The following is a 962,235-nucleotide window of genomic DNA, read 5'->3' as shown; positions in this document are numbered from 1 at the left end:
GAACTGTTGTGATTTAACTGAAACAGACTAATAATAATTAGACACAAAATGAAGTAACGCCGAAGTATTCGATGAAGAAATGATGACCCCGTACACGAGTACGGCCTACCTACTATGCACAAGAATGCAAATCTAACCAGCTCTCGAGAGCCAAACTAACCCCGTACACGAGTACGGCCTACCTAACATGCACAAGAGTGCGAATCTAACGTGCTCACGAGAGCCAAAATAACCCCGTACACAAGTACGGCCTACCCGACACGAAACTAAGAGTAGATGAAGTCAGAACTTCCATCTACTGAGGTGGCGCTTCGGGGCGCCCCGGGTTCGCCAATACCCGTACTCACCCACAGCAGTGAGTCCCTGAGGGACCTCCGTTCGGAGGAATACCAATTTAAAACCAGATATATAAATTTTAGAATAAGAACTTTTGAAAGTTCAGAAATAAATTTCAATTGGAAACATGAACAATTCCAATAGGAAATAAATCAAACGAAATTGGGACGCAACGACATAAAGGATAGGGTCGCCCCGGGTTCGCAACTACTCGTACTGACCCACGGCCCCACCCGTGAGTGAGTCGCCGTGGGACCTCCGTTCGGAGGAATACCAATTTTAAATCAGATAAATAAATTTTAGAAGATGAACTCTTGAAAGTTCAGAAATAATTTTTAATTTGAAAGTTGAACAATTTTAATCAAGAATAAATATAGCGAAATTAGAACGCAACAACCTACAAGCTTGGGTCGCCCCGGGTTCGCTAATACCCGTACTCACTCACGGCCGCATCCGTGAGTGAGCCCATGAGGGAGCTCCGTTCGGAGGAATACCAATTTTATGTTAAAAATATAATATTTCAGAGTACGAATTTTATGTAAAAAATATAATATAATTTCAAAATACCAAATTTATTTCAAAAATATAATATAATATAATAAAATTTCAAAATACCAATTTTATGTCAAAAATATAATATAATATAACAAAATTTCAAAATACCAATTTTATGTCAAAAGTATAATATAATATAATATAATTTCAAAATACCAATTTTATGTGAAAAATATAATATAATATAATAAAATTTGAATATACCAATTTTATGTCAAAAATATAATATAATGTAATTTCAAGAAAAGAAACTTGTGAAAAATTCCGAAGCAAATTCGAATTAAAAATACAGAAATAATAACACTGTCCAACAAAATTAAATTTTTTCGAGTTTTGCAATACCTGTTGGGTGATTCTTATACACTTTGTCACCCTAAAACCGAATCTGAAAGTAGAATTGCTTCATCGCGCAACGTTTTCGAAAAATTTTGGTTTTTGTAAAAATGCCCGATTTTGATACGAAACGACGTGTTACGCAGAAACTAAATACGCGAGAAAGTTCAAATTTGAGTCAAGAGATAGAGGGGACTCTCCTCTACATATTCATATAGTCAATTATATTTTTATGTACTTCCTAATAGTTGTAAATGGTTGTTAAAGTTTGAAAATGTGCCGACGCAGGTACTTTGTACGCTCTATTTTTGTATTTATGTGAAAAATCCTTTATCTAGCAGGAATTTACTATACAGGAATGCATTCTACAGACATTTCTGGTAATGAAACCATTCACGAAAAGTATTTGGTTCCCTTAATGTACGAGAAGGATCAGAAAATGTTAATTGACAGCGTGTGCGCGACGCGTTCGCGCCAGACGGCCATTGCAGCCTTTTCGCGACTCGCCAGGGCCGTCGCTATGCGTAGTCGACGTTGGTACCACTCAAGTATGTCTTTGCTTACTATGCTTAATTAAATACATTTTTTTTGTCTTTTTGGGTGCCAATCATTACAAAAGATTATAAAAATACGAGTTATATTCACATTTCATTGTGGAAATGCTTAATAAAGAAAATTGACCGCAGCAATTTTATTTTCAGTAATTGTTGTCTTATCTTTATAATTGTAATACCAATGGACATTCAAGATTCTTCCGATTAAAATAAGTCCAAACACTATGTAAATGGGACTATTTTTATCGATTTTATTGATCGAAGTACATAATTAAGACATAGATCGCTCTATATTAAATCGATAAAATCTCGCGGAAGTGTATAAATCAGCCGGACTGTTTTTGTTATATTCATGACGAAATTATTTTAAAATCAAAACAAGGAATACAATTCCAGCATTAATCTTTCATCAAGATATTTCAACAGTGGAAAAACGTTACAAAGGAAAAGACTTATGTGCGGATGCTTGCTGATTACTGCTGGACACTTATTATTGAAAATCGGGATACCAGGAACAAACGTCAAGCAAGGCGGAAACATTTTTAATTTGTTTACATCAGAAATAGGTAAGTTTTTGTATTCAATTTTCTTTATTAAGCATTTCCACAATGAAATGTGAATATAACTCGTATTTTTATAATCTTTTGTAATGATTGGCACCCAAAAAGACAAAAAAAATGTATTTAATTAAGCATAGTAAGCAAAGACATACTTGAGTGGTACCAACGTCGACTACGCATAGCGACGGCCCTGGCGAGTCGCGAAAAGGCTGCAATGGCCGTCTGGCGCGAACGCGTCGCGCACACGCTGTCAATTAACATTTTCTGACCCTTCTCGTACATTAAGGGAACCAAATACTTTTCGTGAATGGTTTCTTTACCAGAAATGTCTGTAGAATGCATTCCTGTATAGTAAATTCCTGCTAGATAAAGGATTTTTCACATAAATACAAAAATAGAGCGTACAAAGTACCCGCGTCGGCACATTTTCAAACTTTAACAACCATTTACAACTATTAGGAAGTACATAAAAATATAATTGACTATATGAATATGTAGAGGAGAGTCCCCTCTATCTCTTGACTCAAATTTGAACTTTCTCGCGTATTTAGTTTTTGCGTAACACGTCGTTTCGTATCAAAATCGGGCATTTTTACAAAAACCAAAATTTTTCGAAAACGTTGCGTGATGGAGCAATTCTACTTTCAGATTCGGTTTTAGGATGACAAAGTGTATAAGAATCACCCAACAGGTATTGCAAAATTTTTTTGGTGTTGGACAGTGTAATTGACGGCTTTCGTTGAATAAACACATATACCAAAATAGAAAATGTATATTTGTATTGTCACTTACCAGCTGTTGAAAGTTGACCAAGGTGAGCGGAGACGGCTTCCAGGAACCGCTGTCCGACCGCGAACCAGCTTAAGGTGGACCAGGGTTGACCAGTGATGTCCACTGCAGCTCTGGAGGATCCCTGGTCCACTCGAAGGTAGGTGAGGGTAGGCCAGGGTGGGCCAGGGTGGGCCAGGGCAGCTCTGGAGAACCTCTGGTCAACTCCAAGGTCCTTCGTCCTTCTGGTCCCGGAGCCCTCCCGTTCCGTCCTGAGTGCGCACCACGACTGACTGTCTGAGCGAGGACGCCGTGGTGGGGTGCGCGGTGCGCGGTGCGCAACTCCCCCACCCCAAACTAACTTCGCCAGACTTCGATCGCCGCGATAGTAGTTATTGATAAATTTGTTATTTCTGGCTGCTTAATGTTTATAACAATTTCTTTTGGTAATGGTATCAACAAGCAATCCCTTGACCATCTTGCCATCTAATTTTTTAGTAAAAATACCTAATAGATCTCGAGATACAGAGTAACTTTTGAACCATGAATATTCGCACGTATTAATTTATCGAACACAATTCACTGATAAATTTATTATTTCTGGCTATTTAATGTTTATAACAATTTCTTTTGGTAATGGTATCAACAAGCAATCCCTTGGCCATCTTGCCATCTAACTTTTTACTAAAAATACCTAATAGAACTCGAAATACAGAGTAACTTTTGAACCATGAATATTCGCACGTATTAATTTATCGAACACATTTCACTGATAAATTTATTATTTCTGGCTGTTTAATGTTTATAACAATTTCTTTTGGTAATGGTATCAACAAGCAATCCCTTGACCATCTTGCCATGTAATTTTTTAGTAAAAATACCTAATAGAACTCGAGATACAGAGTAACTTTTGAACCATGAATATTCGCACGTATTAATTTATCGAACACAATTCACTGATAAATTTATTATTTCTGGCTGTTTAATGTTTATAACAATTTCTTTTGGTAATTGTATCAACAAGCAATCCCTTGACCATCTTGCCATCTAATTTTTTACTAAAAATACCTAATAGAACTCGAAATACAGAGTAACTTTTGAACCATGAATATTCGCACGTATTAATTTATCGAACACAATTCACTGATAAATTTTTTATTTCTGGCTGTTTAATGTTTACAACAATTCGTCTCACCAATGATGTCGACAAGCACTCCCTTGACCATCTTGCTAACTAATTATTTAGTGAAAATAAATTATAGAAACCGAGATATAGAATAACTTTTAAGCCATGAATATTCGCACGCATTAATTTATCCCACGCAATTCACTGTAAAATTTATTATTTCCGGCTGTTTATTGTTTGTAACAATTCCTTTCGCCAATGATGTCGATAAACACTCCCTTCACCATCTTGACATCCAATTATTTAGTAAAAATAAATTAAAGAAACTGAGATATAAAATAACTTTTAAGCCATGAATATTCGCACGCATTAATTTATCGTACGCAATTCACTGATAAATTTATTATTTCTGGCTGTTTAATGTTTACAACAATTCGTCTCACCAATGATGTCGACAAGCACTCCCTTGACCATCTTGCTGACTAATTATTTAGTGAAAATGAATTATAGAAACCGAGATATAGAATAACTTTTAAGCCGTGAATATTCGCACGCAGTAATTTATCCCACGCAATTCACTGTAAAATTTATTATTTTCGGCTGTTTATTGTTTGTAACAATTCCTTTCGCCAATGATGTCGATAAGCACTCCCTTGACCATCTTGCCATGTAATTATTTAGTAAAAATAAATTAAAGAAACCGAGATATAAAATAACTTTTAAGCCATGAATATTCGCACGCATTAATTTATCGTACAGTTAACTCCGGTAACGCAAAAACCATTTCGGGCCACCACAGTTCTTATGTGGATTACCAAACAAAAAGTTTATGGCATCCATATAAGAACAGCCTCGGTGCGACCGTGTCTCGGTGTTGACAATAGCTCAGCTGGTCGAGCTCGAGGCCGGCCTCGGGTGAACGAACGCAGACGTAAACCTTTTGTTTACGTCTGTTGTCATACTTGTCGCGAGTCCATCGTTTCCCAAATTCCGAAATATCAAATCCGCTGCCCGTCGTCCTTGGCTCGCTTGATTTACCGCCTTATCATCTCGCCGTTTGTATAAACCTTAGCTCCTGTTATAATATAAATGTTTATAACAATTCCTTTCGCCAATGATGTCGACGAGCACTCTCTTGACCATCTTGCCATCTAATTATTTAGTAAAAATAAATGATAGAACTCAAGATAGAGAATAACTTTTAAATCATGAATATTCGTACGCATTATTTTATATCGTGCACAATTCACTGATAAATTTATTGTTTCTGGCTGTTTAATGTTTATAACAATTCCTTTCGCCAATGATGTCGACAAGTACAGCCTTGACCATCTTGTCACCTAATATTTTAGTAAAGATAGATGATAGAACTCAAGGTACAGAATAACTTTTGAACCATGGATAAATATACACTGATAGATTTATTGTCTCTGCTTGTTTAACGATTGTAAGAATTCCTCTTACTAATGATGCTGTCGAATATCCTCTTGGCTATCTTACCACCTAATCTTTTTAATAAAAATGGCTAATAGTACTCGAGATACAGAGTAACTTTTAAAGCATGTCTTGAGCATGTCTTAAAGCATGTCAAAGTAACTTTTATGCATGATTATTCGAAGTATACAAGATACTCGATTCTCATTAAGATTTCTAATTAAGATTACTCGGTATTTCATATCGTGCGACACGAAACGGTATAATGTGACTGGCGTACTCCTACATCTCGTCTGTGATATTGGTTCCACAATATTAGTTCCGACCGATACGGTAGGATGTGACACAAAAATGATAAGGGGGCTCCAAAGCCCCGCGGACGTGAGACAAAAAAATACATTGGGTGATTGGTCTACTCCTGTACCTCGTCTGTGGTCAGGATAAAGGGCGTAAGCAATCTGGTTGTTGTTAAGAATGTCGGTATTTCAGATCGTGGTACACGAAACCCCATATGGTGATTGGTCTACTCCTATACCTCATTTGTGGTGAGCACTCTCATTTTCTCTCTCAAGTACATATAGGATCAAGTACGGGTTATACTTTATTATGTGCCTTATACAAGCCAACTTATGGGTCAAATTAGCCCTAAAACATTAATAAATACAATACAAAAAATACCTGAGCTTCTAGATTTCGCCATGAGCACCGCTACAATCGCCAACTTCGTCAGATCTGCCGGTATCATTTGGCTAACAGTTTGACCGTTTCTCCGCTACGCGTAATGGCGCTATTTTTTCAGATTTTAAGACGAAGATGATCCTGCCGATTTTTGTGTTGTAACTTATGCAGAAAGCGGCACGAATTGTTTGCTACTGCAGTAAATTCACATTTTATTTATTTTTGCGATTGTTGCAGGTCTTTATTTTACTATACGCATCCTAAGAGGTTTAATAAACAATCCTCGACACTCATAATATTCTTTTATTTTGTCTTAACTGCGTTATCAATTCTCTTTGACGTGTGCGCAAACGCTCCCCGTGTCGCAAAACATACCTTCCAAAAACAATTAATCACTAATTAACTGATCACAAATTCTATTCCAAAACGTTATAGAAAAATGCTCAGGTGTTCATTCTAGGTTTCTGAATCGCAAATGTGCACCATTTGTCCTTGGAAATTGCTAAAAATATTAAATCTCGAGGGTCTATTTATCCGACGTTCCAACTTTTATAACGAAGCTTCTGAAATCCATACATTTGCGAATTGATTCTCCTTTATTCTGTTCACTTACATATTTATTCCAATAAAACAACCTGTTATACAAGAATCTTGACAATACAACAGTGTCGTTTCAGTTTGCTTTCGCTCTACTTCTATTCAGATGTTTTACGAGACCGTACGAGCGCGTTCCATTTGAAATAAATAATCAGCCAAGGCAGACAGATCTGTAATTAAATCGCGAGGTTGGATAAACCGTTAAAAACCGAGAGCCGTCGCAATATCCACCTTCTACGACGGCAATAAGTTCCCAGATCGAAGCAGATTGCGGCAACGTTGATTCCAGCACGATGGGAAAGTACAATTGCACAAGTCGCATGCAGCCGCGGTTAAATCCGCGGGGTTGACAGGCATTATATCGGGCGGCGCGATCCAAGAGCAAACACCCCGTGGCAAGTCCCGATCGGCCTCCGATAAACGCGCATAAACGTCGCCACGGCTCTCGGGAACCATGTCCGCGGTCTTTTATCGCCTGGCGAGGACTCGCAACAAACTTTTGGCTCCTACCGGCCAATTATTCCGCAACTTTATAAATATTCTTCAGCGTCGGGACGTTCAAGGTCGTACTAGTTAGGGACGGTCGCATGAAGATCGCATCTTAATGATAGCGTGCTGCTACGCCACACCGGGGCGAAAGACCCCGTTGCCTATCGATTTCCAAGGACAACTGAAAAGGGTTTGTCCACGAAATCGTGGTTTCGATGTGTCTTACACGTAACGAACGATTTCTTTCGGAGTCAGTAGGCCAGCCCAGAAGAAAAATAGCCCACCCCCGTGTCGGTTAATCCCATTCTCTGGCCCGTGTCCTCGCGGAATGGCGGCGATAGATATAATCAAGCGTGGAAAAGTTTCGCGATTCAATCTTTCGCGCGGTTCGATCGAAACCGAAGTTCCCAGTCAGGGAACGGGAGCCCCCCGGTTCTGTTTTCCTCGGTGTCAGCCCCCGCACGGCCCTGCTGAATTCATTGCCCCAATTGGCTTCAATCATTCCGCACACTATACCACCACCCTTCACCTATGTCCGGCCTGCATATTACTTAATGCCTTCGCTCGTTATCTCTTCGTTTCATTCGATTTTTGCGGTCACGCCAACCGCCACCCTTTTCAATCACAAGTCGCCCTCCGCGTTTCTTCAATCTCATACCGTTATTGCGCCGAATATATCGCGGCTCCGAGAATAACTATTGTCCGACATTGAAAGCACCGGAAATTGGAGGGACACCGATCTCTCGAAGCGACACACCACCCCGGGAACATTGGCAACCGGCAAGGGCCATTGACAACGTGTTCGAAATCGAATCAAGAAATTGCAAACCGATCGTTGTTCGATCCCAGAAAAAATTACCGAGAGATAACCAACCCCCGAAAATTGCATCGATCGTGGAGGGTGCAAACGCTCTAGAAAGGAGGAGTGCAAGCACAAAGGGTGTTACAATTGTTCTTTACGGAGGACGCAGATGCACTAGGTTTATATTAATAATATTAACGCTAACTAATGATATTGATACTGTTAATGACATTACTAGTTTAGCACCTTTGAGGAGAGTAGTGAAGGATTCAAACGAGAAGACAGCAAATTACCTCCGGGGGCGAACTACCCCCAAAAAATCTATATGATTTTGACAGTGCGCCTACTTAAGGGTTAAAACCTCTCAAGATGGATACTTTTAGTTTAGCACCGAGGAGAGTAATTAAGGATTGAAACGAAAAGACAGCAAACTACCTTTGGTGGCGAACTACCCCCCAAAAAATCCACATGATTTTGACAGTGCGCCTACTTAAGGGTTAATAAAACCTCTGAAGATTGATACTTTTAGTTTAGCACCGAGGAGAGTAGATAAGGATTGAAACGAAAAGACAGCAAACTACCTTTTGGGAGCTAACTACCCCCAAAAAATCTGTATGATTTCGCCAGTGCGCCTACTGAAAGATTAATAGGATCTTTTAAGATTGATACTCTTACAAATAATTCAATAACAAGGAGAAGGATCAAAAATTGAGACCAGAAGATAGCGATAAACTATCTAGTTAGAAGTTAGCTCCGAGGGGTGACGACACCCCGGAAGTCTCACCGATCCTGAGCATCTTCGAAAAAAAAAATGAAGAGTTCGCAACGGGGGAGCAAAACGGGCGTCGATTTTCGCGCAATGCTAGCGTCTGGACGATGGCAACCGGGGTAGGTCTACGCCGAAGGGAGCGAAGAAAAGGCGAGGGCGAAAGAGCGCAGGCCTCGAGCTCCGCACCGCGTCGTGTTCGAAGCTGAGGAAGGAGAAACCTGGCCGAGGGTGGTCGGCTGGAGTCACGCAACGGCGAACCGAGGCCTGGGAGGCCAAAGTCGGGGAACCGCCGATTGTTTCCGAAGCAAATCAGTCAGTCTGCAGAATGAAGTGTCCGGCGTGGCTCGTTCTCGCTCTGTTCCCGCAGTTGTTCGCCGGGATACCGGTGACGCGATCCCAGAGGACCCACGAGAAACAGAAACAGTCGCAGCCGCGGCACGGGCATCTCGAGGTCAAGCTCCCGGATCAAGGAACGGTCGTCGGCAAGGAGGTGCGACAATTTTCCTTTCACCATCTCCGAGCACACACATGCACGCATCATCGTTGTCGTCATTGATATCGCTTCTCCTCGTACACACACCCTCCCCCGTGGATATGGTTGCTATGCGATTCAACGAAACACCGTTTCGCGACTATGCGGTTACCCTGCGATTTCCCGCCGCGAACTCGACCCCTTTCGTTTCTACCTTTGGCCGTGGGACTCGGTTCTCGAACACGCTTCCCTCTCGGTGACCACAGACCTCTACGCAAATCGAACGGACAATTGCCGAGAGAGTGCGAAACGGTGCCATAGGGAGTTTCTCTCGAAGATAGTCGACGTGTTCTGAAGAAAATTAAATTGATTTTTCACCCGTCGTTGCTGATCGTTACAAAACGCGGTAGGATATCCTGGACTGTGCTACTTCTCTGTGATGATATCTGTTTCCATTGGATTCCCACGATTTTACTAGGGGGTATACAAACTAAGATGTATTATGTACTTCATGAGAATGGCAATTTATTTAGATGCTTCACGGGTGCATTAAGAAATTTATTCGATCGTTGCAATCAGTTCTTATAATTTCGACAAGTTTAACCCTTTGCACTCGAAGCTATTTTAACTCCAGAACGAAACATTTCGTTTCGAAACGTTTCGTTACGTTTTCGTTTACTATAAAAAATTTTCTATAAATAAAAATTTCCCCCAAATAATTTTTACTATAAAAATTCAATATAATATAAAATTTCCCTTCAAATAAATTCTTACCACTAATTCAATGTAATTTTTATTCAAATAATTTCTACTATAAAATTTTCTTTCAAATAAATCTTTTTCACAAACTCAATATAAAATTTCCTTTTAAATAAATTTTAATATAAAAAATCTTCTATAAATAAAAATTTCCCCAAATAATTTTCATTATAAGAATTCAATATAATATAAAATTTCCTTTCAAATAAATTTAACAAAACAACATGTTTCTGTACAACATTTCTTCCGACCTAGAATATTTCCCTTCTATATATTTCTTTTCGTGTTATACATACGAAAATGGTGAAATTTACTCGTGCAATACTGAAATCTTTAGTAATTTATTAAATACAAACAAATTTAATCCTGTAAAAAATACTTTGAATATACAGCAATTTTTAGTTGGCGCCTTACAGTCGCAATTCGGGTGCTAAGGGTTAAAATATCAAATCTGCGACCGGTCATCCGAGGGAATGATTTTGACGATTTGTTGAACAACGTTTGAACTTCGAGAAAGATTGGGAGCACCTGTTTTATTTTTACCGCGAGTTCCTAGTCGGTTAATGTTACCCTTACGTGAAAGTGTAAGCCGTCACAGTTTTGCTGCGTAAGACACAGCTGTATATGCGGCCGAGACGCATATATCACTGTCCCGACACGAAAATCCGGCGGCGAGGGAGCCGTTCGAATAATTACGCGGACAAAACAGAAGAGCATGCGAACGAATCGTCTCGAATCAACTCGGCGCACGTGCTTCTATTATCAGTTGAACGTTCGCCGCGTTTCACCCATTATGAATTCTAATATTATAGAATGTTTCTCTGTCTCCCTCCTCCAGCGTTGGGACAAAAGAACCATTTTTCCCGAACCGTGCCACTTCGGTCTCATTTCAAAGTATAATCGCTCGACTCCCTCGCCCTCTCGCATTTCCGCGAAACGATGCTGTTATGTGGAATTTAATGCACCGATTACTTCCACACCCACACACATACGCGCACAGTTTCGCTCATGACATTCGTTCATTAATATCAAGAAATTACCATTTACCTCATTGCCGAGTTTTTCACAAGCGACGGCCCGCCCCCGACACGACACATTTGAAAACAATGTTCCGTCATAGTTATGTCTCTCGGAAGGCGTTCGAGTCCCCGCAAATCGGGGCGAATTCTATATTCTGCGTTCTGCAAACTCGATGTTACCAGTTTTCGAAAGGAAGCACTGATTTTCGAACTTGCATCTAAAAATGTCCGGGACCATTTTGCTGTGCTACAGGACTCAACCTGTTAAGCAATTTTCCTCCACGTTTCTATACGTTCATTCAGCGAACCGGTTCCGTAGAAATCGAAAATCGACGCTCGGCGATTAACACGTTGAGCCTGGCGCCGATGTTGCGGTCCTTTCCGTTCAGCCGGCAGCGAGCGAGCACTCTGAGACGGCTGGAATGAACAGAGATAAATAAATAAGTAAATTACTACATTTATTTTTTAACTTTGATACTGTCGGTCCCCAGGGACCGACGCCGGGCTCAACGTGTTAACCAATGGCAGTGAACTCCGAGAAGGTTCAAACGGAGTTCTGTCCGAGTAATGTATCTTTGATCGCCACGTGAAGCGGGCGGATCAACGATCGTTACCCGGCGCTTACAATGTTTCAAAGCCTGTGATTGCAGGTTGTTCGAAGCCGATTACCCGCTAGCATACGCTCGGCCAAATTATCGGGCCCGATCTCGCGCCGGAATTTCGCTCTCATTCACCCTGAAAGTTCAGCGAGCACGCCGATTGCGAATACGAGATTTTCCGACTTTTGCGAGCACAGGTGCCACAGAAAAGGCCGCCGGCGATAATACAGTACCTGGGGATACCGTACGCGCAACCACCAACCGGTAAATTGCGCTTCTCCGCGCCGGTGACGGACCCGCTGCCATCTTGGAGCGGTGTCAGAAATGCGACGCAATTCGCGCCCTCGTGCCAGCAAGAGACCAACAGGCTGAAACTGCACGAGAAACTGTACCAGAGGCTGCTGCCGCCCGATCAACCTGATCCAGGGGTCAGCGAGGATTGCCTGTATCTGAACATCTTCATGCATGATGGTAAGCGCAACGAAAACCTCCAGATACAATAATCGTGATTTGATCTCATTCGCTATCCGCTCGTGTCGGCCGCTTTATTCTGGAATAGGTATGGGCAATGAACACGCTCCATTGCCCCTAGCGGCAACGCTTTAGAGCTGAAGTTAGAGTAAATGTTACGGTAAGTGATGGAAGGTCCTGTTAGCTTTCAGTACACGTTGCTCCGAGTGGGCGTGGCTTCGTTGTTCTTGATATCGAATGACTGAGGCAGCCCCCTATAAGCAAATCTGTGCCTGTACCTCGCAATAGGCCATTCTCTCTTGTGATTTCGACGTTGACGTGATAGAACTTTCTCTGTCTTCCTACGTGTAAAGGGGGCGTAGCTATTGTTGAGCAGGCGTGGCCTGTAGCGAGTGGGCGTGGGATTATAGCTCTTCTTAACTTGTACCCTACAAACCTAGCTCCGAAGGCGCGCGTGACCCTCCACTGCGAATTTTGCTTCCTTCGTTGAAATATTCCAGTCTCCAATCAGAATCCGCTACATACGTAATGGGCGTGGCTTCGTTGTTCTCATGTTATAGACAGCCGGAATAGCGTCTCCAAAAATCTAGCTTTTAAGACCATAGTAGTGCTCTACTCTGATTATTCCTTTCCATAAAAATGTTCTTCGATCCCCGAAGAATGTCCCTTATTATGGGCGTGGCTTCTTTGTTCTTGATATTGTATGACTGAGGCAGTCCCCTATATAGCAATAGGTCATTCTCTCTTGTGACTTTGACGTTGGCGTCATAGAAGCTACTGCTCTTTCTCTGTCTCTCTACGTGTAAAGGGGGCGTAGCTATTGTTGAGTAGGCGTGGCCTGTAGTGAGTGGGCGTGGAATTGTAGCTCTTCTTAGCTCAAACTTCTACCCTACAAATCTAGCTCCGGAGACGTGTATGACCCTTCACTGTGAATTTTGTTCTCTTCGTTGAAATATTCCAGTCCCCAATCAAAATCCGCTATATATGTAATGGGCGTGGCTTCGTTATTCCCAAGTTATAGACAGTCGGAATAGTGTCTCTGTATTACATCTTCTGAAACTCTAACTTTTAACACCATAGTAGTGCTCTACTCTGATTTTTACTTTCCCCTTAATATACCCTGAATATTGTGGGCGTGGCTTGGCTGCTCTCGACAAGAGTAAATGCATCGTCGCGAACTGCTGTAGCTCCTAGCTAAGCTCGCGGCCAAGTGTTCTCATCTGGGAAGAGTTCAGCAACGATGGATCGGTTTCCCCGAGCAAATAGTTGCGCTCATTAAGCAGTTAGCGTACTGGCGTGATTAGCAAGCCAGGCAACGCGACGATCGCGTTCGCCGGCGACGGAACGCGCCCGTCTGACACAAAGACCGGCTTCCCTCGTGTTTTTCGCCTGCGTTGATAGCACGCCCGATGAAAATCCTCGATAATCGTCACGACAACGTTTCTTCCGAGTAACACTTAAAGCCGCGGCGACACGCGATCTCGTCCGCTAATGATGATCAAGCCCAAGTCCCGCTTCCTTTCTTCCGTTTCTTCGATATATCACGGGTCAGCGCGCGGTGTGACGCGATCCTTATCGCGACGAGGAAAAGGCCGCGATTAGAACGTCGTCGTCGTCGTCGTTCGTAGAACGTTCGTTTCATTTCGTTCGCGCGGACGAAACGATAACGCGATCAAACAATTCCCTGTGACCGTGAATAATGAAGTAACGTGCACGATTCTCACATGAATCGATCCCTCGCTGAAAAACTAATCGAAATTGTCTGAACAGTTTTCCTCCTGCGACGACTCCTCCGCGAAGAAATCGCCTTCGACGTCTGAAGGGCGCGCGGTTGCAAACGCCATTTTGTCCGGCGCGCTATAGTCACTTCGTAGACGCTTTTCTCGAGGACGAAGGGTCGTAGAAGGAAACTGCAAAGGAGAATTTCGCTTGTATTTGTAACGGGGAATCGACTCGAGCGCGCAATTTCATTTCTAATGCGCACCTTCTACGAAAAACGTGGACGAGAAGATTGATTGTGCGTGTTCCTGCGACCATAGGTCATGGGAAATCGATCCCCAGACGCTCCACTCGCTAGGAGTGGTCCTTAATTATGCTCGCCGGTCACTCTACGATTAACGATAATTCCATATCCGCAGTAATTTCCTGCTCCAATTCCTCGATTGACAATAAACGCCGGCTATGCGTGCCGGGTGTACGTAAATCTCTTAGTTTAAGGATGTCGGTGAAGGACTGGGCTAATGGCGGCATTACGGGCATCATTTCGAACTAATTTTGGATGTCTCATGCTGTTGTCGTGAGTCATAAAAGTCCGCTCGAAGGTCTGCGGCTCGCCGGTTCCACGTTGACGACGCGAATCGATATCGGAACCTATCGAAGCTCGTCCACTTCTTTCGGATCGTTGTATCGCGATCCACCGTTCTCGATCGTTTCTTCCTTCTTCTTTTTTTTTTCTTTTTGTTTTCTGCGCATCGACGGAACCACCTGCAGAGTTTCTTCGTGTTAACGAAAGAAAAGTCGACTGTGATCGACGTCGCACGATACTCCCGGGGATAAAAGTTTCACGTTATAATTTCAGGTGCTATAGGACGATCTTCGATGACCTTCGCCGGCTAGTTTTATCACGTGGCAATTTTTTGCCTAAGGCTCGGATATGGGTCGAAACCGGTGCTCACTCGAAATAGCAACCGCCGGCAATTATATCGAGACGATGGTATCGTCCAATGACGTACGATTAAAACGATTTTCTGACAGATATTTAGGAACAGCACAATGTTCACGGGGTTTCCCTGTGATTAACTCGCCCCTTTAGCCACGACGGGGTATAGCCGGCTTCCGGCGACCTTGACTGAAACGAGGATCTCCGCTCTTTCGTCGTGCCCGTGTTAAACAGTCGCTAGTCTAATCTATTTTATCTTTATTGTAACTATACCGATTAGACCGAGTACAGAATGCTTTTAACTTTTATATGTGTCCTGTTTACGCTCTGTTCGCCATGCTCTCTCACACACATACACACGTAAAACCCATACTATCACAGTGCCGTCTCTATCAAAGTTCCCCTTTCCTCGATTTCTACGAAAAAGGAAATGCACGAGAGTCAGGAATTAGTTTAACACCGGCAGCATGAGATTGGTTTTTTTATCACGATTATACCGCAGGTTCTGTGGAGAACGTTTATTATGAGAATATCGCTTTATTTAGACCCCGCAGCGGAACAATCAAATTTCCATTTAATTTCAATTAACACCGGCGATGACTTAATAGTATTTTAACCCTCGTAACGACCCTCGGAAAATGTTTGCACGAAGGATCCCGGAATAGTGCTTCACCTAATTTTCTTTCGCACGTTAAATCGACAATTTCTGCTTTGTTTGATAGTTCAGAGTGCAAAGAAACACAGTTTGGGTCACAAACAGAAAAATCGTGCAGCGTCGTATAGAGAATTCCTCCATACTCGAAAAATTGTCGACATTTAAACTTGACAATTTACAACTGATAATTTAGTGGATCCTTTTTGGATCCAGTGTAACGTGTTAAGCAACGTATTAATCGACATGAAACGAATCGTTCGGCACAGAGAATTGCAGAACTGTACTGCATTCGTGATATTCGAGATTCTTGTGTTCGAACGGGGATTGCGAGACGGTGTTCGAGAGAAACGGGAGTCCCGTGTTTGTGTCACGTGCGAAGGGTCGGAAAACAGGAAAAGGGACATGCGAATCGGGAAATCGTGCCCGATCCCGGCGGCCGACACCCGGTCGATATAGAAACAGCCAAGGAGTAAGAGTAGCAGTAACTGGCGCACGTCGTGGCACGCGATCTTTTAGGGTCGCTCGAGATGTTAAGATACTGGTGAGGTCGGTCACGAAACCACCCCCTCTTCCAACCCCGTGGCACTCGCTTTCTTTCGCCTTAGAGTCCCGAATCTACTCCCCCAGGATTTTTCCATCAGCCCAGAACATCATCGTCCTCTGATTCTTCTTCACAGGAATTATTCTGATTCCTAATGGTGGAACTAGTCATTTTGATTCAGACTATTAGAGGTTCCCGCCGATTTCCCGACGATTATCTCGCGTGATCGATGTGTATCTGAGAAAATAGATCAACACGGACCCGAGCAACCCCTGTGGCTGTCTTTCAACCCCTCGCGATAAGATCCTTTCCGCAGATACAGTGATTAGGACTCCTTAGTCGCTCATAGTTTCCTAAAATAATAGAGACTATTAGGTAACAGAAAAACAGAATTTTATTTAGGGTTAAAAGGAATTTGTAACTTACATGTTTAGTAGTTGTGCTCCATAATTTTCGTCTGACTCGATGTTCTAGAGCAAGGGGTTAATTACAGGGTCTAGTGGAGTAAACTATTTGGAAGATTTGAATTTGTGAGGTAGGGTCTCTCAGATTGCACAGGACGCGACCATAAGGAATTATTCAACAAATTCATTTCTTTGGATTTCTAGTGTTAAAGAAACGGCAGCTTAGCTCTAGTAGTTCCAAGAAAAATATAAAATCAGCTTTGTTTCTCTAAAAATATCAAGACATTACTATCTAGAGAAGAAACTTGCTAATCCAGGGTTAATGGAGATGGTGAATCTACAGTTTCCCATGGGAAGAAGAGAGTTGATATGGACGCCTACATTTGTTTTAGTGGTTAGACATCGACAACAGAAAAATAGAACTGCGTTTCTCTCTGAAGGAAATCCAGAAGGTACATATTCAGCAGATTTAGTTCAAAGTGTTCGCCACGAGTCTGACTGGATGTCATAAGTCAAGGGTTGAAGGACTAATTGATCCTCGAATACCATGTTCCGACGCCTCTCGTGGAACTCTCCGGTTGATGTTCGATACTAAAATCGCATAAATCTCGGGGCTCAGTTCGGAAGAATGTGTGATTCCGACCCAGATCTCTCGGTGGAAGCTTGTTACACGGTCACCAAGAACGAAAGGTAATAGCCCGAAACTATTTGTCAGCTGGAGGACCGTGGTTCCAGGAGAGATCGCCGATAAACCGCTAATAAATTGTCGCGGCGTGGGTGGATCCCGAGGAAGCTATTTCTGGAGGTCTCAGACACCATCGCCGACCGATAACGAAAACCAGCCACGAGCCTTCCTGTGTTACCGGGGAAGGCCTCTATCTCGCTGGCATCTAAAGCGTCCCACCGTGCAATGGCCTGAATCTCTCCTCGACCTTGGCACGCTTCAAAAACTGAGCAGCCCCGGTGACGCTGAACAATCCCCCGAAATTAATTATTCAAACGCCCCCGCAGCCACACACCCCCGTGAAACCTACTACGACTCCTGGGCGAAATTGTTTCATCCCCCGCGAGAGTCCTTTTAATCCGCTTGCTGCCCTCACTGGATTGATCACTGATCTACCGCGGTGATCTCATTATGGGATTCCTGCTTCTCTAATTGGTTCCATAGTTGAACCTTTGCTGATAGCGACTGTCCTAAAGTGTTCTCGATGATTGCTCCACTAGGTCTGTTTATATCAGTCTGCGGATTTTATGCATTTATGTACTATTTTGTATGTACAAATTTCAAAATCTATTACTATTACTATTTTGCTATTTTCATCTTATAGAAATGATTAAAGAAAGAATGACTACTTTATTTGGCTCCTATTTTCCACAATTTTTAGTTTGCATAAAGATCCACAGTCTAATAATTGTATTCCCGATTTTTTCGTATTTGGTTTCAGAGTTGAATTTCTCCTGATGATGACTTCTTTAATACTTATGGGCGTCCGAGATGTTCTTGTCTGCAAGATATGTATGTAAATTATTGAACATGTTTAATTGAATTCTTTCCTGTCGACGAGTTGATAGTTAGATAATATCCTTTTCACATTCTTACTTCTTTTACGTTCTATTTCATCGTTGCCACGGCAACTGGTGTTGTGGATCTTTCAAGAGGTTCTTGAAGCTTCAAACAACCCTCTGACTGGTGAATGGTGATCGAACTGCTGGTGGGACGGGCTGAAATAATTGGATTAATTATTTCTTGTTACTCGACGATTAGACAATAATCTATTGATATTCTTACTTCTTTCACGGACTTCGAGGAACCTTTTGCTCGATGATCAGACTGCGGACTTCATGCGTCTATAACAAAAATGTGTGATTGAAATTTGGAAACAGTAAAAAGATTTTTAAACACTGTAAGAATATCTAATATTTCGTTGCAATTATTAAGCATAACGATCCGCATCATTTATTGTGCATAAAGATCCGCACTCTGCTCGAGATTGATCTTCTTTCGAACATAAAGGACAATTTAATAATTGTTTCTTGCCGAAGGCCCAACAACCAGATATAATCATTCGCTGGTTTTTAATTCTTCCGTGTATGGTTTCGACCATTGAATGTTCGTTTTCGGATCGGAGGCGTTCTCGAGGCTTCGAAGCGGCTTGTCTCATAGCGAGCAAGGGATAACGCTATGCAAATAGTGTCGCGATCGATTCGCCGGTGCAACCGGAACCGGGGATGCAGGCTCATTTAGTGCGAACGCGAGTCCATGAATTCCTCGGGTTCCAGTGTCCGGTCGCCTCTTCGGTGGCAGGTTTCTTTTCCATCGGACTGCGTGATCGATAGCCAGACTATTCTCATCTTACCGCCTTTCGGAAATCGAGTACACTGATTTCCCTATATATGTCGCCGAGGCCTGGATGATAAACGTCGCGGAATTATCCCCCCTACCGCGGGGTATGCCCCGTGAAGGGCCCCGAAGCTCGAGAGGCCTCGGACGCCGAAGAGTGTAAACATAACACGGCTCGGGTATGTCTCCTGGACGATACATGACGCTGGCAAGACCCGTGTTGTTGACATATTATATATCGAGAAAGAGATCACTATAACAAACAATCGAGCGGGCCCAGAAAGACTTTTAAGCCTTGAACGTCCCGATAAATAAAATCGTTAGTCGTACAATTCGAGAAAAACTTTGTCCTAACCATCACAATTCTCCTACAGGATTTGAAGGGGAGGTTGATCGGCCGGTGATGGTGTGGTTCCATGGGGGTGACTTCAACACCGGCACCCCTGCCATCTGGGACGCGAGCTTTTTCGTCCACAAACAAAAGGTAACTTGCATTTTCTTTCTGTTCAACAAAATAGCTTTCGGCTTTTGTCAGTCGAAAACAAAAACCGTGTACTTGTGGAATTATTTTCCAAACGTTTCGAGACATTCTGACGCTAGTATTGCAGCGATGGCCGCATTCATAGCTCGAGCTTACTGAGTTTTCAGAGAAGACAATTTAACCGCAAAATAATCTTTTCAATTGTAATTTTACCGAGCAAATTGCTACGAGTTCCCCGAACTTCGAGCGAACGGTCGACTTGTTAAATAACTTCTGATTTTCTGTTACTTTTATCGAGAATACCGGACATTGGCGTGTCAGTTGAGAGAAACGTTGGGAAAACGATTCCAGAAGCGTGGGAATCTCGGTCCCAAAGGATGCTGACTCACGATTCAGGCTCGTCCCGCGTCGGAAAAATCGCGGACAGCGTCCCGACCTTAGCACACATTCTCGGAAAGAGTCGCCGATTCGGAATCGATGAAGCGAACGCGAGAAGTCGACAGAAAATCGAACGGGATTAGGGTGTTTCTTTGCGTGCCGGCTGGGGCCAAGGTAAATTCAACCTTTGGAATCGCATTACGGATCCATCCATGATGCATGCTTTATGCACGGGGGAGGGGGAGGCCAAATGTTAATGCATTTCTTCGTTTCACGGAAACAGATTCTTGACACGAGCATCGTTAAAAAATCGCATACATAAAGAGGTAACGTCGTCGTCGTCGTCGTCGTTCCGTTTCCTCGCGATTCCTGAAGAGTAAATCACGCTCGGATGAAATAATTGCCTGTGTTTTTGTAAATGCTTTATTCTCGGTTGGAAACACTCCATTACTATAAATACGCTATCCGGAACAAGTAATTCGTAGCATGTTGGAAAATCTATTTGGTAGAACACATGGAATGACACCACGGGGTTCTCGAGTAAATACTAAATTCGACGCTGCCGACCGTTCTCGTTCGTTCGTGGTCGTCAGTGTGCGGCGCGCGATTTTGTAATTCCTAAATTTCTTTTCTTTTCTTTTCCTTTCGATATTCGTTTAGGTTTCGTTCGGTTCTCGTTCGAGCTACTCGGACCATTCCCTAGACTAGTTGTCGAACGAGCTCTTCGGAACTCCTCGACGTTAACAATAACACTATCCAACACCCGTCTCGCAATCCGACAATGCGTAGGGGAGCTCCTGCGGAGCTCGATCCGCTGAACACGAATCTGCAAAATGTTTTCCTCTGGCAGCCTAACTTCGTAAAATATTCAATTTGAATGATTAAAATGTAGATATATAGATAAAATTCTTAACACTTTTCATTGAACTTTTCATTGAAAAGTAGCTAACATTTTATGGTGATTGACTAACTAATCCACAATTTCGAATCAGTTCTAGCGTCTCTTCCGATGGATCGAATGTATCTGTTTTCCTTGTGACACAAGATTAACCCAAAAAGATTATTAAATTACTAAACATCTGTAAATGTTCAATAAATTGCTAAGCGTTCAGGCACGGTGCGAGTGAATTATACTCAAATAGGACAAACAGAAAAGGGGTCGTATGTGACGAAAATATTCTGAGCAATAGCTTGATTCGTTCCAAAATTATATACAGTTGTAGAGGCTCCAGTATGCAATTGCAAAGCTGAAGAAGTTGCAAAACAATGTCCAGATGCTCGTTGAGCGGGTCAGAGGTCGCAGGAGTCCCGTGCGCGTTACCGGATCGCTTGGAAAATATGAAAAAACGATTGGACAGCGTGGTAAAAGAGAACCCGCCGCTCCCGATTCGAGGGACGTCTATCTTAAACGCTACGATTAACATCTACGCGACCGTGTGTTCTTCCAGGTGATAGTGGTCACGGTGGCCTATCGTCTGAACATCCTGGGCTACTTCACGACGACGGACGCGGAGGCGCCCGGGAACTACGGCATGTTGGACCAGGTCGCGGCGCTGGACTGGGTGCAGAAGAGGATCCACAAGTTCGGTGGGTCCGCGTCGAACGTGGTGATCTACGGGCACAGTTCCGGGGCGATCAGCGTGGGCCTGCACCTGATCAGTCCGATGAGCAAGGGCAAGTTCTCGAAGGCGATCGCGATGAGCGGGGACGCGGTGAGCTCTGTGGGTTCTCCTCGCGCGGAGCTGCCGGTGGTCGACATCATCGCGGAGAAGTTCGGCTGTTATCGGCGTCCGACCTCGGCGTTGATGGAGTGTCTTCGTCGCGTGGACGTGAAGATCCTGGTGCGGGAGTCCTCGAGCATCGAGACGTGGGGCCCGATCGTGGACGCGGAGACGAACAACGCGACGGATCCGTTTCTGCCGATGCATCCCCGAGACGTTCTGGACAACAACGACCAGCTGAACAGCGTGCCCTTCGTAACGGGTTACACGAACAACGAGCAGGCGCTCGCGTACATGGAGTCGCTGGGCAAGGGCAACCCCGACGGCAAGCTGTCCTCGAGCCGGTTCGAGATGCTGATCACCGACGAGTTCCTATCGGTGGTCTCGAACCTCGAGGACAACTCGACCTGCGAGACCAGGCCCGAGATGGTCGCCGACGCGGTCCTATTCTTTTACAAGCCTCATCCGCCCAGCAAGGACCAGGATGTCCTCCGGGACAGGTACCTGGACCTGCAAACCGAGAAGAACTTCGCAGCTGGCCTGACACTCCTTGCCGGTCGGATCGCCAACGAGAAGTCCGCGTTCGTCTACAGGTTCGATTACAGGCCCGAGACCAAGTACGCGACCAGCGACGTGCCGAAATGGGCCGGTGTGCCGCACATGTTCGAGCTGCCGTTCGTTTGGGCCCTGCCAAGCGTACGCGGCACCACCATCCAATGGAACTACGCTGACCAACATATGGCCGAAATGATGACCTCGATGCTCGCCAACTTCGCCAGGACCGGGAACCCCTCCATCAACACCGTCAAGTGGGAGCCGTACACCGAGGAGAAGCCTGGGATACTGATCATCGACAAGAACATCGACATGAGCAACGGCAGCAACGTCGACTACAAGGCCTTCGCGTTCTGGAACGAGTACTACCCCAGGCTCCTCGAGGAGGCCATGAACAACTGCTGCAATGTCACCAGCGCCGCCGCCGAGCCGGGGGCTGCTACCCCGAAGATCGCTATCGGTGGTATAGCGATCGTAGCGTTGAGCCATCTCGTTTGGTAGACGATGCTCGAGCAGGTTCATTTGTACAGGCTCGAGCGAGCCTTCTTGTTGGTCGACCGTTCGGGGTAGCTTGGTACTCGCGAGATTGTAAATAAAGCGTTGTAAACTGTTTCCTTAGAGTGTGATAAATAGACTGCGGATTTCGTGCGAATTGTTGAGAGATCCTAAGAATTGAACGGCGTTGGTATGTTATTTTCGAGTAATTGAAATTGTTGGTAGAAGAAGAGATTCTAACTTATGCGTCTTACAACTGACTCGGAGAATTTTTATTTTGCGCAAAGATCCGCACGTCTAGTAATAAACATATCGACTCCAGTTTTCTTTTAACACTTCCAGTGTTCTCCCGAAAGTGGGGATTATTTGTTCAGATTTGTAAATTAATTTTCACGTTAATGCTTCGGGTGTTGCAAATGTAATTTAAACTTTCAGCATCGTAATCGTAACTTTTCTATTTGTATCTCGTTGAATAAATTAGTTTGATTGTATGTGATTATTTAGGCTGCTGAATGGGCATTGGAAGTGTTAAACTATGTGCAGCGAGGGGCTGAGCTGTTAGCGTGCACTAAATTCTCTGGGAACAACTGTTATGGGGTCCAGTGTTTCTTTTGAAATGGGAGGGCATGACTTTTTGTTATCGCGTTAGCTCTAGTGGAACATTTGCTTAAATTATGTTTGTTTATTGTGCATAGTTACAGAGTTGTGAGCGAATTGCTTCGAAAGGGGAACTCTAGAGTTTAGAAAAAAAATGAAGTCGATATCTTCATTATATGTATTTTAAGAAAACAGATTGTAACACTTTATTTTGCACACCCTGTATATGTATACGAGTGGCACCATTGTGTGCTGCTGACATCTATTGTACACTACTCTCGGTTAGCTATTAGGTCATCCCCTAAGTTGTGCCGCCATTCAACAATATCGTTAAATGTAAAATAATAATACTTACATCTACCTTTAACCAGTGGTGTATTGACTATCATTTTCAATTGCGCCCTGTCGTCTATTGATCAATTTTTTGACTCCATTTTCGAAAAATTGTTGAGGTTCCCAATTAAAAGACTTCTGCCTCGATTGGACCTCCTCAACACTAGATTTACGCAGCACTAAATGTGATTACTTTACAATACTTTATGAACAAATCAAGAATGTAACTATCTAAACTTTTAGCAATTTTTTTTTATAGTATATACTCAAAGAAATAAATGTATTGAATAATTCTTTGTGGATGCATCTTTACCATCACAATAATCGAAAATTAAAGATATTAGAACAATAATTAGTTGTTGGTTGACCCAATCACGTTGACGCTCATTCTTCGAGCCTTATCGAACAGGAAACATTTTTTCAAACATTTCAGATACTTCTTAATAGGTATAAACAAAATACGACCGTTTATGTACATGGAGTGCTATAGGCAACGACACGACTTATGGAATGACCTAATACTTTACAAGTTTAATCCTGCTTAGATAGTTCTGGTTCCGTTCTCTATGGAACTTAGGAAGATCTCGGTGACTCCTCGCGCGTGGAAGAAGCCTGCCGATGCATAAACATTGTTAACAACGGAGATCGGGGGTAGGAGCCGCCGCAAATACAACCGAAACGCTCGATACCGCGAATAGATACAATTGGGATCGCCTGAGTGGTTTAAATACAGGATGGAACCCTTAAAGGTTGATTTATAGCGATCCCTCCGTAGCGTCGCGCTTCTGGTCGCGCTAATTTCACCGAAACGTCGGTCGATCGAAGAGGAAATAACTTCGTTATGGTCAAAACAGTTTGAGTACGCTCTAGACTTTCTGGTGGCGGATTTAGAATACATTTTCCATAACGTCGCGCTCGAAGTCCATCGGGAATGCACTGAATTGTCGGTCAATCGATGAAGAAATGACTGCGTTATGAAGGAAACGATTTAAATACAGTCTAGAACGATCGTAAACCGATTTATAGAATTTCTTCCGTAGCGTCGCGCTTCGTTACGGAGGAACCGTGAATTCCAGCCGATTCAAACCATTCATTCCGTCGTTGGGGTACAGTGACAAGGGAATGGGGGACGTATGGTGTAGAAGCAAGGAGGACAACCACCAGCCTGGGCTTTTCGTTCTTATTTTTTCCATAAATTGTTAATTTTTTTTTTTTTTGTTAACATTCACTGAGAGATTTTTTATTATTTGCTTTAATACGGAGAGATATAGAAAAAACATATATTGTTCGAGAAACAAACGGTTGATATAACTTATGAATATTTTGATGCTTTGATAATAATTAATAATAATAATAATAATAGTAATAATAATCATCGTGTGTGTGTGTGTGTACCGTCTATGTATAATTATTATATTATATATATAAGAGAGAGGTGCGCGGCGGGCGATGCATGGGGGCTGGTGGCCTGCGCACGCGCACGTCCAAACATTTTCTTTTTGCTTTTTCCATCCTTTTCTCCTAAATATATTTATATATTTATATATATATATATATATATTTATATATACTATCATTAATTAATCAGATTCTTCTTCTTCTTTTCTCCTCTTCCTCGTTCTCTCGTCCTCTGCCGCCACATCTCCTCTTCTTCTCCATCGACTCCATCTCATCTCCATCATTTTCCATCCTCGTCATCCCCATCTTCATTATCATCATCATCATCATCATCATCTCCATCACCTCCATCATCATCATCATCATCATCATCATCATTATCATCATTATCATAATCATTTACTTGTTTGTTTCTTGTTTAATGCAAAACGCCTACAATGATAACCGACGCCACGGGGTCTCGTTAACACTAAAAACTCTTTGTGCGCCTGTGTTTGCGCGTGCACACGAGCCACCCCGGGACCAACGTATATACAACATTATTCGTTTTTCCTCGCTGTTCCTCCGCCCTCCTCCCAGTACTCTCTCTCTCTCTCTCCCTCTCCCTCTTCCTCTCCCTCTTTCCCTGTCTTTCTGTTTCTCGCAGGTCCTCGCGTCATTGTCACCTTCTGTTCCGGGTGTTCTACGACTATGTGTACTCCCCGTGTCCGTGCCACGCTGTGTCTGCCTCTATTTACTTATGATTCCGTTCAGCCCCCCTCCTTGTCGCTAGTGTTTGCTCGGTAGTCGCCTGGAACCCCTCTGTTGTCCTTCTCCACGTATATCCGGCTCTCTGACTCGTTTCCTTTCTTTTCCTTCCCTTCCTTTCCGCTTTCCTTTCTTCTTCCTTGTCCACGCAGGAGAGTATGGGCGCTTCTGCTACGTCCCCTACTTTACAGGAGTAGGCACAGCGATTTCTTTTTCTGCTTCATCTTCTTCTCTGGCGACTTTTTGTTGATTTGCCGAACCAGGTCGTAGAAGATCTGCAAACAACCGTTTAAACAGTGGTCATTAACGATGTTTCCGGTTTTTAAGCTGAGGGGACTGGTTTGGAGAACTGGGTTAGTAGATTCTTAGGGGAGAAGAGGCTTTTGGTTATTGACAGGAGGGGTGGGGAACACAAGGGTTTCATCCCCCTGGATCACAATCTTGGCTGTTGGGGGAGGTACGACGATTCTTTTTGTTCTATCGGAGAGACTAATCTCTTGCCATTGATCTGTTGGCAGTTTTAATACAAGATGATGTCTTTAGAGGTAGAAATCGGGAAATTACCTAATGGATTGTAAATAGACTGTGGAACTTTGAGCACTTATAAATTCAATAACATTTAGTTTAGAAGTTCCAGAATCTCTGAAATGCTGCCCAAAAAAGGGAATCTCCCCAAAAGTTCGCCTGCACAGTCTAATTACAACCAACGTCGAAGCTAGTCGCCACCGCTGATTCCTGATCAACACCCCGTTCCAAAGAATGGCCTTCGAGAGTCTCCGGGAAGAGTCGAGAGGTTTCGAGCGTGGCTACATGATAAATTAATTTTATTTTCGAATAATGATCCCGGCTTTTGCGGGGATGGTTTCTATTCTCTCGGCGCGGCAGACAGCGGCGTCTATCGATTCCAGCGACCGCGATTGTCTCCCGAACGACCGTTAAAGTGGACCTCTAATTGCGGCCGATGAAACTTTCAATTTTTCTCTCTTTGTGTCTCTCTATTTGGTGCACCTGCAGAACAGCAACCTACCCACCTAATGATTTTTTGGATACGTTGTATATCTCAGTATTTCGAGAAAAAGGAAAAATAGTTGCGCCGAAATCATGGCGCCGTTATACCGACCTAATGAATTGCCACGGGACCTTTAAGCTCGCCCGATCTCCGTGTCTAAACAGAAGGTAAGCGGCCACCAATACTGACGCGTGCGCTGCCATAGTCGCGCAAGTATAGACAGAGTTCGTTGTAGCGGCAGCGATATTATTTCGCGAATATCTCGGGAACAAAACGTTGTTCCACAACGTATCCAAAAATCATTGAAATGGTAGGGTAAGCAGCTGTTCTACAATGTCACCCCGTGCTCCAATTAGATAGCTGGATCGCGTTTTCGTAGAACGGCCACGAGACAAGTAATTAAATGCAGAGAATACTGACGGGATATCCTCGAAGGGAAGAGAGAAGAGAGGGGGCTCATTCAGAAGCATTTGCCTGTATTCTCCGAGCGAAGAACGCGTCCTTTCACTAGGAGACGTCCTTGCAGAGAGGTAAATATTTTCGACCGGCAACAGGGCAGCCTCAAAACGGCAATTCGAGCAAACAATTTCCTGTAGAATCTACGCGGATACCGGAATCTACACCGGCAAGCTTCGAGCCGCAAACCGGAAACTGTGCTGCTCGTATCGAAAAAAAACCTCTCTTTTCATTTCTACATCCCATTCTCCATAATGCCATCGGCAAAGCGGCACACCGATGTAATATTAACCTCACAAATGGGTCATCGGTGGATCGTGGATTTTATGCGAATTTCAATTTACGTCAATCATTGTCCCAAAAGTTCCATCGACATGTACGTGTTCGATGTTAACACTAAACCTACCATCGCCGGTCAAAATGACCGGTTCTAGATTTTTTGAATGATTTTTTAAATGATTAAATGAATGTATTTAGTAGAGCCTGTATTATAATGTGAAAATAAATTCAATCTCGTAATTTTTATAAGACGACATGTATTAGATACTTTTAAGGCTCGATAGGAGTAGTGTTAAACAACACGAGCATGTGCAAACAATTCCGTCTCTGATTTCTGGAAGACGTGCCTCTCAAAGTGCTGACAAACTATGTTGAATTTGCACTATGCGCATCGAAACCGAAACTTTTCGGACAACGTGATAGTTTACGAAAAATTCACCGCGGATCTTCATGCAAAATAAAAATTTCCCCACTGCGATCCTCGTCCACTTTCAGTAAATCTTTGTCTCGACTATTTATCGAATCGTGTTGAGTGTTGATTGGTATCAACCGAGAAGGTTCGGGCTCTTCACCGAGCGATCAATTGCTCGCGAAGAAGATGACGAAGCTAATGACTCCGACGTTTCCAAGTAGCATGTAAGTAGTCATCCACGAGCTGCGTGCCGAGCGCGTTGCACGCTAGAAGCTGAGAGAATCCTGCGCACGGCCCGGAGTGTGCAACTCCCACACTTAGGCGATTGCATTCCCACATTCAATTAGAATATCTCGGCCTTCGTAACGGTCTTGAACTCCCACACGTCACGCTAATTGTCAACCAACAATGGCCTCCTGAACAGACTACTGTTATTTGGTAACAGCACGCCACCGCGGTTTTTACAAGCTCGGTATCAGCGAATGCCTCGCGGGATAAATTATCTGGGACTTTTCTAGGTTTCGTGTTCTACATGTTCTTCTTTCGGAATGCAGCCCCCTTTGCAACGCGATCTTCGTGCGAAAATTGAAGTACACTGGCACTTCCATTTTCCGCGAGTCTCTGAATCGTTTTAACACTTTGGAGACTCTTTTTGAACGTTCTATTATCCAAACAGAGCTTCCTGCAGCTACAAAGGAGATTCAAATGATTTTTTAATTGAACGTTGCTAAGCTGTAGGGTAAGGGACCCAATTACTGCGGGGGTACCAATTACCGTGCCTATATTAATTATACTTATTTTTAGCGCATAATGAAATCAGTGAATATGTTAGATATCTCTTCTTTAATATTCATTATGCTTTAAAAATAATTAATACAGGCGCAGTAATTGGTACCTCCCCAGTAATTGGATTCCTTACCCTATCTATCTCTATGAACTCTTAACACTAAACGTAACAAGAACTAATTTGTGCCAGATTTATTATAACATGTGGTTGATATTTGTAATTTCAGTAATTGTAAAATAAAAAATCTGAAACCGGTCGCTTAACCGGTGACAGTAGATTTAGCGTTAAGTGACACAAATTGACATACAGCTTCTAAAATAAATTTGGCAAAACCATTTGAATATTTCGCATCGAATGGATGCAATCAAATTAAAGAGGACTGTATCCTGAAGAAAATGTATCTGTATCCGAAGAAAACAACGCGCAGATCTTCGGATGGTGGATTGAAGGGAACAGGATCGTGATTTCAATCTTCTGTTTCGGGGCAAGGGTCTGGTCAGACAAAGGGGCAAAGCGACCTCTACTCACATCGATAACATTAATTTTCGCTTTGGCGGAGGTCTCCATAAACGCACAGTTAAATTGTCGGGCAAGGTTGACGCCCTGCTCTTTGCCCACTACCCTCTCCTCTTCTAAGTCGCACTTGTTGCCCACTAACACCATCGGCACGTCATCTGTGTCCTTCACTCGCAGGATCTGTTCCCTGAGGTCCTGCAGGTCGTTGAACGTTGACTGCGCCGTTATCGAGTACACTAAGATGAAGCCCTGCCCGTTCTTCATATAAAGGTCCCTCATGGCTGTGAATTGTTCCTGGACAGACGAACCACCCCCCGTTAACATCCTCGTCACACAAACATTCAAGATCGAGCCAATTCGATCAACACGATCGAAAAGATTCAAGACCCCAGAGACTTCAAAAGAGTCGGAAAATTGCGAAACATCGTACGCGAATAAAATCATCTATAACACATAGAAATTCAAGAGTTCACGGTGGAGGTAAAATAATAAAACGAACTATAGTTACACGTACAGTTACAGATGAGTTGTCATTTGGGCAGAAAATCCCCTTGAATTAATTTACAATATTTTGAGCGGCGATGGGGTTGAAGTTTTGTTCAATAAAAAAATTAACAAAAAATATCTTGGCATCGCGAACGAGTTGTTTTAAATGCGACAGAAAGTTTCGCAATTTTCCGAATCGCCCCAAATTATTTTTAAATGTTTCCTTTAGCGTTAGGACGAATAAATGAGCAAAAATTATAATTGAGAATCATCGGGCGTGTATTTGTGTCGCTGGTTAGAGAATGGTGGTTATGAAGAAGAAAAGAAAAATGAGCGTGCGTAAAACTCACCGTTCCGGCTGTGTCTAGGATTTCTAACATACATTGTTGACCGTCGACCTCGACCTGTTTCCGGTAACTGTCCTCGATCGTCGGGTCGTACTTCTCGACGAAGATTCCTTGAACGAACTGGACAGTGAGTGCGGACTTGCCTACACCTCCACTGCCCAACACCACTATTTTATATTCACGCATTTCCTTGCCCTAATTCCCTGTGCGCCTGTGGTCACAGCCGAAGAAGGGTCACCGAATCCGCCACGTTTTGCTCCCCTTTGCTCGCAGTTGAACGGACCTGAAAACCGGACCACCAACTTCTTACACTCGTAATTCTTCCACGGACGATTTATCGCCATTTCCGTGATTTTCGCGCGACCATAAACCAAAATATCCGACGATCTACGACCGCGAACACGTACACCCCCGTCTCCTCCGAGCTCTGATACATTAAATTATATGTACACTGTTTAATAGACCCATTAACTACCGCAACCGAAGTAATTTATTTAATAAAATAGAACATAGAGATTCATCGTAGTTTATCTCCACTCCCTTGCATTTTATCCTGGAGAAGAATTAATCTTCAAACGACATACAAGTAATTGCACGATCGATGTACGCGTTAAGCGACAGATAGCGTGCTAAATGAACGTTTAAAAAATCATTAGGCGAAAAGAGAAAGTTGGGAACCCCTGCCCTAGACTGTTTTTCGTTCCCTTATCTATTTGCCAGGAAATTAGTCAATCTAATTCTATCGTAATATCCGTGGCAGTATAAATTAGTCCACATTCACGCGCATTATGCGGTAGACTGCTTCGAATCAACTTTATAATAGCCCAATGTACCAAATTATTAGGTGTATTAATCAGTAAGGTAAATTAAATCGCAGTCCTTTCTTCGCGAATTTGTTTGCAAGATCTATTGTCGAAAATAGTCTCCACCACTTTGTATACATTTACTCTGTCCTATAAACATTTAATAAATTTTCTGGGCAAAAGATTTGAATTTAAGACGAACTGGCAACCGATTAATTTCGAAGATCACGAATTAATTGGTACACCGAATGAACGGAAAAATCGAGTACAGAGTTCTGTAAAATTCCAACTTCGCAGTTTCACACTTCGCTACGAGTTTTCTTGCTTCTTTTCGCTGTCACAGAAAAATGACGCGGCTTGCGTCATCGAGCGTCGATCATAGTTCGCTGGAAGGCGTAATATTACGTCAGCGGCTATAAACTATCGAAAAAAAGGCCGTGTTAACAAGGAATTTCCGGCCGCGATTCCATTCGATTCTCGAAATCGAACGATTCAATCCCGTTCGAGAGGATTTCGAATGGGCTCCTTTGGCTCGGCGTCCGAAATTGAAATCACGAGATTTCATTCATAACGATCGGGAAAAACGGGCACCGAGAGCCCCTCTCTCTCTCCCCCTCTCTCCCCCACTCTCTCTCTTCACAGAACAGTTTTTTCCCCGCGCCTTCATTGTCCTCGGCTGGAAAACTTTTTCCGCTGAACCTTTGTTTGTAAATGAAGGATGGCTATGCCCGAGGGTTCACCCAGTTTTCACCCCCCCCCCCTTCCACCTCCTTTTTATTTTCCGGGAGAACCGTGAAACAATAAAACACGTCACGCGTTTCCGGTTCCATTTCCGAAATGAATGATAACAATTTTCGCCGGGTCGCCTACTCCCGTTGAATTATTCCAACGCGATCAAAACACGGCTCCAAAAATCCTGTGGGGGGGTCTTGAAACAGGAGAAACTTCTATTTTGAATAACTATTTGGAAGATCCGAAATGTTCAGGCAGTATCTGCTCTGATTACGATGTTTACCACGGTTCCATAATTTTTTCGATTTTATATATCGGTGCCGAACCGGTTCTAAGATCGAGTCCATTTTCCCGTAATTGATATTACCAATTAATACGCCTCGCAGTGTGTCGTCCAATGGAAAAATACGTCAGAAAAAGTGTAAGATCTGTAAATTTCCAGTAGTAAGTTTCTAGGTAGTTTCTAAAACTACCTTCAATTTTAACTGAACGAATCAATTTATTATTAAAGTCGAGGCTGAAACTTTAATTTTAAATTCCGCGCATTTTTTCAAACATGAGTCGCTCGCAAGCTATTTGATTTTATAATTTGATTTTCATTGGGTGTGTTTAGTATAAGACCTTCCAACTGAAAAACATTTCTTTCGAATAATCGCAATTTGTCCTAATTCTTTATCTCTTTTTAAATATTCATTATGCTGTAGAAAATAAGTATAAATGGTATAGGCGCAGTAATTAGTGCCCCCACAGTAATTGGGTCCTTTAGAACAGTTTTGGAACCAGTACAGTCTCGGAAACACAGACTGAAAATATTGTTTTGTCGTAGCAGTTATTTCGAATAAATGTTCTTCATAAATGCCTTAATTAGAATCTTTGTAGAAAAGTTTCGAAACCATTATCTTCGCAAATGTTTCGTGCCCAGGGCAAGAGGCACGTTGCAGTTTGAAATTCGCGTTCCCGGAGAGGCTGCCAGCGATTTTATGGGATTCTATGGTTTCAGAGAGCCGTACGGGATTCGTGGAAACGCGATCGCGAGATAGGAAAATCCGCTTTTCAAGTTTCTTCGCTCGTTCCCTGTTTAACTAGCGCACTGCGCCTGCCTCGTGCACGCAATGCGCCATTTGTCTTAAAAACTAGACAAACTTGCCGGATTGCGGCACCGAGATCTAATAGAATGATAATCGCCTTCGACACACCGGGTGTCTCGAAAGTCCACATCATAATCTTCCCTTAAAATCGATCGGTATCTCACACAAAAAATTCCTTTAACGTTCGACCGAAATTCTTTCGAAATTTCGTCGAATAACTTTGCAACCTCCTGGAACCGAACTTGAAAAACAATCTCAATGCGCGCTCCCTAAAATAAGCTTCGTTAATTAATTAGCTATCCAGAGAGAATTAACCCTTAGCACTCGAATGATGACTGTAAGGCACCACTAAAAATTACTCTATCATTATTCAAAATATTTTTTAACATTATTCAATTTGTTTGTATTTAATACATTACTAAACATTCCGGTACTGTACGAGTAAATTCCACCACTTTCGTATGTACAACATGAAAAGAAAATATATAGAAGGGCAATATTCTAGTTGGGAAGAAATCTTTCGTTGAAATAGCTTCGAGTGCAAAGGGTTAAAAACTGTCTCTTTGCTCGAATAAAAACTTTCAAAGTGTCTCCACCGTATTATCTTTTTCCTCCGAAGCATTTCTGATTAAACAATTATCTTGTCAAGCGAATCAAAAGGAAACCGAATCCTTTGAACTTTTCCGATTCGTGGTAGTAGATAAGAATTTGAATTAATGTTTCTCTTGGCGGCAGCAGGTGCAAGACACTCCGAAAATCATTGCAAAGAAATAAATGTGAAAGCGACGGAATTTTGCGAACGGGAGAGAAAGAGGGGAAGAGAGAATTTGCCACGAGTGCACCGAGTACGGGAAAACAAGGCGCGGCCGACGATTGGCCGGCGGTACCATCATGGCGACGAGTCGCGTCCAATCCGCGGCCACGGATTTCTTTTCACCAATTCGTCATTGATTTTAGGTTTATGAATGGAACCGCTTACGCTGCCGCATCCTTTTCAAGATACTACTACGGCCATCGGGCCACGACTTAAAGAGAATCTCTCACCCTGCGCTGCACGAGTTTCGATTTCTGCCACCTGACCGATCAATTGGCAACAAACGAACAATTGTATTCCTAAAAGGTGTCCGTTTATTCGCAGCACAGTTCAGACCCAATCCAATAATTTTCAGTAACTTTTAATGTACAGGAAAATTCATTTTTAACAGCAGGGGAAAAATCACGAGGCAATCTGAAGGTCCCGAAGAATTAAAATCTTTTTAGTCGTCTACGCAGGAAAAATCACGAGATAATCTGATAATGCCGAAGAACAGTAATCTTTGAAGTTGCTCTTTAACGCTGGAATTAATCACCTTTAGCCATCTTGAATCTCGCAGGAAAAATCACAAAGTAATCTAAAGTTTCCAAAGGCTACATTGTAAAAATTGCACACGGAAGATCACAGAGAAAAAGGTTTCAAAGAGTCGTTTAAATTATTGTTTGATCTCGAGAAAATCCGGAGAAAATTCCTATGAAACAGGATAGGATTCAGGGATTAAGGATTCGAGCACGGCCGCTCAAAGGTTCGATAATTAGGAACGGTACACGCAATCGTCGTGTAGCTCGAATCGGAACAGTAGAATGAATTTAACATTAATCGAAAATGATCGGACAATGGAGATAATCTCATAAATTGATGGCATTACTTATTCATGAAAGAGAATCGGGTAGACCAGAGAGAGGGGGGAGAGACAGAAAGAGAGAAGAGACAGAGGAGATCGTGTCTTTGTTGACCCGGCAGCTCGAATTTCGTTTTCCATTCCGTGAGCTTAATTCATTCGAATCGTCCTGTGTTCAAGGGCCCCGGCCCGCTTGTTACCCTATTCTATTTCAGTTGTCCCAGTTACTTAATCAATTCATCTAGGAAATATATTGCTCCGTAAATAGTTGAAGTTTGTTCGATTCTTCCTCGCAGTTTCCCTTATTAACTGGTGGTCCTTATTACTATTCCACTAAAATATTTCAACACTCTGATTCAGTTTATATTCAATTAGTACCGTTTTAGGAACACTGTAAATAAATATTTTTCTTCGGGATGAACATTTAACACTTTGCACTCGAAGCTATTTTAACTCCAAAACAAAACATTTCTTCATACATACGAAAATGGTGGAACTTATTCGAACAATACCGAAATGTTTAGTAATTTATTAAATGCAAACAAATTTAATAATGTAAGAAATATTTTGAATAATGACACAACAAATTTTTAGTGGTGCCTTGCAGTCACCATTCGAGTGCTAAGGGTTGAAAATTATAAAAATTATTCTCTCTCGAGATGCTCGATCTATTCGCTCCTCCAAATTAGGCTATTCTCGCCCATCTGGGAAGAACAATGTACGAAGTTCGGAGCGTCTTAAATTGCTATGGAAGCTGCAGCGGAGAATTTCGATGACCTCGCGCGAAAACGAAAGGGATCGAGAGACGGTGGCTTGATAACGAGTCAAGTGACACGGAACGGGGGGTGTGTTTTCGGTCGGGCCACCCTTCTACTCGCGACCACGCGCAGCCAATCGAGGGGTTAAGCGTTTCCAAGCTCTCTCCCTTGGCTGGTAGGGTTGGAGCCTCGAGTGTCGGAGTAGCTACCATCTGCGAAGGAAGACGGTCTACAAGAGTTCAACGATTCCATTTGCACCCGCGCCGGGAGGGTGGCAAGAATCGCGGGGGTGGCTCGATTATATTGAAGAACGGCGCGAGGACTTGCGATCCCGCACTCGGAGGACGCGGGAAGCCTCTTCCAACCCTCTCGATCCTGATCTTCGTACCTCAATCGATTTTTTCCACCCCCAAAACTTCTAGGTATTAACCACTAACCCGTGTAGTTCAATTTTACGGGTGACTGCTGAAAACTTTTAAATACTATTTCTTTTCGTCGTCTTTGGCCCAATTTTAATATAAACAGCAATTCATTTTACTCCACGGCGAATACACTCGTGTCGTCCACAGCTAACTGGTTAAGATTATTATTAATTGCACTTTAAATCAACGCATTCACCTTAATTTATGTGGGATTTTAACCGTTTGCGGAATGTTTTGAAACATTAAACATATTCGTCGCAGCAGATGTTTGGGAATCTGGAGGTTGAATGGGATTGCATCCGCGCTATCTAACCAAAACGACGCATCCCGTAAACCGGGAGCCGTTTCCCTTTGATCTACGAGCGAACGGTGGATCGTGTTTGCCTGCGTTCTTCGTTCGCCCGCTCCATCGCGTTTAATTAAACGCATCAGTGTCAAGACGCCCACTCGAGACAATCGCAGCCACCGAATGCGCTGGCATGCATCCGCGAAGACTCCCCGCCCCCGGACTTCATCGATCGGTTTCCAGCGAACACGGCGCGCCTGAAATTTCGGAAAATCAGTTTCCCATTGTGCATTCGATTGTTGATCCGTTCAAATTTTTACTCGTCAATTCAATTTTACACAACGCCGCGAATTTACTACCCGAAAATTAGAACTTGGACGAAACGTTTCTAATACAAATTTCGAAATCGACGATTGACTCAGGGGGGTGTCCCCTAGAAATTAGAAACTTTGAAAAACTTGCTCGGTTTCATTGGGAAAAATCATCTCCTCCGGCCTGTACCTTTTCACTATAGTTTCTCGGGCCCCCAACGCGAGGTATCCCCAAGACTGGAACCTAAATACTTGTCCACGCCCCCTTTGCCCCTCGGATCTCGAACTCGGGCGACACGGGTCGTTCGATCGCTCCATTTTTCTCCGTTTACGCTCCAGTCTGCATCTCGGGACGTGTACCGATGATGCGAGGAAAAAGGAAGCGAAACCATGAACGCTTTATATTTATAGCTCGGCTTATTCGATCGTGAAACGCGCGGGGGTCGGTGGGGGGGATCCTCTCGACGAGGGGGGTTGGACAAAAGGAGGAAGGCGAGGGTTAACCGTCGTCTGTCGAATTTCTCGACGTTTTAATTCCCGCGCGGGCGGAGCTACGAAATTCGGCCGGGGAAACGGGCGGCTAGGATGTGGCATCGTGTAGTTGTCGTGTGCCCCCTTCTCCACCCTCCCCCTCCCGCCTCCGCCGCATAACTGGGTCACCGGTCGAACACGTTCATCCCCTCTGCGGACGTATGCGGATACCGATATATTTCCCCCCTCTCGCCCAGCCCCCGCACACCCCCGCTCCCATGTACGGTCAGGGAAAAGTTTTTTGGACGTCGTCCAAGGGGGTTTCGATCGCCGGCCGTCGAAACTCGTCGACTTGTTGCTGATGCGCGAGTCGCGATCCATTTTGACAACCCCTTCGAACCACCCCCGAGATCGATTCTCTTTCTCTTGACGCCGGAGGCTGCTAACTACCCCATCCAACCCCCAAATGCGGTAGGAAATATCTTTTATTGAGATGGCGAGGTTGTTCTGGGTCGCGGCGGACCCCTCCCACGGGCAGTAATCGAGCGACCAATCACAGACCCAAGAGGCGTGTCCAGCATCGTCGAGTCTTTCTGTGTTCGGAATATTAGCTTCGAGATACACTTCCCAAACAATTGAGTGTTGGCACAGCTGACCCAGAGAATATAAATGTGAGTTTAACGACGCCTGTCAGACAGGAAACTTTTTTCAACCCCTGTGTGTCAGGGAAAATAGTTTGCAGGGAACAGTTTGAGCGTTAAGGGGTTGAAAACAGATTGTCGGGTGGAAGACGAACGAGCACGGCCGACTTGGAGCCCGTTCGTTTCTGCTTGTTTGCCGGGTGTGTGGACGCTGCTCGACAAGAAGAGGAGGATCATCAGCGCGCCGTCTACTTCCGGGGAAAAAGTTCCGCGATCTTGTTCGCGGAAGCACGTCAGGTGGCAATGTCTCAATTTGTCGCCGGGCCGTGTGACCGTTCTCTCTCGCGTTATTCCGATAATAAAATAATGGCGCGGTTTCCGTGAAAATAATTGGTCAACGGTGTTTCGAAACTATTTACGATACTCCGAACGCGGCAATTTTAAGTTCCGCCGAGCAATTAACGTCGCTCCGAAACTAATTACGGGGTTTCAATAAAAACCGCCTGTGTTTTAATTGAACAGGCCCGTGAAAGAAACGCAGAAAATTATCATTCCCGAATTTTTGGACAGTCTCTTTTGCCGCGTCCCGCATCAAATAATTTGCTTCTCCTCGCTCTCTCTCTCTCTCTCTCTCTCTCTCTCTCTCTCTCTCTCTCTCTCTCTCTCTCGCTCGCTCCCTTGTGTCTTTTCTCTCTGGAATCGATTGAGAGGGGAGGGGCGCCGATGTTTTTTCGACCGGGTTTCGGGGGCGAATCTAACGGGGAGAAACAATAGTTCGCCGAGCAATTAGCGCGCGGCCTTTCCTTTGCATTATTCTCGAAACCAATTAACGGTTCATTGATTCGGGAACCGCGCATTATGAGCTTTTAAAGCCCGGCCAAGGTCCGATACTCTCGATATACGGGAAAATTGCGCGGCTATGAAACCGGCTATTATCGATGGAAGGCGAAATACTTGACTGGAAAACCCGGCTCGCACGGAAAATTCGCGGAAAATCTCGTTGCACCCGCTAGAAAGATATCCCTCGAAAGAACCGGATCGTTCAGGTCTTAAAAAAAAATCGCGAGCCCCTGGACATCGGAACACACCTGAAAATATTGGCTGATGTATACTACCGACTGATACAAAAATCAAATGCAATTCACAAATTTATCTCTTGCTCGCCTGATTTATAAATTAATTTGATTGCGACGCTAGGGAAAACTTTCTGACGATAACACCCGGTAAATGTCAATAGAATTTGGTTTGCTCGATAGTTTCTAGCGACAATTGATTTCTAAATGTAGTAAAGTGTTAAAACACAACAAGAAATCGGGCACGAACTTTTGCACCGACCTAATGCAAATATTTTCGCAATAGTTACGAGAGTGTCCAGTTGGCCGACCATCATTTACCTCTACCGCGTCCGTTCGGCTAATTGCAGCATCGATATTCCCTGAATTAAACATTATCAAAGCTGACATTCGATTAACAACAAAGCCTCATAACACGATTACAATCCTGCATATATAATAATTTGGTGCTCCAGAATTAATTAATGTACATTTGCGGCCACAAACATAATTGAAAGCATTAGCCTCGCTAAATTCGTTAAAAAAGGAACTCGCATGAAGCTGCTTCTTTTGCGATTTACAATAACAAAGATGCGCGAACAGGATGGACAAGGTATATTTCCACGGGCACGTGATAGCGTTGATTTTCAAAGTACCGCAAAAATTTCTTTGTAAAGCAGAGATTTCCAAGCGATAATGCCAAGTTCCTACACGAGTTTCGAAACAGGAAAATTCGCTGTTGAGGGACCGTGGCTGCGCTTTTCCTGCGCCCGTGGCACCCTGTTAAGTGGCCGGAGGAGGGGTGGAGGAGGGGGGGGGGTGGTCCTCGAGGAAATAAAGCTGTTCTGTCGCGGCTCTTTTCTCCGTGACCGTCGAAACGGGGCCGACTTTTCCCGCAGCGATAAAACGCGAAGAAGGGAAAAGTAACGCGAGGATACACGGCCGCCGAGTGCACCGGGGAAGGGGTTGAAAGGGGTTCAAGGGGGTGGCAATTCAGGGACGCTGCGATTCGACCTTGCCGGCCGATGAGTTACGGAAAGTCCTATTCAAAGTCCGACGACGCCCATCAGTCGATTCTCCTTAACACTAAACCTACCACGGCCGGTCAAATTGAGCTTTTCAAACTTCTGCGTGCAATTTCGAACATACAACATTGCCACCTCGCTATTTATCTTTACGACTTTTCTTAAAGTATGTGTTGGAATTTATCTCATAAATATAGAACAAAATTAATCTGTTATTTCTTTGGAAGGAAGGATCGTTTGAATCGGCTTTTGACCTGTATATGCATACATTGTATCTACAGTCAATATACATTGTATGTTGTCGACCCTCAGTCCGTCATATTGAACTGTTGCTACTCTGTTTTCGATCTCTTGTGTTTCATTCGCGACGTTTCTTTCGAAGTGTAAAGACGTGTCTGACAACGTGCTTTTAGAGAAGCTATTAAAATATAAATTCTATTTCGTATTCAATAATAGAGTGTGGTTTTATTATACACCCATATATCAAGAGTATGTATACAATGTATTTTTCAGTATTTATTTCTCGTTTTATTTTCTTTTTCCAAGATATATATGTATCTTGTCCTACCTACCGTGGCAGGTCAATTTGACCGCACGAGATAATATGGTGTTTACTCTGCTACACCTAAACAATCAGTATGAAAGAAAGGCTATTCTCAATCGTGGCATGGCCAACTCAAAATAAATGAGCCGCCTTATTGAATGAATAGCTATCAAGTTACACACGTGCTTGGCTGATAATACTGTTTCATGACAAATGCATCCAAACCGCAAAGGTGGACGACACAGTACAAATTTTGTAAATCGAGGATAGAGCATAACAGTATTTTTTGTATAATTGAAATTGTATGAAAATAAATTTGTATCGTCATTTTATGGAAGTTGTTCATCTACTAATTCGTTCAGCAACAAATTGACTATTATCTACGTTTAATTATATTAACCCTTAGCACTCGAATGATGACTGTGAGGCACCGCTAAAAATTGCTGTATCATTATTCAAAATATTTTTTACATTATTAAATTCGTTTGCATTTAATAAATTACTAAACATTTCAGTATTGCACCATTTTCGTATGTATAACATGAAAAATATATACATAGAAGGGAAATATTCTAGATCGGAAGAAATGTTTCGTTTTGGAGTTAAAATAGTTTCGAGCGCAAAGGGTTAACAAATAACTTGTTTTAAGGACCAGTCATTTTGACCACGCACGGTAGGAACAGGTACATAAGATGTGTCGGTAGGTTTGGTGTTAAAAATCTTTTTAGCTTCCAAAACTATTTTTTACGCTGTTGATTATTTTCCACTGTTTCACGGAACATGAAACATTTTATGTCCAAAGTTCCGTAGGACAACGCAGAAAAATCGTAGATCAATCTCCAAGGTCTTGTTGCAAAGGGGAAGCTTCAATCTTCAAATCCGTGGTACATTCATTCCCGACAAAAATTTTCCAATGATTCTACCCGCGTTTCAAGGTGCACCATTTTCGAACTCTCACCCTCTACATCATACAAAAACATCACATCAACATCTGCATCATGAAAAAATGAGCAATGCATCGCTAAAGTAGAGGTTCCCAACATTAAAACGAGTGCAATCGAAGAGCTCAGGGCAACAAACGGTTGCCTCAATTTCGACGTGACTGTAAAAGAACCAATTTTTTCGATAGTTATTGTTATAGTTAGATAGATACTGTTGTTGCCCCGAAGTACTACTAAAAAATCAAAGTGGGCAGTCGTGTCCAAATCGAGCTGACCGTTTGTTGGCCTGAGCTCTTAAATTGTAACCACAATTAATAATTAAATTGTAACCGTTTAAAGTTTTTCGAAAGGGGGAATTCAGCGTGTCGCACAGCACTTCCGGCGGTGAAAGACGATCGCGAAGGTTCTGGTCGAGGCCGAGGATCCACGGATCGTCCCCGCGGCCGTCACAAGTGTCCCGCACAATGACACAGACGCAGAAATCATTTGGAGATGAAAAATGGAGGGCGGCGGAGAGAGGGAAACAAGGGGGGAGGGAGAAAGAGCACTCTTCGCCTCGGTGTTGCCTAGTAGCAGAGCGCCTCGCGCGTCGAGTCCCTGTGACACAGTTTCGCACAATAGAGTAGTCTGCCGCTTTTACCGAGGCTCCCGTGGCATTCTTTTTCATTCTTAAAGGCCGGCCTCGCGTTCATTTTTAATTGTCGACGCTCTCGGAACCGGCCGCGCGACACACACCACCGATATCGCGGATTAATTCGACGGAGAATCCAATTTCTTTGACGGTCAGGGACGTCGATCATGCCACCCCTGTGCTTGGAAACCGCCGGCGAAAGGGTTGCAACACTCGGACAGGGTGCAATTTACACGTACCCTCTCTCAGACCTTCAATTAGTCCGCTAAATTCAGTCTTTTTACGAAGTCATGGTACAAGCGGGTGGTGATTCCACAGGCAAAAACAGGTTAGAAAGAAGGAATAACATTTTTTGTTTAACCTCCCGTTTTCGGTAGAAATGAGCTTTCTTCGAAAACTGTTATTTCGTACCACGGGAAGAACGTGGACGGGAAATTCTAGCGATTTTGACCAATTTCCCGCGGACAGTTAACGGGAACAGGAGAGGGTCGAGTGAATTCGATTACACTCCATTGATAAATGCACTCCTCCCGGAAAGACGAATTTTCCTTCCGCTTTTCATCCGCGTCGCAATGGCCGCGCCATTTCGGCCGGGGAAGAAATCATTTAATCCCGAAAGTAATTTCTATCGCAACGCGATTTTATTCGCTCAACTGATCCAGCATTTTCATTTTTCCGCGCGGAGAAATTGCAGTTGCTAAACGCTTGCGGAAGTTCTTTTTCGCGCTGAGATATCTTTCATTTACCTTTTCCCTGGCGGTTGGCCAAAAACAAACACTTGAACGATGCAATCCTCGAATATCGTCAAATTTAACAACAAACTCTTGCAATACCTTTTCCATTCGATGTATAAGAATAAATTTATTATACCTGTCTGAATCTGTATGGAAAACTGAGTCGAAAATGTGCGATGACATTTTTTTTGTAAACGACCAAGTTTTCGAGAAAATCGATTTTGAAAACGTTCCCGTGACAAATTTGCAATCCGACGCAGAAAATGTTTCAGGTAAATCTGTCCGCAAGTGAAAAGGTTTACGAGAAAGATTGATTGTTTATGACAAAAATATATTTATTATACCTGTCTGAATCTGTATGGAAAACTGAGTCGAAAATGTGCGATGACATTTTTTTGTAAACGACCAAGTTTTCGAGAAAATCGATTTTGAAAATATTGCCGTGACAAATTTGCAATCCGACGCAGAAAACGTTTGAGTGAAATTTGTTCCGAAGTGAAAAGGTTTCTGAGAAAATGTTATCAGACGTTTTTGATTCAGTTTTTTTTTTATGCAGAATCACACCGCATTCGAGTCCCTTCGGGCGAACGCTTCGTTTTCCGGTAAGGGCTCGACAAAGCGCGAGACACGTGCGCTAAAAGTTTACCTGTCCCGTGAAAGGATGCGTCGACGTCGCGAAAAGCCGATAGTTCTGTCATTAATTCTGCTTCGTTAGAAGTTCGAGCACGCTCCCCGCGTTCGCGCGTGCGAGAGGGACTCGAATTAATTCTGTTTTCGAGGAGAAGTGCGCTGCAGTGCAGCCAATTGCATCCTCGAGTGTCTCGCGGCCCTGTTCCTTCCGTCTTGCGCTGAGGCGCATCCTTCGCCCGTAATTAACATAAATGATCAGACGGTATCTGGAAAACTTGTTCCACCCTCGCAACAAGCTATAAACCATGATCTGGGACCAGTCAATCTTCCACGCAGAAGCAAACAAAAACCGTACAGCACAATCTTGATGCTTTTGCAAGAAGTAGAAATGGCCAGCCACGCTCAGACACTGCATCCCACTTCGAACACGATTTTCTCGAATAGTTATCCTCGCAAGGACAACTTTATTTGACACTTTTGGTTCATTTTTTGTGGAGAATAACACCTAGTTGAAAAATTTATTGCAATAATTGTAAATAGAGAGAGAGAGAAAGAGAGAATGTGTGTGTATTAAAATTTTCTGTTCGAGGCGTCAAAATCGACGACCCACGGGCCGACCCAATATCTTTCGCGTGAAATTCGCCGGCAAATGATTTTGAATTGCAAAAAGAAGGAAACTATGTCAAGGCAGCCATGGAATTAGGGTCGCCTCGCGTGGAACGTCCTCTACACAGGAGTCACGGTGTGAAACGTGTCCATCGGACAGAATTCGACACCGGCGATGATCGCGTAAATGGATTTTTCCGTCGAACGGTTTCCCTTTTATCGGTCCGCTTCGCTTCGGAGGATTTCCACGGGTCTCTATCTCTCTCTCTCTCTCTCTCCCTCGCCTCGTCAACAACGTTATAAAACGCGAAAATCCAACGGTGACGAGAGGCGAGAGGGGGTCGGAAACCTTCGAAGTAACCGGGAACCTGAAAGAGATGCACGCGACGGCATAACTTTTGCCGTGAAAAGCAAACGGCACGGGAAAATGTTTGCCGAACAAGCTCGATTGCACTCTGATCTCGCCCTCTCTCCACGTCTCCCAATCTTTTTCTCTTGCATTTTTATTGGCTCGTTCCGCGCGAAACATTTTCACAAAGGAACCCGAGACGTTTAACTACTCGTTCCTCTTTTTCTTGTTTTTTCTTTCTTTCTTTATAAGTAATTTATTCCCGAGGAAATTCCTTCTCTAAGAAACAGAAAATAATCTAATCTAACCTTTTCCTCTTGCATTTTTATTCGCTCGTTTCGAGGAAACATTTTCACAAAGAAACCCGAGACGTTTCGCTGGTCGCCTCTCCTTCTTACGAATTGATTTATTCCTCCTTTGAGAATCGAAAAATAAAACCAATAATCGTAACGGTTCCTAGTTCGCACAGTTGTTTACGCATACAACACATCGTTGTCTTAGGTTCGCGAATTTGAACTCGGAATCAATCAATCTAAAGTGAATCATCGAGGGGGGTTCTGCTTTTGCAAAATAATGCTCAACCACGCGTTACAATAAACGACAGAGAAAATATAGTGTGTCCAGGGCGAAAACTTCTAACTCATCCCCTTATCGCTCTAACTTATCCCTGTCAGGTTGCCACCTCTTTTTATCTTTAATCATAGTCGCACGCGTGGAAAACAATTTATAAACGACACGCTGTTATATTGTCTCCATTTTTCGAGAATGAAAGGGACGGATTTTATGAAAGTGGTATTTTCCAGGCGCATCCTCCTTGGAGCAGACTAATCGAATCTGAGGGTGAACATTGAACAAATAAATTCAAAGGAAAAATTCACAACCCTCCAATCGTCTTATTTGTATCCTGATAAAACATAGTACAGAAAAGAAATTGAATAAAAAATTGATACATAGCAGCATCCTTGATTCTTTAATAATTTTAGCAAGTCGAAATTAATATACATACTCTACGATTCCGTGATCATTCAACTGTTTTTTGCCACCGATTTTTGCGAGGAGCGCGAAATTTCAAAGTCTAGTTATCACCATCGACAGAAAGGGTTGTTCTCCTTTTTGCTAGGGGTGCTCTAACGAAATTCGGTGCGGGGGTGGCGAATCCGCCCTCAGGAAATCCAGGAAAACGTTATCGGCGAACCGCCGCAGAAGTGTTCGCGAGTCGAGTGCCAACCCCGTTCAAGCTCGCACCCTCTCTCTGTTAATTATCGCCTATCCGCACCCCCCGGAAGGAGAGGAACGAGAAAAACGAACGGCACAAAGCCGTCAAGAGATCCGACGTTCAAACTTTTCAGACGAGTCGCGGCTGAACGATCTCCCGAGGCCTCTCTCTCTCTCTCTCTCTCTCTCTCTCTCTCTCTCTCTCTCTCTCTCTCTCTCTCTCTCTCTCTCGTCAACGGGACACACCTGTGTCCCCGAAACGGTTAATAACCAGACGGAGAAATATTGGTCGAGGGTTATTGAAAAACACACAACCGACGCAAAATAAGGAGCACTTTGAAGTCGAGCGACCACGCGCGGTGCATGTACGTGTATGGATTAATTGGAACGTTCGATTTGATGTCGACAATTCAACGTTTGTTCGTAACTTTATTCTCTGTAAATCGAGCCGGACGCCGCGCTAAAGAGATCTCGTTGCACAGGATGGAAATTGGGAAGTTTGCCGGTGATCCTGTTAGCCTTAAACTTTCCCTGCTTGCATCCTAATCTCTGTAATTGAGTCTCTCGTTCGCTAAATCGACGAACTCCGGCAAATAAGTAGAAAATTCGATAGAATGTTATACAGTCGTTTTTGAAAGCTCTTCTCTGTCATTGTGTAACAGAGAAAAATGGCAATTTTTCGTTTAAACGGAAAAGTTAAGCAATTACTTTACCAGCGGAATGTGACACAGCTCGATCAAAGATCTTGATGCAAAAATCGCGGAAGTCCAGATTTTAAAAAGTTGTTTAATTCTTGCTTGAAACAATCAGGAATACGTAGTTGCCGAATTTTTGCATCGAGGCCCATCAGAGAATTTTGTATTCAGGTGTCCCGTTCCGTGAAGGGAGTGAGCCCTTCGGATTTCCTGGCCCGGTCGCACGAAAATAGCCGGAGAATAGATGGTCAGATAGATTACGGCCGAGATCCTGGGCGGAAGATACTGCCGAACAGACCGGAAGTAACTTTTCTAGTGTATCTCGGGCTTTCTTCCCGTGTCCGAGAATGCGCCGTGTTCACCTCGGCCCGCCAAACATCTCCTGGATCGCCCTAAATCAACGCGTAATCATCCCGTGGACGACGCGAGGCGATTCCACGTGGAAACGTGAGTCGAAAACGTAGAATGAACTATTTTCGTACGTGGCTCCGTTTTCGAGATAATCGATGTCTTCCGAGCAAGTAGAAACGGCCAGCCGTGCTCAGACACAGAGAACTATAAACCAGATTATTTCGGGAACGGTGCCTCGTATTGAACAACTTTTAGAGACACTTTCGGTGCACTTTTTAACACGTAATCGTCCCGGGTGTGTTAATTCGCGATTAGAGCGAACGAAAACGCGTCCACCATCTGAGCGTGTAGATCGAAATTGCAATAATTGTGCAATCAGCGAAAAGTTTGAGCAAGAGCGGAGAATGTTTGGCGAGGATCAGCGACGGGCAAATGTTTGGGCTTCTTACCCTCGGATTCGATCAAATTTTCATTCAGCGTCCGTGATCCGTCGACAAAGATGGACGCGACAGACGCGAAGGTCCGATAGTAAAATATAATTCGAAAGCGGGTCTATTTAATTAAGAAAATTGGCAGACCAGGCCGTGCGTCAGTTTGATTTTATTTCAGATTGTAGGGCCAGTAAATCTCTGAACCCTTTACCAATTTTTTCTCCAATTCTTAGCGAATAGTTCTCTCATATAAGGGCCCGGGATAATCACGTGACTTTTTAATTAATAATTTCCATTCACAGCCTTCAGACACAGACTTAAGATCCGTCTTGTCTTAAGTCTGTGACTAAACTTGTCACATTTTTCGCTCTGTATTATCGATATTATGAATTCTGACGTCAGAAACGTGCTTCAAGTTTTCCGCTTTATTTCGCAGAGAATCGAGACAAAATATAGATTGAACCTTCCTCCTTCGAATGAGCCCTTTTCCAGCGACAAAATATTCTTATATAAGTGCGAAAACTTGAGGCACGTGAAACCATTTTTTGACGGTAATGTAGTCACTCTACCTTATCGGGAATCTACGAAGACCGGGCCCTTAATTGTATCACAGTATCGATATTATTAACTACACTGTATTTACATTGATTATGATAAAATTTTCGCTATCTCAATTTCATTTTTACGCCTTCGTGCGCGTCCATAATTGAAGATTTTTTTGTTGGTTTCGAGACTGTCCGGTGCCTCGTCCAGGTCACGAATGTTGTTATTAACAAAGCGAATCGAAAGGATCCGGTGAAGCGAACACGGTGGAAGGGATCCTCGCAGAAATTGTATCACGCGCTGATAAGCGTCCCGGATAGCAAGTTCACAGGATATGAAGTAATGCCTGATAACGAGAACGAGCGACACAAATCGGGCGTAACGCGCGGCGAGCGAGCCAGATTCGTTACCAGCTAGTTTTATTGGCCGAACTTGCCGCTTATTCCGTCCAATCACGCGAGCGACGCTCAAAACGGAGCCACATTCCTTCTGTGGATCGGACAATTAACACATTGACCGAGATACCGACCGCATAATTATTCTTAAAAGCTATCCGCCAACGAACAAACCGGCTGCGCACTATTTTATGCATTCCTGAATCTCTACTTTTCTTTCGTTCATTCCATTTTATCGAATTCTAACCGTCGAAAGTGTAACAATTTAAATAGTCACGCTACGCTTTCAATTTTCTAAATTCATCAGCTGAGAAACAGCAAATACGAATTTACTTGAGATTATGATATTTTGGACTTTCAAGCTTCGACGTGTGTTATCGATCGGTATGCACGGGGATATTTTTTTCTCGAAATGTGGAACCTCAAAAAATTCAATTTTGGCCAGGAGAAACGGGTTTCCAACCTACTGCGCGGAGGTAAATTAAACCGGCTGCCTGCCAGCAATCCGCGAAACGTCAAAGGAACGCGACACGGGGTCGTCGACGGTGCGTTCCTCTCTCGCCCCCTGTCGTTCCCGAATCAACTGGGTCAATCCGTGTCCCCGAAGCACGAGGAACACAACCGGATACCGGAAACTGCCGTCTCCAGTCGGAAACCGCGGCGCTGTTTAAGACTTTCCGTGCCGGAGAAACCGGAATCAACGGTGGTAATCGATGTTCGACCGTTTCGTTAACGGAAAGCGCGAGCTCTTTGAGAAAGGAGGCTGCCGAAGCCTATGGAAGACGTCAGGGTCTCGAAGGATGAGCTGCGAGAACATTCGGAACTCCTGAAGGGTTGCAACAGTCTGTGAGAAGCGGCCGAAGTCCTTGAAGATCGCCGGAAGTCGTCAAGAATCGTTGAAGTTTGTGCGAGGGGAGCTTGAGATCCTTTAGGGGTGCTGGGGTTTATCAAAAATCGTTGGGTATCCTTTCAGCTAATTTAGGATTGCGAAAATTCGCTATAGAAATCATTGGGCATTCTCTAAGGACTCTCAAGGCACCTTTAGGGCTGCTAGGGTTCATCCAAAATCGTTGGGCACCCTTTAAGGACTCTCAAGGCTCTTCCAGGGTTACTAGAATTCGCTAAAAATCATTGGCATCCTCTAAGGACTCTCAAGGCTACTTTAGGGTTACCAGAGTTTATCGAAAACCATTAGGCATACTTTAAGGACTATCTAAGCTCCTTTTGGATTGCTAGGATCGACTAAAAATCATTGGCCATTCTCTAAGGACTCTCAAGGCCCCTTTAGGGTTGTTAGAGTTCATCCAAAATCGTTGGTCACCCTTTAAAGACTGTCTGCTCTTTTAGGGTTGCTAGAATCCGCTAAAAAATCATTGGGCATCCTCTAAGGACTCTCGAGGCCCCTTTAGGGTTACTCGAGTTCATCCAAAATCATTGGGCACCCTTTAAGGACTGTCTAAACTTAGGGTTGCTAATGTGCGTTAAGAACTCCCAAAGCTCCTTCAGAGTTGCTCGATCCTTTTGTGGATCTCTAGAAGCCTCTACAGATTTCTGTAAAGTCTCCCAACTTGAATAACAAGGTCCGATTAAAAGTATCGAAGAGCGCTACGTCCAGGATCAACTCGGGACCAATCCAAACTATTTCAGGACCACGAAAGTCCTTTCAGTAGTCAACAGAGCTAATCAGAACTTACTGGAGATCATCGAAGACTACTGCAGGTCCTTGAAGGATCATCAGGCACTTAGAAAAATCAGTGTACATCCCCCCCCCCCCCGAGACTCTTCCAGGATTATCCAAGCTACTTGAGGACCTAGCCGAGGCCTTCGAACCTCATCCAAGAGCCTGAGGGCCTACCGAAGATCTTGAAGGGCTATTCAAGAGGCCCGGAAGTCAACAGCGCAGAATTGCCCGGGCAAGTAGTCGAAGATGTTGAAGAAAACGATAGACAAAAACGCAGTGAAACGATGAGAGTTGATATTGCAGATTCAAAAGGACCCCGACTCGGCATTCCGTGGTGGTTCATCTGCTCTCGATCCTCTTCTCTTCGAGGTCCTGCTACTTTCGATGCGCGCAGGGCGTCGGCTAAACACAATCTGACAAAGTCTCCGCTCCGGCGAGAACGCAGAGCGAGAACGACGGAGGAGCTCGCTATTATTATTGACTTTTTCATCTCGGCGGTAATTAAGAACGCTGTCAGTGGTCCATTAAAGCATTACGAGCCGTCTCGCCTCTGTTTAAGAAGCAAGTTTCAGGGCATCGCAGCCTCTCAACCTCCGGAACGCTGCTAACAATGTCGACAGCCTCCGGTCTCACGGCTGCTACGTCGATTATCGCGAGGGAAAAGTCGCTGCACAATCAATGCAACGTAGCAGTCCCGAGAGCCCATGGGCCGCCTTTCCATTCTTACATTAACACTAAACCTACCGACACTTATTCTATACCTGTTCGTGCGTGGTCAAAATGACCGGTCCCTAAAAAAAGTTATTGTTAATACGTAGATAATAATTTGTTGCTGAATGAATTAGTGGATGAACCACTTCCACAAAATGACGATACAAATTTCTTTCCATATAATTTCAATTATACAAACAATGCTGCGATGCTCTCTCCTCGTTTTACAAAATTGCACCGTGTCGTCCACCTTTGCGGTTTGGATGCATTTGCCATGAAACAGTATTATCAACTATTTTGAGTTGGCTATGCCACTGAGTTGAATAGCCTTTCTTTCATACTGATTGTTTAGGTTTAGACAAGATACATATATTTCTTGGAGAAAGAAAAATAAAACGAGAAATAAATACTGAAAAATACATTGTACACATACTTTAAGAAAAGTCGTAAAGATAAATAGCGACGTGATAATGTTGTAGGCACGAAATTGTACGCAGAAGTTTGGAAAGGTCAATGTGACCGGCCGTGGTAAGTTTAGTGTTGAGTTCGGTAATAAGTTGTACAAAGTACAACGAAACAGCGGCGTTATTCAAGATTTACGCACCCGTTATTTGGATCTTTACGATCTCTCTGGTGTTTTCTTTTTAATTCAGAGATTCGTAGGTATTTATTTTTGTTCGAGGCACGGGAGAATTCAATGAGCGAGGCCGATAGTGCTCCGCGTTTGGATTTGAAAATTATAAATACACCGGATCGATCGGCCGTTGCAAAAGGCGTTCTTTTACACTTATTTCGGTCGGCGGATCAGTGTCAACGAATGCTGATTCGACCTGATTCCGCCCGTTCATCCAGCTCCGGATATTTTCAGAATTCGCGATTTGGTCGCTTCCGATCCTCCCGGTCTATAGTATTCTTTCGAACTGTGGATGTTCGACAAGCTTATTTATTGCTTCGGCTATTTGCAAATATTCTTCTGCCTCTCTGCTTCGCCTCGGAAAAATTCAACGAACCGATCGCAGCGTGATCTCATTAATCTCACACTGAAACGCGTAGAAAGCGATAAAACTGCAAACTAATTTTAATCTGTAATTTCAAAAAAAAAAAAAAGGTCATGTTACTCTTCGGTTCGAATACTTCCCCGATTCAAAGAAGCTTCTAGGAACGTTGAAGAGCAGAAGACGCGTGTCATTCGAGGTGGATGAGCCCGCCGCGCCGGGTGGTATGCGGTTGGTAACAACGAGGTCTCGCCGTAAAAAAAAAATAGATTAGGCGTGGGTGGATTTTTCAAATCCGCCGGTGACTGCATTAAATCTGCCTACGTACCCAGCCGCGCTCAATCTTATTTTAAGTCGGAGGCGTCGTCGCCGAGTTTTCTAGCCGGGATTTGCATCCGAGAGGATATTCCAGAGATCCTCCGAAGGTTATGTTTAACATTCCACCTCCTTTGCCGGGAGAACAGGCTCTGAATATTCATCCGATAACCATTCGACGGCAATCGATTCTATCGTTCGAGTACAAAGACATCGAATGTAATTACTAATCTCCCTTTTTCTCCTCCGTCGGCTCTCTCTCCGAGAATCTTGAACTTAATTGCGGCATAACTGGATCGATTTTACCCAACAGCGACTGCTATTTATCTATTTACGTGGGAGACGGTACGAAAGAACGTGTCATATTTTACGGTATTTTTTCCTGCGATATTAAGAGTTTATTAGGTTTGTTCGTTTATATTTTTCCGAGCTACACTCGCGACTTTAAAGAGCGACTGCGACTGCTATTGGAAGGTTTTGGAGGGAAGAAAGGGCTTTCCAGAGCAATTAGAAGGGCGAGTTCGTCGTTCAGGAGTTTCAAGAAGCCCTCTTTAATAATCCTCGTCGGATACATCGATTCTCCACAGACCGGTGTACCCGTTTAACTGGGTTAAGTGTGTACAAACAGTTTTCCGCAGGCAGGATCCGCGGCAGACGTTAATGGCGGGCTAATGTGTTCTCGCAAGAGGGTCCGAGGGTAATCTCCGACCAATAAGGGGCGAAAACCGTCCGCCCACGACCCCGTAAGCTTTGTGTACCCTTTTTTCGCGGTAGCTGTTTCGCCGGGCACTTGAAATTTCTGCGCGTTGCGTCCCGCGAACGAGGAGGCGAAAAAATACGTTTCTTGAATAAAGGGCCCTTCAGACTTCTGACCTCCGGCTCGGAAGAGGAGGCCCCCGACTATCTCTCTATACTCTATGCGAACGCGACAACATTTTGCCCCTTTGAAAAAATACGCTATAATTCTCGAGAGGCCTCTCCGAACGAGTCCCGCGCACACAATTCTAAAGCACATTCTCAGGTGTCTCGAGAACTCGAGTGTCTTAACAGAATTTCTTCAGTGGACCCTCCACAGCCGCGACGAGTCAATGGTCGACGAGCATAACTGGATCACCTGGGCCCTTTGACAATATTCCCCGTCGAACCAGATCGCAAAAACTTCAGTTCTCGTTAGCCAGTGTCCAAGTGGTCCAAACATAAGATAATCGCTGGACTTTATGCATTTAGAAATATTCTTACATTATTCAGGACATGTTGAAATTATTTTAAAAAGTATATTCCTGGAACCTCTGTTCTCTGCTACGGATTTAGAAAACCTTGATTCGCAGAACAGTCCAATGTATTTTATAATATTTCCTTGTGTTCAAACGGCTGCTCGGGATCAGCTCGCGAACGACTTAAATGGTTTCTTGCGAAGCTTCTCCCAATGGTAATTTGATCGTGCTGACGTTCATTGACAAACCACTTGTGTCCTCGGTGAAGTCTCATCCTGAAGTTGTTAATGTGATCCATACAAGATTTCAATGTACTTTGCACCTTCCATAGTCAACAACGTCGTTCCAGCTATCGAGAATGACGATTAAGTAGAATATCCCGCGATGCAGAATGAGTGTCAGACATGTCTACTTCCACTTGATCTTAACTAGGTAAGAGCAACCACCGTACAATACAAAATACGGCGAATATTAACCCTTACCGGGTCCAATGCCGCGTATATGGCAGCAAAAATCAAAAAAGAATAAAATATAAATATATACAAAATAAAATATAAATGTTTTCCTTTCTATACTTCATATAAAAATGTTGAGTCCACAGTTTCTCTTCGTATGAAAAATAGCTTGGACCTGGTAGGAAGTAAACTTGAAATATTAGGGGTACCCATTTTTTAGGGGTACCAAATTTCGTTTAATTTGATTCGATTTGTACCGATTCCGAGTATAACGTTAACTGTGATTTCAAGCATTGTCAGATAAATTATTTCGGACCGGTCGTTCAGTTCAATAAATTGAAGAATCGCACGAAGTCTCGGCAAATTTTCTGTAAAACTGTAATACTGATTTCGCTGTCTGAAAAATTCGCACGGTACGGATCGCGTCGTAGTTCCAAAGTAACCAGAAGACCGTGTCAGGTCTCCGTGGCACGTCGTTCCCCGTATTATGACGCGACGAATTAGGAGTAAGCTGATTCTCCGGGGCGTTTAATCATCGCTGAACCAGCTAACCGTGAATTCCTTGCTCTCTCTCTCTCTCTCTCTTTCTTTCTCGTTCCCCCGTCGAGTCTCACTCGAACGGAGAAAAGAGAACGCGAGAGCCTCTGGCCGGTCGACGAGGTTCGAAAGTTTTTATTTCGTCGATGGATTTCTAGCAACAGCAAACGCGGCGGCGGTCGCGTTTCTCGGATCCGAAAACGTGGCGAATTAGCCGGCCGTGATCCGGCCGGATAAAACCGTTTACGAGCGAGATAATATCGACTTCTCGCGCAATTATATGCAGTCTATTAGTCACTAGTGAAAGGAACTAGAACGCGGGAGAGAAACTGCGTTAACAGGGACGCGCTCGCGCGCAGATGTGTTTACAATCCTCGGTCCGCGAAACTCCCGAGCCCGTCTCGCGAACAATATTCCCTCTGCGGTTCTTATAATTTCATTACCCCGTTCGCCGACGGATTTTCCCCAACCTGTTTTTTCTTTCTTTCTTCTCCCGAAGAACATTTCTATCCCGACCACCGCACCGCCCGGAAAACGGCTTTTCCATTAGGCTCGCCATTACTTTTCCAGATGTAGCTGCGAGGGAACTCGTTACGCGGAGCTGCAGGAAAATTATACCGACTGATTACTCGTGCAGAAATGATTGATAGAGGAAAATTTCAAGTCGATACCCGAAACCCAGAATGGTTGTTAGCTTAGCTTCACAGGCTCCAATGAATTTGACTCGACTGTTTGTTTAAACGTTTATTGAAACGAATGGTAAAAACGAGAACTATACCTCGAACAAGAGTGCACTGGAAATGTAGAATACCATTTTTCCAGGTTTCCAGAAAATTAGCGTCGAACGTTCAACAGCGTCCGAGTATGGCTGGCCGTTTCCACTTATTGTTAGCGCTGGCTTTTCGAACTCGGTTTTCTCGAAAAACCTTGACTCGACGTTTCCGGTGCAGCTTTCCGCGGAGAATCGTCCCGTGTGATTTTTATACCGCTCGGTGCAGTCGATTGTTTAATAATTCACTTTTAATGTTACCGAGTTCGCATGTTTCATTGTGGAATTCTTTCCCAGAAGATTGAAAGAGCGTTTTTTCCAAGGTGAACTGTGAGATTTGCGAAAGGGAAGCGTTAATCGGAGATTGACGTTCATTATGCGACGGAATAAGAAGGCATTCAAGCATTCATTGATCGGGCCTGATTGCACAGGAAGTGAATCGCCAACGTAAGGCCGGCCGCGTGCATCTGGGGCGCGCACATTACGCGTCCTCCTCATAAACGATCATTTCAGGCTGCTTATTAGCAGCTGACCTCCTTATGCAATTCCGATTCATTTAAATGTTCCACGGAGAACGTGTCGCCACCGCGATACTAATTAATGAAACGCTTCTTGGCCAACTCGATCGCCAGCGTCTGTTTGCCCTTTTCGATCGGAAACGAGAAAATATCGAGCATTATCGTCCTTTTATCGTTATACTAACTTGCGCGTACTGTGTCTCAACCCTCATCAATTCCTCTTGATAACTTTATATAGCCTCCTGTGGTTCTCCTCGTTTTATTAGTTGCGAAACACTCGGATAAATTGACTTCGAACTTGTTTCACCCGCGCTTTCTAATTTTCTAAAAATTTGTACGAAGTTAATTTACTTCTCTGGCATATTGATTCCGTTGTTTTATAACAAGGCATAAATTGGAAAGTTTCGAAAAAATTCCTTACTTTTCCCAATCCCAAAGAAGAAATTTTATAATTATCTATTGTTCCAATGACATTTTTTACAATTGTGCCACTGTGGTGCCAATGGGCAAATTAAATTTAAAAAAGCGAGGGATCGAGCGAGAAGAATCGTTCCTCGACGCGTCGAAAAGTTAGGTTTGCGGAATCACGGTATCGACGGGGAAGTATCAATTCGGGGGCTTCCGTCGAGCGTGCCGGTGCGTGGAAACAGGCCCTAATTAGCGGCCGCCATTGTCACGGACGGAAGGCGCGCCCATCGGAGATTTTTCGAGCGAGGATCCCGCGCCGAGACACCGCATTCGGCGGATATAATTAACGTCTAATTAACATCGCGACGTAATTGTCGCGCCCTAAGCGGGTCCAAAGTAATCTTAATTAGAACACGGAGTCCGGGCCAGTCCGTTCATTCACCGGCCCTGTGGTATACAGTATTAATTAACGAATATCCTAGCCGATTAGAGCCGCAATCAATAATTTTCAATTTCTAGACCAAGAGAGAATTAATTAATCGTTTCGGACGATGCATCAATTGGAACAAATAGGAGCTAAATAGAAATTTCATTCTGTTTCCAATGACCCTAGTAAAATAAAAATTACTCATCGGTACTCTTGGATTGATTTAATTTTTTTGCCATTTGACATCTATTCATTTTTGTCAGAGATGCCTAAAATTCGCAATCCACTTGTGCCCTTCTTGACGCAAGATGGCGACGCATCGAGCCCCTAATAATTTCTAATTCAGCCAATAAACGGTGATGGATCTACTGTCTGACAAGCTCGATTTACCCCGCCCACTTGATTTATCGACAAAATTTTCTTCCCCGCCGGTCCACTTTGTTTCTTTTCTTCCCGTAAACACAGAGGAGAAACGGTAATTTTTTTATTGCACGGGGAACGAGAGTTTCGCGTATTTTGCGATACAGTTCGAAGAAGTGCGGGAGAATCTTTGCTCTCCGGGTTTTATGTGCTCTCTGGAAAAAATGTTATAGTCTCTTTTCCTCCTCTTCCTCCCCCGCGTTTCATTTCGTAACAAATGAGGCGGAACGTAACAAGCGCCTCGTACGAGGTCCAATATTTTGTTACATAAAACGGCACTTCCACCGAGCCGCGCCATAATAACAAGAGTTTTTCCAACGGCGCAATGAAAACGCTTCTGCCCCTCCCCCGACGACGCTTCTCCCGGGGTGGAAAAACTGACCGAAATCTTATTGGGTCGATCCAGAAATAATTGCAATTATTTTCTCATCGTCCCGGAGCGCGGGACCAGTGACCATTAGGCCATTCCTCGGGCAAAAATGAACGAAAAGCGTAAAGCATAATTTCTATTCGAGATTTACTTTTCCGGGAAATCGATTTTCTTGAAAACTTTCTCGTCAGTTTTTTACGTGAAATAGCTCAATATCTGTTTGTACACTATTCGTGGGTGCGTACTTTTTAAGGTGTGAAGTAAAGTGTTAATGCCCAAAACAATTTATTTAATAATACAAGGATAGAAGAAGGCAAAGTTTAGCATAAACAGACTGCAGAGAGGGGCGTGACACAAAAACTGATTTCTTCTCCTAATGATTTTAATAGGTTGCAAGCAATATGCCAGTCACACTAAATTCATCTGATTTTTCCTTTATTTTGTTTGACCTACTCATAAAATCCACAGTCACAACAGTGATTTATGTAACCCAGTCACACCTCGTAGATCCGTAACAACATTAGGTCTACGTAACAGATTGTAGTCAAAATTGTCGAGTTCGTTGTCGATCGTGCAGGTGTGTTAGTGAAAGTGTTAATGACCGTTACCATTTTCCGAAGGAACTCGTTCCGCGAATAGTTGCAGAAGCACCGACAAAGGATGGGATTAATTAAATCCGATCTGCGACATGATCGCATCCCGATAGTTCACTCGATGCTAAATCGATAGGGCCTACCGGCGACCGCATCAAGCTTTGCATTATCAAAATTGCTGCCGCTATAGCTCGCTCGATATTGTGATCGCGTGGTTCCCATCGTGCATATTACGCCGGCCGTCTAGAGGCACCTTAATGAATACGGTGAACCGAGGAATTTCGAAATCCGGCACGACCTTTAATCCCGAACCTCCTTAAACTTCCACGAGCCGATAAACTTGAAAACTTCTGAATGGCCTTCGATTTCCTCCTCGCGGAAAGTCTCCGAAAATTATTTCTACCCCCGTGCACCCTTACAGCCGACGCCCCGATCCTCGAGAACCTCGAAACTTTAACCGGGGGCCAATTTTCCGAAAGATTTGACGCCATGGGAACGGTCGCGGCGGCTGAACGCGAGATATAAAAATTCGCGTAAAGAAAAACTGAAAGAATTCACCGTGCCGCAAACCTTCGCAACGCGGACAGATCGAAGAATTAGTCGCGTAGGAAAGTTTCTCGAAGCAGGAAGAGTTCCGCGAAACTCTCGAGCGACGAGCGCAGTTTACTATTTGAACAACTTTCGTTCGCGGTGCGACGTTTGATAGGCGAACGAGGCTGGCCCGATAACCGCGGGAAAACTGCATCGGCAGTCTCGATAAGATACGTCGATTTGCACAGCATTCGCTCGTTTGTACAGGATTACGCTCGTCGACGCGGACAAATAAAAGAATAAAAGAAGTATTGTAGAAGAAGAAAAAAACAACCGCGATTTCGAACGGCACCGAGCGAGCCAGCGAAATCCTTGTTCTCGGAGCGCGACCGGCGAGAAAGGAGAGTCGAAACTAATCGCGAGAGGTTTATCTCCCCCACCGATGACCGCAAACCAAAGTGAACGTTGTAAAAATACTTATCCGCGTTCTCTCCTCGAGAAACGCGCACGCGTTATCGACGCGTTTCCTGGCCAGAAGCCGTCGAAGGTCATGAATCATCGCGAAACTCTAATGAGTTTAATCCGTTTAAGACCAAGAGCCAAGAGCCCAGGCAAAACGTGAACAACGGGGCGAAAAAAAAGAGACACGAAACAAAGAGACACGCGGGAGGCCTCGCGCGTAAAGGGACCAAGGGAACGACACACCGGTGCGCCCGCCATAAGGTTCACGAACCTCGTGACTCATTTCGCGTCACGCAATGACACCGAGAGCCGTGCAAGCCCCGCAATTTTCTTCGCTTGCCGTGGTAACGCGTCCGCGCGCACAGTCCGGCATGCTGGGGACAAAAGTCGAACTTATTATTATTCAATTGTTATCAGTCTTCAAACAAACTATGTAACCGCGAACATTAATTTCCCGGGAAAAATTCATAGACTGGCGAAAATCGAGTACACATCAAAACCTAATTTCTAGAAAATCAGCTTCACCCTCTGTGGACCGAATTTTGTTCCGTTGGTATCTATCCGCAGACAACTTGCATTTACTTTGATATTTCAAGTTGATGGCGCTGCGAACCGTCATCAATTTAATTAAGACGTATACGTAACGTAGAAAAAACTAAAATTATTAGGTAAAATGTCGATATATTAGCATGTGACCTGAAAGTTACACGGGCCCTTAGAGGGTTAATTAACTCAATATGCATTGTTGCTTGTTGACTTGTACAATTTTAGTTTCTAAAATTACTTTCTCTCTTTAGGAAGTAATTCCCAGCAAACTTATCCCGAGTTGTTTGTTTGGTCCTTCAACAAAAATGGAAAGATCGTACCCGAAATCGGTAACATTTATTTAAACGTCATCGTGTATGGTCAGAAGTGAGTAATATTTTCAGTAACCCTACATACATTTTCCGATTTTCGTCCCGAAGCCCCATAATTTAAACGGCGCGCCGTGCGTCGCGGCGTTTGCTTCCAAGAACCGACGACGATATCGGTTCCCCCCCTTTTCTGTCCGTGTATTCCTCTGTTTTCATGTTTTTCAATCCGACTTCCCGAGTTCCCGAGGCGAGAAGCGACACGATAACCCCGGAACCGGATGATTTCGCGTCCCGATGCACCGCCACCTCGTTCCCGAGTCTCGTCCGGTCATCGATAACAACCAGATTCGTTAAAACACCCGTGGAACTGTGCTGCCAGCGTGGAAATGATTCCTGACCGGCCGGGAACCAGCCGGCAGCATCGTCATCGTGTTAGGTGTGCCAAATATGTTCGGTGGCTTTGGATTCAATCGGTCATAACTTCGGTTTAAATTACACCTTCTTCCCGCTCTCGGTGGCGTCTTAAAGAGCCGACCTTCGGCTTTAAAAAGACCCTCTTACGTGCAATCGATATCGCTTCGCCTTCAAAAGTTATCGGTAAAATTCGACGGCTCGGTCGTTGGGTCCGCCGTGAACCGAGCGAAGAAAGCAAACGACAGAGAATTGATACAGGCGAGCAACGAAATGGCACTACAACATGATGGTGAATATTTGCAAACGTGATCTTGTGTAGTTTCGTTGTGGATAACTGAAACTAGGTTCAACGAATTTCTTTGCTAATATTTCGCCTATGGCCGATCGAACTTGGACAAAGTACATAAAAAGTGGCACTAGAGAAAATTGTCCACTCTCCGTGGCTCGAGCCGTGCCTGATCGATACGGCTGCACGGTGTAAAACATGGAACTTCTGGGAACTGATTCGACGATTCTCCAGTTTTAAGAGAGCCATCTTCTTCGACTGTGAATTAAGGAAAGTAGAGGGGAGTTTGCTCGATGCTCTTAATCAACGGCGCTTGAGGATGACAGAAGATTTTGGTGCCAATTTCGACTTGGTGATCGAGAGACGCAGCTACGAGGAAGGAAGAGAGTACGGTCGTGACATAAGTGAATGAAAGAACGTAGCAGTCGCCAAAACAGTCGGTGCACTTGCCAACGACACGGTTCCAAGAACGAGTCCAATGACTCGCCTATCGCGCCGGTTCAGGGAACGCTGTGAGAAACACTTCACATTGTTTTTTTTTTTATCTGTTGAGACAGTAAGATGACCCCGCAATGTTGAAATAGTCTTAAAAGCTCGTTAAAAGTACGAATCGTCGGGAAACCCTGCCTCTCGGGAGCTAAATGGGAGGAGCATAGCGGAGAGGGCGTTAACCGGAGGAAGGGAAGGGGAAGGTAACGCTCTGGGGTCCTGATGAGCTCACGCTTCCTTCTACCTCGTGATCATTACTTTCGGACAGCAATTAGTCCCTTAATCTCAGAACAAACACAAGTCTGTCGACAAGAGCACAGTAAGATGACCCCACAATTTTGAAATAGTCTTAGAAACTCGTTAAAGGTACGAATCGTCGGGAAACCCTGCCCCTCGGGAGCTAAATGGGAGGGGCTTAGCGGAGAGGGCGTTAACCGGAGGAAGGGAAGGGGAAGGTAACGCTCTGGGACCCTGACGGTGCTCCCTTCTACTTCGTGATCATTTCTTTCAGACAGCAATTAGTCCCTTAATCTCGGAACAAACGCAAATCTGTCTACAAGGGCACAAGTCCATGAAAATGCGTGCCTCCAAGCGGCAAAGTGGGAGGAGTCTGGCACAGGGGGGGAGCAGTTGATGAAAGGGAGGGGGCACGCTACGCCCAGTGACCTTGAGAGGCTAATTCCCGCGGTTGCCGCCTAATTAGCAGGTTGTTCCGTCCGAGATCTAGGCGCAACGCGGTATCAGATTTCTCTGGCGAGACAGATCGATACCCGTCCCGGTGTATCATCGCCGCGCGGACCGTAACGAGGAAATCGCGTATAGATTTTAACCGGCGCGCTGTGTTCTGTACGCCGGTGTCGGGTTCGCAGTCGCGGGAGCCCGGTATCGTTTTCGAAGCTGATTCACGGCTGGTTAAAGGCGTCGTCGCGGACTATAATTTCAATGGGGGAGAGGGAGAGGGAGGGGGCGCCCGCCACCATACGTCTCGTTCGATAACCTGATTCGAGGGTAGCGGAAACAGGTGAAAACGATCCGCGTCGCCCCGCGAAGATATTACAAGCGACGCGCGACCGGGGACGAGAGAAGTCTGTCATTATCGCCGCCATTTATCAAAACCAGAAGACGAATTAACGGCAGATGGAAATTAGAGGCGGCGTGGTAACGATCGTTTAAACCCCGAAGAATCGCGCCGAAGAACCGCCGTGCTCTCAGGGTTGAAACAAAGGAAGACGAATTGTTTAACGATCCTCCCCGACGAGGGATCTCGCATTAGAAGAACTCGAGGGTGGAGTGTGCGAAGGGCTGGTCTTAAGGGAGTATTCTGGTTTTTCGTCTTTGAAAAATCGATTTTTTACATTTTCTTCGGGTACAGGTGTTGCAGAACACATGTGCAAAAGGACACAATACGCAACTTCATTTTTTTGTTCGCGATCAGGAATGTATTTCTATAAAAAAAAGTATACAACTCACGTAATTTTGATTGTTTTTACTTGAAAAAAATCACAGGGGTGCTTCATATACCGATAAATACCTATGCGCGAAAAATCTCGATACAAAAGGTTCGACAAAGTTTTGCTGAAAAAAATTCTTAAAAATTCGCCGTGCGGTTTTCGAGGAGGGGGCGAACCGGTGGATTTTCGGGCTCGGATCGGGCCAACGGCGTAATCGAGCCACAGTCGACCGGGGCTAGTCAGAAACTATCGATTACAGAGCATAACGCGTGCGTCTATGTCAACCCTTTTAGCGGCGACGTATCACTCTTTGAAATATACGGCGGAACAGTTGCGCGGCCGTTTCCGTGACCGTTTAAACGGCCGTAATTTACCGTCCTTCGGCCGGATCCGTACAAAGAAAGGCCTGATTCTGATACGGAAGGAATGCAATTTCGGATTTCAATGGATCTTCTTTCGACCGCCTTTGTTCCGCCCACCGGTGCTTCGTTCTGCATTCTTTCTTTTTAATCGAGCACGAGGAATCGCCGAGGCAAACTCGACCGAGCAGTTGAAATTCGCGCGCGCTCCAGCGATTAACAAGTCCTCGGAAATAGGATAGAATGGTAGGCGGGTCCGGAACGATTGAATCATGGGAACGACAATGTCAGCCGATTAAAATACGCAAAAATAATAGCTGAGCAATGCGGACATGACGCGACGCGACGCGACGCGGTGCGGCGCGACGAGGCGAGGCACGCCGGCGTTGCGTCATTTCTCGTAAAACAATCGTCACAAATGATTGCATTAGTTCGTGAGTCATTCCCGTTTCGCTGAGCGAAGGTAACAGTAATTTCGCACGAAACTGTCGGCGCCGAAGCGCTAATGAACGCCGTCTTCGCTCGGGCAAACAGTTCCAAAAATCTGCACCGAACTTTGCCGCAAAATTATCATTAACCATCCATAACCGTTCGCTATTTTCGTCCGACTCGATGTTGTGGAGTTTAGAGTAATGGGTGAATTCTTTACAGGATCTACTACAGTAAATTATTTGAGAGATTTAGTAAAATATAAGACTGACTGCTATGTCTCTCTAAAAATACCAAAACATTGCCATCCAGAGGAAAAAACTTGTTAACCCTTCGGGACGATGGGTTAATCAGTACATACAATTTCGATTTTCCATAAAATTCCGTGGTAAACAATTTTGGAATATTCCCGCGGCGTACAGATGTTGGATCCGAGGGGATAATTAGAATCAATTATTACTCGACGACTCCGACGTTTCGACGATCGATTTCTGATTGAAAGAAACGAATTCTGGAACTGCGGAAGAACTCGTAGGCCAGTCATCGTAGCCAGATAACGAGTTCGAAATCTGGATTTCGAAAAACTTTCATGCGATAACGCAGAGCCGTAAACCGTTCAACGTGGTCCCGTTTGAATCGCGCGGCGCGGCGCCAATGACGATGGCCAAGCAAAAATCCGACATTTCCACGCTGTATGTATTTTTGGTGGTGACACCGGGGAAAAAGAATTCCACGAACGATCGGCCCGTAAACGCGCAACCGTCGCAAGCTATCGATACAGAATATCGCGCGCAAACACGTACATACGAAATGCAAACAAGCAAATAAGGAACTCGTCGCGAGAGGAATCGGCTGAGATAAACGAGCACTGAAAGCGACTCAATTCACTCAATGTTTCGCAATTTTATAGTAGCGTGCGATTCTTTGCAGAGAGCTTGCAATCTTGGGGTACCCGAAAAGTTAAAAATTAATTTGGAAGATCCTGAAACATACCTGTATGATTAAAAAATTTTGGAATCACCAAAACTTGGTTCCACCCGACCGCAGCAAACATTCCCGATTAACTTGCAATGTTGGGGTAAAAGTTAAAATGCAAAACTAGATTGGAGGGTCACGAAAAGGCGCCATACTCGTATGATTATAAATTGTTGGAATCCCCAAAACTTGATTTCACCCAACTGCAGCAAACTTTCAGGATCCCAGTCCGATTCTACCGGACTAGAATTTTGGATACTTGACATTTTGAGTACCCCCACAGCCCTGGCAATTTCGATAATCGTGAAACGGAAAATGAGAAACCGATAATTTTCGCAGCTTTGAATCGCAAACGATCATTCAACGCGTTCCCAACGCCTAAATGTCCCGTTTGACCCGTTCACGAGGCAAAGCCATTACTGACTTTCGAGTTTTTCGGTATTTCGCTGCCAAAGGGGTTGATGGATAACGTGTTCGGACGGCGGAAAAAATTGAAAGAACTTTTGAAACGGAATGTAGGTTCGCTGTATCAATTTTCTCTACTCTTCATTTTGTGGGGTTAATCGATTCGACAAACGAGCGGCCCATATATGGGTCACGGGAATTATAAATAAAAAGTTGCAAAACCAAGCGGAAAGCCGTTTCATCCCGGCGGGTTTTCTTTTTCGAGATAAACGTGCAATTTCTTTCGCGATCTCCTGTAATTAGAATTTCTTCTGAATCGACATGAAACCGGGATCCGGAGAGAGTTCACGGGTCACGCGACTCGACGCAGCAGTTTTCGGCAGAGCTATTCAACGGCGACAATAATTAACCACGCTTCCATCACCGACACCGATCGGTGTCAACGATAAATTCGCGCGGCGGCTTGCCAACGGAAGGCCGGTGCCGTTCACGAAAAAAACGGAAATGCGTATGGTACCCTCGATGGACGTTCCATCACCCAATTAGGATATTTCCTCTGGTTGCGACCACTATCGCTGGATTTGCTAATTTGGAGACCTCGCGAGCAGAGCTGGTATGCGAATGATATCCTAGTTTCCGCATTTTTTTACTGTACTGTTTATTCATTTGCGACGAAAATGTCGAAGATGGATTGCCAGATAATCCTTTCAAAATGGAGGATTAGTTAATTCTGTGATAAATTGTACTGAAATTTTATTCTCATTTCAAGAAGAAATTGTCTTGAGAAATATAATGCGATAGCTTCTAATAAGATTACTGTGTAAAAGAAAATTATACGGCTTCGTTTAGATACAACACGGTCGTAGAAGAGCCTATTAAAAACCTGCCTCGGCGGAGTCTGGGTCTACCTGGACCCAGAGTATCAATTATTCAATCTCTGTTGAGTGAATGAAATGAATAGTACACTAACATGCAGAAGGATCCGTAAAAAGTAAATAGACTTTTAAAAAATTAACAAAACTAGAAACGGTACCGAGGAATAGATTTCTATATAACTCGTGTTTTTCGCAATCGTTTTTCGCAAGAAAATTTTTATTTTCCATGCAGACACGCAGTCCGATTATTAGTTCCGCTAGCCAAAGGAAGCTCTATTGAATATTTTACGAGCCACACCGTTCAGACCTTTTCTACGAATTTCGTGGCGTTATTACTCGACGCGACGACTATTAGCGAAGCTGTAGACTATAATTAGGACCCCAGAACGTTTTTCATGCGAGCAACACGTTGCCCCGTGTGTTATGATGGAACCGCAGTGAACTCGGGAGTAGCGGGCGTTTTCCGTGCAACAGAACGTTTGTTACGGGCTTGGAACGGGGTCCGAAAATAAATGTTTGACACAGTCACACGAAGGATCTGATTGAAAGTATGATTAACCCGAACGATTATTAGGAAGAACTGAAATCCCTGATTATCGACGTTATCTCTGAACCGAGAAACAACGGTTGCGGGACGGATAGGGGAACAGAAATGGGAACCGCAACAGAAATAATTGTAAGCAACAGTTATTCGGGGTAAAGGTTGTTCAAGAACCGAAATCGATGTTATAGCAGTTTTCAAGCCCTGCTGGGTAGATTAGGACGCCGGTCGATCCCCCGCAAGAATATTTCCGGACGCTCTGGAGAGAGAGAGAGAGAGAGAGAGAGAGAGAGAGAGAGAGAGAGAGAGAGAGAGAGAGAAGTCCCCGTGGTGGGGCTCTAAACGCGAGAGAAACAAATATTCGAGGCACAAGCGTTGCACGTTTGCCGGGTTTCTTTCTTCTCGAGTCACTTCCTGCGTCGCGGTGACTCACGTGAATCACACCGGCCAGTCAGGAAGACGAAAAGGGGAAAGTGTTCGAAACAAAATCGTTCTCCTTACGAATCCAACTTAAAAAAATCCTGCAATCCAAAACTAGTTCTGCAACGTTCCAAAACAACGTCCCCCTACAACGAAAGTGAGCCTTACCCACGGGGAGCAAACGTTTCTGACAACCGCACAAGTGGCAACGATTGGATCCATTCAGGCCTTCATTTATGAATTTTTGCTGAACGTATTTCCAGGTAGGGTAATTGTTCCAATAGACAGCCCGTTGAACCCACTACTCAGCCATATTAGGCACCGTTATTGTTAACATTCTCCTTTATAAACGTTCCATGTGGACACTACACATTTGCAACAAGGAATAGGTTGATCAGTATGCTGATTCAAATATAAAGGGTTTGTTAGTAACACTTATTTGAAACCAATTTATTAAGGCTGGCTAGTGGGCAGGGACCCAGATAAGGGACAGTTTTATTAGTAGACTGCGGATTGTTATTCAAAATAAAAATCTTCCAAGTCAATTGTGAGGGGCGGAATAATTTTGACTGAAAATAATGTATCGACATTCTTAACTTCTTCTAATGCATTCGCAGTTTTACCGGTCATCCATTTTTGCCATAAATAAAATTAGCGGGCTATTAATTAGAAACGGTAGAATCTAGCCAGAATTAAAACGACCCGAAATGTTTTCTGTACTGAACAATTTAAATCGTTGAAAATCACTTGGAAACAGGAGAAGATAATAGACCATTGTAATTGAGGTTTTACTATTAGGGGCCTAGTTTGTGCCAAGGCAAACAATCGCCATGAGATTGTCATTTATGTATAGCCGGCTTTGTGAGCTGATTAAGGTCTGAAGTCTTCAATCATAATAAAGCAATTATCGGTGCTAGCCCTCGTAGGTATAATAGACCAGACAACGGAGATTGGGTGCCTGAAAAATGCTGCTATATTTCTAGATCAGTTACAATGTAATAAAGTTCAGCCTGTTTCCTGAGTGCTCGTGTTGCTCACGCAACATAGTATGTACGTACCATATAAACCGCCTGTATCCGAAGACAGTGTTATGATAAGCAACGTGAATTTAATGCCCTTACTGAATAATAAATACAGGAAAGTGTCATTGAGATTTCATTCACCTTACACTGTACATTATATTCTCCAGCTTTAAGAACAATATTTCCAAAACGAAAATTAACGTTTGCAGAGACTAGTTAGCACGCCAATGCAAATACGCATAAATCAGTGTATTCGCACTGCATGCAATTAAAAAGAACAAGCTGAGATTTCTTAGAAAAGGCACAGACCGTCCAGCTAATCAGGAACGATAAGCCAACAGTATTTATCTGTAGAGAGTTGCGTACAAGATAAAAAAATTGTATAACGATTACAATCGAACCGATAGATTATAAATCGAAATTAACCGTGGAAAGTTTAATTAAACCGATCCACAAACACGATTAACCAAAGTGGACAGGCTCAGCGATTAAACTGTTCATTTAATTGTTAAACAGATTTACGATCAACAATTAAAACACCCTTCACCGCCAAACAAATATTTAACCGCTATATTTAACACATATTCTAGGGTAGGAAACCCAATTATTGTGCCTATATTAATTAAACGTATTTTTAAAGCATAATGAATATTTAAAAAAAGAGATATACATTTTCATTAAAATCTGGTAATACATATGTTATATGTCTCTCTTTTGATATTCATTATGGTTTAAAAATAAGTATAATTAATATAGGCACTGTAATTGACACCCCCACAGTAATCGGGTCCCTTAACCTATTACAATCAAACGAACGAATTAAAAATCATAAATGCTCGGCTCTGTCGAACACATTAACCGTCGTGTTCTATTTTGACAACAACCTCCGTGCGTCGCGTTATCAGCAAACGCTGACACGACTACGCTTTTCGAACGAGCATAAATAAACAACGTGCAAAAACAAAATGAAATATTCGCCAACGAATAAAATCGTGCGTATGTGCCAGCAGGTTTTCGCGCGAACAAGCACCGACTTTATCTAAGCCGTCCGATAAGTCGATCTGTCGAGATAATCGAACCTAACCTGTACGGGTGACCAGGTCTCGAAAGCGAGGCGAGCATTTGACACGAGAAACCGGCGTGCGAACGCGGGACGGTGAACACAGAGGCGATCGTTCTGTCGTTCAAGATCGAAAATGTCCAAACAAACGTGATCTCAACGGGGGCACAGCTGTGAGGCATTGTTCGATAGAGAAGAGAGTGTGGACTCGGGCACCGCCTGAGAAAAACGCGCGGGCGGCCACCGTGCATGATTTCCGGCGGCGTTTGCCTGGCGTGCCACGCCACAAAGAGAGCTCACTCGCACACGCGGGGAGTTGGATGGAGTGTATCTTTTTTTAGCAGCCGCGTATCCCTATAGAGACACGAGAATCTCGTACAACGACGACGGGATGGGATCTGTGTGTCTCCCCTTACCTCGAGCGTCTTCGAAATGTTCCCCGAATCCGTTCGGCGTCCTCGGTGTGTCTATCGGTATCCTCTTCCCTAACGGCGCTCCGTGTCGCACTATTTCCGTCTCTCCCTTTCTTCCTCGCGCACTCCTTCGTTCACTATCCGTGAACGAACGTGTCCCCCGGTCTCTCTTTCTATCTCTCTCTATCTCTTTCTGTCTCGCGACTCTCTGTCCCTGCCTGTCCTTCTCTATTCCTCTCTCTGTCTCTCTTTCGTCGTCCTTGTCCACGGGCCACCGTATCCCCAATCTACCCAGAGATTCGACGGCCGATTACTCGTTTCCTACTTCTCTGTTCTCGGTTCGTCGTCCCGTCGTCGGCTTGACGGACACATCGGGAGCAGCCCAGGGGAGGAGGTCCGCGGAAAGAGGTTTTTCGCGTCTACGGGAACCGGGGGGAACCGAGAGAATCCACCACGAACGTGTCACTGGCCGAGAGAGAAATTCCGCACTAGACGAGAGTCTCGCGCGGCGCGCCGCGGGTGCACCGAAGCTCTCTCTCCTCGGGGCACGGTCCGCCTCCTTAGCGAGACCTCGGAGAGACCCAACAGACCTTTTATTACTCACTGGCCGAACGAAATCCAGCCGATATCACTCCACAAAACCGGAACACGGAACCTCGGCAACCCCGGGAAACGGTTCTCGAATACGCTGGGACGATCCACGGGTACGTTATCCCTCGATATTCGCAGCACTCTCGCGAAAAACCAGCACCACACCAGCCCACGATTCTACCGTTATCTAGGGCGATGCCTCTCTGCTGCTCGCCGCTTTGCCCTCTACCCGTGACTACGCGACTCACAGGCGAGCAGATGGCGCGCACGTTTCGGCCGCGCCGCGTGGCTCCCTACCGCGCAGGCTCGTCGCGCGCCAAATTCGAATTGACCGTCGATCCCGCAACAATTTTACACTCGTTATTTCTCTGGTTGTAAGGAAGAACGCCGCTCGTATACTTTCACTTTCGAGATATTCCCGTTTAAAGTTGTGATCACTAATTCCTTGTACTAGTAATGTTTCCTTGCTGTCTTTTGAGCCTATCGAATTTGTTTTCTGGTAAATACAAAGCTCAATTAATGCATAAACTTTGAATTTTTTGAAATTTTAACATACGGCGTTTTTCCTTGTAGCCACAGATTTTATCAATGGAATTCGATCTCGCGATTGAAAAGAATCGACCATTAAGCCTTTGTACTCAAAACTATTTCACCTCCGGACATTTTAATTAATAATTTTCGTTACATACGGCCTTTTTCATTTTGCCCATACGAAATAATGTACATTTACTCGTTTCACATTCGAGCGTTTAGCAACTTATTAAACCTAAAGACATTTAGCAATGTGGAAATTTTTGAGGAGACAGTCGAGTGCAAACGGTTAAATATCGTGATTGATTTAATTGTTCGCTAACTGCTAGCTGTAAACGTCGGTCGATCTTTTATAGCGTTTAAAATGTGTTTACAAAAAAAGTTTACAAATAAAATCGACCTTACTACAATTTCGTGTGCAGTGTCCCAGTTATTTCGACAAACTTTATGGTTTGCTATGGTTTACATTCTATGAATAGAAATAATCTGTAATTGAAAAATATTATAGCTGTCAATCGTTCACAAACGTTTAAATTAATTCTTACGGCAAAATTATTTGAATAACGACCCATAACATTCCTCCTTCACTCTACGCGTCGATATTATACTACAATGTCACGTATTTATTTAAACAACCTTTATTTGCCAACAAGTAATTTGTATAAGTGCGCCAAATGAACTGAAATGGCGCTGCGAGCTACCCATAGATAATCATGATATGAGAAAGCACCATACGCTATTCCATTTTAGGAAGTGGTTTTACTATCTATGGTATCGTTATGGTGCAAGGCAATACAGCAAATGTCACAGTTAATTCTCGAGGTGGAATTTTCGGTCGCAATTACCATGATATAAATGGGACTTTCACTCGACCGTACCGTGTCGACCATGCACCAATTAAGTTCGACGGTGTACCATAATTATGTATATAATCGGCTAGAAGATATGTGCTCTCGATGCAGGGAACGCATCTTCTTCGGTCCAGTGACCGAAGAATTTTTGGCGAACGAGGAAACGTGCTGTTAGTCACCGATTGATTTAGTTTAGCAAAACTATGTGAGAACCGAGTGTCTTATATCATCGATCTCTCCTGTTCATGTGAATAATATTTACCGATTAACGTTACGCGGCATGTGGCGGTAGCTCTAAAAAAAAAAAGAAAAAAAACGGGCACTGCAGTGCGTTCTTTGCACTGATATCATAAAAATTTGATAGGAAATGATAGTGGGGATATTGATCAAGGAATTATACGCGATAATCGAAATGGAAATTTGGAAAAGCATTAAATTCAAACATATACTTGCTTGTACTTTGATTATATTTAGCATTTCCTGTTTGTTAAGCATTGTTACGATAAGCATAGGTAAGATTCAGTGTTATTTGCGCATGTTTGAATATAAAAATTATGTAGAGAATGTGTTAAAGGATGTATGTAATTTCAGACGAATGCAAATGTGAAATACCTGTACAACAGCGCCACTACAATAATAATAAACAGGTGAACAACGGTGATAGGAGTCATGGGAAATCATGGCACCGTTTGGCTATTCTGGTGCCATTCAGAGATCGTTTCGAGGAACTGCTAATATTTGCTCCACACATGAAAGAGTTTTTAGATAAACAAAATATAGATTATCACATATTTATACTCAATCAGGTAGTCTTTCTTTTTGTATTGCTGGGAATATGTCAAAGACAACTGTTCAATTTAAATAACAATGCTTTATATTCTTCCAGGTTGACAGGTTTAGATTTAATAGGGCCTCCCTCATAAATGCAGGCTTTCTCGAAGTTAACAAGGACTTCGACTATGTAGCTATGCATGATGTAGATTTACTGCCTGTAAACGACGAATTGTTATACTCTTTCCCCATCAAGGGGCCTTACCATATAGCTTCACCAGAATTACATCCTAGATACCATTATCCGACGTTTGTTGGAGGCATATTACTTATTAAAAGGTCTCTATAGCACTTCACGTATTAAGTCAACGCAAAAGTTAGTGCCCGATTCTTTGCTGTATTTTAATACGAAATCGGGCACAAACTTTTGCACTGACCTAATAGAATAAGTAGTAATGATAAAACTCTTTTGCAGAGAACATTTTATACAAGTAAATGGAATGTCTAATAAATACTGGGGATGGGGTCTCGAGGATGACGAGTTCTATGTTAGATTAAAAGAAGCTGGTTTAACGGTTACGAGACCGAAGAATGTATCTACTGGAACACACAATACGTTCAAGTAAGATAAATCATCTACATGACTCGTGTATCGTTAATGTATATGATCACGTCATTACACTACGAAAATAACAATTGTTACAGTCATATACACGATAGGAATCACAGGAAACGAGACATGACCAAGTGCTATAATCAACGGGAAGTTACTCGGAAGCGGGATCGCCAGACCGGCTTAAACAATGTCTCGTATAAGTTATTAAAAACAATTAAAATGACTATCGGGGACACTCCATTAACCGTCCTTAATATCTCTCTAATGTGTAATAAGCTAAGTACACCATGGTGCGAGTGTGATAAGGTAATGGGTTCGAAAGACGCGAAATCGAAGGAAAAGAAAAAGGTCAATAATAACAAGTCTGCCACTGGATTGTAACTTGTACCGACGGAATATGTATGAAAAAATATATATGTATATAATTCAATGTATTTACTTCATAGTTCTTATTATCTATCGCTCTACGTACGCTACAAATCCAGAAGAAATTTGTAGCAGACCTGTTCGAGACAATTAGCCGATTATACAGAGAGTCCTACTCAATGGAGCACCAATATAATTTGGTTTACAAACACTTTGTTTCACATCAGAAACATGCGAGACATAGGTGGGACACCCTGTACATTAATACACTCGTGTACAATAACTCGATACCATAATTTACTGTCTGGTGATTTTCATTTTTTTATATTACACATTTAATAATGTTTATACATATATTTACATTTTCAGCGACAGCATGAGATGGTATTGTACAATAAATATAATTAGTGCACAATGGGTATTGTACAATGATAAAAGGAGACCTATCTAAATATTCATGATTTTTCTATTTCCTAGTTCTAAAATGGTAAAAAAGACGGCTATTCTTAAACTACAGTACCATGGCTACATAACTGCATTCAACTGCAGAATGAAATGTTCTCTCAGTTCGTTTGTACTAAAATCGTCACCGTCATTATTCTCCTCGAAAATGTCTTGCACCGTTCCTGTTACAGTTTCTGCCCCATCTAATTCACTTGTTTTCGCAGTCGAGTCAGGAACTTGTGCATCCTTCCCATCTGCTTCAGATTCATTGTTTGGTATATTCTCCGCCTTGATGCTCAGCTTTGGAGCAGAGCTTTTTACTTTTTCCCCATCGCTTTTATGTTGATCCATGGCGTCTTCGTTGAGAACTCCTTTTCGTAGAGCTGGCAATGGCGGTAGAGGAAACCCGTAAGAAAGCAGCTTGTCGTAGCCGCTCCTTCCACAATTCTTTCTAATATCCGCTGCCATAACTAAAGCCTTCTCCGTGAATTCTTGTCTGGAACTGTCGATCAACATTTCATTAAACTTGGTCATCTTCTCGTCTAAAAGTTTTCTTCTTCTCATTATAGTCTGCATGTTCAACATTTTCCTCCTGTACGTATTCGTGTTCTTCTCTGCCCTCTCCAGGTACTTGGAAGCCTTCTCCAGCTTCCAATTAAGCTCCTTTATTCGATTATCTTTCTGCCTGATCTGCCCCTCGAGCTTCCTCTTCTGCTGCGACTCCAGCGTGACGGTTTTCATCAGTTTCTTGTTCACTTCCTCGAAATAATTCACCCTGTTCGACAAATCCTCTATCAACCTCTGTTTCGACTCCAAAACCTTCTTCGTGAGACTCGGAGATTGCGCATTGCTCGATCTTGTAAGGATTCTAGGACTCGAATCGGCCTCTTTATTCTGAACGTCCTGACCGAGATTCTTATTCCTCATATCGTTCTCGATCTCTTTGTAAATGATCAGTTGGTCGATCAACTTTCCGATCACATTTTCCTGAATCTGAATTCTCTCCAAAAGTTCTCCGCAATCGGAGGCAACACATTTATCGTTCTTCTCCTGAGGAGCCTGAACGGTAGGTGTGGAATTCTGTGATGGGAACTTAATCGGAGTTTTGTTTTCTTCCTCGGAACAGGTGTGCCTGAAACTCGAGGACTGACCTTTTTTAGGAGTCTGTGCAAAATCGAAAGATAAGGATTCTCTCACTTCGTAAGGTGAATGCTCTGCGATTGACTCGTTTTTACTTACAGCTATATAGTCCTCCTTTCTTATAGGGCTACTTAAATCGCTGAACGCTACGTCTGTAAGATTTTTCTGCGACATCACTGTTATTACAGACGTAACGAACGCGTTGTTCTCCTCATTTTTGTACAGAGGACAAGTTTGTGTTTCTAATGTGTTAGACGACAATTCTTCGATAATTTCGCTTACATCGTCAGGATCGCCAGTTACTTTTATAACAAATCTGGTAGTTTCTATATCCATATCGTTTGTCTTACTCATACTCTTAGTTCCTCTTGAGAACACGGACGATTCGTTTCTTGTGTCTGTGTCCGACAAATCGCTATTGCTTGACGAGTTAATGTCCCCATCGGACGTGCTTCTAATTGATTTTTTTATTGACTTCATTATCTCTTCCCTGGTTCTCCTCTTCCGTTTCATGGCAGCTCTTATATTTGGTATAACGTGTACTTCATCTTTAGTGAAGTTTTCTTCGATGTCTTCGTTGAACACTTTCTTCTCGTCTTTAATTGCAACTTCTTTGTTACATTCTGCAGCGTTCTCGTTCAATTTACTCTCTTTCGGTATCGTTTGAGATACTTTCTCGTCCTCGCTTTCTATACCAAAAATTATTTCGACGTTTTCTTCTTTCTCCGTGAGCGTGTGCTCAGCTTTGCTTTTGGATGGAAAACTGGGGCTCTTATTAACGGATACATCGGCCTTATGCTCATCGTTATTGAGGTCACAGCATAGGTGTATTATTTCCACGTCTTCGTCTTCTTTCTGGCTCTTATTCTTTTGCATGTTCTTATAGTTCTCATCTTCAGTGGACCCGCCGCCGTCGCAAATCTGTTTTAACTTCTCCTCGATCTCATCGTAACTATCCCCGAATGTGTTATGATCCATAACTTCGAGCTTTACCTCTTTCTTCACTATGGTGCTAGGTGATGTAGACAACAAGTCATTATCATTTCCTTCTGTCTTAATATTATTCTCCTTTACAGCATCCATGATGTCCGTAAGATTATCCTCAGTAATCATGATTGTGCTTTTCTTATTATTTTCGGTACTGATATTTTTCTTTTTCTCTTCCCTATCTCCTACAGGTTTGGAAATATACTTTAACTTACTTTCAATAGACTGTACAGACGATTCACCAGCATCTTGTGAATCGGAGTCCTTCTCTTCAAAATGTCCCGTGGATGAATGTTCAGTATCAGCTTCCATGCATTCCACGCTACATTCGCTTTGAGACAAGGTCTCCTCTTTAAAATTAATGATCTTGGTCTTCTTTTTCGGTGATTTCCTGGTGGACGTTACTGTGAATATAGAAGGGACAGCGTTCTTCCTCAATCTAATCCTTCCAGTCTGTGTGATGGACCATTCCTGGGGCTCGAAATGTACGTGACAGAGAAATGAGTTATTCGAAGGTTCCCAATCGGCTCTGGCCACCCGTTCTTGCCAAATTTTCCTCAGTTTCGGATCACGTGGAAAACATTTCATAATATACCCCTTCTCGCTACGATTATTGCAGCCAACCGCTGCACACCCTGGCATATTTATACATCCAGAAGCTATATTGGAATCTGCAAATGAATTCCAGATAATATCACTGTTCTCAGGAATCTAACCCTACTTAAAAGCAAACCCATTCCTGAACGATGCAAAAGAAAAAAACGAATGCAATGGAAAATCAACTTGAAGGAAAAAAAACACTCCATTTCAAATAATAATTTATTCCACCATGACGAACGTACCTGTACCAGCGTAACGATAACTAAATATGTACAGTAGAAAAATGAACAAAATAATCCGTGTGCATGTATGTCGCAAAAAAAAAAAACAAAAAGAAACAATGCAAGCTTAATGCAATACAGAAGCGTATTTAGCAGTATTTTTTTTTCGTGTAAATCGAACCTTTGTTGCTGCACCCATACGGCTGTTCGTGAGTTAAAAAAAGATTGGAACCGATTAGCGGACTGTATGCAAAACATTGTAAAAACTGTGCTTGTGCAACCTGTGCGATATGTTGCACGCGCGCGTTCTACCAGCCAATTATTTGAACCGCTCCTCGAATACTTTGCTCGATTGTCGAACAAAAGGAAACAATATCTTTCGCACACCGTTGGCCTCGTCCAATCGACAGCGTGCGACGTGAAAGAAGCCGAAACTCGCTCACCTCTCAGCCATCGGCTTTGCTTGGAGTCCGTTCTCGCAAATTGGAACTCCGAAATTTCCGTGTACGTTACTCATCGACGATGGTTCATATATTTCCCTAACAAACTTCTCGCAACCGTCGAATCTCATAAATATTCCAGAACTCCGAAACACACGACCAAGTACAATTTACCCCGTCACTGACAATAGACACGCGTTTCGAGATCAATTTCGAGTTCTCTGCGTAATCGACTTATCTATTTCGGTATAATATGGCCGCCCTCCAGGGATGAGCATAGGTTAACTTTTCCATTTTTTTTTATCACTCCTCGTTAAGTGTTTCTTGTTAACATTATCGTTCCCACTTGTTATTCGAGTCGTGCTAATGCTATTGCCTTGAATGCTGTTCACAAACGAACCTTGCGTACTGTTCTTAATAATGCAAGTCCTCTATACTTTCTACAGGGTGTCCCGTTTAATCCAAACATGTACAGGATGTACTATTTGACTTGACCGCGAAGAAAATGTTTGACGCATTTATTAGCATTAATATGTTGGTTTTGTTATTTTTTACAATTACAATATATATGCTAAGATATTTTAAACACTCTCTACATTACAGAAAATATTTATTCTATGTGTAGATAGCCTAGAAAATATGAAACTAAGAGTCGACTGAATGCCCCAATTTTATTATTAGATCTTTTAAGAATGGATTGAATGATTTTAATCGATGTTTTGTAATGTTTAATCTATTCTTTATGAGTTTTAACGGGCTAACATTTAAATTACTCGCGTTGTAGATAACGGCGAGTACGCAATAAACGACCATGTTTAAGTCTCGTTCTCTCCAGCGATTAAAAATGGTCCTGTGAGCACAGTAGATTGCGAGAGCAGCATATGTAGCTCACATCTTGACGTTTGAATCACAAATAAATATGGTACCGAGCAGCATGTAGCTTCGCACATACTCGATATGTCTGTCATAAATTCGGCCTACATTATGAGAATATCGCTCGTTCAAAATTTCCTTTGTAAAAAGTGAAGAACGAATCGATTGCAATATATTTTAACAGAAATGACATCGTTAAGCAACGTACTGAAAGCCATAGAGGCTCTAAAAACAACTCAAGAATCGAACGTTCTTCTGTCAGATTCGAGCGCAAGGTACACCAAATTTTTCTTCACTAATTTCTCCTGTAACAACAATTGAAACCATCGATAATTCTCCTATTTCTTATTAAAGGAAAGACAAGATAGCATGTTGCGTGACCATAGCAGAAGGGATGTGTTCACCAAGTGTCAAATCGGCAGCCAAATTTCCTACGGTTCTTAGTCTTTCAATAGAAACATTACTGTTGCTATGCAATGATGATGAATCCAATGTCAGAATGATAGCGGATGAAACTTTGAACAAGATCATACGGGTATGACTCATATTCGTAGTTTATGTTGCTCAACAACAGCCAGTAGAAATTTTAACACTTTTGTTGTCCGCTAGGCAATGACTGACAGCAATATCGTGAAAGTTCAAATAGAACTTTACAATGAAATTAAAAAGAATGGACCAGCTAGGACTTTAAGAGCTGCCCTCTGGAGATTCGGGCTTCTCAGTCACATGATACGCCCTACGAGAGGGAAAGCATACGTGTCTAATTTAATACCCTGTATAGTAGGTATTGCTCACCGATCCGAGGAAGCTGTAATCGAAACGTTGTCTCAGTCGTTAGTTTTAATTACGAAAGCTTTGGGGCCATTTATGACAGACAATGATGTTAAGGTAACGCAAAAAAGTAAATGTCCCTTCTCCATAACTCCAAACTGATCCGCATTTACATTTTACAGACTCTACTGAAGGCATTCTTCGAAAACGTGTCTTCGGTGCAAGCAGTATTTCGCAGGGCAGCTGCAAACATGATTCTAGCAACATGCTTGAATTGCAGGAAGCCGCAATACTTTCTGAATTACGTATTAAAGCATCTTTTAGGTATTGTGGTGCCTACGAGCGAGGATGTGGGCGGTGTAGCTACAATTATCGGCATATTTGGTTGCGTGAGAATCATTTTACCGCACGTGTGCAACCTTGCAGAGCTTCAAGATGACGAGATCACGCAATTAGATAGCTTGTTACAGATCTACGAACTGTGTTTGCACTACACAAAATGGCATTCCGATCATAACGTTATAAACGCCGCTTTAGAAACATTGGCGCAACTTTTGAAGTCGCCACCAAGAGCTCTAGTATCTTTATTACTATCGAATCAAGGTATAACGAGTAGTAGAATAGCGCTGAACCAAAACGACGCGATGTTGTCCCTGAGTCAAATGAGTATCTCGAGCACTAACACAACTTGCGGGCAAAATTTGGAGTCCACTTTGAATTTGCTCGACTCGGAAATGCCGGAGATACATCCAAAGATAGAAAAGTGGATACTGGACTCTGAGGCTGCACCTACGTCGGTGCAGAATGCACAAACTCAGAAGGACTGTGCTACCGATATTATAGAAATGAAAGGGAAAGAGCTAGACAGCTATAGCAGCCTGAAAATAGGTGTTATAAACCGTAAGAGACTTTCAGTAATTCAATGTACCCATTTCTGCAGTATTCTTTACGATATACATTTCAGATGAGGCTGTAGAGGAGGGTAGCGATGTTGGGAGCGAAATAGGAAAGCCAGAGAAAGTTTTTTCAGTCGCGCAGAGCGAAACGAAAGAGCACGATTGCTCGGAGGACGTTGCGTCGTCTATTTCTTCGCCCAAGAAGCTCTCCTTGGATTTTTCGTTGCGGGAGACGGATATCGGGACGTTCACCGATCCCGATGTGCCTCTGAAATTCTGCTGTCGCTATCTGGCGTCCTCTTTCCTGTTAACCGGTACCGCTGGTCACGTGATGCCGGACAAGTACTTTCGTGTGAGCGTGAAATCGCTCGCCCTAAACTGCCTTGCGTATATTCTGAAACTATGTCCGAATCTGTTGTTGATGCCTGTCGCCAAAGAACCGACTCATTCCGAGAACGAACAAACGATAACGGACATCTTATTATTTGCTAATCATCCTGATCCTCAGATTAGGGGCAATATCTCGATGATCATCGGCACCTTCTTGAAGGCCGTGTTCACGCAGCACGGCGGGTCTTTCAAACGTTTCGAGACGGAGATTGCTAAAACGAAAATGCACGGGAGCGTGTCCTTAGAGAATTTAGTCAAGTTGCTTCTGGAGGTAAAACACTTGAGACCTTTTTGGTCATGATTATTTTATGAGGTCTGATTAATGATTTTTAAAATAGGGATTAGAAGATGATTCAGCGACGACGTGTCGGCAAACGTTGATCGCGCTCAGTCGGTGTCTGCCGGAGTTGTTAGAGTCCGTCGACAATCATTACGGGGTTACCGTCTTGACTGCGTTACCTCAGCTAGTAAAGAATCCATATTTTTTGGTGAAAGTGAAATTAGTAGAACTATTGAGCGAGATATCGTACGTTACCGTAGAGCACATAACTGGCGGATCGATGTTCCAAGAACATTTCATGAACGTCATCGTGACGCTGTTAGGCGATCAGGACCAGAGGATCAGACACGCCGCATCCGACGCTATCGTGAAGTAAGATTTTCCTTCTAACAGAGATTCCTGTTTGTCCGAACTGGCCCGGCATACGAAATCATTTGATTCCTTGCTGAAATTCATTTTTCCAGGAGTATTCCACTGCTATACTTTCAACAACCTCAGGAGGATGTAATCACGAGGAAAGCTGTACAGTACACGGAACAATTTCTGAGCGCTGTGAGCGCAAGCAGCTTAGAGCTGTCGTCCTGCCAAGAGAAACAGAAGTTGTTCGTGAAGACGACGATCCAGCCGTTCGCGTCTTTAAACTTTCGCAATGGGGCACAGTATCATCCGAACGTAGAGTACTCTCTGTCCATTGTAGTGAACATGTTGGCAGAGATCCTCGGTGTACAGTCATCCAAGTACTTAGTGTATGGTTGTTGCGAGGCTCTGTTCCACTTAAGCGACGTGTACACCGTCACAGTCTATATTAGAGGATGGGATTGCATTCTGCCGAAGACGTTACTGAAGAAGTCTCACAAGAAGAACGGCAGCCGGTTGGACATCAGCGAATCGAGTTTCACGAGCGACATGATGCCGTCTTCTGTCAGCAATGGTCTCCTGTCTTTAGCCCTTCCATTGCTCTCGTCCTCACTCATTAGTCTAGACTTGTCCACCCACAGACACTTGATTCTACTCGCTGGCAATCTGGCCTCAGGGCTAGCATTTTGTAATTTCAAACCACACGATCCTTCTAAAATCTCGGGTACTATCAAAGATAAGCAGATAGAGCTCCTACTGACGCATGTGACCAGGGTGTTGAACATCTACGTTCACATTATCGACGACGTGCAGCTTGCTCAGCCGAGCGCCAAGACGACGCTCACAACGTTGACGTCCGCGCAAACCTTGTCTCCGAAGAAGAAGATTATGGGCGAGCAGAAGTCGAAGGAAAAAGGGGAACGGTTCGGTGGCTTGAGATTCGGGAAAGAACAGATGGGCGCCTTTGCCTCTGCGCCCCATTACATGAAGATGTACAACATCCTGAAGGCTGCGCACTCCAACTACCTGGTCACTTTGGAATCCGATGCCAGCGAGATGTACTTGTCGCTGTTGAACGCGGTGCTGGATGTTCTTTCTCAGATCCTAGAAATAGTCTCGTACAACGAGGGTGCTCAGATCACGGAAGAGATACTGTATTATTTACAAACTACCGTAGTTCTTTCGCCAACTGCCACTGTCCAGTGTGTGCAGCAGCTGCTCAAGTGCCTCTGCAGCACGAACGTCTACGCACAGTGGAACGAATCCGAGGGCCAGAGGAACATAGACAGAATCGCTATACTCAGGGACGATATCAAAGGGTTCTACAATCATTGCTTCCAGAATCCCGCCAGGCAAATGGCGGACACCATTAAATCGATGGGAAACAACTGCAGGGGTGAACATGAACTAGATACAGGGTGGGTAGGACTGTTGCGCAGAGAGGGAGATAGAAAGTTCTCCTCGATCTTCAAGAACCTGTCCCGCTCGACGGACCAGAAGACCTCCATAGCCTCGTTCATTCGCCTATTCGAACCCATGGTGATAAAGTCTTTGAAACAATACACGGTGACGAGCAGCGTGCCACTGCAGTGTCAAGTCTTGATGTTGCTCAGCCAGCTAGTACAGCTAAGAGTGAACTATTGTCTGCTGGACTCCGAGAGGATATTCATAGGGTTCGTGTTGAAGCAGTTCGAGTACATCGAGGAGGGTCACGTGCAGCATACGGAGAACATTCTGCCGAAGATCTTCAACTTCTTGGTGCACCTGTCCTACGAGAAGAACCACTCGAAGACAATCATAGGAGTCCCAAAGATCATTCAATTGTGCGACGGATTGATGGCGAGCGGGCAACCAGCTCTCACTCATTGCATACCAGCTTTAGCGCCAGTCGTGGAGGACGTATTTCTGATCAGGAACGCGAGCTCGAACCCGGTCGAGCAGAGAGAACTGGAGACGACAAGGGAAGTATTGATCTCGATGCTTTTACGTCTTGCGGAGTACTATCAGATCATCGAGCTGTTGGCGTTGTGCCTGACAGAGTCTAGGTTCAGCGGCGACGGGAACGGCGAGGAGAAGTGGAGAAGATGGTCCAGGCTGACGATGGACACAGTATTGCCTATGCTGACCGCTGGCAGAGTCCGGATAGAATCGGAGAGGGCACACGTGGCTCTGGTGAAGCTGTTCGCTGCGATTTCGCCCACGGTCTTCAGGCCAGTCGATCCTCTACTAAAAGTCTTGCTGGTTGCGCCGGAAGAGACCCTAGACGCTTCCACGGTGAAGTTGAAGCGATGGCTGGGAATGATCAACGTGGTTCTACTATCTCTGATTTCGTGCGCGAAAGAGGAATCGATGCTGGCACGATTATCCGATTTGAACACGAACATGACGGACCTGATGCAGTCATTTCTTTTGCCAGAGACCTGTCGGACGGTCGACCCTCTGCATGTTTTAGGGATTCAGTCCTCTGACGTTCCTCCCGAGAGGGTGCTCGCCAGGTTCATCTTCAAGGTGATCAGCTGGGTCGGCTCGAAGGTGTACAGTTTCCTAGGCCTGATCGATCACAAGGCCAACGACTCGTTCGTCCCGTTCGCCGAGTCTTTGGACAGCGATCGTTACTTGCTCCAGCAGTTCGCGTTCTTCCTGCAGCTATGCATCCACATGTTCGAGTCCGGCAGCCACTGCAAAGTAGCCAACGCCACCATGCAGATGATCCAAGGTCGCAGTATACCCGACGAAGAGAAGTTGCCGATAGCAGATCTGAATCATCTGATGCTTAGCATCGGGAACAGGTGTCCGATGCTGACGTGCCAGTGGGCATACTTAATGACCCTTCTAGGCTACAACGAGATGTCCTTCTGGTCGAAGGTGTTAGGCACGCACCAGCAGCCTCTCGTCGAAGAGAGGAAGATCGAGCGACCTAGCAACATCAATATCCACATCATCAGGAAAGGCGGCAACATCCTCTTCTGCGACTACGTGTGCGAGAACCTGAGCGACGCGGAACCGTTGACGTGGCTGCTGGTCAATCATACTGAAGACACAGTGAACAATGCTATCGAGAGTCCTGTCAGAGACCTGCTGACTGCAGCTGTCCACAGGAACCCGGCCGCAAGTGGATTGCTGGTACAGGCCATCGCTACCAAGTGCACAAACCTGTCGCAGCCCAGCTTTGTCAAGCGTCTTCTGCAGTGCATGGAGGGTGCCCATCACTCGCAGAGTGGAGCGGTGTTGATGACCTTGATCCCGAGGTTCCTGTCAACTAAGTTTCTCGCCCTGTCCCGAATGGCGGCGAAGATAGCCAGCAGAAGAGTGGAGATCTTATTGACCACCGGAGCCGCGGACGTAACGAACCAGCTGGCGAAGGACGATTTCATCAAGATCATGGACACGCTGCAGGTGACTAAGCTGGCTAAGAAGCACGGGCCTTTGATCAGTTTGCTGAACAAGCTAGGCGTACAATTCTACGATTTGTCTCCGTTAGAGCTGGACCAATGCAGACCGTTCAATCCGTCTACGGTGAAGAGCATCCAACTGGACCGCGGCTGGTTCCTGTCGCAGGTGAAGCTGCGTTGCTGCAATTCCTACGCCGGCTACAGTCCTTCTGAAGCAGCCCAGTTGTTGAAAGACTTGGACTTCGACGACTGTCTGGACATTCTCTCCTGCAAGGAGTTCAACATCTCGATCCTGAAGCCGTGTATAGTACTCGGCGCCCGCACGACTATCGAGAGGTGCCAGAGGGTGGAACTAGACGCAGTGCAAAACGAGAAAGAGCTGCAGTTCGAGGCAAGTCCGTTGTACAAAGCGGCGAAGCAGTGTCTGTTGGAACACGTGCGCAGTGTGACCGAGCTGATGCCGAAGCCGCACCACATCTACAATCCCCGACAACCGAGTGGACACTCGAAGGGCCTCAAGTACGCGGCTCGGTTGGACGAATTGTTATCCGAGTCGGTGTACTGGGACGTGCTGTTCATGCTGATCCCGGCCGTGAAGATGTTCGTGAAGACCCTGCCGCAGTTGGCCAGGTACAACTTGTCGAAGATGGAGCCGAAGTCGGAGGAGGACCTGGCCAAGTTCTCGGTGTTGTGTCTGGAGCTGACGCACTGGATGATTCACGGGGACCAGAAGAAGCTGAGGAAGCTGAGGCCGAGGGACATGGAGCTCGCTCTGAGCTGCGCCTCTGAGGTCTTGAAACAGCCTGGGCCGAGCAAGATCGTCGGAGACAGTGCGAGGTACACGTGGGTTTGTACCGCCGCGGCTTCCCTGACGAGAGTCGTCGAGCACCTGCTAACGACGATCGACTCTTTGCCGGTTATAGATGCTCGTGCTTTACAGCCGGCCCTCGAGGACGAGGACACCAAAGAGTTCGCGCAAGCGTGCATCAAAATGGCGGCGCTGGTCGCCTGGCTGGAACAGTACCGGAAGGAGGGAGTCTCGAAGAGCATTCCGCGATACCTATTCGACACGGTCGAGGACTTGATAGTGAGCGTGAGCAGGCAGCCGCTGGTTAACTCGTACATCTTGACGCCGCCGTTAGTCTGGAGGCAGCATTGGGACGTGGTCGGCGGAGGACCGACCAAATGCTACTTCCCGCTGATGTCCTCCGAGTCGAATCTGCTGCTGGAGGTGGAGATTCTCGAGCAGTTTATTTACAGGATCAATCTGCTGGGTTGGATCTCCCGGCTGCAGTTCGAGGAGATCTGGATGGCTCTTCTGGGCGTGTTGAACCTCTCGCAGAACGAGGCTGTCGTCTCCGACGAGATTCCCACGCTGATACAAGCGAGCAGTCTTGCTGTGCAAGCGATCACCAGGCTGCTGTTGCAGACACTGTACCTCCCGTACCCTGGCAACCCTGGGGCTAGCACTCTGATACATCATCCAAGGGACCCTCAACTCGCTGTTACCAAAGTCAGCTCCCAGAAACTGTTCGCGATCCAGGACATGCTCGCCTGGAGGTACGAGTGCACGAACGACTCGGAGAACACTGGAGGATTGAGGATGGATCACGTGTTCCATCGTGGGAACGTGGAGAGGACATCTAACTCGAACAACTACTCGTATAGTCAGCTATCCGTGCCCTATCTGTGGGCCCTGTGCAATTTGTACGAGGATAAATTGAACGTCTCCGTTCTGAACTTGAAGAACAGGAGGAACGACGCGCTGATGTCTTCGTCGTTGGACCTGGACTCTTGTCTGCGCTTCCTGGTGGAGCTCTACACGTCCTGGACCTCTCCCCAGTTCAATACACCTGTGCAGCTGCTGACGGAAACTGTTAAGTCTATCCTAGCGATTTCTGAGCTGTTCGTGGAGAGGGGCCAGTACCAGTGGATGCTAGACACCTTGCTGGAGATCGCGAAAGTCCACCCCACGGAGAACGTGATCCTGCATCAGTATCTGATCGTGTCCGTCTGTAAGGCTGCCGCTGTCTTAACACCGTTGGTGCGTTCTTCGAGATTGTTTCTCATGTCTTTGAAGGGGTATAGCCGGATAAGTAAAATGTTCCGCCAAACCAAATTAATTTTTCATCATTCCATTTGATAGGGCCCCTAAAGAAAACCCTCTGTGGCTAGTTTGAAGTCGGTACCTCTAGAGTAGTTATAGGGTGAACACATTTTAACGAATTATGCTCTATTTCTTTTATTCTGCCTAGCAAAAAATTCATGAGAATTATTAATTCATGAAACTTAAAATTGCTGATTTCCTATCGAATGGTGTGAAAAAAGATCAATTTGGTTTGGAGGCACATTTTATCCAGCTGTACCCTTTCTACGACTGTCTTCTATATTCCAGGACTTCGAGACGCTGGACAAAGTGAAGCGTCTAGTAGACATTAATCTGAAGTCTGGCTTCCTGCCAGCAAGGGTAGCCGCTCTTCATGGATCTCTGTACCTGTTACAAAGCGCTGTGCTGACAAATTGCGAGGAAACGATGAACATCATACATCCTCCAGCGATAGAGTACATCCAGAAACATCTGGACGCGCAGGATTCGAACAGGTAAATGGTAGCATGATCAGACCATTGGCTTTTTAATGAAGGGCTTCAAATGCTGACTTGGATTTTCGCTTTAGCGTATTGAGTCAAAGCGAGGAGCATCAGGGTGTGATGTGGGCTCTGGTGTTCTTTCTGTTGGAGCATGCGGAGGATACACCACCGGATGCAGAAGCCCCAGCCGTTTTAGAACTGGTTCTAACCCTGTTGACCTCCCAGAACATCTCCTCCAGCTTACACCAGACTCTCCTGCAGGTGTGCTGACCTCAATTCAAGCTGTTGCTATTAACCCTTTGAGGACGAGTGTCGTCATATTGGCGCCGTCAGGGCCATATATAAAGTTGCAAACGAATAATTTAATTGTTGCAGTAACAAGAGATCAGTATACATTCTTTTCCCAGAAATGAAAACTTTGATACACAATTTTGCTTTCTGAGTAAAATATTTCCAATATTTTAAACAGGTCCGTAAAGGGTTAATCCACAATTAGCCAAAAATTTTTATATTTTTGGGTGTGTTTATTACCAGAGAAAATTGTTGCGTTAAAGACAGTGCTAGTTGTGACTAACGAAAGGTTTGAATCAACAGGGCTTGGAGCGTCTGGTGATCACCAAGAGCGTGATAGGCAAAGTAGCTGAACAAATTGTCAAGGTAGCTATAGATCGGTTGAGGCAGCCCAGCCCCATGCTCTCGTTACCAGCTTTGCAGCTGCTGCTGACCTGCATGTACACGGAAGCGGCTGATAGGCTGAATCAACCGGAAGTTGAGGAGCCGTTGCCGGACCTGGAGCCGGAAGCTTTGGTGCGCTCTATAGAACGCACCTCTGCGATTTTCGACAAAATCAGGAAGGGACACACCATGGAGGTGGAGCTGCTCTGCGCGGTTCTGTCCGCCGTTCTAGGGGACTTCTTCCCGCCGTCCGAAATCCTCACTAAAGTTATAGGGGAATTCCTGTCCCCGCAGCAGCCTCACCCTAGATTACTGTCTGCTGTTGTATTCAAAGTTTGTATCTTACTGAACAGTTTTGTGTTTGTTACGCTTAACATGCTAACTACTCTATCATTCGTATTTGATTTGAAAAATTACGAAAACATTCGTGAAGATTCTATTGATTCTACTGCAAAATCGATTTTTAAAAAATTCCAGAAACATACAGTTGCTGATATTATATTGAAATTATCAGATGACCGCGTTTACATTATTGATGTAACTATGAAGAGGTGTGCTAAGGAATTATGGTACTGCCGCAGGTCTGTGAGAGAGCCTGCACCTGTGCCCAGATGGAGCTACTCCAGGACTGGGTGGTATTCAGTCTGCCAAACTTTATCCAGAGCCTGCCAGTGACAATGTCGACCTGGTGTCTGTCCTGTTTCTTCATTAGCTCGTCCACGAATCGTTGGCTTAGAGCCATGTATCCTTTCGCAATCGGAAGTGTCGCCTAATTTATTAATTTCTCTCTTCCTTAACGCGCTATTCAGATTCCCGTACGTCCAATCGAGAATAGGAAAATACGAGTACGAGGATAAGAAGATACTCTGCATTGCTGCTTCGGATTTCTATCACAAGGTACATGATCATTCGGTGTAACATGTAACCATCATTTTTATTGATCATTTCTCTTATTCTCTAGCTGACCAAGGATACACAGAGAAAAGCGTTCGTGGAAACGTTCGAGGCAGCAGCGAAGGAGCCGGGGGCTCCGTTCGGCGACATTTTAGCGTCGTTTTAGCTAGTCCTGTTAATTGTCTCGGTGCGCGTGCGAGCTCGAAATCAAAATATATCGGAAGAATATTTGTGAGAGACTGTGGACTGCTGCATGGTCTCCTTGTAAATTGATGTACAATCATGGTGCGGTCGCGACGTGTCGCATGTGTACAATTGTATGTATGTGATGATATTTATTTTACATCGTGTTCTCTCTGTCCTGGAAGAGGCGAATTGTTTTCAAATAAACGATATTTTTTAAGCAACCCCTGCGAAACCTAAACTTTGAGGAGAATTTTCTTCTTTCTCTGTTTCGCTCGCCTCGCGTAAAAGTATGCGTGCACCGTCGCATAGTAGACTATTTCCACGAAGGACAACACGCTGGCACCCAGAAGCAGCCCTGCAGCTCCCCCAACGCTGCCTGAGGCGTAAACACTTTTCATTTGATAATTCGTTAGTGTCTGAAACAAAAACTTACTTAGAAAGTCGCTGAAGCCGTACAGTATGGATCGGACCAAAAATATAGTTGGAAAGTCTATGACCACGGTGATGGACGATTGAGTGGTGGGAACGTTCCTGAAACAGTCGAAGAGTCTTGTTTATCGCTATTAATACTTTAGCTACCGGAAGGCCTTTTAATAACTGAGTTTATCCGAACTACAATAACGTCGTTGGATCAAGATTTTTAAAAGCCGTCAAATATTTCTCTTTGAAAGACACGTTTCGTGATAAGATACAGAAAGTCTAATACAGTTCGCTTGGTTTGGTGTCCGTGAGTAAGTAGGTGATCCTATTGCACTGCGGGATGCAGTTGCAATATTCCGGCACGCTGGACCACAGGAAAAGCTTGTCCACGATGTCCCCGATGCAACGCAGTTGTTTCCCGTTGCAAATCTCAATTCCATCTGGAAGCAAATCGACCTTCCAATATCAACATAGAACTTTTATCAACGATGTATATACCTATGGGTCTGGCAAAGTGCGGTCGGCACTTGCAGTGGTGTTGGATTTTCCGCATCCTGCACTCGATTATGCACATGTGGTACGTGTAGATCGGCCAGGTTTTCAGGCCACCGTCTCTGGAGAACTTGCAGCGTCTTTGATGCACCTGCAGCCCCTGCACGTTCGACTTCGTCTTGATGACGAACATCGACACGATCGGACGTTGTAACAATTTCGGCTTCATCGATTTTACGGGCTGGTTGAACGACATGGTCTCGCTGGGATCTATCAAGGCGAACTAACGAGGAAAGTTTGAAAAATAGATTTTCTAGAGTATCTACAATCGTAAATTACAGCTAGCCTGCGGATCTTTATGCAAAATAAAAATGGCCCGCATCGATTGCAAGTAATAGCAATTACTTACTCGTTCCCTTACTCGTTACGATGGACGAAAAATAATATATGGGCATTTTTAAATTTGAAATTCTTCCTACAATGTAAAATTTTACCGTAAGTGCACAAAATCCGCAGTCTAGTTATAGCAAAGATGGAAACGTCACTAGCGCGTCGTTCTTCGTGGTATACGTTTCCGACGACCGATCGTCGTTGTAGTCGAAGACCGGCACGTGCTCTGGTTCTGGAACGACGGTCCAATTGTTGCTCATCCAGTACCTAGTAATTACGACAAATGAAAAGTAAATGGATAAAACAGCGAGACTTGAGAAATATTTGTATCGTGCTCACTCGTAGGTGGAGTAGACTGCGACCGAGTTCCTGTTCGCCGAACATAAGCCTCTCTCAGTGATGATTACAGTCCCGTAAGGGTCGGGCTGTTTCAAGGCCAACTGGGGAATGTCCCTCCGTATCTCGTGGAGGATCTTCAGCCACTTTTCCGGCGGCACCAGATCGAAATCCGGCGTCTCGCGCATGTTCTGGTAGTTTACGTTCGCCAGGAAGGTGAAGAACTTCTCCGCCTCCGGTGTGTACTCGATACTGTTGCTGCGAAGATACTAACATGTTTTTTTTTTCTCATTGCTATTAATCATTAGACCGCGGATATTTACGCGAAATGAAAATAGTCCACATCTGTCCCGAGAAGCAGGAGCCATTCTTCAATTCTTTGAATGCATTAAATCCGCAGTCTACTGATTGCTCCGTTAACTTGATGGAGATTAAGGTCTTTACTTCTTGAACGCTTCTGCAAACTTGCTCTTCTCTATGTTCGGCACAGGACAGATGAACACGGCCGGCTTCATCACCTCGAAGTGGTCGTGGTCGATGTCTATACCGATCACGGTGGCATCGTATTGGAAGCGATGCCAAAATGTGATCGACAGAAACGCCAGCAGCATCAGCGCGATGCCCACAAACACCATAGCCAGATATCTGAACACATCTTGTACACATCAGGAAGAAGTTCGTGCGGTCTCCTACTTGGTCTATTTCCTACTATAACACTCAATCTTTCCAAAAAATTCAATCTTTTCTATAATACTATAACACTTCGAGTGCCAACCCAACAACCTCACAAAGTTCCCTAAAGTAGGAGTGATTCATTGAATAAAAAAGAAATTGAAATGTTATGATGTATGAGAATACTGTTACAAACTTCTTGCGTTTTTCAGATACCAACCAAATTTGTTAACTCGATACAATAACAGAGAAACTCGTTTAAAAACGTGTACTAGAATAATTTCGTCTTTCGTTTCAGGCAGACATGGCACTCAAACTGTTAAGAATGGATACAGCATAGTTGAACCAATAATTCGCACGAACCTAATCAAAGTCTCGACTATCTTACAGAATGCTATTCGATAACGTTTTCAAAGCGATTTACTTCTCAAGAGGGTGTCGGTGCGGTGCGACGATGTGATTGAAACCGAGCATAGTCGACCCGCTGCAGAACTCGACGAAGTATTTCTGGACTTCAGACTTCGGATTGATCGTTGGCATGCCGACCTCGGTTGGATCATCCGGAGGCACCGCTTCTAGATCCTTCAGGGTGGCTTCCTTCCGAGCTCGGAAGTCTGGCAGTATTTCATTGCCGTAGAAGTAGTCGATTTTCGTTGGTGGCGGCTTCGCCTTGCTCACCGACACTTTCGGCATGGTTCCAACTCTGTTCTGACCGCTTTTCCGCTTCCGTTTTCACTGGGGACGGGGCTCGCAACGTTCTGCGCCGATTTCGAGCATCACGCGACAATTAATTATGAATAATAGCGAGACGATAGATCAGTCCGACAGATAATTCTAGCTCAGATCGATGCGATATTGCGTTTGTACCAGGAGTCGGTATAGCTTTCTTTCTTAAAACAATTCTGTTGGACTTCGTGTTTGGTAAAATGTCTGTTTCTCTGGAAGATTTATTAATCGTCATAATTAGACGGATTTTCATGCAAAGTAAAAATTGTCTGCATCAATTTCAAGCCAGAGGAGCTACATAGACATATTCATTTCTTTTCATAACGATCTTAACGAGTATGAAATAATTCAACAGTTCATTCCATTCTTCAGTTTTAAACTAAAAGTTCTGAATTTCCATCGTCCACAAACCTGTCATCATTATTGCGATGGCACGACAATATGTTTATTTCCATGGCCCGCTGCGGAATCGCGAGCGAAATAAAAGATGCGGATCGATTCCCGGCGGAGCCACGGTTCGCATTGTACGAGCGCATTTTGAACGTCCGCTCGGCTTCTCCTGTAGTTTCGCTGCATCGAACAGGCAGGCGAACCGTTGTCACCGAATTTAGCATGAGCGAAGGTGAATCCGGCTTGAGGGGGTTCCGGGTCGAGCCGCGTCGCGAATTGTATCGACGATTCTGACGAGATGGAGATGGTAAGATCGCAACAGAACTGTCACTCGAGAGTACATCTCTCTCGCTGCGTTTTAGGAACAGGCGTTTTGCTTGAACTGCGAACATCCGTTACACGAGATCGGGCTCCTGCAGCCGGAAGTCAGGCCAAGAAGAAGGCCGAAGGGTCAGCTGCAGCGTTGTCCCTCCTGTCACTATTCTCTCGAAGTGCCGAAACATTCCTCGGGAAAGACAAAGTAATTTTTCGTCGGTTTGTATCCTTCGCTGAAGCATCTCGATAGTGACAGCGGCAATTACGTTGCGGTTTGATATGCTCTTCCGTTCGGTAGCTAACAGTTTTCTATTCCATTTTGATTCTAAAAGTAAAATGATCTGGTCTCAGGTGTTACAAGAACATGGAAACGATTCTGGACAGGTACGCGGATTACCTGACGTGCCCGACGAGCCAGCGGATGAACCTACCGCAGAGCCACGAGGAATCGTTGATTCGAGTCACGTGTGGTCACGGAACGTCGAATCCGTATCATCATTCGAGGAGAAGACAGAGCAGCGGTCACCGTCCTCAGCGGAGGAGCGAAGAGGAGCAGATTTTTCTACCCGGCAACGTGGACGGTTGCTGCATGCACCCGCAGCACGCAGAGGACGGGTGCTTTCACGACAACTGGCAGGAATACAAAGTAAAAAGATCGCGGCGAGCGATATCTATTTAGATGCAAGATGCAAGATGCATTTTCCGGTTGACAGTCGTTGGTAGAGGAGTTGAGGAAGAGGAGGGAGTCGCGAAGTTCGAGGCAGCGCAGAAAGGACGACGTGGAGGACGATACCATCAGGTGTAGGCGGAAGCCAGGCCTCGAAGACCTTAGTCGCTGTAAACTGGGGCTGGATGCATTTCGGTACGACAGCACAAACAACGCAGAGGCTGCGGGAGACGACTTGGAAGACAGGCGCGCGCAGCAGAAATTCTACAACGGCGTAAGCTCCCCGGAAGTTAGGGTGGAACGTTCCTGAAGATAGAAATAAAATTTAGGGACTACAGTTTACATAAGTAGAATGAGTATTTCGCTTAATAGAATATATCTCTTCGAAGTTTCATTGCCACCTTTATTTTGAACTTTAAGCCTGTTCTTTGTTGTTTGCTCTTCTAGACAAGGGTCGAAAGGGAGGCCGACGTTCATGATTACACGAAGGAGAAGTTCCCGCGCAGCCGAACCGCACCGAACGCGGAGCGTAAGCCACGAAAACGGTCCACCGTTAGGAAGCATACCATCTGCAGACCCGAGGACGAGTCGACAAACAGGGACGAGAGCACCTTCGAGGACGAAGAACAGGATCAGGACGCCAGGAAGAATATCTACGCTGGCGGTGACCTTAATCTCCGCGCTACGAAGAGCGTGATCGTCGGATTGATCGACAAGGCTCTCAGTCACACGTTAGGATCGTCCACGGATCAGCCAAAGGTTCGCCGTAATCGTCCAAGTCTTTATTGTCCGTTTGTTCTCCATTCAATCGTAGCAGCAAGACATACTCTACAATTTCATTTAGAAGAATATTAGTTTGGATCAGCGACGAGCATGCACTGCCCTGTGGGGCACTGCTCTGGCTCCGATTGAAGTCGGGAACCACGCCCACTTAATATAAACCACGCCCTCGCGGGGGAGAGTACGCAAATGGAAAACAGACGGCTCCACTTTTGCATTTTTGCTTTCACAGAACGTCGACTCGACTCGGGGTCTAGCGAAAGAGGAGCCCAGCATAGAAATCGTGCGGGCTCTTCAGGGTGACTGCTGCGAGTCGTTGAAGGACCTGCTGAGCCACCGCGGGCTGAAGCAGGACTACATAAAGGACTTGAAGTCGCTCCGGTGGGAGCACATGAACCACATCCGGCACATGTTCAGCAAGCTGTGTAACCTCCAGAAATTCCTGGACTCGTGTTCACCCCGGCTGTCCGCGCCACAAACGCACACGGCCGCAGTCGAGCAACGCGTTGAAGAACGACAGCAACAACCCCACGAAGAGAAATAACACGGACATCAACGATCTCATGCTTAAGACTCAAGTGCCACTCCACTTTGGAATCGTGTTTTTGGATGACTCGTTTGTTTGGTATGCTGTATTTTCTAGCGGTTTATCAGCGGCACTGTGCACGCGGAAATAAATGACGCAGTCCAGTTGAAATAAATATATTTATTAAGTATAAAGAAATAAATACTTTCAGAGTGTCGGCGCGCTCGGAATCCTTAAGACGCGAACACACTGGCAAGTAACTAGCTACATTTTCTTACAGGAGAAAAACTCGCAGTAGCGCGTGTACACTTTTTTGCGAATATTACAAATACATGTATCGTTTCGCTCTCGCAAGCGAGTTCAACTTGCTGGCCGCTATCTCGGAGGCGTTTACACGTGTCGCGAGCATCACTCTTGCAAGTACAAGTTATAACTCGTATCTATAGATACCTGCTACTGTATTCGCGGCTTTAAAGCCCTTAACAACTATCAACAGTCTCTACCGAACGATTGCTAGTCAACTACTTGACCTGTCCGAAAAAGAGACGTTCTCTATGGACCTTGTAGTCCACCTGTCTCTCGTTTCGAAGACACTTCTCTCGTCCCGGTCGATCCTATAATTCCTCCAAAGTATAAAACACCGATAGTCGACTGTTGCAGCCGCGTTATCAGTTCCATCGAGCACAGCTCTGTAAAATACAACTGTCCGCGAGTCCGTTGACCCTTCAAAACCTGGTGTTGTCGGGCATCTTCACGAAGTAGGCGACATTGTCGTCGGCCACTCTGTAGTTGTGGATCCACCTGGACCCTTTCCTGAGGCTGCCATCGATTCCGTCCCTCCAGACTCCAGCTGGCAGGTAGATCTCTCTCTGCCTGCTTCCAGAATAGAGGATAGGGGCTGCGATGAGCTCCTCTCCAACGGAAAACTCGTCGGCAACCGCGTGGCACGCAGGATCAGCTGGGTCCAACATCCACAGGGGCCTGATGATAGGCAGGCCGGTGTCTAGGGTCTCTTTAGCGTACTTCTTCAGCAACGGTGTCACGGTTTTCTGCCGGAGAGTCGTCAGCCTCTTGGCTATCTCCAGGACAGACTCGTCGGAGTACTTGCTGGGCAGATGCGTGAAACGAATCACCGGCAGGAAGGTCGACAGTTGCAGCCACCTGATGTACAGCTCCTTATCCGGGAAACGGACCTCGAAGTCGTTGTCCGGATTGTTGTCGGACATCGGCAGAGCCACGTCTCCACCCACGGCTCCCGGCATGATGAACGGGTAACCTATCATTCCGTAGGTCAACACTGTCGGGATTACAGTCTTGATGGCTTTCCACGATGAAGAAAATGGCGGCAGAGAAACGAACACCGGAGCTCGAGGCCTCGAAATCGCGCCTGAGACACTGATCACTGGTACATTGCCTAAGATCGCTTTTGTGAACAGGGTTTTGTAGTGGTCCGGGTTTGTTAGCGGTTGCTCGCATTTGTAGTAGTGGGGCATGTCCTGAGCGGTACCCAGGTCTAAGTAGAATGAGTCTACGTGGTACTTCTCGATCAGACTCTCCAGCTTGGTCTGGAGCCAGGGCATCGTCTTGTTGTTCGTGATGTCGAGCACACCTACGCTGTTGCCTTGCTTGTACCTGGAAATTAAATTCTCTAATGTAATATCTACTTAATACGTCAGGCACCACGTTCCCCAGAAACGGGAGGTGGAATTATTTTTGTCTAGATTGATAAACCAATTTTCGTGTAAGTGCATCGAGTGTGGTAAATGTAGTTAGGACCAACTAAATGCAGGCAAGTTGGAAGAGTATTCTCAGCAGCATGTAGTATAACATCTTGATTATAATTTCATTCGATGCATTACTTTCAATTCATGGAATTTTCGAGGCTGCCTTGCACTCAAAATGTTAAAGAAAAGTTAGGAACAGACATTCTACATGAATTCTACTTGTACCTAGTCAACGCTGGTATCCTCGGGTCGCTGCCCCTCTCCGAGATCAAAAGTCTATTGTTAACAGCGTCTCTGAAGTTCATAGACTCCGTCGATATAAACGGTTGTATAGTAAAGACAATCCTGAATCCTCTACGATGAATGATATTGATCGTCTCCTCCATAGTAGGGAACCGTTCCTCGTCGAGGACAAAGTCACCGGTGCTGGGCTGCCATTCTTCGCTTAGCAGCACGTGTCCCTGTTTGAGGAAGCCGAGGGCGATTACGTCCTCCGTGTAATTATAAATGGCGGCCTCGTTCGTAGGCACAATCTGCCAGACAGGTTCGGAGAGGAGCGAGTGAACCGCGTGCAGCTCGTCCGGCTTCAACCCGTCCCATAGAGACTTCTCCGCCATGTAGGAGTGCAGGTTCTTCATGTTGTCTGTTGCGCAGATTGTGTAGTTTAACTGTGGCAGCGGCGTTAGGTGATTGATGTAGGCGAATGCATCGTGCTGCGCCTGCAATAACGAGTCGCAAGTTGCAATTGCAGAGTGCTAATCTATCTCTAGGGATTACTAGTTGGGACTTGAGAAAGGCTCGAGCTTTTCAAAGGTTCAAATTTTCTCAAGGCTCAAGCTCCCCGAATTTCCAAGTGTTCAGCTTCTCAGACGACTCGGAAAGCCAACATTACCTGCATACAGAATTCCTTGCTCCTATTCGCGTTGATCGAGACGTACAATGGCGTCTCCGGATCGACAATGATCGTCGCGCCCTTCGAGTTCAGGAAATATCTCTTCAACACGTTGCCGAACGGATGTTTCGCAATGTCACCGGTGATGAAGGGGCTCATTTCGAGGTGTAATTCTTCCAGAGGACGTGGCATATTCTGCACCTGACCTGCCCCGTACCAATGGCCCCTTTTTGATGACCAGTCGAAGCAGTCCGTCGGCTTGTAGAACGCGTTCAAGCTCTGCCAGGTAACATGGTAACAGTGCATGTCCTCGTGCTGCGTGTGCGCCAAGTAGAGTCGCGTCTGTTGCAGCCATTCTAGGCAGACTGAGTCGGGTTTCTGATGGTGTGGCAGACATGGGAACACTCCTGTGTCTGGAGGGATGCCTTCCCCTAATCTTGCTGCGATCACTTCCGTCCCTGTGCTGCTGTACACGTGCATCATCCTCTCGTTTTTGTTGAATCTGGTCAGAGAGCATTTTTAACATTAGGTTTATGGAGCACCGAAGACAACTATTCTAAATCACTATTTTCACTCATACCATCTTTTAAATAACATATACCCAAAGAAATAAAGTGGAATAAATCCTCACGGTTGTCATAATTCCGCATCGTTGCGAAAAATTTTAAATATTAAAACGCGTCCTGTGCACCCGTAATCTAGATTTTAATCTAGCTATTCTGACACTAGAACTGCAATGAATTTGAAATGCCTATATTTTATAAAAGTGAGAAGATTGCAGCGAAAACAGTTTCTCGTAACGGCATTGAACAATTACAAAATCGAAAATGCGGAACCAGTCATTTTAACTCAGCATGTAATTAACTAGTGGGAAATATGAGAGGCTCTACCTGAACTTGTCGAAGTAGGCTCGTTGCAGCACATGCTGAGTATAATAAATGTGTGCGAACCCGACGAGGAAGACGACGCAGAGGAACAATATGCCAACGAACGCTCGAAGCCTGCAAAATAAAACAATCAGATTAGATTAGAAACAATTGTAAAATATTATTACACTTTAATGATCAGATTCAACTGACCGGTAGTCCGCGTTCTGTCGCTTCTTGCTGCTGCGCAAAGCTTGAGGCAGAGACATCTGCAGCTTCTCCTTCAGCAAGCTGCTGATGCTGTTGACGCTGGTTATCGTCGAATTTGCGCTCTGTCCACCTGGCAGCTCCAACTGATCGGTCCCCAGCTTCTGGTTCATCATCGCTGGCATAGTCCTGATCTTCCTCCGAGGAGGAGCTTGCAGAGGAACTCTGGAAAAGAGATTATTATTGAAAAATCAAGAAAACAGAGACGTCCTTGAGAGAAGTACCTTTGCAGCGACATAGCACTGCCGACGTCGTATCTCGGGATCATTTTGCTGGATGACTACCGGGATCAACTGTGTCACATTCAATCTGGTGTTTGTTCAAATGGAGATCGCATCGTTAAGTTAATCGTTTGAGTGCCATAATCGCGTGCTTCTTCGGTGCTTCATATCAATCTTCGAAGCTGAACCGACTCCACTTTCTGATTTTGTCAACGCGTATCTTTCTTATTGCCAGATATGAAAATACTGTTGTATTATTTTCAACCTATTTGAACATATTAAGAAAGAAAACAAATCTCTATATCACTCCAGTTTGTTGCGATTGATGTATGAATGTTTACGCGAAAGAAAAATTGTTTGTTGAAAATAACGCAAAGGTGTTTCGCAATTCTTCAAATGACTTTACTGTTTCGCATCTGATCTACCCATTTTTATCATAAACGCATCAAGATCCGCTTCTCTACTTAATACTGTTTACAGAAGTACTAGACTGAAATTAGCACTGTCATAAGCTCTGCTGCTTACGTAGAGCGTTAATTAGTCAGTCAAAGAAGCGCTATCGCACCGTGTGGCATTTCTCGATTTTTCCGCAAAATGGCACTCAAACGGTTAACTCGAATTCGAGGCGCAGGCGTTAAAGAACTCGACGTGCGAAGCATGTACCGAGGAGCCAAGATCTCGAAACAGAAACGTTTCCTTAATGACACGCGGCGGGCGTCGTAAATCAAACGAAACGACCCGTTGCAACCCGTTGCAGGCGCCGGTCGAGAAACGAAACGTACGAGATAGTTGAATGCACTTCTCTTGAAGAAAAACACGAGTCGCTCTTAATGACCAACCGGGACAGACTACTGCGACGATTGTGAGAGCTGGACGCGAGTCGGTGTTACCAGCGATAACCCTAAGGCCGATAGAAGCAAGGTCGAACCAGAAGAAAGCTACCAGAAGAGCGTCGCTCGTTGCAGAGACGATTACTGGCTCGGGACGATTAGGCGAAGGACTCCACGAGGACGCCACGAGGAATTATAATAATTAGAAATCCACGAGAAGCGGCTAAAAATTTAGACAGATACATTCTTGTCATTTTTTCGAAATAATGAAAAATAGTAATTTTTAGTGCTCCGTAAGCCCAGCGTTAAGCTCGTTGTCCATAAACTATTCCAGTGACTTTTGCCGAAAGCAGGCGCATCAGACAGCGCCGAATCATCTGCATGATCTTATATCACGGGGAATGACTGCTACTCACTTGGCCAGCTCCTCGTCATTAGCTTCCTCCTCGGTTTCCGATCCAAGAGGACTTCCATTCGGCGTTGAACCGCTGTTGCTGAACGTCACGCTGCTGCTGTCCTCGCTCTCGGACCTTGTGAACTTCGACGTGGTTCCCTGCAACAATTTAATAATTACAAACGTTCAGCTACACCCTGCGTACACGCCTGTAAGGGCAATGAAGTTTATTGCAATTTTCAGCCACCGTTTGTGTCATAAACACCGCTGCAGCGGCCATTAAAATCGCATTACTGCTGAACGATGCAGATCGTTTGATATCTAGGTGCTTTAACCCCGTTCTACTATAACTCTTGGTACAAAATATATGTTACCAATTTCTTCGACATCGGAATAAAATTCTCTTTAGGAAATAACAAACGATATAGAAACTCGAATCATCGTGACTACAAAATAAATAGCAGCACAAGTCGCATTAAATTACTCTGATACAGTGTTTTAATAGATGTACACAATGTGATGCAATAACAGCGATGCAATTTGTAATGGCACTATTGTAAACGTACAGAGAGAAAGTGAGGAGTACGATACAGTATTCACATTATCTCTTTTCAACTTGAAGGCTCTCTGCAAGACTTTTGCTATTTATTTTTCTAACAAAGTTGCTTAAATGCACACTGCACACAGATCTTCATGCTGCAGCCTCCTGCCGGCTGCAATCGTGCAAGACTTGCTTGAAAGAAGTTCGGCTCACTGTAGCTCCGCCCACGTGTCGTCGATTCAACTTGAATTGCGCCAATCGCCTCGAACGATGATTCAGAGCTGGTTCCGCGGAACATAATGTAAATATCACGAGATCGCAGAGATATCTTCCTTTTAGCGTGCCGTGTCAAATCAGCTCAGATCAATTATGCGAACAATGCTTCTAAACTTATCCTAGAAGGGATCAGTCGGTTCTGAAAGCTAAATCACCGAGTTTTCGGATTTTTCAAATTTATCCCAGAAGGGATCAGTTGATCCCACAAGCTAAATCACTCGGCTGGGGGGATTTCCAAATTTATCTCTGAAGGAGTCACTGGATTCCAGAAAATAAATTAGTCAGCTGAGGTATTCCTAAACTTCACTCAAAAGGAGTTGATTCTACAAGCTAAATCGCCAAGTTGCCAGGTTGCACGTCCTGTTCGAAGGTCGAATCCTCAAAATGAAGGTGAAAGGACCACCACAGCAATAAACCGGAAACGAACCTCCTCGATCACGTCCAGTTTAGGCTTCCCAGCGCCGGACAACGCTTCCTCCAGCGAGTAGATCGAGCTGTACCTGTGATCCGCAGCATCCTTCTCGTTCATCAAGATCAACGGTCTCGTTTCTTCGGTTTCTACACGACTAAACACCCGGCGCAGCTTGCCCAAAATCTTATCGAGCAATGACATTCGGGGAGACCGAGCAAGAGAGAGCCGCGTCATCGACGAAGACAGAACCTGGCTTCGATCTTTTGGCAACGAATTCCTTCGCCACGCACTCGGCAAACACCTGATAATTGCGACGATGGCCTTAATCCCGGCAGCGACGCACTGGCAACGGTATTACTGTTTCGGGACGGTGTTGTTGTTGATTGCCCTCGGAGAAATAATTCACCTGCTGCTGGGGCGTTTCTGTTGTACATAGGGGACGTTGACCTAGTGTAACGTGACGAATCTTTTCGATCAAAGTGTTTCCTTTGAGACCAATACTTTTTTTCATACGGCTGCTGAAAATATCAATTCACGTCATTGCGCTTATTGATTTTACAAGTATATTTCTAACTGAAAGACACCTCGTTAATTCTAGAATTGATTTTTCCTAGTAGTCGTTCCCTTCCTAACATCATATTCGAAGAGAGGGTGCGTGGAGTTAAAAGTTGTGGCTATCCACCTAGGGCTTTGCGTTCTTACGTTGTTTAAACAATTCAATAGGCCCACCTTTTGTCTGTCAATCCGTAGATTCTCCATTTCGTCGAGGCTGCTGGGCATCGACAAGCTCGTTCTACGAATACGCGCCGCGTCTAGCCTTCCAGTTGCTACAGGACGAAGATATCTTTCAGCGGACCCGTTCCCGATGACTTTCGGTTGCCGTTTCGTCGCTATACTCGCTTCGGACACGTTAAGTTCGATCGACTTGTGATCTGCAACATTTTTATTCGATTCTTAGACCAAGAAATCTTTCAGTTGACAAGAGAAATTTCCCTCGCTTCAAATTATTATGAAACTAACTATAAAAATGGGAATTTGCCTACAGATCCGCGGTCTAGCCATCGCACACACTCTGCTCACACAGTATTATCGATACTGCTTTGTTTCAAACTGTCTATAACCTCGGAAGAATAGCATTTCAAGCACATAATGAGGAAAAATTGAAGAGACAAGTTTTTTTAATTTCTCAATATGTGCGATTGTCCTGGAAAAGATGGCGACGGTGATCGAGCCGGCCCGGAAACGGTCACGCTCTTCACGGCATGCGCGAAATCCTGTCGTTCTACGAAAGATGTAGTCAACAAATTCAGCTGCGACACACTTTCAGATCAGGACAACCTAGGACCAGATGATCCTTCGCTGTCTAATTTCGGATTGACCATCTGCCGGGACATCAACGTGTCTCCGACGAGCTCAGTCTCTTCCAGCGACTCCAGAACGGTATTTGTACAAAATCGTGCTCGTTTAACACGTCGAGTGCCTACCCATCAGTCTCAAAAATTCTATAAAATCAAGCTAATTTATTGAACGCAATAAAAATCGGAAGGTTGAAGAATAACTCGAAGAAAATACTCTGTCATCCTTCTAGCATTTTGCAGATCGTAACCGAATTTGCTGATACGCTAATGTAAAAATTCGTTTACATAGTGTGGACGATAATTCCGTCTTTCATTTTTGTTAGACGTGGCACTGAAAGTGTTGAGCGTTCACCAGACCAACAAACATTATTCATTCTGTGCGCATAAATCACATTTTGAACACAGCAACATTCTCTTTTCTTCTTCTTCTAACAATCTAGTACAAGTTCGTCACTCCTCGGGAATGCGAGTGTGTTCTCGGAGAAGATGAAGAGGAGCCCTGGCAGCCTCCGGTGGCGTTCTTCGAGCCCTGTGTCTGCGTAGAGGATGTCGAAGAAGAACCGGACATAGAGTGCACTCTTGCGATCATCAAACCGGAAGCAGTTCTATACAGGAACAAGATCGAGCGACGCATCTTCGAAGAAGGCTTCGAGGTGTACCAGACACGTTGGCTGCAGCTCACGCCGGAACAGGTGTCCGAATTCTACTCGGACAAGTACGGCCAACTAAATTTCGCGCATCTTGTCGCTTACATGGCGTCTGGCCCCATAGTCGTTCATGTTTTGGCGAAACGCCGCGCTGTTGAAGAGTGGAGGTTGCTTATGGGGCCCACCAAGGTATTTCAGAACGTCTTCCTGAACTTGTTAAATAATTCCTCATCGATGCATCTTTACAATCTCAATAATTGTGAATTAAGAATATTGGAAGGCTTTCCGCGAACCTAGTGTTAATTACACGATGACTTAATCATTGGAAGACATTGTTTCCAGGTCACCGAAGCTCGTTTGTACTATCCTGACAGTATCAGAGCCAGGTATGGCAGGAGAGGCGAGGATTTCAAGAACGCTGTTCATGGCAGCACCTCCAGGCAGGAAGCAGAAAGAGAGATACACTTCTTCTTTCCTGAATGTGAGCGTTCCAAGACTGTTTAGAGCTGGTTAGTCCTCGGACAGCGGACGCCTATGACGATTTACATAGCAATTTTCTTTTACATATTTTCCAATCCACTTCTTTTGAGATCAACGTCGATCTTCTTCTCGGCCTTAATAAAAATAACTAATCATTTCAACTGACTGCTAAAAAACTAGAATTTGGATGGACGTTTTTAACTCTGGGTCAAAATGGGACTAACTCCCGCTGTCCGAGGATTAAATCATCTAGATCCTACACGTTTCGTGTTCATATTGGAACTGTCCTCTTCTAGTCATAGTGGAGCCTCTCTTGAAGAACGAAATGGCTGTCGATCACTTGGAGGAGGTCATCAATACAGTCCTGACGGAAGGATTATCCTTGGTAAAGCACTGCTCACAAGATCATCAATATTAACACGTTGACTGCCACGCTGGTCACCGATGACCGGTCGCTGTTAATTTGCTGAAACACGATTGCCATCAAATTAGTGGCACTCAGCATCAACTGATTCGTTCCGAGATTAACTAAATTCTATAGCAAGGGGCAAACTTCATTATCAATTGATTAATAATAATTAGACTGCGGATCTTCATGCAAAATTTCTAAGCATCAATTACAGGCTAAAGAAGCTAAGTAGAAATTTATTTTCCTCATTAATAATTTTAACCTGTCGAAAATAGAATATCGACATTCTCGAATTCTTTCAATCCTTTGATATTCTCTTTTAAATTACACCCACACAATTACGCCATGAACGCATAAAACCCGCAGTCTAGTAATAACGATTAATAACACTAATCGTTTATACGAACGAAATAGACAAAACTTGCGTGAAACGAGCAAAATTCACGTGGCACTCAACCTGTTAAACGTCCGTGATCTGATCATGAAATCATGACAATAAATCTTCCGCAGTGTTGCAAGCTGAAGCCAGCCGAGCCGATCCTTTGGCTGGCCAACTGGCTGATCCTGAACAACTCTAACAAGCCTAAACTGCCAAAAGACCTCGCCATGGTTCCAACATGAACCATCGTCTACCTCACTCAAAATTCACCTAAAAATTCTACGTTATTAAATCCGCTGTATCTCACCGACTGTATCAGTTTCTCTTTGAGATTCGCATCGACGACATGACGCGCGCCTGCTGGATCTCCTCAGCGAGCCAGATAGCACCGGACTGTATCTAGAAACGTGCCGCTAATTAGTGTCAAGACTTCATTAATCATTCTCCTCGTCGACGCGTACCTCGAAGTCACAAGATTCTGCACAACGTTGACTAGCTCCTTATCTTCGAAGGACCTGGTGGAGTCCTTGATGTCCTTTCCAGGCTCCTGATTAGCCTCGTTCTCGCAGTCACTGATGATCACTGTAGGCAGAGGATTCGTTTTCCCGTTTCTGTCGCAGTTTATCTCCAACGGCGAGCCCCATGTTGAACTCCTACGCGTCCGGGGATCGAGAACAAGAGATTAGAGCCTGGATAAATTGATCACACACTCGACGGTGATACTGTTCAAATTTTTCTAGAGGGTTTTCAGGTACCTGGGACGCTCCTCCGTCTCGAAACGCACTCTCGCGACTGACCCGGCCCTGTACTCGTGATCGAAATCATCGCGCGTGATTTCCTGCGCTGGACCGATTAACTCATTGCCGCCCGGAATAGTCTGATCATCACGGAGGCCACTCCGCCGCGAGCTTCTCGCTGGAGACTTCTTCCTCCCCGATCTCTGGGACGATTCCGCTGAGCTGCACTCTGTTTCGACCGGAGACCTGTGGGGAAAGTCCCGAAACTCCTGCTTCAACATGTTAATTAAGTTTAGAAAGATAGGAGGATCAGTGGGCCTGAGAAAGTTCCAGGCTGCGAGAACCTGGATCAGGAAGCACCAAAGTTTCAAGTACCTCGAAAATTACTCCACAGTTTGAGAACGATCTCTGCTAGAGAAAGGTTCAACTACGACTGTCCTTTCAAGTATTAGGTCAGTGAGAAAGTTCGTGCTCGATTTCGTGTTAAACAACTTTTACACTGACCTAACACTATTTGAAAGTCCTGGGAAGGCTTCGATAGGCTTCAATGTTTCTTTCGACTTAAAAGTTATCAGGTCTCTTCTAGATGTAAGAGCGTCGTTAAATCGTTTGCTACTAGACTTTTAACAATTTAGTGTGCTGGGAAGGCTCCTCATCGTATACTTCATCGCATGCTGCTCTAAAATTGATCTCTACGGGAAAAAAGTGCACCAACAGTGTCTCTTGAAACTGTTCTTCAAAATGATCTTGTTAGATCTCTTCTGGTACGAAGCTTCGAGCACCTGGCCCCAGGTATCTCCCATGAAAGGATCCGCGTCGAGAGATCTTCAAGGTTTACCTGTTCGGCGAGTAACCGCCCTTGGAATTCGCGTCCGCGGAGTTGCTGTAAGCTGGCTTGTACCACGGCGAGGGTGTCCTGACAGTTCTGCCAGGCGATGTCGACTCCTGCAGGGTGTTCCCGTTCGGTTGAGGCTGCGCGATCGACAGAGAAACGCCTCGTCGCTCCGCCAAGCCGACCGGATCGACACTGGCCACTCGGACGTCCCAGGGATTGCTGATCGAGAGCAACACTTTCTGCGCAAAGGGAACAAGGATGGAGCGATCGACAGCGTGGACAGCCGGGGAACAGAGGGGAGTAACGTAACCACCGTCGCGGCAGTTGGCCAGTTAAGCTTGATTAAAGTTACAAGCGGTACACGGCCCGGCCGAGCGGAATGAGAATTACCGTCTTGGACGTTGTCGTGAAACTGTGGACGCTCGGTGATGTCTCAGAATTTCTGAATCGCGGGGATTTGGGAGCTGTAGCAAGCTCCAATAGGAACTATCGAATTTTCTTTAGACTGTATTGCCGTATGGTCGCGCATTTTTATGACTACCACTTGTACGTCATTAATTATATAGCGCTATTCGTTATCTGCACAGCGATGCAAATGTAGCTCTGAAGCGCTGCATCATTTACATGTTTTATTTAACTTGAACTGATCGCGCTTGGTGAACTCTCGCATTCCTCAGATCAGCTATCAACAACTCGCACAGATGTTAGATTTCGCGAGTAGCACAACTGCTAGAGCAACCTTTTCATATACTCTCGAGAGGGATGTAGTAATTACTGAATTATATTTATTCGTATAAATCGGGCCCAAACTTTTGCACTGACGTAACAGATTTACAGTATCCCCTTAGAGAGGGCAGTCGAGTGGAAAAAGTTAGTAATAACAATCAACGCTTGGGACACCCTGTAGAACATTAAAAGCTAGAAGAACCTTCGAAACCCTTCAGTTTTCATGGCCACATCTCGTCTTCCTATTGCCCTACGAAGGGGGACCCTTGAGGATGCTGCAATTTAGGGCCCCATCGTCAATTACAGAATCCTACAGTCTTCCTATTACTGACACTGACATTGAGCGTTCTTTATAGACCGGTAAACAATATTTATCGTGCGGTATTTTTACAGGAATTCCAGCAGTCTATTTGCAAAGCATCACGACAGTGACGGCTATCGGCCGATCGGTGATCACCCGTTATCGGGCTCGTTAAGGTGTAATCGGATTATAGTATTTACAATCGATTAATCACGAGAACCAGAATCAAGCCGACAGTTCGACGTGCGCAGGACCGCGCGAATTACATAATGAAAGCTGATAATGCTGCGCGTGTGTCGCGATGTTCGTCGCATTTTTCTCTACGGTTCGCGTTTCAGCCTCGAGGACGGGATTGTCCGCTGAACAAGTGATGCATAGTTACCGCTAACATTGTAGCGAGCTAACAAAGTTGCATTTTGCAGCCGTGGATCTTTGCCAGGTCGTGCGATTTCACTCGGAGACGTTAGCTAGACTTTCCCCGAACCATTTGCACACTAAAAGAACTGGATGATTTCAGGAAGCGTCGACCAAGCAAAATCGACCTGAGTTTTTAGAGCTAGATCATTTTATCTTGCGAGGAAAATTTCTGCGATCCTGTATTGCCCTTAAATGACTATAGCAAGATTATCGTTTTAATAACTTGCAGCAGTTGGTAATTCTGCAAGCTGAGTCTGTACCTTGAAAAAACCAAACCAAGATGTCTACTTCGCTATATTTAAGGACCCTTGTCCACTTCTCGCCTCTTTCAGTGAAGGGTTCTTGAAGAGAAACATTAATTTAGAACAGTTTCACAATTAATTTTCTTTAGTAATCGCTACTAATACTATGAGGGGAAGTCTCGTGTCCCCAGAACGCAATACAGCGAACCCGATGGCAGCCCCAGCGAGTAGGCAACACTCCGAGCAAAACAATGGCGTAGCCAGTTCATTTCCCAGCCACGCTCACCGAAGACTTCTTCGTGGTTCTAGCAAATTAGCCGACAGGATCAGAATTCGTCGCACCTACCGCATGTTTGCCGTGAGTACACGCTGTTCTGGAGCGGCCATTATCGGCGTTCTCGTATCTTGTTTACGCACGGCGGGCAACGAACAGAGTTCTCAAACAAGCGGCACAATAAAGCGATTAAAGAGAACCGCGCCGGCTCAAATCTGCCGATTAGCAAACGATACGTTTTCTCTAGGCTCGGTTTGCTTTGTCAACGCTCGATAACGGGCCGATCGGTCCCGCGGCTGAAGATCTTCCTCGATATAGCGAATGCGGTTATGCCGAACGATAACAAATTCTGCACGAGTCAGCAGGACGCGTCTCGTTGTCTAAATCGCGAGGCGTTGCGCGCCCCCGCAGATCGATGGATCGCGGGAGCAAGAGTGGATCGACGAGCTTAGAGTGGTCGGAGATAGCGACGCTATTATCGGATCAGGTTTACTAACAATGTTCCTCGGCTGGTGATCATTGTCCTCGTGAGCTACACTCGTTTTCCTTATCCCGCGTTTGTTCGTTGTATCTTTGTTTACTAAACTAATTGCTATTCCTCCTCTTCGACCTGTCTGCGTCCCCTGATCCTCTTGCTTCCCTATTTTTAACCCCTCGCGTTACAATTTTCTGTACGATCGGTACATCTTCGTTGTTCATAACTTCCTAGAAACAGAACATTTATACAGTCGCTATATACGATGGTTGAATATCGACAACAGAGATATACGATTTTAGTTCCTTTCCATTCTTTGTGAGCATAACTCTTTGTTCCACGCGAACATAACTCTCCGATTCCGACAGACTCGACGCTCCGCGCGGTAGTAAATCCTCGCTGCGATCGGTCCGCGATCGTAGATCTCCTCTGGGGTTCTTCGGTCGTCGTAGAAGCTTTCCTATAATTGAATCTATAAGAACACTGCATCAAATCTGCAGTAATAATAACCGACGTAACCAGCCGCGGTCAAATTATGTAAGACTCGTCGGCGTTTGTGAAACTGCTGGTTCAACAATTTCCGATTGATAAACGATCCGAGAACGGCCGATTGTCTTCGAACGAAGCGGGCCAGCTTCCCACGAGCCTCGAGTGGGAAATTAATCGGCCCGTATCGTCGCGATAACGAAGAAAATTCGCTCTAATCACCATCGTTATCCGATTTCACGCGCGAGCAGTGAACACCGACACGAGCCTCCACTCTAATTAACGAAGCTGCACGCAATTTCTATCTCTGCGAGTCTTCTGATCGATCAACTTCTCCTCGGTCCATCAACTATAAGAGGAGCTACCGAAATCATGGTTGGTTCGAACGTCCTCGATTCAATCGTCGCAGAGACGCTAATCGAGCAGCCCCGGTACGCGTTCGCCAGCGCAACAATGGCGTCCGCGCGGCGAGCGTTCAAATCCCGGCGAATTCCTCGTCGAAAAACGAATAGGAGAATGATTTGGATGACCTGCCGCGATCAGATCAGCATTCGGGTTTCCCCGTAAAATTAGGTTAACAACTTTGAGAAAACCAGCCGCCGTAGAACCGACTCGCCCGCGGCGGCGGCGCTAGAGCGCTAATCTCCTCGCTCGCGGGATCTACAGTCCAATTATAAGCGTTTCGCTATATTTCTGCCACAAAGTTGATTATTATTTACGTAATCCACCGATGACTACCACAGCCAGAGGCGCGTCGGCTAGCATTTGCATCTTCTTTGGCAGATCATTAAACAGAAATCACCGGCGCGAGGTGACAATGTCTCTCGCGTCTTTCAGTGACGATCCTCCAAAGAGGATCGCATGACAAAGGACAAGTTCTCGAGCAAACAATATCTCGCGAGAAATATGAGTTCGAGTCTAATTTGAGCTGCAAACACAGTCGAGGATGGCAATAGTTCGCGCGAAACTGAGCGTGACGGAGGAATCTTTTTATTCAATGGGTTCTTTGTCTTCGCGATTGAAACTTATGCAATTGGAGGGTCTCGGAGGATGAAGAGGACTGTCTGGAATGGTGGTCCCTTGCAGCAACAAGCTTTTTATACAATGTTTACACAGTGATGAACGTAGGAGACGTTTCATAATGAAAAGAACACTGCTTTTTACTTGAGTCTCGCGTAAGTAGTAAGCTATCTGCGTAAGTTGCTAGACTGTGACGTCAGATTATATAGAATGATCGTGCTAGAAGATTTTAGCAAAGACATGGTTTCCAATTCATACAAATGTTTAAAAAATCATCTAATCCTACATAACGAAATGCGTGGAAATAATAACGCGGACACATGAATATATCTAAACTATTTAACAACGAAAATAGTTTACCTTCTAAAGAAACAGAATAAGTGAAATGTAACAGTTATGTTTAGTATCGAATTTACTAATTGAAGCATCTACCGTTTGACACCAGAAGATTTATACCGATCGACATTTTTACAAAAGTTTAGTAATCTAGTGGTATGGAGTAGTACCATTTTATTGTCTCTACTATAAAAATCGCTAGACTGAACACTTCCTTCTGTCATCTTGTTTTTACAAACTGCTGTGTACAACAAGGGACTTTAATTCTCGCAAAACGAAGCTTGCTATTAGAGGATGTCAGAATTCGTCGGAAAACTGGAATCGATTGTAATGCACACTGACATCACAAAATTAATGTCCATCTTTCTATTAGGTCAGTGCAAAGGTTAGTATTAAAATATAAAGAATCGGGCACGAACTTTTAAAATACAATAGCTAATGAAAAATTGGTTGGTTTAAACCGGCTAAACTTTAGCAAGCCTCCCAAGCGAACAGGTCTCGGTCACTCCAGCAACGACCAGGTGTAAATCAGCGTTGTCACAAGGTGTCACGCGCGAAGAAGCTGTCGTCAAAGAAACCGGCAGTGTCCGACAAAAAAAGTCCTAATTGAGTTAACGAGACGGCAGAACATGTTTCGAGTTGTCCCGATCAACGGGGAAACAAAATCGTCTACCCACCTTCTGGCCGTCGGTCCTCTTCCGCTTCCTCTTCAACTTGTCCATGGTTCCTCGAGGTTTTCGGGGAGGATCACCACCCGACGGGGAAACTCCGATACGTTCGACGGACCGATACGATTAGGCGAGTAGAGCCTCCACCTTCTGAGACAGGTGGTTTTCGACTGATCCTCCGTTCCTTGTATCGGCGGCCACTTAGCGATATCTTGCCGAGAGCCGCCGTTCAATGTATCGGTAGCGTGTTCGCGCCGATCCGCGGCAACACGCACACACGCTCCCGTTCTCGCAGGAACCCGAGAGAAGAGATACGTCCCTCTTTTCATCTCTCTTCCGCCCACGGTCGACACCGATACCGATAACGTCCCGCGAGTGACCAAATCGCGAGCGCGCGCCACAGTGGTTCGACATGGGATTCTAGCCGAGCAACATCATTTTTATTTCTACTTGTTCGCGACCGCCTTCCACTTGCTCCTCTACGCGAGAAAGCAAGAAGAATGGAACTGGCACAAAAACATGGTCAATTCGTACTCTGCGATTCGGAACACTTGCGCAATGTTTTTTGACAATTCTCTGCAGATTTCTTCGATTTACCTAACGCTAAACCTACCACGGCCAAACGACTAGCTTTTTTATTTCACAATTATCGATGTTGTAACTAGATCTTTATGCAGAGTGAAAATTTTACTAAAGCAGCAAAATAGAAAATGCATTCTTAAGTCAGCTCACACCGACAGATATATTGAACCCTTAGCACTCGAATGGCGACGGTAAGACGCCATTAAAAATTGCTGTATCATTATTCAAAATATTTTTTACATTACTAAATCTGCTTGTATTTAATAAATTACCAAACATTTCAGTATTGTACGAGTAAATTGCACCATTTTCGTACGTATAATATGAAAAAAGAAATATATACAGAAGGGAGATATTCTAGGTCGGAAGAAACGTTTCGTTTGGCAATTAAAATAGCTTCGAGTGCAAAGGGTTAACTTCTCTTAATCTACTGCGCTAAATTTCACCTAATCGTTTGCGTCATAAATGCATAAAAATGTTGCCTGTATCTTCTATACTCCTCTGTTCGTAGGTATGGTTGCACTTAATTTTTGGTCGGCTATAATTGCATTTTGAACCACCGTGCGCCGCTGCACGGGTTCGAATGTTGGCCAGGCGTGTTACGGGATGGTGGTGGTCCTCGGGAGAAGGTTCACGGGACTTGAGGAGGCGGTTTGCGGTCCCTGGGTCACCCGAGACCACGGAGAAGGACGCCGGTTTGGGAGGGAACTCACCTGAAAGAATCAAGAGCTAGAAATTCTACGTCCGATTCGAATCGACCACCGGAGCATGTTATACAATGCGCGAAAAACACACGCGAGACAATTTATTACATAAGCGACATTGTGTACCGAGCACCGATACGAAATCAGTACAATTATGGACACGAGAGAGCCATTTGCGGTTCCGTGAGCATTGCCGGTTCGCCGATTCTACGGCGATCGGTAGTCGGACCAGTGTCGATAGTTGAGAATAGTCGACGATCTCTTTTCAATTGTGCTGTTTCGAGAGACGAATTCATCCTGTAAAGTTCGGCGCCCTAATTCTAGAACAGACAGACAGAAAGAAAAATATTTGCACTTGCACGGAACCGTGAATAATAAGTAGACTGCGGATTTTATGCGTTTATGGCAAAAATGAGTAGTAAAATGAAAAACAGATAATTTGTAGTCTTTGCGCTGGTAACAGAGTAATTACGATTTGAAACGAAAGTTTGAAAGAGTTTAATCACTTGTGACCGACTGAAATGATTAAAAAAGGGAACAAAGAAATTCCCAACCAAAGTGGCTTCGATCCTTTGCAACAGATGCACATAATTTTACTTTGCATAAAGATCTTCTAGTGCAATATTGAACGCGTTGTTTGCCGAGTCAACAACCATAAAAATACCACAATCTCGCAGTACAAATTTGGTGCATTCAATGTATCAATTTTGAAGTTTAGGCAAATGATTGCACAACCGGTGACTAATAGTCACGCGGTGTAGAACGTGATAATGTAAAGATTGAAATATTTATGAAGTTTGCTTAATAATAAACATAGAAGTCTCTTTCATGCTGACCGCTCGCGATATTCGCAGTAAAACCGGTTTATGAATTATAAATACAATATACTGTAATCGTTCTATGTAATCTCGGCAATAGTGGTGGCTCGTCGCAGAAATCTTGTCACGAGTTGTATGGACAGCCTGTAATGAGAGCGTCGTCACGTGCATATTTATCGCGGTTGTTGTTATTATTCCTAATTTAGCCAGCACCATCATTGCCGAGACTGTGTAGAGTCAACCTATATACGTTTATAATAATCGAGTGCGTTCAGCTCCGCGAGACTTTTTATGTTTATTTTTAAGAAGAAAAATATTAATACTTCTGTGAAAATATCTATATACTGTCAGATAAATATTGTATGTATTGTTCAGGATATTTTATAGATGCAAATATTTTTGTTTCTGCCTGAAATAATTTCGGGATTGAATTTTATATTTCACAGGGTGGTTTTTAACCCCTGATTAAAATTACTTTAACGTTACAAAATGAAATATTGTAATCATCATGCCGAGGATGCTTTATAGACTGAACTATTTTGGTTTCTGTCCTAAATAATTTCGGAATTTATGAAATGGTTTCACACCCTTTAAAAACTTGAGGTACTGCGAAAACAAGTTAAAAGATTTCCATATCAGCGATTATCTCGCAGCACATTAGTTAAAATTACTGTAGAGATAATTTTAATAGCTCGGTGCGTCAACGCGGCGGACTTGAAGAGACGTCCGGCGGTCCTAAAAAATATTTTTTCGAATAGAAGACACCTCGGAGGCGTTGGTCAACGACGAAGTAAACAAGAAATGAAATAATGGAGACAGTATCGTAACCAAACTTTAATGATTGCGTGTTCCCTGTTTCTGTTCTCAGTTAGCGATCTAGTTTCGAAGGAAGCGTGTGGCGAGGCTGAAACGAAGAGAGTAACTTGCGTGAAAGGAGTCGCTTCTCTGCATCTCTTTTATTTCTCCCCGGTTGTGAGTAAGATGATTCGCAAGAAAAAAAAAAAAAAGAAAAACAAATTCGAACAATACCGTGTCGCTAATCCGGAACACCAGTCTCGCAGCGATCGCCATGCGGAACTGACATCGGATGATGAACTGGAGCATTCGTTATTACCGGCTACGATTATACATAATAATTTGTAATTAACGTCTAAGGAGTTTAACTGTAATGATATGGTCTTTCTGTAACAATAATTAAATTATACTACCTAACTTTCGTCGTCCGACTCCCTGACAGGACTTGCTTTTTGTAGCCTGGTTTAATTAATGAAGTAATTAATAATTAATCGTACCACCCGCCTCTCTCGGCTACACCCAAGTGGAATTGCGATCGAGTCGAATGCTGCGGAAACAACGTCCTCCCCGAGCTTGTACAACGGTGTTCCGCTTTTCGCTACGTTCTTTACAAAAATACTATTGGACGACAATAAATAATCAACGATCGGCTGATTTTAAGTCGCGGGAAACGCGATCGCAATAAATATACACGTTACAAATAAATACACGCGGAACAATGAACGCCGATAAAATTTCTCGTGAAACTCTCCCCCTACCCACCCTCTCTCTCTCTCACTCACTCACTCACACTACCGCTCGCTTTCTCGCCTCGTTTTCAAAACATCAATGAAGAGGCGATTAACATGGACGTATTTTCTTCGTTCGCCTGAGCGATTCACGCTAATTCACCCAACCCGGCAAAATACTCTGAACGCTAAACGACGCCCACCCTACCGTGCGACTACACCCCCTTACCCCAAAGAATCTTATTGCTGATTCGCGAATTCTACACGCCGAGGAACACAAGCTCCCGGCCCGTTAATTATGTAATTACTTCATCGATTAATAGAATAATACATCACAAAAAGAAAAACTCATGAAAATCTAACGGCTGCGTTTCTCTGACGACCCTCGAAACGAGCCGCGAATCGATCAACAATAGCTAGAACGCCGACAACAACAGTCTACGCGCCGCTCCGCACAGTTCCCAGGACAGAACAATTACACTGACCACCATCGATTTTCCGGTTCGATAACCCGGTAGACAATTGTTATATTAATAATTGCCGTCTCGCATCACCGGTTTTGCGGAAATTTAATTTTGGACGAAAGAGTAGCATTTTCAAACTTTCGGAATTTTTCCTGCTTCGACCGTCACAGGTGTGAGAACGACTCGCACGTGGAACGGTTCCGCAGACTCTCCTGAATACACTGCTATATTTGTTTGTAACCCTATGAACATTCGAACGTGTTTAAATTATGTTTAGAGAGACTCGGGAGAAAAATTCTTGAGGATGAAAATGATCGACTTTCTCTTCGCAAATGAAATTGTGCGGTATCGAAACGCAAATGGAGGTTCACGTTTCGTTGAACAGTGTTATTCAGAGGACAAGAAGAATCGAGGGTCGTTTCGCCGCGCGTTCCCCGTTCGATCGATCGACAACGGCAGGACCAACGAATCAACGCGTCCAGTAACATAACCGACTCGTACCTCCTCCTGGCTCGCCAGGAACCGGCATCCGCGCGAACAACAGTTTTCTTCCTCCCTTTCTCTCCGCTCGTTTCTACAGCCTACCGCTACTCAACATCGTTACAATCCTCCCCGAGCATCGCTTCATTCATCCAGAATAAAGTTTAAAAACATTAACGATTAGTTATACATCTATCTCTAGAATTATTATCTGCTGAGGCTCCTCTCGTTGCCGGCCGGCACGCGAACCGTCCGGAGCGGGCAACGAAAACGTGCAGGATGCTCGCATAATCATCAGCCAGCGTTTGTCCCTCATACTTTCATCGGGTGCAACAAAACCTGTCGCGTCTAATCCTTGTACCACGAAAACAGTCGCGCGCGAAATCCTCCTCAATGATCATAGTTTACTAAACAAAATTCTGAACTGTTTGTCCTTGATATGCGAAGGACTATTAACCCTAGAACAGCTAACGGGGCTCCTTGGACCCACTGAATGGAATATGTTGGGAAAACATTATTTCTTTCTCTTTAAACAATTTTATAAATTCATTTCTTGCCGCGTACGTCTTCAAGGTTCAGTATACACGCTTGCAGGACGTTTCAAGGTCGATGCAAGGTCAGACAAATGATGAGCGTGCGTAGACAAAACGAATACATATTTGCTTGTTATACGAGGCCGGTGAAAATGTTCGTACCCCGATTTCGTATGAAAAAGCAACAAGGAATCGAGCACGAATTATTGCACTGACCTAATATATTTTTGGTAATGTCTTTCTTGAAACATAATCGGTAAATTAATAGCAATCTCGAAGGCACAAGCGGCAATGATATTTATGAAATTGTTCGATGTGTCTTTGTTCGTCAGTCTTTTTAGGGCTGAGCGACTGTCGATACAGAAAACATTCAAAAATACTGCAAGAAAGTTAGATACACCGTTCCACAGTCTACAAGAAGCGGTACCATTGTATCGTCTATCAATTTTCGAGGGGAACTCTAGCCAATGACTATGCCATCAGCCTGCGCAGTGTGTCGAACAATGGCGGAAGAGGTCTCGCTCCGGAGGACTCGCCGCGCGACCCGTGAACCGCGACGAGCAGGCCAAGATCCTTTAAACGTTCATCAAGTTCAGCACTCGCACTGACCAAAGACATTAAAATTACTCGTATATTTATATGTATATATATGTAGGATTTTAGGAAAAAGACGGCACCAGGCGCAACCTCGAGATTGATAGGTGATCAGCTCCTGGCATCATCCACGGAACCATTTTCCTAATCTCCTGGAACGATTCCTGCGCGGATTCCCGCTGGTGCCTGGTTCCCTCTTATTCTTAAAATTCTACACATATACCGGGTTAGTCGCTTAAAGCTGTACCACCTGAATATACTCGTAACCTGTTCGTTGCGTAACCAAAAGTTTCAAAGAGAAGATTCATTTATATCGAATAAGATGTGCAATGTGATCATTAGTTTGTTGATGCCTTGACATTTTATCGAGATAGAAAAAGTAACTGAATTTTTAATGTGTGATATTGAAATATGTGATTTGAAAGACTATCGGATGCTTAATAAAAAAAGATACATAGGGTGAAAAAGTGATGTCTCGGTAATCATTACTTTTTCACCACCCATACTTTTTTACCCAGCATTCAATATTCTTTCAAATTGCACATTTAAATATTGCAGTAAATAACTAACAACTAACTAATTAACTTGTCTCGATGCGACAAGTAGGTTACGAGTAAATTCAGGCGGTACAGTTAATCGACTCACCCGGTATATAATATATTTATATATCTTCATTTCGTTTCTTATTATCAGCATCTTCTCAACAGTGTCACTGAGTATTATCATTTATTACTTCTCTCTTCGTTATGGCGTTCCCACCGGTGTGTCTCCTCGACTGGCATCGACTCTTCGCCGTCGGTTCTTCTTCATATACTGAATTAGATTCGACTTCTTCCCGACTCCTTGAGTGCTCGCGCGAAACCGGACCGCTCGCGATTCTTCCCTATTGACGTTTTTCATTTTTCCTGCGGCGTGCAATAGTAAAAATATATGTATAGCTCCCGAGGAAAAAGAGGATCCCATGATCGCCTCCGAGTGCCCCATGAACCGTCGCGGCGATCGCCTGGACGAGCAAAAAACGAACGAGGAACGAAGCTTCGCCTTGATAGAAAGGACCTGCGCTGGATCGGTGCATTGAACGGAAAAAACGAGAACGACTTAAACTAATAACGTCGCGCAATAATACTTGTCGCCTGAGCTCCTTTCGCTCGCGCGAGACCTTCGCGCACACCTATGTTAGGCTAGTAAAGAGGAACGTCCGGGTGGCTCTCCCGGTCTTCCGTTTTCGCACAAGAAAACAGAGACCTCCGAACCCCCATATGCGATAGCAACGAGCGATAGGCCAAAGGTTCGAATCTATAGGCTGATCTTCAGCTCGATACTGTAACCCTCTTACCCTGGATACTAATGTAATTCTCTTATGTCTTTTCCTCCTTCTTGAATCTATAGTGCTGGTACCATATCAGGGATATCGCCTATATGGTAGATAGCTAATTCTAAACGATGACATTGTTGCTCGTGGTTTTGTCGATTTTTGTCGCGGTTCGCCCGCGTGTTTCCTTGGAGAAGAACATTGCTACCTTCACGGTACAAAATGAATTTGTGTGTGTTTTACGTATCTACTTGTTAGCTGTTTGATTTTAGAATACGCGCGCGCGCGCGCGTGTGTGTGTATGTGTGTACGTGTGTGACGATGCACCCGTTCGCGGACGAGTCCCGCGAAAGAGAAAGACAAGTCCGCGACGATCTGACGAAACGAGAAAGTCTGATATGATTTTGGTGTCTTACTCGTCGCTCTTTTAAAAAACGTAATCCTAATCGAAGTGATCCGGCTACGAGGACAGACACGAGAGCGAAACCTTCGATGAAACGGCACACGGCATATTATCCGTCGTCGCGTATTATGCACCAAACTTTTCGTATCCTTAACGGCGGACGTTGCGTCATTCGCCCGGGTCGTCCCACTGCGCCTCCTCGGATATTCGGTCGAAGCAGTCGGACAGGAACGTGTACTGCGAAAAGGAGAAAAATGTTTTTACACAGGTGTACGATCGCTACAAGCATTCGTTTTACTAACACCCTTCACGGTAAAAATCTTTTATTTAACGCAACCTACATGTTTCATGAAATATCGAAGCAATTTCACAGAAAAAAGACACGGAGTCACTGAACATTATGTTATGGATGGAGCACGGTTTAATGAATTATGCTCCATTACTTCCGTTTCGTTTAACAAAAAATTCCGAAAAAATTCGAGGACATCCTACTCAATAGCACACGCGACTATGAATTTTCTTCGAATTTTTGGCCGCAAAATCGATTTTTTAAAATTTCTAACCGCGTCCCTGCCAGTGTCTTGCTTATGAGTATTTGAATGCTGCCTCCTCTGAACTAATTAAAATTTAACCATGCATCCTATATCTCTCAGGATACAGGATACCTACGTAGGGTGTGAAGACCTTGAGCCAGCGAGGCGGACGGTTGTCCTGGCGCGTATACTGGAAGCAGAACGCCATACCCTCCTCGTCGATCTCCCATCGGGTGATGGCGTTCCATTGGAACTCGACCACCTGAGACTCCAGGGTGCCATCCTCCTTCGCCGCGTGGAGCTTGAACGATGCTGCACCCACAGCTGCGACCACGTGGCCATCCTTCCTGGAGTCGCACGCGCAGTGAGGGAACACGATGTCGCCGTAGCCGCTCAGCTCCTTCGCCAACTTGAGGTACTGCGAGCGAGTGAACCCGATTTATAGATCAGCTTTAGAGACCTCGAGTATTTATTATGCAGCGATCATAAGAAGTAGCCCATGTACCTCGTGCTTCCTCGACGCGTCCTGCAGCGCCTTCAGCTGGTACAGCCGCTCGCCGGCGGTGATGTGGCCCCTGTTCACTTCGTCGATGGTCTGCCAGAAGATCCAAGTGAGCGCGTGCTCGCCGAGAGGTCTATTCACGTTGAACAGCCACCTCCTTATCGCGAGACACGTCGCGCTGGCCGTCGAGTAGTTCTGAATGTACAAAGTGTGGGGGTGTTCGTGGGGTTGTAGCTTCCTCTCTGAAACCACAGTAATCTCAATCATCGTGGACTTCTTCATGGACCTGTTCAACGGGTGCGAATGGTACCTACCGAAATTATACTCGACGATCTCGAAGAGATAAAAGTATCTCGCCGTCTCCGCGTCCAAGCCGACTCTACTGCAGACAGCGTCGTATACATCCTTCACGGAGGCAGCTTTCGCAACGGTCACCGTGACCACCTCGCGATCCGGCAACAATACCTTCAGATCCACCGCTGGCCCCTGGTCACCGTCCTCTTCTAATCTGTCGGTCAGGAAGTCCTGCATGGCGTCACTCTCGGCGATCACTCGTACCGCGCACACCTTCTCCAGGTACTGCTCCAGCCCTCGCCTCCTCGCGTCCAGCTGCTGCTCGCTCAATCTGTTAATAGAGCAATACTTCCATGTACAAGGTGTCCTGGAAGTGTCTACGCACGTTGTGGTCCAGGAGAGTGGCAACAGCGAGGAGAAACTCATGTGTTTATTAACCCACTTGCGTCATTAGCATGTAAGATTAGCGTACAGAAACACGAGGAAAGGTACACACAATACATATGAAATGAGACGTTCTCTTTGGCTTTTCAATGTTTTATTAATTGAATGTCATAAAAACGAAATTGGTGATGAGGGAATTATTTTCCCTCCGTTCTGATGGTGCAAATGAGTTAATTATGTCTCTCTGGTGTTGCCATTTTATGACAGAATTATACGATTCAAATAAAGCAAGCATGAGTACAGATTGCACCATGGGGCACTACTCTGGCAACATGAAATATGGGCGCGACAAAACTGCGCCCATTCAGGGTACTTTTTACAAAAAGGGGAAGCAAAATAAATCTTCTACCTTCAGATAGTCTTGTATCTCTGGAGAGAGTCCATTGTACTGTATAATTTTAACCCTTGGCACTCTGAGGCGTCACAAAAATTGCTATACCATTAATCAAAATATTGTTAACATTAGATTTATTTGTATTTAATACATTACTAAACGTTCAAGTATTGTATGAGGTATCATATCAGTTTTTAAATATTTTAGATCAAACGAGACGTGTGGTATCGGAGTTAGAATAGCTCCAAGTGCAAAGGGTTAACATCATGAAGCCCTGAGGGCAGGCTAGAGCGCTCCAAAGAGAAAACAATTATGTAGCCCTGTAACAGGTCTGTACTATGATTTGAAAGTGCTTACTGGAACGGCCATTTTCCAGGCAGTTTAGGGAAGTTGAATCCGATGAACTCCTTCTTCAGGGCGACGTGTAACGCAGCGAATTCTCTGTACCGTCGCGAGCAGAGGTGTCGTCCGGCCATATGGACGTTGAAAACCACATAACGCTCGTGCCTCCTCTCGCGGACATGGTAATCGGGCACGCTGATGGGCAGGGACCGTTTCTCACTATAGTCCACCGATGCGTAACTAAAAGAAGAAGAGATTTCAGCATTTGATGGACTGCCACCGCACACTCCTTAATCGAGGCTCTCAGATTTGCAGCTAGCTTCATCAGGGATCAGAAGACGCACCGATACTTCTGCAGACACTGTTGAAGCTAGCGAGCCTGGTAAAACAATTGCAAAAAGCTTGCACCCACCAAGAGTAACAACTAGATTGCGGATTTTATGCATTCACAAAAACGATATGATGCAATTTACTTATCCTTACAGACGAAGTCTGCATAACGAGTCGTTTACCTTCACGACTAACTTATGTTACTGTTCTAGGTTTTCAAAACTCAAACGCAGTAGATGTAATTTTCGATATACATTTATTGAATTATTATAAGTGCCATTTTGTTCTATAACCTTTCCCCATCTTTCACGCAACTTGCGTTTTTCGGGGAAAAACTTTTAAATATGATTTTTTATGTCGACCAAACAGTTGAAGTTTTTGTCATTATGGGAATTTTGTATTGACCTAAACAGATGAAAATCTGAGGTTGTAATGTCTGGTTAATAGGGTGAATGGGTTAGGAATAGATATAATGCACTCTGTTTCCTTCCATATTTAAGAGCGTATAAAACTAACAAAAATTAATGTATCCTAATCAAACTTTTCTCTAAAAATACCTGAAATACCACCTTTTAGACTATGTACACATACCATTTGAATGTACACATGCCAAAAAACGGCACGCACTTTCCGTACAACCCGATACAATCGTTGGGAGGTCAAATGTTTAAAGAATTAATCGGAAAAAAGTAAATATCGAAAAGATCGGTTGCAGACGTGGGGTTAAGAACGTCAATATGTTGTGTTCAGCTCGTTGAGATTGTTGAAGAAGAAAAGTAAGATCTACATGGCTAGCGTTAGCGTTTCTTGCGATTGATGTCAACAATTTTTGTTTTGCATAAAGATACGCAGTCTAGTAATAACTGTAGAAGAAGAAGAGGAGGAATCTGTGATAGCAAAAGAGGCAGAGGATCGAGGGATTCGTACCTCAGATCTTCGAAAGGTTCGAGCCGCTCCGCCTCCTGCGGCGTCACGGAGATGACGGTCAACGTCAGAACGTCGCCCCCGGACTTGATCAAGTCGACCACCTGCTTGTGGGTGGCTCCCTCGACGTTCACGTTGTTCCTGCAAACAGACACCAGAGATTTTCGTTAATCCAAATAGCAATCAACAGCCCCGCTCCAGTTTCTATCACCCGTGAATTTACCGGGTAGCGATCGCACGCAATTGCGAATAATCCGCTCCGCGTCGTCCATTGTCCGACCACTCGCACCGTACCGCGGTCACGTAACAAGACAACATCTGTCACGGTGTCGTCCTATCGGAACACTGACATGCCCGCCGATTTTCCCCTGGTGACCTTACCAAGATGGCCTGCGACGCAAGCAAGGTTCCGCGACGACTTTCGCGAAAACAAGGTGATCAGCCTCGCGCCACGATCCGGGATTCCTGGGCGTGAAAGGACGGCGGCCGTTAGCCACAACGGCCCGCTACTAAATACAACGACCGTGCCCCACGACTTTATGCACTCGCCTATCTAGTTTTCTCCCTGGCCCGTCTCCCCCTTCTAAACAGTCTCGGTTATCTCTAATTCTGTCGGCGAACCGCGTCCGACCAGCAGATAAGTCGTCTCTAAGTATACGCTCGCATCCCTGGACCCTCGAGATCTTTTCACGGAACGATCGACGCTGATCCTCGGCATCGCCACCGCGGGACGGTTCCACGAGAAAGGCTGGCACGATTATGCGAGACGATACTTTTTCGTGAGAGATTTCGTTACCGAGGAAATCGAGTTTGAAAGTTAGACAATCGGGCCACTCGCCGAGCCACGTGGCTGATCGCGGCTGGCCACTTCTACTTATTCTAGACGCCGCGCCGCGCGCACGGTTCACGCGAGCTAGATCCTTTTTTATTTTCCTGCTTTGCTGTCCTTGGTTTTTACCTGCTTTTGTGCAAGCGAGCGAAAAATTGAATGCATGAAAGTCGAATAGGTTCGCAGAGTTTGTACGGTTTACGATCACTTTGTAGTTCTGCTTCGAAGTAACTGGGAAAGACGGTAGAAACGACGCTAGAGGAATTCAATTTCTCTTTAGGTATGGTGTAGGAGTAGTTTAGATGTATTAACCCTTTTAATCATTTCTTACGACCTAAAATATTTCCCTTGCATGTATTTTTTTTTCATGTTATTACATACGAAAATGGTGCAATTTACTGGTACAACACTGAAATGTTCAGTAATCTATTAAATACAAACAAATTTAATAATGTAAAATATATTTTGAAATATGATACAGCAATTTTTAGTGGCGCCTTACAGTCGCCGTTCGAGTGCTAAGAGTTAACACTAAACCTACCGAGCTTTAGAAGTAACTAATGCATGTTGTCTTATAAAAGGGCTAAATATATTTATTTCATCATTTCCCACGAAAGCATTTTTACAATTTCAGTAAAATTTCAATTTTGACCGGCGGTGGTACGTTTAGTGTTAATTCGGTCAAAATATTTCCAGAATATTTTCATTTACGAGATGTTTCACATTCCTCCGTTCATCTTGCAGCGTGAAAATTACATATTACAGCATTTTTTAACGCCTCGCATTATTTCCGCCTAATTTATGTTTTCGCTGTACCGTCGATCGATTTATTCGTAAACCTAGAATAAATTTCTCTATCATCATCGATGAGCTAGAAGTGCATTTCAAGCCAACGTACGCCAGTGCACGGGTTCGAACGTTCGTCAGACTTGTCTGACCAAGACCTACCGCATCTCCTTAATCCCCTTACTCTCTGAATCGTCAAAACCGATTTTCTCGAAATCGAGAGCATTATACAAAAAAATTGTTTTCCACATTTTAGATTCAGCTTTTCAAGCAGAATCATCCCTGCCAAGCTCGTAATTTCAAACAGTCTCTATAATGTTTATTTAAGAGACTTGTCACACGATTTGAATCGGAGACTGACTCGCGAGTTTCCTTGCACGCTGCGACTTCAAAGTCGATTTTCTCGAAATCCAAGCACCATATCAAAAAATTGTATTGTGTATTTAAAGTTCAACTTTTCAAGCAGAATCAACCCCCTCGAGCTCGTACTTTGGAACAGCCTCTACAATGTTTATTTAAGAGACTTGTCACACGATTTGAATCGGAGACTTTGACTCGCGAGTTTCCTTGCACGCTGCGACTTCAAAGTCGATTTTCTCGAAATCCAAGCATCATATCAAAAAATTGTATTCTGTATTTGAAGTTCAACTTTTCAAGCAGAATCAACCCCCTCGAGCTCGTACTTTGGAACAGCCTCTACAATGTTTATTTAAGAAACTTTTCACACGATTGAACCGGAGACTTTGATTCGCAACAAGTTTTCCGGAGGAGCTCGCCGCGTATTTTTACCGTGGAATCCTATTTTTATAGCGAACCCTTTACCCAGGCACGTCCGCCGTTACCCTGAATGACTATCGGTGCAACAGTGCATCGCTCCCCCTGCTCTCCCTGCACTTCAACTTCGCAGACCGTGCCGAAGTCGAACCGAAGAAAATGCTGGGCGACTGGTATTGATCGAGCGCGGGAATAGAATTATCGAGTCCAAAGGGCCCGCCCCCTGTAAACGCAATTTCGCCTTCTTTTTTGATAGATCCGATAGATCCCCGGTCGTTAAAGAGACCGACGGTTTAAAGGAGGCCGCGATGAAATCGTTGTCGTTCGAATCTTTTTATTGCGCGCCCGGCGCCGCCGTTCGACCATAACCGAGATAGTCGAACTGTGTTGCGATAACCGCACGGACTATTCGTTGCCTCGTATCGGGCGTTATCGATCAAACGATCGAGAAATGTGTCATGATCATCGGCTGATCCTTTGCGCGGTGGCATCTTGATCTTGTTGACATAAGACTTTTCGATTGCTATTGGTGTCGCGGATTAGCGACACTGATTTTTCGAGTAGGAACTTTTTCATTGAATTATTGTTCGATGATTGAATGTTGTTAATAGGACAATTGAAGTAGCAAGTCTTGCTTAAATTTTGCGTTTACAGGACAGTTCGACGCGTTGCAGTGTCTTTCTTCTATAATTATATACATTTATTGATTGTCGCTGAACTGTTAACCTATTTATTCGCAAATCTACTTGATTGACAATAACCGTGAATATTAGATTGCAAATTATTCTACAGTAGAAAATAGACACGTTCGCGAATACTGCGTCTTTTGATCTTTGCTCGGTTTTACGGGAAATTATTGATCAAATAGAGCCCCGTAATTATTGCAAGACAATGCAAAACGCAGTCCGACGTTCGATAGCGCTGAAACGAACGAACATCCTGAGCGTCGGCTCTATCGCCTCGTTTCCTGAACCGGCAAGACCCGCGAGGCTCTAATCAGCAAAGTCGCGGGCGTAATTGAAGAGAAAGCTGAGCGTGCAGATCGCAGTAAATTCGCTGAACCGGTTAACACCTTCGCGAAGAACCTGATCGATCGTCCGCCACGGAGAACGGTCTCCGACCATCGTTCCTCTGTTCGCATCATCTTTTTTCCGTTCTGGAGAAAAGAAAAAAGAAAGAACAGACGCGATCATCCCCGACGATCATGGCCCCCGAGTGACGCCATCTTGCCGTGGCTTGTTCTCACGGAAGCGAAAGCTCCTGGCACTCGATACGGGGATATAGGATTCGAGTCCGTTCCGTCAGGTTACGTTACTATTTGCAATATGCTCGGCCGCGGACCATAGGAAAGAGGTCACTTACGTTTATCGAGTGTATCTGCATTGATCGATACCGGCATCCTCTCCAGCCGATCGAGGGGGAGGCCCGATCGATATGCAACGGCCCCCATGAATCCCACAGCATCCTCCGACATTCCCATTTCTTTCATGTTAATGCTCCCGCGTGGATGGAATAAGGAGCAACAAGAATCGGGAGGGATATTTGTTTATCGAAAGCACGCATACACGTGCAATTCACGGGAAACGATCCACGACATCGAACACGACTGTCCTCGTTCGAGATAATAAAGTATGAGCCGAATCTTTTTAATCATTTAAGCTGTAACACCTCGTCTGACTCGTGACCAAGATATCGAGCAGAGTCTACTAACCGTGGACGTTGATCTTATCCTTTAAGTCCGAATAAAATTCAATTTCATTGTGGTCGATATGTAATCGACATGATAGACCGTTCGCACCCAAGTGAGGATTACAAATAAAAATTGTCTACGTCAATTGCAGGAGACTGGAGCCTTTAATTCTCACTTTAATCGTTTTAACAAGCTGAGAATACTATTATAAATTAGCAGTTTAAAATAATTTTAACCTTCCTATTTCAGTCGCCCATTTTTGCCATAAACGCAAAAAAGCCGCAGTCCAGTGATCGCTCTCGGCTCTCGAGCATCCGCGAGCGCTCCCATTCGTCTCGCAGTTGTTTCTGCGAGCGATACGCGCAACATTGCTCCGCAGACGGTACACAAGAGAGTCCATTCTCGCTCTGGTCAGCGTCTGACGAGAGTGGGGAGAAGCACGGTTACGAGAAAAATACTAAACGGCCTCTCTTGTCGCGGAGAAAGTGATAACTACGCGCGGAGTTCCGCGTACGAATAAATGCGCCGCGAGATCCGCGGCAGTGTTTAGGGTCGTTTGCGTCAGCCAGCAATTATGCAACGAATCTGACTTGACTTCCGCATGGAAGCGTCGCAGAGAAGCGTTCGTCCGCTGGAACAGAGCTGGAGATTCACCGAAAATCCTCGCTGATTGTCAATCGTCGCGCGACGAACGAGGTTTTCATTCCCCTCCGGTTATGTTTGCTCGTGCAATTGCACGGCCGATCCAGTGAGATCAGGCAGGCCACGATCTGCGGAACTAATTACAGTTCGCAGCGGTGAGTCTGCAAGTTTCCGTCGAACCGCCCGATAACGTGCGCGACTCTCGAAGGATATTGCTGGCATCCAGGCAGCGGACACTGTCTTGCGGTGATTGATCCACGGATCAAAAGTTCGATCTTTCATCCGCTCGATTTGTCGTCTACTCGATCTATCATCGAATTCTATGTTTTCTTTATTGTCGCGTGGACGTGAGCTCGATTTCTAGAGGCAGTGGTTGTCAACTTGTTCCTAATCACGAGACCCATGCAGCTCATTATTATTTTTCTCTTTGTCTCTGTGGAATGTTGAACATTGTTTAACCCCCTCATATAAGGTATCTTTTCAAATGGGTTTCAAGGTCCACTTGAGAACCCTCTGTAGTAATTGCAAGAAGCAAAGGAATTTGTTTCTTTTTTCAAAAATGTTATTAAACTGCCGAATGTATAGCAGAATTCTTATATGCATGTATTGCTTTCACTGTTTCGTGTTTCCTCTAATCATTTTTATTGAACACGCAATTCCAGTAGTAAGATATTACTTTAGATGCGTCATCTGCTCGTTATCGGCGCAAGCCATAGATTTATTAATCCATTTGCATCATTATTGTATGCTCGCGCGTTGCGTTCCTGTACACAGCAATTAATGTGTCCCGCTGCCGTTATTATCAGTGGTATGTACATACGTAACGACACGTGTAACAAATACGCACCAATTACTGGAACACGAGGTCTGCTTTCACCTCCTGAAAACACTCGAACGTAATCAAACGAAGATTTTTCCTTCTTCCTCGTGATGCGAACTAATTTCAGTTCGTCTTGGATCGCGGATTGGCATGAAGGACTTAGCGTCGCGGAACACCTGTTTCGGAGGATCCTTGAGCCGGAATCGTTTGAGCAAGCCGGCGGGCGCTAATTTAATATGATGCCCTTGGTGGCTGGTAGGAAAATCCATCGAGCTCACCTGCACACGTGTTAACCACTTGTCAGAAGCCGGACAACCGACAAACCTTTTAGAAACGACAGTTCACGGCGAAAGTAGCTCCCGGTGAGACCGGAATCGCGTACCTAAAGGTCGTCTTTGTTTCCGTCTTACATAATTCCCGGCCGGTTAATTGCATTATGTAATTCCATGATCTCTGCTGCCCGGGCTGGTTTTAGGGTTCATTATGTGCCCGATGTCACGCGTACAACGTTCCCCCGCGGTTAGCTCCTCAGAGCCCCGTTAAGAGCCAATGGTAGTCACGTGACTTTTGCAGAGCCAGCAGATCGGTAACTGCTGTATAATTTCCGTTCACAGCCTCCAGCCGCTGACTTAAGATCCGTCTTGGACTTGATCCGACGGATCTTAAGTCTCTGACTAAACTTGTCACGTTTTTTCCTCTGTATTATCGATGTTATGAATTCTGACGCCAGAAACGTGCTTCAAGTTTTTCACTTTGTTTCGCAGAGAATCAAGACAAAATATAGCTCAATTTGTAGCTGGAGATATTTTCCAGCGCGCGCTACTCTCAATTTTATCCAGCAAACTCATCCAATGGCATAGAAATGCTTGGATTCCACGACATGCGCATCGTCAATTTTTGGCCTTCTTCTCACGCTTATATTACCAAATATCTGTACAATCTTCCTCTTTCGAATGAGCCCTTTCCCAGCGATAAATATTCTCATATAAGGACGAAAAGTTGAGGCACGTAAAACCATTCTTCGACTATTTTTGTCGGTAACCTGGTCACTCTACCTTACCGCGAATCTACGGAGTCTTAGATCGTAATTAAGAAAGAAAATTAAGCTCTACTTTTCTCTAGTTTGTTGCAATCGCGGTGGGAACGTTAGGCATAAAGATCTAATAATTACAAATTGCATTCTTTTCTTTCAAGGCGTATGCACGCGAACCGTGCAGTCTATAATGTTACCGAACGTCGTAATGTAGGGTATTGACGCAACTGTTTCAACAAACTGTTCGAGATTCTCTGGCATTTTTATGTCTCGTTGATTTTGCAAAAATTGCTCTCGGCAAACAATTAAAACAAAGAGAGGGATAGAAGGAAAAAAGGAGGGACACGTGCGGCCATATTTCATCCGGGAGCTAACGGTATTGTAAGCCCGTTCAGGTTGCTAATGTTAATCGCGTTGTCGGAGGCGAAGAGGAAACGATCGGGACACGAGAAGCCTCCTCGATCGTTCCCGTGAAAATCCAGCGGCCTAAAGGAAACAGGATCGATCGATCGATCGACGGGATCCACGCGTGCATCGCGTTGGTTTCCCGCGGAATCTGTCCACCATCGCAGTCGCCTACACGCGGACTAATAAAACGGAAACAACAGAAGAGGAAAAAGAAGAAGACGTCAGGATGAATTACTACGGTTCGCTGTCTCGTCAGAGAACGCGATGGGTCGATCGCAACCGCCGCGGGCTAATCGAACGTTAATTGCCTCCGCGTCTGTCGAGATTTTTTAACGAGCCGCGTTCCCGACGACAAGTAAACGGCCGCTGATAAAAAGACGTTCACAACGCGAACAACAGCCGAATCGCCAGACACGATTGACTTTCGTTTTCCTGCATCGATTGGCTTCCAGCGCCGGTACAGTGCGCCTAAAAATTTTTTCAAATGCCTGACATTTTACGCCTGAACCTGTTCTTCAATGGCGACTACCAAATACAACCTCGCCTATATTCGATGGTAATTATTCGACTGCGGATCTTCCTGAAAATTCTCATTTCCATGAATTATTTTACAAAGTATTCTGAAAAGTAGATTCCTCATGGTAAACGTAAAATAATAATCGCTTTTCATCAAATAATTCTGTTTTCTTGCATTTTACACGTTACACATTGTAGTGATTATCATCTCCAAAGAAGGGGTAACGCTTCTAAATCGAATATCATAATTTTTCATCAAATAATTCTGTTTTCTTGCATTTTACACGTTACACATTGTAGTGATTATCATTTCCAAAGAAGGGGTAACGCTTCTAAATTGAATATCATAATTTGTGGGAATAATGGGACGAAGTTCTTTGGCACTCATTGCTTCGCAAGTTTGAAGAACTCTGTCGAGGGAGATAAAAATTTTGCGAGCCGTTATTAACCTTTTTGTCCGGGCTATTGATTCCGGATTATTTTTATCCTGTCCGCTAACTACGATTTATTTAGTAGACAAATTCGGGGTTCAGCGTACCGGCTGCTGCAACGTTTCTTTTTGACGACTTCCCCCGTCCGCGATCCCCAGCGCAATTTAAATCGCACGCGAACGGGACCGTAATTTATTTTCATGCTGTAATCAAGTCGTAACGACAGCTGTTACCGCCGGGATCGTTTTCGGATCCATCTCGTTCGTTTCGAGGCAGACTGATGCCAGTGTCCGCGCTGCACACTTGCTGGTTTATTTGCGCGTGACACTAACGACCGCACACGGTTCCGCGATGTCGACGCTATACCGTAGAAAAGTTCCGAAAAATCGTATCCCCTTAGGACTGCACCGTGCTGACAATTAATATATTAGGGGTGCCCGTAAGTAAACAATTATTTGCAAAGAATTTGTTTTGCCTTTAGTTCTGTACCGATCGTTGAAGAGAAAACGAGGCATTCTTTTACAGTTTTCGGTAAACCCAGCCTGTGTTCAAAATATTCTAAAAAGTATAATTTTTTTTACAACCCTGTAACAAAATGGCAGCGTTCGTACCTTCCCCCCCTATAAGAGCGGGACTGAAAATTTGCAGGAAAGATGGCAAACTGTCCATGATAATGATGGAGATTCTATAATGAATTAAGAAATAAAAACTTGAATTTACTACAAAGTTTGTTTTAGATTTCAAAATAATTGATCACTTATGGGACACCCTAATATATTCCTGTTGGTCTAAAAGACGCTACAGTTTTACTTACTGCAAAGTTTGTTTTAGATTTCAAATAATTGATTACTTATGGGTCCTCCGATACAACTATTCTTCAGAAAGCAGCACAAATCGAAATGAATAGCTATGCGAAAGGTTTAAAGTGCAACGTAAGTTCCGGTGTTTGCACATCATATGTTATCTAGAAACATTCTCGTCTTTTCAGAAAATTTATATTCCGACGAAAATTAGTCTCACGCTCTTTTGCCAGGCCTCCGGAGAATTAATCGGGCGTATTCAGTTATGGAAATGGTAAATGCTCGATGGAAAGCCGCGCCCCGCATTTAAAGCAAATCCGGAGCTCCTCGAGAAAAAATTGGTTCGTCAATACGGCCAATAGGGCGGTGCGAAAGGCGATGGCACTGTCGGTCCGAAACGCTGTCCGCCGGGGCCTTATTTAATTCAGATTCGTTAATGAACGGCTCGCCGCGGCGCTGAGAACGATTCCAAGGAGCGATCAAGTGGCAGGAAACATTGTGCCAATTTATGGTTCGATTAAAACTGGCGCCGTGAGAAAGAAAAACGAAAGAAAGCACGCGGTGCCAGCCGCGAACAATGTACAGTCCGCTCGACACCGGCTTAACACGCGATTCCAGCTGACAAAATTATGTTAATATCTTGCTTATTTGTGGTCGTTCTTCCCTTGTTCTTATGCAGAAGCGAGCGAGAAGAATTTCGTGTACGGAGGTCAGTTAATATTCCACGATTGGCCTCTCACAGTGATTTTTAATTTTTGGGGTAATCCTAACGATTGAATGTATCGCACGCTAATTAGATCTCTCTAATTAAATATGATCGTGAATGCTTAACTTTTTAATTTTTGCTCGGGTGGGATTACATTTCGAAAAGGCGCTCTGGACGCGTAGATGAACGATAACGTTAATTGAAATGGCTTATGATCCTTCCCGGGCGGGCTCGGTCCTGCTCGGTCCTGCTCGTATTCATCGGGACCGATTAACTTTCACGGGCACGATAGCGCCCCAGCTTGGTTTCGTGATATATTATGCGCTCGATCGCCACGCGATCAGCATAAGCACCAATCTCGGAGGAGCACGCTTCGGGATCGTTCGATATTTTCGAATTCGACTTTATAGGCTAACGGCGCCCTATGCTAATTCGACGGGCAAACTCGAATTTCAATTATGCCACCGCCGCGAACAATTTCCGGATAGCCCGAGACGAGCTAACTCGTTGCGTTCGCGTCTTTAATGACACTCTACACCAGGCCACGGGGATATACCTAACTGTTATATAATATCTAGATGGATTGCATCAAACTGATTCGACGCGCATTATTATTATTTATCTTTAATCTAGTGGTCAACGGGTTACGCACATTAACTGGGACTTTTGTCAGCCACCAACTTAATTGCAAGCAGACGATGATTTATCACAAAAAGTTTATAGATCAAATGCAAAACAGTAAGACCATTTAAAGAATTTAAAAATACCAATGCATTATTTTCAACTGTTTAAAATTATTCAAAAAAGAGCATAAAAATTCACCAAAATTTTCTACGGTGTTCAACGATGTTCTACAGTCTCAACGTAAATGAATCCGTGATCACCCGAAAACATGAAAAATAAAGCATTAAAGAATTTTCGAAAAGTAATTAAAAATCTAATCCAGACCGAAAGGTTGGAAAGGTTCAGGAAACTCTAAGGAAGATGTTCAAACCGCTCGAAACACAATAATGTTGGCGATCGGGTCGACGAGATTGTTTCTAGATGCAATTTGCATGCATCGATCCCTAGAATTTCTATCTGCATGAAGATCCGCAGTCCGGTTATGAAACGATTAAGTTATCTTGTTTTGTAAGAGCTAGAGCGTCTGAAACGCGTTGTTTTCCTAGCGGGAACGCTTTAACAGGAATTTCAAGGGAGGGATGAAAAATCGTGGGATCGCGTCGCACGCGACGATACCGTGGTACGTATCGCGTCGACGATAACGCAGGAGCCAGGTGGAAAGCCTGTGCGGTGGCCGTCGCGTGCAAATCGCGGATCGAAAACGAACGTCGCGATGACGTTCATTTTGAAAGCCGATGCTGCGTCGGGTTACAACCACGATAGAAACCGTACTGGCAATAAACGGTTTTCGAATTCGTTCCACGTCCGATACGGGCGTCGCGCGAACGTTAAACCTTCCGTTACAAACATCACAGTCGAACCTGCCTGGTGCCCAAACTAATCCATTCAAAAAAATCAAAGAACGCGAGTTTGGAGCTACCAGATGGTCCGATATCGAAAAGAGTACGCCCCTTCCCCCCACCACCACGAAAAAGTTGAAACAAATCTACGAGAAGTGAATTTACGCAACTAGATTGCATTTTAAAAGCCTATTACAAGGGTAACTTCGACCAAGTGGTCCGATCCAAAAGGAAGAGTGCATCCTTGATTTTTACGGCATCAGAACAGTTGAAAAAAATCAATTTTTACATTTCAATTGTTTCCTCAATGTGTTCCGTGAAAGAAAAAGAGAGAAAACTTTGTTAGAAGGGTAAGTTCAATGATCTTTGCATCTAGTAAGTTTGTCATCCCGCCATTTTGTTTACTGGGCAACTGCTCCGCCATTTTCTTGGTCGAAGAAGAGTAAATTTGAATTTCTATCGTTTTCGGACCGGGAGACGTGGTTACGGTCTCGCCAACAGCCCGGTATAAGATAATAACATTTTGTTTTCTTTCGAGGCGACGTTATCACAACAATTTTCTTTTCCTTTCCGGCAATTTGCGTCCGCCATGTTGGTACCACGATATTCGATCATAAATCATGCGCGACTAAGATTTAGCCGTCCGAGAACGGCAATGTCGCGGCGCAACGTGTTTCGGGGTTGAACGGTTCCGAATGAATGTCGCGACTCGCGCGTACAAGCCGAGATTTCCCTCCGGATAATTCTATTACTCTCCGCTACATAATTCCCTCGAAATCTGACCGGGATTCCCGCGGACAGATAGCCGCCAATCAAATAGGTTTCGCGGCCGGCATTGTTGTCGGTCCACGAGCAATTTCGATTCGAAAAATCGGATCTTACAGGGTAAGGGACCCAATTACACTTATTTATTAATTACACTTATTTGTAGAACATAATAAATATTAAAAACGATATTAAGTTCTTTTCATTAAAATCGTTTAACATATATGATATATATGTATCTGTTTTTTAATATTCATTATGCTTTAAAAATAAGTTTAATTAATACAGGTACGGTAATTGGTACCCCCACAGTAATCGAGTCCCTTACCCTACAAGCTCGTTGTTACTTATGATCTCTGGAAACGCGATCGAACAGAACGCACGAAATGATTTTTCGAATGATCGTACCAACCGGAATGCATCCATGTGTAATTTCTTTGTTCTCGGTTTACCATTTTCGCGAATGTGTTCCGACGAGTTTGATTAACCCCTTCCCGGAGAGTTATTCACCTCTTTCGTGTAAAAACGTAAAAGTCAGTGTACAGGAGATGTGCAAATTGTCTATTTCCAGTAGGAAACTGTTAGAGATAAAGAACTCTAAAGAAGTATTATAGTTAATACTTCGAGCCGAAAAACAGGAACAATGGAATCGAGCCGATTAAGTTTTTGTTTATCGGCGAGGTTCGAGGTTCCAGAAAAGTTGCACGATTTCCCACAAGTTTGGACGTTCGTCAAAGGAGAGGATTTATGTATGACGGACGAGGGTAGAATGAGGATTACAGGCTGGTGACAGGTACGGGTACAACAATGGTACTCGGATACCTCGAGGCCTGGACAGGTGGAACGCGAACCGTGCCAAGAACCCGTCGTTTCTTCCACGGGTAAACAGCCCACCGAACCGTCTAACCAGTCGAATCGATTACAGCGAGCATTACGCTATCGCGTTGCCACCGATATAATACTCCGGTTCCTCCGGAAAGTGTTGTGCAGCGTCTACGCTGTCTTAAAGATGACAGCTGTACAACAACAGCGTTCCGCGAGACAAGACCGGCCTCGCCGATTATTTCGTTGCATGAGAGACGTACGAAAAAAAAAAAATGCGCGACAGACAAACGGAAAGGGAGATACTCTTTGTCAAAAAGGACCCTGGATCGAAACGACGAGCCGAGTAATCCGTCGATGTACGGGACTCCTGGAGACTGGTAGATTACGAGGAATCGGTTAGTTCCGACGGAGTTCGCTGCTCTGTACGCGAACGTTAGACGGTACCCGTTTGACAGGTACAGGCACGCACGTAGCTCGCGGAGAGACAAGAAGCGCTCCAAACCGAAACAAAAGACGGGTCGCTCGGTGAGAATAATATTCTACTTACACTTCAAGGATCCGATCGCCTTTTCTCACGCCGGCCTTCTCGGCTGCACCCCGAGGCAGCACGGCGCTTACGTGCTGAAGCGGCGCGTACAGTTCCCCGTTGATGCTCCTCAGTTGTCCACCCTCGCTGACCTGACCGCGTACGTTGAACCCGAAGCCAGTCTCGGTTTTGTAAATGGTGACGCACCTCGGCCCCTGCCCGATCGGGTTCCCTTGGCTCACCGGGTGCTGGGGCACGCGTCCGTTGTTGATCATTGTCACGCCAACGCTCCTCGTTACGTCCTCGTTCGCGGCTGGCAACCGCTGCTGCTCCTCCGACTCGCAGTCCGCCATCTTACTCTCTGACCGCCCATTGATGTTCCTCTCGTACGCGGATCCGCCGCGAGACTGCGCCCGCGTCGACGCCACTCGCTTCTCCCTGCCCTCTCCGCTCTAGCACCAATCCCCACCACGCCTCTTTCGAGATCCGCCACGAACCGCGCGAACACAGATCGGAAACCGTGTCGACTCTTCCGGATTTTCCTATTTCGCTCATTGTTTCCATTTATATTTGATTCACTGCTCTAGTGATGGGCACCATCGACTAAATCGATAGTAGCCAACTACTATTTTCAGTCGACTGATTTTTTAAACTATCGACCGAATTTAGTAGTGGTTGGGTTACTATTTTCAGCCGACTGTTTTACACGTCGCCATCTTGAAATTTCAAATGTCAGTGTCACACGATGGAACGAAAAGGTTAGAAATACATGATTATGACAGGACGTGCAAATATGCAAGTAATGAAATATGTAATAGATATTTCAATACTTTAATTCATATTAGATGTTAAAATCATATTGCTATTTATGCGAAATACTTTAATTCATATTAGATGTGAAAATCTTGTTGCTGTTTATGCGATATAAACTACATATGTATGTGATGTACGTAGGCATAGACTATAGCCCGCAATCTAGACGTAACCACTAAAACGAAATTTCAGTCGACTAAAAATTATCGACTAAATATTCGATAGTATGTAGTAACTAAATAGTAATTAGTCGATAGTTGAATTTAGTCGATAATGCCCATCACTACACTGCTCTTTTACATTTAGGACATGAACCACTACCAGAGATGGGATATTGGACGGGTTTTCTCACGCATGCGCGACGATTTTAACGTCAGCAAAGTAATATGATTGGCTAAACTGGGGCAGCTTGGTCACCTCGCAGAATTTCGTAAAATTTGTTATGACTTGAATTTGAAAAGTGAATGTATAACATGTGTACTTGTACAGAAATTTGAGTATAAATTGTAATGTTTAGACGAGGTATAGACAGATTCCTCTCTGCTTATACCTCGTCTGTGGTGTGGGTGGTGTGGCACCTGATCCAAGCTAGAATTTAGTGTGGGGGCAGCACTATACCGGTGGCACAAAAATCTCGTGTGTGAGCAGTCTCGTATCCTTTCTGATATGGTCTAAGATGCTTACCGGTAACCGGTACAACAGTTCGCGTTAATAACGATTTGACATCGAGTGTGTTGAATTCAATTAAGGTTATTTCTGCTTGAAGCCATTTATCCATTTAAAATCTTATTTTCACTTTTTATCGGAGCGGTTATAAAACAAATATGACGTACGTACTCTACGTAATCAAGATTCTTCAGAAATAACAAAGAACCAACGTTCATACAATAATAACAGATCAATTTTTGAACAATTGTGTACACATTTTACCAAACATATGTTTGAGTATTCTAAGTAATTTCCTGTGGTTGTTTTTCAACATTTCAGCAATGGTAATGCTATTTTGTTTCAGGTCCAAAGTCACTTTTAAAATAACTCTTACTTCTGATCCAAAACTACCATTTAAAGTGTAAGTTCCCTGTACTAGAATCGTTCATTATCAATTAAGTGGACTGATGGATGTATGCTTTGTATCATGTCAGAGTTAGATATTCTGGAGGTATTGAAAATGTTTGATACATTCCTTGCTCTCCTGGAGAATCCTACTCTAAGAGAAGATTTAAAAGATGACAATGTTACCAAAGCTTTTCACTGTGCTCTATTTATCGAGTCCACAATCGCTAAAGCATCGAACATTGGCAAGGAAAATGTTCTTGAAAGTCATCTGCATAATTATTGGATAGAAGAGAATAGACTGAATTCATATAAATGCTTGGACTTTAAGAATGCTTGTGATAAATTGTTAGAAGTTTGTTTGAAAGATGTCAGTGTTTCAACAAATGCTGTAGACGAATTCCTAAGGTTGTACACTCGATACTGTGGTTCGGACAGACTGAATGATTTTCTTAGAAAAACTATAATTAATGGAATTTGTACTAACACGGTCATAGATTCGTTACAAAAGCTAGGAGTATCAGCCTGCGATATGAAAAACGAAGCTTTGATCTTATCTTGGGAAGTAATGCTTAGCAATGGTAAACTACATGAAATTTCAGAGTGTATGCGCAAAATGTACGATGATGGTTTTCACTTAGAATTAATTCGTTTTGCTGTCAATTTGTACAATAGTAAAATTAAGCAATTGATAGTTAAACAACTGTCCAACAAACTCGTGGAAAACGATGCAAAAGTTTGTGTAGCTTTCGCGAATGTAGATAAAAAATCTCTTTGTACGCTAATGGAAAGTAATTCAGAGCTTTATGCAAACTTTCTCGACGCTATATTTTATTTTGCACGTCGTATGACGCTTGTCCACGATCGTTGGACCTCGAATTCTGATTTTGAATACAAGCATCTTCTCAAAGTAGTAAAAATGTTGCTAAACGGCCCTAATGGAATCTCAGAAACGATATATAACAGAGTGCAATTAGTTAAAACATATCGCAATGGTACAATATGGAGTAGGATCGAAAAAAATATTGGATGGTAATAGCATAATCCTTATGCATGCTTAATTGATAATGACTCAGTCACGTGAATTCTATAAATAAATGTAATAATGGTATCATGTACCTGCAATTACAGACTCAGCGTGCCAAATAATACTCCTTTCACTGCTGTATTGAAATTTGCTGCCGAAGAATTTAAAGTATCGCCGTCCACGTCCGCTATAATTACAGATGATGGAATAGGCATCAATCCGCAGCAAACAGCAGGTGAGCATACAAGTCACCGTAAACTAAAGAACCTAAAAGATGTTTAGTAAACATGATTGAACTAATTGATTTGATTTTAGGAAATGTTTTTCTTAAACATGGATCCGAACTTAGATTAATTCCACGAGATCGTGTTGGATATAGCAGATGATTTTCAGAAGTGTCTATGAAATAAAATTACATTTCTCTCTTAAACTGTTCAACGGTATATAAATTATTTTTTTAAGACATTATAGCTTTTATTAATTAACACACCACGCAACGATTTTTTCGTATTCGACGAATCATTTTGTTGGGTAACAACATATTACTGATATTCGATTAAAAAGTTTTATAAATGATATATGGTTACTAGACTCTACATAGCTACATGAAAGTTTCTACTAATTTGTAAATAAAAAAAGACAATAAGGAATGAAATAATACATGTATACTACATGTAAAAGTACAGGGTTTTTCGTAAATGGTGGGCAAAACTTTAAGAATAGATTCCTAATGCTTAGAGAAGACAAAAAAGTTATGTTAACATAGGTCCGGAAATTATTAGTTTCTGAGTTATTAAAGTTTTTGTGCAACAATTCTCGTCACATCGTCTTAGAGGAAATGTAGAATATGTCCACCTCTTGTCTCAATACAAGCCTCAGCTCGTCGTCTCATTGAGCACACGCTCCTAAATACAGTATAAATTGTAAACAAGAATAATGCACCTCGATAACGTAAACATAGACTGGCGATCACTTCAAAAACATTGTTGACACCTTTAAACGGGCCTTTAACACCATGTGACGAGAATTGTGGCACAAAAACTTTAATAACCCAGAAACTAATCATTTCCGGACCTACATTGATATAACTTTTTTTTCTTCTCTAAGCACTAGGAATCGATTCCTAAAGTTTTGCCCACCATTTACGAAACACCCCGTATATATCTTTGATAAAAAGGTTTTATAGATGAAATACATGTAAGAGGTATAAAGTTGATACAAAGCTATGTTATTACATGATAAACTTACTTTGCGATCAGTCATAGCGAAAGATTGAATAGCAAGAAATTTGTTATTGCAATTCATATTAGTTTCCCTGGGACTTTGAAATTGTGTGCTACAAGAGATCGCATACAATTATCGGGAGTGACTATAAACCTACTGTTGCGGTAAAAAGGAAAACTTACAATGTAAAGTGTTATAATATAATCTTATTGAGAAGTATTATAAGTTCAAGACAATCTTTTCTTATCCTTCTTCATTTCATTTTTGTCATTGCTATTTTGGTCATCGTCAAGAATCAAATGCTATATATGCGACTTATAATAACGTTTCAAAATATTATTTTGTCTGAGCGACATATGTATTTATCTTTCAATGAAGCAGTTATGTACGAAGCTTCTGAAAGCTCAATTATAAAAACAAAAGAGTAAGGTAACGAAAATATGCAACAATGATGTTTTTAGTTCTATAATGACCGACGGATAATTAGTTACACATTCAAATTCGAATGATGATGGACGACGCGAATTACAGCTATTTCTTCTCTTTTTTGTAGCGAAGTGTTACTTTGTTCCTCTTTCTACTTCCGATGCATACAAAACACTAAAAAACTGTGTGATCAGTATACAGAAAAATATGCACAACTTTTCTGAATGCAGTGCTTGGAGGTATTCTACTAAACATGCAGGGAACTTTACGTATGCGTATGCATTTTATGTTCACTTATTGTTAGTATGTACGCATCTTTTCAATACTTTCTTCGCTTGCGACTTACTGTGATTTACTGTGCCCACAAATATGACAAAATGTGAAATGGGAATGTAACATTGGACTATCGAACAAAATGCACGATCAATTGTATCTAGTGATGAGACTCAGAGTAATTACTTAATTTTATGGATGCACTTTTATAGCACCAAATTATTACGTTTATAGCTAGATAGTAAAATTTTCAGATACCATTTCGCTTCGTTGTACAATGAAATGTAATTACCAATTACTTTGTCCAATAGTATTAACAATTCGCGAATGTCACGAGAACTGAACAGATATCGAGATTAGTATAATTTATATGTATAGATTTAACATTCGTATGTCTCAAATATAAGTTTTTGTACAAACAAATTAATACATGAATAGCTACAAAGGTTACAAAGCGTCTTGATCTCATCACCGATTATGTTCCTTCATCGTAGAAAATACACGTGACTTTACTTTCATTGACAACTACGTATCTTAGAACTTGTTAAAGGAGCATAGCACCATTCGGTCAGTTTTTTTTTTCGTATAAAGGTACTGCACTACGATGACGAAATATATAAAAGTATAAAGTGTGCGTGATTCAAACTTCAAACACGTTCGAAATTTGCTTATCAAAGGGGAGGGAACGTCCATCCGTAACGGATAAACGGATCTCGATCATACATATAAATAGGAACACGAGAGTATTCTTAACAGTTACAAAAAACTATAATCACAGATAATTCGACTATGTTCACCGCATTAATGAATAATCTATCTAAACGAGTACGAGTAGAATATATTTATACAAAATTTTGTATAATGAATTGCTTACCACGGAAATGGGAAATTAGTCTCATATAGATAGCGAAATACTAAAGTTTTATGGTACATCGGATAGAAAAAATATGTATCTTTCAATCAGAAACGTTCCATTTAAGCCATTGTCGTTCCCTGCCCTTCGGTAAACATGGAATACGCATTTCAAATGTTGCAATCGCAGACGTACAATAAATTAAGAATCCATGTCGCGCTATTTTTTCTTTCTTTCTTTCTTTTTTTACAAATATCTCGCGACAATTCGAAGAGTATAAAAGTTGGTTTTATTCGCTACATTCCGAGTCTGGAAAACGCTGAATCAGTCATCACCTTGTATACTGCGCCGTGTAACTTGCATCTCGACTTACAGTTTAATACAGTGTACGTTTCTATTTATTACTTGTTTTTTTTTTTATTTTATCTTGTATGTATGGCATGTGCGTGTGGTTATTATGAATTATCATAGAAACTCCTTTCTTTTCCTTATTTATGGAAAAAGTGTTGCTCGCTAATATCACACGTATGAAGATTACATTATGATAATGTATAATTCTAGAGTTACCTGTGAGGATGCTCTGTCATTAAAAAAAAAGATACGTGGCACTAACAAATGTGTATATACGTATACACATATATATGTGTATATATATATTAGTATATGTACATATACATACACGTATGAGCATATACGTATATATGTACATATATATATACGTATATATATATACTTCAGGATATATTTATATATCGTATTACACTATTTCATCGAAATTGATTTTTATAAATCATACAACACTGTCTTTTAACGGTAGAATCGAGCAATGTTTGTCCGAACACTTTGCTTAAATAACGATCGACAATAATTATTTTATACCTTTTCTATGTTACATTTTTTCCTGCTTGCACAGAAATCTGTTCGAGCAAGAGGAAAAAGAACACGAAGGAATTCTATGTTATTAATGCGATCGTTGTAACAAATAATCGGTGGAGTATACGATCAAACAATGCCCATTTCTAGTTAATAATATATACTACAGTTTCCTTTTCATTCAGGGATCATAAATGCACGTACACTTTTTTACGTTTTTCGCAATAAATAATACATTCTAAAGCATTCCTTACGAATGAAAGGAGAAATAATTTAATACATTCGTTCCCATTCAATCATTTTGATCCTGAACTACAGATTTTTTCATGATTATTCGAACATTTTAAAAACATGACACCCCTTAAATATGTGATAAAAACTATTGTCGAATTATGATAGGTTTTCGAGGGTATTCGATACTCTATGTATATTCTCTGTATAGCTCTTATAATTGTCTTATATAATTATTTGTTAATACCAAATTAGAGCGAATCGCAATAACGGCAGAGCTGACAGAACATGTCCGTGATAAAAAGATAACTAAACTGGCTATAATTTTTTTTTTCTTTTACAGAGCTTTTACAAAACAAATATATTATTACGAAATCGAAAATTTTCCGATGTTCGGTCGTTTTTCCTCAAATTAATTTGATACAATGATTCGTGTAATTGTATCTAAGATAAACAAGTCAGCCCAATTCAAGAAACCGTACACATACCGTTTACTCTTTCGAAACGGGGAAAGTTCTTGGAAATGTATATTCCAATTATAAGTATCTCTTACCACGTACACATTAATATCAAAGTATTTTCGCTTATGCCGTGGCTTTTAACTTAGAAATAAATTACGGCTTATCCAGCTACGTATAGATTTATTTTTATCTTACTGATTTCATTTAAATGACCTACAACTGCGCCATCTTCACTCGTCCTACAATTAAAATTCATTTATAAACCATGTGAAAAAGAATAAAAAATGCATAATTGTTCCGATTCAAAATAAACGACATTCTACTGCAACTAGATGCGTTTATCATTGTAGAGACATGTTACTTACCCATTCGTGTTCTTCCACACCTTCCATGTGATCTTGCTCCAACGAGCACTGTATTACATCTCCCACAAAGTTGCTCATAGTTTTTTGGATCTACCACACACGCGGACACATTAAACAGATAGAACCTAAGATAGAGATTGTACATGAAGCGTTAATTACCTCTTCTTGTTTGGCTTTCACATCAGGATTCCATCCAAGTCTGGCGAAAGGCTGCGCCGACACAGAGAAAGGGGTCGTCGAATGTTTCGCAGCAACTGGTGCAGTCACCACCCCTTGGCCTTGATTCTCAGTTACTGCGTAAATATACATATCAGAAATCGATGAGAACTTGGCTCAAGTACACGTTTCTATATTTACACCGATAAACTCACGGTTGTCCATGCCCGGTGGTTTTAGACTTATTCTGTACGCTTGTTTGTTAGCGCCGTTGAACCACTCGGTAGCAGTCATCGTGGGTTTCCATGTTACTTTTGTTGGTGGGAACAGATCGTCTTGGAAAAGTTCACTCTAAAAAGATAAATTATCGTTTCCTGTTCATAGTTTCCATTAACTATGTCTAATATTGAACGTACCTTTATGCGGGGTACAGTGAAACTTAAAGGTTCTATCGTGTTGTTTGTTAGTCTTAAAGCGGATGCGAACTCTACACTGGCAACATCGCACTTATTCTTGGGTAGAAAAGACAATCCTTGATGCAAGCTACTGCATCGATGATGACTCAGCGGACAACAATAGGGAGGTTCTTCTGTCACCTCGTAAGCGTATATCGTAGAGTCACCCTGAAATCATATTTCTTATCGGGTTTAAAAATTGTCTCGAGCCACTGCTAAGGCACACATGAGACACACGATTGAATGAACTTACGCGTCCTGTTAAGAAAAGGGTCGAGCTGTCTTCGTCGTAGTATGGCATTAAAATAGCAGGCGACACGTCCAGTCCGACCGTGGTTAACGGATTATTGAGATTATCTGTTTTGAACACGTATATTTGCCTCTCGGATACTCTGGAATAAACCGTACACGATCAGAAATGGTTCAGAGATGGCCGACCGATGTTCTCGTAGGTTTACATACTTGTCGAAACCCATCACAACCAGAAACTGTCCCTTCAACGCCCAAACAACTCGTGCACCTCTCGTACCAACCGGACCCTTTCCAGACTTCACTGGCGAATCGCCGGATCTTGGCTTATAAATTCGCAGTTTCCCGTCTTTGCACGCACTGGCTAGATACTGACCGCAAGGCGACCATGCTAAACTGAAAATTTGATCGGTATGGCCGGACAATGTTGTTTTTGCAACTGCTGTTTCACTCGAGGAAAGCGAAGACAAGTCCCAAATTTTCACGGTCATATCATAGGACGCCGATGCTAGAACGTCTAACGCCAATGGATGAAATTTAATTAAATAGATTTTGTCGGTATGAGCTTTGATCATGTGCTTTGGCTCGTTTGTTGGCTCCGATAGTCCGGACTCTGGAATCTCCCACAGTCGAATCATTCCATCATCGCAGGCTGCAGAGCAATTTTTTTTTGTTTGTTAATTTAATTATTTAAACGAAGAATACAATAGAATTCTGTGTCGACAGTCGTACCAACTGCTAGTTGTTGATTATCGAACGGATTCCATTGGAAATCCATAACTGTGGTGCCATGTACCAATGCTGGCATCACGCCATCGGGTAGCCTACCGGTTTTCTTCAGTTCCAAAACTGCTATCTTTCCACCTGGACCACTTAACGGCACAGCCACACGGTCGGGGTTAGCTGTAATCGATTAAACACCGTTCGAATCGAAATCTACTCAACAAACATTAGACGGAGATCTTAACAAATACTGTGATAAGTAGACTGCGGATCTTTATGCAAAACAAAAATGGTCTACATCGATTGCAAGAAATTGAGACCAAGTAGAAATTTCTTTCCTTCTTGAATAACTAGAAAAAATTGATATGAATAACATCGACATCCTTAAAGTCTCTTAATTATTGCAGTACTCTTTGAAATTGCACCTACCCTTTTTTGCCATAAATGCATAACATCCGCAATCTAACAATAAGTACACTGTAAATATTACCGTGAAAACCGTCGCATTCTCCGGATATTTGTCTACTAATGTTCCTTATGTTTTCTATGTGCGTAGACTTGTGGCCAGGCGTACCTTTCAAATGCCTAAACTTTGATACTCTACCTGTATTCGTGCAAAAATGTATTATGAGAAATAATAACAGAGTAACAGAGCAATGGGTTAGTTGAGTTTGTGCATTGTGCCGTACCAAATACGGTGGATGTTCTTTTAGCGGTCGGCGTCGCGTTGTCTATTTTCTCGAGCCTGGGGTCCATGCTCTGCTGGCGCAACATAGGAATGACTTTCTTGACTTCGTCTTCTTTAATCACTTCGGTCTTCGTCTTGAAAGAATCTCTGCGCCTCAACATCGTGGGCGAACCCATTGCCTTCTCTGCCAAGTTGCCGTCGGTCACAGAGACGGAACGACTTTCGTAGAGTCGGCGTCTCTCGGCGATGGAGTTTCTGTTAGCATTGCCACGTTCAAAATTGCCTAGGTCTTCGTTTTCGGGCGACTCGTCTTTAACTTTGATTTCAAAAACTTTGCGTCTCTCCGCGGTGCTCTGTGTTTTAGCCTTGTATCCTGAATCGCTGGAGTTCGCGTCCTCCTCCAAAGAACTGGTGTCGCTCTTCCCGTTCTCCGTTTCCTTGATACGTTCGTTGTTGTAGGACGGAGACTTCTCCGGCTCCACGTTATTCTCTATCTGGCTATTTATGTCGTTCTGGTAGCCGTTGGTGTCGCTGTTAGGCGCAATGGGCACCGAGAAGATCTTGTCGAAGGAGAACTCCTGGCTACCTGACTTTGCCTGAAACGGCTTTGGTCCGAGTCGAGGCTAAAAACACGAGAAAAATATTAAAGATTACTTATGACGAAGAAACTTTGATTGCTAATATGATTTATAATGATTCTAATGAGGTATACGAAATGAAAAATTTGCTGCATACGATATCATTGCACATACAGAAGTAGAACATTATTTCCTTAAGACTATTAAGTTCTTTTTTATAGCCTGTTTATAACCTTGTATCCCCCAATCGCATTAGGATTCACAGATGTAACTACTGATCCCGGATTCGGGGAAGAACGTGGCCGTGCGACTGGCTTCGGTTCATCCTCGGAAATGCTATTAGTTCTAGATGTTCTCGGTAAAGGCTTCGGCGGAATAGTTTGCCCTCCGTTTTGAACCTTGCTTTTATCCTCTTCGATTTCCATTTTCTTAGGTTCTTCCGGTTTCTCCAGTTTCTCGAGTTTCTCCAGTTTCTCGAGTTTTTCCAGTTTCTCCAGTTTCTCCAACTTCTCCAGCTTCTCCAGTTTCTCCGGTTCGCTTTCGGACGACGTTTCCTTCTCGTTCATTCCTTGACCTTTTATGTAACCCTTGGGAACAGCGATAGACATGGGCTTTGGTTGCTTCGCCGGTTGTTCCACTTTTATTTCTTCCTCGTTTTCTTTCAGAGTGGTTAAGTTTCCCTTGTGTACCTAAAGGTACGGTAAATATTCCTTAATCACGCAAATCGTTTCAATCAACTATCAAAGTCCGTATTTCTATTCACTTCTAGATTCTAATATTCTACACGTTTCAAATTTACAGTGAGACACTAATGACGCATAATCTCTGCAAACTTTCCACGCATACATACACGTAATAATACTTGTACTTGGACGAATCTCTTAAGGAGATGGTAAAGATAGAAGTACATAACAACTATTTGAAGTCCTATTTCACTCTTACATACGATTTATAAAAATTGGAGACTTTGTATATATACAAAATGTATACATACAAAACAATGACGTCAAAGTACTTTTGCTTAAAACACATAGAGACAGCTAGAGTTCACGCTTTCATACTTAAGATTACTTACACTGATAGAATAAGCTACAGAACATCAATTGCCATATAAATTACACGTGCCAGGAATAACACTTTGAACGGTGCTAATGCATAAACTATAAAATATATATTGGGTATCTGAAACGTGAAAAGATATACACAGAACATGAAAACAAAAAACAAAATGAAACGATGCAAAACAAAACAGTACGCTATTAGGTAGAACTAAACTTTTTCTTAAATAAAGAATAAATGTTCTGTATAATACATTCGTAACACAAAATTATGTTCTACTTCTATATTACTTTGCAACATACCTTTAAGATAGCAGCGTCTTAGAAAAGGTGAAACAACTTTTGATATCCAAGTAATTTTCATTGTGTAAGTTTTACATTTTCTAACGCTTTGCTACCTTTATAATTTTTACTGCTAGCAAAAACGGATTGTAAATAAACAGTCAATAGATGAAATAACGATATCTTAAACATCACACAACACATGAAAGAAAGGTTTCTAAAAATTTCAAAGTTGGTAAACAAATGCAAAAAAATAGAGAAATATAAGAATGATAATGATATGAAATGATATGATAATGATGGTAAGCGTGCAATTTGAAATAACAAAATTGATATATTCGTTTATAAGTCTACTATGAAGTACGGAAATTTCAAAAGTTGGAAAGTCTTTACTTACGGTGATGGATTCTTCCCCCTTATTTCTTTTGGCAGGATCTAATGATATTTTTGGAACAGGCATATTATGACCCTGTATCCAAGCTGCTGCATTGTTTTGAGCAACACACCCTGTTGTGTCAGGATATATGTCTGCATGGAAGTCTCTGTATGTCTGCAGAAATGTTTAAATTATGATAGAATCGCTGCATAACACAACAGCATAATAGCATAGCAGTATAACAGAATGGAACGGAACGGACAAATATGCTTACTTTTCTTGGAACCTGGTACATGATAGGAATAACCATATTGGAAGTGAGTTGCAATAATCTATTAACTTCCGCTTGCATAACGTTTAGCGCTCGCTTCGGCACTAAGCATACACCTTTAGTTTGTTCTCCACTATGGCGAATGCCCTCAACCAAGAATGGGTCTTTATCCATAACTTCCACGTACATAATAGTGGTTTCTCCTTTTCCAGCAAGGAAAAGCATGTTTGTGTCAGGATCGAAAAGAGGCATTAAAATTCTGTAAATCAAAAATCTTCTATGTTATCTGAATCCATTGCAAATCGAAGTAACACATTGTTCGAGTCTTACCCGGTACTGCAGTCCAATTCTATCGTTTTCACAGGTTCGCTCAAATGTCTCAAGTCTCTTATGTAAACCTGCCTAAGCCTCGCCGCGTCGAATCCTGTGGTCAATATCCTGTCGCTATTGTTTAGCCAAACGATTCGAGAATCTTTGATACTTTGATGACTGGAGCATGAATTAACAATACAAGCAGCAGCTCGGGGATCTATGATCCTCACTTGTTTATCTTTACACGATGTTGCCAAAAGTACACCATCTTGTTTCCAACTTAGAGATTGAATCACTTCTGTATGTTCATTGTTGGCTGTATAAAAACAAAAACAAACATATTAAATACATTACGAGTATTATTGTACGGTCATAACGTTTATAGAGAAATTTCTATTACAGAATAGTTCTTGCTGCGAAATCACATCCCACAGGGACAGATTTGTGTACGATACTGTTGTAAGAAGGTGTTCGGCTGAGGGGTGCCAACACACAGCTTCTACTCTTCTTTGTCGGTGGGAGAATGTACATTCAGGATTGCATAGAGATTCTTCCAATCCAGTTTCTGGAATATGCCATAGTTTCACCTACGAACCAAGATTATTGAAGTTTATACAAAAATGAAGTAGAGTAAACAATGTTTGTGCGATAACAACTTACAAGACAGTCTTGAGAACCAGTAGCTAGTAAACCATCGTGAAACGGAGAAAAGTCCATGTCCGTTACTGTGTCAGCGTGAGCATGAAGTAAAGGCATAGTTTTGCTTTTTCTACCACAGTCTTCCAATGGTAATACAGCCAAACTAGATCCTATGTAAAATATGCATTTAAAACAAATCGATATATAAAGGAGAGTATAAAAGAGTTATATAATTAAGAACCGTACCGTTATGATCTACATTAAATGCCATGAAAGCAGCAGATGCTGCGATATTGTTGCCATAGGTCTGGTAAGATCCGACCGATATATCCCGTATACAAGCTTCCGGTTTAGGTACAATCGGTGCTGCATTTTTATATTTAGATGCTTTGAAACGCCAAGCCATTTTGACGTTCTTACGGATATAAATTTATAGTTGGTGTCCACTTAAATCATGTAATCTAAGAACAATAGAATCAAATTTAAATGTACAATTTACTTATCGCGTTAATTCAATAAAATTTAGTAATTGAACAATGTAAATGAATGTTTGTATGTTCTAAATGGAAATTATGACTTTCTTCCGAAAAAATAATAGGAGTAGATAATGTTTTACGAGGTTGTTCGAAAGAGAACGCTAAGAAAGGGTATCGGCACTGATGTAAAGCTGTGCATGACTAATAATTTGGGGGTGAGAACCACCCCACCCTTAATCGTCGTATACCTTCGTGAGTAATAACATTGACAATCGAACAGTATTTTACGAGCGAAAAATCGGGCAGAAGAGATCGCGTTACTCACTTGCCGCTGGCCGGCGTGTCTTCGCACGCTTTTCACTAAATATTATCCAGCAATGAAATCGAACGGGTACAATCAGCGAGTATAAACACACGATGGCAGGTAGGCGTCTCTGTCTCTGATCTCAACGTCTGACAGGCGGAAACAGGAAAACCCCCCTCCCTGACACTTCTTCTATCTCTGTCGATCATAAGCGCAACATTTATCTGTCTACGTACAGAGCTATGTATAGTGCCATTTTAAAGGAATTACACGTAATTTCGATAAATGTTATCACGAATTTTTATTTTCATCGTAAACTTTAAACATTCTTAAATTAATGAAAATTTACTCGTTGAAATTTCGCAAACAAATTCTCTTCTTGTCAGTTAAGATCGATTAAGATGGAAAGTGCATATATAAATGTATATGATATTTATGTATACATTATAGGAATTTTTCTATACAAAAAAAAATAGAGGCGATCGAAGATATTTTTATTAAGGAGTATATTGTTAGGAATAGCACAGAGGAGTATAGTTACATTGTATTATCAAGTCACCCTGTATATGTGCGGCTGCGATCCGAAATCAGCTGCGAGTACCGAGAATGTTTCGTTGTCTCCAGTTCAATTACAGGTAGTTAGAGGAAGTTGACAATGATTTTAACGTCCACACATTGTCTTACCATTACGAACAATTTTTCCATAAATTCTCTGTATGAAATGTTTCGAATGATTATCAGAGAACGAGTTAACGTTTATTAAGTTGTTCCCCTGAATTTCCGCATCGAGAGTCAGTGAATCAGAAAATATGGATTCGCATTCGTTTGCGCAGGTGCGAAAGAACGATCTCTATTTGAATATTCGAATGTAAAAATGCGTATTTACCTTTAAAGACGTTCTTACAGATAATCGTAAAGTTTTCCAGGGAAATATAGTTTCGAAATTGCTACGAAACAACTACTGCGTTTTCATTCCCTCAGCAAAGCTAGTTGCAATAGTGGAATTACTTTTAAAGAAGATAAATCTGCTAAAACAGCCTGTAAAAAAATCTTCTCAATTATTATCTATTACGACGACATTCTAATGCAGCCAATTAATTTTGAAATGTCCTACCTCTACGCTTTGCAAAGTATTGACTTGCATCAAATTTTCCTTTCTAAAGCTCAAAATGGTCACCGCGAGTAAGGGGATGATTTCTAAAGAATCGTAGCCGAGAATTAAGTCCCATAAATAGAGTAACTGTTCTGGGGGAAGATGGCCACTGAAACCTCGCATAATCCATTTGAAAACAACTTTGATTCTACGGAAATGAGGTCTATGTAAATTTTGATCGTCGAATTCGCGAATCTATACGAAATAATTGAACTTACGGTTGTATATGGCAGTTTCGAAAATAAATCCAAAGGAGGGGGTCATAACACTGGAGTAATCTTTCGAAAAGGAGACATAATGCAACTATGCCTTGTTCATGATTGGACACGGTATGTAAGCGGAACCAATATCGCAAATAAAACGCTCTGAAGGTAAAATACATTGCACAGGGATCGTCGTACAGATAACAAAATGGAGTAGCTGCCGAATCGATGATCAATGAATTATTTTAATTGAATTGTTTCGAGTATTTGTTAGTTTGTTAGTTTGTCAGTTTACCGCGATATGACATATTCACTCACACCGTACATCGTGAATCCATGAAACGGAATTACACCACTCGGTGGGAATACTAAAGTGTTTTCCAAAGTGGCTGGTTTTCCTTGCAAAACCGCATGTATCACCTGTCCGCCCGCGCTTCTGTCGGTGGTTACAGGTGCTAATACCTCCGAATCGCGTGAAAAACATAACATCGTTTTGTACAAAACATCCTCGAATACAAAGTACTGATCGTCATTTCTGGCTGTTAACTGTACATCCTAAAATAAGAAAACGAAAAATATTAAAAGTCTATAGTCATTACATGTTAACGGATTACAACGATTTTGTAGCCCCACCTTTATTATTAAGTTATCTATAACTATATCGTACTGTAGCACCATGTTTTTTAATTCTTCGTAATATTCCGTATCCTAGAAAGAATGTTTGAAACAGTCTAAGCCTATTGCCCGAAATATTATTTTTAAATATTTTATCAAATATTATTTTTACATTCTCTTTCACTATAGATCCCAAGACAAGAGACCAAAGTCGTCCGCGAAGCGATCGAGGTGCGCCACGCTTCAAGAATTCTTGCGCGATCGGAGCGTGATTCGATCGCAGCACTTTTTCACCAAGATGAATCCTTTCCTCTTCTAGATTCGCATAATTCTCGGAACTCTGCATATCTGGATTGACTCCGAGCATCGGCATTCCCTTGGCGAGCTCCACGTACACGCGCCTCTATCACATTCGAACATTATTTATTTTCTAACAACTATCGACCCTCGAGTGTTTTGTTGTTAACATCTTCTACTTAACAAACGCAGGACCAACCAATTGTGCGAGAGTCTTTACGCGGATCTGTATATGACTGAACTCCCAATTTAATTCGTCCCTGAAACAACGTTTGCGCGATTTCAAGCAGATTCATTCTACTCATAAAAAAAAATAATAATAATAAACATGTACGGCTGTTTTTTGAAAGCAGGATTTCGTATGGCAAATAAAACATCCAGAAAATCTTTTGGAGCGTACAGCGGTCTGAATTGCGACAAATCTAAAAAAGAGAATTAACAATGCAACGATGTTCACACGGTAACTCGTATAACGAAATTGTTCATTTACCGATGTCGTAAGTACTTAATTCGTTCCATTTTTCAGCAAGTTCTTCGCGGTCTTCTCTCGGTCGTATACGAGCCAATGCAACATTTAATTCGTTGCACGTAGAATTCAGTGATTTCTGTATGCGGCGTTCCCATTGAACCTGAGCTTTTTTTAAATAACTCAAGTCGACTTCTTCCGCGGGTGGTAGCGACGACGAAGACAACGAGGTCTGAAAATATTTGCTTCATCGTTATTTGATTAATGAAGACGCAAACTCGATCCAGTCTTGACTCTATTTATAATAAATGCAAGCGCGAACTAACGAGTGTATTTTAAATTTTGGCGCGACAGACTTTACCGACAGAGCTTAGACTCTGACCTAACGACCCAATATCAGTATCGACGTAATATCAGAAAGGTATTCTCTCTGGTAATATGTATACCCGATGCAAACAAAAAACGCAGTGGGGCTTTAAATATTTTTTTTTTAAATTCGAATTACAAACTTGCGATCTTGCCCAATGGAAAACCGTATTACGAATTTCTGTTTCCAGACCGTTACGCTTTAAAGCTTCCATCAATGTGTTTTTGAAGTCTCCCCTCTTGACCGCCGTCGAAGCTACAAGTTTCTGAAAAAATTAGTTTAGTTTATTAGTTTACATTTGAAAGTTTTATATGATTCTAATATTGCACATGACCCGCAAATTTAGCGATCGTTCACCTGAATTTCGGTGTAAAGGTTTTTATAATTAGCCATGCTTTGTATTTCTTCTGTTAGCCTTTCAGCAGATTTCTTTTGGGTCGCATCTTTCGAGTTCTCTGTATTCTCTGACATCGCGCAATCAATTTCGAAAGACTTTTCTACAAACACAAAAAGCTTCTGCTCCGAAACCTGGCAAACAAACGCCATTTGTAAATAAATTTGTTTCCGGAGCAGTGGCGGCAATCGGAGAGCGATCTTGAAACGTATATTATTGTCATATATGTATAGATATATAGTTACCTACGAAACTTTTCAAATTATTTCTGCGCGGCATACTTTATTGCAAACCACATTACCCATTTCATGCTCTTTTCGCTGGTTTCACCAAAAGTTTGAATTGATCCGGAAAGAAACTAGAAATTGAAAAAGCAACTTTTCGTGCGAACACCTCTCTTGCCACATTATGTTCAAAATTGTTCATCATTCCCCAAAGAAGGTTTTCCGCACAGGCAGGGAACCGGTTTCTTCCATCTTCTCGTTTCGATCTTTACGATTGGTGGTTTTCGGTCACAGAATAGGGACATTTTCTTGGCCGCACCGGACTTTTTTCGATGTGATTCGAATGAGCCCGTGCCGTGCCAAAAATGCAGGTTGACGCGCTTGCAGGAAAATGGCGGCGCGATAACCTGTGTTTTGAAACGTTTTGTTGAACCTAATCGCGGTAAGTGTACACGTTGACAATGGACATTTCCAGTATGCTGGAAGTACAAGTGGACGAGGTCAAGGAAGTGGACAGCAAGGAGAATGGTGAAATCAGAAGTCCTTTTTAGACAATTTCTCGATTTTCTCTGTACCTCGTACCTAACCTTATTTCATTTTCCAGTTACACCGAAAGATCTGCTTCCAACCGCGAAAAATACATCGTCACCAGTCTCGCAGGAAGAGTTGGATTATTATAAACTTATGTTTGGAAGTGGTAAGCATTCAATGTGTCGCGATACCTTTCTAGCCGATGTATTTCTAATATTAAAAGGAATATCCATCGTGATGGAATCTGGCATGTTCGCTAAACTTCATTTTTTCTCGCGTGAATTTTTTCCTAGAAAATAATCCGAAGAAACATACAACCGCATTCCGAGATTCACATACATAAGTACAAAAATGTTTATGTAGTCAGACGTACAGCTCCATCGTTTCTACTAGATCTGTACACAAGGTTCACTCGACTTTCGTTGTTCTTACGTATCTAATGAAATAAGAAAAAAAAAAAGAACACCTATAATTCTGTATCGATTAAGAAAAGCAGTTGTAGCTTAATAATGTCTGTCTTTGTTCCAGTGTCGAAAAGTAAAATATGTACAACAAAGTCTATTTATCCTGGAGACCTCGATTTCCAATCGATTGATTCTATCTCTCTGTCTTCAATGTGTGCACCAGGTTTTGTATTCTCATAATATGGTATATTGTGTCTTTCAGACCTTTCGATAGTGAGGTTTCGCAGATTACATTGCACAGCCTGCGACATTCACATTGGATCGGCACCAGGCGATTCCGGTAACATGTTCGAACATCCTGTACTGCACACATTGTTGTGTTCCAAATGCCGTGATTTCTATGGGGATGGCACTTTCGAGCAAGGTATCCAAATTCTCCAAGTATTCACACAATACCATGAAATAGTATGTTACATCCTCTATTATTTTCTTTTACAGGCGACGATGCTACAGACATGTTTTGTAGGTGGTGCGCGAACGGCGGCAATTTGTACTGCTGTTCGTTCTGCAGTAACACTTTCTGTTACAAATGCATCAAGCGAAACATCGATTCTGTAGTGAGGAGAAAGATAGAAGCGGACGAGCAGTGGAAATGCTTTGTCTGCGATCCCACGGACCTGTATCCTGCTAGGGCAACTTGTTGGGCTTTGTTGGACTACGTTCAAAAGATGAATCGGTAACTAATGGAGGAAATCTTTGAATCGTTGTACATGTATTGTAATAGGAACCGCGTTCGCAAAGATCTCTTTCATTTGTAGATTCCTTCAAAATGAGCGTAAGCTGAGCCAACAAGAAATGGACGAGAAAATGAATTTAGACGAAACGAATTGTTGTCCACGGCGAAGAAAACGGAAGCGTCGGAGAACCGGCTCGAACTCGGAAGAGGACGATGAAACGTACGTGCCGAAGCAAGTCGGTGTAACCACTGTCCCAAGAGGAGGCAAGAGGAGAGGACGTCGTAGGAAATTTCTAAATGGTAACAATACGTCGATGTCCGGTCAGTCGTACAGCGGAACAGAAGAGAGTTCGATAGATCAAAACGAGATACTGCCGTCCTTGCTTTCTTGCGAACAAACTATGGTGGAAGGTGAAAACGAAACGGTTGAGGTGGACGGCACGATCGTCCCGCAGCCACCGCAGAACATATTGCCTAGAATAGAGGCCAACGTTGTTTCGCAGCCAATGTACAACGCCATCGTGAACGTAGTCGCTTCGAACTTCTTACAGCCTACCTCAACTTTGGTACCTATACGTCACGTGCACAATCAGTTGGGTCAAATGAATTTGTATCAGACGATGCAGTGCACACAGACGCCCATGGTCACGATACCGAACCAGAGCGCCGACATGTTGAATCGATTAAGTTTTCCTTTGGTTCAATCGCCACAAGCCCCACCCAAGCCGAGCTCGAACGTTATAGAAATCGAAAGCGATTCCGAAGACGTAGCTGTTGTCGGTCCGTCGCGAAACTCGCGTTCCTTCAGAGATCATATCGACAACAACAAAGCGGTACCTGTTGCTCTGGTAAGCTCTAAAAGCTCTAACTACGTCATCAAGAAGTCGGAGGTTTATACTTCAGAGAAGCGTGCCCCGAAAACCCTTAACCAGAGATTAGTCCCCCACGGGCAGGAGATCGATAGCATCCTAACGATCCTGAAGACCAAACTCCAGAATTTATTCGAGACGTCCAAGCAAGAAGAAATGAAACGACACGACCTAAACGAAGCCCGTGGTGCTATCAAACAGTTCCACCGCGAGATCCGCGACACGGTATCTCAATTAGCCTGCATCAACGATAGAATGGTACGCGAGTACAATCGGTGGAAAAGATACCAGTTGAAGTCCGGCGCCCTTCAATCTCCCGAGAACTCTAAACCCGTTGACAAGGAGAATCCCGAGGAGGTACCCCTCGACATGATTTGCGTCAACGAGTCGGGCACCGAGGGCGAGAGCACTGATTCCGAGAACAATATCATCCAACCGTCAGAGTTCGTTGGCACCACGAACGTGGTCGGCGGGATAAAATCCTTCAAGAAAAAAGGCAGCACGTCGCGTGCCGTAGGTAATGATTATCCCTCTTTAGTAGATAGAGCTGTACAGATATTTGACGTTGAACTGGACGACTACGACAAGAGCATAAGGCATTCCTCCCTGAAGAAGGACGACCAACGGCCGGAAAAAACGCGTGAACAGTTCGAGAATTACGAGGAACAGTTTATTTATTATTTACAGAACCGGATCGATCCGGAAACTGCTCCGACCGAGGAGTCCAAGGATCTCCCCGATCCAAACGAGACGCCATTGAAGGATTTGATAGAGGCTAATTCACCATTCATTTCAGAGATGTTAGAGACCATGGACAAGTCTGTCAATTCCAATGACGCTAACAATGAAAACTCGTTGGAAAAACAAAAACACTGCGGTTCAGAGGCAGCTGTTCGTCAGGAAACGAATTCTGCCCCGAGTCACCAACAGGAACACGAATTTGTCGAAATAGTTAACAGTATGGATAATGATTTAGGAAGTAAAAAGGATGCGAAGAACGATTCTGCGCCCGTTACGGATGCGCACAAAGAAACGAAACCGCTTGGAAAACGTTTCTCTAGAACTGATGAAACTTTCGTAGCAAACGTGCCCGTAAAAGATACGAGCATGACTAACTGCACCGCTGAGAAAACTGCGAACAACAGAGAAGATGATTGTACTATTATTGACGATTAAAAACTAGTTTATAACAATTTTTTATCGGTTTCATTGAAACTCTGATCTTTTTTTAAATATTTTTTCGAGCGGTTTATGAAATAGTTTCATTTATCTTTTGTAACTGACTGAAGAAATTCTTGCTGCACTGTACATTACAAGAATTGAAAAGACAGGCATATTAGTCCGCATGTAATTTTTACAACGTTAGAATGTCGACTTTTTAAATTTATGTAATTTCTTATTGTATTTTCATCGACCATTCATCGTCCAAGCTTTTTTTCCGAGATTATACATACGTTTCTTTCAGGACGGAAATTTGTTTATTAATTCCTTGAGTAACTCCAACGAGAAGTATAAAACATTCGTGTAAGGATGGGACAGTATACGTGTCAACGAAACTATTCTTTTTTCTTTTTTAAATAAGCATATTGTCATTATTTTTTGTACATACAACGCATCGTCTAATGTAGAATAATGTAAAAAGTTTATAGAGTTTAGTTAGTAGAATCTCCTGATAATTTTAAATTTCATCTCTCTGTGTACGATTTAAGCATTGTTTCACTACGAACCTTGTTTTTTAATGCTCGTAAAGTTCTCTCTGTAAGACTGCACAGTTTGGAAATGAATTTTCCTGAGGAACATGATACGTCATCGAACGTATGCCGAATTCGATGGATTTCCAAAATTTATAAATAAATATGTTGAATACGTATTATACCAATAGCCATTAGATAACGTCTGTATAAATGGTTGTGAATGAATGACTGCAACCGTAAAACGGAAGTGAATTACGGCCCTAAAAACTACGTTGTTTTTCTATGATCTATGTTAGATAACTTATAGCCTAGCAATTATATTTTGGGCTATAGCGAGCGAACATTTCCATGATAGTCGCAAGTTTGTCTCTTAATTTCAGGTGAATCAAACTCTACTCGAATAAATTTATTATATAAACTGACGAACGCCTTAATCTCTCATTGTAGTCTAATCTCTGTCGAATGGTTGCTATAATTTGTCAACGTAATACGTAGACATTTATTCTTTACAATAAACTTGTAAGACGACTGCGGAACTTGATGCACATATTACGTATAACGTCTGTTCTATACTACGATCGATCGATTTATGAAAATACAAATTTGCATAAATTTCCGCAGTCTACTCAGAACCGCAAAATCGTTCAGATTTATTTATTTATTTATTTCACATTTGCTTTGTTCCTTGTTTTGTGTATACATACAACAATCTCATAATTTAATGTGTATATATATATACATATATATACCTTATTTGTCGGGCGAAGTTTCATCCTACGCACAGATGAATATTTCTTAGTACATATACATATATATTATATATAATATTATAGATACAGTACAACGAGTCCGTAGAAATTTTTCTTTAAAAACAGTTTGAACACGCAACATTCTCACGTGATCGCAGTCTAGTGTACGAAAGAATACAAACTCAAATTACGAAGCATTCAATGTGTGTTACGTTTAAAGTCGCTACGACGATTATTTACTATTTCCTTACTGTCATCCGAAACGTAGGAAGGTACAAGGTACTCGAAAATTATGAACCGTTCGTTTCATCTTTCTCCAGCACGTCGGAGAGATTGACTTTTTCATTACAAAGAAAGAACTAAATTACTTATAAATTATCTGCGACACCCAATAGATACGAATGTTTCTTTACATTCCAATAACTTCAAGAATAAAGCAATTCTTGCATTGGTCGTTGCACTTAGAACTGTGTTCTCTCTAAGGTAGTTAACAAGTAAAAAAAAAAAGAAAAATGAAACAAAAATATATATGCGAGCATGGCTCGAAATTTGAGTACTTACAGCTCCATTTACATATATAATCTCATATTGGTACACGCGTAAAGCTCGTATGAACGCTTTAGAGTAGATTTGAGCAAATAAATCCTTAGTCGCTGCTTTTGCGAAAGAAATTAATCGGACAGTGTCAAAGGGTGGCGCGAGTCGTGAACAGTAGAAAAACGTCGAAGTCTGCGTCACTGGATGGTGGAAAAATGTTCTTTCGCAACGCGTCACGTAATAATAATGATTTCTTTTTTGTCGTTTAGAATTAGAACAAACAGTCTAGTCACTAGCACCGTAACATGACATTTAGAGTGTCGTTAACGCCCTTCTTTTTAAATCTCTTTCTTTCTCTCCAATCTTAATCCTCAATACCGGAATTGACCTTTTCTGCCCATACCGTTGTGGTAGACCCTGAGCGGTGTGTAATTCCCATTTCCGTTCATTGCTGTGCATAGAAGAAACAGGGAGAAAGGATGAAAACATAACTGATAGGAAAAGATAACAAAAAAAGAAATATAAAAATTAATTGCAAAACAAAATAAACAATAGCAATAATCAGTGAAAGACCTAAGTTGACAACACCGAGAGAGAGTGAGAGAGAGAGAGAATTCAGAATGATTTTTCTCGGATTTCATAAAGAAAGGAAAAAGATAAAAAAAAAAGATGTAAAACACACATGTAAAGTGATGCACAATCAATTCATACAAATATTGGTCAGCCGATTGCGATGAAGCACAATTTTGGAAGCGTCAATTATGTACAGATATTGTGACATTTCTGCAGGTTTATATATCTAATGGATCCCGATATTTCAACTTCGATCATTTGCTGTTCGCGGCATGCATACAGAAGTGTTCCAACAATTCATAATGTACAATGAAAACGTTACTGTTTCAAACGGAACTTGGTAAAAGGATATTATTTACACGAATGTAACAACTGAAATATAACTAGTGTTAGTCGTGTCTCAGTGCATATTAATTCGAACTGCTCTTTTCAATTCTCAAAATAGCAACTGCAATTATAAATATGGCTCAAACCGATCGAATGATTTCAGGATACTCACTCAACTCGTACTCCTTAATAGCGGCTTGCGTAGGAAATGCGATTCGAGTTAGTGGCTTTGTTAACGAGCATTTTTTCCTAAATCGTGTTAATGTCATAATTATGCTCACCTTGCACAACTGTAGGGGGTTGTCGGGGACTCTGTATAGTATGCGCGTGGCAGCGCGGCTTCAACAGGCCATGGTATACGACAAAATACAAGGCGGCGACTGCTGCAGCCGCGACTGCCATGTAATGATAAACGAATCTCAACGAGTCCACGATGTCAGAGTCATCCACGTTTATGTAAGCACCAATCGCGGCTCCGAAACACCGACCTGCGGGGCAGACGGGGACAGGATCATTTGAAAAGCTTTCAGACTCTGTTTCTTACCATTAGAGCGAGAGTTCTGTTATAAAAATTTTCAAATTTGACACACGTACCGATGCAGAAATGAGCGATCACAGGTAGCGCCTGAGCAGTCACGGTTAAATGTCGCGGGACAAGATGTCTAAGATAGAGGATGGCAGTAACCCACATGATTCCAAGGGTGAACACTTCGAGAGCCTCCGAAATCAAGGACCACCAAGGTCCTGAGACGAGGCTCAATCCGGTAAACCTAAAAATAAGTTTCACAAATTTCAAAAGCTATTGCGGTTATAGGCCGGCGTGGCGCGTTCACAGTGCATCGGGGTGTAATATTATAACTTACCTACCTAATAATGTACACTGTAAAGGCAGTGATGAGAAGATTACTATGACCGCAATAGTCGACCAGATGCTCAGATTTCCAAAGGAACAAGAACGCAGGCACTGCTCCTACGGTCATAGCCACGCCAATGGGAAACTCGCTGCCCCCTAATTTTTGTAAATGCCTGAAACAATTGATTCAAGGTCTGGGTTAGAGAAGAAACTTTGAATTCGGGGTGGGAGGGATTCGACGATCGAGAAAAACTCTCTTACAATGGCAGATAACTGTCCATGGCGCTCCAGAAGGTGCCCATGACGACGAGGATGATCACCAGAGCAGCGGTCTCGCTACCGTATCTTTTGATGGCGCTCATGGGAAGCGCCAGCATACCGCTTCTGGTGTGCCACCACCATTCCGGTGGACTCAATGGCATACCGTTGGCACAAACGGCAACGACGGCTGTCAGAATCATCATAATCGCGTGCAGAGCGATTGGCAGGTAATAGAAGGAATTCAGGTTTTCCATCAGACTGCAGAGGTAGCCGGTCAGGGGGCCAAAAATGGCAAATCCCAAAGAACCGAAAGCTAATTGACGACCCACGTCACCGCGTCCGCAGGACGTTTCTCTGGTCGCTATCACCACCGCGGCGTCAATCAAGCCCACGGCTGTCGTTGGAAAAATGTCGGCGACCGATCGAATGGTCAAGTACGTCCAGAAGACTAGATACGACCAATCTTCCGTCCGCTGGCACTGGCTCTCTACGAAGACACTGTCTGCGAACGATGTCAAATTCGATTATCCTTGTACGCGGGAAATAACAACGCCGAAACATTCAGAAATAGGAGACTACCTGGAAGAGTGTACGCGTCGACCAAGTCGCATTCGATGGAACAGGTCTGACGGACCTCAGCCATTCTAGTTTTCAGTTCAGGCGGTATGCGACAAGCAAAGTACTCGGACAGAGGATAAGCGCACCATTCTTTGTCGCTATCGTTGTTTAAAGCTTGGCCTAAAGTAGCGTTCACAGACAGAGTACCGGTGTATTCGGTGTACACGTGACACACCACGTTGTCGCTCTCATTGAAGCACAGATGCGGAGGCTCGCTACCGGCCATTGCAAATCTCCGGGACTTCCTGCTGTACTCTTCTTGCTCCTGGAAGATGCTTATGCTTATGCACGCTTTGTCTCCCCGTCTACCCCGAGATGGAGAAGAGAGGTAAACTAAACTACGATCGGTGAAACTGCAGAATAGCTACCTATCATCCGATTTCGATGACTTTTGGACATATGCTTTAACGTTCTGCTGATACTCACCTGCGGATACATCTCGTTTTCCAGAGGAATGACCGTGGTGTCGCCGCTCCCGTCCACAGGAATACTCGGCTCGGTGGTTTCGATAGTGGAACGGTCGTCGTCGGCGCGCCATCGCTTCGACCCGGTCGGGTAGCAAGCGTAAGAGCAGTCCTCGAGAAGCAACTGTCCGACTTTGGTCTCGTCGGACCATCTGTGACAGGAGACGCGGTCCTTGCAGCGTTCCTGTAACACCACCGCGCCCGATTGGTCGCAGTTGAACTTCAGCCCGGGTCTCCTTCCTCTGGGCAACTCGACGTGGTCCACGGTCGGGATGATCAGAAGGAACGTGTAGAAAATCGCGGACAGGATACAAGCGATCGCGATCATCACCCTGAGATAACGTCCCGTCGAGGTCTTGTTGCTTCTACCCTGATGACTCGCCAGCTTGTCAGCGATGGGGCTGGCGATCAGAGGCCCCACGAAAGCTACTGTCGGCGAGATCATCGAGATCATGCGTATCTGTTCGATGCTCAACCCCATTTCTATCATGTGCAGCGGTAGAAACGGGAAGAGACAGCCCATTCCTGAAATTATTTCAACATCGATCTCACCTTTGCTCGCTTGTTTTCGAACGGTACTATTACTATTGCGATTATGATTAACGATTGCGATTGCGCTAATGAACGTTTTTAATACGGTGCAATTCTACGGCCATTGCTGCAGTCGTAAGCGTTTATCTTAATTTCTGTACCTCCAAAAAAGAGGAATAACAGGAGCTTCAGCGATAGAAGATTAGTGTTGACGAGCTTTTTCTTCGGCAAGTCTTTCGTGGTCTCCATCCTCTCGGTGGACGCCGATATCGTCATATTGAATATATTGGGATGAAATTTTCTTTAGGCTGGGCCACGAAGAGTCGAGGAATTCCCACGAGGACGACCCACGGTCGTCTATTACTCCGACGATCCTCCTCCTATCGCCATCTTTTCAGCCCGCTTTTACCTATATCTAAAGAAACGAACGAATGAAGAGTATCATCTTTATGTGGCCCGTTTTACTAACGGGATTGTAAAATTACACGGATCAGATCATGGTGGATCCAACGCCCTACTAATTACACAGAGAAATGATAATGCGAGTCATAATTCCACTCACTCCATCGGCTGCGGAGGCGACCCAAGACGAATGATCGGCCCAACCACGCTCGGCTTTAACGCTGGACTTTCAACGACGGCACCGGATGCTGGAAACATTCGGGGAACGATTATACATTAATAAAGAAACGAGTAAGGGAAGAAGGTGCGATAACATCGCGCGGTGATTCGTCAACGCTCATTTCTAAGACACGGATTTCATTTCTTCCTTCATGCACGACCTTTCGTGCGCCAATTGTGAAATGATTTCGCAATGCTTATCAAGCGTGTAGAATGCGTACGTATTAAATGCCGACAAGAATCGGGAGTACCAAGAATCTCTCACGACCTCAAGAATTCGTGCCAAGGCAAACGCTCGCGTTACGCCGGAAAGATTCGCCGGTGCCGGTATGTATCGTTAAACCCCGTTCCATCATCTGGCAACTCCAGGGTCCAGAGACGTCTCCGATGCAGATGCGCATCAATTTGTCACGGTTGCACGCGGTCACAGCAACCGGCGCGGCGTGCATATATCGTCGTTCAGTTGTTCACACGTACGTGTGCCGTACACGCGTTGACAACCCCTTGCGGTCCAATATGTTCCCTCTCTTTTACTTTAGAACTTGCTACAACATTATATATTAGGGGTATCCATAAATAATCAATTATTTGCAAAGAATTTGTTTTGCCTTTAGTACTGTACCGGTCGTTGAAGTGGAAACACGTATTCTTTTACACTTTTCGGTAAAGCAGCCTGTGTTCAAAATATTCTAAAAAGTATACTTTTTTTTACAACCCTGTAACAAAATGGCGGCGTTCGTACCTTCCGAGGATCATATTCGTCATTGCCTACTTTTTCATTTTCATGCGGGATTTAATGCAATGATAACAACAAAGAAAATTTGCAATGTTTATGGAGATGTATTGAAGGTCAACGAGTGTCAACGTTGGTTGAGAAGGTTTGCTGCTGGTGATTATGATCTCTCTGACAGACCTCGAAGTGGTCGACCAGTTGAATTTGATAATGACACCCTAAAATCTCTAATGGAAGCTGATCCAAAATTAAGTGTATAGAAGAATTATCGAGAAACCTTGAGTCCACATGATCAACTATACAAAGGCACCTACACGAAATGGGAAAGGCATATAGGCAAGGAATATGGGTACCGCGTCAATTATCTGAGACCAACAAGAATATTCGTCGATCAATTTGCACTTCATTGCTATCCAGATTTCGTTGAGATCCATTTCTTAGCAGAATCGTTACCGGAGATGAAAAATGGATTTTTTATGATAACATAAAGCGTTCCAAGCAATGGGTTTCTGCAAATCAAACCGCAATATCAACCCCTAAACCTAGCTTATCACTTAGAAAGGTGTTACTGTGCATTTGGTGGGGACTGTTGTGGCATAATTCACTTTGAGTTACTATTGAAAAAGTAGTGAGTTACTAGTGAGTTACTATTGAACTATTGAAAAAGAGGGCATCTTTAGTCCAGAGAAAAGGTGTAATACTGCCAATTGACAATGCCCGGCCCCATACAGCAAAACTCACTCAGGAAAAAATCAAAGAATTGCAATGGGAAGTTTTACCACACCCCCCGTATAGAAATAAAAACCTGAATTTACTACAGAGTTTGTTTTAGATTTCAAAATAATGAATTACTTATGGGTCCGCCTAATATATTCCTATTGGTCTAAAAGTCGCTACAGTTTTACTTACGCGCTAATGGAAAGTGATTAAAATAAGGAACTATTGGTGCGAAAGCGAATGTCGAGTCTGACTCGGCATAGGACCGCAAAGGATTAATAGACCCGAGTTACAACCCATCCCGGATCGATATACCTTAGCGCCAATATCGCGCTCGATGGTCTTGGCCGGTTCGATTCGAAGACATCTAATTGTAAGATTGCTTGTTCGTGTCGTGCGATAAGTATTCCGTTGCGATTAACATTACACGAGTACGATCGTCAAGATTTCCTGGCCGTCTGGTAGTTCCAGCGTCAAGCGTCACGTACCGGAAGCAAATTAGCGAAATTAGTCGCCCGAAGTATTTACGGGGTGTCCCGTGGAAGAGAGGAGATAGCGAGATCCCAAGTTTATTCTACGCGACAAAGGTTTCCCGAAGCTCGAATCTCGAAGCTCTTCGCCGCGGAAAAATCCGTTCCGCTAAGGGTCTGCTTCAAACAACGCGGATCCCTTTAATTCTGCAAGGAAGATTGGAGAAACGTGTATCCACGGGCGCAAAGGCCTCGAGTGTTTCATACACACTTAACGCGCCCTTAACCCTTCTTCGGGTTCAAGCGTCAAGCGTTCGTTCCGCTTCGGGGGATGGGGGTACAACGCCGAACGGCCAGACAAACGTAGACGCGACGAATCTTACCCCGACTTTACAACTTATTCCCGAGTTCATCCGTATATGCGAGCCGTATATGTGACCCATATATGCGCTCGGAGGCTTCGTCACCTTCGTCCAATTTCTTCATTCCTTTCTCTTTCATTATTCTATCGGCAGTGTTCGGAACTTTGTCAAATTTTCTTTAAAACGATAATCTGAAAAGCGTAAAGCGTCGAGCGATTAACAAAACTTGTTGCATCATCTTTTTCTTATAAGTAAAACCTTGGTAATCTTTGGGGTTTATGATAACGATACCTAACAAAACGTGAAAGCCACCAGGAATGACATTTTTTCCTGGATCCCACGATACCAGGGACGACTTATCGAAGGACAGCGTTTCATACTCGAATACTCGTCGTTCCTCCTCGGATTTCCCTGAATTGATTATGCGAGGGTGTAATTGTCACCGAGCAGAGAACGAGTGGATGACGGCATCGCGTTCGGTCACCTAGCGTATTCGGTCGACCCGCTCTCCTCCTACGCTCATAATTAAACGTCCGCCTGTTTCGCTCAATCGGCTGGTTCCACCCTCGCGGACGTTCCAACCGGTTCAGTAACCGTCTTCGGGACCAGCTTGATGCCTTCGAGAAGGAAACGCGAATTACCGGCGGCGGTCGTGTAGCTAACGATTCGGTTCCCATTGCTCCTCGTCCCTCGCTCCTTCGAGGAGCGCTTTGTCAGACAGACGGATTCCCTCTTCCGGGAAATCTCTTCGAATCGTTCGGCCGCTCCAAGAAGTTTTCTCCATATTTCCGTGGCTGCTTACTTATTGTCAGCCTATCTGAATCGAGTATTAGTTTATGGAAAGACCTAGTTCGAGCTTATTTTGTGACATGCAAAACTTCCGTACGAATCCCATCTATTTCCTAGAAACAGACCACCGGGACAGCAGAGCCCGTTGGAACGCTTCAATTATTCCGGGACGGTGTCCCGATCGAAATGAATTACTTCTGAATTATCGGACAGGTAATCGCGGACGACTCGAGTGAAATATTGCCGTCGCTCCGTTTTATCGGGCGGAATTCAGTAGTTGTACGCGCGCGCGACAGCTCGATTATTACGGCAAGCGAGGCGAAAGCCTATTTGCCACCCTCTGCCACCCTTTTGCAGGCAGCCACGCTGTTTTCTTTACGGTTCGCCCGCGGTTCTACTTTTCGACTAGAACGTACCAACATTTCGAAATTCATTACCATCGATAAAACTGTTCGATAGGCTTTTCGATGACTGCTTACAAATTCCTATGTGTTGTGAAGTGGATCGCGATCATTTCAGTAAATATAAACGACGACGCGCGTTCGTAGGTTCGAACGATCGATCCTGCTCGAAGTAAAACAAAAGCGCAAGTTATTTCTTAATTCCAATGCGTTCGCGTAATTTTGATTACTCATCGTCCGCCATTTGATACTCATCAGAATTCTTTTGTTTGGCGCCGGTAGGACTCTTCTCCTTCGTTTGCCATTATCGAAGGGCACAATTCTTTATAAAAACACAAAACTTGCTAACATGATCGTATTGTAGCCTGTAACTTATTGTTACTTGAACAGGGCACGAGCGATACTGCCGCTTGTGCGTTAGCTTTGCACGCGACATCAACGTGGTGTCACCGGTATTTGGCCGATTATTTTCACGGGGCACGAACGTGGTGTCACCGGACGGCATAGTGTTAAAATTGGGCGAATTCGAATTTGAACCGTGGGCAAGGGTTTCAAAGCGGTCGAAAACATTTTGCCGGCGACCGATTCTAAGAGACGAGAGACGCGCCGGCCGCTTTCCAATTATCTTGGAATCGGCCTTCGAGTACGGAATGAACGCGGCACGGCTAAGTGCGCGATGTGCGTGCACTGGAATGGCAACCCTAACTGGGTTAACGACAGGTCACGGAAGCCTCGAACGTTTTCGCTGGCCGCGACGAGAACAGGCCACCGTGTTTCCCGTTTTCGCTCGCACCGTGAAAATCGCGCGCGCTCTATCCAGATCTTCCGATAAAAACAAGCCCCTAACGAGCTCCGTGTTCCACGTTCCGTGCATCGATGCGATGCGATGCGATCACGATCACGATCGCAACAGAATCCGGGAAAATTGAACCCCCCGGTTAGGATATGGGCGATCGGTTGAAAGATCCCGAAGCTATATCCGATGTAGCAGTGGATTAAAAAGTGAGAAGGAAGCGTTGAGCGAGCCTCTTACCGCCCGCTGGCCACCGGATATGCGTGTCAGTGTCACGTGTGCAAATTGTTTTCTATCATGATTCGCGGCGGCATCTCTTCTCTATCGAGAACTCTATAAATAGTTACGTGCGAACGTCGCCTTTTAAACCAGCAGGATTCATTAAATGGTTAGCCGGTCCGCGTTACGGCTAACGGAAGTCGAGATCGTGATCACGATGCGCCACGCCGCACCGGTAACAAACACAGGAGCGAACCGACAACTCCGAGTAGTCCCAGTGATTCGAGAGGCTTCCGTTCGGGTCTTTTTCATTTTCTCAGACTAACTTTTATCTGCAACAAATTTGTCAATTCAGAAATACGTTTTAAAGGGTAGACTAAGAGAGTCAATCGAAGGTGAGGAAATGGGAACCAAAAGACCGTCCATTTTTAAATGCGTAACTTTTTTTCTATCAGACTACGGTATCTGGGTGTCCTCCGTGGAACTAGTCACTTACGTCATCGAGAACAAGAACAGGTTGCCGATTACGTCAACGTTCGCGAGCACCTTGAAATCTATCCGCGCGCGCGACCGTTTGGTGCGGGTGCAATTAAACGCGACCGTTCCTCCGGGACCTCGTTACGAGCGCAGGGAACCAGAGAATTCCAGAGAAGCTTGCTGGATAGAGCGCGAGGCGAACGTCAATCTTTGCTTCCATTGCGAAACCAAGATCCATCCGGAGTCCAGAGGAGTACATAATCTCAATACTTTGCGTTTAGCAAGCTGATGTAATCCGCAACGTCGACGCTACAGATCCTCGCGTAACGGATAATCATTTGCGAATGAAATCCGCTCGCGATCCCAAGAGGTCAAACTTTTCAGCTGGCGAACAGACTACGGATTTCACGTAACAAGACATTCCTTTATTACTTTTGTTGATAATTTCGATAAGTGGAAAAAGGAATATCGTTTTCGTAGTAGATGCTTAAAATCCCCAGTTCACCGACTAGCAATGAAAACTTGGGAACCAGGGGTTGATAAAGGGCTCGAACGACACCTGCACGCGACAGAGACCAAACCCTCCAGTGTGAGAAACGCGCGTGTCCTTCCGCCCACGCATCGCCCTAACACGACAACTACAACCTCGAGAATTGGGTTAATGAAATCGTGGAAGAGGAAGGCTCGCTGTTACGCTTCGCCTCCACGCACGCTGTCGACCCTAGACACTTTTATAGCCTGAAATTTGTTACCGGCTGCTACATCCTCGCCGAAAATTCAACCCGTTGTTGCGCAACCGTCACTCTGATATTCCATTGTCGAAAAGAACACTGTCCGGCACAGTTGTTTCTCGTTAACAAGTCGGAGGAACGCTAACGCTAAGTGTTCCATAAATTCCCAAGACAAGGTGGGAGGAACTGCAGCGGAAATTCTAATGATTTCATGTTTCCAGTCGCCCCGTCGAGTCGAGCCGAGCCGAGTCGAGTCGAGTCGAGAGGAAGAGAAAACTCGACATCGTCGGTATATGGCATAAACTCTTTCCCCTTAGCGCGTCGCAGAAACGGAGAGAGAGAGAGAGAGAGAGAGAGAGAGAAAAAAAAGCTTCTCGTGGTAATCGGGAAGAAGTTGAAGCACGAGAGACATTTTAATTGTAATCGACAAGTTTAGAGGACCCAGCGTCGCGACGTCGAGTCTGGAACGCTGGATCCATTCGAATGGAATCACGACCACCCGATAGTAAACTCGATCCCTCGTCCACGGCTGCCCAAACATAGTCGCGAACCGTGCAACTGCCTCAAACAGCAGTCGCGACAGTAACTCCCTGAAGCCGAACGTTCCCGACGACCGACATTTGTCGCTTGAAACGCGATTATTTGAACACGGGAAGCTTAAACAATTGCCGGCTTGAAATCGGTCACGCGAGCAACCAGAAATTTCCCAGAGCAAAGTAGCCCCCTTCGATTCTTATACAAATCACTATCGTTTCTGTTCGGGGGGTGGAAATGGCATATGGCTTGCAACCCCAGCTCTCCGGGTCAGGGGCTATTTTCACCCTCTAAATGCGAACGATGCGACGCGACGCTACCGGCCGATAGAGAAATACGCGTTACGGTAACACGCATACTTGTTCGTGTAATTGTTGCCGCAGTTGAACGAGTCCAGTCGAGTTGATAGTCGACGTTTTAGCAGAAGGATGCGAAAAAATTCTAAGAATAAACATTCGAGTTACTTGGACGGGGCCACTTGTTAGCTTATTCTTGAAAAAAAAGCCGTTAAAAATCTAGCCGGTTCGATTCGCAGACCGCCTTGCTCGAATCTATACAGAGCGATGACGTTAGGCTTCGTTGGGTCGATTTTTCTTTTGAATTCGCGCGAGTCGATGCGTCGACGTGACGATGTGACGTGACGACACGAGACACACAGTGGTGCTAAATAACCCGTGAAGCGGCAAAAAATCCGTAAAAACGAAACTATCCGAAATTTGTGGAAATACTGATACAGGCACGACGCTTATTAGGCAAAAATATTTTAAAGAACTTGTCAAACGTTAAATTGCATGAGCTAATAGGAAATCTCTGATGTCCGCTCATTTTTTTTTTATGGGAGCATATCAAAACTCTGTTAAGAGATTTTAGCCTGGCACTGATTGTTTTGGCAAGGTTTAACATTGAACTAACTTTGTATAAAAATTCCCGACATCCTTCGGCACTCCTTGGCCGCAATTTAAGTTTAAGTATCAACTTCCAGAATTATGGCGTATTTGATGTTTTAGGTGGACTTTTTAGGAATATTTTTAAATAGTAGAGGCGGCCAAGGGGTCTCAAAGGGTTTCGTGATTTTTTACACAAAGCTAGATCAATATTACACCTTGCCAAAACGATTACTGCCAGACCGGAGTCTTTTAAAGGATTCTTAGTATCTCTCCATAAATAAAAATGCAACGCAAAAAGGCTTCCCGTTAGTTCATATTGCTTAAACAACTTTTTTGAAAAATTATTTTTGCCAGATAATCGTTTAAGCTATGTGTAATAACGCATACAACTTGTAGACCCTATTCAATTATAAGCGGAATAATTACATAACTATCGCACTGAAAACCGATGAATTCCTAGGAGAGAAGAAAAGGTTATTTACCATGTGTATATCTCCGTAAAAGAATTCTTTTTTTTTAAATCGGACTTTGGCACATTATGCACTCGCTATTAACCCATTTGCATCATAAGGAAATGTGAAAAGAAGACCTTTGTCACCAAACTTTTTTTCAAATTATATTTAAGTACAAAAATGACTACAAGTAAAGGAACTTCATATTTCAGCATTATAAGAAGAAAATCAGAATTACTATTTTTATCTCCAACAACACCCTCCATTTCTATTTTTTAGCTAACGAATAATGATAGTGACTAACAAAGTTGAGTTGCCTCCGGTGATAGTGACCAGAAAAATTGAGCGTATATATACGCTAATGGTGCAAATGGTTTAAGCAGTACAACAATAATTTTTTTGTTATAAAAATCGAAAATCTATGAAATGGTTTTTTCGCCGCCTCGGCAGCACCGTGCGACGCGTCGCGACGCGACAGGAAATCGTGGACGAGACAGATTTCGCGATCGATTCAAATTACTCATTCAAGCGGTCGCACGGCTCAACGCCTAATTCAACCCTATCTCTGCGAACCCGCGTACGGAGGGGGTTTCGTCACGGTTTTTTCTGCCCCTCGGCACGCTGCACCGCTGCACCCCTTTCCCCAATGCAAGAAGCTGCGAGAGCAAGCTCTCGAGAGCACATTATGCAACTACGGCGTGGTAGGTGGTTTCGCTGCCTCCACCACCCTACATACGATGATTACACGTTTGATGTCCCTGGTTTTCGACGCAGCTGTCGCGTGCCGGTTTTCCCGATCGATCATCTATTAATCGTTCCTACGCTAAACTAAACACTTCCTGCCTCCATGTCGAATCAACTTTTTGCTCTTCTCCCAAAGTTGCTTCGTTTTTAATGCAAAACTCGCGGAAAGACAAACTACAGCGACCGCCTCCAGACGAGAACCACTCCGCGAATCGTGTACAGTGTACAGTTATACTTGAAAACGGTACATCCGCAGTTGGCCGAACTTCGGGAGTCCATTGCGAAACCACTCGTTCCTTTCTTCCGAAGAGAGAAGTATATGTACATTATGATGTATATACGCTATACGCGTCCAGGCACGACGTCCAGATTGATTTTCCGGAGTTTCTCGATATACCCGACTCGCTGAAACACTTTGGAAGTCTTTATTATGATCTTATACAAAGAAGAAACCGAGAGAGAAAACCTGAAATCGTCGAAGTTTGCCATCGCCGGATTCTGGTGTAATTCTCTCTCTGGGCAACATCCGGATTAGGTTCACGAGAATCTAATGAAGTACCTGCAAGAGGTTGCGAGAAGAGGACTGCGGAGCCAAGACAAGATTTAGAAAACTTCAAACCATGGTCCAAAATTCTAGAGGAACGAGATGCGACGGCGAGCGTGGTTGACGATGTCCGCGCGGTATCAATAACGCTAGGATCGGCGTGTACGTTGTTTATTTTCAGCGCGGGCAAAAGGAACAGGACGCTCGATGTGTATTCACCGCGTGGCGAATAACGGAACCTCGCGGGCGAGCAAGCGAGCGAGCGAGCAGACAACCGAGAAAACAGGACACGTGTCTCTGGGCTGCGTGCACGCGTTGCACGCGTCGCTCAAGAACGGCCGCGAGCGAGCGAAGCAAGAGGAAGCCGTCCTCGAAGACATCGTCGAAGACATCGTCGTCCACCCGGACTTCCCATCAAATTTTTCAATCGGAGATTACGGTGTCCTTCCTCGCGTCTCATGGCAAAAGCGATTAAAGCGAGTCCAAACACAATTTACACGGTCCTATAATGAAGGTTCTACTAAATCATTGATTAGACAAGTAAACGCGATCCCAACCGTATCAAGTTGGGTATCGTTTCAATTGGAAAAGCGTCGCGAACATGTTGGTAAAAGTTTCATAAAGGAAATGATTAAAAAGAAAACGCTTCTCGCATCGAGTCATTATCGTCCCACCGTTATACATACGGATCTAATCCCGAGCGATGGTTTCTCATGCTGCTCGACGATCGTGCCCTCTAAATTTTTCAGAAATATGACGCACGTGTTTTTCACATATATCAAGACATTACTTGTACCACAATGAATTTTGCCCGCGCCATGTTTCCCGGCAGGGTTAACGGTAGTCGATACGGTCTTGAGCCGGTCTATCTGGGAAATTGCATCGGAACGATTCGATATCTGCTTTTAAAGGAAATCGGATCCCGGCCGAGAACCCTCTGCCAGCCAATTAATCGCTCGCCGCCAACGAAATTACCGATATTACCGATATTCTCGCCGATGTCTGCGACGAAGAACTTCGACGCCCGGGGAGTCTTTTTCCCGATCTTCTGCTTTCGATTTTTGGGACTATCTAATCTGCTTTCTCTCTCTCTCTCTCTCTCGCACCTCGGTTTACCTGCTTTCAGTTTGAATGCTATTAATACGGCAAGTAGACCGTCCTACACTTTTCTTTCGTGTTATTCGCGATCATGTGCGACGTTGTCGATACTTACTGCAATCTATTCGTTCCAGCACTCTCGAGACGAACCTCTCGTAAATCAAATTTTAAGAATCGGTATCGATTGACGCCGCGGCGCTTGTTTTGGTGTACTTCCGTTGACCTCTGTCTGCTATATGTACTCGTGTTAGCGTACCGCCCGGACCACCGACAATATCCGTTTTACGGTGTTCTAATCCTCGCTTCGACTTTAAAATGACCTAGTTGTTCGTCCCCTCCGTTCGTTTTAAGAAAACTTAAAAATTAATTACATTTTATAAGTAGTAATAAGCGTGCCGCGCGATTTGTATTTTCACTCTGTCTAGAAAGTAGAATAGTGGATTTTATGCAGTTATGGCAAAAACGCGTAGGCGCAAATTAAAACGGTAAAAAGGTTAAAGTGATTTACAGATCACTAGCCGATCTATTATTTTCAGCTCGTTGAAGTTATCAAAGTAAGAACGAAATGTTTATCTGGCTCCACTTTATTGTAATTTCCGCAGACAATGTTTAGTTTGCGTGAAGATCCGCAGTCTACCGATAATGTACCTTCCTTCGGCAAGCGTTTCGTTTTGTACTCTGCCTGGAACGCACGAGAATTCCAACGGCTTCTGTTTCGACAACATACATTTCAATTTGTTACTACGTAATAAATGTAGGTTGAATCAGGTAATGTACCTCGTTCCATTAAATGGAAAGAGAAAGGTGTAGGAGGACGACTCGGAGTAACATTAAAGCGTTCACCTCCACGAGCCGCGATCTTTTTAAAAGACCAAAGAGCACTTCGAAATTAACGAATTCCCTGGAATAGTCTAGAACCCGGAGCAGGCTCGCACAAACAAAGCCTCGCAGCTGCCCGAGTTTCGAAAGAGCTTAATAAGTCGCCAGGCAAATGCCTAAAAGTTATTAAAGGTTTCCCTGGTACCTTTACCTCGGTCCGATCCCCTATCCCTTTCAAAAACCGCACGTGGAGACAATTCACAATCGATTGAAGTCTCGTTTACATGATACATACGAGAATTATTAATTTTCCAAACCCACGTCGTCCCGTTGAAAACGAAACTGCATACCGACCAGTAAGTCGACGATAAAAGAATTTACCAAAATGTTCAACTGGTCGAGCTGAATTCAATTGATAAGTCTCGTAGGTATGCGGCTACCGAGCAATGTTTACATTGTGCACCGAGACACCCGAAGCAGAGAACAATCTCGTCGGTACAATCCTCGTTGATTTTGTTTTCCATCGTTCCTAGTTAGCTACAGGCAGAGTTGGGCAAATTTTATTTTGAATAATAAATAACAAATTACAAATTAAATTAATATTTCATCTGAAAATAATAATCAAATTTTTATTTAAGTAAAAAATTATTTAAATAATTCCACAGATACTTTATTTATTTTTTGTTATTTGCAAATAAAATGTAATTTGGATTTTAGAGAAAGACAAATAATAAATAATTTGCGGTAGCAGTGCACATAGAGTAAGGGAACTGTGTTCGTTTACATCAATAAACGTTCGCGTCTACAAAAACACAAGAGGAGCCGAATGGAGAGATAAATAAATAAATTTGTATTATTTAAGCAACCGAATAAATAAATAAAGTTGTATTTTTAAACAATTATTTAATAAATAATCTCCTTCACTATTCAGTCGATTGTTTAAATAAATAGTGAAATAAACAAAATTTTTATTATTTAAAAATGGGTTTAATAGGTAATAATAATTAATAGGTAACAATTGAGAATGAAGAGATAAATAAATAAATTGTTATTATTTAAGCAACCGAATAAATAAAGTTGTATTTTTAAACGATTGTTTAAATAAATAATCTCCTTCACTATTTAAACGACTGTTTAAATAAATAGTGAAATAAACAACATTTTTATTATTTAAAAATGGGTTTAATAGGTAATAATAATTAATAGTTAACAATTGAGAATGAAGAGATAAATAAGAAATAAATGTATTATTCAAACAATTTATTTAGATCTATATAAATGACAAATAATTATTTTTCTCTGTTGTCTAAGCTTCCAAATAAAAAATAAATTTTTATTCAAATAATCGTTTAATTGAAAATTTGCTTAAATGATGCCCAACTCCGGCTACAGGAGGCGAGCTGTACAGGATGGTCCTTCACGTGTCTCTAAAACGGCCTTTATGCTTGGAACCGCATGGTACCTAGATTCCGATCGATGCAAAATCACAAAGGTTAAACGAGATTACGGATCAAAAGAACATACCCGGTTGTTAGTAGATCTGGTTTCCGCGCTACATACATATACAATACATATATATGTGTGCACACAACTTTGTCTCCATCGATAACTGTTGCGTAGTCTGTTAAAGAAACTGCAGTTATTCGAAACTACATACATACATAGGATATACGCATTCGCTGAAACCTAGTTTCGTGAGAACGTCGGGGCTTCAGAAATTACGGTTAATCCTGATCAGGCACTAAGACCCATCGACAAGTACAATTGATTCATAATCTCTTGCGAGTTACGAGAATCGCAAGATGTTCATAATTCGAGATATCGCTCGACGGATATGTCGACCGTGGAATCATCTTTATAAACAGATTCTACCCGGTGTTCATATGAATGCGGTCTCCCTTGAAAATAGGGATTAGACTGATGTACGAACGCGGCAAAAGAATGACACCGTCTGGTTGAAAAAATATGCTCGTTCGCAACGAGCCAGGGCGAAAAAATTCGCGTCATTGTTTTCAAGGATGTTTCGATACCCACATTGTCGCGCGCGCGCGACGTTGTTTCGTTTTCATTCCTTAGCTTGCAATTTTCCTGGCGTTTCGCCGATACGATCGGTGAAATAATTCTCGTTCGCGTGTCCGATTGCAATAAAATTTTTTGGAACAACTGTGTTACGCTGTTCGTAAGGAGGTGTTACATCATTGAAATTACGATCGATGGTGAACAATCGACACTTGCCCTCTCTCGCGCAAACGATACAAGATGCGCGGCCGAGAGAAATAGACGATTGTAAACACCGCGGGTCACGTCTCGCGTCTCGACTAAATTAACGCGAACCGTTTTATAACCTGATCGAAGTGGTTCCGTGAGAGTTCCTGATATACATACATGTACATGTACTTGGACGGAACGTCGGCTGGCTAAATTGGAAGAATTCAATTAAATTCGATTCGATTCCATTACAGTCGATGCAATGTGCAACGATTGTTAGAGACAAAAGACGGGATTAATCGAGAAACGATTGATATTAGAACCGTCCGGATTCGCGCGTGCAAACGCGAACCAGCCACAGGATAAATTACGGACGTCATCGGTGCTTCTGTCAATTGAATCCGGACTCGGTCGCCGAGATTAATAAAAAGAACGGCGTGGAAAATGCACGAGTCTTCGACTGCGACCCGTTCGCGGTACAGATAGCACGCCACCGAAGGATGTTGTCCGTTAAAAACAATTGAGTATGATTTCAAGCTAGAAACGAGGTCACGTAGATCTCGAGTGTCGCGAGAGAATCGACGACAGGTCGCATGCACCGAGATACACTTCGATCCTTTCGCGTGTCAAAAGGATTGCCACCCGGGCCAACGGTGATCACGGTGTTGACGGTGTTGACAGTGTTGACGTTATCGAGAAGAAGATAGGTGCACTACTCACCCCTAGGAAGAAACCAGGTTCGTTGCACTTTTTCCTCGGTTGTTGTTCGGTAACAGGTACGAGAGGAACGGGATCAGAAAGTGGCGCGAAATCATCACCCACAAAACGACGGTTCCAGCACGAAGTCTGGCGAGCGACTGTTGCTTACGTCCCGGTTCGGTTCGTTCACTCGTCCCCTGCCTGCCTGCCGCCTGCCTGCCTGCCTGCACGCCGGCTCGCGCTTCTCCGCGCGTAAACGTCAATGCGAGCTGCTCTCTACCATCTATCCACCTTCGCAACTCGTATAACACCTTTCTCACCCCTTTCCGTACCTTCCCATGCAAATATAGCTGAGAAACGAAACACTCTAACGTTGACATCCGGTCCCTTACCGATCCCCTATAAACCGCCAAACAATACCTGCTATCTTACATCAGTTCGAAGAAACTGGTTAGTTTGTAAAAAGAGAACAATTAAACGTTATTTCCTATTAATCTCGTGGCTGTACTTCCGAAAACCCCCATGCTCCGAATTCATTGAAATTTTGTGGATAGGTCTTTTTTTTGACAAAAATGATGATTGCGAGAAGAATTTTCGGCGTCTCGAAAAAAAATGTACCATTCTAGTGTCACTCCCTATGTTACCGACACAATTATAACCGCGGTTTATTAAATATGTATATTACGTAACGCATAAGCTTGTAAGCTTCGGTCATTCTCATTTCTGTCACCTGACCCCAAGCGTTGTGATTACTTGTTTTAACAAATTGTAAACGATATTTTTTTTTCGAGACACCGAAAATCCTTCTCGCAATGATCACTTTTGTCGAACAAATCCTATTTACCGAATTTCAGCCAATTCGGAACACGAGGGTCTTCGCAAGTTCATCCAAAAAACCGATTCAATGTTATTTTGTATTAATTTTGTTTTCAATAAATACAATTCAAACTAACATACTGATTTTTAAAATATTCTAAAATTCTTTTTCATAAATTCTTCGTGTTATTTTTCACATACGGAAATCACTCTGCCGTAAAAATATACATAATTTTATTTATGCTGATATATTTGTATATAAGTAAAAAAACAGCATTACCCGGGTTTTCACGGTTATTCCGTTTTTATCCGAAATTAATTAATTATTTAAACAAAATTCGACGCGTTCAATGTCGTTGAAAAATGCATAAATGAGAAGATAGTTGGAAATGCAACGAGATCCATTAGCAGATAAAGATTGGCGAGGCTGCCCATTGTCGTCGTGCACGAGTGCGACAGGTTGCTTTTGTCACCGGTACATTGTGAAAAATAAGGAATTGCTTGAGAGGCTATAAGATACTTTTACATGTTTTATGACCAAAGTTTCGTGCAGGACGCAAATACTGATAGAAAAGTTTAGTCTTTTATTTATCGAATACTATACTGCCAATCTTATCGATCGCGAACACCATTTTCCACAAGAAAGTTTCAATTTCGTCTTTTTCGTATTCTATGAAAGAAGTTCATGGTGTTCCTTCATAAACTTACTTTTAGCGGCAATGTGATAATAGAACATATGTGTCCTCGTTTGTTCTACGTAGTGTTCTCCTTTAGTCGTTCAATCGATAACGATTGTTTTGTCTGAAATAATCTGTACGATCGACACGCGGTAACCCTATCAACTGTTCATTAACGGAGGCGAAATTGCAAGGATATGTTCTCGTTCGCGCCTAATTTTGCACGATGCACTGCATTTCCTGTGTTTCACGTTCTCCTTCCACTTCCGCTTCGCTAACCCCATTCGATGGAACGATGGAAGCGCTATGAAAGCACGATACGATGCTGGTCAAACGTTCTCGACCAATGGCGTTTCCGCGCAAGGCAGCCTAAGATCGACACGCTACCGATAGTCGTAATAATATTTCGGGTAGTTCGTGCCCCGTATTTACGCCATTATGGACTCGTTAGCGAATTACGCTAGTGACGGAGACAATAGCAACAATTCAGACGATTCGAAGGTGAGTATACACCTGTAAATAGTGTCCTGAGACAACCGATAGCATCTTTGCCTCGGCATCCATGACGCTTCAAGAATATTTTAGTATACACACACTCTCGACTCTCGACATGGCTTCTAGGATAGGTGTTACATTTGTTGGGAAACATTTCGATAACTTTTCATCGAATCAATGTTTTTAATTCGTTTCCCGCTATTATAAAATATTAATTGATTGATTCGTGATCGTGTAACCACCACTTGGTTATTACGCCTGTGTCTTATTTATAATATGTAACCAATTTAATTGCAGCGATGCAATAAATCGCTGAGATATAATATTCATAGTTAGCAAACTGCATGGGTGCGATATGTTCGTATACAATTATACAGAGTATACATTAATTTAGTAGTAAGCTGTTGCTAGTGGTAAGAACAAATCAATAATTTTTCAGACGTTTATAGCTGATAAATTATTAATCGTTTCACAATGAATGTTGTTTTTCAAAGATGCCGTACGAAACGCACAACGATGCTAGCAAGAGAGCCAGCGATGCTAATTACGACCCGGTACAAATGGACATGAGTGAGGTACAGTGAAATCGAATGTTTGCAAACGCTTCTCCATAGTATTAAGTACAAAACATTACAACAACTACTAGGACCTCGATGACTTTACGGGGCTGTATAAACATCTAGGGTTGTATACCTGTTACATAAAAGATCTAGTACTTGGTTTTTGGAGGTCATGTCAAAATCATCGGAGTAAAACATAGTTCTACCGCAGTATTTCCATTACAATATTTTTACATTAAATATACGCGAAAAATTACACGAAGGGTTTTTCTATTAAAATGGCTTCGTTAATTACTTTATATACCGTGTATACGTTTCTGTCGGTCACCTTTCGCATTTGCATAATAAATTTTAAGTCAAATATTGTCTTGTTTGTATTGCAATGTATTAATATTCATACGACACTTTGTCTTTCAAATTTTTAAATACTTGAAACACGACTTTAAAGCCTATACGTACAATTGGCTGACTGAAACAATGCGGATAAACATTGAAATATTAAGAATTTAAATAATAAGTAAACGGGACTAGTGCCATTTCGTGAGAAAATATTAACACGTAGCTCTGTTGGTAATACATGATACAATATCTACGCACCTCGGCAAGGTCTATGCTGTGTGAGGGTCTTTCAAGACTACCCCAAGTCCTATTCAGCAGAGAGAGGTGAGTAGAGGAAGCCGGAAGAAGGTAACACTAACAAAAAATCAACCATCAAAAAAACCACATGTACAAACACATTTGGGTAATAACTAACTGCTAAAGCAGACAAACACGAAGGGTCCTCGTATCCCTATTTATCTTTTATAATGAAGTTGTAGAAGATAAATGATTTGTATATCGAATAGAACTTTTGTATCAAGTACAACCAAGGCTATAAGAGAACAACTTATTATTGTAAAAATTCTTAGTGTTAAGCGCATTAAACATTAGGATTTATTCGTTCGAATATGGTCGCAAAGTTCAATATTTTTGTAGACCGCAATTTTGTGACGGATGTTATGAAGGAGTTGTATGCGTATTGTATATTGCGACTAAGAGATATGCAAAGTTACGGTGCTCTGAACATTGAATTTTGCTAAAATTGAGGGTACTGAAAGACATAATTTATAATACAGAGTTCTTGCAATATAAATCAAGATCTATGTTTTATTTACTATGATATGTGAAAAGTGTATAGTAATGTGGATCGTTTTTATCTCTATAGGAAAGTAACAACAACAATTCATCCAGAGAATCCAGTAGCGAACGCGCGAACAGTCCAGTGACGCAGTCAAAGACAGATTCATCCCGAACATTACCTTCTCCCTCAGACCAGAGGTGAGCTGGTTTGTTTATAAGCATATTCTCCTAAGAAAAAAAAAATGAAATGATTCGCTTTCTTCGATGCTGTTTCTATGCGTATATATTTCTAAGAGAAACTTGCAACATATTTACCACATAAATACATACAGAATAATAATACGAATCTGTGTGGTATACCCTGCAGAACGTAATCGTTTTACAGGCGATCTGATCATGAAAATCATTCAGCAAGTTCGAAAGATGAGCACAAACGAGGAGATCGGTCCGACCGTAATCGACATATGAACGATAAAGGACGCCGATCATCCTACGACGATAGACGACAACGAGAAAGTAGTCACAGGGATAGTAGGGACGTGAAGAGGAATCGAGATGAGGAGAGGAAGTCTCGTGACGATGACAAGAAGAAGGAGAAGAGCTCAGTGGGCTCTAATAGGGACGAGAAGACTGACGACAGAGAACGAGAAAAGAACGACAAAGATCATCATTACCGTGATGATAGAAGGGACCGTAATCGGGACAGAAATGACAGAGATAGGCGCAGAGACAGAGACAGGGATAGAGATCGCAGGCATTCTAGGGACGACAGGTCGAAGGACAGACACCGGGATGACAGATCCAGTTACCACAAAGAGAAGGATCGTACACGATCAAGGTCAAGATCCAGGGACCGTGCACCACCACCTTTTCGTACGATGAGCTACAGAGAGGAAAAGAGCAGGAACAAATTGGCTCAATTAGAGAAATTAGGAATCGAATTGAAAGCACCCGAAGGAGGAGATACTCCCACGTCTGGTGTTCAGAACGAACAGAACTATTACAATCCTTTGGCAACGGCAACGCAAGGGAAATATGCTGAACAGATACAGAAGAGGAAGCTTTTGTGGGCAAACAAGGTAACATTTTTTCTAATCCTCAGTCGTGGAGAGTCATATTGTAATTTGCTAAATGTTACTTAAATTATTTATAATTGATAATTGTCTATAATTTCCTTTACACGCTCTTTCAACAAATAGGTCTTATGTTTTTCTGCGATTTATATTCACAGTCGAAGCAAGACGAAGGTAAAACGTCGACGGCAGCTTCAACCGCAAACACATGGGTGGGTACAACGTTCACCCATGATCAGGATGGAAAAGTGACCGCAAAATTCAAGAGATTAATGGGCATTAAGGACGATCTACCGACCGCTACGGCGGCAGGCGCCAAGCCAGACATTTTGAAGAAACAAGAGGAAATGTTTAACAACATGGAGCAACAGTACGAAGTAGCGCGCGCTACCACTCACACGCAACGTGGTGTTGGATTAGGCTACGCCACTGGCGGCTATCAATTTCCACGATAAGTACAATGAAAAAGTTTCGCATATGTGGTCACTATTAACAATGCCGATCGCAGGCGTAAGCTATAAATTTTATCGTTAGTCTTGCAATTCTCTCGAGACGATTGCAACGACCAGAGTATTGATTTGAGAAAACGTGTTATAAATAGTGACTATATAGAGCTGATTGCTAGACTTATGAAATAAGGGTCCGAAAGATCTTGTTAGAGTTATATGTAATTATATTGTATACATTGAAAATAAATTTGTTAAGACTCTGAAGAGAATTCGGTGCTCACGACTATGATTATCCTCCCGACTATGATTATGTATATGCTGTCTGTACAAATACACACAAAATACATTGACAGAAATGACTTTTCTTTTTCTCTTTTTCGAAATAGATATCGAGAAAATCTTGTAATATATGTGGCGTCTCAGCGACGCGTCATATTCCCCGCGTGCCAACCCTGCACTTCGGGCGCCTCGAAGGTTGGTTGCACATGAGGATGCACCCTAATGGCGACCATCTTGCTTTCCCCTTCTCTTTTCTTGTTTGGTATTGTCGCGGGAAATAAAAGATAAGCAACAAATTTAATTTTCATTTTTATTATTTTTATTTTTCATCATTCATTCTTTCTGTACATTCCTCGCGAGCATCACGTACGTTCTTTATATATTAAAGTTTATGAATAAACTTATTAAAACGAATTTCCACGCGTTTATTCATTTTACTATCGAGTCAGCTCTATACACGAACACGTTTATCGTGTAAAAGTATGATTTTTTATCAAGCGTACAATTTAAACAATTCGAGGGAAGAAAAAGGCGGGCTCAACGGTCTTATGGGAAACACCTGCATCTCCGAGGTCGCCTCGGTGTACTCGTAGTCATAGTAACAACACTTTTGATTGGTCGAGAAATGCCCGACTTATTACGACATCGTCCGAACGCAGAGTTTGAAACGTGTTTACCAATATGGCGTACCGACATTTGAATTTGATAGTTACGCGGAGGTTCGTTATAAAGCTCGTACAACGCCTTTGATATTCAACCAGTTACGGAATATATTTGAGCTTCCCAGGTTAGAATAGGACATCAATCAGCCTTGGATTCTACGATCGTATCTTTGCCATGGAGAACTTCGTGAAGATCGAGAAAATTGGTGAAGGTGATTTGACGATGCTTTCGCTGCAGGTCATGGTTTCCCAATTAATCTTTCTTCTATTACCAAGTTTTATAAACTGGTCATGGTCATAGTTACTGATCGCTATTCTGTCAAAATACAATAGATTATTGTTAACACATTGAACGCCGATTAATTTTCGGATGACGTTGACCACGTTGCTTGTTGATGTTGTACGTTTTGTTATATATTTGTCTGCATTTATTACGTACCCATATGTATTCTAACAAAAAGCAAAAATACGTCAAAACCATAAGAAAGATGCGATAGTAGCGTTAACGCGGGGTCGGCGTACAATGTGTTAATTCGCTATGAACTATTGGGGTCACAAACATTTTTATAGGACCATGTCGGCTAACTCAGATTGTCGAAAGATAAGTATTTAAACGTAGATGCTGTTAGACTTCTCTTGGTTTATAAGACAATGATTCACAAGTATATGTGTATTCCTCATGAAATGGTTTTATTTGTTGTAAAGCAATATGAGAAATGGTACAGCGAAGGATTTTTATAGGAACTTATGGAGTAGTTTACAAGGGAAAACACAAGAAAACAGGAGCAATTGTTGCTATGAAGAAGATTCGTTTGGAAAGCGATGACGAAGGGATACCATCAACTGCGATTCGAGAAATTTCGTTGCTTAAGGAATTACCGCATTCTAATATTGTGAGATTAATGGATGTGCTAATGGAAGAGACAAGGTTGTATCTTATTTTCGAATATCTCACTATGGATTTGAAAAAGTACATGGAGAGTTTAGGTAGTGGAAAACTGTTGGAGCCTAAAATGGTTAAATCTTATTTATATCAGGTGAGAGAGCATAACAGTATACATATCTGGAGCCTTGATCAAGAGCGTATCGAGTCTACTTTTTTTAAAGAATGATACTTTATGTGTTTATATCAAATTTTTCACTCTTTCTGATATTAAAAATCATTCTATTTCAAACCATTGACTTCTTAGTCAAATGGCATAAAAATTATATTGAGTTTAATTCATTTTTCATTTTCCTGGGGCCCAGATGTGAAATGAAATGTAGATATCGGAATGTATGTCAAAATGCTTATTCTGATCATATTTTATTTTAGATTACACGTGCCATATTGTTTTGTCATAAACGTAGAATATTACACCGTGATCTGAAGCCTCAGAATTTGTTGATCGACAAAGCTGGAGTCATTAAAGTAGCAGATTTTGGTCTTGGGAGAGCATTTGGCATACCAGTTAGAGTGTACACGCACGAGGTGGTCACTTTATGGTACAGGGCACCGGAAATACTTCTTGGTTCTAGCAGATATTCGTGTGCTATCGATATGTGGAGCATAGGCTGCATATTTGCTGAAATGGCGACAAAGAAGCCGCTGTTCCAAGGAGATAGCGAAATCGATCAGCTGTTCAGAATATTTCGGTATAATATATTTATAATCTATTCTTGCAATATATTCTAATGATTAATAATAATGATTAAATAATAATTATGTTGTAGTATACTGATGACACCTACGGAAGCAATATGGCCTGGTGTGACTCAATTATCGGATTATAAGGCTACATTTCCAAATTGGATAACTAATAATCTAAAATCGCAAGTGAAAGAATTAGATAACGATGGGCTTGATCTCTTGCAAGCTATGCTTATTTATGATCCAGTGCATAGAATATCTGCACGAGCTGCTCTGAAACATCCTTATTTCGATGATTTAGATTTAACCAAATTGCCACCGGCAGAAAGTTAAAAAAAACTGTGCACAAATGTTGAGTGCATATTGCTCAGATTATGTAACATTTTAATCATGTGTGGCTATGTAGGGAATATGTCTCAGGGTATCTCGACAAGCTAATTTATTCCGGCATAAGGACGTCTCTAAGTTTCCGTTTAACGATTACGCTCATCAAATGCCAGGGAAATTAATGAAAAAAACAATTATTTTGTATTGCATTGCGATTTTGTTTCGACGATGTTAAACATTTTCATAGAAAACAACAACCGTCATGATAGGGAATTGAGCAACAAGTGTACTATAACAGTTTGATGCCACAGAGAACAATCTATTTTCGTACAAAATGTTTGATATAACGATACGACAATATTGTGTATTTATTAACACTCACTATAACACATCTTATTTACACTTATCATTCGTCGATTTAAGTTAACATTCTATTTAGTACGTTGAATGCCGTTATATTATATAATAAACGGCTGAATTACATTTCGCCTATTCGTAGTATGTAATACATTTTGTTTTTACACGACACACATGGTATGGTTAGTAATTTAATCAAAGATATTTGTTATTGCAATGTGTATATATCGCTAAAAATTTCACACCCTCTTTGAAAAATTTCTTCTGTATTTTTGTAGTCTAATAAACAACAAAAGTTTGAATACAATGACAAACCATCGGTAAATTAGCTTTGTAGTTCTCTCCAGTTTGATTGCGAAATCAGAGATCGAATTTCTGTCACAAGCAACGACTGTAGAGAGCTAATTGCTAGACTTATGAAATTTGTTAAGACTCTAAAGAAAACAACGTGTTCTTAGCGAAACGAGATATATTGATGGAGATGACCTTTTTTCCCCGTTTCTTTTTTTAAATAAATGTATGTATAATAATTTTTGTAATATCTTTTTTAATTTATTCTTTCACGATTCCTATACAGAAATGATTTAAAACAGAAATCGATATTTCTAGCAGGATTTCGTTTTTAATTAAGTTACATTAATACCGAAAGGAAAATGAAACCTTTCACGGTATTACCGCGGTTCTTAGAATAAGCAACTTGATTCGTTTATAGAGGAAGATGACTCATGTCGAGCAGCGCTGTAGAAAAATGAACTGGTACCCGCCTCTTAGTTTTCTTCCTGAATTGGTGGGGAAAACGCGTTCGAACGAATCTTGATATTTCATCAAGTTTTTCACGAGTTTTTATTTTATTTTTCTACGAGTTAAACATCATCAGGTAATTGCATAATATACGACATGGTAACGCATGTTAATATTACTTGAGCTTTTAATAATAGAAATGTAGAAGACCAAATTCGTACCATTTTTGTACAGATCAGTTAATTAATTCTTATAACAAGGAAGTTCCTCGTCAAATGCCGTGACGGTCATATCCCTTAGTAGCTGATTGTCTGACTTCCTATTGTCACTAAAGCCACAAGAAAATAATTTATACAAAAGGTAAACCGGAGAAATGAGTCAATTATTTCAGATTCCTTAAGAATAACGTGTTCGCTCGGCACTGTACCAGTCCATTGAAAGCGTGCGTGTCTCGCAATTGGATCAGAGTGGGGAACGTTTCATAAAATCCTCCTTCAGTCCGGTGTTTACAGTACCAGTTCAGAGTTTGACAACACCAGATGACCGTAAGTACATTTTCTCCAGCTTTTTAATAAAACTTCCCTTTAACAGAACAGACCAGAACAGAACAATATGCCTCAATTAATTCATTCGACTAAATTTTCACAAAGGTTTTAAATGATCGAACAAGTCTAATAAATATGTCTGATTGAACAAGCATAAATCACATTTATGTAAAACATTTCATTACTAGAGGCATAGGAGATTTACAGTCAGTTTTTATCAAATTTACCCGAATAGATATATTCATTGTTCGGGGTACGAAAAAATGATCTCAGAAAAATCCCGTTAAAAGTGATGACATTGAACCCCAGAATCCGATACCCGTTAGTCAGTTACATAAAGACGCAATACCACATATTTATGTGAGTCCGCAGCTTCCGTTATGTTAATTGCTGTCACAACTAGTATATTGCATGGCACATTGTCCTCATACCGATCATAGTAAATCTGTACAAGTTGCGCGTGTCTTGAAAAAGGAAGAGCCTTCGCAGCGAAAGAACCGAGGTCACTAGAGTTTATCTTCTTTTTTGTAAAGGGTAATAAGACGCGCGTCTCGCTGCTATAACTAGATTTCGGATTATGACACAAATAGGTGGATATAATTTAAAACAGTAAAATCAATTAAGACGATTTAAGAACGCCCACGTGTTATTTTCAATTCATTAAAATTATCAAATATAAAGAGAAATTTCTATATGGTTTTTATGCTTGTAATCGACGAAGAAAATTTTTATTTTGCATTAAAATGCGCACATTCTAGTGTAATCGTAGCGTTTCATAAATATAGAACGTGATTTAGTTCGTTTACGGATCAGTTCCGGGAACGAGGCTGGGATTTCCAACAGATAAAGCTTTTTTTTTAAAAATCCCATTTTTCTTTATCGCGTTGGACGCGAAGGAGGTCATTCGAATCGCTTGAAAGTAATCGCTTTGCGACGACGAATGCCATCTAATTTTTTAAACAAATTCTTTAACGTTGTAATCGTGCGGATGGAATAGAATAGAAAGAAATCTTCCTTTTCAACTCGTCGATATACTCATAAATTTCTATTAATAGAGACGCTTATCGTACGAACGGACGAAACTCTAATGCGTTTCATTTTCAGATGAAGACGTTATCTTGTTTCTTATTGGCGGTGGGATGCTTGGCTGTTGTCGGAGCCCACAATTACCAGTTGGGTGATTGTCCGCTCGTCCAGCCATTGCAGGGATTTCAAATGAGTAGAGTGAGTCGAATAACATTGAACATTGCAGTTCGAACCGGGAAACCAAAGAGAAATGTCACGCGAATGCAGTATATTTGTAATTTTTAGTTCCTGGGCGTGTGGTACGTGATTCAGAAGACAGACACGGCCAGCAAGTGCATCACTTACAACTACACACGCGGAGAAGAGCCGGGCGAGTACACGATCTCGCAACATTCGAACCACCCGATACTTGGTGAGACCAAAGAAAAGATCTACAGGAGTTGAAAATGCAACCTTGTCCCCGAGAAAGCGTCAAGAATGACCGGCGACAGTTATCGCGAAACGAACAAGATTTTCGTTGATAGGACGCGGTCGTGGGTCGATTGTATATATACATACATATATCACTGGAAGCCTTTCAGTTAATAAAGGAGCACGTTGGGTGCCACCGGTGTTCATAAAAGCATGTCAATAGGATAACTACCTGGCAAGTGGGATGAATTATCCGTAATAAAATGTTACGATGTCTCTGTGCGCAGGTCTTACGCCATTGAAGCACCAGTATCATTACACCGGCGAATTATCAGTTCCGGACCCAGCCGTTGCAGCTCGGATGCAAGTTCGTTTTCCACTGAGTAAGCGTTTCTAATTGAACTTTTATCGCCGATACAAATTGCAGAACCGCTTCTTGGAATCTCTTTTCTCCCTTGAGAAAAACATGACTTTCAGTAACTGTAGGTTACGCTGCGATCTAAACAAGATGAAAATTAACCCTTTGTGTATACATATACCGGGTCGCCCGTTTAAATCGATCCCCTCGAATATCTTTGAAATTATTTCTGATACCGGAAAACTTTTCAAACAAAAATTGAATGGTATCGAGGGAGACAGAATTTGATGTGAACAGTTATTTCGTAGATGAAAGCGTAGCGGACATATGAAGGTCAACTTTATTTTAAATTTTCATTACAGGCTCAAATAAAAAAGTTTTGGAAAGTGACTTTTTCATTTGCTCTGATAATTCCTAGCAATTGAAATTTTTTCAAAATCTTTTTTGCGCTAATTCGGTAAACCAGTTCTTCTAATTGCTTAAAAACAGTCAGGTCGTTTGGTCCAATTTAACAAAAGTTATACTGTTTTAAAGGACGTTTGAGTACTTTCGTGAGCCAGTGTAAACATTGTATTACTAGACGCATTTCGTAATACAAAAAGGTATAAATAATATTCGGTAAAAAAAATATATGTTGCCGTTTAAAAGAATAAAGTTGACCTTCGTATGTCCTTTACGCCTCCACGTTCGAAAAAATCGATTTAAACGGGACACTCTGTATTAACACAATCATCGTATTACATAAAATTCCCAAGTTCGTCTCTGGCCAATATGCATAGTGGCCATTAAGGTTCTAAAGGTTATGAAAATGAATTTTCTCGTAGGCGTGGCCGGAAGCGCATCTCACGTGGTGTTCGCCACCGACTACGAAAATTATGCGGGCATTTTCACGTGCCAGAAGTTAGCGTTCGCAAATCGACAGAGCGCGAGCCTGCTCTCGAGACATAAAGAGCTGGACAAGAGCTACGTGGACAAGCTGCGGCACCAGTTGATGAACTTCGGGGTAGATCCGTTCGAGCTGAGCATCATCTCGCAATCCGACTGCCCTAAAGGTAACAACACTCTGGACATCAACGTGGACCCTAACACCTTCACGGCGGAGAATTTGGGCAGCGTGGTTCGCAAAGCCGGCGAGAAACTGGGTGACGGTGTGCAGTGGGTGGCCAGCACGGGAAGCAAGGTGTACCATAAGTTGGCCGGAAGCGAGGAGAAGAGCACAAGCAAACCGGAGGAAAATACCAGAGCAGCCATTACCCGTACTTACGAGACCAACGAAGTCGAATGGATACCTTAAACGTTTAGGCTCTGCGGGATATCTTTTAGTTTTACTCCGATCTTGACGGGTTTCACCGCGTTCCTATCTTTTGACCACAGCTTATGAGCATCGAAATCGCGGCGACATCGACAACGAATGTAACGAGCGTAGCAACTTCGGTTACGATCTGCAAGATGCTAGAAAGGTTGCAGAGCATTCGTCGTTTTGAAATAAAATCTTTTATAACATACTAGAGTGCGTTATATTTTTTTACTCCTGTGGAACAACGATCCCCGATCGTCAATCACATTTTCCCAGCTGAAAAGTTTTCCGAAGAATTTCTTTTCCCATCTAACTTTCGTCAAAACGTTACCGACAAATGGCTGGGACATAGCACGCTGCAAAGTATGTAGAAAGAAATATGGACGCGACGTTCACGATAGAAGTCGTTCGGCACGCGTTGCGTATCGCCTGAATTGATCTAATCTATTTACAACCGGGAGTTGTACGTTCTACGGTTCTAAACATGCGGCAGATCACGTGATTCAGAATCTCCCCAATGCAACGCATCTGGATCGTCGACTCATATATCTATGCCCCTGAATATTAGTATCCTGACGATACGTTTCAACGATCAGTCCGATAGCGACCGTTGCGACGAGACAAATCCAGCCTTCCGACGACATCCATACCCTGTGACGTTCCCCGAACCCCTGTTAGGACATCCGTGCTCGCTTCCAGTAGGAATCGAAGGTGAGTCGAATAGCAAATTACATATCAAGGTACACGACGCGGTGCTCCGTTGTTCTTTATCGTTTATGGAAACGTTAGTATGGACTAACGATACCACGTCTCAGCTATTCATCCGCGAAACATGAAAACGTTGTTGAATTCCGAGCATGTGTATCTTTACGGATACATCGGTCGCAACATATTTCCCTGGAACGGTCGTACACGGGAAGAATCGGCGAGCGAATGTCTCCGAAAACGAACGAGCGCAGCCTCCGGAATATTGAATAGCACAAACTTGTTCCGCGATGAGGAGAATACTGTATAGACGAAAGCTCTCGCACGGTATGGTCCGTCTACCTTTCTTCTTTGTTTTTTCAAAAGAATTTGATTAAGACTGCTTCGAGCTGTTCTGAACACTAACTCGTCCAATTTTTCAGACCATTTCCCGATAACTCCGATCGACACCGATCCTTCCAATAGCTTGTCCCGTGCATCGAAAGCATCGTCGCCGGCCTGATAGACGTTCGCAGGACAACATAGGGAAGAAGGTGGTTGCCTACTCGCGAATGGTTGTTGCGCACTGCAGCAGCCCGAGTCGCGTTGCGGTTGTCGGGGGTTGGGTGCGCAGAAGTCGCGAGGGTGCTGGTGGCGAGGGTGTTGCCGAGGGTGCCACCAGCTGGCGAATCCATCCACTTCACGTTCTCCTTCTTCTCTCAGTGAGCTTCGCGTGATTCTATCGGCACGGGTGTCTTTCGCGCGGCGAACCCCCTGGCAGCTCGGTGTCCGTTCCCCGGACCGGTTCCGAATCGATCTAGGATCGCGGCTCGCGCGTCTTCTACTCGCCCGATAGTCCTCGAGAGCGTAGACGAGCGCAGCGTTCTTTGGTGCACCGTCGACGCGCGAATCCGCCGGCGAGTCCCGAACGAGTCTGACTCAGGGTAATTTGATCGATTTTTAAGCGACGTGTGGCAGCATCGGCGTTTTCTAACGAGCAACTTTACGTGAAAACGGGCAATCTCCGCCCGTCTCGCCGTTCATTCGATAATCGGCAGTCATCCCGTGATATCGCTTTCTGCCCGATTGATTCGCTGCACCCGGTGCTTGGTTATTCTTTGCTGAAAAGTCGTGTTTCGTGCAGCAGCGTGCGGTTTGCTCGATCCTCGTTGAAACCTCCAACAAGGCACAAGTACAAGTTCGACCAGTTCGCTCTGCTTGCCACATCGGTCGAAAAACCATAACAAAACATTGCGAGGACGTTAGCCAAGTGACTGCCGAGCGAGCGCGTTAATTAATCGCCTTATCTCTCGCACGGTTGATCGGTTCTGTAAGACGTTCGTTGGTCACCGTTCCAGAATATTTGTAAAGCGTGAACACAGTATTAGGGTGACCCATAAGTAATCAATTATTTTGAAATCTTAAACAAACTTTGTAATAAATTCAGGTTCTCATTTCTTAATTTATTGTATAATCTCCGTCATTATCAAGGACAGTTTGCCATCTTTCCTGCAAATTTTGAATCACCCTCTTATAGAAATCCAGGGTTCGTGAAGCAAAATATGAGTCAAGGTGCCTCCTTACATCTCCTATAGAAGTGAATGTTTTATTTCTTAAATAATGCTCCAGAGATCTGAAAAGATGATAGTCAGAGGAAGTTATATCCGGTGAGTACGAGGGTGCGGTAAAACTTCCCATTGCAATTCTTTGATTTTTTTCCTGAGTGAGTTTCGCTGTATGGGGCCGGGCATTGTCAATTTGCGGTATTACACCTTTTCTGTGGGCTAAAGATGCCCTCTTTCTCAATAGTTCTGAATACAGCCGTTGTAATTGCTGGAAACACAACTCAGCAGTAACTGTTTCTCCAGATTTTAACAACTCAAAGTGAATTATGCCACCAAATGCACAGTAACACCTTTCTAAGTGATAAGCTAGGTTTAGGGGTTGATATTGCGGTTTGATTTGCAGAGACCGATTGCTTGGAACGCTTTATGTTATCATAAAGAATCCATTTTTCATCTCCGGTAACGATTCTGCTAAGAAATAGATCTCAACGAAATCTGGATAGCAATGAAGTGCAAATTGATCGACGAATATTCTTGTTCGTCTCAGATAATTGATGCGGTACTCATATTCCTTGCCTGTATGCCTTTTCCATTTCGTGTAGGTGCCTTTGTATAGTTGACCATGTGGACCCAAGGCTTCTCGATAATTCTCGTATACTTAATTTTGGATCAGCTTCCACTAGAGATTTTAGGATGTCATTATCAAATTCCACTGGTCGTCCACTTCGAGGCCTGTCAGGGAGATCATAATCACCAGCAGCAAACCTTCTGGACCAACGTTGACACTTGTTGACCTTCAATACATCTCCGTAAACATCCGCAAATTTTCTTTGTTGTTACCGTTGCATTAAATCCCGCATGAAAATGAAAAAGTATGCAATGCCGAATATGATCCTCGGAAGGTACGGACGCCGCCATTTTATTACAGGGTTGGAAAAAAATTATACATTTTAGAATATGCCTCTTCAACGATCGGTACAGAACTAAAGGCAAAACAAACTCTTTGCAAATAATTGATTACTTATCGGTACCCCTAATATTAACGCTAAACCGGTCAAATGACCAGTTTCAGGTATTTTTATTTTAACATTACCGAAATTATAAAAACCGTGAGAATGAGATTCTCCATGAGAATCGGTTCGGTAGATTTCTTTATTCGAGTACACTAAATAAATTAAGTCTTGTTATTTTTATAAGACAAGATATTAGCCAATTTTTATGCTCCAGGGTAGGTTTAGTGTTGAACGATGAGAGTAACCGACGTGAGCAGGGAGAGACCAGAGCGATAATGGTTCGCGATGACCGGCCCTCGCGGCGAAGGAGGTGGGTCAGAGTCACTGTGTTGATTCGCCACGGTTAGTTAGAGCTGTCCGGTCAATGTGGTTCACAGGTTCAAGAGACAAGTTCGTCAACGAGGCCCCGTGACCCAGATTCTCGATATCTGTGCAATATCTCTCAATTTCGCGGAGTGTTTCGCGCGGCGCTTTCACGATCAAACCCTCCCGTCGAACTGGGACACTCGGCCATTAATCGGGTTAATTCGATTAAATTTTCATCGATCCGAGGCGACCACAGTGTTCGTATCTCTCGTTCTTTCGTCGTGAGCTTCCCTCGGGACTTTTTCCAAAGATTCGAGGCTCTCATGGCGTTATACAATTCGTTGGGTTAGTTCGCTTTTAGTAGATATTCTGTGGAATTTCGTTTCCACTTACGCCGTCACCTGTTGCTCATGGCGCGGAACGTGGTCATTGGGGTCGACAACCCAAACAATGATCTTTATCTCTCATTGTCATCCGTGTTCTCCGATAACGAGCCCGAGGACTTTCGATGTCTCTTATTTTTCTCCAGATGGTCGACTACTTCTTCGCCGAGTAAATACAGCGGGCCCCGTCCTTGCCGAGTCGGTGAGAGAACGGTTCCTTTCGATCGTCCTTTCTGCATCTCGCGGCTCGCGTTGCGCAACTGCTCGAAAACTCGGCGACACAGGGGTCTCCTTGTAAACTAGCTTCGATCGTGATCGGTGTCGATCGTTCCCGAAGGTCGCGCGAAAATCTCACTGAAACTCTCGAGACTCGAGATTCACGGTCCACAAGGTCGCGGAGACTTTTGTCTCCCTGAGATCTGCTCGAGCTTGATCGAGAGTTATTCGCGACTCCTCCGGCTCGGAGGAAGGACAACCGGTGCGGAGCCTCCGGCCTTTGTTTCTTATCTCCTAGCGACCTTGAACGGATCTTTGAGAACGCTTCTCGGGAAAAGTTGAGCGAGCATCAGTCGGATCGCGCGTCTCCGAGTCATTGGTTCGGGGATCCGGAGCATCTCCGTCGATCGTTCGTAAGTCCTCTTCGTTCTACTATTCTCAAAACGTTTGTGATCAATTTGCGATTCGGTTCTACGGAGAGGCTCTTTATCTTCCCGATAAAACTGTCGATAGTTTGCAGAGCTTTTCTTCACATCCGTTGGTTTCCAGGGAGTTTGGCGATGTCCAGGATAGAACGGTCTTCTAGTCTGCGTTTATTTCGCTAAACCAGCTGTAAGTGCTTTCATATTTTTCTCTACCGGAGGAACAGACAGATAATTACGATAAAAACGATCGTTCGTGCGACGTCGGACTTGCCCGTACACAGACCAACAATATGGAATTGTAGGAAATACGAAGCGTTAATGAGTGTGTTTTTCAAATGTTGAGAAGGCCGCGCGAGGAACAGCTCGGTGTCCGTGGAATGAAGGACTGTGATGAAAAATTATGCTAATAACGGAATCGTACGGTCGAGACATTGATATCGCTTACATAAATTCATCTTAAAACATGCTTACCGGCACGCGCAGCGAGGACGACCGCACGCGATCGATATCTACCGTTCGATCGCCTTGAGACGAGACCCCATCCTTCGAAATTTGACGGATCGTCCGTCAGATCGCGTAAATCAGTTCCGAAAAGATCTAAAATCTGCAGAAATTCGAATACGAATGGCGACGTGTCGCTGAAAAAGTTTTACATCGAGAATTTCCAACCGACAAAAAAAAAAGAAAATCGTGCAAACTCCTATAGTATATCAGACTGTTTCCGAATTTGGAGCGGGCTAATCTATATAATAACAATAACTATCCACTCGTTCGAAATAGAGGGTTGAAACTCTTAACCCTCATCCTCATTTCACGAACTTAATCTGAAAGATCGATGAAACAACCAGGTAAACAGTTATTTTTTTTTTTTAGTCAAATTAATGAGTTAACATTTACATCTTAGGTTTTGCATAACCTTCGCATAAAATAAAGCAATGTGCGGCACTATGTGCAACTTATTTCGGGAAAACTGTGTCAAGTTGACACGAGGAACGTATGAGGGTTAATCCCGGACCAGCGAAACGTTTTTCCCCGATAAGCTGTCGAACGGCAGGCTTAATTCGGTTCAAGGGCAGTTTGGAGCCACTTATCCGGCCGTAGCATTTCGTTGAAAGCGTGATTCATGTTTCGACTTATCGAGCACAGGTACGACGAATCGTTCGACGAGCTTTAATCGATCCTACCCCCCAGCCAGCTCGTTAATAAAGCGACCGGAATTCCTGCGGGGCAATCTGTCTACGGACTGGCATGGCATTAACGATCGATTAAGAAAGAAAATGTCGTGCTGTCCTGTCACGTAACGCAATCAGTTCTCATTAGGCCTCCCGTAGTCCTGGAAGGGAAGGTCCCCTTGGATCTTCGTGGGGTCGCGGCAACGTTTAACACTAAAACTGCCGAGTAACAAATGCATCTGGTGTATTCAAACCTCGGATCAATTTGATTCTAACATGTGCTTCAATAAAGATGTTCATACAAGAAATTTCTGATGGAAACATAGGGACCAGTCATTTCGACTGGTTTTAGTGTTAAACTTGCACGGGCCTATTTTTACAATTCTATTTACAACGTCGGATCAACTGCAAGATATCCGGTACGAAATGGGGTATCGACAGAATACATACATACATGCATATGTACAGAGGTATCTGAATTGACTTTTCTACATAGGCAGACTCGGTGAAACGCATCGTGTCGGCTTGTTTAAGCCGCGTGAAGCACATATCATCGACGTCGATGCATATTTGTGGAGTCCACGCGATGGGACTCAAACATTGTGTAATATCTGCGAATCGTTGACCCAGTGTCCTCGTTGAGAATATCGACTCGATGGTCCTTCCGATCTCGAGACATCGGCAGACTCTTCTTCGAAGAAAAAATCCCGTGGTCTTTCCATTACAAATGAACCGAGCGGATGTAATCGGTTATCGTCATGGGAACGAACGCGATTAGTAACGTATTAGTGCCTTCTGAACTCTAAAGTAAAGTCAAGACTCTCCGAGGATGCTTGAGCTCGCCAATAATGAAAGTTCGATTCTTAGACGACTAATGAGCTCGTGTAACACGCGTCAGAAAGTCAAAATCCACGCGAACCGCACAGTGAAATTTTGAAATCTGTTTTCGACGAATTCTACGAACAATTCTACGAATAGTTCCACAACTAATGGCGCGATTGGAATTTTCAGATGCTGGCGATAACCTTGATGCTCCTGGCAGCGCTCTGGAGCCACGTAGCCGGGAGCAGCGTTCTGGTGGCGGACATGGCGATGTCCAAGATGGTAGAGCTGAAAACGGACGCGCCGTTCTGCGCCCTGTACACCGACCGCGGCGTCATACAGAAGATGGTGCTCAACACCGACCCCAAGAAAGTTCGACAAATGTCCGACAACCTGGTCGCCGACCTTGAAGAAACTTGCAAAGCCTCCTGGGACAAGGGAAAGGTAGAACTGGGGCCTTGCTCGCAGCCAGATCGTCGAGACGGACACCTCCGTGGAATCGATTAACATTTCAGAAACACGAATGTATATCCCTCCCTCTGCCTTCGTCGTAATGTTTTCGTGCGTTTCACGACGCGCGCACGCTCTCTTACTCTTACATCGCCGGCTGCTCTTGAACTCTAAACCGAGAACAAGACGGTCGATCTCCCTGGTGCTGATCGCCGATCTTTATGATCGTTTTACGTCGCGCAACCTCTCGTAACGAGTTGATCTGGCTGTGACGCAACCGCTGTCCTTCCGATTGGAGTCGAACAACCGTGTTACCCTGCAATTGAGACTCTCAAACCCACCGCATCGAGTTCCTTTCTTGCAAATTACTTGATCCGTAACTCGCTTGCTTCACCGCACTGCGTTCTTCAGATTCTCTTCGCGTGCTCGTTCGGAACATTGAATTGGACCGCCCAATCGAGTGATCGGGTGCTCGATTAATCGAAAGTAATTTTAAAAAAGGCATGCGGTCTTAACTCTTCGAGCGCCCTGTTAAAACTTGCAACATGTTCAGTGGCCATACGTTTCGGGTTTACTCGTCTATCAAGCCGGTAACGGTTTTGACACTAAACCTACCGACACTTCTTGTATACCTGTTCCTACCGTGCGTGGTCAAAATGACCCTTCCTTAAAAAAAGTTATTGTTAATACATTAAACGTGGATGATAGTCAATTTGTTGCTGAATGAATTAGTAGATGAACAACTTCCATAAAATGACGATACAAATTTATTTTTATATGATTGCAATTACGTAAAAAATACTGCGATGCTCTCTCCTCGATTTACAAAATTCTACTGTGTCGTACACCTTTGCGGTTTGGATGCATTTGTCATGGAACTCGTCTATTTTGAGTTGGCCATGCCACATTGAGAATAGTCTTTCTTTTATACTGATTGTTTAGGTTTAGAAGAGTAAATACCATATTATCTCGTGCGGTGAAATTGATCGGCCGCGGTAGGTAGGACAAGATACATGTGTTTCTTGGAGAGAAAAAAGGATAAAACGAGAAATAAATACTGAAAAATACATTGTATACATACTTTAAGGACAGTCGTCGAGATAAATAGCGATGTGATCATGTTGTATCTACGAAATTGTAAACAGAAGTTTGGAAAGGTCAATTTGACCGGCCGTGGTGGGTTTAGTGTTAACCGTTGGTTCTTCGAACAATTTAATTTTCTTTTTTTTCTGACAGGACGAGAATGAATTTACGCATTACTCCCACGACCTCCTACACCTTACTCTCTTCCTCACATTCCTCACTTCCTCCTCTTCCTAGTATTCGGGTGACCCCTAACCCGGATTGCTTTGTCCTGCATGGGAATTTTCGATTCTGCGACCGATATCCCAAATGAAGCACGGCGCTCGGCGTGTTCGAAAAGAAGGATCCCGATGCCGGGGCTCGATCGGATACTATAAGATGAATACTTAGGATTAGTTAAACGAGCAAAAACTATGAAAAAATAAGTAGGCTAACAAGATAGATTAATCGAAAGAAATTGTTGACAGAACCAACCCGCAGGCGGTGGACTGATCTATCCAGGAACAAAATGGTGCGGTCCGGGTACCTTGGCCAGTTCGTACGACGAGCTGGGTCACCACGCGGCTGAGGACGCCTGTTGCAGAGAACATGATCAGTGTCCAGCGACGCTCGGACCGAACGAGTGCATCCACGGGATTTGCAACAATTCGCCGTTCACCAGGTCGCACTGCGACTGCGACGCCAAGTTCCGCAGGTGTCTGCAGAACTTGAACTCCGAGGTAGCCAACACTCTAGGCGCTCTCTTCTTCAACGTAATACAGGTCACCTGCTTCAAGGAGAGACGTCCATGCTCGCAATGGCAGAGGTAAGCTCGCTCACCAAGAAACAGGCCCGCGTTTCTTCCGTTCGACCCGGATGCACCTTTCAGGCAATTACAATTCATTAACGTACAATGAACAAATTCGAAACCGGCATTCGGCCGTTTCGAAAGATTGCTCTACCGACAATAGTTAACGATTATTGATACGGGAATCCCTTCAGCTGCCCGTTCGAGTGGGAACACTCGGCAAAGTTCGAGTTGCCGGTGCCGCGAGACCATTATGCCAAAAAGGTTCTGTTCCTGAAGACGTTCCTGCAGGTGCTGCGCGAAGCCCTGAAACAGAAGCAGCGTCATCTTCTCGGCGGAGCTACGTGAAACTGTAATCTCGTTAAAGTCGAATTTCCACAGGGGTTTTGGTGTCGGTTTGACGGTGGTGATGGTGGTGGTGGTTTCGTTGGGGTCCATACAGCTTTTCGTAACATAGCTGAAAGAATTCCATTCGAGTTCGATCGATGTAAACGCATTCCTATCTGTTTCAGGAACGGATACGCCGAGTCAGTGTCGAATCAATTATGCTCCCAGTACAATTTCCGACCCAGCGACAAGTACATTCCGCTAATGCCTCTAAACATCAACTAGCTACTGCGAAAACGCAAGAAGACCGGACCGGACAGCCTTTGAACAGCTGTGTCAGTTAACAGAGTCTGAGTGAGCGGAACAATTGTGCACGCGCGCGCTTCAACTATTCGGTCTTTTTACCTGCACGCTATCTGTATTTCATTTCCGAATCGGAACTTCCATCAGAGAACGTCCGGTCGCGTGTTCTCCTCCCGTACGGGTATGCTAATTCTGTTTGTGCCAGGTTCGACCAAAAGTCGACAAAACTGGCCTCGAATTCGCGAACGGGTTCGAGGGCGACCGTAGGAATTAGTTGGCGACACGGGGTACACACCTGGAATCGGGAAACATTTATGCAAATTTAACAACGGTCCCGTCCGTTCATTTCACGCGCCAGTCGGTATGTCGGCCTTGCGCTTGCAACCGCTTGCAAACGGTTGCAAACGCTTGCAAACGCGTTCGTAAAAGTCGACCGCGTGCAGGCTCTGTCCGTTCGGTCACTCTTCTTGCGTCTTTCCGTCGACGGTTTTCCAGACAAACCGTGTCGAAGGAACTCGATCAGCAATTTGTCGATGATTTTCCAACAGTTCAAAAGCGAACAGAAGCGATTCAAAAAGTCTTTAGCTTTATCGAAAACCGAACGAAGTTAATCGAATCGTTGTAGCAAATCGCACCGGACGTGCGTCGTCGGTAACACGATTTTACAATTATTACTGCTCAATTGTACTCTTTAATTGTGCGCAACTTTAACGCTAGAGCTATCGGTTGAAATGGAATAGTATCCGTTTATTCGATGAGAATTGCAACAAATATCAGCAAATGTACCCTCGCGAATTTTATATACATATATAAATCGAAACGAGTCCCTTCGGGACTGCTCGGTACTTCTAGCGTTGAAGATAATTGCGGTAAGCCCTCCGACGTTGTTAACGAGGGCTTTATCTCAACTATATTATTGCAACAAGGTTCGCGTTTCTTGCATATCACTCGTCGCCTTTGCTCTTCCGCGAAATGTGCATGCGATTGCATAATCGACTGGAAGCATTTGCAACGATCCCCCTTAGATTAAGAGTCTTTGTTAGATTGATGTGCCAGCGATACAAACACTTTCTTAACTTCTTCTTTTCGCGAAGATTCCATCGGTGAAATCTAGTCCTGTAATCTACAAGTTTAGGGAGCAACGAATGAAAGCCAAAGTTTTATAAAAGTTTTACCACGTGATTTTGCCGAATGTTAAAACGATGTTAAACTTTCGAGAAATGCGTCTTCCGTTGGACTTCGTTTATTACAATTACGCAATACATAAAGATTACGATATAATTACAATCGAAAAGGTTTCAAAGGAACATCGAAATCGCTCGTGCATCAATCTAATAAATTGATAAAGTACCAATGAATGTCTCAAGGTTTACGATTTTCTATCTTTGATAGCAACGAAGGTGTTTTCATCCGATCATACTGGATTGAAAGCGTTTCAATACCGTAACGCAATGTATATTAGCTGGTAGCGAACATCGTAGGACCTAGGTGCTCTCGAATGCTGTTCAAGATAATTGGGTACGCCCAATTTTTTTTTTCTTTATTTAAAACAGTTCGTAGAAGGAGAAAGAGGGAAAGAGAATGAAAACGACGTTTGCCAATTACAGTACGCAAGAGTAATCGATAGCGGCGAACTCTGCACAATCTCTACTGTGATTCGAATAATTCAGACGTAGACTTGCTACAGTTTTACTCGTAGAGTGTTAAGTAACCGTCCGGTATTTACGGCTCTCCAGTCGAAATAACCGATGCGACCAGAAAAGATATCCGGAAAGCGAGGTTGCGACACCTACACACCGTGTTGTTCCGATTCGCTGATACCTCCAAAAGGTCGGCCGGGAAAGCGTGCAATCGATTTACCGAGTCACAGTTTAATTTTCCGAAATACCTCAGTGACGACATTTTTGTTTCCTGAACGACCTTCGGTCGATCTTCGACGATGCGGTACCGATCTCGATGATCCAGAGAAAAATCTCTGTCCAGCTTTGAATAATAGTCATCGTTCGGGCTGTGAATCTTTCTACATTCGCGGCACGCGTGAGTATTGTCGCCAGATGAGGGGAGGGAGCACGAATTGAGGGGAAAAAGTTACCCTCTCTCTTTGCCAACACCGAAGTATGCACGGCACGTGACCGGAAGCGTGAGGAATAACGCGGTAGAAGGGGAAATTAGAATGGGGGAACAAGTCTTGATCTGGCGACTATGCTCGTGAGATCGCAATTGTAGAAGGTTGTATTTAAAATGAAACCTTTGGCTCCGAAAAATCAGGTTTCCACCAGATTCTGTTTTTCATGCGATAGAGATTCACAGTCTAATAATCGTTAATTATTCTATATCGAAGCCAAGACGTGCAGTGAAAATATATTTTTGAATATTTATTGTATTGTACAGCTAACCAGGATTACCGAGATCATTACCGCGCGTTCAACGAATTCAAGACGAAAGCATATTTATAAGTACAGGATTGTTTAATCACAGTTATGTACAATACTAGAATACATTAGTTTATTACAACGTACCACTATTATAACATTACGTTTGCACGTAATACTACTGCTTGTACCATATTATTTATACGTACTTTTTATTACAATGCGATACTCTTCCTAATGATAATTATAACACGACAGTTACTGTATAAACGGTACGAATTAAGCGACAAACGTGAAACTATACATACGTAAATTTACGTTATCGCTCTTACAATTAGTGTAATACGTAGACGCTTCGATAGCGCAACTATGATATTTCTGTTTAAAGAGGAACGAAGTTGAGATATTATAAAAACGAATATTGAAGTTATACTGTTTCAAAGCAATGATCAGATATTGTGAGAATAAACGACTACCTCCCAGCAGAAGATAGATTTTTTTCAATTAGAAGGTAGTCTTGTTGCAGACTTTCGAAACGGTTCGCAAACGGTACTCGTACCGCAGCGAAATATTGCATTATAGTACAAGTACAAGTACACGGAGTCCCGTGTGCCGTTTGAAATTTCGCGGCAGTCTGCACGCGCGCGCGCCATCTGTTGAGGACAGTGCGCAACTCTGTGCGCTCTATACTCGGTGGTTGAGGCGCGGAGTGGCGGAGTGGGAGCGTGTCAGTCCTATCTAGATGCTGTGATGGATGAAGTTTCGTCAAACGGTACGTCTTTCCCGAAGAAAGTTCCGAGTTGCATTTGGATGGAAGTGAATGGATTCACAGTGTAGAAAGTGGAATCGTTTCTAACGTCGTGTCGTAACGAGACGGATCGATCGTGAATTTCGCGTGATACGGTGGACGCTTCGGGGATCGCGTGGGCGTCCTGGCTTCCGAGTCTCCTGGCCCACGCTCCTCGCACCTCGCAACTCGCAACACTTTATTTACGCGACGCGAATCGTTCTCCTCGGTCGCTACGTTCCCCGGTAACATGATCGTTAGCGTGCCACGTTATCGGAGGCTCATGATGATCCAGTTGACACGTTTCATTAATTGACAATTAAGGAAACTCCCGTCCGAGAACCGTATAGTTTATCGTCAGCTGGTTGACATGTATGTAACCAGCTTTCCCCTGATGCTTATCTAACGTCAACCGTGAATCACACGTTTCCTTCGCACCGCGTCGCGTTCGGTTTTCCGCAACATCGGTTCACGGATTTGTTTTCGCAGCTGTTGCCAGCTCGATGTGTTCGAAATTCAACGCCGGATTTACCCTTCACGACATCGTCGGACTCTCGCAAAAAAGTACACGCGTCTACGTGTACGTAAATATACAAAACAGAATCAAGAAAAAAACTATGTAGACGCGTTTGTGCTAGCCAACCGAACGCGATATTTCAGAGATAATAAAAAAACAAAGAGATAAAGTTTCTTTGCCGTCGGCTGTGTACTCATTCCAAGTGCTTATTGTCAAAATTTGAATTGTAATTTTCTGATTGATCCATGTTAGACCGAGCAAGCGGGGAAAGCGGAGGGACGATAACTTGTGCCGGTTGTCTCAATGCCATCGACGAAGATGAGTTCATCCAAGCTCTAAATCAGATATGGCACATCGATTGTTTTCGGTATGCTATTCTTACAAAAGGTCTTACTGCTTGTCCTCTAAGTATTAATTGCTAAAACGCCACTAAAATATACTCCCACATTTTTAGAATTAAGAATATTAGAAAAGAAGCGGAATATTCTCTCTTGTTTAAGTCTCCTTTACGAAATGACCACTGCCTGCCATAGGTAACACGATCATTTCCTTATTTCAAGAGTCACCGGATCTATAGATTCTTAGGAACTTGAATAAATTAGATCTCTTAGGAACCAATGGTGTATCAAAAAGATGTTTTATCTTTGCAGGTGTTCGGCCTGCGACGTCGGCCTCTCGTCTTGGTACTTTGAAAAGGATGGTTTGCTTTTTTGCAAAGATGATTACTGGGCCGCTTACGGGGAAGCCTGCCAAGGTTGCGGCCAAATCATCACAGGTCCCGTTATGTTGGCAGGAGATCACAAATTTCATCCAGAATGTTTTGCCTGTAACTCATGCGGCGCGTTTATCGGAGATGGGGAAAGTTACGCATTGGTCGAAAGGTCCAAACTGTATTGCGGATGTTGTTACAAGAGACAAATGCAGCCAATCAATAGGACATCCAACTGTCCATTCGCTAGAAAACCGCACAGTATCAGACTAGTAGAAATACCTCCCAATTGTTCAGATCCGGAGAAACAGAGAGGAATCAAACTGACATTAGACACAACTCCTAGTCCTAGAAATTGTGGAGCTTTGCTTCGTATATCAGAGTACGTATACAAACTATGTACAATTTACTTGTACATTCTTGTATTATATTTTTTCTTATTACATTCGGTATTGTTCGTCGAAAAATGTTAAACACAATATGCCTCTTTGCCTTGTTCGTTTTGAACATTGTAAGCGTAAATTTTAACTGTCGAAAAAAACATGTGTTACAGTTAAAAAGTATTTTAAATTGAACACGCGAAAATGTCTAATTCGATAAAAACCAAAAAAAAGAAGGCGACAGATTTGTATATAATGAGAGTAGGAAATTTTCAGTTAAAAAAAAGAAACAATATTTTGTACAATATAAAATTATAGTTAATAAAGCTTCTCTAAAATATTTAACATTGCATGAATAATTCTGTGGTATTTAAGAACCGCTATAGATCACAGCTTCTAATAACTTTGAACTAAAACACAGGTTAATGAGAAATGTTCGTGGAAAGATCAGTAAGCTGCTGGCCTCTATGATGGAGGTTCTATTTAGGCTATGCTGCCACTTCTCTAATCATAGGTACAGCATAACAAATAAATAATATGCACTAGATATTGTGTCTTTTATTAATTAGGTGTGTGTACTTGGTAGTTGCTACATAACTGCACGCGAAATACATATCTTGTGCAATAAGGTATCTTGTTCAAGATATCAGTCGTTCGTTTATTAATATACACACATTAGATAGTTTTGTAAGCATGTAACAGTTCAGAAGAAATTCTACTTCATATACATATATCATTTTGCGCTGTGTGGTTGTACTATACCTAACCGTTTAGAAGCCATTACATTTTATGTATTGTATACTTTACACGTCACATCGTTCTGTGTATTAGTTGACAAAGGATGCATAGTAGTTATTCGATATTCAAGGATAGTTTTATCAACGAATATCAATCCTGTTTCTCATTATAATACGATCGTACATGTTCCGGTACCTATTAAATGCACGCAAAATATTGCATGTATTGTCGCAACAACTGTTTACAAATATCGGTAATGTCACGCAAAACGTGTTACAGACTGAACGTATCCAGTGATCTCATTTCCTTGCACATCGGGGATCGAATACTCGAAGTGAATGGTACACCAGTCAAAGATCAACCCATAGAAAGCATAGAAAACCTTATACAATATTCGGACACCGTTCTACAGGTAATTTTCTGCTTTGTAAATCTATCCTTTTAACAAATGTCACCCGAACCCGATTGAACTCGGATATAAACGCCCTCATTTGTTTTTAGTTGACCATCGAGCATGATCCGGATGCAGTGTCGCGAAGACCAGCCTATTCTTCACCGTCCGCGGCAATGTTGACGTCGGTCGGAAGTCCAAAAACCAGTGCAGAAAGTAAGGAACGGTTATTCAAACGACGGGACGAAGGCTACATTAGCGGTACACGAAGCAGACAATTAAGGAGGACGCGAGATCCTATGCACAAAGAGCGCAGCAGCTCTATGTCGAGACTGCTCGATGGGTATGGGATTTAGCAGAAATTCCTTCCGCGATAGCAGTATCCAACAGAGATACTGAGCGTGTAACGTATTCTAGATCTTCAACGAATCCCACGTGCGACTTGAGCAGGACCAGGTCTTTTCGAGTGGAGCCAAAGAACCAAAGGATATTTCGTGCGAGCGATCTAGTGAAGGGAGAACTTTTAGGCACAGGATTCTTCGGGCAAGTGTTCAAGGTGACGCACAGGGACACCAACGAGGTCATGGTATTAAAGGAGTTGTACAGAGTGGATGAAGAAGCTCAGAAAAATTTCTTGAAAGAGGTAGCTGTCACTTTCGAAATGGTATCTCAATCTAAACGGATACGCCGATATATGTAATTCGTCTTTTCATTAGGTAGCCGTACTGCGTTCCTTGCATCACAACAACGTTCTTCGATTCATCGGGGTTCTCTACAAAGACAAGAAGCTCCATTTGGTCACAGAGTATATAGCGGGTGGAACTCTGAGAGCTCTGCTCCACGACGCGAATGAAATTTTACCGTGGGAACAGCGTACATCGTTCGCGAAAGACATCGCCGCTGGCATGGCGTATCTACATTCCATGAACATCATTCACCGAGACCTGAACTCGCACAACTGTCTGGTCCGCGAAGACAAAACTGTGGTCGTCGCTGATTTCGGTCTCGCTAGGATAATACAGAACGGTAATTCACCGGAGAATCGTAAATACAGCAAACATTCCGACGGGGAGACAAAAACGTCCAAAAAGGAGCGGAAGAAAAGGTACACGGTGGTGGGAAATCCGTATTGGATGGCTCCCGAGATGATGAAAGGCAACAAGTACGACGAGAAGGTCGACATATTCAGCTTTGGCATCGTTGTGTGCGAGATCATAGGCCGGGTTCAAGCTGACCCCGACTACTTGCCAAGATCCTCGGACTTCGGTCTGAACCAGAACGTTTTCAAAGAGAAATTTTGCTCGAATTGCCCGGAAATGTTCTACAGGATAGCGTTTCTCTGTTGCGACTTGAACCCTGACAAAAGGCCGCCGTTTGAGTCGATGCAGATCTGGTTGAAAGGATTGGCGATGCATCTGGCGGTCGGTGCTGAATTGCCAGCGGATCTGGAGTTCGATATCAGGAACTACACCGGATCTAGTACGAGTACCAGCGAGTCGACTACTCCGGACACCCTTGCGCCGCAACTGAAGCCCATCAAAGAGGGCCAGATCCATCAAGAGAAGAAACGGTGCAGCGGATGTGACGACAGCACTCTCGAACGCGAAGAATCTGTACAAAGCGGCAACACGCTACAAGTGCCTGACCTTAACGCGCTCACCTCGAAAGGGAGGTACACGAGACAAAACAGCAAAACGAACGAATCGCCGGGACACGCGGGGCGATACTCGCGTCAAAATTCCAGGTCGAAAGATGCCGTTGAGAAACTCGACTCGGTCGTGTCTCCCGAAAACAGCGGATTCGCCGGTTGTTTCGCTAGACAGAAATCGAATGAATCGTCGCCTCGCCTCTTCAACGAGAAAGACGACAAAGCCCGTTGCGTCGTGAATCAAGCCGATCAGACCGACTGTAATCTGAAACGAATAGCCACGATCGAGAAGATCAGGTACGTGGGCAGAGCCAGTCCGTGCTCCTTGTCGGACACTCTGAACTCCGAGTACATTCTCGATAACAAATGCTCGTACAGGGTGAACAATAATATCAACTCGAAGTCGGAAATCGCAAGAACCAAGCTGGAGAGCAAGTTCAAGATGCCGGACGCGAGTTCCGTCAGCGCCTACCTGAGGCAAATCGGGAAATCCGTGAGCGCCACGGAGACGGAGGTCAAATCGGACAGCCAAAGCGACAACAACGAGTCGAAGAAAGCCAGCAACGAGAGCACGAAATCAGTAGGTTCGTACTTGAGGAGGACAAAGATCTCACCCACGAAAGAGTCACCAAAGAACGCGTTTTCGCCGCAGAACAATAATCAATCCGAAGCTGGTACTTCGTTGCAATCAAAAGTAACTGTAAGCTCGGCGGAAATAAACGAGAACGAACCTGCGAACGAGAGAGTGGTAGCCAGACAGGACAGCAACGTCTCCGACATCGGCAGCATTCTGTCCAGGCACGGAAGCCTCACGGTACTGGACCGTTCGGCCAAGTACAAGGACAAGGTCTACGAAGAGTATTCTCCTTTCAACACTTTGCAGAAGGAGGACCACCTCCGGAAGAACAGCAATCTACGTTACACCGACAGCCTCTATTCGAACACAAGCCTCTCGAAGAACGACGATCTCCTTATTTACAATGCGCAAAACGAGACTAACGCCGAGACTAACAAAAAAGACTGCGTCACGTCCATCCAAGACTCCTCCGAGCTAGAGTCCAACCCGAAGAAGTCGGTGTACGACGGCGGCAAGCTGCCCAGCTCATTGGCAGAGTACAGCGGGTGTTACAAGAATGTTGATCTGTGCAAGAAAGACAGCTTCGGCTCCGACAGCGCGGTCGGCACCATGAGGAGTGACTTTTTCGCGGACTTGGACTTCGTTCAGTTAAGGGATGGCAGACACACGCCGGATTTGTGCCATACTCCCGACAGGTGTTGCACGCCTAACAGAGCGACGTCGCCGATCGAAAGCACAGCGTTGTGAGCCCTCGACGGACAACCGGAGAAGTAACACGTCTTTTAGGAGGAAACAAACAAATCTCACCCCACTAATTCGATCTCTGTGAGCTAGCGGTTTAACTTTTCTTAGATCTGGTAGGATAACTCGTTTAGGTTTTAACTTTTAACACGTTTCGTAACGACACTTTGATGCCATACAGGCGCCGTTCGACACCGTCACGCATATTTCTTGTTCGGAAGTGTGAACAGCTGAACAAGGTATTATTATCAACGATTCGACACGTTCAGCGGCCAGATGACTCCGGCAGAGTCTCGCTGCTTGATCCCATCGGATCCTATGATCTTCAAAGTATTTTGGATACTATGCGTCTCGGTGGTGCATTCCTGCGCAAATCTTGCCTGGCGGTTTATTCTTTTTTTTTTTTTTTTCTATGAACGTGAGTTTAATGTAATTTATAAGACTAACGAAAGCATTCCATCCAGAATTCTATTTGACGCGTTCGAGATCGGTAGAACAAACGCGTGCTCGGGGAAATGGTGTCCTAGAAACGCCGCGCACCGATCGTGTCAATTCTAATCGGTGAACCCTCCACCGTTTCTCCCCCATTTTTTCGGAGTACGGGATTTCTTATTACACTACTTCGGCGTTGTAAACATTCTGTAGAGTCAGTTTGTAGAATAGAACATGTAAAAAATCATATCTTTTATTAAATACGAGGATGTATATCGTGCTGTAAAATATTCACGTTTGCGATGATGCGTGCGGCGTGTACAAAACATTGACATATGTATAAAAAGTCGAGACACGTCAATTATATCTTTGTTATTCGTTTCGAAGATCAAACTAGGCCAATTTAATATTGATTCTTTCGTTTCGACGTTTTCTAGTTACTGGTTGTTCTTCTTCTTTTATTTATTTCATCAGATGTGATCGGATACTCGCGCGCTTCTTACCGTAGCAAAGATATAAGTGATGTTCAACTAAATAGTATGATGTGTATAATACGAAGAATGTACATATAGTTTTGTATATATATATATACTCCAAGATTCGTCACGTTCAAAACACTGTTTACAAAACATAGATTTAATAGTAACAAAAAAAAGAAGCTTTATATTGATAATGTAGAGACGGAAAGTTCTTTTGATACTATTAAACGAAAAACATTGTACTTCTATTCTAATCATAAGCGAAAGGTTCCCTAATTTTATCGAGATAGAAAGCAAAACCAAGATGGAGCATTTAAGCTATAGTTTACGGTTGAATTTATAATTCTTCTGCAGAGAGAAAAAGATATACAGTATAAGAGGAGTTTGTTTTTATACAAAGTATTTATAACAAAAACAAAAAAAGATTCCAGCACATTGTGATGCATGCGTTCAAGAATTTATTGTTTACTTTTGTTACCTTTGTTTCTTTGCTGATTCGAGTTCTTTCTACATTATCCTTGAATCAACGCGATCGGAAAATATTGGACCTTATTAGTTTTTTCATTTTTCTATTCACTGAACAAACCGATCGATTACGCGATTACTACAAGAAGTATTTCGATTCATTACACCAAATAAAAGTTTGTTATCTGTGATAAAAAGTGTTTTGAAGCTGTCTATTTGTAATAGGATGGATGGATTGTCTGAGGTAAATTTAATAAGGCCGTTGGTTGAGAAAAAAGAACCCCGATTAATTGCGACGTCATGCAGACGAGAAGAGAGCCAATTTTTTCAACATTATTTCAACGGACAATACGTGCAATAAACGATTTTGCAAATAACCCTTGTACTACAACAAACAAATAATTATGGCTTTGCGACAACTATATGCAAAAAATATCTAATACTTAAAACGTGAAATATTACTCATGTAAAGTATCGAAATATTTGAAATAATTCGTCGATAGAAAGATGAAAAGGAACAGCGTTGGAGGTGTTCGAATTTGAAATATCTCAAATTGCGTGATCCTTCGATCAATCTGTCGATACGTCGATCACACGAGGAGTTTAAAAAGATGTGCCACAATCCAAAATTTCAAAGACACGAAAAATAAGATTCGTACAATTTTGAATTCTCTGCGCATCTACACGGAACACTGGAATTTTTCATCCAAACTGTCTCGAATCGGACGAGAGAATCTATACTTTCTTAGTTTCGAAAATTCCCGGTACACGAAAAGTATGCGTATTTAATAAATGAATAAAAACAAAAAAAAACAAAAAGATCTACGTACCGGAAAACTAATAATCGAGCAATGTATTAATAATCACAAGTATATTACGTAAAGCGGCAGAGACGAACTCGTCGTAAAACGTTTTCAACGAACAGTATTAGACTCGTTATCGTTGCTTAATTATGACTGGACTGCGGATTTTTTCACATTTACAGGGTGCACCATTGTTGAACACGTGAAACGAGGTTAAATGCAGAAATATTCGCAGTCGACTCATAACGAACGTAGTACACAAGTAGGTGGTTATAGAAAAGCGACGGGCACAAGAGAATAACAGCGTGTACACTTCTGTAAAAAGAGAATGAAACCCCCTGGAACGAAACGTTAGACACTAATTATTTTTATAGTCTCTGTAAGTCTGAACTGTTTGTAAATTATTTTTCTTTACTCGCAGAGAAGAAAAACAGAAACGCGGAGGTCAAAGCATGAGCCGCATATGCATTATGCAGGTAGATACACGTATTTTTTGATCTTGTGTGGTAACTATGTTGGAAAACGACACGAATCTTAAGAAATTCTGCAGAATTTGGAGATTTTCGAGACAAGTCTGTTATCTGAAACGTAAAAGGAAAAGTCATTGAATTCTCAACGGAAAGCAATAAGTAGAAAATCTTTACTTCATGTGTAATACAGAGATTGAATAACGTGTCCTAAATCAATCAAGATTATATTGTTGTTGCACGATTCTCCCCAACAATTGCTCAAAATTCTCGTTCTCAGAGTAAGATCGTTTTTCCTATTAGTCCAACGGCACATGTACTAGCAGGTTACCGACGACCTTTTCAAATTAATTTTCCGTGTCGGAACTAATGCAACTAGGGAACAATATGTTTCTGTTAAACATTATAGCAAGACGGAGGAAGCAGAGAAGAAATGAATGGTTAACATTTTACTCCTTATGCGACATTCAAATATTACGTTTAGGAAAAATACCTACAAAAAAAAAAAATACAAAATCTAGGCAATTTATAATAAAGTATACAATTTAACGGAATCGCATTATTTATTCATTTTATTGCCCAACAAATCTTGCGTTCAGAAAATTCTGTAACATCACCCGATGAAGTATAAGCGCGAAGACCATCGTATCGGAAACTATACATATTGACATCTACTTTTCTACGAGAAGAGACAGATCGATTGCATTCATATTTGTAGCCTGTCTGTAGTATTGAACAAATAAATAACTGTAAATAACTTTTTGAGGTATAACTACCGACGCGTTGTGTATTGATTATTACTGTAGTCAAATCGCTGATATTATAATTGCCGACCAAAAAATGAATCCGGATCTCCTTCCCTTTCTTCTCAGAAATTAGCAAGAATTAATCAAGCGTCTGTCTGCGATGTGTCAATTGTCATTGAGTGGAGTACGGCTGGTCTGTCTTCCCGTTTCTAGATCCGTACCCAAGATCCCGTACACAAAATTGTTCTTCCTTGAATATTGATGGTACTATGGTATTGAGTTGTAAAAGAGTGTTAAACAGAGCTGCAATGCAGCCCATAAAAAATTAGTAGAACGGTGAAATAAAGAGTAAACTAGAATGTTTTCGAGTAAAATTATTTAAAAATAGTTCTAATGTGTTTTTAAAGTCATCTAGAAAAAATATTTATTCATGAAAGAAAATTTTTTTTAATTAATAATAGCAGTAGCTAAATATATGAACAAATTTAAGATAGTGTTGATGACAATAGCTCATTATTAGATTAATATTCAGGTTGGTCGATTTTAAACTTCGATATGAGATCTGTATTTGTTCGAATTTTTCCGGGTTTTCCATTTTTTACAACTAGAGTTTGCAACTACAGAATTGGAAAAAAATAAAATACGTATCATTACAATTAATATTATTCTTAATTTATATTAATTAGAGATTTTGTACACAAGATTTACATGTTAGTTAGATATTTCATATAAAACAATTAAGCTGTACGTTCTAATCCTGGTTAAAAAAATAATGTGCGTTCGGTTTTATGCTAAAAGACGACACGATTCTCTTCCAGGAAAGACGACACGGTTCTGTTCCAGGAAAGATGACACGGTTCTGTGTCATGCTAAAAGACGACACGGTTCTGTTCTAGGAAAGACGACACGGTTCTGTGCCATGCTAAGGCTGAGCAGATGTCAGCACTATATCGGGAACGCCGAAAACCCGGGCGTGAGCACTCTCCTATCCTCTCTGGTCTGTGCTCTCATTTCCTCTCTGCCGAAACCCCGGGCGTGAGCAGTGAGCACTCTCATTTCTCATATAACCGCCACACGTTGGCAGAAGTGGCGCAATGTGTTGTACCAGACATGTGATTGTAACATGGATGGGTTGTAACCAGTTGTAACCACGTTCATCGGCGTCAAACAGATATATTTGAAATTCATTGTGGAATACTTGTCTCGTCGTCGGAACAGATTGTTCCGGTACTTTCCCGCCAATATCACTGCCCCACTACCTTTTCCTCATAATATATGTAAATACGTTACTGTTTGGGGCACGCATGCGCGAGAAAAACCGTCTAATATTTCATTACAGAGCTCAGCACTGTTCTTGAGGCATCCGAGGCGCCAGGACGGCACGCGGGAGAAATGGCGCTTCGTTGTGACGCCACAAAGAAATTGGAAGCTTTTAGTAAAGAAAGAGATATATTGGAGAGGGAATTGGTTACAACAAGATCAGAAGTGTCCGGAATAAAAAGAACACTAGGTAAATTATTAATTATAATGTATACTTTAATCCTAATACTTTTAGAAGAAAATTTTAACAGATAATTTCGACTAGCAACCGTATGTTGTTTAATTTAAACGGTGCTGCACAAATTAATACATACATATATAGATCATGGAATTCTTTTAATTGGCCTATGATATTAAATTTCACTTGACATACATGATATAGTTAATTAGTAGTACCTTATCGTTAGAATGTGTATTTTATACATTTATGACTGAAATAGATGGTGGAATTTCAAATGGTCCAATGATTAAGGAAACGTAAGAATACCTATTTCTTGTTGTGTAAGACATTCTGATGTTTGTAAATATTGTAGTGACTATAGTTTGTAAGATCATTTTATATTACGTAAACACACCGAGATATAATGATTGTACCGTGATAACAGAGTTAGAACGGCAGGAGAGAAAAGATTTAGAGACAAGGGCCCTTAGCCTGATAAAAGATGCAAAACGCAAATGGGAAAATGCGGAGAAAGACAAGGTTGCACAGCTCAATAAACACATAGAAGGCCAAACTATGAGGATTACCGAATTATGTACAAGCAACAATGAGATGAGTTCGAGATTACAGAGGACAGAGTGTGAGTTGGAAACTGCAAATGCAGAGTTGCATAAGCTTAGGGTATTTCAGGTCTGTATCTTCTATAAACAACTGGTAACAAAACATTGATTCCAGTAATATTAATAGATCATTAATTTGATGTTTTTTATCAGATGCAATATAAAGAATCTCTAGCGAAAACTAGGGAACTTAGCAGGCAAAGCGTACAAGGTGTTGAAACTAAACTTGAGGAGATAGCGACTCGATCACACAATCAGCTGGCTGAGTTAAGAGCAAAGTTAGATATAGAAACAGCGAAGAATACAGATCTAGAGACTAAACTGAGAAACGAACAGGATTCCAATCATTGTCGCCAGTCGAGATTGAACGTTGCTTTGGAGCTGGCACAAAATGAGTTGAAAGACTGTCAGGAACAGTTGCGCAGCATACAAGCCACGATACCTGTCCGGGACGCTGAGATAGATACTTTGAAGAAACAATTGCAAGAGAGAGCGAAACAATTGGACAACGCTATGACATCCGAACAAATGGTGACCACACTGAAACAGCAACTGGAGAGGTCGAAACTTGAGAACGAACAGCTGAAGCAGCAATTACAAGTGCATAATTAATATTAATTTTAATCACGAACGATAATATAAGCTTTAACATTTGTACTGATGCGAATATTGTCTTAAAGGTAATGAAGTCCGACTTAAGCGAGACTATGATGAATTTAGAGCAAAGCGAAGCTCTCGCAATGAATCTGGAACAGGCTGCACAGGACAAGATCGCGTTACAGAAAAGGTTGCAGGATTCGTTGCAGAAAGAAGGTGACATTCCTGAAACGAACGTTATGGTAATTTGTCTGCAAGTAAACCGTAATAAACATTTTCAATCGCTTTCAGACGAACACCTTCAGAAAGTTGGTAACTTGGAAGAATTGCTGAGGCGATTGGAACAGAGCGTGACCAAGTTGGAAACAGAAAATGCCACCCTGAAGAAGGAATCAGAGCAAACCAGCACCGGCATCAGCGTTGGTCCCAAAATAGATATCGGAAGAATCACCGCCACCCATACACAAGAAAAGGTGGACAAATTAGAGCAGGAAGTCCAGACGATGAGGGACGCCTTGAACGCGGAACAAAAGACGGCGAAACAAGTGCAAATCAGTTTATGGAAGAAGGAGAAAGAATTGTCGGATGCCAATTTGGATAAAAGAATCGCTTTGAGAGAAAGTAAAAGGGCGAACGACAAAATCAAAGTCTTACAAGAGGAGAAACAAAAGATATCGGAGAAATTGGATCACAAGATAAAGGAGGAGGAAGAGAGATCCAAGAAGCTTCTCAAGGAATTGGATAGCGCGAAAGCATCGTTGAACGATATAACGAAAGAATCTTCGCGAAATAAAATGCAAGCTGATTCCGCTCAAAGAGTAAATATCTTACAAGATTCCGTATTTGTGAATGCTATTAAATTAATATCACGCGTGACTTGATTTCATTAATTTTATTCATATTGTTTATATTCTTCTGTTTCGGTATATAGGCCTTAACTCAGGCTAACCATCAAATAGAAGAGCTTCAATCCTCTAGCGCTTCGCTGCGCCGAGAATTAGACGCGGCGCGCAAGCAGTGCCGGACCAGTCAAGACAGAGTGGAGAATCTGAACTCGGAGAACAGACGTCTGTCGCTGAAGATAGCCAAGCACGCCGAAGAGATAAGCGAATTCGAAACGAAAATAGAGAAGCTGGAGCAAGAGATCAAAGGCTACGAGTTAAACACGCAGCTTCTCAAGGAGACGTGTACCGTATTGGAGGAGCAGCTGATGGATTACGATAGATTGACGAGCGATCACGAGACACGGGAGAATATACTGATCCAAGACAAGATGAAGCTGCAGAGAGACCTAGAGACAACGGAGTCGAAGCTCCGCGAGGCGCTCGCCGGTCAGAACGAAGAGAGATCGTTAAGATTGTCCGCCGAGCGAAACTTGGAGAGGCTGGAGTCCGAAACCGGCGACATAGAGAGCGAGAGGAACGGCTTGATCGCCCAGAGAGATCAGTATAAAAGGCTTGCTCAAGAATTGAACGGCCAAGTAGAACAATTGACGACCAAATGCGACGATTTGGAGTGCGATCTGTCAGAAATGAAACGTACTTTGGAAATAGCAAAGGCCGAGTCGAGAGTAGTCAAGGAAGAGAGCAGCCAGCACTTGACGCGGTTCCACGAGCTAAAAGAGGCAAACTTCGCGTTGATGAACGATCTGCAAAGCAGCGTGGACCAAGGTCAAGAACTGAGGATGAGGATCTCGGAGTTGGAGAGCATCTTGGAGGAGATGAGACAATTCTATCAGGAGAGAGAGGTCAAAGCGGAGAGCACTAGACAGCAGCAGACCAAATTGATAGACTACCTTCAGTTCAAGCTGGAAGAATGCGGCAAAAAGAAGAAAACGGTGTGCGATAAGATTCTTGGTACCAAACAGAAAGAGAATATACCGCCGAGTGGAAGTGGAATGCCTGTTGGCTACCGAGAGTTGGAGAACCAGTTGGCCAAAGAGCGAGCAAAGGTGAAAACGTTGACCGATCAACTGTTAGCGTTGAAAGCCATGCAAGCTTCTATCTCTGCTCCGACCTCACCGACAGTATCGGAGATGAAGACCAACACGTTGTCCAAACGTTTGTCGCCTCAAAGGATGGGCCACAATATTCCCCATAGATTCGACGTTGGTTTGCCGATGCGAGCAGGTAAATGCTCCGCGTGTCTAGACTCGATTCAGTTCGGCAAACGAGCTGCCATTTGCAGTGAATGTCAGGTGATGACACATCTGAAATGCGCTGTCACCGTTCCTGCTACCTGTGGTTTACCTGGAGGCTTCGCCAAACAGTTCGGCCAAAATTGGAGGAACAGTGACGAGAGCTTGTCCTCCATTTCTGGAAGCGTTCAAACTTTGGCCATCGACCAACCAGATAAACCTGACACAGTACGCTATGATACATATCATATATAACTTGAACGATTTGAAAACACGTAAATCTGTAACGAGATGTCGATGTAGATAACGTTTCTTATCATTTTTAAGGATCCGTGCGACGTTCAAACTAAGAAGGACAGTCGCGTCTCCATGGAAGGATGGGTGAAGGTTCCAGAGCGCTCGAAGACCTGTTGGGAAAGGAAGTACCTCAGGTTGGAGGGAACTTGCTTGTGCACCTACGAACACCAGCCTTCTGTTGGAATGGCTCCCATAAATCGTCTGGACTTAACCGAGAACGACGGGTACACCGTTTCCGACAATGTACAGCAGCCGGACGTGATGGGAACGGCGAAATCAGACTTGTCGTTTATATTTAGGATAGAATCGAACGCGTCAACCACCTGTTGGCCTACTTCGCGGTTAGATATAATGGCTTTGAGCCAAACTGATAAGAAAAATTGGTCGAAAGCACTGAAATCCGTTACTAGTCAAAGTTATTCGAGCAACGTTCACAAAGGCGAAAGATATTCAACTGTGCTAAGACTGGAAAAGAATCAAGTAAGCGGTCTGTTTAGCTTCGAATTGGTACCTGTGTATTGTAGATTCGCTAACTGTGAATCCTTTTTAGTTGGACTTGAATTGTGCAGTCCATTTAAACGAAGAGAATGTATTATTATTAGGCGCCGAAGAGGGACTGTTCTCTTATCGCGGCTCCAAGTCGCGTACACTAACGGCGATTAAAGGGGTGAAGAGGGTCCACCAGTTAACCTTGCACCCTCGCTTGGACATAGCTTTAATGATAGCTGGTGAAAACAGGCAATTAGTGTCTTGTAGTCTAAGGCAACTGAAGAGCAACGCGATGGCCGCCGAGTGCTCTAGGCCAGCGATCACCACCAAACCGGTTCTAAACGGTGCCGACAGTTGCCATCTATATCAATTGCAGGGGGATATGCTCTGTGCTGCAACCGCATCCCACGTAATGTAAGTTGCAATTGCTTAACACGATTCACGTTTTAAGGCGTAATAGCGAACATTAACGTCGATATTCACTGCCGAAATCTGTAGATTACTTAAATGGTACACCGAAGAAGATGTCGGAGAATTTGTTGGTGTCCGCGAGCTGGAGACTCACGAGCCATGCAGTTGTGCCATATTTACCCAAAACGTTCTCATTGTGGGATGCAATAAATTTTTCCAAATAGACCTTAAGAATTACTGTGTCGATGGTACGGAATATATGCAACTAATATGACAAACTGTTACTTTATAATATTTATGATACCTAAAATCGTTGCAGAATTCCCCGAGGAAGACGACAGTTCGGTGAAAGCTGCGTTGTCCGGCGTAGCCAAGCTGGGTATCTTCCCGGTCTGTGTTCTAAACGTCTCTCTTGTACCTGGAAAAGTGGAGTTGCTGCTCTGCTACAACGAGTTCGGAATGTTCGTGAACGAAAGCGGCCAAAGAACTCGAGCCGTTGATCCCTCGTGGAACCATTTGCCTTTTGCTTTCGGTAAACTCCATCGACATTGTTTTTTCGATGACTTCGCGTACCTTACAGCTAATCTTCTACTTTTCTTGCAGCCTTTCGAAAACCGTACCTGTTTATTATTCACTTCTCATCGGTGGAGATCGTGAAACTCACACTCGACTCGTATACCACACCTACGAACAATCCGGAGCGAACGTTGATCGAATTATCCAGTCCTCGTTATTTGGGGGTGGCTGGAACAAAAGGAATTTACCTAGCAACAGTGAACTCTTTCTTAGAACTACTTAGGGTGGATGGTTCTTCGAATCTACCGGAATTGAATGGCAGTCTCACTAGTCTAGACACGTTGTACGTGATTTCATTATACTGTATACTTCTACTAAATCCAAAACTTTTTGCTCTGTCTTACGCGAGTTTTTTGTTTACAGAGGTCAAGACGATGAAAGCAGTTCGGAATTTAGTTTCACGTCGAGCTTAATGGAAGCTTTGGACGGCCCGGGGAAAAAAGTACATTTCGCCGGCGTTCCCAAATATTGAGATATTTTTTGACCGCCAAACATAAGCGTTCATTCATGTTTTTGTACGTTTCTAGGAGTCGCAAAAAGAACCGAGAGAAAGACTGCAAATATTTGATGACCATACAGGACAACAGTGAATCACAAAGAACATTCGAGAGGCGAAATTTATATAATGTATTTAATTTAATTTAATTCATACGTATTTGCTAATGATGTCGCCAACGCATAATCGACGTGCGAATATTTAAGTATTTCTCACAGTCGTTTTGAGAGCTTCTCGGGTACTTACTTTGCCGTATAATTATTTTTAATATTATTTCCATTTTGTCGATCACGAGAACGTAACCGCGTAGTCAAATCTCATTGTCGGACACATTTTCTGCGACGAAGAATTTGTACGGTACCACGTAGTATTAGCCTACCAAATTTGATATACTTATACGCTTCGTAAAAGTAATTACTTTTCTTTACTTGCTGCGAGATTTTTGTTTTACCGGACTAAGTACTTCCAATTTAGACGGGGTACCCAGTAAATAATTTGTTATGAATTTGCCACCAAAGTTTATATACAAATTCCGATCTATCTTTTTCAACATTAGGCTCGGTATTTGAGTGCAAGATTTGTAGTCAAAATTCCATGCCAAATCAAGACCAAATCGAAGCCAAACCTTGGCTTCGTTGTAGAGGGCAGGTCGGTCGCACTAAGAGCGAACCTAACCTTGTAAGAGTACACCTTGCTTGTAGGAAGGAAAACGGAATTAAATTATTAAAAATATATGGAACCTAAAATTACATAATTTAGAAGATTAAATAAAATTTTATTTTTCCTCCTACAGAAAGGTTTATTCCGATTTTTCCCGATATCTACTCGTAGAGCAAGAACTTAGTACGACCGACTTGCCCTCTATAACGAAGCCGAGGTTTGGCCCCAATTTGGTATAGAATTTTGCACACTTTGTACTCAAATTCCGATCCATCTATTTTGGTAACAAATTCATATCAAATAAGGACCAAATCCTACTCCAAGCAGGGTTTGGTAACAAATGCAAAGCAAAATATGACTTTGCAAAAGCAAAGTGTGATACAAATATTGCACAAAATTTGCTCGAAACAGCATTTGGCCAACTGCGTAGATTCGATATTCGATACTTGATACCGGTGGCTCAATCTAGACTTAAGATTATATTAATTATATCGACAATATTATAGAGATACAATTACAACGATAATAATATATTTTTGACTGTGTGTCAACAAAATTTTGTAATTTTGTAGTTCAATGTGGAGTACTTATTTATCCACTGAATAAAGATTTTTATGAAACTCATCTCTGACTACGTATTTAAAACAAATAATTTCTAGTCAGCTTTCGAATGGTTCAATAGTCATTGAAAAACCTTTAAGGGCAATTTTGACTATCTTAATCGGCTAGGCCCTTTTTATGCGACGAACAAGTAGAATACGCCACATAAGAAGCAGCGCCGTGAAGGTCTCGGGAGCAAAATTTACGTTTGGGAAATTGAATTGAAATATTTTCGTAGTATAAGGCACGAGATAGATCCTAGTTAGGGGGAATTCTAGATTTCATGGCCATATGTAGATTACATTGAAATCTGTACCCAAGGTATTGTAATCAGGGGCGCTAAGGGGGCGTTTATTTATGCAAAGTAAAGGTCAATGCATATCTCACAGGCCAGTCCGACTGGCTCAACATTACAACCCTGGTTTTGGCCCTAGCGTTTAGGAGCCGACAAACGTGCCAGGCTTTGATTCTCTGGCCTGTCGAGCCTTTTCTGTGTTGACAGTTCCCTGCTGTGCATGGCCCAAAAAAAAAATGTTTTTAGGAGCTCCTACTCGAAAAACATAACAATAGATACTATTTTTAATTCCATGATATTCGACGTAAGCTGTCGATTATAGCAGTGGGCTAACGATTGTAGGGGGTAGAAAGACGCCATTTCGTATGGGTTCGAAGTGGTGACATTGTATTGATACGAATGCGCAGCCGATTGGTTCAGAGTGGAAGAGGCAGGCCTCGTTTCACACGCATTTTCGGCTGTATTCGAAATATTGGCTACAGCGGTCACACATACTATGTCAAAACATTGGACCTACACGCGCGGCCGAGGTGGGGATAGGTTTGTTAGTATAGTAATAAATTGTTATTTTGTTTATTATAACGATTAAATTCCTTAACAACGTATTCTCCACCTATTACCACTGGGATCTCCGAAATGTTTTAGTTAACAGCTTTTTAAATAAATAATGACGAATTGTTTCACCGCACAGATTATCAGATGATATTCTTTTTTTTTTTTGTTAGCGTAGTAATAAATTGTTATTTTGTTTGTTATAACGTTTAATTCCTCGTCTGAAAAGTTCTGGTTGATAGCTTTTTAAATAAATACAGCATGTTCATTCTGCCTTCGTGCCCGACAGGCTCTGGCATTGACCTGCGAACCGCTGGGATTCGCGAACCCCTGACGGTTCGTGGCGTGGCGGCACGAAGGCAGAATGAACATGCTACATTTATTTAACACTAGGTTTACGGGAGACCGTCAAAATGACGAGTTCTAATATTTTTAATTTACGATTATTGAGATTGTGAAGATCCATCTGCGTGGAATTACTCAACAAACTTATTTCCTTAGGTATATATTATTTACAAAATGGCTGAAAATTTGGATAGACACATTCTTATTTTTATAAAGTAATGTGAAATACTCACTTTTAATGCTCCGCAAACCTAGTGTTAAAAACCTACCAACCAAAACTTTTCAGAGTTCGTCGTGGTAATAGATGAGGAATACGTTAAAAAGCTGTTAACTAGAACATTTCAGAATTCTTGGTGGTAATAGGTGGAGAATACGTTGTTAAGGAATTTAATCGTTATACGTCGAATATCATGGAATTAATCATTCGGAAATTTCTTGGTAAAAATAGTATCTATTGTTACGTTTTCTGGTGGCCTGTGAGATATGCATTGACCTTAAGGCGACTTCCGGCAACCCTTGACTTTCGTATAGTCAGCACGTCGGAGAATATTCATTGGATCAGACGACAACATTCGACGAATTTAATATTATTCTATCGTCAAGTTCAGTGCTCGATGGGTGGAGCAGCCGATCTTTTCTCGTTAGGGTATTTTGAATTTCGGGAGCGGAAGTTTCCATAAGCAAGCAATATGAATTGATCCGTATACAGTACATATCGGCTCCATCGTTCTGCTTAAAATCTATATATGTTCGATAGCTCGTACAATAAACAATATATATTTCTTCCTTGACATATGTAGGACAAACTTGAAAATATTTCATACATATCTAGTATTCCGCCTGGTATTTCTAACTGTATATTTCGATGACTTCCCCTCTTATCAGATGCTATAGGGTCAGTTTGCAGTAATATTTCGGATTTTGTTCAAATTTGAATATGTATCTTGTAGTCTTTAGTGACCTACGAACGACTGTCGAAGGGTTTTTCGATATCTATATAAGGGTTTCTCGATTTTACAGACTTGTAAACAAACGTGTCACCCATTTTTCATTAAATTATAAGACTAGAACTAACAAATCGATGAAAAGATAAGAGTATCTACTAAAAATGTTGTCATTTAAAAACTATGTTCTTTTCACCATTTATTTTGCAATTGTTTTAAACAAACGCAATGTTTTCATAGCAGGGACATTTTCAAAAATTTGAAAAAAATGAAGATATAGCAGCAAGTGTCATCTTTACGGATCTGTTTTTAAAAAAGTGGACACTTTAAAATTGTCGAAATTAAAGTTATTTAAAGTGAACTTTGCACCGCGATATACAGCTTCCCGGCCACTGCTTGTAAAATTGCAAACTTCGAAAGCCTCTTATTTTTAAACAATTCTAAACCGGTAAAATAATGACACAATGGCATAATGACTAAAAGTCACACGGGGGCAGGCCTGGCCACCATTGGGTTCAACCGATGGAATTTTCAAAGGTCATTATGCAGATCACCCTCAGGAATATTCAAAGAAGAACCGCTAGGCCCCGAATAGTGGGGATGATCATGGTTATAAAAAGCCCTTGTACATTTTGTTCGAACTTGAGTCTAGCGAGTGGTCCCCCAGTGTTGGTCTCATTGTCCGTCACCGAATCGGAAACAGTTCTGTTCTGTTCCCGGTGCAGATTCAAATTGCATAGTTTGAATATCGATTAACACAGTTAATCTTCCGCTGCGAATACCGAGTTGAATTGATCTCGCGGCTCGGTGGTTCCTTGATCGTGGATCACCCGGACAAAGAGCTTTCTGCGGGACATCGGTGATCAATTCGAGCATCGATCGAGAAAGAGACCCGATTGGGAAAGAAAGATGTCGGTAGCAAACGCGCGCGAGATGCAGTCGTCGAGTTACGTTGCACCGGAACCTGGCGAAGAAGTGGTCATCACCGGTATCGCCGGTCGTTTCCCGGAGAGCCGCAACGTGCAGCAACTGAAGGAGAATCTGATGAACAAGGTCGACATGATCACGGACAACTATACTCGATGGCGACTAGGTGAAGCTCTGAAATTTTACAGAAAATCATTGGAGTAACCGTATGTTTCTTTGGAATAGATCACGCTGAAATACCACGGGACGGTGGCAAGGTGGAAGATTTGTCCAAGTTCGACGCTATCTTCTTTGGCGTTCACTACAAACAAGCTCATACCCTGGACCCAATGTGCAGGATGCTGCTGGAACACGCGTTCGAGGCGATCCTTGACGCGGGGGTGAACCCCAGACAGCTGCGAGGGACCAACACAGGGGTCGTTATCGGATCCTGTATCAGCGAGTCGGAGAAGACTTGGTTCTACGAGAAACTGCAGGTAGATGTCGCTTGATCTGTTCAGTTCTAGAACAGAGATACATATTTTCAATTTGGAATTTTTTTCGTTCAATTCTTGGATGTGTCTTTATCTTTTAGGCAAGCGGGTTCGGCATCACCGGATGTAGCAGAGCTATGCTGGCGAACAGGATCTCCTACTTCTTCGGACTGCACGGGCCTTCCTACGCGATAGATACGGCTTGCAGCTCGAGTTTGGTCGCGTTGGATCAGGCTTACAGGCTGATACAGACCGGGGTCTGCGACCAGGTGATCGTGGGTGGCTCTAACCTCTGTCTGCACCCCTACGTGTCTCTCCAGTTCGCGCGTCTCGGTACTGTACATACAGGGTGATGTCGATGCGAAATAGTAACGTTTCGACAGACTCCAACTTTAAACCCCAATTTAGTGGACAAAGCTGTCGAAGCGTTACCGTACTTGTACCGTCAAGAGCTAAAACGATGAAATCACGTTCGGTATACAGGTGTCCTGTCAACGGACTGCCGTTGTAAATCGTTTGACAGCAGAGCGAACGGTTACGTGCGCAGTGAGGCAGTCAGCGTCATCTTCCTGCAGAAGGCGAAGGTTGCCAAACGAATTTACGCAACGGTGGTCTACGGAAAGTCGAACTGCGACGGGTACAAGGAACAGGGGATTACGTTCCCTGCTAGCGCTATACAGAAGATGCTGTTGGAGGACTTCTACCGGGAGTGCAAGCTCTCCCCGACAGTCATATCCTATCTGGAAGCCCATGGGACTGGAACCAGCGTCGGCGACCCCGAGGAGATCCACGCTATCGAGCAAGTCTTCGTGAAAAACAGAAGCACTCCTTTGAGGATCGGTTCTATCAAGTCAAACTTGGGACACGCCGAACCTGCCAGTGGACTCTGCTCAGTGGCCAAGGTACATATATAATTTCTAACAACAACTGTAATTGTAATCACAATCGATAAATGCTTGATCGAATACCGAACGAAAATTTTTCTAGATCCTGATTGCTATGGAGTCCGGCTTGATTCCACCGAACCTGAACTTCAAGAGTCCCATTCCTGGTATCAAGAGCTTCGAGGATGGAATGCTACAGGTGATCACGGAACCAACCCCATGGGACGGTGGTTACGTGGGCATAAACTCGTTCGGTTTCGGCGGCGCGAATGCGCACATTCTCTTGAAATCTCACAGCAAGGAGAAGGTGAACAACGGTGCACCTGCAGACGACTTACCTAGGCTCGTGGCATTGTCCGGTCGTCACGAAGAAGCTTTGGATACTTTCCTGAATTATGTTAGTTGGATAAGCAAAAGTATTAACGATGCACAAGAGAGAGGGAGAGAGAGAGAGAGAAGATAAGAGATATAACTGATTTTGTAGGTGGAGAGTATTCCAATCGACGTGGAATTCGTTCGACTGTTGCACGAGATTCATGCCGAGGACATAACCGGTAACCCATGTAGGGGCTACACCATTCTTGGGTCGAAAGTATCCGAGAAGCCGCCTAGGGAGATTCAGGAATACTCTGGCATGAAGAGACCTGTCTGGTTCGTTTTCTCTGGAATGGGATCTCAGTGGCCTGGCATGGGTACTTATCGTCATGCATTGTTTGAAAGAGCAGTGTCTATATGATCTGTAAATTGTACGATTTTTCCACTGACTTGATATGTCATCTTTGGAACCAGGTGAATCGCTGATGAGATTCCCCACCTTTGCCAAAGCCATCCAGAAGTGCGACGCGGCTCTGAAACCCTTCGGCGTGGACATCGTCGACATTATCACGAACAAGGACAAGAAAACCTTCGACAACATTCTGAATTCGTTCGTGGGAATCGCCGCGGTGCAGGTAGAACTCTCGCGCGGTTAAATTCTCGCAAAACACCGATCAGGAATCCAGCACGTGAAAATAAATAATATGACGATTGTAGATTGGTCTGGTGGATCTTCTGGCGTCCGCTGGCATCGTGCCCGACAACATAATCGGCCATTCCGTCGGAGAACTAGGCTGCGCTTACGCCGATGGCTGCTTTACTGCCGAGCAAATGATCCTCTCGGCTTATTCGAGAGGTCTCGCGTCTATCGAGACCAAAATGATTCGAGGATCCATGGCAGCGGTCGGCTTGGGCTACGAGGATATCAAGGATCTCTGTCCACCGGATATAGAGGTGGCTTGCCATAATGGCCCGGAGAGTTCTACAATCAGCGGCCCGGCAGAGTCTATGAAGAAGTTTGTGGCCGAACTACAGGTCTTTCAGGAAATTAGAAATTAGAAATTGAAAGCTTTTTCAATGTTCAGCTAACGAAACAAAATCTTTCAGGCCAGCAAAATCTTCGCCAAGGAGGTACCGTGCAGTAATATCGCCTACCACAGCCGCTACATTGCGGAGGCTGGTCCGAAATTGCTGGCGTATCTGAAGAAAGTAATTCCGGATCCAAAACCGCGTAGTCCTAAGTGGTTGAGCACTTCTGTGAGCCAGAGCCAGTGGTCTGCACCGGAGGCACAGTTCTCCTCGGCAGAGTATCACACCAACAACCTCTTGAATTCTGTCTTGTTCGCCGAAACCGCCACGATGATCCCTACAAACGCTATAGCCATCGAGATCGCTCCTCATGGTCTCCTCCAGGCAATCTTGAAGAGATCGCTAGATCCGGACGTAACGAACGTACCTCTAACGTTGCGAGGCCACAAAGACAATGCCGAATACTTCCTGCAGGCTCTCGGGAAACTGTACAATGCAGGCATACAGTTACAGCTGGCCAACATCTATCCGCCTGTACAGTTCCCTGTTAGCCGCAGCACGCCGATGATCTCACCTCACATCAGGTTCACACCGTTACACTATTATTTCAGTCCCACGACTAAGGACACTTTTTTTCGATGATAGGAAAAACTGTGGTTAAACTTCACCTTCTGGGACCAAAAATTTTGCAGTTTTTTTATGCAATCCTGTAGATTTTGTCGAGCAAAATCCAAAAGTGAAAGTTTTAAAGCACGGAAATCACTTGTCCAAAAGTTATACGCGAGTGAAGTTGAGCGATTTCAAGCTTTTTTGACTGGTAAGGGCGCCGCCATGTTGGTATGTACTCAGCGTCGCGCGTCGTCCTACGAGCGGAGCCGCTAGACGGCATCACAAGCACACGGTGATGTTGATAACGTAGAGATAAAAGGAGAAAAATTTTGAGTCCCAGAAAGTGAAGTTCAGTGAAAAATGTTATAATTTGTGTTGCACCTTGATTGCGTTTCATTTATTTGGAAAGAATATTGAAACAATTTACTGAGAGGGATGATCTGTCAGATGGGATCACTCGAACGAGTGGTTCGTGCCGGTCTACACGCAACGTCAGAAGATCACCACGTCGGAGAGAATTCTCGACATCTATTTGGAGGACGAGAACTACGAGTACATGGTCCACCATGTAATCGATGGAAGGAACCTGGTCCCAGCCACGGGATACCTGATCTTGGTATGGGAGACAGTCTCTATGCTGCAGGGAAAGCTGTTCGACGAAGTATCCGTAGTCTTTGAAGACATTAAATTCGAGCGCGCGACTACCCTATCCAAGGACGGCAAAGTTCAACTGACGGTCGTAGTCCAAAGAGGTAAACGTTCAAGATATTTCTTGAAACGAGAAGTGATGTCACATTGTTCGTTTTCTAAGAGCTAAACATCAGTATGTATCTCCAGGGTCCGGGAAGTTCGAGATATCCGAGGGATCCACGACCGTCGTATCCGGAATGATTCGCAGAACAAACAATCCCACGCAGGAGATGATCCCTACCAAGCTCCTACCAGAAATGAATGACGAGGAAGCCTTGACCGAGAACGATATCTACACGGAGCTAAAGTTGCGTGGCTACGACTACACAGGCGTGTTCAGAGGACTGAAGAGCGCCTCTATCAGAGGGACGAAGGGCCACATCCAGTGGAGGAAGAATTGGGCCGCTTTCCTGGACAACATGTTACAGATCAAACTGCTAGGTCTAGACACCAGAGCTCTATACGTGCCTACGGCTATAAGAAAGATGACCGTGGACGTCAAAACCCATACTGATAAGGTGCGGAACTTCGGCGAGGAGAGTATCGGTACGTTGTCTCGAATAATATTTAGGTGGTCTCGTTTGGCCGAAACGCTCTATGTACACATATATCTTAGAGCGCTCTATGTACACATATATCTTAACAGAAGAGAACAAATCTGTATCCTTGATATTCACCGAGAACCAAATTGCAGATATGCCGGTCTACGTATACTCCGACTACGACACCATAGTCTCCGCGGGCGTGGAGATCCGTGGGCTAAAGGCGAATCCTATTCAGCGGCGCAGGATCATGGCGGACCCTATTCTCGAAGAGTACAAATTCGTGGCGCACCGAGACAAGGCGGAAACCAGCCTCGAAGAGATGGTTGTACTATCTTCACAAGTGGCTTTGGAGAGCAGCTTACTGACCACTCCAAAGATCCTGGAATTGATCGATCCCGATGACAACTTGCCCATCGAGGAAGTGCTCACGCCTACCGTCCTCAAGGTGTTAGGCAATCAGCCGATGATTCGACCAAAGATGGTGCTGGCCGCGAACTCGGAGAGGTACGAAAAGCTTCCAGATATCGAGAAGATTACCGTGCTAGAGCCGAACAAGTTGCCAGAGGACGGATCCATCTTTATGGCCATCACTTACGACATCTCAACGAGGAAGAGGCAACACTACCTCGATCAGCTGATGCAGGCTATCGTCGACGACGGGTTTATTCTGACAAAGGAGCACGTAGTGAACAGCGACACTTATTTGTACCTTCGAGGATACGAACTGGCCGTTGTGCTGGAGAAAAGCTACAAAGGCCAGACCCTTTTGCTTTTGAAGAGGCTGGAGAAACTACCCAGGATCACGGAAGTAGTTTATGTGAACAACAATGAATTCAGCTGGCTGAACAAGGTGAAAGAAATGCTGAAGGCCCAGGAAGGGAAGAAGAAGAACGAAAGGGACACGCGATTAGTCCTGGTCGCTGAAGGAGACCTGGAGAACGGGGCTCTGGGCATGGTCAAGTGTCTCAGAAGAGAACCCTGCGGCGAAATAGCGAAAACAGTGATCATACAGGATGAGAATGCTCCCAAATTCTCGTTGGATGATCCATTCTATTCCGACCAACTTGACATTGACATCGGCATTAACATTCTACGACCAGGAAGGGTTTGGGGTACTTATAGGCATCTGCCTCTGCCACCTTTGAAACCTGTTCCTTTGTCCCATGGCTTTGTGAACATACCGGTAAGCAAAAATGGTGAAAGGAAGCTAAACATTGAGACATTCGTCAAAAAGAAATTAAAATTGTAAAGTATTAAATAATAACCGACAGATGATACGTTAATAATGTTCGTTTAACAGGTCAGAGGAGATCTGAGTTCCCTTCAGTGGACCGAGGGCAACCTCAAACCGGATCCCAACAACGCGAACCTCATCAAGGTAGTCTACTCTTCCCTGAACTTCAGGGACGTAATGTTGGCCACCGGTAAACTGACGCCTGAAACCATCTCGCAGACCAGAAAGCTGAACGAGTGTCTAATCGGATTCGAGTTCAGTGGAATAGACACCAGTGGACGTAGAGTGATGGGCTTCTCTCACAGCAGGCACGAGATCATTTCGAAATAAACGAAAAACTTTTTTGAATTGTTTACTCTTCGCCTAACTAGTTGTCTCTTCAGTTCTATAGCGAACCTGGTCGCTCCGCTGCCTGTGACCGTGTGGACCGTACCAGACGAATGGTCCTTGGAGGATGCAGCGACCATCCCCAGTGCATACTTCACTGCATTTTATGCGTTCTACATCTTTGGTAAACTAAGGAAGGGTGAGAAGGTCCTGATCCACGCTGGTAGCGGTGCTTTCGGTCAAGCTGCAATTAATATTGCCCTCTCCGAGAGTTGCGAGATCTTCACCACCGTCGGAACACCGGAAAAGAGGAAGTTCATCAGGGAAACGTTTCCCAGTATCCCTGACGATCACATCGGTAACTCGAGAGACACTAGTTTCGAGCAAATGGTGATGAGACAGACTGGTGGCGTAGGCGTGGACATCGTGTTGAACTCGTTGGCAGAGGACAAGCTCCAAGCATCGGTTCGGTGCTTAAAATACCGAGGCCGATTCCTGGAGATCGGTAAGTTTGACATGGCAGCGAACAACCAGCTGGGACTGGAGATCTTCTTGAAGGAAGTCAGCTTCCACGGAATTATTATGGACACTATGATCAGCGGGATTTATCCGGATGTTCAGGAAGAAATGCACAAATTCATCGATTCGCGAATGAAGAACAAATGTATCAAGCCTTTGGCTAGGAAATGCTTCGAGAAGCACGAAGTGGAGGTTGCGTTAAGGTTCATGGCTGCTGGCAAGCATATAGGAAAGGTATTTGTCCATTGTGAATACTCCGTTATTTATCAAATTCTAAAGTTCATTTGTATACCACCCTTAGCAGAAGCGGAGAGATGATTTTGACCTGTGCACTCTTGCAATTGTCCTCAGATTCTGATCAAAGTGGGCAACGAGAAGGATCCGTTGAATACACCAGTGCTAGGCTATCCGCGTTTCTATGCTGCTCCGGACAAGAGTTATGTGATTGTTGGTGGTTTGGGTGGCCTTGGGCTGGAGATGGCCGACTGGCTGGTAATCCGGGGTGTCAGGAACCTGGTGATCGTCTCTCGCAACGGTATCAAGACTGGATACCAGCGGATGAGGACGAACGTCTGGAAATCGTACGGCGTGAAGGTCCTCATCATTTCCGGCGTAGACGCGTCGAAGCGTGAGGATTGCGAGTTCATCTTGAAGTCCGCAGAGAAACAAGCGCCTGTGGACGGCGTATTCAACCTGGCGGCGCTGTTGAACGACTGTCTCTGCGTTAACCAGACGGAGGAGAGTTTCGAGGAAAGCATGAAGCCCAAGGCAGGCATCACCAAGCAGCTAGACCTGCTCACGAGGACAATCTGCCCGGAGCTTCGTCTCTTTATCGTGTTCTCATCCCTCTCCTGTGGAAGAGGAAGTCCTGGTCAGACTAATTATGGTATGGGCAACGCGGTGTTGGAGAGAATCTGCGAGAGGAGGGTCGAAGAAGGTCTGCCAGGCATGGCGATCGAGTGGGGAGCCGTGGGAGAAGTTGGTCTGGCTGCCAAACTTCTTCAAGATAAGAAACAGCTCGTGGTCGGCGGAACCTTGCAACAAAGGATATCCTCGTGCCTGGAAGAACTGGACAAATTCCTCTGTCAAACCCGTCCCATCGTGGCTAGCATGGTGGTAGCGGAGAAACGACCTAGCGCCAGCGAAGCTAGTACTGTCCTCGAAGCAGTGATGGCTATTATGAGTATGCAACCATTCGCTAATTAACACGTTTAAAAAGCAAATACTATATGTAGTTTCGCGTTACTGTTATCTTACAGTTTGTTGCATTTAATCGATCGATTTTCTCAATGCAGGCATCAAGGATCTTAAGAACGTCAGCCAGAGCGCTTCTCTGGCGGATCTCGGAATGGACTCCATGATGGCCGTGGAGATAAAGCAGACGCTAGAACGCGATTACGAAGTATTCCTGACCGCCCAGGACATTCGAGCCTTGAACATAGCCAAACTGGTAGAAATGTCCACGAAGGACACCAAGAAACAGACCAAGCAGCTTGCGAAGACAATCACGAAGACAGAGAATTTGGTGGGAATGCAGCTGCTGATGAGGACAATGAACGTAACTATTCTGAACACCAATTACTGCGTTGAACTTGCGGTGAAATGCAAGGAGAAACAAAACGAAGTGTTCCTTATTCCTGGTATCGAAGGAAGCGCTACGATCTTTGCACCATTGGCGTCTGAATTGAGATCTTCAGCCTGCTGCTTGCAGATGGGAATATACGATACAGGGCTGACCATAGAAGAAATGGCGGACCGTCTTTTACCAGTACGTACACGCCTTTTTATTTTTTTTTTTGACGAGGTGGTAATCCAGGTTACGGATTTCCCGCCGCTCCCAGATTGGAAGGCGGGGATATATGGGGCACCCCCGGGCCATCGGACGCCCCGAAGGGTGCGTACCTGGCGGACCGGGGACCTCCAAGTATATCCATTAAATCCACCCTGGTAACCAGGCCTAGGTTAATGGAAGGGGGGCCAGGAACTCGTAGCTGAACGCCACTGGCCCCCCTCCCCTGGTACGTACACGCCTAGAACCTTTCCAACTTCCCAAATCTGGTTACACGTGCGAATTTTATTTGCAACTCTGGTTTGTTCCCTCGATTACAATATAGTGTCTCCTTTCAGTATGTCTTAGAAAGATGTAAAAACCGAAAAGACTTCACCGTAGTAGGTTATTCGTACGGGTCGATGATAGCCATCGAGCTGGTAAGGAGATTAGAGGCTCAAGGCTACGTCGGTCAGCTAATACTTTTGGACGGGTCCCCCAATTATTTGAAGAGTATAAAGTCGCAGCAGCTCTTCGCCACGACAGAGGATGCCTTCCAGAATAATCTCCTGGTCGGCATATTGGCCGTTACCAATTCGTCAAAAACCACCGAGGTAAATGCGGCAGGTTCAAATCTTAATCGCTAATTAGTTGCTAAAATTCCTGAAATTTCGAACCAGAAAACTGATTACCAAAACCCTGTCTTTTATGTTCCGTATCAATTTGGCAAATAATTAATGTGTTCTCGCAGTTTAAAATGGCGTTGAGCAAGTGCACCACTTGGGAAGAGAAACTGGATGCGCTGCTCGAGTATACGCCGGAGGATGTTCATAAAGTGTACACGCCCGAGGCGCAGAAGGCTATCGCCACGTTTATATACAAACGCTTACAGGTATTAGACGAATACGATTGCGATGCTATGACTCCGCTGAGAACACCCATCACGTTATTGAAACCGACGTTGTTGGCCATACAAATGCCCGACGAGGCTTATGGTTTGCGCAAGGTAACATAACCGCGATGCATCAATCGATTAAGTGTCCTGTAACTCGTAACGGTGTGAAATACTCACTGTGAAATACTTTTTCAGTTGACTTATGGAAGAGTAACCGTGGGCGAGGTAGAGGGCAACCACATTACTATGCTTGAAAACAAGAGGAGCGCGGCAGTGATCAACGGCGAACCAGTAGAGGACGAGCACATGTTCAAAGAGAGCCTGCTGACTAACGATATGGAAGTACAGGTCAAAAACATATCCACAGTGAGAGCGTCGTGAAACGATTAGAGTATTCCATATTTCTCAGCTAGGTAGGAACTAGTCGTTTGCCTGTAATCTTTGGACCAGTCATGAATAAATGAAGAATACATTGTTAATGAAACGTCTTGTCATATCTTTTATGCAAAATCATCATATTGGACATCATCGCTCAAACATTCCTGCCAAACAATCGTCAAACACACTCGAACCATCCAGCGAATTCAATTGTACTTCCTCGATCGGACATTTGCGTAATTTACATTACACCACGTGTATACCTTATACCATATCTATACTATAGCGGATAAACGTACCGATCCTACAAATAACTCACTTGCTCCTCCTATTCATTCTAACGTTACGTCGTAGAACAAAATTATTCGATTAACGTACGTGAAACGTGACAACTAATTAGTAAAAGAATGTTACACCCGAACACTATTAATTATGCTTAACATTAAACGCGATAATATGTAAATAATAGAATTCTACCTTTATCTTTTCTCCACTCGTGCAACCAAATCGTATTCGATATAGAAAGGAACCAGTCAGCTTTGCTTATTTCTTCTTCTACTTTTTTAATACTTGTATCCTTATTACGATAATTGCAGATTTTGCGAAACATAGTAAGTACGCCTCTGAACGCGCCAACTGAAGTAAAAAAAAATCTTCACTGAATGACAAAGAATATCTTTGCTCAATTAGAAAAGGTTTCATACCTCAACTACATTTATAACATTGCGCGAACTTATGACGTTGAATAAAAAGTACGAAGAGCAATATATTTTTTCATGTTTTTTCGATATCTACATAGATGTTAGAACGCAATACCATACTCCTTACTTCTCTAATACGAAACGAAAAAAGTAAGGTACATGCTAAGAAGATTATCGTCATAATTCCATCGGTTCGAACGATGGTAAATTACTCGATTGCAATGTCTCGTTCAAGTTCGGAATGGCTTCGTTATTATTGTTGTTGCTATTACTGTTGTTGTTACTATCGGACGCGCTGGGAACCGGGGGTGATGTAACCCTTGATGGCAGGAGACGTAGATGTTTACTCGGTGGCTCCCAAAGTACTAGTGCCATGGAGGGCCTCTCTCTGAAATCGAAAACCTGTAAAGCTTTATCATCTTTAGCAAGAGTCCCGATCAAAGTAAATTTATGCTCTGGATACGGTGGCTTAAATATCTGTGAAAATAAACGTTCCAACATACAGTTTAGATAACAGCGAAGGTGGAATAACAGGGTCTGGTTGCAGCCTCTTAATCTCCTCCGAAAGAACCAATTTGGGTTGCCCAGATTTCGTTGGATCCGCATTTAAATTCGTTGCTCCTACTTCCAAGTCCATATTCAGCTCGTTTGGAGGAACCACTTGTGCTTCTGTTACCGATGTGGATGTTGCGGGCGATTGCGACTGGTAATTGGGACTAATGTGCAAATCTTTAAAATGTGCTGCCATTTTTTCCTCTGTTATAAACTGCTTCGTTTGTCTCCTGCAATATTATAACGATTTGTTACAATCTGTATTCAAGCATTGAATATCTAGAAGACAAAGGTATGGTCGCTCACGTGTCCGCTATATCCGAAAGTGCTAATTTTCTCTTCTGATGGAGGATTGGTTCGAAGGTAGACCCACCGGTAAATCTGACTAGCTTCGGTTGTTGCAAGGATTGCATGCTCCATGGCATAGACATAGGAGGCACTTGTGGCATATACATCCAAGGTCCAGGCTGCTGGGACATGCCCTGTTGGCCCATCATGTGTTGGAATATCGAAGGGGGTGTGTGAAGATTTGCTCCTCCCATTGTGTTCTGAATCGAAGAAAAAAAAGTTTAACTTTTTTGATACTGCATTATCTCGCGACAAGGAATAAAGCAACCGGTAATAGCAAAAATAACGTAGCTGTAACAGGTTCAGTTAAAGTTGTGGAACAATAAAAAATTCTAATGGGTGACTATAATCACCGGTAGGGTATAGTATCCACACGACAATGCGTGGCTATGGCTGACAACAAACAAATTACTTACTGTCATCTGGACCAATGGAGAGTTTAAGGAGACAGCCTCCGTATGTCTGCGTCGTCGTAAACAATGCTTCTTGACGAATGCCACAACGTACTCGAGCGTTGCGCAGCCGGTGGCGATTTTCGGTACAAGTTTTGTGAAAAAATCACACTATACAAATCTGTTTTGTAGCTGCTTATTTGCAGACGCTAACCTCTACTCAGGCCGTTGATCGTCTGCGAGTGATTTCTCGATCACGAATGTTCTCGTAGTTCTCGTTCTCGAATGTCCTCGAATTTACCTCACAGAATATGCAACCATAACATCAAAACAGCAATCTTTAGCTGGGCGAATGAGAAAACTAGAATTTTCAGTTATCAGTTAACATGTTAATTATTCTTTTAATTGCTCTCAATGCGAAACGATTCGTTGCTCGTCGATTCACGAGAATGTTTGCGTATTGCAATTTCTACGACGCCAAGGATACCGACGTTTTTTAGTGTGAAATGGACAACCACTGGACCGATTAACACGTAAATGCGTCTTAACGGTACTGAAAGAAGCTCACAATGCTACGCACGTCAATATATTTCTGTCTGCAACATGCGCCACAGCATTTCTATGCACCAAAATATTGCATCGAGGCACACGGTTGTTTATTTTCGTCCACCGATTTGACACCGTAAGCTCGTGAACGTCTCTACGGAAGATTTTAAGAAGTTAACTCGATGACAAACGAACCTTGTTTATCCCTCCGTATGCCCACAAAATGTGCACGAGTATTGTCGAAGAACTAACCATACAACACTATCAACATTTAACCGCTGACGGTCCAACCGACTTATACGTAGAATCTCAAAGAACTTTAAACGACAGAGTGTTAGAGTTTCTGATTGAGGAACCTTTGCGCACGCGTCACTGCTGATCGCTACCAGATTACCTTGGATTACCTGAAGCCAGTGGTGAAATATGGAACGCGTTTTTTCGCGCATGCGCATCCAGAATGACCATTTGCAATAACGTATCTGTATGTAGAGTTGCTTATGAATACGTTTAGTAGCATGTATATGACATGATATTTTTCACAATACAAACAACAATTTTTGAAAAATCGTGCAAAGTGATATCAAGGTATCCACCCCATTTTATCCAAATATTTACTTACTGATGCTAACAAGACCGGTCTCATGCCATATCCCATCACTGGTGCCTAGACGATGCAACCCGACAGACAAAAGCGCGGTTGCTGAGCGGGTTGCATCGTCTCAGACGCAGTGAAATTATTCATAGCTTTACGTTGGTTAATTATTTTCTTTTAAGCAATAATCTAAAACAAAGATGGTAATTTACATTACTTAAACTAACTTGTTAGTTTACGATTGAAATAGTGGTCGCTATTGAACAATTAACTAACAATCCTCTTGTGTCAATTTTTTCAGTGGACTAAAACCAGTTTACTTGCGAAAGGTTGTCGGAAGAGAAAGAATTCTTTTCCCTTCGCTAAATTGTTCTTTATTCGAGCTTCAGCTTCCTAGTTTCCTACGACGCCTCAGTCATCACTCTCGAAACGCATTATGCCTTACTCAGAATCTTAAGAGTCAATTGTACACACAAGTGTGAATATACTATCGCCGGTTCGCTGAACACCAATCCTCGCAACAATTCCTGCGAAATTGTCCGCGCAATTACGCATGTAAATTAACTGTTGAGGGATAACATTTATCCGATAAATCATTGATGACACACATTAGCGCGACCGCTTGAAACTTGTGCTGCGTAGACATTCTATGCAATACAAACAAAACAGAATAAATATGCATGAAAATTCGTACATTGGAAAATTTTCAATCTTCCTGGCGAGAAACTTGTTTTTAACAAGACAACAGGTACCCAATAGATCGTTAACTATGTCGCACCTTACTGCTGGACATTCGAGCTATCAACGTGAATTATGGTGACACGGTTTCTGACTATGAAGATGGAAGGTTTTCCACAACTCCTCGCTTTTCCACCGTTGCCGCAATTCAAAATGGTTTCTCCAATGACGATCTGATCTTTTATCTGCATGCAAACATACTCGCGGATATTTCTGTTCGCTAGTTTTACTAACGAAATAATAATACTAATCGATATAAACAAATCTTCTATAAATAGAAAAGATAATACAAGAGGGATAAGTATGCTAATCAAGACATCGTATAAAGTAAGCGTACCTCGACAATGACATAGTCACTCTGGGATTTACGAGAACAGTTTAAAAAATAACACACACATACAAATGCACCGTTCAGCGATAACAAAAACTAGTCGATGTGCTTCCCCCCTCGGGCCATTGGTATTAACGACATTGTTATAACTGGTATGTAGGTGTCTGCGCCGGATACGTTCACCGTGCCCCGTCTTATCTTCTGTTTCAAAGTCATGAGCACAAGCGTCATTGGCCGCGGTAGCATTTCGCGGTAGACGCGCCAGAGAAGAGAGACGGGGATCCACGGAGCGATGGCAGGCATGCACGTACGCTAGGACTACACAGTCGGTTATTATGTAGCCGATATGCCTCGGAGGCAATTAATACTATTGTTATGATTCAGTCGGGTACGTCATGTGTATTCCTCGGCGATGCGACGCCAGCCTTCGGTCAGTGTTCCGTCGTGGAGGCCGCTAGCAACTCGCTACGATTCGGGACACTTCTGAACGCTTTCGCAACTGTTAGACCCAAGACCTCAGACAACGTCCCGAAGGACGTGGCGCTCCTCGCCACGGTTCAATTCAATTCAGTGCGGTACCTGTTGGAATATCAACGTGAGCGCAACAACCAATTGGTGATCAATTATATCCAATTAAATTATTTTTTAATTAAACACCTACGGTGTCACTTGCCTCGGTCCGAAGGTGTTTCAATGCTTCTGAACGACATCCTGAAAAACGACTCGTTCCTTGGCCACGGTTCACATTAATTCCGCGATGTACCTGTTGCAAACGAAAGAGTGATATTTTAGTTACTCTTTTTTCTTTTTTTTTTCAAAGAAAACCTGCCACGTTACAATGATGAAGCAGAACGAATATAGTGGCAAGGATTTAAGCGTATGGTAATCGCGCCAGTGTGATTGTGTGAACGTGCAGCGGCAGTGACTCAATCCGTTGGGAAGGAAACAATGATAACATTGAACATTCGCGAAAACGGTGCCACGATCCTTTGACTCCCAGTGCCGCAGAAAGAAGCATCGATGACATAGCCGCAGAATCTGGTAGAGCGTTCGTCAGTGTTCGTCCGGGGAGCATACAAGTTTAAATGAGCAGGAGTTTGGAGATTGAAAGCGGCAATATGTCGAACGATAATGGCATCGAAAAGGATCTGGCAAAGCGAAATAGTGTTCCCAATCACGATGAAAGGCGTGGAAGAAGCAATACCATCCTCTCGCAAAAGAGCAATGAGGAGATAACAGGGAAAGCGGACAAGTGTACTCAGATTGATTTTATCCAATTGTCCCATGGCGCTCACAGGACTAGACCAACTTCTGTAGCCTATCTACCGAAGCATGCTCAAACCAATGATGCCAGCTATTCCCATTACAACTCGAAGAGTACCTTGTACGCCTCTCAAAGCGAGTTGGTCCTGTCGCCAAGGAGCAGAAACAGTCGCTACGTGGCCATGGACATGAGATCGATGGGCAGCCTTCCATTTTCGAGTCCCCATTCGAACAGCCACATCTCGAACAATGTGCCATACACATGTTGCTGTACGTGTGCAGGACCCCAGGTACCGCCAACACCGACCGCCCTCTCTACGGAGGATCACGATGGTCCTGAAGGTCTCTCGTGGAGGAGACTCCACATGAGTCGCGCTAAATTGAAAGCAACTGCAACAACATCGGAATTGTTAAGCGGATTTGCAATGGTAAGCACCTGCTTCCTACTGAATGTACCCAGGGAATCAACTCCAATACGAATCAGCGTGTTCCTAAGCATCCTGACAATGTTATCCGTTCTGACGAAACGCTCGATGCTGTCACCGACATCGTGCCAACACGCTGTTTAGCTGTACCGTTGATCAACGTTCAATTAACCCTGCAGTGGCGCACTTGCCTCTAGAATACTCTTCCGCATACTAGCGGTTTCAGTTAGCGTATCGCAAGATACAGTAAACCCTCTTATAACGGGGAGCAAAAATTTGTATTTCTATCAAATTTCATTTAATTTGGTCCGATTTGTACAATCTAGGGAATCGAATATTAATCTCGAACTATATATTTCCAAGTATTTTAGGAAATTTTTGCATAATCTTCCAAGAGGGAACAGTACGGCTTCGCAAGGTTCATACGTCCATTACTTTGTAATAGTCTGTGATGTAACTATAAAATACCAATGGTTAATCGAGCGTCAAGTACCCGCTGAAATATTCATGATCGTGTATTACTACATATTCGAAACGGTCGCAGAGTCGCGAATTCCTCGTTGAGTAAAATTTTCCAAGAAATCTATGTTTGTATAATCAGAAAATCCGCCGGGGATTACACAACGTTTCCTGAAAATCATTAGACAGACGCGAACGACAATTCTGTGTAATCTTCAGTCTGATCTATGATTATGTAAGACAAATATCACTTTCTTTAACAATATATCTTGCGCGCGCGCGCGGACGCTATAGTAATTCACTCTATTCATTGTACGGTGTACCATCTCGGACTCGTATTGTACACGCACGCTTGCTAAAGCAGAACAACATTAAGTCGCGTATTTTTATCTGAACGTATACTCTGTCGTTTGAACCATGCAATTTGTCTAATCGATTACGCGTGTACCTGATGTACGGATACGTTTCATTGTATCGGTACTCTATTTTTTCTGACTTTCAGGTGGCTATGGTAGAACTCCAAATAAACGATCCGAACGCGGTGCCGGAGTGGCTGTTCGTGATGTTCGCTGTTTGCACAACCGTCCTGGTATCAGTGCACATCTTTGCTCTAATGATAAGCACATATTTGTTACCGAATATTGAGGCCATCAGTAAGCTTCAGGTATCGCGTTTGGTAACAGAATCGCCGCACGAGAGAATGCGCGGTTTCATCGAGTTGGCGTGGGCCTTCTCCACAGTTCTGGGCCTGTTTCTGTTTTTGGTCGAGGTAGCTATACTCTGTTGGGTGAAGTTCTGGGACTACTCTTTCACAGCCGCGACTGCCAGTACTATCATAGTGATCCCGGTCCTAATAGTCTTCATAGCTTTCGCTGTACACTTTTATCATTCCCTGGTGGTGTACAAATGCGAATCCTCGGTGACTGATATGAACGAGCTGGAGAGCATTAAACGGAATTTAGATAACGTGGCAATCGGACAGAGCAGCGTCTGATTCGCAGATTTCCTAATAGGTGTGATCTGTTAAAGAGTTGCCATCTTTCACGTTGCGAAAGGATGTCAACTGGATACACCGTCACCGTTTCCTAAAAACACGCAGCAGACTGTAACACCATCCGTTTCTCTCTGGTTATCGTAATCGCTGAAATTTAAATATTGTACTTAAAACACACACACATACATACATACATACATACATACATACATACATACATATATATATATATATGTAAAAGAAATAATAGAAAAAGAACACATTAAGTTTATTCAATAACTTTACTTTTTTTTTAACACGACCGCACGAAAATGATCGTGTTTTATTATATATAAAAATGTACATAGCTGTACACATGCAAGTCAAGAATTGCAACAGTACAAGCAAAGTGCTCTTAGTGTTATTAGCTATATTATATTTAGCATTTTAATTATGTTCTATTTACGACTTAATTCCCGATTTTTCTTTAAATGTGTTTCCCCCGATTGCTTCGCTTTTTATCGTACGAATCGTCGTATCGCTAAATATATATATATATTTATTTATATATAGATTTTCGTCGCTTAGTTTGTGGGAAAACTGAAGGACAGTCGAGTGCTCGATTTCATTTTATGTACATGCTTTCGTTCCAGAACTTGTTATCCTAGTCAAATAAATTATTCTTTTTTCTCAGACTTGAAGACTCTCTTGTTAATCAAAGTGTGGCTCATTACTTAATCTAGAAGAGAGAAAGAAAGAGAAAATATATATAGTAATTTGATCCACCTTTCATTTTCACCATAAACTAAGTCGTAATCTTACAATCGGTATTTTCTACAATGTATTATGATTAAAATTCTGTTTGTACAAAAAGAAAAAAAAAGAAGAAAAAAAGTAATACGAATCAAAAGAAGAATTGTAATTAAAGCAAGAGCATAATACAAATGTTTCTCCTAAATGAAAAGTAGTGTCTTGCAAGACCCTCCTGTAACAACGAAACCACTTGTAAAAAAGAAACGGTACCTTATATTGCACAACACCTCTAATCATTCCAACGAAAACGTTCGACTTAATTTAAATGTACAAAAATTGATTTGTCGTACTTTTTTTTATACAATTAATTGAACGGTTGATTACAGGATTGGCGCATATCTGATAATACAAAATTAATGTATAGGGTTCTTCAATAGTATGTACAATGGAAGGAGAAAATGAAAGTTAACACGTACATCACAGTAGAATGAACCCTGCATTGTAACGTACGTTGGTTTGTTCGAAAATAAAAGATCTTACAGCGAACGATTAAACTGAATCTTAAGCTTTTCGACATATCTATGATAACGCATTTCGTTTCACCCACGTCGAGGATGATCAAGTCTTTTTTGTTCTTTTTTTTTTTTTATTTCTTCGTAACGGAAGTAGTTAAAATATACTTTATCACTTGTGTCCTTATATTATAAAGTGAAATAGGTATTCTGTTCTTTTTCGTTCTTTTCTTGACTCATAAAAAATGTCCTCTATAGAGCGCGTAATGAATAAGAGCAAACTGCTTGTGCTATGGACAGGTAAGCGAATAAAGGGAAGAGTCGCAGTTTTATACAAAAACTAATTAAACCGTATCAAAAAGAGTATTTCGTTCGTTATGAAGTATGAATAGTTCATTATAAATAGTTTGAACTGTGTTAACGTAAGTAAAAAAATATCTGTGTATAAATAAACCTTTGAAATGGTTCTAAATAATTAGTTTTTGTATAACACCATCTAGCATCAACTGCTGAATACAAAATAAACAATGAGATACTTAAGACGAACGAATTACAAAATATTCTCGTTAATAAAACAGATGCGATACAATCTGTTCTTTCTGTGTTACGAGTGAAATTTCACTTTCTAAGTCAATATACAAGTGTACAAGTAAGTTTACTTTAAATTGATACTGTGTTCACCCAATCATTTACCATTTCTAATATCTCTATACCGTTCTAAGATGCGAAACAAATAATAATAATAATAATAATAATAATAATAATACATGCTAACGTTCTAACAAATGTTCTTATTTATAAAATATGTTCAGAGGCTAATATAGCATTTTTCTTTTTGTAACTTTCAAACTGGTAATTCGATAAATTACAGCGGCCAAAAAATAACTAACCAATCTCTGACTTTAATTCCAATGTAATCTATTGCAAATTATAGGATACGAATGTTACGAATGCAATCAGTATTTACTTGTGTCACGTTGCATAATATTATATATGTATATCATACATTATATTATATTATATTATATTATATATCAATCTACGCTACCGTAAAGTGATACGAGAAAGTTACAAACGAAAGGAATTGATTGTTTTTCTTTCAGAGACCTTGCAATAAATTGGCTTTTCATATAATATTATTTTCAGTCTTGTTTTTAAATAAACATACAAAGTCTTCCTGAACTGCCTATCCATAGCAAGAGCTTAGTTAAAAAACTCTATTTTGCGATAACAAACTCTTTTTCTTATCACGAGATAGTTCTTGTAAATTAAGAAGGTAAATACGTATGCAATTCAATGTTCATTATCTTCTCATTTATGATAGGAGTTCCTACAGCTTCTTGCACTTTCATCCTTTCTGAGACTGTATTATCAGTTATCTCGGTCACGCCATGCTACGTGTCAGCATGACATTTGGCAAGTAAGACGCCTTGCTGTTTAATCCTAATAACAAACTGTAAATTTTAATCCTTAAATTTATAAAAACGAAAAATTTATATACAAGTTCGCACTGAACGATGCTTTGTTCGACACTAGCTCCAAGTAAAAGAAAGTCACAACCTACACACATACATTCACTAGATTTTCATGGAAATCTCCGAATAATTATCGAATTACTCTATTCGTAACTACATGTGACATACAATTATTCTGATATCCATTGAATAATAAATTAAAAAGAAACTTTCTGCACGGAGTATCACACACATTTATAATGAAGTTAGAGTAAAATCATCAATATATAGAACGTATTATTAGTTCAATGAAGAAAAAGAAGAGGGGAAAAAATGTTCCTTTTTTTCTTGTGTGAATGTAAAAAATATTACAATACGATGCTCTCATTGTGCTGAAATAAAAATTATATTTTCTCTTTGAAATGAATTTCGCGACTCTCACGTTTTAGTATACTTACTAAATTGCGGAACAAAAATCAAGTCATCTAACAATACGTACTCATATAGCAGTGTGGATATTCTTAATACGTTTTTCGAGAATTGTTTCGCCTTTCAATTCGGAACACAAAAGACTCCACTGCTAATATGTATTGCGTTTACGACCAGCGAAGACAAAAGAACGTATAAAATATGCCAAACCTTCGATTGCACCGTGAATTACTGGTATTGTTCTCTGACTATGCAACTGCAATTCTCATTGCATTGTTAAAAGATGTGTACTGCACATAGAAATGAAGTACTTACATTAAATGACATTGATAAAAATAAGGACGTGATGATAAATGACAACAGGATTGATACAAATAGTTTCCTTTCCATAATGTGTAATGTACACAAACCCATGACTCTTGTCAAACTTCCATGTGTTTAGAAGGTTGTTGAGATATGAACGGTTCACTCCACATTCGACGTAGATCACCCTGAAACGCATTGTTGCATATTTACATAGTTTCCCCGTGAGTGTAAACATGATCAGAGTACGGAGATAAAGACTATTGAGAGTACCTTCAGGTATGCCATCGTGAGCAGTGGCAACAAGGTAAAGGGCACAAGGTATAGTAAGGCAGGCTGCGCAGCTTTAAACACCTCGGAGCTTACGGTAGCAGTAAGTAATCCCAGAAAATAACCGATCAGGGAACAATGAAAGTAACTAATACGGTTTATGTGACGCGGGGGCGGAACTCCAGTTTCACAACCGCCTGGCAATAGTTGCGTTTTTTTGTATGCATCGTACCGCAAAACGAAACAAAGCAATAGACCCGGCATCACAACGTCGCCAAGACCTAGCATAGAAAAATGTCCTGCTTGATGCATCGACGGAAAGACTAGCTTTCCAGGTAGAGGAAGTTTTGGTGCTTCTCTCGCTACACCACCTAAGTGCAACCTTCTAGCCACAAGATTCACTGGGTTATCTGCCGATCTAGTTGCTACCTATTAAAAAAACGGCACTAATAGTCAGTACTAACGATTAAACGATTCTTATACTCGTATCACGGGGAAATTCTAGTCTAGAAGTTTCAAAATACATTCGAAACTATAATAGAACTCTATAATACAACGTTCAAGACTAGAACAGCCCCTGTTCTGAATTCTGGATCTTCTCTTGAAACTCACCTTAACCATTACGTTTGTGCTGAATATATAGGATGAAAAGAAAACCCAGAAGACATCGTAAATCAGCAGGCCCGTTAGCAGTATGGTAGATACCTTTAGACTAGGTAGTCGAAAGAACGCAATGAACGCTACGCAAAGTCCCATACCCATTGCGTCCATGAGTAGCCAATGTCCCGTCAAGACCCAGATGCATACTATACTCACACTCAAAGAGAATGAAAGTAGTTCTGCACCTGTAAACCTTCCGCAGACACCGAACGATATTTTATTACCGTCTGAACACGGTCTAATAATGTATTGACACATAGGCAGTAAAAGAAACGCCAATGCAACTGTAGCTACAACTGTGAACAAAGTATATAGTCAATGCTGGTTCTCCCAGTGTTTCTCTCCATTGATCTTTCTCTCATCGATGAAACTTACTAGCTGTACAGATGGTTACGAGCATCTGCATGCTATCGAAAAAGAAAAACATGATGAGCAGGGAGATGGAAGCACCAAGAGGTAGAAAAAGAGCATGCATCGTGTTTAAGGTTTGAACTCTTCCATTAGCACCATCTGCATTGGCTGTGCTACAATTGCTGAGTATTCCAGTCAATAAATTACTACGTTCCTTTTCTTTTTCTCTTTCTCTAGCTTCCTGTTCCATGTTGAGAGATCGGAAACTACCATAGACTATCAATAAAATCGATATTAGGAAAGTAGATATCCTAGATGAGTCCATTATGTTGTAAGCCCTAAAAATCATCAGTAGATTTCAATATGTTCAAGGTACAAAGAATCGTATAGATTTTTCAATAAATTACCAACTAACCACTGATAGTCAACTTGATACGTGGCCATGTTTAAAAATGCCTGGTCAAAGCACTAAATGCTGTGCTAGGACACCTTCAGACATTTAAATGTCTTAGTCGAAAGTGCTTCCTGATCGCACTAACCTACATCAGAGATCATCTGTAATCGCTGCAAAAATGATAGAGCGATATTAGTAAGTGTTGACTCTCAGAACAGAAGACAATAAATCAACTGTACCTGTAACGTTGTACATTCAACATTGTCAGCAATAAAATTAGGCCTCGCAGAACTTCAGTCACCCCCTTGACAAAACACAATGTAACAATTACATGGCTAACACAGAACAATGGTAGGATAAAAGAAAAGACTAAATATTAGAGAAATTACATGAACAAAAAAAAGAAGTCCAAAACCAGGATATGGCGAAAAAGAGCAGCACTATTTTGGATGCAAGGATCTATCAATTTGTCTCAAAGCATTCGCTGATTAACCCATTAACGCCCAGTGTCTAATTTCGTTGACACTTTCGTTCGAGTTTTCCCCAAGGTGCTTGTAAATAATGCGATAGAAGCAGCAAAGCATACGGGAAGCAGTTTACTGCGAATAATTCGAGCGTTAATGGATTAACGTGGCAGTGGTCGCATCGTAGTTGAACACGCTCGAAAATGTTCGGAACGGTGTCCGCGCTGACGGTTGCAGAATTACCGAGAGATTACAAGCGGAAGACACTTTCGTGCGGCCACTTTCAAACTTTCGCTGGAATCGTTCGCGACCGAACACGGAACGCGATCGCAGGCGCAGCAACAGCGTTCAACTATGTTCGCCTACGACATATTACTGTTAACGGTACGACCGCCGGTGTAACCCCGTTCTAGTGTATTAGAACTGTCGCAGGTGAACCGACGGGTCTTCGACGGAATCGGGGATCATTTGTATAATATAGACGTTCACCATTTTGGTAAACAGACGGGTCACGTGACCACCGCTGGCCCCAAGAGGTTGCTACTCCCTTACCCCAGATTGTCCTGATATTTTGGTGATCCACGATCCACGCAGTCTCACCTGGGTGGTCAGAAGCCTGGGTCCTTCGCGACGTCTCTCATCACTTCGTGCGCTCAAACACACCGCTCACGTGAATCGGGATATCAATCCGCGGAATATGCACAGCGATGCACACGCAAAAGAGATGTATATTACCGCGCGCGATCGGTCAAATACCACGGTCAACTTTATACACAGGTCAACTGCTGGTTGACAGGCGCAGACCTGCGTCAAGCTTCTCTACTGGGTGTTCGAAACGCATTAGCCTTAACAAATTAACGCGTGCGTTTCGTACAGCTAGCGTTACGATATATCCATCTTTCATTTGTCCTCTCGTACCAGAACGATTTTTATTAGATTGCTGCGATATACGTCATTTCGCCTGCAAAAATTCATGACCGTCTTCCATTGGCTCCGTTCTTCGGTGTGAGACATGTACGGTCTATGTATGTAGGTCCAATGCACGAGGCATTTGAAACAACTTAGCCACAATTCGTTACGTAACATTTGCACATTTTCGGTTTATTTATATACTTTCATGTGCGAATAAAAACATCGTTATTTGTTCAGCATTTGCTTAATTTATTTAAGAAATCAATAATAATAATGAATCAATATCAATAAAATGTACATATGTATATGAAATCCTGACTCTTTGTTTCAAGTGTTCGAAAGTTTGACAAGTAGATGGACTTTTGTAACTGGCTGTGCATATTATTTGAACAATATCTTATTTGTAAACGAATAAAGTAAAATGTGAACAGGCTAAATAAAATTGTGATATAGTTGTGTCAGCTGCCTTATTTTCCATGCGGCACTTAAAAAAAAAGTATATTGTGTGAAACGTTCGCTATTTTCCGTAATAAATATAAAAATATTACTCACATTAGTAGACGAATCGTCCCGCTAGTGTAAGCGGACTTCCCAGTTATCATAAATATAATATTATAATAGATTGTCAGGCTAGGCAATATTGCCAATAATACTGTCTTTTCCATTTACAATATAATTTCTGCACATTTTCCTCTACCGATGACACTTTTTTTTCAATTTCGATATAAAAAAAAGGTTAAATTTCTCCGACGCATCATCCACTAGAATTCTACTTTATCGACTGCGCAAACATCATACCGATGTTACCGACCCAGATTTAAGGATCATTAGTTATCAATTACGCCACGCTACGCCTGCGCGCGCGCAGGTGAGACATTCATAAATGTGTGAAATCGAAGAATTCGTTCTTCATTCTTCCACGGTCCGTTGATCGGAATATATCTTGTTTACGTATACATGCATTAAAAGATTAGATTAGCCCGCTTAGTAAAAAACCTCTGGGACACCTGGTATTAATGAAAAAAGTTGAGCGCAACATTATTAGAAGTATAAGATCGGAAACGAAACTCGTGCGTCGACGTAATATCGGTATCATTCTTCTTATAGGCATAATTGAACGACAGAACAAGATCGGTAACGTTGTTGTCCACTCCGGTATTATCGATAAAGAATTATTCATGGAGCTCCACCTTTCTCACCGTGCTACGTTCGCCAAATCTTATTGAAACGACGGATATGCACTAAGTCATGTTAATGAAACGGCTAACACGCGTAGCCAATCTTAAGAATCATGTTTCCGGGCTTCGAATACGTATATTACGAGCACGCGAGCTGACTACACAACTATTAATACATCGAAAATTCGTAACATATCCTTTGTACAGCAGAATAAAGAGACACTCGACGCCGTTCGTACCGTTGTGCGATCTGCTCAGATAAATTAAGAGCTTGGTTCGGTTCGAAGATAATGGTCAGTATCAAGCATCTAATCGAAGAGTGTGTCGAGTGCTTTTCCTTCATGACATCTCTCTCGAGCGGCGGAACAATTCGTCTGAGCAGATCGTGCGCATACCTCGCCAAATGACAGAACGAACGTATTTTCGATGGCGTGTCCGTTTCAAAAAGTACGTAATTATTTTTCTAATTCTCCTGCGACGCAATTAGCGTGTCCGTATTGTAATTAATCGGTAATATTGAATCTGTCGCGCGTTTCGCGTTTGTCATTCTCTATTTGAGTCGTACACGTGTATACATATAACTAGCCTTTCCTATCGGATCAATGGGGAAAAAATGTCAAGAATGACAGCAACCTCGTGCCGTTTCGTTCGTTTCTATAGCAAATTAGAATTTGTTTATCGACTTGAACTTTCGATCGTTGCGATTATCGGAAAATTCAACGTATGCCATCTTCGTGGTAAGATTCGTTAGAATTCGAATCCTTAATTTTTGGCATTACGATTCTACGTCATCGCAGCTATCGATTATTGTTCTTTTCATCTTTATATATTCGCCATCGATCGTCACGCGAAAAGAGTGGAAACGATACAGACGAACAAAAACGTCGAGAAATCGGCAAAATCATAGATTACCTATAATCAAATTTCCGTGAATAAGTGTACACAAGAATATGAATATTATACAAGATGATCTGAGAGGTGACAAATAATATATAAACAAAAAATAATTTCACGATATTTCCATTTTAATCTTTCATCAAACAGTAAAATCGAAAATGTTTTTATCTCTTTGCAGTATTTACAATAGTAATGCAGTATAAAGTCTTTATGACTTATTTTATACAAGTGAAAAGCGATTCAAAGGAAATATAATTGGATAATCATTTAATTAAAAGAAATCATCTCATCATAAGAGAGTAGACGAACTTGTCATTTCTTTTAAAACGATAAGAGAGAATAAATTGATTGAATTAATCATTTTCGACGAACGTGTTTGCGATTTCTGTAATTATATAGATAGACAAGCAAAACATATTGATGATATTTGTTCGACCTATTACGCTCGTTGGAGAACTGGTTCTCCCCCCTGGAACGCTAGCGCATCGTTGAAAAAGTTAAATTGTATGTTTTCGATCAATTTTTTTCATGGAGAATCGCTATCGCATACTTCATGACACCCAGTATAGGTGACTCGGTAATAAAGGTTAGGGCGCCGTCACCGAGTAACGTGGCGGGTTATCACGCTGTGCGAAAGAAGGATCCATATTGTTTCGTATTATCGTGTTCTGGAGCACAGGCTGCCGTGTTTGTTGGTATCGCCGTTGGTTTTATTACAGTCCGACAAACAGTGTACATAAGTAGAATTTCGATCTAAGAGCGAGCAAGTTCGTGGGCCAGTGGAATATCAAAATGGTGGCCGTGCGATACGGGTGATGTGTGCGCAGATATTCGAGTGTATTGTAATTTCAGGCGAAACGCGTGTGATCACGCAACGTATTGTAAAATGGGAGACCAGAAGGCTCAGCACGGCACGCAGGACATGAGAGGCTGGCTCTTTAAATGGACTAATTATTTGAAAGGTTACCAGCGAAGATGGTTCGTCCTGACAAATGGCCTACTGTCGTATTACAGGTAGTTTCCTCTACGTGTCAGTATGTCTTATTTTAATTACCCCATCGTTGGCCGCGTGCAAGCTCGCGGTCAAACACCGATACGACTGGTTCTCATTACATTTTACCGCCTCCATTGTGCTGGTTTTTTGACATGACCAACAATAACAACCATTATCAGGAACTTAATTGTTTGATCACGATATAAAACTGTTCCCCTTTTTTCAATTGCTCGGTTACAATTACCGCGGACTAAACACATGAATTTCTTTGTTGAATGACACCCCTAAGTGGAGCTTTCTATTGAATTATAACTACAGAAATAGTGTTGGATATACATGTGTATATAACCTGTATTGTCCATCTGTTAAGTGGATATGTGCATAGCAACCTCCAGCCTTAAATATAGTTAAGAGAAGGAAAATAGATCTGTTTTATAGAGTTCTTACATGACTATTCAAGTGAGTCTAACATTATATTTTATAATATAGTTTTACAAGGAACAGTTTTATATCGTATAACAGAAATAATGATCAAATTATGATTATTGCACTGTGGATTTTTTGGTATGGTATAAGTTTTTTAAAAATCTGTCAGTGTCACTACTTTATTTGCTATTTAATGGGTCCTTAGGAATCTATGCTCACAAAAACAGTCATAGTCTAATGATTGTAAATAGATTAGAGCCTCAAATGATTTATGATAACCAAGTGTAGGATAAACAAGGTACCACATTCAATGTTTAATGGTACAAAGTTGCATGCGCACAAGTAGCTGATGCAGGGTCGGCTACAGATACTATTATCGATATGGTTTATCCAAGTATTCTTAGCCAAATCGAATCGTTAGATTTGCGAATCTTCATGCTTTATTTAGAAACACATATATCGAATGTGATTGAATGTTTTGTTTTATTAAGATATATGGTATAAATGCACAAAATTCGCATTAGAGTGTCTTATTTTAATTTTGAACAATGTGGTATGTACATATATATGCGTACAACGGAACGTGAATCGCGATAATTCGAAATCGCTCCTATCTTGAAATTTCGAGTTAAATCGCCTGGGTAAACATGAATTATTCATCATGGACCGCGTATTTGTTGTACGTAGAACTTACTTTTATTTACATTTATTGCATATTTGCTTTTTATTGGTTTTCGAACACTGTGCGGAATCGTGTTTTGATTACATCGAGCCAGGCTATGGAAGTTTATGCAAATTCAAAATAAACAAAACCGCTCGAGTAGTTTCAAGATATTAAAAGCAAAATTCGGTGATGACGTAGGATTTTTTCAATCATATTAGAACGCGTCAAGTTCCGCAGTCTATTTAAACATTCGCTTCGTTCCTTTTTCTGCCACGAAACAGCCGTAAATATGTATTTCGTTATCTCGCAACCAACGTCGAAATCATGACGGTCGCAGTTACCGACCGTAGGTAAAAACAATACATACACCCTCCCGACGAACATCACGTTGCGCACGTCCGAGGAAATTCCACAGTTTCGTTTTCATTATATTTAGAACGTCCGCGCTCCCTTACACAATATGCAATCGTCGCCGATCTTTTTTTCTGATTTTCCGCTTGGCACAGTTTGATGATTTGAGTTTGCAATGCTTTTTCGATATTGCAATCGGAACAGAACACAGACCAAGGAATGTACACGAGAGAGATCGAACGCCTTGCGAGTTTTTGATTTTCACACACCTGAAACCGTGAACGTCGAACGCTTCCAGCACAAAATGGTCTATAGTCAACACACATAATACATGGTGGTGTTTGCACCGTTTCTGTTTATTAAAGATTAAAAGATAGGTGAACGTATACAGGGTGTACCGGCGATGGCGGCGCAGGTGGGAAAACAAGATTGTACAAAAAAAAAAAAAAGAAGAAGAAAAAGAACAGGGGAAAAACGTGACATAACATTTGTACGAAGTCGGTTTTATGCACGAATTTTATCGTACGCTTTCTCTCCACACTTTTTGAACAAGGAATCGTTTCTTTTTCCTGTTGCAACACGGTTGCTGCGTCATCCTGTAGAGCACGTTAGAACAACAACCGAATAAGATTAAAAAATTTATATTGTCATTGTGATTTCGTAACAAATCGGTTGGCTTATGAACCCAAGTGGATTCAAAGCCGTATGTCTTTTTAATGAAACAAAAAAGATTGAGAATACATAATATGTACATTCGATCATGATATTAGGAGATCTCGTCTAGGAATAAATACGTAAGAGTGAACGAACTAGAGTGCGAGAGTGAGTGAAAGAGAGAGCGAGAGAGAAAATTTTTGATACTTTGAAAGAAATATCGTTTTGCTGCAGTGTTACAATATGTGAACGGGGACTATTTGTTTTATGGACTGTTTAGGGCTGAACCAACAGGGGGGCCAAAGATATCAACACGACGCAAGCGGAAGGCTGGCAGAGCCTCCGAGTAAGTAAAATTAAATCGAAGAAAAGCCGAAATATTCTGACTCTTCTTTGAATCGAACTCGTTAATCAAGCAGACAAAGACGATGTTAGAGTTGCCTACTGGTTTACATTCACATATACATATACATATTAGCGCCACGTTAATAATACGATGTACCGATAGTCTTCCTAATTATTTGTTACTTACCACCCTCCCCTGCCCTGACACCTTCAACATTTTATTATTTCAAAAGAACCTCAACCACTGTCCATCAAATTTTTTCGTCCTTGCAATCATGACTGTCAACACTACCGCAAAGGCTATAATATGTTCGATCCATTTATATTTTGCAATTGAGAACTTTTAAGCGATAAAGGAGAAGAAGGGAGAACTTGAGATATATATTCGATTTTTGTGTTTCTGTGTCCACGAGTACACCAACGTGCAAATCAGTTCTACTTGATAGACGCTGCTTCGTTTTTGTCGTCGCCTCCTGCCACGGGAGTATCCTGAAGGTCTTCTGAACGTAGAACTTTTACTGACCCGTTGGATCCGTTCCAAAGATATAATTACGATACGCATAAATGTCCGTCGATGTACGTTGATTTATTAACGCTACCGAGAATGAAACGACGCGTCTGTCTGAATCTATTAACCAATCACGAACTAACTCGCCTTTCTTTACACGGACAGTAAAGTTCCCGCATTAGACCTTCGTCGATACGCACGACACAATTGTCGCACGATAATTCAATTCGTTAACAATTTATGTCGTGGTAATCTGTTTCAATGAACCTTCGTCCCCGTCTGATCGGGTTCTTGCGCTGCGCGCGAGCACACACACACACACTCACACATGTGCGCGCGCGCGCGCGCGCTGATAGTTATGTTGATCGATTAACAATTAAGTAAATGAGATCACGCTTTGCGTCTGTTATTATGTTTCGCATTCGTAATTCTATGTCTCGGACAAAAAAAAAGAACGCTGAAACTACCGTAAACCAAAATCAACCAACTTTGTACTATCACGTAGAAGTTGCAAAAATGCATTAAATCGTTTCTCATAACAGCATTTTTATCGGTAGTTCCAGTGTTGAGGAGTTTTGTAAAAAAACCGTATGATTTTGTTGAGCTTCAGATCGTACACACATACACACATACTACTCAGTACTACTCGCGATTTGCTATGAATTTGCCACCAAAATTTGTCTGTGAATTCAGTACCCGTTTGTTTCCGCATTAGGCTCGGTATTTGAGTGCAAAGTTTGCAGGCGGAATTTCATGCCAAGACGAGGGCAAATCGAGGCTAAACCTTGCCCTCGTGAAAAGGGCAGGTCGGTCGCACTAAGAGCGGACCTAATCTTGCTCTAAGAGTAAATATCGAAAAAAATCTTCATTGTCTTCAGTGTTTAAATAAAATGCCGGTTTCCCTTCTACAGCAAGGTTTACTCCGATTTGGCCCGATATTTACTCTTAGAACAAAATTAGTTTCGCTCTTAGTTCGACCGACCTGCCCTCTATAACGAAGCCAAGGTTTGGCGTTGATTTGGTCTTGGTTTGGCATGGAATTTTGTCTGCAAACTTTGCACTCACTCGTGGATCGGAATTTGTAGACAAATTTTTATGGCAAATTCATAGTAAATTGGTTACTGGGAGGTTTGGCTGACTGGATACATACATATATGTCTTTTTCATGTTAACGAAATCCGATGAGGGCCGCATTTACTATAACTACGAAATTATTGTAATTTTTACTATATGCAATATGCAATGATAATTTCTGAACGCGTTATATTGGCATGATCGTCCGAATCGCTCAACCTTGAATCGGCAAACCACCCTCTACCGACTCTTTAAATTATATCGGGAAAATCTCACCCCATCGCCCTCTCAACCCCTTTATCTGTGATTTCTTTTCATCAGGTTATATTTTGGTTGTTTCTGGTCATTTCGCATAAAGGAACGGTGGCGCGTCGAACAGTAATGGTAATGGGACTACGTGCTGCTTAAAAAAAGTATAATCGATTCCGCTAATATTGGCATTTTCGTTTCCTGCGCTCTAATATGTCTACATACATTGTACATTATATTGTCACTGTGTAACGTAAACCGTCGCAACATACGTCGTCGTTGCTCGGTGTTCCAGGTATTGAGAAATTATGGGTGCAAACTGTGGGTATCTACGATTTATTTGTTATCGTACCTGTAATTCACGTACACCATTCGCAATTCTTACGGTGAAAGTATTCTTCGTTCGATGATTCTATCGAATTTTTGGCAATTGGGATGGCTGTCATACAATATTGTCCGTTCAATTTAACGTTCGGTCGAAATATACTCGTCCGATGCAAATTGGAATACTTCCACCAAATATGAATATTTTAGCGCATAAGACTCGGGACCGTCTAAAATAGCGTGTTACTATTTAAAAAACTGTTTGACGCCAAGATGCGTCATTCGTCGAGAAGGCGTTAAGTTGAACGGTCAATGGAGCGTGTTTCCTTGTCGCAAGTGGGCGTGACGCATAGTTTTCCAACGCTAGGAGCCGTCGAAACTCTCAGATTTTCGTTATTTTCAAATGCAACAAAAGTAATGCACAAACAGACCACCCTTGGCAGTTTTGTGAACTGTGCTGCGAGCCAGGAACGGTTGGAAAATTATGGCGTGACGGAGCGAGTGATTGTACTAATTGCTCAGTTTCATAGTAACACACGTGTGCGTGCGTGTATTCTTACGGCGAATCGGAAGAGTTTCCTTTGGCTTGGATAAACCTTCGGTTTGCTAACGCAGGGCAATCTAGCAAGCAAGCATTTACCTATCGCAAACTCACGTCTGTCTTTCTCTGTGTTATACGATTTCTCATCGGCCGAAGGATCTGTCCACGGAACTGTTCGCGTTTTCTTTTCTCTGTTTAGAAGTCCGGCCGAGATGTCGCACACATGCCGCGGCACGATATCCTTGCACGGGGCCTTAATACACACCGTAGACGCTTGCACGTTCGTTGTGAGCAATGGCGGCACGCAAACCTTCCATATCAAGGCGGCGACAGAGGTGGAACGTCAACAGTGGGTCACGGCCCTCGAGCTGGCGAAGGCCAAGGCCATCCAGGCGATGGAATCCGGTCTGTATGAGAAAATCATTCGTTCTTACACCCCTATTCATTGGTGATTCTAATCACCCGCGTTGTTTTTTGTAACGTCGCTAATCACAAGATCTCAGTATTAGGGAAATGGCATCTGCACGCGGTTCGGACCAATTTAGTTGGAACAGGGATCGAAAAGAGAGGATTATTGAACAGGAGACTCGACAGGACTGTACAGGTTCGGTGACCTTCAAAGAGGAATCCTTCAAAGGAGCCATGTGTAGATTGGTAACATTCTGGTCCAGCCATAGCAGAATATCTTAATAGAGGAATCATTTGTAGTTAGAGAACAATCTAATTTGGTACGGCTGATTTTGCCGTGGTCCAGGAATGGTACAATTGATTCTTCCTCTCTTTTTGTATATACAATATATCCCATTGGATTCAAAGTCTCCGCAGGAATCAGTTCTGTTCAATAATGAACCTATTAACACACTGCGAACTCTATAGCATAGTATTGAAGGCAATTACCTCTGGCAAGACATATGCCAAGTAGGGACGACGGATTTTTTTCACGCAGTGATTCGTGATTGATGACTTAAGCGCAGGCAACACGAGGCATAGCGTGTAAATTATTCTCAATTGGAAATTAGTACTCATTGGTATGACTTACCTTTGATAATTACGAGCACTCCAGAGGATGGTAATTTTTCAAAACTCTATGCCAAACAGATGCTTCGTCCTCCTTCTTTGCAACATTACGTTCACATAAAAGAGCGCATAAGAGAAACTGCGATAGCTTTAGCAAAAAACATAATAAAGTTACGTCAGCAACCTTCAGGGAACGGAGATCGCTATATCCGTTCACGCTTCTCTAATTACTCCAGCAGAGATCTCAACTTATTAGAGGCGATTTGTCTTCGCCACAATGAAGTCAAATTCGACGTGACGCTCTATTGTTCCAAAAGGCTTTAATAACTGACAACGCGAAAGGAAATCGCCGAGATAATTAAAGCACAAAAAGGAATGCAGGCTGTCTTGAATACCATTACGGTTACGTTTATCTCTTCCTGCCGACGCTGTAATATATGTCAACCAATATTTTTCTTTATGTCGCTCGAATTCTGCTCGCTTAATTTGTTTACGATACTTAGCGGATTAACGGTACGAGCTCTGTTAATTTTAATTTGTTTAGGTGACTCATAATAAATTTCGCTGTGTGAAGTGTTAGGGCAAAGTCGTTCGGAACGGACTGATCTCGCGTTATCTACATACATATATCTCGACCCATAAGTCATGACTCAAAACAGATATAGTTGCTGTTGAAACATAATGCGTCATAATTAGGATGCGTCTTATTGTTCAAGTTGCAGCACATTAAATTCTTTAGCATTGGTCCCAACTGCTCCTAAGGAGCACAAGGTCTTTTCTTCAATCCCAAGAGATTTATTATTTTAAACGGCGTGTAACAAACCGATATACTCTACAAGGCACGGTCGTACGTGAGATTTTAAAACAGTCACATTATGTAGATTATGATTTGTTCCAGAAGAAGAGGAGGAAGAATTTCAGGACAACGACAGTCAAAAAGCAGAGGAAGCGTCTGTGATAAAGGACGTGTCCCAACGATTGGAGGACTTGCAGTCCTGTTACGATTTAATCAACAAGAGAGGCACCATGCTTCAAAGGTCCCTGAACGACCTTGAAGCGGTCGAACCTCCGTCACCGGAATTGGCAGCGAAAATAAAGACAGTCAGCGAACGAGCCGCACTGTTTCGCATCGCAGCCGGTGCTATGGTTAATGTAAGTTGAAAGACCCCCGTTTAATACCGATGTACAGACAAATGCGTCTGTAGTTTGCCTCTAAATTTTTGATGTGTGAATATGATCATGGTGCGCGGCCTGGCAAGTCTACTAATTTGCTATGATATGTATAGCAATCGTAACAAATACTGTTTACACTATTGTTCGAATTACCGTCTGGTGACGTAGCAGGTCAATTCGATCGTGTGTCTGGGTTTTCTATGAACAGAGAGAGAATTAATTGGCATGCTCCATTCACAAGTAAATACCATGCGCATGACTCGACATAATCGGTTGTGTATTATCACAGGTCTAACAGATAATATATTCCACAGTGTTTTACTAATCGCTCACGGATTAACATCGACGGTGTAACAGTCGCGTAGAAAATAGGATAAATTGTGATTTCAGAAAAGCAATGACTATTTGCAACTAGCGCAGCAACAGGAGCCCAAGTGGAAGAAACTGCTACAGCACGAGCGTGATCAGAAGGTGCGGATAGAGAAAATGGTGGAACAGCTGGCCAGGCAGCATTCCCACCTGGAAGAAGCTGCACAGCATGCGATACCCTCGGCGGCTCCAGCAGGGGGGCACAGATCTTCGCGTAATTAAATTTCTATTCTTTTATCATCGAGCACGGTCAGTAATGCTGTTAACTGTAACTGCAGTCTGTTTTCCGAAAGGAGACACCTGGTATACACGCACAGTTATAATAGACGATCACCCTATTCCTATAGTCCGCTATGCGCCTGAACTAGGGTGAACGGCTATTATGGCCGTTGATGAGCCTCGAGTCTCTTTCTCTCTCTTCTTTCGAAAAACAGACTATAGTACACGGATGTAAAGTAATAAGCTGATACCAGTGCTAACGTCAGGAAAAAATCATACTCGATTGCTTGCCCATTATCCACGCTGTGCTGAGCTTTCACCCTAAGTGCAACGTTCACGGTACCATGCCGATTATGCCACTTAGTTCTGTATTTAGTGACCGAGAAAATGTATGCATAGCACATTGTCACGTATGTATGTCTGCTGTCAGTTGATTTTCAAGTTTCTTGGGTAACGAGGTGCTGTATTCAATACTCTATAGTGCACAGCTATTAACTAACCGTGCACAAGAGATCTCGTACGCTTTGTCACGGTTAGTGCTCCTGATTATCTGTTTATCGAGAAATAGAGAGTGAGAGAGAGAGAGAGAGAGAGAGAGCAAGAAAGAGAAGGAGAGAGGGAGAGAGAGAGAGAGAGAGAGAATGCTTAAACATGTGTTTATAAATTTTTACAGCTCACCAGAATAAAACTAGGCTTAACAAACAGCGGTGACATTAATTTTATTTTTGTTGTGCTAAAATCAATTATACTTAAAGGGGTATGCAACCTTGGAAGCCTCCAAAAGATAGTGGAGTTTGACTGATTTTTTTCCCCTTATGAAAATATTAAGCGACGTTTTAATTCTAATTTCATATATATTTTTTATTACTAAAAATAAACAAACAAGGTTGTGTACACCCTTAAGGATGCAATTGTGAAATTGTCATTTCATCGTTACTAATTGTTACAATTCTAACCAAATTTGTATCGGTTAAATGTAATTGGAAATCCACGTGTGTACGTGTACATTCGAACGCTAATCGACAGCAGCTTATTTCCAGCAGCTGCGTTTCAAATTTTCGCGCCTTTCTACAGTATCGTGCCTCTCTAAAGATGGCAGCCGCAGCGCTTCGTTTGACTTGAAACCGTGTTGCGGCGGGACTGGTAGATTTGTGATCTATGCATGTAAAGTCTGTCCGGTATAGCATTTTATGGTGACGTATACAGACCCCTTCCGAACGTACGTATATGTATGTTCACTTCACACACCTATAGAAGCAGCATACATATATATACGTACACGGCTGTGCTTTCGGTTCTCCCAAGCTTGGCGCTTAATCAGGCTCAGATGGCCTTGCAAATCACTGTTTCGTTCGCGTTTTTCCCAACACGTTTCTCTTCCGTAACTTCGCGGTATTAAATTCATGTGATAAATTCTCGGATTGGTTATACACACATGTATGTATATATGTATCGACGTTCTCTCCGATCGTGTCCGAGTGAGAGGAATTAGTGGAGATGTAAACCGATAGTTATCGGGATCGAACGTGCAGGGACGGAATTTCTGGTCATCGTCTCGCAAACGGTCCGCAACTTCCAACAAGTTTTAAGCAAAGATAGAGATCTGAATACATGAGAGCCGCCAAACCGATCTCGGGACCACGGCGCCTAACCTGATGCGCGGTACATTACTGTTGCCTGTTCAAAAAGAGAGAAAAAATACGAAAGGAAACATACGCGTGTGTATACATATATGTATAATGCATTTTCGATAATTCGCTGTTCGTTGCTCGAACTGGTACTGCAGGTGTGGACCGAGATTTGGGGGGTAGTAGACGGTACAATGAAATGGTAGCAGTTGTCATCGCCGAGATTCAATCGGTTCGAGGGAGCCGAGAGGAGGGAAGCCGTTGCTTTATAAATGATAAAAACAGGGGGGAGGGGCTAGGACGGGGCGGTCGAACGATCGGTCTATTCGTCGAGTAACCAGTCGAAATATTTTCGAGCATATGCTACACGACTTCAGAAAATACCTAGTCTTGTTTTCGACGTATTTCCATATTGGCGCGAAACTTATCTGTTCATTGCGTAACGGTATCGATAGCCTCGCGGCATTTCGAATGTTTATGTATTTGCGTTTTATCGTTAATCTGAACGGACAAACCGACTCCCAACACTTGAAGGTTTTCTTTATTTTGAATTCGGAAGTTTTTACAAGGTTGCGATTGAATAACGGTTCCATTGATCGGCTTTAATTTTATTAACCTTGCACGTATACGTCTGTTGATGTGCGTGTGCGTGTGTATGATCGCCTGCGTGTGTACTGTTTAATCGCTTAAACAGCGGACTGATGGGAACGATGCTTTGGTGACTGTTATAGACACAACGGTCACAACTTCTCCATCCGAAGACGAGGAGGATAATGTAGAGTTTTATGATGCTCAAGAGTCGGATACGTTTACATTAAGTATTCCAGGAGTTGCGACCAGCAATTCCAGAGATCGAACTGATTCCCAGGGAAGCGATGATGGCTCTAGTTCAGAAGGAGATCAAACACCATTGCCTTTGTCAGAAAATAATGGTGCAAACTCCTTTCTTATTGTGACCGATTCTACGATAGTACAAACTCCCACGGCTGCCGATAATACAGACAATCTGGACAATGTAAGTGGACAACAGGTCGATAGTCGATTGTAGGACAAAGTAAGCACGAAGAAGTTGAGTCATCGGTGAATGGAAGATCAGTTTTTTCTAGAGATTCCATTCTTGGGTGATTCATTCTATACAGTATGGTTTCGTTAAACAGAGAATGCTCATGTTTATTTTTTGTTTTTGCATCAGACAAATTGGCAAACCAACAATGGCAGCATTAGCAGCACCAGGGTAACCGGTTCCGAAAGGAAACGGAGAATTACAGTACCTGAAAAGCCAAATTATCCATTAAACTTATGGAGTATCATGAAAAATTGCATTGGCAAAGATTTATCAAAAATTCCTATGCCTGTCAACTTTTCTGAGCCGCTTAGCATGCTTCAGCGGCTTACGGAAGACTATGAATATGCAGATATTCTGGACAGGTATATTTACTGTTGCATTCTGTAATATTTCTTTTTCACAGTGAAAACAAGAATTATATTTATTCTGATTTGAAATAGGGCAGCAGAATGTACAGATAGCTACGAGCAAATGGCTTATGTGGCTGCATTTACTATATCCAGTTATTCCACAACCGCCACCAGAACTGGCAAACCTTTTAACCCTTTGTTAGGCGAAACGTACGAGTGCGATCGAATCGACGATTTAGGATGGAGAGCAATTTCAGAGCAAGTATCTCATCACCCTCCTATGTTAGCGCAACATTGCGAAGGCCGAAAATGGCGTTGTTGGCAAGAATTTACCATGGCGTCAAAATTCCGTGGAAAATATCTTCAAGTGAGTGTCAAGTTCTGGTAGTAGAAGCTCTCTTGTTTCGTAAAACTTCTTCTTGGTACAATAATTCGAATATCGATGCAGGTAATACCATTGGGAACAGCTCACCTCGAGATGGAAGGGGGAATGCAGCACTACACGTGGCGGAAAGTCACGACCACTGTACACAATATTATAGTAGGAAAATTATGGGTTGATCAGAGCGGCGATACAGATATAATCAATCACAAAGAAGGTATAACGTGCCATTTGAAATACACACCGTATTCGTACTTCTCGCGAGATAGTCAGCGTAAGGTGAAGGGGGTAGTTATGAATTCAAGTAACGAAGTCAAGTGGGTAGTACAAGGCACGTGGGACTCGAAAATAGAAATCGCACCTGTGATTAGTACGTCTGGCACACCGGATAATCCAGTGTACAAAACAGGGCCTTACATACTCGCTTGGAAACGGCGTATGCCAACGTAAGCACTCGATGAAATACTAATATCTGGTGTCGTTGTGCGTTTGATCGTCGATTTAATCACGATATCGCGATGTGAATTCATTTTACAGGGAAGACAGTGAAAAGTACTACAATTTCACGGAATTAGCGTGCCAGCTGAACGAGCTCGAGGAGGGTGTAGCTCCTACAGATTCCCGATTTAGGCCTGATCAGAGATTGATGGAAAACGGCCAATGGGACGAGGCGAATGCAGAGAAGCTTCGATTAGAGGAGAAACAGAGGACCGTCCGACGCTCTCGGGAACACGATGCTGAGAAAGCAGCTGCTCAAGGTATATTTCATTCAGTATTTATTGCTGTAAGATGTACACAGGGTGTCTAGAAATTTCTATCATTTGAAATAAAATATTCGTATATTTGCCAGTTATTTCGAACGATAGAGATTTGTGAATATCCTCTACGCGTGCTACCAAACTCGATTAAGAAACGAATACTATTAAAAGGTTTTCATTTATATCAGGTTTACCGTACGAAACGTATGTACCGCTGTGGTTTAAAAAAGAGCAGGATCCTTACACAGACAGTCTATGCTACGTATACGGTGGCGAGTATTGGGAATGTAAAAGTAAAGGTGACTGGTCACGGTGTCCAAATATATTTTAGCTTATAATATAATTCTATCGATTAATGATGATGTGACCGCTAATATACAGTACGGAAAAATGTTTGGATTTGTTTGAAGTGCGAGATAGTCGATATTAGAGATCACTTTCCGCGGAGAATATTTGCTTTTATGAAATGCTGACGCGATAAATGGGGTTGTTAGAGATCATGGTGTAGTCGTTAATTCTTCCAAATGAACTGGACAAAATGTCGGCATTCTGACACGTTAAAACGAGTGTTTTGTAGAATATCATTGCTCCGCCTGCTCCACTCCGTTGTTCTACTACGCGTCCTTCTGTCTATATTAACACCGCATCCCCCTTTCATTACACCTACTTTTTGTAAACAACCAGAACATTGACGCATTCAATCCGTACGGCCCAATTAATAATGCTTTTGTATACAACTTTTGTATAGATACCAAGAAAATTTTCTGTATTCGTCAATAGGCTGGACACGTATATATGTATAACCGTACATTCGCAAAATAATCCCGATACTATTAATAAGCGATAATAAGTTACAAGACATTTTGTTACTTCGGTTTGAAACTGAGATAGCAATAAGGTCGATGATGATGATTTTTTATGACGAAAGCATCAGTGTGGTGAGTGAAGCCACAATTACAACTGGGAGTTCGATTTAAACACGAGAATCCACTTGAATGTTAACACCACAGAATTCGCGCGATTCGTTCGAAACGAGGCTAGATATATAAAAGATTTGTTCTTTATTAGAAACTGGAAGGAACTGACTGTAAGTTCTAACGAGATCGATCGTAAATACCAAACTTCGGAAAACAAGTGAACTTTCTGACGGGGTGGTCCTTACGTATCCATCGCGGAGAGTACTTACGTAGACTATAAAAATGTATTTTCGATGCTTGATGCGATGCCAAGTGTTAATTTAAGCAAATTGAAAAGCATAGAGAAGAAAATGTTTCATAGTATCGCTGAGTATACACACATATAAACCCGAGGAAGCAAGAGAAGCAACCGTGTCGAGTGTGTCTGAAACGCCTTATTGAATTATTTATGTAAAAGTAGATACGGTAGGCGACGCCTTTTTTACATATTGGTCATTTACACGTGCGGCCAGACTGTTCACTCGACTGCCACGTCTTAACCTTTTGCGAGGAAATTAAAAAGAAAAATAATGGTTGGATAAGAGGCGGCATTCGTTATACTGATGGCGACAATCTGTAACCGCTCTTCGAAGAAATGTTCCTGCGGATACAAAGTGTTTGTAGCAACGAGGTGCGCGATCGATGACTCAAGCGTACGACTACGACGAGTACGAAGAAAACAGACATATAGAATACGGTGAATGGATACGCTTCCAAATTTCTGCGATGTTTTCCGTGCAGACGTAGACACTAAATGTTCCACGAAGATAGGCTGGTTGCCTATGCTAGCCTAATTAACTAATACACTCCGTCGAGCTAATGTTACGAAATATATTCGGTATTGATGCAACAAGAGTGCAAAGGAAATTCGAAGTCATACCCGGAGAGCCAATAAGTTGTAATAAGTTGTCCCCTCCGAAGGATTTTTGTGGCATAACTGGACGTAAAAAAAGCAGGAATTCCTTTCTTTTTTTTCCTTTTTTTTTTGGAATGCTATAGTATATAGACACGCACACATCCATACACAGGTACAGTGCGTGCGTGCGTACGTACGTATGCATGTATGTATGTATGTATGCATGGATTTATGTATGTATGTATGCCCGTATATGTATATATGATAATTAATAAAACCCATTGTATATCCCTCTTACAAGCACATCGTACAACGGTTCCGTTCATAGTATTTGTATATTGACAGTTACATTATTCCGGTCCGTAGAAGACTATACCGAACGGAACACCTAGCTTGCAACCAATGTTTATGATGATTGTTACGATTAAGTATTTTGGCTGTATTATAATTTTAATAGTTGATAATAATCGGATATATCTGTATACATATAAATACGAATTAACTATAAAAAAATAAATAATTTAAAAGAGGATACGTTAAGACGGATAGAAACAGACGTTTGGATTATACATATAGTGCTTGTACATTAGCTATTCGTGTGAAACGATAAAATACAAATGCTTCGCTACAAAAAAGGGAGAGCGAGAGAGAGAACGAGAAAGAGAGAAAGAAACAAAAATATCTTTGTAGCATTCACATATTTGCCTTTCGGCATCATCTCCTATATAACACCCGTTGATCGCACAAATGGTGCAATTATTTATACGATAAATAACTATAGCCTTTTGTTCCATCGAACGAATTGTATTGATTTATTGTAACAAATTAAAAACGAACGATCGTGAACGGGTAACGTTTATCGTCGAAACATTTTATTACTATACCCACCGATCGATCCATTTTTTGTTGCCTCGCGCATTGCTTTAATTCAGCCTGTATATTAGCCGCGCTGAATGATTTTTCATTATATGCTAATACCCGACGGACGAATCCAAGAAGCACCGATTGATTTCCATCCATAAAATTCCATCATTACCGTTTACAATTTCCCTACTGAAGTTTTTCCTTTAGTTTTTCGTTGGAATTCTTTGTTCCAGTTAGCCATTGTGCGTCATCGATTTTATGACGTGCGACTGAAATATATTCAAGTATTCGTTATTTATCGCAATCGCCGAGAAACTACGTTGTTTTCATGACACAGCTTCAGGTACTTTTAACACGGCATTTCGAGCATATTGTTACAGATATATTTGCTTTCTTCGCAATTAATTACATTTCGTTATACAACTTAAATGTTAATCCTTGCGCAGAGGTACATCCTTATCCTTTATCGGGTAACTTTCGGTTCGTTTCTACGAAATTCAAATGTAGAAATACTTAATAAATATTCTGCGAAACGTGTACGGAAAATCCGGTCTGCATTGTTGCACTACACAGTATTACAAGAAGTGCAACAATATGCTCGAAACGGAGAACCGATATATATGTGTATATATATATATATATATGGTTCTCAAATTGGAAAGCAATTTAACGATCAATTCTATCGTTGTAGATAGTCGTCGTGATCGAAACACGCCGACGATGCCGTCTGGTACAAATATTGATAAAATAAAACGACAGTTCCCATGAAAGTTTCATGAGATTTTTAAGGTTACTTCAAGTCGGTCGGGTTGTTATTATCATAAAGGAGACGCGTGGCGTCTAGTCCGATACCGGCAATCTTCGGAAACCTGTTCATAAAAAAAAACTCGAAATTGCATAAACATCTACAGTCGAATTATTAGCTACTTCAATTTCAAACGAAACTTGGCGAGGTTTTGATGGACCGGATATATATATTCGGGGCGAATTTAACCGACATGCGCGATGCGCACGGTGGCTTTGGCTTTGGTAGCCGTAGCCGTAGCCGTAGCCGTCGAACGAATGACGTCACGAATGGCGTAGTAATACACGAGACAGGGAGCGCATGGCGAGTGGAGTGTCCGCAGAGGCTGCGCGAACTGGGAACTGCTTTCGATTGTTGGCGGGCGCCGCCATCTTGGTCAGTGAGCTTGCGAGTGGCTGTACGACGAGGTGTACGTATTTCGGTGAAACGAGGATTTCGTGCGATTTCCCTGGAACCTTTCGTCCAGCCCGTGAAATCTAGAAGCATCCAAGATGTCGGAACGGGAGGACAACGTTTACAAAGCGAAACTTGCGGAGCAGGCGGAGCGTTACGACGGTGAGTAGATATTTTCCGGGAAAGGACCCGGCCTGTGCCGAAATGAAATCGACGAAATCGGACAGACAGACAGAGGAGAGCACGGCCACAAAGAGAAAGGAGGCAGAACGCGATCCTCGTGGGTCGCGACCCTATCGCGTTCTGAATTTATTCCGAATAGAATTGGGAACTGCCTCGGTGATCCGACACTCGCAGTCTTAACCGTGATATCGTGTGTCCGATCGGATCTGTCAAATGTCGTTGGAAACGTCAAATACGACTAATCGACACGGCGATGCGATATCGAGTCGCCGGCTCGAGACCGACCGGTCTTCCTTTATTTTAAAAGAGTGGCCTCGTCCTTCGGTTCTGTCACCGGCCCGCCGCATCCTGTCATGATATTTCGAATTACTGGCTGCGAGTTGCGAGTACGATACGGCCAGGCCCCGGTTAGCCTAAACGTTTCGCGGTGCTTGCCCGTTCCAGACCTGTACATTGTTGCATCGAAAGCTGGCCAACGCCGTTGCTAGGCGTCTCGAGTACTTTAGGAGGTCTCACGGCAGATAACTGGACAAAGTCGGTCCTTCACCGACGCATGTGATGCATAGAGACACGGCTCGATTCTTACCATTCGCTGCCGGGTTATACTCCTCTTTCGACACGTAGTAACGCGTGCTATGCTCGTGGCATTTGGCCTTGAATCCGCAGAGAAATCACTCGGCCGATCGAGCAACCGATCTATCGGCTACGCTTTTTCCGGTGGATCGGCTCGCGTTTGCCTAGGCTACGTATCCGGTATCGTTAATCACCTGCCATTTTCCCCTATTGCTATTACATGCTTTACGTCTCGTTCTACGTGCGTTCGCGGACTGTGAAACATTTTTATTTTGCTCCTGGCGAAAGCGGCTTCTCGCAGTGGGGATTCAGAGCAGCGGGAAGATCAACCGTCAAAATCTTCGAATTTCTCGCATTTCTCTCGACAAAGATTTTCTACTTCTCCGTACAACCGGTGCCCGTACCCGTAGCCCCGTATCGTTACAACCAAGAAACATTTAACATTTCCTGCGATCAAATAGAATTTCAATTCGTTCGACGTCGTTGCCGTGCATAAATCAGCCTGACGATTCGCGGACACGGTTTATTTATTCTCCGCCGATTGGCCGGTAGAGATCGACGGACAAATGATCTTGTCTCACGTGACATTCGATAAACTTTTCCCTGTTCTAAATGGTCTCGAACGAACCGAGATCAACGACGACGATCGTTCGTCCAGTTTTCAGAATTCAGTGGTCGCGTGGGCACATTAATCGAGACAGACACGCGTATTCACCGTCACAGTACGATACTAACGGTTTCGGTAATTGCGCGCGCGCGCGACCGCGCCTGATTCCTCCAAACCTGAAACAACGTGTTTTTTTATTCGCACAAGCATTTTAAATCGAGCGTTTATCATCGTGACGTGACATTTTCGTCTGGGACTCGCTCGACACGAGTTTCTTTCGATTTCAAAGATGCACTCGGATCTGAATAGACCCGTGCATTGTCGGGCGAGGGTTAAAGCGTGGAAATGCGTGCACACGCACGATCTTTTCGACCCGAGAGTCAGCGAGCCCGAAGAATGACAGGGATGGAAGGGAGAGGAGACGATAAACGGCCGGAATCAGAGAGAGGGGGGAGGGGTGGGTAGAGGAGGAAGGACGATGGCAAATTTGAGGGTTGCGAATGAGAGACGGAGCGCGCGCGAGAGAGAGAGAGAGAGAGAGAGAGAGAGAGAGAGAGAGAGATCACGAGGGTGGGTGAGAACGGTATCGGGGTGAGAGACGGCGAGAAGGTGGAGAGGGAAGGAAGAGGGGGCCATAGTAGAAGGAAAGTATTGATCTGTGCTCGCTATATCCTACGTTTCTGTAGACCTCCATCATTGTATACCGCGTTCACGGTAATTTTTACCCGGAATCACCATGAACTTGAGAACCATTATTCACCCGGATAGACAACGTAGAAAAATTACTCGATAACGGTCGTGTTCGATCTTTGTCGTTCGGTCGATGGTTCACAATCGGCAGTGTTCGATTCATTATTTACACCCGGAAATCCTATGTTTGCTCGATGGGTAGTACACGACAAAATGTTACCCGAAACTGTGTCTAGGTATTTATTTAACCTGGTTTCGGCTCGGGTTCAATCTGACCATAGATGCCGCCATGGCGCCACCGTTGACTTTTACGGGACGACAATGAATAGGGGATGTACAGATATCGATTCTAATCGAGAGGGAGAGAGATACGGGCAGAATAAAGGAACGATCGTGTCGACGGTTTCCGGATGATACCGATTGATCGTTTCGAGATCGATCTTTTTTTTAAACCAAGAATCATTCGAGAGCACAACTCTCACGGGAAAATGAGAGCCGGGGCCTCGGAATTCCGGATGCTGAGGCCGATACACAGTCTCTTCAATCTGTCTCATTGTTTCACGCCTCTTTAATATCTTCTTTCATCCTGTTATCGATCCTGTATCGTGGACAATAAAGATTTCGCTCTTACCCACAAACGCGACAGGGCGATTTTTTAATTTTTTTTTTTCAATTGCACATAATTCTTTCATTCGATCAACAAGATTCGTTGATTATTTGCTCGAATTGTTGGTAATATTTGATCCTGCCGTGAAAACGGGGCGCGCAATTTAATAAATAGTCTTCAGAACTGTTTTCAGGTAATTACAATTAAGGAAGCTCACAGAATTTCGAGCGGCGGTGTATGTCTCGATCGATATCATTATTCTCGAATGCCTCGCACCTATAGATAATAAATACATAATAGTTAGCAACTTCCTCGGAAAGTTCAAGGGGCAGCGGGTTAATATATGTATGTTCGCACGCTCATCTTTCTCGCGCCGAGGCTCAGCACCATCCCCAGATGAAACTAATAATATATCCACGCGGGGTAGCTACATATTAATAATCGATAAGTCATTTCCAGCTCATTGCTTTGCCATGATTTTACATAATATTCTTCGACAAGTTTAACGCCAAAATAAGAGCCCTGTCGTTAAACACCAATTAACGATATTATGTTTCCCAATTGCTCTACTGACAACCCCCAAAACGGATCCTCTATCTCAAGGGACGGCCCGTATAAATTTATTCAATTTTTTTTTTAACATTAAGTTGATCGAAGTACACTGGCGCTCAAAAGTATGCGAATTACGTGCAATTAATTCAAAAGTTCAAAATGATTTACGCTTGTTCGATGACTGTCTTATTCGATTGACAATTAGATGAGTGTCCGCGTATACTTTTGAGGATCAGCGAACGTTGTCGTTCTGTTCGATTGTTTCGTGTACATTTATGTCGTGTGATTATCACTTTAATGGCACCGTTGTCGACGGATGTGTCCGTCGATATAATTTACAGAGATGGTCGAGGCGATGAAGAAGGTCGCATCGCTGGACCTAGAGCTGACCGTCGAGGAAAGGAACCTTCTTTCTGTTGCCTACAAAAACGTAATCGGGGCGAGAAGAGCCTCCTGGAGAATAATCTCGAACATCGAACAAAAGGAAGAGAACAAGGGCGTTGAGGGGAAACTGGAGATGATCCGTCAGTACCGGTCCCAAGTAGAGGAAGAGCTGAAAGACATCTGCGCCGATATCCTCGGTGTCCTGGATAAACATCTGATTCCTTATGCGTCCACCGGCGAATCGAAAGTCTTTTATTACAAAATGTAAGCAGCAGCTAGTCGCACCTTAAATGTAGAATTCTCGCCAAAACGCGATCAGTCGCGCTTACGTTCACCGTAGAGCACCTAAACACGTTCAGGCTTTTAACGCTTTACCTACCTGAAGTCCAATAATTCGTCTTCTTAACGACTGTATACTACATTTAAAGGAAGCCAAATATTTTATTCCGCTCTTTCATTTCTTTGAGGACAACAATTCCAAAAGAAAGAGTCTCAATCCTATCAAGAAGGATGTAGATGTTTGATTTTGAAAAATCTATCGAATCATCGCCGATAGGTAAAGCGTTGACACATACAGTCGGAGATCCTGTCCGTGTTTTATCAGTTGAGATAATATTCCACTTTGAAAGGGTACTAGACTCCGGTAGGAAATATTTTCGATGCTCTAAGCTTGCTTTAAATATCAAGCTTCTGCCTCGGTGGCGTGCTAGCGTTGATTAAAAGGCATCCAATGCGGAAGAGCGTTTCGTTTCGGTCACTGGTTTTTGAGGTATTGGTTTTTAAAACTTGCCGGCGTCTGGTTCGATAATTGCCGGGAGATTAAAAGATGATTTACAAATAACCGCTAATAAAACTATCACTCCAAAAGTCCGAGATCTACTCTTCTACTTTATTTTAACGAGGCACAACTGTGGCAATATAAATCCCACGAACGCCAACTTTTATTGGATTGTAGGTAAATCAGATGCTTTCTACATGTCAGCAACTCACGCAATCGAATATTCTGATGAATATTAATGCCAGTTTGCCTGAAAGAGAGTGCAGGGAGGAGAGGGAGAGACTGTACAAAGTGTATATCGCAACCAGACTGCTGATGTTTATGTAAATTCACATTCTTAAGAACCAATTTGTGAAAGCAGGAATTAAATACTTATTACCTCGATAAACATTATTGCTGGGTAACAGGGGACTATTAAACATACGTTGTTGCATTATTGCAACTGCTGCTGTTTCGGCGCTGAAGCTACCATATAATAATAATTGGTATACATATATATCCCCAAGGAAGGCATGTTTATAATTTCAAGAATTATCAAATCGGAAGTCGAAAATTGATCTTGCGACCGGTGGTGGTAGCTTCAGTGTTAATCGACGCATCGTTGGGAGCTTAAATGATCTTTTATATATTTTTTGACTGCTTCTGTACTACCTCCCCAATATACAACGAACGCGGCAGTCCGATTTAGCAAATCTTTGTGACGGAAGAGAAGAAAAGATGGGAGGAAGAAACAGATGCAGCAACGAATGTATAATTGAATGTAATTGCAGGAAGGGCGACTACCACCGTTACCTGGCCGAGTTCGCCATCGGTAACGACAGGAAGGAGGCAGCGGAGAACTCGCTGGTGGCTTACAAAGCGGCCAGCGACACCGCGATGACAGACCTGCCGCCGACTCATCCCATCCGTTTAGGATTGGCGCTGAACTTCTCCGTGTTCTATTACGAGATTCTGAACTGCCCAGACAGAGCGTGTCGCCTGGCGAAAGCAGCCTTTGACGACGCGATCGCGGAACTAGACACTTTATCCGAGGATAGTTACAAGGATTCCACCCTCATCATGCAGCTCCTCAGGGACAATTTGACTCTGTGGACGTCGGATATGCAAGGAGATGGTTAGTATGCTCTCCCGGGGCACAAGCACGTTTTTCTAGCGCCCTTTGAAACATCTCTGTCAGGCCGTTGGAGAGCGGCATCGCGACGATCAATAACATGTATTGCACCTGGCCTGATAAAATCTTCCTTGTTCTGTATCAGATCTTATCGCTTCATTCCACGGCTAGGTAGCCGGCTTACTAAGATCTTATTGCGAATGAAATCGTTTTGAAAACACCGTTTTTAACTCTACAACGGCAGGTTGGGGGCGACTCCTCGACTCGTTCGTTGCACGGTTAAAACTATACTCTGAACAAAGAATCCTTTATAATTTAGAGTTAGAGGCCGAACGCGAAAACCAGGCTGCGGCCATACCCACCAATGCTTGAACACAGGCGTACACCCCTTTCGAGTCATCTGGTGAGCAACCCCATCCTTCTTTCCTACTTCCTTGTAATCTCAATCCGTTCGTGTCAACGCATTAACTATCGCTCCATCAACCGTAAAAATTTGTATTTCCTTGTATTTCATAGGATCTAAAATTCATTCTGAAATGTACAGTCATGTAGTGAGGCAAGAAGTAATATGTCGCGGTCACCATGGCGCCATTCTACGATTTGATAGTAATCGACATAAAAAATTTCCCGTAAAATTGACCTTGGCTTTGATTGCGACCCATCGTTCCTTTCACAAAGTTGGTCAGCATGACCAGTAGAACACGATTCAACAAAAAAAAAACAAGATTTCGTTTTATCTTGATTTCCAAGGTTAAGGTCGATTTCGCGGAGAATTTTTTCATGTCAATTTACACCAAATCGTAGGTGTAGAATGACGACATATAATTTCTTGACACCCTGTACACGAGTAATTGCGTAGCTTGTGCATGAGTCACGCGATAGCGAACGCGTTCAAGTATCAAATTCTACGACTTGTTCAAATCAGAATTACCAACCTCGATCCGTCAAAAGATGGATTCGGGTTCCTTCCGACCAAATTGTTTGCATAAATTACTTCATTGTTCGATGAAATCGCACGCCAATTATTTTGACCGTTTAGTAGATTTCTACTCGGGCACAGCTAGATAGCTTGTGCAGTGGAAATTTAACTATGTGACAATATCAAAACGATGTTCATTAACGAGTTTACGTATTTTTGTACAGGGGAGGGTGAACAGAAGGAGCAGCTGCAAGACGTGGAAGATCAGGACGTCTCGTAACTCTAACTGTAGTGAGTGTTACATTGCGTATATAAAACTGAGACACAGAAGAAAAACAAAAAAACTCTTAATAACTCGTAAGCAAAAGAAAACAACTCGGCAGGTGGCAGTTCGGGGTGGGAAGGGGAGATCTTTAGCGTTTGCGTGGCCCTAAAACACGCACCTACGTACGGTTAATTCCAAACAAACAAACAGCCAACCAACCAACCAACCAACCAACCAAACAAATCATTCGATAAAACACGCATTGAATTTTACGAAGCACGCAGAAAGTAATCCAGCAAAGGACACGCACCCTGCGCTAAAAAATAGAAAGAGAGACTGCTGCAAAACAAAATGCATTTAGAGAGGGGCACTTTTCTTTGCCTTGTTCGTGGTACCGTGAGAAGAACCAAAAAACCAAACAACAACGCTGTCTTTACACTTGTGCATGCCTGGCCAAACAAACGAAACAACAAGCAGAAACAAAAAACCGAGAGAGAAAAAAATGTCAAAAATCGAATAAACGTGGACGATGTCGAGAACGTGTTTCGAGTGGGGTGTACACCCGCGTAGGTCACCCCCATATAGTAAAAAAAAAATGGAATGTAGCACGCCCTCTCAGTCCGTCGGGACGACGACCATCCCCCCTCCCCCCTCGCTTTCATCGGTTCCAGTGAGTGAGAACGAATTAACAAGTGTGTCCTACAACGTTTTACGAATAGTGAAAAAGCATATATGCTCTGATGCTCGACGTCGATCGAAGTGCATTATTGCGTTCGTTTGTTTTCACCGGCTCCCTCACCCCCCACCCCCTCGTCGATTACAAATCAATCTCCCTCCCCTCGACTCGTCCCCACTCCTCGTCCAATTTTCCCCCGCTTTTTTACTGCGCGCACGATCGCTCTCGCATATCGTACGAAGTTAAACACGATGTTAATTGTATGCGCAAATCGGCGAGAAAACGGCAACAGTCTTCGACAGCGTCGAACGTTTTCTTTCCACTCACCTTCGAGCCTTCCTCCACGATAAGGGAGTAAGGCGATTACACTTTTTTTCTTCCTTTTTCTTCTTTCTCTTTACGATTTCCATAGTTTTTTTCCTTTTTTTTTTAAATCGACGACAAGCATGGAACTTTAAGATATGTATCGTGAAAGAAGTGAAGAGCTAGGTAGATGAGCTTTTTTTAAGACGAGAAAGAAATGAAACGACAAAAAGGTATAATACGAATTCCGTTGTATCACCGTTATACACACGAACAGAACAAACAAAGCAAACAAAAAAATCGAGGAAACCAGTAGCCGTCTAGCTAGTCTGTAATATTATGGTTGTACTTTTTCATACACCCCATTGTGTAAAACTATAAACGATCGCTGTGGTATTACGAATTACAGAATAAACGATTGTATCCCGACTTTGTTCGTCCGCGCTCACTTCACAACGCCGACCGACTCACTATCCTCGATTACTCCATTACGTTTCTCTTGCTTTTGGCTCGCGTCTACCCGTAGCGTTCGTGTTATCATCCTTTTCTCCTTTCTCTTTCAGTTTTTCTTCGTTGTACCCGTGCGCGACACCCATCTGTCGATTTCCGTTCCGAGAACATTCCAACGATAGTGGACGAGATTCGTTCGTTAGTCTGTTAACACGAAACTTTTGACGAGTGTGGCGACGAAGTAAGCTTTAGCGATGCGACGTCGACGATTCGCTCGTGTTGAGTACACAGCCGCCGGTTACGAGGAATTGATACCGAGTTCGACAATCGGCACAGAACTGGTTTATCGCTGCTAGATTGCGGATTTTATGCATCTATACAGAAAATACGATACGATACAATTTTCGTCTGCGAGTTTCGCTATTGACAATTAATATTTGCATCAAGATCCCCGGTCTAATAATCCTAGTAATAAAAGAACTAGCCGTTGGTGCGTTAAAAATTGATCGTTCGTTTAATAAATAAACTTTTGACCGGCGCTGTGTACTCGGAACGAGAGGAGTACGACGATCTTGGTGATCCGTGTGTGTGTGTGTGGAAGCGTGCAGCAAAAAAGCGAGGCATGTTACATGAACAAAAATAACAAAAGGCGAAGGGAACCGCGGCGCGCAGATAATCGAGCTCTGCCTAGAAAATCGGTGTGCATTATCGTGCCCCCTGTATTTAGGTATTAATAACGATAAAAATTGATAATCATGTTATAAAGTACGTTACAAAGAATAACTCAAAGTAATATCAACGGCACCGTAAGTAAGTATATGCGAGTAATTTTAAGAGCGTAAAATTAGGGTATCGCGGCGAAACCGATCAACGCGAATCGTTTTCGAACGCCATTCGAAGAAGAAACGAGATACTAAAACAACAACAAAAAGAAAGGAACAATTTTTTCGAAGCGCGTGATCGTCGAGGAACGTGGAAGATAAACGCAGAAACGAAGATAAAGAAAATAAGAAACAAAAGAACAGCACTGCGCGATCGAGAATAATAAGAAAATCTGAGAACAGCGGTGGAACCGTAGAGAGAATTGGAGATCCATCGGCATAAGGAAATTATATCATAGTAAATGCGGCAAGTGTTGGAGAGAGAGATTTAGGTAAAATAAAAATTTGTCAGTGGCAACGAACGGTGTAGTGGATTCCAAACGACGATAAACTGTCAGATACCTCATCCAATTACTTGCTTACACGATGGATTAAAAACAAGATGAAGTAGCCCAACCGCGATAACAATTATTATCGTCCACGATATAGCATGACTCGTAAGCGAACGAGAAAAAAAGAAAAGCAAATGAAAACTAGTAGAGTGTTCCCGGCTAACAGTAACAATCGTAGGTAGGCAGTTTGTCACCTTGGTTGTCCGTAGGACCTACTAAAGGCGAATAGACGATCGGTGTATCGATTCAGACCGCTTTTAAACCCATTATCCAGAATCGTTGTACGTGTTTAGCCAATTTTTACAAAGACACATCTACTTACTCCATCTTTTACTAGATGTACTCAACTTGCTCTTATCTTTCTCTCTTTCTTTCTTCTTTCTCTCTTCATCTCCATCTCTATCCCCCCCCCCCTCTCTGTATTATACATATATATTAGTTATTATCTGTAATTATCTTCGAATCATTCCATCTTGTCGCTAACCCAGTTCAAGAGCGAATAATTAGACTTGGATATCAAAATTTATCGTCATTTGGGAGGAGGCTAAATTTGTCTTCGTTTTGATCCTTTACAAACATTTATTTTTTCGATTCGTATGCGTTCTCACACACCTCTGTACGTATTACAATCGATACGATTTTACCGGATACGACCTTTTTCTGTAAAACCACACACGTGAAAGCTACAAATAAAGTAATTACAACTCTCTATACGTTAATCTATTAAAATTTTTATTGTTTACGTTTTCAATAGACGATGCATATAAAACACATACAAATATTATTAAAAATATATATATACAATATGTAAAAACAAAACCAAAATAACATTAATCAAAATGTGAAAAATGGTTGCCCGTGATCGAGGCGTTTTCTTTGTATTACTGTGCTGCGCGTAGAGTGAGTCATCCAACGTTATAACTTGCAAGGTGTTATCTCTCGTGCCTCGCAAATGCCTTGGCCGGTGCAATTAACATCCACGTGTTTCAGGATTCGATACAATTGTATCCGTTGTCCGTTCCATGATCGGAGACAAGCTCAAGGTCTACGCTGTGCGTATTTTGATTGTGCGTTTGCTTCTGGGAGATTGGCCGACCCTTCTGCGTCTGACATGCGCGTAACATGTCTACTGTGACTATGATAGTCTTGGTCCTGGTACAGTATTCTTTCTATTCTCCTGAAACACAAACATCCTCCTTTAATTATTCATCAACATATAGTTTCAGGTGGAAACCACAGAAGAACCTACGATACACTCTATCGTCATAGGAGACGCAGAAACACGGAGAGAAAATGCAAGATTCATTGACTGGTTGCGGATGCTGTAAAAGAAGAACTCGGTATAATTCAATTTCGATAATATCCGATACGATTTCACACGAACACCATCGAATTCTGAGCAGAAAAAATCTTTCGAACGTCCGCAGTTTAGTCATTGACTCAAAGATAACTCATTATCTGCCAGGATGAGCGAAGTAACATAATCGAATAAATCGTTTGGGATCATTATTTATAAGAATTGTAGCAGGCTATATCGCTGATTACCAGTTGGTGATTCCTGTAAATTTTTACGCTCTAAATACCGTCAGGAACGACGGTACAAACCCCACTTCAATATTTGCTTTCGGTTCATGAAAACTGTTAAGAACCTCCTATTACTTGCCGAAAGGCAAAGTAGTTGTTGAACAATATACAGGGTGGCCCAAAAATGTTCTACTTCCTTGAATGGGGTCATTCCCGAGGTCTTTTGCAGTAACTTTTTCCGTTGCGATAATGTTCTCCACGGCTTTGTAAAGGAGTTATTAACGAAAAACACGGACCAATCAGAGTCTCAGAGGCTCAGTCAATGCCCACGCTACGCTCAGCGGGACCTTTCGCCGAGCCGGAATTCGTCCTCTGTACCCGCCCTCTGATTGGATCATGTTTTGCGTTAATTACCTTTTAACAAAGCAGCAGAGAACTTCTTCACAAAGGAAAAAGTTACTTCATGTGACTTCAAGAATCACTCCATTCAAGGTAGTACAATATTTTTGGGACACCCTGTATGTACTACGAGGGTGGTTTCGCCCCCTAAACTCGAGTCTGCGTAACGTACGAACCCTCTTTATGTCACGTTAGCCTGCGCTGGTGGCAAAGTTTACCTTGAGATTTTTAAATAACTCCCTCGAGTGTCCGGTTGACTGGCAACGAAGGCTGAGAAACAATTAACTCGCGACTGAAAATTGTGTCGCTCTAATAAGCGTATGGATCATACAGCGTTCCTCTCGAGGATTCGCCACTTAAGCACGTCAAATTGGCATTGTCGAGATGTTGGCATTAAACAATCAGTCAGACAACAAAATGTAAACGTCGATTGTTCGCGTGGGTCCTAAGGTTCGAGCGGTTTCGTTAGAATTTTTAGGCCACCGCGTATATAATGCTCCAATTAGCGGGGGCGAGTGGGACCGAACCTCGCGATTTACCCTAAATTCTTCAGTGTGTTTTTGTTTTACGATCACCGTATCCTCCATCGTTCAACTCCTGCATCATTATCTCGTTTTCAGTCAACTTCCTACTGATCTCTTTAGTGAAGGCAGCGAACGCAGCGACCACAGTGAACACAGCATCTCTATCCGCACGCGTCGGCAATTAAACTATAACTACAAAAACTAAAATGGAAACACTTAAAGAAATAAATAAATTCCAAGGCTGCACGCAATAAAACGTAAGCCCTATTTTGAGAGTTTGTAGGCAAAAACACTAACTATATATCCCAATTAACTCCCAACTGTTGGATATACTGTTGGCCAACCATAAATGCTACTAGTGTTCTAACAGTTTCCAAGCCCTGTCATCCCCCACAATGTAAGATGTCAACTTGTAAAAACAACGACAAAGGTAATATAGCAAAAATAATGTTTATTCTTTCTATATTCGAAGATTGTTTTATTTCAAATTTTCTACATCAAATTTCATGATTCAACATCGTTTTCTTCTTTTAATTGAGGCCTATGAGTATTGTTCGTATCGTGATAAAACCGTTTGCCTTTCGGGACGGTCGTTTACTAATTCGCGACGAAAGTGAATATTCGATCTGTTTTATACAGTGTACGAGACAGGTTCATCTATTGATTGGCATGTTGAAAAGATTCACCTTTCGACACAATGATTCGCGTACAACGCGAGAACTGTTCCAACGAATACTGATAATCGTCGATTCCTTCCTGTTTACGACCAACCACGCCTCTATCTAGTTCCCTGATCATCGGCATTCATTTCTTGTTCACGAAATCCTCTCCTTTCTGAATGTTCTTCTTGAGTTCGGGAATAGCCTCGTCCAACAGCTTCTTCTCGTAGCTGCTGAGAGTGCCGAGGCCAAGATTCTTTTCAACTCCGCCTTTCTGAAAGCGAACACGAATCGAGTTTACATACATATATTTCCTGTACAAAATTCGGGCTTCGGTTCTTCAATTAATTCTCTACTTACGCCCAAAAGTATAGGCGTCGAGAAGTATTTCGACTCTGTGACATCAGACCTAACGTAAGCACACTCGACGATACCCTGTTCTCCGTTGAGCGCTTTCACCAGCGACAAACCGAATCGAGCACCAGCGTATGCCATCGACAACGTGGCAGAGCCTGTACCCGCCTTTGCCTTGACAACCTCGGTACCCGCTTCCTGAATTCTGAGAGTGAGAGCTTTCAGTTGGTCCTCGGGGAACGAGACCGACGGCTTGCACTGCGAGATAAGCGGAATAATGGTGATACCACTGTGCCCTCCGATAACCGGCACGTTAGTCTTCTGTGGATCAAGACCCTGAAAAACATCGCGGATTAGATACCAAAATCTTAATCGTTGAACTTTATCGTATAGATATACGCATGCGTCAAACTAACTTTCGCCTCAGCAATAAATGCATTTGACCTAACGATGTCCAACGTGGTTACGCCGAATACCCTTTTAGGGTCGAAGACGCCAGCCTTTTGCAACACTTCGCAGGCAATAGGGACTGTGCTGTTAACTGGATTCGAAATAATCGCGATTAGAGCCTTCGGGGCCACCTCAGCCACGGCCTGAGCAAGATCTCGTACTATAGACGCGTTCGTATTGAAAAGATCGTCTCTGGTCATTCCTGGTTTACGCGGTACACCAGCAGGTATGATGACTACCTATACGAATACAGTTACGAATAAGGATCTTATATAATTATATACATAGGTACATGTATACATATATATATATACATAATGATCTTGAAGCTGCAAAGAATTCGATAGCTACAGTAGACGATGCTACTATCTGTAACATTGTAGCTTGGCAATTGGGAAACATACTTGAGCTCCTTTGACCGATTCCTTCAGCTCATTAGGTCCAGTGTATCCCTTTACTTTGGCCTTTGTATCTATATGCGAAAGATCGGCAGCGACACCTGGTGTGTTCACGATGTCGAATAAAGATAATTCGGTAACCAGAGGAGACTGTTTCAAGAGCAGCGATAACGGCTGACCGATTCCACCGCTGGCGCCCATGACTGCGACCTTGGCATCGCGCTGAAATGTAAAATAGGAATTAGTGCGGTTCGAATGCGTTTTTGTACCATTAGGACATCCTGATGGTTTACTTTTTCGAGTACATACTCCGTGCTTAGTCGGATGCGGACACCAGTAACTTCAAGAACCGTGTCGGATAGCATCCAATCGCATTACCGTCAATGCTATTTGTATAATATCGATTTAATTGGGTTCGGAAGATACTAAACTCGCGGTAACGTCTTGATTCAAATGATACCGTGTTCGGTGTCATTTTAATCAGAAAAATGTCACAAAATAAATAAAATAAAAAATAAAATATTTCATTAAAAAACACAAAGCTTTATCATTGGATTAGTATTGTCGATCCGATATATATCTAATCCCGAAAAGTAGTGTTACACTTCTCAAGAGGGGGGTATACACTGTTGTAGGGGGGATACATTTTTCACGCGTATCGTGCACATATTTTTTACACACATATCGAGACGTTACAGTAATTTCATTTTTTACAAATCATTCTTGCCGTGAGACTTAAAAGTGGTTGCATAACTATGAAGTATTTATATAGCCGCAAAGATAAGCAACCAGCTGCAAAAAGTGAAGGTCCCAAGTCTCTCGAATGATTTATTCCTCGTGTAAAAATGTAGCATGCAAATTGCTCGTGGATAATGACAACTATTTCGCTGACCGGGGCAGTGTTTATAAATCTGTAAATCTCTGCGGGACTTACTCTGACGCTGGTCGAGAGCCCCTTCGCTCCCTGTTGGGCGACGGACAACGTGGGTTTCAGGATTCGTGGCAACATGTTCAGGCAGTGGCACTCCGGGTAGTAATGTGACGGATTTCAAGTTCGAGATGACGACGTTCGATAACCTTTCAAAGACACCCTGATGACCTCAATGATATTCCACACGTTCGCTCCGTTTCCCTTCAGCCAATCGGCTAGCAACTCGCTGCAAAATACGTGTGCAACCATGCGCGTTTTCGCATGATTTACTTGCGCACGTCCCCGACCGATCACATTATATCGGGCGGGAACTTTCAAAGAAAGTCAAATTAAAAAATATGATCGTGTTTTTTCGAGTTTTTTCCTCTGTCGCGCTCGAAGACGGATTATCACTTTAACATACTTCACTTATCGGATAGTGTTCATTGAAAATTGCGAATGTACATAATCACTGTCAATATTATATTTGCATGTATAATAACAACACAATATTACGTGTGTATTCATGAAATAAGATAAAAAGCTTGACGACGCATTATAAATTACAAATGCTTTTGTTTCTGTACTTAATACCAATAGTCCTGGAATATAATTTATTTACGATTCTGTTGGCGATTCTGGTTGAATGAATCCAACATCCAACGCGTATTATTGGTGTACGGCGTACGGCGTTGTTTGTATGTAACATGGTCGTGTGTTCGTTCATTTAAATATTTCGGAAGGGGTTTGATATGAATCATTGAAATATGTTGTTAGAGAAAAGTGTTTATAATCGCTGGACACAATAGTTAAGTTAATCTGGTTAATCCAAAATGACAAGCGGTAAGTTCAGACTATTTAACCTGAAATCAACGACGGTTTGCATCGCACAAAAACGTTGAAATATCGTATTTGCTTCAGAAATAGAAACAAGCTTATTAACAATTGTATTGGACGTGAATCCAGTGCAGAGAATAGTGAAACAAGAGACAAAAGTGTTGACGCAATGCTTGGACTCTACTATCGTTTTCGCCAATGCACACTTGATGCAGTCGTCTAATAATCAACTGGCCATAATAGCGTGTCACAGTCATGGGGCAAGGTTTTTATATCCGTGCGAGAAACCTTCGGAAATTCGACAAATCGACGGACAGTATGAGAAGTTTACCATGGTAGAGCGTACTATAAGGCAACAATTGCAACATGTAATCAATGAGATTTCCATGGACAAGCCGTTGAATAGTGAAAGCCTATTATCAGGGGCATTGACCATGGCGCTCTGTTACGTAGCAAGATTGGAGAGAGAAAAGATTGCTGGTCAAAAATTGTATTCCAGAATACTTGTGATCACAGCTAGCAACGACTCGGCCACTCAATACATGAACTATATGAATATATTTTTCACAGCTCAAAAGATGGTTTGTCACTGAACTGCTCGTTAGCATATATGGTATACAATTGAATATGTAGCTAATGATTTTCCATTCAAACATGCAGGGAATAATATTGGATGTTTGCAGTCTAGATCAGGAATTAACTTTACTTCAACAAGGTTGCGATATAACCAGTGGAAATTATTTAAAAGTTCCCCATTTAGGCGGATTATTACAATATTTGCTGGTAAAGGAAACATTGTTTATTTCTGCTATGTATACATATCATTACTATTTTATTATTTAAGAAGAAAATATTTGTTTTGTCTGCTTAGTGGATATTCCTGCCAGATCCGAATATTAGGTCAAAGCTAGTACTGCCTCCACCGGTGAAAGTGGACTACAGAGCAGCATGCTTCTGCCATCAAGAATTAATAGACATTGGCTATGTGTGCTCTATATGTTTATCAAGTAAACAAAATTCAACAATATCGTATAAATGTTTCTAATGTGAATAATTATAGTACATTGATTCCTTGTTTTGTTTACAGTATTCTGCAAGTTTAGTCCAATATGCACAACTTGTCAGTAAGTGTTTGAATAGAGCTAACATCAGAATTATTTATATTACCAATACGGAAATGTAATTTGTATGTTTTACCATTCTCTTGCAGCACAGTATTCAAAATGCCAGGACCTATACCTATGAAAATGAAAAAAAAAAAGAAGAATGTAGATATAGTTCATTGATGATGTATTTAAATTGTAATTTTTTAGCCATAGAAATTTTTTATCTAAATAATACATATTTTCTCACCATACATCGCGTACAAATCAAAGCTATTCGTTAATATCTTGGCTACGAAGTTATAGCCCTTTATAGTAGTAGATTTTGTCCACATTTTCTTCGACTTTCTCTTGGAACTCTTTGTACTCGGGTTCGTACATCCTCAGCCATTCTGGATTCATTGAGCTTAACGATTCAAAAATGTTACTCTCGAACGCTTAATATCCAAAAATTCGATTAGTATCGGTGTAACGAGGAACTTACTTGTAACGAGGAAAAATTGCGAGACACGAAGGAATCGCGAACAAGCATCTGTTGATGGGAAAATATTTTAATGAAGAACAAGTGAATGCAATTGGAAGTTCGACACAAACGAGAGTTACCCGATTGCACAGAAGACGGCCTCGAGCGGATATATTATCCACTGTCTGCGCTGGTAAAAACAGTATGGCTTAATTGTGTGCGTGATTATTGGAATGAAGAGCAAGCATGGCACGCACGTTGCTATTCTCGTGATCAAACACTCGGAAATGGCTTTCACTGCTGCTACTCGGGATTTCATAAAGGGCTCTTGTGTACCTTCTGTGAACAGTGGAGTACCCTTTGAAATTTCTCTCTGACGCATCAGCGGTAGATTTGTTACGTGACCAGCTGCAACTGCGAAAAAGGGTACGCATCTCTAAAAGGCAAATAAAGTTTAAGAGTCGTGAAGAAAGGTGCCATGCGGTGAAGCTATAACAAGAAACCAACTTCAATGGTCGGTCTCCTTCGGTGCAACAGCTTTTTGCAACCAACAGCTACGATAGAACTGGCTACAACTGCACAGAAGAACGCTATTCTGGTTGAGCTTTTCTCTTCAGAATTTTGGTCACCCAACGCATTTCGATTGGTATAATTTAGAATGGCGTTATGCATCTGGTTAACCGTTTGACACATCACAATGGCAGTTGTACTTCTAATGCATGCATACCATGAAGGATAAACTTATTCGATTTAAATGATGAAAATGGTGCTCTGAATAGTTTACTTGTAAAATGTTAACATCGCTGTCGTGAGCAAAACGTTCACAGGTAACTGGAAGCACATTCTGCCAAGTTTATTCATCAAATGACCATCATCCGGGTGAAATGAACTGTCTCTGAGCTTTTTCGCGTATATAACATCCTTCTTTGTAGTACCAGGAGGAACTTTGCCATTTCTATGCAATACGCGCAATTCAGTTTAAAGTTTAGCGCACTATTCACAGATTGTAGTTTAGTTACTTATAATCTTCGCAGAACTGTTTCGCCTCCAGTAATCTTTTCGTGGGCTCGAAAATAATGCGAGAATCGGAAATGAAGGCATAGTGTTTCCATCTACCGATGTAGGTAGACTGGTCCCACAACGGTTGATCAATTTCAATCTTGTCGGGATCCATTATCAAACAGATAGGACAAAAAATCCGTGTTCATAACTGTAGTTATTAAATGCATATGCATATTGCCGATTTTAACACATGAGTTTTATCAAGTTTGTTCACATTGTGAAGTTAACTGTTGTTTACTGTGATCACATATTGTTTATAACTCAATGGTGTGACACAAGTGACAGCAAGTATCTATTTTAGCAAATCCCAGATCTGAACTAGTTCTATCAATTATGGTAATTGTTTTCCTTAAATAAGGTACATTTTTCATCTCTTTGTACTTCTTAAATAATGTTTACTACAGGCAAAAGCAACAACTTGTAAAGAAGCCATCCAACGGTGGGAGGAAAAAACTGGTTTAACAGCCAGCGAACAGAAGGACATCAACTTGTCCTTTCAGTGGCCTCCTATTGAAAAAATGGACAACAACTTAGCGGCACTAACATCTGTAGAGTTAGTATTTCTTTATTTAATATAGAGTTCCTTGATAAAGTTGCAAAAATGTTCTGTACTTTAGGAAATTATCTCTCTCCACGAACATGATAGAGAAGATCAGCGGTATCAATTCCTTGAAGAACTTGAGAATTTTATCTATCGGACGTAACTACATTAAAACATTTTCCGGTCTAGAAGCCGTGGGAGAACATTTAGAAGAATTATGGATATCTTACAATCAAATCGAGAAAATTAAGGGTGTGAGTGTTCTGAAAGCCCTCAAAGTCCTTTACATGTCCAACAATTTGGTAAAGGACTGGGCTGAGTTCGGTCGGTTGCAAGAAATTCCGCACCTCGAGGATTTATTGTTTATCAACAATCCTATCTGCGAAAACATGGACGTAGAATTTTGGCGTTCTCAAGTGATCAAAAGACTGCCCAAATTAAAGAAACTGGACGCTATACCGATCGTTTAAATATTTTGAAGTTATAACGTTCGATCAGGTCTTGATTCGATCATGATTCTAGATGGTTAATAAAAAGTCGAGTTTTGTTAAAAATCTCGCAATAAGATTGCACAACGTGTATTTACACAACACAGTATACATTTATGATACATTTCTTTTCTCCAATTATGATACATTATTCCACAGCGAGTGATCAGTAGTTCTCAACTTTCATGTCGTTCAGACCGAGTTCTTCGTTCTGTTCAAAACTTCTTTCGTACTTGGTAATTTTCAAACCAGAGTCGAGTCCATCGTCCGACAGACTCTGTATGTAGCTGTTGCCAGCAGCATCATCTAATATCAACGTTATCTCTCTTTTTCCTTCTAACACTTGGTCCAACTGCGACAGGAACATTTCCATTTTCTTGACGGTTTCCGGATCGCTGGTATCGCCGGTGAATGCTGTTGACGTGGACAACTGATCCTTGACCGCCATTAAAATACCTTCGACGGTGGTGAATCGCCCTCCTAAAGCGGCAGGACCGATTTCCAGCTCCAGTTCTGGTATTTCCATGTAACAGGTCTCTGATTTTAATAGATCGCGACTAAAATCTTCTTTTCCCGCAACGGTCACTTCTATTTTTACCCCTCGGGGCTCGATACCTCCACCGCTTTTAACTTCGTTTGTTCTGTGGCCGCAAGATTCGCAGACTGTTGCCATAATCACTACTTCCTTAAAATGTGGAATATCTAAATAATAGTCGATTAAGGATAATTAAATAATAGTAAATGAAAAAATTAATATCGGAAAAAAAAGGATACTTGTCATTTTCATGTTAGTTTCGCACGGGCAATTACATTCTGGACAATTTGTTCCAAACGAAAGAACTTCGCCCTCGATTTCTTCCAACGTATACTCTCCTTCCTTTATAGGTTTCAGTAAAACATTGTCCGAATTTTCATGGTACATGCCTAAAACGTGATCTTGCTCTGTTGTTCTCCTAAATCTCACAACAGCACACTGTTCATCCTTCAAGGGTGCGTTTGGATTCTCTATGTGAAACTCTCCTGATATGTCCTCGAAAACAATAGTGAAAGGTTCGTCCAGTGATCTCAACTTTCTCAATTTGTCCAGGAACTGATCGATTTTAACAGCCGAGTCTGGATATTCTTTTCTTCTGACTGGTTGGTCTTGTTCCAATCCAGCAATGGTTTTCTGTAATATACCCTCGATCGTTGTAATTTCTCCTTTCTGCGATCTGGATGGAATTTCAAAATCTAGCGATGGAATCTTCACGCTGGTGTAATCGGACTTGATGACCTGGCGATTCAAGTCTCTAGGTGTTGCGACTTGCAACGTTATTCTGATCCCTTTGTCTTGAATCTTTCCACTGTTTTGTATCTCGTTGTTCTGATAGCCACAATGCTCGCAATCGAATGACATCACCACAATGTCTTTGTAGTGTGGAATTTTTGTCAACAATAATCTAGTGACACCCTGTGTGAAGAACATTTTGGTTATACGATGGAAAAGAGTACAGTAATGAATGAAAGTAAATTACATTTTGTCCGCAACTTAAGCAGAGACTCTCAATCTCAGTAATTTCTGGTTCCGGATCGTCTGCCGTCAAATTACGAAACAACGGTTTCGTTTTCACCCCGATCACTTTTTGATTTTCCGCCATTTTTAGGTTATATATATTTCGTGTACCTGATCCGTGATACAAATCTATTTTCAAAAAACCAAGTTAAAACATCGGTTTTCGTTTATACACGCGTTTTATACTTTCATTTTGTACACAATTTCTACCTGCGCAACGAGAGTTTGGAAGCTAAAATCACCATCACCCGTTTTGTTCGAAAACATAATAATCAAAATATTGCAGTTTCACACGTGCCAGAAACTTCGACGAGCTCTATGGTGTTCAGTGTATCGTATGTGATCGTATTATCGTGTATCTTTATCGTACATGTATTCAGATATCGTGTAGTTCCTAGCACAGAACAAGAAACCTCTAGTAATTAAATGACCGCGCATCGATGCGAAAAAGTAACTAGTCCTCACAGTAAACAGTCCTCTAGTGGAAAAATATCGATGCTCCGATCGTCAACGACGCATTCATAGATCTAAGCGGCAACTAGTGATGGGCACCATCGACTAAATCGATAGTAGCCAACTACTATTTTCAGTCGACTGATTTTTTAAACTATCGACTGAATTTACATAGTAGTGGTTGGGTTACTATTTTCAGTCGACTGTTTTACACGTCGCCATCTTGAAATTTCAAATGTCAGTGTCACACGATGAAACGAAAAGGTTAGAAATACATGATTATGACAGGACGTGTAAATATGCAAGTAATGAAATATGTAATAGATATTTCAATACTTTAATTCATATTAGATGTTAAAATGTTATTGCTATTTATGCGATATAAACTATATATGTGATGTAGGCATAGACTATAGCCCGCAATCTAGACGTAACCACTAAAACGAAATTTCAGTCGACTAAAAACTATCGACTAAATATTCGATAATATGTAGTAACTAAATAGTAATTAGTCGATAATGCCCACCACTAGTTCCTTTTCCATTGGTTGCAATTGAGGATGCACCCTAATCGCGACCTCCGCGGTAGTTCCTTTTCCATTGGTTGCAATTGAGGATGCACCCTAATCGCGGCCTTCTTGCTTTCCCCTTCTCTTTTCTTGTCTGATGTTGCCGAGGGAATTTAAAACATAAGCAATTAATTTAACTTTTCATTTTTATTATTTTTTGTTTTTCATCATTCATTCTTTCTGTACATACCTCGCGCGTATCACGTACATTTTTCTCTTCGCGTTAAAGTTGATCAATAAACCAATTAAAACGTAATTTTACTAGTTTATTAATTCAACTATCGATACCGCTCAATTAACGAACACGCGGACTCTAAATATCGTACAACGATATTATATATCGTCGAATAAATTAAATTACGCAACTGCGTTTTCGCTCGTGCGATTCTTTTGTTAGTTGCGTCGCTGCAGCGTACAGCTTGAGAATACTTGGCAAAGATTTTGCGCGAACATAGCCGATCTGAGCTGGCGCTCAACTGTCAGCCTATACTTACGCTACAGTCTGTGTTATCGCAGAACATAGCTCAGCTGTGCCATGAAATCGTTGGGTTCGATATCGTAATGTTGACAAGTATTGAGTAACAACTAATGTTCGCAGTGACACAGAATCCACAACGATTACCTATACAGATCTACAACCGATACCGATTATAACGAATGATACTTTAGCGGGTGAACTCAAGTACCCATTCGAGAAGCCTCGGTGCGTCTTCTGGGAAGCTAGTGGAAAATCGTCGGCTGTAATGTTGAATGGCCGAGTGGCGCGAATCGCCGGTCGAAAGGTTCAATCGCCGAGCATAGCCAATGGCCGCCACGAATGAGTGTCTCGTGTCGGCTTCTCGGTGGCCGCTGTGATCGATGCGTTGCTACGTATTTTCGAAGTGTGTTAACCCGCTCGTCGTTCTGGTCGATCGCGCGTACCCGTTATTCGGGACCGAGGGAGCAATATGTCGAGCCGGCAGTCCAAGAAAGAGAAGGTTCGTGTGCATCGTTGCAACCGTTGCATGTCCGCCGATCTTGTCCGGCTCTGAATTTCGGTTTGATCTTGCGTGCCTCTCCTTACGCGGTCGGTGCACACGTATACAACGGTTCCTTTGCAACGAGTAACGAGTAACGAGGAGATATCGCGGGCACGCGCGCGGTTCGTAGACAGAAAGAGAGAGAGGGAGAAATATACGTATATATCTGTAAATAGAACGAGAGTGACTGAGCGAGTACTAGAAAGATAGAGAGAAAGAGAGCGCGCGAGGGAGAGGGAGAAAGAGAGAGAGAGAGGGAGTGAGAGACGATGACAGGGGCATAGTAGGAGAGAAAGGGAGAAGAAGGGAGAGTAAAGAGAGTTCGGGGAAACAACCCCGGTAGCTGAGACACCGAAGGGTGTAGCGTGATTTCTGTTTCGCAAGCACGTTTTCACGGACGAACGTTCCGAAGGGCCGGACACTATGGTACATCGAATCCACTAATTATCGTTTCCGTTCGTGACATCGCGCGAGCCGAGAGTTTCGTCTTCGCGAGCGGTGGCCCGCGTCGTGGAAATTGTGAACCGTCGTGGTTGCCGTCGTGGCATCGCGAGCTCGTGCAAGTGGTGAATACTCTCCTCGTTTTGTTCTAGGATGCGTCGAAGATCGGCAAGGACAAGGGAAAGAACGGCAAGGATGGCGAGACAGGTGATGAGGTGAGGTTATATCGTCTATTCTACGTTCCCCCCCATTCCGTGTAAATCACCGACGTGACTCGACTTCGCTCGAGCATCGAGAATCCTGAAGACACTCCTGTTATCGTTGATTCACGACCACGATAATCCCGCTTCGTTCCTGCTACATACATTTATTTACGTGGCCCGACGCAACGTCTCGTTCGCAAACACGATCGAGCGTCTCGCGTCGATCGTTTGCCATCTCCAAAACGGTTCTTGAACTCCTCTCCGGAAAAACGATCCTTCTAGGTGTCCATCTTCGGCTCACCTGAAACGTTTACGTTTGTCGGAGGCGTGCAACCACGCGTGCAACCTGGATCCACGCACACATCTACATACAGACATTCCGCGATATGAGTTTTATCGTTTTGCAACGCGACTGTCCGTTGACAATCGTTGTAGGACATTTCGACTTCTCTGAAACGGTTTTGCAGTTTCCTTTGAAAGAAAAAATGTTGCTGGCACAGGCACAGGTGGCGCTTGAACGTGCCCTGAACTTTAGTTGATAAATAGAAAACGATGTGTGGACCGAACAGAGTACGAGTCGAAATAATTATTTTTTCATTTTCCGCTCGCTGTTTTCGGATCAATTTTCTTCACGGTACAACAACGCGATTACATTGTTAACACGGTTTACACGGTTATCTTGATTAGAAAAAATATGGTTAACATGTGATCAAAGTTCCATGCCTGGTATGAATGGAATCAGCGTATCTATGTATAGGGTGTTACTTAAAACGGGGTAATTCTTTATACATATATTTCTTGCGATTGCAAAGTACATTCCTTTGATTTGCCAAGGTCATACAGGTTATTAAATATTTGTTGATTTTCATTTGATTGCATGATCGTTACGATCGTAGATAATAATATCGAGATATAGATTCGTTAATTCGAACAATTGAAACGCAGTGTCTAAATCGATCGCAATCTTTAGAACATACCTATTTGTTTGGTATTTTTTTTCCGGTGAGATATACATATTGTCACATTGTCATTGCTTGGTATTTGTCCTGTTGTGCGCACATGTGATACGAGCCTATAATTACAACACTCGAAACGAATCGAATGTTTTATACCGTTAACGGCTAACAGGATAGATAAGAAATGAACCAGGAACCAATGGATTAGTGACAAAATCGTTTTATTTATAAACTGAATTTATAAATAAATTAAATATACGAACGGCCCGTATAGCCTGTGGGAATCTTCAAAGCGCATCGAATTTGATTATCGATCGTTGATAACGTCGACTAATCGGTGAACCATTTACCACGGTCGATAATAATATTCATAATCACCGCGAAAATTAATTTTTCGTTGTAACGAATTGTTTACGAGCGATCTAGAAGTCGGCAAACTATTTACTTTCAGCATAGAATTATTACGATTGCATAAATTCGCATATATTTATATTGTATACATTTATTGTATGTGTATATATATCGTACAATTTATACATGTAGTATCACCTATGAGTTATAAATTCCAGTTGAATTGTAAGCTACAGTTTTTTGTAAGTAGCTGAGTAGTAAGAGACTCGAACAAAGTAGCAACTAAACAATGTGCATGTATTTACAAGAATATTCAAGCAATCACAAAAATACCTTACGGAAATATGTGCGGAGGGGTAGAAAAGTTTAAGGAAATGTTTAGCATTAAGTCGTCCATAGTAGAAAAGAAATTCATCATTTTAATATCTATCATTATTATACGATACGCTTCCTCGACCAACTATGCTCTCGAATACATTGACAGCTAGGTTCCTCGAGAAGAAGTTTTGTGATTGGTGTTGAAGTCATTCTTGCGCATCCGTACGAATGTTCTCATTCGATGAAATGCAGGTGTTCTTTAGTAAGCAAGATTGATGTAGCTCTAGCAGACTAATCTATAAAAACGTTACTTTAGCCTGTACGTTTGTCAAACATACTGTCAAGTAACTATCATCTTTTTTGGCTGCTAGAAGATGCTCTGAATGGACATCACTTCAGATCAAGGGTCAAGATCAACACAGTGCGTAAACGGTTTCAAGATCACCTACAAAACTTCTCTCAAGGAATCCAGGCATTAACGCGACGTCGGAAGAATTGTATCCAATGTAATAAAGATTACTCATAGATCGGCATACATACATATATACATATAAACATACATACAAGCACACATGCATACATACATACAAGCACACCCACACATACATACATACATACATATGTACAGACATATGAAAGTCATTTATTTCAATAATTAATCGAAGTTTGGAGCAACTGCAAAACAATGCATTGATATCGGCTTGAAATTGTACGACCGGTGTTCTTTTATAGGATTGTCGATTGTCTAACATAAGGGTGGATAAAGTTGGGTCTACAATGTTCATGCATGTATCGTGTCAGGGACTTTGCTGAGCAAATTTACATTTCTATCGGAGCTCTTCGAATTTGAACAATTCGTTCCGCTACGTTATTAGTGAAGCTTTCAATGCGTTATTCCAGGCTATCAAGGTAGCAGGAGGACCACCTGCGACAACTGCACCACCACCGCCGACGTTGATCAACAAAATCAAATACCAGCCGGGCGGCCCTGTGATAAAGAAGGACAAGCGACAGAGTAGCTCAAGATTCAATATTTCAAAAAATCGAGAACTTCAAAAGTTACCGCTTCTGTCTGGTAAGTTACCAGGATCAATTGACGTGTTACTATATGTAGAATTCGAAATTGGAAGCACTCTAAGTAATTCGAAACGGTGTCTCCATTTTCAAAAATTGAGCGCCAAACACAATGTTCAAACAATAATGTTCAATCTATGGATCATTTTCATCGAAAAACGAAACGAAGATTCTAAGAAATTCCGAGTAAATCGTTGTAGGTTTTTGAATCTTTCCTCGGCAATTATTACCGCAGAATGATTGATTAAGGTAATAGTCGACCAAAATGGGAGTAGTAATCCTCGTCGTCGCTCTGTCCTTGCTAAGAATAAACCGCAATATACTTAATGAGTCTAACGAGGGTAGGTGCGTGTCGTTGTCTACCGCTGCTTCACGCAACTTAGAGAGTGCAGCACATTCTGCGTCCATATCGTTAAACAATCTCATCGCATTATTTTATTCGGTTACATTACTCGACGTAATAATTAAAAAGAAAATCGAACAAAAAAAAACTGTGAGAATGTTCGTGCGAATGAAAAGAAACTAAGAACGCTTTGAATTCGCAGTCTAGTAATAAATCTATCGAACGCATTGCGACGAATATCGATGTTTTGGCGAGAGGAATGGATTGGATTGCAGAAATTGTGTACAAAAAGCAGCATCTAACCGTCGGTGTTCCGGTTGCGAATTAAAAAGCTTGTCCGTGTAATTTTAATTTTAAGCGGCACCACGATCTAGTGATAAACGTTCCATAAATCTGTACGTTTATTTCTGTTAAAGTTTGCAACACTGGCTTTTAAATATATGAAAAGGGAAACTCCCTTGGCGAGGAGTTTCCGCGCGGTCACAAAGAACTTGGTCGGATGAAAATTGCGCCGTGATCGATCGCAGGATTATTTCGTCGGTTATCATCGGGAATCGAATCGACGAATGAACGCCGCCTTTTGAATTTTGCTCGCGGAAGAATTGCGAAGTAACCTACGTCAACGCGTGTATCGATTGTAAGGTGCGGTGGTGTTCGGGCATGCGCTCCCGCTCCTGCCTGGCGATTCCTAGTTTTCTAACGTAAACAGTCGTTCGTTGTTCGAACGGCCTCCGACATCGGCGGCATTTTGCCAATTTGAATTGCTCGCGGTACCACGATCCTCCGGGGCTTGTCAGGATGACGGTTCTGTCGATCGTGCCGGCATAAATCGTCGCGCGAGGCCTACCAACGCGACCGAAACCAAGATATAGCCAGTTCTCGCTCGAAAAAACTGTCGGCGATATCGAAGCAACAGATTGCTATGTAAAGAAGGAAGGCCGGTGCGTATACTCGAGTGCAATAATGCCTTCCGGGTCTAGACCCGCAACTTACCACTTCCAGAACGGTCTGCCTGCTCCCCTAACTTGTCTGTTCCGTATCTGCGTATGCATACTGCCACTAATAGTGAGAAAGGTCAGTGGAGATCAACCAAGCAGTCTTTTTTTTTTTTTCGTCGAAATCGAAAATAGTAATTGACGCTAAAACACATTATTTGATTTGATTATTGTAATCGAGCCAAATATATTTTATTTCAACTTGAATTGTATCGACTAAAGCATAATTTTTCCGATAACAAGAACAAATGTGATTTGTTGTTTGACTGCAATGCTCATGTTACAGATTACAACGTGTTGACTACATCTGCAGGTCTCGTACGTAAACAAACGTGAAGATACGCTAACGATAGTATAAGTAAGCGCACCAGCGCGTCGACATAGCTAAATCAGATTATTTGGTGTAGGAGTCGAGGCTTGATCTGTAACAGCTAGGGGACATCTATAATCGCTTTATTAATACATATCGGTTGTTCTCCACTATTTTCCCCCAGTGATATAGCAGTCCCGGGGAGTGGTAAGTCTAGCCGTTTTCCTGGAAAACATTATTACGCTTCCCGCTGGAATAGATTAGGCGAGGCGGCCGAGAATTTTCGAGGGTTTCGATAGCCTATCGCAGAGCAGAATGGTTCACGTGGACGGATATCCCTTCGCACCCGGCAGCTTGCCGAAAAGCCCGAGCTTTCATCAAGGACTCGCCTTAGCCACGGTCCTCTCGCGGGAACCGAATAAATCTTACTTGCCCAACTTTACTTCGCATTATCAGCCGCTACGACCTCTACTAATCGGTAACGAATCTTCGGAAGACTGCCTTCCTCGTTCAACCTAGCAATCTTTAAGTAATCATAATTGTTACAGGTACGCATACATGGTGTCTGTGGAGAACTCGTGTATGTCTGTGTGAGTGGGAGAGAGAGAGTGTGTGTGAGAGAGAGAGAGAGAGAAAATATGAAAGAGAGACACCAGAGTATTAACTATTAATAGGATTAGGGTGTTAAAGAACTGTAAAAGGAACCGGAAAAGAGAAAGAGAAACGAAGCGGCGCGGCGGCTCGTAAAAGAATCAAACTAAATCTATAGGTTTTATGCGATGGTTTCAATTTGCTAAGGAGTTTTCTTTACACGGTCCAATGAGTATTTTCTTGCCAACTTGTATATACATGTCATGTATACTGTATGAATTGTGTACGAGTTGACATTGATCTTTCGTTCGTTCTGTCTGTCCATATGAATACCGTTTTCTTCTTTTCCTCGTTTTAGAAACGCAACAAGGGAACGAACGGGAGGAACTTTTTATACAGAAACTGCGACAATGTTGCGTTCTCTTTGATTTCGAGTCTGACCCTTTATCGGACTTAAAATGGAAGGAAGTGAAACGTACCGCCTTGTACGAGATGGTCGATTACGTTGCCAAGAACAGAAACGTGATCACAGAGGCCATATACCCCGAAGCGGTGAACATGGTAAGACGAGGGTACTCGATCATCCTCGACCGATAAGAAGGAATTATTTGTAATCGGTATAGTTTCTAGTTTGCAGTGAACCTCTTCCGTACGCTTCCTCCGTCATCGAATCCGAACGGCGCCGAGTTCGACCCGGAGGAGGATGAACCGAATCTGGAGGCAGCTTGGCCGCACTTGCAGTTGGTTTACGAGTTTTTCCTTCGACTGCTCGAGTCACAAGATTTCCAGCCTTCGATCGCGAGACGATACATAGATCAGAAATTTGTCCTGCAACTTTTGGAGTTGTTCGATTCGGAGGATCCGCGTGAAAGGGATCTCCTGAAGACCACGCTTCATAGGATCTACGGAAAGTTTTTAGGACTTAGGGCGTACATCAGGAAACAAATAAACAATGTTTTTTATCGATTTATATATGAAACCGAGCATCATAACGGGATCGCCGAACTCCTAGAGATCTTGGGAAGGTAACTCTTCGCCCTTACCATTTACCTTTCGTCGAGGACACCTTTCAAACTCATCTTGTTTTTTTTTTCAGTATAATCAACGGTTTCGCTTTACCACTGAAGGAGGAACATAAAATTTTTTTATTAAAGGTGCTTTTACCTTTGCACAAAGCCAAATCACTGTCCGTCTATCATCCGCAATTAGCGTACTGCGTTGTTCAATTCCTGGAGAAGGATCCATCGTTGACCGAGCCTGTTATTAGAAGTTTACTCAAGTTCTGGCCGAAGACACATTCCCCGAAAGAAGTGATGTTCTTGAACGAACTCGAGGAAATTTTGGACGTGATCGAGCCTGCCGAATTCCAAAAAGTCATGGACCCGCTGTTCAGACAGTTGGCGAGATGCGTTTCGTCTTCCCACTTTCAGGTATAAATGCATATGTGGTACGAGATTCGTTCTTTGTTCCTATCGTTTTAACGCGTCGTCTTCCTCCAGGTGGCAGAAAGGGCTCTTTACTACTGGAACAACGAATACATAATGTCTTTGATATCAGACAATTACACGGTGATATTGTCGATTATGTATCCGGCATTCTATAAGAATTCCCGGAATCACTGGAACAAAAGCATTCATGGTTTAATCTACAACGCGTTGAAACTCTTTATGGAGATGAATCACAAAGTATTCGACGATTGTATCCAACAGTATTATCAGGTACGTAGTTCCCTGTTGAACGAACAACTGGCAGAAACCGATGTTGTAATCCGATTGCGTACTGTTTGTCAGGATCGTCAAAAGGAAAGGAAGCTTATGAAAGAAAGAGACGAAGCGTGGATGCGCGTCGAAGCTCTGGCGATGAGACATCCGAATTATAACGCGGCTGTCAAAGGTTTGACGAACACCGCTGCGAACCTCTCGATATCACAGCAACAATTAGATAGTCCTCCGCCCGACGAAGATGGCGATACCGATCAGACACCGCTCACATTGGAGAAGATAGAGGCAAAAGCGAACGAGGTACAATTTGATTTGTCTCGTGAAAACTCTCGCGATTCAGTTGACGATGTGTATTGTAATGCGAATTTTAATGTTTCCTTTCGATCGGTTACAGGCAAAGAAGATGACGAATATCAATAAAACCAAGCAACTTCTGCGAAGGAAAAGCGACTTACCCCAAGATACGCACACAATGCGGGCATTGTCCGATCACAAACGCGCAGATGAGTACCTCGTCACGCCACCGGATCCCAATAATTGCTAGTCTCTACCGCAATCTCTTCCCATGTACCCCCTCTTCTGTTGCAGTGATATTGGGAGTTAGCTTTTTTCGAAGAGAAAACGAAACGTGGTGACGATCCCGCTTCCGATTCCCATTCCGATTCCGATTCCGATTCTGATTCCGATTACGATTCCGATTACGATTCCGATCTCGATCTCGATCTCGGACTCGATCGTATAGAGGTGAGACACTGTTGTAATATTCCCCCTTGTATCGAAACTGTCAAGATGTATGCTAATTGTCTCTTTACCATTACGGTAACAAGAAAAAAAGCTTTCTCTCATTGCACCCAGCACTTTCGGAAGATGTAACAATGTGTCTGTAGCAATCTACAAGATGAAAACGATAAAAAAGTTGATAACTTCCTATATACTCTTCGAAACGATCTACATAAGGAATCGCGCGAGAACTGCAACAAAAAACGTTACGTGTAGGTACTCACTATAAAAGAAAAATCATGACACACACACATACACACGCACACACAAATAATCACATACACGCGCATATATACACGAGAAAATACAATCTAGCGAATAAGGGTCCTAAGTATGTATGCGTATACAGAGTATTTTATAAACTGTAGATTTCTTACGTATGAGGAAGTCTATCGCTGACAATAAGAAGGCAGTCCTCGCGAGTGTCGTCTCTAAGATCGAAACGAAAACGATCGATCGACTGACCGCCAATCATATTCATTAAGAAATCGTGTTCGAATGTTGTCTTGCGCTTGGCAGGAGATTTTCTTCATATCGTAGGAATTTATGGTTTATCGAACACTCTATATACATACTCTAAATAAACAAATTTTATACGAACGCGAAAGAGGTCAGAACAGAATGGCCGCGTGCTTGATGTTGTAATAACGATTAAAGAAGAGAAAAGCAAAGAAAAATGGATTTTAGTATGCAAGTTTTGAGGCGCTACACTTCTGACGCGAGGTTTCCACTGATAACGCAAATAAAACGAAAGAAATGAAAAATGGCAGACATAAAGTAACAAGTGATACATAGTTGCTTCAACGCTAACAGCTCGTAATTTAGCAGCGGAATGAGCCAAATATAAATAGAAAATACGCAGAGAGAGAAAAAAAAACAATGAAAAAAGACAGAAACAAGTGACATCGTTTTTTAGAGTTAGATGAACGTGATAGCACTATTTTAGAATATCGATTGTTATGAATCTGAGTATTCCTGAACGTACTACTTTTATATCTGTCGTGCCTAGATGCCTGTGGAACGCATTCGCAAGAATCGCCTCTGCCAGAGGCCTATAATTAAGGATCGTTAATAAAGAAAATGAAAGAGAGAAAGAGAGAGAGAGAGAGAGAGAGAGAGAGAGAGAGAGAGAAAGCAACGAGATAAAAACGTGACGTTACCGAAACGGTACAATTGACGCTACGATTATTTCCCAAGAATGCTTGCATAAACCGTTGCGTCGTTTCCTCGTCAGTCTCGCGGTTAATCGGAGAAAATGAAGAAAGAAGTTATAATTACTGTTTCATCGCTGACATAAAATAAAAAGAGAAAAAAAAAAGAAAGAGAAGAAGAAAATAAGAAACTCAAAGATTAAAGAAGCGTACGAAGTTGCAAGAAAAAGGCGAATCTAAGTGAAAAAGAACTATCTTTAATCTTTTGCGCTGCTGGCAGGCTGTTATGTTAAACATTGTGTAAGGGATGAACTTGTTGAGCATAGATGAACGATTAGCACGTACTATTAAAATAACGAAAATTGAAACCAAATGAGATAAATATAAAAAAAAAACTATTTACTATGTAATCGTCCCTGAGGAAGGAGAATCGCTGTTTTTGTTACGAAAAAAACCATCAACGATACCGAGTATTCTTGTCAATAACCAAGTTTGTTACGAGGCTCGGTGTAATCTCGATGAAATTCCCCTTGAATCGTATCACTGTATCTTAAGGAGCATTTGGTAATAAAAGTATTTTTAGTAAAAAAAAAAAACATTTACATACGAACAGGTTATAATTTCAAACGAACCGCTAAATATTCCTTTTGCCGTGGCGAAAATTTGATGGAATTACGTATTGCAGAATCATCGGGATTACATTGGCTTCTCCAATCGTTGAAATTAATTGGAAGAAAGTAGATAGGTAGAGACGCATTCTTTGAGCAATTGTCTCTTTATTGCGTTTATGCTTTCGCGCGTATTATGTGATATTTTTTTGAAATTCCTCAAATTCGTACATATATACAGTAATATCAAAAGGGACACGTCATTAAACTGGCGCGCTCGAAACATCTGAAGACTGTTACTCGTTCAACGATGAATGAGTACGTATTATTTGCTTTTCGAATTTTCATTTGTACGTAGTATCAGGGCTGTATTATACAAAATGTAAAATGACAATTTACTTTCGTCCGTAAACATCGTTACCTCAAGTAAGTTTGATCGATTGTTCTACACTTTTTATGATGACAACGGAACAGCCAATAATTAAGTACTTTGTAGATTAAAAGAAGAATGGAGTAAGAAAACAGCCGAATACGCTTTACGCAAGGAGGAGCAAAGATATTGATAGGAAAACAAATTATTAGGCAGCTTGAATCTTATAGAAAATCTCGGTTCTTCCTTACGTAAAGTTTACGAGATCATTGTAGATCACAAAAGAGGAAATGTCCGCGTGTACAGCGATTTGCTTCAAACCTAGAAATACTAATTATAACAGAACACAGAGCTGTGTATCAATGTTCGATTGCAAAAATTTTTTTAATGATCGTCTGTCCGATCGATTCGATTCCATGCATGCATATATTCCTTTACAATTTGTTGGAAGCATAATTTTATAATAAATAAATAACTATATCAAACGGCGAAAACTTTAACCCGTCTTTTATTCAATACAATACATTTTTATACTATGCAAATATCTCGTGAGACACATGTTCTTCGTACAATTTGAATTTGGCGCCATTCGATGCACTGCCAACGCTCAAACTTGTAGACCTTCAGACGCAAAAACAGAAAGACGTAATTATTTCGGGAACCAGAACCTCAAAACTAGCGTCTTTGGTCTCAAAATGTTCGTAATGATCCAGCGCACCGCTGGATTCTATATCTCAGATTGGCTAATTATGGTTTTTTCAAAAATATCCTTACGACGGGCACTGGAGCGCACTCGCAGTCTAGCGGTAAACCCCGTACTAAATCGTCTAAATATCCACAATGCACGGTCCGGAAAAGCATGAAATACGGTAAAATTAATCCAAATAAAAATATCCCAGAAGCACAGAATTGTTCTGGAGAATCTCCTGCATCGATACAATGTAAACAATCCAGTTGGAATTGTATAATAAATAACTAATTGCTGTTTGAAGTTGGATGAACTATTTTGTTAATTGTTTATTCATTATGCGATCCTAGCCAGATTTTTTGGATGATATCGGTGCAGAAGATTCTCCTGGACAATTCGGTGCCCTTGGAATATTTTTATTTCCGCTAATTTTTACGTATTTCGTGTTTTTCCGGGCCATAAATTCTGGATATTTAGACGATTTAGTATGAGGGTTTACCGCAAGATGGCGAGTGTGCTCCAGTGTCCGTCGCAAGGATATTTTTGCAAAAACCATAATTAGCAGTATTTATAGTAATCTGAGACACAGAATCGATGTACAGGACCATTACGAACATTTTGAGACCAAAAACAGTAGTTCTGAGGTTCTGGTTCCCGAAATAATTACGTTTTTCTACTTTCGCGTCTTCAGATTTGATCATTAGATCGAATGGCGCTAAATTCAAATTTTACAAGAGACACGATTCCAGCCGATGTTTGCATTCTACTTGTCACTTCATTCATTCGTAAATTTTCTATTCAATCAACTTACCTTATTCTTGTACGTATTTGACGGTTAATTAATTAACTATATTCTAGTACCTCAACCGTTCGATTCTACTATCTTCGGTTTGTAAAATTTTGTAAGGGACAGGACTAGGAGTGGGAAGGGTAACGTGTCGAGAAAGGAAGGAAAGCGAGGTGTCTACGCCTCTATAATTTCTATAATTGTTTTTTTTTTGTCCTGCTGTTTCCGTCAAGATTCGATGCAAGCAATATTTCATAATAACGGAACGTTGATATCAACAGGAAACGGTGAGGAAAACTAAATCAGCAGAACATGAGCACTCCGTAGGTAGCTTAAGTGCCTGACATTAAGCTAATTAATGGATGTAGCTGGGCTCATAATTGGTGTACCCTGCCTCTCCAGGTTCCCGGTGGAATATGTAGCCTGTGAATCGATATTTCTAACATCGTCTGAGGGAATTCAATCACTCTGTGCGTCGCGCGCACAATCGCGGTGTTACGTAACGGAACGCACGGGATGCGAAACAAGTTGGGTTCCACTCTGCTGTATCATATAAATGCAGATCTCGGCATCTCGGGGGTTGGGAAATCTGTATGTTTGTTTTATAAAATCGTGGGATTGCCTTGCCTCTGGGCGAATGGCTTTTCTTCGAAAGTTTCCGCCATTCTAGCCCCGCAGCCACTTCTTTCATATTCAAATCGATTTCTGCGATCGCGTCGCAACGATAATTGATTGCTGGTTGCATCGCGCGTATCAACCTACACAGGTTTAGGCTGCTTCAAACAGACACCTACAACAATTCGGTCATCCCGTATAATCGTATATTTACTTATTTACAATACTTTCTCGGAACGATATTTACACGAACGGTATCTACAATGTTACAAATATTGCGGGTCCTCGTCTTTGTTCATGGTGTTTCTAATCCAGTCGATGTAATGCTGCACCTTAGTGTAGACGTCCGGATATCCAGGTCTGGCGCATCCTGAGCCGAACGATGTGACCCCCGCCAATTGCCATACACCGTCTGCACGACGACATTGTAAGGGTCCTCCTGAATCGCCCTGCGAACAGCCAACGGACCGTGTTGCGAGAGAACTTTACAAAATGTCACGAAAACGAATCCAATTGAATACGAATCTTCCAGCTATCGTGTATAGCTGGAGCTAGAGCGATTTGTCTCGTCGATGAAGGCCGGTAGCCTCGTTATAGCGTCCTGGAGACGCGAAACTTCTAATCTAGTTGAGTGGATTTCGACCGAGTTCTATCTCGCGCGATAATACAAATTGTACAGCTCCTGCGAGCACCGATTAAAACAGTCTGCGCCGACAGATCTTCCGGCGAGGATTACGACTGCTATCTTGATCGGTGTTGATAGATCTTAATCGCGAAATAGCTTTTTGATCGGAAATATCCGATAATCGTGTTTTCCGTTGTTTCAAAGGATACTCACTACGCAGCTTCCGGAGGAGCCATCCGTGTGCCCGGCGCAAAGATGACCGCTTCGGATGGGCACCGATTTACCGTAGGCTTTCGTGCACTTCTCGAGATCGAGCAACGGCACGGACGCCTCTAACAAGGCTGTTGAAAGCGATTGGGACGGGCCGTAACGGCCCCAACCGGAGGCGACGCAATGGCCATTCGACAGCTTCTCCTCCGGTTCGGGCAGACAGATGGTTCTGACCACCTTCGACAGGGGAGCCGGTCGAGCGAGCTTCATCAGAGCTGAAAGCACACCTTTTTTTCCACCTCGTTCTGCTTCTTCGTTTATTAACGCTAAGCCTATCAAGCATTCAAAGTGAACGGTGCTTACCGTTTTCTAAAAACAACAATTTCCCCTTGGAGGTATCTTTGGAATTTCAGTAATTGTCAAATAATAAACCGGTCATTTGACCATGGTAGGTTTAATAGCGTTAATCAACAATTCTATATGTTAAGGCGAACCACAGAATCTCGAAAAACCTCCGTTGTCCAAGAGCCAACACTTTGTACTACACTGGGCTTAACTTCGCCTTGCAAACCCAGAAAGTTTCAACTTTTTTCTATATAATCCTGTAGGTTTGTACGAAAAAATGCCAAAAATCCAAGTTTTAATGTTAGGAATTTACTAGTTCAAAAGTGATACGTGTGTAAATTTGAGCGATTTTAAGCGTTTCTGATAAGTAAGGGCACGGCCATATTGGTATGTACTCAGACATCGTCCAATGAGCGGAGCTGTGAGGTTCGTGTGGGGGGTGGAGAGGGCCGGCACTTGCAAATCTACGTTACCGACATCACCGCGTGCTTGTGGTGCCACCTAGCGGCTCTGCTCATTGGACGACGCGCGACGCCGAGTACATACCAACATGGCGGCGGCCTTGCCTGTCAAAAACGCTTAAAATTGCTCAACTTTAAACACGCATAACTTTTGAATTAGTGAATTCCTAACGTTAATACTTGGACGTTTGGCATTTTCTCGTCAAAATCTACAGGATTAGGTAAAGAAAAAAGTTAAAAATTTCTGGGTTGCCAAGGTGAAGTTTAAGCCTCGACTGTCCCGTACAGGTTCATTGGGACGTTTCATCGAGTTCGTTACCCTCGCGAGTGCAAAACTCGAGCTTTCACTTACCGATATCGTGAACATAATTGTTGAACCTCTCGTGGAGGACAACTCGTTCGACGGGTAGCCTGGCCGAACCACGACCGCCGGAATCCAGTTCCCATTCTCCGACGACCGCCGTCCACAGGGCACCGATGGGTAAGTTGAAAAGGTCGCTGTAAAACCAGAGACAACCGGTCGAGAAAAATGATCCGCGTTTGCGTGCGGCAGCGAAACTCACTTATGTATACAATGAGCCGCGGTGACCACCCAGGCGGGATCGATCAGAACACCGCCGCACCAGTGCCCTATGAATCCCAATTTCGGATGCAACAGCTGAAGGGACACCTGCCAAGGCCAGGAGCCTCTTTTGCTCGGCTTCCCGTTGAAGATCCTGCCGGTGCTCGCCGAGGCGCTCTTCTTCCCGATCGACGTCGAATTCCTTTGGCCGCCACCCTCCCCGAAGATCGCTCGGGGCTGCCTATGTGACGCTGTCGGACATCCGCATTCTGTTATTTAAAAAACTCAAGGTTCTCACCCGATCGCCGCTGTCTCTCTAAAAAATTCTCTCCTAAGCTTCGCCGCGCGGATCACGCTCTTCTAAAATAGAAACCCGATCCACGCAGAGAAAAATAATGAGAATGCGATCGATAACGTTCCCGTGGAAATATCTAATCGCCGTTACTTCGAGGAGAGTTTCTCTATTACCGAGAAGCAGAGAAAAGATCGGCAGAGTCGCGCGTGGAAAGTGAGAGATCAACGGGAAACGCAATCCCAAGCAATGATCTATCTCTCGTGAATAGAGAAACCATCGGCGGCGATCGGTAGCATGTACGAGCAGATACACCGTCTTCCTGTCGACACTCACTGTTTGACCCTCGGATGACGGTGCATTACAACTTGAACGCTTCGCTCATCTTTCGACAACGAGCTCGAATAGTCGTTTCCGGGAAAGATTAATTATCCCCGGTTAAGACAGGCGATAGAATCGATTGCTCACCGGAATAATTGTCCGTGATCCTCGGCGTCGCGCAGTCGATCTCCACGAGGACGAAAAGGAGTATCGCTAGTCGACCGCGAAGATTCATTTCCGGCGAGCAGAGTGCACCGCGTGTACCTCTTGGTTCGTCAGCTCACCGCTTCATGATTGAAAATTCCGAGAGAGGAGAGCGAGAAGCGAGCACCAGGCGAATTTCTGCTCACTGTTGTTCACACTGTTGTTCACACTGTTTTTACAGGGACAATCGACACGATCCTCCGCGGGTTGCGTCTCAGCGGACAATCATGGTAAAGGCCCGGGGAAACCACGTCGAAGAAGACGACGGCGAAGAGCGATCCTCGCGCTGGATCGCCGAATCGCTAAACCGCGGAACGAGCAGATCCTTCGAAGGAGCCTGGAAGAAAGTGATCGGTCGCGATCGTCATCGAAGAAGGGGGATTACACACGCTCAGGATAGCTTAGGCTCGCGAATGGGAACTTGGAGCAGAGCTCCGGACGGACCAATATCGCTCTCACTAACGAAAGTTACCGCGGCTCTCGAGCCTTCGGGCTTCGATACCGCTGCTGCCTGCTTGCCTTCTCCTTATTCGTCGCGATTATCTGGTACCAGTACATCGATTAGTAACGTTTACACTTTCAACTAATTGCCGATGCGATTTCGAGTCGCTAGGTTTCTTGCAGCGGGCTCCGTTTCGCCAAGCACCGACCTTTTTGCTTAACTTTCCGAAAGCGCGACCAGTTGCGATATCGTTGCATCCGATTATGCAAAACTATGCGAAAAGATCGCGATCGGATAATATGATCCAGCCGTCGCGTCGCCCACTGGACGATTTCCTCGAAAAATGAGACAAAAATCAGTATCGCCCAAGAACTCAATTTATTGGGAGTATCGCTTATCGGTGGAAATTACAGAGAAAATACTAGAAGTTGTTGTTTATAACTTTTTTATGTGGGCCTAGATCTGTGTCAATGATACATATTCTGGAAATTTCATCAAAATCGGTCAACGGTGCAGTATGGTACACACGTTTAAAGGCGGTGAAAATTGCCGTTTTTCACGATGTTCAGCCTATGACTGTAATAAATGTAAGGATTCTTACATCTTTCAATGCGTGTAGTTTTTTTGGTCGCGCGTCGAGAGTACGTTTTTCTTAAAAAAAAAAGATCCACGGTCTAGGGTAAGGGACCCAATTACTGCGGGGGTACCAATTACTGTGCCTATATTAATCATACTTATGTTTAAAGCATAATGAACATTAAAAAAGAGACATATAACATATATATTTACTCTTTTTAATATTCATTATGCTTTAACATTAAGCAAAATTAGTATAGTCACGGTAATTGAATCCCTTACCCTACCAATCGAATTCGTTCCCCAATTGTTTACAGGAATTATTTAATATTTGAACGGTACTTCTCTGGTACAGTATCTGATCAATCGGCTAAATTTCTTTATTGGCTCCACTCCCCCCTCCCTGTTAGGATGTTTTTGCCCCAGAGTTTTTTTTCCCCAGAGGAATTCCGCGAGGTATCGTTGTAGAAAAGCAAAACGATTACTTTCGACGCAAGGGTATATACCGTGCCAGCGGACTTTCACGGTCAAGTTGTACACCGGAAAGGAAAAAAAAGACCGGGTTTCGGGCAATTACGAGAGCGAGACTACGTGAAATTGTCGGACGACGGCCGCGCGAGCAATAATAACCGGACTGGAAATTCGGAGCGGAATTCGACGACAAGGAATTCGAGGAAAATCGCGCACACACGCGCGCGGCACGCTTTCCCTCGCGTTGGAAAAACGACAAAAGATCCACATCGAGACTTCTATGTGTACGAGTTACGAGCGGGTTCTGACCGTGCGTAAGAAATCTTCGACCAACCAGGTTAATTCCGGAATCTTTTATTTGGGAGAGTCCGGGACTGAAACAGGAATACACAAAAATTAGAAAATTTTGATCGACGAAAGGAACATATTAGGGGGGCCCATAAGTAATCAATTATTTTGAAATCTAAAACAAACTTTGTAGGAAATTCAAGTTTTTATTGATCTGCATCATTGTCAAGGACAGTTTGCCATCTTTCCTGCACATTTTCAATCCCCCTCTTATAGAAATCCAGAGTTCGTGAAGCAAAATATGACTCAAGGTGCCTCCTTACATCTTCTACAAAAGTGAATGTTTTATTTCTTAAATAATGCTCCAGAGATCTGAAAAAGATGATAGTCCGAGGGAGCAATATCCGGTGAGTACGGGGGGTTGCGGCAAAACTTCCCATTGCAATTCTTTGATTTTTTCCTGAGTGAGTTTCGCTGTATGGGGCCGGGCATTGTCAATTTGCAGTATTACACCTTTTCTGTGGACTAAAGATGCCCTCTTTTTCAATAGTTCTGAATACAGCCGTTGTAATTGCTGACAATACAACTCAGCGGTAACTGTTTCTACAGGTTTCAACAACTCGTGAATTATCCCACCAAATGCACAATAACACCTTTCTAAGTGATAAGCTAGGTTTAGGGGTTGATATTGCGGTTTGATTTGCAGAGACCGATTGCTTGGAACGCTTTATGTTATCATAAAGAATCCATGTTTCATCTCCGGTAACGATTCTGCTAAGAAATGGATCTCTACGAAATCTGGATAGCAATGAAGTGCAAATTGATCGACGAATATTCTTGTTGGTCTCAGATAATTGATGCGGTATCCATATTCCTTGCCTATATGCCTTTCCCATTTCGCGTAGATGCCTTGGTATAGTTGACCATGTAGACCCAAGGTTTCTCGATGATTCTTGTATACTTAATTTTGGATCAGCTTCCATTAGAGATTTTAGGGTGTCATCAAATCTACTGGTCGTCCACTTCGAGGCCTGTGAAAGAGATCATAATCACCAGCAGCAAACCTTATGAACCAACGTTGACACTTGTTGACCTTCAATACATCTCCATAAACATCGCAAATTTTCTTTGTTGTTACCGTTGCATCAAATCCCGCATGAAAATGATGCATGTTGCAATGATACAATGACAAATATGATCCTCGGAAGGTACGGACGCCGCCATTTTATTACAAGGTTGTAGAAAAAATTATACTTTTTAGAATATTTTGAACACAGGCTGCTTTACCGAAAACTGTAAAAGATTACGTGTTCCCTCTTTAATGATGGGTACAGAACTAAAGGCAAAACAAATTCTTTGCAAATAATTGATTACTTATGGGTACCCCTAATATTTTTCGCCTCCGAGAGCTCCCCCATAAAAATTCGGATCGCAGCGCCAAACGTTGAAACGGATTTCTCACAGGTATGTCTTTTAAAAATATAGTGTTCTCGTTTCTTCGACCCATTTCAACCGCGGCAATTCGATAGAAAACTTGCTTTTCAGCGCGGTGAAACCAACGCGATCGAATTTTGTCTGGAACGAACGAGAGAAGGAAATTCGTGGTCCGGTGCCACATTCGCGCGTGCCTCCGTGGAATTAAATGATTCGTGTCGGGTTTTACACGTGTTATAGACGCGTCGTTACACTTCGCTTGCCGATGGAGAGAATTCTAATAAGAAACGGTGAAACGACGATCTACGAGGATTCTTCGTCGACGCTCGACCGCTTTTAGCGCTTCGATGCGCCGCGCCGCACAGTGGCGAAGTCACAGCGAACAAACTTGTTCATCAGGGACAAAGATCGCGGAACTTTGCTCGACGAGCTCTGAAATTGTGTCCGGGGCGTCCGACTTTGTCGGAGTTGGTTTGTTCGCATAAAAGTTTAAATGATCCCGGCACTTTAGAGAATATCGCGTGAAATTCGGTCCGGCGATGAGTAGAAAGGCACGCGCGAATACTCGGAATCACCGCGTGGCTTGCCGGTCGCGCTCGCGTTTATTAGCAGCCGCTAATTACATTAGGCGGGCAATAGGACGCGGCGCAACGCTATCGTGCAGCTGTTGTCGTCGGCGCACGTGTCGGGTGTTTAGTAGGCGTTTGCGATTAAATCGTATATTACGGAGGTAAATACAATATGTAATGAAAAATTTCGCCGACGCGCACGTTCCTGCCGCGCGCGGATCGTTCTTTTCCACGGTAATTATTTTTGTGCGCGCCATTAGCTGATTAGGCACGGCAATCTCGAGGGAAACCGGGAGGGTGCGCCATTCGTCATTAACCCGTTCCACCGCGGAGCTAATCTTGTCGAAATCCCAGAAATTCCGTTCCTCGGCACGAGGACGGTTGGAAATTCGCGAACGCCGGAGCATCGTTTAAAGTGACGCGTAGACCAAGGACCTCTGGCGGTTTCTACATAATACGGCATGCATTATGCGTGTGCACGCGGTCCTTATGTCAGGTAATGGAGGGCTGTTCGATTACAGAGGCGGAGGCCGCACGCACGCATACATTTCCATCGTAATCAGCCGACCGCTTCTCCGTCTCTTCGCTTATCACCGACCGGCTCTATCTTTTCTCCGTTTTCCGCAGACGCGCCCGTAATCGTCGCAGCCTACAAAGGGAACAGTTCGTTTTCTTCTCGCCGAAATAAATATTCAATGCACAATACCTCGAATCAATGGGACCGAAGCCGCAGGTATCTTCGAGACCGAGCGGCAAATTTCAAAAACGTTTCGAAACGATTCAACGCAGTTCTCGAATCAATAGTTCCTGAACCGCGAGCGGCTTGAAAAACATTGTCGCCAAGATGATCTCTAGTTACGAGTCAAGCAGATATTTTTCAGGGAATTAGTGTAAACGTTCGTGCTTACTCCCCCGCACCCCGAAGCGTTCGACTCGTGCGGCATTCTGATGAAATTTTTCCGGACGATCTACAGAGAATAGGTTGAAACGGGACACCCTGTAGATTCTAGTCGGCCGATGTTGACATGCGCGAGCCGTGTCGAAGATATGCCCGTGAAACGAGCGTGCCGCGCGCGTCTACCGTGGCCTGGTGGCTGTGCAAGCTTAGGGAGAGTGCGCGTTCCTGATCAGTAGCACACTTTCATCGCGGCGAGGAAAGTGAGCGAACGAAAACGTTGCGGGCCAGCGAGAGGAGGCAAAGCGAGGAGACTCGTCTCGTCTCGATCTCGGTATAGGCTCGGTGGTCGTCGAGCATTGGAACGCGACTAGAGTCACGTTGCCGTTGCCGTCGCTGTCGCTGTCGCTGTCGCCCGTCGCCCGTCGCCCGTCGCCCGTCGCGTCAAGAAACAGAAACAGATTCGGACAACGACACGGAGAAGGAGAAAGCGAGGGAGGAGCGCCGCTAGAGAAGGAGAAACGTTCGCGGACGTTCTCGGCGGCGTCGGCACGGCCAGAGACGCGTTCCGATCGGCGAGAAAACCGAGAACGTCTCTGCCCAACGCGGCCCCGAGCAAAATCCTCGGGACAGGCCGCATAGCTCGAGAAAGTCGACGTTCATCGAAGAACGACCCCCGATCGCGACACTGACCCTGACCGAGCGAAGAAACAGCCGGACAACCAACCGGAAAACCAGCGGAGTGAACATTCGCTGGCCGCCTGGACCAGCCACAGGGCCGAACCGATGATTCCGGGGGTCGATCCTCTCCGGGAAGGGTGACTCATCGCACAGTGCACGGTGCACGGCGTCGCGACGCTGCGGACGCGAGAGCAAGGGGCGAGGGCGATCGAAGCAGCAGCCGCACGTGAACTCGTCCGACGTAAGGAGCTCTCCTCGTTCGATTTCAAACTCCACGCTAACTCCGAGGCCGGGTTTCTCTTCGATTTCGTGCTCTTGTTTTCCAAACTATCCTCTCCTCCCGTTCAAGATGGCTGACGCTGTTGCTCGCTTAGCTCGACGCGATCCGAACAGTCTGTTGCCACGCGCCGCGTACACATATTATAAATATCCAGCCTCCGACGCGTGTTTCCGTCGGTCCTCGGGATGGTATAGTATAGAGTACGCTGTACAGGCGTTCGCGTGGACGCACAACGTGCATCGCTTCGCGTCGCTTCGGATTCCTCGTTCCGTTTCCTTCTCTGCGATTATCTGTTCCGTTTTGCCCTTGAACAGGCAACGCTATTAATGGATTCGACATTAGTTTTCCCCGAATTTCGGAAGAGAGGGGAGGAATCAATTTTACTTACTCGAATGTCCGGTGGTCCGATCAGGTGTCGAGAAGAATTTCCGAAATATAGCCCCTCGGAGTAGGCCGGTAGAGACGATAAGATAAAGTTAAAAATTTAAGGAGCTTTCACCGTTAACGCTTTCACCGGAAAGCCTTAACAGTGAGAACGAGAGTACGGATTTTATGCAATTATTGCAAACATTTTCGTACGTGTATTTTAAAACTGTAGAAAGATTTAAGAACACCGATGCATTATCTTCGACTTGTTGACATGATTCAAGTAAGATTGTCTACCTGCTGGCTCCTGTCCATTTTCTTTGCGTAGAGATCCACAGTCCTGTAAGAACTGCTTATAAGATCAGGTTGTTCGTTCCACAGTTGGCGAATAGAGCAGCGATGAGCAGAAACGGCGAGAATGGACTCTCTTTGGCGACGCCGCCGGCGATCCACGTGGGCCCGATCGTGAACCCGGGCACGAACGAGACGATCTCGATCGTGATCCCACTGTCGGCCCAGCTGGCGACCGTCAGCAGCCAGAAAATCGAGAAGCCATGCAAGGACTGCACGAGGGAAGATCGCGCGAAACCCCCGGCCCGTCCGAGGAACGACAAGACCAAGGGTTGCCCTTATCCGGGCTGTACGAGATACGGCCGCGCGTTTTCCAGAGCCCACGACCTCAAGCGTCACATACTCCGCCACGAGATGAGAAAGGAGAAGCTGTCCAATCACGAGAATCCGGCGAGCAAACCGCGGATCGGCGAGTCGGAGAGTATAGCTTACAGACAGGCAGCAGCGTGGCCCGACGACTCCGGTCATCGGGAGAACAAATCTTACAGCTGCCCGCAATGCAAGAAGAAGTACACGAACGAGATCAAGCTGAAGGCTCACATGAGCTCCCACGAAAAGGTATACACCGCTGCGCCGCACAGTGGTGCCGAATGGCCAAAAAGCGGCGAAAAATCTGTAAAAACGAAACTATCCAACGAATTTGTTTGAAAATTTGTGGAGAGATTGCCACGGGTACAACGGTTATTTGGCAAAAAAATTTTTGTAAAAAGTTGTTAACATTAAGTAATACGGGCTAATCGAAAACCTCTGTTTTCTGCCCATTTTTTATTTATGGAAGCATACAACAAATCCTTTGATAGATTTTGGTCTGGAACTAACCGTTTTGGCAAGGTGTAATATTGATCTAACTTCGTGCAAAACATCATGAGACCCTTTCGCCACAATTTAAGTTTAAATATCAACTTTCAGAATTTCCAAGAGTGGATCGTACGGAAGTTACGATTATTTGATGTTACAGGTGAAATTCAAAGGATTTTTTTTATTCCTCCATAAATAAAAAATGACCGTAACGCAAGGGAGCTTCAGGTTAGTCCATATTACTTAATGTTAAACAACTTTTTGTGGAAAAATTTCTTTTGCCAGTTAATAGTTGAAGCCATTTGCAATAACCCATATGATTTGTAGACCCCCAAGTATTCAATTATAGGCGGAGTAATTACATAACTATCGCACTGAAAACTGATGAATTCCCAGGAGCGAGGAAATGGTTATTTACCATGCGTATATCTCCGTAAAAAATTTTCTTTTCAAAAATCTGACTTTGGCACATCATGCACGCACTATTAGGCTATACAAAAATAATTTTTTTTTATAAAAATCGAAAATTTATGAAATGGATTTTTTGCCGCCTTGGCACCACTGTGCGCCGCCCGGCGCCTATGCGCTCTACCCTTTGCGTAGGCAACCGGACCGCGCGAGTAAGCAAGGAGAATGCACGGTGAACTGTCCGGTTGCCTACGTACGGGGCAGATGTTCGAGACACGGCACTTTCTGTAAAAGCCATACGGGAACGACGTATTTACGAATACGTCAAATATAAATTTATACAAATTACTATGCTCGAGATAGTATACGTCTTCCTATACACGTATGCCTTTGTGTCGATTTTCCACGGAAATCAATCCTAATCTCGAATTTGCTCTGTTCGCCAGTCGACGGACAAGAACGTATGCGCCCTGTGCGGGGTGTGCTCGAAGGACGAGGTGGAGCTTCAGGAGCACATGAAGCGGCACACGGCACACCTGTTGGACGTGCAATCGGTGCTGGCCAAGGCGGAGTCGGAGAAGGAGCAGGCCGAGAAGGAGGACGACTTTCTGTTGGAGGAGATGTTGCTCCTGCACAAGAATCCTCGGCGTCCTCTCCAATCGGACAAACCGAACGGATCGAAGATCCGCTGCGACTACTGCTCGAAGACCTTCAAAACCAAGTGGACGCTGAGCTCGCACGTTGCGGCGCACGAAGGTCGGTTCCAGTTCGACTGCAGCCAATGCGGGAAGAAATTCGTCCGGAAGAGCCACTACGAGGGGCACGTGCGGTCGCACGAGGCCGCGAGGCCGTACGTCTGCGAGCAGTGCGGGAAAACGTTCAAGGAGCTGAAGCACAGGCGGGAGCACACCAAGAGGAAGCACCCGTCCAATCAGAACGCGATACAGAGTCTGTTGGACAGCATCAGCCCCTGCGCCTCCGAGGAGCTGCCCGTCGATCAGACCAAGTTCACGCTCCTGATGCCGGTCAACTTCTCCGTTTAAGTTTAAAGATCACAAGCGATTGTATTTTCCCTCTTACCCCGAAGCTGTGGGACGAGACACCGATTTTTATGATAATTGAACCAGGCGCTCGAATGGACCAAACAAACAAGTTTCTTACGTCTATTACTGTTACCGTTCTCGGGTTAATCACCCGAGGTTGCTGCGAGCCGAAGCCAGCTTTCAGACAAAGCGAAAGCGGACACTTGAATGTCTCGCTGGGTCTCCAGGTCGCGTTACGTTACAGGGAAAACACCGTATACCCAGAGTCTAAGATAACAAGGTACTACGCGGAGATGGCAATCTACTAGGCTGGCATTCCTTCCGATAGTTTTTTTCCTAGCTCCGTGTAGTATGATTACTGTATCGGTGATGACTAGACTCAACACAGAGGTTATTATCGGTAATAACAACAACGCATTCGGCTCCGTCACACGATTACTTTCTACTCCCATGCTCTCGGGGCTTGTATATTCGTTTCGTCTGTAACTCTGCACCCGAACGAGCAGCACACTCACTCACGCATACACAGACAGACAGACAGACCAAAGACAATCTTGATTCCAATCGCCCTCCGACCTGTAAATATAATTCCAATAAATCAATCGAAACATACCTGTTATTTTCAATGGTAACTGAAAAGGATGTTTGTATTACATCGACTTACATGTAAATGTGCACGTAGAACGCATGGAATGGAATTCCGAAACGAGAGATCGAATAGTGTGATTCGACCGTGCAACCACACGTTGCTTACTTTGTTTCGCTGTCTCTCTGTCGGTCATTTATAGTTTTATTAAATTCCTTTTTTTAGCGAGAGCAACGTTTTACCGAGCATGAATAAAAGGGGAAAAGCGTTTTAGCGAGAGACGCGGCCGTTACATCTCGAAGACGAGGTTCTTCGAGACGTGAATGAGCCTCTTTTTGACTGTTTCACCTTCTTAAATGAACGCGCGCAAGCGGCAGAAGCTGTCGGCGACAAAACACGAAGGGCCCGAGGAGTCGCAGGAAGATTCAGGATGTTCGGAAGAAGCTCTGCAGCCGAGGTACCGAGGATATGCGTTGGACACGCTTCCGCCGGAAGTCTTGGAGATGATACTTCGACTGCTTCCGTTCCACGAGGTGGCCACTTCGGTGCGCTTGGTTTCCAGGTGGTTTCCTTATCCAGGCTGCAATCGCCTCTGCAACAGGCATAGGCAGAAATCTTGCAAAGTTTCACCGGTGTCAGAAAAGTATCTAGCTTGCTGTCTCTCTCTCTCTTTTTATAAGTAGGCGTGGTTACGTTACTCTCAGCTTGGATGATGCCAGGACGGTGCCCCCGTCGGTTACGTTGTGCCCATGCCTGTTCCATGATACAGCAAATATTATCTAGTCTTTAACTTCGGACAAAGGAGACAAAAGTTTTCCCTTTGCCATTTTTTCAGACATTGTTTGACAGTGGCGGCGGCAGTGTTGAACGCCGCGTTTCTCGCTACCGGCGCGAGGATAGAGGTCCTGACGAGTCGCGTAAAGCAAACGTTATGGCGGACCAAAATGAACGTAGAGGTGCTGGCCTGCATGAAAGCCTTGAACATTTTGGAGTTGATCAAAGCGCAATATAAGCTGCTCAGAGCCGTGACCTGGAGGTACACGCATCCGCCTATGGGACATCAGAGGTTCCCCAGGCTTTGCTTCTATGCGGGCAGCTTGCTGGACTACCTGAACGATCTGCTGACCCAAATATTCAAGTGTCACGCGAGTATCGAGTGGTCCCGCGACGCGTACAGCTGTGTCGCGGACCTTGTCGACGTCTGCAAACGGTTCATGAACTTCTTCGAAAAAGTCTCAGAGCGCAGGGTGAACAGGTGAATCCTTTCGGTATTAGCGGGTACCGGTTGGCGCCTCTGATTCTATCTTGACAGAAAACCGAGCTGGCATAGGCGGGCGATGGTCTTGCACGAAACGAAAGATCATCTTGCGTAACAGAGAATAATAAATCGTTAGATCCGTGCTAGTCTCCGGCTGCAAAATCGTGGACGTTCTGGATTGTCTCGTGGAGGGCAGGCAAGCGTTGTCTTCGAAGGTGACAAAAAAACGGTCCGGCAACTGCGTAATCAGTATGAAGCTCAGGTACGTGATGAAACGCGCCTGGTTCACGTGCCTGTCTGTTGCGAAGAACTCGGAGGAGAATTCGTGGAGGGACGAGCAGCGTTTCATGTACCTGAGACTGCGCCGTTTAGTGGGCAGCGTGAACGATCACCTGCTCGATAGCTGGCATTACAAGAGCGAGTTGAATGTACAGGTGATACACTAGCGGTTATTTTCAACCGACCGAAACACCGTTTTTCCGTTCCCATCGTTTCGCTCTCTACTCTAGATACCTCTGCCGTTCCCGTTGAAACCACCGCCCGCGTCCACGTACTCGGGCTACGGAGAATACGGCGGTAACTTCTTTTACTACGGCAACATGAACAGATACGCGTACGAAAGCAAGTTCGCGGGCAACGCGAGTTCGTCAAACGCCGCCCTCGACACTGAACAGCAGGTGGCAAGGCCCTCGACACCGTCTTTCGACCTGGTGATCGATATCGAGCTCAAGTGCAGCCCCGAGCTGGCTCCGCTCGCCGCCCGAGCGAACCTCGGATCGGACGAGCTGGAAGCCTACGAAACGAGAAGATACAAATACCAGCAGCTCTTCCTGACGATGACAGTGACGTGTCCCGCGTCGGCAGCCAATAGATTGCCAGGCACCTTTGTCTGGGAATTGCGCAGCCCGCGGTATGGTCGCAATAATCCCTAACGGAAACTATACAGACTCCTGTACCTCTTCCTATATTTATTTTTATCCTATTAGTTATACACCTATACAGATACAAAAACACAGATTTAATAACGGTCGTTCGTAGAAAAGTGGATACATGTATGTACGCGTGTATAAGGTGTCCCGCGCGATCAGAACGTTCTGGAAAATAAGAATCTCTAAGAATATCTATTTAAGATGTCTATGGTGGGCGGAACATCCTGTACACGTTTATAGAGTAATCAGAATAAAGAGTGCCGATTATAGAATTTTATTTACGCTATGCCCTTAAAGTATGAAAATTAATTCGAAGCAGACATTTTCATAGGCGATTCCACAGTGTCCTCTATCGTGTGGTTCAGCCAAGTCGTGTCGTTCAGTTTTTGAGCACGTTTCTCTAATATACCGTAGGCAAAATGGTTCAGGAGAATTCCTTTGGGTAGAGCTATCCCCTGGAATCTGTAGACGCTGTCGTTCTGCGGTAATTTATGCACAGCGGTGATCGTGGAGCGGCCTATCAAATTGGTATTTCCTACCATCGGTCCCTTGCTGATATCTATATGTTCCCCCACTCTATACAACACCACTTTCTCCTCGTTCGCTTTCGCTATGTCTGGGATCTGCTGCGTTTTGATAGGATTGTCCTGAAATATCTTTTGCGCCACCTCTTCGGTGGTTTCTAGCCTTTCAATGGGGAGCTCTTGACTGGTCAGTTTTACGAACTGTGCCGACATGGCCCGCAATTCTTCGACGGTAGGCTTCCAATCAGGCAGCTCGAGGTGTACATCGTACACGAAGCTTCCTGCCTTTATATTCGGCACTGGGAAACTATGCAAGTGGAGCTTAATGTCCTCCTTGAATGAAGTATCCACAACAGCGCCCAAAAGGAACGAACACGTTCGCCAGAATGCCACATTAACAACATTCATCTTCGGACTCTGTAGATTCAACAATTCCAGCTTGCAATCCGAGACTAAAGGTCTGTGCATGTCCCACACCGATCCATCTACCAAGGCAAGAGCTGATATTTTTACAACACCCTCAGAGATATGCTTGGCACAGTCTGCCGGTGTCGATAGGTTCTTGTTCATTACAAAAGTGATCTCTTCCACTGCATTTTGATATTTAACATCTATTTTTTCAATTCTTCCTACGGATGACTTTTGCCTTTTCTTTTCTTCGTCGAACAATTGGTTTTTCCTTTGCTTTGTTTCAGCTTTCGACAGCATACTCTCGTATCGCGATTGTATGCTCGTCTTTTGGAGTCTCAAAGCACCAAAACAAAGAATTCTACTCCTAAAATGAATTTTTGATCAATGTTACACCACATTACCAGTTCTTTCATGAAATACGCACCTCTGAAACATTTTGGATCAGGATATAATGTGATTGGTTTACAAGACGAATAACTGTTGCATCTATGCACAGATGCGCTCTTAATTATTAAATTCCTTTTTGAGCGTTTATTTTGAAATCCAAAAAACACCTGAAACATTACATCGAATCATTACGCGAACGTGAAAAATACCAGCGGAACTTGACGTAGTCGTAAAATGTATTTATTTATCAGAGTACCGTTTTAAGAAACGTTGTGAATTATCCGTATACGCAGGTTATCTTACCGTCATAACCCCTCTTCACTGTGTCTTACCTAAATTTATCCACCTTGATGGAACATAAAGTTCATGACATTTTATCCTAGTCTTCCAAGTTAGTACTTTACTTCATCCAATGCAACTTTTGATACGGTGATCTATCATTTTTCATTTAACAATATAGCTAAATTTCACGAAACTTATTACGAGAACCACACACAAACTAACATAAACTAATGCGATCTGTTTACTGCGAGAAATTCTCAAGTAATATTCACGTTACCGTATTAGGACACGTACGCATGAAAAATTTAAGAAATCCCTAGTAGTGATCACTATTTATCTATCGACTATTTAGTCGATAGCAGAGAGGATATGAGAGTGCTCAGGCCCGGGATTTTAGTGTTCCCGGTATAGTGCCGTCCCTTAGTCTAATTTTTAGCTTGGACCAGAACCCGTATCATCTTTTTAGCCAGAACCAGAACCTGCATCATCTTACCTGCATCATTAGCAGCGGATTCTATAATAAATGATTCTAGTACAAAAGATGATGCAAGTTCTGGTCCCGGCTAAAAAGATGGTGCAGGTTCTGGTCCAGGCTAAAAAGATGATGCAGATTCTGATCCAGGCTAAAAATTAGACTAGGGGGCAGCACTATACCGGGGACACTAAAATCCCGGGCCTGAGCACTCTCATATCCTCTCTGCTATCGACTAAATAGTCGATAGTATGTCGCAACTAAATAGTAAATAGTCGATAGTTGAATTTAATCGATAGCGCCCATCACTAGGATTTAAATTCCTAAGAAAAGAATTTTAGAAAGAATTTTCTTTCTGAAAATTGAATTTATTACAACGTTATATGTATTTATTATTTCAAGATTATTCTTATAATGCTAAACTTGGGTAAAATAGGATTTTTTCGCATCAAGATTAATTTCTCATGAAGATGTTGCGTCAAGTGCATTTTTCTTCTGAAGTATGGCAGTCCTACAAATCATATGTATAGGCACAGAGTAGGCTGTGGTACAAGTTGTCAACATACTACGCATCTGAGTCACGTGTATCTATGTATATACATACTACATAAATACCTCGATCTGTAAAAAACATAACCTGACATAACCAGACTCCGGATTATGTTAACCTATGCTGAATTAATAAAGAACCCTCCTTATTGTTAGTGTTAAAAGGTGACATTCAACTAACCGTTCCGTTAGTGATGTAATTATACCGATGTCACTAACATGTTAATGTTTTGTCCGATTTGCGGCAATGTGCTACGGGTAGAAGAAGCTTTGGCTGGATTGCGTTTCGCGTGTAACACGTGTCCTTATATTTTTAACATAGCAAGGAGAGTGAGTACTCGTACGTATCCAAAGCTGAAGGAAGTAGACGACGTTTTAGGTGGAAGTGCGGCTTGGGAAAACGTGGACTCGACAGAGGAAAGGTGTCCGAAGTGTGCCAACTCGCGGGCGTATTTTATGCAGATACAAACACGGTCCGCGGATGAGCCCATGACTACATTTTACAAATGTTGCAATCCCCAATGTGGTCACAACTGGCGCGATTAAAGGTATGACGATTTTAGCTACAAAATTATACAAGTTCAAACGTAAATCAAATATTTCTAATACGCATAGTGAATAAAATATTTTTATCTGTTATAAAGATACAGTTTCATCCTGCGTATATTGAAAAAAGGCTGATCTCAGCCATGGAGCAATTAGGTCCAATGACAACCATAGCAGAAGGTGTCGTGGAGGAGTTGAAATACTTGGATTCTAAGCATTGGATATGCAAAGGAAAAAGAAGTATATCCATAGCTGCTGAGCTACTTCAGCAAGGCAAAGTCGTGGCACTCGCCACAGATACAGTATACGGTCTAGCTTGTACTGCTTTGCAAACCGACGCTATCAAAAGGCTGTATAAAGTTAAGGGCAGAGATGAGAATAAGCCGCTATGTATCTCTGTCAGCAGCATTAAGTATATAAAATACTGGGGTGTTATAGATCATCTCGATCCAAATTTATTGATATCGTTATTGCCTGGCCCATACACGATCGTTGTAAAACGGCAACCAGATTTGAATCCCGATCTGAATCCAGGGGTTGACACCATAGGCATAAGAGTACCACAGAATAAATTTCTGAACTGCGTTTCGCATATAGTCGGACCATTGGCGCTCACGAGTGCAAACGTTAGCGGCGAACCAAGCTGTTTGCATCCAAAAGAATTTAGAAAGTTATGGCCTCAGTTAGATGGAATATTTTATGACATACGCGCATTCAGTATGGTCGGAGAACATTTAAGAAAAGGGTCCACGATAGTTGATTTGTCGGTTCCGAATCATTATAAAATTGTACGCAGGGGTGTAGGAGCTAATAGTATGATTCATTTGTTGAAAAAATACGGTTACCAAAAGATCGTCGACGATTGATTACCATGCATTACGATGCTATGTACAATATTTTTACCTATCAATAAATCTGCTACTTAATGCGATTTATAATTTATTTATTTTTCGTTTATCGATAGCATTTCAGTATGTATGAATTTAGAGTCTATACTCCATGCCATAGAGTCTATACTATACCGATATCTATTAGTATTCCTTGTTCGGTGCAAACAAAGAAAAGATGAAGTTAAAGTATCTTTTATTCTCTTAAGTATCAGTGTACAGCGAATTCTCGGACGAGAATCTCGATTTATTACAAATAGATCCACAACGTGGCATTGTAGTAACAAATATTAAGCAATAATTTCTATCTTGAGGTATCTTTCTCTAATTAAATTTGTTAATAGTTCATTGGTGAGTACATCATTGCGTGTGCAAAAGTTCAACAACGTTGTATTGTCTTCTTGACGAGATATATATATATATATATATATATCACACAATATTCTTGTAAAATATTATTCGTTTAAATGTTAAATAAATGTGACGAATGCTATGATGTAGACTTTAAACATGATCGAGATACACAGAGCGTAGTAAATAAATAATTCACTTAATTCGAGAGTCTAGCATTCGGTAATAAACTAACAAATCACGAATCAGTCGAAACGATAACATCCGAATTTTCTGCATGTTATCATTATGCAGTCTGTATGCACCTGAATATGCGCATCGTTTATTTATTTTCCTAATACAACGAATGCATCTATATGTATTCGAAGTTCTTAACAAAATTCCTGCGATAACGATCGTGAAGCGTTGAACAAAAAATGATCAATAAAATGCATTTCAACAAAATGACTAAAAAGAACACTACTATAACAGAGCACAGTCAACGCGTGATGAACGCTGTATGTACATATATTGTTTACAACTTTGTTTGATTCAAGTTGTAAATTAGGCTCGCTTTGCCGGCAACGATACTTCTTAGCTACCGGCAAAGGTACATTTATAAAAAGACAGCAAACTATGCATTTTCAATTTAATCAATCGATTCACTAATGCTCTAGGATCTAAATAAACAGAGTTTCAAGAAGAAACCAAACCGTTTTCTTTTCACCAGAAACAATGAGCGTAGTATAAAAATTTTCTATAAGAAAAAGAGAAGCATTGCAGAAGAGAAAAAGTAATTCAAAAGTCACACGAAAATAAATTTGAACCTTGTATCCGACGTTTCGTGGAATACAAGAGAGTATCCGTTAGATATGTATGTATGTATATGTAGTGTGCATACGCGAATGCATCCATTTACACATACATACGTGTGTGTGTGTCCATACATGTATCATTTGCTACAATCGTAATTCGCGTAGTCCCTCGCACACGTGCACACACATATTCTGTGTCTTTATCACAATACTGCGTTGTCATTGCTGTGAATTAATTTATTAACTCACGAAAAGATCAGTATTTATAGTTTTCGATAAATAATTATTAAAATAGCGACGGTGTAATAAATAATCGGTACAGCTATTTGCACACACGCACACGCATAGAGATGTATGACAACGTGAAAAAGATGTCACAAGGGATATTCGTTAACTGGCCTCGGCCTCTCTCTCTCTCTCTCTCTCTCTCTCTCTCTCTCTCTCTCTCTCTCTCTCTCTCTCTCTTTCTCCCTCCCTTTCTCTTTCTCCCTCCCTTTCTCTCGTTAAATATCCATTAAAGTCCAATTAAACATTTTCGTTCGCGTAACTCACTCTCCATTCGTTACCCTAAAAACTTTAAATAGAACTTTATCTTTCTTTCGGGTCGCGCAAGTACATACCGCAAACCGTGTCTGTTTTTGCTTACTCGTTTATAATGTTAAATTCTACGTATTTCTTCTGATTTACAATATATAAGTCAGTCTAGTCTTCCTTTGGAGAAAACATCCCCACCGGGCCTTTCTTACCTTCGCTCCTAAATATTCCTATCAAACTGCTCCTCAATCTCGCGTAAATCTCGTTGCGAACCGTCGCCGTGAACTTGGTCGCGAGACAAGTGATCGCCGCCGTGGCGAATATTAAATTATAAAACAATACTAGTTTGAAATTACCGAGCCACTCGATTCGCCCGAAATCGCCAAGCAAGTCGAAGTTTGTCATACCTAGAAATGCAGATGATGCAGATAGTTAGATCCCTACCAGATTGACATGGAAGACGTTTAGAATAAATCGGTGGACGACGTACCTAATATCCGTGATAACAGTGGCAACGCGGAACTTAGCACAAGAAGTAGGGCACAGTTCGCGATAAGGTGGGTGAGAGGCGTGGAATGAAATCGTGGTTGGACTCTTCGAACTCCTGGAAGCGTGTACAGGCCTATCGCGCTCGTCGATGCCAAGTACAATATCACTGCCACCTCTACGGTCGCTCCAATGGGGCCAAGCTTCGACAATGAACTAATACCTAGAGTAAATTGCTGAAAGAAGAATCGAATCCATCTTTATTGACTGCGGCTCTCCAAAGCGAACACACGCGTCCCTTTAAATGTTTCAGAGGGATCGATACGAACCCTGGTACTCAAAGGCAGCGCCTTTATACCGATTAGTAGTTCTAACGTGTTTTGAACAGCTAACAGGGCTGTGGCAGTGGAAAGTATGAGTAAGGCTAGCATAGCCAAAGGGTAAAGCAAAGTGCGCCGAACCCACCAGGTTCGCCTTTGCTGATCTAACACTTTTCGTCGTTTTTGAATGTCTTCTAATCGCTGGGACAATCCGCGTTGCAGAGCACCATTCCTTAAACACATTAGGCTCGGGTTCACGTTAAGAAGTTCATCGTCCTCGAGAACCGAACCACACGCTGGTATGGACATCGGTACCGGTGAAACGTACGATTTGCCCGTTGCTTTCGCATGCTCCAACCTGCGGACCCAACAAACGTATAAGACGGTGTCATTTCAGGCAACAATGATTTCGATCTAACAACGATCTTAAAAATATTAGATCGGTGACCAACCGTCTCCTAATACACTCCTCTTCTAATCTGTACGCAAAGAACTCTTCGTCCAAGTTCTTTAGGAACTGCGGCTTCACGAGAAACGAGCCAACTACTCCGAATAGTCTTACAAACCCGACTGGCGTGCACACTGTAACAACGTACGTTTTCGTTGAGAACCGTTTACCACAATGCTTACTCTCGTTCTCTTGCGATACAAGTTTTTGTACTCACGCAATAACATGACAACGCCGACAAAAGAAACACAGGAATAAAGGAAAGGCAAATAGTATGTCCACAAGTCTGTAACAGAGAATGCGATTACATGTTTGCGGTTGAATAGAGGTAGATTTAATTTTAATCCGCTTACTGAGCAATGTGTGAAGACTGGACTTCTGATGATCTATAAGTGCTGATAAAACATACGTCATTCCTAACACCAGCGTTCCCAGCAGACAAAGAACGGTGACTGTTTCATACACTCTAGCCATTACACCCTGAAATCGAAAACAATTTTCTTAATACATATCGAATATAAAAACCGTGTAGACAAAATCCAGAAGAAATGTTCCTTACCTTCCTGTAGCCTACAAATCCCTCCGATTCTGTGAATAAATAGGCAAACGGTAGAAACACGAACAGGGACAAATTTGAGAAGAGGAACACGTGATTCCATAGACCTGTTTGTTCACGGAAAATTGTAGACAATTAGAAAACCAAATAAATAAGGCTCTGTTTGGAAAAGCTGTGAGGAGTTATCGTACCTTGGATGAGAGAACTGTTCAGCCATTTGACGTAATAGCTGTTCGGATATAAAATGAGAACTTCGTTGCTGGCGATGGAGACCGGAAGTAGTAAGGTCGCCCCAACGGAAACCGCCAGAGCGACGGTGCACAACCACAGACTGATTCTGTAAACTGTTGCTTCATCTTCGTCCACAGAAAAGTAATCCTCGCGATCTCTTCGGCGAAACTTTGCAATCAAAGCGTAACTGGAGACGTAAAGGACCAGGAACAGAAGGAGAAATATCTGAAAAAAAAAAGAAAATACTATAGTTTCTTTGACGATCAAAATTCAAATTGGCTGATTTGTTAAGACGTTCAATCTAGTCGCAAATAGCGTCGTAGGACGCGTTTGTAAATCATACGAATGTAAGTCTTAAATGTAAGACGCGTTTGTAAATCATACGAACGCTTAATAATAGTGTATCTGTTTGTGTGTGTGTGTGTTCTTTCAGTGCGCTCATCGAGCGTGCAATCTGTGTCGTTTTTCGATTTGCTCGAGCAAACGCAAACTCGAATGATCCGCCATGCATGCCGTTGAATGAAAATCATTTGTACGAGGATCGTACGATCACGCAACTTAATTTCCATCGAATCGGTTACTATTTTACCAACATACAGGAGCATACGTTCGATTGCATCATGCGTTTTCAAGTAAATAAATAAATACATCGTACGTTCGACCAAAGAATAGACATTTATTTCTTTTCTGTACAGACTCGTAAGTCGACCACAAGATTTCCTTATCGGACCGTAAATTACAATGTAAAGTCAGTTGCTTGAAAAGTGGTAACGCTGCAGGTGCACGATGGATTATAACATATACGTAGTTTCTTCGACAGTGATATATTGTTATGATAGTCAGAGACAGGCTGAACTTTCCGATCGATCAAGAATCGCTCGAACACCGTAGCGAACAAAACTTTCAACGTTAATGCGCTATAACATGGAGTCAGCCTCGTGATGAGTATTTCGAACAGACTCCAGTAAATAGGATAAGGGGCCGAATTACTATATTAATTATACTTATTTTTAAAGCACAATGAATATTCAATTTTTTCCACTAAAATAAATTAATATATATTACATATCTCTTTGTTAATAATCATTACGCTTTGGAAATGAGTATAATTAATATATGCAATTGCGTCCCTCACCCTATATTAATTTCCTTCAAGCTGGAATAAAATATTGTTGTATGTGCAGCACGTGAAGAATACACAGTTTTACGATAAACATAAGTTCTCTTTTTCTTCTAGGAAATGATGAACGATGCAAACGTTCTACTAGCTGAAATGATAAAAATAAATCGTAGCGGAAGGGGAGAATGTTTCTGATTTCGTTGTTGTACGGCGAGCATAAAATATGTCGAGGCTGAACGAGCGACCCCATAGTACCGAACGGGACACCATTACACTAATTGCGAAGGAGACCTCGGTTACAACGGGCTTCCGTGTACGATCGTCGGTTATCACGCTGGTTCGCATTAATTTTCCATCTCCCCCGCTTCCCTCGAGCATGTCACGTGAACCGTACGAGAGATATTCTTTTTCGAGCGACACTCGAAAATCCCAGTCTATTTCGAAGGTTGAAATCCGGCGAACGATGAAATCTTGTTGTACATCATTATCAATATCGATAAGTTATCGACCAGTTTCAAAGCAAAATTACGGTTAATCTAGGAATCAATCGATCAGTGTATCGGTGTACCTAACACGATATTTCGTTGCTCGAAGCGTATCTAAGATTTTCGAATAGGCACGTTGTCGTTATCGTGTTCTCGATACGATGATTATTTGCTAATGGACTACTCTACTCGTTGCCACGTCGTTGGAAACCGGGATACCAAGAACCGCTAACGGCAAAGTGCGTTGTCCTCGGAAACGTAAAGCGTGTCTGGCATACGAATCGTGCGCGGTCCATCTATAATCCGTGCTAATCTCTGTCTTTCGCCTGTCCATTTGGACGATCTATCTTGAGCGAAGCCAGTGGACGGAATACACTGAAATAATTCGAACGGTCATCGGATATTTGGTTTTAAATAGTCTTTTGTTGTGCGCTAGCGCCTCGGTTGGCAGGGCTTATTCGAGAGCTGAGAACGAGATTAGTTCAGAGGCGGTTCGAGAGCACTCGGTGCAACTTGAGTGCCCGAAAACTTCGGAACCGATTCTCTGTGCATCATTTCAGAGTTGGGCATCATTTCAGTACATTTTCATTTAACCAGTTAACTGTGGAATTTAATTTTAAAAATCCCTCACGGCGCGGAATTGAAATCAAGCAATGACGAATATACACGTCGAACGCAGGCCAAATGCGGCTATTATAAAAACCAAAGCACTTGTAAAGCTAAATGAGAAAGAATTACATTTTTATTTTATTAAGAAATTAACAATTCATTAACGTTAACCGCACCGCATTAGAGTTTCGGATTAACGTGTATACACGTCGAACGCGCTTAACTGGTTAAATGATTATTTAAATAAAAAATTATTTGTTACTTGGGAGTTTAAATAAAAGTAAAAAAGAATTATTTATTGTTTATATAGATCTGAATAAATTATTTAATAAATTTATTTCTTATTTATACGATTTCAATTGTTAGTTATTAATTATCATTTAATTGCTTATTAGTTGTTATTTATTCGCCAGGAAATAAAGATCGCAACTAAACAAGGGAAGCAACTGAAAAATCAACAGTGCGACCCTAAAATAGTTTAAATAACACGATGAAATCTCAGTTTTTCCTAACAAATATATTATCGATATCTCTACCACCATATTGATTTCGATGATTTTTTACTATGCTATACAAGTCAACATTTTGAACAAAGAATTATAAAAATTTGTTTAAGTAATAAAAATTGATTAATTTAGTTCTTCATTCAGCTCTTCATGTGTTTTTGTTGATGCGAACGTTTGTTGATGTAAACAAACCCAATCCCCCTACTCTATGAATTCGGAATTCATGCTCCGTTACGCCAAATTATTTATTGTTTTTCCCTAAAATCTAAATAAGAAATAACATTTTATTCGCAAATAACAAAAAGTAAACGATCTTTTAATTAAATAAAAATTTGATTACTACTTGCAAATGAAATATTAATTTAATTTGTAATTTGTTATTTATTATTTAAAACATAATCTGCCCAAGTCTGTGTATCTATCTATCTATCGTTCGATAACAGTTCAGACTCATTAGCGGCATTACATACCGTTAACCGTTTCTCTACTTTCGACACCGATTGTACCAAAAATTACGGTACAAGCTGTATGAAAATCGAGCTACATAATAGACGAGTTACCAAACCGAGGACAGATGCGTTTGGAACAATGAAAACGTTCCTCGAGATCGAATGAATAGAATTACGCAATATAGAGGAGCCGGGTCCTGACGTTAACGAATTAGTCAACGATACAGTTTGAATAAAATCTGGCAATGCAATTTCCCTATTTGCTATACGCCCCGTTCTGCTCACGTGTTATTAAATTTAGTTCGATTCATATCGCACAGGATTTGACCCTTTGCACTCGGCGCTATTTTCATTCTAAAACTAGATTTCTCTTCCGTATTACAATATTTTCATTTTATTCATACGAAACTGATCCGATTACCATAATATTCAAATGTTTAGTAATCTATTCAATACAAATTTTGTACTGTAACAAATATTTCGTAATATTTTTTGTAATTTCTTTGAAATAATGCCACAATAATTTCTAGTGGTGCTTGAGAATCACCACTCGAGTGCAAAGGGTTAATATGCGCGTTATTTCTCGCGAGAATCGCGAAGGGTCTACGGAGAGAACGATCGATCAAATAACGCGCTTCGATCGTAACGAAACACAGCTTAAACGTCGAACGAAGAGACGATAGGTTTGCCGACACGTTTCACAATAGACCGCGCACGTGTCTTTGACCGAGCAAGTGTATTTTTAGCATTTCTAGATCAAGAGCAATGCAGCCAGCTAACTTGTCAGGCCTAAATGGTATTCTTCGCGGCGGTCGAAGCGATCGAAGCGACCCGACCGTTTGAAGACTGCCTCTTATCGCGGTCGGTTTACTAAACACGCGTGTCGCATACAAATGCGCGTACAATATCGGTACGGATGCACCGCGGATTTATCTTCCCCCAAGGCGAAAAATAAACAGAGAGAGAGAGAGAGAGGGCGGCGTCGTATCGAACGCCGCGCGAATTAATATCTGGAATGTGTTCGCGGCGGCCGGTGGTGATGCAGCTCCCGCTGCGCTGAAAACCACTTTTTACAGGAGGACACCGACGGTGGAAGGAAAAACCGGTCGAGGATCAGAAATAACGCGTGGTCAACGACTCTTCGCGTGAAAGTATCGGGAAAGCACATGCCTCTACCCGGGAACGCCGGTTCTTTGTTCAGGGCTGTGTTCGCGAGCGTCGGACGTCGACGATCATCCAGTTAAAATCGATTAAACAAAACCACACCGAAGTCAAGGCTAAATACCGCGGCTGGAACTATGCGTCTATAGCGGTTCGGTTCGGTTCGACGTAACACGCGGCTCTTTTCGTATATTTATTATTGCGTCACGTGGAAACGTGCGCGCGATGTAATATTGTTAGGGGGTTTAAAGTTAAGTCGATCGGTTAAACAGATTCGCGTGTACAGCGTTACCAACAGGTAAATGGTGTAAACTACGCGGCGCGGGCTTCCCAGGGCGGCCCACGCTTGTCGAACCGCATTATCGTGACGTTTCTCGTCTGGCAGCTTAAACCTTTTCCGTAAAAATTACGGCGTAAACACCAATGTCGGGTGCAAACACTCGCATTCTATTATTGCACCCAGCGAGTATAGAGGGATAACGGGTCGCCGCATACTCCTATAGTAATTCCAATGGATTGCCGGTGTCCCGAAAAAAAATATAATTGCGGGATAAAAAGATGCTTAGCGAGTGCAACAGGAATTTCATTGGAGACATCAGCGGATGACAATGAGCGCGATTCTGCCCACATTTCAATATGTATTGCACATCCACGTATCTACGTGCGGATTATTGCATATCACGACGCGAAAGGAAATATTGTCTCCTTATCTTCGCGGTTAATACAATGCATCGCGTGAAATCAATCCATAAAAACCGACAGTAAATAATAACGTCTTGTCGTATGAAAAATGCCGGCGTAAATCAGCAACTGTCAAGGTTCCTCGATGGCACGAATGCAAGAACTAGAAAAAACTGATATTACATTTTTCGATCATTTTCATATGTTTATTGTTTGTATAGTTACCAAAGAGTGTGTACTCGTAACTAAACAGAGAAATTATTCAAAGAGATTTATTGTTGCTTGCGATTGAAGTTACTTCGACGGTTTACAGGTTAGGAATATCGAATGTATTTTCTGTAGGATTTCGACGATGGCTAAAGTAGAATTTGTCTGGCGAAAAACAAAACGCTTGGAGCAGAAACGTTAAAACTAATCGCAGAGAACGTGGCGATCGCAGGGACGTCGCAAGACGTTTCGAGATCCCTCGGTATCGGTCGGTGGTCGATAAACAAGGGGGAGAATGATCGTAGGGCGAAATCATACTCACGATGTTCTCTCGCACGGTATTGTGAAACAATTGTTCCCTCAGGTCTGCTTCATCTTCCATTTTCACCTATTCGTTAGTAAATTTTTTTCGGCCAAATGTACCGACGTTGGCGACATCTTATACGAATAACCCTCCCTGGAGACACACCATACCCAGATCTTTGCGAATGACACTCGCATTCACTTCATCGAGGGAGCTCTTGCTTTCTGCGATCGATCGCAAGAAGCTACACCTTCTGTTTCTCTGTGAAACGAAAATCACATTCCTGTTTTCCCTCGATACCCGTATTACGTTCGTGTAACAGGCCAGACAAACGTACAGGCGTTGTTACGGTTGGCAGACTACTAAACCAATGCTACAAAGCGATACATGCTACTAAAAACGGTGCGTCGTTTTCTGCTTTAGTCATAGAGTGCCGTACTAGAATGGAAACTCGTTCGTACAATTTTATGAACCGAAACATATTTAATATATTTAATATCGAATGCATAGCCGAGTATGTTCTCATACATTTCAAATAAATTTTACGTCTTTTCTTTTTGTGCAGGTATTAAGATGTTGTAATTACGATTTATAAACTTTTGCGCGCATGCACACTGAAGATTGGTTCTTCAAAACTGACGGAGTTTCGCCTCTATAAGAATGTTTCATAGTTCAGCAACGCTACGCCATCTACTCTGCCGATAACTTCAGGCGCTATTCGAATTGAAATGTATGTATGGCGCGCCGAAATTATTTGTTAATAACTTGTGCCTTGATTTTAGTAATTATTGTGTTTCTTTACAATGTGTTCTTTTTTACGTTTCACTAATTACTCACGGCTGTTGGATTCCTTGAAACTGACACACGTAAGTAAAACGTCATATAATGTAAATAGCTTATTTATTCCGCTTTGTCGATAGGATGGAGCTGACAAAATGCACTATGCTGCCATATAAATATAAGTATGTAAATCTCTATTATTAATAGTTCCTGAGTAACGAACAATTGCAAATCCTTTTACTCAGATCTAATAAATTCGCACTGGTTTTCCTTACAAACAATTGCACTGTTTGTTTATTCTTTATATTCGATGTGTAATATAACAACACTATCAGCTATATCCTTGCTCATGAAAATGACTTGCGTCGGATAGATATATCTCTAATAAATATTATTCTTTATTACAAAAATCTTGTTGGATGTTCCTCTATCTTGGAACTCTTATATTTATCTAGTGTTTCATGAATCAAGTAAAAATCTTGATAACAAAATAATTACAATATCCTAATGTTATATATATGTATAAGGTTCGGCTGGTAATTTTTATTTCATTATGCACTTTTACCATTTAATTTCTATCATATACATATTTGGACCATAAATTAAACTATCGTAGCATAGAGATCAAACTTTTAAGACAACACTCTGCAATATTCAATGAGTAACACGATTTTATTGATAAAAGTATGATGTTACTTGTATTAATAGTAATTTATTTTCTCTTTTGTTCTACCCTCTCCTTCGTGAACAGTTGTTTATCAATATAAAATTTACTATTAACAGTACTAAATCGATTTTCTCGTTATAAGCGAAACTAATTAAACCTGATTTCGCTTCTCTTCCATAAGATTCACTTATATATGGCATGGAACACATTCTCTGCCGGTTATGGCTATGAATTCCGTTTAGGCGAATTTAACCGAATATCACAGATTCTTAATCTCGCTAAAGAAGTTATACTTCCCAGCTGATTATAGACCGACGATCAACAGAATAATATTTCTTGTATAATAAATAATAATTCTTTCAAAATCCCTGACATTTAAAATGAAAAGAATTTTACGTAGTTTAGGGCTCGAACGCATATATTGACGACACACCCAAGTAATTTTCTCAAGAAAAATGTAATCAAAGAATTCCAAATCTTTAGGCAAAATTAAAAACCTGTGTAGATTAATTGTCTAAACAATCCTCATAGTGCACTGCATATTTTCTGTTAACGATAATATTCGTATCAAATAGCCAGTTTTCTTGTTAGCCTCGTTTTCGAAAGAAATTCTGCTTGAGACTTGGATTTAATAGGATTCTCAATCAGCGATCTGATCAAAAGTAAACGATAATTGGCAAAGGACAGATTTATTTTGCTATGCCGCTACTTCGCCGAAATTCATGTGTCCAGTTTCTTTTGCGTGTTGCTGAGCGGCTATTTGTCCGTTTAATTTAACTTTGCAATCGTTGCACATTAAGGTGAACTTTTGAACATCTGTGAATTGACGACTAGATTTCGCTTCTCTTGCTAGTTCCGCAGCCTCTAATAGTATCCTTGTATCTTCCGTGGGAAAAATCGTTTGTATACTACCACCCTGTAATCGAATGCAATCCATAGACAAATTTTGCTGCATTACATTACAACATACTGTCTTTTAAAATAACACTTACATCAAGAGGTTCCAAATACAAAGGATCATAATGGATTCCATCAAATATTAAAAACACTCTTTGAGCGTAGTGTTGATCCTCTCCGAACCGGTTGATGATAGCATTAATACTATCGATTACTGCTATTTCCAGGCCATAGAATTTCGACAGTATTGATAGCTCTATAGCTCCTCCCCAAGAGTCAGATTTCAAAATCCATTTGCAATATTCGTGATTTGGTCTTCCCAGGAAGGCTTCACAATATTCCTCTGGGTCTGCTGCCACAGCGTTCGCTATGATCTCCCTCATAAAGCTAGCGCAACTAGGATCGACTTTACCTGAAAGTGTACTATAAGATTAAAAGGTGTATAAAGCACTTTTATACCAAAGCAATGGATTAGAGAGTAGAGTAATCAGGCAAAAAACAAACGTGATTTACAAGTGACATTTTAGTCGCGTTTACATAACGATATGTACCATTGAGAACATAGCCAACGCTGGTAAACAAGCAAGAGTTATCGGCAGGCACGTCTTTCTTCATTAAAACACCGGGCGTATCGACGAAATTCTCGTCGTTGACGATGTGGGACCGACCGATCTCGCCAGTGCTACGTTCCCCGTTGAATTGAACCGGTTTCTCCTCGACGATCAAGGTATCTCCCGAAACAATGCCGCTGTTCGCGATCGTCACCGTCTCGTCGTTCAAATTAATCGGCTTCGGCGGAAACCCGCTGAGAACGTGGAGCGCACCGATTGGTATGCCCGTGATCTCGGCTAGCTTCGATTTCAATTCGGATACTTTGTCCTCGGGCACCAATCCAATCACAACCTTCTGACCTGATTTCGTTTTAACCCTCAACACGAATCCAGCCATCGTTTTCGTCTCCGCGGATACCCGAGTCTCGGACCAGAACCGCAAATTTTCCCCTCTATTCTGCTTGCCTCTCTCGCCTTTGATCAGCTGTTGAAACAGCAACACGAGCGAATTTTCCTTGATTTCCGGACGATTATCATATCACGAACAGAGAGAACAAAAGATCATATGTAACTCATCACGTACTCGCGTATTCGGGTACTGTTGATACCGACTATCTTTCCCTGTTCATCATCGTATTTAATATGGAACTGAACACAGCACCGATCTGCGCTATCGACGGACTTTGTGTCGCGTTGCGGTTAGGATCACTTAGGATGTCCGCGTCCTAGTGACATTTTACGTTCCAGTGTTGCCAATACCATGAAAGACGACCATAGCTGAAATCAGAGAGGATACTCTCTGGTGAAATTCAATGATGAGCACGGTGGTGAGATTTCGGCCAGGTTTTCTCGCGCATGCGTGCCCAACACAGTAACGTACCTGTGATTATGAGGAATAGGTAGTGGGGCAGTGATATTGGCGGGAAAGTACCGGAACAATCTGTTCCGACGACGAGACGAGTGTACTATGAGTTTTTGCTAAGTTGTTGTTAACATTTTATTATACAATGGCAGCTAATATTGGAGAAGGAACTACAAAGAGGCGTAGAGTCCGCTTTTTCCAAAATCAAATCATAACGATTTAGAAGAATTTTGCAGGGTGATCAAGGTACCCTGTTGTATCCAGAATTGTAAATTACCTATAAATGTAATAAATTAAAAAGAATGTGGATAAGTTGAATCGATAATTAATTAAAGTAATTTATATCTATGCTCTGTAGATAAAGTAGGTATCTAGTAGGTTGCTAAAGTAAGAAATTCATAAAAGTAGTTCTAAAGCTATTTTCACGGTGTTCAAACTTGATCAAGCATACGCACTGGAAACCACCGACGTTTTGCTTCGGTAAGAATTCTCTGTGATTTCGATAACATATTGGGCAAATATTAAATGGATTTACTTTATTATAGCCGTGAGTAGGGCCAGTTTATCAACCTATTTCTTCGATAAATAAACATCTGGGGATGCTACTAGGATATAAGGTGATCATTATTGTGAATCACTATTCGAAGTCGCATTGCGTTCATTTCGAACGTAAAAGATATACATTGTCTTTGAATGTCAATTACATCGATCGTAGTCACAAATAACTTCCGCTCGTTTTCTCGATTTGATTTTCCTCTCGTGACAATTCAACAAGTTTCGGTAGACGAGCTTCAAAGAAATCTTTTGTGTCGTCAAAGAAAACTTCAAAGAAAACTTCACGAAATACTTCACCGCAGTATTTTTTTCGAGGTATCTGTATGCTGTAAATGCATAGAACACACAGTCTACATGTACGAACGTTTCACAAACATACACAGTCTAATTATCGTTAGTATTCGCTAGTCTATTCTCACCGCCTACAGCGGAAGTTATTTACAACGCTCCGGAGCAACATGTTTTTTTTTTCGTACGATACAAAAGGAAAAAATGGGAACGAAATAAATCGTGGGTAATCGAGTCCGCGAATAAATTATATTACGTGCCTGCGCGCAATTTTGCAGAAGCAACCGGAAGCGGTGAACAGACTCTGAACGGAAGATTCCTTATCTCTATTAAACTGTTAACCGGGTGAACGCTTTCAATCGATATTTCTTATTTACATGTGTTCGGTTAACAGGTGTCGAAAAACTTCTTTCCTAATTGAAGCTGGTTTCACGTTCCAGGCGAATTGGAAGAGGCTGAATGGTTTCCAGTTCTTCGATAAATATATACATATGTGTGTAACTCTTTAGTCAATTATCGTCAGGAGATGACCAAGATTTTCAATTACTCGAGCGTCTCTTTGCCAGTTTTCGGCAATAGCAACGACATGAACCCGCATACTGAAAAATAACGGAGATTAATCGGTAAGCATTTGCATTTTGAATAGTTAGATAACTGCAATTTCTTTCCGCCATCTGGGCCGCTGCTCAGCGATTGGTCGTTACTTGGCCAATCGGAGCGACGGATGACGCGCCCCTGTAAATGCAACCCGTGTCTCTCGCGGGAATTGCAGTATCACAGAGCCGTTCATGAATTTTTCAATTATCGCCAATTATTTCTAGGTATTATAGAATATTTCAAGTACTTACTGAATAAAAATGCCGCGAATAAAATTATAGGAACCACGCAGGCCAAGTCGATCAGGTAGCCGAATACCAAGTTGCCCACCAAGGCGCCTAATCGACCCATTGTTAAAGACAACGCCGCGGCCATTACTCTGAAAATTCAATTGTTTCACTTTTTAGCTCTCCTCCAATTTACTAAACAAATATTTCTGATAAAATAAATGATCGATTTTTCGTTTAAACCGGTTTATGCTAGAGACATCTGTAAAGTTTTGTCTTAAAAATTTGAATTTTTTAGGAACCAAGGATGTTGTAGAACCAAGCATTTGACTCAGTTAAGAGCGTTACAAAACAACGCTATTTGTGGAACAGCGTAATCGCATGGTTTGCACACATTTTTTAAATGGTATGTAGATCATTCTGTCGTACGAAGAGAGGGGTGGGGTGGGCGGGGGAGGGGGGGGGGTGAGAAAGATTCGGAGCTGAATAACATCCTAAGAGGCGAAGTTATGTAAATACACAATTTTAATCTGTTCACTTGTCCCCTGCCCCCCAATAAATAAATCACAAGATAATGCCTCTGCTTACCTGAGATTCGTCGGGAACATATCGACGATTATGCAATACACCAACGAGATACCGAGAGACGTCAGGGCCTCGAATACGCAGGACAATACCAAGTTTTGCGTTGAGTCCACCACGAAGTAGAAGCCCACCGTGACTGCCCCCGAAACCAGCAAGGACATAACTGAAAAGAAATATTGCCATAATCATTATTTGATCGTTGCAACGTTCGACGGGTCGTTGAAGCAAACATTTCCGTTTCTCTTGGACGTAGGAATTTTGACGGCGACATTTCGCTCGACTACTTACTGAGGAAAAATTTGGCACCGAGCTTGTGCACGAAAAGGGGAAGGATAATTGATCCTGGAATGCAGGCGAGTCCGATGTATACTGTGTGCAGGTAGACCGAGGGCGTGATCACGGTGTCGCATCCAAAAGGATCAACGTTGGTCGCGTTGTCCGATAAAGCCGACACTATGCACACCGAGGTGGTCTCGCCAGGATTTTGGTGTTCGAATTGCTCGAATCTGAAGTCAAAGTGAAGTTTTTCGAATTTCTCGATTCTGGGATTGATGTATGTATAGTTCGAACGGAGCGACGGTTACCTGGTGAACAACTCGGGAAACCAGACCATGAGAGTGTAATAGCTGCTGGTCAAGCCGAACTGAATGCCGCAAGCAAGCAGCGTGTTGCGGAGGTAAGGAGACTTGCACAGAGCAGTCGTGAGGTCTCTGACTTCCTTCAGCAGGACCTTCAGGTCCTTCCTCTTGTGCAATTTCAGCGACCTCGTGCTCTTATCTTTGTTTTTCTCTTGTAGACACTTCACCTGTGCAGAATACGCAATATTATGTAATTTGATTGCATACAGTGATCTGTACGCTGCGGATCTTTACGTAATATAAAAATTAAAAAGTTGGTGAGCAGAGGCGTTAGGGTATTACCGGATAACTGTCGGGACTCTCGCCGGTGTTCTGCGAGTATATCCATTTGAAGACCTCGAGGGCAGCCTCCGTTTCCCCACACTCGAGGAGGAACTTTGGGCTCTCCGGGAACGCAAACAACCAGAGGCCCAGCATCAGCGAAGGTAACGCGCACAGCGCTACGAAGAGATTCCACGACTTAAAGTAGAACGCGTCCGAGACGTACATGAAGTCCATTGGTATGATCAGCCACGCGATCACTGCGTCCAAAAACAAACATCGAATTTCAACAGTATAAACGGTTTTAGTGTTTTCCATTTGATCAATTCATTTTTGCTATAAATGCATCAAATTCGCAGTCTAGTCGACATAAGGATAACGCATAGTAAAAGTAATTTATTTAATGAAACGAACACCAAAGAATCATATCATATATGATATCTGGTATCTCTTATTCATATCTGTTCTCTAGAAAAACGATTCTCTTATGTGGTTCGAACACTGGGACAGACTGTGTAAAACGCGCTCGTCACAGGCCGCGTTCCGGTGACTTCAATGGTCGCGCAAGCGACGAGCATGATCGGGGATCACGATGCTCGGCAACACCGTAGAAAAGATTGATACTCACGTGGTAATACTATAACTCCGACGGTCCAAAACATTTCCATCCAACAAAGACATCTTTCGCGATACTTTGTCGGCTGGAACTCCCCTAAATACGGAAAACAAATTCCCATAGCTCCCGTAACGCTGTGTGTATAAAATAAAAATAGAAACAGAAATAAAATAAAAAGAAAAAGAAAATGAAAATGAAGAAGAAAAAGAAGTCGGAGGGACGGTGGGAGAAGCGTACTTACGCGAACCCGTTGAGGAAACGGAACGCCAGGAACACCCAAAAGTATTGGACGAACGAGGAGATGATGCCGACGATACCGTCCATCAGCAACGTAGCGATTAGCACGATTTTCCGGCCCTTTGTGTCAGCCAGGCATCCCCATATGTACGATCCAATCACCATTCCTACGGAAATTGAAAAGTGAAATCCGAGGAAACATCGCTGTGTTCAAATACTGCCGTTCCTTTCCCGTTTTAACAGACTGGTTTAGACGTTGCCGTGAAATGGCGATGAACAATAATTCTAAAACGTAACTATTACTAACAGTAGAAAGAATATAGAGAGAACAGCATCCGAGTCACTGATTCTAGTAGATTGGCGTGGAATTGGTCAGACAATCGCCACAAAAATAGGTGCTCATCAACAGATTATATGCAAAATATAGATTTTTATGGAGCAATTTATTAATTCTAGAGACTAGTGATAAATAATAAATGTTCAAGTAGAAAGAGGTGTAGCGAACACGATCGCATAACGGTTACGTCAACGTGTTTAGTAAGAGTTGATCTCTAAAGGATATACCGCGTACAATACCGAGATTAGCCTAAATTCATAAAGTGTGATCCAGTTCTTTTTGCCAAACTATCTTCCAGCACCCGCTCCAGAGGCATACAATACGCTATAAATCTTTAAGTAGAAAGAGCCAGCGTTGGTCAGGCACACTTACAGCTTGTGCTTTCTTTATTGAACGTCTTCTAGTGTTTTTATTTATGCGAACTCAACGTTGCTTTTTCGGATCTGTTTTTGGTCTTGCTTTTTTTCGGTCTGATCGATGACGTGTTTAGATTTTAGCCATACAGGAAAATTCTATCGACCGCGAGATTGAATTTTGATTAATTTTGTTGATGATTGTTGCAGCTTACCTAACATGGGGGACGCCGTCAACCACCCTTTGGACGTGGAGTCCATTTCCAGGTCGCACTGAGCAGCTGGCAACACGAACGATAGTATAGTCACCCCGATCGCAGTGTCCATGTAGATCAAGCCGCATACCGCTAGCAGCATATAATGGAACTTGCCGAATCCTAAAAAAAATTGAACAATTGCTGTGCATCCATTCGACCGGGTACGAATTTCTTGTTTACCATTGCTGCAGCGACTCGAGTCGACGAGGAGAATTTTTCGAAAGCGTTCAGCACACATCCCGTGATTCGGGAAACGATAGTTTCAGTAGGTTACACCGATAAGAGGAATGCTTTAACTAGAACGGCGCTCTTGAACTTGCTACCACTTTGTCCGTAGGTGTTGCCCTACGCGCCTTATCTTTTATCAAAGCACAATTCGAGCTGTATTTGCCACGAAATTCCTTACTTTCAAACACACTGCGGTAGACTCTCTCTCTCTTACCGGCCCATACGGGCCCATATGTGGATCCAAAAAGTACTTAAACGTTACATTTCCGATTCCCCAAAAATTGTGGATATTTCAATTGTGATCACTTTGGAAAAACAAATAGTACAACCATAAGCCTGGACTCATTTTAAAGCTTGAAGCCTCTACTTTCGCAGAGCAGTGTTCATTTTCCTCTAAGATACTTTTACGTGAAACTCAAACGTCTCCAAAAACTCCCAACAATTTTTCTCGTAAGTGAAACTGCCATAGATTTGAAAAACGAAGCCTGCTCTTTGCAACGACTCCTTGATGTACGATTGTTTTTCACTGTTTTATGGATAAAAAATAAGGAACAGGTTCGACAAAATGACTAAAAAGGATCGCACGTAAAGCGAGGCCGGTCAAGAGGCAGTCTACAGAAAATGTTGCTAAAGTTTTGCGGATTATTTAAGGATCGTATAAACTTTGTATAAACGAGCAAAGATAATCGCGAACTCTCTCTCATTGTGCAACGTTCCGCCGATAAGTTCTAGTCGTTGATCGATTCGGACCACTCGAGTATGTTGTATTATATGCAAATAATTAACGATTATGGTCTCGAGTGTCGGGAAACAGGAAATTGTCGGGGCCACTTTCGTTTGTTTTCGTCAGATTCGACACGGTCGCTCGAGATAAAGCTTTCAACAGCTCTCGAATTGCTCTTGATAACACGATAAACTTCTCCCGGCTATCTCGAGTTTCGTTAATGCGCAATTAAGAAGCATAAGCTTCCGTGACTCACCTGTTACGGTGATTGCATGCTCGAAATCGGCACCTCCGTCTGCCAAGAAGTCGAGACCTGTCGAACAAGAAAAAAAAACGAACATTATTCAATCAATCGTTCGTTCAATATCTCCAATATCTCGTTCGTTCATTTTCGTTTTTATCGACGTCGCTTGTTCGTTCCCTTCGCTCAAAAATTTGATAAATCCGCCAAATATTTCCGACAGACGATGAATTTTGATTAAAGTGTATTAGCATCGTCTGCTTATTTATCGGCGATCTCGATACCGGGTGGGTATCGATGAAAACAATCGGAGTTCGCTATCGGGTTAATCGCGGGGCTGGAAATAGCCGAAGGACGATGTTGGAATCTAAGCAAATAACGATGTCTAATTGCAAACTAACTGTAAGACGATTCTGGATCAACAGGCCCGCGCGTCGGGCCCGTATCGAGTATTCCACTTTTATCGTTCGTTGTTTATCTCCCGGCACAAACATCTTCCGTGTAAACGTCTAGTGTCCTTTAAAGATAATTCTCTCAACGTCATGCTTCGTTGCACGATTTTAGTGAACAAATCGAGCGAGGCGCCATGTCACCCTGAGCCATCGAGAAATACGGTTCGGTTATGCTCGGTACCTCTTTTTATTTACTAATCAAACACAGAATTATATTTAATCGATTGTGTAATTCCTGACGAAGCAAGCGGCTTCTTCTTAATCACAGCTATGTGCATTTACAATGAGTTCCAACCGATTTTACAGAGCTCAGAACAGTACAACAGTGTTTTTAAATCCTTTAAATGTGTTCACTAATTTGCATTCGATCTAATCAGTTTTCCTATAAACGCATACAATGAGTAGATGCAATTGAAAACAGCGAAAGTATTATAATTACTAATAAAGTCACTTTTTGGAGTAGTGTCTCCGGTTTTGTTCAAATTTGAATATGCTGTAGTCTTTAGCGACCTATGAAGACCTTTTACACAGACGTGTAAAAAAAGTGTCACCCTTTTTTCAAGAAATTATAAGACTAGAACTAACAAACCGATGAAAATGAGTTTTTAGGAGCTTACAGTGAAAACATAAAAATATCTACTAAAAATGTTGTCATTGGAAGAAATGTCCTTTTCACCATTTATTTTGCAATTGTTTTAAACAAATGCAATGCTTTCTCGGAGCAGGTACCTTTTGAAAAATTTGAAAAAATGAGGATATAGCCCCAAGCGTCTCCTTTGCGGACCTGTTTTTAAAAAGCGCACACTTTAAAATTGACGAAATTAAAATTATTTGAAGTGAACGTTGTACCGCGGCCGGATGGCATACAACATATTCAGTTTTTTACAAAATCCGAAACACTACTCAGAAAAGTGTCCGATTTCGCGTGGAATGACCCATAAGAGAAATAAACTTGTATCTTGTAATGGATGCACAACCATTTTATTTCGCATAAAGATCCGCAAGTCTAATTATGACACAACGAAACGAGAGAATTGTTTGTTGGACTCGAAACGAAATGAACAGTCGTGGCAGGAAGTCTGTTCTTACTTTTGATATACTGAGAAAGAAATATGTTTTTTCAGAGGCTGGCCATGCTTCCCGGGTTATGGTGGTTCGGTGGATACTCACCCATGGTGTACGGTGGTTACGTCGCGTGGATGGTCAGTCTCTCGAAATTTGCCGGTGATGCTCGGGTCAGGTGACGTCGATGAGAACCCGGCTACCTGGTGGAGGACCCCGGTCGGTGAAGCGCTGCACTGTCTGTTTCTTGTGCGCGTTCCACGGTTTTCTGCTTGTTTCGAACCACTGCACCCCACGCTCATTGGTGAACACTCGGTGGTATTTGATCGCCGTCTTTATCGCCTAAGCGCGAATTCGACGATTTTTCCCACCGAGGATCTTTCTCTCTCGACGAAATTCAAACGGGCTTCTTCTCTTCTCTTCTCGAATGCCTTCACCGTTGATCTGTCTCTCTTTATTTTGCTGCTCTCCTCGGGACTTCTCGATGCAGATCAGCTAGATCCTAGCTCGCGATTCCTCTCAACGGATGATCTGTTAACGATCGACGGCGGCCGTGCAACTGATCAGAAATTGATCGTGCTTTAACGTATCTACTGTTTTTCGGTAGCTCGTTGGGTACCGGCATCAGATAGATAAGATATAATCCCCTTCCCTTCGCGCTCTTCCCTGACACGATCCTACCACACGCTCCTTCCGACTGTTTGTTAACCTACCGCGGATCTTCCCTACCTGGCGTCATCGTGTTTTCTTTTTAATCGTTCGACGGATTCAGCGTTTCGAGGAACGTCGCGGGTATTGCCGAGTCGCCGAAGCTTTTGTGGACTTTTCCTACCGCAAACACCGAGAGAGCCTGCTGAATCAGAGCTGGGTTTGCGGATGAGACTGCAGAATAGTGGATAATTCACCCTGAGGGTCACCCTACAGCAGAGCTGTCCAGCGTCTGCCCGTACGGGCGGCGATCTTTTTGCCCTGGGCGTACACAGAACGGTGGGCACGAAGCCACGCGCATTGTCAAGGTCGTGTGGCTAGCTACGGGGCCAGCTATGGCTGAGCTATGACCTACCCCCACTCCGCTAAGGCACTTGCCCGTAGCTTCGCCCGTAACTGTGCCCTCGGGCATCGGCGGGCGCCCTTGACCGCTGATAGGCATGTTGAGCAGCTCTGCCGTACAGGTACCCATTCTAGAGGTCGAAACCAGCCTGTGTGATTACATAGCGGTATAATCATTGAAACGCTTTTGTTTTTTAGTAGTAGTCGAAACCCGTGAAACGCAACTTATCGAGATCGGTTTGAATTCGTAGAGACGTATCGATCTTGATCCCATCCCTCAGTGTTGAGTCGTGCATTTGAACGACACCGGGTACCCGCCTAGTCTCAACCAGTCTCCGGATCCTATCGAAGGCAAAGCCCTTCGAGGACGGATCCTTCCGCGACACCATCCGAATCGAAAACACGCCAACGGTGACGAGCACGCTCGAAATCCCCTGTTTCTCCTTTTGTTAGTAGGTCGACAAACACGGGAGATAAGTAGTTTGATATCTCTGAAAACGACGACGACGCGCGACGGCCGTGCAGTCGGGACACGGGCAAACAGTTTTCGCGTATTTTATTCAAAACGTAATTCCGAGGGCAATAAAAAATCCCGTGACAGCAGTTTCAACGGTGTTATCGCGCGGGGTGGAGGAGGACTCGCTCCGAGAACACACACATTGTTGCATTCGCGATTCCGAAACTTTTGAAATTGTTGCGCGCCGGAGAGGGACGATTCGTCGATAATCGCGTTAGAATCACACTCGAAACACTCGAGTCTTATCCCGAGTGCTTGTTTCCCGGAATCTTCCCTTGTTTCGCCAAGGCGCAGCGGCTGCTGTTTATCTTGAGAAAGTTGTAGCTTTCTTTCTCCGCTTGGTGCACCTTGGAGTACCCTTTAAAACGGAATAACTCTCGAGAAAATATTTCTTATAACTTCACGAATCGCAAAAGAAAGAAATCGTTTCGATGGGCTCGGTACTGTTGAGGGTTTCGGAGGAGCAAAAAAGGGCTACTATTCTTACGAGTCGTCGGTTCGACGTCTCTGTCGAGAACAGAGAAGACACCTGTTTTTCTCGAGTCACCGGATCGCGAAGATGATCGTGCACCTAAGATCGTTTCCGAGATCCACGTTTGTCCGTGTTTGCACCGACTAAGCCGAGTCAGGTGAACAACATTAATCGTGGAAACGCGTCTAGGAAAAAGACGTCGCGGATTTCGAATGAAATATCGGCGGTTCGCGTCACCGTCGTGATCCCCTGATTATTTACGAGCGTCGAAATCGTCATTGTCGTGTCGTCATCGCAGCCTCGTGCTACCTACTTAGTTTGCTCGTCAACTTCCAGTTGATGTGTTTGTCCTGGTAGTATATCATCGACGCACGACACGCGGCGTATATGCGATCCGTGAACGTTAAAGCACACTCGAACACGCCACAATTAAACACGGAGAGCAAAAAATCCTGCTCGCGATTCTTCTAAACAATATAATACACAGCGACAACGTAAGCTGCGAACACGATCTCGTATCTCTCACGGTTTGGGTTACGTTACCGTATCTAGTCTAGTTATGCGAACTCTGCAATATCTTTTAAGTCGTTTTAACACCTTATCTTCATCGTGAAAATGTTCGATTGAATGCAATGTATCTTCTTTGGGAAATATTCGAATAATTTAGCAAAGGAAACTCTACATGATTTTAAATAACAACGTAGAGCAAGGGACTCAATTACTGTGAGGATAACAATTACTGTGCCTATATTAATTATTAGACTGCGGATTTTATGCGATTACTTCAAAGAAACGAACAGCAAAATTAAAATAGTGAAAATATTCCAGCAATCTAAAAAACTGTTTCATTATTTTGGACTTAAGACAAAACCTACCGACGCTTCTTGTATACCGGTTCTTGTTAATACATTAAACGTAGACAATAGTCAATTTGTTGCTGAATGAATTAGTACATGAACAACTTCCAAAGCTCTCTCCTCGATTTACAAAATTGTACTGTGTCGTACACAGTAGAAATAAGTACGGAGAAATAAATACTGAAAAATGCATTGTATACATACTTTATGAAAAGTCGTAAAGATAAATAGCGATGTGATAATGTTGTATGTACGAAATTGTATGCAGAAGTTTGACAAGGTCAATTTGACCGGCCGTGGTAGGTTTAGTGTTAATAAAATAATTAAGGAGAGCAACAAATGTGTACGTAGCTCCTGCATATTGTAATGAACGCAGACAATTTTTATTTTGCATATAAATCCGTAATTATATTTATTTTTAAAGCATAATGAATATTAAAAAAGAGATATTAAATATTTTTCATTAAAATCAGGTAATATACGAGACAATATACGAGTATATAACATATATATGTTATATATACATCTCTTTTGTAATATTCATTATGCTTTAAAAATACGTATAGTTAACATAGGCACAGTGATTGGTACGCCCACAGTAATTGGGTCCCTTACCCTAGATAATATGAATTTGACCAGTTTTTGTGCTTTTCAGATACCACGGCTGATATCGAAAAACGAGAGGATCGAATGTCAAGGGAATCGATGATGCAGCCCCTCCATCGCTTCCGGTCGGGTCTTTCGTGTTTCACCGAAAGCTGGCGATCATCCTCGCGAAAATATAAATATCGATCGGCGATATTATCGTCCACGATACTATCTCTCCGCAAGACTTATTTATGGTCGTATTATCGACGAATCTATTTCGTCAGACGAAAAAAGCCCGACCGCGTGTTTTCGACGAGCACGTGCTCCTTTCGAACGCTATAACGTTTCCACCACGTTGGATCCCCAAAGACGCGGACGGAGATACTACCTTTCATTATTGAAAAAGTTCGTGAGCTCACTCGGGGAACGGATTTTTTCGTTCCATTTTGCTATTTAACAGAGCTGAAAAAGTTTTGCGATCTCGAGGACAAAAAATTCCACAGACTATGGGAATTGTTTGTTCAAGCAGTCGGTGGGTTTAGACTGGTTTCGGCTGGTTTTCGAAGAGGATTTTCTCGATTTTCGACGCTCAGAAATCGACGTCGAACGTTTTATCGAGACGAATCATCGCGTTTTCGGATGTTCCTATGGCAGTCGCCAAGGTCGACGATAATCCAGCCTAGAAGAGACTAGAATACCGATCCGGTTCAAGAGCACAAACATGTTTATCGCTCTTCGATCACCGACGACAGTTTCAACCTTTAAATTTCATTGTTTTTCAAGACAGACGTTGTTTGACGGTGCAGACGTTACCTCTGCTCCTCTATTAACTTAACCCAGATTTAACCTAGACCTCGATCATCCGGGGCAGACCTTGACGAGACCTGCAGGGGACTCGGCTCGAACCATTTTCTTCTTCTCTTATGTGAGTCAATTCATTTTCATAGACGAAACAAGACCGGAGCTGTTGCGGTGTACCTCGAGCGTTTTCCCAGAACAATAGAATAGAAAAACTATCAGAGATGTGCCGGTTCCACGTACCAGGAATATCCACCATTTGTTTCAAGCAACGGTATTAATTCGACTCGAAATCATTAAAGGATTTGTTTGAAAGTTGTTTGTACGTTTGTGCTGCACGCCGAGCAAATACGTCACGGGATTTAGGATTTACAGCCGCGCATAATCGGCCTGTTTGCGTAGCAAAAACTGGAAGCAACCGAGCACGGCTTTGCCCAAGCCGAAACCATAAATTTTGATCGATCGAACCGCTGCGGCGACTTTATCCGAGCCTCGGCTTCGGAATGGCGAAAGAGACCAAAAATAGTTGATTTCGATCTGTTTGCTACTTCCAGAGCTAACAATCGTTATCCCACGATCGTTTCAGCGTCCCTAATCCTTGGGTCTGATTAGCAAACGATCACGGCTAGTCTCGAGATCGAAAATCCGATTCGGAAACCAGCCAACGAGCTTCGGGCTTACGTAATCAGGACGACGACGCCGACGACGCACTTTATCGGAGCTCGAACGCGTCTAGGCGACGCTCCTACGGAAAAGATCAGAGCCTGTTTATGTCTTACAGCAGCTCAAACGGGTCTATAAAATTGACAAACAACACCGGTGGATTTCAAACATCGTCGAAATCGCTACAAAATACCAAAACAGACAGCTGGTTCGACATTCGATAATATCTCCAACAAATGTTACCGTCTTTTGCCTTCTTTTAAAAAATTAAATCTTAGGATTTAAACATTCTTATAGACGTTCAGCAAATAGAGAAGCGACACCAAGAGGCAATGACTCCACCAATTGAAAGCCTCAGTTATCGGATTTCTGTTAATGATAGCTCTACATTTAACACTAGATTTACGGAGCACTAAAAGTGGCCAGTTTGGATTATTTTATAAAAATACCAAGAATATATTCAGTCAGATTTTTAGCAGACTTTTACAATAATATACGTTCCAAGGAATGAATGTGTTAAATAAATTTCCTATAAATGCATTTTTACAGTCACAATAATTGTAAATTAAAGAACATAAAACCCGTCATTCTGACGGGTCCCGTAAATCTAGTGTTAAAAGAGTGTCAATTACTTTTTGCGAATACAGATCTCTAAAGAAACTGTTTATATAATTTGAGGTTGCTGGTTGGTATACGAGTGAAATTATTGTTGGCCAATTCATGATGAAATTCTTAATTGTTGATCTGTGAATTTCAGAGCTATTGGGTAATCGTGTCGGTAAATAAAGTGTTAATTTTTTTGCGGCTCCGAACCGTCGGCGTCGTTCGCCGTTCACTTTGTTGGCACGTGCGAGGTTCACCCGGTGGATTCGCGCCAAAAATCCGATCGCCGTCGTAATATTTCCGTCATCGGTGTGCACCGTGTCTGCTCTATCACCGATTTTGATCTTTCGGCCGACGGAAGTTCTGCCCGTTGTACTCCGGTAGTGGCTCATTTATGTTCTCATCAAACTTTTCTGTACGTAGCCTGCGGATCTTTATGCAAATTCGTATTTTGTCAAAATCGACACGGGGGAGAAAATTCCTAATGCCAGATGGAAGCTCTTTTGATCACAATTAAACGAGATCCTGTTGATTCTTACTGATACACTAAATTAAATTACGTTCAAAAGTTATGTCCATCGATTGCAAGACACCGGTGCTAAATAAAAATGTCCATCTTTCTGTAATCACTCGAAGAAGTTACACATTACATATCAATATCTGATGCAAATTTCTCCCACTCATTTTCCTGGGTAATGCATAAAATCCGTAGTCTACTAATAATAACTGCATATGTAGAAAACACAGCGCATTGGAAATTTAGCGAAACGTGCTTTGATACGATTGGAGAGAACTCCCGTTCTCATTAGCGATTCAAATGAAAATCTGAAGATGAACAAAAATTTGTTAAATCGTCTGGATAGTTGCACGCGATCGATACGGCACTCGTTTGTATTTTTCAAACTTGCTGGTGCCGCGAACGCGTAAAGAACCGAGGCGGCTGGCCTAGTGGCTCGTTCCACCTGACAGCTGCGTTGACAAACACGCTGTCGAGCTATAGACTATAAGAAAGTACAGCGGCCAATCGATTCGGAGAAGATCAGAGGTGTTTTTCATACGGTCGTAAAGTTCTGAAAAGCCTAAATTACGGTCGAGTTGGTATCGCGAGCGTGTAATAGCCCTTCGACGTTCCTCGGCGACCCCGAAACCGTGTGTCCGATCCGCAAAGAGGCTGGCCGCGAAATGGCTGCACTCCAAATTCGCTCTATTTCGGCCTGGTTTCAATGTCAACGGCGTTTCTGGTCAGGTGGGGCGCGGCGCGGCACGGTGGCCAGGTGGATAGAACGACGGAGGGACAGGCGAATATAAAAAGAAAGCCGACCGATTGCAAACGAATAGAATCGGAAAAGAAATCGCGAACCGATCTGATCGCCTAGACGAATCGTTGCGGTATGGATGCGGCCGTGTTTTGCGTGATCGTGTCATGGTGCATGTTCATTCTCTTACCGGATATCGGTTTCGCTATCGCGGGGACGTTGTTCGGTGTCGACAGCTGTTGGTCGAGTGCTCGTGGATCGACGGATCGATCAGTTTCGCCTCGATCCTCGATCATTCATAAATCCTCCGCTGAGATCCGACTCTACAGGACTGTTGATAGGTGTTGATATTTGGACGCCCCCGCACGTGTCGTTGTTGCGCGTCTCTGTCTCCGTTGATCACTATTGCGCCCTCTCTGCCACTGTTTCTCTCTCTCTCTCTCTCTCTCTCTCTCTCTCTCTCTCTCTGTTTTGGTCCTCTCTGGGCAAAACAGTACAACGCGATAGCGTGTCGAACCGATCCCGGAAACGCCGAGACTACGGGGGGCAATGATAAGAGGCGATGACTCGGGTTCCGGTTGCGACACCGAACCCTCGCTGACGCGGCGGACACCTTAATTAGATTCCCAAGCCACGGCTAAGGACCGTTTAATTGCGTCTCGCCAGGCCGGCTATTACCGATGACAAGAACCGGGCAAGATAGCGAGCAAGAAGCGGGCAAGAAGCAAGAAACAAGCGGGCCGAAACACGCGCGCTCTTTCTTCTTCTTTCCTCGCGCAAGTTGTGTACAAAATGCAAACGCACGACCGATGCCGTCGCTTCCTGTCTAATTCGGTCTACGGTCTTGTCGCGCTTACGCGGTGTACTGCATCACCGTCTCGATTCATGTCTGGGACCCGCTTCGACAAACATTGCATGTAGCGTGCGCCTGGCCGCCTTTCTAGGGGTGGGGTTGCTCTTTGCTCTACGCCGATCCGATATCTGATCATTACCATCGGGGTAGCCGCGCGAAACGCCTCACGCTGGGCCAGAACATTTTTTGGTTACACATTCTTAACACTAAACCTACCGACACTTCTTCTGTACCTGTTCCCACCGTGCGTGGTCAAACTGACCGGCCCTTAAGAAAAGTTGTTGTTAATACATTAAACGTAGATAATAGTCAATTTGTTGCTGAATGAATTAGTAGACGAACAACTTCCATAAAATGACGATACAGATTTATTTCCATATAATTTCATTTATACAACAAATACTGCGAAGCTCTCTCCTCGATTTACAAAATTGTACTGTGTCGTACACCTTTGCTGTTTGAACGCATTTGCCATGAAACAGTATTATCAATCAGGCACGTGCGTAACTTTATAGCGTCCTATTCAATAAGGCGGCTCGTTTATTTTGAGTTGAACATGCCACGTTGAGAATAGCCTTTCTTTTATACTGATTGTTTACGTTTAGCAGAGTAAATACTATATTATCTCGTGCGGTCAAATTGACTGGCCGCGGTAGGTAGGACAAGATACATATATTTCTTTGAAAAAAAAAAAATAAAACGGGAAATAAATATTGAAAAATACATTGTATATATACTTTATGAAAAGTCGTAAAGATAAATAGCGATATGATCATGTTGTATGTACGAAATTGTACGCAGAAGTTTGAAAAGGTCAATTTGACAGGCCGTGGTAGGTTTAGTGTTAATCCTCTGCGGTTAATCTGGATCAGCACTCTCGAATTTCCATCTTCCTTGATAAATATTTATTTTCTCACTAACACTTCAAACGTTTGGCGTTCCAACGATTCAAATAGAGACTTCAATACCGATTTCAGAGTTTTCTTTGACACGTAGAACAGTAAAAAAATTTGTCGTAAATATAAGTGACCCAGGTTGCCCACGGAAGGTGCAAAAAACGTGCTCGCCCACGGAGGGTTAATTGCCCGGATTATGTTACCCGACATTGGTTCGCAAAGCTTCGAAAATGAAGAAAAATGCTTGTTATCAACAAAATGCTTCGGAAATAGAAATTGGCTCTGAGTCTTGGAAGAATAATCTTCTTCGGCTCACCTGTCTACCTTGGTCCAAAGTTCTGCGAACTCGAGATCAAAGGGGTTGCGACGTTGCGTTCGCTGGTTTTTATCCGAACCAGAGAATGCACATCGGAGATTACAGTTCGCGCGGGCAACTCGTTCAAATATGTATGCAAAGATCGATGTCGTTTCCAGATGATATCTGAGCTGCAACGATCAATGCAATCAGCGATAACTTGCATTGTATTTTGTATTTCCCTCGCGTATCGTCTCGGGGATCTCGCGTTCAATTCTAGACCCGCAATTAAAAGCGCTTAAGGAAAACCCCCTGGAATCCCGAATGATTCGTCATTGCACCATAAAACGCAAAGCACGTCCGCATTAGCTTCGAGACAACAATCTACTAATTATGTTGTAAAATAATACGTTATCGATGGATTATTCCGAGCTCCGGTAGCTGTAAACGTCGTTGCTCGTTCAAGGTCCATCGTTTCCGATTCGTAGATCGTTTTGGATCCCTTTTATCGAGCGTTTAATTATAGTAACGCGGTGGAGATTCGTTTGTTGTTCCGAGCGCATCGTTAAAACGTTTGCGGTTATACGCAACGAATCTATAAAACGATACGACACGACACGAAGTTGCAATGATTGTGTCGGTGATTATGAACGCGTGCTCCGAGTTAAAATTCCAAACGAATTAATCATTTCTCTTATCAGGTATTGCATCGATCGATTTTACTATAACTATATTCTAGAATGGAACTGTAATATCACAAACGGAACATGTACAGAACGAAATGTTTACAAACAGTAAGCAAGAGCTCAAATCAATACTTTCTTTCAACAACATCGGAACGCGTACAATGGCGTAGCGTACGATACTCTTTGTAATATTACAGTTCTATTCTACAATATGTATTTCTCGAATCTTCTCTCGACCCACATGATAAAAAAAGTAACACACGTTATGTTATGATACTTACCGAATTTGTCATCTTTATGCATTTGTAGCTGATGAATTTAGTACGATTTTGTTTATTTTGGATCCACAAAGGCTGTTACCAATGAAAACAGTTTCTTAAAATTGGTTTAGAAAGATCGAATATCGTCATGGTGAATTATCGTTTTATCAAATCAAGTAGAATTTAGCGGCGGCACGATTAACAAAATTCGAATTAACACTAGGTTTAAGGAGCTCTAAAAATGACTATTTTACATTTCCTTGTAAAAATAACATGAATATATCTATTAATATCTGCAGCCATTTTTTGAATAATATATACCTAGAGGAATCAATTTGTTAAATAATTCCTCATGGATCCATGTTTGCAATCTCAATATTCCTGAATTAAAAATATTAGAATCCGTCATTTTGACGGGTCCCGTAAATCTAGTGTTAATATTGAAACAGAAGCGGAAGTTGCAACGATCATATTTTTGGTACAACGATGGAGGAGGTCGAGGGGAACTTCGTGGAGTGATTATCGGTCAGGCTAGCATACGAATACTTTTTTTATTGCACGTCAATGGCCGGCATGATAAACAGTAGACAATACAAAAAGTCTCGTACATAGAAAAATAAAGTATTGTGTATAATAAGGCACGGACGACTCGCGATCGAGTCGCTCGACGATTGTATCGAATCTAGCTCGTTGTTCCGTGTTGTACCGACGTTGTATCGCGTTCCCGCGATGGAGGTTCTCGTTCGATTGAGCAGATCAGAGGGCGATTGTTATTCTCGCGCGATTAAGTACAGGCACGCGGAATGCGTCGGCAGAGAGAAAGGCGCTCCGTCTCCTGCGACGTTCTCGATATCGACGGAAATCCAGCCGTTAATTTCCGACATCCTTTTCCAATTCGAGCAACACAGATTCCAATAAAGCCCAACAAAGATTCTCAGCTATCCCCCTCTGCCATTCTCACCGAGAACCGTCGATCAAATATTTTTCTAAGCGGTATATAGTTTTCTGCTCGTTTCCTTCGAAATTCTCCGCTGAACAAATTAGTCTAACAAAACCGAACCGCGTCTCGTTGTGTATTTTGCGAACGATCGTTCTCTGTGCGTTAGGCAGGCCTGAGCAAGCGATCGGACACGCGGCATCGTAATCTCAACATACAATTATCTATCTGCGATTATTCCATAATTTTTGGAAGTCCATAGCTGAGGATTCTTTGAACGGATCCTTCAACTGTAACTGAGGGACTTTAATCATTAACCAACAACTCTCAGTAACGTAATGTAGTAATTTCGTTTGGGATTATTGTGTAAAAGACGATTTTTATGCTTCCACTAGATACAGCACAATTGTTGGAAAAGCCTATGAACACGTTCGCTACCACCGTCACACATATGTGACGTTCATGATCTTGCAATTTACTTAAAGAAAGTCAAACGAATTTGAAATTATAGTAAAGAGAATAATATTCGGAGACTCCACGAGTTTCCTCTGTTAAATTGTTGTAATATTTCGCGAAGAATGGGCGTCGGATTTGATAAAACATTTTATCAACGAACGTGTTAACAGGCTTCCGGTAGATGAAGCGTCAAGAGACGGTATTTATCGACGAGGAATCGCCGACCAATTACTGGACTGCGGACCTTTATGCATTTATGGCACACGCAAATTTATGAAATGCAAGACAGTATTTAGATCGTTAAAATATACCAACATTTTTCATTTAGTCGTTCTACAATTAATCTTCCAATCAGCGAAAGAGATGTCGTTTCTCTGAATTCGATTGTCAGGAAATAATCTATGAAAATGGGAAATTGCGTAAAGATCCGCAGTCTATTAATTACGTGCCCGCTCCTCGAATAACGAGACGCGCGACGTCGATCCTTTTAAATCTTTTTAAATACGCCGAGAGCTCGCGCCGCCGCTTCAAACGATCGATGGATCGGACATTAAGTAACTCGATTTTAAGTACCGTTTAAGTAACTCGCGTTGCGTTCGATCAGAGTCGATTAGAATTGATCCCTGCCAGTTCAATTTGATTCGGTTTTTCTAAGAAAAGTTCCGATTCCTCCGACCGTTTCAAACGGCACGCGCGGGCTGTTTACTATAGATACAGGAGCGTGCACGTGCTGCGCCCGCACGGATTCTCCTCACGTGATCAGCTCCTCCTCCCCGACGCTCGACGACCAATAGCGCGCCTGGGGGCGGGGCCACGACTCTCGCCGCACGATTTCAACCCGTTTTCTACATGAAATGCATTCACATCGCCTCGATACACGATGTTAGATTGTCTGTAATACGCTACTACGGATGCGGAACGCTTCGATTTTTGAATCGCAAGCTTCCCTCGTCGGCGAAAATGGCTGCGATTCGTTTAGGATTTCTCGCTGTCCGGGTTTTTCGGCGGTTTCTTCCTGCCCGGCGTGAACAGAGCGAGTATTCCGCTCACTGAAACGAAAAATTAACTCGTCATTCATCCGCTCTCGTTCATGTGGATAATTAATCAGCGGAGAGCGCATAGATTGTATCACACATTTAGTTCGTTCGATTTTTGCTTTGATTTTGAGTCGACTGGTGTCGACTCGTTGAGTTGACCAGTGTTAATTATCGAATTCTGTGCACACTTGCAGAGCGATACGTACGGAAGAGCTGAGCAGCCACTATCAGGATCACCAGCATACAGTAATCGTCAATCAAGTAGCCAATCATCAACGTCCCGCTTATGGCACCTATTCGACTAATGAAGGCCGAGAGACCAGCCGCTATTGCTCTGAAAACGAAAGGATTAAAATTAATCATAAACAGCTGATTCTTATTTGGCTTTTTGAACGCGAAAGAAATGGTACAGCAATTTTCGTTTCAGGCGAAGGCCCCGAAGAACTTTGAAAATCTACGATAACGGGAGCTTGCATCACGATCCGCGGCGTACTAATTAAGTGGCAGCGGATTTTAATGAACAAATGGCTCTCCGAATTCCTCGGCGTACATTTCCTTCCCGTTTCGATCGGCATTGGATAACATTGTTGTTGGCAGGCGACGCTGAATTGCAATCCACTCGAGAACGTTCAAGATCGATCGGCCCGACGCTATCACGGCGAACCTATAATCGCCGCGATCCGATCTCGATTTCAGATAGAACCGAGGGAAAATAATTATTCCCAACGGGTATTTATAACGTTCGATAAGATTCGCTCGATAAGTCAACGTATTTGCCGTATAGGAACGGTGTAAAAAAAAACACACACAGCCGAGATGCCGAAGCGAGTGTCATTCGGTTATGTTTTCCCGCGCGTGCGAGCCGGTGCGCGTTCGATAAGCGAGTGGCCGCTTAGGATTATCGTAACAATGAATCACGCCGATGCGAATCTGCGAAAAGACATCTGCGCCGTGCAGCTCTTAGAACCAGCTTGCGGATCTTTATGCAAACCGTTTCGCCAAAGAGAATTGAAACTAGGGAAACATTGGTTTCCTCGATTAAAAGATTCCTGTCAGACGCACCTCAAATGCGTCGGATAGAGGTCCACCAGGACACAGTAGACGACGCTCAGGCAGACCGAAGTGATCGACTCGTAGGCGCACGAGAGTATTAGATTTTGAGTGGACGTCTGCACCAGGAAGAGGCAGGCTGTCACGACAGCGGGCACGAACGCTGTTATCACTGAAATACAGAAACAGTGTACGGTACAGTTCCTTGAAGAGTTCACGGTTCAAACCATTGTACCGGGACTCACCAAGAAAGAATTTGTATCCCACATAGTTGACGAGCATGGGCAGTATCAAGCCCGTGGGGATGCACGAGGCTCCAAGGATGAACGTGTGGACGAACACGCTGGTTTGTACTCGGGATTCGCAGCCAAACGGATCGTCGGTCAAATCCTGATTCCAAAAAAATAAATTCGAAAATGGGTTTTTTCCCGCAGGAGTACGCTAACTGTTTGTCGCTCACCGCTTCCGTGATGTTCCTGTCCCTCTTCAGGGTGCAGACGCTGGCAGTCTGATTAGGGTAGGCTTCTTGGAAGTCCGCGTACCTGTGGAACAACTCCGGAAGCCATAGGGTCAACGTGTAGTACGCCGACGTGACGAAACAGGCGATCGAGCACACCACTATCGTTCGGCAGAGGAACGGCGGCTTCACGATCTGCACCGTCTTCATCAGGATGTCCTTCATCATCAGCTTGAACGATTTTTCCTCGGTCTCCTGCTTCAGCTCCTTCATGTGCATTATCCGGTGCACCAAGTCGTTCAAGTTGTTGTTGCCGCTGTTGCGGAGCTTTGTCTGCAATCGATTCGTCTAAATTGGAGCAGCTAATCTGATTGTGAGACGGTTGGCGTTAATTTTATTTACGGTTCTCTAAGATTATTTTTACCGACCGGAAATAAGAATTTGTTTTTAAATGAATAGGTGTCCAGAGAAAGGGCGTATGTTGCATTTTAGGAAATTTACAGGAAGACAATGGGAGAACCGGCTGTTGTAGTCAATGAAATTTGTACTTTTTAAAGTGGAAGAAGGACGTATAGCTACATACTTGTCGATTATTTCATAGCTACCAGTGAGCAATGAATTGTTCTACAGTCTTCTTGTAAATCACACGAAGTGTAACATACATCCTTTTAATAGCTAGTCACTTGAATACCGTTTCGTGTGACGGAAAAAAGATCTTGTGTCAACCGTCGCTTCGACAAACAGCCGGTCGAGTGTCTCAACGACGGGGTTCTCCGATTTTATCGGAGAGATTGCAAACTATCGATCGACCGTTGCGACGCGGTATGTTTGCCGAAGACGTTGGCGGTCAACGATCAATATTTGACGAGTAAACTGTGCTCTCACTATGTATTCTTTAGGAGGCTGTCCGCTGTTCTCCGAGTACATCCTCATCAACACGTCCAGCATCTGCACGTTCTGCCCGGTCTCGGCCAAATATTTCGGAGTCTCGGGGAAGAACAACAGCCAAGCGCCGGTGAACAGTGCCGGCAGCGAGCAAATGAACACGAACAGGTTCCACGAATGAAAGGTCACGCCGGCGATCTCAATGTTTACCTCCAACGGAATAATTATCCAACCGACACCTTCGTTGCCCGATCAAACAAAAAAAAAGAAGTTATCGATCTTTGACAGCAATTTAAATGGGAGGGGGGGGGGGGGTAAAAATTATCTCGCGATAGGCCGCATCTTCCAGATCAGTGGTTCTTAACCTTCTCGGTGATCGGCACCCCCTTGAATCTAAAAATAAGTTCTCGTACCCCCTTCGAAAATGTGTTTCTATTTCTTTATTCCGAAAATTTTATCGCAAGATAATTTATTTATTGAAAAACAAATATTCCATTGAAAATTTAGAAACTTTTAGAAACACCCCAAGATAAGAACTACCGTTCTAGATCAACACAATGGAAAGTTCAACTCGATCCGACTCGAATAGTTTAAGATCAAAATTCTTAAGCGCAGTTTTCGTTTTGAAGAAAATGTACAAAAGTGTTTGCGGTGGAGAAATGGTTCTCGGAACCTGTCCGAACCATAAGTAGTCGGCCGAACGAGGTGTTTACCTGCCAAGATAATCATTCCCATCACCCACGCCATCTCCATCCACGAGAGCATCTTGTCCCTGTACTTGGTCGGCTGGAATTCGCCAAGGTACAGAAAAACCACGGCCGACTGTCCGTTCATCCTGCAAACATTCCTCTAACTATTATCGATTGTTTCGCGCGAGAATCCCTCGAGCGCTCTAAACGATGCTATACTAACGCTGCGCCGCTCAAAAATTTCAGTAACAGGAAGAACCAATAGATAGGTACCACCGACGCCAACAGCTCCGAAACCCCATGCAGCAGCAGAGCTACCAGCAAGGACATCCTCCGTCCTTTTATGGCCGCGTAACAGCCCCAGATGTAAGATCCGCACAACATACCTGCGAATTCACCCGGACAAGCGCGATTGCCAATTAGATGGAATATTCTAATTAGACACTGAGGATGCATCACGATATTATCTGTACACTGATAAGCACTGACATACAGGCTACTCAAAAACAGTCAAAGATCATCCACTGTAAAGGAAGACTCAACATTTTTAGTTTCATTGTTAGAGGTATTCATCCGCGGTGGAGAATTATCTCAGCACGGAGGATTATTATTTCTTCGACACCTTGTAGCCCAGTGTGAATATTAACGACATCGTGTCGTGAGTGAAATTCGTTTAAACGCACGTAAGAAAATAAGGATTTCGGGCCTAAAGGTTTAAAATTTTACCAAGAAGCATATAATAATAACTGAGGATTATAAATTGTTGGAATTCAACGATGCCATAGCACTTTCATGCACAAACATAAGGGATGGCACGAGGGGTCAGGTATAAGGGACGGTGGGACCCAGTCGGGGGCGTAAAGTCGAGTCTGTCGTCAGTCCGACTAAAGAAGTTAGCCCGTGCGGATCGCAGTAAAGTTTAGTACCAAAGTCGCCGTGTCATATACAGCACATTTACTGTTCGATCATTATACCGTGAAACACGCGGATACACTGCGGCGTTATTAGAATAACATTGCCATTTGTAATAAAGCATATATACATATATAAAGGGTGTGTTGTTTATTTCTAAAGACGCATACAGTATAAGGATCGTATCCAAGTCGTTAGTGTTACTGGATAAAGATCATTTTCTAACATAAATATATTTATATACTCTAAGATTTGTACATATATATTTACCTAAAACATTTTCAAACATTTTGAACGTGCGTTTAAACGAATTTCGCTCACTGTAAACAAACGTTCGACCAACAATGAATATTTATCGGTTCGCTCGCGAGATATGCAAAACAGCAAGCGAGGAGCATCGTACGAGCAATCATTTTCGATTCGCCAATTCGTCGTCGAACAAGACATAATCGCATTCGAACGACACTATTAGAAAAAGGAATGGAATACCGAACCGATTTTCGTAGAGCAAAGAAAAATCGATAGGGACAAGGATTAAGTTTTTTTAAGCGTGTTCGTGTTTCCGAAGGGTACTAACGGGTGTTCTGTGTTCACAGGAGGCGCCGACAAGTCGAAGTTCACGAGGTGACGGCGCCTGAAAGTGGTCGCACGTCCCTGAGACACGAGCCGATTCATGCAATTTATGTCGCGTGCCGTTTAAAGGCCTCCGACTCGCGCCAATGAAAATTTTCCTCTCCGATTTGTCGGCCGAGCGCCACAACAACGTTTGCTCGACAACGCGTGGCCACGTGCGTCACCCATGCAGACTGTACGAAAATGCTTGCCAATTTCAAATGAAAAACAAACTGTTCCGCCGAAATTTTGCAGGCTTGTGGCCAAAATCGATGGATACGTATTGTTTCAACTGCGACATCATTCCACTGTTAACGCTAAAACGACTCCTAGAATCACCTCCACAAACCCGCAGAATCGATAAACATTTCTGTTCATATTTTACAAGGTACGCAAGCGTTTCGAGGTAAATGGTGTATGCTTGTTGCAACTATAGCTTTAATGACATTTTTGTCCAACCGCAGCAGGAATCTCGAAGACATAAACGGTGGTGGATCGTTTTATCCAATTTTTTGGAACAAGAGAAACAATATTTTTTCCAAATTTTCCATCCGGTGGGTATTTTCGATGGGAAGTCTCCTCAGTCTTTTGCGTGAAAAGTAAAATAATTATTGATTCGGAGGAGTCTAGTTTTCAGTGTTACCGTTTTTGGAACGAGGTGTACAGTTGGCGCGGCGCTAGAACTCGGAGAAACGAAGGGGCGTGTACGCGTGCTACCGAATCGCGCCGAATGCCACGCGAGAAAGTATAATTCCGGCGATAAGGGGAGCCATGGTTTCGCTGATTGCACGCCAGCTCGCTGTTACGTGTTCGTGAAACGGCCGAACAAAAATCGACCAGCAAAAATGGCCCCTGGATCCCGCGATTAGAAAGCTTCGCGAGACCGTTTCGCTTCGTTAATACGACCGATCGCGTGTGAAAGCTTTAGTTACTTCCGATGCTTTTAAACAATTTCGAATATCATTCGATGACGCCCGTCCGATACGATGCAACATTGCATCGCGAGGGTTAGCACAGGCATGAATGTTGTATGAACATTGTGGATCTGTATTAAAATCACGACACGGTCGCAGCTATTATTAAGCGTCCCGTTTTCGGGAGCATTCGCGCCGGAAAAGCAACGCGGCCTCCAGCGACTCGATCCGCTGGTGTCCGCAACCTTTGTTCGCGGTTATAAATATCGAATTGGCAGACGGTCGTGTTCCGAGTTGGGAGCCGAGCAAAACAACCGCGTCGAAGCGACGGACGTCGCGCGTCGCCAAGAAAATCGGGAAAGCCATCAACGCCTCTTTAATGCCTTTTCTCGACCCCGAGGCGAGTCATGGGAATCGCCTATTTCTTTCCAGAGGACGTTCCAAAAGGGGTTTGCGGTACCTATGATCGTATTCATAGCCGTGAATTCTTCTTGCGGCCGTGGCCTGGCTCCGTCAGAGTCGGGAGCAACGAGGCCACGCCCATTCGGACAAGGCCACGCCTACTACGGAGAGAAAGAGGAAGAATAGGATAAATGGACCTTGGAAAATTGGGACATAGAAGTGCCTTCCACTTTTTGTACCGCCCCTGTGCCAATCTCAAAGCTCGCCGATGATAATTATCGATACCTGCGATTAATTTATTATATGTTTTCAATAGTATAGTTACCTAACATGGGAGCGGAGCTCAATCGTCCCTTGTCAACCGTGGTCATCTGGAAGTCGCATGCTGCCGACGGTAATATAAATCCAATGCTAGTAATACTGAACGCCACATTCATGAAGATCAGACTGCAGACGGCCATAACCTTAAGGTTAAACTTGCCAAACCCTGAGGATCGAGAAAGAAAACCTGTAAATAGGTTGCACCCGTGGGAACCCCACGGTACGAACGAGAAAATCTCCTACTGAATTCGCAAGTTTTTTCCCGTAATTGATCATGCTGCTGCGAAACGAGTTTCGTAGAACGAAAACGGAGTGCGTGGGCTCACGCATCCAGCGACAGTGATAAATTACGGATCGCGTTATCAACCGACAGTCTGATAACTCGACTTATCGATGCCGCTTTCGCCGAGCTCGTCGCAACTACAATATATATGTAGGTATGTACGTGTGGTGGATTTACGACGGCTAGACTGCGGATTTGAGATGTATGTATGAGGACTTTATATGCCACGCGTGCGCGCTCTCAATACAAAAAAGGAGAAAAGAACGTAAGAAGCTCTAAACATCGTTACAAGCAATTTCAATGAACTTCTAACTGAAAGTCAAAGGTCGATTGACGAATAAGATAGTGTTTCAAATCTTTCAGATAATTAATCAGATCTTACGAAGAATTTTTCCGCGAAGAAAACGATGTTTCTATTTCCAATTCGGAGTACAAAGATAACGAAAGACGCACCTGTTTGGTCGACGGCATCTTGCGCGACATTTTCCGCCGTCTGCTTGGTACCTGCGAACACACAACAAAATCATTGATCGTTTTTTTTTTGTGCGATTTTCGATCGCGTACAGTAGAACCGCACCCTTAGGAAAAGAACCGACGTGCGTTCTAACGAGCGAGAAAGAGTATGCAGAGCTGGAGGGAAAGAGAAACACGTACAGGCAGCCGTGAAAGTTCGACGGGCAGCTGTCCGGCTTTTATTCCAGGAGTGAAAAACGGAGCGACGTCCCACGTGGCGCCAGTAAACGGCAAAACACGTCGGGACAAAGGCTCGTCGCGGCGAGAAGCGAGAAATGAGAAATGAGAAACGAGAACCGCTGCCGACAAAGTCGAGACGTGTCCGCGTCTCTGCAGCCTCTCTCATTCCAATAAATCGCTTTGTTTGCCCCCCGGGCCACTTGGGGAACCTCCGCGATCGTTTCTTTGTTTCGAGCACCTCGGCAAACGCAGCGTTCTCCTTTCCTAGCGAAATTGTTTCTCCCACGGGAAACGCTTTCCTTGCGGAATTAACGCTTGGACTGTCACCGTCGCGTCGCGTCGCATCGCGTCGGTCACACGTTCATCACGCGTTCTTATTTTCGAGACGAGCATCGGGCATTTCTATCAGGAAAACTATCGAGCCTTTTGCATTGGGATTTTGCATGCATATTTATTGGTATCTGAGGTACACGCGTGATTTTTCCAAGTAAAAATATTCAAAATTACATGAGTTATGTATTTTCTGTTACAGAGTATGTTCTGGAAAAGATAGGTCGACGATCCCCACGTCAAATTACGCACACACGCGAACGTGCGCATTCTAAAACAGTTGTGTTTGAAGAAAATGCAATAGAAAAAATATCGATGTTTCGGAGATGAAAAGCCAGCGTATTAAATGTGAAATGTTGTTATGGGTACTGGGTGTACAAATTTATTCTCGTAAGTGTTCAGCGGTCAACGCGTTAATCCATTCGCGTCGTAAGGAGGAATGAAAAATAATGTCCTGGCCGCGGCAACGATGCGAAAGGGTTAACGGAGATTCAATTTCGTAACGGCAGAATTGAATAGCTATTAAACTACTGTTGCAAGCCTGTAACCCGTTCACGATACTTTTCGAAAGCACTGTACGCGAACGTTGCGTCGGGAGTCCCTCAAGGTCCCTATTCGACTATATCTGATGATAACGAACCAGCGTTCGTAAATTTGCATTGTACGCTGATGATTCAAAGATTTATTACTCTAGAGACAGCCCAAGGTGTACTATAAAATTTCTGAACGTATCGTCTCTCTATTAAGCGATAGAATTGCCCGCCATAAATCATGTTTAAACTTTCGAACAAATTATTTGCTCCGGTTGTCCTAGCGTGAGACAACTGTGACAAACGGACTTTGAGGGGAAAAATATGTTAGAAAATGTTGTTAGAAAGGAATTCAGATAGATTAATTTCTAATTCATTCGGCGAAGAATTTTTCTTCCATCGAACATGCCTGGAGCGCGATCTGACAGGTCAGCGTTAGAAAGAACGTTCTTGGACACGCGACAATCGATTCTCGAGCCTCGCGCTCGTTGGCCCAGTCGTTTCTCAATCAATGTTCGCGTGCAATTAAATTTTCCGCTCGAGTAAGTTGTGCGTAACAGGAAAGTCACTTTGCAAACAGCACGTTCTCAGGAAGAGCGTAACGCGTTTCTCATGCATATTGTTTCTTTGTTTCATGTGACGAGAATGTAACGAGGAAACAGACAATCGAAGGAAACATCTCGTTGGAAGAGGTAAAAAACTTCCTGGAACTCTATCAAGGATGCTGAAGAACGTGTCGCTAGATAAACCCCATGCGAGGTCTTTGAAATACCGAATTTCAGTATCGCCTCTGTACTTTGTCAAGTTCACCGTGTCTGTACAAAAAAAAAAAGGCACGGCCCATTCCAAAAGGGATACGGACGACCGTTCAGCGAGACCGTCGAGCCTATGGAAAAACACCGCGGCTCGAGGCGCACGGCGCTCGATCACCTCCGCAGCCACCTTCTCGGATCCTCGCGATTCAACCAACGACTATCTCGGAAAAAATCATACGAAAACGGAAACACAGGCGAAGACCCAGCGGCGCTGGAACAGCTCATCGTCGTCCAAGATCGTTCCCAAAACTTTCTCTAAAAATGCCACTAAAGCGAAATAGCAAAGGAACAAAGAGAAACGACCTGATCTGAGAAAACACACACTGGCGAGAAGACTCTGCCGTCTCTGCGGATCACTTCGAATCACCGGTCTGGATCGCCCTCGATCAGCTGCTCGTCGATGATACCCGGACACTTATTTTTATAACGTTGACACTGTAAGTTCTCGAGGAATAGCGAAGCGACACGGTTCAAGAAGGGTTTCAAAGAGAAACGGCGGAATTGGAGGCGAGTGGATGTTGCACAGGGTGACTGAGAAAAAAGAGAGAGAGAGAGAAAAAAGGAAAGAGCGAATCGAAGAAAACGTTGGACGATGGGTTTACCTTGCAACGAGGAGACGGCGTCCCCAGCGACTAGCGGGTCGGACGCGGCTGGCTCGTGTTCCAATCGAGCGATATCGCCCGACATCGTACGCGCGCGAAACTAACGCATCGCTGCGCGCCGACTCCGCCGACTCGCGACGTCGATTCTCGATTCCCATTCCCGCTCGGTTGTAACCGCCAGCCGCCGCTAACGGCCTTGCAACAGCCGCACCAGATGCACCAGATGCACCAACTGCACGCACCGATCCCCGAGGAATCGACCAAAATCCACGCCTCCCCTCTGATCTAATCGGCTACGATTGTAGCAACCGTTTCTCGCTCTGTCCTGCTCTTCCCTCCCCTATCGGGGACCTCTGCCAACTTTTTTCTCGAGAAAACAACTCGTCGTATTCAAGAAAACAATGTTGGATTCCGGCTTGAAACGATCGGACACAATTTTAATACATTACTTGTCCTTTCTTCGCGATCACTTCCTCGTTTCGCAACTGTCGAGGACTTGCAACGACGGCGCGTTAACTGACTAACATAGGTCCGAGACCTCGGAGAAAAATGTTGAACGGTTCATGCTTAAAAACGCGTTATGCTCGAATACCGAACACCTGGATCGTAGAGTGCGTACCGTAACACTAGGTTTACGGAGCACTAAAAATGACTATTTTACATTTCCTGATAAAAATAACATGAATACATCTATCAAAATCTGTAGCCATTTTTTCAATAATATATACCCAGAGAAATCGATTTCTTAAATAATTCCTTATGGATCCATGTTTGCAATCTCAATATTCGTGAGTTAAAAATATTAGAATCCGTCATTTTGACGGGTCCCGTAAAGCTAGTGTTAATATATACATTTGGTACGGACTGTGAAAAAATAGGGCTCTGAAAATAATTGATTATTCGAGACAACCCTCGACGGTTGGTTCTTTCAATAATAATTCAACGATTGCGTGTATTAGTGTAACATGAAAGGAACATTTAGGACGGTCCCGTTCAGCAAGTCTTGCGGCGGGCAAGGTCGTCCACCGATGCCCGCGGGCGTAGCTGAGGGCAATGTAGCGTCAGCTGGAAAAATATTGTCATAGGCTGAACCATCGAGAGGAGGCGTGGTTTTGTGGCCCGCACGGGCGATAGCCGAACGGGATTGATTTAGGGCAATCTAATGTAACGAACAGTCTGGGCCCTTTGTTTGTCGGTCGCATCAGAACAGTCGGTGTCTTGCCATGAAAAAAATTTCTAATTTCCTTTTCGTTAAGGATAATAGACATGTTCTATCGTAACTATCGGTATGCGAATCCCAAGTCGTTTACGAGGTAGAATCTGGATAATTTATTCCTACAATTTCGTCGCGGACAGCGCATTCATCCCGCTGTCTTCTGCTTCGTTATCGCATTCCGGCGGCTCTTGTCCTTTATCGTAACGTAACGTTTCCTTACGCTTACGAAAAGTACCGGTTCGCTGTTGCCAGGAATTCGCGCGCGTCTCTCTGCACTCCCTGCGAGCAATACCCGTTTTAAATGTCATCTTCGGGCATAAAGTGGCGAACAGTGACGCCATTCGCCATTCTCGCTCTTCCTTTTCATTCACCTCGGCACACATTCCCTTCCACCTCTTCGGATTTTCACGCGTCGTCCCCGCGAATCTCGGCTTTCTTGCATACGAATCTCAATATTCGAGGATTACCCGACCGACAAGTATGAACATAATAGTTCGAAGCTTTTCCATGTAAGAGAGAAATTGAAAAATTTTATTAAAAAGCGTTCCGTTACGTTTTCAGAGACATCGGAGACAACCGGGTGAGGATTCCGAGGAAAGATTCCGATCGGAAGTTGTTATCGCGAGTGGCTCACACACGCTCGAGGCATTTCGTTGGCGCAATTTCAATACAGCCGGCAGCGACAGATAAACTAATCGGCGCGGTGGACGGCTGGAAAAGTTACGCCGATGCCCGATTAACAGCCACTCGAAGTTCAATGTTTATTTACTTGGATTTTTCAAGCGAGTCAGCCGCCCCGAGGCCCGCGGCCCGTGGCGTGGCCCGCGGCGCGTGTGCGCCGACTATTTTCAACCGTCCGATCGCGTCTTTTGTCCCCTTTCTCTTTATTTCCGATCAGCGTTCCGCTCGCGTCGGTCAGATAGCCCGCGCGGCTCGCGGAGAGATTCTTTGTCGGACGTGCTCTATCAAAATACGCGCGTTTCCGACTGTTTTGCTCTCTCCGTGTAGCGTCGTGAAACGCCGGGACGCCACGGACCCGTAGGTGTTATCCTACGTATCGTTTCGCGAAACGATCTGGGACAGCCGCGGCAGTAGCGACCGTGGGACAGGTTCTTTCTGATTGCACGTTGCATCTCGGCCGAGGGAGGCGCGAGTGAAGGGAACCGAGAGAAACGCAGGAAAAACCTGTCCGATAGCTATAGTCAAATGCCGCCGCGCCGGAAGACAATTATAGAGCCGCCGAGCGAAAGAATTCGCAGAATTTAGGCAAGCGGAGGCTTCGAACTTGATCGCGACTTTCTCGCGAACAACCGTGATCCAAGGAGTCGCGTTCGCCCGAGTACCCTTCGGAATTGCTACGACGGAAAGCGCAACGTCTTTTCTAAGAACTTTTCTTTGCTTTGATCAGTTTCAGGCGGACGCGAGGCCACAGATTCGGAGAAGACTCCCGAGCGGGAATTAGGAAAGGGAATCGTTGTCCCCGGTCAGTTTTCAACGGGACAGGCGCTCTCGCCGGAGCTGTTTTCGTTTTAATGAGGCGACGATAGACGATCGTCGAATCAGCTTTTGGGAACGGGCGCGATAAAAAGCCGCTTGTTGACACCGCGGCCACGCGTATCGTTGCGATAAATCGGCGATGATAAATTAACTGGACGCAGCCACTGGCTCGGCTCGGCCCGGCTCTCGATTCTGCTCGATTTTACTCGCCGCGGTCGGGCCTTATCGATTCCCTGCTAGCGGTAATTAACTTGATAACTGTACGGGGATTACCGGACGCGCGCGTGCGGTAACCGTCGGAACTGCGTTGCAGAACCCTGTTCTCGGGTTTTTCGCACCGATTGCAATGTCCAAGAAGGTTTTCGGTGACTCCTAGCGTGGCCGAGAACTTTGTCGAGTTCTGTTCAAATTCACCGACTCTGAGATGTTTCTTTTTCAGTACAGAAAACTCGACGAGATCGTCAAAAACCGGGTCATTCAACCAGGCGAGTGCAAACTGTGAAAATAGGATTGCAATTGGACAGCGGAAACCTCCTCTACGTAGATCTAAAGGGTTCCCGCACGAGGTATCCAGTGAACAATTTGCTCTCGATTTGCTTTGAATTTGCCACCATTTGTCTACAAATTCCGACCCATATACTTCCCCATTAGGCGCGGAATTTGAGTGGAAAGTTTGCAGCCAAAATTCCATGCCAAATGGAAAGCAAATTGAGACCAAACCTTGGCCTCCTTGTAGAGGGCAGGTCGGTCGCATTAAGAATAAATATCGGGAAAATCGGAGGAAATCTTGCTGTAAGAGGGAAAACACACTATAATTTAATTAAAAAATAAATAAAACTTAAAACTATTTAATTTCGAATTCCGTTTGCCCTCCTACAGAAAGATTTCCTCCGATTTTTCCTGATATTTACTCTTAGTGCGACCGACCTGCCCTCTACAAGGTGACCAAGGGTTGGTCTCGATTTGCTCTCCATTTGGCATGGAATTTTGCATGCAAACTTTGCAGTGAAATACCGAGCCATCGGTGTCCGCATTAAGCTTGGTATTTGTCGACAAATTTTGGTGGCTAATTATTTGCAAATAGGGGCCAAATCCTGCTTCAAGAATGCTTTTGACACCAAAATCACCGGCTTTTGCTCGCAAAGTACGATTACAAACATTCATCGAGATTTGCTCGAAGCAAGTTTGACTGACTGGGAAATATATTTCCAGATATGCTATACCAGAGTTGCTCAACATGCCTATTAGCGGGCAAGGGCGCCAGCCGATGCGATGCCCGTGGGCACAGCTGCGGGCAAGTGATTCAGCGGTGTGGGGTAGCCCGTGGCACAGGCGTAGCTGGCCACGTAGCTGTGACAACGAGTGTGACAAATACATGAAGCATTGCCCGCAGATGAATGTATGCCCAGGACAAGTTAAACCTCGCCGATCTTGTTAATCGATTCAAACGATGGTCCGATGAAGTTCGTTACGCGGCTCGTTTACTCGTGCAAGTAATAAAGGAATTAAGAGGCTCGTGTGCGACGATTGTCACAGCTGTTGACATTCGTCGAACTAGCGATTGTACTATGTTTTCGAGAGCGCTGCCGCCTAGCTGTTAGCATCCCGCCGTTCGTTTGCTAACTGATAAACATATCGGTTCGAGTCTGTTCATTCTAGTTCGTTTGCGACACGTTATTGGCAGACGAACGCCCGCCACGGTGTTACATCGCGCGATAACCGGCTTGTTCGACTAGAAAGATGCGCCCACGAACGATAGCAGTTTACGTAATGTTATTAGATGCCTTTCATGTTCGGCTATTTGGTGACTCACGGCCAGCGAGCATCGAACAATCATTCTTGCATCGTCCCCGCGGCTTTCTGCCCCCTCGAAATGAATACTGGTGCGTCCAAACGGAATACAAACATTCTTACGGAGACTGCGGTGCACAGTATTCTCTATAAAATTTCCTACCCCCGAAATTTGAAGGATTCATCCCTGCGAAATAACAAAGAAATACACTGAATACGCGTTTTATGTCAGCAGCCCGCGTCTTGTCATCGTCGGGACACTATTCTTTGATGCAGTGTCGAACGTAGAAAAGGACAGCGATAGTCCACCGTCATTTACAGTTCGCCGCGGTCAGTAAACGCGTCGTAATTTGTGTGTCCTATGAGTTATCTGTCAAAGGACAGCGAACCTCGAGAACTTCTTTATTTTTCACTATTTCTTTGTGGGACTTTCACCAACATATACGAGGCACTTTTCTGATTAAAATGCAACCAAATATGATATGATTCCGATGATATTTACTTGTGTAATGAACGATTAAACTTTTGGACGCAAATGGTATAGTCGAAGCGTTCGGGAAAGATGAAAGACTGACGTGAGCTCAGGCCTTTGAATCAAAAGTTAAACTTTTCTATTATGAATTATATTTTAGGAGACTTTCACCAATATATTTGTTGAATTTTTCACGATACAATTCGGATCACATTTACACTAATTTGCTGTTAATATAATTGTAATGGGAAGAAACTTGCAGCGTTCATTCACAAGTAAGTATCATCGGAATTATATCATATAGTGGTGATAATTCACTAAAGTAGTGGGGATAATTCCGCGACGGCTAACTCAGAAGTTCGGCGACGTATATCCCGGATTCACTGTATGCAGAAAATATGCTTGCAAAAGACTAGACTGCAGCGTGTAATTTATCCAATATTCAACTGCCCAATTTGGAGAGCTGTTATCACCCCTTTCGGAATAAATCCTAGCCAGCGAATGAAACGTGCGATATCTAAAATATACCAGACCGAGGATTTCACTTAACAGCAACTGAACAAAGCCACTAAAGAGATAAACAAATTCCCATTTGGTTTCTATTCGTATGCGTTGCTAAGAATGCGAACGATTTTAATTTTGCATAAATATTCGCAGCCTAGTAATAAAGACACTCTAGTCCCGTTAATCAACCGTATTCTTTCGCACAATTGTTCACAAGGTTCCGCTGTGTTTCAGGTATTACGGAACTCACCGGCCTCGATCTGGGTGTCCATTCGCTCCTGTCGATCGCGATGACACGTGGGGTGATCTATCGTCCGCGATGAACCTCTTCGGAGTGGCCTCTCCTCTCGATCGGTACCAATCAAACGAGCATCGCGAGATTTTTCATGACCCGGTACAATGGAATATGACAACGAACCCGAAGAAGAGGGGGTGGAAGAGCACGGCTCGCGGTCTAATCACGGCCCGTTTACAATTTACTGGGACAAAATACTCCTAGGAAGAGCCGAGGACGACTGAGCCTCGAAATTGGCCGCGGACCATCGCATCGCAACGCTCGTGTCGTTGTCCGACCCCGAAGAAACGTCGAGAGACCGCTCGTGCTCGGGACTCGGGACTCGGGGGCGCGTTGCCAGCGCTCCTCTTTTGTATTTGTGTTGTAGTTCATACGTTACGCGTGTGCTGTAAATACAGCTGCGAAAATCGCCGGTCCTCGGCACACTTGTTCGTCAGCCACGCGCTCCCGACGTCGCGACGTCGTGCGTCACACAGAAACGTAAATCGCCCGACAAAATTCATCCCCCACTTCTTCGGTTCACCGACAAACCGAATACTCGTATCTAATTTTCGGGTAATACATCTGGCCCGGGATTGAAATGTTTCGTTGGAAAAGCGAGGGTTAACGCAGCAACCCTTTGTCGACAAGTAGACATGCAAAACTTTATGCGCGTCGCATGTTTCGTCATTCTCCGGCCGACTCGAGCGGACCGTTGCGTCGCGTCAGTCCCGCTTCTTTCCCTTTTCTGTCAATCAAACGGTTGTTGTCGTTACGCGATGCAGTTCCGGCAATTCCGCCAATTATTGGCCGGGTCAAGTGGCGAGTTACGGTTCCGCGAAGACATCATACTTCCTTAATTTAATTAGCGCTCGGTGTCCACGAAAACCGCTCTCAACGACGTCATACGTCCCTCCACCGATAATCTTCGTATCGCCGTGGCCACGTAAGCGAAATTACAATTCGTTTAGCGCAGAAACAATCCGTTTCTCCGTTGTACACTTTCTCTGATTCCGTACGCGAACGCGAAACACGCCCGATCGAATTTCTATTCTGTTTTGTCTTTTGTATCAATTTACTTGCGCATGTCGTCAGTTGAAATTGTAGCGCATGTTATGGGTTGCGGAGAGTGTACAACTTTGACAATATTTCGTTCGTACAATCGCAGGAGGGTGCCTTGCCTGCATTGCATTTGATAAAATATTTTAAGAATGAGGGCTGCTGCCAAAACAAACGCCGATAGCGAAAGTGTTGAAGCAGCTTGTTACGTCGAACGATCCTGTATCTATGTAAGGTGAAATATTTGACTGAGAACTTTCGGTTGATCAGGCTAACGAATAGATCGATCGTTTCGCGAACCGCTGGAAATCGATCATCGGGTTCCTTGCGTTTTCACGATCGTGTCTCCGTATTAATTCGGATGGCGGATGTTCCACCGAATTACTTTCCTTATTCTGGCCGCAGGGAGAAGAGAAAAGCAGAGGCCATCGAAGTTCATCGGACGATTTCTGTCCTGTTCCGGCGCGGAATTTCCCCGCTAACCTTGTTCCCGTCTAACAATCGGAACTCGATTCGCGTCTGAAACGATTTTACAAGCGAGTTTCGTCGCCGCGACGAAAGAAATTATGTTTCCCCGAGTAAACGACCGGTCGTTCTGCAGTCGCGTCGAATATAAAATAGGTACAGGACCCCGTTCGAGGGACGCTTCTCAACGTCCCCGCGAATCCAAGAGCCGCGAGTATCGGATCGTTATTTCGATTTCAGTTGAACTCGACTTTGAACCTGCGGGCTTTAATTACCCGTACATATCTTCCACGATGGCCTTGGACTTCGTTGAACGCTAAGAAGCTCGCATGATCGTTGATCGATCAACAGAACTAATTGATCCGCTGCTCGTTCGCCGAGCGATTGTGTTCTTGAGGCATCGTGGTCGTGCGGCAAGCGTACGTTTTTCTCAAAAAAAACATCCACGCTTTAGGGTAAGGGTCCCAATCACCAATTAAGAAAGAAATATTACATTTTTTTCATTACAATCAGTTAAATGTTATACATCTTTTTTTTTCAATATACGTTATGCTTTAAAAATAATTAATATAGGCAAAGTAATTGGGTCCCTTACCCTATATTTTAAACGTAAGCTAGCCAAAAATTTCTTAGCGCTTTCGATCGCATTTTTTTGTTATGGAACCACGTGCCCACGTGTTAGCCGCAATAGCACGATGCCTTCGGACGTCACGTTTGTATTTACAGATGATCAAATATCGCTGTTTGCGAACGACCACCCTGTTCGCGCAAACATCGCCGATAAGGTTCGACTTTCCCGTAGATGTTTTCCTAGAAACGATTTCGTCGTCGGCTTTTTTCTTTGTTGCGGGTCTCACGGTCGCGCGCGACCAACGATCGATGCGCGTTCAATGTATTTAGATCTTATTTGAGGAAATACCGTCGGAACACGGTGCTGCTCCCGGCAATGACGAGGAAGGAATTCTTCAGCCCGGGAGGACCGTGCGTCCAATCCGATTATTCGATTAAACAGCATCGGTTCGGTTCGGTTCGGTTCGTTTCCGCGGGGACCGACGAGCTTGCTTGCACTCCAATTTATTAAATAATACACTCTAATGAAATCTCCTGGTGGGCAGGATCGGAAATATTGCGTCCAATCTGAGGCGATTTACCGGGGTCAAGAAATCTCCCGAGCGAACGATGATTAGGTGTAAAAGCATAATACAATTGCTTCCAGTCCGAGACGATTCTTCAAGGCAAAGTATTCTTGGAAATCTTCTGGTAACGATAATGCCCGATGAGTCATTTAACTGTGCCACCTACTGATTACCTAAGCACAAAACAGCTGTGATACAATACAGTTTTAAACGAAAATTATTAATATTACACATTACGAAACACAAATTCAAGGTCGCCTTCGCGGAAAAGTGAAATGTAAAAAGACTAATTATTACATTGTACGGATCGGTTATACGTCAAACAACTTTTGTTATCGGTAAATTTCGACGACACGGTTAAGCGCGTTATCCCTGTACAGGATAACACAGTGTTCGTTGCTGTCGCGCTGTTTATTGCATGCAGCGTTTTCCAAGACACAGGGGTTTATCGTGCAGCAACGGAGAAATTAGAATACCGACAGACTCTGCCCCGTAGACTTGTTTTTTATTGGACGTTGGAAGGAATTTCCCTAATGGGAGGGACTGCAGAGAACGATCGGCTGGATCAACGGTGATCCCTATTGCGGCGATTTTTCGCGCTCGATCCGCACACGTGTCCGTTCGTTTCAATTTCCGCGACGGAAAGACGATACATGGTAACGGTGGCGCGATGAGTCGGAATACGGGAAACGCGTTACGCTTTATTCAGGGTTTCAATCTCCATTTGATCGGTCCAAAGTGACGCCATTCGTCCGATGTATCGCGAGGTAATTCGCCGTTTCCTCGATATATTTATTCTCCGAAACGATGTTTCAGAGAACGAACGCGCGTCGTTAAGAACAGTCTGTAAGAACATTAGAAAATTTTCCTCAAGGCCGAACCCACCGTAGAATCGAAGATTGAAACTTCTCCTTTACAAAAAGCCCCTAAAATTTAGTGTACGATTTTTTTGCCTACTTATTCGGCTACGAATGAAAGGTGTATGTACTGTCAACTTCGCAATAGTATAAGTTACAAACTTGTTCTACGTTCTTGGTTCATGAAACTATTGGATGCGTTGGTGAAATAAATTTTTCATCCTTTTTTACAGACGTTTCAACTTAGAGATGTCAAAGATAAGCGAAACGAACGATTGAGTGCGAAAGTAGAGACTCCAAGCTTTAAAATAAGACCTGGTTTATCGTTGTACCATTATTTTTCACGTAAGTTCACGTATTTTTAGGATCCACTATTTGTTACGAAATATTTACGAAATATTTGCTCTGACATTTATAGATGGACACCCTGTATGCAAATGGGACCTAGAGGAGAAGATTTCAAAGGACCAAAAGGATAAAATTGGCGAGGATCAGCAAAAATCCGCAAAGCGACTACTACGAAGATGTCCTCGCAAGATATATGAAATTCCTGAGGACCTTGCGGAAGAACATTGATTTGAGGACCCCTTTGATTTTTCATCCCGGTTTTACGGGAACAATCGGCCGCGTTCGCGTAGGATTTCGAAGGCGTAGCCTCGCCTTGCGTTCAATTATCACGGACTCGTTAATATCGAGCCGGATAATGAAAACGACGAGGACAAGGCAGGCAGACGGCTGCGGTCTGCGCGGATCCGCGCGGAACCTCCTCCCCCGGGCGCGCGTTAAATCGAATTGAAAATCCGCTTCGAAAGGAACACGGGCGAATCGGCAAAGTGCAATTTCCCGGCCGGAAATTACATCGGCGCGGTGCGACGCGAGTTGACGATGGAAAAAGAGGTTCTTCGAGGACGCTCCGTTTGCGGAGAGACGCCGTCGGTGGACGCGAACACGCGTAAACACGCTCGCGTCCTGAAACGGCAGAACAAACAGCGGCGACTTCGCGCGGACGCGGAAAAGAAGCTCGTTCGCTTCATTGTTGTTGACAATCCGCCTCTGAGACAATGGAACCCCGTGAAGCACGGCAAACCGTTTACGGAACGTTTCGGTTCGCGCACCTGCGATCGCCGATCTCGCGGATACACGGCGAAATCAATTGGCGAACCGATTTCCGCTATCCGAGCAAGACCGAAATATTCGTCGTTTTTACGAAAGCTTGGTAGTCCAGGGTTGATTAGCGAGCTGTCCTATTTAGTTAGACCCCAGCCTTGGGGCCAGCCTTTGCACAGCCAACGCAACGGCGGAGCTCCGCTAATGATTTCGCATGCAGCATCTATTAAAGACACGTGCAAATGCCGTCTTTATTCTTATCAATGCGATCGGTCGTTGTGTAATCAGGCTTACGCTCCATCTGAGGAGGACAATGGAATAATACGAGCGAGAATGGTCCACGAAACCAACGATTTCTCGTTCGCCGTCGTCGATTATTCGAAAAAGCAGCGGTCGCGTAAAACGTTTGATCTGTGAAGCGACCCTACGAACTACGAACTTTTGCGAAGCGACGAAACTTTCAGAGATTAGGGTACGATTAACGTACGATCGTATAGTTAAGAGTCGCGCCGTGCGCGGAACCTCAACGACAGAAAATTTGCGAGCGGCACGGCGTTTCACTGCCTAAACGAGTTCACCCGATCGTCCTCGACGACGAGATAACGCGCTTGCGAAAGCGATCATTTTTCAAGCTCTCTCTATTCGCTTATTAGCTACACCGTCGCTGCATGTCGCGAGCGTATCGAGCCATCGTATTATATTAACTGCCTCCGTCGAGGGAAGTCCTACAAACTAGGTCTTGTTGCGTATGTGGCCTTGGCCCGAGCTTCTCCCTTGTCAGAGCTTACGACAGCAATACGCGTCGACAACTTCATCGCGCATTGATCGTACTACTCTTTTTCACGGCTACTAGCATTCATTCGGACACTCCCTCCCCCCAATCAGGACACAAAGCGCTCCGTCTATGTAGGCCTAAATTTGTCTTAAATCTTTAGCAGAGAAGCATACGAGAACGAGGATGCTCGGTCTGTCGTCCAAAAGGATTACCGCTTTCAATTTTGCGAATGTAGTTTAATACAGCTCGCTCGGTGTGAACGATCTTAGTTCGAACTCTTCCGCCAGCAAAGCGTTAACAAATAATATTAGGGGTACCCATAAGTAATCAATTATTTGCAAAGAATTTCCCATACAGCGAAACTCACTCAGGAAAAAATCAAAGAATTGCAATGGGAAGTTTTACCGCACCCCCCGTGCTCACCGGATATTGTTCCCTCATGCACTTCTGTAGAAGATGTAAGAAGGCACCTTGAGTCATATTTTGCTTCACGAACCCTGGATTTCTATAAGAGGGGGATTGAAAATTTGCAACAAAGATGGCAAACTGTCCTTGATAATGATGCAGATCATATAATAAATTTAGATTTTACTACAAAGTTTGTTTTAGATTTCAAAATAATTGATTACTTATGAGGCCCCCCTAATATGTCGTCCAAGGAGCTAACAAACAAGAGGACAATGTAATTGCGAAACTGGAAGCTCGATCGAGTCGCGGTTCGAGCGGTCCAAGCCCGGGTCATCTGATGCGTTCGGTCGCTGGAGCATCCTCTGTCCAGTTCGATCGCTCCGGGAATTGTCCCAGGAAGCTCCCGTTCAAACCGAGAGTGCGACGTTCTGCGAGCGTGCTCGTCAAGACGTAAAGTCCGAGTAGGATCGGATGACGGTCGGGCAACAGATTCCATCGAGCTTTTCCGACCGACAGAGAAGCGACTTTAATCAACTCTAACGAGCATCCTGGCTGTCCCCGCCGGGGTAAGTAGGTTTCCCTCGGTACACGAAAAGCTCATTTTACATCCTCCGGGAACGAGGGGGCGAGCGAGGAGAAGCCGACCGAGCCCCTGCTGGCCCTCGGTGAAAGTCGACGTCGCTCGAGCTTTCGTCTTGGCGGCGAGCTTGCGGGACCGTCAGTCGGGTCTCGTGTCTCGTCGGCGAAGCACACACCGGCCACGCAACCACCCGTTTACCATATACACCCCCTCGCGATCTCTCGATCCCTCGGATTCTCGACCGGGATGAGCTTGCGAACGATCTCGATCATGTCCTTCGATTAAACTCTCTTTCGCTCTCTGTCCCGTGTGTGAAACGAAAGCACTACAAAGAGAACCGCGACAACAGAACAGTTCGGGATGAGGCGGCAGACAGGGGCCAAGCCGATCGAGCGATGAGATCCAGGGATCCCTGATCGACGTTCGAGACGAATCATCGTGAACCTCGCCAGCCATGGTGGACAAACTGCACGAGTACGAGGGGTTCGCCGGAAGGGTACACGATGTCCGGGACAAGATCAAGGAGAAGTGGGAGGTCTGGAAAGAGTGGAAGAACAGCGTGCCCCTCGATCAGGGCGTCGAGGGGGTCCTCAACCATCTGCGGGGCCCGCCGAAGCTCGAGAGGACCTTGGACGACTACGCTCACGTCTACAGGTACCTGGACTTCCGCACCGGAAATTCTCAATTTTCAGGTTCACCACCGTCGATGGCGGCTCGCGTGCACAGCGCTATAAAATAATAAATCTGCAGGCAATAACGTTTGCTTCGTAACACTTGCATGCTGAAACCGGACACTCCGCCCGGCAACAATCTAATAGAAACGGTGATCGAAAGAAGGCTCTGTTCTCCAGGAAAAAGTCGCGAGGAGAGTTGGTTCGCGTGTCCGCGGCCGTGATGGGCATCGAGTTCTCGTACGCGGCGGAAACCGCGTTCGTTTCACCGACCCTGTTGAAGATCGGCGTGGACCATCAGCACATGACATTGGTGTGGGCGCTGAGCCCTCTGATCGGCTTCTTCGTCACCCCGATACTGGGTAGCTTGAGCGACCGATGCAGATCGAAATACGGCCGACGGAGGCCGTTCATCTTCCTCCTCGCGATCGGAGTGCTAATAGGTAACAACGCTTCTTCCTGGACGGCCGAGTGTGAACTTGAAATCGAACGCGTCGCAACCGTTTGTTCGTCTTTCCTCTTTCCTCAGGATTGATTCTGGTTCCCAATGGCGAGGGTATGGGATACGCCTTCGGCGACATCCCTGCGGTCCACTCGAACTATACCGTGCCCCTCGGGCACCGGACCACGGCGAAACAGGGGAAGGAGGACGCACCGAAGCCACCCTCGCACTCGTGGGGGATCTTCTTCACGATTCTGGGCACGGTGCTCCTGGACTTCGACGCCGACGCTTGCCAGAGCCCTGCCAGAGCTTATCTGCTCGACGTCACTACACCTGGCAAGTAAATAATAACATTTGTCAGAAGTTTTCGCAATAAGAACCGTCGCAGAACGGTGGACGCGACGGTCCGCGGGATCGAAATCAAAGGGAAAATTGAGAATCGCTTGTCGCAGAGGACCACGCGAAAGGCCTGAGCACGTTCACCATAATGGCGGGCCTGGGCGGGTTCATGGGCTACGGATTGGGCGGCATCAACTGGGACGCCACGGCGATCGGCGTGATGCTCGGCGGTCATCTGCACGCGACCTTCACGCTGATCACCATCATCTTCATCGTATGCGTGTTCTGCACCATCACCAGCTTCAAGGAGATCCCTCTGGAGCTGCTGGAGAGGGAAGAGTACCTGCAGCTTCGGGACCAAGTGGTTCGTTGCTCGAAGAACGTTTCCACGGTTTATTTTACCATTGCAGTGATTAGAACTTTTTTGTTATTCAAGAAGGAGGATCATTGTGTTTATTGTATACCTGTGTATTCTTCGATGGCTACGTATATTGGTCAATTTAACGCTTTGAAACGCCCAACCAGCAATCTCAAATCAAAGTAATTTAGCGAAATCAGAATTAGAGATTGGAGATGTACGTTGTAAAGCAAGATGTTCGTTGCTTAGCACTTTTGTTGTAAAAGTACTGTTTCCATATTCTTGCATTTTGTAAATCCTGACCACTTGCTACAAATATTAATAGCGAAGCAAACTTTTCCGTCTCCCACTTCTGGGAGACGTGGCACTCAAAGTGTTGAAAGAATTGAATAACATTCGTATTGAAAATGTAGTCTAGAATAGTATGCCCTTCAGGTGACCGGCGAAGAAAGACAGGACGAGCAGAAGGAGCACGACAAGATCACGACGGACGAGTCTGTGTCGTACGGGACATTGGACGCCGAGCAGGACACCGCGAAGAAAGATGTAAGCGAGAAACGATCCTTGATAGATCATCTAGTAGTCATACAGCCGTGCCATCGAGTAATCGACGAATCAACGACAAACAGGAATTCATGCTGAAGCCGCTGCCGGTGCAGGAGCCAGAGAAAAGGGCAGGACAGGTACCTATGGTGCCGGACGCGATACCGAACGAGGTCACTTATGGTGCACCAGACACGGAGGATCCCGCGGCGAACCCCAAGGCCACGCTGAGACAGTATTTGATGTCCATTGTCTACATGCCGCACAGTCTTCGCATGGTGTGCTTGACGAACTTGTTCTGCTGGATGGCGCACGTCTGCTATTCCCTGTACTTCACGGATTTCGTCGGGGAAGCTGTCTATGGCGGCAATCCACAAGTAAATAGCCTATTTGTTCCCCCAAAAAAATATTTATAAACGCTCGCGAGATAGGAATTATGTGGATGGCAAAAATTTTAGTCTTTTACTCAGTTTTCTTTTATTTATACATGCCGGGTATGTCAACCACGACGTTGAGCAAACGAACAACTGCGCAAAACGATGGGAGATTGTAACCATTATTATTTATATATGTCAACTACACTTTGACAAAAATATTAAGTGAAATTCTGTTTTGTAGGCGCCGGACGGCAGCAAGGAGCGAGAGCTTTACGAAAGCGGAGTGAGATTCGGCTGCTGGGGGATGTCCATGTACTCCTTGTCCTGCTCCTGTTACTCGTTGATCATCGAGAGGCTGATAGAACGCTACAAGTAACATTTTCTCTTCGACGAACGATCTGCGGATGTTTGCGCAAATAACCATCTCTGCGGAGATACTCGACGAATATTCGAAACTAAAGTCTAATCTACGAACAGTTCCCGGATGCGGGCGGCAATTCTGTGAAACTGCGATTTACTGTTCTTTGTAATTTGTCTATAAGCAGTATGTTATAAGCACGAAAATCCGCAGTCCGTCAACCTCGACGAAACAATAATCTGAGTATGTTCTCTGGGGAACAGGGCTAGAAGGGTCTATGTTTGCGGGCTGCTGTTCTACAGCACAGGGATGATGATGATGGCGCTGACCAAGCACCCCGTGGGAGTGATCGTGTTCTCCTGGACAGCCGGAGTGATGTACTCCACTCTATTCACCATGCCGTACTTGTTGGTTGCGCATTACCACGCTTCGTCGACGGTGAGTAACGAGAATCCTCTCCCTCGCCGTTCCAACGGTATAGCTCCAGAACTATTTTAATATCTCTGGGCATCGCGTCGTTTGTCATTGTTCCCGGAGGAACAATAAGACTAAGAAGTTCTCTCGGAGGATTCAGCAAAATATAGTAAGATGAGACGGAGACGCGTAATATCAAACTGCTTCGAGACGATCCACTCCAGAAAATTAACCGACGCCAGTATAATTAAGTGGTGTCTATTACAGACACACCGGTGTCCTTTAAACTTCAACTTCTGCGTTCCCATCGCTAATTGCTGTGAAACCGTATCCCCGACACTGGACCCACCGAACCGGCCCGAGAATCGTTTCGTTCTTCTACAATTATTAATTGGTTCTAACAGCTTGAGGATAATGCGACGCGGTATTTCAATGAGAATTTATACTGAAAAGCGAACACGATTAACACTATGAAGACGCGTTTGCGAGAAGCCTAGGAACAAACTGTTTCATTCTCTCTCGACAAATGCAATCTTACATAGATAATGAACGTACTCGGTCAAAAAATATATTGCCAACGGTGCGAATAAGTAGCGATCCAAGAAAAGTCTGCGAAGGCAGCGTGCGAAGCACGACAAGTATTTCCAACAGAGTATAATGCTATTAGGATCTCGGGAATATGATGCAACGACGCATCCCGTTTTCTCGGTGCACGTTCCACGATGTCCGAGACTGTATATGCAGGCGTATACGCGACGCTAATCGAATTTGCTCGACTTTGCAGTTCGAGGTGACAGCCGACGGAGAAGCCGTGCAAAGCGAGGGAGTGCGCGGCCTCGGCACCGACGTTGCCATCGTCTCGTCGATGGTATTCCTGGCGCAGTTCCTGCTCTCTTGCTGTCTCGGCACGATCGTCAGCAAATCGGGAACAACCACCGCTGTGGTCTGCGTGGCGAGCACCCTGGCGGCCTGCGGAGCCGTCTCCGCCACTCAGATCATGTACCTGGATCTCTGAAAACGATCTCGCGAAAACAGCCTCTTCGCGAGCAACCTGCGAGCAAGGAACCACTCGGACGTCGCTCTACAACTAATTATACGGCACTCTGCTTAACATGCGCGGCGTGCGGTGGGCCATTTCTGTAAAACACAGTGACTCGCTTAATCGATCGAATGCCCTTCCAAACAGAATGTACGATTCGAAGTTTCTCAGAAGGATTAGTTTACTGGATAACGCCGCAAACAAATTTTTTCGAAAATTCCATTTGGCAATAGACTGCGGTCCTTATACAGATTATGTACCATCTTCGCACTGCAGATCTGCAGTCTAGGAACGAACAGACTGCGGATCTGATGCATTCATGACAAAAGTGAATAGCTGAGATACAGGAAACGTTAGAAGAATTTAAGAATATCGATACGCTATATTCGACTCGTTGAAATTATTAGAAGAAAATTTTAATGCCGTTTCTGCTTCTTACTATTCGTTTCGTAGATTCATGCCGGTCGTACAGCTATGTATGTACAGAGTGTCCTAAGAGCAAAGTAAGCGTTGCGTGTTGTGTAAAGTCACCAAGAAGTAAGGTGGAAACGAAGTACAGTGAGTTCTCGATATATGTCAACAACACGGGTCTTGCTAGCGTCACGTATCGTCCAGGAGACATACCCTAGCTACGCTATGTTTACACTCCTCGATGTCCTTGGCCTCTCGAGCTATGTGGCCCCTCGGTACCCGCGGTAGTGGGGATAATTCCGCGACGTTTATCATCCAGGCCTTGACGACATATATAGAGAAATCACTGTACAGTCTTTGGGACAGCCTGTACACTCGCAGAGGATGACCGACCGTTCGTCGACGAGCGCTCTTTCGCTGGACAACAGTGCCACGTTAACGATGCACAAATAAATGGCTCCACTGACTCGCGACACGGCCCCAAAGTCTCTCTCTCTCTCTCTCTCTCTCTCTAACTTGAAACTGCATTCTCCAGGACATTTGTAAATAAACCTGTATCTTTTAAAATCGTAATAAAGCGCGCAAAAGATGCGTGGCTCTCAGAGTTGAAACTACAACTGTTGAGAAATACAAGAGTGTAAAAAAGACGAAGGTACTTTTCGGTGGATAGGTTCAAACGGTGTCCAGATTGTTCAGATCGCTAACACGTCCAGAGCGGCTTGGATGTCCTTTATCATTAGCCTGCTGACGTCCACAAGATATGTCGCGACGTATTCGTCGTCGACTAGGCCCTGTATCGAATTTCGAAACGCTTCGACAACATTAGATGTCACGGGGATCGAGACGGCTCATTAGGTGGAACGAACCTGCACGATCTCGTACCGCCTGTCTCTGCAGAAGACGGGATAAGAGAAGAACATCCCGGCCGGGATGCCGTAAGAATGATCGGACATCACCCCCATGCAGGTCCACTCATTTTCCGGGGTGCCGTTCCATAGAATTTTGCAGTGGTCGGCCAGCGCGTACGCCATGGACGTTACGTAGCTAGGTCTGCGTAGAATGCTTTGCATGATCTGTCGGAGAACGACCGGTTCAAAGCGAATCGTTTTCGGCGCTCAACTCTTTCGGAAACGACGAAGAAGGTGTTTACCGGCGAAAGCTCGCTTCTCAGCCAGATCTTCAACTCGTCCGTGACGGGCTGACCGTTCGTCAGGTACATGTACCTGCAATCTGTGAAGCAGAACTTGTTGTTTGTGCCCCACACTATGATGTTCTTGATGTGCGTTGGGTGACAATTCGCCCGAACTGCGATCTGAAACGGGTATATCGTCGTAAAAGGATATAGCCGGATAAGAAGGTCAAAAGTGCCCCTAAACCAAAGAGAAATTACGGAAAAACCTGATTTTCTTTGTCACCCCATTACTATCCCCCATGTTGACATATAAGGTTGAAAATTGGCAGAAAGTACTCTGTTAGCCAAATGCTGCTTCGAGAAAATTTTGCGCAATGTTTCTATCACACTTTGCGAGCAAAAGGCTTGTCCATTTAGTACCAAACCCTGCTTAGAGCAGAATTTGGTCCTTATTTTGTATGAATTTGGCACCAAAACGTGTCGACAAATTCTTAGCCAAATACAGAAACAGATGGATCAGAATTTGAGTGCAAAGTTTGCAGGCAAAATTCCATGCCAAATTAAGGCCAAACTTGTTCTACATGTCCTTGCTCTACAAGTACATATCGGGAAAAATCGGAGTAAACCTTGATTTAGGAGGAAAAATAGAATTTTATTCAAACCTCTAAATTATATAATTTTAAGTTTCATATATTTTCAATAATTTAATTCCGTTTTCCCTCGTACAAGCAAGGTTTACTCTTAGAACAAGGTTAGGTTCGCTCTTAGTGCGACCGATCTGCCCTCTATAACGAAACCAAGGTTTGACTTCGATTTGGTCTTGATTTGGCATGAAATTTCGGCTGCAAACTTTGCACTCAAATACCGAGCCTAATGCGGAAACAGATGGGTCGGAATTTGTAGAGAAATTTTAGTAGCAAATTCATAGCAAATTGTCGAATGGCCTATTGCAAATTTAATTTGGTTTTGGAAGACTTTCGACCTCCTTATCCGGCAATACCCTTTAATTCGACTGTATCGTACGTGTGCGGCAGCTATCCGCCAATTAAACAACGACAGCGAGGTTATGTTTTCCCTGGGGGTGGTTGTCGCGAGGCGGGAAATTATGGTGGCGGCGGTGTTCCCGAGCGCTATGATCCTTACATTCTTCTTTGCGTAGTTCTCGATGAACTCGCCCTGTAGCAACGATTGTCAGAAAATTGCAAACTGTATCAAGGGCGACGGATCATCGAAAACGCCTGGCATGGCGATGAAATGTTACGTAGGACTTGAAGACTCGAACGAATTCCTTGAAGAACGGGTCGTTATACTCTTTCTCTTGAAACTCGTACTCTCTCGCTGGACCGATGCAGAAGACTACATCCGCGTCCTTGAACGCGACCGATGCGTCGTAACCATATACAACGTCTGCAGAACGATGTGATCGATGTTGACGATTTTTTTTTTAGAAAGTGAGAGGGGCGCCGTTAATTTTACCGTGCAGGAGATTAGGGCTGCAGAGAGTGAGCTCGATAGCGACGCTCTCCAGAAACACCGCTCTGGATTGGAACTCGTATACGCTCAGAGAGATCAACTGGTCGGGTCCGAATATCTCGTCGAAGAAAATTCTATAGATGAGAGCGAGCGCGATATCGGTGCATCCATCGGTGACGACGACTCGCAAGACATCGTTCTTGTTTTGCGACGCATGGGTCACGATGACCTCGTCGCTCTCGTCGCCCCTAGAATACATTGACGTACTGCTCAAGAAAATATTCTACACCTATGTATGTTGGTACGTTCGCGATCGTCCTTCTCGAAAGAATGAAAACAGTCCTTGAAGTTTAATTCGAAAAACACGTTTACGCTATCTTCACTGCTTGAACACGTTCGCTACCAACGTTTATATCAGCCTTCATATAGAACCAACATTGCATTGCGCATTACAATTTTAAATAACGACCTGCACGAAATCAATAAAAATCGTAGTAGTCACATGTGCGTGACGTTGGTAGCGAACATGTTGAAGACACGCTTCGCCGTTCCTTCGAACGCTACAGAGAAAAAATGCAGCACAGTACCCTAAGGAATTTTTATTAGGTGCGTAAATTGTTGATACATTTCTCTAGAATGTCCTTCCGAATGCGCGGATAGTCGGGATTCTGTTTTAGGATCTCGTTGCAAGCGTCGATAGCCTCCGCGTACGCTTTTGCCTTCATCGAACAGTAGGCCAATTTGTAAGCTACCGAGGGCTTAGACTTGCCGCCGTACTTCCAAGCTTGACAGTACTGCAGCGCGGCTTCCCTATAATTCTGCTCCTTCTCGGCGATATGACCCGACAGCTCGTGGGCTCTGACGCAGGTGGCATTGTGCTGCAGGACCCTCTTCAGCAGCTCGTTCGCCAGGTCGTACTTGTTCGATTGCACGTAAATGTCGGCGAGCAACAGCCAACAGCGTTCGAGATACTCGGCGTCCTCGAAGGTCCATATGTTCTTGCTGACTCGTTTGAGGTGGTTCCGTGCCCTGGGCGTTTGCTTCAGAAGAATGTGAGCCATCGCCATCCCAAGGGCTGGTCCCACGTGGTCCCTCAATGCCTCTTGGCTGGCCAACGCGGTACAGTCCTGCAGAGCCTTCTCTATGTTCGACTTTTGCTTCGTAGTCAGCAGGAAGAAGTTGCTCAGCAGCCTGTGAGTCAGCATTTCGTGGGGACTACCTTTGGGATTCAACTCCTGAATCAGAGAGACGATTATCTATAGCAACTCGTTCCAACATATATAATTCGATCAGTTTTACCTGCAGCAACCGGTAGGCCGTTTTCAAAGCCATCGTTCTCGCGTCTTGGTACTCGGAATCCTCGTCGTTGAACACTTCGTTGGACAGAGATGAATCGTCGTCCGGATCTAAACAAATCTCGATCATGTTATATATCGCCTGTTGACCCCACTCGGGGTCGCGTCTCGCGAAATTAAACTGACGAAGCGCGGAGTTTAATCTGCCCATACGCCAATCCAGTAAGCCGGCGCAATAGTAGTATCCAGCTGCCAAGTTAGACCCGCTCGACTCTAACTCTGCACGGTGGAGCCACTCCTCCAGATCGTCCATGTTCCCTGAATCGGATGAGTTGGACGAGTCATAGTTTAATCAATTGTACTACCTATCGATCAACTACCTGTTCTGCGAGAGACCTCGATGAGCCTCGCCAGGGCAGTCCAATACATCGGTTGTTTCATCAACAATTGCTTGAAATGGTACGCCGCGGTGTCAAAGTCTACCTTGCGGAACGCAAGATCGGCCATCATTATCGAAGCAGCTTCGTTGTTTGGATCGGCGTTCAGCAAAGCTGTACAACTCTGAGCGCATCTGTCCAAGCTATTGGTCTGCCGATTAAAGATCTTCGGTGACTATCGATCGATCTACCAGGCGGCTAGACTCAAGAGAGAGTTTCGCGATCGTGTTCACCTGCATGTATATCTTTGCCAAGGATAGAAGAGCTTGCACGTCCGCGGGTTTGTAATTCAAGGCCTCCTTGTAGTACAGTATAGCTTGATCGTAGTCCCTCAGGGACGACGAATAGTCGGCCATGGTCAGACAAATATTCGCCAAGATCTGCTTCTCGTCCTCCAACGTGGAGCTTCCTAGACGCTGTATGTATCTGTGCTGGTTCTCCTTGGCCTCTTTCAACGCGGACAGAGCACCCTGGATATTGTCCGCTTTCTCTCTGGTTTTTGCCAGCAGTAGCAACAGCTGACCACGCACTTCCAAGCTCGTTAAATCGGAATCCCGTCGTCCATCTAAGAATATATTTTGAAAATCATTTGCAAAAGTACCATCGTAGAATATCGAATACATAAACGACGAAACCTGCCTTGCAGTTCCTGTACCAATGTAGCTTCCGCTTTGTCGTACTGTTTCATCGTGACAAACAACTTGGCCAGGTCCAGTTTCAATCCCTTGAAGTTTTCTTGTTTGATCACGTCCCAGTAATAATTGATAGCCTTCGTGTACTGATGTGTTTTCACCAAAGCCTTCCCTAGCTTACTAGCGGTATGCAATTTATTTATGGGATTCTGCTTCAAGGCTTGCTCGTACGCCTCTATGGCTCTTTCCGGTTCCTGTATAGAGATGTACGCGTCGCCTAACATGCTGTACGTCTTTGGACCTGGACAGTGCTCCACCAATTCCCTGTAAGCAAACGAATACCGTTGATATCGTGTACTCCTTGACGTAGAGAAAAAGTAGTATGATAAAAAGAAACCTGAAACACATGGCAAAGGCGAGGCGGTCCTTCTTGTGCTTCAAGTTGATCTCAGCTAAACGAGTATGCGCTTGCAGATAGTAAGGCTGATCCGGAGTGACTTTCGACAAGCATTCGATGGCCTCGTCTAACTCCCCCATCTCTAAAAGCAGCTCCGCGTTTCCTATCAGTATTCTACCTTCCTCGATAGTGTTCCCGAGTCTCGAATTCGCTTCCTGTATCACGGCGACAGCTTCGTCGAATCGTCTCATTTTCCCATAAGCAAAGATCAGTTCAAGATACAGCGCTGCGACATCCGAGGCCGAGATACGCACAGTCTCAACATTGGTCTCGTGGGGCTGCAGTCCTGCATAGGACATGGCGGTTTGGAAGCTTTTTATAGCACCCTCGATGTCCTTATTTTCTTTCTGGACAATCCCCGCGATCAAATGGTAAATGGGATTGTCCCGGATTTTGAAATTGTAGCTGAGACCGACTTCGAGACTCTGCGAAGCCAGCTGATAGTTCCTCTGGCAGGCCAAAATCTGAGCCATTAACAAATGCGCTTCAGCGTTCGACGGGTCTACGTTGTTCAGAATGTTCTTCAGTATTAGGCTAGCGCTCTCCAACTCGCCGCTCTGTATCTTAGCTTTGCTGAGCAACAATTGCGCTGCTGTTAATCCAGGATAGGCGTTCGTCAGCTGCTCCAACAGATACAAACACGGCTCTTTGTCGTTCAACACCTTCTCCTCTAGATTCGTTACGTTGTTCGTTACAGAGTAGACCAAACGTTGCTTGCAGATGTCCAGGCACAAGTCAGGATTCAACTTTTTTATATAATCGTATCCGTAAGGTATGTACTTGCAGTTGTTCAAAATAATAGTAGCCGCGTTATCCAAGTCGGTGAGAGCCTGACTCGGAGCCGCGGATTTCACTTTGGCGGACATGAAGAGCAGCTCCGCGTTCGACGAGTTCGATTGCATCTCCATCAGGAAGTCGATTTGCTGTTGCGCCAAGTCCAGCCCTTCGATGGAGTTGTCTAAGAGCTGACACTGCGCCAGGCCTATCAGAGCCGAGAAGGACGACTCGTTTATCTTAACAGCGCTTTTGTAATAATGCTCTGCCTCCTTCGAGTTTCCCTGCGACACGAACAAATTTCCCAGCTCGACCATGAGGTCCGCGTTCTTAGGATTCTGCTGCAACGCTCGGTCCACCGTTCTCGCAAGCTCGGACAGGATCTCGCGATCCTTGCACGCCAATCGCGAGAACAGTTGGACGTTGCTAATCAATACGGTAACGTTCCGCGTCTCTGTCAGGATCAAATGCCTGAAGTACGTCTGAAGATCCTTCAATCCGTCTTCGTGATTCCCATTTCTGCAAAACGTGATGAACGCTCGTGCTTTCAGGGAGTCCAGATTGTTCGAGTCGATGGACGATATCCTGTTCGCCGTCTCCAGAACCTGGTCCCAATCCTTTGTGGCCAATTGATTGTGCAATTTCTCTACTAAAGGCAGGTGCAGCTTAGGGTAACGTACTATCAGTGAATTCAATGTTAATATTGCTCCTGCACTGTCGCCATGCTGCTGCTTGTACTTTGCAGAGCCGAGGAGAGCGTACACGTTTTTTGGGTGTTCTTCTAAAATCATTTCGAAAGTGTTAGGCCTGTCCGCTGCGGTCTTGTTCACCGTGAACAGATCTACCCAGCCTTTAACGAGAACAACATTTGTATTGGACGAATCTAGCTTGTAAGCTTTCTCTATGTAATCTTTAGCTTTCTCGGCTTTCTGGGATAAAAGCAGCACCAATGCTGCCAGTGACAATGCATTCGGCGATGATTTTCTTCTCTCGTCTCTGATCCTGGTTTCAATTTGCATCAGCGTAGTCCTTTCAAGGTTGTCGCTGCTCGCGTATGCAATGTTCTGGAGAACCAACGCTGCTAAAGTTGCATCCGCATTGCTCAATACAGGTGAACATTCTTTAATCGCCTCGTGAGTTCTCCCGGTTAATGCATACGCGAGACTCAACAGAATTCGAAGACGGTCGCTCGTTGGATATGCTTCGCACGCTTCTTTACAATACGTTAACATACCGGTGTAATAAAATTGACGACAGTACCACTCGATAATGGTCGTATATTCTATTTCCTCCATTGTACAAATGGTATAAAACGCTGAATATCGACCAGTAAATTTCTAGCTAGAATGCAGATCGTGTAAATACATTTAAAACATGTGCTTGATTTAGCAACTACTTAAAATGCGAGCAGCCATTGTAACAAAAATGCTATGTAGAATATATCAAAAAATCTTCAGGATCCGGTAGCTTGTAAATAACGTCGTGATCCAAAGGTTCAGAATCAGGTCCTTCTAGTATATTTGTCGGCCCAATAATCAATTCTTCTAGATCAGGATTCTTAATTGCAAGATAGTACTTTTGCATGTAGTCACAGGTCAAGAACATATAATAGTAATTTACTATCGCGTATGTAAATGCTGTCTAAAAGTATAATTTATGTATTACTATTTGTATTAGAAAATATTCTTGCACGGTACATTTATCATAGTAGTTCTGATTTAAACTGATAAAACTGATAAAAATTGATTACTTCTGCGAGTAGTCGAGCTAAACCTTGTCCTGTATATCTATAAGGCACATTAATCGCTTGCATATCCAAGACCTTTCCTTCCTCTTTATACTGGAGCACAGCTTTTGCTAATAAAATGAGAAAACCATTTTATAAATTCAGGATGATATTAAATTACACCTGCTCGAATATTTATATGTAACTTACAATTGTCATCCAGTTTTACATAGAAAAGGCCTCGTTTTTCATTATGATGTACAGTGTAATTTGAAATGAATCGTACATACTGTTTTCTTTGAAAACGATTTAATGTAAATAATATCCTAGTCGCATAACTCATACCATCCGTATCATATGAAATAGAGTTGATGTAAACCACACTCTGCAGAATCTAATCAACCACATACGTACAAATCCCATAAAAATAATTTCTTCATTTCATCGAATAAACATTTCAATGGCATTAGAGGTTATGTTTGTGTTTACAAACTGTTGCTCGGCAACCATGACGTATGTAGAATGTCATTTCGATTTCTACGTCATCGATATGAATCCAGCCAAAACGTAAAACATAATTATAATGACATTATCGTAAACGTTTTTGATCCCAAATTGTTCGTAGTGATCCTGCGAATCGATCCTACACCTCAGATTTCCATAATTTAGTCTGGTTACGGTTTTTTTCGGAAATACACTTCTCACGGTCGTTCAAAACGCTATAGCCATCTAGCGGTGAAACGCTCGAATCAATTTAAAAAATTAATTTTCAAATTGTATTATTTCGAGAGCAAAATAATAATTCTCTGCATTCGCTGCTTGTACTAATATTAACTTTGTATTACCGTATTTATTAATTTCATGGATAATGATAAAAGCAAGGTACATTCCAAATGCAGGATTATTATCGTTATTCATAGCATTCATTGATTATGCATTAAACCCATGAACATTAGAACATATTGGTACAACAATACAATGTCGACATAAATTTGGACCGTTGCAAATACAACTTCGTCGGGTTGTATCTCTAGTCTTCGTCCACCCATAATTGTTTGTACATCGAAGTATAAATACTAAAATATACAAAGTAAAAAGTACTGTTTCGTCGCTGTTAAAAGAAAATATTGTGTATCATTCATAGGAAATATTTGTTTCATATTAACCATTGATAACATGATCATTCCTATAATAGAAATCAGAATGTGCATTATTCTAATGTACGTAAAGATAAGCACTATTATCATCACAACAATGCCAAGCATAGAAGCGAGTCCAACAATCATCATCAGTCCAGTTCTCATAGTCAAATCAAACTGTAATGCGATCAGAGATTATGTAAAACGATCGAGTTCCCTTCCAGTCCTTACGATGTTGAAAGTACCTTCGAAAACGTTGCCAAAAGACCAATTCCAAACGTAATTGCCGATGTCATACCTAGTGCCATTAAGATGATTTCAACGTCGTACGAGACAGACGCGAACGCAGCTAAATATGAAAGGGCTATTGTCTGCAAATGATAACATTTAACTTTTGCTTCTTTCTTTACACGTGTTACGAGCTTATCCTATCAATCAGTCATTCCTTTTAATATTATTATTTGCCTCACCAATTTGCATAGCAATATATAATTTAAAGGTGGTGTGCGTCTAGCATGTGTGGAACAAGACACAGCGCAGTAAGAAATAGTGAAGCACAGACTGAAACAGATAACAAATCGATCGACCGATTAGAAAAATTCATTGTAAAGAAATATTGGCACCACCTACAATGCTATAATCCATATCCACCAATGTAGAATCATAAACTTTCTTGCAGCATCCCTGAAGTACAAGTAGAAAAGATTGTTAGGTCATTGAAAACAATACTGGAATGTTAATGCATAATTTATGATACTGACACAAAGAGAAAAACTGATATAACAGCCGCTGTAAATATTAACTGAAGCGTTAATATTAAGAAGACTTTCCTAACGAAGCTTCTCCTCACTTCTTCATGTTTAAAGTCACCCATATAAACGGTTCCATCCCCATCTGGTCCCATTGCTCTCCTTTGTTGTTGCTCGCGCCAAGCTCTATACAATTCCTGGTTTTCTCTTTCTCTCTGTGCTACCATCTCATCGGTAACGGTAACGGTATACGGTCCCTAATAACAAATTGATGTTAGTGTTAAAGACTAATGTCTGCTACCTTCTTGTTGTACTACTTACCGTCTGAATTTTCTGCCCCCTGTACAATGGCGGTAATTGTGGAGGGCCCGGTACGAGTTGTTGATCTGCTCGATTCCCTTGCATTGAATAATTCTTGATTACCGACACTACCGAATATTTATATCAATGTTGCACTGCATCTGAAGCACTGAATAAACGCATAAGTCAAATTTACTCAACTGGCGAACAAGAAATGATAACTTCTTTTCTTGAATTGCAAATTTCCATCTCTACCAGTTCTGACTGAACACAGACTTTGGAAACATTTGCAAATGAACAAGTGAACGAACATAATCATTATCAATACATCGAATAGAATGTGTATGGTATTGTAGTATGGAAATAGTTTTGTGTAGTGTCGAAGTAATGCAAGGAAACAATAAAATTAATAGAAAGCGAAAGGCGTTTTAATTATTATCGTATAGTACATATTTCATTTATACAAACAATACGTAATAATACATCTATGTGTGTACATATATATGTGTGTATATATAAAGATATATATACACACACACACATGTATATATATGTATATCTTGTTTGAATGGCGAGGTATTCTAACTTTGATAAGCTGTGGAAGAAGGTGGAACGGGTCACTTTAGAGTTTAATCTTTAACAATTAGTCGTACGGACTATTCTCGAGGACGTGTATGTAGTATACAATGTGGAAAACATGGAGTGACATAAATCACTGGTACGCAACTGGTTGAAATACCAAGTAACAAGTAATAAACCGTATGAAATACTATATAGCACTGTACATAAAAGTAGTTCAATGAATTTTGTACACATTATGTATAACGCTAACACAGTTGAACAGGTACTTACAAAAGTGTGATCGAATTTAGCGTGTGCGTTCAACATTGCATTCTTATGCATGTATCGTATAACATATATACATCGCTGCTGAATTCTATATAATATGTATGCATCTGTTATGTGTGTATATTCAACAATAAAGAATAGAGTACAACAACGGTTTCATGCTGTATAACACAAATGCGAATTTAAAATCAGCACAATGTTCAATAAAAAAAATATATGTCACAATTGACAATAAAAATATAGAAATTCTCAATCAACATCAGCTTGTAATAAGAATAAAGGTACTACATACTGACTCTTCTCTAACTTCGGTCGACCCCGATTAAACATCAGTCTTGTAAACAAAATGTTTGTAGAAAAATCTTTTATAACGTATAGACCCACGAAGCTTGCTAAGCTTACTATATGTTTAGAATGCCAGGAATTATCGGTTTAATTAATTGTATTTAAATATTCGATTATGCGTCGTGCGTGTTTTCTATTTTTATCCTTTTCGGTGTCAACGTTACAGACCGCAATGATTAATTTGCTCTTGTATCTTATTATATAAAATCTGTAAACAATACAAGATTGTTAATGTTTAACGTATATTTCCTCATATAACGTAAGCTGAATGACTGACCTGTCGTGTAGAGTGATCCTGTATTAAAAGTATCTTTGATTGATCTGCGCTACCAAATATTTTCCCAAGCGTTTTCCTTTTACTGCCGTCTTTAATAGTGATCTGGAGACCCCTGTCGACTAACCTTGGTAAATCACCAACTTCTTGCCACGTGTAAGTCCAATCCACCTATAAAATTACCTTGTACTCGATCGTGTTTACGTTTACAAGCTTTACGCATTACTTAAGTCTACTAACCCTCCATCCACCGAACAAATCACAGTGTTCCAAGTATGCTATTCTCTTATCGGTGAGCAATATCACGTCTTTCGAGATATACACATGATAGAAATAAATATCGGTGGTCGCGTATTTCCCTTTCTCTAATTCCTGCAAGAACGAATAATCTATGATACCCCTCATAATTACACGATTGCTCTAGAAAAACATAGTACTATGCATACACTTAGAATCTTATGTCCTTCGGCTTGTTCCCTTATGTATGGTCTGACTAAATTATCCGGCTGGAAAAATCTAGGTGATCTCACTCTCTTTACTTCCTCGTTCAACTCCGTTGCTCTAAAGTGTAATTCGATCGATTTAATTTATGCTCTTTAATAATTGATAAAATGTATGATCTTTCCAGTACCGTTTCACTGCACCCAGCGATCCGCTAGCGAAATCTATAACGCCAGCAGTTGGTCTGGTAACGAGACCTACGACACCCTTTCCAAATCCTTTGAAAAATCCTTCCACGCCTTCCTCTTTAGCACCAGATATAGGCTTCATTACGACTCCGGTTACGCCATCAAACACTCCCTACAGTTTTGATCATTTTTTTTCAATCATTTTTTCTGTGTACTCAAGAAATATTTCAATAATTTCCCGTTTTCATTTTTCACACGTACCATTACCAAACCTTTCCCGCTCCGGGCGAGACCTTCTTGCAAATTAGTGGGTTGTTTGTTAAGTTGTTCCTGTCGTTTCTTTTGATAGTCCTTGTCGAACGTTAGAGCAGCTAGGCCCTTGCCTAATATACAGAAATAATTTCGTTGTGAAATGCACAATCACGAACGATAAATGCAGTATTAAAAAATAATCGAACTGAAAGATGTACCCATGGCTCCGGTAATTTTCGACACAGCTCCTGCCATTCCACCAACAGTGTGGCCCAGCATACTTCTCACACCAAGAAGCAGTCCTTCCGCAAATTCTCCAGGTCCTTGTATAGCACCTTGGAAAGGTTCATAAAATAGATCCTCGATTCCTTTCATGGTGCCAACTACAAGTCCGTACGGATTGCCGATCACGTCGAGTCCCAAAACGAGAACGTAGGCTTGTTTAATCGCTTGGCCCGCATAATGCATCTTTGCTTCGGAAATTAGTTGTTTAGTTGTCATGAAAGTGTAATCTCTTTCGAAGTATGCTAATCTGTAAGAATAAAAAGAATTAGCCTCAGATATCAGATATTAGAATCAGATAGATTTTTATTTACTTGAAGACGATATCGTTGATGTCGGTTAACGTGACACCAATTCCTTGTAACAACACGTTCAATACTTGAGGCACTGCGGATGGTCCATTGCTGCTTCCAGACATCGAGAAACTTATGTGTATCTGAGGAACGTGAAAAGATTTTAATTAAAGTCTCCTGTTGCATGACTGTTTCCTTAAAATCTTCCTGAAACAAACCTTCAGTGGAGAGAAATGAAGTAAATCGAAGAAGTTCTTTTGCTCTGCCGTTGTGATTAGGCTGACGTGATACATCAACGGTTCGTCGACCAGTTTCATGTCCACTTTAAACAACTCGATCTGAAACGCGTACACATACACATTAATAGAAATATGTGCTTTGATCGTCGATGTAGTTTCATTCGATATACAAAATAATACAATTGTAACTCACTTCTTCCGCGTCGTTCACTTCGTTCGCCTCGAACAGTCCCATTATAGCATTGATAAATATGATGTCTACTTTCACATGGAATTCCTGTATGAGAACCTTGAAGTACCGGAACTGTTGAACACTGCTGTGCTCTAATAACCGTTTGACCATACTGAGTTCAGCGAACGGTTTCGCGACTGTTGGATGCACGCATCAAATGATTAATAACTGGGCAGAAAGTATGTGCAATTCGAAGAAAGAGAAAACGGCTTACCAGTACTTTGAGTGATACTTTTAGGAATTGGAACTGGAGCTAAAATCACGGGGAAAACGCAATCCGAGAGCTGATTGTCGATTTGGAGTCTGTTGATCTTCGCATGCAATTGCACTTGATGCATCGATGTTCGGTACTGCAACCATAATCCGGTTTGGAAGGTTCGTCGCAGAAATCTGCGGTGAGGCTTCACCATTTCCATGTTCATGTAATCGATCTGAAATCATGCTTCGTTGTACCTGATCCTGTTGAATTCAGCCATTGCAATTGAATCTAAAATTTGGATTACCTCCAGTTTCGGCTCGAGTATTGCTTTCTGCGAAGGATCTCTTCCTATTTGCAATTCTCGAATGTATTTTTGATAACCTTCTTCTACTGCGTTCACCTCGTTCGCGCTGAGACTTCGCCAGCGGTGAGCAGCGGATTTACTTGTTTCCCAAATGATTCCAGAACTGCAATAATTTCGTGATTAAATCGTTACGTATTAACAGCACATGAATTTTGTGCGACGACTATTCACCTAGCTATACACATGTACAACAGCTCCGATCTCGTTACGTTGTTCACAAGCGACAGTCCAACCCCGTGAATACTTATCGTCACTTCTTGCTCTAACGTTTCAAAGTCACCAGCCAATTGACAGTCTTCTGCGATTTTCATGTTCGACGTGAATAAAAGTATTCGTTGAGCGCCGTCCAAGAATGATACGTAAAATATTTCTTCTTGCAGATCTGGCAGTTGGAAAGCACCTAAAGTATCCTAAAAGATAGGTTTTCGAGCAATAGTAATAGCACATACGCTAATTAGAATTGAATCGTTTACCTTCCTCAAATCGTCTTCGATTTCCTTTTTGTTATTGTCCTCCCATACTATCTTCTTCGGGCCTGCAGGTTTCTCCCAAGTGTAGAACATTTTATTGTACGATTGCAAAGATCTGGAAAATAATTGTTCTCTTAGCAGAACGAACAGCTACTTTCACGAATAACTTAACTTAACTTATTTCTTAACTCGGATACATACCTGACATTCAACGAGCCTTTTTCCCAGAAGTGAATAGTATGAGATGTATGGTTAACGATCAACGCTGGAGCATTTCCGTAAGTGTAAACGGATAAAGATATGTAAACTCCTCCTTCGCTTACTTGTATATCCACGTTGATACCTCCGTACTGTTAAAAGAAACCTTTCGCTTGATGTGCCAACGAAATGGATATTAAAAAGTTACCGTTTAAGAGCAAACCTTGTTCTCCAACTTTAGCAAAGTTGTATGGCTTTCGGTGTAAATGAATGGCGCAGTTGTTTCAGGTTCACCTACAATCTTGGCCCTGAGAGTCTTTTGTTCCTGTTCCGAACGTGGCCAGAGAGGTGTACATTCACCGGGAGGAACCTATACCATGTAATACAATACTATAGTAGATAATATATGATAATTTTAATTAGAAAACAGCTTTTGATTTGTTTAACAATTACCTTGAACATGGGATCGGCTGGTCGATCACCTTCTTGGCATTCGATAAGGAAATTCGAATTATTTATGATTACATAGTACGGCGTGAACGTAATCTGCTTTGTCAAAGAATTATAGGTCAGCTGGTTGTGGACTCCAATCTGTGAAACATATAGTTGTTTCATTGGTGTTTCGATACTTCGAAATAAAATTTGGTTTATTGTTTAATGAAATACAAGCCTGGTATGTCAACCCATTGTATTTGCAAGCAACCATTCCCTCGCTTCCCGCAGTATCGATTGGAAACTTATCGGACCATTCTCCGTCTTCCACTCTGATCATTGCCTTTTTCTTACCGAAGAAAACTTTCGAGCGGAACGAGAATAGTATGGGTCCTTTAAAATTCTCAGGGTGATACAACACATTTAAATAGTCATCTCCGCTCTGGAAATATTTATACAATGAAATGCCTGTGGTAAGTGTTGCTGGACACACATTTTAGCAAATTACTTGAGACGTGCAAACAGAACGCAATTGGTTTTATTCTTTTTAGTGTGTATAACATTGTTCATTTGAAGAAACAGTGTTATACACATTATTACATATTGTTACACAAATAATTGCAATGTACATAAAAATTTGCCAACACCAGTCAACATTTTATAATCCTGAAAACTCATGTACCTAATCGTTCCTGATCTTCTAATTACTTTTCTTTCGTTTATGAATATATATACAATATATATGTATTTAAAAAATTTCGTACACAAACTAACTGCGGTAATCGTGTGGAAGCATTTGGACTCTGAACATGCTTGTTAATTATGTCTCTATGTAAAGAATGTGAGTAAATGCAATTATTCAGAGAGCTTGAAGTGATAATGCGACTTGCAAGATGAATGGATCACAAATGGAACTACAGTGTTGTGTTCTTTTGTCAATTTTCAAATGCCGTATGTACATGTGCTGTTAGTCTTACATTGTATGTAATAGTTGTTAGTCCTAGTAGTAAGTTTAGTTAAAAAGAAAGCACCGATTAGGACAGAACAAGGACTACTATACATTAACAAGGGACTATACACAGTCAACCCACTCCTATAAATTACGTAAAACGTTTGGTCGCATAGCATGTAAGATGGAATCAACGTCACCGATAGAAAATGAAAATAATGTGTGTATCATCACCGAACGTGCTTTCTTCTTCCTGTACTCTGCACGTTGTCGATGGGGTTTCCTGACACAAAGCAAATTCTGAAAGATACCTTTCTATGTATTTCCATGACACTGGTTAAAATCGAATCGATATCGTTTCGATTAAATAAAAACGTTTCTCGAATTTTTGATTCTACTGTTCACGAGCTAGTTATATTCTATGTGGCGTAAATGAAATTGAAGTGATTCGAATTGTTTAGAAACCCATAATAAAGACTCGCATGCTGCAGAATTGTGGTCAGCAAAAACATAAAGTTTTCTCGCTTTCAAAGGAATTATTATACTTATGTACAAAATTATACATATATCTACATGGATGTTTCATGTTAAAATAAACAACAGAAAAATATTGCCACCACTGTATGATAATGTTCACTTCGTAGATATTTAGCTCAAAAGCATGAAAAGATACTGTAACATGAAATCGCTACCTTGGCTGGACTTGAGTGTTCTTTGCCACCCTTACTTGATTTCTGTAAAATAATGTATTGTATAAGATACGACCAGATAGAAACAGTTTTGCAACATTATACTACTTTCAGCATGCACGAAACGGCACAACGATCACAGGTCGCATCAATTTTCAAATTCAAGCATGGGGAGTTGAATGACATGCTTAATACACACGCTACAACTGCTAAGATTGTCGTCGTCGTCGTAATCGTCATGGTCATGTTTCACATAATACTATTGTAAAGTAAGATATTCGGCAGCAATGTTGCGCAATTATTAAATCAAATTCTTATTTAAAAATTCAAGGGAACTTGTAATAAAGTGTAAGCAAAAATATGTACGAAACTTGCAGAAAAATTGGTTGTTCAAAAGAAACACGTACAAATATAATAAGCAAAATATACATAAGCCAGCAATTGGAAATTATGGCCAATTACGTCGTTGTAAAAGGTATATTATTTAAGTACGTGTTTCACTGATACTCACCCGGTATGACAACATTAAACCTGTTTTATTCAACATCCAAAATGGACAGTACAATGCCATAACGATAGATCCGTGCTTGTAGGATGTATGCATTCCCAAGTCCATTATAACTTTTTGAGCGCTATCGAATGATTCGAACGACCATACTGAGAATTCTGGTGGATTTGCGAGTATTTCGCCTCTGCATGACCAGTCTTTCTCTAAATAATTTGGTAGCTGCAAAATAAACATTTAGCCATTGATCGATGTTTTGAAATGTAAATCTATAAACTTACCTTGATGATTATATGAGATTTTCCGGGATCGATTGTAGGAATTTGATAAGATGTGCCAGCTTCCAATAGTTTGTCATGGAAAGTCCCAGGAATGGATACGATAATGTCAATGGGTAGGAAATTCTTCAAGTACACGGATGGATACAAATGCACATTGTAAATGGTACTAGCCATTGTATGTCGGCTTGTATTCTCAAAATAAACCTGTTCTATTTCTCCTACAACCTGCAAGAGGAATCGGTAAACTATTAGAACAGTTCTTGCTGCACACGAATCGCATCGTTTACATTGTATACTGATAATACTATGTTACTCTATCATTCTTTATACAACTATCTACATCAGTAACAGTACTTTCAATGTTGCAGCATAAGTATACATTCTAAGTGACATGAATAAAACGCAAAGTACATGCAGTTAACATATTACAGTAAACATGAACGATACCGAATGTATCATCAACATCTTCAACGTCTATATTGGCTTGTTGGTGCTCTGTATTCGTAAGATCGTAATGTGAAGCCAAACAAAAGATAAGTAAACAAAAGATTTTCTTGTTAAGAAAAGAAATCTGATCGCTTAGTATTATTCAAATGGAAAATTCAATTCTGAATTGAGAAGAAGAGTAAAACAGAATCGAAGAACAGCCTGGAAAACTTGCACAACAAATTTCGACGAATTACGTCAGAATTAAGAGTAATTGTTGTTCATTCTTTCCGTTTATTCTCCTTTCCGTATTTGTTTCTTCGTTACATTTATGATAGAATATACAACTAACAACTGCAGTATGTGTTATTGTATTGTTTGCTGTAAATACACATTCACGTTTAAGTTATGTAGTATTAAACTATCTAACAGTGATAAAAAAAGACATCTGTTCAATACCCAAACAAATACCTAAATCACAAACCTTCCTCAAAGCTAATTAGGAAAATGGTAGTACCTGAATAGGTGCTTCCACATGTTTTGGGTGTTCAGAGGATAAACTTTTCAAGCAAAAATGCTTGACATAATCAATGAAACGACAGAATATCGATCGCCAGTTAATAGCATCAAATAATAAGCCAATAGTGTTGTTATTATAGAAAATACTACCAACCACAATCATCACGCAAAACATCTAAAAGTAAAAACTGCTGCTTATGTAACATAGAAGTATGTGAACAGTGTTTGAACGAAACCGTCTGTATGTACAGAATGTTGAAATTAAATGTCTATTTATATAAACAGTGCTTAATCAGATGCACCGAGTGCACTTTTAATTTAATAACAATATTGTCAAAGTAATCGGAACGTAATAAAAAACTCGGCTAAAACTGTCAGAGTTTAGAAAAGTTTGTATAATTACCTTGATGTAAAACGGTTCTACTACTTCCTGTTTCGTGCGGCTTTCGCATTTCAAAAGTTTTCTCATAGACACTGTCTTTTGCAAATCTTTCCAAACGAATGGCTCTATCGAAACCATGTATCTAAGAATGATTCGAACCAAACACAAATGTAAGTACGAATAATAAATGATTGGTAAAATAAGAAATATTCAATTGTATTACTTCTCAACGCTGAAAAATAGCCAGTAAGTGTTTGTCGGAGTGTACACTGCGTCTAACGGAAGGTTCAATTTGTTGTCCGGAGCAACAGTGCCCACACATTCAACTTCATTTCCACGTTTAGTCATGTAATACACCGATATCGGTTCGCTGAAATGATTGTGCACCTAAAACGTATTTAATATTATTTCAAGAAGTTTATTAAATTGGTGAAATTCCTAGTTACCGCTAGAAGCGAGAGAAGCGCTTTACCTGAAGAATGCTTCGAAGAGTGACAATAGTGCTTCCTTCGTCCACTACAACATCAGATACGATTCCCCATTCTTCGGAACTCTCCTTCCGATACCTCAAAGAAAAGAACCTCTTGTCGGCTCTTAGAACGGGTATAGCCAACGTGCAATTGATTTCTTTGAACTTGAAGAAATATTGTACACAAATTAAGGATTGTCACGCTTAATTTCACAAGAAACAATAACAGTATTAAAATAAAATTTATCCCACCGAAACAACGAATTTATCGTCTTCTTTTTCTTTAATCGAATCAGTCTTCAACTGATCTAGCAACGGTGTTTGAATTTTCGTAGTTTTCGAGGCGAGCTCCACCGACGCTCCAGATTCAAGGATTACTTCCATGTACGAGTCCGTTTTTTCTCCTGTTATCTTCGACCTATCATTGAATACCTAAAACAGTGCGTGGTATTGTACTAAGCATCGACATGTACAGCATGACTTAGATATATCGATAAGAGGTACCTTAAAGTGACTACTTTCCAAATCTAAAACCATGGCCAAACCGGTTTCGTTTTTAAGCACGTAAGGTGCCACGCTTTTAGCAGCTCCTTTTTCACCGGCAGTAATCGCAGACGAAAATGCATTCCCAAGCTGCTTGAGCACGTCGAGACAAGTCTTGGTCACAGTTATCTCAAGATTTTCCTGTTTTAGAAACATACCGTTAGAACGCACAGGTGCAATCGTTTGAGCGCGACTTACCGAAGACTCTATATCAATGGACATTTTCGCTGTCTGGTGCCATTCTTCCGTTTCATTCTCAGAAGTCGGGCTAGCCACGCTTGCTCCTCTAGAGTCTATCGCGACTTCGTTAAATTGAACCTAGCAGACAACGATAGAAAATCTGTCAGAATTACTTAATGTAAATAATGTAATTGATATAAGGTTATGCATTACCTTCGTCTTCAGTTCCCATGGTATAGAAACACGTTTGCCATTCTTGGTTCCTTCTACAGGCTCGATCAAGGGTTCCCATAACGCGAGGCGACTGTTATAATATGCCATAATCAACGACATCGTAGCCTCCATATTCATCTGAAAGCGTTCGCATTTTTCAAATGAACGCAATAAAAATGTTATTACCAAGAATTATGTTTCTTACCGATTTCGAGCTCCAATCATTGATATTGCTTTGAAATCCAATATGAAGCAGCAGCATAGGTAGGGTTTTGTTGCCAACACCTGCCTCTAATGTGAATAAAATCGTAGGCGCAGAAATGATTGCCAATTCTGGTTTATAATCTGCAACAACTTCGTCGCCAGAATATACGAAATCTTCTAGAGCCTCCATCGCAACTTCTAAATGAACAGAGAAGGATATACGAATATGTATCACTGCCTATATTAATATGATTAACTGCAATATCGTATTATGAAACTGTGTATGCTTTTATTTTACCAGTTTTTAAGAACCAAAAATCACTCTCTTCGTATGGTGTTATAATCCACAATCCTTGATAATTTGGTTCGGCATCATGATCTTCTTCTTCATCCTTTACTTCCGTTTTCGTAACAGTGTGAACCACTTTATTCAATATCTCTATCACACCTGTAAATCAAAAATTAAAAGATTGTGATATATGTTTCAGAAATTCAACTTCTTTCGTTATGCGATTAACATACCTGGTGATACCGATACATGAATATCGGTGCAACAAACATCTATATGAAGACCTTTTCCTTCTGGTGTAGAGCCAGCTACACTAATACTGCATGGTCGTAGAACCTTCAGACAATAATCAACTACAGTTTTTCTGCCGGGCAATTATAGCATTTTAATAAGAAAGTTTGCTCAAATTTGTACCTGATATATCCAGTCGTTTCTTTTCGCTGGATTGTATATACCAGCCAGAATCGACAAATCTTTTATAGAACCTGTTATCACTTGGTGTTCGCCCATCAGTCGTACTTTCAAGATCAGCTCGGTCTTAACAAATAATAATAATAAGAATAATAATAATAATAATATATAATGTATACAACGTGTAAAATATTCAGATAAACATTTATTACATTCAATATGATGCAATTTGAATTGATGTCATCCATGTCTTCGAGTAGTATAATATCTGGCTTTTCAACGTGCAGATTAATAGTGAACATTTTCTTATTTGGCGGGGCAGGAGCCTGTCTTTTCCTCTGCACCGCTTCATTATAACTTTTCGATACTCCTTGGGACGTTGTTTTACTCGAGGATGCTTCTTCGATGGTAAAGAAATCCTTCACCTTCATTAAGTAATCAAGGGAAACGATTATACTGAAGGAGAAAACTCGAACATCGACTGAAAGCAAACAAGTTTTCTCGTAATTAATTCGCTTTAAATCGAATTGAAAGATTTCTAATAAAACTTACCAAAAGTATCGTTCAGACTTTGTCTAAAAGTCATGTCTAACATACTGCGAGTCGATTTTGACTCTGTTTCCTCTTCGTTTATGGTCGGTACAGCTGTCGTTCTTTCCATGATTCTGGTCAGAGAACCTTGCCTACTTTGCCGTGTGTCGTCCAAAGTACAGTTCATCAGGAGAATAGAAGTTGCTATTAGACCATCGGCAAATATTCTACCTTTCAATGCGAAATGAGTTAAACAAAACGTCGCTAATCCATTCTCTGGCAGGTGTAGCAGGGAACTTTCAGACCGCAGCTGCAATTTATTTTGATATTTAAAGCTAAAATCATTTTAGGCTGAGACCGAGCAACACTTATTGTTGTACATGGGCACTGAATTACCATTTTCGAACCGCCGGTGAATAAACTAATTACAAGACTGTCCATGACAAATTCGAATTTGATGGACGTGTGCGCTTGTGTATGTTCCTGGAAGTCTGTACTTTCAACACCTGTGGCAATCCTTTCAACTTTACCTATTCAAAGAAAAATTCGGTTAGTTCATTATACGGCCAACTGTCGATCCAACAAAGTATCTTTTGATCTTACCAGTTTGATGATATTGAACTTCTACTTCGAGCTTCTTGTCACCTTGCGTACCACTTTGAATAGGCTTTGTTTCCTCAACCTTCTCACCTAAATTCTCTTCTAATACCTTGAGCATGGTCACGTAATCCTCCTTACTAATTCGCAGATTAATTTTCTTTAGTCTGCCAGACATGTCGATATCCGGAATAGAGGTAAACCAAGAGATTGATAAATTACGTTTAATAAGTAACGTGAAACTAACTGGCTCTAATAGTAATATTTCACTCTCGACTGTAAACTGGTCCATGTTCAGCTTCACCCTATGAAAATACAGCATAGTATACACGTTCTATCGACTACAATCATGCATAAATTCAGTTTCGTAATTAACTACCTAGATAATTTTAAGTTTTGCAATTCGACCTTCATTTCAGCGACAATCGGACAATCTCCTGCCTCGTTTGTGACTTCCAGTTTTTTAAATACGTTGCACACCGTCAGATTACCCATGTCCAGCGTTAAACAATGATTGCTCTTCGAATGCATCGGTACGTAAATAACAGGAGCCTAAGTGAAATACATTTGTAAACATACAACACATCAAATACGAGGACGTTCTATTCGTTACTCATTGGCAAACCTTAATTTTCACCGCGAGTCCGATACGCGTTGCATTTTCTTGCACATCTTTAATGTTTGTTTTCGCAGCTTCCGCAGCTGCAGCCGATGCATCCTTTATGGCTTGCTGAGCTGTTTGGAAGTTATTTAAGAAACTCTGAAACAATAAATCAATTTACTAACTAATTTCTAATTTAATTTCGAATTTTCCACTTACCATTAGGCTGGTAACAAACATATTTAAGAAGACGATACGATAGCAGCCCATCACAACAGTGATAGACATATTATTTTTGTCGATCTCTGACGGATCGATATTATACATTATAACCTGAACTTGTAAGGACTCGGCGTTTTCTGTCACTGATACAATCTGTAGATACGAATTATTAGTGGTTAATCAGAACGCAGCTTTTAAATGAAAAAAGAACGCGTTAATTAAGGAAAACGCCTTACGTCTCTGTAAGTTGACGCAGCATTAAGATCTATAATACTGATGGAAGATAAATTAACGTTTGCTTGGGAATAAGAAGCTTTCATTATAAATCCTACTGTAATACCGTCGACGTCGAACGCAGCAATTTCTTTACTTTCGCTAACCATCTTCATACGAATGGTTCCAACTTTAGTTTGAATCTTCAAATCTATATGTTCGATCATTGTCCTCTTTCGACCTAGGTGTGTTTAATACAAATATGTTAATACAGTGAATTATAAATTGATTACAATAGAATAGATATAAACGAACACTTACGCGATGACGTTGACCGAAGCTTTTGCTTCTGAATTTGTTCCCTGAAGAAGGTGGATGTTTCCTCTTGTATGGAAGCCAAATGACTTACTTTTGGACGCAACGGACGCTCCGTATCCATCACAGTTTTTGTTATCGCATTCATTTGATCCTGCAACAAACATATTCGTAATTTCGAGAAAGGTATAAGCTATTTACTTCAACGATTACCTGCATGTGTGTTGCAAACCGCAAAAGGCTGATTAACCCTTCTTGGTGAAGTAAAACGTCCAAAGTTGTGAATTCTAACTTGAGTAATTTGATAACGGACCCGTGTCTCGTTGTAAAATCTGGAGATCGTTTATTCACCTACGGTAATATTATTATTAACACTTCACCGGGACTAGATATAATAGAAACAATATATAACTTACGTTTATATATTGCATTGTTATTAGGTATTCGTTTTTGCCGGATGTCATAGGTGTGTTCACCATAAATATTTCTGTTTCTTTATAATGCTGTTTCACTTGAACACCACCCAATCTTAACATTATCTCTTGGTCATATGTTCGCTGCAACAGTTCTGCTTCCACTTGCAGTATCTCGAATTTCATAAACGGCATCACCACGTTATCCTTTTGGGAGGAAACCAGCAACGCAAATTCTGCAATTAATCGCGGAGTAATTAGACCATTCTGTAGTAATCTAGTACACCCGTGCTTCTGTACCTTTCATGACAAATTTCATTTCTAGATCGGTAGTTTGTTTCACGGGCGTGGCTTCTTTTTTCTTCTTTTCGGAAATCGTTGTCAGATCTTTCAACAGGGACAACTGCGAAACAGATTTACCCTGTGGAAAACATTTGCCGATTAGTTCCGTTAGCCTTCGATTAACACAAGCATAATACAGAACGTACAAGTGTGGACTTTTGAAATTCCATGGGTTCTTCCTCTTTTGGCAATGGTATACTCTGAGCGATAGACATGACTTGTAACAAGCGATTTTCTATGGAATGGAAAGATGTTTTTTAAAATCAGGACTGATCAGTATGAAAATGTAAATCGGACGTACCAGTAATATTCATTACAAGCGACGGCAATTGACCAATTAGCCTCAACTTCGGGAGCAGGGGATCGTCGGTAACCAAACATTTGTGAAACTGTATTTCAAGCGTAGTCGGATGCAGTAATGTCATGGAATCGTGAACTGTTGATAAAATTGTGCGCCACTCTTCCCCCGGAAGAGAAACTAGTACCTATAAGCAAAACACGTACACGTGATTCTTCCATTTCTCGTTGAATGTTTAACAAAATACAGGAATACGTACTTGAACGTTAACTATTTTCAAAACAAATTTGTCATAGGTGTGCTCTCTGAGATGCAACAAAACGTCCTCTTCACTTTTACCCATGCTGATCAACTGTTTAACAGATACATTCGTCTTATCCTCCTTTGGCTTCTCTAACGAGTGAATTTTTAAACTACCGAGATTGACTACTAACAATGCCTTTGTGCTGTTGTAGAATCCACCGTGCGGAATGATCAATTGTGATGCCTGCATGTCGACCTGTTTAACAGTACCGAGTATTCTTTTAGTACTGAGCACAACGAAATTGTCTTTGAACAGTTTTACAATTGCTACGGTGTATAGTCTATAGCATATCGTTTCACCTGTATATCTAGCACCGAATGCTTTTGAATGGCGTGTTCTAGGCCGAGAGCAGACATCTCCTTAAAACCTTCAAGCTGTTCTGCAGCAGCCGCTTGAAGCCTGCACAAATAAACCGATCAATTTCACAAATCAGATACATTTCGCGCAACGACAATACAACAGATAGTAGTTAGCCTTACTGATTTAAAGTTGAAGAATTTTGTAATTTGAATAAATTAACTAATTCTATCACAGTTTGTGCATCGTAAATAATGTCCACCGATGTCGATCTCACTATAACACGATCGCCACATAATTTATCCAGAGGATTCTTCTCATACGATACATATATTAAAACATTTTCTGCGCTATGTTCATGTGAATTGAACAGCGAAGGAACGTGATCGTTCTGTTTCGTTCCCAGGAGTTTCATTTCATTGATCGACGCCGTGACTCTGTAACGAGACAAACGGATCTGGATTTTGTAATTGAATTGTATCGCAGTCGGAAATAATTATTAAACATTATGTATACAATATAGCATTCGCGGCTGGCCTCGAATTAAAGACAGCTTCAACAACGTGAAGTTGAAGATCCAATATGCACGGATACTCTTTGTCCGTGTCCAGAAATATTATCTGAAGTTCATGGAGAAGGAATCGGGTGTCGACCATCACGTATGTTTCAGGATAATGAGCTGGCGCACTGTTTTCTTGGTAATCGATCGCTCTGTATAATTTCTCTTTTTCCTGTGGCGTCATCGCCTGTTCGAACTTCCGCACTGAAACAAACATTTTCTTGTTTGTGAAGCAAACCGACAAAGTTACTTAATCGCAATGCAAACATTCGATCAATTACTTATCGCTGCCGCTGAATTCAAATCTTCGGCTTCCTCTGTTTGCGCAGAGGACCAGAGGAATCCAAACCACCCGCGCTTCGCTTTCAGACTCTTCTCTTTTTCTGCCAATCTTTCTACCTGTAAAATACAAACTAAATATAAATTACAAGCTACACGAGCGTGTGTCTTATTAATGGTAACACGTACTTCCATTTCAATTTGTTGCCTGATGATCACCAAATTGAAAATGTCCAATTTCTTCTCGCACTCTGTGAGACGATTTTCTATCTCCTGTGCAACTTTTTTGGCTGTTAGTTTTGTCTGATATACATCGGCGTACTCGCGACATAGATCCCTATGCTGTTTCATATGATTCCAGTCCCAATTCCTACGATTTCTGCGTACCGTTTCTTCCAGAACGCAGGTATAGGCGAAATGCCACCTGAAAATACAAGATTCCATTGCATTTATAATTGAATTGTGGCTGGAAATAACAACAATTTATAATAATCACCATTCTTTATAGTGCCCTCGGTACGATGTCAAATTAGGCCTATACTTCCTATATGGTGCTGCTTTCTGTGCATGATCTAAACCTTCACCTAACTGAACAAGAGTATGATATTGCCTCTTCGTCAGTCCTATCCTCAATTTCTGCATTTCCAAGTCCAACCACACTTTGGGAATAGTATAATTACTGCCATCCGTTTCTGGTTTTGGGTTTAATTTCAATTTCGCGTTCACGTTTATTGGACCCAGTACTAAACAAATCGAAAATTGTTGTATAGTTTCAAGGAATAGCTCTACAGTATTCTATGATTTATCTGCTTACAATATTGGTAACCAGATGGATTATAATCTGTGGTCGCGATACCGCTGCAGAAAAGATCCGAATAGTTTGATTGCGGTTTGTTGCTAAACTGTTCTGCAGTTGTATTGAGGTACACGGCTAAGCCATCCAGTGTGCATAACTAATAACAGAACACTGCTATTATGTATAATACCGTAATGTATTTGCACGTGCCACTCACCTTATAAATCTGAGGAATGGCATACATGTCTTTCATGTTACCATCCGTTTTCCAAGTGTCTGTACAACTTTCCAAAATGAATTTATCAAGCGTGAAGCCGATTGAAAATGGATGATCTTGGAAAGAGACATGATCTTCATATCGTACATGTATCCTTTTAATTTCAACGTGTATATTCTTTATCATACGGGCGATGAGTTTTTCGATCATCGAATCATCTAATTTTTCTTGTGCTATAACAGAAAAAAGAAAATGTGCAATTGTTAAGTACAAGCATACAAGTATCCCTACATATGCTGCGCTATCGTGGACACTTACATTTTGTATCCGCTAACTGCTTTGTTTTCTCAACTCTTGCAAGCTCTGCCCTCTTAGCTTCGAGCTGAGCTTTGCTTTCTTTCTCCGCATCATACACGACCTGACTTGTTGGTACTATTAGTAGAAATAATTCTTCGACTATCGCGTCGATTTGACCATTCCACATGTCTTTGAATGGTATTTTAAGTATAAGTTTGCCTATAGAAAGGAAATAATATATTAGTTGGTTTTCCTTCACACTTGGAACTATATGGTATTCGAAAGGAAAAATGAACAAATAAATAAATCATACAAACCCAGTTTTCCATATCCTAATCTTATGGGCAAATCCAACACATCAAATGCAGACTCTTTTATCAATAAATTATTTAACACAACATCCCCTAGAAAGAAAATGTTACAGAGTTTATTAGGTGAGAAAATTTAGTTCCTGAGATTGATTGTTATCGGATCAATCTTAATTGATTGCCACATTGTGCATACTAACATGTGTACATGTACAAAGCATTTTAGTCAACATATAAATTTGATTGTATGGGAATAGAAAGCAGACAGTTTCATCTTTTGAATTCGTTTTTTAAATCGGACACGTTCCGCCCTCTAAATACAAACAATTGCAGCCCCCGCGGAATGCGCCATACGTGATAAACAGTTCGGTAATATAAATAGAAGGTGATGTCACATCGACGTACTAATAATAAGATACATCTCTGAAGGTTTACGAAATTTGTACCACGTTGAGCAAACAGCCATTGCTTTCGGATCTTTTCAATTTTCCCGGGCATCGACGAACTTGCAACCTGTATGCCTGTATGTACTTTTTCACCGAATACCGATCTGTTTACATGTTTCGAATGCTTTGGACAATGCAAAAATGTTGTACAAATGATCTTACCTCCCCATAGACTGAGTTTCAACTGCGAATAATCCAAATTTTGTATATACTCCCCCAACACCTTGTTCAAAAGTTCGGTCACAATCGATTCGAAAACCATTGTTGATTTTTACACCGACAACACGCACTTAATACCTGTTAATACCGTAGCATCTACGAACGCGGTAGAAACGAATAACGAATGTTTAACAACATTTGCGTTCTTGAAATCGACGGGTTGCCGAACGATTGGCGCATAAACGTGAAGTCGATCGATAAGAAAAATTACCGCATAACCTGACACGAATTCTGTATTTACGCATATGTTTTGCGAGACTACGACCACGTACAAAACATAATATTTAATTATTACGATTTATGGGCTCCGTATACTGTTAATTATTGTCATTGTTCTGCCACTATCAATTCAAATTTTTGCTAACACACTACCGCGCGCCACTCTTCATCTGATCGCCGAACTTTTACAACTATCATTAATTACGTCAGACAAAGAACCGACAATGATTGTATCGATTGCGATTTAAATGACATCATATAGAAGTGTGATACTGTCAGACTTCCTCTGGTGTGCATACTAGATTTCAACAACTCTTTTCACCTTCGCGAACACACACTGTATATTTGTTGGTACAGTTCCCACCCCACATGGGCGTACACCGCACACACTGTACACAACTGATATAATACGCGAAACACATGCACAGTGCACATATTTTCTTAGGTAATCGTAACCTTGTATGTGGGAAACGTTTGCGAAGTAGAATAAATAAAAACAAATAACGAGACTGCAGTCACTTTAGAAAAATAAAACATCGAAGTCTTAGCATAATAATTCTCATTTATTACAATAATATGTTGTACTCTGCTTATTTAGGGAAGAATCCATTTATTGCCAAAACCAAGTTAAATTTGTTACATTAAATATTGTTCCATTGTAATTTCTAACTGAATATGAATTTAATCTTCTGACATATACTTTTCTCATTCTTAAGTCTTGTAGCTTTCTGTAGTTATCCACCAACATCTTTTCGTCTTTGTTGTGAAGTGATCTAAACCAATTTAGCTGAAAGTACCATATTGTATTGGCTGTATTACCGAAACACTGACAATTTCTATTATTTATGAATCATTGGAAAGGTACCTGTTTAAGGGATATCGGTACAGGAGTTGAAAAGATCATCCATGTCACCACTTCGTTGCACGGTGGCGTTGTTAACGATCCCTTATAAACATAAAATACATCTGTGTTGCGAGGCAGTAGGGAAGCTAATGTTATAGGGATGCTTAATCTTGTTTCGTTATTCATCCACTGCACTTCTTTTAAATCGTTCAAAATGGGATGCAACAACTTATTGTTTTCTTCCTGCAACTGATCACGAGTTTTATCGTGTTTTCAATATTAATATTTTGGTACTATTGGTTCTCTACTTACTTGAAAAAATATACCTAAAACAACAAGTCCATTTTCGTGATTTAATGCGTCAGATAAATTCGAGTACGCTTTGTTTCTATGAACTATATGCATCTCCATCGGGTATCTGAAGGAGAAACACAAAATAACTGCATAAATTAGTATTGAAAACAGTAGGACCCTATGGTATTAAATTTGTATCCAGTAACGAATAAACTTCATTTTTCTGTACAAATACCTTTGCGGGTTACTACATGTATTTGTTTCTACTGTACCTGACACCATCCAATGTGTGCTCGGATCCTCTGCTGTTCTTTGCTCCCCAATGAAAATGTAAATGATCTACTTGGTATTCTTCATTGTCAGGAAGTGTGGCGCCAAATATATAGGGCAAACGTTTGCTCCTTGCATCATTATGTAAACTCATCGCAACTGAAAGAAACAGTCAAAAATTAAAAATTTGTCGTTGCACGGAACATACTAAGAAATTAAGGATTGAATTCGTTTACCTGAATGGCCATTGTTCTTTAAATGCAGCGTGCCTGGGAGATAATCATGATAACCGATCATTTCCAGGGCAGGTAAAGGAAGAGGGATTGATTTTAACGATGATATTGATACTGGAGATTGCAGCTTTCCACCGCAGGATTTGAATTTTTGAGTCCATTTATGCTGATCTATAATATATCCACAGTTATAAAGTATACTTCTAATCCTTTTGTTCGTTGTTACATACCACTTTTCCTGTACCCAAAATGTCCCCTAATAAGTGGTACTATAAAGTTAGTGAAAATATTAATATTCTACACTGTCTATTTGTTGTATAACAAGTACTTCTAACATATTATTAAACTCACTGGTCATCAATAAACTAATAAGTTTAATGATATTCATTTTCTATCGAAAAGTATTTTAATCAAATAACAAAATTTGGCTTGACATACAGTTCGTGTACAGACCCCCGAGAAACATACGCCAGACTAATTCACACACATATTACATCTTCTTTTATGGTCACCAACGCCCGCAGCTTCTTGAGTGTTTCTTTTCAATTAGAACTCTAGTAACATGAAATTGAAGTGTTCGCATTATGCATAACGTTTATCATACAGATGTTACCTATTACGCTTACATAATTCAGCACACTCCAATTAATTTCATACATCACACATTTATTTTCTAACAGTCTTATCTATTTTCTGTTGATATGATATTACGATGAAAACAGTATTCGCATGTTCAACAGACTCGATAACGATTTGTCTACATATATATATGCAAATTGCATTATTGTTATTTCAAAAATATGGAACTATTTTGATTACCAGAGTATAATAACAGTGATTAATGCAAGAAAAAGTTTCATTGCTTTCAACTTTAAAATTGTGCTTAAAATTGGGTTTCGCGTCCCCTATATTTTATTATAAATAGAAACATTGTACAATTTTACAACATACATGTACATAAGGCCACGAACATACACGTGATAGAAATTAAAAAATATATATCACAGACTGAGAACAATACACAACTATGGTTCATTGTATGATTCTTTTAATAAAAACTATGCTATTCGTACGTTATACATATTAGGTTTCCAGAAGTGCTCCGAAAAACAACAAAATTACAACATTGGTTGTGATATTTGAGCTTTTAATTAGTGTGATATAAAAAGTTCTTTTTCAGATAAAATAGTTTAGACTTAGTATTATACTTTAGCATTAATAGCACCAATTGAAGTTTCATTTACATCAGTGCTCGAAGTATACATGTGTATATTAAAAAGTAAAATGAAGAATCAAACGAGATAACTGACAATTGACGAGATAATCGATTGTATTTGATTGATAGTGGCTTGGTGTGTTTCATTCGACTAGAATCATACGCGTTAAAGATCGTTTCACGTGTCGGTGGTGTCGCGTGTTTTGCAACTGGTAATTTGTAGAGGGATCGAGAACAATTCTTCCCATGGTGGTCGTATAGAATTAATAACAGTCTCGGCAGCACTTACGGACACAAAATCTAGAATCCACGATTCCTCCTGTCCCTCTATCTCATCCAAAAAGTTGAAAGTTAACGATAAATTGTTATGTTCCTGAAACAAAAGACAGCAATTAAAATTACGTGATTGACCTGCGATCGCAAGATCACAATCAACGAGTGATTATTTACTTACTAATCCGATTAAATTGCTGAGAGGCTGCTCTTTTATTACACGTGGCACTTCTTTGTTGCCTGGCAAGAGCCAGTGCATGTTGCATATCACTAAAGCGGTCGTAGTTAAGATTAAAGAGGACAGTTTTTGTTGCACTTCGGCATTTTGGCACTTCAGCAAGCCAGAACAGAATAACGCTAACAATCTCACGGCATCGCCATCTTGATGATTTTTGCAGTCCTTTAGTAATTGATGCATCAATGCGGTGCAATGTTCTGGCACTGCAAATTCAACCTCGCAACTAGGTGGCAAAGACATATCTACAAATAAACAGTTTATTGAAGGCACAGGTTGCAACGAAATTGCTGGTAAATCATTGAGCAAATATCAGCTTTCCTCTTACCAGTGATATAAAATAGAAAATTCGATGTTCTTTGAAAATCTTGCAGAATACATAAAAATTGAATGGTTGTGGGTTGTAGCTGATCATTTAGTCTGTTAGGCTGTTCCAATTCAATCAATACACCCTGCTTGAACGGCAATGGTGCAATGGACCTTAGCCTATCCATTGTCCAACTGACTTCCTTGTGCAGCCAACGTTGTGGATCTTCTCTGTACCATGTTAATAATTATATAAACAGGGATTATACAACTATTATAAAACAAACATTTTACCCTTCCAATCCGTCGATTTGAAGGACGTAAACTTTCAATGTGGATAGAACAAAACAACCAGGAAACGGATCTTTCATATTTCGCATTAGAATGTCTGCCTAAAAGTTTAGTAAATAAATTAAGAAAATAGTCCATCAATAGTTGGTTTCAATAGTCTATTTCCAATAATACAGGAGTAGGTTTCGTTTGCATTACCCTAAGCAGAAGAATAAGTTCTTCGTTCTCGTGCTCGAATATATTCAAAATAATATGTAACTTTATTCTGTGGTCTACACTACTAAAATCTGTATAAGAATACTGAATATTATTGCCCAAGAAATGCGACGTTTCTTCTGCTTTTATCATCAACGACTTGTTACTATCGATTTTTATACTTTGAAGCAGACCTGAAAATAGATGGAACGTTCGATGATATTAGAGTCTCATACTGGATTAAAGTACCGAAAGCACGTATCGTAAATTGCACTTGCCGCCTAGTAGGGACGTTAAATTAGTTACAGACGCGAATTTGGTCTCTTTGTCGTTGCCAGTGTTAAGGGATTTCTCGTCCGTGTTAGCTTGTCTAGTTATTTTATTTTCATACGCTGTACAAATACTGTCTGTCAGAGAACCTACAACAACAATAGGTTCAGATACCAATTACTTTCGAATTCATTCTGCTGGGGTTACAATAGCAAAAACAGTATCGAACCTGAAGAACTACTCTCGGTTAAACCAGTCATAATTGATGCTGCATCGGGTATAGTTAAGAGAGACGGAGCAACGGCAGTGCGTCTTTCTTCTGAAGAACGCTTTCTGTACGGTGTCAGGTGAGTTCTGTGATAACCGCAAGAAAGGCAAATAGGTAATATTAATTTAGAATTTCAACTATAACAGCAGATAATATTCATTGAAAGTATAGAAAATATTGCCAACCTGGAGGCGTCATCCAAAACTTCGATACTACTCTGACTTGGATTGCTGAGTATCTCAATATCGCTTTCATACTTTTTATTCAGTGCATTTGCAGATGGTGTAGATTCTCTGGATTCTTCTAAACTCGTAGCAGAACCTATTAATAACAGTGCAAACTGTTTACAGGTGTTTGCAAGGGTTTACATATATGAAAGTCTAATATACATTTAACTTAATGTTCGTTGGTTTAATATGTGCACCGTGATACGAAATTACACTTTTCGTTTCTTACGCTACTGTAGTGATACTGAGTAGGAAAATTAGATATATTCCAATTCATTGTATTCCAAGATCGTATTGACAAAATAACAAAAGTATGGGCAGCGCACACTAATGATAAGAATCAATATCAACTAACTGCAAATAGTTAAGCAGCCTAGTCGATAGCTTATGTCTGTTTCAAGATGTAAACGTAAGGAAAGCCTGATAGAAAAGAAAGTGCAGTAATAAAATTATTGTGGCTAAAGCTTACAGCAGACTTGAGCTTGAGTGTGAGATTCGGAGTGCACCAGAGGAGTGGTGACGGATATAGCTCCACCCTCCGTTCCACCTGCACCGGCATTAGTATGTTAAAGTCCCAGTCGGTAGTAAAATGTAGTATGTCAGCAATATAATTAGTGCATTCACAATCAATCAATTAAACATACATATTATTCTGATTAAAATTCGAAAGACACTAATATCATGGAGAACTCAGTATCATATATATAAATGTATATGTATATGGTTAATCTTTACAGAAACTTCATGATTATACACGTCGCAATTATTTTCTATTCAACTCGTCAAGTTTCAAGAAAAAACACGTTAAAGAAACTGGGTTACTTTCCACTAAAAAGAAACACTAACACTAACATTACGCGCTTGCAGCGAGTACGAATCTTTTAACAAACATCTTGCCTATTCTTAGATTATTATTTGCAATTGTGAAACGCATGCAACAGTCAGAACGATACTTACCGATGCTAGAGTAGGAATCAGAATGTTGTAACTTAGTCTTTGCAGCGTTTTCCGAATTTTGATCTTTAGACAAAGACTCGGACGAATCTTCGGAAACATCATTTTCTGTATCCACTGTCGACAGGTCGTCCGTTTCTATGACCAAAGTACTTTCACAAGTGGGACACTTTAATTGTTTTGCATCTGAAAAGAAGCAAACATTTTAGAACAATCAGATTCTGCGTACTGGTTTGCTTGCAAACTCACCTATACTTAATGTAGTAACATATTCTGTGTCTTGAGAAAAATGGGTCGAACATTTCATGCACTTGAAAACTTTCAATAATATCGGCCGCTTTTTTAATCTTTCATCAAGTGTTGTCACTATTTTCTGGAAAACAGATATATGTATATATAAAATATTATCGTATACACTTTACTCATTGTATTAATCCTTAAACGGACTTGGGAAGAAGCAACTTTTTCAAGATATTGAACAAGATACATTTCTTCAATTGATTACCTTTGCATCCTCTGGTTCCACAATATATCTCTTGTTCCGACGAGTTTCCCTAGTCGTATCAAATACTATATCTACCGTAACTGGTTCGCTTCTACCCAATGCACACGATAACACTGAACTTATAGACCAACTGTTCAACAGTTTTCCCGTAATCGAATCTCTCTCTTTGATGTCGCTGCAATAATTATAATACGATTAACATTGAAGTAAAAAAAGAAAAGAGTTCATTAAGTTATTACCGATACACTTACTTTGCCGTTATTATCAAAAATAAATTCTCTAATTCATGATCGTTTTTGTTCTTCTGAACTAAATACAAATCTCCCGTTTCTAAACACAAATGACAATTAAGATATAATCTTGATTTATATACTATTTGTAACCTACCTTCTTCTAAGTTGTAAGGAGACTCAGGTTCTGCAAAAGTAACCATTGTTTCACTCGAGGTTGTTTCAGAAACGGTTTCCTCAAACTTGTTCGATGTCTCATGAGTTTCATCTATGCTATTGCATTCATTATACTCCATCGCGGAATGCATGGAACCTTCTATCGCACCGGTTTCTGAGTTATCGATTAAATGAATTGTTGAAAGTGTTTCAGACTGTTGAGCATTCGACAATATTACTGTTTCTTCGAAGATTTTGGTTGTAGATTCCGGCGTTAGCAACATATATGGAGAGGGTTCCAAACCCATATCTTGAACGAATGTACCACCATAACTTCTTAACCAATTCTTTTCACCAAACTTTTCTCGTAAGTCCAGAATTTGCTTTTTTGTCTCCAGATGGAGTTTCGACGTCTCTTTCAACATATGTTCGTCTTCCGAAATAACAGCTTCTTTCACAATCCCTGTCTTAATGACAGGCTTTTCTGTGATAATTTCCATAGACTTTCCCATTGCACCCTCGCTCACCATAGACGAGTTTATAGACGTAGATAAGGTACTGGAGTTCATCGAATTTGGCATTGAACCTAGGAGCTCAAAGCTCGCAGATTGTTCAAATTTCATTCTACGCTGTCGGTTGTAGGCAATGATTTGCTTTTCTGTTCTGGACAGTGGCAAATGGTCTAAAACGAACTAAATCGTACAATTTTATTCACGTTTATACTACGTTCGATGAGGGTCGAGTATTTCTGTATAATACAACTCTACAATATAACGTTACGTTTATTCTCAACATCTTACCTTATTGATGCTTATTAAGCACGAATGTAAATACTGCATACATAATAACCGATGCTTTGGGTGGAACGATAAAGGGTTTCCCTCTAACGATATCGATAACAACGTGGATATTTTTTCCAAGGCCTGCAACGTCGAGTGATCCATCAAACAATTAAAGGATACATCTAATTCTTTTAAATACCCTAAATTTTGCAAACCTATTACAAGAAGAATAATACATTGATTTTAGCTACCATGTAATATGTTTTTAAAGTATAAAGATCTAAAAGATTCAACAATACCATTTAAATTTTCTATGTAATTGTTCTTCAAAACTAATACTTGTAAAGACTGAGATACAGCCTTATTGAAGGCAGGTATTGTCTCCAGTTTGTTGTACCCAAGATTAACATACTTCAAGTTAGGTAAACAAGCCAATTCGTCCGCGGATGCTATTAAATTATGACTTAAGTCTAGCGTCTGCAACCAAAGCGCTAGTTCCATAGACGCGTCCAATTCTTTTAGAGCATTATAAGGCAACGCTAAATGAATTAACGAGCTCCAGACGAATCCAAAACTAGCATCTCCGCCACAACTAGCTGTATATGTATAAATAAAATTACGATGTGCATTACTTTGGAGATATTTTTAATAAATTTCCATTATGAAATAATACCTAATAATTGTCTCACTGTAGAAACACCTTCTCTTCCAGTACAGATAATACTTTCCAGTTGTCCTCTGACACCTTGCAACCCTTTCACGCACTTAATATTAATCTTCTTCAGCTCCAAATGCTTTAAATGCCTGAATTTTGATATATCGACAGGAATCATGGGATTCTTTGGCCAGTAAGTCACTTTCAGTCCTATTGTTTTTTGCACAAAATCGTGTAAAAATTTCAGATCCTCGAACAGAGCAATCATAGAACTGCTGCACACTTGGAAAGAAGACTCCAAGTCTTCGAGTTGATTCATGATCAAACTAAAACCTTCGTTTAAATCAAAGAGCAACGAGCTCGACAAGGAGAGCTTGCTGGATGCGCTTAACACTTGGTCTCCATTTTGATGCAACAATCTCCTAAGTTTCACTATCTCTAGCACATCCATCTTTTACAATATCTACTAAGCGATTCCAATGATTCTTCAAAATATAATCGAACGTAATCTCATATTATTCTGAAAGAAAACAGGAACTAGTTATTAAGAGAGCGACTTATAAACAAAAGAAAAAGAACTTGTGAGACCGATACGTGTTACCTAAACTATTCATATTATCATGGAAAAACACATATCTGTGTCACAAGTAAAGTAAGCAGTGCAACTCTATAGATGCTACTGTGAATAGACAAGACGAAAAATACATATTTCCGAGAAAATCAATGCCTATTATTCCCTTTAAAAGTCATCCATGGTTATGCAATCCAATAACCTGAATTTGTTAATCCTTCTCTCCTCCTTGGAGAACTCCTAAAACATATCTGTCATCGCCAAATCAATCAATCGTTTCATCTGAAACCATTTCGATTTGTGATTTCGAATATACGCAATACAATCATCAAGAGCCAACGCGATTAGTTATTAGAAATAATACGAAAACATTCGTTTCGAACGCAGTAAGACAGTCATCACAAATGATATTTCGATTTTTTTTTTTGTTATTAAAAACAAGTAATGAATAAGTCGTACCTTGCTGTAGGATGTTCAATGAATCTCGATTTCGAAATCTCTATAAGGGCTGAACAATAGTATAAATGACATATTGTCTCTATAATTTACATCATCAAGTTAGAACGTAAATATTGTTGCTCCGTTTGACATTCTCTCAATCACGCTAGATGGAGACACTGTTTGGATCGAGTGGAACACGAAGATCTCTGTTCTATCAACATTTTTTACTGGTATAGTCAGAGCAGAATTCACCAAACAGCCTATAGAATAAATTAGATGACTAGATAGTCAAGGGAATCTTTGATAACATCGCCGACAAAAGAAATGTCCTCTCTGACAGAAGTCTGTAGTTCCGAAGCCATGTTCGCGATGTAAAACTTGTTTACGCATGCGCTATCTACATATGTAAACCGCCATGTGTAAATTGTAGAATAATTTGTAAATATATTTTCCACCGAGTAAATCATTCTATACGATTTAGTAAGGAGCTCGATGGTTATCTGCGTACGTTGACATTGAGGGATCGTGATAAAGAAAGTTGAGTGTTGCCCGCCAGAAGATTACTGTACGGTTTAAATATGAAGCGAGAAGTTATAATTTATAGCATATTTCTTGCGTTTTACGTGACTGCTGCTAACGATGCTAAGCCAGGAAAAAAGAAATCATGGAAAGAAAAAGATATACGCGATATGACTGACGAAGATTTAGAGCATTTATTAGACCAGTGGGAGGTTTGTTTTTCTTCGATAATTAGACATGTAGCCCTAAACAATTTCATTTAATATATCATACTTGCATCTTAGGAAAACGAAGAACCTTTAGAACCGGATGAATTACCAGAGCATCTTAGACCAAGCCCAAAGATCGATATATCGCAGGTACAGCAAGAAAGGAAAATCTCATTTTTTGTTGACTTCTCACTTCTATTATACCAATAGTCTTGTTTTATTATTATTACGCTATGCAGCTCGATATGAAAAATCCTGACAATGTTCTCAAAATGACCAAAAGGGGCAAAGGTGTAATGATGTTTGTTGATGTCAACGAGGATGTTTCAGCGGAAGAAGCTGATGTAATAATGAAGATCTGGCAAACCAGTTTGCAAAATAATCATATTATCGCCGAAAGGTAGACTGGGTTTCTATAGTTTTTGGACATGTTGATTTAGCTACATCAGTTTCATGTTAAATTATTCTATTTACAGATATTCTATAGATCTTAAAAGGTCAGTGTTTCTGTTTCGTGAAGGATCTCAGGCAGTAGATGCAAAGAATTATTTATTGCAGCAACCGGAACTGTCTCATGTTACATTAGAAGGACAAATCTATTACAGAGATCAAAACAAGCAGGTAACCATGTAATACGGGTTATGTATACAGAACAGAACGGTGTACAGAATTTAATTAAAATTAATAAAATTGATGCATCTTTGCAGAGTGCAGGGGCAAAGAAAATAAATAAAAACAAGACCAAGAATGAAGAATTATAATTTTTTGATATTTATTTCTCAGGAATCTTAAATATTATGTTTCTATATTTTTATAAATGTATATACTTACATATAAGCCAATTCTGTATAAAATAACTTTAGATAATGTATCTCCATTTTTGAGAATAGATTTACAATTAAAATTATTTTCATCTATATTTTGTGTAAATTCTACTTAATACATCATAAATATATTCAACGCTCATGGCAATCTGATACCACTTTTACTTCAGTTATCCTTCAATATTCAAATGCATTTTAAATACCAACAATGAAAGAAACAATCAACAATGCTACCTCCATTAAAACGATTCAACAGTGTTTCATTATAAAACAGAAATTTCTATATGATATATTTAAGAAGTGTGCGCCAACAAATCTGTTCTATCGATATGAAAACCAAAACTTAACTATCCATTTATTTAGAAAAATTCAATGGTAGGAAGATTTAAGTGGGTGGATTATTCATAGCATTCACTTCTCTTTGTAGTTCTTTCACCACAGTTGCAAGTGCGTACGGATTCACTCCGTTTTCACATAATCTAATACATATGCCTAACGTAGTCGGGTCCAGGTTCGTGTTTAATAACTTCGAGATTTGGTAGAGCGTTTGGAATGTTTTTCGAGCAGCGTTTATTTGATGATGTACAGGTTCCGGCATGTTAGCTCGATTCCGTTCCTTTCTAAAAATTAAAGCAACAAATACATAGAATCATTTTAGCCGTTATGTTCCAACATGAAACATCAAAAGAGGTTAAGTTTGTGTACGATTAATTTACAAAATACATACTCTCCTGTGTGAGACATATTTGCGTGTTACTAAAGAACGGCTTCTGGAGAAGAATATTTCTCACGGGTTTCAGAACGGTCTTCTATTCGTCATTCTTGTTAAGAATTGGCGCGATTTTTAGGCTCAAAGCCATTGTTTCCATAACAACCAACAAGGTCAAGGACGCATTTTACCGAAACCCTTCCATTCCGACAGCTACATATATGATACGTACTTGCGGGGCAACTAGTTAATACTTTTCGATTTTTAGAATGCCACCCTAATCATTTTCAAAAAGCAGCACATATAACGTAAAGTGGATGCCTTCAGCTTTAATTTAAGTAATCAAAAGTAAATGAACTTTAACGGAAACGTGCTGAAATATTAATTTTTTTTTCAACCGCAAATGTGAAAAGAGCTTGCCACTTTCGTCATAAGAGAGAATGTAAAAACCGGCACGAATTATCATAGTGTCATTCGACGTAGTGACAAAATGTTGAAGCTGTTAGCCAAAATTACCGGCCGATAGTAATTTTCGGAAACCAGTGGCAGCTCCATATAGCGGAAGATATTGGAACTAAAATTGGCTAATGGTTTCAGCGCTTTGCCACTACGTTGAATGGCGCTTTTTTTACATTCGAAGGAGCAGATTCGTGCCGGCTTTTGCATTGTATCTTATGACGAGAGTGGCAAGCTCTTTTTGATTCGCTCTTGAATAAAAATTAATATTTCAGAGCTTTCCCGTTGAAATTCATTAACTTTCGATTACTTAAATTAAATCTGAAGGAATCAACTTTACGATAGGTGTATTGCTATTTGAACATATCCAGAAATGTGTACTTAAAATTTAAGGGTAACAACTGATGGCTCCGCATAGAATGGATAATATCAAAGAGGATATATAATATTTATAATGTGAAAATTTAAAAAGGAAAGTGAACAGGAGAATGAAAGTCATCACAAATGTATTGCGATCACGCTAATTCATTTATTTAATATATTTTCACTATGTGCCAGACGCGATAAGGTCCCCTTCCCTATGGCCGTTGCACCACAGAACGGAGCATCATGAAATAGGACATAGCCGTGTTTGTCAGCTAGAGAGAAGGAACCAGTGATCAGATATTGGCCAGGTTTTCTTGCGCATGCGCGCCCAAAATAGTAACGTATCTATATTATGAGGAAAAGGTGGGGCAGTGATATTGGCCGAAAAGCACCAAAACAATCTAATAAATACATATATTTCATATGTATACTCCTAAAAAAATTAAAGGATCACCTCTACGAACCCGAAAAATTGGGTCAATTTCAACTGATCATAACTCCGGCAAAAATAGTTGTATCGATATCGTTAGAAAATCATTTGTTTTGCAAGATAAACATTCAAATTAAATTACATTACATTAAATTACAATTAAGAAAACATCAGTTTTGCAATATAAATTAGAAAGTACCACGAAAAAGCATTCCATCGAGGCCACAAAGTAGATCGTAGATACGAAGCTGCAGCGTTTCATACATCTCAGCCTAACGAACAATAATGTCTTTTGCATTGGAAGTGGTGATTCGTACCATTGCGTTGAGTATCTAAAATTATTTTTAGCACGGATATCAGAACATTTTTAAGCACTTGTTAGACATTTAAATTTACAATTCCATTCGGAATTCAAACGATTCAAGGCCATTCTTCGCACCTATTTTTTACAAACACAAACGCAATAGCTATGGCAACAAGTCGACCGAAGAACGTTTCATCGTACTCACGTGCTCATAAATAGCTCGTTGCCTTTGTCTATTATTTTCTGCCCCATGTAATTAATGCAGCACAGGTAAAATACACTACAGCAGACCACTATGAAAGGGTTGAGCATCTTTTGCGTTATTTTCTTCAACGGTAGGTATACGGCCACCTAATGATCATCGATAATTCACGATGATCGCGATCGTCTAGTTCTACTGGGAGAATGAGAATATGTACCACTCACCATGTACAGATTTGTGGTCAGTGCAGCCACACCGACAAAAACCATATAGAAATAATGCTTCGAGAACGATTTGTTCATATATTTGATGAGCCTTCAACATTTAAAAGTTCGTTAAATTGACTGTCAACCGGTGCCCTCGGGCACGGAAAAGTGTCCGTACACCGGCGCGCGTTGTGTCAAATGAAAATGTTATGCTCTTTATAGTTCTCTCTAGCAAGCATACGCAACAAGATTGTCCACCGTCGAAACTCGAACAGACGGCAAACCGTGCTCATGCTTGCTCGAGAGCAGTCCCGTTCAGCTATCGCCCGTGCGGGCAGAGAATTTAGTTCCCCGGACCATAGTCGTCAGATGGGGAAAGGAGGGGGTGGGGGAAGCACGAATCGAGGGGAAAAAGTTACCCTTTCTCTGCCAGTACCAGGTTAGTCACGTGACCGGGCCGTGGCGGAAGCGTGGGGGAATAGCGCGGCAGAAGGGGAAATTAGAGTGGGGGAACAAGTCTTGATCTGGCGACCATGCCTCGGGCATAAGCGACTTGGCGGGCTACGAACCACGCCTCCTTTCGATGGTTCAGCCTATGACAATATTTCTCCTGCTTACGTCACATTACCCTCAGCTACGCCCGCGGGCATTGGCGGGTGTCAGTGTCGGCGGATCAAGACTCGTGCCCCCACTCTAATTTCCCCTTCTATCGCGATATTTCTCACGCTTCCATCGTGGTCCGGTCACGTGACGCGTTTCGTTTCTGTCGTGCATACTCCGGTACTGATAGACTACTATCATACTAATAAAGAGGGTAACTTTTTCCCCCCATGGGACGGCACTGGCGAACGCCCTAGTCCGCCGCAAGGCTTGCTGAACGGGACTGCTCGACAGAATTATTTGGAAAGTAATCGTGATACCGACTCGAGCAGCCTTTGATGCAGTTTCAATGCTGCTGTCAATTGTTTCCGAACTGACGGCGAGTATTTGTTGCCATTCCGCGCGTTCAGAACGCTACTTGCTACGGTTTTGGCCAACCGATCCCTGAAAAATATGCAACCGAATCAATGCTCGTCGACTATTATTCTTTATTTATACAGGGTGTTCGACTACAGGCGGGGAAAATTTAAGGGGCGGTTCTCCATGATAATATAAAACGAAAATGAACAATAAAAAAATTTCGATTTCGGCATCGTTTTTCAGTTATTAACAATTCAAAATCCGCCTAAACTGCGGCAACCCTACCAACAGAGGTGTACGATGCGTACGTCATAGAGGCGCGAGGAATCCTTGCACTTGCGAGGATTTCATTCAATATTTATGGACACAATGGATATATGGAAACTAATTAAAATTACACATGTGAGTCTGATTATAAATTGAAAAGGCATCGATCCCTTCTACTCGATAATTCCGCAGGGCGGATAATAAAAATGCCCTTCTGGATTTTAACGATTAGGCAGGTTCAATGTCGTATAACGATTAATTTGTAAATCCTTAAAACATTTTCACCGCGCAGGAGCTACAAATGAGAACCAAGGTAAGCATGTATGTATGTTTTGTCGCGCGCCTCTATGACATATACAACGGACACCTCTGTTGGTTGGGTTGCCGCATTTTAGGCGGATATTTTAATTGTTAATAACGAAAAGACGAAGCAGAAATCGCAATTTTTTATGCTTCATTTTCATCTTATAGGGGACCACTCCTTAAATTTTCTTCCACCTGTAGTCGAACACCCTGTATGTGTACGTATAGATGCGAATACTACCTGACGATTCGAAACACACCGCACAGGTGAAACATGCATATGACGGTCGCAGATTCGACGGCCACCAGCGTGCTAGTGCCTACGATCACTTGAACGTCGATGTACAGAAGGATCCAGAGCGCGTACCGATCGTGATCGTATTCATCATGGAGCGGTATTTGCAAGGGTCGCGTCTTGTTCGTCCACGCCATCCAAACGAACGGATACGCGACAAATAATGCCACCAGTGTAGAAAAGATTCCTGTTATTTATCAAAATTTTCATCTTTTCGTTTATTCGCTTCAACGTCGCTATTGTTAACTTCCTGCCCTCGTTACGTCTATTTCGTTCTAAGCGCTTACCAATCATGAACAGATTCAGGACTTTTCCTCGATTCGCGTACTTCATTACGATTTCCAGCTCTCCCTCGTTGGTGAACGACTTCCAGTCGTCCTCGATGTAGTCAAACACGTGTCTCACCTACGGGATAGAGATTATTGTTGCGAAACGAAAACGAACTACCACTGGAAAGTTACCTTTTCCATGTTGAAATAATAGCCGTGAAACTTCGACACATACGCAACCGGCAATACGAGGATACTGAGGACCATGAGAGACTCGGTCGTGTGGTCGCAACGCGCAAGCGGTAGTAACTGGAATTTTTCGGAATTTGTTAAAACTGCGACAGTATCTCGACGGCACAGCTACGAGTGTACACTGAATTGCAGCGAACAGTGTGATCGTGATTTGAAACGATTAACCCCTTGCGGTCCTATGCACAGCGTGCTCAAACAGCGATTTTATCGTAGCAGAACGAATTGCATGTTTCGACCGGATGTCGATGGTTGCGAGCCGCAAAGGGTTAAAGGTTCGGTAAATTCCAGGAAAATCAGACAAGACCTGACAGATTACGCCAGATATCAGGATAAAGTACACGCAGAGAGACCGGAGGCGATGGCGTTTGTAAGTGTACGGCCACAGGCCCAGGGAAATGCACACGAGGCGAGGGAACTTGCAGAACTGGCTCTCGGTGAAATTCATTTCGATTCCACAGATTGAAAAAACAGAACGACGCGAAGAAGGGAGGCGCCGCTTCGCGTTTCCGGTGTCCCGCGGCGTTTTCTCTCCACCGTGTTATTTTCCCTTGACATTTTTTGATTACCGGCCCCCCCGTCCAGGTGTTCGGGTAACACCGCATAAAGTTGAGTCACCCTTTTTCAAATCGGAAAACAATTTGCGGCGAACGGCTTGGCGGAGAGCTTTTCTTTTTTTTTTTCTCGTGGGAACGCGAACCTGCGGAATCAATTTAATACTGGAGAAATTCGCGCGGAACTGTTTGAGAATTTTGTTGAAAAAGAGTGCGGAAACAGCGCAGGCGTGCTCGCGAGGCGATAGACCGTCGATCGATCTCGTTTATCGACGATTCTTGCCATTGTTTCTACGGCTTTCGAGACGAACGGACGTCTTCGGTCGCGCCGCCGCGTCGGCCAAGGACGAAGGAGAAATAGGAAACGGGGAAGAGTAATTTGTTTCCATACGTCGACGGGATCTCAGGTAAGACCGCATATCCGAATTCATACCTGGCAAGCTGACAAAACAAACTTGAATTTATGGCAGAGAGTTTACGCGCGTAGTCTTCTCGCTTGCCGTTTACCACACGAATGTAAATACCTACCGAAGTATTGCGACATTTTTCAACACTGTACAGCGTCTCTGTTCGACGAATAGTATTACAGACTAGTACAGTCACGTTTAGCTATCGCCCGTGCGGGCAGAGAATTTGGTTCCCCGGGCATAAGAGATTTGGCGGGCAACAAACCACGCCTCCTTTCGATGGTTCCGCCCACAGGTGCCAAACGAGAGGCCCACGGGCCGCACGAGGCCAGTGCGGCCACTTATCCGGTGCGAAGCATAGTGGGCCATTCTAGCAATGTAGCTATACTAAATTAATAACTTTTTACTGGTTAACCCTTTCGCTTCGAGCGCCGGATATATCCGGCATCTATATGAGTGTATATAAGTAATTAATATAATATTGTATAAATCTTTTCATTTTAAAAATATAAAGAATACGTGCTATATTGGAGCAATAATTGTTTTATTAAGCATAGTAATTATTTAAGACTTAGAAGAACGTAAAAAACCACGCGCATTGTGCACATTTCTGGCGCATGCTTCCGTTCGGTGACGGCACTTCGGCGGACTGGACTGCCGAAGCGAAAGGGTTAAAGTTGTTTATTTGCAAACAATTTTTTAATATTCTTCTAATATCCGTACTGACCTTTGTATGGATGAAAAAATTATCAATTGTCAGTTTCGTCAGATGAATCGCGTGAATCACTGGAATCTGATGGTGAATTTATTATTACAAAACGAACAGTATTATAAGAAAACCGATCATGATGTGTTCCAGAGAAACATTGCTCGGACACGTTATTTATAAACTTGTTTTTCTAAAAAACGCGCAAATATGCGCAGTTAATACCTTGTCCTACAACAACGAGTGAGACTCGTGGTAAGAAATTTGTTCAAAAAACAATAACCACGAGCCGGACCCGTGGTACCTCGTTCGGACCAAACGTAAACAACATCAGTCAGGCCCGCGATATTGTACATACCGCGTATACTGCGGGTATAGTAAACAGGTGAATGGCTCGACGCGTGACCGACCTTCTTGTTTATTGTGGCCCGAGCAATCGGGAGTTAGCGGGTAGGACAAGGGGTCAAGTGTTTACAACGTAATCTTATTTAGTCATTACTTGACATGCGACAAGAATTTCATTGAAGAGAGTTGAAGAAAACTTTTAGTCTTCTTAAACTTGAAAACCCGTTATTGCGTCGTATTACGTTAATACTTAAAAAAAACTTCTTTGAAAAAATTTAGTGGTAACTCTTATAGTTTCCAAAAGACATTTGAAAAACGAAGATTGAAAAATATTCATTAACACAAAAGTTATTCACTTTCAAAGAATGAACCAGAAAACCACAATACGAAATTAAACCCCATTTTACAAATAACCGTAAGAGAAATTCGCAAAAAAATTAACGGTATCAGTGGTGGAACCTGTAAATTGTATTATGCCATACAAATTTTTATCAACAGGAACAATTTATATTTTTAAAAAGTTAAGCTGTACAGTGCGACGCACAGTGGGCAATTTGGACAAAATCGGATTCAAAATCAAGGAACTTTCGATAGGAATGAGGTAGAGCGATGAAATTTTTTTTAAATGAAAGCTGCAACTTTGTAGAGTGTGGGAAAAATAGGGAGATTATTACCATCCAGTCATTTCAACGAAAAAATGATTTCATTAGTTTTTGTCACAAAAATCTATTTTTTGCAAAATCCCGAGGTCGTAGACAAATTTTGAGATCAGATTTGAAATTAGCGTGAAAAAATCTATGGGAAATGATGTATAGCATGTTAAAAAAAAATTTTTTCCGCGCGTGGTATTCGAAAAACTAAAATTTTCTTGAATTTGGTCGCTCACCGCGGTGGTGTGGGTAGTTTCAGTGACTCCAAATCGTAAGGTTGGCACTGACTCGTAACGAGAATTCACTGTACTTCGATTTTTCCTTCGTTAGGAGGCCCACGATCGCTGCACCGGCAGGTTACTCACCACTACTACGTATTCATGTACATGTTCATGCCGAAGGAAAAGACGGAGTGGACATGGTGGAAAGCAGCCATATCCGTTCCGCGAGCCATCGTTGAGCAGGCCTGCCCGCGGGCATCGGCGGGCGCCCTTGCTCGTCGCCAGGCTTGCCGAACGGAACTGGACTAGAAAAAAGTATTCGAATTTCGATCGTTAAGGTCGAGAGAATTTTCGATCATTTCCCTTTCCGTTTTATCGTCGACTTGTTTCGAGAAGCTGGGAAATAAAGCGGCGCTATTATACGTTGCACTTTCGGCGCGGCGCTTTTGTGCAAATCTCGTCGAGTGGATGCACAGGTTGTTTGGTACTCGTTGTTTTGTTCTCGCTCCTCTCGGTGCGTTGAGAGCGTCAAGCGGCAGAGGATGATGAAATCACACGGACGGATAACAGTAACGATATATTTCTCTTTTATTCGCCTGAATTTACAATTCAGCTGCCGCGAGATACAAGTTGTCGACGCGAGTCGAGGCGAGCATCTGGCCTAAAGATACAATTTCCGCTGGGCGAATACGCGTTCTCGTCGGTACCGATCCATCGATCCAACGATCCAACGAGCAGGGATCACGACAATATGGATGTGGTGATGGCGATGACGATTGGGACTGCGATTGCGATTGCGATTGCGATTCGAATGCTGGTGCAAGCCGGTCGGAGGAAAAATCTAGTGCCTCTGCTTTGCTATCTTGTATGTTGATCGATTTCGTTCGAAAACAAAATCAATCGGCGATAAAACAAAGGCTGTTGCCCGCTTAACAATTTACCTACCGGAAGCCTGTTAGTAGGATTTCCGAAAGAAACAAAGTATTAAAAGAAAGCTTATAATCCCAAACGAAATTAATAGATTATTGGGGATGACTTGTTAGTTTACAATTAAAATTGCTGTCACTCTTGAAGGATCGAGTAAATGGACCACAGACTTCCAAAAATTATGAAATAATCGCCGATAGGTAATGTGTTAACAGCACCGCGCATGAACGACGCCGGACCAACGTCAACGCGTTTATCATACGTCAGGGGCACGGTAGGGGCCCCTCAAACGCCTGTTTCTCCCACTAAGCTCTCTTCACTGGTGTCTCGCGTCTTTGTTGTCCCACGGTAACGACGCTTACTGGAAGGGGACAATGGGTGCTAAGGTGGGGATGGTCTTGTCTTCAAGACAAAAATGCCCATCCCTGTTGCATGTAGTTGAAATTTCGATGCGTCCGTCTCCCCGTAACTTGTTCTCCCTTTTCATAGCAACGAATACGTTGATGTTGTCCATGCGAGGTGCTGTTTAGCAACAGCCTTTTAACAAGAGAGGGAACAAAATGGAGGAACGAACCCGTGGTTCTCGTCGCCCGGGCTATTTCCTATCGATCGATCGTTATCGGACCGTGAACGGGATAGTTTACCCGCAGTTCGGAGATCGCACGGCGAATTACGCTCGACGAAAGGCGGATCTCTCGATCGCATGGAGAAAGGTGCAGTCGCGAGGACGAGTCTTACGAAGATTGTACGGTGAGCTATATTTGGTCGACGAATCGCGTGCGGGAAAACAATTCGGAATTTGAAACGGTTGGTTTGTTCGCTTGTGTTCTAGCGCAAGCACGATTACGATTAGGTGAACGCGAACGTGGCTGGCAATGAGTTTCGCGTGCAGAACGTTCCGTTTCGGCGGCTCGAGATATTATACAATTTTGGCAGTACGGGACTCGATTAACTGTGTACACTCTTCTGTGCAGAGCATTAGACGCGTTGGATCGGCGAGGCATTCGACCGGAAATCGACCTGGAAGCAGCGATTTCTTTTTAAATAAATGACTGATGGGGATGTTTGGAGAACATTCCAAAGGAGGCAAATTTGAAATAAAAATTTTATCCACCCCCCCCCTCCCCACGACCCACAGGAGGCCGGCAAAGTTCGAGGACAAAAGTGAGAACGTGAAATTGTCTTTTTTTCACATGATTTTTCCAATATGCAAGTGCAATTTAAAAGAAAACTATTAGAAATGGCTGAGTTGGGTTTAGACGATACGAAAGCTTACATCTAGGATTTAAAACGATGTTAAAACAAGTAATTGTTATTACATTTTGAAAATTATAGTTTTTTCAAGAGAGCAAGAGTTTTTCGCCTAAATTTGAACTTTAAGTGTGCATATGTTAGCCGGAACCTAATAGAACCTTGCTTCGTGTCCAAACTTGAACTTTGCCGGTCGAATACCTCGACGACAGACCGTATCCGCACTTGTGCACGGTCTGCACAGTACGGCACGCAGAGACGATTGCTCCCTAATCGCTAAGGTTTCGTCATAAAAAAGTGCCTCTAAGCTTAACAATTCGTATCGCACCTGGTGGCTACTGTCGTACTATGGCTACCCGACAGACACACATTCCGCGAACGCTACTCGACTATCGTAACAAAGTTTTTGATTCGTTCTTCCTCTCGCGCGCACTCCCTCCGACGATCGTTGAAGCGTTTCGAATGTAACTGTACAGTCAAACCTGTTTTTGTGCGGTAGATAGGAACCGCATAAAAGAAACCGCACAAAAAAAAATATTCGGAAGCTTCATAAATAGTTAATAATTTTTTATAATATATTAAAGAAAATTTGTTTTTATGCGGTGGAGAGAGATCGCATAAAAGAAAATCTAACTTAGAAAATCTGTCAAAGATTTACGAAATAGCGAGAAAGTGCTTCCCAAACAAGATAAATAATTAAATTACACATGGAAACATTTTTAAAAAATTGAATTTCTCATTCTAAACATGGAGAAATTTTCGAAATGCACATAATTCAATACTACTCGTCGTAGTATCCAAAACGCGCATCTTCTTGTGATGTACCGGTTCAAAATCGCGTTCGTCACATGAAGATATTATAGTTGATTTATTTGTTGTTAACGTGAAGTCAGTGATAAGTTTTTGCGACGACGGTCGTTTGATCAGCTGCTTGTAAATGTCACGATAGCCAGATATACACGATCGAAGCTCGTTTTGGAATTTCAAACTCCTTTCGGAATTGTTATCTATTTTAAGAAAATGCTTTTCCAATTTTTTTACGAAGCTGGATTCCTACAGGGGATCCCCATTACAAGGGTGTCATAATGTCAACACCGTTGGCATTCATATGCCGCATAAAAGAAAATCGCACAAAATAAAATTCGCAGAGAAAAGGACCGCACAAAAGCAGGTTTGACTGTACTCTGATACGCACCTGTGCGCTGTACGCTGTGTGCTGTATGCTGTATGCTGTATGCTGTATGTCGTGTGCTGTTGCGTTCACCGGTCTGTTCGCCGGGATCTCAGCGAGATCGAGAGCTTTCCGGGTCCGATCTACGCGCTCGATTGATCGCGACGCAACAAACGGAATCGACTCGGATTCGGACTCGGATTCGGATCCGACAGCGAAACGAATTCGATGTGGAAGTTACGTTTTACAGGTCTGGCTCTAGAGTCCGATTTAATTACGATCTACGGGAACCTCTAACGTTCGCTCAATTGACTAGGTTCCTTTTCTCGTTTCTCTCGTTACAAGCTACGTGCGCGCTCGCTTCTAGGTATACCGACAAAAGAAGTATACTCGTTACGCTAAGCTCGGCCCGGAAACTGATCGGTGGGGGGGGGGGGGGGGGGGAGAACCCCGTTTAGACTTCCGGAACGAGCACGAATTTTTACTAGCCTACACGCGGCCGGTTGGCACGCGTATTTGATTTCTAGACACGCTGGATGGGTAGGGGCACGCTGGTACTTGAAGGTCCAAGGCTGAAACTTATCGCTAGAGACCTCGAGAGTTGGATGTTCCGATCTCGAACGACCAACAAGCACGCACGATATACGATATGTATTCTAAATTACCGATTACTGTATCAGCGCGATCTTTTCATGCGGATGCGGATGCGGATCTTGACGCGTCTACGAGAAACAATCGAACGTACAAAATACAATACAACCTATCTACAACCCGAATGAAATGAACGCCTCGTCTCGGTTTCTCCTCCAACAGTTTTGCGAGCTCTCTCGATCGATCAAACGCCCAGACCGATTCGGATTCTCGGATTCCCGCGAGCGAACGTTTTCAAAGCGCGAATCTTACGCGAACATCCTGACGGCCCGCTGTGATTACCCGAGGAACAAAGCTGCGTCGAACGGCTCGCCTACGAAAATATCAATTTTCCATCTCCATTTCTACCTTTCTCTTTTCTCTTTCTCTTCTTTGTTCTACTAACAGCGGCCACTGTTTCTCACGTCCTCTATTTTTCTTCTTTTTGAACAGGGACCGTCTCGCGCGTTTCGTTTCTCCGTGCCCTCCGCAAGCCAGAAATAACGTGAAACAATGGAACAACAAATTCATCGAAGCCTCTCCGACTCGACTCTGCCAACGTCCTCGCCTTCGTCGCTTCTTTGTTAACCCTTTCGTTACGGCAGTCCGCTCCGCCGGAGAACCACCACTGAACGTGACACCGCGCCAAAAAGTGTGATACAGTGAATTCTCATTACGAGTCACTGCCAACCTTACAATTTGGAGTCACTGGAACTACCCACACCACCGTGGTAAGGGACCTAAGAGCCGTCTCTCGAGCTACGTGCTACATTGTATCGGACAAAGACATTTTCTCAGTCTTCTTGTCACTATCGCTTAGTAGTCATAGGCTTTCATGACTTGTAGACGGATATGACTCTTAGGTTTCCAGCGTGGCCTGCGTATTTCAAATGCGACGCTCGGCGACAACCTCAGATTTCGTCTAAGAGTCAGTCACCAGAACGGCGCAACTGACTCGTAACGAGAATTCACTGTACACAGGTCATCGGGTGGATGCCGACTATAGTCGGCACCCGTACACACAGGTTGTCGCATGGGTACCGACTATAGTCGCAACGAAAGGGTTAATGAACGATCCTTACGACACTGTGCTCTGTTTTTCGGGGCAGAATCAGACCATCGGTCCCCACCCACAATGCGATAACACGTTCCGACTAGAACGGTGCAGTAGCCATATTGTGAACACTCGCATTTAAAACTAATGTAATTTATATTTTATCGAACCGTGAGCGAACACCGATAGTCTGTATCGAGCCTGAAGGGCCCGGGATAGTAACGTGACCTTTTAATTAATAATCTCCATTCACAGCCTTCAGACACAGACTTAAGATACGTCTTGGTCTTGATCCGACGGGTCTTAAGTCTCTGACTAAACTTGTCACATTTTTTCTCCGTATTATCGATATTATGAATTCTGACGCCAGAAACGTGCTTCAAGTTTTTCGCTTTATTTCGCAGAGAATCGAGAAAAAAAAATATAGCTCAATTTGTAGCTGGAGATATTTTCTAGCGCGCGCTGCTCTCGATTTCATCCAGAAAACTCATCCAATGGGATAAAAATTCTTGGATTCCACGGCATGCACATCGTCAATTTTTGACCTACTTCTAACGCTTATATTACCAAATATTTGCATAATCTCCGCAGCTCCTGACCAGCGCACACTAGATTGAACCTTCCTCTTTCGAACGAGCCCTTTACCAGCGACAAAATATTCTTATATAAGGACGAAAACTTGAGGCACGTGAAACCATTTTTTGACGGTAGTGTAGTCACTCTACCTTATCGCGAATCCTGCGAAAACCGGGCCCTTAAATGCGGAGAAGATGAACAATCCTGACAGAGTCGAGTCCGTCGAACGCTTCTCCGTGTTTCTTTCGCTGTGTCGCTCGGGTAGAAAAAGTTTGTAATATAACATTCGTTGTTTCGCCTTCTAGGGTCCTCTTGTTTCTTTTTTTTCCATAGAAAACATATAAAAATTGTGTAACGCTCGATCGAACACGCAACGCGGAACACGAGCTCTCCGGAAGGTCGACGCCTATGGTTTCCCGTTCGGAGGACGGTTTTCCGGTTTCGTCGCGAGTTGCAATTCGGTTCGCCAGGAAATATACAATTCTTGAAAACTGAAACTGTTTCCTCCTCCGGTTTGTTCTTGTTTTCAATTGACTAACGGCGACCGATCTCGGCCACCAGCTCTCGGCTCGTAGGACGCGACTCGAGACTGTCGGATAAGTAAAATGAAAAATCGGAGATTCTTTGGATTTACGCTATCCCGCAGCCTAGTCGTCGCTTGCTACTCGCGTTCCCATTCGCTTTAGGAGCAACGATCAACCCCCCGATTCAGGTCGAACCTTTTCTTTGCCGAATGACCTCTGGTTCGAGAAACGAACGAGAACGCTGTGGAGAATCATCTAACAAGGCTAACGTTTTCCGGTTGACGGATTCGATCGTATCGCGATTCGCGGCCAGCGATGGGAACGATACTCGTCCGACCGACATGACATCTCGACGTGAATATCGAGTGAGAAATTAGTCCAATCAATTTGAATCTCGAATTTCGTTCTCGTTATTGCGGACACCCTGTATAATACGCTTGTCGTTTAACAATAGATTTTCCTGTAGAATCGTTATTAGAATAATTAAAGCACTTCGTTCGGGAAATAGATTTTCGCCGTATTGCTTAGGATTACCTACTTACAATTAGAAGTGAACTCGCCCCGCCTGACTCGATCGTTCGGGGAATCGTGTTGTAATCGTGTTACATCGTAATATAGTAAAATGTAATTGACAGAGATCTGTCCGATTATCTGTCCCATCGTCGGCTAGAGACGCGTGTCGAGAGACCGAGCACACAGAGAAAAACCGGTAGGAATCTGTCCGATAACTATAACCGTGTGTCGCCCTGTGCCATTGAAAATACGAAATAGAAGCTGGTCAAAAAATACCAATGTGTGTCCGGTACGTGTTACTATGACCGTGTTACACACCGCGGAGATTCGTCGTTTCGCGATCACGTTTTGTACGATTATTCCCTAATGATTCGGCTGGATCGCGCGCTAAAGTGAGATCCGAAACATACTTGCTATGGCTACGGGTTGCCATAGGGACACGTGCCTGGCGACCGACTACCAAACGACACCGCCGGTTAACAAACGACAGTGCTACGTTAACAGTCGACACGATACCTCGCTATCCTAAAAAAAAACGACCGCTGTGATTCGGTATTTGCTTGCCTCGAGAAATCGCGGTGAATCTCCGACGATACGCACGAGGTGAGACTCCCCAACGAGCATCGTTTTACGTCGCCTCTTTCGACGAATCCCTCCGCTCGTTGTCGCTCGTTTTCACACGATTATGCATCGGTCGCACGACGGTTGTCTACTCGTGTCACAGGTGGGTCAGCGAAAATCATCCGGTCATCCTAAGGTCTACCTAACGCTAGGGATTCGATAACACCCGAATAATCTCTAAGGAAACTATAATAAAATCGAACGAAAACTATATCCCGGCGCGGTCACGCGTCGAGCGCGCTCGTGTTTACGTTAATTATTGCGATTTGGTGTTCTGATTGCCGGGTGAGCGATAACGGGATCTCCTATTCGACGAGACTAGTCTTTACTCCTAGTTCTAGGTGTACATCGACGGCGCACCGTCAACGCGTCGACGGCCGGCCTCTGTGCGTGTGTGTGTCTGTGTCTTTCGATCTCATCTGGTGGCCGTCGAAGCGTCGACGCCCAGGAGTTTCGTTTGTTTAACGATCGACGTTTAGAAAAGTTGATTCTCGGTACGCTTACGCCTACGGATATTCCCTAGAAAGTCGGGGCCCCCTGGTGCAAGGCCTTTCGTCGATAACGGAACACACTGTTCTCGTCTACCAGCGGTCGACGAAAACGACGACCGACGACGACTTCCCGTGATCAACATGCGGAACGATTGTCGTTGAGAGAAAAGCGAATCGTTTCGGCTACGGTAGGTTCTCGCTCGTTGCACTGCCGGTTAAATGTCCGTTCTTTGCATTTTGTTCGTACAGGAATGGACCTTAACGAAAATGACCATTTTTGCGCCACGATTTTTTCTTTATGTTGTTATATGTACACATTAATCGCGGCTTCGATTCAACGGTTGGGGAAGTTATGTGTGGCAAATCTTATGCGATTAACGCTAGGTTTACGGAGCACTAAAAATGACTATTTTACATTACTTTATAGAAATAACATGAATGTATCTGTCAAAGTTTGTAACCATTTTTTTAATAATATGTACCCAAAGAAATCAATTTGTTAAATAATTGCTCATGGATGCATTTTTACAATCTCAATATTCCCAATTTAAAAGTATTAGAATCATCCGTCATTTTGTCGGGTCCCGTAAATCTAGTGTTAATTGAACATCTCGGACATTGCCTGAAATAACGGACCCGTTCTTGTGCAACGAGCGAGTACCTGCTGTGACTCGTGCAGCGGCGACGAGAGACGGTTCTACGCCCCTGTAACTCGATCACCCTGTATACAACGGTGTTGGGGGAGAGGTTCCGCGCCCCTGTGAGTCGATTACCCCGTATACAACGGTGTTGGTGCGATTCTGCGCCCCTGGAGGTTGATTATCCCGTATCCAGCGGCGCCGGGTCGGTTCTATGCGCTGCCTGTTGGTGTTGGTGGATTACCCCGTATACCGATTTTTACTTCTTACGTCGCAACGGCGAAACCTCTACCGATGAAAATGAAAATAGCACCGAATTCGACGTACAACAGCAGCGACTTTGTGAAATCTCCGAAGGATTCTAACTTACCGACGCGACGCGAGCACGCCAGTGCATACGCGCCCCGGTATGCCGGGATGCTATCAACAGGCGGGGCGTGTAATCGACTCGGTTCCGCCAATCGGAATCTACCGTGCTGGGCTTAACGCGTTGGATCCGAGGGTGAAAGATTCATCGTTACAAAGAGAATAGACCCGCTACCTTCGGACGCACTCGGTCGATTAGAGTTTCCCGCGGATTACTTTGTTTCGTGGCTTTGTTTCGACCAAATGAAATATTCTCCCCACAGGGCTTTGGCGTGCAATTCGCGCGTTGAGACGGACGTTTTCCCCTGTCGAGTCCTCGAGTACACGGTAGATTTTATTTCGGCGACTTTGTGGAACACGATGGAACATTCGACGTCCCTCATGGACGTTCTTTAATTTCCTTGTTTCTCGATCCACCCGGTAACGATCGTCACCGTTGCTCTCGTAGTTTCGCTTCGGCGGTGGATCGCATTCTTCGGCGATCGACGGTTCGTTATTGCAGAGTATACTTTGGCTCCGAGGCAGTTCCGGATCGGTTGGCTCGCGCCACGAGGCGAAGCGGTTCCTCCTTCCGTTGATTCTCGCCGAGTTCTCGAACCCGAATAACATTTGTTAGCCCGCTCGACGGGCCAGCGCGCGACAATCCCCTCGTCGTCCATGGAAACTGTGGGAGCTTCGTCGTAAATCCTGGTCGTACCCTGGAAACGAGTACAGTTGTTGGTCGAATCGAAAACGAAATTCTCCGTAGAAGAATAAGAGAAACGCGGGTCGCAAGGCTAACAAAGTAACCTCAACAAAAGAGCGGAGGCTCCGGCTGATTCCACCAATGAGCCGCGAGAAGCATGTACAGTTCCTGATCCTGAACGGTGTATCCCGGTGGCGGCTGCGAAGGCAAAGGCGGTGGGATCGGTGGCAGCAGAGAGTAGGACGGCGGCGGTGGCGAAGGCGACTGGGACTGCGAGAAGGTTGTCGTGGTGGAGAGCGGCGTTGCCGGTGTTGCCGGTGTGGTCGGCGTTGTCGTGCTCACTGCCAAAGGAGGCTCTTCCTTCGCCGGAGATCAGAGCGCGCAATCGAACATCGCCAATGACCGAGTGATCACGTCATCCTGAAACACAAACATCCTCGGGGATCAAGCGGTCGTTCCGCGCGCGAGCAACATTCCGTTAAAAACGTTTCAGATTCGGCACCCCTTGTTATTTTACCCTCGCACAACAGCCTGCCATCTAAACTCGGCGCACACTTGTTAGCTAGCCCCTAGACGCCCTAGACCCGACACACTTGCGAGCCAACCCCTAGACGCCCTAGACCCGGCACACTTGCTACCCTTATCCGTTATACAGTGAATTCTCGTTGTATGACAGTGCCAACCTTACCATTCAAAGTCAGTGGAAAAACTCACACCACCGCGGTGAGTGGCCGAAGCTCGAGAGCCGTCGCGACCACAACATTCTTGGCTATATCGGTGTGAGACCAGAAGACCACTACTAATCCAATTACAAAACTTCTTTATTTTTCGTTATTTTTTTATGAAACTTTCAGCAACACATTCGTGGCATTTTTCTGATTAAAATGAAACCAAATATGATATAATTCCGATGATAATTACGTTTGTTATGAACGATGGAAGTCTTCCCATGACAATTACATTCACGGAAAATTAGTGTAAATGTGATCCGAGTTGTATCGCGTTTGGTATCATTTTAATCAGAATAATGCCACAAATATATTGGTGAAAGTCTCATAAAAAAATAATTAATAGTTCCAATTTTAGTATATGTACTGCCGAAGCAAGTACAAAATAATTAATAGTAAAGAAGTTAAATTTTTCATTTATAGGCCTGCGCTCTTTCTTTCCCATACGCTGTCCTTCTCTGCGTTCGAAACTTTCATCGCTCGTTACACAAGTAAATATCATCGGAACTATATCATATTTGGTTCCATTTTAATCAGAGAAATGCCACTAATATGTTGGGAAAAGTTTCGTAAAAAAATAACGAAAAATAAAGAAGTTTTGTAACTGGATTAGTAGTGGTCTACTGGTCTCACACCGATATGGCCGACAATGTATGGCACACTCCTCGGCGACGACGGCTCTCGAGCTTCGCTGTCCGTCCATTGTATCGGAGACGGACATTTTCGCAGTCTTCTTGTCACTAGCGCTTAGTGGTCATAGGTTTCTTATGACTTGTAGACGGATATGACTCTTAGGTTTCCAACGTGTCCTGTATATTTCAAATGCGACGCTCGGCGAGGACCTCCGATTTCGTATTCGTGGCAGTAAAACGAACGGCGGGACTGACATACAACGAGAATTCACTGTACCTTAGATCAGGTATCTGGGGTTGCTCGGAGCGAACGATAGACGTAGAGAAGAGAATAGAAGATAGAGAATAAAGAATAAAGATAGAGATAGAAGGATAGAAAGAGATAGAAAGATAGAAAAGGTTTCTCTTCGCGAGCATATCTTCCTCTAGAACGAATTTCGACATCAACAATAAATTTCGGTACAATTTCGGTTGTTGACGCTATCACCCTTCTGGGAAGAACGCAGAGCCATTTTAATTCATTGTGGAATTTCCAAGATTGGAAGATTTCACGAGATAACTGATCGTACAATTCGACGTACTCATCTTTAACCCTTTACGTTACCGACTATAGTCGGCACCCATGCGACAACCTGTGTGTACTGGTGCCGACTACAGTCGGCATCCACGTGACCGTCTGTGTACAGTGAATTCTCGTTACGAGTCAGTTGCATCGTTCTTGTGACTGACTCTTAGACGAGGTTGGCACTGACTCGTAATGAGAATTCACTGTATCGAGTGCCGACTATGTGCACACTTTTTGGCGCGGTGTCACGTTCAGTGGTGGTTCTCCGGCGGAGCGGACTGCCGTAACGAAAGGGTTAATCTTACGAACCAATTAATACCAAACCACAAATATTCGGACAGTTAACCGAGCCTGTATCGTACGTACTCATCGATCATTCGAACAGCGTACGGCTTGACGTGTCCGGATAAACGAGGTGATATTGTGTATAAATAATCAAATAAATATAATGGCTAGATACTGTTGGGAAAAAGACGAGAGTCCGTAAAGCAGACGATATTTCAAGTTTGCTCGGTCCTCCCGTAAGACAGTACGTAAAACAGTATTCCGCAGGGTGGAACACCGGGTATTATAGGCTCTGTTTGACAAACGACCGGCAATAAGGTCGGATCGGAATGGGACCTCCATTTTAAATGGAGGAGCCCGAATCTCGGGGGCCACGAAGTAAGACGTCGCGTCGCGCGCGGGGCCGCCGTACCTTCAAGCAGCTCTCGATAAATTCCTCGATCGTTATTACGCCGTCCTGGTTCAGGTCTAGCTTCTTGAATACCCTGTCCAGCTGTTCCCTAGCTTTCCTTTCCTCCTCGGCGTGGTGCCGCCTGCCCATCAGCTCGTGCACCGCCGTCACCACTTCCCCCAGCTCGCCCCTCGTGATGCAACCGTCCCCGTTTATGTCGTACAGCTTGAACGTCCATCGCAGCTTCTCGTAGATGCTGCCTCGTAGCAACGTCGACAGAGTTACGAGCAGATCCTGCAGCGACGAGAGAACCAGCTTTCTTAGTCTTCTCGATTTTCCGCCAATCACGTTATTCTAAATACAGAATTCGCGCGAGGTCTAGTCACGATGCACTTTCGATCGTTTCGAATTTCTACAAAGGGATTTTTAGAATTTCCCCTTGCCCCTTCCATCGACAGTGCTCGGTCCCTCCTATGTGGCGATATCTTCTCCCGCGAACGCTCGGTCCGCTCTCGGCGAGCTTATAGATTAGGGTAGTCCTTAGCTAAAGGGGTGAACAGTTTTTTGTCTTCAGATTTTTATGGTCTTATCGTCGAAAAAATCGAAAGTCGAAAAGGATAAGGACCACCCTACTATGCAATAGATTTCGCTACAAGCACGTCGTCGAACCGTCGTGATAGATCGGTTTGGAGTGAATTACCCTGAAGCTGATGGCACCGTTGCAGTTTACATCGAACGCCTTGAACACGTAATGGGCGTAGAGGCTGGAGTCTGGAATTCGTACGGGGTCGCCGTTAACTAATTAACGCAAAAACGCTGGTCTTTATTTAATTGGAACTCACTGCCATGAGGGAAGAACTTCGCGTAGATGTCCTTGAACGAATCTTCGTGCACGACACCCTCTGGACACTCCTGAAACCGACAAGTCGACGAACATCAACGAGCTATCTTCGTGTACTCGCAATCTCGCAAACTCGACAAATCATTGTGTAAATAACCTTGCAAATTGTCGCACATACGAAACTAATGAAACTAATGAAACGCGTCAACTCGATTTCTGATGGCACTAGTGTTCCCGATTTCTCAACATTTTTCATTTCTCGAGAAATGAGAAAAAAAAGACTATATTTCTCGATAATTCTCGAGAATTCTCGAGAATTTTTAATTAAATAAAAAAATATTGGGAAACTTTTACCAAATTTTTACAAAGTGAAACATTACGCTTTTGTTTTGAAATGACTTCTTAAGAAGCATAATGCGTCTAATGTAGAATCAGACAATCTACTTCTTTTCTCTTTGTAACAAAATCTGTAGCCGTAGAAAAATTTCTTTCATTTTGTGCGGATGTTGGCTTTATCGTATACAGAACATCCAAAAGCTGCTGAAGATTGGGTGTCCTTTTTCCAGCGGACTCAAAAATTTGGAATTCCGTTGTTAGAGTCCGGAATTTATTTTCTTCTGCGGCTAAACTCTTGAAGGCTGTCTGCAATTTCGAATTCTAACTGTTTTTTCCAGTGATGGTTCCTCATTCTGAGAATCTGAAAGTTTTTCACTATTTTCATAAGAATCATTGTTATATTTTCCAAAAAGTCTGCTTAGAATTTGTTTTGCCATTTTATACATATCTGCCTTGGATGTTAAATAAAGAAATGTATCATCTGAATCTTTTTGCAGAGACTCTGGATTATGCAGATATTTGATAAGGGATACAACAATCTTGTCTCTTCTTTTAGATATTTCTTCTTCAATAACAACAAGAAACTCATTACTCAATTCAGTATTCAGTTTTTCTAAAGTTCGAAATAAGAATGTAAGAGAATTCAAGAATTTATATGTTATAAAATAAATGAGATTCGTAAGAATTTTCCTAGATTTAAATTTCTCGAGAAATGAGAAATGATCAATTATAAAATTTCTCGAGAAATTCTCGAGAAGGAACACTAGATGGCACGGATCGTATCGATATCGGTAGGCAGACTCTCTGAAGGTAGAAATCGTTCCCGTCGATGGCGTAATTCAGGGGGACGACGAATGTACGCTTGGCGAATGGAGAATTGATATTTGGAAAAATGAAGATCCCGCACAGCGTGCCGAAAAACGCGTTCGAGGTGTACAGGTATGTAACGGTAACGTTCTCGAAGTAATTCGAGAAGCAATTTCTATAGGGATGGTCGATCGGACGAATAAACTGGTCTTCTCTTCTGTTTCGAGATGCTCCCACGATACGACGCGACTATCGAGCGAGGTGGATCGGACACTTTGCTCGGAGGATCCTCTCTGGGACGAGAACAGGATCCCAAGCCTGAGGAGGCTCGCTCTTCTCGCCATAGCTGTCGCATGGGAGGATAATCCGATCCTGGACGAGCTACCAACTTGCGAGGACAGGAACGAGCTGATCGAGCTCCTGCCCGTTGACCTACCTCTCGAACTCGCTATTACGAAGATCGAGGACGAGCACTACTGGGAACGATGCTCGAGGAACAAGTAATCGACAATCTAAACTACAGAGAGGCCGACGAAACCTGCCGACAAAGGGAAACTTTTCGTAACGATTCTCGAAACTGATTGTTTCGCGGATCCGAATTTGAACGTTTCCATTCGCTCTCCTGGCGGTTACGAAGCAGTTCCAGTCGGCGGGTTCGATGGATCGAATCGATACGGGGTAGAAGAGATTTTCGAAGAGGCGTCAGGTGGCAGGATTCGTTGCAGGTGGGAAACCAACGAGCTGGCCTTGCACGGAAATTCTTGGCGACAGCGGTACTGCGAGGGTGTGTTCTGCGAGTATCTCGAGAGCCTCGAGCCAAGTTTCTTCGAAACGCAGAGGGACGAGTGCGAGAGAATGATCAGCCTCGTGAGAAGTTACGTGCACGCGATAAGGATTCGTTCCCTCCGACCGACCAGGCGAGCAATCTGCGGGAAAACTTTTCTGCGACAGTCGAATCTCCGTGTTTTATCTATTCTAACGTGTCCGAGAACGAATCGAATTATTACGGGTACCCATAAGTAATCAATTATTTGCAAAGAATTTCTTTTGCCTTTAGTTCTGTACCGATCGTCGAAGAGGAAATATGTATTCTTTTACAGTTTCAGTATAATTTTTTTTGCAACCCTGTAATAAAATGGCGGCGTCCGTACCTTCCGAGGATCATACTTTTTCGTTTTCATGCGGAATTTAATGCAACGGTAACAACAAAGAACAAGCTTAAGTTTTTGTAATTAATATACATTTCAAATTGAAATTTGTTTTTGTAATTAGTATACATTTCATTTGTCATTACTAATGACACTTATTATTATTGTTTATTTCTAATCAGATTTCGGATAGTACAACTAGTTTCAAGAAAAATTGCCTGTTTATTTTTGCAGCTCACTGAAATTTTTACTGCAAAAGAGGGCAACTTCAGTCCACAGAAAAGGTGTAATACTGCAAATTGACAATGCCCGGCCCCATGCAGCGAAACTCACTCGGGAAAAAATCAAAGAATTGCAATGGGAAGTTTTATCGCACCTCCCGTATTTAAGAAATAAAACATTCGCTTCTGTAGAAGATGTAAAGGAGGCACCTTGGGTCATATTTTGCTTCACGAACCCTGGGTGTCTATAAGAGGGGGATTGAAAATTTGCAGGAAAGATGGCAAACTGTCCTTGACAACGACGGAGATTATATAATAAATTAAGAAATAAAAACTTGAATTTGCTACAAAGTTTGTTCTAGATTTCAAAATAATTGATTACCTATGGGTCCCCCTAATATTTTCGTTCTTGCGGCTCTCGTAGTACAAGAACGCTTTCTCCGCGTGATAGTCTTTTCTAGGTGGTAGAGCTAAAAATCTGCTGACGATGTGTCGTAGGAAAGAAAAGTCTCTGGACGAAGGGGATCCCTGCCACGCGGAGGAAGACATCGTCCACCACGTCCCGATGGCCGTGATCTTGCCCCTGCTGCCCGAGCTCGTCGAGATCCGCATCAACTTCGGCGTAATTTACATGAACGACGGGTTCGAGTGGCGCGACTTCCAGTGAGTAGGTTACCCCGACGCGGCTCGACGCGACGACACGTAAAATATGCATTCGGCGCAACAACAATACGACCCCCGCTGAATCCGTCGTTTCTCGAGGAAGTCCTTAAATTTGAATGGAGCCGCTCGCAGGTGGATCTCTTGTTTTCCAACGGGCGAGACGCTGGGCTAGGCGCACGAATCAACGGGAATAATAATCGCGTGCCGTGCGCTCGACAAGCCTCGTGTACGTTCCTGGGACGAGCAAAGATCCCGACGCTATTGAATATTATTGCAGCGCTTTCCTGGTCGGTTTCCAACAACCTACGCCATCCTTGACTAGCGAGGAAGGTCGGCCAGATATTTTCGACGCAAAACCGCCGCGCCGCTCCGCGCCGATCCGGCCCGACCCGGCGGTTTAGCCCTCGCGCGACGATCGCAGGGTCGTTTCTACTTGACTGAGAATGCTACTATTATCGAATATGCGCGCAATTACCTTCGACCCTAAACCTGCCACGGTCAAGTGACCGGCTTCTTATTTTACGGTTATCAGTAATTTCGGAATTATAGAGATGCTTTTGCGGAAAATCGTAGATACATCGATAAAAAAGGCGCAGAATCGGGCTAAATTGAATCTTGTCCTTTTTAGAAAGCAAGACGCACCATTCGCTTTTAACCCTTTGCACTCGGATGTCCCCTATAAAGGGACATTATGAGTCCAGAATCGATGACTCCGAGTGCAAAGGGTTAATACTTATCAGGTCTAGTGATAAAACCTTCGAGCAACGTCTCGGCCCTGCTCTGTCGCTCGAGGCGAAGAAACAGCGCAATTACCTTCGACCCTAAACCTGCCACGGTCAAGTGACCGGCTTCTTATTTTACAGTTATCAGTAATTTCGGAATTATACAGATGCTTTTGCGGAAAATTGTAGATACATTGTAGATCTTGTCATTTTTGGAAAGCAATACGCACCATTCGCTTTAATACATATCAGGTCTAGTGTTAAAAACTTCGAGCAACGTCTCGGCCATGCTTTGTCGTTCGAGGCGAAGAAACAGCGAATCGCTTCGAGTCCAACGATCCGTTCGGCGTATACTGACGTTACGATTCGCATGAAACACAGGTTCTCCGTGGAGGATTGCCAGGGACTGGGCCAAGGAGCGCTGTCTTGCTCGAAGCTGAACAAGTTCACCGTTTCGAGGAGCAATTTGGATCAGCCGCGGGTCGCTGCGCTGCTCCAAGGATTGGTGGAGCACCAGAATGTCGGTGATCGATCAGTGTGACAACAATTAGACCGCGAACCGTGCGGGCTCGTAACGCGCGACGGGACAGCCTGGCAGGACCCGACCAATCGGAAAAATCGATCAAATTCAACACTAAATTCAATGCTAGCCTAGCTAGCTCTCGCGGATATCAATCCATGAAACTGATTCTCGATTCCCGTTTAACCCCTTGCAGTGTAACATCGAGTCTTTATTAATTTCCTTTGCACCGGAATCAAATTGAATTCTGTTGCTGTTGGAACGTAGTCATTGGAGAATACAGTGAATCCCCGATATAAGTCCCTACAAGCCTCGCATTTAACGGTCCCTAGAACTACCCACACCACCGCGGGGTGTACCCCGTGAGGAGGAGGAGGAGGAGTTAATCAGAACAGTGCCACGAATATGTTGGTCTAAGTCTCATAAAAAAATAATGAGAAATAAAGAAGTTTTGTAATTGGATTACTAGTGGTCCTCGAGCTTCGCTGTCCGTTTCTACGTGCAACATTGTATCACATAAAGATATGTTCTCAGCTTTCTTGTCCCTATCCGTCTATATGTCCCGGGTTTTGGCCATGGAAACGCGAGGATCGTTTACATTTCCAGCGTGCACTGTGTAATTCAAATGCAACGTGTTCGGCGAGAACCACAGATTTCGTCTAAATGTCCCTCGTCAGAATCGCGCAAGGGACTTATATCGGGAATTCACTGTACATAGGCATACAATAGATATCAATTTCTGCAACCGTAAAATAGATGGTTGTGCTAACGAGATTCCTTCGGAAACAGATAACGGAGATCGACTTTTCCCACTGTAAACTGGGGGACAAGGGCGTGTTCGCCGTCGGAGAGTTTCTGTCGACGCACAACGCGAAGGTGATGCGTCTGGCGAACAACGACATAGGGCCGAAAGGGGTGTCGGGTCTGGTGCACGGAATGCTCAAGAGAAAGCAGCAGCCGGTGCTCGAGCATTTGGACCTGAGACTGAACCCTCTGCTCGACGAGGGTGCTACGCATCTGTGCGCCTGTGAGTGCATCCTCATCTTCTCCATCCGCGTGCTCGTTGCAACATTCACTTTTTCTCGCGACTCGTGCAGCGCGCAGCGGCAAGTTTCGCCGAGATCCTGGCCAAAACTGAACAAAATATGTCTTCTTTAATCCAAAGATGTATGCGTTGCATTTCATTTAGGAATGATTAGATCATTATTTTTCACTAACACCAGTTTTTATTGTACGATTCGATGTATACGGTGAATTCTCATTACGAGTCAGTGCCAACCTTACAATTTGGAGTCAGTGGAACAACCCACACCAGCGCGGTGAGGGGCCGAAGCTCCAGAGCCGTCTCTCACATTTTCTCAGTCTTCTTGTCACTATCGGTTAGTAGTCATAGGCTTCTACGACTTGTAGACGGAAATGACTCTTAGGTTTCCAGCGTGCCCTGTGTATTTCAAATGCGACGCTCGGCGACAACCTCTGATTTCGTCTAAGAGTCAGTCACCAGAACGGCGCAACTGACTCGTAACGAGAATTTGCTGTAATATACAATGTTTAGACTAATATTGAAAGTTTGACTTTAGTATTGGACTTATAGACTATCGGAGTCATAATTAGACAGATTAGAAGCAAATAGATAAAAAATTTAAGAATATCAACGTACTGGTTACAATTACTGAGGGAAGAATGAAAGGGCCTAGACGAGTAAGATAGTCAAAAGTGCCCGTAGAGGTTTTTCAATGATCAATGAACCATTCGAAAGCTGACCAAGAAAAACCCCTCTTCTTTCTCTTAAATCACATTTCTTAGGTCAAACAATTACTTGTTTCAATATAATAATGTTAAAAATTACTTAATATATACCTGCGGTAAAACCAACAGGTGTAACTTTCCTCCTAATGGCAGAAATGTCGAAAAATTCGATTTTTATTGTTTTTAACAATGATGTCCCACAACAAAAAATCTAAAAAAAATTGACAACACTGCCTGTCATAGTACTTTATCAGGGAACTAAACAGTAGAATAGCATGTTTTCATATTTTTGAGAAATCTGCATTTTCCGATTTGTTTGGGGTTTTTTTACTTTTTACGACCACAGTTTGCAACAAAAAAATCTGAAAAAATTCTCAATAATGCGCCTTAGGATCTAAAATATGCCACATTTTTTCAGAATTTTAGGAAGCATCAAAGTGCGGAAAATGCGCGGAAAAGCGTGAAATCTAATTTACCCTGTAACTACCCTCACGGGCAACCTAGGAGGTTGAAATTTTACTCACAGAGGTTTTTCTTGGTCAGCTTTCGAATGGTTCAATAATCATTGAAAAACCTCTAAAGGCGCGCTGCTTTGTCCATCTTAATCGGCTAGGCCCTTTCTCCTTGGCTCCTGCTTCTCGAAAACGATCCGAACAATTTTTATTTTCCATAAAGATCCGCGTAAAAATATTAGTTTCGTCCAAGATTTCGGTTGCGCTTGCCACCGTGCGGCGATCGTAAAGTTGGCCGCCGCGATAAACTTGAACCGTTTTAGCCTGGTTCGGGGGCAAAGCAAGAACGCGGATATCGGGGTCTACTTCGCGCAAGATATTTAGGATCGTGCCAACGAACGCGATTCCCGTTCTGCGGGTGCAACGAGCCGAACGATCGATCGATGACTCGATCAGGCATTCGGACCGACGCGCGACGCGAAATTCCCCGTTCGATTCGGTTTTCTAAAACCGGAGACGAGTTCAATTCCGCGTCTAATAATAAACGATCCGATCGGGAGATATTAAAAAATCGTGAAAAAGGCTTCTCTCCCGAATCGATCATCGAGATGAGACCGTCGAAATTAGAACTCGGATAGAATGCCGTCCTCCCCGTCTTTCACTGAATTTCACCTGACTCGAACGAGGCGAACAGCGCACGCGATCATTTATATTCGCCTGATCGGACACGCGAATTCTGAATGGAAGAGGCACACCGCGAGATCCTAAATCCGTTTCAGACCTGCTGCGAACCGACAGCCTAGAAATACTGAACGCGAGCGGCTGCGGGATAGAAGCCGCTGGAGGCGCGGCTTTCGCCGAAGTATTGACCTCCGGATGCAACTTGAAAACGCTCAGCCTAGACCTGTCGAACAACGATTTCGGCCAGCCAGGTGAGAGAGAGAGAGAGAGAGAGAGAGAGAGAGAGAGACTCGGCTCCCGCAGACCCGCTAATTACGCCAATCGATTACACCGTGCAACACCCGAATGATTATCGATGCCCAATGCCTATAGAGCTTGATGCCTCGAATGCGAATCCGAAAACCAATTTCCTCCATCGGCCACGGTTTTCCAGAACATTCGCTTCGAATAGATCGATCGAGAGATTCGAAGACAGAGGAACATTGTCGATACTCGATTGCTCGTTCATTGGAAATGTTACAGAGACGTCCCGCGCGTTCAACGACTCCAACGTGCTTAAAGCTTTGCTTCCCGAAACGCGCAGAAACGGATTGAACAATCGATCCGATTCGTAGCGCGCGCGCGAGCTGAGAATCAAATTTTTCTTTTGCAATCGAACGCCAGTCATGAGAATGAATGTCATCCGAAATGAGAATGTTCGAGCTTCCCGAACGCACAGAGTCGCGAATGGCCATTCTAGGTGGAAAAAAATCATAGATCCTTTCACGCTTCTTCAAACCGATTGAAATTTTGTGTTGGGTCGTGAAATGAGATTGAACGTATGTAGAACCTTTAAAAATAATATTTATATTGAAAAATATTGTATAAATTATAGAAACAAATATAAAAATAAATAAAAAATATAATATTAAATAGGTGTAACAATAATATCTAAATATAACAATATAAAAATAATTCTTCGCTAATGTCGCTGTCGCTATCAACTAAGTTATTTATGGGATTAGACGGAAGTTCTTGTTAAAAGTAGATCTAATACACTTTTCGGTAGCGAATTTATATTTTTTTGCGGTATCACCCTATAGTAATTTAAGATGGGATCAGAAGTAATTAACAGCATTAAGTCGTAGTTTGTAGATACACGCGAATTCTTCCTTGTGTGGCCAATCCTAAACCTTCTTGTGTCCTTGTTGCGAGCTTCTTGAGCCTCTTCAGACATCGTGCCAATTGGCAATAGACATGATTTACTTATTTCTACACTATGAAAGGCAGGTTAGCAGATATTTGCAGCTGATTTTTTGTCAGAATCCGTTCTACATAGTTTGAACTTAATGCAATAAAAATGTCAAGATGGGTTCTTTCGAGACTTTCTAGTTCTGCTCTATTAAAGTCAGCCAACCGGCATAGAAAAGTGGTACTTACAAAAATCTCTAAAAACGATTGTAAAGGACTTTATTAACGAACTTTGTGAACATTAGTGTAAATATTTACTTATGTTAATATAGAATATCGTGCATGGAAGCTTAAAGATTCATACTTATTGCTCTGTCATAATTTTCTTTAGAACAAACATAAACGTACGATTTCGCCGTATTACGGTTCGGAGTTGTCACGTGTTGATTTCGATACTTCTACAGCTATTAAATGAATTATTATAGGTATAATTATGTAAACATTCCGAAAGAAGAATATATGAATGTTATATGTATTTCCTGACATGACTTTGTTCCACCTAAAATGGCCGGTCGCGACAGTGTGGAACGGGAGCGCGATAGTTGAATAACGATCGGTGGAATCTCGGACGATCGGGCAGAAAAATGAAAGGAGCCTGCAATCGTCGAGTCGGGCTGCTCTTTCTCTTCGATTTTCCTCTTGCGACGACGAGACAACAAGATTCGCGCGTAGGCCGAACGGTGTAGGGTGGCTGCACGGCTGTACGGTTCTATGGAAAATGATAAACGGCCGATTTCAGTGGGCGAGATATTCGAGGATGCATTGAAGAACATTCCGTTCATTGTTCGGTTCGACGCTCGGATGTGCAATTTCTCCGCGCAATCGGAATACTCTATTTACGAGAGCGTGCTCTGGTAAGGAGAAGCAATTGCGTGGCATATCTCGCGATAGGACGAGACGATCCTGACGATCGAAATGATCGAGAACACCGGCCATTTTCAGGAACAGGAAGGTGATCAAGGCGAAGGCGAGGAGAAACATGTTCGACCGATCGATCGACGCGCACGTCGTTCACGAGAATTTGGTTTACTGAATTTCAACGAAACAAACGGAATCAACTTTGCTCAACTTTACTCGTAAATAGACTTGCGGATCTTTATGCAAAATAAAAAATATTTGCATTGATTGCAAGACACGGGAGCGAAATGAAAATTTCTTTCGTCTTTTCATTATTTTATTAAGCTAACACCAATACGCTGGTGCCCTTAAATCTTTTCAGCATGTCCACTGCTTTAAATCGTGCTTACCCATTTTTGTCATACATGCATCAAATCCGCAGTCTACTCATAAATGGTAAATTCGAGATCTCGTTGTTTTTAACACAAGCTATTCTGCGAGTAACGTTGTCATGAAACTGCGGATCATTCTGCAAAATAAATGAAGCATCAATCTTTGAGGAAGCTAAGTGCAAATTTATTTTTCTCATTAATAATTCGAACATGTTGAAAATAGTATATCGACATTCTCGAATTCTTTCAATCTTTTTAGATTCAAAACCGATTCAACCCTTTGCACTCGAAGCTATTTTAACTTCAAAACCAAAAATTTCTTCTTTTTTTCATGTTATACATACAAAATGGTGCAATTCGCTCGTGCAATACTGAAATGTTTAGCAATTTATTAAATACAAGCAAATTTAATAATGTAAAAAATATTTTGAATAATGGTACAGCAATTTTTAGTGGCGCCTTACAGTCGCCGTTCGAGTGCCAAGGGCTAAAAGTCGAATGTCGTAGAATGTCGCAAGACTTGAAACGTTCCGATCGTCGATTTCACGGTCAATGGGTCAGTTGTCCATAGTTAACCAGGGGCTCGGCAAAAGTGGGATTTTTCACGAGAAAAACGAGAGGGAAGAGGAGAGGGGGAGCAAGGAATGACCGAAACGAGTCGAGCGGAATGAAAATGACCATCGTAACGGCGAAGGGCCAATGAAAAACTCGGCACAAAAGATCAGCCGGAACTAGGGTGCAGTCGACCCAAGAAACTTATGCGAAAACGGTGGGCACGGTGAATTGCGCCGGAAGTAGGCCACAGGTAAGACTTTCTCCATTATTAACAGGCATCGGACGTCGAGGAAACAGAAGAAGCATCAAAGATTCTTTTCTCGAGAAAAACGTAGGCTGGAATAGTCGATAATGTTGACTTGGGTGGGGGGGGGAGAGCTGGTATATGATTGTGGACAGGTAGATGTATACACGCGGCGAAATGACCTTATCCTAGCGAGGAAAAACAAGATTCCAGGCGCGTATTATACAGGGTGTTCGGCTACAGATGTGAGAAAATTTAAGGGCTGGTTCTCCAAGACAATATAATATGAAAATGAAGAATTAAAAATTTGCGATTTCGACTTCATTTTTTAGTTATTATCAATTACAAATCGGCCTAAAATGCGTCAACCCGACCAACAATGTACGTTGCTTACGTCGTAAAGACGCGCGACAGTCACATCTCAAAGGGCTCCTCGCTCGCACCAAATGTTTAGGCTTTGACGTCACACACGTTTCGTCTCTGTCGTGCATTCTCCGGTGCTGGCAGAGAGAGAGAGAGAAAGTAACTTTTTCCCCTCATCGCTGGTCCAGGGCAAATAATAAGCCGTAAAAAGTAAAATAAGCCTCGCAAGGAATTGATCCGAAGAACTCAAGCTCCTGGTTGATAACAATGTTTCATGGCAAATGCATCCAAACCGCAAAGGTGGACGACACAGTACAATTTTGTAAATCGAGGAGAGATCGTCGCAGTATTTTTTGTATAACTGCAATTATATAAAAATAAATTTGTATTATATAATAAATTTTTTAAGGACCGGTCATTTCGACCACGCACGGTAGGAACAGTTATACAAGAAGTGTCGGTAGGTTTAGTGTTAATTGTCAATAGCTAACATAAAAATAAGTTTTTTTAGCTTTTTACTCTTCATTCTCGTCTTATATTTGTAATGGGGAACCACCCCTTCAATTTTCTCCCACCTGTAAGCGAGCACCCTGTACAGCAGCAGCCGCGCAATTAATAAGCGCACGGGGCCAACTTCTCGACAAACGGCATCCCATGCATCGTGCTCCAATTTCGTCCGAAGTCGGAACCATGGCTTCCCAACGTTTTCTGGCTCGCTGCCCCCTTTGCGAAGTTATCGTCGTTCCACGCGATCTCCGAAAATCAGCTTGAAACCGTGAACGGAGAAAATGTCGAGGAACCGTAGCCTGAGCCCGTTGCTTTCGTAATTTCTTTGTTCCGTGCGATCTCTTCGTTACCGGTAACTTTTCGAACATTTTGTGTTCATGGAAACGGATTTCGAGGCAGAGAGGTCTATAATTCGGATTCGGAAGGAAAATCGTCTGTTTCCCGGTAAATAAATTTCGCGTCCCGTATTCCGCGTCCGTCGGGCATCCATCGAACGCCATTTGTCCCTGTTCCCGTTAACGAACGGTAATTTGGAACATCGACCGCGGACAAATCGTTCGGCACGCGTTCGAACCGACCTCGTGTTCGTCACCTCCGACCTCGTGACAACCTACTCGTGACTACTCGAAAATCTCAGTTCCCTCTCGCATCTTCGTTCCTTAAATGTTATCGCGAGCTTGTGCGATCGTATCTCGCTCGGCGACGCGACGATTCGACAAAGAATCCATTTTCTAAAAGACAAAGAATTCTCGCATTTCGGTGACGCTTCGATATTTCCATTAGAAATCAGTTTCCCTTAATCGAGGAGATTCTCGAGGGGTCGGGGAGCACGTGGCGCGTTTCTCGTAACCTTTAAAAGCCCTTGGTCCGTGGCTAAGGAATTCTTCATGAATTCTTCGACAGCAACGACCACTTCAATTGCGAACCAACATGCAACTTCCGCAGTAACGTCGTCTAAGAATTTCGTCTCAGATTGTAATGTAAAAGAAAATCTCTGAGGACCTGAGATCTCTGAAATCTCTGAGATCTCGATCGGTAAAGTGTTAAAACGCTCAGAATTGCCGGCGGGAGAGTCGCAACGTTTCGACGAGAGGCCGGTTTAATTAACGGCGAACAGCGATCACCCTGGAAACTGGAAACACGGTGCCGAGGTCCCGATAGTTATCGGTTGAAAGATAGCCGGAGCAAACGAGACAATGAAACGATGGCCTGTCAGCCGGTCGACGACGAGCAGTCGATGCGCGACCGTGGACCTCCTCGGTTTCGATTGTCGCAACAATCGGCGATCAACAATCGAAACCGATAGAACGTGGGAGTTGGATGTATACGTTGTTGCCGATATCGTCGTCGAGCTGCAACCCGTGCAACCCGTGTAACGGGATAATCCCTTGCGAGCTACCACTGCACTCTCGTTGCATTCTACACCCTCACCGTTTCTCATAGGAATTAATTAATTAGCCCTTCGAGTTCTGATTTTAGACCGCTGCTCAGCATTTTTACTAGGGTTGGTCAAATATAAACCGGAATTGCTTTTTTCTTAATTGATCGAAACATCATCAAAATATGAATCTTGACATTTATTTTTCTACTCGACCTCCTGACTTGGAAACACATTTTTCCCAACGGATAGGTAGTTTTGTATTTTCATTCGTCGACCACCCTCGAGAAGGCGGTTTTCATTTTCAACACTGTCTGGTCCTTCTAAAAATTGTTTATGCCTCGCGTACAGCTGAGCCTTTTTAAGGGCGCTCTCACCGAACTGTGCCTTAAGCCCTCTCCAAATTTCGGACGGTTTAACGCCTTCTTTCGTGAGAAATTTGACGATAACCCGTTGCGCAACAGACACGCGGCAGGCAGGCCGCTTGCTCTAACATCGTGCTACTGACTGAAGCCGGGGTACTAGCGGCACCTACGAGGAGAATCCCACACAGACATACGAACCAACCAACACCTCTGCAAAGCCGCGTTCCTCTCCGTTCATCTCACGGCTCGTAAAAAAATAATTCCGGTTTATATTTGATCAAACCACGTGCTGCAGCACGGTGTTTCAGAGCGTTACCGTGTACCGAGAACGTTTCGCTGTGTCTCCCGAGATACTGCCAACGCTCGGAAATATCGCATACCGTTTACGAAAGAAATTGTTTTCCCACATAAGAAATAAATCAATTTCCCCACATAAGGAACAACCCTGATCTCGAGCTCGAACTGCCAGGGCTGTTATCGCCCGTTCGACGACGCGACAAAATGAAACACGCGTCCAATATTTTTCCGAACACTGCCCGAATCGGTTCTCGCGTAAGTCGACCGTGTTTCCCTTGTGATTCGTGAAATAGCTGTCCTTCGGGCATTCCGTTCCATGTACAGAAGAGTGTACGGCGGCATTCCGACGCCGACGGTGTCCTCCTCGGCTCTTTTATCTCGGCCTTTACATCTCGCGCGAGAGCTTCTATTGTCTCCATTCATCGTTCCCCTTGTCTTCCAGTCTCTGGACACACGCTTCTTTTCTGAAATCGGGGCGTAGGTGCGCCAAGGTTGCGCCCGGTTGCTCGTAAGCGTCCTATTGAACCCGTCCGCCACCCGCCATCCGCGATTTATACCCTCTACCCTCTACCCTCTGTATTCGAAGGTAGCGACGCGAGAACCGCGCCGTACAGAGCGGCCGCAATACCTTCCATACGTTCCAGCCGTGTTGCAACGTACGCGTTACAAGTTTCAAGTTGTAATTTCCTGAACGCGTCGCTGCGTTACGTTAATACCCCGTACTCGTCCGAGTCTATAAGTTCCGACGAATGCGGTATAAATCGCAAAACGCAGCGTTGTGACTAAACGATCACACGTGTCCAGAGCGGAGTATTCTCGTTGGCTCGCGTTTCGATCGAGGGACGAGAAACGAGGGACGAAGGACCTTGTCGTTTAAGAAGATCCCCGGCCCCGTATTACGGCAACCAACCACGCCAGTTGGCACCATCGCGGTGGGGATCGCATCGATCGAGATAAATAAATTCGGAAACTCGGTTGTCCCTCTCGCCCACACCTCCGCGCCACGACGCCCTAAACCCTCCGATTCGAATGAACCTTCGAACTTTCACGCGCCATGTGTCACGGAGTCACGTGTCGCACGCGTCACGTGGCACGCGCCACGTGCGTGTCACTGATAGCCGGGAACTGCGGGGGATGGCTCGATCATTACGCGATAACACATTCCGCCTGCACGTCGCATCTCATTGTCACCGATAAGAGAAAAGGTCAAACGATTTAGCCGCGGGATACGAAGCGCCCGTGCGATTCTACCCTCGCACGACCGGCCGCTGGCTTCCCCCCGCGCTTCAAAATTAATTTATACGCGCAGCGAAAGACCTTCGCTTAATCGCAAAGCTTGCCAAACAACGAAAACAGCTTGTGCGCGAGACACGAAATCGAATGTCGCGGATAGGGGAAGCACGATAGTGATACTCATGAATCGCGCGGTCAGGAGACGGGAAAAAAACATAAGTAATCAGTTATTTGTTGTCAGTAATTTGTTTTGCCTTTAGCTCTGTGCCGAACGTTGAAGAGGAAACACGTATTCTTTTGCAGTTTTCGGTGGAGCAGCCTGTGTTCAAAATATTCTACAAAGTATAATCTTTTTTTGCAACCCTGTAACAAAATGGCGACGTCCGTCCTCACGATTTGTCGTCAGGACGGCCGAGTTGTAAGCTAAGATTTAATCCGCCACTGTATATATTGTTCATGTAAATACTCATATGTTCAAGTTATTGATAAAACGAACGTCGAAAAACGAAAAACGAACGAGACGATAAAAGGACGAGCAGTCTCGTCAGGTCCGATACCGGAGAAAGACGTGTTGTTAATAAATGATCTTATGCTTCCCGTCTGTTTAAATTGCTTACAAAAGTATAATATTTTTTTTTGCAACCCTTTAATAAAATGGCGACGTCCGTCCTTCCGAGGATCATATTCGTCATTGCATACTTTTTCATTTTCATGCGGCATTCAATGCAACGGTAACAACAAAGAAAATGTGCGATGTTTATGGAGATGTATTGAAGGTCAACAAGTGTCAACGTTGGTTCAGAAGGTTTGCTGCTGGTGATTATGATCTCTCTGACGGGCCTCGAAGTGGACGACCAGTTGAATTTGATAATCACTAAAATCTCTAGTGGAAGCTGATCCAAAATTAAGTATACAAGAATTATCGAGAAGCCTTGGGTCCACATGGTCAACTATAGAAAGGCACCTACACGAAATGGCAAAGGCATATAGGCAAGGAATATGGGTACCGCATCAATTATCTGAGACCAACGAGAATATTCGTCGATCAATTTGCACTTCATTGCTATCCAGATTTCGTAGAGATCCATTTCTTAGCAGAATCGTTACCGGAGATGAAAAATGGATTCTTTATGATAACATAACGCGTTCCAGGCAATGGCTTTCTACAAATCACACCCCAATATCAACCCTTAAACCTAGCTTATCACTTAGAAAGGTGTTACTCTGGATTTGGTGGGACTGTCGTGGCATAGTTCACTTTGAGTTGTTGAAACCTGGAGAAACAGTTACTGCTGAGTTGTATTGTCAGCAATTACAACGGCTGTATTCAGAACTATTGAAGAAAAGGGCATCTTTAGTCCACAGAAAAGGTGTAATACTGACAATGCCCGGCCCCATACAGTGAAACTCACTCAGTAAAAAATTAAAGAATTGCAATGGGAAGTTTTACCGCACCCCCGTACTCACTGGATATTGCTCCCTTTGACTATCACCTTTTCAGATCTCTGGAGCATTATTTAAAAAATAAAACATTCACTTCTGTAGACGATGTAAGGAGGCACCTTGAGTCACATTTTGCTTGACGAACCCTGGATTTCTATAAGAGGGGGATTGAAAATTTGCAGGAAGGATGACAAACTGTCCTTGCTAATGATGGAGATTGTATAATAAATTAAGACATAAAAACTTGAATTTAGTACAAAGTTTTGTTTTAGATTTAAAAATAATTGATTACTTAGGGGTTTTTTAAAACGATGGGACCAGTCGGATCGAGCGGAGAGGAGGCTAGCGGCTCCTAGAAACGACGGATTCTTCACTCGAGAGCCACTCTCCGCTCATAGTTCTCGTTAGCTCTCTACAGGCCCCGGTCTCTCCGCGCGAAATGGACGGAAACCGAGCGAGTCGGAATTTCCTTCTTTTTGTCTCCTCCTCCTCCGACAACGAGTCGGACACGCGATCAACGCGGCCTCGAAAGAATTTTTCGAACGTTGCCAACTTCCCAGGGTGAAATAGTTGACGGATATCGGCGCATCGCGTGGCGGTTCGCTAACGAAGCGTAACCTGTAGCATGTAATCTGTTCCGGATCGATACGGCAACCCACCGGAGAATTTAATTGATCGGTCGAACGAACAAACAATTTTTCGTTTTATTTGTTTCTCATTTTCCAACGCAGTAGTCCCGGGCGAATCGTTGGGAAGCGTCGCGGGTTTTGCCGCGACCATATCACGCGGGAGTTATTCGCGAAAATAATGGCCGCGATTACCGTCGGAAGAGGGAACTTGTCCTTGTTCTCGGCATGTACTGTGGGGGGTACAGTGGTTCGCAAAACTTTCCAGCCGGAGAGACACCGTATTCGCTCCGCTTATCGAGGTTGCGTCAAGCAATTTTCCAGAAAAATATTTCCCATCAGATCGCGACATCGGAGACGGACAAGTTTCCCGAGATTTCAACTCTCGCCCCTCCCTCGTATCGATTCAACGCAGCGAAATGTCCTTGTCACCGTGAATTCATTTTTCTAGCGCTATAGCGCAAGAACGACCTGCGATAGGGTTCAACCTGACCCAGGCCTTGTCTCGGTTCTGCATTTTGTGGGATGTGGCAATTCACGGAGTCGATGATTTCTAATTTCTAATTGAACAGTCTATCTTGGTTCTCGGCGAGGAATAATTTTGGACGCCGCTGTAGTTTCGTTTCCTTGCGGACAGAAGCTCGCGGAAGCTCGCGAAACGACGCGTGTAATCGCGAGTGCCAGTCCCACCTCGCTCGTGAAATATTTACGCGGCTTTTCGAAGGAGGCGGTTGTCGGTTCGAGCCGAGATTCTCCTCAAGGTTGCGTACACACTGACGTAGACCGACGGACACGACTAGACCGTTTCGAACTCGAACGTAAATGTCGGAGGTTTACACTGCGCCTGGTCGATACAATTCCCTTCCGTTCGATGGTGCAATTCGGTTTCGCAGCGAAAACTCCCCAACGACCGAGCAGTCATTTCCGGATGATCGTTGAAAATCCGATCCCCGCTCGCCAATCTTCTGGCGATTATCCGACAACGCGAATTCGTTCTTTGACAACGGGGGCGCACGGTTACGCCTACTCGGAGACTTCGAAACGGTTCCCGATAGGTCCAGAAGTTTTATTTTTCCTCGCACCTGGTAAGTAGCCAGGCGGAACTAGGAACTCGAAGAAGAAAAGGCAGAGAGCGAGGCTAGGCGATGCGTGGTACCGCTCTGCGAATAGACCGGGCGGTCCCGGATTAACTCTATGCTCGAGCGTGTTTCTCAGGTGCTTTAATTCTGCTGTTCCGTCGCTCGTCGTTTGTCGCCTGTCGCCTGTCGTCTGACGTCTGTCGCCCGTTTCGTCGCTCGCATGCCAAGTCCTGGTAATTGTGTCAAGAGCGTGCGTTCACGCGGACAAGAGTGTACGAGCGAGATCCCAAGGAAACTCGGCTGCCGAGGATCGAACTTGAAACTCGAAAGCGAACGGTTCATCGCCGGCCGATACGAGTTTGCCTCGTCTATCCCTCCTGTCTCTACCAACTCTACATATTTTATCCTCTAGAGCGCCAAAACAACGCACGAAACTTTCACAATATTACAGTAGGTTCTTGCCCGTTGCACTACCGATCAAATTCCTTGCGTTTTGTGGGGAATGTAATGTATTTCTTTACGTTGTTATACAGCGTGTCCCACGAGCTCTGCCCACTTGAACATCTTGGTTATTTCAAACAATACGAGAAAACGTTACTTACAGAAGCTGTAGGAAAGCAACGGTAAGTGTTGGGACAATTACACTTTAGTACTTTTATACTCGGAATACGCCAATCATTGGACAAAAAAATTGGACATTTCATTTAAAAAGAAAACAAAGGTGACCTCTATATCTTCTCTGCGCCTCCACTTGCAAGAATTTAAACCATATGATGTAGTTTCTTAAAGCCTACAACTTCTGCAAGTAACGTTTACTCGTATTGTTTGAAATAACCAAGATATTCAAGTGGACATAGCTCGTGGGACACACTGTATGTGCACATAGGTCGCGGCTCTGATCGAATAGTGGGCCAGTTATAACTATAGATGGAGGATCTGACGCGATTGACTGGACACCGTGATCATTGCAAAAACCTCGGATCTTGCCTGTAATTGCGGTCCCATACTCGTGCAACGAAAGAGTACCTACTGTATAGAGTTCTCCTAGGAATATGGAGTACCACTACGGGGGGAACCATATCCCGCTATATGGTCGCGATTCGATCGAGATCGACGAACGATGGCTGACCTGTTTGAAACCCCGGTACATCACCCGGATTTCCTGCCTGGAGAACTTGGTCTGCCGAAGGAGTTCTTCGAGGGCGACCGGTCTAGTGGCCTGCTGCCTGGTCCTCGAGCTCTCGAAGTCGAACAGCGCCTCTTCCGGGCCCGGCGAGTCCGGCGGTGTAGCCATTCCTTCGGAAACTCTCGCTACCTATCGCAACCGCAACGAGTCCCGCTCGTTCTAGCCGACGAATCCGAAGCCGAAGCCGAAGCCGGTTTCTTCCTCGTCCGAACACTTTCACGGTCACACCACGGCTGGTTCGAGCCACCCCGCTACATTCATCCTCGTTACGCCCATCCGTGTCCTCCTCCACGCTGACAGATTCCTGCTACCTTTGCCGTTGCCCTTTCCGTCGCCGTTAATTCTGCAAACAAGATCGATTCGTCCGTTAATCTTACTCTCGTCCGTTCGCGCTTCTTCGTATCGTATATTACGCGGTATCAACATGTACATTTATGCATCGAAATCGTTCAACTCAATGGAATGTATTCGCTCGGCACTCGAAAGTCTTGGGCTCGGAGCTGTTCGAGTTGAAGACCTCGAGCGAAAGGTTTAAATCTCGAAGGTTCGGAGCTCGACGGCGTAGCGAGAGAACCACCCTGTATAAAATTTTTGTTGCCCTTTCCATTGCCGTTAATTCTGCAAACAAGATCGATTCGTCCGTTAATCTTACTCTCGTCCGTTCGCGCTTCTTCGTATCGTATATTACGCGGTATCAACATGTACATTTATGCATCGAAATCGTTCAACTCAATGGAATGTATTCGCTCGGCACTCGAAAGTCTTGGGCTCGGAGCTGTTCGAGTTGAAGACCTCGAGCGAAAGGTTTAAATCTCAAAGGTTCGGAGCTCGACGGCGTAGCGAGAGAACCACCCTGTATAAAATTTGCTTAATCGATAACGCATCTGGTATTCTAATGGATTAGCGGTGGATCGATTCGGTACACCATGGTTGGATCAGATAAAAATATTGATTGAAATTCTGCGGGCTGCGAGAGGACACTCGCCGTGGAACGTGTCCCTGATCGTCGCCGTCTACTCCACCGCCTATAAGAGTATAAAGCGATCTTAGGGTTCCGTAGGGTTCTATGTTTATGAGTCGGGGGGAGTGTACTTATCGGTCGATGGCTGTTTTCTTATCGGCCCGATAAATATTGAACGTGCGCGGGGGCCAAAGTACCGCCGCGGGTTGAAAACGCTAAAAGCGGCGAACCTTCGAACCAACTATTTCGCAACTAGTCGTTGAACCGCACCAAGGAAAACGGAGGAACGAACAACAAAATGCGGCACGATATTCGTGCGTTTCCTCGCGACTTCGATTTCCAGAATTTCCAGAATTTTCTGTCTTTCCAGAATCGCGTGCTTTCGTCGCCCACGTTTTCCACTTGCCGCAAGCTTGTTTGTGTTCGTGTTCGTAATGCGGTAATGCGTAACAGGTCACTCGTCGAGGTCGATCTTCTCGAAAACGAAGCCTTCCCGCGAACAAAAACAAATTTCACTCTATATTTTCCACTCCCTTTCGCGCGTGGAATCTCACGTCCGGTTTTCGAACGTGCCTCGATTACATATCGAGGCGGCCTTGTATCTACTGTACACCGTAGTACAGTAGACTCCCTCTTATCCGGTCTTGCTTCGACACAGATGACAGTCAGAGAGTTATTTATCAATTTGGATAAAGCCGCGAAGTTTAAATTGATAATTCATCTCACTCTCTGGACACAGTAGTATATGTACAGAGTTTGGCAAAAAACAACTTTTATTTCAGAGCCGGTCGTTTCACCGGTTACGATATGAATGGATGTACAAAAATCTCGGTACGTTTATTGTTGAATATGGGTAAAGAAATCTTTCTTGTTCGTGAACTCCGACCTTCGTGAACTCGTTAGTACCGGGAAGGGTATACGCCCTCCTAGGCGGCGAAAAGGGCCAACGTTACAACGAATATAGTATTTAAATACTTCTTGGATCCACTGTATATATGATTCTGATTAACCGGCTAATCGTTTATCCGGTCCGAAGTCCAGTCCCATATGGTCCGGATATGAGAGAGTTTACTGTATACATATACACCGGTAGTACTATACACACACACACAATGCGTCGGGTGTACACCGTGCGTCGTATAGGCGGCGGGAAACAAACAGGCATAACTGCCCGCTTCGATCGTAAAGGGTATTTCCGGCGAGAATTCTGCATATCCGATCGGGCCCCGAGTCTAAACATCGTGTAGCCGGTGATAAGCGAACGACCGCGAAGCAAACTATTTCGAAAATGACGGATTTAAAGCCGCGCGCGTCTGCGCGTGTCTTGCACACGCGTGCACACGTGTGCTTGCATAAATGTGTGTATCTGTACCCTGGACATACACAAGCACGCATACAGGGTGTTTGCTTTATACTTTAGGAATGGATTCCTAATGCTTACAGAAGACAAAAAAGCTATATCAAAATAGGTCCGAAAATTATTAGTTTCGGAGTTTTTCCGATTATTCCGAAAGTATTCCTAAACTATTAGTAAGAGAACAGTAAGCTATTCCTAAAGTTTTGCCCACCGTTTACGAAACACCCTGTATATCTGTATTGTGCACGTACGACGGCGGGCAGAAGCGAGTGACGAATCAAATATTTGCCCAAGAGTGTAGTATTTCAACGTGTATCCACCGCCAACGAAAACCCCACGGCCAAACTGTCACCGCCACCGCCACGCTGTGCCGTTGACAATCGACTTTCGACTTTCGACTTTCGTCGAGTCAACTCTTCGCGGACCACGTGTTGTCGCGGACTCTGCGCGGTCTGACCAATCACCGTCTCATTCTACTTACGAATCTTCAACTCGCGCTTCGGCCGGACGCTTTCGATATCCAAACGCCGCGCACTCGATCATTTCCATAAAATAGGTGGAATTCATTAAAAAATGTTCATTAACACTTTGACTGCCAAACTAGAAACCTCGAATATTCCATAAAATCAAAGTAAGTTATTTAATGAAATAAAAATTGAAAAAAATTAAATGTAGAGTAGTCCTCCAACTTTCTTGAATTTGACAGATCCTAATGAAATTAGGCACAATGAATATATTAACGTAAAAATTCATTTTAAAACCTGGACAAGTAATTCAGTGACTGACAGTGACATGGCAGTCAACGTGTTAATCAGATTAACCCTTAAGGGTCCAATGCCGCCATACGAGCGGCATGGCACTTTTACTTACTGGGTCCAATGCCGCGTATATGGCGGCAAAAATAAAACAAATATAAATATATATGAAATAAAATATAAATATTTTCCTTTCTGTACTTGATGTAAAAATGTTGTGTCCACAATTTCTCTTCGTATGAAAAATAGCTCGGACCTGGTGGGAAGTAAACTTGAAATATAATACTTCTGCACCGTTAAGGGTTAACACGTGAAGCAGAGACTATTCGTCCCGAAAAACACGTTTCGCCAAGATACGCTTAAAAACGGTGTTTCGCTGGAAATGGTATTCGCTTCGAAGATTCGCTGGGAGACGTTACGGGTGCAAACGTTTCAGCACAACGGCTCGAGACGCGTCGCGTCGTCTAAACAGGGAGGCTCTATTATCTCAACGAGGAGACTTCTCTTGCAGAATGTTACACTGACATTTTTAATGAGCTTGCCTCGTGCCTCTCGAGACGAGACAATGGCTAACGGTTCGCAAGCAGTTAACAATTAAAGTTGCACGCGGCCATAGCTTTCGTGTCTCGGCCCGGTCTGCATCCGTGCCGAGCGTTTATCTGATAACTTTTAACCCCCTCTTCCTCTCCCTTTCCCTTTCCCTTCTGCCGAGCTATTTATGTACCTCGAGACACGTCGAAGCCGAGTCATCGGTTAATTAACCGATTAACGTCCGCTGTACCCCGAACGAGTACACGCGACGGGTACGTGTATTCTAACTTTCACAGCCGCATGTTAGCAACAATTCCAAAACATTCGATTCCCCCATGGAACTCGCCCGGGTGTACAATTATTTTCGAATGGCAACGGCACAAAATTCACCGAAAGAAACGCTTCTCTTTACTCGAATGCAGAACGGTTTCGGGCTACAGGATACGAGCACTCGAAAGAAAATCGGTGTACTGAGAATTTTGACTCGAATCGCGAGAGACCTCGGTGCGCGATCACAGGGTTGTTTCTGCGCTCGTGGCGCGTGCAAATTCGCGAGAACCCGAGAGAACGGTTAAACATTCATCGAAATTGATAGCGTCTCTCCCTTCGTTCGGATTCGCGATAAGTGGAAGTTCGCGCGCGAATCTCCGCGGTCTGTTTGTACAGGGGCTAACAAAACGATAAATTCGAGAAACGCGACGAATCCGATCCAGATTCTTTTCTGGGGAAAGGAAACATTATTTCCAAGGCGGCGGATCCGCGCTCGCGCGACAATCGTCGCGAGGAAAATTACATAAGGACACCCCCGCTGAATATTCAGGTCACACGGTTAACGCCTATCGAGATAAATACAATGTCGCGCGAGGCGCTGCCGTGTAAACCGAGAGAGAACAGCGGAGAAGAGAGATGAGAAGAGAAGAGAAGAGGAGAGGAGAGAGGAGAAGGGAGGAGACGAGAGGAGAGAGAAAAAATAAATAAATAAACTCGGACACGTTCGTCAAGCATCGCCGGCTTCTTTCAGAGACTATAATGGCTCCCTCCGGGTATTTTCGAAACTGTCGATCACGGCTGCAACAAACGAAGCTGCCAGGAAAAGAATCGCGGCTTCCTGCTTGCGGTGCGAGCCGCATCTTTCTATAAAAGCCGCGCAGTCCTCGAAATGAACCTATAAACGCGAGCTACGTCTCTCTCTCTCTCTCTCTCTCTCTCTCTCTCTTTCTCTATTCCTCTCTTTCACCAGTTCACGACACAATATCGCACGGTAAACGTCGTCTCTCTCCACACAATATTTTATTGCATCGCAAATATTTCTGGTCAACCGAAGAGAGCCTCAATTACAATTACAGTAATTGAAAAGAGTAATTACAATTACTTAACACGATTACAGTAATTTTAATTGAGTCTAGGAATTACTTCAGTGTAATTGTTCTTTCGAACCACTAATTTTTATGTTTTGGACCATTAAACCGTTTTCTCATTGAAATTATGGTTCACTTTTGCTCATGTAATCGAAGATGTAATTAAATACTCGTGTAATCAATTACTGCCCAACTCTGTTATCGAGATAAGAAAGACGCTTTCAAATGTGCTCGTCGTTCGAACTGTTATGTACAACTGCTGGGAAAACGTGTTCCATATTTTATTCGGTGAAAAGTTGCTCGACGTTGTTTCGGTATGGAAATAGTTTAACCCATTTGCATCATTAGGGTATATATACGCTCAATTTTCCTGGTCACTATCGCCGGAGCGTATATATGCGCTCAATTTATTTTTTCTTATAATGCTGAAGTATAAAGTTCTTTTACTTGTAGTCATTTTTGTACTTAAATATAATACAAAAAAAAAAGTTTGGTGATAAAGGCCTTCTTTTCATATTTCCTTACGATGCAAACGGGTTAATATGGAAAATACTTGCATTGGGGGTGAATGCGAATGCAATTGGGAGTGTCGACGTGCACGCGTAGAAAGTCGAGGGTCACCGTAAGAATAATTCGTTCGACGATCGCGTTTTCGACGAATATTTTCCGCGGGCAGTTGTTTGTGGGAAAAATCGTGGGAAATCATTCCGAGAAAGTTGCGAGCACGTCGGACAACGACCACGAAATCGTAATCGTAATCGTAATCGTAATCGTGATCGCGTCCCGTGGCGGTCGGCAACGAGCTGGCATAACTCGAGCATCCTATACGCCGCAGGCTATACGCCGTGTGTATTGTGACGTGTACAGTGTACGGCGTACACGTACGGATGTCGCGGGTAATAGCTGCAGAACGCCGGTGTCTGCCTATGAAAAATAAAAATTCACATTGCTTATCGATCCCACGGTGCCCCTACTGTTCCACTGTACAGGCCGACGCGCGATAACAACGCGCACGCACAGGTGCACACGCATACACCTGCACGCTTGTAACAAGTTATGCACCACGGTGAACGCCAGCATTATAGAGCGTGACACTTTCAATCGAGTCGCTTCTTATAACGGCCCGAATCGAACCGTGTAACCCGTTTGCACTCGAAGCTACTTCGACTCGACAATTCGGACGTTTCGTCCGAAATCTGGAATAATTTTGTTCGATTATCGAAATCGAGTGTAGTTACTCGTACGAACCTTCAGCAATTTATTAACCCTTTGCACTCGAAGCTATTTTAACTCCAAGACGAAACATTTCTTCCGACCTAGAATATTTCCCTTCTACATATTTTTCATGTTATACATACGGAAATGGTGCAATTTACTTTTACAATACTGAAATTCTTAGTAATTTGTTAAATACTAACAAATTGAATAATGTAAAAAATATTTTGAATAATGATACAGCAATTTTTAGTGGCGCCTTACAATCGCCATTCGAGTGCTAAGGGTTAAACATTCAGAGACTTAGCAGCGTAGGAATTCACTTGAATTGTAGTAATGTTTGGTAGCGCCTCGGAGGGGAAAGTCATGGTCCTAATGACTCGGAACGTTCATTTGTTTCGGCCTCCCTTGGGAAAAGATGTCGAGAAGCTAAAACGTATTTCCAGCACCAAAAAGCTCTACCTTTAAGGACCCGGTCTTCCTAGATTCGCGATAAGGTAGAGTGACTACATTACCGTCAAAAAATGATTTTACGTGCCGCAAGTTTTCGTCCTGATATAAGAATATTTCGTCGCTGGTAGAGGGCTCATTCGAAAGAGGAAGGTTCAATCTAGTGCGCGCTGGTCAGGAGCTGCCGAGATTATGCAGATATTTGGTAATATAAGCGTTCGAAGTAGGCCAAAAATTGACGATGCGCATGCCGTGGAATCCAAGCATTTTTATGCCATTGGATGAGCTTTCTGGATGAAATCGAGAGCAGCGCGCACTAGAAAATATCTCCAGCTACAAATTGAGCTATATTTTGTCTCGATTCTCTGCGAAATAAAGCGAAAAACTTGAAGCACGTTTCTGGCGTCGGAATTCATAATATCGATAATACAGAGCAAAAAATGTGACAAGTTTAGTCTGAAGGCTGTGAATGGTAATTATTAATTAAAAAGTCACGTGACTGTCCCGGGCCCTTAACTACGATATAGAATTGATCGTTTCGATGGCAACGAAAACTATAATAGTTTGTTTCAGTGCTCGGCAGTTCCAGCGGGTAAATCGGCTTCTCGCCGAACGGCAGCCTCGTTACGAGTCCTTCTGGGGCTCGTACCGAAATCCGAGTAACGCAAATCGCTAATTGCGGTTCTCATTACCTACTTTCCTGTGACTCGGCTCGGAAGCGAGGGCGCTCCCAACATAGCCGCTGTAAAAACGGATTAATTAAAGAAACCTATCCGGACCGCCCACGTCCCCTCCGAAAATTAAGGAACCAACATCCTGAGAAAACACTGCCGGCCGCAATTCATGCTTTGATTACGCTATTCAACGCGGTTATCGCACAATCGATATAGGCGTGTACGTGGCGTGTCGCCTCGCGTCCCATGTAGGCCTTTAGAATTATTACTAGACATATGTAGATTTCCATGCAAAGGAAGAACAAAAAAAATTGTCTGAAACGAGAAACGCCGGTTAAACGGAGATGCGTTTCTTCTCTTAATAATTGTATCGATAAGTCAACAATCGGTCAACGGTGTTGGTTAACTCCTCGGACGCTTTCACCGTTTTGTTTTCCGCGGCTTCTCATCAACGCACGGTGTATTATTTCGTCGATCTAGCTGGAAAAAATTCCATTTCGACAATAATCCAAATGTGAAAAAGACATTATGAAAATCCTAATTGTCCATATTTTACAAGCATACGCGCTTTTTTAGTAATTAACCATTAATTATTTATTTACACGTCCCTAAAGTCTGACTAACCCCTCGTTTTCACATTATGAACTCTACATTCTCTTGTTACCTTAATTTTATAATTACCACTATGTATTCTTCATTACATATTGTTGGAACTGAGGTCAAGACGAACCCATTAGCCTATTTTACTACGGCTTGAAGTCTTAACATAATGCTGAAATAATTTTTTCCGCCTAGATCGGCGAAATATCACACCGTGCAACGCGCGAACTTCGCCTAATCGTCGCGACTCCGAAAGGTAATAGAATTTTCAAGTAGTACAGCTTACTAGAGAAGGGGAAATCCATAAAGATTGAAATAGAAATGAGGAGAAGCTCGACAACGTTTTTGGAAAATCTCCTCGAAACATCGGTCAAAAAGCAGTTCACTCGAATATTTTCCAGATCGAAGAAACCTGGTGTTTGTTCCCGCAAATATTCCGTCCGGATTCGGCCAATTCGCATCGTCTGCGCCTCGCAAGCTCCGATCGGAATCCACGTAAATACATAAACAAACGAATAGCGCTTAGTGCATAAAGAAAGGGGAAAGTCCGCTTAACGATTACCCTCCGTTCCAATCTCCTAATTAATGTTGAAACGTTGCCCGACAAATATTTCCAGAGCGAATTATTTTTTCAATTAGCAGCATAAACAAATAACCGGATCGAAACAACGAGAGAGATAGAGCAGGCAAACAAAGAAACAAACGAACAAACAATTGTTTAATTGCGTTCGACGATTCCATCCTATTCCCGGCCGAGATGCGCGTTCATTGTCAGTAGTAAATTTTGAGATCGCATTAGTGCCATCGAAAATAGACCGTGAAGTAAACCGAATACCATGCGTGCAGGAATTACGCGCACCTCGTTAAATCCTCCATCAAATCCGCGCGATTCACTTCGACGATAAAATTCGGTTACATCCCTCTCGACAAAACACGAGTTCCGCCGTACGAGAAACTAAGAATTATCCGGTGACAAACATTGAAGAATCGATCGAGAATCGTCATTTAGTCACGATTATTGTACTGCAAACGGAATCCCGAAAAATCCACGACCGAACTTGGCGAACGAACGAAATGCTCCGGGAACAATGAAAAATTCAGTATTTACGCCGAGTTTCGGCGAGTTTACACCGGGCAGAGCCGATAACAATTTTCGAGCTAACAAAATACCACTGAGAAAGGACCGCCGAGATGATTGTTTCCCCCGGACGGCAACAAATAAAGGGTTTTCGTTGTTGGTCGATTTTTCGGAACAGAAAGAGAAAGGGGAAAAAACGCGGCGACTGCTGCCGCAAAAAAAAAAAAAACAACGAGCACAGCTGATACAATTGCGAAAACAATCGAATCGTTCCGTGTTTTCTGAACACACGGAAAGTACAGTCTCTCTTACATTAGTCGTTCAACTCTCACGGCGATTCGCTTCCGGAAACAAGCCCACGAGTCTCGCATCGAGACGATCGATCTATGGATCGTTGTACTCGTCTTACAGCCGCCATTGTACGACAAAAATATCTTAAATCGATCGTTTCACTGGGAACGAGTACTGTTCCCGCTAATGACACTAAACAAAAAGGTTATTTTAACACTAAACCTACCAGGCATCAAAAGTAAATGTTTCCTTGTAAAAATGGCAACACTAAATTTATTGAGACTGTCCGTAATTTTCAATATAATGGATGCTTGGTCGGGGAAATTTATTCCATTATTTTGCATAAATGAATGTTTATAGTTTCAATAATTGGTAAATATAATTCCGGTTATTTGACCGTGGTAGGTTTAGTGTTAAGCTCGGACAATAGCTCGTTATCATGCTCGATTATTCTATTAGCGATTGAATATATTGATTAGTTGAACGTAGCTGCAGAACCGATACTTTTTTCAACGATCTAACTCTTTATCACCGATGACCGACGACCCCAGTGCCACTCGACGCTATCTACAGCGAACAACCACGTTAGACCAAGTTTTTGTTTACTTCCGGTCAGCTTGATCGTTGAAGAGAATTCGTCGTTCGACAAAAGATACCCACGTTTTCGTGGCTAGTACAGTTCGGATAAACATCGAAAGGGTTAATTACGCTTGTATCGCGCGTCGCTACTACTCGGTACAATTCGGTACAATTCGGTACAATTCGGTACGATTCGCTACTGTTGCCCACAGGTCGTGTCATTTCTGGCGCCTGCTCGAAAATAGCTTCGGCGCATTATACAAAAATGTGTCGTGAGAAATTTAACAAATCCAATCCTGTCCACTACCCATCAGCGTACGTATCCCTTACCCTAATAATAATAGATGTTATTAACACGTTGAACGCTATGTCGGTCCTTGAGCAATGGCGGTATCGAATTTACAAAACAATATACAATATATAACTCATACAACATTAAAGAGTGTGTACGCCGCCTTCATAGATTTGATCGACACAGATTGATCAGAAGTATTTAAACTTGGAGAAAAAGTGAACTGGAAGGCTGAGCCAAAATTGCACCTTGTTCAACGTGTTATTGCTGTTAAGTGAGAGGAGAAAATGAGCGTGCTGCCGATTCTCAAACACTCTACGAAAATTCGATCCAGATAAAATCGGAAGCTACAGAGAAGTTCGAATCGTTGTAGATACGTAAAGAAAGTCGAGCAATAACAACAAACTTGTCACAGAGCGACTACCCCGTCGACTGTTGAATCCTACAGAGATATTAAAGGGCCACGCGGTGGTCAGCAGCGTGTTTGCAAAAAGGGGAATTGCAAAAGAGGGCTTACGTTGGTTCGAAGTGGTGATGGGCTGACGGTCCGCTCGGCGAAAATTCAATAACACTGTGGGAGCGAAGGACGAAGAGCGGCGGTCGAAACGCGGAGCGGAGCAGAGAACAGACAAGGGAGAAGAGAGATATGTGGGGGATCGAGTTCAGAGGTGAAACGAACTCGGGTAGTTTCGGCTCGCGAGGCGGCTGTTGGCTGCTGACTGGTGACTGTTGGCTGCTGGCTGCTCGAACGCAGGGTGGATGACCGCGTTCCGATGGTTTCGTCGATGGGACGCGGTTGCTCGATGGTTCCTCGACGGTCGGTCGACGGTCGACGGCTGAACAAGCACGGTAGCGTACACTGTTGATACAGTGTACACACGTTTGCTACGAGGTTACAGTCGACGGGACAGTCACAGCAACGCAACGATATCCTTGCCCAACACTTATCCCAGCGGCGATCGGTCGAGACGTGCGTCCGTGTTCGTGGAACAAGCCGGCCGCGGCGGCGGGACCGTGGACACGACCGACGATACGCGCCGCTCGTTTCTCATCGGCCGGCCGACGTATCGCGACGAGAGTGTCGCGCGGATAACCGAAAAACTGATTAAAGAAACTAGAAAACGAGAAACGAGAACCGAGAAACCGAGAAACCGAGAAACCGAGAAACAAGAAAACGGACCACGCGTGTACGCGGTCGCCGCTAGACTGGATATGCCCGGGTTGAGAGCGGACCACGCATCCTCTGCCCCAACCAATCGCCGCCTGCTATCCTTCCGACGAAAACCGCCCTTAACCGAACGCCGGCAACCCCCTCCACGCCGACCGCTTCAAAAACGCCGCGCATCATCACCTGTAAACATTCAGAAGCGTTAACGTCGTCGCCACGGTACGCTTACCTCCACTGTTTTTCTTTCGTTAACACTTCACGCTAAAGTGGATCGATCAAGTGCTCGTCGTATTTATCGTATTTATCTCGTATTTATCCTAATCATACATTACCTGTATCGATTAATAAAGATTATCTCATCACGTTACCGATACCCCGAAAAGAAGTAATTCACGCATAACGATACCGCTAAGCGTAAAAATGAATATTATACATGTATGTATATATTAATTGAGTTCTTGCATTTTTCAAGTTAGCTAATGGTAAATCCAAAGTTTGGATGTAATTAAGATTGTAAACACTTTTACTCGAGATCTCCGAAAGTGCATCATTGTCGTTTTTCTACATTGTAATTTAATGTTTTACCTAGAACTCCTACTACTTTGTTCCGATATGAATGAAATTTTATCGTTACTCGTTGTGCTCCTATGGAAGATGTAGGTAGGTTAAAACGGATCGCAGTACAAATACGATTTTTCAATGAACGGGATATTTAAGTAGAACTTACTTTCGACTTCGTCCGTCGAAAAGCAAAATGTAACTCGATATAATTCTCGTTGTAACCGAATTGTTCGATAACCTTCCTGTGAATGTAACGATATCGATTAATTAACGAGACTCGCGTTGAAAGTATCCATCCTTCCAGAAACCGTTTACCAGCTATGGCGCCGGACTTTGCCTGCAAATATCGAAAGATATTAATTTTAAATGTCGTGCGAGTCGAATGATCGGTATGTAAATAGGATATATAAATACATTGGCGCCGTAGACGTAACAGTCTATACAACGGTAATTTACGCAAACGACAAGTATTATTGCAGACGTTGTGCCTCTTTTCGTTGCACGTTATTTATTCAATATTCGATTACTACGGTTTTGCCACCGTGTTTTGTAAAGAAAGTAAACAAAGAGTTACCTGAAAGCTCTGGAAACTACTTAGTAAAGGCATCGTTCAACATTTCGATGTTCGGTCATATCGTAAAAACGCCCGCGTCTCCGTTCGTGTGTGTCGTGTATGTTCGGTACGTAACGTTCCAACATAAAGATTGTGGCGGGTAATTTGAATTGCTCCGAGAAAAAAGAAACGTACCGTCGTCGACCTGCTATTTGGACTCATCAATGAAGCTTTGGGAGCTGTGTTATATATATTTCGATTCAGACTGTCTCAATTTGAAAAAAAAATAATTAACCCGATTTTGCATGTCCTTTCCAAACATACAGTTTTTGCTTCGGACTAGCTGTCCATTCAATGAACACGGTTTTACACAAGTTCATTACACAAGTAAATATCGAATATGTTAGTGGAATGCTCATAAAAAAATTAATGAAAAATAAAGAAGTTTGGTATTGGATTGGTAGTGGTCTCACACCGATACACCCGAACCGTAATTGTTTACACTCCTCGGCGACCGCGCCTGTTCAAGCTTCGCTGTCCTTTTCTAGATTCGGCACTGCATCAAAGAATAGTGGCTTTCTAACTTGAAGAATGCCAGCCTTACGGGAGAATTACAGGAGAAAGCTGCAGGAGCAGGTGCCCGGGTGGGCATTCTTGCCCGTGCGGGCAGCAGAGCCCGTGCGGGCATCCTTGCCCGAATAAGGATAAAAGAAGGCTGTTTATATTGTTGCAGAAGGTCTAATTTTTTATATATACTCTTGATCTTTCTCGGACTTTCAGGTACGCTCATATTTGACAATTTACAACCATTGTTTATAACTAATGTCCTTCAACGGCGCTGATTCCTGAAGGAAAAAAAACCATCGATCCACTAAAATTTTACAGCAGAGACACCTACACAAGGAACTATAAACTCTTTAAACTATTATAACCTAACCACGTACTTATGCCTCAGTTGATGTTAATTATTGTTCATACCATCTGTCTCGATTATACCATTTTTTATTCAAGAAATACAAATTGTTTTTAATATGTTCGCATCGATCTTAGTGTCGATGTAGAAGCTGCGAATCGTCATTGTCTTGCAGCGTCAAAATTTGCGAAAACTTGCGAATTCAGAAGGTTATGGCAGAAATGGATCTTTCGTTACTGAGAAGTAAATTTCGTGGGTCTATGCTGGGTGCCCTAGTCGGTGATTGTTTAGGTAATCCCTACGAGAGTGAGAAACGATTGACAAATGGCATGAAATTAGTTTTACAACGATCTCTCGATAAATTGGAGGGACCACCATTCAAAGGTGAATTTCGTACTTGTACGCTAGTTGCCTCATGTTTTTATTGACAGTGTAGATACAGAGTATCTTTTTAATTGCGTAGCTCCTGTCATGCAGTTTACAGATGATTCCGCCATGACTTATTCTGTGGCCAAATCTTTAGTGGAGAAAAAGGGACTAAACACGATCGACTTGGCGAAAAGATTTGTCAAGAGTTACTATCAAGAATCTAATCGAGGCTATGGTTCTGGTGTTGTAACAGTACGATACGATGATACTATTCGAATACAATATCCACATTCGAATATACAAAACTTACATTTTTGTTACTTACATGTACTTTTAATGCTACAAGGTATTTCACAAATTACGTGGTAACAAGTTTACGGATATTGTGAAGCCTGCAAAAGACCAATTTAATGGTGAAGGTTCATATGGAAATGGTGGAGCTATGAGAGTTGCACCTATCGCCTTATTTTGTTACAAGGATTACAATAACTTAGTAGACACTGTTAGAAAAGCTACTCAAATAACTCATACTCATACAGAAGCGATAAATGGTGCTATTTTACAAGTACCTATATTACTTTTTGTTATATTATCTTCATCATTTTATTCGATATTATTTGTCTTATTATCGCTTTATTACAGGCAGCAGCAGTTCACCAAAGTCTGCTGTTAGATCCTAGAGAACAACTGAATATTAAAAATTTTGTCAGCAACTTAATCGATATTGTGGATGAATTAGAGGCAGACGAGGACGAGTATGTTCTGAAAACATATTAAAACTCGTTCCGCCGTTCTAAAAACAGTTTCCATTATAGTCGATGAATTTTTGTTTCTTATAGCTTGGGTCTATCGGAGCCAGAACCTTACACAACACAATTAAATGTATTAAAAGGTTTAATTTTGGAAGAGGGTGAAGGGCCGCATGACGAAAAAGTAGTTTTAAAGCTAGGAACTAATATTTCAGCTCTATATTCAGTGCCAACTGCTATATTTTGTTTCTTAAAAGCACAGAAACCAATTGGCGGCATACAGACAGAAAATCCTTTTAGACGAGCAGTACAATATGCTGTAAATATACTGCTCATTACATTTTAATATATGAAATATAGTAATTCATATTAAAATTGGTTATTATGTTTAGATTAGTTTGGGTGGTGATACGGATACTATTGGTAGTATGACTGGTGCAATTGCTGGGGCATTTTATGGAGAAGAAAAAATCAATTCGAACCTTCTACAACATTGCGAAGATGCCGAGGAATTTAGGAAGTTAGCTGATCAGTTATTCGACGTGGCAACGGCAGAATAGAAATAGTCTTTCTTTTGTACAACAACACAGTCATAATATTCACAATATATTGTATATTAGTATAATTCTATGGCATCAAAATAATTCTAATAAAAACTATTACTTTCTGCTCAGAATGGAACAATTGCATTTACATGTTGTTAAATAAAAATACAAACGTGTCGTGTCAGTTATTCGTATTACCATTAATTCGTATATTTATCAAATAAACCTGTATATACTTCAGTGTCTTTTAATCTGACAAAAAAGTGACATTTCTATCAGCTGATACGATTCAACATGGCCGCTTGGAAAACACGTTTTCTATCTACAAACAGAAAGACGCCTCTGAACAATTAATGTTTCCTATTAAATAGAAAAAAATTAAGGTAGAAAATAGCAAATTTTTTCGAAGAACCTTATATTAAAATGGCTTGTAGCGAAAAAGTGTTAGAAGGGTTTATATGTCCAATATGTATGACAGAATTTAAAGCACCAACACAGTTAACTAAACATTTCGAAGATTTTCATAATGACGACCCAGAAATCTTGAAATCGCTTAAAGGTAAGTGTTTTTACCGTCGACTATAACCTACAGATATCTTGAGTACGCAAAACTATAAAAGAAAAAATGAAATTCATATTTTTATTTTTAAACATGAACATTTGAGATTGATCGATAAATTTGTTTTTAGATCTTTTTGGCAAAGCTAAAAAGAAGATTTTAAAACAAGATGAAATGCCAGAGTCGTTTGCAACCACTGTACCACATAGTAGACAACATAGTCCAGAACTGAATTGGGGACCCCAAGAAATAGGTATAAATGAACATTAAAGTATTACAGTCCCGTTTCTTATATTTATACCATAAATCAATTTTATACAATGTACAATTATATACGACTTTAGGTGAAATCAAATCGCATACAGTGTATTTTAAAGAAATAAGAAATGCAAGACTGGAACGATACTCTACAGAAACAAATAAGCTTCTCATAAGACTAGATAAATTATTAAATAATTTACCAGCTGATCCTGTTGACAGAAAAGGTATATTTTTAACGCGAATGATATCTGCATTAATCGCATTGTTTCCTAAAACAATAAACTAATATAATTCTGTTAATGTAGTTCACGAACGCACAATCGTGCCATGGATAGACGAGAAAGATGTGAAGTTGTGTCCCAATTGCGCAAAGAGTTTTCATATTGCTAGAAGAAAACATCACTGTAGACTTTGCGGTGCTGTCATGTGCCACAATTGTACAGTGTTTCTACCTTTGCACGATGCGAGTAAGTCGTGTAGTTACTATCAGTAACTGGCATATAATTACAATTGAGTTTTAAGATTAAATAATTCCAATAATTATTCAATTCAAGGAAAAATGACAAGTCCTGTGTCTGTACAAGATGATTCCGCCGTGTCTCCTACATCCGAAAGACCAATCTCAGAACGTTTAGTACGTACAGGTATCGGTCTTACAAAGTTGGCTAGATCACCTTCCAGTGGTAGTTTGAACAGCGTTCTGTCGTTAGTTAATGATTCGGCAGCTGGCGAACAACATTTCAGAATTTGCATGCACTGTGCAAATTTACTCGATGCAAGAGAAAAACAAAAAGCGAAACACTTTGATAAACCAATTCTGTGTCAATTTTATGAAAAGATGAAGGCTTACATGGAAGAAGCATCTCAAAATATAAAAATGTATACTAAAATGTGGGAATCTCTTAGGTATTTATATTATATTATAATGTATCAAGACAAATTCAACAACCTACAATATCATGACCTTTGTATGACCTTTGTATGAGTACAAAGTACTCAAGAAACTGGTTTTTCAGTGAAGGAGAATCTACGTATAATCTAGAAGATGCACAGGCTCTGAGAGTTAAGATCGCAAGATTAGGTGAAAATATAGACTTAATCAGCAAACGGATCTCTGTACTAGGCACAAAATGCGTGGAAAATCCTCCACAAGAACAAGAACTCAGATTGCATCAAATGGTTCGAGTGTCTGCAATGATATTTTTGAAAGAGGTATTATTGACTGTACAAGCTTTGCCGAGTGAAGAGAGATACGCAGAATTGCAGCAAGAACGTCAGAAACAATTGGAAGCGAGAATAGCTCATGAAAGACAACTGGAAGAAGATCAGCGAGAAAAGTCGAGAGAGCTACGTAAAAGAGAAATGTGGAATAATGAAATTCGACCATCCCCGAAAGAAAATCAGGTATTATTTATATATGAAAAAAGAACGATATGAGAACTAAAATGTTTGTAGTCGTTTCATGAAATGATATTGTTTATGCAGCCAGTAGTGGTGTTGAACCAAGCACAAGGTTGGGGACCTTCTAATGTTGCACCTAAGATGCCTTCGTCTATGGATCCTATAATTGAACAAATGAGTAATCTCCGAGCTTACATTAAACAAGCTAGGGATGATTGCAGGTACGATGAAGTCGCCACGTTAGAAAACAATCTCAGAGAACTTCAAAGTCTCTACTTTACTATGAATCAGAGTAATAATAGCGACGGATAGACGCACTCTTGCAGCTGCATTTATAGGTAACACTATACCCTTTATCAAATTTAATAAGATTTAATAAATGTTTCTAATATATCCAATGTTTCATGCATCTATTTCATGCGTTGCTGTGCAATGCAATGTACACGTTGTGGGTTTCTTTATATCGGTAAATATAATTCTATCAGAACATTCAGATATTTCATAATATGCGTATTTACTATATTATATATACATATTGATGCTGAAGAAAGTATATCATTTTTAACACGAAATTTATATGGAGATTAAATATATATAAAATATATAATAATAAAAAAATAATAATTATATAATATATATATATATATATATATAAATGTATTAGTGCTTATGAAATATTTATAGTTGCATTTTACTAGTTTACAAAAAATTGCTTTCAGCCAATACTTGAACTTGCTTCAAGAAATGTATAAAAAGTAAGGCAAATTTTTTTCATCAGTAATGTAAATGACGAACTATCAACTATATGATTCGTTATATGCTAAAACTGTGATAGGTAATTCTTGCGAATTCAACACATTTTGTACTATATTCTCCTCATTAAAATTAATATTGTGCGGATTAATTGTACAACCAAATTCAACAATGCACTGAGGCAATTCTGCAGTTACTAGTTCGTTTCGATTGAAATTAAGATTGGGAAGATTCGAGGAACTGTTTGTAGGATTAACTTGTAAACTATCGCTGGATGCGATTATACTATCGTTCAAGACAATTGGAAGTTCATCCGACTGCACTTCCTTAATGCCATTTAATGTCGTCTCTTTTATATTAAGTCCAAATTCCATTAGAGGTAGAGGTAATTCACAAGATGGTAATTCTTTATCCCTGAAATCACGTCTCTGTGAGTTACTGTCGTTTACGTTCAGCGTATTTACTCCTTTTTGTTGTTGATTTCCAACGCTGTCCAAACACTTGTCATTATGTTCCTCTTTCGTAGAAATCAGTTTAGTCGACTGCATGTTTCTTTGCAATGAATTATTGTTCGCTGCATTGTCGATCGCGTTAGGATTAGCCATGTTATTATCATTATTGTCAGAAGGTAAGTTAAATATTAGAGATTCTCTAGAGCAGGTATTCTGTGGCTCCACGTTTTCTTCTAACAATTTCTTTATTTCTTCATCTGATATATCTATAGGAGCTGCTGGTCCATATTCCGGCCTTTTAGGAAGTTCCTCTGCTAACAACAATTTATACATTGCAATAAAGATAATTTACACTATATTGTTTCACGATACCTTTCAATATGTTGCCTGCTACGTAATCAGCAGCTCTAAATAATTCTGCTTTCACTAAGAGGTTTAATAGAATGCGCAATGTTGGCCTCTTCTTGCCCATTGTTCCCCATTCCGATAGAAATATTTCCGCTGCGTTTCTTCTTTGTTGTTGTGCAGCTTGTTCGATCATGCTACAAACATTTATATAGTAAAAAGACAATGTTTAATACCCTTCTATAGTGTTGCAGTTAGCAAATTACCTAAAATGTTCTGAATGAAATTTAGGAAAATCACAATTTTCTGTTTTTGGTATAATAGCCATTAACTTTTTCCATGAATCGGATATGTTAAGTATTTGTCCGAGTGTACATAATTCTGCAGGTCTTAATTTCCTTAATTCTGTATCCAAAAAAACTGTGCTTTGTGACATTATGATATTTTTTTATAACCACATTATTCAATGGTCTTATACTGATACAATAATTTCTTATGGCAATAATTCGTACTTCTAAAATATAAATAATGTGATAATATTCATTAGCCAATTTTAACGGCATGTAAAGAGAAATAAATATAAAATGTGTACATTACAAAAATTACGTCATGTCAGGAAAAGCGTTTCTAACCTGCTTTTTTGTAATGAATTTGTCTTTTATAATTCTCAATATGTACTAGATAAATATTGTTCACAGTTATTCCCAAGTATTCAATGTTATGTTTCATATGATCACATTTTATTTATGATTTTGTTAAGAGATTACAATAAATTAAAAGCATCTGAATGATTCAGATTTTCTTGAGTCATACACGCCACTGTCATCTTTTACATCAGGCCTGGGCACAGTGTCGCCAGATCAGGACTTGTTCCCCCACTCTAATTTCCACTTCTACAGGCGCTATTCCCCAAGTTTCCAATGCGTTTCATGTATACTCCGGTACTGCCAGAGAGAGGATAACTTTTTCCCCTCAATTCGTGCTCCTTCCCCTCATCTGGCGATACTGCCCATACTGCCTGGGCAACTTGTGACCAGTGTTGGGATATGGGCCGCGTTTTCTCGCGTATGCGTATCCAAAACAGTAACGTATCTATATTATGAGGAAAAGGTAGTGAGGCAGTGATATTGGCGGGAGAGTACCGGAACAACTCTTTCGAGACGAGACGAGTGTCCTACGAGTTTTTGGTAAGTTATTGTTAATATTTTATTATACAATGGCAGCTAAAAGAGGAGGAAAGAGCTACAAAGAGGCGTAAAGTTGGCTATTTTCAAAATCAAATCATAACAATTTTTAAAAATTTTACAGGTTGATCAAGATACCCTATTTTATCCAGAATTTTAGAGTCGTGAAGCAACAGCGGAGAAGAAGTTGTCCGGACCTGTTTTACATAATGAAACGTTTTTTACGTAGTTATAATTTTACAATTTCATCAAGTTTTTATTAGATACGAACTACAATTATGGCGAGGGATTAGAAATAAAAAATGTTAATAACATAGTTTGTTTCATTTACATATATTGTGAAAAATGTATATAAAAATTACAGTAAAAATAATATATTTACCATATAAAAACGTATATTTCGATGTCATTTAGTAAAATATAGTAACAAAAACGGCAAACATATAAAATATCACAGGCTTGGTGAAAGTGCAGTATATTAAACTAGTCTAAAATAAAACAAATTTTCGTTTTAATACCAATTCGGTTAATCAAGAGGATTATGGTCGAAGCAATCAAGAGAATAATACAAACCATCATCTCACAACCTGTCGGATACATCTTTTGCGTTTTCTTTGCTATTAGCAATTCGAGAGCCAAATTGAAAAGCTCTTTTAGGAAAAGTAGCCGTATTTTGGAAACCCAGTTTGTATGCTAGTAGACGCAATAATAATTTGTCTCCTAACCCTGAGGGCATTTTATCCGTTGGATAACACCTACGAGAATTTACAGATTTGGTTCGATTAGTATAATTAACTCCATTATTTAACTTTTTAAATCTGAACTTACCTTTCCCATGGTTTTAGTTGTTGAACGTAGTCGACTACATTCTCATCTAAATATGGTAGCCTAGATTGTTTTCCGTGATCCGATACAATACGATCGTCGCGACCCAAATTTCTTTCAGAAATTCTAGCCAACTCTATACTTAATTCCTCTGCTAATGCATTCCAACCTTTGTGTTTCAATATTGTTCTGTGTCTCATATATCCACCAAACAATTCATCCGCGCCCATGCCTAACAGAAGCACCCTACACGGTGATTCGTAATTGCGATTGCTCGTAGAAAGTATACCTGTTGCACGACTCGCAAACCATACAGCACAGCCTAAACTTTCGTCCAATATTGTACAAAGCGGATACAGTAAATGACAAATTCTTGACGAACGATACTTTTGTAACTCTGATTGCGTGATATTCACCTGAAACAATTATATGTAATCGTGTAATTTTTCATAAGGCTTACAAAGTCTTAAAAAGCATATAAAAATGTGTGAATACTGTACTTCTACGAAATTCCACTTCCTATTCGGACAAATGTTTAAAAGCTCTAGAAACGTTTGTTTGCCAGTTTTCCTATCAGGAACATCATACTGGTCTTGTACAATTTGTTTCTCGTTATATACACTAGAGTTTGTAGACGTTTTAACCGATTTTTCGAATGCAACATTAATCAGATCTATACACTCGTTTTGTGGTACATATGTATTAGCGATTAGTGCTAAAATAGCAGAGTCTAAGCCTCCAGAGAAAAGTATACCGATTTTCGCGTGATCGCACGTAACAGTTTCTCCGTTTAAGACTAATTTGATACAATTTTTACAAAGTTTTGGCTGCTTTTGTATTCGAACTTCCACAGCTTTATGAAGAATCTGCGACAAACGAGTTACTCTTTCGTGTATATCTTTGTTTTGGAGCAAATATTCTAAAGTTTGATAAGATTGTTCGAAATGGAAACTATCCTCGAAGCACTCCAAATCTTTGATGCTAGGATGTAAGTGTATATTGGTTGTTGTATCGGAGTCAATTATAGTCTCCTTTATATCAATGTCTACATTTAAATGTGTTTCTAATGCTTCAATAACATCCGTGAATCTTAAGTCTGGCTCTCTCCATGGGTAACATGCCAGATTTACCCTTGAGTTCGATAAGTTCATCATAAATAGACCGATGGCAGGAACTTCCACGATGCCTTTAATCTGCTTATTAGCAACAGACATTAAAGTTAAACTATTTTCATCGGTATTCGATTTCAAAAGCAAGCTATGCCGTCCTATTATATCTCTACCAAAGTATAAGCAGTTATTCGATTTTTGAAAATATATGAAACTATATGGTCCCTGTATTTCTTGAAATACAGACATTACATTCGAAGAAGACTGCAGAGAATTCAATATTGCATCTGTGTCGCATATATTGTCTTGTGCCTTAAATTAAAAATACAATTATTCATACTAGTCGCAAATACGCATTAACAATTAGATAGTTTGTTGCGACAATGATATAAAACATTTACCAATGTTCCAGAGAATACATCTCCATTCCATAGAAGAATATTACCAAAGGAATCTACAACAGGTTGTACATTTAAATTATAGCCTTGCATCCATAATACAGAGGCAGCAAAATGACCGCACCAATCTTCGTTTAAACGCTCGATCCTTTCGGCAAAATTATCAGGGCCACGAGCAACTATTAAATCCTTGCACCTGTCCCACTAGCAAAATACAATAACTTTAGCAATTAGTTTATGGAAGTTTAATTTAACGCTTCAATCACCGGAAACCCGTTAATATAATTTTCAACAACAATGCTACTAATAAAAAAGCTTAGTAAATTTTCATTCATCTTACAAATAATGGTCCCAGGAGAGGTTATTAGATTACGTTTCACGAGATACATTATATCTTTAGACACAATTGAGGATTTCTTAATAAATCGCAGGTAAGTAAAATAATATTACCTCGTTAGGAACTTGTGGATTATTTTTGTAGTTTTGTGAAACATGACAAAATATACCGCACATTGTAAACCGGTATAAACATGACCTTAATTTACAAATATTTTTAAACAGAGAATAATAAATCCTCGTAATATCTATTTGCTAAAACACAACAGACACATATTTTAGTCATTGGTTACGATCAATCATTTCGGTGTTTATACTGTAAATGAACTTAATCTTTTCATTGAAACATATTCATATTTCGTTCTCCTCCGCCATGCAACTTGTAATGAGCAACCACGAGCAACCGTGTGTGTAGAGCAGTGTAGAGTCATGAAGAGTGTAGAGTGTAGAGCAGTATAGAGTATAGATGTAAATAATGCACATGTATACTAGAGAGGAAATCTGTGCATACATATTGAAGAGTGAAAAAGAATTATGCGCCAATCATCTTCTTTTTTCTTCACCATTATATTGCCCCCTGCAATAGTGTCACTTTGTCCTCTGAAGTTTTCTGATAGGACTGCAAATACGAAAGATATTTATGTGGGACACCCTGTATATATCAGTGGAGTTTTTCTACTGACTTCACTGACTTCGAACTGCAAGGTTGGCACTGTCATACAATGAGAATTGACTGCATATTTAACGTTTGGACATTGTACCCATTGTATCTAAGTACTTATGTATCTCTGTAAAACATTTGTCATTTTGCCATTCGACTTTCGAACAACCAGACTAAAACAAACACATCAATTTGACAAAACTATTGTTACCTCTGACAGTTTACCGATCTCTTTACAATATGATCAATACAGGGTACGTAATCTATGTAGATTTTAAAAAATGTCAATTTTATACATTTGAATATACCGGAAAATCAAATAAGTTGCAAAATATGTTATGGAAGTTTTTGCTGTATCGTTATCTGTTTACGAGTCTTTATTTTAAAAAAATAGTTTCTGCATGAGTTACAAAAAACACAAATTAAATAAAAATTGACTTTTCTCCTTAATAATTCTAATAAATTAAAAATAATGCAACAGTAGTTTCAAATGCTAATTTTTTTTTCTTTTATATTTCAGCTACTTATTCTTATCATACATTTTTTAAATCTGCAATTTAACAATTGTAATACTTTGAAAATAATATTGTTGTATTCTTTAATTTTTGTAATGGTTTTATTAGTTTAAATTTCATCTATTTTTATAAAGTATAGTTTATTACAGGAAACTTGCTGGTCGCACAATTTTTATTACCGGAGCGTCTAGAGGTATTGGGAAGAGTATTGCTTTGAAAGCTGCAAAAGATGGAGCAAATGTTGTTATTGCTGCCAAGACTGCTGAACCTCACCCTAAATTGCCAGGCACAATATACACAGCTGCCGCAGAAAGTAATTATTTTAGTTGTTACAATAGGATGATCAATTTGAAATATTACATTATTCTACCGAGACACATTCTTATAGAAAAATGACATTGTGTTTTAGTTGAAGAAGCAGGTGGAAAAGCATTGCCGTGTATTGTAGATGTAAGAGATGAAGCACAAGTACTTTCTGCAGTACAGAATGCATTTAATAAATTCGGTGGCATTGATGTAGTTATTAATAATGCAAGTGCAATTTCTTTAACAGGCACATTATCCACAGATATGAAAAAGTATGATCTTATGAACAACATTAATGCCAGAGGAACATTTCTTGTGTAATTATAAAACATTTATCAAAAATATCATCAAGCGGAAAACGTACTTAAGATATCTGTGTAATATTTTTGTTCATAGATCCAAAGTTTGTATACCGTATTTGATGAAGAGCAAAAATCCACATATTGTAAATATATCTCCACCACTGAGTATGAAGCCAATATGGTTTAAAAATCATGTTGCGTATACTATAGCTAAGTATGGTATGTCGATGTGTGTTCTTGGTATGGCAGAAGAGTTTGCAGAACAAGGTATCGCTGTGAATGCAGTGTGGCCAAAAACTGGTACATGTTTTGCTCCCTTTGTTACTTATTCTTTTAATAGTTTTATAATTTAATAAATGAAAACTTCCTATTTTTACGTTAGCTATTCATACTGCTGCAATTGAAATGTTAAGTGGTCCTGATTCAAATGCTTATAGTCGCAAACCTGAAATAATGGGAGATGCTGTTTATGCATTAATTTGTAAAGACAGTAGATCTATCACGGGACAGTATCTGACCGACGAAGAGATATTAAAAAATGAAGGGATCACTGATTTCACTAGTTATGCGTGTAATCCAGGTATATTTATTAGTCGTGGATACTCGCAAATATCGTTTTTATTTCTATTCAATTACAAATTTCTATAAAATTATCGTTTTGTTTCTTCCAGCAAACAAAGATAATTTAATGTTAGATTTCTTTTTGGAAGATAATTTGGCAGGATTGAGCCTGCAAGATCAAATGGAGAAAAATCGCACCGATAGTGCGCAGAGCAGCAATAATCCAAATTTAAAGATTGAAAAGATATTTACTGCTATTAAAGCTAATTTAAATAACGATCTTGTGACCAGAACGGCAGCCATATATCAGTTTAATCTTAAAGGTAAACAATCGCTTCTAATAATCAATACCTTGAAACAAGATTTTATGCTTTATTACAATGTTTCATGTAAATATTGCAGGTGATGAGGCAGGAACATGGCACTTGGATCTTAAAACTGGTAATGGTTCAACAGGAAAAGGGGAACCAAAACAACCGCCAGATGCTACATTAACTATGGACTCGCAGAATTTTTTTGCAATGTTCTCTGGTATGTAATTTTACTGAAATTCCACATTAACAGTTTACCTACCTGTCGGCGATGACTTAATAATCTTCTAAAACATTTAGGGAAATTAAGTCCAGCATCAGCATTTATGATGGGCAAATTAAAAATCCAAGGCAACCTTCAAAAAGCAATGAAACTGGAAAAATTAATGCAAAATCTGAAGTCTAAACTTTAAAAATGAAGAACGTAATACCCATTTTTCTTTTGTAATAATTGAACGTTACATGCGGAATGTTTATACGACTATTAGGATTAAGCATGATAAATATTTTTATATGTTGTAATATATTTTGTAACTGTTAAAAAAGCTAATCCATGTTCATAACTATCGATTTGTATAAATTTCGTTGTTAATATATTTTTTATACAGTTATGTACATTGCTATATATTTAAATAACACTTTTCCTATGGAATATATGAAGATGCGAAACATATTTTGCCACTAAAGCTTTTGCTTTTTCATATGTACCAAAAAAGATAAAACCTCCTAAAGTAATCCACATCACTCGAGGACCAACACCAGCATAAAGTCTGTAAAATTGTTAATGTGCTTATTTTTGTGTACACTATAGAGATAGTGTACTAATGATACATCTTACCCGTTTAGACCTCTCTCTTTATAGATATCTTGCAAGATATACAACATTTTTAGATGCGAAGACTTTGTACTTTCATGGGCAAGCATTATTCTTGTTTTTATGACATCTAGTGGTGTAGTAACGGTAGCAGAAATACCACCTAACCATTTTGATACACTCAATTAGAGAAATATATATATTAGCAAAAATCTCATTAATACATAATTAGACAAACATTAAACCTGCAACAGCTCCACATACAGCACTCTCGACTGGAAGAATATCTCTACCCATATTTGAACTGTATATTTTTTTAAAAGATTCCCATAATGGAAATTGTATTAAGCTGAAAGGCATATCTCTGAACACTGTACTCCAGTATCCACGGTACAATAATCGGAGACTTAAACAATCGTTATTTAATACTAAAGCCTGTTTCCTCTGTTTTACAACTTCTATAGGCACCCGTATTACACATGCTACCTTCATTTAAAACATACAGATTTTAATAATGGTTTGTAATTTAGTTGCGATAGTTCTAGCATTAATAATACATATTTCCAAGAAATATTACCATCTCTGACAAAGATGCTGCAACCATATGAACCAAGGTATGATATTCTTCAAGAACTTTACATTGTGCTACGCTCTTAATAGTCTCGTAAGTTACAAAAAACAAAGATGCTAAAATATCATAGAGAGTATAATCAAATTTAGAAAATTCCTTGTATATTGATTGTGAGAATATATTGTGTAATAATTTATAGCTACCAGTTGGTGCTGAACCAATCACTACAGGTAGGATTCCTTTATAAAGACCAGAAAATCCTCCTGCTCTTTTGAATCCTTGTTTGGCTTGTAATCGTGTTTTCAATGTGTCTAATGGATATAACGCCACATCAACTGACGTACCAGCTAATCCTCCAGCCTATTAACAAACGTAACGATCAATAAAAATGATAGTTTTGGAATAGAAAATATTATTTCAGTTTCTCGAGATTTTTGCACTGAAACTATAGTATCCAACTTCCACAAGTAGATTTAACTATTCAGACAAAGCACGCCCCACTTACTATTAACGATGTAACGAAAATTAATTTCGTATTTAATGTGTTTGACTGCTCCTCGTGTGTTGTCATTTGATATGAATGTTTCATAAATCAGTCGAATTACTTGAAGCACTGTTTGAAGTATAAAAATGGCATGTATGTACATAATGTACGTACACGTGTATCTTTCTAACCAAAGATTACACGGTAAGTAAACATGACATACAACATAATTCGCTATTGAATATCAACACAATTTTATTATACAAAATGAAAATTACAATACTTTATTAGTGATATTAGTCAGTATTATTAATAATAAATTAATATTATTTTATCACAGTGTTCATTGATAATATTGATATCTTTGGAGTATTGCTCCAACTACTAAATATTTATTTAATAGTTAATTACTAAACTTATTAAACTGTTTCTTAAATTAACTGGAACTGCTACCTTTAAGAAGATTAAAAGAATCGAAATTACGACTTTTCTTAGAACATGACTGTAAATTATCGATTTTCACATAATTTCCGATTTCATCTTTCTCAATTTTTGATCGACGTTTGTTTACCGCTTTCACTCAATGTACTAGTTACATTCGTAACACTATCATTAAAATTAGAACTTATTTTGTTAAAAAAAAAAAGACCAAATATACAATGATTATAATAATTGTCTATTTCACCTAAATTGATAATAATTAGAGTGGGGTGAATAGATAACAATTCCTATCTTTCTAATTAACGATCAAATTAAAAAAATTTCATATAAAATTTGCATATAAAATTATTCAGACTGTAAATAAATTTGATTTATCGTCTAAATGTATACATAGAGTTAGTATCTGAAGTGTCACGAGAATTGTGTGATTTAGCAGATTGGGAATTTGGTATACGAAAACCATCAAACATTTTACATGTCGATGATAAATTAGTTCCACTGATTGAACCATATGTACTTGCTGTGTGCCTGTAAATTCATAATATAAATGTAACATCAATTATCTAGACACTCTTTATGATCTTATTAATTATTGATAAACTTCAAACCTAGGTTTACATTTTCTATTTGTAGAGATTATTGGCGTGGACGTGTCACTCTCGCTGTTCATTGTTCTATTATGTATTTCCATATACTTCAGTTTCTTACGTAGTTCTATAATTTCCATCTTTGTCTTGTTGTACTTATCCTTAAAATATTTTGTATGTTGACTAAGAGTGTAGTAATGGGCTTTCAATGATTCGTATTTCTTATCCTTAAATTCAACCATTTAATTAGTCATACTAATGCGTAATATATCCATGAAAATTACAGAAACTAACCAATTCCAGGAAACGTCGCGTTACAATTTTCATTTGATTATCTTGGAAACCAAAAATTATGCTCAGCGATTCCAATCCTTCTTTAATCGGTGTAAAAAAGTTTTGCACTCTGGATAGGGAAGGTTGCTGTAATTCTACAGAAAAGCTGTCCACATTTTGACACTGAGGACACAGTTTCTCTGCTGCATCGTGAAAAATTATAATTTGTAGATATGCGGTACGAATGTTTATGTATTAATACAGGGTGTTCCATTCAACTGGAGCACTTATTTTCTCAAATGATACTACATATTTTTATTATTGTCACATAATAATCAAAGTCAGGATAAAGCTAATGACCTTCAATATCATGACCTAAATAGGTCATACAAATGACTTTGAATATTAAAAAGATAATATTAGAACCACATGTGCAAATATTAGTTAGGATACTACAAGATTAAACAATCGTCATAGTATAAATTTTCTATAAAGTAATTAAATTTATTTTCGGGAGTCAAGATCACACGGAGGTCATGATATAGGTCGCTAGAATCGTCTTGACCTTGGCTATTACTATATTAATTATAAATAATATTTTTAATGTTGGGTAAGATCTTCAATAAATTATAGTATTTTTATTCTCATTTCTCTTACCCGGTTGAATACACTCCTGACAGTATATGTGACCGCATTGTGTTAAACAAAACGGTTGTTTTCCTCTGTTAGCCGTAGCGTAACACTTGTTACAAATGTAACTGTCCATAATAATTGAAAATTAAAAATATTTCTGTAACTACAAAATCTTCGAAAATTCTTGTCTTTTACGAAAATAGCGAAACAGCAGTAGAGAACAGTTGGGCTTAAATCAAATTTAAAATAGCACACAGTGCGTCAATTGAGCTCTTTCTTTGATAGATAAATATTCAATCGCGTCTTCGAGGCTCTTTAAGTATCAGAGTATTAGAATTGAAAGAAAAGATTATATCTAGACAAATTACAGATTTATACTAAACAGAGTTTATTATTACCGGCATTCGAATATGGACAAACAATTGATTCGTGTCATTTTGCGACGATTTGATAAAATCGTTATGGACTTCCTGCGCTTCGAAAGTGCAACTACCGGTAATATCGAAGCACAGACAAGTGATTATTTATCAAACGGAAATGAAAATCATTTAGCCGTCCTAATTCTAAACCTTCGGAAATACTTAGGAGTACATAGGAGACAAAAGGTTTAATATTCTCTCAATAATATTATTAACAGATCGTTATGCAAATTACTATGGGTAATTTGATAAAAATCAGGAAAAGAGAAATATTTCATGATCTGAGAATATCCTTATGTAAGAAGGAGGATGAGGTGGGATTTTTATCTCTTGAACGGCGATACGGCTGGTGAATACATAGGATTCGTTTTACGTATGTATTAGTTATTTAAGGTTTATACACGAAAGTTCCAAATAATTAGGATTCATTTTAATCTATCGATGAAGTTTCGATAATATTAATTATTTTTCGTTAAAAAATCAGAACATTAATGCTAAATAAGACGGGTATGAGATTTACAATACAATGGTACAAGGAGGTAATAAAAGGATTTCAGAAGGAAATGTAGAAGTAAGTAAATCTGAGAATAAATGTTATATTTATATATGTACAAATCATTTTTAAAGAATCTTACAGAAAGTACGTATTACAAACTCAAAGAAAACAAATTTTGGGAAGTTCAATCTCAGAATTTTAATTTTGGTCTAACATATATATTTCCGTTAATAGTCATTATATTCTTTAAAGAATTTGTACATTTTACCAAAACATTTAAAAATTCATGTTAATCTGTCAGTTCTAATTAAGAAACTAGCAAAATGAATGTAACATAGAAGATTCTAAATTTTCAATACACCAATAATGCCACAGGCTACACGAGGTCCAGATTTTCCAGTAGTCTGAGATTCTTCATCGTGTCCTAGTCCTAAATTATCCTCGTAGGCATGAACTACTATAGAACGACCAAGAATGCTGTGTGGGCCAGTCAGAGAAATTATACTGTCTGTGATATCTATGGTTGCTACTCCTTCATCGTTTGCCTCAATGTTTCCTAAGTCACCAACATGCCTTTCATCGTCATCTGGCGCACCATGATCCATCTGTAACATTATTTGGCTTACCTATTGATGTACGAAAAACTTGTCAGGACAAAATTATATCAGAGAATATTTAACTATTCTCCATAGTTTTTTTTTTTGACAGCATTACCCTAGTGGGATTGAAATGTGCTCCAGCTGACGTGCAGCCTTGTCTCAAATCTCCCTTCTCATGTACATGAAAGCCATGGAGTCCTTTAGTGAGGCCATATATTTTACCCTCGATTTTCACTGGGTCACCTGCTCTTCTTTGGATGACTGTAAGATCTCCGGTTACATTTGCCTGTTCAATATTGTGGGGCTGCAGGTGTACTATGCCACACAACATTTCTGTCTACCATGTAAGCATATAAATTTGAGTATTTAATATTAAAACTACAAGATCAATCAAAATGATACGAGTTGGATCTTTTGTTTAACAATCATTTAAATCATAAAAAGGTAGATACATGTACATGAATCTCCAAAGGTAGATCTACACAAGTGTTTTAACTTTTACAAGAAAGTCACGAATTATTCATATTAACTGATCGGTATATCTACCGTATTTCTAAAGTATTTTCACTAGTGGAACAACGCAATAGCAAACAGTAGCAGGATAAGAAAACCTCTGCTGGATAAGAAATCCAAGACGATACCAAAATGGCCGATCCGTAGCTGTTTGCAATTAAACAAAAACCTCCTGTATCACGCGAAAGAATTAAGCGACTATATAGGAAGTTCTACGTACGATTATCTTTTTCAATTCGCGATTACTCGTCGCTTAAATTACAATGTTTCTGAAATGCTTACCTTTTTCGCCGCAATAGCGGTTATTGCAAGAAGCAGTATCAATAATCGATTCATTCTGAAATCTCTGGAAAAATAAGCAACAAATATTTTGTGATTTATGTAGATATGAAACAGATTTTGCACATTTGGAATTTTACTACGCCTTAGGCGGAAAGAGTAAAAAAAAAACAAGATCGAGTTGTTACATCACACACGGAGGACTCGCATCTTAAAAGAGAAACTTATAAAGTGAAAGGAGCACTTACCGCGTGGACAGACGTCGCAGTACCACGTTCATTAACTAACTGGTTAGCCGGTGGCTAGAGCTTTGTTTATATGGAAACCTGCTTCAGTGTGATTCAACCCCACCTGTTTCTGTTCAAGAACGTGTACTACCGTATGTGCGTGTATCCAAAGCGATCATGTTCCATGAGTTCATACCATGAGTTATCTTATTGCTCTTTTAATTTTCTCAACCTTTGAACTACTTACATGCAAGTCGTGAGTCTTTCAAGGCCATTTTGTAAAATATTGATATTTCTTTGCAGTATCAGCTAATTTATAAAAACTAAATGAATTCGCTTTATAAAGGCAATTCACTAATTCTAAGATAAATGATTGTCTTTACGAAAACAATGATTGAGAAACATGTAGTTTTTGTGAGAGAATAGGGAAAAAATGACATCATTTTACTTAATATACTGTTTTGTTTACTCGATGGAAGCCAACGTTTTGCACACGAGCTTAGTTATCATAACACATTTGTAAACAATATTGCGTAAACGTAAAAAAAAACCGTTGCTTTCCACCATGAATGTCGTAACATTTCTATAAACGTCAATATTTCTGCATTTGAAATAGCAATATGGTCTGACACTTGACACTGAAGATTGACTAACCCAGTGGAACTTTGACGATTTCGTTTAGTGTATACGAAGTACAAATAGGTTGCTCTTGAGTATTACACACTGGAAATAAGTCTCTGCGGTCAGAGCACAAAGACAGTGCACGTGTCTGACAATGAGAGTGGACATAGTCACAACTGCAACGGTTTCCTTTCGTTCGCAAATGTCTTTTCAGAGGCAATCGTGGGGACAATGGCTTTGTAATATCTCGATTTGTCACCTAATTCGGTAATGCGCGCAATTGCTCGCGGAAAAAGATTGGAGGGAATCGAACAGTATCTCTGCGTGGACTTTCCAATTAAGCATTGTGTCCCAGGTTTTAGTCTAGGGTGGCTCGCCTCGACTTCCCTTCATGCAATGTTTTCCGCCAGTCGAACGTATGAACCAACGGATTTTGTTGTAGGAACGCCAACATTTCCGCCTGCGTCTTCATAAAATGATTCACGATCTCCTCGTCCCGATCGACGTAAGTGGCACCCTTCGAATTAATCAGAGTATTAGTTAGAGAAGCAAGGTAGCCGTAGCGCGTCGCGGGAAAAATCTTCAATGATGAAGGAGAGAATATGCGTCTTGAATGATTCGCGTTCTGTCGATAATGGTGTGATATCAATCTCGGAAACGGTAGTCCTGTTTCTCACGGATCTAATACAAATATAATACTCGCTGATTCACCTCTAACACTTCTCCTTGCAATATCTTGTCCGCCAATGCTGTTTCTATGTAGGTTTTCCTTGGAGCAAACTGTGTTACCGGACCCACCGATACGCGTTTGCTTTCTGGCTGCCGCTCCGGAAAAAACATGCTTCTGGTATGCTCGAAAATCTCTTCTCGCTTGCCCAGTGTCTCCTGCAGCCTATCCTTTTTCCTCTGCATTTCTTCGCGCATCTTCAGTATTGGTTCGCGTTGCCTTTCCAGCTCGTCTTTTCTCAATCCTTTCTTTTCCAGAAGCACTTGCTGCATACGCTTCAGTTGCATCGTTTTCCATCGTTCGCGCGCTTCCTCGATCATTTCCCATGGTTTCTACATAATGATCATTACAAGTAGACTGCGGATTTTTATTGAAGATGAGAATGGTCTGCATCGATTGCAAGAAACATTAAGAATGCAGAAACTCGACTGATCGAATTCGATCGTGACGGCCATGGTAGAAGTAGAACTTTATTCGTTAGGATTGTCTACCGAAGCCTTCACTGTTTCCACCGCAGTCATGTCCGTTTCCGTTAATCCACTCCTGGCCTTGCTTTCCTGTTCCAATTGTTCTTTCTCTGTGATCTGCCTTATCAGCCTCTGCTTCTCCTCGATGATCTCGCGGTGCGTCTCTCGCCATCGGTTCTGCCAATTCTTACAGTTCTCTACCTGGTGTTAAACAGGGGGTAAGTGAACAGTTCGTATCGCAAACTATGTTTGTATATCACGCTTTTGTACGACACGCCCCTAAAATCGGTACCCTGATCATTTGTCGTTTTATAAAGTTGCTCATCCATTCTTCATTGCTTCCTTCGTACTTGAGATACGTGGTCGGAGGCTGGAATACCCTCAAGGTTCCGTTGAAATCGCAGAATCCTACGCACAGCGGGTCCAATTCCAACAGGTGTATATATATCCCTGTGATTATGCGACCCGACAGACTCTGCGAGATGCATGGCTCTCCGCTTTTAATGACAAAATCCCAAATCTCGACGTTGCCGTCTATTCGAGCTAGTATTAGAACCGTGGGGCGTGAACGGCCCCAACTAGCAGCCGTGTATCTGTATAAAAGAACCAGGAGACCAGAAGGTATGGAAGGATTAGGGAAAACTTTTTTTGAGGTTTGTAATTCAGGTTCCCTCCTTAAGAGGCTAACGAAAGTAATGAGTAGACTGCGGATTTTTATGCAAAATAAAACTTGTCTGTACAAATTGTACAAAACAGGAGACAAGTAGAAATCTCATTTTTTCTTTGATGATTTCTCTCAGCCCAAACTAATACATTGATATTTTTAAATTCTTTTAAACTGTGCCCACTGTATGAAATTGCACTTATTCGTTTCCGTGACAAATACATAAAATCCGCAGTCTAGTAACGAGTAATGGTGTACATATAAAGCACAATTGGTGGTGTTAAAGAGAAGCTGGCAGGAAACTGAAAGAAATCTCGGAATAGTCAACTTAGAAAGTGACGCGAATGTTCTTAAATATAATAATGTATAACAGAAGTCCTACGCGCTCCTCTGTGGAATCACCACACTTTGCTATGATAACAAGCTCTAGCTGACTTAGTTACCCGACGGTCGATTTTTTCCACATCAATGGTATATCTAAGGTATCTTTCCAAATGACAAATATTTTCCCGCCTATCGTGGCTATCACGTCATTGAATATTCTCGATCTGATCGAGAAAGTTATAGGACCATCGTGGACCTTTCTGCACCAAGACCATTCGCATATTTCGGTATTAATGGTCCGGCCGGTAGAGAAGTCGTATCCTTTCCACTTGACACAACCGAAATCACCTTATGCAGTATTCAAAGCACGTTCTTACTCTTTGATCTCGTTAGCTAGACCCATCGGATCGATTGAAGACCTTAACTCTAACGAATTACCTTCAACGGTACCAACGAATATACTCGGCGACATTTCATAGTCCGGCTTCTTGACTATATTTTTAAAGTATCTTCTGACCGTAGCGTCCTTCGTAAGCGGAATATTATCGGCCCGCTTCTTCTCGAATGGCGGCACGAGAATATTGAGAGTAGTGATCACAACTCTACGACTGATGTCGGGATGATGGACGATCAACAGATAATGCGGTCGCATGATGCGATCGAGATATTTATATGGTGATAGGGGATGCAGCGTTTCCGGTCGTTTGAATACTCCTTTCTTCTTGGCGATTCGCTGCTTTTCTTTTTGCAATTTCTGCCGCCTTACAAAATACAAACGATACCGAGTTATAATTGTATCCGAAACTATTCCGAACGAAATGGATCCTATGCTACCAACTTTAAATCCCAGAAGGCGATTGTACCGTCCGTGCTCGAAGTAACAAATTGAAGACTCAGGTTATCTATGCTCGTGTCCTCCGGCAACGACGATATGATCCCCTTTTCGTCGATTTCGTCGTAAGGCGAGAGCCACGTTATATTAGTTATCGCACCTTTTTGACTTTCTTTCAGCGAGGATACCGCGGTGGGTTTGATGTTGTAGGTAGTGGATACTTGCCGCAACCACGTAGTCAAGTTCTTTATGGCGAGCTTATACTTGACCTGGGCCGGAGTATTTACCGCCACCGTTTCAATTTGTTCGATCTTCCCGGGGATATGCCAGAGTACAACCTATACAAAGGAACGCAGATAAACGATACTAACACTCGGAAGGCGGATGGTTTTCATGATAGATGGCAATTTTTGATTCCACTCAGACAGCTATCCATCAATTATATTAAACATATACATGGTCTGTTCGGAATGTAATGCGACCAATTTTTTTCTTGCTCTCCTATTGACCGCAGGGTATATGCGCCTGGGGCAATTAATGCTGGGGGTTCTCAGCTGTAAACATGCAAAAACTCATACGCCTTGGAACTTTCGTTTGGTCAGGATCATAAAAAAAAAACTGAGACATGTTTGTAGCGCATGGTATAAGCTTAAAATGCAGCGCTCTGTTGAGCAACGATACGCCATCAAATTTTGTCTGCGACTTGGTAAATCTGGGACTGAGACATTTTCCATGTTACAGCAGGCCTTTGGGGATGAGTGCCTCTCAAAATCCCAAAAACAAAACACAAAAGGTTTAACGAGGGTCAGGAGGACGTGGAAGAAAGGGTTGATCTACCACGAGTTTGTGCCAACGGAGAAAACAGTCAACGGTGCTTTTTACTTGAAAGTGTTCAAAAGACTAAACCAAAGGGTCAACAGCGTCAGAAAAGAGACTGCCGCCAACTGGGTGCTTCACCACGACAACGCGTCCAGCCACGCCTGTTTTCGGGTCCGCGAATATCTGGCCAAAAATAATATCACAACGCTTCTTGAACTCCTGTACAGTCCTGACTTGTCTCCCGCCGACTTCTTGTTGATTCCCAAAATCAAAAATGTGCTAAGAGGATGCCATTTTGAATGGAATGTATAAAGATAGCTAGGCAATACCTTTAAAATAGTGGTTTACAATGTCATCGCAGTGTTAAAATACATTAGAGTAGATAACTACTTAACTGGCCGTTTGCGCAACCCCCTACGATCAGGTTCGCGTCCAATGGGTTCGTGGCGACGGCAGTCACCTCCTTAGTGCATTCGAGAATCAGCTTCGGCGTTAGACTGTCGTTGAACGACCATACCAGAACATAATTGTCGTCGTCGGCTTTCAGTACCTGCGTTAGAAAATATGAAAATTGAGAAGAAAGGACAATACATATGTATAATAGTATGCGGTGTGCGGGGATACGCTCACATCTTCGTGCGGCATAGGGCCTGTTAGTCGGTGGCTCTTCGAGTGCCTCGTATAGGCAGCAAAGAAGATCCCGGTCCACAGTGGATGCCACGAGATATCGTTGATCACCTTCTCCACCACACGGGTGGCGTCGTGGAAACTCAAGTGTTCCTTGTAGCTTCCCGGTGCGGACCATTGCGTGTCCCTCGGATCACGCACCAGATTCACATAATCGTTCGAGTAGATGTCCCATGTAGCGTTCAATAGAATCTATAGATTACTAGTCTTAGTTCTATTCTTTTCACATATAAAGTAGATACAAAATGCAAAAGAATAAGAAAAGCATAACAATCGGTGTTGTTACGGACTTCGTCGCACACTTCGTCCGTGAAACGGTTCAGGAAGTTTCTCAGTTGTTCCAGTTGTTCTTCGGTGAAGGTAGATATGTCCGGCGATTCGTATTCGTATCCGTATTGGTTCCAGCGATTCGCGGGCGTTGAGATCACCGTCTGAGCCTCCGCGTCTCGATTCTCCGGTGTTACTTGCGTCGCATTGCATATCAATCTCCGTGAAATATTCTGAAAGACCTCGCGATAGGGGAGCATCTCGAGGTACCCGTCCCTCTGGTCGTCCGTTCCTCTGTCCACCAGGTCTAGTTCCGCGTTGAGCACGTCCGCGGTAGATACAAACTAAAAAAAAATAAATAAATAACACAGTTACATTCTTGTTCTCTCAAGTTTTCCTCAGTTTTTTCTTTCGTCCTTCACCTCGATCTCTAGGAGCGGCCTTGTGTTGGTAACAATGTTTGTCTCAATCTCCTCGCTGCTCCCAAACTCCTCCCATTTGCCAAGTGGTTTGTAAACCGTATTCCTGACACGGTTCTCGTGCTCCTCCCTCTGTCTTTTGATGTATTCTATCACCGCCTGTTGTCCTTCGGCAGTCAAACAAATGTAGAACTGGCCCTCTTGAGTCAGCGACGGCATGTAGCCAATAAGCATTTTCTGCTCCGGAAACGCTTCTATCTCGTCTTTCACCGGCAAAAAGTCGCTACTCTCGTCGTGAAGATCTATATTATCCTCTATTATCTCTTTCCTGACGAATACCCACGGATACTCGGTACTAACGTTCTCTCCTATCACACAACCAATTACCTTCTGCGTCAAGGGTGACAGATTTATCCTAGCTATGCCTGTCAAACCCTGAAAACGATTCAATCTCCAATGAAAAAAGGGAATTTCTACGTTGAGGAAGTTGTAACGCGTATATGTCCTGGTCACCGGAATACACTTTCATTAACACGTTAGCTACCGAAATTGTACTGGTAGGCTTCCTGATAACTGTGCTATCTTTAAAGAACTTCAGTCGTCTTTTTTTTTTACCAGTTATTCATCCCCCAAAAAATGAGTTTACCCCTTACGTAGGCAACCGGACATTCTGGTTATTTCTACATATTCTCTACAATTTTTATGTGCTCTTGTGAAAATATGACAAAATTGCTCGGATTCCTATTCTTTAGACCCTGTTATGTCGATTCAAAAGTTCAATTTTATAAAACAAGTTAAGCAATTAATCATTGGAGTTTCGAAGCTTCAATGATCGTGTTTGATATTTATGCATATTTGTTGCCTGTAATAAGGGTTCAAGATTATTATGTAACTACCGATGGTAGGTAAAGTGTTAATTCACAATTAGTACGTATCAAAAGATAGCTCGAATTGTTGTCTACCATTGACACCGAGTATCGAACTTCTTTTCGCGGTTCAGGTTCAACATCCATCAAGCTAAGTTTAAGGATGTCCATAGTTGAGGGACCGGAAGAGGGGTACGAGTCAAGCTCGTAAATGGTTTTACGTCTTTTTTTCGGTTCATCCTCGACATCAAGCTGCACCGTTTCTTTTTCCGAATCGATCGTTTCTTTAGACGGAGCTGGAAAAAGGCAAAATTATCGTCGTTTCTATCCGGTTAATGTTAAATTATGCTGAAATATAATCAACATTTTTCCGCTTCGTCGACATCCCATTCTCTTTCGAGTTTCGTGGTGTAATCGTCATCTTCATCTTGGTCGAACAAGCCGTAGACTGAAGCTAAACTCTCAAAATGATCTACATTGTCATCGTGTTTGCTCTGTATTTCCGTCTTGACTTTCTCTTGTCCTTTCTCATCATGGTCCCTTCGTTCCTCTTCCCCTTCCCCTAGCTCTTCCTCCTCTTCATCCTTGTTGTAACTTAATTCGTTGTCCATCATGTATTTATTAACCTAAAACTTCTTAACAGCCTATAGATTGAGCAGCAATAAATTGTTGATATAAATTGCTGAAACAGATACGCCTGTATCTACGAATATACATGCAGATCGAGTCAAATGAATATATAAACGTATTTCTTCTATCATTTATTTGATCCGATTACTTCAAACGAATGTCTAGCTGCTCGGTTCTGTTCCCTGCTAGAAGCTGTTCGGTTCTGTTCCATGCTAAAAGCTGCTCGGTTCTGTGCCATGCTAAAAACGGCGATGCCACGAAAGTGGGAACGCCGAAACCCCGGGCGCGAGCACTCTCCTATCCTCTCTGGTAAACATTATTACAGATTTATTGTTAGTGACATTATTTCACGTTCGAATGTAACAACGTAAAGGAATCTTATTCAGGTATTGCAATAGCGTAAAATTTATATTACGTAAAATTTATCTTGAATTTCGAAAATCAACAACGTATAGTGTACTATTGCACATTTAAACATTAAAATGTTAAAATAATGTGTTTTTATTAACGGTAAAAAAGTTACATACAAACTTCTAATGTTTGCATTCTTATTTTCCTCTAAAGCTTGAAAAGTCAGACTCTGGCCAGAAATATTACTTCTGGTCATTGTAAATGCATGAAACGAACAAATAATTTTGATTGAATACATTCCGCAAGATACAGGTAGTAAGAATGTGCATGCGCCTTTCGGACACCGTGCGAACGATGTGTGCACTAGTGTGTACATAGGTACAGTGTGTATGCGTGACAGTAACACACTGGTGAGAATCAGTGAGAATTTAGTAACAGTTTTGACGACGCGTCCCGCTCAACAGTACGTTCCTCGCGAGTTGCTCTCTGAAAGGGCAATGACTATAAGGTGTTTCGTGCTCGTGTTCGCGATTGCAAGTAATTCATTCGCATCTGCATGTAAGTACCGTCAAAAGTATGTTTCGTCTACAACATTGAAAACCGTCTTTTTACCCGAGGTTGCTAACAATTTCCCAAGATGATTCAATATAGCCAAGCCCACTTTACAACATGGCGTAGTCGAGTTAACATCTAACAAACCAACCGAGAATCGAATAAATTCAAACTCGTATTGCTGCTAATGACGCGAGTATTAACGTGGAATTGAAAACATTATTCCGAACGTTAATACATAGCGTTTGTATGCGTACGGTGTATTGCACCAATTCTGCAACTATCAAACCGCTGTAGCGTTTTTATAGTTGTTATGTAAAATTGAATCTCTTTGATTGTACCATAGAGTGTTGATCATTTTAATTAGACTAGAATAATAATTATTCTATAATAGTAGGAGTAAGCAGTAAGTATAAATTCTTCTGTGGTAAATTTGTGACCCAATTATTGCCATCCAAGGGGTAATCGATATGTATTTCATGTGCAATCTATGAACATCAAAAACTAGATTCTATTTACATGTATGATACTAACAGCGTTGTTAACTCTAACATTTACTTTAATTAGACGATGAATGCAACGAACCGCTTTTGGACAGAGCTCATTTGAGAGCTACATCAGAGTTGCCTGGAAGAGGTCCATACAACGCAAGACTAAATGGTAATTTCGTTTTTCATTTCTTAATATGTTTTGAATTGCACATTTTTCTACAGATTTGTCTAATAAGATTTCTTATGTTACTTATTTTCACAAGAGTATAGAAACATTTCACTATTGGTAGTTTGTTGCTTGCCATCTATACATATTGTTATACTTTGAGAAAACAATGATATATATAAAAACCATTCAATATTTATATGATATAAAGAACACACTGTGCTAAGTAAAAAAGCCTTAGTAAACATAGGTCGAAAGGTCAATCATTTCTGAGATATATACATTATAAACATACAAGCACAATACCTTGTAACTGTGTAATACTAATAAGATCCTAAATCAGAAATGGTTGACCTTTCGACCCATGTTTACTAAGGCTTTTTTACTCAGCACAGTGTGTTCTATATATTATATAAATATTGTATGGTTTTTTTAACACCCTGTATATGCCTATACAGGGCCCTATATATACACATATATCTGTTTGTTAAGAGTGCTTCCCTTTATCTGTATTTGAAATTGAATTTAATAACAAGAACAGGTAGTGTATTAAATATTATTTTATATGTATCTGTATTTCTAGAACAAGAAAGAAATAATGTTTAGAGAAGCAGAGTGTGTTAAATAGGCGTTGATCTTATAAACACCCACATGCCTGTCTCAATTAAAAGAACTTCAGATCTGAATTAGCTGAATTAAACTGACTGACTCATTGCACAGTTATTCTGTACATCTGATTAAATTTTTACGCTATGTGTATATTTCTGTTTTGTTTCAAACAATTAATTTGTTTTGTTTCAAATAAGAAATTTCTTTTTTAATAATTTTCCTAAAATTACCAGTAACATTATCTTGTCTATTTGCTTCAGGTGGATGCTAAAGAGTAGCCTGGTTTTTTAGAGACAAGAACTTGTTAAAAAAAGCAGTGCTTTAAGAACAGGAAGATACATATAAGAATTTCACATATATTCTACTAGCAGAGTAATAGATTAAGTTATCGAATAAAATTAATTATATAAAAATGTTTCAAAGTATTCGATGGGCATTTAAATGGTTGGAATGGAATCCAAGCGAAAAGGAATTCACGCATGCAATTTCTTGCGTACAGTTAGAGGAAAAAGAAAGATTAGGAAGATATGTATTTCGTAAAGATGTTAGGGCTTCCCTTGCAGGTAGATTGTTGATGAGAAAATTTGTTAACGAGTATGGAAATGTGCCTTACAATGAAATAGTATTTGCAAGGGACGAACACAACAAGCCCATCTTAAAAGGAGGTTCTTCGGATTTAAATTTTAGTGTGTCTCATCAAGGTGAATACACGATATTGGTGGGGGAAACGAGAAATGTGAAATTGGGTGCAGACATAATGAAGCTGGAATATACCGGTGGTAAACAATTGTCTGAATTCTTTCAGATAATGAATAGAAATTTCACATCCTCCGAATGGAGTGAAATAAAACATTCGTCCATGAATGAATTGGAACAAATCGGGATGTTTTGTAGACACTGGGCTTTAAAAGAAAGTTACGTGAAGGCTATAGGAATAGGTATCACCATAGATCTTCAAACGATAGACTTTAAAACAAACTCGAAGCTTAAACATAATTTTATTACAACTGATACAATTTTGAGTATAAATGGTATAAAACAGGAATGGTTGTTCGAAGAAACACTGTTAGATTCCCAGCACTGTGTTGCTGTAGCACTGCAGGAAAATGGAAAAGCACCTCAACCGCGACATACTCTCTTTGACATGATAAGTAGCGACAAACTTTTTGCAAATACTATTCCATTGTTTCCTGAAGATGTAGAATATATGGAAAAATATTTTAAGAAACAGGAACGCCCATAACGTTTTAAGATCTAATATACTAATTGTTTTATACATTGTTATACTTTTTCATGGGACAACAGTCTCCCTTTATTTATGACAAAGATGTACAGATATAACTATATAAATTTAGTCAGTGGGTACAATAAATTAATAAGAAACAGTTGTACAAATTTTATTTCACCTTTTTATATAATGTTATTTTCTACATTAAACATGGGTCCTCTTGCATATTTCAAGTGAACTCTTTAAAGAGTCATTTATGAAATATAAAATATAAATTTTCATTTTACTTATTGCATTATTGCTTTATTTGCATTTGAAACATACATGTATTTACGATACACTTACCTGTGACAGTGGTTGTACTTTCTCATTCTTGCTTGGGAAAAGGATTACTTAAAAAAATAACATGTAATCTTACAGCTTGTCTTTTCTTACTTCTTCTTTAAGAATTGTTGCTTTGATCTGTTACAATAAAATTCGGAGAGTAAATCCAAAAGGACTTATTAATTTGATTGCTCATTGAATGTGACTATGTTTAATGTAAGTATTACAAGCTCTATGTAGAAACTTGATTTTTGCAACGAAAGATAAATTTCTTATAGATCATTGTGTTTCTATAAGCTTATATCATGTTGTCTACATGACAAATACTGTAATACTTAATCCTCTGATAGATGTATCTTGTTAAGTACGGCTGCTTCCTTAAGTTCATTTTGAGTTGCATGCATGCGTATATGTTGTGGCGTAGGCGGAAACGCATGGACAGCTAGCAGTTCAGACTTTGGTCAGTACCTTATTATCGACCTGGGTCAAATAATGAACATCACAGCTGTGGCGACCCAGGGACGAGCAGTGCAAAAAGAGTATGTTATGGAGTATGGTATCAGTTATGGTACGAATGGCCTGGACTACGTTGATTACAAAGAAGAAGATGGTAACATTAAGGTAAACTGATCTTCTACATCTTTCCAATCACTGTCTGTGCTTAATGTAGCCATAATCCATCAGGGGATTTTAATTAGGAAGGTACATGTTACTTAATATCGTTGCTTTGGTACTAATAAATTTATACTAGTTTCACTAAGCTATTGTAGCTGTAGTCATATCGGTTCGATGCTTGCTACTCAATCGAGCACCATAGTCCGAGTGAATTATCTAATGAATTACTATTTCTAAAACCATACACTGTTCCCAGCATTTTTAGGTAGGTATCAATCGCATGTTCTGCACAAAACTACACATTCGGAATGTTTATTTTATTCATAGGAATGGCTGTATGGCAATTCATATTCACATGTCGTGCATATTACAATCGCATAGTTCTCGCAAATTCTTCTATTGCCATAAATACTTGTTTTTCAGTAAATAAGCGATTTGATTAGGAAAATAAGTAACTACCGTTGTATATGCACCACAAGTGTTTGAAACACATTCACTGAAACATGAAAGAGAGTCACTAAAATCATCTAATTACTTACAACATTACTTTCTCCTTCTACTTATCTGCTTTGCTTGTACTCTTTTCTTTTACACATGGACATGGGGCTGGGCTTTGCAGGAGGTTCTACGTGGTCACCAGAGCTTAGCAGTTATGATCAACATCTTACTGTGGAACTGGGGGACAGATATGAGATACGCAGCATTGCCACACGAGGTCGTGCTCATACTAACGAGTATGTGACAGAGTACATTGTCCAATACTCTGACGATGGGCAAGCCTGGGCCAGTTATGAGAGCCAGGATGGTGTAGATGAGGTATTAATAGAGATACTGACTATAAGAAAACGTAGAACTTCTCTAAATTAAAACTTCTTCAGATATAATACGGGTACTATAATATCTTGGGTGTGTAACACGTTTTATACAATGTACAGACTGTACAAAATGGGACTATAATTTTTATTTGACCTTCTAGTATTCCCATCCTTTTAAACAATGGGAAAACATGGTTTTCAGATTTATATGGTGGAAGTCGTTTCTTTAATCGGTGGAGGTATGGAAGGAATTACATTGGTGCCTTCAACTTTTCATATAATTTCTTACCGAGTCATTGTACAAAATATTCATGTCATGATCGATCTGTTTTAAACGACAAAAACACAAGAGGAGTACTTTGTGTACCTGTTTGTACCATGTAAAGCGCGAATTTACTTTTTTCACTTTGAACGATATCTTTAACGAGACATTTTATACTTCTGCATCTATGCTTTGCACTTGTAATTAACAATGGTGTACTAACAAGCCCACAAGAAAAGCATGCTGAGATATCTGTTCTATATTTTTCCATTCACTTTCATTTACTCTTACTGAAAAAGATTTCAAGTACTGTCGATGTTGTACGTACATCAAATTCGTTTTACTAACACAAATTCAGGCCTTTCCTGCTCAATACTTTGAGACAATTTTACACACAGATGATATACAAATAAAATTATACAATACCCACGTTTGTGTAAGTGTAGAACTTCTGTTTGATTCCATTTTTTTTTTGCAATAGATGTTCAAAGGAAATGTGGATGGGGACACCATAAAACTTAATAAATTCGAGGTACCGATTATAGCGCAGTGGATTCGAATAAATCCAACCCGATGGAGGGACAGAATATCATTGAGACTAGAACTGTACGGTTGCAGTTATGGTAAGAGTCAATGTGTCTTCATGGTACAGAATAGAAGATTCTAATGCTGTTTTTTATTTTGCTTTTGTCTACTTATAGTATCCGATGTTCTCTCCTTCAATGGTTCGTCCTTGCTGCGATACGATTTACTAAGAGAACCAATAGAAACTGATAGACATTTTATACGATTCCGATTCAAAACAAACAATGCCGATGGAGTATTAATGTACTCCCGTGGTACACAAGGAGATTACATAGCTCTGCAACTAAAGGACAATAGGATGATATTAAATATTGATCTTGGATCTGGCATTATGACGAGTTTATCTGTTGGGAGTTTGTTGGACGACAATATGTGGCATGACGTTTTGATATCACGCAATAGAAAGAATATATCGTTCTCTGTAGATAGAGTATTAATTAAAGGAAGAGTTAAAGGAGAATTTTACAGACTGGATTTAAATAGAGCAGTAAGTAGTATGATGAACGATATATTTAACGATTTCTTTTGCTTACTGGAATTCATCGTGATTGATGTTGAAAAATAATTTTCTAGCTTTACATTGGCGGCGTTCCTAACAAACAAGATGGTCTATTGGTTAATCAAAATTTCACAGGGTGTATAGAGAATTTTTACCTGAATGCCACTAGTATCATTCATGACTTAACAGAGACTGAAATCACTGGAGACAACTTGAGATACTACAGAGTGAATACACTCTTTAGCTGCCCAGAACCACCCATAATTCCTGTTACATTTTTATCTCAGGGATCATACGCAAGACTCAAAGGTTACGAGGGAATATCTTCCATGAATGTCTCCCTCACGTTTCGAACGTACGAAGACAAAGGGATCATTTTATATCATCAGTTTACATCTCCAGGTTTTGTGAAGGTTTGCAAATCGACCACTTTTTTCACATTGTTTTACACGCGTGTTCTCACATTCTAAAACCTTTCTATTCGTTTTTACTTGTTGCAGTTGTACTTGGAAGACGGAAAATTAAAGGTCGACATACAAACGAAAGAAAGTCCGCAAGTAGTTTTAGACAATTTCAACGAGAAGTTCAATGATGGCAAATGGCATCAAGTTATTTTGACGATATCCAAGAATAGTCTGATTTTAAATGTCGACGGGACACCGATGAGAACTAAACGCATGTTAGAGATGACAACGGGGCCAGTGTATTTAATAGGCGGCGTCACTGGAATAGAAAGCAACCGTGGATTTGTTGGATGCATGCGAATGATAAGCATCGATGGCAATTATAAATTGCCGACTGACTGGAAGGAAGAAGAATACTGTTGCAAGAACGAAGTCGTCTTCGATGCTTGCCAAATGATGGACCGTTGCAATCCAAACCCATGCAAGCATTCTGGCGTTTGTCGTCAAAATTCTGATGAATTCTTCTGTGATTGTGCCAATACGGGTTACACGGGAGCAGTGTGCCATACCTGTAAGGCAATCAACTGCATCATATTGCATCCACTTGTTAATCCCCTTAACTAGACTTTAAAAATGTTATCACTGTTTATACTAATTAAGTTCCCTGCTTTCTTTCGTAGCATTAAACCCGCTCTCCTGCGAGGCTTACAAGAATATCAATTCAGTAAATCAACGAGCAGATATTAAAATAGATGTGGACGGCAGCGGTCCACTGAATCCATTCCGTGTGGTTTGTGAATTCTACACGGATGGCCGTGTGAGAACCGTCCTAAGGCACAATAATGAACGCATCACGCCTGTAGATGGATTCCAAGAACCAGGCAGTTTTATGCAAGATATCATCTACGACGCTGACATGGACCAGATTGAAGCGCTCCTGAATCGATCCACAAGTTGTAGTCAAAGAATCAGTTACGAGTGTGTACGTTCGAAGTTGTTCAATTCGCCAGGTACTTACTTCAAGCAATGTAAAGATCGATCACTTTTAGAGATCGATAAAATTCTATTAAAAATGATTTGGTGATCATTTCAGTGCCGCAAGGAGACTATTTTAGGCCAAATTCGTGGTGGGTCAGCAGAAACAACCAGAAGATGGACTACTGGGGTGGAGCTCTACCAGGATCACGCAAGTGCGAGTGCGGTATCCTTGGGAATTGCGCAGACCCTACGAAATGGTGCAATTGCGATTCTGATCTGGACGGTCCTCTCGAAGACAGCGGTGACATTACCGAGAAAGAGTATCTTCCTGTTAAGCAATTACGATTCGGCGACACTGGTACCCCAGTCGATGATAAAGAAGGACGTTACATGCTTGGACCTCTCGTCTGCGAGGGAGATGGTAGGTTCAACAAATTCTTGTCAACTTTGCGCATGTGAACAAGGAAACTTAATTTATTTGAAATTCTTTGGAAGGTTCTGAATTACCTTGGTTCACCACCAAGGTAAGATCAGGTAAGACATAGAGTTTGATAATGTAGCCACGGATACTGATGTGTAAATAATGCACATCACGTTTCGGTACATTGTATTTATTAGTTGTTGTATTATAATAGTAATTAGATTCAATCCCACAAATATGTAGCTACTTGAGTTCCTTGTACACTTGTTCCTTACAATTAACACTATGTTTACGGAGCATTAAAACTGACTATTTTAAAATATTTCATAAACATAACAATAAGTGTCTATCCAGATCTTTAACCATTCTTTTTTTTTAGAATATATACTCCATGTAAACCAGTGTTAAATATACGTATTCATAATACGATATTATCCCGATTGCAATTGATGTAATCGGATTGTCTTGTTTTCTTGTAGATTTGTTCAAGAACGTAGTAACATTCCGTGTCGTTGACGCCACTATCAATCTCCCAACCTTTGATATTGGTCACAGCGGTGACATATTTTTCGAGTTTAAAACAACGATTGACAATGCAGTTATAATTCATAGCAAAGGGCCTACGGATTACATTAAAATTTCTATAAACAGCGGGAATCAGATTCAATTCCAATACTTGGCAGGCGGTGGCCCGCTCACTGTCAGCGTTCAGACTTCTTATAGATTAGCCGACAATCGGTGGCACTCCGTGTCTGTCGAAAGAAACCGTAAAGAAGCTAGAATAGTAGTGGACGGAGCATTAAAAAATGAAGTGCGAGAACCCCCGGGACCGGTACGAGCGGTTCATCTGACATCGGATCTTGTGGTCGGCGCTACAACGGATTACAGGGACGGCTATGTAGGATGTATTAGGGCGCTTCTATTAAACGGACAGCTACAGGATCTCAGAAGTTATGCTCGGCAAGGGCTATACGGTATCTCCGAAGGTTGCATGGGTAAATGCGAAAGTAGTCCGTGTCTTAACAACGGAACATGCCATGAAAGATACGACGGATATTCGTGCGACTGTCGCTGGACCGCGTTCAAGGGCCCCATTTGCGCAGACGGTATGTATTCTTTGTTTATCTTTATCTTGATCGCGGCATAGTCGTTACGTACTAATCCTGTGCTTACTCTACAAATGCAATTGCAGAGATCGGCGTGAACATGCGTGCCAGTTCGATAATAAAGTACGACTTCATGGGCAGTTGGCGTTCGACGATATCCGAAAAGATTCGAGTCGGCTTCACAACGACGAATCCCAGAGGTTTCCTGCTTGGCCTATTTTCAAACATTTCCGGAGAGTATATGACAATCATGGTCTCGAACAGCGGACACTTGCGCGTGGTGTTCGACTTTGGCTTCGAACGGCAAGAAGTGATATTCCCTAACAAACATTTCGGTTTGGGACAGTATCATGACGTTCGAATAGGCAGGAAAAACTCGGGATCCACTCTTGTTCTGCAAGTCGACAATTACGAGCCGAAAGAATTCCATTTCAACATCAAAACGTCCGCGGATGCTCAATTTAATAATATTCAGTACATGTACATCGGCAGGAACGAGTCGATGACAGAGGGATTCGCAGGATGCATATCCAGAGTCGAGTTCGATGATATATATCCTCTGAAGTTACTATTTCAAGAAGATGGGCCGGCGAACGTCCGAGCATTTGGCACTCCTCTCACAGAGGACTTTTGCGGTGTTGAACCGATCACGCACCCTCCAGACGTCATTGAAACGCGTCCGCCTCCGGAGGTGGACGAGGAAAAAGTTCGAGCCGCGTACAACGAAACTGACACGGCCATTCTGGGGAGCGTGTTGGCTATCATCATTATAGCTTTAGTAATCATGGCGGTACTTATAGGAAGATACATGTCACGACACAAAGGCGAATATTTGACACAAGAGGACAAAGGTGCTGAAATAGCATTAGATCCGGACTCGGCTGTCGTTCACTCGACCACAGGCCATCAAGTTCAAAAGAAAAAGGAATGGTTCATCTAAATGTAAACCTAAATATAAAATTGTACTGCTACAGCGTATCGATTATAGAATTCATTGATAAATAAAGATATGTTTACGAGATAAGTGCACTTTGAAGTGTCATACGAAGAATTTCATAGAATAATACGGAACTGCAATTTCTACTGTTTTGACTTAACAATAAATAATAAGGGAAAGAGGAAACGCTCTGCGAAAGAAGTTTACAGAGGCAGAGAAACTTAACTGATTCGTAGAATATAAGAAGTTGCATTCAAATCGTCTTATAAATAAAAAACAACCAGACTGGTACAAAACGGATAAAAGTTTGTCTTGAAAGATGAAACATTGAATATTTCGAAGGATAATGTATATCTGCTTAATATTGAATTGAATATTATCTTGAAAAATATATGAATCGAATTGTTACATAAAAATGTGACAGGATAATATCACATTTTGGAAAAATATTTTATCTTTTACGGATAGAAGTTGCCATTGTTGTATTATCTTGGAAACAAAGTTTGTATTTCAATGCTTAGATCAAGGTAGTACATTACTAGTAAGTTACGAAACATTTAAGGGATAGTACGATAAAATTGTAATTGCAAACCGTTGTTACTTTAGATTGAGAGGTGCGTAAGTATTTATTGTACTTTTGTAATTTAGACTGACCATCACGGCAGAATAGCAACGTATGCTAGATATACATATATTTTCTGTATATCCTTATAGGAAGGCAGATTAGTTATTTCTTTTTCTTTTGTACTCTACTGTATCAAATACCTTCGTTATTATTATTATCACTATTATTATTATTATTATTATTAGTTGCCAAATTATATTAGCAACTAATCCATCTGATAACATGTTTTCGTGAAGTTCAAACGTCTATTTGCCATGTTAACATCTCCAGCGCCTTTCTTAAGAGAGATACAAATTTGTATATATAAAAATGTCAACGAAATCATCAATAGTTTCTTATTCATGTAAAATACTTAAGTTTTCCTTTTGCGAAAAATGTTCTCAGTATTATTTGTAATGCTTACCGTCCAAAGTGCATTTTAATTATTTTTTTGTATTTATTTGTTTACTTTGTTTTATTATATGTTACAGATATTTTATTTTCATTTACCTGTAATGATCTGAAATCTACACTGTAACTTAACTGTAATCTAACATGACTAATCGTATACTGTACGTGTGTAACAGTGAAAGTGTATATATATACATATATATATATCATTTTTATACGAAGAAAAAGTTTTATTGTAACATGCCAGTGTATTCTTTATATACTCTACTCGGCAGAACGCATGTGCTGCTCAATAAAGGAAAATCAATAATACGATTATGTCATAATAATAACTTAAATTACCAATAGTGTGTCGGAAGACAGGTTAATTTTACATTTCACTGTAAGTCGGAGGGATGACGAGAATGACTGAAAAGCATGATTTATAAAAACCGAGAGAGACAACATTTATTTTCACGAAAAATGTAAAAAGTTTTGTTACTGAAACTTCAAAGAATATGGACAATACATTTGAAAACATTGTAATGGAACATACGTTGATTACAAGATAAACATGTTGGTAATTAGAATCCAACGAATAAACTTCGATTACAAATAACATAGTTACGCGTAAAAGATAATGCGTAATAATTCAAACATTATACAGCAGAAATAAAGTGATTATTTTTTATCTATAATTACTTGTGCATGCATTGGAACAATTTAATTAATTTCATTCAAATGTATTTATTAATTTCAGAAGTCAATGTTTTAATGAATGCAGCTCTAATGATTGTTACATCTTATGTGTATATAAATTTCAACAGTTACAAGTCTAATACGAGTCCAAAAGATTCAAGTATTTCAATCTAAATAGTATAAAATTGTATTATGACGATTCTCATTAGTGCCTGATCTGTTTCACTCGTATCTTATATGTAGAATACGTACATAACAAAAATGAATACCACACTATTATAAGTTTAATACGATACACAGATACATATAAATGTATTCCCTACATTTCTTTTTTTTTAACACAAATTTTAGTTAATTTGCCGTATGTATATAGAAATAGTATTTTGTCATTAAAAATATTTTTCCCCGGCAAGTTAAATTGAAAGATTTAATCATTAGTACCGGACGTAGTACTGCCACTCCTACTAGGATCGATTATTAAAGGTTGCTCTGTCAACGGTTCCGCCATATATTCGTTATCTAGTGAAAGTGAAATGCCATTTAAAGTACAGCAATTAGAATACAATTAACCCTCCGTCTGCAACTTTATTTTACTGGGTCGTTTATGTTCACGACTAACATTTTTACTGTTCTAGTTTTTAAAAAAAATCTAAAACAATTCTGGAATACTGGAATATGCAGACCATTTGCAATTTGCAGACGGAGGGTTACGAACGAATTACGTGAAATTATTAATTACCCGATTCAGTATCGCTAATTTGATTCGGTGAACGTCTGCAACCTCTGGCCAGGTAATACTTTAATTTACCGATACTTGCTAAAATTAATCCTAAGAATGGAGGTGAAGGCCTCAAAGGCCTAGACAAGTATTCTGGATGAAATTGTGTGGCAACATAATAATTATGCCCTTCTAATTCCGCTATTTCCATACGTAGATTTTCGTCGTCATGACCTAATAATAAAAAGGGTTTCGTTAGTTTAAAGAATGACCGTTCAAATAATTCTACAAAGACTTCGAAATTAATGTTACTTTATTCACCTACGAAATGGAGTCCATCTCCTTGTAAGACGTCGATATACTTTGGATTAATTTCATACCTATGCCTATGCCTTTCCTCTATGCAGTCCTTATTTCCATACAATTGTTCTAGATAGAAAATAATTAGTATATACGCATACGCAGCACAAATATGACTTACATTTACGAAGCATTGCCTTATATACTAACTTATGACGGAATTACGGTCAGTAAAGCGGGTACGCCTTTTTCCAACTCTCATAGTTCCTCCCATCTGACCCGTATTGTGTTCTGGCATATCGATAACAAGGGGATAGTCTGTATTCGGGTCAATTTCCGTACTATTTGCCGTCTCCATGCCCAAAACGTTTCGAGCAAATTCGATAACAGCTACTTGTAGCCCCAGGCAAATACCAAGATACGGTTTGTCCTTTGTTCTGCACCATTTACATGCTTCCATTTTACCTAGCATTCCTCTTTTACCAAAACCTCCTGGCACGATCACGCCACTGAAAATAATAGAGAAATCATCTCGGAAAAACCGTGAAGCAGAACTGTTTTTGAAAATGGAAATTTGTGACAATGTGAGGACTTACTCGCTTTTGCAAAGCTGTTGCCAGGCTTCATGATACGATACAGGGTCGGACAACTTTTTGCTATGTTCTAAATTATCTGCTTCTATGTACTAATACATAACAACGATATATATAGTAACGTAGAGTTATTATGTTTATGAAATAATGAATAGTAGTGTAAATAATATTTTACCGTTAAATTCAGTTTGTAGTCAACTTCGATACAAGCGTGCTGCAATGCTTTTTTGACGGATGTATAGGAATCTTCTAACTTGGTATACTTTCCCACCAATGCAATGTTTACCTCCTTTCGTAAGTGATCTATTCGATCTGCCAACTCCCTCCATTTCCGCATGAAACATCGCGGTCGTGGCACACCAATATTTAATTGTAGTCTGTCATTCAAAAATTCGATCACACCTTGACTTTCCATCAACAATGGTACACGATATATAGATGATAAATCATGTATAGTTATCACCTAGGGAAAATAATGATTACATTAGCATTTTTAATTGACTTTCAAATTCAAAGAAAAACAGGTGGAAAAAGGCAGATCTTTTTTACTTGATCTGGAGCAACATGGCAGAAATTCGAAATTTTCTCTTTGACCGTGTCACCTATAGGCTTCTCGGATCTACAAACTATAAGATCAGGAGATAAGCCCAATCCACGTAATTCTCTCACACTGGATTGCGTTGGCTTTGTTTTTGGTTCTCCTGTAGACCGAGGCTAAAACAAAATACTTTCGTAACTATATATTTCTTTTAATTAGTATGTATAGAATGAAATAAACTATGGTTACTGTATAAATATGTTTGTCTCTCACTGCACATGATTTTATGATCTAAGAATAAACTAGCTTAGCAGTTGGCTCAAGTTCAAAGTCAAGATCTATGACAATGAATAAGCATTATTTAAAGAAATATAGCTTCGTACTTGTGGCACCAAAGACACATGAGCACAACAGAAATTCTCCTTTTTCACTCTAAACTGAAACTGTCTGAAAGCTTCGACGAAGGGCATTCCTTCAATATCTCCTATTGTACCCCCTAGCTCGATAATACAAACCTGCAACGATCATGATATTAATCTATATTAGAAAGTATTCGTATACATAGTGTAAAGTTTTACAATTAGCAACATTTAGATATAATATTACTTCTGGTTGAGCACCATCTTCTGTTACTGCTTGTTTCGCCACTTTTTCAACCCATTCTTGGATAGCATTCGTTATATGAGGTATCACTAAATACAAAATTAAATAAATGAATGTATGTTCTACAACAAAATGTTACAACTAAATCTATTGTCTATACCTTGTACAGTTTTCCCCAAATATTCACCCTGCCTTTCCTTTAAAATTACATCCTGATAAATTTTCCCGGTAGTTATATTGTTGTCTCTATGCAACGTTATGTCTAAGAAACGTTCGTAATTTCCCAAGTCCAGATCTACTTCTCCTCCATCCTCCAGAACATATACTTCGCCTGGAAAAAATTTTTTTACAAACAAATTCAACGAATACAAGATCGAAACATTGAAAATCGATAAATTAACTAATTAATTAGTTATTTATTTGTTGATCGTAATCGTTGATGCTAAATGCCATATAACATAAAAGTTAAATAATTGCAATGTTATCGTTATTTAAATCTTGCTGGAGTGAGGGCTGAGGGATGGGGAGAGGGCACGTGATCGCAAAAACTGCGCGGGAGGAATCAACATATAAAATGGCTTCTGACCGCATGGCTATAGAAAATATGTTGACACAGCGTTAAACATATCCGGAACGTTCGGTTCCATCGGGATAAAAGAGACAAAGATTAAAATTCAATGTCATACCATGTTCATACGGGGAAAATGTACCGGCGTCTATATTTATGTAAGGATCGATCTTGATAGACGTCACGCGAATACCGCAATGTTTAAGTATCGTCCCAAATGAGCTGGCAATAACACCTTTGCCGACACCGCTAATTACACCTCCCGTCACTAAGATGTATTTCATATTTTAATTTGCGACTTGCAAAATAATTACACACAGAGTTGCCAGTTGCCAGATGCAGGGGGAAAAATGGCCTCTCACGGATAACGTGATGTAGTATTAGACAGTATTAGGGAGTAGTAGAGGGGAGAAATGACGGTATATTTGTTTGTGGGGGAGATGTCGGAGAAGAAGACAACCTGTACACTAAAAGTGACCGAGACTTAGCGCCACTCTGCTTGCAAGTTTCTCGTGCGAACTAAAATATTTTTGTATAAAATATTTTTGACCATCTCGAAAGTAGTCAGAAAATATTATATATATAAATGTATGAATTTTATTGATAAGATTTTTAAGTCCACAATTAGAAAATTCGTTCTTAAAAATCACTGTGGCATGCAATTCAAATTACACATGTTAATCGAATTTTAAACGATGGTTTTCCTAGTTGAAAAATTACGAGAGCTATGTTATTCGTTTAATTTTATCGGTCGTGCGCTGTCTGCTGTTTCGAACGTCGGACGACTAATTACTTGTTGTTCTAAAGAAGGCAGCCGTGGCAGAGGACAGCCTAGTTTGATTCGCTGATATTGTCGCTTCGACCAATAGCGAAATGATGTGTAGGTAATAACCAATCATACTGCATTCCTTCCGGCTGCCTTCTTAGGGTCCACAATTTCAATGAAGGAAATGACACGTCGGTGCGACATCTAGCGATTTTTACCTAGTTAATGCCAGAGTTGATTTCCGCTAAAGACGAACAAGAACCACCCTTTTGTGGTTTATCCAGCAACCGTAAACATGGCTGAGGTACGTGTGAAAGATGTGTTCAAATCATCGAATAAAATCCATGCGATCTATCATGAAAACTACAAGCGATTGTATCAGTACGATTTATATGTTCCTCCTCCGATTATAGAAAGCAATATTATTATTTACGATGAAGTTTCGTTTGCGTTTATATACATAACCTCTTTCTCATTCTATCATGTATGAATTTCAGCAAGAAGAAACTCAGAAGAAGAAGAGGACTTTCCGAAAGTTCACCTTTCGGGGAGTTGACCTCGATCAACTTCTGGACATGCCAAAGTGAGTACTGTGTTTCACAGAAATTCGAATTTACGTATATTGCGGATTGGATGTTAGCTATGAAACATTTTTATTGTTCATACTGTAAACAAACATATCTATTTACAGTGAACAACTCATGGTTTTGATGCATGCTCGTGCCCGAAGACGATTTTCCCATGGTCTGAAGCGCAAATCTATGGCCCTTGTGAAGAAGCTGCGTAAGGCAAAGAAGGAGACACCGCCAAATGAAAAACCAGAAATTGTCAAAACCCATTTACGTAACATGATAATTGTACCAGAAATGGTTGGCTCTATCGTTGGTGTTTATAACGGGAAAACCTTCAACCAGGTGGAAATCAAACCAGAAATGATTGGCCATTACTTAGGAGAGTTCTCTGTTACCTACAAACCTGTAAAACATGGTAGACCCGGTATCGGTGCTACTCATTCCTCACGATTTATTCCACTTAAATAATTTGTATTCTTACAAATATAATATTTAAAAGTTACTGCAGTTTTCTTTTCTGTAGCACCCTTTGCACGCTCTGTGAACAAGTTTAGGATACATCAACAGTTGTAATAGATGTCTATGGTATCTGTTGTGTTTTAAACCTCCTTTTGAAGAGCCGCTTAAATTCTTTGCAATGATGATTATTTATTCGATGACATTTTTGACGTTGTGTTAATAATATTCATGTTACATGAATTAGAATATGTATTGACCCATATACATATATATAGATCTTTAATTTAAATGGCCCGCCAAATACAACGTTGTCCTCAATCTATTGAAATCACGATTCGAATAGTTTTTACGTTGCAATTGTATTATTGTACGATAATAATCTTTCGTACAATATTGAAACAGGAGCCGGTTATTTTTATATCATAATTCACAGTTGGCTCACGTGTTCATTTACCGGTTGCGTTTGATGCGCGGTACTCTGTTTCAAAAAATGGCAAAACAACTGAGCGACCAAATTTTAGATTACTTGGCCGAACATGGGGAAGTTAATTCTTTGGTTCTCGCGGATGTTTTTAAAGAAAATCATCAGAAAATAATCGGAGCGATCAAAAGTCTGGACGCAGTTGGTGATGTAAGTGTGACAGATTGTGTCTTCGAAAATTATTCAAACTGTAATCATTTATAAACAACTAAATCTTTATGGAATATTGTTATTTCGCGTGTAAATAGATTCTTTAAGGATTTGTATATTACTAATGTACAAAGGCGAATATAAATTCGTATCATAACCCTAAAAACTCACTGTCAATATGCAGTTGCTGTTGGCAAGTTGATTTTGTTACTTCAGAATTATTTTTCAGTTAATTACAACGCAACAAATACTCGAGAAAAAGTGGGAATTAACATCGGAGGGTCAGCACGTTGTAAGCTATGGAAGTCATGAAGCAGCAGTGTATAATGCCATTACCAACGATGGAATACCCCAGGCTGAAATCATGCAGAAAGTGCCGTTTGCGAAAATTGGATTTTCAAAAGCATTGCAGGCTGGTTGGATACAAATTGACAAGAGCACTGAAACACCTATTATAAAAAAGAAAATAGAATCCATTAAGGATGTAACGCAGAATCATCTAAAAGATCTAGCGGAGCTGACTGATCGTCTTAGAAACGATTATAAGAAAAGGAAACTCATTCAAGAAGTGTATGTATATTATTGATTTTTTTTTTAATTAATATCAAGCAGTAAGTTTATATATAAATCATTTTATTCCCGACAGCATCATAAAATCGGTTATATTGGGAAAAGGTCCAAATTTTACAACAAAAGTTGAAAAATTAGAAACAGAATTGACAGCAGACTTGATAATGAATGGCGCTTGGAAAACTAAGAAGTTCAAGCCATACAATTTCTCAGCAATGGGTTCTGCTCTGGATGTAGGCCATTTGCATCCCCTGTTAAAAGTCAGGAGCGAATTTAGGAAAATCTTCCTTGAAATGGGGTATAAGATACAAGAAAATAAATCAAAGTCCTTCTATCTATTCTCATTAATAACATTTTACTTTCTATTATTTTAGGTTCACAGAAATGCCAACAAACAATTTTGTGGAGAGTTCTTTCTGGAACTTTGATGCTCTGTTTCAACCTCAGCAACATCCTGCTAGAGACTCTCATGATACCTTTTTCATATCTGGTATTTCTATCTATAATGTATTTGCCCCTTCAAATCTAATCATCCTTTTACCCGACATTTTGAAGTGACTTGAAAATTCTTCATTTCAGAACCATGTCGCACTACAAATTTTCCAAAGGATTATCTAGAAAGAGTGAGGAAAGTGCACAGCGAAGGAGGATACGGGTCTCTTGGCTATCGTTACGACTGGAAAATAGAGGAAGCGCAAAAGAATCTTCTTCGTACTCACACAACTGCTGTCAGTGCTAGGATGCTCTACAAGTTAATGGAAACGGTAATTGAAACTGTAGCCCACATAATACGAACATTAGAACATTAACAAGTGGGTATACAAATTTAATGAATTTCAGGGCGAGTTTAAACCGGTGAAATATTTTAGTATTGATAGAGTATTTCGTAATGAAACATTGGATGCTACGCATCTTGCAGAATTTCACCAGATCGAAGGTGTAGTCGCTGATTATAATCTTACGCTGGGCGACTTGATAGGGGTATTGTACGAATTTTTCAAGAAACTCGGAATTACGCAACTCGAGTTCAAACCTGCGTATAATCCGTATACCGAGCCGAGCATGGAAATCTTCTGTTACCATAATGGCTTGCAGAAATGGATCGAAATTGGTAACAGTGGAATGTTCAGACCAGAAATGCTGTTACCAATGGGTTTACCTAGCAACGTTAATGTAATTGCTTGGGGATTATCTTTGGAAAGGTAAAAATTTGTTAACAATTATTTTTTATGTTCCCCAACGAAAAAAAAAAAACATACAGACATGTCTGGTACTTTTTACAGGCCAACTATGATTAAATATGGAATAAACAATATACGAGACTTAGTTGGGTCAAAAGTGGATATGGAAATGGTTTATAACAATCCTATTTGTCGTTTAAACAAGTAAATATCTTTCTAAACATTATTAAGGTATTTATATCAAGGTATCTTTTTAAGTTAAGATGCTTATTTAAGTTAAATGTTTATAGCGTTCGTTCAGAAATAGTTTGTACAAGTTACGAAGGAGAATAGAATATCCATTTTGAATAATTTCAATAAAATTTTGTTTACAGGGTCAGTAATGTTCCTTCGCAAAAGAAGAGCTCCGAAGATAAAAAAGAAAAATCCACTTTGCAATCACAATCGCAAATGCATGAAAGCGAGCCTTGTGCGTTCGAGTGTACAGGAAAATTCGAAAAACAAAAGCTTGTGGTCTTTTGCGATCCGAAACACCCAATGAAGTTCCTGGAACCATTGCTACGTATCGTGAAACCCCATATTAAAATATTTATAAAAACATACGTGCACTCCACTGTTCAAGATTATACAAAGAATCTGTTTACTTTTTGCTCGGAATACCAGGATACAGATAAAACCGAGAGCGTCGACATGCATTTAACAATAATTTGGAAGAAAATCGGAGTCGATCCAATAATGCAGTTACCGGGGATGCAACGAATAATGGGCGAAGTGAACGTAGCGAGATACTTGAATCGCGTGATCGAAAGTTACAACCCACAATTGTTGCGTTACGAAAGCAACGGTGTGTTGTATGCGAATCGAGTAGACTGTTATCTAGACAAGGTGCATAGCATTTTGCATTCGAACGCGTATCAGGGTATTCATAGGAAATCACGCTACGTAATGGGCGAGCACATGTCTATTGTGGATATCTTTTTGGATACCCTTGAGAAGTCGAAATAACCTGAACGGAAATAATTTTTCTAAAATTTTACCAGCTAGCTTTTCAATCTTATACGTAAGATGTACGATACTGTTGATTTTAATTTAACTTAAACAAGAAAAGAAAATATAAAAAGTGATCTAGGATTCAGATTACTTATGGTTCAAATATTTTGTGTTCATTCTTTTGTTGTACAGATTTTGATGCGCTATTTGGAAGAGCGAACCATTATTATAACGAGAAGATACAGACTTCTATCAACGATTGTGTTTGATATAGGAGATCACACTGAAAATATAAAAAGAAGCGTTCTGGCATCGATCGATGCTGGTTCTTCAATTTTAATTTACGACTTTTCTTATCCTCTCTACACTCGCGCAAGTCGGTATGGTTGTGGAGATAGCTGTTCGAGCAGCCTATATGTACTCAAGAGCCACCAGTGTTGCCTGTACCTGCATAGTGTTTGGAGTGTATGCGTACGTGTGCACCCGTTATGTGTCCACGTACGACGGGTTGTGTGCTTCGAAGCGTTCAACATTCGAGAAATACCCTATCGGCAGACTGCGAATATGTATTTCAATTCCGGAAGATGAAACCTTTTTCAATTTATTATTGACACAACACTTCGTTGATACTAAAGAACAACTGGATACTTCTTCTTAACATATAGTTATAGTTTACCGGCAATTGCTTGATACTTAACAATTAAGAATGTACAGATCACTGCCAAGTATTTCTGCCTGCGTGCGTCCGGTTGCGTGCCTCTAGGCGCCCAGCATTCTAGCGATTCTCTACCTCTACCGAAAGGCTGCGGCTTAAATTCGAGAAGGTGAACCCTTTCTCAATTGCTCCTTTACACAATACTTCGTCAACGCCAAGAAAAACTGGATACTCTTCTTCTTCACACACCGGCGATTACTCGGTACATTTTCAAAACCAAGTATTTATTTCTTTCGGGATTACTCCGGCAGGTAAAGTGCTAAGAAACATGCAACGCAAAATTATTCACACAATTCTTTAATGCCTCCAGCTCGGGAATTTACACGGACATAAATATTTTTCTAAACGCTGCGATACAAAAAGATAATAAATACTAGATAAATTAATTTTTTTTTGTCTTTCATTATTGTGCACTCGTGATCTCTCATTTTCGCAGGAAACCGGCGTTGTGTAGGACGTTGTAGATTTTGTCTCGTGGAATTTTATCCGACTCGCGATCGATCACCTGTAACATGGACGAAAGTGCTGAATTACATTGTCGGAACGAGCAGAATGTTCGCCACAGTCTTGGTCGAAGCTTACCTGCATCTCTTTGTTGAGGAACCAGGATTCTTGAGCGAGTCGTGCCGCGATTCTCGGATTCTTGTAGAAATCGTTTCGCAGTTCATTCGGTAGCGTGTCCTCTATCGCCGAGGTCAACAGATTGGTAGGGTGCGGGTACACCCCAGAAGGGAAATAATACTGAGGAGCGGCCGCGCAGATTCCCGCGAGAACGACGAGCGCTATGATCGCGTTCATCCTGCGAAATCCGACCTCGAGACCACTCTAGAAGGACACAATGCGTCACATTCAACTTCGCTGTTGTACGCGAACTAGGATTATTTCTCGATGTTGCCAGGGTAGAGATATTCGGTGGGATTTCACGGAGAGAAAAACACGGCTCGAGTAACCGCAGAGAGCCGTCATGTCACGGTTTGATATTTCACCGGGATCTCGGCCAACGATCATATTCGATCATATTATCTCGAGCATATTCTCTCTGCGATTCGTGTTCTTTATTCCAAAACGAATTCTAAACTATCTTCTAACTATCTGTTCCGCTTTACAGAGCATTCTTCCCTGAACGGAGACGAGAAAGGGAGAGAACACACCGGAGATTCGAACGCATGGCGTAGAAAGATCTGTGATGAGAATGCGAAGTTCCGTGCGCCCAGCTTTCGATGCCACGAGGTCTGATAGGCATTGATAGCGGAGGAAGACGTCAATAGTTCAACAGGGTGTCAGAAATTTGAATAGCTCCTTCTCGGTGCTCTGTATTCTAAATCAGGAAACTGCAGCTATTTTCGCAGCTACGATGCATTCTGTGTAGAGTCGTCAACGCGTGCAGACGTTTTTTAACAGCAGCTTCTTCCTCGATCTCTCATGGCTGATTAATTTGCGGTAACGTCTCTATCGTTTGCATAATGTTATACACTGCGAGCTTGGTGAACCGACATTGTAACCGTAGCCGATGTCTCCGAAACAGCTTTAGAAGCCGCGTGGTATATGCCATACGGAGCTTGTGTAACTAGACTTTCCTTCGTTTGTTTTGTTCGCGGTCCGAAAAGAACTGAAGCGAAACATAATCTCTCGTTCGCTCTCTATTTCTTTCTGTTTCTAACGGCTTCGTCGTTCACGAGAGCAATCGACGCGTGAACCGTTTTATCTCGATGATAGAATAAGTACCAAATTCGAGGAACGAAGAGAATCTAGTATTAATGATAAGCATGGTTTCGGGATAGTCTTTGGCTGAACACTCCGCTCGTGAGGCGTGAAACCATAAATCTGAAATGATCGTTTCGACCCCGTAGGTAGCTCTGGCGTAGGGGACAAGAGGAAACAGGTTGGCCGCGCGCACCGATTTGAATAGAAAAGAGAAGAAAAAGGTTGAATCGAAAGCAAAAGCTGACTTTCTCTCACATACATAAGTGCGATGCGACGATTGATCCCTTTGGGGTGTTCGAACGTTGATAAATCGGATCCTGTCGCTCGTTGCCGTGGATCATCCGAATGGGACGACGGTGATTCGCGGAACCGGGAAAATTCGGTTGGATCCTGGATCGATGGGATCACGTGAAACTCGTTCTCTTCACTGTGCACCCGGCACTCGGCTCGACGGGCACTCGATAAACCAAACCACCCGACTCGAAAGGATCTAGTTATTGCTCTTGCGCGTGTCTAACTGAATTCAAGATCCGTTACAGTGTTACTTATATAGCTGGCGACTGTGCACGATACTCTGAGCTGCCTCTGAGGTTACATTCGACGTTTCTTGGCCATTACCTAGCTTGTGGTCCTTCTGTCGGCCTTAGAGCTCGGGATCGAGGCCACTCTTAAACCCACCTTCATTGAACCGTTTCAAGGGTGAGGATTCCTGCGTCGACGACCATTCATGCGTTTTTTCTGTTTCTTTTCCTTCTCTGTTCGCAAAAAGTGTTCTGCTTGCTCGCCACAGGATCTGGTCGAAAATATTATATTATTAGTTTTATGATCTATTTTTTTTATCTACTTACTTTTGTCGTAAATATGTAAAATTCTCAGTCGAATCGTAACAATGGTAACAGCAAAATATTTTTCGCTTGCTATACGAGGTGCGGCCGAAAGTATTGTATGCCACAGTCGAGTGGGAAATAATTTTTAAAAACGACGTGCAAAAACGAACGAAAATTTTCTGTTCAAGGCTTTCTCTGATAAATGCTGATGCAGAGTGCTACCCGACGAATTTTAAACCCACCCGAATTTCTCAAAGACGATGCTTCGGACGAGCAGACGTATTATTCGATTGCACAGTTTTCATTGGTTTTTGCCACGAGAAATCGCTTCGCGTCTGTAATCGATGCAACTGCGACTCAACCCGAACGTTACGGTTATACGAGAGTAGATTTAGCTCCGCGAGTACAGCGTTTGGGGTCATGCATCATTTGATAGTTCGAACTAGAATTACCGAGGGAAACGATTAGCACCGACTATTTCTTACGCAACGAACGCCGTTGACAGATTAATATGTTAAGCCGTCGCGTCGGGCCGCAAAACGCTGAAGTTTCGAGTTCGGAGCGTTAAAGACCGATAAAGGGTACAGTGACCGGGACACGTTTCACTTTTCACGTTCAGAGAGAATAACTCTTCGCCGAGTTACGAGCCGAGAATCGGTTAAAAGCCGCGTAACGTAAAATTTGGTAGGTGTAAACCGAGTACGTGTTCCTCTGGAAACGTGTCTCGCGTTGCAAGCGGAATTTCGTGCACCCGCTCTCTGTGTCTTTGTGCGACCAAACCGTTTCTCCAAAACCGAGCCTTCGCTCTCACACTCGTTGCAAAGTTCAAACGAGCAAGGAATCTCTGGAATTTCTCTTTACACCAGCGTTGACGGTGCTTCACGCGCGTGGGTCTTTTGTGAAATGTTTCGAAATACCCTGGTACGATCGTCGAAGTCTCCTGGAATCGAATGGATTGTTCGATCGGTATTTATATCAGGGGACCCATAAGTAATCAATTATTTTGAAATCTAAAACAAATTTTGTAGTAAATTCAAGTTTTTATATTATCTCCATCATTATCAAGGACAGTTTGCCATCTTTCCTGCAAATTTTCAATCCCCCTTATAGAAATCCAAGGTTCGTGAAGCAAAATATGACTGAAGGTGTTAATGCTCCAGAGATCTGAAAAGATGATAGTCAGAGGGAGCAATATCCGGCGATTACGGGGGGTGCGGTCAAACTTCCCGTTGCAATTCTTTGATTTTTTCCTTCTGAACCAACGTTGACACTTGTTAACTTTCAATACATCTCCATAAACATCGCAAATTTACTTTGTTGTTACCGTTGGATTAAATCCCGCATGAAAATGAAAAAGTATGCAATGACGAATATGATCCTCGGAAGGCACGGACGTCGCCATTTTATTACAGGGTTGCAAAAAGAATTATACTTTGTAGAATATTTTGAGCACAGGCTGCTTCACCGAAAACTGTAAACGAATACGTGTTTCCTCTTGAACGATCGGTACAGAGGTAAAGGCAAAACAAATTCTTTGCAAATAATTGATTACTTACGGGCACCCCTAATATTTAAGAGCACGGCGGGCGCAGTGCGGTTTCTATTTCGTCGAACGAAATATATACTACTATATGTACATTGTACGCACGGTAGGTTCGAGACCGCCCACGCGAGTTCTCTCGCGCCGATAATTTCTTTCGTTCGGCTGTTTTCCGGTTTGCGCGTCATACGTGATACGTGTAGTCATGTTTCTCGCGAGCGAGCGAGAGTTGTACGCTGTACTTGCGTTTACCGTGTGTATAACAACAGAGGGGATATGAGAGCGCTCACGCCCGGAATTTTTCTGCCTCCACATTTGTCAGTATAGACAGAGACAGACGCTGAGAGTGTGCACGATCCATCTCTGTCTGTACTGATAATAGTGGAGGCAGAAAAATCCTGGGCGTGAGCACTCTCGTATCCTTTCTGATAACAATATCTGAGCCGAGTTTTATGGAAAAGCGAAGCCCGGCTTCGAGTACTCGAACTAGAGCTAGTACCTTTACCCGGGTATGTGAGATACCCGACTACCAGAGTACCCATGAGATACCCGGGTACCTCACGAGACAGGCGAGTCCCCTGGTACCCGAGTATCTCATGAGGTCTCGCATCTGGTTACAAGAGCTATTATTTCCTGAGCCGTCGCTCCATATGCTTTATTCGGGTGTTCGGTTAATTCATATTTTTGTATCAAATAATAAATATGAGATGATTAATTATTTAAAAATGGGATATCTTTATTTTTGTAGAAAAATACTAAACACCAATTGCTTTGTAAACATTAAGAAAATCTACTGTCAACTATTTCATGTAATAACAATAAAGCTATCTGATATACTCGGGTATCTCATAAGTAGACTGGAGATTTTATGCATTTGTGGCAAAAACGAGTTGGTGCAATCTCAAACAATAAAGAAATTAAAAGAATCTAAGAACGTTGATATATTATTTTGAATTTACTGAGATCGTTAAAGAAAATAAGTAATCGTAATATGTCTTCTGCTTTTTGCAATTGATCCAAACAACTTTTATTTTGCACAAAGATCCGCAGTCTATTCATGAGATACCCGGGTACCCGGGTAATTTTTGTTTACCCGGATATCTCATAAGTAACAGCTCTAACTCGAACAAGTTTAATCAGATTTTGATCTCCCTCGAGAATAAACGTGATAGAACCCCTGATAGGGGTTACCTAAAGATCTCTCCACACAGTCTCGTACCTGGATTATAGAAAATTGCGTTCGTATTTTTGTGTATTCAATGAATGTGTAACAATTCACGCGACTAGGACGCCGCGATAGACGTAAGTTCACAATTCGAATTTACTCGGTTAGGCGACGCGAAAATATTTGGTCGCTTTGTTCAGAGACGCTCGACGGAGAGAAGGGAGCGGATATACGCGAGTATACTACCCGACAATTCTACCCGGTATTCGGGTCAATGTTACGTCCTTATAGGCGATATATCCAGAGGCAGCGGTTACCCTTGTCGGAATTAACTCGCCCGTATCAGGAAGTCGTTACTCTCTCGGCGTCGCGTCGCGAGTAAGTCGTGCGCACATAATTCAATGGAAGAGGCATCGGTAAAAGTAAAAAACGAACGCTGAGGCGCGTCGGTGAGACAAGAAAGAATTTCCCTTTCATTAGAAATTCAGCGGCTATAATTACTCAAGGCCAAACAAGATTAGAGACAGAGGAAAGGTATAAGATTTAAAATATGAGTGCAGAATACTTGACCCAGACCTAACCCCTTTTTAAACACCCACTATGATAGTCCCTTTCATTAGGAATTCAGTGACTATCTTTACTCAAGGTCATTCAGGGTCACACGCAGAAGAGTTACGTAAGTTATTACGTAAGCATTCACAGATTTTTTCTGTTTATGACCTTGAATGACCTTGAACGACTATATCGTTGAAATTGTCTCGAGAAGGGCCACAATCGTAGCATCTCCACCTGAAAAAAAGTTATGTACACCGCGAAGTGGGCCCCCGGAAACCAAATAACTATTGTCTGAAACGATTTTTCCTATTTCGAAAAATGTAGAAGTTATTCAGGTGGCTTGTCTTAGGTGCCTCACCCTGTATACACCCGATTGAACCCTCCTCTTTCGAATGAGCCCTTTCCCAGCGAAAAATATTCTCATATAAGGACGAAAACTTGAGGCACGTAAAACTATTTTTCGCCTATTTTTGTCGGTAACGTGGTCACTCTACCTTATCGCGAATCTACAAAGACCGGGACATTTGACGTATCTTTAAAAACAACAAAGATATTTGAGATGCAAACGTTAGGTGACTCACTCTGTATAACAATGGCGGTGTTTGGCCGTGCACTTGAGCCGGTGAGGATCGCACTGATTTTTATTGGCGGACACGTCCCTCCGCGTAACCGGTTACGCGAATATTTAATCGACTCTTTCACTGCATATGTTTCCGTATAACGATCGCAATAAAGATCTTGTTACGCAGGCGTTCGCTTTTCATTGTCTGGCAAAACTCTTGTCGAATATCCTTCGAGAGAGGTCATTTGCGCTGGTGATCAGTGTGCTTTCTCGATACGTTTACATTGTTCTGTTTCAGATTAATGTTTATTTGTTTCATTTCTATCCGGCTCGACTCGTCTCAACCGTGTATTTATGTTTTCAGGCGTTTCCGTCTGTTCGAGGACGTCGAGACAAGGTCACCCGTCATATTCTGGGAAGCTCTCCATTATCCTCCAAATTCCATCTACGAACGTTTACTTTCGTTTTTGCGTAAGAGTTACAGCTGTTCAAGAACTAAAAGAAAATTCTGTTTCAGTTGCGAGTTGCGATGGACGCGCGCCAGCCTGGTCCCCGTCAACATTGAAACCGTTGCGAATTTGCGTGTGCTCGTAATTTAAAGCAATTGTCCTGCGGCGGCAATTCTCGGTGATGCAATTTCGTGCAATCGCATTACAATATACATACACATTGCGGACAGGCCCCTAAATTAGTGGCTGTCCGCAACGACTGTCGTTCTTATACTCGTATAAACGACGCCACTTCGCCACAAGCGATATACGTACGAGGGGCCCCTGAAATTACAGGTCTGGTTCGAGAAATCAATCAACAGGTTCATTTCGTTTCTATCACTTTATGTATAAACACCTTGTACAAAACGTGGACGGAAGTCTCTGTACGCTGGCAAACAAGCTTTACGATCGTTTAATTACAGGTAAAATTATACAGTTACGTTGCATCAACGACGTTCCGATTCGAATATAAAATCGTAAATGTCGACCGTCGTGTTACAGGTTAATTTGTATTGTGAAAGCTGCTCTCCACGAGATGACATACGAACGAACAGCACACGTTCTCGAACTTAACAGGAAGAAGAGACGTCCGATCGGCACGGTGTGACTCTCAAATTATTTACGAAACATCTGGATAAAAGGTTCTCCATCTTGAACTACTCTGTTCTTGCAGGAAAACGCGTCACCTCTCTACGGAGCCCTGCGAGCATGATGATCACGATGACCAACGCTAGAACCACCAGCTACTTCTTATCGGTTCTTATCACTCTTCACCGTAGTGAAAGTACGGTGTAGCGGTCAGAAAAATTACACCATTTCGTTCGAAATGTAGAATCCGATCCGCAATTTATTGGACACGGAAAGCTGGTAAGGTTAATGCGAGGCTCGAATCGAAAACACCGATACTCTGCAGCGCGGTGCAATTTCTATGGCCACCATGACTACTGTGCTAACGTAGCACCTCTGTAGCTCTAAAGGTAAAATTCGATATTTTGTAGTCGCTTTCGGATCGAGTTGCAGCGTACAGAGAGTTCCAGGGGATCGCGAAGATCGGTTGGTTGGTTAATGGTAGTATTGATAAGCCGGCGAGATGGTTTTCTGATAGACGGGAACGGCTGCGTGGGCCACGGCTGGAGCCAGAGTTTTTCCGATCACCGGGACGGAGCTGTGGACTTGAACATGGTCGAGGCGCGCGGTTTTGATGAGAGTCGGCTGCTGGACGGAGACCCTTTCGATCTTGGTCGCTGGTTCGACTACGTTCACTTCTTGGAGGGTTTCGATGGGCCTGGTGACGACCACGCGTCTCGTCGACACTCGCTCGTCGGCTGGGTCCGCGTTGTCCGGAGCTGGGGTCGCGGAAAGCACGCGGCCCCTCACGCGGCCGATCTCTTCCAGTGCGGATTTCGCGAGTCCCGATCGACTCCCGAAGCCAACCTGAACAGGTTATAACTTCCGTTAGTGAAATGCACAGTTTTCCTGAGATTCAAAGATTCGAACGACTATTTGCACTGTTTGTACTCTACCTCAGCCACGTTGCCGCGCGCGGTCAGCAACTCGAGCAGCCTGTTCTGATTGTTCTTGTCCTCCTCAGGGCTGGAGTTGGGGCTGATGATCACGTTGGGCGAGGGATCATGGGCCACGAAAGGCTCGTTAGAGGCACCGTTCGAGCTGGTTCTCACCTGTGCGTTCTGCGCGCCAGTCTAACAACCAAAAGACACTTACTTACAGCTCTCCACTATGGTTAATATAATCTATTCGCGGGTATCGCTAGACTCGAACCTGCTGCTGTTGTTGTGGCTGTTGTTGTACCTGTTGCTGGTCCTGCTGCAGGTTACGGAAATCAGGATTATCGACGACAACGCCCTCCTCGTTGGAGCCGGAGGCAGGGGCGGAAGCGGAAGGAAGTGCGGGGGCAGCAAAGGACGGAGCGAAGGATGCAGCGAAGGGTGGAGCGATCGTCGAGGGAGCAAAGTTGTAGATACCCTGGATCTGTTGCGGATAGTACGATTGGATTAGAGCTGGGCCCTTCTGGACCTTGGAGGTCGGTTGGTCCAGCTCGACCACCGCTGACCCGGCTGGCCGCACCACCACGCGTTCCTCGATGTCATAGAATTGTTTCTGGATCGCTGGGCGACGAACCTATCGATAAATCGACTTTCTTAGTAGTCTAGAAAGTTCCTCCTTTCCCCGTAGAACTTTCTTTGTAGAGTCTTCGTGAATAGTAAAGCAAAGAATTTGAAATGGGTGACGCGGCAGACCACTTTGGTAACACCAGGATCTAGTAAGCTATTCGTAATAGTCACTCACCTCGAATTTGCGGGTCTGAACGGCCGGTTTCACCACGTCCAATTGCTTTTCCAGAAACGCCGGTTGAGCCTCGATTTTGGTCACCGGGACATGGGACACCGTAGGCACGTGTTTTACAAACGGCACCGCTGCGAGCGCTGGTACCTGGGCGGCAGCGTACCCAACGTGATGAGCTTCGATGTTCGCAGGATACGCGTATGTAAGACCTTGAGGGTCCACGTTGTTGATGTAAGTGACACCTGCCGGGCTGAGGTACGGCATCCTAATGGACACCGTGCTACCATAGCCGCCTTGTAGCAGCGCTGCCGCTATCGTCACGAATACGATCCCTGTCTGCATCCTGGTACGACGATCGAACCAAAAAATAGTCAAATTAGACATCAGACGATGCGCGGTAATAACCGTGCTTAGTGCACGAGTCCCCAATGGTAAATAGATAATAATAACAGTTTTCAATGGTCGACTGAAGTAGAACACTTTACGGACTTGCTTGGGTTTTCGGTTGAGCTATACGTATTCGACGAACAGCTTATTTGAATAGTTTTCGAAAATATAAAACCATCTTTAACAAAGGTCTTCGCTATTGGATAGGACAATGCGTGCGAGCCAAAGAACGCAGTAGGATTAAACCGTCGCGGTCGTCTATACTTATGCCTATGTGTATGCCTATGGTAGCGAACTTAGGTTTCTAGGTTTCGGGCAGGTCCGAGTTAGATCTGGACAAAATGTTCGAACGCTGTGACGTTGAATCTTCGATTACCTTGCTCGTCGAGAACCCGTATCAACGAAGGGGTGCAAGCCTCTGTCCCGGCAGTGGCAGCGAACGTTGCTTATATGGTGATGCGGTACCAATGGCGACCCCTCCTCACAAAACAGTCTCGTTCCGGTACCCCTCCCATCATTGACAAAGACCCAAAACTGGGTCGATCTACGCTTCATCCTGCCAGCTGTTCAATCTTCGAAAAACCTGCTCCCTACTTCATCCTGGTAGCTGACAGGCTATGATCTCCATCGGCATCGACCAATCGACGAATCTATCTTTCGCAACGATCAGATCGGGCCCATTAGCGGTTCATGATCGTATCCGCTTCGAGATCCTAGCCAGGGCGTTTCCGTCTTGGATTCGAATCGGAATCGAAATCGAAATCGAACTCGAAGAGAAAGCTATTCGGCCGGCTAAATGGTTCCCCAACGATAAAAAATAAAATTCACTTGTCTATTCTCCTTACGCGAGGCTGTAGGATCCACCATATTGTACCGTGGTGGTCTTCAAACTGTTTTCCAATTAACTCGTTAACCCCTTGCATCGCGATTTCGTTTAATCGGTTGTAGCGAGTAAAACTACTTTGGCGTTCACAATTTCCTAGAAGAAAAAGAAAATTGATACATATGGCTACATATGGACGTCAGGAAAATAAAATTTTATCACGGTACATATCTTTAGGAAATTCTGCTCGAAATTTTCATCACAAGCCTGACTCGATATTATGGCGTAATTATCGTCCCGAATGGAAATTTGAAGTTTCCTACCATCAACGTGCAATCAATTATTACGGAAAGACCGCGAAAAAACGTTGCTCGAGGGAGACGCCCCTTTTTTCTCCCCCACCGCCGGCGTATTTATAAACACGTTTTGAGTGTTTCGGCAAGGTAATTACGAAAATCATACATGAAATTAATTATTGCCGGTGACGCGTCCGCTATTACGCGGCAATAAAGGAGATATCGGGCACGCGGAGATGTAGAGGTCGATTACTGGTTTAGGGCACTCGGACCGACGAAGGTTGCTCAACATTCTCATCTGGATCGTTCGAACGAGTAAAATCTGATCGTCGCGCTCCCCTTGGGCACATCCGACCTTGTAACACAGGCGGGTTGGGCAAGATTCGGTAGTGGAGAGCATTGAGAGTATCGAGAACCTCGAAGCCAGATAAGAGAGTAATACTTATTACCTTATGCCTTATACTAATTTAAAAAAAACTTTCGCGATATGAAACAGTAACACCCACCGACGCGACGTAACGACGACGAAATATTTTTCGATATTCGTGCCGACCTTGATCCGATCCGGCTCGGAACTAGTTTGTGAAAAATCTAGACCGACCGCTTTGTGATCGTAAGCCGCGCACACCAATGTTTCCGAGCCGTGGAAATATTCATTTCGGACCATTCTTATTTAACGCTAGATTCACGGGACCCGTCAAAATGACGGGTTCTAATATTTTTAATTTAATATTATTAAGATTCTAAGGATGCATGCATGAGAAATTATTTAGCAAATTTATTTCTTCGGGTATATATTATTTTTTAAATATTGCTAAAAATGTGGGTACCGCGTTCTTGTTATTTTTATGAAGTAATGCAAAATAGTCGGTTTTAGTGCTCCGTAAACCTAGTGTTAACAATTTTTAGTCTTTCTATTATTCCTCGTGTAATAACTGTTCGTTAAATCGAATCGTCGGAGACTGAGCAATTGAATAACGGTTCTGATATTCTGGGTCGAAATAGACCCGGGAACGTACGTCCTGAGCAGAGACCCGATTCGATCGAAGAAATCGGCTCAGCTTTCTTTTCAAATAAACTTTGAGCCTCAACAGGAGAAAATTACCAAGTCCAGGAACCGATTCTTTTCTCTTATTTTACATGGACCCCCGTGATTCGACGCGGGGAATCGGTGAGTGTTGAACTTTACAAGGGGCACACGCGGGCTCTGTCACCCGCGACACATCGGGAATAACAAACAAATCCGAAAAGCGCATCGACCCAGTTCGCTTCGCTGTTTTCACTTTCGAGCGAGCATAATCGGCCTCCATTCACGCCCGTGCAATATTCGACAACCCATTGACGGTCAGCATTATAAATCGTGAGAAACTCTTCGAGCGGACACCGATTTTTCGTCGTCACCGTTGTCCCTTGCAAAACGATTACGATTATACAATAGGTGGTAATACAGGTATGTCACTCAGCCCCTCATCCAGGTACTTATTCCATTCATATCTTTTCAGCAAACGTACACTATTTTAACTGGGTAATGTGCAGAGTTCAAATAAGGGAGCTTGTTAAAGAAGTCCTCCATTGGATTCGACAGGACACCGAACGGATCCTCCCGTCCACGATCAAACTGGATCAGCAATGGAAATCGTAATGATTTCTGCAATCGATAAATGGAAATGGAATCGAGCAGGATTTTTATTTCCGTGTTGTATTATTTTAGGAAGCCGTTTCAACAAACGTGCACTATTTTAACTGGGTAATGTGCAGAGTTCAAATAAGGGAGTTTAAGCTAACTGAGCTTTAACAATTATTAAAGAAACGTTTGATTTTTGTTACGATGTCCGCGAGTGTGCCAACTCTGCTCCGCCGTCCTCCATTGGATTCGACAGGACACCGAACGGATCCTCCCGTCCACGATCAAACCGAATCAGCAATGGAAATCGTAATGATTTCTGCAATCGATAAATGGAAATGGAATCGAGCAGAATTTTTATTTCCGTGTTGTATTATTTTAAGAAGCCTGGTTACAGCCACGAATTCAAGCCGCTGGTTATCGCAAACCCGCGAGAAGGATTAAGAACATGAGCAACACCGTGTAGCTTGTAAAGGAGGATTAGTGCTGTCGCACGTGTGCTTGTAATCCTCTCGTGCCAAAAACGAGATTGAGATTTGTACCGATTTATCGGATAACCATCGATTAATTGATCGTTAACTTAATTTCAAAGTAGATACGTAAACATTAAATTGTGCCAACAGGATTTCCCATACGCATACGCATATGCACACGCACGGTGGGCGATCGTTGCTTCTTGTTTTTGGTTGTAGCGTATGTTTATTTTTGCTTAATCAGCGGTCTCCTTCCAACGAACTCGGTTGTCTCGTTCTGATCGATGAAACTGAAAGTGAACCGAACCAAAACGAACCGAACCGAACTGTCCGCCACGCATTACGTATACGTGCGAACTGGTCGTCCTTCTTTCGCAATACCGTCCACTCACCGAAAGCATAAAAACAGAAAATGTTTCGTTACGCCCGCCAACGATTCGGTTTACCCTAAGTACCTGTATACTCTTCGGTAGACGGGCTGTCATTTGTCAAGAGGGTGAACCTGTTCAGACATTATCATTTATTTAAGGCTCTACCCTGACCTCCGACACCGAAAGATCCTCGACAATCGTTGCCGATTGTGCAACATAATCTTACGGCTGAAACTGTCGGGAATATCGAAAAATGTTGCAAACAATGTGAACTTCTTTCTGCGTTTCGACAATCGTTAGACTGTCGAATAGGTATAGGATAAGGGATCCAATTACTGTGCCAATATTAATTACACTTATTTTTAAAGCATAATGAATGTGTCACGTCCGGTGGTTCGACCGTAAATGAATAAACGCTTAGATAAAGAATTCGTAATAATTGTTATAGAAAAACCCGATGATGTCACGCGAGAGGAAATAAAATAAGATTAGAATATACGTTGGAAATTCTACGCAGTTAGGTAGCACGGAAAAAGACTTCAACCTGTCTTCCTGCAAGATACGCAGATGAAGATCGGTTTACACCTTGGAAAGAAACAGGAAGGGTATCCAATTATGCTGAATTATAATAAAAGACGTCGACTTCACAAGTAAAAGAATCCTGGCAACACACAGCTGACTAGTCAGGAGACATCGAGAAGATTAAAAGATGCAAACTCCTGAGCCAACACTTTTGAGAAACAAAGGACTGTCCACCTTATAAAAGGGGAATCAACTCCTCAAAATCAGTTCAGTCAGTAAAAATCCACACATTAGACGCGTCGCGCCAGTAATAATAACAGTAGTCATCTTTTAAAATCCACGAGTTTCGGCGAAGTGCTTATGAGAGTCCAGCGACTTCGACCTGCGAGTCACTGCAAAAATCAAGCAACTACAACTTGCGAGCGCCCTCCAGAAAACACCGACTCGGTAAACTAATATTATTGTTATAAAGCGAAACACTTGTAAGCCCTCTAGTATATGCGCTATATAAAATCCTCACTTGTAAAATCAAACTTTGAATATCTGATTCAGCACCTAATTCTGAATAAATCGATAATTTTGTTGTTTTTGTAAAAATACGGGTACAACTTATTTAACCAATCCTCAATTTCCCGAACCGTAGCCGGTGCATGCAGGTAGGTTCGAAACTGCGTCTTATCCCCTAAAAATTATAATCCGCTAATGCTAAAAACGAGATATTACATTTTCTCTTACATGACATTTATGATATTTTTGATATTACATTTTACAGTTATACAGGATGATCGACTAAGACAAGTAGGAGAAAATTTAAGGGGTGGTTCTCAATGACAATACTTATATTGTATCTTTACGAAAATAAAGAGTAAAAATTGTGATTTTGGCTTCATTTGTTAGTTATTATCAATTAAAAATCCGCCTAAAATGCGGCAACCGGGCCAACAGAGGTGTACGTTGCTTACCTCATAAAGGTGCGCGACAGTCATGTATCAAACGTATACCTCTGTTGGTCGGGTTGCCACATTTTAGGCGGATTTTTAATTATAAATTCGCACCTGTGTCCGATTATTACCATACTATTATTTGCTCTGTTATTATACTATTATTATAAAAATTCTGTATTTTTGCTTAATCAGCCGTCTCCTACCAACGAACTAGTAATAGTGATGAGAGTAACAATAATATAATAATAGGGAAAATAGAGTCGTAGCTGTGTCTCATTCTGCCGCGCTCCGATTCGGTAACGTACCTCTAAACGCAATGAACATTGGTGGGGGGTATTGGATGTAACGAAGGAAGCGAACGAACAAAACGCGGCAGAATGAGACAACAAGATTTCTGGGCATATGTTTGTAATTTTGTTTTCAATCGATTTTGCTTTCATTCCGAGAAGAGGGGGAAAATGTATCAATGTATGTGTAATGTATGTGTTTTGTGTGGATTCTGGCGAACGGTGGGAGCATCGTGTAGCTCGCGGCGGAAGAGAAGTTTAGCAGCTCTGCAGTTTAAAAGTAAGTTGTATAGTTAATATAGGCACAGAAATTGGTACCACAGCAGTAATTGGGTCTCTTGCCCTAGTGAGTTAGATAAGATGTACAGATAAGTAAAATGGTAGATAGATAATATAGTGGATAAGTAAAAAAGTGTCCAATAAAATTGGTGCGACAAACTTCTTATTATTAAATATTTACAAAGTTGTGACGAAATTCACTGTCGTAATGGACAGAGTTTAGCGAATCATTAGTTGCGGTTGAAGCAGAAGAATTCTTAAAGTCCCCTAATGATTCGTGTACGGTTCTACACGAAGGTACGGCAGGCTGCCTGTTAACAGGCGCCGAGTTTCGGCTCCGGCCCGTTAGATGGCTACGGACTTTTCTGCTTGGAAATCGACTAACCGAATTTTGTGTACAGTACAGTACAGAACGACTGGTGTATGTAATAATATTTTTGAGTTTGAAAGGCGGTAAATGTCAACGCATGTGCTCGGTGCGATTTTATGGATAGTCTGAAGCGCGACTGTCCGACGACAGTTTTACCGAAGCGAAAAAGACAATGCTTGACCTTTCTGTGTTCTGATTTCGGTGGGACGCAGAACACCGGCGGGGATCTTCACGAAATGCTTTCAGTGTAACGGGCAGATAGACGACAAAGGAAGTGACCAGAGCCGAGAGAATCTAGTCGAGGAAAATGGGTGCTCAGGACAGCAACTGCCGGTTTCTTTTAGAACGGATTAATATGCCTGATGAGATCCTGCTCGATAAACCTGACCACACAGTATGTTTATGATCGTTTGTAAAAATCACTCTTATTTTTGGACTCTGCTATAACAATTTCCGATGCATCTCGTTTAATTGTTATCTCTATCACGATCTTGTATAGCAACGTACGTCGTCGAAGCACCGAATTTCGTCGGGCTTCAAAATCAGTTCAAAAGTTTCACATCTACGAAATTGTCCCAAATAATGTAGTCATCGATGCAAAAATGAATTGTTTTTAGTACACCTGCGGCAGGGCAATTGACAATGAAATATTATGCGTTGGTGTGACAGTGTCACGACGTCATTGCATATTTTTTCGGAGCAAGAACGAGCTATACGTCACGGATCTAAAGGTATGCCACATTTATAACTATTTATGTTGTTGATAAGTAGCGACCTCCTTGAATTCCAATTTGTTCTATTCCTCTGTGTGGTTTTTATGGTCTTTGGGATTCGATAGGATGCTTATTATTGCCTATCTTTGCTATTATTTATCTATAGTGTTGCTACGCTTGTCTACTTTCAGAGTGTCAACGGTCTGTTCATCAATGGAGTGGCACAGGAGCCGTATCAAACCACCCAGTTACATCCTAACGATGTTATTGGAGTAGGTTGTCCTTATGTCAATGTTACCGAAAAGAACTTGTTTGCGTACAAATTTCGTTTAATCACGGTAAAAGTTAGCCTTGTATATTTGCAAGATCGCTTACTGTGCTTCTTATCTACATTGCGCTGTGTTATTATAATTTCAGCAACCAGAGATAGTAGGGAGTAACGACACTACCCTCTCTGAGACACTATTAAATCAACCAAACGGATCCGCGAGTTGTGCGACGAACGGTACATCTGATCCTAAGAATAAACGTAAAAGAGCGATAGATAATAGCGATGTACAGGTTGTTCCAAATAAAGTACGAAAATTAAATCAAGTACCATCTTGTTCAAAAGAAGAATCTTTGGAAGGTAGTTTTATCTTTTTCGTTTCTTATATGTTTCATATATGTATACATATGTATATAGGATCAAACTGAAGCCAGCTATTCAAATTTCAGAACACAGCAATGCGGCGGATGAGAACGATGCCGAGATCATCGTTGTTTACCAAAATGGTAACAGTCGTAGCTCTGCGAAAGCGAAACCCGACGCGCTTGTAAATTCTAGCAACTTAGAGTCGTCCGTATTAAGTGACATGTATAATAGTATTAAGGACAAACAGAATTCTGTCGGTAGTTGTAAGAGTACCTTTCAGAATGTGCAGAAAACAACCGAGAATAATCTGTCGAGTACCAAGAATAAGGAGAATCTGTTTATCAACACCTCTAATTGTGACAATCAATCCGAAAACAGAAATGAAGACGGCAGTACGAGAGTTTGTCCGAGAAAAGGCGGTAAAGCTACTAGTAATGCAAGCAATAAAATTACTGTGGAACAATGTCCTACCGAAAGTAACCAGAGCGATACATCATCGAGGTTGCGTCCAAATTTAATAAATAATGGCGACACGATGATCAAAATGGAAGAAGAGTTGCAAATAACGGATACAGAGGAAGATGTAGTTTGGAGTTCCACTAACGGCATTTCCATACCGAACATATCTCCCATCAAATTAAAACAAGTGCAACAACAGCCGAAAACAAAGTTTTCAGAAGAGGATGTTGTTAACTTGAGCGACGATGACGACGATATTTTTCCATGCTCTCAATTATTCGACATTGGATTCGGTATGAACACGTCAATCAAGCAGGAGGTCAAGGAAGAAGTGAAAGAAGAGGAAGCGGAGGTCGAGCACGAGGGATTCAATATGCTCGATGACGAGGATTTAGTTATCTCTTTATCCGACAGCGACGACGAAGACAAGAATTGGTTGCGTAGATTGTCCCGTAGTCAAACACTGAACGAAGATGAAATTAAAATTGAAATAAAAGATGATCATGTAACGGAGGAAGAGCCCGCGCATGTTTCGGACAAGTCTGCGGACGAGCCACCATCGAATATGAGCGAGAAACTCGACGCAGAGAAGGAAATGGAAATAGAGAAAGAGAAAGAGAAGTCTTTGCGCCACGAGGACGAAGACGAAGACGACGACGACAGAACTGCGAACGAGACGCATTCGTCGAACACTACGGGTATGGAAAGAACGGAAGATGATTCCGTGGATCGTGCCATAAGCTCAATAGAGTCATCCATCGATAGTACAATTAGTGGTAAGAAATTCTTTAAACAAAAAAGTCCCAACTTGCTTGGCTCCCGAATACAAGAAAACGATAGTCGTCCGACATGCAGCACAACAGCAGAACCTATGGTAACTCCTAGGAAAAAGTCGATTGTACGAAAAGTGCCTCAGATAGAGCCGTTGCATCTGCCTACTAGAAGAAGAAGCAGCAGTGCTAACAGAACGAAACAAGTTCCCGAGAAACCTCCCAAGCAGAGACAGTCCAAAAAGGAGAAGAGGGAATTGGAAGAAAAAGCTAAGCTAGAAGAGTACCAGCGAGTGAAGGATCAGAAGAATCGCAGAGCGCAGAACACATGGGCAAATTGTCTTCCACTGACCAAGAAAACGACCAGTCCGCTCACCAAAGAGGAGAAAAAACAATTAGCAGATGACAGGAAGCAGAAACTGAAGAAACTTGCTCTGGAAAGTAAAGCATTATCCCTGGAGAACAATCATGAGAAAAAACGCATCGCCATCAAACCGAAGGCGAAGGTATCGTTGAAAACGCGAAGCGATTTACTCGTGGAGGACACGATTTCCGCGTCAAAGTTAGGGAATGTCAAAGAGAAACCGAAATCTGTGAATCGGCCTGCGGTCGCGAACAATGTGTTGACGAGTCCAAAAACGTGCGACGGTATAAGAGACAGGGAGGCGGCTAAAGAAATGCCGACGCGACATCAAAACTCGTCGTCCCTCACCGGGCTTGGCAGGATACCAAAAAAGAGCAACGCAACCGAAGCTAAAATGAATATTTTCGTTGAAGATGGTCTGGAAGAGGTTGTGCTGTCGCAGAGGATTAAACATATAGATAGCAGCTCGAAACGAGCAGAAGTAGCAAAACACAAATCAATTGCACCCGTCGTTACTGCGTCATTGATTCAGAACTCTTCGGAAAAAAGGACGAAGAAGCGCGTGTCATTCGCTACGATGATCAAGACTGTACGCGAATACGAGATTGACGAGTCGAACATCTTGAGGAAGCTCACAGGAAAGGATGCGCCAATGCCTAGAAGAACCATGAAGAAAGTACCAGAGAATGACATGACTAATCACTTTTTATTGCGTATCTTTTCATGGAGTCCAGTTTGGTTGGAGGAGCAGCAGAGTTTGAACAGCATCGCGCCTGTTGTCCGCGACGACGAGCTTCATGTGATGCTGACGCATTATAACTCGTACGACGAATATTATAGAGTGATTTCACCCCTTCTGCTGCTGGAGACCTGGTACGGGATAACGAAAGAGGTTCAAACTATCGACAGGAATCGCAGACGACCCACGCTGATGTGCTCGATCGTCGAGAATTCCATTCAAACGAACACGCCGTCCTCGAATCTGCACTTGACTACATTGATGCTCGAGGTATTGGTCACGAGAGAGGATCTACAAAAACAAGCGTATCCCATTTACGGGGACCTGGTGTCCTTCGAGTACATTAGCAACCAACAAAAGGGCCAGACGTTCCACAAAGTGTTCGCCTACGTGAACAACGTTCACGAGACTATACTGTCGGACTGGACGCATTACAATAAAGAGTTGGGGCAGTACGTGAAAAGACCTTACGCCTTGATAACGTGTACCGTACTGACGAAGTACCTAGAGCCAAATATCTTGATGAACAGAGTCACAAGATTGAGGAGCGTGACTTACTTGCGGTCCAATCTGCGAATGGTGCAGGCTCTCGAGTATCTTCCTAAGTCACCGGTGATGAACTTAATTTTAAACCCGAAAATCGAACAATATCATTTACCCACTGTCCCCATCGATCCCGAGCAATTATTCACCCGGGACAAGCTGAATAAAAAACAGCTGGAGGCTGTGTTCAAGGTGACCGAGACTATAGTACAAAAACAGGCGAAACTATGCTTCATACAGGGGCCACCTGGTACGGGAAAGTCGAAAGTTATTGTAAATATAGTGAGCCAGGTGTTGTATGGGAATAACAGGTACACGAACAGCGAGCGCTCGTTAAAAATACTCGTCTGCGCCCCGTCTAACGCCGCCATCGACGAGATCACTATGAGGTTGTTGCAAATCAGGTCTAGCATGCAGCAGAATCGGTTCAGGATGGTAAGGATCGGCCGGTCGGAGGTGATGCATCCGACCGTCAAGGACATCTCTGTCACAGAGCTGGCCAAGCGGGACATGAAAAGAAAGACAACCAGCTCGATGAACATTCCACTGGACAGCGTGGAGCAGGAGAAGTCTTTCCTCGAATCGAAGATCAACGCACTGGAATGCGAGATAGCGAGCACCCACAAGATGGACGAGGCTTACAGGAAACACCTGCAGATGAAGATAGCAGACATGAACGTCAAGTACGAGTTGCTAAAAAGTCGAAAGCCGCTGAATGAGATGAACTCGAAGGAGTCTGCCAGGATACAGCGGGACGTTGAGAATAAGATCCTCAGCTGCGCGGATATCATAACTTGTACCCTGTCGTCCTGTTATAGCAAACAGATGGAGTCCCTTTTTGTGGCCAATAAAAAGGGGATTTCAGTCTGCATTGTGGATGAAGCCACGCAGAGCACCGAAGCGGAAACCCTGATACCGCTGATGCTAGGCGTGAACACGTTAGTTTTGGTCGGTGACCCTAATCAGCTGCCTGCTACAGTTCTGAGTCCTCAGGCGAAGAAAATGGGGTTGGATCAGTCCATTTTCTCAAGGGTTCAGAACGCCTTCGAGATGAACACGATCAATCCCATAATCATGCTGGACACTCAATACAGGATGCCGCACGATATTTGCTGGTGGCCCAACAAGTTCTTTTACGCCGGCAAACTGAAGACAGACAAACTGCGCAACGAAGAGTTCCCGTTCTATTCGTACAGGATCTTTCATATCAATACTAGCCAGAACAATGATAACTTCTCGAATACAGATGAGGCCCAGTTCGTGGCCAACATGATATACACCATGCTGACACACGCCAATTTGGATGGCTGGGAATGCATCTCCTATGGTATTCTCACGCCATACAATAACCAGAAGCACGTAATTCTGATGAAAATTAACGAAAAGTCAGTGCTACTTATACTATTTTGGGTTTTGAAATGATAACTAGACTGCAGATGTATGTAGACTGATTTATCGAAAACTGAAGTAATAGAAATTTTATTTATTTCACTAGCACTCCCATTCTGGTTCGAAGAAGATACAAATCTCTATGAACTGCATTAAATATCTTATTATTCAAAGTTTTAAATGATCCAATACTACTATGAATGCATAGAGAATCTGCAATCTAGTGATGATACATTTCCTGCAGACTGCTGTTCAGTAAATTATTAAATACCGATGATGATTTCAGAATGTCGTTGCTGTCAGAGAATCTTAGGAAAAAGATCAAGTTTGAAGTGAATACGGTTGACGGCTTTCAAGGACAAGAACGAGACGTGATAATTATGTCCTGCGTACGGAGCCAGAAAATCGGATTTCTATCTGATAGGCAAAGATTGTGCGTCGCTCTTACGCGAGCTAAACATAGTCTGATAATCTGTGGAAACTTCAGCGTTTTTAATGTAAGATGATGCTATTACAACGACATATGATCAATAATTTGTGCATCTATATTAACGCAAAATAATTATGTTCGTTGCAGAAAGATCTAATGTGGAACTCCTTGCTGTCGGACGCAAAATCGCGAAAAGTATATTTTAATGTAAACGCTCAAGCAGAACCTCGAGAAATTAAACACCATGTTGTGAAGCGATTTAGTCACCATCATAAACCTGTACATTTGTAAATAACTCATCATTTGAAGTTCATTTGTTCCTATGTGAAAATCATGTAGATTGTTGTTCATTTTTCTACGTAATTGCTTTTTAAACAAATACATTTTTGTAAGAAAAGAAAGAAATGCTTTGGGACATTTGATTTATTCGACAGTGTCCCTGACAGGTCCTTGCTGGATGGTATTCGCTGTACTGCCAATCGTTACTGACGTTCGTTGGCTGGGGCAGAGAGGATCTCTGGTATTTCATATCGTGCGACACGAAATAGTATAATAAGAAGGTGATTAGCGTACTACTACATCTCGTCTGTGATGGCAGTCTCGTCGGTGGCTCGGTTCTGTTCCATGCTAAAAGCTGCTCGGTTTTGTTCCATGCTAAAAGCTGCTCGGTTCTGTTCCATGCTAAGGCTGAGCAGATGTCAACACTATATTCGGCAGTCTCTGTATTGGGAACGCCGAAAACCCGGGCGTGAGCACTCTCCTATCCTCTCTGACTGGGGTAGGCTCAGGTAGGCTGGGGGTTCCCGGAAAAATTCTCCCGTTGGTGGCGTGCCAGTCGACTTAAGTCGACTGTGGTGGCGAGCGGTTCAAATTTATTTTCTCTGTAATTTGGCGAATGAAAGCCTCACTCATACTGGCACATGTTTTAAATTTATTTTCACACTAGCTTACTTAAATATTTAAAATAAAATTCATTTTGACATTAAATTTTGTTGACATTCTCAAATTTAAAAAAAAGCATACATTTTATTTAAAAAAATATGTAGGGGCTACGTATGCTGCCGTACCTTGCCGCAGCGCTAGCATCGCCGGCATCAGCCGCGTGCAAGCGGCAAGAGCGAGTCGCCGCTCTCGACTCTACGTGTCCGACGACCCAAGGCGGATTTGCCGCCGCCGAGATTACACAATCTCTCTCTTGTAACAACCTTCGTCGTGATAAGACGTAATAAAGTTTTCTGTACTACAACACGCAACAGTGCCTTCCATCCAGTTTCCGGTTTCCCGGCGGTAGTAGGCCGCAGTCTGGAAATTCCCCAGACCGTAAACCTACAAATAATCTTGTAAGGCGCCCCCTCACGCGGGAGCACTGATGTTGTATATCACTTGCATCGTGCCGCGGGCCGGCACTGAGTCTGCTTATCTGGTATATGTATTCCACCAGTTCACTCTATTCGCGCTTATTTGAAGTTACAATTACAAAAGTTCGCACAAATTCGACTTATTTTAATAAAGTTTATTGATAGTACATTTCTTGAACTAATAGATTCATTTAGAATTATTTTGGCTAGTGCTACGGTTACATATTGTAAACAATGTCGCGTATAAGAAGACTTTCTTTACGGGGTGTTCGTAACTTTGCTGATGAAAACGAAGAAGCAACAATTCGATTTTCCCGACCATTGACACTTATTCTTGGTCCGAATGGCACTGGGAAAACAACAATTATTGAGGCTCTGAAATATGCCACCTGCGGCGAATTTCCTCCAAATTCGGAGCGTGGGAAATTCTTTATACACGACCCAGCTTTATCAATGACATCCATGGTAAAAAATATCTACTATCTCTTTATTACTTTATTTCATTGTTACATTGTTACTAATTTTCTAAGCATTTATTTTTGACAGGTTCGAGCTGTTGTAAAGGCCGAAATAGTGGATAGAGTGGGTAATATTTTTACAATATGCAGAACAATGGAATGTGCCAAAGCGAATGTAGTATCGAAATTTAAGACTCTTGACAGTGCCCTGAGTAGGATCAATAAAGGTACGAAAGACGTGATATCGATAACTAATCGGTGTGCTAATGTTGACACAGAACTTACATTAGCAATGGGTGTTTCAAAACCAATTTTGGATTATGTTATATTTTGTCACCAAGAAGATCTTAGTTGGCCATTTAACGATGGTAAAAAATTGAAAGAAAAATTTGATGAAATTTTTGACAGCGCAAATTATAATAAAGCCTTTGAAAGTATTATAAAATATATGAAAGAATTACATATAAAAGTAAAATTATTGCAAGAGGAACAACACTCGTGTCAAATAATTGTTAACCAAGTAGAAGATAAAGAAAAAAAACTGAAGGACCACAATAAACGATTGCAAATTGCAATAGAAAGAATAGAGCAAATAAATCAGGAATTGGAACCCATAGCTCAGAAGATTACAAATTTGGAAAAAATAGATATCAAGTATAAAGATTTACAAATTCAACAAAGTAATTCTTTTAAAATATCAATGAGAATTTTTCCTGTAACAAAACTCATATATTTATAAGTGCAATCTTTTTTTAGAAAGCAAAAGCACAGAGTATGACTTATCTAAACAACAACTGGAAAGATTAAAAGAAAGTATAGAGGAGGAGTATCAAGGTTCAACGGAGGAATTACTGGCTGAGATGAAAACATATGATGAAAAACAGGAAGGAAAAGTTGATAAAATAAAAGAGGTATAATATTTTTTAAATAACTGTTTCAATTGATGAAGGTCTTTAAGCTTCGAGTTCACATTAGCTTTTAATACATCTAGTGTGAGACGAAAATAAAAGAGATTGCTAAAGAGGAAACCAAGACATTAAATTTTTTAGCCAATGAAAATACCACCAGTGGTTCTTTGAAGCAACAAATTAAAGATATGGAAAGGAAAATTACTAGCCGCAACAAAATACTGAATCAGACATTATCAGCATGGAATCTGGATACTGCAGACTCTAATGTTTCAGAAATGGGTTTGAATACTGCTGTACACATATTGGAAAATTAGAAATTTTAAGTATTTTTTATTCACTACAAATTTCAATTGTTTTTACTGTTGCAGAAGTTATAGCTTTAACCAAAAGATTACAAGAAAAATTGCGAGAGTTAGAACGTAATGTAGAGGATAACAGAATAAGAAGAGAAGGAGAGGAGAAAGAAATACAAAAACAAGTGGATACATTGCGTAGTGAATATTCGAAAATAGAATCGGAAAAAAATATGAAAGAAAGCGAAGTAATTGAGACGAGAGATGAAATTAATAAAATCAAATTGCAGATAATGCGGGTATATCTAAATTTATATCAAATTGCTATTTTATAAGACCTGTATACAGGGTGTTCAAGTGTTCATACTATTACCAGCCAGAGTTTTTTTGCAAATAATAAATATTCGAAAAGAGTGAAAGAGAAAAAAGTAATATTGTTTGGAATATATAGCATGGAATGAAATATTTTTTTTTTTTCTAATATTCATTATGTGCAAGAGAAACGCTGGCTAGTAATAGCGTGAACACCCTGTATAATAGTATAATATATTTTACTTTCATTTTAAGCTTGGAGCTGCTGCCAATAAGTTAAACTCTATAGAGTCTGAAATGAAAACGGTACAAGATAAAATTGAACATTTGAACGAGACAATGAATGTAGATGAAGCAAAGGAAGAAGTTGCACGTAAGATAAAATCAAGAGATGAAACAGAAGCAGTGCTGAACGCTGTTGATGAAGAAATAGCTTCATTATTAAAACAAAGTTCGTTAGAAGCTGAACTGGAATTACATAATACTTCGTTGGCATCGAAGGAAAAGGAATTACAAAAATTAAAAGACAAACATGGAGAAACAATAAAGAATCTGCTGGATATGAAAGAACTAACACAAGTTAAATTGAAAAATAAATTGGATACGACTCAAAAAGAATTGGTACTTCAAAATGATAATTACTACAAACTTCCATGATTTATTTTTATTGCTAATAAATATAATTACAATCATATTTTAGATAAGCCAAATAGAATCTATTAAACAACAAATTCAAACGGAAGAACATCGATGTACTACATTACAAACAACAATATCGCATGCTAAAAGCGAGCTTCAGAAAAAAAAGAAGGAAATAGAAAGTGAGTTAAAAGTACTATTCAAAATTTTAAAGTAAATTCATTATCAACAATAAATTTTCCTTTTTCAGCTGACAAAGCGAAGGTTTCATTGATTTGTAATTATAAAGATTTTGATGAATCTGTGTTATTGCAATCCACACGACTAAAGGACTTACAAGACAAGCGGGGCATATATGCTCATCAAGGTGTCGCTTATAAGGAATATATGAAACAATTAAAAGAAACAAATCCTTGTTGCCCTTTATGTCACAGAGGCTTTGAAGAACGTCTAGCCGTTGAGAATTTGTTAAGGGAAATGGAAAATGAAATGGAAAGTCATCCTAACCGTTTAAAAGAATGCGAAACAGAAATGAGATCACAGCAAGAAAAATATGATAAGATGTTGCAATTGAAGCCAGTGGTTGAAAAAATAATACACTTTGAAGAAGACGAGTTAGAGAAGTTAATGTAAATATTTGAAAGTTTAATTTCCATTTACTTCTTTACTCTTTATTTGATCAGTTTCATGGTAATTTAGTCACAATTTATAGGAATAATATAGAAAAATCTAAAGCTGCATTCGCAAAATCGCAAACATTTATAACGGAATTGAAAGAGAAGAAATCTGACCCGGAAAAGAGATTAACGTTGACCCAAAATGTCATGAGTGATATTGTATTATGGGATAGATGCATTGATGATATATTGAAAAATAAACAAACAATCGACAGTTTCCGAACTCGTATGATTAATGCAGGTACATCAGTGGTCTTAATTACATACACGCAGTGTTATGCACGAGTGATAACTAACATCTTTGTACATACAGGTATTCGGTCAGAACGCAGTATTGAGAAAGCTCAAGGTCAAAGGGAAGAGTTGAAAGCATCTATAAAAACTATTCGTCAGGATATCGAAAATTTGCAATCCTCGATAAATTCGCAGAATGAAACTATGCATAACGCTCGGGAGGAATTAAATACATTGCATGAGGAACAATTGAAGATACGTTCGGGTATGCAGGAATTAAAACAATTACAAGAGAAACAAGAAACACTATTTTCGAAAGAAGTTTCATTGGGAAAGATGGTGGATGATTTGAGGCAAAAATCAACAGTAGCAGATGGTGACTTAAGTTCAGGAATTGAAAAATTAGGGAAAACGAAGAAAGAAAATTGGGAGAAACTGGAAGTTGATAGAAAACTATTAGCTGAAGGGACTAGACGCTTATCCGAATTACTGAAAGTACAAGACGATGTCGATACATATGTATATCGTAAAATTCCTGAAGCATTAGAACGTTCCCAGACCAAGATCAAACATTATGAAACCTCAATCCAAGATTTACAACAAGACAAAAGTGACCTTGAAAAAACGATAAACAAACTAAAGGAGGAAATTACTCGTCACAAAATCCAAAAAAAGAATTTGTCTGATAATATTTTGTTACGGGAAGCTCAGGAGAACATTAAAACTTTACAACAACAGTGTTCAAAGTTAAGAAATGAATTGCTGTCTATAGACCATGCTCAAGTAAAAGAAGAGTGGCAGATCTTGCAAAATCGAGAACAAACCTTGCTGCGACAGGTAGATTGTTTAAGTAAATTTTTAAGAAGTATCTATACAGTACGAACTGAACTACAATCTCTAGAGTACAACAATACTGTAGACACTGTAGATATTTTCTGATCAAATACGTCTATTTTCCATTTTTCTTTTGTCACAAAAATTTTTTAAAAAATACAATGTGCCTTGCTCTCTTGATTTAAAAATATGTACAACGATGCTTTACTCTATTCTGCAACAATATCACTTTGTGGATATACGTATAATATATTCTAAAATATTTAGAAAAACACGACGAAAGGTAATCTAGAAGAATTAGAAAGAGCTGTTGAACAGTGTACTGAAGAATTGAAACAAGACATGTACAGACAAGCGCGTAAGAAACATAAAAAAAAGTGTATCGAATTAACGGTAACGTAACAATATTCTTCTTTGTAGCCGTTTATTTGACAATATGATATTATTTTAACTTATTCCTGAAATCAGGTTTTACAAGAAGTTATATTGAATTTAAAATCGTACAGTCAAGCATTGGATAAAGCTGTGATAGAATACCACGAAGAACGTATGTCAACAGTCAATAGAATTATAAAGCAAATGTGGAGAGTCGTATATACTGGATCAGATACCACGTCCATAGAAATTCGCACAGATACTACCAAATCTATAGGTAGTGCGAAAAGATCATATAATTATAAACTGGTTCAAACAAAACATGGCCATGAGATTGATATGAAAGGTCGTTGTAGTGCTGGACAAAGAGTAAAATTTCCTTTCATAGAAATATAGTTGTTAAAGAATAGTAAATTTGTTTAATTACAATTAAACAAAATACTTGATTACAGGTTCTAGCATCCATAATTATAAGGCTTGCTTTAGCAGAGACTTTTTGTAAAGATTGTGGAATTCTTGCGTTGGATGAACCAACAACAAATTTGGATCGAGCAAATGCAGACAGTTTGGCAAATGCTTTAGCCACGTACGTAGTCATCATTTCTGTTAAAATCAGTTTCATTAAATATTTGAAACTCGAATGTTGTTTTGTTTTACAGAGTTGTCAAATTGCGATCACAATATCAGAAGAATTTTCAACTGATCGTAATCAGTCACGATGAAAAGTTCTTGTTCAAGCTAGCTGAATTGAGTGATAATAAAGGCTTCCATGAACTATATAGAAAAAATAAGTATGTGTTTGATAAATATGAATTAATAGAAATCTCATTTTAAATCTACTGTGTGATTATAATTTGATGAACTTTCTAGTGGATACTCGGCAATTAGATACTGTCAAGTGGAAAATCGAAATTATTTTCAAACGAATGATATAAAAGAGGAAGTATCGTCTGAAGAAGAAGCTGGTGAACATTCGGCGACATCACCAAATAAATCAGAGATGAATTCACATGCAATTGTACATGACGATAATTCACACCAGAGAAAGAGATCTATTAGGGAAGTTGATAGCGAGGATAATAATGAAGCTAATGCACCAAAGAAGAGATATGTCCTTAAACTATAATGCCTTCGCTCTATCTCATTCAGCACTAAAAAATATGTGGCTAATGGAAAGCATACATCACTTGTAACAAAAAAAAAACTGCAAAAAGAATCTAGTTGTTCAAAGCTGCAGAACTGTCACTAAAGTAACCCCCAAAATCCAAAATAAAAAAAGTAATTTCTTCTTTCCTCTATCTACAATCTGTATAATTTCAGATAATTTTGTTTTTTTCGGGATTACAATAGTGTATATACATAAGAACTGTATCGTATTGCAATAATTCGATAGTCAAAGAACATAAGTATATAATGTTACTGTTACTGTACTGTACAGTATCAAAAAAATTAATTTTATTATAAATTAATACCGATTGAGTTCGTAAATAGTAACTTTAAGAATACAAAATATCTTGGTCTAAACGTACTTTCGTGTATAATTATAGTTTTATAGATGATGAACAGTTAATAAGTGAAAGTTGCATAAATTGAATAATAAAACCTTGTATAAAATATAATTGAATGTTTATGTTGAATTTCCAAAATAAGTCCTTATTATCTAAGCACAGAAACAGAACATGATTTAATAATTCTCTAACGACAACGAGAATAAACGTAATCAATCATGTACGTTACTACAAGCGTGCCGAAAGTCAATATTTCATCTTTTATTACTGCTTCAATTTTGCAATTTGAATTTGCCGCCGTTTATTCGAGCTGGCAAAAGTTATTCGAAGATTTATTCGAAGCCTTCGAATAAAAGATACAGATAAAAGATGAAAAAATTATTCGAAGTTCGAATAAATCCGTTACGAATAAAAAAAATTATCTTTATTCGTCAGATAAATTCTCGTCGAACAAAGATACTTTCTTTATTCGAACCTTCGAATAAGGAATACAAATTTTTTTTACCTTTTATTAGTTATTCGCAATTTTTATTTACAAAAATATTTTGCCCAACTCTGTCATTTTGCATTAGCGCGAAATGACATGCGGATTCTCGGACCCTTGCGATTCTCATAGGTATACGTACACGCCGACCTAGCGGTGTGCGAGTGTGCCGAGGCACGGCTGTTCGAACGAAGCTACGACAGCGCCGTTGTTTACGTTGTCGGCATCATGCGACCGAATAATGCAAAATATTGCTCGAAAACGCAAAAGTAGGACCTGCCTGGTGGCGAGCGCTCTAGATTTATCCTTTATCTATTGCTTTTGACCACTGAAATGCCCCATCTTTGCATTATCGAGCAATGAATCGCCGCCTCCCGAACATTTGCAACCTTGTACGTTTTTGCGGATCTAGCGTTGTGTGCGGCACACCATGGCACACGCACACGTCACGCACACTGTCATTCGAGCTTCTCCTAGCGGCCGTTTGTAGCGTGAAGATCGCTAGGAAGCTTCTCCTAGCGGCCGTTTGGAGTGTGGCGGATCAATGCCACCTGGGTCCCCTGTTCCGTAGCGACACCCGTATCGCTACCCACATCACCTATGATATATTATTGCCAATGCGTTTATTATTGCCAATGCGTTTATTATTGCCACTGCCCCGCAGTGAAATAGGTCTACAGGGGATACCACTGACAAAAAAAAGCGGATTGTCAATAGTACCTCATGGTTAATTTGGAAACCTATTGATAGGGGTGCCCCCTTAATGCGCCATGCGCACAGTTGATATGGTACGGGCCTGAGATAGCTCGAGAACAATGACCGGCACGGGGAACGAGACGCGCGGCCTGGTCATGGGGGCGTAGTCTTCGAGAAAGCCTCGGATCTGGCGTATGACCTTCATTGAGATCACATCTTGTTGGCAGAGAGTCGATTTCGTCCGAGAAATCTTTTCGAAACCTCGAAAACGAACATCTCTACCAGGAGATCATGATTCTGCAAGAGGTAGTCGAACGTGTTTTTCTCTAGGGACATTTCGCTTCGTCTAGGGGATTTCTTTCCACGATGATTCACGCACTGTTCGTTTGATGGAAAACCATGGAAAACTACGTTCGTTGTTATGACTAACACGTAAATGTGGTTGTAATTGGTGGCGTTATTGTTAAGTAAAATGTCGCTGGCAAGGTTAGTGATTGTGATATATATGTAAATTTCATTTCCTAATCATTCTGAAAACTGTTCATTGTGAGAATGCTTGCCTTGTTCTTTGTAGTATGTCAATTAACGCTATTTCTCAGCTAGTTTGATTCCATGCACTTCGATCGCGTCAATGGTGCACTCGTTGACTATTGAGCGAACGATCTGACTGTGTCATTTTACTATCTTAATTGCTAGCTTCATCCCCAATCACACCATAATGAGAAAGAAAGGAAGACATAGGGCTTAAGTAATGTTTGTAAGTATTCTCTTTGAAACGCTAATTGTTGTTGCAGTTTACTACCTGCTCCGTCGCAGGTGGTATGGGACAGAGAGGATGAAGCACGCGAGCAGAAATTACGCCAAAGGCCAGTGTCCGCGTTGGTCAAAGCAGTTGTCACTGCTCCTCCCTATGGGCAACGTAAAGGATGGGTTCCCAGGAATTCAGAAGTATGTATCGATCGAATCTACTTGTCAAACTATTATCGCAATGTGCCCATCGATTGTACTTACAGAACTTTCGACTAGTTACAATTTATTAAAAGTATACGCAATTTCAATAGGATTTTGGGGATGGAGGAGCATTCCCTGAGATCCATGTGGCCCAGTATCCTCTGGGCATGGGAATGAAGGGAAAAGAAACCACAAGTAATGCTCTAGCAGTTCAGTTGGATGCATATGGGAAGGTGAAGTACGATGTAATTGCTAGGCAAGGTCATTCCAAGGATAAGGTAATGAATTCAGAAACTTTGACATGTTCGTCGGTTCTAAGAATTTCTTTGTATAGTTATAGCGATGTTTTACAGATTGTCTACAGCAAATTGAGCGATCTACTGCCTTCGGAAATAACTAGCGAAGAGGATCCCAGTTTGCAGCGTCCTCAGACAGACGAGATAGACGAGCTCACAGACAAAACCAAGAAAGCATTGGAGAAAATAACCAGATCGAAGATAGCCGCCGCTATGCCGGTGAGATGTGCGGAGAAGCAGGCTCCGGCTCAGTATATTCGGTACACCCCATCGCAACAAGGACAATCGTTCAACTCCGGAGCTAAACAGAGGGTCATTCGAATGGTGGAAGCACAGATAGATCCTTTGGAACCACCAAAATTTAAGTGAGTCTCTTCGGACCATGAATCTCTTACCACCACGATCCGATGAACCGCCTTAAATAATTCAGCAATGTTTAACTGTTAAAGGATCAACAAGAAAATACCGAGAGGTCCCCCATCACCTCCAGCACCGGTTATGCACTCGCCGACGAGGAAAGTCACGGTGAAGGAACAAAAAGAATGGAAAATTCCTCCCTGCATTAGTAATTGGAAGAACGCTAAGGTAAGTTGGCCAGTTCCCTCACGAGCATCGATGGTAGAAGTTTCATCCGAATCTGAATTGTTCAGGGCTACACCATTCCTCTGGACAAACGTTTAGCCGCGGACGGTCGCGGGTTGCAACAAGTCCACATTAATGAGAACTTTGCCAAGCTCGCCGAGGCTCTGTATATCGCTGACAGGAAAGCTCGAGAGGCGGTGGAAATGAGGGCACAGTTGGAGAAGAAGCTGGCTCAGAAGGAGAAGGAAAAGAAAGAAGATCACTTGAGGCAGCTCGCGCAGAAGGCCAGAGAAGAGCGCGCTGGCTTAAAATCCTCTGCCGCAATGGGTTTGTTTAGAAATTTACCGTATCACGATTCTATCGTATTTTCCCCATTAGCATCGTATCACTACCCCTACCACCTCGCGTTGAATTAATCTTAGTTTACGAACACGAAGGAAATACAGCTCTCACTGTTTTCAACCGTCTCGTGTCTCGAGAGTCACGCGACACTATGGGGGAAATACGGTATTTTTTCCGATACCATTTCTAGAGAATAAGAACTTTGGCTGACGAAGATGTCTAATAGCGTTTTATAAAATTGCGCCGTACAGATAAATCGGAAGAGTCCAGGGAAAGAGATCAGCTGAGGCAAGAACGACACAAGGACCGTGCCCGCGAGAGGAATCTGGCACGCGCTGCACCCGACAAGCGATCCAGATTGCAACGCGAACGGGAACGTGACATTAGCGAACAGATCGCGCTCGGTTTGCCGGCGAAGAGCATTCCTAACAGTGGGGAAGCACAGTTCGATCAGAGACTGTTCAACACGAGCAAGGGAATGGACAGTGGCTACGGACACGACGACGAATACAACGTATACGACAAACCATGGAAAGATTCCAATTCCATTGGCTCGCATATCTATCGTCCTAGTAAAAACATCGACAAAGACACTTACGGTGATGATTTGGAGAAGCTCGTTAAAACAAACAGGTCGGTGATGAGAACCCGTCGTAGAGAGACGCGTTGTTTTCCGGTAATCTGCGTTTCAAGCGTGCACTTTATTACGAGAAATTGTTTGTATTTTGTTAGATTCGTGCCGGACAAAGAATTCAGTGGAACAGATAGATCGGCGACCCGATCCGGACCAGTGCAGTTCGAGAAGGACGAGGAGGATCCATTTGGTTTGGATCAATTCTTGAAGCAGGCCAAGCGCGCCAGCAGTTCCACCACCACAACCACCAAACGCAAAGATGAACGCGATCAACGAAGAGACGATCGCGACAAACGAAGGAAACATTAACGGATCCGCCGATCCTCGATCATTCTCTTATCGTTTTAGGCGAAACGTTTCCGTCTCCGTTTTCGAAATGCGCGGAGACCGTTTGTAAAACCATATCGCTAAATAAATGATTATTTAGCGAACAGACAACTGGGCTCGGTTTCATTGCCTTTCCTTCGACCGAGAATACTGAATCTTCTATTTCGAGGGAATGCTGATCGGAACTTACAAGTTGAATGAAATGAATTATACGTACGATTGTTGTTCCAACGTTCCAAGCCGCTGCTAGGTGGTCGATTATCGTCGCCGTTCATTCACGTTTCAGACTCATAATTCTTTATTAACACAATGTGCATACAGCGTTCGTTAGATTAACAAAGGAAGCGATACTTTCGTACGGGGGGGAGCAACTGTTATCTCATAGTAGTAACGCATTATTTTATTTCGCTTTCTCATCAAATCATAGGGTACGCTAAGTTTTAACGACACCGCCGCGTTCGTGTCGACACGTTATTCTTTCTCTCGTGTTTTCTCTTTATTTGTCAAAATGATCGCGTCAAATCGAATCGATGCCTAATCGCCGTGGATACGCGATAATTCGGAACGCGACGTTATTACGTTTCACAGCGTTGTATTGCTTCGATGTTGTATGATTGCTTCTCTAGTTTCCGCGAGGCTACGAGTCGTTTGCCGTTTGCCGTTTATCGCGAAAGTCAACGTCGGCGTGTCACAGCTTCCCATAGAAAATACTTTCGGGTAGACGGAGCAGCCGATCGCGGTTGTCGTATAATATTGCTTACGAATTCTGCGCTCGAAGGAACCTCGAACCTACGGGAACACTCGAATCGGTTTGATCTACGGTAGAACTGGTGAACCACGAAAACACGGCAAACTTAGAGGCGGTCTTTCTAATCAGTCTTTTCTTTTTCGTTCGTATGATGATTATCACAGAATTTTCGTCAAGGTGATGGAAGATTTTCTCACTTTACAGGGTTCGAAATTTTCTGGGAAACACTGGACAAACGTTTCATTCTATTTGGTGCTCGACGGGACGGGGCCAGACGAGACTCTAAATAAAATAAAAGTTTGTAGTTTCGCGCGGTTCTTCAAACTTTCTTTTCCTTTCGGTTGCGTGTACGTTGCGTCCTCGCGACGAACAGAATGAAAAAAGAAAACTGTGCCGTCGCATCGGTTAAAGTGGGAAGATCCCTCCTCCTCCAGTGATTTGCTTTTCCCGGTACTTCGAGCGAGCGATTTGCGCAAATTGACGCGATCCAACAGCTTCGTCGCTTAGACAAAAATTCTTGAGTTCATCGATCTGTCGGTCGGTTCGACACTTTTTATTGTGTTCAAGTCCTTACAAGCTACGTCGACCGTTCGTCGACGGGTTTCACGTTCCGTTCAATTGTTTCCGGTTTCTCCTGATGAGAAAGACTAGAATTATCAACGCTGAAGACTACGGACCGTCGCGGATCAATGGGAGACTATACGTGTATGTACATTTCTAATGAACACTTTGCCAGCTACTCAATTGCCCTTGTTCGCTTCGTTGACCCTTCGGCCGCGGCTACTTATCGAAACGTTACACGACGCTCGTCGACGAATTATTCTTTTGAACACTGCTTCTTCTTTCTTTTTGTTTTCTCGTTTTATTTTTCCTTTAACCGAAGGCGAATCGCGATACGCTAGTTATCGAAATATTAAAACCGTCGAGAAATACTGCTACTAGATCTAGGCAGCCTAGGGGCCGAACAAACGAGACGATGTTAATCAAGAGTCCACAAAATGTCAATTATCTTCGGATAGGGACTCCCAAAAAGCTCGGAACGAATTCTTAGTCGCTTTCAAATTGAAATCAGATACTCCTTTGAATGATCGTTATCCGAATATTGCGAGCGCTGGTTTAATAGTTATGTATATAGACGTATGTATATATATACAATGTTCCGTTCTCCGTGTGATTCGGCGGCTCAGCTGATCGAAAGCGCGTCGCGAGTCGGTTCCTCTTTTTCACAGAGATGAGTTGTGGCAGTATATAAGGCATACGAGTTGTCCCTGTTCCTTTTTCGAAAGCCTCGAAGAATGCGAGAGAGGCTCGCCTCGATCCTGACAATGTTGCTAACGCCGATCCCAATAGTTGTTTACGTGCTACGCGATGAGGAAACCGATCGACTCGACACGTTTTCTCCGTTCGCTCCGTTTGCTCCACCGTAACGTCTCGCCGGCACGATCGGGCCTGATCGGTCGTTGCGCCCGTCCGCGACCTTACGGAGCAGACGACCCTCTTTTTCCTTCTTTTCGTCGCGCTGTCGCGGAGAAGAGTGTCCCCGAGCTGAAACGCGCAAACAGAACCACGTTCAAAGGCTTACGAATGAATAATAACAATTAGAAAAAACGTCTTCTCTTTTTCATTTTCCTTCCGCGCTAAATGCTAACGCGTTCCGACGCTGCTACATCCAAACTTTAACGTCGCTGCGTGTGAGTGTATGCGATTCCCTGTGTTTATGTTTGCGCGCGCGTGCGCGAGTGTGTGTGTGTGTTTGTGTGTGATATTAAAAACTCGTTAGACATCGACATGCACCTAACACTGAGAGGGGATTGCTTATTGTTTCCTTAGGCTACAGTAAATTAGTTTACAATTGTCGTCATCGTTAGAATCGTTACAATTATCCGTTATATATATATATATAATATGTATATGTTTATGTCTATTATGTACAATTGTTTTTTTAAGTATATAAACTTTATCGAGAACAGTGCCTCGTCTGTCTCGCTGTCCATAAACCGCTTTTCTCGCCTCGCCCCCATCTCCTTTCCTTCGTGGCGTGTCGAGGTCGTTTTTGAAAACCGGTTCATGGGACTCGGTACGCTCAACGAAATTATAAATACCGTAAGAAAGAATCGATCGATCTCGATCTCTTTTGGATGAATAAATAACTATACACGCGCCAGTGGGAGCCGTCGCCCCACCGTCTATCTCTCGTGGAATCGTTCGCTCTATCGTTCTATCGCTTTCATGCACGCTCGTTTCCTCTCGCTCCTCCGTTCTGTAAAGTGTAAAGTGACCACGATTGGATCCTGCCCAATCCAATAAATTTACATCGAACGCGACCAGTTGCCTCTAAGCCGTTCATAACCCGTTAACCGTTCGCGAATCCAACGCACAAAGGGACGCCGTTTCCTCCCCAAAGTTATCTTTTGCCTTCGCAATCGGTGGCGATGCAAATTGATAGCGCGACGCTACGGAGGAAATGTTTGTCTGGGGTTTTTCCCGGTTAACAGGTTCGTCCGCCTTTCGATCGCTTTCGTTGGTCTCTCCCGCTGGCTAACTTGTCATTTTTTTCAAATTTCGTTCCTCGAAATGAAGTCGTCTCTCTAGCGCGATTTCCTGGTAAATTCGTGCCAGAGGTGGACACGATTTTCAGAAGAAAAAAAAAACAAGCGACTACCGATGTTTTCTCTCTACAAATACATTCTCTGCCGTTCGTCGTTCGAGACATTGTATTTAAATCGTGCACACATCGGCTGTAATAATATATTAAACACGTAAGGTGTACTACCGGTAACTTTACAAGAAATTGTGCTTCCAGCTGCGAGTTCTTCTATGTTACGTATGTATATGTGTATCTATGCACCGCTGTTACGAGAATTTCGAATACGATCTAGAACCACGACGAAGGCGTACAAAGAAATTTGTCTACGATACACTGCGCGTTCAAGTAATACGTTCGTAAGTTCGCATATATGTACATTGTTCTTCTCGATCGAATGTCGAGCCTCGAGACTCGACTAAATAACAGTCAAATTCAATCTCGCGGGTACAGACGGGTTATTTCTAGCATCGTGGAGACGTTTTGTCATTCCCGTCGAGCGCCTCTACGATCGACTGAATTTTCATCGAAACTCGTAATCGTAATCTTAACTTGGACACACACGAGAAGAATTCTCAAAGACAGCGCGCGCGTGTCGCGTCGAATTCAGAAAATCGTTAGATCGTTTCTCGCTTCCTCCGCGCGTTCCTTTTTCCTCTGACTAGTACATTCTCGAAGCGTTTAGTACGTTATTACATACAGTGTGCACTGCATTACAGCGTGGAAAATCGGCGAGGGTACCGTCGAACGTACTAGAAGGGAACCGAACGTACGCCGTCGTAACGGAGGGAGAATCCATTCCGTCCAGATATCACCGGAAGGATAGATTATACTTCCGTGGTACGACTGTAGGGCCCGGATTCATCCGATTGCGATAGCTTTCGCTCCCGTTTCGCGAACAGACCCCCTAAAAAAGATGGCTGCTGCGCGAGTCCCTTAGCACCGCCAGGTATAGTGGATCCCGGATGTATAGGATGAACTTGTCCAGCATGCTTAATGCCCTGACTCATCGAGCTGGCAGATGTGGATTGAAAGGAAATCGACATACCGCTGTCCAACGAGCCGACGCTCCCACGGCGTTGCGGTTTTTCACCGGCGACTGTGAACAGACCAACGCAAACATTGCTTAACCAACGACCAAACGAGACACGTTGAAGAGTTACTGCTAGTAACCGCTCCGAATGTCAATGGAAAGGCGGAGCCGCTGCTTCCGGGAGAAAGCACTCGACCCGGATCTCGCTAACGCAAGAAAGTGTTCTTCGGCAAAAGTTTGCGCAAGATCGAACACGCTCCCTCACGCTAGAATCGTACCAACAGTTCTACGTTGGCGCGCGACATGTTTCAAAGGTTTCGACAGTTTTGACAAAAAATTGTTCGAGTTCCTGTGCGAGGGACAATTTCGAATGAAAGCGGCGACGTTGGTGGTTCTAGCGTTAACGGAGATCCTTTCTGCCGGACGCAGGGCTACCGCCAAGGTAGTAAATGGAACTGACTAGCATCGCGCGGACGCGTACGCCGAGACGCGGTGATAACTGAGTGAGAATAAGGTTACACACATTGTTCGTGTATGTCAAGAAGGGAATTGCTAAGCGCGGAGCGTTTCAACTGCGAGTCCATGTCGATGGTCTCGGATCTCTCCGAGCAGGGCCCCGGGCAAGGACAAATCTCCACGTCCGCCACGCCGGAGTCTCTGTTCTCGGCTCCGCCTCTGGCGCTTCTGCTGCTCTTCTGCCGTTCCAGTTCCGTCTCGATCCGTAACGTCTCCATCTCGTCCATTTCGCTGATGGATTCCCTGAGGTCCTCGACGAACTTGCACCTGTCGTGCTCGTTCCTCGCGTTGAACGTGACCAACACCTTGCCATCCACGCGTTGGGAGAGTCTAATCCCGTACGGATAATCTGTCGACGAACAACGAGCGTTAATCGAGCGATGAAGAAGAAGAAGAAGAAGAAGAAGAAGAAGAAGAAGAAAAGGGGCTGTTTCAACTTACGAGGAACTTCGAAGAGCGTGACCACCATTCCGCAAAGGGGGAAGCTCTGTCTGAACGTGTAAGTGACGCTGTTCTTCTTCTTGCTGAGGATCTTGGTGACGACCAGCAGGTCGTTGAAGAGGAACACCTCTCGTTGGTGGACGCCGGGCCTCTCTTTCTTGTGAATGTCGGGGATCTCGTATAGCCTGCAGTAGCATACCAATCGCCTGTGGGGCAGAGCCATGTTGGGCTTCTTGCCGACGATCGTCGCCTGGACCTTCATCACTTGGGACACGTGGTCCGAGCCGGGCTTGAACTCGTTCTCCTTGACCCGCTCGTAAATCCCCACCAGGATGTCCTTGTCGATGTCCCCGCAGTCGTCGATGCCTCTCAGGTTCTTCACGAAATCCTCCAGCCTCATTCTGCGCTCCGGCTTCAAGTTGGGTGTGTGCAGGTCGGTGTTCAGCATGATGATGGCGAACGCTAGCACGAACACGGTGTCCGGCGATCGCAGTCTGGTCACCACGTCGTGATTGCATTGACAGTACCGCTGACTGAACACTTCCATCAGCCGTTCTATCTTCTGGGCCTCGCCGGGCATCCTGAAGTACGCCTGGAACTTCCTCAGGGCGACGTCCACCTGCATTCCGGAGAGGTCCAGCTCCTGGGAGAAGCACCTGCGAGCGGAGCGACGATTTAGGACCCGGTCGACATTGCCGATTATCAGTGTAGCCAGACAGGGGAAATTGAGGAGACTAGAGTTGCCCCTCCCCCCTGTCATTACCGGATTAGGGGGTTCTTGAAGGATACTCGTCGCCGTGTAAGGAGTAAGGTAGAGTGGGAGGAAGGTCTTGATCTGGCTTCGCTGCCGGTTACCGGAAATTGTACTTACTCTAGCACAGCCATGTTGAAGGTGTTCTGCAGATTGCCGAGGTACTCCCCGATCATCTGCTTGGACAATCCCTTCCTGCTGATCAGGAATCTGGCGACGCCCTGGGGACTGTTCTCCAGGAAGCCTCTCCTGATCAGGTAACTGATGCCCCTCTCCGGTTTCTTGTTGAACAGATTTAGGCCGACTCTGTACTGACGCTTCCTGACCGTCTCGGAGACCTTGTAGCTGGTCTGCGGCATGTTCTCCGAGTGGTCCATCATCGGAAGCTGGTAGCCGGAACTCGCGTGCGAGTGACCGAGGTCCTTGACGCTGCTCATCATGGCGGACGAGTCTGTCGCGTGGCTCGCGCAGTCCTGGTGCTCCGGAGAACTCGACTGAAACGGAAACGGAAGAAGAACGCGCGTTGGTTGGTCGAACCGCGAAGGAGGATCTCCGCCCGGTGTTTCTCTACGGAGAAGAGAGACTCACTATGCCTTTGTGCTTCCAGACGGGCGATCCTCTCTGGGCGTCGCCCTCGGAGCTCTCGCAGTTGGTGGAATCGCTGCCGGAGCTCTGCACCGAGCTCAAGCTCCCGTTCTCGACGCTTTTGCTGAGACCGTTGTGACGCGGCTCCATGGACCTGGAGGTGATGGAAGACGTTCTCTTCGGCACTTCCGGCGGCACCTTCTTCGCCGAGCCTCTCGACCTGCCGGTCGAGCCCAGGTGCGAGGACGAGCTCCAGTTCTGCGGCACCGGTGTCTGAAGGTTGTGGGGCGTCGACGGAGACGTGCACGGCGTTCGCAGCAGGTCTCGCGGGGGTGTCTCCTGCCTGAGACCGCAGAGCGCTTCCTGTCGATCGCGAAACGGATCATGTTCATTACCGTCGAAAAATTCACGAGTAAATGCCCTCTCCAAAGGGTTCTACCCTAGTCGTGAAAGTTTGAAGAGGCGGAGAGGGTAATTCGGCATCGGCTGCCCGAAATGTCTAAAAACAAACAGCTGCGCGCGGTTCATCGAGGCCGATAACCGAGAAGAGAAAGGCTTAATCACCTGGGGATTATAGTAGTGGATGCTGGAGCCGCTTTCCTGCGAGCTGGACTCCCAGCAGGGGCTCGGAGGCAACTGCTGATGTCTGTTGCAGGGGCTGGGTGCGAGGGAAGGCGTGTGCCTGCCGGTCTGATGGATATTATGGTTCGCGTGCTGATGACCGGCACCTGTAATCTGTACCTCGCACCTGCCGCTCTGGCTCCTCGGAATGGGCGACTGCGAGTTCTCCACGTGCCTCCTCTCCCTAAGGGACATGCTCCTGATCGGCATCGGCCTGTTGGCCGTCTGCGGCAGCTGTATGTAGATCTGACTGTGGTGTACCATCCTCTCGTGCTCGTGCCCGTGACCGTGCTCGTGCTGGAGCTGGAGCTGGTTCGCCACCGAGCCGCGTTCCGTCGACTCCTGCAGCTTCCGACTGAGCCTCTTCTCCGCCTTGGCCATCGCCGTGATCGCCGCGAACTTCTTCAGCAACGTGTACCTGCGGAACGCCCGCTGGATCGTCAGCGCCGCGTTACGCGCCTTCACGCCGCCGTACTTCCGCTCCAGCATCTCGATCTGCTTGTCCAGCAGGTCCTGCGACAACTCGTACCTGCTCCAAGCACAACCATCACGTATCGATTAATTCACGCCGCTACTCGTCGATGGTAAGGGAAACTACGAACGTAGCAGAGATGACGATCGTTGTAAACGAACTACAACGCGAACGACCAAAGAATAAGTTTGTTTAACGCGTTAACTGCCACATATCATTCTCAGAGATTCTTACAAAATCAGAGTAGTTTAACCCATTTGCATTCAATAGCGTATATATACGCTCGATTTTCCTGGTCACTATCACCGGAGCCGTATGCGTACGCTCAACTTTGTCGGTCACTATGATTATCCGTTAGCTAAAAAATAGAAATGGAGGATTTTGTTGGAGATGAAAGTAGTAATTCTGATTATAGCGAAGAAGAAATTAGGCCACTGAAAGGAAGACGAATTATTGAAGCAAGATCCGATAGTGATGATGGAGTTCTTTTCATATTTCCTTATGATGCAAATGGGTTAATTAATGAAAGCGAAACTAGACATTTTAAATGCATTACAGGGGATGCTGTTTTAACACTTTCGAATTCTAAAGATCTCAACACTAGGTTTACGGAGCATTAAAAGTGAGTATTTTACATTACTTTATGAAAGTACGAAGAATTTGTCTATCCAAGTTTTCAGCCATTTTTGAAACAATATATACCTAAGGAAATAATAAGTTTGTTGAGTAATTCCACGTAGATGGATCCTCACAATCTCGATAATCCAAAATTGAAAATATTAGGGCTCCGTCATTTTGACGGGTCCCGTAAACCTAGTGTTAATAAAATTCGGTTTATCTGGATATGTGACAATAAAAATGTTACGTGTTAAAGGAAGACTATGTCCGTTCAAAGTGGGACATTTCGCATGCAAGAACCACGATGGAAGACGAGCAGCACCGAGAAAGAAACAGGCACGCTAACCGTAAGAATCTTGCCGAGAAACTTACGCGGTCTGCAGCCGGCATCTCTTGAGCACGTCCCCGTTCCTCGCGGGTCCTTTCTTCAGGTGATTCTGTTGGTAGGATGGGGCCGGCTGAGGCTGGCCACCGTAGCCCTGGACCATCGTCCCGTAACTCTGCGGCTGGTTGTAACCCCCGTGCGAGTACACCCGCACGTTCGAGGACGACGAGTACGGTCCATGGCCTCCGTGCCCGTGCCCGTGCCCGTGTCCATGCCCGTGCCCGTGCCCGTAATTCTGACTCTGTATGTACGACTGGCCCGTGATGTAGGACGTCGTCAGGGATGTTTGGCTGCCGGACGAGTACACACCGTGCATCCCGCCGCTGTGCACCTGGCTCGCGTTCGAGCTGTGCTGCGACGGCCTCTCCATCTTCGTCGGGAAACTACGAACAGAAGGAAACGGACCTTTTCACTCGGGCATCGATTTCAACAGCAATTTTCTCGCTCCTAACATTTCCCGTGAACTCGCGGAATAGCTATCCTACGATCTAGATGATTCTATAATATGTTAGTTTATCTCGGAAACTAAGCGAGACCGCCGTTAAATATCCACACGGAAAAGTTGTTCAAATTAACCCCTTGCTCTACTATTTATTTTGCGATTATAACGACTAGAAATTCTTCATCGTTTAGAGTTTCATAGAAAAAAAAGATATCAATATACAGGGTGTTTCACCTAACTCGAGCATCTAAAATATCTCGCTTTCAGAGGAGAACATTAGGTCTCGTGAAGGTCATAATATTACAGGTCGTTGGATTCGTCTTGACCTCGGCTATCGTACAGCGATAAGAAAAATATATCATTTAAAAAACCGTCGATGACCTTGGAATCTCAAAAAATATAAGCTTGAACAAATTTTTTTGCCTATCATAATATTTGCCCCTCTGAACCAACTAATGTTTTCCTCTGACATTTTCTTCTAACATAAAAAACAAGCGAGATATTTTAGACGCTCGAGTTACGTGAAACACCCCGTACATCAACTACCGTCAAATAGAATTTTATTTCGGTTTAAAGGAAATTGATCGTCGTCGCGAGTCTGACTCGATATTGTAGGGCAAGGGGTTGAAAAGTTTCAATATTAAAAAATCATCTGGATCGGAGGGTAGGCAGCTGCTCCGCAGACGCACCCGCATTCGTTATCCTTTCAAAGGTCGTTGCACCGTTGTTACGACTACGCGGGCTGAGCTCGATTCTAGGATTTCGAGTCGAGGCATTTGTGCGGACAATTTTTCCACGGGTCAAAAGCGGGAGAGTGAAATAATGAAAAGCCAATTAATATTATATTCTCGTGGAGGCATCGTTACGAGTATTTCTTCGAGCCCTCGCCCCCGGCGATGATAACGAGTTCGCGGCCGAGCGATAAGGTGCGCGCGTCCTCGTTCGCGAGCAGCGTGCATAGTGCAGCGCGCATCGCGCAGCGTGCAACGAGGGGCAATTAAAAATTGCCGGGCGAAGTCGCGCCACACCGGTGCAATTCGCGATGCAATCTCGCGGACTCATCTTGTTTTTCGTTTGTTATTCCGGGGGGGGGGGGGGCAGCAGCGCGCGCCGCTAGACGACCGGTCGCGGCCCGCTTTATTCAATATCCGCTCGGCGCGCGATTGCCAAACGTGATTTCCGGTGATTTCACTTATCGCGGCAGATAGGCCTACGATTTCCACCGAAATGTATTTCCTGACCTGCAAATTCGTTCGGATGTTCGTTTCACGCGTTTCGCAGCAACGTCGCCGCCCGGCTAAATAATTCTTCGACCCGTCGTATACCGTTCTTATTATTCCTCGATCCCCCTAATTTCGATTCTTTTTTTCCCTCGACACTTGCCAGACAGATACTCTCATCGATTTTCCGCCGAGCGAAAGTTACTCGGTCCAAGTGCGAGTTCTGTTAGGTGTCGGAGTTGTCGCTGTTGTTTAGGTTTCCGCGGGTTATTCGATTTAACCCCTTGCACTACTATTTATTTTGTGGTTGTAATGACTCGAAATTCTTCATCGTTCAGAATTTCATAGAAAGAAAAGGATTATATCTATTGTATGCCAATGTTTTCTCCAAAGGATACATATCGACTACAACCAAATAGAATATTATTTCGGTGTGAAGGAAATCAATAACATACATAATTATTAGATTCCGTTCAGAATCTTCATTACACCTTCGTTAACCCCTCGCACCCTGGATTCCGAACAGAATCCAATTAAACTGGAGTAAAATTCTACTCTGTTGTTGTGGATGCAAAGCCTTCGGAGAACATACATGCATGTGATAAGCACAAGCTTTCCCTTTTTGTTTTCGGAAAATAATGAACGATGCCAAAGCTCTGCTCGCTGCGATCATAAAATGAATCGTAGCGCAAGGGGTTAACGACGATACGCGCGCCGCTGATCGAATAGATTTCGGTATCGGGCCGTGTCAACGGCACCGTGCTCCGTAAAAATAATGGGACATCGATCGAGCCTGTGCAACAGAGCAAAAACTTTGCGCAAGCGTTCGTCGTTTTCCCGGCGTACTGTCCCGAAAAGACCGGAATTCGCAGCTGTCAGCGATCACCGTGTTAACGAACGCGAACGTGTTGCAACGAGGTCGTGAATCACGCGATGAATCATCGCACGAAACTCACCCCCTATCGAGCAACGAGCTACGTACCCCGTGAGAAAGCCGGGAACACGAACCACCATCTCGATCGCTTTTGCGGCGCACCCGGTACCTTCGACGTCGAGACTGTCACTGCGAAACCACCGTAAATCCTCTGCTCATGTCACCATGAGAGGGTTTTCCATGAATTTCGATCGCGAAATCGTTTCGATAACACTTTTGAGAACTTCGCCGAGGGTCCGAGGGTCCGAGGATCGAGAGCGCCGATGCGAACAGCGCGAAGGATCGCGTGGTTCTGCCGATCTCGATCGTCTCCGCTCCGGCGGAGCGGCCCGATCGAGAGGAAGGATCGAGCGAGCAGCTGGCAGCCAGAGGCATTCTTCGTCCTCGACGCGAGGATCGGAAATCAGTGAACAAGACCGTGCTGTGCAGGGAAGAGGGGTGAGAGAGAAAAAGAGAGAGAGAGAGAGAGCACGTGCACACCGGCCTCGACAGTGGTGAGCAACCTTCTGCACCGGAATCGATTTTAACCTCGTCCTCGTGCTCTCCTCTCTTCCCTCCTCGCTTTTCTCCGCTTCTCCGCTTCCACGGCACTCCGCCGGTTAATCGTGTGAACATTACCCGATTTTAAAGGCAAAGTGCCCTCTTCGGCCAGCCAACTCTGTCACACGCTTTAAAAACGAGCTCGCGCTCGTGCAATTTGTCGATCGTTTTGATCGTCTCCGTTTCATCCCTAAAACACGAAACGCGAGGATCCGCGAGCCCACCGACTCCGAAGCTCGTTCCTGCGTTGCTCCAGCGTTGTTTCATCCCTTTTCTAATAAACGAGCAAACTCGCGTTTCGCGTCTCCATCCGTTCGACCGAGAACGAAATTCTCGGCTTCTTCCGCGTGTGATTCAACGTCATAGGTGAAAAAGGTCCGAACGATAACGACGAACGCACGAGCAACGAGCGCGAAAGAAACGTTCCGCGTCCTGTTTTCTCGTTCGGAACAGTTAACAATTTGTTGTGTTCCGAGTTTCTCGAATGACTCGGCCGCTATTCGTTCCACGATTAACTTGTTTTCCCTTTAATACCCGGTCCAGAGGTTTACGAGAAACGCGGGAACAGAGAGATCGCAGTCTCATGTTTTATGCACCTGCAGAGCCGCTCGAGCTCGGGCCAACCCTTCTCTTCTATCCGCAAGTTCGCGTCGGAGAGTGTTCTCCCTCGCCTCGCTCAAGCCGCAGGTTCTTTCGAGATTTTTTCGCCGCGACGAACGACGCGTGGAAACCTCGTTCAACGACTCTCCTACCGACCGACAACCAGCTCCGTTTCTCGCCTAGATCGCAAGTTTCGTTTTGAAGTTTAACGGCGAACGTTTCGAGCAGATTCGACCACACACACGTGTCTCGACCTGGTGGTCTCGTGATTTCCTTGGAGGTAGTCAAACTGCGATTGTACAATACGCTGTGCTGGAATTCGTGTTAGCAATCGTTGAACGCGAGCGCACGCGTCGTCAAAATTAGCTTCGTTTGCCGAACGAATCGAAAGAATCCGCCGCGACTGCAAGCTCCTAGATTTAAGTGGAACCACTCAAAATTCAGCTGGTCGCACTCGCGTTCGTCTACAAGTTCATAAGTTCAACTGGAAGCTCCTAAGCTCGACTGGAAGATACCAGATTCAACTGAAAGCTTTCAAATGCAACTACGACCTCCAAAGTACGCTTGGAAGCTTCGTAAATTCGATCGGAGGTTCTTAAGTTCAAGTGAAAGCACTCAAAACTCAATTGGAAGCACTCAGACTCGATTCGAAACAATTAAGTTCAACTGGAAGCTCATAAGTTCAAGCTCATTCACATTCCAACTGGACGCTCAGAGTCCCGCGATAAGGTGGAGTGACCAGGTTACCGACAAAAATAGGCGAAAAATGGTTTTACGTGACTCAAGTTTTCGTCCTTATATAAGAATATTTTGTCGCTGGTAGAGGGCTCATTCGAAAGAGGAAGGTTCGATCTAGTGCGTGCTGATCGGGAGCTGCCGAGATTATGTAGATGTTTGGTAATATAAGCGTTAGAAGTAGGCCAAAAATGATGTGCACTAGAAAATATCTCCAACTACAAATTGAGCTACATTTTGTCTTGATTCTCTGTGAAATAAAGCGAAAAACTTGAAGCACGTTTCTGGCGTCAGTATTCATAATATCGATAATACAGAGCAAAAGTCACGTGACTACCCTTGGCTCTTAAGCCCCCCGTGGGCAACCTGAGTCGTTTATGTTCCGAGCGAAATTTCACTCTCGAATTTTTCCCTTCCCTACCCGAATTGATTTATTTTTCCCCTCATTGATGCTTTAAACATTTCACGTTCCGTCGATTATACAAGATATCTCGTTTATCTGAAAACGGAAATATCTCGTGACGCACTGCAGTTTGTTTGCAAAAATTGTTCGGTATGAAGGGAACAATCGTATGGTGTAATTCTTTCGGGACTCGAATGGCGGTGGGGGAAATTTCAAAGTTAAATTAATTTTTTAAAATGGAACCATGTATCTTTTAAAAAACTTTCGTTTTTAATATACATGCTTCGAAACGGGTTAATCGTGACTGGACTCGTCGGTCGAGCGTCCCGAGACACCTTGTTTCCCGAATGGCGTGGCTTGGCGTGGCGCGGGTGCGTGGGAAGGGTTGTTCTCGCGCAGCCCTCGAGCCGCGTGCACCAACAGCAGCACCGTGTATCGGCTTTCACGCGAGTGTCAGCAGGTACGCGACAGAATGCCAGGATGGCAGGATGGCGGTGACGACGACGATACACGCTGCGTCGTCGGCCGTGACACTCAACCTTCCACGCCTTATGCAATCCTCGTCAATTAAGGTTGTTGCGTAACGAGCCGAGATGCGCCTTCGGATAAGCGAAATGCGTTTACAGTTTACAGGCTGCGACGGGAGCCCGGAAAAGTTAGCCGGTGATTGGATTCCGTCGCGCCGACGGCTCAGCTGACAAACTCCCCGCCTCTCGCACCGACAAGTTATGAAGTAAGAGATATTAACCCCTTGCACTACGATTTATTTTACGGTTTCAGTGATCAGAACTTTTTTGTAATTCGTAATTTCCTAAAAAGAGCAGAAAACTTATATCTATCGAATGCCTACATGTTCTTCGATAGTTGTACGTTAACAACGCCAAAATAGAATTTTATTACGGTTTAACCCATTTGCATCATTAACGTATATATACGCTCAATTTTCCTGGTCACTATCGCTGGAGCCGTATGCATACGCTCAACTTTGTTGGTCACTGTCATTATTCGTTAGCTAACAAATAGAAATGGAGGGTGTTCTTGGAGATGAAAATGATAATTCTGATTTTTTCTTTTAATGCTGAAATATGAAGTTCTTTCACTTGTAGTCATTTTTGTACTTAAATATAATAAAAAAGAAGTTTGGTGATGAAGGCCTTCTTTTCATATTTCCTTATGATGCAAATGGGTTAAAGGAAATTAATAACATACATAGTTATCAGACTGTGTTCAGAATCTTCGTCACAAGTATGACTCGATATTGTAGGGCAAGGGGTTAAGTTGGTTCTAACAGTGTTACTTTTGGGCCAGGATTTCGGCGAGCACCCTCGATACAGTGAATTCTCGTTACGAGTCAGTTGCGCCGTTCTGGTGACTGACTCTTAGACGAAATCTGAGGTTGTCGCCGAGCGTCGCCATAAAAGCCTATGACTACTAAGCGATACGGACAAGAAGACTGAGAAAATGTCTTTCTCCGATACAATGTTGCACATCCCTCACCGCGGTGGTGTGGGTAGTTCCACTGACTCTAAATTGTAAGGTTGGCACTGACTCGTAACGAGAATTCACTGTATTGCCACTTCCAAGGTGAACCGACTCTTCTTTTTTCGCTGCAACCTCGGCAGGATGGTGGCGCGGTTCGTGACTGGATATTTTGAAAATGTCTGAAAAAGCCGCGAAACGTTCTGGAATCGTGTAGGGTTCATTTTGCAGACGATCGAACTAAGAGACAGACCGGCGATGAAGAGGAACGTGTCGCGAAGAACCGCGCGGGGACTTTCTTCTTTCTTCGTTGTTCGGAGGGGTCCGAGCTTTCCCAGGGACAAAGAGCCGGCTTTTATAACACTTTCGCACGATTCTCGCGACGCGACGGAACGGTTGTTTGTTCTTAAACGAAACGTAATTGCAGGAAAAAGTCGCAGCCCGGCGAACGGAATTGTATTTAAATCGAGCGCGTTAACGATTTAACTGTACACCGGCGCGAATCGCGCGAGTTCACGGGAGAATCGCGTTACCTGCCAACAACCAGAGCTCGGATCAGCTCGGATCGCGGCGTCGAAGAACGAGAACGCGCGTGTATTCTTTTGAAACCCGAGAGACTCTAGAATCGTTTCTGTCCCGATTCATTTCGAGTCAATTAATTTCCTACGAATATTTTCCTTCGCGTTTAATTTCGAAAAATTCCGGTTTTCGAAGAGAACGTCGCGTCGCGTCGTTTTACTGTGCACGCCGAGCGCGCAGACGAATGCACTCGGCTGTAGCTAATCGGGCCCCGGTACCGTGTGCAGCGTGCACGCGGCGCCATTTAATTACGTGACGTTGATCTCGCGATGCGCGTAACGAACCGCGATATCGTGAAAAATACCCGGTCTCTCTCTCTCTCTCTCTCTCTCTCTCTCTCTTTCTTTCTTTCTATGGTACCGCGCGGCGGGTAAAACGAACTCTCGACTCTTCGATCAACCGGTGTCTCGGTAAACGTTCAGCGGAAAAATAATCGACAAAGAACTAAGGTAAACGTCCCAGTATCCGGACGGTTAAGAAACACCGATACGGTATTTCTTTATTTGACGTGCGCAACCACCATAAAATTAAACAAGTTCTGTTTAATTTGGAAGCTAATACAATGTAATTACTAGACTGCGGATTTTTATGCATTCATAACAAAAATGGGTAGGCGTATTTTAAAACAGTAAAAACGTTAGAATAATTTTAAAATGCTGCTACATTATTTTCAAATATTTATTTTCGAATACACAGATATCAGAAATATACAGATGTAGAAATATTATTTATTATAATTTACTATATAACATAATTCCGTCCTCGATATTTTCAATTACTGCACAACACAACGGTCCTCTACTGATACATTCAGGAAACTGTTGTCCCAATGTGTAAATCTTATAATTTTATAATAAAAAAATTAATTTTCTTGCACGTTCGAATATTTGCTTTACATATTAAAGTATATCTATTTCATTAATTCGTTCTCGTAACATAAAATATCAGATATAGTGAAACATTCCCTTAATAAATTAGCAAGATTTCTTGGTAAAAGCTTCAGAAATTCTTCACGATTTGTTATAGATATGACACGTGTTTCGAAGTAATAATTTTTAACTAATCCGTTTTAATTTTATATAATGATTATTTTAATGTATATTAACGAGCGTTTCTACTTTATGCTACTAATTTCGATTTCTAATTACATTAACAAGTAACTAAAAAATAAATGAAATTTGCATTACTGTCCGGATACCGGGACATGGTCAGCCACTGAGACGTTTACCTTACAGTCTGCCAAACGAGGCGAAGCTACCTTCCTCAGTGCTTCACAGGCTCGTCTGGTTGGACAGACTATAGTTTCGAAATGCAAAACAGGACGGAACACGCGATCAAATTTTACTCTGGATTCCCTCGACTTCGAGGGTTATTTTCGGCCGGCGAACTCGAGGAACGCGGCTGCCAAAAGAATTCGTTGAACTCGGAGGAGGTCAGCGCTCGTTAGCGCGAAGAATAAATGAACGCGACCTCGAGGAAACCTCGTTGTCCGTAATCAAAATCTGGAGGCCGCGCGAGCGCCGTAACTCGAAACAACGTTGCCCCCGTAATCAACGGAAGATCGTAAAGAATAATTGTCGAGGACCGGCGCGGCACGGCGCGCGCGAGTCTATTCCGCTCGAGAGAACCCGCTATAGAGGAGAGGGGACAGAGAAAAGGGAAAAAAGAAAGGTTGGAAGGGAAGAAGGCAGGAAGGAAGGAAAGGTAGGAAGAAAGGAAAAAGTCTGGAGGACGGAAACACAGCGGAGGTTTCTATGGCGCGTGTCCAAGTGGCAGCTGATGCGCTCGCTCGCTCTCGTTCCCGCTACCAGCTCGCGTCTGAGGGTTTTGTCTTGGTCGGAACGAACGAGTGGCCCCTGCCCCCTCGCCCCCCCCTCGCCCTAGACTATCTCTTTCAACCCTTCGGGCGTCGTTCATTGTCTCAAGCTCTGGCTGAGCGCGGGCGTCGCGTCCGAGTCAAACGCCGCTTGTCGCCATAGCACAATAGAAGTCGCCGGCGAGGCGCGCGACGACGCGCAGCGCGAGAGGATTTATCGAGAGCACAGGCTCGGCGAGACCGGAGCGCGCGCCCGCCTTTTTGTGTTTCGGCCCGACAATTTTCCGTCGAGACGGGAAACCGTCGACGATGATCGCCCGCGTCGTTCACTTTCGCCTCTCGCCACTTTTCGTTTCGATACCCCTCGGGGATCTTCGTCGGAAACTTTTCCGTGGTGTTGACATATGTGTATCGAGAACTCACTGTATCTGGTCAGTCAGTGATTCCCTCTGACAGATTGGTGGTATCGTCTGATAACGAGGGCGATCGGATACCTGCCTTCTCATTCTATTAACCCTTTGCACTCGAATGGCGACTGTAAGGCTCCACTAACAATTGCTGTATCATTATTCAAACTATTTTTTACATTACTAAATTTGTTTGTATTTAATAAATTACTAAACATTTCGGTATTGTACGAGTAAATTGCACCATTTTTGTATGTATAGCATGAAAAAAAATATATAGAGGGGAAATATTGTAGATCGGAAGAAATGTTTGGTTTTGGAGTTAAAATAGATTCGAGTGCAAAGGGTTGAAAACTAGCATATGTTAAAAAAAATTGTTTTTTTCAGTATTTACCGTCATTAATCAAGGTTCAATAACATTTCTTGAAACCGTAGGGGGTCGTGTCATCGTTATTTCACTATTTACATCAAGTGTCCTACTCTTATGAGATCTCGTACTCAAGATCACGAGGAGGCCATAATATTGCGGGTCGTTGGATTCGTCTTGACCTTGGCCATCGTATAGCGATAATAAAAATATATCATTCCATTTAAAAGAACTTCGATGACCTTGAAATCTCGAAAAATATAACCTTGAACAAACTTTTATGCCTATCATATATTTGCCCGTCTGAACCAACTAATGTTTTCAAATACAAGCGAGATATTTTAGATGCTCGAGTTAGGTGAAACACCCTGTATATAGCAATGAAATCGTAAATGAGTCAAATTGACTCGCTCCGGCAATCCAGCGTTGACAATTCCTCTTGCATACAAGAAGCAGTGGCGCCGAATTCAATCACGCAATGAACCGTGCAGCTATGTACAGCTTTAGCAGAGTATGTGTGTATTTTGCGTCCGAGGGACGGTCCTCGGTGGCACACTTTCAGAAACCAAGGTGTGTTTCCGTTGTCCCGGGGTCAATCCGTAGATTGTTGCCTGCTGCGAAAGTGCGATGGAACTACGTATGTACAGGGTGTATAAAAATTATATGTCACGACCATCGTAGCGTGATTCTACACCTCCGGATCGGTGGAGATCTGTGAAAAAAATGAACCGCAAAATTCATTTTGACCTCGAAACTTAAGGTCAAAGTATCGAAAAATTTTGTGTGATCAGTACTATACGATGCAATAAAAGAAAATTTTTCGACACTTTGACCTTGATTCCCAAGGTCAAGGTGAATTTTGCGGTGCATTTTTTAAACAGATTTCCACCGATCTAGAGGTGCAGAATCACGCTATGGTGGTCGTGACATGTAATTTTTATACACCCTGTACATATACCCATCTGCGGGGAGGGTAGGTCGCGGGAAACGGAACTACCTGCCGGCGAAGGAACGGTTCCGAGAGCCTGCGTCGACGTAACAATGCGAGGCTACCTCTATGGAACCCCGAACCGGATGAGCCTCTATCCGAGAAAACAGTAGTAAACCGTGCGAGGAACGCGAGCGAGTCGAAGCAGAAGGGACGTTGCGTTCCTCGATGCGGATGGTGGGATGGTATGCGCGTTTCGAGGGCGGCCATTGTCTCTCTTCGTCTCTCTCTCTCTCTCGCTCTTTATCGTAGGAAAAGAAATAAATTGGAGTCGGGGTGGCATCAAAGCCGCACAAGAGTCTGAACATCTGCCTGTCGGGTGTTTCGGGACTCGTGCCGCTTCGTAGTACCATGGTGCACGCGTGCTCGACGCACACAACGCGCACGTACGAACGCACACGCGCGAACTCTTGCCGTAAAGTGCCTCGGAACATGCACCTGGCTTCGTGTTTTTTCTACCGCGGCTGGTCGAACGCGTCTCTCTCTCTCTCTCTCTCTCTCTCTCTCTCTCTCTCTCTCTCTCTCTCTCTCTCGTCAATGGAACACTTTGCGAGAATACTGCTCCGGGAAACATTTACGTGGCCATTTCCCTAGCAATTGCAGCCGACTTTACGATACACTTTCACGCTTTATCATTAGACTCCTGATTTGACGCGTCTGCGACAACTCCGTGCAGGAGACTTATCTCTGTTCCGAAGAGCAAACTGTACCTTTATCGATCGAGTTTGTTGCACGCTGGAGTAGTAGGTGTACGTTTCCAGAGACTGATAAAAAAATACAGAGGGACGATTCGATGGCGAAGCAACGAGAAACGAGGCGATTGTCCGCAACTGAGCGTCGTTAGGTTTTACTGGTGCGCGCGAAACGAAAATCTTGTTCGAGATTTGTTTCTGGAATTGTCGGCCGCTTCAGCGGATTCGGTCGGAGACGTTCAACGGGAGTCTCGCCGGCTAGGGGCTCTCTCGTTATTTCCTTCTTGTTCCGACGTCTCCCCGGTTTCACGACTTTCTGGTCTATGCGCGCGCGACGTCTTTCGCCGAGGCGAAAGGGTTGAGAATCCGAGTTTCCACCGGCCGGAGACGGGTCCCTTGAAAAGAGCCGCACGGCCCCGGCCGGCGAATGAAAAGGAAATAGAAAATAAATCCACCATTCGAAGAAGCGAGGCCCGGCGCAAAGAAACGGTGCACGGGGCCGATTCGAGCTGAAAAAACCCGGCGGAGCGAACGTCTGCATTATTCATACTCTCGTTTCGCGGTATAACTCGCGCGAAAAGCCTCGCGGAGATCCACACGGATTTATGGAGAACCCGAACGAGGAGAACGCGTCGGATATTCCGGGTTAATCAAATTTCCCGCGATTTTCCTCGTGTTCTGGTGCTGGTGCTGGTTCGGTCGCAGCCTCGTGGTCGCCGCGACGGTGTCAGTCGCGGTCGCGGTCGCGGTCGCGTTCCTCGCCCGAGAACATTATTTCACGGAGGTGGAATCGTGTCGGATCCGAGGCACACTCTCCGCGCACCGTTAATGGCAATCAACGGTTGTTAATTGCTCGATGATAATTAGTCGAAACCCGCCGCGGATAGAGAACCGGTAGCACAGCACGCTTTAATAATTCCTTTAATGAATTCGAGACGGTGCGCGTGGTTCTTCCGGCCGACGGAAGCCAACGAACCACTCTTCCTCTCTCTCTCTCCCTCTCTCTCGCTCTCTCTCTGCTCTTCTCGCTTCCTCTTCTCGGAAGTCGATACCGATCCGACGCAAGCCGATTGCCAAACAGACCGACCGGTTGCCCTGGTTCCGCTGGAATCGGGAGCAACCAAACCACGCCCACTCGGGGCTGAGAAACCACGCCTCACGGTGCAAGAATTAATGTTGACCTTAACACTAAACCTACCACCGTCGGTCAAATTTCTGCGTACAATTTCGTAAATACAACATTATCGAATAGCTGTTTATCTTCACGACTTTTGTTAAAGTATGTACAGCGACTCCCACTAATATTCGGACGCTTTTAAGAATCGTATAACTTTGTTAACATTGGACCGTGCGACTTGAATTTTTTTAAGAAGTTAGCACAATTGGTTTGCTACATAATGTAAAAAAGATTTTTTACAAAAATTGAAATTGGTCGAAATTGCAGAGGAAATACTAAAAGTTGTATTTTGCAACTTCTTTATGTGGACTACATTGACAATGTAGAAAGCACGAATTGTAGATCTGTATGAGTTAAACATATTCAGAGAATTTTATCAAAATCGGTCAAGGAGGCAATTAGCTACAGATGTTTCAAAATGACCACATAAAGGCGAAATTCCCTGACAAGGCCAAAATTCCTCGACTTTCACCGTTCAGTTTTCATAGTTAAACGTTTGTAGCCCATTGCGACGTTGACCGATTTACATGAAATACTCAGAATATGTATAATTGATACAGATTTACAAAACGTACTTCTTACATTTTTAATGTAAGCCCGCATAGAAAAGTTTCAAAATACAACTTTTGGTACCTTCCCTGCAATTTCGACCAATTGCAATTTTAATCGAACGTTTTTTTTTACGTTATGTAGCGAACCAATTGTTCTAACTTCTCAAAAAAAAGTTCAAGTAGTATAATCCAATATTAACAAAGTTATGCGACATTTAAGAGCGAAAAACATACATATGTACTACACAACTTAAAAAACAATTGAATAAAAGAAAGTGAAAATTCTCAATGGAAAATACAGATTGCCAAGTGGTTCCAACTGCTTCCAAGAACGACCGATAAATTACAATCTGCACAAGTACGTTTGCAGTAGGGTGTCGAAGAGAAGGAAAAAGAAAATTGTAGGTGTCGTTGCGAGACAGGACACTGAGCAGCTACTCGGTGTTCCGGATTTAGCAATAATACCCTAAGCCATCTCTCGTCTTTGTTCGAGTATCGGCGACCAAGTTTCCCGGCCAGACTCGGCTCAAGGATTAGCAGGGAAGATTTGCGAAGAGGCCGGCACGGATCGACTCGGGTCGCCGCGTGGGAACGCGATCCACGAGCGAAAGATCCTACGCCCGGCTCCCTTTTATGCATCTAATTAACCGTGAATAAGTTATAGCCGAGAGCCGTCTATGAAAAGGGTTCCTCTCCGATGAAAAATTTCCATAAAATAGCCGGAAGCTGTTCCCGTAACTCGAGTTCGGGGCCGGGGGGAGCTATCTTCCGGAAGATGCGGGGAATTGGGACACGCACTGGTTGCGCGACCGCCGTATCAAATTTGAAAAATTTGAATACGATGACAGACCAAATCGAAATTCACCTCTCTTCCGTGGGTGGACGAGAAGTTTAACCTTTCGTTGTCGGAGCAGTAGGATCAGGGACGAGCACGAGTCGAGATCGAAAGAGAGTATCGTTGGGAGCTCGGGAGTTGGCAGTCTGCGATTCTACCGAAATTGTAATCAGAATTCTTTTGTTTGACTTTTGTTTAATGAAAATTTTCACAGGGTACTAAGGTGGTGTCACCGAACGGCATAGTGTTAAAAATGGTGTTCGCTCGAGGACACCGAGGCAAAAGCCACCCTTTCTTACGCAACAAAGATGGCGAGACGGCTTCCGAGTTCCCAACGATACACCGAACGAAAGTCTACCATGTTTCCCAGTATCGTTCGTTACGAAGTCAACGGCCGCTAAACCGCCCATCGGATCGAGCGATCACGCCCCAAAGGCGTGTCCTTCCGACAAACCCCGGAATCGATTCCGATCGGAGATAAATACCGATTGATGAAGTTTGTGGGCGTCGAGTATCCCAACTGCAGTCGAGACCTGATGACTTTCTCCTGAACGGTGACCATCCTGGAGCTCCTCGAACTTTGGTGCACCCTCGTGGTCCTTATCACTTGATAACACTGATGCTTGCTCTGGCCGGCCGGCACCCTATCGCTCCTGGGCTCGATCATCGTGAACATCGTCGGTTTCACTGTTCACCGAACCGATCGCGATCGCAATCGCCGGACGCGGTCTCACTGTGTTCACTCGCGATCACGCGGTACATTTTCCTGACGAACAACCCGCCTCCGCGTCCGGTACTCTTTGGTCTCAAAGTTTCAACGCCGATGTCCGATGCGTCCGATTATCCGAGGTACGTTTCGGTACCCAACGGACCTGTTTCCAAGGGACAAAGCAGTTTTAGTTTTCGACAAGGCGACTTTTCGCGCAGCAGCTCTCGACGGAAAATTCCGTCCTCGTAAGCGGCGATCGAAATATCCGACAATTTCGCGAGCGATTTCGACATCGACCCGTTAAATCTTGCACTCGAGATAATTAAAATTGATAAACGAGTCGCGCTCGTGCAACGCAAGTTCGAACAGTCTCGGGAGATATACGAGTCGATATATGAATAAATTGGTAGCGATTAAATTCGTCGAGATAACAGAGCCGATCGGGCCAGAGCGACCGTCCGATTCGACCCGATGCGAACCGACTCGCCGGGTCGTTTTCACTCGGCCCTCTTTTCCGGTTAATTGAGAACCGATCGGAACTTTCTAACGACGCTCGATTAATATGCGCGGGCACGCGATCCAGCGAAACGCACGCGACAACGGTCGCGGAAGCGGTCGGCCGCCATTCGACCGGCCAAACGGAACGGAACGGAACGCGAGGAAAATCCTACTTCCATTTGCGCCGCTATAGTTTCCCCCCCCCCCCCCCCCCGGCGGATGCGAAGAAGAAGCGCGACCACGCAAGATCGATTCGAGAACAGCGAATCGTTTTCATTCCCAGCGAACAAACGAATCGCGAATTTTCCATCGAAGACAAACGGAGAAAGGTTTTGCGTAAGATGATCCTGGTTCGCGGCGGAGCGAACCGAGCACAGCGGCGCGTCGAATTAAAATCTTCTTCGGTGTTTCGCGCTCGAGCAGCGCCGCCAGCATTGTGAAAACGTTTCCGCGGCTAATTAGCCCACCGGTTACGATGCTTAATTGTGCTCGCCGTTTCGATCGTTACCGCGATACACGGAAAAGTTTCGTAACGTCGAGGAAGTTTACGTTCGACTCTCCGGCCGTGCAACTTCTTTCGCGCTAACCGAATCTAAACCGTGCTTCTCGCCTTCGTATACTGTGCTCCCTTGTCTTCGCGGCCGTGAAAATCGGGAGGATTCGCGCAACGCTCCGCAGTCTGATAATCTCGCGAGCCATCCGAGGCGTTCCCGACCGGTAATTATCTCCGCGCGTCCGGCGCGTTCGATCGAGTTGCGTGGCCACTCGCCAGGCGAAAATCCCAATTAGTTCGTGCAACTAGAACGCGTCAACGGGTACCGTTCGTTCCTGTTCGCCGCGGTATCGGGGACTCACGTATACGAAAAAGCTCCGGAATAACGATGAGCGGTTCCCCACGATCGGCGATTCCCGCTCGGTTTCACGTCGAGCCGACAGAAAAAGAGAAGGAGGAAAGACACCGTGAAACGCGATCCCAAAGGATAACAGCGTGAAACTTGGCCTGTGCCCGACCGCGACCGGTCGAATCGCCTGTGAAATTCGTTTTCTAATTTCTCCGTTCGCCGGATTCGAATATTATCTAAACTCGTTTTCCCCGACAGCTCGTTATCGCGCGTGTTTTTCGCGTTAAAAATAATTATCGCTCCCGGCCTCTCGCCGAGCGTCGGCCGATTTCATTTTTTCGAGAATTTTCTCTCTCTCTCTCTCTCTCTCTCTATGAATTTTGTCGTCACAGAATGCGTCGATGCGGCACAGAACCGGACGGTTGCGACGATAATTACGAATACTGTACCGCGGAGCACGGTTCACCGAACGAGCTCGTTTCGGCGAACCGTTGCCCGAAAAAAATTAGGCTAACGGCCGAGCGGAGTCGTCGGAACACGACGTCGATTCTGCCAATTAAGCGAACTCGCGTCGAACGGCGTCGAGTTGAACAAAGTGAACAGAGCAAACGGAGAAACGAAGAAGTCGTCGTCGTCGACGGCAGCGACTCCCAGACACGGAATCGATCAGGGCACTCGAACAACGTCGATTCCATCGACTCGGCCCCGCCGTTCCTCGAGCATTATTTGTCGCGAAACACCGTCTGGCCCGCCGGAGTCGGGATGAAAACGTCGGCGCGACACGATTCCACGATATCTCGCGAGAACTCGGCTCGATAACAACGCTCGTCTCGGCGATATCCATCGCGAATCGCGAACCGAACAACCGCAACCGGTCGAGTACCTCGAGACATGCTGACGTGAACGCGAAGCGTGTATCGTAGAGCGTGCAACGAGGCGCGCGCGCGCGCGAGACTCGATTCACTGCGAACGTCGCTGTCGGCCACCGTACTGTTTGCCGTTAGCTTCGATACCATAATGGAACTGTCAAAGTCAAACGAAAGGTGGCGCAGAGGCCTCCCACCGGTGATTTGAACGCGCGCGTATGGCCGAGCACCGTCCACGCTCCGCTCGCTATTCCGCCGAGCCGAGCCGCGCCGCGCCGCGCCGCGCCGAGCCCGACTCCGAATAGAGGTCAATTTACACAACAGGAATTCCGATCCGATCCGTTCTTTGTCTTTTTCGCCTTTCCTCGGCCGGAGGCTCTGCGTCACGCGCGCATCCCTCGATTACTCACTCGACTCGAAACGATTTATTTTTCCAGGGAAATTTCGGGTCCTCTGGATGCGCTTTGAGATATACAGTGAATTCTCGATATATGTCAGCAACACGGGTCATACCCGAGGCATACCCGAGCTGTGTTATGTTTACACTCCTCGGCGTCCGAGGCCTCTCACGGGGTATACCTCGCGGTAGTGGAACAAAAAAGTTTATCATTCAGGCCTCGGCTACATACGCTCCTGGACAAAAAGATAGCACAGGCGTGCTATCATTTAGTTCTCAAGGGTAAATCAAGAATTCTCTGAATTCTACAAATGGTACGTAAACATCGTCTCACGGTAGTATATTATACAAGGTCATCCGTTTTTAAACGGCCAAACGTCAACCAGCTATAGAGGACCCGAAATGGAACAACTTTCACCCCTAACACTTTTTTTGATTCAAAGTTATTTCATTCAGTCTCCACGGCGTGCCCCATGCCAAAAAAACCAAGATCCAAAGGTTATACAAAAAAGTTGACTGAATAAAAAAGATGCCCCTATTTATTTTAAACCAAACAAAGGAAAAATCATCAAGATACATAATTGCAGTCCTAATATATTTAATCTTAAGTGAACGCAAAAAATGACGGGTTTTTGCAATTATCTAAAAATCAAGACCGAATCAGAAAAAGTGTTAGGGGTGAAAGTTGTTTCATTTGGGGTCCTCTATAGCTGGTTGACGTTTGGCCGTTTAAAAACGGATGACCCTGTATAGCGACAAATTGAAACTACTCTGTTCGTACTTGTATTTATCAACAAAACTCGTGTAGCAGAGGTCGGCGAAATGATAGCACACTTGACTTTCTATTAAGATTTCTCACTGTTTCTGCGTTTCGAGTCATACAAACATAGCGTAGGCACTCAGTCTTGGTAGAATTTCCAATCATCATTGAACAAAATGGGACGCGGCAAAAAATTAAATAAAGAAGAAATACAAGTTATCTTGAAATTAAGAAAAGAAAAGTTCTCCATGTCAAAAATTGCAAAAACTGTGCAGAGGAGTCATAAAGTTATTTATAATTTACTATTTAGAGAAAAACGTGCCGTTTTGCGTGCTGCATCGAACTCGTGTCTCACATCACGTGAAATTGCTCAGAAAGCAGGAGTTGAAACTAATCCGAGAAATGTTCGTCGTATTCGTAACTTGTTTAATTCTTTGTCAAAAAGACTGATCGAGGTCATTGAAAATCAGAGAGGTCCTACACACTACTGAGAAATATAGTACTTGTTTCAACTTATGTCATTTTTGCTACACAAATGTTTAATTTTTGTTAAATAAATGCTTCATTTATTAACATGCGCTATCATTTCGACCTCCGCTACCAGGTTTTTGTTAACCCTTTGCACTCGGCGCTATTCTCATTCTAAAACTAAATTTTTCTTCCGTCTTAGAATATTTTCATTTTATTCATGCAAAACTGATCCGATTTCCACATATAATATTTAAATGTTCAGTAATCTGTTAAATACCAATTTTGTAATGTAACAAACATTTTGTAAAATTTCTCGTAATTTCTTTGAAATAATACCACAATAATTTCTAGTGGTGCTTCAGAGTCACCACTCGAGTGCAAAGGGTTAATAAATACAAGTACGGACAGCGTAGTTCCAGTTTACCGCTATTTAATTTATAACCGTAAGATGATATTTACCTACCATTTGTAGAATTTAGAGAATTCTTGATTTATCCTTGAAAACTAAACGATAGCACACTTGTGCTATCTTTTTGTCCAGGAGTGTATATGGAGAAATCAGTGTACCCTCAACTCGAGAAACAACCGATTCGGTGCTGTATATCAGTTCAGCTGTGGCCCGTGCGGGCAGAGAATTTGGCTCCCCGACCATAAGCGACCTGGCGGGCAAAGAAAGCCTCCTTCCGATGGTACGGCCTATGAGAATATTTTTCCCGCTGACGTCACAGTGCTCTCAGTTATGTTCGCGGGCTTGCCGAACGGGACTGCTGTATACGACACTCGTATTCCACGATAAACCGTTCGCGTCATGAAATGGCACCGCGGGCCATCCGACGGGTCAGGGTAATACCGGGAACGAAAATAGGCAACAGAAATCGTTTCGAACGGTTTTTTCCCCTGGACACCGTGCCTCTGACCAGTGAACTCTGCCGGTGGAAAAATTATCGCGTTCCACTAACCGGGTGGTGCACTTTCACGCATGCTAATTCGTGTCGCGATAACGAATTCGCGTTTACGCGAAATGCCACTTCGACAAATTGTCTCTCCTCCGATACCGGTCGAGTCCCAGAAAATTCCTAGCCTTCCCTACGGCTTTTTCACAATGTCTCCCGAAGTCGACTGCTCTTCCGGTTTGTTAAGCTATAGGCGGCGGCGGCGGGGACAGGTTGCGCGCGGGTCACGCGTTCGTTACAGAGCCATAAGCACAAGGAATAAGGTACAAGGCATAAACGGTTGTTGGCCGGTTGTTAGGCCCCCCTCGAGGTCTTCGATGTGCCCGTGGCAAAAGTAAAAGTCAGTCATCGGGAGAAAGCTCGGCGCTCGTCTGTACGCGCGAGCACCAGCACGACATCCGCGGCGGAGAGGTCACCGTCGATTCGCCAAAGGTTAACCCATTCCAGGCTACACCTGCGGCGGGTACCGTCTCTTCCGAGATTCGATGGGAAACGAGATTAGCCTGTGCAAACGACCGCCCATCTCCGTGACAGTCTGTCCGCCGCACGGTGGCAAATTTCACTGAAATCCTGGCCGAAAGTAATATTCTTCTACCTACGGTAAATTAATTTGCACCGTGGTGACTGAATTGCGGATTTTGTGCATTCGTCACGGGGACGAGTTGATAAGTAAAACGGACTGAATGAATTTTTTCAATCCCTTCTAATTTTAAATGACACAAATTCCTAAATGGTTTTTGTATCTTGTTATCGATGCAGATCATTTCTATTTTGTACAAATCCGCAGTTTAACACTAGAACTACCGGACCAGTCAGAATGACTGGTTCCTAATTTTTTCTTTCACAATTACTGATATTGTAAAAATGTTTTCATCGGAAATTTTTTAACGAACCTCTTCGTCGAAGCACATATTACGATAAAAGTTGTATGAAGTCTGAATGATCACTGTTACAAAGCGATATACGTCAGTCGCATTTATTGCTCGGTGGTTCTAGTGTTAACCCTTTGCACTCGAAGCTATTTTAACTCCGGAACGAAACATTTCTTCCCACCTAGAATATTTCCCTTCTACAATTCTGAAGTGTTCAGTAATTTATTAAATACAAACAGATTTGATAATGTAAAAAATATTTTGAATAATGATACAGCAATCTTTAGTGGCGCCTTACAGTCGCCATTCGAGTGCTAGGAGTTAACCCTTTGCACTCGGCGCTATTTTAATTCTAAAACTAAATCAGTCTTAGAATATTTTCATTTTGTTCGTACGAAACTGATCCGATTTCCACGTATGATATTTAAATGTTTCGTAATCTATTGAATACAAATTTTGTAATGTAACAAATATTGCGTAATATTTGATGTAATTTCTTCGGAATGATGCCAGAACAATTTTCCGCGACGCTTCAGAGTCATCACTCGAGTGCTAAGGGTTGATTACGAAATCCCTTGTACGGAGGAAAGTGGAAAACTCTGTTGCCGAATCTGCTAGCTCTTCGGGGAAAATTGGGAACTGTTCGAGGATAAATCTCCCGTTCCCGGAGACAATCGTTCGCCGGAGCAAAGCGAACTCGTTACACCTGTTCAGTCCGGTTTGGTCCGGCGCGGACGAAGCCGTCGAAAACCAAGTAAACTACTCGCGCAACGATTTACGAGCGGATTCGCGAGACGTTTGCGCGACTCGAACGACGAATTAATCGAGCGGACGCGGTCGTATAAATAGAAAACAGGTTCTGGTTGATCGCGAGCCTACGCGCACCGTCGAAAAATAAGGAAAAGACCGAAAAGGTCTTGGAGAATCTCGCGCGAGACACCACGGTCGGCCGATCGACTCGATCATCGAACGAACCGACGCGACGCGACGCGACGAGTCGTCGCCGATCTTTGCGAATCAATTTGCGACGGCGATCGCGTCGGGAACGTTGCTCGAGGGTCTGACAATGAGAGCTGGGCCTCGAGACCGGCCCGTTCCCACGGACGACATTCGTCGGTTCGATTAACCTTTAATTACGCGTGTCGTCCACCTTTATTCGTTTAATTCGCAGCCCTATTGTGCTACCTAGACGAGACGCGAAGCCGACGTCGGCGCCGGCGTCGACGAAAATCGAGCGGCTGATGATCGTTAAACGTTTCAAGGATCCGGTAACGATCGTTCGGGCCCGCTGAAGATATATAATGATTTCTCTGTATATGTCGCCAAGGCCTGGATGATAAACGTCGCGGAACTATCCCCACTACCGCGGGGTATACCCCGTGAAGCTTCGGACGCCGAGAAGTGCAAACCTAACACGATACACAACGCTGGCAAGACCCGTGTTGTTGACATGAAGTCACAAAATGACCTGACATTTTAAATTGCGCGCCATTTTTCTTTTTTGTGGTGAGCACAGAGTACTAATCTTTGGCAACTGGCATCAGGAAGTATTGAGATTTAGTCGTGGAGAATTACACGATCGAGCAACGCGTAGAAATGGTGAAAATTCACTAGAAAAATGGTGAAAACTTTGCAGAGACGGTTCGAAAAGTCCGCACGGATTTTGGTCATCGTAACGCACCATCTCGGAAAATCATTTGCAGCGATCAGTGATGAATTTCGGGGAACGAAAATCCACAAGTGATTCAACAGCTTCCCATGCATCCACCACGAGCCACCGTTTGGTGCGGATTTTCGGTTCGAGGAGTGATTGGCCCGTACTTTTTTTAGAATGCTGCTGGAAATGCGGTTACCGTCACTGGTGTTCGTTATCGTGACATGATAACAACAAGATGCCACACTGCGGGCGAAACAATGCAGTTACTGCAGACGAAGTTTCGTGGTCGTGTTATCTCGCGCCGCGGCGATGTGAATTGGCCACCAAGATCGTGCGATTTGACGCCATTGGACTTTTTCTTTGGGGTGTCCTGAAAGGAAAAGTGTATGCCAATGATCCACAGACCATTCCGGAGCTCAAGGAAGCAATTGGACGCAGTATTACTGAAATTAGTCCGCAATTATGCCAAACTGTTATCGAAAATTTCGTCGAAAGAGTGAACGTTTGCAGACAGGGACGAGGCAGCCATTTATCAGATATTGTGTTCCACACACGCAACCTCCATGTTTGCACGTTATATTAAAATAAAAACATTCATACTTAAAAAAAAATGTTTTATTAATAAATTAAAATGTCAGGTCATTTTGGGACACCCTTCATATCGAGAAGTCACTATCTATATCGATCGGACTGCGAATCTCGTCGCGAACGCGAGACTCGGCAACTTGTCGGCTGAGTCTACTCGAAAGAATAGATAGAAAACGAGGAACACGATTTTTCCATGCGCGGAGAGCCTTCTGCGAGATAATCGGCCTTCGAAAGTTGGTTTGGCGCGCGTGCCATAAGCTGGGCTGGCGTGTCTGATCGTCGCTGGCCGTTTCTACTTTTCTCGAGGTCCGATCCGATCCGATCCGCGAACGTTCGAACATCGAGCCACGAAATAGAAAAATTCCGCTACCGCTCGATTCGTGCCGCTTCGAGATCAACGTAAAACGATTAGGCGGGTGCGCCATGCGCGTTGGTACACGATGGAAAGTTACAGATTAGTCGAGTTTGGTGGATCCCCGGGACTTTGCGCCGTCGTTTCGATGCGACGCGGTGTTAGAATCGTCGGGAATCGCGAGCGACGGAGAGATTTCGCGGAAGGTCCGCGGAATTTGCGGGCGGAACAGAGTTTCTGGATTTCCCTGGATCCAGGACGCGGCCACCGCGATGGATCTACCGTCGTTCAAGTTCACTTGGACGATACGCGTCACACTCTAATAAGAAGTCGAAGACGCCGCGCCGCGCCGCGCCGCAGCCGGATCGATGTAGGCTAATAAGAAACGAGCACGCGATCCAAGAAAGCCGAGCCGAGCAGGCTTCTTCACCGGTTCTGCTCGGGCTTTTGCTCCTTTTAACGGGCCGGCCGGCCCGTAACGATCAACGACACCACCCACGAGTCGATTTCTAACCGGACCGAGGCGAGGCTGGTCGACAGCCAATCGGCATCGTTTCGCGCCAAACAATCGCCGCAAAACACGGATCACCGAGCCGACAATGCTGCCATTCGCGTTCGCCGTCCAGAAATGATTGCCTCTCAACCTCGATCGGCGTCCTCCCGTGCTCGACCGTTTTAAATCATTCTTTTCCCCGGTGTTTCGCTTTTTCCCCGTTCTCCCCTCCCCCGATTCCTTTCTCGCGCACGGTCCCCGGAAACTTCTATGAAAACCTCGTACCAACGACAAAAGCAGAAAAATATTTCACCCCCGTTATCGAGACGGAAAACAGGTCCGACGCGTGCCTGCGAACGTTCGCCGAACAACTGAACCGTCCTTGAATTATTTAGGTGACGGCCCCCGTTTTCAAGGTAGAAACATGAACGCGAACCCCTTCTCCCGAGTTTGCCGGATAGCCGTCGATTTTCGACGCAATTCTGCCACGCTCTGTCTGCTTCGAAAAACCGCGACGTTACCGTAACTTTACTCGCGTTACGTGGTTTTCCCTCGTAATAGCTTGGCGCCGTTGTCGCCAGAGTGCAAAGCGGTCGAGAAGGTCGCTTTCGACGTGTCCGAGAAAGAAGAGGAAACAAAAATAAACGATGGCGATTAGGGACGTGCGAGAACACGAAGTATCGGGAACATGATCGTCGGGGCGAGTCGGGAAGAGGTCGGGTCGTGTTCCCGAAAAAATCGGATTTTCCGAAAATTTCGAGATTTCCCGAGGGAATCGGGTTTCCCGAAAATTTCGAGATTCTCGAAGGAATCGGGTTTCCCGAAAAATTCGAGATTTCCCGAGGGAATCGGGTTTTCCGAAAATTTTGAGATTTCCCGAAAGAATCGGGTTTCCCGAAAATTTCGAGATTTCCCGAAAAATTCGAGATTTCCCGAAGGAATCTGATTTCCCGAAAATTTCGAGATTTCCCGAGGGAATCTGGTTTCCCGAAAATTTCGAGATTCTCGAAGGAATCGGATTTCACGAAAATTTCGAGATTTCCCGAAAGAATTGGGTTTCCCGAAAAATTCGAGATTTCCTGAAGGAATCGGGTTTCCCGAAAATTTTGAGATGTCCCGAAGGAATCGGGTTTCCCGAAAATTTCGAGATTTCCCGAAAATTTCGAGATTTCCCGAGGGAATCGGGTTTCCCGAAAATTTCGAGATTCTCGAAGGAATCGGATTTCCCGAAAAATTCGAGATTTCCCGAGGGAATCGGGGTTTCCGTAAATTTCGAGATTTCCCGAGGGAATAGGGAATCCCGCCACTTTCGATAATCTCGAAATCTTCGGGTACCCGTCTCGAACCCGATATTTCGGGTTCTCGCACACCCCTAGTGGCGATGCGTTCCCGAACAGTGTAGACAACGCGAGGAGAAAAGCTTTTCTGGACGCAAAGCGCGGCGGCTTGCGAAGACTGAATTTCCGTGGACGGTCTCGTTTCTCGACGTATGGAAAGCGAGTCGTGGAAAAAGGAAAAGAAAAACGGCGCGTTGTCGAGACCGTCGACAAACGGGCCAGTGAGTGCGCTTAGCGTACCGCCCAAAATGGACCGTCTAAATCCTGTCTCTCTTTCTGTCCGCGTGTGTTCGCATCATCCTATGCCGCCGCGATTGCGGACGTTCCGCCAAGGACGGCGATCAAACGGCAAATATGGTCGCAACGAAGCGTTAGCCATTCTTCTGGCGGATTTGTTCGCGCGCGGAACAAAGGTACATGTTTAATAATGCGAACTCGACTCGGTTCGCAAAACGAGCAACGACGAACCGTGCGTCGCGGGCCAGCGAGGATTATCCAGGACGCGAGCCGGAGTTTTCCGCGGTGGGAACTCTGCCAAAAACATCTCGCCGTGAAACGACGGCCACTCGAGCGCGGCAAACATTATGCCGAGCTCGATTACCGGCCAGAGAAACGACCGCGATCGATGCGCGGCTCGATCGCCAACGATCTCTGCACGCCCGTTTATTTTTCTTTTTTTTTTCCGTTTTCTTTTCCCCCTCGAAACTCGAAAGCTCCGGAGAGATTTGTCTCGACGCGTGTAAATGCATAAAACACGCGCGGGAAAAGGGGAAAGCGGGTAATTCCGCGTGAAAAGCGAGTCGAAAGTATCTCGAGGCCGGCTCGGGAGTCCGATCGATGGAACGATGTAACGATGCAACGATGAAACGATGAAACGATGACCGAGATCGCAAGTATTTCGAAAACGCGACTGACTATGGGAGGTTCGAAGACTCGCGCGGACGATGAGTCATCGGCTCATTTGTCTAAGCGATTCCGCGACGTGGTATCTAAGCTGATCGAACCCGAGATTCTTCTCGCGGTTATTTATGTTCTCCTCCGTCACGGTGAACGATGCACGAGGCATTATGCTACAGGCACTATGCACCAGGCACGAGGCACCAGGCACGAGGCACGAACACTCCTGCGAGGAGTTACCGCGGCCATTTTTCCCGGTTAATTGTCGCTGAAACGATTCCCGTCGAGGCCCCCACGAAAAACAGTGAATTCCCGATACAAGTCCCTATAAGCCTCGCGTTTAAAGGTCCCTGGAAATACCCACACCACCGAGGGCACGTGAAGGGCCAGAAAGCTCGAGGAGCCGCCCCCGCCGAGGAGTGTAACATAACACGATCGGGTATATCGGTGTGAGACCCCAGAAGACCACTACTAATCCAATAACAAAACTTTTTTATTATCAATTATTTTTTTATGAGACTTTCACCAATATATTTGGGCAATTTTTCTGATTAAAATGGTACCAAACGCGATATAATTCGGATCGTATTTACACTAATTTTCTCTTACTGTAATTGCAATGGAAAGTAACTTTCATCGTTCATTACTAGACTGCGGATCTTTATGCAAAATAACAATGGAAATGCAACAAACTGGAGTGAAATAGAAATTTACTTTCTTTCTTAATATGTTTAATAGAAAATAATGTGACAGCATTGTAAAATTTTTCTAATGTTTTTACTGTTTTAAAATACGCCTACCCATTTTTGTCAGAAATGCATAAAATCCGCAGCCTGTTCATTACAAAAATAAATATCATCGGAATGATATCGTATTTGGTTACATTTTAATCAGAAAAATACCACGAATATGTTGATGAAAGTCTCATAAGAAACTAATGAGAAATAAAGAAGTTTCGTAATCGGATTAATAGTGGTCCTCGAGCTTCTTGTCCCTGCCTGTCTGTATGTCCCAGGTTTTGGACATATACACGCGAGGGTCACATGTCCAGTGTGCGCTGTGTATTTCAAATGCAACGTTCGGCGAGAACCACAGATTTCGTCTAAATGTCTCTCGCCAGAACCGCGCAAAGGACTTATATCGGGAATTCACTGTACAAAACTCGGGCAAAAATTTTATTGTTCCATCTACGGAGCGCCACTCCGAGGACACGGCGAGCAGTTCGGGAGCAGCTATTCCGGCTTGCTGCTGCTCCGCGATTGGTCGCATCGCGAAACGGTAGGGACAGAGAGGCGGAGCCTGCGAGACGTAACCTCCGGCAATGTTTGTTGCGTCTTCCACGAGAAAAATGGACGAAAAGATGAAGTTTCACCGGCGGCGACCTCTCAGAATTGAATTCGAAGTTAAACCGAACTGGCCCGGAGCTTGAAACCTCTCGGTTTAGGTCCGAGAAACCGGTATTCGAAAGTCGAGGCAAATATACAGGCCGACCTACAATAATCATGGAAATGGCTGGCAGGAAGCTATGCGTTTCAGCGGTAAACGATCGCGCGCAATAACGCTCAAAACGAAAGTACGAGAGCCCGATTGTTCTCTCCTCCATTGTGCCGGGGACCGTTTTCCCAAGGAAAACGAGGAAGATGGCGTCACACAGGCTACCGACGCAATTTCTCGTTGCCGTGTAACGTTTGCGGCCGCGTTTCGAATTGAAATTTTTCGTCGGAAACGGTCCGTGTCGAGGTCGAGGTCGAGGTCGAGGTCGAGAAAAGAGACTGCCCTGGCACGACTAAACGTTCATAGCTGAAGGAATTGGCCCACGCGGAGCGTCGCCGAGGCCCCGCCCACTCGCGGCTCCGTTTAACGTCGTTCCGCCACGGAAGTTTGCCCCTGGGGGCAATTCGGAGCGAAGAGAGCTCGTCGCCTGGTCAAGACGAACCAACGAACCTGATCGAATTCGCTGCGAACCAGCTCGATCGACGAAAACGGAGGTGCATCGCAGGGAACGCGTCGCGGGACACCCGCTTCGCGAACGGTACTGCACAGGTAACGGTACCGTCGACGCTATCCATACTACTGCGCTGTTCGGTCGCTCGGTTGCCGTGTGTTCGCTACCGCGTACAGACCGGCTGTTAACATAGTTATCGCGTTCGGCTATCGATAATGCGCCTGTCGTCGAGCGCTGCCTTTTAGCGCGAACACGGCGCGTAGAAGCCAACCTCTACGCCAAGATAACGCGACGATTCGTCTATAGTTTTATCGGTCGTGAGCTGTCCGCCGTTCCGAACGTTCGACCACTACCGCGCATTATCGCAAAGAAACCAGCCGGGACGAGGGAAGACCTTTCCCGTTCATAATTCGATTCGCCGACGTTTGTCGCCCCGACCAATAACAAAATTATGTGTACCCAATAACCGATCAGACCCGCATCGCTTCCGGCCAACATAATGTTCGAAGAGCAAACGTGCAACGTGCTCGGTTTCCTTTTACTCACACCGAGTCAAGGTCTGCTCGTGGCGCGTCATGACAAAGAAGATTTCCTTAGCAACCGAGGGAATATCGGTTCGACCGATTCGAAGGACAGACATTGGGAAGTTAACGGTTTCAACGATAGACCATGGCGTCTCCGAATATCTCTAATTTCTGTCGAGCCCAACGATCGCGATTTTCCGCGCGAAATCGAAAATCGGATCGAGCGTGCGTGGGCTAATTAAAAGACGGATTCGAAAGTCGCGGAAACTTTCGTGCGTTTTTTCTCGGCCGGTCGGAATTTCGTCGAGCCCGCTATTCTTTTCTCGCGACGAACCAAGCAACGGAACGTGACTCGGCGATCGGCGCTCGCCGATTGCGAAACGACGAGCGCCCGACCGGGAGAGGTTTATTTGCGACAGAGAGAAACGCCTGTTGACGATTTCGGCACGCGGCACCGCGCGGCACGCGTTGCACGCGCGGCTCGCTGGAATTTCACCGGATTCTAAACAAACGTTCGCGTTCCCCGACGTCGAGAGCCGTGATTCCCGCTGGCAAAAATACTCCCCCGGCGCTCGATACCGTGCAATTACCGCGCTAATTACACGTCCCGTCGATGACGACGCGAGACCTCCGCTTGCTGCGATTCGGCCGAAAAAAAGGACGGTCACGCGTCGCATCGTGACAACGGGAACGATTTTAAAATAGACATGTCATGCGACGAACGCGCGCCGATTCTCCTTGTCCATCAACCTAAAAGCGTCGGGTATTTCAAACTCGTTGCGCGATCGAAACTCCTCGGAAGAGAACGGTCACAAAGTCCACCGAATATTTTCGATGTCTAACTACCGGATGCTTCTCACTCGACTCGCGCGAGAACAAATCCCTAAGAACGATCAAATATTTCTACGATCCTCGTTCAAAATCGTCGGATATTTCGTCGCGGGTATAGTCGCGTTAACATATTCGCGCCGGGTGATTACCGACACGGTTGCTAGGCGAATTTGCAGGACTTCGCCAAGCCGCGGTCTTCCAAAGAACTACATGAATTTTTAACCAATTCGCCGTATCCAACTCTTGAAACTTCCATTGCAGCATATTTCTAGATAATATTGTATCCACTCGTTTGAACAATCTAAACACACATAGGTGAGTCATCCCGGCGCGAATGCGACGATTCTACGTTTTACCTTTCAATGTTTCGCGCGTCCGAAAAACTCCCTAGAGATTCTAGAAAATCCTCAGAACGCGTTTTCGACCCTCCCAAAATGATCGTGCGCGTCGATCCCTTGTCGGGTCGGACGATCACCGATCCACGCGGACTTGATGTGAAAAATCCTCGATCGTTTCGCGCACCACGGAGTCACTGTAAAACTTGCGCGTCGATCACCGATCACGAATCGTGCACACAGAACACCGGAGAGCGACGATGCAACCGTTCGACGTCGGTTGCGAGGAGGAATTTCGCGTCGTTTGACGGTCGGTGTCGACTAATTAGATTTGTCCGTGTCGCATCGCGACGGACGGCCTCCTCTGAATCGACGCGAGCCGTGCGCCGTCACACCAACGAATCTCCGTGACGCACGAGCCGCGAATATAATAAGCGGAATTATCATATCGATATAGACGTCGAACGACGATCGTGATCCTTGGACTATTTTCCACGGCGCACCGGCCGCTTCCGACGTCGCGCGTCGTCGATTGTCTTCGATTCCTCGATTCTCTTCTTCTTTCTCCTCGACGACGTTCGATCGCGTCCCAATCGTCCTCCGTTCCTCCGTGTTCGAGTCGTCGCGTCGTCGGGCAGCGGCACTCCGTTCGATAATCGATAATCGATACCAAACGGTCCGGCTCTGGAGTTAGTTGTGCCTCGCCGAGCGTGTTTTAAAATTGCAACCCGGTTTCCTAGAAGAGAGTCACGGCTCCGTGGAATAATAAGAAGCGGGCCGTGTCGGGCCGAGGCGAATCGACTTTGTCGCGGGCCAACTCGCCGCGATTTCTCCCGAAAAATGTAGCCCTGGTTTATCAGCTGGGCCCGCTGGCCGGCGCGAGCCGGAACGATCCACTGGCATGTCTGACCTCGACACTGGAACCCCTAGATCCGTCTAGGAACTTTCGCGCACCTTTCGACCGGCTCGCGAACGAACGCCGCGCCGATCGTTTTCAGCTCGGCAATCATCGCTACGACTCAGCGAACGAATGGTGTCGAAGCGTCCGCGTACGACGGCGATCTTTGTCGCGGGAAATCGTACGAGTCCGAGGTCGCACAGATCGAAGAATACCGTTCGCAGGGCGTTTCACCGACACAGAACAGAGTAGACACCGTACACGGCGTACACGGTACACGATACACGGTGAACAGTAGACAGAAGCACGGAGCGGCGCGCGAAGGTAGAGGCTCGAGGCACGACGGTCGCGCAACGCGCCACGATTACGCTCGTAACGCGATCGAGCAGAAACAGCGACGGCGTGAAAGTCGCGACGACCACCTCTGTCCTTCCCTTCCCTCACTTTGACTTTCCACGGGTGTAACGCGAGAGCAAAACGCTCGATAGAGAGGCCAAGTCGGCCAACGAGCACCGGCTAGGAGGCAAACGTCGGGCCAGTCGCGGTCTTGTCTTTTCTATCCTTTGAACTTCGAATCGAGCTTTCGCCGCATCTTCGATTTCACCGGTGCACCGACGAGAGCCGGCCCACCGCACCGCACCGCCTCGTTCCGCCGTCGCGGTTTCGATGTTAAAACTCGCCTCGCCTCGCCTCGCCTCGCCTCGCCTCGCTTTCCATCCGATACGCGAGCACTTTTCACGGTGCGCGAGCAACCTTCGGTGTCTCCGTTTTTCCGCGACAATTTTGACGTCAACGCAATTAACCTTTCGAGAAATGTTTTAACCCCGAGAGACGTTTTCTCGGTAAGAGCAGCGCCGATACGCGTAGCATTGTTTATAACACTATTTTATATACCGCGTATTGCGATGTTGAATCCGTTGCGCGACTCGATTGGCAAGTTTCGTTTCCGGCCGCTCCGCAGTCGAACAGTTAATCGTTGCTTGCTTCGACTCAGGATGAGACCCTCTGCGAATCCTATGGAAATCCTCTGGGAAACCTTTGGGAGTCCTCTGCGAATTCTTTGGAAACCCTCTGGGAATCCTTTGGGCATCTTCTGCGAATCTTTTGGAAATCCTCTGGGAATCCTCTGAGAAGCCTTTGGGAATCCTATGGAAATCCTATGGAAATCCTCTGGATAAACTTTTGGGAATCCTCTGCGAATCTTTTGGAAATCCTCTGGGAATCCTCTGAGAAGCCTTTGGGAATCCTCTGGGAATCCTATGGAAATCCTATGGAAATCCTCTGGAGAAACTTTTGGGAATCCTCTGCGAATCCTTTAGAAATCTTCTGGAAATCCTTTGGGAATCCTATGGAAATCCTCTGGGAATCCTCTGGGAATCCTCTGGGAATCCCTTGGGAATCTTCTGGGAATCCTCTGAGAATCCTATGGAAATCCTCTGGGAATCCCTTGGGAATCCTCTGGGAATCCTATGGGAATCCTCTGGGAATCCTCTGGGAATCCCTTGGGAATCTTCTGGGAATCCTCTGAGAATCCTATGGAAATCCTCTGGGAATCCCTTGGGAATCCTCTGGGAATCCCTTGGGAATCCTCTGGGAATCCTCTGGGAATCCTCTGGGAATCCTCTGGGAATCCTATGGAAATCCTCTGGGAAACCCTTGGGAATCCTCTGGTAATCCTCTGGGAATTCTTTGGGAATCCTCTGTGAATCCTATGGAAATCCTCTGCGAATCCTATGGAAATCCTCTGGGAATCCTTTGGATTGGAAAATCGCCAGTTGCTTCGACAATATCGTGCGCAACCGATTACGTTCCTTTAGAACACTTTCGAAAACCAGCCGTTCCTTTGAGATTTGTTTCGCGCACTGTGGCACACCTCGGAACCAAAGAGGACTGTTCCAGCGTTTTTCTAAAATCCGTTCGCTAGCCGGGAGACCCGGAGACCAATTAGAGGAACTCGTTTGGGAACGTAGAGCGTGGGTCGCGATTGGCTAGCGTTCTCGAAGATTTGGAAATCGGAGGATGCCGTGGCCCCGGTACCGAAGGCGATTTTTTTGTCCTCGGCTGGCGAAAGGCTTTCGGAGCCACGAGATATCGCGCGAGTGCGCGCGCGGATCGAGGAGACGCAGAACGGTGTTGTCTCGCGGTTGCTCCCGGTTTCAGGTTGACTGGCGGACTCGCTCGGATGTTCGCGACGAAACCGACCAGCACGAACGAACGCACGCACGCACGAACGAACGAATGGCTACACACACCCCACCCTATTTACCTCTCGATGGACACGTAGCGACGTGGGCTACACGGACCGAGACAAGCGAGGACGAACCGTTCCATACGAGGAGGATGTCGCGGAGGATGTCGGCTAGGCCTTAACGGCAGCCTCGCGGGGGCGGATCCACCGTGAGTTTCGGAATCTTTCGAAACACGTCATTTCGATGACCGTGCCCGACGATTAACCTATTCTCTCGCGGCCGATGAGTCAGTCCGCCGCGTTTACCTCGTTGGTACGACGGATTCGTCCGAGACCAAGGAACCCGTTTCTTTTCTCTGTTCTATTTATCAACCTCCTCAAACCAGGGATACAGGGATCCATTTAGCTCTACGAGTATCTGTTATTAATATTACATAAGACATTGTCATAGCTTACAATCTCTGAAGTTCTACTCGGTCTCGGTCGAAAGGAATTATTTGCCCTCGGAGCAGGGGCGGCGATTTTTGGAAAGCAAACGGAGCCAACGCGCGCGAAACATAATCGAGCGCAGGAACCGCGCGGAACGGAACGCGCTCACTCTCGATTTCCGTTCGAACGATCGCACACGACATCGTCGCGAGAGCCGCGGCTGTTCCGGAAGCAGACAGCAACAGGAAAAGCACGAAGATCGCAGATACGAGCGTAAAACGTTCACCGTTCGAACGACGCGCGACGACGACACCGTTTGCCTCGCGTTTGCTTTCGCCCGCTCGCTCGCTCGTTCGCCCGCGACTTTCACTCATTGTTGCCGACTTCACGCTCGAATTCACCTGTGTGGACACCCGCTCGATCCCGGCTCGATCCGATTCAACGATCCCGATGCCGCGCCGGAGGAAAAACAACCCGTTTCGCAACGGATCCGCGGGGAGGTTCGATCGTTTCCGCGCCGCTGCTCCGAGAACCAGCACGGCGGCAGGCGCACCAGTCTTCTCTTATGCGAATTCGTTCGCCTTTTCACCGTTAAGGATTCCGGAAAATATTTTTCATTTTATTTGAAACGTACATCCAAGATGTATTCGAACACTGAATACCCGATTCCCGAAAAATTGCATTAACCCTCAACGGACCAATGCCGCCATATACAGTGAGTCCCACTAACATTCGGCCGCTCTTAAAAATCGCATAACTTTGTCAATATTGGACTATACTACTTGAATTTTTTTTAGAAGTTAGAACAATTGGTTCGCTACATAACGTGAAAAAAAACGCTTGATTAAAATTGCGATTGGTCGAAATTGCAGGGAAAGTACTAAAAGTTGTATTTTACAACTTTTCTATGCATATTAAAAATTTTAAATTCGTACTTTCCACATTTTCAATGTAAGTCCACATAAAAAAGTTGCAAAATACAACTTTCGGTATTTTCTCTGCAATTTCGACCAATTGCAATTTTTGTGAAATGTTCGTTCACTGTATGGAGCTAACTTCTTTCAAAAAAATCCAAGTGGTATGGTCGAATATTAAAACAAAAATATACGATTTTTAAAAGCGTCCGAATCTTAGTGGGAGTCACTGTAAGCGGCACGGCACTTTAACGTACTGGGTCCAATGCCGCCTATATTAGTCTTGTTATCCTACTACTCTGAATATATATTAATAAATTATCGCCAAAATATAAATATTTTCCTTTCTGTACTTGATATAAAAATGTCGAGTCCACGGTTTATCTTCGTATGAAAAATAGCTTGGACCTGGTGGAAGAGTAAACTTGAAATACTTCCGGGCCGTCAAGGGTGAAACTGTTATCATTCTAAATTCAGAAGATCATTTCGTAGCAAGATATTGTTTTTCTCGAAAACACCATACATTCAAGCGTCTGTGAAATCTTTTAGAATTTTTTTCCGTGACCGAAACCACTATAGATTTGTAGATTGAAGCTTTCACTTTACAACGACAGCTTAAAAATCGATGTACGAGTCTTTGTAGTCGTTTTATTACGGACTAACCGGTCGATTGTTTATCCTGTCCCATACTACAGTGTGGTCTGGAGACATGGTATGAAGTCTACAAGTTGGATTTTGAGAAGGCTATAGAAACACGCGACGCATTCTGATAGGCGGCGAGTTTACGCGATTTCGAATCGGTTCACGGACGGTCGACGATCTTTCGGTAACTGGACCATGGACGCGCGCGGATCGATCCGATCCGATCCGACCGCGTTGCCAAACCGATCGCCGAGATCGACGGGATCGTCGATCGTCCCCGAAACCGCGTTTCAAGAGTCTCTCTTGCGCGCCGCCGAGTGGAAAATCAACTTCTCCGCGTGTCTTTTACGTAACGAGTTCTGATTAGCTCGTACCAGGCGGAGACGGTCGGCCGTGTTCACGGCAGAAGAAACGCGAACACACGGACACGAGCGTGAGCGCGCGCGCGCTCTACAGAAGAAACGGCAACTACTAGAATCGCCGGATAATAAATAAAAACGGACTCGACGTCAGAACAACCGACAAGCCCTTTATGTAACGAAAATTTTCCATACAAACACCGACCGCCAATTAAATAAACTGCGAACCGTGTGCAAATTTATGCAAATTCATCCGACAGACCCGTGCAACGGGCTGCCGCGAAAATTCAAATAAACGTCGAACAGCGTGCACGCGGCAACGCGAACACGAACGCGATCAGGTCAAACAGAATCGGGCCCCTAGGATGCTCTGTATTTTTCGACTTTCTATTTTTTTTTCTGGTCTTACCCTTTCCTAAATTGCGACACTCGGTGAGAAAATGGTGTGCACCCAAATTCGGGAGCAGTCGTACAACGGGAATTTGTATTTCATTTGTGTTTCGTTATTTTGGAAATGTCATCCAAGGTGTTTGCGATGCGATTTATGCGATTTATCACAAGATCTTTAAATTTGATTTATCATTAAATACTGACAAGGGGGGACGCATCGAATCTGGACACTCCGATTTTGATGAAATTTCCGTGAGAGTAAGTTATCGGAAAAATATTTTCTTTTATTGTTTAATATCTTTTTTATCCACGTTGGAAGGGTGAAAATAGCCCTTGAAGTCGTTGATTTTCCCGAACTTTCGAACCGTCACGATCGAACAGAGACGGAAGGAAAGGAAGAAAGAAAGATAGGAAGAAAGAGACGGGAGAGACTTTCGCTTTGGATTAGAATGGCTCGAAGAACGGGAGAGCCTGGCCTTTGCTCGGCGACCATTTGCATTCGTCGAGGTTAATGGATATCGAGGCAGAAAAAGGAACTCGATCCGATCCGATCCGAACCGATTGGCTCCGATCCGAATGGGAGAACGGCCTCCGAATGTGTCGACTTTGTAACTTCTGAGTTCTCGATTCCGCGCGAGGCTAACGACGCGACGCTACCGTCCACCGCGGCGTTTTCCTCGATGTGAGTACGATTCTATACAATTATAACTTTGAGCCCATTAGCATCGTTAGCATGCACGCGCGCGCTATTTTCCTGGACGCTGTCGCCGCCGGAGCGATTGATCGAACACCCTTTAGTGATAAGTAGACTGCGAATCTTTATGCGAAATACAAATCTCAATTGCAACAAACTGGAGCAAAATAGAAATGGATTTCCTTTACTAATAGAGTTAATACATCAAAATTAACGTGATAACAGTTTTAAATGGTTCCAATGCTTTTACTGTTTTCCGTTTCTTTTACTCAAGTTTGTCACGAATCCATAAACTCCGTAGTCTGATAATAACTTTCTTAGAATTCGACTCTTCTTCAGAATCTAAATTAGCTTGCCAGACGGCGAGAAAAACAGTTCCGAAGAAATTGCAATTGGTCGGAACAATGAAAAAGGTAACAAAGCCTTTTACAATTCTGTTATTTGGGTTTTTTTTCAACGCAGAGGTAATTGCTCATTAAACATTCCCTGCCCACCTAGGGGGGAGAGACGGAGGTATGCGATTCGGGGCACACCCGAAGGTATACCCAGTGTCGCCAGACGAGGGGAGGGAGCACAGATTGAGGGGAAAAAGTTACCCTCTCTCTGCCAGTACGTAGTCACGTGACATTGTGACACATGCACGACAGAGACGAAACGGGTCACGTGACCGGGCCGCGGCGGAAGCGTGGGGAATAGCGTGGTAGAAGGGGAAATTAGAGTGGGGACACGAGTCTTGATCTGGCGACACTGAGTATACCCGCTAACTATACCACGGTGACCTCCCTAAGCTAGTAGGGAGGCGGCCAGGAAGTCGTAACCGAAATCAACTCTGGTTACCCCCCTCCCCCTCCCCTATCCATCCCGTGGGAAGCTGTTATAGCACTTACTCGATATATGTCCAAAACACGGGTCTAGCCACGGACATAGATCGGCCAGGAGATACTACTCTTTGACCCACGCGACCTTACACTCGACAGTGGGGACAGTTCTGGGACTTTTATCGGCTAGGGACGTATACAGAGTAAATACTGTATTTGGGCCTGTACGATGAATAACCGATCGAATAACCCCTTACCCTGTGATTTTTGTCGCTGCTGCCACAATTAGGACTACTTTCTTGCCGATAAACATTCGTATTTACATTTAACCCGATTGCTAAGCATCGCCGGCAACAAAGGGTAATTGTATATCGATTTAAAAGGAACGAACGAGTAACATAAATATTTAGTGGATTCTGTTGTGAGATCTTGGTCACGAGTCCGGCTCGATATTACGAGGCAAGGGGTTAAACGATGAGCCAGCAGGTCGTCTTCCATCGACGAAAGGATCGAATCGAATCGAATCGAATCGAATTGAAGCAGGCGTCGCGTCAGCCGCAGACCACGGAGATTTTACGAGGGCCGATTTTCAATCGGGGTAGAGCCGTTTCATCGGTGGGAATCGTCCCGAGGAAAGACAGGAACGAGGAACGAGGAACAAGGAACGAGGCACGAGGAAGTTCGTTCGCTCGAGCGCCACGGAATCGAGGTCGCGTTGTACGCGAGCTGTAAAACGAATCGCTCGCTTCGAGGTGCGATCGCGACGACCGTGTCGCCGTCACGCGCGATCATTTAACAGTCGACAAGTCCGGTCGCGGGAAAATTATTCATCGATTTTAAAACAGCCGGCGAATTCGAACGGGAAAACGACACGGTGTACGGCGTATCGGACGTTTTCCACGTTTGTGAAACTTTCACCGAGCGAGCGTCCGTCACGTGCAAACAACGTTCCTCTATGCACACGTATGTATGTATGTATATTCCGACGCGATAACGACGATCGCTCGAACGTGCCCGGAATACCCGGCGTCCTCCCTGATGAACCAGCTCGATCTTTCTCCGAGAATAAAGGCCGTCGCCCGTCCAACAGCCCTTTCGCTTTGTCGCGTTTGATGAATCGTATCAGGCATAACAGCGACGAGGAGATAAAACGCTTCAAAGCCTACCGAATATTGCGTTATTCATTTCATTCTTAATCAGAGATTTCGGACTTTCACCACCCGGCTACGGTTCGCACTGTTAAGGGTCCGGGATAGTCACGTGACTTTTTCAGTGTCAGCAGATCGGTAACTGCTGTATAATTTCCACTCATAGCCTTCAGACACAGACTTAAGATCCGACTTGGTCTTGATCCGTCGGGTCTTAAGTCTGTGACTAAACTTGTCACATTTTATGCTCTGTGTTATCGATATTATGAATTCTGACGCCGGAAACGAGCTTCAAGTTTTTGGCTTTATTTCGCAGAGAATCATGACAAAATATAGCTCAATTTGTAGCTGGAGATGTTTTCTAGCGCGCGCTACTCTCAATTTCATCCAGAAAACTCATCCAAAGTGACTATTATCTACGTTTGATTATATTAACAATAACTTTTTTTTAACACGTTCACGCCGGCGCTGCCATTTGTGTTTCTCCCCGTGGGGCGGTGCTCGTATTCATGCTTTACTTATTTTCAATTAATATACGATAAATTGTCAACTATATGGCAATTTTTTCTAGTTACTAAACAAACTACATTTGATGGAACATTCAAGTGTGAGCCACCGGTGGTGCACGCGTGAGAGAGAGAGAGAGAGAGAGAGAGAGAGAGAGAGAGAACCTTTTTCCCCTCATCACTTGCCCAGGGCAAAAAATCGCTTCCCGTACGGGCATTCGCGTGCAACCATAAAATAAGTACATGTGTTCGGCTAATGGGGCAATATCTCTTAGGTTACCCGCTAACTGGGACATTGTACCTTTTCGTACAATCGTTAAAATAAATGCGCCTAACATGATTTAGAGATCGGACGGTCCCAACTTTCAGTAATTACTAGACTGCGGATCTTTATGCAAAATAAAAAATATTTGCATTGATTGCAAGACACAGAGGCGAAATAAACATTTCTTTATTACTTTAATTGTTTTATTAAGCTGAAACCAATACGCTGGTGGCTTTAAATCATTTTGACATATCCACTGTTATAAATTGTAATAACCCATTTTTGTCATAGATGCATAAAATCCACAGTCCAGTAATTACGTTGTATTAGCTTCCAAATAAAACAGAACTCGTTTAATTTTATGTTGGTTTCACACGTCAAATAAAGAAATACCGTACCGTTATTTCTTAACACTAGAACTGCCGAGCAATAAATGCGACTGACGTACATATATTGCTTTGTAACATATATAAAATAAAATAAAAATTATAAAATAAAAAGGTTCGTTAAAAAATTTCCGATGAAAACATTTTTACAATTTCAGTAATTGTAAAAGAAAAAATTAGGAACCAGTCATTTTGACTGGTCCGGTAGTTCTAGTGTTAAGCGTCCGGATACTGGGACGCTTACGTTGCGCGTCGCGTGCGACCGAAAATCGCGACGCGTGATCGTTCGCTCGGGACGCATATTGTTTGCCTGGGGAATAGACCAGCCAGGATCGGCGAGATCTGTCGATATCGGTACCGATATGCAGATACCGATGCGTCGCGATGCATGTTCGCCGGGAGTAGTTGGCGCGAAGTCAAGCCGGTACAATTTTAGCAGCCGCGGCGGCGTTTTCTCTTTTCATATGAAAATAGAGACGGGGCACGCGGACCCTCCGCCGTCAACAATGATCGTCGGGATCGGGGATGATGCTAATCGGCGGAGCGCGCGGCGAGCGTTGAAACTTTCGTGCCGGGGAATTCAGGCCGGAGACGGGGATCGCCGCGAACAGAGGGCCGTATCGCGAGCGAGCACCGTTTATGCATAATACATTTGTTTACTGGACTGTTTCGCGAGTCGCTGGTCGAAACACGCGATCGCGATCGCGATCGGAATCGCCGCGGGATCGCTCGCTCGCGTCACGCCAATTTTTTCCAAACGAAATCAAACACGCGAGAGATGGAGCATCGCGTGCAACGTAGACAGGGATTCTTTTTTCGTCGGTGCGATTCACGCTCGAGGAACAGCGAGAACGCGACGCTGGATACTCGCGACCGGACTCTCCGCGAGTATCGAACGCGTCGGCGAGCGTCCCGCTAATCTCGCCGGTAGGCTGAGTTATCGCGAGAAACCTCGGGAGAGTAAACGTTGGAAATCGGTGGGACGAATGTAGGAGGATCGCGCATCGTATCTCGTCGTGTCGCGGAAAGGTCCAAGGTTTCCGCTCGGAGCACCGCCGCGCCGAGGAGAAATTAAAAGTGGAACAGCCATGGGGTTTCGATCCAAGGAGAGAAGATATTTATATTCTCCGAGCCGCTTCGATCCCCATCGGCCGAATAATACTTGGAAGTCGGAGTGGTATTTCGTTTGTTGACAATCTCCGCTCGACTGTCCCCTCCGAGAGGTCATCGTAAATCTAAGGGTGCAGACACATTACTATCGCGTCGCGCGAAAACATGTAATTTCGCTCTGAGAATAGTTCTCGAATGCTTGTGGCCTCGTCGCGCGATCTTCCTCCGCGGAGCAACGATTAGACGGTTCTCAATCAGGGCAAAAAGCTGTCTCGCTTTCCACGCTATTATTCGTCGCCTCGTGCCGCGTGTGCGACGCTGAACCAGGCCTAAACGACCGATTCTCGCACCGTTTACATCGCTTTCACGTCGCCGAGCCCCGGCCCGCGTAAAAACGCGTAACTGCGTTTACAGCCGCGCCACGTGCTCGTCCTCTTAATGTCGAACCATTCGGAAATTGTTGATCCGCGATCCAGATGCTGGATCGATCCGTTCTTCCTCTCGACTCCTACGACGAACCCCGGACAACCTCGATTCTCCTCGAAACGTTCCCAGAAAGCAACGGAAGATTGCTTCGTGGGCGTGGCTTGGCTGCCCCAGGTGGGCGTGGTCTCGTTGCCCTCGAGCCAGGCCAGTGCCCCGGAGAGTTACCCGAGCCTCTGACATCTCTAAATCGGTTTCACCGAGAGATTTACTTTATTTTGGACCACTTTGGAAAAGTGACGAGAACATTGCGAGCAATCGAAGATTGGTCTCGATAGAGGTTGTAAAACTTCCTCGAACAATTGGGATTGTTCGGAAGAATGATTCCGGATTGAAATAAGCAGCGAGTTAGCCCGGCTTCGCTTTCCTCGGTTAACGATCTTTCGTGATCCGAGAATTTCATGCCGGTATCGACACGACGCTGCGCCGACTTCCTTGGCAACACCTCGTATTTCTGGCGGCAATCGAATTTTCGATTCCATCGACGAAATCGTGTTACGGGGACCGATCGATCGCGGGAGTGCCGAGCGCTGCATGCCGCGAGCACCGACGCGAATAAAATATCGCTCTCTCCTCGCTTACGATCCAATTTTCCGAAACACGAATAACCCGTTAACGAACCACTCTGCCATTTATCTCGATGGATCATCTTGGATTTTTCATCTTTCATTTTCCTTTCCGGCGATCCCAATTTTTCCGCCTCTCCGAACCGGTTCTTTTTAGAACGATACGAACAGTTTCGTTAAATTTTAGAAACTCGGTGGCCAAACACGACGAATCTCGTCGGAGGGTTAAAGCGCGAACTTAGGGTAACGGATCCAATTACTGTGGGGGTACCGATTACTGTGTTTATACTAATTATACATATTTTTAAAGCACAATGAATATTAAAAAAGAGATATTAAATTTTTCTCATTAATATCAATAATATAGAGTCGGGGACAATATTAAATGGACACTCTTAAAAATCGCATAACTTTGTTAAGATTGATGCAAATGACTTGAATTTGTTTCAGGCGTTAGACCGACTAGTTTGCTAGACAATGAGTAAACAAAAATTTCTTTAGATTGCAATTGGTTGCACTGGTTAAGTGTCCACTTAATATCGTCCCCTGTAGTATATGACCGTATATGTCATGTATTTCTTTTTAATATTCATTATGCTTTAGAAACATGTATAATTAATATAGGCACAGTAATTGGTATCGCCACAGTAATTGGATCCCCTACTCTGTCTATAGAAATTCGTTCGGTATATCCGCGAATACAAGAACAGAGGGACGAGGATAGAGACAGAGGCGGGGACGGTGGAAAAGGCGGGAAAACGACCTTGCGCGTGCAATAGTTGCGACTGCGGAGTGACCTAGTCCGAGCTGACCATTCACCGATCCGATTACCTCTATAGTCGAGCGGGCATGAAACCGCTCGCCGATGCAAATTCGTCCAACTTTTCCAAAGACGGTGCTTCGCGAGCGGCAAGTATCGCTTCGCCTCGTCCGAAGTTCCACGAGTTTCAAATCGGCAATCCTCGCAATTCGAAATTTCGGCAAGGATTCGCAGTCCCAGCACGAGTCAACGATTACAAAGTGTCGAGCTCGAGAACGCAGACGGTCGTTGGTCAGGTAACGGGTAACGGTAACAGGTGCAACGACCAAAAATTCGAGTCCTCATCAATCCGATCCGATCCTATCCGATCCGATCCGATCCGAGGCGAGGTTACAATGGGAACTGTCTAGCGTTTCGTTTCACGGAGATAGAAATACTGTACGCTGGTACATCTGAGAGCGCTACTCACTTTACACGCTGGTTTCTCAGGTGCTCGCACCATGTGCACGCGTGTATCATCGTGCGATCCAGTTCTCGGCTGAAATCGAGGCTTACCTGTAACAGAGAAACAGAGTCCCAGATCAATCGAAACGTTCGCGTCTCCGTCGTGACAATTCGTTTCCGAACGAAGAAACGATTCGCGAATAATCGAACCTTCCCCCCTCCCCCGGACTCTCGTTTGTCGATGTCAATTTAAACTGGTTTCGAGCAGGATAGCAATTAGCGAATCTGGACGACTCATGCCGATCTAGATCTAGATCGACGCGAAGCGCGTTACGTCGCGTCGATAACGAGACGTTCCATCGCGGTACGATGATTAATAGGCGATAAACATCTACGGAATCGAGAAAACCGACGAGATAAGACGAGTGTTCGCCGAAGAGAGCCGGCGTTTCTTTTTACCTGTAGCTGCGTTTCCCGCGGAACACGTTCAGGAAGCACATGACAGCGAGGGAACAACGCGGAAACGGCCGATCGCGATTCAACGGAAACGCGGGACGCGAAATGGCCGGCGGAAAGCCGCGTAACCAACAGATGCAAAAGGAGAGAGAGAGAGAGAGAGAGAGAGAGAGAGAGAGAGAGAGAGAAGCACAAGGCGATAGAAAGCGCGGGAGAGCGGAAAAAACGACGCGGGAGCGACGATCGCGATTCAGCCACCGATTCTGACCCGAACAAAGCGTCTCTCCTCTCCCGAAAAAACAAATCAAAAGGAAATGTTACGGTCCGTTATCTTATCGGCTCTATCAGCGATATGTATTTGTTCTCGCCAGTCGAGCTCTCTCTCTCTCTCTGTCTCTCTCTCTCTCGCGCGCGCGCGCTGTCACTCCGTTCCAGAGAAGTTCTCCAGTTCCGCGTTCGACCGGAACGTTTATCGCATCTTTCCGCGAATCGGGAAGCGACTCGAAGGTAATTAACGCGTTGCCTACCGGAGCCACGACCCTGAAAGATTCCACAAGACCGAATTAATTCGATCGATGCTATCGGAATCGATAAATTCTATAATACAAATCCCAATGGAATTCCACTTACTCGAACATATCGCGGGAAAAACGAGTTTTCAACACTGAACCTGTCCAGCGATCGATTCCAAATTTTCTGCAATTACCGAAATTAAGAATCGTCTTCTAGCGCATTCTATAATAAAGCTTGCACGAAATCTGAATAAATTCAATCGGGTCGATTCAGTCAAGCTTAACGCCCGGTAGGTTTAGTATTAAACCAAAAGGATTTTGATCAGCGGATCGTTGTACTTCGATATACGAGCGTACTCGCGATAGCTTCTTCATCAAACTATAATTAAATGCCTGCGCGCGCGTGCCAATGGCGAAGTATTTCGAATAATTTAATCGTTCTAACATTGCGTTTGTATGTCTCGTTTACTTTTAATTCGCAGAACGATTTGGCTATTCGGTTTCTTTCTTCGTTTCGTAAACTGACCGTACGCAAAAGATGGACTTCCCTTGAATTGTCCTCTGCTTCGACCGGGCAGCAGTACAACACGAGTCGCAGCAGGCTTTCGAGCATAATTTCGAATCGATCGGCGAACGATCGACGACTAATAAAATCGTTCTGTATCGGTTTCACGCCTTTTTCCAGTGCCGTTTGCTTTTCATCTATCTCGAGTGAACACGACTATCGATTTCATAATGCTGCGGCATCATCGGCTCTTATCCGATCGTTTTGTCCCGTTATCGAGTGACGACGCGTACGAGTACCGTCGTCCTGTTTTCTTTTTTCTTTCCTTTTCTCTTTCATTCGCGTCACCCACCGTCCAAGGTTGACGCAACGCAAGCCACGGCGAACGACGACAGGCCCGGACTAGATCGAACTTTGTTGATCAACGAAACGCCCCCGCTTATCAGAACCGCTTATCTAGCCGCTGACGCGCGATCCAGAAACGTTCGGTACATATTTTATTATCATCGTCACCGATAAACGCCAAACACACGCAATTACGCCCACAATTCATCCCAGCACCGGCAACAGGCAGGCGACACCGTCAAATATTTGTTTTCGACAAACAACGCCCGGTTGCAAACAATATTTGCGAGACTTGCAGTCCGGAAGGGTCGTTCGACCATTCCAATCTCGCGGCAAAGAGTCTCTTCACTAATTATCAGACCGCGGGCATTTGTGCAAAATGAAAATCAGGATAAGTAATATGAAACAAGAATATAAATCATGTCATGCGAATTCTACAAATAAACCTTAACAAATGCAGATGGGCACAGTTTTTACTAACTCAATTTGTAAATGAAACCAAAATTGATATTGCACGTATACGAGAATATTATAATGAAGAAAATTACTGGATTACTTCAAAGGATAATCCCTCTGCCGTCTGGATAGTTAATCAGAATGTCGAATAATAAAATTTATTGCGCAAAATGAAAATGATCCAAGCTAATTGTGATAACCAGGGACCATTTTCAGGATCAGGATAAGAAATATGAAACAAGAATATAAATCATATCATGCGAATTCTACAAATAAACCTTAACAAATGCGGATTGGCACAATTTTTACTAACTCAATTTGTAAATGAAAGCAAAATTGATATACGAGAATATTATAATGAAGAAAATTACTGGATTACTTCAAAAGAAAATCTCTCTGCCGTCTGGATAGTTAATCAGAATGTCGAATAATAAAATTTATTGCGCAAAATGAAAATGATCCAAGCTAATTGTGAAAACCAGGGACCGAGTAGAAATTCCTCGTTTAATAACTGCTAGGAACAATTCATCAACGTTCTTAAATTGTTTTAAACTTTTACTCATTCTTGCCATAAACGCATAAAATCCGCTGTCCATTTATTACAACTAGAATGCGTCATCGGTGAGCGAATAAACGCTACAAAAGCTCTAACCTCTTATCTTAAAAGCCCGAGAACACTCGAGTACTATACACACTTTTACAAAATAATTGTGAAGTTAAGAGGTTAAACGGTTCCATGCCTCCTAGTAGCACATTGTTTACGGGACAATTCGCGCGCGACCTTGAGCCTAGCGCGGCCTCATTTTAGCCGCCGCGTAAGAAATTAGACCTTCTTAGAAATCGCTATAACTTTAAAATAACGAAAGTAGTACGTCAATATAACAAGTATGCGTGTTCGTGGAACTGTCACAAAAACGATGGAAACATAATCCGTCGTTAAAAAAAAACCCGTATAAATACGGGACCCGACTTCCACCAGCAGACAATGAAAAACGGACTTTTACGTGTTCCACAAACCACCACCAGTCTAAAAAAAAAAAAACGGATTTATCCGTGTCAACAATGTGCTAAACAACATCTGGTACTACCACTACGACGACGATAAAAGAAAGCGAGCAAATGCAGAGGAGTAATAAGAGCGACAAATGACACATGTTATGAATTAATAGGAGAACAAACCAGCAAGGAAAACTCGGCGAAACTGTGGGAGGGAACAGAAACGAATGGCGGTCATGATAACTCGGTGCGTTCGACGGGCGACACGTTGCGTAGCCGCCGTTCATGGAAATTATATGTTGCGCCCCCGCGAACGAGGGGGTGTACGGGACCCCTCGTCGATCGATATACCGTCGCACCATGGCGTGGGGTCCCATGCTTCGATTTCTTTCCCATGAACCGTCGGGTTCCAAGTCCGTGATATTATTATTTCCACCGAGTCCGTTCATTTTTCTCGAAATAAATTGTTCGAGTAAAAAGCTCGCTAGCTCGGTGGAGGGGGTTTTCGTAGACGCTCGCCGGGTAGATCGATCCATCGAGGATGACACAGAAAACAGTCCAACGGTTTCTCGCTAATTAATTTTCGGAAGCATCGGGAATAAATTGCCAGCGCGTCAAACGCCAGGACAAACGGCCAGACGCGGCAGAGAGGGGAAGAAGGAGAAAGTAATAAAAAAAGAAAGAGGGAGGTATGTAGCGCTCGGGTTCGTAATTTGTTTCTGTTTCGCGTTTAGGGGTTCCAGGGAGCAATTAAAGACACCCCGACCCTTCCCGTGGCACTTATTTCCCGCTGCCATTTGGCAAACGTGGCGGAATAACGCATGGCCGGCGATATAAAATGCACGGATCGCGGAGGGTGCAACCGGGAACCAACGGAGGACGAACGGAGAACGATTCGAGAGGGGACGGAATCACAGGCGGATGGGGTCGAAAAAGGAGCAGCCGAAAATCAATACATAGTACCATTCCTGGAACTTTTCCACGTGCTCTCGCCACACTGACGCACGGTGGTCTAAAACGCGGAGTTTAGTGACATTTTGCCAAAAAATCGACTGTCTCGTATTGACTTGTGCTGAATGCTTATTGCTTTCTAAATATCCATCAACCTTGAAAATGAAAAAATTAATAAAATTTCATAAATACCATTAATGTAATAAACGGTTAAAGTTGGAAGTTTTGAATGCCCTGACGATCCTTTTTAATATTTTCCTTCCAATTTTTTTTTTTTTAAATGGAATGTTTATCTTTAAGCTGGAAATTACCATTGGCGATTAAAAATTACTATTCATAATGTGTTAAGCATGTTATGCCAAATGCAATGTAGAAAATTTTCAAAATTCTTAAGACTTCGCAAGGGATATCTTCTGTATCATACGAGATCATAGAATTTTACAAAATGGAGTATTTTCAGCATACTTTCTTCTACACAATCATGTAAGAATTATTTCCCATTCTCGTCCCATATCACAAGTTATTATTGTTTAAAGTCGCCCGCGTCAGTGCGGCTATGCGCATAGGTTCTCGGATACCTCGGTATACTATGTCCATTAGTTCAATATATCTTCTAAAACAGAAGAGATAATGGAATTTTACAAATGGAATATGTTCAGCGCACTTTCTTCTATATAATCGTGCAAGAATTATTTCCAATCTCGTCGAATATCACCAATATCACTTTGATGACCAAAAACACTTTAGGCACTAAACCAAATTTCATTCAAAGAGCGATTTTTCAAAAATATAGAGGAATAATATATTTACTAATCTGAATGTGTTTTTAGAAGTCGTTAAATTTGGAAATAGACTTAAAAAAAGCTATTAAATAAACCAAAAGTATGGTACATTATGCACCATTAAAAAAGATTAGTTGTGAATATTCTACACCCCAAATATCACTTCGACATCTTTAATAGTTCAGAATTTATACCAAAATGTCACTAAATTTCGCGTTTCGGATCACTGTGTGTCGTCTCTCTCCGCGAATTTATCTCGTGAACCTGTAATGTATAGCTAAATCACTCTCGCACGAGAGTCCGAAACTGCACGGTACATGCGAGCCACTCGTTTGCACGAATCGCGTAACCAAAATTAGAGGATATCGATGAATCAGCGGTGCACGGCCGGCTTGAAAAGTTCGAGTATCGGGGATACCGATTTTGAACGGAAAATGGAAAGGCATCGATCGAACGGTTCGGCAATGAAATGCTACGAAACTGGGATAGCGGTTAATCGTTTTGGCCTGCGAATGACTCGCATATCCAACAACGCTGCGAGTAGGCAGACCGCGTTGCACGGGATTACACAAGCTGGGAATCAGGACTAAAAAATTCAAGCTAGCGTCGAGTGGAGGTAGAGCCGATACGCGTCCTCCGCGAGAAGATGACACAGAGAAACTTGTAGTTATCTACGCCCCAATACCAGACATCCCTACTTCGCGTTACAAGTGTTTCGCAGTAGCGCGACTCGTTCGAATACAAACAAACCTATCGAGTGTGATTGGAATAGAACGACGACTACAATCGCCAGATGAGGGGAGGGAGCACGACTTGAGGGGGAAAAGTTACCCCCACTCTGCCAGTACCGGGTTAGTCACGTGACACTGTGACACAGACACGAGCTTAGACCGTATATACTTATACATCCGGCACAGGTATGGTATGTGTATAGGAAAGCCGAGAATCCGGTGAAGCAAAGATCGTTGAGTTTGTGACGTCAAAAGATAATTTCAAAATGGCTGACACGGCAGGCCGACGCCAATACCACGCAGCCACGCCGTTAAGGATTGTCAATCGCAAGAAATAGAAACTAAATACAATGTTATTTCTTCCCTTAATGATTTTAATAGAGGAGACATCATATATTGATCTTCTGTTTTTTAAATTTTTCGACAATTTTGAATTTCATGGTACTCAATTTTGCTATACATGCATAAAGATCCGCGGCCTGATAATAACTAGTCACAAGCGAGGTAGATGTAAGTTATGAAAAAACAGCAGTACCCCCTTAAAATGTCGTAAATGTGATCAATTTATATGTAAAAAACATTCTGTAACATGCATAATATGCGGAAGGTCGTGTAATGTAAATAATATAATATTAATCTACATAATATGCGACCTAATAAGTTGTTAATCATCAGAATCAAATATCGATTCCTAAGATAGTTAATACATAATACAATTATTACTTCATACTTCATTGTAATAGCTTAATAAAAACAAAAAAAAAATTCTTTGAAATTATTCTGTCCATTCTTTCCATGTACACACACCCCCTGCCCCACCCATAATCCAAGCGTAGGCACTGTCCTTATGGTACGTGGGCGAATGAGCATAGCTTATACATCTTCCTAAGCTGTGACGTCACAAGTTCAGTTATCTTCGCTTCAAGCAAAAGTATCTGTGCCTTGTCTATAGGTTTATATGGTCCAAGGACACTGGAGAGACGGAACGTGTCACGTGACCGGCGTGACGTGGCGGAAGCGTGGCAGAAGGGGAAATTAGAGTGGGGGAACAAGTCTTGATCTGGCGACTATGGTCACGACGCGACGTCCCACTGTCCTTCCAGAGCCCTACGTCCCTACGACGCTAGTAGGTATGCCCGTCTCTCGAAATTTCTGCCATCTTCTCGTGGGCGAAGAATAGAAGGATGGAAAACGGTCGTAGAGTTCGAAGACGAAGCGTTGTTGAAGTTGAAGAATGTGGAACACTGCCGCGAGTGAATGAGCCCACGCGCGCGTCCACGATAGCCAACGTATTGACATTGGCCCTTTTCCACCGGGATCCGATTGTTTTATTATGCAGCGACGGAACTCGGTTTCGAGGATTGGCACAGTTTCAACCGTTCTAGGCATGAGACGCTTCCATTTTCCTCCAGCACGATCTTCTCTCTCGTCCCGCGAATAAAATGAGCAGGGAAGTTTTACTTCTGGCTTTCGTGGCGAACTGCTCTCTTCCTCGTTAGCGGCGCAGGATTCGGAAGACACGGTGCGACGCTATCGAACGGTGGCCGCCTGTTCCCTGTTAATTGACGACTCGATGACCTCGCGTCACTGGAATCGCACGAGAATACGAGGTGGTGGGGGTAAACACGCGACGCTAACGAGGGAAACCTCTCTCCAGCTATTGCTCCGCAACAGAGAATCGCAATTGGAAAGAGTCAAAAGCGATTATACACCTACCGATCTCGTACTGGCTTCTATCGCGTTCTAGTTCAACCTATAGCCTAATTGCTTGACTCAATCGACATCTACCGATTTCCCTCATTTCATCATTCGACTCCGGATCTCCGTGGAAAATAAAAATTGAAGCAGATCACAATTTCTTTTCTCCTTTGACGAGAGCTTCATAAACTGAAGATAACACATCCACACGTCCTTGGGCCGTTTTGATTTCTTTACCGTTCTAAATTCCGCCGACTGGTTTCTGCCATAAGTACATAACATCCGCAGTTTATTTATCATCGATTAGGGCGATTAGAGCCGCAATGGAAACGTGTTATAGCGTATTTTGGTGGAGAATGAACGGTTGTCCGAGCATCGTTCGCGAGCGAGAATCGATCGTGGCACCGAGCAGGTGTAGCAATGGTTCCAGTTATCGTATTAGAAATGTGGGGAGAGAGAGAGAGAGAGAGAGAGAGAGAGAGAAGGTAGAAGATAGAATGTCGATCGAAGAAGTCGACGTGCCCGTTCGGGCTTCAGTGGGTGATACGTTCAACCCACGTAGACTCGCCTTGTTTGGTCATTCCAAAGCCGCAAACCTCCGCGGCAGCAACAACGCTGGCAGCGCTGGCAGCATTGGCAGCGCTAACAGCGCTCCAGCACCACACGCGTGTTCCCTAAGCTCGCGTGTGGTAACGCTGCTGGTCGTTCGCGTCTGTCTCGCCCATGTATCGGTTGAAACTGGCAGCCGCGCGAGCCTCTGTTCCCCGTTATGTTGCGCCGCGAGACGAGAAACATATACCCCGAGAACCGAGGCCCGACCATCTGCGGCTTTACCGGCACAATCTCGCTGTTATTATTACACTTTAATGCAGGGGAGTGCGCGCGTACATCCACACGCACCTTCTAGACCACGAGCTGGGAGACGGGACGGAAATATCGAAGCTGCTCTCGAAACGATCCTTTGCTTAATCAAACTTTTGGTTAATGCGGCAAACTTCGTTCCACGCGTGTCTCTGCCGCGAAGTCCTACCGAGCAGTAAAAGTGGCACGCGTTGCCTCGTAAAAACGACGCGATTGAATTTATTTAGATCCCGTGCGGACTTTGTCGGGATATACAGAGTGTTTCACGTAACTCGAGCATCTAAAATATATCGCTTGTTTTTCGCGATAGAAGGAAATTTCGGAGGAAAACATTAGTTGGTTTCTGAGGGATAAATATTATGATAGGCAAACTTTGTTCCAGGTTATATTTTTTGAGATTCCAAGAGATATTTTTATTAGCGCTATATGATAGCCGAGGTCAAGACGAATCCAACGACCTGTAATGTTATGACCTTCACGAACCCTGAGTTTGTTATCACCAATAATTCCACACCATACATTTACACTCCATGGAGGCTGGTGTTCAACTTGTCGAAGTCATTTCGGGTTTTCAGTGCACCAATACTGCGTATTATGTGTATTCAGTTGTCCATGGTTAGAAAGAGTTACTGTTAGCCTCGCCATAAACTAAAATCATTTCTATCTTTTCTGCATCACTGTACACCATCGTTTCAGAGAAGTAACGTTATCTTTCACAATCGAATAAATCCCGATGAATTTCTGAAACGTACCGATTAGAGTCGCCGAAACGAAAAGAATTTGTTTCGGTGTTTACAATTTTTTGTGAGCGTGTTCACAGTCATTAATCAAGGTTCAAGAACATTTCTTGAAACCCTGGGGGGATCATGTCATCGGTATTTCACTATTTACATCAAATGTCCTACTTTTATGAATTTCTCGTACTCAAGGTCACCCGAAGGTCATAATATTACAGATCGTTGGATTCGTCTTGACCTCGGCTATCATATAGCGATAATAAAAATACATCGTTCCATTTAAATAAAACCTCCTTGAACCTTGAACAAATTTTTTTGCCTGTCATAATATCTGCCCTCCTGAACCAACTAATGTTTTCCTCTACCATAAAAAACATTCTACACTTGAAGAAAGAAATATGTATGATGCAACAGTTGCTAAATAAAAATTCTAGAAACGGTTTACCGTTAATATTTGGGACCGATCGTGGATCTAATGCACCCTACGTCATAGCTACGTCACCAGTGCTCGTTTACGGTGTTACTGGTACCTATGTCGTATATACCGGGTGGTAACAGGGGTTGACGAGTCGAACGGTCTTTATGTACTTCGTTTGTTGTTTGGATCTATGAGTAATACCGTCTAACCCGAACACCTAATGCAACGTCATTCGAGTTAAGGAGCGAGTCGACTTTGAAGCGCGAAATTTGCTTCGATTTTGTTTTTTTTTTCTCATCTCGCTCGAGAGAGCGTGGACTTCGAGTTTCCTAAACGTCTGTCGAGATCGCCGCTGGTTCACCCCAGTGGTCTGGCCGGTCTGCAGGGAGTATGCAAAATGCACGTTCGGCCCTTGAATTATTTATCGACCTTGAAGGAGAGAGAGAATTCCTTTTTAACGAGGGGTGCATGCTCCGCGTAACCTGAAATCACACGTGCGACTACTATTGATTGCACGAGCATGTGCAGAGGAACCGGCGGCGGACGAAGAGCGCAGAGGGCGGCGAACCAGAGAGAACTAGAGAGAACCAGAGAGAGAGAGAGCGAGGGGGTTGCGTGTGTTCGTATTGTCGGGCCTGGTCGACCAACCCCCTCCAACCCTGGCCGAACTTGTTTCCACGAAAATAGCAGGCCACGAAAATAGTCACGCGGGAAAACGTTGCCCCCTCCCTCCCCTCCGCGCCACCCTTCCAAGCCACCGTGGAACCCTCGCATTCAGCCTTCCCCAGAGACTTCCAACCACCCCTGTGCGATTCGCGAGACCTCGAGAGTCCTCGGAGACCTCCTCTCTCCTGCCATCTTTTCTTCTCTTAGTCCCTATTCCCTATTCCCCTTTCCTCCCCGAGGAAAGCCCGAACACGAGATTTCGCGGAAAAATCGTTTTCACGATTTCGAAGGAAAACAGTCGATCGCTCGATCGCTCGCGATCGCACGCTCGCCTAACGCTTTGCGCGCTCTCCGCGAGATCGCTCCACCTTTCGCGAAACGAACCGGCGTGGCACCGAGAAATTCGAAACGCGCGCGTGCTGCTCGCGAGAATCGGCTTTGCCGATTCCATCGTTTTCCGTTGAACGCCTCCTTGCTCGTTCCTCGTTCGGAACCTAGCCAATTGCGAGAAACCTCACAGCGTTCGAATGGCCGGCTTGCTGGGAACGTTTCCGGAGATTTTGCGTTCGAAAAAGTTGCTTCGTTTCGTTTATGCGAATAGCGATTTTCGAAGATCGAACCTCTGTAACGCTAAACCTACCGGTCAAACAACCGGTCTAAATTTTTTCAGTTTCCGATTATATCGATATTATACAGATGCCTCCGTTGAAAACAATGTTATACCAGAATAAATTGAATCGTGTCACCTTTTAAATTATACAGATGCCTCCGTTGGAAATAATTATGCGGTAAAATAAATTGAACCGTGTCACGTTCATCAAGCAACACTTTTAGCGGTTGATAGATTTAGCGTTAACTTTCGACGCGAAGCGTAGCGGAGCAGAGCGACGTGCCGGCTCGGAAAAATTGGACCGCGCCTCTTTATTATTCGCAGAAAAAGCCTCGACAATGGCCAATCAATGGGAGACAGGAAGCAGGAAATGAAGTCGACGATTGCCGCGTCCTATAAGCGACCAGTGAAAAGGAGTCGTACGAACGAACCGATATCGAACAGAGCCGATCGACCACGAAAACCAGCTTCGTACTAGGTTCCGTGGATATCATCCGCATGCAGGAAATCGTTTCTCTATCTAAACCGATGCTGGCTTTAATCTCTCGATCGAAGGCTGGCAAATTTCTCCTCTCGTGAACACCCGCTAACCATTTTTGTCACGAAAGCTTAAAATCGTGGCGCAATCGCAAATGACGATAAATTCCTTGAGATCTCGAGTCGCTCGTCGGACGAGTCGAGAAACCGTCCGGATGGTCTATGCGTTGCGCAACTCGTTTCGGGAATCGGTGGAAAGCGCCGCGGCTCGTGTCAGCGAATTTCGAGAGAGCATGAACGCGCGACCATGTTTCGTCACCGAGCCGATTTCGCGTTCCTCTCGATCAACGGTTCAGCGGCGCGGCGCTCCGAACAGCGAAACTGCGAAACACCGATCCTTTTACCGAGCATACGACACCGCGACCCACGCGGGATTAAATGCCTGTAAAATACCCGTGTAACCGTGCGGCTAAACCAGTTTCTCTAGCCGGTCGTTGTTTCTTCTCGGACCTCGCGTTCGAGAAACTCCAACGCTTTCCGATTTAAAAAAATAACCAGTCGAATAACGTCCGAAGCTCCTCGCTGAAATACAGCTGGGAGGATCGTCGCACGCAGCCTCCGAATTATGTACCCATAAAACGTTCTCTCTGTTCTCTCGAGAACGAAATTCGAAGACGCGTCGAGCCCGCCGCAACGCACCAAGTGGAAACGGTCGGTCGCGAACAGACGCGTTAAGGTGCGAACACACTGGCGACTCGCAACACTGTCTTGCGAGAGCAACTCGCAGAAGCGTGCACACTCGTTCGCAAATATATTGTTCCGCTCTCCGAGATAAACCGTCGCGAGTCAGTATGAACTTGCTGGCCGCTGTCTCAAAGGCTTTGAACACACGTCGCGAGAGTCGGTCTCGCGAAACATGTCACCAGTTACATACTGGCCAGTGTATTCGCACCTTCGGCCGATATCCGTTGAACGGCACGCGTAGCTCGCGAACGATCAAACTCGTTTCGAACAATATTATCTGGTTCCTGGCGTGGAATCGGCCCCTTTCCGTAAATAAACAAGTTCTTGGCGTTCGCGTCGGAACAACTCGCGGAAAGGCTAGCGACACGGCGTTTCATCGACTCCATCGATTTCATCGGGAACGAAGCCACGATTAGGTTGGTTGTCGCGCTTGGAGGCGAGCGCAGGGGCGTCCACGAGCATGCAAAAAATCTCGACACGGGTTGCGCCCGAGTTAAGGGTTAACCGCCTCGCGGAGGAAGGAGAAGAGGTCGGCGGTTGATTCTCGAGGAAACAGAGAGAGAGAGAGAGAGAGAGAGAGAGAGAGAGAGAGAGAGAGAAACACAGAAAATGGTTTCGTGGAAGCGGCACAGCTTCCTTGGATGCGTACGTACGTGATGCTCCGTCAGGAGGTGGAGGGAGGGGCCGGTGCACGCCTACGCCTATCCGCACGTGCGAGTTGGCGCGCGTGTGAGCGAAAGAGGCTTGCAGGTGTGCCTCCTCGTGTGTGCACAGGTGTGCCTCATGAGTAGTCCGCGTCGGCCGCGAGCTCGGAAGAGAGGGCAACAGAGACAGAGAGGGAGAGGGAGAGGAAGAAAGAAGGAGCGAACTGAGAACGAGAGGAGCCCGGGTGCTCTCGCGAACGTTCTCCTCGAGAGCGACGCGACCCGACGCGACGCGGCGAGACGCGGCGGCCGAGAACAGGGAGAAGACGGAGAAATGGACGCCGAGAGTGTTAGCGAACCGAGCTGGCTGTGAATGGCGAGAACCAGCCGTCACGACACACCGGTGAATCGTTAGAGCAGCACTGGTGAAGGGGACGAGGAAGCGTCGCGACGCCCATACCCCGAGTCTGCGCCGTCGCGACGTCCCTTTGTCCCCCACGAAATTTCTCCCCTTCTGTCCATGGCGTCCACGCATCGCGCCCCACTCGGCTCGTCTCGTCCCGACTCGACTCGGCTCGACTAGGCTCGACTCAACGCAACTCGTCTCGACTCGTCCCGACTCGACTGGCTCTCCTATTTCTCTCTCTTTCTCCCTCTCTCTCTCTCTCTCTCTCTCTCTCTCTCTCCCTTTGTTCTCTCGAGTTCTAGAACGAAACCGGGACGCTCCCGGGAAAACGGCGACGACGCTCGCTCCGGCTCGCTTCGACTCGCACTCCGAAGCGTGTGCTCCACGCGTAATTCACCGCGAACCGGACCCTTTGTCCTCGGCGCCGACGTCCAATGGGATGTATGTATCTCTTTCCGCGCTCGCCGCTTTTACCTCGGTTGCTTCTCCGTCGAGATTTCCACTCCAGGGACGTCGATTCCGAAAGCTCGAAGGTGGGCGTATCGTTGGGAGCTCGAACCTCGTCCGCGATCATGCCCATGCGTACGGAAACAATCAGTTTTGTGCGAACTTTTCTCCCAACGATAGGAACGCGTTGCGAGAACCACACCATGGTCGGTCCACGGTATCGACGTTTCCGCTAGCGACGCGCGACGATCGTCCCACTGACCGGTGACCATCGTTCACCCTCTTGCACCAAACAGCGTGCACGAGATGCTCGGCTACCACCCTAACGAGGAACTGTTGCGAACGCGAGCGTTGCCCCGAGGGGCACTGCCGCTGCTCCGAGCAGATCGAGAGCAACCGAATCACGCCCATCCTCGGCCACGCCTACTTTCCTCGAGAGATTCTCCGGGAGGAATATTTTCCGTGAAAACGGAAAACTAAGCTAGGGTCCTCTTAAAGCAAATTGGGGACATTAGGGAAGATAACGCGTTGAACGCCATCGGGGTCATGGTGGACTGTGCCAGGAGACGCGAAACAGAGAGAATAGGGCTCGAGTAATAGTGGTTGAGGCAAAGGTTCTCTTCGGGACGAATTATTAAATAATTTGATTTATTCTGGCGCGTACTCGGCGCAGCGTGGCTCGGAGCGCCGCGCCGGTGAAAAGAGCGACGCAAAAGGATCGTCGAGATGATCGCCGGGCAATTCCCGCGGGAGGAACCGCGCAAATATTTACGCTGGCTCGCGTGCGCCTCCGGCTGAAACCCTTTTATTCGAGTGGCTCGCGCACCGGAAGGGTGGCAGGGTGGTGCCGCCCTCGACGAGAACTCGCGTGTGCGTTGTACGTTGCGCATAGGTGTATCGGCTGCATCGGTCCTTATCCGGCGATCTCGAGCAGTGGGTTGCGCGCTCGCCGAGGTCCCCTTCCGGCGAACAAAATTGAAGAGGAGGCTGGACGTATCAACCCTCTCCCCTCGCTTACGTTCGCGCAAAACGAAACAGGGAGAAAAGGGATTGCACGGTGAACGCCGGTTCTCGATCGAACGGACGAAACGAACGGTGAAAAACTAGATATGTCCAGTAGTTATTTGTCCCGCGATAAACCGGCGTCGCGGCGAGAAGCGGCGCGCGGAAAAAAGGTCGGCGACCCCGGGCGACTCGCGTGTCCAAAGGCATTTAAGTGCTCGCGTAATTACGCGCCGCGACAGAGGGGTGCACTTCACTTTTCTCACGACCCTGCACTCTCTCTCTCTCTCCCCCCGTACCTCGCCTCGCCTTCCCCGCCCCACGTTGTTGCACCCTTTCGCGGCCCCACGTTGCAACCTTCGAATCCGTACGCGAATCCGAATGCATCGCGTTCAACGCGCCCAGCCTCGTGTGTACTTCCCTTTTCTTTTCGCGTCTTCCTTCTTCGTCTCGTTCCTTCGGGAACAATGGGTACGGCTGAACTGTAGATTTTATGCGTTCGCAGCGTCGTCGTTCATCCGCAGAAACTAAGCGCAACGTTACAGTTCTCGGTACCCCGAGGCCTTTAACGATCATCGCAGCTATTGGGTTGTCCGGAAAGTTCGTGCCGATTTTTAAGAGAAACTCAAACGCAGTAGTACGTTTAAATTTACGGAATTATTATAAGTGACATTTTCTTCCATAATCTTTCTCCATCTTTCGCGCGACTTGCGTTTTTCGGCGAAAAACTTTTAAATATGATTTTTTATGTCGACCAAAGAGTTGAAGTTTTTGTCCCTCTCCGCCGCATAAAACAATTGTCTTCAATATGTTGCACAAAATTATTTACTATAGCCATTTATGATGTTTCTGAATATTTTTTTGTGCGGTTTCTTTTATGCGGTCCCTATCTATCGCACAAAAACAGATTTTACTGTATAGCACAGCTCTCCTGTTCCGTTGATCTCAGTTTTGATGTTTGATGAAACGTGATAATTTGCAAGATTCTGAGGCGAACGAAACCGAGATCGACGACAACAACTTTCGAACGAACCTCGCGTCGAAATCATCGAGTACCGGTGGCTGGTCGTCGGGACCGAAAATATCGGTGGACTCGGCGCAATAATAGAAGAGGATCGATCGATCGATCGGGTTTAACAGCGGCCGGAACTGGACTTGACCGAGAGAAGGGAGGAAACTTGGTTGCAGCATCCCGGTTAAACATAGGTCAACGGTGAAAACGAGCGGTGGCGTGGCCCTTGGCTCTTTTTCCGAGCGACTAATCCCTTCCGTCTAAGTTTAGAGCTGGCGCGCAAGTGGCCCACTTCGAAGCGCACTGGAATCGAACAGCTTCCACGAATTGTCTCTCTCTCTCTCTCTCCTGCCTCGATGCAAGAAAAACAGAGAGAGAGAGAGAGAGAGAGAGAGAGAGAGAGAGAGAGAGAGAGAGAGAGAGAGAGAGAGAGAGATGGCAGAGCCACTTAGCTTTTTCCGGCTCGTAAGTCCCGTCGCAAATAAAATAATATTTGAACGAAGAGGTCTTGAGCTGTAACTAGTTACGCTGATTTCGCTACCGGACCGATCGATATCAAAGTCAAACCTGCCTACCATTTCGAACGCCTCTTATCGGCGCGCTATCTCCGCGTTATCGCTGAGACCATGGACACCTAGACGTTATCTTTCGCCGCTAAGTGGGTTTTGTTAATCGAACACCTGTATGACCGAACGGGGAAACGAAATTCTCTCAACGGTACCTCGAGCTTGCTAACAATTGAACAGCGGATCTCCGTGCAAAAGAAAAATTGTCTGCGGCAATTGTAAAAGGCAGTAGCCGTGTAGAAGATTCTTCCTCTCTTTGACTTTAGGGAAAAGAGGAAGCCGAGGCCACGCACGGAACTCTCCACTATCCGAGTTATTATATCAGGAGTCCTTTAACCCCACAATATTAACAATAAACCTACCGACACTTCTTGCAACATCTGTTCCTACCGTACGTGGTCAAAACGACCGGTCCCTACAAAAAGTTATTGTTAACCCTTGGCACTCGAATGGCGACTGTAAGGCGCCACTAAAAATTGCTGCGTCATTATTCGAAATATGTCTTGCATTACTATATTTGTTTGTATCGAATAAATTACTAAACACTTCAGTATTGTACGAGTAAATTGCACCGTTTTCGTATGTATAACATGGAAAACAATATATAGAAGGGAAATATTCTGGGTCGGAAGAAATGTTTCGTTTTGGAATTAAAATAGCTTCGAGTGCAAAGGGTTTTATACATTAAACGTAGATAATAGTCAATTTGTTGCTGGATGAATTAGCAGATGAACAACTTCCATAAAATGACGATACAAATTTCTTTTCATATAATTTCAATTATACAAAATTACTGCGATGCTCCCCTCCTCGATTTACAAAGTTGTACTGTGTCGTCCACCTTTGCCGTTTGGATGCATTTGCCGTGAAACAGTATTATCAACCAGGCACGTGCCTAACTTGATAACGTCTCATTCGATAAGGCGGCTCATCTATTTTGAGTTGGTCATTCCACATAGAGAATAGTCTTTCTTTTATACTGTTTGTTTAGGTTTAGCAGAGTAAACACCATATTATCTCGTGCGGTCAAATTGACAAACGGACAAGATACACATCTTTCTTGGAGAAAAAAATAAATAAAATGAGAAATAAATACTGAAAAATACATTGTACATGTTGGTGTGCAACGACTGCCACTTCGGTGACCTTGGGTTTAAGGGGCGGTTTACAGCCCTTAGGTATAAGCGACCCTTGAAGTAAAGGAAAAGCGAGGCTAACAATCAGTCGCTAACAGTATAAGCCAAGCTAGCGCGTCGTCAACCACCATTTTGTAACACCGAGTTTTAGTCATACAGTTGTACGCACACAACCGTTAACATCTTAGACACTGTTCGCGCGATATAGGAACATTCCACTGTTTTAATAAACGCCAACGGTACACATACTTCGAGAAAAGTCGTAAAGATAAATAGCGATGTGATAATGTTGTATGTATGAAATTGTACGCAGAAATGGTCAATTCGACCGGCCGTGGTAGGTTTAGTGTTAAATTCTTTTAATCCTTCTCCTGCCAATAATAAATTACCGGTCGCATCGTCTCGGCTTGCCTCTAGGGTCTCTCGAATATCCGAATCGCATTCACCGAGATTGCCGAGACTCCGCGTTGCACCGTGGACCCTCCCGGCAGCCGCGGAGGTTGTTAATCGGCGCAACAGGATCGGAATTGCGATCCAGGTGCGCGCGGGAAACAACGCCGTCCGGGCGGAGACAAAGAAACGCACGGCGTTCGAGTGGAAACAATTCGTGAGTGTTCGCGCCTCAAAGGGCGCGCCTGTTACAACGGAACAGGGAGCGGAGAGAGGGAGATACAGGGCACGAGAGAGAGAGAGAGAGAGAGAGAGAGAGAGAGAGAAAAGGAGCGGCAGAAACGAGGTTAGAAGTAACCCCCACAGCCGATCGGTTAACAAAGCGTCGATATTTCCGACCGAGAGAGAGAATTATCCCGGTGATTTCACCGGCAAGCGTCGAGAACCACGTCATTACGCTTTCATTAAGCGAGGACAGACGCGGGAACAGGCTGGGTCGGTGCGCGCAGGTAAACCGCGTCATTCAGCGAACGCCCTGCCGTGCCGGTGCACCCGCTGCACTCGTTGCATTTTTATCGCCCTCGCGACGAACGGGTAATTCCGAGACCGAACAATCCGTGCGGGAATAATTGGATTATCAGGGCGAGATTGCTCCACTCTTCGTCTCCAACTCCGACTCCGAGTGATCCTGAAGAGTTCGTCGGCTACCCCCGTGTGAAAGAAGCTCCGCTTCGGAGATCCGAGACATAACGTCGCGCGGTGAAGTGCTTGATCACAGAAACCGGTCAATTTTCCGAAGTATCCCGAAATTGGCAAAATTCAATGCACGCGCGCAATCCTCGAGACAATAGAGCGGCGACGTGCAACGTAATACGCTCGATAAATACGATATAAATATTATTGCACGCGACGCCGGTTATGCAACCAATTACTTTGCGACGCGAAGCTGTTGGCGCGCGTCTCTCGCGCATGAGAGACGAGAGCCGAGACACAGAGAATTAATATGAAAATTAATGTCCCCGGCCCGTAGCGCCGTTTCCTTCGTTTTTTCCGCGCGGGGAATAACTCGTGCGGCAACTAACCGCGGAAAATGAAAAATTCATGAAAACCTGGAGAAAGAGAGAGAGAGGGATAGAGAGAGAGAGAAAAAAAAGGAAACAACCGACGCGGCAGGGGTGCGCCCGGGGGAAGGAAAGAAGCGAGCAAGAGGGCCACTCGCCTCGAAAAAAAATCTAAACTCTTGTTGCGAGCAACGGACCACCACGAAATGAACTATTTCTGGTGGCCGGCCGAACACGAGAAGAGGCGAGCCGAGGCGGAACGAAACGCCCCGGAGGAAAGAAAATGAAAGAGCCTCCGAAAACACGCCACCAAAGAGTATCAACTCGCAACGCTAGCGATAGAAACGCGTGCAGCAATTAACGGATTTTCTCCGCGAAAATGGAACGTCGAAAACAGCGAATACACAAGCGAGGACGATGCTGAAAAATCTCCGAAGTGATGAATTTTCGTCGAGAGCGGTCGAGGAACACCGTTCCCATTGTTCCAGGGTGGTTTTCGCTCTCGATCATCCCCCGAGTTCGACGTAAAAAGCCAGACGTGGAGCAGAAGTCGCTCGACTGCCGCCTGTCCCGATCGAAGCGAACAAGAACGCATCTGTTACGGACTTGGAAGCGTGTAGGCGTGTAAGTTGCCGACCGTGTGAAACGGCAATTGCTCCGGCCAATTCTGCGGAGAGACAAATCTTCGGCGAGAGATCGTTCTGTTCCCCAGATGTAAGCATGGCGTTGCAACCTGGGACGCGAGACGCGGAACACGAGACGCGAGACACGAGACACGCTCCTGCAAAGAGTATGTAAGACATCTTGTCGACTGGTTCTCGGAACTGTGAATCTCCCTTTGACCAAGCGCGCGCGCGCACGCGGTGGGTCCGTAGGATCGGCTGCTTTGTTTCGCCTCTCGAATTACCCAGGACTTTCCACGCTCGACCGAAACTTCTCCTTTTTCCCTTTCGGGGAGGAGGGGGAAGGAAAAACAAGCCCCGGGGAGATGCGAGCTTGAACCGTCGACCGTTTGACCTCTTCACAAGCTTCGCCCAACGTTTCGGCTTCTCCGATTCCGGTTGCTTCTTATTTGGTCCGATGAGACGATCCGAGCGCGACTTCGATCGGGAATTTCGACGAAACACAAGAAAAATATCGCTCGGAGAGAAAACAGATACTTTCTCTCACAGCGTATGTATTTTCACCTAATCCAGGTTTCACGGATGCCTTGCGAACGATAAGTTATATCATTGCACAGGGGCTCGAGTTGGGTGATCTTTCGTGGCAGGGATGTTGCTATTGTGCGTTTGGACCAGTACACGATTTTCCACAATTTTGGCAACGGCGTTGGGCTTGTCGTCGCCACTTAGTTTGACGATATTACCTGGTACTACCTGGGTACCCTCGATCAGAGTTGGGCAAAACGTAATTTGAATTACAATTGCAATTACTTGACAATTACTGTAATTTGAAATTGCAGAAATAAAATTACAATTACGTGTAATTGTAATTGGCGATTGCAATTAGTTGATGAATCACTGTAATTGTGGTCCGCAATTATAACTACTGGTTGAGCCAAATTCATTGCAATTACCAATTACAATTACATGTAATTGTAATTTTATCCCTGCAATTTCAAGTATTTGTAATGCAATTACAAGTCACTCTAATTGGGAGTTGCAATTACTTGACGCCAAAATGGCACTAAAAAAAAGTAATTATTTAACCCAAGAGGTTGTTGAGCGGAAATGCGGCCGGTTTGACTTTTGTTCAATTACTAAATTTTTTTTAGTATTTCTAATTCGATTACTGCAACTACAATGTAATTTTAATTGCTGAGACTTAAATTTAAATTACAAGTAAGTGCAATTACTTAGCTTCCAGAAGTAATTGTAATTGAGTCTAACAGTTACTTCAGTGTAATTGCTCTTTCAAACCATTAATTTTGATGTTTTGGACCGTTTAACCGTTTGCTTATTGAAGTTATAGTCCACTTTTGCCCATGTAATTGAAGATGTAATTAAATACTCATGTAATTAATTACTGCCCAACTCTGCGCTCGATGCAGTCCCTTGCCATAAATGTTTAACCCTTAACAGACCAATGCCGCCATATAAGCGGCATGGCACTTTTACTTACTGGGTCCAATGCCGCGTACATGTCGGCAAAAATCAAATCAATTAATAATATAAATATTTAAATTTATAATATAAATATTTTCCTTTCTATGCTTGACATAAAAATGTTGAGTCCACAGTTTCTCTTCGTATGAAAAATAGCTTGGACCTGGTGGCAAGTAAACTTGAAACACTTCCGGACCGTTAAGGGTTAAAAATCCATAGTTAGTCGGGTCTGCTGGGCTCAGCGCGGCTGGGTGCTTCAGGCCGTAGCACGTATGGTTGCCAAATGTGCGGAAAAACCCAAGCTTCGATCGCCCAACATGTGCGGCCTTGGCGAATCCTTGGGCCCGCTTCAAGCACTTAGTTTTAGTTCCGCCCACCCTGAGAATCTCCAAAAATAGGGGTAAAACGCTGAAGAGGTAGGGAAGACTCGCGGTCCTCCGGGTAGATTGCACTTAGACACCACTCGAAACACCGAGTCTTAGACCTAGCACGCTAGGAAACGTTGTACGCGATCAATTATAGTCTTATCCAAAAATTAGTATTTTTCGTTCCTTCCTACCAGAAAGGTTTCGAACTAGAACCTTAACTTAGTCGGCACACCCGGTACATACATACAATGTCCGAATGATCACGGTGATCAACCGTGGACAAGAAACACATTGATAACATCCATTTGGTTCCGGGAATAACAGGTTAACATTACTCGCAATACTCCGAAAAGGAATAACTTGTTTTTACCAGAGGCTATCGACTCGAAAGCATTTTAGGAAATCGAATCTGTAATCGAGATAAGATATCCCAGTGATCGAATCGATTCAACGACGAATCAACGGCGGATCCAGGGGGGTGGTCATGGGGGTCATGACCACCCCCTGAGCTGGTTCCAGGACTTTGGTGGACCACTAATTGAACATAATGATTTTATTTATATATTTTGTCACCATACAGATTTTATGTAATTACATAAAAAAAAAAAAAAAAAAATATGAAACCCGGTCGCCTAGGACCGCACCACGGCCGGCGGACCGGTGAGATAAAAAGACGATCGGAGTTTGTAATAAACAAAAGAAGGTGGCCCTGTGCCGGCGACCCGCGACGGTCAACGGGCGACAGTCAGTCTTTATAGCGTGGCTGAAAGCGAAAGACGTGTTCGGTTAATTTTTAGTTATTCCTACACCTTTATAAGTATTCTTAAAAATTGTAGCTGCAAATTCATTAATTTCAAGAAATGGTAAGTAATCAGTTTCTGTAAAACTACCTATATTATTATGTTTTTATGTACTTATAACTCATATGTTTACAAAAGTTTGTTGTCTGATGTGGGGTGTGAAATTTGCATGGTTTTGCTTTGTTTGTGAGGTAATGCGCCTGCGCCACCAGCCTGTACTATAGCGAATATATATTTAATATGTATTTGCAACAGTCTGTTGTCTGTTGTGGGGTGTGAAATTTGCATGGATTTGCTTGCAGGGTGATTCTAAGGGAAAAGGAGATGGTAGTGGTGGATTGAAACATTCATTAAAAAAAATAGATTCATTTTTCCCAAAGAAACCAAGGCTTGAGATTGCTTACTCGAAAAATTCACCTACAACAACTACAGATGAAAATAATTGTATTGCCGATGCTTCTGCTTCTACAGCTACATTGCCTACATTAACCATAGATGAAGAAAAAACATGCTCTCCTGTTACTAACGATATTCAGCCTACAATATGTACATCGACTTCTGATTCTGATCAGATAAAGACTTCACTTTCTCAACCAAAGTTTGCTTCAGATATTGCTTGTTATATAGGGGAAAATATAAATGATTCAACTAAAGCTATGTTGCTTGAAAAGCATTGGCAGCCTCCCCCTAATTATACTTTTCCGCATTGTGTTGTTAATAAAAAAGGAAAACAAACAAAAAAATATGCTCAGAAGTCTCACCTTGACAAGTTTCACTGGCTTGTTTTGTCGCATAAAGACCAGGGTCTTTACTGCAAGTACTGTGCTTTGTTTGTCGTAGCTCCTGGAGGTGGTGTACAGACAAAAACACCTTTATGTCGACTCGTAAAAGAACCATTAAAAGCTTTCGGTAATTTGCTAGGTGAAAATGGTCTTCTGCTAACACACCAGCGAAACAAATACCACGAATTAGCTGTCCAAGCAGGGAAGAACTTTTTATTGAGTTTTCATAAACCGGAAATTAACATAATGAACCAAGTAAATAGTCAAAGACTGAAACAAATAAATGAAAATAGAGAACGTTTGCGACCAATCGTAAAAACTATAATATTTTGTGGCCATCAAAATATATCGTTACGTGGCCATCGCGACGATGGTAAATTGCTGAACTATGACAGCGTAGTAGCCGATGAAGGGAATTTTAGAGCCCTTTTAAAATTCCGTATTGATTCTGGCGATATTGCATTGCAGCAACATTTAGAATCTTCAAAATCCAACGCCACGTACATCAGCAAGACTGTACAAAATGAGTTGATAGATGTTTGCGCAGAAATCATCCAGGAAAACATTTTACAGAATGTGCGGGAAGCTAAATATTTTTCAATTTTGTTCGATGAAACAACAGATATATCACATATCTCACAGCTGAGCCTATCATTCCGATATTTGCATGATGGCGTTATTAAGGAACATTTTGTGACTTTTTGTGATACCTACGATGTTCTTAGACGTGAAGACAACAATTCAGGTGACATAGAGCCTCGATTGACAGGTGTAGCTTTGGCGAAAATCGTTGAAAATCTGTGTACCAAATTTAACTTAGATTTATCTTGGTGTGTGGGTATTGGAACTGACAGCTGCTCGGTTATGGCATCAGATACAAAAGGTGCAGTGCAAGAATTGATGAAAATAGCCATTCATGCTAAACGTTGCCCGTGCAACAACCATGTGCTCAATAACTCATTGGCAAGATCATCCAAAGTAGTTTCCTGTCGCAATACATCTGGCACAATGAGAAAAGTTGTGGCATTTGCCAATGCATCCGCTAAGAGGCATGAAATTTTTAAAATAGAACTCGGAGCTGCCATGCAAGGTATTTGTGAGACACGTTGGGTAGAGAGGCATGATGGGCATCTTCAATTTCAAGGAGACAACTTAGTCAAAATTTGTAGCGCTTTGGAGAAGATTTCTGCTTGGCAAGACAATAAAACTGCCAATGATGCGCATTGCTTGCTGCAAACATTGCGCAGTTCTGACTTTATTATATCCTCCATCTGTTTAAGTGATGTATTAGGTGGGTACTTCCCTAAATTATTTTATTTCTTATTGTTTGGCAAATGAACTTATACGAGTATACTAAACCTACTTTAAAATTATGTTGTTGTTTTGTTAATATTTTATGCTACGAGTACATACCGTTTATATTAAGTTATAAATTCTTAGTTTATGCACTACAGTCACAGTCACTTACTTTTTATTTTTCAGGTACTACTGTATCTTTAAGCAGAATACTGCAATCGAACTCAATTGATTTAAAAAAAGCTACGGACGCTATTAATGATACTTTAAGTGTTTTACAAAATAAAAGAGAAAATGTGGACGTAATCTACCGACAGCTTTTTGAAGAGGCTAAAGAAGTAGCTGAGCAGCTAGATGTAGAAATTAAATGCCCCAGAATAGTATCAAAACAAATACATAGGGCCAATAACCAACCTGCTCAATCTGCTGAAGAGTATTTCCGCAGAGCTATATACATCCCTCTTCTAGATTCAATAATAAGTGATCTCCAGGACCGCCTGTCTCCTGATGTACTTAATTTGTTTCAGCTAAGCGTTTTCATGCCAAAAAGCGAATGTAGTAATGAAGACATTGAAACTGTGAAACAACTAGCTACCGACTATACATTATTACTAGATAACACTCCATTTTCTGTCATTGTAAATGAATATCGGCTGTGGATGGTGAAGTGGCAGGCGTGGCAGCGGAGCCAGGACATACCGCAGTCGATTTCTGATCTTATTTTAAATTGTGACATCGATATGTATCCTAATATAAGAAAATTTTTATGTATTATGGCTACACTACCTGTCAGTGTAGCGACAGCAGAAAGGTCTTTCTCTACGTTGCGCAGAATTAAATCGTGGCTAAGATCTTCAATGGTTGAAGATCGCCTAACCGGACTGGCACTTCTCCACATTCATAAAAACGTACCCATTGACGTAAATGACGTAATAACGCGTTTCGGGAGAAGACGTAAAAGAAAAATTGATTTTGTTATTTAAATATATGTATTTTGTCTGTTTCTATTTTGTTTGTTGGAAACCCTTGTCGTACCACCTCTTCACTTTTGCGGAGTTTTGCGTCATACCCCTCGACATACCTCTAGCTGTTATGACAAATCATTCACCACGGTTATGGAATATAAATAGGCTGCCTCATTCCGTGCGTGATAGTGCTTCTCTGAATGTCTTCAAGAGAAGATGGCAATATGTACGTGTATATGTACAAGTTATTATGTGTTAAGTTTTTCAAGTGTACAATAAAGAATAAATATTTTTAAGTACAGTACTTACGTACATTAATAAAATACCTACTTTTTACTTGTATCTATTGTTATCAAAATTAAATTATAAGTTCTTGACTTGACCACGACTATGTGACCCCCCCCTGGCGCCAAAGCTGGATCCGCCCTTGCGACGAATCGTTGTTCGAAGTGGGCAACGGTGTTCACGGTTTGCTGAATTCGGCGTGATTTCTCCCGGTACGAGAAACAGTTGTAAAACGAACGAAACGAACGCGTGAACGTGACCTTGCTGTTCCGACAAAGAAACGACCGCGTTGCTAAGGTTTCTGCTCGGTCTCGTTGCCTCGGCGGACTCGAGAAACAATTTTGAATATGGCTGAAACGCGACCAGCGTACTCCAACGATTGGTTTACTCTGCTGGTCTCTATATCGAGTCGAGCGTTAAAAAGTTAGGTCCTCTCCGGAGATGGTAATCGAATACGCGACCTATCGCGACCCCGGTTTCGCTTTTCTTTTTCCTGTCGCGAATGCAGCCTTTCGAACGTTTTTGGAGGCTTGCCACCATCGATCCTTCGATCGACGCCTCTCGAGCCTCTAAGGTCACGCGGCGAGCCGCCCCTAAAGGGAAACGATCCACTTTCGCGGCCCGCAACCATTTCACTTTTCCAGCTTCTGCAGACCTCCAACTCCGTAGCAATTTTTCAACTGTGATCTTTGCACCTAATGTCAAACTGCCCCCCATTTCCGATTTTCGTTCGGTCGATCGAATACGAAGTTGGTGAAAAAGCTTTCTCATTTGACAATATCGCGCATCGCGACAGTTGCAATGGCTTTCAAATATTAGGGAGACCCATAAGTAATCAATTATTTTGAAGTCTAAAACAAACTCTATAGTAAATTCAAGTTTTTATTCCTTAATTTATTATATTATCTCCATCATTATCAAGGACAGTTTGCCATCTTTCCTGTAAATTTTCAATCCCCCTCTTATAGAAACCCAGGGTTCGTGAAGCAAAATATGACTTAAGGTGCCTCCTTACATCTTCTACAGAAGTGAATGTTTTATTTCTTAAATAATGCTCCAGAGATCTGAAAAGATGATAGTCCGAGGGAGCAATATCCTGTGAGTACGGGGGGTGCGGTAAAACTTCCCATAGCGATTCTTTGATTTTTTCCTGAGTGAGTTTCGCTGTATGGGGCCGGGCATTGTCAATTTGCAGTATTACACCTTTTCTGGGAACTAAAGATGCCCTCTTTTTCAATAGTTCTGAATACAGCCGTTGTAATTGTTGACAATACAACTCAGCAGTAACTGTTTCTCCAGGTTTCAACAACTCAAAGTGAATTATGCCACGACAGTCCCACCAAATGCACAGTAACACCTTTCTAAGCGATAAGCTAGGTTCAGGGGTTGATATTGCGGTTTGATTTACAGAAAGCCATTTCTTGGAACGCTTTATGTTATCATAAAGAATGCATTTTTCATCTCCGGTAACGATTCTGCTAAGAAATAGATCTCTACGAAATCTGGATAGCAATGAAGTGCAAATTGATCGACGAATATTCTTGTTGGTCTCAGATAAGTGATACGGTATCCATATTCCTTGCCTATATGCCTTTCCCATTTCGTGTAGGTGCCTTTGTATAGTTGACCATGTGGACCCAAGGCTTCTCGATAATTCTCGTGTACTTAATTTTGGATCAGCTTCCACTAGAGATTTTAGGGTATCATTATCAAATTCAACTGGTCGTCCACTTCGAGGCCTGTCAGAGAGATCATAATCACCAGCAGCAAACCTTCTGAACCAACGTTGACACTTGTTGACCTTCAATACATCTCCATAAACATCGCAAATTTTCTTTGTTGTTACCGTTGCATTAAATCCCGCATGAAAATGAAAAAGTATGCAATGACGAATATGATCCTCGGAAAGTACGGACGCCGCCATTATATTACAGGGTTGTAAAAAAAAATTATACTTTTTAGAATATTTTGAACACAGGCTGCTTTACCGAAAATTGTAAAAGAATACGTATTTCCTCTTCAACGATCGGTACAGAACTGAAGGCAAAACAAATTCTTTGCAAATAATTGATTACTTATGGGTACCCCTAATATTTTAACATCCGATCAATTTTCACCAGTTAACTGCGGAGTTTAATTTTAAAAATCCCTCACGGCGCGGAATTAAAATCAAGCAATGACGAATATACTATTATCAATTTTACGAAAAATTGTAAAGCAAAATGAGAAAGAATTACATTTTTATTCGATAAGAAATTAACAATTCATTAACGCTAACCGCACCGCAATAGAGTTTTGGATTGACGTGTATACACGTCAAACGCGCTTAACTGGTTAAGAAATTTTATGGTTCGTTTCAGCTTAATGAGATAATTAAAAGGAGAAAGAAATTTCTATTTGGTTCCTGCGATCGATGCAAATATATTTTTTTCGCCCATAAAATTCCGTAGTCTAGCTATTTCTATTAGGAGCGAAGTCCAATGTGTTCGAAACGAACCAGCACGTTGGAATTTGAATAAACGAATGGAAGAGTAACGCCGAATCGACGCCGTTCGAGGACCGCGCGTCTTCGGCGATCGGCAGCCGCCGAACAAGTTGACATTGGATGCGCCTCATACGGGACGGACAAGAAGAAAAGGCGGCGAGGGGTACAAAAAAGACTCGCGAATCTGTGTCAAATTTCTCCGAGTTTCCAATTGCGGCAGGCCAATTACCGACACTGTGTCCTGCGTCTGACATATTTGGCCCGACGTACGTGACACGTTACCGCGCCGTATACCGGCGTCCCTTTACGCGACCTCTTACGAGAAACGCAACGTTGACATTATGCAACCCAGCACCGTATGCTTAGTATTATTCACATACAATAGCGCAAAGCTAGACACCAGCGCAACGATCCTCCCAATTAACGGAAAACCGCGGACGCGCTCGTCTAGCGATTAATTAGATTTGGTAGCAGCGTGTGCGCTCGCCAAACGGATTACAGTCGTATCCTGTGCTGTGCTGCTGTGGGTCTGCATACCTGTGGGAACGAAAGCCTCCGCCATTTTTCTCAGCTTCAGATACGCGGCCGATACGCGGACAAGCGTGCTCAACCTTGCACTCTGTGAGAAACTCACGGTGCGCTATGCACGATGAATCGGCGGCAGACACTTGTTTCTCTCGATATTGTTGGTGCGCGCGAGACCAAACGTCAATCGATATAGACTCCGCGAATTCGCCTTTTGTCCCGTGTGTTTCAGCGAAAAAATTTGTTCAATCGTTTTCCACGAAAGCATCTCTAGAAAAGTTTCTCAGCTCCTCTGAGGCTCCACTAAAAATGACTACGATTCAACATACAGTGAACTCTCGATATATGTCAACAACACTGGTCATGTCAGGGTCGTGTACCGTCCAGAAGACATACCCGAGCCGTATTATGTTTACCGAGGCCTCTCGACCTTCGCGGCCCCTCACGGGATATACCCCGCGGTAGTGGGGATAATTCCTTTACTATATAAGACATATATAGAGACATATATAGAGACATATATAAAGACTGTATTACCACTGTAATACCTACAATACCTTTGTGTTTAATAAATAGACTGCGGATCTTTGTCTAAAATAAAAATTGTCGCCATCAATTGCAAAGAACAGTAATCATATGTATACACAAGTCCCGTTCAGCAAGCCTTGCGGCGGGCAAGGGCGCCTGTCGATGCCCGCGAGCATAGTTAAGGGCAACGTGACGTCAGCGAGAAAAATATTGTCATAGACTGAACCATGGAAAGGAGGCGTGGTTCGTTGCCCGCCAAGTCGTTTATGCTCGGGGGACCATAGTCGCCAGATCAAGACTTGCTCCCCCACTCTAATTTCCCCTTCTACTGCGCTATTCCCCCACGCTTCCGCCGCGACCCGGTCACGTGACGCGTTTCGTCTCTGTCGTGCATACTCCGCTACTGGCGGAGAGGGGGTAACTTTTTCCCCTCGATTCGTGCTCTCTCCCCTCATCTGGCGACACTGCGGGACCTTCCTTTTCTTCTTTAACAAAGTTAACGAGCTGAAGGCAATATATTAATATTCTGAAATTCTTTTAATGCCTCCACTGTTTCAAATGAAACGTACTCACTTTTGTCGTAAACGCATAAAACCCGTTGTCTAACGAAAATATTCTAGATTAGAGGTAACGTCTAAATTCTGGGGTTAACCCGTTTGCATCATACGGAAATATGAAAAGAAGGCCTTTAACACTAAACTTTTTTTTTTATTATATTTAAGTACAAAAATGACTACAAGTAAAAGAACTTCATATTTCAGCATTATAAGAAAAAATAAATTGAGCGTATATATATATACGCTTCGGTGATAGTGACCAGGAAAATTGAGCGTATATATAAGCTAATGATGCAAATGGGTTAATGTAGCTTCGAGTGCGAAGGGTTAAAAATTTCGGATAAATTTAGCTGGCTGGTCCGCGACGCGAAGGGTCTACATCCGGTTTGTTTTCCGGACCTTCTCGAGGAACGCATCGATTGTTCGAGTGCCGCGCGACACGAGCATTCAGATAACACGGTGCCGATTTAATGATCGACCCAATTTCTGGACGAACAACAATGTGCCATGAGAGAGGTTTCCTGTGTTCTCATCGTGTCGCAATAATCAATAGAGCCGGTCGGCTGCATCAAGGTTAATTGTTTCGAGGATATTACTCGCTGTTGTTATATGTCTACGTATACGTACAACTGTGGCACGATACAATATCGTCACGATATCAGAGGTAGATTCTTCGCGTTCGTTTTCGTCTTTCGAGAAACCCTCGACCAGAACAACACGTGTCTGCGCGCGTTTCTTTCGCACGATTCGATTAGATCGCCGATTTTTCTGCAGAGTTAAAGATTCCTTCGACGATTGTCAGAAGTGAAAGCCAAATAGAACGTTGTTCTCGCACAGCTTTCCACGCAATTGCTCGAAATAAAAATTTATGTAAACAAATTCTGAAGCTGAGAAATTGGCAACCGAAAAATGATTGTACCGTTACAACATTCTTTTACAACCAGCTGGTCTTCAACGATGCGTCCAACTTCGAACACACGGTTACGTAACGTAACGTAACGTAACGGAATAATTGCTACACCTATGCCTATCCTGGATCCCGATTTATTAAAACTTTCGGAAGAAAAATCGGATCTGCTATACACCTCTTATTAACAAACTTATTTCGATGAAAATGTCGTATTTTTTCTCCACGCGTATGTTAATACAGTTTTAACAAGAATTTTTAACGAAGATTGTTCGAGCTGGTACGAAATCATCGACAGTCCACGCGCTAGAATTCATTTTCTGGGGCTAAGGTAAAGGACCCAATTACTGTGCCTATATTAATTATACTTATTTTTAAAGCATAATGAATATTAGAGAAGAGATATATGACATATATGTATTAACTGATTTTGAAGAAAACAATTCAATATCTCTTTTTTACTATTCATTATGTTTTAAAAACAACTATAATTAATACAGGCACAGTAATTAGGTTCCTTACCCTACGATACGTTTCTTGGAAGCCAACGAAGTTATTACGCGCCCTGACACGTTCTACCTCGTGTTCGGACAACAAAAAGCAAAAGTTAAACGCTTACGATTCCGCTTGAAACGTGAAAGACTCTCGAGTGAAATCTCGCGCGACCGTATGTACGACGGTTCCGAAAAGAAATAATTTATGACGCCATTCTATTCAGTTTAATTGCGGGTAAAAGTTTAATTTTCTCGCTTTAAGTTAGCCTTCGAATACTAGAAAAAATAATACTCTAACATTTAAACGAATACTCTAAAATAACAATGCAAATAATGATTCTCGAGTCAACGCTCGCGCGACCGTACCACGGCTCGAGAAGAAACGATAATTCACGCGCGCCGCGCCGCTGCTGCGAGGAAACGAGACGCGGCGAAGAAAGACGCAAGATGATACATTATTTATTTCCTACATTGGAACGCGTTTCCACGTTCCGCTGATAGGCGTGTTCACGGTTCACGATACAATGAGAAGAGAACAAGGCGAATTATAACGCGGCGAACCTTCATCAACGCCGCGGCTGTGTGCGTGGATCTTCTCGCGTCAACGTTTGCGTCAACGTGGCGTCAACGTTTTTTCGTCAACACCGTCATTGAGCTGACAGTCGCACTCGACAGTTCGGAGTAGCGCTGCATTCGAAAAATATTACGACCAAAAAAACAAGTTTTGTGAATGTCATAGGATAAAGGACCCAATTACTGAGCGACTATTGAAAAAGAGATATTAAATTTTTTTCATAAAAATCAGTTATATATACATATATATATATATATATATATATATATATATATATATATATATACTGATCCAATTGTTCTAACTTCTCAAAAAAATTCAAGTAGTATAGTCCAATATTGACAAAGTTATGCGATTTTTAAGAGCGTACGAATATTAGTTGGAGTCACTGTATATGCTTGAAAAATAATTAATGTAGTTATAGTAATTGATACCCCCACAGTAATTAGGTCCCTTTACCTATTAGTTTTGGAGTCGACTCGGTCGATTGGTAGGGATAGAATTAACGATACGAACTTACGAGTTCGCGTAAAAATTCGAAATGTTTCTATAAATATCGCCGCTGCGAATACTCGTCTGATGCAAGTTGGTTTCCAACTTTCGAAAACGTAGTTGTATCGTTTCGCAAGTAGTACTCGAATCATGTTATGAGAATGGTAAGAAGAGAATTCTTGCTAGAATTCGATTCTACGTAAAAGCATAACTGTCCAGTCAAATTCGAATGTACTCGCAAACCTTCTGGAACGCGTGGAACGTGGGCGAGGTACGGATAGGCATGCTCGAGCGTGTACATACATGTATTATACATGTGTATATCGATATGTCTAAATACCTGTCATCGTGAAGGCGTTTTAGATCGGTCATCTCGCGTTCGAATTTGAATTTGGACACCTCGCAGAGCAACGCGTCCCGCTCGCCGATGACCTCGTTGAGCTCCCGTTGCAGCCTCTCGATCTCCGCATATTGTCGGCTGATCAGTTGATTCTTCTCCTCGAGGATGGTCTCGACGTCGGGATCCAGGAGACCGGCCGGATCACCGACACTTCCCAGTACCGTGCTCATACCGTTTGTTTACTTTCACCCGAGGGTGCGCGCAGCACACGCGCGCGCGCGCTACTACACACAACAACAACAACAGCACACAGAGAGTGAGAGAGAGAGAGAGAGAGAGAGAGACACGCGCGCATACACAGTACACGGTAAGCACACGCACGCACGCGCGCGCGCGCGTTTACCCCGGTGCCCTGTGTTCGTTCGATGGCCAGCAGCTTCGCCCCGTGAACCAAGACGAATCGAATAGCTTTTACACGCCGATCACGGTAATCACCAACCGCGTTCGACTCGTATATCAGCACGCGGCACTCGCAAAAACCGGCCCGGCCCCATATCAACGCGATTATCACACAGAACGGACAGCCTGTCCGAAGAAAATACACAATGATCCATCGACGACGCAGCACCGTTTCATCGCGTACTCGCCATCTTGCGACTCGTGCCACCTCTCATGCTCGTGCTCGTGCTCGTACTTGCGCCAGTCCCGGTTCACGACCGTTCCCGTTCCAATTCCACTGGATCGTTTGTCCAGAAATACCCCCACGAGCCGCGCATGCGCCTCGCCTGCGCCCTGGAACTGGAGGGATCGTCGGCAAATCAGCGCCATCTGCACGCACATCCGCCAAACTTCGCCGCATCGCGTTCTTTCCCGCGTCAATAACTCGAACGATCATACTTTTGCATCTCTCTTTTCTATTTTGTTAGTTTTTTCATTTCCGCGTAGCATTTCCCAAGGAACTAGGAACGACTAATAGAACATTCTTCTGACTTTTGCAGAATGACAAATGAAAGCGTACAACTTCCAAGTGTTTCTTTTTCCAGTTGAAATTTGAAACCTAATCAACACCATCGGGGAAAGAGTCGGCAAATCGGTGCTGCACTACGAACAAGATTTCAGCCATTTTGTAAAACTAAAGAAAAATACATGAACATTCCTTGATGCTTGTATAATAAAGATCGCATTCCTAATTTTTCCTCAACCTCAATCTTTTACAAGAACAATTGCACAGGATTGCTACTGATTTAACCCCTTAGCCGTAGAAGCCAAGCAATCGTTGGCCTTGAGGATCACTGGCAATACTTCGACTCTTGCGAAACAAATTTTATTTTCTTAGTCGAAAACAAAATTTTCGCTCCAGTTTTCCTCGACGAGAAAAACATTGAAATTTGTCGGATTTCAATTCGAACTATATCTACGACAATAATTTCATAAACTCGGACAAATTAATTATTCTATTCCAGTAATGAAAAATGGAAGCAAGGAACGATTTTTAAATATCGACGAGCTATAGTTTGCAAAAATATTATCGACTTCTCGAGACGGTTGATCATCGAATATTTAAAAAATTAACAGGTATTAGCGGCGAAAGTATGTTGCAGCATAGGAAGAGCCGTGATATCGTCCGAAATATTTTTATCGCAGCGTACTGCGATTTCGAGCTGTGCACGAGGGAATGCGAAAAAATATGAGAAACCTAAAATAGATTCCCGGGAGTATTGTCTCACGCGACGTTTCGCACTTGCAAACGTGCTCTTCGTTAGGCGAAGAGGTCTGAAGTACCCCGTACATTCTTGACAAACTAACGAAATCGATGCGTACGCTATATTCCTGATACGGACACTTCGCAATTTTGCTCTAACGCGTCTGTATGGCAAAATACATGCATAGGTAATTCATAATTTTCTAAATACTAATTCTTATTTCATTGCTCGCTCTACAATAAAGAAGAAAAATCGGCAAAAATATCCGCAAATTGTTCGGAATAATATTTCAACGAATTTCCCGCATTCGAATCGGTGCGGCGATGTAAAAACGTTGCACCGACGCGTTTCTTGAATGTCGCGAAAATCTCGCGATACCATCGGAGCGAAGCACGCGTTCTCCACATTGCAAAAATAGGTTATCTTTCTACGCCGCGTTTCACTCCGTACTTTCGTCCTGGCAGGCAACTGGTACAACGCGTTCTGCTGGTGCAGCATTACGGGAGAGAAGAAAAAGGAAGTGGATAGTTGTTCGGCTCGTGTCCGAGAGATTATTGAGCCGTGTTCGTGACCGCGTGGCTGAGAAACAACCACCGAAAACCGTGGACGTGGTGTGCAGGTCGCGACGAAGCACCAACGGCCAACGAGAGATTCAAGAAGAGGGACACGAGACACCACTGTCCTTTAAACGGGAGGCGACCTTTAGAGCACGACGCGGAAACGTTGATAAACAGACATAACAGATTTCATGGCGTAAACACTCGTTGGGACCTGTGCAACGAGGGGAAAGAGGATGACAGTGTGTTTGGGACAGATTCGAATTACCGCGTGCAACGGAAGATCTATTTTCTCGGGAGTGATGTCTAGGTTATCCCGTTGGATTATCGTTCACATCGGCGTGCGATGAGATAGACATGGATATCTACCGCAAGAAACTCTCCGATTTCACGGTCGATCATCGTCCGATAGAACTCTTACGAATTTCTTCAGACGTGGCTCTCATGTGTTCATAACATAACAATGAAAGCGGCGTGCATGACTTGAACCAGGTTGTCATACCGTAACCGTTGACCTGAAGGTTATTGCTCAAACGTCCAGCGGACAAGTTTTCTTTTTCTTTTCAAATTGGTTTCTCACATCCCATGAAATTTCACAAGGAAGAGTCAAGCGGAAGTTTTACCATCGTCGTACTAAATTATAACAGCTTTATTTATTATTCTACTTGAGCGTGAGTTTATTAGCATTAAATAAGAATTGAAAGCAACATTTATTTACTCTTTCAAGTATGGTGCTATCAAAACAGTATGCGGTTGCAAATTACTCGTTTATCGGTACTTTATTTCTTTAGTATGTTTCATTCGATGCGTCGAGAATAAGATAAAATTGTTTTACGCAAGAGTTTTGCTGTTCGATCGATATTGAAAAGTGTTCTGAAATACCTATAACCTTACCGTGTTTTGTATTAAATATTCTGTTGTCTACGCTTAAAAGCAACTTGTGGAAAATAGAATTTAACAGATGTTAAGCTGTGATGTTCTGCAGTTTAATTTAAATACAGTGTTTGTGCCATTCCTTTCGTATGCAAGACATTGACCACGGTTGATGCTTCGTAGGCATTTCCATGAAAACTACAGAAATTTAGGACCTCCCTGAAAGAAACGTTGGCTATTAGTTAAGTTTTCGATATAGTAAGCTGTGGAAATTTATTGCAATCATGACAGAAATTACTATTCAAGATTTACAAAAACTTCTTATATACTTCTCAAAGAACACTTATCGAGCTAAGGATGCGGATAGTACGGTAATTTACTTTTTCTAATGGATAATTAACGGTAGAGAAACAATTAAGAGCAAACATGTTTGATTATATCGATAGATTAATCTTTATTGTTTCTCTATCATTCTTCCGCGAAAAGAAGCCGCATGAAAGCTTGTAGGGATTTATGTCCTGCTATGTGCCTTCTTTTCATGGACGAACGATACATGTATACCATATTTTTACAAGTATAAAGGATATTATTGTTTCAGAGCCAAGCAATTATGCAAAGATGTCTGCTACTCACTGACTTGGATTATACTCACTCTATAATAAACAATAATGGAGGTGATCTCAGTGCGCATTATCCTAGCCACCTTGTCATTCTAGAATATGAGAAGTATAGAAATCCAAATATGTGCGACACGCCACCACCACTGCCACGGACAACAGAAACTATATACGAAAGCATGTACGACCCGAATAAATTAAAGGAATTGATAAAGAGTGCAAGATTCGCCAGGTGTCGTTCAAGATTTCCACTGCCAGTAATATTGTATAAAGGAAGACACGTTTGTAGATCGGCTACATTGTCCGGCGGTCCTGAAATTTATGGTAGATCCGGGCTAGATTATTTGTTTGCCGGTAGCGAAGGAGTAGTCTCTATTCAACAACAAGTAGACGAAGCACGAGGTGGTGACTCTGTACTTAGCGACTGGCAATTGTTCGATAAAGTTAGACATCAAGATATCAAACTCCTGAAAACACTTAACGTGGGGACTATCATCGATTTCATGGTCGAGAAGAAAAAAGTTAAATTTGGAATGAAGTAAGAAAATCATCCCGTTTACGTTTACTTCTTGTCAGTCGAGTGAACAACTCTAATTTTATTTCTTTTTTCTACACAGTGTGACTTCCTCCGAGAAAGTAGACAAAGAGAAGAGGTACTCGGATTTCACCCTAATTTCACTGCCATATCCTGGATGTGAATTCTTCAGGGAGTTTAGAGAGAACGATTATCTGGCTAAGGGTTTAGTGTTCGATTGGTCTCAGACTCACGTAGATGCGCAGATTGGAGTGCCTGAAGATACAATTTCTACTCAGTTACGGATCAATTGGGAACAATACCAAGTCTGGGATCTAGTCAAGCTAACTCAAAATTATTTAAAACTGATATTAAGATACTTGAGCGATAGTAGCAATGGAATACTGATACATTGTATTTCCGGTAGGTTGTTTCCTTCTGTATAACTAATAAACAGGGTTCTGCTTCAACTAGAACTAACCAGTTGTTTTACCATTTTCAGGATGGGATCGCACACCGTTATTTATTTCGTTGTTAAGGATAAGTTTATGGGCTGACGGTGCAATACACACATCGCTGAATGCCTATCAAATTCTTTACTACACAATAGCATACGACTGGATGTTATTCGGTCACGACTTGGAGGACCGACTGAGCAAAGGAGAAGAGATATTTTTCTTCTGCTTTTACTTTCTGAAGCACATCCACGACGAAGAGTTCAGTATTCATCCGCGCCACAATAGGTCCAGACATACTGTTCTACGCAACGACAGTGACTCGCAGTTAGACAATGTTATGTTCGATAGTGAATCGGTAGTAACGCTGAGCTCGGTCAGCTCCAACTTAAGTCTGAATAGTTGGTGTAGCTCTGTTAGTCAGAACAGCAGGGATAGTCAAGATAATAATCCACCAGCGGTGTTTCACTGTGCTTCCACGGATAGTCAAGACGATTGTCATAGCAATGGGTTCGTTGAGAATTCTCCGAGTCCGATTGATTCTCTAAAACTGTCTCAATATACTCATCCTAACATGATTGTTTGATTTTTTCAGGAACGTTGTACCATGGTCTTTTTATCCATCGCCGAACAAGGAAGGCATCGCTCATGGATCACGGTCCCCTCTTCCTCCAAATAGAACTTCTCCCGTAGCAGTTCCTGTTCCCGGACGTCTTCGACAACGAAACGAATCTTCGTCGTCTGGTGGTTCCTGGCAGATGATATCAGGGACCGGCAGTTTGCGTGGTTCCACGACTGCCAATGCTCCCGTCACAGATGGACTAACGTCTTCTGGTTTAGCTTGCAAACCACTTTGCGAAACTTGTACAGGACACGCGTCCCAAGAATCGAGTACCACGATCATCGAGGACGAGGCGTGCTCGTCGTTGGCACAGTGAGTAATGAGTAGATCGTGGAACTTTGTGCACTTTTATACAATTGAATTTTCATTCAAATGGAAAATTTAAATCTGCATAAAGGTCCGCTAGTCTATCAACGAGAAAGATTATTTTCGATTTTTTCTTTCTTGAATACCAATACGAACACGAATCCTACATTTATGTTACGTTTCTCGTTTTAGATCTCGCAGGGAAAAGTTACAGTGTTTAAGAAGAATATTTTATAACGCTTACAGCCATACTGTCGGATTTCGAATGAAAGATAACTCCGAATCGAGCGGCTTCGGCCAGCTACTCGGTAATTTTGCCGAAAAAGTAGGAATCCTTTCCGTTCAACGCACATCGTTGTGACTATAAACATCATTGGTTTCCCCGCGATCATCGGTTCGTTGTTGTTGATTCCTTGATTCAATTCAGAATTTTATAAGAACGCTATTCAATGAGAATGAAACAATTGTACATTATCGTTTATGTGAATAACACATTGTTATACAAGATAAAGCGTGTTGTACGCTCGATATGAATAAAAATTTGATATTTTTGTATATATATTATATGTATATGTATATGTATATATATTTATATATATATATATATTTACATGTATATATGTATGTAAATAGGTGTGTGTTCACTTGTTCTTTCTTTATATTTATCACGTACATATATGTATACTTTTTACTACCGTCTGTATGAAATTAACGCTAGCACAGATGCGTAGTAATTAGAATTTTAAGGAGAATTATAAGAATGTTACAGTGTACGAAAATAATTCTAGTAGATCATTTCACCCTTGATTCGTTACTTATCTCAATAAAAAGGAAGCTACCGAATTCCTGGAAAACTACAAATTCAACACACGTACGATTCTGGAAGATTTCACGTACTCTCTGCACATAGGGCATTGCGATTTGGAGTTTAACCAGTCTGCGATGCAAAACCAACAAAACATATGACCACAGGGGGTAGCTGTTGTCGGTGCTTTCTCCAGACATAATTGACAAGTTTTGCTCTTTTCGTCGGTCGCGATAGGTTTCTCGATATAATTTCTGTTGTCGTTGTCCTGCCAAATTTTCAACGCGCATTGCGCCAATGTAGCGATTCCCAGTAATCTTAATCCCCAGCTGATACTATCGGTTGGACGACGTCCGTATACCTAATTGAATTCAAAACAAAATTGTACAGAGCGGACAAATTGGATTTCGAAAAGAAATGTCTTTTACGCTTGTTACCTTAGCATAATCGATCCCTGTTACTCTTTTTCCCAAACTATAGTATCGACCATACACATAAAAAAGTCCCTTGTGAATTAATATAAAAATAGGGATCATACTAGATAGTTTTGCTACGAGTACATTTAAAAATGTAACAGCAGCAGGAGTCAGTTCGCTGTGAGGATGATTAATTTTAGACTGTAGTCTCCTTAGTATTTTTAACAATGCTTTCTCTCCGAAGCATTCTAAAATGACTGATACTAGTCTTGCCTGTATAAGAAGCAAATGCCAAAAATTAATAATAATACAATAATGTGTTTCACATCTACGCGATCGCTACGTACAAACAGCGATGGGACTTTGCGGGCTTCTAAGTCGGCTTGTACAATTCCTGTGTACTCTTCGCCTAATGTTTGGTTTCCCATTCCCGATGTAAAGAAGAAGTAAAGCAATTTAAACGGTACATCCGATTGGATAAAGGGCAAAGTACCCGTTCGCCTTCCCACGATTTGTAAAAGATCGATGACCTTTTCTCGCAAGTGTTTAATAAAATCATCGTCTCTCTGATGCGATCGCAAAATTTCTGCCTCGCTCGCACATTTCAATTTTCTATGATGTCTCACCTCCATCTTCGTCAACAGTTTTCTATTTAAGCAATCATTTCGCGCATACTGCCGTAATCTATATATTGTTAACAAAACAATATCCCGGCTATTACAAGGATTATACTGAAAATAAATGGACAATATGTACACTTTAAGATAAGGCAAACATAACCTTAAGTGTGCAAGACAATTAGAACGCCTTTCCGTATGAAATTGCTGTTACGACTGCAGAGAAAATAATCCTTGGTTAATCCAGAGTTTTCTTTTCTCTTTCATTAAATTAATATTCGGCTACTTAACCGAACGACTACGAATGCAACAACGATAAACACGTCACAATAAAAAAGTAAAATATTATAAATAAAATATTATCGTATTGAACTGAATTGTTTGTTATTGTTCCCTATATTAATGCTGTGAAACGGCAGGTAACAAAAATGATTAATAATTATTTATATTTTTCTCATGTAAAATAGAGCGGACGATGTACGCCGTGGCGCCATCTAGTGTTGAAAATAGCGAAAGCAGAAAGAAGAGAGTAGAGAGGAAATCAGAGTGCTCACGCCACAGACGAGGTACAGAAGTAGACCAATTACCCAATGTATTTTTTTGTCTCACCTCCGCGGGGCTCTAGAGTCATCTAGAGTCAGAGTCCACTCTGTCTAGAGTCCCCTTACCATTTTTGTGTCACATCCTACCGTATCGCTCGGAACTAATATTGTGGAACCAATATCACAGATGAGATGTAGAAGTACGCCAGTCACCTACGGTGACATAATACGCACACGTTTATTTATACGTTTATATTAATGATAGTTAATAACCAAATATATATGAATGTATGACGAAATTTTTGGCCGCAGTATTTGAAAGACTAAATTAAGAACACGCGATATTTTCTATACAATTTATTATGTCCAAAATAAATATTGACCTTGAAAAAATGACGATAGTATTAAATAGCATTATTGTAAAGAAGGTTATCTCAAACGTAAGATATAATTATCATGGGATAATGATTATATTCTGTGAAGTCATGTAAAAGATATGAAACGCATTTGTTTATTTCATAGGGTATTATCTTTTACAGTATATCAATATTGGTTTTTAAAATAAATTTAATAATATTCGAGTAATTCATCGAGCAGCCTTAGTACTTAAGGAAGTATGTTTGAAAAGATATTGTATAACAATTTAGAAATAAATTATATTATATATTTTATTGTTGTCAACATCAGTGTACCAAAGATCATAAGATACATAAGATACATAACAGACTCCTATTACAGGAAATTAGGAATGATATTTGAACTCATACTTTAACTGCAAACGCCTAATGGGTACGTTCATTTCATTATTGTATCAGAATATGTAGATTTAGGCTTTGGCAATGCCTACCACACCACAAGCAAGGCGAGCACCAGCATTTCCTGTGGTTTTTGATAATTCGTGACCACCTTTGCCAAGATCATCTGGATCAGCATGGACCTGTTACAAAGAAAGAAACAATGGATATACGTAAATGCATACAAAATAAAATTGATTGATAAAAGCCTTTCTGACTTTAATGTATCATCTTACCACAAGAGTCCTGCCAATTATGCTGTATTCTCCTTTAAGCTGGATCAACTTATCAGTAATGTTAACATTGGCAACACCATCGGCTCCGGCTTCAACATTTCCTAAATCTCCAACATGACGGACATCTGCCTGGGGTCCACCATGTTCTTTTCCCAATGGATTAAAGTGAGGGCCGGCGCTAGTACATCCTGTTGAATTTTAATACAATTTCGAAAACAGAACAATTTTGAAAGCAGTCAGCTTCATTTGTTAAAACAATTAACATGATGCATGTACATGTCAAACAAATTAATTTAAAAAACAATACTCAAACAGATTCAAGGACTCTCAAAGTCAGAGTCAGAGGGTCATGATCTGTTGACCTCTAAATTAAGCAACTTTTATGTCACGCATGTAATTGATTCTTGAATCTATGCAAATACGTGTTTTATTCAATTACCACATTTAGAATTGTTCGACTACATTTCTATAAAGAAACGCGCATTATATAAATGAAGCATACCGTTAGTATTATCACCGAATTCGTGAATATGAAAACCATGTAGCCCTTTTTGCAAGCCGCTAACCGAGCCGGTGACCTTCACTGCACATGAATTATCCTATATAACAATTATATATTATGGATATAGATTATAAAATGGATAAAACGGTAAAATACACATCGAACATTCACGAACAATTGCTTACCGCTTGTTCGAAGAATAGGGTGCCTTTGGCATCGCCTTGAAGAACGCACACGGCTTTAACCATCGTCAGAGGATTCGCAACCGATCGGAACGATGAACACTAGCTGAATGTATCTTTCCTGCAACAGTTACCGGCGAATTACAGAATGTAATTATCGTTTTGCTGAATCACGGGCGCAAACACATTGGCGTACTGCGTAACAAGCACTTGACCAGATAAAACAGTGACCTTACCGTTTATTTGAACGCAATGGCGTATCGCACGAAGTTACGATCAATGGACCATTGATTTACGAAAACCAAGGCTGCGAGCAGAAATTGCACACGATCGCACAGCCTTCATGAAAAGAGGAATTAAAAGGTTTCGTTTCTATAGCGAACTCGAGGTAGCGTTCACTTCAGCTCACTTTATGCTAATTGTTATAGATTTTAAACATTAATTCGTATATCCTATGATAAAGAGATGCAGTTGTAGAGAGACGAAACTCCTGTCGAAATTTTTGCTATTTCTAATTCTGAAATATTCGACCTATAAAAAGACAGTAGTGCCCCTTCTGCAAGTTGACATCTCTGTTCTTCACATTGGTCTTTTGAATAAAGAAAGTGTACGCGGGAAATTGGAAACGTGGAAAGCGCGGCAATATTTGAAATACAACATGGTAGAGAACGGTAATCTCGTTTGTTCGTTACATATTGTTACATGTAATTTGCTCTTGTTATGTTACCACACGAAATGAGAGTGCTCACACTCGGGATTTTACTGTCCCCACTTTTCTGCATCATCTTTTTAGCCTGGAACAGATCCTGCATCATCTTGTTAGCCTGGAACAGAACCTGCATCAACTTTTTAGCCTGGACTCATTTACTCTCTGCCTGTATCAATTTATTATGAATTATCCTTAAGGTTCAGTTTATTAAATATTGAAATTGTAAAACTGAAACAATAACAAAAGTCTTAGTGCACGTTCCTATCATTCACTCTATATATGTTAAATAACTTTATATATGTATAAAAGTGTAAACAAGAAAGTGATCCAGGCGTTAAAACGAGTAAATATCTACATATGTAAATATCTACTTCCGTATCCCATCTTTTGTTTGAATTGCAGATTTTTGTTTTTGCAATCGTGGCGCTGTAGTCTACGGTCACAGGATCTCGATCATAGGTGAGAATGCTGTTTTTCATAGCATCTTTCAGGAGACAAGAGTGGGATGGAGAAGTGTTACGCAAGATAAAATGCAAATTCTATATTTGATATAATAAATGAAAAAGTACAGTTTATTTTTGTAACTAAACTGTACATCGGTTGTCACGTCTCATGACGGAAAATATAAATAAAAATGGATCATGAATGAAAATAACAAAGCAAATAACATGAGAAACGAAAAAATACCATGATTATATTCGCATCTATGTACATACATAGAATGAATATGGCGATTCCCTAAAAATGGGTTACCTTGTTATTACGAGTGACTGTGGACTCGGTTATCAAACATACGAAATGTTTCCGACTACGTGCCCGATAACAGGCGTCAGTTAGAGCATTAGTAATGCGCAAGTCGCTTAATAAATATGCGATTTGTATTATCTCTTTGTCCTTGCCGTGTAGGAGGACGATTACCACGATAAGTAGAACAATTTTGACAGGAAACTTGGTTAGCTGAACTGTTGGCGGAAAGTATAAGGGTACCCTGTTTTCGTAGTTACTAACGATAGGGTGCACTTTAAAGAGGAAGGATGCGCGAAATCAGGCTTCTGACGAACGTGAAAGTGGTTAAAATATAAACTGAAAAATGAGCTGGTTAAGAAATAGTCCGCTGAGGACTAGTTTCAGCAAGCAACGATCGAGAGACTCTCCACCAAAAGATGCTGATCCGTCGGCATGCTATGACAGTTTCTGTAAACATTGGCAGCAAGCTTATGAAATCATTTTGCACACATCTGTGAGTTCAATTTTCAAAGTTTTAGTAAAATTAGAAAGTGTTTCAAACGATGCTACATACTGTATGTTTTTTTTCTCGTTTAATTCTTTCATAAATGAGGAGAATGACAATACGATTGAAACTAAATACATCATTGAATTTGTACAGCCTCCGAAGGGAATACCAAACCAGGATGATGTTCTTGGGGTTGTCAATCACATAGATCATATGGTGACACTTTTAATACTGGAGTTACGAGACACAAGGACTTCTAATAATTTTCGGCAATCTACAACAGCGACCCACTCTCCTTGTTTGGAATATTTGTTAAGTGAAAACCTTCTTTGTAAGCTGTATGACTGGAGTGTACATACCGGAAGGTAGCAATTTTTTAAATAGTATGCATAGGAAGAATTAAATAAGTTCTAGTGTTCTATTCTATTTTCTGTTAACACGTTACATGTTATAGTTGGTCTCTACGGACCAGCAGTAGACTTTACGTTCATGCTACACTGCTGCGCCAGTTTTTATTTATGCACGGCTCTCTCCACTTGACAGTAGAGTATGACGTAAATGGAAAGTCAAGGAAAATGGGCTTGGCATTTAACGTGTTAAACGAGTTCTAATAGTATTTTAGTTTTAAATGTGGATTGTCATTTCAGATTTAACAATGCTGTACGTTTGGAACAATTAAAACTCTATGAACTTCTAGTATCACATAGTAGTATTCTTCTTGCCCATGAACCAGTCGCCAGACCATTGTTACGATTGCTCGAGGATTGCGCAAATGATATAATGCCATTAGAAGTAGAGAAGAAACTGGTAGTGTTATTAAATCAATTATGTGTCACTTTAATGCAGAACATGGCATTACTCGATTTATTTTTCCATCCAACAGCAGTAGGGAAAAACAAGTTGGTAGAATATGCATATTCCTTTTTAAAAATGTTTATCAATATACTTCCAATCGTTTTTAATATGGATGTACTTTTTCAGATTTATTATTTTCACATTATTGATACCACATGTACATAGAGAAGGTGGTGTGGGACAGCAAGCACGTGATGCCATGTTACTTTGCATGTCACTTTCCAAGAAAAATGATGAAGTTGGAGTGTATATTGCAGATCATTCTAATATATGTCCTGTATGTACTGTTTACAAAAATTAAATCAGTTCATAAATAGTATCTGAAAGTTTTGTCACATAAAACATGTAATACAAATTTTATTCAATCAGGTGTTAGCAACAGGTTTGAGTGGGCTGTATTCACTACTGCCTAGAAAGTTAGATATTGAGACAAGCGATTGGTATAGATTGACACCAGATGATGTTAATGATTTACCAGCATTAATGCATTTAATGAATTCTTTGGAATTTTGTAATGCTGTTGCACAAGTTGCACATCCTATGGTTCAAAAACATTTATTGGAATTTCTATATCATGGTTTTTTGGTACCTGTAATGGGACCAGCTTTGTTACAGGTCAGTATTTACATATTTTGTATTGTTTGCTTTAATAAGAAACACATACATATTTTTGTAATACGTATTTTAAGGGATATAAGTAATTACATATGCAAAAGTTACTATGGTGCAATTATAAAGGGTGTTATTATAGTTCATATTTACAGGCAATCTTTTTATATTCTATTTGCATGTGGTGAAAGAAGGTATTTACAAGATATTCATTAAAATTTAAAACGTTCTTGACTAATTTTTTCATATTTTTTTATAGAAATGGTAGATAGATCAATTTTTCACATCTATTGATTTAAAATATTTACTAAATAACATATACACTTTCAAAGAATTTTTATCGAATCGACTTTTATAGGAACATATTTGTTTACTGTCTTAGTTGCAATATATGTTGCCAAACGCATATCGCATTGTCAGTATGGTGATGGTAAATCTAAATTTTCATGGCTAATCCATAACATTCCAATCGTTTATATTGTAATATGGTTTTGGTGACAGTCCAATGACATTTTTATGGTATTTAGGATTCTCTTGGTTTGACCATAGACCAACTAGATGAACAAGAACATTGGGTTAGTACAAAACATATTAATTAGTGTGACAATTTAGTACAGCAAATAGAATTTCAGTAAAGCATAAATGAAAGAATTCTGCATGCATGTAAAGATATATTTTTCATTTAATAATGAAGACATGTCTAATTGTGAAAATATATTAAACGTATATATAATGAGAATTAATTAAGGAATATTTAAGCTTTTACTGAAATACTATGCTTAACTCTACACATTGCAAGTACATTTAACAATTACAGTAACTTATGAACTGCATATATTCAAATGACATTCTTAAAAGTTTAAATGTAATCATTTCATAATAGAAAAAAGATCCATGTTTTTGTAATATATTTTCAATTTCTCTCTTCGTATAATTATTATGAGAATATGTCGTTCATGAGCTACAAGTATGTTTTTCATACATTTCAGTCATAATTCATAAAAATTGTAATATTTATCATTTTTCTTGCTTTTGACATTGTAAAAAAATGCTGTGTTATTCACCTAATATAAATAGTACTTATGTTGGCTGTTCCTGCCATTCTTAATTGTAGATATGTGTAATACAATCATATTATGGTACAAGATGTATATCAATGGTGACCAAACCTTATCATTATAAAAGATATTTTTTATTGCAAATTAGAATACTCGAGACCCGTATGTCTAATATATGCTAAGATTATAGAGCGTAGTTTGGTCACCTTGAATTTATACTACTTTCTGTAGCATCACTCATTGTAAGGTACGAAATATTGAACCACTGTGTCCAGATGTTACGCTTAAACAAAATTCCAAATCATGTTGTTATTTCAAAATTACTTCAAGTTAACAAAGTGCAGTGTGTGTTCGTTTTTCATTGAATTAATTAACTTCTCGCATATTTCTTACAGACTAATATCCTTCTTTTACCACAAAATAAAACCTTTGTATATTATGTTGTATTAATACCTGAAATATATCAGTTCATAATTCTAATGATTAATTTATTAACAAGCTTGTTTTCTTAAATAAAAATTTCTAATATGTTAAACTAAACTTTTTAAATGTTTTTTAACATTTCTTTAAAGACATAATTATCTCGTATGAATTTGTACAACGTTATGGATGACTAATCTCTTATTATTACAGACAACTGTGGATGAATTAGTTGCAGCTACAGCTTACTTTGACTTATTTCTTCGATCTGTAACCGAACCTGGTCTTCTACGATCGCTTGTGCGATTTCTCCTAGAAGACAATTACGATGAGTACAGAATACTAGACACTCTTATTCAAAGGATATCATCGAGATCAAGGGTATGTTAGCAATATTGAGAAATGCCACCAACAGTATTGTTAACAGTTAACAGTTAAGTTAAAACTTTCTTGTAACATTCTTTTATTTCAGTTATGCATTGTTACCCTGGCACTGTTTGAAACTTTGGTCAACTTGAATTGCGAAGATGTAATGTTGGAACTGTGCCTGGCTGCGTTGAGTCCTTGTTCTCATGTGATGCTCTCCCAGCGTAGAAGATTGAGAGACGTAGATCCGTTCGGCCGTGCTGCTGAGAAGTTTTTGTCATTGACACCATCGTGTTGTTCACCGCTTGCATCTGTAAATTCTCAATTCAATTCTTTACCTAACAACACCACTCAGGAGAAAAATTCAAACGCCACGTCCGAGTCGTTCAAATCATTGTATGCGTCTATAAATTACGGTGCAAGGATATCGGACAGTTTGTATGGAAATTATCATGCATATCTATGCGATGCTCGGCAAAAAATAAGAGCTTGCCGCATCGCTTGCTCCAATTGGTCATATCAGTATAACGGAGAGCTGCCAAATCAAAGTACTACCGGTAGTGAGACAACGTTGACAGACGACGCTACGTCGATAGACCACGCACAGAAGAAAATTGAAGCGACCAAGACTTTATCATTAGAAAAATTAAAACAGTCAACGGTTTCAAGCGACATCACCGAAAACTCATCGATAGACAATATTTTAATTAACATTCAAACGTTGTTGGATGGAAAAAAGATGAACATGAAGGAAGAAGAAGAAAAACTGGAGGCAGAAGTAGCTGGTATAGGATTGTCGTTAGAGGAACAAGCGAAATTGGACGCAGACATAGCTGAATTATTAAACGAAGACGTTGGGATCACAGACTCTGCCAAGGAGATTTCGTTAACGGATAAAAAGGAACCTGACAGTGGTATTGATGACTCTAATACTGCGATGAACTCGCTTTTATCGTTGGGAGAAAGCAGCGGATACGAAAGTTTCGCGTTCAAGGGTTCGTCGGAGTCAACTCCAGATAATGAACCGAACGAAGATAGAGCGAGCGAACAAGACAAAACAGACATCGAATTGAACAAAGAAGGTGGCATCCTTCTGCATAATGTTACGGATTCTAGTTCAACAGCGGCAGAAGAATTAACAACGACTAAACAAAGTAAAGATACTTATCGTCAAGATGTATTTAATGGGCAGCCTAATGTCGGTATATTTTTGGACGTTCTCCTAAGGAAGCTAGAGTGCATGACAAGTAATAATTTATATGTTAATTTACATTTAACTGGTCTTATTAGTAGATTGGCGATATACCCGCAACCTCTGTTGCAATCGTTTCTCTTAAATCATTCTCTGGTGTTTCAACCCAGTATCCGATCGCTTTTTCAGGTTTGTAACTATAAATCACATGAAGATAATCGATCAATCTTTGCCGGTTTTTTTTTTACAAATGATACTGTTCTTTAGGTACTTGCCTCATTAAAGCATAAGATAGATCAATTTCTCTCTCAACATAACAATGTAGACGTATTAGTAGAACAAGCACGATTGTTTCTAATTAGTCGTGAAGATAAGTTAGTGAATGCCAGAAAAAATGCATTAGAAGCGGCCGCATACTCTGCGCCTGTTAAAAGAAATTCTTTGAGTGGAGAGCCGTTCTCAAGAGGTACGATTTGTTATACAATTATTTATATAATATAATATTAGGTTGTAACATATGATATGTCCAATTTTTACCAGCAATTTTAAATAAATTGTTAATTCCATTTGTATAAAAATTCAGAAACTTATGAGCATTTTCTGGTTTCACGAATCAAGGAATTGTTGAAACAGTATTTGTAGAATTTATTAACACCAAGCCTCTGAATTTTTTGGAAAGTAGATTTGGACAAACTTGCAACTAAAACGTATAGATTGTAAGCATTAAAAGAATTCAATATCAAACAAATTAATCGAAAAGTTCATATATTACAATCGAGTATGATATAGTCTTTTGTACTTCAATTAGTATTTCTTTTCATATGTGCGCACGTTTACATAAGTTAATATAGTATTATCTTAACATCTGTTTTGCATTCTGGAAGTATTCAAACGATGTAGGTATAATCATCAAAACATTCATAAACGTGAACAATGCGCAAATATTAAATGTAAAAGTTATGTCTGAAGATGTTATGTTTTCAGGCGAAAGCAAGAGGTGGAGTTTTACATCATCCTTTACGCAAATGCTTAGAAGATCAAGTGGTAATCCTGGTCCAGGTAGTTTGGTCAGTGCTATTAATCAACCAGCTGGTGCATCGGAAGATCAGTTAGAAGTTATTGGACATAGTTCCGGATACCGGTAAATATTCCTAAAATTATATCGCATACAGGGTGTTCACATGCTATTGCTAGCCAGCGTGCAAATAATAAATATTAGAAATAAATGAAAGAGGAAAAGGTAATACTGCTTTTTGCAAGCAATGTAATGGTGTACGCAAATTTTTTTAAATCCCTTGAAGGTCATACAAGACCAGAAATGGAAGAAACATTTTTAATACTTTATACAAAAATAGTGCAGACAAAAAAATACATTACGTTTCTTGCATAATACACTATTACTTTTTCCTTTCTCATCTTTTCTTAATGTTTATTACTTGCACGAAAAACGCTAGCTAGTAATAGCATGAACATCCTGTATGTGTTTAATGAAAATGAACTCGTCATTGGAGCCTTGGCCAAAATCTGTTATTATACCAGATTAATTATTCCAAAAAACCGTTAACTTATCAATATCAATTGTATTAATAGAATTTTTAATTGAACAGGTATTACACGAAAACTTCTTGGGAATCCCCAAACGAAGTAAGTCCAGTACAAAATGTGGTGTTATGCGCGGTTATATTAGACGAATGGCTAAAAGAATTAGCTGCTATTACACAGGAACATGCCATTATGTCCTTTACACATAGCTTGGAATCTAAAGTGTAATATGTAAGATGATCATGCTTACAAATTAAACATTAGTCGACAATAGGAGAATAATATTTAAAACACTTTCCCCTTTTACAGGGTTTTCATAAGTAAATATGTGATATATTGTTAAATTCGTAAATCATAAGTTCACATTCTATTGTTTAGACTGCTTTTACCTGGAGTTATTGTTCAATGAAATGTAAAAATAGTATACAAAATGTTACTGCAGATGCAAAGGAAAAAAGAATAATCACAATGTTTTATTTTACAAATATAGATATTACAGATCGAGTAATTGTCCTCCGAATTTGTACATACAATTTTACTTCTGTTAATGTTGCCGCTCACACACAGATTCTCATTTTGCGTTAATAGAAGAGTATAATGTAACAAACTTTCTGTAATAGACGTTTTCCGAGTACTAATTTGCTAATAAGCGAAGTCAGCCGAATTTTATTGCAAAAACTGACATTTAGAGCAATTTCCTGTTCAATGCACGTATATTATTACACGGTTTATTGATTTTTATAACGTACGTCTTAAAATAGACGCAACGATTTCATACCGCAGATACTAAAAAAAATATACTTAAATTGAAAAAGTGCCAAGTTAATACATTAATACACTATAATATATATTTAACATTTTGGAAATTGTTCCAAATGTTTTTCACAACTTAACGATCAAATAATTTGTACGAAAAATTAGTTTTATATAAGGAACGAGTAATATACATAGGCATGCAACATTAAAATATTTTACACTTAACGTCAGCGCATACTATAAAACAATTAGAATGCCTGTTTTTATTATTCGTACTTAATTTATTATATGAACAAACTTATGCAATGATTGATCAACTTATGTACAGAAATAGATTTTAAAGATTCAGTAGCACAATATGTATGTTGGGTTCGCGCAAATAAGATGTCATTTTCTCAAATAAAATCTCAATGATATGTAGTTTCTTTCGAACGTTATAATTTACGCAAAATAATTTCTACATTACTCTGCATATCTTTTTAACGATTAGCCAATTTTATTATACTAGATTTATAAATCAATAAATTATAGTTTTATTTGAAGAGATGACACTTCATATGCATCAATCTAATATTATGTAGATATAAATTTATACCTCAGATTATGAATTTTTAGGTACGTTTAGGTAAAAATTAATGTGTAAGTCTAACTAAGTTGAAAGGATTTAATAACATAGAATACATTTAATGACATTCATATTTTATATCAGTCGACTTTACTAATTACGCAGTAATTTTATTCATCCTATATTGTACATAGCATAAAACATAATCAATTTTCACGTCATAAAAAATAAAAACATAAATATTACCTGCAATAAAATATAACAAACTGAAAGTCAATACTTGCCAATGTTATTGCACAAATATTTAATGCTTGCCTGAGTACGAATAACATATCAAATATTAATGCATCAACTAATTGAGCTCAATTTTTGTTAATAAACATTAGGCATCAATATGTATATATTGATATCAGTGCAATTATTAATAAATTGTAATAATTAAGTGGCAATTACTGGCAGTGATAGTGCAAAATGTACATCAAAAAATATTATGATTATATATTGTGTTAAGAACTTATTGAACAAAATATTTTTTGATCACTTTAAGATTTATATTTAGTATAAAATACTTGCCGTAATGTGATATTAAACTAGGGCCTCAGTAAATTTCTCGAGTTCTAATATTTTTACTTCGGTTTTGTTTAAAAAATATTGAATGCATCTAAAATATCTCAGCAATAATATTGAAAAAAAATGACGTGTGATTAAATATTATTATCAGTTTTATATAATTTAATAACTGCTTCAAGTGTTTGATTATAATGCATGTCATGATGATATTATTTTATTCAATCATATTAACAACTTTCAACATAATAATAACACTAATAATTTGTTTGTGCTGACAAGAAATCGTTGATAGTAAATAATTTATTAATAGCAACGGTTTAGTGATTGCTTCGATAAATTTTTAAATGTAATCTGTTATTTCTTAGAAATACTTTTATAATTTGATATAATCCATCAAATACATGCAGTATTTTCAAACAACTACATGTGCTTGACGTTTTACTGAAGAAAAATATTTAATATTTATTATTAATTTAACTTGCTTTTCTGTTATGTTTAAAATTGTTGATATATTAAAAGAATGAAATAGTCTATTGTAATTATTTGAGGATTTTAGGGATTTAGAATTGCATGTATGTAACTCCATTGGTGTGTTTTTAAATATTTATGTAGAAATATTCTCTGTATAATTTAGTTTATTATTTATAATAAACTACGAATTATGCAGTAAAATACAAAATAAAATTTTTTAATTACGTCATAAAAGAATATTATTCTTTGTATGAATTTGCATACATGCATTTCTACTTAATTTCGAAGTATGCTAATTTTTATTGTAGTACATTTTGCTATGATCGATTTGTTACGGAAAAATTATATAATTACAAAGTAAGTTTTTGTTGATTAAATATTGATTTCATTCTAATAATATAGTTATTATAGTTATACAAATTGGATCACGCAAAGTATAATGTACATACATATAAATTTTGAGAAACTATAATGTTATCCATCTGAATTGTACATTGTAAATGTAATATAAAATAGAGCATATATTATTGTGTTATAATGGAGTTGTTTTAATAAAAAACAATGTGCAAAAATTTAACTTATGACAAATGAAGGCATACCATTTTTTATTCCCAATAGATTGTACTTTTTTTTATTTGAAGCATGATGTTTTAACACCTCTACGCAAAAAAGCAATTAATTAGTATATTAATATATTCAAATTTGAATATAAACTTGATATGAATATTATAATTATTTTACGAGTAGCTAAGTTGTGGATTAACTTTTATTGTCACTCTATATATTTAACCGAAAAAAATTAAAAGGATAATTACAGATTTTTAGAAAGTGTAATGTTCATAAACTTTAATGAATGTTCAACTGTTACATGCTGTAATCTTTCGTCTACTGTTACTCGAATACTGTGTGTGGATAAAATTAAAGAATTTGCAATTGAATTGCAGTCTTTTTTTCTTTATGGTTTATTTGCACACGCAGATATACTTGCGAATGCATCATGATAAACTAATTTAGTGATCAAAAAGTAAGTAAAATAGAAGTATATATTTTCATAAAATAAAAATTCATCACTTTGTACTATATTTTTTGTCATACTTTATTCCTCATATTTCATACTTCATCTTGATCCTATTTTCATTTATATATTTACGGATATCTGACTTTCGCCTTTCTTACTTTGATTTTTAGCAGTGAAGATTATTGGTATATATATAGTTAAATATGAAAAGGCATCATACAATCGCGAAAAGGTTCAAGTCGTTCGATCGGAAAGATCCAATCGCTGCAAAGCTTTGACCGCTTGAATATGCGTTTCGCAAAAATCGCGGAACCAGAAAAAAGGCTAGCTTAGTCAAGAGTTACTAGATCATCGGCTCTCAACATATTTGATTCTCTTTTAAAAAATATTTAGATTTATGTACTCGTTTCACATGGTGCACACGATCGGATTAACATTTTATAGATACGTGTACGTATAACAAATAATAATGTCTCGTAACTGTACGATAATATGCGGTTCTGAGTGGAATTTGACATAAGCATTGTGGATGCGATTAATCGTGATCTCATAGTTTCAAGTACTTAAATGTCGTCAGTTAATTCTGAGTAATACCATTGACAATCTTGTATGTCCAATGTTACATTGTTAATTAACACCACGCCTAAATTAATGCGAAACTGTATTACATAAACATACATTGAAGAAACTTGTGTTAATTATGCTACTTCTACTTAGACATACTTAACAGAAATTATGATAAGTCACTTATTCGTGCATAGAATATTCAACTTTGACAATATTCTTTAACTTTCGCGTGTTCTGCAGTGAGGCTAGCTGTGTTCTGTCTTATTTTGTTAAATTTGTTAATTTTCATATATAGCTAGTCACACAACAGTATACTCATTGATTCTGTGTTATTGCAAAAAAAAACTCTTGAAATTCGATGATGTACTAAATATTCAAAGTGTAATTCACTCTATATTCAAAGAAATTTCTATGATAGGCTGTATATCAATGTTTTGAAGATTCCGTGGAATGTCAATTGAGATAAACAGTTCCATATTATCAGTGCTGATGCTATTGTACTGTCATACTATTCAGATTTTAGCCAATCACCTAATCAAATCATTCCTTTTGTTTTATTATCAACAGGTTCATATACAGTGTACTCTGATATAAAGAGTATTCATGCCTTTTTGTCTGGAGAATTATACAACCAGCAACATGGAGGACTATGCTGTATTATCGGATGTGTCCGTTGTAGATGTTTACGATATTGCTTCGGAAATAGGAAAAGAATGTGAAAATTTGATAGATTCCTTTGGAGTACAATCTGTGACTAATTTAATGCCAAAGGTGATACACGCGTTGGAACTGTTAGAAAGTCTTGCGACTAAAAATGAACGCGAAAACACAATAGTCCAAGAGTTACGTGCGAAGATTTCCCAATTGGAAAGCGCCAAGATTGGCAAAGCTGAAGATAAGCAAAGATTTGAAAAAGTATTTTCTTCAAAACAATTTCAATATATTATTTGTTAAGTTTCTTCTTTATCCGAAATTGTTCAATTGCTGTCTAGGAACTAGAACAAACTGAGGAACATTGGAGACAAGAATCGCGTGACCTAGTGGGAATGGTTACACGATTGCAGGAAGAAAATAGACGCTTAGCAGAGGCACTCCAAGAATCACGTAGTGATAGTCAGTACTGCAGTAAACAAAGTACTAACAACCTATCTTTTATTTACTAACACAATGTTAAAACTATTGTATCAGACAGGGTAAGGTATTTCAAATTAGCATTTCAGGTCTTGGAAAATGAATATTTGATAATAAAGTGAATATCTGGATACTCAGTCCATTAAGGTCACTAAATTTAACGGAACATAAAAGCTATAATGTAATGATTAACTTCTTAAAAATTTATTAAAGTATATAAAGCAGAAGCAAAGTTGCAGATTTTTTATCGCCATGGAGTCGATTCGTTCGACTGTGTGTCGGGTTCTTGCACACCTCTAATAATTTCTAATACCTTACTTTGTACTTACATACATATACATATGTATTATTAATTACACGAATATATTTTCAGCATTTACTGCTAGTCAGGAAGTCGATATACAAGTGTTACAGCATTTAAGATCTATGATAGATAAGCAAAGAGATCAAATTCGAGCAAGAGACAAAGAGTTGGTGCAGAAGAATTCGGAAATAGAAAATGTAAATTGGTACTTATGTTCGTATGTAATTTGATCCAAATAATAATAAAATATGACATTATCGGATATAGTTTAAGAGGCTTTCCTTTTATTTTTGCTTTGCTTTGTCTAATGACAGAACGTGTGTTTTATTCTAACATATTTGGATTTTCTCTGCAGTTAACAGCGCAGGTTGAAAAACTTGGAGTGGTCGGGCGAGAACTGAAACGAAAACAACGTCAAGCGCAGATGCAAGCTCGCGGATTGGTGGAAGAAAGAGCAGATTTTTTGGCCCAGTTGCAAGACCAAAATCGTGAACTGATAAATCTACGAGCTCGTCTTGGTTTAGCGAGAAAGGAAAACGAAGATTTAAGTAAATTACAGGGATATCCAGATCTAACAAACAAGGCTGTTTATGATCTAGACGATCCTGATAGACCAAGGTTTACCACTGCAGAATTGAAAGAAATTTTGCACGAACGAAATGAACTGAAAGCTAGAGTCTCGGACTTAGAAGATGAATTAGAGCTGTATCGACCGAAACCTGATACGTACGTGATTATTTTTAAATTGCGAGTTTGTATTGACATTGCAGTCACTCGCAACAATATTTGGACACTCCTAAAAGCACGATAACTTTTTTAATATCGGACCATATGAGTGGAATTTTTTTAAAAATTAAAACAATTAATTTACTATATGACGTGAAAAAGAAACTTCAAAAAATCGTAATTGGTACTTCCTCTGCAACTCTGACTAATTGAAATTTTTTCCAAATTTCTTTCTCACGTCATGTAGCAAACTAATTGTTCTAACTTCTCAAAAAATTCCAAGTCGTATGGTCCAATATTAAAAAAGGTTTAATGTCTTTTTAGGAGTGTTCGAATATTATTGCGACTGACAGTATATCGTGATTTATTTCTTCTGCAGGATCGAAGAAGATAAAGATGCTCCAGTTCAAGGGCCACTTCCTTACGAACCAGACGATGCACCTTGGAAGAAAACGTCTGAATCTGGGATTCGTAAATTGTAAGTATCTTCAAACATCATCATTTTAATCGCAATAAAGTACATTAAGTAGTATAATTTATTTTCCAGTTTCCGGAAAATATTCTCAGAGTCTAGCAGTAGCTTTTTAGTTGGTAGCAGTCCACGCAGAAGTCTTTCTAGTCTATCAAAGATGGCTCTCTCTGGAAATAGTACATGTGATGAGTCTGTATAATGGCTCTTTTTCCTGACCAACGATTAAGTAACTTGAAACATTTTACAAGAATTGGTTGAACGTAATGTTGTTGGATCAACATACAGTATTTTATTTCTTAACGACGACTACGCATTTACAGTGATCTTTTTTTTTAATCATTTAAAATCAAACAACATTAGGTATTTTAATTAGTTGATACGATTGTAGGCATTTATACGAAAACGACGCATTTAGATACACGCATGCATCAGTATACTTTTATTTACTGTACACAATGAAATGAAACATCATTTGAAAAATGTTTTATTCGTTTTCGACTTATTCCTTGCATGTAGAACAGCCACCTATCTGATTCTTTCGCTAGATCTGCTCACTCTGTACACGTTGATAACAATACATATACTAGCGTCCTTTTCTCTCTCAATAATTTCTGAATTTTATACATGGCCACCATACACCAAACATAAAGGATATCGAAAATCAGGATACAAATTGAAAACAGGTGATTCTATGTAAAACAATATGTTAGAAACATAGAATATGATTTTTTCATCTCAATTTACGAGAAAATTAGGTTCAGATATTTGTCGGGTGTACAAGCATTCAAGTAACTTCTAACTAAATAGTGGTCAAAGTTTAGGCTGACAGAGTGTTATTTTACATGCGAGGTTAATTTCTTTAAAAAGTTGAATATTCTGTTATTTAATTTATTTTTGTGTATAGAATCATCCTCTTTTCAGTCGTATTACAATTTTCGATATATTAAATATCGGATATAATATACAAAGGAAAGTAGTCAAAATAATGAAGTAGTTTTAGTTTTGGAATGCAGTAATATTTTTTAAAAATATTATACACGTCTAATATAAAACGAATGGTTGTAGATAAAATCGAGAAGTTTAATTCTATTTCGTTAAAATTGAGCAATCTCTTATGTATCATATACTAATTTTATCGATGTGTTGAAATATCATAATGTACTAATGTGCAGCATATTTAACATTTTTAGTACCATGAATTATTTACTGTGGAGTGCATAGCAAATGATAATTTTATTTTGAATTATTTACAGTGATATGCACTGTTTCATTTTAAAAAGGTATTTAGTGAAATGAATATGTCATAGTTGAAGACAATTTCTAATATTTTCGAAATTAAATTTTATTTAAGACGCGTTTACAAAATTTGTATGCGTACTGAAATTATTATTGAAATATGCTGACTTGTTGTGTATAGTTCATAATGAAAAACGAATATAGTCATTGTATTGATATAGCTTGTACATAAAAATTAGAAATCGCGTATTTAAATGTATTAGAGTAATATACTTTGAGGAAAAGATCTTAATATATATGAATACTTACTGTAAGAAGTACTTCATGAATCACACATGGTATATGATATGCAGAGTAGTAATTTCTTTAATTACTGCATGAATTCAAATTATGAAAGGAATCAAAATAGGCTTTCCTCCAGCGTTAGTTTCGTACGGGATTGAGGAAGAACACAGACTTATAAACATTACATAAACATATTGTAGATGTAACTGAAGGATCAACACATTAATGTAACATAATCGACAATGATACAATTATTAATTTAATATTAAATTTCACCAATTTAATATAGAGTTTGTAAAATTTTTACAAAATTTTACACCATTTGAATATCCAATACACAAAATGATTCCATACACAAAAAAATTATTTTAAAAATAGTGAACACACGTATAGTTATTTACATAGATTCAGATTTTATAGAATGTATAAGATGATATTAAAACATTAATATTCTAAAAAATCATACTGTAACTTAAGTTACACGTACACTGGAAACATATCTGTAACTTAAGTTATAATTAAGAATTAGTATTATGCGTTTGCAGTCGCGAAACGAAATGATTTTTTCCAACTGTATATCTGTTGAAATCATCATAATTCTGATCCTACTAAAATGTGCCTACTATATAAACATATTCGTATTCAATATTCTATGTTAACGTATTCTCAAAAAAGGAAAAAAATGAAGTAATAAAATATACCTGAAGAATACAGTCTGTTACGCATTCTCAAGGAAAGTTAAATATGTTTGTGGTAATGAAGAACGATTAGGTTTAGAATTCTTCAGAGCATATAATTCCACAATAGTTACTAATGTTTAAAAATAAAACGAAAATCAAACTAAATAAAAATTCTGTATCTCGTATGTAGAACAAAAATTAACAAATTATATTATATTAGTCATATTACTGACTATCGTTAACAGTGTAACAAACACTTAATCATAATTGCTGGTATTACACATATCTAGTTGTGTAGGATGAAATTTATACATGTGCTATATATTACACAGTATTTAACAAATGACAATTTCATTTACACACAACTATATAATGCATACATAATATGTAAAACCAAACATAAGTCGTATCTGCAGTTTACAGTATACAAATAATGAACGTTAATGTTTGTATTTTCTACACAAGTAAAATAACAGTTAAAGTAAAAGACATAGTTTGGATCACCTTTGATATACATATAAACAATATAATATCTATGACTACATAATGGTCAGTAGAGTAAAGTCAACATGGAAGTAGAACTCACTGATTGTGTTACTAATTTTGCTTTAACATTGTTGAACATTAATGACTACTCAAGTATCGTATAAAACGTAGGTTTAAACAAAGAATAATGTAGAAACAAATTATGTGAAGTGCCAAAGAAGACGACAGGTACAGTTAATAAAATAATGTATATATACATATATTCGTGGAAGCAATTTAAATGATTTATTTATAATTTGATCATTTGTTTATATTATTAATTTTATTAGTGATTTCATTAGAATAATTGTAATACTTTTGAATACATTATCACTGTTATTAATACACAGGTTTTGATGCCTTAATACATATAGAACTGAAGTATAGTTTATTGTAATCAGTTCTTTGCAAATAAATGGTCATGTTCTCAAAACCGTTGTTCTTTCAATGCTCACATACAGATCTATATATATATATAAAATCGTCTTTCATACATAAAACAGGAATATACCATTAGCCTCCTTATAGAAAAGTAATTCTAATTTTAAAAATTGTATCTACATCTATAGTGGTACATAACAAGTTAGTTAATTTAAAAATCTATAATGGTGGAACAAAAATATGGCAGACGAGGTAGTATTTAGACAGCTTAATATTTCGATTGTAGAAAACTGGGAGAGCCTAAGTGTCATTTATTCTCAACCAACATCCCATTACACCATTAATACCCTATCCTATTTAATGGAGCCTGTTACAAGCAATCAATTTGTACAGTGTGTCAAAAATTAAAATATTCAAGGCCATACATGTACTAGTCAGGACCATTTCTACAGAATCTTGTTTTTACAATGTATTATCTGGCATAAAAAATACTTTGTGCAGAAGAGACCAAAAATGATAACGAAATTCGAAATACTTTCGTCATTTCAAAACTTATGAGATAAAGTAAGATTTGTAGGGTTCGCATTATTGACTAGGATGCTATAAATCTACGTTGTTCAAATTGGCTGCAGACCCTGTTGGCAAATCTGGTGGTACGAACTTACCAATAGGTTGTATTGCTTGTCGTTGATCAGCTAATTTTCGCATTTCTTGTCTAAGTTTACTTAAAATAGCATGATTTGGTTGATTCACTGCAGCTTTACCTTGTAGCAGCGTAATTTCTTGTTCCAATTGTTTCTTTTCTTTGAAAGATTTTACACTGCGAGATCCATAGAGCCTTAATAAAGAACCCCAAGACTGAATATGGGGATGCATAAGTTGCAGAATTGCTTGGGCTGCGCGTTGCTTACCATCTTTTTTGTTACGACATACCTGAAACAGCGATTAATGATCGAAGCATAATTTTACCAGGAATTTGGGACGATGGCAATTTGAATAAAGTTATCAACATATTTAAAAAAAGGGGCAATCAATCAGGATAATTATGAGCATATTTTTAAATACAAAAATCGATTTTTTCAAAGTTCTAGACTAGAAAATTAATCACTAATTAATTTATAATAAATCTGGCAACTGAAATACAAAATACTGTCTATTGCTTATAAGTTTTAGAATAAGAAGAGCACATTTAGTTCGCATTAATTATGTTTATTTTAGATTAACATGTAACTACTTACAACAGTAGCTTCGTGTTTTCCGACTCGCATTGTGAATTCATTGCGTTGATGCTTTAAAGTATTTACAGAATAGTCGATGTGCATATCTCCCAGTCCATAATTTCGCTGTAGGCATGTAATTAATATAGCATGAGGTGATGGCTCAGTTGTTTTCGCACAAAATTCCGCGACTCGTGGATCCGTTATCGAGATTTCATCGAAAAACGACAAGTCTGCGTCGGAATTTGTTCTGGATGCCTTGATCATTCGACTGCTGTTACCGGAGGTTGCGTCTCCTCCGCTGTCGCCAGAAATTTTATCTTTCATTTGAGGGATTAAGATTTCTAGGGTTTTGCGCGCAGCATTAGCCTTCGCTTGTTTTTTACTGCTACCAAAGCCACTGCCATATTCCATGTCGTTAATGCAAACAACAGCAGAATATGGTGTTGCAGCGTTTTCTGAAATGAATGTTCCTATGTTTTTTCAGATATCTTTCCGGACATATTACAGTTTAAATGTCAGGGGCTTAAGACCGGTATGATTTTGATGCCGGTAACTGCATTAATAAGGCTGTACCGAAACCGATATAATACCGGTATTTTTTCATATTGTGCTACCAGTATAATTCTACATTTCGATAGAAGCACCTGGTTCAAAATATAAGTTATTGTATAAATGTGACGTTTCTTTAACATACCTAATTCCTTAAACTTATAAGTTGGTTGTTTTTTAAGCGCGTGTTGTACATATTCATGGAGTATACAAACATAACTTTTTCCCGAAGGGTTCATTATCCAGTGCTTTGGTGGTCTTTGTCCGCCATTGTCGTCTCCTGTAACACTATTATTACTCCCTGTCACGTTAGAGCTACTAACTGGAAATGTTATTAATTTCGTTCCATCGGGTAAAGTTGGTCGTTCTAATTGTTTACGGTGTTTTTTATTTTTTGTGAACTTTCTTCTTGCTGACCATGACCTGAAGGTGAAACGATAACGATGAACAACAACCTGACATAACTGGGAGGGTAACTGCTGTGAGTTAGAGATATCATTACAAACATACTTACTGAAATCTCATTACTTTAATAGCTTTAAAACGAAAGAGCGATTTACAATAATTTCTTAGTTGTTCACTGTCTAAAGAATGAGCTGCCCGATTTTCTTGAATCGTTTCGATTCTCGCGCTAGGAAGACTACATACTTCTGTGTTTGGATCACGTTCTTTCTCTTTCTGTCTTTCTTCCGCTTCTTCTTGAAGAGCTCTTTTATACTGAAGACAAGGTATAGCACTTACAGGTACTTCATGCTTTCTGACACTGCCTGGTCCAAGGAAATATGGTTTGGCAAGAGTACAAACTCTACTTAGTTTATGAAGATACAAAGGCATCCCACTGTTATGCGTTACTTGCACCCAACCCTCAGGAAGCACATCGAAATGGTTGTGGCCAATTTCTATAAACAGTGTTATTCTGTAGAAATTGAGTGTTTCGTTCTTTCTGTTATTTCATCTTATATGATATTAGAGGTGTGCAAGAACTTTGTTCGGAATCATATGACATATGATATGCGTTACATGATCGGATTTATTTACGTTTTCCATAAAAACAATCAAAAGTATTCACATGCTTACCATCCAAGACAAGTTTTTCTTTTTCTTCGTATGGCACACTATCTTTCTTGTCTTTCCTTTTGCTTTTAAATTCCTCTGGTAAACCTAATAGTAGCATATAATACTCAACTAAAAAATGTTCTCTGCTCCTGTACAATCTATGGTAAGAAGTAGAAAAAAAAGAACAAGTAATCTCTTCTTTTTTTTTTAACTTGATAAACACTTCCATCCATATACTTTATACTTTCATATATTGTACTCTCCATATTTTTTAGAACTTCTATCCCGTAAGCTTTTAACGTGAAAATGTGTAACACATATTGTTCAATAACTGAATTTTTTACTTCATGAGGAATTACCTTCTTCTAACATTGCTTCAATTTCTTCATCAGGTACATCAGAATCCATACTTCCATTTGTATCAGTGTCCATATCCGAACAGTTTTGATCCGGATGACGTTCTAAATCATCCAAAACATCAAAGTGCCTTAAATCGTCTGTGACTGTGATGTTGTCTGTGTTAGATACCATGACACATTTTTCCATAGTAGAACTATTACAAGCAGTTACAGTATCTTCTTCCATTGTTTGACTGCATTGACTCGCATCTGACATTCTATTATGGATATCGTTATTGGTTTCCAACAAATCCTTCATTTCCGACACGGTTTCATTTGTGGAAACTGTGTCTTCCGGTTTCTCTTTGATAACATCTTCTTTCACCTTGTCCATTATTGTATAACAAGGTATCTGCTAAAATACTGTAAGATCTAATAATCAGCGATACATAAGCTCAATATTACAACAGATGTCTAACTTCTTTTATTAGATAAAATATATATATTCATCAACAGTTGACAAGTGTTTGAATACGGCTTAAGAAAGAGATATTCGATATAAAGTGTAAACTCCATACATAATGACTCATAGATTAAATAATATCACACGCGTTGTATGGCCACACCACTTTCACCAATGAGCCCAAAGTCCAATCGATTTGAAACCACTTTGAAAATGGCAACGAAAATTGGACATTTGCATTAGTGTTAGCAGTTTGCGGCCTATTATATATCCATGAGTACATATCACATAACTGATATATTATAGTGTCTGAATATTGTAGAGGTTAGTTGACACAATTCCTTCTGTTATTTAGATGGTTAGCCGAACAGGAACAACATTGAGAAATTGAACCTGTTAACTGGCTTCAATTGCGCTTTGTGTTAAAATAACATCCAGTGTATATCTGATAGAAAGATAATATAGATTGTGTTTAATTTTAATATATCGTCTCAACTTAGTATTTAAAACGAATATAAATATTATACACTACTATAAAAGCTATATAATCGATCGTATTAAAGAAATAAAGTACAATGAAGTCACAATTGTCTAAATTTCATTGTCAAATTCTATCGTGAATAGATTGCAGATTTTATGCATTTCTAACGAGAGTAAACTGATAGCTCAATAAAGCTTGATAATGCTTCAATCTATTATTTATTTTTTGTCTTTGTAAATTAGTTTACAAGAATGTAGATTTACATAACGATCTGCAATCTAATTATCAAAACTATTCCATAGCTTTTATATCAGTGCATAACTGCACAAAATTGTAATATTTAACAATACCAATGATATTCTGCTCATGTAAATTATGATTATGGTTACTATAATAAAATCATTTTTACATGTAACATTTTTTCGAATTAACACAGATCGATATTATCATCAATATCATACAATTCCATAATAGTACCTTTATTAATGTATATGACAATAATGTAACTTCAGTAAACTACTAGCTCTATATAGTACTCCAATAAAATTTTCAAAAATAGGTTAGATGTCATCTACACGAGTAATTTCAATCAGCCGATGTTATTTGTGATAGCCGTTATACAAATCGTTTGTTTCAATTTTATTGAACACATAAGCACAAGCACTATTTAATTATTCTAAACCAACGAATCGGATTTTATTCTGTAATTATAGAGTACACATCTTAGAGCTCAATCAATAAAGACCAGGTTCTATACTGTAAGTAGGAACAAGTGGTAGGGGCAGGATATAGAGGGAGTTCTCCTAAAATATCGATCGCTTATGACGTACAGTTCACAACAAAAGATAGCAAACACAACTTATATTAGGTCTTCGTAATTTGCGCGTAATATTTTCAAGGTATATCTTTGTTGAAAGTTTATTTTTCACACGTCTCCCATGAGGACAGCGCTTCAGCGATCAACGGGCACCCTAACCACCCAAAATCCCTAAATCCCATCACACGGCTACGTGCACAAAAATAAGAAATAAGAGTAAGGAGACCTATCTATATAGTTTGCAATAGTTTGTAAGTGGTTACGAAAAATATGTGGCCAGGTTCGCCAAATGGAATGGCATGGACCTTATCCACACTATCGTCGCCATCTTGAAATTTAGAAATACATGATTATGAGAGGACGTGCAAATATGCAAAATTGAAAGAAAAGTGTTATAAATTTTTTTAAAAATGATTTTTAAAACCTACTGTGTGTACTCGCACAGCTAGTTAAAAGAATTTGTATCACTTTTAATTTCTATCATCAGGTGTCCAAAGCAAGGATCTGCTAGAAAATCCTTAATGGATGACTCCATTAGCAGATACCGGAACGAAACACTCTATCGAGTTAATTTTTTGAAAGACTGCTCTACCTTTATTTATAGTGAATCATTTGGTGTCGTGTCACAATATTAAAACCTAATTGTCACAGCCTAAGACGGTCCCTTGAACTTGAACCACTTATTTTTCTTACACCGTGCCACGATGTAACAACTTTTTCAATGTTTTAGATATTTTAAAAGCAAAAGAAAAATATAATAAGGAAAACACAAAAAACGAAAGCGGAAGAGGAAAGATAAGAAGAAGAGGCTGAGACAGTAGAAACTTGTAAGTTATGTCATGTTGGTGATCATTGTAAAGTTTTTATATCAACCAACAAAAAAGAATAGCTACTATTATTTAAGTACTATGTATGTCGTTATATTTCTCATGTTCATATGAGAAGTGTTATATTACAGTCTCATATTCTCATCTCATATTATAGTGTGAGTGATAAAAAATGTTTCGAGTGTTTGCCAAAATATAGTAGATTCGCAAAACCAATGCATATAAAAGTAGGGGATATTCCAGAAGAATTTGATTTGGATGTAATGCTTTCAAATATTTAAATTATTCGATCAATAGAAACGCTGCAACATTTAATATTTCCTTCTTTTTATTATATCGGGTCTCCAATTAACAGGATGTGTTTCTTCAGTCTGAAAATATTGACAAATAAAGAGGAAATTTTATATGGTTTAATTTTTATAAAATTAACTCATAGATAATAAATTGTACTTACAGCAGTATCATCTTCTTTATAAACTTTAATTGTTTTATCCGCTTCTGTGGTGAGCATTCTAGTACCAGACATGTCAAATGTAATACTAAAAACTCCAGCTTCGCTATCCATTGAACCAGGTTGCACTGGCGCTTGTAAACGTTGAAAATTATACCTTGTAAAGCACATAGAATAGAATTGTTGTAGATATTGAATAATATTACAATTTAAATTAAACAGAATAGAGATTATATAAAATTTACCCAGTTCTCCAGTCCCAAAGGTGCATAGTGCCATTATCTGCACCAGAAACTAAAACACCATCAGCATTTACAGCCAAACAATTAACTATAGCATTGTGACCAGATAAATTTTGTATAAATTTTCCTTCTGGACACTTCCACTGTTTAATATTATCCGGGGATGCTGAGGCAAACATGTATCTAATAAACAGGACAGGTTACATAAATAAACATATCAAGGGTATAGAACATTTTAGTATAAAACATATATGTCTACACGCGCGTGCGCACGCATACGTATACATACAATGATGGATGAAAGGCTACAGCTCTAACACTTTTCTTATGATTCGTTAGAGTAGCTCTGGATTTTCCAGCAGCTAAGTCCCACAACCTTATAGTGCAATCATGACTTCCAGTAACAATCTAGTAAGAGAAAGGGAAGTGTATTAGAATGTTGTAATCTTTAAAAATTTCTACAGTTCTTGGTAAAGAATACCTGTGGTTCTACAGCTTGACAAATAACACTAGCAACTGTATTAGTGTGACCTGCAAGTGTGTGTACATTGGCTTTGGTACGCATATCCCATACTCTTGCAGTGGAATCTCTACCAGCAGTTACTAATACATCTATATTAGGATGTAATGCCATGGAGTACACTGCTGATAAATGACCATGATAATGTCTTATAACCTATAGACAAAAAACAATTACGACTATAAAATCTAAATGGTTATATGTGTATTCCAGATATGTCTATTTACTAACCTTATTATATTCAAGATCCCAACATTTCACTTGTCGATCTTCTCCACAAGAAAATAAGTATGGGTGACGTTGAGAAAATGCTAATCCACGAACACTGCTTATATGTCCAGTCAAAGAAACTTTTAGTTTCCCACTTGCAAGATCCCATATCTACATTATTTATGTGAAAATAGTATCAAGAAAATACATATTATCATAAATATTACAAACCATTTATGTGAGACAAGAGTAAAACTAATTAATGGAGAAGAATATTTAAAGGTAAAAATGATGAAACAACATGAACAAAAAAGTTCATATGAACATATATCCGATATTACCTTGTTTCCGAACTATAGCTATTTATGTCTTTCAGTATTTCTTATGGCTCTATTGACTGCTTCCTTGAATTATTTAGAAGTAATACTTCATTTTTCATGCACGACCTCCTGGTCTGCTATGTAAACACTATTTTGTAATTTGTTTCAATCAGTTTAATACATGTTCTTTGTACTATCATTTAGAAACTTGTATCGAACAATTTTTTATGGAAATTATTAAATTACAAGTATCATACACAAACGATTATAATTCGGAAACAAGGTCATATTGAGTATATGTTTATATGAAGTTTTTTTTGTCATTCTAGCGTATTGAATCCATCCCTGAAGTTATGCCCATATATTTTAAAACACCCAGTATACATACATGTCTAAAAACAAATAAAAATGTCAAGTAAAACAAGTCTTACCTTAATAACTCTATCTGCTGAGCCGGTAGCGAACCATTCGTTTCCTGGTTCAACAGCACAACATCTCACCCAACCGAGATGGCCACTGATAACTCTGTATAATTTCCATGGCGCGTGCCATTTTGGTTTTGCCATAGATGGTGTTTTCTTTTGTGGTATCATTAAGATGTTATTAACAGTATTCCCTCCTGTATTTGTTTGTGTTACAACTCCATTGTTATTGTGTAGTGGATTATAAGATATCATTGCACTATTATTAGTTCCACCAAAGGATTCGTCTATAAATCAAATTCTTATATTTAATAACACTTATAAATGAAATTTATGTAAATATAAACAATTAAAACACGTACCACCAGGTGGTGGAGGATCTGCATTTTCATGTTCATTTTCCATTTTTGATAAATTATTGGTTTTCACTCGCTCCAATATGGGCCCATAACAGTCTTTTGCTTTCAAAGATTTTTTCATTCTTAACCTACATAAACCTAGCATATTATTTCAACACTTTCATTGCTTTTCCTATACGAAATAGTATGTACTTACAAATTAGGATCCACTGGTGGTAAAGTACCTTGATTTGTTAGGAACATGTCATGTGTTCTTTTTAAAGATCTGAAGACAAGAGTATGCACGGAATGTCTTTGAACATCCTATAAAGAAAAAGAACACTATAATACTAGATGGAAAATGAAAAGAGAAAAATTTAGTGTTCCCTTAAAAATTACTATTAACAGTTACTGTAAGATAAGAAATATTGTTTTTACCATTTTCTCCAAAGAATGTTGTCCTCCTTTAAACCAGTGTTTTCCCAGTCAGTGCAGTGATGATATATTGGACGATTTTTCTCGCGTATGCGCGACCAAAACCAGTACTGTATCTACGTTGTGGAGAAAGTAGCGGGGAAGTGTTGTTGGCGGGAAAGTGCCGGAAAAGTCTAAGATGATATACTGTATATTACGTGTATACATATTAAATTGAATATATATAATAATAAATATATAACAAATATAATATATATACATGTTATACATTCATTTTTGAAAATCAAATCATAACAAATTTTGTGAAATTATGAGGGGTAAAGAAGGTATCCCATTTCAGCCAGTTTTATTACTTTACTGATGCCAAAATCGTCGCGCATGCGCGAGAAAAACCGTCCAATATCTCATCAGTGATCCCCACGCTTCCGCCACGGACCGATCACGTGACGTAATGCGCGCACCCAATTCGCGTTGCTTCTGCGTCGTGACTTCCCGGTAGTGGCAGAGAAAGGGTAACTGTATTCTCCTCAATTTCCCGTGTGTGGCGACGGTGTAACCACAAAATACATATGTAACAATTCTGTAATCTGACAAATAAAGCGTACCATAATTTTTTAATATGTGTATTTAGGAACATTAAAACACTGGTAATATATGTCATACGTTTTCTTTATAGCGTAGTAAAGATAATGTATTATTATTTAATGATTGTCTACACACAAGTATATATTTTGAATTTTTGAAATTTATTTAACACATACAGATACACTTAAAATCGTGTTAAAAATATCTTAGCTGTAATTAGGTGAATTATTGCGCAGGTACTATTGTTTTATATTTTACAATATATATCATTTATACAGAAATACCTTGAAGATCTAAAGAAAAGACATAATTATTGCATGTCATGTGTTGGTTGTCGTTAGTAAGTGTATTGAGAAAATTGAGCTTATCAATGTTCGTATATTTTACATGCCATTTACAACATTTGTAACTTTGCAAAGATGTATATGTGCATAGACCTAGAACTATTACATATCTCTTTTACATTTTGTATATTCCATTCAAAGCATTGTTAACTACATGAGTAAATATATAGAGCACCAATAACTATATATCTCAAGGATTCGTCAAGTATCAATAACAGTTGCTTCTAAACAACTTTATTTCCAATATATTTAATTTTCTGGAACTCAATAATATATTCCATAAAATAACATATCATTCCTGTTTCCTTTTGCAACTGTGCAAAGTCTAATAGCAAAAAAACTGACATTTTCATTCAACACTTTCAGAAGAATGGAATAATACGAAATTAGAATAAAGCAATATAACAAATAAAAATTCTAGTATTTTTTATAGTAATAGTACAATTAACTACTTTCACATTTTGTAATTATTATTATCATCATCATTAAGGTATTTAAATCTGGACACAAAACCCTATGATGGGGTCACTTTACCCAAACCCCTCTATAGGGGAATTGCATACAGGGCTATGTAGTACTTGAAAAGGTGAGCCTTGTACCAGAAAACCATATGCGAATTATTTTTTCTTTCTTTCAATTTAGCATGTTGTAATCAGTTTTTCGAAAGGAGACACTTGAAATACCATCACAGTCGGGTTTTCCCTGACCTCGCCGACAATCACTTTATCTACAATATTTATACATCGACACGTTGAGGTCACCCATAATCATTTCATGACAATGTTTTCAAATAATTTTCGTATAAGGATAGAACGAATACTGTTGACATGATCTGTCGACATGAGTGTTGATATTGTCGACGAAACGTGGTGTCGATAAAAACATTGTCGGCGATCTCAAGGTGTCGACAAGTAGATCGAAATGCTTGATGAAATGATTATCGATTAGGTCAGGGTAACCCTCACAGTCATAGCAGCTGTCCACTCCATTACTATGTTGCATGCCTAAAATAATAAGAGTCGGATGAACAGCTGTTACTACTATGAATGTATCTCAGTTATCTGCTTAGAAAACAGTTTTTAATGTGCAAAATAGAAAAAAAATCAGGCATGAGTAGTTCCATAGATACTTTGTAAATGATGATTTAGTAGTCAGCTTATTGTAGAGCTCTCGAAGTCAAAGCTACGAAGGAAGGGGACCCGAGCGTAATACACTTGGTGCTCATCAATCCTTCGCAGGAAGTCACAAGGTGCAATGGCCTTCGTTCTTTTACATCACACCTTGAGCATTCTGTAAGGCGTGCTGCGAACAGTTTCCCAAGGTGTTTCAAAGCAAGGTGAATCAGATTCTCATCCAAGCATCTCAAAGACTCATTATGTAGAGTTTTTGTGTGAACCACACCAAGACTTGGACTTCAAAGCTCGACAGGGCTTTTTATCAGACCCTCAGGTAGTAGACCTAGAGGGGATATGGGGTCCAGCAGAAGCTTGTGATTTACTATTTTGTGACACAACACCAAGCTTCTAGCTAAAACATAAAACCTCTAGCAATTAGAGGAAATATATAACAGAAATAATTCACATGCAATGGAATAAGATATCAAAAAGTAAAACAGCTGCTTACTCGTCCATATAGAATGATTTTATAGAACACTCTATTATCCAATAACAAGATTGAGTTTCCTTCCTTAATTATTTAACGTCTCTGAGGTAGTTACACGAAAATGAATAGTATCACCTTTTTTATTTGATTTTTATCTTATGTAATTTAAGTTTAAATCCAAGTAATTCTGAAAGCACTCCTGAAAGAGCGGATAACAACACCACTTTCGTGATTGTGTACAGATAGGGATTAGCAGATAAGCCAGATATTTTAAATGGGCTTTCAAGTTCCTGTAAAATATATTAATTACTTGATGTAGCGAAAATATTTCTAAATGCGCTCATTCATAAAAAAAATCTGCCTTACCTTTATCAAATCAGCTGCTAATTTGAGTACATTATTCGCTACCATGAGTTCCTCCTTTTTATGTGGTTTTTGTTCTATTTGTAAATATAAATTAATCTAGAAATAAATCAAAATTACAGTGATTTAGCAGAATTTAGAACGCACATTGTATATTTTGAACGATAAATCTATATTGTTGTAAGTACCTGTTCCGTTATTAAGACGGATAGATTTCTATATTTTTTATTAATTTTCGTGCCCAGTGTCATGAAACGTAATATAAATATTCCGAGAGAAAAGCTCCAAGATAAAGCTTCAACGTTATATCGGGAATGCAAACTTTCTAGATCCTGCAAAATTATAATAATTATAAAGACAATTGTCTCATACCACTGCTCTTTAATTCTGATTTACTCCTTACTTTAATTAATTCCAAGCTCACAAATGACAACAATAATAATGTAACTACAAATACTGCTGATACTATTACGTCTACAGAACGTTGCGGACCTCTTCTCTGTAACAAATTTTACATATTTCGTTACTTTTAATATAATAATTCCTTAAAACTCATAAAACCACTAAAAACTATAATGTTTTTTACACAACTTACTTTCAAATAAGATCTAACGCTCAGCCACAATTTAATATTTCGCACTTTATTTAATCGGAAATGTGGTAAATCCGATTTTCTTGCACGTCTTGATGATGTTAAATGTGAAAACAGTTTAGCATACAAGAGTCTTTGCTTATATGTACGTTCAGCAACTGCTAATAAGAAAAATAGTAAAGAAGATAACACAAGCCTCTCGAATGCTGATATAAGTATTACTATACGCTCCCTGAAACCAAATCGACAATTTATTAAATGATGCTGTTCTAATTTTGTTTTGTGAAACGTCTAAAATCGGAATTTTATTATTCAATAAACCTGTACTTACCAAAAAGTTGTCCCAAATGTTAAACCTATTATTTTACATAAAATATCGCTGTACGTTTCCAAATTAACGGAAATCAAATCATTTGGTATGAAGGAACTGGCTAGATTACTACTATTGTCCATTCCTGCGTGGTCGCTTAGGCGATTTATAGACGGTATTAGTGACAACGCCACGCTGACCATCAGCCCCCCATAAAAATAATTCATACTCTCTGGCATTGATTCTACTTTGGCAATAATTGCTGAACTGATGTCTAGTACAGATAGCTCAGCTTTTTTTATATCACGTCGTGCCCAGATAGTACACGAAACTGAAAAGTTTTAAATAAGTTCAAGCACTACTATAAAGACATTAGAGTACTTTAGCACGTTCATATGGTTATTAACGCGTTCCATATCACCTTCTTACCGTTGCCGATTTTCGTTATTAAAGGCTCTATAATCATACAATATTTAGAATACCGATAGACTAATGCAAGTGGCACAAAAGGAACGTGTTAATTTTAACCCTTTAACACGGTGGTTGATCTAAATCGCCGTTTCTCACAATTTTTGCCATTTTTAATTATTTATAGCTCATAGCAATAAAAAAATGTGAAAAGTCGTGACTTTTGCTTTTTCTTTGCAACTTCGACCAATAGTAATTTTTAATTAATCTATTTTATACATGACCTAGTAAATTAATTCTTTTAACATCTCAAAAAAAAACTCAAGTTTGGTCCAATTCTAAAATAGTTATTAGTTTTTGAGTGGCAAACTTTGGTATACGTGAATATATTTTTTTATTTATGATTCAGGAACATGTCCATCTTGTCAATATTCTAATAAACACTCAATGTATGAGATACAGATTGATAAAAAAATATGTAAGGTTTTATTAATAAAACAGAACTTGATTCTTGTTTTCAACCCATACACAAGCAATACCAGTTAAAAGTGAATACTTTTTGCTATGGGGGTATAAAGATTCTCCTTTAGTTGAGAAGCAAACGGAGTTTATTATTCCGCGTTAAAGGATTATGTATGAATCGATAAGTATAATTTGTAATTTATTATTCCAATATACATTACCACGGTCGCACGAAGCGCAACTAGAACTAAGCATTACAGAAGGTGGTAATTCAAATTCCCAAGAGAAAGGATGCTCCACAAATTCTGAATAATTTTTGTTACTTTCACTATGTATATCAGACTCCTCAAGCTCGGAACTGTAAAAATGTTCATTCATAAGATTTACCTCGCTAAAAGCAATAAAAATCTATCTATTTGTAATGTTGAAGTCCACATAATTTTATTATACAAAAAAGAATTGGACTTCTGATGTGAAACGTAAATGTAATTTTGAAGTAGATGAAATTAATTTATCATAATGTCTATATAATTTCGCACCTATAGCTACATTCATCACTATTTGTAGTTACTCCCATCCATTCGGTAGCAGATGTTGTGGCTTCTGTCAAATGATTTGTGGCAGCTTCTTCGCATTCTCCTTCCTCTTCGCTTTCACATTGTTGTCGACCTTCTCTTGGCCCAATTATTATGGGGGCATGTACCTTATCCTTTAACATATATTTGACATATATTTTTACAATTAAGTAGGAGTTTTATGTAACCTAATTATGCCACACGATGAAACACAACATTACAAGAAAATTAAAAAATGACAAAGCATACTAGTATGAAACAATAAAATTTTAACACTACTGAAACTGCTTACCATTTTATTAGAAGTTTCTCCTTCGCTTTTTGAAGAATTATCTTCTGTCTTCAATAACTCAAGTGCTGCATGGAAAGTGGAACACAATCATTTAGCTAATTTGCCACTTTACCTTTCTAAGAAAAACTTATGTTAGCAGTTCAAAATCCTACATTTTTCAATAAATATAATACATATGCACACTATTAATATTTAACAATATGTTACTCTTTATAGAGTATTTGATTTCAATATACTATATTTTGTAAACCAAACCTGAAAATTTGGGTTGTAATAAGATTTGTTGACTAGCAGAATCGTCATTATTTTTATGTAATACATCTCTTCGTTTTTTAGGTTTGTCTAACATTGCTTGCGCAGCCCCTTTATCATTGTCACTTGATAAATTTCCATTTAAACTTTCAAATCCATCATCATCTTGATGTACGTTTCTTACATATGGAACATCATCTGTAAAAAGACTACATGTAAATACAAATTTCTACTGGTGCTATACAGGGTATTCTCAGCTAACTAGGATCATCTAAATATCTGTCTACTACGCTAAGAAGATTTTATACTACAATGAATAAAGCAAATATTTAAATGAAAGGTGTGCGAGAAACCGACTCGTTTCGACCCATTTTCGGGTTCTCGCACACCTCTAATTTATATGATCCTATTTAGCTGTGAGTTATTCGTTGTACGAAAAATTTTTCAAACAAATGTTGTATGGTTCCAGGGGGACTTTTTGTTACTTTGCTTTTTTATCGAGATATGGGGGCCGCCTTCAGTTTTTTGAAATTCAATGCACAATATTTTTTGAAATGCAATGCACAATATTTTTTGAAATGCAATGCACAATATTTTTTCTCGAATTCTAATAAAGCACTAAATTCTGTGTAAAAAGTATTACACCAAATAGAGCTTAAAATGAATAATTCCTAAAATATTTGTAAAACAAATATTATTTCAAGCATTGTTCGAAGTGTTAATGAAGTGTAATTGGATTATGAGTGAACGAAGAATAAAAAATTTGTTCGTACAGCAAATAACTTACGAGTTATTTATAGTCATCATGTTATGAGACTCACCCTGTATAATGTATTAATAATGATATTACAATTTACTAACTTGATTGAATACGACAAGTTGGAGCTTCATTCATAAGAAGAGGATTGCTCACAGCCATATTAATTAGCTCATTATTACAGGATGCTTGAACATTCATAAATTCCTTTAAAGATAAGATACTATTAAAGTTACTTTTGGAAAATTAATACTTGCAACACTCTCAAGTAATGAACTGTAATTACCTGAGACTGACTAACAGTCATGGAATTTTCAATTTCAACTTTCTTTGCAAATCGCACGGAAGTCAATACTTCTCCACTCGCTGTACTAGCTTTTTCAGAAGCATTATCTTGAAATGATTTGGAATCATCATGTAAACCTATGGAAACATGTTATACATTAATAACTGGTATTATTAGGAGCTCAAAAGAAGTCTCATGAGATAGCACAGGGGCAAGGGGATACTCTCACTCGGCACACATGTCCCCGCTATCCATGTTTCCATAGTCCCAATATTTAGGCTTTGACGGCACATTTCCCGCATTCGTTCCAAGAGACTTCTTTTCAGCTCCCAATAATAGAAAGATTATGCATCTTGTAACAGCAACACTTACGTAAACTATGTCTTGTTCTTGATTTTCCCAATCTACATCTACTATGTCTTGAACGCCTAACTATTCTCTGTTTACTATGTCCTTTAGTCACTGTCGGACCTGAATGTGTTGACACAATATGGGAATGAACAATGCACAGCGTAAGCATCATAATAACAGGTATTAATACTTCTGATGTGGTCACAATCTAATATAAAAATATGACTTTTTAAAATATTGTTTTTAAGTGTTTCTATGTACATAACTGCAACACGAATACAATGATTTCATACATCACTTTCATCATCTTTTGCCAACTGATAAAAATATATACACATGTTGATCAACTGTAAACTATACAGTAGTAAAAATAATATAAAAATTTTTGAACTAGTTTGTTGTGTCCACCATTTTCTATATAAAGGAAGAAATAATAGCCTTTGAAATGCCAAGCAAGCTACTGTAGACAATCCATGTTTTGGCTTCGCTTTTGGAAAAGAAGAACCTATAAAGAATTATTATTAATTATTTATAATTAATAGTTAATCTCACAAAATGCTTATTTAAACAAAATGTGCTATTTCAATATAATTTGCAAGATCCTCATTTAAAACTTTACCTCGCACAAGATCTACATCGATCAGTTCTGTTTTAAGTTTTGCAGTTCTCATTGGAACATGTGTAAACCCACCAAGTATATGTTGTTCTACAGTTTTTTCCCATTGTTGCTTATCATAAGTACCAATTTTCTTCTGATACCTAAAACAGAAATATTGTATGTTATATTGAAAAAGTTTTTTATGGAAATAATTCTTTGTAATACAACATTGAATCGAATTTCTTACCAATGTACCAACTCATTTAATTTCATTTTTGCTGAGTGCTATCGTAGTCCTACAGTGTCGCTATTAATTTTTAATTTTGCCCAATAATTGGACGTGTCTGAATGAAAGGAAGATAATTTTGCGTATACTTTTGTTAGTAGGTGTAAAGAAAATGTTGCTTCCATAATATATAAGGAACAATAACCGGTAAAAGCTTTTTATTTCACGATATTTAAACAGTCGAAAAACACGAAGTGTGACTGACGTTCGTGATACATTTATTAATTTTTAAGTCATTGTCGAAAACACATGACCGTTCAACCAATTCACAATAACAACTGTGACAATGAGGTATCACGATGGCCTTTAATTGCCTTTGATATACAAGTAAGTATTTACTAACAAGATCTGATGCGATGAATATGTTATGCGCTCAACGTAACTGGCAATATCAATTCTATTCCTCGTCGACAGTGCCGTATCATTAAGACTTGGGTTCTGTTCAAAAGAGACTTTAATGTCATTCACTGGAACAACCAATCCAATGATAATAAATTTGTAATAACGGTTTTCATTGGCTATCACGCACATTATATATTTTCTTTTATTCTTTTTTTCAAAGTACAACATCTCTAAACGTGTGTATTAAATATTGTCTTTGTAATTCCTTAATTGTGCTTTTTGAATTTCAAAAAGAACCTTCTGATTTAATTACAACTTTATCATATGTAGTGAATCTAGTTTGACCAAATTACATACTTAACTATATAGGAGAAAACGTAGATTCTTTTCTATTATCTTTCGTAGTTTGAATATATGTATATGTAGTATGTATACAGGGTGTCCCAAAAATGTTGTACTTCCTTAAAAGGGGTAATTCCTGAAGGAATCTTCAGGAATCATTTGAACGAGGAATTGAGAAAATTATTTTAAATGATCTCAGGAATGACCTCTTTCAAGGAAGTGCGACATTTTTGGAGCACCCCGTTTAAGTATGATAAAACATATATAAAGTAAAATTTAAAAATTACAATATATTGTAAACTCCTCGTTTTTTTCCTACAATAGTATATGGATGTTTTTATATTATTCGTATAAATAAATACAGTGAATGCAGTTACTCTAATGTGACGAAAAACATACATTTGCATATTTTAACTTGCACGTGAAAGCAGCATGTTTCACATGTAACTTTAAATATATATACGTCATGTATTTACACATAATAACCAATTTGACGAATGAGAAGTAACCTATATAGTGTACCGAAATGGTTGCCGGTTTTCAAAACACTTTTGTTATTATTATTAAGTAATGCCACGGTTCAAACGATACCATTTTAGCTTACATATGCATTTACAATACGAATAATATAAGATACAACAATAGTTAGGAAAACATTTTCGAAATGTCCGTTCTTGGTATAGGGCTACTTTTCGGACTTTTGTCTTCGGTGAATGGAGTACGTGAGTACGAGAAAAAAGATTTAATCGCTCTAAGGGAAGAAGTGCGGTCGATGTTTGATCATGCTTACTCGAGCTATTTAGCATACGCTTATCCGTACGACGAGCTACGTTCGTTGAGTTGCGATGGATTTGATACATGGGGTAGCTTCTCGTTGACGCTCATCGATGCTTTGGACACTCTTGCCGTAATGGGCAACTTCTCTGAATTTCGACGCGTGGCAGAAATAATAAGTGGTAGAGCAAACTTCGAAGCCAATATAAATGTATCTGTGTTTGAAACTAACATACGAGTAGTCGGTGGATTGCTCAGTGCTCACCTTCTGTCACGCAAAGCAGGCGTCAATCTAGAACCTGGCTGGCCTTGCAATGGTCCCTTGTTGCGTCTTGCGGAGGACATGGCAAAAAGGTTAATTGCTGCTTTTGATACTCCAACAGGAATGCCTTATGGTACAGTTAACTTAAAATATGGAGTGCCTGAAGGTGAAACAAGTATTACATGTACTGCTAGTATAGGTACATTTTTATTAGAATTTGGAACCTTGTCTAGATTAACTGGGGATCCATTGTACGAAGAGGTAGCTATGAATGCTATAAAAGCATTGCACTACTATAAATCAAACATTGGGCTAGTTGGTAATCATATAGATGTATTAACCGGTCATTGGACAGCTCAAGATTCAGGGATTGGTGCAGGTGTTGATTCTTATTTTGAATATCTAGCAAAAGGCACCTTACTATTTCAAGATCCATTGCTGGCATCTATATTTCAAGAGCATAAAGCAGCGATTGAAAAATACATTCGTCAGGAAGACTGGCATTTATGGGTTTCCATGACGAAAGGTCAAGTCACCTTACCAGTGTTTCAGTCTTTGGATGCTTATTGGCCCGGTGTACTGAGTCTTTTCGGAGAAATCGGAGATGCTATGAAATCATTGCATAATTACCACCGTGTTTGGAAGCAATTTGGATTTACTCCAGAATTTTATAACATTCCTCAAGCCGAAGCAGGCACTAACAGAGAAGGATATCCGTTAAGACCAGAATTAATAGAATCGGTTATGTATTTGTATAGAGCAACAGGTGATCCCTATTTGATACAAGTTGGAGTAGACATATTAAGAAGTTTACAACACAGTGCTAAAACAACATGTGGCTATGCGACTATAAATGATGTTAGGGACCATCGGAAGGCAGATAGGATGGAATCCTTTTTTTTGGCAGAGACTACAAAATATCTTTATCTCCTCTTTGATCCCGATAATTTTATTCATAATTCAGGCCAAAGAGGAGAAGTTATTCAAACACAATGGGGCCAATGTATTATAGACGCAGGAGGATACATTTTCAATACAGAAGCACACCCTATAGACCCTGGAGCACTGTATTGTTGTCATCGAAGTCAGAATTTGTTTTCTGACCAAAAGCCAACATTATGGAAATTCATTCCAGTGAGTGACCAGAAAGAAGAGAAAAGTCCAGAGCAGAGTACGCTCTACCAAAAAGATGCCAAAGAAAAGGATGAAGATAAACAACCAATTGAAATCATAAAATTGTCTGAAATAAGGCAAAGTTTTATTAATGATGTAAAGAGCAGTGAAAATAAAAATTCGGTCAATCCTATGCCTCCCATAAATTATAAGACTGACGAAATTATAACAGCTGAAAAAGAAGACCGATTAACTGCAAACAATCGAAATCCCGAATCACTGAAAGTACAAGTTATTGCACCTCCTTCTGTAATTTATAAAGTTGATGATAGCGAAACTATTGATACTTTTGAAACACCATCCACACCTGATGGACATTATTCTACGCCTATTGTAGGAAACGATACAGAATCATTTATTACGCAAACCAATACAAAAATAACGAAGTTTGAACCACAAATATTACTTGAAAATATTAGAAAAAGAAATTTATATCCCACGAATGTAACCGCAAGATTGAATTACCACATGCTATCTTGTCAATCTCAATCATTCTTGCAACGTATATCAATTGTTGGGGAATTTTTCTAAAATAATATTATATGTTGAAAATATATAGTGTTTATTTCAACAACCCTTTATCATTTTCCAAGTCCATACTAATTATTTTAAAAGTTATAAGAAAATTATGACGAGTAATAATAATTTCATTTTATATTTTACATACGAAATGATATAACACAATAATGTTATTATTAATGATATAACACATTAATGTTCGCTGATGCGAATTGTGGTTCAGTCGAAGTGCTAATACATGAATATAATAACGAAATATATTTAGTTTTCTTGTATTAAAGAATCACAATCGGAGCTATATACGTTTCCCACCGCTTTTGGCCGTTCTTTCGTAGGCAACGATTATATCTATGTCTATACGTAAATATATGCATCATTTTATAATCTATGTATGTAATCCATTTTTTTACTCCTACAAATACTCGTCTATGACTGCATAAACTTGCAGATATGTTTAATAAATAGATTTCAAATAAACATTCCTCAAAAATGGGTTTTTTTTCGTCGTTCACACGAGAATTCCCCCGTTCACACGAGGGTTGCAGTAAGTAAGTTCACTTTGAATGAAATTAAAATGGAAATTGTCCACAGCTTCCATCGTCTTTTTCAAGAGCAAAAAAGTACTTTCTCCACACGAAAAACGCATGAAAGGAGCATGACGTTACTTCGTCATGCTCTGAAAACAGCTTCTCAGTACATAAAGGTTCCGTTTGATTTGAAAATGGCACTACAGTCATACTGATCGCAATGGAATCATTGGTAAGTTGTTGCTAATTATAATTCATTCTTACTGTAAGCGTACATTTTGTTGTTTTTTTATAGAAGTTTGTCTGTATACCGTATTTTCTTGCTTTGGCAATTTTTGTAAATGCGGAGCAAAACATTGCAACGAAATTTATGCAGATGGATATTGCGGGAAAAGGTACTATTGAAGACGTTATTGTATTTGTATTAATTCTCTCGAATCCCTTTTACTGAATCCACGTTCCCTTTGATTTTCCCTGGGTTTTGTTATCTTATCTATACATATTCGCCAGTACTGTAATGTTGTATTTCACTTTTAATTTGAAAGTTTACAATGGTATTCAACACTTTTTTTGCAGACGAAGTTCCTCGTGTAAGAATAAAAGTATTTCAAAGTTCACCTAAAATGCAGAACGGGAAGCAATTTTCTACTTGGGGATTTTGGATAAAACAGCCGACCGAGACAGATTTGTCGCAATAATATATTATTCTTGATAATCATTAATTTTACATCAAACTAAAGTTTCGAACATTCAACAATGATTGCAAGTAAATATAAACTGGACTATATCAAGAATCAAATAACAACTTGTAATAAATATTTGTTTTAAATTAATAGTGGTACGGTCTTTACAGCTTGCTACAACTGCTACAACTTTACAACTGCTACTACAATACCTTTTTGTTTCTTAAATGTCCAATTCTAATCGAGATATTACATAATTTATATAAATTAATATAATTGGTTAGTTACATCCGTTTTGCTAGCTTTTGATCGCTAAAACAATGATTTCGTGATGACAACATGAATAAACAACATGAATTGTCGTTGCTTCATTTTACTATTTGAATTTTGCGCCGTTTAAAATCGTATCGCGCCAGCCATCTATGTGTACTAAGACGAACTACAGATTAATGAAGTCGTTCGTGTACCAACTATGTACAATAAAATGTAGCTAACTATGCATAAACACTTGTATTATTACATTATCTATTAATAAACCGCAGTAATTATGATAATTACTTAAAATAAATTAATTATTTTGATAGAAATTTTTATTTTTGTGCTACACAATGAAGTTTTACTTATGACGAATACCAAATGCTTCAGTTGTTAAATCTTTATCTCCCGTTTATATTAGTAGGGGTAGGGGATGCCCTGCATTGTATGATTCCATGATTCCATTATGTACAGTGACTCCCAAAAATATTCGGACACTAGCTAAAACTAACTTTACGACTTGACAATTCCTTTGTTGATAAAGCAACATACACGCAGCAACGTACATTAACTTCGAAGTGGTGGTAAGGTCGTTTTAATTTGCATCGTTTCTTAATAACGTAATTCTCAAATGAAAACACAAACTTACTTAATGGATTACATATCTTTGGTAAAATTTTTATGTCAGATCTGAGTGACGTTTACGTATAGCACAGTTTCGTAGATGCTCGAGTTAATTCGAGCGCGCTAAACAGGCCAAACTGTGCACACTCGAGATAATTCGAGCGGCGTTGTATTTTATGCTGCTACAATTTTTCACACTCGAATATAATCGAGAATTGAAAATAACAATGTGAAAGAAAAGAAAAAAATCGTTTTATTGATATTTATCATTTACATGGGATTGTAAGCTATAATACTTATTTATTCAAGAATAAAATATAGCCTTTTTCCATGGAACAAAAGCGCAGTATATCAAAATTCTCCACCAAAAGAAAAGTTGAATCAGGGGCGGTAACAAATAGAAACCTTTGAGGATGTGGATTTGGTTGGATATTGTTTATCTACTTCCAATCAACGGCTATATCTTCTTCTGAACTATCTTCAGAATCACTACTAAAATACTTATCACTTTCTTCTGAGCCGCTTTCCCACAGCGTATTCATATTCAGATTTTGATTCGCTCATTTTTCAATATATGGTTTACTAAAATATAATGTAAAATAAAACATAATAATAATAATAACAACAACAACAATAATAATAATATTCTGAAAATTAGAAATCATACCAATTGTATAAATATCCAATATACCCAATTTTACTTTCTGTAATCACAAAATGACTGATTGTCTATAAAGATATACTCATCTTTGCGCGCCGTAGGTGCTTTCTTTTGTTTTATATACAGTTTGATACACAAGACTACATTCTTGCATTTCTGCACTCGTGACGACTGACTGCGATCCGTCGTAGTATTTTCGTAAACTTTGACTGACTATGTACAATCCGTCATAGTAAATAGTTTCGTGAATTTAGATAAAGGCTATTGTTTCTTATATTTTACGATTTAATCGTGAAATATCAAACACTTGTTTCTCTTCTTTTATAGTTTAGTTCAATATTTATCTAAGTGTTGTAAACTTGCAAAGATAAGTGTATATTTATAGACAGTGAGTTATTTTGTGATTACAGAAAATAAAATTGGGTATATTGGATATTTATACAATTGGTATGTATTCTCATTTTCAAATTATTATTATTATTATTGTTATTATTATATTTTATTTTATGTTATATTTTAGTAAAATATATATTGAAGAATGAGCGATTCAGAATCAGAATATGAATACGCAAATTTGTCTGAAAGCGGCTCAGAAGAAAGTGATAATTATAGTAGTGATTCTGAAGATAGTTCAGAAGAAGATATAGCCGTTGATTGGAAGGATATAAGCAATGTCCAACCAAATCCATCTCCTCAAAGGTTTCCATTTGTTGCCGCTCCTGGTTCAACTTTTCTTTTGGAGGACAATTTTGATATACTAGCATATTTCAAATTATTTTTTGATGATTCGGTGTTGGATATATTAGTTTTAGAAACAAATAGATATTCGGAACAACAACCGAGCAGATCTGACAGTCAATGGAAACACGTTGACAAAAATGAAATGATGATATTTCTAGCTATAAATATACTTCAGGGCCTTATAAAAAAACCAGAAGAAAGAATGTATTGGTCGACTAACGAAATATGGTGTACTCCTGTTTTTCCAAAATTGATGAACCTACGAAGATATCAAAGTATAAAAAGAAATTTACATTTTTGTAATAATGAAACATTTGACCGAAATACTCATCCCAACCCAAAACTTTATAAAATTTGGCCTATTTATGAAATAATAAATAATAAATGTTCTAGTTTATATATACCAGAACGAGATATAACGATTGATGAAAGTCTAATGCTTTATAAAGGTCAATTACGTTGGGTCCAGTATATACCATATGCTCGACGTGGAAAAGTGATGATAATGAAGTGGAAAGATAAAAGAGATATTTGTTTGCTATCTATAGTACATAACACCAAAAAGGCAACTACAAACAAAACGGATAAAGACGGTAATGTTATATCTAAACCGAAAGTGGTGATAGATTATAACGAAACGATGGGAGGTGTTGATCGTCTAGATCAGCATTTACATGACTATCCCATTACCAGAAAAAGGGGGAAAAAATATTATAAAAAAATATTCTTCCATTTGTTAGACATTAGCATTTGGAACGCATATGTTTTGTATAAAAAAAATGGAGGAGAAAAAAAAAATTTAGAATTCAGAAGCAAATTAGTAGAAAGACTTATACAAAACTATCATAGTGACACAAATATAAAAAAATTGGGTAGACCAAAATCTTCTGGAATTCTACGACTAACGGAACGTCATTTTCCTAGTTTTGTTCCACCAACACCAAAAAAAGAAGCTCCCACAAGATATTGCGCTGTGTGTTGTGCTAAAAGGGATAGCAAAGGAAAAAGGAAAAGAAAAGAGAGTCGTTACATGTGTAATACTTGCAATGTTGGACTATGTGCTGCACCTTGCTTCGAAATATATCACACAAAAGAAAATTTTGAATAATTTTTTTAAATGAATACTAGTATTATTATTATTTATGTTGTAAAAGTATAAATAAATATTTTTACTGATAAAAATATGTTTTTTCCGAAATAGCAATTTGAAAAGAAAGATAAAAAAGTCGATGTACGTGTAACATTGCAATATTCGGCTCTTTTCTGCAATGTGGATCAAAATCCAAAATTAAAATAAAAATTTGGATTATTTTTGTATTTTTTTAATTTTTTTGCCAAGACAATGTTCTAAATTGTGTTTTTTTACATTAAAAAAAATTGATTTTTTTGGCCGATTTAAAAAAAAAAACTGTGCGTTAAGGGGTTAAACTCATGAGTTCAGTCGGTTCTGAGTCGTAGACTAATGATATGAAATAATTAGCGGAAAAAGAGAGACGGATTATGTTTGACAATTCGGATACATCGGAAATCCGAATTATTAGGATCCGGATAAAAGGAGTTCTACTATAGATATAAAAAAAATTGTGAATTTCTCTTTTACTTTTCAACTGTTCAAAAATATACAACCCTTCAAAGACAAGAATTTTCTTTCAATTTTGTACACTGCATGATAGATTGTACTTTGTAATAAAAGTACATAGACCACTAAGACGGACTATTTTATTGCGCGAAAATTACGAAGACCTAATATAAGATTGCTATCTTTGTTATCTTTTGTTGTGAACTGTACGTCATAAGCGATCAATATTTTAGGAGAGCTCCCTCTATATCCTGCCCCTGCAACTTGTTCCAACTCACAGTATAGAACCCGAGTGCTGGACGTACGAGCGATATACGTAAATAATAAATATTTGAATAAATATTTTTATATTTACATTTGTTTTAAATTAATAGTGGTACGGTCTTTACAGCTTGCTACAACTGCTACTACAATTCCTTTTTGTTTCTTAAATGTCCAATCCGAATTGAGATATTACATAATTTATATAAATTAATATAGCTGATTAGTTACATCCGTTTTGCTAGCTTTTGATCACTAAAACAATGATTTCGTGATGACAACATGAATAAACGTAATTATAAATGTGCCTTTTCACGAGTGTTCGATGAGATCAATATTTTATCAGTTCACAATCATTTGTCGTTGCTTCATTTTACTATTTGAATTTTGCGCCGTTTAAAATCGTATCGCGCCAGCCATCTATGTGTACTAAGACGAACTACAGATTAAGATTGGTTTACAATATATTCATTTAGTTCGCAGTTCGCATGATCACGCAACACATGAAGTTGATGATGCAGCCCTTCGTGTACCAACTATGTACAATAAAATGTAGCTAACTATGCATGAACACTTGTATTATTACATTATCTATTAATAAACCGCAGTAATTATGTTAAACGAGTTCCACTATATTTCTATCAAAGAAATTAATTATTTTGATAGAAATTTTTATTTTTGCGCTACACAATGAAGTTTTTCTTATGACGAATACCAAATCTCCCGTTAATATTAGTAGGGGTAGGGGATGCCCTGCATTGTATGATTCCACGATTCCATTATGTACAGTGACTCCCAAAAATATTCTGACACTAGCTAAAACTAACTTTACTACTTGACAATTCCTTTGTTGATAAAGCAACATACACGCAGCAACGTACATTAACTTCGATGTGGTGGTAAGGTCGTTTCAATTTGCATCATTTCTTAATAACGTAATTCTCAAATGAAAATACAAACTTACTTAATGGATTACGTATCTTTGATAAAATTTTTATGTCAGATCTGAGTGACGTTTACATATAGCACAGTTTCGTAGATGCTTTAAACTCATGAGTTCAGTCGGTTCTGAGTCGTAGACTAATGATATGAAATAATTAGCGGAAAAAAAGAGACGGATTATGTTTGACAATTCGGATACATCGGAAATCCGAATTATTAGGATCCGGATAAAAGGAGTTCTACTATAGATATAAAAAAAATTGTGAATTTCTCTTTTACTTTTCAACTGTTCAAAAATATACAACCCTTCAAAGACAAGAATTTTCTTTCAATTTTGTACACTGCATGATAGATTGTACTTTGTAATAAAAGTACATAGACCACTAAGACGGACTATTTTATTGCGCGAAAATTACGAAGACCTAATATAAGATTGCTATCTTTGTTATCTTTTGTTGTGAACTGTACGTCATGAGCAAGAGTTATTTATAAGCGTACCATGTTTTAGGGGAACTCCCTCTATATTCTGCCCCTTCCACTTGTTCTTACTCACAGTATATAACCCGAGTGCTGGACGTATGATCGTTATACGTACTCTAACGAACTGCAAGAACGTTTTGTACACTGTTCACAACTTTAAATCGAAAACCTAAAGGTAAGTAAGGTCGACTTTGCTTTGTACGATTTATTGTGATTCCCAAATAATTTTAATATACATGCACATACGTAAATTTGATAAGCTATTCATTGGTTTACTGTATATGATTTCTTCCTGATATAATTTTCGTGATCCATAATCATGTTCCGTGTCATCAAATGAAATAGGAAATTGCAATACTTAATGTCTCAGGAGTTGTGACCATTTCCAGTATGTACAGTGTGTCTCGAGTTTAAATGTAAAAATTTCGGGAGCGAGTAGGAGATTGGTAATCTTAGAAAAAAGTGCTGTAAAGATTGGTTCGTTTTTGCTTCGTTCCGGCGATAAACAAAGTTTTGACAATGAAATCCGGGACACCCTGTATATTTTTATAACGTTCTCAGTACTCTTGAATCTATAACAATTTTCCCATTAATTGCTTCAAACTGATTTACTTGTTTGCCTATATGATATGCATTAAAGATTAAAATTTTTGAAATTCGAAATTATACATGTAACATTTGTTTATATTCTGTTGATAGATGAATGACAACAGAACAAACCAATGTAACCCAAACCACGGAAAAAGTGGTCCTGGACATCAAGCAGGTTACCATGGGGCCGGTACTAAAGCAGATTTGGACAACCGTAGCAACCAAATGAATCCAAATAATCCAAGATACAACACAGGAAAATAAGCAGTTTCTTTAATGTATTTGTGATACTACACCGACAAATTGTATGATTATTATGTCGTAATACATTTTATGTGAAAAAAGGAAATATCTATATATTTTGTATTATACTCCACCACATATCCCAAAATTCCCTCGTCATAGAAACAAATTCAGAGATGAGAGGCAACAGGATCCTTTAGACAATAAAGCAGTTTTTTACTTACGGTCATTGTTAAATGTCCGGAACTTAGCTGGATATAAAACTAATGATTATCAAGAATAATATTTTATTACGACAAATCTGTCTAGGTCGGCTGTTTTATCCAAAACCTCCAAGTAGAAAATTGCTTCCCGTTCTGCATTTTTGGGAAACATTGAAATACTTTCATTCTTACGCGAGGCACCTCGTCTGTTCAATATCATTGTAAATTTTGAAATGACAAGTAAAATACAATATTACAGTACAGTGAAACCTTGATCTAACAATAAGCGCAACTGGACTACGCGATCTTAGTCACTTCGTCGAGCTGCCTCGGTCGCCGAGTAATCACCGACTCGGGTACATCGGTGTGAACCACTACAAATCCCGTTACAATACTTCTTTATTTTTCATTATCTTTTTTTGGGACATTCACCAACTTATTTGTTGAATTTTTCTGATTTCTGTATTTGTTGGTTTAATTAATGGTATGTATGTAGTGCGTCTTCGGCAACGAGTTACGTCACAAGTCACCGACAATTATTTCATCGACGATCGTTTCACCGACATGACTTCATCGACACCTAGCTTCGCCGGCAATATTAACTCACCAACATTTTCATATCACCGACAGTCATTTCCCGACAAATGGTTTCCTTGATACCGAGTTTTGCCGACGATGTTTTAATAAACCGAAATTATTAATACGTAACAACAATTAATGGTATATCAGTAGCATTGCTGTTTTTTTATGCAAGGGAATAAATATAGATGTCATGATACATTGTCGTGTACCGATAACTACACATGTAAACACATTATCACTAGCTGAATGAAAATAGAAATCTACTTCAATAATTATAAATTGTTGTTGAAACTATTGACGGTAACTCTCGGCCACGCGGTCGTGTTTATACGCGCTGTCTTTTACACGTTTTGTGTGGTCCACGTGGTCGCAAGAAAATAGTAGTGCTATACAATCAATGTCGCAGCACAGACCAGAGGATAGACAATAGTATATTAGATTGTATGTAAAGGAGCTAGACTGCTGGTATATATATATATATATATGTATTCAGCGATCTAGTTTTGTAAATGTGGAGTGCCGGTTGTGATCCGCATTTCTTGAGGTCAAGGCTTAATCTGTTCTTCCGCTGCTTTTGAACAGCGGTATTCATACGGAATATTTTGTAGATTCCGCCATTCCTAGATTTGTTTTTGGAACATTTGGAGTTTTTTCTTCGTGCAGGAGGCCTACTCTATTAAGATTTTTTTCCTGTTTTCGTGCGCGACGACTACCTGCACTCGGTACAGTTTTTATGTCGTTTGCTGCCGCGGTGGTGGGATACTCCGCTGAATACGTTTCTTACGAATAAGAACGTGACAGTATTATTCTTGATAATCATTAGCTTTATACCCAACAAAGTTCCGACATTTAACAATAATGGTAAGACTGCTTCATTGTATAAAGGATCCTGTTGCCTCTCATCTATGAACTTGTTTCTATGACGAGGGAATTTTGGGATATGTGGTGGAGTATAATACAAAATATATAGATATTTCCTTTTTTCACATAAAATGTATTACGACATAATAATCATACAATTTGTCGGTGTAGTAACACAAATACATTAAAGAAACTGTTTATTTTCCTGTGTTGTGTCTTGGATTATTTGGATTCATTTGGTTGCTACGGTTGTCCAAATCTGCTTTATTACCGGCCCCATGGTAACCTGCTTGATGTCCAGGACCACTTTTTCCGTGGTTTGGGTTACATTGGTTTCTTCTGTTGTCATTCATCTATCAACAGAGTATAAATAAATGTTACATGTATAATTTCGAATTTCAAAAATTTTAATCTTTAATGCATATCATATAGGCAAACAAGTAAATGAGTTTGAAGCAATTAATGGGAAAATTGTTATAGATTCAAGAGTACTGAGAACGTTATAAAAATATACGAAGAAAAACGAAGCAAAACCGAGCCAATCTTTACGGCACTTTTTTCTAAGAATACCAATCCCCTACTCGCTCTGGAAATTATTATATTTAAACTCGACACACACTGTACATACTAGAAATGGTCCCAACTTCTGAGACATTAAGTATTGCAATTTCTTATTTCATTTGATGACACGGAACATGATTATGGATCACGAAAATTATATCAGGAAGAAATCATATACAGTAAACCAATGAATTGCTTATCAAATTTACGTATATGCATGTATATTAAAATTATTTGGGAATCACAATAAATCGTAAAAAGCAAATTCGGCCTTACTTACCTTCAGATTTTTGATTTAAAGTTTTGATCAGTGTACAAAACGTTCTTGCAGTTCGTTAGGGTATAATGCACAAACTTCCATCACCCGCCTTTTATAGTATCCTTTGCATAAGAACATTTGGAAGGGGTAAGTTCTATAGGGACTTCCATTAGTATCCAACACCTATGGTTTTGCTTAAGTAAATGAAAAAAATATAATACTATATATATAGCTACCGGATGGTAGATATTTAGGGAAACTCCCCCAAAATGTTTATCGAGACGGGAAGTCGGGGGGTCAAGTAAATAGCACGCGTATAAAATTTTGATAATGTATTTTCGTCTTTCATAATTTATATATTTATATACATATATATATGTATATATGGAAGCCCATTTTACATCGTTTTATAACGCTTATACGTTTTATATTTAACTACAACAGTAATGAGGTTCTCCACAAAATGCCGCGGGAAAGCATAGCGATTCCGTGAAAGCAAGATTCGAACTAAGCGATCGGTTTTGGAAAAGAAAAATCGTTGAATCTCTCTGCTGAATGTGATACAGATGTGCTCGTGAACAATGAGAAAATGGCGCGAATATACAATTTTATGGGAGAACGCCTTTGCAAAACGAAAGTCGTCGACAGCACGAACAGAAATGTATTTGATCATTTATGGATCGTTGAAAACATTCAAAGACTACGCAAGAAACGTACTCTACATGAATCTTCGAACCTACGTCGTTCACAGTCCTTTCTTACTGTTCCGCTATTTACCGGGAATTATGCTCGTTTTATTGTCTCGAAATTATAAGTGTTTGCATGAACACACTCGTGTTAATCGTAGCGTCGGTGCATCGAGGAACGATCTATTAGATTTTTCAATACACAATTGATCACTGTACATTTTCTCAATAACGCAATAGTTCATTTCATTCCGAAAACGTTTCATTTGTTGGACTCTAATGTTCCATTCCTCCGCAGAATACTAAAAATTTCCAACACTCGTGCGGATATAACATGTCTCTTTTATTCTAGCTGGCACTTTGTGATGTATTGAACTATTGAACTATTGATTTATTGCAAACGAAGATGAAATTGAAACGACGAGAAATCGAAATTGATAACGATGAGAAGAAACAAATCTTGTCGCACCAACGAGGTCAAACTTATCAAATAAACTATCATTTCGTCAACATCTGTTTCTTTCAGGAAGAAAAATTTATATTTTCACAGTAGCAACCGTAGCATGGAGCACGTTAAAAACATGAAGCCGTTCTTCTCGATACACCTAAACATTTCAAGCTCTTTCATAATACTAGGATTAATTTCTCCTATTCTTTCTTGGGTGATCGATCAACAAATTGTTTTCGAATCGCGGTTTTTCATTGGGTCACAGAAAAATGTCTCCATATTGTATCCAATTGATCGATAAAAATACAACAAAAACATTTCAATAAGAAATGCTGCTGGAGATAGAAGAGAAAAGAATTGTTCCTAGAAACTATATTTTTTTTGTGTGTGTAAGACAACAGTTTTCTCGCGTCATCATTTTTTTACATTTCCATTAATATTTTGTACCAGTGGCAAGCTACACATGAAGAGACTTATACTGTTCTTTTTTCGGTTCCGAAAAAATTATTTTCTCGTATGAACTTCTATTAAAAAAAATGGGCACCCTATAAACCGTATCAGCATTCCACTCGATACTATGCGTTCTCATATTTTCCCGATAGATGCTTGTGCCTTCCGTGTATAATTAAATATGAGACATAACAGAGCGATAGCGTAGCCGTTCGACGAATCGGCGACCGACGGAAAAAAATTAAATAAATTCCTTCGACTCCGGTTTCCCTGACGAGTACCGTAGTATTTTCAAATTTTAGACCGTCACTGATTTCCTTTTCTCCGGTTAACATTATGTACCATTAATTGCTAATATTATCTGTTATCTATTTCCTTGGTCGACAATTACAATAAAAACTCGTGTTCCCACGATCGAAAGAAAAAACTGACGTTTGTGACACTGATCTCTCGATAATGACAAGGCAATGTGACCGCTTCGTTGACCGCCTATCCATCCAAAGAGGTCAAGAAGATCCCGTGAAAAATGATCAAACCAGTTGAATGACGATTAGCGATGACTTCTCTTTTCTTCTTCGCTTATACGTTAGATTTGATCATTGGCTTAACAATTAACGCTTAACTCCTATAACTCTCAATATAACGTTTAATATCATTGACAAAGATTTCCTTCGATCAATAGATCGTAGTACAGTAATTATTATTATCGTTTTGGAAGACATCATTTGGAAGACTCGTTTCATAAATATTATCGTATCTCCTTTAAGTAACACATTTCTGCGGCTACGAGATGTTCTTTGCTCCGTTCCTCTCGGTTTTCGTTTAAAAATAATAGTACCTTTACGTATTCGTCACCTGTATAACATTTTTACATTGGTCTATTCAATTTCTCGGATGCTAACGCAAAAGCCAATCAATAGAAATAATGTTCATTCTCTTGATTTCTATTCTCGCCTGTTCTTCTTTCTCGGTTATTCTGACTTCATCTACTTTTTCTATATCATCTACTTTAACGCTTTATCACAAATTGAAATAATGTTCGACTTGCTGATAAAACTCGTTAGCATAATAAAATCTGGAAAAAGAGCATCCCGCAACCTTCACCGCAACTACTGCATTGGCTACATTCATATTGCTTACGCTAATGTGTGATCTATACGGCCTATGTAGGCCTCGGAAGACGTTCGATTATATTAACTAATTGTACTCGTCCGTACATAACGTGTTACATTTGCGCTGCTCAGAGTCGAATATATGTGTACCTGTCGCCACCTCCATTTTGTTTCTAGATCGCAGGGAGCGTCGCGCGAGAGTCGTGCACAAAAATCCTGAAAACGATCAGCACCGAATCACCCTGTACACGTTGCCCATACGAAAAATATCATTTCTACAAAAATGAAAATCTGACTGAATTTGTTATCTCGATCGACTTTTCTCTAATTCTCGTTTTTCGCGCGACATTGCATAAACGCTAGTTTGGATGAATAAATTATCTGATAAGATTCTCCTGAAAAAACATTTGTTCCCTTTCTCAAATTCGTTCTTCTCGTGATAAATTGTTTTCGAATTGCCCATTTTACTCTTCAAAATTGTGAAAAAATTTTATATTTGCAAAAAAAGAAAAACAAAGAGGATTCCCGTCCCCTCTAGTTTCAAAATTTTTGGAAAGACTCGCGCGCAGGGGACACTCCTCGACGCAAACTCGTGAACAGCGCTTACAAATTTCCATTTCCCTGCAACAACGAGGAGACGTTAAGACTCCCCAACTCGTAATTGTATTGTAACATATCGGCAGCTGTAATCGCCCGCAGATGATGAAGTTTGCTTGCCAAAGTACGTAACATGTTCATTCAGTTGAGTCGTAAACAGCTGGCGCCCTTTTTCAATTTCTCACCCCGGAACACAAATAACACTTAATATTCTATCTACTATATGTATATTTTTCGCTATTATTCAATTTAGTAATTATCATTAAGTCTATATCAGTTTTTCGCTATTGCCACGTCCGGTGGTTCGTCCGCCAACGAATAAAACGAATTATTATGAATTATTATGGAAACCCGATGATGTCACGCGAGGATAAGTAAAAATAGGATTAAGAGATACCTCGCAATAGAATTATAAAAATTCTACGCAGTAAGCTAGCGCGGAAAACGACTCCAACTTATCTTCCGGCAAGACACGCAGATGAAGATCAGTTTACACCCTGAGAACAAACAGGACGGGTGTCCAATTATGCTAAATTATAAGAAAAGACGCCGACTTCATGGTAAAAAGATCCTGTCTGTATGCCGACATAACAAACTGCTGTATCTCAGGGTGTAAACTGATGTTCATCGGGTTTCGTTGGCGGACGAACCACCGAACGTGACACTATCATCGTTCGCTCGATTCCCACCAGCGAAATTTATTTCTGACTCAACTCGATGACATGTTTCATTTATCATTTGTTATTGAAACTCCTAGGTAGAAATTATTGGAGGGAGGGGGGCCAGTGGCGTTCGGCTACGAGATTATGGCTCCCCTCCCTTTAGCCTACGGCTGGTTACCAAGGGTGGATTCTGTGGGTATACCTGAAAGCCCCCGGACCGACCCTTCGGGGAAATCGAGGGCCCGGGGGAGTCCCACATATTCTGGGAATCTGTAACCTGGATTACCACCTTGTAAAAAAAAAGTTAGAAATCATTTGATAATAATTACTCGTGCGCAAAATTACTGTTATTCTATTGTCAGAATAATGACGAAAATCGTTCAAAAATATCTGATCATTTGTTTGGCGAACAACGGTTCTCTCTTAACAGGCCTTATAATGACTCCGGATTTTATCAAATAACAAAAATGAGTAATTAAAACATGACACAATAGAAGGATAAAATGGACTTAATCGATGCATTATCGCCAGCTATATGGACATATCAGATAAACAAACAAGTTCTTATGTAGATCCAGTATCTTGCAATTGGTGCAGACGATGCTTATCTTGCATAAACATCCGCCGTCTATATGTAAAAGATGCTCAATCATTTTCTGTTAAATAATAATTTCCGAGGAAATTGTTATATTAATCCAAAAATTTGTTCAATCATGACTACTGTAGCTTTAAAATGAGCTTCCCCGTTCTGCGTTTTAAAAAATTCTTAGAATTTTGAAAGATCGCCTACGATAATAATCACAGATTATCGAGCACGGTTGACAAGCATCTCCGATCGTCTGCAGGCCACTTATGATCCAGAAGTGGTTGCTGGGATGGGGAGAACGCCTCCCCGCGTCGCCGTTGACGCACAAACAGAAATCACAAGATATCCGCAGGTTTTGCGATTATAAAATCCCGAAACTCGCGTAACAGTAGTCAACTTGTACATACGTAATAATTCATCGTGTTCGTTTCTTTGTATGTTCACTCGCCGAACCTGCCGCACGTGGAAGACATCGATATTACTTACATCTAGGCAAAGATATTGTCACGTAAATTGCGCGCTAGGCTAGGTGGTTTTTTGCCCTAAGGAAGCCCCTGATGTCGACGGTCATTGTCAGAACTTTCGAAAAAACGAAGACGCAAGACAATTCCGAAGCCGAAGATTCTCGCGGATAGATTGTTGTTCTACGATCGGTCTCTCACTCTCTTTCTCACTTTCTCTTTCATTCTTTCTTTCTTTCTTTCTCTCTCTTTCGCTCATTCTCACTCTTTCTCCACTTAAATAGATTCATTTGCTAGATATGTGTGAGTTCTGGTTGGAATATAAATATACAATCTCAAAACACCTGAACATTTGTACAGCTCTCGATCAAACGAATCCTCGAGTGACTACTCAAACAAATCGGGAGGCCATGTTTCGTTTTGTACACGACGTTTCTAAATTTGCTGAGACCGCCGTGTCTCGTCGGTCCTGTCCATGAAAATATATTCTAATCTTCCCTCATCCAATCGCAACTTTCTCGTCCATTGATCGTTGGTTTCTGTTCGCGATCGAGAATTAATTAACACATTATCTACCGGCGATTGTTCCATAATATTTGGAAGTCTATGGTCCATGGCCGAGGACTTTAATCATAAACCAGCCACTAAGACCGCTATTAGACTAGGCCAATGGTGGCGTAACCAAGTTGCTCCACCTGTGGCTCAGCACGTCTCGGGACATTAATGCAAAAGATGCAAAGATCATATTAGACTACGGTAACTCGTGACTCCACCAAAAATTGTTGCCGAGCTGGTGGACGGCCTCGGCAACCGGCCGGGCAATATTGGTGGCGTCGCCATCAGTCGGGGCGTTATTTTATATGTAGCGTGTCAGACTAACCAGCTGCGCCACCAGCATTGCGAGAACATCAACAATTGACGTCACGGTACCACAGAAACTTGTCAAACGACGACTTTGACATTCGAAAATACCGAAAAAATTTCACTTCATCAGCACAAAGTTTCTTGAAACTAGAATTGGATGTATATGCGTTTTCCGATTCCTTCTTCTTCTCTTTTTTTTTTTTTTATAAAAGAGCAAGGAGAAGCAAACTATCGTTTGATGCCATTTTCTGTGGCCGATTTATTAAAGCCCTTCAATTCGGTGGTGCCACCAGTTTGCGCCCTGTGTTGCGCCGCCAGTGGCTTAGTCTAATAGCGGCGTAACGTAATCTAATCTAATCGTAATCTGATTGTTTGGGATTACTGTGTAAAAAAAAAAGAAAGATTTTTAAGCTTCCATTTGGCACAGCAGAATTATGGAAAATCGTATTAACCCTCGCACGACGGAAAACGTAGGCGAAATCCACACGCAAGTTGTGGGTCGCCGGAGACCTAGTCATCGTCATGCAAGGGTTACTAGCCTTCCGGCAGGTAAAGTGTTAAACGTCGTGTCAACTGAAATATACTGGTATGTAGCTCGTCCGCGGCAATTAATTTCTAATTTCAACGAGTTCCTTATTGCTTGTCGATCACTTCTGCAGCGATTTAACGAATTCTTCGGTCCCCGATCATTTTGTACAACTCCCATGAATTTTTCGAAGAAAGCGATCGATGAAACACGACGGCGAGTTTCCTGCGAGAAGTTTAGAAACGCATAGTATCCCCTCAAGCGACAACGCTCGCAATTTTGTACGCGCAATGGCTAAAAAGTGAACATCTCAAAGTGATAGAAACAACACAGGAAGCCGTCGGGCTGCGATCAAGGAATGACCTGTTCAACATGACTCTTCTTTGTACCGTGCAATTTTGGAAGACTGTATCTCGATATGTGGACTGCGGAACTTTATGGAAAATTGTCTGCGCGAAACAGAAGACATTCGGGAATTTTTTTCTTCTCCGGGCCAAGTCTCCGTAGATTCGCGATAAGATAGAGTGACCACGTTACCGACAAAATTAGGCGAAAAATTATTTCACGCGTCTCAACTTTTCGTGTTTACATGAGAATATTTTTCGCTAGAAGAGGGCTCATTCGAAATGAGCTGACGAAATTATGCAGATATTTTGTAATATAAGTGTTAGAAGTAGGTCAATCGTGACTAACCTTGGCCCTTAATAATTCGAATAAGTCGGCATTAATGTTAATTTGTCTAATGCTTCGAAAAATGGCTGTCCATTCTTGCCATCGACGCATAAAATTCCGCAGTCTATTGATAAGGTATGCATTGACCGACGCAAGCTGCAGTGTTCCGGTCTACCATCTAGAAAACGGGAAAGAAAGTGTGTTCCTGTAAAAGGGAGACGAAAGTCGATGAAGCTGAACCACGATAACGAGTCGTTCAGAAAGGTAGACCGATCTCGAAGGCGTTGATCAGGGCCGAGCCCGAGTCGTAAACCCCGATCACGCCGAAGAGGACTCCGAGGAAAATGACGAAGCAGTCGTACGCGACCTCGCTCCATTCCATGGAGTTCCTCTTCAGCTTGAGATGGAAGTAACAAGGCCAGATGAACGAGAGCATCGTGCCGGTGAACGAGCCGATGAATCCCATCAGAATGCTGAAATGGGGGATGAAGATCGCCATGAGGATCGTGAAGACGATAACGCCGACGCGCCACGCCAGGCCCCAGACCTTCAGCTCCCGATCGACGGTCCATATCGTTGGGAATATTGTCTTCTGTTTTCCCCTGAAGAACGCCCTCTCGAGGAGCTCGCAGGCCGCGTAATACGGAAGAGGATAGGACAGCACTGCCTTTACGACCAGACAGAAGTTCACCAGGCCCTTGAACCCGGCCGAGTGTAGATTATTGGTGATGACCTGTTGCGTGTCGTTCTGGAAGGTCAGGAAACAGATCCAGCCGAACAGGGACTTGAACGCGGCGGCCGCTATGTGGCTCCAGTTCAGCATCCAGTCAAATTTCGACCGATCGATCAGGTTTCCTTCCAAGGTCGGCAGGAAGATCTGCGACGTGTAGCTGAAGACGATCACGCCGAGGGAGATCGGGAAGTTCTCGAAGTCGATGGTCCACTTCACCTTCGACCAGCCCCAGTCGCCGATCTCCAGGATGCAGTAGCCGACGATGATCGCGTTTATGAACAGATGCGACATCGTGCACCAGAAACTGAGGACAGAGACGTGCTGCAACGATTTCAGGAACCCGAGCGGTAGAAGGAAGATACCGATCAGCATCATCCAGCTACGGGTGTCGATCGCGCCCTCGGGAAACGTGCCTATCATCAGGTCGCCGCAGACCACCACGTACAGGATGCATGTCATCAGCAGCTCGATGATCTGCGCGATGTTTACCACTCTAGCGCCCCACGTAGGACCGAAGCATTCCTTCGCGATCGCCACGTACGAGTCCCGGACACGTACCCGTTGACCCGTCACTGTGTCCAGCTCGTATAAACATTCGACCAGGATCTTGCCGGTGTAGCAGCAGATGTGAGCGATACCAACCATCGCGGCGATCGCCCAATAACCGCCGCGCAACACGGCGAACGGCAACGACACGATGAACATACCCTGGAACAACCATAGACACTTTGCAGTTTCGTAGGGAACTTTCTGTAACTTCACGGATTGTAAGAGAAAAAATGTGAGATCCGCCATTTTAACGGGCTCGGTAGTTGTAGTGCGAGAGTTCCCGAAATTTCGGGTTCAGGTCGGGTCGGGACCCCGAAAAATTGCAATGTTCGGGTACCCGAAGATTGTAAAACTTTCGGCATCCTGACCCGACCCGACCCCACTACAATTTCGGGTACCTGAAGTCGCGGGTAACTTTATAAACTTCCGGGTACCCGGCTCGAGGCTCAGGAACCCAAAATTTCGGGTACCTGCACACTTCTACTACTGAAGGGGGTATTTCTATTTAAAGCCGCCAATTTTAGACGATTTATGAGATAAAAAATGATTAGGTTATTATAGGTGAAGTGTTTTAAAATTTTGAAGCGGATCAATTCGGCTGCACGCGTAACTATTAAAGAATATCGATGCTCAAGTATATGCGGGATCCACTTATTATTGTGCAAGGTCAACATTTTCTGATGCGATTGCAATGAACAAGAGTTGAATAAAAATTCATTTTGAGTATTTAATTGAGGAAAGCACAACAGAATTCTTAAATTCTTTCGAAGTTTTTGAATGTGTGAAATGGCTGTCATCATCGATCACCAAAACAAAAAGAGTCCTTCGACAAGGATATTTAGGATATAATTCTTGTTTTTAACATGTTCGCGATATTTTTCTGGTTAAAATGAGACCAAACGCGATACAATTTGGATCATATTTCCTTGTTTAATTGGCGTTTCTGGAGAACCTCGACTATCCGAACCAATAAGGGAGAATCGTGCAGTAATGGTCACTTAACATTTTTTATAACTTGGGCTATCGTTGGTAAAAATCAAATTTCGAAAAAGTAATTTGTAGTATAAACGGTGTTTGCTAAAAGGAAATAAATCGTTTTTCTTAAATTTTATCATAAACAATAATTCGCAGGAATAAAAAAGGTGTAATTTGCAGTGAATGAAAAATTGTCGACCATTACCGGCCAACTACTTAGTAGATTCGGTGTAATATTAGTAAAAATATGAAAAAACTGGTTACTAGTATACATATTCCGTCTATCATTTAAAAGGTACAGTTCAATTGAAGGATACGGCAAGATTAAACAAATTATTTGAAAAATGAATAAGCATTATTCTGGAAAGAAGTTATTTGAAAAAGAAATTTCGTTTAAATTGAACTAAGCTAAATTACATTAAAAAATTAAATGGAAATACCTGTATGGCATTTGTGACATTCCAAGCAGCCTGCCACTCGTTAATTTTCACACCTGATCCACCGAATTCACCACCACCCTCGTCGTATTCGCTGAATTCGCCGCTACTAACACTTCCAGTCCTAACTTTGTCCCTGTAAAATTAAACATCTTTTGTCAACGTACAATATTGTAACACTAGCTCGCAATTATTTCCCAACATTTTCGGAAAAAATTTTATATACGAAATAATCTTTCTAAACTCTAATATAAAGACCATGTGTTTAAAGTAAGGAATGGGTAGGCCCCCTAAACAGTGTTAGCCCAGGGCCCCGAAATTAACGGTCCGCCGCTGACAAGCACTGCTAAAAAAGAACTGACCTCCAGTCATACAAATATGAATAACAATTACCCTGAGTCGATTAGATCCTCAAGTGTCAATTTACCCGTTTCGTTGATAGCTGAAGGAGTCCTCAGCCACGGCCACGTTGTTCTGGTCCCGGTAAACCTGATCTCCGTTCATAGTCATCATTTCCGTATTATCGCCGCCGTCCTCGAAGGATTTGAACTGTCCTTGACCGTCTTGACCTGGCGCCTGTTGGCCAGGACCACGGATCAGTTCCACGCAGGGGCTGTTCTCTGGCCATTTCGACTTTAACGTTTCCCAGGCGACGTTGATGGTTGCTCCGATGGATGGTATGTAGAATCCACGGAAATTGGCCATTTTCTATTTCGTTGCTCTGGAAAAACAATTTTTTCCATTTTCTACCAGACTGGAAATCTCAAAGTAGCACGATCAAAAATAAAATGAATGAAATTCGTGCTGCTACCGCGATTATTTTAACACGCAGTTTATTTAACTCTCCGTATACTATGCCGGAGTCATTCGTGACCCGTAAGGGATAAGCTCGAGCGACCGTCAATATGTACACTTTATTTCGAAATAAGAAACTCCGCTATCCCCTCTTCTACGATTGACGAAATTTTTGAATTTTTGAATCCTACACTTTTCGAATTTATGAATATCTGAATCTTTGAATTTTTGAATATCTGAATATTTGAATTTTTGAATTTTTGAATTTTCGAAATACGACGAATGCCGGTTCCGAGCCAGCGTCTTATATCGGAAGAAAACGGTAGGGAAATATCGGTGTGGGTCAGAAATGACATAGGTCTAGAACTCGCAGGAGTCCGAGGGTTAAGCATAGCAAGTTCGGTCACACTTTGTTGTTGAAAGTCATAGTACACAGGATAATGATCATAGAATCCTTTCTATCGTTAAATTGCTTCAATATTTCATAAGTTAGCTAATGAAACATTTGAACAAGGTAAGCTGGTCGCGAATGAGAATGTTCAAACGCGAAATTGTTGTTCGAGAAAAAGGAAAGTTAAAAGAACACGATCGTGCGGATTATCGCCAGGCCCGAGCAACTCGGGATTGATACGTTTATCAAATATCAACTGTTGCGGGTGCGTAACGCTATATAATGGAATTCGTTGTGCCATTATCGATAACCGTGCACGGTGTTTGTTCCTATATCACGTTCCGGTATTTCCTATAGGTAATCGCACGAGAAGCTCTGAAATCTACCGATAGGAATATCAAATAAAATGGTCAAGCGCGCGCGATGAGTCTAGCCCAACGCGAATCGTGCTCGGTGACCGACATACCCGACGGCAATTAATTTAAAAGCCATGTATCCTTTTCGACGGAACAGTGAAACCGAGATATGTAGGAACGAGAACGAGAGTGTTTTAATTGCTACATCAACATAACGACGGGCAAGCGCAAAGCACTTCGTTCCCGAATATTTTCCACAAAGCTAATCATTATCGCGAAAACACTCTACCGTTCAAGGTGAACCGTTCTAGGGTGTATGATTCAACGCATAGATCTGTATCGAAAAAATCTCACTGGGAGCTCGGGCAGCGACCGATGAAATTGGTCTCGGGCGGTCGAGAATTCAAGCTCGCTGTTTCGCTGTTTAGAATTGGAGGCCCTCGGAGCCCTCGAGACTCGATACTTTTGGGATTCGAAACGGGTCTAGGTCGACTTCTCTATCGGTTCCACTTACCGGATACACGACGAATTGGAAAATTCGTCTTCCCAGTTCGCGGAGGCAACGGTTATGGTTCCTGAAGGGCACGACGTCGGGGCGGAAGCTCTTGCGGCTCTTGCGGGTGTCTCGTTCGCGTTTCCCTTTTATGGCAGATCGGCGGCTAAACTAAAAAAGGGTCGCAGCAGGCCCGGAGAACGGAAATAGTTGAAAATAAAGGGTCGAGAAGTCGTCTAACTACGTGGGCTACGACACCGCATGGTCGTCTACGGTCTACCGCGATCCTCGAGTCCCTAATCGCGAGCACTTAATCGCGACATAGACTAAAGGGGGTTGGCGTGTTACAGGGGTTGGGAGATCAGAGGAATATGGCCAGCATCCCTGGAACGCGCAAGCCTCAATCGATGCCGTACACGAGACATCTCTCCTCACGTCAGTACTGTAATTCAAGGGTCTGGTACCCCTGATGCCAATCGGGGCTGCAAAAATGTTCAAGATACGCCCCCCGATCGGTCCAGTCCTGGCTGAAATTCTATTCGAAATTAACCGCTTGCGCTACGATTTATTTTACGGATACGGTGATTATAACTTCTTTGTCGTTCGTAATTTTTTAGAAGTGGGCAGGAGTTTAATGTTTATCGTATATCTGTGGATTCTCCATAGAATTTTGTTTCAGCTTAAAGGAAATAAATATAATAGTCAATATAATATAATCAATATAATAGTAATTAATCAAGTAAATAAACTCCAAATGAAATTGTATTTTTTAAATTTGCTGACATTTAGTATAACCGGTTGCAATTTAAATTAACTTCATTGGTGCCAGTTTTTATAAACATTGATTAAAGTACATTTAGTCAATAATTTTTTATTTCATTCTACAATTTTTTAATTTTTTATCTTTTTTTATCGTCTAGTATCGGCTCACAATAACGAACGATATTGAATTCTGATACGTTGTCGCTCAGGTGTTTAAATCGTATCAGTGATAGCTTAACACTGATAAATGCATATACTGCAACGAATATAAATGTTCGAGAAACATTATAGATTAAGAAACAGCTTTGGTTCGAACCACGTTTATAAATTTCATTTATTTCGAAAATATTAATGATAATGTGTTGCATTAATGAATTATACAAATCTATGGGTTCTACAAAATCAGTAAACAGTCATTAATAATTACAATAATTTATATAGCTTTCCATCATATGTACATATTATTAATTTTTTCAAGTGGCGCAGTTTCAGTGTCTTGACCTATAAAAATAGACGCTTAGTTAAGAACTTATAACTTATCTTTTGATTAATACGTGTAGCAGGAAAGAATGTATGATACAAAAGAATAACATTAAAAATTAACGTGAGCATCATTTATATTCTAATTGAACTTATAATACAATACTTTTCATCTTTCATTATGGTACAATATTTAAAGGTATCAATAAAGACCAGCGTAAATGGCAATAAATAAAAAGTCCAAGTTGTTTATTATTTATCTTAGGTATGGTACTTTTTCACAATATTCATTGATAATCGATATTAACTTTACAATCGTTTGTGTCCCTGCGTTTTTGTTTTTATAGAAATTATAATGACATCTAAGCGAGCATTTTACGCATAGAATCCGATTGGATTCGTTAGTATACAAAATAAATACTAATAGTTGGATTTTAATAATTCTGGTAGCAATGCAAGGCCGTGAGATCACAACGAAAAATGCTTTTCTTTCTCTTTCCCTACCTTTTTATCTCGACGATGTACATATTGATGCATTCATAAGTTAATTACAATATTACGGTTACAGTACACGTTTTGAATTTTCTATTAGAGATTCCTAAGTTGCAAAGCTTACATGTATGACTATATCGATCTATAGTGTTGTGTTGCAGTTTCAATCATACACAGTATGTTTTACCAGTACGAACTAAAACTTTTCACTAAATTAAACCGATTTAGTTTTCAGTCTTCCACTTATACATATATATGCTTCTGTTTCAAATAAACACACTTAAATCGGAAAATATGTAATTTCTGACAGAGTTTTACATTTTATGTATGCAGGAATGACACACAAACATTGTAATAAATATACAAAAGGGAAAAATGTTAAATTTTACAGCAAAGTCAGTAATCTGACAATATATAACTGGCTTCGGTCTAACAATACAATTAAATATTTTGTCTTTAAATAATACAATTATTTATAACGAATTTTGTACTAACTAATTGCCCACGAAATACACATAATACCCACAAATTTACTATTAAACTGCACAATAGTGACAAACAAAAAACACACCAAATGAATGTTACAAGATACACAGGAATTATTTTCAATTTTTTCGTACAATGCTCCACAACATTGTACCAATAGCAGCATAGTGCAAGTGACTTAATCGAAGGAGTTTTGTTTTACAAATTTAACCACGATCTGTAACACAGCTAACACATGACAGTTGAAAATTGTTGTTTTTTTTTTAAATATAACTTTAACCTTAACGTTCATGTAGAAATGTTAATTTGTGTATACAGCTTAGGGGACGTCGAAGCAATAACTTTACTCACTAACATCCCTTTGTGTTTGATGAGAATCACTATCTGAAGTTAAACTTTCAATAGCACTGTCTTGCTGCGATATTGTTTCAGAACTTCTAGTCATGCACAGTTTATTGGTTTTAACCTCTGTACGACTGGATTTAAAATTCTGATCTAAGTTTGAATTTGAAGTGGAATGTGATGAAACAGTAGATTGAGCAGAAACTGGTCTTTGACATGAGTGCAGCATTAATTCAGGACCTCCATCATATGTAGACAAGAAAAATTGCCAAAGTTCTTCTGGTATTTGTCCATAATCCGAACCTATAAATAATTTCTATGGTAAATAGAATTCATTTACAATAGGTAATTCTCATAGATTTTTATAGCTTTCAAGTTCAATAGTGAATATCGAAATACAAAATACATGTTGGGCAGCATAATCATAAGAGGTTTGCGACAACCCGAAAATACTCGCACACCTCTAATAATCATAATAAGAAGTTTAATATATCTCAGCTAGAGACTTACCCACTTTAAGGACATTTTGACCATTTTTGTTTATTATAATAGAATTGTTATCAATAGGTCCAGGCGGCTGTGTTTCTTTACCCCGTACAAAACTTTGCCATTGCCTTAACCATGCCATAGCTAATCCATAAATAGCAGTAGGATTGTCAGTATTGTGAGTTAGTCGTTGAAATACTTCCATCTCATAAATTCTTCGTTTTTGTAACGATTCATATTTTTCTTCACAGATTGGACATTCATATAAATGCGTACATGCGGGGCCACCTCCAAAACTGTAAAATGATCAATGAATCATTATATGAATCTTAGTATAATAGTTAAACATATCATATGTTCACTCACGTATTGTATAAATAGTCCCAAACTGCTTGTGGAATGGGCATACTAAGCTTATCTATAAATTGTGCTGTAACAGGATTAACACCACCGTGTGGACAAAGAAAGTCAGAGTTGTCTATGGGTCCTGGTTCCGAGAATGTGTTGAAACGATTTATCCATTGGCGAGATACAAAGAAATTTAAATCGGATCGAGAGGATATTTCCATCAATTCCATGGTTTTGTCACGTAATTGCAACATCTCTGGTGACCACTTTTTGTAAAACAATACATAAGCCTCACAATGCTTTACAGTTTCGGGAGAGACTTCGGTAACGCATTGGTCATCAAACTCGAACCATTTATTAACAATAGGATTTAACGCATAACACGTATAATGGCCACCACCAGCAGTTCCATGATGGCAAATAACTGATTTTAAATTGTACATAGTTACTTTAGAGACGCATTCTTTGTGTAAGTATGGTCGCATATCTAATCCTTCCAATGGAAATGAAACGTAATTTGCGATTTTCGAACTAAACATTAGTTCGTGACGAAATCTTTTCAGATGGACACATAGTATTTCTGGCAGCTCTAAAACTTTGGAGAATTTTATTCCGTTACGTAGCTTGTTACATTTTTCACAACTATACATGTTATCTCCTTTAAGTTCATCTGCACTAAAAAATGCAGAGAGACAATCGTGAAGACTAACAACTGGACCCCAGAACCAGGAGCGCATCCATTGCAAGAACCAAGACAACCATCCAGATTGATTAGTTACATATACAACATCCGAGCATGGTCCTGCCTTTTGTGGAGTGAGAGACCCTTGGTGCAACATATCAATGTGATCTCGACTTGGAATGGGTAGCGATAAATCTTGGAAAGTTTCTACTCTTGTTGAGATCCTGTCACATGTTAAACATTGTACACTACTTAATAGTTTGCCATCGAATATATCACTAATGATACTTCGTGTTTTCATTTGCTTCTTCGTTCTGTACTTAACAGGCGAGTTTTGTGTTGATCTTTGTGGTGGAGCAAAAGGCTGATCTACTGTCGATTTCTTGATACTTCTGTTTGTGAATTTACTTCTCAATTTTTCTGACTGAGACACTCGAGAATACCTTCTTTTTGTACCACGTTCACCTTCATCGCTAAGGGAACTCTGTTCACTTACTCCAGAATCGCATGTTTCATATTCAGCATCGGACTGGCTAGAACCAGTTCCGTCAATTTCAGTTTCATCTTCGTCCGATGATTGTTCTCCAAGTCCCTTTAGTCTTAATACATTGTCACGATCATCCTCTATCTGTTCTTTCAATTCTTCGTGCAACTGATCCATAAAGCATCTCAAAAATTCTTGAGTGTCATGCTGATGATATCCTCTGAACATTGGGTGAACTGTTCGAATGCCAGACAATATTCCATGTGGTACAACGTAGCCTCTTGTTTTCCTATTCCACATGTCTCGAATAAGGTTCAGATAGCTTAAACTTAAACCAGGTTTTCTATCTTTGGACATATAGCCAACCATGTGCCCACAATCCAAAAAGAATTGTGTCAAAGGAGACACATTTGATAAAGCTTGTAATGCAGCATTCATGTAGCACGTGTTGCCAATATTTTGAAGGCCAACAAGCCCCCTTGGTTTCCCAGAGAAATCTTTACTTTCATCTGAATCTGTACTATCAGAAGAGTCGCCAGACTTTTCGTGAAATATACCATCTTTTTCATGGCTGACTCTGTTCATGAGTTCACCGTAAAATCTATCATTCACAAAATAAAACGATTAATTCATGTTTTAAAAATGTATTGTATGCTACAGACGGGTTACCCTTACCTCACCGATACAATTTCATTGATATCAAATTTTCGTCAACAGTAGGTGTCAAGGTGTCGATAAGTAGTTGCTGTTAGCAAACTTAGGTGTCAATGAAATCGTGTCGGTGAAATAACTGTCAGTGAGGTCAGGGTAACCCACTACAGACAAATTAAGAAAACAAGAAGTAAAAACTATACTCACTTATCCAAAATGAGTCTGCTAAGGTCTTCAGATTTGCAATCCACATTACCAGGACCATCGCCAGAAAACTTATTGCTCTGCGTTTTAATATCTACCTGTGTAGGGACGCATCCACACGGTGTAGTTATAACTTCCTTTTTACAGGCATAACACCATATACGGTTTGTGGAAAGGTTCATATGAGCACAATGAGTAGGATATTTTTGGTTGTGTACAGTACTGTGGTCTAAGTGTGTTTCAGCACAGCCGACCCAACGGCAGTCGGGAAACAAGCATAACCATAAATTAGGCCCATCCGTGTTACACTCACTGCATTTTATAAATCCTTCCTTTTGAGACACAATGGTCTCAATAAATGCGAGATCACCACGATTGGCGATGTGAGGACAGTTCCTCGATATGAGAGGCATTTGGGTTTTGATGTTTTGTCCTGTCAATTTTTACTAATAATAGGACGCGAAATCGCGCGTACACTTTGGTTTTTTACATTCGTTCGAAATTTGACATACACATAACTTGTCTAAGATTACAATCATTTTCTAACCTGATCGAAACATGTCGTTCCTGGCAATCGAACACTATCCACGAAAACGATTGTCATTGGTGATGGTTGTATTGAAAAAATTAACCACATACATACCACAATCACAGAGCGTTCTAAAGTTAAAGTAACGAAACTTCTGTCGGAACCTTCGATGTTCGTGACCCCGAAATTTTGAACCTACCTACGGACAGTGTTGCCAATTCCATAAATTAATATCTCCATCTCTTACACTCGCTTTCTGGATGACAGAGGAAGAAGAGTCTAAATGCGAAAAATTGACAACGTTGGAAAGCGCGGTAATATTTGAAACCTAATATAAAGAAAAACAGTGTTCAACGAGTATACACAATTTCATAAATTGAATGTTACCAAGAAAATTATTTGCATCACGTCGTATTTGTAACTGAGAATCTTGTTATACATTTAACACAAATTTTATATGTATTTTGTATAGATATTAAGGTGTTTAAACATAAAAAAAACTATAAAGTTGACCCAAAAATGTTGTACTTCCTTGAAAGGGATGATTCCTGAGGTCATTTGAAGTAACTTTTTCGTTTGCGAAAATATTCTCCGCGGCTTTGTTAAGGAGTTATTAACGAAAAACACCGACCAATCAGAACGCGGCTACAGTAAATGGATTCCAGTTCGGCCAATGACGACAGATCTTCCCGAGAGTGGCGTTGACAACGGGAGGGAGTCTCACACTAGATCCATGGAATCAGTAGATATGTAAGTATACGGACGCATGCGTATTGAAAACTGGTTACCGAAAATGCCGGAGTTTACAATTAAACCGCCAATATAAGAATAAGAGTCTAAGTTGGTATCCATGTTACAGGAGTTGATTTGAAGTTGAAAACAGCCAAACGACATTGTTATTGATTTATAAACCACTGAATTAAAAAATTAAAATACATTCTACAACACAGACATCAAAATATATTTATAGCGAAAGCATGGACAATTTTTCATTTCATTAATCTCGACATTCATTTGAAAATACTTATCACGATAGATGTCGCATTTTAAGCAACATTTTGTGTATATGTATGTCGGTGAACGGGTATGCGAGTTGACCACTGCTGTATAACACTCTTAATAACCTGACTGAAATTGAAGTCAAGATTGCACATGGATTATTGACATATTTCAACAGATTTTTACAGTTTTAAATATTTTTAGTGGTATTGTAAAGAGTTGATTGTTCTTTCTACACATACACTCATATTGGTAATCATGGAAATAGTATTATCATATAATTCAGTGGATTCGTGAAGTTAACCTATACACAAATTCCCGTTTTTTAAATACTTGTCGTTGTTCTTAAGCAGCAAATATTTTTGCATACGAAAGAAATGTGTGCCAGTAACAGTTGAATTGCATTTTTCAGAAATAAAAATGGTGTTGTCGTGTCGGTTTTACAAGAAAAGATATCCCGAAGTGGAGGATGTAGTAATGGTAAATGTACGTAGCATAGCCGAAATGGGAGCATATGTGCATTTACTGGAATATAATAACATCGAAGGTATGATTCTATTATCTGAATTGTCCAGAAGACGTATCAGGTCCATTAACAAACTCATTAGGGTAGGAAAAACTGAGCCAGTTGTTGTTATTCGAGTTGACAAAGAGAAAGGTAAAAGAGTCAAATTTGTATTATAAGATATATTTCTAAAACAGGATTATACTAAATAATGTAATTGATCAAATTTAGGTTACATTGATCTTAGCAAACGCCGTGTATCAGCTGAAGATGTCGAAAAATGTACAGAGAGGTACGCAAAAGCAAAAGCTGTCAATTCAATTTTAAGACACGTTGCAGAATTATTACATTATGACAGCGATGACCAGTTGGAAGAATTATATCAGAAAACAGCATGGCATTTTGAAGAAAAATATAGGAAGCAAAAGGCATCTGCTTATGACTTTTTCAAACAATCAGTTCTGTAAGTTACAGAAAATGAGAAATGTTAGTAGAAGTACATATGTACAGTAATGATCATTGAAACGTTATTACTTTAGGGATCCATCTATTTTAGCAGAATGTGGTCTTGACGAACATACAAAAGAAGTTTTATTAAATAATATTAAACGAAAATTGACTTCTCAAGCAGTTAAAATCCGAGCAGATGTAGAAGTAGCTTGTTACGGTTATGAAGGAATTGATGCAGTGAAAACTGCATTAAAAGCAGGCTTAGCTCTTTCTACAGATGAACTACCAATAAAAATTAATTTAATTGCACCACCGTTATACGGTATACCATTCTTTCTTTTATGTATGCTTTCAGTAAATAATTTTAATATTAAAATCTATGTTTTCATGATGTTTTAGTTATGACTACATCTACGCCTGAAAAGCAAGATGGTTTAAAAGCATTAAATGATGCTATTACTGCTATAGAAACTAAAATAACAACACTTGGAGGTGTATTTAATGTTCAAATGGCTGTAAGTTTCATTGTCTAGACTTATTATTAACAAACGAGTACAGTATGAATGCATAGTTATTTATAAAACAAAATATGTTCATCAATAGCCGAAAGTTGTTACTGCAACGGACGAAGCAGAGTTGGCTAGACAAATGGAACGAGCTGAACTTGAAAATGCAGAAGTTGCTGGCGACGATGACGATGATGAGGAGGAAGTGGAAGGAATGGACGGTTTTAGCGATGGAGAAGATGCGGAAGACGATAAAAAACCTGAAAATGATAATCAAGAGGAAGAATGAGCTTGTAGAAAAATTTATATATCCCAATTATTTCGAAGTTAAAGTCATACTTTTCAAAGTATGTTACTGTCTTGCTGGACACACAGAAAATTTCAAATAAAAATTGAAAACCCAATGTATTATGATTTATAAATAATTTTCTATCAACTTGATAAAATAAATACTAAATACCATTTAAATTATTGTTAACAATAACATTTTTTATACAAAGATACTCTTTTGATATTCTGTTAAGGATCTTTCTCTACATTTTGTAATCTCCAAATTCTGGGTATTTGTAAGGTGATCTATAATGTAATTGCAATATACAATATACATAAATTTCGCACCAGTTTTAGTGTTTTCAAGTTTTTATTGAAACTTTATACATTCTTTTTTCAAATGTCTTATTCATTAGCGATTGTGACCTCCACTTCTACACCAGGTTCAATGGAAATGCTTGTAATTTGTTTCACAATTTCTGACGGTGAGTACAAGTCAATGACTCTCTTGTGAATGCGCATCTGGAAACGATCCCAGGTCTTTGAACCTTCTCCACAGGGTGTTTTACGTGTGGTTATCCTCAGAATTTTTGTGGGCATGCGGACTGGCCCCTTAACTTTAAGTTTCTGTTTGTTTGCTCCATTGATCAATTCCGAGCAAACTAAAATAATGCATTATTATAGTAAGTTTCAGGATTATATGAAACAATAGTAAATCTTTGTGAAATAATTTACCTTTTTCGAGAGAGCGGACATTTCTTGAGGTAAGGGTTATTCTGATTCTGTGAATAGGGGTTACCTCCTGTCCTGGTTTCTCGGGGTTGTCGGTTTTTGTACTTGCCTGTAACATTATTGTCATTATTTTACCTTATTATATATTTCATTTTATGTTATGGTCAAATTCTCATTTTTATGAATTATTTTATAAAAATCTGAAAGAGAGGAAAGTGTTTTGCAACGATTAGAAAATTCCAGGTGACAAACATAAAACATACGCTTGTCTTCTTGCATTTTACAAACTAGCAGCCTAGCTATCGATAAACAAAATTTAGTAAAAAATAAAAGACAGGCTACCATTATTCAAAAAACAACATTAAGTGCAAGTATCAACTAACTATAGTTGCACTAAAATATGGTGTATACAAACATTACTAAACCATTAATTGTACATTAAGAATGCGATCACTAATGCAATTTCAAATCACAGACTTTTAATCAATTTTATATTAAATCAATGGCTAAAATAGGAATTACCTTTATGACTCATTGTTTAATTGGAAACCGCGTGCTCAAGATCGCAACTAACCTAACACATCAAGAGATACTTGCAAGTGAACATACAATTACGGAAAAAATGTTGTTAAAAAGTTTCTTAAAAGTATCAGTGCCATTGATATAAGAACTTACCATTGTTTAAACTTCTTCCTGGTCGAGATAATCAATTTCTTTCACAATAAAACTGATCAGCGCTGAACCAGTGTATGCACACGTTGCATGCACCAAACAGAAAAGGTAGAGAAGAACGCGATTTCCGGTTAGCAGTACTTCAAGCATATTCTAATGAATTTGGTAAAAATGAAAACTATATTTATCTAAGTGCTTTTTTTACATTATTTTTGCTTACATTATATTATTCATGACGCGCATTTATATGTATAAACAAACATATTTTTAAAAAATTATAAAATATTTACTTAATCTATTTCTAAAACGATAAAGCTCATATATACAATTTTTCTATCTTATTAATACCAGTTTATGTAGATTATTTCATGGTATAGACAAAATCTATTTATAAAATATTTTTATTCTACTATTCAGAGATTGTTCTGAAACATGGGCTACTAGTCTTAAAAGCATGTGCAGTTCTGTTATTTTATTAAGTTACATTAGAAGTTTGAAATACGTTTCCCTAAAATATAAAATATTCGTGTAAGTTCATTTTAAAACGTTTAGTAGCTGCAAGAATGTAACATAACATATGTCGGTTATAATTTGCCGTGCTAATTAGAATTCACCATTACATTGTGTTCTAACTTCACGACGGTATATCATTGCATCATTGGTTCGTTATGTTCGTCTACACAGTCTAACCAATCGGATTACCGTTACTTTCCCTCGGTATTTTCATATTGTTTGTCGTTTACCGCTTAAAGTCTGAAGTGTCACCCGGTATCGTCAAATGTAGCTTACTTCAAGTGATCGAATTGCGCTGTTGCGTCCTTTGACACGCTTAACCGTTTACGAAAACTGTTTCGCTACTTTTTTGATGACATTTTGATCGTTTTACCATGCCAAGTATTCACAAAAAATTCCGAAAGTTACGCCGAAAGCGATACACTCGCACTTAGTAATAATTACACCGCGATAGTGTGTGAACATCAAAAACTAAGCTAGTGCCGTGTATCCATCACATATATTTGCTTTATTGATATTCTGAGTGTCACAGGCCTTGTGGTGCCTATGCATATCTTGAGGTAATACACCTTCTAATGCATACGATAACTGATATTTCACACGAATGTGCATTACGGAATATTCGAAGCTTTCAAATATGTTAAATTATAATATTGTTTACGTCGCTCTCGCGTAGTTATATCCGACCAGTGTACATAACCTACGCGACATGTTTTACTATTATCCAATGTAGAATATGATTAATACATCCTAACGAATATAAACACGGACCAGCATGTAAGTCTTTCCTTCAGTGAACTGATTTAAGTCATATTTTCGTTATGCGACTTGTATTTACCGTTCATACGTGACAATTTACACTAGCTGTTTGTACCCGATGCAGAAGCTACAATAGTGTACAATCGTGAAAGTCGCTAACCTATCGTGAATACAAACATCAACATTTAGTGTTTAGTTCGACTGATTTCAAGATTACTGTTCGAAAATGTTTTATTTCTACTTTTTCCGTGAGAATTATTTATCTCTTTTTTTCGGTGCTTTAATAATTAATTAATGGTTAACGAAGTGTGTGTAACATTACAGAATTTGGACAGTGTTCTAGATTATTTTAAGGACATAAAGTTTCTCGTATTTGGTTGAACCATTAAGTAAACATTATGTCGGAAATAATTTACCCGCAAGGGTGCAGATCTGTGACAGAAGATCTGGGTCCTGATGAACTCATTCGGAGATTAAAGGTACATTTATAAATGATAAGAATATAATATTTCATAAAAATAAACTATATGGTAACTTGAATATCTTGAAACTCTATCGGATAGACATTAGCTCACACGTTGCAAGCAATGGGACAAGATGAAGGAATGTATCAGCAATATATTCCGCTTGCGTTGCATTTGGCAGAGGAACACTTTCTAATGCATCAAAGTAAAGATGTACAACTTCTGATTGCTTGCTGTATTGCCGACGTTTTAAGGGTTTACGCACCCGAAGCACCATACAAAGATGCAGAACAGGTAAACTAGAAAACATGTAATTTCATTTGAGGAAAGTCAGCAATAACTATCTGATCAAATTTCACCATTTCAACGCAATCACACTGTTCTTTTTCTATGTCAGTAAATGCCTAGCAGCGCATCACTGTTTTCCAAATTGTTATCACAGTTTTCACTTTACTAAATGCTGTGGCATTATTCGACATGAAATCTGAACAGCACGATTATACTGCATGGCACAAAAATAGTTAAGCAAGTACTTTAAGTTGATGTTTAAATAAAATGAATCTTGTATTGTTGTAGGTCAAAACGATATTTTTGTTTCTGATCAAACAATTAGCTGGTTTAAAAGACCCTAAAGATCCTGCTTTCAAAAGATACTTTTACCTATTGGAGAACTTGGCGTACGTGAAATCGTTTAACATGTGCTTCGAATTAGAAGACTGTCAAGAAATCTTTTGTGCACTCTTTTCTCTTATGTTTAGGATAGTGAAGTGAGTATAATTCGGGAAAAAGCATGCGATGCACAAAGAAATAGTAAACACTTAATTTGTTTTGTAATTACAGTGACGAACATTCTGGGAAAGTGAAAAGCTTTATGTTAGACGTATTATGTCCACTTATTACTGAGTCAGATATTGTTAGTAACGAACTCCTAGACATTATACTTATGAATATCGTAGAGCCGAACAAAACACAGAAAAAGAATGCATACTTGCTCGCAAAGGAACTAGTAATTAAATGTAGCGATACATTAGAACCATATATTCAAGCAGTGAGTAAAATAAAATTAAAAAATTGCATGTTAAATATAAGAGAAATAGATAATAGAATCATGTTTTCTATGTTTTTAAATTTATAGTTCTTTAATCATGTATTGATTCTGGGTAAAGAGGAGAAAAGTTTACAAATTTGCAAGAAAGTATATGATTTAATTTACGAGTTAAATCACATATGTCCAAGCGTCTTATTGTCCGTCCTTCCACAATTAGAGTGTAAACTAAAGTCGTCTTCTGAAACTGAAAGATTGGGCGCTGTGGCACTGCTAGCTAGAATGTTTTCTGAGAAAGGATCTCAGTTAGCTGTGCAACATACGCAACTGTGGCGAGCATTCTTAGGAAGGTTTAACGACATAAGTGTATCGATTCGCATAAAATGTGTACAGTATTCAATGCATTTTTTACTAAACCATCCTGAACTAAGAAAGGATATTACCGATACCTTAAAATTAAGGCAACACGATGCAGACGAAAGTGTTCGATACGAAGTTGTTATGGCTATAGTAACCACTGCCAGAAGGGACTTCGAAGTAGTATCGGACAGCGAAGATTTGCTTGAGTTTGTTAAAGAAAGAACATTGGATAAAAAGGTATGTTCTCGCATGAAAAAATAGCTTGAATATCCAACAGAAATGTAGTTTTATCTCTATATTCTAATGATTTCTTTAATGTTTAGTTTAAAATCCGGAAAGAAGCAATGGCAGGATTGGCAATGATATATAAAAAGCACTTAAATGATGCGGACGTACCACAAGCTACAAAGAAGGCTGTTACCTGGATTAAAGATAAAATATTACATGGTTATTATATGGCAGGCATGGAAGATAGATTATTGGTAGAAAGATTATTAAACACCTGTTTAGTACCTTACCAATTGCCGGCTGATGAGAGGATGAAGAAGTTGTATCATTTGTTAGGTACAATCGATGACCATGCGTCCAAAGCTTTTGTCGAACTACAGAAACATCAACTTGCGTGAGTATACTTTACATTGACATTGTATTTTAATATAAATGTTTTAAGTGTGCGGGAACCCAAACATGCTCGGGAATTCTAATATAATTGAGAATTCGCCGATTCTTGACCCGCCCCGACCTGACATTTTTGAGTTCTCACACAGCTTTAATAACATATAATTTCACGTATATTATCTTCGTATTTCTATTTCTACTAGGGTACGGAGGGCAGTAGTTGAATGGTTAGAGATAGTGAAGAAACCAGATGCAGTGGTTGAACTAGTGGCTAAAATTCATCAAATATCTCGCTTTTTGCCAGATCCTATGAAAGTTCAAGAATTTTTACAGAAATTTAGTGCTCATATGAGAAAAGACGCAACACTGTTACAAGGCATGGAAACGATAGTTCAACCAAATGTATCTTGCAAGGAGTGTGCAGATACAATAAGTATGGTTCTCAAAAAATTGGGTCAACCGGTAATGACGAATTTGTATTACAACACGATAAAAATGCTGTTGGAAAGAGTCAGTTCTGTCATGATCGACGAAGAAGCTATTAGGGTAATTAATATATTGATCGTGGTTAATTGTAATGGGCATATTTTATACTGGTTATAATTGTACAGGTTTTAATCGGATACGTGTTAGATTGTTTAAAAGGAGGAAATGTGATAGAAGAAGTTGGGCTTAACCCAAACAATGCAGGAGAGAAAGGTCTAAGGTTACTTGTGGTATGTTGATAATAATATCTCATGAATGAACACAAATAACGTTTTTCAATTATTCTTGGTACGTACACTCATATGTTTGTTTTCAGATGCTTTCTTTCGTATTTGGTCCACATTTTCTTCACAATGATATTTTGATGCAACTTGTTCATCTGTTGGAATTAGAGGATGAAATGGTAGCACCATTGGTTCTTTCAATTTTTACATTTTTAGGGAAATACAAACCTTTGTGCGATGTTGCGCCAGACATTATGAACCTTATGGTTCCAATTTGTAAGAATTTTGCTGAAACGGGAACATCGAAACAAGCGAAACAGGCTGTTAGATGTTTGTTCGTTAATATGACCAATATTCACGATACCATATTCCCTGAAATTATTGAGAGAATTAAGAACACCCTTACACCGACTTCAGAATATTATCGAACATCAATAGTCACGTTAGGTCATATAGCTTATAATTTACCAGAGAAATATCAAGTACAAATAAAAAATATGGTGTCTAGAAAGGTAAATGTGATTATCTTATCTGTTCAATGGATTCGTGTAAATTGCAGTTGAAGAGTGTATTTTCATCTGATCTATACATTTGCAGATAGTCAAGGAGCTGTTAGTAAAGGAAAGCAGCGAACAGACTTCAGACACCATTGAAGGAGACTGGTGCAGAGAAGATCAACTACCTGAGGAAACACGTTGTAGATTAGAAGGATTAAAATGTATGGCACGCTGGTTATTAGGATTGAAGACTGATGTTCTCTCTGCACAAAAAACCTTTAGAATGCTGAATGCATTTGTAGTAAACAAAGGTGATCTTTTACAACAAGGTCGTTTAAGTAAAGCAGAAATGAGTTGGTTGCGATTACAAGCTGGTTGCTCAATGCTGAAGATTTGCGAGCAGAAGGGTGTTGGCGATCAGTTCACAGCGGAACAGTTTTACAATCTGTCGCAGCTCATGGTGGTATGTTATTAGTTAGAAATCGTAATTCGTTTATAATCAGGGACTTCTAACGAAATGTAAAATACCGGTATTCGTTGGTTGTACCACAATTGCTGTGACACCGAAATCAGAGTAATTACCAGCATGTTTATAATAATATATGTACTATGCCTGCTACTGGAAAAGAATATGATATTACAATTTACAGTAGTTGACATATCTTATACGTATAACGTTGTGATATCAATACCAATGTTTCTTGTGGCCATAGCTACGGTACGATTTGGAGGGAAAAGGAAAACAAACAAAAAATACCGGTATTTATTTCGGTTTCGGTATTCATACATGTCGGTATTCGTATGTTCTGTATTGTACCCATTTCGGTATTATGTCGGTTTCGGTACAGCTTTATTAGTGCAATACCGGTATCACAATCATACCGATTTTAAGTTCCTGTTTACAGTATATCCCGTGAGAACATAGCTCGCACTTATAATTATTCGAATTGGTTCATAGGATGAAGTGCCACAAGTGAGAGAGGCTTTTGGTAGCAAATTACATAAAGGACTTGGAAGGGGAATTCCAAACAAATGTTTGCCGCTGGATTTTATGGGCTATTACGCTCTCGCTGGCAAGGAACAAGACAAAAGACTAAAGTGTGTTTTAAAAACCTATATGCAAACTGACATAAATAAGAGGAGGGATTATGTCAAGACATTATCGTTGGGTACCGTAGAACGGGCCATGGGTAAGAAACTAAATAGTAAGGCATTATCGAAATATTGTTTCAGATTATGTTTCGTCTACGACACAACACGGCGCAGAACAAAAAGATGTTAATGGCTTTGCTGAATTATCATTTCAGGTCAATTGCCTCATATTCTTCCCGACTATATGCTAGTATTCGCTGTCCCAATTCTTGCGCACGATCCTGAATTCACGAGTCACATAATGTCCACTCAATTGAAAATCATACAGCAATGTTTATGGTTTATATTAGAACCGTTAATAACGAAGAATGAGTACTATTGTTACGGTTTTTACAAAAATCTCATAGAACGAATGAAAAGTCACAAAGATGCTCTGAAACCAGAAGATAACAACATGAACTATGTAATTATTTCAAGTAACATTTTATTGTATACATATATATTATTTACAAAATTTTTACGTTATGTTCTTGTGTGCAGAAATTATGGGCAGTTTGTGATTTAGCTATGAATGTAATATTTACTAAGACGACAAACTTCGACTTGAAAGAATTCCCAAGCGAAACACGAATTCCCACCATGTATTTCAAGCGTGCAGACGAACTGCTGGCGAACAACAGGAATTATTTACCCGCCGAAATGCAAATTAACATGTCTAGTCCTAAAGGAAAAGGACAGCTTCACAGTGTACATTCTGTCAGTGAAAGGCCACAGCGCAGGGCTAAGTCTAAACAGCAGAAGGAAGTGGGTATTGGGCCAAACGAAACTGATGCCAGGGTAAGGAAATACAGAAATTTTCGATTCGTATTAATCTTTAGAGGGCCCGGGATTGGCCATTATAGTGGCCAGGAACAAACTGGGGAATTTTGCGCAAAAAAGAATTCAAGTTTTCAATGGAAAAATGCCGACCCTCTAAAGATAAAACAAGTAGAAATTGAATAGATCGGGTTTCGTAAGTAGTGGAGTAGCAAACGATAGTAGTAAACGTTTCTGAATATGTAAAATGTGATTTCAAGCTGCAAATTGGAGAAGTGGAATGTATTGATGCACAGGTAAAATAGTTTGGAAATTTCGTTGGAAGATAATATTTGATATTTCTTTGTGTATTATATATGTATAAAGTATTCGATTACGGGTGGTAAATATTTGAAGATATAAAATCAAGATTACCTATAAAATAACTCCGTAAAATATTTATCACGCGAAGTCGAAGGTTATTTATGTTGTCTACATGCAATGAATAGTATCAGAAATGTGACATATGAAATTTGTTTACAGCCAGCGGAAGCGTCAGAAACTAGAATTCAATTACCTGGTTTAGAGGAAGAGGTAAGCAAGTAGAATTATGATGTTAGTTCTATAGATATTAAGAATATGAATTTTCAGATTGAAGAACCACCAGCAAAGAGGGCATTAAGAGAATCGGATAAAGTAAATAAATAATTAAATGAATGAACTGTATCCAAGGGATGTTAGTAATAGGGGAAAGACTTAAGGGACGTGATGATCATAAGAAGTAAAGAATCTAAAAATACTTTACAAATTAGAAAACAGAATATTTTGGTTATGTACAACAATTAATAAACCTGTCGTTCGCGTATGTCTAGACAGTAAGGTGTTAAGATAATTATACATTAACATCAAATAATGAATACGTGTAGGTTAATAATTCGAATGAATTTTCTGGAGTTACTACAAATTAAACATTTATTATGTGACACTAATTTGAAAAATGTATTTTTTTTTTAAATACGAAAAATATGTAAACACGTCCTACTTTTAACTTCTTTATATGTTAACAAAAGCAGTGGCACATTCGATGGTATAAAATATAAAACAATGATTTCCTCACCGGATTAATAAATGTATGAGCAACATTTTTTTTTTATATATAGAAACGTTAAAAAATGTTTTCTAATTGAAGGACTTTCTTCCTTATAAAGCATCTGACAATTGTTGTATTGTTCACTTTTGCACTAACGAATATAAACGTTTATACTATTTTATGCTCATGTTTCTTCAGATAAGTGTAAAAAATATATGTGATGAACTATTTCCAAATAGATGAATTCATATACATATATACTATTATCATAGTTAAGATTCAGTTTTAATGCAAGATAATCGAGAACAGGTTTTGTTACAAAAATGTGTCTGTATGTATAAAATATATTGTTTTTGTACGCAGAAGAGAACAACATGACGTTGTTGGATTTCTGTAAACATTGTGTTCCAGATACAAAGGCGTGTGTCAATTGGCTTTGCGATCCAAAGTTGTTTGTTTCTATTAATTTGACTATTATTATTATTATTATCTTATTGCGATTATTATTATTATTATTATTATTTTATTGAGGAAATTATAGCTCTAGCTATCACTGTCTCCCAAAATTATCTGTTTATATTTTAATTCTAAATTTAACTTAAATTGTTTGAGATTTGGTCAGCGCACGGCCTTTAATTATTAATTTATTTCAAACACGGTGACCTTATAAATACTTCAATAGTATCTATACATGTATGAATTTAAAAGTTCACGATCCTCGTATGTGACAGTTATTCCTGTATCACTGTCATTGTATATGTATTATAAACTACTTTCGTATCACTTTGATTCAAATTTGTATCTAAAAGCTTTTCTATACTTAAAGATCCGGCAATATTCCCATGACCTGACATAAATCGTTCAATAGTTTGCATGTATTTTAAATGAACTCAAAAGCGATTAGTTCTATTTTTTTACAAATACTTAGTTAACAATAATTTCATGTTGACTTTTCAACATATATGTATATTAGAGTTCTTTGAAACTTAATCGGTTTATGTAATTAATTTACGAAATTGTATTTTTGTTAATTAATATCATGATGGATAACGAAAGTATTCCTGAAATTATTTAATGAAGAAACATGTTATATATAGAGCTATTGTAGTTTACTAAACGTACTTGGAATTTGATAAAAAAAAACTTTCTAAATTAATATGAAAATTTACTGTTGGAAAGTCGGAGAAGAAGTTGGATACAAAAATGAATAGAATTCAAGTAATTTAAAATGGGCCTAGGTTTTATAAATTTCCTTTTTCAACATTAGGATTATTAGCATTAAGCATTAAACTGTATTAAACCTAAAGATGAATGGAAATTGTGAATGAGGCTGTGAATGGCGATGAATGTTTGCTTTTATTATCTAAACATTATAGAATTACACATACCTATTACCTCTTCACTAAATTACAGTACAATGCAAATAATGCGATTTTTACTTTCTTTCTTATTATCATAGATGATTCACTTTTGTTTCCTTGAAGTATTGTTTCATAAGACATTAGTAATGCATTGTTACTGTTTTTTAAATCCATGAAATTTCATTTAACGTTTCTCAATGAAACTGATAAATTTAAACATCTTTGCAATGTACTACCTTGTATTTTATAGTATTTTAGTAATATCTGCTTTTTGCAGATATTCAAATTGCATAGTACTGCAATTTTTTCAAACAGGTTATAGACTATGAAGTATACATATTCTGATGAAAAAAACCCAATTACTCAGTGCTATTCATCCGTCAATCTGTGAGACGTAAGTGACGCATTGTAACGGTTCTATAATAAAACAAATTAAGTAAAATGGTATGTATTTAATAAGATGTAGTTACAGATATAAAAATTCATCTTAACGTTTTCTAAAAGTTTTTCTGCTGTCCTTTTTTCCTCCACTGAAATTTTGTCCACCTTTTGTTTTACTTTGCTTTTTCTTAACATTTGTCCTAGAATTGATACAGTAAATATGATTAGAACTGTAACATTGGAATACATAACATTTTATTATAAATATTACATCAAAGAATTACTTACTCATAACGCATTCTCTTTACAGCTTTTTTACTTGTATCCGTTAAGTCGGCAACAAATGAAGATTTCGGTCGTTTTAGACCCGCTAAAATATAATCAATATTATACTAAAAGTAATGCCATTAAACTTTTAAATATAAAATTAAGATTTTGTTGTAATATACCTCTCTTAGTAGCTGTAGATCTATCATCATCTATAACTGTACGAATCTTTTTCTGTTTGTTTTTCTTCTTAGCTAATCGTGCTTGGTATGCTGCAGTTTTATCTAATTCATTCCTTGCTCTATCCTCTGCCGTTTCCTTTTTAGGTTCTTTGGGTACTTTTTTCTTTTTCTCTTCAACTAGATTCGAGGGCTCCCTATTTTGCTTCTTCTTTGCTTTAACCTTAGGTTGTTTTTCAGTTAATGATAGCTTTTCTAAAAACATCGTTATTTTATTTTTATATTATAGACGAAAAGAAAAATTTTATATTTTTTCTTAACGAAACTGTAAATAACATTAATTTTTATATAACAAACCTTTCTCTTCTTTCCTCTCTCTTTGAGTTTGGAACCAACTTCTTTGTTGACCCTTATTATTTTCACTTTTAAGTAATTTTTCGACACGATTTGTTTGATTTTCCATTTTAGCTAATTCTCTTTCGTTTCTTTCTTCCTCTAATATCTTCTCTACGTCAGGTTCAAGTGATTGTAATTTTTTATTATACTTTTCAATAATGTCTGGTGGAATTATGCGATTTTTCACTGGATTTTTTGCGTTTTTAATAATTTCTTTAACTAAAGTACGTTCTTGTTCCCCAGCCAACGATACTGATACTCCAACTCGACCAGCTCTAGCAGTTCTTCCAACTCTAGTAAATAAATCATATCATAAATGCCTTATTCATATTAGATACATGTACAAATATATTGTAGATACCTATGTATATAATGTTGCATGGTAGCTGGCATAACAAAATTAATTACAGTTTTTACACCGCTAATATCTAAACCTCTCGCAGCAACATCTGTCGCCAATAAAATATCAATTTCCTCATTTTTGAATTTACTTAAATTTTCTAAACGTTGCGGTTGCGTAAGATTGCCGTGAAGTTCTTGAACCTAGAATATAAAACAGCCAGACATCTGTAATGCAATGATTTGGAAATAATCTTTATCTGTAGAGCAAAATCCATTTCGTGTACCTTCACACCCAATAGTCCTAACAGAATGTGAAGTCTGTGGGCTTGTTTCTTCGTTTGCACAAAAACCATGGCATGATCGTGAAAAGTTCGACAAATTAGAGCAGCTAAAATTGCCTCGCGATCTCCTTCTCTTTCTTTTCGTATCCTGTGCGTTTACAATATGTATGAACAGTATGTAGTTATATAAAATGCAATTATTTAGAGATGGGCGAGAACCCGAAAACGTCGGAATAGGGACAGGCCGAGAATTTTATTCGGGATACAGACGGGTTCTCGACTGTATCGGGATTCTCAACAATTTCGGGGACTATTCCCGAGAATATTCGGGATTCTCAAGCATATTAGGAGTGTCGAATATTCGAGAACCCGACTCGTCTCGACCATCGGGTACGCGACATTTCCGGATGCTTGCACATCTCTACAATTATCATGTCATTTAATTACCGAATGAATTCTTGGCGTAAATTAAAGGCAACATCTTGGTTACTGTCTACAAATACTTTCACTGGTTTGTCTAACGACACAGCAGCTAAATCTTTGACTTCTTCTGTCATAGTAGCGGAGAATAAAATCGTCTGTCTGGTTCTTGCACATTGCTTAACTATGTACTTCATTTGTTCAGCAAAGTATTCATCTAACATCCTTAAATGAAGATGATAAAAGACATCACAATTACACCGAAGGGTGATTGTACAACAAACACGTGTCTCAATTTACCTGTCGGCTTCATCCAGAATGAGTACTTCAATGCTGTCTAATGAGAAAGTAGGTGTATTCTTTATATGGTCAATTAGTCTACCGGGTGTAGCTATTACAATATCTGGATTCTTCCTTAATACAGTTTCCTATTTAAACAATAATGAAACATGTAACAGAAAATGTATACACATTGAACACTTTGGCTACCAGAAGTCTCTCAATAGGTACTTTATACACAATGTTTTTCTGGCAAATAATAAATATTAGAAAAAAATGAAAGAGAAAAAGTAATACTGTTTTTTGCAAACAACGTAATCGCCTATGTAATTTTTTTGTGTGTGCACTACTTTTTTAGAAATGAAGATGACCCTCAATTTTTTAAACGGAATGCTATATATTTTTTTATATCATATGAAAGCGTGTGTCAAACAATTTCATTCACGACCCTATGACTTTCAAGGTCATACAAGGTTAGAAATGGAAGAAACATTTTGAATATTTCATACTAATGCGTTTACAAGTACACTTTATTGACAAAGCTATAGTAAACGTTTCGTATGACTTCCTTGTGTATGAATGTATATTTCAGCTCTATGAATTACATTCTTGGTAGCTTTTTCTAATGTTGTCCAAGATATATATATATATATATATATATACACATATATTGATTTTTCTGATACATTACTTACTTGAACTTTTACATCCAGACCACCAACAGACAATCCTACTTCGACTGTTGTAAACTGAGATAATTGCTTGGTGACTTGATACACCTGAACTCCTAGTTCTCTTGTCGGTACTAATACAAGAACTCGAGAAACAGCTGGACCGTCTAAAGGCCTATACAATAATCTTTCTAGAGTTGGAAGCATATAAGCTGCAGTTTTACCAGTACCTGTAGCAGCACACCCACATATATCTCGTCCCATCAATGCAACTGGAATAGTAGCAGCTTGAATAGGTGTTGGATGTACAAAATTCATAGCTGTTATAGCCTGTAATAAATACAAGCACAGTTAATTATTAGGAATAGTTAAATTCATCACAATAGTTTTCTTTCAGGAATAAAATAAATATACTTTTAATAAAGGTCGTGATAAATTCATTTGATAAAATGTTGCATATGGTTCAGAGTTAGAATATTCCTCAAAATTAATTGTTTCTTCATCGTCATCATCTTCTTTAACAGCTTTTTTCTTTTTACCCTTCTTTTCTCTGGTCTTAAATACATCTGTAATAGAATATAGAAATTTATTTAAATATAAAATTACACAATATAATCAAAATCTGATCATACCTTTTTTAAGTTCATCTTCTGACAGAGAAACATCACCATCATCCTCTTGTTTAGATTCTGATAAATCTACGACAGAATTGTTGTCGTCCTCTTTCTTAAATTAAATATACAGAAAAATTAATAGACAGATATTTATTTGACATTGTTAAATATTTTTGGGTTATCGTTGACTTGAAATTAAGGATTATAAAGACTATATCTCATAGATATTGTCATCGATAACCTCCATAATAATAAACAACGTAATAAATTCAAAACTGCAATTAACCTGATAATGCATATACATACTTCATTCTCAGTTTCTTGTCTAATCTTCTTGATTTTGTCATCGAGTTTCGTTTTCACCTTCCGTTTAATGTACTTGCTCAAATCATTCCATGTGTCCTTATTATACTCCGAAATGTCATTTATAAATTGAAAATTATTATCGAAATCTTTGTTCTTTTTTCTGCTCTGTTTCCGTGGCTGAAACTGCGAGAACAATAAATTATTTACACGTGCAAATATTCAAATAATAGACCGGTTATCGTTTTATTCACTTTTACCAAAAATTGCAAAGCTTTATATTATAAATTATATCACAATATCTTACATCGTCCTCTACATCCGAATTTTCAGAATAATCTGGCACTTCCTCATCGTCTTCGATAGTTTTAATTAAATCACAATTGTTATCCATTTTCCATTACAAATATTGAACAATCACATTCGATTCTAAACACGAGAACCACATGGGCACAGACACACGTGCTATGTACACATGTTTTCTCGTACTGTGTCGTACTGCCCAATAAGTCATTGAATTTTCTACTGCCCAAAATACTTTTGATAAAATTATGTCTGTACAAGAATAAAAGCTTATGTGTTATTTATAAATATACATATTATATGATAGTTTTTTATCTTAATGTTTAACATCAATGATTTAATATGGATATAAATAAAGAAGGCAGCCGGAGGCACGCGAGTCTGATTGGTTATTAGGTACATATAATTTTGCTATTGGTCGAAGTGACAAAATGTGAGCGAATCAAATGATGAATAGTATGGTCCCGACTGTCTTCTTTACTGCCAATACATATATGTATCTATATTCTATGTATTACTACGACGTCAAATTGGCGCGAATTGTCCTCTGCTGCACGCATCTTTCGACAACATTTATTTTCAAACATTGTTTATTTATATAGTGCATTTATAACCATATTATTTTGTGTCAACCATCATGGGTATTCTAGGTTTAGCAAAACTAGTAGCTGATGTTGCGCCAAGCGCTATTAAAGAACGAGAATTAAAACATTATTTCGGTACGTTTTTTTCATTATTTTAATGAATCTGATGTGTTTGAATTTGATTCTTAATAATCGTTTGTATTCATTGCCAACCGAGTTTCAAATATTTAAAATTGTTTTTCAGGTCGTAAAGTTGCTATAGATGCATCTATGTGCTTGTACCAATTTCTTATAGCAGTTCGGAGTGAAGGAGCTCAACTTACTACAGTGGATGGTGAAACAACAAGGTATGTATTTACATATTTATAATGTATTTTATATATGTATATATGTATGTATACCTACAATTTCCTTATGCCTGTTCCCCATATTCGTCCCAGTACAACATTCGCGTTCTTTACGTTGCTTTATGTATTATTACATTCATAGTCATTTGATGGGTACATTTTATCGGACGATACGATTGGTAGAAAATGGAGTGAAACCTGTATATGTATTTGATGGAAAACCGCCGAACTTAAAAGGTGATGAACTAGCAAAACGTGCAGAAAGGAGAGACGAGGCACAGAAGCTTTTACAAGCAGCAGAAGAAGCTGGTAATTATAATCATTATTTAAGTAAATCGCTCTATTTTTTAAATCTATTATCTTTAATATACCCTTAATATATTTTTTCAGGAAATGTGGAAGATATAGAAAAGTTTAACAGGCGATTAGTAAAAGTTACAAAAGAACATGCAAATGAAGCTAAGGAGTTGTTGAAATTAATGGGTATTCCATATGTAGATGCACCTTGTGAAGCAGAAGCACAGTGTGCTGCTTTAGTCAAGGCTGGTAAAGTCTTTGCAACGGCAACAGAAGATATGGATGCACTTACTTTCGGATGTAATGTTTTACTTCGTCGTTTAACATTCAGTGAAGCCAGAAAGATGCCAGTGCAAGAGTTTCATTTCGATAAAGTATTAGAAGGCCTTGAGTTAAGTCACAATGAAGTACGTAACCCTTATACTTTTGTCATTATATCTATATAAGCTTTATTCAATATTCTATTTGTTAATAGTTCATTGATCTGTGCATCATGCTGGGTTGTGATTATACAAACAGCATTAAAGGAATTGGTCCAAAAAGGGCAATTGAATTGATCAAGACGCACAGATCACTTGAGAAGATTATTGAAAATTTAGACACCAAAAAGTTCTCAATTCCAGAAGATTGGAATTATAAGCAAGCTCGGCTATTATTCCAAGAGCCTGATGTGGCTGAACCTGACAACATTGATGTAAGGAAGTATGCAATATACACATATGCATATAGAGTATTTCTAAACGTAAAAATGCTTTATTCGTTTTTTGTATGAATAGAGTTGAGTAAAAAGGAGACTACTATATGATATACTACAATATTGCAATATATTCTAGTTAAAATGGATCGATCCAGATGAAGAAGGACTAGTTAAATTCTTATGTGGTGATAAACAATTCAATGAAGACAGAGTAAGAAATGGGGCAAAAAAATTACTGAAAGCAAGGAATACTTCTACTCAAGGCAGATTAGATACATTTTTTAAGGTCTTGCCAAATTCAAATCCTAGTCCTGCAAAACGCAAAGTAAGTATAATTAACAACATCCATTTGAAAATTCTGTCCTCCAGATTTTGTTGAAACTTTTACGATTGAAACTGTATTGCGTTTTAAAATAGGCAGTAGAAACAAAGGGATCTGTGAAAAAGGCTAAGAAAGGCGCGGCTGGAAAACCACGTGGAAGGCCAAAATAATTGTTCATATAAAATATTATTAATTAATGATATTTATTTAAGCATAAAGTCTCGAATTTCTTGTAGTTTTCAATATAAGGACTGCCTCGAGGAATTTAAATTTGCTCATGTTCAAAAATATTGTAACTGTAAACGCATTTATACATTTTCATATTTATTTGATAAAATAGATCATACATTTTTAAATAACAACTTTGATTTCATATGTGTATGTATACATATATATATATACGAACTAGTATTTGCCCATTAATTTGTTGTATAACTAATAATTTCTTCCTTATATACTTCATTTCGTGTAGATGTGTAAGCAGATAACAATTTGAAATGATAGAAACTGTGCAATTGATTACGTTGTTTCTATTAGAATAGTTTGTTCAGTCTTGATTTCAGCACCACGTTTACGAACTACATTTTTGTAATATATGTGTGGTTCAATTTTATATAAAGTGGCAGTTGGCAGTGCTTTCCAGCTACTGTCAATATTTACATTATGTTTTGATAAGAAACTATCATATATAATGTGTTAGCGAACTTCTGTCCATTAAAAATATTCAATTGTCACTGAAACGTTATTATGGTACTACCAAGAGCGTCGGGATCTAATATATGTTGCATTGCTTGTTCGATATTATGAGGTCCGTATACTCTATCAACAACCATTTGCAACTGTTGAGCATCGGCTAAATCGCACAATGCTTGTAAATATGTTGCATTTAACTTTGAACCTTCAATCCATTGTTGCATGTTCAATCCAAACATGTACTGCAAGAGAAAGAAGTAATTAACACGTATGAAAACATATTCAGGCGCCATACATAAGTTTCGTTTTACCTGTAATAGTAACTTTATTCGTACCCATCCAGCAAATATGCTTCCACATATAAAACCTAACGAATCGGAAGTCAATCGTTCAGGAATTGTACATACATAGGAACCATTAGGCATTAATCGTTGTTTTAATATACGTTCGTCAATTGGTAGACCTCCGGTATAAAAAATAGCATCGTATCTAGAACATTATTATTTTCATATTAGAAATGTAATTAAACTGGAGTATGCGAGAACCCGATAGTCGGAACAGGTCGAGGCAAGTCGGATTCTCAAAAATTGGATTTTCGAATATTCTCGAGAATAATTGTGAAAATTGTCGAGAAACCCGATACATTTGAGAACCCGAATAAAATTCTCGTCCTGTTCCGACTCGACATTGTTGAGTGCTCGCATAACTGTCTCTTACATAAATATTTTAGAACTACACACATACTTATCATATAATTGTAACTCCTTTTCTAAACTTGAGCCATTTAATGTTATAACGTCATCAGCTCCTAACGCCTTTGACATAGAAACACCATTTGGTCTACATATTGTACACACATGTCCTCCCCACAACTTAACCAGTTGCGATAGAACACAACCAATTGGAGTAGTTCCTCCATATATAAGTACCCTACAGAATCGTAATTCATGTTTAATTTTTGCATATTAAAGATACGGCATTTCTATTTAAAACCATATGTACCGTTTCCCTTTCGCATTCCCCTCTCGAATCGTAGATCTATTAATTAGAGCATCCCATGCCAAGCATCCATTGTATGGAAGACTAGCAGATAGTTCAAAACTAAAATGTTTTGGTCGTTTAACCACCTGGGTTTCTGGGACAATTATGTATTCTGCCATTGTACCAGGAGCCCAGGAAGGAACAGCTAAGAATACTTCGTCGCCAATATCAAAATTAATAACACTTTGTCCAATACATACAACTATACCTGTACAATCTCTTCCTAATATGACTGGCAATTCTCTGTGTCTCTGAGAACAAATATATATTGATATATTTTTAATATGTGAATGTTAATATATTCTAGTGATGTGGATATTAATGTAAATAAAATATCATACTCCAGAATTAAGCAGTCTTCGATAAGATTTTGAGTATCCATAACAAATCTTTGCATCAACAATATTAACAGAAGCTGCTTTAACTTGTATCAATAATTCGTTCGGTCGTTGAATCATTGGCATTTCTGAATCTTCCATCATCGACACACCCTGCAATTTCTGCATTGAGTTTGATGTATACAAAAAGAGTTTGAATGAATAAAATGATAAAATGTTATTTTTTCCTTAATAAGTACATTTTTAAGTAATGTAATCGCATTGAATACCTCAATACCAATGTACTGATGACAAATCACTGCTTTTATATGATGCATGTGACGTACAGTATATCCCAAATTAGTTCCGATATAATAACCAAGTAAAGTACCCATAATTAAACCTGCCAAACAAAATGCTAGATCTCTCTTTGACACTAAAAAGGAGATAAATCAAGATATATTATTGCCAATTAATACCGTTATATACTTGAAAATACATTTTTTTTATATTTATTGCTATGCTGTACCTCCATTGCTACGCAAATTTCTGTAAAATGATTTAACACTAAAGTGTGTGTTATAATACTGAAATTGCATTTCTTCCCAGGCTTTCTCTAACCAATTAAGTATAGATTGCATTGCCTCCTTCACATTTTTTACCTTTTGATCACTGCCTAATTCGTAAAAAAATTGTTGTGCCTGTATCAGCCAATCTCTGATCCATTGTTGTCCGTGTTGAACAACTGTATACGTGTGAATCTTCCGCAAAAAATATGACATAATATTAAAAAGGTTTTTCTAGAAATCGCATTAAAATATTTTCTGTATATTCGTTTTACAGTATGAGTCTAACCAAATTGACCTTCAGTTGTTTGTCCTTTAAACATGTTTTAAAATGGTAAAGAAAGACTATTCAAAATACAGAAAAAAATATTTAAATGTTCTATCCAACGAGTTATTAATTATTATGTAATTGAGTCTAGTCTTTCTTTTGCTGGCACAATAATAACTATTAAATAACATGAATATTGTTTACTATGAGAATCATAATAGATACAACGAAAAAATATTGAGTTCTTTTATATGTGTAATTACCTGAAGTGTTTCAAATTGATTGGATAAATGGAACCCGATTTCGTCCATGTTTTATAAACAATGCGTTACCATTGATAATTCAGATTTAATGTAACATTTTACTTTCAACAATGCAGGTATTGTACACAGTGGCCGGTCAGCTGGAAATGCAGCACGGTAGTGATATAAATAAACGATTAACACATTGCGTATGACTCGAAATAGATATCGAGAATCCGTTTTAAAGTATGACAGCTTTTGGTGGGTATCAAAATTTGCTACTGCAGACTCGTCACGTTCTCTATTACGTTTATAATCATTGTCGTCGTCTCTTGACAATTAGGCATTCTACAAAACTCCTATTACTTCATCATTGTTTTGCAACTATCGAAACAGGTTAGCTTGCATCGAGGATTTGGCGCAAATTTATTTGAGTTTTTTTCATATGACGTAACGGCGGTTGTGCAATTGTTCTCACGTGGTCTAACATGGTCTAACAGTGGCAATGACTCGTGCATTCGATACCAGAGGGCTTTTTGCACGTTTTCTTACCATTGTTAAAGTACAGACGAGGTATAGGCACAGACGAGGTACAGGAGTAGACCAATCACACAATGTATTTTTTTGTCTGACGTCCGCGCCCCCTTACCATTTTTGTGTCACATCCTACCGTATCGGTCGAAACTAATATTGTGGAACTAGTATCATAGACGAGATGTAGGAGTACGCCACAGTCACCTTATTATACTGTTTCGGTCCCCCCATTTATTATAGGTATATGGTCCAAGCTTCTCGTGGATCTAGTTGCAACATTTATCGTTGGTTAGCGTAGAGGGCGTAAGAAATCTAGTTGTCGCTAACGATGTCGGTATTTCAGATCGTGAGACACGAAACACCATATGGTGATTGGTCTACTCCTATACCTCGTCTGTGGTTTCCACAAAGGAAAATTTTACTTTAAATGATCTCAGGAATCACCCCTTTCAAGGAGGTACAACATTTTTGGGACACCCTGTATAAGACCAAAATGATTGTATTTTCCAATAATTTCATCTCACGTAAATTACATTAATATTTTAGACTTATGGTAAATAATTCTGTTGGACCATTGAAGTCATTGGATCTTTCCTGTGAGATCCCTTATCATCGGGCAGACATTGAACAGCCAATAATTGTAGCGCTGTTGTGCTAAACTCTGCTAAAGTAAACGAAGAGATTCTGTCAAAATCGTAAAGTATGTGTGTGGCAGACGTGTGCTTGCATACATAGCATAAAAAGCACAAAGATCATTTAAATATTCCAGAGGAAAATATAAATGTATTAAATAAAAAATGGATATCGAAACTGAAAATGTTATAAACCTTATATTTCCGAATGGTATTCGAGGTGATTTGCATTCATTTAATACGAATAATATTATGACATAATTTCTGAATACATATCTTATTTTTTTTTATATCTAAATAATTGACATATATTTTTCTCTTTTCTTAGAATCATGGAAAGAAAATCCCGAGTTTTATCAATACTTGTCAAAACTTGGAGGCTATGATGTTGATCAACTCAGTAAGATAATTATGATTTTCTTGAAACTATTATGAACCTTATGCGAAACATAATTTATGTTAAAATAATTTGATTTTTAGGTAAAGAACCTGATCATCTAGATGATGAGAAGAATTCAGTATTGAATACAACACAAGATCTAGTATTTACAAATTATAAAACATTTGTGCAAACTGCAGAGAGCTCCAGAGAAATATTTAAACAAGTAAGAACGTAATATGTTCTAATGTATTCTGCAGAATTAATAATAGACCTATTAATGTAAATTTAATATTTGATTTTAAGTTTAATCAAACCGAATATTGGCTGGATGGACTTGTACAAAAGATTCCTAAGTTTGTAGAGAAGTGCCAATCATTTTGTGATGCATCGAAAGATATAAATGCTCATAGGAGAGTGAATAGTTTAACATTAACTAGAAACGCAGAATTACTTGAAGTTCTTGAAATGCCTCAACTGATGGAATCATGTTTACGAAGCAATCAATATAATGAGGCATTAGAATTATCTCAATATGCGCGTCAATTAGGAACAAAACATGGAGATATTCCAATTATATCGGTAATTGATACTAAACCTATGCATCTATCAAATTACATATTTCGTTTTATTCAATTAATAATGTAGTCCATAGTGGCAGAAATTGAAAGCAGTTGGTCAGGCATGGTAGGTCAAGTTGTTGGGTCATTGAGAGGAGACTTGCCACTTCCAAGATGCTTACAACTTGTTGGGCTGTTGCGATCAATGGATGCTTTTACAGAACCAGAATTACGCATTAAATTTCTTCAAGCACGTGACAGCTGGCTTCAGAGTCTTTTGAATGCTATACCTAAGGATGACCGTAAGTAAATTTTAGATTGATAATTGGCAATTTATATATTTTAACAACATTGAGTGTCTTTCTTCAGCTAATCTCCACATAACAAAAACAATAGAATTATCGAGGATACATTTATTTAATATAATCACGCAATACAGAGCTATGTTTAATGATGATGAGCTCATCATGCCAGGACGTGATCCAACTGTAAACGAGTGTGCTATATTTTATCATTGGCTTGAAGAAAAGGTACATTCAGTATTTAAATATTGCATCACAGTGATACTGATTATTAGTTATATTATTTTTCCAGATATCCCAGTTTTTGACAACACTCGAACAAGATTTACCTGGTGTGACATCTATAGATTCCATTTTGGGTCAGTGCACATATTTTGGTTTATCATTTGGGAGAGTGGGCGTGGACTTTACTGGGCGAATGTCCGACATATTTGTACGTGTAATTGGAGAAAAATTTGAGTCCAGTATCCGTAAAACAACAAAAAAATTTGAAAAGGATATGGAATCGTTTACCCTAATTAATAAAATTCAAAGAACTAATATAAAAGTAAATACTACAACAGTTAAATCAGTAAGTAATTAACTTAGTAAATTACATTTCTACATATACATATTTTATAATGATGCAGATAATGGAGTATTCTTTTGTACAGGAGAATCCACCAGAACAGTTAGTGGAATTTTATCCTCTAGCTGAATATTGTAATGGTCTTATATCTGCTTTTAATGAAATACGGCTCTGTCCACCAGTAGCTCTTTCTGTCTTCTGTACAAATATTCTACAGGAGTCGTTATATCTGGTTGCAAAAGCTATACTAATGTTTTATAAACAAGAACAACAAGTAAGTTGATAGTACGATTTGAATTATTTGTTCAAAGGATTAGGAGTTTCATTCAATGAATTTATTGTGTAGGCTTTTGCAGCTGCAGAAAGAGAGAATATGCTCAAATTTATAGAATGTTTAAGCGAACAACTGATTCCTTATGTACAGTATTGCATTCACGTTATTTTTCCACCAAATCAAATTGCGATCCATTTAGGCATTTCACAAAATTTACTCCGAACAGAGGTATGCAGAGACATTTACTAAATCTATCTATAAAAGATTCTTCTAGTAAAAAATCTTATTTTTCTTATTAAAATAGAAATCAAATTTAGAAAATTTGAATATATCTTAAATGTATATCTTTTGCAGGGAATTACATACTTGAATAGAGTTAATATATTAGATCCTCTGGCTCCACTATTACCAGTTTCAAAAAGTGATAAAGATGTCATTACTTCCTCAATACCTACCTCTAATGTACAATCAATACTGCAAAAAGCTTCCAATGAAACGTCTGTATCTGAAAACACGAGACATGTAATTGCCACACAATCGGAAAAGGGAAAAGTAACTGAACCAAACAAAACTGCAGAACAAGAAGTTACATCTGACTATAAACAAGAGAAAAGTATAATGTCAACCAAAGACATTAAGGTTACTAATAGTTCGAGTGATGCTGTAAACCAGAATAGATAATTGTAAATTTCTATTCATTTCACACATCATTATACGTATACAGAAATGCTGTAAATAAAAGAGAATAGTTTTTTAATTACTATATTTGTACAGGTAGTACATTTCCCTTTCTCTGATACATTTTAAGATAAATCATTTAGGATTTAATATTACAATTTAATACAAATTTATAAAAATATTTTATTGCCGCTAATAAAAATAATATATCCGATTTTATAATGCAAAGACTTACAACTTATATTCAATTACAGTAAATACTATAACTTTTTTTTAATATACATTTATGTATTAAAGTACATTTTATGCTTATAATATTTTTCAAAGAAATTGCGAACCTTTATGCATTCATAGTATTTATAGACTACATGAAAATTCTTTCGTTTTGGTTTTTATAAAATGACCTTTGAAAATAAGGGTTTGCACAAAGATCTAGTTATTACATATCTCGTTTATGTATAAAACCATAAACGTTTTTATGTTATTGTTAGTACTCTGTATCATGTGCCCGACTTTACATAATTTATCCCTTGTTTCAGAGTCTTACTGTCACCAGATTCGGTTCCACTATTGTAAATAGTGCTATTACTTGTATCTTCACTTTTACAAATACTATGTTCCCAAAGTATTTTATACTCTTTATTTGCTGTATTTGCATTGTGATTTTCTTCATTTATTTCTTTAGAAGTTGTAATAGGATATTTTAAATCTATTATCTCTTGTTTTATTTTCCTAGCTTTTCTAAGTAACTTCTCACATTCATCTTCTTCTGCATCTTCCAAAGACACAAAAGATGTTTTCCTCTTTAAATGTCCTTTGGCTACTTTATCAATAGATTTATTTTTACTCAGATTACCTAAATATATTTGTAACTTTTTTATTTCTTTTTTCTCTTGTTTGTGTCTCTCCCTTAGTGCTTTCAACCGAATCCTTAGTACGTCACAGTCACGTTGTGCTTTTGTATGCAAATATTTAATTCTTTCAGTTATACTTTGATTGCGCCTGTAAGTATTGTATATAGTTTATATACTATAATATTCGATAGTCAACTGTTTCTGATCTTATTATATAAAAATTATATTACTAATTAGATATCCATAACAGTACTTACGTATCTCTTGACAAATTTCCTCTTCTAGTATATGCAACTTTAGGTGCATAAGCGTGTCTTGTTTCCATAACAGTTTCTTTATAGTTCATAGATTTTTCAAGTACAGGTATTAAATTAACAGGTATTAAATTAAATATAACAGCTTTTGATGGAGCAACAATACTTTTTGTATAATTTGAGAGATTAGGATCTATTGTTTTATTCATATCATTTTTTTTGACTGCACAAATAATGTCAGTATTGCTAATATTTGATGAAAGTTTATTTTCCTCTACTTTCGACACGCAAGGCCTATTATATTTTTTATTTATAGTTATTTTTAAAATTGGTACCTTTGATGTGACATTAACATCTGACACTGTTTTTGGTACGCTCATATTAACATCATTAATTGTTTATACACCTCTACAAAATACGTGTCTGCGGTCAATGTTTCCATCGGCAGAGTTATCTTTTCCTTTTGTTTGAGTGATCATATATCCTTATCTTGTACTCAATCAATAATTGTTACATATTGTATTTTGAGCAGGTTATGATATTCTATATTGTCTATAATTACGTGAAATAGTACGATACGGACAACTTTTAAAACGAGGGTAACAATGCAATGAAATATTTTTAGTAATTTTAATTATATATACTATATTTTTACCATAAATATACTATGTAATGTATTAAAAAACGATTAGACTGTAATAAGGCTTTCAGTTGCATCGATTGAAAATGTTAGCATTTAACGCGCCACTTATATGATCACAAAAATTGTCAAGACTTTCTTGTATGTTGTAAAATGGACCAATGATAGAGAGTGTAGCAGAAGCGAAACTTCTATTGAAACTTTGATATTCGTATCCACAAATCGAATGACCTTGACGCACCACATACATACAGCATCTACTTCAATTCTATATTATTGTGCATGTGTGTAAACGTCTAAATACTAACTGCTCCACGTGTTTTTGCTTTCGACAGAGTGAGGTTATGTACTTTCAAAATACATAATTGTTTATTTACTGCACGTTTGTTTTTGTAATAAATATCACATGTGACATCAATATTGTAAATGACAATGCCAAGCACGAAGATAAATAATTTCAATGCATGGAAACCTCTAACGTTAGAGGGTTCTGTATTTTCTGGCGGCATTGACGGTTTAATCGGTGTGGAAGAATTGACTGATTATAAATTAGAAAAAAAGAATAATAAAACGAAAGTTTTAATTTGTGATGGAGAAAGTGAAATTGATAAAGATAAGGTACGTATGAAAATGTATTTTTTAACACGTTGACTGTCGAGAGTATTTCGTTGGTTTTGCCTCCACGCCTCATAATTTAGTTTTATGGAAAGCTCTGATATATTTCTGTATGTTATTAGGTACCTTTAAAACGTAAAGGTTCAAATAAATGGCAAGAAGATGACATAGATGCTAATGAGTCAGTATTGGAAAGAGCAAAGTTGAAAAATCATAGAGACAGTAACATTAAGAAGAAAAAAAAGAAAAAAATAGTAACAGAAACAACTGGAAAGAATGATTCAGATTTTACGTCTGATAATGAAAATGATCTTTGTAGTCAAAACAGTGATAATGAAATTGAAGCGGACAGTGTTGACACACAAGTGTGGAGTACATTGGGAGTACCTAAAATTATAGTAAAAGCATTAGAAGATCAACAGTTTCATACACCTACTACTATTCAGATGTTAACTCTGCCACCAGCAATATTAGGCCGTAGAGATATACTAGGTGCTGCAGAGACGGGCAGCGGGAAAACATTAGCTTTTGGAATTCCCATAATAAATGGCATTTTGGAGTTAAAAAATAAACAACTGAATGAATCTGATGAAAATTCTGGGAAGAAACCAAGTGATAATACTAGAAATGAAGGTTGGATTTGTTCGGAAAGTGAAACTATAGAAGAAAATGATAACAATTCTTCAGAATCAGATTATGAAGAGGGTGGCGATACTGATGAAAATAACATAGGTTGTGTACGAGTAATTAATAACATAGAAATTAGTAAGCCACAGAATTGTGCACAGAAACCCTTATATGCATTAATTTTAACACCAACTCGTGAATTAGCTATTCAAATAAAAAATCATTTGACTAAAACAGCAAAATATACTGATATTAAAGTAAGTATTTTGTCGTTTTTGCTGATAAAATATTACAAAGTGTTGAAAGTAACTTAAAATTAATAATTAAGTGGGTATATTGTTTATATTATTCAGATAGCAGTTGTATTAGGTGGAATGGCACAAGTTAAACAAGAAAGAATATTGAGCAAGGGTCCAGAAATTGTAATCGCTACACCTGGCAGACTATGGGAATTGATACAGATGGGTAATCCCCACCTGAATCAAGTAGATTCTATTAAGTAAGTCTTATCAAGCAATTGTAATAAGATGTAAAGTTTTATCGGACTTAAGGTCACATTTGAATTTTACTAAAATGATGTACTACATATGCTAGGTATTTAGCCATTGATGAAACAGATAGAATGTTGGAGAAGGGTCACTTCCAAGAATTACAGCAACTACTAGAAAAAATAAATATGAACAAAAATATGATACAGAAACGACAAACATTTGTCTTTTCTGCTACATTAACTATGGTGCACGACGTTCCAGAGTATTTACAGAAGAAGAAGAAGAAGCAATATAAAAATAAAATACATAAATTGACGTCCAGTCAGAAATTACAAAATTTTATAGATTTAATTGGGATAAAAAATCCAAAAATCGTTGACATTACAAAGGAGTCAGGTGTGTATCTTTAGTAACCAAAAATGCTGTGATAAATATATTATCTAACGTCAATGAAAACGGTTTCTTCATAGGTACTGCCAGTAGTTTGACAGAATGTAGAATAGTGTGCACAATAGATCACAAAGATTATTATCTATATTACTTTTTAAAAAGATACACTGGTAGGACACTAGTGTTTTGCAATAGTATTGGTTGCGTGAAACGTTTAGCTACTCTTTTTGGTATACTCAATTGTAGACCTCTGCCGCTGCATGCCAGCATGCAACAGAGACAGCGATTGAAAAATCTTGAGAGGTAAGGAAATTTAAATAAAAATAATGTTTTTAGGTTAGATACACCTCTATTTTAGATAATTTATGGAAATATAGATTTCAGGCAGATGAGAGTGGGTTATTAATGGCTACAGATGTAGCTGCAAGAGGTTTGGATATACCAAATGTGGAACATGTAATACACTATCAAGTGCCTAGAACGAGTGAAGTATGTCTAGATGCATATAATGAATTATGTGAAAGTTGAGGAGCTTCTATTAACTTTTATTTTTTTTTATTCGTTAATCTATAGAGCTATGTACATAGAAGTGGGAGAACCGCAAGAGCTCAGAAGGAAGGTTTGACAGTTCTTATGATGGAACCATCTGAAAAACACTACTATACTAAATTGTGTAAAACCCTTGATCGCAGTAAGTGTATTAATTCGATAATGTTATATAAGATAATTCCGGATGGAATATTAATACAGCTATTTTTGTTGTAGCGGAAGACTTACCTGTATTTCCGGTAGTTGATAGACTACTTATCGCAGTCAAAGAAAGAGTCGACATTGCTAGAGATATTGATAAATTGGAATTAAAATGTCGTAGAGATAATTCGAAAAAGGGTTGGTTACGGAAAGCGGTGGAGGAAATGGACATGGTTTTAGACGAAGATGAAGAGTAGGTTTTAACATAGTTCAAAAACATTACCGTGTTCTATATTCCAATTGTCGCTTACAACAGAAACAACTTCATTTTTCAGAGAATTAGAATTGGAAACAAAAGAAATGGCAGATTTAAAGCATCAATTAAAAATAAAAAGGCGTCATTTGGATTCTCTTTTATCGAAGCCACTGTTTCCTAAAGGATTTTCTGGGAAATATCTCGATACTAATATCGCATTTACGTTAACTGATGACAATGAGAAAGCTGTTAATATTATGAAAAAAGTCATAGAGAAAATTCCACAAAAACAAAAAGAAAGAAACAAACAGTCCAGTAAAAGAAAGACATTGTTGAAGAATAAAATTTTAAAAAAGAAACAGAAAATCCTTAAAAAAAAGAAAACATAGGGTGCACTGCTTGAATTAAGGAAAATAAACGGAAATGAATATTTCGCATATTTGTATATACCTAGTTTATTGTTTACATTCAGTTTCCTGCGTAATTATTAATATTTTGTATCACCTCAATTGGAATGAGTGAAATAATTTCAATTTTGCCATGAAAGAGTGCGTCACGAAAAGAGATGATGTAGTGACTCTACTGACCGGAAACGCGTACGCCGCGTGCGATCTAAATAATAATTTCAATCATTAATTTCCACTTGGTCTTTACTCTCACAGCCTCCTTCATTACTTACTGAATTTAGTCAGTAGGAAAATTTCAATTTCATTCGGTTGTAAAAAGCGTACGAATTTATTCGCTAACGTTTCAGTATACTATTTTTATAGTTTAATATACATGTAAACAATTCTCTGAATTAAATGGAAAGTTACAAATTGACGAAAATAACACGCGTGGCTATCCAGCGCTAAGGGAGTCGACATAAAATTAATTAATCCAATTAAAAGTTAGAGAAACACCTATGTAGGTTTACTTTAGAGACAACGAGTTGAGCTTTTCTTAAAAGACAAATCGATCTCATTGCTTTTGTTAGTACGTATGGCAGAGGTATGTCATGCAATCATTATCATTTCTACAATATTACATATAGTTCCGTGGTATTTATTATTATAATATAATACAGATTCAATTGGACGTCGATCAAAACGATCGACGTTGCATTCGATCATCAAACACAGCCGGTTTACTTATAATAATAAAAAAAAACTCTTATTCTCGGTCAGAACACCGTATTGTAAATAACTTCGTCCTCCGTGCTGATAATCGAGTCGATCCGCTCGTTCGTCACCATCGAGTTCATGTATCTGTCGTTGCCGATCTTGCTCGGCAGCTCGACGGCCGAGTCGCGTCCTTTCACCACGATTTTGATCCTGGCCATCACGTGACTTCCGGGACACTTTTGCACCTGGGCGGCCGCGTTCTCGCAGATCTCCGCGTAAATGTCGTCAGCTTTGGTCCTGGTTAATTTGGGAAGGGATGGCACGGGTGTGAGACTGTCCCTGACACGGGAATAGTTCGGCTGTAGCTCGACGCTCGTCGGCATCTCCAGGATGCTCGTGGAGACGGATCTTTGTACAGGTTGCTTGGACGAGTTCGAATGACTCGGATGAGAGGTAGTTTCGGGCTCCAAACTGGAGTAACGCTCCTGGCACCTGATCGCCACTTCCGGTTTCACCGCAAACGTGAACGAGGCCGATTTCTTCGCGGGATTCCGGCTACGGCCCCCCTGCGCCAGCTTCGTAATCCGTTCCAGGAATCCGTTCCGACAGTTCTGCCTCGTTTGGCTTTTCTCGCGGACAGTGCTCTTCTTCAGCTGCTCCAGCCCGTCCTTCAGACTCTGCAGAATCGGTTTCGTCGTTTCCGGCTTCGGCTTGATCTTCTTCAGATGCATCTCCTTCAGGCTCTCGCCGGTCGGGTGCAGCTTCAGAGGTGCCACTCGCGGTTCCGTTGCTCGATCTCCGACGGCACGGCTGAAGTGGAAAAACAGGTTCAGCTACATAGAATGCATATTTTCGAATGTTTTTTCGCGTCTTTCGAATATCGCCGCAATACGGGACATTCTACGGCAGGCCCAAGCAGTGATGAGATATCGGCCAAAACAGTAACCTATCTACATTATGAGGAAAAGGTAGCGGGGCAGTGATATTGGCGGGAAAGTACCGGAACAATCTCTTCCGAGACGAGACGATTGTCCTACGAGTTTATGATAAGTTATTGTTAATATTTTATTATACAATGGCAGCTAATATTGGATAAGGAGCTACGAAGAGGCGTAGGGTTCGCTATTTTCAAAAGGGTGGTCAAGATACCCTATTTTATCCAGAATCTTACTTTACTGAGGTTAAAATCGCCGCGCATGCGCGAAAAATCTTGGCAATACCTCATCACTGCCCCGCCGTCGCTTCACGAGCCCCACTACCAGTGTACAGATTCCCCCACCACTGGCCACTTCATATTACCTAGCCCCCCGCTCCCTTCTCCCACGCTCCATAGGAGCATAGTGGGGGTCTCAGGAGAGGGGAGAGGATACGCATGTGGCTCGCGAGCCCAGTGTCGCCAGATCAAGACTTGTTCCCCCCCTCTAATTTCCCTTTCTACCGTGCTATTTCCCAAGTACTCCGGTACTGGCAGAGAGAGAGAGAGAGGGTAACTTTTTCCCCTCGATTCATGCTCTCTCCCCTCATCTGGCGACACTGCATTTACGAATGTGTACGTATTATATAAACAATATATTTAGTAATACCTGCAGGCAGACAATAACCGTTGCATTTTTGGCGAAGCCAGCAGCCTAGCTTCTGATGGATAGCCTAATCTCGCTCTCCTTACCCGTGGCGCACCATTTCCGGTTACTACGAGTTCGAGCATTTCAGGATTGTGAACGGGTCTTTCCGGTACGATACATCCTAAAACAATCGGTCCTCGAGTTGAGCTTTCTAATTCCATTAAACCACCATATTCTCTCGGCAAGGGAATCGGAAGTGGACCAGCTATTAAACGAACCTGGAAAAGAATAATGTAATCGTAACATAATGTAATCTAATAATTTCCATTAAAGACGCTATTCGTTACATTAAAAGTTTTTATTTTCATAATAAATGGTCGTAACAAAAAGGAGTATGCTGAAGATTAAATAAGTGAAGAAAGAAATCTTCTTCTAAAATTGTTTATTTATAGTGTTCAAGATAGAAGGGGTAAGAGGAAGGAAGAAGATATTTACCCTGAGAGGTAGCTGTCTTTTTGCAAGGTGTTGCACTTTGTACAGCACAGCATCGCTTCCAGTATCGATGCTTCCGTTTTGGCAGATGGCGTAGAATTCGCCTCTCGCCGACAACGGTGCAAAAACTTCACGCCCATGCGGATCCAAACACTGGGCGTACTGATCCTTTTCGGAAGAGCTTCCAGAAATCCCGAAGGACACCGTGCTGCACTTCCTTGTATCCTGGAAGACCGCAATCAATCGCAGAATTTCGCCCGCTCTGATCGTGGTTTTCGTATAATGAGCTCTTAGGTTGCCATTTTCTGGAAACAAGGAGAAATTTCAGATCGTTTGCAACGTCTCTGAACGCTTGTGCAACCTGTCCCTGTTTTGCTATCTGTTAGTTTTTTTTCGGGGCATTTTTATATCTTTTCGTCATTTTTACAATTTGTAATTTACGTGCTAATTTCGCTGCTACGTAATTACAGCTTGAACTCGTTCGCGCAGATTACAGTTATCTCACGTTATTTTAATAATTGACTTACCCATTTTCGAGTGCGTTAAAATGTACGCTCTCAATGGCGCTGCCAAAAGAAATGCGGGCACTCCGGCTCGTACTAGAGAATCTACTCTTCTATAGACTCGCGCGCTGCCCGTAGTGCTGCCACCAGATATCACAGAAAACCACCCTAAAATCAGAAATAGAAAATGAAAAGTTGCAGACTCCGGAGACTCTGTAGAATGCTCCACAATTAACGTCACATTTTTGTATTGTCTACTGCGAAACTAGTTTGCTTATAAATTACGCCTGCACCACGTTTTACATGGATGCAACCCCTAACATTAGAACTACACAACCAGACAAAATGGCTAACAATTTTTTCCGACACAATTACTGAAATTATAAAAATTTTTTCATCAGAAATTTTTGAACGAACTTTTTTATTGAAGCAGGTAATGAATTGAATTAAATAATTACATAATTCAATGACAATTGTTGGACAAAATAATTTACATAAGAGGAGATGTACTATATTCTTTTTTTTAGAGATGTACTTTATTTTTTGTTTTTTGTACACTATTTCTTTTTGTACTATATTTTTGTTCGTTGCTTGTTTTGTTGTTTTTTAATATTTTTGTTCGTTTTTCAATTTTTGTCTTCGCCCGCTGCTGGACACTAAACTTTTGCGTACTTCCAGCTTCCCCTGAATCATAAAATAAACTAATAATAGTTAAGAGTTAATCAATCAATATTACGTAAAGAAAGTGTACGGAGTTCACGACTCTCATTACAATATGTAAAGGAATGCTCGTTGCAGAAGAGCTAGGCGTGCAAGAATAGTACTTTCTACAATTGAATGCAAATTTTACTTCTCAATTACTAGGTGAATAATGGCACTCAATCGGTACTTGTTGCCAATGCATCAACGGAATTTATAATGGAGGAAGTGACATTTAAGGTTCATTTGCTCATTCTTTTATTCCACTGCTTACGTACATTGATTGAGAAGTTATACATTAATTATTTGCGCTTTATAAGTTTTACTTTTTCGCTGATTGTAAGTTGTTTGATTTTTTTTCAAAACGTAGAAATTTTCTTCGCACGAAAAGTTTGAAGAATTTGTCGAGCGTCAGGTCGCGTTATGAATAATGGATGATGGTGTGAACGACTGAATAATGTTAGTAACAAAATAGTGATCTAAACTGTTGGCCATGAAGCGAAGAAATAATCTGCTACTGCCAACGCATGCTCACATTACATTATCAAGTCAAAGTAGTTGTAAATTGCTATCGAACGTTTCCTAGAATGAAGGAACACCATAATGGAGGGAAGGTATAAGCGGCGTCAGATTTCTGTACAAATATTTCTCGAATTTGCAAAAACGAAATGTAATTAAATTTTAATTGTCACGCGATTAATATTTACAGTGCAATGTTCTCGTAGTTCCAATTTCTTGGTATCTTCCAATAGTCGAAAGAATAGTTAAACTGTTTTTAAAACGTCCTAGTAAATATTATTATGAAATATCCAGGTGCAATTAATTTTGGAAGCTTTCAAAATAATAGAATGTGCTTTTTGAAGTTGGTTAGAGTTTCGAAAAAAAACAAGAAATAATCATTATCAATAATTCGGATAATTTTGTAGAGTTTTATACCTGTTTCAGCATCCCGTTCGACAATTTGAAAAATCTTCTTTTGCATAAAATTTCTCACCTCACCGATCACCTAAGCTGCAGTGTAACATTATACACTAAGAACTTGCTTGAAGGCTCCATATTTGAATATCTTAAGTACAAAATGAAAGCGCACTTATTTTTTGAATGCGCTTAGCTGCATGTTGTGTCATAAGTAGTGAAGCGGCGGCTGATGGTTATTTTTAAATATTTCTTTCGAAATACACTCTCTCCTCTCGAACGCGATACGCAGCAAGAAGGGAGTAAAAGAAGAAGGCTGAGCATACTTACATGCGTGATAAAAGCTTCACCCAAGATTTATGAAGATTATGCTAATGAAATGCAGGGATCATACCACACAGTTGTAATATAAATTACGAGCGCGCGATTTTGAGTATGAAGAAGATGTTATGTGGAAAAAGAACATTGTATTCAACGTTGTGCAACGTTTAGTATCGTTTAAACGTGGATAACAACAACTATCGCAAAATTTTCCTAAATTCTCCAACTTAACACATGACTTACCAGCAGCAATTTTCGTTTTACGAAAACCACTGGTACCTTTTCGAAAATGGTACCAGTGGATTGTCGAGGTTCTTCCGATTAAAATGAGTCCAAACACGACGTGAATCGGTCTACTTTTATAGACTGCATCCATAGCAATCACACGTATGCCCCTAATTGTGCTCTTAATAAAGCTGGTCCGATTTACGTCGTGTTTGGGCTCGTTTTAATCAGAAGAACCTCAACAATCCATTGGTACTACGATTAAAAAGATAAGACAAAAATGACTGAAACTGAAATTTTCTTCATCGCGTGATTACCATTTACGTTCGCGGCATCTCTTTGAAGTACGTCTGCCTCCTTTCCTTTAGCAACTTCATCCTCTTTCCTCGTGTACCGAGATAAGGTTCCGCCGAGCTTGAGGCACTAAGTGGTAGGGGAGGAGTGGGGATGGCTCGTGAAAGTTTAAGCGTAACAGATCCGGCAAATTTAAGCGAGCATTACGCACACTGGTAAAAAGGGCTGTCCTTGTTAGTCACATCTAAGCTCAAAGGCGCATAAAATCCGGGGTCCGGATAGAGCCGGGCGATTATCACCGGGAGTATAATATCCCGGGGGTAGTGGGTGTCGAGAGCCCCGGTATCGTCTTTTGGACCTATTTCAGCAGCACGGTGCACGCTGGTGCGGCTGATCCGGGGCATAAATCTGCCGGAGCATTTTCAGATATCGCTCCGGACGAACAGATTTACGTTCGGTGTTGTCGGCCGTGCATAAAAACGGCCCCGGCCGTATTAGCCGTCGTTCGGTACGAGTACTCAATTACCCTGCCTCTTACAAAGTCGTCTGTGGACAGTATAAGTTACGGGACACTAAACAAAATACCGTGCAGCTTACCGTTTCGTGACGTTAACGGGCTTTGTTTCGCAGTATATTACGTGCAAGTAATTCGTGCGGTACATCGTGCCGGGGTCCGAAAGACACACCTCGGCCAAGAGAGGGAGAAAGAGAGAGAGAAAGGAGAGGCACTGAATTATATTACACTCTCACGCCTGCGGGGCCCCATGCGTGCGCGACGGAACGGACCCTTTTCGGAGCTGGCGCGCGATAAGTAACGAGAAACGTGAGAAGAAATATAACGAGATGCTTTTAAATTATAGTTAACCGCGTCGTTGAATGCGGTGTGTGGCCCCCGTATCGCCAACTAACCGATACGCGTTATGCATAGAAAATTATCTCCAGTTGTTATTAGAGAACCAACAAGATGCACTGCCGCGATTCTGCTAATTACACAGGGTGCGGCGGACCGGGTACCATTCCTGGAAAGGGGTGGGTCAGCTGATTCTACGTGGATCTTGTATGATCTTGTTTGTTTGATCGAAAAATTGATTTCCTGAAATTATAAAAATGTTCTTATAAATTTTGCTCCGAAGGAGTACAGTTCGAGAAATAAAAAAATTAATTATGAATATGATTTATATAATTTTTGCAGAGAACTGTAGCCACTCAAATCAACATTCGGAGGATTCAGTTGACTCGTCTGGGTTTCTATATTTGGTTAGATAAAACAGCAAAACCACACCCAAAGGGTTGCGACGAGTCGGATAAACAGCACCGTCACCTTTCAATCAGCTCATTCAGCAACGGCATGTGAAAACTCCTATGCATATTACACACGAAGCTGATTTGAAAGGTTATAGAATCATCTTTTGACTTGAACCGGTACCTCGCGGTGGAATACACCGACGCGTTCTCGCACCGGCCTCTCAATGAATGCCACGCAATTTCCAATGGAACACACCGGAAACTGTCCGCTTTTCTTCTAACTATAATTGGTCGCATACTATACTGCCGGCCGTGTTCGCGAGACTAGCGGGACCGGAAGTTTCAGGTTATCGCGTTTCTGTTTAATTTATTCCCGGATACAATGGGATCTTTCGGATTCTGCAAATAGAATAAGCAATAAAACATCGGGTGCATAAACTCTGGGAAAAATGGAAAACTGAAGTTAAATGAAAGTGTGGTATTTCTTTTGATCATCTCGAAAAGTCAAAAATAATCCAACAATATCTTTTAGTTCTTCTAATGTTATTTCAATTGTATAACCCACCTATTCTTTTCTTTGTCATAAATGCATCAAAACCGCAGTCTAATTATCAGCTTATTAAAATTATTAGGAGAAGAAATAAATTTTTATTTGGTCCTGTGGGTCCGTAAAAGATTGGAAGCACCAATATTGTATATATTTTGAGTACAAAGTATAATAATATCAGCTATATCGTGACCGGATGCATCTTCGTTCGTCATGCGTCATGCGCTGTGCTTTTGAGGTTAGAATCCTTCGATCGTCTCGATCTATGGTGCGGACACACTATGCGGGCCAAGGTCCCAATAACTTGCAATATATACAGAGAATGTTTAATTTTGCACAATGATTCGCAGTCTACCGATTAATATCACTCATACATGAGCCGCTCACTTGCTAAATCGATTAAGTGCCAAGACTCCATAGATTCGCGATAAGGTAGATAAGGTAGAGTGACCAGGTTACCGACAAAAATAGGCGAGAAATGGTTTCACGCGAGGAAAGTTTTCGTCTTTATTGTATACTTCATCTATATTATATTTATAACATTAAATTTCCGCAAGACCAACGTAACTTCCCCGCCAATAAATATCTTCCGAAGTAAAGCGACAACGGTAAAATAATTTCTTCGCTCTCAGAGACAAGTGGCCACAAACACGAGTGTACACCTGGCAACTTTGTACACCTGTGAACAAAAACTGTTTGTCCCGCGTTTATCTTCGGCGAAGTTCGTTTTACAAGATCCTTCCTCATTATTGCGACCATGAAGCCGTTATCGGGGAATTGTGTTCTTCGCCGTTCGATCATCCGTTCGAACGGGTACGCGAATATCCGCGATGGCGCGCGGAGGCTAAGTCCATCATCCGCGCTCCCTGTTTTGTCGGTACACTCGATTTGTCTCCCTCGTGGGATCCGGGAAATCGACCACAACGATCGCGCCGAAAGAAACGAAATATCAATCTCCTTCCAAGTATTACTGCCGTTTGCAGTATTACTTCTGTTTTGCCTCGTTTTCTCCGGCCTGGCGCAAGATCGAAGTTTCCGTTATGTCATTGGTAACGGGCAGGCCGAGCCGTGTCTTCGGGAATAAGGATCGCGATGGTAACGTTCCGACGATAGGCGTGTATACTTACTGCATGATTTACTGGCAAACGCCAATTTTACGCTCGGCCCGTTTCAACATTTTCCATTTCGTTTTCTGGATCGCACGTAATGCTACGCCCGTCCTGTTAGACCCCGCTCATTTGCGAACTTCTTTGTGGGATGACGCAGCCCGCGATGCGCATCGAAAATCAAATTCTCCATCTTTTTATTTTTAATTATGATAAATATTGCAAACTGTAAGCAAGTGCCACAAGGTCTCCGTATGTAACCAATCTCGAGGATCAAGGGGCCGAACATCGTCCCTGCACGATACTGCGTCTTCGGAATGCAGTGAATTCTCGATACATGTCGGCAACACGGGTCTTGCCAGCGTCGTGTATCGTCTAGGAGACGAGGCCTCTCCGAGGCCCCTCAAGCTTCGTGGTCCTTCACGGGATATACTTCGCGGTAGTGGGGATAATTCCGCGACGTTTATCATCCAGGCCTTGGCGACATATATGTTCAGTAATATCACAAAGGAGAAACTATCGCTGTTACTCGCATTTTACTAATTACAATAAATATCAAACTGTAAGCAAATGCCACAAGGTCTCGCCATGTGACCAATCTCAAGGACGAAGGGGTTAAACCGTCGCCCCTGCACGATGTTGCGGGGCAGAAGAAGAAGAGTCAGGCTAGAAGTTCGAAGCAAATCGGGGCCCCGCATCGTGTTCGCGGTTGGTGGTCCCCTGTGGAAGGACAAAGGGACGGAGGCAGCCAGCAGCCCATTCGGTAGGAAGGAAATCCGCGCGGTGGCGGTGTGTTTCGGTTGGGTCTTGCAAAAAGTGTTCCAAAGTTCGAGAGGATAGCCAGGCGTACGTCCTGCGGCGGTAATAGCAGCTTCGCTGTAGCAACGGGGACACGGTAGCCGAGTGGTTGGCTGACCGAAGGTCGGCTGGTTCTTTTGGTTGTCGCTAATTGATTTAAGAATGCCGCCACGATGCGAATGCACGCAAGCTGCGCCTCGAATCCGGCCTTTTAACGGGCGTGCAAGAGGCGAGCGCCTGATCGTTCGTCCTGGAATGCCAGAGCCTCTCCTCTTTCAGATCCTCTTTCCACCGGCAGACCTAAATCTTCGGCCGAGCTCCCCTGGCTCTACCCTACCCGCAGCACCCCATACCCTCGCCTACCACCGCCGTAGAATTTGTCTTTGATATGGGTACGCCAACACGGAGAATGCATTTCGGCAACGGGGTCTTTTTTTTTTGAGTCCTTCGAACACGATAGAGACCCCCTCCCCCTGCCCAGAACTTTCGGGACGTTCGCCTTTTTTGGCGCGATTAAACGTCGCGACATGAGCGCGCTCCAATGACACGGCTCCTTGTCCGAGCTCATCCCCTCGCGCTACGATTTATTTTACGGTGGTTACGATTTTTTGGACATTTCGAACAACAGTTAATCAGTTTTCAAAGATCTAAAAATTGCTCCATTAGGAATTCAAGAAGAAATTCAATGTCAAGGTAACCTTGACTTCTTTCAATGACGCCATGTATAGGCTTCATAGTTTTGTAGGCGATTCCAGGAAGAATTCAACGACCTATTGTTCTACGACCTTGAGTTGACCTTGAACATATAAAGTAGCGACTCTTCTCGCGTAACAAAGCTTTTTTAAGTTTATAGTGAATATGTAGTTCCTTAAAATTCGTGAAGAAATCACTGAAATTAACTATTAGCTAAATTAATCGTTGGCTGGGGAGATACTTGAAATTCCGCAAGAACCACCTTTTCCAAATTACAATGAAACATCCTAGGCGCAACAATGTCAATTTGCCAGCAATTCGTATCTTTTTAACCGCATTCAAATTCTGCGTTACAACACAGCCATTACCACGCACCTGTTGGGCAAATAATGGACTCAACTCAATTTAAATTTCTCACACTAACGCAAAAAGCGTTAATTAACGGCCGGCGTTTCCACACAGCTTTCCCTTTTCCAAGCGGATTTGAATGAACGACCGTTGGACGGCTTCGAAACACCTACTGGAAATGGAAATGATTTGTTCTGTCTCGTATTATCGGTTCGGGGATCGTTCGCCGATGAACACTCATGGAAAAATCGCAATGATCGCTCCGCTTGGGAACGATCTGTTAGGCGGGCTGAAATTCCAAGGAGAAATTAAGTGCGATTTCTCGTACTCCTGCGAGAACAGTGGGATGCTCGGGACCGTGTACTCCGGAAAAGGAACGTCGCAACCGGCGTGCTCCTCGTAATCAACAAAGAATTGCACAAGAGCTCTTCCTCCACTTTCCATTTCCACGCGCATTCGACATAGTTAGCGGCGACCTGCTTGACTCGTTCAGATCGTAATCGAAAGAGATCCCTTGTATCCGCTGGAAAAGCTGTACGGAAAAGTCCACGGAAAATCGCGAAGATGGCGGACGAACGACGCGAACCCGATGCCGGTTCTGCTCCCCTTTTGGACCAGCTCTTCCTCGACATTTAATTAGGGTACGCAGGCCGGCAACGTTACGCCATTTAATTATCTAATTACACGGCAATTTGATTAATTATTCAGGAGGCCGTGCTCTCGCTGAGAAAGGACCGGTACAGGCTGCGTCAAAGTCATTGTCAGTACCAAGCACAATACGGTTTCTGCTCTGTGTTTCTGTGTACTATTGATGTTTTTCGCGGCTTAACGGCACGGTGAATAGACCGCGCGGATCTTTATGCGAAATCTGGAGTTCCCGAGAGATAATTTGTGGGGCTAGGTTGAACATTATTTTATGTTTTCGGAATTTTATTCGGGGCCATGGTCTGGTCTGGAACTTGAGAAGTGTTCTGTACTGTATACTTATTTTCTTAGACAATCCTTCGATAGAACTTTTACTGAATTCCTCAGCATCCAATGATTTCTAAATTCTGCAATTCGTACATTTTTTAAATTAAGAAATTAATCCGCTATATTGTATTATAGTTTTATCAGTTTAATAATAGTTTTACATTAATTCACACGACATCGTGTACATCATCATGTCGATGATGTAAAAAAAGTTGGATTCAAGGTCGCGAACGGTGACGCGAAAGAAATAACATTATTGCTGCGTGTCTCATAAAACAGGATACACTTTCTTCCGGCGAGGTAAAAGCAGATTAAAAGTGACTCAACCTGCATTTTCCTCCGTCGTCGATTTGCAACCTAACCGAAAATGACGCACTAATGGCGGACGCGTGCAGGCACCGATGCGTTGCGAAACGGAACGCGTTGCATTCATAGTGTTTCGTAGCACGTGTCCTATCCACGAGCTCAGCTTTCAAGACACGGGCCGGCGAATAAAGCCGTGTCGTGCCTCGTTCCGACTAGGAAACTGTAAATGGGACCCTTCGTGGGACCAAGGATCACGGAGGGGCCCCGTGCCTCAGGTTGTTACCCCTCGAGGAACCAGATGTTCGCGTGATCCAGGTGCACCCGCGAGAGAGGCCCACGTCACATTGTAACCCTCTTCGAGAATGAATTCTGATTCAGATTTTTCACCGGCTCGTGAAAGGAGACCTCCCTTTTCAATGAAACGGACAATGGCCCCCGCAGCTACAGATGCTATCTCCTCTTTAGGATGCTGGGACTTTTAAATGTCCCTGCCCACACCCTCGCCAGAACGCTTTCTTGTTGACTGCGTTTTATCATCGATGGCGCCCCTACGAGCTACTGTAACTCGCTGTTTCCTCGTTTTTAATATTTCGACGCCGAGAAAAAATACTGTAACAATATTCCCTTGATTTTATAAGTTTCTTAGTTGTAACTAGATTAAAAAATTATTATTCTTTCACCTATTCCTTTCATATATTTTCTATTCTTCGCAGCCACTTAAGGAAATTTTTATTTGGCACAAAGAACAAATAGTAATATTCTGTATATTATAATTATATATAATATAATATTGTATATAAACTATTATAATATTTTATTGTCATTTTACAACAGTGTTTTGATTCAATAAGCGTCAAAAAGTGTTCTACATTATTATTACAGAAATTTTTAACAACGAAAATTCCTCCAATTAATTTGTTCTTCTATTGTCGGACAATCGAACCACAAGAAATTACTTGTCTACATTAAATAACCAAGTGCATAATTAAATAAATCTAAGTAATAATTCTGGGAAATATTTAATATGTCTTTCAAGAAACAGTGGTTCGAATCGCGCGCCATTCGTTTTGATCTTTATCGTCGTTCAAAGAAGGACCATACTCTCCCACCTAATGTTGTGATTCTGTTAAATGTTTCTATGAAACACTCACGAAATAAAGACTTTAGTATCGTTGTTAGGGACAGAGCGCTATTCACCACACCGTTGGCAGACAATGCGAACAGTTTCGCGCGGATGTGAACCAGGCATAAGGTTCTGTAGAAAATCACCAACGTCGGGGTTATAGAAATGGTTTCGGAGAAACTATTTCAAATTGCAGCTGGCAATCTGGCGAGCCAGGATAGGGCTCTAAAAAGAAATGAACGTCCACCTGAAAATACAGGCAATGAAGTGTTATAGTGCGTTAAAATGGCGAAAGAATTTCAGGCTTTACGTAATATCAGTCTCACTTCCTTTTAGACTCCGCACAAATCATTTTAGTATTGTATCTTAGTATTTTGAAACCATTGAAATTCTTGCTAATAATTACACTGTGGGTTTTATGTATTTATGACAATAATGAGTAGACCAGACGCAAAACAGTCAAAACATTTGAAAAGTTTAAACATACTATTGTTTATATATACTTATTAATGTAAGAACACTTATTTATATTTAAACCAGATGGTTTATTTTGCAAATGAAATATTGTTACATGTAGCTTAGTTATTGTACAGTTTCTAAAAATTAATAATTACATAACAAACACCCTCTGTATTCTACATTACATCCGGAGCAACATTTTGTTTAGTTCATGATAAAAATTCGCGAAGAAAACTAAGAATATAAAATAAAATAATTTCAATTCTCTAGTGCGACCTAAATAATTACACACCAACTAACTAATTATTACTTGCCAAGAAACGTATTACCCTGTAAAAAGGAAAGGGAACTAGGTAATGATAGTGTGGATTCCAGTTCACGTGGGAATCGAAAACAATGAATAGCGGATAAACTAGACAAAGTAGCGGAAAATTTTTCAGCCTCTTCAAGCCACATGTATTTTTGGCTCATCAGCAGAATTTTGCGAAAATAATGTTCAGAAAATTGGGACGAGAAATGCAAAAGTCAACGGCACTCCCACGGTAATTATCGCTGAAGATCAATTTTTCGTAAAGACAATCTTGTGCGAAATCTCCTGGGGCACAATCGAGTAACAGTATCACGCGTTAGAATCGACTATATTAAGATAACGCATCACTCTATCACCTTGTCTTTTTGTTATATTCGATCATTAGCTGAGAGTATATCCGGCCCGTGTATGTGAGAAAATACGATTAACAAAAAGAGGATATAACAGTGACAGAGATTTAAAAAAAATTCTATTCTTCAAAAATTGTTACTATACTATATTCGAGTTGCCTCGAGGTCATCTGAAAGACATGCACTGATTTTTCTCTGTACTTTCATAACACCGCAAGAAAAATATAGCAGTCCATTGGAAAAAGACAAGATGACCTTGGCGTGACCTTGAAAAATTGAAGAGCTGAAAGAAAGCTGAAGAAAAGCGAAGAACAAAGGCTAAACGTGTGATTTCAGTTAGAAAACATGCCTCGCCGGGTTAGAGGTCCAAATAGCCGAGGGTGCGCTGTCGCGAAAAGGGAAAAAAGGGAAAAAGTTGAAAGATCCGAAGGTCTGCTGATGAGAGGGCCGAGTACGTCGACCTCGGCTCGAGCTGCGGGTTTACACGGTTAATAAATTACTGTAAACTGGAGCCTGGACTCTCGTAGACGAGGGTTTGCACGAATAGTATTTAAGCGAGTCGGTGATTTGTGCGATATCGTCCGACGCCGCTATCAGCCCCTGGAATCGGATGCACGGGCTGCATCTTCCTCCGTAATTTCATCCCGGTTGAAGGTTCAAGTTCCCTCGACAAAGATTTCATTTTCTCCTTACTACCGGTTCGAAAAGTAATCAGCGGTTTCCCGGCAGGCCCCTCTCGGGCCTAGTCGAGCCCCGCATTGGTCACGGCTGTTTCCTTCCATCGGTGGAATTAAAATCGATGCCCGCTGATCAAACGTCTAGAACCGTGAGCGCCATTACAATTTCATAAGCAACTTCCAGAAGCCGATGCGATGCTACACGGGACGTTTTCATTTGCCGTGCTTGCGCTCGCGCGCGCGCGTTTCATGCACTTTCATTTCAGATACGCCGGGGAACGTGAGCCTCTTTTTTGCCCGATCCCGGACGTCTTCATTTTGCTCCCCGGTTTACTGCCGCGTCCCCGAGAAAACGTTCCCTCGCGGAAAAAGTGCTTCGGACTTTTTGCCCCGCGTAAGCTGATTACAATGATTTATGTGAAATGCAAACGCGTTTCTTGCACGCCCTTTGTTATGCCCCGTCCGTCGTTATCTCTCCTCCCTTTTTTCCAATTTCGCGAGCGCTGTGGGGTAGCTTACGACCCTGCAGTCTCCGAAACCCGGTTTAATACGTTATACATGTAATGAAAATTTTGGACAAATTCAGTTTAGTCTGAATTACGAAAAAAATAGTGGAAGTTAGGTTTCTCGTTTAGGTAACTTCCGGTTACTCGCAGCGTGAACGGAAAGTCCATAGATACAAGCTCCGCTCTTAACCTGTTACAATTGCTTAGATTTAAACACGCATAACTTTTGAACCAGTGCATTCCTAACATTAAAACTTGCATTTTTGGCATTTTTTCGCCAAAATCTACAGGATTGTCTATAAAAAAAGTAAAAAATTTCTGGTTTGCGAAGGTGAAGTTTAACCGAAGTTTCTTTTCACAATCTTTTTACTTAGGCCTGTAAGGAAAATTTAAAATTAAGAAACGATTAAAAATGGTGAAAATCACAGTTCTTCACGATTCTCACGGTTTTACCGTGAATTGTATTATTATTTAGATGTGACAACGTAGACCACATTAATCCCTTGAACCCAAGTTACCTTGACATTTGTAATTTGGAGGTCATCGCATTAATTTGACAAATGTTCTACGCAGACGATAAAATAACACGTTCATGGACTACTAATTATTTTACGAGTCGCCTCCACTTAGGGTCATAAAATTATATTTCAGGTTTGCTCACCGCTATATTCTTCCACGGTTTATGACACTATGTTCAAAGTAATAAATCTTCGGAGATAATGTACAAATTAGAATAGCTAAACGCATCCTGCGTGTTTAACTCGTTAATATTCTATTAGTGGCATTGAATAATTAAATAAAAATGAAGACACTATACGTTTGGCTTGCCAACAATAGATAAAGAAGGTATTTATGAAATTTTTATTATGAAATTAGCAAATTACTTTTATGATTTATACTATGATAATATTAAGTAAGAGTTGGGTGTATTTTTAACGTGAAGTTACTTTTGCGTTTAACACGTTCATGCCGGCGCTGCAATTTTTCTTTCTTTTCAATTAATATACGTTCATTGGCTGGACAGGTCAGTCTATGTTGTTTCTGACCGATTCGATCGTCGTCGACCCGTTCTGTTCGAGAAACAGTTCTCGTTATCTGTTCTCCCAACGATGCTACCGTTGACGCGGTCGAAAGAACTCGAAACGACGTTCAGAGCCCACGGAGCTCGCCATAATCCGATTCGGTCGGATTGCGAACTCCGCGATCGTGCATTTCATGCACGTGCGTTGGACAAATGAGATTAGTCGGGTGACGAAAGTGTACGCTCGGAACGGAACCGATCGTGCCGGTTGAAATTCCACGATGACGCAGAAGGAAAAGTGACCGGTGGTGGAACAGTTAGTCAGGATCGAGGCCCGAGCTCTATTCGCAGCCGGGCACCTGAGAATTTCTTGTTGCGCGCGAAATCACAAAGAGCCGTTGTTGACTGATTGGCCTTACGGCCGGACCGATTCGCCTAATGAAGCCGCATGGGTATAAGGAAACTTTCTGCACCCGATGCACGAAGAAAGTCGTCTCGTTGCCTATCAAACAGGGAGAAATCGATTTCCTTGAACTGCGGATCACCTGACTGCAGGTAATTACTCCTGGAAATTCGCTTTTCAAAGATTAACCTTCGAACGACGGATCATTTTTATAACTGGACTGCGGATTTTATGCGTTTAGGATAAAACTGAGCAGATGAAACATAAAACAGTGAAGATAGAAGATTCTAAGCATCCCATTACGCTACCAGCAATGTAATAAAGTTCCTGTATCTTCAACATTTTTATTTTGCATAGAGATCCGCAGTTTTTACTGTACGATTTTAATGCTCTGGGTCAAAATAGACCCGGTTTCCGCCGTCGGGGGGTTAACACTTCACTGAAATGTACTTCTTCCACCAATAATTTCAATAAGTCGAAAATACTGTAAGAACGTTCTTACATTTTTCGATTTAATTATCGCGTGAATATCAAGATGGAACTTTTCTCGTTTAATTGGTGGTCGCGTCTGCAGATGGAGGTGTGTATTGCGCATTTTTCAAGTTGGTTACGCGAATGTGATAGAGCAAGAACGAATGGGGTGTCAATATGGCGACGTGGGCCGTGATTTTTCGCGTCCGGGGCTCATCGTGAATTGTGCCGAACTTATAGCGAATTCGTAGGCGTTAAATAATGTTTCCTTAGTCAATTTACTGTTAGTGCTTGTTCGATATAATCTGCGCCGGCCAGCACGAACCACACATATTTACGAGCGAGCCGTAAAGCTCGCTTAGACGCGTGCATTGCGCTATTTGCTACGATAAATCGGAGCAGGCCAACTTGTCTCGCGTTGTAGGTTTTACGGAATGATCATCCTTATTGTCGGATAACGATCGTCTGTTGAAATAATTTACAACTCTCAAATGTCAGTGCGTACGCGTGCGTGCACGTAACAGCCGGAATTGAAAAGTCATTTCTCGGCTACGAAAAGATTTCATGAAAAATACGATCTTATTGTTTACACTAGGTTGTACGTCTTTTCGTCTGTCCGTTGGCAAACTATAATTCTTGTGGTTTTAGTAAATGTGTTACCGGTCGACTGAAGTTTTAGACATTCGACGTCTGGTTGCGACGAATCTAATGAATTAGGTTATGTTACTTCAGATTACCTCGGGAATCATCCTTTTCAAGGAAGCACACTTTTGGAACACCCTGTACTGCTTAAATATTTCTACTATTTTGCAATTTAATCTAAATACTTTTCTCAGAAATGCATAAAATCCGCAGCCTAGTGTCGATATATTATCGCTCGTTTTTAAAGACGCATAACTTTTGAACCAATGAATTCCTCACATAAAAACGTCGATATTTTGCATTTTCTCGTAAAAATCTACAGGACTATATAAAAAAAAGTTAAAAATGTTTGGTCCCAGAAAGTGAAGTTCAGCAAAATAAGTACAATTGATATAGGAACGGTACTAGTCCCTCACCCTATCACGCAACAGTTCCCAAGCTTTGCATGTAAAACGACTTCGAAGCAACGATGCTGAAAGAGTTTCTCCGATCGTCGACAAAATCATTCTCTTCACGCGCCGGTACGCAACACTTTCATCCCACTCGGAATAAACGAACAGTCACTTTGGTATGCACAATCGATCTCCGTTCGAGATGGAAAGTGTGACCGGGTCGCAACGCGATTCCACCATCTGAAAAACCTGTGATTCATTCACGAATCGTTCGCGTAAACGCGGAATGCGGGCCGGTTAGGTTGTGGCCGACGTCGATATAGTAAATGTCGTAACCGACCGCGCGGCGATTTTTTAACGATGAATCACCGATATCCACGTATACGCCTGCAAAGACGAAATTCGTGACAGGTTTTTTTTCTTTTTCCGCGCGTGACGCGCACGCCGCAACCTCCTTTCGTATACCGACTCTGATTAAATCAACAGGTTAATCGGCTAGGCGTCGCTTCAATAACGCTGCCGTGTCGCAACTCGAGTAACAGGCAACTCCGCGTTATTTAATCAGCGTGCCCACTCTGCTTCGGAACGTTGTCTATTATCGTTTGAAGACGCCGGGGCCTGCGATTGCATCGGCCTTTGGCGTCGATGCGACTGCTGACATTTATACGAATTTAATTTTGCAGCAATTACAGAAAAAAAATTACCATGAAGTTGTATTGTTCACTTAGGTGTTACACCGAACGTTAATCTTATTAATAATTACAATTCGTGTAAAATTAGATACCGTGTGTACAACAATTTTTCAAAATGTATAGAATACGAACGTCAGCATAGCGTACCATAAAATAAATAATTTTTAATCTACCGTATCCGAGAAACAGAATTTTATAACGCATGTCTTAAATCACCGTAGAAAACCGTGAATTTGCATAAAGGTAACATAAACGCAATCGAGTATCACGAGAGATGCCTATCGCGAATGCAAGGTTGCCTCCGCAAGAAAATACTCGAAACATAACTCAGCTATGGTATACCTACAAAATACAAACTTTTTTTCCAAAATCCCGATAGTCGCGATAAGAGATAATACGTATTTGTACCTTTTGGTGCCATTATGAGTGCACCGCACCCACCCGAGCCGAAGAGCAGACATTTCCACAACGTGTTTGTTGCAATAAGATGTTTACCATTCGAATTTTCTTTTTCGTCTCGCACACGTTTCACGGGCACCACTTAGTTGCTTGTCGAGTCGCGTAATATTTTACAGTTTCAAGAAAGGTTACGGCGGGTTAATGAACATGTCGGCCATTCCGTTGCAACTCTACCAAGTAGTAAAAATCGATTTCATGAAACACGATTATGCCCTGGAGCCTGTTCGTGCAGCGTCCAGCTTCGATGGCCGGCTACGGAGTGACATATAGACGCATCCATTCACCGATTACAGTAATGTCTCGATAGGAGAAAGAAATGTGCACGATATTTGTGAAAAATTCCCAATACGACGGAATGTAACCGTTATGGGGCCTAGAAGCATCATGCAATGACAAAACTTTTTAACTATATTTTTTAATGAAATTTTTATCAATATATTCGTGACGTTTTTCTGGTTGAAACGAGACCAAACACGGTACACTTGCGATCATATTTACTTTTGTAATTCACGATTCGGTGCAACCTCGATTATCCGAACCGATGATATCTGAATTCTATATTCTCCTATTTAAAGCGATCCATATACAATTCATTGTACAAGGTGTAACAGGTGATTCTACGTCTTCCGAGATTTGTAAATAAGAGGCTGGGAAATTGACCTTGACCAAAACTTTCAAGGTCAAATTTTAGACTTTCTTTTCGAGAAAATCGACTTTGAAAATCCGTCAAGTTCGCGTGCCCAGCATTCGCGAGAAGTAGAATTGGTTAGTCATGATCAGACGCGTCAGCCACGTTCATGTTCCACTGATTAGTTCGGATAATCGAGGTTCTACGGAATCGTGGATTAAACAAGTAAATACGATCGAAATTGTATCGTGTTTGGACTCATTTTAACCAGAAAAACGTTGCGAATGCGTTCGCAAAGAAATAATTAATAAACACAAAAGTTCTATCATTTAGTTCACTTTCTTACCATTACCACGTTCAACTAGCAGATCAAGGAATGCTGTCTGTACGAGATATGAACTCCAATGTGGGTCCCGAAGTTTTCGCATGTATCGAGGCATTACCGTACACGTTTTTTAAATCTGCGGATCGTCGATACGTCCAGACAAAGAGGCGCGTCTCGGTCTTAAACTTTGCTCGGGTTTGCTCTTACCCATTCGAACTAATAGGTCCACATTACCCGGTTTTATTGGCTCGTAATTTCCGTTTCAGCTGTCAGAAAACCAACGCGGAGGGTTCACGGGGAAGATATCGCGTGGAAGGGGAGGTCGACTGTGACCGTGGTCGGGGCCAGTCTCGCAACTTATTGGCACAAAGTGGTTTACGATTCAAAAGGGGAAGAAACGGGCTCTTCGATAGTGCAACCGAGTTCTCGCCGCCGCCACGCCGAACCATTAACAGTCGCGTCCTTCGTGAAACGCTGTTGACGCTTTCGCGGAGTACGCCGTCTAACCTGTTCCAGTGATCTAAGCTGGTTATCACAACCGTTCCCGTTTACTTTGCCGAAGCATAATTTACGTTTTTCTGAAAATGTCTGCCGGATACCGAGCCCATTAAAACTTAACCGCTGGTTGTTGCCGATTATGGTTCACTGTCAATTATAAGTAGACTGCGGGTTTGGTGCATTTACAACAAAAATTAGTGGCTGTAATTTGACACAGTGTACGGATTGAAAGAATTGAACAGTATCAATATATTATTTTCGACCCAGCGTAATTATTAACAGTGCGATTGAACATGTAAAATAATTTCGTTTTGCCTACTTTAGTCGTATAGAATAGTAAATTTGAAAACTATGCGATTAGATCACTGTCCGTTTAAGGACCTAACACTTATATTAGAATAAGCTTAGATTTTTCACGTCTACCTTAGAATTTTTTGTAATTTATTCGATTTGGAGATTTCAGAATTTTGGCCACCATTTTGGCTACTATAAGATAATTCGTTCGAGTATTACATCGAGTCATGAATAATTGTCATTCTTTAGAACAAATTGTAACAATGCAGTTATCATCCTAATGACTACGCTTTGGACTGAAATTTTGCAGCTTTTATGCTCACTTTTACAGATAGTATACATAGATATATTAAAGTGATAGACGTTTCCATTAAATAGTGTTTAAGTTCATGCAATATGCAATTTCTAGTATAACTACCTACAAGGAACATTTTTTTAGTATGACCCCCTCGACCCTAATCTCTTAATAATGATCTTGTCAGCTGCTGGATTTTCAACTTATTAGAGTTTTTCTTTATAATTGCAATCAGCGCGCACTTAATTTTCTTTATGTATATTCAATTTTTATTTACTGCGTCTCTTAACACTTTGGGTCAAAATAGACCCAGGCTTCGCCGCTCCGCTCCGTCGCGTCGGAGGGTTACACAGTGTCTTAACTAAAGAGAATGCAAGGTCGGTGCCTAGTGTTTCAACAATTTTAGCCTAAACTGAGAATACCTAAAATGCTGTTAAAAACGCCTACATCGCAACGACGATCCCCGGTTTTTTTGTGCGAATAACGTTCGAGCATGAAGACACAGGTACACTGATGTGTCGGTGAGCAATGTGTTAGTAACATGATAAAAACAAGTGCGCGATCCACTCACCGGGATAACCCTCTGGAATGACTATTTCCGGTCCCACCTTGACGTCGTGCCTGTACCGATGTATCAACAAAGTCGCGGTGACGCGAAGTGATCTCTGTTGCTGTTTGTAGAGCAACACCGGTCTGCCGCCGGTGCCTTCGAGCCTGACGACTCTCGGCAACGAGAATCGATCGAGAAACTCTCGGAGCGGCATGTAACCGCCGCTGGAACCGGAACTACCCTCTGCCGTCGCCTCCCTCGAGCTTGGCAGGGATTTCGGCAGTGACGGCACCTCTTCGCTGGACATCGTCGAGAATTCACCGTTTGACGACATTGTTCCGCGCGCAACTGTCCGTCACATGTTCATCGATCCGACCGAGAACAAGTATTCCATTCGAACGCTATTGCCACGCCGCTCGATACCGCGAGGTTGCATCGTGTCTACAATAATTTCCGGTGCAACAGGACCGTCGATCCCGGACGTGCAACAATAAATCCCGCGTTTACGTTCGACAACATTTTCTTCCAAACTACCGGCACAGAAACCCGTCGACAGAATATATCGATTCCGGCACTTTTCCTCGATTATGTCACCACTTTCCACTGGCCGCGAGTACGAACTATCACGACCGACCGACGCGACGGGGATCGTCACTGGCCGGGAAAGGATCTACGGAATCGGTCCCGATCGAGGATCCAACGATCTGCGGCGCGACCGAGGACTCGTTCACTGTACACTAACTGTTACCGCGGGCAACAGCACGCAGTGGACTCAACGATCGCCGTCCTCCTCTACTTTCCGAACTCGAGTCGATAAGGCGCCTAAGGGGAGAGAGCCTAATCCTTCATGTGACGAATCCTTCGAGTTAGCACCGAGGAGACTCTCTTCTTAAACGCCTCGATCGCGAACTGTTCACCGTCGACGACGTTAGTCTCGCGCGGTCGAGTCATCTCCTCTTCGAGCGCAACGATGCCAGACGGAAGCGATCCTCGCGTCATCCCCTCCCTCCCCCGGAACGGTGTTCACGATCCCGAGGAAATCGAGACGACCGGCGGTGAAGCAGATCTAGCAGATTTCCACGGACGATCAATTCCGGGCCGGGCGTCAATGAACCACGGGAACCGATTCACGGGTACCAATCTCTCTCGAACGGCCGACCTCCCTTCCAGAAGAAAGGACGATATATTCCCCACGGTTCGAGCCCCGTGGCGTCTATGATTTAGAGCTGGCTCTCACGTGGCCACGGGGAGTATCTCGCTTTTATCGCTTCGGATGCAACCGAGCAGTTCCCGTCAGGCCCATCGATAAGTAGGCTCCGACTGCATCCTGGTAGCTCGCGGGAGCCGACGTTAGGGGATGAGATATGGGCACTTCAGGGTGTCTTTGAAACGCGGGGATCTAGAAAGAAACGAAGACAGTTTCGATTAGCGGGGTCGGCGAGGAACCGTGCGCGTACGTACCGATCGGATCGTGATCGGCGACCCTTCTCTCGAAAGAAACTATCCCTGTTTTCGGGGTGGTTGGAACGTGTGGCGATCGGCAATGTCACGACGCACAGCTCCGAGAAGAACCGATCGAACCGGCGGACGCGAAGTCACTGAGCTCGGCGTGACTGAGCCGAGCGTAAGAGGCCCACTCAGTGGGCCCCACTAACACCGACAGACGCCGCCAACTGGTCGGTGTCGGACCCACTCCGACATACAGGGGCCCTGTCGGTGACCATACCAGCGAGCACCGACGCGACGGCGAACTTAGCCCGGAGTCCTCGCCAGGCTAACAGAGAATGCCTGCCTGCCTGCCTGCCTGCCTGCCTGCCTGCCTGCCTTCTCTTCTCTGCCTATGTTCGGCCGACCCACGAGAAGTGGGCTTATTCAATAGAGCCTCTATTGTGTTCGAGGAGCTGTTCAGCTCTCCGACAGCGTCGAACCGCCCTTAATAGTTTCTCTAGAAACGTAATAGGGTGTGGTAAGTGAAGTCGCTGTATGTACGCGTCTCTGGTTACAAGTATCAACAGTTTGACAGCGGACAACCGAGCTGATACTGTTCGCTACCAGCGAAATTAGCTGGGACGAGACGGACGGAATTTTATTTGTGACAGATCGAGGAGTTCGGAGATGTCTGTATTCGCGGGTTTAGAGTGGTTTTGAATGGTAGAACGATCCAGTCGATAGGTTGTTTTGCGATCGATGAGGATAGACGGGAATTTTTGCGCTAAACGAAAATTTTCTTAGTTCGCCGCGAGGAAGCTGCATGGAAATGTGTGTCCCCTTTTCAATATAATTTTAATAAGCCTGGATTCATAGAATAGTACAGCGATTTCTCTATATATGTCGCCAAGGCCTGGATGATAAACGTCGCGGAATTGTCCCCACTACCGCTGGGTATACTCCGTGGGAGGGGGGGGGGGGGCACGAAGCTCGAGAGGCTTCGGTGAACATAACACGGCTCGGGTAGAGTAAGGGACCCAATTAATGCGGGGGTACCAATTACTGTGCGTATATTAATTTACTTCTTTTTATAGCATAACGAATATTAAAAAAGAGATATTAAATTGTTTCATTAAAATTAGTTAACATAGATGTTATACATCTCTTTTTCAATATTCATTATGCTTTAAAAATATGTGTAATTAATATATGTACAGTAATTGGTACCCCCACAGTAATGGAGTCCCTTACTCTATGTCTCCTGGACGATATACGACGTTGACAAGACTTGTGTTGTTGACATATATCGAGAATTCACGGTGTTCATAAATTCTGCCTTCGCAGTTTTGTATTTCATTTACAATAGAACCTCGATTATCCGAACTAGACAAGAAAAGCGCTTGAATAATAGAACAGTGTTTATCATAGACGTATTAAAATATAGAAAATTCATGATTGCAATAGGACAACTCACAACAATAAATTTTGTGATTTTTCAAACGCCTTCTTGATTTTCTGTTTCTGATTTATTTATACTTCTAGAAAATGCAAGAAACAGGAATATTATTTCAATTAACATTTCGTTATTCAAATATTTTTCGGATCGCGTTGTTCGAATTGTGAACGTACAATAACACAATACAGTATTCGAGCAACCTATATTATTAACGACGTAACTGTAACTCCTTAAACAGCAATCTCCTGAACGAATATGCGAGGAGAAGCAACTGGATCCTCATAGAAGATTGTCCAAAGTAAAAAGGCTCGCTGTAAACACGTACCCGTCGCGTTACCTTATACAGTTATCTCTAACGCTAAAGGCTAATAGTACACGCCCCATTTTGCAGCATCTCACATATCGCTCATTTGCTGTAACCGTGACGTAACAGTTCGTAGTTTTTGAGTTACCGATACAGAAAAATCGGTTCTTGCTTACACTGTTATCCTGTAAGCGAGTATCCAAAATTTATCGCGTGTGAACACAGTAAAATATTATGCTAAATTCTAGCAATAAAATGAAATAAGGCTTGCAACTGCAAACAACAATGTATCTCTTCAAGGAAATACAATTATTATACGGGAATAATTTTTCTTAGAAAATTACAACTAGACGGCAGATTTTAATGCAAAATAAAACAATTTTAAATAGAGTTTGATTTTTAATAGAATTGATAAACCCTAAAATCGTGATTTTCCAGTCAAATTACTGTTTCAGGAAATGAGCGATTTAATTCTACGATTTTATTCGCCTACCCGTGCCGTCACGTGTACGGGACAATAAAAATTACGCGGGTACAGCGTGGTTCCTGAGAGGCTTGGAAAGTGGAACGACCTTGAGTTTCATTGTTGAACAAATGCCCGCGAGAACAAACGCACGAATTGGTTGCATCAGAGTTACGAGTGATACGTTCGCACGATTCGTCCGCGATACTTCTTTTTTTCTTTTTTTCTCCGTTCCACGGAGAATCACACACTTTTGTTTGGGGATTGCGTACTACATGCCGCGAAAACGAAATAACGATGTACGGTACTAGTCTGGTCCGTTGCCACATCAGAGAAACGAGATAACTCGCCACTGTCTTCTGTCCGATTGTCCGCTGGGTGATCCAAAGAAAAGCAATTGTACACGAATTAACAGTTGTGTAATCCCACAAAAACGTATCGAGTTGATGCACAAGTCTGGTTACTCCGATGTATTTTATTAATTTCCTTTAAACCGAAATGAAATTTTATTTTGCCGTCGCCGATGTACAGCAAAAATGTTGCACTTCCTTGAAAGGGCCGATTCCTGAGGTCATTTGCAGTAACTTTTTCCTTTGCGAAAATGTTCTCCGAGGCTTTGTTCCGGAGTTATCAAATGAAAAACACGGACCAATCGGAGCACGACTACAGCGGAGCGCGTCTGAGCGGGGCGTCGGCATTGGCTGAGCCGGAATCCGTCCACCGTAGCCGCGCCCCGATTGGTCCGCGTTTTTCGTCAATAACTCTTCAACGAAGCCGCGGAGAACATTTTTGCAAAGGAAAAAGTTACTTCAAATGATCTCGGGAATCATTCTCTTCTTCCGTTAAATTAGAATATTGTAACCTCATTGTGTACTTAATATTAATGAATCTTCAACGCTTTCGGGATTACAAAATGGCAGCAGAAAGGTAAAGTTTTTTACAGGAAACTGGAATTTCATGTAAGACCAAATGGGACAGGAATATCACGTGAAAGAGATATGTTTCTTTTCTAGGAGAGTAGAATTGCCATAGTATTCAAACAAATTCGGACGATGTGTTCCTAGAAAGGGAAACGTTTCGCGGTACGCCATTGCGATATTCAGAGTAGTGTAGCGGCACTGTTAATGGGCCAGGCAAAACCAGGACAGCTCATCTTGATAAACATTTATGAGTACAAAGTCTCTGGTACCCTATACCCTCGCGAATGCATTATAGTAGCATTTATTTGGTCGTTACACTTCTTTATGGCTTGTTGGACAAGATTCCTTGGGTGTACATAAGAAATCTGGATTATTGAGACCGTATCGTGGCTGCTACGTCTCTCGAAGGACCTACGTATTATAATACAAGGGCCAGCGAACAAAACTAATGGCAACCGTAACGAAATTAATGTTATACCTTTTGAATTAATATCAAATCCTGAAGGATCTTCAACGTTTATTCGAACGCGAAGCTATAACGCAAGATAAATGTTTATAGACGCTAAGATTCAGATTGAATATGACGTTATGACGTTGATTCATGCGTATTTTAGTGCAGAATATCGTGTTTGCTTTTATTCGTGCTTATTAACTTTGCTAGCAAAAAGTTTCTTATTTTTTACTGCAGATTTATGTCCCTCTGGAATGCGTGCAGACGTAATAATGGAATAAACGAATCGAATTGAGCGGAATAAACTTTTATATAAATTAAGATTTTATTTTTTTATTCTTTATACACATTTCAAGCGAAAAATTTTCTTTTGTTCTTTTATAAAAGAGGGGTTTGGAAAATGTAGCAATTTTCGTAAATTTTTTATATAATCCTTATTTGTAAAAATGGATTATAAATTATTTATTTTGACATTAATTCTTTGTTTTTTTATGTATTGTGGACTTATTTTATTATGAATTTAGTATAAATTCTAAGAGGTATTCGAATAAGAAATAGTTATCTAGAAATAACGGAATTGAATTTAAAATTTATTGACTAAAACAAATAGTCTATTTTTGCAGCCCACGCGAGTAAACTATACATAATAAATCCGTTTTACTTGACTCTGCTAAATTCCGTTATACACCCACGTTTAACTATCAGCATTCAAACCAATATCTCATGAAATATTCTCTTGACTGTTCTATTCTCTATGGTACAGTTTGTGTCCTAACTGTAAAAATAAACAGAGTAGAATAAAGAAACATAAGTCCCACTTGTTCTCTTTTAATGAGCATTTTATGCTAAACATCTTGGACGCAAGAATACAAAATGATATCCTGGACAAGGATTACTAAATTTTGTTAAATTCATAACATGAAAACCACATTTCTGGATGTATCAACTCATGGTTTTGTTAGCTATAATTATTGGAATTTCAGTGGTGAAATTCTAAAGTGGTAAAACATAAAAACAAATAATTTAAATTTAAATAAATTTTTATCGACTGTAACCTTTATAAATAATGGCTAGGTAATTTTATTTTGCATGAAAATTCGTAGTCAATGCACCAGTTACGGGTAACCTCCTTGGCTTTGTTACACTATTAATTATGCAGAGTGTTATCGACGAAGCAGATGACCCATTTTTGATAGTGTAGTCAGTACGCATACAAAATTACACACGACCAAAGAAATGTGTGCTCCGAAAATTTTCCTTTCTGGGAAAGAAATATTATTCGTGAAAATGTTACGTTTTATAAATTTAAATAACAACAGGAGTAAAATTGATTTTCTTTAGGAAAGCATAAAATCATGGTTAGCACATACATGTATGTAATGGCTGGTAGCAAACGTTTTGAGAATCGGATAAACTACTCAACACCCATTTGTGGCAATCGAGATAGGCAATTTATATATAGTGTAAAAATTCGCGGTCAATTTGCAGATCCGACTGGGCCTATCTACGGCTGGCATGTAATTATCAGAATCATCCGATCTCCAAGGGTTACCACTAATGTCAGTCGAGCACCCAGGGACAGATCAAAGTAGCAAAAGGAGCATGACTGATCGAGGCTGTCGATCATTGAAAATCCTGCTAACGTGCCTCCGGCAGGTACAGTGCAAATCTATGAAGTACCGTATGCTCAGCAGTCGGCCGCCGAAATGGTAAAAACAGGTAATAATGACCAATTTTCAGTGCGCTTATGGTTCTACCGTTATCGCTGAAAGGTGCCCGTTGCGGCTGCCGATCCTGATGTTAGAGTCGGCGAGGTATTCCGAATTTGAGTTTTACCGAGGACTCGGACAAATTAAATTAAAAAATTTATTCTATATTTTCAATTTATTTTCTCGTGTAGGATCATCCCCTCCACGTTTATACCATTTTGGGACACCCTGTAGACCAGTCCCGTTCAGCAAGCCATGCGGAGGGCAAGGGCACCCGCCGATACCCGCGGGCATAACTAAGGGCAACGTGACGTCAGCGGGAAAAATGTTGTCATAGGCTGAACCATCGAAGGGAGGCGTGGCTCGTTGCCTGCCAAGTCGCTTATGCCCGGGGAACCAAATTCTCTGCCCGCGCGGGCGATAGCTGAACGGTACTGCTCTAGACATATGGAATAGAATAGTTTACGAGACTTTCAAGTGTTTTCTAAGAGAACGGTTGACTCGAGACCTATAGTTCTTTCGAGACTTCTGTTCCTCATGATGAGTACTATACGTTGCAATAAAAAAAATGTTTGACCTTGAAAAAATGGTCAAGGTCAATTTTGCGATCCATTGTTTAACGGATTTCCAACGATCCAGAGGCATAGATTCCCGTTGTGGTAGTCGCTACAGATAATTTTTACACACTATTAGAGACTCGAACGAGCGAGTTGACACTATCTGTGCAATATTCCAAGAGGACCCGTTCTCTTAACACCCGGGCTACACTTAGGAGGCTGTAGCGCGAGGATACGCGAATCGTGGGGTTTATTAATACCGTCGGTAGCGATGTCCCGATCCATTTAATTCTATATTTACCGCGGCCGCGTTTGGTAGCCAGGCGAGATAGCGACTAATCTGTGGAAAGGATCAGTCAAGGCGAGCCGGAGGGTCCATCGCGATTGCTTGCTCCGTGGACGATCTTCCCACGGTGTGTTGGCTCGCGGATCGTCGGAAAAAGAATCGGGAGCCGAGGCGAGGCGGCGAGAGCAGCGTAGCCTTGCAAGGACAAGGACGCCATTTTAGATGTAAGCGCGCAAACAATTATTATTACCCGGCGTGAGCGCCAGGGTGTGGCGGCATCGGTGTACCCGAAGACAAAGCTGCCAAGAAAGAACCGGCACCGGCACCGGCACCGCGATGGGAAGTGCCACGAAGATGCAGAATGCGCGATTAACCACTTTTACCCGGGAGCCAAGGTCAAGGACGCGGAATCGTAATAGAGCGCAACAATTATTTCACGCGTTCGTCTCTGGGACCAAGAGCTGCGAGATGCCGGCGCGCAACGGAGGACGCAACGGTACTCGGATTCTCGTAATTCTTTTAAAATTTATTGTTCGGTTCTGGAATATGCTGAAGATGTTTGCGAACGGGAGATAAAATCAGGAATTTATCGGGTTACTCAGTTAACCAGTCACTCGCGCTAGTTTTTGCAACAGCAGCACTCTATATGAAAATACAATTTATTTGAAGGGGCTAACAACAGATATACTATCCACAAATCAACTGTTTATTTTTGAAAAGTGTAGTTTCATAAGTTATACAGGGCGTACCGAAAAATGTATTTCCTTGGAAGGGGTGATTCCTGACGCCGTTTCGAGTAACTTTTTCCTTTACGAAAATATTCTCCGCGGCTTTGTTAAGGAGTTATTAGCGAAAAACACAGACCAATCAGAGCGCGGAGACAGCAGGCGGATTCTGACTCAACCAATGCCAACGCCACGCTCAGCGGGAGCTGCCGCCGCGCCGGGATCCCTCTGCTATAGCCGCGCTCTGATTGGTCCGCGTTTTTCGTCAATAACTCCTCAATAAAGCCGCGGAGAACATTTTTGCAAAGGAAAAAGTTACTTGAAATGATCTCTGGAATTATCCCTTTTAAGAATTAACTAATCGGTGAAGGGTATAAAAATGTCCTTCAGCTAATTTTTCCGGAAATTACTGTCCAATAGCTTGCCTAGAAAGGACTATGTAATAAATTCCCATGTAGCCGATGCAAAAGGTCTGGAACATTTTCGAACCCTGCGTTTGGTCCATTAGCGAGAAAGTTATTCCGATTGAAAGTGGGCGCGATCAATTATGGGAGTTACCGTACAGGGATTTTTCGACCCAGCTAGATGCATGTAATCCCTTAATTAATCACGCAGTCATCTCGCTGTTAATTGTCGATTCGATTAACAAACACACTGGCGAGTTCAAGCGGTAAGGGCAACGTTATTCGGTCACCGGTGAAGCAGCAGCAGCAGCAGCAACAGCAGCGGCAGCAGCAACGGTCCGATATCGGTTGGATCGATCGGTTCACGATTCACACCGAGAATGGCACGGCCGCCAATTAGGACGCACGCGCTTCGCATTTTTCATTCGGCGTCTCATATGAAATAAATGTGCTAACTAACCAATTACAGCGGGACGGACCACGGGACTGGCTGCTCTGTTCATTAGTGTCATACTAAAGTGCCGGCCGCACCTTTGCGTCGTGCACGATCCACACTCTTACAAATACGATGACAATGATGATCCATGGTTTTCAACGTTGTGATAAATTCGATCGTTTTAGCCGCGGCGTGATCGCGTGCGCGATATTATAAGGTCGAAATATTTGCTCCCTCTGCGCGACACGTACGGCCCTAAACGAATTTACCGTTTGATAAAAGTAGTTAGTATTCAAATGACGTACAAAGTAGCATTATTACAATCCGTTTAATTAAAAATTAAATCATTTCTCCAGAACCGAATACAGCGAATTCTCGATATACGTCAACAACACGGGTCTTGCCAGCGTCGTGTATCGTCCAGGAGAGTGGGGATAATTCCGCGACGTTTATCATCCAGGCCTTGGCGACGTATACAGTCAAACCTGTTTTTGTGCGGTCGATAAGGACCGTATAGAAGAAACTGTAAAACTTTATGAATAGCTATAACAAATAATTTTTTACAACATATTAAAGAAAATTTTTGTATGCCGTGGAAAGGGATCGCATAAAAAAAAAGTCTAACTTAGAGAATATGTCAAAGATTTACGAAATAGCGAGAAAGTGCTTTCCAAACAAAATAAATAATTAAATTACACATGGAAACACTTAAAACGCGCATCTTCTTGTGATGAGAACATTACAAGGGTGTTATCATGCCAACACCACTGTTGGCATTCATATACCGCATAAAAGAAAATCGCACAAAAAAAAAATCGCAGAAAACAAATCGCACAAAATAAAATTCGCATAGAAAAGGACCGCACAAAAACAGGTTTGACTGTACAGAGATATCTCTGTATTTTGTTCTCCAAGTACTTTCTTTCCTTGTGAACAGTTGAGAAATTGACCGTTGATTCATAAATTCCATTGTCACATAAAATAATTTGTGAGCTACCTAACATTAATATAATAATAAAGCGAACGTACATTTGGATATTCAATTAAAATTTTAAAGACGACAAGTAAACAAAAAATCGTTGATAGGACGGATTGTATAATATTTAATACAACGCTGTGACTACGAATGTAGGAGCGAACACGATGGTAGCGAACGTGTTAATTATGTTAAGCGACACGTTGGTTTTTACGCTCGAGCCATTGAACCGTTGCTCCCCAGCTCTTTTCACTATCGCGATGGTCTCGGTTGAAAAGTACAAAGGATTTACTCCGAACGCCCCGAGAAACTTATTACTTGAATAGTCTTCGATAGCGGTCGCATGAGGCTCTATGCAAATGTGTAGGGGAAAACGGTACCGTGTGCCAACACTGCGCACCGTGCCAGTCGATAAGACGAAACGGTAGCGCGAAACGTTATCGTCCGAATGCACCACATATAGCAGGTTCCGGCGGACAGGTCGACGCGCTCATAAAAATTCTTTCGATATACGACGGGACAAGAGGTTCGCGCAAAAATTCACATTTTTCTCGGCGCCCACACGGACACCAAACCCGCCGCACAATGGCACACATAAACTTGCCGCACAACCTATTACCATACCACGTACCCTAATTCGTCAGAAGATAAAAGCGGAGGAAGAGTATCACGTGCGAACGTTCTATTTCCATTTTTATTATGACCAACTTTCATCATAGTTGTTCAGGATTATTTTCAACCGTAGTAAAATATACATTTAATTTTTTTTGGGAAGGGTAGTTGTGCTGTTTTTCAAATATTTTTGCTTAAAGCGTTCGTGGAATTATGGTCTTGGACTGTGGATGAGAAATGCCAAAGTACAGTGATTTATCTGTATATGTCGTCCACTCTCCTGGACGATACACGACGCTGGCAAGATCCGTGTTGTTGACATATATCGAGAAGTCACTGTACACAATATATAAACATCGCGAAAAGAATTATTTAGTTGAAATATTACACTGTTATATTAATATTATACTATATAAAATGTATATATTAATATTGTTAATGATTAAATGTTATGGAATTTATCTGAAAACTTAAAAAAGAATAATAGAGAATTATTCTCACTGTATAGGAGAAAGAGTTTATTAGAATAAACCTTGCACAAGTTAGTTCTCTCTAAAATCCATTTTTATACTTATTGGGAAGTAGTAAAACGAATACGCCCGGCAACAACTTTCTAAAAAGAAGATATGGAAATCCTGAATAAAATGAAAATTAATTTTGATTAATTCTCAGATAAAGAAAACAAAACGAGGAAAAGTGTTTTTCCAGTTTTCTCAAGGAAACTGCAGAAATTCCGGTTCCTTCTTCGAGCACGGTATCTCCTCGTAGATCTGCAACACGCCGTTATAACGCGCAAAAATAATCTGCTGCAAGTAGCACGATGGAACGTGCCGATGCCCGCGGAATATTAATTCGTCGGCAGACAAAAGTGTCGCTGGTACGTGGCAATTCCAGAGCTCGAATTGGTGTGACGCGACGACGTGTGCCTCCATGATTTCATGCTAATTCAAAGGACCGCGCGCGCGGTACCTTGCATTCGAATAGTATCCTTGTCAATAAGACAGGATAGCGAGTAGTCCCCGGGCCGGAGGCATCAATGTAATTCAAATCGGCACCGGAAGACTGTTAGTCCACGGACCCGCCATTGTCATCCCATTTAAAAGTTAAATCTCCGAGGGTTCCTCAACCGCTTACATAAATCTGCGGAGTTTACAATGCCTGATAAAATCGAGAATTGTGTTCGGATTGACAGGCTGGGACGTAATAGTCTCATTATACCTCGGAACGGTCGATCCAATAATGTTGATAACCAGACAGCGGATCTTTATGCAAAAGCAATACTTTCTGCGTTATTAGTAAGGCACCGGAATCGCATAAAAATTTCTTTCTTCCTTTAATCACTTTCATAAGTCGGTAACTATGTACTCTACTATTACCTACAGTTTCTGTTTCACGCATGTATCCATTTTTGTGTCATGAACGCATAAAATCCGCAGTTTATTTCATTTTATGGTGACCCTGTAAAAATGTATTTCAGCTCCACAAAATAAGCACGATCGAATATTATATTATTGAATCCACATCGACAATTTCACTGCAGGAAGTAAGTCGTTGATTCCATTAACAGCCAATCGTGACGAGAATACTGGTCGACAAACGGAATTTACATTGGTCATCGAGTTCGTCGAATCAGCAATAAAATATCTTTTCAATAAAGATTGGTAACGGTACGTTGCTATTGTTAGCGACTCACGAAGGCGTACGTTTGTTAAGAGAGGATTATGGGAAGCTTCTTAATCACGTTCAACGCGACAGGGGTTTATCAAGATGCTATTTACAAATAAAATGACAAGAGTATACAGCTTCGTGCTGAATAATAATTTTCTTTATCACTAAGGAAATTGGTATTAGATAAAAAGGGAATTAGTATTAGGTAAAGGGGAACCTTATTATTCAGAAAGAATTAAGAAATAAATGAGAATATTAATAAAAAAGGTAGTGGAGAATTAGGATTAAAAAATTATACATTTAAATAATAAATAAACGTAAAAGCTAGTATACAGTTCCCATTCTTTGTTGTTTTCACTTTAAAAAAAGTTCTGTATTAAACAGCAAAATTAAAAATCTTCCAATATTAATACAAAATCTTAGATTTCGAGCGTGTACAAAATTCAATTAAATAAGTTTTTTGCATCGTTTCAAAAAGGGTAAGGAGAATATATTGTCTATTTTGTCGACAATTTTTTGTTCACTTCTTTGCCATAGCAAATTCGTCACACTGAAGTAAAAAAGATTCATTTTAGCCAACCCAAAAAATCTGAGGGACTTCCACGACTAAAATGAGTCATTGTATATACGTCATTGGTTTAGCCTCTAGACGATCCGTTAGCCGAATGTAAAACGCACGAATCAATTGGATTACACGCAAAGAATGACTATTGTAAGTTATACTGACGCAGCTAGGTATCGGGAATTGGCTGACGCCATCGAAGTCTCTCACATCCTCGATAAGATACGATCTCCATTCATTGTCACAATTAGATTACATTAGGGAAGATTTCTTTCCAACCCGCATTCACAGATTGCATCAATCCCGGTGCATAGAGCACGGCCCGCATTCTACTTTCTTTTCTCTTTTTTTTTCGTGTGGGAAGCACCCGAGGGAACAATGAGTGTCAGTTTTGTATCGAAACGGTGCCGGTAATTGCGTTCGAAACACATTATTTCGATAGATCGTGATAGGCCCCGTTTAAAGTCGCATCTTCGTTGCGTCCTGAATAGAATCCATTTTGTATTTCGCGTCTTCTCGCAGGCCGTTCTCGATGGCAGCGTTGCAGGAAGTTTCGTAATCAGTCGGAGCTTATTTATAAATTGCTTTTTCTCTCTTTAGACGATGCGAGGAAGCTTATTAGCAGAATGCATTCCTTCCGTGGCGTAAACGCAGCCGCGTAATAAGTTCAGTAGCTGGCTTAGACGATTTTTCCGACGGTAGTCTTATCGAAATTGCATATAGTACATCCGCAAAAGGATTCGCTCTGCCGGGGGATTGCACGGCTTCCCACGATCTGAATTATAAGAATCAGTTCCGCGCGGGTTTACTTCTTCGTAACCTGTTAATTCGAATTATTCTTAGATTTTATATTTTTTCATTATATCATAGAAAATGAATTTCTATTCGACGTTTGTTCCCGGCAAATTACTTTAGAAAATCTTGCGTGGAGATCCACAGTTCAGACATAGTATTCGTATTAGAATGTATTGTTTTAATTTACGTTGGGCATAGCAATATTTTCGTTATTTCTATTTTATTCGCTTTCGTAATTGTATTTCACGCGGTTACAACCGACAATGTTCGTGAGTTAGTTTATACAAAATTTGCAGAAAATTAGAATAATAGTTGTTTTTTATAATAAGGAAAATTAAATTATTAAATTTGTCCTAAAGGTGTTTGTATTGTTCATAAATATTTTTGAAACTGATCTCATTGGGTTATTGGTGTTGAACTTATTTTTTTCTTATAAATTTGGGTAGGAGTAATAGCAAAATGGTAACAATATATACATTAATAATAGTATAAGATAGTAACGAATAGTTCATGTGAGTAATATCAAAAGATAATAATAGCACGCTTTGCTTGCTCCTGGACCTGGACCTGTAACGCAACTTTGTTAGAATAGAAAGTAATTTTCTATTCGAGTAATTAAAGTGACGGTAGAAAGCGATATATATATATATATATTTCCCTTATATTTCACATAAAATAATTCACTTACACTTCCGCATATTCAACGACATAACCTATAAATACCAAAATTAATAATGGCACCATTATATATTGCTCTTCTTCTTCTTCTGATTCATATCGTAGCTAATCTGTATATTACGCTAGCGTAATTTATACGATAATAATCATGCAAGTAACATACGCAATGCTGCTTTTACTACTTTGTAATTTTTACGTTTTAATTATTTAAATTCGACCACCCTGTATATATAATCTAACATGTGAGTGTTTAGTGAAAGAGTAAATATATGGCTGATGGTTTAAATTGGCGGTTATAATATTTATTCTATTCATTTATTGCAATATTCATTAGTCCACCACGTAATATACCTCCTTCTTGACGATTATATTACTATGTTAATTTACATTTCACAATGCCAATTTACAAACGAATAACATTCTTAAGATTGGATCTAATGGCTTCACTTGTTTTTGTTAGAAGGATTAGTTTGCTAAGTGACAGGTGAACAATTTTCTTTTAAAAATTGCTATCGAAATCGATCAAGGTTGTTAGCAACCATTTGAAAATGGTAAAAATTTTAAGACAGAAGAAACGGTTTCGAGTTTGCATTACAGGCGCAGATAAAAAAGTGAAAAATCGTGACCTGTACTTTTTCCTACAAGCAATGGCAATTTTTAAAAATAATTTACACGTTGTCTAGTAAACTAGTCCTAATAGTTCCGACAGACTCGAATCGTTCGGTTCAATTTTAGAAAAGTTATTTTCTTTTAAAGGCTGCGCGAACACGTTTTGCAGCCACCGTAAATAAACAAATCCATGCGATTTAACGATCAATCAGCCAGCGTTCGTCGCGAGTCGATATTTGCGCCACGGTAGTGCGTGCTACCACGTAGTGCCGTTGCAGCGAGTTTCGGCCAGCTCGGATTCTGTATATGGGCGGCGATGAACTTTTCAAGGTTGCCAGCCGATGACGATGACACGAAGGACCCGAAGACGTTGCTGACTCGACGAAAGTTTATTCTCCGCTTACGTCACACGCGACGCTGCATGCACGTCAGGTGGCAACGACACCTCGCGATGCAGCTGCAGCCCTGGGGGATTTTGCAGGAGGCGTGGGTTAACCAGTTTTTACCCGGACAGACTTGGATTGGTGGGGGGAGAGGGGGAGGAGGGAGGGGAAGGGGCCGAGGCAGCCGTGTATCCGGGCCAACCCGAAATCGACAATGAAAGTGCAAATGAGAAGGAAAACTGGTTCCTCGATATTTTGATACGTAAGAGATGTTTCGACATCGCATACGCAATCGACGAACTTGAATACTGGCTGGGCCTGCCCTGATGTAACAACCGTGCCGATCGGATGCGTCGCAATTTCGTGGACCAACGGTTTCGTGGAAGCGTTTCAAATCTTTGATTCCACTTAGCCAATTGTTCATCAATTTTCTAAGAGAAAATATTATTAACGATTAGACTCCGGATTTTATGCATTTTTGACAAAAATAGGAAGGCACTATTTAAAGCAGTGAAAAGATTAAAAGACTTCACTGCGTTAAAATTATTAGCGAAAAATATAGATTCAGCTCCTGTGCCTCGCGATTGCAGCATAACCATTTTATTTTGCATAAATATTCGGAGTCTGCTAATGATATTTTATCTATCGGTCTCCTTATTGCACCGAATTGCACAATATTCGATTCAAAATTCATCACTAGAAAATGAACGGCTAAGTGATTCCTATAAGTGATTTCTCTATGTATGTCGCCAAGACTTGGATGATAAACGTCGCGGAATTATCCCCACTACCGCGTACTCGCGCGTTTGACCGCACACCCCGTACTCACCGGATATTGCTCCCTCTCACTATCATCTTTTCCGATCTCTGGAGCACTATTTAAGAAATAAAACATTCACTTCTGTAGAAGATGTAAGGAGGCACCTCGAGTCATATTTTACTTCACGCACACTGGATTTCTATAAGAGGAGGATTGAAAATTTGCAAGGGAAGATGGCAAACTGTCCTTGATAATGATGGAGATTACATAATAAATTGAGAAATAAAAACTTGAATTTACTACAAAGTTTGTTTCAAATTTAAAAATAATTGATTACTATGGATCCCCCTATATCGAGAATTCACTGTATCTCTAGAATATATATCTCCTGGACGATATATGTCGCTGACAAGACCCGTGTCGTTGACATATATCGAGAATTCACTGTAGAAAACCGGTCATTTCGACCGTGGTAGGTTTAGTGTTGATATCTCGACGCACAAATCCCAGAACTATGGAATGTCCCTTGAGCCAAGAGAAACAAAACGAAAACCAAAAAAAAAAGGTCTCGAGCATTCGGTTATTATTTCGGATCCGCGGCCTGTCACTTTCGTTCAAGGTTCGCGGGACGCTACACCTCTGAAGGGTTGCGCGTTCCAGTCGATTTACAGGATTGGACAGGTTTTGCGAATTTTTCAGGCGAGCACCTTGAAAAGGCACTACCTTGTCGGTGCGCGGCGGCGTGCGTGTGCGTGCGCAACATTGCTCGGGACCGTTTTCCCGCAAGCTTCGCAACTCGCAACCGTGAAGCATCGACCGAAGGGGATAAGCCTTCGTGACGCTCGGCATTGGGAATAGTCGAGATCGCGAGGTCAAGCTTACGAGCGGAGGAGATCTCGGGGCTCATCAGCATCGGATTATTATTACGTACCGTGGCTGTACGTGTGCGCGCATACGCGCAACCGCACACGCACGCGCGCGTTCACAGAGAAAAACATAGAAGGCGCATGGTGCGCGCTGTTACCCGCCCGGTTATGTACACTCGGTAACCACGCAATTCGCTCGGCTAATGTAACGCGAGCGACACGTCGAGAAATAACTTTATTTAGATACACTATCGACCTGTGTAATTGCACGGTAAATGTTCTCCACGCTCTCCCTCGCCCCGCCGGGCACTGTGCAACCCCCTTTTTTTTCGTATCTATAAACATCGCCGTTTACGACACTGCCCGTAGCCGGCCGTACACCGGCCCCGCGGTCGTTAAATTGAAATCATTATAATTAGCGACGAGCGACTTGCCCCTCGATATTAAAATCCTTGGACAAGGCCTTCTCCGCTGCGGAGGAACGCTCCCCTCGTTGTTAACCAGCCCGCAACCTTTCATGGACAACGCGCCGGTACCCCGCACCCCCCCCCCGTTTTCTGGAGCCATTGCACAATGGTCGGAAAATGCTAGAACGTCGCCCAAATGTATATACTATGCATAATAATAATATTGGATTTTTATTAATTGGTGTTCAGTATGATATGTTTTTATTTGTTTGTTTTTTATTTTGTTTAATATATTGTATCTATGGCGAGCGTGATGGCGAGTGTTATGGCGGAGTGGATATGATTTATTTTATTTGATTAGAAAATATTGTTATTATTTTATTGTTATTATTTTATATTTTACTTTTATTACGTTATTATAAGTATTATATGTAAAGCGACAATAGCTCTCTCTCTCTCTCTCTTATTAGTGGTAAGCGATTGTGCGAGGTAAAGGAGATGTGTTGTAATAGGAATTGTAACCCTGAGGGGAACAATAAATGAATACTACTATTAATTGGTGTTTACGATGTATAAAGACAAAGATAAAGTTTGATGCACAGATTTTAAATTAGCTGCCGTTTGTGACGTTTTTTTTTTGTTGTATTCTTCGTCTTTCAATTAATATATTTATTTAGACATTATTTTAATATTCATTTTGTTAATTATAATAGTATCCCTTAGCTTTGATTTAGCAAAAGCATTTTCATGTACAACCTCTTTTGCATATAAATCACACAACTTTACGAAACGTTTAATCAAATTTCGGTAAATCATTTTATTAACAAAATGTTAACTTGAAAATTTAACGAAAATTTTCCGACATTTTAAGTTCAGATTTGTAACCAGAGATACCGAAAACATTCTATTACCAAATATTTATGGGAATCAAATCATTTTTTCACATACCCGTCCGCCATATTGAACCCGCCATTTTGTATTTTGTAATATTGACATCGGATGCATATACAAAGGCATGCGAAATATGAGAATACTAATTTTCAGGAGAGTCGAATAATTTTTTGGGTAACGCATCCGCCATAAGCCATTATATATAAGCCATTTGTTACGTACAGACCTTCTCAAGGTCATACCAATGTCGAATAAATAACAGCTTAATCCGTCAATGCTCGAAACCAGATGGTTTACATTCTACGTAGCAAAACATGTTATTTTCGCTATTCTGTCGGTGTTCGTCCTCAAATGTTTAATAGCAGTCCGTCAGTAACGCGGCCCTAATCGCTGAGGCTTTCTTGTAAGGGTAAAAGTCGTATCTCGCGGAGAAGGGCTTCGGCTTATTCAGCGATAAGTCTCTAATTGCTTTCGTTACGATCGCATCGAGAAAACCAGCCCTGTATTGAGAAGTTCTAAAACATGTGTGTCCTCCCCCCTCCCCCACCCTCCTCCCAACCTAATGATACCCGAGAGTTTGAGATACCTAACAGGTAAACAGCGGGATAGTAACATCGTGTGCCACGATAGTTGTACTAAGATGGCTGAATCTCGGCGCGGCGCGGCGTACGTACACTGTTCTTAGGCGTGGTGTCTTCTTTTTGCGCGGCTTAACGCCGACTTTTATGATTGAGACCGATGCGGCGATAATAAGCAGCTTTATCGCGCAGGGGACATCCGTAAAAAAAGGGAATTAATGTTGCAAGGTAATGCATCCGGACGTGGAACCGATAAGCGACATTAATCGATAGGCTTGTTAGTAATAATTCGCCGGGACTGCTCAGCTTTGCGGAGTTCCTTCTTCTTAATCCACTCGGATGATTTGTGAAAAAAGATGATCGTCGAATCAGGGAGAAACGCCTGTTTCCACCTCGCGTTTCTGCTTACGTGGATTTTCATAATTCAATACTCCCCACAATCTTCGGTGCTTCAACAAATATTAACCCGTTATGGATAGCCCACAATTATTTATTATTGTTGCGTTATGCGCTTTTATATCTCGTAAGAAATCACGCCGGTTGATATAATAACAACGCGAGGATACGATTAAGGGTCAGATTATCCTAGGCAGATCAGACGCCGAGGGTGTATAAACTCTAGATACAAAAACAGGGTAAACAAATTCTGTCGACAGAATTTGGTTTACAGACCCTCAGCGTCTGATCTGTCTTGTATGACTTGACCCTAAATGTGCTTGCCCCTCGTTGCAACCCCCATACCTGCAAGCCGAGGGGCTATCCCCTAACTTGAGGTCAACTGAACTTGAGGTCACCGCGTCTCGATAGTGTCGTTTCTTGCCGGCAACCTTCTGTTGTCCACTCTTTGTATGCGCGAGCAAATATTTTTCGTAGTTTAATATTTTTGTCTGAAAGAGCTGATTTGCGTTCCTTTTCTTTCGCTTTTAACCCGATTCTCTTTAAGGAGCGGCGAACGGTCCAGTCACTTGTATTTACTCCAACGTCTTGAGCCGCGATTTTTGGAGTTTTATGACTTTCAAACCGAAGACGATGCGATGTGCAATTTCACGCGCGGTTCTGTCAGAAACAAGTTGCGGTCTACCGTTTCTTGAAGAAGTTGACACACTACCGTTTTCTTTATTCTTGCAACCATCGTATGACTTACACCACATTTTACTGCAATTTGCCGTAGTGAAAAACTAAGTGGTTTCATCTTGACTTACGCATGCCAACTAAATTTCAAATAGGAGAAAAACTGTGTAATCACCAGTTTAACCGTGTCTTACTACAGTTGGCTATCAGTGTCTGTTTACAATTTCATTTCCGTAGCATTTGTGTACTATCTTAATCGTTTCTGATGAAACGTGCAAAACTGTAAACATTGCTTCAAACCCTTATTTTTGTAAAATAATATATATATATATATTGTTAATATTATCTAACATAAACTGTTACGTTTTGTTTATCACATTCACCATATAATTATTATTACCTAAGCCCTATCATTCAATTGAAAAATAGGTTGTATTATCACGTTTTATGTAAAACCGACGAAGCGTGTTTATACTTTTGCTCGTCACTGTATGTCAACAACACGGGTCTTGCCAGCGTCGTGTATCGTTCAGGAGACGTAACCGAGTGGTGTTATGTTTACCAAGGCCTCTCGAGCTTCGTGCCCTTCACGGGGTATACTCAGCGGTAGTGAGGATGATTCCGCGACGTTTATCATCCAGGCCTTGGCGACATATATACAGGAATCACCGTATCTCGGTAACCGAAAATCTGACGGAAGCAAGCGTGTTTTCCCCGCGCGTGATCGCTGCATAGCACGCATAGCTCGCTGCAGCGTCGACGAACTTGGAAATAAAGGCCGTGGCGAAGGTAAACGCGCGCGCGGCGCTTATTATATCTCGACTCTCTTAAGGACCGTGCACGTAACCGTGCACCCGCGAAAATTACGACCCGGTGAAACGATAAAAGTTTCGCGCCGCACATGCACGCGTACCCGGGGCGACACAGGGCTTTTGGGCAACCCAGGCTATTAAGTTAAGGATTGGCTACACCCACCGCAATCATAGTGATTACCCGACGCGTATTACAATGCAAATGCTGGTTAATTCTCACGTGCCCGTGCACCGGCGAGATCGTTGCGCTAAATCGTTTACTCCTCCCTTTCTTTTTCTTACGGTCTGCGATTTCGTCCCTTCTCCCCACCGCCCCCCCCCTCCCCGCCCCTCCGACGAGACGAAAACGAAACGAGCAACAACAGAACAGATAGGCTATGGTTATTGACAGGGTTAATCTTTTATGAATGACTGGACGGTTTCGTGGAATGCGTTCGTGCGCTGTTTGAACGAGACGCGGAAGAGATGGATCAATTGCTACTGTTGGACAGCGCATTTGTTAGTGTTCCTGGCGGAGGAGACATACTGCGTTCAAGTATAGTTTTTTAAATAATTCACTGATAGTAAGTTGTGGTAGTTTATATTTTCTCTGGCGGTTACATTTTGAAATAGTAAGTTTATTATAATGAATTACACAGTCACCACCATTTCCTACAATTGGCAATACTTACAAATTAATAATAATAATATGATAATAATAATAATAATTTTTTAATTTCTCGAAACATCTGCTATTAATGCATGAAATTCCACAGTTCTAAATATGAGGCACAAGAAGAAAGAGTTAATTACAGTGTTTACTCTATATATGTCCCAAATGTCTAGCCGATAAAAGTCCCAGAACTATCCCCACTGCCGCGGGGTATACTCCGTGAGGAGCCATGAACCGAGGCCTCCTTTCCTGTCCTTTTCTACGTTCGGCGTGGATCAAAGAATAGTATCTCCTGGCCGGTATATGTCCCCGTGTTTTGGACAAATATCGAGCAAACACTGTAGCTGCTACATTTAATAAAAATCTTCTGTACTGTCTTGCTTACTGAACTTTTTGCACTGAACGAAACACAAGTAGGAGGGATCGTTACTCTTTGGTTTAATTGATTTCTTTTTATAGTAATTACATAATAAGAACTTTCCTGCAATGAAACTGTATTTCGTAATATTAATTGTACAGCCTATGACTCTACAACTTGATTCGTGATTAAAGCACGTACAATAAGTACGTATGAAATATATGATGGCATGTTTATAATATTGGCACGTGCTGCTCGCTTCTTCCGGTTTCATAACGCAAGAACGTTGGGTTTCATTTTTTTAGTTAGACGCAACATAGTTAACGGCCATGACAGCACAAAACTGTGCAAGATCGTATCTGTCTGATCAGTGTTGACCTTTTTTACTTGTAGTAAACACTGATGAGGGTACAGTATTTTCCCTCTTCCATCGTTGTCGGCGTTTCTGCTGGATATACTCTATAAGTCAATCTAAAAAACTACGGAAATTATGCTATTACATAAACTATGAATAACACACTTTAAATGAATAATAATTTGGTATAATCATTCGAAATCAAAATCTGTGCTATATTTATCTACTAAATTAACTTAGATCCCTTATTTGCAAGAAAATATCCGTACACACAATTTTACCAGCGATAGCATAAAATGGTGGACTGTAATAAACGTGCTTCATCTTCAAGTTGATTAACCCTAGGTTTACGGGGCACTAAATATGCCTATTGTACAATATATAAATATGGAAAATGTATTTGTCCAAATGTTTAGCTATTTCTTTTACAATACAGTGTTTTCTCGATTAATGTCAACAACACGGGTCTTTCCAGCGACATATATCGTCCAGGAGACTCTTTGATCCCCGCTGAACGTTGTACCCGACCCGTGTTATGTTTACACTCCTCGGCGTCCATGGCTCCTCACGGGGTATACCTTGCGGCAGTGGACATAGTTCTGCGACTTTTATCAGCCAGGAATTTGCGACATATATCGAGAAAAGACTAGCGTTAAGAACAGTGTTACAGACATTTCAGGATACAGTTTAGTTATCATTTAAAAAATATGAAATCGTCGCAGTACTTGCAATTTATCAAAATTATTTACAAACGAAAAAAAAAAAAACGTTTTACTCGACATCATCTCCTTCCGCAAACGCAGAAAGTTTCTATTCCACGCGAATCCCCGCGGTCTGCTAATGAACCTTCGACAGTCCCGTCCTTCAAATACTTCGGCCACTTTGTGGACCCGTCTCTTCCCTCGTGTCCCTCCGGTCGTTCGGTGTCCCTTTCCCTTCGCTGACAGAATTCCATTTCTCGTCGCAGAAACGGCGGGCTTTTGAGAACGGTTTCGCAGACGGGGGCGGGGGAAGGGAGACACGGTGCAGGTGTGCTGGCTCACCTGTGCGCGCGCGCGTGTGTGTACGTGTGCGTTCGCCGCGCAATCTACCACGGTATTCCGAGGAGATGCCAGCCCGACACGCTTGATCTACCTGACTAGACGACAGATCGTTCGGCCACGATTACGCGCGACTTCACTTTGGCATGACTCCGAGAAAGCAACTTCCCGACGTCGAACGTGTGGTCCGGCTCACGGCGTGACTTGACACACGTGTGCCACGCTCTCGGTACACGTTGATTGAACGTCGTCGATTCCCCGGGTCGTGCGGGGTATACATACTATGTACTATGAGCTGGAGACGTGTAACGGTCTGCAAACTATGTTTTTCTGCGATTCGCGGCGAGGGAGAAGAGGCAACGGAGAGAGACGGAGGACACACCGTTTCTTTCAACCGTTCGCCGAGGAAACCATCGCGCCGGTCGTGCTCGCGGATGACGAGCCATCGCGTTTTTTCGTGCCTACGTTGACGCAGGTGAACGGTATACCTTGTAGTGGACTCATCAACCTAGGCCGGTTTTTCGTCATTTCGGTCGCCACGCACCGAACACGCCGTGCGACGCGAACATTTCGTCTGCGATAAAGGGGCACCACCTTCGGTGTTATTTCACCTTCAACGGGCTACAGGTAGATAGGGACCGCATGAAAGAAACCGCACAAACAAAATATTCAGGAACTTCGTAAATAGCTATAACAAATAATTTTTTACAACATATTAACACGTCAAGTGCCAAATGTCAAGACCAGAAATTCTTACAATAACGGAGTAATTCAATTAATGAAACCACAACTAGAAATTTAAAATGTGTTATAGGGACGCTGTCTTAACTCTTTCGAGTTCGAAAGACTCCAATAAAATTCGGTGTATCTGGACAACACATAATAAAAATGAATTTCTAAACCCAGTCAAAAATCACTGTCAGTCATATGTGACTGACGTGGCAGTTAACGTGTTAAAAAAAGTCTCACTTAGAAAATATTTCAAAGATTTACGAAGTAGCGAGAAAGTGCTTTTCTAACAAAATAAATAATTAAATTATACATGGAAACATTTGAAAAGAATTTAATTTCTCATTTTAAACATGGAGAAATTTTCAAAATGCACATAATTCAATGCTACTCGTTGTAGTCCGAAACGCGATTAATAACTAACTAATTAATAAACGAGATTAATAAGAACTCAGATTAATATTTTTTTTTAAAGGATAAATACTATGCACTGGAGATTTAGCATTGCGACAATATTAAAAGTATAACGTTCCGTAATACATCTTTTCAAATTTTATTATGTTGAACAAATCCTTTGACTTTAAGGGATTTTTATAACCGATCCAGATGATACAATGAATTTACGTAATACATAACCTATACCGAAATGCTCACCCGCAAGGTGAATTCGTACTTGCAAAATGGGGTTGTTTAATGACGCAGTCTGACGGAGTTTTGAAATCACATATTGTGCTAAAACAATAAAAATATTTTGGTAATGCTACGTGGTCGTATTCCGCAGCGATCTAAATATAGCGTCCTTTCTTTAATTCTTCTTCGCGGCCATTGATACACGGGAATTTCCGCGGAATGAGATTTTCTGATAGCGTTTAAATTGACTACGTACACGATCGTGGGCATCGAAAGAAGGTACGCGAGTTGATGTTAACAAATTACAGTGTGCAGAAATTATATACAATGTGGCAAAATCGGTGTAAGTATCGGGGGTTAAACATAAAGGTTAAGGCAACTTGCACTCTGCCGCCCCCAACGTCGAGTCGAAATAATTGAAGAAAGGCTTTGATACGACAGAAAAGCAGTAATTTCGAGATCGTAATTTTTTATCAGTGCTTGTTTACCGAGATCGAAGGTTAGATATGCGGTGGCGTTTGATATATGTGCGTGATAGGTGGAGCAAGTTTATTAATAAAAAAAAAAACACACTGTCTAGACGCAGTTTCTCGGATTATTCGATGTCTGAGCGTAAGGGCGTCAGAATATTTAATGCAAAACATTCTTCAATCTGTTATGCTTCTTATCGATCTTATCGTCGCAATCTCCGATAAATAAAATCATTTCTTTCCTCATTGTTTGAAGTAAATAGCAATTTTATATCGTGCCTTAAATTTTCGAATTTTACATCATGTTTTTTTCTATGTTCGTGTGAAAACTTTTTATTAGCAATTTAATTACTAAAAGAATGACTGTACAGTCATCTTTCAAGGGATAATGATCATTTTATATTAATAAAATTCAATAGTATGTGTGTATGAATATATATTTATGCACGTAAGAGAGACTTTTTATATACAATGTTTCTTTAGAGTTAATCAACAGGTTACGGTAAATTTTCCGGAAATCGAATTTAATTATCAGGTTCTAATTATCTAGTTCTGTATAGAAAAATTATTATATTGGCGGAACTACTACGTTTTCTCACTTCAATTTAGGATGATTGTTCACTATAAAATGGTGTTTAAGTCAACCCTGATCTAGGCGATACAGATTGAAGAAATTATTGTACATAAAATTCAGACCAATAATATATTATTTCTTATAAATTATAATCTTGTAATTAAAACTGATTCCTACGCCGTACATTCTACTTTTATCCAGAGTAAGAATCTGATCGAATCAGTGATTTAATTTCTAACTAATGAAGAAACAGATCGGGTATTGATCTCCCACAGTTGATAAAATCTATTCGCGTGAACACGCATTAAGTGGTCTCATAACTTTAACTATAAAAACTTGAATTTTGTCATTGTTTTACTCGTTGCTCTAGTTTATTCATAGCTGTACACGCAAAACAAATTTTGAATCGAACTTCGTTGGGATCAGCATAAATCTAAAATAGTCGAAGTAATTCCTGTGATAAGCTTTAACTTTGCAGCTTTTAATTACAACGAATTTGATCTTATTTTTTAATATAGTTATACAAGACAAAAACAATCATTTCGTAAAAGTGCACTATAAGGACACACGACACAAAATGAACATAAGTGAAAACAGAGTTTTGTCCAGCTGGTACCTTAAGTCATAGTCGGCAGATGAGGGGAAGGATCACGAACTGAGGGGAACAAGTTGCCCCCTCTCTGCTGGTACCGGGTTAGTCACGTGACATTGTGACACAGACACGACAGAGACGGAACGCGTCACGTGACCGGGGCGTGGCGGAAGTGTGGGGCACTATGCCTCGAATCGCTACTATAATTTTTTTCCTATAGCAACGGGACTTCGAAATATTAAACTTGAATTTCCAAACGACAATAAATAATTTTCTGAGAATTTTTCAGCCAAGAAAGATAGTCCTAATTTTAAGTTTTCTAACCTATGGGTTCGAGGAGCCCCCTCCCTTGGGAGTGCTAGGGTTAAGACTTGTCTCCCACTTTACCCTTCCCCTCCTATTCCCCCACGCATCACAGTGTCACGTGACGACTCCTGTACTGGCAGAGAGGGGGTAACCGTATTCCCCTCGATACGAGCGAATTCCCCCGATCTGGCGTCTCTGCTATAGATCGCAGGGAACAGTTAGCCAGCTGCTCGGATCTTACCCAGAAACCATTCGAAAACAATTCAATCGAATAACAAGCGATTAAGCGGGACTAGTTCCCGTAGCGTCAGTCGAACAAACATATCGAATGGCGATTTACTCGCCGCTGTGGATCGGATCGCGCCGCCATTACTTTTTCGCGGGGAGTATCTTGCGCCGGTGACGAATAATCGGCCAATAACAGGCCGAAACGGGGTATAGCAGTGCCGTCAAACGGTCCCGCTTAATTTTCCCGGGTATCTCGGAACGGCCGGTATGCATAGCGGGTCATTGAATCCATGATTTGGCAGACTGCTCTCGCCGGGTTTCTCTGGTCTCTGGTCGCCGTTTACAGATAGGGGCCAGGGAAGGTATCTTGCCGGAAGTGGACATTGATGGCCGATAGCTCTCGGTCCCGACGTAGACTGAACCCGGGGACTGCTTCGAAACTGCGTAGCACACCGTTGGAATCGCAAGATCGGAGATCACGCGGGTACAAGAACGAGACGGAGCCGTTCCGGGGACCATGAAGACGACGAGGACGGGGAGCAGAGATCGAGCCGCCGCGGAGCCCAACGAGTTCCAGCCATGTCGGCACTAACTTGTATTAATGTTGCCGATCAATTCTAATAGACGTGGTCGCATCAGCGCCGCACGTGCATTTGCATGCGTGTACAGCGTGTTTCTTAATGCGCGCCGTAAGATTGCGTTCCGAGCTGCTCTTTCGTATAAACGCGCAATGGAAACTGCTGTATTTCTCCTGCGAGCGTAGCCTTTTCATATTTCGACGCCGCCATTAATCTTTAATTGGCCGAGCGGCGCACGGTGGTGCCAAGACGGGAAAAAATCCATTTTATAAATTTTCGATTTTTATAAACAACAAATTATTTTTGTATAGCCTAATAGTTAGTGCATAATGTGCCAAAGTCCGACTTAAAAACACATTTGTTTACTGAGATATACGCATGGTAAGTAACCATTTCTTCGCTCCTGGGAATTCATCAGTTTTCAGTGCGATAGTTATGTAATACCGCCTATAATTGAATACTTAGGGGTCTACAAGTCATATGGGTTATTACAAATAGCCTAAACTATTAACTGGCAAAAAAATGTTTCAAAAAAAGTTGTTTAACATTAAGTAATATGGACTAACCTGAAGCCTCTTTGCTCATGTTTTATTTATGGAGGAATACAAAAAATCCTTTGAAAAACTTCGATCTGGAACTAATCCTTCCAGACCCTTCCGCCGCGATTTAAGTTTAAATATCAACTTTCAGAATTTCCAAGAATGAATCGCGCGGAAGTTGCGATTATTATAGTAGTGGGGATAGTTCTGCGACTTTTGTCGGGCAGGTATTTGCGACATATATCGAGACAAGACTGTATTAAGAATTGTTCCATTGCTTATATTTAATATTTTTGATCACGTTCTTACGGAGCTAGACGATTTATTATTTTCTGCTTGGTAAAAAGCTAAACCATTCAGCATTCGGTTAATGTTTCTCTGAAAGATCATTAAGACTACCATATTTGTCTAATAAGCAGTATTATTCATGTTTAATGTATGCCCAAATAATTTGTTCAATATTCACGATTAAATATTTTCTGCCAGGGGGGTTCTCAGTAAGAAAAATGGGAATTTTACAAATGGCGGCGCAGCGGAGGTTAGTATCGCGAAACTGGTGGTCGTGTTTGCCGACAGCGCGAAATTCTGAGCTGATTCTCACGCCACTTGGAACACGTTGGGGAACACGCTGTAGACACACGGCGCGCGGACATAGTTACTACCGGAGCCGTGGCATAAATCGCGGGTCATCGCGATCTTTTCGTGTCAAAGCACACACTGAATACGGCGAACGCTATCGCGAAAAAACCTTGCTGGCCGATCGGCCGGTCGTCCGCGCGTTTAGCCTGCAATGCGGGGTTAAGCGCGCGATTTCGCATTCCAGTTAGGCGAATCGCACGATCCGCGTCCCTCGTTACGGGAATTATGTGCATGGGAAAAATGTTGATCGGTTGGACTTCCCTCTGCATTATTTCTCCTCCTTCAGTGTTACTACCGAAACATAAGCAAGAAGCGTAATCGGTGCGTCCCTTCTTCTGCTAATTGTAATGTATCTCCAATCATAGTTTCCTGTGCTGAAATTTATACCTCCCCGCGGAAGGATTTTCTTACGTGGCAGTTCTTATCGACCTCTCGAATACTTTTCATTATTCTTGCAAAGTTCAACGGCTTAAAAGTAGAATGATTGTTTCCTTGTAACTGCATTTAATCTTGATGCACTGAGTTTCTCCACTTTACGCTTCTTTGCTCACTTAGGTGCATGTTTAGCACCCGGATTTAACCATCAGAAGTTCGTTAATATAATTTTTAAACCTATATGCAAATAATAATATTATTACTTTTTTTATTTCATGTTCTCTTGTATTATTTCATTATATTATTTTTTATTATTATTGTACTCATTAATCGAATCTTCTCCACTCAATTATTTCAATCACGGCAGTGTCATTAATTTAGAAAAATAATTTACAAAAGAATAATTAGGATTTACAAGATGTTACATCGTCCTAATTAAATTACGTAATTGCCACTCCAATCTCACATCCGTTACTTTTAATTCTCTTAATAAAAGGCACGAAGGTACCAGACCTAATATTTTCTAAATAAAGTACTATTTTTAAATAGTATTTCAAAAACTTTTTCTTACAAATAAAATAATTTATTCGCATGGTTGTAGGTATGCTTTAAGAATAAAACAAACTATTCACTATTTTCTATATCAAATACTATTATGCCCAGCACTGGAAGGCTACGAACACTTTCTACAGAAAATCGAACAATGTATTCGCGATGACCAGGCGAGAACGTTGAACCGAATAAATCGATGATAACAATTATTTCTAGATAATCACGTCGCGTCTGCTATATCAAGCAACACAAAGGGCGTAACCAGGAACTGCTCTTTCAGGATTCATCGTGGTTCGTCACGGGATAGGGGGAAGCCAGCGGGATGAGGTCACCAGCTTAGTCACGCTAGTTTTTCTCGGCCAGGTTTTCTTCCCTCAATAAATCGTCGGAAATTGTCGGATAAATCGAGCCCGAGAAAAACGACGCGCGTAGATCTTCTGTCTAATTTTCCGAGTGTGAGAAACCGGCTGTTAGGAAGCGAGACGCAAAGTGAATTCGTGGACTACGATACTACCGTAAGCGGTTCTCGTGAAAAATGCTCCTCGCTTCTTAGGCACTTGACTAAGTTACTGCCGTTCTTTTGGCAAATAAAAGTCATTTGCACGATTACAAATTACTAGGGGTCTGCGAGAGTCGGGTCGGGAACCCGAAATTTTTTCGGGTTCGGGACGGGTACCCGAAAATTTCGAGATTCTCGAAAGTCTCGCGATTCCCGAAAAAGTCGGGATTCCCGAAAGAATCGTGATTTCCGAAAATTCTGAGAACCCACTAACCATTTATATTCGTTTTAATTAATAGATTACTGATTTTGGATTTTTTTATTGTAGGTGTTTTCGGCAAATTATATGATTTTATTTTTTACTTATTTAATTAATTATTATAAATTTATACAATTCGGAATATACGGATTAGGAATGCGGCACAAATAAATAATAAGTATAATTATTTATTGTAAATTGAAAGAATGCTGTCCATCGCGAATTATTTTCAAGAGTGTCACATGTTATATTCTCGAAATTTTCGGCTCCTCATTGGGTATATATACCGCGCGGTAATGGAGTTCTTCCGCGACGTTTATCATCCAGGCCTTGGCGACATATATAGAGAAGTTACTGTATCTATAATTTCAATATTTCTAAAAGAAAAATTTAGGAGCAAGTCAGTTTGACTAATCCGGTGGTTCTAACGTTAAATAATTTTAGCGAGTTGAAAATAATACAACGGTATTTACAACTTCTTTAACTGTCCCCACTGCGCATTTTTGAATGCACAAAATCCGCAATGTAGACATAGTGGTTGAAGAAAAATTCTGAACTTGCTTTTGGGAGAATGGTTTCTTGCAATTCCGAAAGCTTCGTTGATAAATGCGTACACCACGGTCAGAAAAAGGAGCGGGGCGCTCCCGCTTAATTAGCGACGGGAGCTTTCGGTTATGATCGGCTCGGAGCCCGGCTCCAGATTGACCGATCATATATACATGCCCGTCATCGTTTTGGCAAGCGGGCTCAATAAGAAACAGTGGCGGCCGGTGAAAAACGTAACAGAATAATGACAGGCAACATCGTCGGGGAGGTGAACAGCTACCGTGATCGTAATTGACGTGCGTGCATTGTTCCGCGGAGCTGCTTTGGCATCGGTGGAAAAAGAAGTGGCCGGCCAGAGAGAAGTCGGTGCTCTCGGACCCCAGCTCTTTTGCTCCTTTTTCCCCCTCCACCTCCCCTCCCTCCCTCCCACTCTCTCTCTCTCTCTCTCTCTCTCTCCTCTTTGTGAACCGGAGTCGTAAAAAAGACTGTATACTTTCGCAGAGTCCACGGGGCGATATATAAATTACACGTCTGGTCCCGGGAGCCCCTGAGGAAGTAACGGTACCGATGGGGCCCTCCGATCTTAGCCGGGGCTTCGACGTCTCCTCTCTTCTGCCTCCTCTCTTTCACGTGACGCTGAAAAAGAGAAGAAAATCTGTTTACCGAGGGAACTCATCCTCCTGCCGACCGAACGACCGACAGAGACGAGAGCCGGAGTTGATCGCCGGCTACGATTGCCAGGAATTACGTCAGTGTCCTACTGGTACATACTCTGCTACGATCATTCTCACTGATGGTAACTACTGGCCAGAATGAAGAACGAACCGCCGCACACTTGCCACGGAAAGTACAGAAATTGCAGCCTATTTGGTACGCCAGTCCGCTTACGTTGAAGAAAAATCTACAGGGTGTAGATTAACCTCGACTTCGAATTTCAAGGTCAAAAGGTCAACAATTTTTTTTTATTCTAACTTATTCTACTCGCCGCGAGGATAAAAGACGCAAAGGGAACCATGGGTCAGAACGAAATCGTTCTCTTAAAAGATTGCGGTAAAGTGCCCTCATCCGTCGTCTTATATCGAGAGAAAACTGTATACAGTATAGAACGTCGTTTAGGTGAGTTCGTTGGAAGACCAGTATTGTAGTACACTGATTTCTCAATATATGTCGCCGAGGCCTGGAAGATAAACGTCGCGGAATCATCCCCACTACCGCGGGGTATGCCTCGTGAGAGGCCCCGAAACTCGAGCGACCTCGGACGTCGAGAAGTGTAAACATAACATGGCTCGGGTGTGTCTCCTGGACCTGTGTTGTTGTCATATATCGAGAATTCACTGTATTTCTGTAGTATACTGTTCTAAATGTCGCAGCGAGTTCTGAAATCGACCAGAGAGGACACTGAGGGCCGCATAAGGGTTCAAGAAAATCGGAATCTCGGGTCACCGAAGTTCCTCGTTAGTTGCGCCTGCGACGGCGAACGATGCCAACGGTGTTAACGATGCGCGGTGACGTCACCGGGGCGAGATGATCGATTTAATTATCCGTGACGACGACGCTGTCACGAAATCCATTCGAATTCGTCGCGCGCGGACCGTTATATCCGCGAACACATGTAACGTGACCGAGGGGTTTAGACCCCGGGAGTGAATGGTCCGAGGACTCTCTACACCGGCGTTGACCTTCGTTAATCAGAGTTCTGCGCTTCCTAGTGATAAATAACGTCCTCCTGCCAACTGGGCACGGAAGACGCGACGCTTATTTGTATACAAGCTGCAGCCCCTCGTTATGTAGTAACGCGTAGGCACGTGGTATATGTAACACCGTGCGAAAGATCAGGACGAAGAGAAACTGAACGCGGAATATGGGATACGAGGGAAGGAGGAAGAAGATCTGGCTGACTGTGTATCAGGTGTTTAGTCGAGATTCGTCCTGGGTCTTATACAGAGTATAAACAGGATCATGCGAGTATCTCGATCTCCCACTGGATCATGCAGACGTATGGACACAACATTTCTTTTTATATACAGAACGTCCCAAAAATGTTCTTCCTTCAACTGGATGATTCTCGAGGTCATTTCAAGGAACTTTTTCCTTTGCGAAAATTTCTTCCGCGGCTTCGTGAAGGAGTTATTGACGAAAAACACGGACCAATCAGGGCGCGATTACAGCGGACGGATTCCGCTTCGGCGGCAGGCCCCGTTGAGCGTGGCATTGCCATTGGCCGCGCCGGAATACGTCACGGTGGCAGGTCCCGCTCAGCATGGCGTCGGCATTGGCTGAGCCGGAATACCTCTGCTATCGCCGCGCTCTGATTGGTCCGTGTTTTTCGTCAATAACTTCTTAACGAAGTCACGGGGGACATTTTCGCAAAGGAAAAAGTTGCTTCCAATGGCCTCAAGAATCACCCCGTCTAAGGAAATACATTTTGGGACACCTATCATATATACCACGCAAAATAGTTCTAAAAAATTATAGTGACAAATACCATGTAGAATTCGATCGATTAGAAATATAAAATATAAAAAAATAAATTTTATCCACATCATCGCCATTCTACAAGGATTCGATTAATTAAGATCCGATGCACAGTTTCTTGTTGAAGGTCGAGTAAAATTATGTAAGCAGGTGAGCACTGAATAACTGAGGAGATCAAGGTCGTATTAATATGCACGATAATTGGAAATTTCTGCGAACAATTCGCGCAACTGCCGGTTGATCATGAAAAGGGAATGGATCTAGCCATAACCGCAGCGGACGTGTGAATCGTGCGTGAGATAGGTTACACCCACGCTGTTGGGACAACTTTCACATTTCTCATGAGCCTCGCGATATGCCTAGTTTCCAATCACTTTTGTTTCTTCCAGTGACTCCTTTCGTCACAGGGCCTGACGATTCGTGCGAATTGACTGACGGCTTACGCAACTGTCAGCTCGCGAGGACGACGCCGACGCGTAGAAAACTGTGGTTGGAAATGATTGCTCCAGTTGTAAGTACCCCATTGTTTTGGCGATCGAGTTACGTCGTTCCCCTGTTACCTAATCGCGCTCTTGTTTATTAGCAACACATTGTGCAACGACGATGAGCAAATTTGAGGTTAGGTTAGGGAGGATGTGAGCGTGTTGGTGCGCCACCTACTCCGCAGAAGCTATTAGCAGTATGACGGAATAACTGCGGGAGTCGCGGCTTGAATATTAATTGTAAAACCGAAGCTTCTCACACAAAAATTAATGCTGCATCCCACATTTAGGATTCTCGCAATATATTTCGCTTTGTGGGATTAATCATAGTCAGCGAGTGTGGGGGGTTCATGACATAACTTATCGGATGCAGTTACATTAGAAAGTTACATAGAGAATGGTTATCAATTTTTCATTTTATACGCACTTGCTGTGGAGACACCTGAATTAGATCATCTTCATGATCTCATAGTGATCCAAGGTGCAATTTTCATTAAAACTTTTGCTACGGATCGAATCTGTTTAGATGTTTCTTCAGCGCAATTTACTTTCTTCCAATTTGTTTAGATTTATCTTCAACGTCATTTACTTTCGTCTAATTTGTTTAGATTCTTTTCCGGGTAATTGACTTTCATTTCTGTTTAGATTTATCTTCAATACAATTTACTTTCGCCTTTGTTTAGAATTTTCTTCTATGTAATTTACTTTCTTTGTTTACATTTTTCTTCAATGTAATTTGCTTTCTTTGTTTACATTTTTCTTCAACATAATTTGCTTTTTTTGATTAGATCTATCTTCAGTGTAATTTACCACAAATCAAATAAATTAAATTGAATTAAAGATTACAATGAAGAACGTCATTCTTGTGTGCAAATATAAATAAGAGACATACAATATTTCATATTAGTACAAAATTAGAACAGTACATTTTCAAATATGAATACATAATTTTGAATCGATTAAAATGATTAAAGAAAGAACTTTATATGTGACTTCTAGTTTTTGTAATTAATACAGACAATTTTTATTTTGCACAAAGATTCATTCTACTGATTGATACAACACCAGTATACTATACCCACAAAGATACATTTTTAAGAGAACAATAAAGAAAGCCTATTATCAATTTGCGTAAAATACAAAAAAAAAGTGAACCAACCTAATACATTGATAATGACAAAAATAATACATTGAAAGTCCTTCTATGCTGACGAGTAGGAACCTCTTTATAGCATTATAAAAACTTTATATTTTGCAGGTTTGCTACATTAATGCTTTCTTCTTCTCGACGCCATTTCTTCTCATTTATTACGCAACATGAATAAACATTTGCGAGGTATCATAGCCGTCGTAAATAGTCGAACAGAAAAATTAGTTCCTTATATCGAAACGGTAAATCTCCGTGCAAAAGCAAAGTGTAAGAAAAATTAAATTCCATCGATCAGAGGAGTGTCCTTATGGTAAAAATCAATCTGTAAGTGTCATTAATGCTGCCGATTGCGAACGCTTTCTTGCACTTCGCACAGGCAATTAGAAGAGACCGCGTGGCGAGTTGCAAGTCGACCGGTCATCGGTGTCGCTAAAGTAACATTAATAGTTCAATTAAGCGTCCTTTATAGCAGTCCCTCGGGTCGCTGTAACATTTTATTAACAAAAATCCGCCGTTGTATTGATCGTACCCGGGCAGCACAGAAACCGGTCATCTCTGCCCGCAATTACGTCTTATAGACATCCTTACGATAGCACCGCCATTATGATCGCGCCGCGTACAGCTCTTTGTCAATTAACACGTTCCACGGATGACAAGTTCGAGAGAGGCAGCCGTCGGCCGAATGAAAAGGAGCAAGGCGGAAGGAAACCGGGCACAGCCAATGAGACGATCGAGAAATCGTGTGTCCCCTGTTCACCATAATTACGTCCCTATAGTGGCATAACCGTCGTCGGCAAGAGAATGCCGGGGAAAAGAGCGGCGCAGGTAGCGAGAGGTATGATTACATATTGTTGTAAGATGAAAGTTCCCTATAATGGCCAGGATCGATTAATCTAGAGCTTGACGCAAAGATTGTTTGTGCCAGCGCCAGCACCGACGAAAGAATCTATAAACACGCTGTGAAGGGGATCTCTCAGCACCAACCTCAGCCTATTCCTGGGCAACAGTCCGAGCCACACAGCCTGAGTCTCGCCGCGGTGCGGCATTTCGAGTAATTGTGTAATCACCGAGTCATTACACGCGATCGTTACACCCTTAAACCATCGGGTTACCACATAATTCCGAATCGAAGCTAATCCTGCGAGAGGCCACGAACTGGCACCGGCATCGCGCTCGCTTCAGAGGAACCTTGCACTTCGTCCGTCAGACACGTCGACCGTTAGCTCGATAAACACGGTGCTGGCCGACGCGACCGTCACAGCATTTTCGTGTTAGCGAAATTCCCGTGGAAATTCGCCGGCATTACCGATTTACCGGTACCAACGCCTGCAAGAGGGAACGCCGTTTTATTGGAGACGGTTCTGTTGACAGCGAGCGGCGCGACGAATCTGCCGCACGAAAGATGACGCGACCAAAGGTCTGACCTAGAGTACACCGGCCTGTGGAAATCGATTTTGGAGGCACGCCACTGCCCCCGACAGAGAACAGAGCAAGACACTGTACAGAACCTAATCTGTTCTATGAAAATGAATTTGACCTTCCCGTATACAAGGTCAACTACGGAGCGTGATCAGTAGAGCAGAGTTCCCAGATTAAGACTAGTCTCCCACTCTACCCTTCCCCCTCTACTACTGTTCCCCCACGCTTCAGCCCAGTCACGTGACGCGTCACGTGACTAATCCGGTACCGGTAGAGAGTACAGTGAATTCTCGATATATGTCAGCAATACGGGTCTTGTCAGCGTCGTGTATCGTCCAGGAGACGAGGTATACCCCGCGATAGTGGGGATAATTCCTCGACGTTTATCATCCAGGTCTTGGCGACATATATAGCCTATTTCTCCTACGCAACTGCCACCATCCCCACTACGAGTTCCAGAACTTGCAAGAACTCGTGGTGGGGATCGCTAGGATGCAATAAACGAGGTTCTACTATAGCACAATTAGTGTGGTCTTAAAAGCAACGTTTGCAGTCCGGATGCTCGGTTGGCTCGGCTTTCGTCGGGCACGTTTTTGATGCGGTTTCATCGGCTCGTGTTTATGTGTCGCATTGTTCCCCCGTCGGTCGGGGACAATCGTATACGAAAACGCACCTGTGTCAATTGCATAATATAACGTAACGGTATGCCGATGGGAAACGTGACCACGTTGCAGGAACAATGAACCGATTCGCAGTAGCGAGCCGCCGCCGTCGAGTTAAATGCACCTCTCGATTTTTGTGCGTCGGTGGTCGACGCAACGGCCTTAGTCAATTTTACTGGCCGATCGATTGCGATCCCTCCGAACGATAGATCCGATCGACAGTCGGAAAGATAAACCCTCCTGGTCCCTGTGCGTGATCGTCTCCAAGACGGATGAAGACGTTGAACGGATTTCAATACAATTTTTCCCAAATTGCCCTTCGAAGGGATCGGAGTATAAAAATTTTGATTAAAATAAAACAAATATCCTTAATGTTGGATCCTTTTATGTTCACAGGGAATTGCATTGACGTTGATTAAATTATTCCGCAAAAAATTTGGAAAATTGTAAGTGACCCTAATTTTTTGGCCAGGGACTGTAATGCTAGGGAGTTATTATGCACAAAATTGAAAAGAAATTCGGAAGGGCAAAGGGTCTCCAAACACCGGCATCGAATAGCGAAACGGGGTTTTCACATGACCAATCTATGACCCTGATCGCGAGAACCTCGAAATGGGTCATTTAGCTGGATCCGGTGGATCCAGCGTGAAGGAACAGTTTATTTGCTCGCTCGATCCTAAGCGGTTGCAGACTTTCCAGCGGCTGGCTCGATCCCATCGCTGGCAATAACGTGTATCCCAGTACTACTAAACTATAACACGACACATAACATTATCGATACGATACACTCCGCGCGCAGAATGTCTCCTGGCGCGGCTCACCGACTTTCTTAGTGTATCCTCTTCGGAGAAACGGCGCATTATCGCTATTAGCGTAATACGTATCCCACGCCTAGGAAAACTGCCGGCACATTCTGTGCCGTGGATATCTCGTCGGTGAACCCCGCTCGAAACACTCGATTTACCGTTCGCCTCGGAGGAGCCGTTCCACGTCTTATAGATCCATAGATCTAGGATAGGCCTCGGTTTTCCCGTACTAATTCCGCGGACCATAATCTCCTATCACAATCTGTACGTGATAAGGACATTCCCCCCCGCCCCCGTCCGTCCGTTCGTCCCGAGCAACCGGGGATCTTATCATTATGCTGATGAACGTAAATTATTATAATAGTTCGCCTAGTGATCGTAACTTTGTGGATCCTTACGCACTCTCTCCCGCCGACCGCGAAATCGATCGTTCATTTATCGGGCACACGGAGTAATCGTGTAACGCGCCGGTTTAAACATCGTTCTTCTACGGCGGTTCGCATTACGTCCGGGCATCGGTCTGATGAGATAATGCGCGAGTGCATGCGGCCGATCTAATGCGTAATAAATGTCGACGAATCCAGGGAAAATTGTTATCGCACGAGGGACGGGCGTTTGTTGCGCCGATAAGCGACGAGGAAGCGGTTCGTTAATCCGCCGATCCTATGTCCGAGGGTGAACCGTTCGTTTCCTTCTAGCGAAACGCGAACTCATTGAGACGTTCGAAGATTGTTCAAAGGAAATGAAAACAGTACGAATTCCATTCACGGATCTCGCAGACCCAAGGAGGGAGCTCCTCGAACTCGTAGCTTGGAGAAATTTCAATTAGGACTATTTTTCTTGGGTGAACAATTCTCAAAAAATTATTTATTGAATAAACTAAATTACTAGACTGCCCATAAAAATGGGCAGGTCTAATTTAAGACCTAGATTCACTCACACTGTCTCATTATTTTTGACGTTTTGTTGTGCTTATACATCGTTGTTAACCCATTTGCACCATTAGCGTATATATACGCTCAATTTTCCTGGTCACTATCACCGGAGCCGTATTGATATGCTCAACTTTGTTGGCCACTATCATTATTCGTTAGTTAAAAAATAGAAATGGAAGGTGTAGTTGGAGATAAAAGTAGTAATTCTGATTTTTGTTTATCATGCTGAAATACGAAGTCCTTTTACTTGTAGTCATTTTTGTACTTAAATATAATAAAAAAGAAAAGTTTGGTGATTAATGCCTTCTTTTTAATATTTCCTTATGATGCAAATGAGTTAATACTTCAACTCCGTTCTATAATTCTATTTGAAGAGTAACACGGTCCCATGTTATTTGTCTCCATTAAAAAAAGAAAAAGTAAGAAAATCAAGAGCTCTGTAAAATTCGTTCATGTTTATTTATCTTTATCATATTTCTTCCGAGATTTTTCCATTTATATTTATTCTGAGAATTTCTAAATTAAAATGGGTATCTCGTGTTCCTACCCTGTCGTCTATACCGAGACGTGGTTACGTGACTAGGAATTACCATAGATAGATTTTGATGAAATCCAAAGTTCCAATACGTCGGACAGACAAAAGCGAATCGTTGATGACAAGCCGGCGGAGTTTTCCCGTCGGCCGACGATTCCGCGAGGAGAAGAAAGTAACAGTACTCGTACTGTTCGCGGGGACCGCATAAATCTCGAGGTTGCAAGCAAATTGTCTGGTCCCGTGGATAGAAGGAGACGCGTAGAAGGAGCTACGCGTTGTGCGCGCAAGAATAACAGCTAACAGGAAACGTTGTACGTTGCCTGTTGTATCTGCCGTGTACGCGTTTGTAGCCGGCTATGGTAGTCCCGTTTGTGTTGCCGGATACTTGCGGCGAGGAGAGATCTTACGGCGGAACTCGGGCCCCGATTTAATCTCTCGTTCTCTCCTACTCTACCGTATCTATTCGAGATGAATTCCGCGGATGAACGTATATGGCGTACGGTAATTGTCTCCGTAGGTGCCGGTGGTATCGGTTGATTGAACTAGTCGACGCGCCAATGCGTTTCGCGTACACGCTCCCGGAATTCCCCAGGGAGAGGGAGGCATCGCACAATGTTTAATCCAGCCGACAAAACTCAAAAATTTATTAGCTTAAAATCTAAACGGTCTTGTATCGAGAAACATTAAGGGGGTATTCTACTTTCATTTTTCCGATCTTCCTACGGAATTTTTTCACAAGGAAAAATATAAGCTTCTTAATATCGACATTTTGCACACATATTTATCTATATCCTACGATTAGTCGCAATTTTTTTTAAGTGAAAATGATCTAAACTGACGGAGTTACATGTCCTCAAACAAGGTTCGTTTAAAGAAAAGGCTGACACGGTTCCGATCGTTCTGCTTATCTGAAATGAAAAATCAAAATCAAAATAAAAAATTAAAAAGAGAGACCTCGGTAAACATAACACAGCTATATGACACTACCAAGACCCGTAGTGTTGACATGTATCGAAAATTCACTGTAGTATGATTGTGATTATGGTGTGAATCAGAATTATAGAAAGAAGAAATTTTTCTTATTTTTTTTCAGCTCGCTGAACATGAAAAAAAAACCAAGAAAATCGGTATTCAAAATTCAAAGTGCCGCCATTTTGTAAATTTTCACTTTGTTTTCGCTGTGGTTTAAATTAGTGTAAAATATAGAAAAACAATGTTTCATCGTTAAAATTGTACTTATCGATGATACTGTCAAAAATATTTACAGTTAACAAAATAGATTTTCTACCTAAGTCAAATTGTAAAATGCGCAAGAATATAATTTTTGCCGTGATGATGATATTCCATTTTGTTCCAGGCACGGAGGTAAATGAGGCGCAGCTATTTACACATTTCACCGACACAAACAACGTCTTTGTCCCTGTCATCACCTCCAGCATATGTACGCTGAGCCTAATCTTAGCATTCTAAGCACCTAATCCATCCTTCTGTGGATTCAGGAAACGAATGACCGCAGAAATACATTTAGCGTCGTCATCGTCTGCCTTTCAAGAATGTTTGCTCGTGAATTATTTTTTGGGAGAGGTCAGTATAATTTTGTTTCTTCTTATTCCACCGGGGATCTCCAGTCATTTGTTACAACAAACGGTTTATTTTTTGCTCGAACTGTTAACTCGTTCTACAATGACAATGCCTCTGCATTACTCGCAAGCGGCATGAATACAATAAAAATATTTTTGCTGGTTAGTAAATTTTGCAAGCAATAAACGAAATATTTTAATTGATACTTACCAATTTAGCAGAAAAATAAGTTGACGCGATTTAAAACAGTGGAAAAGAATTCGAATGAGTACAGTTTTAACAGGTATCCAAAAAGATTCATGGATCAAGGAGTTGAATGGATCGCCTAGAAGGGCATTAGAAGATAGTATTTCCAAGTCGCACAACTATCAGATATCGTAGGACTAATTGTCTACAGTAGTTTTATGCGTGTCCCGACGGACAAGCTAGTCTGTAGCTACACTGTTTATAGCAACGGTGCTCTATAAGCTCCGGAATTTATGAATCCTCTTACTCTGCCTCTGTCTCTTCCTCCATATGTCCATTAGATGTCAAGAAGAATAATTTGGTCCGTAGATTGGAACGTAACTGCGGACATCATTGTCTAAAGTTTTGCTAGTCAGCATAATTTCCGGTGCCTACGGACTTCTATTTTTTTTTCTCTTTTCTCCCGTTCTACGATCGTTAATTTCCCCTTTTCACCTCTATTACTTTTCTTATTCTGTTTCTGTGGGCCAGCGCCGTTGAACGCAAGCCACGCTGCTAATGGGCCTTCCATCGCTTCGTGAACATTCATTTTCTTATTCTGCCTCCATTACTTTCTGAGCTGTGCTCTGTCAGTACGAAATTCTCGACGGATAGGGGCGTCACTCGTCACTGGTAACGCAGCAGCATGGACCAATGAAAATGTTCCTTTTCTTTTTCATTGACTCCCTAACCCCTTCTTCTCTCTTACCTCTTTAATATTTTAGAAACTATTAATACCTCCACCTGACATAGACCATTGTCTTTTCATTTTGGGACCCACCTCCGTTGACCTTCATACATGTTGTCAAGGTAAACATTCTGAAAAACTTCTCCCTTTAAGTTTTTAGATCCGTGCGTCCTAGTATGACCTTGGGTGACCTTGTGCCGTGGTTAACGAAATCTAGTCTACAGGGCAAAAGATTTAGGGTTCTATCTAGAAAAATTAAATTCACCTTGAGATCATGTAGGGCCCTCCACCCTCCGAACAGAAAATTCTTCGTTCTAAATTATTTCGGAGCAATCGGCCAGTTTATGAGAATCACCCTGCATAATTGGCATATGTTCCCTTGCAAGGACAAGTTTCGTTCTCGGCTTCGCAAGCTTGTCCCGTCAGAGCAGGATCGCTTGCCTCGTATCATCGTGCGGAAAAGATACAGTTGACGGTAATATTATAAAGTTGCACGGCTACCAGCCCACCGGTCCGGCCCGGCCCGGCCCGACCCGGCCCGACTCGGCCCGTCCATCGCGCCGCTTCCATGCTGAGTCCAGTTTCATTGGAATCAATAGCCGAGGCAGAGTGATCCACTTACGGTCTTCGGATTCACGGCCGTGACCGGATAGAAGAACGTACCCGGGGCCCGTTGAACGGAGAATGAAGTGTTGCCTTCGCGGATGAAGCAGTTTACGTTGGACAAGATATCGCTTACAGCGACAATTTAGCGCCGCTAGTTAGAATTATGCGCGAAACTGAATACTCGCGCTCATATTACGCGATAGGGCGATTTATAGGCCAGGCGAATCCGGCGAATACCACTACCCCTCTAGCCTATTCGAGGCGAATGGGGCACGAATTAAGTTTCTCAGCAATATGAGACGCGAATATTCAAAGTCGTAATTTCAGCATACTCTATTACGGAGTTCTCATGAACTCTAACTGGACTTCCCGTTGGCTCGTCCATCGATCATCCCGCTCGATCCTTGGATATCTGGCCCCCGTCGTCGTCGTCGTCGACGTCGTCATGGTCGTGGGATCTAAACACATGCAAATCGAAAAAAGACGAACCTTCGGAGATTAGGCGACACGTGGGCGAACGCATTCTTTTGCCCACGCCGGACACCGTTGACGGTCCGTTAATTTGCATCGACGCTCGACCGTAAACCGTCCCGCAGCCATAGTAATTAACTACGGTACTAGGATCGGTGATCCATCCGGTGAACAAGGGTCATTTTATTGAGCCATTAGTTTGAAAATTTTTGCTTCACCGATGCGAACGCGTCCCTGCAGCTTTTTATTGTGTTTTAAGTTGTTCCTGGTGAAAAATGACTTGTTATTGCTATAGGCGTTAGGGAAGTACGTTTGAACTGCGAAGACCTTCAGGAAACTTGATTTTTTGTGTATATTAATTACTAATTTTGAGGATCTTGCTATTTGAGGGGAACATGCAGTTTTACTCTTGCGAGTTAAGTGCTAAAATAAATAAAGTGCTCATAGTAAATAATAAAAAAAATTATACTGACAGTAAAATTTCTAGTTTCTTTAAATAAATTTGAAAAGATTTGTCGAGAAATAGAATTTTCGTGCCTCAAATAAAAATAAAATAGAATTTCATGCTTCACATCACACGTAAACGTCAGATTTCACGATTCACGCACACATGTGTCGTGAACTACATAATAAAATTATCACATGTGTAGATATTTGCATTGTCGATGCTAAAAATTAATAAAATTGTGTAACAATGCTGGTATGGTGTAACGCAACGATTGAACATAGATAAGTGAACTACTTTGCCTTCCGGATATTTTATAGGACTACAAATTGATTGTCATGCGTTCTCTGCCAAAGCAGGAGAAAGTAAGGTCACTATGTCACATGTAAGTACCATACGTCGGTATTCTTGTTGAATATTAAGTTTGCCCTGTTCGTGTTCATTTCGCAATATGTCGTACACACATGTACTCTACAATTTCGTAGTCGCGTAGTATCGTTCATTTCTCTTTTATAGAGGTATCTGATAAGTAGACTTTAGATCTCATGCATATCTGACAAAGTTGTGCAAGTAAAATACTGAACAATGGAAGCTTGAGGACAATACAAGAATATTTAATATATTCAATTTAGTTGAACTATTAAACTCTTGCAGTCGATGCATAAAATTTTTATTTTACAGGTTGTTTTTTAAGTTTTTAAGTTCGAGGTTATCTGAAGGTCATGTCGCAGTACATATTCGAATGTATTTTCGTCTGAGCTGCGCGATGCGACACGAACTACATATATGTAGTTATTTAAAAAAGAAAACATCGATGACCTTGAAAACTATCACTTGGCACCATTCAGATTACACACAAAAAATGTTTTGCTTAGTCAAAGTTAAAGATACTCTGGGGGTCGCACTTACGCGAGACACCCCGTATAGCGGCCATAAGTATCGAAGCATTACAGTCTGATTTGCAGAAAATAAATCGTTCCGAAAAAGTAGCAACCGCAGCGGACATCTGGCGGGACGACCCGCCGCAAGGATTTTCAACGTTGAATTCCAGCCTGCGGAATATTCTTAACTGTTAGGGAATACTTTGGGTCGCAAGTAACCCATCTTGATCATCACCGCCATTACCATTTTTCTGCTGAGCGGGGAATCACTTCTCGAAGCAATTCCGTTACGACAGAATACGCGAACGGGACGTTGTAATAGCTTTACCCGGCGGGAATTTTGCCGCGGATAAAAAGAATCCCCACCCCTCTCTCTCTCTCTCTCTCTCTCTCTCTATCTATCTCTCGTTGCTACCCGACCGATTGCAGGTTAAAAGGCATCTTTGTATGTCCTCGCCCATTTACCGATAGCAGTAATCGAGAAACCGGCGGGCAAGCGCACCGAGTCAGGCCACGCCGCGCCGGCCTACACTCGGACGTGTTCCCAACGAAAGCAAACCGAGAGAGCTCGCCGACTTCAACGAGTCCCAACATTTACACTAAACTTAACATTGTACAACCTCGTGTTATCGTTAATCGAAACGCGCGCCGCGCGGCTTCGCAACGGAGAACACGAAACAAGACGAGTTCATATGACTCCATCCGTGTGGTGTGTATCCGTGCGCCCCGCACCGGGGGACGCGCACGACTTCGCGTCCGTTGCAACATAATCGCAATTGCAAAAACACTGCAACCAACGGACCTGCCCGAACAACTCGGGCCCGCGTGCGCACAACAACCGATACCTCGCATGCACGTTTACCAGCCGCGATCCGTACCTTTTGCAATGTTCCCACGCGAAAAACGATCCTCCGAATTCGCTCCTCGATCCTCGGACCCGCGGGGAAACTGAAAAAGTTAGGCAACTTTTTGATTGGCTCTGGTCAACTGTTGATCTCCAATCCGGATCTCTCCAGGAGCATGCGCTTTTCGAATGATGCTGCAGGCGTCCATAAAATGGCGGAGGGTCCACAAGATTTTTCTTTGTGTCCACCCGAAAGAGAACATCACTTCGAACATTAAATTTACCAAAATCGCATTTGATTGTCCCGCTGAATATACAGGGTGTTAAAACCATTCAATATTTATTTCGAACGCTACTGTTTAGGACAATAAACTACAGTAGATTATTACACGAGAAGAAAATTTCACTCATTTTGGACAGAATAAAAGTTTCGACTTTTGGCCAGCTATCCGGGCCGAATGCCCCACCGTGCAACGGCCGCAGCGGCCACAAAATGGCGGAGGGTCGTCGATATTTTTCCTCGGCGGAAACTATTGCAATGTCTCCGCGCAAAAGCGAGGATCCTTTGGAACATGGAAAAAAGGGAGAGAGATAGTGAGAAACATTGAAAAACGGAGAGAGGAAGGGAGACGGATGTACCCGTACGCGTTCGAACGCGAGTCCGGTGCATTCCCGGCGATATGTCATTGTCGCCAGGCGTTATGAACGCTTGCTATCTCGGCGTGTAATGCGTGCGCTCGCTCGCTCGCTCGTGCTCGCGCGCGCGCACGCGCGTACACCAGCGTCGCGTCCACAGAACTTTTATTTTCATTAGGATCGTTACAAATCAGCTTTGCCCCGCGATACGCACCTAACCGCACGTACACGCGGCATTCTTGACGGTATGTCACTGTCGCGCAACATTATGATCCCAATGTGTCCTGACCAGCCGCGCTGCACACGCGTGCACTATGCGCCTTTACGCTCCAAGGATCACGCAAGCGCCGCGTTACGTAAGCATGCAACGTTTTAGTCCTACGCATGCGACGGTGAGTTTCTGCATCCTGGTTGGTCGCGTTAGAAATTCGAAAGTCGAAATTGTCTTCGGGGAAGCTTGGTGGAGCTTCGAACTGTTGTGTGGGGGATGGTTGTCACAAACGCTATGATACAGAAACGGTAGACGGTAAAAATTTATTAATATTTCAGCATCATGACGAAAGAAAAATCAAAGTAGAAAAATATTACAACCGTCTCCTTTGCCAAGGTCAACCAAAGGACGTTCGCCCTGTTACTAGCCAGCGTTGTTCTCACAAGTAATAAATACTAGAAAAAATGAAGGAGGGAATACTGTCCTTTGCAAGCAATTTTTTTCTGTTTTGCACTACTCTTTTTGGAGCTCAAGGTGACCTTCAATTTTCTAGATGGAATATGTTTTTTAAATCATGGAGGCGTATGTCAAATTCATTTGTATACCACACTAAATTGTCGCAGTTTGAATGTTGATCATTTTTTTAGAATCGTACTCCGCTGTACAATAGGGAGCGAATAAAAGGAAAACCATACGTTCCCGCAGAAAGTTCCAACGAAAGCGGACGCTCGGAGACAGGAACGCGGCGAAGCGCGTTTCGCAAGATCGGTCCCACAGAATTATGGCAACAATGACGATACAACCGGTGTCGCGTTCGACGACAGAATCTCTCCCGGCTCTCGTTGGAGGGAGATGAATATCTGATATGGGAATCCTCGTCGTGTGAACGCGGACAGGTCTCGTACCGGTACGTGTGCGCGACGAAAGCCAGAGGGACTCTGCAACGCGACGCATTGTAGTCCGATGCAAATCGCGGAGCAACACACCGCGCGGAGCTGTCGTGGCGTCCCTTCGCGGGCAAATAGGAAATGAAACTTTCTCGTTCTCAAGCGTGGCCGGGGGGCGGGGGAGGGGCGGAGAGAGGCCGTTTTCTGCGATTACAGAAAGATAAAAGCTCCGGACGGACGGGGCCTCGCAGTCGGCACCCGCGACGCGCTCTGGAAACGCGACCCGCGCCGCGGATTCACCCGCGCGAAACGGGAAAAACCGGGGGAGTGAAAATCCTTTATGTAACACCGGTGGCTCGCAGGCATCTGCTCGGTCGTGTAGATCCTATCTTCGGTTGATTAGGCTTGCCGGGCCCGTTCTCCGTTGGGAACGACGCGCCGACACACGGAGTTTCACTTTTGTTCGCCCGCGCGCTCGTTACGCGACGCCCCCGAGGAAACGCGAGGCTGTTTTTCAGACAATTGAGGCGGGCCACCGCTGTTAGGGTCACAGATCGACAGACGGAATAGATGCGCACTCGACCACTGAGAAGCGTGGCAGGCAGGATTGTCGGTGAGACGACGACAACAATTTTTGGGTTTTCATTACTTTTTTATGAAACCTTGTCCAACGCATTGGCGACATTTTTCTGATTACAATGAGTCCAAACATGACATGACTCGGAGCATATTTGCTTGTTTAGATAGCGATTTAGTGCAACCTCGACTATCCGAACCAATTACATCTGAATAAACAGTGCAATCAGAGATCCATATACAACACGATTTGTTGTGCAAGTGAGCAAAAATTCAATTCGAAACTGTAGCTCGGTTCTTTCCGATTGGTTCGGATAATCGAGGTTCTACTATATCGTGAGTTGAACGAGTAAATACGATCCAAATTGTGTCGTGTTTGGTGTCATTTTAATCAGAAAAATGTGACGAACGCGTTGGTGAGAGTTTCATAAAGGACTAATTAAAAACAGAAACGTTTTGTCTCTGGATTAGTATTGGTTCACGAGATGCACTGATCAAGGAATCGTGCCTGTCGTTACTTTCGATTTCTTCATGTTTACCTACAGTTATTAGTCATTCTCCCTCCCCGATCTCTCGCATTCAAATCTGACCGAAATGCAGCGAGCGAATATTTATTGCGCAATGTTTATATCTTGCTTGATATTCGAATGAAAACGAACCTGAGAATTGTAACTAATTGTACATTGTGCAAACGTGACGGAAGAAGGCTACGCATGAAAAGTTAACGGCCTTGTAACGAAAGATTAACTTACCGGAACATTTTGCAAAATGCAATTACGAGATTCGTGTCTAAGAAATTATTTTCCGCTTTCGATCTTGCGCAAGACGGCGCGGCGTTGCCAAGTTTACCTGTTGAATGATTAGGATTCTGGACCATAATGATCGATCGTAACAGAATTTTTATTCTCTACATTCGGTAACACGGTATACAAGCAATTCGTTTAAAAAGCAACAATTTATAACGATGTGTGACGTTCTTATGCTCTTTTAAAATCATTAGAAGCTGTAATGATTGAAGTATATTTTCATTTACATCACACGATCTCGTGTCGCAATTTTTCCTTGAATTACGCACTTACTTCTTCCAATGAACTAATTATTAATCATCAAGTCGGACAAGGTTGGCATGTATCTGAAACTTCTCTGACAGCTCATAATTACACATCAATCAAAAGTTTTTTCAGTCAATTAATTATTTTTTTTTGACAGAAAACTGGAGATTGCTGTCGTTATTAAAGCATTTAGATAAAATTCTCATTCTTGTTGTATACTCAAAGTACTCAACTTTTTATCGGTAACAACTGTTTTCTGATTCGAGCGTTCACAAAGTGTTAACGCAAATTCACTTTCGAACCCATAAACCGCAAGTGAAATAAGACTATGGTCTATTGGACCGTAAGTGGAATCGATTTTGTCATAACCGCAATTAGAACGGTGGCAAATGAAGCGATGGCGTTTTCTCTTTTGTTACGTAGCTTCGAAGCTTTCCATCTTATGGGTTCTCGAGGGGAAACACTGGTTACAGGATGTCTTAATTATTTCTCTGCGATTAAAACGAGTATTATAGGAGGATCGCTTGCGTCAGAAAGCTTCAAGAATCGTCTTTCAATTAGGAAGAAAAGAATTGTTTGCAAGAATATGAAATGCCAATGTCTCGCGAGAGTAAAATTTTGCAATTTACAGTTATTTCTCTTTATATGTCGCCAAGGCCTGGACGATAAACGTCGCGGAGTTATCCCCACTACTGCAGGGTAAACCCCGCGAGGGGCACCGAAGCTCGAGAGGCCTCGGACGCCGAGAAGTGTAAACATAATACCAGAGGTAGGCAATATTTGGCGAAACAATTTTTTCAAATACTATTTAATATTATACAGTAAAATATTTGTATTTTGACAATCTAAACCATGAAATAAAATATTTGTATTTCAAAAATCTGAATCATAGAATAAAATATTTCCAGTTAACAATCTGAAACTAATCCCGATTCCCGATTCTATCGGGAATCTCGAAATTTTCGGGAACCTGACCCGACCCGACCCGACCTCTTCCCCCGACCAGTGTCGGGTAGGTGCCTTTGTATAGTTGACCATGTGGACCCAAGGCTTCTCGATAATTCTTGTATACTTAATTTTGGATCAGCTTCCACTAGAGATTTTGGGATGTCATTACGAAATTCAACTGGTCGTCCACTTCGAGGCCTGTCAGAGAGATCATAATCACCGGCAGCAAACCTTCTGAACCAACGTTGACACTTGTTGACCTTCAATACATCTCCATAAACATCGCAAATTTTCTTTGTTGTTACCGTTGCATTAAATCCCGCATGAAAATGAAAAATATGATGCAATGACGAATATGACCCTCGGAAGGTACGGATTCCGTCATTTTATTAGAGGGTTGTAAAAAAATTATACTTTTTAGAATATTTTGAAGACAGACTGCTTTACCGAAAACTATATAAGAATACGTGTTTCCTCTTGAACGATCCGTACAGAACTAAAGGGAACTTATGGGTATCCCAAATATTAATGATTATTGTATCAAAATGTGATCGACAGACACCAAGGGACAAATTAAGTTAGGAAGCCTCGGATTAAATAGCAAAACGAAAAGCAATCGTACGGCAAAGTTGGCGGAGGTCGCTACATCGGCGCGAAGCTACCAGAAAGCTGGCAGCGCGCCTGGTCGCGTCCACCATTAATCCTCCCAGCGACTTATCACCTTTCCTAGCAGTGTACCACGAATTTTTCCGTCGTCCGCGCCGGCTCGGCATCGTGGGACTTCCCCCGTGATTTCTGTAAACGTAACCGGTAATCCTTTCGGCTGCGCCGTGCCCGCTCGCGCGCGTAAGATTCCATTTTCTCGCGTACGCAACCTGTCCGACGAGGTATCCTTCAGGCCAGACTCTCACTTTTCACGGTATCCAGCGTGGTCCTCCCACAGCCGGGTGTCCACGGGACGGCGTTTTGCTCTCTGGCGAACGCGCGCGCAGATTTATGAAGCTTTCTCCCCGCGTCGAACAACGATCGACTCCCGCCCGGGCTCCGTTTTGCTTTTATTCCTGCTGTCGACGTGATAACCACGGGAGGAGGTGGTGCCAGGGCCGGCCGTGCAAGGCCGGATCCCCCTATCGGAAGGTAGCATCCTCTTGGGCAAACGCTTGTACCGCTATCAGCGTGTGTTATGACGTGATACATGACGCGGGCCACGATAGCAATCGTCGAAAGGCATATTCGAAGCCCGAGCCTCGCCTCGCTTCGCGATGTTCCAGACCGCTGCGGCGCATCGACCGCCGCAGCCTCTGCGCGTCCACCACGGAAAAAAAGCCGCCGGGGGAAGGACTCGTTATCGGCGCTGTTCATCTCCATAATCTACCCGCTCGATAACCTACGACCGCGTAATTTATCGACGGTCGCTCGACCGGTGCGTGTACCCGTTTTTGTCAGGCCCCGGAGTTTTTTTTTTTTGAATCTTCCAAAGGATTTACACGTGTACTACACTAGCCGGATATTTACCCGCGACGTCTCACTCCAGGCCGGGTACCCGCCAACCGGTCGTGACAATGGAGTCGCCTCGGGAGCCGAACTGATCAGCTTCGATCTTTGCGAACCTCTGCATTAGTGTTTTGTAGGGGATACTGCTAAAAAATATAGTTCCCATGTGTTGTGCCCAGGCCTGGGCAACTGGTGGCTCGCGAGCCACATGGCGTCCTCTCCCCACTCCTGAGACCCCCACCATCCTCATCTCCACATTTTTGCCATAAATGCGTAAAAATGCGCAGTCGTCACTTTTCCCAGCTTTTCTTTTTCCGGCCAGTTTGACAACCTGCCACCCCTCCAGTCCTAACAACTTGACTTAGGTTGCGCCTAGTAGACAGCCGCTCGGTTCAATTCGCTCGGTACCGGTAAAACAGCTTAATAAATTCGTACAGGTCCATATAAAGACCGTGTGGCCAGCGTTCACGCACCAACGGGTACGCGCCCCGACCACTGATACGCTTTGATACGGTTATTGTTGATAAATTCCTCCTTTTGTGCCGAACGCGTGCGTTACCCGCTTGAGCACCGACAGCTTCCTGCACCGGACTACGTTATGAGCGTGCATTGACTAATTCGATGACTTGATCCGATCGACTTATGGATTTCGGAGTAGATCAAGTGTGGTAGCACCGGAGAACTTGCATTCTTTTGATTTTTCTGCATTCGACACACGGCGGGACTTGTTCTTAATAGGACCGCTAAGGTGTGTACTATGCGTCCATCAGATGGCAGTGATCTCGACTGTGGGGCGCAGGGGGTTACGCGAGACCCCACTCTTCACGCCAGGCGGCGGACCCCCACTCTAATTTCCCCTTTTACCGCGCTATTCCCCTTCCGCCGCGACCCAGTCACGTGACGCGTTCCGTCTCTGTCGCGCATACTCCGGTACTGGGAGAGAGAGGGTAACCTTTTTCCCTCGATTTGTGCTCCCTCCCCCCATCTGGCGACACTGCCCCACTCTTACGCATAAGTTCGGGTGGGAACGGTCGACATGAGAGCTCAGCACTGAGTCGTCAGATCAAGACTTGCTCCCCCACCCTAATTTCCCCTTTTACCGCGCTATTCCCCTTCCGCCGCGACCCAGTCACGTGACGCGTTCCGTCTCTGTCGCGCATACTCCGGTACTGGGAGAGGGAGGGTAACCTTTTCCCCTCGATTCGTGCCACCACATCGCTTTGTTCCAGTCAGACTCAATACGTGCTTTGCTGTCTCCGTCAAGCGATCCGGCCAATCCCGAAAGACGTGTAGCGCGAAGTGGGGATATCACGTGGTACCTACAAGCTTCTCACTGCCATCCCCTGATGGACGCATAGTACTGTGGGTGCCGCACAAGAAGTCTCGTGAAAGGAATGCGGGGCTGATTGGTTAGAGTGGAAGGGGCACGCCTCTAGCCGCTCTATTGGCTAAAGCGGTTGCACATACTATGTAGCGTGTGACGTCAAAGCCTAACCATTGGCCTACTGGAGCGTCAACGGTGGGGGTAGGCGGAGCGAGCGCCTCCTTTGACCTTGTGCCGTCCCGCGAGACTTCTTGTGAGGCACGAACAGTACACGCGTTGCGCCGGATCTGGTATTAGATCAACGTCTTGGAGTTAGGCGTTAATTATTCAAACCTTATAACCCTTGTGTTGAAATAATTGTTTATGGGAGGCCCATCAGGGATGGTTTGAAAATTAAATATATGAAAAATTTACCTAGATCACGTTGAAGAAAATGCGAAACGAAACTTTTTGATGGGTCTTCGGTAGCTGCGTCGGTCGACTTAACGATTTTGTAAGGCAACCACTATTTGTCGAACGGAATCACGGTTAATCCATTCGTGATCCTACGATCGAATTATAGCACGGTAGTCGCGATCCAGGACCAGATCTTTAGATCCCCTCGAACACTCGTTAAGAGCATTCCGCGACCGGCCTAGACTCCTCTGTTCCCGCAGCCGGGATACGATCTACCTTGAACGTATAGTAGTTAGACGGTGCTTCGAGTGTGATCTCGTACAATGCGATCGTGATTTGTCGACTTTGGATGAGATCGATGCTGGTATGCGCAATTTACCGGCTATGTTTCTCGTGGAACCCGCTCGAAAAACCCGTGTCCGCTAATTAAAGGTGGCAGGAATTGAGCAACGATCGTGGAACGGGGGACGCTTTTCTGCTTTACATATCTAGTGTTCCACTTGACTGTCCGCGTTCGTAAATCTGGCACTTTTACGGGCGTAATGCGAACCCGTGATGATCTCGCTAATAAGCGGGACACCTAAGTGGACAATATATTTAAATTTAACCATCGGACCATTCTCACAACTATATAATTCAACTATGTTCAAGACCATTCACTGTTTTATGCATGAACTTTTTACAAGATATTTCTGAAGGTGCTTCGCGCAGACACGTTAATCTTCCTATCGTCCCTAATTGATTCACCCGGGGACTGAGTAATTGAGTAACGATTCCTACACTCTGAGGCAAAATAGCTACTGCTATTATTACTTTGCCGCAGCTTAATTATTTAAAAACTATTTTAACCCTTAACGGACCAATGCCGCCATATAAGCGGCATGGCACTTTTACTTACTGGATCCAATTTGCCGCGTATGTATATGGCGGCAAAAGTAAGAACAAAATAAAATATAAATATACAGGGTGTTTCACCTAACTCGAGCATCTAAAAACATTAGTTAGTTCAGAGGAAGGAGAAGGAGAAGATTTGTATCAGTGTTAACAATTTATTGTAAGTGTGTTTACAGTCATTAGTCAAGATTCAAGAACATTTCTTGGAACCCTAGGGGGATCATGTCATCGTTATTTTACTATTTACATCAAGTGCCCTACTTTTATGAATTTTTCATACTCAAGGTCACGTGAAGGTCACAATAGTACAGGTCGTTGGATTCATCTTGACCTCGGCTATCATATAGCGATAATAAAAATATATCGTTCCATTAAAAAAAACTTCGATGACCTTGAAATCTCAAAAGATATAACCTTCAACAAATTTTCTCCGAACCAACTAATGTTTTCCTCTGACATTTTCTTCTACGATAAAAAACAAGCGAGATATTTTAGATGCTCGAGTTAGGTGAAACACCCTGTATATAAAATAAAATATAAATATTTTCCATTCTACACTTGATACAAAAATGTTGTGTCCGCAGTTTCTCTTCGTATGAAAAACATCTTGGACCTGATGGCAAGTGAACATGAAATGCTTCCGGACCGTTAAGGGTTAAAATTCTTTCGCAATCTCTAAAACGGGAAACAGATGAATTTTCTGTTGAGGAACGCGGAGGATCGGCTAACAGCCGGTTAAATAGCACGTTACCGGCAGACAAAAAAAAAGACAACTGTCTAATATCTTCAGCCGCCGCCGTGTAAAACTGCCGAATTCCATCAAAGTCGGAGAGTTTAACACTGCAGGAGGTTAGCCTCGCGAGTACACGTTGCATCGTTGTGCAACATTCTTGCAAGAAACACGTCTGCTATCCGCAACATCCGGATGTCAGCGGAGACGTCTTGGAACGTTCGGAGTCGCAGCAGTGACTGCACCGAAGTGCAAATACACCGAGTCGACGGACCCAGGCGCCATTGGAGGCCATAGTGCCGCGTCAGGTACGAAGGACGTCGAAGGTGCTAGGGTCCGAGGGTATAAATTCAATTTGGCATCGCCGGTTGCCGTGCGTGAAACTCGCAACTCTGTACAACTCTGTACACTCTGTATCGCGACCGACGCACACCTTTCCTTTTCTCTCTCTCTCTCTCTCTCTCTCTCTCTCTCTCTCTCTCTCTTGCCTCCCCGAGGTCCCTGGCAGCCTGAACATACACGAACGGCTGCGAACGTGTGGCTGACGATAGCAGCATACCAGCCAGATACCGGCCGGTAGACTACAACGTTGGAACTATCAATAAGTTTGCATCTGACAAGAGAAGGAATCGGAAGGGGCCTTACATCAGCAAAGCCCATAAAGCCACCCACGGCGAACAATATTTTAGTACGGTAGCAATGCGCGAAACCGGCTCTAACTTCAGAGTCTGGTACGTGGCCGACCAGCCATCCGGCTCTCAATCGACCGACGGCTCGCAACGAGCAATGGCCAACCGCCTCCAATTATCAGATTGACTGGCCGGCCGAGTTATTTGCCGATAAATACCCAAATATTTTATGAACCCGGAAACCGTTACTTCCGGTCGAAAGTGTCTCCTCAACAGATCCGCGAGAATCGAGAACCAAGTCCAAAAAGTCAATATTATTCGTAAATAATAGCCTGTTATTTAAGTAAACTACAAAGACAAGTAAAGTGTCATACAAAATATACGAATGTCAATTATTACATTTTTTATAATATTTTTGGTATTAAAAGTTTGCCTGCGTCGCGCCAGCCCCGGCTAGGGTAATCCCCACTCAATCAATAAAAGTAATTTATTAATTCAGACGGTACAGTGTTTACTCTATATATGTCCCAAATGACTAGACGATAAAAGTCAATTATCCCCATTCCCGTGGAGTATACCCCGTGAGGGCTTATGAACCTAGATAAAAAAAAATAGTGTCTCCTGGCCGACATATGTCGCTGGCCAGAACCGTGTTTTGGACATATATCGAGTATCAGTGTAATCGTCCCCAATTTTACAGAAGAAATAGTCTTTAAATATTATACTGCGTTCCGCGACCTTAAGTAGCAAACTGTATAAAATTAATTTAACGTCGTAATAATTAATTCCCGTCTTTAAATAAATTGCGAATTAGCGGACGTCATATATGTGTGACGCGAATGCTTGAAGCGCACATGACGTGGCAATTACTCTGTTCGTCTTGAATATTTGCATTATTGATGATAACACGAAAAGTATCATAAAACGTTGTCTTCGTACGTTTTATGAAGGGGGAGGGGGTGGTATGTGATGTAAATACTTTTCGTACGGATTATACAGACGAGAGATTTCAAAGTCGTTTTCATTTTCTCAAATGAGACGCTGTATTTGTTTTATCGCTGCGTGATAGTCGATGTTATGGCAATTTCAGTAAGCCACATTAGAGATCATTTAAGATCGAGTGTGGTAGTAAAATCAATTTTCTCACATGAGAGAAGATCCGCTAGATCCGTAAAGATCTGTGAAAGTGTTGATTATTTACGTAGATGTAAAGTTGGAATCTTTGCATAGCTGAATGACGTGCACATTTTATCATCGCTGAATTCATTCCAACACATGCCGTAGTAATCCATTATGCTCACAGTATAGTCGGTTAGATAATGTTTACGAGCGTACCGCCGTGAAATATGTCCTAAAATTGTCAAATCTTATCTACCAATTTGAATGAAGTTCATTAAATATTTCTCTCATTATCTGATAATAATCCGCTGAACATCTGCTATGTAGTGGTTCCATTGTCTCACTGGCCAACTCCACTAGGCAGTGTTTTTCTTCTAAACGGGACATATGTATAAGAAAAAAGAGAATGTTTTATTGGAAATATTTTTCGAGAAACGAAGGTGAACTTTAATTTTTTTAAACGGAATAGTGCTCGAATTCTTCCGTGCGCTGTACAATAATCGTCAAGGTCATGCAAGGTCAGATGTTATACTCGCACAGTGTCACGTGATCCGAGAAGAACGATACGACTGCCCTCTACCGATCAAATTGTGGAGATAAATGCAATGTAGAATTCACAGATACGGTCCGTTCGGATAATCGAGGTTCCACTGAATCGTGAATCGAACGAGCAAATATGCTCCGAAACGCGTCATGTTTGGGCTCATTTTAATCGGAAAAACGTCACGAATACGTTGATAAAGGGTTCACAATAAAATAATTACGAACAAAATGGTTCCCTCGGCGGACTTTCTTAAGTTGCATCACTTGTGCAGCAAAGGGTTGAAAATGAGACGGCAAAGGGTTGGATTTTCCGTAGCACACTGTACGTGGTCGGCGGAGGTCACTAGATGCACCTTGTAACTGATTCCAAGAAACGCGTAGGCATTGTCCGCGGCGAGAAAGCCGGCCCTGTCCTCTAACTCGTGCCAAGTCGCTATCGCAAGCAATTGTGTTTCGCGGGGGGAACGACTGGGACAGCTGCCGGGTCGGTGACACGACGAAATCGCGCTTTTTCGTCATTTTCTGTTGGACACCTTTAGGCGTGTCTTGTCGATAGCGGACCGGCGGACATTGTAATATCCTTGTCGAACTACCGTTCGTGGGTTTTCGTTCGATCGCGTGGAATGAAGTACTTGGGCGTGCAGTTGTAACTTTGGCAGATAAGATCGACTGCCCGTTGCCGTGCCGACGCGACGGTTCGCGGGAAACTTTTCTTTCGCGACCAGCTATTTTAGTAGCTACACTATGCCGAGGTGGGAGTTAATGTGGCTGCGCACTTTTTTCTCGCGCCCCTTCGGTCATATTTACTGCGGCACTCGCAGGAGGAAGCACACTATTTCGAGAACGGCGACCACGAACAGTCCCTCCGTGGCAATGCATGACGTCACGTTCCGAGAATTCTCCCACCAACGTACTAAGAGCGGGGGTAACCAGTGGCGTCACGACTCGTACCGATCGCGATACGTTCCCTACTCTCAGAACGAATCGCAGCGCCACCAGACTACGCTATAGCTTCGTAACGTCACTCAGGTCCGGACTGTAGCATTCCCCCCACTATTTATCTCAGTATATTGACTTTCACTTATAGAGAAAATTAATGATCTCCTAGATTTAAATACACGCACAAATTGCTTCGTTTATTTCTGTAACAAGTACAAATATTGGCATACGAATTTAACAAAATTTATTTTTGTCAATGACCAAGTGTAAAGGTTGGGTTAGGAGATTAGATTTGATGTAATTATTATATGACAAAATAGTAAGGATTAGGAGGTGTTTTAAAATATTAAGGTATTGTTAGGGTATTAAAAGAATATTATTTTCAATTTATTAAAATTATTAGAGTAATTTTCTATTTGGTCTCTGTTCTGAACATGTTTATTTCGAACAGTCGGCAATTTATCTACAACAGTTGATGCGTTGCAGAATTTTCGCTAAAAGTAACCTGCAGCTGAAGATAAAATGAAGGTATTTAAGGTAATGTTAAATCGTCGCTGTACGATGTTCTGCTCGTTAGGGTCCGCCGTGAACGTATAAAATTGACAGTTCCCTCGTAAATGAACGGTAAGCTCGCGTCGAACAAGTGACAGTAAATTTGTCGGCGAGGCAAAGGGATTCAACCAGCAGCTCTCCTCATAAACGTACAAACCGCATTCCATAACTATTCATCAAAGGAGACAGATTATCTCGCCCCGCCCTCGGTTAAGTACTTAATTCACGGAGAAAAAGGTTCGAGGTCCACTGAAAACGTTAGCTCTGATTAAAATCACCGCTGATCACCCTGATTACTGTAATTTGCAACGTTGTCATAATTACAAGTCCTAAAATATAACGGCCGCTGGTGCTACGCTGCTACCTTACTTACAACCTGCGAATCATTGGCTCCCTCTTATATTCAACCTATTACCGGACGCTTGATAAATGCCACCGAATTTGCATAGTCTCACCAAACTTATAATCTTTAGCATTAATAGCGCCGGCAACATAAGTGACATAAATAATCCTTAATGATTCCACGAGACATTTAAAGGCGCGACTAATTTTTAACTGCTTAGGTTCATAAATGGGAAATGTAAATTTCTCGATCCGGTTTCTGTAAAAATAGCCCCGACAGATTTCATTTTGCATAAATATCCCCGGTCTGCTCGTACCCCGGATGATTCGATCATCAGAGAATGTACAAAATACGCGTTGATCCTCGAAAGATTAAATTCTGAGTCTAACCATATACAGGGTGTCTCAAAAATGTCGGACGACCTTGGAAAAGGTGGTTACTGAGGTCATTTGAAGTAATTTCTTCCTTTGGGAAAATATTCTCTGCGACTGTGTTACGGTGTTATTAACGAAAAACACGGACCAATCAGAGCGCAGCTACAGCGGACGGACTGTGGCTCGGCCAACGGCAACACCGCGCTCAGCGGGGCCTGTCGTAGCAGCGCTCTGATTGGTCCGTGTTTTCCGTTAATAACTCCTTAACGAAGCTGAAGCGGAAGTTTTCGCTAAGGAAAAAGTTACTTCGAATAACCTGAGGAACCACCTCCTACAAGGTTTCCAAGGTTTCACATTTTTGGGATACCCTGTACATCATCGCAACTATACTACTGCGGATCCAAGACTTCAAGGACTCATAGTACTCACCAATGTGTATACCAATTATAGTGCTCACCTGTAGCTTATTTAGAGCTATTTAAAATAGTCAATTAGAAACGCGCTACCGTACTGCTTGTTACTTTTCGTTGACCAAGCGATCGTGCCGCTTGGCCATTCTCGATCGGATTTTTGTCGACGATCAGCGGCGCCCAAACGGTAGATCAACGGAAATGCAAAGGAGATCGTAATGCGGCGGTTCAAACGGTACGGCGACCGAGGCACTGATCAAAATTAATTGGAGCCAATCGCGGTCCCGTACGCGTCCGGGATTTACATACGTATGCATCGGCGCATTGAACCGGGTAGAATCCAACCGCGACAGTCGAGTGACAGTTGCGTGACAAGCGAATCACGCGAGCAAAGAAACGTGACAAGCAATATCTGTTTTATCCGACGTTGGCCGGTCGATGATAAACGACCGGCGGCCGATTAGGCAAAAGGAATAGGTCCGGCCAGGACGCGAAGCATGGACGCTACGATTTTTACGGCTACGCCCCGTATTTTCGCCCCGCGTAATTTATGATCAACCATTACGCGATGCCGCGATAGAGTTTCTTAAATAATTTATACGCTACGCGATCGTTTTATTCGTTTACCGAGGCGATACGCGCAGCGCGCTCGAAGCGCAGCGCCAGGCGTATTGCTCCGCGCGCCGGGGTCGCGGATGCGCTTCTAGGAAATCGAAGTTTCTTTTGCTTTTTTTTTTCTTCCCCATCGCCGGATTAATCGACCACCTGACCTAACCTTACTCGCGCACGATGTGGAACGAGGTGAAATTCCTTTGGATACTTGTTATGAGCGGTCGATACCGCGCCGGGAATTCTGCTCGATCCGCTTCGACATTGCCGAGCGGGCATCATTGTTGGACAACATTTTATTTGGATGTGGTCTTCTGGAGTATACTACTATGGACGATCCTATAGCTAATGAATGCTACAACGAAAATTTTTTCACTGAACCAATACACCTCGTTCTTCCACCTCCAAGCAGATGCGTTTCTAGATGCGTTTAAAAGGTGACTTGGTGATTTTTTTCAGGAAATGTAACCTAGATAGTATTTAGGATTTAGTTTGAGAGAATTTGGGCCCGTACATTGTTTACTACTACATTATGGTAACTAGGGGTGTGCGAGAACCCGAAATATCGGTTACCCGATGGTCGGGGCGGGTCGGGAAGAGGTCGGGTCGGGCCGGGTTGGGTTCCCGAAAATTTCGAGATTCTCCGAAGGAATTGGGTTTCCCGAAAATTTTGAGATTCCCGAAAGAATCGAGATTCCCCGAATCGGGTTTCCCGAAAATTTCGAGATTCCCCGAATCGAGTTTCTTGAAAATTTCGAGATTCCCGAAAGAATCGAGATTCCCAAAAATTTCGAGATTCCCCGAATCGGGTTTCCCAAAAATTTCGAAATTCCCGAAAGAATCGAGATTTCCAAAAATTTCGGGATTCCCCTGAGGAATCGGGTCTCCCGAAAATTTCGAGATTCCCCTAAGGAATCGGGTTTCCCGAAAATTTCGAGATTCCCGAAAGAATCGAGATTCCCAAAAATGTCGAGATTCCCCTAAGGAATCGGGTCTCCCGAAAATTTCGAGATTCCCCGAATCGGGTTTCCCGAAAATTTCGAGATTCCCAAAAATTTTGAGATTCCCCTAAGGAATCGGGTCTCCCGGGAAGGGAGACTTTCGAGAATCTCGAAATTTTCGGGTACCCGTCCCGAACCCGAAAAAATTTCGTGCTCCCGACCCGACCCGATATTTCGGGTTCTCGCACACCCCTAATGGTAACCTTCAGTTTACAGTATTGATTTTTTCGACGATTCGGTTTTTTGTTGCGGAATGTATGAAAAGATTGCCCGCATACACGTTGTAAATACCAAAATACGTGGTTTGCGCAGGCTGGTGGCCTTCGGGAAATATTATTAAACGCCGCCGCTTGACGAAGTTTAACTCCCTCCGCGGCGAACTAGCAATTAACTTTTTCAGTCAGACACAGAGCCTGCGTTCTTGTTGGGCGTGGACAGCGGCTGCTAAATGAAGCTCTGTCCTGCATACGTACACAATGTGTTAGGAAAGCCTCGCTGTACCGCATGCGATCATCCTTCATGCTTACACGTGACCTTAGAGTGGGCGGACCAGTAAATCAATAAAATCTTCTTATACATTTGTGCAAACTACTCTATTGAAAATTGTAATTCCTTAGTTTATAATTGGGTATACAATTACCATCCTCGCTCCTACAGATCCTGCTTCAGGCAGTTCGAACAGTGGCCTGGTTTGTATGGCGATTTAACATCATACGTGTGTAAGAAAAGTTACGAATTTAAGAGATATTTCAAATTTAATTTTTAAAGATCTTAGTCACCATATTTTCGTGTTTATCAATCAAACAAGATTTGCAGGATGTCCCATGATAAGTGTCGTTTGATAAAGGGTGTCCCAAAATGACCTGACATTTTAATTTATTAATAAAATGTATTTTCTTTTTGAAAAGTATGAATGTTTTTATTTTTTCAAACATGGAGGTTATGTGTGGAACACAATATCTGACAAATGGCCGTCTCGTCCCTGTTTGCAAACGTTCTAATTTTGACGAAATTTTCGATAACAGTTTTGCATAATTGCGGACTAATTTCAGTAATGCTGCGTCCAATTGTTTCCTTGAGCTCCGGAATGGTCTGTGGATCATTGGCATACATTTTTCCTTTCAGAAAACCCCAAACAACGATCTTGGTGGCCAATTTATATCGCAGCGGCGGATCTTTGTTTAAAAACGGACTTTTCGAACCGTCTCTGCAAAGTCATCACCATTTTCGTAGCGAATTTTCACAATTTCTATGCATTGCTGGATCGTGTAATTCTCCATGACTAAACCTCAATACTTCATGATGCCATTTGTCAAAGATTAGTAACTCTATGTCCGCCACAAAAAAAAAATTGGCGCTCAATTTAAAATGTCAGGTCATTTTGGGACACCCTTTATAATTCCTGAACGGCACGTGATAGGGCAAAGATGTACCGGGACTTTTATCATCATTTACTATGTAGAATGTCACTGTGACCAAAAAAATTTTTATCTTTAATTTTTACCTTTATTTTTTCAAGGTTATTTCAAGGTCACTTCGTGTTTTTTTAAGGGAATGCCATATTTTTGTTTTAATGTCATGAAAGTACAGAGAAAAAACAAGTTCAGCATCTTTGGAATGACCTTATGTATATACAGATATCTATATACCGTGTATTTCATCTGGGGCGTTCATTAAAAATTAGTTTCGGCGAAAATTCGTTGAAGCCAATCGATTACCTAACCAACAGATATAACAGATAGTTGGCCTAGACATTTCAACTGTTCGAGAAAGTGGTGGTCTGTAGGTACGCTGGAGCGGCACGAGATTCTCACAGCTAATGCACCTGCAACCGTGGTGAACGGATAAGGTTACCATTCGGCCGGAGGTTTTTCACCGAAGAGTAGCAGAAAATCAGCCGATGACAAGTGGCTTGTCTTGCTGCGGGAAACACGTTTCCGTAAACGCAGATAGGCCGGCGCCATTACTTTTTCGGACGGTTTATCGCCGGTTTAATAAGGCTAAACAGCTCAATAAGGCTTCGTCGTATATCTATGCGCATTTCTAGGCGGGAATCGGTTACTGGGTCATTCCGAACAGCTGAGTGCAACGCAATCCTTTGGTTTTTCCGGCGTTTCTGTGTTTACAACAACGCTTTATGCTGTAAACATTTTAATGCTGGAACTGCAATTTCCACCAAATATTTTTCTAACTATACAGAAATGATTCCCAACATTAAATTGTTCTTAAGAACTATCCACCATTTTTGATTTTTTGGTTTTGTAGAATTTTTATTGTCGTTTTTATTCTAGATAATTTCTCTTTTGAAAAGAAGAAAAGCGTCTTTTCTGTTTAATAGTTAAGATTATTCAAAATTTATCTAGAATTATTATTAATTATCGCGACCATGTGATACTATATCGTTAAATAAGTGAGGTCAAAGAAAGAAGAACACTGAGAGATTCGCTGGGCGGTTGGAGTAATTTATTTTCGAAATTTATATCTCGGTTGTAGGGCCGTTTAATCATATTCCAGCATTCCGGGAATCGCCTTCATTAGTGCGCCATTTATTCCGCATTAATCGCGGGAACGCCGGAGACCGATAATCCCGAACCGTTCCTCCGCCGGAGCGTTCCCGGTTACAAACGAGTCAATTAACCTTAATTACCGCGTAATCGTTTTAACTATGTCCGTACACGGCTCATTTCTTTATGCACTCGCGCGTACGCGTGCAAACTAATTATTCCGCGACGCACCGAATAACGATAATTTCAGCGAAGGTGCGACGTCGCGGCGCGCAGCACCGAAGATGGCCGACGGGAATTCTATCGGGACGTTTTACGATCGTCCAGCACGGTTTACAAGTACGCCGGCCCCTTGTAATAATAGCCCCGAGACAGAACAAGGACTTCGCAGCCGACCGTGTCAGCGATCTGACGCAACATTTTCAACGTTTTAACGATTTCGAATTGTTCGAAAATAAGACAGTGTCTGTTGACTGGAATGCGAAAATTGTGCATGGAGTATGCGCGTAGTATGCGAGTAGTATGCGAGCCCATTCCCCCGTCCCAAACCTAACTCAGACCTAACCAAAATTCGTCGGTAAGGTAGAAAATCATACCAATCTGATGAAAATTTTTTTCGAATCGTCAAAAATCCTTTTGGGTATCGTGTTTTTAATGTAAAATAAGGCTATGTGCAAAATTTGAGCTCAATACGATTCGACCGATTTTCGGAACTTCAGCCAAAAAGTTTTTTAAGAAGCGAATTTAGAGTTTGAAGATAAAGAGGTTTAAGATCAACGTTTTTTCAACTTTATTCTTGTATACTTAATTTTGGATCAGCTTCCACTAGAGATTTTAGGGTGTCATTATGAAATTGAACTGGTCGTCCACTTCGAGATCTGTCAGAGAGATCATAATCACCAGCAGCAAAACTTCTGAACCAACGTTGACACTTGTTGACCTTCAAAACATCTCCATAAACATCATGAAACATGAAAATGAAAAATATGATGCAATGACGAATATGACCCTCGGAAGGTACGGATTCCGTCATTTTATTACAGGGTTGTAAAAAAATTATACTTTTTAGAATATTTTGAAGACAGACTGCTTTACCGAAAACTGTAAAAGAATACGTGTTTCCTCTTGAACGATCGGTACGAAACTAAAGGCAAAACAAATTCTTTGCAAATAATGGATTACTTATGGATACCCCTAATATTAATGTGAACCGCTGTACGCGCGAAGCGGCTAGAAAGAGATTGGCGGCAAAAACCGGCACGGCAAACTTCTAAATCGTTCTGAAGCCAACCAAAAATGGCGGCGTCGACCTATTTCGCGGCGGCACGAGGCCTTGTCGATATTCCGCAGCACCCTGGCTGCGATTTCCTTCGCGGCTGTCCCGAATTTCCACAGCGATCTGAATTCTTCGAGCGGCTAGAATTCTCGAAAGACCGGCCGGCCTTTCCCTTTTCAAATCACTGTACTTCTACGAAAGTAGAAATCTTGACGAGCCGTGGGCTAACCGTTCCACTTTCCAACGATTTATCGAGCCAACCAACGATCTTCGGTAATAAGCCTGCTGTGGCTCACCTTTAGCGGATCGATCACGTAATTTCGCATTGTCGTTTCGTAGCCGTCGTCCTCCGTTGACCGCTTTTTTCGACGCCGTGAAGAAACACGCGTTCGCTTCTACATATAGAAGCCATTACACCAGCCGTGACATCGATGGAACGTACGTCTGACAGTCTTTTTTTTTCGAGGGATCTTCGGATGCCTAACCCCCTGTGCCTGATCGACGACAACATTTATGTACTCCTTTCTTAGGAAAGTACTAGCCGAGAAGTTTCTGTGACACTTTCGCTGCCGATGGGTGTTTAAAGGGGTAATATCTCATGTAGACGGGTGATAAATTTTTTATTGTGCTTTATAAAAGTATAAAACATTAAATATACTTCTCCGAAAATGTTATGCTTAAATTCGGCGAAATGACAAAGTTATAACGATTCCAGGAGTTCTAATTGTAAAAGATGCCTCCACGGGGAACTATAGTGATTACTCTGTATATGTCGCCAAGGTCTGGATGATGAACGTCGCGGAATTATCCCCACTACCGCGGGGTATACCCCGTGAGCGTCGCGTCGGCCTCTTTTGCAGTGACTAGCGCAGTGCCACGGAATCTGAAAAGCTGGCGTTAACCAGAAAGCCAAAGTTCCGGCGAGAGACTATCGATAAATTCCGAGACGGTTGGTTTTTCCGCTCGCGCGGGTTCACGCGGCGTGGCGCGTACACGGCCTCGCACCGCCTATTAGTTACTGTCGCAGAAATTAACGACGAATATATACGTCGTATATCAGAGGCCAAGTGTCGTGGGGAGGGCGCGAAGCCGCGGCCCAGGGACGAACTTTAATTATGATTAACTCGGCGTCGCATTAACAAGTAGCAATCCGTTTGACTCGTAACACCCGTGAAATGTACACTAGGTCTTCGGGCCCGATGAAGTCGCTGACCCGCGGTTACACAAGGGTCTCGCGGGTCAAGGCAGTTAGACAGCTACCCGGCTACGTTCAATTATACTTCATTACGTTCGATCGGCAACGTGCTCATCACCGGATAGTGTGCCGCTTTATCGGGTCGTTAGCAACGTTGCGCTTCGTGTCCTTTCCATTTGACACGCGTCGGCGACCCGATTTTTCTGTTCGCCCCTTCCTGAACAGAAAATGTTATTTAAACACGTTCACCCTGGCACAATGGTCCGAAATCGTCGAAACCAGGAAAGAACCCAAATGTTCAAATTCGTTGGAAATAAATTAAATTTAAGGTATACGCTAAATCTGCTACGAAAGTGAATTTAATTTTTGGTTTTCTTTAAACAAAATTATTTCCCTTCCTATTTTCGCTTGGACTATATCTCAATTTCAGAGAAATCCAAAAATCATCGTGCCAAAAGCCTTCACATGAAATGACCAATGACCCCTGATAAATGTGCATACTGTGATTCCTCTATATATGTCGCCAAGGCCTGGATGATAAATGTCGCGAAATTATCCCCACTACCGCGGGGTATACCCTGTGAGGGGCTACGAATCACGAGAGGCCTCAGACGCCGAGGGGTGTAAACATAATACAGTGATTTCTCTATATATGTCGCCAAGGCCTGGACGATAACCGTCGTGGAGGGGCCCCGAAGTTCGAGGGGCCTCGGACGCCGAGGAGCGTAAACACAACACGGCTCGGGTGTTGTTGACATATATCGAGAATTCACTGTATTTAGTTAGCTACCTTTAAGCGGACCACCCTGTATAGTTCCGTTAGAATATGTTCGAACGAAGTGTTAGAAACGATTGTCTGACGATCAAGCCCCAGACAACTGCACGGCGACTTCCTGGAAGCGAATCCTGACGAGAGACAACATCGTTTGTCAGAGTGGCAACTTCTTCGGCGGATATGCAGGCGGCCGGTCGAAAAATGTGCAACACGAATTCGCTGTTTGACAGAAACACATTTGAACTTGGCACGGAACACAATTGAACTTCGCAAAGGTGAGGGTAGCCAATCTGATAAGGCTGGCTCCACTTCCGCGCCACAAAGCTCTCCGGTGCCGTCACGTTCAATGAGTGCAGACGCTCTGCAATGTTATCTGTCAGCGATCGAACGTGCGCGGCAAGGTTGCAAGTGTTGGCATAATGCGCCTGTATCAAACGGTGGTGCATAGTTGCCTCCATTAAAACTCTAGGAAGTTGTTACGTCATTGAGCCCCGCAGGTCATCCCTATTATATTGGAATTTCACCGGCGTAATTGGTGGCGAGCCGGGACCCTAACCGGTGATAGGTGACCGCTCACGGTATTTATTAACCCTGGTCACATTGCCACGGTTGCGCCGATGACGGTCAATCTTATCGGCCGTTACCGTGGAATCGTGAATGTACATACAGATGCTCCGAAGCGACCGGTCCCGGTGGCTGACACCGGATGCACCACAGGCATTCTGTTTCGTAAAAAACAAATTTTCTATCAAATTTTATCAATTTTATTCAGATTTCTCCGTTTTCTCAAATTTTCTGTAAATTACACGGGTCTTGCCAGCGACATATATCGTCCAGGAGATATATATTCTAGAGATACAGTGAATTCTCGATATATGTCAGAAATACGGGTTTTGCCAGCGTCGTGTATCGTCCAGGAGACTCACAGGGTATACCCCACGGTAGCGGGGATAGATCTGCGACTTTTATCATCCAGGTATCTCCGACATATATCGAGAAAAGACTGTATTTATTTCTTCGTCTTCACAAATTGTGTGTAAATTATACAGAAATTGGGTGTGTTACACTATTATTTTTAGAAATCCAGTTTACGGACTTCTCTCGGTGAAGCATAACGCTTCAAGTATTACCGGATTGCAGAATTCCTGTTGAAACGTTCAGATTGACATTTTTCGTAAACTGTTTGGTTTGAATTAATTCGTTGATGCATGAAAGAGAAATCGAAAGAACGGACGTGCCGTTGCGAAAATCACTTTCCGCCAAATCTGACTAAACAACGTGTTATTCGCATTTAAGTAATTATTTATTGAAACAGTTGTTCTGAGTCATAGCAGTTTTTACGTTCAAAGTCCTTAGCCTCTGAGCGATTGGTAACGCTGGCGATTTCTCAATATATATTCTGTTTTATATGACGCTCAAAAAACAACCGAATACAAAGTTATTAGTAGACAGCGGGTTTTACGTAATTATGACGAAAACTGTAATTTAATAACAAAAGTTGATATTGCAGGGAAAGGACTGCTTTTTTAGGACCTGTGTTGATTAGACACTTTTTACTCCTCACGGCGAATATTATATACAGGGTGTGCCACGTAACACTTTTCACGATTTTTCAAGTACTTGCGATAATCTGACAAATATTTTAAACAGAAGTTGATCAGTTTTCGATCGGCTATACATTGCAACAGAAAAAGATCGAAAACATTTTTTTTTAGTATTGTCAAGGTCACCTTCATTTTTTTAAATGGCACTTTTGTACTTTAAATGGTATTACAGCCCGTATCAAGACGCATTCAACGATTTAGCATACCATGACCTTCGGATGACCTTGAAGGCAAAGGCAACCCATTCAAGCAAACTGTCATTTCTTGTTGAAATTTTCATTTCTTTGCCTTTAAGGTTATCCGAAGGTCACGGTATACTAGGTCGTTGAATTCGTCTTGATACGACGGGCTATAATACTGTTAAGTCAAAAATACAAAGTGCCATTGAAAAAACTGTGACCTCGACAATACTAAAATAAAATTTTTCTCGAACTTTTTTTTATTGCAATGCCAATCGAAAATTGATCAACTTGTGTTGGAAATATTTGTTTGTCAGATTATCGCAAGTACTTGAAAAATCGTGAAAAGCGTTACGTGGTACATCCTGTGTGTCGACCAGTGAACGACAGTTGTAGGGGGAGGGGTTAAGGGCCCGGGATAGTCACGTGACTTTTTAATTAATAATTTCCATTCACAGCAGTCAGACACAGACTTAAGATCCGTCTTGATCCGACGGGTCTTAAGCCCGTGACTAAACTTGTCACATTTTTTGCTCTGGATTATCGATATTATGAATTCTGACGCCAGAAACGTGCTTCAAATTTTTGGCTTTATTTCGGAGAAAATCGAGACAAAATATATCTCAATTTGTAGCTGGAGATATTTTCTAGTGCGCGCTGCTCTCGATTTCATATCATTCTACTTCTAACGCTTATACTACCAAATATCTGCATAATCTCGGCAGCTCCTGACGAGCGCGCACTAGATTGAACCTTCCTCTTTCGAACGAGCCCTTTACCAGCGACAAAATATTCTCATATAAGGACGAAAACTTGAGGCACGTAAAACCACTTTTTGACGGTAATGCAGTCACTCTACCTTATCGCGAATCTACGAAGACCGGGCCCTTCAGAGTCCATCTGAAATTTCCAAGTGTCTAGAATCCATTTTGCTTTTGGTTACTTTGGCCGGTGATCCGGCGAAAAGATCGCGGTCCGTGGGGTTCGCGTTCCTCCTCCCGATCTGATAAAAATGTTACGCATTCAACGCATGCCTATCCGTCCGACATATTAGCCATGCTCTCGAGCAGCCTCGGCGTTTCTGTAGGAATCCTCAATTGCTCGGAGTCCTCGGAGCCCGTGGCCGGGGCCCCTCGGCGAAAGAACTCGCGGAAGAATAAGAAGAGAGGAGGAAGAGGAGGACGCGACGCGAGACGACGCGAGGCGACGCGACGCGACGCGACGCGACGCGACGGGGCTTTGTGGGCATCGGGTTCGGAGCACTCTTGCCATCCTTCTGACCGCGTGTTCCTGTTCAGCCCGGCATCGGTAACCGACTTCGAGGTCGTCGATGGACCTTAGTCCTTCGGCAGACGATTTATCAGAACTGAAGGATCAGGCCAGGTGAGCAACACACGCGCGATCATAGACGCGAACACGTATCACGGCGGATAACGCCGTATATATACCCCGGTACACAGGATGGCTTAACAACGCAATTTATCAAGGGCTGCTTTCATCCCAGCCATTCTGTGTAGCAATTAACGTGTCCACTGCGGGAACATCGTATTTTAAAGGTTTACGACGCAGACACGCCCATACAAAATTCACCAGCGACGCCACGCTACACAAAGATTATTCTCTTTATCGAGATCCGTATTTAAGCACCGATGACAGCTACCCGACGCCGATTGATGGCCAACGGAATCGACCGTACCGATCTCCGGCCAATATGTTCTCTCATTGATTCGGATTGCACGCTTAGGGGTGGGTGGATACGCTCGAGTAATTTCAAGCTATTGTCAGACGCGATCGTGAAATATGCTTGCTCTAACCCGTTAAGCGGCTGCATACCTTCGGTCGAATAAAGAATCTTCACTTTATTTTGTTTGTTCTTTCACATCTTAACGCATGTTCTAATTTCAACCATTCGGTTATTCTGACTCATCGATTTTATGAATAATCCAGTGTAATTCTCGATTTTGTTGATAAATGAAAAGCACAACCGAAGGAATAATATTTGCTTTCCGCGGAATAATAATTTTCTAATTGGATCGTAACGAGACATCCCGGAAACGAGATAAAAAAGTATGGAAAATTTGTCAAGAAAGCTATTCATCGTGGATTTTGTAGGCACTGAAATATATTGTCAAGGTCATCGTTCTGAACAAAGTTTTCCCAAGGGTGGGGCACCAGATGTTACCACCTTGATTTGCGTCATTGTTATTGTTCACAGTGAGAAATGTTTACGTGGAGATTAAACGGCTTTAAAAGATGAACATAGTGGAATCATTAGTTTTTCGGTAGGTGAGGACTTATGAAGGTCAACATTGATTTTTCAAATACAACCGTATACTTTTTATGCGCCAATCGATGCAGCTTTATATTCTCTATAAAAAAGCGTTAACCTATGTACCTCGAAAAATGATTAGCTTTGGAGTTACTGTCAAACCTGTTTTTGTATGGTAGATAGGGACCGCATAAAAGAAACTGCATAAAAAAAGAATATTCAGGAACTTCATAAATAGCTATAACAAATAAGTTTTTACAACATATTAAAGAAAATTTTTTTATGCGGCGGAGAGGGACCGCATAGAAAAAAGTCTTACTCAGAAAATATGTCAAAGATTTACGAAATAGCGAGAAAGTGCTTTCCAAACAAAATAAATAATTAAATTACACATGGAAACATTGAAAAAAAATTTAATTTCTTTTTTTAAACATGGAGAAATTTAAAAAATGCACATACATGCATTGTGATGAGAACATTACAAGGGTGTCATAATGCCAACACCGTTGGCATTCATATACCGCATAAGAGAAAATCGCAGAAAATAAAATTCGCATAGAAAAGGACCGCACAAAATAAAATTCGCATAGAAAAGGACCGCACAAAAACAGGTTTGACTGTGTTGTATACTTTCTGGGTCACGCGTAACGTGTGACGTCGAGGCCTGAACGTTGGGACTGTGGGAGCGTGAGTGGTGGGGATGGGAGGAGCGAGCGAGAGCCCGTGTGCCCGCGAGCTGTCTCGCGAGGCTTCTTATCGGGCGCGGACAGTAGAGGAAGGCTTCGTGGTAGAAGAAAAGCGTAATTTTTCCGAGGACGATGAACCGAAATTGTGACGTGCCGCGGGGTCGCGCGACCGGGCCCGACCGGTCAGGGAAAAGAGCTTTCACGGGTATCTGTCCGTAAAACGAGCACGAAGATCTCTCGCTGACTATTGGCATCAGGATCAAAGCGGCACTTAAGGTTAATCGCGGAACGCTTTTTCGTGGCAACGGTGCCGGACGATGTTCCCTGATAACTCCGATGCCATTGAATCCGAAGAGCCGAGGCCTCGCGGTCCCGAACGGGCCCGATACTCTGTTTCATGCTCGGGCGAGGCATGATCGGCTTGGCTCTCCGGCTCCTCCGGCTCTCCTTCCAGTTTAGGAACGCCGGCCATTAAGCGGTACGCGCGCGAGAGGAAACATACTTTAGACATTAACATTGCAGTCGTTCGGTGTCGGTGCATGTTAGGGGCCCTGACTTTTCTCCCTCTGTCCGCTATTCTCTAATGGCATTCCGAGTTAAAGGACAATGAGGGGCCGACTCTCCGGGCCCACCGCGGGACTTTATCAATGGCGTATACAGCATCTAATGGAAAAGTCGCCCGGGAGCCTCTTAACGCGTCCACGAGTCACCAATTACAGAGTTTATTCGGTGGACGCGACAACTCCATGAAATCGGCATTTCATGACCGCCTCGGACACCGCTAATTTACCCGCGGATGCTACCCGGCGTTTAGGTGTTCGCATGGTCGCGGCGTTCCACCTCGTTGTGCTCCTTTTGTCATCGTTCGGGACGCGATTTGACCTCACCGCGGGGTAATTTGGGACCTAGGTGCGGTTGGAAGCTGGGTAATTGTTTGCAGAAAAGTGTCGTCCTTCGATCGTAAAAATCTTCACATATGCTGTCAAGGCGATTTGTCCGAGGAGTATCGAGAAGGTTTTATTTGGCGGTACTTGTTTTTATGGGAAAGTTATCGATGTTTGATGAAAATCAATTTTTACTATAAATTATAATATTAAATAACGGCTTGCGAATACTAATTTCAACAGACAGCTTTAGTGTCCATTCGTTGGCCGGTCACCCTGTATTATCCGAAACATTATAAGCATCTGGAAATCGCGAAGTGAATATTCGAGCGGATCGTGAAACGGGACATTTTTCTGATTGTGCCGGGCACCCGGCGTGACGCGGCGGGTTGGGTTAAGGTTAGGGTAATTTTCCTTATCTCGAGACAGGCCCGAGTACCCGGGTATTATTGGGAGCTGAAAGTGGTACTCCTGTAGTCCCAACGTTTAGACTGTGACGGCACATGCTACGTAATACGTGTGATCGCTCAGCCAATACAGCGATTTCTCTGTATATGTCACCAAGGCCTGCACGATAAACGTCGCGGAATTATCCCCACTACCGCGCGGCGGCCAAGCTCGAGAGGCCTCGGGTATGTCTCCTGGACGATACACGACTCTGGCAAGACCCGTGTTGTTGACATATATCGAGGATTCACTGTACTTCGCTAGAGCCGAAAATCCCGCATTCCTCTCAAAAGACTTCTTTTTAGCTCCCACTAATAGTCGGTAAATACCAGTACAGTTTTCTTTCGTTATAGGACGATCTCTCGGGACCACATTTCGACGTATTGCGGATGAGGGTACCTATTCCGCTTGACGTTGTTCCCGAGTGGGCCGAGAGTTTATGGGTGCCATAAAGTTGTCCGGCATAACGTGAAGTGTCGTCTTTATAGATATCTTTCGTCGGAAGAAGACAGAATACAAAAATCTTGTTGCGAGAAAAACATCCTCGTCTTATATCGAAAGGAAACCGTATGTAAATATGCAAAGTGACCCAGCGTCCTTAGAAAGAGTGCCGCCTAAAAATCGTCGAATTGTGCGAGCATGGGACGCGTATGCGATCGATCTGGTAATTATTCGAATAAGCTCCGTGGACAGGTGGACGTGGTCGTGTTCGCAGTGATCGACGGAAGTCCCGGCGGGCCCGGCGGGCTCTGATTCGGCAAGAATGTTAACGAATCGCGGAATCCCGAAGGCAGATGGATAACGGCGGTGTCGGTCGTTTCGAGTCGCAGATGGGCGCTGGCCTCGCCTGGCCTGGCTCTCTCGGCTTGGCCTGGCCTGGCCTGTTCGAATCCACGGGACCGACGTGCGTTCCGAGTCGAAGGGTCATCGAACCGGCGTTCGAATGTTCGGTTGCACAGGCTCTCTGCACAGGAGTACCAGGAACCGAGAACAAAGTACCGGGTACCATTCACCGTGGCCGAGAGCGACGTCGTCGGGGGCTCCCTCGCCCGATAAGGGCGATCAGCCCCCACCTTCGGCCAACGTCGGAACCCGTGACCGTCTCTTCCCACAAACAAGGAGACGGAAATCGCGAGGCTGGACGTCCTGGCTAATGATGCTGCACTCGGCTGTCCGGGTCTGTACGCCACTGGCCAACTCGACCGTTCTTTCGTTACTCCGTACTTTATTCGTTGCGTTGCGTTGCCTTGGTACCCCGCCATCACCGATTTCGACCCGATGTTCCGTTAAGGGGGTACTGCCATTTAGAGCCGTCAATTTTAGACTATTTATGCGATAAAAATGGTTTGGCTGTTATACAGGGTCTCCCACATAACACTTTTCGCGATTTTTCAAGTACTTGCGATAATCTGACAATCAAATATTTTCAGCACATGTTGATCAGTTTTCGATTGGCTACACATTCCAATAAAAACAGTTTTCTTTTAGTATTGTCGAGGTCAGCTTCATTTTTTAAAATGGCACTTTGTATGTTTGACTTAACAGTATTATAGCTCGTATCAAGACGAATTCAACGACCTAGTGTATCATGACCTTCGGATGACCTTGAAGGCAAAGAAATGAAAATTTCAACGAGAAATGACAGTCTGCTTGAATGGATGATAATAACTTATGTTTATTATTAAGACTTGAAATTTACGAAAAGAAAATGGCGGATTCCATATGGCGGATGTGTTACTCAAAAAAGGTCGGATTTCCTTGGAAATTGTTATCCCCCTATTTTTTGGATCGCTGATTATGAATCTGATGGCAAAATTACAAAAAAGGAAATGGCGAAATGAATATGGCGGATGTGTAATTCGAAAAAGGTCGGATTTCCCTGAAAATTGGTATTCCCCTATTTTTTGGATCGCTGATTGTGAGTCTTATATGAAATTACAAAAAAGGAAATGGGGAATTCAATATGGCGGATGTGTAACTCAAAAATGGACGGATTTCCCTGAAAATTGGTATTCCCCTGCTTTTTGTATCGCTGATTATGATTTGATGTAAAATTTATGAAAAGAAAATGGTGAATTCAATATGGCGGATGTGTAACTGAAAAAAGGATGGATTTCCCTGGAAATTAGGGTTCCCCTGTCTTTTGGATCGCTGATTATGAATCTGATGCCAAAATTACAAAAAGAAAATGGCGGATGTGTAGCTCGAGTAAGGTCGGATTAGTAAATTTTGACAGGAAATTACAGGAGTCCGAGGATCGTTAATTTTCCGGTGCGAATTCAGCGTTCGTTCGATTCGGTGTTGCAGGGTAGTAACGCGGGTTTCGTAAATCCATCGTTAATAAACAAACGATCGAGGAACGGCGAAGTAAATGTCCCGGCGCGGGCAGTTGGCCGGGTCCTTGTCGCGTCCGCGACGTGTTTCTCGTCCCACAGACACGGGGAAGAAGGAAATCAGAAGCTGGACGTCGCGGCTAATGATGCTGCACGGTTGTCCGAGTTGTACGGCAGTAGACTCTATTCTTTATTCGTATTTTATTTGCTTCTCTCCCACGTGCAGCCGATTCACTCGCGTGTCGCGGACGCCCGTTACCTTCTTCCGTCGTGTAGCTTTTTGCGCGCGACGGCCGCCGCCGTGCCGCGCCGGCTAATTTATGTACTTATGGGACAGGCCGCGTTTCCAACCGGCCTTTTGTTCGAATAATGACACCCGTTCGTCGCGTAATTTACGCTTTTTTATTTTTTCACCTGGGGCCCCGAGGAATGCAGCACCGCCATATCCGATCCGACTAAATTTGTGGCTGTTTAACGCGTCTTGCCGGCTCGCCAATGTTCGTGACATAGTTCTTATTAAACGCGAGACACGATGCGTCGGCGAGAAGGCGAGGGAAGAAGAGCGAGAGAGAGAGAAAAGGTTCATGGGACCGTCCCGGCAACTCGAATTCCCACGCAGCCTTGAATCCTATCGGTCCCCGCCACCTGCGGAAAATAAAGTTATTATTTATAGAATGATCGGCCATTTAACAAGTCCCGCGAATGTGTCCCAGTAATACCGGCGCAATATAATTAGCATAACCAGACACGGGGAAACCGAACCGCGGTCACCTTGCTCGCAAGAGTTGCGCGCACCTCTCGGGTCCGCCTCCGCGATAAAGGCCCATCGGGATCGCGCGGAGGATCGCCCGATGTGGATCATTATGCCAGACACGGTGATAGCCGGCTGTCGTTCTTCAACGTATTTATCGGTGGCCGAGTTCACCGGCGAACCCTTGCCTGCCACGGCTTACCTTATTGTTTCATTTGAGTTTCGCGAAATCGGGCTCCCAAGTCGCTAGACCGAGGATTTTATTATACGTCTCGCGGCCGGACGGTTTCGCATGGGCTCCGATTTTTATAACGCGACTGACCGGCACCGATGCTTGCGCAAAAACGATACTCTTTACGATGGGATTCAATTGCGCTCTCGGAATCGTGGTTGCGTTAGCATTTTCTTCTGCCTTTCGTTTGACTTATTTTTGGATGCTCCGACGGTTTCTATAGTCTTCATTTAATATTTATAATACCGTCATTTTATTGCGACAGTGCATAACCAACTAAAAATTATAGTGTTCACTGGCCAGGGACATATATCGGCCAGGTGATACTATCCTTTGATCCCCGCCGAACGTAGAAAAGGACAGCGAAGCCCTAGAGGCCTCGGTTCATGGCCCCTCATGGGGTACAGTGATTTCTCTATATATGTCGCCAAGACCTGGATCATATGCGTGGAGGAATTATCCCCACTACTGAGAGGACTCGGACGCCGGGACTATAAACATAACACGGCTCGGGTATGTCTCCTGGATGATAAATGACGCTGGCAAGACCCATGTTGTTGACATATATCGAGAATTCACTGTATACCCCACGGCAGTGGGGATAGTTCTGGGACGTTTATCGGCTAGGTATTTGGGACATATATAGTGTAAACACTGTAATGGAAAATTCAAGAGACCAAATTTATTTCTACCTATCGTTAAAACACAAAATTCTGGATGCAATACGATTATATATTTATGTAATATAAGCTGCGTGTAACAATATTGTACTTGCGAGATAAACCACTCGGTTTAAAGCAATGATAAATAAATAAATATTAACAGCTGAAAACATAATATTGTAAACAGCCGTCCGCAATCTGTTTGTCGTTCACGTATTTTCTGATCTGATTTATATTTGTTTATTAAACGTCGCCCAGAGGATTCCACTGTTTCAAATCTACCGAGCAGCTGTGAATTGATAAACTGATCTATTTCGGAATGATTTAGCTCGCGAAGTTGCAAAAACTCATCGGCATTCGCCGTTGCATCACAGAAAAAAAAGGGGAAAATAAATGAAAACCGTAGAAATCCGCGTCTGGTTATATCATTCAATTACTTGTTGCGGTTATTTTCAGGGAAACAGGAGTCATTATCGCATGACTCATCCTGTATAGAGTAATTAGCAGATCGGCGAGTTTCGCAAGGCGGATTCTGATTCAACGGGTCCATTTTGTGTTCCGTTCAGTGGCCGGCGAGGACTCGGCATAAACCGTAGCCTGTTAATTGCCGGCCGGCTGAAAGATTGCCTGTGTTATCGTCTGTTATCGATTGGCAACACTCCGCTCGCTAGTAGGTAACTGTAACTTGATGGATCATACGGCGTAGATCATATGATTTCCAGCGTGACTAGCTCGGAGCGATCCAACGACAGGATGTTCCCATGCCGGTTGACGTTTCACCTGTTCCTTTTCGATCGTTCGCGAAGAAATTAGCGTCGCATTACGCGCATACTCGCATACGAGGCTCTGCAGATGCCGTAAATTGGGCTACGATCACTTTTTTCACTTTTTTCCATGAAATATTAATCTCGTGTCAAACCCCTGCATGGGAAATCCTCTCACCGACGCCATTTCGTTTTCCACGCGATTATTAATTTATTAATGTCGCGGCGTTACGAGATTAGATATCGCATTTACTAAAGGCAAAGGAACGTTTCTATCTAATCCGTCATTTAACTAGGTTTTATTCTTATTGGACTAATGCCACAGTTCTAAGTCTTTTTTGAGGTTATGCGTATCTCGGGCCATCAACGCGTACCACAATCGGGCATATTTCGATCGGCTGCGGTCAAAGTTTGACATAAAACCGTCGCATATTGTTTAAAACAGATTTAAAACTTTTTTTGAGAATATTAAGTCGATCACAAAGTGTTTGCATTTTTCTCTTCAGTTTATTATTCGCAAGAATAAATATTCAAACAAAATGAAGGCACTGCTAGCAGAATGTTTCTTGGAACAGACAACACCCATATTCTATTAATTTTAATTTAATCAACTAGAACTTGCTTTTAAAGATGTGAAAAAACTTTTTGCATCATCAACCGCCATCTTGGAACAAGAATCTACATTAAAATCTTCTGTTAAATTGTACGATCATTTAGAAAAATTGATCTATATATATATATATATTATTTAATCTATAATTTTCAATTTACAGGGGTCAAATTTATTTTACACGTCAAAGGTTAGCAATGAAAATAAACGGGAACGCTACAGAAATATTTAAAACACTGTCAGCTACACTATCGAGGCCACAGGGGGTACAAAATGTCTTCCATTTTCCCCATTGAAAGCCCTGAAGAAGTGTTGCGTGCCATTCAACTTGAAACATCCTGTACACACATAACAGTATCCATTTGAAATCAGCTTTTGACCGCCACTGTAACCTGGTTGGCATTCAATATTCTCTGTGCAGGCAAAGTTTCATCGATCAAACGCATCGCGCACAAAAGGCCAGTTCCTCGTGCGTCAGCTTTCAAAAATCGGTTCAAAATGTTATGATCGATGGCGAGTTTTAGGGAGACACGTTATCGTGCGCTATCTACCCGATCGGTTCTCGGTCGACCGTTTCATGCCACAGGAACGGTCTCGCGAGGAGGTTTATTAATGGCGTGACACGTTATGTATCATTTCGATTGCTAGCCTCCTGTCAGAGGTCTTTTCAGGCCGCACAGTTAAGTCCGATGGGAAACCGCGTGCACTTGATAAGGGATCGCGCAAAGAATTCCCAGATAGCACCACGGTCGAATCTATCGGCAGGTCAGCCGAGAATTTCATGCACTACTGTCCGGTCGTAAATCTTGTTACCAATGACGTCAACTTTCCGCAAAAATTCTCTGAAACGCTAGGTATTCCATTCACACCTTCTCGAAAAGCACCAACATCCTACGAACGGTCTGCAAATTTTATGCGTTTATAACGAACAAGTCATTTGAAAAACGTATAACCGTATAAATTTTGCATAAAGTTCACAGATAAGTGTCATACTACGAGAACAAATATTCGGCGCAAAATTTTACATTGTAAAGAGAAATTATTTCAATCCAAACGCGAACATCTAGATACAGTGATTTCTCTATATATGTCGCCAAGGGCTGGATGATAAACGTCGCGAAATTATCCCCACTGTCAAGACGCGTGGTGGTGACATATATCGAGAGATCACTGTACCTCTAAACAAAGAATATATTATTACTTAGACCACCTTCATAATTACTGGCACAAATGTGTAGGTTAGTTTTGGGTTTTTGGGAATTTTGTTAAATGTCACCCCCTTGTTCAGAAAGAAGACGTCATCCAACACTATGTTATTACCTGTAATGAAGTGAAATTTATGAACATGTCTTTTGGACGAACCTCTTCGACGACTGAATTGACCAGAAGCAGTGAGCTCGTGATGACAAAAACGCAGCATGCAGCCCGATCACAACAGCAGTTTGTGCTGGTGTCAGGTTGATTAGCCCGAGCCGTGAGTTTCGAGGTGACCGTTATGTGGACGTGGCCTATATCGTCAACAAGAGGAGAGACCTAGGATCAATGAGCGATCGTTTCTTGGAAGTTAGGGTTATACCCGTGGCTATGCACAATGTTCCTCTCCGTGGCTGCAGAGAATTCTAACGGTTTGCCGGTGCACCAGTGACCTGAACACGACGCGCTAACTTCGCCCTATTGCATTGTTCTCCGTCCGGGAGCAACGAGGCTGGATATACCTTATTTCTTTACAATTGCTACTAATAAGTGTATTTTAATAGGCGTTCTCGTAGCGTTCTTCCTTTTTTCGCTTGACAAGACCCGAGATTGCCTATTGTTGCCGAAGAAATTCGAGAGTTCTGTATTCGTAATGTGAGATCGCCATATTCGCACTCGGGATCTTCGTGCTGATTCCTATTCCTTCTCTTTGGCATAAGTTTTGTCTTGTAATCGAGAACGTATTGTAACATTTGAATTTTGAAACTGTACAGCATTATCTCCGTGACTGTCGCAAAGGTCTCTACCGTAACTGTCAACATTTTATCCCCATCGTTGGGGGATCCCCCTTGGAACCAGTCAAGCGGTAAACACGCTCGACGAACGAGCCCAAGGGGGGGGGGGGGGGGGGGTGAGTGTCGGTGAGCTCACACTAACGCAAACTAAGCAAAAGATTGGAACTTTTCTAATTTTCTATTTTTTTTTTATTAAAACTTTTTCCATCGTATTCGTCTCGTTTTTCTGATTAAAATGAGACCAAACACGATATAATCACGATGATAATTATTTGCGTGACGAGCGATTAATGTCTCGGCTGTGAAAGAGGTCGACCAATGGGAAAGAAAGAGAGGCAGAGAGTCGAAGCGTCGAACTTTAAAGGATGTGACACCTCTACTAGAACTGTCGCACCCGGCAGACCCGGCGACACTACCTATACCCCACGGTAGTGGGGATAATTCCGCGACGTTTATCGTCCAGGCGTTGGCGACATATATAGAGAAATCGCTGTAATGGTTTTGGCAAACAAAAGAGAATCTGTGCTATCATTAGTTGTGCAGTGTCGTCCATCAGTATTTTTACATCTGAAGCGAAACACTTGAAGACCGAACGATCATCCGACTTGGCATTCGATTGCCACTCAAGCACCTATTGTCCTCAGGCTCGGGCGCATTGATCTACGAGCTGCGGAGGAGCTTTTTGAGCTGCTGCGATCCAACGCAACGAGTTCTGACATCAGGTGGTTCACCCTACGCACGTCTGAACGTCCGATAAGGTCGGTGGCCTGGCTGACAGGGGGAGAAGGAACGAGAATTAAATTAAAAGAGGGTCTTTCATTTCTGCGCGCATAAACAAAATCGAAGGAGCTTCAGATAAGTCATCTTAATTCCAGCGTGACACGCGATGAGAAAAGCCCCCTAGACAACTTGATCCACGTGTTCCTGACACTCGGGACGAGGTTTTGCCGTTTCTCTTTCATTCCGCCGATCGAACTGACACGAACGAAGATGCATGGCAAATCAGGGGGGACGGTCTCTCTGCTCGCTGCTCGAATTCCTTGCGTGTCGCATGTCCACCTAATTTGATCCACTTGGTGAACGAACTCTCTCTCTCCCGACGGTTCAACCCCTTTTCCTCGTTTTGTCGCCGATCGTACCCTTAGATCCGCCGATTCAGATAAAAGGGGACCCGCAATCGCGAGACGGCCGACCACAATAAAATAAATAATACTTGATGAAAAGTTACAAAGAAATTCATGAATATTGTACCTCGTGGCACGCACGACTGTGAATTTTCTCCGAATTTTTGGCTGCAAAATCGATTTTTTTTTAAATTCCGCAACACGGGTCTAGCCAGGGACAATTATCGGCCAGAAGATACTTTGACCCACGCCGGACATAGAAAAGGACAGCGAAGCTCTAGACTCTAGAGGCCTCGGTTCGTAACTCCTCACGGGGTACAGTGATTTCTCTATATTTGTCGCAAAGGCCTGGGTGATATAAGTCGCGGAATTATCCCCACTACCGTGGGGTTTACCCTGCGAGGAGCCCCGAAGCTCGAGAGGCCTCGGGGAGTGTAAACATAACACGGCTTTCGGGCATGTCTTCTGGACGATACGTGACGCTGGACAAGTGTTGTTGACATATATCGAGAATTCACTGTATACCCCACGGCAGTGGGGATACTTCTGGGACATTTATCGGCTAGTGTATTTTTTATAGCGGCAATGTCTATGGTAGTAGAGGAGCCGTGTAGGAGCCAAATGTTTTGAAAATGTAAATATTTTCAATAAAATATTCGTTTTGTTTTGAAGAAAAATATTCTCGTTTTTTATTTGCCGAAAGAACGGCAGATTCGAGTAGCTAATGTTTCGTGCCCTTTGGGGGCAACGAAGGTCGTGAGCAGGGGTGAGCAACCGTATTTGGCTTGGCAGTCGACACTGAAAGAACCGAGCTGCTAACAAGTCGGAGCTAATCCGCTCGTTTAGACGCCGAGTCCGGACGCGAGAAATGGGACTAATCCAGTGCGTTCTGGTCCGCTCGGTTCGTTAAGAACTCCCGAGGGATTTGAATACTTAATTCGTTCCGAGGTTATTGGGCTGTTTGATGACCGTCGTAACTTCACGTTCGAATAAATTATCTGAACGAAAAAGTGCATCCATTTCATGCACATCAGGGAAACTGTTTTTCAGTATTTATTCTGGTGGTTCTCGAGTTTGATACAGTTTCATCGGCGGAGATCAAGGGCACGCCAACTGTGGACGTATTCGCCATAGTGTTCACGTTTACTGACAACAGAACTGCCCGAGTACGAAACTCAACTGATAGGCAGTGTGGTGCAACTTTACACGATTTTTGAAAATTTTTTATGAATTTATTATATCTGCTGGAATGAGGAATTTTATTTGAAAATTTCTCATGAAGATAATTCTAGGATCGAAGAATTGTCAGAATTGTAGAAAACATTAGAAAGTCTATTAATATTAGAAATTTTTAGCAATTAATTGAAGTGAAAAAGATATGAAAACTGTTTCAAACTATGATATAAAAATTAAGTTAAATTGCTATTTGCCAACCATTACAATAATTATTATTTATAAATGTTAAATTATCTATAATATCTTCAACGTTGGTTCAGCATCTGTCCCCGATCCATCACTAAACTACAAATGTTCACGCAAACTTGTGCATTCGTTTAGATCTATGAAAACAATAATACAAAAGCACAACGATCCTCCACTAGTTGATCGCCGAACGAACCAACAAACTAGCACGCTTCGTGGCCAATTAGTTCACCTTGACTCGCCTTGATAAGTTGATTTCACAGTTTCCAGCGCGTTTGACAAGTTACTCGATCTTTTGTCTATAATGGCGGAACGCCGTGGTATAATACTAATAACAAGCTAAGTAATATATTACGGCCGGCTGAAAACGACGTGATCACTACGCGCCGCCATTATCGTCGTCGGGGCACGTAGTGGTCTATACATCGGGCATGATTGACGGAATTCGAAAAAAATTTTCCCCGTGACCTCGACCTCAATCTCGTCTCTCCACCCTTGTTCTCCACCATGCGCGGTCCGGTACGTTTCAGTGATACACGAACTTTTCCACGGCGCGGCGATCCAGCCTCATTACATCCACGCCGCTCATCACGTTCTGATGATGATACCCTATCCACCTGGAAAGGAGTACGAGATAGTTAGCTGCTTGTAACGACGACGGGGTGATAAATTTTCACGCGTCGGCTAACAAGGCCGCTCCGGAACAGGACTCGCAAAATTGCATAGCCTTTCTTAGAAATTCACCGGGTCCTTGTCGCGGGTTTAGCTATACGCGGCCGGCTCCAGACGGGACCACGTAGGCGTCAGCAGGGACAACGTCCTGGCGCGTCAGGGTGCGTTGCACCCGCCGCGCCGGCCGCTCGCGAACCTTTGATCCGAAATCCTTAAATGGGGTGGGGGGGCGGGGGAACTGATGACAAGGGTACAGGGGATCTCTGTGGATCGGCCGGGATCATTGTGGGAAGAGGGCATCCGCGCGCCCACGTCCGACAAACCGGACCTGTCCCGAGACAGCTCTTCTTTCGCCGGGGAGCTGTCCATGACGCTCGCATTTCTCATCCGCTGCCGGCTACCTGCTCGTTTTCACCCGTAACCACCGATGACTAATAGCGAGACGATCGCTCCGAGGTGTTGGATACTGTTCCCCTCGCACGACCCGACCCGTTCGCGTGATCAGAAGCGGGCATTTCCCCTCATTTCGACCGTCTCTGTCATCACGGAAGCGGATGCACGCCCGATCACGAAACTCTTCACCGTTGCCGCGTTTCATGAGCTAGGCGTACTACATACCTTTGCTGAAAACTATTTTCTGTTGGTACGATCTTCTTGGAATGACCCACCGAACGCTTGTCTGGATATTCCTGGAATTGATGTTTTTAATAAAGTCTCGAATACAGTGATTTCTCTATATATGACGCCAAGGTCGCGATGATAAACGTCGCGGAGTTATCCCCACTACCGCGGGGTATACCCCCTGACGGACGTCGACTAGTGCAAACATAACACGGCTCCACTATGGAAAGACCCGTGCTGCTGACATATATCGAGAAGTTACTGTATAGTTGTTTTTTATTCTTCTTCAGTTGAAAATTTGTACTTTAAATTTCATTTGACAGCATTTTCACCTGGTCCATTGTTTCTCTTCGAATGCGTAGTAATTAAATATTTTATAGTCTTTATTAAATCAAAGAATTTGCACTACAGTGATTTTTCTATATAAGACGCCAAGACCTGGACGATGAATATCGGCTCGAGACTCGGGAGTGCTAGGGTTAATATTTTTGGAAGAGAAAGGATCAATGATTCTTGAGGATCAATATAAATGTTGACCAGATGAAATGAAATAATTTAATTAATTCATGAATTAACAAGTTAGCTTAACGGTGATTGGGACAAATATCCTAGATGTCATTCTTGATCTACACCCTGTTTTTTCACAGTCTGGTCTTCGATATTACCCACGTGGAATTCTCTGTATATGTCGCCAAGACCTGGACGATAAATGTCGGCTCGAGACTCGGGAGTGCTAGGGCTAATATTTTTGGAAGAGAAAGGATCAATGATCCTTGAGGATCAATATAAATGTTGACCAGATGAAATGAAATAATTTAATTAATTCATGAATTAACAAGTTAGCTTAACGGTGATTGAGACAAATATCCTAGGTGTCATTCTTGATCTACACCGTGTTTTTTCACAGCCTGGTCTTCGATATTATCCATGTGGAATTCTCTGTATATGTCGCCAAGACCTGGACGATAAATGTCGGCTCGCGGCTCGGGAGTGCTAGGGCTAATATTTTTGGAAGAGAAAGAATCAATGATCCTTGAGGATCAATATAAATGTTGACCAGATGAAATGAAATAATTTAATTAATTCATGAATTAACAAGTTAGCTTAACGGTGATTGGGACAAATATCCTAGATGTCATTCTTGATCTACACCGTGTTTTTTCACAGCTTGGTCTTCGATATTACCCACGTGGAATTATGCCCCACCAGTTTGGTAAAACGCGACGCTGGTCGGCCACGCGGGTCGCCGGGGCCCATCTCGGTGCCCTTAATAGGCTTATTTCAACAGGCCGTTCGACAAACGCGAAGAGTTAACGCCTGAGAGTGGACAAGATTCCACTCACGCCTCTCTCTCTCTCTCTCTCTCTCTCTCTCTCTCTCTCTCTCTCTGTTTCTCTCTCCCTCTCCCCCTTTTCCCGCAGAAGAACTGTGTCAGTGTTGCATGCCTCGTTTCGCAAAGGAACGTCGCGAATCTCATGCATTACGCATCGGCAGCGGGGACTAATCCTGACCGTTCTTGATTGCAAGGTTTCGCGATGGCTAGGCAGGCCGGAGAGAGGAATTCTTCTTCGTCAGCGTGTCCACGATGCTCCTCGTAGGCAGCCGACCGATCGAATCCCTCTCGTACATGGACGAAGCGAGGGCCCAAGACCCGGAGAGATGTGGCACGCGTCGGCATTCTGAATCGCGTCCCTCTGTTTTCCGGTTTCTGCCTCCGCCGATTCCGTTACTCGCGTTATGCGATTGTGCTGATGGGTCGAATTCAGACTCGCGCTAATGACTGGCTCGCGTGTGCCACACGGCCGAACAAAAACGAACGCCGACCACGTCAACTTTGACGCCTGTTTCTGCGTGTTTTTTATTTGGCGGGGGAAGCGGTGGTAACGTGACCCGTCGAAATGGCGGGTTCTAATATTTACAATTTACAATTTTTAACGCTGAACCTACCCAAGCATTGACAGTATCCGGGAAATATTGCCTTATAAAAATGGCAATCCTAAATTTATTGTCCGTAATTTTCAATAGAATAAAATGCTTGGACAAGAAAATTTATTCCACCATTTTCCATAAATGAATTTTTATAGTTTCAATAATTGTCAAATATAAAACCGGTAATTTTGACCGTGGTAGGTTTAGTGTTAAGATTCTAAAGATACATCTATGAGGAATTGCAGTGATTTCTCTATATATGTCGCCAAGGCCTGGACGATAAACGTCGCGGAATTATCCCCACTTCCGCGGGGTATATCCGAGAGGCATTGTTGACATATATCGAGAATTCACTGTATTCAACAATTTCTTTGGGTATATGTTAAAAGAAAACGGCTACAAATTTGGCCAGCACATTCTTGGTATTTTTATAAAGTAATGTAAAATAGTCACATGTAGTGCTTCGTAAATCTAGTGTTAAATACCTGAAAACTCGATAACGATAATTTCCTTTCTGCAATAAAATTGCAAAAAAATGATTTTACATATAAATTGAAACATAAAAATGGTGGATGGCGTTCAGCGTGCGTCACTTACGCATTTCCGTTTGAATGGCAGGACGATTCGCGAATCTGGGAATTTCGAGCTGGCAGGCTCACTTCGTGCATCGAGATCGGATCGATTCTCAAGAACGAGAAAGTAATGGCCCATCAAAATTCACGAGCCACGCTGCACGGTGAGATAGGCTGCGTGGTAAGTGGCTAATCGTGATCATGAATAAACATTATCGTGGAAATTGTGACATATCCGTGACGATTCCCGCGGTTAGCTCATCGTGCTCGGGGCCTCTTCTCTCGTCCCGCCTCGAAAGTCCCCTCCGTAAAATGCATCGAGCTAATTAATTCCATGGCTGGTGCCAATAATTAACCCGTGAACCTAGACCAACGGCAGCGACAAACAATTACCCGGGGACTAGCAACGGGTCGGTATGATTTCAACCATGTACCGCTAGCGGTGTGAGTGCAGTGTTTTCTTGATATATGTCAACAACACGGATCTTGCCAGCGACATATATCGTCTAGGAGATACTATTCTTTGATCCAACGTTGTACCTGACCCGTATTATGTTTACACTCCTCGGCGTCCGAGGCCCCTCGCGTGGTATATATATATAAGTATATATAATGTGGATGGTTCTGCGACTTCTATCAGCCCGGTATTTGCGACATATAACGAGAAAAGACTGTACCTTGTTACGATTTTAGGCCCGCTATGCAGAAAAATTGTACGTTTCAGTATGCTTTGTGCGGGAATCATGAAAGTGAACGTTTCCCAGTGAAAATATCGGTGGAGATGGTATTACCTGAAAAAGAAAATTCTACTGTGATTCTTACGAGTTTCGTAAAAATTTAAAAGCGGTAATTCAACTTGATATTAGATTCAAATTTTGTTTAGAGTAAAACTTTTACCATTTACAAATTGCAATTCCAATATAGTAAAAGGAAATACATTTAAGTGTAGAATAAATGCAAATGTAAAATTTCGCCATTTTGTTGAAAAACATGTATACCTAATACGCCGCGTTTGGAAATATAAAATTCTGCAAAATAAAAAGTTTGTGCATCAATTGTAAGACACAGGAGCTAAATATAAATTTACTACATCATTCGCTAATAATTTCAAATATAGTGAAAATTACACGTTAACAGTCTAAATTTTTATAAATCTTTCCGCTGATTTAAATCGCGCCCATTTTCGTTATACACGCATAAAGTCGCAGTCTGACGACGAGACACATTAGAGACGATGAACGTTTCATCAGAATTTGTGAAATTATTTGTGACTTCATCTAATATTCCGATTCCGAGGTAAAATAATACAAGGTGATCTCCAGGCCATAAGAAATGATGCGACCGGCGTGTAGAAAATTCGTTCGGGAAAACGAAGGAGCGAGCGTGCTGTGAAAATGGTGGTGGGGCTGTTTTCTTCTTGAAAAGAGAAGGGTCGCTTGTGCTTGATCTCCCCCGGTGAAATTCGACGGGGAAAAAGAGAGATACGGCAGAGAGACGTGGAAGGTGCAGTCGCAGTGAAACGACCGGTAGGTAGGCTGTAAAAGGTAAACCCGTCGTACCGGCAGCGTTCGTGGTCCGCGGGCATTCCAGGCGACGCCAACGTGCCCTCCTCCTCCGCCTCCTCCAACTTCTCTTTCTTCTCCACCTCCTCCTCCTCCTTCTTCTTCCTCTTCTTCTTCTTCTTTTCCTCTTCTGGCCCCGACCACCTTCTTCCACCCCCTCCACCGCCACCCCTAGAAGCCTCTCCCATCGCCGCCTCGCAATAATGCAACTGCATGGAGTTGCGTTACCGGCCAACTATAGGTGGACTACCGTGTCGGAGGAGAGAGTGATACTGTTCCTGCAGTTACGTAAAAGTCCATAGAAATTTCGATTTTTGCGCCCCCCACCACATTATCTCCTACCCCACTCCACCTCCGCGGCGCGGCTTGCCTCTACCCGCGTTAGCCTAATTGGGGTCTAGGGTACGGTGGGTCTTTCATGTCAGATGCAATTTTTAACGAGTTTTTAACAAAATTCTGGAAATATTCGTATATAGCACTCCCGAAGATCCTAAATTATCGCTACGATTTTTGACAAATGATTTGCTGAAATATTTCATATTGCAAATAGTGTGAAGCAAAATACGTGAATTTTTACAGAGGTTAAGAGTAAGGTGGGATTTTATGCCAAATGCAGTTTTTAACGAGTTTTTAAACAAATTCTGGAAATATTCAGATACAGCACCCCCGAAGATCCTAATTTATCGCTACGATTTTGACAAATAATTTGCTGAAATATTTCATATTGCAAATAGTGTGAAGCAAAATACGTGAATTTTTACAGAGGTTAAGAGTAAGGTGGGATTTTATGCCAAATGCAGTTTTTAACGAGTTCTTTAAAAAATTCTGGAAATATTCAGATACAGCACCTCCGAAGATCCTAAATTATCGCTACGATTTTTGACAAATGATTTGCTGAAATATTTCATATGTGCAAATAGTGTGAAGCAAAATACGTGAATTTTTACAGAGGTTAAGAGTAAGGTGGGATTTTATGTCAAATGCAGTTTTTAACGAGTTCTTAAAGAAATCTGGAAATATTTGTATATAGCACTCCCGAAGATCCTAAATTATCGCTACGGTTTTTGACAAATGATTTGCTGAAATATTTCATATTGCAAATAGTGTGAAGCAAAATACGTGAATTTTTACAGAGGTTAAGAGTAAGGTGGGATTTTATGCCAAATGCAGTTTTTAACGAGTTCTTAAAAAAATTCTGGAAATATTCAGATACAGCACCCCCGAAGATCCTAAATTATCGCTACGATTTTGATAAATAATTTGCTGAAATATTTTATATTGCAATAGCGTGAAATGCGTGAATTTTACAGACCCCCTTCACAGTTTGAGGGTCAACATGTGAATAAATAAAATACCACTGAAAAGTAAAATTGTCCAGGTTCCGAAGACCGAACGACTGTAACGAAACAAAATTTATTTCGACGAGAAAAAGACTTTCGGTTTTACTGGCACGAATAAGGAAGTTGGCTGTACGACGAAGAATAAAAGTGCATTCATAGCTAGTTTGAGTGGTTCTAATACTTTGTGACCCACTCTGAGCAGCCAATGCATAAGTGCCTAAGCTGCGCGGTTAGGCAGGATATGTTGATTCATTTGACACCGTCGTGGTCTGAACTTTATGGACTGCCGACAACAGATTTTCTAGAACTACTTGCTATGCATTGAGCAGCGTCCCAAACGATAGGGTGTCGTCTAACGGGGGTTCGAACGTCGCCGCGTCAAGCGCGCTGCGTGTTGCATTCGCTAGAATTGAATTAAGCTTCGTGCACAACCGAGAGAGACAAAGAGAGAGAGAGAGAGAGAGAGAGAGAGAGAGAGAGAGAGAGATGCACTAGCAAAAGCACTTCCAATTTCCTTTTCACTTTCAATTACCTTTTTATATAACCGAACAACCTTTTACTTTTAAATGCAACGCCGTGCACGTGTCTATTCGCAAACGCATTCGACGTTCGCACGGATTTCGAAGTGTTAGAGTGCTCCTTGCATTATGCTCACAAGTATCTCTAAATGTACCAACTGGTATTCGGGTTTCGTCATTGCATACTGTTTTGCGAGGGCTCAAAATGATCAAATTTTGGCAATTTTCTGCATACTACGTTCGGCACACTACTTTCGACACACTACAAAGAATAGCACCTCCACCAGAATTGTCGCTCGGGAGTCCCGATGATGCGACAGTTACGGACATACTACTGCAACAGGTTGCTGAAGCTTAGGGCGGGGTGGGAGCGGGGGGTCAATTCGAAAATCTTCCGGCACACTACATTCGACGTACTAGAAAGAATAGCACCTGCACCAGAATTGTCGCTCGGCAGTCCCGATGACGCGACAGTTAGGGAGACACTACTGCAACAGATTGCTGAAGCTTAGGGCGGGGCTGGGGGGGGGAGGGTCAATTCGAAAGTCTTACCCCGATTTGACTCAAGATCGGATATCCGTCCCATCAAGGTCAAAAGGGTGAACGCTGTCCCGTGGAAAAATGTTCGTGACATATAGAACACGTAGAAGCCCGGCTAATTGAGTCGTCCCGATTTTCCCTTCTTTCAGAGCCGGCCCCTCGCCCTCGCCTTTAACGCTATTGATGACCGTTCGTTTAATCTCGTTCCATTCTGCGAACCCGCATAAAGAGTGCTCGTCCATCACGCCGAGATTATGATAGGAGGCTGTTTCACTGAAGACATTACGGGCACGATGGCTCGGGGATTCATCTTGGCTGCCATGTATACGCCTGCGATTGTGCGCCGAGGGTCGCCTTGAAACGCAATCTATGAATCTACCGGAGATTTTTCTCGATCAACGGTGAATCGAAGACGCTGCGCCTCCGGCCTTTAAAATCGCTTCTGAACCAAGACGAACTCGACTCGCAGACCGAAACCTGCGCGGTTTCGATTTTTCCCACGAGATCGGCACTTTGGGATTATTTCTGGCTGACGAACTGGGGATTTTGTTGGACGACAGTAATTACCTTGAATACGGGGGGGATGTCGCTCGAACTACTGTCAAATAAATTAATGTAGTGGTGGGTAGGTTGTACAAAATAATTTAATCTCTTAAACGGCGGTCGTTTGATCAGATGCTTGTAAACGTCACGATAGCCTGATATACACGATCGAAGCTCTTTTTGGAATTTCAATCTCATATTTTCAGAAAATGCTTTTCCAATTTGTGGAGATTGTATAAAGTTGCATAAAATTGTGACACTTTTCACGTCTGTATGAGAAAAAAATTTATGAACATCACGAAGACGGTGCTCGCTTACTTTGTAAGTATATTATTCAAAATTGCTGTAACAGTTCTCGTAGCTCTTAGGTTCGTTGAAAGGTGAATACCAACTTCTCATTGCAAAATGGCGGCAGTGCGGGTCCCATAATGTTCGGCGTGCTAGATCGTCCCGGCAACCGATCCGTGAAACTCTAACGCGGCAGTAAACTATTCCGAACGTAACTTTCAACGCTCATCGGCAGTCATCGTCGATCGAAAAACGTCTCATTACACTTCCGAAGGATGGAAAGACAATATTATTGCTTTCTCTCCTCTACCGTATTCAGGTTATATTTACCGTGCGCGATGGACATCGCGATCAACTTGCCCCTCATTCTTGCGACAAAGTGGAACACTTTCTTTCGGATTTCGAAGGTAGACATCCTCGAAACGCAACAATAGAACCATGGTACCGATTTAACACTAAACCTACCAAGCATTAACAGTATCTGGTAAATATTGCCTTATAAAAATGGCAACTCTAAATTTGTTGAGATTGTCCGTAATTTTCTATATAATAAATGCTTGGACCAGGAAATTTATTCCACTATTTTCCATAAATGAATTTTTATAATTTCAATAATTGTAAAGTACAAAACCGGTCATCACCATTTTACGGCTTTTATCACCAAACTTTTTTTTTTATTGTCATATATTTAAGTACAAAAATGACAACAAGTAAAAGAACTTCATATATACGCTCCGGTGATAGTGACCAGGAAAATTGAGGGTATATATACGCTAATGATGCAAATGGGTTAACAATCATTTTAATTTAACCATTGATATGTGAAAAAAGTACCTGCAACGAAAAAAAGAATCCTGAAATGACGAACAGGTATCATCACGAACGAAACAAATGTAAAACGGAAAGGCTTAAAACGTAACGTGCTGCGCATGCTCGATTCATCATTAGTATTCATCACGTCTGTTTTTTCGAGATCTCGCCGAGCGATATTAATGATATATAAGACGGACGGTCATAAAAGCTGTACGAATCTTTCATCGTAGAATCTATTTAAATTTCAAAGACAACTTCTCGCGATGTGTGTTTCTATTGATCTGTGACTACAGCTTGTAGTTTGTTTAGATAAGACGATTGATAAATAATTCAATTTACATTTAGATTTAGATTTACACAACTTGCACATATTTACATCGTTCATTGTTATTACCCTTTGAAAGTTGTACTTATTTGACCATGTCACGACCTCGAGAGCATAATTATAAAATAAAAGAATTAGGAAAAAAATCATTTGTTTATAGTGAACGTTCCAATCATTCGAGCCAATTTCGGTAAAATTTTTTAATAAAATTCCAGCTACACCGAATATTTTTCTTTCTTTCTGAAATATTCAGAAAGGGAGAGTAAAAATCTGGTAATAGTGCAGCCAGCATTATTTATCACATCGAAAATAAATATATTTCTGACACTGTCACTCTAACAATTTGATCGCTCGCTATAAATAATTCACTAAACGTTTAAACTTTCTTTCCATAATTTTCCTTATTAAATTTATTTTCACGTGCGATCTGCACAGCAAGACAGACACCGCATGTTATGATACTTATTAATTTCTTTTCCGAACTACAATAATTACGTGCTTCGTACTTTTCTGTTCTAATTGAGAGAGGAAAAAAGCGCGCAGCCATCGCAGTTCTAAGAACCTCGCCACGTTCGTCCATAAACATAAAACATAATTTTGTTATTTAAGGATAAGACGGACGGTGAAATTGAGCAACATCGAGGGTAAAACACATAGTAAACGTTACGGGGGAGGGGTGGTGGGGGTGGGCGGACTATTTGCATTTTAATTTGCATATTAAAACACGACTCGTCGATCAGCCGAGTAGGGCTGCGAAATATGATAGCCTGCGCTCCGCGGCCGTCGCATTAACGTTGTAAAGGTGAGTTACACGACCACAAGGCAACCCGACGGCCATGAAATCGTTCACGCATGCCGATCTTGAAATATGCACCCATGGACCAAGATTACCGGGCCCCGATAGCACCGTTGTTCCGATCGGTATGAGTATACACATCGGTGCCGTCCCTACGCGATTCACTATTTGCACAGATCCCAGCGCGATCCGGGCTCCGGGAGTGAGTGAAAACTACTGGCAGGGGATTGCGATGAGGTCCCGGCTTGCCGGACGGCTGATTTCCCCGCCGTTTCCCGAGATTAACAGTTTCCGGCCGGTATCAATTTGTTCCTTTATTTATTGAATTGTAGAACGGCCCACCGGATCGCTGATAGCAAACGCTACTGCCGCGGCGCACACTGGGCAATTTGGACAAAATCGGATTCAAAGTCAAAGAACTGTCGATAGAAACGAGGTAGAGCGATGAAATTTTTTTTAAATTATAGCTGCAACTTTGTAGAATATGGGAAAAATAGGGCGATTATTACCATCCAATCATTTCAACGAAAAAATGACTTCATTAGTTTTTGTCACAGAAATCTATTTTTTGCAAAATCCTGAGGTCGTAGACAAATTTTGGGACCAGATTTGAAATCAGCGTGAAAAAATCTATGGGAAATGATGTGTAGCATGTTAAAAAAAAATTTTTTCCGCGCGTGGTATTGGAAAAACTAAAATTTTCTTGAATTTGTGCGCGTTTAACGAATTTTCTCGAGGTTAAAAAACGTTCGTACCACAATCTCTCCATTTTTCCCATATTCTACAAAGTTGCAGCTTTCATTTAAAAAAGATTTCATCGCTCTACCTCATTCCTGTCGAAAGTTCCTTGATTTTGAATCCGATTTTGTCCAAATTGCCCACTGTGCGGCGCACAAATTTAATAGATTTTTAATAGATGAAATTTAATAGATGAAAATTGCAACAAAAATCGATTTGAATGTACACGGTGTTTATTAATTACACAGGTTTTACACGAATTATAGCATAAGTGGAATTAATATACCTGTTCTTCTGCATTAATATTCATGAAGTAAATCTGTCATTTCTGGTAGATTTGTTGCAATTTGTTGCAAATGATATTTTTTTGCATCGTTTAGTCAACAGATCATAGTTTATCACAGTGTAGCCGTTGCTAGGTTCTATTAGGTTCTGGCTAACATATGCACACTTAAAGTTCAAATTTAGATGAAAAACTTGTGTTCACTTGAAAAAGCTATAATTTTAAAAATGTAATAACAATTACTTGTTTTAACATCGTTTTAAATCCTAGAAGATGTAAGCTTCCGCATTGTCTAAACCCAACTCAGCTATTTCTAATAGTTTTCTTTTTGCACTTGATTGCAATTGATTGAAATTGCACTTGAATTGATTTGCTTCCTTTGGAATGTTCTTAAAACATCCTCATCACTCATTTATTTAAAAACAGAAAAAATTTTACATTTTCGAGCGCCGAAATCGCGTTTTCTATAAAATAGGTGGAATTAATTTGAAAATGTTCCTGTCACGAAATGGCCGAAACTAGGTCTGCTCGTAAGCAAATACTAGACTTGGATAGACACTGAAAAGCCGGTGACATGTGTAAGGAAAAGTTGTTCATGAATGACCTTGACAACGTACTTCAAGGTCTTCGAAATCGGCGAGCACTTGCTGAAGTAAATATTTTCCAATATTTGTGCCTATATTAATTATACTATGCCTATATTAATTACGTTTATTTTTAAGGCATGATAAATATTAAAAAAGAAATATATAACATGTATATTAACTAATTTTAATGAAAAAAATTTTATATCTCTTTTTAAATATTCATTATGCTTTAAAAAGCATATAGGCACAGTACCTCCACAGTAATTGGGTCCCTTACCCTAGCAACTTTCTAATCAAGGAAACGTAAACATTCAAATTATCATGTGAATCTTGTAAATATCAAAACAATTACAAATATATATTCGTGCTAATTAAACATAGACAATGTACACACACTCGTACAAATATGCACTACTATATGTGCGTAATCATTTCGAATTTTCGAACGGATGATACACTCGGCGTAACAATTAAAACGAATGGGAATAATGAAAAAATGATCGAAACGAATTGAACAGAAACACGTTTCCATCAAGGGCATCCAAGACATCGAAATAAAAGAGTAAATGGATGAAATCTATTCGACCTTGATCCGCGGCATTGATTTTATTGTTTGTTAATAACAATGATGCAGCAAATTTTTCGATTAAGGTAATAAGGGTCTATTACTCAGTTTTAACATCATCGAAACGCGAATTAATCACCGAAAACCAATATTACACGTCCCTCTGACTGTTCGGAGCAGCAGGGGCCGTAATGGCATCGGAATCGTCAAGTAAAACACCTCTGCATCCCTTTAGTTCTCCGTTATTATCGTTATTTCGAGCCGTTAATATTAATGGACGTAAGCGTGGATCGCTGGGGCCGACGATGGGAACAGCCAGCAGACAGAGAAAACGCGCGAGGGACTCGTGGCTATAATTGAATAGACGCAGCTGTGCGTACTACGTGTTCGTAAAACATTAATGACCTATAGCCGCTGACGATCGTTTCGCGTTATTATTCCTCAAAGTCAGTGCCAGCCGGCGTGTTTATCCCAGCGTTTTCAATTCTCTTGATCGCGGATGAACCCGGTGCCACATCGACTACAGCAGATCGTAATGGCGGACGTGGACTCGACGCTCCGTTGCCTTCGAAAATGGGACCGACTGTGATCGAACGGAACGAGGAGTTTCAATCTCGGTTAAACTTTCGAACTACCCCACCAAGCATTTGATACCTGTTATACGTCATTCTGTTCATTTTCACGTGCTGAATACGAATATGACTTTACTTTTTGGCGGAAATTACAAGTTACCGAGATGTTTGTACAATACTGTCTCACCAGCAAGTTAAATTCTGCTTGGATAAAATTTTGACAGTTACGGCGATAATACTGTTTTTGTAGAATGATATATAATAGACACCAAAAGTTGGGGGAGGGGGGGAGGGGTCGTAAAGTTCAGCCTTGTTTAGACCCGACATTTGTACAACAAATATCTAAAATTATTACAAAATCAAGTGTTCTCAGCCTTTCCCAGAGAAATCAGAAAAATTCAAAATTCTCATCACCCAACGAATGATCGAAAACTCCAAAACGATCAGAAAAAAAAGACTCCATTAATATTCGTTAAGTGCACCAACATACTTCGCGCACATATGAACGAGCAAACGCCTCGGGCTAATAGCAATTAGCGCGAAGCAGAGTACGGCGAATTACGGGAGGCTAAAGAAGTCGGTATAGCACTGCATAATTTAACGCCGTAACCGAACACAATCTCCATTCCAATTAAAAATATGATTATTCCCGTATAAATTATCTCCCGGCGCGGCGGGGATAAAAAGCATGCCCGGCGCGATTTCCACCGTGAGACAACTCCATCGGATCGCGCTTGTCCCGCAGAAAACTCGGAGGAATGTTTCCGCGAGCACACGGCGAAAACCATCGGGAGAAGATTATGCCTTTCAGGGATTTTTGAACGTGACAGGATCCGGCTCTCCCTGAACCATCCGCGACCCTCTTCCCGTCTCTTTTTCACCGGCTCGTAATCCCGGTTGCATCGTGACACCGCGCCGGGGCTTTCCAGTTTCTCCGAAGCGTTTCGATGCGCGTAATCACACGTTTAACGAACGATCGCCCCGGCATCACGCAACGACCGCGAGACTAGCGATGGGAGTGATCCAATTCTTTCGAGTAGCTCGGTATGCAAATACAGTGCTGCTCTCTTGCGTTCGGCGCATTACGAAGAATGTTCTCTACTAGAACTGTCGCGCGGCAGACCGGACGACAGTTACGGAGATCCTACTGTAGGGCACGGAAAAGTGGGGAAGGTGGCTCCCCCACTAAGTGGGGAAAGTGGATCCCCACTAAATAGGATAGGGGCTCCTCAATAAGTGGGGAAGGTGGCCCCCCTACTAACTGGGGATGGTAACCCCCCACTAAGTGGGAAAGGGGCTCCCTCACTAAGTAGGGAAAGTGGCCCCCAACGAAATAGGAAAGGGGCTCCCCCACTAAGTGGGGAATGTGACCCCCTACTAACTGGGGAAGGTAGCCCCCCACTAAATAGGAAAGGGGCCCCCCTCATTAAGTGGGGAAAGTGGCCCCCTACGAAATAGGAAAGGGGCTCCCCCACTAAGTGGGGAATGTGGCTTCTCCACTAAGTGGGAAATGTGGCCCCCCTACTAACTGGGGAAGGTAGCCCCCCACTAAGTGGGAAAGGGGCTCCCCCACTAAGTGGGGAATGTGACCCGCTACTAACTGGGGAAGGTAGCCCCCCACTAAATAGGAAAGGGGCTCCCCCATTAAGTGGGGAAAGTGGCCCCCAACGAAATAGGAAAGGGGCTCCCCCACTAAGTGGGGAATGTGACCCCCTACTAACTGGGGAAGGTAGCCTCCCACTAAATAGGAAAGGGGCTCCCCCATTAAGTGGGGAAAGTGGCCCCCTACGAAATAGGAAAGGGGCTCCCCCACTAAGTGGGAAATGTGGCCCCCTACTAACTGGGGAAGGTAGGCCCCCACCAAGTGGGGAAGATGGCTCTCAGGGGGAGGTCCAATGAGTGGGGGTGGTCCAATTGTTTTGGAATTGGGGGAACAGTGTGCAAAGTGTGGAAAAGAGTGCTTTGCACTACTGTAAATTTTTATTTTTCTTTTTTCCGTGAAAAGACCGAGAATTAATTTGCACAGCGAACGATCGAGAAGGATCATGCCCATCACTACCGCGAAACATCCGACCAGTCTCGCACGAAGGTGAAAACTGGTCCCGAGGCCGGACCCGGTGTCTATGACGAGTTAATAGATTAATCGTTAGAAACGGCCACCCCCGCCAGATAACAAGAACCATTCCGAGCCGATACGATTTCCACGACCTAGACATTCGGAGGACGTCGATAATTTCCGGTTTCACGAACGTTCCCCGGTTCATTTACATTCCCCCGTTGATCTCCGGCGATCTACGCGGCTCGAATGCGCTCTTTCACGGTGCCTGCCCTCGGAATTCGTTCGAACAACGATTCCCGGTAAAACGATTCCCCGGCCACTCATCCCTCGGGACACCATTCGATTGGGAGAAGAACGAAATCCAATGGCCTAGAACGAACTGCTACGATAAAGTAATGAAACCGAGCCTGTTGGCCAGCGGTGCAGTTCGCTGCAGTCTGCACGTGGTGGAATTCTTTGTGTCGTTAATGTTTAGGACGGAATAAAATATTGGGCCGTTCCGAGAGATCTTTCTGCAGCGTGTGCGTGTGTGTGTGCTTAAAGTTGGCGGATGACATAATCACGTACAAACAACTTGGCCATCTTTTCGTCAGTATTGTATTTTTTCGTACCGAGCCTTTCATTCGACTGTGCCATTCAGCTTATGCTTAATATTTGACGACTGGACCGCGGATTTTCCGCATTCATGAGGAAACGAGTAGGTGAAGAGTTAAATGAACCTTGTTAGTGCAACCATTTGCTTGCTTGAAAAGGTATTGATGATTCTTCAATAATTTATTGTTTTCCAACGCAGGGAAAGAGAAAATACAGTGATTTCTCTATATATGTCGCCAAGACCTGGATGATAAATGTCGCGGAATTATCCCCACTACCGCAGGGTATACTCCGTGAGGGCCCTCGGACACCGAGGAGTGTAAACATAACACGGCTCGGGTATGTCTCGTGTTGTTGACATATATCGAGAATTCACTGTATATTTTCATAGTGTGAAGTAATGACATTTAAATAATATAATAGTCGTAGCACAACGACAATTCTCTAAATAAAAGTCCACATCGATTACTTGCAAATCAGTGTATTTTCAGATAAAAACTATACAATAAGAATCTCTTCTTGCGAACGTTCACAATCAGTACGCAGAGTATTAACAAATGTACAAAATGCATGGACGACATTTCCGCCGTTACACAGTGAGATTACCATCAGATTTACAAAATGGTGGACGCGTCATCGTCCTTCTTTAGGATCGTCTACAATTGAAGAAACTTGTTTTAACCCCTCCAAACCCTAATTCATATCACTGGCCAAAAAAGTGTTCTCCCAGTATTACAAAAATATGAGGAAACTATGGGATCCGTTTATTTATACAATTTTTCTGTACACATATACATACATATAGTTTTATACATATAATTAGCACATACAATATGTACTAAACAGAAAACTTTTAAAACGTTTAATAACACAATTACACTTTTCGCATAATTATTTTTAATCGTACGGAATTATCCGCAAAAAATTTGCTTTTACGTTTCATCATTTGATCACAGTCGAGCCGCTCATTTGTCAAATCAATTAACTCCTTGAAACGAATAGTATACAAAAATTTATAAAATAATACAAATGTAAAATTTAGAAAAATGCTTGTCATTTAGTGGTCTCGATGAAAATGTAAGGAAAGCTTAATTATTAGGTTATAACGAAATTTATTTGAAATGTAGAGCATTAAACATAAATCAAATGCTTTAGTGACAATATTTAAAAAATTCAGAAGCAAGAGTTAGTCGGTTTGGCGTACGAAGGACTCATTCAACATTCCTATATTTATCCAAGTGAACATCAGTTTGAACACATACATCCTTTCATTAAAAAAAAAAAGAACAGTATTTAATTCTAAATATCAAAATTCGTAGACTTATTCAATATAAACTGAGCAACTGACGTTTTAATTGTATTCGTTACTTAAACTTCTGTATTTAAGTAAGAAGTGTGCCCAATTTCCACAGTAGGGACACCCGAGGTCCACAAGTACAGTTCAGCATAATGAGTTTGAAGGAGTTGAAGAGGACGATAGACGTTCAGAAGAACGACGACCGCGTCGCGAAATCGTTTTTGCGCGTGATCGCGCAGATTGGAACTGACTGTAGTGCTCACTTAAATTTTCAAATCTGTTATACACTTAAATTTGTACGACCCATCTTCGCTCTTCCCCCACCACTCAGTGCCTCGAGCTCAGCGCAACCTTATCTCAATAGACAAGGAAAGAGAATGAAACTACTGAAGGAAAGGAGACCGACGCACAACCAACAGGTGCCGCGAACGTAAACGGTAGTCATGCAATAAAGAAAATTTCAAATTCAGTAATTTTGAACTTACGTTTTCAAACGTAATACCAGTGAATTGTCGAGATTTTCCTGATTAAAATGAGTCCAAACACGACGTAAATCGGACTAGTTTTGTTAAGAAGACAATTAGGGCATACGTATGATTGCTATATATGACGTCTATAAAAGTAGACCGATTTACGCCGTGTTTGGTCTCATTTTAATCGCAAGAATCTCAAGAATCCGCTGGTGCCACATTCGGAAAGGTACGACAAAAATTACAGAATTTGAAATTTTTTTCGAACCTCGTTTTCTCTTGCTGTAACGCAAGAATCTGATTTCGGGATCCGAAACTTTGTAAATTTAAGCGAGCGCTACTGTATCAGCTGAATTACGTTCGTAACCCCTTTAAACCCAGTTTCGTAGAGATTCGGTGAGCTGGGTCGCGAAATCGACGAGTCTCGCGTTTACATATCTTGTCGGGGATCGAATGGGAAGACGATCGGCCGGTTCTAATAATATCGATCAGCCGCAGCACAGATTCCCCGGTACCGGAAGTCACGCTGCGTCCCGGCGAGGCCCGCTACATCCTCTGTACACGCACGGGACCGTAATTACGCGATCATTTTCCCCGGTCAACAGCCTTGTAAATCTTCCGCCCGGTTCCCCGTGAAGGACGCCGCCGCTCTCAGCTAGGAAAAAGGGGAGAAAAAGACCTCGGAGGGATAATTTCTTCGGCAAATGGCGTTGTAAATTCCGTTGGTGCATCGCTGCGCCGTTTCTGCCCGAACGGTTCTCCAGTTCGACCCAGGAAGTCGCGTGTTATCTCCATCAATGAACGCCGGGGACTCGATGCGTTCCGATATTGGTCTCCAAACTGTTAAGGGGTCATGCTTAGTCAACAATCTCAACAGGAACCTGTCTTGTAGGAATTTTTCGGGAAAAGTTTCATTTTCTCCCTCTTTAAACGAGCACCTTATTTAAAAGTATGAATGAGCCTTCTAAGTCAATATCTGAATTGCAAATAAAATAATTGTTACATAATTTCAACATGGCTTGCATAAGACAAACGTAACATTCTTCGCTATTAAATTCTTGAAAATTTCGTTTTTTTTTTTTAAGATAACTAAATATGACCCATTAACTTTAGCAAAGAAGTATCACATGTTTGTCAATTTAATTTTTGTTTAAAATGTAAGTAAATCCGTCCTTTAAAAATATATCTATAAACAGTTGTGTCTTTCAGTTTCACTTGTTACAATTTCGTTTTTCAAATAGTTTAACAGGATTCGTCTAAAAATGTAGAATATACAAGTATAATTCTAAAATATTCAGTTTTTACCTGTAACAATGATAGTATTTTTATCTTTATAATTTATTTGATTACGGAATCGATTAAAATGACGTTCATTTTAAACTAAAAAGGAGATGATTTCTTACATGAATTCTCTTTACGCAATTGATATTTTATTAAATCCTGTTACTTTTCCTGCTATTTAACCTGGCAATATCCGTTGTCATTTGAGCAGTATAAATTTAATGACTTCAACAAAAAATTATATTAATAAGTACCGTACCTAAGAATTCCATTAGACATTAGCATCAGCTCGAACTTCGCTATCCTTTCTAAGCAAATGAAATTTTATATTCAACATTTCCTATACAAAAAGTAGATGCGTTTAATTTCACACTCGTACTCAATTACTTACAGGCATCGAATCCTCCGTACAGACAAATCCACGGGCTACAGTGATTTCTCTATATATGTCGCCAAGACCTGGATGATAAATGTCACGGAATTATCCCCACTACCGCGGGCGTATACCCCGAAGCTCGAGAGGCCTCGGTAAACATAACGATACACGACACTGGCAAGACCCGTGTTGTTGACATATATCGAGAATTCACTGTACTCATTGCCACATAAAATATAACAAAACCGAACATCTTCGGCGTTTATCGTACACCAACATGTTCATACCTACCATTGATCGTTCCACGGCAGTACAACGGAACAATTAAACAACTGAACATCTAAATCGAGCAACATTACATACTGGTCGTTGGAAGACAATCGAGGATCGAAGAGAAACGTTCGAATTGTTTCGCGATCGGCGCCGAGAGCCCTAGGAAATCAGTGCTCGGCTGATCTATGCGCTTCCTTTCTCGCCCCGGTTGCAGTCCGTTTCCCGGAAACATAACGAACCTCCTGTAGCCCAGGAGGGAATCACGATCAGCAGACGGTATTATAAATTCCCTCTTCATCCTCGGCGCTGTTCGCGTCGGCGATCTCCGACTGGGACAGCGCCAGCTTCACGTATCCCCTATCCTTCTCTCTGGTCCCATTCTTCCCCCCGGGTGGTGGTTTGTCTTCGGGCGGGCTGGCGATCGTCGGCTCGCAGATCTCCGCGTAGATCTCCTCTGTCTTCGACGGCGGGGTCGACGGCAGAGGCGTTAAACTGTCCCTGACCTTGGAGTACGGCGGGTCCAGGTCCTGCTGCGTCTGAACCTCTAGCACGCTGGTCGATACCGATCGTTGAACCTGTTGTCTCGTCGACGGCGACGCCTGCAGCAGATGCGTCTCCGATTCCAGGCTGGCGTACCGCTCGGACCTCATGCCGATTTCCGGCCGTACGGCGAACGTGAACGAGGCCGACTTCTTCGCTGGGTTTCTGCTCCTTCCACCCTGAGCTATCCTCGAGATCCGGTCGAGGAAGCTGTGGTTGTTGCCGCTGCTCACACGACTGTTGCTACGGTCCCGGATCGTCGTTCGCTTGATGTGCTCCAGACCCTCCTTCAGGCTCTGCAGGATCGGCTTCGCCTCGGTCTTCGATTTGATCTCCTTCAGGTGCAACTCCTTCAGCGGGCCGTTGGTCAACGGCGGCTTCGGGGGCGCTACGCGGGGCTCCGTTGCCCTTTGGTCCAAAGCTCTTCTGCAATGCAAATGGATATTCATGGTTCTATGGTGTGAAGTGGAAGGGGCTGAACTTTACAATTGTCCCCCCTCCCCCGAACCTTTTACTAGACGTCATTCTGTTCGTTTCGACGCGCCGAATGCGACTATGACCTTCAATTTTAGCGGAAATTATAAGCTTCCGAGCTACCCTTTTCTTTCGATATAAGACGATGGCCGGGGACCGGCTTTCGTCGTATTTCGGATGAGGGCACCCTCTCGTTTTGACACTGACAATAAACGGTGCCGACAACTTCAAGAGATGAAGAGGGGATAGCGATTTTCTTATTTCGAAAGGAACATCGTCGTCTTATATCGAAAGAAAACTGTGTAGGGATCCTGCTGAAACTAGGCAGGAATGTTTCTTTCTTGGTACACTATCGTTTTTTGATTAAAATCGGTGGTGATTTTGATCCCCCTTATGAAGTAGGGTTAAATAGAACCAACTGCTAGAATTGAAATGTCGCATACAGTGAATTCTCGATATATGTCAACAAAACGGGTCTTGCCAGCGTCGTGTTACGTTTACACTCTTGCCCCTCACGGGGTATACCCCGCGGTAGTGGGGATAATTCCGCGACGTTTATCATCCAGGCCTTGGCGACATATATAGAGCAATCACTGTATTTCGTACCTGCAAGCTGAAAGTAACCGTTGCATCTTGGGTGACGCCAGCAACCGCGCTTCAGAAGGACATCCGAGCCGCGCCCTTTTCACCCTAGGCGCTGTTGGCCCTGTTGCAACCAGCTCGAGGAGTTCTGGGACCGTGGAATTCGGTAATGGTCTCTCCGGTATCAACGGCACCGCACAACCTAACACTATAGGGCCTCTGGTCGCACCTTCCAGCTGCATCAGGCCGCTATAGTCTCGCGGCAGTGGTATGGGCAACGGTCCAGCAACTAATCGTACCTATCAATCAGATTTTAATCTCGCTGGTCAGTAATTTGGAGGTGTAAAGCGTTTATTGGCTTCGTTAGGATACCATAAACTCTTAACGGTGGAAAACACACTACTGCAACACGATAATTATGGCCATTTTGCTAGTTTATGGTACCAAACAATTCCTTTTTTTTTCATTCACGACTTATTGCAATATTTCACATTCTTTCCCAGCTACGAAAGTGAAGATTTCAAAGGTACTAGTAACCGTATCATTAAAAATCTTCGCATAATGAAAACGTACAATTACCAATATTAACAACTTTCTAGAAATTTTTTACAAATATTTTGAGCAGCTCAAAGGTACATTATTCTAACAATGTATGCCAATTCGAAGTTAAAACTGTTCAGAACAAGTTCTATTTCAAATTAAACATTTTCTGCGTCAATTGCATGTACTAGAGGACAAATGGGAAGGTTTTTCTTTCTTTAATAGTTTGAATAGGTCGAAAATAATATATTAGCATATATATAATAATATATAAATGCATAAAATCCACAGCCTGTTTATCAATAAGATGCGTCACTTTCTTAGAAGAAAATCGTTCCCGACACTCACCCTCAGGGGAAGATCCCTTCTGGCCAGCTGATGGACTCTATACAATACAGCATCGCTTCCGGTGTCGAGGCTTCCGCTCTGGCAGGTAGCGTAAAACTCTCCCCTCGCGGAAAGCGGCGCGAACAGTTCGTGCCCGTGGGAGTCCAAGCATTGCGCATACTGATCTCGTTCCGATGACCTTGAACTCTTACCTTCCGGTACGCCGCTGGCAACGCCGGAAATGCCGGTGGACACTGGCGCCCTCCTCGTGTCCTGGAAAACCGCGGCGAGTCGCAGAACTTCTCCCGCCCGGACTGTCGTCTTGGTATAGTGAGCTCTCAGATTCCCGTTCTCTGCGACAGAAATTTACATTACCCTTAGCAACGTCTGCCAACCGTCAATTAATCCGCTGACTCATGGTGCAGCTTCGTTCGCCATCACCGTTTGTTTCGCCACTCACCTTGAATATTCAAATATTTTACAGTCGCCAACAGTAATATTCGGACACTATTGAAAAGACGATAAGATTTTCAAGATTGGACCAAAAACTTTTTCGACACGTCAGAAGGATCAGTTTACTTGCTGACGTGAAAAAAAGTTGTTTACAACTATTGCAAACTGTAATGTACTTTTTTCCCACTCGCAAACATAGTGTACATATTATGATAAACATGCTGGTAATTACATATTTGCATATCAGTGTCGGTATTTGCTAACATAATATCGATAATAAACTGGTTCCAAATCCGTGTTTAAAAATACTGTGGAGATTATAACGAATTTTATTATAATTGCAGGAACAAATTTCAGTAGAAGTCCTTCTTTCCGTAGAAGTCCCTGAACTTGATTATAGTATCCCCTCTCCTTAAATACGTCGAAGCGGCCTCCCCACTTAAGTGTCCGCGTTCGGTCCCGACTGCGGACGCTTAAGTGTGCACTATCTACCTGTACTCGCGAGCTCGTTTTCTGCAGCCACGGGTCGTCCCCGAGCAAATACGGAATAGCGTTTAATACTCGGCAGTAGTTCGCCGTGTCCCCCGAATCACGCGACGTTAACAAGGGGATAGTGTGGCAAATAGACTGCACGCGAACACGCGATAGATTTTGACGCGTGTGCTCTCGGGTTGGGACTAATTTCCCAGTCATCAGTAAAATTGGAAGATATCGGGTCTCGCGTGAATCCCCCGGCAAATCAAAGACGCGAAATTACGTGATATCTCTAAGAGGGGAAGAGAGAGAGAGAGAGAGAGAGGGAGAGAGAAAGAGATACCGGGCACCGCGACGCCCATAGAAATCCCCTTTCACGCGCGACCATAATCGTTATAGTACATAATGGCATAACGCCCGTGTGTATCGTAAGAACCCCAACGGCTTTCACCGGTCCGCATGCCTATTACGTTACGTGCCCCTCACCTACGTTTAAACGCACGAACAAGCGCGCCGTAGAGTCGCATTAACAGACACATTGACATTCGTGTCACGGCCAGTTGCTCTACCCAAGGGAATAATCCGAACCGCGGGCCATGCGTGAGTGCACGCACGTCTCTATGCACGCACCGGTTTCGATGCATTGTCACGTCCTAGACGAGTGACGTACAAGCCGACAATGTTATCCTCGCCACGGTTTTACGCTTGTACCGTGGCGTCCAGGACATCGTGTATGTCGCTCATTTGCCGCGGCAGTGACATAACTCAAAAATTACCGGACGCCCGAGAAAGTTATGGCATCGTTTTAATGGCATGTCTGTAACGTGGACCCGCATCACCTGGTCCCTATTCAATAGAACGCGTAATCGCCGAATTTTCAATCTTGATTTAATATTAATATTTAATCTCGGTAATAATAATATTCCTACTATGTTATTAATACTTGTTTATCCTTAAGAGCCAAGGGTGGTCACGTGACTTTTGCAGAGTCAGCAGGTCGCTAACTGCTGTACAATTTCCGTTCACAGCCCTCAGCCACTGACTTAGTAAAAGTATTTTTCGCCTGTTCTTGTCGGTAACCTAGTCACTCTACCTTATCGCGAATCTACGGAGTATTGGCTCTTAAAACAATAGTAAATAGCTTACCCATTTTTGAGTGAGTCAGCGTGTAAGCTCTGAGAGGCTTTGCAAGCAGAAATGCCGGAACACCAGCTCGAACCAAAGCTCCTACTCTTCTATACACCCTAGCATTTCCGGTACCACTATTGTTCGAGACAACGGAGAACCAGCCTGCAACAAAAATTTTCCTGTAAAATTTTACAATCCTTCGCTGCGTACAATGCAATTAAATAGTTTGTCAAAGTACGCATTAATTATTTTACGAAATAAAATCTGACTGGCATACGATGTTTTATAAATATTACGAGACATATAACAATATGCGCTTGAAGGAAGTTTATTTAATAACTTCGGGATTTCCGAAAATTCCGAGAACCCACTAACCATTTATATTCGTTTTAATGAATACTTTCACGGTTTCGTAGTGTCATATAAGCAAACGTGTACAGTGATTTTTCTATATATGTCGGCAAGGTCTCGATGATAAACGTCGCGGAATTGTCCCCACTACCGCGGAGTATAATAACACCGGCCAGTAAAACCTATTCAATCACCCCGACAATTATCTCTAAAACGGTTTATTGAAATAACAGAGTATCGGCCGGCCTCGTCCCTGGGGTTCCCAACAAATCGTAATAAACGGCGGTATTCGCAGCGCGTCGATCGCAAAGAAATCTCATCTCGGGGTGGCAGGGAGCAACACCGCGAGCGTTGCGCAGCGCCTTTAAATTACTCGTATGAAAGCGAGCCTTAGGATCTCGTTAAACGAGCTCATAAACGTCGCAGTTCATTTCATCGGCAACCCGCGTCTCCCGGCTCTCGGATCGTATTAGCAAAGTGGGTCGAATTGACATTGTGACTCGGCAAAGAAAAGTAATAAGGAAAAAAACCGCGTGACGGGAGAAGGGAGTGGGGGTGGGGGTTGAGAGAGGGAGGGAAGAGAAGACAATAACTCGAAGGAGACCCGGCTTGGAAGGGCTTGGAGTTTAACGACGACGGAGCTGGTTGAACGTGAGTTTATGAAAGGCCGGTTTTTCTTCGGGACCTGGAGCGCCGTTTCCACGGCGGCGCAACGGTAACGTTAGTCACGTCCCCGTATCAGAATGAACCGAGGGAACACGTTAACGAACCGCGAGCCGCTTTTACGAAACGAGACGTGGAACGACGGCGAGCACCGGGCCTGACACGAATGCCACTGCTTGCGTGTCCTTCCACCGAGAAAGCGAAAATTACCGTGCGCCGATCGAATCGGATAACTGTACAACTTTTCGGCGGGAGATGCACCCGATCTCACACCGGGCAGTCGTTCGAAGTGGTCAAAACGCGGACTAAATTCATTAATTACAAGCGCAACAGTTTTCATGGTTTCTTGGGTTAAACTTCACCTCCGGAAACCAAAAGTTTCAACTTCTTTTTATGTAATCCTGCAGATTTTGGCGAGAAAATGCCGAAAATCCAAGTTGTAATGTTAGGAATTCACTGGTTCGAAAGTTATGCGTGTTTCAAGTTGAGCGATTTCAAGAGTTTTCGACAAGGGCGCCGCCATGTTGGTACGATTCCTGGAATCTTGTACGGAGGTGCTCGAATTGACATCTCTCAACTTGAGTATGGTGAGTACATATGGAAAAGTATTTTTTAGCCAGAAAATCTGTGATTACAATTGACTCGACCGTTACCAACAAGTGTTCGGTGACTTGTGAATGGTGGTGTAGGTCCGGATTATCTGAGAATTACGTTCTGTCCCGAGTCGGATCACGTAACATCAGACTCGATTCTATTGTTTCGGGTCAGGTCTACGACCGTTGTAGACTAGGTCTGGACTAGACCTACATTGAGTTAGGAAAGGAACTACTTTAGGCTTGTTAGGCAAATACAGCTGGCACTAAGACTTAGCTAGGATGCCATTCACCTTTTACGGGGGGTCATGCCTTTGAACGATTGGAAAATAAGAAAAATTCAACAATCTTTTTTTAAATTATGTTTCTTTAAAAAATCAATAACTACATGTTATTGTATGACATCTAAGTAGCATAAATTTTACAATCAAATTACAGTGTTTTGAGTCTACTGTATGTATATGAGTAACAATTATATTTTATAAATAAAAACCTACAGCTTTGAAAAATGTTTTTTTTTTGGCTATTTAGACAATCACTGAGATTGGTTGGAATATTAAAGGTCACTCGTTGAGCCTGTTACTTTCTAAATGAATTTTGAAAAAGGGTCAGCCTTATCAGAAAAATCGATCCCGTATCTCACGCCCAGATCAAGGCGCAAATTAATAATTTATTGACAATCTAAAGAATACATACACGGTCCTCCTGATAATTTATAGGGGAATGTAAACACACATGTGCCGTGTGTCCCGGCTCCGCGTACAATGGCGGGCCCGGCGTATGTATAAATCGTTGAATCGATTTGCAAGCGGTTTACATCGTATTTCCGCCATCTTGAATTGATTTACAGCTAGTACTAATGCGCGAGTTTCAATGATTGTTCCATCTTTTCCGCGAAACGTCCTTTCTACGAACGTATTAACGTGGGTGTTTTATCGTCGATCGGGCTCGTCTGGTTTTATGAGAGACGCAGAATTTATCGCCGATTAACCTCGTCTGCATGACTAGATTAAATTACAATCTCGTTTCCGAAGACAAAGAGGCGGCGAGCACCGCCCCCCTGCAGCCAGTTATAGTAAACACACTTATGCTAACGAGATTTTAAGAATTTTCTTTTTCATTCCTGCTCGAGCAGTTGGGACTTTCATGGTCCGAGCACGGGTGTAATAACTGGACTGCGAATCTTTATGCAAATCGCTCGAGAATTAATTAACATAAACAGAAATTATACTCGTTACTTCGGTAAACGTTTCGGTGAAGAAAAGGAGAATATCGAATCCTGTACATGTTTGTTTGCGTCTCTTGTTTTGTTCTGCTTTATTCAATTGGATTTTATTATCGTCATTAAATGAACATTACTTTATTATTATGGCGGCGATGAACTTGCGTTTTAACGTAGCCTAACTCATAGCCCGGCCATGCTCAACCGCCGTCAATAGTAATTTGTTTTTAATCAATTTAATAACGGCGTTGAATTTCTTCGCGCATATATGGCGAAAAATATGCGTGTTTAATAAACTTAATCTTGTTTTCCTTTTTCAGCTCCTGAAAATTGTCTGCATCCTCACAGCCACATTAGGGATTCCGCTGAACTCCAGTTTCATTGAAATCATTGAGAAAATCCCGGCTTTGCATGCAGACCTGTAGCGTAATCGTCGGTAACCACAAGTCGTGAGGTATCTTGTATACTTCACACCGAGATCCGTTGTTCAAGCACTATATCCAGATAAGAGGAGACCCCCGTACGATGATATGCATTAATGCATCGGCGTCCCGGCCTGTTCTGTTACGGCTACCTGGTACAGTTCCGTCATTAATATTCGATTAACCTGCGCCCCGTGAGCGTGTCTCGAACAATGCAGTCAAGAGCACGTCCGTTGCCGTGTGTTTCGGCGGCTGGTCGAACCGAGAGCCATCTTCTCCGTTTCGTATTTTTTCTCCGGTATTCGAACGATCTCCAATCACGAATTGGATGAATTTTGAAAAGAGGTAGGCTACGGTTGTATGGAAATCGACGCCACGAATCCCACGACTTCTTACACTTCTATTCGGAATCGCAGAATCCACTTCCCAGTCGTCTCTACGTGAGCAATGTGTTACGCCATAGACGAGGTATAAAAGCAGACCGATCACCTAATGTATTTTTCTGTCTCACGTTCGGGGGGCGCTGAAACCCATTACCATTTCGTGTCACATCCTGTCGTATCGGCCAGAACTAATTTGTGGAACTAATATTCTTCAACGGCGCTGTTACTGATAGAATTACCGACGCGTAATCCACATCACATGTATATACTTATATTGTACTTTAACACAATCATTTTATGTAAAAATCGACAATGAATAAATCAAGATAATGTAATGAAAGACGTATCTGCGTATTTAATTATTGAACCGGCATTTTTTCCCGAATTTCCTAGTTGTCGTTGAGTTATACCACTGAATTTCAAAATTTTTTCGAATTTTCGTGCCACCTATTTTATTATCATATTTTCCTAATACAAAACTCAATTTTTCGAAAAATTTTGACGGTCTGGCTTGTCATTGACTTATACTACTGAATTTTCGTGCCACCTCCTTCGATATCATATTCTCCTAATACTACACTTAATTTTCTCCAATTTCAAAAATTTTGCTGTTCCTGAAATTGTCGGAGACATTAATTTAATTCTAATATGTTCCAAAGGGGATCCCGCCAGTGGTGGGGATAAAATTTGGACAGTTTGGAGACCTTCCTTAGAGACATTTATAGAGGTACTACTGTAATCGGCAGTTTCCGATGACTCACCCAGTATATTTTCACGAACGCGATTGTATCGCTAACCTTTCGCGTGGTGCGCAATGCTGACCAATTACGTTAGTCGCAGAATTACGCAAGGAGGAACGTTGGAGTCGTATGCTAATCGTAGCGGGAAATGAAAAGGGAGAAAAAAATAAAAGGATTGGGGTTTAGCGATACTAATTAGGCAAACGTTGCCAAATGCATACCGATCCAGATTATTCAGATCACTCTCATTATCTCGGAGGTCAGGGCAGGCTGGAAGTAAGAATGAATTCCAGCCGGTAACTTTCACGCTGCGTAACGCGCACTCCTCTCTCTCTCTTTCTCTCCCTCTCCCCCCTATTCCCCCTCCCTCTCTCTTTCTCTTTTCTGCATACGTGTACGCACGACACCGTGTAATACACGCGTACGCACAGAAGCGCGGAATTGATGCTACCCCGGTATCGTGCCAGTGCTAAAAGCAGGAAGTCGGATTAGAAATTGAAACTGAAACTCATAACCGGTTGCTTTTCAATCGGGGCTTACCGAACACGATTTCGAGACCATACGGAAGCGATCGATAACAGAATCGAACATTCCGATTGGATTTTAATCGGGCATCTTTGATCGCAATCTGAAAGCAATCTTCGGATTGCGATTGACTATGCACAATCTCGAGGATATCAAGTAAGTAGAAAATTTATGAATCCGGGACGTCGACTTGAAATTTCATCGCGTCGATTCGTTTCACGATACGGATGCTTATTTATGCAGTCGAAATACGTAGACGGGATACCAATGGATAGATGTGGATAGATGTGGTCGGTTATTACTCGATTAAGGATTTTACGCATTCTTCATGGAATGCGAGCGGATGAAATACAAAACGGTAAATACGTTAACAGAATTTATGAACTCCATCCTGGGATTCGCAATTTATGCAAATCAATAAGAGACGAATACATTTCTATTTAACCGTCGTGCAGAACATATTTAGTTTTTAGAAAGATTTGCAACTGCCTTATTACTACACTGCGGATGTTACACATCTTTTGTATAGAAGGCGATAGAGGAAACGCGAAATTGTGAATACGTTAGGAGAGTTTAAGGATGCTACTATACCGGGTGTCCCCAAAATATTCTATTTTCTTAAGGGGATTGATTCCTGAGGTGATTTGAAGTAACTTTTTCCTTTGCGAAAATGTTCTCCGCGGTTTCGTTAAGGAATTATCCTCGGATTCCGGCTCGGCCAATGCCAACGCCACGCCCAGTGGGCCCTGTCGCCGTGACGGACTCCGGCTCGGCCAATGGCAACGCCGCGCTCAGCGGGGCTTGTTGACGTCATGGAATCCGTCCGCTGTAGCCGCGCACTGATTGGTCCGTGTTTTCCGTGAATAACTCCGCAAGGAAGCCGCGGAGAACATTTTCGCAAAGGAAAAAGTTTTTTGAAATCATCTCAGGGCTCACCTGTTTCAAGGAAGTACATTTTCGGGGCACCTTGTATAATTGATAATTTTTACAAGTTATAAACAGAAGAAACATTATCAATTCTATTCGACCATCGTTTTCGTTCATTGACGCAGAACAATCTAACACTAAACGTACCAAGCACTAACTGTATCTGATAAATATTAACTTATAAAAATGACAACCCTAAATTTACTGAGATTGTCTGTAATTTTCAATATAATAAACGCTTGGACAAGGAAATTCCGCTATTTTTCATAAATGAATTTTTATATCTAGTTTCAATAATTGTAAAATATCAAACTGGTCCTTTTGACCGTGGTAGGTTTAGTGTTAATTCTGTACGTAGATTTGCAATTTACTTATTACCGCGGACTGGTCACCGGCAGATAAAGTATGGCAGAGTGACGTGCAGAAGAAAAGGGAACAATCATCGCGGTCGCAGGAAGCGGTGCTCGCTCCGCCGACTTGTATCGTCGAGTTCAATCTGCCAGGAGTAGAGTAATGCATCCCATATTGAATCGCGAAAGAAAAAAAAAAAAAAAAAAACAAAACAAAAAGAAAGAAAAAGGAACGGATCAGTGGACTATCTCTCGTTATTGCGAGAGGCTAATTTGACCCTATTTCGAGACGTGTTCAAATTGCCCGACGCCGAGCGGTTTCACTCTCGATGCATCACAGCCATGGACCATATTCCATCCACCTTGACACCTCCAATTTGTCTTGTGGCTGATTTCCCCTGCTCCCACCGACGTTCGGCGGATCTCCGCGGACATGATGAGATATAAATGGAAAGTGTCAACGTGCCAACCGAGGATGACCGGTCCCTGACCACTGTTCAACGCGCGTACAGTTACGTAAGGCAAAACTCAGCCTTCGTGCCCGACCAGGTACCGGTCCCCGTTTCAAAGATGCGCGCGGCGGCAATTTCGAATGCAAATTCCGATTCTCTCTTTTACTCCGGTAACGAGGGATCCGCGATAAATAACGATCAACGCTTGGCAAATTGCTACTCCCCTGCGAAAGTTCACCTCACGCGTCTTTTTTTTTCCCTCCTTTATATCACGCCGGGGCCCCGGCGAGTCCGCGTCGTGCCGCTTGTTACGTGCACGCGTGATCCTTGGGAATTAATGGTTTTTGCAAATGGATCGCAAAGAGCCGTGCAATTTCTCGGTAGCCGCCGCCGCCGCCGCCGCCACCGCGCGAAAGTGTCAGGGAAACCTTGTACCGCTACCTCTTTGTAACCCTCTTTGCGTCCGCGGATATTTTTGGAGAACGGGTCTTAATATAGAACCGACGCCGCGAGATAACAGGTTTCCACGGTATCGTTTCGCTTTCTTTCTCCTTTTTATCCGTATCGGTGACAAGGCTAATGCTTTCAACCTTCGGAAATTGAATGTCTCGCTGCGCAGCTTATGACGTGTAGGTCAGTGTGGACGTGTGCTCCTTAGTCAGGGTGTTTCACCTGACTCGAGCATCTAAAGTATCTCGCTTGTTTTTTTATCATAGAAGAATGTTTCAGAGGAAAACGTTGGTTCGGAGAGGCGAATATTGACTATTGAATATTATGACAGGCAAGAAAATTTGTTCAAGCTTGTATTGTTTGAGATTTCAAGGTCGTCGAAGTATTTTTGAATGGAACGATATATTTTTATTATCGCTATACGATAGCCGAGGTCAAGACGAATCCAACGACCTGTAATATTATGACCTTCACGTGACCTTGAGTTTGTCATCACCAACGATTCCACACCATACATTTACACTCCATGGACGCTGGTGTTCAACTCGTCGAAGTCATTTCGGGTTTTCAGTGCACCAATACTGCATATTATGCGTATTCAGTTGTCCATGGTTAGAAAAAGTAGCTTACTCACTTATGAACTAAGTGGCCAGTAAAACGAGTCGTTGGACCATTTAAAATTCGAATTTGTATGCAACAGAATAAATGTGAATTCTTACAAAATCAAAGTGTTATTACATCATAAAATTGTCTACCTTCGGACCACCTTGCAATAATATTGCACACGCGTTTCTCGAACGGTGGCACGCTATACCTGGGTCAGAACAGATCCGGCACCGTGCGCCGAGGGTTGAGCGTCGATTCAAACCGGAACGGATCCGGGTACTTCAAAGATGGAGAAAGTTCTGTTCACCGTACATCGAAAACGCGCATAAATTCTTCTCCCGTTCCATATATTCTAATTACATATTAAAGAAATTATCTGTAACGAGTGTGCCCGATACAACAAGAACTTTCCGGGTGTTGTCTCTTCATAAAGGATACTTCCTTGCCGGCTCGTTCTCAGGCTCGTGCATAATCCGCAATATTACCACGGATAAATGCATTACACCGCGAAGGAAACTTCCGCGAACTACACTTTCCAGCGAATGGAGGGTTTCGAACCGTATTGTAAAGACGTTCCCCTCATTCCCAAACTCCTCCGCCGCAATGAGTATCGTCGCGTAACAGGCGTAACATCGCCGCGTGAAAGGCGAGTTGTTGTGTGTGTGTGTGTGTGTGTGTGTGTGTTTTTCACAATCACTGTGAGACCAGGAAGACGATGCCAGTCTAGGAAGAGACACGGTCGATGCGTCCTAATACGCGTTTATTCGGTAGCTGATCGACGTTTATGACTCGCCTACTTATTACCGCCATTTAACCGAGCACCTCTATGCAAATGCCTGTTTTAGAATCCTCATTAACCCGCGGTGAAATCTAGATGCGCGGATTAATAAACCACGCTTAACCCCCATACGCTCCTCAGAAATGTTCGCATAAAAGATCCTGGCATAATTATTAGACCGCAGATTAGTATGGGAAATATCAAGTGTCCGCATTAATTGCATTCACTTAACAATAAAATACTGTTCTGAAGTACTGTTTCACAGACCAGTAAATGAAACACCATTTTTAAATATTATTTTACAAGGAAACGTATAAAATAGGGTTAAACTTCACCTTGGCAACCCAGACATTTTTTACTTTTTGCTATATAATCCTGTACATCTTGGCGAGAAAATATAAAAAATCGCAGTTTTAAGGCGAGGAATTAACTGGTTCAAAAGTTATGAACGAAGTCAACCTAAACACCCAATGCAACAATGCTGAAAACAGTGCATGCAAAGAGAATGATCATAATCTTGAATAGAAAATTAATATTCTCCTTTGCCTAATGAGTCTATTCATCGTGTTAATGAGTTTCTATCTAATGGCTTCTTTTTCAATTAGTATGTAAATGGAAGATACAAAACTTCATACTTCATTACGTTTTCTTGCGTTTGCATACAACGCTACGTCTAGTAAATTATACGTTCGTTTTTTAGCGATTAATCATTTATGACACGAAAGAAACAGTGTTGCCAACATTGAGTTTAAACGGAGCAGTTTTACTTGTTGTTAGAACAATTTATTCCATTTCCAAAAAACAGTGAAATTATTTTAGAGGCAAGAGATAAGCTCGGCTATAGGAATTATGCAGATTACGTCGTTCTTTCGTTGTTACATGCCACTGTTATGCTATCGGGTGCATGAGATGTCAATTTTTACCCCTTCAATTTTCCGCTCTGATTACAAGAACTGAACGATGCCTACTTGTCGAAAGATAATTTTATAGTTAGCCGGAGACTTTCTAAAACAGGTTGTAAATTATGCGAGGCATATCTTGGTTCTGCTCGTTGACATATCAATAAAGAGATTTACTGCTTTCCTCGTAAAAGTGAATTTGCAGATAACTTTCATTCATAATAACCTAGTCTTCGAAGCCTCGAGATGTGTATACACACAATCTAAATGAATTCAAAAATATGTAACACTTTTATTTGATTCATTCTTAAATTTACATTTAACAACTTTTCTCATAAATAGCTTAAAAAATATTTTTAAAAAAACGTAGGACTGTGAGAATAATGTAGGACAGTGTTTCCAATATTTTTCCAGTGTTTCCAATAGAACCAAGTATAGTTAAAAAACACTGCTGTGTTTATAATTTATTTCTCATTATTTTATTGTACGCGTGAGAATAGGTTTTGTGACGTCGTAATCTTATAAGAAAAATTTTATATTATTATGAAGCTATATTATTTTGCTGCATGGTATCTTGTTTTTTTTTTTTTTTTAATAACACGATGGACAAAGACAAAACCTGTTGAAATTGTAGAAAATCTAGAGAACACGTTAAACTCGGTGTTCCACTTTCCAAAGTAGAAACTTTTACTGCACACTTCCTGCTATGCACTGGCCGGTCAACATAAAAAATCAAATTGCTGATTTTACGGTAATAAAACTCGTGTTTTACGGCGCGATATCAGACAACAGAATGAAATTACTTTAATCAATTCATACATGCTGTTCTTTTGGTTTTCTTTCTCAAATCTAGCCCGTGCTGTCATAATTGTTGACATTTACGTTGGTTTTACAGTCTGCTTTCTAATGCTCGTTACCGGCAACACAAGCCCGCGCTCGTTTTAGAAATTTATTACGTGGCCCGGAGTTATGTAAACAATTGTAGCGTGCGCTCGTTGGGAAATTATGAATTGAAAATGCAACACAACACGATTATCGGTTGAAAGTGCGTAAGATGTTCGTGAACACTTTCGGATACTGTCTTATCAAGATGGCTGAGTTTAAAGTACCGATTTTATTGCACTGAATTGCAAATAACTTTCGTTTATTACATTTTTGGTTTGTTTCGGTTCATGACCGTGGCACGGAACACGGTTAATTAAATATTAGGAGTACCCATAAATAATCAATTATTTCCAAAGAATTTGTTTTGCCTTTAGTTCTGTACCGATCGTTGAAGAGGAAACACGTATTCTTTTACAGTTTTCGGTAAAGCAGCCTGTCTTCAAAATATTCTAAAAGTATAATTTTTTTTACAACCCTGTAATGAAATGGCGACGTCCGTACCTTCCGAGGATCATATTCGTCATTGCATACTTTTTCATTTTCATGGGAGATTTAATGCAACGGTGACGTCAAAGAAAATTTTCGATGTTTATGGAGATGTATTGAAGGTCAACAAGTGTCAACGTTGGTTCAGAAGGTTCCTGCTGGTGATTATGATCTCTCTGACAGACCTCGAAGTGGACGACTGGTGCATTATTTAAGAAATAAAACATTCACTTCTGTAGAAGATGCAAGGAGGCACCTCGAGTCATATTTTGCTATTATATAATAAATTAAGAAATTTACTACAAAGTTTGTTTTAGATTTGAAAAGAGTTGATTACTTATGGGTTCCCTTAATATTTGAGATAGCTGTGGAACTCCAGGTCGGAAAATAAAACGCTTTATTTCTAAACAATTTGTTAGAGGCGAGCGTTCCAAGTGGTCAGCACACAAAAATCGGTAAACTATAATGTGGCTCGGGTACATAAACTTCTCGGCGTTCCCCGTACGCAAAATGGGTTGAACTATTTATATTGTCTTGCCCCATTGTGCGGTTGGCAATCGGTGCGTGGGCGTTTCGAGATACTCTGCTCGACGACAGCTGTTCGGCCGGAAAAGTATCGCGCTCCTCGAGGTAACCGACTTCTTGTTTCTGGTCCGCGAACCATGACGGCGGAACAGTTTTCTTGGATTGCAGCCGCGATAAGGCAACGCACTTTTGCTGTGGATTCTGACTGCGGATTTCGAACGGATTACCGAGTTCTAGGGAAATTACAGCAGTGCTTAAACTTACAATGTTTTGGACCTGGAAACCCTGTTCTTACATGGTAGCGTTTCTCTTCAGGGAATTAACTCGAGAAAGTAAAACAACGGCGAAAACGACATAGACGCGATATAGAAAATTTTAAATTCGCTCATTTTCGTCTTACTTCTCCGATTGTGGTATCGGTGGATCGTTGAGATTCTTCCGAGTAAAATGAGTCCAAACACGACGTTAATCGGTCTACTTTTATAGACGTCATATATAGCGATCATACGTATGCCCTAATTGTCTTCTTAACAAAGCTAGTCCGATTTACGTCGTGTTTGGACTCGTTTTAATCAGAAAAATCTCAGCAATCCACCGATGCTACTTTCGAAAAGGTACGACAGAAACGAGAGAATTTGAAATTGAGGATGCATATCACAGAGTCACGTGTTTGTTAAGCGCACGCGAGATTGCCGAGCGAGTTGAAACAAAACCGTTGCTCGGCTATACATCTGTCATTTCGTAACTGTACAAAGTTATTCATCAGAGTGATTTCTATTTCTCCAAAGTGGTTTCGCGGTGCTGGTTCCGATCCGTTTCTAATTAAAAGGAAATTAATCAATCTGAAGGCTAGCGGTTTGACCGAGCGTACCGTTCATGCGCAATCTTCTCGCAATCATGAATTCCGTTCACCCGTATGTCTCTGCGTCGTCGCGTCGGTTTCCGTCATTTTAAACTCTCGCTTGAATAGTTCCACGTCATAATTACGGACTGAAATAGTTGGCTCGTTTTTCAAGCATAACACACTGGTTCGGAACGGTTATGCACACGGAAGACACCGTTCAACGTGAAACGAGTTCCTATTAGCGATGGGTATGACACTCTCCTGATAGTTCCACAGAAAACAATTGTGACACAATTTATAGGATAAATTACGATAATTCTGAGCACTTACGTTTCTCGTTTTTCCCATCTTTCCTACGATCTACACAGTGAGCTGGCGGTGCTGGGAAGAGAGAGACGGAGAGAGAGAGAGAGAGAGAGAGAGAGAGAGAGAGAGAGAGAAGACTTGTTGGGTTTATTTTTATTTTTTTTTCCTCTCTTTTATTAAATTAATTCTTTTTATCCGACCACATTTGCTATCCTTCTTGCCCAACGATAGACTAGTGTAATATTTCAAAAATTTATCAGTCATTATATACGGTTCTCTTTTAATGCTACTCACGATCTGCGCCATGGTCATTCACACCTGGCCATTCAACAACAGAATTCGTGACACAGCATAATTTCGTGATAATTTGCAAATGAATCGATACGATCATTTTTCAAGTACCCCGTTGGTCATGCTCCGATTCACTGAAAAGGAACAACGACGACAAGCTACGGAACACTCTTAACACCTGTAATCTGCCAAAATTTGAATGTCCGACATCCTCTTTCAATTTCGGCACTGTCACGATTCCATTGATTAATCGTAGAAGCGTGCTTCCACTTGAAAAAAAAATCCCGTGTCCCTATAGTGTGCCCAAAAAGGAAAACCGATTTACAAACCACATCTTCAATCATTCCGCACGATCGACATAACTGATTAAAGTCGCCACACGATGACACAACTCTTCCGTGTAGACGACAAATCTTAATAATTATTTTATTTTATTTACTTATAAATACAGTTTCATTAAATTGATGATTCTACACATTCACAGATCTTTTCTTTGCAAAGAATTACAAGTATATATTATATATCGCTTTTTAAATATCTATTATGCTTTAAATATAATTATAATTAATATAGGCACAGTAATAGGTACCGCCACAGTAATTGGGTCCCTTAACCTGGTACCAAAATTGTCAACCTTCCGAGAAGTAATTTTACAATGAAGACAAGAGTGCGGACAAACCGCATGAGATCTTCGGAATGAATTTACGACGAAGCGATCGACAGGAGGGAGTCCTCGATTTTTCACGGAGCTCGGCAATAAAAAAAAAAAAAAATAAAAAAATGTCGGTGACAAAGCGAACGGACGAGAGGAGATGTTGCAACTCACAGGCGGCGGCAACTTGGTAACACGGACGCGTCCAAGCGCCGGGTGATTCGAATCGGTCATTAATCAAGCTCACGATCGGCTTGTTCTAATAAACATCGAATTATATATCATGGGGCGTAGGCTGTATCTCGACTTTCTATCTGCGAGATCGTTGCACGGCCCCTCGCGGTCTACTCACGATCCTCGTAAATCGGATCGTAAACCGTAAAAAGTAGGCTGCTACGAAAAATTAAATCGATCCTCGCCCATAGCCCCGGGTTAGGATCGTTTCGCTTATGCAACCGACCGCCGCCGCGCCGCCGCCGCCATACTTTCGCGAACGGCCGCGGCCGTCCGGACCGGCGTGGATTTAAAGTTAAATGCTTTCTCTCCTTTCCTACCTCGGGATTACGACCTTGTCCCAGCTCTCTTGTCGAGCCACTCTCGATTTCTTCCGGGCTGGCCAGACACAACGGTGTCTAGTGACTAATCAGATGCGTTTTTCGCTATCTCTTCCCCCCCCCCCAACCCTTTTTCTCCCGACCATCCTCCGTCGCTCGTCTTCGGAGCAACTCGGTAAAAAACGGTACGCTTTGTGAATTTTTCATTGTTCGTTGCGCGTCTGACGATGATGTTCTAACGAACAGTTACACTGTGATAATTTTGTAAAAAATTTTTCTTTTACTTATCCTGGAAGAATGAACATTTAATTAAAGATCATGCAATAGATGTACAATTAGAGCGAAGTCATAAATTAACCATAGCTGTGTCTTTATGCATCGCGAGCAAAAGAGAGTAAATCATAGAAATTAATTGCACGTCAGTGAGGAAAGAATCTAGCAAGACTGGATAAGCTACATTGTAATTTTAACAGAATAATGAATAATGAATAATGACACTCGCTGAAATTAATGAAAATCCAATGCAAAGGTGGAAGAAGTGAACGTTTTAATTGTCTGAAGTAACTAGGAAGTCGCAACTATCAATTAAAAATTTCTACGTTTTATTTATTATCTCTTTTGTATCCGTTAATATGATTGCCTATCCGCAGGTATCATAAGTATCATCCAAAAGCCAAATCATTGTGTGCTACACACTTTCATTTAACAATATAAACTTCTCATTTAACATAATATTGACGATGGGAAATATTTGTATACATTTACTAATTACTAGACTGCGGATTTTATGCATTTATAACAACAATGTGTAGGCGTATTTTAAAACAGTAAAAACATTAGAAAAATTTAAAAATACCGTTACATTATTTTCAACCTATTAAACATATTAAGAAAGAAATAACGTTTAAGAAATAAAACTTATAAATAAATATATCATCATGTTTTGCTTCACGATCCCAGGATTTCTATAAGACGGGGATTGAAAATTCGCAGGAAAGATGGCAAACTGTCAAAACTTGAATTTACTACAAAGTTTGTTTTAGATTTCAAAATAATTGATTACTTATGGGTGCCCCTAATAGTTTATCAAAAGTTTTTCGAACTGTTACGATATTTCCGCAGAGACGGGAGAAAAATACTTGTGCTTTTCTTCTGTTCGGAAGAATGCAAAACCGTTCGCAATTTCCGCCGAGTGGCAGCATTCCCCAGCCTTGAAATCGTAACCCCAACTATTCTCGCAAGTCAGTGTTCCTCTGTTGGCCGGTGATCGCAAGGTTATGCCAGTAACCAGGAGAATACGCCACGATCCTTTCGAGCAAACCGGTCACGAGGACCCGCGGAGTTGCATCGTGTTGCAACGTCAGAAGGGTGCACGCGGCTGCACATTCCTTCGAAAGGGAACAAAGTGCGCCGGTTAGGCACTAACAATACCCGCGGACATGCCAGACGTTCTATTAGTCGCGGCGGGTATCGGTAACGATTGGCTGCAGATGCGCGGCCATGCTCGCCGGTTTCACCGGAAGCAATTGTTCGGGCAATTGCAATGGTATGAAATACATGGTTCATCGGTTCCGAGATCGTCCCTTCCAAAGAAATTCTATTTAGCAACGATCCACCGAGCTCCTGTCTTCTTCTTTTTTTCTTTTTTTATCTTTCTTTCAACCTTCGCATTGTTGTTACCTTCACGCGAAACGAGTCGACGAGTTTGCGAAACGCGGGATGCACTCGAATTCGCGCTCCGTTATGCTTAACACTATGCGCAGCACTAAAAGTCACTATTTTGCAATACTTTATAAAAATAACAAGAACGTGCTGCCCATATTTTTAGCAATATTCTTAAAATAATATATACCCAAAGAAATAAATTTGCTAAATGATTTCTCATGCATGCATCCGTGGAATCTTAATAATTTTAAATTAAAAATATCAGAACCCGTAAACCTATCGTTCTTTATTCATTGAAATTATTTTTATATCGAACGCTTTTCCTAATTACTTTTCACGTGATCTCTTATGAGATTTTATATAAAAAGAGAAAAGCCTTTCACGTGCATTTACATTCATACTGTAGCCTACAGTGGATCAAGAAACTTGTTACAGTGATTTCTCTATATAAATGTCGCCAAGGCTTGGACGATAAACGTCGCGGAGTTATTCCCACTACCGAGGAGTGTAAATATAACACGGCTCGGGTATGTCTCCTGGACGATACTCGACGCTGGCAAGACCCGCGTTGTTGTCATATATCGAGAATTCGGTGTATGTGGTTTTTTTATGTCTTGAAGTTGCATTTTTAGCGAATTTAGGAGGATTGGCAAATATTATATTATCTAATTTTTCTGTGGACGTTACATACTTGCTATGTACCCAAGTAGGTACGAAAAGCTTGGTGGGACGATTGTAAAGTTCAGTCGACAACTGTTTGTCTCGAGTCCCGATTTCTACAGACTGGCAACAAAGTTAGCTAGAACAGCTTGTAGGATAGACTTCGAAGAACCCGGCGGATTCCCGATACACGAAAGTAAACTCCGGTTCAATTACGTAGAGCGGAGAGCCCATCAGCTCGGAACATTTCTCCATGGAACGCTGTACCTAAATAGGCGATATCTGAGCATATTTAATTGCGGGTTGTTCTTAATGAGTCGCCAGTAGGAACACAGCGTATCACTCGGCGCGTTGCCGGTCCGGTCCCGGCGATGGAACGCGTTCCTGATCAGCAGGTAGCGGATAATCCTAGCCTCTCCTTCTCTAAAAAGACGATCCAACCTGTAGGGGCAGGGATTGCAAGGGAATCAAAAAGCCACGTAACGAACAACACAACCTGTAATTAACGCGCACGGGGCCAGGAAGACTCTGCGGCCAGGCCTCCCATTATCGTTCAGCAACTAGCTAGACCGCTATTACTTCCTCTACCATCGCCTCTGTTTCCTTTACCGCGGGTCAAGGTCTTTCAGCACACGCTACTATCGATGCAACCAGTATAAAGACCCGCGCAAGACCCAGGAAGCTGATCGATGACGCGATACTGCAAGTCACGATCGCGTGAAGAAGTCTGATGCCATGCGTCGTTCTTACTGTTACGCTCAAGTATCCTGTCGTTGCCTTTTCGATTCGCCTATACCGATCAAAAGGCTCTCCCCTTCGCGTATCCCTTGCCCGGGTGCTCCCGTGCCAATATATAATTTCATCGTTCGCGAATCGATGATAGGTTATCCGCCGACGTCGCACAAAAATATCCCATCGTTTGCTCCATGGTGAATAATCTTTGCGTTTCTTCTGAAAGGGACACGAATCATACAATTTTTCCCGTTCCTCCGCTTTTCGAGGCTCATGCGTAACCGAACTATAATAATAAGTCTATCATTAGCCAGTCGAGAGACCGACATGATTGATCGCCTTCTATTTTACTTGAATTTTTACTGTCCGACAACTGCGAGCGAGATGGTTCGTAACTGCCGGCATGGGTGTGGAACCTGCGTGAAAAATATTGGCTGAAAATGTGTTGGGCACCGTTTTGAAAATTTAGGAGAATCAATGCATTGTTTTTACTATTTTTATAATTGATCTTTACTCGGCGCCTGGAGCTCAGAATTGATGCACTTTTTCATCTTGGTGGTTCATTATTTTAAATTCACTCATTTTCGTCTTACCTTTCCGATTGTGGTATCGATGGATCGTTGAGATTCTTCCGAGTAAAATGAGCCCAAACACGGCGTAAATCGGTCTACTTTTGTAGACGTCATATGTAGCAATCATACGTACGCCCTAATTGTCTTGGTATCAAAGTTAGTCCGATTTGCGTCGTGTTTGGACTCGTTTGAATCAGGAAAGTCTCAACAATCCACCGACACTATTTTCGACAAGGTAGGACAAAAATGACGGAATTTGAGATCTTCATTACTGCATGATTGCCTTCCATCTACTTTTTGTCAAGCACGTGATCTCAAAAAAGTGTACACGTTTCCAGTATTTTTACCGAAACCGTTCACCAACCCCGTCCGATTCTCATTAATTTGCTAAAAACAGCCCCAGGAAAAACATTGGTAATTCCCGATGGGGCCGTGGAGGGGAGGGGGGTAGGGTGCATTACGGGAACGGCAAAACCGCGGCGTTCCTAAGCAAACTAATAATTACGAACGGGGCCGATTTAAAATGTTTCCAATTCTGGCTCGTAGGTAGGCGTTTAAAGTCGGTGAACGCCGCGGTAACCTTCCGCCCCATCATCAACAAGAAGCATCCCGGCGAACACGAGCACCGAGACCGTCGGGGCAATTTCCTATCGATGAGCTCAGCGATCCAGGAACGGAATTCCATTATCGCTGCAAATTATATTACTAATTTTCCGGCTAGACGCCTATCGTCGATTACAATTAGAACATTCAGCGGCGGACCATCGCCATAACACAGCAACCCCTCGCGTTGCCTCGCGATTCGTTCCATCAAGCCTCGCCGCAGGCTTCTCGGGATTTTTGTTTTCCGGGCGAGTCATCGCCCCCTAACAGATCGTCCGCGGGAGAGAGCGAGAGAGTGGGAGTGGAGAGAGGGAAAGAGTGATAGCTATGCACAGGGCACCCCGAATGACCCCCTCGATGCGTTCATCCCCCTCTCGCTTGCGTCGACCCCCCGTGATCCGAGGTTAAACGATGCGTTTAACCTCCGTTGCGGTGGCTGTTCGCGACGGATCACGCGAGAACCCATCCCGCGAACACCGCGCCGCGAAACCCATCCCATGTGATCCCCATGGATCCCGTGATCCGCGCGGCGGCTGTATCATCACCCAGACACACGGCCTAGTATTAGCTCGCGTGGCCATAATACTGGAAGCGAGCAGTCCGCGAAAGCGGAAGCGATTAGTCAGATTACGTGATCGGAGGCACCGTTCGAAACGAGAAGCTGAACCAGCAAGCCAGCAGTCCCTACGTGTGCTACCGGTTCGGTTGTCACGTGTGTATATACGGGTCCCTGGGTCGTGTCCTGGAAGTCCACGGGACTCGTTTTCAACGGATTAAGTTGACTCGCTGGACCGGTAGCCCCGGACCCTTGTCCGTGAAGGATGTTACACCGCCGCCGATGTTGCTGCTGTGTGTGATGCGATTTTCATCGGGTACTGGACACTTTTCGCTTAACCGGACCCCGACAACGAGAACTTTCTGCGTTTCAAAGTGTCCGCTTTAATAGACGCTGATGCCTGCACGGATGTGTGCACGCGGAAACCCGACTCATGCAAATCGTTGGGAATCCTCCATTTTTACAGGGGCGATTTACACACCGGATGCCTGCTAATACGACTCTTCGATAATTACGATACGTTAGGAAGCAGATTATCCTCTTTTATGCGACGACGGTGGAACATGCTGGTTGATTGCCATACTTGACGCGACTCGGTGGTAAGGGATCCAGGCTTTAATTGCTGTTGAGAAATTAATTCGGAAATCCTTGGCTGTGCAGGTTCTGAGAATTGTGAGATTTGGCCACCAGAGGGCCAGGGAAACTGATTTCTAAGAATTGTGGGATTTTTCCACCAGAGATCCAGGGGAACTGATTTCTAAAAATTGTGGGATTTTTCCACCAAAGTTCCAGGGGAACTGATTTCTAAAAATTGTGGGAGTTTTCCACCAGAGGTTCAGGGGAACCGATTTCTAAGACTTGTGAAATTTTCCACCAGAGGGCTAGGGGAACTGATTTCTAAAAATTGTGGGATTTTTCCATCAGAGGGCCAGGGAAACTGATTTCTAAGCTTTTTGAAACAGATTTTTGGACTTCTTTTTCTTGGAACTATGTTCGAAAATTGTTTCCTTATTTGAAGTTGTTAGAAGTACATATTGTACCACGTGATTATAAATAAAATTTCAAACTTTTCCCACTTATTTCGAATAAAAAATTAAAAATTAATCGGCAAACGAAAGTTGTGCAAACACCGGTTGCTATTGGCTTCGCGGAAACATCTGGGCACATTTAATTTACAAACAAGTTGATGCACAGCAGCTTTTCTCACAAGATTCAACAGCGGACGACGAATGGAAATGATAGGTTCACGAAATAAAATCGCAGTTAATCTTGAGGAATCACAGTGATTCCAACGGAAGATCGATCTCTTGCCAAATTAATACCACTTTAGCGCTCGGAACGTATTAGAGGACTACGGTTGGTAGAAGTACGCCCGGTCCATTAGACTCATCTGATGTAATCTAACCATGCCGTACAGATTCCTTTCCCTCCGCGGGGATTGCCAGTCTAAGTGGCCACTCTCTTGAAGGAGAACTGACAGTGGCGTTCCAGAAAAGCAATCGGAGATGACTGCAAAATTACAGGATGCCAAGTGCAACGGGAGTGCAGTTACACTGCTACGCTCCTGACCCGTTTCCCTCGATTGGCATCCGAACATAATCTTTCGGTCAGTAAGGCGCGTTGTTCTTTTAGCCGATACCTTACCTTGTTTGCCTATTACTGGCGTAACATTCTTCTACTAGTTCTCGGTAGACCAATGGACAACAATCACTTCGAATCTACAGGGTGAGCCAGTTTAACAGTACCATCCGGATATGAAATTTTGTCGGGTTTTTCATTTTTCACAACCACAGTTCGCAACTGAAAATTCGGAAAAAATTCTCGAATATGTGACTTGATACGATAAATCTGTGAGATTTTTTTCGGAATTTTCAGAAGCGACTAAATGAGGAAAATGGGGCAAAAACTGGTTTTTCGTTTTTTCCCTGCACCTACCCTTACGGGCGAAGTAGAGGGATGAAACCTGGCAGAAAGAGCTCTCCCTGGATAAGGGAAAGTTTTCGAGGTGCTTTATGCAAATACCACTTTCGTGTTTGGCGGAAATTACAAATTGCCGAGATATTCAACTTTCTTACTTGAAAACCTTGAAGTATAGTGGCTGATCACTTGAACTAATTGACGAGCTTGCATTAAAATAATCACTTCGTGTGCGAATGTTCAGCTGTAATGAATTCAAGTGTTTCTATCATCTTGTCCCGGAGTGGAAATCATTTCCCCGGCGCGGCGCGGCGCGGCGTTTCTGCCATTAACTGAAACGGCTGCTATACGGTCGCATAACAATTACAGGGGCACAGGTTTTTCCGGTCGGGACCTTGCATCGCAGAAAATGTGGAGACCAGTTTCCCGCGGGTCTGTCGCGGCTCATTTTATACTTAGTTCCCTTCTCTCCGTGCATAAACTCTGCGACCAGAGTTCTCGTTTCAGGCAGCAAACGGACAGGATCCTGACGGGGTACCCGGGACGCGATCCTGCTCGCCGTGAGAGCCGCGAAATGGTCCCGATCATGGTGCCCGGGACACAGATTAACATAAAGATGCCAGGTTCTATCAGAGATTCCTCTTGTCTCGTTACGGTTCGCGCCGCGATCGTACCGTCACGTTGAGACACGCGCACGTCCCGCAATGCCACGGACAAGTTTCTGGATGTCGGGGCCCGAAGAATGAGTTCCCTTAGGGCACTCGCGAAGGGCCTGAAACGTCCCGATCGTAAATAACCACCCTCGTGGCTAGGTTTCTATTATAATGGCCACGGAACACGCGGCACGGAATTGTAATAATTCACGCGCGAATATTTATAAATAATTCATACCCTCGTGAGCGCACGCGCGCGCGAGCGCACGGCTCCTGCCCGAGGAATTTCGCGTGGTTTCCTCGGAGAATGGTAACCGAGAGTCTCTCTAACCGTCGCAATAGGAAACGCCATTGCTCACCGTGATTCGTAGCGGCAATCGGGAACATGCTGTTACAGAACGAATTATCCGGGCTCGCATAACTTTCCGTCTAGGATTCTTCAAACTTGGATTACCCGCGCTATAACGGCACGGTTACGGATGACGGATCATTTAATTAGCAATGGTGAATAATTTTGTTCGAGCGTTAGCGGTATATCATTGTTTGGAAGAAAACTGAGACTACTGGACTAATGGAAATTGCAAAAATTCGCTGGTACCATTTCTGTGTAATTGTTAGTCTTCGGGAGTTTTATACAAATTTTTATACGAATGGATTAAGGAAAGAAAAATTTTAAGAAAAATGGATGTGAATGGAACAACAGAACTGTGTGTAAAGACATCAGAAGAATTTATGAATTCTGTTACGTCATTTTCGACTTATTAAAATTGTTAAAGAAAGAAATACATTTTCGGCTTTTCAACTAGTTTTTGTTTTGCACAAAAATTCGCAGTCTATTCGTACTTGAATAAATATATTTTTCAATTTGTATGTCTGCGTATATCTTGCATTATTTGGGAGTGCACACAACGCAAGACTGTTTCATATAATTGCATTAATCAGAGAAATATTTTAAGCGACAAGAGACAAGAATTAAGCGATTCAAAAATCCCGAAAACATAATTGCACTAAATTGCGACCCGTCTGTAATTTTTCAACAGCAAACTATTTTCGTATTTTCAGCAGAAAATAAAAACGAGAAGAGGGAAATTGAAAATTGTGGAAACGACCGGCGAGATACGAGAGAGATACAACAGTCTCGTATTCATAAACAATGCCAGAAACGAACGCGGCGGGGAACAGGGCGCGAGATACCTCGATGCTCGAAAAATGGTTGCAACAATGTGTAAATCCTCCGGCATATTACCGCCATAAAATGCATCTGCATAACACCCCCACGCACGGGAACCGACGTCGTTGCGACAGAGCCTTCTCGCCGCGGAACGAAAGTGCACGTGCGCGGGCCACAATTTTCATGATATGTCATTTCTTAGAAGCAGCTATCTCGCGAACGTCGAGCTATGATCCCCGTGAACGGTGCGCGTCGACGGTGCCCGGGCTGAAAAGTTCGCAACATTGCAAACTGGTTTCATTTCCATACAGACGTTCAGGAATAAGTTTCGAAAGAGCCGAACGGCCGGCCGCGGACGTTTATGTTTCCTTTTTCGAATTCTCGAGGGCGGTAGGGAGAGACGGGAAGGGGGAGAAAGAGAAAGAGAGGCAGGGAACAAAAGAGAGAAAGAGACGGGGGGGATCAAGAGGTTGCACCGAGAGAGAGAGCAACTTGTCGGTTTTTCCCCCGGGTGAAACTGAACGCCGGAGAGACTCCGCCGGGAGAGGTTTCTTCGTTTCTTTCGTCGTCGATAACACCTACATGCCTGTCGAGCGTAACAAAGAGAGGAAGAACGGACGACGAGGGACGTCGTTTCTCACGGCGTCACCGTTCGACGATATCTTTAGGGCCGTCGCGAAACTGACCGCCACGCCGCGCCGGCCAAGACCAGCCTTTTGTTTTATAGCGTTGCATCGGTAATCCTGAAAATTATGACTGGCGGAACGAGCCGCGCTCGGAGTTCCTTACGGGCACTCAATGTCTCTCTGCGTTGACGAGCACCGAAGACGACGGCGCGACGGTTCAACAACCCCGAACGCGCCATATACGAAACGGCCAGGACGGATTCAGGAGGTGCACTTCGGCCCTTTCGCTCGACTTCGAATCAATCTCGTTCCTTCCCCCTCCTCTATAGAATTGTTCAGAATTGTTCGTATTATTTTTCAGATTTTTAACACCAACGTCAAAGAAACGTAACATTTTTCGTAGACTCGCGATAAAGTAGAGTGACCGGGTTACCGACTAAAATAGGCGAAAAATGGTTTTACGTGCCTCAACTTTTCGTCCTTATATGAGAATATTTTTCGGTGGAAAAGGGCTCGTTCGAAAGAGGAAGATTCCTGGTAATATAATTCCTGGTAATATCCAGATATTTGGTAATATAAGCGTTAGAAGTATCCAAGAATCCAAGCTGAATATCGACCTGCTGACTCTGCAAAAGTCACGTGACTATACCGGGCCCTTAAGGTAAACGTTCCAGTGGCTGACCATGTCCCGGTGTCTTTTTTACCTTACTTGTCAACAATAGGTTCACGGAGCACTAAAATCGAGCACTTTACAAGTTATTAGCCATTTTTAAAAATAATATATATACACGTAAAGAAATAAATTTGTAAATTTAAAATACCAGAACCCGCCTGGGACGTTTACCTTACTGATTCCGGTAAGCATCATTGCAATCAACATATTCGACGAATCACAGATTTCGAATAAAGAAATTTCGTTCTTTGTATTCGGGAAGCACTGTTCGGTAATAATTGTAGTAGGCGTAGTTCTCTAACTTCTTCGGTCAATTCGATGAATACTTTTTCACCACTCTGTATGCAGGTAGCATTGCAGAATGTCGATTCCGGGAGAAAACCGGCCCTTTACGGGAGACAGGAGAAAATTAAACACTGATATTCCATTCCGGTAGCTCTCCGATCAAACCGGAAAATTGGCAACCCTGCGGCCATTTATAGACTGCGGATGTTCGTGCAATTTCTCGCAAACAAATTCTCATAGATTCCCATCGAATAGAGAAAATCATTTTCTCATTAAAAAAAAGCTTGAATATTTCTGACGCATTACTGTTGGAACTACTAAATTTTATTAGACGAGGAATTATCGATAAAGTAGATTCGCGATAAGGTAGAGTGGCCAGGTTACCGACCTAAAAATAGACGAAAAATGGTTTCGCGGGAGGAAAGTTTTCGTCTTTATACGAGAACATTTTTCGAGAATATTTTTCGCTGGGGAAGGGCTCATTCGAAAGGGGAAGGTTCAATGCGGAGGTGCACGTTATGCAGATATTTGGTAATATAAACGTTAGAGGTAGGCCAACAATTGTCGAGTACCGACCTGCTGACACTGTAAAAGTCACGTGACTACCCTTGGCCCTTGAAGAAAATCCAACCGAAAAAGAAACTGAAGCTTATACTTATATTTAAAGATTAAAAAGCGAATATAAAAATAGGATCTCAGCATACGGCACTTAGGTTTTGTACCCGGACGCAAGTACACAATTTATTCGCGCGTTTAACGGGTCGTTAAAACGAGTTTACTAGTTTGAATCGTAGGATCGATCCAGAGAGCATCAACTTCTCCAAAGAGAATAGAGCAACTATAGCGTAGCGGGCACGCCTCGACGCTATAATATGAAGTTATCATTCTGCCGCCGCCTCTTAATATTCTCGACGAGCAGCTTTTTATTCTTGATAGAGAGATCTAGATCCCCGGTGCTGATCGTCAATTGTGAATTACGGTCACACCTCAAGGCTTCGTAATCTCGATCTTCTATTGGAGGCATATCCCTCGGACGCGGCCTTCGTTTCGTTTCTTCCCGCTTATCGTCCAATGGAAGATGTCCCGAGCAATACTCGAAACGCCAGTGCCCCGTTATCTGCCTTTTATACTTGTTCTTAAACAAAGGTTCGACGCAACAGTACAAAGTTCCCGCTCTTCGCTTTGTTTCTTGCTCGAAGTCGATGCCGAGCCTCTCTATCGATGATAAACAACCGATTGTCATATGAACGTTTCGGAGGTCAACTTTTTCCTGAAAATGATTTTTATTTTCTCGTTCGAGAAATAATTTTACATTTGATTTATAACCTTACTATTCTTGAGAATTTAATCTTTTTACCGCCACACTTATTCTTAACAATTTTTACTTAGAATCGCTATACAGTGAATTCTCGATATATGTCAACAACGCGGGTCTTGCCAACGACATAGATCGTCCAGGAGATACATATTCTAGAGATACAGTGAATTCTCGATATATGTCAACAACACGGGTCTTGCCAGCGTCATGTATCGTCCAGGAGACATACCCGCGGTAGTAGGGATAATTTCGCGACGTTTATCATCCGGGCTTTGGCGACATATACAGAGAAATCATTGTACTGCGAATTTATATGTTTTATATATTTTTTCAAACTACTAGAAAGGTTTAAAAAATTCGTGACAATCTTTAAATCTTATTAAAATCTCCTTAATATTTGACTAAATTTTGCAAATTGGAGCTTAGGCGAAAGTATTCATTCTCATGGTCTTTTTCCAAAGAATCCAAGTTTTTATCGAACAAGCAAATTAATATTTTTTAGAGATCAATTTATATTCGTTATGTGATTTTTAGTTGAATAACAGGTTGGGGAGTTGGTTTATTTTTAATTAGTGAATACTGTAGCGGAAATAGTGGATTACCTATTGGCACACATGATAATAGTTCGTTACGCGTGAAGAAGGTCCGCAAAGCACCACAACCACTCCCTTTTCTGGGACGAAGAGGGCGTGACTGAGGTATACACACCTATACATCAGCAGGTATCGCATAATTCAGCTCTTCGATTAATCGATATCCGTCTTGGTGATCGATGTTCGCGTGAATTGGCACGTGCTGTCGATACAATGTCCCGCGAATACCGAATACCGTCAGAGCAGGACCACCGTGGTGGTGCATGGGAAAATTTATGTGCGGTTCGTGCCAAATGTATTTCTCCGGAACCCCTAAGTGGACAGAATGATTTGTCGGATCGCTCTTACAGCCTACTGGAAATGCAAACCTTCTGGCATTCGCTCCATTTTTAGCCTTCTTAAACGTTTACTTTTATATGGAAACTGGTTGATGATTCAGAACGATTTGCAACGCTCGTACACAATTTCGAAAATTGTTGCTTACGTTAATTGCAAACAAAACATTCAAAACAGTGTTGGAACGTCACACACTTTTTGAATTGAAATTTCAATTATTGAATACGAATGTTATTTTACATGTGTTATACACATTTTTACATTTTACGAATGTTACATGTGTATACTAATTATTAAACCATGTAATCTACATAAAAAATATCTATAAAATACTTCTCCTTATTAAGTAACAGACTTTGGTGATTTAAAAATGCTGAGAGACATAAACAGAAATATTGAACAATTTTTACTCTTGTTATTTTTCAGTTCATCGGTGTGAATATGAAAAAATGATTATGGTAAGCTTTTCATACTCTACAAAATTGTTTAAATTAGAATGTTCTTCGCACTCCTTTTACTTAATTTTTTACATTCGAAGAAGTTTGGAAAAATAGATCCTGCAAAGAGTAAACAATAAATAGGAATTCTTCTGCTACCGACACTGCATAAATCTCAATTAGAATCCTATTGTCTAAATATGATGCTGGCACGAGGAATCTGCTTCTTCAAGTAGTAATTCAGAGGCAAATGTATTGTCTTTCTAACAGCTCCTTAGTGCATTGTCTTGTTCCCACATGCAATGAGATATACGCATCCCTTCCAAGTACTTTCGTGCCTAGAATGTTTCATTGGACAACTGGACGCATCGATATTCATACCAAGCATACTTGAACAGAAGTACGTACTCAGAAATTCGCATTTCATTACGGTCTTTTTGATATCGAGATTAGCTGGAAAAGGAGTATAGTACTTTTCCGAAAATTCGATTCGAAGTACTTAAAAGCAATATCATTGCTTCTTTAACAATTTCCATAAACTGAGAATAATATATCAATATGCTCAAATTCTTTTAATCTTTCTATTCTCTCAATCTGCACTAACTTATTCTACTATTTATTATTTCTGTTATCTGAAAAATTAAATTTCGTACTATACGCTTTTTACAATTGCATTTTTTTTTAAACACGAGAAGTTTCTCCTTTAACATCGTGAGTGTGTGTATAGTGTAATATAAACTAAAAAGATTATACGAGATATTTTTGGACGTAAAGGATTCACAAGAACTCTTTTGAACATTTTCGATTTCATGCGAAATGTACATCGAAATGTAAATATATAAAATGATGCACAAAAATGCCTTGGGCCATTTTATATAAATGGCAAGTCAATGAGTATAACATGTTCCCATTTCTTGACATACTTAATGGACACAAAGTGTCCATCGTTTTCTTCGAACCGGTTTCAAATGACTGAAAATCTTGTTCGATAATATCTGTCCATCCGTAAATGTACAGAAATTAAGTATAAATTCCTCGAAACAAGTCTCGAAATTTATGTTATACGATCGGACCAGCTGCACACCATAAATGTGTTGCTGCTTATTTAAAAATAAATATTTCATTTCAATGAAAATAAAAAAATATATGTTTACATATACATTCCTTATGCATTCCTATGTATATAATTTGGTGTACTTTATTTTCATCATATTCTTTGAATTTTTTTTTATAAATAAATTGCATCGATGCAGAATGTAACATACAAGTGCAATGAGAGCAACCTGTTATTTTAAAATCTATAGTTTCCAAGAACTCTGCAACGTTGATATTTTATGAAGTCATCGGTGTTCCAGATACTCGGTGCACAGAGTGTTTTTATGGTGTTTCACTCGTGGAATGCTATGTCGTCCTTACCTCAATGCATGTGAAATGAAGACAGTTGCATTCTGACAGGTTATGATAAATAACACAATTATGAAGCAATCAGAAATTGCTCCAATTTATATTTCCCCCTTTTTATAACTCTAACATATTGTTTGTAGTTCACAAATAAGCGGTTTACAAATACGTATAAGGTACACAATTAAACTCCTGATGCACAATTTTAATTTTTTTTTCGAAGGTCTTATCATAATTATTTCAGTTTAAAATTTATAAAATTGCAAAAGTATTGTTTCAACGCTGACAAAATTTATCATATGGTTATCAGTAAAATAATATTTTCAATAAAAAGAGGTAATATTCATCCAGTTAAAGTTTACGAAAATTGTTTACAAAAATGTGTGTTCGCATGATCATATTTCAACGATAATGACCAAAAACAATTCCATTAAATAAAGTATAACTGAAACATGGCGTCCACGTTTGGACTAGAAAAATTTGAATATTCAGATTCCATTATCGTCATATTAATAAAAATAGTTACGTGTTTATGAATCTTTAGCACAAGAATGTTTTGCGGCGTCCATTAGTACGATGAATATTTATGAATAAAAACACGCTGCTTGGAACGCCAGTCAGTCGGTGTCTCGGATGAATTATAAATATCCCATTTTTTTTTGTTATAAATATTCATTGCAGAAAACGCGGTAATTAACGTTTTTGTTGGCTCCGACAAAGCTACAGAATGATTTATACATTTTGCGGTGAACGCGTGAAATTTGTTAATCGCATAGATATACTATTTGCTGGTAAGTAAACGATTTTGGAGACATTCTACTTTATTATATATGGAAATCATATGTTGATTTGGAAATGCTAATATTAAAAATTAGCATGAAAAAAGAAAAAACAGAAACGCTGTGATCGGAAATATGTACACTGTTAATTTGTATTTAGAGCAAATTCATATTTGAAAAACGGCATGTTTTAAAAATTGTGTATGATTTTTGGAAATGCTAATATTAAAAATTGGCATGAGAGAAAATAAAAACAGAAATGCTGCGATCAGAAATATGTACACTATTAATTTGTATTTAGAGCAAATTTATATATGAGAATCGACATGTTTTCAAAATTATATACAGGGTGTTCACGCTATTACTAGCCAGCGTTTTTCTTGCAAATAGTAAATATTAGAAGAAAATGAAAGAGGAAAAAGTAGTACTGTCTTTTACACGCAACACAATGACGTATGTATCTTTTATTGTGTTTACACCATTTTGTTCGATATGAAGGTGACCTCCAATGTTTTAAATGGAATGCTGTATATTTTTTTAAATCACATGAAAGCGTGTGTCCAGACGAATTCATCCGTACACTGCACAGTGACCTTCAAGGTGGTGCAAGGTCAGAAATGGAAGAAACATTCGCGCTCTCGAGCCTCGCTGTCCCGTTTCTCCGTGCAACATTGTATCGGAGAAAATGTCTGTCTTCTTGTCACTATCGCTTAGTAGTCATAAGCTTTTATGACTTGTAGACGGATATGACTCTTAGGTCTCCAGCCTGTGATTTCGTATAAGAGTCAGTCAAAAGAACGAGGGGACTGACTCGTAACGAGAATTCACTGTATATGATTTTCATAATATTTCTAGCAACTTCTCAATTCTCGGGGTACGAAAACTATGAAGAAATCCGAAACGCTAATAGCAACTATCAGCGTCAAACGCCACACCGGCGCGGCGAGTCTCGGCGGGCGTCCGGCAAAAAGCGCGAGCGTATCCGAACGATCGGCGAAATGAAAATGCATCGGCGGGATCTTCGCGAGACAAGGACATCGGAGGATCTTGAGCGGGTACGACTGGCCCCGTAATCCCCGAGATAATTCCCACCGTTCCACATTACGGGCCCGGTATTCGCTAGAGATGTAAATACCCGTGGGCCTAAAGAGCCCCGTGGCTATTAAATATACGCTCCCCGGTACCGGACAAATTGCTCACATGAACCAGAATAATTAGCATCGCCAGCCTCCGGTGGTGGCTCTCTCTCTCTCCCTCTCTCTCTCTCTCTCTCTTTCTCTCTCCGGGCTGGAACAACGACTCGAGGCGGACTGAAACGTTCAGGAATGCCCAGAAGAGTGTTGTCTGCCTCCTCCTTTCACTCTCCGTTCTCCAACCCTCTTGTCCGTTTGTCCCTCTCAGGCTCTCTCGCAGGCCTCTCCGTGGCCACGGATCCAGTCGGCTCAGTTGCGTTTAATCAGGCCCGCTGACTTGATGCGGCTCTCTGGTGCACGCCGGCTGCTGCTTAAGAATGTAATTTAATATGCAACGTTACCGCGGGCCCCGGCGTGTCATATTTATAGGTACTTATGCATCAGCTTCGTGGGCACGTTTACGCCGAGCCGGTGCACCAGGGATCATTGAAATTACCTCCGGAGAGGCACCGGGCACCGGGGGATACGTGGGAGGAATTTATCGTTGTTTATCACTCGTTAGTTGCACCTCCAGAGACCGAGCCCTATGCACACGACCCCCCACCACACGGATCGGACGCGCACGATCATGTTCTACTCTCGCGGTTTCGTACGTTTCCGATGATCGCGAGAGCTCACCTGTCGCCAACGCCACAGTGGCCCGGAATCGCGAAACACTCGACCAAAATTAACATTTTCATAGGCAGAAATTTTCAAGCTCGATATAGAGGGCATATTCGATACTTTAATATTTTACTTAGCTTACCATTGTTCTAGTGAGATTTTTGGAAATGCCAGGAAAATGGTACATGCTCGAATTGGACACCCAGTATATTTCATGGACAGTCATATTTGCAATTATTTTGTGACAGTCGATTTAACGGGGCAAGCGAATCCATTTCTACGTTCTCCCAATTTCAATTAAAATTTTCGTCCCCAAGGTCATTACAAGGTCAGAATTTTGTAGGTCTTTCAACTCGTCTCGATGAATTCTGTCTACCTGTGCCTTCGAAGAAGAATTTATTTGATTGAGATTGGAAAGTTCAGCCGACATTATTTCACAATGAACATTTTTACGATAAATTCAAATTTTGCAAATAGCTCTTGTCCTCTCCTTTCTTGAAAGACGACACACAATGTCGAAAAAGGATAGGCAACATCATTCGGACACAATAAAAACTACTCACCGAAAAATAAAAATTCGAATTTGATAAGGAAAAATGTATTATCGATGCAGTTAGTATGTGAAACACGATATATGACACTCGAGGAATTGAAAGCAATACGAAGGACACCGTATCGTAATATATTATATTTGCGTACGTAATATCTCCGCGCAGATTAACCTCTACGAGTTGTCAATGCCATAACGATTTCTTATGAATGAACCTATACACGCGCACACAGACACAAATGTTCAGTGCTCGTTTGCTGAAACTGATTTTAAATCAGGCTCGGGCAAGCACCAACGTCGCGACCTTGAACTCAACCGTGAGTTTTATTAATCCGATGTGTGCCATGCATCGATAAGCTGAAGGATTATCTGCGAGGCATAATGACGCGTAAATCATGCAGACATGACAAGTGCAATATAACAGGCCCGCAAGTAGGACTAATTATTCTAAATAGCCAGCTGATAAATACACTCGCATTAGTTTCTGTCGAGAGTGAAACCTTGGCGCGGTTCAAGCCCCCGGGGAGGCTAACTTTGCACCTTGACAGTTGTCTGGTTTCGCTGAAAAAATATCAGATTGAGCGATACCTTGCTATTCGTTATAATCTTTCATCTTATCGTTTGATTTTCGAGAATGTTACATCGGCTCTCTTCTCATGCTTCTACACAGCTACGAAAGCGTTTTACGAACTTGCAAAATAACGTCGAGAAGTTGTCGTGTAACTTATGGTAAAGTCTTTTGTGATTACAAAACTGTATTGTAATAAAAGAGAATTTACTTCACCAATTAATGATATTAGAAGTGGAGCAATAATTTGTATGGGTTCACACTTTCACTTCACTGTATCTCATATAGTACAATCAAGTTTCGTACACTCTCTATAGCAATACAGTGAATTCTCGATATATGTCAACAACACGGGCCTTGCCAGCGTCATGTATCGTGCAGGGGACATACTCGAGCCGTGTTATGTTTATACTTCTCGGAGGGGCTTCGTGGCCCCTCACGGGGTACACACCGTGGTAGTGGGGATAATTTCGCGACATTTATCATCCAGGTCTTGGTGACATTTATAGAGAAATCACTGTAATTAAAAGACACGTGTTTAGCTGTCCTCGTTCCTCGTTCCTGACATTGTAGCTATTTTTATTTATCGAAAATGTTCTTTTTGTCGAATATGTCTCTGGTGTTCCAGAGCTCCAAAAAAAAAAAATATATTATTGTGTGAATATTATTTTACCCTCCCGTCTACAAATGATCGACTGCATCGGTAACTACGGTGCACCCTGCACGTTCGCAATGATTCTGCAGCATCGCGGACAATATCCTTGATCCGCTTCCGCAAAACAACGTGAAAAGCCAGTTGCCCATTGCGAGATTACCGGCACACGCAATCCCATGAAAAAGTCCGGTGCAAAAACGAAAAACGAGCCTAATGTTCCATCCGCTCCGATCTGTCGTGCAACCGTGCCCGAGCAAAAAGAACCGGGAAAGAAACGTACACGCGTGTGTTCCCATTTAAATGCCAACCCTTAATAAAGATTAAAATTCATACTTATGCAAATCAGATAGCTCGATGGGTTCTTTCTGCATGCAAAGCATCCATCACGAGTTAATTACAGGATACCGTCGAAGACACTCGGGATTCCATAAAACCAGTCTGTTTTATTTTCACCCCATAAACCAACCGCGGTCTCGCATTAAATTTTCAATTTAAATCTCGCCGTCCGCGGATTTTATTTTGATTCCCATAGTTTCCGAGCGACGCGGTGCCGCCGGCCCGAGATTTATTAAAACGCCACCGGTTAGGAACGGATCGGGTCGAAAAAATCGTCCTTTTGCACGGTCCCGAGTGTCCCCCGAAACAACCCCCATACATGTGCAAATTCGCCTGGCCTCGGCCCAGGCGCAGTGACATGCGCGAAATTCATTTCTGCGCGCAGGACGGTTCGAATTCGCGCGCATGCTAAGAGGGACACTCCTGAATGGACCCTTTCTGCGGAGGCGAGAACCGAGGTTATACTAATTACGGGACACCACCGTCAAAGAGCCTCGAATCGTCAGCGCCTCTCTGTTCCTTTATCTCCGCAACCTTGAACCACACAAAAGCCTCTTTCAAACGAGGATGTCGTCATTTTTATGGAGATTCCGACGGGCACTGTTGCGTACGCCAATAGCCTGCGTCCCGGAGACTTGCAAATTGGTGTTAGGCGAACAAACAATGATGGGATCAGCGGTAATTAGCGGAATTAGAATGGGCTGCGCGGCGTCGACGAGCTCTCATTGAACAAACAAGAGTCGACAATTTCAGAACAATGACGGGCACGAATTGCCGTCAAACATTGTGTCGGAATGGGGAAAGTAATCTTTGTTCGTCATAGTTTGCCGGAGCTAACTTAACCTAAGCATTCAACACTTATGACCGTTCAAATGTAGAAATGTTCCGGAGAAAAATCAATATTTTGTTATTACAGTTTTCTTCCGATATAAGACGATGGTTCGGGGCGGTTGTCGACCTGTTACGAATCAGGGTACCTATGCGGCGTCACTTTGTTCCCGAGTGGGCTGGAAGCACAGTAATAGAAAAAAAATTTAGCAAGTGTGCCTGGAGTAAAGAAAGAGAGAGAGAGAGAGAGAGAGAGGAGAAGATAAAAATGGTAAAAATAAATATTTAGCGTATAGTGAGGAAGAAAATATTTTTTTCTGAATTCTAAAGGGAAGTTTAAATTGAGCATCTAATAAATTTTTGGCGATCGTTGCATAAACGAATAATAAAAATCTATTTTTGCGATAACGGGGCTATTGCAGAAGTGGGAACGTTGACCTTAGAACGAAACTCTTTCGAGGAAGGCAGAATACCGCGAATTCCCGAATAGATCGCAAGAGAGAACCAGCAGCTCTATTAAAGTACTTCCCAATGAAAGTGGCTCCAATTCCCTCAAAAGATCTTCCGAGTTTCCTTCGCGTGACATTCCGCCACATTCCCGATATTCCGGCACATTCACGTGTGACATCGAGTTTCACTTTCCGAGAATAGTGCTTTCGAAGGAAAAACGCGGCCATGTTCAGGACAGGAAAACCTGGGCGACGCTTCTCGAGGAAGTTGTTCCCGTGGAGCACGTGTCGCACGACTTTGAAACATCTTGCAAGGTGCAAGAACTAAATAAGCAATGTGACACATGAAACTTAAGCCTGCTTCATTACCCATCCAATACATGTTTCGATAAATCATAAAAATCATGACCTCTATTCTTTTCTCCGCAATTGCGACCAGTAGCAATTTAAAAAAAAAAATTATTTATGCATTACTTAGTAAACGAATCCATCTGAACTCCATCTAAAGGAGGAATAAAAATTTAATAAAAAGAAAATCCGTTTGACAATGAAAAAACTTTACCCACAATTTTTTAAGAGAACGATTGAGTTTTGACCGATGGTTCCTTCTGCACTTTTCATCCCCGTGACGAATTGAACACGATGCAATTGAAAAAAATGGATGACCTTTTGACCTTGAAACACAAGGTCAACGTTAATTCGAATGCTTCCGGAGAAACGTGAAGTTAGATGGAATTGTGGCAGCGTTCTTTCGCTAAAACGATCATCGCTTCACGTTTCCAGAAATAAACAGACAGCACATTCGCCGACACGTTCGACGTTCACCTCCTTTTACTCTCATCGGAAGCTTTATCTTTCTAGTCACGTCCTCCATCGAACCACTTACGGCCGTCTTTATTTTGATCTTGGTGATTCCTTAGCAGTGCTTATGCGACTGTATTTTACACGTCGAAGTTCGCCGTAAGCGCGCGAGCGAGCGAGCGAAATTCGCAGTCCGGGTAATAACAGACATCCTTTCCTACTAACAAATTTGCTTGGTTGTTGTTGAAATGAATTCACCAGTTTTCCTGGAGCGATTAAGCCGCGCGCGGCTCCCGGGGGCGAGCTACTCGTTCCTGATTTAATATCACGTATTCACCGGGGCAAAATTGGAGCGATTTTCTTGGCCGAGCGGAACCAGGAATCCCTAGCCGGGGATCCTGTTAACCTCTAGATTGCTACCCTACGAGCAGGAACCTAGCCGGGAACGTCTGATTTAGAAAACTCGAAATGCACGTGCACGTGGACTGTAATCGTACAACTCTCGATCTTCAGCCCCGGCGCGGCGAGCGCGTTCCCCCTCGCGGGAATAATGTAACGACTCTCGAAAAATCGCATCTTTCTCAAGTTTCTGGTTTCGTTCCGCCCCTTTACGCGCTCGACGGCCGTTAGGCTACCGGTCAAAGCGATCCGACTAAACAGCGGTCTGAAGACGGAAAAATTCCAAGTGCTACTTTGTGCAATCTGAAATAATTCCGCAACGTCGGAAGATGCCGAGGCTACAGGCGTTGCATGGGAAAAGCTTGTTAGCACTTTTCTACCCGGAAGACCGGTAATGCCAGGTTGCTTCGTGTCCGTGCGATATCGAAAAGAAGCTTAATGATTTTCCTTTAACGGTTCGTACTGTGAATTACGTTACTTTTCAATTTTGTTGTTATCTTTCTACACGGCAACGGTATCCAACAGATAAGTGTCTGTAGCGTAAGCAGAAATATATTTTCAGAATTTTTGAGGCGCGAATAGTGGTTAAATCAAATTATTTAAATCAAGTTCTGGACAACACTCAAATGTATTAATTGCATAATAAAGTATCTACCAAAACCCCTTTATTGTTGATTATTAAGAGGCTGTTAAATAACTCTGGGTAGGTAAAAGGAAAATTGTTTATATTGTAGAGTATAGAATAGAGGAAATATAGTATACGGAATATAGAAATGTAAAATATAAAATTTAGATACGTAAAATATAGAATTGTAGAATATGGACTATAGAATTGTGGAATATAGAGTACACAATTGTAGAATATAGTCTATAGAATTGTGGAATATAGAGTATACAATTGTAGAACATAGAGTATGAAATTGTAGAAAATAGAGTATAGAATTATAGAACTGAGTATAGAATTGTAGAACAAAGTACAGAATTGTAGAAAATAGACTATAGAATTGTAGAGAATAGAGTATAGAATTGTAGGATGAGAATAGAAGTCTAGAACATACAGTACAGAATTGTAGAACAAAGTATAGAATTGTAGAGAATAGACTATAGAATTGTAGAGAATAGAGTATAGAATTGTAGGATGAGAATAGAAGTCTAGAACATACAGTACAGAATTGTAGCAAAATGGAGTATAGAATTGTAGAAAATAGAGTATAGAATTGTAGAGCATGGAGTACAGAATTGTAGAAAATAGAGTATAGAATTGTAGAATATAGAATACAGAACATGGAAAATACAGTTCTAAAAATTTATTTGAATGCTAAAGAAGCCTTCGGAAAACCTTCGAAGGCATTTTCGAAATTTCTCCTTCAAATTAATTTGTCTTTTCCGAACATAAGACGACAATAGACGTATCACGGATTTCTCTAATAATGCAAATTTTCTATGATAAGGAAGTCCGCAGTACAGGGAACACTGAACCCTCAATAAGCTGATATGAACTCGGCTTTTCTACAGAAAGTACCGCGAAGTGTGATAAGATAGTTGCAACATGTACAAAGGAGGACAAGATGGCGTCGGCTACTCAAAGCGAACAACTCGATACCGCCAGCGTTTAAAGGTGCATTTTGCGGTGGTTATCAGAGTTGCATTTTTGCATTTGCTATCTGGCAATTGGCAATGTAAATTTAAGTGGGAAACAAAGTATTCAAGTTCGAAGACACGTTAGAATGAGAGAGTTTTGTGCTGCTAGAGCGACGGTAAACTATCTGCTTTACGAGTGGGTAAGCTGTCCGTTACATTCTTGACTGTGCAAATTCGTTTGTAACATGAACATTGTTACGAAAATTTTATCCAGAAACATAGATAATTTTTGGGCGTAGAAGTTTGAAACCCGAAAGTTTAAATACTGTTTCACCAGCTTTCTAAATGTCTAAGTAAATATCGAAGGAAATCAGGATTGCTTCGTAACGTAAATTTCGCAGCGCAGCGTGTAGCCTAACTACGGGAAACAAATTACTACCGGAACGGCAGAAAACTATGTATTTAATATAGTAACAGCAAATATTGAAAACCAACGGCGATAAAACAATCTTTTAATGCGTGAAAGCGAAAGAATTTGTATCTACGTCATAATTCAATCCTATCAAGCGTATTGATAGTCTCTAAAAGCTTCATACCTCACAGCATGGAAGCTTCTCTTTTTTCTCGTCGTCGGTTCTTCCCTTCGCCGCGCAGAAAATCGAAGAAACGCGGGTGCTTAGAGCTCAAGGATATCGGAAAGCAACTAATGCAAATCGTAAGTAAACAGCAATTAATGTGATACTTGATAGCCACGATACTTAAACGATTATGAGGCTCGCCCTACGATACCTACACGTTAAGTGCTCCTAAACCAGAAACAGTGCGTTGAATACATTTTAATGGATATCGCAGTGTCCATAAGTTAAACCAACGATTAAGCTGTGTAATAAGTTTCCGTATACTAATCTTTTTTATTTCTTAATCCCTGACGTAGGAAACTTAGTGTTCAATTTATTACTCGATTAACCCTTCGCTGTATAATAACGAGTCAGAATGAAGATTTCAAATAGAGTACATCCTCCTTTAGTTTATTTCTGTCACTTTGTAATCAATTATATGGTCCATAATTTTTTCTTCACATGAATACAGTGTTTACTCGATTTTTGTCCAAAACACGGGTCTAGGCAGGGACATATATCGGCGAGGAGATACTATTCGAGCTTCTTGGCTCCTCACAGGGTATACCCCATGGCAGGGGGGATAATTCTGGGACTTTAGTTTCGGACATGTATAGAGTAAACACTGTATGTCATTTTTCTTCCTCCTTCAGAAGATAGCATAGTGTCCTATCTTTCTGTTTGGGAGTGTGACAGCATATTTTCATTAATATTAGCATAACTCGAACGTTTCTTCATTTACCCTGAACGATATCAACGAGGATACCAAATTATTATATACTAGTAATAAAGTATGTATATACTACATACTCAGTTTACTCACAGGAGCCCTTCAAGAATGCCTGCATCGCCAGCAATTTCGAATATTAAAAAAGGATGGCACCCCACATATGCGCCAGCCTGCTATCCCCAACCATACTCTTTACCCGAGGTTCCGCCGGCCCGCCCCAACCCTGAGGAATTCAACAGTTGTGGAAGCAACCCCTGGAGGCCGGGATCCGATTCTACCGAGTCAACCAGGTGTAGACCGAACGGCGGCGGCGGCGCGGGAATAAACATATTTCTAGGCGATCGTTGGCCGAGCATCAGGCCATAAATAAAACAAGAAATTCCTCGCGTTGGTCCGCCATAAATCGCGGTTCCGCGGCGGCGTTCGATGGCTCCGAGGAACCAAGGAACTCCGTTCGATCGTAAACGCAACGCGCATGGGAATACCCTTAATACCTCCTTGGCCGGGAGATGCCCGGCGCTGAACTTTCGATTTCGCGGCTCCCCCGCGTTTCCGAGGATTTATGCAAATCCCAAAGCCCCGCTTACTCCCGGTGCCAAGGAGCCGCATGAAAATCCCCGACGCACTTCTGGTTGTAAATCAACGGGTTATGCGGCGGCAAGGTAGCGAGGGCGCACTTCCGCCCGACAACGAACTGTCCGGCCTGCCTCACCGGACATCTAATGCCTGACGACTTGTTGAAACTCCACGTTAAATTCTTTCCTGCCTGTTACATAACCGCGGAAAGCCGTACCGACACGGCGCACAATGTTCGACGCTACGTGCAGCGTTTACTCTATATATGTCCGAAATGCCTAGCCGATAAATGTCACAGAACTATCCCCACTGCCGAGGGGTATACCCCATGAGGGGTCCAAGAAGCTCGAGAGACCTCTGTCTAAAGTATCTCCTTGCCGATATATGTCCGTGGCTAGACCCGTGTTTTGGACATATATCGAGTAAACACTGTACAGGGTGGTCCAATACATAGTAGCACATCTCCGCTATTTCAGAAGGTACGAAAAAACTTTCTGTATAAAGAGAACTGTAATATGGCGGTAACAGTTTCTTCTATAGGCGAAGGATTTTCGGAGATTTGAAGGTGACCTTCACTTTTTTTTTTAATAGAAAGATATTCTCTATGAAAAGGTATTAACCTACGTATGTCTAAAAATTAATAATTCAAGAGATATTTCAACTTCACTTCTCCGTTGAATTGTGCAGACATTATTTAACATATTTTGGCGTTTATCGACTTTGTCTCTCCGCGAGTCAAACTTTCTTCGGAATGCGAACTCGGCGGATTCGGAGTAAGATGAGCTTGAATTGACAATAAAATAGGAGTGCAAGGTAAACTATGCAACAGGTCGTTAGGGGAATGGTTTCTTTTATAAGGGCTCCTAGGCAGGTAGCAATTAGTTTTCGAACGACGTACCAGGGAAGATATATAAACTTCCGTATGCAGGGTGCGCCATCAACGTGTCGGAATCTAAAATTATAGGACCCTCGGTTAATGGCCAATAAGAGTCAATGCCGATTAACACTCGGCTGCGCGAAACAAATTTCGTTCACGGACACGTGGGGTACTTCGTGGAAGCGAGCCACACGGAAGAGGATACGGCTTCGAAATAACGCGTATAATAAAACGCGGATCGTTCGTTCTCCGTTCAGAATTTCTGTTGAAAAGCGATTCCGTCGGCGCGGCGTCGGGAAGGCACTCCCACGGTTTCGTGGACTCACGAGCGCGCTTTCACGCGATATCTTACGTAGCCCCCCAATAAAGATAGAACCTTTTTTCACCGTGGCATCCATCGCGAGAAACACAGCCTGGATCTCCTGCCGACGTGAAGGTGGACTTCCAACGGAGATGGGGCCACGCGTCGTTTTTGTTCGCGACGAACGAAAAGCGTAGGCATCGGCCGAGCGGATAACGAAACAGAGACGTCGACGAGTGTTTGTTCAACCAGCTGGCGATCCTCGCTTCCTGGTCCCTTATGCAACGCTTCGCTCGAATTTATGGTCGTTGTTTGCGAGTGCTACAGACGCGGATTCCTCAACTATCTTCTCGTAACTGTACCGCGGATGTTCATGCAAAATATTTTCCGCATTGATTGCGACCAATCAGATGAAAGTTCTTTCTACTTTTGTAACCCGATTCTTGATATTTTTAATTCAACATTATTCAGATTCTAGGGATGCCTACATGAGAAATTATTTAGCAAAAATTTATTTGTTTGGGAATTTTTGAAATATTGCTAAAAATGTGGGTAGCAGATTCTCGTTATTTTTATAAAGTAATGGAAAATAGTTGCTTTTAGAGCTCGGTAGACCTAGTGTTAATAATTTAAAGAAAAAAGACAGTACGGTGAATTCTCGATATATGTCAACGGGTCTTGCCAGCGTCATGTATCGTCCAGGAGACATACTCGAGCCGTATTAGGTTTACCGAGGCTTCTCGAGATTCGTGGCTCCTCGCAGCAGTGGGGATAATTCCGCGACATTTATCATCCAGCTCTTCGTGACATATATGGAGAAATCACTGTATTGTAAAGTCGAAGATAACAGATCGATATTCTTAAATTCCTTAAACGTTTCTTTCAGGTGAAAAAGTTTCGAGCTTCATTCCGGTTGGGTGCATACATTATCGATGAAAGTGATGAAGCGTCTGCCTCGATCAGCATGATCAGACGCGCGCGCAATAAGCAGTAAAAGTCGATGTTTGCCAAACGTTAATCGAGACCCTTGAACCCGGTTCGACCTCGCCGCGCGCGGTCTTCTGTCGGTGATGGCTGCTTATCATCAATTAACATTACGAGAAAGATTATTCTGTCAACGGGGATGTAATAGGCGGCGCAAAAGATTTATGCCCGGGCAGAGCGAGCGGCATAATTGAGCGCTTAAGGGTTGCTTTCGAGCCCGTGGCTCGTAGAACGTGGCCATTTTTCCAAGGACGAGAGGAGAGCCTCTCTTCGCCGATGCACCGTCGTACCAGCCCTTTCTTCCACTTGTAATTAAATCCTCAAGGTGTATCGATCCGCCGGCTTGACACGAATCGAGGCGGTTCGAAGCGAGCGTGCTCGTTGCCGGAGCGAGTGCGCGCCGATTCGAGCGCACGATGGGCATGGAACCGCTCGCCGATTGTTATACGGCTGATCTTTGTGCCTAGATTAGAGCAGTCGGGACTTCGTTAGCGACCCATTGTGAACAGATGTGATCATTATGCGTCTACTTTGCATAAGTTCTTCGCGGCGTGGGAGGGGAAGCCGGGTTGGGGATGAAGAAGTGGATAAAGCCTGCGACAGACAGACGGCGCGCAGTATTCGAGACTGTGCCGAAATGCCCAATTTTCGAAGCGCGAACATTAGTTTGTAACACTATAAATTTATTGTTAAAACTGTAGCGCGAAAGCGAATATAAAGATCGATACACTTTCCAAAACACGTGCCATCTGCGAAATGTTTATGACAAAATTGAGCAGGTATAATTTAAAACAGTAAAAGAATTAGAAACAGGTCGTAGAAGGGGCAGGGTAGAGTGGGAGACAAGTGGCGACCTTGGCTTGACCTGTCCCAAGGAGGATAGCCCCCAGTAGTGGGGATAACATTTGTACAGCTACCGTAGAGACCTCAGCGACAGTTACGGTAGAGACCTTAGCGACAGTTACGGAGATATTACTGTGCCCGTCTAGAGAGTTCAAAATCGGCTCGCAGCCGTCGCTTCATCGCGACCGGCACGATCTATAAATAGTGAAGGAAAGTACGAAGCAACGCGGCGGCGCGGCGGAGGCCGCCGTGAATTATAATTTAATATCCATATTCGCTGCGTGATCGCGCGTGTCCGCTGAAACTGCGGGTGAATGTGCGAATCTATCCGGCGATCATTCCCCAATACGCACACCCTCGCTGATCAACGGACACACAACAGGACTTCTATTATTCAACGGAGTGGCCGCGGCGGAGGTGGTCAGTGACATATGTACGGCCGCGGATAACGGCCCCGTCCTCTCGTATTAGCATAACGCCTGACGATACTTTTTCAATGAAAACGCATGAATTACGTATGCGGGACCGGGCGCAGCGTAGGCTGAAATTACGCTGATGCCGTAACTCCGCTGAAACGGTGCAACATTTTTATTGGGGACCGGGACCAGTCTTCCTGGATATCTCTTCCTTCTCCTTCCCACCTTCGTCGCGGCTCCTGAAGGTGCTTCGTTTTTTCCTGTCGTTCAGCGTATTATACCTTCCTGATAGTCCCTGACAGAGGTACCATCCGAGACGGTGTATCGCGGCGCGGCATTCGCTCGAAATAATCTTCATTTCGCCAATTTTAAAATGGCCATGTTTTTACCAACGGGCCCGTAAAGGGAACACTTGCCGAAATGTCGCCATCCTTCTCTATTACAAAGAGAACGTAGTACCTCTTCCATAACTGTCGCAGACCCGACGACAAGACAGTTACGGAGAGAGTACAGTGAATTCTCGATATATGTCAACAACCCCCCTTGAATACCTTGAATGTTTCGTTCGAAATTTTGTCATGTAATGCATTTTATTACTTCTAAAAGCTATTCGATCTTTAAGAATTTAAAGCTTTCGCAAAAAAGGTGTAAATAATCTATGTTACTTTTCGCGTAAATTACATAGAATAAGTTCACATTTGAATACTATTTACAGTGAATTCTCGATATATGTCAACAACACGGGTCTTGCCAGCGTCATGTATCGTCCAGAAGACATACCCTAGCCGTGTTATGTTTACACTCCTCGGCGTCCGTGGCCTCTCACGGGGTATACCCCGCGGTAGCGGGGATAATTCCACGACGTTTATCATCCAGGCCTCAGCGACATGTATAGAGAAGTCACGGTACCGTGTAGGGGAAATAGCGTGGTTGTAAACATTGCCGGCGGAGGTCACCGTCGGTCAAGTAGAACGCTCCCCGTACCGACAGCCTTTTAATCATGGCAGACAGAAACGAAACGCTTGTCCAGAATCGAACGCGGCTCAAGTCGAACGCTTCTCCGGCGCCCAACAGTCGGTTTCATTGTTGAATCGCCACTGCCACCTACAATCATGTTACTTTCTTTCCGTTGGCCTCGGTTAAATCACCGCTGTGCCTACTACAACCTGATTACATATGTACACACTTGGCCGCGGGTAAATAAGCGAATAAATACACCCGGTTTATGTATCCCGGGTTCCTTCGTGCCGGGGAAACCTCGAAGATGTTGTAATTGTAAGCGATTCTTCGTCTCGGTCCCGGCGTCTTCAGGGTGTTCCAGGTAATCCTATGATTATTTATTAGGATTACTGGTCAATGATGACCAGAATTCAATTTTATGAGATCAGCTTACAATACGCCCTTGCGAGAACGCGCCGAGATTTATGCGCAACGAATTTATACTATACACCGAGTAACAGTCCTTTCTTTATCAGCGAATATTATCTAGTTTTCATTGTGGATAAAATCTGGCACTGAATTTACATATTTACTGTTGATATTCTAACAAGGTCGGAAAACTCATTTTATTGGATATTATTTTATACCACTCAAAATGATAAGATTAAATTTTGAATTAGCATATTCAGCACAGTATGAAGAAAACTGTATATTAATTAACGTAATGTTCTGAATGTAAATTTCCACAGAGATAATAGAAAGGAGAATTTAAAGAGTATTAGGCTAATAGAAAAAAAAAATTGTGGGAAACGTCATAGCATTTCTTTATCCGACGAACATGAGTTATGACACCAGTTAACAAGATACAATACATCTCGATTAACATATCTATCACCCACGAGATCTTAACGATCTGTAATTACATAGCCGGTCGAAATGCTTGCCGCTTAAATTGTTTAACGAGCGTTCGGAATCGCGTGTGGCTAATCCGTTTAGTCGTTTCATGTAAACGATCACATTAAATTATTGCCGGTACAATGACAATCCTAGCATATTTCTGTGAACGTTGATCTGTGGTAATATTCGAAAATATTTACGTTTTCGTTTGTTATTTAACATTATCTTCCGACGAAATTTTCCTTGAAATACTCATTTACTCGTATCATCTTGTTAATTATGCAATTTTAAAATAAAAGTAACACTGTACATTGTTTTGATCGAGACTATAAAATAATACAAGATAAAACGGTTCTTCGCGCACCTCTATTAAAAGTCCATAAAAATTGATTCTACAATTTCCTATGATCAAATATCATATCATTATTAAAAAAAAGCAAAATATAAAAGAAAAATATTTTTAAAAAATGTATATATATATATATATTCATTTATTATTTAATAGTCCGATAAAAAGGTCCGTCGACCGGTTAAGAGTCGAAAGAAGAGCAAACGAAAGAAACCGAAGAAGTCAAGAAGAAAAATGGAGAAAAAAGAAAAACGAAAAGGAGACAAAGATGGAAACTGCAAACGTTTTCATCGATCAAAGGTACAGTTTATTAATCGGCGGCTTTCTTGGCCCCGATCTTGTGCAAGCAGCTGCAATGCCTTTAATCCGAGATCGAATTCCCGATAGGATTCGCGCGCTCGATCGATCATCGCCGTCGACGTGATCGATATATCGACACTACTGGCCGGGGCCGGTCAATTCTATGCAGTTATGGATACCTCGCGGTCCATTAAGCGCCATGCTTTAATGAATTTCTGGCTGCGCGGCTGTTGGCTTTCGCTTTTTCTCCGGCGCAGCGTTTTGACGGTTCTCCTTGACTTGATTTATCGGCCGCGGGGAAAAGTTCCAGCTGTCCCGAATACTAAAGGACACACGCCGCGCAAGCGCAAATGCAAGCGCAAACGCGATTCGAGAACGATAGCCATCTCGATCGGCCATTTCTCCGATCGGCCCTACGCACTCCTATTTACAGATTGTATGGATAACGAAATTCCATCGCGTCCACGGATTCAGTATGCACCGCGGTACCGATATCGTGCACCGTGCACTCGCCGATGCTGTCCGACTCAGTTTTCCAGCTTGCATTGTACTCGCGGGACACGCTGCGCCGCGTAATACGATCGCTATTGTTCTCGGGTACCGTTGACGGATTCTCGTTAAATTTTGAGATACTATTGCGACACGGCTGTAAATTGCTGTACTACACGCCCGGAGAAATTGGCGAACGGCTGTGTTAAATAAATCCGGTTAATATAGAGCCCCGTTCGGCGCAGACCTCGGCAAATTTTACTTCAAATGGAAACGAGAAACAACTATTTGAAATAACTTCAGTGACTCCCACTAATATTCGGAAGCTCTTGAAAATCGCGCAACTTTGAGAAAAATGTTTGATTAAAATTGTAATTGGTCGAGATTACAGAGAGAGTACTAAAAGTTGTGTTTCTCAACTTTTTTATGCGAGCTTATATTAGAAGTTTCAAAAGTACGTTTTGTACGTCTGTGTCAATTATACATATTCTGAATATTTCATCTAAATCGGTCAATGTTGCTACAAACGTTTAACAATGGAGGCTTAGGTGTAAAAGTCGCGGAATTTCGCCCTTGTGTGATCATTTTGAAACATCTGTAGTTCATTGCAACGTTGACCGATTTTGATGAAGTTCTCAGTAATATGTATAATTCGTATAAATTATATTATATTCGTATATTATATTCGTATAAATTTGTATAATGTATAAATCGTACTTTATAAAAGTACTTATAAAAATCGTCGCCTTATAGTCACCTTAAAGTCGCCTTATAAAAATGGCGACCCTAACTTTATTGAGATTGTCCGTGATTCTCAAGGAAATTTATTCCACTATTTTCCATAAATGAATTTTTATAGTCTCGATAATTCTAAAAATATAAAACCGGTCATTTTGACCGTGGTAGGTTTAGCGTTAATGTTTACAGGCAAGTTCTACTTCGTTGAACCTAAATTAAATACAAGTGCAGACTATTCTAAAACATTCTGCCATCTTGCCCTATTGTGTCCTAATACTTATTCTCGCAAGGAAAAACGAAAAATCAGACTGCGTGACGAATCTATATTACAAACAGTATGAACTTCCGCTTGAAATCAAAGTGTACACCCCTGGAGGCCCTAAGCCTCGTTTATCAACTCGTCCCTGCACATGTTCGATCGAGACCCGCTAAAAAACCAATCTCCATAGACTTCTAGGAACTACGCTTACTTTCTGTCTCCGTCTCGATCGTCTTCGAATAAATGTAGGCTGAAAAACACTAATAAGCGTTCGCAAATGCCGGTGAGACACGTAGAAACCATGAAGATACGGTCTGTTCCACAAGAGCGTGGACGCGATATCTGAGTGCAAATAAATCTTTTCTGTGAAAAAGGTTGTACAGGTCGAAAGTACATTTAAAGAACTAGTACGCGCTTGCTTAACACTAGGTTTACGGGACCCGTCAAAATGGCGGGTTCTAATATTTTTAATTTACGATTATTGAGATCGTGAAGATCCATCTACGTGGAATTACTCAACACATTTATTTCCTTAGGTATATATTATTTTAAAAAATGGCTGAAAACTTGGATAGACACATTCCTCTTATTTTTATAAAGTAATGTAAAATACTTATTTTTATAAAGTAATGTAAAATACTCATTTTTAATGCTCCGTAAACCTAGTGTCTGGGCATACTTTCAGCCAGCTTTGCAGCGTAGGAGACAGGAAGAGATCTCCATATTTCTCGAATACGGCGAACTAGCGTCTTCAATTTTAAAATACGCTTTCCTCGGAGTTTGTACTTCGTGAGAGACCAAACATTTTCTTCATTTTCTTTCGTACACGGCACTCATCTCGAAATGACTTGAACTTCTCAGTGACAGAAACAATACTAAGAGGAATTGGGGCTATTGCGTATTAGAGGAGACACTGTATGTTTGGACTGGCACAATCTTTCCTGTATTGGGTATCAAATTTCGCGGATATCGCGTCCACGCTCTTGTGGAACAGACTGTAGTTCTAGGAACAGGTGGGGATAGCGTGTGACTGCTAATCGGTCGGTGCGCGTGCGTATCCGCTCCAAGTATAATTTCCCTTTCGTCCCAGCAAGTCCCAGGGTCTTGGGTAACCGATGTCCCTGCTGCTGGAAGAAGTGGAAAAACGTAGGGGCTCGGTACTCACCGGGGTATCCTTCTGGGATCACGATTTCCGGTCCAACTTTAACGTCGTGACGGTAACGGTGCATCAGCAGGGTGGCCGTGACTCTGAGCGACCGTTGCTGTTGTTTGTACAAGAGTATCGGTCTGCCGCCGGCGCCTTCCACCCTGACCACCCTCGGCAACGAGAATCTGTCCAGGAACTCGCGAAGCGGCATAAACCCGCCACCAGAGTTCGCTGCCTCCGCGGTCGCCTCCCGGGAGCTCGGCAACGAGTCGTCGCCTGTCCCGGTGACTTCACCACTCGACAGTGTCGAAAATTCACCACTCGACGACATCGTCACACACAGGCCTTTTCACGGTCCCATAGACACCGGATTCACGGACGTCGACGGCGAACGACGGTGTGACGACGGCTGGCGCGTTTCACCGCGGATGTCGTTTCGTCCTGGAAAAGAAGAAGGACGTTAGGAAACTTGAACCGAGTCTCTTCTACACTGCCAGACGAAAAGATACCGCGTCTTGCATTTTTTAGATCTCACACTCGATCTGCCTCGTGTACTGTGCGAGCCGCACAGGAAGTGTCGTGAAAGAAACGCGGGGTTGATTGGTCAGGACGGGAGGGGCACGCCTCTAGCTGCTCTATTGGCTAAAGCCGGTTGCACGTACTATGCAGCGTGTGACGTCAAAGTCTCGGGATTGGACTACTGGAGCGCCAACGGTGGGGATGGGCGGGGCGAGCGAGTGCCTTTGCGTTCGGACAGTATTGTCTGTGCCTGACAAGAAGTATCGCGGTACGGCGGAGGAGCAAGGTCATTGTCGGCAGATCAGGGGAACCGACTCGAATAGAGGGGAATACAGGTACCCTCTTTCCACCAGTACCAGCTGACATCGTGACGCATGCGCGACAGATGAAACGCGTCACGTGACCGGGCCGCGGCGGAAGAGTGGGGGAATAGCGCCGTAGAGGGGGAAGGGTAGAGTGGGAGTCCCCCAATATCTCCGCCTATCGCCACCGTTGACGTCACGCGCTACATAGTATGCGTGATCGTTTCAGCCAATAGAGCAGCTGGAGGCGTGCCCTTTCCATTCGATCCAATCAGCCCCTCATTCCTTTCGCGGGACTTCTTGCGAGGCACGCATAGTACTATTCTGCTTAACCGTTTTCTCAATAGTTAGAACTATGGCAAATAGACTTACTATCGCAGTACAACCTCGATTATTTGTACTGATCGATGGAACATTTGCATTTATTCAACAAATTTACCTCTTTGCGTGTATACTATTTAACACTAAACCTACCGCGGCTGGTCATTAAAAAATGGCTAGATGGACAGATACATTAGTACTATTTTTATGAAGTAATGTAAAATAGTCACTGTTCGTTTAGAAATTTCGCGTTGACCTCGACCAACGAGCGATAATCCTATGATTACCGACAGAAGGCTCGATGTTCGATGACACAAATCGTTCTATAATAAGGACATTATGGTGTACGTGAAGTTCCAGGTTTCCAACTAGCAGAGCTTCCTGAATTACGTTGATATTTCTTCGTAAATCATAGTGTTCTCGTAGAAATCTCGTCCAGTGTGGTAGATTGAGGATATTAGTGAACGGCAACGTAAATTTACTAATATTATGAGTGAAATGTGATGGAGAGTCGAAAGAAAGCTTAGATTCTTGAAGGAAATATGTTAGAGGCAGGTGCAATTGATGCTAGAGACTGCATGCACGTGCATGCGTGGATCACGTAATAAGGTCGAAAAAAGAGAGAGAGAGAGCGTGCAGATCTAGCTCTGACAAGACACAGAAACGACTAATTACGACATGCGTATAATTAGCGGATGAGAAACGAGAATCAAGTCTTTTCATTAAAATTTTCATTAAAAATATTTATCACTGAAAATAAATTTAAACATCGGACATTTCCAGCCTAATGCAGTGAATTCTCGATAATTCCGTGACGTTTATCGTTCAGGCCTTGGCGACATATAGAGAGAAATCACTGTATTTAGGTAACAGAGCACACACACACTTATTCTTAACAATTTTTACTTAGAATCACTATACAGTGAATTCTCGATATATGTCAATAACACGGGTTTTGCCAACGACATATATCGTCCAGGAGATATATATTCTAGAGATACAGTGAATTCTCGATTTATCTCGATATATCTCGAGCTTTGCGGCCCCTCACGAGGTATACCCCGCGATAGTGGGGATAATTCCGTGACATTTATCATCCAGGTTTTGGCGACATATACAGAGAACGCAATGTATTATATTTGCTGATATTTTAGGTCCAACCGATTAGGTCGAAACTAGATCAATCTTCTCTAATAAATTATTCTGTACGAATTCATGTGGACTTACTCTTCAGGAACATATCTATTATGCGAACGCAGGACTTGACGTATTACTTTTTGTCCGATTCAGTGAAAAGCGCGTCAACTTGACACGAGGGAAGAAAACGAGCGTGTCCACGGGCGCGCAAATCGCGTGTAACCGATCGTGCAATCCAGAAATTCGTTCGTTGCACTCGATTACAGTCGTCTCTGGAAACGAAAGAGTTAAACGGTGAAAATGGCCCCTCGCGCATGGGACTCGCGCGGCCAATAAATCATACGGGCGAAGAGCGTTACGCGCTGAATAATATCAGAGATGAGAGAGAATAGTGTATAGAACGAGGCCCTTTCTGCCGATGGAATTCGTTATTCCGCGAAGCGTGGCAGCCTTGACAGTGATTCGCCGCCGGCAGAGTGTGCCTCTCCGCTAACGAGTGATTATACTCCGGAGCGGCTTGACGATGATGGTGATGATGATGAATTTATGACGATGATTATCTCCCGTGGCGTACCGCTGTGTCGCCACCGGTGTTTGTCTTTCAGACGAGGAGGCACCGGCCTGAAAAAACGGCCACGGAATGATGGAATGAGTCTGGTTCGCGGTTGGTTAAGGATTGTTCTTGCGAACGGTGTTGACACGCAGCGGCTCGCTGACAAATTAACGGTAATTGATTGGAACGGCCGAGTATCGATCCCCGCGAGTACCCGATTTACGCGAAACTGCATTTTTCCAATAATCTGTTGTTAGCTGTGGACGTTAGTTTTTATCCACTTGTGGGGCACAAGCGAAATTTCTATTGGCGATGAGTAAGGGTATGCGGGTTCCCGAGCCACGGGTCGGATCGGGCCGGGTCGGGCCGGGATCCCGAAAGTTTGTAAAATTAGATCAGAAGGTCAAACTCGTGTGCTTACAAACTTCTGGGACCCTACAGTGATTTCTCTATATATGTCGCCGAGACCTGAATGATAAATGTCGTGGAATTGTTCCCATTACAACGGGGTATACCCCGTGAGGAGCCTCAGAGGTCGAGAGGCCTCGGTAAACATAACACGGCTCGAGTCTCCTGTACGATACACGACGCTGGCAAGAACCGTGTTGTTGACAGATATCGAGAATTCACTGTATTTTCCATCGGCTTGAAACTACGGGAATCGCGTATAAAGCAACACCTACCCTTATCTTCTCCTATTACATAGATCATACATTTAGATAATGTGCCTTTCTATTTACTTTTTCACCTGTTCCTTTAATAGGCAATAAAATGCCCCAATGTTGTTCGTAAAATCGCGGTTTGCAACACGCGAGGATCGAAGGTAACGATAATGCGAATTATCCGCGATCCGTCTTCACACTTTGTAACATTTCTCCGGCGATCTATTCTAATCTTGATTGCAAGCCCCGTTCAACATCTGCCGTTCCGTGAAAGCAAATTAAGAAGCGTCTTCTCGTCGTATCCGATCGAATCTGCGCGCATCGTTCCCCTGGCGCACTAACAAAAGCGTTTCAAACTACCGGTGCGTAGCCGCTTTTCCCGAGTCACGATTAAGCTCCATCATCGTCTAATTGATCTAAATTAAATTCTAATAATCCCGGCGCTAATGCGAACGGCTTAGGAACGGGCCAGGGGCTTCGAACGTGAAAAACGCGGTTCCCTAGGTGACTTGCACCTGTACCGCAGCCTCGGTTCGTCCGAATGCAACATCGGCCGAGCATCGCATACGAATGACAAGAATTAATATTCCAGCTGCGTAAGATATGATGTGCGGAGACTCCGGGGGCATTATCCACGGTTCCGGTCATGAATACGCATGACCGGCCACTCTTTTTCTGTTGGTTCACCCGTAAAACCCGAGACGGGGTCGCGTTGACTCCGCCTTCGATCCTCTCATTTGGAACTCGTGTAATTGCCCGCAATAATGGTCCTTGTATTGCCTCGCGGGGCTAAGATCACCCCCCTCACCCCCCGTCAATACAACAAGGATTGGAACACGTTCACTTTTCAGATTTTACTGCGCGATGGTCCTTGGACGCGAGCCGTACCCGCACGAAAATGGCGCCGGCTTTGTTCTACACGTATCACGATTCGGTATGCCGATTGGGTTCGGTCAAACATTTCGTATTCCGTTACGGGGATACGCGGTTAGGCTCCTGTCCTCGCATACGCGATCCGCTGTTTTAGAAACTTTGACCCTCGAGACGGCGCTGCTCTCGGCTACCGCGTCTTCTGTTCCTCCATTCTTTTGTCTCTCTGGCAGCTTCAGCTTCGGTAGGAAGCAATTAATCCTTAGGTCCTTGCGGGACAAAAAATTGTATTCATTGGAAGATACAGGTGTTGCCAGATGAGGGGAGGGAGCACGAATCGAGGGGAAACAGTTACCCTCTCTCTGGTAGTACCGGAGCATGCGCGGCGGAGATGGAACGGCGTCACGTGACCCGGCCCGCGGCGGAAGCGTGGGGGTAGCGCGGTAGAAGGGGAAATTAGAGTGGGGGAACAAGTCTTGATCTGACAATTCTGGCAGTGTTGCCAGATGAGGGGAGGGAGCACGAATCGAGGGGAAACGGTTACCCTCTCTCTGCCAGTACCGGATCAAGCGCGGCGGAGACAAAACGGCGTCACGTGACCCGGCCCTCGGCGGAAGCGTGGGGGGTAGCGCGGTAGAAGGGGAAATTAGAGTGGGGGAACAAGTCTTGATCTGGCGACACTGACAGTGACACTCATTAATATTCGGACACTCTTAACACTGGGTTTACGGGACCCGTCAAAATGACGGGTTCTAAAATTGTTAATTGAAAATTATTACGATTCTAAGGATGCGTACATGACAAATTACTTAGCAAATTTATTTCTTTGGGGATATATTATTTTACAAATGTGGGTAGCATGTTCTTGTTGTTTTTTTAAAGTAATGCAAAATAGTCTAGTGCTCCGTGAACCTAGTGTTAAAACGTCGATAACTTGTTCAGTATTTGGACGGTTTGGATCTTTTTTTTTCGAAGTCAGAACAATTGGTTTGCTACAGAAACGTGAAAAAATGTTTTCGAACGAAATTGCAACTGGTCGGAATCGCAGGGCAGAAGCTAGAAGTTGTGTTTTGCAACTTTGTTATGTGGGCTCACATTGACAATTTAGAAAGTACGTTTTTCAGATCCGTATCGATGTACGACGAGCGATACGATTCGTCCTGGCGTTTGAAATTGAGGATTGGCAATCGTCCGCGGTCGAATAAAAGAGCGATCAAGAAAAAGGAAGGTTTCCGCAGCTGGCGCGTGATATATCGGGTCGAGTGAAAGTTTCGGATTTAGCAATTTGCCCGTTAGCAACCGCGCACCGGGGCTGGAAACGGTCGATGCGTTCCGCGAGACGGTGCGGTATTCCGCCTTGTCCCTGACGTAATTTCACGCGGAACGCGTCCGCGCGGAGAGCCACGCGGAACGGCTCGAACGGATTTAATTAAGCGCAGGAAAGTCGGCAAGCCGCGCGTCTTACTTTCTTGCGGATCGCGATTGTAATTAACGAGCACGCGGCGAGAAAGAAAACGGTAATATTATTTTCAGTGCTGAAGCCGCCTCTGAATTTATGATTCCGATGCGTTTGCGATATTTTTCAACGGGTTCCGTGAGAACGAAGCCACCGTCGCGTCGCGTCGCGTCGCGTCGCGTCGCGTCAGGACGCCTTTTAATCGGATCGATCGTCTCGCGAGCGTGCACAACCGTGTTCCACGGATTCTTTCGAACACGCTGCTCTGTCAGCAGAGGGTAACATACGGTTTCGAACAGTATATCGTGCACCGGCTGTTTTACTTTCGATCATGCGCACTTCGAAGATCAAGTGTTCTCCGGTATCGGAATAAACATTCTAACAAAATTTTTGTTTGAGCTTGTACTGGGTGTATACAGTCAAATCTGTTTTTGTGCGGTAGATAGGGACAGCATAACAGAAACCGCACAAAAAAAATATTCAGAAACTTATAAATAGCTATAACGAATAATTTTCTACAACATATTAAAAAAAAGTCTCACTTAGAAAATATGTCAAAGATTTACGAAATAGCGAGAAAGTGCTTTCCAAACAAAATAAACGATTAAATTACACATGGAAACATTTTTAGAAAATTTTATTTCTCATTTTAAACATGGAGAAATTTTCAAAACGCGCATCTTCTTGTGATGAGAACATTACAAGGGTGTTATAATGCCAACGGTGTTGGCATTCATATGTCGCACAAAAAAAGCCTAGAAAAGGACCGCACAAAAACAGGTTTGACTGTATTGTTGGGATTGCCTCCATGTTATATCACTGCGCATGCGTTGCCTTTTTGTTTTTCTTCATCGCTACGAGGGGAGGTAGCACGAGTTGAGGGGAAAAAGTTACCCTCTCTCTGCCGGTACCGGGTTAGTCACGTGACATTGCGACGCATGCGCGCCAGAGACGAAACGCGTGGCCGTGGCGGAAGCGTGGGGGGTAGCGCCTATGCCGGAGTCATTTCTGACCCGCGCCGATATTTCACTACAGTTTTCTTTCGATATAAGGCCATGGATTGGGACTGGCTTTCGTCGTATTTCGGATGAAGAAGAGGAAGTAGGGATAGCGATTTTCTTATTTCGAAATAAAAAGCGTCGTCTTCCATTTAAAAATGTTGAAAGAAAAACTCATTATAATGAAATAATATAGATAATAATCTATTAATCACAATCGAATAATTAGTATCGTAATTACATTACTATAAGCGTTAATCAAGCAATTGTTCTACCCCGAAGCAGGCAAACGTACTTGAAACGGATACAAAGTTGCTTCCACTATAGCATAATCATGAGAAACAGGCACGTTAAAAGGAAAGAGGAGTCGATTGTTGCTTAACCAAGGACGTTCGCACGTCCTCCTGAAGGAGGATGCAATAACGGGTCAAACGTTCGAAGTTTAGAATATAAAAAAGGTATAACGCAGTAAAAGCGATGTTATGAAAGTGGCGATATTTTCAATTTTTAAAGTAATAAACTCTACTTAGAGAACAGATTACTAGATTAATGGTTTACTATTAAGGGAATATTTATTTTTCTCAAACACGTTTATGGAAAATATATACTAAAAAAAAAATTACAAAACATTTTTTAGAAATGAGAGGACGTATTCTCAGTTAAACCAACAGCATATGCAAATTTAATAATTAGTTATCTCAATAAGGAGGTGAAATCATTTATTATTTTATTTGATCAATATACACTGGAGAGCAAAACTGAGTCCACGCTATTTGAAACAACATAACTGTTTTAAAATTAGTATATAATAACAATTATTTATTAGTTAGTAATTTTTTTATCTGAGCCTGTATTGAAAAATGAGAAAAATTGCCGTTTTTTACGATTTTCGACTTATTACAAAATTTGTGAAATTTTCAGCATGGATATAATTTATTCGAGTGAATAAAACCCGTTTGAAAATTTTAATACAGGCTCAGACAAAAAAGTTGGAAAAATCAATTTTTACTACTTCTTTCGCGATTCCGACTAATTCAAATTTTTTTCAAAAATTGTGTTCGCCTCGTCTAATAAACTAATCCTTCTAACTTCTCAATAACATTCAAGGCTTTTGATCTAATTTTAAAAAAGTTATGTTGTTTCAAATACTGTGGACTCAGTTTTGCTCTCCAGTGTAGTCAAACTATAAAATTATTTGAAGATAAATTTTTTATATTTTTCGTAAGATAAAAATAATAAAGTATTTCAAATAATTCATTACAAAATGTGCCCATCTCTGACTAGATTTTCTAGCAATGACTATAACCGTTTAGCCCAGCTCGGAAGGACATACTCCGATTTGAAGGGTGTTCGAACAACTATCACGAGTATCACTGTATCCCCCGGCATGCCTTTCGGGTTCAAGCTAGCGGGAATACGAGCGCTCGAACCGCGTTGAAATTTGTGCTTGTCATGCCCGAGATTTTACGGCGGATATAATACTCGAAACATAACGGATTCAAAGATGCACTACATCACATCGGTCGCCAAGCGTTAATCGTGGGAGAGCGGCCGTCCTCGTGTAATTAATTTCTTTCGTGCTCCATGGCAATTTCGCCGGGGTAGCTCGGCGCGCGCCGGCGATTACGCGCGTTACAGATGACAGACGCCAGCCGATTACACCGGTCCGGACAATACCAAAAAAGGAACGTGGCGGAAAGTGAAATGGCTCGCAGGCCGATTTTGCGAGAACGAAAGTGTTTCGAAAGTTTCGCCGATCGGAACCGGCCGCCTGAACAGAAAAACTTCTTTGTCCGATAGAAATTCAGTCCAATTAATTTCGTGCATTGACCCCCTCAAAAACTTCGATTGATTCAATAACGAATACAGTGATTTCTCTATATATGTCACGAGGACCTGGATGATAAATGTCGCGGCATTATCCCCACTACCGCGGGGTATACCCCGTGAGAGACCTTGAACGCCGAGGAGTGTAAACTTTACACGGCTCGGATATGTCTCCTGGACGATCCATGTCGCTGGCAAGACCCGTGTTGTTGACATATATCGAGAATTCACTGTACTTCAGTCAAGAATCTTAAATAGCTGAGAATTTAAACATTCTTACTATATTTTTTATTTGTGATTTCAATCCTGTTGAAATCTAATATCGTTGTCATCGTCTTGGCATATTTCTTAATGTTTGAATTAATATTCAATTTTTTTTTCTTCTAACTTGCAATTTACCCAAAATGATTATTTTAGGTATTCCCAACAGTCACAGTGCAACGTAGAAACACTTGAAACGATTCTCATAATTCATATATTCATCCAATTATTAAAATTTTTATGCAAACAAGGTACATCAAAAGCCATTATTATTACCCAATTTGAGCATATGACCGTGTTAACACTAAACCTACCACGGTGGGTAAAATAACTTTTTTTAAGGACCGCTCATTTTGACCACGCACGGTAGGAACAGGTATACAAGAAGTGTCGGTAGGTTTAGTGTTAATGAAAAGACTTGCTTGGTATAATAATACATCTCGCATTTCTTGAGAAAGGTTGTAAGTGTTCAAATATGTGTACAGCAGTGTATGTAAATGCGGAGAACATTTGTATTATAATTTCGCCATAATAGGTTCCAGTTTTGCTCGCATAATGTGCCCATATCCGATATGCCCTAATGATGTTGCTACACTTTCATAACATAAAATATTAAGGAACTTTCAAAGTAGCCAAATATCATTACGCGGTGCATGGATCGAGAATTTTTACAGAATTTATAATTCAGAAAAATATTCAATATGTAGTAAAATGCAAAGTCGATGAGAACTCGGCGCAATTTTAGCTTCCTCAGCCTGCCGAAGCGGGAAATTTAAAGTTCCTTTTGGCAGGTGGCAATCAAAAATCAAGATTACAGGTTTTTACATAAACAATATATCTTGAAAATATTCATCCAAATGCATTAGTCTTCTCTTTAAGTATTGACACTATTATTTCATTAAAATTCGTTTAAAAATCTACAGATGCAAGTTGCAACTCAACGACATTTTTAAAAATAACAATAACAAGACAGATTCACAGATTCGCTATTTCAAGGACGTGTTAATCAGACTGGACAGTTCATAGAATGAGTGTCATTTTTTTATTGCGATGTTATCAATAACTTCCGGTGCATTAAGGTCAAATATAATTCACAAAAACGGCAGAGAAGCTGCATCGAAGTTCTCTGTCCGCGAACCGCGTAATGGCTTTGCTTGTTTCTATAACAATATGTCGGCCGAACGCAAAAACTTATCATTGCATCTAGTGTTATTACGAGTATAGAAAAATCCTTATGTATAAGATAAGTCTGATGTTTGAAAGTGCAACGTGTCCGCGATAAACAGTCGGTCATTTGCATATTAATGCCCAAAGAAAAAGCGAAATCCTGCGCCGGCCGGTATACACGCTTTTACACATTGGCGAGCCGGCCATTTTTCCAGACTACCTTGGCCTCGCTCCACAGGACTAGAAAATTCAAAATAAACTCGTCAACAGGCTGTGATAAAGTGTTATCCTCGTAAAAGTGCAAACTTCACTGTACGAGGCGGTTCTCGTAAAGGACGAGTTAACTCGTTCTACCCGGTGGAGAAGTTAAAAGCCGTCGTGCAACATTTTTGCTGTACGTGCACGTAGACACGCACGCGCACACAAGCCCCGGCCCTCGGACACTTGTTTGCTTTTCTTTTACCAACGAGCATCGCTAATTTTTCACCGTGTCCCTGCCGTCATAATGGATGCCTTTAATAACTCCCTTCACTTATCCTTATTAATAGCCCTCTATTTTATGTCCTGTTAAATATCTAATTTCCATTTTTCTCTCGCCACGCTCGCTCGCGTCCGCGACAATCGCATTCGTCTCGCGAAAAAACCTGAAAAGTCCTCGGGTGGTGGGAGGTGGGTCCATCTTGACCCAACATTACAAACGTTAAAATTATTGCCTATTTATGTCGTGTCGAATAAGAAGTAAATAAATTTAATAAATAGATTTCTCTGTATATGTCGCCAAGATCTGGATGATAAATGTCGCGGAGTTATCCCCACTACTGCGGGATATACCCCGTGATGCTCGAGAGACCCGGAACATAACACGGCTCGGGTATGTCTCCTGGACGATACAAGACATATATCGAGAATTCACTGTATTCCTGATCAGAGCTGCCAATTTTAGACAGTTTATGGGATCGAAAATGGTCAGGTGAAGGTCAAGTGTTTCCAAAAGTTTGCATGGGAATAGATGATATACAAAAATAGGAAAAAATTTACGCCGTATTCTCAACTATTAGGTTATGTTGCTGCACACCTTCGAAAGTAGAGCAGATATTTTTTAATAAGTATAGTTCTCAGAGAAATCCGCAGCAGCATTTCGACACTTCCTCGGCACTTGAATTGAAATTGCGGAGTGTGTAAACCTAATTTCATGAGAAAGAATGCGAAATTGATGATGTGGTGCAACTCAACAGATAAAATGAATATTTTCACCAACAATTTTCGTCCTTTATATGTAATAACAATTATTACAGGTAATATCGTTACACATCAGTGTGGACGCAGCTTTACCCTGTGGAATTTTATATTGAATCTTTAGGAGCATATACTTAAAACGTTATTGATTTATAGAAAAGAATTTCAATTTTTCCGGCCAGTTACGCGAGTCGCCCCGCATAAATAATTACGTTGTGTCCTCGAACAATGAATCACGAATCTTCCCATACCCACGAATTACGCTATTTTTCTAGAACCGCAGGAGTCCCAGTTCAACCACGAGAGCCGCATCATTTTCCTTTTTCGTCACGAGCTGCGCCAATTTTTCTGCGGTCCCTAAACGAGCATGAAGCCCCAGAAATCTTTCTTCAACGACTATAGTTACACCAGATACTTGTTGCAGTCCTCGACTCTGCATCACGACCGCGAGGGTCACTTCAATTTTCCCGCAGCTCAAACACGCTAAGGCTGTTTTGATTGACCCAGTTACGTGGTTCATTATATATCGATATCGATATATCGATCCGCTCAGAGATTGCTTTATCAGAAAACCAACGCGAGCGTTTGCGAGTCGCCGTAACTGACCAAACACAATCCACTGATCTATTACCTTATCGACGTAACGTTCGATCATCTCCATAGAAAATATATTTTCCCGACTCCCGTTGAATTGCGGCTTGTGGTGGCTACCGACCACAGTTGGCCAAAGTATAATCCATTACGGGTTATTGACGACGATTAGGGTGCAAAGTAACTCGTTTGCCAGTTACATGTTATTTTCTTAATTTTTACCAGGAAGTATTTTTGTCTTGGAAAGGTGAAAACGCAAATAGAGTAGTATTCTTAATAGACTGCGATATGACTAATCCTCCTGTATGGAAACCGCTTCATATGAATCTCAGAACTAATACAAATCAGATCAAATTAAATTAAATTTGCCAAAAATGAAATTGCAATTTTTGCTCAGCGTTATAGACTCCATGCATTAGGGTTAGCAATCCCCATTTTTGTGTGGGTACCAATTACTGTGCATAATGAATATTATAAAAGATATTTTAGTGAAAAAAAATTTATACAGTGATTTCTCTATATATGTCGCCAAGGCCTGGACGATAAACGCCGCGGAATTATCCCCACTACGGGTATACCCCGTGAGGGGCCACGTACGCCGAGGAACATAACACGCCTCGGGTATGTCTCCTGGACGATATAAGACGCTGGCAAGACTCACGTAGTTGACATATATCGAGAATTCACTGTACCTCTTTTGTAATATTCACTATGCTTTAAAAATAAGTATAATTAATATAGGAACAGCAATTGGTACCCCCACTAAATCACTTTAAGAAACAGAAGTTAATTAATCCTCGAGCTATTTATTTTACAAATTAGATCAGAGTCGACGAAATTTGCCGTGTAATGCATTTTGCCATGCTGAGGATAAAGGTTTGGACGATGACTGTGAAAACTATTTGACACGAATACTCGTTCCACAATCGTTCAAATTCTAGGCGACTTTTCTTACACTTTCATTGGCATATGTAGGACAATGGCCGGGTCTAATGGCCTTCATGATACTTTTTACAGGAATCCACTATTTTTTCTCTCGAAATTTCTGATGACAAGCATAATTGCGGTCTACTTTTATGAATAACGAATCCCATTCGTGCTCGCGGATGACTTGCTTCCCGCGTAACCTCGAGGAAAGTATTGCGCCTCGTGGTCAGCAAGGGTGAAGTGACTTTCATCCAAAAATCTTGATCAGCTGTTTTGAATGTATGAGGAGAATTGTTCGCAAATGTTTTCGACTCGAATTTCTTTGTAAGTTTCGATTATTGTATAGCGTTCGTTTACAGTGCTATCCAAAATTTGCGTTGGTCTTAAGTAAGAGTTCCCGATTGTAAATGTAAAAGGTATCTTGCATTTAGAGAACATGTCCTAAAACCATTGCATAGGTGTTATTGAACAGCGTGCAGTGAACAGTGATGTAATTCGTATCACGTTCAATAGTCTAGCGATGCAATAAATATTTCTAGTAACATACATACTAGATTGCGCAATTAAGTGACTGGCGTGAGTTTTCATATAGATATCATAGCGTTTATGAGATCCTCGAGTGACTCTTATTGCAACATGCGGACGAATAAAGTAACACATAACAATTTCCTAGAAGAACACTCCAAAGCAATAGTTGAATAATAATAGATCCAAAACGGGTCATTGCATTTGCTGGTTCTAGCATCAACCTATTACGGATTACCAATTATCAACACTGGAAGATTATAATACTTTGACAATACAAACATGACGCCGAGTGGGCACCGACTATGGAGCTACAACAGGATGTCGAACACAAATTTTCTCAATTTTATAATAATATGTACTTTTGTGTAATTTCTCATTTCCACTTACAAAATATTTTGCGAATTTCTTTTCGAGCTGATCAACACTCCTGAATAAAACACGTTTTTAATGGCTCCCAACGGCTGCCATAAATCTTCCCAAAGAAGCACAGCGGTCAATCCATCTTTTCTGATTCCGGACTAGACTTTCGTCTCCTATCAGAATTTTTTTTTAGGGACGAACGATCAATATTTTAAAGGACGGTGATCAATTTATGTTTCACAGTCTCCGACCAACAGTGTCCAATAAAACAATCTCTTTTCATTAAACTTCTTTTTCGTGTTTCAGAGACGTGACTGTTTCTGGTCACTTGTAGATCCTGTTCCAGAGAATTAGCAAGCCTCTCTGAGCAACAGGGACGAACAAAACAAACTTTTCTTATTATTAGACTTTCATCTCCTACCGTAGGCTCTTTTTCAGATTATAAATAAATCATAATCAATTAACTTTTTACGAGCGACAGAATATTTTCATCAAACTTGAAAATACATTTATATTGCAATCTATTAAGCGAGCCAAACTTGTTTAGACTCCCTGTCGCATGTACATTCCGGTTCGACGAAAAGGAAAACTTCGACTATGCAAAATACGTTATAAAAAAGAAAAACAAGTCCATCTCCTATCAAAATATTTTCTAAAGGATAAATTGTTAATTCACGTTTCGGGAATAACTTTCCGGAACACGCAAAAAACATTCAAAACCCTGTCACACGTAAATCCTGTTCTTCAAGATTCCTGCTCAAAATACGTTCTTTACTCCCCGAGCAACAAACGCACGTACCAAGAAAATTACAAGACCAATTCGCCGTATTACAGCCTCTCATCACCCACCATCAACGAAACAATATCTTTTCCCCGTTTCAACAATACCATATCCCGCGAACCGTAAAAATCCCGAAGGACCGACCGATCCCAAGACGTACAACACCGATGATCACGCGGCGCTCAACAATCCCGATCCTCCCGAGTCTCGATCACCGGGACTGCCGTTCGTCTGCCGCTTAATCCTGTTAATCGAGGTCTTACAGAGTACCCGACGATGCAGGGGCCCGGGGTAGGTAGGTAGCACCTGCGTTCTCCATCGCGCACCCACCTTTCTCACTGTCGATGCTGCTCGGCAAAGGATACCTCAGGATCATCCACCGAACGTGTGAGTAGTAGCACGCACGCGGTTCACCTGCACCGAACTCGCGAGAACCATGACCACGAGATAGAGAGACGGAGAATGAGAGAATGAGAGAGAGAGAGAGAGAGAGAGAGAGAGAGAGAGAGAGAGAGAGAGAGAGAGAGAGAGAGAAAGAGAGAGGAGAGGTATCGAGCTTTCGTCGGACAAAAACTTTCACTGGCAAAAAAAAGAAGAGAGAGAGAGAGAGAGAAAGATAGAGAGTATCGTCGCCGAGTGTTCCCGAGCCGGTCGAAAACGGTCGATCGATCCCAGGCCGGTTGATCGACTAGAGAAACACCATCCGGAGGTTTTTCGTCGGGGATCAATCCGGAGGATCAATCCGGTGGATCGATCGAGGAGAGGACTCTCTCGAGCGCGACGATGGAGCGGCTCGACGCTCCGGACGAGATCGTGCGACTAAAGCTCGCGATCCGCGAGGACGCGCCGCGCCGAAGCGAAGCGCAACCGAGCCGAGTACCGTATCCCCACCTTTCGACCGGTTTAAATAAACTGTATCGCGCAGACTCACGGGCACACGAGCCCGCCAAGCCGAGGGATCTCCTTCGAGCCTGTGCCTGTGCCCGTACCTGACGATTGCCTGTGCCTGTGTGTGCCTTTTCTTTTCCACTCCCTTTCTATTCGCGACTTCCGGGGGCAGGAGAGGGATATACTCGCAGCAGGGATCCTCTTTTTCCCGCGCGCCGCGCCGCACCGCTTCCGGTTCCGGCCGAGATTTCCCGCTGCGTGCCCTCTTGCCACCGCTCTTCCGCCGATTTTCCTCTCGCCTGTAGATGCCGAGAGTTTAGGTGCGCTACGCTCCGCGGTATGCTTTGCAGCGATGCACCGCGAATGGGTAATACGAGATTGTAATTGCCGCGATCGGAGCCGCGTAATCACCGCGGCGCGGTGCAACAGCATTGCGTAAAGGGCGTTTGGGAATATCGCGGGATGGGTTCGGGGAGTGTTGGGAAAGCCTATTGTCTTCGGGACGATTTTACACTAGATCCGACGGACCTGTTCAAATGGCAAATTCCACATTTTTTAGTTTAGGGCAGAGTTGTGCAGAACTACTATTGGTTTACTCCAGGAATTGTAATTACAAAGTAATTGAATTACAATTAGAAAATATTTTTAGTACAATCAGAAAATATTCTGTAATTTAATTACATTAATTACGAATTACGATCAGACTCGTGCAGATTTACAATTGAATTACTCCAGGAATTATAATTACAAAGTAATTGAATTACATTGTAATTCAATTATATTGTAATTTATAATTCAGATCTTCGTTCAATTAAATTACAATGTAATTCGTAATTAAAACGAAGTACAATTACAAAATACTTTGTAATTAAATTACATTAATTACGAATTACGATCAGAATTGTGCAGATTTACAATTGAATTACTCCAGGAATTATAATTACAAAGTAATTGAAATACAATTAGAAAATATTTTTAGTACAATTAGAAAATATTTTTTGTACAATTAGAAAATATTTTTTGTAATTAAATTACATTAATTATGAATTACGATCAGACTCGTGCAGATTTACAATTGAATTACTCCAGCAATTATAATTACAAAGTAATTGAATTACATCGTAATTCAATTATATTGTAATTTATAATTCAGATCTTCGTTCAATTAAATTACAATGTAATTCGTAATTAAAACGAAGTACAATTACAAAATACTTTGTAATTAAATTACATTAATTACGAATTACGATCAGAATTGTGCAGAATTACTATTGAATTACTCCAGGAATTATAATGACAAAGTAATTGTATTACATTGTAATTCCAGCATATTATAATTTATAATTCAGATCTTCGTTCAATTAAATTACAATGTAATTCGTAACTGCAATTGGAGCACAATTATAAAATACTTTGCAATTGAACTACATCAATTACGAATTACGATGTAATTAAATTAAAATTAAAAATTAAAGAATAATAAAGTAATAGGTAATAAGAGGTTGAAAAATCCATGTGAAGGTCTCAAACAGAAGGAATTCATTATGTATAAATTTATAATATCTGAAAAGAAATAACTACTGCGTTATAAATTTTTTAAATTTCAAACATAAATATGAAAAGCAGAAAAAGAGAACATGTCTCTATTTTACCTAGGTTACGATATATATTCAAGGAAAAAATAAAGACAATCATCTAATGAGACTCATTAAACAAACATTAATGTTATATGTATGTAAAATGAAATACATTATCTAATAACAAAAAACTGAAAACGGGAACGTTTTTAGCTTACCATTAACTAATAATAGGATCGCTTTGACATATTGCGAACGGGGACTAGGAAATTCTTCAAAGTTCTGGGCTATACATAATTTGGAGAGGTGTATTTCAATTACACATCTGATTAAAATAATTAGTAAATGAATTTATTGAAAGGTTCGAATTATGTAATTCAGTTACGACGTAGTTGAATTACAACGTAACTGAATTAGCACAACTCTGGTTTAGGGTTACTGAGATTGTCAGATGCATTTATTAGTGTCTTGTTGGGAAAGTTTACTGTTTCGAGTATTTTTGACACTGGTTCTAAGAAGTGAGTTAAAATGATAGGTTCCAAATGTTTTAATTTAGGATCATTAAGACTGCAAGATGCATTTATGGAGAATTAGTTCAATAAATGTAGTTCTTCGGACATGTACAGAAACAATGAAAAAATCGTACATAAATGTTTAAGGAGTCGTTGAATAATTACGAATAATTAAGTTTAATCAAACGCTAACATTTTACTGTTTGAATAATCACTTTAAAATACAGTGCTCGCCCGTTATAATCGTGCTTTGCCAAGCGCCATATAATCATGCCACCCGCGCTGTCTTATGCAATACCACTGCCGCAGACGCGCATTAGTATGTTTTTAAATGAAATAATTAAAGGCAAGCATTTGTAATTAATCACCTGTTATTACTTTCTAATGAGCATGTATATTTTCATGAAACATCGATTCCCATAATGTAAAATAGATTGCACGCTTAGATGAAATGGAATTGATTTTCTATCGCACAATCGAGAAATCGATACATCAAAAATCAGTCATCATTTTTTACGATAGCTATACTTTCTCTTATCGTGAAAAACAAAATGATATTTTGAAGCTACAAATTAAATGTTTCTAACGTTCGTTTGAAATATTCCAAACACTCTGGGACCTCATTTACGAAATCATTTCCTTTTCGATTTTCATGCAAAATTCGATCAGATTCCCATAGAGCAACAATTAAAACGTCCAATTATACTTGAATAGAACCATTTTCCTCTTAGAGCCAGAACAATTTGGATAACTGAAACATTAATCAACAAGCATTCTCTCTCATCATTTGCATTAACAGAACGAAAGTGTCTGGTATTTTTGCGCTGTATTTCTCGCAAGAAAAATCATATCACGGGGCCATTCACGTTTAATGTTCATGCGAGGTTTCGTTATCCATTTATGATATGACAACCACTAAATACTAGCTTATTTATTATCGAACAAGGGCTGGATATCACGATTTAATTACACCGTTCGCGGTCTAATTAACAACCCGGTATTATATAACCTATCTGTATAATGAACATAGGTTACTACATCATAATTTAGTATTTCACGATGAAGCCAAGAGAGCATCGACGTGTCCGTATAGCTTGCATAAATTCCTCGGGATTAAAGCAACGGGGCCATAATCTGAATACGTTTCACTTGATACCGTAATTGCATCGGCGTTGTGGTATTTGATTAATCTCATCACGTAACGTTACGTTTTTCCAGTCTGAAAAATTTCGCGTCTACATTCCTTTCCATCCGCGAGCGACCGAAGCCGTTCTTACAGTCTTAATTAAGAATTCGTCTTAATTGAGAATTTCAATCTGACGGTACGCGTCCCTATTGGAAAAACCTTAACCAGTTTTTCACACGAATACCCTAATTAGAATACCCTTAACTGCGCCCTCGTTAACATAACAACCATTTGCCTGCAATTTTAGTAGTCTCGCGTGTGACCATTGTAATCATAGTCCGTGGAAAAGCTAACTTATCGCTGTCGGAAAACTTTCTTGAGAAAAGAATTGCTGCAAGAATTAGATTCCATAATTTTACAAACAAAATCGTACGTTTTTGTGCAGTTATAGCATTTTGTGAGAAACTTTTACATTAGACGTTAAATATTCCGCTTTATTCCAGTTTCTTTAACCCTCTGACGGCAGATCCTGGGTCAAAGACCCAGAATATGAAAATGATTAGGCCCACTAAGAAGACCCACTCCAAAACTATTAAAAAATTGATAAACGAAGCAGCGAATAATTCTAAGTATCAGTAATTATACAGTTGTAAGAGTGGTCAGCTGTCCGAGGGTTAAATTATTTATAGATACAGAAATTCAATTTTTAGGGTTAAACTTTCCCTCAGGAAACCAGCAATTTTTAACTCTTTTATACGCAATCCTGTAGATTTTGGAAAGAAAATGCCAAAAATCCAAGTTTTAATGGTAGGAATTCACTGGTTCAAAAGTTATGCGTGTTTAAAGTTGACCGATTTTAAGCGTTTTCGACAGGTAAGAGTGATTTGCGATCTTTTTACTGTTTGAAATTACACCCACCCATATTGCATCAATGTCTTTGTTAGATCACCGCAGAATTTAACGAGAAAGTTGGATTATTGTGATTCCCGTAGCCGCCATATTACACATACCCGAATCATAGCTTGCGTTCCCCCGGAGAGGATCATTAGCCGTTGAATTATGGGTGTCGGTGTGCATATTCGAAGCGACAATAATCCCGTGTCCATTTTCATCGCCTCCGCCATGAATAGAGACATCCGTCGAACACTTTCATTACCGAGTAACGCAGGGATTACCATAATTATCGTCGCGCGCTGATATCGATTTGAAATATCCGGCTGGCGGATCGTGTCCATCAGATGACGTTCGAACATCTGGCGTGCCACTTTCCAGAAATCCTGCAGAACCGCTATGCAACGCGTCCTCCGACGACGTCATCGACCTCCCATGGAAATCGTAATGACTGTTTGCTCATCCGCGGCGTCGCGGTCGACCTTCGCTGTGTCTATATGAACAATTAACGAGAGTTTCGATAATTCTTCTCCCCCACCTTGACCTCCAATTTGCCTCGACGCTCGTTTAACCTTTGCGCAAGTCATTATGTACAGTTAGCAGCTGATATCTTCCTATTCCTCATAACCGTGCGTTCTACCGCTGCTAACACCTTTTATTTTTCACGGTGAACAAATATTTCCTCTGCGTACATATTTTTTTCCAAATTAGGCGTACGTGGTCGTAAAACGAAATACTTTAAGAGGGTCTTCTGACCTTGCACGTCATTTCGCGGACCTTGTTGGCAAGTTTTTGTCAATACATCAGACTACTGTTCTACAGACCCTAAAACATCATTTTCGTTTTCAAACCAAATTATTTAAAATTATAGAAGTTATAGTTCCTTGAAGAGGGGTATATATAAAAAAAATGACACTAAATAATTAGTAAGAGAGAGGAAACATAAATGAAGTAATGCGACAGTGTCTTTAACACTAAACCTATCACGGCCGGTCAAATTGACCTTTTTAAACTTCTTTTTCTTCTGTATTCTTTCAAAATTGACTATTATCTACGTTTAATGTATTAACAATATCTGTTTTTAAGGACCGGTGATTTTGACCACGCACGGTAGGAACAGGTATACAAGAAGTGTCGGTACGTGTAGTATTAAATTTTCTAAATATAAAATCATGAAATCCGTAGTCCATTATTTATAAGTGTGCAGTGTAATTCAATCGCGCAAGCTGATTCAAAAAAATATGTAAATGAATTTAAAAATTTACTGTTACAAATTGCTTTCGTTATGTTAAGTAAAATGATGACTAATTTCATACAGCAGCCATTTTTCGCTGTACGCAACTGCAATGCAGGGAAAACCTTGAACTGGCGAACAATGGTAAAAACTATTTGGCGTAGGTGATGCGCAAGAAGAAAACCGGCGCGCAAACAAGTACCGTTAGGAGATCATTATGTATTAATATTAATGATGTCAGCGAAACGTCCGAGCGTTGCGATACACAAGGTTTCTAGAATTAATTTATTCATCCGTTCCTTGGAAAAACGGGCGACCGCGTATCGGCATGTAAGCAATAATGCAATTGATCGTTGCGAAACGCGGCACGGCGGCTGCGATACTGTTTCCACGGTGTATTAGCGGCGATCTACGCGAGATCTCGGTGTAACAATCGCTGTTCGATCTAGAATTTGTATTCCAGACTTGGGCAGCAGCTTATGTTTTTGCCACTCCCTTTAATAAACATTAATAACACGATAACGGGGGCCAGAATCCAACAACAATGAGTGTAATGATACAGTGCAAATGTAAAGCCGCAATTCTTAGGCTCGAGCCGAACTACTCTATTACAAAAGAAAACTTCCTTTGTTATGAAGAAATTTATCGTGTTTCTGGGTACCGCGGAATAGATAATTGAAAGGAAATACTGCTGGACAAATGTGCACACAATTCCCTGTTCCTACAGGTATTAGAACAGAAAACTAATTTTCTGTTTACCATACTGTATTTACTAGTTATTTTATGTGAAATAAAATTCCTTACCGCGAGGGTAGTTATGGGGTAAAGTGGAAAAAATTAGTTTTTTGTCCCTATTTAATCATATATGAAAATTCTGAAAAAAATCGAACAGATGTCAAATACCCGGAAGCATACACTGCAATTAATTTAGATTTTTAAGTTGAAAATCCTGGTTGCAAAAACTCAAAAACCTCAAAAAAAAAACAAATCGGAAAAATTCATGCGCAAAATACGCGCAAAACACCCGCAAAACATGCGGAGAACATTTCCAAAACATGCGCAAAAGACTCGAAAAACATGCCCATAGCATGTGAAAAACATGCCAGTGCCCGAGCCCGGCGGGCATCCAGTACCCGAGCGGGCATCCCGTGCCCGGGAATTTTTGTTTATTGAAATTTTTTCAAATTTTTTGACAAGGTGTGCTATTGTGAAAACCCGTTTTTTCTGAAGAAAGCAAACACTAGACTCATTAAGTTCTCCAGTCTTTTCTCGATATATGTCGGAAATTCCTGGCTGATAAAAGTTTCAGAACTATCCCCACTACCGCGGGGTATACCCAGTGATCTTGAGTCCTTGGATCTTGTATCTCCTGGACCATATGTGTCGCTGGCAAGACCCGTGTTGTTGACATATATCGAGAAAACACTGTACGCACAAATTCGTGAAAGACAACAACCTTTTCTACGAATAACTTTCTGTTATTTTTCATAGCAAATGTTGACGACAACGAACGCCGTAACACGTGTCGCCGCATACGGAACTGCAGACGCTTTCACGTGCCGCCTTCTGACACCGGCTAATTACTCTGGAACGCGAAGAATATTGATGGCAGTGTTTAAACGAGAAATTGTTACGCGGCCGTCATTGTCCCCGTAATTGTCGTCCGCGGAATGATTATTGACTCGCGCGACGCTGATTACAGCGACGACGAGCGACACCGTTCATTGTGTGCAACACCCCGGCCTATTAATACGTTTCTTGAAGCAGCGTCGTTGACGTGGGTCAGGGATTACGGTAGAATACCGGTGCGTCTATCCTATGGATCTTCGTTTTGAATTATGCTTCATTGTGCATCATCCGCGATCCCGCGTCGCCAGCCATTGTACTAAGGACACGCGCGGACGTGATTGTTTTGCCTTCGAACAAAGTCACACCCTGACGCGGGAATCTTTCCCCTTTAACGAGTAAACACGTTACGAAAATACCCTTTCTGCGCGGCGTTACTTTTAACGAACCAACGCCGGTCTTTTCATTCCTCCTTTAATTATACCCACCGTTCTTTGATTGATTAATTGTGGCGCTACTCTCCTCTGTACGCGACGCGACGCGACGCCGCGTTGCATCGGCGCATGAATTGTTTGGGCTGACTTGCATCGCTGTCAATCCACGTGACTTTTCGTTAACAATCGACCCAAGATTTTTTACGGAAAATCCCGCCTTTTTAAGCCGATCGACAGAAGTCGATTTAAATAGAAACTGCTCACCTCCGTGAAGTTTTCGTTGCGTTTTTAGAAATATTTAAATGCTACATGATCTTGCCTTTGTTCGTCTTTGTTTTATTCATATTTTATCGCGTTCTTAGAAATTTGTAAATGTTCCCTGTTTTCTTTCTTTGCCGAAGATTACAATGTTCCAATCGGGTTAGTAATGTGTTCATAAATGGTTGCAATTTTGAAAATAGTAAACCGCGTTTAATTTTCGTTGTTTCAAAATTCTAATACAGTGTATTCTCTGTCTATAATACACTGTATTATACGTTATGCCACGGTGGTGGAGATAATTCCGCGACCTTTATCATCCAGACCTTCGCGACATATATAGAGAAATCACTCGAATAAAAATGCATAATAAAAATTGTCTGCATCAGTTGTATAAATTTTCCTTTCATCAAGGCGAAAATAGGTTTTCGTCAGAAATAAATAATATTCACAGTCGACTATAACGCGTGGAGAAAAAACATCTAGATTTCCTTAAGAACTCGCGCTAAATTAGTTCGGACACTGACTACGTTCAGAACCGACGCGTCTGGTTTTTGTTGAGGCCGGAGGAGCAGTTGCGCGAGTTCGTCCGAGAGACGAAGGTCCGCGGCGAAGGGTTCGAGAAACGCCATAGAACATAATTGCTATCCTTCAGCGTGTCATGTTTGCCGAGATATTAAAGTGAAAGTTTCCGTGAATCTATAATCTTCGTTGCCGCGAACTGACAAGAAGCGGTGTTAATCATCGAATATTCACGTCCGGTTGAACGCGCTAATACGGGCGTTACCGAAGTGTGTTAAAGTTACGTGACATCCTGAACGCCTGGCCACAGACCGTCGGTTATCCTGGACTGCTCAAAGGGACGAGTGTCATCAAACATGCCGTGCGTATTCAGAGAGTTTGTACACAGCTCACGAGCCAAGTACGCGAGTACATGCGTGTACTTGCGCCGCGTACATGCGTGAACTGGCCTTAACCCAGCGATTCTCAACTTTACTACTATCAGTGATCAGTGCAAAACCGACACGCACAAACGGTTACAATTTCAAGTAAACTGTTTTATCCTTCGATTGTACAGAGTGTTTCAAAACGTGTGGGTACAACTTCGGGGATGGATTCAATACGATAAAATAAGAGAAAAAGTTCCTATCAACATATTCCCGATATGACCTTGTTTCCGAATTGTAGCAGTTTTTATATGATACCTTAAAATTATTGTGAAATTGACGGTATTATTGATACGGTAATATCTCCGTAAATGTCGCTCGGTGTTGCTAGATCAGGGGAATAGCCTCGATTAGAGGGGAGTACAGTTACCCCCTCTCTGCCAGTACCGGATCAGTCACGTGACATTGCGACAGAGAAGCGTGGGGGACTAGCGTCGTAGAAGGGGAAGGGTGAAGTGGGAGACGGCAACTCTGATTCGTATCGTCGCGTCGCGTCGAGTCTGTCGAGCGACAATTCTGGTGCCATGGAGGTGTAGAGGAGGAGAGCGATTGAAAAAGAAAGAGGGACCGAGTTTCGACGCTTCGATTTGTACTTTGATAAAAATAGCTGTAATTCTGGTTAAATCTTGTCATTTTTAAAGAAATGTAGCAATATCATTCTGAATCATAGCTGTGTACAGCATCTGCACACGCTGCATCTCTGCAAGGACAGTGTGACTCAGGCGAACACGAGCCTCGCCAAATTTGGCGAAATCAACGAAAGCTTTCTTCCGCGAATTAATTTCACAACTTAATTCCTCCCATCGGTTAACCGGCCGTCAAATAGCAAGAAATAATGATTTTATTCACCCGTGGGTCAATATATTCCTCGAGGAGTGTGTAGAGCTGCCATTGCTGGCACACGGAAGCGTATCGTCCATCGTTGCAAGACGGATGACCTTCCGAAGGTCAGCGCCTTTGCTCTTCAACGTCGTTGGATACGCCATACACTTAATCGCAAAATTATTCCGTAAATAATCACGCGCGCGCAATAAACTAAACGTTTTCAATTAAAGTTTGGCCGTGCGGCCAGCCACGGGATAAATAACCTCTATAATGCGGCTGTAGCGGTGGAAATAATTAACAGCTGATTGTAAAAGGAACATTTAGCGAGGCACTGGTACGCACACCAATAAATCACGTTGTTTAACGATGGGATTTTTAACGCCTTCGCTTTAATTTCCAATTAGATTAATACGTTCGTGGATTTGAAGATATCATTTTCACTTCGTTAAAGAAAATGTTAGGCCTTGTTCTAACGATTGACTTAACCCTAGATAACTAAAACGCCAATTAGATACACGAATATAATTGAACCCTTTATATTTAGCAACAAAAATGCTTTACCTTCTAAAAAAAAAAAAGACGGAATAAGCGAGATGTAAAAATGATATGAATCGAATATTGAATATTTAATTGACGTTGAACTTATTATTTTCATTTGGTGATCTAATGATCGTCTATAATTTATATTGAAGATTAAAGACCTGTTTAGTTTAATTCTGCATTTTTTAATTCTTTAATCGATGTAGCTAGTCATTTCCCACGAAAATTATTAAACTAATTATACGAGAAATCATTAATTTATGTCTTGGATTTTATTGTTCAAAGCTAGAGAATAGATATGAATGTTGAAAATAAAATCTCTAATTTCTACCCTATTTTTATTTAAATTTTATTATCCAGGTACAATCTCTAACACTATAATTTTCTCCTCCTCGAAGAGCGGTATATGTGCATGTAATAAATCCAGTAGGTACATTAGACAAATGAAAAGAGTATTGATGTCCAATTTACGAGGTTAGACCATTTCTTGACGCCCACTTGTCAAATCCAGTTATCCCATCGATAAATTACAGCCGTTTAAATAAATTCCTATTTTTATAAGGCAGTATAAATGAGTTTCGTTCAGTGACGATTTAATGTATGCTCCACCAGATCGAATAAACAAACAAGCGAACGGAGAAACGAGTGGAGTGAAATTTTTATTTTTCAACGGTAGTAGGTAAGAAAGTGGCATAAAACTGCGTTGATTGCTTGGAATTTTGCAATTTACGATTCTCCGAACATTTTTACGAGCTATAAACGTTATAAAGATCCGCTCCGGCCTAGCTGTCAGCAATGTTTCACCGCGCAAGAACTACTTGTCAATGTCGATTTGTACACCCTCAAGGATGATGAGTTATCTCCTCGGAACGGGCCATCGATCCTGCAATGAACAACGCCTCCGCCCAACGAGATCCCACGATCCCACTATTTACGTAAATAATTACCGTTCCAGTTCGCGTTTATCTGCACGTCGCACTCGAGCCTGATTGCGTCGTGGCTGATGCGGTGTTGCGACATCGGGACGTTCACCATGTTAAGAAGCTATTCTTTTCAGGCGCACTGGTAACCTCGTTGTGCAACAAAGTTACAGACGGCACCGTGCGTCGGCACTGTCGCCGATTTAACGAGATAATGGCCCAATGTCAAAATTCACGCTCAACGGCGGACCTCTAATTTTAGGGCCCCGGGCCAACACTGTTTGGGGGCCTGTCCAATCAACCTAAACAAACTCAACTACCTATTTTTAAGCTTTTGATTTAAATATTTAATATTTTCTTGACCGCAAAGGGGTCCCTTTGACTGAACAAAGCCCACGTCCAGAGCCGACCGAGCACCGAAAGTACGTTTTTGCCAAGAAACACATTAGGCTACTTCACCCTAGGTTCCGTACAGTGTCTTATAATATTGTTGCGGAGTATATTACGATACTTCCAACGTGTTTAAGATGGGAAAGTGACTTACGATGCAAAGAAAAAAGAAATGGAGAGACAGTCTCATTAGGAAACCCTCGAAGTTACATTATTGCTGCGCCTCCATTCGGCCAATCAGCGTAATTATTAGCACGATGGGACGAGGAACGGGGCGAAGGGGGGCCTGTGGTATCGTCGAGATGCGAACTGTCACGTTGAAACGAGCGGACAAGAGCCCACGTATTCGCATTGCTACCCTTAGGCCAGGCCGCGGTAACCTCGGCAGCACGCGCGTCCGCTTCGAAAAAAGGAAGGACAGGATCGTCCGAAAGCAACTTATCACTGGCGTCGAAACAGAGCGATAAAGCCGCCGGTATTTTTTCTTTTTGCTTTTTTTCCTTTCTGTTTGTTTTCTTTCGCGGAGGGAGACGCATTACGCGAGACAGCAGAAAACAAAGTAGCCACACCGTGAAATGACTCATGTATTCGGTATGCGCTGCGCGGCCGGCGGAGCCGCCTCGGTCCGTTGTATCTGTAAAAGTGCGACGCGGAGCGAAGGCAAGTGTAAATCTGTCTTTGGACGTTTATTCGTTGCAAAGCGTTAATTTCTGTGGGTTACCGCGGCGGCCAGCCTCGCGACGGTCTGTCCTTAAATGGTGAACGCCGCGGCGGCGGCGGCGACGCGACGCTTTCTTCGGCCGCGGTCGCGCGGCGCGCTCCGCTGTTTGCATTGTTAAATATTACTAATAATCGAGCCCGGGGCGCGACGCGACAAGAGGTTGCGCAATTTACGAGCTAGGAATAAATACATCGCATAGCCTACAGCCTTGGACTAACGAAGTTGGAGCTGGGCTGTACCCTGTGTGCGAACCAGTACGCCATCGTAAAAACGAAGACCACCGGAGGCTCCGGTGCTTCTTGCACCGGTTTCGCCAATTCTTCGGTACACCTTGAAACGAACCGAGAACGTATTCCCCCTCGGACGATTTTCGGGATATTTCAAAATTTGGAAAATTTCGATGTCGATCTCCGTGGCGTCTGAAGACTCCCATAAATTGATTCGATTTTTTTTTTTTTGTAAGTTAGAACAACTGAGGGGGTCCGTGTAAGGGGCAGCTAACAGGAGTTTTGTGGGAAAATAGACTTTCAATATAAATCTCGAGAGTGAGAACACGAAATGCTTTATCCAGACTTATTAATATGTAATAAAGGGACAACGATCTATAGCAGAGTTGTGCCGATTCAGTTACGTTGTAATTCGATTGCACAATTTAATTACGTTGTATTTCAATTATATAGTAATTCAACTACGTCGTAACTGAATTACATAATTCAAAATCTTTCAATTAATTCATTTGCTAATTATTTTAATCAGATGTGTAATTGAAATACAGCTCTCCAAATTATGTATAGCCCGGAACTTTGAAGAATTTCCTCGTCCTTGTTCGTAATACATCAAAGTGATCCTATTATTGGTTAGTGGTAAGCTAAAAACGTTCCTTTTTTCAGTTTTTCGTTATTAGATGATGTATTTCATTTTACTTACATATAATATTAATGTTTGTTTAATGCGTCTCCTCCTTCTAACGCCTTCTCCTCATCGAGAAGGGAAAAAGTTTGAAAGGAACCATATGTCGCAAACAAATAGTTATCGAGATATAAGCTGTTTTTGACAGCTTATAATATAATAAGAAATATAATAAGACCTATAAGATATAATAAAAATGATTAATAATGATTATATAAATAAGATATAATAAAAGCTTGTATCCAATGTTATACATCCGAATACTAATTCTACATTATAAAATACTAATGTAAAGTACAGTCACAAATTTTTCAGAATCTTCTGTTCCTCCGTTGGATCCGCAGCACACTATTTATTGACTCGCGCGAATACGTCCGAATAATTCTGCCTGTCTTTCGGAGCCCATATCCGAAGCACGCAACACCACACTTCTACACAATCACTAAACACTACACAACAAACTTCACAAAATCGTGACAGCGAACGAAAAGAAGTTACTGCGACCACGATCACAATAACACTGCGATTTTAACACTAGGACTACCGGACCAGTCAAAATGACTGGTTCCTAAATTTTTTCTTTTGCAATTACTGAAATTGTAAAAATGTTTTCATCGGAAATTTTTTAATGAACCTCTTCATTGAAGCACATATTACAATAAAAATTGTACGAAGTCTGAATGGGCACAGTCACTGTTACAAAGCAATATACGTTAGTCGCATTTATTGCTCGGTCGTGATAGGGTCAGGTTATACTACGCAGGTCAGACGCCGAGGGTCTATAAACACTAGACACAAAAACAGGGTAAACAAATTCCGTCCGCCTACGGACTCGCAGTATTATTTTGACCGTGGTCGCAGTAACTTCTCGTTCGTTGTTACCATTTCGTAAAATGTTTTGTGCAGTGTTTAGTGATTGTGTAGGAGTGCAGTGTTGCATGTTTCTGCAGCACGCGGCCCACAGTGGTCAATTTGGACAAAATCGGATTCAAAATCAAAGAACTTTCGATAGAAATGAGGTAGAGCGATGAAATTTTTTTTAAATTAAAGCTGATACTTTGTAGAATATGGGAAAAATAGGGAGATTATTACCATCCAATCATTTTAATGAAAAAATGACTTCATTAGTTTTTGTCACAAAAATCTATTTTTTGCAAAATCCTGAGGTCGTAGACAAATTTTGAGACCAGATTTGAGATCAGCGTGAAAAAATCTATGGGAAATGATGTATAGCATGTTAAAAAGAAAAATTTTCCGCACGTGGTATTGGAAAAACTAAAATTTTCTTGAATTTATGCGCGTTTAACGAATTTTTTCGAGGTTAAAAAACGTTCGTACCACAATCTCTTTATTTTTCCCGTATTCTACAAAGTTGCAGCTTTCACTTAAAAAAAATTTCATCGCTCTACCTCATTCCTATCGAAAGTTCCTTGATTTCGAATCCGATTTTGTCCAAATTGCCCACTGTGCGCCGCTCGTACAAATTCACAACAAAGGTATCGTATCTAGGAAAATATCTGATTTCTTATTTTAAGATTTTTCTCCTTATGTCTGAATGTTGAAAAGAAAGTTTCACAAATATGTAACGGGTGTTTAGCGGTGGAATAATTTTCGGATGCTCATTCGAGCTCTCGGGACGCAACGCTTCCAGCAACGGGAAAAAAAGCGTATCGCTCGGAACCGCAGTGATTCGAAGAAGAATGCGAGCGGCGAAACGGTGGGGACGGCAACGAGATCCACGCTTCCAATTCATTTATACCGGCCGGGCCGCGTCGGGGGAACGGCGATCAGAAAAAGAAAAGGAAAAAAGCTCGTGAGAGACAGAGAGGTAAGAGAGAGAGAGAGACAGAGAGAGAGAGAGAGAGCATTGTCGGGAAAGAAACGCGCTCGCGTACAGGTACGTTGCCGGGGACGAGGCGGAAATGAGTATCGAAACCACGATTCGATGCGAGATTGCCGGGAACGCGATGCGTCCGGGCTCGTGAAACGCAGAAAGTCACGTTTCTTTGCTCCGGGGCGTGATCGGGCAAGGTGTCCGCAATGACGAATATTGCCCAGGGCGCAAATCAACGCCGAGAAAAAGAGTATGGCAGCCGGCAAGAAACGGTGCCCGAGTCCCGACCGATCGGAACGCCATGCGAATACGAAATGCGCGCTCGCTCCGTTTGCTCCCTACCAACGGCGTCATTGACATTTTCATTAAGCCCCGGTCCCTTTAAACGGTCTCATGATTAATTAACGGCCGATTAATGGGCCGCGCGATGCATCGCGATCGATTCTTTTTCCTCCGGCTGATTGAAAGTCGGCGCGCGTTTCTGGGACAAAGAATCGAGGAGCCGGGCACACAACGAAGGACGAGATCTCGGCTGCCGACGTAAATATTCATCGGCGTTCCTCCCCGGCTCGAATTGCACGCTATCGATCCGATATTCTTTGTTCGCTACGCGGAATCTTTTGTTTTCTTCTCATTTTCTTATCTCGTTTTAATTACTTCCTCCGCGGGCACGCCAAGCGAAAATTTCAATTTTTTTTATTTTTTTTTTTTGTATAGTTTCAAAGGGAAAATGGGAGGACCCTTATTTTTCCGAATTTAAAGTTTTTATTTTCTATTGATAACAGAATTGAAGTAGAGACTTACAGTGACTCTATGTTGGACCATAACTCTGGATCATGACTCTGGTATTGGACCATACGACTTGGACTTTTTTAAGAAGTTAGCACAATTGGTTTGCTACATGAAGGGAAAAAAAATTTTTACAAAAATTGCAATTGGTCGAAATTGCAGAGAAAATACTAAATGTTGTATTTTGCGACTTTTTTATGTGGACCTGTATTGAAAATTTAGAAAGTACGATTTGTAGATCTGTATGAATTATACATATTCTGAGAATTTCATCAAAATCGGTCAACGTTGCAATGAGATACAGATGTCTACAAAATGATCACATAAGGGCGAAATTCTGCGACTTTCACCCTTAAGCATTGATCGTTAATCGTTTGTAGCTCATTGCAAACGACCAATTGTAATTTTAATCAAACATTTTTTCCCGTTATATAGCGATCCAATTGTTCTAACTTCTCAAAAAAGTCCAATATTGACAAAGTTATGCGATTTTTAAGAGCGTCCGAATATTAGTGGGAGTCACTGTAAATAAAAGTACTCTAGAATGTTTTCAGATTTTTTGAAAGCCAAAAACAATTTAAAAAGTTGCTCAACAACGGAGGTCATTGGCTAGCAATTTGATAGATTATAGTCTTTGATATAGTTCTGTTAAGTTTGAAAATTTCGTGAGATTTGTTATACTTTATTAGAAATTCAAAACGTACACATGGCATTCTTCGCAGAAAAAATATTTGAAGATTATTCTCCACGTTCTTTCTCGAAAATATTTCTTGAATCCTGAATTATAATAAAGCTGGCGTATACCTGAAGGATTCCTCGTATCTTTATTCATATCTGGAAAAGAAGCTGTAATTTGTAGGTTGATAACCGCATAAAACAATAATAAAATTTCGCCGCAGTTAGTACTCAATCCGCGGGGAATATTTATTGCAATCTGTGACTCGTACGTCGTGTAACTTTTGTGGGAATTCCGCTCGCATCTTATCGTTGCACCTTGCAACGCAGAAATAAGCGTGGCCGTGGCCAGTGCGTAAGTTAATCCAAGGCTGAGTACGCTCGCACTGCAGCTGCAGCTGGGATTCATACCGTTACCTATGTATTCTACCATGGAATTATTTCATCAAGGTTACTGGGAAAATTCGTGAAATAACATTTCTTTCCAGATTTGAACGCTATTCGTTCCGAGTAGCAAATTTTTATGCATCAAATTTTTTTAGTCTGTGCATACGACTTCTACGCTCTAATCGAACAAAGCAAACAAACATTTATAACTTATATTTAGAACAGCATAGGGTTCAGCTTTCTAAAATACTAATATACTAAATACTAATCTTAATAAGAGCGTATCATTAAGCCCGCCATTAATTGGTACGTCTAACGGGGAATTATATACTAAAATTTCTAAGTGGCCAGAAGTTTTTCGACAACCTAATTTCGATATGCATAATTAATCTCATTATCGGTCGTTATCCAACGGGACCGAGAAACAAACATTCTTTTCTGTCGAATTGCGCAAGTCCGCCAAAGTGAATTCCCTCCTCGACCCGCGAGCATAATGACCCAGCTTGCGAAAGCTATGCAGTCTTCGATCAGCATACGAAACGATCAATGATCGGAGACCGTGCGTATGGACATGCATGGTCAGATACACGCTCGATGCATCATCGCGTCGTTGCACAATTTACCGCAGTTCTCGGAGCCCAAGATGGCGTGAACATGGCTGAAAGAGAAATTGAAAGTTTAGTGTGTATGAATGGCTATGCGGAGCAAAGCAGCTGTGTGTTGCCTTCTTCGTGATCGCACAGGAAGTTAGTGTGAGGAAAGCGTCATCATAATCCTGCCGAGATTGATACTCGAGCGCTCGGTTTCGTGTGCTTCACAGCGTAGGACAATAACAGTGTTCCGAGATGCTATGCTGGATCCCCGTGGAACGCGATCAAAAAAATTCTTCAGAAAGGACAGGGACATATACAGGGTGGCTCGTAAGTCACTTTCCCATTTTAAAGATGCGTATCTTTTTCATTTTTTAATGATTTTAAAATTTCAGAAGCGAAAAATAAGAGCAAAGTTCGCAGGCGCAATCCCATGCCAAATCCATGTCGAACCTTGTCCTCAAGAAGAGGGCAAATCCGAGTAAAATTTGCTGTAGGAGGTAAAACACAATTTTATTACAACTTCTAAATTATTTTAAGTTTCATGTATTTTCAATAATTTAATTCCGTTTTCCCCCCTACAGCAAGGTTTACTCCGATTTTGCCCGATATTTGCTCTTACCAATAAAGCAAGGTTAGGTCCGCTCTTAGAGCGACCGACCTGCCCTCTTCACGAGGGCAAGGTTTGGCATGGATTTGGCATGGAATTACGCCTACAGACTTTGCACTGAAATATCAAGCCTAATGCGGAAACAGAAGCCTAATGCTTACCGCTTGAACACATTGGTATCTTTTTTAACAGAAATAGAAACCTGGCCTTCCATTCCAGGCAATTTTTCCAATTTTCAAATATTCCTCTTCATTCAAGTTCAAATGATAACCACGCCCATGTAGACGGAAAAAATTCGGTAATAGTTCTTTAATCCTGTTAAAATAGCGATACGGCGCGGCGCAAGGATTAATCAACGCGATTCCACCGGTAAGTTCTCTCATTAAGATAAAAAACAAAAAAAAAAAAAAGAAAAACTAAAAACACCGGGAGAGTGAAGTGACCCCGGCTTCCAACGCCCGTCTAGCCTTCAGTTATTCGCAATTCAGATAGCGACCGTTGATGCCAGTGGGAAACCATTTTTTCCTCGGACCCATTGATTGGCAGCGCGTACCAAGAATCTTAATTACCTTTTCTTCGAAACATAGCGCGGTAAATGTTTCATTAGCGGTGACTCCGGCGTCGTTCCGCCATACAGCTCGTTCCGCGCGCGCGCATATTTTTCGTTGGAAACGCATGCCGGCGATCACCAGGAGAATTTCCGTGGGTACGTACAGTTAACTCTTTCGTTTCCGTATGGTTCGACGGATGCCCGGGGACGAGGCCCGTTCTCTTGTCTAACGACGCTTTACGATCGGGTAACTAGCCTCGGGGCTTCTCCGGTGAACCTGAAGTGGGTCACTTGGATCGTTCAGGGTGAATGGAGACAGTACGGAATGAAGAAGCGGAATGAGGGGTGTTCCGTCTGGAATCTTGTTTCACCCGTTCGCTCGTGTCACGGCGAGCGACAGATGGATAATGCAGTCTGGGAGAAAAAGATAGGACACCGTATCAATTTGTCCATTTTTATTTCGCGGATAAGATAAATGAAATTTCTTGTATAATTACTGTAATGACTTTTCCCTATTTAGTCACACGCGAAAATTCTGAGAAAAATCGACCGGGTATCAAACACCCAGACACATGTACAGTAATTGATTCAGATTTTTAAGTGAAAAATCCTAGTCGTGAAAAATCAAAAATCTCAAATAAAAAAATTGGAAAAATACAGATTTCGCATTGAAGTTTAACACGTTGAACGCCACGTCATATGTGGGTGACGGAATTATTTGTGCAGGTTGCAAAATGAATTTTTACGTTGATATGTTCATTGTACTAAACTTGATTAGGATCTGTAACATGCAAGAAAGTTGGAGGATTACTCAGTATCATACATTTAATTTTTTGCAATTTTTATTTCATTAAATAACTTACTTTGATTTTAAGGAGCTTTTGGGGTTCCTAGTTTCGCGATCAAAGTGTTACAAGCGACACCACCTATGAGTCTACCAGTATCGGTGAGTGTAGTTATAAGCATTGTTCTCGAATTTTTTCAGATTTTTGATGAGGTGCTCGGTGGTAAAAAAAAAAGAAATAGAAAACACTAACGCTTTTTTGTCTAAGCTCGATGGCCCCGAACGCGAATGCTCCGTTAGCATAACACCGTCTAATACCGCAAATGAAGGAGGAACGGTATCGAGAGATGATCCAACGAGGCTCGAATACGGCGGCAGTGCCTCCCAAAAGCAATTACAGGACTAAAGGGCCGAGCCACGCGATCCGTGTTGATCGCGCGTATTAAATCGAACGATTTGCAAGAACGCGTGTAATACGCTGTTCGCGTGCGATCCTGCCGATGCTGGAAACCGTTCGATTTGGAAAAATGTGTATTCTAACACCTTGGCGGAGGCCGCCGTTGCAACAGATACAAATGTACGGCTAACCGGCGCGCGCGGCGCGGCGCGGCGCGGCGCGGCGCAAGCAAATCCAACATCCACCAGAGAGAAATAATAGTTCCCGCATAACCATTCGCCGGCCTATAACCGGTATTTAGAGGCATTCCTTCGCTGTCCCGCGATACACTCATAAAGCCGGCATGCCTCGAATTACCTCTGTTCGACGAAAAACAAAAAAAAAAAAAAAATAAGATCGAACAATGCCACCACTAGTATTAGCCGTAGTAGGATCGACACGACGATCGTACACGCGCGCAAGTTTTATCGACCAGGAAATGTTTGGCGAATTACACGAAATTAACGCTGCGGTACGTATCGCTTTGTACTTTTCTTTTAACTTGTGAGCATAGTCGTTCGTTCTCAGTGGCTGCGAAAAGTAGCGGAACGTTCAAAAAATTGTCGATACTCGATGAAGCATGATAAAGCTTCATTTTATCAACTTGCCTCTTACTTTTGTCGCTTCGTACGCCGTTCTAAAAATGTGAATTTGCAGAAAGTTCCGGAATCTTCACAAAGTGGCAGCACGTTTCGCACAGATGGCATTGTAACAATGTAAACGCAAATGGCGCGGCCGCGTTTATCTTTTCTGGAACGCAAGTGGATTCTTAATGAAGAGGGATTGTGGGTTCGCCTCGAGTTCCTGAAATAACTCCAATTGATTTTTAGATATGGATTACGGTAAAGAACGTTGCATGCACCAAAAAATCAAGAATGCTGCATGGAGGTCCTTCCAAGAGTTTCTACCGTTTAATACACGGAAAGCCAATCTTTATCAATTTCATTAGAAAGATATAAAATTCTTCGATGAAATCGTGGTAGACACGGTACTTGTGCCGAACTAATTATCTGCAAAATGAATTGTAGTCCGTTTGCAGAGGTTGCAAAGCTTTCAGAGCTTCCAAAGCTTCCAGAGATGAGGAGATTTCAGAGCTTGCAAAGCTCTTTCAGAGCTTCCAGAGTTGAAGGGCTTCCAGAGCTCCAGAGTTGAAGAGCTTCCAGAGCTCCAGAGTTCAAGAGCTTCAGAGTTCAATAGCTTCCAGAGCTCCAGAGTTGAACAGCATCCAGAGCTCCAGAGTTGAAGAGCTTCCAGAGCTCCAGAGTTGAACAGCATCCAGAGCTCCAGAGTTGAAGAGCTTCCAGAGCTCCAGAGTTGAACAGCATCCAGAGCTCCAGAGTTGAAGAGCTTCCAGAGCTCCAGAGTTGAAGAGCTTTCAGAGCTTGCAAAGCTTCCAGAGTTTGCAAAGCTTCCAGAGTTTGCAAAGCTTCCAGAGCTTCCAGAGTTGAAGAGCTTCCAGAGCTCTAGAGTTGAAGAGCTTCCAGAGCTCCAGAGTTGAAGAGCTTTCAGAGCTTGCAAAGCTTCCAGAGTTTGCAAAGCTTCCAGATCTTCCAGAGTTGAAAAGCTTCCAGAGCTTCCAGAGTTGAAGAGCTTCCAGAACTTTCAGAGCTACCAGAGTTGAAGAGCTTTCAGAGCTTGCAAGGCTTCCAGAGTATGCAAAGCTTCCAGAGCTTGCAGAGTTTGTAACGCTTGCAAGCTTGCAAGGCCTGCAGAGTTTGCAGAACTTGCGTAGCTTGCAGAGCTTGCGAGCCTGCAAAGCTTGCGGAAGTTGCAGAGATGGCAGAGCTAGCATGTTTCTATTGCAATTAATTTTCATGTAAAGAAGCTTACGTTCGATACTTACCGCGGCAAGTGAGACATAGTATAGTACCCGAAGATAAAATCAGGCGTCCCGGTAACCGGCTGAAACGTGTACGCGCAAAAAGGAACGAATACGAAACGGAAATTGATCCATGAAAATCGTCTCTGAAGGCATGTAGCCGAGTATAGGTTCGCAATGGACGCTAATGGGTGTCGATTTTTACGGGCGGGGGAACGCTGTTCGGAAACTGTACGGTCGTCTTCTGTTACGGCGCGTCCACTTTTCCGTGTTTTACGGTAACGCGGCTGGGATTATAATCTTTAATGACGCATTTGACACGGATACGCGTGATTTAATGCTCGCTGCGCGCGGCTCCGCTTGCGATCTTACTCGCGGCTAGACCAGGATATCTCGTGCAATGGGCTCGGTAGGTACACTCCTGGACAAAATTGATAGCACGTGCGTGCTATCTTTAATCCTTATCCGTCCATCGTGTCAATTTGACGTTTCCTTCTCTCTGTGTCGTAACGATAGTGCGCGTTTCATTCTGAAATTCCACGTAGCCTTCGAGAAATTAAAAGTACAGTGAATTCTCGATACATGTCAACAAAACGGATCTTGTATCGTCCAGGAGACGTAGCCGAGCCGTGTTATGTTTACACTGCTCGGAGTCCGCGGTCTCTCGAACTTCGTATACCTCGCGGTAGTGGGGATAATTCCGCGACGTTTATCATCCAGACCTTGGCGACATATATGGAGACATTACTGTACCACGTTATCATTTTTGCGCGGGAGTGTATAGTTCGTCGATCAACGCCGATTGCACGGTGCACCGCGGTGTTCCGGCCACAGGATACGCCGGGCACACGGAACGCATCGCGGAGGTGTCGATGGCGAACCGATCGCCGATCGCCGATCGCTGCTGTGACAAATGCAGGCGTCCACCGCTCTCTCGCCAGCTTTATCGCCGGCCCCGTTGCAGATATCCATCAACCGGCGGATCGACGAGTTGATCCGATCGATGTCAAAGTTCACCCGTTGTCCAGACAAAGACATAATTGCGGCTATTCGTACACGTCCGACCGGGAGTAAGACCTTCTCATGCGTTAGGACCGACGCGGCTGGAGCGTCGTTTATTTGTCCAGGAAGAGAACACGATGGAAGATCTATTAGGCTCGGGCACGTGAGATGTCCGAATTTTCATTGGTGACCTTCGACAGGTATGACATATTTGGTCGTCCGGGATTTTCGGTAGACGGCATTAGGACGTGTCTGAATATATTAGAATGATTGAAAACAAATTGCACATATGCTGAAAGGTGACATATTTGGGAAAAGGGTTGGCCAGACATATTGATTTTTGTCAGTTTTGTAACCCCTTAAACCACTTGATGCTTTTGTTACCGGAATGGCAAAAATGCGACATTTTTAATCTAATTTAATTTTAACTTATTTCAGCATTTTTGAATCAATATTAATATATGTATTTTTGTTAAAACAAAAATGTGTTATTAATAGTGAACGTAGCGTTGTATGAGAATTAATTTGTGCACATAATACTATAAAGATACGCGATAAACATAAAAATAGAGTTCGATTGTGCCTCCCGACAATTGGATTGTTTCGATAATCAATATAACGAAGAGATAAATACTGAGACGTGCATAAAGTCAAGTCGGAAAAATGATCGACTGGTCAGAGTTAAATCAGCATCTCCCCGTGGCGCAACAGCTTCATCTAATAAGCCCCCCGCGATTAATCATACAGTATCTAATCGCGTTGCAGATAATGGTCGGTGTTCCCCTTCATCTATTATTTCCAGTCGGGTATGTATGAATAGATACCGGAGGAAAGTATTCATTTTTATTAGAACATCCGCGTTCGCTGATAATTCGTAGGGGTGAGGAGCCCCGGCCCCCCTAAGACACGCAATCCCTCGGACCAATCACGCAACGATCCCGTGAGAAACCATTCATCTTCCTTCCGCGGTCGTCGATACACACGGGTTGCCATGCAGTGCCCGGGCCCGAGTTCCACCGCGTTCGAAGCTGAAATCCTGAAAACACCCACCAACTCCGCGGGCCCCGGGTAATGATAACTTTCACAGAGAAACGAATTATGCAAATGACAGCAGGGGCCGGTAATGCCGGCATCCGGGTAGAGGTCGTTTCAGGCTTGATACGCTTCGGACTCGCGAGGCGGACTTTCAGCCAGGCGTTAGCACCTCTTATCGGCCCGTATCCTGAACGCTTATGATAGATAGCCTTACGTAATAGTTGTAATGAAGCCTCTTTATTCTGTTAGCAGGCAGCGTAATAAACGCTGGGGAACCATCGGCCCCGGCAATTACGGCCTCCCGGAGGAGAAGGTATCCCCTTGCACACACAGCTCTCGGCCAGTAATACACAACGCGCGTCTGCGCGAACGGGAATCGCCGGTGTTCCGAAACCGATCCGGGGGAATTGAATCTTTATCGATACCTCGTGAATTGCAAATCTCTGCCCCCGGATCGGCCCGAGACGCCAGGATTCCTAATTGTTCCCATCGTGAATGGCCGAATCACGTAACCGATTGCTTTTTACGGCGCCGCGCCGCGCTGCGAAGAAGGTTTTGCTTTTACTGTTAGCCGGTCGTGACGCTTTTGTCCGTTTCGCAGGTCCATTACTTCTGCGGGATCGTCGAGACGAGTAGGCCATTTCTATAAAATAGATGGAATTCCTTAAAAAATTTTCATGTCGTGAAATACGGTGAAATTAGGCCTTCTCGTATGCTGATATTTACTTGATAGACTGATAGGGACACTTATAGTACCCGTGACAAAAAATATTCGATCGAGCAAGTCGAGTGTCTGTTATTGCGATTATTCGTAATTAGTCATTCGTAAAGCAAATATTAATATAAAAGTGAATAATATATATTTAATATATATTTTTCAGGATGTACAGAATGCGAGAATTAACACTAGGTGTACGGAGCACTGTAAGTGGCCAGTTTGGATTATTTTATAAAAATGTGAAGAATATATTCAGCCAGATTTTTAGCAACTTTTACCATTACATATGCTCCAAGGAATAAATGTGTTAAATAAATTTCCTATAAATGCATTTTTACAGTCAGAATACAGTGATTTCTCTGTATACGTCGCCAAGGCCTGGATGATAAACGTCGCGGAATTATCCCCACTACTGCGGGGTATACTCCGTGAAGGGCCACGTAGTGTAAACATAATACAGCTCGGGTATGTCTCCTGGACGATACATGACCCTGGCAAGACCCGTGGTGTTGACATATATCGCGAATTCACTGTAATTGTAAATTAAAGAATGCAGAAACCGTTATTTTGACGGGTTCCGTAAATCTGGTGTTAGGGAAGGATTTAATTGTCCTGCACCGTTGGAAATATTAAAAAGTGTCATTATTGCTTATGGTACTGAAATTTCCGTGAGATATAAGGTCACCAGTTGAACAACGGGGATTCGCTCGCGGGTCGTACGATTCTTAATTAGCAATAATTCTCGTACCATTAAAAATTATCTGCACAATTTGGTACACGGTTAACACCCGCCATTAAGGATCTAACCTCGAAGGTCTATTAGCGTTTGGGGCTAGCCCGTCCGATCGCCGGGCGAGAGCATTTGTCGCAGTTATTCGAGCCCGTGGTGCAATAACGGGGCACACGATAGTAAATCCTGATTACTATTACTGATACGACCGCAAAAAGCTGGCCGCCGCCACGCACACGTTTGCCGCGATCACGGTGCGCTACGGCACACCCACACACACGCTCCCTGTCCCCGTGTACGTGTGCCACAGCGGCAAGATAGGAAAGCCTTTTAACGAATGTTGGAAAGTTCAGTGTACCCATTATCGCGTGCCTTTATGGAGCTAACGATTCGAACAATTGCGTCTGACAATCAGCCAACCTGGTCCGGAGTGTGTGTTACACTTAGGAGCCGGTATTAGATGAATAACTATGAAGATCGTTAAGACAGTAACGACTACTGGATGTTGGGCAACGATGTTTCGATCTAGAACCCGCTACGATCGGCTTCACTTTCGGCTTGTAATATCGAGATTATGTCGGGACATAACTTTCCCTGTTTGAGAAATCACCATGCGATCAAAAGTACAGCTAGCGGTCCAATTTATTAGATCCGCGGCACGAAAAACGTACCGTTCGACCACGTTAAAAATGTATTACTCTTTGTAAACGTCAATGCTTCTTGAAAAGATGGTGAGCTCTTCAACTTCAATGGAGGGGTTGTTTAAGTGGCAAATATCAACCACGGTGATTCTTACAAAATCAGTGTAATTTAATTAATGAAATCAAAACTAGAAATTTAAAATGTATTGTAGGGGATGCTGGCTTAACCCTTTTGAATTCGAAAGGCTCCGATAAAATTCGGTTTATCTGGATATCTTATAATAAAAATGAATTTCTAAACCCAATCAAAAATCACTGTTTGTGACTGACGTGGCAGTTAACGTGTCACATTGTCCATTTAGATAGGCGGCTCCAATAATTCGGTGATCCTCTGCAATTTAAAATAGAAACGCAATGATATTGTGTCTCGTTAACATAAAACCTACTACCCCCACCACCGCGATGCGATCGCACGAGTGCGAGAGGAGAATACGAGCTCGCCCTACTACGATCTTTGAGCGAATGTACTCCCCTCTCGCGCTCGCTCGATCTTATACACGTGATCATCTGATAAGTTTCTGGAATTTTTTAAAAATCGATCTCGCAGTCCAAAATTCGGAGAAAATTCACAGTCGTGTGTGCTATCAGATAGAATGTTTATGAATTTTTTCGTAATTATTTGTTAAGCGGGACAAAAGAAATAGGGCATACTTCATTAAACCATGTTCACCCTATAACTACCCTTGTGGTAGGGGAAGCGTATTGAAACTTGCCAGGGTTCTCTTTGAAAGCCGTGTCGAATGGTATGAAAAAAGATCAATTTGGTTTTTGATCCCCACATCCGGGTATATCCTTTTTAGTGGATGATTTTAACGCCCAGTGATTTTAATGGTTTAGGTACATATTGTTTAAGTAATGTTTATAGGGAGACTCTTAACGCATCAATATCTTCACAGCTTTTTTTCAGTTTGTTTTAAAAATTACGGGGTAGTGGGGGTCGCGGTTGGAGCAATCATTTGCCCAAGCCTGGCATAAATTGTTCCTACTACCACCGTTTCACTATACCACAACTGCAAGTGGTTGAATTCAATTTCTAAGGTGCGTTCAACAAAGAATTCTCCGGCGGAGAAGAAAAATGCAGAATTCACGATCGAGCACGGTGTAAATAGAAATAGTTGCGTTGCGTCGTTGTCGAAACGGTGCGGCGCTCGCATAATCAGCTTTTCCCTGGAAGGACAAAAGCTCATCGAAAAGACCGAAACGACACCGGCAGGCTCGTAGATCTGTCGCGGCCGGCTGTTCTATTGTCCCTCGTTAAGAAATCCAGCCGGCCATAAAGCAATAATGCGTCTTTACACACACGGACGTCCGGTCGATTTACGCGCGTGCGCGCGCACGACTGAAATGTTTTCACGTGAACAATCGTGTTCTCACTTTCAATAAACCGCTCGGCCGTAAATAACCAGCGGCACACACAGTCGCCCGTGTGCGTCGGTCAGGAAAAACTCCAATCTTTCGCCGTGCATTATGCACTTTTTTCGGATTTTTCTAGATTTTCAGTTATTTTAAACATCGTTGCCTGATCCGAGAAAATACACGTTGATAAGACGTCGGTTCTGGAATTTTTAAAAAATCGATGTTGCAATCAAAAACTCGGAAGGTAGAATCAGGTAGAATATTTATGAATTTTTTCGTAATTTCCTGTTAAACGGAACAAAAGAGATAATAATTCATTAAACCGTTTTCGCAGATGGTTTTCTTTGGAGGTCCTATCACATAAAAAAAAAGAAAGATCAATTTGGCGGTACGTTTGATCCCCTAATCCGGCCTGTACCCTATTAATTTACATATATAAATCTGCACCGTATGAATTATAATAAAGAATCTGCGGGACGAAAGTTTCGGTCGAATTTCGACACGTTGACTTTCTAACGAATTTTGTACGTATCATTCTCTATTGTTCTCGAATTTAGCCCGTCATGGCGGCAGCATGGTGCAACATCACGAAATATGTATAGTTGCGTAAATTGGCTAGGTGTACGAATATCTCGCTGCCGGTGATCGCTTGTAAAATACGAGAGAAATTTGAAAAGCGACAAATTCGGAAGAGCAAATCACGCAACGCTATAAACAAAAATTAAATGCACAGATGGGGTCACGGCCCGGTAGAGTGCGATTTACTGGCGCGGAATATGAAAAAGTGGCTGACGCACGTTGAAAAGTTTGCAGCGTATCTGTCAATGGATAAACGGAATGTACGCAAGGTTCCATTTCGCTTTTATATCCATAACGCGACCGTAGACCGGAATCTACATTTATGGGACACTTCTGCCTTTCGACTGCTCAAATGTCTCTATCGCCGACAATGAAAAATATTCGCGCGCGCGCGCGCGCGGAACCCGGGGGAAGCCTTATTGTCATTGCGGGCCGTTTCGTGAAATACGAGCAGAGAATAAGCGACGACGTCATAAAAGATTTTCAGCGGTGCGTCGTTTCCGGGTACGTCGAGTGCTCCCTAGGGTGAAAGTCGACGATCGCCATTTTGCAAGAGGCTAACACCGATCGCAAATAAATTGTACGTAACGGGAGATAAGGCCGGGATCGTTCCTCACCGGTTGTTCTGAAAATCTCATCGCGAACGGAACAGGTTACAGACGGTTTAAACGATTTTTACCCCTGGCCAGGTGTGCGCGCGGCAAAAATCGTACCCGCGGCACAGGTGTACGGTAACGTACTAATTGAACGGCAGCGTGGCAACCTTATAATTATAAGAGCAATATATGTAATCAACTGTGCGCGAGGAGCAACAATTTCCGCAGGAACTGTTTATTTTCCTATGTTTATGTATAGGGTTACATTTTGAAGTAACAATTTACCTCGTCATTATGATTGATACACCGGCGAGAATAATTATAACTGTAATGGATCTTAACATCTCCATTGAGAAGGGCTTTCAGTCGTTCCTAATTGTGCCTTTTTGTCCGTTGCATTTTGCAAGCTTACTGTTCCTCGCGTGCTACACTCGGTGTCTTAATTGTTCGTTCGTTTAACATTATTATTATTTTCCAGTATTTAGATTTTCAATATTTCTTTTTGGATACTATCTCTTCAATTTTAAAAGAAAAACTACTGCAATTAACTCTGCGCTTCCAATTTTTTGTCTTGTCAGAATTTGTAAGCTCCTTCGAGTATAATGACACAGGTTCCAAAAGTTTGCGGGGTGGGGGCAATTGTAAAGTTCAGCCTCGATTTGCCATGATTGTACGAGTGATCTGGCTGTTGCGCGCGGTCGGACAAAGGAACTGATAGATGGACGAGAGCAACGCAAAGGTGAAAACTAGCATGACGAATTTCGCGTTGACGACAGCTGCTGGCCGATAGAAGAAAGAGCCAGCGAGACCAATTACAGGTGGCAAGTGTTCCGCGGCCTAAAAAAGATACGTGGCCGCTGGCGGTGATAGCAGGGATCCGCGAGTGGCTCCCGCGGTACAGGGAAATCAATTCCGGAGATCAGCGGCTCGAGATAACAGCAGTCGAAGCTTCCATTAAGTCTTAATTAAGAAGGCCGCGTGTTCTCGTTCGGCCACGGGGGAGAATAATGCCCACAGCGACGTCACGTCCGAACGTCCCAAGGACGCGTACGTTTCAATTACTATTAACGCGACGCGATCCGAGAAAGAAACCCACCCGCCCGCCTAAAGGAACAGCCCCGGCAACCTCCGGCGACGCCAGCAAAAAGAGATCCTCATCCTCATCCTCATCCTCATCCTCATCCTCATCCTCGTCCCGTCCCATCCCGCCTTTTCGAACTTAGCAGGACATCCCATCCGAACTGGATCTCTCGCTGGGCGGAGCTGCCTATCGGAACCGATATCTGAACAGAGACGTCGTCGATCTCTCCCTGCATGCCGGTCGAACAGCGTCATCCCAAGGATCGCCTCGGGACACCGGCCGGACCCTACGCTCGAACGAAACAGCCTGGGGGATAACAGCCCGGACGAGATGCGCCAATGCAAATTGATCGAGTTGTGATTGGACCCATTCAACGGGTTCGACGCTCGCGGTTCTCTTTGATGTCATCGATCAGGTGCCGTCGCCGCTCCGGTAGACGATTGTCTTCCCCTGGTGGGAGCCCAGGCTGAAACTTGACGCTCAATGGGAAAATCCGCTCGAGCTGCCGTAGATACTAGGTCGTCCCGTAAGTTCGTGCCGTTCACTACAACCTCAATTAATATCTTCTTGCGATACACTGATTTCTCCATATATGTCGACAAGGCTTGGATGATGAACGTCGCGGAATTATCCCCACCACCGCGGGGTATACCCCGTGAGAGGCCTCCAGCTGCGGTAGTGGCAACAATTCCGCGACATTTATCATCCTGGTCTTGGCGACATATACAGAGGGATCACTGTAATTGTGAATATAATAAGAATCCTATTAGGGGTACCCATAAGTAATTATTTGCAAAGAATTTGTTTTGCCTTTAGTTCTGTACCGATCGTTGAAGAGGAAACACGCATTCTTTTACAGTTTTCGGCAAAGCAGCCTGTGTTCAAAATATTCTAAAAAGTATAACTATTTCTTACAACCCTGTAATAAAATGGCGACGACGGTACCTTCATCATATTCGTCATTTCATACTTTTTCATTTTCATGCGGGATTTAATGCAACGGTAACAAAAAAGAAAATTTGCGATGTTTATGGAGATGCATTGAAGGTCAACAAGTGTAAACGTTGGTTCAGAAGGTTTGCTGCTAATGATGGAGATTATATAATCAATTAAGAAATAAAAACCTGAATTTACTACAAAGTTTGCTTTCGATTTCAAAGTAATTGATTACTTATGGTAGCAGATTACCCCTAGTAGTTTTGTACACTGATGTGCTCGAAGATTACAACGTATGGTCTCTCCAGTTAGTTTAATGAAATTCTAAATGATCGGATGTCAACAAACTATGATAATAAGTGTTCTATCCCCGTAAAATTAGTTTCTCAAAGATTCCAATGTATTACAATTTGTCCAATAATATTAAAAGCCTACTCTTGAACATTCCTGTACTGTACTGTTGAGTACACTTTCGAGGCGGCCATAACTTTTCTCGTATTCGAATAGTTGGAAAATTGTGAGAGAACAGTAAATTACACGTACGAATGTATCTAAAACGCTTTTATTAGCTTCATTGCGCACGGCAACTTAAACGACACTTAACCAAAGTACCGCGCGCGAATCAAACGACTTGAATTTATTACACTGAACTCTTATACATTACAATGTAATAATTGCACGCTCGAGCCGAACATGATTCAAAAGGCACGCCGTGCACGCACGCGTTCCTCCAGAAGGTGCAATTATGCGCGTTGCACACTCGCGTGCAAATACACTCGGCGAGACACGAAGGTACAGGTCTTATGAGCTTTCCGCGGCGAGGCTCTTAAATTCTCCGCGACGAGGTTTAAGTCAATCAGCGTAATTAACGCGCGCGCGCTTTGTACCGCTAGCATTAGAATGCTCCTGGGATCTATTGCAACTAGGTTTCTCGTGTTTGTTCCCTGTCCTCTCGTCACTGTCACGCATTCTTCTGGTCTTACGGTTCAAGCTTGATCCTTTTAATCCTTGTGCAATCATGAAATCTCTACTACGTGTCCCGTGCTGCGAACAAAAATAAACGCCACTCCAATTTTTTTTTTTTTTAGAAAGCTTTTCCATTTATTCATTATTTTTCTATCGTTATTTCTCCTCCAATATTACTTCCGAAAATACATTACAAATTCGCTTTCGAATTTATTTATTATTTTTCCTTCCCTATTATCCCCCCAATGTTATACATCACATTCAAAAAGTATATATTACAAACTTGCTTTTGTATTTATTTGTTATTTTTCTATCTTTATTATTCCGCCAATATTACACGTTATTCCCAAAAATGTAAAGTAATTTATTTGTTATTACGAAAATATATATTAGAAATATGATTTTGTACTTTTTTCAAAAAGGAGGAAATTTGTCGTTATATTTATACATTGTATGTAAGTTATTCTGTTTCAAAACGTTTGTTTGTTTATTATTGCGCCTAGTGTTCTCGAGTTTACTCATTAAACGGGAAAGCATGTTGTACGAGTGAAAGTGAGCAAACATATCGTGTTTGCTATTTACCATTTACTGTTGAATAGTTTTAATAATATTGTATTCAGGTCACGCTGTATGTGGCAACACGCCTTAAGTTACACTTTAACCATTCTTTCGACTATAAAAGTAGTCTGGATGGAGTCGTAAATAACAGAAATGGGGACACACTACGATGTGGTACCAAAATAAAACGGAGACAACGATAATATGCCAATAAATTTATTATTCCGTTTTAATTTTCTCAATAACAGAATCACGTTATTTTTTGAAATAGCAGAAACGTACCTTCTAGATTGAAAATATTTCCTATCAATTTTAACTTGACATTAAAAAGTAAATATAATATACCTGTGAATTAGTAATTAGAACAGAGTCGAAGTAATTGTCAATTCAAAACACTTTCAGAATGTAATTAATGTATTGTTACATTCGTTTCGCGTATTCCAACCAGCCAGACAATTGAAAATAATTTTCAAAACAGGGTGTGGAATTCAACAACAGTCGACAATGCAAATATTAACCTGAACGATACAATGTCGAAACGGCAGTAGGAAGCAGCAAGCCAGTTTGTGTCCCAACTTGCGAATGCTCGAGTGAGTATCATGCGCATAACCGAGCGCACATTTCTCTCTTTCGTTCATTCAATGTCTATGTCCCGTGTACAGTATCGGCCGGCGTGATTACTGTAAAAATGCCGGAACATAACGCTAAAAGGTCATAACAGTCGTTGTCTCTGCTTTCACCGATCCTCCGCGGAGGG

At 41.9% G+C, this 962,235-nt stretch overlaps 99 protein-coding genes and 8 long non-coding RNA genes across 181 annotated transcripts; 51 read left to right on the top strand and 56 right to left on the bottom strand.

The window, feature by feature from the left end:
- Nucleotides 1–9,196: 9,196 nt before the first annotated feature.
- LOC143354375 (carboxylesterase 5A) lies at nt 9,197–22,671 on the top strand. Its single transcript, XM_076788410.1, has 4 exons — nt 9,197–9,491; nt 12,048–12,321; nt 19,296–19,405; nt 21,229–22,671. The coding sequence occupies exons 1-4, from the start codon at nt 9,327–9,329 to the stop codon at nt 22,555–22,557; spliced, it is 1,878 nt and encodes a 625-aa protein (XP_076644525.1). The 5' UTR covers nt 9,197–9,326; the 3' UTR covers nt 22,558–22,671.
- A 3,079-nt stretch (nt 22,672–25,750) lies between these two features.
- Rap1 (RAS oncogene family member Rap1) lies at nt 25,751–68,454 on the bottom strand. 2 transcript variants are annotated; one of them, XM_076788411.1, is made up of 4 exons: nt 67,630–68,454; nt 29,922–30,201; nt 29,098–29,379; nt 25,751–25,901 (listed from the first exon to the last, which is right to left on the bottom strand). In XM_076788411.1, the coding sequence occupies exons 2-4, from the start codon at nt 30,102–30,104 to the stop codon at nt 25,812–25,814; spliced, it is 555 nt and encodes a 184-aa protein (XP_076644526.1). In that variant the 5' UTR covers nt 30,105–30,201; nt 67,630–68,454; the 3' UTR covers nt 25,751–25,811. The 2 variants fall into 2 exon arrangements, with proteins under 2 accessions (XP_076644526.1, XP_076644527.1); XM_076788412.1 differs by having other exon boundaries at nt 68,231–68,454.
- Nucleotides 68,455–69,502: 1,048 nt separating this feature from the next.
- On the top strand, nt 69,503–71,420 carry Beta4galt7 (beta-1,4-galactosyltransferase 7). Its single transcript, XM_076788409.1, has 5 exons — nt 69,503–70,111; nt 70,191–70,405; nt 70,486–70,709; nt 70,846–70,992; nt 71,076–71,420. Exons 1-5 carry the CDS (start codon nt 69,967–69,969, stop codon nt 71,365–71,367), a joined length of 1,023 nt encoding a protein of 340 aa, XP_076644524.1. The 5' UTR covers nt 69,503–69,966; the 3' UTR covers nt 71,368–71,420.
- A 207-nt stretch (nt 71,421–71,627) lies between these two features.
- LOC143354372 (uncharacterized) lies at nt 71,628–75,589 on the bottom strand. Of its 2 annotated transcripts, none has more exons than XM_076788406.1 (2): nt 74,926–75,589; nt 71,628–74,594 (listed from the first exon to the last, which is right to left on the bottom strand). In XM_076788406.1, the coding sequence occupies exon 2, from the start codon at nt 74,563–74,565 to the stop codon at nt 71,878–71,880; it is 2,688 nt and encodes an 895-aa protein (XP_076644521.1). In that variant the 5' UTR covers nt 74,566–74,594; nt 74,926–75,589; the 3' UTR covers nt 71,628–71,877. The 2 variants fall into 2 exon arrangements, with proteins under 2 accessions (XP_076644521.1, XP_076644520.1); XM_076788405.1 differs by having other exon boundaries at nt 75,188–75,587.
- Nucleotides 75,590–76,068: 479 nt separating this feature from the next.
- On the top strand, nt 76,069–86,708 carry Htt (huntingtin). The gene is made up of 13 exons (XM_076788404.1): nt 76,069–76,332; nt 76,412–76,592; nt 76,667–76,945; nt 77,011–77,728; nt 77,793–78,385; nt 78,453–78,766; nt 78,859–84,187; nt 84,539–84,744; nt 84,819–84,993; nt 85,327–85,740; nt 85,989–86,149; nt 86,217–86,304; nt 86,369–86,708. The coding sequence occupies exons 1-13, from the start codon at nt 76,244–76,246 to the stop codon at nt 86,465–86,467; spliced, it is 8,646 nt and encodes a 2,881-aa protein (XP_076644519.1). The 5' UTR covers nt 76,069–76,243; the 3' UTR covers nt 86,468–86,708.
- An 11-nt stretch (nt 86,709–86,719) lies between these two features.
- Nucleotides 86,720–89,596, bottom strand: LOC143354373 (acid-sensing ion channel 1). 2 transcript variants are annotated; one of them, XM_076788408.1, is made up of 8 exons: nt 89,222–89,595; nt 88,570–88,770; nt 88,129–88,383; nt 87,945–88,056; nt 87,406–87,682; nt 87,194–87,347; nt 86,921–87,018; nt 86,720–86,863 (listed from the first exon to the last, which is right to left on the bottom strand). In XM_076788408.1, the coding sequence occupies exons 1-8, from the start codon at nt 89,488–89,490 to the stop codon at nt 86,721–86,723; spliced, it is 1,509 nt and encodes a 502-aa protein (XP_076644523.1). In that variant the 5' UTR covers nt 89,491–89,595; the 3' UTR covers nt 86,720. The 2 variants fall into 2 exon arrangements, with proteins under 2 accessions (XP_076644523.1, XP_076644522.1); XM_076788407.1 differs by having other exon boundaries at nt 86,720–87,018; nt 89,222–89,596.
- A 336-nt stretch (nt 89,597–89,932) lies between these two features.
- Nucleotides 89,933–92,727, top strand: LOC143354369 (uncharacterized). Its single transcript, XM_076788401.1, has 5 exons — nt 89,933–90,433; nt 90,580–90,874; nt 90,942–91,169; nt 91,343–91,654; nt 91,908–92,727. Exons 2-5 carry the CDS (start codon nt 90,593–90,595, stop codon nt 92,217–92,219), a joined length of 1,134 nt encoding a protein of 377 aa, XP_076644516.1. The 5' UTR covers nt 89,933–90,433; nt 90,580–90,592; the 3' UTR covers nt 92,220–92,727.
- Nucleotides 92,362–108,956, bottom strand: LOC143354367 (myogenesis-regulating glycosidase). Of its 2 annotated transcripts, XM_076788398.1 has the most exons (12): nt 108,424–108,956; nt 103,473–103,708; nt 102,653–102,880; nt 102,359–102,550; nt 102,205–102,296; nt 99,354–99,556; nt 97,418–97,554; nt 95,897–96,115; nt 95,708–95,818; nt 94,818–95,319; nt 94,151–94,644; nt 92,362–93,833 (listed from the first exon to the last, which is right to left on the bottom strand). In XM_076788398.1, the coding sequence occupies exons 1-12, from the start codon at nt 108,466–108,468 to the stop codon at nt 92,927–92,929; spliced, it is 3,366 nt and encodes a 1,121-aa protein (XP_076644513.1). In that variant the 5' UTR covers nt 108,469–108,956; the 3' UTR covers nt 92,362–92,926. The 2 variants fall into 2 exon arrangements, with proteins under 2 accessions (XP_076644513.1, XP_076644514.1); XM_076788399.1 differs by lacking the exons at nt 97,418–97,554; nt 99,354–99,556; nt 102,205–102,296; ... (2 more) ...; nt 103,473–103,708; nt 108,424–108,956 and adding an exon at nt 96,175–96,382.
- Nucleotides 100,632–102,166, top strand: LOC143354370 (nucleoside diphosphate kinase homolog 5). The gene is made up of 4 exons (XM_076788402.1): nt 100,632–100,818; nt 100,972–101,110; nt 101,406–101,494; nt 102,029–102,166. The coding sequence occupies exons 1-4, from the start codon at nt 100,735–100,737 to the stop codon at nt 102,137–102,139; spliced, it is 423 nt and encodes a 140-aa protein (XP_076644517.1). The 5' UTR covers nt 100,632–100,734; the 3' UTR covers nt 102,140–102,166.
- A 1,081-nt stretch (nt 108,957–110,037) lies between the features above and the next one.
- Nucleotides 110,038–133,057, bottom strand: Snx27 (sorting nexin 27). The gene is made up of 7 exons (XM_076788400.1): nt 132,566–133,057; nt 119,534–119,671; nt 118,292–118,516; nt 117,177–117,487; nt 116,866–117,104; nt 116,497–116,778; nt 110,038–116,064 (listed from the first exon to the last, which is right to left on the bottom strand). The coding sequence occupies exons 1-7, from the start codon at nt 132,895–132,897 to the stop codon at nt 115,996–115,998; spliced, it is 1,596 nt and encodes a 531-aa protein (XP_076644515.1). The 5' UTR covers nt 132,898–133,057; the 3' UTR covers nt 110,038–115,995.
- A 965-nt stretch (nt 133,058–134,022) lies between these two features.
- On the top strand, nt 134,023–135,900 carry Ufm1 (Ubiquitin-fold modifier 1). 3 transcript variants are annotated; one of them, XM_076788385.1, is made up of 4 exons: nt 134,023–134,186; nt 134,370–134,426; nt 135,542–135,672; nt 135,753–135,900. In XM_076788385.1, exons 1-4 carry the CDS (start codon nt 134,182–134,184, stop codon nt 135,821–135,823), a joined length of 264 nt encoding a protein of 87 aa, XP_076644500.1. In that variant the 5' UTR covers nt 134,023–134,181; the 3' UTR covers nt 135,824–135,900. The 3 variants fall into 3 exon arrangements, with proteins under 3 accessions (XP_076644500.1, XP_076644501.1, XP_076644499.1); XM_076788386.1 differs by lacking the exon at nt 134,023–134,186 and adding an exon at nt 134,214–134,296; XM_076788384.1 differs by lacking the exons at nt 134,023–134,186; nt 134,370–134,426; nt 135,753–135,900 and adding an exon at nt 134,433–135,442 and having other exon boundaries at nt 135,542–135,673.
- Nucleotides 135,901–136,602: 702 nt separating this feature from the next.
- LOC143354348 (coronin-7-like) lies at nt 136,603–144,174 on the bottom strand. The gene is made up of 12 exons (XM_076788364.1): nt 144,068–144,174; nt 143,226–143,681; nt 142,416–143,037; nt 142,217–142,330; nt 141,736–141,906; nt 141,217–141,655; nt 141,008–141,146; nt 140,716–140,922; nt 140,515–140,650; nt 140,303–140,436; nt 140,144–140,233; nt 136,603–140,017 (listed from the first exon to the last, which is right to left on the bottom strand). Exons 2-12 carry the CDS (start codon nt 143,598–143,600, stop codon nt 140,009–140,011), a joined length of 2,436 nt encoding a protein of 811 aa, XP_076644479.1. The 5' UTR covers nt 143,601–143,681; nt 144,068–144,174; the 3' UTR covers nt 136,603–140,008.
- Nucleotides 144,082–146,336, bottom strand: LOC143354689 (coronin-7-like). The gene is made up of 7 exons (XM_076788953.1): nt 146,177–146,336; nt 145,952–146,100; nt 145,821–145,878; nt 145,310–145,607; nt 144,983–145,238; nt 144,730–144,882; nt 144,082–144,174 (listed from the first exon to the last, which is right to left on the bottom strand). Exons 1-7 carry the CDS (start codon nt 146,334–146,336, stop codon nt 144,082–144,084), a joined length of 1,167 nt encoding a protein of 388 aa, XP_076645068.1.
- Nucleotides 146,337–146,737: 401 nt separating this feature from the next.
- On the bottom strand, nt 146,738–150,651 carry LOC143354352 (TBC1 domain family member 19). The gene is made up of 12 exons (XM_076788372.1): nt 150,169–150,651; nt 149,954–150,076; nt 149,469–149,676; nt 149,313–149,400; nt 149,178–149,238; nt 148,854–149,084; nt 148,700–148,774; nt 148,387–148,621; nt 148,082–148,283; nt 147,825–148,011; nt 147,252–147,748; nt 146,738–146,908 (listed from the first exon to the last, which is right to left on the bottom strand). The coding sequence occupies exons 1-11, from the start codon at nt 150,355–150,357 to the stop codon at nt 147,680–147,682; spliced, it is 1,668 nt and encodes a 555-aa protein (XP_076644487.1). The 5' UTR covers nt 150,358–150,651; the 3' UTR covers nt 146,738–146,908; nt 147,252–147,679.
- Nucleotides 150,652–150,794: 143 nt separating this feature from the next.
- On the top strand, nt 150,795–155,936 carry LOC143354347 (uncharacterized). The gene is made up of 5 exons (XM_076788363.1): nt 150,795–150,957; nt 151,034–151,126; nt 151,627–151,788; nt 151,863–152,100; nt 152,183–155,936. Exons 1-5 carry the CDS (start codon nt 150,891–150,893, stop codon nt 154,143–154,145), a joined length of 2,523 nt encoding a protein of 840 aa, XP_076644478.1. The 5' UTR covers nt 150,795–150,890; the 3' UTR covers nt 154,146–155,936.
- A 139-nt stretch (nt 155,937–156,075) lies between these two features.
- LOC143354350 (uncharacterized) lies at nt 156,076–174,200 on the bottom strand. 3 transcript variants are annotated; one of them, XM_076788365.1, is made up of 11 exons: nt 173,896–174,200; nt 160,139–160,226; nt 159,738–159,991; nt 159,008–159,570; nt 158,543–158,846; nt 157,964–158,465; nt 157,717–157,875; nt 157,444–157,619; nt 157,131–157,337; nt 157,022–157,045; nt 156,076–156,400 (listed from the first exon to the last, which is right to left on the bottom strand). In XM_076788365.1, the coding sequence occupies exons 3-11, from the start codon at nt 159,850–159,852 to the stop codon at nt 156,321–156,323; spliced, it is 2,130 nt and encodes a 709-aa protein (XP_076644480.1). In that variant the 5' UTR covers nt 159,853–159,991; nt 160,139–160,226; nt 173,896–174,200; the 3' UTR covers nt 156,076–156,320. The 3 variants fall into 3 exon arrangements, with proteins under 3 accessions (XP_076644480.1, XP_076644482.1, XP_076644481.1); XM_076788367.1 differs by lacking the exon at nt 157,022–157,045 and having other exon boundaries at nt 173,896–174,197; XM_076788366.1 differs by lacking the exon at nt 173,896–174,200 and having other exon boundaries at nt 160,102–160,157.
- On the top strand, nt 173,664–179,332 carry LOC143354355 (uncharacterized). Of its 2 annotated transcripts, none has more exons than XM_076788375.1 (5): nt 173,664–173,912; nt 176,357–176,437; nt 177,627–177,739; nt 177,927–178,620; nt 178,773–179,332. In XM_076788375.1, exons 2-5 carry the CDS (start codon nt 176,357–176,359, stop codon nt 179,067–179,069), a joined length of 1,185 nt encoding a protein of 394 aa, XP_076644490.1. In that variant the 5' UTR covers nt 173,664–173,912; the 3' UTR covers nt 179,070–179,332. The 2 variants fall into 2 exon arrangements, with proteins under 2 accessions (XP_076644490.1, XP_076644489.1); XM_076788374.1 differs by lacking the exon at nt 173,664–173,912 and adding an exon at nt 175,643–175,868.
- Nucleotides 179,333–179,958: 626 nt separating this feature from the next.
- Nucleotides 179,959–183,577, top strand: Cdk1 (Cyclin-dependent kinase 1). Of its 3 annotated transcripts, none has more exons than XR_013082321.1 (5): nt 179,959–180,216; nt 180,746–181,041; nt 181,320–181,639; nt 181,718–183,195; nt 183,451–183,577. XR_013082321.1 is itself a non-coding variant. In XM_076788388.1 (4 exons), the coding sequence occupies exons 1-4, from the start codon at nt 180,180–180,182 to the stop codon at nt 181,965–181,967; spliced, it is 903 nt and encodes a 300-aa protein (XP_076644503.1). In that variant the 5' UTR covers nt 179,959–180,179; the 3' UTR covers nt 181,968–183,470. The 3 variants fall into 3 exon arrangements, 1 of the variants encoding a protein (XP_076644503.1); XR_013082320.1 differs by having other exon boundaries at nt 183,294–183,470; XM_076788388.1 differs by having other exon boundaries at nt 181,718–183,470.
- On the top strand, nt 183,456–186,904 carry LOC143354362 (apolipoprotein D). Of its 2 annotated transcripts, none has more exons than XM_076788390.1 (5): nt 183,456–183,604; nt 184,709–184,828; nt 184,916–185,042; nt 185,329–185,424; nt 186,224–186,904. In XM_076788390.1, the coding sequence occupies exons 1-5, from the start codon at nt 183,599–183,601 to the stop codon at nt 186,691–186,693; spliced, it is 819 nt and encodes a 272-aa protein (XP_076644505.1). In that variant the 5' UTR covers nt 183,456–183,598; the 3' UTR covers nt 186,694–186,904. The 2 variants fall into 2 exon arrangements, with proteins under 2 accessions (XP_076644505.1, XP_076644506.1); XM_076788391.1 differs by having other exon boundaries at nt 183,462–183,608.
- Nucleotides 186,905–187,255: 351 nt separating this feature from the next.
- LOC143354364 (acidic phospholipase A2 PA4) lies at nt 187,256–199,092 on the top strand. Of its 2 annotated transcripts, XM_076788394.1 has the most exons (5): nt 190,191–191,276; nt 191,413–191,475; nt 193,472–193,726; nt 195,283–195,620; nt 196,115–199,092. In XM_076788394.1, the coding sequence occupies exons 3-5, from the start codon at nt 193,472–193,474 to the stop codon at nt 196,212–196,214; spliced, it is 693 nt and encodes a 230-aa protein (XP_076644509.1). In that variant the 5' UTR covers nt 190,191–191,276; nt 191,413–191,475; the 3' UTR covers nt 196,215–199,092. The 2 variants fall into 2 exon arrangements, with proteins under 2 accessions (XP_076644508.1, XP_076644509.1); XM_076788393.1 differs by lacking the exons at nt 190,191–191,276; nt 191,413–191,475 and adding an exon at nt 187,256–187,407.
- Nucleotides 199,093–199,283: 191 nt separating this feature from the next.
- Limk1 (LIM domain kinase 1) lies at nt 199,284–208,254 on the top strand. 4 transcript variants are annotated; one of them, XR_013082317.1, is made up of 10 exons: nt 199,336–199,376; nt 199,881–199,971; nt 200,161–200,275; nt 200,559–200,999; nt 201,419–201,511; nt 202,015–202,147; nt 202,237–202,469; nt 202,544–202,769; nt 202,843–205,176; nt 205,274–208,254. XR_013082317.1 is itself a non-coding variant. In XM_076788354.1 (9 exons), the coding sequence occupies exons 1-9, from the start codon at nt 199,359–199,361 to the stop codon at nt 205,096–205,098; spliced, it is 3,606 nt and encodes a 1,201-aa protein (XP_076644469.1). In that variant the 5' UTR covers nt 199,336–199,358; the 3' UTR covers nt 205,099–208,254. The 4 variants fall into 4 exon arrangements, 3 of the variants coding, with proteins under 3 accessions (XP_076644470.1, XP_076644469.1, XP_076644472.1); XM_076788354.1 differs by having other exon boundaries at nt 202,843–208,254; XM_076788355.1 differs by lacking the exon at nt 199,881–199,971 and having other exon boundaries at nt 199,284–199,376; nt 202,843–208,254.
- Nucleotides 208,255–209,482: 1,228 nt separating this feature from the next.
- LOC143354344 (citron Rho-interacting kinase) lies at nt 209,483–216,871 on the top strand. 2 transcript variants are annotated; one of them, XM_076788353.1, is made up of 14 exons: nt 209,483–209,711; nt 209,824–209,994; nt 210,410–210,654; nt 210,738–211,184; nt 211,265–211,397; nt 211,473–211,999; nt 212,113–213,546; nt 213,646–214,095; nt 214,166–214,518; nt 214,603–214,763; nt 214,835–215,047; nt 215,119–215,374; nt 215,455–215,533; nt 215,619–216,871. In XM_076788353.1, the coding sequence occupies exons 2-14, from the start codon at nt 209,877–209,879 to the stop codon at nt 215,679–215,681; spliced, it is 4,479 nt and encodes a 1,492-aa protein (XP_076644468.1). In that variant the 5' UTR covers nt 209,483–209,711; nt 209,824–209,876; the 3' UTR covers nt 215,682–216,871. The 2 variants fall into 2 exon arrangements, with proteins under 2 accessions (XP_076644468.1, XP_076644467.1); XM_076788352.1 differs by lacking the exon at nt 209,483–209,711 and having other exon boundaries at nt 209,811–209,994.
- Nucleotides 216,872–219,478: 2,607 nt separating this feature from the next.
- Nucleotides 219,479–229,582, top strand: LOC143354342 (fatty acid synthase). The gene is made up of 19 exons (XM_076788351.1): nt 219,479–220,076; nt 220,136–220,386; nt 220,485–220,716; nt 220,867–221,285; nt 221,371–221,664; nt 221,752–221,959; nt 222,057–222,217; nt 222,300–222,617; nt 222,690–223,195; nt 223,668–223,972; nt 224,058–224,456; nt 224,605–225,638; nt 225,756–225,997; nt 226,073–226,769; nt 226,887–227,718; nt 227,831–228,303; nt 228,663–228,917; nt 229,055–229,309; nt 229,394–229,582. The coding sequence occupies exons 1-19, from the start codon at nt 219,893–219,895 to the stop codon at nt 229,577–229,579; spliced, it is 7,251 nt and encodes a 2,416-aa protein (XP_076644466.1). The 5' UTR covers nt 219,479–219,892; the 3' UTR covers nt 229,580–229,582.
- Nucleotides 229,583–229,670: 88 nt separating this feature from the next.
- Nucleotides 229,671–232,853, bottom strand: LOC143354341 (uncharacterized). Its single transcript, XM_076788350.1, has 5 exons — nt 232,709–232,853; nt 231,594–232,594; nt 231,136–231,377; nt 230,781–231,059; nt 229,671–230,665 (listed from the first exon to the last, which is right to left on the bottom strand). Exons 2-5 carry the CDS (start codon nt 231,597–231,599, stop codon nt 230,455–230,457), a joined length of 738 nt encoding a protein of 245 aa, XP_076644465.1. The 5' UTR covers nt 231,600–232,594; nt 232,709–232,853; the 3' UTR covers nt 229,671–230,454.
- Nucleotides 232,854–233,868: 1,015 nt separating this feature from the next.
- Nucleotides 233,869–239,300, top strand: LOC143354357 (calcium release-activated calcium channel protein 1). The gene is made up of 3 exons (XM_076788382.1): nt 233,869–234,391; nt 234,597–235,467; nt 236,426–239,300. Exons 2-3 carry the CDS (start codon nt 234,862–234,864, stop codon nt 236,915–236,917), a joined length of 1,098 nt encoding a protein of 365 aa, XP_076644497.1. The 5' UTR covers nt 233,869–234,391; nt 234,597–234,861; the 3' UTR covers nt 236,918–239,300.
- Nucleotides 237,673–244,108, bottom strand: Sppl (signal peptide peptidase-like protein). 6 transcript variants are annotated; one of them, XR_013082319.1, is made up of 8 exons: nt 243,087–243,903; nt 242,262–242,326; nt 242,044–242,192; nt 241,653–241,966; nt 241,230–241,573; nt 240,621–241,046; nt 240,360–240,535; nt 237,673–239,615 (listed from the first exon to the last, which is right to left on the bottom strand). XR_013082319.1 is itself a non-coding variant. In XM_076788377.1 (8 exons), exons 4-8 carry the CDS (start codon nt 242,070–242,072, stop codon nt 240,467–240,469), a joined length of 1,182 nt encoding a protein of 393 aa, XP_076644492.1. In that variant the 5' UTR covers nt 242,073–242,192; nt 242,262–242,326; nt 243,087–243,447; nt 243,951–244,108; the 3' UTR covers nt 237,673–240,466. The 6 variants fall into 6 exon arrangements, 5 of the variants coding, with proteins under 5 accessions (XP_076644492.1, XP_076644495.1, XP_076644494.1 ...); XM_076788377.1 differs by adding an exon at nt 243,951–244,108 and having other exon boundaries at nt 237,673–240,535; nt 243,087–243,447; XM_076788380.1 differs by lacking the exon at nt 243,087–243,903 and adding an exon at nt 243,951–244,106 and having other exon boundaries at nt 237,673–240,535.
- A 253-nt stretch (nt 244,109–244,361) lies between these two features.
- Nucleotides 244,362–261,234, top strand: Osbp (oxysterol binding protein). Of its 5 annotated transcripts, XM_076788361.1 has the most exons (13): nt 244,362–244,423; nt 244,506–245,023; nt 246,326–246,487; nt 248,843–248,908; nt 251,803–252,008; nt 253,519–253,772; nt 254,184–254,376; nt 256,741–257,024; nt 257,202–257,437; nt 257,516–257,792; nt 257,874–258,253; nt 258,345–258,565; nt 258,754–261,234. In XM_076788361.1, the coding sequence occupies exons 2-13, from the start codon at nt 244,980–244,982 to the stop codon at nt 258,894–258,896; spliced, it is 2,466 nt and encodes an 821-aa protein (XP_076644476.1). In that variant the 5' UTR covers nt 244,362–244,423; nt 244,506–244,979; the 3' UTR covers nt 258,897–261,234. The 5 variants fall into 5 exon arrangements, with proteins under 5 accessions (XP_076644476.1, XP_076644474.1, XP_076644473.1 ...); XM_076788359.1 differs by lacking the exons at nt 244,362–244,423; nt 244,506–245,023 and adding an exon at nt 245,930–246,205 and having other exon boundaries at nt 253,522–253,772; XM_076788358.1 differs by lacking the exons at nt 244,362–244,423; nt 244,506–245,023 and adding an exon at nt 245,930–246,205.
- A 1,112-nt stretch (nt 261,235–262,346) lies between these two features.
- Nucleotides 262,347–272,461, top strand: 14-3-3epsilon (tyrosine 3-monooxygenase/tryptophan 5-monooxygenase activation protein epsilon). Its single transcript, XM_076788392.1, has 4 exons — nt 262,347–262,601; nt 265,993–266,299; nt 267,584–267,927; nt 269,068–272,461. The coding sequence occupies exons 1-4, from the start codon at nt 262,538–262,540 to the stop codon at nt 269,121–269,123; spliced, it is 771 nt and encodes a 256-aa protein (XP_076644507.1). The 5' UTR covers nt 262,347–262,537; the 3' UTR covers nt 269,124–272,461.
- Nucleotides 272,462–274,647: 2,186 nt separating this feature from the next.
- Nucleotides 274,648–277,154, bottom strand: Mdh2 (malate dehydrogenase 2). Its single transcript, XM_076788383.1, has 5 exons — nt 276,993–277,154; nt 276,065–276,280; nt 275,627–275,899; nt 275,217–275,546; nt 274,648–275,130 (listed from the first exon to the last, which is right to left on the bottom strand). Exons 1-5 carry the CDS (start codon nt 277,065–277,067, stop codon nt 275,002–275,004), a joined length of 1,023 nt encoding a protein of 340 aa, XP_076644498.1. The 5' UTR covers nt 277,068–277,154; the 3' UTR covers nt 274,648–275,001.
- Nucleotides 277,155–277,488: 334 nt separating this feature from the next.
- On the top strand, nt 277,489–279,162 carry Tfb4 (transcription factor B4). Its single transcript, XM_076788389.1, has 6 exons — nt 277,489–277,811; nt 277,890–278,386; nt 278,466–278,588; nt 278,677–278,812; nt 278,893–278,929; nt 279,016–279,162. Exons 1-6 carry the CDS (start codon nt 277,802–277,804, stop codon nt 279,089–279,091), a joined length of 879 nt encoding a protein of 292 aa, XP_076644504.1. The 5' UTR covers nt 277,489–277,801; the 3' UTR covers nt 279,092–279,162.
- Nucleotides 279,163–279,208: 46 nt separating this feature from the next.
- Nucleotides 279,209–279,753, bottom strand: LOC143354366 (sideroflexin-2-like). The gene is made up of 3 exons (XM_076788397.1): nt 279,512–279,753; nt 279,393–279,440; nt 279,209–279,314 (listed from the first exon to the last, which is right to left on the bottom strand). The coding sequence occupies exons 1-3, from the start codon at nt 279,751–279,753 to the stop codon at nt 279,209–279,211; spliced, it is 396 nt and encodes a 131-aa protein (XP_076644512.1).
- Nucleotides 279,290–281,444, top strand: LOC143354365 (dynein axonemal light chain 1). Its single transcript, XM_076788396.1, has 2 exons — nt 279,290–280,986; nt 281,051–281,444. The coding sequence occupies exons 1-2, from the start codon at nt 280,952–280,954 to the stop codon at nt 281,442–281,444; spliced, it is 429 nt and encodes a 142-aa protein (XP_076644511.1). The 5' UTR covers nt 279,290–280,951.
- Nucleotides 281,445–281,628: 184 nt separating this feature from the next.
- Nucleotides 281,629–283,369, bottom strand: Zpr1 (zinc finger protein Zpr1). Its single transcript, XM_076788373.1, has 4 exons — nt 283,225–283,369; nt 282,977–283,143; nt 282,237–282,912; nt 281,629–282,164 (listed from the first exon to the last, which is right to left on the bottom strand). The coding sequence occupies exons 2-4, from the start codon at nt 283,097–283,099 to the stop codon at nt 281,629–281,631; spliced, it is 1,335 nt and encodes a 444-aa protein (XP_076644488.1). The 5' UTR covers nt 283,100–283,143; nt 283,225–283,369.
- A 1,458-nt stretch (nt 283,370–284,827) lies between these two features.
- On the top strand, nt 284,828–295,766 carry LOC143354351 (serine/threonine-protein phosphatase 2A 56 kDa regulatory subunit gamma isoform). 3 transcript variants are annotated; one of them, XM_076788368.1, is made up of 9 exons: nt 284,828–285,012; nt 285,648–285,710; nt 288,224–288,398; nt 290,995–291,197; nt 291,267–291,661; nt 291,733–292,066; nt 292,136–292,354; nt 292,427–292,657; nt 292,752–295,766. In XM_076788368.1, the coding sequence occupies exons 1-9, from the start codon at nt 284,983–284,985 to the stop codon at nt 292,899–292,901; spliced, it is 1,800 nt and encodes a 599-aa protein (XP_076644483.1). In that variant the 5' UTR covers nt 284,828–284,982; the 3' UTR covers nt 292,902–295,766. The 3 variants fall into 3 exon arrangements, with proteins under 3 accessions (XP_076644483.1, XP_076644485.1, XP_076644486.1); XM_076788370.1 differs by lacking the exon at nt 284,828–285,012 and adding an exon at nt 285,322–285,480; XM_076788371.1 differs by lacking the exons at nt 284,828–285,012; nt 285,648–285,710; nt 288,224–288,398 and adding exons at nt 289,200–289,814; nt 290,022–290,523.
- Nucleotides 295,767–297,579: 1,813 nt separating this feature from the next.
- Nucleotides 297,580–301,142, bottom strand: LOC143354653 (chymotrypsin-like elastase family member 2A). The gene is made up of 6 exons (XM_076788911.1): nt 300,849–301,142; nt 300,320–300,713; nt 299,561–299,810; nt 299,350–299,495; nt 298,195–298,466; nt 297,580–297,805 (listed from the first exon to the last, which is right to left on the bottom strand). The coding sequence occupies exons 2-6, from the start codon at nt 300,405–300,407 to the stop codon at nt 297,623–297,625; spliced, it is 939 nt and encodes a 312-aa protein (XP_076645026.1). The 5' UTR covers nt 300,408–300,713; nt 300,849–301,142; the 3' UTR covers nt 297,580–297,622.
- Nucleotides 301,143–304,065: 2,923 nt separating this feature from the next.
- LOC143354338 (uncharacterized) lies at nt 304,066–309,911 on the top strand. 2 transcript variants are annotated; one of them, XR_013082316.1, is made up of 4 exons: nt 304,066–305,973; nt 306,760–307,287; nt 308,382–309,258; nt 309,790–309,911. XR_013082316.1 is itself a non-coding variant. In XM_076788346.1 (3 exons), the coding sequence occupies exons 2-3, from the start codon at nt 306,778–306,780 to the stop codon at nt 308,976–308,978; spliced, it is 1,107 nt and encodes a 368-aa protein (XP_076644461.1). In that variant the 5' UTR covers nt 304,066–305,973; nt 306,760–306,777; the 3' UTR covers nt 308,979–309,842. The 2 variants fall into 2 exon arrangements, 1 of the variants encoding a protein (XP_076644461.1); XM_076788346.1 differs by having other exon boundaries at nt 308,382–309,842.
- Nucleotides 309,912–309,920: 9 nt separating this feature from the next.
- On the top strand, nt 309,921–311,869 carry LOC143354340 (uncharacterized). Its single transcript, XM_076788349.1, is given in 3 exon segments — nt 309,921–310,126; nt 310,400–310,819; nt 310,959–311,869. Coding segments are annotated over 3 exon segments (1,422 nt in total). The 3' UTR covers nt 311,755–311,869.
- Nucleotides 311,870–312,009: 140 nt separating this feature from the next.
- On the bottom strand, nt 312,010–313,620 carry Mrpl39 (mitochondrial ribosomal protein L39). Of its 2 annotated transcripts, none has more exons than XM_076788347.1 (3): nt 313,406–313,620; nt 313,111–313,240; nt 312,010–313,050 (listed from the first exon to the last, which is right to left on the bottom strand). In XM_076788347.1, the coding sequence occupies exons 2-3, from the start codon at nt 313,119–313,121 to the stop codon at nt 312,057–312,059; spliced, it is 1,005 nt and encodes a 334-aa protein (XP_076644462.1). In that variant the 5' UTR covers nt 313,122–313,240; nt 313,406–313,620; the 3' UTR covers nt 312,010–312,056. The 2 variants fall into 2 exon arrangements, with proteins under 2 accessions (XP_076644462.1, XP_076644463.1); XM_076788348.1 differs by lacking the exon at nt 313,406–313,620 and adding an exon at nt 313,330–313,363.
- An 805-nt stretch (nt 313,621–314,425) lies between these two features.
- Polr3k (RNA polymerase III subunit K) lies at nt 314,426–314,922 on the top strand. The gene has a single exon (XM_076788345.1). The coding sequence runs from the start codon at nt 314,596–314,598 to the stop codon at nt 314,920–314,922; it is 327 nt and encodes a 108-aa protein (XP_076644460.1). The 5' UTR covers nt 314,426–314,595.
- On the top strand, nt 314,784–315,853 carry Tcs1 (Threonyl-carbamoyl synthesis 1). The gene is made up of 2 exons (XM_076788343.1): nt 314,784–314,924; nt 315,027–315,853. The coding sequence occupies exons 1-2, from the start codon at nt 314,883–314,885 to the stop codon at nt 315,786–315,788; spliced, it is 804 nt and encodes a 267-aa protein (XP_076644458.1). The 5' UTR covers nt 314,784–314,882; the 3' UTR covers nt 315,789–315,853.
- A 135-nt stretch (nt 315,854–315,988) lies between these two features.
- Lili (LMBR1-like protein lilipod) lies at nt 315,989–325,437 on the bottom strand. Its single transcript, XM_076788342.1, has 9 exons — nt 325,070–325,437; nt 319,490–319,754; nt 319,302–319,405; nt 319,096–319,222; nt 318,960–319,028; nt 318,747–318,876; nt 318,304–318,652; nt 317,979–318,210; nt 315,989–317,895 (listed from the first exon to the last, which is right to left on the bottom strand). Exons 1-9 carry the CDS (start codon nt 325,127–325,129, stop codon nt 317,657–317,659), a joined length of 1,575 nt encoding a protein of 524 aa, XP_076644457.1. The 5' UTR covers nt 325,130–325,437; the 3' UTR covers nt 315,989–317,656.
- Nucleotides 325,438–326,523: 1,086 nt separating this feature from the next.
- Nucleotides 326,524–328,661, bottom strand: Yod1 (Yod1 deubiquitinase). Its single transcript, XM_076788341.1, has 3 exons — nt 327,947–328,661; nt 327,491–327,807; nt 326,524–327,414 (listed from the first exon to the last, which is right to left on the bottom strand). Exons 1-3 carry the CDS (start codon nt 328,341–328,343, stop codon nt 327,196–327,198), a joined length of 933 nt encoding a protein of 310 aa, XP_076644456.1. The 5' UTR covers nt 328,344–328,661; the 3' UTR covers nt 326,524–327,195.
- A 787-nt stretch (nt 328,662–329,448) lies between these two features.
- Nucleotides 329,449–336,712, bottom strand: LOC143354332 (synaptic vesicle glycoprotein 2B). The gene is made up of 11 exons (XM_076788340.1): nt 336,575–336,712; nt 334,968–335,024; nt 333,718–333,879; nt 332,817–332,979; nt 332,588–332,709; nt 331,981–332,219; nt 331,645–331,865; nt 331,349–331,566; nt 331,064–331,223; nt 330,500–330,627; nt 329,449–330,250 (listed from the first exon to the last, which is right to left on the bottom strand). The coding sequence occupies exons 1-11, from the start codon at nt 336,576–336,578 to the stop codon at nt 330,195–330,197; spliced, it is 1,530 nt and encodes a 509-aa protein (XP_076644455.1). The 5' UTR covers nt 336,579–336,712; the 3' UTR covers nt 329,449–330,194.
- A 51-nt stretch (nt 336,713–336,763) lies between these two features.
- Nucleotides 336,764–344,101, bottom strand: LOC143354333 (uncharacterized). Its single transcript, XR_013082315.1, has 2 exons — nt 343,461–344,101; nt 336,764–337,025 (listed from the first exon to the last, which is right to left on the bottom strand). It is a non-coding gene; the product is annotated as an uncharacterized LOC143354333 (long non-coding RNA).
- Nucleotides 344,102–346,792: 2,691 nt separating this feature from the next.
- LOC143354331 (synaptic vesicle glycoprotein 2B) lies at nt 346,793–364,082 on the bottom strand. 2 transcript variants are annotated; one of them, XM_076788339.1, is made up of 12 exons: nt 363,916–364,082; nt 355,669–355,719; nt 354,937–355,098; nt 351,995–352,157; nt 351,796–351,917; nt 351,083–351,321; nt 350,201–350,530; nt 349,986–350,130; nt 349,753–349,912; nt 348,897–349,024; nt 347,523–348,702; nt 346,793–347,468 (listed from the first exon to the last, which is right to left on the bottom strand). In XM_076788339.1, exons 1-11 carry the CDS (start codon nt 363,935–363,937, stop codon nt 348,629–348,631), a joined length of 1,596 nt encoding a protein of 531 aa, XP_076644454.1. In that variant the 5' UTR covers nt 363,938–364,082; the 3' UTR covers nt 346,793–347,468; nt 347,523–348,628. The 2 variants fall into 2 exon arrangements, with proteins under 2 accessions (XP_076644454.1, XP_076644453.1); XM_076788338.1 differs by lacking the exon at nt 363,916–364,082 and adding an exon at nt 358,186–358,358.
- A 6,374-nt stretch (nt 364,083–370,456) lies between these two features.
- Nucleotides 370,457–375,925, top strand: Lovit (loss of visual transmission). Its single transcript, XM_076788336.1, has 9 exons — nt 370,457–370,980; nt 371,178–371,440; nt 371,527–371,775; nt 371,892–372,142; nt 372,572–372,682; nt 372,766–373,056; nt 373,298–373,428; nt 373,678–373,852; nt 374,613–375,925. Exons 1-9 carry the CDS (start codon nt 370,781–370,783, stop codon nt 374,841–374,843), a joined length of 1,902 nt encoding a protein of 633 aa, XP_076644451.1. The 5' UTR covers nt 370,457–370,780; the 3' UTR covers nt 374,844–375,925.
- LOC143354688 (malate dehydrogenase, cytoplasmic) lies at nt 375,920–378,326 on the bottom strand. The gene is made up of 7 exons (XM_076788951.1): nt 378,256–378,326; nt 377,887–378,149; nt 377,672–377,817; nt 377,434–377,586; nt 376,429–376,590; nt 376,145–376,351; nt 375,920–376,069 (listed from the first exon to the last, which is right to left on the bottom strand). The coding sequence occupies exons 1-7, from the start codon at nt 378,324–378,326 to the stop codon at nt 375,971–375,973; spliced, it is 1,101 nt and encodes a 366-aa protein (XP_076645066.1). The 3' UTR covers nt 375,920–375,970.
- A 140-nt stretch (nt 378,327–378,466) lies between these two features.
- LOC143354323 (tetratricopeptide repeat protein 21B) lies at nt 378,467–382,914 on the bottom strand. Its single transcript, XM_076788325.1, has 6 exons — nt 380,645–382,914; nt 380,255–380,571; nt 379,849–380,180; nt 379,559–379,766; nt 379,183–379,496; nt 378,467–379,118 (listed from the first exon to the last, which is right to left on the bottom strand). The coding sequence occupies exons 1-6, from the start codon at nt 382,771–382,773 to the stop codon at nt 378,486–378,488; spliced, it is 3,933 nt and encodes a 1,310-aa protein (XP_076644440.1). The 5' UTR covers nt 382,774–382,914; the 3' UTR covers nt 378,467–378,485.
- On the bottom strand, nt 382,907–386,671 carry LOC143354329 (protein lifeguard 3-like). The gene is made up of 10 exons (XM_076788335.1): nt 386,534–386,671; nt 385,414–385,561; nt 385,105–385,349; nt 384,974–385,027; nt 384,814–384,904; nt 384,589–384,714; nt 384,371–384,520; nt 384,148–384,280; nt 383,229–383,335; nt 382,907–383,119 (listed from the first exon to the last, which is right to left on the bottom strand). Exons 2-10 carry the CDS (start codon nt 385,495–385,497, stop codon nt 382,907–382,909), a joined length of 1,203 nt encoding a protein of 400 aa, XP_076644450.1. The 5' UTR covers nt 385,498–385,561; nt 386,534–386,671.
- Vps13 (vacuolar protein sorting 13C) lies at nt 385,799–404,209 on the bottom strand. The gene is made up of 60 exons (XM_076788324.1): nt 403,708–404,209; nt 403,109–403,195; nt 402,813–403,010; nt 402,495–402,727; nt 402,296–402,434; nt 401,978–402,224; nt 401,671–401,905; nt 401,484–401,601; nt 401,160–401,406; nt 400,826–401,080; nt 400,646–400,745; nt 400,302–400,541; nt 400,046–400,229; nt 399,891–399,979; nt 399,703–399,823; nt 399,406–399,638; nt 399,203–399,340; nt 398,996–399,143; nt 398,698–398,915; nt 398,459–398,614; nt 398,264–398,398; nt 398,018–398,190; nt 397,645–397,943; nt 397,438–397,571; nt 397,063–397,351; nt 396,723–396,991; nt 396,514–396,636; nt 396,333–396,435; nt 396,109–396,258; nt 395,812–396,008; nt 395,607–395,744; nt 395,412–395,531; nt 395,175–395,354; nt 394,923–395,102; nt 394,674–394,835; nt 394,425–394,588; nt 394,223–394,343; nt 393,818–393,994; nt 392,875–393,099; nt 392,600–392,815; nt 392,092–392,133; nt 391,634–391,699; nt 390,689–390,892; nt 390,472–390,609; nt 390,242–390,388; nt 390,022–390,170; nt 389,824–389,935; nt 389,522–389,760; nt 389,291–389,453; nt 389,002–389,218; nt 388,749–388,924; nt 388,535–388,654; nt 388,338–388,459; nt 387,960–388,273; nt 387,751–387,872; nt 387,492–387,661; nt 387,307–387,421; nt 387,101–387,232; nt 386,864–387,031; nt 385,799–386,794 (listed from the first exon to the last, which is right to left on the bottom strand). Exons 1-60 carry the CDS (start codon nt 403,805–403,807, stop codon nt 386,747–386,749), a joined length of 10,005 nt encoding a protein of 3,334 aa, XP_076644439.1. The 5' UTR covers nt 403,808–404,209; the 3' UTR covers nt 385,799–386,746.
- Nucleotides 404,210–404,452: 243 nt separating this feature from the next.
- LOC143354325 (carbonic anhydrase 2) lies at nt 404,453–406,353 on the bottom strand. Of its 3 annotated transcripts, none has more exons than XM_076788328.1 (7): nt 405,976–406,353; nt 405,855–405,893; nt 405,628–405,795; nt 405,394–405,550; nt 405,140–405,245; nt 404,849–405,076; nt 404,453–404,770 (listed from the first exon to the last, which is right to left on the bottom strand). In XM_076788328.1, exons 1-7 carry the CDS (start codon nt 406,010–406,012, stop codon nt 404,594–404,596), a joined length of 912 nt encoding a protein of 303 aa, XP_076644443.1. In that variant the 5' UTR covers nt 406,013–406,353; the 3' UTR covers nt 404,453–404,593. The 3 variants fall into 3 exon arrangements, with proteins under 3 accessions (XP_076644443.1, XP_076644445.1, XP_076644446.1); XM_076788330.1 differs by having other exon boundaries at nt 404,849–405,070; XM_076788331.1 differs by having other exon boundaries at nt 406,063–406,353.
- Nucleotides 406,354–406,505: 152 nt separating this feature from the next.
- LOC143354324 (uncharacterized) lies at nt 406,506–413,364 on the bottom strand. Of its 2 annotated transcripts, XM_076788326.1 has the most exons (19): nt 413,218–413,364; nt 412,789–413,009; nt 412,206–412,707; nt 411,832–412,128; nt 411,551–411,747; nt 410,752–411,442; nt 410,616–410,694; nt 410,365–410,539; nt 410,109–410,232; nt 409,863–410,045; nt 409,375–409,452; nt 408,864–408,999; nt 408,640–408,764; nt 408,419–408,559; nt 408,144–408,334; nt 407,949–408,046; nt 407,677–407,885; nt 407,295–407,593; nt 406,506–407,213 (listed from the first exon to the last, which is right to left on the bottom strand). In XM_076788326.1, exons 3-19 carry the CDS (start codon nt 412,636–412,638, stop codon nt 407,019–407,021), a joined length of 3,651 nt encoding a protein of 1,216 aa, XP_076644441.1. In that variant the 5' UTR covers nt 412,639–412,707; nt 412,789–413,009; nt 413,218–413,364; the 3' UTR covers nt 406,506–407,018. The 2 variants fall into 2 exon arrangements, with proteins under 2 accessions (XP_076644441.1, XP_076644442.1); XM_076788327.1 differs by lacking the exon at nt 409,375–409,452.
- Nucleotides 413,365–413,456: 92 nt separating this feature from the next.
- Boca (LDLR chaperone boca) lies at nt 413,457–414,899 on the top strand. 2 transcript variants are annotated; one of them, XM_076788332.1, is made up of 6 exons: nt 413,457–413,604; nt 413,681–413,930; nt 414,003–414,077; nt 414,167–414,327; nt 414,404–414,548; nt 414,635–414,899. In XM_076788332.1, the coding sequence occupies exons 2-6, from the start codon at nt 413,778–413,780 to the stop codon at nt 414,686–414,688; spliced, it is 588 nt and encodes a 195-aa protein (XP_076644447.1). In that variant the 5' UTR covers nt 413,457–413,604; nt 413,681–413,777; the 3' UTR covers nt 414,689–414,899. The 2 variants fall into 2 exon arrangements, with proteins under 2 accessions (XP_076644447.1, XP_076644448.1); XM_076788333.1 differs by having other exon boundaries at nt 413,458–413,604; nt 413,685–413,930.
- LOC143354328 (mitotic-spindle organizing protein 1) lies at nt 414,856–415,730 on the bottom strand. Its single transcript, XM_076788334.1, has 2 exons — nt 415,479–415,730; nt 414,856–415,371 (listed from the first exon to the last, which is right to left on the bottom strand). Exons 1-2 carry the CDS (start codon nt 415,493–415,495, stop codon nt 415,137–415,139), a joined length of 252 nt encoding a protein of 83 aa, XP_076644449.1. The 5' UTR covers nt 415,496–415,730; the 3' UTR covers nt 414,856–415,136.
- A 664-nt stretch (nt 415,731–416,394) lies between these two features.
- On the bottom strand, nt 416,395–420,908 carry LOC143354650 (uncharacterized). 3 transcript variants are annotated; one of them, XM_076788907.1, is made up of 9 exons: nt 420,075–420,908; nt 419,711–419,827; nt 419,537–419,654; nt 419,196–419,436; nt 418,349–418,468; nt 417,443–417,533; nt 417,222–417,367; nt 416,912–417,044; nt 416,395–416,554 (listed from the first exon to the last, which is right to left on the bottom strand). In XM_076788907.1, exons 1-9 carry the CDS (start codon nt 420,213–420,215, stop codon nt 416,495–416,497), a joined length of 1,167 nt encoding a protein of 388 aa, XP_076645022.1. In that variant the 5' UTR covers nt 420,216–420,908; the 3' UTR covers nt 416,395–416,494. The 3 variants fall into 3 exon arrangements, with proteins under 3 accessions (XP_076645022.1, XP_076645023.1, XP_076645025.1); XM_076788908.1 differs by having other exon boundaries at nt 416,912–416,984; XM_076788910.1 differs by having other exon boundaries at nt 419,322–419,436.
- Nucleotides 420,909–423,214: 2,306 nt separating this feature from the next.
- Nucleotides 423,215–424,693, bottom strand: LOC143354649 (uncharacterized). Its single transcript, XR_013082357.1, has 2 exons — nt 423,934–424,693; nt 423,215–423,882 (listed from the first exon to the last, which is right to left on the bottom strand). It is a non-coding gene; the product is annotated as an uncharacterized LOC143354649 (long non-coding RNA).
- A 53-nt stretch (nt 424,694–424,746) lies between these two features.
- Nucleotides 424,747–465,872, bottom strand: LOC143354319 (A-type potassium channel modulatory protein KCNIP1). Of its 2 annotated transcripts, XM_076788321.1 has the most exons (8): nt 465,232–465,872; nt 454,517–454,916; nt 435,541–435,610; nt 435,399–435,469; nt 434,720–434,992; nt 432,202–432,517; nt 431,417–432,110; nt 424,747–431,334 (listed from the first exon to the last, which is right to left on the bottom strand). In XM_076788321.1, the coding sequence occupies exons 2-6, from the start codon at nt 454,679–454,681 to the stop codon at nt 432,470–432,472; spliced, it is 627 nt and encodes a 208-aa protein (XP_076644436.1). In that variant the 5' UTR covers nt 454,682–454,916; nt 465,232–465,872; the 3' UTR covers nt 424,747–431,334; nt 431,417–432,110; nt 432,202–432,469. The 2 variants fall into 2 exon arrangements, with proteins under 2 accessions (XP_076644436.1, XP_076644435.1); XM_076788320.1 differs by having other exon boundaries at nt 424,747–432,110.
- Nucleotides 436,684–445,286, top strand: LOC143354321 (dynein regulatory complex subunit 5). The gene is made up of 10 exons (XM_076788323.1): nt 436,684–436,814; nt 436,910–437,182; nt 437,408–437,599; nt 438,550–438,714; nt 439,818–439,956; nt 440,746–440,983; nt 442,937–443,089; nt 444,808–444,922; nt 445,011–445,045; nt 445,079–445,286. Exons 1-10 carry the CDS (start codon nt 436,768–436,770, stop codon nt 445,099–445,101), a joined length of 1,380 nt encoding a protein of 459 aa, XP_076644438.1. The 5' UTR covers nt 436,684–436,767; the 3' UTR covers nt 445,102–445,286.
- LOC143354320 (uncharacterized) lies at nt 443,231–444,101 on the bottom strand. The gene is made up of 2 exons (XR_013082314.1): nt 443,551–444,101; nt 443,231–443,337 (listed from the first exon to the last, which is right to left on the bottom strand). It is a non-coding gene; the product is annotated as an uncharacterized LOC143354320 (long non-coding RNA).
- A 1,991-nt stretch (nt 465,873–467,863) lies between the features above and the next one.
- Nucleotides 467,864–469,703, top strand: LOC143354311 (ADP-ribosylhydrolase ARH3). Of its 2 annotated transcripts, none has more exons than XM_076788311.1 (6): nt 467,864–468,293; nt 468,373–468,521; nt 468,625–468,843; nt 468,921–469,033; nt 469,118–469,346; nt 469,420–469,703. In XM_076788311.1, the coding sequence occupies exons 1-6, from the start codon at nt 468,122–468,124 to the stop codon at nt 469,585–469,587; spliced, it is 1,050 nt and encodes a 349-aa protein (XP_076644426.1). In that variant the 5' UTR covers nt 467,864–468,121; the 3' UTR covers nt 469,588–469,703. The 2 variants fall into 2 exon arrangements, with proteins under 2 accessions (XP_076644426.1, XP_076644425.1); XM_076788310.1 differs by having other exon boundaries at nt 467,880–468,293; nt 468,373–468,530.
- A 157-nt stretch (nt 469,704–469,860) lies between these two features.
- Rbsn-5 (Rabenosyn-5) lies at nt 469,861–474,919 on the top strand. The gene is made up of 9 exons (XM_076788305.1): nt 469,861–470,131; nt 470,262–470,384; nt 470,476–470,616; nt 470,698–470,859; nt 470,947–471,298; nt 471,409–471,796; nt 471,878–472,131; nt 474,182–474,530; nt 474,652–474,919. Exons 1-7 carry the CDS (start codon nt 469,996–469,998, stop codon nt 472,103–472,105), a joined length of 1,530 nt encoding a protein of 509 aa, XP_076644420.1. The 5' UTR covers nt 469,861–469,995; the 3' UTR covers nt 472,106–472,131; nt 474,182–474,530; nt 474,652–474,919.
- Tub (interleukin 1 receptor associated kinase 4 tube) lies at nt 472,407–474,203 on the bottom strand. Of its 2 annotated transcripts, none has more exons than XM_076788308.1 (4): nt 473,976–474,203; nt 473,610–473,857; nt 473,371–473,540; nt 472,407–473,312 (listed from the first exon to the last, which is right to left on the bottom strand). In XM_076788308.1, exons 2-4 carry the CDS (start codon nt 473,777–473,779, stop codon nt 472,591–472,593), a joined length of 1,062 nt encoding a protein of 353 aa, XP_076644423.1. In that variant the 5' UTR covers nt 473,780–473,857; nt 473,976–474,203; the 3' UTR covers nt 472,407–472,590. The 2 variants fall into 2 exon arrangements, with proteins under 2 accessions (XP_076644423.1, XP_076644424.1); XM_076788309.1 differs by having other exon boundaries at nt 472,407–473,309; nt 473,976–474,186.
- LOC143354307 (asparagine synthetase domain-containing protein 1) lies at nt 474,877–477,797 on the bottom strand. The gene is made up of 6 exons (XM_076788304.1): nt 477,310–477,797; nt 476,863–477,063; nt 475,853–476,773; nt 475,356–475,768; nt 475,101–475,282; nt 474,877–475,015 (listed from the first exon to the last, which is right to left on the bottom strand). Exons 1-5 carry the CDS (start codon nt 477,370–477,372, stop codon nt 475,108–475,110), a joined length of 1,773 nt encoding a protein of 590 aa, XP_076644419.1. The 5' UTR covers nt 477,373–477,797; the 3' UTR covers nt 474,877–475,015; nt 475,101–475,107.
- A 161-nt stretch (nt 477,798–477,958) lies between these two features.
- Nucleotides 477,959–480,462, top strand: Hsdl2 (Hydroxysteroid dehydrogenase like 2). The gene is made up of 8 exons (XM_076788307.1): nt 477,959–478,110; nt 478,521–478,684; nt 478,781–478,994; nt 479,074–479,279; nt 479,362–479,559; nt 479,651–479,863; nt 479,943–480,071; nt 480,152–480,462. The coding sequence occupies exons 1-8, from the start codon at nt 478,097–478,099 to the stop codon at nt 480,262–480,264; spliced, it is 1,251 nt and encodes a 416-aa protein (XP_076644422.1). The 5' UTR covers nt 477,959–478,096; the 3' UTR covers nt 480,265–480,462.
- Nucleotides 480,156–482,498, bottom strand: LOC143354312 (mitochondrial S-adenosylmethionine carrier protein-like). Of its 2 annotated transcripts, none has more exons than XM_076788312.1 (6): nt 481,742–482,498; nt 481,440–481,596; nt 481,243–481,352; nt 480,911–481,151; nt 480,690–480,828; nt 480,156–480,621 (listed from the first exon to the last, which is right to left on the bottom strand). In XM_076788312.1, exons 1-6 carry the CDS (start codon nt 481,823–481,825, stop codon nt 480,480–480,482), a joined length of 873 nt encoding a protein of 290 aa, XP_076644427.1. In that variant the 5' UTR covers nt 481,826–482,498; the 3' UTR covers nt 480,156–480,479. The 2 variants fall into 2 exon arrangements, with proteins under 2 accessions (XP_076644427.1, XP_076644428.1); XM_076788313.1 differs by having other exon boundaries at nt 481,243–481,310.
- LOC143354317 (uncharacterized) lies at nt 481,731–483,668 on the top strand. Its single transcript, XR_013082312.1, has 3 exons — nt 481,731–481,869; nt 483,035–483,497; nt 483,567–483,668. It is a non-coding gene; the product is annotated as an uncharacterized LOC143354317 (long non-coding RNA).
- Nucleotides 482,522–483,813, bottom strand: LOC143354315 (uncharacterized). The gene is made up of 4 exons (XM_076788318.1): nt 483,679–483,813; nt 483,043–483,224; nt 482,770–482,909; nt 482,522–482,689 (listed from the first exon to the last, which is right to left on the bottom strand). Exons 1-4 carry the CDS (start codon nt 483,785–483,787, stop codon nt 482,533–482,535), a joined length of 588 nt encoding a protein of 195 aa, XP_076644433.1. The 5' UTR covers nt 483,788–483,813; the 3' UTR covers nt 482,522–482,532.
- Nucleotides 483,814–484,352: 539 nt separating this feature from the next.
- On the top strand, nt 484,353–484,852 carry LOC143354318 (uncharacterized). The gene is made up of 2 exons (XR_013082313.1): nt 484,353–484,446; nt 484,558–484,852. It is a non-coding gene; the product is annotated as an uncharacterized LOC143354318 (long non-coding RNA).
- LOC143354314 (superoxide dismutase [Cu-Zn]) lies at nt 484,654–486,353 on the bottom strand. Of its 2 annotated transcripts, none has more exons than XM_076788316.1 (4): nt 486,209–486,353; nt 485,964–486,027; nt 485,284–485,505; nt 484,654–485,195 (listed from the first exon to the last, which is right to left on the bottom strand). In XM_076788316.1, the coding sequence occupies exons 1-4, from the start codon at nt 486,238–486,240 to the stop codon at nt 484,914–484,916; spliced, it is 600 nt and encodes a 199-aa protein (XP_076644431.1). In that variant the 5' UTR covers nt 486,241–486,353; the 3' UTR covers nt 484,654–484,913. The 2 variants fall into 2 exon arrangements, with proteins under 2 accessions (XP_076644431.1, XP_076644432.1); XM_076788317.1 differs by having other exon boundaries at nt 484,654–485,174; nt 486,209–486,346.
- A 60-nt stretch (nt 486,354–486,413) lies between these two features.
- On the bottom strand, nt 486,414–494,026 carry LOC143354316 (dynein axonemal intermediate chain 3). Its single transcript, XM_076788319.1, has 13 exons — nt 493,245–494,026; nt 492,977–493,176; nt 492,018–492,449; nt 491,619–491,939; nt 491,272–491,520; nt 491,038–491,191; nt 489,829–490,162; nt 489,429–489,751; nt 489,110–489,338; nt 488,295–488,595; nt 488,027–488,203; nt 487,520–487,867; nt 486,414–487,325 (listed from the first exon to the last, which is right to left on the bottom strand). Exons 1-13 carry the CDS (start codon nt 493,492–493,494, stop codon nt 487,167–487,169), a joined length of 3,477 nt encoding a protein of 1,158 aa, XP_076644434.1. The 5' UTR covers nt 493,495–494,026; the 3' UTR covers nt 486,414–487,166.
- A 262-nt stretch (nt 494,027–494,288) lies between these two features.
- Nucleotides 494,289–505,545, top strand: Nrx-iv (neurexin-4). 2 transcript variants are annotated; one of them, XM_076788302.1, is made up of 11 exons: nt 494,289–494,419; nt 494,981–495,073; nt 498,466–498,662; nt 499,405–499,546; nt 499,625–499,995; nt 500,082–500,420; nt 500,508–500,982; nt 501,092–501,421; nt 501,505–501,810; nt 502,290–502,916; nt 503,003–505,545. In XM_076788302.1, the coding sequence occupies exons 1-11, from the start codon at nt 494,359–494,361 to the stop codon at nt 503,854–503,856; spliced, it is 3,795 nt and encodes a 1,264-aa protein (XP_076644417.1). In that variant the 5' UTR covers nt 494,289–494,358; the 3' UTR covers nt 503,857–505,545. The 2 variants fall into 2 exon arrangements, with proteins under 2 accessions (XP_076644417.1, XP_076644416.1); XM_076788301.1 differs by lacking the exon at nt 498,466–498,662 and adding an exon at nt 497,656–497,852.
- On the top strand, nt 494,377–497,064 carry LOC143354313 (L-aminoadipate-semialdehyde dehydrogenase-phosphopantetheinyl transferase). Its single transcript, XM_076788314.1, has 3 exons — nt 494,377–494,419; nt 494,981–495,073; nt 495,940–497,064. The coding sequence occupies exon 3, from the start codon at nt 496,092–496,094 to the stop codon at nt 496,920–496,922; it is 831 nt and encodes a 276-aa protein (XP_076644429.1). The 5' UTR covers nt 494,377–494,419; nt 494,981–495,073; nt 495,940–496,091; the 3' UTR covers nt 496,923–497,064.
- A 263-nt stretch (nt 505,546–505,808) lies between the features above and the next one.
- On the bottom strand, nt 505,809–509,294 carry Ctps (CTP synthase). Its single transcript, XM_076788303.1, has 11 exons — nt 508,985–509,294; nt 508,459–508,629; nt 508,302–508,387; nt 508,079–508,210; nt 507,707–507,871; nt 507,333–507,620; nt 507,161–507,249; nt 506,775–507,073; nt 506,586–506,693; nt 506,286–506,498; nt 505,809–506,065 (listed from the first exon to the last, which is right to left on the bottom strand). Exons 1-11 carry the CDS (start codon nt 509,148–509,150, stop codon nt 505,974–505,976), a joined length of 1,809 nt encoding a protein of 602 aa, XP_076644418.1. The 5' UTR covers nt 509,151–509,294; the 3' UTR covers nt 505,809–505,973.
- A 504-nt stretch (nt 509,295–509,798) lies between these two features.
- On the top strand, nt 509,799–510,706 carry Rps15 (ribosomal protein S15). 2 transcript variants are annotated; one of them, XM_076788906.1, is made up of 3 exons: nt 509,799–509,936; nt 510,130–510,215; nt 510,324–510,706. In XM_076788906.1, exons 1-3 carry the CDS (start codon nt 509,928–509,930, stop codon nt 510,670–510,672), a joined length of 444 nt encoding a protein of 147 aa, XP_076645021.1. In that variant the 5' UTR covers nt 509,799–509,927; the 3' UTR covers nt 510,673–510,706. The 2 variants fall into 2 exon arrangements, with proteins under 2 accessions (XP_076645021.1, XP_076645020.1); XM_076788905.1 differs by lacking the exon at nt 509,799–509,936 and having other exon boundaries at nt 510,100–510,215.
- Nucleotides 510,707–511,066: 360 nt separating this feature from the next.
- Alpha-phers (phenylalanine--tRNA ligase alpha subunit) lies at nt 511,067–514,375 on the top strand. Of its 2 annotated transcripts, none has more exons than XM_076788296.1 (8): nt 511,067–511,294; nt 511,524–511,864; nt 511,941–512,162; nt 512,239–512,354; nt 512,444–512,628; nt 512,705–513,066; nt 513,148–513,249; nt 513,420–514,375. In XM_076788296.1, the coding sequence occupies exons 1-8, from the start codon at nt 511,130–511,132 to the stop codon at nt 514,048–514,050; spliced, it is 2,124 nt and encodes a 707-aa protein (XP_076644411.1). In that variant the 5' UTR covers nt 511,067–511,129; the 3' UTR covers nt 514,051–514,375. The 2 variants fall into 2 exon arrangements, with proteins under 2 accessions (XP_076644411.1, XP_076644412.1); XM_076788297.1 differs by having other exon boundaries at nt 511,068–511,294; nt 513,148–513,276; nt 513,420–513,557.
- A 656-nt stretch (nt 514,376–515,031) lies between these two features.
- On the bottom strand, nt 515,032–517,094 carry LOC143354304 (uncharacterized). Of its 2 annotated transcripts, XM_076788299.1 has the most exons (3): nt 516,714–517,094; nt 515,333–515,575; nt 515,032–515,255 (listed from the first exon to the last, which is right to left on the bottom strand). In XM_076788299.1, exons 2-3 carry the CDS (start codon nt 515,546–515,548, stop codon nt 515,175–515,177), a joined length of 297 nt encoding a protein of 98 aa, XP_076644414.1. In that variant the 5' UTR covers nt 515,549–515,575; nt 516,714–517,094; the 3' UTR covers nt 515,032–515,174. The 2 variants fall into 2 exon arrangements, with proteins under 2 accessions (XP_076644414.1, XP_076644415.1); XM_076788300.1 differs by lacking the exon at nt 516,714–517,094 and having other exon boundaries at nt 515,333–515,845.
- A 5,557-nt stretch (nt 517,095–522,651) lies between these two features.
- On the bottom strand, nt 522,652–526,034 carry LOC143354646 (uncharacterized). The gene is made up of 5 exons (XM_076788904.1): nt 524,662–526,034; nt 523,902–524,241; nt 523,374–523,733; nt 523,118–523,294; nt 522,652–523,028 (listed from the first exon to the last, which is right to left on the bottom strand). The coding sequence occupies exons 1-5, from the start codon at nt 524,838–524,840 to the stop codon at nt 522,657–522,659; spliced, it is 1,428 nt and encodes a 475-aa protein (XP_076645019.1). The 5' UTR covers nt 524,841–526,034; the 3' UTR covers nt 522,652–522,656.
- A 4,304-nt stretch (nt 526,035–530,338) lies between these two features.
- Nucleotides 530,339–536,709, top strand: Setx (probable helicase senataxin). Of its 2 annotated transcripts, none has more exons than XM_076788295.1 (7): nt 530,339–530,668; nt 530,892–531,005; nt 531,179–531,259; nt 531,405–531,615; nt 531,705–535,881; nt 536,172–536,382; nt 536,463–536,709. In XM_076788295.1, the coding sequence occupies exons 1-7, from the start codon at nt 530,582–530,584 to the stop codon at nt 536,604–536,606; spliced, it is 5,025 nt and encodes a 1,674-aa protein (XP_076644410.1). In that variant the 5' UTR covers nt 530,339–530,581; the 3' UTR covers nt 536,607–536,709. The 2 variants fall into 2 exon arrangements, with proteins under 2 accessions (XP_076644410.1, XP_076644409.1); XM_076788294.1 differs by having other exon boundaries at nt 531,179–531,325.
- A 1,006-nt stretch (nt 536,710–537,715) lies between these two features.
- Rad50 (DNA repair protein rad50) lies at nt 537,716–544,026 on the top strand. Of its 2 annotated transcripts, XM_076788293.1 has the most exons (15): nt 537,716–538,138; nt 538,220–538,811; nt 538,888–539,042; nt 539,123–539,321; nt 539,411–539,634; nt 539,903–540,268; nt 540,348–540,468; nt 540,537–540,915; nt 540,999–541,204; nt 541,277–542,034; nt 542,299–542,424; nt 542,500–542,775; nt 542,859–542,992; nt 543,066–543,197; nt 543,277–544,026. In XM_076788293.1, exons 1-15 carry the CDS (start codon nt 537,908–537,910, stop codon nt 543,530–543,532), a joined length of 4,155 nt encoding a protein of 1,384 aa, XP_076644408.1. In that variant the 5' UTR covers nt 537,716–537,907; the 3' UTR covers nt 543,533–544,026. The 2 variants fall into 2 exon arrangements, 1 of the variants encoding a protein (XP_076644408.1); XR_013082311.1 differs by lacking the exon at nt 543,277–544,026 and having other exon boundaries at nt 542,500–542,683.
- A 1,279-nt stretch (nt 544,027–545,305) lies between these two features.
- Bx42 (Puff-specific protein Bx42) lies at nt 545,306–548,337 on the top strand. The gene is made up of 8 exons (XM_076788292.1): nt 545,306–545,580; nt 545,889–546,042; nt 546,156–546,323; nt 546,399–546,706; nt 546,791–546,926; nt 546,992–547,250; nt 547,517–547,898; nt 547,998–548,337. Exons 1-8 carry the CDS (start codon nt 545,567–545,569, stop codon nt 548,206–548,208), a joined length of 1,632 nt encoding a protein of 543 aa, XP_076644407.1. The 5' UTR covers nt 545,306–545,566; the 3' UTR covers nt 548,209–548,337.
- A 2,058-nt stretch (nt 548,338–550,395) lies between these two features.
- On the bottom strand, nt 550,396–631,426 carry Siz (Brefeldin-resistant Arf-GEF family protein schizo). 6 transcript variants are annotated; one of them, XM_076788288.1, is made up of 9 exons: nt 631,185–631,290; nt 599,098–599,183; nt 556,968–557,363; nt 555,449–556,034; nt 554,888–555,247; nt 554,420–554,793; nt 553,549–554,204; nt 553,115–553,456; nt 550,396–552,657 (listed from the first exon to the last, which is right to left on the bottom strand). In XM_076788288.1, exons 2-9 carry the CDS (start codon nt 599,145–599,147, stop codon nt 552,386–552,388), a joined length of 3,036 nt encoding a protein of 1,011 aa, XP_076644403.1. In that variant the 5' UTR covers nt 599,148–599,183; nt 631,185–631,290; the 3' UTR covers nt 550,396–552,385. The 6 variants fall into 6 exon arrangements, with proteins under 6 accessions (XP_076644403.1, XP_076644401.1, XP_076644402.1 ...); XM_076788286.1 differs by lacking the exons at nt 599,098–599,183; nt 631,185–631,290 and adding exons at nt 571,231–571,617; nt 586,094–587,839; XM_076788287.1 differs by lacking the exons at nt 599,098–599,183; nt 631,185–631,290 and adding exons at nt 571,231–571,617; nt 585,948–586,065.
- Nucleotides 621,104–624,417, top strand: LOC143354595 (52 kDa repressor of the inhibitor of the protein kinase-like). Its single transcript, XM_076788848.1, has 3 exons — nt 621,104–621,110; nt 621,210–623,027; nt 623,219–624,417. Exons 1-3 carry the CDS (start codon nt 621,104–621,106, stop codon nt 624,013–624,015), a joined length of 2,622 nt encoding a protein of 873 aa, XP_076644963.1. The 3' UTR covers nt 624,016–624,417.
- A 1,470-nt stretch (nt 631,427–632,896) lies between the features above and the next one.
- Edtp (Egg-derived tyrosine phosphatase) lies at nt 632,897–637,613 on the top strand. 2 transcript variants are annotated; one of them, XM_076788282.1, is made up of 7 exons: nt 632,897–633,074; nt 633,352–634,688; nt 634,916–635,472; nt 635,552–635,871; nt 635,951–636,413; nt 636,499–636,837; nt 637,024–637,613. In XM_076788282.1, exons 2-7 carry the CDS (start codon nt 634,602–634,604, stop codon nt 637,190–637,192), a joined length of 1,935 nt encoding a protein of 644 aa, XP_076644397.1. In that variant the 5' UTR covers nt 632,897–633,074; nt 633,352–634,601; the 3' UTR covers nt 637,193–637,613. The 2 variants fall into 2 exon arrangements, with proteins under 2 accessions (XP_076644397.1, XP_076644398.1); XM_076788283.1 differs by lacking the exon at nt 632,897–633,074 and having other exon boundaries at nt 633,111–634,115; nt 634,501–634,688.
- Pex10 (peroxisomal biogenesis factor 10) lies at nt 637,466–639,223 on the bottom strand. Its single transcript, XM_076788284.1, has 4 exons — nt 638,833–639,223; nt 638,400–638,736; nt 638,074–638,325; nt 637,466–637,997 (listed from the first exon to the last, which is right to left on the bottom strand). The coding sequence occupies exons 2-4, from the start codon at nt 638,682–638,684 to the stop codon at nt 637,686–637,688; spliced, it is 849 nt and encodes a 282-aa protein (XP_076644399.1). The 5' UTR covers nt 638,685–638,736; nt 638,833–639,223; the 3' UTR covers nt 637,466–637,685.
- A 630-nt stretch (nt 639,224–639,853) lies between these two features.
- LOC143354296 (superoxide dismutase [Cu-Zn]-like) lies at nt 639,854–641,279 on the bottom strand. Its single transcript, XM_076788281.1, has 5 exons — nt 641,162–641,279; nt 640,929–641,046; nt 640,744–640,840; nt 640,242–640,429; nt 639,854–640,148 (listed from the first exon to the last, which is right to left on the bottom strand). The coding sequence occupies exons 2-5, from the start codon at nt 640,989–640,991 to the stop codon at nt 640,038–640,040; spliced, it is 459 nt and encodes a 152-aa protein (XP_076644396.1). The 5' UTR covers nt 640,992–641,046; nt 641,162–641,279; the 3' UTR covers nt 639,854–640,037.
- A 788-nt stretch (nt 641,280–642,067) lies between these two features.
- Nucleotides 642,068–651,853, top strand: LOC143354295 (FHIP family protein AGAP011705). Of its 4 annotated transcripts, XM_076788277.1 has the most exons (13): nt 642,068–642,874; nt 643,022–643,233; nt 643,516–643,767; nt 643,850–644,000; nt 644,093–644,338; nt 644,715–644,762; nt 644,860–644,907; nt 646,024–646,191; nt 646,283–647,557; nt 647,636–647,834; nt 648,353–648,509; nt 648,976–649,141; nt 649,220–651,853. In XM_076788277.1, exons 1-12 carry the CDS (start codon nt 642,725–642,727, stop codon nt 649,136–649,138), a joined length of 3,069 nt encoding a protein of 1,022 aa, XP_076644392.1. In that variant the 5' UTR covers nt 642,068–642,724; the 3' UTR covers nt 649,139–649,141; nt 649,220–651,853. The 4 variants fall into 4 exon arrangements, with proteins under 4 accessions (XP_076644392.1, XP_076644391.1, XP_076644393.1 ...); XM_076788276.1 differs by having other exon boundaries at nt 642,069–642,874; nt 648,976–651,853; XM_076788278.1 differs by lacking the exon at nt 644,715–644,762 and having other exon boundaries at nt 642,069–642,874; nt 648,976–651,853.
- Nucleotides 651,854–652,587: 734 nt separating this feature from the next.
- Rilpl (Rab interacting lysosomal protein like) lies at nt 652,588–655,971 on the top strand. 3 transcript variants are annotated; one of them, XM_076788275.1, is made up of 7 exons: nt 652,588–652,740; nt 653,425–653,772; nt 653,850–653,970; nt 654,362–654,489; nt 654,648–655,018; nt 655,398–655,496; nt 655,566–655,971. In XM_076788275.1, the coding sequence occupies exons 2-7, from the start codon at nt 653,461–653,463 to the stop codon at nt 655,687–655,689; spliced, it is 1,155 nt and encodes a 384-aa protein (XP_076644390.1). In that variant the 5' UTR covers nt 652,588–652,740; nt 653,425–653,460; the 3' UTR covers nt 655,690–655,971. The 3 variants fall into 3 exon arrangements, with proteins under 3 accessions (XP_076644390.1, XP_076644388.1, XP_076644389.1); XM_076788273.1 differs by having other exon boundaries at nt 652,589–652,740; nt 653,850–653,991; XM_076788274.1 differs by lacking the exon at nt 652,588–652,740 and adding an exon at nt 652,774–652,897 and having other exon boundaries at nt 653,850–653,991.
- Nucleotides 655,972–658,480: 2,509 nt separating this feature from the next.
- Pasha (microprocessor complex subunit partner of drosha) lies at nt 658,481–663,451 on the bottom strand. 6 transcript variants are annotated; one of them, XM_076788264.1, is made up of 7 exons: nt 663,055–663,451; nt 661,782–662,668; nt 661,444–661,527; nt 660,881–661,265; nt 660,512–660,789; nt 659,836–660,272; nt 658,481–659,530 (listed from the first exon to the last, which is right to left on the bottom strand). In XM_076788264.1, exons 2-7 carry the CDS (start codon nt 662,152–662,154, stop codon nt 659,198–659,200), a joined length of 1,890 nt encoding a protein of 629 aa, XP_076644379.1. In that variant the 5' UTR covers nt 662,155–662,668; nt 663,055–663,451; the 3' UTR covers nt 658,481–659,197. The 6 variants fall into 6 exon arrangements, with proteins under 6 accessions (XP_076644379.1, XP_076644382.1, XP_076644381.1 ...); XM_076788267.1 differs by having other exon boundaries at nt 661,782–662,192; nt 663,182–663,451; XM_076788266.1 differs by having other exon boundaries at nt 661,782–662,183; nt 663,182–663,451.
- A 173-nt stretch (nt 663,452–663,624) lies between these two features.
- Nucleotides 663,625–664,326, top strand: LOC143354294 (uncharacterized). The gene is made up of 2 exons (XR_013082310.1): nt 663,625–663,737; nt 664,252–664,326. It is a non-coding gene; the product is annotated as an uncharacterized LOC143354294 (long non-coding RNA).
- Nucleotides 664,327–664,425: 99 nt separating this feature from the next.
- Nucleotides 664,426–667,422, bottom strand: Tango4 (transport and golgi organization 4). 2 transcript variants are annotated; one of them, XM_076788270.1, is made up of 10 exons: nt 667,290–667,422; nt 667,069–667,175; nt 666,876–667,000; nt 666,523–666,800; nt 665,793–665,942; nt 665,523–665,717; nt 665,331–665,449; nt 665,045–665,224; nt 664,803–664,956; nt 664,426–664,719 (listed from the first exon to the last, which is right to left on the bottom strand). In XM_076788270.1, exons 1-10 carry the CDS (start codon nt 667,290–667,292, stop codon nt 664,660–664,662), a joined length of 1,371 nt encoding a protein of 456 aa, XP_076644385.1. In that variant the 5' UTR covers nt 667,293–667,422; the 3' UTR covers nt 664,426–664,659. The 2 variants fall into 2 exon arrangements, with proteins under 2 accessions (XP_076644385.1, XP_076644387.1); XM_076788272.1 differs by lacking the exon at nt 667,290–667,422 and having other exon boundaries at nt 666,876–667,010; nt 667,069–667,176.
- Nucleotides 667,423–668,832: 1,410 nt separating this feature from the next.
- Nucleotides 668,833–675,983, bottom strand: Phtf (putative homeodomain transcription factor). Of its 3 annotated transcripts, XM_076788261.1 has the most exons (18): nt 675,693–675,790; nt 675,311–675,407; nt 675,085–675,224; nt 674,759–674,970; nt 674,487–674,673; nt 674,115–674,251; nt 673,933–674,035; nt 673,075–673,269; nt 672,820–672,884; nt 672,492–672,661; nt 672,174–672,310; nt 671,104–671,413; nt 670,776–671,004; nt 670,584–670,679; nt 670,369–670,512; nt 670,184–670,279; nt 669,839–670,107; nt 668,833–669,758 (listed from the first exon to the last, which is right to left on the bottom strand). In XM_076788261.1, exons 2-17 carry the CDS (start codon nt 675,334–675,336, stop codon nt 669,958–669,960), a joined length of 2,397 nt encoding a protein of 798 aa, XP_076644376.1. In that variant the 5' UTR covers nt 675,337–675,407; nt 675,693–675,790; the 3' UTR covers nt 668,833–669,758; nt 669,839–669,957. The 3 variants fall into 3 exon arrangements, with proteins under 3 accessions (XP_076644376.1, XP_076644374.1, XP_076644375.1); XM_076788259.1 differs by having other exon boundaries at nt 675,311–675,983; XM_076788260.1 differs by having other exon boundaries at nt 668,833–669,742; nt 675,311–675,816.
- Nucleotides 675,984–676,426: 443 nt separating this feature from the next.
- Edem1 (ER degradation-enhancing alpha-mannosidase-like protein 2) lies at nt 676,427–679,296 on the top strand. Its single transcript, XM_076788262.1, has one exon. The coding sequence runs from the start codon at nt 676,698–676,700 to the stop codon at nt 678,771–678,773; it is 2,076 nt and encodes a 691-aa protein (XP_076644377.1). The 5' UTR covers nt 676,427–676,697; the 3' UTR covers nt 678,774–679,296.
- A 9-nt stretch (nt 679,297–679,305) lies between these two features.
- LOC143354290 (uncharacterized) lies at nt 679,306–680,292 on the top strand. Of its 2 annotated transcripts, XR_013082309.1 has the most exons (4): nt 679,306–679,520; nt 679,584–679,683; nt 679,865–680,054; nt 680,142–680,292. It is a non-coding gene; the product is annotated as an uncharacterized LOC143354290 (long non-coding RNA). The 2 variants fall into 2 exon arrangements; XR_013082308.1 differs by lacking the exon at nt 680,142–680,292 and having other exon boundaries at nt 679,865–680,115.
- A 7,814-nt stretch (nt 680,293–688,106) lies between these two features.
- LOC143354645 (uncharacterized) lies at nt 688,107–688,920 on the bottom strand. The gene is made up of 2 exons (XR_013082356.1): nt 688,836–688,920; nt 688,107–688,347 (listed from the first exon to the last, which is right to left on the bottom strand). It is a non-coding gene; the product is annotated as an uncharacterized LOC143354645 (long non-coding RNA).
- Nucleotides 688,921–695,807: 6,887 nt separating this feature from the next.
- Vgat (vesicular GABA transporter) lies at nt 695,808–700,966 on the bottom strand. The gene is made up of 4 exons (XM_076788903.1): nt 700,629–700,966; nt 699,000–699,293; nt 698,576–698,708; nt 695,808–697,319 (listed from the first exon to the last, which is right to left on the bottom strand). Exons 2-4 carry the CDS (start codon nt 699,275–699,277, stop codon nt 696,135–696,137), a joined length of 1,596 nt encoding a protein of 531 aa, XP_076645018.1. The 5' UTR covers nt 699,278–699,293; nt 700,629–700,966; the 3' UTR covers nt 695,808–696,134.
- A 1,105-nt stretch (nt 700,967–702,071) lies between these two features.
- Nucleotides 702,072–706,703, bottom strand: Usp20-33 (Ubiquitin specific protease 20/33). Its single transcript, XM_076788257.1, has 4 exons — nt 706,028–706,703; nt 704,022–705,770; nt 703,680–703,951; nt 702,072–703,472 (listed from the first exon to the last, which is right to left on the bottom strand). The coding sequence occupies exons 1-4, from the start codon at nt 706,435–706,437 to the stop codon at nt 703,171–703,173; spliced, it is 2,733 nt and encodes a 910-aa protein (XP_076644372.1). The 5' UTR covers nt 706,438–706,703; the 3' UTR covers nt 702,072–703,170.
- Nucleotides 706,704–707,439: 736 nt separating this feature from the next.
- Eif2alpha (eukaryotic translation initiation factor 2 subunit alpha) lies at nt 707,440–709,636 on the top strand. 2 transcript variants are annotated; one of them, XM_076788255.1, is made up of 6 exons: nt 707,440–707,755; nt 707,965–708,210; nt 708,289–708,520; nt 708,597–708,829; nt 708,907–709,022; nt 709,111–709,636. In XM_076788255.1, the coding sequence occupies exons 2-6, from the start codon at nt 707,973–707,975 to the stop codon at nt 709,300–709,302; spliced, it is 1,011 nt and encodes a 336-aa protein (XP_076644370.1). In that variant the 5' UTR covers nt 707,440–707,755; nt 707,965–707,972; the 3' UTR covers nt 709,303–709,636. The 2 variants fall into 2 exon arrangements, with proteins under 2 accessions (XP_076644370.1, XP_076644369.1); XM_076788254.1 differs by having other exon boundaries at nt 707,441–707,804.
- On the bottom strand, nt 709,635–710,844 carry Rps20 (ribosomal protein S20). The gene is made up of 3 exons (XM_076788256.1): nt 710,691–710,844; nt 710,019–710,124; nt 709,635–709,945 (listed from the first exon to the last, which is right to left on the bottom strand). The coding sequence occupies exons 1-3, from the start codon at nt 710,691–710,693 to the stop codon at nt 709,689–709,691; spliced, it is 366 nt and encodes a 121-aa protein (XP_076644371.1). The 5' UTR covers nt 710,694–710,844; the 3' UTR covers nt 709,635–709,688.
- Nucleotides 710,845–711,465: 621 nt separating this feature from the next.
- On the top strand, nt 711,466–720,060 carry Pds5 (cohesin associated factor B pds5). 5 transcript variants are annotated; one of them, XM_076788238.1, is made up of 17 exons: nt 711,466–711,760; nt 712,284–712,438; nt 712,523–712,717; nt 713,000–713,190; nt 713,264–713,471; nt 713,559–714,065; nt 714,152–714,450; nt 714,650–714,992; nt 715,058–715,162; nt 715,249–715,668; nt 715,754–716,116; nt 716,612–716,858; nt 716,961–717,208; nt 717,286–717,582; nt 717,822–717,857; nt 718,084–718,134; nt 718,192–720,060. In XM_076788238.1, exons 2-17 carry the CDS (start codon nt 712,358–712,360, stop codon nt 718,246–718,248), a joined length of 3,648 nt encoding a protein of 1,215 aa, XP_076644353.1. In that variant the 5' UTR covers nt 711,466–711,760; nt 712,284–712,357; the 3' UTR covers nt 718,249–720,060. The 5 variants fall into 5 exon arrangements, with proteins under 5 accessions (XP_076644353.1, XP_076644354.1, XP_076644357.1 ...); XM_076788239.1 differs by having other exon boundaries at nt 711,466–711,977; XM_076788241.1 differs by having other exon boundaries at nt 711,467–711,760; nt 716,612–716,843.
- Nucleotides 720,061–720,428: 368 nt separating this feature from the next.
- On the bottom strand, nt 720,429–724,729 carry Rs1 (Dead-box helicase Rs1). The gene is made up of 13 exons (XM_076788245.1): nt 724,432–724,729; nt 724,128–724,310; nt 723,840–723,933; nt 723,622–723,773; nt 723,232–723,537; nt 722,558–722,685; nt 722,285–722,482; nt 721,841–721,985; nt 721,576–721,757; nt 721,176–721,507; nt 720,822–721,073; nt 720,661–720,742; nt 720,429–720,572 (listed from the first exon to the last, which is right to left on the bottom strand). The coding sequence occupies exons 1-13, from the start codon at nt 724,516–724,518 to the stop codon at nt 720,479–720,481; spliced, it is 2,235 nt and encodes a 744-aa protein (XP_076644360.1). The 5' UTR covers nt 724,519–724,729; the 3' UTR covers nt 720,429–720,478.
- A 202-nt stretch (nt 724,730–724,931) lies between these two features.
- Nucleotides 724,932–727,414, top strand: Fen1 (Flap structure-specific endonuclease 1). The gene is made up of 7 exons (XM_076788252.1): nt 724,932–725,146; nt 725,256–725,358; nt 725,501–725,667; nt 725,749–726,062; nt 726,131–726,349; nt 726,489–726,677; nt 726,770–727,414. Exons 1-7 carry the CDS (start codon nt 725,065–725,067, stop codon nt 726,842–726,844), a joined length of 1,149 nt encoding a protein of 382 aa, XP_076644367.1. The 5' UTR covers nt 724,932–725,064; the 3' UTR covers nt 726,845–727,414.
- LOC143354282 (NAD(P)H oxidoreductase RTN4IP1, mitochondrial) lies at nt 727,406–729,962 on the bottom strand. The gene is made up of 8 exons (XM_076788251.1): nt 729,823–729,962; nt 729,255–729,486; nt 729,016–729,161; nt 728,750–728,899; nt 728,370–728,659; nt 728,112–728,297; nt 727,679–727,856; nt 727,406–727,609 (listed from the first exon to the last, which is right to left on the bottom strand). Exons 1-8 carry the CDS (start codon nt 729,868–729,870, stop codon nt 727,406–727,408), a joined length of 1,434 nt encoding a protein of 477 aa, XP_076644366.1. The 5' UTR covers nt 729,871–729,962.
- Cog8 (conserved oligomeric Golgi complex subunit 8) lies at nt 729,944–733,731 on the top strand. 2 transcript variants are annotated; one of them, XM_076788247.1, is made up of 12 exons: nt 730,091–730,197; nt 730,773–731,035; nt 731,105–731,187; nt 731,296–731,367; nt 731,448–731,572; nt 731,653–731,928; nt 731,995–732,208; nt 732,276–732,436; nt 732,501–732,779; nt 732,862–733,050; nt 733,123–733,278; nt 733,405–733,731. In XM_076788247.1, exons 3-12 carry the CDS (start codon nt 731,133–731,135, stop codon nt 733,729–733,731), a joined length of 1,854 nt encoding a protein of 617 aa, XP_076644362.1. In that variant the 5' UTR covers nt 730,091–730,197; nt 730,773–731,035; nt 731,105–731,132. The 2 variants fall into 2 exon arrangements, with proteins under 2 accessions (XP_076644361.1, XP_076644362.1); XM_076788246.1 differs by lacking the exon at nt 730,091–730,197 and adding an exon at nt 729,944–730,062 and having other exon boundaries at nt 730,773–731,187.
- A 497-nt stretch (nt 733,732–734,228) lies between these two features.
- LOC143354284 (uncharacterized) lies at nt 734,229–735,846 on the bottom strand. The gene is made up of 3 exons (XM_076788253.1): nt 735,721–735,846; nt 734,840–735,676; nt 734,229–734,730 (listed from the first exon to the last, which is right to left on the bottom strand). Exons 2-3 carry the CDS (start codon nt 735,214–735,216, stop codon nt 734,229–734,231), a joined length of 879 nt encoding a protein of 292 aa, XP_076644368.1. The 5' UTR covers nt 735,217–735,676; nt 735,721–735,846.
- Nucleotides 735,847–735,902: 56 nt separating this feature from the next.
- Nucleotides 735,903–739,187, top strand: LOC143354278 (ATP-dependent RNA helicase DDX24). The gene is made up of 9 exons (XM_076788244.1): nt 735,903–736,094; nt 736,214–736,975; nt 737,072–737,217; nt 737,313–737,605; nt 737,680–737,902; nt 737,977–738,088; nt 738,173–738,290; nt 738,365–738,542; nt 738,625–739,187. Exons 1-9 carry the CDS (start codon nt 735,903–735,905, stop codon nt 738,932–738,934), a joined length of 2,334 nt encoding a protein of 777 aa, XP_076644359.1. The 3' UTR covers nt 738,935–739,187.
- A 73-nt stretch (nt 739,188–739,260) lies between these two features.
- On the bottom strand, nt 739,261–762,436 carry LOC143354281 (uncharacterized). Its single transcript, XM_076788248.1, has 6 exons — nt 762,231–762,436; nt 760,791–762,168; nt 742,230–742,373; nt 741,706–742,007; nt 741,232–741,488; nt 739,261–740,458 (listed from the first exon to the last, which is right to left on the bottom strand). Exons 2-6 carry the CDS (start codon nt 761,101–761,103, stop codon nt 739,708–739,710), a joined length of 1,767 nt encoding a protein of 588 aa, XP_076644363.1. The 5' UTR covers nt 761,104–762,168; nt 762,231–762,436; the 3' UTR covers nt 739,261–739,707.
- Nucleotides 762,437–862,090: 99,654 nt separating this feature from the next.
- Nucleotides 862,091–929,840, bottom strand: LOC143354276 (uncharacterized). The gene is made up of 6 exons (XM_076788237.1): nt 929,339–929,840; nt 914,531–914,953; nt 867,225–867,368; nt 865,173–865,504; nt 864,309–864,583; nt 862,091–863,654 (listed from the first exon to the last, which is right to left on the bottom strand). Exons 2-6 carry the CDS (start codon nt 914,841–914,843, stop codon nt 862,955–862,957), a joined length of 1,764 nt encoding a protein of 587 aa, XP_076644352.1. The 5' UTR covers nt 914,844–914,953; nt 929,339–929,840; the 3' UTR covers nt 862,091–862,954.
- Between the last annotated feature and the right edge of the window lie 32,395 nt (nt 929,841–962,235).

Source organism: Halictus rubicundus, chromosome 5 (assembly GCF_050948215.1).
Source record: "Halictus rubicundus isolate RS-2024b chromosome 5, iyHalRubi1_principal, whole genome shotgun sequence".
Lineage (NCBI taxonomy): Eukaryota > Metazoa > Arthropoda > Insecta > Hymenoptera > Halictidae > Halictus > Halictus rubicundus.
This window is presented reverse-complemented; position numbering and strand designations above follow the sequence as displayed.

Excerpts from the sequence above, each read along its gene's own strand:
- LOC143354375 (XM_076788410.1), top strand. The coding sequence starts at position 9,327 with ATGAAGTGTCCGGCGTGGCTCGTTCTCGCTCTGTTCCCGCAGTTGTTC. Across the intron at positions 9,492-12,047 it reads GAACGGTCGTCGGCAAGGAG|GTGCCACAGAAAAGGCCGCC; the intron begins GTGCGACAATTT and ends TTGCGAGCACAG. Across the intron at positions 19,406-21,228 it reads TTTTCGTCCACAAACAAAAG|GTGATAGTGGTCACGGTGGC; the intron begins GTAACTTGCATT and ends GTGTTCTTCCAG.
- Rap1 (XM_076788411.1), bottom strand. The coding sequence starts at position 30,104 with ATGCGTGAATATAAAATAGTGGTGTTGGGCAGTGGAGGTGTAGGCAAG. Across the intron at positions 29,380-29,921 it reads TCCTAGACACAGCCGGAACG|GAACAATTCACAGCCATGAG; the intron begins GTGAGTTTTACG and ends TCGTCTGTCCAG. Across the intron at positions 25,902-29,097 it reads CGAAAATTAATGTTATCGAT|ATCTTCTACGACCTGGTTCG; the intron begins GTGAGTAGAGGT and ends GGTTGTTTGCAG.
- Beta4galt7 (XM_076788409.1), top strand. The coding sequence starts at position 69,967 with ATGATAGTGGGGATATTGATCAAGGAATTATACGCGATAATCGAAATG. Across the intron at positions 70,710-70,845 it reads GGCATATTACTTATTAAAAG|AGAACATTTTATACAAGTAA; the intron begins GTCTCTATAGCA and ends ACTCTTTTGCAG. Across the intron at positions 70,993-71,075 it reads GGAACACACAATACGTTCAA|TCATATACACGATAGGAATC; the intron begins GTAAGATAAATC and ends CAATTGTTACAG.
- LOC143354372 (XM_076788406.1), bottom strand. The coding sequence starts at position 74,565 with ATGCCAGGGTGTGCAGCGGTTGGCTGCAATAATCGTAGCGAGAAGGGG.
- Htt (XM_076788404.1), top strand. The coding sequence starts at position 76,244 with ATGACATCGTTAAGCAACGTACTGAAAGCCATAGAGGCTCTAAAAACA. Across the intron at positions 84,188-84,538 it reads CCGCTGTCTTAACACCGTTG|GACTTCGAGACGCTGGACAA; the intron begins GTGCGTTCTTCG and ends TCTATATTCCAG. Across the intron at positions 84,745-84,818 it reads GACGCGCAGGATTCGAACAG|CGTATTGAGTCAAAGCGAGG; the intron begins GTAAATGGTAGC and ends TTTTCGCTTTAG.
- LOC143354373 (XM_076788407.1), bottom strand. The coding sequence starts at position 89,490 with ATGCCGAAAGTGTCGGTGAGCAAGGCGAAGCCGCCACCAACGAAAATC. Across the intron at positions 88,771-89,221 it reads CACCGACACCCTCTTGAGAA|ATATCTGGCTATGGTGTTTG; the intron begins GTAAATCGCTTT and ends AGATGTGTTCAG. Across the intron at positions 87,683-87,944 it reads CCACGAAGAACGACGCGCTA|TTCGCCTTGATAGATCCCAG; the intron begins GTGACGTTTCCA and ends TTTCCTCGTTAG.
- LOC143354369 (XM_076788401.1), top strand. The coding sequence starts at position 90,593 with ATGGAAACGATTCTGGACAGGTACGCGGATTACCTGACGTGCCCGACG. Across the intron at positions 91,170-91,342 it reads AGCAGAAATTCTACAACGGC|ACAAGGGTCGAAAGGGAGGC; the intron begins GTAAGCTCCCCG and ends TTGCTCTTCTAG. Across the intron at positions 91,655-91,907 it reads CGTCCACGGATCAGCCAAAG|AACGTCGACTCGACTCGGGG; the intron begins GTTCGCCGTAAT and ends TTGCTTTCACAG.
- LOC143354370 (XM_076788402.1), top strand. The coding sequence starts at position 100,735 with ATGGCGTCTGGCCCCATAGTCGTTCATGTTTTGGCGAAACGCCGCGCT. Across the intron at positions 100,819-100,971 it reads TGCTTATGGGGCCCACCAAG|GTCACCGAAGCTCGTTTGTA; the intron begins GTATTTCAGAAC and ends CATTGTTTCCAG. Across the intron at positions 101,495-102,028 it reads TGACGGAAGGATTATCCTTG|TGTTGCAAGCTGAAGCCAGC; the intron begins GTAAAGCACTGC and ends AATCTTCCGCAG.
- LOC143354367 (XM_076788398.1), bottom strand. The coding sequence starts at position 108,468 with ATGGACAAGTTGAAGAGGAAGCGGAAGAGGACCGACGGCCAGAAG. Across the intron at positions 97,555-99,353 it reads TACGGATTGACAGACAAAAG|GGAACCACGTCGAAGTTCAC; the intron begins GTGGGCCTATTG and ends AAATTGTTGCAG. Across the intron at positions 95,320-95,707 it reads GCCTACTTCGACAAGTTCAG|ATTCAACAAAAACGAGAGGA; the intron begins GTAGAGCCTCTC and ends CTCTCTGACCAG.
- Snx27 (XM_076788400.1), bottom strand. The coding sequence starts at position 132,897 with ATGGCGGACTGCGAGTCGGAGGAGCAGCAGCGGTTGCCAGCCGCGAAC. Across the intron at positions 116,779-116,865 it reads ACGCGTCGAGGAAGCACGAG|TACCTCAAGTTGGCGAAGGA; the intron begins GTACATGGGCTA and ends ACTCGCTCGCAG. Across the intron at positions 116,065-116,496 it reads TCAAGGTCTTCACACCCTAC|TACACGTTCCTGTCCGACTG; the intron begins GTAGGTATCCTG and ends TCCTTTTCGCAG.
- Ufm1 (XM_076788384.1), top strand. The coding sequence starts at position 134,481 with ATGCTTTGTATCATGTCAGAGTTAGATATTCTGGAGGTATTGAAAATG.
- LOC143354348 (XM_076788364.1), bottom strand. The coding sequence starts at position 143,600 with ATGTCTATCGCTGTTCCCAAGGGTTACATAAAAGGTCAAGGAATGAAC. Across the intron at positions 141,907-142,216 it reads AGAATGCGACGGTTTTCACG|CTAACCCCGACCGTGTGGCT; the intron begins GTAATATTTACA and ends AATCGATTACAG. Across the intron at positions 140,651-140,715 it reads TCACTGTACCCCGCATAAAG|AGTGAACTTTTCCAAGACGA; the intron begins GTACGTTCAATA and ends TTATCTTTTTAG.
- LOC143354689 (XM_076788953.1), bottom strand. The coding sequence starts at position 146,336 with ATGGCTTGGCGTTTCAAAGCATCTAAATATAAAAATGCAGCACCGATT. Across the intron at positions 145,608-145,820 it reads ATCTCTATGCAATCCTGAAT|CCAACAATGAACATACAGAA; the intron begins GTACATTCTCCC and ends GTTTTTATACAG. Across the intron at positions 145,239-145,309 it reads GAATTGGACTGCAGTACCGG|AATTTTAATGCCTCTTTTCG; the intron begins GTAAGACTCGAA and ends TTTGATTTACAG.
- LOC143354352 (XM_076788372.1), bottom strand. The coding sequence starts at position 150,357 with ATGGCGTTTGTTTGCCAGGTTTCGGAGCAGAAGCTTTTTGTGTTTGTA. Across the intron at positions 149,401-149,468 it reads ATTAAGTACTTACGACATCG|ATTTGTCGCAATTCAGACCG; the intron begins GTAAATGAACAA and ends TCTCTTTTTTAG. Across the intron at positions 149,239-149,312 it reads CCTGCTTTCAAAAAACAGCC|GGACGAATTAAATTGGGAGT; the intron begins GTACATGTTTAT and ends ACGTTGTTTCAG.
- LOC143354347 (XM_076788363.1), top strand. The coding sequence starts at position 150,891 with ATGGACATTTCCAGTATGCTGGAAGTACAAGTGGACGAGGTCAAGGAA. Across the intron at positions 150,958-151,033 it reads AGTGGACAGCAAGGAGAATG|TTACACCGAAAGATCTGCTT; the intron begins GTGAAATCAGAA and ends TTCATTTTCCAG. Across the intron at positions 151,127-151,626 it reads TAAACTTATGTTTGGAAGTG|ACCTTTCGATAGTGAGGTTT; the intron begins GTAAGCATTCAA and ends TGTGTCTTTCAG.
- LOC143354350 (XM_076788365.1), bottom strand. The coding sequence starts at position 159,852 with ATGACGATATCGGCGTCCACCGAGAGGATGGAGACCACGAAAGACTTG. Across the intron at positions 158,847-159,007 it reads AAAACGAGATGTATCCGCAG|GAGCAAGAAGAGTACAGCAG; the intron begins GTGAGTATCAGC and ends AGCATCTTCCAG. Across the intron at positions 157,620-157,716 it reads TTTACAGTGTACATTATTAG|GTTTACCGGATTGAGCCTCG; the intron begins GTAGGTAAGTTA and ends ACTTATTTTTAG.
- LOC143354355 (XM_076788374.1), top strand. The coding sequence starts at position 175,806 with ATGGACTCGTTAGCGAATTACGCTAGTGACGGAGACAATAGCAACAAT. Across the intron at positions 176,438-177,626 it reads TACAAATGGACATGAGTGAG|GAAAGTAACAACAACAATTC; the intron begins GTACAGTGAAAT and ends TTATCTCTATAG. Across the intron at positions 177,740-177,926 it reads CCTTCTCCCTCAGACCAGAG|GCGATCTGATCATGAAAATC; the intron begins GTGAGCTGGTTT and ends ATCGTTTTACAG.
- Cdk1 (XM_076788388.1), top strand. The coding sequence starts at position 180,180 with ATGGAGAACTTCGTGAAGATCGAGAAAATTGGTGAAG. Across the intron at positions 180,217-180,745 it reads GATCGAGAAAATTGGTGAAG|GAACTTATGGAGTAGTTTAC; the intron begins GTGATTTGACGA and ends GGATTTTTATAG. Across the intron at positions 181,042-181,319 it reads TTAAATCTTATTTATATCAG|ATTACACGTGCCATATTGTT; the intron begins GTGAGAGAGCAT and ends ATTTTATTTTAG.
- LOC143354362 (XM_076788390.1), top strand. Across the intron at positions 184,829-184,915 it reads AGGGATTTCAAATGAGTAGA|TTCCTGGGCGTGTGGTACGT; the intron begins GTGAGTCGAATA and ends TGTAATTTTTAG. Across the intron at positions 185,043-185,328 it reads TTCGAACCACCCGATACTTG|GTCTTACGCCATTGAAGCAC; the intron begins GTGAGACCAAAG and ends CTCTGTGCGCAG.
- LOC143354364 (XM_076788393.1), top strand. The coding sequence starts at position 193,472 with ATGCTGGCGATAACCTTGATGCTCCTGGCAGCGCTCTGGAGCCACGTA. Across the intron at positions 193,727-195,282 it reads CCTCCTGGGACAAGGGAAAG|AACCAACCCGCAGGCGGTGG; the intron begins GTAGAACTGGGG and ends AATTGTTGACAG. Across the intron at positions 195,621-196,114 it reads CCATGCTCGCAATGGCAGAG|GAACGGATACGCCGAGTCAG; the intron begins GTAAGCTCGCTC and ends TATCTGTTTCAG.
- Limk1 (XM_076788354.1), top strand. Across the intron at positions 201,000-201,418 it reads GCTTTGCTTCGTATATCAGA|GTTAATGAGAAATGTTCGTG; the intron begins GTACGTATACAA and ends ACTAAAACACAG. Across the intron at positions 202,148-202,236 it reads ATTCGGACACCGTTCTACAG|TTGACCATCGAGCATGATCC; the intron begins GTAATTTTCTGC and ends ATTTGTTTTTAG.
- LOC143354344 (XM_076788353.1), top strand. The coding sequence starts at position 209,877 with ATGGCGCTTCGTTGTGACGCCACAAAGAAATTGGAAGCTTTTAGTAAA. Across the intron at positions 209,995-210,409 it reads CGGAATAAAAAGAACACTAG|AGTTAGAACGGCAGGAGAGA; the intron begins GTAAATTATTAA and ends CCGTGATAACAG. Across the intron at positions 215,375-215,454 it reads CTCACTAGTCTAGACACGTT|AGGTCAAGACGATGAAAGCA; the intron begins GTACGTGATTTC and ends TTTTGTTTACAG.
- LOC143354342 (XM_076788351.1), top strand. The coding sequence starts at position 219,893 with ATGTCGGTAGCAAACGCGCGCGAGATGCAGTCGTCGAGTTACGTTGCA. Across the intron at positions 225,998-226,072 it reads ATGGGCTTCTCTCACAGCAG|TTCTATAGCGAACCTGGTCG; the intron begins GCACGAGATCAT and ends TTGTCTCTTCAG. Across the intron at positions 229,310-229,393 it reads AGGCTTATGGTTTGCGCAAG|TTGACTTATGGAAGAGTAAC; the intron begins GTAACATAACCG and ends ATACTTTTTCAG.
- LOC143354341 (XM_076788350.1), bottom strand. Across the intron at positions 231,060-231,135 it reads CTTTCGGATATAGCGGACAC|GAGACAAACGAAGCAGTTTA; the intron begins GTGAGCGACCAT and ends ATAATATTGCAG. Across the intron at positions 230,666-230,780 it reads CCTTCGCTGTTATCTAAACT|AGAGAGGCCCTCCATGGCAC; the intron begins GTATGTTGGAAC and ends TTTCGATTTCAG.
- LOC143354357 (XM_076788382.1), top strand. The coding sequence starts at position 234,862 with ATGAGCAGGAGTTTGGAGATTGAAAGCGGCAATATGTCGAACGATAAT. Across the intron at positions 235,468-236,425 it reads TGTTAAGCGGATTTGCAATG|GTGGCTATGGTAGAACTCCA; the intron begins GTAAGCACCTGC and ends TCTGACTTTCAG.
- Sppl (XM_076788377.1), bottom strand. The coding sequence starts at position 242,072 with ATGGCCACGTATCAAGTTGACTATCAGTG. Across the intron at positions 241,967-242,043 it reads TATCAAGTTGACTATCAGTG|GGCTTACAACATAATGGACT; the intron begins GTTAGTTGGTAA and ends GATGATTTTTAG. Across the intron at positions 241,047-241,229 it reads GCACAAACGTAATGGTTAAG|GTAGCAACTAGATCGGCAGA; the intron begins GTGAGTTTCAAG and ends TTTTTTTAATAG.
- Osbp (XM_076788358.1), top strand. The coding sequence starts at position 246,027 with ATGACACCCAGTATAGGTGACTCGGTAATAAAGGTTAGGGCGCCGTCA. Across the intron at positions 258,254-258,344 it reads TGGAAACGGCGTATGCCAAC|GGAAGACAGTGAAAAGTACT; the intron begins GTAAGCACTCGA and ends TTCATTTTACAG. Across the intron at positions 258,566-258,753 it reads TGAGAAAGCAGCTGCTCAAG|GTTTACCGTACGAAACGTAT; the intron begins GTATATTTCATT and ends CATTTATATCAG.
- 14-3-3epsilon (XM_076788392.1), top strand. The coding sequence starts at position 262,538 with ATGTCGGAACGGGAGGACAACGTTTACAAAGCGAAACTTGCGGAGCAG. Across the intron at positions 262,602-265,992 it reads GCAGGCGGAGCGTTACGACG|AGATGGTCGAGGCGATGAAG; the intron begins GTGAGTAGATAT and ends TATAATTTACAG. Across the intron at positions 267,928-269,067 it reads GTCGGATATGCAAGGAGATG|GGGAGGGTGAACAGAAGGAG; the intron begins GTTAGTATGCTC and ends ATTTTTGTACAG.
- Mdh2 (XM_076788383.1), bottom strand. The coding sequence starts at position 277,067 with ATGTTGCCACGAATCCTGAAACCCACGTTGTCCGTCGCCCAACAGGGA. Across the intron at positions 275,900-276,064 it reads AATCGGTCAAAGGAGCTCAA|GTAGTCATCATACCTGCTGG; the intron begins GTATGTTTCCCA and ends GTATTCGTATAG. Across the intron at positions 275,547-275,626 it reads CATTTATTGCTGAGGCGAAA|GGTCTTGATCCACAGAAGAC; the intron begins GTTAGTTTGACG and ends GATGTTTTTCAG.
- Tfb4 (XM_076788389.1), top strand. Across the intron at positions 278,813-278,892 it reads GTGCTCTATATGTTTATCAA|TATTCTGCAAGTTTAGTCCA; the intron begins GTAAACAAAATT and ends TTTTGTTTACAG. Across the intron at positions 278,930-279,015 it reads CCAATATGCACAACTTGTCA|CACAGTATTCAAAATGCCAG; the intron begins GTAAGTGTTTGA and ends ATTCTCTTGCAG.
- LOC143354366 (XM_076788397.1), bottom strand. The coding sequence starts at position 279,753 with ATGCGTCAGAGAGAAATTTCAAAGGGTACTCCACTGTTCACAGAAGGT. Across the intron at positions 279,441-279,511 it reads GCCGTCTTCTGTGCAATCGG|ATGCTTGTTCGCGATTCCTT; the intron begins GTAACTCTCGTT and ends TCCCATCAACAG. Across the intron at positions 279,315-279,392 it reads GCAATTTTTCCTCGTTACAA|CTCAATGAATCCAGAATGGC; the intron begins GTAAGTTCCTCG and ends TGAATCGTTAAG.
- LOC143354365 (XM_076788396.1), top strand. The coding sequence starts at position 280,952 with ATGGACAACAACTTAGCGGCACTAACATCTGTAGA. Across the intron at positions 280,987-281,050 it reads GCGGCACTAACATCTGTAGA|GAAATTATCTCTCTCCACGA; the intron begins GTTAGTATTTCT and ends TCTGTACTTTAG.
- Zpr1 (XM_076788373.1), bottom strand. The coding sequence starts at position 283,099 with ATGGCGGAAAATCAAAAAGTGATCGGGGTGAAAACGAAACCGTTGTTT. Across the intron at positions 282,913-282,976 it reads GCTTAAGTTGCGGACAAAAT|GGTGTCACTAGATTATTGTT; the intron begins GTAATTTACTTT and ends TTCTTCACACAG. Across the intron at positions 282,165-282,236 it reads AACTAACATGAAAATGACAA|ATATTCCACATTTTAAGGAA; the intron begins GTATCCTTTTTT and ends ACTATTATTTAG.
- LOC143354351 (XM_076788368.1), top strand. The coding sequence starts at position 284,983 with ATGTCGAGCCGGCAGTCCAAGAAAGAGAAG. Across the intron at positions 285,711-288,223 it reads ATGGCGAGACAGGTGATGAG|GCTATCAAGGTAGCAGGAGG; the intron begins GTGAGGTTATAT and ends GCGTTATTCCAG. Across the intron at positions 291,662-291,732 it reads CTCCTAGAGATCTTGGGAAG|TATAATCAACGGTTTCGCTT; the intron begins GTAACTCTTCGC and ends TTTTTTTTTCAG.
- LOC143354653 (XM_076788911.1), bottom strand. The coding sequence starts at position 300,407 with ATGAATCTTCGCGGTCGACTAGCGATACTCCTTTTCGTCCTCGTGGAG. Across the intron at positions 299,496-299,560 it reads GCGGCTCATTGTATACATAA|CGACCTTTTCAACTTACCCA; the intron begins GTGAGTTTCGCT and ends CTGGTTTTACAG. Across the intron at positions 297,806-298,194 it reads GCTCCTCCGGAAGCTGCGTA|GGCGATTCAGGAGGACCCTT; the intron begins GTGAGTATCCTT and ends GGCTGTTCGCAG.
- LOC143354338 (XM_076788346.1), top strand. The coding sequence starts at position 306,778 with ATGAGCAGAAACGGCGAGAATGGACTCTCTTTGGCGACGCCGCCGGCG. Across the intron at positions 307,288-308,381 it reads ACATGAGCTCCCACGAAAAG|TCGACGGACAAGAACGTATG; the intron begins GTATACACCGCT and ends TCTGTTCGCCAG.
- Polr3k (XM_076788345.1), top strand. The coding sequence starts at position 314,596 with ATGTTAATGTTTTGTCCGATTTGCGGCAATGTGCTACGGGTAGAAGAA.
- Tcs1 (XM_076788343.1), top strand. The coding sequence starts at position 314,883 with ATGTTGCAATCCCCAATGTGGTCACAACTGGCGCGATTAAAG. Across the intron at positions 314,925-315,026 it reads CACAACTGGCGCGATTAAAG|TTTCATCCTGCGTATATTGA; the intron begins GTATGACGATTT and ends ATAAAGATACAG.
- Lili (XM_076788342.1), bottom strand. The coding sequence starts at position 325,129 with ATGGAAGATGAAGCAGACCTGAGGGAACAATTGTTTCACAATACCGTG. Across the intron at positions 319,223-319,301 it reads GATTTGTAGGCTACAGGAAG|GGTGTAATGGCTAGAGTGTA; the intron begins GTAAGGAACATT and ends TTTCGATTTCAG. Across the intron at positions 319,029-319,095 it reads CAGTCTTCACACATTGCTCA|ACTTGTGGACATACTATTTG; the intron begins GTAAGCGGATTA and ends TCTCTGTTACAG.
- Yod1 (XM_076788341.1), bottom strand. The coding sequence starts at position 328,343 with ATGGCTGGATTCGTGTTGAGGGTTAAAACGAAATCAGGTCAGAAGGTT. Across the intron at positions 327,808-327,946 it reads CGTTGGCTATGTTCTCAATG|GTAAAGTCGATCCTAGTTGC; the intron begins GTACATATCGTT and ends GTACACTTTCAG. Across the intron at positions 327,415-327,490 it reads TGTATTTGGAACCTCTTGAT|GGTGGTAGTATACAAACGAT; the intron begins GTAAGTGTTATT and ends ATTCGATTACAG.
- LOC143354332 (XM_076788340.1), bottom strand. Across the intron at positions 333,880-334,967 it reads GCATGCAATCACCGTAACAG|GATTCGGCAAGTTCCATTAT; the intron begins GTGAGTCACGGA and ends AATTTTTTTTAG. Across the intron at positions 331,224-331,348 it reads CGGTGCCAAATTTTTCCTCA|TTATGTCCTTGCTGGTTTCG; the intron begins GTAAGTAGTCGA and ends ATTTCTTTTCAG.
- LOC143354331 (XM_076788338.1), bottom strand. The coding sequence starts at position 358,270 with ATGTCGGGCGATATCGCTCGATTGGAACACGAGCCAGCCGCGTCCGAC. Across the intron at positions 355,099-355,668 it reads AGATGCCGTCGACCAAACAG|GGTTTGGCAAGTTTAACCTT; the intron begins GTGCGTCTTTCG and ends CTCGATCCTCAG. Across the intron at positions 352,158-354,936 it reads GAGCTCCGCTCCCATGTTAG|GTATGTTGTGCGGATCTTAC; the intron begins GTAACTATACTA and ends GTGAATTCGCAG.
- Lovit (XM_076788336.1), top strand. The coding sequence starts at position 370,781 with ATGGTGGACAAACTGCACGAGTACGAGGGGTTCGCCGGAAGGGTACAC. Across the intron at positions 370,981-371,177 it reads GACTACGCTCACGTCTACAG|GAAAAAGTCGCGAGGAGAGT; the intron begins GTACCTGGACTT and ends TCTGTTCTCCAG. Across the intron at positions 371,441-371,526 it reads CGCGATCGGAGTGCTAATAG|GATTGATTCTGGTTCCCAAT; the intron begins GTAACAACGCTT and ends CTCTTTCCTCAG.
- LOC143354688 (XM_076788951.1), bottom strand. The coding sequence starts at position 378,326 with ATGCAATGTTGGTTCTATATGAAGGCTGATATAAACGTTGGTAGCGAA. Across the intron at positions 378,150-378,255 it reads GTTCAAGCAGTGAAGATAGC|TACGTCAATGTATTCTAGGG; the intron begins GTAAACGTGTTT and ends TTTCTTGAGCAG. Across the intron at positions 377,587-377,671 it reads TTCGAGTCTTCAAGTCCTAC|GGCGAGTTCATCGAGAACTA; the intron begins GTAACATTTCAT and ends TCGTTGCTACAG.
- LOC143354323 (XM_076788325.1), bottom strand. The coding sequence starts at position 382,773 with ATGGAGGAAATAGAATATACGACCATTATCGAGTGGTACTGTCGTCAA. Across the intron at positions 380,181-380,254 it reads ATTGGTACAGGAACTGCAAG|ATGGACGACGGGATTCCGAT; the intron begins GCAGGTTTCGTC and ends ATATATTCTTAG. Across the intron at positions 379,497-379,558 it reads CGAGGTCTCTCGCAGAACAG|GGAACATGGACGATCTGGAG; the intron begins GTAGTTGATCGA and ends CATCCGATTCAG.
- LOC143354329 (XM_076788335.1), bottom strand. The coding sequence starts at position 385,497 with ATGCAAGGGAATCGAGCAGATCAACAACTCGTACCGGGCCCTCCACAA. Across the intron at positions 384,281-384,370 it reads GAATGATCATGTTATCAATG|TATTTATACTTCGATGTACA; the intron begins GTTAATATGAAA and ends TGTATATTTTAG. Across the intron at positions 383,120-383,228 it reads TAGCTCGACTACTCGCAGAA|ACAGCATTTACATACGCGAT; the intron begins GTAATCAATTTT and ends TTATACTTTTAG.
- Vps13 (XM_076788324.1), bottom strand. The coding sequence starts at position 403,807 with ATGGTTTTCGAATCGATTGTGACCGAACTTTTGAACAAGGTGTTGGGG. Across the intron at positions 395,532-395,606 it reads CATGGGAACTGAAGACGAAG|GTTCAATTTAACGAAGTCGC; the intron begins GTAATGCATAAC and ends GTTGTCTGCTAG. Across the intron at positions 395,355-395,411 it reads CCATTGATATAGAGTCTTCG|GAAAATCTTGAGATAACTGT; the intron begins GTAAGTCGCGCT and ends TTTCTAAAACAG.
- LOC143354325 (XM_076788328.1), bottom strand. The coding sequence starts at position 406,012 with ATGAATATCATTAAACTTATTAGTTTATTGATGACCA. Across the intron at positions 405,894-405,975 it reads TATTAGTTTATTGATGACCA|TACCACTTATTAGGGGACAT; the intron begins GTGAGTTTAATA and ends CTAACTTTATAG. Across the intron at positions 405,551-405,627 it reads AAAGAACAATGGCCATTCAG|TTGCGATGAGTTTACATAAT; the intron begins GTAAACGAATTC and ends TGTTTCTTTCAG.
- LOC143354324 (XM_076788326.1), bottom strand. The coding sequence starts at position 412,638 with ATGGATGTGCTAGAGATAGTGAAACTTAGGAGATTGTTGCATCAAAAT. Across the intron at positions 408,335-408,418 it reads TTTAACGTCCCTACTAGGCG|GTCTGCTTCAAAGTATAAAA; the intron begins GCAAGTGCAATT and ends ATCTATTTTCAG. Across the intron at positions 407,214-407,294 it reads TCAGCAATTTAATCGGATTA|GAACATAACAATTTATCGTT; the intron begins GTAAGTAAATAA and ends CTTTTGTTTCAG.
- Boca (XM_076788332.1), top strand. The coding sequence starts at position 413,778 with ATGAAGCGAGAAGTTATAATTTATAGCATATTTCTTGCGTTTTACGTG. Across the intron at positions 413,931-414,002 it reads ATTTATTAGACCAGTGGGAG|GAAAACGAAGAACCTTTAGA; the intron begins GTTTGTTTTTCT and ends CTTGCATCTTAG. Across the intron at positions 414,078-414,166 it reads CAAAGATCGATATATCGCAG|CTCGATATGAAAAATCCTGA; the intron begins GTACAGCAAGAA and ends TACGCTATGCAG.
- LOC143354650 (XM_076788907.1), bottom strand. The coding sequence starts at position 420,215 with ATGAATTTCACCGAGAGCCAGTTCTGCAAGTTCCCTCGCCTCGTGTGC. Across the intron at positions 419,437-419,536 it reads CCTGAATCTGTTCATGATTG|GAATCTTTTCTACACTGGTG; the intron begins GTAAGCGCTTAG and ends GATAAATAACAG. Across the intron at positions 418,469-419,195 it reads GGTGTGTTTCGAATCGTCAG|GGATCGGTTGGCCAAAACCG; the intron begins GTAGTATTCGCA and ends CATATTTTTCAG.
- LOC143354321 (XM_076788323.1), top strand. The coding sequence starts at position 436,768 with ATGAAGATCCCGCACAGCGTGCCGAAAAACGCGTTCGAGGTGTACAG. Across the intron at positions 439,957-440,745 it reads GATTGGTGGAGCACCAGAAT|ATAACGGAGATCGACTTTTC; the intron begins GTCGGTGATCGA and ends CTTCGGAAACAG. Across the intron at positions 440,984-442,936 it reads TGCTACGCATCTGTGCGCCT|ACCTGCTGCGAACCGACAGC; the intron begins GTGAGTGCATCC and ends AATCCGTTTCAG.
- LOC143354319 (XM_076788320.1), bottom strand. The coding sequence starts at position 454,681 with ATGGCTACACCGCCGGACTCGCCGGGCCCGGAAGAGGCGCTGTTCGAC. Across the intron at positions 435,611-454,516 it reads TGTACCGGGGTTTCAAACAG|GAGTGTCCAGAGGGTGTCGT; the intron begins GTCAGCCATCGT and ends TGTCGGTTTCAG. Across the intron at positions 435,470-435,540 it reads GAAGTTCTTCCCTCATGGCA|ACTCCAGCCTCTACGCCCAT; the intron begins GTGAGTTCCAAT and ends TACGAATTCCAG.
- LOC143354311 (XM_076788310.1), top strand. The coding sequence starts at position 468,122 with ATGGCAGAAATGGATCTTTCGTTACTGAGAAGTAAATTTCGTGGGTCT. Across the intron at positions 468,294-468,372 it reads GGAGGGACCACCATTCAAAG|CTCCTGTCATGCAGTTTACA; the intron begins GTGAATTTCGTA and ends TTAATTGCGTAG. Across the intron at positions 468,844-468,920 it reads TAAATGGTGCTATTTTACAA|GCAGCAGCAGTTCACCAAAG; the intron begins GTACCTATATTA and ends GCTTTATTACAG.
- Rbsn-5 (XM_076788305.1), top strand. The coding sequence starts at position 469,996 with ATGGCTTGTAGCGAAAAAGTGTTAGAAGGGTTTATATGTCCAATATGT. Across the intron at positions 470,617-470,697 it reads TGATCCTGTTGACAGAAAAG|TTCACGAACGCACAATCGTG; the intron begins GTATATTTTTAA and ends CTGTTAATGTAG. Across the intron at positions 471,797-471,877 it reads CATCCCCGAAAGAAAATCAG|CCAGTAGTGGTGTTGAACCA; the intron begins GTATTATTTATA and ends TTGTTTATGCAG.
- Tub (XM_076788308.1), bottom strand. The coding sequence starts at position 473,779 with ATGTCACAAAGCACAGTTTTTTTGGATACAGAATTAAGGAAATTAAGA. Across the intron at positions 473,541-473,609 it reads TTTCATTCAGAACATTTTAG|CATGATCGAACAAGCTGCAC; the intron begins GTAATTTGCTAA and ends AAATGTTTGTAG. Across the intron at positions 473,313-473,370 it reads AGCAGGCAACATATTGAAAG|CAGAGGAACTTCCTAAAAGG; the intron begins GTATCGTGAAAC and ends AATTGTTGTTAG.
- LOC143354307 (XM_076788304.1), bottom strand. The coding sequence starts at position 477,372 with ATGTGCGGTATATTTTGTCATGTTTCACAAAACTACAAAAATAATCCA. Across the intron at positions 475,769-475,852 it reads GGAAGTGGAATTTCGTAGAA|GTGAATATCACGCAATCAGA; the intron begins GTACAGTATTCA and ends TAATTGTTTCAG. Across the intron at positions 475,283-475,355 it reads CAACTAAAACCATGGGAAAG|GTGTTATCCAACGGATAAAA; the intron begins GTAAGTTCAGAT and ends AAATTCTCGTAG.
- Hsdl2 (XM_076788307.1), top strand. Across the intron at positions 478,995-479,073 it reads GCCAGAGGAACATTTCTTGT|ATCCAAAGTTTGTATACCGT; the intron begins GTAATTATAAAA and ends TTTTGTTCATAG. Across the intron at positions 479,280-479,361 it reads TGCAGTGTGGCCAAAAACTG|CTATTCATACTGCTGCAATT; the intron begins GTACATGTTTTG and ends TTTTTACGTTAG.
- LOC143354312 (XM_076788312.1), bottom strand. The coding sequence starts at position 481,825 with ATGAAACATTCATATCAAATGACAACACACGAGGAGCAGTCAAACACA. Across the intron at positions 481,597-481,741 it reads TTTTCGTTACATCGTTAATA|GCTGGAGGATTAGCTGGTAC; the intron begins GTAAGTGGGGCG and ends GTTTGTTAATAG. Across the intron at positions 481,152-481,242 it reads CAGCATCTTTGTCAGAGATG|GTAGCATGTGTAATACGGGT; the intron begins GTAATATTTCTT and ends TTTTAAATGAAG.
- LOC143354315 (XM_076788318.1), bottom strand. The coding sequence starts at position 483,787 with ATGGACAGTTACATTTGTAACAAGTGTTACGCTACGGCTAACAGAGGA. Across the intron at positions 483,225-483,678 it reads TCAGGAGTGTATTCAACCGG|CAGAGAAACTGTGTCCTCAG; the intron begins GTAAGAGAAATG and ends TTCACGATGCAG. Across the intron at positions 482,690-482,769 it reads AATAGAAAATGTAAACCTAG|GCACACAGCAAGTACATATG; the intron begins GTTTGAAGTTTA and ends ATGAATTTACAG.
- LOC143354314 (XM_076788316.1), bottom strand. The coding sequence starts at position 486,240 with ATGAACGTGGTACTGCGACGTCTGTCCACGCG. Across the intron at positions 486,028-486,208 it reads CTGCGACGTCTGTCCACGCG|AGATTTCAGAATGAATCGAT; the intron begins GTAAGTGCTCCT and ends TTATTTTTCCAG. Across the intron at positions 485,506-485,963 it reads CCGCTATTGCGGCGAAAAAG|ACAGAAATGTTGTGTGGCAT; the intron begins GTAAGCATTTCA and ends CTTACATGGTAG.
- LOC143354316 (XM_076788319.1), bottom strand. The coding sequence starts at position 493,494 with ATGATGGACAACGAATTAAGTTACAACAAGGATGAAGAGGAGGAAGAG. Across the intron at positions 488,596-489,109 it reads TGGAAAAAATCGACCGTCGG|ATACACGGCTGCTAGTTGGG; the intron begins GTAACTAAGTCA and ends TCTTTTATACAG. Across the intron at positions 487,326-487,519 it reads TGCAAGGAGAAGTGTTAGAG|GGTGCCACTTACGTCGATCG; the intron begins GTGAATCAGCGA and ends ATTAATTCGAAG.
- Nrx-iv (XM_076788302.1), top strand. The coding sequence starts at position 494,359 with ATGACTATAAGGTGTTTCGTGCTCGTGTTCGCGATTGCAAGTAATTCA. Across the intron at positions 495,074-498,465 it reads ATACAACGCAAGACTAAATG|GAGGTTCTACGTGGTCACCA; the intron begins GTAATTTCGTTT and ends TGGGCTTTGCAG. Across the intron at positions 501,422-501,504 it reads GAAGTTGTTCAATTCGCCAG|TGCCGCAAGGAGACTATTTT; the intron begins GTACTTACTTCA and ends TGATCATTTCAG.
- LOC143354313 (XM_076788314.1), top strand. The coding sequence starts at position 496,092 with ATGTTTCAAAGTATTCGATGGGCATTTAAATGGTTGGAATGGAATCCA.
- Ctps (XM_076788303.1), bottom strand. The coding sequence starts at position 509,150 with ATGAAATACATCTTAGTGACGGGAGGTGTAATTAGCGGTGTCGGCAAA. Across the intron at positions 508,388-508,458 it reads TTTGGGGAAAACTGTACAAG|TGATACCTCATATAACGAAT; the intron begins GTATAGACAATA and ends TTTTGTATTTAG. Across the intron at positions 506,499-506,585 it reads AGATGGACTCCATTTCGTAG|GTCATGACGACGAAAATCTA; the intron begins GTGAATAAAGTA and ends TTTTATTATTAG.
- Rps15 (XM_076788905.1), top strand. The coding sequence starts at position 510,115 with ATGTATGAATTTCAGCAAGAAGAAACTCAGAAGAAGAAGAGGACTTTC. Across the intron at positions 510,216-510,323 it reads CAACTTCTGGACATGCCAAA|TGAACAACTCATGGTTTTGA; the intron begins GTGAGTACTGTG and ends ATCTATTTACAG.
- Alpha-phers (XM_076788296.1), top strand. The coding sequence starts at position 511,130 with ATGCGCGGTACTCTGTTTCAAAAAATGGCAAAACAACTGAGCGACCAA. Across the intron at positions 512,629-512,704 it reads TCTACAAGTTAATGGAAACG|GGCGAGTTTAAACCGGTGAA; the intron begins GTAATTGAAACT and ends AATGAATTTCAG. Across the intron at positions 513,067-513,147 it reads TGGGGATTATCTTTGGAAAG|GCCAACTATGATTAAATATG; the intron begins GTAAAAATTTGT and ends TACTTTTTACAG.
- LOC143354304 (XM_076788299.1), bottom strand. The coding sequence starts at position 515,548 with ATGAACGCGATCATAGCGCTCGTCGTTCTCGCGGGAATCTGCGCGGCC. Across the intron at positions 515,256-515,332 it reads TCCTCAACAAAGAGATGCAG|GTGATCGATCGCGAGTCGGA; the intron begins GTAAGCTTCGAC and ends TCCATGTTACAG.
- LOC143354646 (XM_076788904.1), bottom strand. The coding sequence starts at position 524,840 with ATGAAGCGTAGATCGACCCAGTTTTGGGTCTTTGTCAATGATGGGAGG. Across the intron at positions 523,734-523,901 it reads TTCAGACCCGCAAATTCGAG|GTTCGTCGCCCAGCGATCCA; the intron begins GTGAGTGACTAT and ends ATTTATCGATAG. Across the intron at positions 523,029-523,117 it reads CGCGCGGCAACGTGGCTGAG|GTTGGCTTCGGGAGTCGATC; the intron begins GTAGAGTACAAA and ends TAACCTGTTCAG.
- Setx (XM_076788294.1), top strand. The coding sequence starts at position 530,582 with ATGGGTGCTCAGGACAGCAACTGCCGGTTTCTTTTAGAACGGATTAAT. Across the intron at positions 530,669-530,891 it reads TCGATAAACCTGACCACACA|TACACCTGCGGCAGGGCAAT; the intron begins GTATGTTTATGA and ends AATTGTTTTTAG. Across the intron at positions 535,882-536,171 it reads CTGATGAAAATTAACGAAAA|AATGTCGTTGCTGTCAGAGA; the intron begins GTCAGTGCTACT and ends TGATGATTTCAG.
- Rad50 (XM_076788293.1), top strand. The coding sequence starts at position 537,908 with ATGTCGCGTATAAGAAGACTTTCTTTACGGGGTGTTCGTAACTTTGCT. Across the intron at positions 542,035-542,298 it reads AACAAACCTTGCTGCGACAG|AAAAACACGACGAAAGGTAA; the intron begins GTAGATTGTTTA and ends TAAAATATTTAG. Across the intron at positions 542,425-542,499 it reads AAAAGTGTATCGAATTAACG|GTTTTACAAGAAGTTATATT; the intron begins GTAACGTAACAA and ends TCCTGAAATCAG.
- Bx42 (XM_076788292.1), top strand. Across the intron at positions 546,927-546,991 it reads GTAATTGGAAGAACGCTAAG|GGCTACACCATTCCTCTGGA; the intron begins GTAAGTTGGCCA and ends TGAATTGTTCAG. Across the intron at positions 547,899-547,997 it reads AAGCTCGTTAAAACAAACAG|ATTCGTGCCGGACAAAGAAT; the intron begins GTCGGTGATGAG and ends GTATTTTGTTAG.
- LOC143354595 (XM_076788848.1), top strand. Across the intron at positions 623,028-623,218 it reads CTGTTTAAGTGATGTATTAG|GTACTACTGTATCTTTAAGC; the intron begins GTGGGTACTTCC and ends TTTATTTTTCAG.
- Siz (XM_076788285.1), bottom strand. The coding sequence starts at position 631,414 with ATGAGCACGGTACTGGGAAGTGTCGGTGATCCGGCCGGTCTCCTGGAT. Across the intron at positions 555,248-555,448 it reads TCCACTACTATAATCCCCAG|GAAGCGCTCTGCGGTCTCAG; the intron begins GTGATTAAGCCT and ends CGCGATCGACAG. Across the intron at positions 552,658-553,114 it reads TCTTGACATACACGAACAAT|TCGCCGGTGAAAAACCGCAA; the intron begins GTGTGTAACCTT and ends GTCTGTTCACAG.
- Edtp (XM_076788282.1), top strand. The coding sequence starts at position 634,602 with ATGACAGAAATTACTATTCAAGATTTACAAAAACTTCTTATATACTTC. Across the intron at positions 634,689-634,915 it reads CTAAGGATGCGGATAGTACG|AGCCAAGCAATTATGCAAAG; the intron begins GTAATTTACTTT and ends TTATTGTTTCAG. Across the intron at positions 636,414-636,498 it reads GACGATTGTCATAGCAATGG|GAACGTTGTACCATGGTCTT; the intron begins GTTCGTTGAGAA and ends TGATTTTTTCAG.
- Pex10 (XM_076788284.1), bottom strand. The coding sequence starts at position 638,684 with ATGGAGGTGAGACATCATAGAAAATTGAAATGTGCGAGCGAGGCAGAA. Across the intron at positions 638,326-638,399 it reads GCAAAGTCCCATCGCTGTTT|GCAAGACTAGTATCAGTCAT; the intron begins GTACGTAGCGAT and ends CTTCTTATACAG. Across the intron at positions 637,998-638,073 it reads CAGGGATCGATTATGCTAAG|GTATACGGACGTCGTCCAAC; the intron begins GTAACAAGCGTA and ends GAATTCAATTAG.
- LOC143354296 (XM_076788281.1), bottom strand. The coding sequence starts at position 640,991 with ATGGTTAAAGCCGTGTGCGTTCTTCAAGGCGATGCCAAAGGCACCCTA. Across the intron at positions 640,430-640,743 it reads ATTCGGTGATAATACTAACG|GATGTACTAGCGCCGGCCCT; the intron begins GTATGCTTCATT and ends AAAATTCAACAG. Across the intron at positions 640,149-640,241 it reads TAATTGGCAGGACTCTTGTG|GTCCATGCTGATCCAGATGA; the intron begins GTAAGATGATAC and ends TCTTTGTAACAG.
- LOC143354295 (XM_076788277.1), top strand. The coding sequence starts at position 642,725 with ATGAGCTGGTTAAGAAATAGTCCGCTGAGGACTAGTTTCAGCAAGCAA. Across the intron at positions 642,875-643,021 it reads AAATCATTTTGCACACATCT|CCTCCGAAGGGAATACCAAA; the intron begins GTGAGTTCAATT and ends GAATTTGTACAG. Across the intron at positions 643,768-643,849 it reads ACAGCAGTAGGGAAAAACAA|ATTTATTATTTTCACATTAT; the intron begins GTTGGTAGAATA and ends GTACTTTTTCAG.
- Rilpl (XM_076788273.1), top strand. The coding sequence starts at position 653,461 with ATGCCTTTTTGTCTGGAGAATTATACAACCAGCAACATGGAGGACTAT. Across the intron at positions 653,992-654,361 it reads TCAGTACTGCAGTAAACAAA|CATTTACTGCTAGTCAGGAA; the intron begins GTACTAACAACC and ends ATATATTTTCAG. Across the intron at positions 655,497-655,565 it reads GAATCTGGGATTCGTAAATT|TTTCCGGAAAATATTCTCAG; the intron begins GTAAGTATCTTC and ends TTTATTTTCCAG.
- Pasha (XM_076788264.1), bottom strand. The coding sequence starts at position 662,154 with ATGGACAAGGTGAAAGAAGATGTTATCAAAGAGAAACCGGAAGACACA. Across the intron at positions 661,266-661,443 it reads AGAAAAACTTGTCTTGGATG|AAATTGGCCACAACCATTTC; the intron begins GTAAGCATGTGA and ends CACTGTTTATAG. Across the intron at positions 660,790-660,880 it reads ATTAAAGTAATGAGATTTCA|GTCATGGTCAGCAAGAAGAA; the intron begins GTAAGTATGTTT and ends TTTCACCTTCAG.
- Tango4 (XM_076788270.1), bottom strand. Across the intron at positions 667,001-667,068 it reads CCACCAGTGGATCCTAATTT|GTTAAGAATGAAAAAATCTT; the intron begins GTAAGTACATAC and ends AGGTTTATGTAG. Across the intron at positions 665,225-665,330 it reads GTAGCCTTTCATCCATCATT|ATACATGTTTGCCTCAGCAT; the intron begins GTATGTATACGT and ends CCTGTTTATTAG.
- Phtf (XM_076788259.1), bottom strand. The coding sequence starts at position 675,336 with ATGAAATTAAATGAGTTGGTACATTG. Across the intron at positions 674,674-674,758 it reads CAAAAGATGATGAAAGTGAT|ATTGTGACCACATCAGAAGT; the intron begins GTATGAAATCAT and ends TTTTTATATTAG. Across the intron at positions 671,005-671,103 it reads ACATTTGGGACAACTTTTTG|GGAGCGTATAGTAATACTTA; the intron begins GTAAGTACAGGT and ends ATTTGGTTTCAG.
- Edem1 (XM_076788262.1), top strand. The coding sequence starts at position 676,698 with ATGTCCGTTCTTGGTATAGGGCTACTTTTCGGACTTTTGTCTTCGGTG.
- Vgat (XM_076788903.1), bottom strand. The coding sequence starts at position 699,277 with ATGGCCAATTTCCGTGGATTCTACATACCATCCATCGGAGCAACCATC. Across the intron at positions 698,709-698,999 it reads TTCAGCTATCAACGAAACGG|GGACAAAGTTAGGACTGGAA; the intron begins GTAAATTGACAC and ends TTAATTTTACAG. Across the intron at positions 697,320-698,575 it reads ATGTCACAAATGCCATACAG|GGTATGTTCATCGTGTCGTT; the intron begins GTATTTCCATTT and ends TGGTTGTTCCAG.
- Usp20-33 (XM_076788257.1), bottom strand. The coding sequence starts at position 706,437 with ATGCCTCTCATATCGAGGAACTGTCCTCACATCGCCAATCGTGGTGAT. Across the intron at positions 705,771-706,027 it reads AGCAGACTCATTTTGGATAA|ATTTTACGGTGAACTCATGA; the intron begins GTGAGTATAGTT and ends TGTGAATGATAG. Across the intron at positions 703,952-704,021 it reads TGGGACTATTTATACAATAC|TTTTGGAGGTGGCCCCGCAT; the intron begins GTGAGTGAACAT and ends ATCATTTTACAG.
- Eif2alpha (XM_076788255.1), top strand. The coding sequence starts at position 707,973 with ATGGTGTTGTCGTGTCGGTTTTACAAGAAAAGATATCCCGAAGTGGAG. Across the intron at positions 708,830-708,906 it reads AATTGCACCACCGTTATACG|TTATGACTACATCTACGCCT; the intron begins GTATACCATTCT and ends ATGATGTTTTAG. Across the intron at positions 709,023-709,110 it reads TATTTAATGTTCAAATGGCT|CCGAAAGTTGTTACTGCAAC; the intron begins GTAAGTTTCATT and ends GTTCATCAATAG.
- Rps20 (XM_076788256.1), bottom strand. Across the intron at positions 709,946-710,018 it reads TGTCCGCTCTCTCGAAAAAG|TTTGCTCGGAATTGATCAAT; the intron begins GTAAATTATTTC and ends GCATTATTTTAG.
- Pds5 (XM_076788238.1), top strand. The coding sequence starts at position 712,358 with ATGTCGGAAATAATTTACCCGCAAGGGTGCAGATCTGTGACAGAAGAT. Across the intron at positions 715,163-715,248 it reads AAGGTCTAAGGTTACTTGTG|ATGCTTTCTTTCGTATTTGG; the intron begins GTATGTTGATAA and ends GTTTGTTTTCAG. Across the intron at positions 717,858-718,083 it reads TGGAATGTATTGATGCACAG|CCAGCGGAAGCGTCAGAAAC; the intron begins GTAAAATAGTTT and ends ATTTGTTTACAG.
- Rs1 (XM_076788245.1), bottom strand. The coding sequence starts at position 724,518 with ATGGATAACAATTGTGATTTAATTAAAACTATCGAAGACGATGAGGAA. Across the intron at positions 721,758-721,840 it reads TAGGACTATTGGGTGTGAAG|GTTCAAGAACTTCACGGCAA; the intron begins GTACACGAAATG and ends TTTATATTCTAG. Across the intron at positions 720,743-720,821 it reads ATCTACAGCTACTAAGAGAG|CGGGTCTAAAACGACCGAAA; the intron begins GTATATTACAAC and ends ATTATATTTTAG.
- Fen1 (XM_076788252.1), top strand. The coding sequence starts at position 725,065 with ATGGGTATTCTAGGTTTAGCAAAACTAGTAGCTGATGTTGCGCCAAGC. Across the intron at positions 725,359-725,500 it reads GTGGATGGTGAAACAACAAG|TCATTTGATGGGTACATTTT; the intron begins GTATGTATTTAC and ends TTACATTCATAG. Across the intron at positions 726,678-726,769 it reads CTAGTCCTGCAAAACGCAAA|GCAGTAGAAACAAAGGGATC; the intron begins GTAAGTATAATT and ends GTTTTAAAATAG.
- LOC143354282 (XM_076788251.1), bottom strand. The coding sequence starts at position 729,870 with ATGGACGAAATCGGGTTCCATTTATCCAATCAATTTGAAACACTTCAG. Across the intron at positions 729,162-729,254 it reads AAATTTGCGTAGCAATGGAG|TGTCAAAGAGAGATCTAGCA; the intron begins GTACAGCATAGC and ends TCTCCTTTTTAG. Across the intron at positions 728,660-728,749 it reads GAAGACTGCTTAATTCTGGA|AGACACAGAGAATTGCCAGT; the intron begins GTATGATATTTT and ends ATTTGTTCTCAG.
- Cog8 (XM_076788246.1), top strand. The coding sequence starts at position 731,133 with ATGGATATCGAAACTGAAAATGTTATAAACCTTATATTTCCGAATGGT. Across the intron at positions 731,573-731,652 it reads CCAGAGAAATATTTAAACAA|TTTAATCAAACCGAATATTG; the intron begins GTAAGAACGTAA and ends TTTGATTTTAAG. Across the intron at positions 731,929-731,994 it reads GAGATATTCCAATTATATCG|TCCATAGTGGCAGAAATTGA; the intron begins GTAATTGATACT and ends TTAATAATGTAG.
- LOC143354284 (XM_076788253.1), bottom strand. The coding sequence starts at position 735,216 with ATGAGCGTACCAAAAACAGTGTCAGATGTTAATGTCACATCAAAGGTA. Across the intron at positions 734,731-734,839 it reads GGAAATTTGTCAAGAGATAC|GCGCAATCAAAGTATAACTG; the intron begins GTAAGTACTGTT and ends CAATACTTACAG.
- LOC143354278 (XM_076788244.1), top strand. The coding sequence starts at position 735,903 with ATGACAATGCCAAGCACGAAGATAAATAATTTCAATGCATGGAAACCT. Across the intron at positions 736,976-737,071 it reads CAAAATATACTGATATTAAA|ATAGCAGTTGTATTAGGTGG; the intron begins GTAAGTATTTTG and ends TATATTATTCAG. Across the intron at positions 737,218-737,312 it reads AATCAAGTAGATTCTATTAA|GTATTTAGCCATTGATGAAA; the intron begins GTAAGTCTTATC and ends TACATATGCTAG.
- LOC143354281 (XM_076788248.1), bottom strand. The coding sequence starts at position 761,103 with ATGTCGTCAAACGGTGAATTCTCGACGATGTCCAGCGAAGAGGTGCCG. Across the intron at positions 742,374-760,790 it reads CATTCCAGAGGGTTATCCCG|GGTGGTTTTCTGTGATATCT; the intron begins GTGAGTGGATCG and ends TTCTGATTTTAG. Across the intron at positions 742,008-742,229 it reads TTTAACGCACTCGAAAATGG|AAAATGGCAACCTAAGAGCT; the intron begins GTAAGTCAATTA and ends CCTTGTTTCCAG.
- LOC143354276 (XM_076788237.1), bottom strand. The coding sequence starts at position 914,843 with ATGTCGTCGAGTGGTGAATTTTCGACACTGTCGAGTGGTGAAGTCACC. Across the intron at positions 867,369-914,530 it reads GATCCCAGAAGGATACCCCG|GCTGGTTCTCCGTTGTCTCG; the intron begins GTGAGTACCGAG and ends TTTTTGTTGCAG. Across the intron at positions 865,505-867,224 it reads GCTGACTCACTCAAAAATGG|AGAACGGGAATCTGAGAGCT; the intron begins GTAAGCTATTTA and ends TTTCTGTCGCAG.